General features: G+C 44.7%; 2 protein-coding genes and 1 long non-coding RNA gene across 6 annotated transcripts in view; 1 reads left to right on the forward strand and 2 right to left on the reverse strand.

Annotated features, from left to right (window-relative positions):
* Positions 1 to 78967, forward strand: part of CD40 (CD40 molecule) — a 132701-nt gene extending 53734 nt beyond the window's left edge. For both annotated transcript variants that reach the window (XM_073559368.1, XM_073559367.1), the window contains exons 2-9: positions 4325 to 4394; positions 23924 to 24049; positions 27357 to 27503; positions 42097 to 42190; positions 65977 to 66035; positions 69527 to 69607; positions 78237 to 78277; positions 78382 to 78967. In XM_073559368.1, the coding sequence (XP_073415469.1) occupies positions 4325 to 4394; positions 23924 to 24049; positions 27357 to 27503; positions 42097 to 42190; positions 65977 to 66035; positions 69527 to 69607; positions 78237 to 78277; positions 78382 to 78543 (780 nt within the window). In that variant the 3' untranslated portion in view covers positions 78544 to 78967. The remainder of the gene's footprint in view (positions 1 to 4324; positions 4395 to 23923; positions 24050 to 27356; positions 27504 to 42096; positions 42191 to 65976; positions 66036 to 69526; positions 69608 to 78236; positions 78278 to 78381) is intronic.
* A 40501-nt stretch (positions 78968 to 119468) lies between these two features.
* CDH22 (cadherin 22) lies at positions 119469 to 810701 on the reverse strand. Of its 3 annotated transcripts, none has more exons than XM_073559369.1 (12): positions 810250 to 810683; positions 406363 to 407865; positions 249801 to 250095; positions 248540 to 248659; positions 196404 to 196571; positions 195650 to 195837; positions 158535 to 158788; positions 134009 to 134142; positions 131410 to 131531; positions 129758 to 129875; positions 127443 to 127694; positions 119469 to 122570 (listed from the first exon to the last, which is right to left on the reverse strand). In XM_073559369.1, the coding sequence occupies exons 2-12, from the start codon at positions 406546 to 406548 to the stop codon at positions 122059 to 122061; spliced, it is 2349 nt and encodes a 782-aa protein (XP_073415470.1). In that variant the 5' UTR covers positions 406549 to 407865; positions 810250 to 810683; the 3' UTR covers positions 119469 to 122058. The 3 variants fall into 3 exon arrangements, with proteins under 3 accessions (XP_073415470.1, XP_073415471.1, XP_073415472.1); XM_073559370.1 differs by lacking the exon at positions 810250 to 810683 and adding an exon at positions 598990 to 599249; XM_073559371.1 differs by lacking the exons at positions 119469 to 122570; positions 129758 to 129875 and having other exon boundaries at positions 127449 to 127694; positions 810250 to 810701.
* A 290234-nt stretch (positions 810702 to 1100935) lies between these two features.
* Positions 1100936 to 1101497, reverse strand: LOC141069672 (uncharacterized). Its single transcript, XR_012226630.1, has 3 exons — positions 1101234 to 1101497; positions 1101100 to 1101154; positions 1100936 to 1101027 (listed from the first exon to the last, which is right to left on the reverse strand). It is a non-coding gene; the product is annotated as an uncharacterized lncRNA (long non-coding RNA).
* Positions 1101498 to 1153433: the final 51936 nt, after the last annotated feature.

Below are 1153433 nucleotides of genomic sequence, written 5' to 3' on the forward strand. Positions count from 1 at the left end.
TTCTATTTTACTTTTATTTTTCCTGTTAAATCCTGATGTTTTCACTAAACAGAAGTAACAGTCTGTGGAATGACTTTTTTGCTCTCTCCACACCATGGGGATACCAAATGCCAACTTTTCACGTGTTCCTTTGGTCCACATCCGTAAACTCTCGACACACTGCTTGCACACTATGTGAGGGGCCCATGGCTTATCTTGATCACCGAGTTTTACTTTAAAATATGCAAAATATTCTTGTTTGACAAATGCACTGATGTTTGCCCTTTGAACTGGAATGGTGAAAACACCACAAATATAGCAGAAGGAGTCAGGGTTGTTTAGGCATTTACGACGAGAGGAAGAAGGAGCAGACATGATCTGAAACAAAGGAAATATGTACATAAGTAAATAAAACACTGAGATGGAAAGTTACAAGCTTTGAAAACTAACAAAGAAAAAAATCATAAAAGATATATAAATTACAACTAAGCGCCCAATGTAAAGAGAAAAGCTATCACAAATCCTATTTATTCCTACTATGATACATTTTTTGTGTAAAGATATTGATAATTATGACGTATTGGGAGCTGTACACACCTCTCACCACACTGTCTCAGTTGTGACTACTCTTACAAGTTGCCACGTAGCTCTATATGAGTCGAATTGTACTCAGATAACAAGTCTTATTACAGAAATCAGTGCAATGGTGCTTCTATGGCAGGTAAGTTGAGGAGGAAAAACTTGACGTGATAGAAAAAAACTGACTACATTTTTGGAATCAGCATGTCAATTTTAGTATAAATCAGCTCAAAAACCTAACTCAACAGAAATTTTTTTTCAAATTGTTCCCCAGTGTTATGAAATGTGGTCTGGTGCCTACACCACAGTATTAGCCCAAACGATTTTGATTATGAAATGTAGACTGGTGCCTGTACCACAGTATTAGCACAAATGATTTAGAATATGAAATATGGCCTGTTGCCTGATCCACAGTATTAGCCCAAACAATTTAGGTTAGGAAACATGGCGTGCTTGCACCATAGTATTAGCCCAAACAATTTTGATTATGAAATATGAAATGTGGACTGGTACTTTCACCACAATATTAGTACAAAGAATTTATATTACGAAATGTAGCCTTGTGCCTGCACCATATTATTAGCCCAAACAATTTAGATTATGAAATGTAGCCTGGTACTATTAACCCAAATGATTTTGATTAGGAAATGTAGCCACCTAACTGCACCACAATATTAGCACAAACAATTTAGATTAGGAAATGTTGCCCTCTGCCTGCAGCACATTATTAGCCTAAATGATTTAGATTATGAAAAGTGGCCTGGTACTATTAACCCAAATGATTTTGATTAGGAAATGTGGCCTTCTTGCCTGCAACACAAGATTAGCATAAACTATTTTGTTAGGAAACTTGGCCTCCTGCCTGCGCCACAGTATTACCACAAACAATTTTGAATAGGAAATGTGGCCTCCTTTTTGCACCACAATATTAGCGCAAACAAGTTAGATGAGGAAATGTTGCCCCCTGCCTGCACCACAGTATTAGCCTAAACGATTTTGATTATGAAATGTGGCTGGTGCCTGCACCACAGTATTAGCACAAATGATTTAGAATATGAAATGTGGCCTGTTGTCTGCCCCACAGTATTAGCCCAAATGATTTATATTAGGAAATTTGGCCTGGTGCTTGCACTACAGTATTAGCCCAAACAATTTTGATTATGAAATGTGGACGGGTACCTGCACCACAGTATTAGCAAAAAGGATTTATATTACAAAATATGGCCTGGTGCTTGCACAACAGTATTAGCAAAACAATTTAGGTTATAAAATGTGGCCTGGTGCCTACACCACAGTATTAGCCCAAACAATTTTGATTATGAAATGTGGACGGGTACCTGCACCACAGTATTAGCAAAAAGGATTTATATTACAAAATATGGCCTGGTGCCTGCACCACAGTATTAGCCAAACAATCTAGGTTATGAAATGTGGCCTGGTGCCTGCACCACAGTATTAGTACAAACAATTTTGATTAGGAAATGTGGCCTCCTGCCTGCACCACAATATTAGCCCAAATGATTTAAATTTATGAAATGTGGCCTGGTGCCTGCATCACAGTATTAGCTCAAATGGATTTGATTATAAAATGTGGCCTCTTGACTGCACCACAATATTATCACAAACAATTTTGATGAGGAAATGTGGCCTCCTGCCTGCACCACACTATTAGCACAAACGAGTTAGATGCAGGAAGGTCGATTTCACACAGGATCCAATCTAGGTGAACTAACTGACAATAAACCAACTAATTATTTGACTACTTGCAGCAACAGGAGCAGCCTCTCTGCGCTGTTACACTGACAAAATGACGCCACCAAAACAACATGTCCGCTTTTTATATGGAGATGGACATGTGACTTCAGCAGCAAGTTATAGAAGCTCTTGTGTCTGGACGTTTTATGTGGTTTCTGCGCCCTGATTGGCTGCCAGAATCTCCACTCATTAAGTTAATAAAAAAAGAAAAAGAAGAAAAGAATAACAGTCCGCCACTCCTCTGACCCCTCCCTACCACCTCCCCTCATCAAAAACGTCCCCCCAGCTCATCATACAGCACCGCTTTCCAAGCCAAAGTTATAACAAACGCATTAGTGGAAATGTGATCATTTATCAAACTGCGCACAAATTTTGCAGAATTTGAAGGATCATGCTCTGGAATCCGAACACGAATCCGAATGCGGTACATTTGTGCTCAATTTGAAATTGTTGAACGTTTTCCAAACAAGGGAAAAAAGGAAAAACTAGCACCAGGTGATTTCCATAAAAATACGAATTTGGTCTTTTTATTTAATCCATTGCTGGTAAAAAGTTAAAAACATACGAGTCATTAAATGTCAGGGGGCAAACATCCCCTGCACGCCTCTGGTGAGCACTGAGAAAATCCTTTTTCCCCTTTTCCCATGTTGGTTTTCCAAACAAGTTCGTTCATCTCTAATTACAAACTTTATTGAAGAATGTGGGCACAATAACCATTGTGGCTTTAACTAAATATATTTCAGGGTACTGCACTTGAATAGTCCATAATGGCCTAACAGCCAAAAAAGGAAAACAGAAACAACTCTCAACTCATAATGGCTACCCACTGGTGGAGACAGACAGAAAAGGGCTCCTGTGCAAGAACATTTTATGGGTTGTTTGCAGCCCCAGAGCTCCTAAAAATGCAAAAGTGCACCTGCTTGGGTGGTTGAATTGGCCCGCTTACCCCTTGGGCCCCTGTGCAGCCGCACAGGTTGCGCCAGTGATAAGTCCGCCCTTTTGGCTACCTCAGTCCCTCACTTATAGCCAAGGCCTACTAATGATCTGGGTCAATCTTTCAAAAATTGTGCAACTTCATGGTGTTCTTTCAATATTTCAAGTGGTGCGCAAGAAAGGGCGTACACTCAATTTTTCCAGCAACTAGTTTACTCTTATCAGCTGTCCAAGTGTATAAGTATAAGATGTCGATTGTTGACCTAGGCTTGAGATCAACCACATATTCTATAGTCTCATTTGATTACATATTAATACTTGAATGATGAACAGTATAAAGTCCTGTATATATGAGAAGCTCATGGAGGAAAATTAGAGTTTGCTGTAGTATTCGGCATAATAGACAGTAGGAACATTTTGGACTAGTCCGCGATGACCCTTTACATGCTAGATAACTATGTAGGGACGTTTCCTGCAAACTACTGAAGTGCAAAATGGAAGCCGTGCACCATGACAAGTTTTAGAACTTTCATAACTGTTATTCATTTTACCAGCAAGACCTCAGCAGGTTTCCTCTATGGCTTCTAATATAGAAAATACTTTGTCATTTTTCTTTGGGAGCAGGCATTTTCCTAGTCATCAGGAAGACTGATGCAGCAACTAAAATACTGTTATTCTTCATCACGTAGAAAAACAATGATAGCATATTTTATTATCTACCAACAGAGTGGAAATTACTAATATGAACTATCACATTGGGGAAAACTTACATTTAATGAATACCTTATCTTTTGCTACTCTCAACACATGCTGCCTGAGACGAGCACTTATTAGAGGAAGTCTGTGTAGGGAGACCTGTTTAATAGCTCACAAAGGGGCTCATTTATGAAAACTTGGCAAGTGAAAAGTAGACCGTTTTCTATGGTATATATTAAAGGTTAGAAAGTTGTTTGCAATGGACAATGTATTTCTTGCTCCATTTTTATATTGTAAATGGGTCCTAATGAATGGGTTACCTGAACAATTCAGAATATATCTGACATAACACTAATGTCTATACTGTATCTTCTTTTTGCAGAGTTCAGAATTGCAGTGTGATAATAAAGAATATGAGAGAAACAATAGATGTTGTTCATTATGTGACCCAGGTAAGCATATATTGGATACAAATCAGTAAGAAAAACTATCAGGCCAATTCATCAAGCAGGTTTTGCCACAAGTTTGGGTCCTGGACCAGCTTTGCCTACTTTTTGTAAATTGGGCAGGAGGGGGACATGGTCAAGGGTCAAATTCAACATAATTTAAACCCAAAAAGTGGTGTAAATTACAACAGAAAGATACGCCGACCTCTGTCTTTCGTAAATTTCTTTAGGTGGCACACAACAGTTGAAACCGTTAACCCCTACACGACCTTGGACGTATACATACGTCCAGGTTGTTAAGTACTTACTAATTTCAAAAACTGACCGTCACATCCAAGCATAAGCATAGTGAGAGCAGGTGCTTAACCTAGAGTCACCAACTGAGCTTACTTACTGACATTAGACGTATGGATACGTCGAGGCAATTTTGCACTCACAGGAGGTGTGTGTGCGAAATCGCGGACGAGTGTTCATTTGACATGACAGCTGACACCCGCTACTAACTGCCAGGAGTGTTACCTACACACTTCCAGCAGTTTAACCCTCTAAATGCTGCAATCAATATTGATTGCACCATTTACAAGGCAGGCAGAAGGAGGGGGCTCTCTCTGCTCTTCTATCGGCACCCCAGCGACATCATCGTGAGGGCCGAATGTTGCCATGGTGACCGGATATCATCATGATGACTCTGGGTCCCCAAGCTCTAGCAAGTTATTTAGAACATGTGCAGTGACTGATCTAATTATCTTGTGTTTGCAGCACAGGTTATAAAGTATAGAAATGCAATGGCATTGTTGTGCTTTATAACTGCGATCAAAGCTGTGAAAGTCAAAGTTCCATAGTAGGACAAAAAAGTAAAAAAGTAAACAAAAAAAATCTCAAAATTATAATAAAAAATATATATATTGTAAAATAATAAATACAAACTTTTATGTAAAAAAATAAATAAAACAGTGCACATATTTAGTATTGTTGCATCTGGAACAATCTAATCTATAAAACTGTCCCACTAGTTAACACTTCAGTGAACACAACAAAAAATAAATAAAAAACAAAGCAAAGCAACTATGCTTTTTCATCATACCAAAAAGTGGAACAAAATGTGGTCAAAAAGACGAATGCAAATAAAAATGGCATAGCTGAAAATGTCATCTTGTCCAGCAAAAAACAACTCCATCAGTAGAAAAATAAAAAGTTACAGCTCTCAAAATAAAGCGATGCAAAATAATTTTTTTTTTATAAAATAGTTTTTACTGTGTAGAAGCACCAAAGCATGAAAAAAATTGTATAAATGTGGTATCGCTGTGTAGGTAGGTGGGCCAACTGGGGGGTGACTCTTTTCTTCGCCGCGAACAGACTGAGACAGAGAATGAAGTGCGTCCAACAGGTCCTCTTTATTGGCCGTCCTCCTGACGACCACAGCAGCATACAACAGTGTTGTGAGTTCATTTTCCCCTCCGTCACTGAGGCCTGGTGAACTCCCTATTCTAGTGAAGAAAGGTAGTGAGCCTGATTATCAGGCACCTGGGACTAATGAAGACGATTGGCTGAGTGGAGTCACTGACTGGATTTAAGGCAGCCTACGCCCTTTCTGCCCTGCGGGTGATTTCTCTGTGGACTCTTGGACACCAGTCTGATTCCTGCTCTCCTAAAGCTAAGTTTTCTGTTTTGCCTTTTTGCATCTAAGATTTGTTTTTGTTTTTCTTGCTTTTTGGATTCTGCCACTCCCTGCTGGAGTGTGCAGTGTTCCGTGAGCTCTGTCTTCTGAAAGTACCTGAGTGCTGATTTAGTTTTTGAAGCTTAGTTGTTTCAGGGCCATTTTTATATCAGCTTGTTGGCTTTTGTCTCTGATAGGGTTTTGGCAGATTGCAGACAGCAGCCTTCCTATCCAAAACTGGATTATGAATCTGCAACCAGGGAAACCCCAGAACAATGGCATCATGCAGACCATGCAACACCAAAAATCTGCAATTTTCTTGGTGGTCTGCGGCAACCCGCATGACCAACTGGGTCCAAAACTGAGGTTTATTTTTAGCCAGAGGGGTAGCATCAATCCCCCTCAAAGGGATAGGCGTCTGCAGAGGTGTCAACGGAAATCCACAACGTTTAGCAAAATCCAAGTCCATTAGGTTTAGCGCTGCTCCCGAATCCACAAAAGCCTTGGCGGAAAATGTGGACAGGGAACAGATCAGAGTAATCGCCAAAAGAAACTTAGGCTGAACACCACCAACAGAAAACGTGTGTGCAAAGCGTTTCTCACGTTTAGGACAAACAGAAATAACATGTGAGGCATCTCCACAGAAAAAACACAGCTTATTACGCCTTCTGAATTCCTGACGTTGCGCCTTAGACAAAACTCTATCACATTGCATAGGTTCAGACGTCTGTTCAACCGGTGGCAACACCTCTCGTGTAATCCTGCATTCACGTAAACGCCGATCAACCTGAATGGCTAAAGACATAGAATCGTCCAGACCAGAGGGAACAGGAAATCCCACCATAGTATCTTTTACGGCTTCTGACAAACCCTTCCGAAAGAGAGCAGCCAAGGCACTATCATTCCAGGTAGTAAGGACCGCCCACTTTCGGAACTTTTGACAGTACTACTCTGCAGATTCTCGACCCTGGCTCAATGCTAACAGGGTCTTTTCAGCCTGATCAATAGTATTAGGTTCGTCGTACAGCAACCCCAAGGCTTGAAAAAATGCGTTCACATTAGTCAGAATAGGGTCATCTGGTTTCAAAGAAAACGCCCAATCCTGGGGATCGCCGCGCAGCAAAGAGATGACAATTTTAACCTGCTGCGCGGGGCTCCCTGACGAGTTAGGCTTCAAAGCAAAAAATAATTTACAATTATTTTTGAAGCTCAAAAATTTAGATCGATCCCCAAAAAATACATCAGGTGTGGGGATCTTTGGTTCAACAGCATGTGAACGAGCAAGATAGGCGGAAATTCCTCGCACTTCAGCAGCGAGCTGCTCCACACGATCAGACACTTGCTTTATCTCCATTGAGAGAAAAAAAATTCCCCCTACGGCCTCAGAGATATAGAGGAAAGAAAATACACACTTTTTTTTTTTTTTTAAACACAATTCTTTCCTGCTATTGAGTACCCCAGGATCTGCGGTTTGGCGGGTGATTCTGTTATGATTGAGTCACCGTAGGAGGCAAAAACAGAAATGCTAGCTAAGTCCTGAAAACCAGAGAAGTTGGCAACTATCAGATTGCAGACCCCTGAACCTATCAACACAACTAGCAGTAGCCGTGGGGGGTTCCTACGATGACCTAGACCCCTCGATCACAGCCGGAGAGATACATAGGCCTAAAGAAGGAAAGGGGAAATCTAACTGCCCCAGAGCAGACCCCAAAGCAATAGGCAGCCCCCCACATATAATGACGGTGAAGCAAGATGAAAACATTTACACAGACAGAAAGACAGGCTGAGCAAAGACGGGGCCCAAAAACTACCTAGATAGGAACGGATAGGAAGGCTGCTGTCTGCAATTTGCCAAAACCCTATCAGAGACAAAAGCCAACAAGCTGATATAAAAATGGCCCTGAAGCAACTAAGCTTCAAAAACTAAATCAGCACTCAGGTACTTTCAGAAGACAGAGCTCACGGAACACTGCACACTCCAGCAGGGAGTGGCAGAATCCAAAAAGCAAGAAAAACAAAAACAAATCTTAGATGCAAAAAGGCAAAACAGAAAACTTAGCTTTAGGAGAGCAGGAATCAGACTGGTGTCCAAGAGTCCACAGAGAAATCACCCGCAGGGCAGAAAGGGCGTAGGCTGCCTTAAATCCAGTCAGTGACTCCACTCAGCCAATCGTCTTCATTAGTCCCAGGTGCCTGATAATCAGGCTCACTACCTTCCTTCACTAGAATAGGGAGTTCACCAGGCCTCAGTGACGGAGGGGAAAATGATCTCACCACACAACAGCAGCTAGACACTCTCCGCACACCGGCCTGGGTACCTTCGCTTCCTTCTTCCATATGACGGCCCTCGTTGCTCTTTCACTGCATCTGCCCTAGGCCTATCCACTGCAGCACTTAGCCTGCCCGAGTCCATCCGTCTTGTGGTACCCCCCGGCTTCTCTCAGTCTGCGGCTTTCCTGTCTCTCCGTCTGCGGCTTCTCCTGTCAGGGTCACCCCCCTGACTGTCTCAGATGTCAGACCCTTCTGGAGCTTCAGCACTGTACTTCTACTCTTCTCCTCAGCTCTTCTCCCGGGACTGACTGACCCTTCCAGAACTTTCTCTCCCTCTTTTATGCGCTTCTCGTTCTGGTAACTCCGCCCCCCATGACTTTGCAGTTTCTTCAGCCAATGACTGGTGTTCAGTCCTTTTCTCACAACTCTCTACTCCCATCTTGTGGTCAAATTCCAATATTACACTCTACATCTTTATCTCCAGCTGTTTCCCATCTTTCACTATAACACCTTTGCCTTCCCACTGCAGACAGGTCCATAGTCAGTCCACTTCCCCTACAGCTGCAAACGTATAGACACGAATAAAGCTGCCTTATCAATTTTAACACGTGGAACGGCATTAAAAAAAACACCCCCAAAAAAATCCTGAATTGCTGTTTTTTGTTCATTCTGCCTCCCAAAAATCAAAACAGAAAGTGATCAAAGAAATGTCATGGGCCTGACAATGGTACCAATAAAAATGTCAAGTTGTCCCCCAAATAACAAGCCCTCACATGACATTATCGACAGAAATATAGAAAAATTTTACCTTTCAAAATATTGCAATGCAAAAACTTGTTTTTGCCAAAAAAGCAACTTTTAGTGCATGTGCAACCAAACATTAAAAACAATATAAATCTGGTATTGCTGTAATTACACCGACCCAAAGAATAAAGTCGTATAATCAATTATACCGCAGGAGGAATGACGTAAAAAATAATTAAAACCAACTCTTCACCTGCTGTTGATTTCTTCATTCTGCCTACCATAAATTGCAGCAAGGCTCAGCTCACATTTATCCTGCGCTCTGTGCTGAGCATTTAAACCAGCACTTCCATTTAAATCTCTTAAATATATGTTTCAGATGGAACCCCTGCAGAAAATTCCCTATAATAAGACAGATAGAGGCACTGTGAACTCCATCTGGCCTATGATGTGGCAGTGTCCATCTTTTGGCATGCATAAAAGCGTGGTCGGACACAGTTTTCTGCTACTCTGAAAAGAAGAAAACCACTGCACAGAGGCCAGACGGAGTCCAGAGTAACTCTGCTTCCTCATTATAGTTAATAGTTCCACTGGGGGTTTCATCTTAATCATGTCATTCGGAGATTTATATTTAAACCCCGATGTAGGTGCTCAGCATAGAGCACAGGATAAATGTGATAAACATTATATAATGCTACCTTGGATCTAATCCTTATAAACAGGGAGGAAATGGTTGAGGAGGTAAAAGTGGCTGGGACCCTAGGAGGTAGCGACCATGCTATTTTAGAATTTTGGATAACTAGAGGAGGAAGACCTGTGAAGACTCAGACGTCAAGGTTAGATTTCAGAAAGGCAGATTTTAAGGGATTCAGAAAGAGAATTGGAGGGATCCAATGGCTGGATATACTTAAAGACAAAAATGTCCAGGAAGGATGGGAAATCTTGAAAAATGAAATTCTCAAAGCACAATTGTTAACAATTCCGAAAAGAGGGAAGAATAGGAAGCATTTAAGGAAGCGAGGATGGATGAGCACAGAACTTAAGCACATGCTAAAAAGGAAGAAAAAAATATTTATAAAATGGAAAGAGGGAGGCATATCTAAAGAAGAATATAATGCTGTCTGCAGAACCTGCAGGGCACAAATCAGATTATCTAAAGCTGACAATGAATTGAGGCTTGCAAGAGATGTCAAAAGCAATAATAAAGGATTTTGGGGATATGTCAAGAGTAAAAGAAAAGTCAAAGATGCTATAGGATTTTTACAGGATGAAAATGATGAAATGGTAAGACAGGATGTTGAGAAGGCCGAACTTTTAAATTCCTATTTTGCATCTGTTTTCTCTCAGAAAGGAAATGTAACATCAACTGTTCTTCACTGTCCTATTAAGGGAATAGAAGAATCCAGGATATCTATAAACAGAAAGATAGTGAGGAAACACTTAGCTAACCTAAATGAATTCAAGTCTCCAGCTCCAGATGAATTACACCCCAGAGTACTGAAGGAGATAGCAGAAGAAATTTTTGAACCCCTCTCCATAATCTTTGAAAATTCTTGGAGAACAGGAGAAGTCCCAGAAGACTGGAGAAGAGCAAATGTTGTTCCTATCTTCAAAAAGGGGAAGAAGGTGGACCCAGGCAACTATAGGCCGCTGAGTCTGACTTCTATACCAGGAAAGATCTTTGAATAAATTATTAAACAACATGTATGTCAGTACCCCTGGATAAGAATGAAGTGATTAAACAGAGTCAGCGTGGGTTTGTAACTAATAAGTCATGTCAGACTAACTTAATTTCCTTCTATGATGGAATCACTGATTGGGTGGATCAAAGAAATGCTGTAGATATAGTATATCTTGACTTCAGCAAAGCATTTGGCAAAGTATCTCATACAATCCTTATTGAAAAAATGACTAAGTATGGAATGGACAAGGCAACTGTTAGGTGGATTCATAACTGGCTTAGTGATCGGACCCAAAGAGTGGTCGTAAATGGCTGCACATCCAGTTGGAAGAATATCTCAAGTGGGGTACCACAGGGCTCTGTCCTGGGCCCTGTATTGTTCAACATCTTTATCAACGATTTAGATGAAGGAATTGAGGGTAAGCTGATTAAATTTGCTGATGACGCAAAGCTAGGAGGGATAGCAAATACTAGAGAAGAGAGAGAGAGAGGATTCAAAAAGATATAAATAAACTGGAGAAGTGGGCAGCAACTAACAGAATGGTTTTTAACAGGGAAAAATGCAAAGTACTACATCTGGGCAATAAAAATGAAAAAAGCATATACAGAATGGGAGGAATAGGCCTAAGCAACAGCACATGTAAAAAAGACTTGGGTATACTAATAGATCACAGACTGAATATGAGTCAACAGTGTGATGCAGCAGCAAAAAAGGCAAATGCAATTCTAGGATGTATTAACAGAAGCATACAGTCTAGATCACGTGAAGTCATTATTTCCCTCTACTCCTCTTTGGTCAGACCTCATCTGGAATATTGTGTCCAGTTTTGGGCACCACATTTTAAAAAAGACATCAACAAACTGGAGCAAGTTCAGAAAAGAGCAACCAAAATGGTGACCGGTCTGCAAACCCTGTCTTATGAGGAAAGGTTGCAGGATTTGGGATTGTTTAGTTTGCAAAAGAGAAGACTGAGAGGAGACTTAATAGCTGTCTACAAATATCTAAAGGGCTGTCACATTGTAGAAGGATCAACTTTATTCTCATTTGCACAAGGAAAGACTAGAAGCAATGGGATGAAATTGAATGGGAGGAGACACAGATTAGATATTAGAAAAAACTTTTTGACAGTTAGAGTGATCAATGAGTGGAACAAGCTGCCACAAGAAGTGGTGAGTTCTCCTTCAATGGAAGTCTTCAAACAGAGGCTGGACAGACATCTGACTGTGATGATTTAGCGAATCCTGCTTTGAGCAGGGGGTTGGACCAGATGGCCCAGGAGGTCCCTTCCAACTCTACGATTCTATGATTCTATGATAAGATGTTCCCAGTAAAAGCTTCAAAACAATCCACAAAAAAACCCTCTCAGGTCCATCATCTGTATGAGGCAGTGACAGGTATTAAATGCGAGGGTCGCTATGTATCACCCAGGATGTGTATAGAGGCATAGAAGCATTGGACATTAAAAAGACTTTGTTTTGAACTTTCCTGTGGTCACTGCCTGTCTGTCGCACCTCACCAACCCCGCTGCACTACATCTATTAACGGAAATATAGGGGGCTTCCCTGTTACTGGTAGCACAAACGCTCTGGAACAGCGCTGTGGCTGCTCTTGCCCCCCCAAAATATCCAGCAAATTCTGCACTCCCAAATCAAAGTGTCTCCTTTCCTTCTGAGCCCCATAGTATGTCTATACCACATTTAGCATCCACATGTTTGCCATTTCTGTTGCAATGAGTACTTGAGTGCATGTCTTCAGAGCACGAGCACAAGCTGGACATAACGTATTGCAATGTACTGGGTACTACAATAGCAGATTTGACATTTTCACTCAGCAGCATCCACTACTGCTTGTTTCTGGAAAACACCCATGGAGTCAAAATCATCACTACACCTGTATATAAATTCCCAAAGGGGTATAATTTTCAAAATGGGCTCTGTATGTGGAGTCTGTAAACTAGTCTAGGAAAATCTGTTCTCCAGGAGGCAAATAATATCCCTCCCGATTCTTGCTGTGTAGCTAGGCAGTATTGTACAGACATATATGGGGGATTTCCACGTTTAGAAGAAATTGTGTGACAAATTTTAGTGCCATTTTTATCCATTGTGATAATGTAAAAATTGAGACTAAAAGAAAATTTTTGTGCTAAAAATGTAATTATTTTTTCTTCATTGCCCAATGGTATAAAATTCTGTGACACATCCGTGGTGTCAATATGATCACTGCACGCTTAAATGAATTAATTGAGAGGTGTAGTTTGTAAAATGGGATCACTTATAGGAGGATTCTGCTGTTCAGACACTTCAAAGGCTCTCCCAGTGAGTCGTGAGTCAAACCATAATAGTAAAATTTGCACTAAATTATGGCACTGCTTCCCTTCTCAGTGTTGTACTGTGCCTCAAAAGTAGTTCCCAATTACATGTAGGGTATTGGCATACTCTGGAGAAATTGCACAATTAACTGAGACATCCATTTTTTCCAGTTAGCCCTTATAAAAATGTAAAATTTTGGGGGGTAAAACAGCATTTTAGCGATAAAATTGCTCAATGTTATAAAATTCTGAGAGGCACATGTGTTGTCAACATGCTCATTATAGCCCTAGATAAATTCATTGAGAGGTGTAGTTTGTAAAATGATGTAACTTATGAATAGTTTCTGCTGTTCTGGTACCTCAGGGGCTCCAATATGGCCCCTTTTCCCATTTGAGCTTTGCACTGTGCATCAAAAGTAGTTTTCAACCCTATATGGTGTATTGTGTACTCAGGAAAAATTGCACAACAAATTCTATGGTGCAATTTCTCATGTTACTCTTGTGAAAATAAAAAAACGGAGCTAAAAGTACCGTATATACTCGTGTATAAGCCGAGATTTTTAGCCCATTTTTTTGGGCTGAAAGTCCCCCTCTCGGCTTATACACGGGTCATATACCTGGGGGTTGGCGGGGGAGGGGGAGCGGGGGTGTCAGAGATCATACTTACCTGTCCTGCCGTAGTCTCTGCAGCCTCGCTTCTCCATTGTCTCCCTTCCTGTCTTCAGCAGTCATGTGGTGCCGCTCATGAGCGGTACCACGTGACCGCTGAAGACGGGAAGGGAAGGAAGACAGTGGAGAAGCGAGCGAGGCTGCAGAGCCCGTGGCAGGATGGGTGAGTATAGTGCTATTCACCTGTCCCCCGGTCCATCGTTGCTCACCGCTGTCTCTGCTGCATCCTGTGTCAGTGACGTTTAGGCAGCAGGGGGCTTGGTGACGTGATTAGTGCCCACCGCCCCTCTGATGGCTGAACAGTCACTGACACAAGAAGCGGCAGACAGCGGCGATGGACCCAGGAGAGGTGAGTATGACTTTTTTTTTGCAGGATAGGGGGGCATATTCTATGGAGCAGCATATGGGAGAATAGTCTATGGAGCAGTATATGGGAGCATAGTCTATGGAGCAGCATATGGGGGCATAGTCTATGGGGCAGCATATGGGGGCATAATCTATGGAGCAGCATATGGGGGCATAGTCTATGGAGCAGTATATGAGGGCATAGTCTATGGAGCAGTATATGAGGGCATAGTCTATGGAGCAGTATATGGGGGAATAGTCTATGGGGCAGCATATGGGGGCATAAACTATGGAGAAGCATATGGGGCATATTCTATGGAGCAGCATATGGGGGCATAGTCTATGGAGCAGCATATGGGGGCATAAACTATGGAGCAGCATATGGGGGCATAATCTATGGAGCAGCATATGGTGGCATATTCTATGGAGCAGCATATGGGAGCATAAACTATGGAGCAGCATATGGGGGCATAGTGTATGGATTCCACTCTCGGCTTATACACGAGTCAATAAGTTTTCCCAGTTTTTGTGGCAAAATTAGGGGGTCGGCTTATACACGAGTATATAGAAGCGAGCGAGGCTGCAGAGCCCGTGGCAGGATGGGTGAGTATAGCGCTATTCACCTGTCCCCCGGTCCATCGTTGCTCACCGCTGTCTCTGCTGCATCCTGTGTCAGTGACGTTTAGGCAGCAGGGGGCATGGTGACGTGATTAGTGCCCACCGCCCCTCTGATGGCTGAACAGTCACTGACACAAGAAGCGGCAGACAGCGGCGATGGACCCAGGAGAGGTGAGTATGACTTTTTTTTTGCAGCATAGGGGGGCATATTCTATGGAGCAGCATATGGGAGAATAGTCTATGGAGCAGCATATGGGGGCATAGTCTATGGAGCAGCATATGGGGGCATAATCTATGGAGCAGCATATGGGGCATATTATACGGGGCAGCATATGGGGGCATATTCTATGGGGCAGTATATGGGGGCATAGTCTATGGAGCAGTATATGGGAGCATAGTCTATGGAGCAGCATATGGGGGCATAGTCTATGGGGCAGCATATGGGGGCATAATCTATGGAGCAGCATATGGGGGCATAGTCTATGGAGCAGTATATGAGGGCATAGTCTATGGAGCAGTATATGAGGGCATAGTCTATGGAGCAGTATATGGGGGAATAGTCTATGGGGCAGCATATGGGGGGCATAAACTATGGAGAAGCATATGGGGGCATATTCTATGGAGCAGCATATGGGGGCATAGTCTATGGAGCAGTATATGAGGGCATAGTCTATGTAGCAGTATATGGGGGCATAGTCTATGGGGCAGCATATGGGGGCATAAACTATGGAGAAGCATATGGGGGCATAATCTATGGAGCAGCATATGGGGCATATTCTATGGAGCAGCATATGGGGGCATATTCTATGGAGCAGCATATGGGGGCATAAACTATGGAGCAGCATATGGGGGCATAATCTATGGAGCAGCATATGGTGGCATATTCTATGGAGCAGCATATGGGGGCATAAACTATGGAGCAGCATATGGGGGTATAGTGTATGGATTCCACTCTCGGCTTATACACGAGTCAATAAGTTTTCCCAGTTTTTGTGGCAAAATTAGGGGGTCGGCTTATACACGAGTATATATGGTACATTTTTTGGGAAAAATGTGATTTTTTTATTTTCACAGGTCAAAGTTATATAACCTTCTGTGAAGCTCCTTGGGGTTTAATGTGTTCACCACACATCTAAATACATTCCTTGAGGGGTCTAGTTTCCAAAATGGCATCACTTATAGGGGGTTTCCATTGTTTAAGCACATCACAGGTTCTCCAAACACGACATAGCGTTCGCTAATGATTACAGAAAATTTTGCGTTCAAATGGTGCTCCTTCTCTTTTGAGTCCTGCAATGCACCCAAACAATAGTTTTCTCCCATATATGGGACGTACTCAGGAGAAATTGCATAACAAGTTTTGAGGTCCATTTTATCCTGTTACCTTTGTGAAAATAAAAAATTGGGGCTAAAAGAACATTTTAATGGAAAAAATGTGATTTCTTTATTTTCACGGCTCAACGTTATAAATGTCTGTGAAGCACCTGGGGGTTCAAGATGCTCACCACACAGCTAAATAAGTTCTTTGAGGGGTCTAGTTTCCAACACTTGTGCGTGATTTCCACTGTTTAGGCACAACAGGGGCTCTACAAAAGCGACATGGCATCCGCTCTCAATTCCAGCAAATTTTGCGTTCAAAAAGTCAAGCGGTATTCCTTCCCTTCCGTGCCCTGATGTAAAGTAAAATTTTGTAAGAAAAAAGTTAAATGTTCATTTTTTCCTTCCACATTCCATTAATTCCTATGAAGCTTATGAAGGGTTAATAAACTTCTTGAATGTGCTTTTGAAGACTTTGAGGGGTGCAGTTTTTAAAATGGTGTCACTTTTGGAAATTTTTCTGTCATACAGACCACTCAAAGTCAATGGAAAAATGAGAAATCGCTGGTTAACTTTTAACTCTTCTAACTTCCCAACAAAAAAATTATGCTTCAAAAATTGCGCTGATGTAAAGTAGACTTGTGGGAAATGTTACTTAGTATCTATTTTGTGTGACATAGCTCTCTGATTTTAAAGCATAGAAATTAAAACAGATTTTTGTCAAATTGCCAATTTTTTCACAAATAAAAGTAAGTTATATTGAACAAACTTTACCACTATAAAGATGTAAATTATGTCACTAAAAGCAATCTCAGAATCAGTGGGATCTGTTGAAGCATTCCAGAGTTATTACCTCTTACAGTGATAGTGGTCAGAATTGTAAAATTTGGCCTGGTCATGAAGGTACAAACAGGCTTGGGGGGTGAAGAGGTGCGCTCCTCTTATTGAACTCAGCGCATTGTACATCGGCGCTCCCTTCATTAAGATTTGTTTACAAAATGAAAATCTTAATGAATTTGGGATAACCTGTCCATTGAACTGTCTACATATTTTTCCACCTGGTCACACATATTGGATAGCTTCCATTATTCATAATATTTAATATTGTTCTAATGTGTATGGTCAGCTCTAAATTTAAAATTGTCAGTCAGGGTAAATTAGGTCATAAAATTAATCAGCCTTTTGGAAGAGCTGAAATTTAAATAAAATATAAGTTGAGTATTATTTTCTTCACAGAAGTATATGTAAATCTTCTCAGGTCTTCATCCTCCATACCAAACTTCCCATAGACTGCATGTATAATTTGGCAGATTCTGTATATGTCGTGTCCAAGACTTTGATGGGGGCTCTGGTCCTGAGCCCGCATCTTTCCCCACATGACAGCTGATTTAGTCTGCTGTCATGTGGCTTTAACATCCGCGGGTGGGAAGGAACTCCAGCTGTTGACTAGTTAAATCCCACTGTCAATTTCTGACATCGGGATTTAACACGTACCAGCCAGTGCGTCACAAATCCAACCCATCTGCGCCCCTGTCACTTGAAGCACTTCTATCTAGAGCACGCGTAATAGGAAAATCACAGCTTCAAGTCTCCTAAGGGGTCTAGTAAATAAACAGCAAAAATGAAAAAAGTTTTTAAAAATATGAAAAAAAACAAAAATAACACAAAAGTTTAATTCCTCCTTTTCCCCATTGAAAATAAAGCAATTAAAAAACACACACAGATATTTTGTATTGCTGCATTCAGAAATGTCTGATCTATCAAAATCTAAAGTAAATTAATCTGATTGGTAAACGGTGTAACAAGAAAAATAATTAAAACGCCAGAATTACGTTTTTGGCCGCCGCAACATTGCAATGAAATGCAATGAGGGGCGATCAAAACATTGTATGTGCCCCAAAATGGTATTGATAAAAACACAACTCAGGGTGCAAAAAATAAGCCATCACCCAGCCCAAGATCTCGAGAAATTAAAGTACTAAGGGTCTCAGAAAATGGCCACAAGCACAAAAACCTTTTTCATACAAATTTCAAATTTTTTTTCACCACTTAAATAAAAAACAAACTATACATATTTGGTAGCTGCGAACTCGTACTGACCTGGAGAATGACATTGCCAGCTCAGTTTTAGCATTTAGTGAGTATGTTAAAAAAAAAAACCCTCAAAACTATTGTGGAATTGCACTTTTTTGCAATTTCACCGCACTCTGAATTTTTTTTCCGTTTTCAAGTACACTGTATGGTAAAATCAATGGTGTAATTAAAAATGATAACTTGTCCCACAAAAAACAAGCCCTCATATGGCCATATTGATGGAAAAATAAAAAAGTTATGGCTCTGGGAAGAAAGAGAGAAATAAAAACAAAAACGAGGAAACAGAAAATGTCCATGACCAATCCTGCTGTTTTTTCCTGCAGTTTTTTTTTTGTAATTACCCCAAGAATAACAACCAGTAATATGTCTAAAGTGCGTGCATTAAAATACTTAGAGGTTGCTGTGGTCTGCCATTTCTAGTGCAGATCCTATCATTGCCTGCATCATGGGTCTGCAATCGTTACCATCCTGCTCACACAGCGTCTCCTGTCTGGACCGGAGGTCACTCCCTCAATGTAAGTGTATGAGACTAAGAACAATGCTCTTAAAGGCTGACATCATGAAAGTAACTAACAGTCAAATGTGTGAGCCGGCAAGTCAGAGCTGTGGTGCATGATGCAAGAGAAGAATGGAGCAGTTACAGAAAGTATTTTAATGCACATATTACACACACATTACTGTTTAGTAACAAAGTTGACAAAAAATAATGTCGGAGTCATCACTTAAACTTTACTCCATGTACAGAATTTTTGTCTCAGAGCACCACTTGCAATTTTTTTTCTTGGATATAGCAGATTAAGTACTAGTGATGACTGAGCGAGTGTGCTCAGATAAGGTGATATTGGAGCATGCTCTTGGGCTAACCCATTGTCTTCGGCGTGCTCGAATAATATGTTTGAGTCCCCACGCCTGTATGTCTCGTGGCTGTTTGACAGCCGCATCACATGCAGGGATTGCTTGTTTGTTAGGCAATTCTTTCATGTGTTGCGGCTTTTGAACAGCCACGAGACATACAGGCGCGGGGACACAAACATATTATTCGAGCACGCCGAAGATAATGGGTTAGCACCCGAGCATGCTCCGATGACACCTTATTAGAGTTGAGCGATACCGTCCGATACTTCAAAGTATCGGATCGGAATGGATCGGCCGATCTTAAAAAAAAGTATCGGTATCGCCGATTCCGATACCGGAAGTCCCATTCAAGTCTATGGGACTTCCGGTATCGGAATAAGAAAAACCCTGTTTTTGCCTTGTACAGCCTCTCTGGGGTCTGTACGGGCCTTTCGGGGGGCTGTGCCGGCCTGCCAGGGGGTCTGTGCAGGCTCCGGTGGTCTGTGCAGGCTCCGGTGGGCTGTGCCGGCCTGCCGGGGGGCTGTGCCGGCCTGCCGGGGGGCTGTGCCGGCCTGCCGGTGATCTGTGCAGGCTCCGGTGGGCTGTGCCGGCCTGCCGGGGGGCTGTGCCGGCCTGCCGGGGGGCTGTGCAGGCTTCGGGGGTCTGTGCAGGCATCGTCCGATGGGACTACAAGTCCCATCGGGCGATGCCTGCTACCATGACAGTGATTGACACATTAGCCAATGATGGGACAGTAGTAGTCCCATCATCCGGCTAATGTGTTGAATGTAAAAAAAAAAAAAAAAAAAAATTACATGCTACATACATGCTACATACATACAACATGCATACTACATACATGCTACATTCATACTACATACTACATACATGCTACATTCATACTACATATATACTACATGCAACATACATACTACATATATACTACATGCATGCAACATGCATACTACATATATACTACATGCAACATACATACTACATATATACTACATGCATGCAACATGCATACTACATATATACTACATGCTACATACATACTACATATATGCTACATACATACTACATATATACTACATGCATGCTACATACATACTGCATGCTACATACATACTACATGCTACATACATACTACATATATGCTACATACATACTACATATATACTACATGCATGCTACATACATACTGCATGCTACATACATACTACATGCTACATACATACCACATATATACTACATACATACTACATGCATGCTACATACATACCACATACATACTACATACATACTACATGCATGCTACATGCTACATACATAACACATATATACTACATGCATGCTACATACATACTACATGCTACATACATACCACATACATACTACATACATGCTACATACATACTACATGCATGCTACATACATACTACATGCTACATACATACTACATATATACTACATGCATGCTACATACATACTACATGCTACATACATACTACATATATACTACATGCATGCTACATACTTACTACATGCTACATACAGTGGGGAAAAAAGTATTTAGTCAGTCAGCAATATTGCAAGTTCCACCACTTAAAAAGATGAGAGGCGTCTGTAATTTACATCATAGGTAGACCTCAACTATGGGAGACAAACTGAGAAAAAAAAATCCAGAAAATCACATTGTCTGTTTTTTTTTCATTTTTTTTGCATATTATGGTGGAAAATAAGTATTTGGTCAGAAACAAAATTTCATCTCAATACTTTGTGATATATCCTTTGTTGGCAGTGATGTTTTTGGCTTTTCGCTTGGCAACACGGACTTTCAACTCCCTCCAAAGGTTTTCTATAGGGTTGAGATCTGGAGACTGGCTAGGCCACTCCAGGACCTTGAAATGCTTCTTACGAAGCCACTCCTTCGTTGCCCTGGCGGTGTGCTTTGGATCATTGTCATGTTGAAAGACCCAGCCACGTTTCATCTTCAATGCCCTTGCTGATGGAAGGAGGTTTGCACTCAAAATCTCACGATACATGGCCCCATTCATTCTTTCATGTACCCGGATCAGTCGTCCTGGCCCCTTTGCAGAGAAACAGCCCCAAAGCATGATGTTTCCACCACCATGCTTTACAGTAGGTATGGTGTTTGATGGATGCAACTCAGTATTCTTTTTCCTCCAAACACGACAAGTTGTGTTTCTACCAAACAGTTCCAGTTTGGTTTCATCAGACCATAGGACATTCTCCCAAAACTCCTCTGGATCATCCAAATGCTCTCTAGCAAACTTCAGATGGGCCCGGACATGTACAGGCTTAAGCAGTGGGACACGTCTGGCACTGCAGGATCTGAGTCCATGGTGGCGTAGTGTGTTACTTATGGTAGGTCTTGTTACATTGGTCCCAGCTCTCTGCAGTTCATTCACTAGGTCCCCCCGCGTGGTTCTGGGATTTTTGTTCACCGTTCTTGTGATCATTCTGACCCCACGGGGTGGGATTTTGCGTGGAGCACCAGATCGAGGGAGATTATCAGTGGTCTTGTATGTCTTCCATTTTCTAATTATTGCTCCCACAGTTGATTTCTTCACTCCAAGCTGGTTGGCTATTGCAGATTCAGTCTTCCCAGCCTGGTATGTGGTATGTACAGTGGGGAAAAAAAGTATTTAGTCAGTCAGCAACAGTGCAAGTTCCACCACTTAAAAAGATGAGAGGCGTCTGTAATTTACATCATAGGTAGACCTCAACTATGGGAGACAAACTGAGAAAAAAAAATCCAGAAATTCACATTGTCTGTTTTTTTTCATTTTATTTGCATATTATGGTGGAAAATAAGTATTTGGTCAGAAACAAGCAATCAAGATTTCTGGCTCTCACAGACCTGTAACTTCTTCTTTAAGAGTCTCCTCTTTCCTCCACTCATTACCTGTAGTAATGGCACCTGTTTAAACTTGTTATCAGTATAAAAAGACACCTGTGCACACCCTCAAACAGTCTGACTCCAAACTCCACTATGGTGAAGACCAAAGAGCTGTCAAAGGACACCAGAAACAAAATTGTAGCCCTGCACCTGTTACTCTATGTTATATGTACTGTATGTCTATGTATGCATTGTATGAATGTATTGTATGTAGCATGCATGTAGTATATATGTAGTATGTATGTAGCATGTAGCATGTATGTAGTATGTATGTGGTATGTATGTAGCATGTAGTATGTATGTAGCATGCATGTAGTATGTATGTAGTATGTATGTAGTATATATGTAGTATGTATGTAGCATGTAGTATGTATGTAGCATGCATGTAGTATATATGTAGTATGTACGTAGCATGTATGTAGTATATATGTGTTATGTATGTAGTATGTAGTATGTATGTAGTATATATGTAGTATGTATGTAGCATGTAGTATGTATGTAGCATGCATGTAGTATGTATGTAGTATGTATGTAGTATGTATGTGGTATGTATGTAGCATGTAGTATGTATGTAGCATGCATGTAGTATATATGTGTTATGTATGTAGCATGCATGTAGTATGTATGTAGTATGTATGTAGTATGTATGTGGTATGTATGTAGCATGTAGTATGTATGTAGCATGCATGTAGTATATATGTGTTATGTATGTAGCATGCATGTAGTATGTATGTAGTATGTATGTAGTATGTATGTGGTATGTATGTAGCATGCATGTAGTATGTATGTAGTATATATGTGGTATGTATGTAGTATGTATGTAGTATGTATGTAGTATGTATGTAGCATGCAGTATGTATGTAGCATGTATGTAGTATGTATGTAGTATGTATGTAGTATATATGTAGTATGTATGTAGCATGTAGTATGTATGTAGCATGCATGTAGTATATATGTAGTATGTATGTAGCATGTAGTATGTATGTAGCATGCATGTAGTATGTATGTAGTATGTATGTAGTATATATGTAGTATGTATGTAGCATTATGTATGTAGCATGCATGTAGTATATATGTAGTATGTATGTAGCATGTAGTATGTATGTAGCATGCATGTAGTATGTATGTAGTATGTATGTAGTATATATGTAGTATGTATGTAGCATGTAGTATGTATGTAGCATGCATGTAGTATATATGTGTTATGTATGTAGCATGCATGTAGTATGTATGTAGTATGTATGTAGCATGCATGTAGTATGTATGTAGTATATATGTGGTATGTATGTAGTATGTATGTAGTATGTATGTAGCATGTAGTATGCATGTAGCATGCATGTAGTATATATGTAGTATGTATGTAGCATGTAGTATGTATGTAGCATGCATGTAGTATGTATGTAGTATGTATGTAGTATTTTTTTTTTTTTTTTTAACATTTAACACATTAGCCGGATGATGGGACTACTACTGTCCCATCATTGGCTAATGTGTCAATCACTGTCATGGTAGCAGGCATCGCCAGATGGGACTTATAGTCCCATCGGACGATGCTTGCACAGACCCCCGGACATCAGCACAGCCCCCCGGCAGGCCGGCACAGCCCCCCGGCAGGCCGGTACAGACCCCCACAGGGTGCACAGACCACCGGCAGGCCGGCACAGCCCCCCGGCAGGCCGGTACAGACCCCCACAGGGTGCACAGACCACCGGCAGGCCGGCACAGCCCCCCGGCAGGCCGGTACAGACCCCGGGCAGTCCACACAGCCCCCCGGCAGGCCGGCAGAGACTCCCGGAAGGCCCGAAATGACGGCGCATCATGATGCGCACACACCGCGCATCATGATGACGTCATTTCGGCTGTCAATCAACTTTGAACTTCCGATTCCGATGCCGACTTCCGATATTGAAAAAATATCGGAAGTCGGTATCGGAATTCCGATACAGCAAGTATCGGCCGATACCCGATACTTGCGGTATCGGAATGCTCAACACTACACCTTATCAAAACACGTTTGCTCATCACTGTTAACTATCTTTTATGTGTTTTACTGTCTAAATTTATCATTCACAGGAGAAAGACTGCTCGAAGACTGCACAGAGCTTAATAAGACATTATGCATCCCTTGTTCTGTCGGAGAATACCAGGAAAAATACAATAGAGAAACTAGCTGCCTGCTGCATAAAGAATGCAATGAACGTATGTGGGACCTATCTGTCATTTCTCTATAGTGTCATCATATAGTGGAAAAAATTGTACACTAGAATCAACAGTTACAAACATATACTGTACATTTTTATTAAATACTAAAAATTTATTTAACATAAATAGACTAAGCAAATTAAAAAGTGGGAATCCACAAGGTTGTGCAAAAATACTTAAAATCTCCACACTCGAAGCTTACAGAGTCATTGTTAAGTTGTAAGTGAAAATAGGGCAGTTAATCAGATACCTATGGTGGGGTTATACATACAAATAAAGGAGTAGGTACCTATAATTAGATATTAACCAAGGACTCTACATGGCCAAACATTACTTGCCACTCTGATAAACCCACAACTATTGCAAAACTAACAGACCCATTCCACTTCAGCAGCAGTATACAAATGTATTATACATGTATTACACATGAAGCAATACCTGTAGTGTAGGTTACAGCACACACCATAAGACCTGACGCACGTTTCGGCAGTTTGCCTTCATCCGGGGTGGATGCTCTGCTGATCCGTCTGTCAGTTAGTGTCGGGGGCATGGTTACAGCCGCCACACACTGTGTACTCAGCGGTGAGTAAAGCCGCGATATGCGCACCTCTAGGGCTCGAAGCCAGAGGCTGCCAGGAGGAATTAAGTTAATTTCCTCCCAGTAGCTGGGCTTTCGGAATACTATTAGCTTACAGAATAACTCCATATCTGCATGTTAATAGTGTCTTTTTATATGGCAGGTTCCCTTAAAGGAACAGAGCTGTTCATTCAGTCTCTGACCTTATGTAGGTAAGGACTACTTTACTCATAGACCTGTTTACGTACACATGTCGCCAATATGGATAGTGCTAACACAATAAGGATATGAAAGTGAATATTTATATGGTTGTTTCATTTAACATCTACAACTTTATTGTTTGAGAGCTTTATTCACAAATCTTAAGGAAGTATTCTGATTGAGACTGTTTGAAAAGTTGCTCCATTTTTTTATTTTAGATGCATAAGAGTAATAAAAGAATTTCAAAAGTAAAAGGTAGCACCACCAATTAAATATTCAGTTCTTGATATTGAATGCTCAGAAGCTTGTGGCCATTAGATCATACCACATACCATTAGCTACTTCTGGACCACCGATAGACAATACATTTTCAGGAGGTCCATGTTCTACTCTGCAGTGATGTTCTAAAAATTCACTACATAGTTCAACATCCTCAACCGTGGTAGCAGGGAGAGACAATTTATTACTGTCTCTGTTCTCCTGATTGCTGTATACAGAGCTGAACAATTGCTTCTCTGTGTATACACTAGTAAGGCCGGAGTCACACTACTGTAGAATACAGACGAGTGCTATGCGAGAAAACATTGCATACCACTCAGCCCAGTTTTAATCCATGGGGCAGCTCACATTACCGTTTATTTTCTCGGGCGTATTCAGTGTGCATGTAAAATCACAACATTGTCACCGAGACTCACCAATGCAAGCCTATGGGGGTGAGAAGAAAAAAAAAATTGATTTTTATGCACCGGTATTTTTTGAGGGTCCCTCATTTTAACAGCCAGTAAAGGCTAATTATACAGCTGTGAGCTGATAGCAATAGTCTGGGAAGCTCCATGGGTATTACCCCCTTCCCAGGCTGTAAACATCGGCCCCCAGCCATCGGCTTTCCCTCTGCTGGTTACGAAAATTGCATGGAAACCCATGCCATTTTTTTCAGAAAAATAACCTATTATTTATTAAATACATGTACAGTAAGCTGCACACACTGTACTAATTGTATTTGTCACTGACATCTCTATATCTACATATTCTATTTGTATTTACTGTATGTAATCCATCTCTTCTATCCTGTCGGATCCTGTAGTGATTTTAAAGAACACAGCAGATGAATTGCCGGATTTTTTTCTATCTGTGTGTATCACTGACATCTATATATCTATGTATTCTATGTGTATATACTGTATCTATTCTATCTATAATATTTTAACCTGTCACGTTGTGATTTTGCTGTACGATGCACATGAATTGCCAGCTTTTCTTCTATCTATCTATTCAATATATATATGTATATATATATATGTGTGTGTGTGTATGTTTTGACGAATGTTTCCTTTGAAAACGAAGTGTAAATGACATAGAGAACTGTTTTATGTAAAAGCTCATGTTAAAATCTCATTGTAATTGGATAGCAATCGCACTGCATTCAAATGTAAATCGGATGCTAGGTGTGAAAAATTGGATTGTACTCACATGACACTCATATGACCCACGCATTACACTCCTGCGACTCTCGGCGGGGAGACTCAGACCGATTTTCCATACAGTTAGTGTGACACCGGCCTAAGAAGTGCCAACAGTGCTTCCTCCTACCACTCATGTGATCACTGGGTTTAAAGGGAACCTGTCAGCAGGATTGTGCACAGTAACCTACAGACAGTGTCAGGTTGGCGCCATTATACTGATTAAAATGATAGCTTGGTTGATGAAATCCGTCTTGTGGTTGATGAGAGTCTCATGCCCTAAGGCAGGGTTGGTGTATGTGGTACTCTGATTAGATATTCATAGTGCAGACTGCTGACAGGTCACTGATCCCTCACTGACCTGCCCCCTAGTTTGCACAATGAATATCTGTATATACTTAATAAAAACAAATTAGGATACCTAGATTAGCTCTGCTATGCAGCCACACTACATTTCTACTACAACTTTGGCTAATATACCAGTTCCAGTTACAAGGGAGATCAGAAAAAATATATTCAGATATTGAAATGCCCCTCAAAGGTCTTTTTTTTACCTTATAAATGGTACAATATGTCAAATATATGAAAAATAATTAATACAATTGCTACAGAAAAGGAATCACATTTTTAAATATATTTTAGTAGTCCCTTGTGGACATAGCAAAAAAAATTGTAAGTTATGTGATCTAATAACTCACCATCTACCCACCACATCTCCAGACCTAGCAAGAAATGTAGGCGCTAATGCTACCTGGCTATGTTAGGTGTATTAATATATCATTATAGGACATGCCCTTCATAATAATAGTAAGTAACACATGCTCACATTTACAGAGGCCACCTCACCGTGGTGTCACATATGAGATTAATCCTAATTTACTCTATAATCCATCATGACTTTGAAGCTTAGTACGCGATTGTGTCCAGGCTGGTTTATAGATGCATTTCTAATGACGCATGATGTTTCTATCAGCATTATTGAATGTATTCAATTGATTTCTTGACTTGTCATAACCTGTTCCATATTTTTCTTAGTTTTCTAACCAATATGTTCTTTTTACATTAGAGCTTGGATTTCAGATTATAAGTAAAGGAACATCAACCAAAAACGTAGATTGCAGATGCCAATCTGGGAAGCACTGCTCAAGCGAAGCCTGTGAGACGTGTGTGCAGAACACAGTGTGTGGACCAGGAGAAGGTGTTATACAGAGGGGTAAGAGAAAAGATGTGGTCAAATGAAGTGGATAAGAGGATCTTCAGAAACATCTTGAAAAAAAAAAGTGTAATATGACATGACCATTGACCATGCCTTCTAATTGCTGCCTATGGACCATTATAAAAATGTCTCCAAGTGAAAAATCAAATCACAGACATTTCCTTTAATTTATGACCCTCCAATTTCATGTGGCCGATATGGAAGAAAAAGCGCTTTGCACTCCGTAGTGCAGACAACATGGAATAGAATAAACGCCGGTATTGACCAATTCCAACTCTAATCACCTGATGATATTGTAGCACACAATACTGTTGTTAAAGAGGACCTTTCACCACATTTTGATGTTGAACTGGACACAGGATGTAATACTGTCTGCAGAGCAGAATAAAAAAAAATGTGTGTGTTTTTTTTTAAATTACATTTCTCTGTTGAGGAAATATTAGCAATCAAAGTACCGTATTTGATAGCTAATAATTCAATATTTGGAAAGTACATGAGGGTGTTATCAGAAAGTTTTCACTGGGGACATATATGATACTTCTTCCCCTTGTATGACATTGATCAATCATAAGCAGGCTTTCAAGGGAAATACTTCATAGCTAAAAGAGCAGAGGTCCCCAACCTTTTTGACCTTGAGAGCCACATTCAGCTATGAAAGAGGGTAGCAAGCCACACTCACCTCTGAGAGAGGATTGTGAGCCACATTCAGTTCCTGCCCCACTCACAGTAGTGACTACCAGAGCTCCCATTACCTGTATAATATGAACAATAACCAAGTAGCGCAAAATTTGTGAAACCCGGTGATTAAGGGATGATCCCTGAGGATTGTTGGAAACTGCCGTGCACCGCCGCTGCTGGCCAGCACTTCCGGGTTCTGGTCACGTGATCAGGGAACAGGATACACGTCACCACAGGTCCTTAAGCTGGGAAGTGTGGATCCAGCATTGCCCGGACACCGCAGGTCCTTAAGCTTCTCAATGGAATTGACTATGGTCGTAGCTGCTCCTGCGGCAAACCCTCAGGAGGAGGGAAATAGAATGATGAAGGAGAAAAAAAGTTGTAGCGGTTTGTGGAGCACTGAGATAAGGGATAATTATAGGGACAGCAATCTGGTTAACAAACCTTTATTAACCCTTCGATCTCCACAACGCGTTTCGATACCATAACACTATCTTCAGGTACCACCTGATGAAGATAGCGTTATGCTATCGAAACGCGTTGTGGAGATCGAAGGGTTAATAAAGGTTTGTTAACCAGATTGCTGTCCCTATAATTATCCCTTATCTCTGCGCTCCACAGACTGCTACAACTTTTTTTCTCCATCATTATTGGTATAATGACAGCCAAATGTTTTCCACTGAAATCACACCAAGGCAGTATACCAAGCTCCAGGGTTTCCTATCTTACCCTTATTGAGATCTGCTCTTCTGCACTTAAAAGCCACCATCTAGAGATCTACTCTTAATAGCTGTTTGCTACATCTGGTGCTAATGCACCAAGCTGGCAAACAGCCGTGAGCCACATATCTGGGGTCCGTGAGCCACATGTAGCTCTCCAGCTTGGAGTCCCCTGGAATAGAGTAAGCTACTCACTTTAAGATATTTAGACAGCTTGATCTCACTGCAGTGTTGCTGTGAGCACAGCAGACCGATGTGTGATTGCTGACACCTTTGAGCTCTCATCTACAGATAGGCATTGTGAGGGAAAACTTCTGTCTGCTGTGCTCACAGCAACTTTTAATTGCTCTGCAGTGAGATCAGGCTGTCATTACATCTCACACAGGAGTAGCCTGTTCTCATCCATTGTGGAGTGTGTTCTTCCTTCCTTTGACTGTTGCTGACTGCTAATGATTGGTCAGCATCATACAGTGGAAGAAGTAAACACCCTTCGGAAAAACTATTTGATAACACCCACTTGGACTTAATGAAAATTAACTCACTATCTAGTAAATCCTTTTATTACTAATATGTATGCAACTGAGAGATTAAATAAAAATTAAATTAGTTTTATTTCACTCTGCAGCCACTATTACATCCTGTGTCCACTAACACAAAACTTTGGTGAAAGATCCTGTATAAGTTGAATTGAATCATAGAATCATAGAATCATAGAATCGTAGAGTTGGAAGGGACCTCCTGGGCCATCTGGTCCAACCCCCTGCTCAAAGCAGGATTCGCTAAATCATCCCAGTTAGATGTCTGTCCAGCCTCTGTTTGAAGACTTCCATTGAAGGAGAACTCACCACTTCTCGTGGCAGCCTGTTCCACTCATTGATCACTCTAACTGTCAAAAAGTTTTTTCTAATATCTAATCTGTGTCTCCTCCCATTCAGCTTCATCCCATTGCTTCTAGTCTTTCCTTGTGCAAATGAGAATAAAGTTGATCCTTCTACAATGTGACAGCCCTTTAGATATTTGTAGACAGCTATTAAGTCTCCTCTCAGTCTTCTCTTTTGCAAACTAAACATTCCCAAATCCTGCAACCTTTCCTCATAAGACAGGGTTTGCAGACCGGTCACCATTCTGGTCGCTCTTTTCTGAACTTGCTCCAGTTTGTTGATGTCTTTTTTAAAATGTGGTGCCCAAAATTGGACACAATATTCCAGATGAGGTCTGACCAAAGAGGAGTAGAGGGAAATAATTACTTCACGTGATCTAGACTGTATGCTTCTGTTAATACATCCTAGAATTGCATTTGCCTTTTTTGCTGCTGCATCACACACATTGAATTGTATAGTTGATGTTCTTGACATCTGCACCTATTATTCAGGACTGCTGGTGACATCTATAAGTCAATAACAAGTAAAATAGGTAAAATAATGGTAGTAAGAATGCTGCAGGATATACAATCCATACTAAAATACAATGATTTCAATTACTTGGTATGTAGGTGCCATAATGTAACATAATATTACCAATAAATACTACTTGTGTTTTTATCCTACACATTGATAGCTATATTCGGTAGAGCACTTATTACCTGTTTTTTTTTAGTCATTTTACTTATTATCTCCTTAACCCCTTAACGATCTATGATGGATATATCCATCATCGGTCGCCTACCCCTCTTTAGTGCCAACTCCGTAACTGAGCCCTCACCTTTTCTGGCACATGATAGCTGATCTAAACACAAGTAAAAAGTAGAAAAAAAGTTTTAAAAAATATTAAAAATATTAAAAAATATAAAAGTTCAAATCACCTCCCCTTTGCCCCATTCAAAATAAAACAATTAAAAAAAAACAGATATTTGGCATTGCCGCTTTCAGAAATGCCTGCTCTATCAAAATATAAAAAGAATTAATCCAATTGGTAAATGGAGTAAGGATAAAAAAATAAAACCTCCAGGATTAATTTTTTTTGGTCGCTGCAATTGGCAATCAAAACATTATATCTGTCCCAAAATGGTATTAATAAAAATGTCAGCTTGGCACGCAAAAAAAAAGCCTTCACCCAGACCTATACCCTAAAAAATGTAGACGATACGAGTCTCGGAACATTTCTATGGGATAAAGGCTTGAAGACTGGTTAGGCCATTAGATGACCTTAATATGGTTCGTTTTGAGCCACTCCTTTGTTTCCAGGGCTGTATGTTTTGGGTCATTGTCTTGCTGGAAGACCCAGCCAAGACCCATTTTTATTGTCCTGGTGGAGGGAAGGAGGTTGTCACTCAGGATTTTATGGCACATGCATGGCTCCATCCATTCTCCCAATGATGCGGTGAAGTAGTACTGTGCCCTTAGCAGAGAAACACCCCCAAAATATAATGTTTCCACCTCCATGCTTGACAGTGGGACCATGCTATTTGGGTCATAGGCAGCAGTTAATGCCGAAGAGCTAAATTTTTGTCTCGTCTGACCACTGCAACTTGTCCCAATCACTCACAAAATCATCCAGATGTTCATTGGCAATCCTCAGCCGGGCCTGCACATGTGCCTTACTGAGAAGGGGCACTACAGGATTTTAAACCTTTGATGATTAATGTGTTACCATTGGTTTTCTTGGTGACTGTGTTCCCAGCTACCTTGAGCTCATTAACAAGTTTCCCCGACGTAGTTTTAAGCTAATCTCTCACCTTCCTCATGATCAAGGATAGCCTATGAGGTGAGATTTTGCATGGTGCCTCAGATCGATGTCGATTTACAGTCATTTTGTATTTCTTCCATTTTCTTACTATTGCACCAACAGTTGTAAGACAGCTGCTTTTAATGCAGGTAACGAGTTGATTAGGAGCATCTAACTAGTCTGTAGGAGCCAGAACTCTTAATGGTTGGTAGTCAATTAAATACTTATTTCTCACTGCAAAATGCAAATAAATTTATATAATTTATACAATGTGATTTTCTGGATTTTATTTTTGATATTCTATCTCTCAATGTTAAAATTAACCTAACCTTAAAATTATTGACTGTTCATGTCTTTCTCAGTGGGCAGACTTCAAAACCAGCAAGAGTTCAAATACTTATTTCCCCCACTGTATATACTGTATATAAACACGTGGTCTAAATTGTTGGTACCCCTCGTTTAATGACAGAAAAAACCACAAGGGTCACAGAAATAACTTGAATCTGACAAAAGAAATTAGTAAATCAAAAATCTGTGAAAATGAACAAATGAAAGTCAGACATTGCTTTTCAGCCATGCTTCCACAGAATTTTTAAAAATAAAACTCATGAAATAGGCCTCAATGCAGCGTGGTATGGAAGCATTCAGCCTGTGGCACTGCTGAGGTGTTATGGAAGCCCAGGTTGCTTTGAAAGAAGCCTTCAACTCGTCTGCATTGTTGGGTCTGGTGTCTCTCATCTTCCTCTTGGAAGATGAGGCGGGTTTGCTGGCCAATCAAGCACAGTGATACTCTTGTTTTCAAACCAGGTATTGGTACTTTTGGCAGTGTGGACAGGTGCTAAGGCCTGCTGGAGAATGAAATTTCCATCTCCAAAAAGCTTGTCAGCAGAGGGAAGCATGAAGTGCTCTAAATTTTCCTGGTAGTTGGTAGATGAAATGGGTCCCCAAAACATCACTGATTATGGAATCTTCACACTAGACCTCAAGCTGCTTTGATTGTGTGCCTCTCCACTCCTCTAGACTCTGGGACCTTGATTTCCAAATGAAATGCAAAATTTACTTTAAGCTGAAAACAACACCTTGGACCACTGAGCAACAATCCAGTTCTTTTTCACCTTGGCCCAAGTAAGACGCTTCTGGCGTTGTCTATTGGTCATGAGTGGCTTGACACTTGTAGCCCATGTCCTGGATATGTCTGTATGTGGTGGCTCTTGAAGCAATGACTCCAGCAGCTGTGCACTCCTGGTGAATCTCCCCCCAATTTTTGAATGGCCTTTTATTAACAATCCTTTCAAGGCTGTGGTTATCCCGGTGACAGGACAATTGTGTACAAGATAATTGTGTACGGACTATTGTGTACAGACAATTGTGTACAGGCCAATTGTGTACAATGACAATTGTGTACAAGGCGATTGTGTACAAGGCAATTGTGTACAAGGCGATTGTGTACAAGGCAATTGTGTACAAGGCAATTGTGTACGGACAATTGTGTACAAGGCAATTGTGTACAAGGCAATTGTGTACGGGCAATTGTGTACAAGGCAATTGTGTACGGGCAATTGTGTACGGACAATTGTGTACAAGGCAATTGTGTACGGGCAATTGTGTACAAGGCAATTGTGTACGGACAATTGTGTACAAGGCAATTGTGTACAAGGCAATTGTGTACGGGCAATTGTGTACAAGGTCATGGAACCGTGTACAAGAGGCAATTGTGTACGGACAATTGTGTACAAGGCAATTATTTGTGTACAGGCCACTTGTACAGGCCACTTTCACACTGACGCTTACTTTCGGTTTAATTACTCACCCCTTGCAACTTTCACCATGACTTTTACTTGTTGTGTACAGGCCACTTGTACAGGCCACTTTCACAATGATGCTTACTTTCACTTTCATTACTCACCCCTTGCAACTTTCACCATGACTTTTACTATGAGCAAGTCTGAAAAAGACAAAGATAATTGTACAGGCCACTTTCACACTGACGCTTACTTTCGGTTTCATTACTCACCCCTTGCAACTTTCACCATGACTTTTACTATGAGCAAGTCTGAAAAAGACAAAGATGTCCTTAGGCTTGGGGGACACGAGTATATCCTGCACAGGACACGTGATGACAGCATCAAAGAATGGCGGTGCAGGCAAGTCAACAAATTCAAGTGTCCCGCACGCATGCACACATCTGGAGCCGCGATTGTTAAACAGCCGACTGAGCACAGTCACTCTGCAGATCCAGTTCAAGCTGAAGCCAGAGCTACAATGGCTGCTCTGAGGCAAGAAGCAATCAGCTCTCAAGCATCTACTAGAAGCATTGTTGGACAGGTTCTTCGAGACAGGTCTGATGACGTGTTGTCTCGAATGCCCAAGCGAAGTGACGTTGAGCGAAATACACGTCGGGTCAGGCAGCGAGCAAACACCATGCTGGCTCCTCCTCAAAGCATCAATTTTGCTATCCCCCAGGAATACAGCGACATCATTTTATATGACTCTGCAAGAGATGACCCCCAAAGGATTCTTGTCATTGGTAGCAATGAACTGTTGCCTTATTTCGAAAGAGGAGACACATGGTTTGGCGATGGAACGTTCAAGGTGGTGCCAACCATGTTCTTTCAGCTGTATTCTCTCCATGCAAAAGTCGGCAACTCCTATCCTCCCCTGATCTACTGCCTGCTGCCAAACAAGACTGGTCCAACCTATCGTCGAATGATCACGGCGCTCAAAGGGTTGATGCCAGGTGCAAATCCCCAGAAAATTCTTCTTGACTTTGAGATGGCAGCAATGTCAGCTTTCCAAGATGAGTTTCCAGCTGCAGCGATTTCTGGCTGCTTCTTTCATCTGAGCCAGTCCATTATTCGAAAGGTCAATGAGCTGGGCCTAAAGGCTGAATTTGAGGCTGAGGATGGAGAGTTCAATCTCAAGGTAAAATCTTTGGCCTCCTTGGCGTTTGTCCCACCAGCCGAAGTAAGTGCAAGGTATGACGAACTAGCCCAAATCTTCCCTGATGATGATGCTACCAATCAGCTCCTCTCCTACTTTGAGCATACCTACGTTAGGGGGCCAGGAGTAGATGGACGCTTTCGAAACGCAAGGTTTACTCCAGAGGTCTGGAATCATTATGCTGACGCTTTGGCCTCTGCCCCCAAGACCACGAATTGCTGCGAGGGGTTTCATAACGCCTTACAAGCACTCTTTCTTTGTGCTCATCCTACCGTGTGGAAACTGTTCAACGGACTCATTAGTGACATGGCAATTCATAGACTTACAGCCCAGAATGCTGAGGTACTGAATGTTGAGCATCCACGAAGCAAGTATGTCCAGCTAGCTGAACGACTGCGTGTGAAAGTGGCTGATTATCACAATCAAGGAGACAAGCTGCGGTATCTACGAGCGATCAGCAACATGCAGGCATGATAGACAAGACCAGCAATATTTGTAGAATAAGAATAGAAGAAGCTTTGAAACTGTTATTCAATAAGCAATCTTACGTTAAAATCAATGATGAATATAGTATTTTCTTTTTTTGGACGTTTAATTTTTTGTTTTCCCTATACTTGTCTGTAAATAATCGTCCGTACACAATTGTCCGTACACAATTGTCCTTGTACACAATTGTCCTTGTACACAATTGCCCTGTACACAATTGTCTGTACACAATTGTCCTTGTACACAATTGCCCTGTACACAATTGTCCGTACACAATTGTCCTTGGACACAATTGCCCTGTACACAATTGTCCTTGTACACAATTGTCCTTGTACACAATTGCCCTGTACACAATTGTCTGTACACAATTGTCCTTGTACACAATTGCCCTGTACACAATTGTCCTTGTACACAATTGTCCTTGGACACAATTGGCCTGTACACAATTTTCTGTACACAATTGTCCGTACACAATTATCTTGTACACAATTGTCATGGAACCGTTATCCCGGTTGTTTGTGCACCTTTTTATACCGCACTGTTTCCTTCCACTCAACTTTCCATTAATGTCTTTGGATACAGCACACTGTGAACAGCCAGCTTCATTAGCCATGACCTTTCGTGGCTTACCCTCCTTGTGGAGTGTGTCAATGACTGCCTTCTGGACATCTGTCAAGTCGGCAGTCTTCCACATGATTGTGGAGCCTACTGAAACAGACTAAGGGACCTTTATAAAAATGCTTAGGAAGCCTTTGCGGATGTTTTTGGTTAATTATTCTAATTTACTGAGATAATGACTTTTGGGCTTTCATTGGCTGTAAGCCGTAATCATCAACATTAACAGAAATAAACACTTGAAATAGATCACTCTGTTTGTAAACGACTCTATATAATATATGAGTTTCTCTTTTTTTATAGAAGAACTGAAATAAATTAACTTTTTGATGATATTCTAATTTTGTGAGACGCACCTGTATATATACAATATATATGTTAGGGACGGCGGAACGCACCAAATATAAATAATAGGAGGTGCGTTCGCCGCCCGGGGTCCACCGTGCGGTAGGTGACTAGACCGCTGCTGGACAATGGCAGATGCACCAGAAGGTGCCGTAGTGCGCACGGGTTAACGTCACCCGAACGCTAGGAGCGGCTCTGTTCAGACACAGAGTCGCTTGGCAAAAATATATGCAAAGACGCTGGCCCTTTTAACATCACAGGAGCCGGCGTGTGGCGTCGCAGCCGCGAACACCAATAGCTGCTGGTATTGCAGCGCAGCGGCAGCTAAGGCCGCAAGCATCGGCACCGAGGACCGGGCGCCGACGGACGCTAGTGTAGGCGTGGAGCAAGTGGCGTGTAGCTTGCCACAACCCTAGAACTGACTATGCACATTCAGTCACCACTCGTAATATCAGAGGGTAGGGGTTTCATAATGAGTCAGACACCAGTCCATGCATCCATCACCATACACACACAGAATAATATGCTACACTAGCGCATGGCCGAGCCGCCATGCGGGGCTTTTATAGCCATGCGCTTCCAGGACCTTCCAATACTTTAGGAAGGACCAATCAGATCCGACACAGGACCTGCACATGTGACCCCTGCTCTCCAGTGAGAGGGCACGTTGCGGGCATGCCCAGTAGCACGGCACGAGGACTTAGCCTCTGCAGCGGTTCCCTGCAAAGCAGGTTGCGCTACCATTGCTGCACCGGAGGTGGCAGCAACATCCAGGCTCACAGAACGAGTCTGAGGAGAATGCCTGGTTTGCCGTGATTGCTGAGCAGGAGTCCGAGCGGTCGGAGGAGAATGGGAGACCGCAGGATGTCTGACTCTAGATTCCCACTGTGCAGTGCCAGGAATCCAACACCACCGCCCCCCCCTCTGAGCCTCACCGCGCTCAAAGGCCGCGATCAGGAGCGGTGCGTGAATGTTTTCCACCGGCTCCCAGGTCCGAGCCTCGGGACCATGACCCTTCCAGTCCACCAAATAAAATTTTTTGCCACGGACAAACCTGCGCCCCACGATGGCATTAACCTCAAACTCGTCAGACGATAAGTCTGATGACCTGGCAGATGACTCAGAAAACCGGATCATGTGAACTGGTTTGAGGAGGGACACATGGAACACGTCCGAAATGGCCAAATGTGGAGGAAGAGCCAGGCGGTAGACCACCGAGCTAAGTCGCTCGAGGATCTTGAATGGTCCAATGTATCGCGGTGCGAACTTGGGAGACTTGACCCGCAGTTTAATATTTCGGGTAGAGAGCCATACCATGTCGCCAGGGGAGAAGCTTGGCGCGGGCCGCCGATGCGTGTCGGCGGACGCCCTCATCCTTTCTTTAGATGCCCGGATAGCATCCTGAGTGCGATCCCAAATGTCCCGGGCCTCCACTGCCCAGTCTGCCACCCTGGAGTCAGTGGAGGACACTGGCATTGGGACAGGGACGCGTGGATGTTGACCGTAGTTTAAGAGGAAGGGCGTCTGTCCAGTGGAATCAGCCACCGCATAGTTTAGGGCAAATTCAGCCCAAGGTAGTAAGGATGCCCAGTCATCCTGCCTGGCAGAGACAAAATGCCGTAGATAGGTGACCAAGGTTTGATTGGCTCTCTCGACCAAGCCATTCGTCTCGGGATGGTAGGCGGAGGACAGATTTAGCTCGATGCTGAGTAGGCTGCAGAGCTCCCTCCAAAACCGAGACGCAAACTGGGGACCTCGGTCACTCACGATTTTGTCCGGCATGCCATGCAAACGGAATACGTGCTTAATAAACAAAGTGGCCAGACCTCGAGCGGAAAGCAGGCGTGCGAGTGGCACCAGGTGCACCATTTTGGAAAAATGGTCGGTGACCACCCAGATGACCGTACTGTCACCAGACTTGGGCAGGCCAACTATGAAGTCCATGCCAACCATCTCCCATGGTCTATCCGCCACTGGCAGGGGATACAACAGCCCCACCGGCCTCTGTCTAGAGGGTCTGTTTCGAGCACACGAGACGCATGCTTGCACATCTCGAGCCATATGTGGCCACCAATATGACCTTGCCAGGAGTTCGGTGGTCCGTTTATTGCCAAAATGACCACCCACCCTGGAGGCATGTGCCCAGGCGAGGACCTTCGGCCGTAGCTGAGGAGGCACCAAGGTCTTGCCTGGTGGCACTGACTCGAGAGCGACTGGAGCCACGGTCGTAAAACTCTCCGGCGGGAGAATTAACCGAGGCTCAGCCTCTCCTTCTTCCGCCGAGACCACCGAGCGTGAGAGAGCATCCGGACGGACGTTCTTCTCTCCAGAAAGGTAGTGCAGGGTGAAGCGGAAGCGGGAAAAGAAGAGTGACCACCTAGCCTGACGGGAGTTCAGGTGCTGGGCAGTCTGTAAATAGACCAGATTTTTATGGTCCGTATATACCTGGAAGGGAAACCGAGCCCCCTCCAGGAGATGTCTCCATACTGAAAAGGCCAACTTCATGGCTAGCAGCTCCCTGTCACCGATGGAGTAATTCTTCTCTGCCGGTGAGAAGGTCTTTGAGAAGAAGAAGCAGGGATGCTTCCGACCTTGAGCGTCCTTTTGGAAAAGAACTGCTCCTGCACCGACAGAGGAGGCATCTACCTCTAGTATAAATGGCTTGTTCACATCGGGACGATGTAGGATGGGAGCGCCAGCAAAATGAGACTTTATAGCCGAGAAGGCCTTGGAGACCTGTTCAGACCAAGCGTTGGGGTTAGCTCCTTTTTTGGTGAGAGCAACCAAAGGAGCTACCAGGGTGGAAAAGTGTGGTATAAACTGGCGGTAATAGTTCACGAACCCCAGAAAGCGCTGCACCGCTTTGAGTGAATGAGGTTCTTGCCAGTCCATTACCGCTTGCAGTTTGGCAGGATCCATGGCCAGCCCCTGGGCCGAGATGATATAGCCCAGGAATAGCAAGGACTCCTGCTCAAACTGGCACTTCTCCAGCTTGGCAAAGAGGGAATTCGCCCGCAGACGATCGAAGACCCTGCAGACGTCCCTCCGGTGGGTAGTCAAATCTGGCGAAAAGATGAGTATATCATCCAGATATACCACCACCGAGGTAGAAAGCATGTCGCGGAAGACGTCGTTGACAAAATCCTGGAAGACAGCTGGCGCATTACAAAGGCCAAAAGGCATAACGAGATATTCGTAATGGCCATCCCTGGTATTAAAAGCTGTCTTCCATTCGTCTCCTTCGCGAATGGGGATCAGGTTGTATGCCCCTCGCAGATCCAACTTAGTAAAGATCTGGGCCCCTCGCAACCTGTCAAACAACTCAGAGATCAACGGTAGAGGGTATTTGTTTTTAACCGTGATCGCATTGAGACCTCTGTAGTCAATGCAGGGGCGTAACTCTCCGCTCTTCTTCTGAACGAAGAAGAACCCTGCACCAGCCGGTGACACCGACTTTCTGATAAAGCCTCTAGCCAGGTTCTCCCGGATGTATTGTGACATAGCTTCAGTCTCAGGGAGAGATAGTGGATACACACAGCCTCTAGGAGGTTCTGTGCCTGGCATGAGGTCTATCGGGCAGTCGTAAGGACGGTGCGGCGGGAGCGTCTCTGCAGATTTTTTGGAGAAGACGTCCGCGTATTGGTGGTAGGGTTTAGGTAGTGCGGAGAGATCCGCAGGCACTTCAGTGGAAGCCACCTGAAGACTGCCCCTCAGGCATCTCCCCTCGCAGTCCTTGCTCCAGGCCAGTATCTTCCCTGTCGCCCACTCGATATGAGGAGAGTGGCACCGAAGCCAGGGAACCCCAAGCAGCACCTGATCGATGCCGTCGGGCAGGATTAGCAGGGACAGAGTCTCATGATGAGAGGGTGAGATAGTGAGCCCTAGTGGAGCTGTCTGATGGGTCAACTGAGAGGGTAACAGTGCTCCGTTAACCACCCTGATGGTCGGAGGCTGAGGTAATAATACCAGGGGAATGGCGTGTTTCTGGGCAAAGGTAGAAGACATAAAGTTCCCCTCGGCCCCAGAGTCCACGGTAACCTCTGCCTCCCAGGTGGAGGACCCACTGTCTAAGATGCCCCGGAATACCGGTTTGGGTGAGAAGGGTTTTATATTGGACTGCCCACTACCTACAGCCACTGGGCGTGGACGCCTTTTCGCCTGCAGAGGACACGTGCTAGCCGGGTGACCAAACTGTCGGCACTGATAGCAACGTGCAGAGCTTCGCATCTGTCGTGGCTTAGAGCCGGAGCGAGACACCTCCATAGGTTCAGAAGGTGAAAGCTCCTGTGCGGGGTATATTAGTGGTTCGGTGAATGTGGGAGCCAAGTTAACTCTACGTCTGGACTGTGCCCGTTCCAGCCCACGCTCCGTAAACCAGAGGTCAATGCGGGTGGAAACGGCTAGCTAGAGCGTCTTTAACGTGCTCAGCCAACCCTCTCCAAAACACCGGGACTAAGGCTTTGTCCGGCCACTCTAACTCGGAAGCCAATGTCCGAGACCGGACGGCATAATGGCTGACCGAGAGTGACCCCTGTGTTAGGGAGATTAATTGTAAAGAGGTGTCGTGCGTGATCCGTGGTCCCAAAAAGACCTGCTTCAGGGCCGCGAGGAACTGCGCAGCACCCTGAACCACAGGATCATCACGTTCCCACAATGGCGTGGCCCATTGTAATGCTCTGCCAGACAAAAGTGACACAATAAACCCCACCTTAGCCCGCTCTGTAGGAAACCGTGCAGCCAGTAACTCAAGCTGAATTGAGCACTGACTGACGAATCCCCTACAGGTGGCGCTGTCACCTGAAAATTTGTCAGGAAGCGGGAGGCAAGAAAGTGTTAGCATGGGCAAAAGAGCGGGCGCACGTGAGACAGCCTCGGCGACTGTCTGGGCAGCAGTTAGCGCGGTATTCGCTGCTGAGTTGGCGCTCTCAATAGCCGCCAACCTGCTCTCCAGCTGCCGAATATAGCGCTGCAACTGCTGCACGTCTGCCATTGCCAGCCAGACCCTGGCGCTAGTGTAATGTTAGGGACGGCGGAACGCACCAAATATAAATAATAGGAGGTGCGTTCGCCGCCCGGGGTCCACCGTGCGGTAGGTGACTAGACCGCTGCTGGACAATGGCAGATGCACCAGAAGGTGCCGTAGTGCGCACGGGTTAATGTCACCCAAACGCTAGGAGCGGCTCTGTTCAGACACAGAGTCGCTTGGCAAAAATATATGCAAAGACGCTGGCCCTGTTAACATCACAGGAGCCGGCGTGTGGCGTCGCAGCCGCGAACACCAATAGCTGCTGGTATTGCAGCGCAGCGGCAGCTAAGGCCGCAAGCGTCGGCGCCGAGGACCGGGCGCCGACGGACGCTAGCGTAGGCGTGGAGCAAGTGGCGTGTAGCTTGCCACAACCCTAGAGCTGACTATGCACACTCAGTCACCACTCGTAATATCAGAGGGTAGGGGTTTCATAATGAGTCAGACACCAGTCCATGCATCCATCACCATACACACACAGAATAATATGCTACACTAGCGCATGGCCGAGCCGCCATGCGGGGCTTTTATAGCCATGCGCTTCCAGGACCTTCCAATACTTTAGGAAGGACCAATCAGATCCGACACAGGACCTGCACATGTGACCCCTGCTCTCCAGTGAGAGGGCACGTTGCGGGCATGCCCAGTAGCACGGCACGAGGACTTAGCCTCTGGAGCGGTTCCCTGCAAAGCAGGTTGCGCTACCATTGCTGCACCGGAGGTAGCAGTAACATCCAGGCTCACAGAACGAGTCTGAGGAGAATCCCTGGTTCGCCGTGATTGCTGAGCAGGAGTCCGAGCGGTCGGAGGAGAATGGGAGACCGCAGGATGTCTGGCTCTGGATTCCCGCTGTGCAGTGCCAGGAATCTGACACCTAACAATATATATAATTTTGTAATTGCACAACAGAGTATGACAACATCACTTTTTTTTTCATCTTGTACAATACTTTTTGGGATATTTTGAGCCAAGGAATGACAAATATGTAAATGCAGTCTAATTCTTCATGGATGGCATGGTATTACACAAGTTATAATAATAGTTTATCTGTATTGCATTGTTTTACACAATCATGTATTTATGTTTCTTTTTTCTTTTCATGTGTTTATTTTTTTGTCAGCTGCCAGATCTTCTGACACCCAATGCTCACTATGCAAAGAGGGGACATATTCGAGTAAAGAATCAGATGTGGAGCCATGTAAAAACTGGAGCAAGTAAGAAAACACTTACGCACCACGGTTCAGAACAGTTTTATGTAGTATTAAATTCAATAGATAAATATACCATTGCTGCCGGGGTGCAAGAAGTTACCAATATTTAATTTATTTCAGCAGTATTATGGAGCTTATCTGAATTTCCCGAGCTCAAATTCTATGATCTCCATTTATAGTAAAGTTAGCAAGTGTAAGATCTTGCATCTTCGTATCTATCATCTGTAATAAATCTTTATTAATTTTGTATGCCACTAAATAAATTTCGAAAACAGGCTAGGGCATTTGTTTCCAGTTCTGAATACATTAAGTAGCTTAGCTCATTAATATTTGAACATATGAAAACATAAACTAAATAACTAAAAATTGTTTCAGTATTTTGCATTTATGAGCAAATCTGTGGAATATTATGGACTCAAAACCCATTATCATTAACACACCAATTATTATGTAAAAATACTAAATATTTTGAGTAATAGGAATAAAGGATCAGTCAACAGTAGCTTGTTGATAGTTTCTATACTGCATAGAGTAATAGCAAATTAGTATATTAAAGGGAAACTGTCATCCGCAACCACAGGCAGCATGAATCATACGCTGGTTGTGCGATTGCAGCCAGATATGTTTTACTCTGAAGCACTACAGCATTTCAGAGTCAATATACAGTTAGGTCCAGAAATATTTGGACATTGACACAAGTTTTGGCATTTTAGTGTCTTCGGCATGCTCGGAAAATATGTGTGAGTCCCCGAGGCTGCATGTCCCGCGGCTGTTCGACAGCCACAACACATGTAGGGTTTTCCTGTTTATTAGGCAATCTCCCATGAGTTGCAGCTGTCACGAGACATGCAGCTGCGGGGACTCAAACATATTATTTGAGCACGCCGAAGACACTCGGTTAGCACCCGAGCATGCTAGGATAAGAAATTATCCGAGCACGTTCGCTCATCACTAGTAAACAGCTAAAATGCCAAAACTTGTGTCACTGTCCAAATCTTATCTGAGCACGTTTGCTCATCACTACTGAATACCAAAACATATTCAAGATGCAGTTATATGTTCAATATGGGCTCAAAGTGCAGACTCTCAGCTATACTTGGAAATTATTCACATCCTAATTGGAGTAAGAGTTTAGGAATTACAGATTTTTAATATGTACCTTCCTCTTTTTAAAGGGAATAGTAAGCAATACAGTATATAGTGATATTACCAAACTAACAAAACTAACTGTATCTATCAATATGCTATAGCACGATGTGGAGTTAATATTAAATATAACTGTTAATAAAATATCTAAAACATAGCTAGTGTTGCCAGATAGACATACATAATAAACACATTAAATCCCCACTCGAACGTCTAAGTGCGCTATTGCAGGATATATGCCATATGATTAACCTGTTGGTGGTAGAGTTCAGATATGTGCCCTGAATCAAATAATATAGCAGTAAGATGTAAGATCTCACCCAGATCCTTTCAGGGTATTGAATGGAGATCCTCTGAATCATCCATGGGTAGGCACTTAGTTTACTTGCCCTCATATCATAGAATCATAGAATCATAGAATCGTAGAGTTGGAAGGGACCTCCTGGGCCATCTGGTCCAACCCCCTGCTCAAAGCAGGATTCGCTAAATCATCCCAGTCAGATGTCTGTCCAGCCTCTGTTTGAAGACTTCCATTGAAGGAGAACTCACCACTTCTCGTGGCAGCCTGTTCCACTCATTGATCACTCTAACTGTCAAAAAGTTTTTTCTAATATCTAATCTGTGTCTCCTCCCATTCAGTTTCATCCCAATATAATCTGGGTTAGAAGAATCTTTGGTTGAAGGCATCTCCCTATGCGTTTCCTCTGTAGATTCATTAGAAGAGTGTTAATGGCCTTTCATTTCATTGGCTGGGTTTGGGGGGACATCACCGCAATCGTGATAAGAAATGTACCCAGGAGGCTTTTCTTTCCCTTATTCTTACTGCCAGATTTGATTCAGCGCACATTTCTGAACTCTGTAGCACCAACAGGTTAATCATATTGTATGGATTCAGGATTTTAATATATGTTTATGTGGCAATACTAGCTACATTTTAGAGATAATACAAACTCCTTGCCGATGTTGTCTTTGGTGGAATTCTGCAAAGCTGCAGTGCTAACCACTGAGCTACCACTGGTTTTATCAGTATGTCTTTGGAGTGTGGGAGGAAACCGGAGAACCCGGAGAAAGCCCAAACAAACATGGAGAGAACATACAAACTCCTTCCAGATGTTGTCATTGGTGGGATTTGAACCCAGGACCCAAGCGCTGCAAGGCTAATTTTAGAGATTCTGAAAAAAGTTATATTTTAAATTAACCCGACACTCTTTTGAAAGGGGCCATGTACAGGTAGCTCAAAAGTTTTTTAACCCCTTAGTGACGGAGCCAAATTTTTGAAATCTGACCAGTGTCACTTTATGTGGTAATAACTCTGGAACACTTCAACAAATCCCAGTGATTTTGAGATTGTTTTTTTTCGTGACACATTGTACTTTATGATAACAGTAAATTTAGGTAAATATGTTTTGTTTTTATTTATAAAAAATATCAGAAATTTGTGAAAAATGTTAACAAATTAGCAATTTTCAAACTTTGAATGCTTATCCCTTTAATCCAGATTGTCATACCACACAAAAACATTCATAAATAACATTTCCCACATGCCTGCTTTACATCAGCACCATTTGTAAAATGTTCTTTTATTTTGTTAGCCTTTTAGGAGGTTTAAAAATGTAGCAGTAATTTTTCATTTTATCAAGGAAAATTACCAAAAATTTTTTTTAGGGACCTATCCAGGTTTGAAGTTACTTTTGGGGGTCCTATATATTGGAAAACCCCCAAAAAGTTATACCATTTTAAAAACAGCACCCCCTGACATATTGAAAACTGTTGTCAGGTAGTTTATTAACCCTTCAGGTCATTTTCAGGAATCAATGCAAAGTGGCATGACAGAAATGAAAAAGTGTATTTTTACCACCTAAATGCCGCTAACTTCTGAACAGGTTACAACAGCTGTCAGGCTCTAAGGCCGCTATTTGGTCGTGAATTGCCATGGCAAACATCAGGACCACACAATCATGAACTCAGGGTGCTGATGGGGATAAAGAGAAAGCCCCCACACTCTGTTAACCATTTATATGATGTTGTCACTATTAACAGCAGCATCTAAGGGGTTAAAATGATTTTGACGGTGCAAACACTGATCGTGGCTGATGCAGAAATTTGTCAGCTATAGTGTACAGCTGACAGCTGTTGGATTGTCACCTGTATGGGGATGCTATTCTCTTATTTCTCACGTCAGTTAAAAGATGTATTGGCGGTCATTAAGGGGTTAATGGGCTTCATGGGCTATTCCCTCATTAATCCATCATCTGTTAGGGCAGTTTCACACGTCAGTGTCTCCGGTGCGTGTAGTGACAGTTTTGTCACGTACCGGAGACACTGACACACGTAGACACATTCAAATGAATGTGTCTATGCAGATGTCAGCATGTTTTCACGGACCGTGTGTCCATGTGCAAAACACGCTGTCATGTCCGTTTTTATGCAACAGCACGGATCACACGGACCCATACAAGTCAATGGGTCCGTGTAAGCACGTACCGCACACGGATGCTGTCCGTGTGCGATCCGTGTGCGTTTTTAAAAGTCAAAGGGTTTACATTGAAAATAATTTTTCAAAAACACGGACACAAGGACAGCATATGGACAGCACACGGATGGTACACACGGACATACGGATAGCACACGGATGTCACACGGATGGCATACGTATGCACATGGACACACGGACAGCTCCGGTACCGGTTTTTCCGGTACCGGAATTATCTGGACGTGTGAAACTGGCCTTAAGCAGATAAAAGGTCTGGAACTGATTCCAGGTGTGGCATTAGCATTTGGAAACTGTTGCTGTGGACCAAACAACATGCTTTCAAAGCAGCTCTCACTGGAAGAGAAACAGACCATCATTATGCTAAGAAAAAAAAGACTGTACCAGAGAGATAGCAGAACATTAGCAGTGGCCAAATCAACAGTTTGGCACAGTCTGAAAAAAAGTGAGTGAGCTTGGGAAGTCAAAAAGGCCTGGACCTATTGAGTTCCCAAGACAACAAGACAATAGTGGTGGTTAATTGCAGTATCAAATCCTTTCCATGGTGAAGAAAAACCCCTTCACAACATCCACCCAAGTGAAGAAAACTCACCAGGTCTTAGGTATTTAAGTCTATCATAAAGAGAAGACTTCATGAGTGCAAATACAGAGGGTTCACCACAAGGTGCAAACCACTAATCAGCTTTAAGAATAGAAAGGCCAGATTAGACTTAGCCAAAAAAAAATGAAAGAAACCAGTCTAGTTCTGGAAAAGCATTCTTTTGGACAGATAAAACTAAGATCACTCTGTACCAGAATGATGGGAAGAAGAAACTTGGAACGGCTCATGATCCAAAGTACATTATATACTCTGTAAAACCTGGTGGAGGCAGTGTGATGGCATGGGCATGCATGGCTTCCAATGGCACTAGATCACTAGTGTTTATTTTTGATGTAACTGAAGACCGAAGCAGCTGGGCGAATTCTGAAGTGTACAGGGCTATACTTTCTGCTCAGATTCAACCAAAAGACACAAGGTTTATTGGATGGCTCTTCACAGCACAGGTGCACAATGACCCAAAACATACTGCAAAAGAAACTCAGGAGTTTTAAAAAGCAAATAAGTGATTATTCTTCAATGGGCGAGTTAATAACTAAATCTCAACTACATCGAGCAGCATTTCACATGCTTAAGAAAAAACTTAACGTGAACCTCATTAACTTAACCCCTTAATGACAGAGCCAAATTTTTGAAATCTGACCAGTGTCACTTTATGTAGTAATAACTGTGGAACGCTTCAACAAATCCCAGTGATTTTGAGATGGTTTTTTTGTGACACATTGTACTTTATGATAACAGTAAATTTAGGTCAATATGTTTTGTTTTTATTTACAAAAAATATCAGAAATTTGAGAAAAATGTTAAAAAATTAGCAATTTTCAAACTTTTAATGCTTATCCCTTTAATCCAGATTGTCATACCACACAAAAACATTCATAAATAATATTTCCCACATGTCTGCTTTACATCAGCACCATTAGTAGAATGTTCTTTTATTTTGTTAGCATTTTAGGAGGTTTAAAAATGTAGCAGTAATTTTTAATTTTATCAAGGAAATTTACAAAATTTGTTTTTTTAGGGACCTATCCAGGTTTGAAGTGACTTTGGGGGTCCTATATATTGGAAAACCCCCAAAAGTTATGCCATTTTAAAACCTGCACCCCCTGACATATTGAAAACTGCTGTCCTGTAGTTTATTAACCCTTCAGGTCATTTTCAGGAATTAATGCAAAGTGGCATGACAGAAAAGAAAAAGTGTTTTTTTACCACCTGAGTGCCACTAACTTCTGAACAGGTTACAACAGCCGTCAGACTCTAAGGCCGCTATTTGGTTGTGAATTGCCATGGCAAACATCAAGAAAACACACAATCATGATCTCAGGGTGCCGATCGGGATAAAGAGGAAGCCCCCACACTCTGTTAACCATTTATATCATGTTGTCACTATTAACAGCAGCATCTAAGGGGTTAAAATGATTTGGACGGTGCAAACACTAATCGTGGCTGATGCAGCAATTTATCAGCTATAGTGTACAGCCAACAGCTGCTGGATGGTCACCTGTATGAGGATGCTATTCTCTTATATCTCAAAGATATCTTAAAAGACGTATTGGCGGTCATTAACTACAAAAACTACAAATAAAGGTTAAACAACAACCACAAGATGGATTTCATCAACCAAGGTATCATTTTAATCAGTATAACAAGGCCAACCTGACACTGTCTATAGTTTAATGAGCAAAATCCTTCTAACAGGTTCCCTTTAAGTCAGAATGACCCACAAACAAGAAACAACTGAAGCCAACCGCAGTAAAGGGCTGGTAAAGCATCACAAAGGAGGAAACCAAGCATTTAGTGACATCCATGGCATCCAGACTTCAGACAGTCATTTCCTGAAAAAGATTCTCTACAAACTATTAAAAATTAGCATTTTATTTATGGTAAAGTTAATTTGTCCAAATACTTTTGAGCGCCTGAAATGAGGAGGCTTTGTAGAAAAAGGTTGCAATTCCTAAACGTTTCACAGGATATTTTTGTTCAACCCCTTTAATTAAACTTGAAAGTTTACACTTCAATTGTATCTCAGTTGATTCATTTTAAATAAAAAATGGAAGGATGCAGCATCCAAATCACGAAGATTCAGTCACTGTCCAAATATTTCTGGACATAAGTGTATTTTGGAAAGCCGGCTAGGGAACATGTGTCCCAGATGCCCAGATGACTAGTTCAAATCAGGTCTCTGGCCAGCTTCTCTCTACGCATATACATACACACAAAGAGAGACCTATCAGTCAACTGGAATAGGGTGGGGGAAAACTGCCTGGAAACCTGACTCAAACTAGCCAGCCAAGACGCATAATCCCCAGTTGGCTTATGAATGTCTGTGTTTTCTGAAATGCCACAGCATTTCCTCTTCCTCTCTGAAGAGACAATTTGCATAATTAGCATATTTCCCAGAGGAGCATTGCGGCTTTAAGTCTCCTCACCTCGACATGCTTAGCATGTCATTCTCCGCAAGGAGAAATGATACTTCTTGGATAGCATTTTAGAATAAAACATATCTTCATTCTGCCTATGGTTTGGGCAACATGAATTTACAAATAGAAAAAATGACAAGCACATCCAAATTAATGTGAACAGGTACCCAAATAGAAAATAGGAAAACACTACTTTATGTACGCCTTGATGTTGGCTGCTGGCCTCACATATATTGGCCACTCTATGCACTAAGTACCTTTTTTATGGTAATTTTTCATAGCCATATTGCAGTTTCATTTTTACAATTTTTCATATGTACATAATGTAGCGTTTTCCTATTTTCTTTGGCAGTAACGCAGTTCCGATGTTCTAGAGTTATCATTCTTATCAATTCAGGGTACAAATTAATCTTTTTCTATTGTGATGTTATTTTTAGTTGGCACCTGTTCACACTAGTTTGGAAGAGATAATCATTTTCTTCTATTTGTAGAGATGGGCAGATCCTTGGATGATCGGGTCATGCGGGTTCGGTCGAACAGTTAAAAAAGTTCACTTGAATGGGAGGCCTGAACATCCAGTGTTTGCCACACTGTCAGGTGCATGACTGCGTGGCAAACAAGGCTTGTTATCGGCGGTAAAATCATTACTGTTGGTCAGACAGCTGCTGTTCCAACACTGTCAAATTACAGCATGAACCCACAGCTGTGATCGGAGGTAAAAAATTTACCTCCTGTAACCGGCGTGGGCTGATGGGACAATGGCTCCCATCAGCCTATGCCTGCTGAAACAGCGAGAGCAAGAGCATCTGATGGGAGTATTCATCAGCTGACACATGTTCTCTAAATAATTTAAAAAAAATTGTGGGTTCTATTCTGCCCCTTCCTGATCGCTGCAAATTCCAAGTGTTCTAATTATCAGCTTGTTAGTTAATTGTATAACTTGTACTCACACCACCAGGCGTCCGCAGATAGTTTTAACTCGACCGCCACTGCAACTGTAGAAAGACCAGTAGAAACTGTTATGGTCGGCGGAACGCACCAGATATAAAATAATAGGAGGTGCGTTCGCCGCCCGGGGTCCACCGTGCAGTAGATGGTAAGACCGCTGCTGGGCAATGGCAGATGCACCAGAAGGTGAAGTAGTGCGCACGGGTTAACGTCACCCGAACGCTAGGAGCGGCTCTGTTCAGACACAGAGTCGCTTGGCAGAAATAAATGTAAAGACGCTGGCCCTGTTATCGTCACAGGAGCCGGCGTACGGCGTCGCAGCCGCGAACACCAATAGCTGCTGTTAATGCAGCGCAGCAACTATAGCCGCAAGCGTCGGCGCCGAGAACCAGGCACCGACGGATGCTAGTGTAGGCGTGGAAAGCACAGTGGCGTGTAGCTTGCCACAATCTGGTGCTGACTAACCCTACACACAGTCACCATTCGTAGTATCCAAGGGAAGGGGTTTCATAATGTCAGTCACCAGTCCATGCATCCATCACCATACACACACAGCATAATATGCTACACTAGCGCATGGCCGAGCCGCCATGCGGGCTTTTTATAGCCATGCGCTTCCGGGACCTTCCAGTACCCTGGAAAGGACCAATCAGATCTGACGCAGGACCTGAGCATGTGACCCCTGCTCTCCAGTGAGAGGTCACCTTGCGGGCATGCCCAGTAGCACGGCACGAGGACTTAGCCTCTGGAGCGGCTCCCTGCAGAACAGGTTGCGCTACCATTGCTGCACCAGAGGTGGCAGCAACATCCAGGCTGTCAGAGCAAGTCTGAGCAGCACGCCTGGCTCACCGTGATTGCTGAGCAGCACCTGGGGCGGTCAGAGGATAATGGGAGACCGCTGGATGTCTGGCTCTGGATTCCTGCTGTGCAGTGTCAGGAATCCGACGCCTAACATTACCCCCCCTCCTAAGGCCCCCTCCCCAAATGCCGCGATCAGGAGCGGTGCGTGGATGTTTTCCACCGGCTCCCAGGTCTGAGCCTCGGGCCCATGACCCTTCCAATCCACTAAATAAAATTTTTTACCACTGACAAACCTACGCCCAACGATGGCATTAACCTCAAACTCATCAGATGACAAGTCTGACGACCCGGCCGATGACTCAGAAAACGGGGCCATGTGAACTGGTTTGAGGAGGGACACATGAAACACGTCCGAAATGGCTAAATGTGGAGGAAGAGCCAGACGGTAGACCACTGAGCTAATTCGCTCGAGGACCTTGAACGGTCCAATATATCGCGGAGCGAACTTAGGGGACTCGACCCGTAGTTTGATATTTCAGGTGGAGAGCCACACCAGGTCGCCAGGGGAGAAGATAGGAGCGGGTCGCCGATGCGTGTCGGCGGACGCCCTCCTCCTTTCCTTAGAAGCACGGTTAGCATCCTGAGTGCGATCCCAAATGTCCCGGGCCTCCACTGCCCAGTCTGCCACCCTGGCATCAGTGGAGGACACTGGCATCGGAACAGGGACGCGTGGATGTTGGCCGTAGTTTAGGAGGAAGGGCGTCTGACCAGTGGAATCAGCCACCGCATTGTTTAGGGCAAATTCAGCCCAAGGTAGCAAGGATGTCCAGTCATCCTGCCTGGCAGAGACAAAATGCCGCAGGTAGGTAACCAAGGTCTGATTGGCTCTCTCGACCAAGCCATTCGTCTCGGGATGGTAAGCGGAGGACAGATTTAGCTCGATGCTGAGTAAGCTGCAGAGCTCTCTCCAAAACCGAGACGTAAACTGGGGACCTCGGTCACTCACGATTTTGTCCGGCATGCCATGCAAACGGAATACGTGCTTAATTAACAAAGTGGCAAGACCACGAGCAGAAGGCAAGCGTGCGAGTGGCACCAGATGTACCATTTTGGAAAAATGGTCGGTGACCACCCAGATGACCGTACTGCCACCAGACTTGGGTAGGCCAACTATGAAATCCATGCCAACCATCTCCCACGGTCTATCCGCCACTGGCAAGGGATACAACAGCCCCGCTGGCCTCTGCCTAGAGGGTCTGTTCCGAGCACATGAGATGCATGCTTGCACGTATTCCTTAACATCTCGAGCCATATGTGGCCACCAGTATGACCTAGCCAGGAGTTCGTTGGTCCGTTTATTGCCAAAATGGCCACCTACCCTGGAGGCGTGTGCCCAGGCGAGGACCTCCGGCCGTAGCTGAGGAGGCACCAAGGTCTTGCCTGGTGGCATTGACTCGAGAGCGACTGGAGCCACGGTCGTAAAACTCTCCGGCGGGAGAATTAACCGAGGCTCAGCCTCTCCTTCTTCCGCTGAGACCACCGAGCGTGAGAGAGCATCCGCACGGACGTTCTTTTCCCCTGATAGGTAGTGCAGGGTGAAGCGGAAGCGAGAAAAGAAGAGCGACCACCTAGCCTGACGTGAGTTCAGACGCTGGGCCGTCTGCAAGTAGACCAAATTTTTATGATCCGTATATACCTGAAAGCGAGCCCCCTCCAGGAGATGTCTCCACTCTGAAAAGGCCAACTTCATGGCCAGCAGCTCCCTGTCACCGATGGAGTAATTCTTCTCCGCCGGTGAGAAGGTCTTCGAGAAGAAGAAGCATGGATGCTTCCGACCTTGAGCATCCTTCTGGAACAGGACTGCTCCTGCACCAACGGAAGAGGCATCTACCTCCAGAATAAACGGTTTATTCAGATCGGGACGATGTAAAATGGGAGCGCCAGCAAAATGAGATTTTATAGCCGAGAAGGCCTTGGAGACCTGTTCAGACCAAGCGTTGGGGTTAGCTCCTTTCTTGGTGAGAGCAACCAAAGGAGCCACCAGTATGGAAAAATGTGGTATAAACTGGCGGTAGTAATTCATGAACCCCAAAAAGCGCTGCACCGCTTTAAGTGAATGAGGTTCCTGCCAGTCCATTACCGCTTGTAGTTTGGCAGGATCCATGGCCAGCCCCTGGGCCGAGATGATATAGCCTAGGAACGGCAAGGACTCCTGCTCAAACCGACACTTCTCCAGCTTGGCAAAGAGGGAATTCGCCCGCAGACGGTCGAAGACCCTGCAGACGTCCCTCCAGTGGGTAGTCAAGTCTGGCGAAAAGATGAGTATATCATCCAGATATACCACCACCGAGGTAGAAAGCATGTCGCGGAAGACGTCATTGACAAAATCCTGGAAGACAGCTGGCGCATTACAAAGGCCAAAAGGCATAACCAGATATTCGTAATGGCCATCCCTGGTATTAAAAGCTGTCTTCCATTCGTCTCCTTCGCGAATGCGGATCAGGTTGTATGCCCCTCGCAGATCCAACTCAGTAAAGATGCGGGCCCCTCGCAACCTGTCAAACAACTCAGAGATCAACGGTAGAGGGTATTTGTTTTTAACCGTGATCGCATTGAGACCTCGGTAGTCAATGCAAGGGCGTAACTCTCCACTCTTCTTTTGAACGAAGAAGAATCCTGCACCAGCCGGTGACACCGACTTTCTGATAAAGCCTCTAGCCAGGTTCTCCCGGATGTATTGTGACATAGCTTCTGTCTCAGGGAGAGATAGTGGATACACACAGCCTCTAGGAGGTTCTGTGCCTGGCATGAGGTCTATCGGGCAGTCGTAAGGACGGTGCGGCGGGAGCGTCTCTGCAGATTTTTTGGAGAAGACGTCCGCATATTGGTGGTAGGGTTTAGGTAGTGCAGAGAGATCCGCAGGCACTTCAGTGGAAGCCACCTGAAGACTGCCCCTCAGACATCTCCCCTCGCAGTCCTTGCTCCAGGCCAGTATCTTCCCTGTCGCCCACTCGATGTGAGGAGAGTGGCACCGAAGCCAGGGAACCCCGAGCAGAACCTGATCGATGCCGTCTGGCAGGATTAGCAGGGACAGAGTCTCATGATGAGAGGGTGAGATAGTGAGCCCTAGTGGAGCTGTCTGATGGGTCACCTGAGAGGGTAACGGTTAACCACCCTGATGGTCAGAGGCTGAGGTAATAGTACCAGGGGAATGGCGTGTTTCTGGGGCGTAGGTAGAAGACACAAAGTTCCCCTCGGCCCCAGAGTCCACGGTAACCTCTGCCTCCCAGGTGGAGGCCCCACTGTCTAGGGTACCCCGGAATACCGGTTTGGGTGAGAAGGGTTTCGTATTGGACTGCCCACCACCTACGGCCACAGGACGTGGGCGTTTTTCGCCCGCAGAGGACACGTGCTAGCCGAGTGACCAAATTGTCGGCACTGATAGCAATGTATAGAGCTTCGCATCGGACGTGGCTTAGGGCCGGTGCAAGACACCTGCATAGGTTCGGAGGGTGAAAGCTCCTGTGTAGGGTATGTTAGCGGCTCAGTGAATGTGGGAGCCAATTTAACCCTGCGTCTGGACTGTGCACGTTCCAGCCCGCGCTCCGTAAACCGGAGGTCAATACGGGTGGCGACGGCAATTAATTCCTCCAGACATGTGGGAACCTCTCTGGTAGCTAGAGCGTCTTTGATGTGCTCAGCTAGCCCTCTCCAAAACACCGGGACCAATGCTTTGTCCGGCCACTCTAATTCGGAAGCCAGTGTCCGGAACTGGACGGCATAATGGCTAACCGAGAGCGACCCTTGTGTTAGAGAGAGTAATTGGATAGAGGTGTCGTGTGTGATCCGTGGTCCCAAAAAGACCTGCTTCAGGGCCGCGAGGAACTGTGCAGCACCCTGAACCACGGGATCATCACATTCCCACAATGGCGTGGCCCACTGTAATGCTCTGCCAGGCAAAAGTGACACAATAAACCCCACCTTAGCCCGCTCTGTAGGAAACCGTGCAGCCAGTAACTCGAGCTGAATTGAGCACTGACTGACGAATCCCCTACAGGTGGCGCTGTCACCCGAAAACTTGTCGGGAAGTGGGAGGCGAGAAAGTGTCGGCATGGGCAAAAGAGCAGGCGCACGTGAGACAGCCTCGGCGACTGTCTGGACAGCAGCTAGCGAGGTATTCGCAGCTGAGTTGGCGCTCTCAATAGCCGACAACCTGCTCTCCAGCTGCCGAATATAGCGCTGCAACTGCTGCACGTCTGCCATTGCCAGCCAGACCCTAGCGCTAGTGTAATGTTATGGTCGGCGGAACGCACCAGATATAAAATAATAGGAGGTGCGTTTGCCGCCCGGGGTCCACCGTGCAGTAGATGGTAAGACTGCTGCTGGGCAATGGCAGATGCACCAGAAGGTGAAGTAGTGCGCACGGGTTAATGTCACCCGAACGCTAGGAGCGGCTCTGTTCAGACACAGAGTCGCTTGACAGAAATAAATGTAAAGACGCTGGCCCTGTTAACGTTACAGGAGCCGGCGTATGGCGTCGCAGCCGCGAACACCAATAGCTGCTGTTAATGCAGTGCAGCAACTATAGCCGCAAGCGTCGAGAACCAGGCACCGACGGACGCTAGTGTAGGCGTGGAAAGCACAGTGGCGTGTAGCTTGCCACAATCTGGAGCTGACTAACCCAACACACAGTCACCATTCGTAGTATCCAAGGGAAGGGGTTTCATAATAAGTCAATCACCAGTCCATGCATCCATCACCATACACACAGCATAATATGCTACACTAGCGCATGGCCGAGCCGCCATGCAGGCTTTTTATAGCCATGCGCTTCCGGGACCTTCCAGTACCCTGGAAAGGACCAATCAGATCCGACGCAGGACCTGAGCATGTGACCCCTGCTCTCCAGTGAGAGGTCACCTTGCGGGCATGCCCAGTAGCACGGCAAGAGGACTTAGCCTCTGGAGCGGCTTCCTGCAGAACAGGTTGTGCTACCATTGCTGCACCAAAGGTGGCAGCAACATCCAGGCTGTCAGAGCAAGTCTGAGCAGCACCCGGGGCGGTCAGAGGATAATGGGAGACCGCTGGATGTCTGGCTCTGGATTCCCGCTGTGCAGTGTCAGGAATCCGACGCCTAACAGAAACGATGCTGTTTTCTTCCAAAATCTTGTTTTAGTTTACAATGAACAGTAGGTAAAAAGGAGTAATCTGTACTGGAAGTTCTGTGGAAACTGTTTGGGTAAGAATACAAGGACAGAACAATGGAAAGGACACCATTGTAGGCATTTACTACAGGCCGCCTGTGCAAGCTGAAGATATGGATGAACTCTTTATGCATCAAATGGCCAAGTTCTCCAAAAAATATGACATAGTTGTCATGGGAGATTTCAACTATCCAGACATTTGTTGGAAATCTCTCTCAGGCAAAACTAACAGGTCAAGGAAATTCTTATCCTCTCTTGCTGACAACTTTATCTTCCAAAAGGTAGGGGAGAAAACAAGGGGAACTGCTACCTTGGATCTAATCCTTATAAACAGGGAGGAAATGGTTGAGGAGGTAAAAGTGGCTGGGACCCTAGGAGGTAGCGACCATGCTATTTTAGAATTTTGGATAACTAGAGGCGGAAGACCTGTGAAGACTCAGATGTCAAGGTTAGATTTCAGAAAGGCAGATTTTAAGGGTTTCAGAAAGAGAATTGGAGGGATCCAATGGCTGGATATCCTTAAAGACAAAAATGTCCAGGAAGGATGGGAAATCTTGAAAAATGAAATTCTCAAAGCACAGTTGTTAACAATTCCAAAAAGAGGGAAGAATAGGAAGCATTTAAGGAAACCAGGATGGATGAACACAGAACTTAAGCACATGCTAAAAAGGAAGAAAAAAATGTTTATAAAATGGAAAGAGGGAGGCATATCTAAAGAAGAATATAATGCTGTTTGCAGAACTTGCAGGGCACAAATCAGATTAGCTAAAGCTGAAAATGAATTGAGGCTTGCAAGAGATGTCAAAAGCAATAATAAAGGATTTTGGGGATATGTCAAAAGTAAAAGAAAAGTCAAAGATGCTATAGGATTTTTACAGGATGAAAATGATGAAATGGTAAGACAGGATGTTGAGAAGGCTGAACTTTTAAATTCCTATTTTGCATCTGTTTTCTCTGAGAAAGGAAATGTAACATCAACTGTTATTCACTGTCCTATTAAGGGAATAGAAGAATCCAGGATATCTATAAACAGAAAGATAGTAAGGAAACACTTGGCTAACCTAAATGAATTCAAGTCTCCAGGACCAGATGAATTACACCCCAGAGTACTGAAGGAGATAGCAGAAGAAATTTTTGAACCCCTCTCCATAATCTTTGAAAATTCTTGGAGAACAGGAGAAGTGCCAGAAGACTGGAGAAGAGCAAATGTTGTTCCTATCTTCAAAAAGGGGAAGAAGGTGGACCCAGGCAACTATAGGCCGGTGAGTCTGACTTCTATACCAGGAAAGATCTTTGAACAAATTATTAAACAACATGTATGTCAATACCTGGATAAGAATGAAGTGATTAAACAGAGTCAGCATGGGTTTGTAACTAATAAGTCATGTCAGACTAACTTAATTTCCTTCTATGACGGTATCACTGATTGGGTGGATCAAGGAAATGCTGTAGATATAGTATATCTTGACTTCAGCAAAGCATTTGACAAAGTCTCTCATAAAATCCTTATTGAAAAAATGACTAAGTATGGAATGGACAAGGCAACTGTTAGGTGGATTCATAACTGGCTTAGTGATCGGACCCAAAGAGTGGTCGTAAATGGCTGCACATCCAGTTGGAAGAATGTCTCAAGTGGGTACCACAGGGCTCTGTCCTGGGCCCTGTATTGTTCAACATCTTTATCAATGATTTAGATGAAGGAATTGAGGGTAATCTGATTAAATTTGCTGATGACACAAAGCTAGGAGGGATAGCTAATACTAGAGAAGAGAGAGAGAGGATTCAAAAAGATTTAAATAAACTGGAGAAGTGGGCAGCAACTAACAGAATGATTTTTAACAGGGAGAAATGCAAAGTACTACATCTGGGCAATAAAAATGAAAAAAGCATATACAGAATGGGAGGAATAGGGATAAGTGACAGCACATGTGAAAAAGACTTGGGTATACTAATAGATCACAGACTGAATATGAGTCAACAGTGTGATGCAGCAGCAAAAAAGGCAAATGCAATTCTAGGATGTATTAACAGAAGCATACAGTCTAGATCACGTGAAGTCATTATTTCCCTCTACTCCTCTTTGGTCAGACCTCATCTGGAATATTGTGTCCAGTTTTGGGCACCACATTTTAAAAAAGACATCAACAAACTGGAGCAAGTTCAGAAAAGAGCGACCAGAATGGTGACCGGTCTGCAAACCCTGTCTTATGAGGAAAGGTTGCAGGATTTGGGAATGTTTAGTTTGCAAAAGAGAAGACTGAGAGGAGACTTAATAGCTGTCTACAAATATCTAAAGGGCTGTCACATTGTAGAAGGATCAACTTTATTCTCATTTGCACAAGGAAAGACTAGAAGCAATGGGATGAAACTGAAGGGGAGGAGACACAGATTAGATATTAGAAAAAACTTTTTGACAGTTAGAGTGATCAATGAGTGGAACAGGCTGCCACGAGAAGTGGTGAGTTCTCCTTCAATGGAAGTCTTCAAACAGAGGCTGGACAGACATCTGACTGGGATGATTTAGCGAATCCTGCTTTGAGCAGGGGGTTGGACCAGATGGCCCAGGAGGTCCCTTCCAACTCTACGATTCTATGATTCTATGATTCTATGATTCTATGTACAGGGGAGTACTGTGCACATGAGTCTTCAGTAGTGGCTGCTGTAGACTAAACTGAAGAATAAGGGAGGAGCAACCTAATACAGAGCCCAACTATGGGAGGGACATAGAGACATTCTTCACACTGTCTAATTCTGCCTAGCAACAACAGAGCATTTTACTGATTGGAGAAAAAACTCAACACAGAGAATCTACAACAACTTTTGGGGTCAAATGTCTCCTGTTACCCTTGGTAAAATAAAACAAATTGGATCTGAATAAATTTTTGTGAAAGAAACGTTAAATGTTCATTTTTTTAAACATTCCAAAAATTAAATTCCAGTGAAGCACCTAAAGGGTTAATAAACTTCTTGAATGTGGTGGGGAGTGCATTTTTTAGAATGGTGTCACTTTTGGGTATTTTCTATCATATAGACCCCTCAAAGTGACGTCAAATGTGATGTGGTCCCTAAAAAAATGGTTTTGTAAATTTTACTGTAAAAATGAGAAATCGCTGGTCAACTTTTAACCCTTATAACTTCCTAACAAAAACAATTTTGGTTCCAAAATTGTGCTGATGTAAAGTAGACATGTGGGAAATGTTAGTTATTAACTATTTTGTGTGTTATAGCTCTCTGATTTAAGGGCATACAAATTAAAAGGTGGAAAATTGCAAAATGTTTGCAAAATTTCAGTTTTTTTCACAAATAAATGCAAGTCTTCTCGAATAAATTTTACTGCTATCATAAAGTACAAAATGTCCCGAGAAAACATTGTCATAATCAGTGGGATCCATTGAAACATTCCAGTGTTATTAACTCAAAGGGACAGTGGTCAGAATTGTAAATATTGGCTGGATCAGAAAGGCGAAAACAGGCTGTGTTGCGAAGGGGTTAATTGAAAGAATTACAGACTCCTTTAATGATTCTAATTTAAACCATACTCACGTCATCGCCCAGTCCATTGAAGCCATCGTCTCCTTTAAACAGACAAAAATAAAAAACAACCATATCCCTCAGCGGTCAATTGTTCGGTCGCACGCCATAGTCTATGTCTGCGGATAAACAATTTTCAAGCAGGGCGGTGCCAAGATGCGGGTGTCCCGGCTGAGAACCACTAGTAGAATGAACAGCTTTGAGCGCAGCATCAGTGATTAGCGGTGACATCATTGGGGTTACCGCTGGTCACTGAGGCTACATTCCCAGCCGGGCCCCTGAAGTGCAGTGACCTACAGTTGTGGCTAAAAGTATTGACACCCCTGCAATTTTGTCAGATAATACTCAGTTTCTTCCTGAAAATTATTGCAAAGACCACTTCTTTGTTATTATTATCTTCATTTAATTTGTCTTAAATGAAAAAACACAAAAAGAATTGTCCTAAAGCCAAATTGGATATAATTCCACATCAAACATAAAAAAGAGGGTGGACAAAAGTATTGGCACTGTTAGAAAAATCATGTGATGCTTCTCTAATTTGTGCAATTAACAGCACCTGTAACTTACCTGTGGCACCTAACAGGTGTTGGCAATAACTAAATCACACTTGCAGCCAGTTGACATGGATTAAAATTGACTCAACCTCTGTCCTGTGTCCTTGTGTGTACCACATTGAGCATGGAGAAAAGAAAGAAGACCAAAGAACTGTCTGAGGACTTGAGAAACCAAATTGTGAGGAAGCATGAGCAATCTCAAGGCTACACGTCCATCTCCAAAGACCTGAATGTTCCTGTGTCTACCGTGCGCAGTGTCATCAAGAAGTTTAAAGCCCATGGCACTGTGGCTAACCTCCCTAGATGTGGACAGAAAAGAAAAATTGACAAGAGATTTCAACGCAAGATTGTGCAGATGTTGGATAAAGAACCTTGACTAACATCCAAACAAGTTCAAGCTGCCCTGCAGTCCGAGGGTACAACAGTGTCAACCCGTACTATTCATCGGCGTCTGAATGAAAAGGGACTGTATGGTAGGAGACGCAGGAAGACCCCACTCTTTACACCGAGACATAAAAAAGCCAGGCTGGAGTTTGCCAAAACTTACCTGACAAAGCCTAAAACGTTTTGGAAGAATGTTCTCTGCTCAGATGAGACAAAAGTAGAGCTTTTTGGGCAAAAGCATCAACATAGAGTCTACAGGAGAAAAAAGAGGCATTCAAAGAAAAAAACACGGTCCTACAGTCAAACATGGCGGAGGTTCCCTGATGTTTTGGGGTTGCTTTGCTGCCTCTGGCACTGGACTGCTTGACCGTGTGCATGGCATTATGAAGTCTGAAGACTACCAACAAATTTTGCAGCATAATGTAGGGCCCAGTGTGAGAAAGCTGGGTCTCCCTCAGAGGTCATGGGTCTTCCAGCAGGGCAATGACCCAAAACACTTCAAAAAGCACTAGAAAATGGTTTGAGAGAAAGCACTAGAGACTTTTAAGGTAGCCAGCAATGAGTCCAGACATGAATCCCATAGAACACCTGTGGAGAGCGGTCTACGTTGAGGGTTGATAGGTGGTCTCGCCCTACGCACATTGGCCAACCCATGCACAACACCACCAGAGGAGGAACAATCATGTATCCTGGTGAAGTTATGAAGAACCACACAGGCTTTAACTACTTCATTAACATTTTGTTCACTCAGCTGAATGGCAGATTGGAGTACCCGCCATGTGGCACAAAGAATGCCAAAGGAACACTCCACCAGTCGCCGAGCACGTGATAGGCGCAAGTTAAAAATTCTGCGCCTGTGGTCAAGGTTGCGCCGGGGATATGGCCTCATGACATTGCGCGTTAACTGAAAAGCCTCATCTGCCACAAGGACATAAGGGACAGATTCTTGAGTGGAGCCTGGTAGCTGGCGCGGTGGTGGGAGATCCAACTGGTTGATGCGTAGCCGCCGAGCCATAATGGAAGTATTGAAGACTCGAGAGTCTCCCGTCCTTCCATAGGCCCCAATGTCAACAATTATAAACTTGTATTGAGGGTTGGCCAGAGCCAAAAATACAACAGAAAAGTATTGTTTATAATTGAAGAATTGGGAGCCAGAGTTTGGCGGCTTACGCACCCGGATATGTTTGCCATCAAGGGCACCAATACAATTAGGAAACTGGCATTCCTCCTCAAAGTCCCTTGATATCCTCAACCAGTCTTCCATCCTGGGCTCGGGCATGACGAGTTGATCTAGTCTTGACCAAATTTGACTACATGTTGACCTGACTATGCCAGAAATGGTAGATCTTCCAATCAGAAAATAATGGTGGAGGGCGGCATAAGACAGGCCAGTGGACAGGAAGCTGAAGAACAACAGAAAAGGAACCTTTAGAATGCACAAATTAAACAAAAAAAGGTACATACATACAAAACTTGTTATGAATTCACATCTAATAACACACATATTTTATTGCACAATGACTAAGTGATATTCAGTACATCTTGCACATAACATTCTGGTCTGTAAGTTTCAACATATCTGGAATAAGTTGAGGGCATTAAAATTAATCCATGAAGCAAAAAATACATACTTTGGGCAACACATCATCAACATAGAGAATGTGGTTGTGTAGTACATACCGTAATGTGAGTAGAAGTCACTCCTCTGCAGATATAGCTTTGCGCATCCTTGTGTCCTGAAAGGTTATCCCAGGGCGCACTGTCTCCAAGAGTCGATCAAATGTTGCAAGGCTCATGCAACAGTATTGGTAGAATTTAGCCGGATGCTCCCGCAGAGAAGAATAGATGCGGTGAAAATGACCTCTTGTGAGTCGTTGCCTCAAAAGTGGATGGACCCACATGCGTCTCTTCCTCCGCGGATCCACTATCACTGGGTATGGTTGACCAATGCAGCATGACAAAAGCCAGTTGAAGAGAACCTGCTCAGTTGTGTTGAAAGTCAGACTGTCTGCCATGTTGCACATACAACAGCAACACACCTAGTGAAGGCAAGGTCACAAATGGACAGAATGGAGGCAGCCACCTGTTCCTGAGGCAATAAATAGGGTGCAGGCTAATGATTTAAATAGTTAGCAGGCCTCAAAACCATTAAATATCCATTTTGCAAGCCTGCGAGAAAATCTCGCCATACGGATGCCATACGGATTACATACGGATGCTAATACCGCGACCACACCTTGCTTACGGATGACATACGGAGCACTATTTAGGGGTCATTCATCCATATTACGCATGTAAACTACGGACCGTATTCTGCGTCGGTTAGTGTGACCCCGGCCTTACTGTTCGGGTTCGCCCATCTCTATTTTTGACATATGCACTCCTACTCTCATCAGCGTCAGGTGATTTTAAGTAGTTAGCTGGTTCCTTCGTGCCCCATAAATTGTAGGCTTCTTGCCCAGGAGAGGTGTCATATCAGGACAGGGACCCAAATACTGACCAATTTATACGTTAAGCACTTTTCTTTTTACTGTAATTTTTCATAGCAATATTGCAGTTTCATTTTTCCAATTTTCCATATGCACATAATGCAGTGCGTTCCTATTTTCTATGACTTTACTCAGCTGTCATTATCTGGATATTGAGATGCTTGCAACTCCATGCCCCTTAGAAGTAGCGTTTTTGAGTGAATTGCCTCTTCCACCCATGCCCTTTCCTTACACTAGGATTGGCGCAATCACTAAACTTTGTGCTTGCCTAGCTATTCCTGATGATCTGGGAATAAATCAAGGATGCCTGTCCTGTAGTAAGTAAACTAGATATCTTATAGCAGTCTGTTTCAAAGAGCATTGATTTTAGAGGGGACCGTCATTGAGAATGCTGCATTATAGCAAATTGAAGACAATGATAGGGCAGCTAGCTGTTTCACCAATATTACAGCTGTGCGAAACACGTCATATTTGGACCAGATAGATATTTGATTTTCACTCCAAAGTGCATGTTATTTTATTTTTACTATAATTGTTTCTACTAATACTAAAGTTACCATATCAATATGGTTTTCACGTCACGTGTGCTGAACATTCATGTTCTACCTGAATATAGTAAGGTTTGTCTAAAATAAAGTAAATGACAGGCAATTGAGGGTAGTGTCTTTTATATCAAATCAAAGTATTGTTTGTAGGTTTCGTTTCCCTTTAACGTTATTCTGTCATTTCATTTATTTGTTAAGTGGAAACTGCTATAATGAATATAAATTATGAATGTGTAGTCTCCATTCTGTTTATTAATAAAATGTTACGTCTGCAGGGAACGACTTTGAAGAACTCAATCGAGATAGCTATTTAATTGCAAAGTGTTGTGCAAACTGGCAGCAGTGATATAAATGTGTTTTATATGAAGAAAACCTCAGTCTGCTTCCACACAATATATTATATCTGGTAATTCTTCTGTAAAGCAATGCAAGACACACACGGCGCAGAGAATGGATTGTAAGAAAATCACTTCTCTCTTTTCTACGCGTGGTCAAGTAAAATAACAATTGATTACAATCCTGATAGGTTAATTGCCTTCCTATGGACTTGTCCCTTGATTGTGATCGAGATAGAAAAATTAGATTTCGAGACTAGTTAAACGCAGGAACTATTGTGAATGGTGACATTCTCCGTAGAAGACAGCGAAATATATTGACGCTATGCAACCAAGTGTTATAACATCGTTCCGTATTTGGTTGGTAAAGATTGCAAATTTGGAGGTGGGTTGATGGTGTGCGTACAGTAGGGATCTTATCATTATTTGGGCAACAAGAACATTTCCAAGATAGAAAAAGGAGATTATGAGCTTACTTAAGGACGGGAATTAATGTAAATGGTGACATCCTCAGTGGAATATGTTGGTGCTATACAACCACATGTTTCAGTTTATTTGGTGTGTGGTTCACGGAGCTTACAAACTTGGAGGTGGGTTCATTGTGTGCATACAGTAAGGAACGTAGGAGCATGTTGACAAGAAGAACATCTCTGAGATGGAAAGAAGAGATTGTCTGCCTAGTTAAGGACAGGACCTAGTGTAAATGGTGATAATCTCAGCGGAATATGTTGGTTCTATTTAACCACGTGTTTCCGTTTATTTGGTATGTGGTTTATGGAGCTTACAAATTTGGAGGTGGTTTTTCTGTGTTTGTATAGTAGGGAACATGGGAATTTGTTGACAAGAAGTTACAACTCATGAAGAGAATGACCCTATGAAAACACTGATGAATGCGGTTCTGGGACAATTGATGCTACTGCAATCAATGATACTTTAGTTACACTGAGCTCAGATAATGTTTCTTAGAGGACTTGGATGGATTTCCTTCAGGTAAAGGAAGGAATGTCCTTTCAAAGCTGTACTTTTGGCCATAATGGCAACTATTGCATATCAATTAAAGGTCCATGTACATAGGACGATGATCTCCTAAATGACTGTTCATGCAAACTTTCGTTCCCAATTGTTCACCCAAGAAAACACTTCCTGCAATCGAATAACAGGTTGTAGAATGCTTGTTTGTCATTGATCATTTGTCAGCAGCACATTCCCTCATGTAAACAGGGATGTGCTGTTGTCAATAATGTAATCTGTATGGAACTTACAATTATGCGCCAAACCCCTCGATAGTTGTAACATGTAAATGTAATTAAATGAATGTTGATCTACTTGCTATATCATCAATCACCACTTGTTATGGGCAAATTATCTACATGGGCCCATACATGTTGTGTTTCCAGCCCGAACATTTATGGGATGTGCATTGGATGCTCTTCAAAGTGAAAAGCACTTTTTATGGTCTTTCTCTACTAACTAAAAATTTAGCAAGATCAACAAGACATCAATTCAATTAACATTTTATAACTGGGTATTTAGAAACTAATTTTGTAAATCAGGCAGGCCCTTCAAGTCTAACATATAAGGCCCCCATACATATTAGATAAGTCAGTTAAATCTCTCCATTTCAGCATCACCTGATGACCATCTAAATTGCATGGGAGCCTCATCATACTGCCATCACAGTTGATGTTGGGGGAGAGAAGGATCCGGCATTCTGAAATTAAATGATCAATCCTTTTTTTAGTCCTACTGAGAAGAAGTATCTGACAGAGCTTTTTAAGGGGTTTTATCAGGAACGAAAGTTAATTTTATTCAATAGATCTTGGAATAATAATAAGTTCCACAATGGGATTTGTATGAATAAAATGTTCCTGTGCTGAGATAATCTTATAAATGTGCCCCTGCTGCGTACTGTGTTCATTTGTAAGGAGACCCCAAACAGATGATTTTTTGAGGGTGGTTAAAGATCCCTTATGCCCAATTTCAGACTGCAGATCCTATTTTTCTCCCTTAGGAAAGCCACCACCAGAGCTGTCTGGTTGCGGTTCTCTTATAGAGAACACAGGACCACTTAGCAGAATGAGAGGTCTTGTGTATGGGAGAGATGGTCATTGTAGCCGCCTGGCAAATAATGGTACTAACAGCCATCTAATGTGTATGGGGGGCTTAATTCAACCCTCCCTATTGATAACACATGCAATTTTGGACAAGCGTTAATATGCATGAGAGTGTTGGTACAGATCATTGTTGACCGAGTGCTTCTTCAATTTAGTTTCTTACCTGCAATCAAACTTTTTCTTTTATAAAAGATACAATTTGTCCGATAACTCATTTTTTCTGCTTTAGATGTGGAGATGCAGATATGATACTACAGAAGGGAACTCCAACTACTGATGTTGTTTGTGGTGAGTTATGATCCTCGCCTAATGGGATGTCATATTTAGATTGATATATTTTCACACTTTGCTCAAGAAAACACTGCAAAAAGGAGAAACTCATTACAGATAAAAAGTCAGTGAAATTGTAATATAACATTGCCTAAGCCTTGCATGACTGGAGTTTGATGCAGGAGTGCTGCTCTTTTCTTTGTTCAGATTACTTCAAAATAATGACAGACTCTTTATAGAGGAAAAAGACAGGAACAGGTGCCACCTATTAGAATTAGCAATACTAAAAGTCATTGTTGACCCTTTAAAAGGTCTTTGCCGAATGACTTAGGAAAAGAAGAGTGTTTGAGGCCTCTCACCTAGCCAACTAGTTCTCTTCCTTTGAACTGATAAGGCGCAAACATCCCAAAACATGTGTCTGCAATAGGAGTTTCTGATTTGGCATCTTAGCCTAAGTCATGTGGCAAGTTTCTTTAAAGGGTTGATATTGACTTTTAGGATTACAAATTCCAATAGCTGGCACTATATCCAAGAAGTATTGTTTCTCCTTGCGGAGATGGACATGCTAAGCATGCTGTGATGAGGAGACTTAAGCTACAATGCTCCTCTGGAAATATGCAAATTGTCTCTTCAGAGAGGAAGAGGACTAGAACTCTAGTGCCACCTATTGGAAGTAGCAATCCTAACAGTCAATGTCGTCCCTTTAACGAGCCTTGTTACATGACTTAGGATAAAAGCCAAACCAGAATCTCAATTTGCAGACACTCTGTTTCGGGGGACTGCTCCTCGTCAGTGCAAAGTGTGAGATCTGGTGTGGCTATATGAGAGGCGTCTGACCGATATCCAAGAAGTATCTTTTCTCTTTGCGGAGAATGACATGCTAAGCATGCCGAGATGAGGAGACTTAAAGCCGCAATGCTCCTCTGAGAAATATGCAAATTGTCTCTTCAGAGAGGAAGAGGACTAGAACTCTAGTGCCACCTATTGGAAATAGCAATCCTAACAATATTGACCCTTTAATGAGCCTTGTTACATGACTTAGGATAAAAGCCAAACCAGAATCTCAGTTTGCAGACACTGTGTTTCAGGATGGCTGGCACTAGAATTCTTGTACTCTAGCTCTCTGAACAATCTATTTGCATGTTTAATTTCCCAGTAGAACATTGCATGGCTTATAGGTCCTCCTATGTCACTTGGGAGCTGTCAACAAGAAGAAGCTTTACCCCTTAAACCTTTGAAAATTATGAGAAATTCAAAGACAAATATACATAATTATACATTTTACAAAAATTGTGGGGTGGCTTGGTTGATAGAAGTTAACTAGTGAATAATTAATACACAATAGATTAGCCTCGGAATTTTATTGGTTTCTTCCACAAATTGCATATTCATTAAACGTAATGTGAAATTTATATATATTTAGGACTATATACACATGGTCATATCATGGATCCATGCACGAACTGTATATTTAGGGTCATGAATGTATTTGATCTTGTCCTTGGAAATCTTTGGGAAAGATTTAACTGTTTTGCTCGAGGAGGTTCCTATCCCTAAACTTTCCTCTTGCGGGAAAAGAGACAGTACTGTTTGCTGTATTCTGACAGCTGTGCTGGGCTGCAGATTTCAACTGTATGCTCCACTTGTGGGCACCCTGAGATACTGAGCATGACAGCTGTTCTGGGCTGCAGATTTCGACTGTATGCTCAACTTGTGGGCACTCTGAGGTACTGAGCATGGAAGTTGTGCTGAGCTGCAGGTTTTGACTATATGCTTGTCATGGTGTGTTTTGAGTTTTGGGTAGGTGGTGTAGGAGTTAACTCTGAGAGCCTCTCTGTGGATCTGGGGAGGGTTTTTATAGCTTCAGGGGAGAGCCGTCCCCTGTCGCTTATACTCCTATCTGAGTGTGCCCGACCCTGCTCTGTCCGTGCGTAACGCCATTCACTGTCCATCTGCCTGGTATTCTGACCCTGCTTTGTTACGGTTTACGTCTCTGGTTTGCTGACTCTACCTGCTTTGCCTGTGTTGTGTTTGACCCTTGGCTTTGTCTGACCTCCCTCCTGAATATCACTCCTGTACCACGCTTGCCCATACTGTGTATGACCTTTGGCTTTGTCTGACCTCCCATCTGTATATCCCTTCGGTACCTCGCTTGCCCATACTGTGTATGACCTCCGTTTTGCCTGACTCTGAGTTTTCTGTATAGTGTCCTGCCATCTCTGAAAGCAGGACGCTAAGCCCCGCCCCCTTGCAGTCACATGACCGTAGGTCCTGTGACTGCTTGCTAAACTTCAGCGTCCACAGGTCCTGTGCATCTGTACTTTCCGGCTGTACCTGTCCCCGGGCCCCCTACAGTGTGGGTGAGTCCCTGCTCAGCGGAGGCTGTACGCCGGCGCTGTCAGGATCCTGACAATGCTCCACCTGTGGTCACTCTGAGATACTGAACATAGCAGCTGTGCTGGGCTGCAAGTTTTGACTGCATGCTCCACCTGTGGGCACTGTGAGATACTACGCATGGCAGCTGTGCTGGCCTGCAGGTTTTGACTGTATGCTCCACCTGTGGGCACTCTGAGATACTAAGCATGGTAGCTGTGCTGGGCTGCAGGTTTTGACTGTATGCTCCACCTGTGGGCACTCTGAGATGCTGAGCCTGGTAGCTGTGCTGGGCTGCAGGTTTTGACTGTATGCTTCACCTGTGGACACTGAGATACTGAGCATGGTAGCTGTGTTGAGCTTCAGGTTTTGACTGTATGCTCCACCGGTGTGCACTCTGAGATACTGAGCATGGCAGCTGTGCTGGGCTGCATGTTTTGATTGTATGCTCCACCTGTGGGCACTGTGAGATACTGAGCATGGCAGCTGTGCTGGGCTGCATGTTTTGATTGTATGCTCCACCTGTGGGCACTGTGAGATACTGAGCATGGCAGCTGTGCTGGGCTGCAGGTTGTGATTGTTTGCTCGACCTGTGGGCACTGTGAGATACTGAGCATGGCAGCTGTGCTGAGCTGCAGGTTTTGATTGTATGCTCCACCTGTGTGCACTCTGAGATACTGAGCATGGCAGCTGTGCTGGGCTGCAGGTTTAGATTGTATGCTCCACCTGTGGGCAGGGCACTGTGAGATACTAAGCATGGCAACTGTGCTGGGCTGCAGGTTTTGATTGTATGCTCCACCTGTGGGCACTGTGAGATACTGAGCATGGCAGCTGTGCTAGGCTGTAGATTTTGATTGTATGGACTACCTGTGGGCACTCTGAAATACTGAGCATCGCATCTGTGCACTGGCTGATAGGAGGTTTCAGATAAAGATTGTGGGTAGCTGTGTTAAAATATTCTAGGCTGACTGTAAGCCCGCAGAGGGGCACTGTGATAACGTGCATCAGCTGAGCACTGACTGACAGTAGTATATTATGTGGATGTGAAGGAGTATTGTGTTTGCCACAGCCACTGCTTGCTGTGAAGTCCACCACTGATTAATTGTTATAATTTATTTTTTTTCTTTCCTTTCCAGAACCTAGATCCAATACTTGGGTATACGTTGTAGTCATCATTGTGGTCCTTGTGGCACTTTTTGTGCCTGCTACAGTCTTTAGTAAGTACAAATATATTCACAACAGAAAGTAACCGCAAAAGGAGACCTGCTGTATATGTAGGAGAGCACGGGAACTGAGCATACACTTTATATTAATATGTGCCCTTTGTAGTGTAGTCTACAGACTAGTCTTATGTTTATGTACGCAGTGTCAGTTTCCTGATACCTGACATTGAGAAGGATTGAGCATGTAAAACGTCAGGGGTCTCTGTTAGAGGATTATTCTCCCTATGTCTATAAAAATATTTATGCATAGTTAAAGGGGTTTTTCAGATTAAGGGCATGTATTTTAGGCTAAAAAATATTTTTACTGTTGGTTTTCATTACAAATATTGCACCATTTGGCTGTAACAGGTTCTTTGTTTCGCTGCACATTCCACTGTAATGTGGTCTGTGGCCATAAATCAGCTGAGAAGAGCTCAGAAATAGACAGATAAAAGAGTTACATCTCTCCTGTCAGACTGTCAGAATGACCTCACTGACGGATCCTCAGTTAGAGGTTGGCCACTTTCTCTTGTTAGTGCAGCTTTCCTCACAAACTGACCAGAACTTCTGTCCATGATTACTAGTGGTGGGTCATGGGACCAGACATGTCCATCAGCCTTCTCCAATTCTGAATCACCTCACATAGGAACGCTGTTTTTCTATTGGAGGAGACCAATAGACCTCTCTGGTCACATGATCCTCCGCCAGCAGCCATGGTATGGACAGAATTGCTGGTTGGTGTGTGAGGAAAGCGGCACTAACAAGAGACGTTCCCAACCTCTTTACCTGAGAGTCCGTCAGTGAGCTGTTACAGTTACCAGGAAAGTTTGCAATTCTTATGTGTCTTTTTCCGAGTTCCTCTCAGCTAATCGCCACAAACCACATGCAAGTTGATAGTTTAAGAAAACAAAAAGCCTGTAAAAGCCAAAATGTGTAATGAAACACGATTGCAAGAATCATTAGCCCTAACAGGATCACCTTGAAGACACCCATATACACACATGGTCAAAATTGTTGGTACCCCTTAATGACAGAAAAACCTGCAATGGTCGCAGAAATAACTTGAATCTGACAAAAGTAATAATAAATCAAAAATCTATGCAAATGGACATGCTTACACAGATTTAAAAAAAAAAATAAAACTCATGAAATAGGTGTGGACAGAAATGATGGTACCCTTAACTTAATTTTTTGTTGCACAACCTTTTGACGTAATTACTTCAATCAAACGATTCCAGTAACTGTCAATGAGACTTCTGCACCTCTCGACAGGTATTTTTCCCCACTCCTCAAGAGCAAAGTGCTCCAGTTGTCTCGTGTTTGAAGGTTGGCTTTTCCAGACGGCATGTTTCAGCTCTTTCCAAAGATGCTCAATAGGATTTAGGTTAGGGCTCATAGAAGGCTACTTCAGAATAGTCCAATGTTTTCCTCTTAGCCATTCTTGGGTGTCTTTAGCTGTGTGTTTTGGGTCATTATCCTGTTGCAAAACCCATGACCTGCCATTGAGACCAAGCTTTCTGACACTGGCAGCACATCTCTCTCTAGAATCCCTTGCTAGTCTTGAGATTTCATTGCACCCTGCATAGATTCTAGAAACCCTGTGCCAGATGCAGCAAAGCTGCCCCATAACATAACAGAGCCTCCTCCATGTCTCACAGTAGGGACAGTGTGCTTTTCTTGATATGCTTCTTTATTTCCGCCTGTGAGCTGATGTGCCTTGCCAAAAAGTTCCATTTTTGTCTTATGTGTCCATAGGACATTCTCCCAAAAGCTTTGCGGCTTGTCAGCATATAGTTTGTCAAATTCCAGTCTGGCTTTTTATGATTTTTTTTCAACAATGGTGTCCTACTTGGTCATCTCCCATGAAGTCCACTTTGGCTCGTACAACTATGGATGGTGCGATCTGACACTGATGTTCCTTGAGCTTAAAGTTCACATTTAATTTGTTTAGAAGTTTTTCTGGGCTCTTTTGTTACCATTCGTATTATCCGTCTCTTTGATTTTTGTTCTATTTTCCTCCTGTGGCCATGTCCAGGGTAGTTGACTACAGTTTCATGGATCTTAAATTTCTGAATAATATGTGCTACTGTAGTCACAGGAACATCAATCTGCTTGGAGAGGACCTTATAAATTTTACCTTTAACATGTTTGTCTATAATTTTCTTTCTAATCTCCTGAGACAACTCTTTTGCTTCCTCTGGTCCATGTTGAGTGTGATACATACCATGTCACCAAACAGTACAGTGAGTATCTGTAGCCCTCTATACAGGCCCACTCACCGATTGCAAGATTGTAGACACCTGTAATGCTAATTAGTGGACACACCGTGATTTAACATGTCCCTTTTGTCATATTATTTTCAGGGGTACCATCATTTCTGTCCAGGTCTATTTCATGAGTTTTATTTTTTTTTTTTTAAATTCTGTGTAAGCGTGGTTGAAAAGCAATGTCTGACTTTCATTTGTTCATTTTCATAGAATTTTGATTTATTATTACTTTTGTCAGATTCAAATTATTTCTGTGACGATTGTGGGTTTTTCTGTCATTAACCCCTTTCTGCCATCTGATGTACTATCCCGTCCATGTGACCTGGGACTTAATTCCCATGGACGGGATAGTACGTCATAGCGTCCGGGTGTCAGCTGATTTTCACAGCTGACACCCGGCATTATGTGTCAGGGGCGGTCACAGACCGCCCCCAGCACATTAACCCCTGGCACACTGTGATCAAACATGATCGCAGTGTACCTGGGGCATAGGGAAGAATCACGCAGGGAGGGGGCTCTCTGCGTGCTTCCCTAAGACCTTCGGAGCAGCGCGATGTGCCGCCCTGCTCCGAGGGTCTCCTCTCTGCAGGCCCCCAGATCCAATATGGCTGCGGCGGCCTTTGGGGTCCTGCAGGGAGGTGGCTTTCTCAGTGCCTGCTGAGAGCAGGCACTGAGGAAGCCTGTGCAGCGCCTGTCAGCTGATCTGACACAGTGCTGTGCAAAGTGTCAGATCAGCGATCTGACACTAGACAGTGTTGTCTCCCACTGGGACAAAGTAATAAAGTAGAAAAAAACGTGTAAAAATAATTAACAAAACATTCCTAAATAAATAAAAAAAAAACAAAAAAAAGCAATAAATTCTTTTTTTGTAAATAAAAAAAACAACAAAAATACACATATTTAGTATCGCCGCATCCGTAACGACCCGCCCTATAAAACTGTTCCACTAGTTAGCCCCATTAGTGAACCCCTTGAAAAATAAAAAGCAAAGCAAAAGCAATGCTTTATCATCATACCGCTGGAAAAAAGTGCAATAACGCACGATGAAAATAGACTGATATAAATAACCATGGTACCGCTGAAAACGTCATCTTGTCTTGCAAAAAACAAGCCGCCATACAGCGTCATTAGCGGAAAAAAAAAGTTATAGCGCTGAAAAAATAATTATTCTTTATATAAAATTGTTTTTATTGTATAAAAGCTCCAAAACATAAAAAAATGATATAAATGAGGTATCGATGAAATTGTATTGACCCGAAGTATAAAATTGCTTTATCAATTTTACCACACGTGGAACGGTGTGAACACTCCCCCCAAAAGGAAATTCATGAAATGCTGTTTTTTGTTCATTCTGCATCCCAAAAATCGGAATAAAAAGCGATCAAAAAATGTCACATGCCCGAAAATGGTACCAATAAAAACTTCAACTCGTCCCGCAAAAATTAAGACCTCAAATGACTCTGTGGGTCAAAATATAGATAAATTATAGCTCTTAAAATGTGGTGATGCAAAAACCAGTGTTAAGGCTGAGATTAGGGTTAGGGGTGTGTTGGGGTTAGGGATGGAGTTTGAATTGTAGGGTTTCCACTGTTTAGGCACATCAGGGGCTCTCCAAATGCAACATGGCGTCTGATCTCAATTCCAGCCAATTCTGCGTTGAAAACGTCAAACGGTGCTCCTTCCCTTCCAAGCTCTGCCATGCGCCCAAACATTGGTTTACCCCCACATATGGTGTATCGGCATACTCAGGACAAATTGCACAATAACTTTTGGGGTCCAATTTCTCCTGTTACCCTTGGGAAAATGAAAAATTGGGAGCAAAAATATCATTTTTGTAGAAAAAGATATGTTTTTTTATTTTTAATGCTCTACGTTGTAAACGTCTGTGAAGCACTTGGGGGATCAAAGTGCTCACCACACATCTATATAAGTTCCTTGGGGGGTCTAGTTTCCAAAATGGGGTCACTTGTGGGGGGTTTCCACAGTTTAGGCACATCAGGGGCTCTCCAAATGTGACATGACACCCGCAGACCATTCCATCAAAGTCTGCATTTCAAAACGTCACTACTTCCCTTCCGAGCTCCGACGTGTGCCCATACAGTAGTTTTCTGGAACATATGGGGTATCGGCGCACTCAGGACAAATTGGACAACTTTTGGGGTCCAATTTCTCCTGTTACCCTTGGGAAAATAAAAAAAATTGGGGACTAAAAGATAATGTTTATGGAAAAGATATGATTTTTTTATTTTCACGCCCGGCGTTATAAACTTCTGTGAAGCACTTGGAGCTTCAAAGTGCTCCTAACACATCTAGATAAGTTCCTTGGGGGGTCTAGATTCCAAAATGGGGTCACTTGTGGGGGGTTCCACAGTTTAGGCACATCAGGGGCTCTCCAAATGTGACATGACACCCGCAGACCATGCCATCAAAGTCTGCTTTCCAAAACGTCACTACTTCCCTTCCGAGCCTCGACGTGTGCCCATACAGTAGTTTTCTCCCACATATGGGGCATCAGCGTACTAAGGACAAATTGGACAACAACTTTTGTGGTCCAATTTCTCCTGTTACCCTTATGAAAATAAAAAAATTGGGGACTGAAAGATCATGTTTGTGGAAAAAATATGATTATTTTTACGCCCGGGCACTCTAAACTTCGGTGAAGCACTTGGGGGTTCAAAGTGCTCACCACACATCTAGATCAGTTCCTTGGGGGGGGTCTAGATTCCAAAATGGGGTCACTTGTGGGGGGTTTCCACTGTTTAGGCACATCAGGGGCTCTCCAAACGTGACATGGCGTCTGATCTGAATTCCAGCAAATTTTGTGTTGAAAAAGTCCAAAGGCGCTCATTCCCTTCTGAGCTCTTCCATGCGGCGAAACAGTGGTCCCCCCCCCACAGTATCAGCATACTGAGGACAAATTGAAGAATAACTTTTGCAGTCCAATTTCTCCTGTTACCCTTGGTAAAATAAAAAAATTGGACCTGAAGTAATTTTTTTGTGAAGAAAAGCCAAATGTTCATTTTTTTTAAACATTCAAAAAATTCCTGTGAAGCACCTGAAAGGTTAATAAACTTCTTGAATGTGGTTTTGAGGACCTTGAGGGGTGCAGTTTTAAGAATGGTGTCACTTTTGGGTATTTTCTATCACATAGACCCCTCAAAGTGACTTCAAATGTGATGTGGTCCCTAAAAAAATATGGTGGTGTAAAAATGAGAAATCATTGGTCAACTTTTAACTCTTATAACTTCCTAAAAAAAAGAAATGTTCCAAAATTGTGCTGATGTAAAGTAAACATGTGGGAAATGTTACTTATTAAGTATTTTGGTGCCACATATCTGTGATTTAAGGACATAAAAATGCAAAGTTGGAAAATTGTGAAATTTTCAAAATTTTCACCAAATTTCCATTTTTTTCACAAATAAACGCAAGTAAGGCTAATTTCACACTTGCTTTTTTTTGCAGCGCGTTTTTCCCGCAAAAAACGCATTGAAAAAACGCATACAAAAGCATACAACTGCTGCGTTTTTTTCAAGCATTTTTATGAGCATGCATGAAAAAAATGCAGCGTTTTTATGCGTTTGTATGCGTTTTTAGTGCGTTTTTACCGCGTTTGTGTTTTTTCCAAACATTAGGTGGCCCCTCACACTAACCCAAACCATGACTTTACTAACCCTAACCCTAACCCTGACCCTAACCCTAACCCTAACCCTGACCCTAATCCTAACCCTGACCCTAACCCTAACCCTGACCCTAACCCTAACCCTAACCCTAACCCTGACCCTAACCCTAACCCTGACCCTAACCCTGACCCTAACCCTAACCCTGACCCTAACCCTGACCCTAACCCTTAGCCAAACCATACTTAACCTTAACCCAAAACCTAAACCCTAACTAACCCTAACCCTAACCCCAACCCTAACCCTAACCCTGACCCTAACCCTAACCCTGACCCTAACCCTGACCCTAACCCTTAACCAAACCATACTTAACCCTAACCCAAACCCTAAACCCTAACTAACCCTGACCCTAACCCCAACCCTAACCCTGACCCTAACCCTAACCCTGACCCTAAACCCCCTTAACTAACCCTAACTCTAACCCAAACCCCCTAAATTCCATGGTTAACAAAAAAAACGCATGTGCAAAAAAACGCATACATAAGCATGCCAATGCGCACATATGCGCACCCATAGACTTATAATAGGTGTCTTGCTGTAAAAAAAACGCATTCGCGCATGCGTTTTTTTGAGGCAAGTCGGACGCCCAAAAAATGCAGCAGGATGCATCTCATACCGCAAAAAAACGCATGCGCGGAAAAACGCGTACAAACGCATGTGTATGCGCACATAAGCGCATCCCATGCAAAGTATAGGAAAAAAAAACGCATGCGCTATTTAGCGCTAAAATGCCGCGAAAAAAACGCAAGTGTGAAACCAGCCTTATATGAATGAAATTTTACCACTAACATGAAGTGCAATATGTCACGACTCACGAGAAAAAAAATGTCAGAATCACCAGGACCATGGAAGCGTTTCAGAGTTATTACCTCATAAAGGGACAGTGGTCAGAATTGTAAAAATTGGCCCGTCATTAACGTGCAAACCACCCTAGGGGGTAAACGGGTTAAATGAGGGGTACCAACAATTTTGACCATGTGTGTAAATATACATATTATTACTGTATATACTCACGCATAAGCCGAGATTTTCAGCCCAATTTTTTGAGCTGAAAGTCCCCCTCTCGGCTGATACATGAGTCATATACCGGGAGTCGGTGGAGGAGGGGGAGTGGGAGTGTGAGAACATACTTATCCCACGGCGTGTCTGTGCAGCCACCCCGCTTCTCCCAGGTCTCCCTTCCTTCCTTCAGAGGTCATGTGGTACCGCTGATTAAAGTTATCAATATGTGCATATTCATGACATTAATGAGCGGTACCACATGACCGCTGAAGGAAGAAAGGGAGACCGTGGGAGAAGCAGGTGGGACTGCAGAGACCGTGCCAGGAGGGGGTAAGTATATGCAGTATTCACCTGTCCCCGGGCCAATGCTGCTCGCCGCTGTCTGCCCCGTCCTCTGTCAGTTACGTTCAGGCAGCAGAGGGTGCGGTGACATAGTTAGTGCACGCCGCACCTTCTCCTGCCTGAACAGTCACTGACAGAGGACGCGGCAGACAGCAGCGCCGGTCTCAGCGTTGGAACAGGGACAGGTGAATATCTCAGGTGTCAGGATCCTGAGCCAGCGGTGACACCGGCACCTGGCCCCCAGCGATGAGAGGTGAGTATGCCATTTTTTTATTTTCAGCAGCAGTGGCATATGGGGACATAATCTATGAAGCATCTTATGGGGCAGCATATGGGGCTTATTCTATGGAGCATCTTATGGGGTCAAAATCTATGGAGCATCTTACGGGGGCATATTCTATGGAGCATCATATGGGGGCATAATCTATGGAGCATCTTATGGGGGCAAAATCTATGGAGCATCTTACGGGGGCATATTCTATGGAGCATCATATGGGAGCATAATCTATGGAGCATCTTATGGGGGCATATTCTATGGAGCATCTTATGTGGGCTTAATCTATGGAGCATCTTATGGGGCAGCATATGGGGCATAATCTATGGAGCATTTTATGGGGCATAATCTATAGAGCATCTTATGGGGCAGCATATGGGGCATAATCTATGGAGCATCTTATGGGGGCATAATCTATGGAGCATCTTATGGGGGCATAATCAATGGAGCATTTTATGGGGCCATAACCTTTATGGAGCAGCATATGGGGCATATTATTCTATGGAGCATCTTATGGGGCATAATCTATGGAGCATCTTATGGGGCATAATCTATGGAACATCTTATGTGACCATAACTTTTATGGAGCAGCATATGGGACATATTATTCTTTGGAGCATTTTATGGAGCAGCATATGGGGACATAATCTATAGAGCATTTTATGGGTCCATAACCTTCATGGAGCAGCATATGGGGCATATTATTCTATGGAGCATTTTATGGGGCCATTTTTAACCTTTGTGCAGCATTATATGGGGCGTATTTTGTATGGAGCATCTTATGGGGCCATCATGAACTGTATGGAGCAATATATGGGGCTCCAGATTCAATATGGATATTCCAAAACATTTAACCTACTGATGTCTCAATTAATTTTACTTTTATTGGTATCTATTTTTAGTTTTGAAATTTACCAGTAGCTGCTGCATTTTCCACCCTAGGCTTATAAGCAAGTCAAAAAGTTTTCCCAGTTTCTTGTAACAAAATTAGGGGGGTTATACACGAGTATATACGGTAAATATATTATTTCTTACCCAATATTCTCCAATGGTTGATTCATTTTTTACTATTTTTCTTTTAGTTAGGAAATCATATTGTAAGGACAAGAACAAAAAAAGACAGGTAAGAAAGAGACTTGCGTCCATGTGGAGGCAAATCTGTATAAGACCTCAATACCCACAACATAGTTACCATGATTATTTTTGTCTTTTTTATATTTTTCATAGACACCACCTAAGGAAAACAATGAACAGCAGCCTATTAAACCTGTAGAATTCAATTTCAACCTTCCTGAAGAAGATCAGGATGATCAGGATATTACAATGCAAGGACTACCGGTGGCGCAGGAGCAGGGGAAGGACTACCAAATGTCACAGGAGGAAGTCTGAGAGAACTATAGATGTCAAAATCATCAAAGGTTCAAAATCATACATATAAAATAGGCAACAGTCTGACAGTCATTAATATTACTAAAAGTAGTAGAAGCTCCAACATGTCGGTCAAGACTTACCTAAAAGAAGCAGACATTGAAATGTACGTTGGGGATCAGCTACTGTGTTTGTCAGTATCTACATTACATGGACTCATTTTTTTTTGTATTTTTCTGGTTTAGACTTCTTTTAAGTATTTATTCATGAGTGGCAGCCTTTACAGTTTATTGGCTACACTTACACTTGGCTAATATGGTGTTTTTATGCCATGTGTTCCTTGAATTTACTACACATTGTTTTATGGATCATACTCTTCCTTTACGCTTTTTAACTGATTTTATTAAAAATGTGTAATTTCAATAAAGGTGAGCTATTTTTGCTATTTGGTTGTGGTTTGTATATCTGTAGGTTTTTCTATTTCAGTAAAGACTATTGAACTGGGCTTTAAAGGATTCTGCCAGCAGGATCTACCCTAATACGCCATCTATATGGGCATGCAGGTCATAAAAACGTCAATAAAATGACAATTTAATATCTGACGTCCAATGTGTAATTACAGAGAACTCCACATTTTCCTTATATGTAGATGAATTGTTAACATCTATGGACAGGACCCTAATCTGCATGAAAATCTGGAATCATTATTATTATTATTTATTTATATAGCACCATTAATTCCATGGTGCTGTACATGAGAAGGGGGTTACATAAAAAGTTATAGATATCGTTAACATTAAACAAATTTACCATGACACACTGGTGCAGAGGAGAGAGGACTCTGTCCTTGCGGACTTACATTCTATGGGTTAGTGGGGAAGAGACAGAAGGTCAATGGTGCAGCAGCTCTGGTGGTGATGAGGCGGCAGCTCGGGCGGTGGTGAGGCGGCAGAATAGTCATTCCAAGCTGTAGGCTTTCCTGAAAAGATGGGTTTTCAGGTTCCGTTTGAAGGATCCGAGGGTGGTAGATAACCGGACGTGTTGCGGCATGGAGTTCCAGAGGATGGGGGATATTCGGGAGAAATCTTGGAGTCGGTTGTGTGAGGAACGAATAAGTGTGAAGGAGAGTAGGAGGTCTTGGGAGGATCGAAGATTACGTGAGGGAAAATATTGAGAGATTAGTTCAGAGATATAGGGTTAGGACAGGTTGTGGATGGCTTTGTAGGTCAGTGTTAGTAGTTTGAACTGGATTCGTTGGGGAATTGGGAGCCAGTGGAGGGATTTGCAGAGGGGAGAGACAGGGTAGTAGCGAGGAAAGAGGTGGATTAGTTGGGCAGCAGAGTTGAGGACAGACTGGAGTGGTGCAAGAGAGTTAGCAGGGAGGCCACAGAGGAGAGTGTTGCAGTAGTCAAGGTGGGAGATGATGAGGGCATGTACAAGAGTTTTAGTAGATTGAGGGCTGAAGAAGGGACGGATTCTGGAAATATTTTTGAGTTGGAGGCAACAGGAAGTGGCAAGAGTTTGGATGTGTGGTTTGAAGGACAGGGCAGAGTCGAGAGTCACTCCGAGGCAGCGGATTTCAGGTGCGGGAGAGAGCATGATGCCATTTACCTTAATAGATAGATCGGGTAGGGAAGATATGTGAGATGGAGGAAAGATAATAAGTTCAGTTTTGTCTACATTGAGTTTTAGAAAGCGAGAAGTGAAAAAGGAGGATATGGCTGATAGACACTTTGGGATTCTGGACAGCAGAGAGGTGACATCTGGGCCAGAGAGGTAGATCTGAGTGTTGTCTGCATACAGGTGGTAATGGAAGCCATGGGACCTTATGAGTTATCCTAGGCCAAGGGTATAGATGGAAAAAAGTAGGGGCCCCAGAACAGAGCTTTGGGGGACTCCAACAGAGAGAAGGCGGGATGAGGAGGTAGTGTGGGAGTGGGAAACGCTAAATATGCGGTCAGAAAGGTATGAGGCTATCCAGGACAGGCCAAGGGAAGAAAGAATCTGTAGCAGTGGTTGACTGTGTCGAAGGCAGAGGACAGGTCTAGAAGGAGGAGGATGGAGAACTGTTAGCTTTAGCTGTGTGTAAGTCATTAGTAGTGTTGAGAGATACCTTCCGATATCGGGAAATATTGGATCGGACCGATACCCCAAAAATATTGGGTATCGCTGATTCCGTTACCGGAAACCCATGCAAGTCAATGGGGCACAAATATCGGAATGAAAATAAACCTTTTCTTTCCTTGCACATCCAGTTCGGGAGGGGGGAAGAGTGTGGGTGGTGTGTGGGCGGAGACTGTGCATGTGTGTGTGGGCGGGGTCTGTACGGGCCTCCCGGGGGTCTGTTCTGGCCTGCCGGGGGTCTGTACGGGCCTGCCGGGGGCCTGTGTGGGCTGCCGGGGGTCTGTGCGGGCCTTCCGGGGGTCTGTGCGGGCTGCCAGGGGTCTGTGCGGGCCTGCCGGGGGTCGGTACGGGCCTGCCGGGGTCTGTACGGGCTGCCGGGGGTCTGTGCGGGCCTGCCGGGGGTCTGTGCGGGCTGCCGGGGGGTCTGTGCGGGCCTGCCGGGGGTTGTTTGTGTGTGCAGGCATCGTCCGATGGGACTACAAGTCCCATCGGGCTATGCCTGCTACATAGACAGTAGAGTTGAGCGATACCGTCCGATACTTCAAAGTATCGTATCGGATGGTATCGGCCGATCTTTAAAAAAAGTATCGGTATCGCCGATTCCGATACCGGAAGTCCCATTCAAGTCTATGGGACTTCCGGTATCGGAATAAGAAAAACCCTTTCCTGCCCTTGTACAGCCTCTCTGGGGTCTGTACGGGCCTTTCGGGGGGCTGTGCCGGCCTGCCAGGGGGTCTGTGCAGGCTCCGGTGGTCTGTGCCGGCCTGCCGGTGGTCTGTGCAGGCTCCGGGGGGCTGTGCCGGCCTGCCGGGGGGCTGTGCCGGCCTGCCGGGGGGCTGTGCCGGCCTGCCGGGGGGCTGTGCCGGCTCCGGGGGGCTGTGCCGGCCTGCCGGGGGGCTGTGCAGGCTCCGGGGGTCTGTGCAGGCATCGTCCGATGGGACTACAAGTCCCATCGGGCGATGCCTGCTACCATGACAGTGATTGACACATTAGCCAATGATGGGACAGTAGTAGTCCCATCATCCGGCTAATGTGTTAAAGGAAAAAAAAAAAAAAAAATTACATGCTACATACATACAACATGCATACTACATACATGCTACATTCATACTACATACTACATACATGCTACATACATACTACATATATACTACATGCATGCTACATACATACTGCATGCTACATACATACCACATACATACTACATACATACTACATATATACTACATGCATGCTACATACATACTACATGCTACATACATACCACATACATACTACATATATACTACATGCATGCTACATACATACTACATGCTACATACATACCACATATATACTACATACATACTACATATATACTGCATGCTACATACATACTACATATATACTACATGCATGCTACATACATACTACATACCACATACATACCACATACATACTACATACATACTACATACATACTACATGCTACATACATACTACATGCTACATACATACTACATATATACTACATGCATGCTACATACATACTACATATATACTACATGCATGCTACATACATACTACATGCTACATGCATGCTACATACATACTACATATATACTACATGCATGCTACATACATACTACATGCTACATGCATGCTACATACATACTACATACATACTACATGCATGCTACATGCATGCTACATGCTACATACATAACACATATATACTACATGCATGCTACATACATACTACATGCTACATACATACTACATGCTACATACATACTACATATATACTACATGCATGCTACATACATACTACATATATACTACATGCATGCTACATACATACTACATGCTACATGCATGCTACATACATACTACATACATACTACATGCTACATACATACCACATATATACTACATACATACAATACATTCATACAATACATACATAGACATACAGTACATATAACATAGAGTAACATACTTACCAATACTTGTCACATTGTTCCCCAAAGCCATTGTCGTCTACGGAATAAATATTAACATAACAAACCACAAAAATACTTACCCACGATCCGAAGCAGTCCACGAGTGTGTCCCACGACGATCTTGGGTAGAGAACTGCAGCATCAGATGATGCTGCCGTTCTCTACGGGCTGCAGGAATCCAATGACGGAAGGTAGGTATCCTTCCGCACTGTATTCCTCCGCCACTTAAAAAAAAAAAGTCCCTAGTCTCACTTTATGCCATTGCTGTGTGGGAATTTCCCACACAGCAATGGCATAAAGTGAGACTAGGGACTTTTTTTTTTAAGTGGCGGAGGAATACAGTGCGGAAGGATACCTACCTTCCGTCATTGGATTCCTGCAGCCCGTAGAGAACGGCAGCATCATCTGATGCTGCCGTTCTCTACCCAAGATCGTCGTGGGACACACTCGTGGACTGCTTCGGATCGTGGGTGAGTATTTTTGTGGTTTGTTATGTTAATATTTATTCCGTAGACGACAATGGCTTCGGGGAACAATGTGACAAGTATTGGTAAGTATGTTACTCTATGTTATATGTACTGTATGTCTATGTATGTATTGTATGAATGTATTGTATGTATGTAGTATATATGTGGTATGTATGTAGCATGTAGTATGTATGTAGTATGTATGTAGCATGCATGTAGCATGTAGTATGTATGTAGCATGCATGTAGTATATATGTAGTATGTATGTAGCATGCATGTAGTATATATGTAGTATGTATGTAGCATGTAGTATGTATGTAGCATGCATGTAGTATATATGTAGTATGTATGTAGCATGCAGTATATATGTAGTATGTATGTAGTATATATGTGGTATGTATGTAGCATGTAGTATGTATGTAGTATGTATGTAGCATGCATGTAGCATGTAGTATGTATGTAGCATGCATGTAGTATATATGTAGTATGTATGTAGCATGCAGTATATATGTAGTATGTATGTAGTATATATGTGGTATGTATGTAGCATGTAGTATGTATGTAGCATGCATGTAGTATATATGTAGTATGTATGTGGTATGTATGTAGCATGCAGTATGTATGTAGCATGCATGTAGTATGTATGTAGTATGTATGTAGTATGTATGTAGCATGCAGTATGTATGTAGTATGTATGTAGTATATATGTAGTATGTATGTAGCATGCATGTAGTATGTATGTAGCATGTATGTAGTATGTATGTAGTATATATGTAGTATGTATGTAGCATGTAGTATGTATGTAGCATGCATGTAGTATGTATGTAGTATTTTTTTTTTTTTTTTTAACATTTAACACATTAGCCGGATGATGGGACTACTACTGTCCCATCATTGGCTAATGTGTCAATCACTGTCATGGTAGCAGGCATCGCCCGATGGGACTTGTAGTCCCATCGGACGATGCTTGCACAGACCCCCGGACATCAGCACAGCCCCCCGGCAGGCCGGCACAGCCCCCCGGCAGGCCGGTACAGACCCCCACAGGGTGCACAGACCACCGGCAGGCCGGCACAGCCCCCCGGCAGGCCGGTACAGACCCCGGGCAGTCCACACAGCCCCCCGGCAGGCCGGCACAGCCCCCCGGCAGGCCGGCAGAGACCCCCGGAAGGCCCGAAATGACGGCGCATCATGATGCGCACACACCGCGCATCATGATGACGTCAGGCCGTCAATCAACTGAACTTCCGATTCCGATGCCGAATTCCGATATTGAAAAAATATCGGAAGTCGGTATCGGAATTCCGATACAGCAAGTATCGGCCGATACCCGATACTTGCGGTATCGGAATGCTCAACACTAATAGACAGTGATTGACACATTAGCCAATGATGGGACAGTAGTAGTCCCATCATCCGGCTAATGTGTTGAATGTAAAAAAAACATACATACTACATACATACTACATATATACAACATGCATACATACTACATACTACATACATACTTCATATATACTACATTCATACAACATACATCCATACCACATAATACATACATACTACATATATACTACACATTCATACAACATACATACATACTACATACATAGTACATATATACTACATTCATACAACATACATACATACTACATATATACTACATTCATACAACATACATACATACTACATATATACTACATTCATACAACATACATACTACATATATACTACATTCATACAACATACATACATACTACACAATACATACATACTACATATATACTACATTCATACAACATACATACATACTACATACTACATACATAGTACATATATACTACATTCATACAACATACATACATACTACATAATACATACATACTACATATATACTACATTCATACAACATACATACATACTACATACATACTACATACATACAACATGCTACATACATACAACATACATGCTACATACATACTACATAATTTTACATAATCCAACATATCAATGAACATAGTACTTTTTCTATCTAGAAAAAAGAACGTTCAAAATGGCTAAATAGGGAGGCAACTCCTTTAGAAGTATATGAACCTATATAGAAATGGAATATAACGCCAAAAAATTCAACTAATTATATTATAGTATCAAAATTATTTGCTCTTTATTAGTACAGGTGCAAAACAAGTACATTAAAAAGTACAATCAATATGATCAGGGAACAAAGATGACATAGAGGATTGGAATCGCCGCACATATATGGTGAGTACAATGGTAAAAGGATAAAAAATCCCAAGTCTACATGGAAACCCATGCCCATGCTGCAAAGTCTCACATATGGCCATCTATTAAGGTTACTGCCAAAGGGCATAAGGAATTCATACAAAAAATTCCTCCCATAATATGCTGTCTGCAAAAAAGTATGGAAGAAAAAATAGTTATCCACCAAGCTTACCCATAGAGGAGATAAATGTGCGGAGTATCCAGTCCCCAGAGCCCCTACGCACGTTTCGCGCTGGGCTTCATCGGGGGGCGTATGTGGTGCTGTTGAATGTGCGGGGGATAAAATATGTATAGCACAGGTGTCTGAAATTAGCATCGCCGCGGGAGGATGTGAGCGCATGAGAGGTGGGCCCCAGTCGCAGAACGTCACTTCCGGCCGTCATAACCTGTGGGAGGGACAAGGAGAGATGCCACTCTCCTGACGTCATTGTCCCGCCCCAGGTAGTGCTGACGCCTTCCGGTACGCCCGCTCACGACGGGACCAGCCGCGCATGCGCAACCCTGCGGCGGCCATTTCTGGTATTGGCAAAGAGAAGGGCAAGTTACAATGGAATAACACGGCCTACAGAGAGGCACGGATAGGAAGGAAAAGGAAGCGAAATGAGTGAAGAGGGGGGGAAGAGAAGTTCAACACTGATACCAATGGCCATATAAAACCGCAATCTTCCACAAATAAAATTAGCATAGTTCTCAAAACCCACACAAAGTATGTTTAACAGCCATTGTGATTTACAGAAGAAAAAGCAGTAATGTACATATAACAAGAAAAAAGTCTAGATATATACAATTGTAACTATTTATGTAAAAAGCACCATACAATGATATCCAGATATCTCAATTGTATATAAAATATTGAAATAGTATGATGATAATCAAAGCACTCATTTTCTCATATATAATATGACATCATTCAGTCAGGACATAGCCCCGCAGAAAATAATCATAGTCAATTTCATTATTGATCATTATATCAAGAGAGTGCAATATGTCATCTCATCTAATTAAGATACAAAATATCATTTAATGTGCTATATATCCAAACATTAAAGTTAAAGCACAAAAAATAGCTAACAAAGATGGCTCTGCAAAATCTGCATGACCAAAGGGTCAGTATAAAAACTGAGGGAATTTTCTTCCTTTTTCTTCAATTCCATGTCCTGCATACAAGCAGGTGATTGTTTCTCCACCCTTCCCTCCGCGGTTCCAATTCGTGCGCCCAGAATGAACCCCGCAATATATACAAGAATTCATGCTAATTGTACACTGAAAAAATGAGAAATAAAAAACAGCAATTAAAAACAAGAACAAAAAAAATTCCTTATATATACATACACATATAAAAAGCCAGAAAGACATGTTGACATTACAAAAAGGGGGCAAAGGATAGCTTCTCATTGAGTCCATAAGGTGTCATGGACCCTAGAGTGACTATCCACCGACACTCTAGCTGGGCTAAGACCTTCTTATAATCTCCACCCCTAGTACCAAGATGTACCTTGTCAATCCCTTTAACTTTAAAGGTCCGTGGATCGCAATTATGGACTTGCTTAAAGTGCCGAGGGATAGTCTTTAATATTGTGACATCTGAGATCTCCTTTGCCACCCTTATGTCCCTTACATGTTCCCTAACCCTAGTGCGAAGCTCCCTAGAGGTGAGTCCCACATAGATCAAGTTACATGCACATGTGGCGTAATATACCACATATGTGGTGCTACAAGAGATATAATTTGTGATATGGTATTCCATACCACCATCGGCCGCCTTAAAAGTGGTTGCCCTAACAATATTTTGGCAGGCCAAACATGTGCCACATGGGTAACATCCCCACCTCTGGGGCCTGGCACACAAAGGGTTAGTGGATTTAGCCACATAGTGACTTCTTACGAGATAATCTTTCAAATTTCTTCCCCTTCTAGCGGTCAGAAGGGGTCTATCGGGCAGGATTCCCTTTAATGTGATATCTGTTTGTAAAACAGACCAGTGTTTTCCCATGATCTCTCTTTTCTTATTCCACTGATTATTGTAGGTCATAATACACCTCAGTGGTTGTTCCCTCACAGAACCGGCATGTTGTTTAGAGTCAAGAAGTTGTTGGCGAGGAGTCCTCCTGGCACGAGAATAGCCCGATTTAATATTTCTCATACTATATCCACGATCACGGAACCGCTGGGCAAGATCCCGAGCCCTATCCTCAAAGACCTCATTGGTGGAACATATTCGCTTCATTCTCAAAAACTGACCCACAGGAATGGCCCGAATGGTTGATGCATTGTGGGCAGATGATGCATGCAGTAAAGAATTGACAGACGTTTCCTTCCGGAACACGTCAGTTTGAATTGCACCATCCCCACATAACGTGATCTTAATGTCTAAAAAATCAATCTCACTCGCCGCCACCCTGTGGGTCAGTTTGATATTACGGCAATTTTGATTTAAACCACAAATGAAGTCGATGAGGTCAGGCTCGGTACCCTGCCAAATCATAAAGACATCGTCGATATAACGATACCAGCACTGCACATGGGACGCGGCGCATGCACCATCCCCGAAAACCTCCCTCTCCCAGTGGCCCAGGAAGAGGTTTGCGTAAGATGGCGCACAGGCCGCGCCCATTGCAGTGCCGCGTCGCTGCAGATAGAATTTGTCCTTAAAAGTAAAATAGTTATGAGTTAAAATAAACTCAAGCAATTCCACGATCAAGGACCGTAAGGCCATATCTAGATTACTCATGCCAAGAAAAAACTCCGCTGCTTCCAATCCATCACTATGTCCAATGCATGTATATAGGGACTCTACATCAATCGTAGCAAACAACATGCCAGGTTCAAGATGGAGACCATCGAGTTTTCTCAGGACATCCGTAGTGTCCCTGACATAGGAGGGCAGCATCTCCACTAAGGGATGCAAATAATGTTCAATGAACTTACAGATGGGATCGCAAAGCCCTCCTATGCCAGAGACAATCGGACGTCCAGGAGGATCCACTGGGTCTTTATGTATCTTCGGCAGAAGATAGAAGGTAGGGACCACAGGGCTTTTAACTAATAATCCGTCGAAAATCTTTTTAGGGATAATGCCTTGGTTGAAGGCAACATCCAAAATTTCATAAATGACTTCACCAAAGGAACTAGTTGGATTATGTGGGAGGATAGCAGAAGATTCACGATCTCTTAACTGCCGAAAGGCTTCTTTTTCATACTTTGATGTTGGCCAAATAACCACATTCCCCCCTTTGTCTGCTGATTTTATCACGATATCCTTTAAAGATTTTAGTTCCTTCAAGGCAATTCTATGTGCCCTTGTCAAATTATCCCCCTTGTGTGTCCTTGTTAATGTTTTTATATCTTTCACCACAAGTTTATTGAATATCTCAATCGATGGACATAAGGAGAAAGGGGGAAATGTGGAAGACCTCGGCACAACAGAAGTAGGAAAAATACCTGGAGGATTAGATGATCCCTCCCGTTCTAGTTCCTCCAATATGCCCAAAGCTTCCTGTTCCGCCGAGGAACACAAAGTAGTCCTGTCAACCGGTTTTGTGTGAAGTTTACGTAGTAAGATTTTTCTTAGGAACAATTGTATGTCCTTCATTTTTTGTACGAATTCCTTATGCCCTTTGGCAGTAACCTTAATAGATGGCCATATGTGAGACTTTGCAGCATGGGCATGGGTTTCCATGTAGACTTGGGATTTTTTATCCTTTTACCATTGTACTCACCATATATGTGCGGCGATTCCATTCCTCTATGTCATCTCTGTTCCCTGATCATATTGATTGTACTTTTTAATGTACTTGTTTTGCACCTGTACTAATAAAGAGCAAATAATTTTGATACTATAATATAATTAGTTGAATTTTTTGGCGTTATACTCCATTTCTATATAGGTTCATATACATACTACATACAATACATTCATACATCCATACAATACATACATATAGACATACAGTACATATAACATAGAGTACATACTCACCATCACTTATCACTTTGATACCTGAAGCCAGTGTCCACCTGTAAAAAAATATTAAAATAGCAAACAACCAATATCCTCACTGATCCGCAGAAATCCACGAGTGTCCCATGACGAACTCCCGTGGAGAACAGCAGCATCAGCTGATGCGACCGCTCTCTAGGGGCTCCAGGAATACATTGACGGGAGATAGGTATCCTTCCGCAATGTATTCCTCCACCACTGTAAAAAAATAGTCCCTAGTCTCACTTTTGGCATTGCTGTGTGAGAAAGTTCCCACGCAGCTTTTGCCATAAAGTGAGACCAGTGAACTATAGTAACCTCTCAGTGATGCACTGTGGGAGATCGTCGTGGGACACTCGTGGTTTTCTGCGGATCAGGGAGTATGTTGGTTGTTTGTTATTTTAATATTTTTTACAGATGACACTGGCTTCGAGGATCAAAGTGACAAGTGATGGAGAGTATGTACTCTATGTTATATGTACTGTATGTCTATATGTATGTATTGTATGAATGTATTGTATGTAGTATGTATGTTGTATGTATGTATGTAGCATGTTGTATGTATGTAGTATGTATGTATGTTGTATGAATGTAGTATATATGTAGTATGTATGTATTATGTAGTATGTATGTATGTATGTTGTATGAATGTAGTATATATGTAGTATGTATGTTGTATGAATGTAGTATATATGTAGTATGTATGTATTATGTAGTATGTATGTATGTTGTATGAATGTAGTATTTATGTAGTATGTATGTAATATGTATGTATGTTGTATGAATGTAGTATGTATGTATGCTGTATGAATGTTGTATATATGTAGTATGCATGTAGTATGTATGTAGTATGTATGTTTTTTTCTTTTTTACATTCAACACATTAGCCGGATGATGGGACTACTACTGTCCCATCATTGGCTAATATGTCAATCACTGTTATTGTAGCAGGCACAGCCTGATGGGACTTGTAGTCCCATCGGACAATGCCTGCACACACACACAACCCCCGGCAGGCCCGCACAGACCCCCGGCAGCCCGCACAGACCCCCGGCAGGCCAGCACAGACCCCCGGCAGGCCCGCACAGACCCCGGCAGGCCCGTACCGACCCCCGGCAGGCCCGCACAGACCCCTGGCAGGCCCGCACAGACCCCCGGCAGCCCGCAGAGACCCCCGGCAGCCCGCAGAGACCCCCGGCAGCCCGCAGAGACCCCCGGCTTGCCCACACAGACCCCCGGCAGGCCTACACAGACACCCGGCAGCCCGCACAGACCCCCGGCAGCCCGCACAGACCCCCGGCAGGCCCACACTGACCGCGCATCATGATGACATCATTTCAGCTTCCAATCACAGCCATGCCATTAGTTAACATGGCTAACACAACTGGCTCATTGCATTATGGGAACTTCCGATTCCGGTATTCGATATTGTAAAAATATCGGAACTCAGTATCGGAACTCCGATACAGCGAATATCGGCCGATACCTGATATTTGCAGTATCGGAATGCTCAACACTAGTCATTAGTAATTTTGGTCAGGGCAGTTTCATTGGGGGCTGAAGCCAGATTGGAGGACGTCGAGGAGGGAGTTAGATGAGAGGTGGGAGGAAAGTTGAGCATGGACGTTCTGCTCAAGGATTTTGGAAGCAAATGGGAGCAGTGATATGGGGTGATAGCTGGGCATAGCAGTTAGGTCAAGGTTTGTTTTTTTTAAGGATGGGTGTGATGGTGGCATGTTTGAAGGCAGAGGGGAAGGTACCAGAAGATAGCGATAGGTTGAAGAGATGGGTTATGGCTGGGATGAGCGCGTTAGTGAGGTTGGGGAGCAGGTGGGAAGGGATGGGTCAAGTGCACAGGTGGTGAGGTGTGATTTGGAAAGGAGATGTTGGAGAGGGAGGTTATTAGGGAAGGGCAGAGGTCTGGTATGTGGCATGGTTGGGGTGGTGGAACAGTAAAGGTTTGCCTTGTTTGGTCGATCTTGCTTTTGAAGTAGGTGGCAAAGTCCTCAGCAGAGATGAAGGGAGTTGGAGGTGGCAGTGGTGGGCGGAGGAGAGATTTAAATGTGCTGAACAGTTATTTTGGGTTGTGGGATAATGAAGATACAAGGTTTGTGAAATAGGTCTGTTTAGCAGAGGTGAGGGCTGATTTGAAGGCAAGTGTAGCTTGTTTGAGAGCAGTGAGGTCGTCTGGCAGGAGTGTTTTTTTTCCAACGCCGCTTCCCGACCCTGGATGCTTGTCGAAGTTTTTTGGTGAGGTTGTTGTGCCAGGGTTGCCTATTGATTTGTCGCACTTTGCCATGCATGAGAGGGGCAACTGAGTCTATGGCTGATGTGAGGGTGGCATTGAAGAAAGCGGTGGCGGAGTCCATATCGTGGAGTGAAGATATGGAGGACAGGTAGAAGAGAATCTGAGAGTCTGTGAGTGTCTAGGTATGCAAGGTTTCTGCGAGGATGTGCTAGTGGCTGTACATGGGGGGCAGGTATGGAGGACAAGGATGAGAAGGTGAGTAGATGGTGGTCAGATAGGGGGAAGGGAGAGGTTGTGAGATTAGGTAGGGAACAGAGGCGGGTGAAGAGGTCTAATGTATGTCCATCTGTGTGGGTGGCTGTGGAGGACCACTGAGTAAGTCCAAAGGATGAGGTAAGTGACAGGAGTTTGGAGGCTGCTGGCTGGTGGGTGTCAATGGGGATGATGATGGTGGGGATGTCAGCAGAGAGAAAGCGGAGGAGCCAGGTGGAGAATTGGTCGATGAAGGCAGTGGCTGAGCCCGGTGGTAGGTATATGACAGCCATTTGGAGATTAGAGGGAGAGTAGATACGGATAGAGTGAACCTCGAAATAAGGGAGGATAAGGGAGGGTGGGGGGTGGATAGGGTTAAAGGAGCAGTTTTTCAAAAGAAGGAAACCCACTCCTCCACCATGTCTGTTGCCAGAGAATCAGAGCTTATTTTAAATGAAAGACATTTTACAAACACATCACCAGTGTGAGACATGTAATGACTTAGTCTGGTCACCTGGTCTACATGTCTCATATTGGTAATGCTTACTTTCATTTATAATAAGCTCTAGAGGCAGAGTCTCAGGGAGATCTGTGTCCTGCCCATAGATCTTAACAGCTCATTTACATATTAAGAAAAATGTGGATTTCTCTGTATTAAGAATAGCAGATGTCAAGGTATCATTGTGGTCAATTTTCTATGACCTACATGTCCATATTGACGGATTAGCATGGTTGGTACTACTACTGATTCCCATGAAAGATTACCTATCAGTTCTAATAGATGAAAATATAAGATTTTCATAAATATATATCATTAGTTGATTTCTGTAAGTATTACAGAAATGTGGATATTAGTTTCACTTTACTATGGTGATGGTGTAACATCCCTGCCAGCATCACTGCATGGCTTCCCATCTCCCATCTTACCAATCCGGGCCATGCTATGAGTTCTGTCCTTTGCCTGTCACATGTTGTGAACCTCATGTCCTTTGCTTGCTGTGTGCTTCCTGGCCATGTACTAAAGGTGGCTGCATTTCCTATTCTATTATAGAGACAGGGTGCACCCTCCTAGTGTGTCCCCAGCCTATTGCCAAGAGGTATAGGGTACTTAAGGCATCTCCACCCATAGGGAGATGCCTAAGCAAAAAGCTCTTAGTCTCTATTCTGCTACTGAGTTGCCAGGTACTGTCCTGTTTTCCGCCTAAACTGGGGGCTGCATACCCAGGCGCGTTTCTGTGCTCTTTTGTGTCTGGATTTTCCACCCTGGGGGCTGTTTACCCTGCGGCTCTGCTCTCTGCTCCTCTCCCTGCAGCTCTGCTCTGCTCTCCGCTCAGCATCCTGCGGCTCTGCATTCTGCCCTGCACTCTGCGACTCTGCTTTGCTCTGCGCTCCACACCCTGTGGCTCTGCTCTGCTCTCCACTCCGAAACCTGCGGCTCTGCTCCTGTTCCGCACCTTGCAGTTCTGCTCTGTTCCCGTTCCGCACCTTGCGGTTCTGCTCTGCTCCAGTCCCGCGCCCTGCAGGTCTTTGTCCTTCTTATCTGAAATGGTTCTTAACAGTTCCTGTCCCTCCAATCTGAACTGGTTCCTACCTGATCTCTTATCCTACTCTTACCTGCCTGTGATCCTGCACCACCTGTAACGGTTTCCGTTCCTCCAGTCTGATCTCTGCCTGCCAGAGTGCCAGCCGTTCCCGCCCACCTGCCAGAGTGCCAGCCATGCCCACCTGCCTGCCATAGTGCCAGCCGTGCCTGCCTGCCAGAGTGACACCCATGCCAGTCTTGCCCATCTGTACTTGCCTGCATCTGTCATTAGTTTTCAGTTACCTAGTGGGATCAACTGCTACTGCCAGGCACAGCCCTGGAGTGGTACCTGGCAGCTACCTGCCAGACAAGCCAGACCTCACCACTAGAGGCTCCAGCGAACACCAAGGTAGCTGCTTAGCCACGCCCCTCCAGGGTAGTCTGGTTTGTGGCACAGTGGGGCCACAATTCTCGCTCGCATAATCCGATCTGGGCGCGAGTGTTACAGTTTGCTCAGGCCATGGTCCCCGCTGAGTCCCATTGCCCTTCGCTCTTGGAGTGAGATGAACTTTTTTCTGCCAGTATGAGCATGTAGGAAGGTGGACCGGACTGCGGGCACCTGCATGTAGGGTCGGGAACTGTAAAGGCTGCATCTCCTGTTCCCGGGAAGAAGCCTGAGTGAGGCGGACCTTCCCCTGCTTAGTCACGCCCCTCCAGGGTAGTCTGGTTTGTGGCACAGTGGGGCCACAATCCTCGCTCGCATAATCCGATCTGGGCGCGAGTGTTACAGTTTGCTCAGGCCATGGTCCCCGCTGAGTCCCATTGCCCTTCGCTCTCGTAGCGAGATGAACTTTTTTCTGCCAGTATGAGCATGTAGGAAGGTAGACTGGACTGCGGGCACCTGCATGCCGGGTCGGGAACTGAAAAGGCTGCATCTCCTGTTCCCGGGAAGAAGCCTGAGTGAGGCGGACCTTCCCCTGCTGTCCAGATGGAGATTAAGCTTCCTGCTGTCCCAGGAGGGCGGGGAGAGCTGGAAAAGGGCATCTAGCGTTGGAGGAATAAGAGAAGAAAGCGCGCAAAGCAGGGGAGACTGGCTAGTCTTGCAGGAACAATTACGGCTGCAAGTCGGAGCATTATACATGGAGAAGATAGTCTTCCACATGCTGTCTGGTATGCCTACTGGTCATTCAGAGCCAAGAACTCCACTAGTTGTTCAAGTCTGCATACTCAGTGGTGTGCTTCGTTGAGACCAACCAAATCAGGAGAGGTGCCTTGTTTCCATACGTCGAGGTCAGTCAGCAGTGTCCTATTCTTCTTCACCTGGTCTGCTAGTCATGGTGTCCTGATGTCATCAAAGAAAGGGAAGCGGTGACGTTCTCTCCACACATCTCCAATGATTGTACCAGTAATCAGTTCCCAGGAACATCCTTACCTCTAGGATGTCTTCCTCTGGATAAAATTCAGAAGATGGATCCTGCGAGAGAGCCTTCAGTTTCCATGTGGTCGGTTGATGAAGATGCCAAACCAGATGAATTCAAATCTCTGCTTTCCACCAACCAGGAGGAAGAGGTCCAGATTGTTCTATCTTCTGTGGTGGGAGCTGACCTTGTCGGGCAGAGAGAGACTTGGCATTCTGGGATTCCTAATATCACGCCTGCTTCATTTTATAATAAGGATGTCTTGATGGACTGGATGGTGCATGGTCCAGAGGAAAGTTGGGCTATACTCCTTCTGCAGACGATCCTGGCATGCTTGAGGAAGAGGGGACATAAGGGGGGGTACTCTAACATCACTGCCGGCATTACTGCATGGCTTCCCATCTCCGATTTTACTTACCAATCCGGGCCATGCTGTGAGTTCTGTCCTTTGTCTGTTCCATGCTGTGAACCTCATGTCCTTTGCTTGCTGTGTGCTTCCTGGCTGTATGCTTAGGGTGGAGGTGCCGACACTTCCTGAGTCTTATAGAGACAGGGTGCACCCTCTCAGTGTGTCCCCAGCCTATTGACAAGAGGTATTGGGTACTTAAGGCATCTCCACCCATACGGAGATGCCTAAGCAAAAAGCTCTCAGTCTCTATTCTGCTACTGAGTTGCCAGGTCCTGTCCTGTTTTTCGCTCCCTGGTGGCTGCATACCCAGGCCTGTTTCTGTGCTCTTTTGTGTCTGGATTTTCCACCCTGGGGGCTGTATACCCAGGCCTGAATCCTTTGTCCTGAACTTGTTCCTGTGTCCGGCCTTGTCTGTACTAAGTCCGTTTCTTGTACATGTTCATATCCTTGTCTGTTTCCTTCCCTACTCAGCTCTGTACCCTGTGTACCCTGCATCTCTGCTCTGCTCTCCGCTCCATGCTCTGTTTCTCTGCTCTGCTCTCCACTCCACATCGTGCGGCTCTGCTCTCTGCTCCATGCCCTGCAGCACTGCTCTGCTCTCCGCTTCGCGCCCTGCAGCTGTGCTCTGCTCTCTGCTCCACACCAGCCTGATCATGTCAAGGGTTAACTTTTCTCTGCCTCGTTCTGGCACTAGGCAGGTTATTTCTCTTCACTGCTTCCTGCAGGAGGTGTCAATTATAGCTTCTGCCTACGGCGTGAGTAGCTGACTCCTTGTATACCCTGATTTGCCCTTCTGCTGTTGCGGACTTTGCCCATGTCTGTTCGTTCTCCTTTTCCCGTCCCTACTCTGTGTTCCCCTTTTATGTTTTTGACTTTTTGGTATTTGAATTGGCTTGGACCCTGACCTGCTGTTTGTCTCTTGTCTTTAGCATATCTGTTCCTGACTGGTACTGACCCATTTGGCTTGCTTCTGACTCTGTGTTTGTTTATTCATTTGGTATTGCGCTACAGACTAATATCGACCCAACTTGTTTGACTATTCTGCTGGCACCTGCTGGTAGCCTCGCTGCTGCGCTGCAGGTCTGCTCTTGCTGTGTGCAGTCCTCCCTCCACTCTATTGCCATCTAGCAGAGCTTGCAACTACCTGCATAGCAGCAGCGCAACATTGCGGCTCTGCTTTGCTGTCCACACACTGCGGCTCTGTGCTACCCTCCGTTCCACACCATGCGACTTCGCTCTGCTCTCCGCTCCGCACCCTGTGGCTCTGCTCTGCTTCCATTCCTTGACCCGCGGCTCTGCTCTGCTCCCGTTCTGCATCTTGCGGTTCTCCTCTTCTCCTGTTCTGCACCTTGCTGTTCGGCTCTGCTCCCATCCCATGCCATGAGGGTCTTTGTCCTTCTAGTCTGAGCTGGTTCTTAACAGTTCCTGCCCCTCCAGTCTGAACTGGTTCCTACCTGCTCCCTTATCCTACTCGTACCTGCCTGTGTTCCTGCCCTACCTGTAACAGTTCTGGTTCCTCTAGTCTGATCCTTGCCCGCCTGTCTGCCATAGTGCCAGCTGTGCCCACCTGCCAGAGTGCCAGCTGTGCCCACCTGCCAGAGTGCCAGCCATGCTAGCCGTGCCAGTGTTGCCCGTCTGTACTTGCCTGCACCTGTCATTAGTGTTCAGTTCCCCAGTCTGATCAGCTGCTACTGTCAGACACAGCCCTGGAGTGGTACCTGGCAGCTACCTGCCGCACAAGCCTGACCTCACCACTAGAGGTTCCAGCGAACACCAAGGTATCTGCTTAATCACGCCCCTCCAGGGTAGTCTGGTTTGTGGTACAGTGGGGCCACAATCCTCGCTCGCATCATGCTATCTGGGCACGAGCGTTACAGTTTGCTCAGGCCATGGTCCCCACTGAGTCTCATGGCCCTTCACTCTCGGAGCGAGATGAACTTTTTTTCTGCCAGTGTGAGCATGTAGGGAGGTGGACCAGACTGCGGGCTGGGTCTGGAACTGAAAAGGCTGCATCTTGTGTTCTCGGGGGAAGCCTGAGTGGGGCAGACCTACCCCTGCTGTCTGAGGAAAGCCAGAGGGAGACGGAATTTCATGCTGTCCAAGGAGAGTGGGGAGAGGGAATAGGGCACTCAGCGTCGGAGGAATAAGAGAAGGAAGCGCACAAAGAAGGGGAGTCTGGCACAGAGCAGAACAGAGGGCAACGCTGAGAGCAGCGTGCAGAGCAGTGAGCGGCACGCTCTGCAAATACTTGAAGAGATGCCTGGAGACTCCACGGACAAAAGGGAGTTCCGCATACGTCTATTTAGGCGTATTCAAAGAGAGGGGGAGACTGTGACACAGTATATGAATGTGCTACAGGAAATCCACACTGCCACTACTAAGAAAGACAGTGCAGGCGGGGGACTGTGCTGTGAGACCAGTTGGTGACAGGATTGCGAGACGTGCTGTTAAAGCAGGCTTTGCGGGAGCACTTGCAGACAAACCCACGCGTGACTTTTACTGAAGTAGGGAGTGAAGTGTGCATACGCGAGCAGGAGCAGGGGATTGCAGCCTTGACACGGATGGTCCGGTGTTGCGGAGTACGCACCCCGAACTAAGAAGAGCCGAAATGGTCCCACAAACTACATCAAGGAACGCAAAAAATAAGGGAAGAAGTTGAAAGTCTGAGGAAAGCCCTTGCTGCCATCTTGAAGCCCAGCGTCATACCCCGTGGAGAATAGAAGTAGTTAGAGAAGCGGTGTGAAGCATCAGAGGTACCCCAGTTGTCGCCCTGAAAACTGCTTCCAGGTCGTGGAGTGAAGAGCGCTCGGAGAAGGGATACACTCCCCGCAGTGTCTGACGATCCAGAAGGAAGCGCTCACCAGACAGGTACAGAAAGTGCTGGTCATGCGGAAGAGTGGGAAACCTGTCCAGAAATTGCCTTACCAGAAACCGACGATGGCGGAGAACTGCTCATTCCTCCGAAGGTCCTGCTAATTGGAGGGAATGTCATCCCTGGAGTGGTATGGCAGGAAGAGGAGCGTCCCATCCAGAGCAAGAAGGAGCCATGACATCAGATGCTGAGAAGAGGCGGAGGAGGTGTCATCTGTCCACGGAGAGATGTCCGCTCTGTCCAGGCACGTGGAGGCGAGTCTGGTGGATCTCCAACCTGAATACGAAGACCCAGACAAAGGAGAGAAGGTGACAAGTGTTTCCGAAACTCCCGCTCCAACGGTTCTCGTTGATGAGAAGGAAGAGCCACTAATGTAATCCCCTGAGGTGGAAAGCTTGCCGGCCGTCAGCTGACAAGGTCCTGACCGGATGGAAGAGATGAAGTAGCTGTGTGAGGCAAAGAGTGTGGCTGAAAGCAATGGGAAATGACGCCTGCAGAGCCCAGTGCGGATGACGAAGGGTCCGGCTTGAATGGTCTTAATTCATTCGATCCCAGTTCTGACGGGAATGCGCCTACCAAAGAGTGGGGGAATTATGGAGAAGAACTAGTACTAAGGCCCGAGCAAGAAGTCCCTAAGCTTTCCGATGAAGATAAAGAAAAGGACGAACAGTATACTCAATCGTCTGCTGGCGGCAAAGCTAAGAAGAAGAAAAAGAAGATAAAGGATGCTGTTGAAAAACTTAAGGTGACAACACAAAATTGGTCTGAGGAATTTTCTTCTATGGCTACCGATGAAGAAGAGGAAGAATTTCTCGACCTGACCGGCGAGCAACTTCTAGACCATTTCGTTTGGCAGTATGTGGAAGAAGAAAGGCAGGAGAGGACGCGAAAATTGTGGGCATCTGTCCCCCCTCAAAAGAGCAAAGAAGAGCACGAAGAGTTCTCGTCCATGGAATGGTAAGCTAAAGGAGAGGAGAGTGTAGGGAGGTGGACCGGACTGCAGGTACCTGCATGCCGGGTCCAGAACTGAAACTAGGACTGACACTCGCACGCTGACGTGGACACAGAATAGTTGTCCTGACCTTTGTAACCTTACTACATCAGTTAAGAAAGTTAAGGAGCCAGGTTGGGCTCGTACAGGTCTGTGGCCCGTACCTTTAATAGCCACAGCAGTATATGGACAAGGAGCAGTTGAAGGTACCGGAGACCGACCACTGTCGCCGGAAGACGGACCAACAACTACAGTACCATCCAGGAGGAGGCGCTGTGCCCGCCGTTGCCGGCGCTATTGAGTGCGCAGCAGGAGTTGTAGTGTTAGGACTTCCTCATACTCTTGCTACCTAATTGTCATGATTTGAACCATTGTATTGTACTGTGCCTTTAATACTGTTTAACTCTTTACCTCCCTGCATGAAGTATTTCCTCTATAAATAAACCCTTGCAAGCACAACCCCCATCTGTGGATGTCGGGCACTCAGACCATCCTCATGGAGTCAATTTCTAACCGATTGTGCAGACATATGCACATTTGTGGATAAAAAAAGACAGCGCCTCAGACAATGGTGAAAAAAAGGCTTACATTTTATTCTGCCTCCTGTGGCGACGTTTCGATCCATGCAAGTCATGCCATGCAAGTCAATGAGTCCATGGGCACATCAGACTGCACTCGGATGGCATCTGAGTTCAGTCTGATTTCCACAGATTGACAGAATGGAAAAATGTTTTTCTCCACCTGCTCCTCGTCCGAAAGAATCGGAGCACACTATGATCACACTCTCAGTGTTTGATCAGAGAATGATTTGCATAATTGACCGGATTCTCTTGGATGAGAGAATACACACTGGTGTGAGCCTAGCCTAATGCTGAGCTAGCTGTCAGTCAGAGCTGGGGTGTGGTTATAGCCAGCGCTCACTATGTACTGAGTGGTGACTGTAGCCCAACCCCTATGACTGAAAGCCCAAGGCTATCAGGAGGAATAAGGTTAATTTAATTCTAGGGGCTCTTAGAGCCCATATCTGCAGGTTAATACCGTTTTTTACATGACAGGTTCCCTTTACATTTTGCAAACCAGATACTAATTATTACTTGTCTAAATTCGTAAATTCATGTAGAAAAATACTTTCTGTTTTGTCCTCCTACATTAACAAGGATGATTTATGAACATGCAGAATGTGAGCCCTTTTTTATTCACTGTGGATGGATTTTGCTCATTAAAATGCATTTGTAGGTAATGCCAAGGTACTACCGTTTTTCCTTTTTCCTGATACTTTTAGTTTTTCTGGAACTGGCTCTTTATAAATGATGGTAAAAGTATTCTTAAATGTGTTTTGCATAGAAATCGGGTTGCGGTCATAGTAATAAATTCTGGCTGCATGGTGGACAATCTATTAAAGCAGAAGAATAGAATAGATGTCTTCCCTTAAAGAAAATCTCAACTTCTTAATGCCTGCAAAAAAATAATATATTTCTAATTCTGTGTTTTGCTTACTTTGTGTCTATTTTGTGTTACATAATTTTTCTTCATTCTTGAAAATATACACATTTTTAATTGTATCAATAGATTTCCCTGTCTGAACAATTAAGCAAGAATTAGGGATCCAAAGAGTTTTAGCAAAATTAGTAAATTTTATTACACAAAAATTAAAAACAGAGCATCATTGCTAATGCAGGCAGTGATAAGCATAATAGACACAAACTGACACCCAAATAAATAACTCAATGTATATAGTCAATATTGAGGAATTTTAGTCACACATAGTGCTTAGTAATACTTTAGATGGTACAAATAGTAGCAGGAATTGACCCATTGCTATTAATCTAAAAGTGACAATTATATCAGCAGCTACCAGCAGGGATTAGCCCACCACTGCAACCATCAGAGCAAGGGTCAGCCCGTTATTATATAGTATACATAAAGACGTAAATGTCATAAATAGTTTTACTATTTGTACCATCTAAAGTATTACTAAGCACTATGTGTGACTAAAATTCCTCAATATTGACTATATACATTGAGTTATTTATTTGGGTGTGAGTTTGTGTCTATTATGCTTATCACTGCCTGCATTAGCAACGATGCTCTGTTTTTAATTTTTGTGTAATAAAATTTACTAATTTTGCTAAAACTCTTTGGATCCCTAATTCTTGCTTAATTGTTCAGACAGGGAAATCTATTGATATATATTGTGTTTTGAGTTGTGCTATTACGTGTTTCCCATTAGTAGGGGATATTCTTGCATTTAACATTTTTAATTGTGAAGTGTAATGGCCATCTAGCAGAATTTAGTGGGATATTACAATAAATGGAAAACTACCCAAAAGATAGTGCAGCAAAGGTAAAGCAGGAAATTCGCCCAGTTATTCAACATTTTATGAAGAATTTAAATGACATATTAATAAAAACATGATGTTTAAATGTGTAATTTGTGCCTAGAATTTTCCAGCACAACTTGTTATTTTTCATAGGGACACAAACATTAAGACTACTGTGCTTTGCAACTTCCCTCAATTAAAGATGCACTACCATTTTGTATAGACAGTTCCTAAATAGAACTGTGTCTCCATGGTTACTCTAAGGGTCCCGTTACACTAAACGACGCACCAGCGATCCCGAAAACGATACGACCTGGTCACGATCGCTGGTGCATCGCTACATGATCGCTGGTGAGCTGTCAAAAAGGCAGATCTCACTAGCGATCAGGACAAGCAAGGATGCTGGTATCCAGGGTAAATAGCGGGTAACTAAGCACACGTCGCTTTGTTACCCGCTGTTTACCCTGGATACCAGCGTGCTCGTGCTGAGAGCTGGTTTCCAGGGTAAACAGTGGGTAACTAAGCACGCGTGCTTAGTTACCCACTGTTTACCTTGGATACCAGCTCCCAGCGTCTGCTTACAGCGCTGGGAGCTCGCTGACCGTTGGTCTCCTGCTGCCACACGCGCGATGCGTGCTGGCCAGCGGGAGACCAGCAATCAAATAATGGCCCAGGACATTTCTGCACGATCAGCGATACCTGGCGGGAGGGCCGATCGCTAATGCGTGCCACACACAGCGAGGTCGCTGTCGAAATCGCTGTTGCATCACAAAATCGGTGACGCATCAACGCTCTCGCTAGCGATCTCACTTAGAGTGAAGTAACCCTAAGGTGAACAATTAGGATGGCAGTGCACCCCACCAATACCAATCGTACTCAGTTGGATGCAAAGACTCATAGGTCAAAGGTAACAGTGGTGTCTGGTGTCACGTCTTAGGGTTGGCAGAAAGATCACAGACATACAATAGGAGTATTTTTAAATAACTTTACTCCCAAAGAGGCAATACACTTGATAGTTACAGAGGCTCCTAAAGGGTAACACTCTTGGTGGATACAAAATGTTTTCACAGAAGGCAGAAAAATTAAGCAGAGGTAAATGATTGACATAAACAATGCTTGGCATAAACAGGCATCTTGCAGTTATGTACACTCTCCTACAGTTGGACTAGTCTCCATCGCCTGAGGTAAGCCATGTTAGTACAAGTCGGAGCTTCCAGCTTCACAACTCTATGGGGTATTCGAAACAACACACCCCATTTTTAGCCAGCTATGATGCAAACAGCGGGGGTCCACAGCTTTTCAATCAGGCGGTCTCCTTGCAAGTGTCCGAACCCTACTCGTGGGAAACAGGACCCTTTTAAGAGCCATGGTCACCAACAACAACACTATATTGCTAAAAGTATAGAGATACCTACACATTACACCTACCTACTGGAGGTTTTATGACATTCCATTCTAAAACCATAGGCATTAAAATGACCCTTCTATAAGAGCAGTCCAACACCAAAGTTAACGCTTATTAGATACATTTAGGGTCGGAATCAGTGGCAGGCAAAGAAGTGGGCCCATGTGCAGTCCAAAAGCTCATCACAAGCGCTAATAGGGTATAATAGTATAATACGTTTTTAGAAACCCCAATATTTCCCACTCACATTCCTAATGGACCGACTTTCGATTTAACTTGATATTCCCCACTTGCAGTGGATGCAGTCATTCAAGAGGTAAAATTTTCTGTCAATTCCATGAGAATTGCTAGAGAAACATCAACTGTCTAAACCCAAGAGCATTTGGAGACTTCAGGGTCAGAGACAGTTTAACCGTTTTTTGCATACCGTAAGGGTAGGGCCAGATGGGGTCTTGATGCACAGGGTCCTAAGGAGAGATGATCCTTGCAGGCTTGAAGATTAAGAGGCATAAGGTGGCGTACTATAACATCACTGCTTGCGACTCTGCATGGATTCCCAACCCCCACCATGCAGGGACACCGACTTACCCACCACCCTCTTCCAGGTTCTGTGTCCACGAACCACCTTCGTCACCTGAGCCCACAACACTGTATATACAGTGGCTTGCAAAAGTATTCGCCACCTTGGCTTTTCACCTATTTTGTTACGTTACTACCTGTGTTTAAATAGTTTTGCAATCTGATTTGTGTGCGATACATCAGCATTAAATAGCCTAAGTTGGTGAAGTGAAGTGAGAAAAATATTGGCATAAATTAAATTTATGGAATCAAACAGCTAAAAATTGGCATGTGCATCTGTATTTACCATTTTTTTGATAAAAGGCCTAAAAATTTCTGGTGCAAGGAATTACCTTCATAAGTCACATGCTTAGTGATAGGAAGTCATCTGTGTGCAATCTAAGTGTCACATAGTCTGTCAGTATATTTATTTATTTTACTCACTTATATAGCACCATTAATTCCACAGCGCTTTACAGACATTATCGGAACTGTCCCCATTAGGACTCACAACCAGTATGTCTTTGGAGTGTGGGAGGAAACCCACGCAAACACGGGGAGAGCATACAAACTCCTTGCAGATGTTGTCCTTGGTGGGATTTGAACCAGGACCCCAGTGCTTCACAATTGCAGTGCTAGCCACTGAGCCACTGTACTGCAATATATACCCAGATTTTCTGAAAGGCCACAGAGACTGCAACACCATTAAGCAAGAGGCACCACTAACCAAAAAACACCAATAAGACCAAGGGAATCTCCAAACAAGTCAGGGGCAAAGTTGTTGAGAGTTACAAGTCAGGGTTGCATTATAAAAAATATCCCAATTTCTGATGATCCTCTGGAGCACCATCATATCCATTACAATCAAATGGAAAGAACATGGTGCCACAAGAAACCTGCCAATAGAAGGCTGCCACCAAAACTCTCAGCCTGGGCAAGGAGGGCATTAATCAGAAAGGCAGCACATAGGCCAAAGGTAACCTTGAAAGAGCTGCAGAGTTCCCAAGCAGAAACTGGAGATGTGTCCACACGACCACAGTAAGCCATACACTGCATAGAGGTGGCCTTTAAGGAAGAATGGTCAGATGAGACCAAAATTGAACTTTTGGTCACCAAGGTAAACACTATTCCTGGCACAAAAATACACAGAAGACGCAGCTAATCACCCCAAAAACACCATCCCCACAGTGAAACATGGTAGCATCATGTGGGGATGTTTTTAGGCAGCAGAGCCAGAGAAAATAGTCCGAGTCGAGGGGAACACGTATAGTGCGAAATACAGGGATATTCTAGAGCAAAACCTTTTTCAGTCTGTCAGTGATTTGAACCTGAGACGGAGCTTCACCTTCCTAGAAGACAATCTTTGAGCTCAACATCTCATGCCATCTACGTAGGAAAAGCAGCTGAGCCCAGTAATTGGCTGCAGCGGTTCCAAGTGATGTAGACGTGATGTCACCTCTGCAGCCAATCAACAAAGACTGGAGCAGTGACGAAGAGGTATCACTGGACCTAGATAAAAGTAAAAGCTGTTTGTTATTTTATCAGTCTCCTACCCTATGGCATAATAAGAGTTAAACAGGATATTGCCTTTAATATCTTAAGAGTCTGTCAGCACTTCTCACTGAGAATTCTAATTTAAGTGGAAAATCACCACTACCACTCTGATTTTCAATAACGTCTAGAAGGAGCTACAGTCATATATGTTATGTTTGGATTTGTGGCCCTTAAAGTGTAAAATGTAAGCAAATATGGTTATGAATCACTCTTCTTTGCTAATTTAGAAAACTAAATGTAATCACATATAAATGAAATAAGGCTCTTGATTCATTAGGCATAGTGAACTGGAAATAGTGAAATGCTGTATAATATTTGGACCACTTTCCCATGTATTAGTCATCAGTCTGTTTATGTTCCCAATTTTAACACCTCATTGGATATGGAGATAACCCGTTGTTAATATATGCTAGTGAACCGATTTAATCAAATGCAAAAAAAATGAATGTAGTGTTTAAAGAGATCCCTAATGGTATTCTGATGAGTTTCTGATGAGTTTCCCATCTACACAACTTGTTAAATTTCTTTCAACCAATTTTTCAAGAAGCATTCACCGTAGCTACCTAAGAACCGCTCAAAAATCTTTTATTTTTCTACACATTGTCAGGTCAGGAAAGGAATCTATGTATGAGTACTAAAAGTGGTGCATGGTGCACCTATGAACTCTCCTCTGCACTACTGGATAGCAACAGCCGGAGGGTCCAGAGGGGCGCAGCACGTGTAAACTCCAACTGCTTTTATCCTGCTGCCTTCCCCCATACCACAACTAAGACCACATCCTCACATTGAGGAGGTTTTGAGAATTTCACTTTTGTGATGTTCTTTTAAGTTAGACTTCTACAGACCTCGTGCGGTAGGCACTGCTTTGGAGGATTCTCTTGCTGTCATTTTGTCATTCCCTATGATAACTGAAAATCACTGTCTAAGGCTAGTTTCACAATAGCGTTTATTCGACGCAGCGCACAGTGCCGCTAAGCCCCGCCCCATCCGGTCATCGCCGCCTACTATCGCACATGGACGCTTGCGATCTGCGCACCCTATCTTTAGCATAGGGTGTGCAGATTGTGCACTGGCGATGCGCTAGTAGGATTTTGGCGTGCGCTGCGCACTTTTGAAGGTGCGCCCGTGCGTGCCGAACGCAGCATGTTGCATTTCGGCGCGCACGGCGCACCTTCAAAAGTGCGCAGCGCACGCCAAAATCCTACTAGCGCACGGCCGGCGCACGGTCTGTGCACCCTATGCTAAAGATAGGGTGCGCAGATCGCAAGCGTCCATGTGTGATAGTAGGCGGCGATGACCGGATGGGGCGGGCAGGGAGTCGGCAGGGGGCGGGGCTTAGCGGCGCCGTGCGCTGCGTCGAATAAACGCTAGTGTGAAACTAGCCTAATTGTGTTAGAATCTGCACAGGTGACTATTTACTGCTATCTGTAAGTTCCATCGGTATTGGGGTCTTGGTGCACCATAAGTAGTTTTGAAGGAGACGCTACGGTAATACATGTTTGGACCTACTTTGCTGAAATGTTGCCAACCCTGGTCTTGGTCATTTTTCTTATTTTTTTTTTCTGCCAGAAAATCATTATATTCATAAATTGTGAGGAACCATGTTCTGGATAAATATCTTGAATGTTGCTAATAACTTTGTTCTTATTTTCAAGAAACTCAATCCATCAGCCTAAAAGTGTATATCAAGCTTAAAGTGATTGTCCAGTTAAAACAAGTTATCACTAGAGATGAGAGTGTATTTTTCAACAATTACAAGATTTCCATTGATTTATTCTCCACAAATCAAATTTTTGGGGAAACTTTTGAAAGTGTATTGATCAGTAGCAATCTAAGCCTGCACTGATCAGCAGAGCAAAGAACTTTTGTCCCTATTTCAATGCAGCAGTAAAGGACATGCTCAACTGCTGGTCCATTCTGTTAGGCGTCGGGTTCCTGCAATTGCACAGCAGGAATCCGGAGCCATACATGCAGCGGTCTCCCATTCCCTTCCATCCGCTCAGGGACCTGCACAGCAATCTCGGCGATCAAGGTGCCCCTTGTCCGACCAGCTCTCTGGGTCTGTATGTTGCTGCTACCTCTGGACCAGCAATGGTAGCGCAAACTGCTTTGCAGGAAACCACTCCAGAGGCTAAGTCCTCTCGCCGCACTACTGGGCATGCCCACGAGAAGATCTCCCAGTGGAGATCGGGGGTCACGTGCTCAGGTCCTTCTCCTGATCTGATTGGCCCATCTCAGAGGTCTGGAAGGTCCCGGAAGCGCATGGCTATAAAAGGCTCGCATGGCTGCTCGGCCAAGCGCTAGTGTAGACGATACTTTCTATGTGTGAATGGTGACGAATGTATGATTCTGGTGACTGACTCATTTGAAACCCCTTCCCTCTGATATTACGTATGTGGTTAGGGAATTAGAGTTATAGTCAGCGCCAGTCAGTGGCAAGCCATACGCCACAGTGCATACCGCACCACTACACTAGCGTCCGATAGTGTTATGCCTCACAGCACTGTTGTACAGCGGCAGTAGTTACCGCCGCATTGCAGTTAGCAGCACTTACCAGCGTCCGTGGTAGCGACGCCGCACGCACGGTAGGTCAAGACGGACACCGACCTCTGCCTTGGGCCGTGTCCTGTGACCATATACCGTGTGTGCAAGCCAGCTGAGACCTGTGAAGCTAACAGGCTCGGCGTTTATGCTTTATTTACAGTCATGGCCAAAAGTTTTGAGAATGACACAAATATTATATTTTCACATGATCTGCTGGCCTCTGGTTTTTATGTGTGTTTGTCAGATGTTTTTATCACATACAGAAATATAATTGCAATCATATTATGAGTAATAAAAGGTTATATTGACAGTTAGAATGAGTTAATGCAGCAAGTCAATATTTGCAGTGTCGACCCTTCTTCTTCAGGACCTCAGCAATTCTCCCTGGCATGCTCTCAATCAACTTCTGGATCAAATCCTGACTGATAACTGTTGTGAGTTCATTTTCCCCTTCGTCACTGAGGTCTGGTGAACTCCCTATTCTGGTAAAGGAAGGTAATGAGCCTGATTATCAGGCACCTGAGCCTAATGAGGATGACTGGCTGAGTGGAGTCACGGACTGGATGTAAGGCTGCCGATGCCCTTCTGCCCTGCGGGTGATTTCTCTGTGGACTTCTAGGACACCAGTCTGACTCCTGCTCCTCTAAAGCCAAGTTTTCTGTTTTGCCTGTTAGCATTTTTGTTTTGTTTTTTGTTTTCCTTGCTTTTCTGTATTCTGCCTTTCCCTGCTGGGTGAGCTGAATCTCCTTTTGCCTGTAGCTCTGTCTTCAGAATATTCCTGAGTACTGACATAGCTTTTTTGAAGCCTAGCGTCTTCAGGGCCTTTTTCACTGTCTGTCTGTTGGCTCTTATTTTCATAGGGTTTTTCACGGATTGCAGACAGCAGCCTTCCTGTCCTTTTCTATCTAGTTAGCTTGGGCCCCGTATTTGCTCAGTCTATCTTTCTGTCTGTGTTAGTATTTTCATCTTGCTTCACCGTCATTAAATGTTGGGGGCTGCCTATTGCTTTGGGGTCTGCTCTGGGGCAGTTTAGATTTCTCCTTTCTTTCTTTAGGCCTATTTAATTCTCCGGCTGTGATCGAGGGGTCTAGGGCATCGTAGGAACCCCCCACGGCTACTGCTAGTTGTGTTGATAGGTTCAGGGGTCTGCAATCCGATAGCTGCCAACTTCTCTGGTTTTCTGGACTTAGCTAGCATTTCTATTTTTTGCCTCCTACGGTGACTCAATCATAACAGATAACAGTCCATTCTTGCAAAATCAATGCTTTTATTTTGTCTGAATTTGAAGGTTTTTGTTTGTCCACCCGTCTCTTGATGATTGACCACAAGTTCTCAATGGGATTAAGATCTGGGGAGTTTCCAGGCCATGGTCCCAAAATCTCTATGTTTTGTTCCCTCAGCCATTTAGTTATCACCTTTGCTTTATGGCAAGGTACTCCATCATGTTGAAAAAGTCATTGTTGATCACCAAACTGCTCTTGGATGGTTGGGAGAAGTTGCTCTTGGAGGACATTCTGGTACCATTCTTTATTCATGGCTGTGTTTTTAGGCAAGACTGAGAGAGAGCCCATTCCCTTGGCTGAGAAGCAACCCCACACATGAATGGTTTCAGGATGCTTGACAGTTGGCATGAGACAAGACTGGTGGTAGCGCTCACCTGGTCTTCTCCGAATAAGCCGTTTTCCAGATGTCCCAAACAATCGAAAAGGGGATTCATCAGAGAAAATGACTTTACCCCAGTCCTCAGCAGTCCACTCCCTGTACCTCTTGCAGAATATCAGTCTGTCCATGATGTTTTTCCTGGAGAGAAGTGGCTTCTTTGCTGCCCTCCTTGAGACCAGGCCTTGCTCCAAGAGTCTCCGCCTCACAGTGCATGCAGATGCACTCACACCTGCCTGCTGCCATTCCTGAGCAAGCTCTGCACTGCTGGTAGCCCGATCCCGCAGCTGAAACACTTTTAAGAGACGGTCCTTGCGCTTGCTGGTCTTTCTTGGGCGCCCTGGAGCCTTTTTGGCAACAAGGGAACCTCTCTCCTTGAAGTTCTTGATGATGCGATAGATTGTTGACTGAGGTGCAATCTTTCTAGCTGCGATACTCTTCCGTTAGGCCAATTTTATGCAGTGCAATGATGACTGCACGTGTTTCTTTACAGATAACCATGGTTAACAGTAGAGAAACAATGATGCCAAGCACCAGCCTCCTTTTAAAGTGTCCAGTGGTGTCATTCTTACTTAATCATGACAGATTGATCTCCAGCCCTGTCCTCATCAACACCCACACCTGTGTTAATGGAGCAATCACTGAAACGATGTTAGCTGGTCCTTTTAAGGCAGGGCTGCAATGATGTTGAAATGTGTTTTGGGGGATAAAGTTCATTTTCTAGGCAAATATTGACTTTGCAAGTAATTGCTGTTAAACTGAACACTCTTTATAACATTCTGGAGTTATGCAAATTGCCATTAGAAAAAATGAAGCAGTAGACTTTGTAAAAATTAATATTTGTGTCATTCTCAAAACTTTTGGCCATGACTGTATACTAAAGCGCCTCTGTGAGTTTAACAGAGTTCGCTCTGCGCACCTCGGGTGCCGTTTAACCCGAGCGCAGTATACTGCCATATAGCGAGTCTGCCATTACTCAGCAGCGGTTGTTACACCTACTGCACGGTGGACCCAGGGCGGCGAACGCACTTCCTATTATTTATATTTAGTGCGTTCCGCCGTCCCTAACACATTCATTCGCTATAGGGCTGCCGAGCAGTGTGCTTGGCTTTTTCCAGCAGCCCCATAAAAAATGAATGGAGTAGTCATCTGATGTTTGACCTGCCATGTCATTTTGTAACTAATACATTTTCCCTTTAGTGACAAAAATTTCCCATTCTGCCAATTAGTACGGACACCCACAGATTAGCAAGTTATCACCAATCCTATAGGTACAGAAAAAAAAAAGTACTTGCTTTATTGCATGTTTGCCTACAGTCTCAATCCTGTGATCAGAGCTGGAAAAGGGGTGGGTTTTATTCCCGGCCCAAAAGTACCATCGTCATAGGGACACTCTTAAGCAATCATTTTGAGAGGTCTATATGAGGTTCTCTTTGCCCTGAAACCCCTCTTCTAAACGGGAGTCAGACAGGTGTAGAGGGTTGTGCTGCAGAGTTAGTGCTGTACTCATTTTTTTGTTCTGGAGTCCTAGTAACCTCCCCGTCCATGGGACTGGATCTGGCTACAGAGAAGACAGGAGACATTAGGTCCAGTTTAACAGATTCAGCTTAACTGTGCAATTCAGTTACACACAGCTACAGCATGCATATTAAGATAGAGTTCCTTTAGGTGTTGGTACCATTGTCCTGTGTACTATCATTCTTTGCTTCCATTCTGCCCAACCTACCCCCGCCTCAACCTTCACTATTGGTACCAGGGACCGCTTCTCCTTGTACACTGTCCCTATTGGTCAAACAATCAGTAGATTTGGTTTCCAGTACCATCTCTATGCTGATGACACCCAATTATACGCTTCTTCTCCTGACATCACGCCAGCCTTTCTAGATAACACCGGCGATTGTCTAAACGCTGTGTCTAACATCATGTCCTCACTATATCTGAAACTGAACCTGTCAAAGACTGAACTACTTGTGTTTCCTCCCTCAACTAATGCACCTATACCGGACACTGCCATTTCCATGTGTGGTTCCACTATTACTCCCCAGCAACATGCCCGCTGTCTTGGGGTCATATTTGACTCCAAGCTTTCATTCACCCCCCACATCCAATCACTGGCTCGCTCTTGTTATCTGCATCTCAAAAACATTTCTAGAATTCGACCTTTTCTTACCTTTGACTCTGCAAAAATTCTTACTGTTTCTCTTATTCATTCTTGTCTGGACTACTGTAACTCTCTTCTAATCGGTCTCCCTCTTACCAAACTTTCCCCCCTCCAATCTGTCTTGAATGCTGCAGCCAGGATCATATTCCTCGCCAATCGTTACACCGATGCCTCTACCTTGTGCCAGTCATTACACTGGCTACCTATCCACTCCAGAATTCAGTATAAACTTATTACCCTCACCCACAAAGCTCTCCATGGCTCAGCACCACCCTACATCTCCTCCCTTGTTTCAGTCTACCACCCTACCCGTGCCCTCCGTTCTGCTGATGACCTGAGGTTAGCATCCTCGATAATCAGAACCTCCAACTCCCGTCTCCAAGACTATACACGTGCTGCGTCAATTCTTTGCAATGCACTTCCCAGGTCAATACGATTAGTCCCCAATCCCTACAATTTTAAGCGTGCCCTGAAAATTCATTTATTCAGACTGGCCTACCGCCTCAACACATTAACCTAACTATCCCTGTGTGGCACAGTCAAAAGTTTTACCATAACCAGGTTCCCCGTATCATGTTCCCACATGCTTTATGCATCTATTAGCCCTCTGAGTCTGTACTGTTACACACTTAACATTATGGCTGGTCCAAACAATCAGGGCAATTGTTACCACCCACCTTTCGTGTCTCCCCTTTTTCCCTCATAGATTGTAAGCTTGCGAGCAGGTCCCTCATTCCTCTTGGTATTTGTTATGATCTATGTGGTTATTGTTATGATGTAATGTCTATCGTCTGCACAAGTCCCCTCTGAAATGTAAAGTGCTGCGGAATATGTCAGCACTATAGAAATAAAATGTATTATTATTATTATTATTATTATTATTATTCTATCCAGCAGTACAACTTTCCTGAGATCTATTATCTTAACCTGGCAGACATCTTCCTCACAGAGGAGACAGAGATATGACACTCAATACCTCTACAGGGCCCTAGACCCAAGACTTCCCCAGCATCCTCACGAACCTTCAGATGACACTGATAGAACCTTTTTGCCTCTGCTGAATCCACTGTTTGAGAACCTATTGACACTGTAGTGTCTAGACTTCCTCTGAACTCTACTCACACCTGACTCTGAACTGGACTAAACTCCAAACTCTAACTCAACATAATCAGCAAGTGCTTTTGCTATTATCTCATCTAGCCCCTCCCTACTAGTGGGCTAATCCCTTGTATTAACTATATATTTCCCTGTGTGAAGACAACTATATCAGTATGCTGGTATTGGTTCCCCTAGTGGATAGACCTCCCCCCATTTCCAGGGACAGCCTTGAGGCAGAGACTCCAGGAGAACCGAGTCACAAACCGGCCATAAGGATAAAATACAACACTCTTTATCAAATGAATAACTGAATAACTCTTCACATTAACCCTCTTGTTGCCACAACATCTTCCGTCACCTCCCCACATCACAGAGGGGCAACTTTACAAGAGAAGATCAGGTTGCTTACCTTCATCTGTATATAAGGTACTTTCTGCCTGATCTAGTTTGTTTTTTGTCCCTGACCCTGAGTTGTTTCTGGAATGTCCCTGCAAATTGATGATTGAATCTTATAAGTTCAACTGAGAAAGTCCATATGTCCATGTGATGATAAAGAGGAAGAATGGGGGGATCCACTTCTCTAGAGGCAATCTTGTAAGCTAACTTCAGTGCCAAAAAATGATACAGATATTGAAGTACATGATAAAGTATACAAGCTTCTATATCAAACTATTCTCTTTCAGTCTCTTGCTGTTTCCCGTCTCTCATTATTCTATCTCTCCTCTCCCCCTCCCTTCCTCTTCCACAACCATCTCTGGTTTACGGGTCTCTGAGGCCTCCTCTGATTAAATGATTTCTTCCTTTTCAGCAGAAAAACTAATAAGAGCCTCAAAGGATTTTTCTTTTGACTTAAAAAAAGAACAAATATCTTAATTTGCATCCACCCTGCAAACTAATTGGTGGAAAATGAAACTGGTGAAGCCGGTTAATTAAATGAGGACAGAGTGAAATCCGACCAGATCCTGATTAGCTAGCGCATTAATTCAGTTTGTGTGAATTTAGATGAGTTGGGAGCGGAGAAGAGGAGGGAAAGGAGGGATGGGAACCTTAGAGAGAAGTTACTGTACACCGACAGGCAATCTCAAGATATCGTATGGAAAATTGGCATACACACAGCAGGAGTTCAGTGTGGTACTGGAAAGCAAAATATGATCTCAACTAAACTTATTTGTTTAGTCACTTGTGGCTTAAAAGAAAAGCAAGCAACCTCTTGGGTTACAATGAAAGATGGTTACAATAGAATGCTGAAATTAATCTTCTATGACCCATCTGCATTCATCTAATTGGTGGATGCCTCACATTGTGTCAAATACTATAAGAATGGTCATTTTCAAATTATGCAGTTCCTTGACTCCCAATGGATCAGAGGACAACAACAACTATTGCCATTGTGTTTTTTGCCTCAATTAATCTTTAAACTTTATGTCTATTCAGAAGTATCAGAAATGTATAACCTTGGCTAAAAATGACTAGAAGAACAAACTTTAATTCATACTGTTAGAGGGAAAAGTATATACAGTCATGGTCGAAAGTTTTGGCACAATTTCAAGGTCATGACTGTATACAGTAGATGTAAAGATTCTACACACCTCTGTTATAATGCCATGCTTTTGTCATGTAAAATAATCACCTAATTATACTCAGAACTTTATTCATTACTTTTTCCATGATTAATGTCACTAATCTGTGTAAATCAGATGAAAACAAATTGAAAACTTGTAGGGTGGGAAAAGAAAAATACAGAACTTAAATAATGTGGTTACATAAATATGCTTGCTTACCCATCAACTAATACATTTTTGAAGTACACTTTGAATTTATGACAGCATTCAGACCTTTTCGGTAGGGGTCAGCATTTCACATCTAGAATGGGCAATCTTTGCCCACTCTTTTTTAAATATATCAGATTGGATGAGCATCTCCTGTATACAACCATCTTCAGGTCGTGACTCTGGCTGGGCTATTCCAAAACTTTGATAATCTTCTAGTTGAAGTCATTCTTTCTTTCTTTCAATCCTATTTTTATTGGTTTTAATACAAGTAAAAGAAGACAAGCAATGTAAATATGCGCAAGGTTACAAGATATGCACTTCCTTGGAACAGTCTTCCATTGGTTACTATCACTCTTTTGTTGATTTGGAGGTATGCTAATGGTTGTTGTTGTGCTGAAATGTGAAATTAATCTTCATCTTTTTTTAGCAGAGGCCTGAAGCAAAGTATATCTATCTAATATCTTGGAATTTTATTTGTACCCTTCTCCTGACTGATAATTTTAAAAATTGAGATCCCTTTGCTGTGTTGTAAGCTGTTTATTGGTCATGGCTTTCTCTGTAAAATGCAATTAAGAAAATGTCAGGAATATCCTACTAGAACAGCTAAACTTTACATGGAGTTAATCAGAATCAGTATAGATGGTAGCAGCTGTGGACTGACTTATTTAACCCCTTTCTGACATATGACGTACTATCCCATCCATGTGCCCTGGGCCTTAATGCCCATGGACGGGATAGTACGTCAACGCGATCAGTCATGCTCACGGGGGGATTATCACAGCTGACACCCGGCACTATGTGCCAGGAGTGGGCACTTTAACCCCTGGGACACTGCAATGAAACATAATCGCAGTGTTCCGGTGGCATAGGGAAGAATCTGGCAGGGAGGGTGCTTCCTGCGTGCTTCCCTGAGACGCTCAGAACAGCGCGATGTGATCTCGTGGTTCCGAGGGCCTCCTCCCTGCAGGCCCCAGGATCCAAGATGGCCGTGCGGTCCTTCCCGGGAGAGGAGGCGCTGAGAAGCTGAGAAGCTTCCTACACTGCCTGTCAGATCGCTGATCTGACACAGTGCTCTGCAAAGTGAAGGATCAGCGATCTGACTTTGCATAGTAATGTCCCACCCTGGGACAATGCAAAAAAGTTTAAAAAAAAATTCCTAAATAAAGAAAAAAAAATATTCCCCAATGAATACATTTCTTTATGTAAAAAAAACCCAAAACAATAAAAGTGCACATATTTAGTATCCCGGCATCTGTATCGACCCGCCCTATAAAACTGTCCCACTAGTTAACCCCTTTAGTGAACCCCTTAAAAAAAGCAAAAAAATGCTTTATCATCATACCGCTGAATAAAAAGTGGAATAACACGCCATCAAAAAGACGGATATAAATAAAGATGGTACCGCTGAAAACATCTTGTCCCGCAAAAAAATAAAAAAGTTATAGCTTGCAGAATAAAGCGATGCAAAAATAATTTACATAAAATTGTTTTTATTGTATAAAAGCGTCAAAACATAAAAAATGATATAAATGAGGAATCGCTGTAATTGTACTGACCCGAAGAATAACAGCTTTATCAGTTTTACTACACACGGAAGGTAAAAACGCCCCCCCAAAAGAAATTCATGAAATGCTGATTTGATTTTTGTTCATTATGCCTCCCAAAAATCGTAATAAAAAGCGATCAAAAAATGTCATGTGCCCGAAAATGGTACCAATAAAAACATCAACTTGTCCCACATGATGCTGTGGGCCAAAATATGGAAAAATTATAGCTCTCAAAATATAGTGATGCAAAAACTATTTTTTGCAATAAAAAGCATCTTTTAGCATGTAACATATGCCAAACATAAAAACCTGCTATAAATAGTAAATCAAACCCCCCTTTATCACCCCCTTAGTTAGGGAGAAATAATAATTATTAAAAAAATATGTATTTATTTCCATTTTCTCCATTAGGGTTAGGGCTAGGGTTAGGGCTAGGGTTAAGGCTAGGGTTAGGGTTAGGGCTGAGATTAGGGTAAGGGGTGTTTTGGGGTTAGGGTTGGAGTTAGAATTGGGGGGTTTCCACTGTTTAGGCCCATCAGGGGCTCTCCAAACAAGACATGGCATCTGATCTCAATTCCTGCCAATTCTGCTTTGAAAACGTCAAATGGTGCTCCTTCTCTTCCAAGCTCTGCCATTCGCCAAAACAGTGGTTTACTCCCACATATGGAGGTTCAAAGTTCTCACCACACATCTAGATAAGTTCCTTGGGGGGACTAGTTTCCAAAATGGGGTCACTTGTGGGAGGTTTTCACTGTTTAGGCACATTAGGTCCGATCTCAATTCCAGCCAATATTGCCTTGAAAAAGTCAAACGGTGCTCCTTCTCCCCACATATGGGGTATCAGCGTACGCAGGACAAATTGCTCAATAACTCTTGGTGTCCAATTTCTTCTGTTACCCTTTGGAAAATAAAAAATTGGGGGCAAAATATCATTTTTGTGGAAAAAAAATATAATTTTTTATTTTTATGGCTCTACGTTATAAACTTCTGTGAAGCACTTGGGGGTTCAAAGTTTTCACCACACATCTAGATAAGTTCCTTGGGGGGACTATTTTCCAAAATGTGGTCACTTGTGGGGGGTTTTCACTGTTTAGGCACATTAGGTCCAATCTCAATTCCAGCCAATATTGCGTTGAAAAAAATAAAACGGCACTCCTTCCATTTCGTGCTCTGCCATGCGCCAAAACAGTGGTTCCCCCCCACATATGGGGTATCAGCATACTCAGGAAAAATTGCACAATAAGTTTTGGGGTCCAATTTTTCCTGTTACCCTTGGGAAAATAAAAAAAATTGGACCTGAAATAATATTTTTGTACATTTTTTAAACATTCAAAAAATTCCTGTGAAGCACCTGAAGGGTTAATAAACTTCTTGAATGTGGTTTTGAGCACCTTGAGGGGTGCAGTTGTTAGAATCGTATCACTTTTGGGTATTTTCTGTCATATAGACCCCTCAAAGTGACTTCAAATGTAATGTGGTCCCTGAAAAAAAAATGGTATTGTAAAAATGAGAAATCGCTGGTTAACCAAAAAAATTGGTTACAAAATTGTGCTGATAAAGTAAACATGTGGTAAATGTTACTTATTAAGTATTTTGTGTGCCATATCTCTGTGATTTAAGGGCATGAAAATTCAAAGTTGAAAAATTGCAAAATTTTCACCAAATTTCTGTTTTTTTCACAAATAAATGCAAGTCATATCAAAGAAATTTTACCACTAACATGAAGTACAATATTTCATGAGAAAACAATGTCAGAGTCACCGGGATCCTTGGAAGCGTTCCAGATTTATTACCTCATAAAAGGACAATGGTCAGAATTGTAAAAATTGGTCCCGTCATGAACGTGCAAACCACCCTTGGGGATAAAGGGGTTAACATGAGTTTAAATTTGATTTGCTAATTCTGAACACAACCACATCTCCAATTATAGGAGTGTACTCACACTCATGCAACCAAACTATTTTAGTTTTATCTTTTTATTTTCCCACTCAAAATTATTTCAGTTTGCTTCTTAATGGGTTTGTACAGATAGGTGACATTAAAAATGGAAAAATTCTGAAATGATTATTCTTGGTATGATTTTTTTATAAGCTAAAAACCTGGCATTCTAATATGTACCATCTTCTGGCAGATTCTTCACAGTCAGATGAGTTATGAACAACAGGAAACACTAGCACTAGTAGTATTGGAATTAGAAAGGGAGTCGAATACTCTCAAAGTGTTACCTACATAAGTTAGTCTGTCCTAACTAACAGTTCCAAAAAGCTACATTAATACACAATACCAATCACCCAAACATTCATCACCGAAAATAAAAACTAGTCAACTATCGGGCACCAAAGTTCTAGTAACTCATTGATCACTAAAGACTAAAATTGCAGACTGAACACTGACTGTACCACAAAATGCTAAGAGTAATGGTACTGTCACAGTTAGCGATGTACCAGTGATCCCGACCAGTGATATGATGCGGTCAGGATCGCTGGTACATCGCTAAGTGGTCGCTAGTGAGCTGCCACACAGGCAGATCTCACCAGCGACATTGCTGGGGTCGGGGGTCGCTACTTACCTGTCACACTAGGCGATCCTGCGTCCTCCCGCCCGGCTCCATGCTCGTCGCTCGTCTCTCCACAGGAAGCGCCGCAGGAAGCTGACGACGAGAAACAGTCCTGGAGGTTCTCGCGCGATCAGCGATAACCAGCGGGGGAGCCGGTCGTAGGTAAGTATCAGACACAGCGATATCGCTAGCAATATCGCCATAACGTCACAAGTTATAGCGATATTGCTAGCGATATCGCTTAGTGTGACAGGCCCTTAAGACAATATAGACAAATTCTACTACAAAAATGACTTTTGGAATTGGCTCTTTAAATGTTGCTGGTGATCAACCTGTACGAAATACACATACTGTACATAATACATGCATATGTGTATACTTATAGCTCAAATTTTTAAATTGGAAAGATGCCACAGTCCCCCTAAAACAAAGTAGAAGAAATTGGCAAGCTTTTTGCTTTTTTATTATTTGTCTGAGCACTTCGTTTACATTACACTTATATCTAATCATAATCCTAGGAAAGACAGCTGCACATGACTTTCCCTACCTCTTTTGGGCCACACTCAAGAACAAGAGGGTCACATGTGGCCCCTGGCTATAATTTGGGCATCACTGGCATTTACTATTAACAACAACGACAGCAAAGTATAAAACACTATCAATGACCAATGACCCATCTGGATGGGTTTCTAAGTCCTAGAACATAGTTCCAAAATATCTTTAAAGAAGGTTGGAGTTCCTGTTGTACCCAAACATTGGCTAGGTGTGTAGGGTCAGTTATAGATAACTGTTGGTTTGTTACCTGCTAGTACTTTTGCTGTTCCCCTACCTTGTGACATCAGCTAGCCATCTGTCTACCAAGCTTGATTTCTTTTGACCTGTGTATAGTTACTGTATATTTGCTAGTAAGTAGAGTTGTGGTGGATATATGGAAGTCCTGGAGAGCGGCCTCTTTCCTGATGGATCTTATTTGTTTAGCAGGGCTGGTCTGAAGGCAATGTTGCAGCATTATGCACATGTTACATATGAAAAGAAGAGCCACGAATGCCAACACATAAGAGGTGGCTTTCATGGCAGGCATCTAGTAGCTTGTTCACACGGTCAATAGATCGGGTCCTACAACTTGATTTGCACCAAAGTTAGTAGTGAGTGTTACCATCTGTTACCCTTTAAGTAGATTCAATAATGTTTCTGATCACATTTAAGACACGCAATAAAAATTTAGTAGAAGAAACTTTTATTTGATCCTCTGAGGAATCATGATAAATAATGACAATCCCTCTTGGAGTTGTGGTAGTGCACTGTGTAGGCGATAGATGTAGATGACAGATCACGGGTTCAAGAGTTGATACAATGAAAGTTTATTACAATGACAGCTAATACTGCAGATACGTCCCCGTAAGGATCACTGTCAATCCTTTGACGTTACCCTGTTAGATTCAGCTGTTTTAGAGTCTGGAGTCCCAGCTGGTGATAATGGCAGCAATGAGCATCATGAGGAAGATGTTGCTTAGGAGATGAATGTGTGTAAAAAAGTTCATGTACTCCAAAAAACTCTTAAAAACAACCGTAGGAATGAACAAAATGTGAACAATTTTTACATAGTCTGAGAAAAGTGTAAACTCTCTTTATAGGTTTGATAGCTTGAAGCTATCTGATTTGGCTTCAGCTAAATCTTTTGTGAAGCTCTCAGATGTTGCAGTGTTCTGGATAGTAATGGTTATGCCTACCTTCTTTACGGCATTGCTCATTGCTTTAAGTCTTATCTGAATTGCCTTGCTTATTTCATATCATGCAACAAATTATTAATTGTGAAAAATTCATGTTTGTTGACCACTGTTACCATAAGCAGAGAAAGTAATGGCGGTCACTACTACTGCTCCTTTCTCAACTGGGGCAAAGGTCCCCTGTTCTCATGATCAGTGGAGGTTGTAGCACCCACATCCATTATACACTTATCACTTATCTTTGGAATAGGTGACAAGTATTGTTTGTGAGATAACCTCTTTAAGGCAAAAATTACCCAATATCTATCTTCTGTCATATCATAGCTATATGTCACAATATCAAATGTATGGAATGGAGTCTGTTAAATGTGACCTCCATCAGTTACTAAAACTATAGCACACACATTCCAACTGTTTAAGGGGGTTATAAGGTACTGTTTTTATTTTCCCGAGGGGGCTAAGCACTTATCAGCAGGTAGTTGCTAACAACCTGTCTGTGCTGCCCTGCAATGATCTCTCCCAGCTCAAAGCGGTTACGGATCACTCCTGCCAGCAATTCTCCTGCTTCCTGTCATGTCACATCGACAGACCAGGTCCTTTTTTTCTGTTCTGCTCTGTTGATAGGGAGTCACTGCTGATGGCATGTTGATCAGCAACTTCCTCCCTGGTGCGTTAGGGACCCGTCACACATAGCAACTCACCAGCGATCCCGACAACGATATGAACTTGTCGCTGGTGTGTCGCTACATGATTGCTGGTGAGCTGCTAAAAAGGCAGATCTCATCAGCGATCAGGACAGCGACACGCGGGTAACAAGCGACGCACGTCGCTTAGTTACCCGCAGTGTACGTTAAGATACCAGCGCGCTGGTGCAGGGAGCTGGTAACCAAGGTAAACATCGGGTCTCTAAGCGCCGCGCGGCGCTTAGAAACCCGCTGTTTACCTTGGTTACCAGCTCCCTGCACCAGCGCGCTGGTATCTAACGTACACATTGGGTTTCTAAGCTCCGCGCGGCGCTTAGAAACCCAATGTTTACCTTGGTTACCAGCTCCAGCTCGCTGATTGCTGGTCTCCCTCATGCCACATGCAGCAATGCGTGCTGGTCAGCAGGAGGCCAACGATCAAAAAAATGTCCAGACCATTCGAGCATGATCAGCGATACCCAGCAGGGGGCCGGTCGCTGATAAGTGTCACACACAGCGATATTGCTGGTGAGATTGCTGTTGCGTCACAAAACTTGTGACTCAGCAGCGATCTCGCTGTGTGTGATGGGGCTTTAGGCGTTGCTGGTTCTGATAGGACAGCTGGCTATCAATTTACATGACATTGGCAATGACACTCCAACAGAGCATAGCGGAAGAGAAGGAACTACTCTGTTGATTTGACATCACAAGAAGCAGGACAATCACTGGCAGAAACGCTCAATTAGTGATCTGAGCCCGAGAGATTGTCCCAATGCAGCACATGAAGGTGGCTAGCAATTATCTGTGGTAAGTGCTTATCAACATAGGAAAAATAAAAAAAAGTCCTGGATAACCCCTCCAAATATTTCAATCACTGAGACCTCTTATCACTCAACTATTCAATTCAATGGAGCAAACTGATTTATCAAAGCAGGGCTTCAAGGTGTTCACGCATTATTTAGAGTACTGCAACTCCTATATTCTGGAAATCAGTCTGCATTCCCAATGAGATCTAACACACATCTGTGAGATATTAGGAAATAGTTTTTGACAAAAAGTCGCCTGGAAGTTAACAAAGGAATACAAAATTGTTAGAACAATTACTTATACATTGTCATACAGTTTTGCTGGAAAAAGTACATGTGAAATGGTGTCAGAATGTGATTAGAGATTGTTTATGGACTTCTTTGATCTTGCCAGAGAAGGTAAGGAACACGAGTATCAAGGGTGGGAGAGATCTGTAAATAATCGGGCACCAGTAGAATGAAAGAATTAATGATCATAGTAGAGCAATGTCATATGGTGTTTACATATTGGTATGTAATAAATATGGAGCAAATCCGCCCCTGTAATTAGCGCATAAGGTCTTGGTACCCTGAAAATTGAGGGATTAACTTGGGCTAGGAGCTCAGGCTTTCTTCATGTCCCTTGTGTCCAGCATATAGAGCTGCCAGTTGGCGAAATCTGGGACCCCAAGAACCCAACTGAGAAAAGTCTTGTTCTGAACTCGTAGACCAACTGCTGATTGAACTGAGAGATGCAGCACTAGAGCCTGAGCCCTCAAAGGCATAAGTCTGGAAGGAATCATAAGGAGGCACTGATGAGTCCTGATCGGCGAGCCTCACTTTTCTACTGATGTAGTCTTTGAACAGTGGGAAGTCCAGTTCAGCTCCTGGAAACCACTGAGGCAAGGGGTGACGCTGAGTAGCAAGAGTACTGTCCCCTCCGGTCTCACTTCCTTCGCTGAAATTGTACAAGCTGCGCAAGGCTGACATATCATATGCCTCTGTGTCCTGTTCTCCACCTCCTTCGTCATTGTACTTGATGACGTTATCCCTCATGTCTTCATCTTCATCTGATGAAAGATGACCCTGGTGGTGTCGTTTTAAAGCCAGGATAAGAAGAATCAGCACTGTAAGCAATAAAATAAGAGAATGTTTGAATGATATAGTTAAGTAAAATATTAAAATGCAACCAACAAACCTCTACGCCCTCTGTATCCATGTAGCTTTGGAGACACCTTGCAAGGTAGGCCTTGCGAAAAAAACTTTTTGCTGAAAAAGTGCTAGATTTATCTTGCTGGTTATTCAGAATATTGTTTCAGCCTCAATAATAAAATGTTTGTGCAGTCAGCCATAAAAAACCAGAAAACAGCTTAGAATATAATAAAGTGAAAAAAGTAGTAATGAATTATTAGCTATCCCCTACCACTCCAACTTTCTACATCCACACAAGGAACTATAGATACCTGTGTGGAACCAGGAAGCAAAGTAATTGGAGAAACATTTTTGGACTATAGATATGGTAAGTATGACTCTTTTTTTAGTGTTATTTCATAACATTTTTTGCTCTTTTCAGATGTTTTAATGGCAGCAATTACTGCTTTAAACAAGGATTAAAAGGCATAGATGTGTTACATCTCCTTTCATCAACTGATACATGCATAAACGATATATACGGGAATGTTCTTTAAACTGTCGCCATTCCCTTATTTTTTGCCAAAAATATATAATTATGCCTGTGATATCTGATTACTTTCCCAATAGCCTTTTAAAATGAACCTATCACCCACCAGGATTTATCTACTGCAGATCTAGCAGTGCTGAGCTCTGTATAACCCCGCCCTCACCACTGATTGGCAGCTTTTTCTGTACACTGTGTATAGGCAGAAAGCTGCCAATCATAGGTATGGGTGGAGTTTGTTGCACAGAGCTCATGAATATGGAGGACTACATGGCAGCAGATTTGCTCGTTCTTTAGTGACAATCTCCTGCTGTTAAAACAGTGATACTATCAAAACTACAGCAAGAAGCCTAGTAAGTGACTCTGCTGAAATCAGGGTCTCTGTCTCTACATTATGCCGCTCTCTTATTAGGTGGCAAACATCAGGTGACTGACATCATACAGCCAGTCAATGATACACGCTGGCCTTAGATCGGGCACCATGTATTATACGTCAGGTTCCATGACAGCTTATACAATTAAGAGCGAGTACATTTAACTCGGTTTGCTATTCTTTATTTCAGTGCTCTCAGTTATTTCTCCGTACTATAATAATAGCTAAGCATTTTCAATGAGCGCTGTTTTAGGACCAGGAGACAGAGTTACCTTTCCAATGACTGACACTCCATCACCACTGTTTCCATGACAATCTGCAGCCATTTTTTGCCTGGCTCCCACAATGGTGTGTTGTTTCCTCCACTTCTCACTGACATACAGTATAACAGCTCCAGCCAGGGAAATGTCAGCAGAGGAGGAACATGGGATTGGAAAGGTGAACATACTTTTATTGTGCTATTTAGACATTTCCTTCACAAGTAAATCCCTTAAAACATATCACAATTTCCTAGTAAAAGTTAAGACTTGCTTTTAGTAATGCCTCTGAACACCCCATACTCTTCCTTCTCCGTAGAGCATGGTAGAGTCCAGCAAGTTGTGAAAAAAATTGCTATTTTCAGCTGTGTCATAATGCTGGGATAAGAGAACTTCAGGTTGTGGAGAGTTGCACTGTTAAAGGGGTTTCCTTCTTATCCTCAAAAGCTTTAATAATAAAGTAGATACTCATCCACCCCGGGACAAGTGTCGACTCTCCGCCACCGCTGTGGTCTTTCTTTTTTGTCTGCAGTTATGATCTCACACCGACAATTTGTGACACCACTGCAGCCAATCACAGAGCTCATGCCGTCTACATTGACAGCCGCTGATCTCAGTGATTGCCTGCAGTGGTGATGTGCGCTGATGTCGTGACGTCAACACCGCAGCCAAAATACAGATACTGGAGCAGTGGTGGAGGGTATTATTTGTTCTTTGTTATTTTACAAGTATAAAAGCATTTGGGGACCAGTTTTTTTAAAGTGAAAACCCCTTTAAGTAATATTGATTTGCCAACTGTTAGCTAACTATATGTATTACTAGAGGTATGCTATAGTGTGCAAAGTCAGAAATACTCAATTATTGGATCATTTGTCACCATGTATAGATAAAGGACTAAGTATCTCTGTGATTAAAAATGTGAATAAATAGCCTGCTTCATCCCATTTTTAATATGAGAAAAATCGAAATATTGTTTTATATTTTGGAAGTATCGGTGATATCCCTTTATTGAGTGATAGTGCTACACTTAGGACCTATCATACAATACTGAGTCATGATTCTAGGTGTCCAGTATGTCTGCGGAGTACAGTAGATTTAATGCATCTCTTATGGAGTTGCCCCAAGCTAAATTGGTTTTGGATTGTGGTAATAGACAAAATAAATTCAGACTTTTCTGCTGAAATGACTCCTGATCCATTGCTATGTTTTGGATTGTCTGGATGAGATGCAGGGTGATGAGTTTCTGTAGCTGGCAGTCTCCCAATCACTATAGATAGCTAGAAAATCTATAGCCTCTAAATAAATGTCCTCTTATCTTTTAATAGTAGCCAAATGGGTGAATGTTGTAAATCACATTTCCTGACTTGAGAAGCCGATGTACCAGCACAGACCTTACAGAACCGAAGGTAGACTTTTGTATAACCCATAAATGCGTTTCGAGATCTTACACTTGGCCTACGTTGGGAATTTTCCTATCAGATTGTCAGGGTTAATGTTTCCTAACTGTGTTTTTTATTGTAACCCTCTTCTCCAAATGAGGGTCCTCTAATAGCCAGCTGATTACTCAAAACATCAGTTATCAAGGCATGGGCATACCCTTGATCAAAACTAGGGGGGCAAGCCATGGTCGTTCAGGTTGTAAAATTTTAGAATGAAAAAGGTGAATGAAACTGCTCCATCCAGTATAATGAGCCCCATACCTGTATATACATCATCACCAGCCCGAGCACTGTGAGCCCAGCATCACCTGTATATACATCATCACCAGCCCTAGCCCACTGAGCAAAGCACCACCTGTATATACATCATCACCAGTCCCAGCCCACTGAGCCCAGCACCACCTGTATATACATCATCACCAGCCCCAGCTCACTGAACCCAGAACCACCTGTAAATATCATCACTAGCCCCAGCCACAGCCAGCCCCCAGCTCCTGTATATACATCAGCAACAGCCAGCCCCAAGCCCCTGTATATACATCAACCACAGCCAGCCCCTGTGTATACATAAGCTCAGCCACAGCCAGCCTCTGTATATACATCAGCCCAGCCACAGCCAGCCCCTGTATATACATCAGCCCAGCCACAGCCAGTCCCTGTATATACATCAGCCCAGCCACAGCCAGTCGCTGTATATACCTCAGCCCAGCCACAGCCAGCCCCTGTATATACAGCCCAGCCACAGTCAGCCCCTGTATATACTTCAGCCACAGCCAGCCCCCAGCCCCTGAATATACATCAGCCACATCCAGTCCCCAGCCCCTGTATATACATCAGCCCAGCCATAGCCAGCCCCTTTATATACATTAGCCCAGCCACAGCCAGCCCCCAGCCCCTGTATATACATCAGCCCAGCCACAAACAGCACCCAGCCCCTGTATATACATCAGCCCAGCCAGCCCCCAGCCCCTGTATATACATCAGCCACAGCCAGCCCCTGTGTATACATCAGTCCAGCCACAGCCAGCCCCTGCATATACAGCAGCCCAGCCATGGCCAGCCCCTGTATATACATCAGCCCAGCCACTGTATATACATCAGCCCAGCCACAGCGAGTCCCTGTATATACATCAGCCCAGACACTGCCAGCCCCTGTATATACATCAGCCACAGCCATCCCCCAGCCCCTGTATATACATCAGCCACAGCCATCCCCCAGTCCCTGTATATACATCAGCCACAGCCAGCCCCAAGCCCCTGTATATACATCAGCTCAGCCACAGTCAGCCCCTCGCCCCTGTAAATACATCAGCCCAGCCACAGCCAGCCCCCAGCCCCTATATATACATCAGCCACAGCCAGCCCCAAGCCCCTGTATATACATCAGCTCAGCCACAGTCAGTCTCTCGCCCCTGTAAATACATCAGCCCAGCCACAGACAGCACCCAGCCCCAATATACAGCATACATCAGCCCAGCCCCTGTAAATACATCAGCCAAGCCAGCACTCACTCACCCAGACCCAGCGTGACGTCACTGACTGAATAGAATAACAGCGATTGCCTCAAGAGCATGTGGGTACTAAGAGCTCCTCCGGATGCCTGACCTGATACCTTCAGTGGCACACTGCAGCCAGGGGCAGAGGACAGGGAGAGCAGAGCGCTCTCTCGCTGCCCACAAAGAACGTCCTGATGTTCAATGTTAGGCGTTCTTAACCCCTATTTGCAGGGCACCCGGCTACTGACTGCGCAAGCGCGCACCTGTAAAGCCGCCATACCCGAAGATTTAAAGGGCCGGCGGCAGGAAAAACAGGTGGCCTCATCATGATAGGTGAGCATCCCTGCTTCTAGGGGGGGCAGATGCCCCCCCCACAGTGGGTACGCCCATGTATCAAGGAGGAAAGCTATGAAAGGCTATATATTTTGCAGATGCAGAAGACATGTGGTGTTACATGGTTGTTCTTAGTTCTCCAAAATCAGAGCCCTTCTTTGCAGCAGTACTCTACTTTGGCTATTAGAGAGATCTTTTAAGTCAGTTACTCCATCTGTGAAACCAATATGTCCAAATAATGCATATGGGTTTGGGCAGGCGTACAATGGGGAGCAATGGTTATTTTTTTTTTATAAAACACTGGTAAAAATAATTTATAGTTATGCTTGAATTTGGATATAATATGAATTTGGAAAAATATGATGAAGTAAGGTAGATGTGAAGTTGGAATATACAAAGGTAATATAAACATTTGTAACTTACCTACAAGTATGAGAACACAGACCAACAAGGCAATAAGCGCTCCCGGGCTCAGACTTCCAGCCATCACATAGGCAGTTGTGTTACATGACTGCACCGCACCTGTGCTGTCACACCCACACACCCGAATGGTAAGAGTTCCCGTGCTACTCAAAGCTGGAGTACCTCCATCCACAACCAGTATCGGCAAGATAAACATATCCTGCTCTCTTCTATCAAATGGCATTCGATGTGTATGTACGGATGCTGTGTTATCTGTAATGTAGAAAATACATGTTATTGGTTGGACATAAAAAACAGCTCATGCAATTAGGTAACCTTTAACCCTCTTTCTTTGTAAGACTCAAGAGATAACCCAGCTGAGAGATAACCCTGCTTAAAAAGGACTTGTTGCTGTAAAAAATTGAGATAAATACCTTGTAAAAAATCTCTGAACTCTCCTGATTCTGACACTCTCTTCCATTTTGCGCTGCATCACTTAATTGCAGAGATATTCACATTTGTTATTTTTGTAGCACAGTATGTGAAATCTCTGCTTGTAGTTCAACTATGTATTTCTTCAGAGTCACTTCTTGGGGCGTGTGCTTTAACTCATCCCTCCAAAATGCTGCCAATCACAGCTCTACACCTTCTAAGCCCGATAGAGTGCTAGATCAAGCTGCTAAGCTGTGCTTGACAGAATCTGGGAGGGAGAGATGACAGCGTACACTCCCAGAGACGAAGAAATGCCCAGTTGAACTACCAGCAGAGTGTTCACGGTGTTCAAAACATAACAAACGTAAATATCTCTGCAATTAAATGATGCAACGCGGAATAGAAAAGAGCATCAAAATCAGGGGAGCTTTGCGATATTTGTAAGGTACTTAACTACATTTTTCTGAGTCCTCTTTAGTGTTATTTGAAAAGGCTTTGATTTCTAATCACTTAAAACTTTTTGTAAAACAGATTGGCCTAGTAAGAATAATGGTAGAAGCATTTCTTTAGCTGAACTTTATAAATTGTGATTTGATTTTAGGAGCCCAATTATGGAGAACTATACAAAATGATCTCTATTGGTGTTGGGAAAAATTAAATAATTCCAGGAATTGGTCTTAAAACAATATCCAGCATTGATCAATACCTGGATCTCCAATCCACTAAAAGAGACTTAGGTCACTGTAGGATCCTATGGTAATCTAGATCTTGTTCAGTACAACTGAGAGAGAACCATTGTTTGCTCCTGTAATATTGCCACCTGAAAGCCGCCTTAGGCCAGTTGTGCACATCCAACATCAAGTCCAACATTTATAGTCTGAATACAGACCTTGACCAATGCCGACATTGTGGTTTGTCAAGAGGAATGTCGTATGTGTGAAAGCAGCCTTACTTAATAGAAGATGCACAGATGTAACTAATGGAACATTAGAATTACAGCACAACATAGATCACTTGTAACTTGTCAAATATAGACCTGGAGGTATTCGCATATGTATAGAGAAAAACATGCAATACATAGAACTCTCAGGACAGAATTTAGTAAGGGTTAAATATACAATTATAAATACAGTATATATGATTAAGAAATATTGAGACAGTGAGGCAGGAATGCATATACACAGGTAGCAAGTAGGAGAGTAAGAAAATGAAATGAAGCTTTTTGTTGTTATATATAAGTAAAGTCCTACTGACAAGTCACATAATATTGGCTACTCAGCCAGGGATGGCAGTAAACATAAATGTGGCTATCTTAGAAAGCTAAAAAAGATCTCAAACCTGACAGAAGTTATGGGACCAAAATTTAATTTATAAAAAAAATAATTAATTTAATTTATTTACAATTAACTATATTAAAAGGAGTTATTATTGACAATGACCTGACTTTCTATGCTCTGAAATAGTATTTGAAGCTGGGAAATGTTAGTGAGTAAAGGTAAGGGCTTATATACATTGCAAAGCTATGTGCACTAACCCTATATGGTGGCAAACCATAAAATCTTAACCCTATGGACTTGTGTCATAGACCTGTAGGCTTTACCAAATGGTTGTCTGTAGGCATCATACCATTCTCCGAGTTACATTATGGATCCTTAGGGAATTATAGGCTTTATAATGGATCCATAATAAAGCTAAGGTCACGAACCTTAAAAACTGTTGGCAGCTTTGGTAAGAGTGGTGTAAAAACTGGGCTATCTAACACTGATCACATAAACATCATGAAGAATAATGTTACATGAAACAATGCAAACAAACTGATGGCATTTGTAAGAAAGTGAATGGATGGATATCATGGCTGGCATGATTAAAGTAGATATATGGTAGGTGACCAGCGCATGGCTCACCCTTGACATTGAGCAGAGTAAAGTGATGTTCGGCGCTGGGTTCTGGAGCAAGTCTGAAGTAGAATCGATGCCCCCCCATTGGCTCATCTCGATCCACCACACTGATGGTCTGAATCAGCTACAGCAAAGGGAGCACAGATTATTTGTTCAAGGTCGGTAAGGATGTATAATACATGTTTCAATACAAAGGAGAAATGCAAGTTTTCTAATAAGGTCATTTACTTTTAGAATCAAAATGCATAAATTATTTGGTGCTAGTTAAAATAGCCAATATACTGCCCAATTTACTGATGTCTGATCTCATGTATACTGTGCCTTGGTTGTCTAAGGAGAACTCATGCTCTCAACCAACATCAGCACTGTGTCAATCCAAGAGCTGAAGGAGTATCTTAGAATACTGAAGCAAAATGTGCCTAGGGTACAAAGGCATAACTATAGTGAGTGGGAGCATTGGTTACAGTTGCACCCAGGCCCTGGATCCTTGTGAGGGACCCAAAAGGTTCTTTTGGCCCAAATCAGAGTCCACTACTATTAAGGACCAATGATAGTTGGGGGCTCTGTTATAGAATGCACTGCATAAGGGTCAACAAGATTCAAGTTACCCCACTGTCTGTGTTGCCTAAGAATATGGTTGCCATTTTAAAGAAATAGAGAGGAAATGGCAATCGGACAACCCATGCCAGAAACAGTAAAAACGAGGGCACCAGGTATGTCAATTATACAATCTGCATTTCATTGTGCAATTTTTATGAACTGTTGGGTCACTTTAATTGTGTTATATCTTGCCTTTAAAGAGGACTTGTCACCAGGTCAAAAGTGACCAGTTTTCCTCTTATTTTATTCCCTCCACAGCTCCTCTGATTCATCCATTTTCTTTTTAAATTCCCCATAAGGTTCCAGAGATATAGGCTTTTTTTTACTGCTAATTTTATGGTCTTTATTAAGGGGGCATGGCTCACATGATTCTTTGGGGGAGCGCATCTTTAGGCTGCTCTGCATTATTTTTCTGTGAGCAACTCTCCTTTGATAAAACCATCAAAAATGGCACTGGATAAACATGACCATATCTCTGTGGTCATATGGTGGATTAAAAAACCAACAAAACAAAAAAAGAATAATCAGTGGAGCAATGGAAATAAATTAAGAGGAAAAACTGGCATCTTTTGACCAGGTCAAAATGACCACCTAGAAATACGAAATTAAAACATTTTTACTTGGTTCCATTCATTTATTAGAAGTCAGGCAGAAAAAGCGATAAAATACTTTATAGCATTTTACAGAGACTAGGCATGAAGCACAAATAAAAAGGCAAAAATCTGGTTAGTATACAGGTTATATTGGCTAGATATAATCTTCTGCTGACATTATTGGTATTTGGTGCTGACATAAAAAAGACAGTCTAATGTGTCACAACAGTGAGTAGAGGAAAGCTTCTAGTATGGCTTGGGGATCTCACAGAATGCACTATTATAATATAGTTTTATTCACCATAAAAAAAAAGTATTTCATGAGAAGTTTTCCCGTTCTTCATAGTAATAGGGGTGTGCAAGGTTAGATATCAGCAGATTGGTAGAAGTGATGATTTAAGGAACAAAAAATATCTCATAGACCCTTTATTTACTTCTATATAGGGATAAATGACAGAACATTACCTGTCCTGGAAGAGCATCTTCACACACAGAAGATTCATGGGGTGAAGCTAGCTCTGGAGGATTGTCATTTACATCCAGGATGCGTATCCTCAGAGACAGGATGGAAACTTTCTCAGGGTCATCTGAGAAAACAGATTTTTTTTAAAACAAAGACATTATATAAACTTATATAAAACAATATGCTACAACACATCTAATAATATTATCCAAAAACCATTAAAATGTGAATCCGTGAAATACTAAATGATATATTAGCAATGGAGAAAATGCAAGCACAAAGTGTAAGTTAGCCTCGAACTTAGGCCAAGGTCTTTGTGTGTGTAATGAGAGAAACTCGCGTGACTCTCTCACATCAATACCCGGAACTGCCACCGGCACTGGGACTGGAGTGTGCGGCTGCATGTCTTCCTGTCGCTGAACGCTCCGACCCGAACTGCCACCGGCACTCGGACTGGAGTGTGCGGCTGCATGTCTTCCTATGTCGCTGAACGCTCCGACCCGAACTGCCAGCGGCAGTGGGTATTGATGCGAGAGACTCGCACGAGTTTCTCGCATTACACACGCAAATGTGACCCCGGCCTTAATGTACAAAATGTATCCTTTTCTGACAAATTTTCATCAATGCAATTTTTTCCCCAACCTTTCACGAGCCATAACTTTTTTTTATTTTTACGTCAACATACCCATAGGAAGGCTTGTTCTTTGTAGAATGAGTTGTAGTTATAAATGACACCATTCGCTTTATCATATAAAGTATTGAAAAATGAGAATAATAATACAAGTGGGTTGAATTGGTGAAAAGATCGCAATGCTGACATTGTTTTATGATTTTAGTTTTTTTGGCATTTATTGACCTGACTACAAATCTTCAATTCACACAAACAGGACCCAATGGATTCATCATAGAGTCAGGAGCTAGGAATACTGTATAAAAATATACAAAAAGCTCTCTAATATGCCAAAAATAAATAAATATTAGCAACTCCATAGTTTGTGCACTTACAAAGAAAACAAAACAGAATATTGTTGCGCACACAGGTGGTGCACATGGTTTCGTGGACCCACTGTGCCACGGGCCCAGGCTTACCTAGAAGGAGTGCGCAAAGCAGCTACCAGGTGTTCTTTGGAGCTCCTGATGGTGAGGTCAGGCTTGACTGCAGTTAGCCACCGGGTACCACTCCTAGGCAGTTCCTGGTACTGCAGTTGCTGGCCACAGGGGTCAGTTAAGCAGACATGGATATGGACTTAGACTCTAATAGATTCTAGGTCCTCTGCAGAACGGTTACTGACACGGAGAGACAGGACTGATTCAGATAATGCCTGAGCGACTTCAGGATACAGATGCTGCCGATGCTGCTGCAATGTTTGGAGACTGGTTGTAGCAGTCCGGATATATAGGATACTCAAAGGTCTTAGATATAGATTCAGGGACTGGTAGCACATGGACCAGGGGATGAGGTTCTGGCACCGGCCGCATTAGGACCAGCGACTTTGGGTTCAGGACTAGCCGGACCAGGACCAGGGACTTCAGGTTCAGGACACTGGCTGTACCAGGATCAGGGACTTCGGGTTCAGGACACAATCCACACTGGGACCAGGGGACTTAAATTTAGTGGTAGAACACCATACTACCTAATAACAATGTGTTGCTTGCCACTCCTCTAATGGTGAGGGTGCCTTTTAAACAAGATGCCTCCCAGATACCTTTTAAACAGATGCCCAATACATGTGACTACTACATAATTCTTCATTTCTGTAAAATTACATCAACACCAAACTTGTATAGCTTTTTTTTTTAGTGGGTAAAAAATTCAGAAAGTTTTTTTTTTGTGTCAACATTTTCTGATGTTCACAGCTTTTGCTTTTCTGTCGATGATTTATTTTTTATTGTGATTTTTGGAGGAGGTGTGACTGAAAATGGCAATTTTGCAGTTTCATTTTTTTTTCTTTATATTTTCATAGAACGCCACTAACCACCCAGGGTGGGGACGAAAGTGCTAGAGGTGTGCACGACGTTGCACTGGTGGTTACTGCTACCTGGCGCGGTACAACAGTGCCCTGAGCAGGGAGGCACAGTTGGACGCTAGATAGTGCAGAGGACTAGGATGCACTGTGGTGTATAGCTTAGCCACTGACAGGCGCTGACTCTAACCACTAAGCCCTAACAACAGTCACAACCAAGGGTAGGGGTTTCATAATTTTTTTGCCCTAGTCGGACCAGTTTCATCTGAAACAAATTTTGTTTCATGAAACCCGCTCAACTCTACTCACAGCGACCGGCATCGGAGAATCCCCAGAGCTTGCAGTGCGCATGATGTGAGAATTCAAAAGTCAGCAGTCACATAGAGTGACTGTAGACTTGTGCCCTAAGGCTGGACATCCCGTTTAATATATTGTAAAGGATGTATGATAGCTTCTCACAACACCACTTGAAAAGAAAAAATATTGGGGTGCACTCAAAGAATGACTTCCCTAACTGATGAGTGATTGACATGACACCTGAGAGTGAGGTGCCTGCAGCTAATAATATATTTGCTGATGGAAATTGGAAAATAAAAAGTGATATGAGCTTAACAAATAATTATTGACTTGCGCTAACCTGCTTCCTTTGCCTGCACCGTCAAATTGTGCCATCCAGAGGTTTCACGGTCCAGGGCTTTGGTTATCCTCATCTCACCAGACTCTTCATCAATTTCAAAAATCCCATCATCAGTTGTTTTTTCTAGTGTGTATCTGGGTGACAGTGCCAAACAGATATGAAGTGAGAAGATCAGAAGTAAGACATGGAATAAGAAGTAGGCAGAAGGAAGGGGTAGCATACATGAAATCTTACTGTGAGTTACATCAGCAATATTCACATCCTCACTCTATTACATATAACTGTAGTGCTACATAACCGGCAGCTTTACTGACTTGGGTCTATGTGCCAACACTACGGTGATTGTATTGGAAATCATATTGATTTTCACTCAGCTTTTCTAGCAACAGATACAAATGCAGCAAAGATTTTGTCATGACTCACAATGCAACATTTTGATAACTTGTCGCCAAAGGTTATCTCACTGGAGAGGATTAAAGGGAACTGTTGAGATGCAACCCTGATGCCTCCAATTGTCAGGAAAATTATGCAATTGACTGACAAGTGATGGACGAGGCCAAAGCACTCCTTAGAACAGCTTCTTAGAGCAACTGACAGAACCACAGAGTACTGTGTCTTCCAGAACTGACAAATGACAAAGCCCCAAAGTCTGATTTTTAATTAGATCAAGGTTAAGCCCACATACCTCCGGAGGGCTCATTTGGGTGGCTGGTTGTGAGATATGCTAGGTCTTTAGAAGACTATGAGATCCCCAGTTTTCAGAATATATTTGCACTTGGAAGTCAGGCAGGAGATATTGATGTCATGTTTCCTATCACAATTCTAACTTTTCTATACAGATGAAACATGTCATGGATAGCATCATCCATCTGACCAATCTCAAGTTCTCTCTGGAGAGTTTTGTATTTTTCTCTATGACAGGAACCTGTCAGGCAATTGATGTAGCCAAAACCTCAGCCTTTCTGTATGACTGCAACCAGGTACCGTTAGGTCCATATATATTTGGACAGAGACAACATTTTTCTAATTTTGGTTCTAGACATTACCACAATGAATTTTAAACAAAACAATTCAGATGCAGTTGAAGTTCAGACTTTCAGCTTTCATTTGAGGGTATCCACATTAAAATTGGATAAAGGGTTTAGGAGTTTCAGCTCCTTAACATGTGCCACCCTGAAAGCTGAAAGTCTGAACTTCAACTGCATCTGAATTATTTTGTTTAAAATTCATTGTGGTAATGTCTAGAACCAAAATTAGAAAAATGTTGTCTCTGTCCAAATATATATGGACCTAACTGTATATGATTCTCTGAAAGTCTCTTGCTGGGGACCATTGCAGGAGGCCAGAATAGTCTGACTCCTCCCCCGGCGACTATTCCAAATACTGCTGCAGGTGTTTGACAGGTCTCTCCCTATATAAGTGAGATGGAGAGACCTGTAAATCAATTATCTATGTGGGTTCAATCGTGCATCCAGGCTGTGATTCATGCTGATGAGATAGGGGAAATTAACATTGCACAAACCATTGACGTATGTCAAGTTAGGTTTCAAATTACACTTCTTGTCATGATATCTCTGCGCTATAACATTTCAGTCAATGTAACTGTAACTATTTTTAGTCATTACAATTTACTAGAGTAGAATTTCTAACCTTGTCATAGAGTGAGTCACAGACATCAATAGGAAATACTCATCTATTGTAAAATTCTATCTAGGATTTAACATGTTTGCTTATATGATGTCATCATATTCCACAGTGCTTTATAGACAATATTAGTACAGTCCACATTTGGGTTCACAATATAAATTCCCTATTAGTAGTGCTGAGCATTCCGATACCGCAAATATCGGGTATCGGCCGATATTCGCGGTATCGGAATTCCGATACTGAGTTCCGATACTTTTTGCATATCCAATACCGGAATCGGAAGTTCCCATAATGCTATGAGCCAGTTTGATTTGATTCAGCCAATGAGGAATCCTAAGAAGTGTGGGCACATCCTGTTAGGCATGTAGGCATGTTAACTAATGGCATGGCTGTGATTTGCTGCTGAAATGATGTCATGATGCACTATAAAAGCCGCCGCCGCCATTTTGGGTTCACTCTGCTGTGAGTTCAGTTAGGGACAGGACGCTGCTCTTGTGACTCTGAGGGACAGTTAGAAATATCGATTTGCTAGATTGTGCTTTACCCAGACTAGTTTAGCAACCCCTGTGAGAAGCTTTCTTTTGCCTTGCAGCGCTGTTCACAGCTGTCTGCAAGGCCTGTGTGAGTGCAGCTCATGCTGTAGTGTGTTCTGCAGCCACCTCTGGTTGTAGGCCGCTCAGCATGCGTCACTGCCTCATAGATATTTATTTTTGTTTTATTGCTTCTCATTTTTCATTAATTCTCCTATTAGTGTGCATCCATCCGTATCCATCTACATTGGTTGCAAACACTATACAGGAGTAGACAGCGGAGCCTTTCTGCAGCCTTTCAGTGCTAGTGCACAGTTCTCTGCAATGTTCACGGCTGTCTGTGAGGTCTCTGTGTGTGAGTGCAGCTCACGCTGTAGTGTGTTCTGCAGCCACCTCTGGTTGTAGTCCGCTCAGTGTGCGTCACTGCCTCATACATTGTCCTTTTTTGCTGTAGTGCTGCTTATTTTTCCTGAATTTCTCCTATTAGTGTGCTTCCATCTGTATCCAGCTAGATTGGTTGCAAACACTATATAGGAGTAGATAGAGGAGCCTTTTTTCTGGCTTGTGCCCTGCAGCCCCAGCCAGATTAGTATTAGCCTATTTTTTGGAGCCTCATCTATTGCATTGTAGGTTACCTTCCTGCATTGTAATAGCACCAAAAAGTTTGTGATACTATCGCTTTTACATCTTTGGTCACATGCTTTTTGTTTTTTTGAAAAAAACACGTAAATAAAGTTCACCAAACACTCCACTTGACAGTTGTGTAGGCCACATTAGCTCCTATTAAAGTGTAGTCCACACACTTTATAAAATTAGTGTTTCTTATACCTGTTAGCTGCTGTTAAGGAATAAGCACACTAAGCCCCCCTTAGTACTTTTCTGCCTATCTTTATCAGTCTACCAAGATGAAGAAGGCAGGGAGTAAGGCACGTGGTCGTGGGCGTGGAGTTTCAGCAGGGAGAGGAAGTGGGGATCCTGTGCCTGCTGCAGGCACCAGTGACTCAGCATCCCCCAGTTTTACCAGGGAACAGTCCTTTATGCGCAGCTTTGTAGGACCTCGCCGTACCCACTGCTGCGGGACAAACAAATTGAAGCCGTTGTCGGATGGATGGCAGCTAACGCATCGACTTCAACTACTTCCACATCCTCTCAGGGCCAGGGCACTGAAGAGCAACCATCTGTCTCTTCACCACCTGCCAAATTGCCCAGGCAGTCAGAGAGCCCTGGACAGGAGCCATCTCTACTTCTGTTCTCTGAATCTCTTGGCTTGGAAACAGGGGGCCAGCCAAGCAGCATTCTAGAATGTGAAGAAGAGGGAGTATGCAGTGATGCGCTACTGCTTTGTCCCCCTGAATCTGAAGAGGCGGGTGGGCCAGTGCCTATGGTCAGCACACTTCAGTACGCATCAGATGTACGTACTGTGCTGGTGAGACTACCCAGGAGAAGCAGGTGTTTGAAGAGGGGAGTGTAGATGATGAGGTCCTTGACCCATCATGGCGTGAAGAACAGGAAGGTGGTGGGAGCAGCTCTGAGGAAGAGATTCCCCTAATGGCCAAAACAGGAGGGAGAGGGAGGGGGCAGACTTGGTTGCCTGTAGTCTCCACTTACCACCCATTAGGAGCATTCCTCTTCCAAAACCCAAAACGGGCGCTCACAGGACTTGCAGTGCGTGGTCCTTTTTTGACACAGTTGCAGATGACATTTGCTTTGTCAAATGCAAGCTGTGTCATCAGAAAGTCAAAAGAAGGAAAAGTGTCAGCAACCTCAATACCACAAATAAGTGGAAACATGTGCGGACCAAGCACGTGGTGGAGTTACAAAGACACACTGAAGACGTAGGCCAACCTACAGCACCACCTACCACCTCTTCAGCTCGTGTTGTAGCCTCTTCCTCCAGCTCACAAACAGCTGGTTCGGCTTCCTCACAGGATCACCATGGAAGAACCTCTGGCACTGTTGTCCAGAGACCCAGTGACATTCCACCCACAGCACCACGTTCCCGTTCATCCTCACACTCCCAGGCCACTCTACAGCCATCGGTAGCACAAGAATGGGAGAAAAGGCGGCCATACTCGGCAAGCCATCCCCGAGCACAGGCTCTGAATGCTGGCATTGCCAAACTACTGGCCCTTGAAATGCTCTCATTCAGGCTGGTGGAGACTGACACCTTCCGGAACTTCATGGCATTGGCATTCCCACAATACAGCGTGCCCAGCCGCTTTTATTTCAGCAGGCAAGCCGTCCCTGCCCTGCAAAAGCATGTGGAGGGAAAAATTAAACATGCGCTACTAAACGCCGTCAGTAGCAAGGTCCACCTGACCACCGATGTGTGGACCAGTAACCATGGACAGGGACGATACCTTTCCCTCACTGCCCATTGGGTCAATGTTGTGGAGCTGGGTACAGATCTTGAGAGTGGCGCTGTACGTGTTCTGCCAACTCCAAGGATTGCAGGAATCCAGTCTGTACACATTGACTCCTCCTCATACTCCAGTTCCTCAGAATCAGCGTGCAGGAGCCGTCACGGTCTATCTCCACATGGACCCGTGAACGCTTACCTGTTACGACCGATATGAGCACAGCCGTGGCCAAACGTCAACAGGCTGTACTGAAATTAATTTCTTTGGGGAATCGAAGCCACACAGCGCAGGAGCTCTGGAATGCCATCAAGCAGGAGAGCGACATGTGGTTTGTGCCAGCGAATCTCCAGCCAGGCATGGTAGTGTGTGACAATGGCCGAAATCTGGTGTCAGCTCTGGGCCTAGGCAACCTCACTCACATCCCATGTCTGGCACATGTGCTGAACTTGGTCGTGCAGAGCTTTCTGAGGGACTATCCAGATCTTGATGCACTGCTGCACAAGGTCCGCATAGAGTGCGCTCACTTGCGGCATTCCAGCATGGCAAGATCGCGCATTGCTGCTCTGCAGCGCCGATTCCGCCTTCCAGAACATCGCATCATATGTGACCTACCCACCAGGTAGAATTCAACGTTACATATGTTGGGGCGGTTGTGTAAGCAGCAGGCAGCAGTAATGGAGTACCAGCTGCATCAGGCGCAAACAAGTCGCACTGCGCGCCGTTCACACTTCACCACCACTGAGTGGGCCTCTATGAAGGACATCTGCCACTAAGGGAGGAGGTTTTGGAAGAGGTGGAGGATGAGGAGTCACAAATGCCATCTGCTTCTGGATGGTCTGCGCAACGTGGTTCCTCACAAAGGCCTAGGCAGGGGACACTTTGTGAGGAGGATGAGGAGGAGTCAATGGAAGAGGAAGACATCTCTCCAGAGGAGGAAGGTACACAATGCTCTAGTAGTCAGTATGTAGAGCGAGGGTGGGGTGATGCAGAGCAGGCAGAGATGACGCCTCAAGCAGGGGACAGCGTTTCTTGGCCAGTTGGGAGTCTGCAGCACATGGTTGATTTCATGCTGCAGTGCCTGAGAAACGACCGCCGCATCGCCCACATTCTCAACATGGCTGATTATTGGGTGTACAGATCCTCGCTTCTGGGACAACGTACAAAGCCTCATAACACCGTTGAACCGGGAGCGTAAAATGCGGGAGTACCAAGACACACTGGTGCATTCCATCGTGTTCTCCATTCCACCCGAGAGCAGTGCTGCTAGTGCTTTACAAAGCAGCTCTGTGCATCGAGGCAGTGGAGGAAGCTCTGCACAAAGAGGGGGCAGAAGCAGTGCCTCAGCACAAGGCAAGACCAGTATGGCCAAAATGTGGCAAAGTCTTGTGTGCCCACCACAAATGTCTACACCATCACAGACGGCTCCAGTCAGCAGGAGGCAACGTTTCCGTCAGATGGTGACAGACTACATGTCTTGCCCTCTCTATGTACTCCCAGACGGCTCTTCCCCCTTCAAGTTTTGGGTCTCTAAGCTGGATACCTGGCCAGAGCTTAGCCAGTATGCATTGGAGGTGCTGGTTTGCCCTGCTGCTAGTGTATTATCGGAACGCGTCTTTAGTGCCGCAGGTGGTGTACTAACGGACCGTCGCACGCGACTAACCTCCGATAACGTTGACCGGCTTACTTTTCTGAAAATGGACAAGGCCTGGATCTCGCCTGAATTTGCCAGTCCTCTTCCAGATTAAATAATTGGTTGGCAACAGTATCCAGGTCTCCTGTTGTGTTCATGTTTCTACCACCTGAACTGTAATCCCTGGGCTCCAACATGACCAGTTGCTGCTCAGAAGTGCCGTCTGCACAGAAAAAAACACCACCTCCTGTGTTAGTGGAGTTCAGTAACGTCAGCTGCTCCCCTGCTGTGTGTCCGGCAATATCTCCTGCTCCCTCCACATTCAAACTACATCAGATTTTAACCTTGCTCCAAGTAGGCCTCAGCCTACACCATGATTGATCCTGGGCTCCAACACCGCCAGTTGTTGCTCAGAAGTGCCGTCTGCACAGAGAAAAACACTAGCTCCTGTGTTAGTGGGCTTCAGTAACACCAACTGCTCCCCTGCTGTGTGTTCGGCAATGTCTCCTGCTCCCTCCACATTCAAACTACATCAGATATTAAACTTGCTCCAAGTAGGCCTCAGCCTACTCCATGAATGATCCTGGGCTCCAACACCGCCAGTTGCTGCTCGGAAGTGCCGTCTGCACAGAGAAAAACACTAGCTCCTGTGTTAGTGGGGTTCAGTAACTTCAGCTGCTCCCCTGCTGTGTGTACGGCAATGTCTCCTGCTCCCTCCACATTCAAACTACATCAGATATTAAACTTGCTCCAAGTAGGCCTCAGCCTACTCCATGAATGATCCTGGGCTCCAACACCGCCAGTTGCTGCTCGGAAGTGCCGTCTGCACAGAGAAAAACACTAGCTCCTGTGTTAGTGGGGTTCAGTAATGCCAGCTGCTCCCCTGCTGTGTGTACGGCAATATCTCCTGCTCCCTCCACATTCAAACTACATCAGATATTAAACTTGCTCCAAGTAGGCCTCAGCCTACACCATGATTGATCCTGGGCTCCAACACCGCCAGTTGCTGCTCGGAAGTGCTGTCTGCACAGAGAAAAACACTAGCTGTTGTGTTATTGGTGTTCAGTAACGCCAGCTGCTCCCCTGCTGTGTGCATGGCAATATCTCCTGCTCTGTCCACACTCACACAACTAAAGATTTTAAACTTTCTGCAATTAGGATTCTTCCTCCACTCTGTTTGGACTGTAATCCCTGGGCTCCAACACCGCCAGTTGCTGATCAGAAGTGCCGTCTGCACAGTCAACATATGCTCCAGTGTTATTAGGGTTCAGTAATGTCAGCTGATCCCCAGCTGTGTGTCCAGCAATTTCTCCTGCTCTGTCCACACTCACAAAACTAAAGATTTTAAACTTGCTGCAATTAAGACTCTTCCTCCACTCTGTTTGAACTGTAATCCCTGGGCTCCAACACCGCCAGTTGCTGCTCAGAAGTGTCTTTGGCACAGGTAGTCCTTCCTGACCAGCCTGGTTCCAGCACTCCAGCTGTTTCCGGGAGGTGTCAACATCACTTTGGCACCAATACATTGTCCTGTCGTGTTGCGGTCGGGTTAGCCAACTCTATGGTGCCTGCAGTTTAGGTGCTTCCTATGCGGGCTGTGGGTTCTGGCCATAAAGGCTGGTTCCGTAGTGCCAATAGGACAAGCACCCCCTGCAGGACTGAGGGTTTCGGTAACTGCGGCCAGTTCACGGCCTTGCAACTTTGTTTTTCATGGGTACCTTCTGCTACCCATCCGGGTTCCAGCACCGTCAGCTGGTTCTCGGCAGTGCCTTTGGCTTAGGCGCCTCCATCTCGGTATCCGAGTTCCAGCAACGTCTGCTGGTCCTTGGTAGTGCTTTCTAGCACAGGTACCTCCTGCTTAGTCACCGGGTTCCAGTACCGTCAGCTGGTCCTCGGTAGTGCCATTGGCTCTTGTTCCTTCTGCTGCCCCTCCAGGTTTCAGCACTGTCAGCTGTTTCAGGGAAGTGTCAACGTCACTTTGGCAACAATACATTGTCCTGTCGTGTTGCGGTCGGGTTAGCCGACTCTATGGTGCCTGCAGTTTAGGTGCTTCCTATGTGGGCTGCGGGTTCTGGCAATAAAGGCTGGTTCCGTAGTACCAATTGAACAAGCACCTCCTGTAGGACTGTGGGTTTCGGTAACTGCGGCCGGCTCGCGGTCTTGCAACTTTGTTTTTCATGGGTACCTTCTGCTACCCATCCGGGTTCCAGCACCGTCAGCTGGTTCTCGGCAGTGCCTTTGGCTTAGGTGCCTCCTTCTCGGTATCCGAGTTCCAGCAACGTCTGCAGGTACTTGGTAGTGCTTTCTAGCACAGGTACCTCCTGCTTAGTAACCAGGTTCCAGTACCATCAGCTGGTCTTCGGTAGTTCCATTGGCTCTTGTTCCTTCTGCTACCCATCCGGGTTCCAGTACCGTCAGCTGGTTCTTGGCAGTTCCTCAGCCTTCTTGTACCTTCTGCTACATTTCCAAGTTCAAACTTTTTGAAATGGTTTTTGGTAATCACTCTGGATCTCCCTGACGACGACCCTGAAGACTACCCCTAAGAAGACTAAAAAGATGACCCTGAAGAAGATGACCAAGAGGACAAAGAACATGAAGGCAACCACCAAGATACAGAACAATAAGAGACAGAAGACCAAGAAGCAGAAGAACAAAAAGCAGAAGAACATTAAGCATAAGACTAAAAATCAGAACAAAAGATATTAGCTAAATTATAAGCAGAGGAAGACTAAGCAGTGTATGGGGTGAGTCCGTTCCTCCTCGTGGTGCCCCTGGAAAGTGCTTGCTGCTGCAGGCCAAACTGAACGCGGACAAATCCTGTTGTAAATCTTTTGTAACAGGCAGAACGGCAGGTGTAATCTTCAAACTTTTATAGATAACAACTACAGGAATGCCTGTCACAAATAAGAATATGATGAAGAAGAATAAGAAGAAGATGAAGAAGTAGAATATGAAGAAGAATAATAGTTGAATAAGAAGAATATGAAGAATGTAAAAGAAAAAAATAAAAGGAAGAAGGTGAAGAAGAAGAAGATGAATAAGGTGAAGAAGAAGTTGATGAAAAAGATGCTGCTGCTGAGGATCATGAAGGAGAAAGTGTGGGAGAAGTAAAAAAGAAGGTGAAGAGCATGGAAGTACTGAAACGAAACATACAGTGGGGAAAAAAGTATTTAGTCAGTCAGCAATAGTGCAAGTTCCACCACTTAAAAAGATGAGAGGCGTCTGTAATTTACATCATAGGTAGACCTCAACTATGGGAGACAAACTGAGAAAAAAAAATCCAGAAAATCACATTGTCTGTTTTTTTTTCATTTTATTTGCATATTATGGTGGAAAATAAGTATTTGGTCAGAAACAAAATTTCATCTCAATACTTTGTGATATATCCTTTGTTGGCAATGACAGAGGTCAAACGTTTTCTGTAAGTCTTCAAAAGGTTGCCACACACTGTTGTTGGTATGTTGGCCCATTCCTCCATGCAGATCTCCTCTAGAGCAGTGATGTTTTTGGCTTTTCGCTTGGCAACACGGACTTTCAACTCCCTCCAAAGGTTTTCTATAGGGTTGAGATCTGGAGACTGGCTAGGCCACTCCAGGACCTTGAAATGCTTCTTACGAAGCCACTCCTTTGTTGCCCTGGCTCCTTTTTCACCCTGTAACCGGGTGACTGGCCCCCTCCAAAAAGTGCCTCCATTCTTCAAACACCAATTTGACCGCAAGAAGCTCTCTATTGCCTACGTCGTAATTTCTTTCCGCAGCAGAGAACTTCTTGGAAAAGAAAGCACATGGCCTGAGGTTGGTTAGAGTGGCTGGCCCTAGGGACATCATCGCCCCCACCCCCACCTCGGAGGCGTCCACTTCCACGACGAATGGTTTGGAGGGATCTGGCTGTACTAACATGGGAGTAGACATAAAGCTTCTTTTCAGTGTCGCAAAGGCCTCTTTTGCGAGCGAAGACCAGTTTCTCACATCCGCACCTTTACATGTAAGATCTGTGAGTGGTTTGACCACCTGTGAAAACCCCCGAATAAATTTGCGGTAATAATTGGCGAAACCCAAGAAGCGCTGAAGACCCTTAAGGTCTCGGGGTTGCACCCAATCCACAATGGCCTGCAGCTTCTTGGGGCCCATGCGAAAACACTCACAGGGACACAATCCCAAAAAAGACAATTCTTGGACAAAAAACACACATTTCTCCAATTTGGCATACAGATGATTTTCCCTCAGTCTTTGGCGAACGGTTCGTACATGATTCAGATGAGATTGACTCTTGGGAGAGTATATCAGAATATCGTCTAAGTAAATGACAACAAAACGACCAATGAGATCCGAGAATACCACGTTGATGAAATTCTGAAATATGGCTGGGGCATTGGTAAGACCAAACGGCATGACTAAATATTCAAACAGTCCCTCGGTCGTGAGGAACGCAGTTTTCCATTCATCCCACTCCCGGACACTTATCAAATTATATGCCCCCCGAAGATCCAGTTTGGAGAACCATTTTGCCCATGAAAGTTGGTTACACAAGTCGGGAATCAATGGAAGGGGGTATGTATTTCGTACAGTAATCTTGTTGAGCTCACGAAAATCGAGGCAGGGACGTAAACCGCCATCTTTTTTCTTTACAAAAAAACCCCTGCCACCACAGGTGAGACTGAGGGACGTATGTGTCCTTTGCGAAGACTCTCAGCAATGTAATCTTTCATGGCCAAGCGCTCAGGGCCAGACAAATTAAACAGACGGGCTTTAGGCAATTTCGCCCCCGGGACTAACTCTAGCGCAGTCAAAGGGTCTATGTGGCGGCAACGTCTCGGCCTCGCTTTCAGAGAAGACATCTTCGAATTCTTTCAGGTACTCCGGAATACCTTCCAGCTCGACAGATGACACAGATACAGATTTAACAGGTTCAACCAATAGTGCAGACTTATCACATAACATCGAATCATTAAACCCGAACTGAACAATCTCCCCCCATTTTCCAGTTAATGACTGGGTTATGGCGTTGTAACCAGGGCATGCCCAACACCAATCCTGCTGGTAGATTGTCCAGAACCAAACAACTTAAGTTTTCCACATGGGTAGCACCCACTTTGAGCGAAAACAAGTCAGACAAAGAGAATTCCCTCTTTAGTGAGGGGGGAGGAGTCAATGGCCACCACTTTGATCGGAACCTTAAGTCTAACTGTCCCTATCTTACAGCGTGTGACCAATTAGGTGTCAATAAGAATGATGGATGATCCGCAGTCCATGAAAGCTGTAGAGGGAAAAAAACAACCGTCCACTAACAGTTCCACATGAAGCAACACCTTAGAAAACGAGGAAAAGGGTACCTGAGGGTCTGAGTAGTCTCCCCGCTGACTACCCAGACCTAGTCATTTCCCGTTGACTCGGTCGAGGATGGACAATCAGGACACTCCCTTTTCCAATGTCCCGTTTTACCACAGTAGAAGCATAACTGCTTTTCTCTCTGGAGTTGTCTCTCCTTTTCCTTCAGGGAGAGAGCCCCTACGTCCATGGGCACAGAAACAGTCTCTTTTCCACTAAGGAACAATGGAGTCTCCGTCTGCATCACCCCCTGGCCCGCAGCCTGCGGTCCATCCGGACGGCCTGGGTCATGGCATCCTCGAGTGAGTTAGGTGGGGGATGTAATGCCAAGGCATCCTGTATCTGCTCGGACAAGCCTCTGAGGCGTCGTCCCAAGAGACCTCTGCAGCCCAGCGGCGGAATTCCATACAAAACCACTCAGCCGAGTGTTTCCCCTGACAGACACTCATCACCATGTCCTCTGCCAATCGCACTCGGTCCGGCTCATCATATATGTGCCCAAGGGCCTCAAAAAACACATTCACAGACACTCTCTCAGGGGCAGTGCGAGGAAGGGAGAAAGCCCAAGCTTGTGAGGACCCTCTTAATAAAGACATAATGACCCCAACCTTCTGACTTTCGTCCCCAGAGGAACATGGCCTCAAACTAAAGAAGAGTTTGCACCCCTCCATGAAGACCCTGAACTCCTTTTTGTTCCCAGAAAAGAAGTCAGGCAGTTTAACAGGTGGTTCTGGAGACACCGAAACAGCATCACTCGCCCCAGCCCCCAGAGACCCAGCAGCTAAAGCCCCCGCACTGTCTCAGAAACCTGCTGCTGAGAACGAGCCAGAGCTTGCTGCTCCAGAGATAAACCCTGAAACATCTGACTCAGATTTTTCATTTGTTCAGCCAGAGATTGTATGGGATCCATATTTCACAGCAGAGAAAAAAAACCCCCCAAAAACTTAACGATCAGTTATAATGTCACGGTCCTGTGAGGCTGTGTGCACACGCTGTGGATTTTGCCGCGGTTCCGCAGCGGTTTTGGCCACGCGGACCCGCAGCAGTTTTTGCTGCGGTGTACAGTACCATGATTCCCTATGGGAATCAAAAACCGCAATGCAGACGGTGCGGAATTTTCCGCGCGGATTATCTGCGGTTTTCAATCCGCAGAAAGAATTGACATGTCAATTCTTTCTGCGGATTCTCCTGCGGTTTGCCATCTCCTCCATTGAGGAGATGAAAAACCGCAGGGCAAAACCGCAGAGCAATCCGCAGGTAAAACCGCAGGTCTTTTGACCTGCGGTTTCACCTGCGGATTTTACAAAATCTGCGCGGATGAATCCGCACCTAATCCGCAGCGTGTGCACACAGCCTTATGGTCAGCTTGCAGCCACCACTGAGCAAGGATTCACCCACACTGCAGAGGGGCCCAGGGTCAGACACGGCCGGATAATTCAGGCAAACAGGACTTGGAGAATCTAAAGTCAGTGAGCAGTGAAGGACCTATGGTCATCCTGCTGTCAGAGATAGGCAGAACACTAATACAGGAATTCTTAAAGTCTGACAAACCGGGTCATACACAGAGAAAAGTACCAGGGATGAGGCATAACGGAGAGTTGGGGCTAGGCAGTGGTCAAAGCCAAACAGACATAGAAGGTACCTGTCACGTGGACCCGTCCTGTGTGATGCGACCAGCAGGCCGGTAACTTAAACAACAAGGCACGGCACGTGAAACTGTCCTGTTTGACACGGCCCGCAGGCCAGTAACTAAAACAACAAGACACGGGGGAAGGGGAACCAGTTACAATGGTGGGCCCTGCAATAGGGAACAGGGACATGGAGACCTCCTGCACTCCCCTGAGTCAGTGTCCATCACACTCCTAACGTTCCCTAGGCCGGTTCCGCACCGGGTGCCGATCAGGATACCTGTCACCCTAGCACACCCTACACCTATCCCTTGCTAGGGAGCTGGGTGATGCAGGCACTAGCCCCACCGCTGTACTAATACACACCAGGAAAAACACAGACAGGGAAACACCACTTAGCTTTGCTCTGTTGCTCTTGCTCCCAGCAACAAAGTCCACCACCAGAAAGAAGCTTTCCTCCTGAATAGCTGCCACCAAGCTCTGTCAGAGCTGCAAGGAAATCCCCTCTGACTCCTTCCACAACAGGGCTCTGACTGAGCTGCCAGGACCTCTCTCTAGATCCTTCCTCCACCAAGGATGGTTGAAATGAACACTATCACCAACAGTGATTGCAACACCTGAATCTCTTTTATAGGAAGAGCCAGCAATCACACCTGCTTTACATCACATGCACTAAACTAAAGAAATCAGAGTGCAATGATGTACACCACCACCGGGGGCAAACTAGAACTAAAAACACCAGTGCAATGACCTTAACGGCCACCGGGGGGCAAAAAACAAACTTAAGCACACAGCTTAAGGAAAAAAAAGGTTACATGTGCTTTTATCTGTCATGATCCAGCATGGATCATGACAGTACCAAGCAGAATCCAACAATCAGTATCCAGAGAACAGACCGAGTCGTACACAGAGTATCTGTCACGTGCCCCGTCCTGTGTGCCACAGCCAGCAGGCCGGTAACTAATACAACAGGACACAGCAAGTGTAATTGTCCAGTGTGACGAGGCCCGCAGGCCAGTAACTAATACAACAAGATGCAGGAGATAGGGAAACATTTACAACGGTGGGCCCTGCGATAGGGAATGGGGGATGTGGAGACCTCCTGCACTCCCCTGAGTCAGAGTCCCTAACACTCCTAATGTTCCCTATACAGGCTCCTCACCTGTCGCCGATCAGGATACCTGTCACCCTAGCACACCTTACACCTATTCCTTACTAGGGAGCTGGGTGGTGCAGGCACTGGCCCCACCGCTGTACTAACACCAACATGAGGAAAAGTGACAAACAGGGAAACACTTATGTTATGAATGAGTCACCGTAGGAGGCAAAAACAGAAATACTAGCTAAGTCCAGAAAACCAGAGAAGTTGGCAGCTATCGGATTGCAGACTCCTGAACCTAACAACAACAACTAGCAGTAGCCGTGGGGGGTTCCTACGGTGCCCTAGACCCCTCTATCACAGCCGGAGAACTACACAGCCTAAAGACAGAAAGGGAAATCTAAACTGCCCCAGAGCAGACCCCAAAGCAATAGGCAGCCCCCAACATATAATGATGGTGAAGCAAGATGAAAAAACACTCACACAGATAGAAAGATAGGCTGAGCAAATGATGGGGCCCAAGCTAACTAAATAGGACAGAATAGAAAAGCTGCTGTCTGCAATCCGCCAAAACCATCTCAAAAACAAGAGCCAACAGACTGATAGGGAAAAAAGCCCTGAAGACGCTAGGCTTCAAAAAGACTATGTCAGTACTCAGGTATTATCTGAAGACAGAGCAAAAAGGAATTCAGCTCACCCAGCAGGGAAAGGCAGAAATTCAGAAAAACAAGGCAAAACAAAACCAAAACATAAATGCAAAAAGTAGAGCAGAAAACTTAGCTTTTGAGGAGCAGGAATCAGACTGGTCTCCAATAATCCCTCAGAGTAATCACCCGCAAGGCAGAAGGGCGTCGGCTGCCTTATATCCAGTCAGCAATCCCAGTCACCCAGTCATCATCATTCTGCTCAGGTGCTTTGTAATCAGCCTCACTACCTTCCTTCACCAGAAGAGGGAGTTCATCAGACCTCAATGGTGAAGGGGAAAATGAACTCACAACACACTTAGCTTTGCTCTGATGCACTTGCTCCAGGCAACAGAGTCCAACACCTGAGTACATCTTCCTCCCACCATGTCCAACCCCTGGGTGCAGCTGTCCAGCAACCGAGTTCAGCACCTGAGTGCAGCTTCCAGCAAAAGAGTCCAGCAACTGAGTGCAGCTCTACACCATAGCTGCCACTCCACCAAGCTTCGCAAGAATTCTTCACTGACACCATAGCTGCCACTCCACCATGCTTTACACAAACTCCTCGCTGACACCATAGCTGCCACTCCAGGACTCTGAATGAGTTGTCCTGGACTCTCCTCAGCTCCTTCCTTCACCCAGCATGATTGGAAAAGACTAACAATATCACCAACATCAGTGAGCACAACTGACACACCTTTATTGAGTTAACACACCTGGGGCCAAACTATCTCTAAAAACACCAGTGCGATGACCATACTAGCCACTGGGGCAAACAGAACAAAAGACACCACCGTGTAATAATCCTAATGGCCACCGGGGGCAAACCCAACTCCGAGCACACAGCTCAAGGGAAAAAAAACGTTACTTTGCACTATATTAGTCATGATCCAGCATGGATCATGACAGTACCCTCCCCTTAATGAGGGGCCTCTGGACCCTCAAGACCGCTCCTCATTAGGGTACCACCTACAGCAGGGATGCCCAGACCCAGAGTTCACCTCAGACTACCTGCACGTCAGGTTTATGACAAACGCACCGCTGGTATAGGCAATGCGTGTTCCGGAGGCACCACACATCTCCAAAGCGCCGACATGGGGAAAGGGTTATGTATGTGCATGCTCGGTATGAGCTGGTAAGACTCCGCAACACACTTCCACAGGATGTTTTTTGGTGGCTACCCATACATGCTCGTTCACACACAGGTCCAGACCTGAACAATCATTGCCACACATTCGTTTGTCATAATTCGGTGAACTCATTGTGGGATCGACAACAGAGGCGTCCCCCTGTGTCACCACACTCACACCCCCGCACTCCACCAAGGGGTACACCACCCCCCAAACCTTTACACCACGAGGTCGGCGCCTCCCAGAGTTGGCTAATGGCGAGGGTTGAGACTTGCCCCGACTCTCCCACAGCACACCTGCTGCTCACACCGGTGAGGGAGGGGCCTGGGATATGGAGGAAAAATACACTCCCTGGTCGTCTTCCTCCACACCATCAGGAGGGGGCGGCTTCTTCGGTGGTATAAATGATTTGGCGTGAGCCCCACGGACTATAACACCAGTCTGCTCACTAACGGGACGTACCCCTTCACCTCCGGGAATCCCAGACAGCACCATGGGCACACCAACTCCACCCACCTGTCTGGGTGCGTCCGCCAGTATGAGCAAGTCCCGCTCCCCAGCAGCGACTATAGGGGGCTTCAATGCCAGCCACTATTTGATTTTCCGGTTGAGTCAGAGGGAAGGCCCCAGATCCAAATGCTCACAGTTCTGAACATGGCCCGAGGCTCACCAGAAAAAAAATGTAAGGTTGGTGATAATGTCACGTGCCCCGTCCTGTGTGACACGGCCAGCAGGCCGGTAACTAATACAACAGGACACAGCACGTGTAATTGTCCAGTGTGATGCGGCCCATAGGCCGGTAACTAATACAACAAGATGCAGGGGATAGGGAAACATTTACAACGGTGGGCCCTGCGATGGGGAACAGGGGATGTGGAGACCTCCTGCACTCCCCTGAGTCAGTGTCCCTAACACTCCTAACGTTCCCTATACAGGCTCCTCACCTGTCGCCGATCAGGATACCTGTCACCCTAGCGCACCCTACACCTTTTCCTTACTAGGGAGCTGGGTGGTACAGGCACTGGCCCCACCGCTGTACTAACACCAACATGAGGAAAAGTGACAAGCAGGGAAACACTTAGCTTTGCTCTGATGCACTTGCTCCAGGTAACAGAGTCCAACACCTGAGTGCATCTTCCTCCCACCGTGTCCAACCCCTGGGTGCAGCTGTCCAGCAACCGAGTCCAGCACCTGAGTGCAGCTGTAAAGCAACGGAGTCCAGCACCTGAGTGCAACTTACAGCAAAAGAGTCCAGCAACTGAGTGCAGCTTCCAGCAAAAGAGTCCAGCAACTAAGTGCAGCTTTACACCATAGCTGCCACTCCACCAAGCTTCGCAAGATCCTTCACTGACACCATAGCTGCCACTCCACCATGCTTTACACGAACTCCTCGCTGACACCATACCTTTATTGAGTAAACACACCAGTTGGTGATTCCCGTGCAATTACACTAACCACCACCGGGGGCCAAACTATCTTTAAAAACACCAGTGCGATGACCATACTGGCCACTGGGGCAAACAGAACAAAAGACACCACCGTGTAATAACCCTAATGGCCACCGGGGGCAAACACAACTCCGAGCACACAGCTCAAGGGAAAAAGAAAGGATACTTTGCATTATATCAGTCATGATCCAGCATGGATCATCACAGTATCAGATAAACAAGAACACAGCACAAGCACACTGAGGGGTCACCACACTATGCCAAGGGCGAAAGTATAACTGACGGGGATAGGAGCTTCCTGAGGCTATAAGAAGCCTTTCCCAGAACCAGGGAGAGGCCACAAACATAAGCCCCAGGTGTGCAGGTAAGCCAGCACTGGGATCACAACCTTTAACCCCAGAAATGCCAGTCATCAGCACTGGTTCCAGACATTAACCCCACATGTGCGAGATCATGACAATAATTACATTTATATTAACCTCTGTTGCCGGTACTGGTCCAACAGTGTCAACACTGGTTCTCCTGGAGACTGCGTAACATTGTTACAACCAGGGCCGGCATCAGCACCTGGCGCACCCAGGCAAGTGAAGGGGCCCTGAGCAGGCGGGGGGCCAATTCACCCTCAGGGACACTGGCGCATTATGGGTGTCTGTGCCAGTGTCTCTGCCTGAACAGAAACAGTGCAGAGAGCCAGAAGATGGTTGTGCTGAGGAGTCCGGAGCAGAGCAGAGGCCAGCGATGAGAGGTATTTTTTTGTTAATGTATGTTGCAATAAATATGGTGACCATCATACACTGTGGCATCATATATGGGTCCATCATATATGGAGCATTATATATGGGTCCCATTATACACTGAAGCATCATATATGGGACCCATCTTACACTGGAACATTATACAGTGCCTTGCGAAAGTATACGGCCCCCTGGAACTTTTCAACCTTTTCCCTCATATCATGCTTCAAACATAAAGATACCGAATGTACATTTTTGGTGAAGAATCAATAACAAGTGGGACATTATTGTGAAGTTGAACGAAATTTATTGGTTATTTTAAATTTTTGTGGAAATTCAAAAACTGAAAAGTGGGGCGTGCAATATTATTCGGCCCCTTTAACTTAATACTTTGTTGTGCCAGCTTTTGCTGCGATTACAGCTCCAAGTCGCTTGGGGGAAGGCACTATCAGTTTTGTACATTGAGAGACTGAAATTCTTGCCCATCCTTCCTTGGCAAACAGCTCTAGCTCAGTGAGGTTTGATGGAGATCGTTTGTGAACAGCAGTTTTCAGCTCTTTCCACATATTCTCGATTGGATTCAGGTCTGGACTTTGACTTGGCCATTCTAACACCTGGATATGTTTACTTGTGAACCATTCCATTGTAGATTTTGCTTTATGTTTGAGATCATTGTCTTGTTGGAAGACAAATCTCCATCCCAGTCTCAGGTCTTTTGCGGACTCCAACAGGTTTTCTTCAAGAATGGTCCTGTATTTGGCTCCATCATTCTTCCCATGAATTTTAACCATCTTCCCCGTCCCTGCTGAAGAAAAGCAGGCCCCAACCATGATGCTGCCACCATCATGTTTGACAGTGGGGATGGTGTGTTCAGGGTGATGAGCTGTGTTGCCTTTACGCCAAACATATCATTTGGCATTGTTGCCAAAAAGTTCGATTTTGGTTTCATCTGACCAGAGCACCTTCTTCCACATGTTTGGTGTGTCTCCCAGGTGGCTTGTTGCAAACTTGAAATGACACTTTCTATGGATATCTTTGAGAAATGGCTTTCTTCTTGCCACTCTTACATAAAGGCCTGATTTGTGCAGTGTACGACTGATTGTTGTCCTATGGACAGACTGTCCCACCTCAGCTGTAGATCTCTGCATTTCATCCAGAGTGATCATGAGCCTCTTGGCTGCATCTCTGATCAGTCTTCTCCTTGTTTGAGATGAAAGTTTAGAGGGATGGCCGGGTCTTGGTAGATCTGCAGTGGTACGATACTCCTTCCATTTCAATATGATCGCTTGCACAGTGCTCCTTAGGATGTTTAAAGTTTTGGAAATCATTTTGTATCTAAATCCAGCTTTAAACTTCTCAACAACAGTATCACGGACCTGCCTGTTGTGTTCCTTGGTCTTCATGATGCTCTCTGTGCTTCAAACAGAACCCTGAGACTATCACAGAGCAGGTGCATTTATACGGAGACTTGATTACACACAGGTGGATTATATTTATCATCTTTAGTCATTTAGGACAACATTGGATCATTCAGAGATCCACAATGAACTTCTGGAGTGAGTTTGCTGCACTGAAAGTAAGGGGGCAGAATAATATTGCACGCCGCACTTTTCAGTTTTTGCATTTCCACAAAAATTTAAAACAACCAATAAATTTCGTTCAACTTCACAATTGTGTTCCACTTGTGATTCTTCACCAAAAATTTTGGTATCTTTATGTTTGAAGCATGATATGTGGGAAAAGGTATACACTGGAGTACACTGGAGTATAATATATGGGGCCCATTATACATTGGAGCATCATATATGGGGCCCATTATACACTGGAGCATCATATATGGGGCCCATTATACACTGGAGCATCGTATATGGGTCCCATTATAAACTGGACCATCATATATGGGGCCCATTATACAGCTCTGACAAAAATTAAAAGACCACTGCACAGTTTTATAAAAATCAGCTTCTCTACATGTCTGACAGCCATTCCATTTTTAGTTGAATTCCAACCAGAGTACACCTCATTCTACTTAATGTGCTTCTGATTAGGTGATCACCTGAACCAAATCTTATTTAACGACGGGAAGTATAAAAAACCCTGCTGAGGTATTCACAATCCTCTTGCAATAGGACAAGCTGGATGGCAAAACAAGTGCTAGTAATATCCCAAAAGTAATAGGAATGAAAAAATAACTTTTAACCATGCCAAAGGAGTTAAAAAGAAAAATCTTGATTGAGGAAAAGAAGGGCTCAATTCTGGCTTTACTAGCAGAGGGATACAGTGAGCATCATGTTGCCTCCATCTTTACAATTTCTAAGATGGCAGTCCATTACAACAAGGTCAAGCAGCAGGCATGGGGGACAACAAAGCTACAGACCGGCAGAGGGCAATAGCGACTCTCCAGTGACCGAGTGACATTTGAATGTCACTCAGCAACCGCAGGATGACATCAAGTGACCTACAAAAGGAATGGCAAATGGCAGCTGGGGTGAAGTGCATGGCAAAAACAGTTTGAAACAGGCTCCTAGAGGCAGGGCTCAAGTCATGTAAAGCTAGAAAAAAGTCTTTCATTAATGAGAAGCAAAGGAAAGTCAGGCTGAAGTTTGCCGAAGACCATAAGGATTGGACCATAGAGGACTGGGGTAAGGTAATCTTTTCTGATGAGTCTTATTTTCAGCTTTGCCCAACACCTGGTCGTCTAATTGTTAGATGGAGACATGGAGAGGTGTACAAGGCACAGTGTCTTGCACCCACTATGATATTTGGTGGAGGATAATTGTTGATCTGGGGATACTTCAGCAAGGCTGGAATTGGGCAGGTTAATCTTTGCAAAGGACGTATGAATCAAGCCGCATACAAGGTTATCCTGGAAAAACAGTTGATTCCTTCTGCTCTGGCAATGTTTCACAACTTTGAGGACTTTTTTTCCAGCAGGACAATGCGCCATGCCACAAAGCTAGGTCAATCAATGTGTGGATGAAGGACCACAACATCAAGTCCCTGTCATGGCCAGCCCAATCTCCAGACCTAAACCCCATTGAAAACCTCTGCTCATTATTCTGTATGGAGCACTATGTGGTGCACATAATACTGTATTGATCAATATATAGGGCTCATTATTCTGTATGCAACACTATATGGGGCTCATTATTCTGCATGGAGCAGTATGTGGAGCCCATAATACTTTATGGAGCAATATAAAGGGCTCATTATTCTGTATGCAACAATATATGGGGTTCATTATTCTATATGGAGCACTATGTGGTTTCCATAATACTGTATGGAGCAATATATGGGGCTCATTATTCTGTATGGAGCACTATGTGGAGCACATAATACTGTATGGAGCAATATATGTGGCTCATTATTCTGTATGCAACACTATATGGGATTCATTATTCTGTATGGAGCACTATGTGTGAAGGGTTAAACTAAAATCAAAACCATTTTTGTGCTTGTAACTCCATCTTGTTGTTTTCGAGATAAATTCTGTAATTTAACTAGAGTAAAGTTCATGGCTGTTATAAAACCAGACTTCCAGCCTGAGCAAGATACAAGATATGAGACCCGGGAGTTTATTATTGTGTAAGGCTGGTTTCACATTTGCGTTTTTTTTCGTGGTAATTTAGCGCTAAATAGCGCATGCGTTTTTTTTTCCTATACTTTGCATGGGATGCGCTTATGTGCGCATACACATGCGTTTGTACGCGTTTTACCGCGCATGCGTTTTTTTGCGGTATGCGCTCGGGCGCACAAAATGCAACTTGTTGCATTTTTTGTGCGTCCGATTTGCCTCAAAAAAACGCATGCGCGCGCAATGCGTTTTTTTTACAGCAAGACACCCATTATAAGTCTATGGTGAGCATATGTGCGCATTGGCATGCTTATGTATGCGTTTTTTTGCACATGCGTTTTTTTTTTTACCATTAGTTTAGACAATGGAATTTAGGGGTTTGGGTAAAGTTAGGGTTAGTTAAGGGGGTTTAGGGTTAGGGTTAGGGTCAGGGTTAGGGTTAGGGTCAGGGTTAAGTATGGTTTGGTTAAGGGTTAGGGTCAGGGTTAGGGTTAGGGTTAGGGTCAGGGTTAGGGTCAGGGTTAGGGTTAAGTATGGTTTGGTTAAGGGTTAGGTTCAGGGTTAGGGTCAGGGTTAGGGTTAAGTATGGTTTGGTTAAGGGTTAGGGTTAGGGTCAGGGTTAGGGTTAGGGTTAAGGTTAAGTATGGTTTGGTTAAGGGTTAGGGTCAGGGTTAGGGTTAGGGTTAGGGTTAGGGTCAGGGTTAGGGTCAGGGTTAGGGTTAAGTATGGTTTGGTTAAGGGTTAGGGTCAGGGTTAGGGTTAGGGTTAGGGTTAGGGTCAGGGTTAGGGTTAGGGTTAAGGTTAAGTATGGTTTGGTTAAGGGTTAGGGTCAGGGTTAGGGTTAAGTATGGTTTGGTTAAGGGTTAGGGTTAGGGTTTGGGTCAGGGTTAGGGTTAGGGTCAGGGTTAAGTATGGTTTGGTTAAGGGTTAGGGTTAGGGTTAGGGTCAGGGTTAGGGTTAAGTATGGTTTGGTTAAGGGTTAGGGTTAGGGTTAGGGTCAGGGTTAGGGTTAGGGTTAGGGTTAGTAAAGTCATGGTTTGGGTTAGTGTGAGTGGCCACCTAATGTTGGAAAAAAACGCAAACGCGGTAAAAACGCACTAAAAACGCATACAAACGCTTAAAAACGCTGCGTTTTTTCATGCATGCTCATAAAAATGCTTGAAAAAAACGCAGCAGTTGTATGCTTTTGCATGCGTTTTTCAATGCGTTTTTTTGCGGGAAAAACGCGCTGCAAAAAAAAGCAAGTGTGAAACAGGCCTAAGACTCTGAAGAATGTGCTATTGTGCTCTTCTCTATGCTACGTAGATACAGAAATATATGTAGTTTCTGTTTTTTCTGTATTGTCATAGGGCAAGTGTTGTATGCTAATACTATAAAAGAAGTGACATAATAAACGGGGTTAGTGATCTGCCTTGATCCTCCCAAGCAGAGATACAGCTCAGTCTGGTCATTCTCAGTTGCTGGCAATGCCCTGTGGATTAATTTGGAAATCACTTGGTCAACCATGAAGGGTCACTCTAGATCCTCCCTCAACAGTCATAATACTGTATGGAGGACTATGCTGTCCGGTTTTAGCCCTATTGTAGAATTTACAATAGATATCACTCATGTAATATAAGAAGTGCATCATGAATTGTGGTATGTGTTAAAGTGGCCCACTGAGACTCTCCTGGGGTCCATGAAAACCTGGAACCGGCTCTGGTTGCATCACATGATCCCGGCAGCCAATCAATCTCCCCGCCTCAGTCTCCCTTCAGACGTATCACATACATCTGGAGTAAGTGAGAGAGCAGAAGTTCTTACTTCCTCCAGATGTATGTGATATGTCCGAAGGCGAGGAGAGATTAGCATCTGTTGATTGGTCACAGGGGTTGCATGACTTAACAATGATATACAGTCAACCAGAGAGACATTGCTGACACCGCTGAAATGGCGCCGATAATGGAGGTCAGTATAAATCTTGTTATTTTACTGCAGGCAAAGGTATGCATTGAGAAGGGGTTATCTGAAAGGAGCAGTGCTTTGGGCAAAGTGCATGTTCGCTGTGTACAAAGTGCTGCAGATTATGGTACTGATACTCTGCTCAAACTCTGCTCAGAGATTATGCCGAGCGTACGTTTACTGTGATTCGATTCTCTAGGATGAGAGAATAGTATCACAAGTGTAGAGAAGACGGAGAACTTAATTTCTCCATCTTCTCCACTGTGTCAGCGTAAATCCGACTGCGCTCGGATGACATCTGGATACAGTCGGATGATTTCAGTGCACTCAAAGACTTGAACGGGTGTGCAGCTCTGCTCTGTGCTGCCCCATAATATAACATTTGTCCGAGTGCTACCCCATAAAACATCGGATAGCGTTCGTCTGAGTTATACGCTCATGTGAGCGAGCCCTTACATTATATAACACCCTGTGGGTATCTTTGCTTCATATTGGTATTATTTGGGCATGTTATGGTGGTAATCACTTTTCCTTCTTGATAGTGCCGTTCCCTAGATACTGTACAATATGTCATTTATTAGGAAACTGTATAGAAGGCATTTATTCAATCTTTGCAACTGGTAGGCTAGGTACCTTAATTTCTGATGCCTTAAATTAGGCAATATTTGGTATGCAAATTGGCAAACTGTACAACAATACAACATAAGGTGGGGGCTTCCAAGACAAGCGCAGAATAAGAATTCTTCCACATGAACAGCAATTCTTTCAAACGCTCTGCTTTGCTATTCAGCATGATACCTGATGGAGTTGTTGGCTTTGTCTGGATCAGTAGCTGTGATTATCCCAATCACAGAGCCAACATGTGCATCCTCTGACACTTCAATTATCCCACTCAATGGATGGAATTGAGGAGGTTCGTCTACATCCAGCACTGCCACTTTTACAATAGCTTGATCCCGGAACGTTCCCAGATCGGAGAAACGAGGATCCAAAAAACGATTTTGTGCTTCCAGAACCAATGAGTGCTCCTTCTTGGTCTCAAAATCCAGTGGCTGTAAGACATAGTGAAGAAAACTTATTGCTATGGCACTGCTTCTCAATGATGATTATGTAAAAAAGATAATATATAATTTCAACATGACAACGGTAAATAGATGCAAATATCAATTACTCGCAATCACCTTACTGTCTGCGTCCTTATTTAAAATGCTTGATAAATGGATATGCTCAATATTTCTGCCTCCGTCGGATTCAAGAATATCCTTATTAATAAATTGCCTTGTAATTAACTTTAAGATAAAAAGAAATTTTTCCTGCCCTGGAATTTAAATGATGTTTAGTCTGGAGTCGGAAGGCTCCCAGGCTCTGTTGGCCACATTTGAGAAAGCTAATAATTGTAATTGTGCACATGTCAATGCTGCTTACCACATAAATCACCATAATATATTCCAAAAATCAACTGAATATTGTTGGTTTCTAAGGAAGAAAACCTGTGGCGCTAATGGATATTTAAAGTGGGCTCGCTGATTTGAGGAATATAATTACAACTCAAGCTATTGCTTGGATACCAACTGATTCTACGAAAGGACATTTGTTACAGGCTTCACTTTTCTATGGTTCCTATTTATATATGTGATAAATGCATATGTATGTGTGGGCAGGGCTTTAAACCGGGTAGAACTTTTGTGTGGCCCTTTCACAAACAAGGCTTCCAGCTTTAGGAAGATTCAATTATTTACAAAGACACAGCAGGATTAACATGTAATAGGTTTACTGAGATTGAGGAAGTCAGGCATCACCTTTACAGTTTCTCAAAAAAGGCTTGAGCCTAAAGGGATATTATCATGTTATGAAATTGATATGCAGCTCTGGCAAAAATTAAGAGACCACCACATCAAATCCCTGTCATGGGCAACCCATTCTCCAGACCTGAACCCCATTGAAAACCTCTGAAATGTAATGAAGAGGATGATGGACAGTCACAAGCCATCAAACAAAGAAGAACTGATATTTTTGTACCAGAATCAGTGTGAAAGACTGGGGACAAGCATGCCAAGACGCATGAAAGATGTTTTTAAAAATCATGGTTATTCCACAAAATATTGATTTCAGAACTCTTCCTGAGTTAAAACATGAGTATTGTTGTTTCTAAATGATTATGAACTTGTTTTCTTAGCATTATTTAAGGTCTAAAAGCACTGTTTGTTTGTTTTTTTTTAAACTTTCACCATTTTTTTGGCAAAATTTATTGCTTGGAAATTCGGAGACACGTTGTCAGAAGATTATAGACTAAAATAACAATTTACATTTTACTCAAAATTATACCTATAAAGAGAAAAATCAGACAAACTGAACATTTGAAAGTGGTCTCTTAATGTTTGCCAGAGCTGTAGTTTTTTAGACAACATGAAATTAAGCAAGTTTGCAACTGACTTGCTTTATCTATCTTCTTTCATTCTCCTGCTGTGTGAGGCTTTTATATTACACAGTGTACAGTTTGTTGCTAAGAAGACCAACCACCAGAGCTTTGCCAAGTATACAGTAGTAGTAACATTTTAGGCTTAGGAGCTAACTCACGAGATACAAATTGGCTCTCTATAGACAATTTATTTTTACATGTGATGCTCATACTCAATACTGAATAAATGAGATGTTTTGAAAACTTTGTTTCCTTTTTTTATCAGTTACATATTGTGAAGTATATGGGAGATATAATTTTGCATTAATCATTTGTATCCTATGGGGCATGGGATTATAAAATACCATTCAGTGTGCAACTGTATCAGAACCCCTAGTCCCTCTTCACTGTGCAGCTAGCTCAGTGGGGAGGGCAAGCCTCCAAGGCTGTGAGTGACAGAACTCACACCTTGACCAGCTCAGAGCAGGACACAGGCCTGCTTGCCATATATAGTCCTTGTTAAGCTGCAGACGCCTTGTAGAACATTCTGTAAAAATAGTACCATAAGGGGTTATGGAGAGACTATACTTCCTAGCTGTACATCATGTATATTTCCAAGACCCTGAGAACATGGTGAACAGCCGCCTGGGTCTTCACTCGTTTCAGCACCCATGGTTGTGAAGATACATAGAACAGCTAATAAAAACCATATAGCAAAGCTGTGTTTGGTCTTAATGCGTAGCAGTGGCCCGGCTGGATCCAATGGCCCCAAAAATGCTTCCCTAGGACTGTCTATTATGAAATTATGACATCTTAGGTTTTAGAGTTTTTAGCTGCAGAGGCAAGGGGAGGTGACTTAGGTTCAGCCCAGAGGGCAGGAGGTTAGTGACCCAAAGGGGATGAGATCTAGTGTAAGGCCACATTGTCTCTCTCTTTCTAGTCTGCTGGCTGGTCACTTTGAAAGTGTGGGCCTTGTCGAATAATGTGCTGAGAAGAGACTAAGGAGACAGCTGGAGGCCCATGCCCCCTGCGGCCCAGGACACACACATATAATTGACAAATATTTTGCTTATATCTTTTGTCGTACCACATTGGCACATCTGACCATTGTATATGTATAACCATTGTTTATATAGTGTATTGTCTAGTGTGCCTTTAAAGGCCCCGTCACACTAAACGATGTCCCAGCGATCCCACCAACGATCCGACATGGTGGGATTGCTGGGACATCGTTAGGCTGATCGCTGGTGAGCTGTCACATAGACAGCCCCAGCGATCAGGACCAGCGACGCTGGACGCTGGTTTCTAATGTAAACGTCGGGTGTCCAGGAGCCGAGCGACTCCTGGATACCCGCTGTTTACCTTGGAAACCGGCGTACACGCTGGTTTTCAAGGTAAACATCGGGTATCTAGGAGCCACGCGACTCCTGGATACCCGACGTTTACATTAGCAACCAGTGTCGCTGATCACTGGTCTCTCGCTGTCACACGCAGCAATGCGCGCTGGGCAGCGGGAGACCAGCGATCGAAAAACAGCCCAAGCTGCTCGAGCACGATCAGCGATAACCGGCAGTGAGGCCGGTCGCTGATCCCCATCACACACAGCGATCTCGCTGGCGAGATCGCTGATGTGTCACAAAATCAGCGATCTCGCTAGCGAGATCGCTTATGTTGACAGGGCCTTAAGGCGATTAAATATATAATTTAACCTGGGGCTAATCATTTATCTTGAACCACAAATTCACAAGTCCGTTTCTTGATTTAACTTGCTACCGGGGATATAATATAATCCCGCTAATTAACTAGGCTTATATCTAATGAGGAACTGTTGGCAGTCCTACTGGGCTGGTAGTGCTCTGTTTCACAAGTGCTAATGAAAGGGTCATCTCAGTCTGTCAGGGTTGTGACCAAGTGTGGTGTTATGTCAGTGACTGAATGGGCCACATCTTCTCACTACCCGTACTTCTCTGGGCCCATGTGAACAAGGGGTGTCTGTGTAAAATTGTACCAATCTGACCTTACGTTTCACCAAGGGATGCAGAACGTCACATTGGTGAAAGTGGGGAAACTGCATTACATGATCCATCTGACGTAAGAGTGATGTCAGGTGTAGCAATATTGAGGAGTATATATTTTTTTACTCTTAATATCTTTTTAAAACTTTTTTTAGTTTACACTGAATTTTTTAGTTTCCATGGGGACAGGTGGCTTTACAGGTGTACCAAGATGGCAGCAATGTGAGCCTTCAACAGACTTACAGCTGCCATGGCAACCCATCCTTACCCAAAGATCATTTTGTGGAGGCGGACCTAGGGACGATGGGAAGCAACTGCCTCCACATTCCTAAACTCTTAGATGCAGCTCTCTTTATTGACTCAGGGATCTAAGAGTTTAAAGGGGTTGTACACTACTCTGACAACTCATTGTCAATCAGCTTTTTTGACCCTATTAAAATAACACTTATACTCCTCTCCAGTGCCAATGCTGTTCCAGCAGTGTTGGTACTCTTTTTCCTGGGGATCACACATACTGCTGCGTCATGTGATCCCTGCCCTGGCTTCACTCTCCCAGACATATTAGACATCAAGTGGAAGTGAGTGGCCAGCCACAGCTCTGACTTACTTTTGATGTCTCATTTGTCCAAAGATGGGGTTAGTGAAGCCAGTAGTGATGCCCGAGTATACTCGTTGCTCGGGTTTCCCCTAGCAAGCTCGGATGTCTTCCGAGTATTTTGGCATGCTCGGAGATTTAGTTTGTGTCGACAGAGCCGCCTGATTTGCGGCTGCTGGACAGCCTGAATACATGTGGGGGTTGCCTGTTTGTTAGGGAATCCTCACATGCATTCAGGCTGTCTTGCAGCTGTAAATCATGCAGCTGCGTCGACACAAACTAAATCTCCGAGCATGCCAAAATACTTGGAGGACACCCGAGTATGCTCGAGGAAACCCGAGCAACGAGTATACTCGCTCATCACTAGAAGCTAGTAATGATTTGGCGCAGGGATCACTTGACATAACAGTGTGACATGATCCCTGGAGAGCGAGTGCAGACACCACTGGAAAAAAGCCAGCTCCAGAGATGAGTATAAGTGTTATTATTTTACTTAGGGCAAACATGCTGATTGAGAAAGGGTTGTCTGAGTAGTGAACAACTCCTTTAAATTGTTGTGATGAAACCCTGCTTTGATAAAACCAGTTGCTCTCGAGTGCAAGATGTATCACACATTATATGGAGCGAGCCAAGCTCCTAAAACCCATTCATTATGGTGATGGCACACTTCCACTGTACATGTACCTTTGCTAAGGGTTGAAAAGTTTTACAGCAGTCTCAAGCAATGAAGTTTTGGCAGTTTACCCTAACCCCATTATAAAAACATGTTCACGCAAGGTGCAAACAATTATTTTTGAAGGGCCAGCGGCAACCACTCATTAATTATAACAGTACAGCATAGACAGGAGCACCATAACCCAGGTTGGCCAATTACTTTACGGGTCCAGTTCAACAATACTGTTCAAGGATTTGTTGTCGGTAATGGGCTGTGATCATTTATTTTCTACGGCAGGTGAACCAAAAATTATCTTATATGTGTTGCTCAATACATTTTAGCATGCAGTAGGCTGGATAGCAGGCAGTGCAGGCATAGCATTACCAGTCGAGAAGCCGCAATTTACCTCATTTTCTGGCACCCTAGTGGAGTCAGAACTAGCGTATGGCTTTTTTATAATCTCCTTCTATGCGACCTCACGTAATTGACAATTGATCTCTTGATTTCAATGTGGCTTGACTTGACTGTTCTTTCTCCTCATATTTTGTAAGAGTTTTTGTTGCTGAGCCTTTGTCTGGGTCTCATTATGCCTGGTTTTCTGCCTCGCTATCCACTATTGGTGACTAAGTGCTTGTTCTTGACTTCCATTCACGTGTGACCGGCTACTGATGACTGTATACTCTATGGGCAGCAGCATGTTCAGTTAAGGCTCTATTAAACTTTCTTCAAAAACTCCATCTACAATCTTGTCTAATTTGACAAGTAGTATACACAGCACTATTTTTTATGTCATAATGAAGGACACAACAATGAAATCCTACGAATGCCAAGGTAAATCAATAGGGGGCAGTTACACTTGTGCTCAAAAGTTTACATACCAAAGCATAATTTTTGCTTTCTGAGCCTTTTTTTCAGAGAATATGAAGGTTAACACCAAAACTTTTTCTCAACTCATGGTTAGTGGTTGGGTGACGCCATTTATTGTCAAACTACTGTGTTTCTCTTTTTAAATAATAATGACAACCCAAAACATCTAATTGACCCTGATCAAAAGTTTACATACCCTGGTGATTTGGGCCTGATAACATGCATAGAAGTTTACACAAATGGGTTTGAATGGCTACTAAAGGTAACATCCTCACCTGTGACCCGTTTGCTTGCAATCAGTGTGTGCATAAAAGCTGAGTGAGTTTCTGGGATCCATACAGACGTTTGCATCTTTCACTGACGTTTCTGGAATGTGAGTCATGGGGAAAGCAAAATAATTGTCAACGGATCTAAAGGCAAAAGTAGTTGAACTGTATAAAACAGGAAAGTGATGCAAAAAAAATCCAAGAAATTGATAATGCCAGCCAGCAGGGTTCCAACTGTGATTAACAAATGGAAAATCAGGGGCCCTGTAAAAACAAAATCACGGTCAGGTAGACCAACAAAAATTTTGTCCACAACTGTCAGGAAAATTGTTTGGGATGCAAAGAAAAACCCACACATAACATCAACTGAAATACTGGTCTCTCTGAAAACTAGCGGTGTGGCTGTTTCATGGTGCACAGTAAATAGGCACTAGAAAAAAAATGGGCTGAATGGTCGAGTCGCCAGAAGAATGCCACAAAATATATCGCCTACAATACTCAAAACAGCACAGAGACAATCCTCAAAACTTCTAGAACAAGGAAATTTGGAGTGATGAGACCAAAGTTTAACTTTTTGGCCACAACCATATATGTTACATATAGAAACAGGTCAACAAGGCCTATGATGAAAAGAACACAATTCCTACTGTAAAGCATGGAGGTGGATCGCTGATGTTTTGGGGATGTGTGAGCTACAAAGGCACAGGAAACTTGGTCAAAGTTGAAGAAAAAATGAATGCAGCACTTTATCAGCAAATACTGGAGGCAAATTTGCAATCATTAGCACGTAAGCTGCGCATGGAGTATATATGGACGTTCCAACATGACAATGATCCAAAACACAAGGCTAAGTCGGCCTGTCATTGGCTACAGCAGAACAAAGTGAAGGTTCTGGAGTGGCCATCTCAGTCTCCTGAACTCAATATCATTGAGCCACTCTGGGGAGATCTCAAGCACGGAGTTCATGCTAGATAGCCCAGGAATTTACAGGAACTGGATTTTGTTTGCCAAGAAGAGTGGGCAGCTTTACCATCTGACAAAATAAAGAACCTCATCCACAACTACCACAAAAGACTTCAAGCTGTCATTGATGTTAGAGGAGGCAATATACGGTATTAAGAAAAGGGGTATGTGAAGAAAAAGTTTTGGTGTTATCATTCATATTCTCTGAAAAAAGGCCAAGAAAGCAAAAATTCTGCCGGGGTATGTAAACGTTGGAGCACTAATGTATAAACAACTATTATACAATAACAGTACAATATACTGCATACAAAAACTACGAAGCAAGTAAAAAGAGTCATCTAAATCATCGTCTACTATTTAGCCAAAATTATTCAGAGATTAAAAATGGGGGAATACCACATCAGGGCTGAAGATTACAGTAGTATAAAGGAAAAAAAGCTCCTATAAGTAAAATGTATATTATGTAGGACTTTCTCCCTCGAGCATCTGTTAGGATCAGAAAAACATATCAAAAAAGTTATTTTTTTCTCATTAATGTACACTCATCACCCGATTTTGACTGAAAAAACAGAAATGTAGAAATTTTTGCAAATTTATTAAAAAAGAAAAATGAAATATCACATGTCATAAGTATTTAGACCCTTTGCTCTGTATTGAGTAGAAGCACCCTTTTGAGTTAGTACAGCCATGAGTCTTCTTAGAAATGATGCAGCAAGTTTTTCACACCTGAATTTGGGGATCATCTGCCATTCTTCCTTGCAAATCCTCTCCAGCTCGTTCAGGTTGGATGGTGAACGTTGGTGGACAGCCATTTTCAGGTCTCTCCAGAGATGCTCAATTGGGTTTAGGTAAGTGCTTTGGCTGGGCCAGTCAAGAATGATCATAGAGTTGTTCTAAAGCCACTCCTTTGTTATTTTAGCTGTGTGCTTACGGTCATTGACTTGTTCGAAGGTGAACCTTCGGCCAAGTCTGAGGTCCAGGGCACCCTGGAAGAGGTTTTCATCTAGGATATCTCTGTATCTCTGTACTTGGCCGCATTCATGTTTCCTTCAATTACAACCAGTCGTCCTGTCCCTGCAACTGAAACACACCCCATAGCATGATGCTGCCACCACCATGTTTCACTGTTTGGATTGTATTGGGCAGGTGATGAGCAGTACCTGGTTTTCTCCACACATACCACTTAGATTTATCACAAAAAAAGTTCTATCTTTGTCTCATCAGACTAGAGAATCTTATTTCTCATAGTCTGGGAGTCCTTCATGTGTTTTCTGCAAACTCTGTGTGGATCTTCATATGTCTTGCACTGAGGAGAGGCTTCCGCCTGGCCAATCTGCCATAAAGGCCCGACTTTGTGGAACTTTCTCCCATTTCCCTACTGCATCTGTGGAGCTCAGCCACAGTGATCTTGGGGTTCTTCTTTACCTCTCTCACCAAGGCTCTTCTCCCATGATTGCTTAGCTTGGCTGGACAGCCAGGTCTAGGAAGACTTCTGGTGGTCTCAAACTTTTTCCATTTAAGGATTAAGGAGGCCACCTTGAGTACTGCAGCAATTCTTTTGTAACCTTGGCCAGATCTGTGCCTTGCCACAATTCCGACTCTGAACTGTGGCGCCTCTGAGGCTTCAGTCGCCACAGAGGTACTGCACCTTCTCCTAAGGTGTAGTGCCCCACCATCCAGGTAAGGTGGGAACTCCTGACCACACTCCACACCTGCATTCCACACACAGGATAGTCCAGTGGGGCCACCTATCAGGTTCAGGCTGGGGGTTAGCAGAGCACCCCTAGTGGAACCCTGCTTCGTAACACGAGATGTGCTGGGAGGCGGGTGGAGTGAGGTGATATAAAAGAGTGAGAAGAGTGAGAGTTAGAGGAAGTTGGTTAGTTGGAGAGAGAGAAGAGAGAAGATGGTTGTCTGAAGGACGTGCTGCAGCAGGTCCCAGTGATCTGGGCTGCTGGCAAGAGAAAGACCAGAGAAAGAGACTGATAAGATGGATAACCTAACCTTCCATAAGAGAGATGGAACAGATCGGGACGAAGGAGAATAGAAGGACGGTGGGAAGCTAGTTGAAAAAAGATAGAGAACCCTTCCAGTCTGGAGCGCAGGGGCCGGAGCCCGGTCCCCGGGGTTGATTGGATCTTTATGTCTGGCAGCGGACACCGGAGGAGTGGTGGGCCACTAACGCCTTGCTCCCATCGTGGACTTGGGACACAACAGCAACTGAATAGAGAGCCGGGACGCAGTGAGGAGTCCCCGAAGCAGGCTGCAGCTGTCTGTCATACAGGTAGAGACTAGGAACATCTAGAGAGAGGCATTCCAGGGTAACTAAGTACTGGAGTGCTTCGCACCTAAAGGCGCATTGGAGGAGTCGTTCAGTGAAGGTACATATTGGCAGAGTGTGGAAGGGAGAATCCTGTCTGGCCTGGAGGTTGGCTGGAGCCCTGAACTGGAGAACACAGTACGGAGGCAGGCGTGTGTGTGAACTGCAAACTGTGGGTAAAGTCTTGGAACCGCACACCCTGGTGTCCTCCAGTTATTCCAGCACCGCTACACCTGGACACATCTATACCATTCTGCGCCTCTCCTCATCCATTGCACCTACACTGATCTGGGACTACAGCTCCACCTGTGGGGAGCTACACCATCTTTACTGCACCACACCATCAGTCCCAGCGGATCTGCATGCAGCGTTGGCTCAACATCTTACTTGCCAAACACCACGGGTGGCGTCACAAACTATCCAAGTAAACTGTTACACGGTTAACGTTGCCGCCATTGGTGTTGGGCGCCCGGGGCCACAGACCGGGTCGCCGCTGCTGTGGTGCATTCCCACCTTGGTACCGGCCCGGTGCCGGGTGCCCCACTGCCCTGGGTGTGAGGGTGACCCAGAAATCCTTTGCCAGTTCCTTTGAACTCATGATTCTCATTTGGTCTGACATGCACTGTGATCTGTGAGGTCTTATATAGACAAGTGTATGCCTTTACAAATCAAGTCCTATCAGTTTAATTAAACACAGCTGGACTCCAATGAAGGAGTAGAACCATCTCAAGGAGGATTGCAAGGAAATGGACAGCATGTGACTTAAATATGAGTGTCTGGGCAAAGGGTCTGAATACTTATGACCATGTGATATTTCAGTTTTTCTTTTTTTAATAAATTTGCAAAGATATCTACATTTCTGCTTTTTTCAGTCAAGATGGGGTGCAGAGTTTAAATTAATGAGAGAAAAAAAATGAACTTTTTTGAATTTACCAAATGGCTGCAATGAAACAAAGAGTGAAACATTTAAAGAGGTCTGCATACTTTCCATACCTACTGTATATGCAAAAAGGATTACGTAGATTTGAATTACTAGTCTAAACAGTTGTCCATTTTTCAGGCCATTTTTTTTTCTTTCTGAATGCATTTATTTTTCTTTTAGCTAAAAACCATTTTTGTAATTGGGTTTCATTAAAAATGTTGCACTATTTTACTTTCCCAGACTTTTTCCTTCCCATTCCCAGTCAACTTTGATGTGGTCTGTGGTTATTTATCAGCCAAAAATATGCAATATGCATTTAAGTAAGAAAAAATTGTCCTTAAAGGAGTACCTCCTTGGCCAATGATGAGTTTTGAGATTTTCATGTCTCAGCCGGCTCCACAAACTTTTTAAAAAGTGGGCAGAGAGCTTGGGTGGGAGGGGGCCAAGCATGTATGTTAGTCCCTAACTGGTGAACATTTCTGTCGGTCGCGCACAACAGTTTTAAGATTCCCCAAACTCGTTAATGAATCTGGGCCTTTACCTTTAAGATACACCATCAATCTGAGATAGGTGGGGGTTTCCAAACCAGTGTCTGATAAGAAGAGTTACTGATAAGTCGAGGATCTGAATGTCATACCCTTACCAATCACATAAAAAGGGTTTGCCCCATCTTTATTTTTCAGGATCAAACCTCTCCCCAGCATCCCGAATACTTGTTGATTAACAGTTCAGACCAGCAGCATGGGTTTGAGAGTTCAGACAGGTTTAGAGCAGAGCTCCCAAGCTCTATAGTACAGAGCTTTCAAGCGCTATACTCCTTTGCCTAGCAAATTAGTCACTTTTGATAGACTGCATGGTGGCAAATAACCAAGGCAAGGAGCAATGCATTACAGAACTAAAAATATCTCATTCTTTATAATAAAGAGGATTTCTAAGACGAGGTAAATTGCTAAATTGTTTGTTTTTTAAGTAAATCTTTATCTATTTTACAAAAACTTTTACTAAGGTAGACATTTGGTGGTCTCCAGCTGGGCAGGTGGTAATGTTCTTTAGGCATCTGACCGCTGAAACCTGTGTCTGGCTGGTACTATTGTTAGTGCTCACCTGGTGAAAATCTGCTAAACCGCAGGTCAGGTTGAACACACAGACCAGGGGATGGCATAACTTCGACCTAGACAACAGGCTATGCCGGACAGCATGCAAGCGGAGCAGGACACAATGAAAGGAATGTAGGCAAATACAGGAGAGCAGATGAAAGGGTAAATGGAAGTCCTGAACCAGGATGTAGATACAGGCTGAAGAAACCACAGGAGTTTGCAAATATGATTGCAGTATAATGTGAAAAATTTCTAAATAACGGTTAGCAATAGTTACAGCAGACGATGGCTTAATAAAAGTTTCAAATAAGCAGTAGATGCATGTTGTAGAAACCACTGGAGTCTGTAGAGATGTTGGCAGATGATGCATTAAATGGTGGCAAACCCCAAGACAAACCGCAACTGAACCCAACGCTGACTTAATTCTCAGACACCCCATGTATCTAAGTCAACCTTAAAAAGCCATGAATGATGATAACAGTGAGGTATGCCGAGCAACTTGTGTAACCCAACGTTGAGCACAGAAAAGGGAGGAGGCCATAAAGTAAGGGGGGAGAGCCTGACCCTGGAGTTGAAACATTTGTTTATTTTCCTAACTACTTCCTATAGGTGGCAGTGGTGAGACAGCTTTCTCCTTTTCTAGTAGAGAGCTAATTAATTATAATACCTTATATCCACCATGTTCTCCTAATAATTTGCTGTTCACAATCCCTTTAAAGGGAATCTGTCAAAACATTAGACCTTTCTAACCTATTAATATAAGCATACAAGTTATATTGTTATGAATGAGTCACCGAGGAGGAAAAAACAAAAATACAAGCTAAGTCCAGAAAACCGGAGAGGTTGGTAGCTATCGGATTGCAGACCCCTGATCCTATCCACAACAACTAACAGTAGCCGTGGGGGGTTCCTACGATGCCCTAGACCCCTCGAACACAGCCGGAGAACTAAAAAGGCCTAAAGAAAGAAAGGGGAAATCTAAACTGCCCCAGAGCAGACCCCAAAGCAATAGGCAGCCCCCAACATATAATGACGGTGAAGCAAGATAAAAACACTAACACAGATAGAAAGATAGGTTGAGCAAACGATGGGGCCCAAGCTAACTAAAAAGGACAGGATAGAAAAGCTGCTGTCTGCAATCCGTAAAAAACCCTACCAAAAAATGTCCCAACCGTCTGATAGGAAAAACAAGCCCTGAAATCGCTAGGACATCAAAAAGACTATATCAGCACTCAGGTAAATTCTGAAGACAGAGCAAAGAGACAAACTGATCAGAGACAAAAATGGAACTCAGCACACCTCTGACCAGGGATGGCTGAACTCCGAAAAACAAGGTAAACAAAACAAAACTAATAAGTTCAATAGCAGAGCAAAAACTTATCTTTGGGAAGCAGGAATCAGACTGGTCTCCAAGAATCCAGCAGACAAATCACCAGCGACTCAGAAGGGCGTCGGCTGCCTTATATCCAGTCAGAATTTCCTGTTAACCAGTCATCATCTACCAGATCAGGTGTTTGGTAATCAGCCTCACTACCTTCCTTCACCAGAAGAAGGAGTTCATCAGACATCGACGGTGAAGGGGAAAATGAACTCACAACAGTACCTCCCCCTTGAGGAGGGATCACCGAACCCTCATCCACGCCACCAGGGTGATCAGGATGGGCCCGATGAAAGGCACAAACCAATCTTTCGGCATGAATATCGGATGCAGGGACCCAAGAATTTTCCTCCTGGCCATAACTCTTCCATTTAACCAAATACTGGAGTCTCCGTCTAGCCAGATGGGAATCCAGTATCTTCTCAACCTCATATTCCACATTACCTTCAACCAATACCGGGTCAGGAGGTGCCACCACAGGAACTACTGGCTCAACAAACCTCTTTAACAGAGACTTATGAAACACGTTATGGATCTTAAATGTAACAAGAAGAGCCAATCGAAAAGAGACTGGATTAAGAATCTCCAAAATCTTGTAAGGTCCAATAAATCTAGGTTTAAACTTTGGAGAAGCCACCTTCATAACGATATTCTTTGATGACAACCAAACCATATCACCCACCTTAAACTGGGGACCAATGGTCCTATGCCGGTTGGAAAACCGCTGGGCCTTTTCCTGGGAGAGAGACAACTTATCCACCACTTGGTCCCAGATCTGGTGCATTCTCTCCACCACAGTGTCAACACCTGGGCAGGCAGAAGGCTCCACCTGCCCTGAAGAGAATCGAGAATGAAACCCAAAGTTACAAAAAAAAGGTGACATCAAAGTGGCAGAACTAGCTCTATTATTTAAAGCAAATTCGGCCAAGGGCAAAAATGAAACACAATCATCCTGATCAGCAGAAATAAAACATCTCATATACGACTCCAAAGTCTGGTTTGTTCTCTCTGTCTGCCCATTGGTCTGAGGGTGAAACGCAGAGGAGAAGGACAACTGAATTCCCAGCTTGGAACAGAAAGTCCTCCAAAATCTAGACACAAACTGAACTCCTCTGTCAGATACAATGTTCTCAGGAATCCCGTGCAAGCGAACCACCTGTTGCAAAAACAATAGGCACCAACTCTGAGGAAGATGGCAACTTAGGGAGTGGTACAAGATGGACCATCTTAGAGAATCTATCACAAATCACCCAAATAACAGTCATTCTCTGAGAGGCAGGCATATCAGAGATAAAATCCATTGAAATATGGGTCCATGGCCTCCTGGGCACCGGCAAAGGCATCAACAACCCACTAGAGCGAGAGCAAGGTTTAGACCGAGAGCAAGTCCCAGAGGACTGCACAAAATTCCTGACATCATGAGACAAGGCGGGCCACCAAAAAGACCGACTCACCAAATCTCTAGTACCAAAAATACCTGGATGACCAGCCAATGCAGAGCAATGAACTTCAGACATCACTCTCTTTCTCCACTGGTCAGGAACATACAATTTTCCAATGGGACAACGCTCAGGTTTGTCCTCCTGAAACTCTTCCAGAGCACGTCTCAAATCGGGCGAGATGGCAGAAAGAACTACCCCCTCACCTAAGATGGTAGCAGGCTTGGTCACAACAGGAGAATCAGCAAAGAAACTCCTAGAGAGGGCGTCTGCCTTGACATTCTTAGTGCCCGGAAGAAAAGAGACCACAAAATCAAAACGTGTGAAAAACAAGGCCCACCTAGCCTGTCTAGGATTCAAGCGTTTGGCCGACTCCAGGTAAATCAAATTCTTGTGGTCAGTAAGGACCACGACTTGATGTTTAGCTCCCTCCAACCAATGTCTCCACTCCTCAAATGCCCATTTCATGGCTAACAGTTCCAGATTCCCCACATCATATTTATGTTCGGATGGGGAGAACTTTCGGGAAAAGAAAGCACAGGGATTCATTTTTGATGTTACAGGATCTTTTTGGGACAAAACAGCTCCTGCACCAATCTCAGAAGCGTCCACCTCTACCTGAAACGGGAGTGAGACATCAGGTTGCCGCAAAACCGGGGCAGAAGTGAACCTTTGCTTCAGCTCCTGAAAGGAAGAAACAGCCATCGGAGACCAAGTCAGCACATTAGCACCCTTCCTAGTCAAATCTGTCAATGGCCTGGCAATACCAGAAAAATTAGCTATAAATTTCCGATAAAAATTAGCAAAACCCAAAAACTTCTGGAGGGCCTTCAAAGAAGTGGGCTGAACCCAATCATAAATGGCCTGTACCTTGGCCGGGTCCATTTCAATAGTTGACGGAGACAAAATAGATCCCAAAAATGAAATCCTCTGTACACCAAAAAGGCATTTCGATCCCTTGACATACAGGGAATTCTCCCTCAAAATCCGGAACACAGTCCGAACATGTTCCACATGAGAGTCCCAATCCTTGGAAAAGATCAAAATATCATCCAGATAGATGATCAAAAATGTATCCACCAAGTCTCGGAAAATATCATTCATGAAGCACTGGAAGACAGAAGGGGCATTAGTGAGCCCAAAAGGCATCACCAGGTACTCAAAATGTCCCTCCGGAGTATTAAACGCCGTCTTCCATTCATCCCCATGCTTAATGCGAATAAGATTATACGCCCCCTGAGGTCAAGCTTTGTAAACCAGCAAGCACCTTTAACTCTGGAGAATAGATCAGAAAACACAGCTTATTACACCTTCTGAACTCCTGATGTTGCTCCCTGGACAAAACTCTATCACATTGCATAGGTTCAGACATTTGTTCAACAGGTGGCAACACCTCTCGTGCGGTTTTGCATTCACGCAAATGCCGATCAACCTGAATGGCTAATGACATAGAATCGTCAAGACCAGAGCAAACAGGAAATCCCACCATAGTATCTCTTACGGTTTCTGACAAACCCTTCCGAAAGAGAGCTGCCAAGGCACCAGGTAGTAAGGACCGCCCACTTTCGGAATTTTTGACAGTACAACTCTTCAGAATCCCGACCCTGGCTCAATGCCAAGAGGGCCTTTTCAGCCTGATCAGTAGCATTAGGTTCATCATACAACAACCCCAAGGCTTGAAAAAATGCGTTCACATTAGTAAGAATAGGATCATCAGGTTTCAAAGGAAACGCCCAATCCTGGGGATCGCCGCACAGCAAAGAGATGACAATTTTAACCTGCTGTGCAGAGCTCCCCGACGAGTTAGGCTTCAAGGCAAAAAATAATTTACAATTATTCTTAAAATTCAAAAATTTAGACCGATCCCCAAAAAACACATCAGGCGTAGGGATCTTTGGTTCAGCAGCATGTGAATGAGCAAGATAGGCGGAAATTCCCCGCACTTCAGCAGTGAGCTGCTCCACATGATCAGACAATTGCTTCATCTCCATTGAGAAAGAAAAAAAAATTCCCCCTACGGCCTCAGAGACATAGAGGAAAAAATATACACAAAAAAAAAAAAAAAATTTTCTGACAAACTTTTTTTTTTACAATTCTTTCCTACTATTGAGTATCCTAGGATCTGCGGTATGGCTGGTGATTCTGTTCTGAATGAGTCACCGAGGAGGAAAAAACAAAAATACAAGCTAAGTCCAGAAAACCGGAGAGGTTGGTAGCTATCAGATTGCAGACCCCTGATCCTATCCACAACAACTAGCAGTAGCCGTGGGGGGTTCCTACGATGCCCTAGACCCCTCGAACACAGCCAGAGAATTAAATAGGCCTAAAGAAAGAAAGGGGAAATCTAAACTGCCCCAGAGCAGACCCCAAAGCAATAGGCAGCCCCCAACATATAATGACGGTGAAGCAAGATAAAAACACTAACACAGATAGAAAGATAGGTTGAGCAAACGATGGGGCCCAAGCTAACTAAAAAGGACAGGATAGAAAAGCTGCTGTCTGCAATCCGTAAAAAACCCTACCAAAAAATGTCCCAACCGTCTGATAGGAAAAACAGGCCCTGAAGTCGCTAGGACTTCAAAAAGACTATATCAGCACTCAGGTAAATTCTGAAGACAGAGCAAAGAGACAAACTGATCAGAGACAGAAATGGAACTCAGCACACCCCCGACCGGGGATGGCTGAACTCCGAAAAACAAGGTAAACAAAACAAAACTAATAAGTTCAATAGCAGAGCAAAAACTTATCTTTGGGAAGCAGGAATCAGACTGGTCTCGAAGAATCCAGCAGAGAAATCACCAGCGACTCAGAAGGGCGTCAGCTGCCTTATATCCAGTCAGAATTTCCTGTTACCCAGTCATCATCTACCAGATCAGGTGTTTGGTAATCAGCCTCACTACCTTCCTTCACCAGAAGAGCGAGTTCATCAGACATCGACGGTGAAGGGGAAAATGAACTCACAACATTATATATTGCTGAAAAAAGTAATCCCTGAATGTCTCATATCAGATGCCTTGTTGCTGAAACATCATCTTTTATTGCTTTATGTAAATGACCTTTTCCAGGCTATGGGACAGACATTTCCTGGAAGATAACATTGCCTCTTAGCTTTATTACTCTATTTTTCTCCTCCCACATAGTCACTGTGTCCCTGTTACATCGGGTGCATAACCAGAAATCCCACGCCTGCGCATGCCAACTGCCGTCGCTCATATTCAGTGATCCGCTATTCTATGGGCATTGGCTTAACGTAGCTTCTGCACTGGCGAGTCACTGATACTTCCTCTCCCAGTGTTCTCTGGAGTGCGGATAAGGTGCACTTCCGACTTCCTTATCTCTCCCTGCAGGGTAAGAATGTCATTTCCAATGGCTCAGTTTAATAAAATCACTGGGATATCACTTGTTGCCCATCGCCTACAGAGTCCAATATAACCTTATATATATATAACCTTATATCTCTCACCCACAAAGCGCACCACCCTCCCTCATCTCTGTCGATCACCCTACCCATGTCGTCCATTCTGCTAATGACCTAAGTCTAAAATCCTCAATAGAATGAAAAGGCAATAGGTCAGCACTGCGTGTTAAATTGTGGTGCTCGTGGAGGAAGAATGCAAATGGAGAAACAGGTGCCAGCACTCATGTGTTGAATAATTGCTGTTTAATTCAATTACGTGCATAGAAATCCAAATATACATTTCACCCCATCCCAATAAGATGAAAGCCTGGAATGGGCTGAAACATCTAATTGGATTTCTATGCACTGAATTGAAATAAACAGCAATTATTCAACAGGTGAGTGCCAGGACCTTTTTCTCCATTAATATCCTCAATAGTCAAAACCTCCCGCTCCGGTCTACAAGACTTCTCATGAGCTGCACTAATCCTGTGGAATGCACTACCCAAGACAATTCGATTAATTGCCAATACCTACAGTTTTAAGTGTACCCCAAAAATGCACTTTTTAGACTGGCCTATCGCCTCACCTCTTTTATGTAACTATTCCAGTTTTGCCCTGCCAACATTTTCTTCCAAATCTGATCCCTCATAGCATCTGTTCACACACCGTCCATACACTTAGTAGCCCTCTGTGTCTGTACTTTTACACATACTGGTTGATGACCGGTTCATGCAGCATTACATGAACACCCTATTTATTACATTGATGGCTGGAGCGTACAATGAAAGTAATTGTTACCATCCATTCTTCGTGTCTCTGCTATTTCCTCATAGATTCTAATTTTGCCAGCAGGACCCTCAATTCTCTTGGAATCTGTAGAATTATGCATTACTCTGTAAAGTCTTTTATTGTCTGTACAAGTCCCCTCTGTAATGTAAAGTGCTGCGGAATATGTTGGCGCTATAGAAATAAAATTATTATTGTTATCCATGAGGCATACAGGTATGTCTGTAACCTATATGCTCATATTAAAAGGTTGTGGTGACAGATTCCCTTTTACTACAACATGTATCACCATAATGATCCTGTTATACAGTATTTTAATATGGTTATGTACCATTAAAATGACCCATATTTCATATACTAGAGCGAACTGTCCTCTGTTGTAGAGCAGTGTAGACCACCAGACTATGGATTCCACTAATGAGATCCCTTTGGTACTTGATAGTCTTCTGCTAGAACTCTAAGGTTATTTTTCCCTATGTGTTACAAAAGGGCCCCATGGGACCTGACATTTCTGCTTCCTCTCTTGCTAGAAGACTGTAAATCACATGGATCAATAGTTAGGAGTTTCCTTTAAATGAAAGAGTCCCAAAGTGAGAGCTACCTGATGAGCTGCAGGGATAAAATGATAAAGATGTGTCATTCTTGTTTGTAGCTGGTAGCAGCTCTACTTGCAAAGCAGTCTTCCCTAAGTAGTATTGATCGGGTATACATGACAGATATACATATAATTATTTATAGGGTACATAAGCCCATTTCATCTGCTTGCATTAAGGGAGTTCACTTACTATCTCAAAGAACATATTAATTGGATTCCACATCTTAAAGGGGGTGTCCACTACTTTTCTATTGATGACCTATCAATAGCAAAAGTAAACATTATAAGATTGGTGGGGGTCCGACATCTGGAACCCCAAACAATCATCAGTTATCATCTCCAGTGGTGGCCGAGTGTAAACACTGTACACTATATAGTGGCTGTATATATACAGAGCTGTGATGCTCTACTTCGCACACTCTTTATAGTCACCTGCCGCCATAAGACATAACAGCTAAGGACAAAACATTAATATAGAAGCAGCAGACATCGAATTACATAATCCAACTCAGTAGTCTTAAGTAGTGTTGGTAAAAAATGCTCATTTCACGATTATTTTGTTGTGTAAACAGGCTGTTGATCACCTGATGAACGAGCAAAACGCTCAGTCATTGGGTAAAATGATCTTTTTTGTAGCACAAAAGATCATCGTTCTCGGCAGCACATTGTTCTGTGTAAGCAGGAGTCTCACTGCCGAGAACTGTGGCAGCCTGTAGGCATTGAGTGATCTAGTATAGTTTAATTTAGTCTGCCTGTGTTAACAGCCATTTAAACAACCACCGATGAATAGCAGTTTACCTATCGGCTATCGCATCATACCGCCGTTCAATCCGTATAGACAGACCTTAACTCATTGAGTAACTGCATCAAGACTCAATCATTCTATGACAATGGATTTATGGGTCATAGGAGGTTGTCTTTTTTAGATTGTCCCATTTTTTTGGCTAAGCTCCAAAAGATACCCAGATCGCAGGTGCCCCAAGCAATCATTTGTAGCCTGCAATGGTGGAAAATAATCTGCAGTCTACAAAATGTGGATAACTTGCCCAACATCATCCAAATCTAGCAGTAAATCCTTGCTCTATTGACCTGAAGACTGGTACATGCATCTAGGTCACAGAACGTCATCCACATCATAGGGCTGGATATCTTCGCTGAATGAGCCTCCAAGGAGGGATTTTTTACACTGCAGGAAGCGCCAACCATCTGGGCTCCCTCCTTGGTCTTGATGGAGATTTGCATCAGCCTAGGACAGGAGTAAGGCCTATTTTTACAGAACTGTGTTTGCAAGAATAACTTTACACTTTGAAATCTGCTTACGTCAGGACTAAGCGAATGGGATATTTAGGATATAGGAAAACCAGGTGACAGGTTCCCTATAATTCCGTTCCAGCAATACTGCAGGGAAAATTAATCATTATATGAAGCCTATTGACATATATGAGCACCGATATGCCAGATTGGCTGGAAAATGATGCTCTTTAAATGCACTGTATAGTGGTAAAAATGAAAGTTTTTATTTGTTTGATAAGTTGTTAGTTATAGTTACAAAACAGTTACTTGGTGAAACTGGACCCTACAATTTATTACGCAATTTCTTCCGAATGCGCTGATAACCCATATGTCATCAAAACTACTGTTTGGCCACAAGGAAGGAAGGAGCTCTATTTGGCTTTTGAAACCCTAGAATAGTTTGTTTGCTGCCATTTGCGGAGCCACTAAAGTGCTAGAACAGCAGAAAAATCCCCACCGTGACCCCCACCTCTCAATTAATTCATTTACAGCAGCAGTAACTAATTTGTAACATCCACGCCAGGCTTTTTTCTGGAGAATTGAAAATATACCAACTTTGTTCCCATACATTGTTCCCCCCTACAGCAGGGGTGGAGTACGTCAAGCACGCGGGCCATTTATGGCCCTCAATGACATTTAATACAGCCCCTGGACAGATTCCCTGTGACCACAGTGCTTGGGCCAGCTGTTGTATTTTGACCCATTCATTTCTTCTTGCTCTGTGAGCACATGCACAACGTGTTGACCACTGAATACTGAGGCTAGCACAATGACAGATTATGTCCTAACACCGGTGCCAACATCAGAATGTACCAACGCGCGTTTCGGATGCTCGTCCTTCGTCAGGACACTCCCTGACGAAGGACGAGCATCTGAAACGAGCGTCGGGGCAGATGCGCGGACCCCCCTGGGACTCCTATATTTACTGCCCTACTCTGGTAAGGTTTACCGCTACTGATCTCTGTTATTATATTGTCCTTTTGGATAGATAGGACGCTGTATAGAGAAATAGTAACCACATGTTAGAACTGAATTGAGATTGGCAATTGCCAGATTTAACTCTGCAGCCATCTTGGTGTGGTGACATAGGCGTCTATTTTCAAGTATCATCAGAGTCGCTTTGTTAGCGATATAATGCAGCGCCCTAAGTGTGTATTTATATTTATATTTATTTCTACCTATATGATTATACCTTCCATGTGATATAATTGGGGTCGGTTTTGGTCCAAATATACATTACTATTAATGTTATAGTCACATAAGAAATATTAATAAAAATAGTGATAGTACCATGTATGGAATTATTTAGGTGACATGAGTCATTTTGCCATATAATTCTGGTTCAAAGCCGTATCATACTATTTTTGGGTTCCTAGGGGGATCTGCTATGCTTCCCATGCTTGCGTAGATTGTCCTATAATGTACTACTGAGCACTGTTTTTGTCTGGTTTTATTTATATTTTATACTGGATCAGTAGTCACATAATAGTGGTTTTTCCACCCCTGTTTTATATTTTTTTTAAGTCATACAAACACTTGAATTTATGAATCAAAATTTTAAGTCAATAAATCCTCAAATATCCCAACTCACATGCTGAGCAGTGTCAGGCTTCGTTCACACCTGCGCTTTTATTTCAACTCTTCTGTTTTATCATAGGTACAGAAACACAAAAGTAACAGCACATAATGGACACGTTTGACCATAAAAATTGTCTATTAGGTTTCGGCCATGATAGCCAGAATGAATCTTCCAATACAGTTGTGAACATAGCCTTAAATGGGTTGTCTGGTCCAAATCAATAAGTCTGCGGTCACTCTGTGTGATTGGTGGGTATGTATGCGCTATACATAGTAAGGCCAGGGTCAGACTTGCGAGTGTGATGCGAGAAACTCACGCAAGTCTCTTGCATCTTGTACCAGCACTGCCGCCGGCACTCGGGACCGGAGTGTGCGGCTGCATAGAAATACATGCAGCCGCACACTCCGTTCTGAGTGCTGACGGCAGCTCCAGGTATTGATGCGAGAGACTCGGATGAGTTTCTCGCATCACACTCGCAAGTGTGACCCTGGCCTTACAATTATAGCACATACATACCCACCAATCACACAGAGTGACCGCAGACTTATTGATTTGGACCAGACAACCCATTTAAGGCTATGTCCATCAAGTGGGCACAGCCTTGCTCCATACATTTGTATGGAGCGAGGCTGCACCCACTGGCCAGGAGTATGTACTGTATAACTCATGGCTCAGTATGTATAACTCATACATACCCTCCGTCCCGGCTTAGAAACAAGCACATTCCCGCAGCACACAGAACATGCGCTGGGGGATTCATAAGTCTGCAGTCACACACTGGAGAGACTGGAGACTTATCGATTTGGACCGGACAACCCCTTTAAGGATCTAAACTAAAAACCAAATCTTGGGGTCTACAGCAGTAAGAATATATCATGAGATTTAGCTAAGGGACAGGGGTATGTGGCATTTTACACCTCAGACCTATATAAGATATTAGATACATTCAGCTTATTTTTTGTGAAACTTTCCTTCGATCTCCCTTATTATAAATGGCACAAGTGGTGGGTTAGCAGATTTTGTAACCTCTTTCCTCTGAGAACTATAAAAACTGTTTTGGTCACATTCAATTACAGATTATACTATAAATTAATTAATGTAGGTTTAGCAAATAATAGTAAGTTATTTATCACATATTATTAGCGTTCAATAAGGACCTGATGAATTAAGTGTATCGTAAACTGAGCTAAAGCTAGCCCGGTTTACCAGTAGGTGGTGCTGATGTAACAAGTTGCTTTGCAACCATTTACTAACCTGCACAGCTCTCAGACCCCGGCAATTGGGAGAAGGTGCATCATATAGTTTTTACTATTCCCAGGTACAAAAAAAAGAGCATAAATGAAACTGACGCACAAATCTCAATAGCTATTTACCGTGCTAGAATAATTTACCTGTAGAGACTGAATAGGCACCCAGAGAATATATTAGGGACGGTAAAAGGGAAATAGGCCAGGGGCAACCATAAGGGATATGCTTACTTATAGCTTCCTTCAGTGACTACATTCATGAAAGGTATTGGATATTTAAAGGACACATATCACATTTTTTCTGCAGTTGTATACTTTATATATAAGATGTTATGTGGACATAAAAGAAAGCGAGACATGAAAACTGGGGCTTAATTGTCGATAAGAGAGGAGAGTTAGATAAGTAATTTGTTTAGCCAGCAGATTTTGTAGTAGGGACATTCAATGGATTGATTGTTATTGATATAGGCATAAGGTATAACAACACCGATCCTCTAGGTCCTATAGACTGCTATTGGACCTAGAAATCAGCTAGGTCCAGCCTTTAAATTGTTCCAGGAAATTAAGTATTTCTCCCAGAAAATGATTGCATTATTACAATTACACATGTTTTGCTATGCACATGTTTATTTCCTTTGTATGTATTGGGACAACACAAAAACACAGAGAAATAAAAGGCAAATTGGACATAATTTCACACAAAATCACAAAAATGGAAGGGTCAAAATTGTTGACACCTTCCCAAAATTTTGGGTTAAGCATGTGATGCTTGTTCAAACTCACCTGTGGCAAGTAACAGGTGTGGGCAATATGAAAATTACACCCGAAAACCAGATAAAAAGGGGAGAAGTTGACTCAATCTTTGCATTGTGTGTCTATGTGTGCCACACTGAGCAAGAGAACTATCTGAGGACTTGTGAAATAAAATTATTGAAAAATATCAACAATCTCAAGGTTACATATCCATCTCCAGAGAACTTGATGTTTCCTTGTCCACAATGTGCAACAAAATCAAGTTTACAACTCATGGCCCTGTAACTACCGTATTTTTTGGACTATAAGATGCACTTTTTTCCTCAAAAAATGTGGAGGAAAATGAGGGGGTGCGTCTTATAGTCCACATGCACCAGCTCTGGCTGTGGTGGGGAGGTGGGGGAATGGCATCGGCAGAGCAACAGGTCACAGAGGCAGGAGCTGGCGACTCCGGATAACTCCTGTGCCCGCTGCTAAAGAGAAATGAATATTCACTGCATTCCACGTCCATGGGCATAGAGGGCAATAAATATTCATTTCTCTTTAATAATAGTATCTTGGTAAGATTCCCCCCAACCCTGGTCCTGGTATGCATGGCCCCATCCTGATAATTGGCCCCCACCCCCATCCCCATCTTGGTATGCATGGCCCCATCAGAAAATATTAAAAAAACAAACCATTACACTTACCTACCAGTTGCTCCCTAGCAGTGTCCTGTTATGGTGCCAGCAATCGCTTTATGCTTATAAACAGCGCATGGCAGGGATGTCATGCGCTGCTCACAACCAGAGCATAGCTGCTGGAATACTTTCCAGGACTTTGCTCGAATAATGCAGTGAGTATTCATGGCTCTTCAGTAGTGCACAGTGTCAGCCACCGGCTTCCTGCTGCTGCCGGCCGTCACGTGTGCCACTACATAAGAGAAAATAATCATTTCTCTTAAGTATTGGCACACGTGACCATGAAACAGGAGGACTCTTTGGCTTATGCAGAGACATAAAAAAGATAGACTGCATTTTGCCAAAATGTAAAAGAATAGGCCAAAAGCCTTCTGGGAAAGTATCTTGTGGACAGATGAGACCAAGAAAGAAGTTTTTGATAAAGCACATCATTCTGCTGTTGACTGAAAGCGGAATGAGGCCTAAAAAGAAAATAACACAGTACCTACAATCAAATATGGTGGGCGTTCAAAGATGCTTTGGAGTTGTTTAGTTGCCTCTGTCACTGGATTCCTTGACTTTGTGCAAGGCATCATAAAATTTGAAGACTACCAAAGGATTCTGGGTCACAATGTAGTGTTCAGTGTCAGAAAGCTCATGGTTCTTCCAGAAGGACTGTGACCCCAAACATAGTTTAAGAAGCACCCAGAAATGGATGGAAACAAAGTGCTGTAGAGTTTTGAAGTGTTCAGCAATGAGTCCTGATCTAAGTCCCATTGAACACCTGTGGAGAGATCTTTATATTGCGTTTGGGAGAAGGCACCCTTCAAGTATGAGAGACCTGGAGCAGTTTGAAAAGAAGAGTGGTCCAATATTCCAGTTAAGAGGAGTCAGAAGATTGTTGATGATTATAGGAAGTGATTGATTGCATTTATTTATTCATTCCAAAGAGTGTGCAACCAAATATGAGTTGAGGGTACCAACAATTTTGCCCGGACAATTTTTGGGATTTAGTGTGAAATTATGTCCAATTTGCATTTTTTTCTTTGTTTTTTTTGTGTTATTCCAATACACACAAAGGGAATAACGTGTATAACAAAATGTGCAATTGCAGTAATTTTCTGGGAGAAATACTTTATTTTCTGGAACAATTTCAAGGGTGCCACTGCTAATACGTTCGGCCATGACTGCAGGCAGAAAAGTCCTGGTTTAACGAGAAAACTCTAGAACCCCTATATTCTAAGGTAATATAATTGTAAAATTTGGACCACCAGCAATCTTGAAGTGATGGCATCTCCTAGTGACTGTAGTAATGACTTATCTGGTAGTGATTAGTATTACTGTTCATCCTGAGCAACCTGGTGCATGTAACATGACAAACTGCCAGTACTTCTTTAATACTTATGACTCATGCATAGCATAGATGTATAACAAAAGCCCCTATCTTACAGTTCCGTACTATATACATGTAAGCATTCATTGTGCCCCAGTTTGCTGCCTCCAAATGTCCTCCGGGAGAATCCGTTAGAAGACATGCTTCTAGGGGAGAATATCTACATAATACAGCATCCATTGGAATACTGTATACTTTATTTTCCTGCTTTTTTGCATAAATGAATGCATTCATATGAAATTGAAATAATGTGTATATGGGTACAGCATGGGCCCATAGGCTTTTAAGGCTAGTCATATTACAGTCCGCACAAATTAGACCACACAGATTCTAAAAGGGAATCTGTCAGCAGGTTTTTGCTACTTAATCTGAGAACAGTAGCAAGTAGGGGTAGAGACACTGATTTCAGTAATGTGTCAACACAATGCTGTTTCAACACAACGAGTGTTTTATCAGAAGGGTTATTAACACTACAGGACTACAGCTTCCTGTCAGGATTCGTACCGGGGTCTAGTCTGGGTTCCACAGCAAGTTTCGCTGCCTTACTGGCTGTGCCACACAGCCAGTCGGAATATTCAGTTTCTGATCAACTAGTTCTTTTTCGTTCATCATTCTTCCCCGTTCTGGTGATTGGCTGCTTCACTGTTTCCTGTTCGTATGTCCCGCCTTCTTCCTATTTAGCACTCCTCAGGGCTTTCACTCCTTGCCGGTGATTCTTTTGTGGTACGGATTCCTGCCTTCTCCACTGCGCTGCCCGGTACAACCTCTGACAGCCTCCCGGTCTCTCTTTCGTCTGAGTACCTCTGGACTCTAGCTTTCCGCTCTGTCTTTGCTGAAAGTTTAGTACTGTTTGGTGTGTTAGTTTTGGGTTTCGTGGATTAACCCTTCAGGTTCGTTCTCTCTTTAGTATCACTCTTGTAGTCCTCCTTGCTGCTGTTTGTCTCCCTTAGGTTGTCCAGCATTTATTCCACCCTCGGTTTACCCTCACTGTAGCTCCCTGCACTTACACCGAGGAAGGGACCGCCGCCCAGTTGTCGCCCACCGGCTAGGGTGGGACCGGCAAGTAGGTAGGGTCAGCGGGGGGGTGGAGCTCAGTGGCACCTTCTTTCCCCGCCGTGTGGTGGAATCATAACATAATCACCGGCCACCCAAATGGACGCTATGACCTCCTTAGTCAATCAGATGCAGGGTCTTACTCAGCTGGTGCAAGATCTTGCTGCGCAGGTCCAGCGTCAGGAGCAAATTCAAGCAGCTGCCGTGGCAGGGACAACTAATTCTGAGCCTAGAGTTAACTTACCCGAGCCATTTTTCGGAGATAGAAGCCAATTTGTTTCTTTTAGAGAAAATTGTAAATTATATTTTCAATTACGACCTCTTTCTTCTGGTCCTCCAGCTCAAAGAGTCCGTATCATAATCTCTCGCTTACGGGAGGGGCCCCAAGAGTGGGCCTTCTCTCTGCCGCCAGATTCAAATCTCCGTGTTTCAGTAGACGACTTCTTTCAAGCCTTAGGGAATATTTATGATGAGCCTGACCAAGTAGCTCTGGCCGAGGCAAATCTCACCTCCCTGTTCCAGGGTGATCAGGAGGTAGAGATTTATTGCACCCAGTTTCGTAGATGGAGCTTAGCTACCCGTTGGAATGATCCCGCCCTACGGAATCAATTTCAGCGGGGCCTTTCTTCAGCCCTAAAGGATGAACTGGTACATTACACCCTGCCCCAGTCTCTAGAGGAGCTGATGGCCTTAATGGTCAGAATTGATCGCAGGTTAAGGGCGAGGAGATCGGAGCAGGCAGCAGCACAGGTTTCCGTTTTCTCTAGGGTCACTCCGGCTGTTCCGAGTCTGCCAGCTGCCGAACCCATGGAAGTGGGAGCCATGCAAACTACCACAGAACCTAGTCCTTGCCTTCCACGCCACGCACTTGGAACCTGTTTTTACTGCGGGGATCCTCGGCACTGGATAAAGGATTGCCCGCGGCGCCCTTGCACTCCACAAGAATCTTCTCGGAATACACCACCTAGGCCTGTGGGTGGACAGGTAATTCCTTTAAGTTCTAAGAGACTCTTAGTGCCAATTTCTATCACTTTCTCCTCCTCTAAGGGAGAAGGAGTGGCCATGATTGATTCAGGGGCTACTGCTAATTTTATGTGTTATGAGTTTGCTGTCTCTTTGGGTATTTCTTTAATTCCACTCGCTCACCCCACTAAATTAGTTGGTATTGATAACACCCCACTAGCTAATGGGGAGATTAGTCTCTGTACTCCATTGCTATCATTTCAGGTTGGTGTACTGCATGTGGAACAACTGTCATTTTTGGTTATGCATGACCTCCCAACTAGTGTCATACTGGGGCTCCCATGGCTCCAGCTCCATAATCCCAACATTAACTGGGTTTCTGGTGAATTAGAGAAGTGGGGTGCAGATTGTTCACAGAAATGCCTGTTAACACACGTTTGTGGTATCGTCTCCGTACAAGCTTCTCTTCAGAGTCTTTTGGGCCAATTCGCAGATGTCTTTTCTATGAAGGAGTCTGAGCGGTTGCCACCTCATCGCTCTTATGACTGTACTATCAATTTGGTTCCCAATTGTAAATTCCCTAAGGGACGCTTATACAATTTATCTCCTCCTGAAAGAGAAGCTTTACGTGAGTATGTACAAGAGGCTCTAAGAAAGGGGCATATTCGTCCGTCCACCTCACCCCTGGCCGCAGGTTTCTTTTTTGTCAGTAAAAAGGATGGAGGACTCAGGCCGTGTGTAGATTACCGAGGTCTTAATGAGATAACTGTCCGTAACCAATATCCACTACCGTTGATTCCGGACCTGTTTAACCAGGTTCAGGGGGCTCGATGGTTCTCGAAGTTGGACCTGAGAGGGGCGTATAATCTCATTCGTGTAAAGACTGGCGACGAGTGGAAGACCGCCTTCAATACCCCCGAGGGCCACTTCGAGTGTCTGGTTATGCCCTTTGGGCTGTGCAATGCTCCGGCGATTTTTCAAAATTTCACCAATGATATTTTCCAACATGCTATTGGCCGCTATGTAATTTTCTATCTGGATGATGTTTTGGTGTTCTCTCCTGACTGGGACTCACATTTGAATCATGTAAGGGATGTACTCCGCAATAACCAACTTTTCGCCAAGCAAGAAAAGTGTATTTTCGGGGTCCAAAGTCTATCTTTTTTGGGTCATATTTTGACACCCCAGGCCATCACAATGGAGCCGGAGAAGGTAAAAGCGGTTCTTAATTGGGCTCGTCCTGCATCTTTGAAAGCTCTTCAAAGATTTCTGGGGTTTGCCAACTTTTACCGCAAGTTTATAAAAAACTTCTCTATTGTGGTGAAACCTCTCACAGATCTTACTGTGAAAGGTTCCGACTTGGTAAACTGGAGTAAGGATGCAGTGGACGCCTTCACGTTTCTTAAGGAGAGCTTTGCCACTGCTCCTGTTCTTACCCAGCCCGATCAGGAGAGACCCTTTGTTGTTGAGGTTGACGCCTCGGAAGCGGGAGTGGGGGCAGTACTTTCACAGGGGACTTCGTCTTTGACTCATTTGAAACCCTGTGCATTCTTCTCAAAGAAGTCTTCCCCAGCGGAAAAAAACTATGATATTGGGAACAGGGAACTGCTCGCTATAAAGTTGGCCTTTGAGGAATGGCGGCATTTCCTGGAGGGGGCCAAACATCCTGTTACTGTCCTCACCGACCATAAGAATCTTGAATATCTCAAAACGGCCAAACGGCTAAATCCAAGACAGGCAAGGTGGGCGTTGTTCTTTTCACGTTTTAATTTTGTGATTTCTTTCAGACCCGGCTGCAAAAACGCCAGAGCAGACGCGCTATCTAGAAGCTTCTTGCCTGAACAACCGTCAAACATCCCACCTGTTCCCATTTTACCTGAGAAAGTGTTTTTGGCTGCTAATACCTCTGATTTGTTTGCTGAAGTTAAACAATTTCAACATTTGTCTCCGTCCGGCTCTCCTGATAATAAATGGTTCGTTCCCTGTCATTTGCGTTTGAGACTGCTGAATGAATACCACAACTCTCCTCTTTCAGGTCACCCTGGTATTTCGGGTACTATGGAGTCAATCTCCAGAAATTTTTGGTGGCCAACTTTACGCCGGGATGCCACTGCCTATGTCAAGGCGTGTGACATTTGTGCCCGGTCTAAGGTTAACCGCTCACGGCCTTTGGGAGAACTATGTCCTCTACCTGTTCCCTCCAAGCCATGGACCCATCTGTCCATGGACTTTGTTACTGATTTACCTCCCTCCCTGGGAATGACTACCTTGTGGGTTGTGGTAGATTGCTTTAGTAAGATGGCGCACTTTATTCCTTTACCCAAATTACCATCCGCCAAGCAATTGGTCCCCTTGTTTCTAAATCATGTGGTGCGGCTGCATGGAATTCCTTCTAATATTGTCTCAGATAGGGGTACCCAATTTGTCTCCAAATTCTGGAGAGCTTTCTGTAGTAAAATTGGCGTTTCCCTTGCTTTCTCATCGGCCTTTCACCCGTAGACCAATGGGCAGGCAGAACGGGCCAATCAAGCCCTTGAACAATTCTTACGTTGCTATGTGGCTGATAAGCAAGAGACCTGGGCATCTTTTATTGCCTTGGCAGAGTTTGCCATAAATAATAGGGTGAACTCTTCCACAGGGATGTCTCCCTTCTTCTGCAACATGGGATTTCACCCTAAATCCAGCTCTTTCTCTGAGGACCCCTCGGACAGTCCTGAGGTAGAGATTGTTTCCTCTGATATGCGGTCGGTTTGGGAGCAGGTCCAAAGCAACATCAAAAAGGCTCATGAGTCACAGTGCCGCTTTGCTAATAGGAAGCGGAGGAGAAGTCCTTCCTTTGAAGTTGGGCAGAAAGTGTGGCTTTCTACTAAAAATCTGAAACTGAGAGTCCCCTCTGGTAAACTGGCTCCCCGGTACATTGGGCCCTTTAAAATATCTCAGATAATCAACTCTGTTTCTGTCAAATTGGACCTCCCCCAGGCGATGAGAGTGCATAGGGTATTCCATGTTTCTCTCCTAAAACCTTATGTACCTCCAGTTTGTCCTGCTGACACACCTCCTGCTCCTGTTGTTGTACTTGGTCACCCCGAGTTTGAGGTAAGAAAGATCTTGGACTCCAGGAAAGTTCGTGGGGTCCTGCAGTACCTGGTGGACTGGAAGGGGTATGGCCCTGAGGAGAGGTCGTGGGTGTCTCATTCCGAGGTTCATGCCCCCAGGTTGTGTAGGAGGTTCCATGTCGATTTTCCTGAGAAGCCTTCCCCGGGTGAGGGTCCGGAGGCCCCTCATAAAGGAGGGGGTAATGTCAGGATTCGTACCGGGGTCTAGTCTGGGTTCCACAGCAAGTTTCGCTGCCTTACTGGCTGTGCCACACAGCCAGTCGGAATATTCAGTTTCTGATCAACTAGTTCTTTTTCGTTCATCATTCTTCCCCGTTCTGGTGATTGGCTGCTTCACTGTTTCCTGTTCGTATGTCCCGCCTTCTTCCTATTTAGCACTCCTCAGGGCTTTCACTCCTTGCCGGTGATTCTTTTGTGGTACGGATTCCTGCCTTCTCCACTGCGCTGCCCGGTACAACCTCTGACAGCCTCCCGGTCTCTCTTTCGTCTAAGTACCTCTGGACTCTAGCTTTCCGCTCTGTCTTTGCTGAAAGTTTAGTACTGTTTTGTGTGTTAGTTTTGGGTTTCGTGGATTAACCCTTCAGGTTCGTTCTCTCTTTAGTATCACTCTTGTAGTCCTCCTTGCTGCTGTTTGTCTCCCTTAGGTTGTCCAGCATTAATTCCACCCTCGGTTTACCCTCACTGTAGCTCCCTGCACTTACGCCGAGGAAGGGAACCGCCGCCCAGTTGTCGCCCACCGGCTAGGGTGGGACCGGCAAGTAGGTAGGGTCAGCGGGGGGGTGGAGCTCAGTGGCACCTTCTTTCCCCGCCGTGTGGTGGAATCATAACACTTCCTTGCATTTTGGTCCAACTCCGCCGACAGCACTGATTGGCAGCTCACTGTCAATATACAATGTGCAGAAAGCTATGGTGTGGGCTGGGTTTGCTTTCTCAGCTCTGCTTCATGCTACATCTAAAAACTCTGATTGTATCACAACTGCTGCACCCAGTAAACTAAGTGATATATAGCTGGAATCAGGGTCTCTTTCTCTATATTATGCTGCTCTCAGATGAGGTAGTGAAAATCTTGACACTGATTCCTTTTAACAAGACCATGTTTCTGACTGACAATGCAGATTTATATGCCCTTCAGTGTGTGTGAAAAGCTGGATGAAAACAATTATGATTGATTAGTAGTATAGAGTTAGCTGTATAGAGCCATAAAGGACTCAGCACAATATAACAACTAATTTACATTTTTTGCATGTAATAATGAGATCTTAGAGAGGAATGGTTTTGAATTTAGACCATGTCACTGCATTCAAAACAAAGTAATGAAAAACAAAATATATACAGTATATAGGTTTAGTCTCCAAACCAGCCTGGTACACAAAAGCCTATATTCCGTGCGCTGAGCAGTGGCAGAGACACAGCCTGGATCCAAGGCTATGCCATTGTTTGGAATACACACATCATTATGCCTCTCTCTGTGGGTAGGGGTAGTCAATAACATGAAGAAAGAAAAAACAGAAGCGTTCAATAATACAAAGAAGAAAAAGAAGCCACTTCACTAAAAAGTCCAAACTTAATAGCTCAGGTTATTCTACCCCCACCCATGTTACAATGGATTTCAATATCTTTTGTCCGGTATTGAATAACTATCATGGTGGATCCCCATGACTACCATCAGCCGTTCTGTCAATATGCTCATAGATATATAGTAGTTTTTCACCTGATTTTTTTTTTACAGGCTTTGTCACTGACTAATTACACCAAAGAGACTTTATACAAGTAGACTAATGTGGGTAGTCCATCTATACGTGAGCAAATTAATGTCATTTTTGTCAATAAAAAACATCATTAATCTATGTACAGGGCTTAGGTATATCATGGCCAGGGAAAGCTGGGTGACTACCAATACAGGAATCTTCCTAGTTGTGTATGGACTAGGGGTAGTGTGCTATTGTATAGCTGATTTCAGCTCTCCCAAAAACAGATATAATTATTATATAATAATAAAATGATATTTACTGATGATTAGAGATGGTGTTAATCGATTTTCAGAACAGCGTTCATTGACCACATCAGTAATTTGGTAGTCCCAGTGCAGGAGCTTTGAGAACCATCTCCTACCTCCCAACATTTGCAGCGCTTAGCCAGCCTGCTGCTATGTCACATGGACGTCATGGAGAAATGATGGCATGGCACCAGGCTAGCTAATCAAAAAGAGAGCCGCGGATGTTGGAAAGTAGGAAGTAGTTCTCAGGGCTCCCGTCCGGCTGCTACAGATTACCGACGTGGACCAGAACCAACAAATCGATTTGCATCAACTGTGCTGATGACATTTTAGACTGTATCAATATCACATTGTTCCAAAGCTCCAGAAAATAATTTTTTTTTAGTATGATGTTAACAGGGTCCTACACAAAAATCGTAGGACTACAAAACAAAAGTCAGAATGGGTCTACTCCCTTTGCGAGTTGTATTAATCTGAATGCAGTGAGCTCCCTCTAATGGTGGCTGCAGCTAAACCTTTACTGAAGCTGAGAAGTGTCCGGTCCCATATCTCCAAAGGTCCCGTATCTCCAAAGGTCCCGTATTAATGGAGTAGGCAGTCTTGAAAGATGACTGCCAAATGTGAGTTGTGTTCCATAACTTTCATATGTTCTGAACCATCCAGAGTAGCCAGCAACTAACAAACTTACTTTGTGCCACCTATATGGTGTCATAACCAACAAGTATATTAATCTTTCTTCTTGAACTGTAACCACTAAGTGTGCTATACCTCTGTGGGGTGAAGCAAATAAAGTCAGTACTTCAACAAAAATACTCAAAAGAAACACATGATTCCTCTTGCTTACAATGAGAAGAAAAGTAACACATTTCACTCAAGCCATATGACTTGAATAATTAGAAACAAAGTAAAGTTCTTAAAAGTAAAATGACGACACATGGTGCTATTTCTAGGTCACTATTCAAATTTCAGCTAATTTGTGACATTGACCAAGCTAAAGTCTTTGTACAAAGGTCAGATTTCCTTGTCTTTTCTTCCTTCAATTGAAGCAGATGTTCAGACGACTCCCAGGCGGACAATGTGCCTCAGGTTTTCAGTAAAGCATTTAGTAAAATTGGAAAATATGACAGTAGAATGAAGTCAAAGTTTCCGAGGTCAAGAAATCATTCTAAGCAAAGAGGAACTTGAAATGAAATGAGCGATGGACTGGAGATGGTTTCTTAAAGGGTTGTGTGATACTCTTTGTTCTGATATTTGTGGGGAAAATTAATACTGCAGCAAGGCTCTGACCCACAGCCCATGCAAAGACTTTGCAAGACCTACTTGAAAATGAAAAAAGAGCAGAGAATGCTAAAAGTCCAGAACTTTCCCCTAGAGTCAACTGACCTCAGCTACACCTAACACATCACATAATTTTTTTTCAATTTACTCAAATCATGAGGTTTTCACAAACCTTTGAAGTCCATGCCATCACTTGTGTGAACCAGCTACTATCAACCGGGGCAAAGACTAAGTTTGGCTTCCATCAACACCTGTCCAGCCTGTTTCTGTCTCATATGTGCAAGTCACATTGCTAAGAGAAGACATTCTCAAGCTGGCCACTGACGCTGAGGAGTGCGCACATCATTACCTGAAATGGTGGAAAAGAGTAATCCCATGCTCCATCACTGCATTGGGGAGGACAGTTGGGGAGGTGGGCTGGGAAGCAAATGTACAGTGATATTCAGTGATTGTTCATATTTCCTTTTTAATAACTACTAAATGAGATTATTATAATGACATGATATATACTTTTCAAAGGGGATTTGATTTAATCAAAATATTTTGCTGACAATATAATTTGTAATGAGGAATTTTATAGTAAATTAGAGAATAGGGTAAAATAGAAGCAAACAGCAGATGGATAGATAAATGAATAGAGTTAAGGAAAGTTTCCACATTTCTTTTTTCTAGAACTACACATTTGAGACGATTACATTGCCCTTGGATGAGAAATCTGGGCTGACTATATTTATGTATAATGTTTCTTCTTACAGATACTCCCAGAACATATTCATTTTGCAAACAATTCTCTATCTCAGATAAGTGTGGGAGAATCAAAGGAGTCCGACTCCCCCTCTCCACCAGAAATAGTGTTCAACATTTGTTCACAGCTATTGCCCAGTAATTTATAGCTCTGCACACGTCTGCACATTTGCTTCGCTCCCATGCCCAGTCTGTGATGTACCGGTATATTATTTACCATATGAAGTCTGGGTAGCATTTCCTTTACTTGTGAGCATATGTTCAATAAGTCGCACTTTGTTTTATTAGTCATAATATTAATGATGAATAATAACATTTATTTCTATAGTATCAATTCTGCAGCACTTAGCAATTCAGAGGGGACATGTACTGACAATATGAGATATTATAGAGTAACATATAATTCAACAGTTACCAAAAGGAGTAAGGGTCCTGATCAAAAGTTGAAATCTACGAGGAAATTGCTTGTCTTTTACGGTCCAGCCATCAATATAATCAATTGGTTATTCAAGCAACGCTTCATGAACCGGTCACGAGCCAGTGTGTGTGTAAGTACAGAGACAGAGGGCTACCAAGTGCATGAAGGGTGTGTAGACACATGGGCCTGGGTCATGATTTACATATAGCTCTATAGTCACTCTACTTTCTTTTTTGTCAAGATGAAAGTTTATAATGTCTACTTGACGTGGTGGTGTCACGAACCTTTGGGTCACCATACTGTACGATTCCCTCTATATGATCACGTAATATCCTTCCAGTGGGAGCAGATGGGATCTGTCTGGTGACACATGCCCTTTAATACAGAATACGGAAACACTTCCTGTAGGCTTTGAATATACTATAAGTATCAGTCATGGAGAACGCTCAAGATCTCCACATTACAGTACCACAGGTAAAAGTATGGATAATTAGAGAAGAGCATACATTCTATGAGAATGGTGCCCTAATACAATATACGGTGTAGAATGCCAATGTTATGAGGGCTACAGTGCCAATCACTAATAATCAAAGTAGAAGAACAATACAGCATACCCAGACAACAAATGTAAGATCTGAAGTTTGGATGTTTGTGAAGTAGAAAGCTTTATAACATTAGTTGGAATGACGGTAACGGCTAACATGAACCAAGAAAGAGCAATGCTGAAGAATGACCTCCCAATGACTTACCATATTTGAGCCATTTGTAGCTCAAGCTGTTGGCAGTCTTTGATACTTTTTCTTTCCTATTCCCAAAAGATGGGTTAGCTGCACTAGAATTTGGTACCGGAACCCATACCATATAATTGGCAGCTATGTGTGCTGTATTTGATGAAATCAAAGAACATGTCTGCTTTCTTTCAGAACCAGTGTCATCCTGTCCATGATGTATATTTGGTACTGAGCTCAGTTCAAGGGAAGTGAAAGCGGGTGAGCTGTAATACCCCATTCTACCTGTGGGTGGGTTGCACTGTTTTTCAGGAAATACAGCCATTTTTTTTTAAAGTTTTTAAAACTAGTTTAGACGTGTTTTTCAAAGAAAAAAAGTACAGAAATTTGTAATGGATAGTAAGTATATAGGTTAATAATACAGATGTGATTAGCCACATGCTCCCATCCTAGCAGCTGCTCTAGCCTGGGTTTCGGCTGCTGGTCTAACAGTCCTGTGCTTGCCACTGTACAGCATTTTGGAGCAGTGTGAAGGGTGTGAGCTGCTTACTTCAATCCTGTATTTCAATACATTGAAGAAGAGGTTGATTATACTTGTCATTTACTTTCAACAATCAAAATGTATTGTAAGTATTGCAACATATGATTTTGTATATAGAACTATGGCTAGCCTTTAATATTTAATGAAGCTCAATAAAACCTTAACCTACAAATGGTAAGAGATCTCAACTCTAAATAATAAATTCAAAATACATAATAACTTGTCTTCTGTTGCTATTGAAGAAAATGTTACTGAAACCAAGTCAAAACTTACATTTCAGCTGGACAGTTTTGTAACACCAAAGAAATTCTACCTATATACCATGATCATCCTGAGCCAAGGGGTTAAAGATCAGAAACCATTTTGTATGACAAATGATGCAATGCTCTATATGGCAGATAACCAGTGACATGTAGGATGACAATGCTATCAGTCCCATGCCCTATAAGTCAGTACCTGCAGAATGCTGAGGATAGCCTCCTGAGTGTCTGCATCTGTCATCACACTGAAGTGTGCAGCCGCTTCTTGCTGCTGGATCTGGTAGAACATGTCTGTGTTCTCCCCCACATCAGCATCTTCCGCTCTTACACGACCAATGACAGATCCCGGAGGAGCGGTCTCCATTACACTAAACCGATAAAGCTCTAAAACAGAAGAAGTAGTTATGGATTTTAGGAAATGCATTAAATGTCCAAAAATGTTCTTAAAGAGGTTCTTCACCTCAAATGTAGCTCTTATGAATATCTGATCATTATGGTATTAAGAGTTGGAGATAATTCTCCTTGTCCCTTGTCTACCGCAGTAATGTGCTTTGACCAGAAGGCATTGTATCCTTGGCAACTTATCAGTATTAGAGCAACCAGACTTTCAACTTAAAGCTGCAGGACACTATGGGAAAGTCTAGCCTCTAATCGGTCAAGCTGTGTCATTACCCATAGGGATAAGTTCAAGTGAAAACCATTCTTACGCGGTATAGCTATTTGCCTTGCACTGAATCTGAATGCACCTTATAGAGGTCCCCTGTAATGAAAAAAGACTGGCCCAGACTAGGGTATTTGTATTTTCAACACTTTACCAATCTGGATCATGTTCTCAGGTTCTGGTATTTCTTCAAATTCTTTATTATACATATGTTCTGCTTTATTCCTTCTACATACTTGTTAATGGCTTTCTTGTCAATCTACAATTTATTTTGTTCTCTTTTACTTACTCTGGGGAAATCTTGGTGGGTTGTCATTGACGTCAGTGATCACGATGGTTACTGTTGTTGACCCAGAGAGCCCTCCCATCTGCCCAGCCATATCAGTTGCCTGTATCACAAGGTCATATCGGTCCTGAGACTCCCGATCAAGGTATGGTACTGCTGTACGGATCACACCTGAGATAGAAAGAACACATCAAATAGAATAGTACCATAATATGACTACAGTGTAATAATTTATCTACATTATATGGACAAAAATATTGGGACACCTACACATTACATCTACAGGAGCTTTTGTCACATCCCTTTGTACAGTATATCCAGAGGCATTTGTAGCGCCCTGCGTCTTTGCCGCCACAAAAGGGTTAAACACGTATTGTTTTGTATGTGTTTTGTGAGCAATGGGAGTTATGCTTTCTCTGCTAGAGACCACAACACACACACACACAATTAACCTCACTCCCTCACTTGTCTGAAGCTTAGAGCTTTGCAGACATACCCTAACTGGGAGGGGGAGGAGTTGAGAGTTGTTGTTTTCAGTGAAGAATAAGGGAAGATGGAGAATGCTACTGGAAGCCATGACATGCATTTCCTCCAGGAGCAAAGCTAATAAGAATCAGGGAGTCAGCCCCTAGGCCATCCATGCTTTCAGAGCAGGGTGGTAAGCTGAGAGACTGTGTGGGTTTATACAACCAACAGCAGAGTGTTTTCCCTGGGAAGACTGCAGCAAACAAGGATCAGTGAAGGATTGTGGAAGAAGGAACTTGAGCTTCACACAGGATCCAAACTACAAGTTGCCAGAGAAGGAATACACAGTGAGTAGTGGCTATACTGGAAGTTCTAGACTCTGGGAAGACTTGGTCCCAGAAGGGATTAGAATAGCAGGAAGCTTACCCCGAGTCACAGCAGAGGGAAGGATAACTCCCATTCTGCAGAGCAGACTGTAACCTGGTGAGAGTTGTAATATCTCCTCTGAACTGCACATGAACTACAATAAATGATAAAGTGACTTTCCTTGTCTCCTGCCTTATTACTCCGTGCCTTCTACTTCCATCACAATCTCTGGGGGTCAGCCCTGGTTGGAGGGGGTTTAACATCTGCACTGCCATCTCCATCTACCCCCCCCAGGGATCATCTGCAGTGCCGGCTATACTACAGTCGAACACTCCAACTGGCGTCACGAATCACTACCACTGTGACATATCCGTTTAAGACGACCGGCCCAGTACAGAGTATCCCACGGCCTCTGGGGCTCGTCACATTAATAAAGAGTTGGCCCTCCCTTTGCATCTAACATGGTTTCCATTCTTCTGCCAAGGCTTTCTACAAGACTCTGGAGGGTGTCTATGGGAATTTTTACCAATTCATCCAAAAAAGCATTTGTGAGGTCAGACACCAATATTGGATGAAAGGGTCTGGTTCGTAGTCACCATTCTAGTTTATCACAAAGTTGTTCAATGGGATTGAGGCAGGGCAACCATTAGAAAATGTTGGGTTCCATATGGTTCAAGAATCAGAGCCCCCGTGACCATTCCAACATCACTTCTATTATTCCGATCCACTGTAAGTTCTAGAGTCTAAACATGGTCTATAGCTACCATCTTTCACACACACAGAGGAATTTCAGACACAGAATATTTTAGTGACTTGGACACCTTGATTACACATGATCTCCCATGAATTACAATAAAATCATGACAATATTTTGAATGTATTACATGTTTTAGTAAAATCTACAGGGAAAATCTACAAAAAGAAATAACATGCTTTGGATTTAAAATGTCCATTGCATATCAATTTCTGTGCAGATTTATTTTTTGCCAGTGCATATATGAAACTCATTACCAGGCAGCTATATACAGTATACAGAAACAAGGTCACCACCTGTCACTCATGCTGTTAAGGGTGGGAAGAGGCTGAGGTGTTATACACATGAATACTCGGGACTCAAAAATAATGTGTCCCTAGTCAATGTCCTAGGGTTCAATGTAATATATAAAAGAGACGATGGCATCAGGATCTTGAAAATATGAAAAATCATTTGAAAAATGTGAACTGTTGAGCCAAAATATCACACACTATGTGGTGGTAATAAATCCACCCTTTTTCATATTTTCAATACCTTGCTGCTGTTGTCTCTTTAATATATTATTTGGATTATTTTCAAAGAGTTGTTACAAAATGTATATGTTTTAAGCAGGTCTGGAAAAGATGCTGCAAGAATAGAAGTGTTAATAGTTTATATTTTGTTAATTTATAAAATAAAGTGAATGAACAAAAAAGAAATCCAAATTAAAGCAATATTTTTTGTGATCAGCTTGTAGTAAAATGCAAGAAATATTCAGCTCACCCTTATGGAGGACTTCACATGGTCCATAGGTGGAGCACAGGATTCCGTCTCTGCCGGACATGGAAGCAATGAAGTAATGGGGGCAGAAAAATCCAGCTCTCACAATATCCAATAAAAGGCAAGAACACATACTATGTTCGAAAAGCGTCCGGTTACCATTGACACCCACTTCTCTCTACATAGGCTATGCACAACAATGCCTATTCATTTTTTACTGAATTATCATTAAAGATTTGTCTTTTATTGGATTTTATGAGAGCTGGAGTTTTCTACCTCCATTACTCCATTGTGACCACCTTGTGCCTTTAAAATAGTATCAATTCTTCTAGGCATACTGGTCAATTCACACAGAGTAACAGAGATTTTGTAGGGCTATAGTCAGTTTTTCAATTAAACAATGATATCAAACAGGTTATAATGATTACAAATTTCAAATGTAGATTGAAATAGTCATTAACTGAAACAGAAACAGCTATGTAGGAGACTAAAAACTGGGTGACAAACACCCAAACTCTGCTACAAAGGTGAGGTTGTGGATACCAGTTTCATAAACGATGACAAAATTAACACCATAACAGCACACAGGATAGTCATAGTGCATCAGCAAGGTCTCTCCCTGGCAAAGATTTTAAACCAGACTGGGATTTGAAGATCTGCTGTTCAAGTTCTTTTGTAGAAGCACCAAGGAATGGGCAATGTGGTGGATCAAAGATGTAGTGTTTGGCCACGGAAACTCAATGTTGCACATGAAAGACACATCATGCTTACTTCCTTTTGAAATCAGAAGATGCCCAGCAATGCCATCAGTTTATAACTGGAAACAACCAGGGGGACCCAGCTATACTCATCTACTATTCAGAGAAGGCTGGCCAGAAGTTGTCTTCAATTGTGATCAAGAAGCCATATCTTTGACTTGGAAACAAGGCCAAGAGACAAATATTTCACATTTTCATTCTATGCATCAAAACATAGGAACTGGAGTGCATGAACTTTACAGCAGGTACTCTGGACTGATGAATCAGAATGTGAAATATTTGTCTGAAACAGAAGGCAATTTGTTCGCCTAAGGGTTGGAGGCCAGTACAATAATGAATATCTGCAGACAACAGTTAAGCATGGTGGAGATGCATGACATGTTTGGGGCTGCAATTTAGCAAATGAAGTTGGGATTATGGTCAAGATTAAGGTTTGCTTCAATGTTGCGAAATACAGGCAAATAATAATTTCTCATGAAATGTCATCAGGGAGGTGTTTGATTGGCTCCAAATTTATAGGACAATAGCCACAAACATACAGAAGAACAAGGATCCCGGAAGTGGGACCCCCTCAGACCACTGATCGCAACATAATTGAAGATTACATGAAGAGACAGAAGGATTTGCATAAGGCTGCAACCACATATCTGTGGTTAGTCCTCCAAGATGTTTGGTACAACCTCCTCGCATAGTTCTATGTGCAAGTGTTCCTAGAGGAACAGATGCAGTTTTGAAGGCAAAAGGTGGTCACATCGAACATTGATTTGATCTAGACTTCTCTTTTGTTCATTCAGTTTGTTTGTCACACTTAGATGTTTCAGATCATCAAACAAATTTATATATGAGTCAAAGATAACACAGACACAAATTGCAGTTTTTAAATGAAGGTCTTTATTATTAATTAGTGACCAGGCCATTTTTGTCAAATCTGACCAGTGTCACTGTATGTGGTAATAACTCTGGAATGTTTCAACATATCCCAGTGATTTTGAGACTGATTTTTGACACATTAGACTTTATAATAATGGTAAATTTAGGTTGATATGTTTGTGTTCATTTATAAAAATATCAGAAATTTTACACAAATTTTTAAAAATTTGCAATTTTCAAACTTTACATGATTATCCCTTTAATGCACATAGTTATATCACAGAAAAACTTTAATGAATAACTTTTCCCTCATGTCTGCCTTAAATCAGCGCCATTTTTAAAACATTGCTTTATTTTGTTAGCAGTTTAGAAGGTTTAACAATGGAGCAGTAATTTTTCATTTATTTAAGTAAATTTATAAAACTAATTTTTATAGGAACTTTTTCAGTTTTGAAGTGACTCTTTCGGGCCTATATATTGGAAACACCTAAAAGTGATACCATTTTAAAAACCGCACCCCTCAACGTATTCAAAATAGCTTTTTGGTAGTTCATTAACCCTTCAGGTGTTTTCAGGAATTAATGCAAACTGGCATGACATCAATAAAACAGTTTATTTTTGCTACCTAAATTTTGATATCTTCTAAACAGGTCGTTATAGTCGGCAGACTCTAATGGGCCTGTCACACTAAGCGATATCGCTAGCAATATCACTATAACGTCACTGGTTTTTGTGACGTAGCACCGATAATGCTAGCGATATCGCTATGTGTGATACTTACCTCCGACCGGCTCCCCCACTGATTATCGCTGATCGCGCGAGAACGTCCTGGACCGTTTCTCAGCGTCAGCTTCCTGCTGGGCTTCCTGTGGCGCTGATGAGCGATGCGTGGATGCGGGCAGGAGGATGTCAGGATCGCCTCATCTGACAGGTAAGTAACGACCCCCGACCACTGCTATGTCGCTGGTGAGATCTGCCTGTGTGGCAGCTCACTAGCAACCACTTAGCGATGCACCAGCGATCCTGACCGCGTCATATCGCTGGTCGGGATCGCTGGTGCATCGCTAAGTGTGATAGTACCTTAAGGCCGGTTACAGTACAAGGCAAAGATAAGGACCACACGATCAAGTTCTCAGCTTGCCAATGGGGTTAAAGAGGGAACCCCCACATTCTGTTAACTGTTTAAATGCTGTAGTCACTATTGACAGCAGCATCTAAGGGGTTAAGCTGCCAGGGTCGGTGTCAACACTGATCGTGGCTGATGCAGCAAGTTGTCAACTATAGGGAACATCTGACAGCTGCAGTTTTGTCAACCATCAGGGGATGCTAGTCTCTTGCATCGAAGGTCAGTTAAAAGACGTTTTGGTAGTCACTAAGATGTTAAGGGAAAAAGAAATCAAAACCTACAGGACCTTGTGTGAAAAAATGATTGCCACCCCTTAAAACATAAAATAACTGTGGTTTAGCACAGGAAGCTGAGTTCAAATTCCATAGCCACATCCAGGCCTGATTACTGCTACACCTGTTCTCAATCACAAAATCACTTAAATAGAACCTGCCTGACAAACAGAAGTAGACCAAAAGACTTTAAAAGGTAGACATCATGCCATCTCATTATATCTGGCGTAGAAATAACACAGCATTTTAGAAACAGAAAATCATACCAACAGTGAAATGGTTTTGCTGTCTACCAAAAAATCCTGAAGGAGAAAGTTCGGCCATCTATTCGTGACCTCAAGCTGAAGCACACTTGGATTATGCAGCAGGATAATAATCCAAAACATACCTGTGAGACTATCTCTGAACGCTTAATAAAAAATAAATTAAGACTTTGGAGTGACCTAGTCAAAGTCCTAACCTTAATCCGATTGAGATGCTGTGGCATGACCTTACAATCCAATGTGGCTGAATTACAACAATTCTGCAAATATGAGTGGGCCAAAATTCCTCCAGAGTGTTGTAAAAGACTCATTGACAGTTTTGCAAACACTTGATGGCAGTTGTAGCTGCTAAGAGTGGCCCAACCAGTTATTAGGTCTAGGGGGCAATCACTTTTTCACACAGGGCCCTGTAGGTTTGGATTTCTTTTTCCCTTAATAATAAAGAACATAATTTAAAACCTGCATTTTATGTTTGCTTGTGTTATCTTTGTCCAATATTTAAACTTGCTTGGTTATCTGAAACATGCAGACATGCAAAAGACTAGGAAATCAGGAAGGGGGCAAACATTTTTCACATCACTGTATATACTGTATATATAATCAATAGCAAACTGAATACAAGAACCACTTCCAAACTTTTGACCACACTTTGTTTGACAGAACATTTTTTAAGATGTGACATGAAAGTAAGTTTGTAATATAACTTTTAATACAAAATATTCAGATCAAATTAGTTGAAGCAAATAAGAATACGCCCCACATCGAAACGACTACTTCTAGTATTTTATATGACCTCCATTATTTTTAAGGACAGCACCAAATATTCTAGGCATGGAATGAACAAGTTGGTGACATATTGTAACATCTATCTTTTTCCATTCTTCAAGAACGTCCTCTTTTAGATCCTGGGTGAAGAGTGATGCTCAACTTGTCTCTTTAGAATTTCCCATGGGTGTTTGATTAGGTTCAGATTAAGAGATATGCTTGGCCACTGAATCACTTTCACGCTGTGCTTTAAAAATGCAAGAGTGGCCTTAGGCTGGTTTCACACTTGCGTTTTTTTGCGCTGTATTTTAGCGCTAAAAAACGCATGCGGTTTTTTTCCCTATATTTTGCATGGGATGCGCTTATGTGCGCATACACATGCGTTTGTATGCGTTTTTACGCGCATGCGTTTTTTTGTGGTGTGCGTTCGGGCGCATAAAATGCATCCTGTTGCATTTTTTGAGCGTCCGACTTGCTTCAAAAAACGCATGCGCGCGCAATGCGGTTTTTTTTACAGCAAGACACCCATTATAAGTCTATGGGTGCGCATATGTGCGCATTGGCATGCTCATGTATGCGTTTTTTTGCGCATGTGTTTTTTTGTTGACCATTAGTTAGACAATGGAATTTAGGGGTTTGGGTTAGAGTTAGGGTTAGTTAAGGGGGTTTAGGGTTAGGGTTTGGGTTAGGGTTAGTATGGTTTGGTTAAGGGTTAGGGTTAGGGTTAGGGTTAGTATGGTTTGGTTAAGGGTTAGGGTTAGGGTTAGTATGGTTTGGTTAAGGGTTAGGGTTTAGGGTTAGTTAGGGTTTAGGGTTAGGGTTTGGGTTAGGGTTAGTAGGGTTTGGTTAAGGGTTAGGGTTAGGGTTAGTATGGTTTGGTTAAGGGTTAGGGTTAGGGTTAGTATGGTTTGGTTAAGGGTTAGGGTCAGGGTTAGGGTCAGGGTTAGGGTTAGGGTCAGGGTATGGTTTGGTTAAGGGTTAGGGTCAGGGTTAGGGTTAGGGTTAGTAAAGTCATGGTTTGGGTTAGTGTGAGGGGCCAACTAATGTTGGAAAAAAACGCAAACGCGGTAAAAACGCACTAAAAACGCATACAAATGCATAAAAACGCTGCGTTTTTTTCATGCATGCTCATAAAAATGCTTGAAAAAAATGCAGCATTTGTATGCGTTTGTATGCGTTTTTTCCATGTGAAAAACGAGCTGCAAAACAAAGCAAGTGTGAATGTAGCCTTAGCTGTGTGTTTTGGATCACTGTCATGTTGGAAAAGTGCATGTCTACCATGGGCACGGAGTGATGGCAGCATCTTCTCGTACAATATAGAGGACATCTGTGAATTCATGATACCATCAATGAAATGTAGCTCCCTGTCACCAGGAGCTGTCATGCAGCCCCACATAAGAACACCACTATTTTTCACTGTAGGCGTCATGCATTTAGAAAATGGTGTATTTATGAGTCCTAATGTTTTACATTGTAAAGCTTACTGTTAATCTAATGTTCAATGCAAAATGTAAAATAATGGGAAAAATCCTTAGATATAATAATGGAAGAATTATGTCTTGAGCATTAGAACATGCCATACTGGAGCCTTTTAAGCAAACACATTTTCAGCTCTGAAAAAGCTTTCATAGCATGTAACAGCTAATGATTAAACACAGCGATTGAAGCGTTTGGAGTATATTTCATATGCTGACAGTTCATTTCAGTTCAACTGAGAAACGGCAACCGTGAGTGAATAAAGCTCTTGGGGTGACAGGGCTAGCAGAAATATCACCATATCCTGTAAAGAAGCTTTCTACATGTGCATTTGGAGATGAAAAAGCAGTGGCAATGTTCTGTTGCCCTCTAATGAATAATATTCGGCTTTGTTGTTAAGTTGATATGATGCACTTAAACCACTCTCTTAACAATCACCTGTACAACGCTCCTACTTCAGGAATGAAAAGCAAGAGTAGACGATTTACCTTGTGAACATCACACAGGCTCGCTACGCTACAAGCCTTCCTAATCCCAACATAGAGGCTTCAGAATGCTTTCCTGCACGCTTTTCGGCACAATTGCTGTCTGACAGCTAACAGGCCCAGTTGTGTAAAGACTCCAAAACAGCAGAATTAAGTAGACCAAAAACTACGATTTCAGTGGGACTTTTTGACCACAATGTTATGGTGCTTCCTATATTTTCCACCAACAGATATTGGGGATGAGAAGGTTTGAGAATATTACATTTAGATGCCAGTTCCTTTGTTTTCACAGGATATAAGCCAACAGCAAAGTAGTTTAATTTCTCTTTTTTAAAAAAAGTGAGCACATGCAAACCCATCGTAGCTAAGCCTGCATGTTTATGGGGGGACAGAAGAGTTAGTTGTCAGCCGAAAAAGCATCCGCGCACAAATGAGTAATTTCCATTACTGGGGGTTTACTGTGTGGGAAAGGCTATAACCCTGTCACCCACCACTGATTTGAAGGCTTCTGCCTATGCACAGTGTACAAAGAAAGCTACCAATCGGTGGTATGAATAGGGATATACAGAGCTCAAAAGCAACATAAGAAAAAGCCCTAATGCCATAATTTTTATAGACATATTAAAATCAACACTCAATTTTTTTTTTGCTTCAAAAACACATGTACGTAATCATATGCATATAAGCCAGGAAATGGGGCTAGGCCCGGAAGGATGTTTAATACCTCAATAAAACAGGTAGCAAGGGCCTAATTGCCCCTAAATATGCCCTAAATTTGCCCTGCCTATGTGCAAAAGTTGGCACCCTAGTAGGAATGATATGGCACCCCTGCTGATAAATGAATATCCTTAAATTGTCCTAGTGAGCCCTAGAACTGGCAATATACACCAGAAAAATGCCAGTACATGTAGAGCTAAAGAGATGGCCTATGACTATATATTAACAATACCTTCCATTACGCTTCCAATACACTTCACAATAATGTAACCAGCAACAAGCACATATATGCCCAATTTTCAATAGTCTAAGTAAAATGCTCAGAAAAACCGGACAAGTAAGTCAAAGGTCCCCCTCTAAGCTCATATTGAACCCATACGGAGTGGAAGAATTATAGACCAAATAGGAATGACCCATAATGTATGGCAGGTAATCCCACAAAATAATTGAATAATTAGCTCAGTGATTATAGCATAATTTTCATGCCTTTCCCCCCACAGGTAGTTTTTGAGGTTCATCAGGGGATTCTTCAGTGGAGAGGAAGCAGTACTTCAATGATCATGCTGGGTTCCACTAATTTATTATACTTTTTCTTTGGTTTTTTTTTCATTAGCTTTCCTTCTCCCACCTTTTTCTTTGCTCCAGGTCTGTAGGTGTATAGCTCCACCGAATTGCTGCGGCATTAGAGCGGTCATATATTTTTGTTCCATTACCTGGGTTCTTATCATTCCTCTTTTTCCATTAGGAACGCATCTGGACATCTATTTGTGGAATATGAGATCCAAGGTATGACCCCTGGAACGCATGATGCGTACCACTATGCACTGCCACAATCTTGGGTAGTGTCACACAGGGCCATTAACATTCCCCATCTTAAGTAGCGTCATGCAGGTGCATTACCATTCCCCATCTTAGGTAGCATCACACAGGGGCATTACCATTCTCTATCTTAGGTAGCGTCACTCAGGGCCATTACCAGTCCCCATCTTAGGTAGCGTCACACAGGGGCATTACCATTCTCTATCTTAGGTAGCGTCACTCAGGGCTATTACCATTCCCCATCTTAGGTAACGTCACACAGGGGCTTTACCATTCCCCATCTTAGATAGCGTCACACAGGGCCATTACCATTCTCCATCTTAGGTAGCGTCACTCAGGGCCATTACCAGTCCCCATCTTAGGTAGCGTCACACAGAGGCTTTACCATTCCCCATCTTAGATAGCGTCACACAGGGCCATTACCATTTGCCATCTTAGGTAGCATCACACAGGGGCATTACCATTCCCCATCTTAGGTACAATTGTGCTCAAAAGTTTACATATCCCAGCAGAATTTTTGCTTTCTTTGTGGCCTTTTTTCAGAGAATATGAATGATAACACCAAAACGTTTTCTCCACTCATGATTAGTGGTTGGGTGAAGCCATTTATTGTCAAACTACTGTGTTTTTTCTTTTTAAATCATAATGACAACCCAAAACATCCAAATGACCCTGATCAAAAGATCACATACCCCATTTCTTAATACCGTATATTGCCCCAGGTCTTTTGTGGCAGTTGTGGATGAGGTTCTTTATTTTCTCAGATGGTAAAGCTTCCCACTCTTCTTGGCAAAAAAACTCTAGTTCCTGTAAATTCCTGGGCTGTCTAGCATGAACTGCATGCTTCAGATCTCCCCACAGAGGCTCAATGATACTGAGGTCAGGAGACTGAGATGGCCTCTCCAGAACCTTCACTTTGTTCTGCTGTAGCCAATGACAGGTCGACTTGGCCTTGTGTTTTGGATTGTTGTCATGTTGGAACATCCAAGTATGTCCCATGCGCAGCTTCTGGGCTGGTGATTGCATATTTGCCTCAGGTATTTGCTGATAACGTGCTGCATTCATCTTTCCTTCAACTTTGACCAAGTTTCCTGTGCTGTTGTAGCTCATATATCCCCAAAATATCAGCGATCCACCTCCGTGCTTTACAGTAGAAATGGAGTTCCTATCATCATAGGCCTTGTTGACCTCTTTCCAAATGTAACGTTTATGGTTGTGGCCAAAAAGTTAAATTTTGGTTTCGTCACTCCAAATTACCTTCCAGAAGTTTTGAGGTTTGTCTCTGTGCTGTTTTGCATATTGTAGGTGACATACTTTGTGGCATTTGTGCATTAATGGCTTTCTTCTGGCGACTAGACCATGCAGCCCATTTTTCTTCAAGTGCCTCCTTAGGCTATGTGTGCATGTTGCGGATTTGCCTGTGGAAATTTCTGCATAGATTCCGCCTCTTTTGGCAGAAAATGCAGTTGAAATTCCATGCGGATTTGATGCGGTTTTGATGTGTTTTTGATGTGGATTTTCACGCGGATTTGTAAGCTAAATACAGATATATTATTTTAAAACAAAAAAGAATTGCGATGTAATTTCCTTGATCAACCTCTTCTTTTTCATTCTCCATTGAAGACCATAATATCATTACATACCATGTTCAATTTTAATGTTTACACACACAAAACAAATATAAGTGAATATAATATATATATATATATATATATATATATATATATATACACAGTATATATATATATATATATATATATCTATCTATGTAATACCAAAACCGAGGTTTAGTAACGAACATGTGTCAGCCAGATACCATCATTAATAAAACGGTATACACACATGAAATCTGCATGAAATGCAAGATGTTTATTTTTAACCCCTTCATGACCGGAGCTTTTTTAGATTTTTCGCTTTTCGCTCCCCTCCTTCCCAGAGCCATAGCTTTTTTATTTTTCCATCAATATGGCCATGTTAGGGCTTATCTTTTGTGGGACGAGTTGTACTTTTGAACGACATCATTGGTTTTAGCATGTCGTGTAGTCGAAAACGGTAAAAAAATTCCAAGTGCGGTGAAATTGCAAAAAAAGTGCAATCCCACACTTGTTTTTTGCTTGGCTTTTTTGCTAGGTTCAATAAATACAAAAACTGACCTGCATTTATGATTCTCCAGGTCATTACAAGTTCATAGACACCAAATATGTCTATGTTCTCTTTTATCTAAGTGGTGAAAAAAAATTCCAAATTTTGTTAAAAAAAAAAAAAAAGCGCAATTTTCCGAGACCCGTAGCATCTCCATTTTTCTTTGCGGGCCGAGGTGACGTTTTTAATAATACCACTTTTGTGCAGATACGTTCTTTTGATCGCCCGTTATTGCATTTTAATGCAATGTCACGGTGACCAAAAAAACATAATTCTGAGGTTTTTAATTTTTTTCTCGCTACGTCGTTTAGTGATTGGGTTAATGCTTTTTTTTATTGATAGATCGGGCGATTCTGAACGCGGAGATACCTAATATGTGTATGTGTGATTTTTTTTTAATAGTTTTATTTTGATTTGGGGCAAAAAGGGGGTGATTTAATTTTTTTTTCACTGTTAAACATTTTTTTTTTACTTTTGGCATGCTTCAATAGCCTCCATAGGAGGCTTTAAGAATGCACAACTCGATCGGCTCTGCTACATATGGGCGATGAGCAGATCGCCAATATGTAGCAGATTTACTGCTGTGCTTTGAGCGCCAGCCACCGGGCGGCGCTCAAAGCGATCTGTCTGCAACAACCATAGATGTCTCTATGAGACCTCTGGTTGTCCAGGCAATGCGTCACCGACCCCCAATCACGTGACAGGTCGGCGATGAGCTTACTTCTGGCCCGGTGGCCGGAAGCTCTAGTTAAATGCCCTCTGTCAACGCTTGACAGTGGGATTTAACTAGTTAATAGGCATGTGATGATGGCGATTCCACTCGTGCCTATTGCGGGCACATGTCAGCTGTTTATAACAGCTGACATGTCGTGGCTATGAGGTGGCCTCACCGCTGGAGCCCACCTCAAAGCAGGGGATTCTGACCACTGATGTACTATCCTGTCAGCGGTCAGAAAAATTTAAAAAAAATTGCGTGGGCTCCCGCATAATTTTCACAACCAGCAGAGGGAAAGCTGACTTAATATTCTGGGAAGGAGCCAATAGCCATAAAGGTTCCCAGGCTATTAATATTAGCTCACAGCTGTTTGCTTAGCCTTTACTGGCTATTTTACAGGGAAACCCCAGAAAAAAATTGACATGGGGCCCCCTATAAAAATCGAACCAGCAAAGGCTAGGCAGACAGCTGTGGGCTGATATTCATAGCCTGGGAAGGGGCCATAGATATTGGCATCCCCCCAGGCTAAAAACATCAGCTCTCAGCCTTGCTCTTCCCACTTGCCCTGTAGTGGTGGCAAGTGGGGTAATATTTGTGGGGTTGATGTCACCTTTGTATTGTCCGGTGACATCAATCCCACGGCTTAGTAACAGAGAAGCTTTTATAAATCACCTATCCATTACTAATTCTAGTTAAATAGTAAATAAAGACACAGGGAGAATAAAGTCGTCCTTTATTAATCTTAACTAATGATACTTACTGAACGCTTAATCTCTGACTCCCTTGTCACGTGCAACAAAAATAAAATAATAAATCAACATATAATACTCCCTGTCCGACGTAGTCCATTTACCGAGTGTCCCACGATGATCTCACGTGTAGAACAGTTACATCGAGGGACGCGACCACTCTACCCGGTCTCTGGTGATACACTAGCAGGAGGTAATATCTCCCACAGTGTATCACTGCACTGCCGTGAGAGTTTACCCAAGTTCACAGCTCCGCTGCTCTCACTTTACGGCACTACCGCTGTGTGAAAACTTTCCCACGCAGCGGTGCCATAAGTGACAGCATGGAGCTGATCAGCTGATACACTGCAGGAGCGATAATTTCCTGTCAGTGCATCGCCAGAGGCTGGGTAGAGTGGTCCCACCTCCCAATGTGACTGTTCTACACATGAGAACGCTGTGGGACAATCTGGATTACCATGGACTACGGCGGACAGTGAGTATATGTGGTTTATTATTTTACATTATTACTAGGAGACGAGGGTGTCGGGGATTTGGTGTGTGGTGAGTATAATGGGTTTTTATTTTTATGTGAATATGTATGTAATGTAACTTTTTTTTTTTTTTTTTTTTAACAGTGGCACAGGTGTCAGTAGATGATACTACTCTCCCATCAGTAGCACCTGCTGTCACTGTTATCAGCAGTAGTTTCATCAGCCCAAGCCTGCTTCACCACTGCAGGTCACAGTCAGCTGCAGAATCACGCTGACATCTGCCAGTATGATCCCGCAGTGCTGTGACCGACAGTACCGGCGGTAGTTTTACCGCACACAGCCGCACACATCCGCACACACATGCAGACACACACAGACACCCACTCACACATAGTCTCCACCCACACACATGCCAAACATTCCTCCTTGTAGTAATGGGGTGTGTATCACTTTAAAGGTGCAAAGACCGCAAGTAAAAAAGCTTAATCTAGTTTTTACCCTTTGTATCATCAGAGACCAAGAGCTCCCAGCCTCAACGTATGTTTCACGTGGGCACTCTTTGCTCTTTTGTTGGTACGTAACTATGTTACTTGAAATATAGTTCCAATATCTTTGTGCTCTTTTCAAGTAATATATACCTTATTACTCTGGTAAGTGTTATATACTACTTGTCTCTTTTGGTATATAATTGTGGTATATGGTTCGGTATTGTTATCTATAGGAGGGAGTGATTGCTGCATATTTGCACTGGCACTTTATATGACTTGCTGCTACTTCTGGTACTCCCACTCCATTTCATTTTTCACTTTTGAGACTATTCACTTTACACCTGTGTTTATTAACTATCCACGTTGTCTATTGTTTTTTTCATGTGATTGATGTAAGCTATTTTGTTGTAATATATTTAATAAGATATTTTAGTACATTTTATTTGGGATTCTTTTGCTCCTTTTTCTTGGTTGTTTGTATTTTTAATTAGGGGAGGATCCTGGGCTAATTTAGTCCCGTTCACCACTGGGTATATGGATTAATTAATTATATACAGTATGTTTTCTATTCTAAGACCTATATTCTCTTTGAGCACAATTGTAGCATAACGCAGGGGCATTACCATTCCCTATCTTTGGTAGCGTCAAGCAGGGGCATTACCAGTCCCCATCTTAGGTAGCATCATGCAGGGGCATTACCTTTCACCATCTTAGGTGGCGTCACACATTGCCATTACCTTTCCCCATCTTAGGTAGCGTCACGTAGGGATATTACCAGTCCCAATCTTAGGTAGTGTCACACAGGGGCATTACCATTCCCCATCTTAGGTAGCGTCATATAGGGCCATTATCATTCCCCATCTTAGGTAGCGTCACACAGGGGGATTACCAGTCCCCTTCTTAGGTAGTGTCACACAGGGTCAATACTATTCCCCATCATTAGGTAGCATCACACAGGGGCATTACCATTCCCCACCTTAGGAAGCGTCACACAAGGGTATTACCATTCCCCACCTTAGGTAGCGTCACACAAGGGCATTACCATTCCCCACCTTAGGTAGCGTCACACAAGGACATTACCATTCCCCATCTTTGTTAGCATCACGCAGGGGCATTACCAGTCCCCATCTTAGGTAGCGTCACACAAGGGCAATACCATTCCCCACCTTAGGTAGCGTCACACAAGGGTAATACCATTCCCCACCTTAGATAGCATCACACAAGGGCATTACCACTCCCCATCTTAGGTAGCATCACGCAGGCCCATTACCATTCCCCATCTTAGGTAGCATCACGCAGGGCCATTACCATTCCCCATCTTAGGTAGCGTCACACAGGGGCATTACCAGTCCTCACCTTAGGTAGCGTCACACAAGGACATTACCATTCCCCACCTTAGGTAGCGTCACACAAGGACATTACCATTCCCCATCTTTGTTAGCATCACGCAGGGGCATTACCAGTCCCCATCTTAGGTAGCGTCATACAAGGGCAATACCATTCCCCACCTTAGGTAGCGTCACATAAGGGCAATACCATTCCCCACCTTAGGTAGCGTCACACAAGGGCATTACCATTCCCCATCTTAGGTAGCGTCACGCAGGGCCATTACCATCCCCCATCTTAGGTAGCGTCACGCAGGGCCATTACCAGTCCCCATCTTAGGTAGCATCACACAGGGGCATTACCATTCCCAATTTTAGGTAGCATCACACAGGGGCATTACCAGTCCCCACCTTAGGTAGCGTCACACAAGGACATTACCATTCCCAATTTTAGGTAGCATCACACAGGGGCATTACCAATCCCCGCTGAAGCACATTTGCATTCTGGTGGTTACCTTTATCATCCCAGGTGACACTGTACTACCAGCCAGCTGGAACGCAATTTGCATCCCATAGGCCACTTTTATCGATTCGGCGTATATCCTTCCTTGCCTAGCCCAGTTTCTTGGCACATATGCATACATTTATGTATTTTTAGAAAAACATTTTTTGAGTGTTGGTTTTAAAGGGAATCTCTCACCCCTTTTTTGAGATATCCTATAATGATATCATTCAATTGTGTGTCACATAAGGATTCTCTTAGTACTTTTGTTTCCCCCTGACCCCACACCTTTCCTCCATAAATACCTTGATTATATCGGTTCAGATGTATGTAAACTGCCGCTGTCCGGTCCGCTGGGCGGGGCTTATTCACCTGCTCCCTCCTCCCTGTCTTGCTCTACGCATTTCTTCTTGTGTAGAGCAAGACAGGGAGGGGGGGAGCAGGTGAATAAGCCCCGCGCAGCGGACCGGACAGCGGCAGGTTACATATATCTGAACCGATGTAAAAAAAGATCATTTGCATATTCCCAGTGCCTTCTGGGATAAGTGAAGAGTCTCCGCGAGCTCAACGATCACTGGGTTTTGGCCGTTGCAGCTGAAAGAGGAAATCGGAAAACCAGGGGAAGAGTCTTGAGGAGATCATTTGCATATTCCCAGTGCCTTCTGGGATAAGTGAAGAGTCTCCGCGAGCTCAACGATCACTGGGTTTTGGCCGTTGCAGCTGAAAAGAGGAAATCGGAAAACCCGCGCGCCGAATTTTGGCTCATCTTTCATCGTTTTTAAGAAATCTCAAGATGGAAGAGGCCAGGAGCCATTTGGTGAGCTGCATTTCTTGCTACATGTTCACAGATTTACCAGTGGTAAAGCCAAACTTCACATGCCACAAATGCAAGCTTGTGTCCCTGTTGGAGGAAAAGTTGCAAAATCTCGAAGAGAGGTTAGCTACGTTGAAGATCATTAAGGAAGGTGAAGAGTTCTTGGACAGAGCAGAATTATCTCTTCATGTTACAGAAAGAGAAGAAATTCGAAGTGCACCTGAAGAAACAGAGGAATGGAGACATGTGACCCAGAGAAGCAGGAGGATCAGGAGGCAGTCAGCACCCATACTTCTCAGAAACCAGTACCAGGCTCTCACGCAGGAAAACGATGAAGAAATACATCAGGATAAGACTTTGCCAACAAACAGCAACCTTGTACGCCTTCAGAGTCCTCCTGGATGGAGAAAGAAAAATGTTGTGAAGAAGAAACGGAGAGCGGTGGCCATGGGGGATTCCCTGTTGAGAGGAACAGAGGCCGCTATCTGCAGACCGGATATAACTTCAAGAGAAATGTGCTGTCTTCCAGGTGCAAAAATTAAAGATGTGTCTGACAGGATATCAGGACTCTTCAGACCTACAGATGACTACCCATTCCTGCTACTACATGTGGGGACAAATGACACCGCAAGAAATGACCTGGAAACCATCTGCAGAGACTTTGAAGACTTAGGCAAGAAAGTGAAAGAACTGGGAGCGCAGGTGGTCTTCTCATCCATCCTCCCAGTGGATGGCCATGGAACAAGGAGGTGGAATAAGATTCTGCAGGTGAACAACTGGCTACGTCGATGGTGCCGTCAGCAACGATTTGGATTTCTGGATCACGGAGTGAACTACTTATACGATGGACTACTTGCTAGAGATGGGGTGCACCTTACGAAGACTGGAAAGCATGTATTTGGAAGTCGCCTTGCTACATTTGTAAGGAGAGCTTTAAACTAGAACAACATGGGAAGGGAAGCAAAAGACCAGAAAAAGCCATACACCTGACAAATGCTATTGAGAACTCTGCTATTAGAAGTGGAAAGGAAGAACAAAGACGAAAGAATCTAATTAATAAAAATATTGGAGAAAGAGAAACCAATCACAAACTAAAATGTTTCTATACTAAAGCACAAAGCATGGGCAACAAACAAGGAGAATTGGAACTACTGACACAGGAAAAGAAATATGATGTCATTGGAATCACTGAAACTTGGTGGGACAATACACATGATTGGAATACAAGACTAGAAGGATACAACTTATTTGCAAGAAACAGACTTGATAAACTAGGAGGGGGTGTCGCATTGTATGTTAGAAATGCGTATATCTGCACAGAGATTGAAGCTTCAGAGACTGGGAGTTCTGTGGAAACTGTTTGGGTAAGAATACAAGGACAGAACAATGGAAAGGACACCATTGTAGGCATTTACTACAGGCCGCCTGTGCAAGCTGAAGATATGGATGAACTCTTTATGCATCAAATGGCCAAGTTCTCCAAAAAATATGACATAATTGTCATGGGAGATTTCAACTATCCAGACATTTGTTGGGAATCTCTCTCAGGCAAAACTAACAGGTCAAGGAAATTCTTATCCTCTCTTGCTGACAACTTTATCTTCCAAAAGGTAAGGGAGAAAACAAGGGGAACTGCTACCTTGGATCTAATCCTTATAAACAGGGAGGAAATGGTTGAGGAGGTAAAAGTGGCTGGGACCCTAGGAGGTAGCGACCATGCTATTTTAGAATTTTGGATAACTAGAGGCGGAAGACCTGTGAAGACTCAGACGTCAAGGTTAGATTTCAGAAAGGCAGATTTTAAGGGATTCAGAAAGAGAATTGGAGGGATCCAATGGCTGGATATCCTTAAAGACAAAAATGTCCAGGAAGGATGGGAAATCTTGAAAAATGAAATTCTCAAAGCACAGTTGTTAACAATTCCGAAAAGAGGGAAGAATAGGAAGCATTTAAGGAAACCAGGATGGATGAACACAGAACTTAAGCAATGCTAAAAAGGAAGAAAAAAATGTTTATAAAATGGAAAGAGGGAGGCATATCTAAAGAAGAATATAATGCTGTCTGCAGAACCTGCAGGGCACAAATCAGATTACTAAAGCTGAAAATGAATTGAGGCTTGCAAGAGATGTCAAAAGCAATATTAAAGGATTTTGGGGATATGTCAAAAGTAAAAGAAAAGTCAAAGATGCTATAGGATTTTTACAGGATGAAAATGATGAAATGGTAAGACAGGATGTTGAGAAGGCTGAACTTTTAAATTCCTATTTTGCATCTGTTTTCTCTCAGAAAGGAAATGTAGCATCAACTGTTACTCACTGTCCTATTAAGGGAATAGAAGAATCCAGGATATCTATAAACAGAAAGATAGTGAGGAAACACTTAGCTAACCTAAATGAATTCAAGTCTCCAGGTCCAGATGAATTACACCCCAGAGTACTGAAGGAGATAGCAGAAGAAATTTTTGAACCCCTCTCCATAATCTTTGAAAATTCTTGGAGAACAGGAGAAGTGCCAGAAGACTGGAGAAGAGCAAATGTTGTTCCTATCTTCAAAAAGGGGAAGAAGGTGGACCCAGGCAACTATAGGCCGGTGAGTCTGACTTCTATACCAGGAAAGATCTTTGAACAAATTATTAAACAACATGTATGTCAATACCTGGATAAGAATGAAGTGATTAAACAGAGTCAGCATGGGTTTGTAACTAATAAGTCATGTCAGACTAACTTAATTTCCTTCTATGATGGTATCACTGATTGGGTGGATCAAGGAAATGCTGTAGATATAGTATATCTTGACTTCAGCAAAGCATTTGACAAAGTCTCTCATACAATCCTTATTGAAAAAATGACTAAGTATGGAATGGACAAGGCAACTGTTAGGTGGATTCATAACTGGCTTAGTGATCGGACCCAAAGAGTGGTCATAAATGGCTGCACATCCAGTTGGAAGAATGTCTCAAGTGGGGTACCACAGGGCTCTGTCCTGGGCCCTGTATTGTTCAACATCTTTATCAACGATTTAGATGAAGGAATTGAGGGTAAACTGATTAAATTTGCTGATGACACAAAGCTAGGAGGGATAGGTAATACTAGAGAAGAGAGAGAGAGGATTCAAAAAGATTTAAATAAACTGGAGAAGTGGGCAGCAACTAACAGAATGGTTTTTAACAGGGAGAAATGCAAAGTACTACATCTGGGCAATAAAAATGAAAAAAGCAGATACAGAATGGGAGGAATAGGGCTAAGTGACAGCACATGTGAAAAAGACTTGGGTATACTAATAGATCACAGACTGAATATGAGTCAACAGTGTGATGCAGCAGCAAAAAAGGCAAATGCAATTCTAGGATGTATTAACAGAAGCATACAGTCTAGATCACGTGAAGTCATTATTTCCCTCTACTCCTCTTTGGTCAGACCTCATCTGGAATATTGTGTCCAGTTTTGGGCACCACATTTTAAAAAAGACATCAACAAACTGGAGCAAGTTCAGAAAAGAGCGACCAGAATGGTGACCGGTCTGCAAACCCTGTCTTATGAGGAAAGGTTGCAGGATTTGGGAATGTTTAGTTTGCAAAAGAGAAGACTGAGAGGAGACTTAATAGCTGTCTACAAATATCTAAAGGGCTGTCACATTGTAGAAGGATCAACTTTATTCTCATTTGCACAAGGAAAGACTAGAAGCAATGGGATGAAACTGAATGGGAGGAGACACAGATTAGATATTAGAAAAAACTTTTTGACAGTTAGAGTGATCAATGAGTGGAACAGGCTGCCACGAGAAGTGGTGAGTTCTCCTTCAATGGAAGTCTTCAAACAGAGGCTGGACAGACATCTGTCTGGGATGATTTAGCGAATCCTGCTTTGAGCAGGGGGTTGGACCAGATGGCCCAGGAGGTCCCTTCCAACTCTACGATTCTATGATTCTATGATTCTATGAAGGTATTTATGCATGAAAGGTGCGGGGTCAGGGGGAAGCAGAAGTACTAAGAGAATCCTTATGTGACACACAATTGAATGATATCATTATATGATATCTCAAAAAAGGGGTGACAGATTCCCTTTAATATATCTATAAAAATGATTGTTTTAGGATTTTTTTGCTTGTGTTTTTGTCTCTTAGGCTCCTATTTCCCTATTTTGAGTTCGCTTGTTGCCTGGTATACATAAACCATCATCTAGAGAACTGGTAGATCTGCATATGATAAGACTGTAAATTTATTAAACCTACATCAAGCAGCCCAGTAAGTCATTCATTGCTGGAATCCCCTACATTATGTTCCTCTTAAATGGGGTAACAAAACCCTGGTGACCAATGACCCTTAAATAACAGTGCTATTGTCAGGACTGCTATCTTCTGTAACAAAAAATAGAAGCATGCAGGGAAGTTTGAATTCTGCATGATTGACTTGTGGATCTATTAGCAGACAACAGGCCGCTATTTACTGCCTATAGTTTATGAATGAGATACATGTACCTGCAGGCAAGAGTCTTGGTTGGCTTCCTCAGGCCTTTCAAAATGAAAGCATGTTAGGGAATTTCTATTTTTACAAGTAGCTGCTGCCATTGAGAAGAAATCTGAATCACGTTGTACAGAATAGCTGCTTTTATATAGAGATCACCAAATATTGTGCCTTTTAAGCTGACAAGCACTCTCTGACAACCCCTCTGAGACATTCATAACATCAAGTTATTTTTTTTTTGTTACCATCATGGATTTATCATTAAATTCCATAGAAAGACCCCATACAGTCATTTCCCTGTAGAGGTATTTGGGGGAAAACAAAATGTTATAACTTAATTTAGTGAATGATTGCAGGGAAATATTTTTTTTTCAATTGCAACCCCAATAAATATATAAATTGCCTCTTCAGAAAGGAAGAAAACTTGAACTCTAGTGCCACCTATTATAAGTAGAAATATTAATAGACAATATCGACCCTTTAAGGGCCCTTGCCATTTAACTTAGGGTAAGAAGCTAAAACAAAAACTCAATTTTTTCACACACGTGTTTCGTGGTGTTTGCCCCTCATTAGTGATGGACGAACATGCTCGGATAACGTATTATCCGAGCATGCTCGGGTGTTATTCAAGTATTTTGGGCGTGCTTGTTTATTTGGTTCGAATCCTCACAGGTGCATGATTTATGGCTGTTAGGCAGCTTGAACACGTGAAGATTTCCTAACAAACAGTCAATCCCTGCATGGGTTAAGGCTGTCTAACAGACATAAATCATGCTGCCGCAGGGACTCGAACATAATACACGAGCACGCCCAAGATACTCGGACAACACCAGAGCATGCTCGAATAAGACTTTATCCGAGCTCGTTCGCCTATCACTACCGCTCATCACAGTGTAAAGCAGGAGAACTGATATGACTGGTTTCTACCTATTAGAACACCTGTAAAGATTTCCAAAGCCTTTTCAGGTTCATCTTTCAGCCCCAGCCCTTTTCACCATCATAAAACACCAAGAATACCAAAAGTTAACCAGTAAATAACCATAGACCTCCAGAGAAATCAGATATTAACTTATAGTTGTCCTGCATCTGTTTGGATAATGAATATTAATTTGATCTTTTTTATAATACCTAATCACCAGCAATATGGAAGCCTAAAGGAATTCTAATGAGACGCATCATATGTAGAAAACTTTAAAGGGAGGCTTCTCAGTGGGCATATTTACATCTCTGACATGGGCACAAGCGAAACTCTGATTTCTTAACTTTTAGATCACGAGACCTACATCAAGTGACCAAATCGCCTTCATATTAATTGTATTCCGACAGCTTTTCTTTTGATGTTTTACATAAATATAGTGCACTTGAATGAGCAAAACCATTTATTATTATTATCAAAAACATACTGTTCCAACTTTACAGCTCTCGTTGTCAGATTAACCAATGTCCCTACAAATGGGTGTTGACGTTCCATTCAAGATGTGTGCTTTGTTTTCATTAGTATTCACAGCCAGTGGCGCTGTGGGATTGGCATCTACATAAAAGGTTTCTTGGTACTCTGGTACCCTGGTACTGTAATGAAAAACAGTACTGGGAATAGGAATATGACATTTAAACTGAAGGTTAACCTACTTTATGAACCTACAGGAATATATGGTGAATTTGTGAAAAGAGTCACTTCATTCTGCAGAAACAAATTTCCAATGATTTCTCGGTCGGATGCCTCAACAGATCACTGATCGTTACGCTGCTACGCTGCTATTATCTATATCATAGATGCATAGCGCCATGGTTTTATTACAATGTTAAAGAAGTCATTTCAGTAATCGCACAATATTAGAAATTACTACTAAAGTAACTCACTAATATTTTATCATAGGCTTCAAGAGGATCTGGCATATATATACTGTATCATATATTTTACCTGGACTAAATGCCTCTAAAGGGCCTGTCACACTAAGCGATATCGCTAGCAATATCGCTGTAACGTCACTGGTTTTTGTGACGTTATAGCGATATCGCTAGCGATATCGCTATGTGTGATACTTACCTCCGACCGCTCCCCCGCTGGTTATCGCTGATCGCGTGAGAACGTCTTGGACCGTTTCTTGTCGTCAGCTTCCTGCTGTGACGACGAGCGACGCGTGGACGCGGGCGGGAGGACGTCAGGATCACCTCGTCTGACAGGTAAGTAGCGACCCCCGACCCCTGCTATGTCACTGGTGAGATCGGCCTGTGTGGCAGCTCACTAGCGACCACTTAGCAATGCACCAGCGATCCTGACCGCGTCATATCGCTGGTCGGGATCGCTGGTGCATCGCTAAGTGTGACAGTACCTTAAATGTTCTTCTAACTCCAGCTTTTTGTTTAGTCATGCAACGCTGCTGTACATTTTGGATAAATTGGCCCCCACCCTCTTTCTTTTTTTGCAGCCTGTATGTAAATATAATGTTCACAAATCTCATAGAGTGACAGCAGACTTGTAGCCTAAGGCCGACAACCCCTTTAAATCTAGCTTTCACTGATATTAGTGGGGATTTACACTTTTAGGTAATTTAGGCATAATCATTGTGTAAAGGTAATCTGTTACCAGACTTTTGCTATGTAATCCAAGAACAGCATGATGTAGAGACAGAGAGCCTGATTCTTGCTTAGTGTTATTTTTTTTTTTTTAAATCATTGTTTTATCAACAGGAGACTACTTGGCCTGCTGTCAGGTAGTCTAAACACTCCTCCACCACTGATTGGCAGGTTTCTACTTTTTGCACAGTGTACACAGAAAGCTGTCAATCAGTGGTGGGGACAGGGTTATACAGAGCTCAGCATTCTGAGAACTGATAGATCTGAAGCAGATAAAATAGTTTTAATAAAACCAGTAATGTAAGTGATGCTATTGTGAGTTCATTTTCCCCTTCATTACTGAGGCCCGAGGAACTCCCTGTTCTGGTAAAGAAAGGTAGTGAGCCTGATTATCAAACACCTGAGTCTGATGATGATGACTGGCTGAGTGGAGTTACTGACTGGATATAAGGCTGCCGACACCCTTCTGCCCTGCGGGTGATTTCTCTGTGGGATCCTTGAAGACCAGTCTGAATTCCTGCTCCTCTAAAGCCAAGTTTTCTGCTCGGCCGTTTGCATTTGTGCTTAGACTTTGTTTTGCTTTGTTTTTCTGGATTTCTGCCATTCCCTGCTGGGGTGTGCTGAATTCCTTTAGCTCTGTCTTCTGAAAATACCTGAGTGCTGATTTAGTTTTTGAAGCCTAGCTGCTTCAAGGTCTTTTTCATATGAGCTTGTTGGCTTATGTCTTTGATAAGGTTTTGGCAGATTGCAGACAGCAACCTTCCTTTCCTGTTCTGTTTAGCTAGCTTGGGCCCCATCGTTTGCTCAGCCTATCTTTCTATCTGTGTGAGTGTTTTTTCATCTTGCTTCTGTCACGGGGGGCTTAGTTCCACTAAGGCTGTAATGCCCGGGGCCCCTGTGATGTCCCTATAACTAGGGGAAACCCTGTCTGACCCTCAACCCAGGGTTTTTGCTGATGGTGTAAATGCCTGAGCCTCCAACCTCTCCTTGTCTCCTGCTCAGCCCTGCACTTAACCCTCCACCCTCCACCCAGTGGGGAGTCACACCACCAAAGCCCCCACACAAATTATGACAGACAGGGAGAACTTAAACTGCACTGCGCCGCACACACACAGGAATATACAGTAATGTGAACAGGGCACAACTAAACACAAATATGGGAAGGAGAAAGGATAACAACGGATCATACGCCACCAGATACGAATCTCTCTCTCTCTGCAACACCTCCACTCCAGACCAGAACCACTTGGTATGAAACACAAGCTATAATCGGCGACGCCCATAGGCCAGCATGACTATTTAAAGACCGAGGGCGTGACTAACCATCCAACCTGGTCTCCAGCAGGATTAACCCCCGAGAGCCTGAAGATCAAGCCGGTGCCACTGAGGCTATAGTGGCTGGAGGTGGAACTACCTCTGCCTGCCGGACGCTGTGGTGTGAACAGCGTCCGACATGACATTATCCCGTCTTCTACGAGGGACCTCCGGACCCTCAAGACTCATAGGACCCGGCTTGTCTGGATGACGACGGTGAAAAGAACTGACCAGCCGATCCGCATGTATGTCTGAGGCTGGAATCCAAGACCTCTCCTCCGGACCATACCCCCGCCAATGCACCAAATACTGAAGAGTACGGCGTACTACTCGAGAGTCCACTACCTTGGCGACCTCAAACTCTAAATCGCCATCCACCATGACTGGAGGTGGCATCGGCGTCGTGTCCACAGAGCCTACCACCTTTTTCAATAAAGCCCTGTGAAACACGTTGTGTATCTTGTACACCGCAGGAAGTTCCAACCGATAAGCCACTGGGTTAATGATGGCAGAAATCCTAAAAGGCCCAATAAACCTTGGACCCAGTTTTAAAGATGGAATTTTGAGTTTTATGTTCTTCGTAGCTAACCACACCCATTCACCCACACACAGGTCCGGACCTGGCACGCGTCTACTGTCAGCCACTCGTTTGTACCTGGCACTCATGCTCAACAAACGCTGTTTCACCCGCCTCCAGACTGATGACAATTGGGCTCCTAGCTGATCCTCCTCCGGGACACCCCCCGAGTCACCCTGATGTAAGGTACAAAACTGAGGATGTTGACCGTACACACAAAAGAATGGAGACTCTCCCGATGACTCTTGACGGTGATTATTTAACGCAAATTCGGCCAGAGGAAGGAAAGTAGACCACTCCTCCTGGTTGTCGGACACAAAGCATCGTAAATACTGTTCTAGATTTTGGTTCATGTGCTCAGTTTGTCCATTAGACTGTGGATGAAACGCCGATGAATGTGACAACTTGATCCCCAAACGTGAGCAAAAAGCTTTCCAAAACCTCACCACAAATTGCGTACCCCTATCAGATACTATGTCCGACGGTACTCCGTGGAGTCTGACCACCTCCTTCACAAATACCTGAGCCAACGTCTTAGCATTGGGCAATGAAGACAACGCCACAAAATGCGCCATCTTTGAAAAACGGTCAACCACCACCAGGATGACCGTGTTCCCCGCCGAGGCTGGCAAGTCAGTGATGAAATCCATGGAGATTTCTGTCCATGGCCTATTGGGTACCCCCAGAGGCTGTAGCGTGCCAGCAGGATGGGTACGGGGTGACTTAGCCCTAGCGCACGTGATGCATGCTGCCACGTATGAGACCACGTCCTGCTGGATTTTGGGCCACCAGAAACGACGCGATACCAGCTCTAAGGTGCCCCTCACCCCTGGATGACCAGCCAGTACCGAGTCGTGGTGTTCCTTCAACACCTTAAGCCGAAGATGCAGGGGTACAAATGATTTGTTGGCGGGAAGTCCTGGTGGTACCTCCTCTTGGGCCTCGGCAATCTCCACCTCTACCTCCGTTGTGAGAGCCGAGACCACTACCCCTTTCTGGAGGATGGGTACCGGCTCTTCCCGAGGTTGTCCCCCCGGAAAACACCTAGACAAAGCATCCGCCTTGGTGTTTTTAGCCCCGGGACGGTAAGTCACAAGAAAATTGAAACGAGTAAAAAACAATGCCCAGCGGGCCTGCCTAGGAGACAGACGCTTGGCCGACTCCAGATAGAGCAGATTCTTATGGTCGGTGATGACTGTGACCTGGTGAGCCGCCCCCTCCAAGAAGTGTCGCCATTCCTCAAAAGCCAGTTTGATGGCCAACAACTCCCTGTTGCCGATATCATAATTCCGTTCGGCCGGCGACAGCTTCTTGGAGAAGTAGGCGCATGGATGCATCTCGCTCAAGGACGAGCCTTGAGACAGTACTGCCCCCACTCCCACCTCCGACGCATCTACCTCCACCACAAAAGGTTTAGACACGTCTGGTTGCACCAGAATGGGGGCTGAAGCAAAACTATTCTTCAGACGCTCAAATGCACGTATAGCCACCTCAGGCCAGTTCGCCAGATCGGCACCCTTTTTTGTCATGTCCGTGAGCGGTTTGGCGATAGTCGAAAAGTGTCTTATAAATTTCCTATAATAATTCGCAAACCCAAGGAACCGCTGGAGTGTTTTCAGACTCTCCGGCCTCTCCCATTGCAGCACCGCTTGCACCTTAGCGGTGTCCATTTTAAACCCGGCTGCGGACACAATATATCCCAAAAAGGGCAACTCCTGGACAAAAAAATAAACATTTTTCCAGCTTAGCATAGAGCTGGTTCTCCCGGAGCAACTGTAACACCTGCCTGACATGCTCCAAATGAGTGTCCCGATCGCTAGAATAAATGAGGATATCATCCAGGTATACAATCACAAATCTCCCCAGGACATGAGCAAATACATCATTAATATAATGTTGGAAAACGGCAGGCGCGGTGGTCAACCCAAACGGCATAACCAGACTCTCAAAATGACCCTCAGGAGTGTTAAACGCCGTCTTCCACTCATCCCCCTGACGGACCCTTATGAGGTTATACGCCCCCCTGAGGTCCAGCTTGGAGAACCATTTCGCCCCCGCTACCTGGTTGAACAAATCCGGGATTAATGGCATTGGGTAGGGATCACGGATAGTAATCTGGTTTAACTCTCGGAAATCCAGACACGGGCGTTACCCCCCATCTTTCTTCTTAATGAAGAAAAACCCCGCGGCTACAGGCGAGGACGAAGGCCGGATGTGTCCTTTGCTCAGACTCTCCGCGATGTAGTCTTTCAGAGCTTGTCTCTCTGGACCAGAAATATTAAACATCCTGGCCTTAGGTAATTTGGCCCCGGGTTTTAACCTAATCGCACAGTCATAGGCTCTATGTGGAGGCAGTTCTGAGCAACCCTTCTCAGAGAAAACATCCGCGAAATCCTGCAAAGCCTCCGGCAGGCTGGGTGTCACGGCGGACACACATGTGGCCAAGCAATTGTCTTGGCAGAAACCACTCCATTGTACTATGTCCTGAGTTTTCCAATCAATTACCGGGTTGTGCCTGGACAACCATGGAAAACCCAGGACCATTTGTGCTGGGAGATTACGGAGGACCCTACATGTAACCGACTCAGAATGTAGGACCCCAATGTGGAGTTTCACCTCTGCCACAAACTCCGTAATCTCCCCTTGAGGGAAGGGAACAGCATTAATGGTCACCACTTGTATGGGGTCAGGAAGTTTTTCGATCTTAAACCCGGCGGTGTGTGCAAACTCCTCATCTATGAGATTGGTGGCGGAACCGCTATCCACAAACACTGATATTGGTAGCTCTCTGCCCGCAATAATAACCTTGGCAGGGAGCATACATTGTGATACCATCATGGAGGATATGCATACGCTCAGTTGGGTCTCCTCCATACCCTCTGAGCTTAACAGTTTTCCGCCGATGTGACCCTCTTAGGTAGTACCGGGCAAACGTTAACATAATGACCACTTTTACCACAGTAGAAACATGCTCCGGGTTTCCGGAATCCCGGAGCGCTACGCTTAACCTGTGCCACGCCAGCAATCTGCATAGGTTCAGGGAACTCATCTACTTCAACCACACTTGCACCTCTGCTTTCCCCCAGAGGTAGCGTCTCCTGTGCCGCCTGACGAAAACGGCGATCAATACGTATCACCAAACTCATGGCAGACTCCAACGATGCCGGGGTCTCATACATCAGGAGGGCTTGTTTAACCCTCCCTGATACCCCATGAATAAACTGGCTCTGCAGTGCTGGGTCATTCCACTGTGTGTCTACGGCCCAGCGGCGAAATTCCGAACAATAGTCCTCTGCCAAGCGCTCCCCCTGGCGGAGGGCGTGGATTTTAGATTCCGCTAGAGCCAGTCGGTCAGGATCATCGTAAATGAGCCCGAGGGCAGAAAAAACATTATCAACAGAATGAAATGTAGCAGAGTCAGCTGGTAAGGAAAATGCCCATGCCTGGGGGTCACCACTCAGTAATGACAACACCAGCCCTACCCGCTGGGCCTCATTACCTGAGGAGATTGGCCGCATGCGGAAGTATAACTTGCAGGCCTCCCGAAATACGACAAATTTGCTGCGATCCCCTGAAAATCGTTCTGGCAGCGGAAACTTCGGCTCTGCACCGATACCTGCAGATGCCGTTTGCACCTTCACTACTACCAGGCCCTGCTGCTGAACTGCCCCTTTCAACTCGGAGACCTATAAGGACAGCGCCGCCAACTGGCGGGTTATGGAATCTAATGGATCCATGGACTCCTGAAAAAATGTGGGCCGATTATAATGTCACGGGGGGCTTAGTTCCACTAAGGCTGTAATGCCCGGGGCCCCTGTGATGTCCCTATAACTAGGGGAAACCCTGTCTGACCCTCAACCCAGGGTTTTTGCTGATGGTGCAAATGCCTGAGCCTCCAACCTCTCCTTGTCTCCTGCTCAGCCCTGCACTTAACCCTCCACCCTCCACCCAGTGGGGAGTCAAACCACCAAAGCCCCCACACAAATTATGACAGACAGGGAGAACTTAAACTGCACTGCGCCGCACACACAGGAATATACAGTAATGTGAACAGGGCACAACTAAACACAAATATGGGAAGGAGAAAGGAAAACAATGGATCATACGCCACCAGATATGAATCTCTCTCTCTCTCTGCAACACCTCCACTCCAGACCGGAACCACTTGGTATGAAACACAAGCTATAATCGGCGACGTCCATAGGCCAGCATGACTATTTAAAGACCGAGGGCGTGACTAACCATCCAACCTGGTCTCCAGCAGGATTAACCCCCGAGAGCCTGAAGATCAAGCCGGCGCCACTGAGGCTATAGTGGCTGGAGGTGGAACTACCTCTGCCTGCCGGACGCTGTGGTGGGAACAGCGTCCGACATGACAGCTTCACCGTCATTATATGTTGGGTGCTGCCTTTTACTTTGGGGTCTGCTCTGGGGCAGTTTAGATTTCCTTTTCTGTCTTTAGGCTATTTAGCGCTCCGGCTGTGATCGAGGGGTCTAGGGCATCGTAGGAACCCCCCCACGGCTACTGCTAGTTGTGTTGATAGGTTCTGGGGTCTGCAATCTGATAGTTGCCAACTTCTCTGGTTTTCTGGACGTAGCTTCTATTTTTGTGTCTGCCTCCTACGGTGACTCAATCATAATAGAATCACCCTCCATACCGCAGATCCTAGGGTACTCAATAGCAGGAAAGAATTGTATAAAAAAAAGTGTGTATATTTTTTCCTCTATATCTCTGAGGCCGTAGGGGGAATTTTGTTTTTCTCTCAATGGAGATAAAGCAATTGTCTGATCGTGTGGAGCAGCTCGCTGCGGAAGTGCGGGGAATTTCCGCCTACCTTGCTCATTCACATGCTGCTGAACCAAAGATTCCTACACCTGATGTATTTTTTGGGAATCGGTCTAAATTTTTGAATTTCAAAAATAATTGTAAATTATTTTTTGCCTTGAAGCCTAACTCGTCAGGGAGCTCCGCGCAGCAGGTTAAAATTGTCATCTCTTTGCTGCGTGGCGATCCCCAGGATTGGGCTTTTTCTTTGAAACCAGATGATCCTATTCTGACTAATGTGAACGCATTTTTTCAGGCCTTGGGGTTGTTGTATGATGAACCTAATGCCATTGATCAGGCTGAAAAGACCCTGCTGGCATTGAACCAGGGTCGTGATTCTGCAGAATTGTACTGTCAAAAATTCCGAAAGTGGGCAGTACTTACTACCTGGAATGATAATGCCTTGGCTGCTCTCTTTCGGAAGGGGTTGTCAGAAGCCGTAAAAGATACTATGGTGGAATTTCCTGTTCCCTCTGGTCTTGACGATTCTATGTCATTAGCCATTCAGGTTGATCGGCGTTTGCGCAAACGCAAAGCTGCACGAGAGGTGTTGCCACCTGTTGAACAAATGTCTGAACCTATGCAATGTGATAGAGTTTTTTCCAGAGAGCAGCGTCAGGAGTTCAGAAGGCGTAATAAGTTGTGTTTTTTCTGTGGAGATGCCTCGCATATTATTTCTGTCTGTCCTAAACGAGAGAAACGCTTTGCACACACGTTTTCTGTTGGTGGTGTTCAACCTAAGTTTCTTCTGGCTATTACTCTGATCTGCTCCCTGTCCACATTTTCCGCCAAGGCTTTTGTGGATTCGGGAGCAGCCCTAAACCTAATGGACTTGGATTTTGCTAAACGTTGTGGATTTCCGATGACACCTCTGCAGACGCCTATCCCTTTGAGGGGGATTGATGCTACTCCTTTGGCTAAAAATAAACCTCAGTTTTGGACCCAGGTGGTAATGCGGGTCGCCCCAGACCATCAAGAAAATTGCAGATTTTTGGTGTTGCATAATCTGCATGATACTATTGTTCTGGGGTTTCCCTGGTTACAAATTCATAATCCAGTTTTGGATTGGAAATCTGTGTCTGTGGTGAGTTGGGGTTGTCGGTGTGCCTTTAGTGAGGCTCCGGTGTTTTCCACCTCTCCTCAGTCGCATGATGTTCCTGATTATTTGGCGGACTTTTATGATGTATTTAGTGAGAATGAATCTGCGTCTCTGCCTCCTCATAGGAGTTATGACTGTGCAATTGAACTGAGCCCGGGGTGTAAATTTCCCAAGGGTCGGCTCTTCAATTTATCTGTACCCGAGCACGAGGCTATGCGATCCTATATTAAGGAGGCGTTGGAGAAGGGTCATATTAGACCATCCTCGTCACCCTTTGGTGCCGTTTTTTTTTTTGTAGCCAAAAAGGATGGATCATTAAGACCTTGTATTGATTATCGTGCCCTCAACAAAATTACTGTTAAATATCAGTATCCGTTACCCCTGATTTTTGATCTATTCTCCAGAGTTAAAGGTGCTTGCTGGTTTACCAAGCTTGACCTCAGGGGGGCGTATAATCTTATTCGCATTAAGCATGGGGATGAATGGAAGACGGCGTTTAATACTCCGGAGGGACATTTTGAGTACCTGGTGATGCCTTTTGGGCTCACTAATGCCCCTTCTGTCTTCCAGTGCTTCATGAACGATATTTTCCGAGATTTTGTCGATAAATTTTTGATTATCTATCTGGATGATATTTTGATCTTCTCCAAGGATTGGGATTCTCATGTGGAACATATTCGGACTGTGTTCCGGATCTTGAGGGAGAATTTCCTGTATGTCAAAGGATCTAAATGCCTTTTTGGAGTACAGAGGATTTCTTTTTTGGGATTTATTTTGTGCCCGTCAACTATTGAAATGGACCCGGCCAAGGTACAGGCCATTTACGATTGGGTTCAGCCCACTTCTTTGAAGGCCCTCCAGAAGTTTTTGGGTTTTGCTAATTTTTATCGGAAATTTATAGCAAAATTTTCTAGTATTGCCAAGCCATTGACTGATTTGACTAAGAAGGGTGCTGATTAGAGTTGAGGGATACCGTCCGATACTTCAAAGTATCGTATCGGATGGTATCGGCCGATCTTTAAAAAAAGTATCGGTATCGCCGATTCCGATACCGGAAGTCCCATTCAAGTCTATGGGACTTCCGGTATCGGAATAAGAAAAACCCTTTCCTGCCCTTGTACAGCCTCTCTGGGGTCTGTACGGGCCTTTCGGGGGGCTGTGCCGGCCTGCCAGGGGGTCTGTGCAGGCTCCGGTGGTCTGTGCCGGCCTGCCGGTGGTCTGTGCAGGCTCCGGGGGGCTGTGCCGGCCTGCCGGGGGGCTGTGCCGGCCTGCCGGGGGGCTGTGCAGGCTCCGGGGGGCTGTGCCGGCCTGCCGGGGGGCTGTGCCGGCCTGCCGGGGGGCTGTGCCGGCCTGCCGGTGGTCTGTGCAGGCTCCGGGGGTCTGTGCAGGCATCGTCCGATGGGACTACAAGTCCCATCGGGCGATGCCTGCTACCATGACAGTGATTGACACATTAGCCAATGATGGGACAGTAGTAGTCCCATCATCCGGCTAATGTGTTAAATGTAAAAAAAAAAAAAAAAAAAAAAAAAATTACATGCTACATACATACAACATGCATACTACATACATGCTACATTCATACTACATACTACATACATGCTACATTCATACTACATAAATACTACATGCATGCTACATACATACTGCATGCTACATACATACCACATATATACTACATACATACTACATGCATGCTACATACATACTACATGCTACATACTACATATATACTACATGCATGCTACATACTACATGCTACATACATACTACATATATACTACATGCATGCTACATACATACTGCATGCTACATGCATGCTACATACATACTACATACATGCTACATACATACTACATATATACTACATACATACTACATACATACTACATGCATGCTACATGCATGCTACATACATACCACATATATACTACATGCATGCTACATACATACTACATGCATGCTACATACATACTACATGCTACATACATACTACATATATACTACATGCATGCTACATACATACTACATGCTACATACTACATATATACTACATGCATGCTACATACTACATGCTACATACATACTACATATATACTACATGCATGCTACATACATACTGCATGCTACATGCATGCTACATACATACTACATGCATGCTACATACATACTACATGCTACATACATAACACATATATACTACATGCATGCTACATACATACTACATGCTACATACTACATATATACTACATGCATGCTACATACTACATGCTACATACATACTACATATATACTACATGCATGCTACATACATACTGCATGCTACATGCATGCTACATACATACTACATACATGCTACATACATACTACATATATACTACATACATACTACATACTACATGCATGCTACATGCATGCTACATACATACCACATATATACTACATGCATGCTACATACATACTACATGCATGCTACATACATACTACATGCTACATACATACTACATATATACTACATGCATGCTACATACATACTACATGCTACATACATACTACATATATACTACATGCATGCTACATACATACTACATGCTACATACATACTACATATATACTACATGCATGCTACATACTACATGCTACATACATACTACATATATACTACATGCATGCTACATACATACTACATGCATGCTACATACATACTACATGCTACATACATACCACATATATACTACATACATACAATACATTCATACAATACATACATAGACATACAGTACATATAACATAGAGTAACATACTTACCAATACTTGTCACATTGTTCCCCGAAGCCATTGTCTTTTCCGGGATAAATATTAACATAACAAACCACAAAAATACTCACCCACGATCCGAAGCAGTCCACGAGTGTGTCCCACGACGATCTTGGGTAGAGAACTGCAGCATCAGATGATGCTGCCGTTCTCTACGGGCTGCAGGAATCCAATGACGGAAGGTAGGTATCCTTCCGCACTGTATTCCTCCGCCACTTAAAAAAAAAAAGTCCCTAGTCTCACTTTATGCCATTGCTGTGTGGGAATTTCCTGCAGCCCGTAGAGAACGGCAGCATCATCTGATGCTGCAGTTCTCTACCCAAGATCGTCGTGGGACACACTCGTGGACTGCTTCGGATCGTGGGTGAGTATTTTTGTGGTTTGTTATGTTAATATTTATCCCGGAAAAGACAATGGCTTCGGGGAACAATGTGACAAGTATTGGTAAGTATGTTACTCTATGTTATATGTACTGTATGTCTATGTATGTATTGTATGAATGTATTGTATGTATGTAGTATATATGTGGTATGTATGTAGCATGTAGTATGTATGTAGCATGCATGTAGCATGCATGTAGTATGTATGTAGCATGCATGTAGTATGTATGTAGCATGCATGTAGTATGTATGTAGCATGCATGTAGTATGTATGTAGCATGCAGTATGTATGTAGCATGTATGTAGTATGTATGTAGTATATATGTAGTATGTATGTAGCATGTAGTATGTATGTAGCATGCATGTAGTATATATGTAGTATGTATGTAGCATGCATGTAGTATGTATGTAGTATGTATGTAGTATGTATGTAGCATGCAGTATGTATGTAGTATGTATGTAGTATGTATGTAGCATGCATGTAGTATGTATGTAGCATGCAGTATGTATGTAGCATGTATGTAGTATGTATGTAGTATATATGTAGTATGTATGTAGCATGTAGTATGTATGTAGCATGCATGTAGTATATATGTAGTATGTATGTAGCATGCATGTAGTATGTATGTAGTATGTATGTAGTATGTATGTAGCATGCAGTATGTATGTAGTATGTATGTAGTATGTATGTAGCATGCATGTAGTATGTATGTAGCATGCATGTAGTATGTATGTAGTATGTATGTAGCATGCAGTATGTATGTAGCATGTATGTAGTATGTATGTAGTATATATGTAGTATGTAGCATGCATGTAGTATGTATGTAGTATGTATGTAGCATGTATGTAGCATGTATGTAGCATGTATGTAGTATGTATGTAGCATGCATGTAGCATGTATGTAGCATGCATGTAGTATGTATGTAGTATTTTTTTTTTTTTTTTTAACATTTAACACATTAGCCGGATGATGGGACTACTACTGTCCCATCATTGGCTAATGTGTCAATCACTGTCATGGTAGCAGGCATCGCCCAATGGGACTTGTAGTCCCATCGGACGATGCTTGCACAGACCCCCGGACATCAGCACAGCCCCCCGGCAGGCCGGCACAGCCCCCCGGCAGGCCGGTACAGACCCCCACAGGGTGCACAGACCACCGGCAGGCCGGCACAGCCCCCCGGCAGGCCGGTACAGACCCCGGGCAGTCCACACAGCCCCCCGGCAGGCCGGCACAGCCCCCCGGCAGGCCGGCAGAGACCCCCGGAAGGCCCGAAATGACGGCGCATCATGATGCGCACACACCGCGCATCATGATGACGTCAGGCCGTCAATCAACTGAACTTCCGATTCCGATGCCGAATTCCGATATTGAAAAAATATCGGAAGTCGGTATCGGAATTCCGATACAGCAAGTATCGGCCGATACCCGATACTTGCGGTATAGGAATGCTCAACACTAGTGCTGATGTGTTAAATTGGTCTCCGGAGGCTGTTTCTTCCTTTCAGGAGCTGAAGCGAAGATTCACCTCCGCCCCGGTTTTGCGGCAACCTGATGTCTCACTTCCGTTCCAGGTAGGGGTGGATGCTTCTGAGATTGGTGCAGGAGCTGTTTTGTCCCAAAAGGATCCTGTAACATCTAAAATGAATCCCTGTGCTTTCTTTTCCCGAAAGTTCTCTCCATCTGAACGTAACTATGATGTGGGGAATCGGGAACTGTTGGCCATGAAATGGGCATTTGAGGAGTGGAGACATTGGTTGGAGGGAGCTAAGCATCAAGTCGTGGTCCTCACTGACCACAAGAATTTGATTTACCTAGAGTCGGCTAAGCGCTTGAACCCTAGACAGGCTAGGTGGGCCTTGTTTTTTACACGTTTTGATTTTGTGGTTTCTTTTCTTCCTGGAACTAAGAATGTCAAGGCAGACGCCCTCCCTAGGAGCTTCTTTGCTGATTCTCCTGTGGTGACCAAGCCTGCTACCATCTTAGGCGAAGGGGTAGTTCTTTCTGCCATCTCGCCCGATTTGAGACGTGCTCTGGAAGAGTTCCAGGAGGACAAACCTGAGCATTGTCCCAGTGGAAAGTTGTATGTTCCTGACCAGTGGAAGAAGAGAGTTATGTCTGAAGTTCATTGCTCTGCTTTGGCTGGTCATCCAGGTATTTTTGGTACTAGAGATCTGGTGAGTCGGTCTTTTTGGTGGCCCTCCTTGTCTCGTAATGTCAGAAATTTTGTGCAGTCCTGTGGGACGTGCTCCCGGTCTAAATCGTGTTCTCGATCTAGTGGGTTGTTGATGCCTTTGCCTGTCCCCAAGAGGCCATGGACCCATATTTCAATGGATTTCATCTCTGATATGCCTGTCTCTCAAAGGATGACTGTTATTTGGGTGATTTGTGATAGGTTCTCTAAGATGGTTCATCTTGTACCACTCCCTAAGTTGCCGTCTTCCTCTGAGTTGATGCCCCTGTTTTTACAACAGGTGGTTCGCTTGCACGGGATTCCTGAGAACATTGTATCTGACAGAGGAGTCCAGTTTGTGTCTAGATTTTGGAGAACTTTCTGTTCCAAGCTGGTAATTCAGTTGTCCTTCTCCTCTGCTTTTCACCTTCAGACCAATGGGCAGACAGAGAGAACAAACCAGACCTTGGAGTCATATTTGAGATGTTTTATTTCTGCTGATCAGGATGATTGGGTTTCATTTTTGCCCTTGGCCGAATTTGCTTTAAATAATAGAGCTAGTTCTGCCACTTTGATGTCACCTTTTTTTTTGTAACTTTGGGTTTCATCCTCGATTTTCTTCAGGGCAGGTGGAGCCCTCTGCCTGCCCAGGTGTTGACACTGTGGTGGAGAGAATGCACCAGATCTGGGACCAAGTGGTGGATAAGTTATCTCTCTCCCAGGAAAAGGCCCAGCGGTTTTCCAACCGACATAGGACCATTGGTCCCCAGTTTAAGGTTGGTGATATGGTGTGGTTATCATCAAAAAATATTGCTATGAAGGTGGCTTCTCCTAAGTTTAAGCCTAGATTTATTGGACCTTACAAGATTTTGGAGATTATTAATCCGGTCTCTTTTCGTTTGGCTCTTCCTGTCACATTTAAAATCCATAATGTGTTCCATAAATCTTGGTTGAAGAGGTTTGTTGAACCTGTTGTTCCGGGGGTGGCACCTCCAGACCCTGTATTAGTTGAAGGTAACATGGAATATGAGGTAGAGAAAGTACTGGATTCCCGTCTGGCTAGACGGAGACTCCAGTATTTGGTTAAGTGGAAGGGTTATGGTCAGGAGGATAATTCCTGGGTCTCTGCCTCTGATATTCATGCCAAAAGATTGGTGCGTGCCTTTCATCGGGCTCACCCTGATCTCCCTGGTGGCGTGGTTGAGGGTTCGGTGACCCCTCCTCAAGGGGGAGGTACTGTTGTGAGTTCATTTTCCCCTTCACTACTGAGGCCCGAGGAACTCCTTCTTCTGGTAAAGAAAGGTAGTGAGCCTGATTATTAAACACCTGAGTCTGATGATGATGACTGGCTGAGTGGAGTTACTGACTGGATATAAGGCTGCCGACGCCCTTCTGCCCTGTGGGTGGTTTCTCTGTGGGATCCTTGGAGACCAGTCTGAATTCCTGCTCCTCTAAAGCTAAGTTTTCTGCTCGGCTTTTTGCATTTGTGCTTAGACTTTGTTTTGCTTTGTTTTTCTGGATTTCTGCCATTCCCTGCTGGGGTGTGCTGAATTCCTTTAGCTCTGTCTTCTGAAAATACCTGAGTGCTGATTTAGTTTTTGAAGCCTAGCTGCTTCAGGGTCTTTTTCATATCAGCTTGTTGGCTTATGTCTTTGATAGGGTTTTGGCAGATTGCAGACAGCAGCCTTCCTTTCCTGTTCTGTTTAGCTAGCTTGGGCCCCATCATTTGCTCAGCCTATCTTTCTATCTGTCTGAGTGTTTTTTCATCTTGCTTCACCGTCATTATATGTTGGGGGCTGCCTTTTACTTTGGGGTCTGCTCTGGGGCAGTTTAGATTTCCTTTTCTGTCTTTAGGCTATTTAGCGTTCCGGCTGTGATCGAGGGGTCTAGGGCATCGTAGGAACCCCCCACGGCTACTGCTAGTTGTGTTGATAGGTTCAGGGGTCTGCAATCTGATAGTTGCCAACTTCTCTGGTTTTCTGGACGTAGCTTCTATTTTTGTGTCTGCCTCCTACGGTGACTCAATCATAACATGATACATTGTTGGAATCAGGGTCTCTGCCTCTATATCATGTTGTTTTCAGGACAGGTTTCGAAAACGTGGAGACAGTTTCCCTCTTACCTAGGGGATGTCAAACTCAAATACACAGAGGGCCAAAATTGAAAACTTGGCCAAATTTGCCTGCCAACCTTGATATTTCTTAAAAAAAAAGAAATTGCCAAGAAACTGACGATTTCCTACAATGGTGTGTACTACTCCCTTCAGAGGAGAGCACAAACAGGCTCTAAACAGAGTAGAAAGAGAAGTGGGAGGCCCCGCTGCACAACTGAGCAACAAGACAAGTACATTAGAGTCTGTAGTTTGAGAAATTGACAACTCACAGGTCCTCAACTGGCAGCTTCATTAAATAGTACACGCAAAATGCCAGTGTCAACGTCTACAGCGAAGAGTCGACTCCAGGATGCTGGCCTTAAGGGCAGAGTGGCAAAGAAAAAGCCATATCTGAAACTGGCTAACAAAAAGAAAAGATTAATACACTCTTTGAAAGGTCAAATTACCTGCAGGGGGCAGCACACTACCCCAAAGCACACTACCACAAAGGTGCTTACAGGCATCACAAACAAATCCAAACATTTGCCTTGGGGTCTTTCCAGCTTGCTCAAGTGCTTGCCCAACCTATTTCAGGCACATTGGAGGATTGCACACTTCACTGCAGGTGAGTCACATATGCAAACACATTTGTATACATGCACTGCTTTTTCGCTGATTACTTCGCCCCACACAGACATGATACATCATTTGAAGGGTAAACTTGCTCCACTTTAACAAGAAAAGAGCCAAACAAACCACACATTCATGATTTTATCACTAAATACAGTTTATCTATTAATTTCCATAAACCTGCATAAAGACACAATGACCTACAGGTGGTACCTCAACCGGAAAACATTTTTTGGCCTCTACTTATCAAACCAATTTATTGTATTACCAATCTACATATATAAATACCTGTCTGTGTTCATCATCTCATGAAATACATTTACATTTGACCAGCTTGCTTTTTCTGAAATTGCCTGTGCCCCCGATGACCAATGTGCGAAAATTTTGCACGGGCCAACTAGTATATATATATTCTATGTGTATACATGTATTCTATCTATTCTATTTTAACCTGTCAGTGTGATTTTACAGTATAGCACACTGAATTGACTGTTTTTCTAAAGGACACCGGTGAGTATTTCTCGCAAGTCACACATATAGTATAGGGGGGAAAAAAACGGATGATGGGAGCTGCCCCATAGATTAGCATTGGCTCGAGTGCTATGCGATTTTTTCTAGAATAGCACTCGTCCGTATTTCTCTCTAGTGACACTCTGGCCTTATTAGGTGGTCGAGCATGCGTATTAACTCTTTATTCTCTTGTCTCTGTGGATAAAAGTATAGTCCTGTAAAAGTATAAGTATTAGATCTCTCCCAGAGCAGTAAAAAGAGGGGGATACTTTATACAAAGCTGGCCAGGCCAGAAGAGTCTAATTTTGCTGCTGCATGCCATTTTCAAGACAGATTTATTGCACTTCCTCGGCCATCTGTCTTCTGTTACGGTAGCAAGCTAACACAGCCGGAAAAATGAGATTTCTACCATCCTGGCCAGCTTTTTATATGCTATTTCCGGCTTTTTACTGGAATAGAAAAAAGCTGGCCGGGACTGAGAATCATACTCTTACAGATGAGCGCACCTACAGAGGCTGGAGAATAAAGATTGGCTGCGCATGCTCGGCCATCTAATAACGGCTACATGCAAAAAGCCACCAAACAGGCAAAATTACTAACTTTTAAGAGCATATTCCCTCTAATAACACATAAATAACTTTATAATCTTTTATTTTTAACTAGAGTAAATTGAAAAAAAAATAGCAAAAATACAATTTTCTTCATAAATATAAATATGATTTATACAGTATTTAAGTTTTCTGATTGAAAGTTCGAAATATTCTTAAAACTGACACACAGAGAACATCAGGGGGGTTATGTGTATGCAATCAACTGTAACTTTTTGTGGTCATTAATCCACACTGGTTGCTAATGTATTTTCTATCGACATGACCCTCATTCTATTTTAAATGCCACAATCACAGAATGTAAAATGTGCAATCATCTATACATATTGGAAATAGCCAGTCTATTCCATAAATTAAAGCTATCTCCAGGACATGGTCACTTAAAGGTGTAATAAATGAGCTTAACAAAAGGTCAGCTCCGCATCTTGGATAATACAATATTTTCCTGTACTGGCTAATGTTATGTTTACGATGTTATGACCTCAATGTTAGTGAGTACACAGCAGAGTGATTGACAGCTCTTGGCTAAAGGCCCCATCACACATAGCGATCTATCTGAGTCACAAGTTTTGTGACACAACAGCGATCTCACCAGCGAGATCGCTGTTCGTGACAGCAATCAGCGACCGGCCCCCCTGCCGGTATCGCTGATCGCTGCAGGAAAGGCCAGGACTTTTTTTTGGTCGCTGGTCTCCCGCTGGCCACCACGCATCGCTACGTGTGACAGGCGGGAGACCAGCCATCTGCTGGTAACTAATGTACACATCGGGTATCCAAGGGACGTGCGTCCCTTGATACCCGATGTGTACGTTAGTTACCAGCGTGCTGATGCAGGGAGCTGGTAACTAACGTACACATCGGGTATCTAGGGATGCACGTCCCTTGGATACCCGATGTATACATTAGTTACCAGCTTCCTGCATCAGCACGCTGGTTAGTAACGTTCACAGCGACGCCGGGCGCTGGGCGTCGCTGTGCTGATCGCTGGTGAAGCTGTCTGACAGCTCACCAGCGATCACATAGCGATTCACCAGCGATCCTGACACATTGATATCGTTGTCAGGATCGCTGTTGAGTCGCTATGTGTGACTCCAGCCTAAGGCTCTACTTGTTCTCTCTTGTAGAGAGAGAACTATCTTAAAGGGGCAATCTCAAACTAATATTGATTTTTATCCTAAATGTCTCTCTATTTATTATAATATAGTTTTTCTAATATGGTTTAATTAAAAAAAATCCCTACAGTTCCCTCTCTAATCTGTTGTATTTTTTTATTTTACGTATATATCTCTTTTGATGATGCTTTGTTTGAGAATCCCCAATGCATGCTGGCATACTCCAATGAGATGTCATCAGGGGCCAGTCACTGTTTCGTCCCCACCCTGAAACAAAGTGTAGTCAGTGACGTCTGCAATATTCTTCTCAGTGCACAGTGACAGTGCACTCCCTCACCGTCTCTAATTACAGTGTCAGTGGCAGCAAGCAGAGACCAGAACTGCCTCCAAAAGTGTTGTGCACTGGGAACAAAATTGCACAGTAAGACATCATTCTCACCTTCAGTATTTGGTCAGTTTTTTACCTCAGTATTTGTAAGCAAAAACCAGGAGTGGAGCAATCAGAGGAAAAGTATAAGGTCGGGGTCACACTAACCGACGCAAAATACGGTCCGCAGTTTACAGGCGTAATACGGATGAATGACCCCTAAATAGTGCTCCGTATGTCATCTGTAAGCAAGGTGTGGTTGCGTATTTTGCGCATGTCTGCATCCGTATGGACTCCGTATGGCGAGATTTTCTCACTGCCTTGCAAAATGGACATATAATGGAGCCCTATGACAGGGTTTCTAACAGAAACGAAATAATAGATATAGACACATAGAATGCATATATACGGATGACATACGGAGCACTATTTAGGGGTCATTCATCCGTATTACGCCTGTAAACTACGGACCGTATTTTGCGTCGGTTAGTGTGACCCCGGCCTAATAGAAACACTTCACCACTTCTGTATTTATCAACCACTCCTGGTTTTTGATTTAAAATACTGATGTAAAATACTGACCAAATACTGAATGTGTGAATGTGGTCTAAGTAGGAATCTCGTACTTAACATGCGTACGTCGGAATTGCAACAGTAGGTACAAGTTAAACCCCTGAAACAGATGTCACTGATAACGCTTTATCTCTGGGTGTGGACAAAGGCTGTGGTATTGATCACAGCCTCTGCCCCGACGACATCTTGTTTGAGTATCCCAGCATACTCTGGACAATCTCAAATGAAGAGTCATTAAAATGGGAATATTAAAAAAAAGTTAGATTATAGAGTGAAGGGCTGGGATTTTTTAATTGAAGGCTTTAACAGACAATGTTTGCAATAGCCAATCTCCATAGCAAATCCCAGGGAACACCCATATACAAGGATTTGGTTGCCTTTTATACAAAAGTCTCTGTGCTATGTGCATCAACTCCCTACTGGCCGGTGAAGCAAGTTGGCAGGAATCTAGCATCAGGAGCAGAATAAATGCTTATCACTGGCAATGAATCAGATGTCAGGGGAAGTTTGAATAAAGTGCGGTGCTGTACCACTGGCCACCAGACACCATCCTTCAATTTGTCTGCTGACTGGCCCCACTCATTGACAGGTCAGCAAGACCTAATTTACATGAATTAACTCCTTCCCACCAGGCCAATTATGATTTTTCTGTTCGTTTTGTCATCCCTCCTCCTTCCAGCAGCCAATAACTTTTTATTTTTCTGTCTACAAAGCTATATGAGAGCTTGTTTAATGTGGGATGTGTTGTAGTTTTCAATGACACTATTCATTCTACAATAAAATCTACAGGAAAATTTGAAGTTTGACGAAATGGTGCAGAAAACTAATTTTAACATTGTTTTTTTAGTTTGGTTTTTACAGTGTTCATTTTGCATTAAAAACTTACCAAGCAAAATGATTCTCCAGACCAGTATGATTACATCAATACCAAACTTGTATATATTTATTTATTTTTTTTTTGTTAAGTTCTAAAAACTATTTGGAGATATTTGGTCTTTATTACCATTTTCTGAGACACATAACTTTTCATTTTTCTGTCAATAAGGCAATGTGAAGGCTGATATTTTTATTGATACAATTTTGGGGTACATAAGATGTTTTGATATATGGCATTTCATGTATATGTTTATTTTTTAATTTCTTTATTTTTCAAATGGGAAAAGGGGAGCAATTAAAACATTTACTACTTTTTATCTGATTTCATTTTTGGTCCCCTTTGGAGACTTGATCCTGCACTTGTTTGATCTTCTGCTGTCTATATTATATTACTAAAATATTACAGTATATAGTGAACATTTCGACCAAGATGGTCTTCAGCAAGCAGCACATGCGCATTGGCAACCAATACATTTAAATGCCACTGTCAGAGACTGAAAGAAATTAAAGGGAAGTGAAGTAACCCCAGCAGAGTACAGGGATAGGTGATTACAGAAAACTCACCTGGAGCAGTTGTGCAAGGCACAACAAACACTATTTTGTGTGTATGGATGAAATTTCCCAAGGTTGAAGCTACCTCTACGGATTCCTGAGGTTGTCGACAAGAAACAATTTACCAAGGACAAAAAACAAACAAAAGCACGATGACAGGAGCGCTGCCAAGGACGGGAACATCCAGAGGTATAAGTAACACTCTTATATTCATGCAACGCATTTTAGATTCGATAGGTCTCCTTCATCAGGCATAAGAGTATCAACTCTGAAACGCGTTGGAGAATAAAAGACTGTTGGTTATGGATTTTCCCAGCCTTGGCAGCGCTCCTGCCACCACCCTTTTGTTTTTTTCTCCTTGGCATACTGTTAGGGTCGGCGGAACGCACCAGATATAAATAATGGAAGGCGCGTTCGCCGCCCGGGGTCCACCGTGCGGTAGATGACAAGACCGCTGCTGGACAATGGCAGATACGCTAGAAGTGCGATACAGCGCTCGGGTTAACGTCACCCGAGAGCCTGAGAGCGGACTCTGTTTAGTCACAGAGACGCCAAAGTATGAACTAGACGTAAAGGCTGAACCTGTTAGCTGCACAGGTCAGCCGGCGTGTGGCGTCGCAGCCGCGAACACCAAAAGCTGCTACTACTGCAGCGCGGCCGTAACTGAAGCCGCTAAGCGACGATGCCGGAGGAGCCGGGCACCGACGGACGCTAGTGTAGGTGAGGAAGGCTCAGTCGCGTGTAGCCTGCCACAATCTGGAGCTGACTAACCCAACATACTGTCACCATTCGTAATATCCGAGGGAAGGGGTTTCATAAGTCAGACACCAGTCCATGCATCCATCACCATACACACACAGCATAATATGCTACACTAGCGCATGGCCGAGCCGCCATGCAGGCTTTTTATAGCCATGCGCTTCCGGGACCTTCCAGTACTATAGGAAGGACCAATCAGATCCGACATAGGACCTTCACATGTGACCCCTGCTCTCCACTGAGAGGACAAGTTGCGGGCATGCCCAGTCGCACGGCGCGAGGACTTAGCCTCTAGAGCAGTTCCCTGCAAAGCAGGTTGCGTTATCATTGCTGCACCAGAGGTGGCAGCAACATCCAGGCTCACAGAACGAGTCTGCGGGTAATGCCTGGTTCGCCGAGATTGCTGAGCAGGAGTCCGAGCGGTCGGAGGAGAATGGGAGACCGCAGGATGTCTGGCTCTGGATTCCCGCTGTGCAGTGCCAGGAATCCGACGCCTAACTTTACCCCCCCTCCTAGGGCCCCCCCCTCTGAGCCTCACTGCGCTCAAAGGCCGCGATCAGGAGCGGTGCGTGAATATTTTCCACCAGGTCCGAGCCTCGGGCCCATGACCCTTCCAGTCCACCAAATAAAATTTTTTGCCACGGACAAACCTGCGCCCCACGATGGCGTTAACCTCAAACTCATCAGACGATAAGTCTGATGACCCGGCAGATGACTCAGAAAACCGGACCATGTGAACTGGTTTGAGGAGGGACACATGGAACACGTCCGAAATGGCCAAATGTGGAGGTAGAGCCAGGCGGTAGACCACCGAGCTAAGTCGCTCGAGGACCTTGAATGGTCCAATGTATCGCGGTGCGAACTTGGGAGACTCAACCCGCAGTTTAATGTTTCGGGTGGAGAGCCATACCATGTCGCCAGGGGAGAAGCTTGGCGCAGGCCGCCGATGCATGTCGGCGGACGCCCTCATCCTTTCTTTAGATGCCCGGATAGCATCCTGAGTGCGATCCCAAATGTCCCGGGCCTCCACTGCCCAGTCTGCCACCCTGGAGTCAGTGGAGGACACTGGCATCGGGACAGGGACACGTGGATGTTGGCCATAGTTTAGGAGAAAGGGCGTCTGACCAGTGGAATCAGACACCGCATTGTTTAGGGCAAATTCAGCCCAAGGTAGCAAGGATGGCCAGTCATCCTGCCTGGCAGAGACAAAATGTCGTAAATAGGTGACCAAGGTCTGATTGGCTCTCTCGACCAAGCCATTCGTCTCGAGATGGTAAGCGGAGGATAGATTTAGCTCGATGCTGAGTAAACTGCAGAGCTCCCTCCAAAACCGAGACGCAAACTGGGGACCACGGTCACTCACGATTTTGTCCGGCATGCCATGTAGACGGAATACGTGTTTAATGAACAACGTGGCCAGACCTCGAGCGGAAGGCAGGCATGCGAGTGGCACCAGATGCACCATTTTGGAAAAATGGTCGGTGACCACCCAGATGACCGTACTGCCACCAGACTTGGGCAGGCCAACTATGAAGTCCATGCCAACCATCTCCCATGGTCTATCCGCCACTGGCAGGGGAAACAACAGCCCCGCCGGCCTCTGTCTAGAGGGTCTGTTCCGAGCACACGAAACACATGCCTGCACGTACTCCTTGACATCTCGAGCCATATGTGGCCACCAATATGACCTTGCCAGGAGTTCGGCGGTCCGTTTTTTACCAAAATGGCCACCCACTCTGGAGGCATGTGCCCAGGCGAGGACCTCAGGCCGTAGCTGAGGAGGCACCAAGGTCTTGCCCGGTGGTACCGACTCGAGCGCAACTGGAGCCACGGTCGTAAAACTCTCCGGCGGGAGAATTAACCGAGGCTCAGCTTCTCCTTCCTCCGCTGAGACCACTGAACGTGAGAGAGCATCCGCACGGACGTTCTTCTCTCCAGAGAGGTAGTGGAGGGTGAAGCGGAATCGTGAGAAGAAGAGCGACCACCTGGCCTGACGGGAATTCAGGCGTTGGGCCGTCTGTAGATAGACCAGGTTTTTATGGTCCGTATATACCAGAAAGGGAAACCGGGCTCCCTCCAGGAGATGTCTCCATTCAGAAAAAGCCAACTTCATGGCTAGCAGCTCCCTGTCGCCGATGGAGTAATTTTTCTCTGCCGGTGAGAAGGTCTTGGAATAGAAGAAGCAGGGGTGCTTCCGACCTTGAGCATCCTTTTGATAAAGGACTGCTCCTGCACCGACGGAAGAAGCGTCTACCTCAAGGATAAACGGCTTATCCACATCGGGACGATGTAATATGGGAGCGCCAGCAAAATGTGATTTTACAGCCGAGAAGGCCTTGGAGACATGTTCTGACCAAGCATTGGGGTTAGCTCCTTTCTTGGTGAGAGCAACCAAAGGAGCCACCAGTGTGGAAAAGTGTGGTATGAACTGGCGGTAGTAATTCACGAACCCCAAAAAGCGCTGCACCGCTTTGAGGGAATGGGGTTCCTGCCAGTCCATTACCGCTTGTAGTTTGGCCGGATCCATGGCCAGCCCCTGGGCCGAGATGATATAGCCCAGGAACGGCAAGGACTCCTGCTCAAACTGGCACTTCTCCAGCTTGGCAAATAACGAGTTCGCCCGCAGACGGTCAAAGACCCTGCAGACGTCTCTCCGGTGGGTGGTCAAATCTGGCGAAAAGATGAGTATGTCATCCAGATAGACCACCACCGAGGTAGAGAGCATGTCACGGAAGATGTCGTTGACAAAATCTTGGAAGACAGCTGGGGCATTACAAAGGCCAAAGGGCATAACCAGGTATTCGTAATGGCCATCCCTGGTATTAAAAGCTGTCTTCCATTCGTCTCCTTCGCGAATGCGGATCAGGTTGTATGCACCCCGCAGATCTAGTTTAGTAAAGATCCGGGCCCCCCGCAACCTGTCAAATAACTCCGAGATCAACGGTAGGGGGTATTTGTTTTTAACCGTGATAGCATTGAGACCTCGGTAGTCGATGCAGGGGCGTAGCTCTCCGTTCTTCTGTACGAAGAAGAACCCGGCACCAGCTGGTGACACCGATTTTCTGATGAAACCCCTAGCCAGGTTCTCCCGGATATACTGGGACATAGCCTCCGTCTCAGGGAGTGATAAAGGGTAAACATAGCCTCGGGGAGGCTCTGTGCCTGGCAGGAGATCAATCGGGCAATCATAGGAACGGTGCGGTGGGAGCGTCTCCGCAGACTTCTTAGAGAAGACGTCCGCGTAATGGTGGTAGGGTTTGGGGAGCGCGGAGAGATCCGCAGGCACTTCTGTGGAAGCCACCTGAACACTGCCCCTCAGTCACCTTCCCTCACAGTCCTTGCCCCAGCCCAGTATCCTCCCTGAAGCCCAGTCAATATGCGGGGAGTGGCAACGAAGCCAGGGAACTCCGAGGAGCACCTGCTCGATGCCATCGGGCATAATTAGCAGGGACAGAGTCTCCCGATGTGAGGGTGAAATAGAGAGTCCGAGTGGGGCTGTCTGATGGGTCACCTGAGACGGTAACGGTGCCCCATTTACCACCCTGATGGTCAGAGGTTGGGGGAGTATCACCAGAGGGATAGTGTGTCTCTGGGCAAAAGTCGAGGACATAAAGTTCCCCTCGGCCCCGGAATCCAGGGTGACCTCTGCCTCCCAGGAGGAGGACCCACTATCTAATGTACCCCGGAACACCGGTTTGGGTGAAAAGGGTCCCACCTTGGATTGACCACCACCTACGGCCACTGAACGTGGTCGTCTTTTCGGCCGCTGAGGGCATGTGCCAGCCGAGTGGCCCAACTGTCGGCACTGATAACAGCGCACAGAGGTTCGCATCGGATGCGACTTAGTGCCGGTGCGAGACACCTCCATAGGCTCAGAGGAGAGGTGCTCCTGTGCGGGAAATTTCAGCGGCTCAGTAAAGGTGGGAGCCAAATTAACCCTACGTTTGGATTGCGCTCGTTCCAACCCGCGCTCCGTGTAGCGGAGATCAATGCGGTTGGAAACGGCGATCAACTCCTCCAAACTGGTGGGAATCTCCCTAGTAGCTAGAGCATCTTTTACGTGCTCAGCCAGGCCTCTCCAAAACACCGGGACCAACACTTTGTCCGGCCACTCTAACTCGGAAGCCAGTGTCCGAAACTGGACAGCATGATGGCTAACCGAAAGTGACCCTTGTGTTAAAGATAACAGTTGGAGAGCCGTATCGTGGGTGACCCGTGGTCCCAAGAAGACTTGCTTCAGAGCCGCGAGGAACTGAGCAGCCCCCCTGTACCACGGGATCACCACGTTCCCACAATGGCGTGGCCCACTGTAATGCCCGGCCAGACAACAGAGAGACAATAAATCCCACCTTAGCCCGCTCCGTAGGGAACCGCGCAGCCAGCAACTCCAGCTGGATGGAGCACTGACTAACGAATCCCCTACAGGAGGCACTATCACCCGAAAACTTATCAGGGAGCGGGAGACGAGACGTTGTCGGCAGGGGCAAAAGTGTGGGCGCACGTGAGACAGCCTCAGCGACTGTCTGAGCAGCAGCTAGCGCAGCATTCGCAGCTGAGTTGGTGCTCTCAATAGCCGCCAACCTGCTCTCCAGCTGCCGAATGTAGCGCTGCAGCTGCTGCACATCTGCCATTGCCAGCCAGACCCTGGCGCTAGTGTAATGTTAGGGTCGGCGGAACGCACCAGATATAAATAATGGAAGGCGCGTTCGCCGCCCGGGGTCCACCGTGCGGTAGATGACAAGACCGCTGCTGGACAATGGCAGATACGCTAGAAGTGCGATACAGCGCTCGGGTTAACGTCACCTGTTTAGTCACAGAGACGCCAAAGTATGAACTAGACGTAAAGGCTGAACCTGTTAGCTGCACAGGTCAGCCGGCGTGTGGCGTCGCAGCCGCGAACACCAAAAGCTGCTACTACTGCAGCGCGGCCGTAACTGAAGCCGCTAAGCGACGATGCCGGAGGAGCCGGGCACCGACGGACGCTAGTGTAGGTGAGGAAGGCTCAGTGGCGTGTAGCCTGCCACAATCTGGAGCTGACTAACCCAACATACTGTCACCATTCGTAATATCCGAGGGAAGGGGTTTCATAATAAGTCAGACACCAGTCCATGCATCCATCACCATACACACACAGCATAATATGCTACACTAGCGCATGGCCGTGCCGCCATGCAGGCTTTTTATAGCCATGCGCTTCCGGGACCTTCCAGTACTATAGGAAGGACCAATCAGATCCGACATAGGACCTTCACATGTGACCCCTGCTCTCCACTGAGAGGACAAGTTGCGGGCATGCCCAGTCGCACGGCGCGAGGACTTAGCCTCTAGAGCAGTTCCCTGCAAAGCAGGTTGCGTTATCATTGCTGCACCAGAGGTGGCAGCAACATCCAGGCTCACAGAACGAGTCTGCGGGGAATGCCTGGTTCGCTGAGATTGCTGAGCAGGAGTCTGAGCGGTCGGAGGAGAATGGGAGACCGCAGGATGTCTGGCTCTGGATTCCCGCTGTGCAGTGCCAGGAATCCGACGCCTAACACATACTGTCAGAGATTTACAGCGGCATTAGAATGGAGCACTGGTCACTGCTGTTATCGGCTGATCCTGACTGTATAAACCATGGGGAGTGATAAGTCTAAAACCATGCTGTGCTATAGGACAGGAAGGGCAAGGGAGGTATGGTTTAGATTTACCACTGCGCAATCCATGTCACTGCAACTGCCATCTTGGAAGAAGGAGGAAAGGAACGTCGATCTGAGCAGAGAAGGTATACAGAGACACCTGGTGGGGTGGCTATACACACAAAATGTACAGTCACTTTTCAGTCCCAGGCTTGTTATGCATTAACTAGTGGACACAACTGTATTTGTACAATAATGCCAATCATGACCCAGATTTAACAAACCACGTAATCCACGCTTAGAAATAGGACTCTTTTTAGGCTTTTAATTGGTGCTTTAAGTAGATGGTTCAGTATAGAAAGGGTCCTAGCATCTTTTTAAAGAGGGAAAATATCAGTATAAATGGAACATTGTTTCATGACCACTTCCAATATATGCTGTAAATTTAGATGATTAATAAGACTTGACTATTTTTATTTAGGGACTGAAAATGAATCCCACATTTCGGACCGACTAACGATAATAAATAATAGAATAGTCACTCACATTAGAAAATAAGAATCTCGTCTTGGAATATGCATGTATTTTATGTCAGCACTCTCCAATGACTTGTCTGATTTACTGTACACATGTAAAGCTGCTACTTTTGTCGTCAAAAATGCTTATCTTAGTGCCTAGAGTTTGTAATTAAGGGGAAAGTGATTGGCAGAATGTAGTATTGAGCTGTGATGTAGTCCTATACTGCTGATGTGGGCCTTTCCAATGGTTCTTTACAAGCGTCCATGACAGCTTCCTACTGTAAATTGATAGATGTCAATAGTTAGGGAACATGATGTGGTAATGAGGAAGCTGTAGAAAAAAGGCTTAAGTGCTTGACTAGCTGGAGACTGCGTGCATTGTTTAAATTTATCATCCACCATAATTTATGGTCACAACAATTAACTAACATGCATTTGGGATGGAAGGCTACATATAAAGCAACAGAACAATCTGCATTACGCCTGTCACTATCAAGACTGATATAGTGATGTCTCCACGTTCCTTAAATGGATTTTTGTGGCCACCAAGTTCTGTATTTCCTTGCCAATACCTTAGTCATGGTGACAAAAGTCCTTACCTGTCTTGCTGTCCACGGTGAAATGCTTCTCCCCCTCCAAGACACTGTATACCACTCTGGCACTGCTTCCATAAGCAGGGTCATCTGCATCAAATGCTGAAACTGCCATAACAGATGTTCCTATAAGGAGGACAGAAACAGACGTCATAATCCCATCAATCATTTGGGCTATGTTGCAATGATGAGCTTTTGGTGCATTTTTGCTTCTTCAAAAAACACAGCCTCTTACAGTTTCAGCAAAGTTGAAAGGATTTATAGAAATCTCATGCACACTGTGCTTCTTTTTAACGCAGCGTAAACTGACCGGTGGTGTGTGTTTCAAATCCGCAACATGTCAATTTCTCCTGCAGGTTCGCTGAGTTTTCTGTTCGAATTTTCCCCATAGACTTACATTTGATGCAGGCAAAAAACGAGCGTGCGCTTTTAGTGCGTTTCCGTGGAGGAAACACATCAAAATGGATGTAATTCACATCTCAGTATGTCAATAAAGTTTTGTCAAAGTCAACTACCAGGAAGTATCAAAAACAAAGCAGCTTTATTTAAAGCATGACCCACCAAACAGACAAAAAACGTAAAAAATACGATAAACACGACGCATGTTAAAAAAAGTACACAAAAACACAAAAAAAAATGCAGGTAACTAGAGATGAGCAAACCCAAACTTAAAACTTCGGGATTCATACTAAACTCCGAAAACGGACAAGTCAGTTTTAATGTTCAGAGTTCTGAGGGAAGTCCAGTGGAGACAGAGGTAGAGAGGGAGACAGAGAGAGGGAAAGAGGGAGGAAGGGAGGGAAAGAATTTTCCACTTCTAAACTTCATGCTCCCATTGATTTCAATGGGGTTCAGGTTCAGATTCAAGTTTGGGTACAGTTATGGTACCCGATCCAAACTTTGGACTAAAGTTTGGTCAGTTACCAGTACCCAAACTTTCACAGGTCTGTTCATCCCTACAGGCAATCTAATTTAAATAATAGGTGCGGAAATGGTGAAGAATTTCTGCAAAATCAAAAATGCACCAAAAGCTCATAGTGGGAACATTGCCTTAGCCCACATTGACATGTCCAGTATTTGGTCAGTATTTTACATCAGTATTTGTGAGCCCGGAGTGTGTATAAAGTACAGAAGTGGTGGCCTGTTCTATTATACTTTTCTTCTGACTGTTCCACTCCTGGTTTTGGTTTACAAATACTGAAGCAAAAAACTCACCAAATGCTCAATATGGTCTTATGGTCCAACTTGTCCAGGAAATTTGACTCACCAACAGGAGATAGCTCAGGGACACTTCCAATGTACGGGGCCTGCAGGAACCGAGGTTCACTATCATTAATGTCCTGTACTTTAATGATGAATTCAGACTCTGGTTCAAGAAGTCTATCTGTGTGTCTATCTCTGGCCTGGGCACGGAGGGTGTAGAAGGTCTTGTGCTCCCGATCCAAGCGCTCGGTGGCATGTATATCTCCGGTCAGTTCATCGATGATAAAGATGGAGCCAGCTCCCTCTCCAGAAATAGTGTATTTAATGGAACCATCTCCTTCGTCTGAGTCTGAGTGAATCTGTGAAGACAAATGGGATGTTGATACGAATCAGAAGAACTGAGATGAAAAAAACAAATATGACAATGTTTATTATCTGACATAAATGAAATATTGAATCGAATTCAGGCAAAAAGCTCATCTGAACATGCAGTTTAAGTAGAACAAAATCATTCAGTTCCCTAGGAGACTGAATAATGTCACAATGACTGCACCCTGTGACAAGGGCACTACCATAACAATGAAGGGGATAGAGACAACACAAAGAATACATGTTCAGTGAGGATCACAGGATGGATGGAGAGGATGGATGGAGAGGGGTCTTCCAGCATCGCTGTGTGGAGGTTCTTACACAGAAAGAAAGGGTCTTCATATGCAACAAAATGAAATATATTTTCCTGACTGATCTCAAAAGAGAAGTAAAAAATGCATAAAGTTCCAGGATCTGAAGAGTTAAAGCATAAAATATCCTTCATTTTTAACTATTTTCTATTGCATAGAAAGTCATAAAACTTCGCCACTCACCTATTAGTGGACTTGTCTTCATACCTGTAAAAAAAATTAAATTTGTGTCCTCCAAACCCCTGGTTTTCCCCAGCTTATTTCCTGCCTTCAGCCGCATTGATATCAGAACATACTCATCTAAAGTACTGCTGCTGTCAGTGAAAAGGTCAGCGTCTGTGTCCTCCTCTGAGTGTCCTGTATAGGACAGAAGAGTGTTATGCAAGTGTCACGTGACATCTGCATGACATGCATATGCAATCCATATGCAATGCGTAGATTGGTAGATAGATAGATATGGGATAGATTGATAGATGGTAGTGATGGGCGAGCACTAAAATGCTTGGGTGCTCATTGCTCGGGTCTAGCAAATTGGAATACTCGGGTACTTGGACAGAACAACGAGCCCAATGTAAGTCTATGGGAGACCCGAGCATTTTTACAGTGATACCCCCCGGGGGTCCTTTTAAGGTCTAAAAACATCTGTAAATCATGGAAACGCTGCTCAAAAGACATGGGAACATCATGGGGATCGCCCCTGGAAGCATTCCTGACTCCTAGTTCAAAGCTTTAAACAATGTTGTCAGAGTTTCATGCCATTTTTACCGCTGCACCAAAAAAACATACCAAAACGGATTTTGCGGGGAATTATGTTAAGTTACATCCTTTCCAGATTAATGACTTGTACATAAGGCAAAACAATTAACCCCAGACCAAAATGTTCCTCCACGTTTTTGAAGCGTTTTTCAACTTTAACATTGCTTTCAACCAAAACAAATGCATTCACTGGGAAATGTCATTGTAACATTTACCAACCCGAGCTGGCCATGTGGTGTGTGACACATAAGCAGACACATCTGGTTTCATTAATGAAGGAGGAACTCTTAAAGTCACAGAGCCTATTTTTACAGGGGCATCAGGCACCATTACTCTGCTTAAAGGGCCATTATTAAACAGTGGTTCTCCTAAACTGTTATAGCCTTTGCAGTGAGTGGATGGGCTGCCAAGAATTACGACGCACCCCAATACCCCTTTCACGAGATGTCCAAGAGGGCTTCGATAAAAAATGCTCCATTGAATGCAAGTCCTGCCCTGCTACCAAGTCATATGCACCCCAATATGCCTTAGAACCCAGGTAGTGGATGGGCCCAGGAAAATCCACTTCACATTATTGATTTTATACTCCCATTCTGTTTTCTTATGCATTGACTGCAAAGTCTGCCCTGCTACCAAGTCATATGCACCCCAATAAGCCTTTGAACCCAAAAACTGGATGGGCACAGGAAAATCCACTTCACGTTATGGATTTTGTACTCGAAATCTGTTTTCTTATGCATTGACTGCAAAGCCTGCCCTATCAAAAAGTCATATGCACCCCAATAAGCCTTTGAACCCAAAAACTGGATGGGCATAGGAAAATCCACTTCACATTAATCCACTTCACATTATTCATTTTGTACTCCCATTCTGTTTTCTTATGAATTGACTGCAAGGCCTGCCCTGCTACCAAATCATATGCACCCCAATGACCCCAATCCCTCCTTGGAAGAAACATGGAGGAGGGCCTCTTAACAAAAAATGTCCCATTAAAAAGGAGCGGGTCTCCTAGACTTGTAATGCCCATGCCCTAAGTATGCTGGCTGGCAAACATTTTCCCCTCTGGGGTACACCTCAACCTTTTCCATAACAAGTATTTAATGACCACCAAAAATACCCACCTTTGTTAGGATTTTGACACTGGCTGTAGCAGCATGGAACACGCTAACCCTGTTGATCTAGTCGTGATGGATGATGAGACGGGGAGGAAGGACTGATTAAAAACTATGCCCTATTTAAAGCAGTGGATCTCCTAGACTTGTAATGCCCATACACTAAGTGTGTTGGTTGGCAAACATTTTCCCCTGTTGGGTACACTTCAACCTTTTCCATTACAAGTATTTAACGCTCAGCAAAAACACCTACCCTGGTTAGGATTTTCACACTGGCTGTAGCAGCACGGAACACGTTAACCTTGTTGATCTAGTGGCGGTGGATGATGAGATGTGGAGGAAGGCCTGATTAAAAACTATGCCCAATTTAATGGAGCGGGTCTCCTAGTATTGTAATGCCCATACACTAAGTATGCTGGCTGGCAAACATTTTCCCCTGTGGGCTAGATATCAACATAGTGTGGCCTTGTTTTGGGTGGGGCATCATAAACACCTTGCAAAACTTTAACATGGTTTGACACACAATTGATGATGGGAAGGTGCAGGTTTTTAGTAAAAATATTTTGGCCGAATCGTTGAATTAAGTGATCTGGAAAAGGGACATGGTGATGACAGGAATGGGAAAGTACATGATTAATAACAGCGGTGGCTGTGGGAGGTATGAGATCCAGGATATAGCCAACAATGATTCATCATTTATCCACCATCAATTACCAGAATCGGTCTCATGTCCGTCATAAGATCGGTGTACCAGATGCATGTGTCAGACTCGCCCAAAGAAATGCCCATCCAAAATATGTTGCCAAACATGCATTTGTCTGTATAAAGGGTAAAGTGCAACATGTTTGTTAGATACAGAATTATAGAAAGCAGATCAGTGTAGGAGGAAAACAAAACAAACTGATGTATGCTCGTGAAAAACTAAGTTTGAAGAGGAGTGCACCGTCTGTAACTATAAATACACCCATGCAACAAGCTTCTTCATCTTCATCCATACATATTACCAATAATATGCAAATGTCACAGTCTAAAATTAATTTTCCAAGTGTAACCAACACTGTTAAAGTAATGCCACAGAACATAAATAACTACGACCATTTGAAAAACCTGATTTCCTCTTTACAACATATGGACGATGATGGTATTGTTGAGGACTTAGAAAATTTCCGCATCCACACCAAGAAGATGAAGATCACAGCTGCAAAAAATGCTCCAAAAAGGCAGTGAATGTCTGGATAATCATTTTCTCTAGGACAAAGTTTACCTCTTACTAAAGTGGTACCGAATAAGACATACACAGCTCTCTAGTGTACTCAGCGTAAGATGCTTGACAGATGATGTATTCTGATTTGTCCATGTCCATTTTTTGAAAGTGAGCAGAAAAGAAGGATGATTAGGCAGAAAGACATGTGATTTTTGTCAGTAAGGAGGTGATGTCAGGTACAGATAGGTAGATCTGCATGTCATCGGCGTAGTGATGATATTGCAAACTGTGCCATTACATAAGCTGGCCCAGACCGAACGTGCAGCTGGAAAAGAGTAGGGGTCCTAGAACAGAGCCTTGGGGAACAATGAAAGACAGGTGTCGAGGTGAGGAGGTGGTGTGGTAGAGAGAGACAATGAATGTCCCCCTACCAGTCTTCTGGATAGCTAATACTAGAGAAGAGAGAGAGAGGATTCAAAAAGATATAAATAAACTGGAGAAGTGGGCAGCAATGAACAGAATGGTTTTTAACAGGGAAAAATGCAAAGTACTACATCTGGGCAATAAAAAGGAAAAAAGCATATACAGAATGGGAGGAATAGGCCTAACAGCACATGTGAAAAAGACTTGGGTATACTAATAGATCACAGACTGAATATGAGTCAACAGTGTGATGCAGCAGCAAAAAAGGCAAATGCAATTCTAGGATGTATTAACGGAAGCATGCAGTCTAGATCACGTGAAGTCATTATTGCCCTCTACTCCTCTTTGGTCAGATCTCATCTGGAATATTGTGTCCAGTTTTGGGCACCACATTTTAAAAAAGACATCAACAAACTGGAGCAAGTTCAGAAAAGAGCAACCAGAATGGTGACCGATCTGCAAACCCTGTCTTATGAGGAAAGGTTGCAGGATTTGGGATTGTTTAGTTTGCAAAAGAGAAGACTGAGAGGAGACTTAATAGCTGTCTACAAATATCTAAAGGGCTGTCACATTGTAGAAGGATCAACTTTATTCTCATTTGCACAAGGAAAGACTAGAAGCAATGGGATGAAACTGAATGGGAGGAGACACAGATTAGATATTAGAAAAAACTTTTTGACAGTTAGAGTGATCAATGAGTGGAACAAGCTGCCACGAGAAGTGGTGAGTTCTCCTTCAATGGACGTCTTCAAACAGAGGCTGGACAGACATCTGACTGGGATGATTTAGCGAATCCTGCTTTGAGCAGGGGGTTAGACCAGATGGCCCAGGAGGTCCCTTCCAACTCTACGATTCTATGATTCTATGATTCTTGTTTCTTAAATACTCTGCCGATAACCCCAAAAAGGACATTTGCACCACTGGCAATGGCCGCATCAGCAGGGGTAGTAAAACTACCAGCCTTACCACCACCAGCATGATCAGGCACATGGCAGCAAAGCAACAGACTTTGTTGGTTGAACACCAGGCTCCATGAACAGTGTCTGCAGGTGATACCACTGCTTCTTCCGCTGTTGTGCATGGAAGCCAATCCCCTGTCCACGGTGCATGCGAAGATGCCTCCTGCCCTGTAACTGTTGTTGACCACAGTCCAATTGCACCATCATCAAGCACATCCACGTCCTTGTCCCAGCGCAGCCTTCAGTTGTCCATACCCTAGTCAATGGACTGTAAGCGGAAAGACGCAGCCAATGCCCCACACGCGCAGGAATAAATTCACAAATTTCTCGTCTACTTGCGCTCAAAATGTTGCATTTTAGGCTCATGGGAAATGGACGCTTTCCGCAACCTGATGGCGTTGACTTAACAAGGTGCTCGGTCCCCATCCGGCACTATTTCTCCTGGTCTGCCATCACGACGTTAGATAAGCAAGCACGTGTCCCACAACATTACCCGAGCCATCACCAATGCTGGTACAGCGAAAGTGCACCTAACCCGGACACGTGGACTAGTGCTTGTGGGCAGGGACGGTACATCTTGCTGATGGCACACTGGGTTTTCGTACAAAAAGTCATTATCCAGTCGGACATTGGGAGACCATGTCACAGATGTATGGAGGAGACAGGTTGGGGAAGGCTTTGCATGTCATATTTAAGGTTTTGAACTGTAGCCTATGGGCAATAGGAAGGCAATGAAGGGCATGGCAGAGAGGAGAGACTTGGGACTAACGGAGGGACACTTGGAGTACTCTGGCAGCAGAGTTTTGGATAGATTTGAGTGGTGCAACAGTGCTAGAGGGGAAGCTACAGAGTATAAGGTTGCAATACTCGAGGCGGGAGATCATGAGGGCGTGCACAAACATTTTTTAAGTTTCTTCTAATGTACAGATCCAGGAAAGGTTTTTGAGTTGTAATGGACAGGAGGAGGCAAGGGCTTGGATATATAAAATCGAAAGAAAACCAGCTCACCTGCATCGGCATGTGGTGCGAGGAAGCACGGACCTCATGTAGTCATCACGTGCAGATAATGAAAAAATAAAAAAGGTGATCCAGCTTCCAAAAATAATCCAAAATTTATTGCAGCATATTAAAAACAGAGAGTGACGAACAGAGTTCACATATCATCTAACAGCAATGCATTTCGAACAGTGAAAAGTTCTTTCTCAAAGCTTGGCTATGTAGCTTGAAAGAGAGGGCAGAGTCGAGGATCACCCCGAGGCCACGAACATGTGGGAATATTTGTCCTGGTGTGCCGTCTCAGCATTACACAGGCACGTGTCCCACATTACCCGAGCCCTCCACAATGCTGTTACTTGGAAAGTCCACCTAACCACAAACACATGGACAAGTGCTTGTGGTCAGGGACAGTACCTCTCACTGAGGGTACACTGGGTTAACATAGTGGAAGCCGGGACCCACTCCGACCTTGCTATGGTGCCCATCCTCCCAAACAAAGAGTATTGCGTGCCCTACGTCAATCTGGGTTGCCCCCACAGTGTACAGCTCCTGCACCTCCTTCACCTCTTCCTTCGCTTCCTCTTCAGCCTCCAGGTACAAAAGGTAGCACATCAGTCACAAGCTAGAAGCACTGCAGCACTGCCTAATCAAAGTTGGAAAAGGCTTTGCTGAAGCTAATATGCTTCTGTGACATCTCTGCTGTCGAATTGTGGACAGTAGAGTTGAGCGAAACGGGTCGAAAAAATTCAAAAGTCGCCGACTTTTGGCAAAGTCGGGTTTCATGAAACGAAACCCGACCCTAGGATGAGGTCGGCCACGAGGTCGGCGACTTACGCGCCAAAGTCGCGTTTCAAAAGTTTGTTTTGCGCTCTTTTTCAGCCAATCAGGATCCACGGACACTGTGGGCAACGTGATGACCTAGGCACGGGTCACCACCATCTTTCAGAAGGGCATGCAAGTGATTGGCTTGCTTTGGTGGGCGTCACAGGGGGTATAAAAGGGCGTGCACGCCGACCGCCATCTTACTTCTGCCGATCTTAGTATAGGGAGAGGTTGCTGCTGATTCTGTAGGGAGAGCGTTAGGCAGGGAAGAAGACAAAAGAACTGCTTCTGCTGCTAGCGATTTGGCCTGCACAACACACAAGTCACTGTGTGTGCAGTGCAAGGGGAGGCTATATTGTGGTGTATCAGTGGTGTTGGTTGTTGGGCTGCCTTTTAAGGCTTCCTGACACGCTGGCATTGCTGTTTACCCACTGCTCCGCAAACTGCTTTTTTAAAAGCAATCCAATCTCCCTTATCCTCTAGTCACTTTTGTCACAGCTGTGCCATCGAGCCTGTCACATAGCGCTCAGATATCAGTGGGCCTCACACAATCCACAAGTGTCCAGTGTATAAAAGTGTGCGCAGAGATTCAAAATCTCCATTATCCTCTCGTCACTTTGGTCACAGGCAGCTGTGCCATCGAGCCTGTCACATAGCGCTCAGATATCAGTGGGCCTCACACAATCCACAAGTGTCCAGTGTCCAAAAGTGTGCGCAGAGATTCAAAATCTCCATTATCCTCTCGTCACTTTGGTCACAGGCAGCTGTGCCATCGAGCGTGTCACATAGCGCTCAGATATCAGTGGGCCTCACACAATCCACAAGTGTCCAGTGTCCAAAAGTGTGCTCAGAGATTCAAAATCTCCATTATCCTCTCGTCACTTTGGTCACAGGCAGCTGTGCCATCGAGCGTGTCACATAGCGCTCAGATATCAGTGGGCCTCACACAATCCACAAGTGTCCAGTGTCCAAAAGTGTGCGCAGAGATTCAAAATCTCCATTATCCTCTCGTCACTTTGGTCACAGGCAGCTGTGCCATCGAGCGTGTCACATAGCGCTCAGATATCAGTGGGCCTCACACAATCCACAAGTGTCCAGTGTCCAAAAGTGTGCGCAGAGATTCAAAATCTCCATTATCCTCTCGTCACTTTGGTCACAGGCAGCTGTGCCATCGAGCCTGTCACATAGCGCTCAGATATCAGTGGGCCTCACACAATCCAAAAGTGTCCACTGTCCACAAGTGTGTGCAGAAATTCTAAATCTCCCCTGTCCTATAGACACCTTGTACCTTGTTTTACATTACTATATAGTTTGTTGGATTTTGTCTACATTTCTACCAAAAATGAGGAAGGCTGGTGGAAGAGGCCGTGGAATTGGGCGGGGGTTGGCAGCTGGTAATGATGGTGTTGGTGGTGGATCTGATGGTAGTGGCAAGAGCAAAATAGGACCGAATGCAGGAGGTGCTGACCCTGCGTCATCGTCTGGCTACATAAGGCCTCGAACGCTTAGCTTTCTAGGAGTTGGCAAACCGCTTTTAAAGGCAGAGCATCAGGAAAAAGTTTTGTCTTACATTGCTGACTCAGCCTCCAGCTCTATCGCCTCCTCTTCTTCAGTTGTAAAAAGTAAAAGCACTGAGTCGTCATTGGTCATTTTGACCCTGATGAGACTCAGGTGCCCCTTCTCGCACACTATACCACCATACACGGTGACACAGAGAAAGGTGCACATGACATAGAAGAGGAGGTGATGGATGACCCAGTTGTTGACCCAGATTGGCATCCATTGGGGGAAGAGGGTGCTGCTTCCAATAGCTCAGATGAGGAGCATCCACAGCAGACATCGACATCGCAACAGCTGTTATCTGGCAGGCCCGGAGCACTCCAAAGACAGGTTCCAAACATCAAAAGAGTTGCTGGACAGCTTGTCCAGAGGGTCAAAAGATCACAGCGTGCTAGGCCGCAAAATGTCTGCCAAAGTAGGAAGAGTGCAGTGTGGCACTTTTTTGAACAAAATCCTCATGATCAGGCCAAGGTTATCTGTAAGAAGTGCGCAAAGACCTTTAGCCGAGGGAAAAATCTGAAAAATTTGAATACCAGTTGCATGCTTAGACATTTAACCATCATGCACTTGCAAGCGTGGACACAACACCAAACCTCAAGTGCCACATGTGCAACTGATCACAACGAAGGTAGTCAGCAACGCTACATTGTTTCCCCCACTGTAAGCCCACCGGTTAGCACAGCAGCAAATGTTGAGGTGTCATTGCAAGACCACAGCAGTCAGGGAATCCCACTGTTATATCAACGAAAGACTGATTCTAGGCCATCAGAAAGAACACCAACTCCATCACCATCATCAACGCTCTCTCAGTCCGCCCTGTCCACCGCTACTTCCACCATATGCAGCTCTCAAGTCCAGCTCACCCTCCCAGACACTATGAGTAGGTCAAGAAAGTACTCAGTCTCTCATCCGCGTACACTGGGTTTGAACGTCCACATTGCCAAACTAATCTCGTTTGAGATGATGCCCTTTCGGTTGGTGGAAAGCACAGCTTTCCGCGAACTCATGGCCTATGCAGTACCACGCTATGACCTACCCAGTCGCCACTTCTTCTCTCGCAAAGCCATCCCAGCCCTCCACCATCATGTGAAAGACCGCATTGTCCATGCACTCAAGCAGTCAGTGAGCGGAAAGGTGCACCTCACAACTGATGCATGGTCCAGTCGGCATGGCCAGGGCCGTTACGTGTCCATCACTGCGCACTAGGTTAATGTGGTGGATGCAGGGTCCACAGGGGACAGCGGTGGTGGGACAGTGCTGCCTAGCCCATGGTATAGGAAACAGTTGGCTGTAGGCGTTCGACCCTCCTCCTCCTCCTCCAGAAGCGAAAGCTCGTCCACAGAGCGCAGTCGTACGAGCACTCCATCTGCAGCTGCCACTGTTGCACACGATGTGTCCCCCTATCGAGCAGCTAGTGGAAAGCGTCAGCAGGCTGTGTTGCAGATGATGTGTTTGGGTGACAGACACACCGCCGAGGTGCTGGCCGAGTACTTGAAGCGACAAACTTAGTCATGGCTGGGCAGTGTACATCTTGAGGCAGGCAAGGTAGTTAGTGATAACGGCCGTAATTTTGTGGCAGCCATAGCCCTTTCAAAACTCAGCCACATACCTTGCTTGGCTCACACCTTGAACCTGGTGGTGCAGTGCTTCCTCAAAAATTATCCGGAGTTAACAGCCCTGCTCCAGAAGGTGCGAAGACTGTGCGCGCACATCCGCCGGTCGCCTGTACACTCCGTTCGTATGCAGAAGCTGCAGCGATTGCTCCACCTTCCCAACCACCGCCTCATTATCGACATTGCAACAAGGTGGAACTCCACCCTGCACATGGTGGAGCGGCTGTGCGAGCAGAGGCAGGCCATAATGCATTTGTGGGAGGATACACGGCCAGGCACTTTGAGAGCAGACATGGAGTTGACAGGCGTGCAGTGGTCGAAGCTGAAAGACCTTTGTAAAGTCCTTCAGCGTTTTGAGGAATGCACACGGCTGGTAAGCGCAGATGACGCCATCCTAAGCATGAGCATCCCACTTATGCGTCTGCTCATGCAAACTTTGATGCACCTTAAGGAGCAGGCGTCTGCAGCCAATGTTGATGAGGAGGAAGAGGAGGAGGGAATCCTTGATGACATTCAGCCATTGTCTGCTCAGGGACCTCTCCTGGACGAGGTGGAGGAAGAAGAGGAGGAGGAGGAGGATGATGGGGATGATTACTTAGGGGAGGAGGATGCATCTCGTGGGGCAAGTGAAAATGTTGGCGTGGCAAGGTCTGGTACAGGGTTTGTGCGTGACTGGAGGGATGTGGATTTGCCAGAAAGTGCTCCTCCACCCAGCACTCGCAGTGCATCATTGACACCGGGAACATTGGCCCACATGTCAGATTATGCCTTGCGGATCCTAAAAAGGGACCCCCGCATTGCCAAAATGATGAACGATGACGACTACTGGTTGGCCAGCATCCTGGATCCACGCTATAAAGGCAAATTACAAAACATCATGCCACAGGAGAACCTTGACCTAATATTGGCTAATAAACAAGCAACTCTGGTAAATCGGTTGCTTGAGGCACTCCCAGCACACAGCAGCGGTGATGGTTCTCACACGAGCCGTACGGGCCGGGGGCAGCTTGGCAGAGGTGTTCGTGGTGCACACAGCAGAAGTGGCGTTGGAGACAGGGGTTTCATGACAATGTTGTGGACTGATTTTTCAAATACCGCTCACACAACTGGTAATACTGCATCGATGGAAAGTGACAGGAGACAGCAGTTGTCAACTATGGTTACAAACTACTTTTCCTCCCATATCGATGTTCTCCCACACAGGTCATTCCCCTTTGACTATTGGGCCGCTAAACTGGACACCTGGCCTGAATTGGCCCAATATGCCTTACAGGAGCTCGCTTGCCCAGCTGCAAGTGTGCTATCGGAAAGAGTCTTCAGTGCAGCTGGATCAATCCTGACAGAAAAAAGGACCCGTCTGTCAACCCAAAATGTGGATGATCTAACCTTCATTAAAATGAACCACGCATGGGTTTCCAAGGATTTTGTCCCACCTTCCCCTGATGACACATAGGGTGACAGAAAAATGGCTTGCTTTGGTCCACCTCTTCCTGGTACTTCACCTATTTCGCCTTTTGCATCAGCTGAATGTCCAACATCAACATATGCCTCTTTCTAAAACTCCCTAACTGTGCTGCCTCCCCCCCATGGCCGGGGTCACCACCTACCGCACGACACCGTGCGAGTGCCGTTGCCCTGGACAGGTGGGTAGGCCGACTCTTGGGCGCGGGCACTGGCACAGGGTCCCTCATAGTGCAATCAAGTGTCTCTGACGGTGGTGGTGCACACCCGCCGTCAGACACACCGCTGTACTATGAGGGGCCCAGTGCCAGTACCGACGCCCACGAGTGGGCCCCCCTTGCTTGGGCAGGGCCCCAGCATTTGCAATCTTTACCTCTCCCTGCTCCTCCGCTGTGTAATCTGGGCCATCAAATCCATACTGTGCCTGACACCGTCTGAGCCTGCCTCCTGAGACATATATTTTGAATGTGTACGCTATCCATACATGTTATCCGGGGATACGGTACCCTTTCTAACCTTTGTGCAATCACGTGCAATCCATACTGTGCCTGACACCGTCTGAGCCTGCCTCCTGAGACATATATTTTGAATGTGTACGCTATCCATACATGTTATCCAGGGATACGGTACCCTTTCTAACCTTTGTGCAATCACGTGCAATCCATACTGGGCCTAACACCGTCTGAGCCTGCCTCCTGAGACATATATTTTGAATGTGTACGCTATCCATACATGTTATCCGGGGATACGGTACCCTTTCTAACCTTTGTGCAATCACGTGCAATCCATACTGGGCCTAACACCGTCTGAGCCTGCCTCCTGAGACATATATTTTGAATGTGTACGCTATCCATACATGTTATCCGGGGATACGGTACCCTTTCTAACCTTTGTGCAATCACGTGCAATCCATACTGTGCCTGACACCGTCTGAGCCTGCCTCCTGAGACATATATTTTGAATGTGTACGCTATCCATACATGTTATCCAGGGATACGGTACCCTTTCTAACCTTTGTGCAATCACGTGCAATCCATACTGGGCCTGACACCGTCTGAGCCTGCCTCCTGAGACATATATTTTGAATGTGTACGCTATCCATACATGTTATCCGGGGATACGGTACCCTTTCTAACCTTTGTGCAATCACGTGCAATCCATACTGTGCCTGACACCGTCTGAGCCTGCCTCCTGAGACATATATTTTGAATGTGTACGCTATCCATACATGTTATCCGGGGATACGGTACCCTTTCTAACCTTTGTGCAATCACGTGCAATCCATACTGGGCCTAACACCGTCTGAGCCTGCCTCCTGAGACATATATTTTGAATGTGTACGCTATCCATACATGTTATCCGGGGATACGGTACCCTTTCTAACCTTTGTGCAATCACGTGCAATCCATACTGGGCGTGAGAACGGCTGGCGAGCTGTTAAGCAAGCTACAGCACCTGTCCAGACAAGTACAGGGATTCCCTAGCGAGGAGACTTATTTGATTGTTTTCAATGTTGGGACAGCAATTTTTGGGGAGCACTATACTCTGGAGAATGATAGATGGGGCCCACCATACACTGGAACATTCCAAAGGTGGACATCAGACACTGGAGCAGCATTTACAGGGCCCATTATACACTAGAGCATTAGAAATGGGGCCCATTATATTTGGAGCATTATTTGGGCCCATAAGACAGTGGAGCTTCATCCATGGGGACCAACATATACTGTAGCATTATGTGGAGCTCATCATATACTGTTTCAAACATTATATGGGACCAATGATTCTGTATGGAGAAATAGATGGGCCTCGTCATGAGATGTAAAAAGTGAGGTATTTTTCATTGTACTATACCGCTATTTATCTGCCGTATCGGAGCATGATGAGTTGTGGTATGTGTTAAAGGGGCGCTCTTTCGCCCAGGGCACATGAAAACCTGCAGCCAGCCCTCCCCCCCCACAACTTTAGCCAAATAACCCCCATTTTTCAGTGCGTAACTTGTATTATGAAGTTAATTAAGGTTGACAAGCTTAAGTAAGAAGAATTGATGCATTTGGCATTCAAATTGGCACTGTAGGTGTGTTTCCTGTCCTCCTCTCACTGCCGACTTTTATTCCCCATTGACTTACATTGGGTTTCGTGTTTCGGGACGACCCCGACTTTTCCCTATAATCGGACGATCTTGCTTTACCCGACTTTTGGAAAAGTCGGGTTTCATGAAACGAAACGCGACCCTAAAAAACCAAAAGTCGCTCAACTCTAGTGGACAGCTCTGAAAGAGCAGGCAGATAGGTGGCTGTGACCGCTGAACCCACAGCCAGGCATGGTTGTGTGTGACAATGGCTGGAACCTGGTGGCTGCTCTGTGGCAAGGTGAGCTCACACACTTGCTATGCCTGGCTCATGAGCTTAACTGAATTGGTCAACGTTTTGTGAAAAGTGTTACGGAGCAGGCAGATCTGCTTGGAAAAGTACAATGCTGGAAATACCCATTTTAGAAAGTCAGCTACAGCTTCATCCACCCTTGCCGTGATTCAACAGTGCTTGCAGCTTCTGGCTCCCCGACTGGTGTGTGATGCCCCCAGACCTTGGAACTCCACACTACAGATGTTTGAAAGGATTTGTGAGCAGAAGAGGGCAATTAGTGACTAGTCTACCAGCATCAACAAGGTTGTCGTTATTCAGTTCTGTCTTCACACATAAAATCTGATGAGTGGACATGGATGTCTGACATATGTAACATCTTCCAAAACTTTGAGGAATCCACCAAGAGGGTAAGTGTCAATGAAACCATGTGACCATCCTGCTTATCTGTGTTATAATTTGAAGATTGAGCGTTATTATAGAGCGAAAACATATTTACAGTTTAACTTTTTTCAAACACAGCAGTCCTAAGTAACAACAATAACAATAATCCAATAATTAAACCAAAATAAAACTACCCTGCTGGTGACAGCTTACAATCTACACTAAGAAACAACGATAATTATACTTAAACCCAAACAAAACAATCCTGCTCGTGACAACTTACAATGTAAAATGAGGTGGGGGAGATAAAAAAAACAGGGGTGTATTTACAAGAAGGTATTTACAATGATGTTTGTACAATGATAATACCGAGGTTAGTTCTAAGTGTTGGAGGCCTGAGGATAATGAGGAGGAGAGCATGGTCAGTCATCCTCTTGGTGAGGACACGGAAGAATTGACTGTTAGCAGTCTTGCATGCATGGCTGAGTTAATGTTATGCTGCCTTTCCCATCACCCTTGCGTTCTCAAAATTTTGGGTGACGGGCAATAAAGTTGGTGACACTTCTAGACCCACGCTACAAGGAGAACTATAGATCTCTTATTACAGAGGCAGACAGGTGTACTAAAATGTTGGAGGAACAGAGGGCCCTTCTAGCGGTACTATTAAAAAATTTCACATCTGAAAACGCTGGCAGCAGAGATCACAGTTTGTTGGCCAAGCAAGGAGCACAGGTGAGAGAGACACAACTCCAAGCCAGCAAAGGCAGTGGAACCCTGGCAAAGTTTGGGGAGAGTTTTCTCAGACCCTCTCATCGCCCTGTCCCTGAGGCGAGGGGGACTCTCACAAGGAGTGCAAAGTTTGGGAAAATGCTGAGGGAGTACCTTGCTGACTGTACCAACATCCTCTGTCATTCATCTGCCTTATAATTATTGGTTGTCCACGCTGAACACGTGGCACGAACTGGCTCTCTCTATTGCGCACGTGCGCTGTACTCACGAGCAAGGATCAAACAACGCCTCACTCTCGGGCAGTTACTGGGCAAACGGCGCCTTGCTAAATGGCAGTACCGCTTTTAGTGGTGTGAGACAACAAGAACAGTCCTTTGCAGTGCCACTGCTTTAAGGACAGAGGACGCTACTCAATCTCCTATGCGCTGCATGTCCACACCAAAAATCTTTGCTGTCTTGCCCGCTTTCTCTTAAGCTGGCCCCCTGCCTCTAGGTCACAGGGTCTGTCTGTCTGCTGCATTTTGCCACAGCGTTGGCGCTTCGGGTGCATAGTGCACTGCCCCCCTTGCTGCTCACACGGTCACAGCTGTCGACTCACTCCTGCTTTGCTTTTTATTTCCCTCAGCTTCTGGCCAGGTTCACTGTCTAAACACGACACCTCATTCTGTGTAATGGGGCCTGTCCATTCCCCTATTCATTTGACCGGGAAACAGGGGAGGCAGCCTTGACAGTTCCGTACCCGTCGCAGCACAGTCACCCGCAGCCCGCTCATCCTGACTCCATACATATCTGGCACATCAGTTCTTTAATCCAAGCAGCATAGAATGCATATACTTCCAATTTTATAGAGAAAATTGGACAGTACATCCAGGACAGTTTCAATTTGAAAGACTTTGTAGCTCATATCTGTCCACAAGATGACACTAGTCTCATACTTAAAATCTTCGGTGGAAAATAGTTTCCCCACTGAGAGGTTATGTATGTTCAGAATTATATAAAATAATTCGTATGATTAATTATTCATACCTATTTGCGTCACAATGTATTCATCTTTTTCTTCAAGGCTTTTGAATATAAGGTTGTAAGAGTTAAAGCAACTTGTTGAAGTGTGTTTTACCTCAAATGTGAAATTACTTGTCAATTGTCATCTTTACTATTTCTCCAGCCCGTGTGCGGCTAACCACCTCATTGATGTTATTGAGTTTCTTTGGCAAGAAAACAACAGCTCCACCAATACCACATGCTTTTCCTAGTAATTCATCATGCTGCTGAAGTAGAGGTTAGATTAGGGACCTACATAACATCTGGAGACTGTAGTCAACATGACACTGTGCCAACACCCACTGGGGTATAGCTACCAAGTTGACATAGTTTGTGCACAGCTGAAAAGAGTTGTCAGAAAAAAACCCCTTCAAACATGTTTGATGGATTGTCTCGTGGAAACACCCATATAGTATTATTATTATAATTTATTTATATAGCCCCATTAATTCCATAGTGCTGTATATGACAAGGGGTTACATACAAAGTAATAGATATCGTTTACAAAAAAAAATTACAATGACAGACTGTTACAATGGGGAGAAGACCTTGTCCTTGCAGACTTTCATTCTGCGGGAGAATGGGAAAGAGACAGAAGGTGGGGGTGCAGCTACTTGGGTGGTGGAGAGGCGGCAGCTCGTGTGGTGGTGTAGAAGTCACATCTCCGACCACCACACTCTCCAATTGACATCTCTTGAAATGCAGCCAAAATGTAAACATCTATAGCTTCAGTTATGGAAAATGCATGGGCTCCTTTTAAACGTCACCATCCAACCAGTTCAGTATTAGTAGGTGAGGGCTTGTCAGAATCCTGCCCAGGAACCCCAGGCTTCAGTAGTTGCAAGTCCTGTCCCAGTGATCTTCCACGTTATCTTGCTCTGGCTCTTCCAGGCATGATTTCATCAAGAAGATTTAGCCTTCGTAATACAGAGACAGAGTACAAGACAGAGTACAACACCGCCTAAGCGTTCACCCTCTACTACTCAGATTTTCTAATTGCACAGTGACTGCCTCTAGGCTGAAGATGATGATGGTGGTAGTAGTTGCAGCATTTAACACAGTCATGAAACTGCCATAACAACTTGAAATAGAATTTTTTGTACAGACATACCCCACAGTACAATATGTTATTTTCTTTTTTTCTGTGGATGCAAAAGAGTGCTAGATATAACGAGAGTGACAGACTGGCAAAAAAGGGAAATTTATGCCTAAAATGCCTCAATTTTTGGCACACGGATGTATGAGCCGTGTCAGAGATATACCCCACTGTTAAATGTGCCCTTTTTTTAAAAAAAATGCAACAGTGCTGTATATAACTGGAGTAACAGACAGGGAAACACTGAAATACTGGCCTAAAATCCACAAATTGTCACACGGATGTATGAGGCATGTCAGACATATACCCCAATGTAAAATGTGGGCTGTTTTTCAACATAGTGCTGTAGATAAGTACAGTTTCACCCAGGACAAAAAAAGAAAACCGCCATAAACTGGCCAAATTTGGAGCACGCACAGATATGAGCTGGCACGGAGATACCACACCAAAAAATGTATAGCCTGTATTCCAATTACACCTGGGGCTAGCTATATATGGCAAATATATCCTAGAGGTAGCAGCAGCAGCAGCACCAGAACACAGAAAGAGAATGGACCCTCTTGATGTATGCAATGATCTATATACACACATACAGTACCTGCAGGCCTTGCACTGATGTGTATAGAGTGAAGTACACTACCCTGCATACCTAACTCTAGAAGCTATATACTCCAGAATTAGTCCTTAGAAGGACTGTTGGTTTAGCTGGATTTGAGTAGTTTAGGATGGTAGACCCCACTCTAACTAATAAAGCCCCAATTCTGACACTATCAAGGCTGCAGCTCTCCTTACACTCTCTCAATCCGGAGCTGAATGCGCTGAGCAGGGTGGCGTCCGGTCTCTTATACCCCTGATAATGTTGTGCGGCCAGCCAATCACTGCACGACCACAACAAAGATGGCTGTGGCGTTTCATTGCCTGACAGACCATCTCTGCATCGTGATTGGGTCTCTAAAGTCCCCCAAAAAAGCAGGGTGGAGACCCAAGTTCCCGCCGAGTAATCCTGGAACTGTTCGGTGCTCACCAAGTACACCGAGTACCGTGATACTCGGGCGAGTAATGAGTAGTGGCAAGCATATTCGCTCATCAATAATAGATAGATGTCATTGAGATATATAATCAGTGCAGGGCATGTGTAGTTTACTGTACATGTATTTAGCTAATAACAATAAATTAAAGAAAAAATGGCGTGGGGTCCCCCTAATTTTTCTTAACCAGCTGAGGGAAAGTCAACAGCTGGGGGCTGATGTTTAGAGTCTAGGAAGAGATTAATAAGAGGTAATAAATATGGAGCTTCCCAGGCATTTATATCAGCTCACAGCTGTCTACTTAGCCTTTACTGGTTATTAAAATGGGGACCCCCCAAAAAATGTTGTGGGGTTCACCTATAATTAGGAACCAGCAAAGGGTAGATAGACAGCTGTGGGTTTATATTAATATGCTAGGAAGGGGCCATGGCTATTGGCCCCCTCTCAGACTAAGAGCAATTCTGGCGCTTAGCTTCTGCTCTTCCCTCTTTCCATGGTATGGTTGCAAGTGAGGTAATAGTATTGGGAATGATGTTAGCTTTGTATTGACATCATGGCACCACTTAACAAACCATATGGATGTAGCAGAGCTGAAATTCTTTGTGGAACAAAAGGATTGTCGTCGGTCAGGTGAGGAATATGGTTGTTTATTATTTTTGATTTTACATTAATAAATTGGTAAAGGCGGGTTGGGAGTGTTTATTTCAAATAATGAAGTCTTTGTCTTTATTTCAATGAAAGTACTTTACTCTGTGTGTGTCTTTATTACATTTTACTATGGGGTCAGTAATGGAGGCATCATATAGATGCCTCTCCACTACTAACCCCTGGGCTTGATGTTATCTGACGATACAAAGCTGATATCAACCTCAATACTATCACCCTACTTGCCACCGCACCAGGGCAAGTGGGAAGAGTGGAGGTTATGCTCTAGAATTGCCGCATCTTATTGATATCAGCCGGCAGCTAGCCTTTGCTGGTTACTAATTATAGGGGGCTTCTCACGTTATTTTTGGGTAGGGCCTCCATTTTAATAACCAGTAAAGTCTAAGGAGACAGCTGTAAGCTGATATTAAAAGCCTGGGAATCTCCAAGTTTAATACCCCCTTCCCAGGCTATAAACATCAACTCCCAGCTGTCGGCTTTCCCTCAGCTGGTTAGCAAATTGTTGGGGATCCTGCGTCATTGTTTTTGGAGATATTTTTCATTCATTGTAAAAACATGTTAAAGAACTTCAAAATGTCGGTCACTAAAATACACATGAAGAGAAAATATAAAGTTCCTTACATCCAAAGCCAACTTAACAATGCTATAGGCCTACTTAGGTATTTTAAGTATCCCTTTCTGTAAATCTGTTAACATAAATTAAATTTAAAAGTATTTTTCACTACAGATATGCTGTAACACTACTCAAAATGACGTGTTTGTGTAAAGCGTGAAATCAAAGAACGTAAAGGCGTGTTTTTTTTTCCATTCATAACATCCCTTGTGTCAAATGATGAGATTCCTGAGTTCTACTCATGCCATTTCCTGTATTTTGGAAACTGATACGCTTTATACATGCAAAATACGGATCGCATACGCGTAGTCCATGTGCTGAGCGATTTTTTTTCTCTCACCCATTGACTTGCAATGAGCAGGGAATCATTGAATAACATTAGTCAGAGTGCAATCTTTTTTTCATCGGATTCCACTAGGCCGTTTTAAATGCAGATGAGTATGAGCCCTTGCCAGAAGAATCCTTTGCAGCAGGCTTGCTTTTCCTGAAACTTCGTGAGATCAGCCAGTGCTCTGGTCACTCCTGAATAATGCCTTTAATGTGTGTCAAGAAAAAAACCCGTTGCCCTCTGTAATGGAAGAATTGAATTTGTTTCCACAAACTCCACAATCACAGACACGGTGAGGGTCTCTCAAACCTTCTCTAGAGAAGCCCAACGCTCAGAGAAGAACACAGGTGCTGCCTCTCTCAATGCCATCATCAGTACTCCAAATCAATAGGTTCACATATCAATTCATCTGAAGGTAGGCAAATAGACTAGGAAGAAGCAGAGGATTGGAAGCCACTTACATGCATTTTTTTACATGAATGAAGACAAATCCCCAAAGTTATTTGAAAATGTTCATAACCTTCCAGGTTGGACAAAATTATTTATGAAAAATAAAAGCTTAATTACTCTTTAAATGCAACCCAGGCATTATATTTGGGCATGATACCTGCTTGCAAAGTTACATCTGTTACTATTCTAGCAGATATTGGCTATAGATTTTAGTTGACTCTACCAATTCATCACAGCTATTTTTGTCTTTCTCTGAATCCGCCCTGCACCTTAAAAGCTATCTGTCAGTGGAGTCAACCTTCCTAAGCTGTCTATATGGGCATGCAGGTCATTGGAAGCGGAATTAAATGATACCATGATATCTGCAATCTGATGACGTATTTCAGAGGTATCCATGTTTTTCTTATATATATAAGTAAGCTGTTCAGGGCTATGGGTGGGACACTGATCTGCATGAGAATTTGCCTCTAGAGATTATTTTTAATAATAGGGTGCATTACCAGTATGAGACATGTAACTAACATGAACAACAAAAGTTGTATGAAGAGAATTTTTACCACCAAAGATGTTTCTATTCCTATTTGACATCACAGCACACATATGGGAGCTCTGCCAACATGCTTAGTATTGATGTGCTAATAGGGAGCAAAATTAACAAAGCAATCTATGAAAATCATAAAGTCAAACTTCTTGCCACAGTGGGCTTTGGCACATTCGTGATTTTACACTTCATTAATAATTAGTCCCAATGGCATTTACTTCCTGGGATTGTGTATCAGATTTTACACAAGATCAAACTCTGTATTTATGAAAATATATTGTAATAATATTATGCAAGGGAAAGTTACTAGAGCCTGTTAAGAAATAAATTCCCATTGTCCACAGAATACACCTGAACTTGGCATGCACCTATCTCCTAGGTTTACATTTTTGCATAGAGTTTCGTATGTTACATATGTATTGTACTCTTTCAATAAAACCTGTCATGTGAAAAAACGATACTAACCTGCATATATGGGGTTAATCTGCAGGTTTATTCCCCCCAAAAGCATTTGGGTTTCAGTCACAGGGTGGCACCGGTACGGGTTTTATTTTGAGAAAATAGTGCTTGCACAGTATGGCCCAGATGTCTTTAAAAATACAGGGTAATACACAAACATCCATGAGCCAGTCACAAGCCATTATCTGTGCATGCACAGGTATGAGGTTCATTTAGGTGCAAGATGTCTAGGAAGTGTTGCTAATAGAAGGACTAAGGTTCTCAAGGCTAATACAAAAGATTAATCAAGATTAATCAAATAAACAAGGCAGCACTCTGTAGCGCCATAGCTTGAAAACATGACATATGAAAGTTGAACTGCATAACTGCATTAGAAATAAGAAAAATTGAGAATGCTTATCGCATAAATTGGCCAATTTAGTCTAAGAGAGATTTGGTTGTGTTAGGTCCTGGAAAACGAGAATCGCCTTAGGCCTGTTTCACACTTCAGTTGTTTGACGTCAGATGCAAACCGCCAAAGTGTGAAATAACGGATCCGTTTCCGCTTTGCAACAAACGGATGCACCGGATCCATTTTCTGGACGGATCCGCTGCAGCCGCTAAGTGTATGAGACTTCAAGGAACATTAGGGAGAGTGAGAGAGAGAGAGATTTTTGCTGCCAGAACGGGTTTTGGGGTTAAATTTCATGAAAGGAAATTCTTCCGGGCATGATCAGTATAAAAAGGGCGTATCTGTTGGCGGATTCCATCAATTAACGGTTGGCAACGGATCCATCACCCATAGGTGTCAATTATAACGCATGGCGGACAGTGACAGATCTGCTGCATTCCGCTGTTTTAACGGAGACAAAAAACGTTTCATTGTCCGTCTACTCCAGACAGTGGACGCCAAAATTATGACGGATCCGTCAAAAAACGGATGCAACGGATGACCATCCATCAAAATACGCCGCTACTGCAAGTCTTTGGGAAAAATGGCGGATCCGCAAAAAAAACTGGCGGATCCGTTTTTTTTTCAAAAAACGGAGGATTTTGACTGACGTCAAACCACTGAAGTGTGAAACAGGCCTTAACGTGGCTTCCAGGTACACATGAATTGGCCAATTTATGCGCTAAGCATTCTCAGTTTTTCATATTTCTAATGCAGTTATGCAGTTCAACTTTCATATTTCATGTTTGCAAGCTATGGCGCTACAGAGTGCTGCCTTATTTATTTGATTACATATGAGTTGGTTAATCTAGATAAGCAACTGTTCACACCTAATCTATGTTTGGATGTGACGGTGAGTTTTTTTAAATTAATAAGAAAGATTATTTAGAATAGGTAATGTGATAGGCTAGGCCAGGTATTTAAATAGTAAAGGGTTTTTACAGTTAGAGCAATCAGACTGTGGAATGCTTGACCACAAAAGGTAGTGATGGCAGATACTATAACAGCATTTAAAAAAGGACTAGATGGTTTTCTCACAGCAATTGGCATTGTGGGTTATAAATAATCTAGCGATAGAGAATATAGAACTGAGGGGGAAAGGTTTGACTTGATGGACCTGTATGTTTTTTTTCAACCTTTGTTGAAACATTTGTTGGACTGCCTACTCACGGTCATGTCACTATAGAGAGGGAAGGGGAGGGGAAGAGAGGAGCACAGGTGCAGGAAGAAACAGAAACATCATGCTGAGCTCTCTAACAAGTCTTTTAAGAGCTTTCTAACAAGTCAGCTTAAAGGGAATCTGTCACCCATTTTTTGAGATATCATGTAAAGATATCATTGAATTGTGTGTTACCTAAGTATTCTAGTCGTACTTTTGATCCCCCCTGTCCCCGCACCATTGATGCATAAATACCTTTTTTATCACTCTTCCGATTTATGGAAATCGCCGTGGTCCGGTCTGATGGGCGTGGCTTACTCTCCTCCCCCTTGGCTTGCTGGATGTAATTTCTTCTGTGAATATCACAGATGCCGGTTTATTCATATTCATATGCATATGAAGACTTCCAGGTCATAGACGCAGGGAAAAATACCGGCGCATGCACAGTAGCGATTATATGCTTTGCCCACAGTTGGACAAAGCATATTGCGCAAGTGTGAACGGTCTTATCAATGCGCAGGAGCGAATAAACCGGCATCTGTGATATTCACAGAAGAAATTATGTACAGCAAGCCAAGGGGGGGAGGAAAATAAGCCATGCCCATAGGACTGCGGCGATTTCTATAAATCGGAAGAGTGATAAAAAAGGTATTTATGCATCAAAGGTGTGGGGACAGGGGGGATCAAAAGTACGACTAGAATACTTAGGTAACACACAATTCAATGATATCTTTACATGATATCTCAAAAAATGGGTGACAGATTCCCTTTAAACTCAATTGCAAATTTAAAGGTAAAGCCTGTAAAGATTAAAACTGGTGAAAAAGCAGGATACAAGTCACGTAATAGTGAACCCTAGTGTCTTCCTCATGTACACACATGGCAGCTTATTCTGAAAAGTTACTTGAAAATATAGTTACTCCTTAAAGCTGTGGAAGATAGGAATTATTTTTGATAGTTTTAAGTATTATATTCCAGTGAACTGGTGCATCACAAGAAAAGTAATGGAGACGGTAGTGCGAGGTTCAGATTATGGAGGATGTTACTCTCAGAGCAAAGGTATGATAGTAGACTAAGATGAGGGACAAGATATCGGCTGATGCAGCACTGTGGAGACCTTTGTGGGTGACGGTAATAAGGGTATTGACATCAGCGTAGTGGTTTAAAAGAATTATGAGTCTGGGTGTTGTATTGAGGATAGATTGGAGAATGAAGAGATTGGAGAGTGGTGAGTAATCAGGACTAGAATGAAACAGAGCCACAGTAGTCATTTTTTGTAGTTTCCACTGTACGAAAGGTAGGATTCTGAAGGTATTTTGCAGGTGTAACTGAAGGGCAGATTTCAGTCAATAAGTCAGACATAACAAGAGAGCGAGCATCATGCAAATCAGTTATGATAGTACAACACACTGAGGTAGGAATATCAGGATTTGGTAAGTTATTTCCCATTATTCCTATGAACTCAGTCTTGCTTAGGCTCGCTACCTTTGGCGTCTGCAAGCTCAGGGTTTTCAGGACTCTCTGTCTTATCCAAGGATCCTTTTCCGGAAGGCCATTCAGTCTTGTCAGTTACTTCAGGATCTTGTTATTTCCCTGTCCGTTAGTCTCCTCTCCCTCTGGATCTACTTTATGGCAGCTCTATTCACTTAGCAATTTCACCTCACACTTGAACTCAAACTAACTGACTATAGGAAGCAGTCTGTTTCCCTAACACGTAGTTATTCCACTATTGTCTAGTCCTAAACATACTATCCTATTTTACCTTAACGTCATTTCCTAGACTACAGTCACTATCTGTCCCTATGCTACCTATCTTTTACACTATGCTTATCCTACACTGTACACTACTAACAGTACTTATCTTACACTACTCACAAACAGTTAGGGATATTTTGGTTTAGGGTAAAATTTCAGAAAGAAATTGCATGAAAATGCACTGTAATCTTTTCAGATGAACTTAATGTGATAGTCTGTAAACGTTTGAATGCACATGTCCAACTGTGCTATGTTTCAGTAATTTTTGCACAACTTTCTGTTCTTTAACCCCTTATCCCCTGAGCAATTTTCTGTTTTGAGCTTATGTTTTTTGCTCCCTTTCTTCCCAGAGCCATAACTTTTTTATTTTTCAGTTAAAATGGCCAAGTGAGGGCTTGTTTTTTGCAGGAAGAGTTGTACTTTTTAACATGATTGGTTTTAACATATTGTGTACTGCAAAATGGGAAAAAAATTCCAAGTGTGGCGAAATTGCTAAAATAGTGCAATTCCACACTTGTTTATTTTTTTTTACCATGTTCACTAAAAGCTAAAACTGACCTGCCAATATGATTCTCCAGGTCATTACAAGTTCATAGACACCAAACATGTCTAGGTTCTTTTTTATCTAAGTGGTAAAAAAAATCCAAAATTTGGTAAAAGAAAAAAAAAAGGCACATATTTCTGAGACCCGTAGCATCTCCATTTTTCGTGATTTGGGGCTGAGTGAGGGCTTATTTTTTGCACGCCAAGCTGACCTTTTTATTGATACCATTTTGGTGTATATATGATTGTTTGATCACCCATTATTGCATTTTATTGCAATGTAGCGGCGACCAAAAACATACTGTATTTACTCGTGTATAAGCCGACCCGTGTATAAGCCGACCCCCTTAATTTTGCCACAAAAAACTTGGAAAACTTATTGACTCGCATATAAGCCTCGGGTGGAAAATGCAGTAGCTACTGGTAAATTTCAAAAATAATTGAGACATCAGTAGGTTAGATGTTTTTGAAAAGCCATATTGAATCAGGAGCCCCATATAATGCTCCATACAGTTCATGATGGCCCCATAAAATGCTCCATACAAAATACGCCCCATCTAATGCTGCACAAAGGTTAATAATGGCCCCATAAGATGCTCCATAGAATAATATGCCCCATATGCTGCTCCATAAAGGTTGTGGCTTTATAAGATGTTCCATAGATTATGCCCTATATGCTGCCCCATAAGATGCTCCATAGAATAGGCCCCATAAGATGCTCCATTGAATATACCCCATATGCTGCCCCCATAAGATGCTCCATTGAATATGCACCCATAAGATGCTCCATTGAATATAGTCCCATATGCTGCCCCCATAAGATACTCCATTGAGTATACCCCCATATGCTGCCCCATAAGATATTCCATTGAATATACACCTATATGCTGCCCCCATAAGATGCTCCATTGAATATGCCCCCATAAGATGCTCCATTGAATATGCCCCCATATGCTGTCCCCATAAGATGCTCCATTGAATATGCCCCCATATGCTGCCCCCATAAGATGCTCCATTGAATATGCCCCCATATGCTGCCCCATAAAATGCCCCATAGATTATGCCCCCATATATTGCTACTGCCGCAACTGCAGGTATTAAAAAAAAGGAATACTCACCTCTTGTCACGTGGACCTGTCCTGTGTGACACGACCCGCAGGTGGGTAACTAAAACAACAAGACATGGCACGTATAACTGTCCTGTGTGACACGGCCCACAGGCCGGTGACTGAAACAAGACACGGGGGAAGAGGAACAGTTACAGCGGTGGGCCCTGCGATAGGGAAAGGGGATGTGGAGACCTCCTGCACTCCACTGAGTCAGTGTCCCTAACGCTCCTAACAGACCCTATGCCGGTTCCGCACCGGGCGCCGATCAGGAACCTGTCGCCCTAGCACACCCTACGCCTATCCCTTGCTAGGAAGCTGGGTGGCGCAGGCACTGGCCCCACCGCTGTACTAATGCACACTAAGGAAAAACACAAACAGGGAAACACCACTTAGCTTTACTCTGTTGCACTTGCTCCTGGCAACAGAGTCCACCACCAGAATGCAGCTCTCCTCCTGAATCGCTGCAACCAAGCTCTGTCAGAGCTACAAGGAAATCCCCTATGACTCCTTCCACACCAGGGCTAAGACAGTGCAGCAAGGAACGCTCTCCAGCTCCTTCCTCCACCATGGATGGTTGAAAAGAACACTAGCACCAACACTGATTGCAACCCCTGTGACTCTTTCATAGCCGAGCAATCACACCTGCATTATAATCATGTGCACTTAACTAAAGAAACCAGAGTGCAATGATGCTCACCACCACCGGGGGCAAACTTAGAACAAACGACACCACAGTGCAATAATCCTAATGGCCACCGGGGGGCAAAAAACAAACTTAAGCACAGCTTAGGAAAAAAAAAGGTTACCTATGCTTTTTATCAGTCCTGATCCAGCATGGATCATGACAGTACCCTCCCCTTAATGAGGGGCCTCTGGAGCCTCAAGACCGCTCCTCATCAGGGAACCACCTACAGCGGGGACGCCCAGACCCAGAGTTCACCCCAGCATCTACCTGCACGTCAGGTTGATGACAAACGAGCCCGCTGTTATTGGCAACGTTTCTGGAGGCACCACACATCTCCGAAGCGCTGACCTGGGAAACAAGTTGTGTATGTGTATGTTTGATATGAGCTGGTAACACTTCCACTGGATGTTTTTTGGTGGCCACCCAGACACGCTTGTTCACACACAGGTCTGGACTCGTTCGTTTATTGCCACTCGTTCATATGACACCATTTGGAGAACTCTTTCTGGAATTGACAACAGAGGCATCCCCCTGTGTCCCCACACTCACACCCCGCACATCACCAAGGGGTACACCACTCTCCAACCCCTTCCACCATGAGGTCTGCGCCTCCCAGGGTTGGCCAATGGTGAGGGTTGAGCCTTGCCCCTACTCTCCTGCAGCATATCTGCTGCTCTCACTGGAGAGGAAGGGGTCCGTTGAAGAGAGATGGCAGAGACAGTAGTTCCTAGGCAGCAGCCCTCACATGAGTGCCCCCAGCTGACCACTTCCCTCGCCCGCCAATCTATTACCGGGTTGTGTCTTTTCAGCCAAGGGAGGCCTAAGCAATAGGTACTGGCATTCCCTCCAAGACGTAGCATGACAAGGACTCCTCATGATGTCCTATACGCAGATGGATATTCTCTACGACTTGGGTCAAGCTCCCATGGCTCAGTGGAACAGAGTTTATGGCCTGGATGCTAATAGGTTGGGCTAGCGTCCTACGCCTCAGACCATGAGTCTGGACAAAGCGAGCATCCACCAGACTGACTCCTGCTCCGCTGTCCACATGCACCGGTATAACCTCCGGTACCCCGCCAGGCAAGACCTCTGCTGACATGGTACCTTGGGAGGGCAAAATGGAGGAAATGTATACTCCCTGGACGCCTCCCTCCAAGCAACCAGGGGAATGCGGCTTCTCAGATGGCACAGATAATTTGGCGCGCAATGGGCAAGCCTTCAGGACATGACCAGTCTGCCCACAGTACAAACATACCGACACCACTCCCCAAACCGTAGGCAGCTCCGAATACAAACTAGCTCCTCCTACTTGCATAGGTTCGTCAGGAGACTTGGCATGAACTGGGCAGGCTCTCATAAAATGGCCTGGCTTCCCACAGGAAAAGCATACCCCCCCACCACGACGAGCCGCAGACACCCCCTTTTTTGTATCAACAACACTGGGCTGTCTGGGTTCCTCCATCCACACTGGTGGGTCCTCCTCCCTAGCGAGGACATCAGGGGGCACTTTTTGTATATATCTTTCCCTAAGGCATCTATCCACCTGGATGGCAAGGGACATGGCGGCCTCCAGCGACCTGGGGGTGGCGTACTGCACCAGAGTATCCTGCAACTTTGGAGACAAACCCTGTTGTTATGATAGAGTCACCGTAGGAGGCAGACACAAAAATAGAAGCTACGTCCAGAAAACCAGAGAAGTTGGCAACTATTAGATTGCAGACCCCTGAACCTATCAACACAACTAGCAGTAGCCATGGGGGGTTCCTACGGAGCCCTAGACCCCTCGATCACAGCCGGAGAGATAAATAGCCTAAAGACAGAAAAGGAAATCTAAACTGCCCCAGAGCAGACCCCAAAGCAAAAGGCAGCCCCCAACATATAATGACGGTGAAGCAAGATGAAAAAACACTCACAAAGTTAGAAAGATAGGCTGAGCAAACGATGGGGCCCAAGCTAACTAAACAGGACAGGAAAGGAAGGTTGCTGTCTGCAATCTGCCAAAACCCTATCAAAGACATAAGCCAACAGGCTGATATGGAAAAAGACCATGAAGCAGCTAGGCTTCAAAAACTATATCAGCACTCAGGTATTTTCTGAACACAGAGCTAAAGGAATTGAGCTCACCCCAGCAGGGAATGGCAGAAATCCAGAAAAACAAAGCAAAAACAAAGTCAAAGCACAAATACAAAAGGCTGAGCAGAAAACTTAGCTTTAGAAGAGCAGGAATTCAGACTGGTCTCCAAGGATCCCTCAGAGAAATCACCCGCAGGGCAGAAGGGCGTCGGCGGCCTTATATCCAGTCAGTAACTCCACTCAGCCAGTCATCATCATTAGTCTCAGGTGCTTGATAATCAAGCTCACTACCTTTCTCCACCAGAAGAGGGAGTTCCTCGGGCCTCAGTGGTGGAGGGGAAAATGAACTCACAACACCCTGTACAAATTGACTCCTAAGTGCAGGGTCATTCCACTGAGTGTTAGTGGCCCATCTCCTAAACTCTGAGCAGTACTCCTCAGCAACCCAGGCTCCCTGTTTACACCTATGGATTCAGGATTCCGCCAGGGCGACGCCATCAGGATCCCCATACACAAGCGCCAGAGCCACAAAAAACTCATTCACGGACACCAATGATGGAGAATCGTCCGGTAGGGAGAAGGCCCAGGATTGGGGATCCCCTTTAAGAAGGGACATAATGATTCCCACCCGTTGCTCTTCACTCCCTGATGAACGAGGGCACAGCCTGAAATATAATTTACAGGCTTGTTGAAACACCAAGAATTGATCTCTCCCTCCAGAAAATCTGTCAGGGAGGGATATCTTGGGTTCTGGCTGAGCCTGTCTCTGAACCAAGCCCCCAAAGCCCACCAACTGCTGCAGTTGCTGCACCAACTCACCGCGCAGCCCCCTAATCTCCTCAGTAAGTGTCTGCAGCATTTGCGCAAAGGTCTGAACTAGGTCCATGGCTCAGCAGAAAAAAAAAAGTTATGGGTTGGTGATAATGTCACGTGAACCCGTCCTGTGACACGACCCGCAGGCCGGTAACTAAAACCACAAGACACGGCACATGTAACTGTCCTGTGTGACACGGCCCGCAGGCCGGTAACTGAAACAACAAGACACGGGGGAAGGGGAGCAGTTTCAACGGTGGGCCCTGCGATAGGGAAAGGGGATGTGGAGACCTCCTGCACTCCCCTGAGTCAGTGTCCCTAATGCTCCTAACATTCCCTATGCCGATTCCGCGCCGATCAGGAACCTGTCGCCCAAGCACACCCTACACCTATCCCTTGCTAGGGAGCTGGGTGGCGCAGGCACTGGCCCCACCGCTGTACTAATGCACACTAAGGAAAAACACAAACAGGGAAACACCACTTAGCTTTACTCTGTTGCACTTGCTCCTGGCAACAGAGTCCACCACCAGAATGCAGCTCTCCTCCTGAATCACTGCCACCAAGCTCTGTCAGAGCTACAAGGAAATCCCCTATGACTCCTTCCACACCAGGGCTAAGACAGTGCTGCAAGGAATGCTCTCCAGCTCCTTCCTCCACCAAGGATGGTTGAAATGAACACCATCACCAACACTGATTGCAACCCCTGTGACTCTTTTATAGCCAAGCCAGAGCAATCACACATGCATTATAGTCATGTGCACTTAACTAAAGAAACCAGAGTGCAATGGCGCTCACCACCACCGGGGGCAAACTTAGAACAAGCAACACCACAGTGCAATAATCCTAATGGCCACCGGGGGCAAAAACCAAACTTAAACACAGCTTAAGAAAAAAAGGCTACCTGTGCTTTTTATCAGTCCTGATCCAGCATGGATCATGACACCTCTTGTCCCTGGGGGCCAGGTGCCAGTGTGCTGAGCAGGCAGGAACACCAGTGCGCTATGGGGGACAGATGTTGCTGCTGGCTCGGGACCCCAGCACCTGAGATATTCACCTGTCCCGGTTCCAACGCTACTCGCTACATCATCACGCCCTCTGCTCCCTGAACGTCACTGACAGAGGGACCCGTTGGGCAAACAGCGGCGAGCAGCGTTGGATCCGGGACAGATGAATATAGCATATACTTACCTCCCCTTGGCACATCTCTGCAGCCCCGTTCTCCCACGGTCTCCCTTCCTTCCTTCAGCGGTCACATGGTACCACTCATTAAAGTCATAAATATGAGCATATTCATGACTTTAATGAGCAGTACCATGTTACCACTGTATGAAGGAAAGGAGAATGTGGGACAAACAGGGGGGCTGCAGAGGGGCATCGGGGGGTCATGATCTGACACCCCCGCTCCCCCTCCCCCACCTACCCCCTGGCTATATGACTCACGTATAAGCCAAGAGGGGGACTTTCAGCCCCCAAAAATGGGCTAAAAATCTCGGCTTATACGCGAGTATATACGGTAATTCTGGCATTTTGAATTTTTTTTCTCATTACGTCATTTACTGATCGGGTTAATTCTTTTTTTATATTGATAGATTGGGTGATTCTGAACTCGGCAATACCAAATATGCGTATGTTTTTTTTTTTATTGTTTTATTTTGAATGAGGCGAAAGGGGGGTGATTTGATCGTTTATATTTTTTTACATTTTTAAAAACATTTTTTTTTACTTTTTGCATGCTTCAATAGTCTGCATGGGAGACTAGAAGCTGCAGTTGTCCGATCGGCTCTGCTACATGCAGGCGATGATCAAATCGCCTGTATGTAGCAGAAATGTTCACTTGCAATGAGCGGTGACCACCAGGCGGTGCTCATAGGAATCTGGCTATGACAACCTTAGAGGTCTGCTGGAGACCTCTAGTTGTCATGCCAACCCGTCGTTGACCCGCAATTACGTGACGGGGTCAGCGATGGGTGGTATTTATGGTGCGCTTACTGGAAGTGAGAGCTCAATACGGCTGCCAGAGATTGACAGCGCCATTTAACGTGTTAACAGCAAAAAGGTGGATCACGATTCCACCTGCAGCTGTTAGAGGCACATGTCAGCTGTTCAAAACAGCTGACATGTGCTGGGAAAGATGTGGGCTTAGCGCCACATCACACAGCATGGAGGCTCAGTGAGTAACACTGCAGCCTTTCAGCGCTGGAGTCCTGGGTTCAAATCCCACCAAGGACATCTGCAAGGAGTTTGTATGTTCTTCCCATGTTTGCGTAGGTTTCCTCCCACATTCCAAAGACATACTGAAAGGGAACTTAGATTGTGAGCCCCATCAGGGACAGCGATGATAATGTGTGCAAATCTGTAAAGTGCTGTGGAATATGTTAGTGGCCTGCTATACAAAGATTATTATTACATCAAAGGGAGGAATTCCGACATGGGTGTATTATTATGCCCAATGTCGGAGAGGGGTTAACAAGGAGCTTAATGTCAAAATTAACATGAGGTGTTTAATCCATGAATCGCCCAATAAATATCTGGGTTCAATTAGAATTCGTATTTAAATAGTCCTCCTCATCATGCTGTTCACATTTTGACATTACGACACCTAACAATTGATCAACAATACTTCGCCATTGGGTAGTGGCCACTGAGCATAGAGTGGCACAGAGTGTCATTAGCAGGTTGCAACAGAGATGGAAGAGTCACAGAAGGGCATAGAACTGGACATTCTTTGGCCATATCCCACAATGATGATAGCTTCACTGTGAACAATGCCCTATGGAAACTCATGATAAATGCCACACAACTCCAAGCACATTTGAGGGAGGTGAGAGACATCCAAAAGTCACGTCAGACCATTCAAAACCATTTACTTCAGCGTGGTCTGCTTGCTAGACGACCTGCAAAGGTACCTGACCACATCACCATAGTCTTGAATGGGCCAGGGAGCATCTACGCTAAATGAGGGACCAGTAGGCCTCAGTGCTGTTCACTGATGAAAGTCGATTCACGCTGAGCAGAAATGATGGCCACCAATGATGTTGGCGACGTCAAGGAGAGCGCTATGTATGAGAGACTGTTGTCACCAGATAAGCCTTTCGGTGATGGTGTTGTTACAGTATGAACAACACAGTTATAATTTCATCTCCTTGGATGACCATGCTCCAGCTCATCAAGATCACATCATTAGGGAACGGCTGCTGGAGACTGGGGTACCTCAAATGGCATGGACTGCACTTTCTCCAGACCTGTATCCCATAGAAAACCTGTGGTATCAGCTGAGTCACTGTACCCTAGTTTTGAGTGATTTTGTCTGCTGGGCCTATACCCACCAATGCGGTTATGGCAATTTACTGGAGTTTTAACTGCTCATCCATCAACAGTTTATTTTATACTGTGTGTGTAATCAATGGTGTCTAACATTATGTTTAAAAGTTATGTTTTAAGTAATACTCATTATTTGCTAATTTATTAAGTTCTTATGTAGTAGAAACAAAAAAGCTTGTTTTTGAAAAATTCAGAGAAAAAGAGGCCATGTTAGAGATAGTGGACATACAATCGCTGGTATTCTGTAGTGATGCAGGGATTGAGGTAAGGAGAAAGTGTATAATTGGCTTTTATCAGTGTAACTATGATACTGAAAGATAAATCTGCTGATAAAGTTTATGCGATAGGGGCTGTGTAGAGAGAAACAGGAGAAGACCTAGTAGTGAATGTGGCGCCCCTGAGGGTTCAGTCGCCACAGAGGTACTGCACCTCCTCCAGGTAAGGTGGAGACACCTGACCACACTCCAACACCTGCACCCCACACCACAAAGTGGTGTAGCGGCTCCCTGCTTGGAGTGTAGCATAGCACCCCTTGGTGGCTCCCAGCTTGGAACACGAAACGTGCTGGGAGGTGGGTGGAGTTTAGTTTGCACAAAAGAGCGGTAAGAGTTGAGTCAGTGAGTCAGTCTTTCATTCAGTCAATGAGTGAGGATGTAGAAGGACAGAGAGTGAGAAAGAGAAGATCCCCGGGAGAGGGATGGAAGAAGGAAGTGCTGCAGCAGGCCACAGTGATCTGGGTCTGCTGGCACAGGAAAGAGACACATAAAGGAAGCTTGTTTATCCATTGGGAAGAAGGATTAGCATGGAATGTGAGGAGAATAAGAGAACAAGGACCAGGGTTAGAGGAGAACCTTTTCCAAGGGGTCCGGTCCCCAAGGTTGTACGGATACTATTGGTCCTGCAGCAGACACCGGACGAATAGAAGTAGTGACCACTTTATTCCCACTCAAGACTTGGGGGCACAACAGCAGCATATTAGTGAGCCGGGACTTAGTAGCAAGGAGTCCCCAAAGCAGGCTACAGCTATCTGCCGTACAAGTAGAGTTCATAGGAACATCTGACAGGAGGAACTCCAGTGTAACTCAGTACTAGGAGTACTTCATTCAAAAGCGCTATAAGAGGAGACGTTCAGAAAAGGCACATTTGTTGGCGGAGTGTTGGAAAGGAGTACTTAATCTTGCCTGGAAGTTGCCTGAGCTCCTGACCAGGAGGACAAGGCATGGATGCGGGCACGTGTACCTGCAACAGACTGAGTAAAGCTTTGGAACTACATGCCCTGGTGTCCTCCACTTATTCCTGCGCCAACCTGCCCAGCACTGCTACATCCCTTGCGCCTGACACTACACCATCTACGTGTCCCTTCACCTACACTGCCCTGGGAATACAGCCCTGCCTGTGGAGGGCTATAACATCACTGCTGCACCACACCATCTGTCTCAGAGGATCTGTCTGCAGCGTCGGCTTACATCTCTATTGCCGAACACCACAGGTGGCGTCACAAACCACTTATAGACTTTCACCATCATAAGCACACTGAAACAACCCCCCTTTTTGTAATGGAGCCCCAGGGCCACGGACCGGGTCACTGCTGCCGTGACAACCCCCGTTGAGAAGATCAACCGGCCCGGTACCGAGTACCCCACGGCCCTGGTGAGTGAGGGCTCTCCATGAGCCCTAAGAAACACCAACAAACGGGGAAAAATTATAAAGTAGAGCCATCAAGTGAGACTCTGAACAAGTGGTCATTGAGGTAGAGAAGATAAAGAGAGACGTATCTTTAAACGGATATACAACATATATAAAAAAGACTGTCAGTCCTGTACAATAACAAATTTATAACTATTCACTAGAGATGGGTCAAATGTATTCACATGTCTCATTACATTGGCCACAATGGGAGAGGGAGCTATGTCAGTTACCTGGCAGCATCCTTGGATTTTCTTTTGATTAGCTGTCATTTCACAATACAACATGCGTGTCACACTGCAACCATGATGTCGCATCAGACCTGCTAATGAAAAGATGAGCTGCTGATAGTGCCAGGAGGTGGTACTCACTCTCCCATCCAGAGGCCACAGATCACTCCTGTGGTCTTGAGAGTGGGACCTACAAATCAATTCACACCATCACTACTATTCACCTACTTCCTTCTCCAGCAATCCTGCAGTGACCTTCTTGCAGGAGGGTGGGCACCAAATTGCTAGGGGAGAATGGGGGTGAGTATTGATAATTCTGCTGTTCTTCCCACCATGGGTAGCCTTTTTTTTTTTTTACAACAAATTTGATTACCACATTAAAGGGAATCTGTCAGATCAAATCCCACAAACCATATAAATGGGCAAACAGCTATTTGAAAGCTAAACCCATCGACTTCTTTATATCTTCTATTTGTTGCAGCATTCCTGAGAAATCAGTGTTTTAATGGATATTCCAATGAGGTGTTAAATGGGTTTTCCCACTAACAAAAGTTAATTTTAAAGTTGATTTTAATACATCTTGGAATAATAATGATTTCCACAATTGGATGTGTTTATAAAAATGCTCCTGTGCTGAGATAATCTTATAAATGTGCCCCTGCTGTGTACTGTGTAATGGCCATGTCTGACCATTCAGGGACATAATCTGACCATACCACAGCTCCTGGGCAGGAGAGGTAGCAAAAGAGAGTATGCAGATAGCACAGCATCTGATCACAGCTGATTCTTTATGTGACTGTTTTTATTTTTTTTTTTTTACCTCAAAGAAAGAATTCATGCGATCCCATGCTGTAATGTCTGTATACTCTCTTTTGCTTCCTCCCCTGCCCAGGAGCTGTGGTATGATCAGACCATGTTCCTGTACAGTCAGATACAGCCATTACACAGTACACAACAGGGGTACATTTATAAGATTATTGCAGGACAGGAACATTTTTTTAAACACATCCAATTGTGGAAATCATTATTATTCCAAGATCTATTGTTTACAAAGTACTTTGTTTGGGGGAAAACCCTTTTAAGTACACTGGACATGACAGAGCTGTGTCTATGTGATGTCGGGTGCCAGGAAACTAGGCGGGTAACACAGCCTCAGGAGTTAGCACCTATCAAAACAGGCCTAGCTGTGGTACTTCCTAAAAATACTAAAAACCCTACATAGATTGGAAGTATATAGCAAATATTAGAAAAAACAATTCATCTTTATTAATTAATGATTAATTAAAAAAGATTAATTGTTTTTTTTCTAATATATGGTATATACTTCCTAGGGGCGAGCTGGGCCGGGTGGCAGAGAGGCATTTGCCCCCCGGGCTGGTTAATTAGCGTCAGGCAGGGCCGGCCGCGCCGCTCACCCGCCCCGCAGCCACAGCGTGTGCATTACATAGAAAACATTGCCGCGGCCACACCTGCGCGGCCCGTGGTAGTAAGTGAAGAGGAGAGTGTGAGCGGCGGCCACACACAGAGGACAGAGCAGACACAGCGCGGGGTCGGTGGGCGGGACTCAGTCACTGCACTAACTGCAGGCTGAGACCGCGTTGCCCTGGCAAATGGCTGTTCGCTGGATTGCTGCAGTGGGTAGCTGGGGGGGGGTGTACGCTACTGTTACATTCTGTGCTCACCAGCCACTTCGTTCTAATCTCCTGTGTGCCGTGCACAGGACCTGTGATGAGGTCACAGGAGGGGAGAAGTCAGGGGGTCACATGATCAGTGCCCTCATAATGCAAGACACTGCTGTGCTGCTTGTCATGGTGCTGGATGAGGGCAAGTGTATGTGTGAGGTCAGGAGGGGTTTACAGGGTGGATGTAGCAGAGCTCAGTGTGTACGTAGCGGAGCCGAGTGTGTACGAGGTGTATGGAGCGGAGCGCGTGTGGTACAAGGTGTACGGAGCGGAGCTGCGTGTGTACAAGGTGTACGGAGCGGAGCCATGTGTGTACGATGTGTACAGAGCAGAGATGCGTTTGTACGAAGTGTATTGAGCGAAGCCGTGTGTGTACAAAGTGTACGGAGCGGAGCCATATGTATACAAGGTGTATGGAGCTGAGCCACGTGTATACGAGGTGTACAGAGCGGAGCTGAGTGTGTACGAAATGTACGGAGCGGAGCCATATGTGTACGAGGTGTACGGAGCGGAGCCGCATGTGGTACAAGGTGTACGGAGCGGAGCCACGTGTGTACGAGGTGTATGGAGAGGAGCCGCATGTGGTACAAGGTGTACAGAGCGCAGCCATTTGTGTACGATGTGTACGGAGCAGAGATGCATTTGTACGAAGTGTATTGAGCGAAGCCGTGTGTACAAAGTGTACGGAGCGGAGCCATATGTATACAAGGTGTACGGAGCTGAGTCACAAGTATACGAGGTGTACAGAGTGGAGCCGAGTGTGTACAAGGTGTACGGAGCGGAGCCATATGTGTACGAGGTGTACAGAGCGGAGCCGCGTCTGGTACAAGGTGTACGGAGCGAAGCCGCATGTGGTACAAGGTGTATGGAGCGGAGCCACGTGTGCACGAGGTGTACGGAGCGGAGTCACGTGTGTACGATGTGTACGGAGCGGAGCTGTGTGTATGAGGTGTACGGAGCAGAGATGCGCTTGTATGAAGTGTATTGAGTGGAGCCATGTGTGTACAAAGTGTACGGAGCGTAGCCATGTGTGTACAAAGTTTACGGAGCTGAGCCATGTGTGCGAGGTGTACGGAGCAGAGCCACGTGTGTACGAAGTGTATTGATCGGAGCCCTGTGTGTAGAAAGTGTACAGAGCTGAGCAGTGTGTGTACAAAGTGTACGGAGTGGAGCCATATGTATACAAGGTGTACGGAGCTGAGCCGCGTGTATACGAGGTGTACGGAGCGGAGCCGCGTGTGTACGAGGTATATGGAGCGGAGCCGTATGTATGAGGTGTACGGAGCAGAGATGCATTTGTACGAAGTGTATTGAGGGGAGCTGTGTGTGTACAAAGTGTACGGAGCGGAGCCATGTGTACAAGGTGTACGGAGCTGAGCCGTGTGTACGAGGTATACGGAGCAGAGCCGTGTATACAAGGTGTATGGAGCAGAGCCCTGTGTGTTGTGAGTTCATTTTCCCCTTCATCAGGCTAGTTTCACACTAGCGTTTATGAGTGCAGCGACGGCCTGCGCACGGCCGCCGCTAAGCCCCGCCCCCTGCCGCGCCCCGCTGGTAGCTCCGCCCACCGGCGCTTGACGCTGCATGCGCCCTGCGTCCCCTATCTTTATCACAGGGGGCGCAGCCCGTGCGCAGTATGCGTTTGGCGGCGCATGCGCCTTTTTGACGGTGCGCCGATGCAACCAAACTGCAGCAGGTTGCGTTTGGCGCAGGTTGGCGCACCGTCAAAAGGACGCATGCGCCGCCAAACGCATACTGCGCACGGCCTGCGCCCCCTGTGATAAAGATAGGGGACGCAGGGCGCATGCAGCGTCATGCGCCGCTCGGCGGAGCTACCGGCGGGGACGCGGCAGGGGGCGGGGCTTAGCGGCGGCCGTGCGCAGGCCATCGCTGCGCTCATAAACGCTAGTGTGAAACTAGCCTTACTGAGGCCCGAGGAACTCCCTCTTCTGGTAAAGAAAGGTAGTGAGCCTGATTGTCAAACACCTGAGGCTGATGATTGTGACTGGCTGAGTGGAGTTACGGACTGGATATAATGCTGCCGACGCCCTTCTGCCCTGCGGGTGATTTCTCTGTGGGATCCTTGGAGACCAGTCTGAATTCCTGCTCCTCCAAAGCTAAGTTTGCTGCTCTGCCTTTGCTTTTGTGTTTTGACTTTGTTTTTGCTTTGTTTTTCTGGATTTCTGCCATTCCCTGCTGGGGTGTGCTGAATTCATTTAGCTCTGTCTTCTGAAAATACCTGAGTGCTGATTTAGTTTTTGAAGCCTAGCTGCTTCAGGGCCTTTTTCATATCAGCTGGTTGGCTTAGGTCTTTGATAGGGTTTTGGCAGATTGCAGACAGCAGCCTTCCTGTCCTTTCCTATCTAGGTAGTTTTGGGGCCTCATCTTTGCTCAGTCTATCTTTCTGTCTGTGTTAGTATTTTCATCTTGCTTCACCGTCATTATATGTTGGGGGCTGCCTATTGCTTTGGGGTCTGCTCTGGGGCAGTTTAGATTTCCCCTTTCTTTCTTTAGGCCTATGTATTTCTCTGGCTGTGATCGAGGGGTCTAGGGCATCGTAGGTACCCCCCACGGCTACTGCTAGTTGTGTTGATAGGTTCAGGGGTCTGCAATCTGATAGTTGCCAACTTCTCTGGTTTTCGGGACTTAGATTGTATTTCTGCTTTTGCCTCCTACGGTGACTCATTCATAACACCTGTGTGTAGAAAGTGTACAGAGCTGAGCCGTGTGTGTACAGAGCGGAGCACAGCCGTGGTGTACGGGGTGTATGAAGTGGAGCCGCATGTGTATGGAGCGGAGCCGCGTGTGTATGGGGTGTACGGAGAGGAGCCGTGTGTATGGGTTGTACGGAGCGGAGCCGTGTGTGTACGTGGCGCATGGAGCTGAGCCGTGTGTGTGGAGCGGAGCAGAGCCGCGTGTGTATGAGGTGTATGGAACAAAGCCGCATGTGTACAAGATTTACGGAGTGAAGCCATGTGTGTACAAAGTGTACAGAGCGTGGCTGCGTGTGTACAAGGTGTACAGAGCAGAGCCGCATGTGTATGAGGTTTACGGAGTGAAGCCATGTGTGTACTGAGTGGAGCCGTGTGTGTGTGAGGTGTACGGAGCGGAGCCGTGTGTGGATGAGGCATAGAAAGTGGGACCGTGTGTGTATGAGGGGTGCGAAGCCATGCATTTATACCTCCCAACCATCCTGGATCCAGCGGGACAGTCCCGATTTTGAGAGAGAGTCTGCCCCAGCTGGGAGCTTACTTTTCCCATGGACACAGGAGTACACGGCGGAGCCCCGAGGAGCACAATAAAATTTGCACGTGATGTTCCTCTGGAAATGACGTGCTATAAGCTTACCAGAAATGAGGTAATTTTGGGAGGAGATTGTGACGGAACCATGGAGGCACTTGAGGGAATGCTTCAGATCCATCACTGTGTCCTCCGACGACAGCGCGGACAGCGGGATCGCCTTGGACTCGGGGATGTTGGCCATGTGAGCGGATCATGATATGTCCTGCATCGGGAGGCTCAGGTGGGCATTACAACGGGAGCTGGGCTGCTATAGTATCTTTATAGAATCTTTTTCTCTCTGTTTCTTTCTCTCTGTTATTTCTTTCTCTCTCTAATCTTTCTTTTTTTCTTTCTCTCTCTGTTCATTCTTTCTTTCTTTCCCCTCTTCCTTTCTCTTTCTCTCTGTTCTTTCTTTCTTTCCCCTCTTTCTTTCTCTCTCTAATCTTTCTTTCTCTCTCTGTTCTTTCTTTCTCTGTTTCTTTCTTTCTCTCTGTTCTTTCTTTCTCTCTAAGCTTTCTTTTTTCTTTCTCTCTCTGTTCTTTCTTTCTCTTTGTTTCTTCTTTCCCCTCTTCCTTTCTCTCTCTCTGTTCTTTCTTTGGCTCTGTTCTTTCTTTCTTTCCCCTCTTTCTTTCTCTCTCTAATATTTCTTTCTCTCTCTCTCTTTCTGTTCTTTCTTTCTTTTTCTCTCTCTGTTCTTTCTTTCTTTCCTCTCCTTCTCTGTTCTTTCTTTCTCTCTGTTCTTTCTCTCTCCACATTTTAGAAGGCCACATCCCCATTACAGAGGGTCACATCCCCATTACACAGGGTCACATCCCCATTTTAGAGAGCAACATCCACATTTTAGAGGGCCACATCCACATTTTAGAGAGTCACATCCACATTGTAGAGAGTCACATCCACATTGTAGAGAGTCACATCAGTATTTTAGAGGGTCACATCATGTGACCACCCCAGGTGTTCAGCACCATGTCGTCACCCCCATAGCCTCCCCATGCCCACCCAAATGGTCCATACATATAAGGAAAAAAAACACCACATATTCACCTCGTCCCGTTCCCTGTCACTGTGCTTCTCTCCCTGCCTCCAGTGCGCGGACTCTCCGGAGTAAACAGCTGACGCGATGATGTCATTTCATCATGTCAGCTGTTTCACACACTGGTGGAGGAAGTGGCGGAGGCCCCTCCACCACCAAAGGAGTCAGCAGCGCCGCGGCGCACATGGAAACAGCGAGAGACCAGGCGGGCATCGTAAGGCCCGTGGACATCTGATTTCCAGCCTTACAGTTGTCTTGTTCCAGATGTGGCCCTCGGGTCGCACTTTGCCCAGGTCTGCTCTATAATGTGGATGTGACCCTCTGTAATGTGGATGTGACCCTCTATACATTAATGTGGATGTGACCCTCTAGGTTACAGTGTGCCACAGCCCACTGGCCAGTCTAAGTCCCACTCCTACTCCAGTCCCTGCTGTCCAGTGCCTGCGTCCTGCGGTAAGTTGTGTCCATGTCCAATATTATGCCTATTTGACAACTGGGTGCTATCCCTGAGGGTGCTTCAATACTATAGCGCATAGCACACTATAGCCGATTGTAAAGAATATATATATATATATATATATATATATACAGTGGGGCAAAAAAGTATTTAGTCAGTCAGCAATAGTGCAAGTTCCACCACTTAAAAAGATGAGAGGCGTCTGTAATTTACATCATAGGTAGACCTCAACTATGGGAGACAAACTGAGAAAAAAAATCCAGAAAATCACATTGTCTGTTTTTTTTTCATTTTATTTGCATATTATGGTGGAAAATAAGTATTTGGTCAGAAACAAGCAATCAAGATTTCTGGCTCTCACAGACCTGTAACTTCTTCTTTAAGAGTCTCCTCTTTCCTCCACTCATTACCTGTAGTAATGGCACCTGTTTAAACTTGTTATCAGTATAAAAAGACACCTGTGCACACCCTCAAACAGTCTGACTCCAAACTCCACTATGGTGAAGACCAAAGAGCTGTCAAAGGACACCAGAAACAAAATTGTAGCCCTGCACCAGGCTGGGAAGACTGAATCTGCAATAGCCAACCAGCTTGGAGTGAAGAAATCAACTGTGGGAGCAATAATTAAAAAATGGAAGACATACAAGACCACTGATAATCTCCCTCGATCTGGTGCTCCACGCAAAATCCCACCCCGTGGGGTCAGAATAATCACAAGAACGGTGAGCAAAAATCCCAGAACCACGCGGGGGGACCTAGTGAATGAACTGCAGAGAGCTGGGACCAATGTAACAAGGCCTACCATAAGTAACACACTATGCCACCATGGACTCAGATCCTGCAGTGCCAGACGTGTCCCACTGCTTAAGCCTGTACATGTCCGGGCCCGTCTGAAGTTTGCTAGAGAGCATTTGGATGATCCAGAGGAGTTTTGGGAGAATGTCCTATGGTCTGATGAAACCAAACTGGAACTAACACAACTTGTCGTGTTTGGAGGAAAAAGAATACTGAGTTGCATCCATCAAACACCATACCTACTGTAAAGCATGGTGGTGGAAACATCATGCTTTGGGGCTGTTTCTCTGCAAAGGGGCCAGGACGACTGATCCGGGTACATGAAAGAATGAATGGGGCCATGTATCGTGAGATTTTGAGTGCAAACCTCCTTCCATCAGCAAGGGCATTGAATATGAAACGTGGCTGGGTCTTTCAACATGACAATGATCCAAAGCACACTGCCAGGGCAACGAAGGAGTGGCTTCGTAAGAAGCATTTCAAGGTCCTGGAGTGGCCTAGCCAGTCTCCAGATCTCAACCCTATAGAAAACCTTTGGAGGGAGTTGAAAGTCCGTGTTGCCAAGCGAAAAGCCAAAAACATCACTGCTCTAGAGGAGATCTGCATGGAGGAATGGGCCAACATACCAACAACAGTGTGTGGCAACCTTGTGAAGACTTACAGAAAACGTTTGACCTCTGTCATTGCCAACAAAGGATATATCACAAAGTATTGAGATGAAATTTTGTTTCTGACCAAATACTTATTTTCCACCATAATATGCAAATAAAATGAAAAAAAAACAGACAATGTGATTTTCTGGATTTTTTTTTCTCAGTTTGTCTCCCATAGTTGAGGTCTACCTATGATGTAAATTACAGACGCCTCTCATCTTTTTAAGTGGTGGAACTTGCACTATTGCTGACTGACTAAATACTTTTTTGCCCCACTGTATATATATATATTTTAAAATTTTCAGTTTGTCTGATTTTTCTCTTTATATTTTTGAGTAAAATGTAAATTGCTTTTTTATTCTATAAACTACTGACAACATGTCTCTGAATTTCCAAAGACTAAATTTTGTATTTTTTTCTGAAAATGAGAAATGGTCAAAATTAGAAAAAAATGCAGAGTGCTTGCAGACGTCAAATAATGCTAAGAAAACAAGTTCATAATCATTTAGAAACAACAATACTAATGTTTTAACTCAGGAAGAGTTCAGAAATCAATATTTTGTGGAATAACCATGATTTTTAGTCACATCTTTCATGCGTCTTGGCATGCTTTCCACCAGTCTTTCACACTGTTTTTGGGTGACCTTAAGCCACTCCTGTTACAAAGATGTAAGCAGTTCTTTGTTTGATGGCTTGTGACTATCCATCTTCCTCTTGATTACATTCCAGAGGTTTTCAATGGGGTTCAGGTCTGGAGATTGGGCTGGCCATGACAGGGATTTGATGTGGTGGTCTTTTAATTTTTTTTTTAATATAAATATATATATATCACTGCACTGAAAATATGAGGCTGCGATATCGGCTGGTTGTATAGGCACTACTACAACCACTACCAATAATTTAGTAAAATTACGGTAGCATTACCATGTACTGACGGTGGTGGTATAGCGTGCTGAGGGTTCAGAGAGCTGGACCTGCAGCATGGCAGGATTTGTGCTGATATCAATTTATGGTATGCTGTGGACCCCTGGCTGACACGCTGATATGAAGTAAATGAGAGACATAAATTTAATTATGCACTTACTTATGTTTTCGGTGGTGATACACTAACAGAGCCTTTTTTCTATTGATAAGTATTTAGGGTGTGTGCACACGTTGCTGATTCTCAGTGGATTTGGCCCTGCGGATCTGCAGCAGTTTCTGCTGCGTTGTACAGTGCCATTTTAGTCTATGTAAAAAGAAAAACGCAGTGCACACGTTGCGGATTTTTCTGCAGTTTCAAAACCTCAGCATGTCAATCCTTTGTGCGGATTTCATGACAGGTGTCAAACCGCAGGCTAAACCGCACTAAATCCGCAGATAAACCTCAGGTCTTTTGACCTGTGAATTTACCTTTAGACAAATCTGCGCGGAAAAATCCACAGCAGAATATGCAACGTGTGCACACACCCTTATTGTTCCTCAACCATTTTTATGAAATGGGTTGTTAGAAGGTGTACCTCTGTCGCACATGTGCTATACTCAAGTGCTACTACAGGAGACCCAAGCCTTAAGAAGGGCCGCGGCCCGCGTCACAGTGGGCCACTGCATTGTGCTTGCCCCCCCAGGCTAAAATTTGCCAGCCAGCCCCTGATACTTCCAATCTTTGTAGGATTTTCTCAGGAGTTAGCAGTCTGTGAAGTGCTCTGTTTCGCCCACAGCACTTTATGCCTCATTTGCAAGTGCACTAAAATGGTGAATCCTTGGGAATGCATCAGCAGATAGAAGAAATAAAGGGGTTGTTGGATTTAGCTTTCAAAGACCTGCAGCCCGGATATGTGGTTTGGGGAGAAGAGGGAATTGATATTACTAGCAGATTCCCTTTAAGGCCAAAAGGGAGGAGCACACTAAGGAGAATTTAGTGAGCTAGTGTCAAATGTTGCAGACAGATCCAGAATAATCAAAAGAGAGTAGTCACTCTTGCTGACAGGAGATCATTTGAGACTTTAGTAAGGGCAGTCTCTGTATAGTGTGGAGTAAGGAAACTAATTTATAAACGGTTAAAAAGAAGACTGCAAAGAGCGATATCAGATTAGATGACTGTACACCAAGAATTCCAGGAGAGTGGAATGAAGAGAAGATTAAAGTTAGGATGGTAGTTAAACTCAGGAGGGGTCAAGAGATGCTTTTCTCATAGGGCAATAACAGCATGTTTGAAAGAGGAGAGATACCAGAAGAAAAAGAGAGGTAAAATATTTTAGTCAGTGCAGTAGTGGCAGCCGGGGGAAGACTTAAAGTGTGAAGGAACAAGGTCACTAATGTAGGTAGTAGGATAAAAAATAAGAGTGGACCCTGGTGACTTTGACTCCTCAGGAAGTAAAAGGTGGGAGGCTTTCACAACCGAACAAAACTCATCACCGTGAACTCATGAAAAGGGAAGGTGCATGACATATTGAAAAAATATTCTCCCTTCTCCACATCTTTGGTCACTCTGAAAAGTATGGCTTATAGTGCAGATATGTTTATGGTTTCCAACAAGAAACACCTATTTTTTCACCACACAGAACAAAAGTGACCAAGTGCTGGATGTACATATGGTAGATGAAGGTTGTCCATACAGAATAATAGGCTATAACACATGATTTTAAATGCTTTAACTCTTTCAGTGTTACCCACATACCCTACGCCAAAAACGATCTGCTAGTTTAGGCATTCATCTGTCTAGCCTTGCTCACATCCACAAAGGCCCTCACCAATCTGCTCCAGTCTGATTGCACTTCTGACGAGCAGCTTCCCTCGAGAAGACCTATCTATTCCAGGCCTTTGGATCTAGTCATTCCTATGGGCTACAAAGTGTATATTTCAGAATTCCTTCAGAGCCAAGAAAAAAAAAATCAATGCAAGTATTCTGCAGCCGTGGCTGTTAGATGCTGCTTTGGGTTTGTAGAATATAATAGGCCTATTCTCAACATGTGTTTCTAGTCTTATTCCCTGGTGATATACTAATAGCTGATTATCCTGGAAAAAAAATGAATTTAAGTTCCTGACAAGTGTAAAATTAAATCCAACAACAATTATTACATTTATCGCTAGCTTATTCTGCTGGGGGGAAGGTGCAATCAATGGCTGTCTCACTCATGAAGCAGCAAAGATCAGCATACATTGTAGTGCATATTATGTATATATAAATACACACATATATAAGTATATACAGTGCTAAGCATAACTGAGTACACCGCCTTTAAAAAGTAAGCGTTTATCAAAATCTCACTGAACACAGGACACGACTGAGTATCATAGAATATTTTTAACCTACAACATGAAAGCAAGGTTAATAATATAACTTTCATGATGAAATCTACAATTTTACTCAAATTAGTTGATTGGTGCAAAAATGAATACACTCCACATCAAAAACTATTACATCTATGATCTCCTAATACTAGAGAAGAGAGAGAGAGGATTCAAAAAGATTTAAATAAACTGGAGAAGTGGGCAGCAACTAACAGAATGGTTTTTAACAGGGAGAAATGCAAAGTACTACATCTGGGCAATAAAAATGGAAAAAACATATATAGAATGGGAGGAATAGGGCTAAGTGACAGCACATGTGAAAAAGACTTGGGTATACTAATAGATCACAGACTGAATATGAGTCAACAGTGTGATGCAGCAGCAAAAAAGGCAAATGCAATTCTAGGATGTATTAACAGAAGCATACAGTCTAGATCACGTGAAGTCATTATTTCCCTCTACTCCTCTTTGGTCAGACCTCATCTGGAATATTGTGTCCAGTTTTGGGCACCACATTTTAAAAAAGACATCAACAAACTGGAGCAAGTTCAGAAAAGAGCGACCAGAATGGTGACCGGTCTGCAAACCCTGTCTCATGAGGAAAGGTTGCAGGATTTGGGAATGTTTAGTTTGCAAAAGAGAAGACTGAGAGGAGACTTAATAGCTGTCTACAAATATCTAAAGGGCTGTCACATTGTAGAAGGATCAACTTTATTCTCATTTGCACAAGGAAAGACTAGAAGCAATGGGATGAAACTGAATGGGAGGAGACACAGATTAGATATTAGAAAAAACTTTTTGACAGTTAGAGTGATCAATGAGTGGAACAGGCTGCCACGAGAAGTGGTGAGTTCTCCTTCAATGGAAGTCTTCAAACAGAGGCTGGACAGACATCTGACTGGGATGATTTAGCGAATCCTGCTTTGAGCAGGGGGTTGGACCAGATGGCCCAGGAGGTCCCTTCCAACTCTACGATTCTATGATTCTATGATTCTATGATTCCATGACTTTAAAGGACAGCATCAAGTCTTCCAGGCATGCAATGAATAAGTTGGTGACATATTGCAACATCTATCTTTTGCCATTCTTCTAGAACAACCTCTTTTAGAGTCTGCATGCTAAATAGAGAGTGATGCTCAACATGTGTCTCTTCAAAAGTCCCCATAGGTGTTCGATTGGGTTCAGATCAGGAGTCAGACTTGGCCAATAAATCACTTTCACCCTGTTCTTATTCAGAAATGCTTTAGGGTACAGTTACACGTAGCGACGCACCCATCTTAGCCAGATCCGACAACGATACGATCTGGCTAAGATTGTTTGTGCATCGCTAGTAAGCAGTCATACAGGCCGATCTTCATAACGACGCATCAGCGATCAGCAATGTCACTAACGACCACGGCGATCGTTGGTACCGTGTCACACACTGTCTATAATAGCGATTCAGACTTTGAATAGGCGTCCTTCAGCGCTATGTATATCAGTTCAGAGTCGCCAACGAGGTCGCTCGTCGTTGATAAGGGACGTCAAACACAGCGATGCATGCTGGTCAGCGTGATGCCAGCGATCAAAAAATGATCCTGAACGTTCGCGCACGATCAACAACATCGCAGCAGGGAGCCGGTCGTTTCCGCGTGTCACACTTAGCGAGATCGCTAGCGATGTCGCTGTTGCGTCACAAAATCGTTGTCGCTTCAGCGATATCGCTAGCGATCTCGCCGTGTGTAACAGGGGCTTTAGATGTGTTTCTTGGATCATTGTCATGTCTACCAAGGGCATGGAGAGATGATAGCATCTTCTCTTTCAATATAGAGAAATATATCTGTAAATTTATGATAACATCAATGAAATGTAGCTTCCTGTCACTAGGGGCACTCATGCAGCCCTGCATAAGGACATTGCCACCACCATGTTACACTGTAGGCACCATGTATTTTTCTTTCTACTCCTCCCCTTTGTAACACCATACAGTTTTAGAGCTATCAGCTCCAAAAACATTTATCTTGGTCTCATCCCTCCAGAATAAAGAGTCCCAGTAGTCTTTATATTTTTCAGTATGGGCCCTGTCATATTGTTGTAAGCAGTCTTTTTTGTGCATGGGCTCTAGAAAAAGGTTCCTAATGTCCATGCATCAGACACTAGAAAACAATCCCATATGGAGTCATAAACATTTTCGAAGGTCATAACTCAATATTCAACATTGAAACATTAGTATGGGCATAAAGAAAAGCCCAAACACCCAGAGTACATTAAACCACAATAAACCTTTATTAGTTAAATTAATAAAAAAATAATAAAACAACAAGTGCTGCTATTTAAATGCGGAGATATATAGTATACATTGACATCAACCAGATATACATAACATAGTAGTGCAATTATCACTATAAAGTGACTATTTGTTCACTTAACACATAATAATACATTTCATTTATATAAACCAGGTCCACATAGCATATACCAGTATAGATAGTAACCGAATTAAGGCATAAAGTGACTGTGCAAGTGTAGTATACAAATCAGGTTAAAATTATAATAGATGAGGCACTTACATGTAATGACTTCCTGCTGCCTCAACACGTGTTTCACCCTTTGTTTATCGAGGGGCATGTGTTCAGCCAGATTAAATAGATTCAGCCACTCAATCGCAAATTAATATCATCTGTGTCCTGGGTGATGCTACTAATTTGTAACGGCGCATGCATCGTTGGTGCATACCCCTACGTCAGGGAAACTTCTGTCAGTGGGCCTGTGGACCGCACATGTACCACCGTCACACGGCAATGACGCATGCCCAAGTGTCCACCTTGGCCACATTTAGAAGATCCAGGGGCTCTCAACCGTACATGCACACTGACAAGCGCTTATCTTTGGGAAGAGCTATGATGTTAGTCAACGACTATCAGGTGCGTTTGCTATAAGAAAATTAAAGTATTAGCAACCTGTGTATCAGATGTAATCTGACCCTAAGTACCTTCTCCAATATAAATCTACAACAGCAGCAGGATAGGAAATTATATTAAAACATAACCTTTAATAATGCCTTAAAAACATGCCATAGGCCATGTAGCCACTACATAACTCTAGGGGAAATACACAGGTACCGCCCTTGTTAGGGTGGCAGTTATGCAGGGGCACGACAAGGAGTGTTAGTGATAAAATATACTCCCCTGGCCCCTCGTTTTTCTTCTATGTTTTTCCCCTCATCGTTTGACTTCTGGGAAAAATGGATCGTTTAATCCTATGAGGAGTGGTATCTATCTAATTGGGATAAAGGAAGTACGACTTTGGTGAGATCATACCACTTTTGTACCTTCAGCACTGTTTGCTTAGAGCACTTGCACTTTAAAGTCATTGTTTGTTCATCTATCTATGCATGGTGGCCTATGGCATGTTATAAGGCATTAGTAAAGGTTATGTTTTAATATAATTTCTTATAAGAAAATTAGCATTAAGTAGCAGGGTATTATAGTAACCGTATATTTATTGAATATAATTAAATAATTAGTCAAGGTAAACAACACCAGGCCATATTATGTGACTATACAAATTTATTGTAAAGTAACATGTATAAAATTGATATATTATATATACACAAAATGACTAAATCGTGCATGTGATATAAGGATATTAGGATTAAGTTGCATGGTATTATAGTGATTGTATATTTATTAAATATAATTAAATAATTAATAAAGTTAAGTAACGCCAGGTTATATTCCATAACTATAAAAATTTATTACAGAATAACATGTATGAAATCCATATGTGATATATACACTATTAAATAGTTATATGCAAATCTAATTTATTTATGGATGGGACCTATGAGCATAATAGTTTTGGGGTGTGTAGAAATATGAGTAACATACCCATTACTAACTGAATAACACAAAATATTTAATAAATAAAATACTAAATAATGAATTAATGATGATAAAATAAAAAATAAATATAATATTTCAAAAATAAAAGGAGAGAATATACAGTGAATTTACATTATGAAGAATAAAAACATTATGCTATTGTGTAGTCCTTTTGTGATCACTGTGTTCACATATAATCAACTATGAATTATGTAACATGGAAAAGTTGTGATATGAGGGAATTAATAACAGGTGTAAAGAACACTATTACCTAAATTAAAGTATAAGTGCAAAAAAATGAAGTAGGGAAAACATCCCACATAAATGTGCTATTTTTTTAATATATATAGACAATCTGTAATGCCTATCGACAATTGATTAGATTAAGTGTGGATACATCAGTAAAAAAATGTTTTTGCATGTGATCATTATGCTCCTGTATCATGCAGAATTTATATTAGGCTGGCATCACACTACCGAGAAAACGTCGCATAGCACTTGGCCCAGTGTTAATCTATGGGGCAGCTTACATCAGCGTTTATTTTCTCGGGCATATTCAGCATGCATGTAAAATTGCAGCATGCAGTGATTGTCGCCGAGACTTGCCAATGCAAGCCTATGGGTGTGAGAAAAAGTCACACAGCTCTCGGACCATGCAAGAGCTGACCAATTTTTATGCACCAGTGTCCTTTGAAAAGCTGGCAATTCATGTGCACCTTACAGTAAAATCACACTGACAGGTTAGAATAGATAGAATAGATATATACACATATAATACTTAGACTACATAGATATGTAGACGTCAGTGGCATACACATATATATGTATATATATTACATAGATAGGTAGAAGAAAAGCCGACAATTCATCTGCCGTGTACTGTAAAATCATTGCAGGAGCCGATAGGATAGAAGAGATGGTTTACATACAGTAAATACAAATAGAATATGTAGATATATAGATGTCAGTGACATATACAATTAGTACAGTGTGTGCAGCTTACTGTACATGTATTTAATTAAAAAAAGATTCTTTTTCTGAAAAAAACGTTGTAGGCTCCCACACATTTTTAGTAACCAGCAGAGGGAAAGTCGACGGCTGGGGGGCCGATGTTTATAGCCTGGGAAGGGGCTAATACCCATGGAGCATTAATATCAGCTCACAGCTGTATAATTAGTCTTTAATGGCTATTAAAATGGGGGACCGCCAAAAAATGACTTGGGGTCCCCCTATAATTAATAACCAGTGAAGGCTATGCAGACAGTTGCGGGCTGATATTAATAACCCAGGAACTGCCATGGATACTGCCCCCCCTTAGGTTAAAAACATCTCATCTTTCAGCCGCTCCAGAAAACGCACATCTCTAAGATGTGCCAATTCTGGCACTTAGCCTTGCTCTTCCCACATGTCCTATAGCGGTGGAAAGTGGGGTGATAGTTGGCGGGTTGATGTCACCTTTGTTTTGTCAGGTGACATGAAGCCCCGAGGTTAGTAATGGAGAGGCATCAATAAGACGCCCCATTGCTAATCCCATAGTCACATTGTAAGAAAACACAGACACCCAGTAAAAAGTCCTTTAATTGAAAGAAAAACACAGACTCCTTTAATAATCTTAATTAAACCATACTTACGACCTCACCTATTCCTCCGATGCCATTGTCATCTGGAAAGAGATAAAAAAAAACAAACAACAAAATTCCTCACCTTTCTGCAGAGATGCTTTTATCCAGTTGTCCCACGACGGGTCTAGCTCTGCTACATCCAGATGGCAGGCTGGCAAATACCCATGAAGTCAAAATCATCACTACATCTGTAGAAAAGTTACCAAAGGGGTGTAATTCCCAAAATGGGGTCAAATGAGGGGTGAATCTGCTTTTCTGGTACTTAGGAGATCTGTATATGGAGTCTGCAAACTATTCAATGATAATTTGGTCTTAATTCAATTTCGGACTAACATGAAATCACAGCCGAAGGGGACCATTAATTGTTAGGCGTCTGGTTTCTGCATCTGCTCTGCAGGAATCCAGAGCCTCACATTCTGCGGTCTCCTGCTGCCCATCTACTGCAGAGAAGATTACTTTGCAGCAGACCGCTCCAGAGACTAAGTTCCTCTGTGCTCCTTCTGGGCATGCTCACGAGACGATCTCCCATTGGAGATCGGGAGTCATGTGCCCAGGTCCTGTACCAGATCACATTGGTCCATCTCGGAGATCTGGAAGGTCCCGCACGGCTATAAAAAGCGAGCATGGCCGTTCCGCCATGCGCTAGTATAGACTATACTTGCTATGTGTGAATGGTGACGGATGCATGATTCTGGTGACTGACTCATTTGAAACCCCTTCCCTCTGATAATACGCATGTGGATAGGGAATTAGTTTAGCAGTCAGCGCCAGTCAGTGGCAAGCCTTAAGCCACTGTGCTCACCGCACCGTTACGCTAGCGTCCGACATCACGCTTGCTTTCTGGCTTTGTCGTCGAGTGGCAGTGTCCTACGCCGTGCTGCAGTTGCAGCCCTCCTTGACGTCCGCAGAATCAATGCCGCACACACGGTAGGTCTAGAGGGACGCAGCTCCTCTGTCTTGGGTCCTGCTCCTGTGACCAGATACCGTGTGTGCATCTACCTGAAGCCTGTGTCACTAGCAGGTTCAGCGTTTTGTATGTTTTTTGTTGCGGCACCTCTGTGTGTGAACAGAGGCCACTCTGCACACTCCGGGTGAAGTTTAACCCATGTGCATCATACCGCCATATTGCTTGTCTGCCACCACTTAGCAGCAGTTATACCACCTACTGCATGGTAGACCCCGAGCGGCGAACGCACTTTATTATTATTTTATTTAGTGCGTTCCACCGTTCCTAACAATTAATAATACAAATCTTTATTGAATTATTAGCCTCTTATGCCCCTGTCACCTTATTTTTATGCTTAAGCCAAGCCCTACACTTACTCATGTAGTTATCATGTAGGAAATGTATTTCTAATGTATATGATTACTGGGATGGTATTATTAGGATTTGTCTTCGCTCCTTCTTGCACCCGTCACTTTATACTTCATACTTAAACCCATTTCTGCACCACTTTTTGAGTTCCTTTTACCAGTATTTTAACATACTTGGTTTTCTTCATGTCCTTTGAGCACTGTCACCTTGCAAGTATTATGACATGAATAAAGTTGTTTGGTGAAATACTTTACCGTGTGTGTCTCGTATAGTCCCAATTTCTCTTTCTTCAAAATTTCTTTGGGACGGTGTGTCTACAAGTACTTCATTTTACATACACTTCTGTCTTTATTCATTTTCAATTCATATTTACATTTATTTTTATATATTATTTTCATATCCCTATTTATTATATATTTTATTACATCTTTTATGCACTGTCACTTCTTTGCCAAAGTTCTTTATTATCTCTTTTGAAATTATGCATATTAGCATTTTTCCTTGTTCTAATTTTCCCCATTTAGGGATTCTCATATTGCATTTCATTAGTAAATTGATTTTTTTCACCACTCAGAAGAAATTGCACAATAAATTGAATGGTTAATATTCTCCTGTTACCCTTGTAAAATTGAAAATTTGGGGCTAACTGAACATTTTTGTGGAAAAATTAAAAATATTATTTTTTTCCCTCCACATTGCTTTAATTCCTGTGAGGCACCTAAAAAGTTAATGAACCTCTTGAATGTGGTTTTGTGCACTTTTAGAGGTGCAGTTTTTTGAATGGTGTCACTTTTGAGTATTTTCTGTAATATAGATGTGGCGCCCCTGAAGGTTCAGTCACCACAGAGGCACTGCACCTCCTGCTGAGATGTGGTGCCCCACCATCCAGGTAAGGTGGAGACACCTGACCACACTCCAACACCTGCACCCCACACCACAAAGTAGTGTAGCAAAGCACCTTCGGTGGCTCCCTGCTTGGAGTGTAGCATAGCACCCCTTGGTGGCTCCCTGCTTGGAACACGAAACGTGCTGGGAGGTGGGTGGAGCTGGGTTTTTGCACTAAAAGAGCGGGAAGAGTTGAGTCAGTCAGTCAGTCTTTCATTCAGTCAGTGAGTGAAGATGTAGAAGGACAGAGAGTGAGAAAGAGAAGATCCCCGGGAGAGGGATGGAAGAAGGAAGTGCTGCAGCAGGCCACAGTGATCTGGGTCTGCTGGCACAGGAAAGAGACAGAGAAAGGAAGCTTGATTCTCCATTGGAAAGAAGGATTAGTACGGAACGTAAGGAGAATAGGAGGACTAAGGATCAGGGTTGGAAGAAAGAACCCTTCCCAAGTTCTAAGCGCAAGGCCGGGGTCCGGTCCCCGAGGTTGTATGGATGCTAATGGTCCTGCAGCAGACACCGGAGGAATAGAAGTTGTCACCACTTTATTCCCACACAAGACTTGGGGGCACAACAGCAACGATAGTGAGCCGGGACTAGGTAGTAAGGAGTCCCCAAAGCAGGCTACAGCTGTCTGCCGTACAAGTAGAGTTCATAGGAACATCTGACAGGAGGAACTCCAGTGTAACTCAGGAATGGGAGTACTTCACTCAAAGGCGCTATAAGAGGAGGCGTTCAGAAAAGGCACATATGTTGGCGGAGTGTTGCAAAAGAGTACTTCATCTTGCCTGGAAGTTGGCTGAGCTCCTGACCCGGAGGTCACGGCACAGATACGGGCACCTATACCTGCAATAGACTGTGAGTAAAGCTTTGGAACTGCATGCCCTGGTGTTCTCCACTTATTCCTGCGCCAACCCGTCCAGCACTACTACATCCCTTGCGCCCGACACTACACCATCTAAGTGTCACTTCACCTACTCTGCCCTGGGACTACAGCCCTGCCTGTGGAGGGCTATAACATCACTGCTGCACCACACCATCTGTCCCAGAGGATCTGTCTGCAGTGTCGGCTTACATCTACATTGCCGAGCACCACAGGTGGCTTCACGAATCATCACTTATAGGGCCACGGGCCGGGTCCTAGCTGCCGTGACCTCTCCCATTGAAGTTCATCGGGCCCGGTACCAAGTACCTCACAGCCCTGGGAGGGCAACCCATAGACCCCTCAAAGTCACTTCAAATATGTGGTCTCTAAAAAACCTATTTTGTAAATTTTGTTGGAAAAATGAGAAATTGCTGATAAAATTTTAACCCTTATAACTTCCTAACAAAAAAAATGATGTTTCAAAAATAATGCTGATGTACTCATAAACTAGACATATGGGAAATTTTATTTATACATTATTTTGTACAGCATGACTATCTGATGTAAGGATATAAAAATTGAAATCTGAACATTGTGATATACTCAAAAAAACAATTTTTTCCTAAATTACCACAAACATCATGTACAATGTATCATGAAAAAAAAACAGAGTTATAACCACATAAAGTGACACTGGTCAGAATTGAAAAATTTGGCCTGGTCAGGAAGATGAAAGCAGGCTTCAAGGCAAAGGGTTAAAGAGTACCTGACAGCAGGATTTACCAATAGAAGGTACTGGGAGCTCCTTATAAGTCTGTATTATCACTAAGTGCTGCAGTATGTTTAAAAAAGAAGTTGAAAGCCGCTCCGATATCATGCCTACAGTGGCATGATTGTCATCCCAGGGTGTGCAGGAAGAACAGGGAGGGGATGGCAATCACATCACTGTGTCCATGGTACCAGTACACTGTTCGAGCTAGTGACAGCAGCATCGGACTAGTCCAGGTGCACACATGCCAACATCAAAGGGTTTTCCCAAATACAAAAGTACATTTTAATCGATAGATCTTTGAATAATAATAACTTCCACAATTGGATGTGATTAAAACAAATGTTCCTGTGCTGAGATAATCTTATACATGTGCCCCTGCTGCGTACTGTGTAATGGCTGTGTCTGACCGTTCAGGGACATGGTCTGATTATACCACAGCTCCCGGGCAGGGGAGGAAGCAAAAGAGAGTATACAGACAGGACAGCACGGGATCACAAATGATTCTTTCTTTGACGTAAAATATTGTTTAAAAACAAGCAGCAAATGTTATACCTCACAGGATCATCTGTGCAGTAATATCTGTATAGTCTTTTTCTTCCTCCCCTGCCCAGGAGATGTGGTGTGATCAGACCATGTTCCTGTACGGTCAGACACAAACATTACACATTACACAGCAGGGGGCACATTTATAAGATTATCTCAGCACAGGAACATGTTATTTAAACACATCCAATTGTGGAAATTATTATCATTCCAAGATCTATTGATTAAAATGTACTTTTATTTTATAATGTTTGCTTCTGCATTTATGCTAGGCCTATTTTTTCATGATCAGGTAGGGGACAACCCCTTTAAGCTGACAAATCCTCCTCAGCTACTTATTCCTAAATCGCCAGGAATACTAGATATTAATCTTTAATGGGGTATTCCCATCTCCAAAATCTCAACATGTAGTAGGTGTAATCATAATAACATTAGCAAATACCTACAATTAAAAATGTAGTATAGTTCTTCTGATTCGCTATGTTGCTTACCACATATTCAGGGCATTCCAGTAGCTTAGCTATCCATGGTTACGACCACTGATCTATTGACAGTTAGTTAGTTGTTAGTGGTCATAACCGTGGATACCTAAGCTACTGCAATGCCCTACATATAGAGTAAGCGACTTAGAATCAGAAGAACTATACTACATTTCTAATTGGCGGCATTTGCTTATATTATTACTACATCTACTACATACTGGGATAGGATCTTGGAGATGGGAATACACAGAAGCGTTAGATGATAGCTCATAACTTTGAAAATTACCATCATTCCATATTCTACCAGATATATTAGATATTAACCCATAAACCTCTGTTGACCACTAGGAATATACAACTAGGAATATTGTCAGTAAACACTTACTTTTCCATTGCTTAAGATTGGGGGTTGTAAACAGAAGCCACAATGCTGGAGCGAGAGCAGTCTTAATCTTTAGCATTACGCACACGGGAAGTGGTAGCGGCACTGACTATTTCCTAGCATAAAACAACAGCAAACAGTGGCAGATTCTGGGCACCTCGTCTCCAGACACGAGTCTCATACCTGACTTATATATTCTAATCATTAATACAAGCAACAAGTACATTGTTATCTCGCTTTTTCCACTTATTAGCAGGCAGCATTTGCTTCGAGCCAGGGACAAGCTCAACTTGGTATTGTCACAATTTCAGCAGGCGAGAAGTGTTGCCCCTGCCAAAAAAAAGCTTTGCTAAAAGGAATGAAACTGCTGTACTTAATGTTTAACTATACCCGTAACACGAAAGCTCTTATTAAGGAGCTCAATGTAATGGACGTCCATTCACATATTTCAAAGTGACAAATGTCCATTGTAGAACACATTTTCTCTAGGCTGTTTTTTTTTTTTTTTTTGGTTTCTAAGAAGCTTTAATGATGATGTGTCTTGGCATAGAAAACACCGACATCCTGACAGCAAAAACAACCACAGAGTGGAATTGTTTTTTTTTTGCTGATTCTTTGTAAAGTAGTAAAATTTTGCTAAAAAGTATCTTTCTGGAACACGATTCTTCTTTAAAGAAAAAAAAATCCCTCTAAAAAAATCTGCAATGAGTAGAAATCATTGCGTTGTCCTCATTTACTATGGTTTTGGAGATTCTGCTTATTTGAAGATTTATGCATATCCAAAAGGTTTAAAACCAAGTAATGTACCAACAAAAATTGTAAAAAAAAAATGTTGTCACATTGCCCTATTTTATAATACGGGACTATGTTACTCAATGGCTCCAATTTGGGAGGTCTGGTGCCATTATATTGGTGATCCATATAGTCCAAAGTAATTTTCCTTTTAATCTCTATCTATTTAGTGCCATAATCGAAACTATTTTTTAACATACTTGCATAAAAATTTCCCTATCCTCTCCTACGTATAACATCTAACTGCTTGCCTAATTTTTTTTTCACTTCCTTTGCGATGTCACTTTGTTTGAGAATCCCAGTGCATGCTGGGATATACGGATGAAGCGCCATCTAAGGGCAGAAGCTGCATCCCCCTACCCCCTCCATGGTATGAAGCAAGCGTCATCAATGTAGGTGTAGTATATGTGCCAACTAGGGGGGTGGTCCCTTTCGGCTGCCGAACAGATGGGAGACAGACGCAGAAATCCGTTCAATCAGGTCCAAGCTTTATTGGGTGTCCTCTTGACATCCACAGTGGACACAACAGCTTCTGCTCCCTGGCCTGGGTACCTGTCACCTTCCTTCTGTTTCTGTTTGAGAAGACCCCTGGGGTTTCTTCACTGTGGCTGCCGTTAGGCCCATGGCAACAGCGCTTCCCCCGTCCGAGTCTGCCTGCTGCAACACCTACTCACTCTTCGGGGTCCAGCAGTCCTGTACCCCAGACCTCCGTTAGTCACTGCCATCCTGTCCTGCAGCTGTCCTCTCAGGGCCACCCCCCTCTTCGAGTAACCGTCTCTTTCTCTTCTGTCTTTTCTGAGATTCTCATTCCTCCGTCTTCTCCTGAGCTCTTCCCACTTCTCTCTTCCTCCTGCGTGTCTGCCCTTCCCCTGGGACTCTCCTGCCTTATAGCTTTTCTTTCTGGAAATCCCCTTCTCAGTCCCGTAACTCCGCCCACCATGACTATGCGGTTTCCATCTTGTGGTCAAAACATGGTACTACAACATCTTTCACTAATTCTAGCTGTTGTCCCACACTTATACATACAATAAAACATTGTATACATCATCTCTTTACATTTCCCACTTTATCAGACAGGTCCATAGGTCAGTCCACCCCCTACATAGGAACATAGGAAAATCAAAATAAATAGCGCTCTAAGCAGGCGCTGGGAGCTGGTATCTAAAGTAAATATTGGGTTACTAAGCGGCGCGCGTCACTTAGTTACCCGATGTGTACTTTAGAAACCTGCGTGCTCGCAGCTCCCGGCGCCGGCACGCAGGTTTCTAAGGTACACATCAGGTAACTAAGTGATGCGCGCCGCTTAGTAACCCGATATTTACCTTAGATACCAGCGTCCTCGCTGGTGCTGATCGCTGGTGAAGCTGCCTGTTTGGCAGCTCACCAGTGATCATGTAGCGACACACCAGCGATCCTGACAAGGTCGTATCGTTGTCGGGATCGCTGGTGCATCTTTAAGTGCAACGGTACCCTGAGGTGAAATAATACCTGATGTAGAAACATAAATTGTATTAGCAGTTCCCTCGCATTAACAACTAATCATGAACGAGCATTATTAAAAGCACTCGCTTCTCGACTATCTTGCTGTGTAAACATGCTGCCAATCACCTAATGCGCGAGTAAAATGCTCTCTCAACAAGTTAAATGATCTGTTTATACAGTAGAAAAAGTGACTATTAATATAATTGTCCCGTGTATACAGGACTTGAACTGCCAAGAACAAAGGCATCCTGTGTGCTTTGCTTTGTCTATTATAGACCGCTCAATGCGTATCGTTTACTTTGGTGTGCTTGTGCAAACACGACTGCCAATCAATAAAAGTTTACCGGCCGGCGGTATATCATGCTGCCAGTCTGTCTGTGTAAACGGACACTTATGTTTACTGGTGCTCTGTTCATCTTGTAAGAGAGTTAGAAGAGGATCATGTCCTTGTTAGTGTCATATTGGACACGCAATGTTTTGGTCATGCTAGAAAACTGGAATGAAGAAAGTTTCATAGAGTGAGTAGTAACAGGTCTAGAATAGACACGTGCAGCCTTCCCAGAAGCTCACATTTCCTGCTCGCATATCCAGAGTGACAAATGCTGAGATTTGGCGTTACTCCAAGCTGAATAAGCTCCATACAATGAAACGCAAGACAATACTGCTAACTCTCCTCTCAACATATCACGTCTTCAGCTTTAATTTCTCATTAACAATGCTAATTAGACATATCTTAATTAGATGTTTTATAGATAGCACTTCAGTGTTATGTAAGAATGACAATGTCTTAGTTTGCTTAGTTGGAGTTTGTCAAAGAAACAAAACGTTCAGAGAACTGCCTGAAAAAAGGTAATTGTCACTGGATATGGAGCTACTTGGGAACTCAATATCTACAGGTAGAATTTCATTTCTGCTTTCTTCTGCTTGTAGAACACTAGAGGTGACTACACACACTAGATTAACATCAGCTCATCCCACTGATTTCAGAGGCTAACGTACTAATGAATATAAGGCAGTTCCCGACCTTTCCCTGGTGCCAAAGACGCATCGGGCATTTCAGCCTTCCTGATTTTTTTCTTATAGAAGATTATGCAAGAAATATCTGACAGTTGCTTATTTACTTCACTCATTTAGAACACGATCATGCTTGACCAAGATGAGTGTGCATATGTATGGACAGTAGGTAGGAATAGCTGAAACATTGGATGAAGGGTTTAGGAGCTGAAACTGAAACTCCTAAACCCTTCATCCAATGTTAATGTGGATACCCTCAAATGAAAGCTGAAAGTCTGAACTTCAACTGCATCTGAATTGTTTTGGTTTAAAATTCATTGTGGTAATGTCTACAACCAAAATTAGAAAAATGTTGTCTCTGTTCAAATATATATGGACCTAACTGTAATTGGTAAGTGTCTTTTTTCAGCCTAAGTTTCTATAAAACTATGTTGTTGTCCTCTCTTATGCATCAGAACAACACGGAAATTTGTCTGGTTGCTGTATTATTAAATGGGATAGGGGAAAACTTCCTACTAGCTAAAGGTCCAAACACTGAGATCCCAGCACTTGGCTGGTCTTTGGCACTCCCATGAGAATGAATGAACAGGCTATGCAGAGCCCCAGTTCTTAGGATCAGTGTTGGACAAAGCAATTGGACCCCCCCCAAGGAATTATCCCCATCAAATGGATATGGTCCAATAATCCGGGAGACAGAATATAAATTGGGTCCATATGCTTCCCCTTCTCTCTGAAGTGCTGTCTTCACATGTTCATTACCACACAACGTCTGACTTGAACAGCTCCTGTCCTCCCCAGCCCCCTCCTTATGTCAAGGGGTAGTCAGACAGGTTGGGGTAGTTTTCAGGCCTCCCAGACCTGACAAAGGTGCATTGAGGATTTAGGCACTACAGGGGGTTCATCAAGAGGCATAGATGCAGTCAGGCTGCAAACAGTAAGTGAGCTAATTCAATTATCAGACTTTTGAAATGTAATTGAGACTCTAGACAATATGGGAATACATGGAATGATACAGGGCAACAAGAGAACTCTAGGAAGTCCGTAAAATATAAATATACGCAAAATAATACCCACATAACATATCACACCATCACAATATCTACTTACCGGTGACAGCATTGCATTCCGATCCCCTTTTCTGGTGAGGAGGGGTAAAAATGAGGAGAGAGAAAATGTCAAAGGGTGCGTCTACACCCACATTGAAAGCAGGACGGGCGGCTATGCATCAGAAAAAAGATGAATACTTCAAGAGGTCATCAACCAGATGAATTCTTCAAGAGTAATATTGGATTTGCCTCAGCTGCAATGGTCTGGGACATCAAGAAGGCCTTTTTAAGAGGTCTTCTAATTGAAGAGGTGGATTGGATTAAGAACGCCATTAGAGCATTTGAACAATCTATCTGACCCCACCGATAGTCACCAAACTAGTCTAACTGAACACCAGCTAGCTCAACATATGTTAACTAAAGTGGGCAATAAGCAATTCTTCCAAAAACAAAAATATTTTGAAGAGGGGGAAAAGGCTGGTCATTTACTGGCAGTCATATAGAAAGCACAACATTAGATGTTTTTAGTAAAGAAATGAAGGGAAGAGACTGGGTAATAGTACAAACATCCTTGGATATCCTAATGGTGCTTCAGAAGTTTTTACAATCTAGAGTCTCCCCCTCTATGGAGGACTTATAGGCCTTTTTGTCCTCACTTAAAATGCCCAAATTGATAGAAGATATCAATTTGTTAGATGCTTCCCCTACTATAGATTAGCTCGAAATGGCTTTAAATTCTATGTAAATCCCCCGGAGCAGATGGATTACCAGTAGAAGTATTTAAGCAATTTGATGATCTATTGATGCCTCATTTATTATCTGTTCTTAATTTCACACTGGAAGATGGTAGGTTTTCACCCTCTATGAATGAAGCCACTATTGCTTTTATCCCTAAGCAAGAAAAAGACCCCCAACTCTCAGAATCGCATCCTCCAATTTCACTACTAAATATGGACATTAAAATACTAGCTAAATTCCTTGCAAACCATCTACTCCTCTTTGGTCAGACCTCATCTGGAATGCTGTGTCCAGTTTTGGGCGCTATATTTAAAAAAAAAGACATCAACAAACTGGAGCAAGTTCAGAGAAGAGCGACCAGAATGGTGAACCGGTCTGCAAACCATGTCCTATGAGGAACGGTTACAGGATTTGGAAATGTTTAGCTTGCAAAAAAGAAGACTGAGAGGAGACTTAATAGCTGTTTACAAATATCTCCAGGGCTGTCACATTGTAGAAGGAACATCTTTATTCTCATTTGCACAAGGAAACACTAGAAGCAATGGGATGAAACTGAATGGGAGGAAACACAGTTTAGATATAAGAAAAAACTTTTTGACAGTTATGGTGATCAATGAGTGGAACAGCCTGCCACAAGAGGTGGTTAGTTCTCCATCCATGGAAGTCTTCAAACAGAGGCTGGACAGACATCTGTCTGGGATGATTTAGTGAATCCTGCAGGGGGTTGGACCAGATGGCCCTGGAGGTCCCTTCCAACTCTACCATTCTCTGATTCTATGATTTTATGATTCTATGAGTGGATACACTTATCATACAGTGGGGAAAAAAAGTTTGACCTCTGTCATTGCCAACAAAGGATATATAACAAAATATTGAGATGAACTTTTGTTAATGACCAAATACTTATTTTCCACCATAGTTTGAAAAATAAATCTTGCCAAATCAGACAAGGTGATTTTCTGGATTTGTTTTCTCTTTTTGACTCTCATAGTTGTGGTCTACCTATGATGTCAGTTACAGGCCTCTCTCATCTTTTTAAGTGGAAGAACTTGCACAATTGGTGGCTGACGAAATACTTTTTTTCCCCACTGTACATCCAGATCAAACGGTATTAATGTTGAATAAGTGGGTAGCAATCATTATCAGATGTCTATATTTTAATACACAAATACCTTCAGAGAACAGCAATTCTGAAGCAGTGGTGTTTCTCAAAGCAGCCAAGGCATTTGACAGTATAGAGTGGGAATACTTATGGGTGATGATGTCAAATATGGGTTTTGGCGAGAGATTCATTGCATGGGTTAAGTACAGCGTCGGACTGGCCCACCGGAGAACCGGAGGATTCTCCGGTGGGCCCTGGCATCTGGTGGGCCCTGGCACCTGCTGGCATACAGGGCCAGCAGTTGCCTAGGGGGCACACCATGCAGCTGCTATGGGGGCCCCTGCCAGCGGAGCAGCAGCGGGTGTCAGGAGGCAGGAGCCCCTGTCCCCGCTGCTAAAGAGAAATGAATATTCACTGCGAAGCAGTGAATATCATTTCAGGTCTCCACCCCCAGAGGCCCCGCCCCCAGCCCAGTAAGCCGCTCTGCATCAGGGCCCGCGCCGCCCTCAGTCCTCTCTGCTCCTGACTCACAGCCAGTGCACGATGACGTCACTACATCGCGCACCCGCTGTGTGTCTGGCAGAGGGGGCAGCTCCTGACACTGAAGCCGGGATCAGCGTGGGAGCGAGGAGGAGAGGTGAGTATTGTGTTTTTTTTTGTTTTTTTTTTATATCTCTCTCAATCTGTCTCCATCTATCTATCTATCTCTCTCTCTCTCTATATATATATATATATCTCTCTCTCTATCTCTCTTATATCTATCTATCTTTCTATCTCTATCTATTATCTATATCTATCTATCTCTATCTCTATCTATCTATCGCTCTATCTTTATATCTATCTTTCTATCTCTACATCTATCTCTATATCTATCTATCTCTATATCTTTCTATTATGTCTATCTATCTATCTCTATATCTATCTATCTTACTCTATCTATCTCTATATCTATTATCTCTATATTTATTATCTATCTAGCTACCATCTATATCTATCTATCTTTATCTATATATATCTCTATCTAATATCTATATCTATCTATCTCTATACCTATCTATCTATTTATCTATCCATTATCTATCTCTATATCTTTTCTCTGTATCTATCTATCTCTATATCTATATCTCTCGCTATCTATCGCTCTATCTCTATATCTCTCTATAGCTATCTATCTATATATCTATCTATCTATCTCTATATCTATCTCTCTGTATATCTATCTATCGCTCTATCTCTATATCTTTCTGTCTCTATATCTATCTATCTTTCTCTATCTATTTATCTCTATATCTTTTCTCTGTATCTATCTCTCTCTATATCTATATCTATCTCTATATATATCTATTATCTCTATATCTATATCTATTTCTCTCTATATCTCTCTATATCTATCTATTTATCTCTATCTCTATATCTATCTCTCTGTATATCTATCTATCTTTCTATCTCTATATCTATCTCTATATCTATCTATCTTTCTCTATCTATCTATTTATCTCTATCTATTATCTATATCTATCTATCGCTCTATCTCTATATCTATCTTTCTATCTCTACATCTATCTCTATATCTATCTATATCTATATCTATATCTATCTATTATGTCTATCTATCTAGCTATCTCTATATCTTTCTATCTTACTCTATCTCTATATCTATCTGTCATCTCTATATTATCTATCTTTATCTATCTCTATCTATTATCTATATCTATCTCTCTATCTATTTATCGATCTCTGTATCTATATCTATCTCTCTCTCTATCTACCGCTCTCTCTATCTCTATCTATCTTTATATCTATATCTATCTCTATATCTATCTATTATCTCTATATCTCTATATCTATCTCTATATCTATCTCTATATATCTCTCTCTATAGCTATCTATATATTATCTCTATATCTATCTATCTCTATATCCATATCTATCTCTATATCTATCTATCTCTATATCTATCTATCTATCTATCTATCTCTATATCTATCTTTCTATCTAATACTATATCTCTGTATCTATCTCTATATCTCATTATCTATCTATCTCTATCTCTCTCTCTTTATCTATCTATCTATTGATCTATCCATCTATCTCTATATCTATCTATTAACTCTATCATCTATATCTATCTATCCATCTATCTAGCTATCTCTATCTATCTCTATATCTCTCTCTATATCTGTCTATCTTTCTAACTCTATATCTATCTATCTCTATACATATCTCTATATCTAGCTATTATCTCTCTATCTATCTCTATATCTATCTATCTCTATATCTATTATCTCTATATCTATCTATCTCTATATATATCTCTATATCTATTTTTATTTATAGCCATCTATCTATATATATTTATCTCTATATCTATCTATATATGTCTATATTATTATTATTATTATTATTATTATATCTGTATATCTCTATCTATTATCTATCTCTATCTATTATGTATCTCTATCTATATATCTATCTCTATATCTTTCTATCTATAGCTATCTATCTCTATATCTATCTATCTATCCATTATCTATTTTCTATCTATCTCTATATCGATCTACCTATCGATCTATCTGTCTATATTTCTTTCTATATCTATCTTTATATCTATCTCTATCTATCTCTATCTATCTCTATCTATCTCTATCTATCTCTATGAATCTTTCTATCTATATCTATCCATTATCTACTTTCTATCCATTATCTACTATCTATCTCTATATCTATCTATTTCTACATCTATCTTTCTATCTATATCTATCTAACTCTATATCTATATATCTATATAGCATTATACCCTATGAGGGGGTGCATTATTCCCTATGAGGGGGTGCATTATTCCCTATGAGGGGGGCAGTATTATACCCTATGAGGAGGCAGCATTATACCCTATGAGGAGGCAGCATTATACCCTATGAGGGGGTGCATTATTCCCTATGAGGGGGGCAGTATTATACCCTATGAGGGGGGCAGTATTATACCCTATGAGGGGGCAGCATTATAACCTATGAGGAGGCAGCATTATACCCTATGAGGGGGGCAGTATTATACCCTATGAGGGGGGCAGCATTATACCCTATGAGGGGGCAGCATTATAACCTATGAGGAGGCAGCATTATTCCCTATGAGGAGGGCAGCATTATTCCCTATGAGGGGGGCAGTATTATACCCTATGAGGGGGGCAGTATTATACCCTATGAGGGGGGCAGTATTATACCCTATGAGGGGGGCAGTATTATACCCTATGAGGGGGTGCATTATTCCCTATGAGGGGGGCAGTATTATACCCTATGAGGGGGTGCATTATACCCTATGAGGGGGTGCATTATTCCCTATGAGGGGGGCAGTATTATACCCTATGAGGGGGGCAGTATTATATTCTATGAGATGGCTGCATTATATTCTATGAGATGGCTGCATTATACTATGTGAGGGGGCTGCTTTATATTCTATGAGGGGGCTACCCCAACTCCTGCTACATAATTAAGACATGTACAACCTTATATTATACCCGGATATTAGCGTGTTTTACCGCATAATTGGTGGTCTGGTATTTAACTCTATGCAGCTACATAGTGGGCCCCAAGAATGATTTTCTCTGGTGGGCCCAAGGTGTTCCAGTCCGACGCTGGTTAAGTACCTATACTCTGCTCCACATGCAAAAGTAAAAGCAAATGGGTTGATGTCCTGCCGCTTCTCTTTGTACAGGGAAATGAGGCAGGGTTGCCCGTTCTCTTCTCAGTAGCAATTGACCTTTGGCAGAAATGTTGAGCATATCAACATTAGAGAAGGGGTTTAAATATGGTTCTTTAATTGAAAATGTTGCTTTTTTTATGTAGACGATGTTACTGTTTCCAAGTGATTGGCTCAATTCATTAAAAGAGGCAATCTCCATAATAAATTATTTTGGAACCCTTTCGGGTCTTTCAATTAATAGCGATAATTCTTCTCTTATGACCCTAGGCCCGAAGCCACCTGCATATAAAGAGCTGTCAGGTCAACTAAAAGTAGTGACCTCATTTATGTATTTGGGAATTCATACCAGTGAATGTTAAACTGATTATGAAACGCTAAATATATTACCAATATATTGCCAATGCTATCGAAATTCCAACAAGAAAAATGTGTGATGTAAACTCCCGTTGTCTGTAATAGGGAGAGTCAACCTAATTAAAATGGTTCTTATGCCACAAACTCTCTATATTCTGCATAAGGCTCCAGTCTTGCTGCCTAGGCATATTTTCTATAAAATTGACAGCATTTTTCGTGACTTGATATGGAAGAACGTGATTCCCAGGATTAAGTTACAAACATTGCATAACCATAATACCAATGGTGGTTTAGCAATACCAGATCAATTTCTATATTATATGTCCACATAATAGCAACATCTAAGAGGCTGGAACAGGGAAAATGTGACACCTATCTCCCCAATGACCATGTTGTGTGCTAAAGTGATGCAACTTGGTCCAAATTTTGAACTCTGGAAGATTTTTGATGGCACTAACACCAACTCCTGTGATGATGATTGGTATAGGTAGAATTCGGAAAAAAGCCGAAGATCTACTTAAAACAATGTGTCACTAAATACTCATTGATTTGGAAAAACTTAACCTACTTAGAACTTGATAAACTTACAGAGTTTGATCTTTGGGAATGAAAGGGTTTCTGTAGAATAACCCAATTGTTTAGTGAGGGGTATTTTAAAATATTTGAGATACTTAGGCAAGAATTTGACTTATAGAACAATAGCTTTATCCAATATTTACAACTCAGACATGCCTGTGTAGCTCAAGCCAAATCTAATATATTGACCCCAATGGTGTCTGCGTCTTTCTTGGATATGAAGGTGTCTGGGGGAGACACAAGGCAATCATTCTATATTATAAATATTTATTGGAATCTAGGCTGAGAAGGGGAGCCTGTCCCCTAAAAGAGAGATGGCAGAGAGATGTTGGCCCCCTAAATGATGAGACATGGGATGATAGAGTAGGATATTCCTAAGGTGTTGATAATTATGGCTTACAGCCAATGAAAACCCAAAAGTCACTTGAAATAGATCACTCTATATAATATAGGAGTTTCAATTTTTGTATTGATGAACTGAAATATACTAACTTTTTGCTGATTTTCTGTTTTTGTGAGAAGCACCTGTAAGTCTTTTACTTACTTATTCATCCTAAAAATCTATTAATTGTAATTTGATTTTGGCCTTGGGGGTGCTTTCTCACTGTGTTCTGCCCTGTTGGGGCCTTCTTTCCAACCCCCTCACAAAAAGGGATTCGGGCGTATACGCTGATGGGATGATAGACTATAACAGTGCCAACAGAGCAAACGTGTGCTCTGTCATGCATAGTTTTTGGGCATATACACCTACTGGAGGTGGACATCCAGGCGTAGTAGACGTCCGTCTACAGTAGGCGCATACGCTCGAAAATTATACATGTCAAAGCACATGTTTGCTCTGTTGGTACTATTATAGTCTATGGCTCCATAGGCGCATATGCCCGAATCTCTTTTTGCGATGGGACTCGAGCATAAGCCATGACAGGTCCAACGAACGGGTGCTGGAAGCCAGTGTGAAAACACCCTTACTTTGGAGTAGTCAGCAGCACAAGCTATATATAATATGCCAATCTAAACTTTGTACTTTATGCAAAGTATATGGCAACAAGTGGCCCAATAGAGGTTTATCTATGTAATATTCTGGAAGATGACGTCTGTGCCCTAGAAGAGACTGTGAATTCTGTAAATAGTCATTCCACTTCAGCTTTGATTGATGAATCCTTTCACTAAAATTGTTAGACCCTTCAACTGTCCCTTGCCTATAGGAATAACATTTAAAAGAAGCTGCACAAAATCCTTTAGTTTTCAAAGTCTTTTTATGTAATATTGTCAATTATTAAGCTCACAAGACATTCTGAACTTAAGCAATTATGAAGTTCCCTGCCTGAAGCATGCAAATAATGAGCAGTTGACACAGAGTGTGTATTTTTACAATCCCTAATAAAAAACTAGCTAATCAAACACAAGTTCAGCTATTGCTAAATGTATCTGAATGCAGAGAGTAATGCAGTCATAGAAGAAGACTATAAAAAAAGTAATTACATAACATTTTTTTTATTCAGGCAATATTATCAGATCCTGGGACTGTGTGAATTTGCGGCAGTCCTGCTGAACTAGATACGATACAGTACGGGGAAAGAAGCAATTTCCATTCAGATCGGGGGAATGCATAGCAGTCAAAAATACATTGAAGTCAAGAGGATTGAAGGAATTTCATATTAGGAAAAAATTGATGGGTTGTCTGGTGGAAGCAGGATAAAGAGATACATAGGGGGAATGGCTGATGCTTGGTCAGGATTAGGCACATGCCCTTTTCCCATCCATTATAAAAAATGTGTTACCTTACAGGAGTTGCTCACTATGACCAAAAATATGGAGACGCCAGGATTCACATATGAGAGCCCTATGATCTTTGGAGAAAACCACAGCAAGTATACAGTTTCCAGCAGTACAGCCACAGGAGAGATCATTTCTTAATTTTTATAGTTTTAAAGGTTGATGGTATACTTAAGTCCATAGAATTCAACCTATAGGCTAACATGCTAACCCAGAGGAAGGCAAAAACCCCATGAATCAGATGCTATTGGCTTCCACATGTGATAAATAGACTAGTTTCCTGAATCAATGCCCAATTACAAAGTCTAGAAAGCATCTGTAATGTTATATTTTTCAAGAAAGGCATATATAGGCCCTTCTTGAATTTTAGTATTAAATCAACCATTACATCTGGCATAGTGTTCCGTAGTCTCACTGCTCTTAAAGAATCTGTGTCTGTACAGTAAAGAATCTGCATTATATATTGCCCATTGAATCTACATTGAAATCAATGGATATGTCCTACAGAAACAGAGATGAGACTCCGCTCCAATGAGTATGGACAAGCGGTGGACACCACGTCCCACACGCTTCCTAGGCACAGCGCGCACTACCCAGCATTTACAGACTTGCCAGTTTTTGTTTGGCCATACCTCCACTAATACAGGCAGCAGTCTCTCAAATAGCCTGACCATATCCTATCATCAGTGATCTTGTAGGTCCACCCAAATCCCTGTACAAAATATAACGGTGACTGATGAAGGTCCATTATTAGGACCAAAACGTTTCTGTTACTACTTTGTGGATACCATTAAATTCCTTGTATGATCACTTTAAGTTGAGTGCCGAGTTTCTTGTTATCCACTCCAATAAGGACAGTAGATGGAAGTGCTGACTACCTCTATTAACTAAATAAATCCTGTTTTAAAATTCCAATTCTAAACTAACAAACCTATTAAACCTGTGGACACATCATAGTGTGATGCATTCTTACTACTCTTTATTGGGAGGGACAAAAACAAGGGTCAGATCTAAGTGATGTCAACAAACTCACAAAAGTGCGACCCAACTAGTGGTGCAATAATCCAGAAGTGGACATCTAAATGATTGATTTTTCTCTGATCTCCTGGATATATCACAGCTTGGAAATTGATGGAGCCCCTCAAAAAGACTTTCCTTTTGGAGCAATCCAGTACCTAGCTGAATGTTATAGTTAGTAGACTGGGGAATATATATCTGCTTTAATATCTTTTCCTATTTTAAAACCAGATAAGACCTTTAATGTTTACGTGTTAACTTGTTTTCCTTTTTTCCATAAGTTATATTGTTCTAGTTTTCTATGTTAGTATTCTATAGTGAAATGCAATGTCGCACTTTACAAGCTTTCAAGTCTTTCCAGTATATTAAATCATATCCTTAGCAGCCCCCGGGTGTTTAATTGTGAGAGAATGACAGGAGAGACTTCCTTAGGTATTATTGGATTATGGGGCACAGATAAATACAATGGTACGATAGGGCAAGGTAGAAGAGTAATAGATTGTTCTCCTGGGTGTTTTTACATCTATCTGTACAGTAATACCATTCAGTGCATGAACATGAAGGTGAACGCAACCTAACCAGGTAACAAAAATAGTGTTACATAAGTAATAGTCAGTTCTAATTACAATGATAAACCTGATACAAATGACAATAGATTTCTGTGAACTGCATGTGGGAAAATCTAGGTCCATTGTCTGTATACTGCAGTTATACCAACGATGGGACATGGGGGTTTAATAGCATAAATTTATATGAGAAATATTAAAAGGAACCTGTCATCAGGTTTTTGCTACCTCATCTGAGTGCAGCATAATGTAGGGGGTAGAGAACCTGATTCCAGAGCTGTATCACTTAGTTTACTGGGTGCAGCAATTGTGATGAAATCAGTTTTCTCTGTTGCAGATCTAGCAGTTCTCTGAATGCTGAGCACTGTATAGCCCCACCCACACCACTGATTAGTAGCTTTCTGTCAATATATAATGTACACAGAAAACTGCCAATCAGTGGTTGGGGCAGGGTTACACTGAGCAGTTGACTAGGAGGCACGAGAAACCTAGTCTCGTAATGATAATCTCCTGCTCATAAAACACTGATTTTATTGAAACAGTAAGCCCAGTAAGTGACATATTGCTGGAATCAGTGTTTCTGCCCTACATCATGTTGCTCTCGGATTATGGAGCAAAGAGCTTCTGTCAGATTCCCTTTAACTGCAAAAATCAACATTACTATTATGTAGATTATTTTATATTAATATTATGATTATTACCTTCAATTAATCAACCCATACTGTCCAAATACTGAATTTTGTTATACAGTTTCCAAAATAAGGTGCCATACAGTGCCATAATAATACCGTTTCAAACAAACCCCATGTTTTAGTGTTATGTAGGGCCACAATTATACTTAAAAATGTGCTAACATGATAACACTAAAAAAGTGCTAACATAGTACTGCCATATGGTGTCTTTTAGGTAACATGACACATTTATAATACTGTCCTCCTTACATCGAATTAAGGATCATTCAGCCCTATTGTTCCATGCAATCCCACTCAGCATCCTGTCCTTCAATAAAGTGGTTTTCTAACTTCTCAATAAGGCGATTATGTTTGGAAAGTGTTAAATGCCACATACGAATTTGATTAAAATGTGTATCTAATGTGTCTGGGAGCCTACAGACTCTCCCTAGACAAATGATCTTGGCAGATGTAAGGATCAGGCAGTTTGAGCTACATACACGCACATACTCCCATATACTCTACATGCATAACGCATAGCCTTATTTAGGCTAGTTTCACACTAGCGTTCTTGGGCGCAGCGCAGGGCCGCCGCTAAGCTCTGCCCCCAGCCGCGCCCCCTCCGGTCAGCTCCTCCTCTGATCGCATGACTCTGCATGCGATCAGCATACCCTATATTTAGCGTTGGGTACACTGGTCGTGCGCTGGCACACTTTTGTCAGCGCATCCGCCCTTTTGGCGCTGCGCCAAGCGCACAAAAATGCAACCAAAAGGACGGATGCGCCGTCAAAAGTGTGCCAGCGCACGACCAACGTACCCAACACTAAATATAGGGTATGCTGATCGCATGCAGCGTCATGCGATCAGAAGAGGAGCTGACCGGAGGGGGCGTGGCTGGGGGCAGAGCTTAGTGGCGGCCGAGCACTGCACCCTGCAACGCTAGTGTGAAACTAGCCTTATTCCATGATTGTGTATGCCAACTTGTGCACATAAGTATTAGGATATGTGCGCACGTTGAGTATTTGATGCAGAAATTTCTGCAACGTGTCGGTATCTCTAGGAATTTGTTTGTAGCAAATAATGCAACAAAAAAATGCAGGTTTTATGTGTTTTTGGTGCATTTTTTATGCGTTTGTGTACAGCAATAAATGCTGTATGCATGGCTATTGGCATCGATAAGATGGGCCAATTATGTCACTTGATCTCACTCTTCCCACTTGCACTGGTGCGGCGGCAAGTGGGGTGGATAGTATTGGGGTTGATGTCATCTTTGTATTGTCAGTAGAAATGAGCGAATATTTCAATGTTCGATTTGAATTATGATTGCCGATTTTGCAATATTCGCCGAACATAGTCGAACGCCATTGAAATCAATGGGAGGCAAAAACAAACACATACACAACAAATTCAAACATTTCCAAAAGTTGGCAAAATCACTCAAATTAGGGGCAGACACCAGGAAAGTGGCCTCAATTCACCCACAGTACAAATTTTAGAATAGCATGACAGCAATCAGCCAGGCATGAGATATCGGGGTCTGGGCCAGCATTTACAGCTTTGAATTGACAAGGTGGGTGAGGGATCAGTGTAGACCTGCTGTGTTGGGATCCCTGATACCACATGCAACAGCTCAACCTGCTTTTATGCTGAGCCATAGTCAAGTGGCTCTAATATCAGTTTCGTAGACTACCATTGTCCAAAAAATGTAAGGATAGTAACATGGGTAGTTAACGCAAAGGAAGTGGTGGCCTGCCGGTCTCAGAGGCCTACTGCTACAGGCAACACACATGAAGGAGCCCCAACCAGGTGTCTACACATTTTCAAAAAATTGTAGCAGACACCACCAAAGTGGCATCAATTTCACCAGAGTTGAACTAGTATAATGGGGACCGACAGATCTTCCACTACATCCAATCCAACAGAAGGAGAGACCTAATCAGGCGTGTACACATTTCCAAAAAATAGTGGCGGACATCAACAAAGTGGCATCAATTGCACCAGAGTAGAAATAGTATAATAGGGAGCAGCATCTCTTCCACTACAGCCAATTATAAAAATGAGATCTCCCCTACTGTATCACATCGGTAACAGAAAAAAGAATTGTTTCAGTGTGGATGAGGTTTGTATGACAAAGAAGATATGCTCAAACAATTTAAAACTCATATCTAGGATTCTGTATCACGTTTGTCACAGAAAAAAATATTTATTTTTAATGTGCAACAGCTCTGCACATAGAACAATTTCACCGCCACTAAATGACAAGGTGGGATATGGCGTGCTGTATCACGTCTAGCAACAGAAAAAAAATTTGCTTTTTAACCCAGCAACATTGTGCAGAAAGATGAATTTCACCAGCACTAAATAACAAGGTGAGATATGGAGTACTGAATCACATTAGCAACTGCAAAAATATTTTTTTTCTACTCTGCAATAGCTGTGCAGAAAGATGAATTTCACAGTCACTAAATGAAAATTTGAGATATGGTGTACTGAATCACGTTAGCAACTGCAAAAAATACTTTTATTTACTCTGCAACAGCTCTGCACACAGAACAATTGCACCACCACTAAATGACAAGGTGAGATATGGCGTGCTAAATCACATTAGCAACTGCAAAAAATATAAATTGTGTCTGGACTTTGTGGGTGTCTCCTGCGCCCAGATTGGCTAGCCACAAAGTGCACACATAAAGTTAGAAACAATAAAAAAATGAAAATTTTACAAGCACGCTGTTCCTCTGAGCTTTCCCCACCCTCTACTCTCATCCAACACGTGCCCCACGCTCATCATACACCACCACTATCCTAGCTAAAGTGTTTAAAATATTTTAGTGGCAACGCAAATATTTTCCAGCACTTTTACCAAATGTTACCAATTTTTCCTGATATTATGAAAATTTGCTCGTGTTCCTGATCACGTATCCGAATGTGCCATATTCGTGCTGAATTTATGTTTGGTTATCGTTTTTTAAACATATTTGACATCAAGCCCATAGGTTAATAATGGAGAGGTATCTATAACCCCATTAGCTGGTATTACTAACCCCATAGTGATATTAGAAAAAAAACACACACCCAGAATAAAGTTGTTTAACTGAAATAATGACATAGACTCCTTTATTGAATCTAAATTAAACCATACTCACATTATCACCCAGTCCACTGAAGCCAAAGTCTCCTGTAAATGAATTAAAATAATAAACAACAATATTCCTCACCTGTTCGAAGTGAAGAGATAATCTATAATGTCACAGAATGATCCTGATGACTTTGAGAGCAGTCACATCAGTGACTGCTCTCAAGGACAACCGGCTGCAGGAGGTAATCGCTCCAACAGTGTATAGCACAGAGCTGCAGTAGAAAAGTTCACCGGAGTTCATCAGCTGATGAGCCTGGTGATCTCACTGATGGCACCTCGGCTGCTTGTGCCATAAGTGAGGTCACTGGGGCTCAACAGCTGATTAACTCTGGTGAACTTTCTCAATGCATCTCAGCGCACATACTGCAGGAGTGATTATACCCTCCTGTCAGTGTGTCGCCAGCTGCGGAGTAGAGCAGTCGCATCAGCTTATGTGACTGCTCTACAAGTGATCCAAATCATCGTCAGACATTATGGATTGCGGACGATAGGTGAGGGATATGGTGGTTTATTATTTTTTCTCTTTTCCAAGTGACATGGGCATCGGGGATTAGGCATTAATGTGAATATATGGTGATTTTTTTATTTACTTTTTTTTACAGAGGACAAAGGGCTTCAAGATAATATATGTAAGATGAATATATACTGTATTTTTTATTTTTAAGACAATATTTATTTCTTTAATAACTTTTTCTTTTTTTTTTAGCACAGGCGCTGGCTGATGACTATGCCCATCAGCCGCTGCCTGCTCTCACTGAAATCAGTGACAGCATGCTTTGGCTGATGGGAGGAGTAGTCTCTCATCAGCCAATACCTGTGAGATGCGGTAAGGTTTTTACCATGGGTCACATTCACATATGCGGGGTCACGCTGACATCTGACAGCATGACCCTACAGCGCTCTGACCAAGGGTAACAATCTACCAGCAGTAACATTACCACCAATCAGAACTGCCACACCAGTGTTTCTCATGCTGTGACACAGATGACAGCGTGGGAAACATCATAGGAAGTCTGTAAAAATGCAAGCAAAACTTAGCAAATCTGCAGAAAATACGTAAACATTTTTATACCTGCGTTTTTGCTGCATATTTGACTGATTCAATTGAAGTCGACAGGTGAAAAATGCTGAAAATCTGCACAAGAATTGACATGCTGCAGAATAAAACGCATTGCAAATACTCAAATCAAAATTACTGATCATGTACATAGCACTTCAGGATTCTCAGTTAACTGGCATAAAGATTGCCTAGCGTTTTTGTCCCAATTCCGCGAGGAAAAAACACAGCTAAACGCACCGAAAGCACATAGTGTACATACAGCCTTACACTTTTTATATTAAAAGCTTATGACTGTAAGGCCAGGGTCACATGAGCGATGATTGTCTCATGCGAGAGAATCAGATCGATTATGCTAATGACTCTCGGCTCAAACCCTGTCATCGTGTAAGGGGGAATTCTGGCTGACATCTATATCCATGCCCCGAAGCACCTTACATAGGGTCGTGGATGATCGTGTTTGCGCTGCGTACATCTTCAGATTACGTTCTGGAACAATTTGTGTGGCACCGAACCCCTTTAAAGTGAACCTGTCAGCAGGATTTTGATCAGTAAACTGCAATCATTGTCAGGTTGGCATTGTCATACTGATTAAAATGATACCTGGGATGAAGAAATCTGTCTTGTGGTTCTTGTGTAATCACTGTGAGAAGTTTTCATTTAATGATATGCCCTTGCTCAGGGGTGGGACTGTCGGTAGAGTCTTATTTTCCTGCTCTAAGCCAGAGAAACAAAAAACACCTGCCCACAAGCCCGCCTCGAAGCACAAACATGTTCCTTATCCTAGAGACAGACTGTTGGCCATAAGAGCCAACTTGTGTACACTGAGAAATATCCACTTCAATATTGTATTTGTCCATCCTATCTTAGCAGCCGTGTCTAAAGCTACTAATAATTTCTTGCATATACTAACCAATTAAATGCTCACATACATATTTATTATGTGGGTCTACACGAGTAATGTTTCTTCTTCTGAAAACCACCAGCTGGTGTAGAGAGGCTTACAGCTCAATAGCTCTTCAGAAGAAATAAAGCATTGCAGCAAGACTGAAGATATAAAACTGAGCATAGCACCTACATAGGTGGCATCCAAGAGACCACATTCTTTCATCTGGAACGAATAGTTGCAGGCACATCTATTGAATAACTAATCACATATATTGCATGTTTACATACACTTACCATGCACAAGCATCTGCATATTTATTATACACCCAACTTAGGCTGGTTTCACATTTGCATTTTTTAGCGCTGGAAAAAAACGCATATGTGCGCATGCGTTTTTTCCCCTATATTTAACATGGGTGCGCATACCTGCGCGCTTGTAAGCGCATGTATGCGATTTTCATGCGCTGCGTTTTTTTGGGGTGTGCGTTTGTATTTTCCAGACGCAGCATGTTGCATTTTTTGGCCCTGCAAAAAAGCGCATGCGCACATATGCGCACGTTTTGCGCTAAAAATGGGCATTATAGCCTATGGATGCGCATATGTGCGCACTGGCATGCTCATGTATGCTTTTTTTGCATATGCGTTTTTTTTTTAACCATGGAATTTAGGGGTTTGGGTTAGAGTTAGGGTTAGTTAAGGGGGTTTGGGTCAGGGTTAGGGTTAAGTATGGTTTGGTTAAGGGTTAGGGTCAGGGTTAGGGTCAGGATTAGGGTTAAGTATGGTTTGGTTAAGGGTTAGGGTCAGGGTCAGGGTTAGGGTCAGGGTTAGGGTTAGGGTTAGGGTTAGGGTCAGGGTTAGGGTTAAGTATGGTTTTGTTAAGGGTTAGGGTCAGGGTTAGGGTCAGGATTAGGGTTAAGTATGGTTTGGTTAAGGGTTAGGGTCAGGGTTAGGGTTAGGGTTAGGGTCAGGGTTAGGGTTAGGGTTAGGGTCAGGGTTAGGGTTAAGTATGGTTTTGTTAAGGGTTAGGGTCAGGGTTAGGGTCAGGATTAGGGTTAAGTATGGTTTGGTTAAGGGTTAGGGTCAGGGTTAGGGTTAGGGTTAGGGTTAGGGTCAGGGTTAGGGTTAGGGTCAGGGTTAGGGTTAAGTATGGTTTTGTTAAGGGTTAGGGTCAGGGTTAGGGTCAGGATTAGGGTTAAGTATGGTTTGGTTAAGGGTTAGGGTCAGGGTTAGGGTTAGGGTTAGGGTTAGGGTCAGGGTTAGGGTTAGGGTCAGGGTTAGGGTTAGGGTTAGGGTTAGTTAGGGTTTAGGGTTTGGGTTAGGGTTAAGTATGATTTGGTTAAGGGTTAGGGTCAGGGTTAGGGTTAGGGTTAGGGTCAGGGTTAGGGTTAGGGTTAGGGTCAGGGTTAGGGTTAGTAAAGTCATGGTTTGGGTTAGTGTGAGGGGCCACCTAATGTTGGAAAAAAACGCAAACGCAGTAAAAACGCACTAAAAACGCATACAAACGCATAAAAACGCTGCGTTTTTTTCATGCATGCTCATAAAAATGCTTGAAAAAAACGCAGCAGTTGTATGCTTTTGTATGCGTTTTTTCAATGCGTTTTTTTGCGGTAAAAACGCGCTGCAAAAAAAAGCAAGTGTGAAACTAGCCTTAGCACTGTTGCTTTGCAGCGCTGGTGTCCTGGGTTTATATCCCACCAAGGACAACATCGGCAAGGAGTTTGTATGTTCTCCCCGTGTTTGTGGGATTCCTCCCACACTCTAAAGACATTGATAGGGAATCTAGACTGTAAGCCCAATGGGGAGAGTGATGTCTGTAAATGAATGGTGCTTTATAAGTAAACACTACATTTATTGCACACTCTCACTACATACAGTAGGTACAGCGCATGTCTTACGGCAAAAGTCAGAATCTGATTTATTTCCAGTCTTCCTTTTTATACATAAGGTCCATTGTGTGATCTGCTGCATTAGTATTGATGTGCACAATAAATGTGGCAGGACTGTGCGCATGTAATACTCGCCTGAGCCTTCCATACTGGGTGACTATATTAGAATGTCAGTCCTGTGCTTACAATCCCATCAATACAAAGTCAATTATATCCAGTGAAGTGCCTTATTGCAATCAAAAAGAATGTGATTTGGTATCGTGGAAGCATTGTTTCAAATCACACGTAATCCAACTTAAGCTTTTTAAATAAGCAGAATTTAATATTCAGTTGTTTGGTATCCCCAGAGAAAGAGAAAACTTCAGCACTTTCCTTTAATTCTCAGCAAGTTAATTAAACGTGTGCGCTTTGTGTTTAATCCCTTTTATATCTAAAATAGATCTTTCTGTATTCTGTCTTCCCTGGCAGGCTATGACCCTATAATCCTATTAAACAAGAGAGATCTGCACATTGAGAACAGCAAACAACGTGAACAGCAGGGGGCGCTACTGTATCTACAAAAACTCTTTAGGAAAGTCACGTGTCATTTTGTGATTACTGTGTATCAATGTAGCAAGCCTTTTCCAAGCAGTTAGATTGAGATGCCTACGAGCACAGTATCACCTATTATACTGCACAGTAATAAGCACAAAGCGGTTGAGTCTCTTAAGGACAATGGGAAACTTACAAGACACCAGAGCTTCAACTCAGACAAGTAAGATTTTCCAAATGGCAATGTGCCCAGATATATCTTCTATCTTTGAGAATGTTGCCAGCTGGAAGCTCTGAAGTCACCGCAGTTGCTGCAATGAAGTCTCCTATTCCAAAACTGCAAAGATTTCAATATTTTTGCTACATTTACTTCATAAGGCAAACATTGTGTGGCTCCCCTGAGGCTCAGTCGCCACAGAGGTACTGCACCTCCTCCTGAGGTGTGGTGCCCCACCATCCAGGTAAGTTGGAGGCTCCTGACCACGCTCCAAAACTCGCACCCCACACAACAGGGTAGTTCAGCAAAGCCACATTGCGGCTCCTTGCTTAGAGAGTAGCAGAGCACCTTTGGTGGTTCCCTGCTTTGAACACAAAACATGCTGGGAGGCGGGTGGAGTTGAGAATACATAAAATAGCGGGAATGTTTTAGGATTACAGGTCAGTCTGAGAGAGGAAGCCACTCAGAGAGGAGTGAGGAAAGAAGATCCCTGAGAGAGGGATGGAGGAAGGAGGTGCTGCAGCAGACCTGAGTGACCTGGGTCTGCTGGCACAGGAAAGGAAAGAAGGAGAAAGACATTGAACTGAAACCTGATCTTCCATAAGAGAGAGATTAGTATGGAACGAAGGAGTAAAAGGGAACAGAGGACGTGGGATAGGAGAGAACCCTGCCTAGAAGTTCTAAGCGCAAGGCCGGGGCCCAGTCCCCGAGGTTGCATAGATGCTGATGGTCCTGCAGCAGACATCGGTAGAGTAGTGGGCTGTAAATGCGCTACTCCCATCTAAGACTTGGGGGCACAACAGCAACTTGCATAGTGAGCCGGGACTCAGGAGTGAGGAGTCCCTGAAGCAGGCTACAGCTGTCTGCCGTACAAGTAGCGTTCTTGGGAACATCTCTCAGGAGGAACTCCAGTGTAACTCAGTACTAGGAGATCTTCACACTTAAAGGCGCTATAAGAGGAGACGTTCAGAAAGGTACATGTTGGCGGAGCGTTGGAAGGGAGCATTACTGTTGTGAGCTCATTTTCGGGTTTGCCTCTGGCTTCTGGTGAGGGTTATGGAGCTGGCTGTGCTGACAAAGGAGTAGTGAGTTCTCTATCTGGACTCCCTCTGTTGGTGAAGGGAGGTAATGAAGCTGATCTAAATGGCAGAGACCGGCCACCTGAGGAAGAGGACTGCGATTGGACATCAGGAGTTTCTGATTGGATTTCAGGCAGCCGACTCCCTAGTTTCTTGCTGGTGATTTTTCCTGACTGTGGCTCCTGGTTTCCAGTTTGGTTCCTGCCTTCCTAAAGCTAAGTTTTCTCTGCTATTGTTCATATGAGTTTTTGTCTGGTTTACTTAGTTTTTGTGTTCAGCCAGCCCTGGCTGGGACTGGGCTGAATCCCCATTTTGTCTCTCATCAGTTAATCTCTTTTGCTCTGTCTTCAGAATATACCTGAGTGCTGATATAGTGATATGAAGTCTAGCGACTTCAGGGCCTTTTTCTATCAGACGTGTTGGACATTCTTTTTGGCAGGGTTTTTTGCGTGATTGCAGACAGCAGCTTTTCTTTCCTGTCCTTTCTAGTTAGCGAGGGCCCTATCATTTGCTCAGCCTATCTTTCTATCTGTGTCTGTGTTTTCATCTTCAATGCAAATAAACTATAGGAATAAAAAGCGCAATAGGGTCTTATCTGGGTTATAAATAAAAATTCACTCACCCTTTCCAGGAGAGGTTCAGGCATATAAGATCCGTAGTCAGCTTGCTGCACATCCAAAGGTCAACTCTGTGACCTCCAGAACTTCAGATTTTTATGGAATAAATTCATGGACATATGTCATCCCCTGAGGAAGAAGTGGTATACACTTCAAAACTCGTTGGGAAATAAACAGTTAATTTTTCTCATAACCTGGATTCGTGAATTTGTCAAGCAGCGCACTGAAGACCATGAATTTATTCCATAAAAATCTGTGTTTTCACCTTGTTTCACCGACAATACATGTTGGGGGCTGTCTATTGCTTTGAGGTCTGCTCTGGGGCAGTTTAGATTTTCTCTCTTTCTTTAGGCTTATTTAGTTCTCCGGCCGTGACGAGGCATCTAGGACCACCGCAGGCACGCTCCACGGCTACTGCTAGTTGTGGATAGGATCAGGGGTCTGCAATCCGCTAGTTACCAACCTCTCCGGTTTTCTGGGCTTAGCTTGCTTTTTGTTTTTTCCTCCTCGGTGACTCATTCATAACAGAATCACCAGCCATACCGCAGATTCTAGGGTACTCAAAAGCAGGAGAGAATTGTTAAAAAAAAAAAAAAAAGTGTCAGAATTTTTTTTTTTATATGTATATTTTCTCCTCTTTTTCTCTGGGGCCGTAGGAGGATTCTTTTTTTTTCTTTTTCTCCTTGATGGAGATTAAGCAATTGTCTGATCGTGTGGAGCAGCTCGCTGCTGAAGTACAGGGAATTTCCACCTATCTCACTCATTCACATGCTGTTGAACCAAGGATCCCTGGTCCTGATGTGTTTTCTGGGAATCGGTCTAAATTTTTGAATTTTAAGAATAATTGTAAATTATTTCTTGCCTTGAAGCCTAACTCATCGGGGAGCTCTGCGCAGCAGGTTAAAATTGTCATCTCCTTGCTGCGCGGCGATCCCCAGGATTGGGCGTTTTCTTTGACACCTGAAGATCCTGTTTTGACTAATGTGGATGCATTTTTTCAAGCCTTGGGGTTGTTATATGATGAACCTAATGCTATTGATCAAGCTGAGAGAGCCCTATTGGCATTGAACCAGGGTCAGATTCCTGCAGAGTTATACTGTCAGAAATTCCGAAAGTGGGCAGTCCTTACTACATGGAATGATAGTGCATTGGCAGCTCTCTTTCGGAAGGGTTTGTCTGAGACTTTAAAAGATACTATGGTGGGATTTACTGTTCCCTCTGGTCTTGACGATTCTATGTCATTAGCCATTCAAGTTGATCAGCGTTTACGTGAACGCAAGACTACACGGGAAGCGCTGACACATTTTGAACAAATGTCTGAACCTATGCAATGTGATGTTTTGTCTAGGGCGCAACGTCAGGAGTTTAGAAGGCGTAATAAGCTGTGTTTTTTCTGTGGCGATGCCTCTCATGTTATTTCTGTCTGCCCTAAACGAGAGAAACATTTTGCACACACATTTGCTGTGGGTGGTGTACAACCTAAGTTTCTTTTGGCAATTACTTTGATCTGCTCCTTATCCAGATTTTCCGCGAAGGCTTTTGTGGATTCAGGAGCAGCCTTGAATCTAATGGACTTGGATTTTGCTAAACGTTGTTGATTTCCTATGACACCTCTGCGGACGCCTATTCCTTTGAGTGGTATTGATGCTACTCCTTTGGCGAAGAATAAACCTCAGTTTTGGACCCAGGTGATAATGCGGGTTGCCCCAGACCACCAAGAAAATTGCAGATTTTTGGTGTTGCACAATTTACATGATACCATTGTTCTGGGTTTACCCTGGTTGCAAATCCATAATCCGGTTTTGGATTGTAAATCTGTGTCTGTGGTGAGTTGGGGTTGTCGGTGTGCTCTTGGTGACACTCCTGTTTTCTCCACCTCTCCCCAGTCGCATGATGTTCCTGACTATTTGGCTGATTTTTATGATGTATTTAGTGAGAGCAAGTCTGCTTCTTTGTCTCCTCATAGGAGTTATGACTGTGCAATTGAGCTGAGCCCTGGGTGTAAATTTCCCAAGGGTCGACTTTTCAATTTATCTGTACCCGAACACGAGGCTATGCGATCCTATATTAAGGAGTCGTTGGAGAAGGGTCATATTAGACCATCCTCTTCACCCTTAGGTGCTGGGTTTTTTTTTCGTGGCTAAGAAAGATGGGTCATTAAGGCCTTGTATTGACTATCATTCCCTCAACAAAATTACTGTTAAATATCAGTGTCCGTTACCCCTGATTTCTGATCTATTCTCCAGAGTTAAAGGTGCTTGCTGGTTTACAAAGCTTGACCTCAGGGGGGCGTATAATCTTATTCGCATTAAGCATGGGGATGAATGGAAGACGGCATTTAATACTCCGGAGGGACATTTTGAATACCTGGTGATGCCTTTTTGGCTCACTAATGCCCCTTCTGTCTTCCAGTGCTTCATGAATGATAGTTTCCGAGACTTGGTGGATAAATTTTTGATCATCTATCTGGATGATATTTTGATCTTTTCCAAGGATTGGGACTCTCATGTGGAACATGTTCGGACTGTGTTCCGGATTTTGAGGGAGAATTCCTTGTATGTTAAGGGATCGAAGTGCCTTTTTGGTGTACAGAGGATTTCATTTTTGGGATTTATTTTGTCTCCTTCAACTATTGAAAAGGACCCGACCAAGGTACAGGCCATTTATGATTGGATTCAACCCACTTCTTTGAAGGCTCTCCAGAAGTTTTTGGGTTTTGCTAATTTTTATCGTAAATTTATAGCTCTGGGGCAGTTTAGATTTTCTCTTTCTTTCTTTAGGCTTATTTAGTTCTCCGGCCGTGATGAGGCATCTAGGACCACCGTAGGCATGCTCCACGGCTACTGCTAGTTGTTGTGGATAGGATCAGGGGGTCTGCAATCCGCTAGTTACCAACCTCTCCGGTTTTCTGGGCTTAGCTTGCTTTTTGTTTTTTTTCTTCCTCGGTGACTCATTCATAACACATTCCATCTGACCTGGAGGTTCATTGGGCCTCTGACCCGGAGGACACAGTATGGAGGCAGGCACCTGTTTGTACTACAGACTGTGAGTAAAGCTTTGAAACTACAAGCCCTGGTGTCCTCCATTGATTCTTGCGTCAACACACCCAGCACTGTTACATCTGGGTACTAACTTCCACACCGCTTGTGCCTCTCCTCTAACTCCACATCTACACTGCCCTGGGGCTATAGCTTCACCTGTGGGGAGCTTCACCATATTGGCTGCAACACACCACCAGCCCCAGAGGATCTGCAAACAGTATCGGCTTAACATCTCACTTGCCGAACACCACAGGTGGCGTCACAAACTATTCCATTAACTACATTCCACCATTCAAACTCCCCCTATTAATTGGGCGCCCAGGGCCACGCACAGGGTCACCGCTGCTGTGACCCATCCCGCCGACATCGGCCCGGTACCGAGTACCCCACTGCCCTGGAAGGGTGACCCAATTGCATTAAAGAAGATGTTCACTACTTTTACATTGATGGCCTATCTTTAGGATAGGTGATCAATGTCTGATCGGTTGGGGTGAGACACCTGGCACCACCGCTGACCAGCTTATCGGTGGCGGTTGCAGACCCGAATTACTCAATTGCGAAGCTGACCGTCTGCTTGCAGTGGTTAACGGTGGGGTACACGTCACTCCATGAAAAATGGCGCACAGAAAACGATACCACTCCTTATATCACAATATAATGAAAATTCTGGCACCCAGAAAAATGGATGCAAAGAAGGATTTATTTAAGAGATGGTCCCAATATCTCGTGACGTTTCGGTCTGTACCTCAGACCTTCCTCAGACTAGAGTTTACTCGGGGCGTACTTTGCCCAGTTCATATGCCAGACATTCTCTACATGGGACTTTTCCCAATACCTACCCTGACTATTTTATGGCTATATGAGTTTTGCCACTTTCCAAGACAATATTCAAAACTGTACCTATTGTCTCCTATTCTCCCTTCTGAGGAAGGTCTGAGTTACAGATCGAAACGTCATGAGATATTGGGACCTTCTCTTGAATAAATCCTTTTTTGCATCCATTTTTTTGAGTGCCAGAATTTTCATTATATTGCTTGTAGCGGTTGAGGCTTGGTACTAAACATCCGCCTTCTGTTCAAATCAATAGGAGGTGGATGCGTAGTACCCTGCGGTGGCCATTACAAGTAGACTGAGCAGCTCGACAAGTGAGTACTTCCAGATGGCATCCACCACTGCCACCGATAACAGCTGATAGGCGGGGTGCCGGGTGTCTGACCCCTGGCGATCAGACATTAATCACTTATCCTAAGGATCGGCCCTCAATGTAAATAAAATTGCAACTTCAAAGGGAGCACATCTCCAGTGGACAACGTTGACATCTCCTCAGCATGTTTAGCATGTTGTAAATAAGTTTAGGTAAAATGATTGTCAAATACCCTTCTTTAATAATGAGATGAAAAAAAGATTGTAATATCTACCAGTTGTGCAAAAAGGTATTGAGTGCATAAATATATCAGAGATGACCCCATTTAAAGCATCTTTTCTAATGCTTGCTTCCACTGTCACTGAGCACCATTCAAGTCAGGAGGACAGGGCAAAACTCTGCTACTGTGATCCATGAGGAAGAGGAGAAACCCAACTTTCCATAGTGCTCACAGCCACCATAGAACTCATTCTTCGGTAGGTAGTACTCTTAGCCAACATTTCTTGCTGTGCAATGACCCTAAATTTGCAGTAAAAAAATGGTTTTCTTGGTTATAATTATATAAATGTCTGATAGATGTGGGCCCCATCTCTGTAACCAATACCTATCTTAACAATGTGGTAATTTGTCCCTTGCCTTGTGACTGCACACACAAGTCAACAGAGAGAATGGCACATTTTCGGCTACATCATTAATGACAGCAACCGAGAGGTTTCAGCTTCTGTTCTTCAGATAAGTGGGAGGTCCCACTTGTGCCCCATAAATGTGTAAAATAAGAATGTTAACGTGCACCTCTTGCTTTTATCAGTGACATATGGGACAGAACTATCCGTGCAGGCTTACAAATTCCCATATATCGTTTTTCCTGGACATGGCTTCTGATATGTTCATTGCTGCCTCTAATTTTCCACTATTATGACCCTTGATTAGTAGATAGAAGCCAATCGATTCTTTGCAAATTGAATTTGTGTCAAATTTTTATGAATTTGTGGAATTTTAACAATTTACAAATTTGTTTTGCACAAATTGCCTACAGCGACTGCTGACCTTTTAGAAATTGCAGAAGATTGTTGAATCAGGAAGGGTCCAAGGGGTATCATTTCCCCTTGCGAAGAGTGACCTGTCAAGCATGCCGAGATGAGGAAACTTTTAAGCTGCAATGCTCCTCTGGGAAATATGTAAATTGTCTCTTCAGAGAGGAAGAGGACTAGGACTCTGGTGTCACCTATAGGAAGTAGCAATCAAATCAGCCAGAGAAGACTCACACAACCTTGAGCGCTGCTGAGCTGGCATACCTATATTTGCCTTGCAGCTATCTTATCACATGGTATAGCACAGCCAATCAGAAGGTACCATCATAGCCTGTATCAAAGCAAAGGTAGGGAACGTAGCAGCTACTGTTTTTGTGAAAATGGTGAGAGTATGTCACAGCCCACAGCTCAGCAATTGAGATATGGAGTGAAAACCATAAAACAGTTAATAAACAGACAGTGTGTGACTAAAAGTTACCTTCCGATTACCCATAGTCATGTATGTTAAGGTCACTTTGTCATTATTATGGCTGTGTTTTAATTAAAGAGCTTGAAATGAGTTGGATACAGTTCTAGGAGATTGGAAAACGTGTGATTTCTCAAAAATCTATCTTGGGAACAATTTAGAGAACTTGGCAAAATTGACATTTCAGAATATTTTCTCATCTCTATTAACTAGTAAATATTTTTAAATGTCCACAATTAGTGAACTTCTAACCCCACAAAATATAAATCTGGAAGTAAAAGTAAGAAATCCACAACATTTGCGTCAGAATAATTCCTCAGTGCATCTGTAACTAACATACTTTAGGGAGTAACTCATAATGCACCTCTTGTACTTTACTTTTAGACATATTCTTCATACCCACTTGTATAATATTTTCTTCACATAAGTAAAGAGGTTGTCTGGTTTAGAAAAACCGTTTTAAAATGTAATACATTCTATGTTTTGTTAATAAGCCACAGTGAATAGTGACTGTAAAAACGTCTTGCTCTCTGGAGGACCCAGCTCGTCAGAGCGTCACATTGACATTCCATTCATTTCAGTGGGCATGATGCAATGCTTCATATCTCCTGTAGAGGCGCTTTAGGGAAATTGAACAAATGCTGCAATTATACAATTTTATTTTTAGAGAACCCTTCCAAAATTGGTATTGGTATTATATAAATCACACAGCTGATTTGGGCCACTTGCTGCATTATTTAGCTACCAAACGGCTATATAGGAGTCCAATAAAAAAAAAATTCTACAGTAATATTAAAAGATGTTTTTTTTTGCTGTACCAGGTGCAAAATCATTTACACCGCAAATTGTAATCTGCTACAAATATTAAATGTAAGTAATGAGAATAACTTAATCATAATGAAATTGAAATCTCTGTAAATTAGATCATTCTAATTATCTTTGCCTCTAATTCACATAAACCAGCAGTGTACAGAACTGTTAACTAGAGTTCGACCGCCATATGGCAAAATTATAATGCCTCTGGCAGACTATAAATAGGAAAAAATATGTAATATATTAGGATCCTGGAGACTGGAGTCTGGGGTCCCAAAAAAACCTGAAAGGGACAGCTGGATAACTGACCTGCACACAGGAAGGCATACAAAGCAACATAGAAAACAGCATCAGACACCCTCTAATTTTAGGAGCGCAAACATACTCATAGAGAATCACAGATAAAGACTTGCTGCTATTCAGGTACTTTGATTTCCACAGGTAGAAACACACAATTATGCACTGTGGGATCTCTCTGCTTCCACTTGTTGCATGCCAAGCAATAAACAGACTTGTGAACACACTGTATCTGCACGAAAAGATTAGTAAGAATTTGGGAGAATTATATAAAAGTGTAATATAAACAGACAATCCAATGGTAAAAAAATAATACATAACTACTACACATAAATCCTTCATGGCTGAGGTTCGTTTCTATAAACTACTAAATAAAAAAAACACTATTCAAAGCTACAAAAAGCAAAGAATAAGTGCTCATATAATGCAGCACTTTGCATATAATTTGGAAGGAGAGGAAAAGGGAAAGGTGGGAAGCAGGGGAAAGAACAAGACAAAGACTGGAGAAAAAAACAATAACAATATTATACCATTGGATCTATCTGTGGTAATATTTCTCCTTGTGGAGATCACCAATTTGATGCAAGGAGACTTATAGGCCATGTAATGCTCCTCTGGGCATTTAAATTTACAGATAGCATCTTTAGAGAGGAAGAGGACATGAACTCATGTGCCATCTATCGGAGGTAGCATTCCAAAAAAGTCAATATCGACCCTTTGACGAGCCTTGCCACAAGACTTAAAATAAAAAGCCAAAGCAAAAACTCCATTTTTAGACACATGTTTGGGGGACTTTACCCCTCATAAGTGCAATGCAGGATAACTGGTTTGGCTGGATGAGAGGCTCTGACAGTAGGTCTAAAATGTAAAGTTTCTACATGTGAAGAATGCAAAGTTGGTGTAAAGAGAATTATAGGCCATGCAATGCTCCTCTGAGAATTAAAAGGAAACCTGTCAGCTGGTACATGCTGCCCAAATTGAGAGCAGAATGTATTAGTCACTGGCTGTAGTGTCCCAGCAATGTATGTTTGTGACATCTTTTCAGAGAAAAACATGTTTTAGTACCACTGGAGACTGAGAATGCACTATTGATAGTCATATAGGCGGGTCCGTGGCAGCTTCTTCCCGCCTGCTGACAGTGAATAGCAAGCCTTTGCCTATACATGTGCATGAAGAGTTGTATCCAGCGACCACAGGAGATATGATTCTTAAAACTTGACAATTTATTAAGCCATTATATTAAAAAAGCACAGATGTATGGAAAAAACAATCCCAGTGCAGGGAAGGAATCCTACATGTTTCAACCTAAACGGTCTTAATCATGTGGTCGCTGGATACAACTCTTCTTGCACATTGGATTTCCTTACCGCCGGGACCAGGTTAGCTCCGTGAGCCGATGACCAGCCAAGGAACCAAGACATAGCGGGGTGAGCTGAACACTTTTTCCTTTACATTTTGCCTAAACATGCACGCAGCCAGAAACTTGAAAGTCATTGTCAGTGAGTGGGGAGAAGCCGCCGGGGACCCACCTGTACAACTAATGTATAGCACCGTCTAGGGTCCCAGCGGTTATTAAAAGTATGTTTTAGCAAGAAATACTTTACATATATGGCTAGGACACTGCAGCCAGTGGTTGATAAGCGCTGCCCACAGTTTGGGCAGCATGTATCAGCTGACAGGTTCCCTTTAAATATGCTGGGATTCAGGTCTGGACTCATTGCTGGCCACCTTAGAAGTCTCCAGTGCCTTCTCTCAAACCATTTTCTAGTGCTTTTTGAAGTGTGTTTTGGGTCATTGTCCTACTGGAAGATCCATGACCTCTGAGGGAGACCCAGCTTTCTCACACTGGGCCCTACATTATGCTGCAAAATTTGTTGGTATTCTTCAGACTTCATAAAGCCATGCATACGGTCAAGCAGTCCAATGCCAGAGGCAGCAAAGCAACCCCAAAACATCAGGGAACCTCCGCCATGTTTGACTGTAGGGACCGTGTTTTTTTCTTTGAATGCCTCTTTTTTTCTCCTGTAAACTCTATGTTGATGCCTTTGCCCAAAAAGCTCTACTTTTGTTTCATCTGACCAGAGAACTTTCTTCCAAAACGTTTTAGGCTTTTTCAGGTAAGTTTTGGCAAACTCCAGCCTGGCTTTTTTATGTCTCGGGGTAAGAAGTGGGGTCTTCCTGGGTCTCCTACCATACAGTCCCTTTTCATTCAGACACCGACGGATAGTACGGGTTGACACTGTTGTACCCTCGGACTGCAGGGCAGTTTGAACTTGTTTGGATGTTAGTCAACGTTCTTTATCCAACATCCGCACAATCTTGCGTTGAAATCTCTTGTCAATTTTTCTTTTCTGTCCACATCTAGGGAGGTTAGCCACAGTGCCATGGGCTTTAAACTTCTTGATGACACTGCGCACGGTAGACACAGGAACATTCAGGTCTTTGGAGATGGACTTGTAGCCTTGAGATTGCTCATTCTTCCTCACAATTTGGTTTCTCAAGTTCTCAGACAGTTCTTTGGTCTTCTTTCTTTTCTCCATGCTCAATGTGGTACACACAAGGACACAGGACAGAGGTTGAGTCAACTTTAATCCATGTCAACTGGCTGCAAGTGTGATTTAGTTATTGCCAACACCTGATAGGTGCCACAGGTAAGTTACAGGTGCTGTTAAATACACAAATTAGAGAAGCATCACATGATTTTTCGAACAGTGCCAATACTTTTGTCCACCCTCTTTTTATGTTTGGTGTGGAATTATATCCAATTTGGCTTTAGGACAATTCTTTTTGTGTTTTTTCATTTAAGACAAATTAAATGAAGATAATAATACCAAAGAAATTGAGTTTGCAATCATTTTCAGGAAGAAACTGAGTATTATCTGACAAAATTGCAGGGGTGCCAATACTTTTGGCCACAACTGTATAAGGTATACTATTATGTACACACCTAGAGAAAATTAGCAGTATACTAATGGGTAATCATCAATGATCTGTAAAGATTGAGCAGCTTAGGAAGGATTTTCAGACTTCATGCAACGGCCCTGTTTGATGATTAAATTCTTCCAAAAGTCTTCGGATACAAGTAAAGAGATTAGGGTATTTGCAGAAACAGAGTGATGTGGGAATTTAGGGAATGGTCACACCTGAATAAAATGCGTCTGCTTCTACCATAAAACCAAAATTCTGGGACATATTTCACTTCAAGTCAGAGGGTCATAATTATTCGCAGAGCTTCTGACTTGAAGGGATTAACTCGAAGTCCGGAGCAAAATTCAAAATGAGTTAAACTGTTACACATATTTTGGAAGGGATCTCAGATAAATGAAACACGTGGTCAGAATACATACTACGTGATGAAATGTCTGGGCTAAAGGCTCAATGGAGGTGATAAATAAAAAGTATGGGTAAAGGATATTCCTGCATTGTCCCACAGACTCTAATGAATAAAGAAGTAATTGTTCTCACAATTTTACTCTAGTTTCGAGGAATAAAAGAACTTAAGGGACTGTGGAGAAGAACCATGACTGCCTATCAGCCAAAACCAAAACCTGGTACTCCCATTTCACAAGATCAATAGTTTTTTTAATATGTCCGACCTTAGGCTACTTTCACACTTGCTTTTTTTTGCAGAGCGTTTTTCCCGCAAAAAAGCGCATGGAAAAAACGCATACAAACGCATACAAATGCTGCGTTTTTTTCAAGCATTTTTATGCGCATGCATGAAAAAAACGCCGCGTTTTTATGCGTTTGTATGCGTTTTTACCGCGTTTGCGGTTTTTTCCAACATTAGTTGGCCCCTCACACTAACCCAAACCATGACTTTACTAACCCTAACCCTAACCCTTAACCAAACCATACCCTAACCCTAACCCTTAACCAAACCATACTAACCCTAACCCTGACACTAACACTAACCCTTAGCCAAACCATACTAAACCTAACCCTAACCCTTAACCAAACCCTACTAACCCTAACCCAAACCCTATCCCTAAACCCTAACTAACCCTAAACCCTAACCCTTAACCAAACCATACGAACCCTAACCCAAACCCTAACCCTAAACCCCCTTAACTAACCGTAACTCTAACCCAAACCCCTAATTTCCATTGTCTAACCAATGGTCAACAAAAAAACGCATGCACAAAAAAACGCATACATGAGCATGCCAATGCGCACATATGCACACCCATAGACTTATAATGGGTGTCTTGCTGTAAAAAAAACGCATTGCGCGCGCATGCGTTTTTTTGAGGCAAGTCGGACGCCCAAAAAATGCAACAGGATGCATTTTGTGCGCCCGAGCGCACACCACAAAAAAACGCATGCGCGTAAAAACGCATACAAACGCATGTGTATGCGCACATAAGCGCATCCCATGCAAAATACAGGGAAAAAAAGCGCATGCGTTTTTAGCACTAAAATACAGCGCAAAAAAACGCAAGTGTGAAACCAGCCTTAAAAGGAGTCTTGCACACCCCCCAAAATGCATTTTAAATGGGCTAAACAGTGTTGCAGGGGACTTCCTCTGGTTCTGATTGACAGTGCTTAGTTCCCAGAATGCTGCTGCTGTGTGTATGGCCGTGTGCACATGCAGTAGTTGCACGAGTTCAGACGACACTTGCTGCACTTCTGGGTGTCTTAGTGTACTGAGCGGCATCAGAAGAAAAGAAACGGAGGAGAAAGCACATGGCCACTGCAGGCATGAGGCCACACACATGCCGAAAGCATTCAGACAGAGCTTGCTCTGAGAAGTGAGCACTGTCATTCAAAAGCGGAAGAAGGGCTCCAATATGTAAATGAGGAAGCAGGACAGTGGACCAAACTTTAGGAGACAATAAGGGTACACCTAAGCCTTCTCATTTGCATAAGAATTAAAACTTCTTTTCTCAGGAACTTTATCAGTAATAGGTACAGTGCTATTATGGTTGTTATAGGGACTAGTCCCCTACAACACTCTTTGGCCCATTTAAAATGCATTTTGGGGTCGATGGACTCCCTGTAATAGAAGTATTTCCTGTTTTTTATGAATGTCATGTTTGAAAATGTCAACTATTAGGTTGGCCATTGTTTGCTTTGACAGGATGAAGCTTATTTTATCAGCTTTAATTAGTGAGCCAATAAAAGGGTTAGTATTTAACAAAATAATTTATAATCAATATATTAAGGATGAATATTGGGCGTACTTTCTGAATCATAGAATCATAGAAACGTACAGTTGGAAGGGACCTCCTGGGCCATCTAGTCCAACCCCCTGCTCAAAGCAGGATTCGCTAAATCATCCCAGACAGATGTCTGTCCAGCCTCTGTGTGAAGACTTCTTTTGAAGGAGAACTCACCACCTCTTGTGGCAGCCTGTTCCACTTATTGATCACTCTAGCTGTCAAAAAGTTTTTTCTAATATTTAATCTGTGTCTCCTCCCATTCAGTTTCATCCCATTGCTTCTAGTCTTTCCTTGTGCAAATGAGAATAAAGATGATCCTTCTACAATGTGACAGCCCTTGAGATATTTGTAGACAGCTATTAAGTCTCCTCTCAGTCTTCTCTTTTGCAAGCTAAACATTCCCAAATCCTGCAACCTTTCCTCATAAGACAGGGTTTGCAGGCCAGTCACCATTCTGGTCGCTCTTTTCTGAACTTGCTCCATTTTGTTGATGTTTTTTTTAAAATGTGGCACCAAAAACTGGACACAGTATTTCAGATGAGGTCTGACCAAAGAGGAGTAGAGGACAATAATGACTTCACGTGATCTAGACTGTATGCTTCTGTTAATACATCCTAGAATTGCATTTGCCTTTTTTGCTGCTGCATCACACTGTTGACTCTTATTCAGTCTGTGATCTATTAGTATACCCAAGTCTTTTTCACATGAGCTGTTGCTTAGCCCTATTCCTCCCATTCTGTATATGCTTTTTTCATTTTTATTGCCCAGATGTAGTACTTTGCATTTTTCCCTGTTAAAAACCATTCTGTTAGTTGCTGCCCACTGCTCCAATTTATTTATATCTTTTTGAATCCTCTCTCTCTTCTCTAGTATTAGCTATCCCTCCTAGCTTTGTGTCATCAGCAAATTTAATCAGTTTACCCTCAATTTCTTCATCTAAAGTGTTGATAAAGATGTTGAACAATACAGGGCCCAGGACAGAGCCCTGTGGTACCCCACTTCAGACATTCTTCCAACTGGGGGTTTTCCTGCCCGCAACTAAGGTAAATATGCCATAATCTTTTATATCTTTCTTCATTTCCAGCCTCGGGGTATACTTGTATACATTACCATCTGCACTTGCACGCAATTATTTCCATACGGTTCTTTATACCAGTTACCCCTGATTGATGTCTGAAAATTACCATTTCCATGGAGTCTATTTATTTTCTTTGTGCATTCTTGCATTAATTATACAATAACCATTGGCACATATTCATAAGGCTTAATTTGATGGTGCTTTTTTGATCTCTCTGCATTTTTGCACACAACCAACTTATTTCATGGATACACTTATTCAGCACGTATTGTTGATATTGCTATTTACCCTATGATGCGGTGACCCTGTTGCTATGTCCTCCACTTTTTTACATGTTCTGATGTTTTTATGAATATTTTGCAATAAAGATACATAATTTTAGACTTAGCTTCTGTTCATTTTGGATGTATTCTTCCAACTGGATGTGCAGCCATTTACGACCACTCTTTGGGTCCGATCACTAAGCCAGTTATGAATCCACCTAACAGTTGCCTTGTCCATTCCACACTTAGCCATTTTTTCAATAAGGATTGTGTGAGATACTTTTTCAAATGCTTTGCTGAAGTCAAGATATACTATATCTACAGCATTTCCCTGATCCACCCAATCAGTGATTCTGTCATAGAAAGAAATTAAGTTAGTCTTACATGACTTATTAGTTACAAACCCATGCTGACTCTGTTTAATCACTTCATTCTTATCCAGGTACTTACATACATGTTGTTTAATAATTTGTTCAAACATCTTTCCTGGTATAGAAGTCAGACTCACCGGCCTATAGTTGCCTGGGTCCATCTTCTTCCCCATTTTGAAGATAGGAACAACATTTGCTCTTCTCCAGTCTTCTGGGACTTCTCCTGTTCTCCAAGAATTTTCAAAGATTATGGAGAGTGGTTCAAAAATTTCTTCTGCTATCGCCTTCAGTACTCTGGGGTGTAATTCATCTGCACCTGGAGACTTGAATTCATTTAGTTTTTGTTTCCTCACTATCTTTCTGTCTATAGATATCCTGGAATCTTCTATTCCCTTAATAGGACAGTGAATTACAGTTGATGTTACAATTCCTTTCTGAGAGAAAATAGATGCAAAATAGGAATTTAAAAGATCAGCCTTCTCAACATCCTGTCTTACCATTTCATCATTTTCATCCTGTAAAAATCCTATAACATCTTTGACTTTTCTTTTACTTTTGACATATCCCCAAAATCCTTTATTATTGCTTTTGACGTCTCTTGCAAGCCTCAATTCATTGTCAGCTTTAGATAATCTCATTTGTGCCCTGCAGGTTCTGCAGACAGCATTATATTCTTCTTTAGATATGCCTCCCTCTTTCCATTTTATAAACATTTCTTTCTTCCTTTTTAGCATGTGCTTAAGTTCTCTGTTCATCCATCCTGGTTTCCTTAAATGCTTCCTATTCTTCCCTCTTTTCAGAATTGCTAACAATTGTGCTTTGAGAATTTCATTTTTCAAGATTTCCCATCCTTCCTGGACATTTTTGTCCTTAAGGATATCCTGCCATTGGATCCCTCCAATTCTCTTTCTGAGTCCCTTAAAATCTGCCTTTCTGAAATCTATCCTTGACGTCTGAGTCTTCACAGGTCTTCCTCCTCTAGTTATCCAAAATTCTAAAATAGCATGGTCGCTACCTCCTAGGGTCCCAGCCACTTTTACCTCCTCAACCATTTCCTCCCTGTTTATGAGGATTAGATCCAAGGTAGCAGATCCCCTTGTTTTCTCCCCTACCTTTTGGAAGATAAAGTTGTCAGCAAGAGAGGATAAGAATTTCCTTGACCTGATAGTTTTGCCTGAGAGAGATTCCCAACAAATGTCTGGATAGTTGAAATCTCCCATGACAACTGTGTCATATTTTTTGGAGAACTTGGCCATTTGATGCATAAAGAGTTCATCCATATCTTCAGCTTGCACAGGCGGCCTGTAGTAAATGCCTACAATGGTGTCCTTTCCATTGTTCTGTCCTTGTATTCTTACCCAAACAGTTTCCACAGAACTCCCAGTCTCTGAAGCTTCAATCTCTGTGCAGACATATGCGTTTCTAACATACAATGCAACACCTCCTCCTCGTTTATCAAGACTGTTTCTTGCAAATAAGTTGTATTCTTCTAGCCTTGTATTCCAATCAGGTGTATCGTCCCACCAAGTTTCAGTGATTCCAATTAAATCATATTTATTTTCCTGCATTAGTAGTTCCAGTTCTCCTTGTTTGTTGCCCATGCTTTGTGCATTTGTATAGAAACATTTTAGTTTGTGATTGGTTTCTTTTTCTCCAATATTTTTATTATTTAGATTTTTTTGTCTTTGTTCCTCCTTTCCACTTCTAATAGCAGAGTTCTCAATAGCATTTGTCAGGTGTATAGCTTTTTCTGGCCTTTTGCTTCCCTTCCCACGTTGTTCTAGCTTAAAGCTCTCCTGATGATTGTAGCAAGGCGACTTCCAAATACATGTTTTCCAGTCTTCGTAAGGTGCACCCCATCTCTAGCAAGTAGTCCATCATATAGGTAATTTAGAGTCTTATCCTGATTTATTTCTTCATCTTTCTCCTGTGTAAGAGCCTGGTACTGGTTCCTTAGCAATATGGGCGCTGACTGCCTCCCGATCCTCCTGCTTCTCTGGGTCACATGTTTCTATTCCTCTGTTTCTTCAGGTGCACTTCGAATTTCTGACAATGAGAATTTTCTTCTCAGCGATTTGGCATCATAGAAATGTTGACGTACCGAAATTTTTAAGAATGGTCATCTGCTAAAATTAATAATGGAGACTTTGTAACAGAAATGGGAAACCCATATGTGATTTAGAGCGTGAAGGCGTTTGAGGTTAATGGCATTTGCGCCTTCCCCTTCTACAACTAAGAATGCAAGTGAACAAACTGCAAAAGAAGAAAGGACTGGGAGATCTGGGGAAGACAAGCAATGATGGCCTGCATCTGTTTACATGGAGGATTGGTATAAATACGCACAATGATTGGGGTTATTGCAAAATGTTGACACTGGAACAAAATGTCATTTCCATAAAAGAGTCTGGAATTTGCCCCCAAAACTATCAGCTTATTCAACCATATCTAGTCATACTAAATAATTGTACTTTACGCCTTGAACCTTTACAGTAATAGCACACGCGCAGTATGCTTTGCCCAACTGCAGTCAAAGTCTAAAAGCATTACTGCGCATGCACCGGTTAACTATGTCCCGGAAGTATTTCGCTGTGTTCCGGGACATAGTTAACCGGCGCATGTGCAGTAATGCTTTCAGGCTTTGCCCGCAGTTGGGCAAAGCATACTGCACGTGCGCGAGGCAAGATTGCGTTGCGCACGCGCGGACTATGGCGGACACCTACTCCATTTCGAGAAAATATTGTGGACGGCAGCCACGGATGGGGAGGAGGAATGGATAGGAAACACTGCCCATCGGACCGGACTGAAGTCATTTAAATAGCCCGCCAAATTCAGGTGACAGATTCCCTTTAAAGAGAACCTGTCAGCAGGATTGTTCACAGTAACCTACAGACAGTGTCAGGTCGGCGCCATTATACTGATTACAATGATACAAATGTTAGGGTTGCGGATCTCACTAAATATAAAATATAAGGAAGTGCGATCGCAACCCGCGGACCACCGTGCAGAGATGGAAAACTGCTGCTTTGTAATGACGGAGTACTAAGTGAACACCGGCGGGTTAACCACTGACCTGGTGTGCAGAGGAGCGAGCTCTGTTACTTCACAGAGCCGCTGAAAGAAACGTCGGAGCCTGTTAACCCCACAGGACTTGGCAGAGGAAGCGCATAGCGTATGGTCACAGGACTCGGCCCTTAGACCACATGACTGGAGTCCCTCTAGACCATTAGCGCTCGGCGCCGCGACTGCGGTGCCAGCAAGGGTTACTACAATAGATAACGCGTGCAAGTGTGCACAGTGCCGCTCAAGCGGATGCCACTAATCACCCAGGATTGGGCCAGAGAAGCGCACAGGTTGCGCAAGGCATTGCACAGGCGTGGCTGTCACTTGCCGCGGTACGATAGTGCCCTGCAATGGGTGACACCATCGGATGCTAGTGTGCAGAAGAATGGAATGCACTGTGGCGTATACACTAGCCACTGACAGACGCTGACTCTAACCGCTAAACCCTAACAAGAGACACAACCAAGGATAGGGGTTTCGTAAGGAGTCAGTCACCAGATACATGCATCCATCATCATACACTCCATAAGTATTTGAGTCTATAATAGCGCATGGCCGAGTGGCCATGCAAACCTTTTATAGCAGCGTCCTTCTGGGATTTTCCTAGTGGTCCAATGGGAGCAGCAATAGGACCTGAGCATGTGACCTCAGACCTCCAATGAGAGGACTTCCCACGGGCATGCTCAGTGGGCCGAAAGAAAGACTTCGTCCCCAGAGCTGCTCGCTGCTGGCTATTGCAGCTTACTATAGCTGAACCCTGATTGGCAGCAGTAACCAAGCCAACAGTAGTAGACTGAGCAAGATGCCGGGAATGACGTCTTTGCTGAGCAGGCTCCTCTCTCGCTGGAGAAGAATGGGAGACTGCAGACGGCAAGGTCCGGGATTCCTGCTGTGCAGAGGCAGGAACCTGACAACTAACAAACTTGGTTGATGAAATCCGTCTTGTGGTTGTTTTTGTTGTTTAATCTTTATTTTCGGTTTTGAGTTAACCATATGATATGATCATGCTAAGGAGAGGCCTGTGGGGGGTCTTCATGTGGTGCTCTGATTAGGTATTTATTCTGAAGACTGCTGACAGGTCACTGATCCCTCACATAATGAAAATTATATACATACTGAAAAAAGCAAACCCCTTCCGCAGGCAGGCGCCAGCCGTGGCACCTGCGCTGCAGCATAATTGCATGTTTAATGTGCATATAATTATTATGATTGAGGTTATCCTAATATTAAAAAAATGAAATGAATTTGAAAATAGCACCCAATGCGCCTGCGCAGTAGCAGCTATCTGTGTATATAGAGGTGATCTGATATTGCACAGTCTCAAAAAGAATTAGCACTCGGATAGGAACTTGATGTAAAAACAATGTTTCTTTTATTGTGCATTCATTGTTATTGATATGGGCCGGATACCCTACTTGAGCACCTCATCTCTTTATTACAAGAGTGCCGTGTTTTTGTCTATAGCTGCTATTGCACAGGTATGGGCGGCGCCATCTTGCTAGAAAAAATAATTTCCTCCTCCAAGATGGTGCCACTAGCACCTGCGCAGTAGCAGCTATCAGATCATCTCTATATACACCGACAGCTGCTACCGCACAGGCGCGGCGGGCGGCAATTTCCAAATGGATTTTTTTAATATTAGGATAACCTCAACCATAATAATTATATGCACAGTACGCGTGTGATTATGCTGCAGCACAGGTGCCAAAGCTGGCACCTACACAAGAAAATATATAGATTCAGATAGGTAAGGCCTCTGTGTTAAGTATCAGTGGAATACATTTTAGTTAAAGGCAGTGTAATTGTCAAGTTGGAAAGACCAGTGCCCAGTACATGCTCATTGGGAATTCATTTATTTTCAGAAGGTGACAAATAGAGCATTTACGGTACCTTTGATTTGGGCCCATTAGTCTGTTGGGATCTACAGCTATTTACACCGCTAGTTTTCAGAGAGTCCAGTATTTCAGCTGATGTTATTTGTGGGTTTTTCTTTGCATCCCGAACAATTTTCCTGGCATTTGTCACAGGTCACAGATGAGGATGTTACCTTTAGAAGCCATTCAAATCCATTTGTGTCAACTTCTTTGCATGTTATGAAGCCCAAATCACCTGGGTATGTAAACTTTTGATTGGGGTCATTTGGATGTTTTGAGTTGTCATTATGATTTAAAAAGAGAAAACACAGTAGTTTGACAATAAATGGCTTCAACTAACCACTAACCATGAGTGGAGAAAAAGGTTTGGTGTTATCATTCATATTCTCTGAAAAAAGGCCAAGAAAGCAAAAATTCTGCCAGGGTATGTAAACATTTGAGCACAACTGTATCTGGGGAGGCATATATACAGCCATCTGTCCCTGGGATCAGCACGTGACGGTCATATGAAAAGGACTGACATGGGGTAATTTTTGAAAGTCCTGTTGAATGACTGAGATTTATGTTATCCAATAGAAATGTATTTGGCTATTGTCAGAGAAACACTGAATTATTTAATCTGACCAATTTCCATATGTGCAGACATCCAGGAAACTGGGCTAATTAAGTTAGTGGGGGCCACAAAATAAGATGAACATATTTTGGCTTTGTCTAAACCCAGTTGCTTTTGCTAGGCAGCATGCTGTGGTCTCCTGTGCTAAATTACCCAGTTAAAAACATAAACACAATATTTCACGGTATGAGGCTGTGAAGCTGTCCATATACTTTAGATGGAAATCGGCTAAACTTGTTGACCTACTGCCTTTCTAATGTGTATGGATGACTTCCAACCCTCTGCCGACATCTGATTTAGAAAGAAAGGAGGATTGAGCATGCTGGACTTGCCCTTTCATGTGTATACCCTGTTGAGCCCTGTTTTTGTCAATCGTTTTAACAAAGTCAGATAGTTTTAGTGTTTGCTCAAGATACACTACATGCAGCAGACCTGAGTGTATCACTGAATTCTTCCTGTATTGTGATAACTAACAGACAGTATATAGCAGTAGGTTTACTGGCAGCACAAAACAGATGGCACTACCACGAGCTGTGCAAAATAAACTCACACTCTGCCACTAAGGAATATGGTGGCTATACAAAAAGAAAACAAAGTTGTCGGAAGACTGTATGGAGCTAAAGCACACTGTGTATGTAAGTGTCAGCTCCTTGCTTTGTGTATATATGTAAATACTGCACAGTACCACTTCTCCTGTCGGGTATGTTGAGAGAAACAGATGAGAATCTAGTCCACACAATGACCAAAATATGCAAATTTTTGAAAATTACTTTGAGTGGTCAATTGACTGAATGTTAGTGTTGGAAATAGAGGGGGTTCCTGGCAGCCTGCAAATCACACACTATCAGGATTTGGCAATCTCCAGTCAATAAGGCTAGGGTCACACTGCGTTAATGCAGTCCGTTCAACGCATAGTGATGACGGACTGCGTTAACGCTGTAGCATAACGCGATCATGTTATGCTATACCGCTAGCACAGATGCTTCATCTGCGCTAGCGGTGACGGACCCTCGGATGCTGCAGCCCGCGTCCGAGGGTCCATCACAGAATGATGGCACATCGCTAGCGCATGCTGATTATGGCATGCGTTGGCGATGCGCCAGATAATGGGAGGGAATGGCAGCGTTAATGGATTGCGTTACATCGCGTTATGCCACGGTGTAACGCAATCCGTTAAACGGACTGCCTAAACGCAGTGTGACCCCAGCCTTACAGTGACTGTAAACCAAGCACTCCCACCAAACCTTGTATAGCCTAAACTTGTGTGAATTTATATCTAGTGTACTGTAAGTGTGTTAACATGCTCATCAATCATGTTTTCTCTAGCTTCCATCTCTACTCTGGCCCTCTTCTTGGTCATGTGAAGGCTATTCCAATCTGTCGGCTCACCTCGCACTGGTGTATATATGTGAGCCAGAAGTGGTTCTGACAATATAAGTAAAGCTGAGCAAATATCTTCGGTTCCCTGCTTATTCAGCAAGCTATAGCGCTTGCCAAATAAGAGATTCGTTCAGCTCAAAATATAAGTCAATGGAACATCAGAATGAGACTTAATAGACTTATATTGTAAAAGCGACTTCCATATAGAGCTCAGTGTGATCCGGATGGTCAAATTAGAAGCCAAGTGACTGAGAAGTAGACCAGAGCAGTGCTGGAAATGGGGGAATATGGTGATTGATGAGTCTATATTTTAGTAAATACTTCTATTTTAAAATAACAGTTCTTAATATTTTTTTCCCATAACTCTGTGATGTGCCGCTTCTCTTGTAAATGAATGAAAAATGTAGCAACTAAGTGTTTCCAGCTGAGGAAGTGGGTGTCCTAGGATACCATGACTGTCACAGTGCAGTAGTGGCAAAACAGGGGACGAGGAACCTGGGCCCCTGAACTGCTCCTCAGGCTAAGGGGACGCCCTGACTTTCCTTAACTTGGGGGTACACTTGATGGTAGTGAGGCCCAAGTCACCGACCTGTCCCTACCTCCTGCTTAGCCCTGAGCTAAACCCCCAACCCCCTCCCCAGGAGGTGAGACAGGGAAAAAAGTGAACTGCACCAAAAACCAATGGAAAGATAAAACAGATACCTCAGGGTTACATCAACTAAAAAACAAAACTTAGCTTTATCTGCTGCAATGCACCGTACAGCAGAGTAAAGGCCCCGTCTCACTAAGCGATCTCAGTAGCGAGATCGCTGCCGAGTCACAACTTTTGTGACGTAACAGCGATCTCACCAGCGAGATCGCTGTGTGTGACAGCGATCAGCGAGCGGCCCCCCTGCCGGTATCGCTGATCGCTGGAAGAAATCTCTGGACATTTCTTTGGTCGCTGGTCTCCCGCTGGCCAGCACGCATCGCTGCGTGTGACAGGCGGGAGACCAGCGATCAGGTGTAAAAAATAGAATCAAAATAAAAAATATAGTTATTCTCACCTTCCGATGTCCCGTTCAGCCATCCCGCCTCTCTTCACGCTCCGGTCCCAGTGATCCGTTGCACGAATGACCGCGAGACTTTGTTATCCCTCGAGACCGTGACATCTCGCGGTCATTCGTGCAACGGATCACTGGGACCGGAGCGTGAAGAGAGGCGGGATGGCTGAACGGGACATCGGAAGGTGAGAATAACTATATTTTTTATTTTGATTCTATTTTTTACAGGATGGCCAGCGATGCCGGGCGCTCGGCATCGCTGTGCTGATCGCTGGTGAAGCTGTCTGTGTGACAGCTCACCAGCGATCACATAGCGACTTACTAGCGATCCTGACACCTTGATATCGGTGTCGGGATCGCTGGTAAGTCGCTTAGTGTGACGGGGCCTTAAGGCTCCTGAACTTTGCTTTCAGCAGAACCAACACTGCTCCTGATAAGCTGAACCACCACTACACCAGGTAGCTCCAGTCTTCACCACGGTTGGTATCAAGAGGAAGTGTATTACCAACACCAGCTGATGCCTCAGTCGACCTTTTATAGGAAGGAGGAGTCGTCACCACCTGCTGACTAACTAAACATGTAGTAACACCAGCGGCCACCGGGGGCAAAAACTAATATTAACCCCCAATGGCCTGAAAGGAAAACAGCTTATATAAGAGAATCCAGAATCTGACACAGATCCAAAAATGGATCGTGACAGTGACACAGTCCAACCAGTGCTGACTGAGTTGTTAATTGATTCATACATTTTAATGTTGAGAAGAAATATTTAGATGACCCTGTTCCAGCGACCACGTCAGTAGTCCATGGCTGACAGACCAGAGCCCTACAAACCTCCTGCCTGCTTGTATCTCCAGCTCATCTACATACGGTAAAAATAAGACCTATCCCAAAAATAGGCCTTAGCATTATTTTTCAGGATTTTTGGAGCATGGTTTAAATATAAGCCTTACTCCAAAAATAAGCTCCAGTTACAGTCAGGACTGGCGTTTGGGTGTTGGGGGTGGGCAAACTGGTTAATTGTCCACGGCCAAGGTTAAAGACTAAAACTGATTAAGGACTTTTAGTGACATCATGGTCCTATGACTACAGGTCTCTATAGGAAGTACAGGCTGGTATGCAGGGCCGGTGTTAGGGGTGTTGGGGGAAAACTGGGCAATTTCTCATGGACACCACTCTTAGGAACTGAAGAAGAGACACACTAATATGTACAATATGTGCAGTGTGTGCATACATGTGTATGTGCAGTGTGTATATTATGCGAGTGTGTGTGTATGTGTGTAGTGTTTGTGATGACAATAAATGTTGATTTTTTTTTTGTTTTGTTCCAAAAATAATGTGGATTGTTGTTCATGGGAAAAAAAAATAAAAGATATCCCATGAAAATAAGTCCTAGCCCATCTTTCAGAGCAAAAAATAATAATGCCCTGTCTTGTTTTTGGAGAAACATGGTATCAGTAGTCCCAAAAGTGTTTCGTGTGTGCATTGTGGAAGGTCTACTAATCAGAAGGGGCACTGGGGATGAGGGCAGGTAGGAGGAAGTTCGAAAGGCTTTGGTCCGACAGCCCCAGACAAGTTACATGGCAGCAGGACCAAGGTCCTTCAAATGTTTTGTGTCAATCCTAATAAATTTTAAAGACTAACGTAGGAATGGAACTACAATTGTGTTTTCAAATAATTTTATTGTTTTTTTGGAAATAAACAGGGTAGGGAAAGGAAGGTAGGAAGGGAGGGAAGGGAGTGGGGAATAAACAACCTTGTACAGGTATGGAAAAAAAATTTAAAAACTAGAGAACCCACAAACAGGCATAGAATAACATATATCGAATAACAACATAAAAGAAAAAAAAAAATCGACAATCCTTATTATGGGGTAACATTCTTGGAAGGAGATACAGCTCCCAGTACTAAAGCGCCCAGGTTTAAACTTCAAACTATAGTGCCTCTTGTTAAGTCTAGTTGATATGAAATTTGTTGTTCCAGGTCTTCCATTTTTTTGAGTATTTGTGAATGTGATTGTTGTTGATCACAAATCTGCGTTCTAAATCGCTGTGTTGGCCTATCTTGTCAAGTATGTCTGAAAACTTGGGAACCTCTGCTTTCTTCCACCATTGTGCTAACATGGTCTTGGTCACTAAGAGGATGTGTATGATAACGTGTCTTACCGAATCATCAAATTGTTCCATGTCTAAAGAAAGAAGTGCTCTTTCGGGTGTAATTATGAAGTCCTTAGCAATGAGGTTAATGTGCTGTGTGACTTGAAGCCAGAGGTTTTTGATTTTTGAACAACCCCAGAAAATATGGTAGAGGTTCCCTTGGTGTCCACAATCTCTCCAGCACAAGGAAGATAGCTCTGTGTTAAAATGCGATAACCTCTTCGAGGTATAGTACCATCTATTTAACAATTTGAAATAACTCTCATGAAGACCCATTGATATGTTGGAATTGTAAGTGTTTTTGATGGCATCGTTCCAGTTCTCGAGACGGATATCAGCACCAAAATCGGACTCCCATCTCTTCATGTATATGTTTTTGTGGCTCGTTAGGTCTTTGACAACAGATCTATACAAATTACGCAGACTCCAGAGGTTTTTATTTTTAAGGTTGCACAGTAGTGAAGATAGCATTTCATAATTCAAAGTCTTCCCTTTTATGAATTTCCAAATTCTGTCTTTCAACATGGTGTAAAAGACTAGCTCAGATGACGGTAAATTATATTTAACTCTGATCTCACCGAATTTCAGGAACTCCACTCCACTAAAAACATCCCCCACCCTTTTAATTCCAGATTTCCCCCAAACCTCCGGTATCGGGAGATCATCCATCAGTGCCAATGAAGATAGAGGCAACTTTAAGATTTGCTCTGCTTTTTTGATATTTTTAGTCGGTTTAATGAGATCCCTCCAGGCTGAGATTATCGGCCGGAATATAGGATGAGATGAGTTCGCACTGGGCTTTTGCAGAAGGAAGTGAAAGAAAAGTTTTTGAATGGAACCTCCATCACTAGCATCTCTCTCCAAGCCATACCAAGCTGGATGTGTCATGTTTTCAGTAAACCAGTGCCAGCTCTGTTTAATGAGCGAGGCCTGATAATAAGCGTATATGTTGGGCAGTCCTGCGCCCCCATGTTTTTTATTTTTGTACATCAAGTCTGCAGATATTCTTGCTTTTTTACCTTTCCAAATAAATAGTCGGATGAGCTCTTGAGCTCTATCAATGGTTTGGCGCGGAAAGCTAACTGGTAAAGTCCTAAATATGTATAAAATTTTGGGAAGGATAAAAGTTTTGACTGCCAGAATCTTCCCAAAGATGGAAGTCTCTAGCTGAGCCAAAAAGGATAGATCGCCTGTAATAGTCTTTATAATGCTGTCTAAATTGGCCCTAACTGTGGCTTGGATTGATCCTGCTATTCTAATCCCTAGATAGACAATCTCTTTCTCCTCCCAAATGAACTGGGTTTGGGCCTTTATTTCGCTAATTTCAGATTGTTTCATATTTAGAGTTATAAATTTTGATTTGTTTGGGTTTATCTTAAAATAAGATGCTCTAGAGAATTTTTCTAGTTCAACTGAAAGGGCTTTAATGGAGTTTGCAGGATCCAGTAGCGTGAGGAATAGATCATCTGCGAATAATCCAATTTTAAAATTTCGTGATGGCAGTTCAAAGCCTTTAATATCATTGTTTATTCTTATTTTTTCGGCTAGGGGCTCTATGGCAAGCACAAATAGAAGGGGGGACAGGGGGCACCCCTGTCTCGTGCCATTGGTAATGTCGAACGGGTCGGAGAGGAAATTGTTTGCATAAATCCTGGCACTCGGACCTGAGTACAAGGCGAAGACTGTTGATAGAAACTTCTCATCAAAGCCAAATCTAGCGAGAGTTGCTTTTAAGTAAAGCCAATTTAGCCTATCAAACGCCTTCTCGGCGTCCAGTGCCAGAAAAGCAGTTTGGGTTCTCAGGTTGGTTGCTAAATTTATCAGATTCAACACCCTTCTAGTTCTGTCTGAGGCCTGGCGGCCCTCTGTAAAGCCTATTTGATCATCCACCAACAGACGTGGAAGGATGTTTTTTAATCGGTTTGCAATGATCTTTGAGTAGATTTTAATATCGCTATTTATGAGCGATATTGGCCTATAGCTCTGTATCCTCCCGGGGTCCCCCCCCTCCTTTGGAATCATGATAATTGTTGCCTCTAACATCTCCTTTGGGAAGGAACCCCTAGAGGACGCCAGATCAAAGACGGAAGCCAGCTGTGGAGCCAGAACTTTTGAAAAGGATTTATAGTAGTCTCCAGAGAAGCCATCCGGCCCTGGTGATTTTTGGGACTGCAGTTTATTGATTACGTCAGCAATTTCTCTCTCTGTAAAGGGGCTATTGACATAACTCAAGTCCAGCTCATCGACTCTTGGTAGATCAATACTCTGTAGAAAAGAATCTACAAAATTCGAGTTAACCACCAATGTTTGGGGGTCATCTTTCAGGTTATAGAGATTTTTAAAGAATTCTGCAAACGAGTTGACAATGTCCCTAGGGTGAGTTTTGGGGTCACCCGAGGGAGATACTATCTTATTTATTCTCCTTTTAATTCTTTCTTTTTTTAATTTCTTCATCATAAACCTGGTAGGCTTGTTAAGAGACGCATATGATTTGTACCTAGATGCTTTGATGACTGCATCATATTCCTGATAGATTTCAGATCTCAAACTCTGTCTAAGTCTCAAAATCTCAGCCTGGACGGTCTGGGAAGGAACTTTTAAGTTTGTTTGTTTTTTCTCTAGATCATTAATTTGGGCCTGTAGGTTTGAAATATTTTCCCTATTTCTCTTCTTATGTTTAGAAAGAATTTGCATAAGACACCCCCTCAGGACCGCTTTATGGGCGTTCCAGACCGTGAACTGATCTACTTCACCAGATACGTTTTCCTTGAAGTAGTTTAAGAGAGCGTTTTCTATCTCTTGTTTGTAATCTGGTATATATAGTAAAGCTGAGTTAAGCTTCCAGCGGAATGGTTTGTCAGGGGGAGGACCCACATGGAAGTCAATGAGAACCGGGGTATGATCCAAGATGGACTTCTGCATGAAGCGAACGTCCTTAATTTTGGACAGAGTGAATATGTTAGCAAGTAGAAGATCTATTCTGGAAGCTGTCTTATGTACATCTGAAAAGTGGGAATACTCACGTGACGATGTATTCAAGCAGCGGAAAGCATCATAAAGCTCATTTTGAATTAACCAGTCTTTTAAAGCTGGGACCTTGTGGCGAACTAAAGAGGATGAATCAATGCTGCTATCTGGGACAATATTAAAGTCGCCCAATAAGATGAGTTCGCCTGTTTTAACTTTGTCAATTTTTTTGATAAGCTTGTTCAAGAAGCGAATGTGTCCCTTGTTGGGTGCGTATACATTCACTATTGTGCATGGCCTTTCATGGAGTAAACATATGAGTATATGAAACCTACCCAAGGAGTCTGGTATCTCTTTGATGAGCTGAAAAGGAATGGTGCCACCTACCAATGTGATGACCCCAGCCTTTTTCTTTGTGGAAAGTGACTTGTACATGTGTGGGAAGTTCTTGTGCTGGAAGACCGGGTGTCGATCGGAAGCCAGTTTAACCTCCTGAAGGCATACCAATTCGGCCCGGGTTTGGTTGATCTCCTTCCATACTGCATACCTCTTATTCGGACTGTTGAGCCCCCTAACATTGTACGATAAAATTTTCATCGTTAGAATGCAATATCAAAACAGGAAAGGGAAACAAATAGAACAATGAAATACAGAAAAAAAAAAAATTACGAACTTGAGAGTTCTCCTGGAGGACTCCAAACTGGTTGGTGTCTCACCTTTGATCGGGGGAAAAACGAGAAAAAATTAAGTGGCAAGTTCCCACAGTGACAACGATAAACTGTAATTACGGGTACTAATATTCATGTTCAGGAAAAGGAAATAATAGTGACCCCCTAATAAATTCAAACATAAGACAAAGGTCAATCCTAATCCCTATCTCTAAAGGATGGCTCATCCATCAGGAATTTAAGAAACCTCTGACCCTCGTGAGGAGTATAGATGGGGTAGTGTTTATCTTTATACCAGACTAAAAGCTTGGTAGGGAAACCCCATCTATATGACACTCTAAGTTCCCTAAGTTTAGAGGTCAGATCTCTGAAGGAGCTTCTTGCGTCCATAGTCTCTTTGGAAAAGTCTTGGAAAATCTTAAGATCCTTATAAGGCTCAGGGGGTGAACCTCTCTCTCGCAAAGATTTTAAAACCTTCTCCTTGGTTTCAAAGAAATGGACCCTGAGGATAGTGTCCCTGGGCTTTTCCTGTGGGACCCCTTTGGGACGTGGGAGGCGGTGTATACGATCGATATTGACTTCTAATTCTGTCAGTTTTGGCGATAATTTTTTAAACAGATTTTTGGTGTAATCAGAGAGATCTGCCTGGGAGACCGACTCAGGGATACCTCGTATCTTTAAGTTGTTTCTCCTGCTTCGGTCTTCCAGATCCGTCAATTTGTTTTTAAGGGAAATAACCTCCTTTTTGAGGAGTGAATTCTCCTTTGAGAGGTAAACTATATCCCTCTCCGCCTGTACCATCTTTACCTCATATTTCTCAACCTTTTGGCTAAGATTTCTGCAAGTTTCCTGTAGGGCCTTGGCCTGAGTCTCAAACCCTATTTTTAGGGCATCACTGAAGGACTGGAAGAGATCCGCCATGAATCCTTCAGTGGCTTGTTTGTTGGACCCCTTGTATTCCCCCAGGTTAATGGATGGAGGAGGATCCTCAAACGAAGGGAATGGACCTCCATTATCCCTCCTAGGCTTCTGCCTTTCAGGGCTTGTGTTTGGAGTATAGTCAGCTGAGACACTGTCGGAGTCCTCAGATGAGAGACTCCCAGTCTTCCCCTGATCGCCTGGTCCCTTCCTTTTGTTTGATTTGGAAGTGTCCATTTCCTCCGTAAGAGTCTCAATTGGAGGGGAGGGTTTAATGTTGCCCCCTAAATTTTTATTTTTTTGAGGCGTTTCAGGTTGTGTTTTAGATAGGGTTTTGGTCAATGAGCTATTAGTACCTGATCCCCCTTTTGCAACTTTGACAGATGCAGGGTTCTGAGATTTTTTTAGATAAGGCATTTTTGGCTCGTCTCCTTTCAGGGGTGACCTAGATTTATTGGGCTTAACAAATTAGAGATATCGTTGTATGATTTAGAGTGTGCCCCAAAATTGTGCCTCGTGACCCTGTGTGGGCTATTGGAAGCTCTGCCCCTACCTGACTGCATCTTGGTTTGCCACAAACCCTTCCCAGACATCAGATCTATGACCCCTTTAAATTATTCAAACAAGTTAAGAAAAATGGTCAAAAAGCAAGTTTCCCAAAGGAGTTAACTGAGAGACCCTTAGTGCGCGCGAGTAAAGTCACACAATTCTGCAGTATCAATATCAGCAGCCCACTGTATCTCTGATCCTCAGTTGAAATAAAGGTAATCTTCTGTTATAATTCACTGGTCAGATGGATACCAGGCACCGGGACCACTAGCCATGAACTGCAGACTCTGTTATATTGTATGCCTGCGCCGCTGATATGCTGAAAGCAGCCAGTGAACAATCCCTAGGGACGCTATATGGGGATAAAGAGTGCCTCCAGATGCCTGTGTCCTTTCCCCAGTACCCCTGTGGTTAGGTCTCTGCTGTGTTGTACAGTTCGTGGGAGTATCTGTGCCTGTCACAGGGGAGACCACTGACTGAACGCTGCAGGGCCTGTGACGTCAGGTCTGCTCAGTGCTGACAGGCTGGAAGCTGGGAGCGGTCGGATCTACTTCCCATTGAAGTCTATTGTGGCTGTGAGCACTAATCAGCAGCCGAATCTAGTGGCCCAAACTCGGATGTGCCTCACCTCTGCTGTCTTCAGCGGCTCCCCCTGTGCTTGTCGCCCCCTGTCCGGTCCTCAATGTGGCTGTGGAACGCTGTTCTTAGCAGTTCTGATGTCTGTTCAATGGGTCCAGTGGTATCCCTCTGCCTCTCTGCTCTGTGACAAGAAAGTAATCCCCGCTGGTGTCCTCTGCTTATATCCTCGGTGTCTCAGTCCAGAAAGGGTCCAGATCAGCTCCTCTGCCCCCGCTCTCCTCACCCTGGCCGTGAAACTTCCTGACTTCGGCGGCACTCAGTCAGAAATCCAGAGGGGAGATTGTACATAGTTCCGTATCCCTCCACCGCAGCAGTGCCATTATCCTCTACACCCCGCAGGCAAAAAACATTGCAGGCAGTTAGAATCAAGTTGTGCCTTACCGGGAGGATTCCAAATAAAGTCCTTATTGTCCTTATTACTGGCGATGAGCCTCCAGATCAGTCCTGGCTTATATACAGCCCACAGTAGCACTCCAGTCACTTCCAGGAAGGCAAATGGTGGGAGGGTGATGTCCCTCTGTTTCTCCTACACCACTACTGTCCCAAACTTTTAAAAGTTCATATCTTCGGTCTCCTTTGGACCAGGGTCCTAGTTTTAGGCTCAGAATGTGCACCAGAGTTTCAGGAATAGAATAGGGTCCAGTATGGGTTGTTTTTGTTAACCCTTTGCACGCTTTTTTGTTGCTTTAGTGTGTGACTGTGGGAGCTTAGAGCTCTTGCCTCCTACATGCTCAGAGCCCAGGCCACGCCCCCATGGAACTACAATTGTATGAAAAGGTACAGAAGAATTGTTAATGTTTTAGAGGGAAAGTATTTCCTATAACAGACATGTCAGGAGGGGTGACAGTTCAGTTTTTTATATTGTGTAATTGCTCATCACAAACTATAAAAGTAAAAAACGAAACCCCATGTAGGCGCAGAGAGCATCACAAACATCACACATTATGTAACATCACAAACAATAACCATTAAATTGGCAGTATCAGCTGAAAATTAAAAGGCTTTTTTACATTGAATCTTATACAGTCAGCATCAAAAAATCTTTAAGTCTTGAAAGGGCAGTATCAGCTAAAAATCAAATGGCTTATCTACATATAAATTTCTTGTAGACAGCATCTCTGGTTAAGGGAATGTCTGCCTATGACAGTGCATTTGACAGTAAGGCATGTATTAGTATTTGTGGATCTCAATCTGACATTTGATAGCTTAAGAATAGGAGTAAGAGCTTATTCAAATTTCCCTCTAATGTGATTTTCAGGGCTTAGAGTAGGCATGGGAATGCATTATATATAGACAAGAGACTTACAATAGTGCGATTGCATTATATATTGAAGATAGTAGGATGCCCTGGGGGCAAGTATCAATAATGGAGATCTTATGAACTGGAGCTTTCTTTAAAACCGCATTCACTATCGTTGTCAGCCTACCCTCCATATTTCTCAAAATATCACACGACAGTTGCAGATTACATTTTTAACTATAAAATTCCATTCGCACGAGCCTCTTTTGGCAATACAAAGCAGCATACGGCCCTCCGGAGTATGGCAGATTACATTTTGGTATAACTATGAACCTTTCTAATGACAAAATAAAAAAAATCTATTGGCAGGTGAGCTAAAACACAGTACAATTAAAGCCTAAATATGGTACCCTTTACGGGCGTCATCTCCGCAGCAACCTAAATCTATTTTAGAGAACATGACATACTGGCTCATGTGTCCTGTGCTTATTGTTTTCTGTTGCATTATCAGTATAGCTAAATACTGTGTTAGGATTGGCAGAATGCACCAAATAAGAAATTATAATAAGGTGCGTTCGCAACCCGGGGTCCACCGTGCGGTGATGGAATGGCGGAGCAAGGCTGCGAGAAAACACTTTAAGCACACTGAGTTAAATGTCACTCAGTGTGCACAGAGCGCAAAGTAACAAGCTCTGTTACTCCACAGAGTGGTATTATGAAGCAAAGCAAAAAGGACTATACCCTGTTAGACTGCACAGACGTATAGAAAAATACTAATTGCGGTCTCTATAACTTAACCCCCCCAGGAAAAACTAAGCTGGTGGATGACCCTACTTTGACACACAATGTGCTTTAGCACGCGCGCCTGAAGATGCCCGGTGCAGATGCTAAGTTCAAGCGGGAGTTCCCACCCTACACTGCCTGTCTAGACCCACACTCGCAGTGCTATTATCAGCACACATGCACACAGGGTGGTAAAGTAGCCACCAACACGCATGATACTAGCACACAGGCTTGCGCCATTGAGAGCTTTTTATACCTTGCTCAAGTCCAGACATACATGACATTGTCTGTGGACCAATCTGAGGCTGCCACATCACCAGAGCACCTGACGTCTCAGCACCAATGGGAAAGCACCATATCATGGACATGCTCAGTAGGGTGAAATCTGGACTTAGGCTCCAGAGCACAGCGCTGCACGTGTAAACTAGTAGTCACCATAGGCTTAGCTGGAGGGCCAGCAGTAACTACACATGCAGCATGAGCCTGGGACCGAAGTCTGTGCTGAGCAGTCATCCCAGCGGCCGAGCCTGAAAGAGAGACCACTGCACCAGACAAGGCTTAAGATCCATCCCGGGCAGCGGGAGAATCCCGGCGCCTAACATACTGTATGCATAATGCTCAATCTAAGATGTATTAAAGGGGTTGTCTCAATTTGACATTTCCAATCTTTATGACCTATGATATAGCACAGGCAAGGATGGTGTTGCAAGGATGGGGAAACTTGGAAATTGCCCAGGGCTCCCATGATTTACAGGGACACTGCTTGACTGTACACAGTTGCAAATAGGGCTGTTAGGTTGGGATCAGGAGCACACCATCAGCAGCCGGTAGCATCTAACAGCAAGCCGTGCATCAGCTAACTCCTGACAGTCAAGAAAGATGGGGGTTGACATCATGCACCATGAGACTCTCGGCCCCACTTGTGCGATGTCCATGAAGCTGCAGGTTCTACACAAATAGATTTCTCTCTTGTTGCACCCAGTTAGTCTGCATAAAATGTAAGTGTAATTGTTGTTAAGTGCATATACAATATTTTTGAGGGGACTTATGGGACAAAGGTGTTTTGAAGGGACTGAGGTATCTGGAGGGGAGGACATAAAGTATGTGTGTCAGGGGAAGATGCCTAGAGAAAGGTGAAAGCTAAGGTCCCTTTACATTTTAGCGATGCACCAGTGATCTCGACCACAATTCGACCCGGTCAGGATCGCTGGTGCATCGCTAAATGGTCGCTAGTGAGCTGCCAAACAGTCAGATCTCACTAGCGATGCAGCAGCGATAGGCGGTCATACTCACCTTTCAGACGCGGCGAGGGTGACCGTCTTCCGCCTGCGTCCATGGCTCACTCGCCGGCGCCAGCAGGAAGCCGGCGACAAGAAATGGACCAGGCCGATCTCGCGCGATCAGTGATGACCAGCGGGGGAGCCGGTCGGAGGTAAGTATCACATGTAGCGATATCGCTAGTAATATCGCTGCTGCGTCACAAAATCGTTGACGCTTTAGCGATATTGCTAGCGATATCGCTATGTGTAAAGCCCCCTTAAGTGTCTGGCAGTAGCTTGCAACACTTTCCCTATACAGAGGACATGATTGATTGATTGATTGAGCCAAGTATTCATTTGTATGGTCAACTTTCATCAAATGAATGTTCAGCCGATAGATATCTTGATATTATGGGCACCTTAACACTGTAATATTAGTGTAAGTAGGATCAACCCTCCTAAACCGTCTATATGGACGTACAGGTCATAGAAAGTTGAATAAAATGATAACTTAAATTCTGTCATCTGATTTTTAATTCCAGAGAAATCCACATTTTTCTTAATATGTAAATAAGCTGTTAAGATCTATGGGCGGGACACTGATCTTCAAGAGTATTTGCCTCTAGAGCTTATTTTAAATGAAAGGGGTGTTGCCAGTAAAAGACATGTAGCTGATAATGGAAAATAAAAAGTATATGCAAAAGGAGGACTGCACATCCAAAAAATGAAACTTTAAAAATAAAACAAAAATACACAGAGACTAAAAACAATTAAATACACCAACGGTGCATAAGATAACATACAGTGGGTACAGAAAGTATTCAGACCCCTTTAAGTTTTTCACTCTTTGTTTCATTGCAGCCATTGGGTAAATTCAAAAAAGTTCATTTTTTCTCATTAATGTTCACTCTGCACCCCATCTTGACTGAAAAAAAAGAAATGTAGAAATTTTTGCTACGTTTATTAAAAAAGAAAAACTGAAATATCACATGGTCATAAGTATTCAGACCCTTTTCTCAGTATTGAGTACAAGCACCCTTTTTTGGTGGATAGCCATTTTCAGGTCTCTCCAGAGATGCTCAGTTGGGTTTAGGTCAGGGCTCTGGCTGGGCCAGTCGAGAATAGTCATAGAGTTGTTCTGAAGCCACTCCTTTGTTGTTTTAGCTGTGTGCTTAGGGCCATTGTGTTGTTGGAAGGTGAACCTTTGGCCAAGTCTGAGGTCCAGAGCACTCTGGAAAAGGTTTTCATCCAGGATATCTCTGTACTTGGCCGCATTCATGTTTCCTTCAATTGCAACTAGTCGTCCTGTCCCTGCAGCTGAAAAACACCCCCATAGCGTGATGGTGCCAACACCATGTTTCACTGTTGGGATTGTATTGGGCAGGTGATGAGCAGTGCTTGATTTTCCCCATACATACCGCTTAGAATTATCACCAAAAAGTTCTATCTTCGTCTCATCAGAATAGAGAATCTTTATTTCTCATAGTCTGGGAGTCCTTCATGTGTTTTTTAGGAAACTCTATGCTGGCTTTCATATGTCTGGCACTGAGGAGAGGCCTCCGTTGGGCCACTGCCATAAAGGCCCGACTGGTGGAGGGCTGCAGTGATAGTTGACTTTGTGGAACTTTCTCCCATCTCTCTACTGCATCTGTAGAGCTCAGCAGCAGTGATCTTGGGGTTCGTCTTTACCTCTCTCACCAAGGCTCTTCTCCCATGATTGCTCAGTTTGGCTGGATTGCCAGATTATTATTATTATTTATTAAGCACCATTGGTTCCATGGTGCTGTACATAAGAAGGGGTTACTTACGAATTACACATATCACTTACAGTAAACAAACTAACAATCACAGACTGATATAGAGGGGAGAGAGGACCCTGCCCTTTCGGGCTTACATACTACAGGATCGTGGGGAAGGAGACAGTAGGTTGGGGGGGTTGCAGCAGCTCCAGTGATTATGAGGTGGTAGCTCCAGTAGTGGTGAGGAGGCAGCAGGGATCATTGCAGACTGTAGGCTATCCTGAAGAGGTGGGTTTTCAGGTTCCGTCTGAAGGATCCGAGTGTGGATTATAGCCGGATGTGTTGGGGCAGGGAATTCCAGAGGATGGGGGCTATTAGGGAGAAGTATTTGAGGCGGTTGGGTGAGGAGCGAATAAGTGTGGAGGAGAGAAGGGAGGACCGGAGATTACATGAGGGGAAGTATCAGGAGATTAGTTCAGAGATGTATGGAGGAGACAGGTGCAGATGGCCTTGTAGGTCAGTATTAGTAATTTGAATTGGATACGCTGAGGGAATGGGAGTCAGTGAAGAGATTTGCAGAGTGGAGAAGCGGAGGAGTAGCGAGGAGAGAGATGAATTAGTCGGGCGGAGAGTTGAGGATGGGCTGGAGAGGTGCAAGGGTGTTAGCAGGGAGGCCACAGAAAAGGATGTTGCAGTAGTCGAGGCAGGAGATGATGAGGGCATGCACAAGTAGTTTAGTAGATTGAGGGTTGAGGAAGGGACGGATTCTGGAGATATTTTTGAGCTGGAGGTGACAGGAGGTGGAGAGAGCTTGGATGTGCAGTTTGAAGGACAGGGCAGAGTCAAGGGTTACTTAAAAGCATCGGACCTCCGTTACGGGGGAAAGCGTGATGTCGTCAATTGTTATAGAAAGGTCAGGTAAGGAAGATCTGTGGGATGGGGCAATGATGATTAGTTCAGATTTGAGTTTGAGGAAGTGAGAGGAGAAGAAGGAGGATATGGCTGATAGACACTCTGGAATTCTGGAGAGTAGAGAGGTGACATCTGGGCCAGAGAGGTAGATCTGAGTATCATCGGCATAAAGGTGGTACTGGAATCCATGGGACTTTATGAGTTGCCCTAAGCCAAGTGTATAGATTGAGAAGAGTAGGGGTCCTAGAACAGAGCCTTGGGGGACTCCAACAGAGAGTGGGATGAGGAGGTAGTGTGGGAGTGGGAGACGCTGAATGTGCGGTTGGAAAGGTATGAGGAGATCCAGGATAGGGCGAGGTCTTTGATGCCAAAGGAGGAGAGGATCTAGCAGAGGAGTATAGAGTATTGTCCATTAGCATTGGCTGTAAGTAGGTCGTTGGTAATTTTGGTCAGGGCTGTCTCAGTGGAATGATGGGGGCAGAAGTCAGATTGTAGATTGTCAAAGAGCAAGTTAGATGAGAGGTGGGAGGAAAGTTCAGAGTAGACATGCTGCTCCAGGAGTTTAGAAGCGAATGGGAGCAGCGATATTGGGCAATAGCCGAGGGTAGCTGGATCGAGGGTTTGCTTTTTATGGCATGATTGTGGCATGGCCAGATCTAGGAAGACTTCTGGTGGTCCCAAACTTATTCCATTTAAGGATTTTGGAGGCCACTGTGCTCTTAGGAACCTTGAGTACTGCAGAAATTCTTTTGTAACCTTGGCCAGATCTGTGTCTCTGTAAGGACTTGGCCTGCATATCCGTTTCTCTGAAATCCTGCCTTATGTCTGTCGCTCAGTTTCTGCTTTGCCCTTAGTTTAGTTCATTTTTGCCCTCATCCAAGATGGGGTCACGAGCCTCAACAGGGGCCATCTTATTTCCTGTGTTGATCTCTCTTGTTCCTGTCTGCTCTGTATATAAGGATGCTCTGCATGATTACTCATTGCTTGAGTATACTTGTTCTTGGACTTGTTATCAAGCTGGAAGGACTGCTACCTAGCTCGTCTCTTCGTTACCTTGGGATACCCCACCTGCCTGTGAATCTTGGTCTCATTGTAAAGACTTGTTTCTTCGGATCAGCTCTGCACCCACCTCCACTTCAAGGACTGTTTCCTGCTCTCCAGGTCTCCTGATCTGGCAACTTGGACTTCATACGTCTCCACGGTCTGTACGTTTGCGCACTGCGTTATTATCTTCATCTGCTTTTACCCTGCTGTGTCTTATCTGTAAACCTGCTTGATTCTGATAAATACTACAGAACTGAAAACCTATGAGCTCAGGCCTCTTTTCTGATCCACGTCAATGACCTCCATTACACAGTATATAAAGTTATAACAGAATACTCAAGCCATCAAATATGGAGATCTCTGGGTCAGATTCTATGGAGGTACGAATGAAGAAACTTTGCTCATTTGTTTCTGGACTTCATGGGGAGTTGCAGGCTATTAAAACAAAGCTGGGGACCTTAGAATCGCAAACCAATCATAACGCGAATGTGGCCGATACGTCTATTCAGGCCTTAGCGTTTCGACTTTCAAATGTAGAGACTGCAGCTGTGGTTGCTGCCCCGGCTCCAATTCCAGCTCCAGGTTTTCCTAAACTCCCACCATTCAGGTTCGGTGGTGAAAGGGAGAAATTTTGGGGATTTTTGAATCAATGTCAGCTGTATTTCTCTGCACGTGCGGCCCAGTTTTTAACTGATCAAGATAAAGTATTGACTATGATTATGTTGCTAACAAACAAAGCGTTAGCCTGGGCTAATCCATTAATGGAGCTAATGATGTATGCCTGAATTCTTTGAATGACTTTACTGCCGCAATGTCTCAAATGTTTGATGACCCCAACCGAAGTTTAACAGCAGAAACCGCATTACTGACACATCGTCAAGGGAAGCGTCCGGTGGTGGAATATGCAATGGAGTTCCAGAGGTGGGTGCTGGATACGACATGGTGCGATTCTTCAAAGTATGCAGTGTTCAGGAGAGGTTTGTCTACTTCAATTAAGGACGAACTGGCTCGAGGAGAATCACCTACTAATCTAGCTGACTTTATACATCATTGTATTCGGATTGACATTCGTCTCACTGAACGTCGACAGGAAAAATGGGCTGAGGCTAATCGTAATAACCTCATGTCTTTCCCTTCCTCCACCAGGGAGGCGTCAAGCAAGACTTTATCCCAGACAGAGTCTGAACCTATGCAGGTCGACGCAGTACGGAGAAAAGTCATTGATACACGTAAGGAACATCGTTTCAAGGAGAACTTGTGTTTCTATTGCGGAAAGTCGGGTCATTATATATCGGAGTGCCCTGGGAAAAATCGCAAGTCCGCAGCTGCAGTGACCGAACTTGACTTTTCAGATATTTCTTCGGTAGGTTCTCATTCACACAGTCAGGAAATAACGGCTGCAAATTTTGATTTCCCTGATGATTCATCGGAGGCCTCATCGCCTGTGGATATCGCCTTACTTTCTGCGAGTTCTACCACAGCCAGGAGAGATTCGCTCTGTTGCATTTCTATCAAGATCTGGGTACATTCCCGCTGGATCACGTGCTCCACCATGATAGACTCTGGAGCTTGCAGCAATCTCATGGACACTTCATTTGCTGAGAAACATGGCATTCTTTCACGAAAGAGGGACTCTCCGGTGTTTATGGAGACCGTGGACGGGTCTCCATTGATATCTGGGCCTGTGAAACTCGAAACAGTCCCACTAAAGATCCATGTGGGGGCAGATCATTCGGAAAAATTTCTTTTTTACTGATTTCCTCTCCTAATTTTCCTATTATTTTAGGTCTGTCTTGGTTACGGCTGCGTAATCCTACGATCAATTGGACAACAAAGGAGTTAAAATTTCCAAATGAATCAGCAGCATCCAGAGAGCTGGCTCCAGTGAAAACAGCAGCCGTGGTCGACTCGACACTACCGGTAGAGCATCGGGATTTTAGTGATGTGTGTGACAAGAAAAATGCGGATAAATTACCGCCACATCAGCCATATGATTGCCCCATGGAATTATTGCCTGGTGCCGCAATTCCATTCGGGAGTATTTATCCACTGTCTGGTCCGGAATTAAAAGCTCTTAAAGAGTATATTGACGAAAATTTAGCTAAAGGGTTTACACGACCATCTTCCTCCCCAGCGGGTGCCCCAATCTTCTTTGTCAAAAAGAAAGATGGTTCACTTCTCCCATTCACTGACTACCGGGAGCTCAACAAAATCACAATCAGGAACTCTAACCCACTTACACTAATTCCCGAGTTACTTGAGAGAGTTCGACACGCCAAAATCTTCACTAAATTAGATCTTCGTGGAGCATACAATTTAGTACGGATTCGTCCTGGCGACGAGTGGAAAACGGCATTTCGATCACGTTATGGACATTTTGAGTACCTAGTTATGTCTTTTGGCCTCCGTAATGCACCAGCTACGTTCCAGCAGTTGGCAAATGATGTTTTCAGAGACATACTTGATATTTTTGTTGTGATTTACTTGGATGACATTTTAATTTTTTCCAGCAATATCGAGGATCATCAGCGACACGTGAAAATGGTTTTGGATCGTCTACGGCAAAATCATTTATACAATAAACTGGAGAAATGTGAGTTTCACAAAACAGAAATTCAATTTTTGGGATATGTTATTTCTCCCCAGGGTCTCAGCATGGATGTAAGCAAGACGCAAGCCATTCAGGAGTGGCCAACTCCCAAATCAGTGAAGGAGGTACAGCGATTCATCGGATTCGCTAATTTCTACAGACGATTCATTAAAAATTTTTCAGCAATCGTTGCACCCATCACTCATTTAACCCAGAAGAAGACACCATTTGTCTGGTCACCTCAAGCTCTAACAGCATTTTCCACATTAAAGTCTAAATTTACGACAGCTCCCGTTCTCGTACATCCTGACCCAGACAAGGCCTTCATAGTGGAAGTGGACGCCTCGGACTGTGCGGTAGGGGCCATACTCTCGCAAAGGACAGGTGAGAAAGATCTCTTGCATCCGTGTGCCTTTCTCTCTCAAAAGTTATCACCTGCCGAAAGGAATTACGACGTTGGCAACAAAGAACTGTTAGCCATTATAACCGCATTTAAAGAATGGAGACATCTGTTACAAGGAGCATCCCAACAGATTGTTATACTCACGGATCACCGGAATCTCGAATTTATGAGGTCGGCAAGATGTCTAAAACCCAGACAGGCTCGGTGAAATCTTTTCCTTAACCAGTTTGATTTTGTCATCTCCTATAGGCCAGGCTCTCGCAATGGAAAGGCTGATGCACTGTCCAGGATTCAATCAGATGAAGCAACTCCGGCTTCGCCTCCAAGGACCATTCTATCTGAGAAGAACTTTGTAAGTGTCCTACATAATCAAGATCTTTTAACGGAGATTAAGGAGGCTTATGCTGCAGATTCGCTTTTGGGGCTACCCCCCACCCAGGTAAATCTAACTTTCAAGAATGGACTTTGGTTTCAAGGACAGCGTTTGTATGTTCCAGAAACAGTAAAACCGAGTGTCTTAAAACTAATGCATGACTCAAAGTTTGCTGGCCATAGGGGAGTTCAGAAGACTCAGGAATTTCTGTCTCTTTTTTTTGGTGGCCAGCCTTTCGGAAAGATGTGCTTCAGTATGTGTCGTCATGTGAGGTATGTGCCAGGTCAAAAGTTCCTCGCTCCTCACCGACAGGACTCTTGCAACCTCTGCCTGTTCCATCTCGTCCTTGGGGGTCTATTTCAATGGACTTTATTGTTGAGTTGCCTCTGTCACAGGGGAAAAACACAATTCTAATAGTAGTTGACCGGCTGACTAAAACTGCTCATTTCATTCCCTGTGCTGGTGTACCATCGGCTAAACAAACAGCGGATCTTGTTGTACAAAATGTTTTTCGTTTGCACGGAGCTCCGGATGAAGTAATATCGGATCGTGGGGTACAATTTACCTCACGGTTTTGGCAACGCTTCTGTGCTGCTCTGGACATCAAAGTAAAATTGTCATCTGCTTTTCATCCACAGTCTAACGGCCAAACTGAACGGACCAATCAGACCTTGGAACAATATCTGCGTTGCTATGTGTGCCACCTACAGGACGATTGGGTGAGTTTGCTTCCGTTGGCTGAATTCACATATAATAATTCTCAGAATGCTTCCACCAAATTGTCTCCGTTCTTTGCCAACAAGGGATACCACCCCAGTATTCTTCCTCGACTTCCAATAGACATGTCTGTGCCTGCGGTAGCAGACCGCATTTCATCCTTGCAACGCAATTTGGAAGTTCTTAAAGACACTTTAGGTTCAGCACAGGAAAGATACAAGAAGGCAGCAGACAAATTCCGTAAGCCAGCTCCAATGTACAAGGTAGGAGACATGGTTTGGCTTTCAACTAAGAACTTGAAGCTCAGGATCCCAACGTCTAAACTGGGGCAAAAATATGTTGGCCCATATAAGATCAGCAGTATAGTGAATTCTGTAGCCTATCGACTCAAGTTGCCTAACTCATTGAAAATTCATCCTGTCTTTCATGTCTCTTTGTTAAAGCCGGCAGTGCCTAACCCTTTTCCCGGACGCACCTCTGCTCCTCCTGACCCAGTTCTCGTTGACGAGCAAGAGGAATTCATCGTGGAAAGGATCTTGGATTCACGGGTTCATAGGAGACGTCTCCAATACTTGGTAAAATGGCAAGGATATTCGGCTGAAGAGAATTCCTGGGAACCAGTGGAGAACGTCCATGCTCCTCACGTAATCAGACTGTTCCACAGCAGATATCCCAATAAGCCGGACTTAAGATCGTCCAGAGGACGTCTTTTAAGGGGAGAGTAATGTAAGGACTTGGCCTGCATATCCGTTTCTCTGAAATCCTTGCCTTATGTCTGTCGCTCAGTTTCTGCTTTGCCCTTAGTTTAGTTCATTTTTGCCCTCATCCAAGATGGAGTCACAAGCCTCAACGGGGGCCATCTTATTTCCTGTGTTGATCTCTCTTGTTCCTGTCTGCTCTGTATAAGGATGCTCTGTATGATTACTCATTGCTTGAGTATACTTGTTCTTGGACTTGTTATCAAGCTGGAAGGACTGCTACCTAGCTCGTCTCTTCGTTACCTTGGGATATCCCACCTGCCTGTGAATCTTGGTCTCATTGTAAAGACTTGTTTCTTCGGATCAGCTCTGGTGCACCTCCACTTCAAGGACTGTTTCCTGCTAGCAGGCCGGGCCTGCTCTCCGGATCTGGCAACTTGGACTTCATACGTCTCCACGGTCTGTACGTTTGCTCACTGCGTTATTATCTTCATCTGCTTTTACCCTGCTGTGTCTTATCTGTAAACCTGCTTGATTCTGATAAATACTACAGAATTGAAAACCTATGAGCTCAGGCCTCTTTTCTGATCCACGTCACTGACCTTCATTACACAGAGTATATAAAGTTATAACAGTCTCCTTGATTAGTTCCTTTGACCTCATGATTCTCATTTAATAATAATAATCTTTATATAGCGCTAACATATTCCGCAGCACTTCACAGTTTGCACACATTATCATCATCACTGTCCCTGATGGGGCTCACAATCTAAATTGCCTATCAGTATGTCTTTAGAATGTGGGAGGAAACCGGAATACCCAGAGGAAACCCACGCAAACACAGGGAGAACATACAAACTCCTTGCAGATGTTGTCCTTGTTGGGATTCAAACCCAGGACTCCAGCGTTGCAAGGCTGCAGTGCTATTCACTGAGCCATCGTGCTGCCTCATTTGGTCTGATATGCACTGTGAGCTGTGAGGTCTTATATAGACAGGTGTGTGCCTTTACAAATCAAGTCCTATCAGTTTAATTAAAGACAGTTTGACTCCTATGAAGGAGTAGAACCATCTCAAGGAGGATCACAAGGAAATGGACAGCATGTGACTTAAATATGAGTGTCTGAGCAAAGGGTCTGAATACTTATGACCATGTGATATTTCAGCTTTTCTTTTTTAATAAAATTTCTACATTTCTGTTTTTTTTCTAGTCAAGATGGGGTGCAGAGTGTACATTAAAGAGGAAAAAATGAACTTTTTTGAATTTACCAAATGGCTGCAATGAAAAAAGAAGTAAAAAATTTAAAGGAGTCTGAATACTTTCCGTACCCACTGTATTTTGCCCGAGAGCAGGAGTAAACCATGTCCTCAAATCAAAATAATGGCTGCAGATATGTAGGTAGAACACACAAATATATATAAAAACAATACTCAGAATAATAATAATGTAATACAATTCAGCAAAATATTTGAAGAATGGGTGTGTAATAAATATGAAACTTCAAAGCTTGAGGTTGTGTGCCCACGTTGCGTTTTTTTAAGCGGTTTTGAAGCATTTGTGCCAGATCAGATGCTTCAGAAATGCTTAAAATAAGCTTCCCATTCAATTAAATGCATTTTTGGCTTTTTGTGCCAATGCATGCGTTTTTTTCCGCTCAGAAAACGCTTAGCGGCTAAAAACGCAGCATGCTCATTATTTTCCACATAGGTCCGCGTTTTTAGATGTTTCCAAGCTTTCCAGAAACCGCGCGGAAAAAATGCATCAAAAACGCTCGGTTTTTGTGCAAAACTCGAGCGAAAAACGTGCGATTTCTGGGAAGAAGTCCCGTTTCCTGAGCGTTTAAAAACGCTAACGTGGGCACATAGCCTAAAAGTGTTTATGAGAGAATAACTAAAAGGAAAATAAATGCTACAGGTGTGTGGCGGCAACAGATAGAAAAACTATGCATGGTGGATGAATAGAGTAAAAAACACTGTAAATAATAGTGACATCAACCCATAGACAAAAAAGGAGATATAGCCAACCATATCTGGAGACAAGCAGGAGGTTGGACAGAGAAGCCAAAAGAGGAGCACCTGACAATGCTGCTGTATGCTTATTTTCTTATTCTCTCATGATCCCTTTTAATTATTTATTCCACACCCAGTCTTAATATAGTTTTTGAATTGTATTACAATATTATTATTGGATGTATTTTTTTTTATTTTTGTGTGTTCCAACTACATATCTGCATTCATTATTTTGGTTTGAGGAAGTGGTCTGTTCCTGCTTTTAGACTTAAATATATTATCACTTATATTGTATATACCTTCAGTGTTTTTAATTGTTTTTAATCTTTGCATTATATTTGTTCTCTTTTGCTATAATAAAAGTTATTTTTTGGAATATGCATGCTTCTGTGGTCATGACAGGTACTCGGGATGTAGTGACGAGACGCAAGACGGATTGAACTTTAGGTAGTAACTTTTATAGATGGATGAAGGTGGGCGATGCTAAGCAACCAAACACGATAACAACAATTGTCCTCGCAAGGACCAAATACAAGCAAACACTTATGAACACGATTACCCCGGCAAATGCCTGTCACTATAGGGCCGCGGTATGGCCGACTACGGGTCCTTAATTACTATGTGTCACTTAGCCGTCCTGACGTCCAACGGCGTGCTGTTCGATGGTACCTCGGCGTCGCAGCGGCTGGGCCCAGCCGCTGAGGATCTGGCGAAGTCTTCAGACGTTCCTATGCCTGGCGAGGCAGGGGCACAACAGGCCCTAGAAGAGTTCTCTGGCGGGATGTCCCCCAATGGAGGCAGCAGGAAACCGCCTGGGAGTGGGAGAAAGGAGGCCGCAGCCCCTGGACAGGGGCGGGCAGCGGTGGTGCTGAGTGGCAGTTGGTGGGCCACCTGCATGGCCCCAGACTGCACTAGGGGACCCACGGGAGGTGATGGCCTGGCCCCTACCACTGACTGGAGCGGGGCGGTGGCGGCTGCGGGCAGTAATTGACAAGCCACAGCCGAAGACTGAAGTGGAGCGGCAACGGCCACAGGTCGCAGTGGGCAGGCCGCAGCCTCGAGCTGGAGTGAGGCGGCAGTGGCCGCAGGTGGCTGCGGGCAAGCCGGAGCCACGGGCTGGAGTGAGGTGGCAACGGCCGAGGGTGGCTGCGGGCAGGCCACAGCCGCGGGTGGCTGCGGGTGAGCCGCAACTGCGGGCTGGAGTGAGGCGGCAACGGCTGCGGGTGGCTGCGGGCAGGCCGCAGTCATGGGCTGGAGCGAGGCGGCAACGGCCGCGGGCTGGAGTGAAGCGGTGGTCCTCTGTTGGTCGGCTCAGCGCCGTCTCCCTGAGGTTCACCAAGAGTCTCCCTCCTGTCACTGTCCTCCCCTCTGGTTACTGCTGGAGGCTATGGCTCCCTGGTGCCCTCTCGGTCTCTTGCTCCTTCTCTCCCATTCTGCTGACTCACTCTGACTGGTGTTCTCCGCCTCTTTTATATAGGCTCCTCCCCCAACCATCCTGGAAGTCTCAGCAGTCTGTCCCCTAACTCTGCTCCCCGGAAACAGACTCCAAAGGAACCTAGATGACGGTCCCCTTGGTTCCGGCCCGGACACTCGGCGGGAGCCCTTCCTCCTACACCACTTCTTCATATATTTTTTTATTTTCCATAGTCAGTCATTACACATCACATTGGTAATGCCCCCTTTCATTTAAAATAAGCTCTAGAGGCAGATTCTCAAGGAGATATATGTTCAGCTCATAGATCTTAATGTGGTATCCCGTTACCCATTCTACTGCTGCTGAATGAGACAGTTTTCGTGTGGCAGAAGATTTGATCCAGTGCGTCAGAATTAGTTTGGGCACTATGAGTTAGGAGATGTAATACATTGCATTGTATACCGACGTTTCTTAAATGAGTTAGGAGATGTAATACATTGCATTGTATACCGACGTTTCATAAATGTGCTTTGCTGCAATCTAGTGGCCAATATGTATATGAATGTTAAGTGATTATTCTCCTCACAACACAACACACACTTCCTAAGGTAACTTCCAGTTTTGGGTGGTTCAATCTGCCTGAGGAAGCAGACACTACTGCTCCCAGCATAATTTTACATGTGAGTCCACACTGAGGGGACATCTTTCTCCACAAAAATCTCCTCCACAAAGAAGTGAAGTCTCATCCAGTCAGGAGAGATAACTGTACATGTGCTCTCATGCATGCTGGTTATCCTGTTTGCTTCTAGCCAGGACGAGATCCACTTGGCTGCCACATCACTGACTTTGTTTAACCTACCCCCTGCGAAAGGGAATGTTAGGCTCAAAACTGTGAGTACTTCAACACTTTGTGTTTCCACGGAGAGCCAATCTGTGAAGGTCTCTCCATCAGTGTAATATTTCTTGGACTGCGCATAGCACTTCCTCAAATAACAAGTGAAGAGAACTCTGCTCCAGCCGCCATAACCTCACTTGTTTCATGAGGAGAGAACCATTACTTTCATATGCATAATATCCTGTGAACTTTGCCTTTAAGAGAGAGACTGTACACCGTTACCACTTTCAGTAAAATTGTTATGTTTATAAGTTCACCTGTGTGTCTGGATGCTTGAGATTGCACAAAACCTGCACCCAGACACCGCCACTACAAGTGCCCCCGGGGGGGTCCTATACCATCAACAAGTGCCACCTCCCGCTATTAACAATTGGGAAGTGTTGAGGGTCCAGCCACCCACTTCAGCTACCGTGTCATCATTATCTGCTGCCAGTGGGACTACATGCCCCAGCTGGCCCTTCTGCAACATCTAGTACCTCTCCCTAGCATGTGCTGAGAGCCCTCTGTTGCTCAATCCTTCAACCCTATAAAGGGATATGGCATTTACTGCAGAGGACTCTTGTTTGCACCCAACGAGTCTCTGCTGGCCAGTAGAGCACGTTGAAAGAAGATGTATAAGCAAGTAATGTTAGAATCAGAGAAAGGGAAATGACAAACTTAGATTTTGAAGAGTAATTAGGGGACCGTTTGGTTCAACCCCTGAGGATCTGGAGAAGATGCTTGGCAAAAAGTATAAGCAAAGAGCCCAGTACCCAAGTCCAGAAGGGCATCTAAGGGCTCCCCACCTTCAGAAAAGATATCAGCAGAACCTGTGGGGTATTGATTGCACAGCTCAGCACTAAAATTATCACTGCCTCCCCCACTGTTGGCACAACACATGGAGAAGGAGTATCAGCTCTGATGGTTGCGCGGGATAGGAGAAACATAGGCAAGTTCCATTCACTTATTTCACAGCTGATGATTGGTTTGGAAATATGTGGCAAGCTATCCTCTGTGAACATTAACTTCATTTATAGCATATATCAGAGCAGCCATAAACACTACTTTCCACACTACTCAATCTGCTTTGAATTTACCACATTTTATCTTGTTTCCCTTTGTGATATTAATTGATGATTAATAGGCGGCATTATCAGAACTTCTACGGGAAATTGTACTAAATATGTACTAAAGGGTCTAGGGTGTATGGGCTGCACAGTTCCTAATAGCTCATTATAGAACATCTGTTTTATGTTGTCTCTAATCATCCACAACTGTAGTAATTATAAACCATGTAATTAATTATTTCAGTTCCTCACATGCAATCTGATATACAGTAAAAAGCTGCTTATAAGGTGATTCTGGGCCCTCATTATCTACTGGGCCCCTGTCCAACTCCATAGGTTGCACATATGGTATGTCCACCCCTGTAAGGCAGTAAAATATGGGGTTGTATTGCAGTTCGAACACGTTTTACTTACACATTATAATTATCTCTGCATAGTAATTTTGTCCTATAGACCTGAAGTAGCAGGAACATGGACAAATGTGATCCAACTGTTAGAACATGTCTATATCAGCATGTACGTATGTCTCTATCTCTCCACTCTCTTATTTTAGGAGTTATTTTCAAAAACATGTCAGATTTTACTGTATATAATGCATTTATTACACAGGTTCTTAAATAGTCATGTGCATTACACATCAGTGTGAATTATGGAAGACGGTTAGTTGTGACTATAATAATGTCCGCAATACAATTTACCGAGCACTATAATATTCTGCAGAAACATAGGCTTGTGACAGCAGGTAAACATTGATCAGTGCATCCAGCCTGCACATGTTATTTATTAATGACTTTGTCTGGCAGAGGTTGATTCTGTCACTCGATCTATGTTGGTCAAGCTCCAGCAATTCAGTTTCTCAGCCAGAGCACTGTAGACCCTTGTTACTGGCAGGGAAGAAGCCACATACTGTATACGCTCCTATAGGGCAGATCAGAAACCATCTTATAATCACATTTTCTAATCTGTCAAGTAATGATCCTTTTAATCCTGATAACGTTATCACGGAAGAGGGTATTAGCCACACAGCCTGAAAGGACCAGTGTATGGGGAGCTTACACATAAAGAGCTTGTATTAAATTGGTCTAAAATACTGTGTCTACTTTTTTCTTTTAGACATAGCGCCATTGTTTTACACGGGCTGTGGCTGGTATTCAGCTTCAGACTGGAGTAGTTTGGGCCCACCAGAGAAAATCATTTTTGGGGCCCACCATGCATAAGGGGTACTAGAAGCAGAGTCTTCCCTTGAAAGCCCGGATGCCCTCGCAGATCCAGTGCTGCGATGCAGTGGCCTTCGGGAAAATGGCCACCTGGGGGCGGCGCAGGCTCTGATTCAGATCCCGTTAGATCTGAATCTGAGCATGCGTCGCCCCCAGTGGCCATTTTTCCAGTGGCCACCGCATCGCAGCACTGGATCTTCGGGGGGCCTCCTGGCTTTCACATAATGCCAGCGGAGCCCCGCCGGCCCACAGACCACCACCACTGCTGCCACCCCACAGAGGAGCACCACCACGCACCACCACCGCTCCCCCACAGAGGAGCACCACAGAGCACCACCACTGCCCCACAGAGGAGCACCACCGCCGCACCTGTTGCAAAATGCCGGCGGAGCCCCGCCCCACCTCAGAGCAGCACCACAGAGCACCATTACCGCCGCACCACAGAGCAACACTGCCGCACCGGCCTGGAATGGAATGGAATGGGATTTTTCGGAGGCCACTGCACCAGCCTGGACCACCGAACAACCCCTGTGACCACTCCACCTGTTACAATCCCCTCACAGTAAGCTGACTTCAGACTGTAAGATGGACCCCCATTTGACACATTATATTTTTTTCCCTATTTTCATTCTGAAAATTTGGGGTGCGTCTTATGGTCCGGTGCATCTTATAGTCCGAAAAATTAGGTATACCTGTCCAATCACCTGACAAACCAGTAAAACGCTCATTTGTTGGGTGTAATGATTGTTATGCTTGATTTAAAAACATCCTTATCGGCTGCAGATAATTTTGTGTAAACAAGATAAGTGCTGCCAAGAACAATGATATTCTATAAGCACAGAAAGATAGTATTAACTAGACACATACACACACTAAACACAGGACATATACACACCAGTCACACAATAGACACAGGACACATACACACCAGTCACATGCTAGACACAGGACACATACACACCAGTCACATGCTGTACACAGGATACATACACACCAGTCACAGGGTACATAGGATACATACACACCAGTCACACACTGAATACAGGATACATTCACACCAGTCACACACTAGCCACATAAACACCAGTCACACAATAGACACAGGATAAATACACACTAGACACATGACACACACACTAGACACAGGATTAGAGATGGGCGGACCCCTGGATGTTCGGGTCCAGACCAACAGTTAAGCAAATGTTGGGTTTTGGTACCAGAACAGTACCAGGACCCCATTCACTTGAATGGGGGGCCCGAACATCCAGTGTTTGCCACGCTGTCATGTGAATGACAGAGCAGTAAGCACTGCTTCTGATCGGTGGTAAAATCATTACCACAGGTCAGACAGCCGCAGTTCCCATGCTGTCAAATTACAGCGTGAGCCCGCAGCTATGATCAGAGGTATAGCATTTACCTCCAGCCACTGGCGTCAGCTAATGGGACTATTGCTCCCATTAGCGTACGCCTGCTGCCACTAATAACAGCAAGAGCAGAAGAGGCTGATGGGAGTATTCATCAGCCGGTGCTTGCGCTCTAAATAAATAATTAGGAAAAAAGGTGCGGATTTCCCTGTATTTTTGAAAACCAGCCAGGCAAAACTCACAGCTGGGGGCAGAAACCCTTAGCTGTCAGAGTTAGCAAGGCTGGTTATCAAGAATAGAGGGGTCCCCATGCTGTCTTTTTTAATTATTTCAATAAATAATTGTAAAAAATGATGTGGAATCCCCTTCATTTTTGACAACCAGCCTTGCTAAAGCAGACAGATGGGGGCTGGTATTCTCAGGCTGGTAAGGGGTCATTGATATAGCCCCCCTCCTCAGCCTAAAAACAGCAGCCCACAGCCGCCCAGAAAAGGCGCATCTATTAGATGAGCCAATTCTGGCGCTTTGCCAGGCTCTTCCCTCTTGCCTTGTAGCGGTAGCAAGTGGGGTTCATATTTGTGGGGTTGATTTCACCTTTCTATTGTCTGGTGACATCAAGCCCATGGCTTAGTAATGGAGAGGCGTTTGTAAGACACCTCTCCATTACTAATCCTATAGTTATACTGTAAATAAACACACAGACAGAAGTCATAACCCATTCCATTGAAGCAATTGTCTCCTTTAATAAAGCAAAAATAAATAATAAATAAAATAAGCATTAGTGTGCAGTGGTGACGTCATTGAGGTCACTGCCGGTCACTGAGGCTGCGTTGCCAGCTGGGCCCCTGAACTGTGGTAACCTTGGTAACCGCTAGCATAGTGAGAAAGTCTCATGGAGCTCAGAGAATTTACCGCATTTCACTTTATGAAATTTCTCTCGGTGAGCTCACTGCTGCACCAAGAGGCTTTTTCTCACTCCCCCCTTCTCCACACAGCCCCTCATCATGCATTCCTTCTCCACACAGCCCATCATACCCCCTTTTCCACACAGTCCCTCATCATCATGTCCCCTTTTCCACACAGCCCCTCATCATTATGCCCCCTTTTCCACTCAGTCCTCCATCATCATGCCCCCTTTTCCACAGAGTCCTCCATCATCATGCCCCCTTTTTCACAGAGTCCCTCATCATCATGCCCCCTTTTCCACCCAGCCCCTCATCATGCCTCCTTCTCCACACAGCCCCACATCAAGCCCCCTTCTCCACATCAAGCCCCCTTCTCCACACAGCCCCTCATCACCTTCTCTATTCAGCCCCACTCAAGTTACATCATCTCTTTTCAAAATACATCCACAGAGCAATCAGACTGAGTCTTGAGCGCTCATTCTAATCTGTACAAGGGTCCATGGTGCAGCCCCTCAGCCCTCGCATCACATGGCTCTGTGGTGCAGCCCCTTATTCCCCTCCTCTCGACTCCAGTCTCCAGCAGCCGAAGCAAATCGCTGTTTCCTGCTATTGGGTCTTCACTGTACTGAAGGCGGTCCCACCCCTTCTGGCGACATAATTTTCTCAAAAAATCAACTCCCTTCTAGACACTCCCATGCTGAGTGTGTGTGTGTGCAGTCTCAGGGTATGTTCCCACGGTCAGTAAACTTTGCGGGTTGGACGCTGTGTACATCCGCAGCGTCCAACCCGCAGTGGCCAGATGTTACAGCATAATAGATGGGATTTCAAGAAATCCAGACCACAGCTTGTCTATTTATATTGCGGAGACCCGAGTCTCCGCAAGATAAATATCACCAGTGCAATGAATAGATGAATAGGAAGCAGCGATTATGCACTGTTCAATGAACACATGTGTATTCTCCTGCGTTCAAACACTGGTAGCGCTTTGGACACGGTGGACATGTGCTGTGTTCAAAGCGCTGCCGGTTACTGACCGTTTGGACGTAGCCTCACAGTCTGTAATTGTGCCGGATTTGCTGTTCTGGCGTTATTCCATACCCGGTGACGGCGGGCGTCTGCACTGCTCAGCAACAAATGATGTGAAGTGAGTGATTTCTCATCAGGCCCGGATTGGCAATATAACTAACCGGGCATTTTCCCGCTGGGCCGCTGTCACGTGGGCCGCGGGCGGCAGCGCCCGATCATCTGGCCACTTGCCAGCTGCTGCGGCCACTGTTGCTCCTGCCGCCGGCCCTCTGCGGGCACGGCGGTGATAGTTTCAAGTTCCTCCCGCACTGCAGGGAGATAAGCCGCCACGCACCCCATCCTCGCCTTAGCATGAGACCCCCCCCACTCACAGCGTCGCACTCGCTTGCCTGCTCGCTCTGTTCCCAGGACCTGTGATGAGGTCACAGGAGGGGAGGAGTCAGGGGGTCACATGATCAGCAGGAGCCTTTGTCCAGACCCCCGATCATGTCACCCCTGACTCCGCCCCTCCTGTGACCTCATCACAGGTCCTGTGCGCTCAGCCTTGCCTCTACCGTCTGCAAGACTCTGCTTTGCTGTTGTCATGGTGCTGGTTGAGGTATGTAGGTGTGGGGTCAGGAATTACAGTGTGGATGTAGCAGAGCTGTGTGTGTACGAGGTGTACAGAGCGGAGCCGTGTGTACGAGGTGTACGGAGCGGAGCCATGTGTGTACGAGGTGTACGGAGAGGAGCCGTGTGTACGAGATGTACGGAGCGGAGCCGTGTGTGTACGAGGTGTACGGAGCGGAGCCGCGCGTGTACGAGGTGTACGGAGAGGAGCAGTGTGTACGAGGTGTACGGAGAGGAGCCGTGTGTACGAGATGTACGGAGCGGAGCAGTGTGTGTACGAGGTGTACGGAGAGGAACTGCACGTGTACGAGGTGTATGGAGAGGAGCTGCGCGTGTACGAGGTGTACGGAGAGGAGCCATGTGTACGAGATGTACGGAGTGGAGCCGTGTGTGTGTACGAGGTGGAGCCGTGTGTGTACGAGGTGTACGGAGCGGAGCCGTGTGTATGAGGTGTACGGAGCGGAGCCGTGTGTGTGTACGAGGTGGAGCCGCACGTGTACGGAGCGGAGCCGTGTGTATGAGGTGTACGGAGCGGAGTCACGCGTGTACGGAGCGGAGCCACGCGTGTACGGAGCGGAGCCGTGTGTACGGGGTGTACGGAGAGGAGCCGCGCGTGTACGGAGAGGAGCCGTATGTACGAGGTGTACGGAGAGGAGCCGTGTGTACGAGGTGTACGGAGAGGAGCCACGCGTGTACGGAGAGGAGCCGTATGTACGAGGTGTACGGAGAGGAGCCGTGTGTACGAGGTGTACGGAGAGGAGCCGTGTGTATGAGGTGTACGGAGCGGAGCCGCGCGTGTACGAGGTGTACGGAGAGGAGCCGCGCGTGTACGAGGTGTACGGAGAGGAGCCGCGCGTGTACGAGGTGTACGGAGAGGAGCCGCGCGTGTACGAGGTGTACGGAGAGGAGCCGTGTGTACGAGGTGTACGGAGAGGAGCCGTGTGTACGAGATGTACGGAGCGGAGCCGTGTGTGTGTACGAGGTGTACGGAGAGGAGCCGTGTGTACGAGGTGTACGGAGAGGAGCCATGTGTACGAGGTGTACGGAGCGGAGCCGCGCGTGTACGAGGTGTACGGAGCGGAGCCGCGCGTGTACGAGGTGGACGGAGTGGAGCCGTGTGTATGGAGTGGAGCCATAGGTGTACGGGATGTACGGAGCGGAGCCAAGTGTGTACAAAGCATACAAAGCGGGCTTTTCCCACGGACACAGGAGTACACGGCGGAGCCCCGAGGAGCATTTTAAAACACACACATGACGTTCCACCTGAAGTGATGTGCTGGAAGCTGACCAGAAATGAGAATTTCTTGAGGAGATTGTGACGGAACCAGGAATGCTTCAGATCCATCACCGTGTCCTCCTCCGACAGCGCAGACAGCAGGATCGCCTTGGAATCGGGGATGCCGGCCATGTGAGCGGATCATGATAGGTCCTGCACCGGGAGGCTCAGGTGGGCACTACAATGGGAGCCGGGCTGCTGTAGTATCTTTGTAGAATCTTTCTTTATTACTTTCTCTCTTTTTCTTTCTTTCATTCTCTGTTCTGTCGTTCCCTCATTTTCTTTCTCTCTCTGTTCTTTCTTTCTCTCTCTGTTCTTTCTTTTTTCTCTCTCTGTTCTTTCTTCCCCTCTCTCTTTCTTTTTCTTTCCTCTCTTTCTCTCTGTTCTTTCTTTCTTTTCTTTACTTCTTTCTTTCTCTCTCTGTTCTTTCTCTGTCTCTCTCTGTTCTTTCTTTCTTTCCCCTCTTTCTTTCTCTCTCTGTTCTTTCTCTGTCTCTCACTGTTCTTTCTTTGTCTCTCACTGTTCTTTCTTTCCCCTTTCTTTCTCGCTCTCTCTTTTCTTTTTTCTCTCTCTCTCTGTTTTCTCTCTTCCTTAGTGCCAGCCACTGTGCCCTCAGTACCAGTCAGTGTGATCAGCAGTGCTAAATGGGTGCGATTAGGTGTGGACATGGGTGTGACTAGTTGTGAAATGAATGTGGCTGGGCGTGGCCAAAATTTGCAGCGGCGCGCTATGCGCGCTGCAGTCTTTGTCCATCTTTCCCTTCTTCAAAAGTTGGGAGGTATGATAGGGGCGGCTATGACCAGGGGGTCTGGTTGCCCAATAGAGAGCAGTTCTGCCAGGAATTCTGTACTCATGCATACAAAAGGGGACAGAGCTTTGGGAGGAGTACTGTACCTAAAAGCAATAAATAGGACTGAGCTGAAATACTGGGCACAGCTGTGACTACATGTTATATAGTCGTATTAATCTCCTCTCACTTGTTGTAAACTACAAGTGTACAAAGATATTGTATAGTCACCATGTGACTAGTGGGACTGTGTAACTTCAAATGCCAGGGCTGAATTTTAGTCCCAGTCCGGCCCTGTTTCTCATCATCTACTGCTGCCGGCTTTTATTGATCTCATTGAATGCTCCGCAGCTGAGAGAGAGGTGAGCACAGTGAGAGCAATAGAAGCCAGCAGCAGGCGATGAGAAAGCACTCACTTCACATCATTTTTTGCTGAGCAGCGCAGACGGCCCGCCGGCATCGGGTATGGAATAATGCACTCATCGCTCGGTGCATGTAATCTGAATATAGGGCACTTATGTGAAAAAGCCAGGAGTTATGGTGCTGGTCAGGGGGCGGGCCCACCGGAAGATTCTCCGATTTCCGACAGTCCAACCCTGTTGTTCACTTGCCATTAGTATAGACATCTTATGATATACCTTCGAACAAGATTTCATATTACGATTGTGCTCTGTCTTGGTTATTGTGGAAGGATTTATCAAAGCTAGTGTAAATAAATAATGGGACAATTGCCCATAGTAAGAAATCAGATCCAGTTCTAATTTTTCAGAGATCCTTTAAGAATGCAACAAAACCGAGTTGGTTGCTTTGAGCAATTCCTTGACTTCTCCCTGATACTTCTTTAGATAAATCTTTTTCATTACATGGTGACTAAAATTTCCGCTAGACCAAGAATATGCACTCATCAACAGTGAGATTGCAACACAAAAGAGGAAAAAGTCTTGGAATTATAGAAATCTCAGGATGGATAGCCATGTTAATAATATGCTAATGGTAAAAGTATTGAAACTAAATTTTCAAAACATCTCAATTTATTCAGTATTGATACCCGCACTTACCTGCCTTGGCTGCTGTCAATGAGGTTATTAATGGTTGTCTGAAGAATGTTTTGCCATGATTAATGCACTCGGGCAAATCATCAAGATCAGCTGCTAGCAGCTCCCTTTGCAATTGTTGTCGAAATGGAGTTCAAGATGTGTCTTCGATGGAAGACAAATCAGTCGCGAGATGCTACAGGCCATGGTAGCACATTAAAGCCACACAGACTGTTCACAGGAGCAAGAACAACATGTGGCCTGGCATTGTCACGTTGAAAAATTCCTCTTGGGACATATTGGAGAAATAGCCGTATCACTGGTTCCATGTTTGATACTGCAACATCCAGCTACTGGTCTTCCATTGAAGGCAGTCTATCCTCTTTAGGGATGAGTCCTGCTTTTGATTGGACTAGAGATGTGGGCCAAGTCAGGAAGAGTCCTTAGTGGTTAAACATCACACCGGTCCTCTTCCTAGCATTGTAGTGTGGGATTGACTAATGTACTATAACATATTGATGTGAAATTAAAATGGTTGTAGAGCCAGTGATATAGCTATTAATCTAAAGTATGCCAGGAGCTATTTTTCAAAATGACAACTCCAGTCCACATGTTGCTCAAACTACCGTGAGAAGTCTGCATAGTATAAATGTGTTACCATGGACTGAAGCATCTCCAGACTTGTCTATCATTGAGTTCATCTGGGTAAATGGTCGGCAATTGCAAAGGGAGCTGCCAGCAGCGAATCTTGAGGATTTGTGTGTCCAATTGCATTCAGTGTAGCAGAACGTTGCTCAACCATTAATAACCTCATTAATAACCAGTCAAGGTGTGTTAGTGTATTTCTATGCCAGGCTCTAATACTTGATAGTGAATAAATAAAATTATTTTTTACATTTTCATTACATTTTTCATCATTTGCATATCATTAACATGTCTGTCAATCCTGTGATTTCCATAATTCCACGAAGTTTCCTTCTTGATTTTACGACTTTGAAGTTGAGGATTGTACTTTACGTGGATTTCTCTTTCTTTGGTTGCCTATGAAGATGAGCTTAACTTTAGGTGAGGAGACTAAATGTCAATTTATATGATGCGAATATATAAACGAGTGGTCCTTAGCTTATCATGACTTTGTGAATAAAGGATTTTAGTGCATATGCTTCAAGTTTTAGTGCATTTACAGTATAATGAATAATTTTTCAAAATGCTAGCTGGTATAAGCATATTCATGTGGTATCCCTCCCAATGTAATAAATGACATTAACTCATAGAATAATAGAATGGTAGAATTGGAAGGGACCTCCTGGGCCATCTGGCCCAACCCCCTACTCAATGCAGGATTCACTATATCATCCCAGACAGATGTCTGTCCAGCCTCTGTTTTTAGACTTCCATTGAGGGAGAACTCTCACCAACTCTCATGGCAGCCTGTTCCACTCATTGATCACCCTAACTGTCAAAAAGTTTTTTCTAATATCTAACCTGTGTCTCCTCCCATTCAGTTTCATCCCATTACTTCTAGTCTTTCTGTTAGGAACGGCGGAACGCACTAAATAAAAATTAATAATAAAGTGCGTTCGCCGCTCGGGGTCCACCGTGCAGTAGGTGATATAACCGCTGCTAAGTGGTGGCAGGAGCAATATGGCAGTAAGGCGCACAGGGTTAAACTTCACCCAGGTGCGCAGAGCAATCTCAGTTAACTTACAGAGATGCAAAAAAGTACAAACACAAATGACTGAGGCTGTTGTACACACAGTACTCAGTAAAAAACGCACACACGGTATACGGTCACAGGAGTAGCCCAAGACTGCGGCACTACGTCCGTCTAGACCTACCGTGTGCGCGGTGTTGCAACTGCGAACGCAAAGGAGGCTGCTACTGCAGAGCGGCATGGACACTGCCGCTAAATGACAAAGGCAAGGCGCAAGCACAATGTCGGACGCTAGCAGCTGTGGAAATCGCAGCAGAGGAGCGCTGGCGCTGATTCTAACTAAGTCCCTATCCACATGCGTAGTATGAGAGGGAAGGGGTTTCAGATGAGTCAGTCACCAGAATCATGCATCCGTCCTCATACACACAGCAGCAAGTAAGTCTATACTAGCGCATGGCGGAACAGCCATGCGTGCCTTTTATAGCAGCCGGGACCTTCTGCACGCTTCCAGATCTCTGAGATAGACCAATGTGAACTGGAGCGGGACCTGAGCACATGACTCCCGATCCCCAATGGGAGATCGTCCCATGAGCATGCCCAGTAAGAGGACAGAAGGACTTAGCCTCATGAGAGATTTGCTGCAAGGCAATCTCCTCTGCAGTGGAAAAACAGGAGGAGAGTGCAGAATGTGAGGATCTGGATCCCTGCTGAGTAAATGCAGAAATCAGACTCCTAACATTCCCCCCCCTCCTAGGGCCCCCCCTCCCTGAGCCTTACGATCCACCAACTTGTGCCCATAAGAGGTATAGGCCTCAGACTGGTCCGCAGGCAAGTCTGCTGTCACGGTAGATGACAGAGAGACCCGGGACACGTGGAAGGCCTCAGGGGTGGCAAGATCGCCAGGTCTGAGAAGGGACCCATGGGAGACAGCGGGAGCGGAAGTTAAAGTGGAACGCCACCATGTATCGGCAGGCGTCTCCGCTCTTCGCTTAAGGATGCTATTCCGAGCACAAAAGGCGCAGGCCCGAATATATTTTTTAACATGCCGAACCCTGTGTGGCCACCAGTAAGACCCTGCCAGGAGTTCTGTTGTCTGCATATAGCCACCGTGACCACCCCTCCTGGACGTGCGTGCCCAGGCAAGAACCTTCGGCCGAAGGTGGGGGGGGACAAGGGTCTTACCCGGCGGTGCAGAATTTGGCCGTTGCGGAGCACAGTTGTTATGAGACACCGCGTGTTGACAAATAAGACCGCGACTGGAGTCTTGTGCCGGACATGCCTGGAGAATGGAGCGAGACACCTCCATGGGCTCTGGGGGTGGAACCTCTGGCTCCGATAGTTCCAGAGGCTCAAAAAAATTGGGAGCTGGAGTAACCTTCCGTTTGGATTGAGCATGCTCCATACCGCGCTCCGAAAAACGGAGGTCAATGCGGGTGGAAATGGCAATCAGCTGTTCCAAACTGGCAGGAACCTCTCTAGTGGAAAGAGCATCCTTAACGTACTCCGCCAAACCTCTCCAAAACACAGGGATGAGGGTTTTATCGGACCACTCCAACTCGGAAGCCAGTGTCCGAAAACGGACTGCATACTGACTAAACGAGAGAGCACCCTGAGTCAAGGTAAGAAGCTGAAGAAAGGTATCGTGTGTGACCCATGGACCAAGGAAGACCTGCTTAATAGCTGTTAGAAAGTGAGCAGCGGTCCGAACCTCTGGGTCACCACGCTCCCATAGAGGCGTAGCCCACTCCAACGCTTTGCCTGACAGCAGGGAAACAAACCCCACCTTGGCCCATTTGGTAGGGAATCGCGCAGCCAGTAACTCCAGCTGAATGGAGTACTGGCTGATGAAACCCCTACAGGAGGCGCCATCACCAGAAAATTTATCGGGCAACGGGAGGCGGGTAACTGTCGGCGCGGGGGAGGACATGGACATACGGGAAACCGCGTCTGTGATTGCCTTTACAGCAGCTTCGGTGGATTGTGCAGGTGAGAGAGCCCTCTCAAGAGTGGCCAGCCGGCCCTCAAGCTGCCGAATACACTGTAAGAGTTGCTGCTGTTCTGCCATCACTAGCCTGACCCTGGCGTTAGTATAATGTTAGGAACGGCGTAACGCACTAAATAAAAATTAATAATAAAGTGCGTTCGCCGCTCGGGGTCCACCGTGCAGTAGGTGATATAACCGCTGCTAAGTGGTGGCAGGAGCAATATGGCAGTAATGCGCACAGGGTTAAACTTCACCCAGGTGTGCAGAGCAATCTCAGTTAACTTACAGAGATGCAAAAAAGTACAAACACATATGACTGAGCCTGTTGTACTCACAGTTCTCAGTATAAAACACACACACGTTATACGGTCACAGGAGTAGCCCAAGACGGCGGCACTATGTCCGTCTAGACCTACCGTGTGCGCGGCGTTGCAACTGCGAACGCAAAGGAGACTGCTACTGCGGCGTGGACACTGCCGCTAAACGACAAAGGCAAGATGCAAGCGCAATGTCGAACGCTAGCAGCTGTGGAAATCGCAGCAGAGGAGCGCTGGCGGTGATTCTAAGTCCCTATCCACATGCGTAGTATCAGAGGGAAGGGGTTTCAAATGAGTCAGTCACCAGAATCATGCATCCGTCCTCATACACACACAGCAGCAAGTAAGTCTATACTAGCGCATGGACTTTCTGCACGCTTCCAGATCTCTGAGATGGACCAATGAGAACTGGAGCGGGACCTGAGCACAAGACTCCTGATCCCCAATGGGAGATTGTCCCATGAGCATGCCCAGTAAGAGGACAGAAGGACTTAGCCTCATGAGAGATTTGCTGCAAGGCAATCTCCTCTGCAATCTCCTCTGCAGTGGAAAAACAGGAGGAGAGTGCAGAATGTGAGGATCTGGATCCCTGCTGAGTAAACGCAGAAATCCGACTCCTAACACTTTCCTTCTACAAATGAGAATAAAGATGATCCTTCTACAATGTGACAGCCCTTGAGATATTTGTAGACAGCTATTAAGTCTCATCTCAGTCTTCTTTTTTTCAAGCTAAACATTCCCAAATCCTATAACCTTTCCACATAGGAAATGGTTTGCAGACCGGTCACCATTCTGGTCGCTCTTCTCTGAACTTGCTCCAGTTTGTTGATGTCTTTTTTAAAATGTGGCGCCCAAAACTGGACACAGTATTCCAGATGAGGTCTGACCAAAGAGGAGTAGAGGGAAATAATGACTTCATGTGATCTAGACTTTATGCTTCTGTTAATACATCCCAGAATTGCATTTCTCTTTTTTGCTGCTGCTCCTTATACTCTCTCATGCGTAATTTAAAGGGGGGGTTCACTTTATAGTCATTATATTGGGAATTGTTCCTTATGCCCTATCATAAGTTAAAGAGGACCTTTCACCAAATTTTTCATGTTGAATTGGACACATGCTGTAACATTGACTGCACAGCTGAATAAAACGCTTCCATGTATTTTTAATTTCACCTCTCCGTTTTGTAGATATTAGCATTCAAAGTATTTGACACTTAATGAGTTAACTTTTGTGAAGTCCAAGTGGGTGTTATCACTATACAGTACAGGGAAAAGAAGTATACACCCATACTAAAAACACTCACTTGAACTTAAAGGAGTTGCCATGACTTGGACAACCTCTTCTTGATCTAAGGCTGTGTGCCCACGATGCGATTTTTAAGCGTTTTTGCCGCGATTTTAGGAGCGAAAACGCTGCGAAAACGTTTAAAAATCGTGTACAGACCGCCCCCATGCATTCCTATGGCATTCCGCACATGCAGTGCTAATGCTGCGCTTTTTTCTGCGGCGGAATCGCATCGCGGAAAAAATCGCAGCACGATCATTCTTTTTGCATGAGAATCGCTTACTTCCCGCATGTGGCTATGCCCACCATGCGGGAAGCTAAGCGTCTCATGTGCGGTTGGTACCCACGGTGTGGAGAGAGGAGACTGTCCTCCAGGCCCTGGGTACCATACCCCTGTAAAAAAAAAGAATAAAAAATAAAAAAAATCGGGGTATATTTACCTTCCGACGTCCCACGCTGCATTCCCGGCCTAAGCGTTCCCAGTAATGCCTTGCGGCAAGGTCCTGTGATGACGTAGTCTCGTGTGACTCTAGCGGTCTCGCGAGATCGCTATAGTAACGCGAGACCAACGTCATCACAGGTCTCGCAAGGCATTACTGGGAACCTACTGTCTCCTTCTCCACCATCCTGTAGAATGTAAGCCCGAAAGGGCAGGGTCCTCTCTCCCCTCTATATCAGTCTGTGATTGTTAGTTTGTTTGCTGTAAGTGATATCTGTAATTTGTATGTAACCCCTTCTCATGTAGAGCACCATGGAATCAATGGCGCTATATAAATAAATATTAATAATAATAATAATGATCCCGATGACCAATCAGTGCTGGCATCACTGTCTCCACCTTCTCTCGAATTGAACATGAAGAGGAAGTCCGGGCTGCATCTTATCTCTAACTTCCTCTTCGTGTTCAATTCCACAAAAAGCGGAGGCAGTGACTCCACAGCACTGGTTGGGCACCGGGCTCACATGTCACAGCAACAGCATGAGAGTCCCGGGAGAGCCAGTGCTGCCAACACTGGAACGGCGCCAGCATGGAAGATGAGTTTAATCGGGGCTGAGTGTGGGGTATGACAAGGAGTTTTCCAAGTACTATACAACTTTAATTAAAGTCAATTCACTAGGTGCCAAATATTTTTATTCCTAATATCTCTGCAATGGAGAGCCAAAATTAAAAACAAATCAAAAAATTTAGAGAAAGGTCCAAATGCAATCTTGTATTGAAAATACCCCCTCATCCAGATAAATGATTATTCACAGGTTATTGGGGCCTGCCTATATTGCTATTGGAACAGCAGCAGTGCATAGTAATGGAAGAGGAGGATGTGCAGTAAACGTATAGCCCTCCAGTGCTACGTCTCATTGGTATTGGTGAGTGCATACATTGGGCTTGCACACTCCACTAGGCAATGAAAAGGTTTCTTCATCTATAAGAGAAGCTGGAGGAGGCTGCTCAGTAAGATTTTGATGAATTTATTGTTAGCGGCAGAATTTCTTAAACTTTTAAATTTATAACACCCTTGCCCATGGTGTCATACCTGTTATTTTCTTCCTATCTCTCTAGTGCTGTCCCAAATGAAGTCAAAAATGAAAAACAAAGGTGCTTGTAAATCTTATAGCTGTCAGTCCAAGACTACTTTGCCTGAGAGGTATCCTTCCTGACCTCTGTATACATGTGGCTGCACGTATTTTCAATGGGGAGGTGCCACCGGAGGCAGTTTCTTTTTGAGACTAAAAGGCATGAAAGCTAAGTAGGAAGGTTCCTGTACACAAAACTGGATGATCCTATGAAAATCACCAGGTTCGGTTGACTTTGCTTTTGTATGAATTGATGCCTTAGGTCAAGTTCATCCGTTCAGTATTTGGTCAGTATTTTACATTAGTATTTGTATGTCAAAATCAGGAGTGAAAAATATATAAGTGGTGACTAGGCATGAGCTTTCCGATATTGAAATATCGGAAATCGGCCCGATATTTGCGATATCGGAATTCCGATTTCCGATATTTTTTTCACATCAGAAATCGGAAAGCAGAAGAAGACCAAGCATGGTTTAAAGGGAGTGTATCCGTTCCTCCACGTGTGGTGCTCCTGGAAACTCCCTGCAAAGCAAGGTGAGCTGAACGCAGACACATGTCAGTCAAAGGGCATATTGACACCACCACTGGTAGCTTTAATTTAATAATGTAAAATAACTAACCCTAACCATCCCTAACCCCTAACCCTTATCACTAACCCTAACCCTAATAATCATAAGCATAACCCTAAACCCTAACCCTACTAACCCTAACCCTACTAACTATAAGCATAACCCTAACCGTAAACCCTGACTCTACTAACCCTAACTAACCCTAACCCCTAACCATAACCCTACTAATCCTAACCCCTAACCCTAACCCTACTGACCCTAACCCTACTAACTATAAGCATAACCCTAACCGTAAACCCTGACTCTACTAACCCTAACTAACCCTAACCCCTAATCCTTACCCTAACCCTACTAACCCTAAACCCTAACCCCTAACCATAACCCTACTAATCCTAACACCTAACCCTACTAACCCTAACCCCTTACCCTACTAACCATAACCATAACCCCTAACCCTTAAAACCCTAACCCTACTAACCATAAGCATAACCCTAACCTTAGCTAACCCTAACCCCTAACCATGACCCTACTAATCCTAACCCTAACCCTACTAACCCTAACCCGTAACCCTACTAACCATAACCATAACCCCTAACCCTAATAACCCTAACCCTACTAACCATAAGCATAACCCTAACTCTAGCTAACCCTAACCTCTAACCCTAACTGTTATGAATGAGTCACCGTAGGAGGCAAAAACAGAAATACTAGCTAAGTCCAGAAAAACAGAGAAGTTGGCAGCTATCAGATTTTTTTCCTCTATATCTCTGAGGCCATAGGGGGAATTTTTCTCTCAATGGAGATGAAGCAATTGTCTGATCGTGTGGAGCAGCTCGCTGTTGAAGTGCGGGGAATTTCCGCCTATCTTGCTCATTCACATGCTGCTGAACCAAAGATTCCTACTCCTGATGTGTTTTTTGGGGATCGGTCTAAATTCTTGAATTCCAAGAATAATTGTAAATTATTTTTTGCCTTGAAGCCTAACTCGTCGGGGAACTCCGCGCAGCAGGTTAAAATTGTCATCTCTTTGCTGTGCGGCGATCCCCAGGATTGGGCGTTTTCTTTGAAACCTGATGACCCTATTCTGAATAATGTGAACGCATTTTTTCAAGCCTTGGGGTTGTTGTATGATGAACCTAATGCTATTGATCAGGCTGAAAAGACCCTGTTGGCATTAAGCCAGGGTCGGGATTCCGCAGAGTTGTACTGTCAAAAATTCCGAAAGTGGGCGGTCCTTACTACCTGGAATGATGGTGCCTTGGCAGCCCTCTTTCGGAAGGGTTTGTCAGAAACTGTAAAAGATACTATGGTGGGATTTCCTGTTCCCTCTGGTCTTGACGATTCTATGTCATTAGCCATTCAGGTGGATCGGCGTTTACGTGAACGCAAAACTACACGAGAGATGTTGCCACCTGTTGAACAAATGTCTGAACCTATGCATTGTGATAGAGTTTTGTCTAGGGTGCAACGTCAGGAGTTCAGAAGGCGTAATAAGCTGTGTTTTTTTTGTGGAGATGCCTCGCATATTATTTTTGTCTGCCCTAAACGAGAGAAACGTTGTGCACACACGTTTTCTGTGGGTGGTGTTCAACCTAAGTTTCTTCTGGCAATTACTCTGATCTGCTCCCTGTCCACATTTTCCGCCAAGGCTTTTGTGGATTCAGGAGCAGCTCTGAACCTGATGGACTTGGATTTTGCTAAACGTTGTGGATTTCCTATGACACCTCTGCGAATGCCTATCCCTTTGAGGGGTATTGATGCTACTCCTTTGGTGAAGAATAAACCTCAGTTTTGGACCCAGGTGGTAATGCGGGTCGCCCCAGACCATCAAGAAAATTGCAGATTTTTGGTGTTGCATAATTTGCATGATACCATTGTTCTGGGGTTTCCCTGGTTGCAAATCCATAATCCAGTTCTGGATTGGAAATCTTTTTCTGTGGTGAGTTGGGGTTGTCGGTGTGCCCTTAGTGATGCTCCTGTTTTCTCCACCTCTCCCCAGTCGCATGATGTTCCTGACTATTTGGCTGACTTTTATGATGTATTTAGTGTGAATGAGTCTGCGTCTTTGCCTCCTCATAGGAGTTATGACTGTGCAATTGAGCTGAACCCGGGGTGTAAATTCCCCAAGGGTCGGCTTTTCAATTTTTCTGTACCCGAGCACGAGGCTATGCGATCCTATATTAAGGAGGCATTGGAGAAGGATCATATTAGACCATCCTCTTCACCCTTAGGTGCTGGGTTTTTTTTCGTGGCTAAAAAAGATGGTTCATTAAGGCCTTGTATTGACTATCGTGCCCTCAACAAAATTACTGTTAAATATCAGTATCCGTTACCCCTGATTTCTGATCTATTCTCCAGAGTTAAAGGTGCTTGCTGGTTTACCAAGCTTGACCTCAGGGGGGCGTATAATCTTATTCGCATTAAGCATGGGGATGAATGGAAGACGGCGTTTAATACTCCGGAGGGACATTTTGAGTACCTGGTGATGCCTTTTGGGCTCACTAATGCCCCTTCTGTCTTCCAGTGCTTTATGAACGATATATTCCGAGACTTTGTGGATACATTTTTGATTATCTATCTGGATGATATTTTGATCTTCTCCAAGAATTGGGACTCTCATGTGGAACATGTTCGGACTGTGTTCCGGATTTTGAGGGAGAATTCCCTGTATGTCAAGGGATCGAAATGCCTTTTTGGGGTACAGAGGGTTTCATTTTTGGGATTTATTTTGTCTCCGTCAACTATTGAAATGGACCCGGCCAAGGTACAGGCCATTTATGATTGGGTTCAGCCCACTTCTTTGAAAGCCCTCCAGAAGTTTTTGGGTTTTGCTAATTTTTATCGGAAATTTATAGCTAATTTTTCTGGTATTGCCAAGCCATTGACTGATTTGACTAGGAAGGGTGCTGATGTGCTGAATTGGTCTCCGGAGGCTGTTTCTTCCTTTCAGGAGCTGAAGTGAAGATTCACTTCTGCTCCAGTTTTGCGGCAACCTGATGTCTCACTCCCGTTTCATGTGGAGGTGGACGCTTCTGAGATTGGTGCAGGAGTGGTGTTGTCTCAAATAGATCCTGTCACATCTAAAATGAATCCTTGTGCTTTCTTTTCCCGAAAGTTCTCCCCATCCGAACGTAACTATGATGTGGGGAATCGGGAACTGTTGGCCATGAAATGGGCATTTGAGGAGTGGAGACATTGGTTGGAGGGAGCCAAACACCAAGTCGTGGTCCTTACTGACCACAAGAATTTGATTTACCTGGAGTCGGCCAAGCGCTTGAATCCTAGATAGGCTAGGTGGGCCTTGTTTTTCACACGTTTTGATTTTGTGGTCTCTTTTCTTCCGGGCACTAAGAATGTCAAGGCAGACAACCTCTCTAGGAGTTTCCTTGCTGATTCTCCTGTTGTGACTAAGCCTGCTACCATCTTAGGCGAGGGGGTAGTTCTTTCTGCCATCTCGCCCGATTTGAGACGTGCTCTGGAAGAGTTTCAGGAGGACAAACCTGAGCGTTGTCCCAGTGGAAAGTTGTATGTTCCTGACCAGTGGAGGAAGAGAGTGATGTCTGAAGTTCATTGCTCTGCATTGGCTGGTCATCAAGGTATTTTTGGTACTAGAGATCTGGTGAGTCGGTCTTTTTGGTGGCACGCCTTGTCTCGTGATGTCAGGAATTTTGTGCAGTCCTGTGGGACTTGCTCCCGGTCTAAACCTTGTTCTTGCTCTAGTGGCTTGTTGATGCCTTTGCCGGTGCCCAGATGGCCATGGACCCATATTTCAATGGATTTTATCTCTGATATGCCTGTCTCTCAGAGAATGACTGTTATTTGGGTGATTTGTGATAGATTCTCTAAGATGGTCCATCTTGTACCACTCCCTAAGTTGCCATCTTCCTCTGAGTTGGTGCCCTTGTTTTTGCAACAGGTGGTTCGCTTGCACGGGATTCCTGAGAACATTGTATCTGACAGAGGAGTTCAGTTTGTGTCTAGATTTTGGAGGACTTTCTGTTCCAAGCTGGGAATTCAGTTGTCCTTCTCTGTGTTTCACCCTCAGACCAATGGGCAGACGGAGAGAACAAACCAGACTTTGGAGTCGTATTTGAGATGTTTTATTTCTACCGATCAGGATGATTGGGTTTCATTTTTGCCCTTGGCCGAATTTGCTTTAAATAATAGAGCTAGTTCTGCCACTTTGATGTCACCTTTTTTTTGTAACTTTGGTTTTCACCCTCGATTCTCTTCAGGGCAGGTGGAGCCTTCTGCCTGCCCAGGTGTTGACACTGTGGTGGAGAGAATGCACCAGATCTGGGACCAAGTAGTGGATAAGTTGTCTCTCTCCCAGGAAAAGGCCCAGCGGTTTTCCAACCGGCGTAGGACCGTTGGTCCCCAGTTTAAGGTGGGTGATATGGTTTGGTTGTCATCAAAAAATATCGCTATGAAGGTGGCTTCTCCTAAGTTTAAGCCTAGATTTATTGGACCTTACAAGATTTTGGAGATTATTAATCCGGTCTCTTTTCGGTTGGCTCTTCCTGTCACATTTAAAATTCATAATGTGTTTCATAAGTCCTTGTTGAAGAGGTTTGTTGAACCAGTAGTTCCTGTGGTGGCACCTCCTGACCCTATATTGGTTGAAGGTAACATGGAATATGAGGTAGAGAAGATACTGGATTCCCGTCTGGCGAGACGGAGACTCCAGTATTTGGTTAAGTGGAAGGGTTATGGTCAGGAGGATAATTCCTGGGTCTCTGCCTCTGATATTCATGCCGAAAGATTGGTGCGTGCCTTTCATCGGGCTCACCCGGATCGCCCTGGTGGCATGGATGAGCGTTCGGTGACCCCTCCTCAAGGGGGAGGTACTGTTGTGAGCTCATTTTTCCCTTCACCATTGAGGTCTGATGAACTCCCTCCTCTGGTGAAGGAAGGTAGTGAGACTGATTACCAAACACCAGGGCAGCTAGATGATAACTGGGTGGCTGAATTGAGGACTGGATATAAGGCTGCCGACGCCCTTCTTCCTGGCTGGTGACTTTCCTGCTGGATTCTTGGAGACCAGTCTGATTCCTGCGCCTCAAAGCAAAGTTTTTCTGCTCTGCTTTGTAATCTTCAGTTTTGTTTTTGTTTTGCCTTGTTTTTTGGGAGTTCTGCCATGCCCGGCCGGGGGTGAGCTGTATTCCATTTTTGTCTCTGATCTGTTGATCTTTTGCTCTGTCTTCAGAATATACCTGAGTGCTGATATAGTCTTTTGAAGCCTATTGACTTCAGGGCCTGTTTTTCCTATCAGTAGGTTCGCTCATTTTGATAGAGCTTTTGTGGATGGCAGACAGCAGCTTTCCTATCCTGTCCTATGTAGTTAGCTTGGGCCCCATCATTTGCTCAACCTATCTTTCTATCTGTGTTAGTGTTTTCATCTTGCTTCACCATCATTATATGTTGGGGGCTGCCTATTGCTTTGGGGCTGCTCTGGGGCAGTTTAGTTTTTCCCCTTTCTATCTTTAGGCTATGTAGCTCTCCGGCTGTGATTGAGGGGTCTAGGGCACCGTAGGAACCCCCCACGGCTACTGCTAGTTGTTGTGGATAGGTTCAGGGGTCTGCAATCCGATAGCTGCCAACCTCTCTGGTTTTTCTGGACTTAGCAGGTATTTTGTTTTTTCCTCCTTCGGTGACTCATCATAACACAGCCCCCAACATATAATGACGGTCAAGCAAGAAGAAAAAACACTAACACAGATAGAAAGATAGACTGAGCAAATGATGGGGCCCAAGCTAACTAGATAGGACAGGATAGGAAAGCTGCTGTCTGCAATCCGCAAAAAACCCTATCAAAATAAGAGCCAACAGACTGACAGGGAAAAAGGCCCTGAAGACGCTAGGCTTCAAAAAGACTATGTCAGTGCTCAGGTGTTTTCTGAAGACAGAGCAAACAGACAAAAAAGGAATTAAGCTCACCCCAGCAGGGAATGGCAGAATCCAGAAAAGCAAGGCAAACTAAAACCAAAACACAAATGCAAAAAGGCAAAGCAGAAAACTTAGCTTTTGAGGAGCAGGAATCAGACTGGCCTCCTAGAATCCCACAGAGAAATCACCAGCGAGGCAGAAGGGCGTCGGCTGCCTTATATCCAGTCAGAGATCCCCGTCGCCCAGTCATCCTCTCCCAGCTCAGGTGCTTGGTAATCAGCCTCAATACCTTCCTTCACCAGAAGAGGGAGTTAATCAGACCTCAATGGTGAAGGGGAAAATGAACTCATAACACCTAACTCTAACCCTAACCCTACTAACCATAAGCATAACCCTAACCCTAACTAACCCTAACCCTAAACCCTAACCCTACTATCCATAAGCAGAACCCTAACCCTAACTAACCTAACCCCTAACCCTTACCCTAACCCTACTAACCCTAACCATAATCTTAACTAACCCTATCCCCTAACCCTTACCCTAACCCTACTAACCCTAACCATAATCCTAACTAACCCTAACCCCTAACCCTACTAACCCTAAACCCTAAGCCTTACCCTTCTAACCATAAACCCTAACCCTACCCCAACTAATCCTAACCCAAAGAAAAAACACCGCTGTTAAGAAGGTGACCAGTTTTCCTGCTACAGCTTTCGCGCTGTGCATTTTTCTAGAGATTTTTTTGCTCCTCTGCCTCTGCAAACTCCTTCCCCATTATCCTGAGGTGTTTCCCCTCCATTTTATCCATTATATAGCACTGTAGTGGTCATTTTGTAATTCCGATTTTTTTCTCCCATTGACTTGCATTGATATCGGAAATCAGAAATTCCGATATCCGATATTTTTTCAATATCGGAAAGCGGAATTCCGATACGATATCGGGCAATATCGCTCATCCCTAGTGGTGACGTGTTTTTTATTATACTTTTCCTGTGAATGTTCCACTTCTGGTTTTGGCTTACAAATATAGATGGAAAAAAAATCACCAAATACTCAACGTGTGCACGTGGCCTAATAGCCTAAACTATCAGTGCAGAAAGAGACCTAATGTCTGAACACTTTAGAAAACGTGAGTTATGTTTAATATACCTGACAGCAGTCATGTGGCCATATTAGCTGTCTCCCAACCAAGAAGTCAACTGGAGTAAACGGGAACAAGACGAGTGACAATAATGGATTTGAAGGCATAAAACATTACAAGCAGTATGCATACTTTAATTTTTTGCTGTACCTGAGCTTATAAATAAAAATGAGACAACCCATGTAATGAAAAAATCTTGTTCACATGCCCAGTGTACCAGTAATAATTTTCTATCAAGTAAAAGGTTGGGTAATCCGAGAGGAATATGGAGGAGGCGAGATACTTGACATGACTTGACATGCTGCTTTGTGCTGTAGAGCTAAGGATGAGTCTCTACAGTCATTAGACAATGGTATTGCACTTAGCAAATGACCCTGTAGATCCATGCATACAGTAATAATTATATGCATGGTTTTACAATGATTACTTAGTAAGGTTGAGAAGAAAATCAGATCAGATGGATACTAATGGCTACCTTAGCCTCAATGAATGAAGTCTACTATAGATAATAGTAAAAGCATTGTTTTAGCATATAATCAGGAGAAATTAGTAGCATCTCAGGTTGATTGACCTATGTTGTATAAGACACACATTGCTTCTCTTTAGCGCATGTTACATGCAAGGCTGGTCTTATGGTCACACAGGGTACATCACCGATCGTTGCTGACGGGAGGGCAACAGGTTCTAACAGCACTTGAGGTTTATGGCCCTGATCACATACTTGGTGCCCTAAACCTATGGTAAGGCAGATGCAAGAGACTGAACTACATTCCCTACTTTATTGATTGGGGAGTGTTTGATACCATTATTTGGGCACCTAATGGTAACTGTAATGAGTCTGCATCTATAGAAGGGTGCTCAGAGTAGAGATCATCCAGAAATGGTAGGTAAGTAATACACTTGATGTTTATTCTTAGAGAATAAAAGCAGGAAAGTGCAAGCAAATCCATAGTGTTTAGTGGAACCTACACGTATCGGCATAATGACTTATTCATGGCAAAAACGAGTATGTTCTGCTAAACTGTGTGGATTTGTCGGCTCGTGCATTTAATCTATAAAAATAAATGTCAAGTCCCGTACTGACACACCTACCATCTCTGGAAGACTTCTCTTCTCTGATGCTCTTCTTGCTTCAGCCCTGATCGGGGCGTCTCCATGCGATGCTTCTCTGCCACGGTCTGAAGTGTTCATCACGCAGGTGAGCTGACTCTCCTTCCCTATGTTTGAGATTAGTGTTTTTGTAGAATATAAGACATTTCCTTTTGGTTTTTAATGGGAATATGTCATGTTGAAAATGGTAACTGATCTGCAGGCAGGATGTTATAGAGCAGGAGGAGCTGATGAGACTGATACACATTATTGTGGGAGAAGTTTCAGTAAAACTTACATTTTGTCCATTGAAATCCCTGGAGTTCATATACATACCAGTGGGTGGTGCTATTCAGTGATTGACAGTCTTCCCTGTATGATTATGCATGTAGAGATAAAGGTCAATCACCTGCGGGACCGTCCACTGGACCAGGGATATTAATTATGAAAATACAATGTATACTGAATCTTTTCCAAAAAACTTGATTATTATTTTGCTCAATTTCTCCTTTTCTACACCATGTTGTCCACAGATAAGATTGCCTGTACATGGTGACAGGTTCCCTTTAAGAAGTCAGCGAGACCAGTCCTTGGTGCTGAAATTTCATTAGACAGCTAGCAGTAGAAATCTCCTGCCACATGCAAACATTTTTCTATAAACTAGCAAGACCTCGATAATATAAGCAGAAGAACTAAGGCATATGTTCATGACTTGAACAAACTTTGATGCTCTGTTCACACTCGCATTTGTTCTTTTCCATCACATTTTCATTTGTTTTGAATAATCAGTATAGTGAAGCATGTTGTAATGATCTACATAGTACTATGAATAGATATCTGAAAGGCCCATTATATGTCACTAGGGTAGTGAAAATAGCAATCCATCGATACACTTACAATGGATACCTCATAGCTGTCATAGGATCTATAAAAAGAAAATCCATAATTTTTTTCTAAAAAATGTATCATACAGTTTTGCAAATTGAAACCTCAAGAGTCATATGGAATATAAAACGTTTTTTCTATAGCAATTTTAAATGGATCCTAGGGAAATAATCTTTGGGGGTGAGAAAGTCTGTTATATACCGTTGTGGCCAAAAGTATTGACACCCCTGCAATTCTGTCAGATAATACTCAGTTTCTTCCTGAAAATGATTGCAAACACAAATTCTTTGGTATTATTATCTTCATTTAATTTATCTTAAATGAAAAAACACAAAAGAGAATGAAACAAAAAGCAAAACATTGACCATTTCACACAAAACTCCAAAAATGGGCCAGACAAAAGTATTGGCACCCTCAGCCTAATACTTGGTTGCACAACCTTTAGCCAAAATAACTGCGACCAACCGCTTCCGGTAACCATCAATGAGTTTCTTACAATGCTCTGCTGGAATTTTAGACCATTCTTCTTTGGCAAACTGCTCCAGGTCCCTGATATTTGAAGGGTGCCTTCTCCAAACTGCCATTTTTAGATCTCTCCACAGGTGTTCTATGGGATTTAGGTCTTGACTCATTGCTGGCCACCTTAGAAGTCTCCAGTGCTTGCTCTCAAACCATTTTCTAGTGCTTTTTGAAGTGTGTTTTGGGTCATTGTCCTGCTGGAAGACCCATGACCTCTGAGGGAGACCAAGATTCTCACACTGGGCCCTACATTATGCTGCAAAATTTGTTGGTAGTCTTCTGACTTCATAATGCCATGCACACGGTCAAGCAGTCCAGTGCCAGAGGCAGCAAAGCAACCCCAAAACATCAGGGAACCTCCGCCATGTTTGACTGTAGGGACCGTGTTCTTTTCTTTGAATGCCTCTTTTTTTCTCCTGTAAACTCTATGTTGATGCCTTTGCCCAAAAAGCTCTACTTTTGTCTCATCTGACCACAGAACATTCTTCCAAAGCGTTTTAGGCTTTTTCAGGTAAGTTTTGGCAAACTCCAGCCTGGCTTTTTTATGTCTCGGGGTAAGAAGTGGGGTCTTCCTGAGTCTCCTACCATACAGTCCCTTTTCATTCAGACGCCGACGGATAGTACAGGTTGACACTGTTGTACCCTCGGACTGCAGGGCAGCTTGAACATGTTTGGATGTTAGTTGAGGTTCATTATCCAACATCCGCACAATCTTGCGTTGAAATCTCTTGTCAATTTTTCTTTTCCGTCCACATCTAGGGAGGTTAGCCACAGTGCCATGGGCTTTAAACTTCTTGATGACACTGCGCACGGTAGACACAGGAACATTCAAGTCTTTGGAGATGGACTTGTAGCCTTGAGATTGCTCATGCTTCCTCACAATTTGGTTTCTCAAGTCCTCAGACAGTTCTTTGGTCTTCTTTCTTTTCTCCATGCTCAATGTGGTACACACAAGGACACAGGACAGCGGTTGAGTCAACTTTAATCCATGTCAACTGGCTGCAAGTGTGATTTAGTTATTGCCAACACCTGTTAGGTGCCACAGGTAAGTTACAGGTGCTGTTAATTACACAAATTAGAGAAGCATCACAGGATTTTTCGAACAGTGCCAATACTTTTGTCCACCCTCTTTTTTATGTTTGGTGTGGAATTATATCCAATTTGGCTTTAGGACAATTCTTTTTGTGTTTTTTCATTTAAGACAAATTAAATGAAGATAATAATACCAAAGAATTTGTGTTTGCAATCATTTTCAGGAAGAAACTGAGTATTATCTGCCAGAATTGCAGGGGTGTCAAAACTTTTGGCCACAACTGTATATATATATATTTTTTTCTAGTAGTGGAACATCTCTTCCCGCATTCCGACAGCTGTTGTCCCTGACATCTGAGCTTAGACACAACAATATCTTACAAAATTATCTTAAAGGGAATCTGTCACCAGGTTTTTGCTGCCCCATCTGAGAGAAGTGTGATATAGGGACAGAGAACCTGATTACAGAGATGTATCACTTACTGGGCTGTTTGCTGCAGTTTTGATAACATCCTTGTTTTATCTGCTGCAGATCTACCAGTTCTCTAAATCAGTGGTTTTCAACCAGTGTTCCGCGGCACACTAGTGTGCCGCGACACATGGTCGGGTGTGCCGCGTGTCCGCATGGCTAATTTACATGCGATGCAAATTAGCCATGTGGAGGCAAGCAGGGCGGCGGGTCGGAGAGGCAGCAGTCCCGTGTTCCTGTGTCGCTTCCTCCCTGACACAGCATGACATCATCATTCAGCCCCGCGGCTGCTGTGCCAGTGAGAGGAAGCTGCCGGTGAGGAGAGGTGAGGGGTGTGTGTGTGTGTGTGTGTGTGTGTGTCTAGGTGAGAGGTGTGTGTTTGTGTGCGTGTGTAGGTGAGTTGATGGATGTGATGAGAAGCAATGATGGGAGTCATGGAGAAGGCGGTGATGGGGAGAGGGCAATGGAGAAGGCGGTGATGGGGGTGATAAGAAGGCGGTGGTGGGGAGAGGGCAATGATGGGGTTGTCGAAAGGGCAATAATGGGGTGGTGGGGAGAAGGAAATGATGGAGGTAGTGGAATGGGCAATTTCTACATGAAGGGGATTATGATGGGGCATATTACTAAAAGAAGGGGATAATGATGGGGCATATTACTAAAAGAAAGGGATAATTATGTGGCTCATATACTGCAATATAAAGGGGTACAATGAGAAATACTATGGCCATGAGGCTGGAGTACAAGCGCCAGCTCATATACTATATATATATATGGTATATGCTGATAATTATGTGGCTCATATACGTGGGACTGTATGTATGACTTTACATGGGACTGTATATATATATATGGGAATACTGAGTGAGTAAAAATACATTTAGAATCTATATTATTAACTATATGTATGTATACTGTTTTAGTGTCATTTTGTGCCATTTTGGTTGGTGGTGTGCCCCGGGATTTTTTACGTATAAAAAGTGTGCCGCGGCTCAAAAAAGGTTGAAAATCACTGCTCTAAATGTTATGCTCTATATAACCCCACCCACATGACTGATTGGCTGCATTGTGTGTATACTGCACGTTGGCAGAAAGCTGCCAATCAGCGAAGGGGGCATGGTTGGACTACATGTCAGCAGGCTCTCTTGTGATAATCTCCTGCTGATAAAACAGTGATTTTTCTAAAAACTGCAGAAAATGGCAGAGAGACACATCACTGGAATCAGTGTCTCTATCTTTTTGTCTCTACATTATGCTGATCTCAGGTTAGGGGGCACAAACCTGGTGACAGATTCCTTTTAGTTCAGAAATATAATAGGCAATTTTTGTATTCACAACTATGTTGCCTTTTGATCTATACTCTCGCTATCCTTCTGCATAAAATATCTATGCAAAAAAGGCGCTATTTAATCGCTAGGACCTTGTCTAGATCTAAAACAAATGCTCAAGTAAACTTTTTCTTTTCAACTTCAGCATTGGGAACACTAATACCTTAATACAACTTTGCATTGTTGCTATTGATGTGCAAAAATAACTTGAGAACTTGGAAAAAAAAAATTGGAGTCCCATAGAAAATTGTTTGCAAGCAAATGCCCTGGCCTTGGAGACCCAAATATCCGACATTACCTGGTTGGCAGACAAACTTGTATAAATTGAATTTGTATATGAAATGTGCCTTCAATGAAGAAAGGATTTAAAGGTGCACTTGATTGCAATGCAAATTCACTAAGTAAATTTCCAGACTTTGATGAAGAGAAAAGACGGCAACAAAAATCCATGAAATTGAAATGGAATAGATGATGTGAATGTTCTCTCGTGCTTTCATGACTAGACCTCTATTACTCCTAGCAGCATGATTACCCTGCGGTATAACGTGTCTCAGGTTTGCTCTCAAACCTCATCTCGTGAGTATGATCTCTCGGTGTTTGATTCGCCCACGTGTTCCCCTCAGGCTTTTGTCTCCATTTGCTCTCCCCTAGGCTTTGACTTTTCCCTAGTGAGGACCTTCAGACACTGTGTCCCCCTTACGTTCTCTCCTTCAGGCACTGTACTGTGAGTTTACCCTTTACAAGCGGCCCCCACCCGGTGCGCCTCCCAATCTGAAGAGCTGTCACACGTCTCCTTACCTTCCCCACATACAGTGGTTCTGTCCCTGTATATTCCTCCACAACAAAGAACTGATTCCACACCCAGCCACGCTTCACCCGTCCGGACACCTCTAACGACAATCCTGTCTCCATGGAAACCATTCCCAAGAGCTTCGAGCTGCAGAAAATCAGCACCACAGTCCAGGCAAAGCCTTGTGCAGCCATCCCAAGTCCACAGGATCCTTGGGGCGTCACATCACGCAGGGGGCATAGGTACGCAAGGAGTCGTAATGGCACAAGAAAACTTCATTCTTCTTTTACTAGTTTGTAGACATTCTCTCAAGACATTTTCCAAGTACGTGAAACCACCTGCTGACAAAATAAGTCAACGATATCCCAGGGAGGAGTAGGAGGCACCTACATGCAATTCAATGGACTGTGTGAGTAGGGTCGTTGTAGGCCTTCGATTATTATGCCGTGATTTATACTTTATCAGATCGTGTATGGATCTGCATGGATTGGACAAGGTTTATACGAAGGTGCAAACACACTGTATTCTCATCCAAAAATACCATGCAGGCTTCGGATACCTTTGATTTTCCGTGGCACAGCGGAGATCTTCATTGTGCATTTGCGCCCAGTAGGCACGTATGATCTCGAGTACAATACACCAATGATAATGAACTTATGCAGGTACTGTAATAAACTCGCACTTCAAGCTGTCTTTTGCTGTAGTGTAATGGACTTGAGTTCCTCTTTTGAACAGCTAAGCCCAGCTGTTCTTTAATATAATGCTCTTCTATTCAATACAATGCTGGAATATGCTGTGCGGTATTAAAAGACACTCAGCTGGTATGTACAATACTTGGAGGTAATTAAGATATCTCAGGAAAACCAGATTGCATTAATATAGTAGGCACAGCTGTTTCGGAACATACCGTGATGCAAAATACAATTTAGTCGGATATATGATGGTTTCATATGGTGATATGCAACACGCCGGACTATGCTACCATGTCTGAAAAATTGGGGTCATGAAGAAATCTATGTAGGATTATATTAGGGGATATAGTCCCTATTACCTACAGGGGATGGTTGCTAACATACTATTGTAATGTATATATATAATACATAATAATATATATCTGTAGCTATGCTGGTCATTGAAATGAAGGCTCTAAAACCGAGGATCCTTGCTGTTGAAGGAAATGTGCCAAAAATCTTTAAAAAAAAAATTGTTAAATGATGGGAACATCATCGGCCTTGGATCATTTGGAACAAGATGGGTCACGTTCCACTGAAAACCATGTATGACTTGTCAAGCTTTGACTGTGCAGGTCTCTGTTGAAGTTTTATATTGAATCATCCAGATTGCTTCCTTTTAAGCCTGTTTAGAACCGTGCCACGCGATGCTTGTCTCACTGCAAAGACGGAGACATCAATGTCCTTTTCATCTTGGCCCAAAAGAAGACAGCGGGAAGACCTGTCCGTGGTGCTGAATTTGCATTCATACGTCCTGGTAGCAGTTCAGCAGTCTGAGACCTGTTGAGAAAAAGAAATACAAATATTTTAGCTTTGCTATCAATTAGTTTGGGTCAGGGTAAAACATCAGTTGAGGTTTCTTCACATCAGTTATAATTAAAATTGTGTAAGTGTATATGAAGAAACATGCAGTTCTTATATCTACTATTACTTTTATTAAGCAAAGTGTAATTGAATGTAACAATAAAAATATGCTTATATTTTATTCAATCAGCATAAAAATTAATTTTTCACAAAACATAATAAAAGAAGACCATATGCCATACAGACTGCATTTGTACAGCAATCTGTAATGCTGTAGATAAGCCCACGATGTAACCTGAAAGAGACGAAAAACAAGTTATATTATACTCACCCAGGGCCGGTCTGGGTCCAGAGGGTGTCGCGGTCCGGTCTGGTGCCTCCCATCTTCTACCGATGACATCCTCTTGTTTGCTTCCCATCGCGGCTACAGCGCAGGCGCACTGCTCTGCCCTGTTGAGGGTAGAGCAGAGTACTTCAGTGCGCAGGCGCCAGACCTCTTCAGGCACCTGCGCACTGCAGTACTCTGCAATGCCCTCAACAGGGCAGACAATTACGCCTGCGCTGGAGCCATGATGGGAAGCAAAGAAGAGGACGTCATTGCTAGAAGATGGGAGGCATCGGACCGGAATGCGACACCCTCTGGTCCCGGACCGCCCCTGGTTGAGAATATTATAACTCGTTTTTCTTCTCTTTCAGGTTACTTCGGGGGCTTATCTACAGCATTCTGTAATGTTGTAGATAAGCCCCTGATGGCAGTGGCCGCATCTTATATACCAAAAAATAGGTGACAGATTCCCTTTAAGAAGGGGTTTCCGAGTAATGGATTGCCCCTTAAGGCTAAATGCACCAGAAGACTGGGCTATTTTGTACCCAAAAATGTCTTTTATGACTCGCACTATATTTATTATGTGTTTTTTCTGTTTTCTGCAGATTATCTGACAAGTGGTGTTGCCTCGCTGGCGTGGCCTAAATGAAATATTTTACACCAAAAAATGAAGAAAAATTTGTGTTCACATTTTTGGCACAAATGTAAGGTAACGAATAGGTGGTATAAACTTACATTAAGCAGGCTATTGATGCACCCCATTTTTTGGATAACATTCACCACTTTGATAAATGTGGTGCATTTTAAGATTGTCTAGTCTAATTGTACATTTTCACAGACAGCGTTCACACCATTAAATGAGCACAAATTCACGATATACAATACATTTGGTGCTCTTTTACCAGCCTATTTACATAGGAGGAAGAACAATAAGGGGGACAGAGCAATCACTAATAAAAGTGTCCTGTTTCCATAGTGTGTTATGTCAGTCTACATGGGGCGATGTGCTGCCAGATTATTTTTTTGCTGGCATAAATTATCTGACCAACCGACAAACATCCTGCTCATTTGTTGAGTCATCGGCATGTTACGTGGTCCATTGATAGGGAGCAAGTGTTTCTACAAATGATCATCCAATGATTATTGGCTCATCTAAGTACACCATTAGTTTGCAGAGTCTAAAAGTTTGATGGTATTAATAAATATGCTATATATATATATTGTTTTGTAATATGCTCCCTTCCTGACTTTGATGCAGGCTCAGGAACTGAGCCCACATATTTGCCGGGAGATGATGGCTGCGTTCAGCGTCGGAATGGAGTACCTTGGGCCCACCAGAGAAAATCATTCTTGGGGCCTATTATGTAGCTATATAGAAATAAATACAAGACCACCAACTGTGTGGTAAAACATGCTAATATCCGGGTATAAGGTAGTACAAGGCTTAATTATGTAGCAGGAGTTGGGGTAGCCCCCCTCATAGAATATAAACCAGCCCTCTCATAGAATATAATGTAGCCCCCTCATAGAATATAATGTAGACCTCTCATAGAATATAATGCAGCCCCCTCATAGAATAAAATATAGCCCCCTCAAAGAATATAATGCAGACCCCTCATAGAATATAATATAGACCCCTCATAGAATACAATGTAGCCCTCCATAGAATATAATGCAGCCCTCATATAGTACAATGCAGCCCCCTCTTAGAATATAATGTAACCCCCCTCCTAGAATATAAGTTGTCCACCATAGAATACAATGTAGCCTCCTCATATGGTATAATGCTGCCCCCCTCCTAGGGTACAATGCTGCCCCCTCATAGGGTATAATGCTTCCCCCTGATAGGGTATAATGTTGCCCCCTCATATGGTATAATGCAACCTGGACTCATATATATATATATATAGATATATGAACAACGACAAAGCAAAGTCCAGCAATAACGTGAGCAATCCAGGATGCTGTTAAAAAATGTTTTCTTTTTATTCATAAATCCATTAAAATGCAATGGTCCAAGCAGTTCAAAACAGCAATAACGCAGGAAAGTCGTGCAGATAGGACTGCGCGTCGATTCTGGACCGTGAAGAAGGCGGGTTCTACCGCTGAAACGCGTAGTCCTATCTGCACGACTTTCCTGCGTTATTGCTGTTTTGAACTGCTTGGACCATTGCATTTTAATGGATTTATGAATAAAAATAAAAATTTTTTTAACAGCATCCTGGATTGCTCACGTTATTGCTGGACTTTGCTTTGTCGTTGTTCATATTTGTATGGATGGACTCCTACATCCAGATCCGGGCACAACGGAGTTAACCAGGTCAGCTGAGGTTCCAGGTGGTTCACAGGAGTGAGCTGGTCTACATTGTTGGATTTATATATATATAGATATGTGCATATGCGCCTCATGTTATGCGTTCTGACCACTGGCAGTGCTGGCTCTTCTCTCTTTTTATTATATATATATATATAGAGAGAGAGAGAGAGAGATTATAGATAGGGAGAAAGAGAGCGATAGATATAAAGAGAGATAGATAAAGAGCGAGAGATAGATAGAGATAGATAGATAGATAGATAGAGATATAGAGATAGATATAGAGAGGTAGATAGATATATAGAGATAGATATAGATAGAAATAGATAGAGATAGATAGATATAGAGATAGATAAATATAGATTGATAGAGATATAAAAAAACAAACCACAATACTCACCTCTCCTCGCTCCCACGCTGATTCTGGCGGCGGCTCTGCTTCGGGGTCAGGAGCTGAGTTGCCATCTGCCAGACACACAGCGGGTGCGCGATGACTTCACTGTGTGTCAGACAGCTGTGTGTCAGAAGCAGAGGGGACTGTTGGGGAAAGGGGGCGTCATCTGACGCTCTCTCTTCCATTACAATTGAGGGTGGCGTGCATCAGAGGGTGGCACGCATCGGAGAGCGGCGCGCACCGGAGAGCGGCCCTGACTTACTGCCGCATAGGGGCCACGTGGGCTGGGGACCCTTAGGGGAGCAGGGGCCTTGGTCTCCCGGCCCTGATAGTGGGCACTGTCACTGGCCGGAGACCGCTATTAAAGTGAAAAGATATTCACCCCTCTCCACGTCCATGTGGGCGTGGGGAGCAGTGAATATTAATTTCTCTTTAGCAGTGGGAACAGGGGCTCCTGCCCGTATAGCAGCTGCGTGGAGTGCCGCTATTAGCGACACACCACTGGCTGGGGCCCCCTTGAGCAACGGAGGCCCTAGGCAACTGCTGGCCCTGTATGCCAGCAGGTGCCAGGGCTCACTGGATGTCAGGGTGCACCGGAGAATCCTCCAATTCTCCAGAGGGCCAGTCTGACTCTGGCTGGGTTATTCAACTATTTTCTGCCTCTATACTTAGTGGTGTGCTGTTCTAACAGTTCACTGGTTCCCTTACAAAAGCGATCATGGGATGTCGATGGGTTGCCATTACAGCTGGGTGTCGGCTAAAGATCTCCGTGATCATCATGACTGTGGTCCTAAAAGCACCAGCCCTTGGCTGGAGTTAATATAACAGTGTGATTTTTTTTTTTCTATAAACAGCAGTAGTCAGATTGCAGTTTCAAATTCCCTGATGGGACTACAAAATTCAGTAAAAATTATATATGATCTAATCAGTATATATGATCGAATCAGTCACTTTTCCCCCAATAAAAATAAAGATAAGAAATAAAAAAAATGTAATAGTTACTTATATGTGATATAGCTAGGTTTGTAAAAGTATGATCTATCAAAATTTAAAATTAATTAGCCCATTTGGTAAACTGTGTAATGAGAAAATAAAATTAAACTCCAAAATTGCCACAACACCTGAAAAAAATGCAATAAGGCTAGTTTCACACTAGTGCATTTTACAGGCAGCGCACGGCGCCGCTAAGCCCCGTCCCCTGCCGCCCCGTCCGGTCATTTCCTCCTACTATCGTACACGGCTGCATACGATCTGCGCACCCTATCTTTAGCATAAGGTGCGCAGACCGTGCGCTTGCCGTGCGCTAGTAGGATTTTTGCGTGCGCTGCGCACTTTTGAAGGTGCGCCGAGCGCACCAAAATGCAACATGGTGCGTTTAAGGTAATTTTTACCGTGTAATGAAGGCTGTATAAAACAAACACAAAAGTAATTGCAGATTTTTTTTTTCGTGCTTTCCCACAATTTGTTCCCCACTTTCCAGTAAATGAAACAGTGTCATTCAGAAGTACGCCGGGTAGTCTTCTCGCTGCTCCCGATGTCTGTGAAGCATGTAGACGGAATGGCCCGCTCAGAGCTGCTGAGCCTACTGATTGGCTGCTTCGCTGTCAGTGTCAAAACCAAAACCATACACCGTAAGTAGCAACAAGACTCAAGAATGGACCCCGAGGAAGATGACTACAGAGACGTTTGGGTCTATAGAATAACATGCAGTTGGGGATTAACATTTACTGAAAAGGAAAAACCCCTTTAAGTGGTATTCCTAGTGGGCGCAATGACATAATAATGACAGCAGGTTCGACACTTGGAGCCCCATATCAGTTCTGAATTGAGGGAAGGTCCCATCCATATTTTACATGTGTTTTGTGCTTATCTGCAAAGCCGGTGGACTGGAGTGCTGCTGTGCAGGGAAATATAGTAGAGCTGGTATTACTGCTTTATTCGAGTATTAGCGGAGGACCCCATCGTCATACCCCTATCCATCAGGCAGACATAACATATGCTAGTGATATGCAATCACTCCTAAGAGAAAACCCTTTTAAAGATGTATTAAATTGGAATATTACAGTTTTTAGAACTGTGACACTATACATTAATAGCATATTATAGTAAAACAGCAGCAATTTAGGCAAGTATAAAATGTACGTTATGTATAAGGTTATTTCTTCAAGGAGTTTTCATTCATTATCTATCCAGCAGTAGCATCTTTAGTACCCGCACCTGCTGTTGAGTTATGTCCTATCTCTCCAATGTAGACCTGCATAGATATTCTAGGTAGTTTCATTAACTCTTTATATGCACTAACAGTATAAAATGGCATCACTGCAGGATTGGTGAGCTGTACAGGACATGTATGGAATGGCAGATACCGTGTTTCTCTACATTACTAGTTCTCCAAGCCTACTTGTGCTGTAGATGCAATACTCTGTTTGGCTGAGCTCTACTGTACATCATGTTGACAATAAAAATTACATCCCAGTCTCTGTTTCACACAGACTCCTGTCAGAATGACTGCGAGTCAGTGATCAGGACAAATTGAATACATCCAGACCGTATCAATATTTATTTCATTCCACAAATGGGGATGACGTGTGGAGACCCGACAAAATAAAAGATTGACTAACTCTCTATTGAACCTAGTTAAATGCAATTCATGAGGATGGAAGCTCAAAGTCAAATACCCTAACACACAAACACACACAAACATGCTACACTAACACACACACACCCTGCCCTAATACACACACACACACCCTGCCCTAATACACACACACACCCCCTGCCCTAATACACACACACCACCTGCCCTAATACACACATACACCCTGCCCTAATACACACACACACCCTGCACTAATACACACACACACCCTGCACTAATACACACCTGAACTAACACACACATTCTGACCTACCACATAAACACAGACACACACATACCCTGCCATAATACACGGAAACATGCACACACCCTGTCCCAATACACATATAGCCTGCAATAACACACATCCTACCCTAATACACAAGCAAGCTGTCCACACACCCTGCCCTAACACACACATATACACCCCCCTGGTCTGACACATACATACTTGGCCCTAACAAATACACCCTGTGCCATAACAAATCAACACCCTGCCTTAACCCACACAATCACACACCGTGCCCTAACACACACATATACACAACCCTGCACTAACACACACCCTGTGCCATAACACACATACGGTACATACTCTCCTCTTATTGCATCCAATAATTTTCTTCTCACAGTCATAAATCTTATCTTCTGTCAAGATAATTTTCTATTGTTTATTTTGAACAATAAGCAGGCAAATATAATTAATGAGGGAATTAATGTTGCAAAGATTATTTTTGGGACTGCAGTCACTTATTTGCTATTGTTGTATTTACAAAATTTTACTTAAAAGGGAACCTGTCAGCAGTTTTGGCCGATATAAGATATGGCCACTGCCTTTCAGGGCTTATCTACAGCATTCTATAATGCTGTAGATAAGCCCCCAGTCCATCCTGCAAGATAAGAAAAATAAGTTTTTATTATACTCAGCCGGGGGGGGCCGTCTGGTCCGATGGGTGTCGCAGGTCCGGATCCAGCACCTTCCATCTTCTTGCAATGACGCCCTCCTGTTGCTTCATCGCTCCCCGGCATCGCACTCCTGCGCGGGCGTACTTATCTGCCCTGTTGAGGGCAGAGCAAATTCCTGCAGTGCGCAGCCACTGGGTCTCTCTGACCTTTCCCAGCACCTGCGCACTGCAGTACTTTCGTCCGCCCTCAAAAGGGCAGAGAAGTATGCCCGCGCAGGAGTGCGATGCCGGGGAGCGATGAGGCAAGCAGGAGGGCAGCATCGCAAGAAGATGGGAGGCGTCAGACCTGGAACTGTGACACCCACCGCACCAGACCGCACCGGACCTCCCCCCAGGTGACTATAATAAAACATATTTTTCTTATCTTTCAGGTCGGATCGGGGAGCTTATATACAGCATTATAGAATGCTGTAGATAAGCCTTGAAAGGCAGTGGCCGCATCTTATATCGGCCAAAACTGCTGACAGGTTCACTTTAAAGGGGTTGTCCGGGTTAAATCAATAAGTCTGCAGTCACTCTGTGTGACTGCAGACATATGAATCCCCACAGCGCACTCACTGTGCACTGTGGGAATTCATCGGTTTCTTACTCAGGACCAGAGGGTATGTATGAGCTATACATACACCCGGCCAGTGGTCGAGGCCTCGCTCCATTCACTTGTATGGAGCCAAAGCCGTGACCCGACCAATGACAAGGTCGGCCAGTGGGCATGTCTAACTAGAGGGTGCGGCCTTGCTCCATACAAGTGAATGCAGAGTGAGGCTGCAACCACCTGCTGGGAGTATGTATAACTCATACATACCCTCCGGTTCCGGGTCGGAAACCGGCAAATCAGTGTGCACTGTATGATGGGGGGATTCATAAGTCTGCAGGCACACAGAGTGGCGCCAGGTAAAGCTGAAGACGGAGGCTGGTTAAGTATAAGACTTAGGTGCGGGTACTTAGTTTAGTAGCACCACCTCAGGGCTGAAAGAAAAAAATCCTGATATGGTGCTTTAACTCCTAATAAGTAGTAAGGGCATCCTGGTCATTCTTATCACAAAAATATATGATGTGGGAGCTTGTGAAGGTGGCAACTACAATGACTATCTATTCTATTATTTCGGAAACACTGTTTTTCAGTGATTCCTTTATATCCCCATTCATACTGCACCCACACACACAAATGATACACCATTTGAAAGATAAACTTGCCCCCTTCAGCAAGAAAATAGCCAAGCAAACCACACATCCACGATTTGATCACAAAATACAGTTTAAACATTAATTTTCATAAACCTGCAATAAGGAAAAATGACCTGCAGGTGGCACCACAGTACCCCAAAGCACACTACCAACTTATTTGTATACATGCACTGCTTTTTCGGGGATTACTTTCCCCCACACACACACATGATACACCATTTGAAAGGTAAACTTGCTCCCTTCAGCAAGAAAACAGCCAAACAAACCACACATTCACGATTTTATCACTAAATACAGTTTAAACATTAATTTTCATAAACCTGCAGAAAGACACAATGACCTGCAGGTGGCACCTCAACCGGAAGACATTTCTTGGCCTCTACTTATCAAAACAATTTATTGTATTACCAATCTACATATATAAATACCTGTCTGTGTTCATCAGCTCATGAAATACATTTAAATTTGACCAGCTTGCATTTTGTGAAATTGCCTGCACCCCCAATGACCAATGTGCGGAAATTTGGCACGGGCCAAGCTAGTATCTATATATTTCCTATGTGACATCTTATGTCACTGCTATTTTGTAGGCTCTTGTAGAATGTATCAGAAAGATTGTACCTGGGTCATGTTCGCACTCAATCTCCTTCAGAGCTTCCTGTACATGATGTACATGATGTGAGGCTCTTGCTTCAACCTTGTGGGTTGGTGTTTTTACTGCGCCTGTGACATAAATGCTGCTGCACATGGGGCACTTGCCGCCTCTCCTGTGCCTTGAGTAAGGATCCGATGGACCATTTTTACAACCATTGATTATGAATTATAATTGTTACCTAACTAGGGTTCTCTTTTAATTTAAGACACATACAGCATATTAACAAGATATTCCAGAAAAGTCTGGTGGGTGGGGATCACAATTTTGGTAAGACAGTGGGCAAAAAATATATAGGAGCGAAGACCAAATAAAGAAGTGGCTGTACTATCCGAGTGTGAATTATAGAAGCAGCCAATATGTTTGTCGTGAGTGATCGACTTTTCAATTACGGTAGTCTTCTCCAATATATTTCTGATGCCCGCCATCTTGTTTGGCATGCCTCCTGATGTCAGTTAGGAGACCTGTGTTCTTTGGAGGTGTAGTTCTACAGTGGGCATATTGAAATGAGTTTTCTGGATGATATTTCCTCTTTAGATCCCTTCTACTAGTAAATGAAATAAATCGGGAAAAAAAATAGATTAGAGAATTGCTATTTATTCCATTTCCAGAAAGTTCTTGCTGTAAATATGCATCAAAACCGAAGCTTTACATTAAGTTTATTTTTTTTGTACAATCCTCTATTTTTGTTACAATACTAACAGTGTAGTGTGACATGTATATTTAGTGGCATGTTTTCTAGGTCAGTAGATAGTATTATTTGATGAATTGCAAAACATCAAGTGGTAAGCCAGTACAATCAGGCTAGCAAGCTCTGGAGACACGATCATTATTGGTTACTGGTGAGGATCAGAAACTGGGGAATTGTGTTGGTACCGCAGATATTTACACTTCTGTTGCCTTATACTAAAATGTAATAAGAGATGGAAGAATAAGATACATTTCATATTGGAACTAGAAAACAAACATTTTTAAATGAAATATTAAAACACTCATTTAGTTATATAATTCTCTATGTACTGTTGGTGCAATATTAATTCAATTAATTGGGTAATCAGACATTGACTTTTTTTGCCTAAGGCTGTTTGTCATTGTTAAATGGAATATGTCAGCAGGTTTTTGCTATGTAATCTGACAGCATGATGAGGTAGGAGCTGAGACATTATTTTCAGGGATGTGTCACTTATTACGCTCTATGCTATTGTTTTAATACAAAGAGGGGATTATCACTGGCCGGGTTGACCTGGTCCAAACATAGCCCCAGCACTGTTTAGAAGCTTATTGTCAACTAGCTGAAGAGCCCGGCGCTGCCCGGGCATAGTAACTAACTGTGGTTAGTTATAGCAAATTCTAATTATCCTCCATCCCATAGTCCCGTGCCCATATACCCATCATACATATCCACGATCCCATAGGCCCGTGCCCATATACCCATCATACATATCCTCCATCCCATAGTCCCATGCCCATAAAACCATCATACATATTCTCCATCCTATAGTCCCGTGCCCATATACCCAACATACATATCCTCCATCCCATAGTCGAGTGCCCATATACCCATCACACATCCTTCATCCCATAGTCCCGCGCCCATATACATATCCGCCATCCCATAGTCCCGTGCCCATATACCCATCACACATCCTCCATCCCATAGGCCCGTGCCCATATACTCATCATGCATGTCCTCCATCCCATAGTCTCATGCCCATATACCCATCACACATATCCTCCATCCCATAGTCCCGTGCCCATATACCCGTCATACATATCCGCCATCCCATAGTCGAGTGCCCATATACCCATCACACATCCTTCATCTCATAGTCCAATGCCCATATACCCATCATACATATCCTCCATCCCATAGTCCACTGCCCATATACCCATCACATATCCTCCATCCCATAGTCCCGTGCCCATATACATATCCGCCATCCCATAGTCCCGTGCCCATATACCCATCACACATCCTCCATCCCATAGGCCCATGCCCATATACCCATCATACATATCCTCCATCCCATAGTCCCATGCCCATATACCTATCATACATATCCTCCATCCCATAGTCCCATGCCCATATACCCATCATACATATTCGCCATCCCATAGTCGAGTGCCCATATACCCATCATACATATCCTCCATCCCATAGTCCAGTGCCCATATACCCATCATACATATCCACCATCCCATAGTCCAGTGCCCATATACCCATCATACATATCCTCCATCCATAGTCCCATGCCCATATACCCATCATACATATTCGCCATCCCATAGTCCACTGCCCATATACCCATCACACATCCTCCATCCCATAGTCCCATGCCCATATACATATCCGCAATCCCATAGTCCCGTGCCCATATACCCATCACACATCCTCCATCCCATAGGCCCGTGCCCATATACCCATCATACATATCCTCCATCCCATAGTCCGGTGCCCATATACCCATCACACATCCTTCATCTCATAGTCCCGTGCCCATATACTCATCATACATATCCTCCATCCCATAGTCCAGTGCCCATATACCCATCACACATCCTCCATCCCATAGTCAACCATTATGACATCATAATGAGCGGCGGGGCTTGCAATCTATGATGACATCAGCGTCGCCATGGCGACCATTATGACATCATAATGAGGGGCGGGGCTTGATACGCACACACTGTTTCCCCAGTATGCAAATAGGGGCATTATAACATCATAATGAGGGGCGGGGCTTGACACGCACACACTTTTTCCCCAGTATGTAGATAGGGGCAAAATTGTTTGGTAAATTGGAACGTGCGGGGTTAAAATTTCGCCTCACAACATAGCTTAGGAGGCTCTTGGGGTCCAAACATGTGACTGTGCCAAATTTTGTGGCTGTAGCTGCGACGGTGCGGATGCCTATCCCGGACATACACACATACGTACATACATACATACATACTGTACATACATACATACACACTTTGAGCTTTATATATTAGATAGACAATGTACACATAGAGCTGTGGTGTGGGTGGCATTAGCTTTCTGAGCTCTGCTTCATGCTACATTTAAGAACTCTGATTGTATCACAGCTACTGCACCCAGTAAATTAAGTGATACATCTTTGGAATCAGGGTCTGTTTTACTATATTATACTGCTCTCAGATGAGGTAGCAAAAACTTGCTTACAGATTCCCTTAAGGCTATGTGCCCACGTTGCGTGTTAAAACGCACACTGAAAACTGGACTCCTTCCCAGAAATCGCGCGTTTTTTTCCGCGTGATTTCACCGCGATTTCACCGCGATTCTGTTCGCGATTTTGCCGCGATTTTCTCAAGCACTTTCCAAGCGATTTGAAGCATCACTTGGAAAGTGATTGACAGGTTGGTCACACTCGTCAAACATAGTGTTTGACAAGTGTGACCAGCTTTTTACTATTGAGGCTGCCTATGCGGCCTCAATAGTAAAAGATAAAATGTTAAAAATGATAAAAAAATTTCCGAAGTCCCGCGCTGCCATCCCGGGCCTCAGCGTTCCCAGTAATGCCTTGCGAGACCTGTGATGACGTTGGTCTCGCGTTGCTATAGCGATCTCGCGAGACCGCTAGAGTCACACGAGACTACGTCATCACAGGACCTTGCCGCAAGGCATTACTGGGAAAGCTTAGGCCGGGAATGCAGCGCGGGACGTCGGAAGGTAAATATACCCCGATTTTTTATTTTTTATTCTTTTTTTTACAGGGGTATGGTACCCAGGGCCTGGAGGACTGTCTCCTCTCCTTCACACCGTGGGTACCAACCGCACATGAGACGCTTAACTTCGTGCATGGTGGGCATAGCCACATGCGGGAAGTAAGCGATTCTCATGCATTCCTATGGGTGCGGAATCGCGGCAATTCTTTGCGATTCCGCACAAAAGAATGATCATGCTGCGATTTTTTCCGTGATGCGTTTCCGCCGTGGAAAAAAGCGCAGCATTAGCACTGCATGTGCGGAATGCCATAGGAATGCATGGGGGGCGTTCTGTACATGATTTTTAAACGTTTTTGCAGCATTTTTGCGCTGAAAATCGTGGCAAAAACGCTTAAAAATCGCATTGTGGGCACACAGCCTAAAACAGCTTTCCTACAATAACAATCCACCAACTTACTTATTCTCCACAAGATAGTTGATACACTGGTCATTATTCCGGTCCCGTACTTAAGATGCCCATTCTTTTCATAAGTCTCGGGCTCATTGTCTAAATAGAACAGCTGTAGAGCATGTGCACTGCTTTCTATATCTATGAGGCTGATGAAGATATCTGAGCACTATACTTGGCTATTTCTTTTAGGCTGAAAAGTATGAAAAACTGTCCAATTTTTATCCAGGAAACTTGGATGATTTTCATTTTTAATGTCATCCATGCACCATCTATGTATCTACTGTATATGTTACGCCGCATTGCATCTGTATCCCCTGTTTTTACGCATGAACAATTAAAAGTGTACGTCATCAAATACATTTTCCTACATTAATAATGGCAATAATAAATCCTGTAAAAACTCACGGAGTCAATGTCCAAAAAATTATAATAAAAATGACAAATTTTATTGTGGAATAAATTACAAAATATAACACTTTATAATAAAGAACGGCTAGGACGACAGAGGCACATAGAAAGCTCATGTGTGAAGGGCACCAAACGCTGGTTATATCACAAGGAGGGCAAACTAACAAAAGCCAATGTAAACTACACCTCAAAACATTTTTTTGTTCTAAGTATATTCAAGAAAGAAACTAAAAGGCAGAAGAGTACATTAGTAAATACTAATTTCCAAAAGTCTCAGAAATAGGGGAGATTGTACCATGAAGGATGCTCAGCTTACCCATATTGCTGCCTGCCAGCATGTGTCCGGTGTAGCCTTGATGCGCGTTTCGCGTGGGCTTTCTCGGTGCGGGGGGGGGGGGGCTTATATATATACAATTTAAAATGTACTTACAGTTTCCTACATTAATAATGGCAAAGTACCCATAAAAATTGGATGCAATACAGATGATCCTTACGGGATCCATTTTTTTGTGCATGCATGTCATCCGATACTTGGAAGAGAAGAGTATGTCCAAGTGGAAAAACTTTCCTGTTAACAACCCTATTGATTTACGTTGTCCAGTGTGCTATCCGATTTTTTTTTAACATTATACTCTAGTGTGAACAAGCCCTTAGTCTACGGGTGGGGAACCTTTTTTCTGCAAAGAGCCATTTGGATATTTATACCTTCCTTCGAGGACCGTACAAATCGTGCCCTAACTCTGCGCACAAAGTACGTTTTGACGATGGCACTGGTGTCATGATGTACTCTTTCAATGAATGTGTCTCAGCATTCAGTAATGAACACTGGGTGCGTGTGCTTTCAGGGCAAGAAGAAATTGAAAGGCCAATGGCTGTCAAAACACAGCTGCTGGTTCAAGCACTGAAATCTGCCAAGAGGGCCGGAGAAAAGGTAATAGTGATGTGTAAATGGCCTGCAGGACTGGGCTTCCCCAACCCTGCCTTGATCCAATAGGTATTGATTGGCTTAGGCCTGTTTCACACGTCTGTTTTTCAGATCAGTTGTAATCCGCGAAAATGGCGGAAAACAGATCCGTCGGCAGATTGACTGCAACGTTGGGAACCAGACCGTTGTTTCGACAGGTCCGGCGAAGGTTGAATTTTAAAGGAACCCATCCCCGAAAAAAATGATCCCGGAGCAAAGCTTCCGGCCATGCGCATATGAAAATAGCGGCCCGTCAAGAAGAAAAAACATTGCAGTGTCCGTCTCATCTGCCCAGGAGCCAGGAAAATTTTGGCAGATCCGTCAAAAAACGGGTGACGGACGACCATCAGTCAAGATCCGCCAATAATGTAAGTCTATGGGGGAAAAACAGATCCGCCCCTTTTTGGGCGGATCTTTTTTTTTCAAAAATTGGCCGATTATGACTGACGCGAAAAAACTGAAGTGTGAAAGAGGCCTTACCAATTCTCATGCTCGTCCACTCAAACAAAGGACTGGGGATCCCTTCTCCTATGATGTGGGGACCCTTAGCAATCAGCAACTCTCCACCTATCCTGAGGATAAGTGATAAGTTTTGACTGAGGGACAATCTCTTCAAGCTTATTTTTCACATTGTTACAGGACTAATATTTTACAAATTAGCCATCTTTTTGGCAGCGGGACAACACATAGTTATAGCCACAGCATGTTCTAAAAGGAGTCACAACAACGTCAGGTGCCATGTGTCACCTCTCACCCAATTAGTCTGGGTGCTGCCATAATTATGGCTTGCGTTTTTTGAACAGTGCCCCAAATGGGAGTTTGTCGTACCGTTCAGCACCCGCTGAAGCACACCACTATCACCATCTTATAGATGCTCTTTAGTAAAGAGACTGACATATTTCCCACACCCCCCACTCTTCTCTAATCATGGCTGAGCAGAGCAACAGTAATCAGACATAACCCACAGTTACACGGCACATGTGAAGGACCGTACAGATGCTGAAGCATGGAGAGAAAATTACATCTCTCAGATATACAATAATCTACAGGGCAGTTTATTAGCCGCCAGCTCAACAAGAAATTTTAAATGTCTGCAAAAATAAAGACCCCCTGAGGGAAAAAGATGAATCTTCTTCTAATTATGAGTGAGAAAGAAGTTACCTACTTACTTCATATATGCTCGTGTATGCTCGTCTAATTTCACTCCTTCATTACTGAGTGAAAAATAGAACAAAAAATTGGAATCCCTAGTCGCCTTCGCGTAAATGCTCAATTTTATTAAATTCAGTCCCATCATTGAAAGAATAATTACATGATTTCATTTTCCTAAAAAAACACATCAACAAGACCTTAGCTCAACTCTGCCAACAGAACAAGTCTTCAAAAGGACGCAGAAGTCATTACAGACATGTGCAGCGATGATGTGGCTGATTTTATACCAGGACAAGGTAACTTTACACTTCTAGGAGGATCTCACATGGACTGTTTACCATAAGGATCTGTTGGGATTAGATGTTTTCTGTGTATAACCATTTTATCTACACTCTTCTTACACCATTCTCCAGGGAACAGATCCTACCTTGGAATTTACAAAAGCAAGCTATTACAGATCCCAGCTATGTGCCATGAATACAGAGTGAGCACTGGGAGCGGACATGCACAGCCGCACATACACTCACAATCTTGCTATTTGGCCCTAAGGCAGTAATAGATAACCTAAATGGTGAAAAATTGTTAAATTGGATTAGAAATTGAATGAAAAATCCCATCTTCTGATAGGTATTTATTAGCTCAAGCCAATATATACATGGTGTATGTAATATCAGTACTACACAGATAGATAGATAGATAGATAGATAGATAGATAGATAGATAACGTGAAGAAAATAATTATTTGATCCCTTGCTGTAAGTTTGTCCACTGACAAAGACAAGAACAGTCTATAATTTTAAGGGTAGCTTAATTTTAAAATTGGGAGATAGAATATCAAAAATAAAATCCAGAAAATCACATTGTATAAATTATATAAATTTATTTGCATTTTGCAATGAAAAATAAGTATTTGATCCCCTACCAACCATTCAGTTCTGGCTCCTACAGACCAGTTAGACGCTCCTAATCAACTTGTTACCTGCATTAAAGACAGCTGTCTTGCATAGTCACCTTTATAAAAGACTCCTGTCCACAGACTCAATTAATCAGTCAGACTCTAACTACTACAACATGGGCAAGACCAAAGATCTTTCAAAGGGTGTCAGGGACAAGATCATAGACCTGCACAAAGCTGGAATGGGCTACAAAACCATAAGTAAGATGTTGGGTGAGAAGGAGACAACTCTTGGTGCAATAGTAAGAAAATGGAAGAGATACAAAATGACTGTCAGTTGACATCGATCTGGGGCACCAGGCAAAATCTAACCTTTTGGGCTATCCTTGATCATGAAGAATGTGAGATATCATCCTAAAACTACATCGGGGAACTTGTTAATGATCTCAAGGCAGCAGGGACCACAGTCACCAAGAAAACCATTGGTATCACATTTACGCCGTAAAGGTTTAAAGTCCTGCAGTGCCTGCAAGGTCCCCCTGACAAGAAGGCACATGTGCAGGGCAGTCTGAAGTTTGCCAGTGAACACCTGGATGATTCAGTGAGTGATTGGGAGACGGTGATGTGGTCAGATGAGACAAAAATTGAGCTCTTTGGCATTAACTCAACTCACCGTGTCTGGAGGAAGAGAAATGCTGCCTATGACCCAAAGAACACCGTCCCCACTGTCAAGCATGGAGGTGGAAACATTATGTTTTAGGGGTGCTTCTCTGCTAAGGGCATAGGACAACTTCACCGCATCAGTTGGAGAATGGATGGAGCCATGTACCATAAAAGCGTGAGTGACAACCTCCTTCCCTCTGCCAGGACATAAAAAATGGATTATGACTGGGTCTTCCAGCAAGACAATGACCCAAAACATACAGTCAAGGCAACAAAAGAGAGACTCAAAAAGAAGCACATTAAGGTCATGGAGTGGCCTAGCCAGTCTCCAGACCTCAATCCTATAGAAAACCTATGGAGGGAGTTGAAGCGCAGAGTTGCCAAGCGACAGCCTCAAAATCTTAATGATTTAGAGATGATCTGCAAAGAGGAGTGGACCAAAATTCCTCCTGACATGTGCGCAAACTTCATCATCAACTACAAAAAATATCTGACTGCTGTGCTTGCCAACAAGGGTTTTGCCACCAAGTATTAAGTCTAGTTTGCCAGAGGGATCAAATACTTATTTCTCACTGCAAAATGCAGATAAATTTATATAATTTATACAATATGATTTTCTGGATTTTATTTTTGATATTCCATCTCTCAATGTTAAAATTAACCTCCCCTTAAAATTATAGACTGTGCATGTCTTTGTCAGTGGGCAAACTTACAAAATCAGCAAGGGATCAAATCATTATTTCCTTCACTGTACATAGGCTCATTAGCCAAAACAATAAAACCATTGACAGGTGACGTAAATATCAATGATTATCTCACTACAATGACTCTTGTGAAGGGGTCGAATATATTAGCACATAAGCAGTCAGTTCTTAAAGAGGATGTCTACTACTGGACAAACCTTCTTAAAAGGCATTGTCTGGTCTAAGGCCATGCATACATATTCAGTATTAGGTGAATTTTTTACCTCAGTATTTGTAAGCCCAAACCAGGAGTGGGTGATAAATCCAGAAGTGGTGACGTGTTTCTATTATACTTTTCCTCTGATTTTTCCTCTCCTGGTTTTGTCTTACAAAAACTGAGGTAAAAAACTCACCAAATACTCTACGTGTGCACGTGGTCTTAGACAACAATTTTGCAGTCACTCTGTGTGACTACAGACTTGTAAATCTTCACATTTCACACACTGTATGTTGTGAGGATTCGCCAGTGACGGCGCTGAAAGCGGGAGGTCATATGACCACAAGTATATGATTTGCATTCTTCCACCTACACTCCGACTAAATGTGTCCTACATCGCTCTATACATTTGCATTGAGTGAGGCCGTGCTCGTCTAGTTGCCACATGACCACATGAATGCAAATCACGTACTTGCAGTCACGCTCCCGACACCGGAGAATCCCCACAGTGGCCAGGGCGCACTATGTGAGGTTTTACAAGTCTGCAATCATATAGAGGAACTGCAGACTTGTGCCCTAAGGACGGACAACTCCTTTAATAGCTTAAGTTCCCCATATTAATATAAAAATACACCATATATTCAGCACCTCCTGGACTAGCGCCTAGACGTCAACCCAGATGGAATACTGAAATGCTGTAGCTGATTTGACTCTACAACAATGATTTCCTATGACTGCTGGGAATCACAACACTGATATCATTTGTACAGCACAGGTCAGGGAGGTGAGCATATGATTGTTGTTTTTTATTTTATGTGTGATACTTCATTAATTACGAAGCTATTGTCCTGTAAAGGACATCCCCTTTAATAACTTTTTGCAAGCAGGTAAAATGGGCAAGCAGAATGAAGGCACATATTTGTGCAAAATACTGGATTTCCCACTATAAACACGTGTCTTAACTGCACAATCGGCGAGAATTCATTCGTTTGTACTTGACTGAATTGTTTTATGATGGTTTATATATTATTGCTAGTTGTTCTTGTATCCCCTCATGCCAGTAGTTAGCAGGCGAGATAAGGAGAGAAGAACCAAAGCTTGTGGTCTCATAATCTATCATAATTACAGAAAAAAACCCAATACGTTAATTATTACATGTAAATTACAGTATACTGTTGAGCGCTTAAAAGCTTGCTACCTCATCCATTGGCACTAGTTTTATCAACTGTATCTTCATGTGTGAAAGGATCTTAAGGACTTTAGAAACTTTTCTAAAGCTGGAGTCACACATAGCGACTCACCAGCGATCCCGACAACGATATCAACGTGTCAGGATCGCTGGTGAGTCGCTACATGATCGCTGGTGAGCTGTCAAACAGACAGCTTCACCAGCGATCAGCACAGTGACACCGAGCACGCGGCGTCACTGTGTACGTTAGTTACCAGCACACTGATGCAGGGAGCTGGTAACTAACGTACACATCGGGTTTCTAAGGGACGCACGTCCCTTGGATACCCGATGTGTACGTTAGTTACCAGCTGATCGCTGGTCTCCCGCCTGTCACACGCAGCGATGCATGCTGGCCAGCGGGAGACCAGCGATGGAAGAAATGTCCAGAGGTTTGCAAGAGCGATCAGTGATATTGGCAGGGGGGCCGGTCGCTGATCGCTATCACACACAGCGATCTCGCTGGTGAGATCACTGTTGTGTCACAAAACTTGTGACTCAGCAGCGATCTCGCTAGCGAGATCGCTATGTGTGACGGGGCCTTTAGGACTAAGATCTCTTCTTCGGTATTCGCTAAAGACAGTGGCTGTTCAAAAAAATTGCACTAAAATATCCAGAAATAAATTTGAAGGACATGGCAAAGGTGTTGCTTTTAAATTCTCCAGATATCAATCTAATAATACACATGTGGCATGTGCTGGAAAATGTTGCAATTTTTTTTGCATTACTTATTTATTATGCATGGCTTATATAGCGCTATGTTATTCCACAGGACTTTAAAAACATTATCATCACTTTCCTCAATGGGGCTCACAATCTAAATTCCCTATCAGTATGTCTTTGGAGTGTGGGAGGAAATTAGAGTACCCAGAAAAACCCACACAAAACACAGGGAGCACATACAAAGTCCTTGGTGGGATTTGACCCCAGCACACAAAGGCTACAGTGCTAACCACTGAGCCACCGTGCTGCCCAACTTATGCTGCTTCTAGCAAATGTAAAGTATTACACATTTCAGCACATTATGTTTTATTTTTAGAAGGCACTTCATATATGAAATAACTCTATTCCATATATACAAAGCAGTTTACAGGCTATCAGCCCTTTTGCAACCATTTTTGTATTAATCGAATGCATCTACAATAAAAATAAATCTTGATAAAAAATCTGGGTTTTTTTCCTGTAGCACCTATGCAGACCTATCGGTCTTTGCTTTGGGACCACAAACATATCTTGTGCACAATCTGATCCATATTAGTCGCTTGTATTAGCCACTTTCTTGTAATCTGCTGCACAGAGGAGAGAAGACCTTTGTAACATGGCACTGTTCAAATCCATCTTGCAGCCACACACTGAGTGCCTGTGGCGTGCAAGCTTATGCCACTTTATAATTTCAATGCACATGCAGTCTTAGACTGACCAGTCATTAGAACCCATCCAACCCACCAAATAATAAACACCCAGTTAGTGAGCATATGCTACGTAGTAACATTACACAGTCCTGACCAAAAGTTTTGAGATTTACACAAATTGTGGTTTTCATAAAGTATGCTGCTTCAGTTTTAATAGCAGCAATTTACATCAACTTTAGATTGCTATGGAGAATGATCTGATGATTTGTAAATGTAAGTAAACCATTCATGAGATCACGAAGAACTTCAAAGAGAGATATTAATTTACTGTTAAGAATACTTTAGGACGTACAAGAAAGTCGAGTAAGTGCCAGGACTGTCTCCTAAAGAAGATTCAGCTATGAGACTGGCTTAATAACAGGGCAGAGCTTGCTCTTGAATGGCAGCAGATAAGTGTCAGTGCATCTGTATGCACAATGTGGCATAGGCTTTTGGTCGCTGACCTGGTATTCTAAAAGGGCAGCAAAGAAGCCACTTCTCTCAAAGAAAAACATCAAGTAGAGACTGACGTTCTGCAGGAAGTATATGAATTGGACTGCAGAGGACTGGAGAAAGTATGTTTTTCTGATGAACACCCGCTTACAGACTGTTTTGAACATCTATAAAAATAAGTTTACCTAAATGAAAAGGTGAGCACTACCATAAGTTCTGTGTCGTAGAAACAGAAACGCATCCTGTATTCATTCATCTGTGCAGTTGCTTTCCATACAGGGGAAGGGATTTTCCCTAAAAACATTGCCATAAATAAAGAATGTGATCTAAACATCTTGAAGAACAACTGCTCCTAATGATTCAAGAGCAATTTTTTGCCTTTTTCAACATGATAGAGGCCATATCATACTGTAAAAGGGATGATTCTGTGGCTCAGTGAAAATAAACATTGAAATTTGGGGTACATGTCCAAAAAACTCCCCAAACCTCAATCTCAATGAAAACTTATGGTCAGTCCTAAAAAAGTGGGTGGACATGTAGAAATCACAGGAACGTGGGATGCAGTGACAGACAGGAGGCAGAGCAAGGGTTAACATGTTTATCTACAAGTGAATACTCCACGCAGGGAGGTAAAGGGTTAAACAAGGGATTAACAGTATAAATGGCAAAAGGATATGGTGAGTAGAAGAACAATGGTACAGATCACTGCGGTTCCGATGAAAGTCACTGGTTCCTCAGTCCATGAAGTGAATAGCTCCAACAACGGCTGGAGAGGTGTCCTTTCCAACGGTGTCTGGTGAACAACAATACCCCGTCTTCTGGTGACAGTGATCAGTCTTCGGTACCTTCCACTGCCCCTCGTCCATTTACTGCAGTGGCTGACAAGGGTACAGGCCACAGTCCTGTATGAGTCCATTGTGGCTCTGCAACTATAATCACTAATGAAGTCAGGTCACAAGTCTCAGGGCAATTATTAGCTGGCAATGTCAGGGTGTAGATAACGGTCATGGACCCAGTCCCTTTCAGGTGGTACACGCGCGGTACTCACGAGCCCGAAGTATCTGGTACCTTGCTTTATGGTGGTCACAGGGCACACACTGCATGTCTCTCTCTCTCTGGTCCCCGCTGTTGGCAGCAGGTGACGGCGGACACTGACCTGAGTGACGCTGGTGCTCCCAGGACAGAGCACCCCTCTCTCTCTGGCTTCTACTGCACGCCTGGCCTTTCTGTCTGGTGCGGCACTGACTCGCACGCTGCTGGTGCGCTCCGGAAGGAGCACTTCTCCCCCTGGCTGCTGCTGCTACACAAAAGGCTTTCTTGAGCACCGCAGTCTCTCTCTTTCTGGACTGTCACAACACTCCCGACTTCTCTACTGGCAGTGGTCCCTTTGTAGACAGTGGGGCCCTACAGCAGCGCCGTTAATCTCTGGTGGGGGAAGCTGAGTGCGCTGCTCACCGCTCTCCTGTGTGCTGCTCTGGGTTTGGCGCCAAGTCCCCCTGCTTTGTGCGCTTTTCCCTTTTATCTGTCTGCTGCTGCACGTGCTTTTTACCTGTCTCTCCCCGCCCTCCTTGGTCTCCAGGAAGGTCCTTCTCACCAACGCTTCCCTCAGGCAAAAGAGGAAGGTCTGCCTCTCTCAGGCTTTTCCCCGGGAACAGGGGATGCAGCCTTTTCAGTTAAGGACCCGGCATGCAGGTACCTGCTGTCTCGTCGTCCCCCTTACAGACAAATGAAAACACAGTAATTGTGATAAGCTCCGAGCATTGGTTATGTAAGAATGGGTTGTCGGTCATCAGTCAGGATTTGGCCAAAAAGCTGATATTCAGCATGCCGTGATGGAGAACAGGAAACTTGAATACTAGGGGTCAACACTGTAAATACTGAGTCTTTGCATTGACTTGATGTATTTGTCACTAAACGTGTCAAAACTTAAGAAATGCTGATAATTGTACTACAGTAACCATAGAAACATCTAGCGAAATATCTAAAAACGCTGAAAGCAGCAAACTTTGTGAAAACCAAAACGTGTGTCAGTGTCGAAACTTTTGACCATGACTGCATTGAACAAGCACTAAAATTTTTTACTAACAATTACCTGCAAATAAGGTTATTCTCCAGAAGGACTTCACTATATTATTACAATTATTTCAGAAATACTTTGCTAATTATATATATATTTTTTCCTTTCAATGTTGTTTTTAAGATAATAAACGTAGAAATGGAAAAGGGGACTTATTGGAAGTGTTACGTGACAAAAGTGAAACATTAGCTACTTTAAGATTCAAAGCTGTTCCTCAAGGCTCTTATTGAAGACTATAACAATGCTGCTCAAATGTCTGAGAGACACTTTACTGCTTGGAAGAGAAAAGTGCATGAAAGAATGTACTTATTACAGGAAATATAAAGCATTTAGTGCTATTAAAGGGGCATTAAACATAAAATGTTCTGCTTATAAAGAGAGCTGCTAATATCGCTCACACAGACAATGTGTTTGTGAATGTTCCTGGAGGTTCTCAACACTGGAGATATCTGATGTAGACGTGCGTCGCTGTAGGGGTGACAAGGCAGCAAATATATCTGGGCCCTGATACTTGAAACGACCCAAATGACCTTCATAACAAAAGACCTGTATTAAAAATAGCTACCAGTAGATAGAGCTTTTCCTCTAGGACCCACTTATCCTTTTAGTGGCATAAGCCATGTTCCTTCATGTAGAGACCATGACTGTGATCCCAATGTAGATCGCTGCAGCCAGTTATTCCCCAGCCTAAATTAACCATTTACAGGACTAATGTTTCTTCAGGTGCATGTAAATCTATATTGCAATATCTAGATTCTCTAACTTCTGTAACTTCAGTGTTTTCTTGCATAGACCTTCAAGTCAATAATCCACACACGTACTATATTATTGATTACCAACTTAAGTTTTGAGAAGTGATCTAAAAAAATTAAAAACAAAATTAGCATACAGAATTGAAAATTAATTGCAGACAGAGAGAGATCAATACCACGAAATAATACAGATGGTATAGTCTAAAAATATCTGGTAAAAGTAATGTAATCTTTAAAGGGAATCTGTTAGCAGGTTTCTGCTATTTAACCTGAGTGCAGAATAATGTAGGAACCTGATTCCAGCTATGTGTCACTTATTAGGCTGTGTTTTGCTGTTTCAATACAATCAGTGCTTTATCACTGCACTTCTCAAGCATTTTTTTTATGTCAGCGCTAGAGTGGTGCCACTAATCTCAGTTCCCAGACCCTAGCATTATAGTTACCAGCTGCCGTCTTCGGCTGTTCCCAGTGCTGCTCTGGTCCCGTGCTTCCATCTTGTGATCGCAACTTGTAATTGACCAGAAGTCAGAAGTAATGATCACAAGCTCTTAATGTAAGTTTATGAGAGTCTCATTCTGGCCTCATTTCTAGCTCTCATAAACTTAATTTGAGTTATGACTTCTGGATAGTTCCAACAATCACTGGAGCGAACCGGCAAGTCACAAGCTGCTGACGACCGACCACTCCGGAACCGGAAACAGCTGAAGGTAGCAACTGTAAGTCTAAGACTAGGGGCAAGGATGTTAGAGTAGTAACACCATTCCGAAACGCTGGAGTGGTGCTTAACATTTCCTTTGTGTTGAGAAGAACTATGAGAAGAAGCTTTTTGCTCGTGTTTTATTGACAATGCTTATGGATCTGATCCTAATCGAGTGGCGTGAGATCCGATGTCTCTGTGATTGTGTGGAACTTTTAGAGCACTGAATAAAAACTGTTGGTTTTCGGCAAACATCCTTCTGTAGTTCTTCTTTAAGAAACCAGTTATTTAAAGAAAACAATTAAACGTATTATTCATCCATGTTTGCTCACTGTCATCAGCGTGATTATGGCTCCTGTAAACAGCGTCTAGTTTCCAGTAATATCATTAAATATTCCCTATAAGTAAATAGCCCTTGAGAATTCGATGTCCGCGGTTAAATGTTTTTCATCTCATTTTTTTTAACTACTATTGTTGGGATGACATTTACATCTTAGTGACAGTATCCTTATTAATATCAAAGCCATAACCTTTCACAGCGAGTCAATGGAATGTTATTTAGTGTAGGACAGGCTCTGTGATCAGTATTGAATTTAATTTAGTGGAGGGCAAGCACCCCTGATCAGTGGTGAGTGTCATTCAGTCGGAGGCAGACTGACTGATTGGCGATGTGCAGCACAGCGGAGGACAGCCTAATTGATCGGTACTAAGTGTTATTCATTAGATGACAGACCCTTTGGTAAGCAGGAAGGAGGCAGATTGAATCGGAGCTCTGGCGTTTGGGTTATTTTCAGCTGTTTTTATGTTGATGTACTCAGCTTTGTTATAGAAAGGAAAATAAGACAAATTATAGTAAGCACTGATGGACTATAATTTCATTGCATTCTTCTCTATGTATGGTTACAGGACAGGACAAGCAGGCCCGTTTTTATAAATGCTCTGCATAAGAGTGGGTGGGAATTAGTCAAAGGATTTCATTGTTTTCTACGTAGACATTTTGGATACTGCAGAGTCCTCAGACATGTTGAACTTGAGTACATGACGCCCACCAGATTATTACCGTAAATTGTTTTGGAGCATTCACCATGCAGAACAAATTTATGTTCACTCTTTATTGCATTTTACACTTTTCCCACACTGGTTATATGTGGAATAATGAGTAATAGTTTATTTATGGAATATCCCAATAAAATGATAGATTTAGTGATGAGAAAGTAAACTCGTTGCTCGGGTTTTTCCAAGCATGCTAGGGTGACCTCCAAATATTTTGGCATGCTCGGAGATTTAGTTTCTGTCGATGCCGAATCCCCACATGTATTCAGGCTGTCCAGCAGCCACAAATCATGCAGCTGAGGCGACGAAAACTAAATCTTCGAGCATGCCAAAATACTCGGAGGACACCCGAGCATGCTCAGGAAAACCCGAACAACAAGTATACCCGCTCATCACTAGAAAGATCCCTTCTGCAAATAAATTGTCACTGAGGTTTAATATGATGTATGAGAACCTTGGCCTACCAGAGGTTCCTCCTCCCCTCCTATGGGAGAGTCAAGACTTAGTCCCTAGTCACAAGCAATATCTTTAACTTATGAGGTTTTTCCATTATGAAAACATTGATGACCTATCCATAGGGAAGAATAGTAAAATTCTTAGTGGTGGTCATAGGTAAACATGAGCGAATTTGTTCGGATTCGGTTCCGAATACGATCAGACTCAAATATTGTTTTTGGAATATTCGTTGAACACAGCTGAACGTCATTAGAGTCAATGGGAGTATAAATTACCGAAAATGTTCGGAACCGATCATCAAACATACATTCGGCACGAATATTGATCGAATATGGCCTGAAAATGTCAAAATCAGATTTGGGGCCAAAATCTGAACAAATTCGCTCATCTCTAGTCATGGGGGCTTAGGCCTGTTATTGATCACAATATATCTAAATACATCTGGTACTGGTGGATATACAATAAAGAAGACATGGTGGATGCTGAACTTGTAGTGGAAACCACTTTAAAGATAACTGGATTTTGATGGAATGGGGCAGCATTGTGCTGCATTTATCTTCAGTTTTGAAAATGTAATTTTCATCCAATGGTCCTTTATGTGTCAAATACTGTATCACAACTGCTGTACCTTAGATACAAAATGACTGTGGTTAGGAGGGGAAGAAAAAATTCAAAATGCAATGTCTACTTTCACTCCCTCTCCACAGGATGGAGGGTAAATGTATGATTGCTGGTCTGTCTGCTGAGACCTCCTTCAAATCCATAAATGGGAGGGTCAAACACCCTTTTGTGACTGGGGCTGCAGTGAGCATGTGCAGCCACCACTCCTAAAGACAATGAATGGAGCTGTGTTCACACATGCTCAATACTGCTCAACTACCACAGAAGACTTGGGATTGTTCTGATAATCTGGCTTGAACTGGTCCAAAGGGGAACAGGAGAACCTCCCCCATGGGCCTCTGTGCATGTAGCTGAACAGTGGGCCCCCAGAGTCAATGTTCCTGGTGGGCTCTGGGAACCCTAATCCTACTCTGCTCATAATTACTAGGTGTTCCAGCGATTCTGTATTAATTGTCTATCCTGTTGATAATGTAGGTAGTTTTATCTATTTTAACAGTAGACTAGAATTCTGCTCTAAAAAATATATACCATATATACAAGTATATAAATGTATTTACTCAGTGTTGGACTGGGGTGCCAAGGGCCCACCAGTAACATTGACTTTGGGGGCCCACTTTTCACCTGTATACAATATTACACTACCTTGGTTAACAAATTTACCTATATCTCTATATAATAATAAACTGGGTTGCTTGGTTAATAAATGATGAGATGCTGCTTTTTCCTGAAAAGAGTGAATCAAGTGAATTATGACAAGTACTGCCCATACAGTAAGTTTGGGGGGGGGCCCTGATTTGCACAGGGGCCCACCGGGGGATTCCCCTTGTTCCCCTATGGGCTAGTCCGAGCCTGTATATACTTCATACCTTTTCTCTGCAGGTTTCTCTAAAAGGAATTCTATGTGTGAATGCCAATTATCCAATCTTACAATCATATCTGATTTAAACTAAAAACTGAAGCCATTTTGTTAATGTAGACTCACTCAAGACAGGATAACACGGAAGTTGCTTACACATGAACTGCTACTTAATCTGAAAATGGTGGGGCATATCTTTTTCGGAATTGGCTATTAAGTAAAGAGAGATGTCACTCACTATTGTAAGCATTGTATCCCAGAGAGTAGTACCTAGTTTGAACTACGCAACAGAAAGGCTGCCTTACTGGCACTGATGATTGTTCACCAGACAGAAAAAAATGTACCGTAGTTGAAAATGTGAGTTATTATAGTGTGTGGGCATTTGCCGAGTGTAAAGCCTGTCTAGTATGTCAGTCTTCCTTAACAAACTAGATTGAAAAGAGCTAGCATTCACGTCAAATGCTAGAGAAGAAATGTTACTGTTCCGTGGTACCATGGAAAAAAAAAAGATGATTCGCGGGAGTCCTGAATGATACATGTGAAGTCTTTCAATCCTGTGACCTACAGTATGCTAGAATATTTCAGTTGCCTATTCATTGAGATCTGCTTTTTTTTAGATCTTGCTCCTACCTCAGTCATATTAATGACCTTCAACACTAAATTGCTGAGTCCAATATGGAATGTTACATCTGCATGCTGGCCAACCACTGAGGAGGCTTCTTCTTGATCTCCACTCTTGATCATTTATTAATCAATGCTAGATTTACCCCAAAGGAGATTATCTAGCAAATATTTTAATAATAATTCTAATTAGTTCCATAAAATATAGTATTGGCTTTCTTTTATACAGCCTGTTTTATCTCTGAATGCTTTAGCAACCAATCAAAATGCATGTGTTAGGAACGGCGGAACGCACTAAATAAAAAAAACAAATAAAGTGCGTTTGCCGCTCGGGGGTCCTCCGTGCAATAGGTGATATAACCGCTGCTAAGGGGTGGCAGGAGCAATATGGCGGAGGTGCGCACGGGGTTAAACTTCACCCAGGTGCGCAGAGCAATCTCTGTTGCGTCACAGAGATGCCAAACACAAGACAAATACAATAGGGCTGAGCTTGTTAAAGTCACAGTGCTCAGAATAGTTGCACACACGGTATCTGGTCACAGGAGCAGAGCCAAGGACAGCGGGACTGCGTCCCTCTAGACCTACCGTGTGTGCGACGTCGCAACTGCGGACGCCAAGGAGTGCTGCTACTGTAGCGCGGCGTGTGACACTGCCGCTACACGACAATGCTAGTACGCAAGCGCAATGTCGGACGCTAGCAACTGTGGATGATGAAGCAGAAGCGCGCTGGTGCTGGTACTAAACTCAATCCCTAACCACAAACGTAATATCAAAGGGTAGGGGTTTCAAATGAGTCATTCACCAGAATCATGCATCCATCCTCATTCACACAGCAGCAAGTATGACTATACTAGCGCATGGCGGAACAGCCATGCGCGCCTTTTATAGCAGCCGGGACCTTCCGGAAGCCTCCAGATCTCCGAGCTGGACCAATGAGATCAGGAGCAGGACCTGAGCACATGACTCCCGATCTCCAATGGGAGATCGTCTCATGAGCATGCTCAGAAGATGGACGGAAGGACTTAGCCTCTGGAGAGATTTGCTGCAAGGCAATCTCCTCTGCAGTAGATAAACAGCAGGAGACTGCAGAATTTGAGGGTCTGGATTCCTGCAGAGCCAACGCAGGAATCTGATGCCTAACAGCATGTAATACTTTTTACTGAACAGTTAATAAATACTTTACCACATTCAGTATCTCAGATTGTATGAAAATGCTCAAGATAAGATAGAGATACTGTATAGAAACATCAATGCACAGCCTTAATTTATCTTATCATATTCCGTAACGATTTACAGAAATCATCATCATCACTGTCCCCATTGGGGATCACAAGCGTAATGCCCTATCAGTATGTCTTTGGAATGTGGGAGGAAACCGGAGTACCCGGAGGAAACCCATGCAAAAACAGGGAGAACATACAAACTCCTTGCAGATATTATTCTTGGTGGGATTGGAACTTAGGACCCCAGTGCTGTAAGGTCATGTTGCTTGAGGTAGTAAATTGATTTCTTATCCATTTTTTCTATATTGTGGTTATTGGCTTTTGTGAATAATCCAATGGATGTCTAAGGTTAGTCGCTCTAATAATTGAAAGTGGATACCTACTCAGATAATATAGATAAAGAAGATAAGGTAAACTAAAATGCAACAAAGACACGCGATATGGTAGCAGGGACATTAAAAAGTTGTAAAAATGCAAGTAGACTCGAAGTAGGACACACATTAATTTTGGATGCCTATATTGTGGATGATGAAGCAGAAGCGCGCTGGCGCTGGTACTAAACTCAATCCCTAACCACAAACGTAATATCAAAGGGTAGGGGTTTCAAATGAGTCATTCACCAGAATCATGCATCCATCCTCATTCACACAGCAGCAAGTATGACTATACTAGCGCATGGCGGAACAGCCATGCGCGCCTTTTATAGAATTGATATTAAAGGGTTTATCCAGGGTTATTTTTTGAAATATGGTCCTTAAATCTAATTGCTGGCTACCTGCCTGTTCTACCTGGTGCCGGCTCAGAGTGGTGTCCTGCTGGCAATTTAGCTACTCAACATCAACAGAGCAGCTCTTCATCTTCTGGGCCACTGTTAAGTAGCGGGGAGTCAGCTGTTAATCAGCATGTCGTCAGCAGTCACGCCATGTCAACAGAGCACAGCAGAAGAGAAGTCGCTGCTCTGTCGACATGACATCAGTGGAAGCTGCTGAATTGCCAGCAGGAGCAGTCTGCGACTGTTCTGAGTCGGCAGAGATTGGCGCTGGGCACAACAGGCAGGTAGTAGGCAGCTCTGGATAAACCCTTTAAGAAAACTCTCAAATAAAACCCAAAGTGGGAGTGTACCCTTTTCAGGGGCAGTGTAAATAGAATAGCTGGTAAGAACGGTGCATGGCCATTTAACTTTTGCCATAAAATCCACTTTAAAGCACAATTGATGATAGTTATAGTGAGATAATAATACGTGTATAGTCTATATCAAATGAAAGCATCAAATTGTCTTAAAATATGCCAAGTAGCCGTTGTCCAAATTCATTATTATCAAATTCACATCTTTAAGAAACCACTGTTGAACCTTGAACTAGTTTAGAACTTTTACCTCCATCTCTGATGCACATAAATCCGGCATTTGCTGAACAGTTAAGAAGGCAGACACAGAATCGGGTTTTGGAATGTAATGTCAAAATGATGACACTGCCATAAAATGACTTGAAAAGGTGTCCTGACACTGAAATGATATATCAAAGCAAAAAAAAAAAGAGAAAATAATCATCCAAAATCTTTTAAGTGCCATGCCTCGGCAGACAAGCTGCCCTAAATCACTATTATATGTAAGCTTATAGGCACATCTGTATATCTTGTATACTCTATTATAGGATAAAGCCCTTTATTTCTTCCCAATGTGAATTATGCCTCTGTAGAAAAATTACCCTTCTGAAATTCTCTATCACGGGACAGGAGATTTTAATCAAAGATTTGGCGTTAAGCTTGAATTATTTATCATCCAATACAGGAGGAAACAAATGAGTGAGTCTCTCCCAGCATCGCTGTTATAGCAGAGGCCCTCTGGGGCAAACAAGATCCGAGCTACAGAAGAAGAGTATTCCTTGATTGTCCTGTTATCAACTTAGCGGCTGGTAGAGGGTGTAAGGGACATTATGCCTAGAGAGATAAATAGATTCATGTCAGCATTCTCACTTAAAGGGGTTTTACAGTATATTTTAAGTCATTTGACCCAAGGAAAGTAAAAAAAATGATATATAAATTTTCTCACTTCTCTGAGGTGTCCTACTGTGTACCCACCGGTCTGCCTGCAAAAACATCCAGTGGATTCTTGACTCCAGACGAAATGACAAGACTATAGCACTTAGTGGCCACTCATTTACTACAACTGTCATGTGACATTCCCACAAGATGTTGCTTCCTGCAGTTCAGCGGGGAACATACAGTGACGAAATAATGGGTAGCGATATTTTGAACTTTTGACTTTCAGGCTCCATATCTCCCCATCCACTACTGCTTTGAACTTGAGACTTCCATCATTTTAAAGGCAATCATCTTGGTCTTCTCATACATAAATTTGACCTGCAACTATTTGGTTTATGATTAGTTATGCAGATTCTTGTGTCATGTCACTGCATTGCTACTGTTTTGCTCCTGGTGGTGGAAAAATCTTTTTCTTTCTGTATTCTACAAAATTCAACCTGTTCTCACATTCCCTAATAGCTCAGTGTGTTATTAAGTTGATTCGCAAGCAGAAGGTCACAGGTTTAAATCGAGGAGCAGCCATGAAGATTTCCCAAGAAAAGATAAAACAGCATCATCAAGCTCATCGATGGCAGTCTCTCAGGTAAAAAAAAATTGCCAAATTGCATCCTGTGAACACCATGACAGTTGGAATAATACGAAATGAAGTTCATCCATCCATTGAAAAGCCAAGATGTGGACATCTAGGTAAAATATGGAGTCAATAAGTCAGCTCATTACAAGGATTGTCTATTCTGACATGACAAACATGGCAGTGGTGGTAGCTCATATGCTTTATAATAGTGAGATCACAGACATCCATTCAAGCACCATGTGACGCACGTTACACAAGTCTGGGATGGTGGCCCGAAAAAACGTGAAGAAGCCTCGACGTCAATATCATCATAAGAAGCGTCGGCTCGAGTTTGCAAAAAAGTATGAAAAGTGGACAGTATATTGGAAATTGTTGATTTGGAGCAATGAGACGAAAGTCAATACAAGAGAAAAAGGGGCTATGGATTGAGCAATTGAAAAAGCGGTCAAGTTTGGTGAAGAAAGCCAGAAGATATGGGTTGTTTCTTAGCCAAAGGCATTGAAAACTTGAACAGGATCGATGAAGGACTCAGTATTGACCTATATAGGAGTATCCTACCAGACGAGTTACTTCGTACACTCAGGTAATATGGCTATGAAAAGGAGAAAAGAATGACATAAGGTCCCAGCAGGACAGCGTCCTGAAGTATATGTCAAGATTGGCAAATAAATGATTCAATAACAATGAAGTAGAGGTGCTGGAATGGTCCCCACAGTCCCCAGACGTAAACCCAAGCAAACACTTGTGGGTAGAGTTGAAGAAAAAGCTCTGTATGTACCCATGTGAGTATATTGGATTTTGGTTGAGACATGCTTGAATCTTGTCGTAAGCATGCCCAGAAGAATTCAGGCAGTGTTGAAATCCAAAGGAGAATTTACAAAATACTAGAAAATTTAATATTTAATTTTAGAAGCAAAACAGTAACTATACAGTGACATGACAAGCATCTGCATAACTAATCATACCTTAAGTAGTTGCAAGTCAAATTTATGTCAGAGATAGCGAAGATGTTTGCCTATAAAATGATGGTAGTCTCATGTTCCAAGCAGTAGTGGATGATGAGATATGGAGCCTGAAAGTCAAAAGTTCAAAACATGGTTACCCTTTTGCTTGTCAGTGTGCCTGGGAGGAGGAATGGCACTCCTCAGGAAGGGGAGTATAGCATTTTCTATTTTATCATGTAAGGGAGGGACAGGACTGTAGTCATGACCTGAATATCCACAATATCTAGCTCCAGTCCTTCCCCTACAGAAAATGGTACTCTTATTTCTGGCATACCTTCATCTCCAGATTCAGCTTCGACGGTCCCTCTTTCAGGCGACCTCCCAGCAATGGAGACACAGTCCAAGTTAACTTTAAAACTTTCTTTACTGAGTACTTCACATGTTACATCCACAGTTGGTACATCGTGACATTTACTTGATTCCTCATCTTTCCCTTTCTGGCTGTCGCTTCTGTGCAGTACACGCCCGGACTGAACCATCCTAGACTGCTCCCCAGTTTCTTCCTGGCCTGAACTCACAATGATGACAATTCCTTCTGCCTGTTTCGCCCCAGACTCGAAATCATCAGTCACCAGGTTTGGTTGCCTCTGGTAGAGCATCCGGCCCTTCTGTACCGATCTCGTCGAAGCTCCAATTTCCTTCATCTCAGTTGCCCAACCGACTCTTGCCCTAAAAGCATCGGCCCAGGCGATAAGTCGCCACATCTCTTTCTTCCTGCACTGGACCAATGCTATGACACACAATGGCCGTGGGTAACGTGGGCTGCAGCGCTTGAACGTTGCATGGCTGCCAAGCTGTCCGGGCCTATAACCCATGTGGACCCTAGGGCACCCTGGCCCCGTCTGAGCTAACTTCCTAAAAACTTCTCTAAGACTTGCAGCTTACCACCGCACAGCCCCTCCAACTGTAAACATATCCTGACTTGTATATTAATCTAAGAACTGTATGTACTGAAATGCCCACCATCTAGTGGTCAGCCAGGAAACTACACTTACCCTAAGCTGCTAAGAACGATAAACACTAAAGTGCCCCCCTCTAGTGTCCGAAGGGTGCACTATACTTTCTCTACTTATAACACAATATCAAATACAGGAACACAACATATTATACATAAGTATACAGAGAATGGTAACACATGTAAGAGTGTGGCAATACCATTAGTTAGTAGTGGTAATACATGTTTTCCGTATAGCAGTACCACGGAGTATTAACAAAGACACTACAATCATAAGCACATGTAAACATCAACATAATAAGAACCATTATGGGAAGCTGATCAATGCGTTAATCCTATGTAACCCCCTTACACTCATACCCCCTTGGGTCAAACAAACCTTATTAAGAAAATTACAATGTACTATGTTCATGGGACAACCCCTCTAAGCCCTGAAGCCAGTGATACCAAAAGGCCTGTCCACATCAATCTTAAGTGACAAGAAGAGTGAGCCTGTTCAACCAGCAAAAACATGAAGAAAGGAGGCTCTTGTAACAGAAGAGAAAGCAGAAATTCCCTATCAGCAGGAAACAGATATAGAATAATGTTAGAATAATAAAATTGCATAAAAGCTTATTTAGTTATTCAGCAATTCTCAATTTTAATACTCTATCGTTCTCTTTCCCGGTCAGCAACAGGTACCAGTGATTCCCCCTGCTATGGAGACTAGTCCTGAGGTAATATCAGACTACTAAATTCTGCCCTAGATTAAAAAAATCCTAAAAAACTATTCATGAAAACATACCATAAGGCCATGTTGACAGGCTAATAGAATTTGTCAGGACTTTGGTGTGTATATTCAGTACTTCTGTCCTAAAAATAAGTGCTGACATTCCACAGGCAATGCATGCATAGCATGGGCTCAAGAGAAATGTTGAAAATTTACTTTTCACACCACTGAATTATAAGAAGTCTAATCCACAGCAGATTTCTGCCACAGCCATGACCTAAGTTAAAATCCTCAAGCATATGTAACAGAAAAATCCATATACAACTCCAGGCATGCTGTTGACTTTTGTATCAGCAATATGTCTTTTTATTACTCTAACAAAAAAAGAGACATATGCTCTAGAACCACATTCTTTGAACTCAGTGACAGTCTGGTTTTCATAATTGTAATTTTGTTTTCCATAGTTTGAGAAGCTTCTTGTTATGTCTGCTGTGAAATCTTCTATAGCAGGTGGTGCATAAAAATTATTTTGAGCTCCGACTATATGAGAAAGGTAAAAGACAAGTAAAATAAATATTATGAGCCTGATTCCTTATTGCAATCGTGGCTTTTTTTTTTTCTTTTTTTTAGTTTTTGGTATTTCTCGCCTGTTTTTCATTTGTGCCTTATTTTTCGTTTATTTTGCGATTTTCTATACGTACAGTACTGTATATGGTCGCTTATATTTTTTTAAATGCAAGAAACAAAGAGATGCTGTAAATGATACATTCCTTAAGTTGGATAAAGTCAGCAGTGGGCACAACAGGAGTTAGTGTTAGTACCATTTTTTGAATGTCTTTACTAATCCCTTGTGGATGAGATTGATATTAAAATGTCAATTTTTGCTGATGGCACAAAGCTATGTAGGAAAATCTGTTCTTGACTATGTCATATTATATAATGATTTAGATAAGATGTCTATATGGGCAAACACCTGGCAGAGGAAGTTTAAAGAAGTTGTTCAGTCTAAAATGAAAAGTCTGCAGTCATTCTGTGTGACTGTAGACTTACATAGTAGCCTAGTTATTAAGGTTGAATCAATCTTTACACTGCAATCGTCTGTGCTCTTTGGGACTTCATGCCCACATTCTCACCAATTGTAAGGACTCACTCTTTCTGGTAGGCATTAGGCCTTAAGTAGCATTCACATAAGTAATGCAAGTTTGGTCCAGACGTGCAGTTTCTATTGTTTTCCACAGGTTGCACAGCACCAAACCAAGCTCAAAAACATAAATCCCTAGCCTTGTCCAGGCGCTAACCAAGCAGAACAGACCCATACACAGCTGAGCTAGTCCTAGCATGATAAAAACAGGTATTGTCCATAGCAACTTCTAAGGCTATGTGCACACGTTGCGGATTCCGCTGCGGTTTTTTCCGCGCGGAAACGCAGGTAAAACCGCAGGTAAAGTGACCTGCGGTTTTGCCCTGCGGTTTCACACCTCTACTATGGTAGAGGTATGAAACCGCTGCGGAAACCGCACAAACAATTGACATGCTGAGGTTTGTAAACCGCAGCAAAACCGCGCAGAAAAAACCGCACCGTCAGCACAGCGTTTTTGAAACCCCATAGGGTTTCATTGTACTGTACTTGGTTTGCGGAACTGCTGCGTTTCCGCAGGGGCAAAACCGCTGCGGAAACGCAGAAGAAACCACACCGTGTGCACACAGCCTAATTCTTGCGGTTCTCTGCAAATGGCCTGGCCAGACTCTTCTCAGAGAGGGATTCTGGCTTGTCTCTCTTTTTAGCTCCAAGACACATCCAGTCTGGTAAGTTTCCCTGAGCTGACTGACTTAGATGAACCCCAAATATATTTATATGCAGAGCTAGCCACGTGCACTAATCAAAACCTGCAGACCCAGGATTTAATCCTAGCCTACCTGGCATTGCTACGATACATATATGTATTCTGCTGAACACATAGATACAAGGGAGAGCTCTGGAGGGAACAATGTGCAAGGCGATGGGAGAGCTGTGTCTGCAGCTGTATGCATAAAAGCAGCGACTGAGCTCTGTTGAATAGTGCATCAAACCCATACAGCATACATGACTGATGTCTGTTAACGTGGCTGGACTGGAGCCGGAATCTCCAGGAGTGGACCCTCTGGGCCGTGGCACCGAGGGGCCCCGGGTGAGCTGCCAGGTGGAACCGACCCCTATACAGGGACCGTTATGAGCAGGCCCAGGGGTTCGAGTACTACGGTAGACACAGGAGACAGAATTGGAACAGGAACACCGGAGGCAGGACTGGAGTAGGACGGAAGGACTGGAGCTGGATGAAACAGGAGCACCGGAGGTAGGACTGGAGTAGGACAGAAGGACTGGAGCAGGATGGAACAGGAACACCGGAGGCAGGACTGGAGTAGGACGGAAGGACTGGAGCCGGATGGAACAGGAACACGGAGGCAGGACTGGAGTAGGACAGAAGGACTGGAGCAGGATGGAACAGGAACACCGGAGGCAGGACTGGAGTAGGACGGAAGGACTGGAGCAGGATGGAATAGGAACACCGGAGGCAGGACTGGAGTAGAATGGAAGGACTGGAGCAGGATGGAACAGGAACACCGGAGGCAGGACTGGCGTAGGACGGAAGGACTGGAGCAGGATGGAACAGGAACACCGGAGGCAGGACTGGAGTAGGACGGAAGGACTGGAGCCGGATGGAACAGGAACACCGGAGGCAGGACTGGAGTAGGACGGAAGGACTGGAGCAGGATGGAACAGGAACACCGGAGGAAGGACTGGAGTAGGACAGAAGGACTGGAGCAGGATGGAGCAGGAACACCGGAGGCAGGACTGGAGTAGGATGGAAGGACTGGAGCAGGATGGAACAGGAACACTGGAGGCAGGACTGTGGAGTATAGCAGGGGACACGGATAGCAGGACTGCTGCAGGGAGCACACGAGAATGGGACTGTGAGACTGCAGAGAGCACAAGAAGAAGCGAGGCCCAGTGTGCGGCATAGCTGGAGCACAAGAAGCAGAAGGGAGGAGCGGCCGAGGCCTATGGCGCATGCCCATTGCATGCAAAGACGCCGTCGGCCGCGTGCCTGTCAGAGGTGACCGCCGTGGTTGTCAGGCGGCGAGGGGCTGCGGCGTGGGAGCGATGGCCGGGTGAGTATGCGGAGACGGCGTGGGAGCGGAGGCCGGGTGAGTATGTTGGAACGGCGTGACACTGTCATGTAAGATTCCTGAGCTACAAAGTCAAGATAAATTGACATGACACTGTAGAAAGTCAGAGTATGCTCAACCAGAGATTCATGTGACCACAAGAGTGGCTCAGGTTACAGAAAGATTTGGGAAAGGTATTTTTCAAAAGAGCTTTTCTATGGCAGTTGGGTCATTTGAAAAGGACTTGCAAAATAGCGACCAACCCCTTTAAGATAGGATGAAAAAAGACATAAGTCCATCAAGTTCAACCTATGTAATTTTGTCTTGTGTAGGCAAACTCCAGAACCAGGTACACAATGCACCTAGATACAACTAACTGAGTTGTATTTTTATTAATGTCCAAGGTCATGTTCCTATGACATCAAATCCATGTTTACATCATTTATGATCTCCACTTAGTGAGTTTGCCGGGAAATGTTCCCAATGTACATGCTAAGAATATCTATAGGTTACTATTACACCAAGTACAGCCAAAAGAGTGTCATTTCAGAATCTACTGCGCCACTTTGCAAAAAAATAATAGCTTAGCAGTAGGATACATAATTCTTTACAAAGGGATCTGGCAGAAAATTGTATAATGTTTAGCAGTTCTTTTTTTCTGATAATCATACTATAAGACTTCCGTTGGTGGCTTCCATTTATTGAATTTGTTGGAAGCTTTTCCCGGCATACAAGTCAAATGGAGGTCATAAATGTGTTATTAACATGGTCTTATAACATTATTTTGGCATCTGGTGGTCTGACCAGAATAGCCTACAAATTACAGGATTCAACACACACCTTTCACATGTTTCAGCCATCCTACATTAGCTTTTTCAGATAATTATTAGTATCCAGGTCCTTGAGCTTCAATCATGGGTTAGGAAAATTTTTTCATTGGTAAATTGCCGTGTAAAATAACAATCTTTTACCTGGACAAATTGGCTTTGTATCTTCACTTTTCAGTACAAAATATAGCTATTATATATACTATAGACTAGAGTTGAGCGACTTTTGGTTTTTTAGGGTCGCGTTTCGTTTCGTGAATCGGGACGACCCCGATTATAGGGAAAAGTCGGGGTCGTCCCGAAACACGAAACCCAATGTAAGTCAATGGGGAATAAAAGTCGGCAGTGAGAGGAGGACAGGAAACACACCTACAGTGCCCATTTGAATGCCAAAAGCATCAATTCTTCTTACTTAAGCTTGTCAACCTTAATTAACTTCATAATACAAGTTACGCACTGAAAAATGGGGGTTATTTGGCTAAAGTTGTGGGGGGGGAGGGCTGGCTGCAGGTTTTCATGTGCCCTGGGCGAAAGAGCGCCCCTTTAACACATACCACAACTCATCATGCTCCGATACGGCAGATAAATAGCGGTATAGTACAATGAAAAATACCTCACTTTTTACATCTCATGACGAGGCCCATCTATTTCTCCATACAGAATCATTGGTCCCATATAATGTTTGAAACAGTATATGATGAGCTCCACATAATGCTACAGTATATGTTGGTCCCCATGGATGAAGCTCCACTGTCTTATGGGCCCAAATAATGCTCCAAACATAATGGGCCCCATTTGTAATGCTCTAGTGTATAATGGGCCCTGTAAATGCTGCTCCAGTGTCTGATGTCCACCCTTGGAATGTTCCAGTGTATGGTGGGCCCCATCTATCATTCTCCAGAGTATAGTGCTCCCCAAAAATTGCTGTCCCAACATTGAAAACAATCAAATAAGTCTCCTCACTAGGGAATCCCTGTACTTGTCTGGACAGGTGCTGTAGCTTGCTTAACAGCTGGCCAGCCGTTCTCACGCCCAGTATGGATTGCACGTGATTGCACAAAGGTTAGAAAGGGTACCGTATCCCTGGATAACATGTATGGATAGCGTACACATTCAAAATATATGTCTATACAGCATGAGGCAGGCTCAGACGGTGTTAGGCCCAGTATGGATTGCACGTGATTGCACAAAGGTTAGAAAGGGTACCGTATCCCTGGATAACATGTATGGATAGCGTACACATTCAAAATATATGTCTCAGGAGGCAGGCTCAGACGGTGTCAGGCCCAGTATGGATTGCACGTGATTGCACAAAGGTTAGAAAGGGTACCGTATCCCCGGATAACATGTATGGATAGCGTACACATTCAAAATATATGTCTCAGGAGGCAGGCTCAGACGGTGTTAGGCCCAGTATGGATTGCACGTGATTGCACAAAGGTTAGAAAAGGTACCGTATCCCTGGATAACATGTATGGATAGCGTACACATTCAAAATATATGTCTCAGGAGGCAGGCTCAGACGGTGTCAGGCCCAGTATGGATTGCACGTGATTGCACAAAGGTTAGAAAGGGTACCGTATCCCCGGATAACATGTATGGATAGCGTACACATTCAAAATATATGTCTCAGGAGGCAGGCTCAGACGGTGTCAGACCCAGTATGGATTGCACGTGATTGCACAAAGGTTAGAAAGGGTACCGTATCCCCGGATAACATGTATGGATAGCGTACACATTCAAAATATATGTCTCAGGAGGCAGGCTCAGACGGTGTTAGGCCCAGTATGGATTGCACGTGATTGCACAAAGGTTAGAAAGGGTACCGTATCCCTGGATAACATGTATGGATAGCGTACACATTCAAAATATATGTCTCAGGAGGCAGGCTCAGACGGTGTCAGGCCCAGTATGGATTGCACGTGATTGCACAAAGGTTAGAAAGTGTACCGTATCCCTGGATAACATGTATGGATAGCGTACACATTCAAAATATATGTCTCAGGAGGCAGGCTCAGACGGTGTCAGGCCCAGTATGGATTGCACGTGATTGCACAAAGGTTAGAAAGGGTACCGTATCCCCGGATAACATGTATGGATAGCGTACACATTCAAAATATATGTCTCAGGAGGCAGGCTCAGACGGTGTTAGGCCCAGTATGGATTGCACGTGTTTGCACAAAGGTTAGAAAGGGTACCGTATCCCCGGATAACATGTATGGATAGCGTACACATTCAAAATATATGTCTCAGGAGGCAGGCTCAGACGGTGTCAGGCCCAGTATGGATTGCATGTGATTGCACAAAGGTTAGAAAGGGTACCGTATCCCCAGATAACATGTATGGATAGCGTACACATTCAAAATATATGTCTCAGGAGGCAGGCTCAGACGGTGTCAGGCACAGTATGGATTTGACGGCCCAGATTACACAGCGGAGGAGCAGGGAGAGGTAAAGATTGCAAATGCTGGGGCCCTGCCCAAGCAAGGGGGGCCCACTCGTGGGCGTCGGTACTGGCACTGGGCCCCTGATAGTACAGCGGTGTGTCTGACGGCGGGTGTGCACCACCGCCGTCAGAGACACTTGATTGCACTATGAGGGACCCTGTGCCAGTGCCCGCGCCCAAGAGTCGGCCTACCCACCTGTCCAGGGCAACGGCACTCGCACGGTGTCGTGCGGTAGGTGGTGACCCCGGCCATGGGGGGGGAGGCAGCACAGTTAGGGAGTTTTAGAAAGTGGCATATGTTGATGTTGGACATTCAGCTGATGCAAAAGGCGAAATAGGTGAAGTACCAGGAAGAGGTGGACCAAAGCAAGCCATTTTTCTGTCACCCTATGTGTCATCAGGGGAAGGTGGGACAAAATCCTTGGAAACCCATGCGTGGTTCATTTTAATGAAGGTTAGATCATCCACATTTTGGGTTGACAGACGGGTCCTTTTTTCTGTCAGGATTGATCCAGCTGCACTGAAGACTCTTTCCGATAGCACACTTGCAGCTGGGCCAGCGAGCTCCTGTAAGGCATATTGGGCCAATTCAGGCCAGGTGTCCAGTTTAGCGGCCCAATAGTCAAAGGGGAATGACCTGTGTGGGAGAACATCGATATGGGAGGAAAAGTAGTTTGTAACCATAGTTGACAACTGCTGTCTCCTGTCACTTTCCATCGATGCAGTATTACCAGTTGTGTGAGCGGTATTTGAAAAATCAGTCCACAACATTGTCATGAAACCCCTGTCTCCAACGCCACTTCTGCTGTGTGCACCACGAACACCTCTGCCAAGCTTCCCCCGGCCCGTACGGCTCGTGTGAGAACCATCACCGCTGCTGTGTGCTGGGAATGCCTCAAGCAACCGATTTACCAGAGTTGCTTGTTTATTAGCCAATATTAGGTCAAGGTTCTCCTGTGGCATGATGTTTTATAATTTGCCTTTATAGCGTGGATCCAGGATGCTGGCCAACCAGTAGTCGTCATCGTTCATCATTTTGGCAATGCGGGGGTCCCTTTTTAGGATCCGCAAGGCATAATCTGACATGTGGGCCAATGTTCCCGGTGTCAATGATGCACTGCGAGTGCTGTGTGGAGGAGCACTTTCTGGCAAATCCACATCCTTCCAGTCACGCACAAACCCTGTAGCAGACCTTGCCACGCCAACATTTTCACTTGCCCCACGAGATGCATCCTCCTCCCCTAAGTAATCATCCCCATCATCCTCCTCCTCCTCCTCCTCCTCTTCTTCCTCCACCTCGTCCAGGAGAGGTCCCTGAGCAGACAATGGCTGAATGTCATCAAGGATTCCCTCCTCCTCTTCCTCCTCATCAACATTGGCTGCAGACACCTGCTCCTTAAGGTGCGTCAAAGTTTGCATGAGCAGACGCATAAGTGGGATGCTCATGCTTAGGATGGCGTCGTCTGCGCTTACCAGCCGTGTGCATTCCTCAAAACACTGAAGGACTTTACAAAGGTCTTTCAGCTTCGACCACTGCACGCCTGTCAACTCCATGTCTGCTCTCAAAGTGCCTGGCCGTGTATCCTCCCACAAATGCATTATGGCCTGCCTCTGCTCGCACAGCCGCTCCACCATGTGCAGGGTGGAGTTCCACCTTGTTGCAATGTCGATAATGAGGCGGTGGTTGGGAAGGTGGAGCAATCGCTGCAGCTTCTGCATACGAACGGAGTGTACAGGCGACCGGCGGATGTGCGCGCACAGTCTTCGCACCTTCTGGAGCAGGGCTGTTAACTCCGGATAATTTTTGAGGAAGCACTGCACCACCAGGTTCAAGGTGTGAGCCAAGCAAGGTATGTGGCTGAGTTTTGAAAGGGCTATGGCTGCCACAAAATTACGGCCGTTATCACTAACTACCTTGCCTGCCTCAAGATGTACACTGCTCAGCCATGACTCAGTTTGTCGCTTCAAGTACTCGGCCAGCACCTCGGTGGTGTGTCTGTCGCCCAAAAACATCATCTGCAACACAGCCTGCTGACGCTTTCCACTAGCTGCTCGATAGGGGGACACATCGTGTGCAACAGTGGCAGCTGCAGATGGAGTGCTCGTACGACTGCGCTCTGTGGACGAGCTTTCACTTCTGGAGGAGGAGGAGGAGGAGGGTCGAATGGTCGAACGCCTACAGCCAACTGTTTCCTATACCGTGGGCTAGGCAGCACTGTCCCACCACCGCTGTCCCCTGTGGACCCTGCATCCACCACATTAACCCAGTGCGCAGTGATGGACACGTAACGGCCCTGGCCATGCTGACTGGACCATGCATCAGTTGTGAGGTGCACCTTTACGCTCACTGACTGCTTGAGTGCATGGACAATGCGGTCTTTCACATGATGGTGGAGGGCTGGGATGGCTTTGCGAGAGAAGAAGTGGCGACTGGGTAGGTCATAGCGTGGTACTGCATAGGCCATGAGTTCGCGGAAAGCTGTGCTTTCCACCAACCGAAAGGGCATCATCTCAAACGAGATTAGTTTGGCAATGTGGGCGTTCAAACCCAGTGTACGCGGATGAGAGACTGAGTACTTTCTTGACCTACTCATAGTGTCTGGGAGGGTGAGCTGGACTTGAGAGCTGCATATGGTGGAAGTAGCGGTGGACAGGGCGGACTGAGAGAGGGTTGATGATGGTGATGGAGTTGGTGTTCTTTCTGATGGCCTAGAATCAGTCTTTCGTTGATATAACAGTGGAATTCCCTGACTGCTGTGGTCTTGCAACGACACCTCAACATTTGCTGCTGTGCTAACCGGTGGGCTTACAGTGGGGGAAACAATGTAGCGTTGCTGACTACCTTCGTTGTGATCAGTTGCACATGTGGCACTTGAGGTTTGGTGTTGTGTCCACGCTTGCAAGTGCATGCTGGTTAAATGTCTAAGCATGCAACTGGTATTCAAATTTTTCAGATTTTTCCCTCGGCTAAAGGTCTTTGCGCACTTCTTACAGATAACCTTGGCCTGATCATGAGGATTTTGTTCAAAAAAGTGCCACACTGCACTCTTCCTACTTTGGCAGACATTTTGCGGCCTAGCACGCTGTGATCTTTTGACCCTCTGGACAAGCTGTCCAGCAACTCTTTTGATGTTTGGAACCTGTCTTTGGAGTGCTCCGGGCCTGCCAGATAACAGCTGTTGCGATGTCGATGTCTGCTGTGGATGCTCCTCATCTGAGCTATTGGAAGCAGCACCCTCTTCCCCCAATGGATGCCAATCTGGGTCAACAACTGGGTCATCCATCACCTCCTCTTCTATGTCATGTGCACCTTTCTCTGTGTCACCGTGTATGGTGGTATAGTGTGCGGGAAGGGGCACCTGAGTCTCATCAGGGTCAAAATCTGGCTCTGTACACTGCAAGGACAATGTAGTGCTCTGAGTGAATGTACCAGCAGAATCATCCATCAGCGGCTGTGCATCAGTGCACTCCATGTCAGATTCATCTTGGCCTGGGTAATTCACCATTTCACTTGATAATCCAGGCATGGTATGTGAAAACAGCTCCATGGAGTAATCAGTAGTATGGCCTGCGTCATCCTTCAATCTTGGTTGGGGTGAAGGACACAAGGAAAGGTGTGGTTCATGAACATGAGCCTCCAATGACGACTCAGTGCTTTTACTTTTTACAACTGAAGAAGAGGAGGCGATAGAGCTGGAGGCTGAGTCAGCAATGTAAGACAAAACTTTTTCCTGATGCTCTGCCTTTAAAAGCGGTTTGCCAACTCCTAGAAAACTAAGCGTTCAAGGCCTTATGTAGCCAGACGATGACGCAGGGTCAGCACCTCCTGCATTCGGTCCTATTTTGCTCTTGCCACTACCATCAGATCCACCACCAACACCATCATTACCAGCTGCCAACCCCCGCCCAATTCCACGGCCTCTTCCACCAGCCTTCCTCATTTTTGGTAGAAATGTAGACAAAATCCAACAAACTATATAGTAATGTAAAACAAGGTACAAGGTGTCTATAGGACAGGGGAGATTTAGAATTTCTGCACACACTTGTGGACAGTGGACACTTTTGGATTGTGTGAGGCCCACTGATATCTGAGCGCTATGTGACAGGCTCGATGGCACAGCTGCCTGTGACCAAAGTGACGAGAGGATAATGGAGATTTTGAATCTCTGCGCACACTTTTGGACACTGGACACTTGTGGATTGTGTGAGGCCCACTGATATCTGAGCGCTATGTGACACGCTCGATGGCACAGCTGCCTGTGACCAAAGTGACGAGAGGATAATGGAGATTTTGAATCTCTGCGCACACTTTTGGACACTGGACACTTGTGGATTGTGTGAGGCCCACTGATATCTGAGCGCTATGTGACAGGCTCGATGGCACAGCTGCCTGTGACCAAAGTGACGAGAGGATAATGGAGATTTTGAATCTCTGCGCACACTTTTGGACACTGGACACTTGTGGATTGTGTGAGGCCCACTGATATCTGAGCGCTATGTGACACGCTCGATGGCACAGCTGCCTGTGACCAAAGTGACGAGAGGATAATGGAGATTTTGAATCTCTGCGCACACTTTTGGACACTGGACACTTGTGGATTGTGTGAGGCCCACTGATATCTGAGCGCTATGTGACACGCTCGATGGCACAGCTGTGACAAAAGTGACTAGAGGATAAGGGAGATTGGATTGCTTTTAAAAAAGCAGTTTGCGGAGCAGTGGGTAAACAGCAATGCCAGCGTGTCAGGAAGCCTTAAAAGGCAGCCCAACAACCAACACCACTGATACACCACAATATAGCCTCCCCTTGCACTGCACACACAGTGACTTGTGTGTTGTGCAGGCCAAATCGCTAGCAGCAGAAGCAGTTTTTTTGTCTTCTTCCCTGCCTAACGCTCTCCCTACAGAATCAGCAGCAACCTCTCCCTATACTAAGATCGGCAGAAGTTAGATGGCGGTCGGCGTGCACGCCCTTTTATACCCCCTGTGACGCCCACCAAAGCAAGCCAATCACTTGCATGCCCTTCTGAAAGATGGTGGTGACCCGTGCCTAGGTCATCACGTTGCCCACAGTGTCCGTGGATCCTGATTGGCTGAAAAAGAGCGCAAAACAAACTTTTGAAACGCGACTTTGGCGCGTAAGTCGCCGACCTCGTGGCCGACCTCATCCTAGGGTCGGGTTTCGTTTCATGAAACCCGACTTTGCCAAAAGTCGGCGACTTTTGAATTTTTTCGACCCGTTTCGCTCAACTCTACTATAGACATAGTGATTATAGCTACAAATTTCACGCTGTCCAGAAAATGACCAAAGGGCTCGGTAAACAAGAGTTGAGATGTATAGATGTAAAGGAAATATGCAATATAAAGCTAATATTTAGATACATTCATCTTTAAGCTACACTGATACTATAGGAAAACAGAAACAAAAAGCTGAAAATTTTTCGTAAAAGCACTAATGATAAAGACCAATTTATGTGAAAAAAAATGCAAGGGAGGCAGCTGAAGATCAATATAAATCATTTACATTTCCATCTTAATTTACTGGGCTAAAGACATTGATATATTGAAGCAGTGAGAGGGAAAGTTTGACAGTGACAGAAAATGAATATAAAGCAGCCAATACATACATAGGACAGTAACAAGGAATCCGGATATTGACATACAGGCAAAATATAGCACTGCTTAGTATAGGGTAGTAATATACTGTTCCATTATGTATTAAAGGGGTTGTCATCTAAGCTGATGATCCTTTCTCAATCACCATGTTTCCCCTTATCAAATAATAACACCTATAATCTCACCTCCAGTGCACACATCGTTCCAGTAGTGATGGCTCTGGCTCTGGCTCTCTCGGGGCTCACGTGACATAGTTATGTCACACGATCACTGTGGCCAATCGTTATGTCACATGATCACTGTTGCCAATCAGTGGCCGCTTTACTCTTCCGTCCTTCAGACAAATCAAACATCCAGAGGAAGTGAGTGCTGCAGCTGCTCTCTCACCTTCTCTCACCTCTGGATGTCTCATTTGTCTGAAGGAAGGGAGATTGAAGCTGCTGCTGGTTGGTCACTGGAATGGCGTCAGCACCGAAGTTGAGTACAAGGTGTTATTATTTTATAAAGGTGAAACTTGGTGATGAACTCCTTTACCCCCAAGGGTGGATTGCATGTTAATGACCGGGCCAATTTTTACAATTCTGACCACTGTCCCTGAGGTAATAACTCTGGAACGCTTCCATGGATCCCGGTGATTCTGACAATGTTTTCTCATGACATATTTTACTTCATGAAAGTGGTAAAATTTCTATGATATGACTTGCGTTTATTTGTGAAAAAAATGAAGATTTGGCAAAAATTTTGACAATGTCACAATTTTCCAACTTTGAATTTTCATGCCCTTAAATTACACAGATATGTCACACAAAATACTTAATAAGTAACATTTCCCACATGTCTACTTTACATCAGCACAATTTTGGAACCAAATTTTTTTTTCTTAGGAAGTTATAAGGGTTAAAAGTTGACCAGCGATTTCCCATTTTTACAACACCAGTTTTTTTTAGGGAACACATCACATTTGAAGTCACTTTGAGGGGTCTATTGATAGAAAATACCCAAAAGTGACACCATTCTAAAAACTGCACCCCTCAAGGTGCTCAAAACCACACTCAAGAAGTTTATTAACCCTTCAGGTGCTTCACAGGAATTTTTGGAATGTTTAAATAAAAAAATGAACATTTAACTTTTTTTCACAAAAAATGTAATTCAGATCCAAATTTTTTTAGTTTTCCAATGGCAACAGGAGAAATTGGACCCGAAAAGTTGTTGTGCAATTTGTCCTGAGTATGCTGATACCCTATATGTGGGGGTAAACCACTGTTTTGGACGCATGGCGAAGTTCGGAAGGGAAGGAGCGCCATTTGACTTTTCAATGCAAAATTGGCTGGAATTAAGACCAGACACCATGTCGCATTTGGAAAGCCCCTGATGTGCCTAAACAGTGGAAACCCCCACAAATGACACCATTTTGGAAACTAGACCCCCCAAGGAACTTATCTAGATGTGTGGTGAGCACTTTGAACCCCCAAGGGCTTCACAGAAATTTATAACGTAGAGTTGTAAAATTAAAAAATCATATTTTTTCCACAAAAATGATCTTTTCACCCCCAATTTTTATTTTCCCAAGGGTAACAGGAGAAATTGGACCCCAAAAGTTGTTGTCCAATTTGTCCTGAGTATGCGGATACCCCATATGTGGGAGAAAACTACTGTATAGGCAAACGTCGGGGCTCGGAAGGGAAGTAGTGACATTTTCGAATGCAGACTTTGATGGAATGGTCTGCGGGCGTCATGTCATGTTTGGAGAGCCCCTGATGTGCCTAAACAGTGGAAACACCCCACAAGTGACCCCATTTTGGAAACTAGACCCCCTAAGGAACTTATCTAGATGTGTGGTGAGCATTTTTAACTCCAAAGTGCTTCACAGAGGTTTATAACGTAGAGCCGTAAAAATAAAAAAACATTTTTTCATTAAAAATGATCTTTTTTCCCCCTATTTTTTATTTTCACAAGGGTAACAGAATAAATTGAACCCAAAAAGCTATTGTCCAATTTGTCCTGAGTATGCCAATACCCTGTATGTGGGGGTAAATCACTGTTTGGGCGCACAGCAGATCTCGGAAGCAAAGGAGCACTGTTTGACTTTTTCAAAGCAGAATTGGCTGGAATTGAGCTTGGATGCCATGTCACGTTTGAAAAGTCCCTGATGTGCCTAAACAGTGGAAACCCCCCAATACTAACTCCAACCCTAACCCCAACACATGCCTAACCCTAATCCTAGCCCTAATCATAACCCTAACCAGAAACCTATGCCTAACACACCCCTAACCCTAATCCCAACCCTAACCCTAATCTCAACCCTAATCCAAATCCTAACCCTAACCCCAACTATAGCCCCAATCCTAACTCTAACCCGAACTTTAGCCCCAACCCTAACTTTAGCCTTAACCCTAACCCTTACCCCAACAGGAAAATAGAAATAAATACTTTTTTTTATTTTATTATTTTTCCTTAACTAAGGGGGTGATAAAGGGGGGTTTGATTTGCTATTTATAGCAGGTTTTTATAGCAGATTTTTATGTTTGGCAGCTGTCACATGCTAAAAGACGCTTTTTATTGCAAAAAATAGATTTTGCATCACCACATTTTGAGAGCTATAATTTTTCCATATTTTGGCCCACAGAGTCATGTGAGGTCTTGTTTTTTGTGGGACAAGTTGACATTTTTATTGGTACCATTTTCAGGCACATGACATTGTTTGATCGCTTTTTATTCCAATTTTTGGGAGGCAGAATGAACAAAAACCAGCAATTCATGAATTTCTTTTGGGGGGGCGTTTACACCATTCCGCGTGTGGTAAAATTGATAAAGCAGTTTTATTTTTCTGGTCAGTATGATTACAGCGATAACTCATTTATATAATTTTTTTATGTTTTGGCGCTTGTATACAATAAAAACTATTTTATAGAAAAAATAATTATTTTTGAATCACTTTATTCTGAGAGCTATAACTTTTTTATTTTTTTGCTGATGATGCTGTAAGGTGGCTCATTTTTTGCGGGACAAGATGACGTTTTCAGCATTGCCATGTTTATTTATTTACGTCTTTTTGATCGTGTGTTATTCCACTTTTTGTTCGGCGGTATGATGATAAAGCATTGTTTTTTGCCTTGTTTTTATGGGGTTCACTAAAGATTTTTTTTCCTACTATTGTACATTGCCCCACCCAGGGTGGGACATCACTATATAAAGGCAGATCGCTGATCTGATACATTGCACAGCACTGTGTCAGATCAGCAATCTGACAGGCAGTGAAGGAGGCTTGCTGTTGCCTGCTCTCAGCAGGCACTGACAAGCCACCTCACTGCAGGACCGGGTAGGACCCCGCGGCCATCTTGGAGCCGGTGGTCTCCATGGAGACTGTCAGAACAACACGATCACATCCTGCTGTTCTGAGGGAAGCACGCAAGGAAGCAGGAAGCACGTCCGTGACTGCTCCTGGCACTTAGTGCCGGGTGTCAGCTGTGAGAATCAACTGACACCTGGCGGTGATCGCCATGACGTACTATTCAGTCCGTGGGAATTAAGTCCCAGGGCACATGGACGGAATAGTACATCAGATGGCACAGAGGGGTTAAAAATGAATTGTCCGAGTAGTGGATAATCCGTATAAGCTAGAGAATTTCTTCTAAGAACTACAGTAGTCTACAAAGGGGATAAAAGAAAACCTTCCTAGACAGAGTTATGTTACTCATATAGTGCCATTAATTCGACAGCGCTTTACAGACATCATCACTTTCTCCATTGGGGCTCACAGTCTAAATTCACTACCAGCATGTCTTTAGATTGTGGGAGGAAACACAAACAAACACATGAGGGACATACAAACTCCTAGTAGATGATATCCTTTTGGAATTTGAAGAACCTAGGACCCCACATAACCCAGAAGAATACATAACTATGTAGAAAATTGTGTCTATGGATGGTCAGTATCAGAAAACATGTAGATCCTATATGTCCCTTTGATTGTCAGTAACCCCTGGAGATAGCTTTTATACACTTGTTGGTCAAGGGAGGTGACTCCAGCTTTCTGCAATATACAAATAGGTTATGAGCATGTAGGAGGGTAGGCTTTTTAGAAATATTCCAGCCAGCAGCTCTGCATTAGCTAGTCCATGTTGTCTCATTTCTAGCTGCACAAATTGGCTCCCACCGGCACAAGAACAGACGGGCAACACATGGTCACATATGTGGTACTAAGACACTATGTATAGAAGCAGCTCCTCATAGCATCAGTGACACACTACGCTGACTTGAGGACTTGCAAGCCTTGTCATGTATTGACAGGCTCTACACATATACAACTCAGCATCATCAACACATGCCAAACAGCACACATCTCTGGCCGAAAAACACACCTGTCTGAAATGTAATAGCATCCAGTTATCATCACTGGGGAACTAATACTGATCAGATCAGATTTACTAATGTGACATTCTTATAAATCCTGACCTCACCAGAAAATTCTGATAAAGAGTTGCTCCTTGGAGCCAATAACAATCCAAGATGGACCAAAAATGATCAATCTAAAGTACAATACAAACAAGACCAAGGCTAGGTATTGCAGCCATTAGGCTGGGGTCACATAACCATTGATTCTCTTATCTTAGAGAACAGGGCCGAGTATGTAAATGACACTTGGCTCAATGCCAACAGAAGAGATGGAGAAAGTAATTTCTCCATATTCTCCATTGCCGGTATCCACAGTAATCGGACTGCACTTGAATGACATCCGAGTGCAGTTCGATGGTTCACATGCACCCATAGACTTGTATGGGTGAGTGCGATCTGATTCTTGGATGCACTCGCAACATGCTGCTATCATTTTCTCATGCCGAATTGTTCAGATCTGCACTGCCCCATACCATTGGACTGAGGGCTATTTGATAAAACATCAGATTGCACTCGGTAGTGTTTTATGATCATATGAGTGAGCCCTTGGGGAAAGCGGATACAAAACTCCACCCAAGAGTGAGTTCCAGGATCCGTCAGTGAGAGCTAATTGCTCTGGAAGCAGATCTGTAACCTATTGGACAACAAATGGGGAAAATTAGAGATGATATATAAAGCAAAGGAGGAACATCAGAGGCTTTGTCAGGGGGAGCGGACTCGCTTTTACAAGAGTGTAACATTATAAATTATGGCCCCAGATGATGCTGACAAAGCAGGACACAAGCACAAATGGCTGTGAATAGGCATTTATCGTAGGATAGACATGGGACAAAAATTAAGGCTGGTACATCAGAAAGGGTTTATCCACTGAGTTCTATAGATCATAGTAATATGAAGAATACCGTAAGTAAAGACGACAAGCTACAGCAACATAGAGTGGCCTATGTGTGAATGAGTCCCATAAATTCAAGCTTAAATGAAAAGCGGATTGGGTTAACCCTTCTTGTGCTAGACCTTTACGTCCCCCACACAGCACAGTCTATAGACGCAATGCATATATGTAGCAGATCCATAGACGGTGGTAGAACAACGTTGTAGAACAAACACAACCTTCAAAATTTCAGCGACCGTACGTGATCAACAAGCGCAGCTTAAAGTGCATTAGATTTTATTTACTGCGTTTTAAAAATCCCTTCAAGACTAGGGTGAAAATGCAGTTTTGTCTGACTATGTGAGGAGGATCCAGGGGGCTATCTGTCTATGTAATAAAGGGGGGACAGAGGGAGCTGAATGAAGGGAGGAGTACGGAGAGTCCTGATTGTGACAGGAAGATGCGGAGAGAGGACAGAGTGCCGTCTGTGGTGGGCCGGCGAGGCGAGGGAGACATTTCTGAATTTGTGCCTCTAGCTTCATTCATATGCATTTGTGGACCTATAAATCTTTGATGGAAGAAAGTGTATCCTTATTCATAGCTCTTGCAAGGATTGCTTGCTTAGCTGTCACTATTCCCTCCGCCTTCTCGCACTGTCCCTAGGGACATTCAACTCCCCCACCTGCTGAATGCGAATATTAATGACGGGAGAATTAATTTCAAACAGGACGGGTGGGCACATAAACTCAGAGATCACACTGAACAGGCCCCTTTGTATGATAATGTTTTTCCCTCGTGACAGCAAACCCCATATGCACCTCATATAGCGCTGCTCACACAGACACGCATATGGCGGGAAGTGGATTATGGCCAAGAGCGATGTATATGTGAGACACTTAGAAATTACAGTCTTGGGAAATGTGCTGTGATCTATAGCTACATGGCAAATACATAACATCACAATAAAGTGAGATATGAATGCACCAAGCAGGTCACACCGGTGGGATGATTTTACAGAGAGGAACAATTGCCTATGGGCAGATTATGGGTGTCAAGACTGTGTCTTCGCTACCAGATACGAAGACAAAAATAGCTAGGGGACTAGTATTGGCAGTGACAGTCACACCATATGTGCAGCCTCGGCAACTGCACAGGGGCCCTGGAGGCAAGAAAGCCCATTTCCATCATAAAAAAGAAGATAGCGCTTACCACTTTCTACTAGATTGTATGGATGAGATTATTTATTACTGGTGGATTGAATTCCAACATAGAAATTGGCATGCTCGAAAAATGCTGTCATACAAGTACTACATCCTGAATAAAGGAGCTCTCACATAGCAAGCAATACTTTTCCTGCACAAGGGTCCTATGCGGTCTCTGAAGTTTGGGAAAAAGAGTATTCACCAAGGTGCAATGATCACAACCCCTGCAACCGTGACTGTTAAGTGTTTCAGCCTCATCTCTTGTGAGTGTGTATGGAGCGTGGACAGGGGTTTCCTGGAGTCAACCTCTCGCAGAAGAGAAAGACTCTCTGCATCCAACTACAGCTCCCAGCAAGATTCGGGTGGAAGCGCTGCGCCATATTGAGGTGTGAACTACCGGACTACCCTGCCAACGGAGGCGGCTAAAAGGAGTGATTCATACCTATAAAGTGTGACATTGCAAAGGGGTAATGACTTCTGCATGAAGACACAAAAGGGGGGTATTATTACCGTGTGAAGGCATTGAGCAGGCACTACAATACTGTGGAGGCAGAAGTGAGGCAGTGTAAGTTGTGGTAATGGCAATGGGTGATGATATTATTACTATGTAGGTTACAGTTTACTTTATTCCTCTGTTGCGTTCTGTAGAAACAATCTAATATATAAAGCTCAATGTGGGTGTGTGTGTATGTATGTATGTATGTATGTATGTATCTGTGTATGTATGTATGTGTGTGTGTGTGTGTGTGTGTGTATGTCCGGGATTGGCATCCGCACCATCGCAGCTACAGCCACAAAATTTGACACAGTCACACGTCTGGACCCCGAGCGTGTCCTAGGCTATGTTGTGAGGCGGAATTTTAACCCCGCGCGTTCCAATTCACCAAACAATTTTGCCCCTATCTACATAATGGGGAAAAAGTGTGTGTGTATCAAGCCCCGCCCCTCATTATGATGTCATAATGGTTGCCATGGCGACGCTGATGTCATCATAGGTTGCAAGCCCCGCCGCTCATGATGTCATAATGGTTGACTATGGGATGGAGGATGTGTGATAGGTATATGGGCACTGGACTATGGGATGGAGGATACGTATGACGGGTATATGGGCATGGGACTATGGAATGGAGGATGTGTGATGGGTATATGGGCACTGGACTATGGGATGGAGGATATGTATGACGGGTATATGGGCATGGGACTATGGGATGGCAGATATGTATGATGGGTATATGGGCACGGGACTATGGAATGGAGGATATGTATGATGGGTATATGGGCATGGGACTATGAGATAAAGGATGTGTGATGGGTATATGGGCACTCAACTATGGGATGGCGAATATGTATGATGGGTATATGGGCATGGGACTATGGGATGGAGAATATGTATGATGGGTATATGGGCACGGGCCTATGGGATCGTGGATATGTATGATGGGTATATGGGCACGGGACTATGGGATGGAGGATAATTATAATTTGCTATAACTAACCACAGATAGTTACTATGCCCGGGCAGCGCCGGGCTCTCCAGCTAGTGTATGGATAAAAGAAGTTGTCATGGCGGTCTGGGCAGGATGGTAACGAGCAGGGGAAATTAATGAACACGATAAACACGATCCTCACAGATGAGTCACTGGATTTATCTGTACAGTAGTCACCTATATGGTACATAAAGCGCTGGCGTACAACTGGTGCGTGCTACCTTATGGTCACTGTATGATGAAAATATTTCTCTTAGTACAGATGTTTTTGTTAATTATCGGTATGCTGGTGTTATTCGGTTGCCATGTGGTGGTATTGTGTGGTAACGGTGTGGTGGTACTATGTGTTCTTTCTACAGCAGTGTTGGTAGTATTGGCGTCAGCAGAGTAGGCTTTGCTCAGTAAAAGCGTGGTCATATAATTACTTGTAATGATGTATTGCTTGCTAGTAGAGTTGAGCGAAATGGGTCGGTCATATTCAAAAGTCGCCGACTTTCGCTGAAGTCGGGTTTCATGAAACGAAACCCGACCATAGCGTGAGGTCGGCCACGAGGTTGGCGACCAGAGTGCCAAAGTCGCGTTTCAAAAGATGCTTGCAGCGCCCTTTTTCAGCCAATGATGGAGGACGCACACTGTGGGCAACGCCATGACATAGGTATCGGTCACCACCATCTTTGAGAAGGGCATGCAAGTGATTGGCTGGCTTTGTGTGGCGTCACAGGGGCTATAAAAGGGCGTGAACGCCGACCGCCTTCTTACTTCTGCCAATCTTAGCATTAGGGAGAGCTGTTGCTGCTGCTGATTCAGAATAAGGGAGAGCGTTAGGCAGGGAAGAAGAACCAAAAAAACTGCTTCTGCTGTTAGCGATTTCCACTTACAACACAACACTTTGTGTGCAGTGACAGGAGAGGCTCTATTTTTGTACATCAGCTCTGTTGGTTATTAGGCTGCCTTATAAGGCTCCCTGATAGCTGCATTGCTGTTTGCACACTGCTGTGCAAACTGCTTTTTTAAAAGCAAAAATACTTTTCTTCCTCTTTTCTGCACAGTTACCAAGCGTTCATTTTTCCACCCTTTTGTGTGTGCAGCAGTCCTGCTTATTAGGCTGCCTGCATCCATACTTGGACTGAGAGCATCATTGTCAGCGTCCTCAAATCTCTAGTGAGATTCAAATTCTCACCAATCCTATAAACACCCTCCACCTTGTCATACACCATCCAATTTCAGCCTGATACATTGAGGTGTAATCTCTACTGGGCCAGAGACCATAGTTCTGCATCCTCAAATCTATAGTGAGATCCAAATTCTCACCAATCCTATAGAAACCCTCCACCTTGTCATACACCATCCAATTTCAGCCTGTTAAGCCCCCGTTACACACTGCGATATCGCTAGCAATATCGCTGTAAAGTCACCGATTTTGTGACGTTGCAGCGATATTGCTAGCGATATCGCTGTATGTGATACTTACCTCCGACCGGCTCCCCCGCTGGTTATCGCTGATCGCGCGAGAAGCTCCTGGACCATTCCTCGTCGGTCACTTCCTGCGGCGCTTCCTGTGGCGCCGACGAACGACGCGTGGAGCTGGGCGGGAGGACGCAGGATCGCCGCGTCCGACAGGTAAGTAGCGATCCCCGTCCCCTGCGATGTCGGTGGTGAGATCTGCCTGTGTGGCAGCTCACTAGTGACGACCTAGCGATGTACCAGTGATCCTGACCGCGTCATATCGCTGGTCGGGATCGCTGGTGCATCGCTAGGTGTAACGGTACCCTTACATTGAGGTGTAATCTCTACTGGGCCTGAGACAATAGTTCAGCGTCCTCAAATCTATAGTGAGATTTAAATTCTCACCAATCCTATAGACACCCTACACCTTGTCATACACCATCCAATTTCAGTCTGTTTCATTGAGGTGTAATCTCTACTGGGCCAGAGACAATAATTCTGCGTCCTCAAATCTATAGTGAGATTCAAATTCTCACCAATCCTATAGACACCCTACACCTTGTCTTACACCATCCAATTTCAGTCTGTTACACTGAGGTGTAATCTCTAGAGTTGAGCGAAACGGGTCGAAAAAATTCAAAAGTCGCCGACTTTTGGCAAAGTCGGGTTTCATGAAACGAAACCCGACCCTAGGATGAGGTCGGCCACGAGGTCGGCGACTTACGCTCCAAAGTCGCGTTTCAAAAGTTTGTTTTGCGCTCTTTTTCAGCCAATCAGGATCCACGGACACTGTGGGCAACGTGATGACATAGGCACGGGTCACCACCATCTTTCAGAAGGGCATGCAAGTGATTGGCTTGCTTTGGTGGGCGTCACAGGGGGTATAAAAGGGCGTGCACGCCGACCGCCATCTTACTTCTGCCGATCTTAGTATAGGGAGAGGTTGCTGCTGATTCTGTAGGGAGAGCGTTAGGCAGGGCAGAAGACAAAAAAACTGCTTCTGCTGCTAGCGATTTGGCCTGCACAACACACCAGTCACTGTGTGTGCAGTGCAATGGGAGGCTATATAGTGGTGTATCAGTGGTGTTGGTTGTTGGGCTGCCTTCTAAGGCTTCCTGACATTCCTGCATTGCTGTTTACCCACTGCTCCGCAAACTGCTTTTTTAAAAGCAATCCCAATTTTTTTTTTTGTCCTGCTGAGAAGAAAAAAAAACTGCTTCTGCTGCTAGCAATTTGGCCTGCACAACACACCAGTCACTGTGTGTGCAGTGCAAGGGGAGGCTATATAGTGGTGTATCAGTGGTGTTGGTTGTTGGGCTGCCTTCTAAGGCTTCCTGACATTCCTGCATTGCTGTTTACCCACTGCTCCGCAAACTGCTTTTTTAAAAGCAATCCAATCTCCCTTATCCTCTATTCACTTTTGTCACAGCTGTGCCATCGAGCCTGTCACATAGCGCTCAGATATTCATTGGGCCTCACACAATCCAAAAGTGTCCAGTGTCCAAAAGTGTGTGCAGAGATTCAAAATCTCCCTTATCCTCTAGTCACTTTGGTCACAGCTGTGCCATCGAGCCTGTCACATAGCGCTCAGATATCAGTGGGCCTCACACAATCCAAAAGTGTCCAGTGTCCAAAAGTGTGTGCAGAGATTCAAAATCTCCCTTATCCTCTAGTCACTTTGGTCACAACTGTGCCATCGAGCCTGTCACATAGCGCTCAGATATCAGTGGGCCTCACACAATCCAAAAGTGTCCAGTGTCCAAAAGTGTGTGCAGAGATTCAAAATCTCCCTTATCCTCTAGTCACTTTGGTCACAGCTGTGCCATCGAGCCTGTCACATAGCGCTCAGATATCAGTGGGCCTCACACAATCCAAAAGTGTCCATCCAGTGTCCAAAAGTGTGTGCAGAGATTCAAAATCTCCCTTATCCTCTAGTCACTTTGGTCACAGCTGTGCCATCGAGCCTGTCACATAGCGCTCAGATATCAGTGGGCCTCACACAATCCAAAAGTGTCCAGTGTCCAAAAGTGTGTGCAGAGATTCAAAATCTCCCTTATCCTCTCGTCACTTTGGTCACAGCTGTGCCATCGAGCCTGTCACATAGCGCTCAGATATCAGTGGGCCTCACACAATCCAAAAGTGTCCAGTGTCCACAAGTGTTTGCAGAAATTCAAAATCTCCCCTGTCCTATAGACACCTTGTACCTTGTTTTACATTACTATATAGTTTGTTGGATTTTGTCTACATTTCTACCAAAAATGAGGAAGGCTGGTGGAAGAGGCCGTGGAATTGGGCGGGGGTTGGCAGCTGGTAATGATGGTGTTGGTGGTGGATCTGATGGTAGTGGCAAGAGCAAAATAGGACCGAATGCAGGAGGTGTTGACCCTGCGTCATCGTCTGGCTACATAAGGCCTCGAACGCTTCGTTTTCTAGGAGTTGGCAAACCGCTTTTAAAGCCAGAGCATCAGGAAAAAGTTTTGTCTTACATTGCTGACTCAGCCTCCAGCTCTATCGCCTCCTCTTCTTCAGTTGTAAAAAGTAAAAGCACTGAGTCATCATTGGAGGCTCATGTTCATGAACCACACCTTTCCTTGTGTCCTTCACCCCAACCAAGATTAAAGGATGACGCAGGCCATACTACTGATTACTCCATGGAGCTGTTTTCACATACCTTGCCTGGATTATCAAGTGAAATGGTGAATTACCCAGGCCAAGATGAATCTGACATGGAGTGCACTGATGCACAGCCGCTGATGGATGATTCTGCTGGTACATTCACTCAGAGCACTACATTGTCCTCGCAGTGTACAGAGCCAGATTCTGACCCTGATGAGACTCAGGTGCCCCTTCCCGCACACTATACCACCATACACGGTGACACAGAGGAAGGTGCACCTGACATAGAAGAGGAGGTGATGGATGACCCAGTTGTTGACCCAGATTGGCATCCATTGGGGGAAGAGGGTGCTGCTTCCAATAGCTCAGATGAGGAGCATCCACAGCAGACATCGACATCGCAACAGCTGTTATCTGGCAGGCCCGGAGCACTCCAAAGACAGCTTCCAAACATCAAAAGAGATGCTGGACAGCTTGTCCAGAGGGTCAAAAGATCACAGCGTGCTAGGCCGCAAAATGTCTGCCAAAGTAGGAAGAGTGCAGTGTGGCACTTTTTTGACCAAAATCCTCATGATCAGGCCAAGGTTATCTGTAAGAAGTGCGCAAAGACCTTTAGCCGAGGCAAAAATCTGAAAAATTTGAATACCAGTTACATGCTTAGATATTTAACCAGCATGCACTTGCAAGCGTGGACACAACACCAAACCTCAAGTGCCACATGTGCAACTGATCACAACGAAGGTAGTCAGCAACGCTACATTGTTTCCCCCACTGTAAGCCCACCAGTTAGCACAGCAGCAAATGTTGAGGTGTCGTTGCAAGACCACAGCAGTCAGGGAATCCCACTGTTATATCAACGAAAGACTGATTCTAGGCCATCAGAAAGAACACCAACTCCATCACCATCATCAACCCTCCCTCAGTCCGCCCTGTCCACCGCTACTTCCACCATATGCAGCTCTCAAGTCCAGCTCACCCTCCCAGACACTATGAGTAGGTCAAGAAAGTACTCAGTCTCTCATCCGCGTACACTGGGTTTGAACGCCCACATTGCCAAACTAATCTCGTTAGAGATGATGCCCTTTCGGTTGGTGGAAAGCAAAGCTTTCCGCGAACTCATGGCCTATGCAGTACCACGCTATGACCTACCCAGTCGCCACTTCTTCTCTCGCAAAGCCATCCCAGCCCTCCACCATCATGTGAAAGACCGCATTGTCCATGCACTCAAGCAGTCAGTGAGCGTAAAGGTGCACCTCACAACTGATGCATGGTCCAGTAGGCATGGCCAGGGCCGTTACGTGTCCATAACTGCGCACTGGGTTAATGTGGTGGATGCAGGGTCCACAGAGGACAGCGGTGGTGGGACAGTGCTGCCTAGCCCACGGTATAGGAAACAGTTGGCTGTAGGCGTTCGACCCTCCTCCTCCTCCTCCTCCAGAAGCGAAAGCTCGTCCACAGAGCGCAGTCGTACGAGCACTCCATCTGCAGCTGCCACTGTTGCACACGATGTGTCCCCCTATCGAGCAGCTAGTGGAAAGCGTCAGCAGGCTGTGTTGCAGATGATGTGTTTGGGCGACAGACACACCGCCGAGGTGCTGGCCGAGTACTTGAAGCGACAAACTGAGTCATGGCTGGGCAGTGTACATCTTGAGGCAGGCAAGGTAGTTAGTGATAATGGCCGTAATTTTGTGGCAGCCATAGCCCTTTCAAAACTCAGCCACATACCTTGCTTGGCTCACACCTTGAACCTGGTGGTGCAGTGCTTCCTCAAAAATTATCCGGAGTTAACAGCCCTGCTCCAGAAGGTGCGAAGACTGTGCGCGCACATCCGCCGGTCGCCTGTACACTCCGTTCGTATGCAGAAGCTGCAGCGATTGCTCCACCTTCCCAACCACCGCCTCATTATCGACATTGCAACAAGGTGGAACTCCACCCTGCACATGGTGGAGCGGCTGTGCGAGCAGAGGCAGGCCATAATGCATTTGTGGGAGGATACACGGCCAGGCACTTTGAGAGCAGACATGGAGTTGACAGGTGTGCAGTGGTTGAAGCTGAAAGACCTTTGTAAAGTCCTTCAGTGTTTTGAGGAATGCACACGGCTGGTAAGCGCAGACGACGCCATCCTAAGCATGAGCATCCCACTTATGCGTCTGCTCATGCAAACTTTGACGCACCTTAAGGAGCAGGCGTCTGCAGCCAATGTTGATGAGGAGGAAGAGGAGGAGGGAATCCTTGATGACATTCAGCCATTGTCTGCTCAGGGACCTCTCCTGGACGAGGTGGAGGAAGAAGAGGAGGAGGAGGATGATGATGGGGATGATTACTTAGGGGAGGAGGATGCATCTCGTGGGGCAAGTGAAAATGTTGGCGTGGCAAGGTCTGGTACAGGGTTTGTGCGTGACTGGAGGGATGTGGATTTGCCAGAAAGTGCTCCTCCACCCAGCACTCGCAGTGCATCATTGACACCGGGAACATTGGCCCACATGTCAGATTATGCCTTGCGGATCCTAAAAAGGGACCCCCGCATTGCCAAAATGATGAACGATGACGACTACTGGTTGGCCAGCATCCTGGATCCACGCTATAAAGGCAAATTACAAAACATCATGCCACAGGAGAACCTTGACCTAATATTGGCTAATAAACAAGCAACTCTGGTAAATCGGTTGCTTGAGGCATTCCCAGCACACAGCAGCGGTGATGGTTCTCACACGAGCCGTACGGGCCGGGGGCAGCTTGGCAGAGGTGTTCGTGGTGCACACAGCAGAAGTGGCGTTGGAGACAGGGGTTTCATGACAATGTTGTGGACTGATTTTTCAAATACCGCTCACACAACTGGTAATACTGCATCGATGGAAAGTGACAGGAGACAGCAGTTGTCAACTATGGTTACAAACTACTTTTCCTCCCATATCAATGTTCTCCCACACAGGTCATTCCCCTTTGACTATTGGGCCGCTAAACTGGACACCTGGCCTGAATTGGCCCAATATGCCTTACAGGAGCTCGCTTGCCCAGCTGCAAGTGTGCTATCGGAAAGAGTCTTCAGTGCAGCTGGATCAATCCTGACAGAAAAAAGGACCCGTCTGTCAACCCAAAATGTGGATGATCTAACCTTCATTAAAATGAACCACGCATGGGTTTCCAAGGATTTTGTCCCACCTTCCCCTGATGACACATAGGGTGACAGAAAAATGGCTTGCTTCGGTCCACCTCTTCCTGGTACTTCACCTATTTCGCCTTTTGCATCAGCTGAATGTCCAACATCAACATATGCCACTTTCTAAAACTCCCTAACTGTGCTGCCTCCCCCCCCCATGGCCGGGGTCACCACCTAGCGCACGACACCGTGCGAGTGCCGTTGCCCTGGACAGGTGGGTAGGCCGACTCTTGGGCGCGGGCACTGGCACAGGGTCCCTCATAGTGCAATCAAGTGTCTCTGACGGTGGTGGTGCACACCCGCCGTCAGACACACCGCTGTACTATGAGGGGCACAGTGCCAGTACCGACGCCCACGAGTGGGCCCCCCTTGCTTGGGCAGGGCCCCAGCATTTGCAATCTTTACCTCTCCCTGCTCCTCCGCTGTGTAATCTGGGCCGTCAAATCCATACTGTGCCTGACACCATCTGAGCCTGCCTCCTGATGTATAGACATATATTTTGAATGTGTACGCTATCCATACATGTTATCTGGGGATACGGTACCCTTTCTAACCTTTGTGCAATCACGTGCAATCCATACTGGGCCTAACACCGTCTGAGCCTGCCTCCTGAGACATATATTTTGAATGTGTACGCTATCCATACATGTTATCTGGGGATACGGTACCCTTTCTAACCTTTGTGCAATCACGTGCCATCCATAATGGGCCTGACACCGTCTGAGCCTGCCTCCTGAGACATATATTTTGAATGTGTACGCTATCCATACATGTTGTCTGGGGATACGGTACCCTTTCTAACCTTTGTGCAATCACGTGCAATCCATACTGGGCCTAACACCGTCTGAGCCTGCCTCCTGAGACATATATTTTGAATGTGTACGCTATCCATACATGTTATCTGGGGATACGGTACCCTTTCTAACCTTTGTGCAATCACGTGCAATCCATACTGGGCCTGACACCGTCTGAGCCTGCCTCCTGAGACATATATTTTGAATGTGTACGCTATCCATACATGTTATCCGGGGATACGGTACCCTTTCTAACCTTTGTGCAATCACGTGCAATCCATACTGGGCCTAACACCGTCTGAGCCTGCCTCCTGAGACATATATTTTGAATGTGTACGCTATCCATACATGTTATCCGGGGATACGGTACCCTTTCTAACCTTTGTGCAATCATGTGCAATCCATACTGGGCCTGACACCGTCTGAGCCTGCCTCCTGAGACATATATTTTGAATGTGTACGCTATCCATACATGTTATCCGGGGATACGGTACCCTTTCTAACCTTTGTGCAATCACGTGCAATCCATACTGGGCCTAACACCGTCTGAGCCTGCCTCCTGAGACATATATTTTGAATGTGTACGCTATCCATACATGTTATCTGGGGATACGGTACCCTTTCTAACCTTTGTGCAATCACGTGCCATCCATAATGGGCCTGACACCGTCTGAGCCTGCCTCCTGAGACATATATTTTGAATGTGTACGCTATCCATACATGTTGTCTGGGGATACGGTACCCTTTCTAACCTTTGTGCAATCACGTGCAATCCATACTGGGCCTAACACCGTCTGAGCCTGCCTCCTGAGACATATATTTTGAATGTGTACGCTATCCATACATGTTATCTGGGGATACGGTACCCTTTCTAACCTTTGTGCAATCACGTGCAATCCATACTGGGCCTGACACCGTCTGAGCCTGCCTCCTGAGACATATATTTTGAATGTGTACGCTATCCATACATGTTATCCGGGGATACGGTACCCTTTCTAACCTTTGTGCAATCACGTGCAATCCATACTGGGCCTAACACCGTCTGAGCCTGCCTCCTGAGACATATATTTTGAATGTGTACGCTATCCATACATGTTATCCGGGGATACGGTACCCTTTCTAACCTTTGTGCAATCATGTGCAATCCATACTGGGCCTGACACCGTCTGAGCCTGCCTCCTGAGACATATATTTTGAATGTGTACGCTATCCATACATGTTATCCGGGGATACGGTACCCTTTCTAACCTTTGTGCAATCACGTGTAATCCATACTGGGCGTGAGAACGGCTGGCGAGCTGTTAAGCAAGCTACAGCACCTGTGGTTTGCACACGTAAGTTTTTCATTTTTTCAGGAATGATGGTTAGGCCTAATTCCGGAACTGCGGTTGACCTGCACTTACTGGGAAATCATTGTTCGCGGGTAATAATTGTAATCAGTGATCCCCATCACTAACGTTGTTCAGCGGGTTATCTGCACCTGTAAGCGACAAACGCTGGCCTTTTCAGTGTAGCGCACATGCAGCCACGGACATGTAAGGGCATGACACACCAGTTATTGGCCAATCTCATGTGCCAGAGCCTCACGTGTCCCTCTCGTAAGCCGGACTCGGACCGTGGGGCATGACGGAGTCTCGTTCGTTAACGGAATTAAGCTTGCAATGTGTGCATCTGTTCTGTAGCTGGCATGGTTGAGGTTTCCCAGGTGGAGTCGAATTTAACCGTATTCTCCACTCCTGGTGGTGCCCTTCTGGACATTCCTTTAAGGTTCAGCTTTGCAACCATACTGCCCACGTAAAACAAACACTTTGCCTTCATGAACGCTGTTTGGAGGGTCATGACTCGTGGGAATAACGCCGCCCAATCAGTTAACCTGCTAGAGAGATCCTTCGTTGCTCCCAAGCATGACATCACACTCCCTAGGAAGAAGGTAATGCCACTGTGGCGACCGTACTCCTGGGGGCGACACAAGTGCACTGATGGCCAGCCACTGCTCGATGAATCTGCTGGTACATTGACCCAGACCACTACATTCCCCTCGCACGCTACACGACCTGAATCTGACCCTGATGAAACTCAGGTTACCCTTCCCATATACAGTTCCATCTTACACGGTGACAAAGAGGAAGCTGCAGATGAAAGTGCAGGTTCGGCCCACCCGCCATCAGACACACCACCGTACTATCAGGGGCCCTGTGCCAGTGCCGTCGCCAACGAGTGGGCCCCCCCTGCTTGCCCAGGATCACAGCACTTGCAAAGTTGAAATACTGTGCAGTGAGATGGAAGATGGGGACGACGAGGAGTCCAGACAAGTACAGGGATTCCCTAGCGAGGAGACTTATTTGATTGTTTTCAATGTTGGGACAGCAATTTTTGGGGAGCACTATACTCTGGAGAATGATAGATGGGGCCCACCATACACTGGAACATTCCAAAGGTGGACATCAGACACTGGAGCAGCATTTACAGGGCCCATTATACACTAGAGCATTACAAATGGGGCCCATTATGTTTGGAGCATTATTTGGGCCCATAAGACAGTGGAGCTTCATCCATGGGGACCAACATATACTGTAGCATTATGTGGAGCTCATCATATACTGTTTCAAACATTATATGGGACCAATGATTCTGTATGGAGAAATAGATGGGCCTCGTCATGAGATGTAAAAAGTGAGGTATTTTTCATTGTACTATACCGCTATTTCTCTGCCATATCAGAGCATGATGAGTTGTGGTATGTGTTAAAGGGGCGCTCTTTCGCCCAGGGCACATGAAAACCTGCAGCCAGCCCTCCCCCCCCACAACTTTAGCCAAATAACCCCCATTTTTCAGTGCGTAACTTGTATTATGAAGTTAATTAAGGTTGACAAGCTTAAGTAAGAAGAATTGATGCTTTTGGCATTCAAATGGGCACTGTAGGTGTGTTTCCTGTCCTCCTCTCACTGACGACTTTTATTCCCCATTGACTTACATTGGGTTTCGTGTTTCGGGACGACCCCGACTTTTCCCTATAATCGGACGATCTTGCTCGACCCGACTTTTGGAAAAGTCGGGTTTCACGAAACGAAACGCGACCCTAAAAAACCAAAAGTCGCTCAACTCTAGTAATCTCTACTGGGCCAGAGACAATAGTTCTGCGTCCTCAAATCTAAAGTGAGATTCAAATTCTCACCAATAGTAGATACACCTTCTACCTTGTTTTACTGTACCATATAGCTGGTGGTATTTTGGGTACATTTCCACAAAAATGAGCAAGTATGATGGAAGACGCCATGGAAGTGGGCAGGGGTTGCCAGCTGGTCCCGATGGTGGTGGTGGTGGTGTTGCATCTGTTGGTAGTGGCAAAAGCACAATAGCACCTAAGGCAGGAGGTGTTGAGCCTGCGTCATCATCTGGCTCCACAAGGCCTCGAAGGCTCTCTTTTCTGGGAGTAGGTAAAACCACTTTTAAAGCCGAAGCTTCAGGAACAAGTTTTGGCTTACATTGCTGACACAGCCTCCAGCTCTCTCACCTCCTCTTCTGAAGTTTCAAAAAATAAAAGCACTGAGTCGTCAGTGGAGGCTCCTGGTCAGGAACAACACCTTTCCTTGTGTCCTTCACCCCTACCAAAAGTGAAGGATGTAGCAGGCCACACTACCGATTACTCCATGGAGCTCTTTTCACATACCATGCCTGGGTTAGCAAGTCAAATCGTGAATTCCCCAGTCCAAGATGAATCTGACATGGAGTACACTGATGCACAGCCACTGCTAGATTTTTCTGCTACATTGTCCTCACTGTACTGAGGCAGAATCAGACCCTGATGAAACTCAGGTGCCCTTTCCCGCATACTATACCACCTTACACGGTGACACAGAGGAAGGTGCACATGAAATTGAAGAGGAGGTGATGGATGACCCAGTTGTTGACCCAGATTGGCATCCATTGGGGGAAGAGGGTGCCGCTGCCAATAGCTCAGAAGAGGAGGAGGAGGATCCGCAGCAGGCAACGACATCGCAACAGCTGTTTTCTGGCAGTACCGTAGCTGTCCAAAAATGTGTTACAAAAAACAAAAAAAGAGTTGCAGGACAGCTTGGCCAGACGGTCAAATTAGCACAGCGTGCAAGGTCTCAAAATTTCTTCCATAGTAGGAAGAGTGCAGTGTGGCACTTTTTTGAACAAAATCCTAATGATCAGGCAAAGATTATCTGTAAGAAGTGCGCAAAGACCTTTAGCCGAGGGAAAAATCTGAGAAATTTGAATACCAGTTGCATGCTTAGACATTTAACCACCATGCACTTGCAAACGTGGACGGACTACCAAACCTCATGTACCACATGTGCACCTGCTGTGAATGAAGGTAGTCAGCAACGCTACATCGCTTCCCCCACTGTAAGCCCACCGGTTAGCACACCACCAGCAGCAAATGTCGAGGTGTCGTAGCAAGGGCAAAGCAGTCATGGAATCACAATGTTATTGCTACGAAAGACTGAATGTAGGCCATCAGCAACACCACCAACACCATCACCATCACCAACCCTCTCTCAGTCCACCATGTCCACCGCTAGTTCCACCATATGCAGCTCTCAAGTCCAGCTCACCCTACCAGAGACTCTGAGTAGGACAAGAAAGTACTCATCCTCTCATTCGCATACACTGGCTTTGAACGCCCACATTGCCAAACTAATCTCGTTAGAGATGATGCCCTACCGGTTGGTTGAAAGCAAAGCTTTCCGCGAGCTCATGGCCTATGCAGTACCACGCTATGACCTACCCACTCGGCACTTCTTTTCACGAAAAGCCATCCCAGCCCTACACGTGCATGTGAAAAACCGCATTGTCCATGCACTCAAGCAATCAGTGAGTGGAAAGGTGCACCTCACAACAGATGCATGGTCCAGTAGGCATGGCCAGTGCCATTACGATTCCATCACTGCACACTGGGTTAATGTGGATGCAGGGTCCACAGGGGACAGCGGCGGTGGGACAGTGCTGCCTAGCCCAAGGTATAGGAAACAGTTGGCTGTAGGTGTTCGACCCTCCTCCTCCTCCAGAAGCGAAAGCTCATCCACAGAGCGCAGTCGCACGAGCACTCCATCCGCAGCTGCCAGTGTTGCACACGAGGTGTCCCACTATCGAACAGCTAGTGGTAAGCGTCAGCAGGCTGTGTTGAAGATGATGTGTTTGGGCGACAACAGACACACCGCGGAGGTACAGGCCGACTACTTGCAGCGACAAACTGAGTCATGGCTGGGCAGTGTACATCTTGAGGCAGGCAAGGTAGTTAGTGATAACGGCTGGAATTTTGTGGCAGCCATAGCCCTTTCAAAACTCAGACACATACCTTGCCTGGCTCACACCTTGAACCTGGTGGTGCAGTGCTTCCTCAATAATTATCTGGAGTTAACACACCTGCTCCATAAGGTGCGAAGACTGTGCTCGCACATCCGCCGGTCGCCCGTACACTCCAGTCGGATGCAGAATCTGCAGCGATTGCTCCACCTTCCCAAGCACCGCCTAATTATCGACATTGTAACAAGGTGGAACTCCACCCTGCACATGGTTCAGAGGCTGTACGAACAGAGGCAGGCTGTAATTCATTTGTGGGAGGATACACGGGCAGGCAGTTTGCAGGCAGACATGGAGTTGTCTGGTGTGCAGTGGTCGAAGCTGAAAGACCTCTGTAAAGTCCTTCAGTGTTTTGAGGAATGCACACGGCTGGTAAGCGCAGACGACGCCATAAGCATGAGCATCCCACTTATGCGTCTGCTCATGCAAACTTTGACGCACATTAAGGAGCAGGCATCTGCAGCCGAGGAGGAAGAGGAGGAGGGAAGCCTTGATGACAGTCAGCCATTGTCTGCTCAGGGAAGTCTCGTGGATGAGGTGGAGGAAGAAGAGGAAGAGGAGGAGGATGATGGGGATGATTATTTTGGGGAGGAGGATGCTTCTCAGGGGGCAAGAAAAAATGTTGGCATGGCAAGGTCAGGTACAGGGTTTGTGCGTGACTGGAGGGATGTGGATTTGCCAGAAAGTGCTCCTCCACCCAGCACTCGCAGTGTATCATTGACACCTGGAACAATGGCCCACATGTCTGCTTATGCCTTGCAGATCCTAAAAAGGGACCCCCGCATTGCCAAAATGATGAACGATGACGACTACTGGTTGGCCAGCATCCTGGATCCACGCTATAAAGACAAATTCCAAAACATCATGCCACAGGAGAACCTAGAGCTAATATTGGCTAACAAGCAAGCAACTCTGGTAAACCGTTTGTTTGAGGCATTCCCAGCACACAGTGGCGGTGATGTTTTTCCAACAAGCCGTAGGGGGCAACATGAAAGAGGTGTTCGTGGTGCACACAGCCGAAGTGGCGTTGGACACAGGGGTTTCATGACCATGTTGTGGACTGATTTTTCAAGTACTGCTCACACGACTGGCAATTCTGCATCGATCGAAAGTGACAGGAGACAGCAGTTGTCAACGATGCTAACAAACTACTTCTCCTCCCATATCGATGCACTCCCTCACCGGTCATTCCCCTTTGACTATTCAGCCAGTAAACTTGACACCTGGCTTGAATTGGCACAATATGCCTTACAGGAGCTCGCTTGCCCTGCTGCTAGTGTGTTATCTGAACGAGTCTTCAGTCCTGCTGGATCAATCCTGACAGAAAAAAGGACCCGTCTGTCGACCCAAAATGTTGATGACCTAACCTTCATTAAAATGAACCATGCATGGGTTTCAAAGGATTTTGTTCCACCCTCCCCTGCTGACATGTACGTTGCCAGAAAAATGGCTTGCTTTTGTCCTCTTCTTCCGCGGACTTCTCCAATTACTCCATTTGCAGCTGCTGAATGTCCAACATCAACATATGCCAATTTTTCCACCTCCCTAACTGGGCTGCCTCCCCCCACAGGGCCGGGGTCACCACCTGGCGCATGCACCCGTGCGAGTGCCGTTGCCCTGGACAGGTGGGTGGGCACACTCTTTGGCGGAAGACGTCACGGCGGTGGAGCAGGGAGAGGTAAGTATTTCAACTTTGCAAGTGCTGTGATCTTGAGCAAGCAGGGGGGGCCCACTCGTTGGCGATGGCACTGGCACAAGGTCCCTCACAGTAGAATCAAGTGTCTCTGATGGTGGGGGTGCACACCCGCTGTCAGACACACAGGCGTACTATGAGGGGCCCTGTGCCAGTGCCGTCACCAACGAGTGGGCCACCCCTGCTTGATCAGGATCACAGCACTTGCAAAGTTGAAATACTTACCTCTCCCTGCTCCACCGCCGTGACGTCTTCCACGTTTCCGGACAGTGACATTCTGGCCAGAGAGCGCGATGACATCACGTCTGTATGCCCTCTGCCTAAACAATCCAAGTGCAGTGAGATGGAAGATGGAGACGATGAGGAGTCCAGACTAGTATAGGGATTCCCTAGCAAGGAGACTTATTTAATTGTTTTCAATGTTGGGACAGCTATTTTTGGGGAGCACTATACTCTGGAGAATGATATATGAGGCCCACCATACACTGGAGCATTCCAAAGGTGGACATCAGACACTGGAGCAGCATTTACAGGGCCCATTATGCACTGGAGCATTAGAAATGGGGCCCATTATATATGGAGCATTATTTGGGCCCATAACACAGTGGAGCTTCATCCATGGGGACCAACATATACTGTAGCATTATGTGGAGCTCATCATATACTGATTCAAACATTATATGGGACCAATGATTCTGTATGGAGAAATATGGATAAATAAATGCCCCCTCTGTAATAGAAGAGAATACCTCGTAATAATTATTAACAGACAGCAGCCACAAAATATTTAACATGATTCAATAATTACTTCAATTGCTAAATTACTCCAATGGCTGAATAACGTTGACTTATTGTTCTCATACAACTCATAAAGAATAAGGCTGGATTTGCACGAGCACGATTCTGTCTGAGAGATTGGATTGATTATATAAATTATACTCGGCTAAAATTCTGATCAGAGTTTGAGCCGAGTGTCAACTTAGAATGATCTGACTCTCTCGGATCAGAGGCTGGACAGAAATTTGTTTGAGATGGTTTAATGACTCATGCATTGACCAGGGGTTGGAGACAATGACCCTGGAGGTCTTTTCCAGCTCTACCATTCTATGATTGTTTGATCACAGGTGAGCAGAAGATGGAGAACAAAATTTCTCCATTGCGCGAGTCCACGGAAATTGGACTGCACTGGAACGTCATCAAAAGTGCAGTCCAATGATTTCCATGTACCCATAGATTTGTACTATGATTTTTTTTATGCTGATTTGGCATGGAAAAAACGCTGATCAGCACTGCCCCATTGTATAACATTGGTCCGAGTGCTTGTCTGATAAAATATCGGATAGCATTCGTTTGATGTATACGCTTGTGTGAGCGAGCCCTAAAGGTGACGATGATATTAGTAGCTCGCAAATATCACATATTTTTGGCTCATTTTAAAAAATTACACAACTCATATTTTAAAAAAACACCCTTCATGGAGATTCTTGGGGAGCTTGTTGTTTAAAGTTACTAACTAGCTTTTGTGTTCTTCCAGCAGGCCACTTGGATAATAAGCATGGCCATCATACACAGCATTCGCAGCAAAGGTTTATTAAAGCTAAACCCCATACATTTTAGAAAAGCTCATTCTTTAGTAGGACCTGGCAATAGCCTAATAGTTTCCATATACTGTACATTAAGCTAAAATTGCCAGGTGAAATGTAACTTGGACTGGGCTCATTGATAACATGCTTTCGTCATCTGGAAAAAAGCAATCAAGTTACGATTTTTTGTCTGATAGAAAAAAAGATCTGTCGTACATAAAATTTTCTTTCAAAGAACATCCCAAAACAATTGTTTGTCCTTCGCGCAGTGTCATTCCACATGCATGACCTGGTTAAATTACTGTAACCACCAATTTGGACAAACCTATGTATTACTGCATCATAGGAATAGTTTTACGAAACATTACTTTATTTAATGAGCATCTTTAAAGGTGTTATGCCAAGTCTGGTAGCTATCCCTTATCCGTGGGGATAAGTGTAATAGGGGATAACGTCATGATCGCTGGGGTCGACCTGCTGGAACACCCACAATAACGGGGTGCTCGTTAATGGAGCATTGTAGAGTGCCATCTGAATGGATAAGTGCCAAGGCATGTGCACCTCCGCAATATTCATGTTTATTGGGATTGCCGGAGATAGCCAAGAATTTCACTCGTGCAGCATTCCCATTAAGAATGAAGTGCAGATGTGTATGCTTGACCTGCTCTACATTTAGACAGAGCTCTTTTAGGCCTTATTTTTGGGATTGGTGTGGGTTCTCAGGGCCGCCATCAGGGCATTACTGGCCTGACTGGCATATGGGGCCCGGTGGGCAGAGGGGGCCTGCATCTGGCCCGGTCACCTCTGCTCACCAGGCCCCTACCGGCAGGTAAGCCTGGCCCTTAGCGCGGCTCTGAGGCAGCTAAACGCTATTGACATGCGGGCTCGCTGACACGCACATCAATAGTTAACAACCGCCAGCCAATTTGAGGCTGGCAGCTGACGTCAGTCGCAGCGAGCACGTCACTGGCGTCTGATGTCACTGTCAGTCACCGGCAAGTGCGCGCTTCAGCAGTGTGGTGGGACAGAGCCTCGCCGCTGGAGCGCGGCCAGGTAAGAAGAACTTTTTTTTTTTTTTTTCAGAGCGGCGATCCGGGGGACCCAGGGCAGACTGTGAGACAGGGGCAGAATGCTGGACGCTGGGGCAGAATGCTGGAGGCTGGGGCAGAATGCAGACATGGGGGCAGAATGCTGGACACTGGGGCCAAATGCAGACATCGGGGTAGAATGCTGGACACTGGAGAAGAATGCAGACATGGGGGCAGAATGCTGTACGCTGGGGCAGAATGTAGACAAGGGGGCAGAATGCTGGATGCTGGGGAAGAATGCACACATGGGGGCAGAATGCTGGATGCTGGGGCAGAATGCTGGACACTGGGGCAGAATGCAGACATGGGGTAGAATGCTGGATGCTGGGGTAGAATGCTGGACACTGGGGCAGAATGCAGGCATGTGAGCAGAATGCTGGATGCTGGGGCAGAATGCAGACACAGGGGCAGAATGCTGGATGCTGGGGCAGAATACAGACACTGGGGTAGAATGCAAGACGTGGGGAAGAATGCTGGACACTGGGGCAAAATGCAGGACATGGGAGCAGAATGTGATAGACACAGGAGGGGACAGAATGTGAGACATGGGGCAGATTGCGAGACACGGGGCAGAATGGAGATACGGGGCATGTTTGGAGACAGATGGGGCAGGGTTGGAGACAGATCGCACAGGATCATGGGGCAAGATGGATACGATGGAGACAGATGGGGCAGGATGGGGAGATCAGATGGGGCAGGATGGATACTCATGAGGGTGGGATGGGAGAACATGTGGCTGAAGCCAGGAATGAGACACACGGGGGTCAGGATGGGGGTTATTATTACCATAGGGGCTAATTAAGGGATATTATTACTGCAGTGATGTATTTAATTTTTTGAGTATATTGTTTTAAATGGGGGGGCGGTCCTGTTACTGTGCAGAGCAACACTATGTCGCCTTTTTCTCTTCGTGTGATGTAATGTAGAATTTGGGAAAAAATAAGTAATGTGTTCTGCAAGTGGAGCTCTAGATAACTGTGTTATTTCCTGCAGAGACGAGCACTGGCTGGAAGACATGCTGGCGGTCTGTGCTGGATGAAAGATGAAAAGCAAGGATGAAGGACTTCACCTAGATTCATCACTGGTGAGTTAGTGTGTTACCTTGTTACCTGTAAACTGACACTATACATTGTATACTATATCCAGAAGTCCTGTGTATAATGTCACCAGTGATCACGGTGTTACCTGTACATTATATACAGAGGTCCTGTGTATAATGTCATTGATCACTATATTACCTGTACACAGACACTGCATACTAAGTACAGATCTCCTGTGTATAATGCCACTTATGGTGATAGTATTGTGTTTTTTATTAATGATCAGTATTGTAGTATTCAGTCACCATGTGGTGGTTATATGTGGTCTGGGCATGGTGCGGTGGTATTTGTCCCTTGTATGTACTATTATTTGATCACTTTGTGGTGGTAATATGTGGTCTGGTCATGGTGCGGTGGTATTTGTTCCTTGTATGTGGTATTATAGGTCACTATGTGGTGGTAATATGTGGTCTGGACATGGCGTAGCGGTATTTGCTCCTTGTATGTGATATTATTGGTCATTTTAAAAAATTGAAAAATAAAAAAACAATATACCTAAATTGTATTGCATATTTTAACAAATATTTAATAGATTACAGTACAGTAGGGCCTGGCCAAAAGTGTCTACCCTGTTATGGTGGCGGCTTAAAAAAATCTTTTGGCCAAAGCAAAAGCTGCCGGCTATATGTGTGATCTGGTGATGGGAACTGTTAATGTGTGATAGGTGAGAAGTGAAGTTTTTCCAAGAGAGAGCGGTGAGACTGTGGACAGTTCGAGGGGTGGAGGCAGGGCTGGGTGGAACCTGGGCGGAGTCTCAAGGGGGCCCCGAAAATTTTGTCAGTATGGGGCCCCAAAATTCCTAGTGGCAGCCCTGTGGGTTCTAGTGGCCTCAGTCCCAGTGACTGGGAATGTCTATCCAACAAATAGAAGATAACTTCCAAACTTGGCACAACCCTTTTAAGACAATGTCAAAGAAGACAAATTCCTTGTGGCCTCCATATCTTGTGACTCACTGTTCCACATGGTTGCTCTAGTATGAATCACCCGAATGTTCCAGCTTTTAAAGAGTGGGATTTTAATTATGGTCTTATAAGAGGGAATTATCGTCTATTGAATGCACTAAGACATAAATGTTGCTTCTATACATTCCATAGGCAAACCTATACTTTAAGTATTCATAACACAGCACTCGTGACAAAGCCATAGGGAATTCTACAAATGAGGACATCACGAGGTATAATTTTCCTGAGTAATTTAGGCATAATGATAAAAAGCATCTGTCAATTTTCTTCTGCAGACCGGTCTAGATCAGTGTTTTTCAACTCCAGTCCTCAGGACCCACCAACAGGTGAAGTTTTCAGGATATCCTTAGTATTGCACAGGTGATAATTTCATTACCTGCTCAAGTATTAAGTCCATCACCTGCACAATTCTAAGGAAATACTGAAAACAAGATCTGTTGGTGGGTCTTGAGGACCGGAGTTGAGAAACATTGGTCTCGATAGTATCTGATCTAGGCTTGGGTCTTGTGACCAGTGCTCAATATCCTTATTTATGCCTACAAGGCTGTTCAATTTGAGTTTGGAGATCTGTGGCTTGTCCGGACATTGCATTCCCAACTTAGATTATGAATTTCAGATTTGTGAAAACACTTATAGATCTTTTCCACTTTTAGAAAAGTGGACCCTAACAATTCCTGTACTATAAAATAACAATAACAGTGATCACGTCAGGATGATAGCTATTATCACTGCTGCAGCCAATCACTGAGATCAGCGGCTTGTCTTGGTGGATTCACTAAGCTCAGTGATTGGCTGCACCCATGATGTGACCTGTGATTTAATCTTTACAGCCAAATTACAGATCCAGCAACAGGGAGTGAGCACTGGAGCGGGGGAGTGAATATTATCTTGTGTCCAGGACAACTACTACCCTTATGTATAAAATATTAAATCACTATTTCAAACTATTAAAAATGACCCCTTTACCAACACACACAATAAAAAAATTAATTCATATATGATAATATGTATTCTAATTAGTTAAGAAGTATAGAGAATGGAAGCAACAAATATTCTAAAACCACCACATACGGTATACTCCCCAAAAGAGTTAGTAAAAAATATTATTTATATTTAAAATGCACAAAAATATCCAAGGAGACAAACCCCAGGCAATTAACTAGAATATCCCTTTAAATAGACCTTACAAAGTTCTGTTTTCTTCCTTGCCGCACCCTAAATTGCAACAGGAGTGCCCCCTTTAAATGATGACTGACCCTCAAAAATCCCAATATACGCCCTGTAATATGCAAATAAATAATGCACATCAATAAATAAGGCAGTAGCTAAAAACAGAGCAAGCACTTATTTCATGCAGATCAGCGGTCCCCTTCTGATAGAGATCCACAACTTTATCAAGGCAGCCACCATATAGTAATCACTGAAGTGCCAATCCCCAAGCTGGTGAATATCTTCATAATGGCAGCCTTTAAACCAGTCCCGGAAGTCCCAGTATCCATGCATTTTCCCCTTATCAGTGGCCAGGGTTCATCAGGAGACAATGACCATATTAAACTTGATGGTCCATATCCCAAACAGCAAGGCGCAGTGATGTGCAGTACTATATGTCTTCATTATTTTACATTACTAGACATGTTTTAGGTTCATCTTTCTAAAAATGGAAAACCTCTATAAGAGTGTCCATTCGTGAATGAAGGAAAGCTGGATGATATCTCCTATGGGATGTTTCATAGAAGCTTTCCCAGAAGCAAAGAAAAAAGTTGTATTGTTAATAAAGGGTTGTCTCATCTTAGACAGTGGTGTCACATCACCACCAGGATGTTTCGCAATATCTCATCTTCAGGGGGATGCTATGGACCCCTGGACCTCCCCAATTTCTTGTTTTTTAATGGCAGCTACTTTAGCCAATGGCAGATTATACGGACATTCGAAGAATCCTAGTAAAGTTCATTCTAGCACTTCTAGGTCATTCATTTTTAAATAGGGTTTTCAACACTCCCCCAGACTTTGAATGCATATTTTAGAGAAATGTCTCAAATTTCCATAATGAGAAAACCCTTTTAACAGCGGTGGCTGATTTTTTTTCCTATTTTAGAGAAAAATGATCTCTAAATAAAACATAACAGTATGCAAATTACCGTTAATCTCGCAACACATTTTATGATTAAAAGGAATTGTAAACTTGTTAAAAAATTGACTGCTAAATTGCCTTCCTTGAAGCTGTCTAAGATACATTTTTATGATTACTATAGGACACTGAAGTCGAGCCATGGTTGTTAATTTTGCCATTTTGCAAACGCTACATGTCCTACATGACAAGTCTTTTCCTCTGGGAAGATAAATATATGTACACAGCCCTGCGTGCTTTTTTCTAAAGCAGTCTACCTTATGCATTAATCAAATTTGTAATAACCTTGTTGGAGAAAACCACTGCATTTAGATCAGGATATGGCATGATGTATAATCTCTATACTGCAAGCACCACTAGACAGACAGCATTCCTACTAAAGGAAAAATGGAGAAATGCGGCAGCTGCAGAATCCCATCTGGAGGAAATCCCAGACTGGTTAAGTATGTTCCATTGACCCTCTGATAGCCCTTCTTTTTACTTAAGATTTTTTTTTACATTAAAAGAGCCATTAACTGTAAAAATACAAGAAAATGCAATAAAGAAACCATCCAATAAACTCAAAAATATATATTGAAAGTGCCCATAGATAGAGCTTCTGAAAAAGCTATATAGCTAAAGTTTATCCGCCTTTTAACCAATAGTACGCATGATAATAAGAAACATTGTAATACATCTTATCAGAGAGATCTGCTTCTTTCTGCTCCTGGACTCATCATTCTTTCTACAAATTCTCAATTCACAGGTAAACTCTGTCTTCATTGAATACAGATATTCCCATTACTGAGATAGATGACAGTTGGTGCTCATAACAATCTATGGAGAACTGTAACGGTCATTTCAGGCAAATTTGCAGCAGAATGTCTGTGTACCTGCTCCATAGAATTTTATAAGCACCAATTTAAACTCTTATCTCATTAATGGTAACATCCGTCTTCACTAACTCAATTTCTCTGATTAATATTACAAATTTTCTTATTTTCATGTGAACTATTGAATTGTGAAATAAAAATGAAGATGATGGCTACTTTTTACAAGAGAGTCTGTGCTCTTATCTGAAACTGCAGTGTAGACTTTTTTAAAATAGGTGGCCTACAACTTTGGCACAGTCACCTGCCTATGTAAAATATCTCTAAATCGGGTTCACATAGAGCTTTTTAGGCAAGTATTTGGCAATCAGTTGATATGATAGCTTTTGGTGACACGGAAAATATAATTCTTCATTCATGTACAGCTAAATCTAAAGATGTGTTTTTTGATGGCTGCTCAGAGCATGATGGCTCACATTTATAGCAAAGAATAATGTTTAGCATACTCATTTATCTCCACCACTGCATATTTATCCAATGTTGGAACCTAGTGAGAAATGTGGTGCAAATTACGCCAGCGCAAATTTTTAAACAATCCAATAAAAGACAAAGTCAGTTCCCATGACTATTACAGTTACATGGCCATTTTGAACTTGAAGATATCATATAATTAAAAAACACCAGCATCTGGAAATTTAAAAAATGTTCCTTTTTCATACAAGCAAGAGTTTTCCAAGTGGTTTTTTTCGGTGATATTTCAGGTATTTTTCATAGCAAACATGCTCTAAAAGACACCTCAAAATCTCCATAAGGACATACCCTGAATGTATAGCTTAGTGCTGAGAACGAGTCTAATGATGTAGTATGTTGGAGCAATGCATAGAAAACATTTAGGAAACGTTATTTTCCTGGAAACTGCTCCCGAATGTTCTGGAAGAGTTGGCAAGTATGACTTGAAGGAAATCTGTCAGCAGATTTTTGCTATATAATCTGAGGACAGCATGATAAAAGGTGCCGAGATACAGATTTCAGTGATGTGTCACTTATTAGGCTGTGTGCTGTTGTTTCCATAAAATGAAGATTTTATCACCAGGAAATTATCACTGCCTGGACTGATGCTCATATGAGCCTTGGTGCGACCACTCCCTCTCCATGATAAGCAGCTCACTGTCAATAGACAATGTACACAGAAAGCGGTGATGTGGGCAGGGTTAGCATTCTGAGATCTGCTTCATGCTACACCTCTGATTGTGAAACAATTGCCCCACCCAGTAAACTACATGATACATAGTTGGAATTATGGTCTCTTTTCCAATATTATGCTGCTCTCAAATCAAAAATCATCTGACAGATTTCCTTTAAATTTACAAACCCAAATCTTAAAGAAGTTGTCCACTACTTGGACAACTTCTTGTCATACCCCTCGCTTGGCTCTGATAAAATAAAACTTATGCTCACCTCCCATGTGGGCACTGTTCCCATGGTGTCAGCACTCTTTTTTCCCAAGGCTCCCATGCTGTTATTGTGACACGTGACGCCGGTGCCCAAACAGCACTAGCGTCACTGTCCCTGCCTTCGGACAAATCAAACATGAAGAGGAAGTTAGACAGCAGCTGCAGCCCAGACTTCCTCTTCATGTTTGATTTATTCTAAATGATGCCAGCGCTGATTGGGCATCGGCATCATGAGTCACAACACCGCATGAGAGCCCCTAGGAGAGCGAGTGCCAACACAGCGGAAACGGCACTGCCACAGGAGGTGAGCATTGGCTTTATTATTTTATGGGGGCCAAACATTTTGATCAAGAGGGGGCTGTCCTAGTAGCGGACAACCTCTTTAAGCCTGCATTATTTAGGAATTTTAATGAGAACATTTCCTATACTGATTTTTGTCAATTGTAGAATTATTGAAATTCGCAAAATCTTCTGGAGATCACCTACATGTGAACATACACAAATCACAAAATTCAGAAGTGGACTTTTTTTCATCAGAGTAATTAATCTTCATAGTATCTGGCTTCATACTTGTCACTTCAATATTTAAATGTGTAACTATTTTCCAAATTACTAATTCTTATTTTTTTAATGTTATGTGAGGGAGACACAGTAATTCTAATTGTTTGATTTAAATTAACCTCCACGCTAGTCACTTTCCAAACTGCATTAGGATAATGCTCTCAAGTGGTTATCGCTAGCATTCTTCCACATTTTGGAAATATACAGCTGTAAGACTTTTTCAGTTTTCACCCTCTAAGGCATTGTTATGTCCCCACTATCTATGTAAAAAGGAAGTTTGAAAACTTGACTGTAGTCCTGAATTCTCCTGTTTCTTCGTGCACACTCTCCTATAAGCTCAGCTCTTTGATCATCAGTAGGGTTGATCGAATAGCTTTGGATAAGAACTTATCCGAATAGCTATAGCTGCATTGGGAACCCGGATATCTGGAGCGTTCCTGATAATCAGCTGTTTGGCGCCGCAGCTGCACGTGTAGCGGCTGTTTCGCATGTGTTGTGACTATCACACAGCCGTGACACATGCAGCTGCGGAGCCAAACAGTTGATCATCGGGAGTGATCCAGATATCCGAGTTCCCTGATGCAGCTATTTGGTAAGCTCTATAGCTATTCGGATGTGCTCTCATCCGAAGCTATTCGATCAACCCTAATCACTAGGTTTATTCTCCTTTTAGGGTACCGTTACACCTAGCGATGCACCAGCGATCCCGACCAGTCAGGATCGCTGGTACATCGCTAGGTGGTCGCTAGTGAGCTGCCACACAGGCAGATCTCACTAGCAACATCGCTGGGGACGAGGGTTGCTACTTACCTGTCAGACGCAGCGATCCTGCGTCCTCCCGCCCGGCTGCACGCATCGCTCGTCGGCGCCACAGGAAGCGCAGCAGGAAGTGGCCGACGAGGAATGGTCCAGGAGCTTCTCGCGCGAACAGCGATAACCAGCGGGGGAGCCAGTAGGAGGTAAGTATCACATGCAGCGATATCGCTAGCGATATCGCTATAACGTTACAAAATCGGTGACTTTACAGCGATATTGCTAGCGATATCGCAGTGTGTAACGGGGGCTTTAGTTTTTAGAACAACAAAGCTTCTGATTACTAAAGTCAACCATATTAACTTTCTTGTGGTTTCTTTTCCTGTCATTTGGTCACCTAAAGGGTACTCCATCTTAGTGGCTTAATTATAGTATTTGAAGATGCTCAAAAGCCCCTATGACTCATAAGATTACAAAATTGTTTTACATTTATATGCTAGAAAAGCTAGGAAGTAGCTAACTTCTCCTCTTACAAAAGAAGTCAATAGCCTAATGGAAAGAAAATGTGCTTAAAACACACCTTAAACCATAATCCATGTCAAGTACAAAACTATATATCGTGTAATCCTCACCAAATACAGTATAATCTCTGCCAGCTATCAGCCTGGTATTTCAACCATAAACAACTAGACATACGAAGATAACAGATGATCTCTCTTGGCACCAGTGTGGTCACCGTCTGGACATATTCCCTAAATAGAAAGCAGCCAAACTGGGAACCAACATGACATATCAGATTAGTAAGTGACCAGGCCCCTCCATACTGGGAACATTATCAGTAATAATATGCACATGAAGCAAGGAATTTCTTATGCTGCGCGTTGCTTCCTCTCTCTTGTTTTCCATTTTACTAGTCAGATTCCAAGTGTCTTGGGCGATTACATGAATATATGAACCATTTCATTGAGACAACTGTCAATTATTATGCCACACTGGGGAGGGGGAGACTCTCCTTTCCAAGATCTTTTGAGATTAGAATCGGAGGTTGTGAATACCAGACGCCATGCGCACAAAAAGCTGTTGATTGCCGTGGCTGATGCTGGCACAGTTACGATGTGTTCGGTTTTGTATTTTGCTACATAGTATTAGATTTTTTGATGTCAAGGACAAGCGAGATTACATGAATAAAACGGGTTTCTGAAAGAGAGCGATTTGCCAGAGAAACACCATGGAAGTAAAAATGAGCAACTTTTACTGATTTCATTTTGCAGCTGTTTCTGCCAATAAAATACTTGTCTGTTTATTATTAGTTATTAAAATTGGAGTAAGGTCAGTTATGTAAATGTGAAAAAATATTTCTTGGTAGTACATTTACCTTTTGTGACATTCACTGCCAGTCTGACATTCTGCAAACACATAAAAGGATCTTTCTTTTTATCTGCATGAAGGATGCTACATTTTTAAACCAATGATCATTTATTTGCCAGTGAATAATTCAGAAATATCAATGTTTCAGGGACTGGGCTAAGCAAAGATGCAGAGAGGGAAGAACGTTTTGTGCATACAGCTCCAATGTAGACCTATGTGTTGCCATGGTTCTATAGCTAATCCTTTATGCCCCATCAAGGATATATCCATCATGGAGTGGGTTCAATTCATACACGCCAGATACTGGTTACAGTAGATAGCCGATATGTGTCTAACAGTCACGCATATGCGTTCTACCTATGGCTGTTAACCATTTAGATGCCACTGTCAAGCCCCCCTAGCTGCCATCTTGGTATTTTTAAGCAGCTCAGCCACACACGGAACTTCAAAAAGACAGATTGTGTTGGTCCCTTATATTTAAGCCCCATCGACCTTTTTAGAAAAGTATCTAGAAATAAAAGTAAGTTGCATTCTGGCCCAGACATACATGAGCTACTGTTTCCCCTCCAGGATACTGGCATACAAGCCTGAAAAAAATCCCCCTCCCCTTTGTTTTTAGCTAAATCTGCACTGGGAAAATAACTTCACACTGTGCAGTTATATGTGAAGAAACAAAATTGTCTTTTATGAGACAAGCTACATTAAAACCAAGGAAAGATGGGTATATTTATAAGGTATTAACATGCGGCGACAGAGCTTCTTTCTCCCTGTAGAAGAACTGAATTTTATGAGTCAAAATTTCAATGGAATGTCTTTTTTACTATCTAAATGTATTTCATATAGGTGAACACGCACATAGAAAAATAACACACACACAAAAGGCAAAAACAAATTTGACTACTTCACAACCATAAGACAAAAAGATCCTGGACGTGAATTTTTGTTTGTTTTTCTTCTTGCAGATTACATTTGCAACTGTTTATGCCTATGTATGACAAAAACACATGCTAATTTTGTCAAAATCTTCCTTAGTGTGTCTCCATTATGGCAACTACCTCTCCCTCACACATTGAATTCAATTATGTCAGTATGTCGTCATCAATTTACAAGTCAACCAAAGTAGCTGTCACATTGTTGAGGAGAGCCTTAAAGGGAAGGTGCCGCAAATTTTATATAATTTGCAAAAAAAGAGTAAGTAACAAATCATGTTGTTAAAGCAAATGTTGTACTAACCAGGATTTATGGTTTGTTTGTAATAATGTTTTAATGTAGCCACTGGGCGCTGCCATATTGATTTGCAGATCTGTGGAGGACTCATACAGTCTGCAAATATGGCCGTCCCTGGACATAGGAGACTGCGGTCGGCTCCCGACCCCACCATGCAGCCTCATTAGCAGTGAACTGGGCACGCCCCTGTGGGCTGCACCATTCACTGCTGTAGGTGTGGCTGGGCGCCATTTTACTGTAGCCCAGTGCTATCTGCTGAGCTCCACTTTCTGCACCGTGCTTCCTGCTCCAGCTCCACTGTCCTCCTGCTCTGTCTCCGCCTCCTCACTCGCAGCCCCAGTGATCTCCGGTAATCTGACACCTTTGCTTTTATGAGAGCTTTTATGGCTGTCTGAGGAGGACAGTGACATATACAGCCCATAGTCTAGTGTATAATTGGGGGGGGCTGGAAGTTTCACCAGTGTGGGCATATCTGTAATACTGTCTCCTGTGATACTGCCTGCTGAGCCGTGTATCTAATCCTCTCCTGTGTGATACTGTCTGCTGAACCATGTATCTAATCCTCTCCTGTGTGATACTATCTGCTGAGCCGTGTATCTAATCCTCTCCTGTGTGATACTGCCTGCTGAGCCATGTATCTAATCCTCTCCTGTGTGATACTGACTGCTGAACCGTGTAGCTAATCCTATCCTGTGTGATACTGTCTGCTGAGCCGTGTATCTAATCCTCTCCTGTGTGATACTGTCTGCTGAGCCGTGTATCTAATCCTCTGTGTGATACTGTCTGCTGAGCCATGTGTCTAATCCTCTCCTGTGTGATACTGTCTGCTGAGCCGTGTATCTAATCCTCTCCTGTGTGATACTGTCTGCTGAGCCGTGTATCTAATCCTCTCCTGTGTGATACTGACTGTTGAACCGTGTATCTAATCCTCTCTTGTGTGATACTGACTGCTGAACCGTGTATCTAATCCTCTCCTGTGTGATACTGACTGCTGAACCGTGTATCTAATCCTATCCTGTGTGATACTGACTGCTGAACCGTGTATCTAATCCTCTCCTGTGTGATACTGCCTGCTCAGCCGTGTATCTAATCCTCTCCTGTGTGATAGTCTGCTGAGCCGTGTACCTAATCCTCTCCTGTGTGATACTGACTGCTGAGCCGTGTATCTAATCCTCTCCTGTGTGATACTGTCTGCTGAGCCGTGTATCTAATCCTCTCCTGTGTGATACTGTCTGCTGAGCCGTGTATCTAATTCTCTGCCGTGTGATACTGCTCTCCTGAAATACTCTGTGCTGCTGTCACCCTGCTGGTTTTATGTGTGATCTACATGGTGGTATTGTGTTTGATCTATATGGCGGCATTGTGTGTGAAGTATATGGCGGTATTATTTGTGATCTGCTAAAAGGGGACCCATTCTAGGGTGGTTCTGACTGAGCACCTGCACATGGGTCAGGGGTAATAGGAGAAGTCAGAGGAGGGCTGGTGAGGCAGCTGAAGAGAGGGGTCTCATTTTTATCGTTACTGTATGGCTCCATTCCCCCCCAGCCTGCTTCCCAGCGTCACCCCGGACTGCGCCTGTCGCCTCGCTTTCACACATCGCCAGGACAGAATCTGAGAGGGGAATGGGGTCTTTGCATGCAAAGTCTGGATCAGAACAGGCCATCAATCAGCAGAAATGTTTCCTGGATTTCTGTGCTGCTGTCTCCCTGCTCCTCCCCCATATATCTCTCTGTGTGCCCCCCATAGACCAGCACACTGCTCTCCTGAAATACTGTGTGCTGCTGTCACTCTGCTCCCTCCACCATATATCTCTCTCTGTGCCCCCCCATAGACCAGCACACTGCTCTCCTGAAATACTGTGTGCTGCTGTCACTCTGCTCCCTCCACCATATATCTCCCTCTGTGCCCCCCATAGACCAGCACACTGCTCTCCTGAAATACTCTGTGCTGCTGTCACCCTGCTCCCAGAATCCTTGCTGCCTGCCATCCTCGGTGACCGAAGACCCCATTCCTCTCTTCAGATCCTGTCCTGGCGATGTGTGAAAGCGAGGCGACAGGGGCCTGATATATGGAGGAAGGATCAGGGTGACAGCAGCACAGAGTATTTCAGGAGAGTAGTGTGCTGGTCTATGGGGGGTCACAGAGGGAGATGTATGGGGGAAGGAGCAGGGTGACAGCAGCAGAGAGTATTTCAGGAGAGCAGTGTGCTGGTCAATGGGGGGGTCACAGAGGGAGATGTATGGGGGAAGGAGCAGGGTGACAGCAGCACAGAGTATTTCAGGAGAGCAGTGTGCTGGTCTATGGGGGGCGCCCTGTTCGGTGCCAGGGATTGTACATAGAGCGCTGTGTTTTATACACATGGATGGACCATCTGCTTGTCTGCTCCACAGAAATCCAGGAAACATTTCTGCTGATTGATGGCCTGTTCTGATCCAGACATTACATGAAAAGACAGTCAGTATAACTTTGCAGGCCCCATCAAAATGACTGCTCACTGTGTTCCTAGATGTCATCCTCTCTTTTCCCTTAGCAAGCACCCAGTAGGGGAGGAGAGGAGTGACACCACACCCATGTCAGCAGACTCCGCCCATACAGTGTCCAATTTAGGGCATGATCATATATAAAAATCAAACATCATGGACACTGTATGACCATAATTACTGCAGGACAGTAATGTGAGCTAGTTGTACACTAGGTTTTTGTGCCAAATTTCAGTATCTGCTCCCCCTAGTGTTAACAAGTGGAAATGCCAAACTTTATAAAATTATTTTTCATATTTTACAAAATTAAAAACAAATGATAATATTTTTTAAGAAAATGTAAACATTAATTCTTTACATTTTTTCAATTGCTGAAAATTTTTTTTTGGGATGGCACATTCCCTTTAAGATCAAATACTTAACATAAGAGATTGAGAGGAACTATTTCACCTTACATGAGCTTGTTCAGATCAAAGTGTGACACTAAAGATGGCGTCCATTTCCTGTTTCACCACACACCATGTGGACCATGTGCTGGTATCTAAGATGACGCCTACCCTGATGACCTCATGGATCCACCCATGACGACGCCCCTCTGATGTCCTCATGGACCAATCCAACCTGATGACCTCATGGATCTGCCCACGGACTAGCTCACTGCCCTACCCACTAACCAATGGAATACATCTGATCACTCCCATTTTAGAGCTAACCAAGCCCCCTTACAGGGGATATATAAACCTATTTTTGGATTAATAAAGGTCTCTTGGAGCTGTGCCATAGATTGATCAAAGAGAGCTTACATCTGACTGTGTCTCTGGCTCTGGTGTGATTTCTTTAGTGCGCACTGATCAATATCCATTGGGCCAGGAGCAGGCAACTAGTGAACATTTCTTATTGTTCAACCTAACAACATAGTAAAGAAAAGGTTGTCCAAAATTAAAAAAAAGTCCAGATAGTAGGGGAAGAGTCAAAATACCAAAATAACATAGAAGAATATTTAGAATTGAGAGTCCTCAGTGGTTGATACCTTTTAATGGCTAACTGAAAAGATGGTAACAAATTGCAAGCTTTCGAGACTACGCAGGTCTCTTCAACAGGCTGGACTAATACCAAATCTGAAGAATCACATATTTATACACAAGACAGTACAGAAATAACTCAATAGATAAGACAAGTGATGTGAAGCGGAATAGTCATTATGGGAGAGATAAGCATAAATATTGGAGCAGTTCATAGATAAGCAGTGTGAAGGTTTTATTGCCCTCTGGTTGCCAATCTGGTAGCTCTTCCTTATACATTTAACTGAAGTAGGCTGAACCTACAGATATTGACCATCAGTCTAATATAGCAGGGCTTTCTCAATCCCTACCAACCGATGATGTCAAAGAAAAAATGATCCTGCCTGTTGGATTTCCAAAGACTGAGCCTATTGTTCTCCATGAGATAAGCTGCTGCCAGAAAAGTCAGGGAAGGGCTCTCTCATGGAGCTCTGGGCTGAGCATTCCTGTGTATGTGGGAGTTAGGGGAGATAACTGTTGTCCGATTTTTCTCTTTATAGGTATGGTATATTTTTTAGCTAAATGTAAATTGTTCTTTTAGTCTATAAACTTCTGACAACATGTCTCTGAATTTCCAAGCAATAAATTTTGTATTTTTTTCTGACAAAGAAAAATGGTCAAAATGAAACAAAAAAGACAGTGCTTTCAGACCTCAAATAATGCAAAGGAAACAAGTTCATAATCATTTAGAAGCAACAATACTAATGTTTTAACTCAGGAAGAGTTCAGAAATCAATATTTTGTGGAATAACCATGATTTTTAATCACAGCTTTCACGCGTCTTGGCATGCTTGCCACCTGTCTCTCACACTGCTTCTGGCGCAAAAATATAAGCAGTTCTTCTTTGTTTGATGGCTTGTGACTGTCCATCATTCTCTTAATTACATTCCAGAAGTTTTCAATGGGGTTCAGGTCTGGAGAATGGGCTGCCCATGACAGGGTTTTGATGTGGTGGTCTCTTATATACAGCTCTGGCAAAAATTAAGTCTGGCAAAAACTAAGAGACCACTGCACAGTATTATAAAAATCAGCTTCTCTACATATCTCACAGCCATTCCATTCCAGTGTCAGTTGAATTCCAAGAGTTATATATTTAGTATATATACAGTGTATATATATTCTATTTCTGCCTCTGATGATAAGAAAACTCCTGTAAACTCTTTTTAAAAGGACAGGTAGTATGAATCTAAAAAAGAGACTCTGTGGCCCATGTGAAAATAGCAAAATGACAAATTTAATGTATTCTTTTTAATAAACTGTGTTGTGAAAAAATATTACCAAATAAAAAAAAATGCATGTTACAAAAAACCTGATTTAGTCGTAAGCTCATTTTCTGATGACAGCATCCCTATAAGTTATTTTGTAATTTAATCACAACTCCTACTATCTGTCACTTATTTAAAAGTCCTGAGATACCACTTTTAATTCACACAAAGACGTATAAGGGAGCATAATTTCTGCACATCACCATATCAATGGCATTTTTTTTTTCAGATGGTCGACAAGTAGGTTCCTGAGGTTTATAATTGTTTGTTGGTCAAGGAGAGGTTAATACACTTGAACCTAAAAAGACCAGGACTTCTGTGGGAAAAATTCCAGGGGTTTGATTCGGTAAAATTGGCAGAGAATTTTAATGTGACATGTTTATTATTTTTCATTTTAAAAATATGCAAATAGCTCTCTTTCACAAGAAAGAGAACAACCTCTGAAGTGCTATTTACTGACATTATGTTCATTTTGGAGGGGAGATATTTACATATTTTCCCATAAAGCATTACTCTATTTCTCTGTTGATTTTTCCTATGAGAATCAGTATTCCAGTGAGATACAACTTGTTAATACCCACCCAAATTCTCAATTTCCAAAACTAAAAGCGATTACCTCCCTACAGGAAAAGAACTGAATAACTGAATGATATATAGATCTTAAAGGGAAATCTTGCATTTTTTACATTGGTCAATTGAGCTTTTTAAGCTTAGCTTAGATAAGTTTTCCTAACAGTAGAGACAGGATTACAATGAAAGGTAACACCTCTATACACAATTGATAACACAGGATCCACCAATTACAATAGGTGATTTCACATCTGATCTTGATCTCACTCCCTTCATTTGCTATGTACATGTGTTGTTTCCTTAAACAAAGGCAAACATGAGTTTACAAAAAATCAACAGTAACCAATATGTAGGTTTCTAATATTTATTTTAATACAGACTGTGCTATGTAAAAAAAAAAGCCAAAATTAAAAAAATAAATACATTTAACATAAAAACCTGAATTATTAAGTTGATTTCTGGTGATAGCTTCCCATTAAAAAAACTTATCTGCAGACAAATAACTTAAAAGGTCCAGGGCTCCAGAGTAAAATCTCTAACAGGGGCCCTATGTACCAAGGGCTATTTTTAATATGAGTGGGCACTTTGACATCCCTCCGGCTCATGTGGCTAGATAAAGGTGATATACAGTATCTACTGTACAACCCACAAAGCAATTATTGTTAAACAATGATTAAAGGTGTTGTTTCATCATGAAAACTCATAGAAAATAATTGTGGCTTGGCAGAAAGGAACAGATGAAGTGTAGAGGGGACCATGCATGCAGCTATCTTCATTATATTGTATGGAAGCAGTGAAACACTAGACTGTTCTAGTACCGTAGCTCACATAAACCAACAAAAGAGTCACATGCATCAAATATTCTTCAAATACAGTTAAAACATTTCTGAAAGCTGAGATCTGTATTTATTTTTGCAGGCCCTAGTGAAAAGACTTGAGAAACAATACTGATCATCAATCTACAAGATAGGTTATAATAAATAATCACTTGGGGTCTAATCAATTGGATCCCAAGAACCAGAGATTTGTGTTCCCATGTAAAACAAGCTGTATTGCACATGAATGCATAAAGCGTTGGTCAAGCATGCGCACTACTACTCCATTCACATAGGGGATACAAGACATTTGATCTAAGGGTAAGCCCCCAGTGATTATGCATATGTCACCTACCTTGTGGAAAGAGTTGATCAATTTTTTTTCTTATATTTTTTCCTATCATTTTAAGGAGGTAGCGGATGACCTCGGTGCTCCCTCTCTCCTTCCTGTTTGGCCCCCCGTGTAATTTATGTAAATATGTTACATTACCTTGTACTTGTTTATATTGCGTAATATGGGGAGTTCCCCTTTAAGTGTCTATGTATTGCACTAAGTTAGGGACAGTTGAGAGTTAAAAATGTGGGCTGGACTAGCAGCCAGAAAAAGGCGACAGGAAGCTACTGCTGGAGTAGTTCCGTGGGCACGTCTGACCAAGGAGATCGGGACATTGCCAGACCCTAGGAAGGGACAGATTCTGTTGTCTCGGGACCCATGGACAGTGAGGTGGGCACAGGACTGTACGATTGCCCTGCCGAAGGGATTATAAGCATCCAGATTCCGGTGAGTGAGTCGTCACTACCTCTGATTGTAAACTGTGGTTGCTACTGTGGCTGATACTGAGAAGGCCGCAAATAAGAGTAGGGAAAGAGCAGGAAGTTTCTATCGCATTTTCTTCAATCACCTCTGAAGGGTGTCTGTGGACTTTGTCTTGTGGTTGATCTCAGTCAGGACTACCACCCTGGTCGTCCTTGTTACATTTTGGCGTAGTCGGCAGGATCGAACCCCCGCAACCCTGCAATCTTGAGAGTAATGGAAGAAATCCTTGAGACTTTTGATTTTGAATTTGGGACTTGTGTCCTGTTGCCTACCCAAGATGGCACTGACCATTGCTGAAAAGATGGCGGCTGTTCGCACAAAAAGTAAGGATGAGGCTGCCTGTTGTAGGCGTCAAAGGAGCATTTTGGCGCCAAAAGAAATAAAGCCATGTCCCTTTGAGAAGAATGCCCGCCCTAAATGGGTGTGGGCAAAGAAAGAGTTCCTGCCCATGCAGCAGAACCTAAGGAAACAGATGAAACAGAGAAGTGTGGTCCCACCCTTGAATGGGCAGAACCAGAAGAAATTAGACAGCATGGTTACCAGAGAGACGCCATTACCTGTTGACATGGAGAGGCGCAGTAAGTTGTACCGTGGCGGTATCGGCCACCAGGATTGGAGGGGGTCCAAGGATCAGGCAGAGTCGGTCCTACGCTTTGAGGCCTGATGGTCAGAGGAGATGGAGGAGCGATCCCTGCTTCGGCAGCTGAATCAACAACCGGTGAAGGCCGAGGAATATGAGCACCTGGTGATGCCCCGACGGGAACCTGTGGGAGTCCGAAAGAACCTGGAGGTGGCTCTGTGGGGAATCGTGGCAGTCGCAATCACCGGCATCAGTGGTCGCGCTAGAGGACTACCATTGGGCGCGGAGGTGAGTAAAGAACTCCGGCCCAGCCACCCCACTGCCTTACCCTCTGCCCCCTTATCTCCCATTGTTCTGCCGTCATCTTGAGACGAGTCCCACCTGCCAAATCTGCTGTTGTCCCCTAAAGCGTTGGCACCTGCGCTTCCATGGGCTGCACCCGTTCCGGTTGACATCCGTGGCATGTACGCAGAGTAGTCGCGGGTGCCTACAGCTACAGAGGCCCAGTGGATGCGGGAGGTAGTCCGGGAGAAGAGAAGGAGGGAGCACAGTATCGTCCAGGAGTTGCAGCGCCTCAGCTGGGGAGCTGAGGCAGGCCAGATGACCCGCGGTGTGGTCAGGTACCTCAATAGGAGCCGTGGGTATGGACTCCTGCAGGAACTGGAGATTGGAGCCAAAGTCTACATCAAGGCGGGGTCCCTTATGTTCCATGGTCCTCTCCAGGAGGGGGACTACGTTGCCTTCATCAAGGAACAAGGGCCCCGGGGGCCCTACACAGTAGCCATAAAAATGGCCTTTGACTGGGAGACCAGCCCACCGCAGGAGACCCCATGTGTGCAGCGTTCAGTTGCTGTGGCTGCAGTTGCTACGAAGGCGCCTCAGTGTAGCAAGGTGGCCGCCAATGTGTCAACAGAGCCGAAGGCTCCAGGAGGTACGGGACCACCCCTGGAGCGAGTTCAGAGTCAGAGGAACAGTGGAGACTCCTCCTCCAGTGGGTCTTCATCTCACGTTTACATAGTGGTGCAGGGTCCGAATTCAGCCCACTGCGCAAGTCAGCAGTATTGTGTGGACTGAGCAGCACCTTTAAGAAATGGTATTGGTGCTGGTTGCACCCAGAAAAAAATTTATATACCAGGAACTGTTCCACATCTCCGAAGGGGCAAGGAGCCCAGGACGGCGCTGAAGGACTATGGCGTCTGACGTGGCCGCCAGTTGACCGCCATGCCTAGTTGTTTTCCCCTCCCCCCCAGTTTTGTTTGCACTCGTTGCTTCCCCTGCTGGATCATGGTACCAAAACCCCATGGGGGTTAATTGTGGTGAACTTGGTGTGTGGCTACTACCAGACTGAACTGTGTTGCCCCTGAACTGTGCCTCACTTCTACCCATGAAAGAGCCCGTGGTCCACTGAAAGGAGGAAAGGGGAAGCTGCTGTGCCTGAGTGGGGCCCACCCGTGCTAAAGGGCCATTGGGCCACTGTGGAAGATGTGTGATGTATGGACTGCAACAGGAAAGATTTATATCTTTGTACCGTGTTAGCAACTAGATAGAAAAATATTCAGAATTGAGAGTCCTCAGTGGTTGATACCTTTTGCATAAATATGTGACTCTTCCGACTTTGTATTAGTCAATGCCTGATGAAGAGACCTGAGTAGTCTCGAAAGCTTGCAATGTGTTACCATCTTTTCAGTTAGTCCTCAGTGGCTGATACCTTTTAATGGCTCTCAATTCTGAATATTTTTGCATGGACTGCAAAACATTTTTATGCTCCCATGGACTATAAGTTTTAAGGGCTGTGTTTCTTTTGAGTCTTGATGGTCTCAGGATCAATGGGACTAGGGTCACGTGGACCCATATACAGAGAGAGACTGGGACTCTAATGTTAACGTCACTTGGGATTTAAGTGCAATAAAGTTTTATATGTGTTTCTTCTGAATGTTGCAAGGCCTATCACGGCCAGGGACGGAATTGTTTTAGGACGGGAGGGTGTAAGGAGGTAGCAGAGGACCTCGGTGCTCCCTCTCTTCTTCCTGTGTGACTCCCCATGTACTTTATGTAAATATGTTACCGTTACCATGTATTGCCTTGCACTGTGTTTCTATTGTGTAATGTGGGGAGTTCCCCTTTAAGTGCCTATGCATTGCATGCACTAAGTTAGGGACAGTTGAAAGTGAAAAATGTGAGCTGGACTTACAGCCAGAAAAAGGCAGCAGAGAGCTGTTGCTGGAGTAGTTCCTCGGGCACTGACCAGGGGAGACATGCAACCACGACCGGGACATTGCCAGACCCCAGGAGGGGACAGGTTCTGTTGTCTCTGGACCCAAGGACAGTGAGGTGGAAACAGGACTGTGCGAGTGCCCCGCCGAAGGGATTATAATCATCCAGATTCTGATGAGCAAGTCGTCACTACCTCTGATTTTGGACTGTGGCTGCTACTGTAGCAAATAAGAATAATACACACAGCCTCAAAGAATATATGTTGAGGTTTAAGATGATAAAATTGCAAATAATATAAAGATTCAAAAGAAATCTTTATTAAAAATTAAACACATAAATGATAAAAAAAGAGGTTATATGTAATCAATCTACAGGAAAAAAAGAGAAAAGGTGCTCGGGAGCAGAAAATCTTGCCAGGTAATGCCAGCACTCACATGCTAAGTATACAAAGAACTTGGCACTCAACTTAATGCCAGTGAAAAAGCTGTTTTTATCTGTAGTACTTAATAAACATTTCCATCCCAAGGACCTTCATCAGTTACTACAAGATGAAAACGTGAAAATAAAAATAAATACAATAATAACACAAGATAAAAAGAAAATAAAGTATGTACAAGAGAAAATAACGTCATTCATCAACAGTAAATGCAGAAATGCAGATGGCACCACGAAGCACTCATATGCCTGCAAAGTGCAGCAAAATAGCAAAATATATATTCATCATCAAAACCTTTACATAGAGTGAAAAAAGACAATACTAATTCTTAAGTATACAAAGAAAGTGCATAGTGCAAAATATAGATACTTAAAAGAGATCAGTTATTGTCCAAGGTATGGAATTTAAAACAAAGTGACAAGTGCATAGCAGCACAACCAAGGCAAACAGTGTGTAACTCCTGGTAACATGATAGCCATAACCACTATACAGGTATATAGGGTAAAGTGGATGAAAAGAGTAAACATTACCTACAATATGTATGTATATGTGGGTGTGTAGGTGGAGGAGAAGGCAATGACAGGGTGATGGGGAGAAGGCCATGATGAAGTGATCGGGAGGCCATGATGGGGGTGATGGGGAGAAGGCCATGATGGGGTGGTAGGGGAGAAGGCAATGATGGAGGTGGTGAAAGGGCAATAGTGAGGGTGGTGAAAGAGGAAATGATGGAGGTGGTGGAATGGGCAATGATGGGAGTGGTGGGGGAGAAGAAAATGATGGAGGTGGTGAAAAGGTGAAAAGGGCAATGATGGGGTGGGGGAGAGGACAATAATGGGATGTGGGGGGAGGAGGACAATGAGGGCTGTGGGGGATTGGGATGGGAGGAAGGGGGACTTATAATGGCCTTAGGAACAGGGGGAGGTGGAGGAAGACATGATCGCTTATTATGTCTAACACAGACCCTTAGTATATAGTGTACTCACTATGTCTAACACAGTCCCTTAGTATATAGTGTACGTACTTATTATGTATAACAGTTCCTCAGCATATAGAGTACTCACTAATTCTGTATAACACCATCCTTACATACATAGTTTCCTCTTTTATTATGTATTACACCATCTCTTATTACGTACCATCCTCTCTAGTTATATATGGTGCTGTCCCTTATTATAAGGCTTCCTCTGCTGTTATGTATAGTGCTGTCTCTTACATAGTGTATTCTTGTTAATTTTGTTATTCACAGCGCCCTCTTTTATCACATAGTCCCCTCTCATTTTAGATATAAAATGACTGCTTATCGAGGAGCCGGTGACCAGACTACCAGTCCACCAGCTCCTCCATTAGAAAGGACGCTTTCCCATGCTCCATCAGCCATCATTGCATTATACAGGTAACAAGACAGGACGGTATGTAATAAAAAACAGGGCTCTATATAATCCAATATGTAAGGGATGGTGCTGTACATGACAAGAGAGGACACTGTATAATAAGGCACAGCAATATACATAATAAAGGAGACAATGTAATATATATACACATGTATGTGTGTGGCTATATATATATATATATATATATATATATATATATATATATATTATATATATATATATATATATATATATATATACTCACTATGTATGTACTATATATGTAGCTTTGCCGCCATAAAAGGAAGGGGGTCCAGAGACATTTCTTGCACAGGAGTCCCAAGCTGTCAGTGTCTGTCCCTGTGCCATAAATGTTGTTTAACACTTTTAATATACTGCAAGAGTACAAGTCCACCTTCAAACTTTTGTTAGATATGTTCCTTATTACCCCAGCAACACTAATATAGAAATATGACTTTTTTCACTAATGGAAGAAAGTCAAGAACCTGCACAAAAGGATGATTTTTCAGAGCAGTGATTATTTTCCTGCATGCAGATTTTAGAGTATCTTGACTCTACAGTCTCGAACATCAAATGCCTGACCGTGTGCTCCGGTTTCCTCACGTACTCCTAAAAGATACTCGTTGGGTAATTTAAATTATGAGCCCAAATGGGGACAGTGATGACAATATCTCTATGGCACTGAGGAAACTAGTCATAATACAAAAGCAAGCCTAATAATTAATTTACATCCCTCCTCTTCTGTAAGTCACTTGTCACTCTTACAAGAGTTTTAATAATTTTAGTTATTTTGTACAAATACCAAACCAGCATTTCCAGACCAATGAGTGCTGGATTAAAATACTTTTTGTGGGCTAGGTAGACTAACTTGCTTGGAAATGGACAGTTGAAATTCACATGGATGCTAAGTTGGCCATGCAATCTGTGCATCGGTAGCTCATTAACGGTAAACAGTAGCCTATCCATAGGCTGCAGATCTGCTTATCATTATCTGTAATTAACTTGTTATACTTACATTCTTCAGGGACCATTATGTAATCTTTATGGGAGAAGACACAAAGTGGGTGCTATTCTCCAAATTGCTGTTACTAAGTGGTTAAAAAAAGGAAAATATGGTTTGTAAGAATCTATAATCTGCAAACGTTATTCAATTATTCAAGGCATAGAATTGGCCCTTAGTAACTGCAACGTAGTATGAGAAATTAATGGCCCTTTTGGCTGCTTATTATACTTGGTATCACTATTAATGATATTTGCATACTTTGGAAAAGGCAATGGGTAATCAGGAAATTACATAATATTGCTATATGCACACATAGTTCTGCAAGCAACTCCCCTGCGATCCCCTGTTTATCAGGGGATGAGGCTATACTTCAACACTTCCCGGAGACTATAGTGGTATATGACATTTATCTGTCAATATATCCTCATTAATTTCAGAAGCTATGAAACACAGTATTAATAATCTATATAGATAGCACAGGGAGGAAATGTGTATCATCAATATGCTTGCCCTTAGAAAAGTTTTTAGAAATAAAAAAAAGGCGTAGCCACAACATTTAGACACATTGGGACATTTTAATCAATACAGACCAAAAATGTGCCAGATTTATTAGAATCATGGAATGATAGAGTCGGAAGGGACTTCCGAGGTCATCGTGTCCAACCACCTGCTCAATGCAGGACTCACTAAACCATTTCAGACAGATGTCTGTCCAGCCTCTGTTTGAAGACTTCCATTGAGGGAGAACTCTCCACCTCTCATGGCCACCTGTTCTACTCATTGATCACCATCATTGTCACAAGTTTTTTTAATATATAATCTGTACCTTCTCCATTTCAGTTTCATTCCATTGTTTCCATGTACAGATGATAATAAGGATGATGCCACTACATTGTGACATCCCTTCAGATATTTGTAGACAGAAATAAGTCTCCTCTTAGCCTTTTTTGCAAGCTACACATCCTCAGATCCTTGACTTATGGATATGGGACGGACCCCCACTCCATCTTAAAACCACCATAACTACAGTAAACCTAGGCACTAGAATAAATACACAACACATTATTTTGGTTGTCAAAATGGCCACAGCTTTATTTAAATCACAGGATTAAAAACAAATCACAGTAGGAGTCAGGTGAAGTGCTAGTACATTGGGATTCACAAGTACTGTGATATCCCCAGCTGTCTGACATACAGAACCAGGACAGACAGCCATAAAGGGGCAGCACGCACTGGCTTGCCATTCAAGCAGAGCCAGTAAACTTTCAGGGCACCAATGACCCTATTATCCTCACTCCTGTGCTTAACCACTGTTCCCGCCCCTGATTGACGTTACCATTACAACGTCCTTGAGGCTGGCCACCAAAGCCGAGCCTGTTCACCACCAGGAGGTTTTACATCCTCTATTAGTTAAAATGAGTCCACCTTAACTTGCCTGCAACTTCCACCTGACTCCTAAACAGCAAAGCTGTGACGGGTTATAAATTCACATTTGACACCTTTTTTTTTTTTTTTTATAAATCACTTTAGTAAACTTATAAACTAGAAGTCCCTGCAAAAGCATTAAGGGGACTAACTTGGCAAACCTACGACTCACAAAGAGTCATCCTACAGCACTCAGGAGAGGAAAAACCTCTAGGGAACCATGGCTGAAGGATGGCCCTTCCCTTGGGCTTAGAAGGTTAATGCTGTTAACTCTTTATAGCCATGATAAAATTGAACCTGGAACAAAATATACAATGGTAGTTTCAAAAATACAATAAAGCATTCATCATACAAGCAATAATTAAAACGTTTTAGGACAATGATTATAAACAGGGCGGGTGGGCGGGAAATGCTTCCTCCTGTTCATCCTGTGCATGAAAGAGAGAGAGAGAGACAGATTTCCTGCTCTATATAAGCCCCACCCTCCTCTCAGTAACCCCCCAGGCACAGACATACTGGGCTTCTTACTCTGAAAGCAACATCCCTCGTGCTTAAAAATCTATACCACTACACCAAAAAAGCTGCAGGAGTAAAGGTCCACCCATCCCCAAGTCATGTCCTCCTCCGCCTATGGCTCCAGTGGTTTCTTTAACTGTTCCTCATAGGACATAGGTTGCAGCCCGCTGTTACACTGACAAAATGGCTTGAAAATATATCCACTTTTTACTGTATATGGAAAGAGACATGTGACCTCTGCAGCCAATGACAGAAGCCCTTGTGTCTGTACATTGTTGATGGCTTCTGCACCCAGATCCCCGATTGGCTGCCGGAATATCCACACATTAATTTTACAATTCTGACCAGTGTCACTTTATGTGGTAATAACTCTGGAATACTTCAACGAATCCCACTGATTCGGAGATTATATTTTCGTGACATTTTGTACTTTATGATAGTAGCCAAATTTCTTTGATATGATTTGCGTTTATTTGTGAAAAAATGAGAATCTAAAAAAATTTAGCAATTTACAAACTTGAAATTTTTATGCCCGTAAATCAGAGAGTTATTTTATACAAAATAGTTAATAAATAACATTTCCCACATATCTACTTTAAATCAGAACAATTTTTAAAAAACAATTTTTTTGTTAGGAAGTTTTAAGGGTTAAACGTTGACCAGTGAGTTCTAATTTTCCAACAAAATTTACAAAATCATTTTTTTTAAGGACTACATCACATTTGAAGTGACTTTGAGGGGCCTATATGACAGAAAATACCAAAAAGTGGCATAATTCTAATAAGTGCACCCCTCAAGGTGCTCAAAACCACATTCATTAAGTTTATGAATCATTCAGGTGCTTCACAGGAATTTTTGGAACATGGAAGGAAAAAACGAATATTTAACTTTCTGTCACAAATTTTAATTTAGACCCACTTTTTTATTTTCGCAAGAGTAACAGGAAAAAGTGGACCCCAAAATTTGTTGTGCAATTTCTCCTGAGCATGCCGATACACCATATGTTACACCACTGTTTGGGCATGCGGCAGGGCTTGGAAGAGAAGGAGCAACATTTGACTTTTTGAATGCAAAGTTTGCTGGAATTATTATCGGACACTATGTAGCATTTGGAGATCCCTTGATGTGCCTAAACAATGGAAACCCCCTACAAGTGACACCATTTTGGAAACTAGGCCCCTTATCTAGGTGTGTGGTAAGGACCTTGAACGCCAAGGTGCTACTCAGAAGTTTATAACATTGAGCTGTGGAAAAAAAAAAAAAAAAAAAAATCACATTTTCCCCACAACAGTATTTTTTAGCTCCAAATGTTGCATTTTCACAAGGGTAACAGGAGAAATTGCACCAACAAATTTGCTGTGAAATTTCTCCTGAGTAAGCAGATACCCCATATATGTGGAAAACGATGTTTTGGTGCACAGTAGGACTTGGAAGGGAAGGAGCATCATTTGACTTTTTGAATGCAAACATTGCTGGAATAATTAGCCAACTCCATTTCGGATTTGAAGAGCCCCTGATGTGCCTAAACAGTGGAAACACCCCACAAATAACACCATTTTGGAAACTAGACCCCTCAGGCAATTTGTCTAGATGTGTGGTGAGCACCTTGAACCCCCTGGTGTTTTACAGAAGTTTATAACATTGAGAAGTGAAAATTTCCCGCAAAAATATTATTTAGCCCCAATCTTTTTATTTTCAGAAGGATAGCAGGAGAAAATCAACCCCAAAACTTGTTGTGCAATATTTGCTGAGTTTGCAGTGGGGGTTAGCTACTGTTTAGGCTCATGGCAGGGCTCAGAAAAGAAGTGACGTTTTGGAATGCAGACTTTGATGGAATGGTCCGTCAGTGTCATGTCTCGTTTTAAGAGCCCCTGATGTGCTTAAATAGTGGAAAATCACCACAAGTAACACTATTTTGTAAGCTAGACCCCTCAAGGAATGTATCTAGATATGTGGTGAGCACCTTGAACCCCCAGCTGCTTTACAGAAGTTTATAACGTAAAGCAGTGAAAATAAGAAAAATCAAATTTTTCCCATAAAAATTATTTTAACCCCATTTTTTTATTTTCACAAGGATAGCAGGAGAAAATGGACCCCATCATTTGTTGTGCTATTTCTCCTGACTCCACCGATACCCCATATGTGGTCAAAAATTACTTTTGAGGCGCAGTACAAAGGTCAGAAAGGAAGATGTGCCATATTGGAGTTCACATTTTGCTGGACTGGTTTGAGGGTGCCATGTCACATTGGCAGAGCCTCTGAGGTACCTGAACTGCAGAACCTCCCATGAGAGACTCCACTTTACAAACCACACCTCTCAATGAATTCATCTAGGCCTGCAGGGGAGGTCACAGAATTTTAAACCATTGGTCAATGAAGAAAAAAATAAGTTTATTTTTACCACCCAAAATTTTGTTTCAGTCCCAGATTACATTACATTCTATTTTCACATGGAGAAGGGGTAAACATGATACCAAAATTTGTCTCACAATTTCTGCTGAATGTAGAAATACCCCATATGTGACTGTACAGTACTGCTTAGCCATATGGCAAGACTCGGGAAGAGCAGAGAGCTATTGTCAAATTTAGTGATCACCCAGTAAACACTGGAGAGATGTGGCAGATTGCAACCTGCAAAAGACCGACTGGAGAGGCGCTGAGAACTGATGAAGATGGCAGCTGGTAAACATAATACTAAAGGCCCCGTCTCACTAAGCGATCTCGGTAGCGAGATCGCTGCTGAGTCACTACTTTTGTGACACAACAGCGATCTCACCAGCGAGATCGCTGTGTGTGACAGGGATCAGCGAACGGCCCCCCTGCCGGTATCGCTGGAAGAAACCTCTGGACATTTCTTTGGTCGCTGGTCTCCCGCTGGCCAGCATGCATCGCTGCGTGTGACAGGCGGGAGACCAGCGATCAGGTGTAAAAAATAATTGAAAAAATAAAAAATATAGTTATTCTCACCTTCCGACGTCCTGTTCAGCCATCCTGCCTCTCTCCACGCTCCGGTCCCAATGATCCTTTGTTATCCCTCGAGACCGTGACATCTCGCGGTCATTCGTGCAAAGGATCACTGGGACCGGAGCGTGGAGAGAGGCTGGATGGCTGAACAGGACGTCGGAAAGGTGAGAATAACTATATTTTTTATTTTGATTCTATTTTTTACAGTGATGGCAAGCGATGCCGGGCGCTCGGCATCGCTGTGCTGATCGCTGGTGAAGCTGTCTGTGTGACAGCTCACCAGCGATCATATAGCGACTTACTAGCGATCCTGACACCTTGATATCGGTGTCGGGATCGCTGGTAAGTCGCTTAGTGTGACGGGGCCTTAAGGGCAAGGAACCTAGATTAGTAGCACCAATCCAGTGCTGCAGCAGCAAAAAAAAAAAAACACTGGCATGGTACTTTAAACATTTATTTAAACTTTTGTTTTATAATTGTTCTGGTAAATAATTTATATTTTTCTTTCATTATTATTTAGACAATTAAATATACCTATATATCTTTGATAATTTAGTACTTTAGTGTTAACTTTACAAGTGTTATTCATAAAATGATGATAATGTGTGCAAACTGTAAAGTGCTGCGGAATATGTTAGCGCTATATAAAAATAAAAAATAAAGATTATTATTATTATTAAAAGGAATAACACAGGGCATTGTTTCTGAGAAAGAGGTATCTTTGTTTTAAAGCTTTCCTTTGGTTCTAAAAGTATAGCAAACTGAACTGAGCTAGTTTCAACGAATTCAGCAGAAGCCATAATTTACGACTTTGTTAATCCCAACTTAAATATTTTCTTTCTTAGGTAATGTAATGTATTAAGCCATTCCCCTTTTCTTATCTTTGTGATTGTAATAAAAACTCGTGACTGGGCATCTGAGATTCAGACAAGCCTGATACACTGACAGTCACTTGTTGTTTGCCGTTACCTCTGATCGATTGACTCCCTGATTTGATCAAAACTGGCAAACATGTGAAACCTTTTGAGTTTCTCTTAAAGCTTTCCATATACTGTAGAAGGTTTCCTCATCATAATCTTTCTTATCACCTGACTCTTAAGGTACTGTCACACTTAGCGATGTACCAGCGATCCCAACCAGCGATATGACGCGGTCAGGATCGCTGGTACATCGCTAAGTAGTCGCTAGTGAGCTGCCACACAGGCAGATCTCACCAGCGACATCGCTGGGGACGGGGGTCGTTACTTACCTGTCACACTAGGCGATCCTGCGTCCTCCCGCCCGGCTCCACGCTCGTCGCTCGTCTCTCCACAGGAAGCGCCTCAGGAAGCTGACGACGAGAAACAGTCCTGGACGTTCTCGCGCGATCAGCGATAACCTGCGGGGGAGCGGGCCGTAGGCAAGTATCAGACACAGCGATATCGCTAGCAATATCGCTATAATGTCACAAGTTATAGCGATATTGCTAGCAATATCGCTTAGTGTAACAGTACCTTTACTTTAGTAGATGGCTATGCAGTCTAAAGGGGTTGTCTAATTTTGAAAAGATTACCTTATTCAGAAACTTCATTTTAGAGGCACAGCAGAAAGTGGTTAAAAAAATCAACTTTTCTATGAGGAACTTGTGCTGTTCATCCCATCCATCGATTTGACATTGGGTAATAGTTCTTTAATTTTAATAAGCAAAATTGAACACTTTCTGTCTAGCTTCCCTTATTATTATTATGCATTTATATAGCGCAATTTATTCCATGGCTTTACATGTGAAAAGGGGAAATATAGACAAGTATAATAAACATGTGTAAGACAAGGGACACACAAGTATATAAGGAGAGGGGACCCTGCCCGCGAGGGCTCACAGTTTACAGGGATGGGTGAGGATACAGTAGGAGAGGGTAGAGCAGGTCGTGCGGTGGTTCAGTAGACCGAGGATCATTGCAGGCTGTAGGCTTGTCGGAACAGGTGGGTCTTCAGGTTCTTCTTGAAGGTTTCCGTTGATGGTGAGAGTCTGATGTGTTGCGGCAGAGAGTTCCAGAGTATGGGGGAAGCACGGGAGAAGTCTTGTATGCGGTTGTGGGAAGAAGAGATAAGGGGGGAGTAGAGAAGGAGATCTTTAGATGATCTAAGGTTGCGTGCGGGTAGGTACCTAGAGACCATGTCACAGATGTATGGAGGAGACAGGTTGTGGATGGCTTTGTATGTCACAGTTAGGGTTTTGAATTGGAGCCTCTGGGCAATAGGAAGCCGGTGAAGGGCCTGTCATAGGGGGGAGGCTGGGGAATAGCGGGGAGACAAGTGGATTAGTCGGGCAGCAGAGTGTAGGATGGACTGGAGTGGAGCCAGAGTGCTAGAGGGGAGGCAAGAGAGTAAGAGGTTGCAGTAGTCGAGGCAGAAGATGATAAGAGCATGCACTAGTGTTTTTGTGGTTTCGTGGTTGAGGAATGAGCGGATCCGGGAAATATTTTTGAGTTTGAGGTGGCAGGAGGAGGCGAGGGCTTGGATATGTGGTTTGAAAGAGAGTGCAGAGTCGAAGATCACCCCAAAGCACCGAGCGTGCGGGACTGGAGAAAGAAAACAGCCATTGACATTGATGGATAGGTCTGGTGGAGGGGTAGAGTGAGATGGGGGAAAGATGATGAATTCTGTTTTGTCCATGTTCAGTTTGAGAAAGCGAGCAGAGAAGAAGGCTGAGATATCAGACAGACATTGTGGGATTTCAGTCAGTAAGGAGGCGAGGTTGGGACTAGATAGGTAGATCTGCATATCATCGGCATAGAGGTGATACTGCAAACCGTAGGATTCTATGAGCTGTCCCAAGCCAAAGGTGTAGATGGAGAATAGTAGGGGTCCTAGGACAGAGCCTTGAGGAACACCGACAGACAGGGGGCAAGGTGAGGAGGTGGTGTGTTATGAATGGGTCACCGAGGAGGGAAAAAAAAAAGACAACATGCTAAGACTCAGAAAACCAGAGAAGTTGGTAACTATGCAGATTGCAGATCCCTGATCTTAACCGCACAACTAGCAGCAGTCGTGGAGCGTTCCTACGATGGTCCTAGACGCCTCGTCACAACCGGAGAGCTACATAAGCCTAAAGCAGGAAAAGAGGAAAACTAACTGCCCCAGAGCAGACCCCAAAGGAAAGACAGCCCCCCCCATGTATTGACGGTATTGACGGTGAAACAAGATGAAAATACAAACAAAGGCAGGAAAATAGGCTGAGCAAACGATGGGGCCCGGCTAACTAAAAAGGACAGGAAAGGAAAGACACTGTCTGCAATCTGCCAAAAAAAACCTACAAAAATATTGTCCAACACTTCTGTCCAAAATTAACCCTGAAGTCACTAGACTCTGCACTCTGAAATATTCTGAGACAGAGCAAGAGGCCATTCTAATAATGGACAAAAAGCAGATTGGCAAATACTGATAAATAGGAGAGTAAATTCAGCATAGCCCCAGCTGGGGCAGGCTGATTTTACAAGAAACTGAATTGACCAACAAGCGCAAGTGTGAACATAAGCAAAAAACAAACTTAACTTGAGAAGACTGGAAGAGAGCTGAAGTCCAGGACCTGAGAAGCAGACTGAATCACCAGCACTAGGATAGGGCGTCGGCTGTCTTATATCCAGTCTGATACTCCAGAGATCCAATCGTTACCTTCCTCATCAGGTGGCAGATCACTACCACTTAAACCAACCTCACTATCTCCTGTCACCACAAGAGGGAGAACGGAAGGGGAACTCTCAACTGGTGGAGCAGAAAATGAGTTCAAAACAGTGGTGTGTGAGAGGGAGACACTAAATGCTTGGTCTGTTAGGTATGATGAGATCCAGGATAGGGCCAAGTCTGTGATGCCAAGAGATGAGAGAGTCTGTAGCAGGAGGGAATGGTCTACGGTGTCGAAGGCAGAGGACTGGTCCAGGAGAAGGAGGACAGTAGTGTCGCTTGCTCTTGGCGGTTAGTAAGTCATTAGTGACTTTAGTTAGGGCAGTTTCAGTTGAGTGATGCGGTCGGAAGCCAGATTGTAACCGGTCAAAGAACAGGAGGAGAGGTGGGAGGACAGTTCAAGATATACATGCTGTTCCAGTAGTTTTGAGGCGTAAGGGAGAAGAGATATCGGGCGATAGTTAGACACAGAGGATGGATCAAGGGAGGGCTTTTTGAGGATGGGTGTGATTGAGACATGCTTGAAGGATGAGGGAAAGACACCATTTGTAATTGAAAGGTTGAAGAGGTGTGTTAGAGATGGGATGAAGACTGTGGTCAAGTTAGGGATGAGGTGAGACGGGAGTGGGTCGAGGGCACAAGTTGTGAGGTGTGATCTTGACAGAAGGGTGGAGAGCTGATCTTCTGTCATGGTGGAGAAGCTGGCTTTTGCAGAACAGGGCTGAGGGGCTAAGAGGGGCATTGGGGGCTGCGGGCCAAAGTTTTGTCAGATCTTGTCGATCTTCTGCTTAAAGAAGGAGGCAAAATCTTCAGCAGAAATGAGAGGAGGGGGAGGAGGTGCTGTGGGACGGAGTAGAGAATTGAAAGTGTTGAAGAGTTGTTTAGGATTGTGAGACAGGGAGGATATGAGAGATGCGAAGAAAGTTTGTTTAGCGGCAGAGAGCATGGACTTAAAGCTGGCAAGGGACTGCTTGTATGCGCTGAAGTGCTCAGTAGGATGGGTTCTCTTCCATCTCCGCTCAGCGGCCCTGGAAACCCGCCTCAGTTCTTTGGTCAGGCTGGTCAGCCTGGGCTGCCTGTTAATTGTACGAGTTTTGCTCTGCGTGAGGGGGGCAGCCGAATCAAGTGCTGCTGTAATTGTGGTGTTATAAAAAGTAGCAGCAGCATCTGTGTCATGAAGGGAAGCTATGTCTGTAAGAGGGAGAAGGGACACAGAGAGTGATTGTAAATTGAGGTGTTTGAGATTCCTGCGAGGGAGAGCGAGTTTATGGAGCTGGGGTTGCGCAGTAGGAGAGGAGAAGGAAAAGAATGTCAGTAGGTTGTGGTCAGACAGGGGGAGGGGTGAGTTATTGAGATTAGTGAGGGAACAGAGATGGGTGAAGATAAGGTCCAGTGTGTGACCATCTTTGTGAGTGGCCGCAGAGGACCACTGAGTGAGGCCAAGGGAAGCCGTGAGCGATAGAAGTTTAGAGATTAGATTACAACTTAACTTTTGAGCTAAATCTTTGTGAGATAAACATCAATAGATGTCTTAAGTTATTGGTAGAGTTGAGCGAAACGGGTCGAAAAAATTCAAAAGTCACCGACTTTTGGCAAAGTCGGGTTTCATGAAACGAAACCCGACCCTAGGATGAGGTCGGCCACGAGGTCGGCGACTTACGCGCCAAAGTCACGTTTCAAAAGTTTGTTTTGCGCTCTTTTTCAGCCAATCAGGATCCACGGACACTGTGGGCAACGTGATGACATAGGCACGGGTCACCACCATCTTTCAGAAGGGCATGCAAGTGATTGGCTTGCTTTGGTGGGCGTCACAGGGGGCATAAAAGGGCGTGCACGCTGACCGCCATCTTACTTCTGCCGATCTTAGCATAGTGAGAGGTTGCTGCTGATTCTGTAGGGAGAGCGTTAGGCAGGGAAGAAGACAAAAAAAACTGCTTCTGCTGCTAGCGATTTGGCCTGCACAACACACAAGTCACTGTGTGTGCAGTGCAAGGGGAGGCTATATAGTGGTGTATCAGTGGTGTTGGTTGTTGGGCTGCCTTCTAAGGCTTCCTGACATTCCTGCATTGCTGTTTACCCACTGCTCCGCAAACTGCTTTTTTAAAAGCAATCCAATCTCCCTTATCCTCTAGTCACTTTGGTCACAGCTGTGCCATCGAGCCTGTCACATAGCGCTCAGATATTCATTGGGCCTCACACAATCCAAAAGTGTCCAGTGTCCAAAAGTGTGTGCAGATATTCAAAATCTCCCTTATCCTCTAGTCACTTTTGTCACAGCAGTGCCATCGAGCCTGTCACATAGCGCTGAGATATCAGTGGGCCTCACACAATCCAAAAGTGTCCAGTGTCCAAAAGTGTGTGCAGATATTCAAAATCTCCCTTATCCTCTAGTCACTTAGGTCACAGCAGTGCCATCGAGCCTGTCACATAGCGCTGAGATAACAGTGGGCCTCACACAATCCAAAAGTGTCCACTGTCCAAAAGTGTGTGCAGATATTCAAAATCTCCCTTATCCTCTAGTCACTTTTGTCACAGCAGTGCCATCGAGCCTGTCACATAGCGCTGAGATAACAGTGGGCCTCACACAATCCAAAAGTGTCCAGTGTCCAAAAGTGTATGCAGATATTCAAAATCTCCCTTATCCTCTAGTCACTTTTGTCACAGCAGTGCCATCGAGCCTGTCACATAGCGCTGAGATATCAGTGGGCCTCACACAATCCAAAAGTGTCCAGTGTCCAAAAGTGTGTGCAGATATTCAAAATCTCCCTTATCCTCTAGTCACTTTTGTCACAGCAGTGCCATCGAGCCTGTCACATAGCGCTGAGATATCAGTGGGCCTCACACAATCCAAAAGTGTCCAGTGTCCAAAAGTGTGTGCAGATATTCAAAATCTCCCCTGTCCTATAGACACCTTGTACCTTGTTTTACATTACTATATAGTTTGTTGGATTTTGTCTACATTTCTACCAAAAATGAGGAAGGCTGGTGGAAGAGGCCGTGGAATTGGGCGGGGGTTGGCAGCTGGTAATGATGGTGTTGGTGGTGGATCTGATGGTAGTGGCAAGAGCAAAATAGGACCGAATGCAGGAGGTGCTGACCCTGCGTCATCGTCTGGCTACATAAGGCCTCGAACGCTTAGTTTTCTAGGAGTTGGCAAACTGCTTTTAAAGCCAGAGCATCAGGAAAAAGTTTTGTCTTACATTGCTGACTCAGCCTCCAGCTCTATCGCCTCCTCTTCTGAAGTTGTAAAAAGTAAAAGCACTGAGTCGTCATTGGAGGCTCATGTTCATGAACCACACCTTTCCTTGTGTCCTTCACCCCAACCAAGATTGAAGGATGACGCAGGCCATACTACTGATTACTCCATGGAGCTGTTTTCACATACCATGCCTGGATTATCAAGTGAAATGGTGAATTACCCAGGCCAAGATGAATCTGACATGGAGTGCACTGATGCACAGCCGCTGATGGATGATTCTGCTGGTACATTCACTCAGAGCACTACATGGTCCTCGCAGTGTACAGAGCCAGATTCTGACCCTGATGAGACTCAGGTGCCCCTTCCCGCACACTATACCACCATACACGGTGACACAGAGGAAGGTGCACATGACATAGAAGAGGAGGTGACGGATGACCCAGTTGTTGACCCAGATTGGCATCCATTGGGGGAAGAGGGTGCTGCTTCCAATAGCTCAGATGAGGAGCATCCACAGCAGACATCGACATCGCAACAGCTGTTATCTGGCAGGCCCGGAGCACTCCAAAGACAGGTTCCAAACATCAAAAGAGTTGCTGGACAGCTTGTCCAGAGGGTCAAAAGATCACAGCGTGCTAGGCCGCAAAATGTCTGCCAAAGTAGGAAGAGTGCAGTGTGGCACTTTTTTGAACAAAATCCTCATGATCAGGCCAAGGTTATCTGTAAGAAGTGCGCAAAGACCTTTAGCCGAGGGAAAAATCTGAAAAATTTGAATACCAGTTGCATGCTTAGACATTTAACCAGCATGCACTTGCAAGCGTGGACACAACACCAAACCTCAAGTGCCACATGTGCAACTGATCACAACGAAGGTAGTCAGCAACGCTACATTGTTTCCCCCACTGTAAGCCCACCGGTTAGCACAGCAGCAAATGTTGAGGTGTCGTTGCAAGACCACAGCAGTCAGGGAATCCCACTGTTATATCAACGAAAGACTGATTCTAGGCCATCAGAAAGAACACCAACTCCATCACCATCATCAACCCTTTCTCAGTCCGCCCTGTCCACCGCTACTTCCACCATATGCAGCTCTCAAGTCCAGCTCACCCTCCCAGACACTATGAGTAGGTCAAGAAAGTACTCAGTCTCTCATCCGCGTACACTGGGTTTGAACGCCCACATTGCCAAACTAATCTCGTTTGAGATGATGCCCTTTCGGTTGGTGGAAAGCACAGCTTTCCGCGAACTCATGGCCTATGCAGTACCACGCTATGACATACCCAGTCGCCACTTCTTCTCTCGCAAAGCCATCCCAGCCCTCCACCATCATGTGAAAGACCGCATTGTCCATGCACTCAAGCAGTCAGTGAGCGGAAAGGTGCACCTCACAACTGATGCATGGTCCAGTCGGCATGGCCAGGGCCGTTACGTGTCCATCACTGCGCACTGGGTTAATGTGGTGGATGCAGGGTCCACAGGGGACAGCGGTGGTGGGACAGTGCTGCCTAGCCCACGGTATAGGAAACAGTTGGCTGTAGGCGTTCGACCCTCCTCCTCCTCCTCCTCCAGAAGCGAAAGCTCGTCCACAGAGCGCAGTCATACGAGCACTCCATCTGCAGCTGCCACTGTTGCACACGATGTGTCCCCCTATCGAGCAGCTAGTGGAAAGCGTCAGCAGGCTGTGTTGCAGATGATGTGTTTGGGCGACAGACACACCGCCGAGGTGCTGGCCGAGTACTTGAAGCGACAAACTGAGTCATGGCTGGGCAGTGTACATCTTGAGGCAGGCAAGGTAGTTGGTGATAACGGCCGTAATTTTGTGGCAGCCATAGTCCTTTCAAAACTCAGCCACATACCTTGCTTGGCTCACACCTTGAACCTGGTGGTGCAGTGCTTCCTCAAAATTTATCCGGAGTTAACAGCCCTGCTCCATAAGGTGCGAAGACTGTGCGCGCACATCCGCCGGTCGCCTGTACACTCCGTTCGCATGCAGAAGCTGCAGCGATTGCTCCACCTTCCCAACCACCGCCTCATTATCGACATTGCAACAAGGTGGAACTCCACCCTGCACATGGTGGAGCGGCTGTGCGAGCAGAGGCAGGCCATAATGCATTTGTGGGAGGATACACGGCCAGGCACTTTGAGAGCAGACATGGAGTTGACAGGTGTGCAGTGGTCGAAGCTGAAAGACCTTTGTAAAGTCCTTCAGTGTTTTGAGGAATGCACACGGCTGGTAAGCGCAGACGACGCCATCCTAAGCATGAGCATCCCACTTATGCGTCTGCTCATGCAAACTTTGACGCACCTTAAGGAGCAGGCGTCTGCAGCCAATGTTGATGAGGAGGAAGAGGAGGAGGGAATCCTTGATGACATTCAGCCATTGTCTGCTCAGGGACCTCTCCTGGACGAGGTGGAGGAAGAAGAGGAGGAGGAGGATGATGATGGGGATGATTACTTAGGGGAGGAGGATGCATCTCGTGGGGCAAGTGAAAATGTTGGCGTGGCAAGGTCTGGTACAGGGTTTGTGCGTGACTGGAGGGATGTGGATTTGCCAGAAAGTGCTCCTCCACCCAGCACTCGCAGTGCATCATTGACACCGGGAACATTGGCCCACATGTCAGATTATGCCTTGCGGATCCTAAAAAGGGACCCCCGCATTGCCAAAATGATGAACGATGACGACTACTGGTTGGCCAGCATCCTGGATCCACGCTATAAAGGCAAATTACAAAACATCATGCCACAGGAGAACCTTGACCTAATATTGGCTAATAAACAAGCAACTCTGGTAAATCGGTTGCTTGAGGCATTCCCAGCACGCAGCAGCGGTGATGGTTCTCACACGAGCCGTACGGGCCGGGGGCAACTTGGCAGAGGTGTTCGTGGTGCACACAGCAGAAGTGGCGTTGGAGACAGGGGTTTCATGACAATGTTGTGGACTGATTTTTCAAATACCGCTCACACAACTGGTAATACTGCATCGATGGAAAGTGACAGGAGACAGCAGTTGTCAACTATGGTTACAAACTACTTTTCCTCCCATATCGATGTTCTCCCACACAGGTCATTCCCCTTTGACTATTGGGCCGCTAAACTGGACACCTGGCCTGAATTGGCCCAATATGCCTTACAGGAGCTCGCTTGCCCAGCTGCAAGTGTGCTATCGGAAAGAGTCTTCAGTGCAGCTGGATCAATCCTGACAGAAAAAAGGACCCGTCTGTCAACCCAAAATGTGGATGATCTAACCTTCATTAAAATGAACCACGCATGGGTTTCCAAGGATTTTGTCCCACCTTCCCCTGATGACACATAGGGTGACAGAAAAATGGCTTGCTTTGGTCCACCTCTTCCTGGTACTTCACCTATTTCGCCTTTTGCATCAGCTGAATGTCCAACATCAACATATGCCACTTTCTAAAACTCCCTAACTGTGCTGCCTCCCCCCCCATGGCCGGGGTCACCACCTAGCGCACGACACCGTGCGAGTGCCGTTGCCCTGGACAGGTGGGTAGGCCGACTCTTGGGCGCGGGAACTGGCACAGGGTCCCTCATAGTGCAATCAAGTGTCTCTGACGGTGGTGGTGCACACCCGCCGTCAGACACACCGCTGTACTATGAGGGGCCCAGTGCCAGTACCGACGCCCACGAGTGGGCCCCCCTTGCTTGGGCAGGGCCCCAGCATTTGCAATCTTTACCTCTCCCTGCTCCTCCGCTGTGTAATCTGGGCCGTCAAATCCATACTGTGCCTGACACCGTCTGAGCCTGCCTCCTGATGTATAGACATATATTTTGAATGTGTACGCTATCCATACATGTTATCCGGGGATACGGTACCCTTTCTAACCTTTGTGCAATCACGTGCAATCCATACTGGGCCTAACACCGTCTGAGCCTGCCTCATGCTGTATAGACATATATTTTGAATGTGTACGCTATCCATACATGTTATCCGGTGATACGGTACCCTTTCTAACCTTTGTGCAATCACGTGCAATCCATACTGGGCCTAACACCGTCTGAGCCTGCCTCATGCTGTATAGACATATATTTTGAATGTGTACGCTATCCATACATGTTATCCGGGGATACGGTACCCTTTCTAACCTTTGTGCAATCACGTGCAATCCATACTGGGCCTAACACCGTCTGAGCCTGCCTCCTGAGACATATATTTTGAATGTGTACGCTATCCATACATGTTATCCAGGGATACGGTACCCTTTCTAACCTTTGTGCAATCACGTGCAATCCATACTGGGCCTAACACCGTCTGAGCCTGCCTCATGCTGTATAGACATATATTTTGAATGTGTACGCTATCCATACATGTTATCCGGTGATACGGTACCCTTTCTAACCTTTGTGCAATCACGTGCAATCCATACTGGGCCTAACACCGTCTGAGCCTGCCTCCTGAGACATATATTTTGAATGTGTACGCTATCCATACATGTTATCCAGGGATACGGTACCCTTTCTAACCTTTGTGCAATCACGTGCAATCCATACTGGGCCTAACACCGTCTGAGCCTGCCTCATGCTGTATAGACATATATTTTGAATGTGTACGCTATCCATACATGTTATCCGGGGATACGGTACCCTTTCTAACCTTTGTGCAATCACGTGCAATCCATACTGGGCCTAACACCGTCTGAGCCTGCCTCCTGAGACATATATTTTGAATGTGTACGCTATCCATACATGTTATCTGGGGATACGGTACCCTTTCTCACCTTTGTGCAATCACGTGTAATCCATACTGGGCGTGAGAACGGCTGGCGAGCTGTTAAGCAAGCTACAGCACCTGTCCAGACAAGTACAGGGATTCCCTAGCGAGGAGACTTATTTGATTGTTTTCAATGTTGGGACAGCAATTTTTTGGGAGCACTATACTCTGGAGAATGATAGATGGGGCCCACCATACACTGGAACATTCCAAAGGTGGACATCAGACACTGGAGCAGCATTTACAGGGCCCATTATACACTAGAGCATTAGAAATGGGGCCCATTATGTTTGGAGCATTATTTGGGCCCATAAGACAGTGGAGCTTCATCCATGGGGACCAACATATACTGTAGCATTATGTGGAGCTCATCATATACTGTTTCAAACATTATATGGGACCAATGATTCTGTATGGAGAAATAGATGGGCCTCGTCATGAGATGTAAAAAGTGAGGTATTTTTCATTGGACTATACCGCTATTTCTCTGCCGTATCGGAGCATGATGAGTTGTGGTATGTGTTAAAGGGGCGCTCTTTCGCCCAGGGCACATGAAAACCTGGAGCCAGCCCTCCCCCCCACAGTTTGTAGCCAAATAACCCCCATTTTTCAGTGCGTAACTTGTATTATGAAGTTAATTAAGGTTGACAAGCTTAAGAAAGAAGAATTGATGCTTTTGGCATTCAAATGGGAACTGTAGGTGTGTTTCCTGTCCTCCTCTCACTGCCGACTTTTATTCCCCATTGACTTACATTGGGTTTCGTGTTTCGGGACGACCCCGACTTTTCCCTATAATCGGACGATCTTGCTCGACCCGACTTTTGGAAAAGTCGGGTTTCACGAAACGAAACGCGACCCTAAAAAACCAAAAGTCGCTCAACTCTAGTTATTGGTTGTCTAAACTGAACTCCTCCCTTCAACCCTTCAAAATTCCTGCTATAAAGGTTTGTCGTATACCAGTGTATGTTGCTGAATGGGTGCAGACTAGTGATGAGTGAGTATACTTGTCGCTCGGGTTTTCCGAGCATGCTCGGGTGACCGCCGAGTATTTTGGAACTCTCAGAGATTTAGTTTTCGCCATCTCAGCTGCACGATTTGTGGCTGCTGGCTAGCCTGAATACATGTGAGAATACCCTAACAAACAGGCATTCCACACATGTAATCAGCCTGTCTAGCAGTCGCAAATCATGCTGCTACGGCGGCAGAAACTACCTCTCCGAGCACGCCAAAATACTCGGAGGACACCCAAGCATCCTCGGAAAAACCCGAGTAACGAGTATTCTCGCTCATCACTAATGCAGACATATAGTTTTAAGGTAAACAATCATAATATGGCAGTGCATAACTGACAGAGAAAACTCACTATGATTTTGTGTGAATATAGAGGCATTCTTAAGATCTTACAGTCTGCAGGTGGTATATTTTGGCTTGAAAATTCGAAGTCTGTCAAATCTTGATTTTTAATACTTTTTTGTATTTCATGGTTCTCTTTTTTTGTCATTATTGATTGATTTCTCTTTTATTAATTTAATGATATTTCACTATTTCAAAAGGTTCACAATGATGTTTATAAAAAAGACATACACAATTCCTTGGGCATTGGTTTAATTGTACTAGAAGCAACTGAGGAAGATGTCTTTTTTTTAAAATCAGTATGTAATAAAATAAAATGCTTTCCCCTTAAATCCCCTCTTGGACTTGTTTATAGATTCAGGTTTGTGCAACTTTCTTGGCTGTCTACAATTTAGAGTGAAGGACTAAAGCACCATCTATAGCGCTGCGATCTCTTATATGGTTATGAAGCTCTTACTTCTTTCTGTGTTAACGTGTAGCTGTTATTAAATGTTATTAAATGTCATTTTCATCAAGCAAAATGGGTTAATACTTTAAGCCAACAAAAATGTTCAAGAAATGACTCGAATTAACATAAATACACTTTGTTTTTTTAACACGAATAAACTTTTCAGGCAACAACAAAACATAAAACACACCTACTAAAGGTCCTTAAGTATTGAAGTGCTACTTTAAATGCTTCTAAAATACGTTCATATCTGAAATATGGAATTTAAAGTTCTAACCTTGGCATATTCAAATCTAATGAAAAGTATGAAAATATGTATTTATAAAAATACATAAAACACAAAGAAATGAGTGCAGCAAAATAAAACAAAATCTTTAACACAAATAAAATAAAGCAATTCCTTTGTTTAAAACTAAAAGTTTTAACTAGAGTCTAGCATAATTGGGATTATACGTTTTGATAATATAACGTATATACAATTTTTAACAGCTATTAATTCAATTTACATATAGGAGTGTTAATAAAAATGTGTTATAAAAGTCATAGCAGAAATGACGTGGAAGTGCAATAAGGACTGCGCTTGCTTTTGGTAGAGTAAAGGGTTCTTTATTCAGCCAACGCGTTTCCTGAGCCTGCTGGCTCACTTCATCAGGGCAGATTACATTGGAAGACAGTGAAACATACTTATAGACAAAAAAGGAGCCAATACAGGGTCAAACAGAATCAGCAAAGGTCAAAAAAAAAAAAACAAACAAACAATGAAACTTTATTACAAGCATAAAAAACACAATAATAAGAGTATATATAGAAAAGAAAGAATAAAAATATGTAAAAGTACAAAAAATTAAAATATAAAACAGAGGATCACGGGGTTAAAACATGGCTATAGTTAAAAAAGGTGAGTCCTCAAGGGGTATTAGAACCTGGCTCATAAAATGCAAATGGAAGGTATTAGTCCACTAGACCATAAGGCTTGACTGTGGTGGTGTGAAGAATAAATTGAGGGGATGTTTGTCACTTTATTTAAAAAAACAAAAAAAAAAAAACAAACAAACAATATAAGCAAAGGTCAAAAATGGTAAAGAATAAAAACAATGAAATTACAAACATAGAAAACACAACAATAAGTGTCTATATAGAAAAGAAAAAATAAAATTATGTAAAAGTACAAAAAATATGAAACAGAGTGCTAAGGATCACGAGGTTGAAACATGGCTATAGTTAAAAAAAGGTGAGTCCTCAAGGGGTATTAGAACCTGGCTCATGAAGTGCAAGTACAGACTATAAAGTGCAGATGTAAGGTATTAGTCCAGTAGACCAACATAAAGAGATAAAAAATATGTTAGGTGACCTCTGGTATACTATCAAAAAAGATCCAATACTCAATAAAGTTCTGCCTGATAGACCTACTGTCACTTTTAGGAAGGCCAGATCACTAAAAAAACATCTGGCCCCTAGCAGATTGACCCAGTGTACTCCTGATAACTGCACTGGCTTGACACCAGGCATTTTCAGATGCCTGAAACCCAGGTGCAGCCTATGCAGTAATATTGCTCATAATACATTTATCTTTTCACATCCATTCACCTCAGAAAAATTCACCATCACTAACCACCTGTCCTGTGTGTCTTCCTTTGTCATCTATGTCATCCTTTGTCCTTGTCCTAAATTGTATGTTGGCAGAACCACACAACCCCTTCACTGTAGAATGAATTCTCATAGACACAACACTAAAACTGGGTATCAAAAACACGGTTTGTCACGTCACTTTGATTTATTTCACCAAAGAGATTTTTCTAAAGCTATCATTTTTCCTATAGAACAGATCCCTGAACACGTTTCCAATAGAACCCAAGCACTGAATAGAAAAGAGGTCTATTGGATTTATAAATTAAAGACAATTGGTCCCTATGGCCTCAATATTATCAATGATGCTTTTATTTGATAGAAGAGGGGGAAAAGATTTATTCTTCACACCACTACAGTCAAGCTTAATGGTCTAGTGGACTAATACCTTACATCTGCACTTTATAGTCTGTACTTGCACTTCATGAGCCAGGTTCTAATACCCCTTGAGGACTCACTTTTTTTAATTATAGCCATGTTTCAACCTCGTGATCCTTAGCACTCTGTTTCATATTTTTTGTACTTTTACATAATTTTATTTTTTTCTTTTCTATATAGACTCTTATTGTTGTGTTTTTTATGTTTGTAATTTCATTGTTTTTATTCTTTACCATTTTTGACCTTTGCTTATATTTTTTTTTTTTTTTTTTTCTAAATAAAGTGACAAACAACCCCTCAATTTATTCTTCACACCACCACAGTCAAGCCTTATGGTCTAGTGGACCAATACCTTCCATTTGCATTTTATGAGCCAGGTTCTAATACCCCTTGAGGACTCACATTTTTTAACTATAGCCATGTTTTAACCCCGTGATCCATAGCACTGTGTTTTATATTTTAATTTTTTGTACTTTTACATATTTTTATTCTTTCTTTTCTATATATACTCTTATTATTGTGTTTTTTATGCTTGTAATAAAGTTTCATTGTTTGTTTTTTTTTTTTTTTTTTTGACCTTTGCTGATTCTGTTTGTCCCTGTATTGGCGCCTTTTTTGTCTATAAGTATGTTTCACTGTCTTCCAATGTAATCTGCCCTGATGAAGTGAGCCAGCAGGCTCAGGAAACGCGTTGGCTGAATAAAGAACCCTTTACTCTACCAGAAGCAAGCGCAGTCCTTATTGCACTTCCACGTCATTTCTGCAATTCTGTCCTAGGACCCTGTGCAGACTTGCTGCTGCTTCTTAAGCGTTCATGGGTGTTGTGACTTCCTCACAACCCCAATAGGTGAGCACCTTCCTTACTGTTCCACAATTTTTATTGTTTTATACGGATTTCACACAGTGGATGCGCCCTGTATCTCTCCTTTTATAAAAGTCATAGGAAGTTAACCCACCACCACTGTAATCAATATTTATTTTTTTAAGACTACTCATCAGATACAATGAATATTTCATAAGAAATCATGCAAATCTCAATGGGTACAGAGGTAGTTACATAATTTAACATGAATAGATGAACACCTGTTAACTTTGATTGAAAAGGCTAAGGGATTTTTTATTTTACATTTTTCTACACCTTAGGTCTTAGTCTCCAGAATATTCTCTGACAATGGGAGTGGGCAGTCATATGACCACTAGAATGCGATTTGCATACTTCTGGCCACATACCAACTAGACGTGTCTGGTGTATGTCTAGTCGGCACATGACTGCATCTATGGAAATAGGATACATGCAGTCACAAGTTGTGCCGGCACCAAAGCATCCTCACAGCACTCAATGCTCGCAATCTGAATTTACAAGTCTGCAATCACATATAGCAACTGCAGACTTGCACTCTAAGGCTGGACAAGCCCTTAACGCAAGGGTGAGATTGATGGGTAGCAAGAGTCCAAGGTCATAAGTCAGTTAGTAGTGGTAGTTCAGGTGCAGACAAGAGACAAAGTCACAAATGTATGGGTGTGGAACAAAAGTCAGCAACCAAAAAGACAAAATCAGGCATAAGTGCAGAAAATGGAACCAGAAAGGTATGAAAAGATCTGTGTTAGACCAACACTGGCGCTGCTGCACGAGTCCCCTTCCTCATCTTAGCAGGGACACCGTGGTGTTCACTAACCCTCCCACACTGCTCTGGTCTCAGCAGCATCTGCTTTCTCTCAGGACCTGAGCACGACATGCAGGTTTACCGGGAGTGTGCTTAGGGAGTGCACTCTGTCTCTTAAAGTGGCAGCGCGAGCGCTTCTCAAAATGTGCCAAGCCATTTAGCTGGGAGACGTCTGAAACTTAAGGCACCCTTTGCTTTTGGGAGGTACCTTAGCAACATTAGCTATCAGTGTGTATTCCTGCTATCTAATTGTAAGGTCCCTGTACCTGTTGTCCCAGAATCTGAACCTGTCCATCCTGTCTGCATCATATTCTGCTTGTTCTGTCTGAACTTGATCCTGTCCGTCCTGCTGTAACCTGTTCCTTAGCCCATTCTACCTCTACCAAGTCCTGAGCCTGATCCACCTTGTTCTCATTTATACCGCTACCTTCACCTGTCCAGTCTGAATGAGCACCAGTGATTTTGCACCCAAGTCTGCCTTGTTTTCCAGGACCTATCTGGTCCGTTACTGATCCTGAACCTGTTCTGTCAAACCAGCTGCCTGTCCTTCAGTTAACAAGTTCTTGGCCGGTCCTGGTTCCCTGCCTCTTTGGTGGTAAGCTGCTACAGCTCCAGGGTTTGTCCTGGATTGGCACCTGGTGTATACCTGGGTTCAAGTCTAACCACACCATCTGGGGCTCTAGTGAATAACCAGCTGTTTGCTTAGTTACACCTCTCCAGGCTCTCCCAGGACAGTGGCACAGTGGTTCCACAAACACGTGCATAATAGTTTGCTAATGCCATGGAACCGCTGACTCTCATACCCCTCCGTCACAGAAACCAGCAAGATAAGATCTTGACATTTCTGATATATATATATATATATATATATGTCACTGACATTATATATATATATATATATATATATATATATATATATATATATATATATATATATATATATATACACACATACACACACACACACACACACACATACACACACGCACACACATATACACACACCAGCTGAAGAGCCCGGCGCTGATCGGGCATAGTAACTAACTGTGGTTAGTTATAGCAAATTATAATTATCCTCCATCCCATAGTCCCGTGCCCATATACCCATCATACATATCCTCCATCCCATAGTCCCATGCCCATATACCCATCACGCATCCTTCATCTCATAGTCCCATGCCCATATACCCATCATACATATCCTCCATCCCATAGTCCCGTGCCCATATACCCATCATACATATCCGCTATCCCATAGTCCCATGCCCATATACCTGTCATACATATCCTCCATCCCATAGTCCAGTGCCCATATACCCATCACACATCCTCCATCATGATATCATAATGAGCGGCAGGGCTTGCAACCTATGATGACATCAGCGTTGCCATGGCAACCATTATGACATCATAATGAGGGGCGGGGCTTGATACACACACACTTTTCCCCCATTATGTAAATAGGGGCAAAATTGTTTGGTGAATTGGAATGCGCGGGGTTAAAATTTTGCATCACAACATAGCCTAGGACACTCTCGGGGTCCAGACGTGTGACTGTGCCAAATTTTGTGGCTGTAGCTGCGACGGTGCAGATGCCAATCCCGGACATACACACATACATACACACTTGAACTTTCTATATTCGATATGTATATACAGTATATATGTATTCTAAAGTATGTGTATATATCTATTCTTTTCTAACCTGTCAGTGTGATTTTACTGTAAACCGCACATGAATTGCCAGCTTTTCAAAGGACATTGGTGCGTATTTCTCGCATGTCACACGGATGGTTCTTGTGGTGTCCAATTTTTTCTCGCACCCATAGACTTGCATTGGCGAGTCTCGACTGATATACACAGCAAATCGCAGCATGCTGTGAATTCACTCACACGTATAATACGGCTGAGAAAAAAACGGTGATGGGAGCTGCCGCCTAGATTAACAGCGGTCCGAGTGCTTTGCAATGTTTTGTCGCATAGCACTCGTCCGTATTCCTCGCTAGTATGACTCCGGCCTTAAGTGATAGATCAACACAGTTTCTATACTGCATTTATTTCCTAATCATGCACTCCTTCTTGATAGTCTTTTTTTGTCCACCGTGAGACAAAGGCTGGGTACATATTGCGTTAGGGGGGTTCGTTTAGCGCACCCGTTACATAGTGGCATTAACGCACCCATAGACTGCTATAGACGAGCGCATCGCTAACGCATGTCATAATCGGCATGTGTTAGCGATGTGCCGTCATTCTGTGATGGACTCTCGGACGCGGTCTGCAGCATCCGAGGGTCCATCACTGCTAGCGCAGATGAAGCATCTGCGCTAGCGGGATCACATAACGCGATCGCAAAAGGGAGTAGCGTTAATGCAGTCCGTCAACGCTATGCGTTGAACGGACTGCATTAACGCTATGTGACCCTAGCCTAACTCCCTGTGACTGATATATTCTCCCCTTTCTACTTTTCAGATATATGTAGACACCCCCTCCCTCCCACTCACCTTTGCTTCCGTCTTTCCCCGAATATAAGACACCCCCGAATGTAAGACGTACTAGGGGAATAATGGGGGATGCCTAATGTAAGACATCCCCCGTTTATAAGACATAGCGGATCAGCGGTGCCCCGAAAGTAAGACGTTGTGCGGTACCGGTATAATGCATTAGGTTTAACATACCGGTACCGGTGCCTGTGTCCCCCTGTGTCCCCCGGGCAGAAGTCAGGGCCTCTCTGATTGGCTCAGCGGCTTCTGTGAGCCCGCCCGCCGGCCGCCGCCCTGACGTCACCGCTCATTGGCCAGTGTCCCCCTGCACGAGGAAGAAGAAGCCTGCCCTGCCCTGTCCCGCACCGCAGAGGAATCGCCATCCGGTAAGCAATGGCTGTGGGATACTGTACCATACCGTAATGGCAGGCTGTGGGATACTGTACAATGGCAGGCTGTGGGATACTGTACAATGGCAGGCTGTGTTTATGATGATGTTCCTGAAGATGATGACATGGTTGTCATCGAATAAATCTTGTTTTATCTTCCAGTATAACTTATTCAGACTGTTCATTGTTACCGTTTTTCATTGTTTTAAATGTTTTACATGTTATACATGGAAATACCGTCATGATACTGTTGTAACAAGACATTCTTGGCACTTTCTTGGGCACTTGGTTTAATAAAACTGTTTTGTGGTGAACACCACACTGTTCAGCTTGTTAATAAATGTTATTTTTTGGTTAAAACAAAAATCGTCATTTTTTTTTTCTAATATAAGACATACCCCGAAAGTAAGACATAGTGGGACTTTTAGGGGTCAAAAGAATGTAAGACACTGTCTTATATTCGGGGAAACACGGTATCTGTAACATCTAACACAGAGAGAAGGAGTGGAAGAACAGAGAGTAGTCAGAACCAGGAGCGCTGTAAAATTTCAATGAAGGATACTTCGAATGTTGCTTAACTTTGCTTTAAGTAAGAGGAATGAACAACTAAAAAATTGAGTACGAAGTATGAAGTTATACGTAGTCTTTAAGTGTGTATGCACACAGCATATTTTAGATGCTGGAATATCCACATCGATTTTGAAGTAGAAGATGTTTCAGGAAAACAGCAGCAGTGTTTTTCAAAAAGCGTCTTTTTGGACATCTTATGGATCAGGTTTGGGCAGCTTTACCACCTACTTTTTTTTTTATTTCATATGTAAAATAGTTCCATCAGAAGAATGAACAGGTTACTTAGTTTACCATTTTCAAATAGTGATGAGCGAATGTGCTCTGATAAGGTATTATCAGAGCATGCTCGGGTGCTAGCCGAGTGACTTCGGCGTGCTGGAATAATACGTTTGAGTCCGTGCGCCTGCATGTCTCACGGCTGTTCGACAACTGTAGCACATGCAGGGATTGCCTAACAAACAGGCGTACAATGCATGTTTTACAGCTGTCGAACAGGCTCAAGACATGCAGCCGCTGGGACTCGAACATTTTTTCAAGTGTGCCGAAGACACTCGGTAAGCACCCGAGCATGCTCAGATAATACCTTATCAGAGCACGTTCACTCATCATTATTTTCAAACCTTGAAGCAGTTAAAAGTTACAAAATACGGATCATATGTACACCAAGTGGTTTTGACTTTGTTCTGTTTGTGTTTTTTTAACAGGGTCCACCTAAAAAAGAAGCTGTTAAACTTACATTTTTAAGCTCATTTTTTTTAGAGGGCGAGGGGAAGGTATAGGGGAATGAACAACCCCCTTAAAGATATTTTAACATTATGTGTCTCCTTTAACATGAATACTATTATCAATCAATGACACTGAACTCAATGATTTTCTCTTTTCAACATAAGGTACCAATAGGCCCCAGGAGAAATGTCCAGGCTGTGTTGTAATGAATTTTATATGCTATGCCAAGTTTTGAGTTAGATTTTTAAAGTATGTTATGTACTTTATGAGATTGTCAAGTTGCAGATGCCATCAGGATGTACTCCTCACAGAGTGACAAGCTAACAGCCTGATTGCCATTACCAATTACATGCATTACATGAAAAAAACAATGCTCAGAATTTTACGTCTGACAATGCAGCCAGAATGCTGCTATAGGAACCAAGATATGGTACATTAAAACCTAGCCATTGACAAGCTCTATCCTCCCTCTCACAACCCAACGAAAGATGCAGGAAACTTTCCACAAAAGTGAGATAAACAGGAGCAGGCAGGAATATATGGAACGATATCACTTGTATTATAGTGCTTGAGTCAGATGGTCCACCAGTGTCAACAGGTGATGGTCACAGCACAGCTTGTACATTGACCACAACAGGTCACTGAGCATGCCTAAAGAAAATGATGTCCAAATGGCCACTGAAAAATACATCCCTAAATGCTTCTGGTCAAGCAGAGTAGCAACTCATTTCAGATGGCCATGCCCATAATGGTGTAACAAAAAAATGGGAAAAAAAATACAGAAAATAAAAAAAATAATTTTTTTTCAGTGTTTATTTGGTTTTAATTAAAAAGATATAAAAAACAACTAGGTGACACTTTCCCTTTCAGATGATCTCACACGTGATAGCACAGTTTAGTATGGATGGCATGCTGAGCTTGTGTCTCCGCTTAGCCGTTGTGGTATTTGGCTGCTGTATAGAAATCTGCAGTGTTAGTAAATGGAACTTTATACAATTCCTATTCACACATTTCATTTTTTTTCAGCTGTGATTCTGAATTAGTTTTAGATCATGCTGTGGCTTTCTGAGATTGCAGTATCCTCTAGGTATATCAAGTGGATTCACAATATAAAAATGCACGTAGGAACCCTAGGTGTCATTTTCATAGCAGAAATGGGGGTTTCCGCTGGAAACATTAGCCGAAAAATTCCTAATGTTAATTTATGTTATAGACTGTGAGGAACTAAATTATGTATATTCAATATTCAGATATATCGAAATTCATCCCTTGCTGCACGTTTGATCATATAGCGTAGGCTAGGCTAGAAATGTCACTGCTCGATTACAACAACCCCACATAACCCCCTTTAAGAAATCTTTTACAAGATGACTCCTTAAACATGAATGCTATGATCAGCCACTGACACTGAAATCAGTGCTGGTCTCTAAAGATTTGGAGCCAAACATCCCAAATGTTTTGTGAGTAACCTGTTAAGGTATGCCAAGTCTTGAGTTAGCTTATATTGATGAGCGCAAGTGTTCATTACTCAAGTTTGCCTAAGATGCTAGGGTACACACCGAGTATCGCGAGTGCTCGAGTGACATGTTCGCGTCCCCGCACCAGAGTGTTTTGCCACAAAACATGCGCTGATTGCCTGTGTCAGGTGCAGAAAATAATTTGCAGCATGTCAATTCTCTGGGCGTTTTTCACCATTGACTTCACTCACATCAGCCAAAAACGCAGGCAGCAACTCACGAAAAAGGAGTCAAAAACGAACATGTTTGCAGCTGCATCTTTCCTGCCAAGAAATGCAAAAATGGTGCAAAAATGTTACTCAGTGGGTGCACATGCTGCGGATTCTGCTGCGGTTCCGCAGCGGATTTGGCCGCTGCAGATCCGCTGCAGTTTTTGCTGCGCTGTACAGTACCATAATATCCTATGGATATTAAAAACCGCAGTGCAGACGGTGCGGATTTTTCCACGCGGTTTTCCTGCGGTTTCTAAACTGCAGAAAAAAATTGACATGTCATTTCTTTCTGCGGTTTCCGCTGCGGTTTGCCATCTCCTCCATTGAGGAGATGAAAAACCGCAGGGCAAAACCGCAGTCCAATCCGCAGGTAAAACCGCAGGTCTTTTGACCTGCAGATTTACCTGCAAAATCCGCGCGGCCAAATCCGCACCCCAGTCTGCAGCATGTGCACATACCCTAAAGGAACGTGTCATCAGAAAATGACTTATTGGTTAAATCGGCATTTTTTGCTACAAAAAAAGTTGCCAATTTATTTTTTTCATAATACAATTTGTATATATATGAACATTAGAAACATTTTTAGGTTTTTTTGCAGCATTTTTTTTTAATGCAAATTTTCAGCTGGGTTTTACAGTCACAATATAGCACTGGTACATCCAACCTTTAGATAGCAATGGCCGGAGCTGAGCCTCCCCCGCCCCCACAGAAGAGGCGTGGGCGGAGGCCAACATGACGGGGGGTTGGAAGGTGAGGGTGGGGGGAGAGTCTTTGGGGAATGGGGGGCGTTGCACATTTAAAAGGGGGTGCAGTGGGCCTTCCTCCCTCTCTGTTCCCGCTCTTACCTGCAGCTTGTCCCGCCCTCCCTCCCTTTTAGCTGATGGATAGTAGCGTTGTTGTTTATTCGGGTCATGGTGGTTTTTGGAAGGGGGGGGGGGGGGGAGTCCTTGGAGTCGTTTGGAAATTTGGTTTTTGGAGATTCACTGTATAGGGTCTCCTCTGTTTATAAGTTGGTGGTGGTGATCTGGTGAAAGGTGGATGGGGAGTTCCGTAAAGAGTGCGGATCCCCTAGTTGCCTAGTGGACAGACGTGTCGGTGGTTGGTGCTCCCGAGCCTGTGGGGTAACGGCTGGGAGTAATATGTGGGGTTCTGTCCACAGCATTTTAGGGTCGATTCACCTAGATCTTGTGGCTTCAAGGACTCCTCCTCCGGGTTCAGCAACGATTTGGATTTCTGGATCACGGAGTGAACTACTTATACGATGGACTACTTGCTAGAGATGGGGTGCACCTTACGAAGACTGGAAAGCAGGTATTTGGAAGTCACCTTGCTACACTTGTAAGGAGAGCTTTAAACTAGAACAACATGGGAAGGGAAGCAAAAGACCAGAAAAAGCCATACACCTGACAAATGCTACTGAGAACTCTGCTATTAGAAGTGGAAAGGAAGAACAAAGATGAAAGAATCTAATTAAAAAAAATATTGGAGAAAGAGAAACCAATCACAAACTAAAATGTTTCTATACTAATGCACAAAGCATGGGCAACAAACAAGGAGAATTGGAACTACTAACACAGGAAAAGAAATATGATGTCATTGGAATCACTGAAACTTGGTGGGACAATACACATGATTAGAATACAAAACTAGAAGGATACAACTTATTTGCAAGAAACAGACTTGATAAACGAGGAGGGGGTGTCGCATTGTATGTTAGAAATGCGTATATCTGCACAGAGATTGAAGCTTCAGAGACTGGGAGTTCTGTGGAAACTGTTTGGGTAAGAATACAAGGACAGAACAATGGAAAGGACACCATTGTAGGCATTTACTACAGGCCGCCTGTGCAAGCTGAAGATATGGATGAACTCTTTATGCATCAAATGGCCAAGTTCTCCAAAAAATATGACATAGTTGTCATGGGAGATTTCAACTATTCAGACATTTGTTGGGAATCTCTCTCAGGCAAAACTAACAGGTCAAGGAAATTCTTATCCTCTCTTGCTGACAACTTTATCTTCCAAAAGGTAAAGGAGAAAACAAGGGGAACTGCTACCTTGGATCTAATCCTTATAAACAGGGAGGAAATGGTTGAGGAGGTAAAAGTGGCTGGGACCCTAGGAGGTAGCGACCATGCTATTTTAGAATTTTGGATAACTAGAGGCGGAAGACCTGTGAAGACTCAGACGTCAAGGTTAGATTTCAGAAAGGCAGATTTTAAGGGATTCAGAAAGAGAATTGGAGGGATCCAATGGCTGGATATCCTTAAAGACAAAAATGTCCAGGAAGGATGGGAAATCTTGAAAAATGAAATTCTCAAAGCACAGTTGTTAACAATTCCGAAAAGAGGGAAGAATAGGAAGCATTTAAGGAAACCAGGATGGATGAACACAGAACTTAAGCACATGCTAAAAAGGAAGCAAAAAATGTTTATAAAATGGAAAGAAGGAGGCATATCTAAAGAAGAATATAATGCTGTCTGCAGAACCTGCAAGGCACAAATCAGATTATCTAAAGCTGAAAATGAATTGAGGCTTGCAAGAGATGTCAAAAGCAATAATAAAGGATTTTGGGGATATGTCAAAAGTAAAAGAAAAGTCAAAGATGCTATAGGATTTTTACAGGATGAAAATGATGAAATGGTAAGACAGGATGTTGAGAAGGCTGAACTTTTAAATTCCTATTTTGCATCTGTTTTCTCTCAGAAAGGAAATGTAACATCAACTGTTATTCACTGTCCTATTAAGGGAATAGAAGAATCCAGGATATCTATAAACAGAAAGATAGTGAGGAAACACTTAGCTAACCTAAATGTATTCAAGTCTCCAGGTCCAGATGAATTACACCCCAGAGTACTGAAGGAGATAGCAGAAGAAATTTTTGAACCCCTCTCCATAATCTTTGAAAATTCTTGGAGAACAGGAGAAGTGCCAGAAGACTGGAGAAGAGCAAATGTTGTTCCTATCTTCAAAAAGGGGAAGAAGGTGGACCCAGGCAACTATAGGCCGGTGAGTCTGACTTCTATACCAGGAAAGATCTTTGAACAAATTATTAAACAACATGTATGTCAATACCTGGATAAGAATGAAGTGATTAAACAGAGTCAGCATGGGTTTGTAACTAATAAGTCATGTCAGACTAATTTAATTTCCTTCTATGATGGTATTACTGATTGGGTGGATCAAGGAAATGCTGTAGATATAGTATATCTTGACTTCAGCAAAGCATTTGACAAAGTCTCTCATACAATCCTTATTGAAAAAATGACTAAGTATGGAATGGACAAGGCAACTGTTAGGTGGATTCATAACTGGCTTAATGATCGGACCCAAAGAGTGGTCGTAAATGGCTGCACATCCAGTTGGAAGAATGTCTCAAGTGGGGTACCACAGGGCTCTGTCCTGGGCCCTGTATTGTTCAACATCTTTATCAACGATTTAGATGAAGGAATTGAGGGTAAACTGATTAAATTTGCTGATGACACAAAGCTAGGAGGGATAGCTAATACTAGAGAAGAGAGAGAGAGGATTCAAAAAGATTTAAATAAACTGGAGAAGTGGGCAGCAACTAACAGAATGGTTTTTAACAGGGAGAAATGCAAAGTACTACATCTGGGCAATAAAAATGAAAAAAGCATATATAGAATGGGAGGAATAGGGCTAAGTGACAGCACATGTGAAAAAGACTTGGGTATACTAATAGATCACAGACTGAATATGAGTCAACAGTGTGATGCAGCAGCAAAAAAGGCAAATGCAATTCTAGGATGTATTAACAGAAGCATACAGTCTAGATCACGTGAAGTAATTATTTCCCTCTACTCCTCTTTGGTCAGACCTCATCTGGAATATTGTGTCCAATTTTGGGCACCACATTTTAAAAAAGACATCAACAAACTGGAGCAAGTTCAGAAAAGAGCGACCAGAATGGTGACCGGTCTGCAAACCCTGTCTTATGAGGAAAGGTTGCAGGATTTGGGAATGTTTAGTTTGCAAAAGAGAAGACTGAGAGGAGACTTAATAGCTGTCTACAAATATCTAAAGGGCTGTCACATTGTAGAAGGATCAACTTTATTCTCATTTGCACAAGGAAAGACTAGAAGCAATGGGATGAAGCTGAATGGGAGGAAACACAGATTAGATATTAGAAAAAACTTTTTGACAGTTAGAGTGATCAATGAGTGGAACAGGTTGCCACGAGAAGTGGTGAGTTCTCCTTCAATGGAAGTCTTCAAACAGAGGCTGGACAGACATCTAACTGGGATGATTTAGCGAATCCTGCTTTGAGCAGGGGGTTGGACCAGATGGCCCAGGAGGTCCCTTCCAACTCTACGATTCTATGATTCTACTGTATCTATGTTATTTATAATACTTTATTGTTAACCCCTTCCTGACATCAGACGTACTATCCTGTCCATGGGACCCGGGCCCCTATGCCCATGGACGGGATAGTACGTCTAGCGTGGTGAGCGCCGCTGATCGCGGCCGGGTGTCAGCTGATTATCACAGCTGACACCCAGCACTATGTGTCAGGGGCGGTCACGGACCGCCCCCGACACGTTAACCCCTTGCACACCGCGATCAAACATGATCGCGGTGTACCGGGAGTTAAAGGGAAGCATCGGCAGGGAAGGGGCTCCCTCCGTGCTTCCCTGAGCCCCCCACGGCAGCGCAATGTGCAGCGCTGCTGCGGGGGACTCCTTTCCTCCAGGCCCCTGGATCCAAGATGGCGACGGGGGCCTTCGGGGGCCTGGAGGAAGCTGGCTTCCTCAGTGCCTGCAAAACGCAGGCATGAGGAAGCCTTGTGCACTGCCTGTGACAGATTGCTGATCTGTCACAGTGATCTGTGATGTGACAGATCAGCGATCTGTCACAGGACAGTGATGTCCCACCTGGGACTATGTAATAAAGTAAAAAAAAATTAAAAAAAAGTGTAAAAATAATTAAAAAAAAAAAAACGCCAAATAAATTAGTAAAAAAAAAAAAAAAAAATATTCCCCAATAAATTCATTTTTTGAAAATAAAAAAACCCCAAAACAATAAAAGTACACATATTAGGTATCGCCGCGTCCGTAACGACCCGCCCTATAAAACTATCCCATTAGTTAACCCCTTTAGCGAACCCCTAAAAAATTAAAAATAAAAAACGAAGCAAAAAATAATGATTTATTATCATACCGCCAAACAAAAAGTGTAATAACGCGCGATCAAAAAGATGCATATAAATATCCATGGTACCACTGAAAACGTCATCTTGTCCCGCAAAAAACGAGCTGCCACACAGCATCATCAGCGAAAAAATAAAAAAGTTATAGCTCGCAGAATAAAGCGATGCAAAAATAATTATTTTTTATATAAAATAGTTTTCATTGCATAAAAGCGCCAAAACATAAAAAAAACGACCTAAATGAGGTATCGCTGTAACCGTACTGACCCGAAGAATAAAACCACTTTATCAATTTTACCACATGCGGAACGGTGTAAACGCACTCCCCCAAAAGAAATTCATGAAACGCTGGTTTTTGTTCATTCTGCGTCCCAAAAATCGGAATAAAAAGCGATCAAAAAATGTCACGTGCCCGAAAATGGTACCAATAAAAACGTCAACTCGTCCCGCAAAAAATAAGACCTCACATGACTCGGTGGGTCAAAATACGGAAAAATTATAGCTCTCAATATGTGGTGATGCAAAAACTATTTTTACAATAAAAAGCGTCTTTTAGCGTGCGACAGCTGCCAAAAATAAAAACCGCCATAAATAGTAAATCAAACCCCCCGTTATCACCCCCTTAGTTAGGGAAAAATAATAAAATTAAAAAAATGTATTTATTTCCATTTTTCCATTAGGGCTAGGGTTAGGGCTAGGGTTAGGGCTAGGGTTAGGGCTAGGGTTAGGGTTAGGGCTAGGGCTGAGATTAGGGTTAGGGGTGTGTTGGGGTTCGGGTTGGAGTTAGAATTGGGGGTTTCCACTGTTTGGGCACATCAGGGGCTCTCCAAATGCAACATTGCGTCTGATCTCAATTCCAGCCAATTCTGAGTTGAAAAAGTCATATGGTGCTCCTTCCCTTCCAAGCTCTGCCATGCACCCAAACAGTGTTTTACCCCCACATGTAGGGTATCAGCCTACTCAGGACAAATTGCAAAACAATTTTTGGGGTCCAATTTCTCCTGTTACCCTTAGGAAAATAAAAAATTGGGGGCAAAAATATCATTTTTGTGGAAAAAAATGATTTTTTTATTTTCACGTCCGAGCGTTATAAACTTCTGTGAAGCACTTGGGGGTTCAAAGTGCTCACCACACATCTAGATAAGTTCCGTGGGGGGGTCTAGTGTCCAAAATGGGGTCACTTGTTGGGAGTTTCAATAGTTTAGGTACATCAGGGGCTCTCCAAACGCACATGACACCCGCAGACCTTTCCATCAAAGTCTGCATTCCAAAATGGCACTGCTTCCCTTCCGAGCCCCGACGTGTGTCCATACAGTAGTTTTCTCCCACATATGGGGTGTCAGCTTACTCAGGACAAATTGGACAACAACTTTTGGGGTTCAATTTCTCCTGTTACCCTTGGGAAAATAAAAAAATTGGGGAATAATTGATCATGTTTGTGGAAAAAATACGATTTTTTTATTTTCATGCCCTGGCATTATAAACTTCTGTGAAGCCCTTGGGGGTTCAAAGTGCTCACCTCACATCTAGATAAGTTCCTTAGGGGGTCTAGTTTTCAAAATGGGGTCATTTGTGGGGAGTTTCCACTGTTTAGGTACATTAGGGGCTCTCCAAAGGCAACATGACACCCGCAGACCATTCCATCAATGTCTGCATTCCAAAACGTCACTACTTCCCTTCCGATCCCCGACGTGTGCCCATACAGTAGTTTTCTCCCACATATGGGGGTATCAGCATACTCGGGACAAATTGGTCAACAACTTTTGGGGTCCAATTTCTCCTGTTACCCTTGGGAAAATAAAAAAAAATGGTGACTAAAAGATCATGTTTGTGGAAAAAATACGAATTTTTTATTTTCACGCCCGGGCGTTATAAACTTCTGTGAAGCACTGGGGGGTTCAAAGTGCTCACCACACATCTAGATAAGTTCCTTGGGGGGTCTAGTTTCCAAAATGGTGTCATTTGTGGGGGGTTTCCACTGTTTAGGTACATCAGGGGTTTTCCAATCGCGACATGGTGTCCGATCTCAATTCCAGCCAAAAACGTCAAATGGCGCTGCTTTCCTTCCGAGCTCTGCCACGCGCCCAAATAGTGGTTTACCCCCACATGTGGGGTATCAGCATACTCAGGACAAATTGCACAATAACTTTTAGGGTGCTGTTACCCTTGGAAAAATAAGATTTGAGGGTGAAAAGATCATTTTTGTGGAAAAAATATGATTATTTAATTGTACGGCTTTATGTTATAAACTTCTGTGAAGCCCTTGGGGGTTCAAAGTTCTCACCACACATCTAGATAAGTTCCTTAGGGGGTCTAGTTTCCAAAATGGTGTCATTTGTGGGGGGTTTCCACTGTTTAGGTACATCAGGGGTTTTCCAATCGCGACATGGTGTCCGATCTCAATTCCAGCCAAAAACGTCAAATGGCGCTGCTTCCCTTCCGAGCTCTGCCATGCGCCCAAATAGTGGTTTACCCCCACATGTGGGGTATCAGCGTACTCCAGACAAATTGCACAATAACTTTTAGGGTGCTGTTACCCTTGGGAAAATAAAAATTGGGGTGAAAAGATCATTTTTGTGGAAAAAATATGATTTTTTAATTGTACCGCTGTACGTTATAAGCGTCTGTAATGCCCTTGTGGGTTCAAAGTTCTCACCACATATCTAGATAAGTTCCTTGAGGGGTCTAGTTTCCAAAATGGGGTCACTTGTAGGGGGTTTCCACTGTTTAGGTACATCAGGGACTCTCCAAACATGACATGGCGTCCGATCTGAATTCCAGCCAATTTTGCATTGAAAAAGTCAAACGGCGCTCCTTCCATTCTGAGCTCTGCCATGCGCCGAAACAGTCGTTCCCCCCCCACAAATCAGGTATCAGCGTACTCAGGACAAATTGCACAATAACTTTTGCAGTCCAATTTCTCCTGTTACCCTTGGTAAAATAAAAAAATTGAACCTGAAGTATTTTTTTTGTGAAAAAAAATTAGATGTTCATTTTTTTTTAAATATTCAAAAAAATTCCTGTGACGCACCTAAAGGGTTAATAAACTTCTTGAATGTGGTTTTGAGCACCTTAAGGGGTGCAGTTTTTAGAATGGTGACACTTTTGGATATTTTCTATCATATAGACCCCTCAAAGTGGCTTCAAATGTGATGTGGTCCTAAAAATAAAATGGTGTTGTAAAAATGAGAAATCGCTGGTCAACTTTTAACCCTTATAAGTTCCTAACAAAAAAAAATTTTGGTTCCAAAATTGTGCTGATGTAAAGTAAACATGTGGGAAATGTTAGTTATCAAGTTTTTTGTGTGCCGTATCTCTGTGATTTAAGGGCATAAAAATTCAAAGTCGGAAAATTGCGAAATTTTCAAAATTTTTGCCAAATTTCCGTTTTTTTCACAAATAAACGCAAGTTATTTGAATGAAATTTTACCACCAACATGAAGTACAATATGTCACGAGAAAACAATGTCAGAATCACCGGGATCCATAGAAGCGTTCCAGAGTTATGACCTCATAAAGGTACAGTGGTCAGAATTGTAAAAATTGGCCCGGTCATGAACGTGCAAACCACCCTTGGGGGTGAAGGGGTTAATGTTGTTTGTTTAATAAAAGGCTGCTGTGGCCATATAAATTCCAAAAGAAACCTTTGGTCTTATGTTGCGGCGTATGGGGTTAATTTGTGTTTGGGTGGGGGGGTGCGGGGTTGTGGGTGGGTCCCGCCTCCCCCGGCTGGGAGCAACTTGACAATACCAACGTCATGATATCAGCAATTTGGATTAAGATATAACCTTTATTTATATTCACATAAAAACATCCATCATAAGTAAAGCGCAAGGTGCTCAAAACCAGACAACACAGAAAAAGCTGGTGAAATTAGAAAGGTATTGGTCCACATAGCTGCAACTAGAAGTACCTGTTATAAAAATCAATCAGGTGACAGCAAAATCGGATCCAACACTAGTGCCGAATATCACAATGCTGCAATTTAAACACCAGGCCTATGTAAACTATACCATATAGCTTCATCCAACAACAACAGATGATGCCCGGTATCAAGGTATTGCAGTTTGCCCACTCGGACGTTATCAGTTACACAATGTTGTGTTAGCTAGTCACTACAGAGATGCCTAATATCCAGTACTGTGGTTCAAATATCAGGCCTATGTCCACCTCATGGTATTATACTAGGTAACAACCATAGAGTAGCATATCAATGGGTCTGCATTAATAATTAACCTAACCTATCATTGCTATAGCACTTTCAGTGTACACGGATCCATATGGCAGACTTTAAAACAACACAAAAGTCCGCACACCAGCTTATATACCTCTTAACCCCAAATTCTTGAGACCTCTGCGGGTTCTTAAAAGGGTTAATTTATACAGCAGATACTAGGATTGGTGTCACAGAGGAATTACAATACCCATGAATATCCTCATTTGAACAGTGAACACCTCATCTGGGGACCAACCATGACACAAAGACAAGGCATATAATAAGTATTTTGGAACAGTCTCACCATATGGAGGGAACTCTATCATTTAGATGCTTTTATCCCTATTGAGCGGTGAATACTATAACCCCTTTTCCCGACACGTTTTGTGTAACTCATCAGAGGAGTAGCATGGGGCCAATATAACCATGTAGTCAGGGTTAACGTTTCATATAGTAACTTGATGGCAATGAAGCTATATGGTGTAGTTTACATAGGCCTGATGCTTCAATTGCAGCATTGTGTTATTGGGCACTAATGTTGGATCCTATTTTGCGGTCACCTGATTGAATTTTATGACAGGTACTTCTAGTTGCAGCTATGTGCACCAATACCTATGGGGGTGCATTAAACTATATGGAGTAGTATGGGGGGGGGGGATTGTACTTTGTAGCTTATGGAAGACTATGGGGAGTGCATTATATTATATGAAAGATATGGACTGTGTATTATACTATACTAGCTGAAGAGCCCGGCGCTGCCCGGGCATAGTAACTAACTGTGGTTAGTTATAGCAAATTAGAATTATCCTCCATCCCATAGTCCCGTGCCCATATACCCATCATACATATCCACCATCCCATAGGCCCATACCCATATACCCATCATACATATCCTCCATCCCATAGTCAAGTGCCCATATACCCATCACACATCCTCCATCCCATAGTCCCATGCCCATATACCCATCATATTCTCAGTCCCAAAGTCCCATGCCCATATACCCATCATACATATTCGCCATCCTATAGTCGAGTGCCCATATACCCATCACACAGCCTCCATCCCATAGTCCCATGCCCATATACCCATCATACATATTCTCCATCCCATAGTCCCATGCCCATATACCCATCATACATATCCGCCATCCCATAATCCCGTGCACATATATCCATCATACATATCCTCCATCCCATAATCCCGTGCACATATATCCATCATACATATCCTCCATCCCATAGTCCAGTGCCCATATACCCATCACACATATCCTCCATCCCATAGTCCCATGCCCATATACCCATCATACATGTCCTCCATCCCATAGTCGAGTGCCCATATACCCATCACACATCCTCCATTCCATAGTCCCATGCCCATATACCCAATATACATATTCGCCATCCCATAGTCCCCTGCCCATATACCCATCATACATATTCGCCATCCCATAGTCGAGTGCCCATATACCCATCACACATCCTCCATCCCATAGTCCCATGCCCATATACCCATTATACATATTCTCCATCCCATAGTCCCATGCCAATATACCCATCACACATCCTTCATCTCATAGTCCCATGCCCATATACCCATCACACATCCTCCATCCCATAGTCAACCATTATGACATCATAATGAGCGGCGGGGCTTGCAACCTATGATGACATCAGCGTCGCCATTGCAACCATTATGACATCATAATGAGGGGCGGGGCTTGATACACATACACTCTTTCCCCATTATGTAGATAGAGGCAAAATTGTTTGGTGAATTAGAACACGCGGGGTTAAAATTTCACCTCACAGCATAGCTTAGGATGCTCTCGGGGTCCAGACATGTGACTATGCCAAATTTTGTGGCTGTAGCTGCGACGGTGCAGATGCCAATCCCGGACATACACACACACTTGAGCTTTATATATTAGAAGGAGGACTGTGAGGAATGCATTATATTACAGGGATCACTATGGGCTGTGCAGTATATTATATGGAGGACTATGGGATGCATTATACTATATGGAGGACTATGAGGGGTGCATTATACTTCTGCTATGGGGCACCATGACTTCCATGTATGCTCCTGGTGAGTAAAACAGCGGAAATATACCAGGATTGAGACAGAATGCTGGACATATATATCAGAAAGGAGGGCACACACATATTTATACATTCCAAAAATTGAAGGCAGCACACCAACAGATGAAGTTTCCATGTGCAATTTATTGGCCCATGTGCAACGTTTCGGTCCCAAGTGTGGACCTTTCTCAAGCAGGTCCACACTTGGGACCGAAACGTTGCACATGAGCCAATAAATTGCACGTGGAAACTTCATGTATTGGTGTGCTACCTTCAATATTTGGAACGAATGTAAAGGTTTGGTACATGCCTGGGAGGTTTTTTGCACCCCAGTGCTATTTTTGTGCTGCTTTTTACTATATATATATATATATATATATATATATATATATATATATATATATATATATATATATATACACATACATACACATACACTGTGGGGAAAAAAGTATTTAGTCAGCCACCGATTGTGCAAGTTCTCCCAAGTTCTCTCCTTAAGTGACAACATTTATTTTGCAAATTATGGTGGAAAATAAGTATTTGGTCATTAACAAAAGTTCATATCAATATTTTGTTATATATTCTTTGTTAACAATGACAGAGGTCAAACATTTTCTGTATGGCTAGTTTCACATTAGCGTATGGCATAGCTGTGGACGGAGCAGACTTCCTCCATGAAGCTCTGCCCACTGCCGTGCCTCCTCCGTTCAGCTCCGCCTTCGTCGGCATGCGGCCTGCATACCTATCTTTAGCATTGGGAACACAGGCCATGCTGATGTATGTGGATGCCTCCGCATGCGTCGTTATGACGGTGCGGCGACCGCAACAAAATCCAACACGTTGTGCTCGGCACACACTGTTGGTGGTACATTGACACATTCCTCCATGCAGATTTCCTCTAGAGAAGTCATGTTTTGGGCCTGTCGCTGGGCAGCACAGACTTTCAAATCCCTCCAAAGGTTTTCTATGGAGTTGAGATCTTTAGATTGGCTAGGCCACTCCAGGACCTTCATACGCTTCTTACGAAGCCACTCCTTCATTGCCCTGGAGGTGTCCTTGGGATCATTACCATTTTTTTCCCCACTGTATGTGTATATATATATATATATATATATATACACATACAGTGGGGAAAAAAATGGTAATGATCCCAAGGACACCTCCAGGGCAATGAAGGAGTGGCTTCGTAAGAAGCGTATGAAGGTCCTGGAGTGGCCTAGCCAATCTTCAGATCTCAACTCCATAGAAAACCTTTGGAGGGATTTGAAAGTCTGTGCTGCCCAGCGACAGACATACACACACACTAGAAGAGCCCGGCGTTGCCTTGGCACAGTAACCAACTGTGGTTAGTTATAACAAATTATAATGATTATATTGCACATAAAAACATTTCACATCATATATTCAACACTACAGATTTGCAACACAAAGTAACTAAACGATAACCCAAGTTTTGATAGTATTTCATTTTCAAGTCATTCAAGAGCCTTTTGATAAACAACATTCTTGTTTTTTCCTTTCAGTGCAAAGATGAACAGATTTTTGGCAGTTCCAACTCTTGAACAGACCACGTAAAGTTGACCATGAGAAAAGCATGGAGATTGCAAATCGATCCCTACTACTTTCAAGGACTGTCCCTGAGCATTGTTAATGGACATTGCAAATAGCAGTTGAACTGGTAACAACTGGAGGCATTTAAAATCAAAAAACAAATCAGATGGAATGAGTGGAATTCTTGGAATAAAGATGTCCTCTCCTTTGGCACATCCTGTTTCTGAGCTGTGTATCTAATCCTATCCTGTGTGATACTGACTGCTGAGCAGTGTATCTAATCCTATCCTGTGTGATACTGACTAGAGCCGTGTATCTAATCCTATTCTGTGTGATACTGTCTTCTGAGCTGTTTATCTAATACTATTCTCTGTGATACTGTGTGCTGATCTGTGTATGTAATCCTATCCTATGTAATCCTATCCTGTGTAATACTCTCTGTTGAGCCATGTATCTATTCCTATCCAGTGTGATACTGACTGCTGAGCTGTGTATCTAATCCTATCCTGTGTGATACTGGCTGCTGAGCCGTGTATCTAATCCTATCCTGTGTGATACTGACTGCTGAGCCGTGTATCTAATCCTATCCTGTGTGATACTGGGCTCCCCCTGCAGTCTGTGTCAGAGGGTGGTCTGTGTTGGCACGGTAATAATTTGTGTTATTTCCAGCTTTACAGAAGGACGATAACACCATAGAAATTATACGAATAATAGGCCAAATTGTTTGGTGAATTGGAATGCGTGGGGTTAAAATTTCGCCTCACAACATAGCCTATGATGCTCTCGGGGTCCAGATGTGTGACTGCATAATTTTGTGGCTGTAGCTGTGACGGTGCAGATGCCAATCCTGGACATACACACATACATACACTTTTTCCCCATTATGTACATAGGGGCAAAATTGTTTGGTGAATTGGAATGCGCAGGGTTAAAATTTCGCCTCACAACATAGCCATGACGCTCTCGGGGACCAGACGTGTGACTGTGCAAAATTTTGTGGCTGTAGCTGCGACGGTGCAGATGCCAATCCTGGACATACACACATACATACAAATATGCACACACATTTGAGCTTTATATATATATACTGTACAGTTGTGGCAAAAAGTATTGACACCCCTGCAATTCTGTCAGATAATACTCAGTTTCTTCCTGAAAATGATTGCAAACACAAATTCTTTGGTATTGTTATCTTCATTTAATTTGTCTTAAATGAAAAAACACAAAAGAGAATGAAGCAAAAAGCAAAACATTGATCATTTCACACAAAACTCCAAAAATGGGCCAGACACAAGTATTGGTACCCTCAGCCTAATACTTGGTTGCACAACCTTTAGCCAAAATAACTGCGACCAACAGCTTTCAGTAACCATCAATGAGTTTCTTACAATGCTCTGCTGGAATTTTAGACCATTCTTCTTTGGCAAACTGCTCCAGGTCCCTGATATTTGAAGGGTGCCTTCTCCAATCTGCCATTTTTAGATCTCTCCACGGGTGTTCTATGGGATTCAGGTCTGGAGTCATTGCTGGCCACCTTAGAAGTCTCCAGTGCTTTCTCTCAAACCATTTTCTAGTGCTTTTTAAAGTGTGTTTTGGGTCATTGTCCTGCTGGAAGACCCATGACCTTTGAGGGAGACCCAGCTTTCTCACACTGGGCCCTACATTATGCTGCAAAATTTGTTGGTAGCCTTCAGACTTCATAATGTCATGCACACGGTCAAGCAGTCCAGTGCCAGAGGCAGCAAAGCGACCCCAAAACATCAGGGAACCTCCGCCATGTTTGACTGTAGGGACCGTGTTCTTTTCTTTGAATGCCTCTTTTTTTCTCCTGTAAACTCTATGCTGATGCCTTTGCCCAAAAAGCTCTACTTTTGTCTCATCTGACCAGAGAACATTCTTCCAAAACATTTTAGGCTTTTTCAGTTAAGTTTTGGCAAACTCCAGCCTGGCTTTTTTATGTCTCGGGGTAAGAAGTGGGGTCTTCCTGGGTCTCCTACCATACAGTCACTTTTCATTCATTCAGACGCCGACGTGTAGTACGGGTTGACACTGTTGTACCCTCGGACTGCAGGGCAGCTTGAACTTGTTTGGATGTTAGTCGAGGTTCTTTACCCAACATCCGCACAATCTTGCATTGAAATTTCTTGTCAATTTTTCTTTTCCATCCACATCTAGGGAGGTTAGCCACAGTGTCATGGGCTTTAAACGTTTTGATGACAATCCGCACGGTAGACACAGGAACATTCAGGTCTTTGGAGATGGACTTGTAGCCTTGAGATTGCTCATGCTTCCTCACAATTTGGTTTCTCCAGTCCTCAGACAGTTCTTTGGTCTTCTTTCTTCATGCTGAATGTGGTACACACAAGGACACAGGAGAGAGGTTGAGTCAACTTTAATCCATGTCAATTGGCTGCAAGTGTGATTTAGTTATTGCCAACACCTGTTAGGTGCCACAGGTAAATTACAGGTGCTGTTAATTACACAAATTAGAGAAGCATCACATGATTTTTCGAACAGTGCCAATACTTTTGTCCACCCTCTTTTTTATGTTTGGTGTTTAATTATATCCAATTTGGCTTTAGGACAATTCTTTTTGTGTTTTTTAATTTAAGACAAATTAAATGAAGATAATGATACCAAAGAATTTGTGTTTGCAATCATTTTCAGGAAGAAACTGAGTATTATCTGACAGAATTGCAGGGGTGTCAATACTTTTTGCCACAACGGTATATATATATTTAGTTAAAAATTGGGGGAGCCCCAGTCCAAATCTTGTGCTAGGGTCCATCAGACTCTAGTTACGCCACTATGTGTAGTGGCACAAAGGGGAAATTATTACTATCTGCAGGCATAGAGGCAGTCTATGTTAAGACTGAATAGTGTGAGTAATAATATGTGGAGGCACTATTAATCTGTGAAGGTACAATGGGGGCACTACTACTGTGCGTTAGTACCAAGATGACATTATTCCTACTTTATATGGAGGCACAGAGGGTCCGCTATTAATATACAGATGCACAATTTGGGGACTATTACTGTGTGTAGGCACAATGAGGACCTTACTACTATCTGTTGGCACAGAGGTGGACTCTGTGAAGACTGAATAGGGTCAGTATTAATATGTAGAGGCACAGAGGGGCCACTATTAGTTTATGAAGGCACAAAAGGGACACTATGATTGTGTAGAGGCACCAAGATCACACTATTACTTTATGGAGGCACAATTTGGGGGACCATTACTGTGTAGATGCACAGAAGAGACAATATTATACTACTACTATGATACTACTATAGCAGTATGTGGTTTGTGTAACTGGGAGTAATGTTAGCAGGGTGCAGGGTGCTGGAGAAGCAATTAACCACAGAATATATCTGTACAGTATATACATATACAGTGGGGAAAAAAAGTATTTAGTCAGTCAGCAATAGTGCAAGTTCCACCACTTAAAAAGATGAGAGGCGTCTGTAATTTACATCAAAGGTAGACCTCAACTATGGGAGACAAACTGAGAAAAAAAAAATACAGAAAATCACATTGTCTGTTTTTTTTTCATTTTATTTGCATATTATGGTGGAAAATAAGTATTTGGTCAGAAACAAAATTTCATCTCAATACTTTGTGATATATCCTTTGTTGGCAATGACAGAGGTCAAACGTTTTCTGTAAGTCTTCACAAGGTTGCCACACACTGTTGTTGGTATGTTGGCCCATTCCTCCATGCAGATCTCCTCTAGAGCAGTGATGTTTTTGGCTTTTCGCTTGGCAACACAGACTTTCAACTCCCTCCAAAGGTTTTCTATAGGGTTGAGATCTGGAGACTGGCTAGGCCACTCCAGGACCTTGAAATGCTTCTTACGAAGCCACTCCTTTGTTGCCCTGGTGGTGTGCTTTGGATCATTGTCATGTTGAAAGACCCAGCCACGTTTCATCTTCAATGCCCTTGCTGATGGAAGGAGGTTTGCACTCAAAATCTCACGATACATGGCCCCATTCATTCTTTCATGTACCCGGATCAGTCGTCCTGGCCCCTTTGCAGAGAAACAGACCCAAAGCATGATGTTTCCACCACCATGCTTTACAGTAGGTATGGTGTTTGATGGATGCAACTCAGTATTCTTTTTCCTCCAAACACGACAAGTTGTGTTTCTACCAAACAGTTCCAGTTTGGTTTCATCAGACCATAGGACATTCTCCCAAAACTCCTCTGGATCATCCAAATGCTCTCTAGCAAACTTCAGACGGGCCCGGACATGTACAGGCTTAAGCAGTGGGACACGTCTGGCACTGCAGGATCTGAGTCCATGGTGGCGTAGTGTGTTACTTATGATAGGCCTTGTTACATTGGTCCCAGCTCTCTGCAGTTCATTCACTAGGTCCCCCCACGTGGTTCTGGGATTTTTGCTCACCGTTCTTGTGATCATTCTGACCCCACGGGGTGGGATTTTGCGTGGAGCACCAGATCGAGGGAGATTATCAGTGGTCTTGTATGTCTTCCATTTTCTAATTATTGCTCCCACAGTTGATTTCTTCACTCTAAGATGGTTGGCTATTGCAGATTCAGTCTTCCCAGCCTGGTGCAGGGCTACAATTTTGTTTCTGGTGTCCTTTGACAGCTCTTTGGTCTTCACCATAGTGGAGTTTGGAGTCAGACTGTTTGAGGGTGTGCACAGGTGTCTTTTTATACTGATAACAAGTTTAAACAGGTGCCATTACTACAGGTAATGAGTGGAGGAAAGAGGAGACTCTTAAAGAAGAAGTTACAGGTCTGTGAGAGCCAGAAATCTTGATTGCTTGTTTCTGACCAAATACTTATTTTCCACCATAATATGCAAATAAAATGAAAAAAAAACAGACAATGTGATTTTCTGGATTTTTTTTTCTCAGTTTGTCTCCCATAGTTGAGGTCTACCTATGATGTAAATTACAGACGCCTCTCATCTTTTTAAGTGGTGGAACTTGCACTATTGCTGACTGACTAAATACTTTTTTTCCCCACTGTACAAGGTTACCAACCATCCAGAAATTGCAGGACAGTCCAGAAAAATAAGGGACATTTTCCTCACATGTCGTAAAAAAAATTGATGCATCTGTGATTTTTTTGAAGCAGGAGAATGATATGTAGATTATTATGACTGAAATCACCATCTTTTGACAGCCCACAGTGAATACAGCTGATATCTTCATATCAGAATTATGGGCTGTAGACATGCACCACTTATATTCTTAATGAATTACTATGGTTTTCCATTGTGTCCATTTAGATTAGTGGCTTTTTATTTTTTTTTTTTTCTTATTTATCAACAAACAATGATAGGACCTTTCTGCTCTCAAATGTCACGGGTGAATTTCACTCCCAGTCTAGCCATGCTCCAACCCCACACAATTATGGCAGTCAAATTTTTCATAATTTTCATCTCATAGTCATCTAGATAATTCACAAGCATTACTCTAGACAAAAGGCTGATCTATGTACTGCCTCTCTGCTCTGAGTAATAGAAAAGGGCCCAAATTTGAAAATACACTCTAGTAAATGCATATGTGATGATTGACATATGTCATAAATGCCTCATGCCAACATGCTTATGTAGAATCCATATTATTATTATTACTAATTATTTATATAGTTACATTGATTCATATTACATGTATTCCAAATCCACTGTTACACAGGTTGTCCAGGACTAAGATATGGATGACATACCCTTAGTAGAGGTCAACAATTGTAAATTAGTGAGGGTCCATCACCTGGTATCCACACTGATTAGCGCTTAGTGTCTGTTCACTTCAATAGTAGCTGAGCTGCAGTACCCAACAACTGGCTCTACATAGTATAGTGGTCAGGTTCCATACACCATTTACCTCTGGCAGCTGCAGGACCTGGGAACATGACCCATGTGTAAGACTCTCACAAATCCGATGTTGGTGACATATCCCAGAATTATGCATTTCAGCTCTGTTCAATGTGTCTGTATTTGGCCACCACTGAGCCATATATCTAATATTGATGACCTATCCTAAGGAAAGCTCATCAATTTCTTGCAACCAGATGACCCCATTAAATTAGTTTTTTCAAAATATGCTGTTTCCAGGGTCACATTCGGCAAGAGTTGCCAAATTGACTTTTTTCTGGACATCTGTACAAAACACATTGGGAAACCATAATAAAACAATATGATTATAAGTATCTACAATCCATAATTCTAAGAAGATAAGACATCATGTAAAATGATGATAATTACAGTCAAAGTAATCTGTATAAGTTCCTTTGGAATATGAAAATGATGGACCCCTCAAGTTATTTTTTACGGGCCAGGCAAATATAGTGCCTTATTTTCATGGACTGTCATGGAGTTTCTGGATGGTTGACAACCCAGGACTGGACCCATGAAACAAAGCTTCACGTTGAAGAGCAAGGCCTGCAATACAGTTCTGGATTTGGTACCTTTTTGTGGCGCAAAATGCAAATGCCTGTGTGAAAGAGCTTTAAGGCAGGACGCTAATTGAAAGCAAGGTTTCACCTGAGATGAACCTTGTATCAATATTATGGAGAATAATTCACATGAACTTTTTAATGTATACCTATTACATGAATTACTCCCACTTGCCAAAGAAATGATTAGAGAGAAGCACTTGTTAAGGGTTGTGGAGAGAAAACCCCCAAAGACTGCAGCACAGCCTATTGAAGATGCTTTTAGAGAAATGACATTCTGTTTGTGCCCCCCCCCAACATTAACTGTACTGCCATATAATTCCAGATCATATCTGAATGACTCCCATAGTGTGGCTCATCCTGATCCTCCTGATTTTTTATTAGAATGCCATTAGAGAATGAAAACAGACCAATAGGAAGAGGCATCGTAAGCTGCAGAATTTACAATAAACCTTATACATGATACACTGGCCTTTGGGCTCAATCAGGCACACGAGACTGGATGTGACCGCTACCTCTGTAGCTACAGCGCTGGCAGAGAAAGAGCTAGAGATTTTTTCCTCCAGATCCAAAGTTCGGGTCTCTATTGTTTTCAATGGGGTTCGGGTCCTGATTCATGTTCGGGTACAATTCTGGGACCCAAACTTTGACAAAAGTTCAGGTTGGGGACCAGGGAGCAGTATAGGAAGTGGGCATGTGCATGTGTCAGAGAGAGACGTACGCGCTATTTTATTTCAACGTCAACGCTTACGTCATCTAATGTATGCACTGACGCTTCTGTATTCGCGCATGCGCATGCCATTTTGCTATGATACGTCTCTCTCTGATACATGCTCATGCGCACTGCCTATATCCGGACGCCGAACTGTGAAGTGATTTAAATTTCTGTACTTTGTGCACATGCAAAAATTACAGTATGTGGCATGCACATTTACCCTTACTCCTGAGGAAGCCACAAGTGTGGCAATACGCGTGGGGTCTATGATCCTAATTCATTTTTTGCCACTTTCCAGGTTCTACATTGTGCTCTTGGTTTCCATTCTAGCCTAAGCTATATGTTGCAGATTCTGTATATATTGGGTGTTTACTTTATATTGTATTGTGGTTCTGTTTCAAGTATATTTATAGCGGCACACAAGATAAATCTTATCTTTCATTGAGCTTTGCCTTGGATTATGTTGCTTAATTTGTCTGCGAATATTATTAGATTGTTCATGCATGGCTATATATTGATCATCACATTTTCTCTACGTATTGCATGTGTCGCCATTTTTTATAGATTCTCTTCTTCTTGATTCTCTGCTTCTGGCATTCCGTTTAACAGATTGTGTTACTAAGCGGCATTAACGCGATGTAACGCACCCATAGACTGCCATAACGTAGCGCATCGCTAACGCATGTCATAATTATCATGCGCTAGCAATGTGCCGTCATGCTGTGACGGACCCTTGGACGCGGTCTGCAGTGTTCGAGGGTACTTCACAGCTAGCGTAGATGGAGCAGCTGCGCTAACGCGATCACATAACGCGATCAGAAAAAAGAGTAGCGTTAGCGCAATCCGTTTAACGCGTGCGTTGAACGGGCTGCCATAACACTATGTGAACCAGGCCTAAGCCTTTTTACTTACTGGTGATTTTTTGGTTTAAAGTATCTATTAAAGTAATGCAGCCTAAAAGGCTCAGAAGCAACATTAGAATATTACAAGACTTCCCAAAACATTATATAGGGGAAATCCTCTCCCATGATTAGCCATACAGTGTCAGTCTTTGGATAAATTTTGGTTAGCAGCTGTGACATTATCTTCTACGGACCCAAAATCTATAATTAAGGGATCTCTTCTAATTCTTAATGGCCAAGTCTGTGTACAGAAATACAGCAATATATTTCAGCCTTGGAAAGATAATGTAAATGTAATTTTGTCTCTCTCTTCAATAAAGCAACGGGATTAGTCTGATGTCATAAGAGTCGTTCCTGTGAAGGTAATGTATCACGTAAAAATGTATTCTACTTCTCTATTTAATGAGGTAACTCAAGTGTTAGCAAATGTCTTATTGAAAACCCATTCGGTTTTAACCTCCTCTCAATCACCTTGTTCAGGCTCACTTCTGATTCACAAGGGCACATCACGGAGTACTAGGAAATGGATTTTGGCATTTTATGTAACTGTCACAGGCTGTAGGGATTCAAAGAATTATTACTGTAATCATTCTAACAATTTTAGATTGCAGCAAATGATGTGGTAGAATTAAACGGAACGTTTCAGATAAACACCCATACCCTACGGTAGCAATCATAGTGCTTTCATGCCTTCACAATCATGCCATGTATTATATGAATAAAGCATACAATACCTGTCAAACTGAATAAAATCTAATAATACAAGTATAACTTTAGTAAAAGCCTAATGTAAAAGGTACTGTATACTAGACTACAACCCAACAATAGTGCCTGTTCACATTAAATATATGCTATTACCTGGATTGGTTTAGTTTAGAATATGAAATCTATACTATGCTATTGTAAAGCTGGACTAGGGTGCACAATTGTGCCCTTTAAATTGAATGTATAATCAGAAAATTACCTTTTGTTTTATTCTGATTTTTGTGTATTTTTAAATTTTGGTCATTTTTTTTTCATATTACGATCTGTATTTAAAAAAATAAAACAGAGATTTTGCAATTTTCAGACTTGACACTAGGGCTATTTTAGGCTCAAATTTCCTGTTCTTTTCAGAAGTCTCATTATTAAGACAGGCAAGATTACAAAGACAAGCAACACCTCTATGCAGGATCCACCTATCACAATTGATGATGCCATGATTGACCCTGCTCCCCCTTCTTTCTGTAACAAAGGCACTGTTCATGGTCACCTAGCAGTTCAAAGATGGTTACCACAAACAGGCATGGCATTAGCTACTCAGTTTTCCAGATCCCAGGGGTTGTCCTGGTCTTCACCCTTTAACATGGATCAGGACTTAACAGAGACCCTTAGGTTGAGGCTTTGTAGTTAGCTGCTGTTCGATCGTGCAAGCAGGCATGCTGAATGTAGTCAGCATAGGGACCAAGTTGTAAGTCAGGAGAGTAGTCGAAAAAGAGCCAAGGTCAAAATCAGGAGTGACAACTGAGAATTAAAGCAGGATATTAAGATGTAAACGGGAGCTAGTCAAATTATAACTGGCAGTGGACATCAGGATTGTAGGAGGTTAAAAAGCTTGCAGTCCCACCCAGGCCAAACAGGAGAAAGCAAACAGTGACAAACTTTAACTCTTGATCTCTCAGCATGGACAGAACTACAAGTCCTAGAGGACACAAAACTAGTATTGGTGCCTCCTATCGTCTGCAACCATAGTGTTATGCAGACTGGAGACAAGAAGGTCAGGCATTGATACAGATGCCTCAGTACCAACATTTTACTAGGGGTCATTGTACTCTTATGGCCTGGTTCATCATTGAAGGATCGATGGAATCTTTTAATCAGTTTGTCAACATTGATTTTATTAGCTGACATCCACAATCTTTCCTCTGGTCCATGACCCATCCAATGAATGAGATATTAAAGAGATCCTCTAACAACAAGAGAGTCGATCTTTTGTACCTCATACTCAAGACTGCCCTGACCAGAATATGAGGAGGAGGACTATTGACAAAATTAGCTCTTGATGTCCCAGCATAGACAGGACTTCAAGTGTTCGAAGACACAGAACTAGAGTTGCCACCTCCCTCGTCTCGCTTGCAACAAGAGTGTGACAAAAGCAGAAACAGGAAGAGCAGGCACCAATATAGATGTCACACCTTCGCAATGACCTATACACAGGCTAGTTAGACTTTTTAATGCAAAAGATAGGCCCTGAGCCCATCTATTATTGCTAATGTACAGGATGATTTTCTAAAACATTTTTTGAATGCAAATTAAAAATTATAAAAATAAATCATAATCAAATATTTTAAGAATACATTTAACATAAAAACCTGATTTAAACAGTCAGTCTCTGGTAATGTGTTGTCAAAGGTTAGTTTCACACTAGCGTTTGGCAGAGCTGCGGAGGGCTGCGTAGTTCCTCTGTGAACCTTCGCCCACTGCCGCACCTCCTCCGGTCAGCTCCGCCTATGTCTCCATGCAGTCTGAGTACCTATCTTTAACATTGGGTATGCAGGCCATGCAGATGTATGCGGATATGTCTACATGTGTCGTTTTGACGATGCGACGACCGCAACAAATTGCAACAAGTTGCGTTCGATGAGGGTTGCCGCATCGTCAAAATGACGCATGCGGACGCATCCGCATACATCTGCACGGCCTGCATACCCAATGTTAAAGATAGGTATGCAGGCCACATGCAGACATAGGAAGAGCTGAAAGGAGGCGGTGCGGCAGTGGGCGGAGCTTCACAGAGAAACTACGCATCTCTCCGCAGCTCTGCCGACCGCAAATGTGAAGCCGACCTTATCTGGACTGGACACCTTTTTTCTAAATGAGGACCTGCAGATCATCTGCTACTTGTAGTTGTCACATTGACCCCGTCCTCTGTGTGATGCGACCCGCAGGCCGGTAACTAAAACAACAAGACGCCGCACGTGATACAGTCCTGTGTGACACGGCCCGCAGGCCGGTAACTAAAACAACAAGACACGGGGAAAGGGGAGACAGTTACAATGGTGGGCCCTGCAATAGGAAAAGGGGACGTGGAGACCTCCTGCATTCCCCTGAGTCAGTGTCCCTAATGCTCCTAATGTTCCCTATGCCGGTTCCGCACCGGGCGCCGATCAGGAACCTGTCGCCCTAGCACACCCTACATCTATCCCATGCTAGGGAGCTGGGTGGCGCAGGCACTGGCTCCACTGTTATACTAATACACACTAAGGAAAAACACAAACAGGAAAACACCGCTTAGCTTTACTCTGTTGCACTTGCTCCTGGCAACAGAGTCCACCACCAGAATGCAGCTCTCCTCCTGAATCGCTGTCACCAAGCTCGGTCAGAGCTACAAGGAAATCCCCTATGACTCCTTCCACACTAGGGCTAAGACAGTGCTGCAAGCAACACTCTCCAGCTCCTTCCTCCACCAAGGATTTTTTAAATGAACACTGTCACCAACACCTGTGACTCTTTATAGGAGAGCCAGAGCAATCACACCTGCATTATAAACATGTGCACTTAACTAAAGAAACTAGAGTGCAATGACGCTCACCACCACCGGGGGCAAACTTAGAACAAATGACACCACAGTGCAATAATCCTAATGGCCACCGGGGGCAAAAACCAAACTTAAGCACAGCTTAAGGAAAAAAAAAGGTTAACTGTGTTTTTTATCAGTCCTGATCCAGCATGGATCATGACAGTACCCTCCCCTTAATGAGGGGCCTCTGGACCCTCAAGACTGCTCCCCATCAGGGAACCACCTACAGCGGGGACGCCCAGACCCAGAGTTCACCCCAGAAACCACCTGCATGTCAGGTTGATGACAAACGAGCCCGCTGGTATTGGCATCGTATGTTCTGGAGGCAACACACATCTCCGAAGCGCTGACCTGGGGACCGGGTTGTGTATGTGTATGTTTGGTATGAGCTGGTAACACTCCACAACACACTCCCAATGGATGTTTTTTGGTGGCCACCCATACATGCTCATTCACACACAGGTCCGGACATGAACGTTTATTGCCACTCGTTCATTTGTCACAGTTTGGAGAACTCTTTCTGGGATTGACAACAGAGGCATCCCCCCGTGTCACCACACTCACACCAGCGCACTTCAAAGGGATTCACTACCCTCCAACCTCTTCCACCACGAGGTCTGCACCTCCCAGGGTTGGCCAATGGCGAGGATTGAGACTTACCCCTACTCTCCTGCAGCACATCTTCTGCTCTCACCGGAGAGGAAGGGGTCTGTTGAAGAGAGACGGTAGAGACAGTAGTGCCTAGGCAGCAGCCCTTACACGAATGCCCCCAGCTGACCACTTCCCTCGCCCGCCAATCTATTACCGGGTTGTGTCTTTTCAGCTAAGGGAGGCCTAAAACAATAGGTACAGGCATTCCCTCCAAGACGTAGCATGATAAGGACTCCTCATGATGTCCTATACGCAGATGGATATTCTCTACGACCTTGGTCAAGCTCCCCTGGCTCAGTGGAACAGAGTTTATGGTCTGGATGCTTATAGGCTGGGCTAGCGTCCTACACCTCAGACCATGAGTGTGGACAAAGCGAGCATCCACCAGACTGACACCTGCTCTGCTGTCAACAAGCACCGGTATCACCTCCGGTACCCCGCCAGCCAAGACCTCTCCTGACATGGTACCTTGGGAGGGAAAAATGGAGGAACTGAATACTCCCTGGTCGCCTCCCTCCAAGCGACCAGGGGAATGCTGCTTCTTAGATGGCACAGATAATTGGGAGCGCAATGGGCAAGCCTTCAGGACATGACCAGTCTGCCCACAGTACAAACATGCCGACACCACTCCCCGAACCGTAGGCAGCTCCGAATCCTACTTGCATGGGTTCGTCAGGAGACTTGGCATGAACTGGGCAGGCTCTCATAAAATGGCCAGGCTTCCCACAGGAAAAGCATACCCCCCCACCACGACGAGCGGCAGACACCCCTGTTGTGAACTCATATTCTGGTCTACCAGTTGTGAGTTCTCCTACTGGGCTCCCAATGGTGGTAACAGGAGGTAGTGAGGTTGATTTAATTAGTAGAGATCTGCCACCTGATGATGAGGATAACGATTGGATCTCTGGAATCTCAGACTGGATTTAAGACAGCCGACGCCCTATTCTGGTGCTGGTGATTCCTTCTGGCTTTTCAGGTCTTAGTTTTCAGCTCTGTTCCAGTCATCTCAAGCTAAGTGTTTCTGCTAATGTTCACACTCGATTTTGTTGGTCTATTCAGTTTTTTGTGTGGTCAGCCAGCCCCGGCTGGGGCTGTGCTGAATTTCCACTCTTATTTATCTGTATTTGCCAATTTGCTTTTTGTCCCTAATTAGATTAGCCTCTTTTTTGCTCTGTCTCAGAACATTTCAGAGTGCTGATAGAGTGGGAGAAGTCTAGTGACTTCAGGGTTAATTTTGTTATCAGAAGTGTTGGACATTATTTTTGTAGGGTTTTTTGGGCAGATTGCAGACAGTGTATTTCCTCCTCGGTGACCCATTCATAACAGAACAGAATCACCAGCCATACCGCAGATTCTAGGGTACTCAAAAGCAGGAAAAAATTGTTTAAAAAAAAAAAAAGTGTCAGAATTTTTTTTTTTTTTATGTATTTTTTCCTCTTTTTCTCTGGGGCCGTAGGAGGATTTTTTTTCCTAATGGAGATTAAGCAATTGTCTGATCGTGTGGAGCAGCTTGCTGCTGAAGTGCAGGGAATTTCCACCTACCTCATTCAGTCACATTCTGCTGAACCTAAGATCCCTACTCCTGATGTGTTTTCTGGGGATTGGTCTAAATTTTTGAATTTTAAGAATAATTGTAAATTATTTCTTGCCTTGAAGCCTAACTCTTCATGGAGCTCTGTGCAGCAGGTTAAAATTGTCATCTCCTTGCTGCGTGGCGATCCCCAGGATTGGGTTTTTTCTCTGACACCTGAAAATCCTATTCTGACTAATGTGGATGCATTCTTTCAAGCCTTGGGGTTGTTGTATGATGACCCTAATGCTGTTGATCAAGCCGAGAGAACCCTGTTGGCATTAAACCAGGGTCAGGATTCTGCAGAGTTATACTGTCAAAAATTTTGAAAGTGGGCGGTCCTTACTTCATGGAATGATAGTGCTTTGGCAGCTCTCTTTCGGAAGGGTTTATCAGAGAACGTAAAAGATGTTATGGTGAGATTTCCTGTTCCCCCTGGTCTGGTTGATTCTATGTCATTAGCCATTCAAGTTGATCGGCGTTTACGTGAACGTAAAACTACATGGGAGGCGCTGCCACCTTTTGAACAAACGTCTGAACCTATGCAATGTGATGGGGTTTTGTCTAGGGCGCAACATCAGGAGTTTAGAAGGCGTAATAAGCTGTGTTTTTTCTGTGGAGACGCCTCTCATACTATTTCTGTCTGCCCCAAAAGAGAGAAACGTTTTGCACACACATTTGCTGTGGGCAGTGTACAACCTAAGTTCCTTTTGGCAATTACTCTGATCTGCTCCTTATCCACGTTTTCCACTAAGGCTTTTGTGGATTCAGGAGCAGCTTTGAATCTGATGGATTTGGACTTTGCTAAACATTGTGGTTTTTCCATGACGCCTCTGCGGACGCCTATTCCTTTGAGTGGTATTGATGCTACTCCTTTGGCGGAGAATAAACCTCAGTTTTGGACCCAGGTGATAATGCGAGTTGCCCCAGACCACCAAGAAAATTGTAAATTTTTGGTGCTGCATAATTTGCATGATACTATTGTTCTGGGGTTTTCCCTGGTTGCAAACTCATAATCCAGTTTTGGATTGGAAATCTGGGTCTGTGGTGAGTTGGGGTTGTCAGTGTGTTCTTAGGGACGCTCCTGTTTTCTCCACCTCTCCTCAGTCTCATGATATTCCTGATTATCTGGCCGATTTTTCTGATGTATTTAGTGAGAGTACGTCTGCATCTTTGCCTCCTCATAGGGGTTATGACTGTGCAATTGAGTTGATGCCTGGGTGTAAATTTCCCAAGGGTCGGCTTTTCAACTTATCAGTACCCGAACATGATGCTATGCGATCCTATATTAAGGAGTCATTGGAGAAGGGTCATATTAGACCATCCTCATCACCTTTAGGTGCTGGGGTTTTTTGTGGCCAAGAAAGATGGTTCATTAAGACCGTGTATTGCCTATCGCTCCCTTAACAAGATGATGGTTAAATATCAGTACCCGTTACCTCTGATGTCTGATTTATTCTCCAGAGTTAAGAGTGCCTGCTGGTTTATTCAGCTTGATATCAGGGGCGTGTATAATCTTATTCGCATCAAGCACAGGGATGAATGGAAGATGGCGCTTAATACTCCGGAGGGACATTTTGAGTACCTGGTGATGCCTTTTGGGCTCACTAATGCCCCTTCTGTCTTCCAGTCCTTTATGAATGATATTTTCCGAGACTTTGTGGATAAGTTTTTGATCATCTATCTGGATGATATTTTGATCTTTTCTAGTGATTGGGATTCTCATGTGGAACATGTCCGGACTGTGTTCCGTATTTTGACGGAGAATTCCTTGTTTGTTATGGGATCGAAATGCCTCTTTGGTGTACAGAGGATTTCATTTTTGGGATTTATCTTGTCTCCGTCGACTATTGAAATGGACCCGGCCAAGGTACAGGCCATTTATGATTGGGTTCAGCCTACTTCTTTGAAGGCTCTCCAGAAGTTTTTGGGTTTTGCTAATTTCTATCGTAAATTTATAGGTAATTTTTCTGGTATTGTCAAGCCACTGACTGATCTGACCAAGAAGGGCGCTGATGTGCTGAATTGGTCTCCTGAGGCTGTCTCAGCATTTCAGGAGCTTAAGCGGAGATTTACTTCAGCTCCAGTTTTACGGCAACCTGATGTCTCACTTCCATTTCAGGTGGAGATAGATGCTTCTGAGATTGGTGCAGGAGCTGTTTTGTCCCAAAGAGACCATGTGACTTCTAAGATGAATCCCTGTGCCTTCTTTTCTCGAATGTTCTCCCCATCTGAACACAACTATGGTGTGGGGAATCGGGAATTGCTGGCCATGAAATGGGCATTTGAGGAGTGGAGACATTGGTTGGAGGGAGCTAGACATCAAGTTGTGGTCCTCACCGATCACAAGATTTTGATTTATCTGGAGTCGGCCAAACGCTTGAATCCTAGACAGGCTAGATGGGCCTTGTTTTTCACGCGTTTTAATTTTGTGGTCTCTTTTCTTCCGGGCACTAAGAATGTTAAGGCAGACGCCCTTTCTAGGAGTTTCTTTGCTGATTCTCTTAATGTGACCGAGCCTACTACCATCCTAGGTGAGGGGGTAAGTTCTTTCTGCCATTTCGCCCTATTTGAGACGCGCCCTGGAGGAATTTCAGGAGGATAAACCTGAGCGTTGCCCTATGGGAAAATTGTATGTTCCTGACCAGTGGAGAAAGAGAGTGATGTCTGAAGTTCATTGCTCCGCATTGGCTGGTCATCCAGGTATTTTTGGTACCAGAGATTTGGTGAGTCGGTCTTTTTGGTGGCCTGCCTTATCTCGTGATGTCAGGAATTTTGTACAGTCCTGTGGGACTTGTTCTCGGTCTAAACCCTGTTCTCGTTCTAGTGGGTTGCTGATGCCCCTGCCGGTGCCCAAGAGGCCATGGACCTGTCATGATCCAAGACGGGATTTCGCTTTGACCCGTCCTGGTTAGACTAGGGGTTAATTGTGCTGCCTCTCTCTGGCAGCAGGAGGCTATTTAGTGCTCACTGGACCTGGGTCCGGTGTCAGTTATACTCCTGCCCTCGGCTGAGTTAAGTGACCTCTTGTATACGTGTGCCTTGTGCCTGATATCTTGCTTGTTTGTTCGGTTGTGATCTGGTTCTGTCCCTGTTACGAGTTCTGCCTGACCCTCTTGTACTGCGCTACCTCTCGTGTATGACTCTCTGCTTGTGACCCAACTCCTCTCTGCTTGTCCCCTTGGTACCACGTTGCCCTCTTGTGTATGACCTTTGGCTCTGTCTGACTACCCGTCTGTTCGTCCCTCCTGTACCTCGTTCGCCCGTACTGTGTGTGACCTCTGTTTTGCCTGACTCTGAGTTGTTGTATGGTGTCCTGTCCTATCTGAATACAGGACGCTAAGCCCCGCCCCCTTGCAGTCACATGACCATAGGTTCCGTGCAGACTATTCAGTTTCAGTGTCCGCAGGTCCTATGCATCTTTACTTTCCAGCACTGACTGGACCCTGACACTATTAGCCTGAAGCACGCATGGTCACCTCTGCTGCCCTGCTCCACAGGTATCTTTTAGCACTGCTTCTGTACTCAGGACACACGCACTGGCTCTATGAGCAAGTGCAGTGCGGTGTCTCTGACATGACCCATATCTCAATGGATTTTATTTCTGATCTTCCTGTCTCTCAGAGAATGACTGTTATCTGGGTGATTTGTGATAGATTCTCTAAGATGGTCCATCTTGTACCACTCCTAAAGTTGCCATTTTCCGATGAGTTGGTGCCCTTGTTTTTACAACAGGTGGTTCGGTTACATGGGATTCCTGAGAACATTGTGTCGGACAGAGGAGTCCAGTTTGTTTCCAGATTCTGCAAAGCCTTTTGTTCCAATCTTGGAATTCAGTTATCCTTCTCCTCCGCTTTTCATCCCCAGACCAATGGGCAGACTGAGAGAACAAACCAAACCTTGGAGTCTTATTTAAGATGTTTTATATCTGCTGATCAGGATGATTGGGTCTCATTTTTGCCCTTGGCTGAATTCGCGCTGAACAATAGAGCTAGTTCTGCCACTTTGATGTCACCCTTTTTCTGTAATTTTGGGTTTCATCCTCGATTCTCTTCAGGGCAAATGGAATCTTCGTCCTGCCCAGGTGTGGACACTGTGGTTGAGAGAATGCAGCAGATATGGGACAAAGTGGTGGATAAGTTGTCACTCTCTCAGGAAAAGGCCCAGCGATTTCCCAACCGGCATAGGACCATTGGTCCCCGGTTTAAAGTGGGTGATATGGTTTGGTTGTCGTCTAAATATTCCTATCAAGGTTGCATCTCCAAAATTTAAGCCAAGATTTATTGGACCTTGTAAGATTTTGGAGATTCTTAATCCTGTTTCTTTTCGATTGGCTCTTCCAGTTACGTTCAAGATCCATAACGTATTTCACAAATCACTGTTGAAGAGGTTTGTTGAGCCAGTAGTTCCTATGGCAGCCCCTCCTGACCATGTATTGGTTAAAGGCAAAGTTGAATATGAGGTAGAGAAAATATTGGATTCTCGTTTGGTTAGACGGAGACTCCAGTATTTGGTCAAATGGAAGGGTTATGGCCAGGAGGATAATTCTTTGGTCTCTGCCTCTGATATTCATGCCAATAGATTGGTTCGTGCTTTTCACCGGGCCCATCCTGATCGGCCTGGTGGCGTGGATGAGGGTTCGGTGACCCCTCCTCAAGGGGGGGTACTGTTGTGAACTCATTTTCTGGTCTACCAGTTGTGAGTTCTCCTTCTGGGCTACCTCTGGTGGTAACAGGAGGTAGTGAGGTTGATTTAATTAGTAGAGATCTGCCACCTGATGATGAGGATAACGATTGGATCTCTGGAATCTCAGACTGGATTTAAGACAGCCGACGCCCTATTCTGGTGCTGGTGATTCCTTCTGGCTTTTCAGGTCTTGGTTTTCAGCTCTGTTCCAGTCATCTCAAGCTAAGTGTTTCTGCTAATGTTCACACTCGATTTTGTTGGTCTATTCAGTTTTTTGTGTGGTCATCCAGCCCTGGCTGGGGCTGTGCTGAATTTCCACTCTTATTTATCTGTATTTGCCAATTTGCTTTTTGTCCCTTATTAGATTGGCCTCTTTTTTGCTCTGTTTCAGAATATTTCAGAGTGCTGATATAGTGGGAGAAGTCTAGTGACTTCAGGGTTAATTTTGTTATCAGAAGTGTTGGACATTATTTTTGTAGGGTTTTTTGGGCAGATTGCAGACAGTGTATTTCCTCCTCGGTGACCCATTCATAACACACCCCCTTTTTTGTATTAAGAACACCGGGCTGTCTGGGTTCCTCCGCCCGCACTGGTGGGTCCTCCTCCCTAGCGAGGACATCAGGGGGCACATTTTATACATGTATTTCCCTAAGGCGTCTATCCACCCGGATGGCAAGGGACATGGTGGTCTCCAGCGACCTGGGGGTGGCGTACTGCACCAGAGTATCCTGCAACTTTGGAGACAAACCCTGCACAAATTGACTCCTAAGTGTAGGGTCAGTCCACTGAGTGTTAGTGACCCATCTCCTAAACTCTGAGCAGCGCTCCTCAGCGACCCGGGCTCCCTATTAACACCTACGGATTCGGGATTCTGCCAGGGCGACGCCATCAGGATCCCCATACACAAGCGCCAAAGCCGCAAATAACTCGTCCATGGACTCTAATGATGGAGAATCGTCCGGTAGGTAGAAGGCCCAGGATTGGGGATCCCCTTTAAGAAGGGACATAATGATTCCCACCTGTTGCTCTTCACTCCCTGATGAGTGAGGGCGCAGCCTGAAATACAATTTACAGGCTTGTTGAAACACCAAGAATTGATCTCTCCCTCCTGAAAATCTGTCAGTGAGGGATATCTTGGGTTCCAGCTGAGCCTGTTTCTGAACCAAGCCCCCAAAGCTCACCAACTGCTGCAGTTGCTGCACCAACTCACCGCGCAACCCCCAAATCTCATCAGTAAGGGTCTGCAGCATTAGGGCAAAGGTCTGAACTGGGTCCATGGCTCAGCAGAAAAAAAAGTTGTCGGTTGGTGATAATGTCACGTTGACCGGTCCTGTGTGACGCAACCCGCAGGCCGGTAACTAAAACAACAAGACGCGGCACGTGATACTGTCCTGTGTGACACGGCCCACAGGCCGGTAACTAAAACAGCAAAACATGGGGAAAGGGGAAACAGTTACAACGGTGGGCCCTGCGATAGGGAAAGGGGACGTGGAGACCTCCTGCACTCCCCTGAGTCAGTGTCCCTAGAGCTCCTAATGTTCCCTATGCCGGTTCCGCACTGATCAGGAACCTGTCGCCCTAGCACACCCCACACCTGTCCCTTGCTAGGGAGCTGGGTGGCGCAGGCACTGGCCCCACCGCTGTACTAATACACACTAAGGAAAAACACAAAACAGGAAAACACCACTTAGCTTTACTCTGTTGCACTTGCTCCTGGCAACAGAGTCCACCACCAGAATGCAGCTCTCCTCCTGAATCACTGTCACCAAGTTCTGTCAGAGCTACAAGGAAATCCCCTATGACTCCTTCCACACCAGGGCTAAGACAGTGCTGCAAGGAACGCTATCCAGCTCCTTCCTCCACCAAGGATGGTTGAAATGAACACTATCAACAACACTGATTGCAACACCTGTGACTCTTTTTATAGGAGAGTCAGAGCAATCACACCTGCATTATAAACATGTGTACTTAACTAAAGAAACTAGAGTGCAATGACGCTCATCACCACCGTGGGCAAACTTAGAACAAATGACACCACAGTGCAATAATCCTAATGGCCACAGGGGGCAAAAACCTAACTTAAGCACGGCTTAAGGAAAAAAAAAAGGTTACCTGTGCTTTTTATCAATCCTGATCCAGCATGGATCATGACAGTAGTATTCCCTACAGCTAAATTTTCTCTAGCCATAGGGTGGTATATTTTGGGGAATCGGCAATAGGCAGTGCCCACTGCACTAGAAATGTTGTATTATATGAAGCTAGTTTAAATGGTCATGCTGAAGTCTCCAGAACCCACAGTAGTTCATTTCTGCTGTAGATAATTGTATATAGTGGGATCTGAGCAGCTAATGCAAAAATCTGACCACAGGCTGTTTGGAAAAACCTGACCATATGTTGCTCATTTGACTATAACAGCTGATTGTCAGCAGAGACGACATGTTTGTTTCTGTTTAAAAATGTTATCTTCATCAGACAATCTTTCTTATATAGCCATATATTGGTTAAAGAGGATATTCATTATTGTTCATAGACCTGTGAGTGGAAATGAATCATAAAATAAAAAATAAGCATTACTGTGAAGGATGGCACAGGAGAGATCATGCAGAATCCCACCGTGCCACCACATGTGACAAACCCGCACCGCGCCTGACATCACTATTATGTCAGAGGGATCATGTAATAAGATCTTCCCACTATCACCAACATTACACACCCTCTAGGGACATGTAAGGTCCACTTGGTACAATTTTACACAGATACCCACTGTCCACACAGGCCCAGGGAGGCACGGGGAGTGGGAGGATGTGGCCCACACAGTCACTGAGGTGGCACCACACTCGCTCACAATTCTGACAGGCTGAGAGGCCCCTTTCACTATCAGTAGGACTGACACCAGTTCATCACGCTAGAAACCAGCCCTGTAGCATGGAAAGTTAAACCGAGAAATGGATTTGTGGATAAGATAAAAGAGCAGCTCAAGGATAAATAATATATTTAATTGCCTTAAGGGCACACTAGATAATACATTAAATAAGCGATGGTTACACATAAACAATGGTCAGATATATAAATACAGAAAGTTGCAGAACAAAAGATACAAGCAGAATATATGCATCAGTTACCAGTAGTTGAATGGCCTGGACTTCTGTGGAGGGCCTGCCACATGGGTGGCTTGTGGTCCCCTCTGTTCCTTGATTTCTCCCCACACGATATGTCATCACGACCTCCCCAGAGAAAAAGAAATACGCCTTACACAAGCATTTAATCCCTTTGGTTCTTTCCCCTCCTGCCCTCTGGGATGAACCTAAATCCCTTCCTCTTGCCTCTGGCGGCTAAAAACTCCAAAACCTAAGATGAGTCATAACATTTAATTGGCGGTCCTAGGGAGGCAGTTTTGGCGGCATTGGATGCAACTGGGCCCCTGTTACCAAACACAGCTTTGCTATTGGGATTCTACTGGCTGTTCTATGTATGTCCATACCCCTGGGTGATGGAACGGGTCAAGGCCCAGGCAGGAATTCAAGTTTTGGGGATCTTGGAAATATATACGATGTTTGGCTAGGACATATAGTATCTCCATAACTCCTTATGTAATCATATGAGTTATGGAGATACAATACAACAAAACAATTTAGACCTCATGGTATCCACATGACAGACAAGCCGTTCTGAGCTTAGCTGGCTCAAGGTGTAAGATCTATCACTCACAGCCTTTTGGCGCTGGACCCCCCTGCTGCTGCTAGTTGCACAATGAAGGGGGCCTAGGTGTTCTGTTACAACTGCAGGTTTTCAGGAGGATTATAAGCTGTCAATAATTTCCTCCATCCTTCACACATTATTGTTTATAAACCTGAGACTCCAAATGAATCAGAAAAAAAAAAATAAACATTGCATATTCATCTAGACCTCTACCTACCTGGTATTTTCCACCAAATCAATTCCCATATATTCAGTTTCCTGACCTAAAAAGCCATTGTTTGGATGTGGGGTCAAGTGACTAATGAAAGGGACATCATTCCACCAGAAATATCATCCTATGTATTAGTCATTTGAGCGTGCAGCAATCAAGTAGTCAAGTGACTGACCAGACAGGACGTCATCACTTCCAATCTCAACAGAGATCCCGGCAAATTTGTCATCCTAGAAAGTCAATTTTATGTTTCACAATACTGTAGACTAAGTTGACTAATATCTGTACTGTATGTGAATATAAGCATTCTTCTCACATATATTAACGATTAATTGCAACACAATTGAGAAATGGTAATTCTCAAGTTTGTAAATGTTAAGATTTCAAAGTGCTGCTATAAACAAGCATCTTTGCAATTTACTTCTTATTAAAATCCCTTTCCATTTTCAATAATGAAGGTTTTTTTATTACATTTTTTATACCGCATTGCCAAGATTGCAAGCTACTGCTACGGTCTATCAGCTGTGTCCACTCTTTTAGACAAGGAAGGAGTACAGTGCTTACAAGCTCTCTCCAATAGAGAGAGCAATTACATTATTCTGCTGAATGAAGCTGTTAAACTTCCCCCTTCAAACAAAAAGCCAGGAGGCAGGAGAATAGTGTGCTCCAGAAACTAAATGAGATGACATGCCCTTTAATTAAAGCTTTTGAAAATTTAGTGTCATTAAATATATACAGACCCACCAGATGTAGTCCAGTGACTCCATGTTAAAAAATGAATCCCACCTCTGTTCCAAGGTCAGAGATGCTTGCCCTTACAAAGGAAATACCACGATGCCCCTTGCTGCATTTACCCTAACGTGTCTCTATAATACTTCCAGTCCGTCTAATCTTGCTACATGCAAAACTCAACAGGGGGGATACTAGCAGGGGAACAATCAGCGTGGTTGTAAAATTTAGGAAACATTTTGTGAGATGTCAGCACATTGAGAAAAGCTCATTTATTCTATAAGGATCCATGACCAGCTTATAAAAAGATGGGAAAAATCCATCTAAGGGGTTCAAGCTAAAAATGCTGGTGCTGGGTAGGAAAACATCCTCAATAAGCTGAGGATCAGGAAGTCCTCTGTCAAGCCCAGGTCACTTAACCCCTGATTTGCATATAAATTAAACAGCTAATCTACCAGGAATGCAGCAACAGATAGAAGATATAAAGGTGTTAATGGATTTCCATTTCAAATACCTGCATGCACATGTGTTCAATTTTGAGGGCTTGATCTTATTGATAAAATTCCTTTAATACAAGTATATCCACTATCTCTTATACCCCTGGCCTATAAATATAAATATATCCACTGTTTCTGGAGGAAAGAAGGTTTGCCCATCATCATAGAAGATTTGTTTTTACTGTCAAAGCAGGGAGTCTACAGAACTCTCTGCCTTAGGATATTGTGCTGGGATTAATTAAATTAATTCAACCTTTAATTAATTAAAGGGGTTTAGCTTTTTCTCTAGAATGGAAAAAAAACACATTAACTGTATCAGATTACTTGAGATGTGTAATTAATTCATAGATTTTATCTTTGGATTGGCATTCTGTTTCTCCTACTTCCAAGATGGCTGGCACAAGTGCACGGGGAGTGCAGAGTTAATTCACGAAAAAGTATCTAAAATTCAAACAGCTTCACAGAAAGAACGTCACATTACTAATGAACTAATAGGACAATTTACAGCATTGCAATGTATCCATAAAAATCAGATTCTGTACTATGGCTCCACATGGCATCCGATTTTTTTACGCACCCATAGGCTTGAATGAGCGAGTCTCATCCGATTTATGGAAGAAACTGGCATATGCTGCAAATTGTTTTCACATACAGATTTGGCCAGTGAAAAAAAATCAGTCATTAGAACTGCCTCATTGAATAACATTGGTCTGAATGCCGTCTGTTTTCTTTTTTTCATGGACAACACTTGGACCAAAAATATGGTCATGTGAACAAGCCCTGTTAGTAACTCCAATATTATCAGATCTGGCAGACTATATAAGTACACCCCACAAGGACAGACACCCCAGTTTATCCAGTCACCCCCATTTTCCACACTTTTAGAAACTTACAGGCCATTAACATCCCGAAACTTATGAAGAACTTGAATACATGATTGGTCCCTATCTCCTCCCTCTCATGTCCTGATTCTGCACTGAAGCATTACAATGAAACACGTCAAAGTGTCCTGGATGAAACTGCACCTCCTATACATAGAACAACTAGGCACAGACGGTGACAACCCTGGCACACTCTGCAAACACGCTTTCTACAGCGGTGCTCCAGGTGCGCCAATCATCTGTGGAGAAAATCCAATCTACCCGAAGATTTCATCCATTATAAGTTTATGCTTAAAAGATACAACATTGTCCTTCACCTCTCGAAACAAACCTATTTCAACACCTCACTATCCAATAACCCAAAACGTCTTTTTTGACATTTTTCATTCCCTACTCAACCCAAGAGTGCAGACCCCAACCACGGATCTCCAGGCTGATGATCGGGCCAATTATTTCAAAGAAAAAATTGACCATATCCAATAGGAAATTATCTCCCAATCACCTCATACCATGCACTGTCCTCCCTCCCCCACTGCATCTAGCTCACTCTCTGATTTTGAACAAGTAACAGAAGAAGAAGTAATCAGGCTCCTTGCATCTTCTCGCCCTACTACTTGCACCAATGACCCCATTCCATCATATCTCCTACAGTCCCTCTCCCCTGCTGTCACCACCCACCTAAAAAAAAATTTAACCTCTATCTTCAGTATATTTCCTTCCTCATTTAAGCATGCCATCATACAGTCATTACTTAAAAAAACCATCCCTCGACCAAACTCTGCCGCTAACTATAGAGCTGTCTCTAATATTCCCCTCACCTCTAAACTCCTGAACTCCTGGTTCATGCCCGACTTATCCGCTATTTCTCAGATAACTCTTCTTGTCCCTCTATAATCCAGTTTCCGCTCGCTACACTCTACTGAAACTGACCTCACTAAAGTCTCTAACTATCTTCTAACAACTAAATCTAATGGTCACTACTCCATGCTAATTCTCTTGGATCTCTCCGCAGCATTCGACACTGTGGATCATCATCTCCTCCTCACTATGCTGCGCTCCATCAGCCTCAATGACACTGTTCTCTCCCGATTCTCCTCCTATCTCTCTGACCGCTCCTTTACTGTGTCTTTTGCTGACTCCTCCTCCTCTCATCTTCCCCTTACTGTTGGGGTTCCTCAAGAATCGGTTCTAGGCCCTCTCCCCTTCTCTTTGTATACTGCCCCTATTGGTCAAACCAGATGGTTTGAATGAGTCCTTGAATTTTACTCCTTTTTTGTAAAAATATCATGCTAGAGAAATTAGTATTCCCCTCCTGCTGTAATTTTAACTGTTTGTGTTGTTTTCACGTTTTTATTACTGTTCGTATTTTATTCACTGTTTCTTGCGCTATATTAGGTTCCTACAATTGTACTTTTTAATCCATTTGTTTCATGGTATTAATTAGAGAATGTGCTTCATCAATGGAATTAAGAAGATCCATTACCTGAATTATGACTTTGTGGATATATGGAGGAATAAACTAACCTGGACGAAATAATGATGGATAATCTTATTGCTAATAACCTTGGCTGATTGAATAATTGATATTTTGCTCCATTTTCTATGTATTACCATTACTTTGGTGATTATCTGAACTTCTTAGTGCTGTTTTGGTTGTAGTGCGCATGCGCCCGCTTGCCTCCCACTCCTGCCTCTCTTGATCTGGCCACCTGGTATCCTCAGCGTGTGACTAGGAGCTATGGCAACCGCTGTGCTCCTGCTCGTGTGTGCTTGAAGACATGGCAGGGTCACATGGGTGCAGTGCAGACGGCCGCGGGCGCATGCACCATTTTAATACAACCAATCAGCATCCAGTCACGTGACTGACACATGACCGGTTACTATTGATACAAAAGGTCCTGTTAGGAAGGTTTACAACACCTCCCCTTGATAAAGTATGGCGAAATAGCGACGAAACGCACATTGGGGTTGTGCACTGATTTTATCGTGTGGCTCCACACCCAGTAAGGTTACCCTTGTTTACATTAACATGCATTTACATGATGGTTGTACATTCTAAAGCGGTTTGTCTTTTTTGGCCTGACCTGATAACCCTATCAAGGCAACAGTGTAAAATTTAATAGGAAGAGAGTTGTAATGAATGTTTATAATCAATATTGAAATTGTTGCCAATTCCACATGGGAGATGGTTTTTTTAAAGGAAGGGTACTAAATTGATAGGGCTTTTTTTTACTATTTCAACCATACACTGGTATGTGATAATTCTGATTGATACAGTACCGAGTACCACCAATTAGTGTCCTTATTTTGTACTTTTTATGTATGTCTTTTATTTTCTCTAGTGTCTAATAAAGATTGTATGTACAATTTTTAAACATTCCTATGGTCCTCCTTTTTTCTAATATTTCAATTCTTGAGTGGTCAAATAGTGGCTAAGTGAAGCGCACTTGGCTAAAGAATCAATAGGAGTCTGGGTTTTTGTTTAGTGGTTTAGACTTACCAGTACATTCCCATGCCAATATGGTCACTATCTAAAAAGTAGAAGGAAAGGACTTAATCTAAGTGGAGAAAGAAGTAGGAGGCAAACAGAGGGGTCAAGGTAGGGTGGCTATACATGATGTATAGTCATTTTTCAGTCTTAGGCCGAGGTCACACTTGCGAGTGCAATGCGAGAAACTCGCGTGAGTCTCTTGCTCTCGCTGTGGGGGGGGGGTAGGGCTGGCTCCAGATTTTCGTAGGCCCAGGGCCAAAGAGTGTCACTGGGCTCCTTTAACGCAAGCCACAATTCATGAACCACTGATAAGGCAGAGGAATGGCGGTATAGTACAATGAAAAATACTTCACTTCTTACATCACATAACTGATATCCATTTTAAATTGTCCAATAGCTCCAAAAACGGACAGTATATTACTCCATACAGTATTATGGCCACCACATAGTGCGCCATACAGAGTAATGAGGCCCATATATTTCTCCATACAGAATCATTGGTCCCATATAATGTTCAATACAGTATATGATGAGCTCCACATAATGCTACAGTATATGTTGGTCCCCATGGATGAAGCTCCACTGTCTTATGGGCCCAAATAATACTCCATATATAATGGGCCCCATTTCTAATGCTCCGGTGTATAATGGGCCCTGTAAATGCTGCTCCAGTGTCTGATGTCCCCCATTTGGAAAGCTCCAGCATATGATGATGCTCTAGTGTACGATTGGTCCAAATAATGCTCCATATATAATCTGCCCCATTTACAATGCTCCAGTATATGATGATCCCCATGGATGATGCTCCAGTGTCTTATGGGCACAAATAAAGCTCCATATATATATATATAATGGGCCCCATTTCTAATGCTCCAGTGTATAATGGGCCCTGTAAATGCTGCTCCAGTGTCTGATGTTCACCTTTGGAATGCTCCAGTGTATGGTGGGCCCCATATATCATTCTCCAGAGTATAGTGCTCCCCAAAAATTGCTCCCAACCTTTAAAACAATTAAATAAGTCTCCTCGCTAGGGAATCCCTGTACTCTGGACTCCTCATCATCCCCATCTTCCATCTCTCTGCACTTGGACTGTTTAGGCAGAGGGTGTACAGACGTGATGTCATCGCGTTCTTTGACCAGAATGTCACTGTCTGGAAAATGTGGAAGACGTCACGGCGGTGGAACAGGGAGAGGTAAGTATTTCAACTTTGCAAGTGCTGTGATCCTGAGCAAGCAGGGGTGGCCCACTCGTTGGCGACGGCACTGGCACAGGGCCCCTCATAGTACGGCGGTGTGTCTGACGGCGGGTGGAGGGCCCTCCCACCGGCAGAGACACTTTTGCATACTATGAGGGGCCCTGTGCCAGTGCCATCACCCATGAGTATGCCCCGCCCACCTGCTCAAGGAACCTGCACCTTCCTCTTTGTCACCGTGTAAGGTGGTATAGTATGCGGAAGGGAACCAGAGTTTCATCAGGGTCAGATTCTGGCTGTGTAGAGTGCGAGGGGAATGTAGTGGTCTGGGTCAATGTACCAGCAGAATCATCTAGCAGTGGCTTGGCATCAGTGCAATTGTGGTACCCTCAGGAGTACGGTCGCCACAGTGGCATTACCTTCCTCCTAGGGAGTGTGATGTCATGCTTGGGAACAACGAAGGACCTCTCTAGCAGTTAAACCAACACACAACACAGTTCCCACTCCAGGCCAGCAGGGAGACCTCTGAACCTGACTGCTGAGGATCTGCTCTCTGTGGTAGGGAGGAGGGAAGTTAGGGCAGTCTGTGAAGGGAAGGGGAAGTGTGTGGATGTGAGAAGGGGAGATGGAGGATGAGCAGAGTTAAGGCTCACTCCTACCTGGAGCGCAGGGTCCGGATTCCGGTCTCCGAGTTTGTAGGGACACTGACAGTCTTGCAGCAGAAACCGGACGAAGTAGCAGCTGTAAATGCCCTGTTCCCAACTAAGGCTCGGAGGCCTCAGCAGCAACATGTGAGAGCCAGAAGGAAAAGGCTACGGCTGCCTGCCATTCGAGAAAGTTCCAGAAGAGAGTCAACAGGGGGAACTTCAGTGTACTCAGTACTGCGAGTACCTCAGATAAGCGCTAGAACGGAGGACACACTACCTATCTGCAGAGAGAGAATTCCTAATTTGCTTACAGGCTGACCAACTCCTTCTCCATCTGTACTCTGGGTCCTGGACGGCACTTACCAAGTACAGGTAAAGGAACTGCATGACTGTGTCTGTCATTTTTCTCCTGCGCCTGGTGCACGGCTCTGTTACATCCTGCACTGCACACCATCTACCAACTCTTTCATCTGCCCTGCGACTACGGCCCTAACTCTGCAGGGCTTCTACATCTTAGCTGCACCACAACATCTGTCCCAGAGAAGCGACACTGCAGCACTGGTCAATCTGATCAGAAACCACAGGTGACGTCACGTATTATTCACCAATAAACGTTATTCACCCCTTTGCATGGACGCCCAGGGCCATGGACCGGGTCACCACCACCGTGACACATCCCTCTGAGACACCGGCCCGGTACCGATTAACCCCACTGCCCAGGCTGGTGACCCACACTCCATGTCAGATTCATCTTGGACTGGGGAATTCACGATTTCACTTGATAATCCAGGCATGGTATGTGAGAAAGAGCTACATGGAGTAATCTGTAGTGGGGCCTGCCGCATCCTTCACTTTTGGTAGGGGTGAAGGACACAAGGAAAGGTGTTCTTCCTGACCAGGAGCCTCCACTGATGACTCAGTGCTTTTATTTTTTGAAACTTCAGAAGAGGAGACGATAGAGCTGGAGGCTGTGTCAGCAATGTAAGCCAAAACTTGTTCCTGAAGCTCCGGCTTTAAAAGCGGTTTACCTACTCCCAGAAAAGGGAGCCTTCAAGGCCTTGTGGAGCCAGATGATGACGCAGGCTCAAAACCTCCTGCCTTAGGCGCTATAGTGCTTTTGCCACTACCAGCAGATGCACCATCACCACCATCAGTACCAGCTGGTAACCCCCGCCCACTTCCACGGCCTCTTCCACCATAATTCCTCATTTTTGGGAAAATGTACCCAAAATACCACCAGCTATATGGTACTGTAAAACAAGGTACAAGGTGTATATAGTATTGGGGAGAATTTGACTCTCCCTAGAGATTTTAGGAGGCTGAACTATTATCTCAGGCCCACTATAGATTACACCTCAATTTAACAGGCTGAAATTGGCTGGTGTATGACAAGGTACAAGGTGTATATAGTATTGGGGAGAATTTGAATCTCCCTAGAGATTTTAGGAGGCTGACAATGATGCTCTCAGTCCAAGTATGGCAGCAGGCAGCCTAATAAGCAGGACTGCTTGACACAAAAGTGTGGAAAAATGAACGCTTGGTAACTGTGCAGAAAAGAGGAAGAAAAGTATTTTTGCTTTTAAAAAAGCAGTTTTCACAGCAGTGTGCAAACAGCAATGCAGCCATCAGGGAGCCTTTTAAGGAAGCTTAATAACCAACAGAGCTGATGCACAAAAATATAACCTCCCCTGTCAAACTGTTGTGTTGTACAGTGAAAATCGCTACCAGCAGAAGCAGTTTTTGTCACGTGCCCCGTCCTGAGTGACACAGCCAGCAGGCCGGTAACTGATACAACAGGACGCGGCACGTGTTATTGTCCTATGTGACGCGGCCCGCAGGCCAGTGACTAATACAATAAGACAGGAGGAATAGGGAAAACCTGGGTAACAATAACAATGGTGGCCCTGCGATAGGGAAACGGGGAAGTGGAGACCTCCTGCACTCCCCTGAGTCAGTGTCTCTACACTCCTAGCGTTCCCTAGGCCGGTTCCGCACCGGGTGATGATCAGGAACCTCAAAACCCTGACTTACCCTGCACCTAAACCCTCACTAGGGAATTGGTCGTTGCGGAAACTAATCCCACGACTGCACTAAACACACATAAGGAAAAGTGACAAAACAGGGGAAACACCACTTAGCTTTGCTCTGTTGCTTACGCTCCCAGCAACAGAGCCACCACCTGCGTGCATCTTTTCCTCCAACCGGATCCATCACCATAGTGCAGCCTTGTAGGAAACAGAGTCCATCACCTATGTGCAGCTGTCCAGAAAGAGTCCCGAAAATGAGTCCAGCTTCTGCCAAAAAGTCCAGCATGCTTGAGTCCAACTTTTCTGCCAAAAAGTCCAGCATGCTTGAGTCCAGCTTTCAGCAACCAAGGCCAGCATGCTGAGTGCAACTCTACACCATAGTCGCCACTCCACCAAGCTATTCAAGCACTTCCTGCTGACACCATAACTGCGACTACACCACGCCATGCCAGCCCTTCTTGCAGACACCATAGTTGAGCTCCACCAATCCATGTCAGCACTCATTGCAGACACTATAGGTGCTACTCGAGGGCTCTGACTGGGCTGCCCGTGACTCTCCTTCAGCTCCATCCTTCACCCAGGCTTGCTTGTAACTGAAGACCTATCACCAACAGTGATTACCACACCTGATTGTAACGTCCGTCTGCGGTTCTGGGCTGCAGCCAGGCAACACCCAGAGAAACACTGATACCCTTTACCCCTATACAGGGATCTGGATTTACAACAGAGCCCAGGAGGTAGCTGTCTGAATATGAGCAGCGGCCAGAGCAGGACGGTCGTCAGAGGGAAGTAGGAAAAACGGCAGGCAATAGAAGAGTCAAATTCAGGCCAAGGTCAGAGTCAAAAACCAGGAGGGCGGCAGAGGTACAGAATCGTTAGGAAGTAGCAGAGTCAGAATATCCAAGCCAAGGTCACAAACCAGGAGAGTAGCAGAAGTACAAAGTCTTCAGGCAATAGAAGGGTAAGAAATCCAGGCTAAGGTCAGAGTCAAACAGAAGTCAACCACTAAGTAGCACACAGGGGAACCAAGAATATATCCGGCGGCTTGCAAGCCCAGTCCCAAGGTATTTGAGGAATCAGGTCATCCCTCACAGGCTCCCGGGCTGATGATGTCATCAGGACCGCCCCCAGGACCAGACCTGATGATGATGCACCAACCCCTTCATGACTGACAGAGGAGCGGAGTCTGCGTCCACTAGATATCTGCGCAGAAGCCCTTTCACTGTTGCCGCCATCACTCAGGCGCGAGCCACGGCGCCTCCTAGTAGCTGAGGGCGGAACAGAAGGCCCCGAGTTCGACAGCGACATGTCAGTCCGGCGCCTCCTGGTGGCCGAGGCCTGGAGAGCAGGCCCTGAGCCCGAGGGCGGCATGACAGTCCGTCGCCTCCTAGTGGCTGAGGGTGGAACAGCAGGCCCCAAGTCTGACGGCGACGTGACAGTACCCCCCTCTCCAGGAGGGGCCTCCGGTCCCTCAAAACCCGGTTTGTCTGGGTGAAGGAGATGAAATCTCCTAATTAATGCCTTGGCATGGATGTTCCTTGCGGGGACCCAGGACCTCTCCTCCGGGCCGTAGCCCCTCCAGTGTACAAGATACTGTATGGAGCCTCTCACAAGGCGGGATTCAAGAATACCCTGGACTTCATACTCCAAGGACCCTCTGACCGAAACAGGAGGAGGAGGGGACTGGACAGGGTGAATTGGGGAGCGATACAGCTTGAGGAGGGACTTGTGGAACACATTGGGCAACTTAAAAGACTGTGGAAGTTTTAAACGGAAAGCTACAGGGTTAACTACTTCTATGATTTCATATGGACCAATAAATCTGGGACCCAGTTTGGCAGATGGCACTTCAAGTTTGATGTTTTTGGTAGAGAGCCAAACCTTGTCTCCAACTCCCAGGTGCGGCCCCTTAGATCGTCGCCTATTCGCAGCCGAAGCCTGTCTAACCTGGGCCCCTTTCAAGTTTGAGTTTACCTCAGACCAAATCATTTTTAAACAATGTATATTTCCCTCTACCCCGGGGAGCTCTGACATCCTGGCCGAGAACGAACCAAACCGCGGATGCAGTCCATGGTTGCAGAAAAATGGGGTAGTCTTAATGGAGTCCTGGTAACGATTATTTAGGGCAAACTCAGCTAGTGGCAGATGTTCCACCCAATCAGACTGATGTTCTGACACATAACAGCGGAGGTATTGCTCCAGTGCTTGGTTGGTACGTTCGGTTTGACCATTGGTCTCGGGGTGGTAGGCAGAGGAGAAGGACAGCTCAATCCCAATGCGTTTGCAGAAAGCTCTCCAGAATTTTGAGATGAACTGGGTACCTCTGTCGGACACAATATTCACTGGAGCACCGTGCAGGCGTATAACATGCACAATAAAAAGTTTACTCAAGGTTTCTGAGTTAGGCAACCCAGACAGGGGGACAAAGTGACACTGTTTGCTGAACCTGTCCACCACCACCCAGATACACGTTTTCCCATCTGAGGGCGGCAGGTCCGTAATGAAGTCCATGGAGATGTGGGTCCATGGACTCTCAGGGGTGGGCAAGGACTGGAGCCAGCCGGCAGGGCGATTATGGTAGGACTTGGCGCGGGCACAGACTTCACACGCTAACACATATTCTTTACAGTCCTTAACCACCGTCGGCCACCAAAAGTTTCTAGTTACCAATCGGGTGGTATTATTAAGACCAGGATGGCCTGCCAGAACAGAGTCATGTGACTCTTTAAGAACTTGCATGCGAAACGTAGCCAGGACGAACAATTTTTGGGGGGCGTAGTGTCAGGAGCCTGTTCTGGGGAGCTACGGATCTCCTCCAGAAGGTCCAGAGATACTGCTGACACAACAATCCCGCTGGCCAATATCGGGACTGGCTCACAGTCCTCGGCTTGTGAGGGGCAAAAACTGCGAGAGAGGGCATCGGCCCTCACATTTTTAGTACCGGGCGAAAGGTGATTAAAAAAAAAAATCAAACCTAGAGAAGAACAAGGCCCACCTTGCCTGTCTAGGATTTAATCTTTTAGCTGACTCCAGGTAGGTCAGATTTTTGTGGTCGGTAATTACCGTGATCTTATGTTTGGCGCCTTCGAGGAAGTGGCGCCATTCCTCGAAGGCCCATTTGATCGCCAATAATTCCCGATTACCTATATCGTAGTTTTTCTCAGTGACAGAGAATTTTCGGGAAAGAAAAGCACATGGGCGAAGCTGAGTGAGGGATGCAGTGCCTTGCGACAGCACTGCTCCCACTCCGACCTCAGAGGCATCCACTTCTACAATAAATGGGCGCTCTAGATCAGGCTGAACCAAAACTGGGTTGGCCACAAAGCACTCTTTTAGCGTAGCAAAAGCCTGAATTGCCTCAAGGTTCCAATTAGCCACGTCTGCCCCTTTTCGGGTCAAATCCGTGAGTGGTTTGGCAATTTCGGAGAAACCCCTGATAAATTTACGGTAGTAGTTAGCAAACCCTAAAAATCGCTGCAGCGCTTTTAGCGATTTGGGTTGCACCCAAGCTTTGATAGGTTGGATCTTGGCAGGATCCATACGAAAGCCTTTGCCTGAAACCATGTACCCTAAAAACTGTACCTCCTCAGCAAAGAAAACACATTTCTCCAGTTTAGCAAACAAGGAGTGTTCTCGCAGTCTCTGCAGCACAGAACAGACGTGTTGAGCGTGTGTCACAGGGTCAGCAGAATAAATCAAAATGTCATCTAAATACACGACGACATACACCCCACAAATGTCCCTGAAAATATCATTTACAAAGTGCTGGAACACGGCAGGTGCGTTACTGAGTCCAAACGGCATTACAAGGTACTCAAAATGGCCAAGAGGGGTATTGAAGGCTGTTTTCCACTCATCCCCGTCTCTTATGCGGACTAGATTGTATGCCCCCCGGAGGTCAAGTTTAGTAAACCAACGGGCTCCTATTAGTTGATTAAAAAGATCAGGGATGAGTGGAAGCGGATACTGGTTCTTTATAGTGATTGCGTTCAACTCCCGGTAATCAATGCAGGGTCTGAGACCACCATCTTTCTTTTCTACAAAGAAGAACCCGGCTCCAACTGGTGAAATGGATGGTCTAATAAACCCTTTTTTTAAGCTATGTGCTATATACTCATTCATGGCCTGACGCTCTGGACCAGAGAGATTAAATATTCTCCCTTTTGGGAGACGGGCATCTGGAATCAGGTCTATAGTGCAATCATACTCTCTGTGGGGGGGTAGCTTCTCAGAATCTACAATAGAAAAAACATCTTCATAGTCTCTGAAAGCAAACAGTATGAGGGGGTTTTTAACTTTAACTTGGTTTACGGCTAGTGATATGCAGTTATCTTGACAGTGCGAACTCCAGCGTACAACATCGCCTAGGTGCCAATCGATGACTGGATTGTGCTGGCGTAGCCATGGCATTCCCAAAATGACTGCAGCTGATAATAATAATAATAATAATAATAATAATAATTTTTATTTATATAGCGCCAACATATTCCGCAGCACTTTACAATTAAGCGGGGACATGTACAGACAATAAATTCAATACAAGTTAAGACAATTCAAACAGTGACATTAGGAGTGAGGTCCCTGCTCGCAAGCTTACAATCTACAAGGAAATGGGGGGACACAGTAGGTGAAAAATGCTTGTTAATTCAGGTCTGGCAATTATAATAGGGATTTTCATATAAAGCTGCATGATCCGGTCATCAGCCCGTGTGTTTAAGTGCAATAGACAAGTATCAAGTGCAGTTATCGTGTGCATGGAGGGTGTGGAGACAGATGAATAGTAGGGTGCAGATTCAGAATAATATTTGGAAGGAGGGAACAGGGCAAAGTTAGCTTGCTGGGTAGTTGATGTGGTAGGCTTGTTTGAAGAGATGGGTTTTCAAAGCGCGCTTGAATAGGTCAGGGCTAGGTATCAGTCTGATCGCCTGGGGAAGTGCATTCCAGAGAGCTGGAGCAGCACGAGAGAAGTCTTGGAGGCGGAGGTGCGAGGTTCGGATTACGGGGGATGTTAGTCTTAGGTCATTTGTAGAACGGAGGGCACGTGTAGGGCGATAGACAGAGATGAGAGAGGAGATATAATTCGGTGCAGAACAGTGGAGAGCTTTGTGGGTGAGAGAGATGAGTTTATACTGGACCCTGTAGCGAATAGGTAGCCAGTGTAATGACTGGCACAAGATGGAGGCATCGGTGAAGCGGCTGGACAGAAATATGACCCTGGCTGCCGCATTCAAGATGGATTGGAGAGGAGAAAGTTTGGTAAGAGGGAGACCGATCAGAAGAGAGTTGCAGTAGTCCAGGCGAGAATGAATAAGAGCGACAGTAAGAGTCTTAGCAGTTTCAAAGGTGAGAAAAGGTCGGATTCTGGAGATGTTTTTAAGATGCAGGTGACAAGAGCGACTGAGTGATCGGATGTACGGAGTAAAGGAAAGTTCAGTGTCGAATATGACCCCAAGACAGCGTGCATGCTGCTTGGGAGTTATGGTTGAACCCTCCAGGGTTATTTCGATGTTAGGTAGAGTGAGGTTAGTAGAGGGGAGAAACACAAGAAGTTCAGTTTTAGAGAGATTTAGTTTCAGATAGAGGGAGGACATGATGCTAGAGACAGCAGACAGACAATCCTTGGTATTTTGAATTAGGGTAGGGGTGATGTCAGGGGAAGAAGTGTATAATTGGGTGTCATCAGCATAGAGATGATACTGGAACCCAAATCTGCTGATTGTTTGTCCAATAGGGGCAGTGTATAAAGAGAAGAGGAGGGGGCCTAGGACTGAGCCCTGCGGGACCCCGATAGTAAGGGGACGAGAAGAGGAAGAGGAGCCGGAAAAAGATACAGTGAAGGAGCGGTCAGAGAGGTAGGAGGAGAACCAGGAGAGGGCCGTGTCCTTGAGGCCTATAGAGCGGAGCATAGTGAGGAGGAGCTGGTGATCCACAGTGTCAAATGCGGCACAGAGATCCAGGAGAATCAGCAGGGAGCAATGACCTTTCGATTTAGCTGTTATTAAATCATTAGAGACTTTAGTGAGGGCAGTTTCAGTAGAGTGTAAAGAGCAGAAACCAGATTGTAAGGGGTCGAGAAGAGAGTTATCCGAGAGATAGCGGATTAGACGGGAGTGGACCAGGCGTTCCAGGAGTTTAGAGATGAAGGGAAGGTTAGAGACAGGTCTGTAGTTAGCAGTGCAGTTCTGGTCCAGGGATGGCTTTTTAAGTAAAGGGGTTATGATGGCATGTTTAAATGAGGAGGGAAATATACCTGAAGAAAGAGAGAGGTTAAATATTTTAGTCAGGTGAGTGGTGACCACTGGTGAGAGAGACTGCAGGAGCTGTGAAGGAATAGGGTCACTGTTGCAGGTTGTAGGCCGAGCAGAAGCGAGGAGCTTGGAAACTTCTTCTTCTGAAACAGGCTCAAAGATGTCTAGTGAGCTTGAGGTGCGGCAGGGAAGGGGATCCAGGCACTGAGGAGATAGGGCTGAGATATCCTGATGGATGTGGTTGATTTTTTCTAGGAAATAAGTGGCCAGATCCTCACCGCTGAGGTTGGTGATGGGGGCCTGTACTTTAGGTTTCAGGAGGGAGTTTAAGGTTTCAAAAAGTCGTCTTGGGTTGTTGGATAGTGAGGTGATGAGGGTGGTGAAGTAGGATTGTTTGGCCAGATGAAGGGCAGAGTTATAGGTTTTGAGCATGAACTTATAGTGGATGAAGTCTTCTGCTAAGAGAGATTTTCTCCACTGCCGCTCTGCACACCTCGAGCAGCGCTGAAGAAAGCGTGTTTGCGTTGTGTGCCAGGGCTGCCGTTGTCTGTGTCGGGTCTTTCTGCGTATAGAAGGTGCTGCTTCATCTAGGGCATTCTTCAGTGTATTATTGAAGTGTGACAATGCTATGTCTGGACAGGAGAGGGTGGAGATGGGGGCTAAAGATGTGTGGAGATTGTCCCTAAGCTGTTGGGTATTAATGGTACGTGTATTCCGATAAGTGTGGTAAGTGGGGGTGTTCCGGGTGAGGAGACAATTTTTGACAGAGAAGGAAAGAAGGTTGTGGTCCGAGAGCGGGAGGGGTGAATTAGTAAAGTCGTGCAGCGAGCCGGGACGGGAGAAAACCAGGTCCAGAGTATTCCCGTCCTCATGTGTAGGAGAATTAGTAAACTGTGAGAGGCCGAATGAAGAAGTTAGAGAAAGAAGATGAGAGGCAGACTGGGAGAGCGGATCATTGATGGGGATGTTAAAGTCTCCCATGATGAGGGTGGGGATGTCACAGGATAGAAAGTGAGTAAGCCAGGTGGTGAATTGGTCTAGAAACTGGCGGGAGGAGCCTGGAGGGCGATAAACGACCGCCACTCGTAAGGAGAAGGGCTTAAAGAGTCTGACGGCGTGGACTTCAAAGGAAGGAAATGTAAGTGAGGGAACCGGGGGGATGACCTGGAAAGCACATTGTGATGAAAGGAGCAAACCAACACCTCCACCCTGTCTGTTCTCAGGTCTGGGGGTATGTGAAAATTTTAGCCCACCAAACGAGAGAGCGGCAGCAGCGGTGGTGTCAGAATGCTGGATCCAGGTTTCTGTAATAGCCAGAAGGTTAAGGGAATTAGAGAGAAAAAGATCGTGAATGTAAGTCAGTTTGTTACACACAGACCGTGCATTCCAGAGAGCACATTGGAAAGTGAGAGGAGAAGGCATGCACTGAATGTTAATAAGATTAGCAGGGTTTCTATATGCAGATGGAGGAGAGTAACGTATGCTGGTGGAGGGAGGCCCAGGGTTGGGGGAGATGTCACCTGCAACTATTAAAAGGAGAAAAAACAGAAAAAGCAGGTGGTGGGATGATTTGTATGAACGTTTTGAGTGCTGCATGGTGGTTTTGGATGGTTTGGTGTGGGTAAGATCCCGTTGCACTTAATATCTGTTGCACGCGTGAGCCCGCACGCGTGCTATCCCAACCAGAGCTAAATATATATGAAATGAAATGTCTGCTAGCTTCAGCCACCAAAAGGCCACAATCAGTAATTAACCAATTAGCACAAGGCCAGAGCAGGCATTACTATGCAGGGTAAATAACTAACGCTGGACAAGGCCATCAAACAGAGAAAGGGAAAAAAAACCTTTCTACACTTCAAAGCAGAAACCAAATAGTTAAAAAAAAAAAAAAAAAAAATAAAAGACCCACCACAGGAGTGATGGAATGAAATACCATAAAAATATCTGGCAATATATGATGCAGTTCACACTTGTCAGACAGCATACATGGATGATGGAATGAAATACCATAAAAATATCTGGCAATATATGATGCAGTTCACACTTGTCAGACAGCATACATGGATGATGGAATGAAATACATGGATGATGGAATGAAATACCATAAAAATATCTGGCAATATATGATGCAGTTCACACTTGTCAGACAGCATACATGGATGATGGAATGAAATACATGGATGATGGAATGAAATACCATAAAAATATCTGGCAATATATGATGCAGTTCACACTTGTCAGACAGCACACATGGATGATGGAATGAAATACATGGATGATGGAATGAAATACCTGTGTGAAGAAGAGAAGAGAGGAACATCAGCTGATAAATTATCCATCACAAAAAATGACAAACTCGGTATGCAACGCTCCCACAGACATAGTGATTTTGTCAGTAACAAATTTAACCCCCTCCCGGACAATGGGTGTGCCATTAATAGCAGTAGTTTTTATAGGGGCATTAAGTCTTAATAGGGGTACACCGAGACTGTTAGCAGCCAAAGAATCCATAAAATTTCCTTCAGATCCACAATCCACATACGCGTTCAAACACTGAGATTTCTGACCAAAAGAAAGAGAAATAGGTAATGAAACTTTTGCTGCATCTGCGGGCAATACCTGAGCCCCTGGGCAACCATAGCCAGAGTGGCTGCCCTGAGGCTGACATCCCAGGAGCATGGATCTCTGAGGTGCAGGTCTCTCCCTGAAAACTCCAGACTGCCGCATAGTTGTCCAGGAAAATGAGAGTGATCTTCCAGGCTGTGCAATGCAACAGGTGTTCAGGCCAAAAATCAGCTCGGTCAGAAGGAGGGAAAAAAAAAGTTCAGGGAGACCGCTTTTGTATATGTTGGGTATATATACATGAAGCAGTTAATTTTAGGCCGGATATAATGTAACGTCCGTCTGTGGTTCTGGGCTGCAGCCAGGCAACACCCCAAGAAACACTGATACCCTTTACCCCTATACAGGGATCTGGATTTACAACAGAGCCCAGGAGGTAGCTGTCTGAATATGAGCAGCGGCCAGAGCAGGACTGTCGTCAGAGGGAAGTAGGAAAAATGGCAGGCAATAGAAGAGTCAAATTCAGGCCAAGGTCAGAGTCAAAAACCAGGAGGGCGGCAGAGGTACAGAATTGTTAGAGTCAGAATATCCAAGCCAAGGTCACAAACCAGGAGAGTAGCAGAAGTACAAAGTCATCAGGCAATAGAAGGGTCAGAAATCCAGGCTAAGGTCAGAGTCAAACAGAAGTCAATCACTAAGTAGCACACAGGGGAAACAAGAATATATCCGGCAGCTTGCAAGCCCAGTCCCAAGGTATTTGAGGGATCAGGTCATCCCTCACAGCCTCCCGGGCTGATGACATCATCAGGACCGCCCCCAGGACCAGACCTGATGATGATGCACCAACCCCTTCATGACTGACAGAGGAGCGGAGTCTGCGTCCACTAGATGTCTGCGCAGAAGCCCTTTCACTGTTGCCGCCATCACTCAGGCGCGAGCCACGGCGCCTCCTAGTAGCTGAGGGCGGAACAGAAGGCCCCGAGTTCGACGGTGACATGTCAGTCCGGCGCCTCCTGGTGGCCGAGGCCTGGAGAGCAGGCCCTGAGCCCGAGGGCGGCGTGACAGTCCGTCGCCTCCTAGTGGCTGAGGGCGGAACAGCAGGCCCCGAGTCTGATGGCGACATGACACTGATACTCTCTTATAAAGCTACTACATCTGTTACATAATTAAGTGCACAAACTAAGGTAACCAAAGTGCAATGCTGCACACCACCACTGGGGCAAACTTAGAACAAACAATAACACAGTGTAATAATCCTAATGGCCACTGGGGGCAAACCCACACTTTGGCACACAGCCAAAGGAAAAAAAAAGTTGCTTTGTGTGTTTAAACTGTCAGATCCACTTCGGATCATGACAGTACCCTCCCCTTAATGAGGGGCCTCTGGACCCTCAAGACGACTCCTCATCAGGGCACCACCTACAGCGGAGATGCCTAGATCCAGATTCCCCACAATGGAAGCACAACTGCTTCTCCCGGCAGCGTCTTCTTTCCTTTTCCTCACAGGTGACAGTGCTCACCTCCATAGCCACAGGAAGAGTCCGGGTCTCATCTCCACTGAAGAATAATGGTGTTTCCCGTTGCATAACGCCTCTAGCCCGCAGTCTGCGATCCATGCGAACCGCTTGGGTCATGGCATCCTCTTGGGAGTCAGGCGGAGGGTGGAGTGCCAAAGCATCCTTCAGACGTTCACACAGGCCTCTACGGAACAGCCCCTGAAGGGCGGCATCACTCCAGGAAATCTCTGCTGCCCATCGTCTGAATTCAGTACAGAACCATTTGGCCGAGTGTGCTGACCTCTGTCTGCCTGTGCCTGTTCGTTGCTATAGCTTGTTTATATGGTTCTGACCCGGTTCTGTTCCCCGTTGTGAGTTTGCCTGTTGATTCTGTACTGTGCTATCCCCTCTGTGTATGCCTCATTGCCTGTGATCTGACTACTCTCTGCTCGCTCCTCTTGTACCTTGCAGCTATCTCTGTGTATGACTCATTGGCTACGTCCTGACTATCCTCCCTGTCTATGCCCCTTGTTAACTTTGTCTCGCAGTTACCCTGCTAGGAGTTCTCTTGCAGCTACTAGCTCTCTGGAGTTTAGGCCACGCCCCTAGCAGTCACGTGCTTCAGGTCCTGCGGCTCTGAAGTACGCATCTACTCGGCTGCTGCCCGCTCCACAGGTATCTTTGAGCACAGTTCGCTTTATTCAGGACACGCGCACTGGCTCAGTGAGCAAGTTCAGTGCGGTATTTCTGACATTATAACTGGCCCAGTCCCAACGGCGGGTTGAGGACTCAGTTCAGGGGGTACTTTCTGCAGGCTTCCAGCAGGTGGGGAATAGAGATGTCATTTTAGTCCCACCTGAATCCCCGGTTAAATTGCCTGATACGTTTTCTGGTAACAAAGATGATTTCAGAGCATTTAAGGGCTGTAAGCTCTTTTTCTCTTTGAGACACCGCTCCTCTGGGGATGAGAAACAGAGGGTGGGGGTGGTTATGTCCCTGCTTAGGGGGTCCCCACAAGCCTGGGCATTTTCGCTTTCCTCTTCTGCCCCTGAGAGAATGTCTGTGGATGCGTTTTTTTAAACCTTAGGGCTTATTTCTGATGAGCCAGATAGAGTGCGTTTGGCTGAGGTTGGTGATAATGTCACGTGCCCCGTCCTGAGTGACACGGCCAGCAGGCCGGTAACTGATACAATAGGACGCGGCACGTGTTATTGTCCTATGTGACGCAGCCCGCAGGCCAGTGACTAATACAATAAGACAGGGGGAATAGGGAAAACCTGGGTAACAATGGTGGCCCTGCGATAGGGAAACGGGGAAGTGGAGACCTCCTGCACTCCCCTGAGTCAGTGTCTCTACACTCCTAGCGTTCCCTAGGCCGGTTCCGCACCGGGCGACGATCAGGAACCTCAAAACCCTGACTCTCCCTGCACCTAAACCCTCACTAGGGAATTGGTCGGTGCGGAAACTAATCCCACGACTGCACTAAACACACATAAGGAAAAGTGACAAAACAGGGGAAACACCACTTAGCTTTACTCTGCTGCTTACGCTCCCAGCAACAGAGCCACCACCTGCGTGCATCTTTTCCTCCAACTGGATCCATCACCATAGTGCAGCCTTGGAGCAAACAGAGTCCACCACCTATGTGCAGCTGTCCAGAAACAGAGTCCCGAAAATGAGTCCAGCTTCTGCCAAAAAGTCCAGCATGCTTGAGTCCAACTTTTCTGCCAAAAAGTCCAGCATGCTTGAGTCCAGCTTTCAGCAACCAAGTCCAGCATGCTGAGTGCAACTCTACACCATAGTCGCCACTCCACCAAGCCATGCAAGCACTTCCTGCTGACACCATAACTGCGACTACACCACGCCATGCCAGCCCTTCTTGCAGACACCATAGTTGAGCTCCACCAATCCATGCCAGCACTCCTTGCAGACACCATAGCTGCTACTCGAGGGCTCTGACTGAGCTGCCCGTGACTCTCCTTCAGCTCCATCCTTCACCCAGGCTTGCTTGTAACTGAAGATCTATCACCAACAGTGATTACCACACCTGATACTCTCTTATAGAGCTACCACACCTGTTACATAATTAAGTGCACAAACTAAGGTAACCAAAGTGCAATGCTGCACACCACCACCGGGGCAAACTTAGAACAAACAACACCACAGTGCAATAATCCTAATGGCCACCGGGGGCAAACCCACACTTTAGCACACAGCCAAAGGAAAAAAAAGTTGCTTTGTGCATTTAACCTGTCAGATCCACTTCGGATCATGACAGTTTTTTTCTTCTTCCCTGCCTAGCGCTCTCCCTTATTCAGAATCAGCAGCAGCAACCTCTCCCTATGCTAAGATCAGCAGAAGTAAGATGGCGGTCGGCGTGCACGCCCTTTTATAGCCCCTGTGATGCCACACAAAGCAAGCCAATCACTTGCATGCCCTTCTCAAAGATGGTGGTGACCGCTGCCCATGTCATCGCATTGCCCACAGTGTGCGTCCTCCATCATTGGCTGAAAAAGGGCGCTGGAAGCATCATTTGAAATGCGACTTTGGCGCTCTGGCCGCCAACCTCATGGCCGACCTCACGCTATGGTCGGGTTTCATTTCATGAAACCCGACTTTAGCAAAAGTCGGTGACTTATGAATTTGACCGACATGTTTCGCTCAACTCTACTTTCAGCTATCAAAGTATTTTGGTTGATGATTCTATTAGGTAGTTGAATTAGCTAGGTACTAACACCATCCTAAAATAAATTCGCCATACCTGCTTTATATACACACATTTATTAGCCATAGGCAGTAGCGGAAAAGATGTTTCAAAGCCTTCCCTGGAAGCAATGTTACGACTAAGGTTGCTTATTCTAGAATACTTCACATGGCGGAAAAAAAATATATATATTTTATTCATATAAGCGACAATCAAGGTTAAACTGTTGGATTCTGATTATGTGCCCTGCTGCCATCATTTTCTGAATACCAAGAAGACAAGGCATTATCTTAATGAGGTCACGTAAATGGTATTTTCATAAATGACATCTCCTACAATAGTGACGTCTTTTTGATGATTTAATTGAAAAAATTAAATCACAATGTCCACTCTTGTACTTCTGGATAATTTGTATCATGCTGCCAGCCCTCCCCTTTCCATGGTAGTGAAAAGGTAAATGATCTTAGCGAAGTTAAAGCCATCCATCCATACATTTCAGATGGTCAAAAGGATTGACATGGAAAAAAAAAAAAACAGATTCCTACATTAAAGGGTTGTTAAGCTAAATAGAAATGGGCCCTGTTGTGATGACATATACCTCTGAAGACAGGAGCAATTCCTGTGGCAGTTTTAGGGTTATGGATATTGGCCCAATGTCCATATAGGTGCCCCTATAACCTTATGCTGAAAGGAAAAAATAGTCCACAATGTTCTTCACTAGGACAGTGGATGGAACTAAGACCATCATTTTTTTAAGCCTGTCTTAATAAAAATGCCAATGAAGTACGAACTGCTATATTTAAAAGGGTTGTCCGGTCCAATGCAATAAGTCAGCAGTCACTCTGTGTGACTGCAGATTTATAAATCCCCCAGCGCATGCACTATGTGCTGCTGGAATTTGCCATTTCTGACCCTAAACCGGTATGCGTTACACATACTGGCTGTGTGAGAAATTGTGGGGTTTTTTTTACACCAGTTTTTGGCAAAGGGGAAATAATACATTCCCCAGTGACTTCATATATTATAGTGGGATGAAAGGATGTAGTCACAAGATGTAGTTGTGCTGCATTTTTATTACAGATGCATTCTTATCACAAATTTGGAAAATTGTGGCAAAGAAATGCAATTAATGTATTTATTTTATTCGCTTATATAGCATCATTAATTCCACAATACTTTACATACATTGTTATTGTTGTCCCCATTGGGGCTCATAATCTAGATTCTCTATCAGTATCTCTTAGGAGTATGGGAGGAAACCAGAGGACCCGGCGGAAACCCCCACTATCATGGGGAGAACATACTTGCAGATGTTGTCTTTGGGGGATTGAACCCAGGACCCCAGTGCTGCAAGGCTGCAGTGCTAAGCACACTAATAACACTCTAGGTTATTATAGTTGTACTGATACTACATTTTGGAAAGGTTATTTTTTTGCTATATGTATGTAAAAATGTATTTTAAATGTAAAAAGCCTGATTTTTTTTTTTGCAGGTTTTTGTCGTGCGTGTTTTATCCATTTTATTTTTTATAAATTTGTTCACCAGGAGATCACAAAACTTCTCTCGGGAACATTTCCTCATCTTTTATTTTTTCATTTTTCTCACTGTAACTGGGGCCTCAATAGGAGCCTTAGTGACATGGTAAAACTGTCACCTTGTGTGCCCAGGCATCACTGGCAGAGCTAATATGGCTCTGTTAGGACCCAGCAGCTTATCTCTGCTGGCAGAGATCTGTTGATCATGTAATTGATTCTTCTGTACACTACATAGTGTTCATTGAGTGCTGTGTAGCATACAAAAGAGAAGACAGAAGCAGTACTAAATCTATTCTGCCTTCTCCCCAAGATCCCAAGCTGTGGCAGATAGCCAGAGACATCAATGATAGATCCCCTAGCTGTAGACTTACAATGGGGGGGAAATTAAAGCTCAAGAACAAGTGTCGTAATTTTATGGTGCTTGGACCCGCTTAACTGTAAAATGCTGTGCAACATGTTGGCACTATATAAATAAAATTATTATCTAGTAAAAAGTGTTTTCAATTAAAAAAAAGTTTCTTAGGGGCTTGGATCTATAAAAAATAATAATCTATTTAATACTCCCCCACCTAGATCCAGAGTAGACCACTAATTGACACAGGAAGAGGAAACGTCAACGTTCTACTAGTAACAGGACCACTGTCTCATCTGATTGGCTGCTGCAATCAGGTGAATTGAGCAACACAACCAAATGATGTGCTGCTAAAGTAACCTGACCCCTGCAGCCAATCAGAGGCCACAGTGGTCCTGCTGCTGGTGGAATGGTGACGTCTCCTGTTTCTGTGTAAGCATAGACCACAGAGCAGCTTCTGGATCCGGATTGGGACCAAAAGGTCAGACTCAATAAGTTTGTTATTTTTTTTTACAGATCCAAATCCCTGGAAAGCCCTTCAAGAACTATCAGGTATCTATTGATTTCAATGGAAGTTTAAAAGTGGCAGCTCTAAAGAGCCCCCTCTGCTAGTTCTTCTAATTACTTCTGGAAAGGCATTTTCTGAAGGCCACACTCACTATCTGGAATCCCTAAGTGTGCCATAATAAACTTGAGATTTGTATGCTTTTGATAGCAGCAAATATCTCAATATATAAATTATTGAAATTATTTTCCAATAACACATATTTCAGTGACTATAAAGCCGCATTTCTTGATAAAATACAGCTGTCATGTCTTCTATTCTGTCTGTCATGATCACATAATTCAAACACAGGATATTTATTGATGCAATGTGTAGCTATTTGTTTGACAAATGTATTTTATTAGCCACAGTGTTTTTGGAGCTTTAGCTGATAGACAGAGGAGCAATGCATTCAATTATGTATCTGTTAGGGGATTGTCTATATCTATATATTTCTTTTAATGATAGTGTAGAATGGATGAGCCTTCACTTAAACTTTATGTATAGTGGAGCCACAACAGGTGCAGACATGTTCTGAGCTTCTTGAGAACAAGGGAAGGAAAGATGAATACGTAGCTGTCAATGAGACGGGTACATTGAAAGTGGCTTTTAATTTGACTTCTAAAGCAGATGCCTAATGAGATGCCAATTCCAATGCAAACTCAAAACACAACATTCTTACACAGTATTTCTAACCCTTGTTGGGTTCAAAGAAATGGTAGTGCCCCCTGAGGGTACAAATTCAATTTTAAAATGCAATGAGATTTCTGGATTTCTGCTACGGGAAGCTCTCAAGGAGCGGAAGAGGAATAATTTTTAAAAGTAAAGATATATTCTAACCGTTCTAATATATGAACCGGCAACATAAGCATATATATATCGTAACTCCTTCATGGTACATGATGTATATATAAGTTATTCAATGAGTTGAGGTTTGTGAAGTGGCATAGTTCATGAGATTACTCCACAGATGATGGTTGTGTTCTACAGCTAGATTTTCTTTCTACTGTTTAAAGGAAACCTGACAGTGGGCACTTTTGGCTCAAACCATGGGTATCATGTACCACACACTGACTGTATGAAATTTATAAAAAAAACAGTTTAAAAGCTGGCCAGGGACCAAATCACATGGTTGACTAATCAAAAAGACCAGTCCTTGACAGCTTTTCCCCACCCTTGAGTGACGAGTCTCTCTCTTTGTGCGTTTATAAGGCGAGGCCTGTCAGCATTGGTAGTGGGAGGGGAAAAACCACCAGAGATTGGATTCCTCAACTGGTATCCAGTATGACTTGGTCCCCAGTGGATTTTAAAATATATATTTGGCGTTTCAGAGTCACACAAACATGGCTGTAATCAAATAACTAGTGTCTCACACATGCTGCTCCTGGTTTAAGCAGCATGTATCAGCTGTCAGGTTCCCTTTAACTTCTTAATATTATAGTCAATTAATGATATCGGCATTAATTCCTTCTCCATGACTTATGCACTTGGGCGCCCATTGAGCTTCCTGAGACATGAAAAAAACACGTAAAAAAAATACAAAAATCCAGAAAATTCAAATCACCACTCTTTTTCCCCATTAAAAAATAATAAAAAGAAAAGCATATTTGGTCTTTCTGCATCTGTAAAAGTATGGTCTATGAAAATATAACATTATTTAATTCATATGGTACATGGCACAAAGAAAAAAAATTGAAATGCCACATTTGTTATGTTAACTCAACACAATTCCTTGCCAAAAATGTAATAAAAAAAACAATCAAAATCTCATGTATACCCCATATTAAAAACTATAGCTTGGGACAAAGTCTAGCCACAAATGAGGATTGTTAGGCTGGGGTCACACTAACCGACGCAAAATACGGTCCGCAGTTTACATGCGTAATACGGATGAATGACCCCTAAATAGTGCTCCATATGTCTTCCGTAAGCAAGGTGTGGTCGCGTATTTTGCGCATGTCAGCATCCGTATGTAATCCGTATGGAATCCGTATTGCGAGATTTTCTCGCAGGCTTGCAAAATGGATATTTAACGGTTTTGAGGCCTGCAAACTATTTAAATCATTAGTCTGCACCCTATTTATTGCCTCAGGAACAGGTGGCAGCCTCCATTCTGTCCATTTGTGACCTTGCCTTCACTAGGTGTGTTGGTGTTGCATGTGCAACATGGCAGACAGTCTGACTTTCAACACAACTGAGCAGGTTCTCTTCAACTGGCTTTTGTCACGCCGCTTTGGTCAACCATACCCAGTGATAGTGGATCCGCGGAGGAGGAGACGCATGTGGGTACATCCACTTTTGAGGCAACGACTCATCTTCACCACCTCTATTCTTCTCTGCGGGAGCATCCTGCAAAATTCTACCAATACTGTCGCATGAGCCTTGCAACATTTGATCGACTCTTGGAGACAGTGCGCCCTGGGATAACCTTTCAGGACACAAGGATGCGCAAAGCTATATCTGCAGAGGAGCGACTTCTACTCACATTACGGTATGTACTACACAACCACATTCTCTATGTTCATGATGTGTTGCCCAAAGTTTGTATTTATTGCTTCATGGACTAATTTTAATACCCTCATCTTATTCAAGATATGTTGAAACTTACAGACCAGAATGTTATGTGTAATATGTACTGAATATCACTTAGTCATTGTGCGAACAAATATGTGTGTGTTAGTGGATCTGAAATCCTAACAAGTTTGGTATGTATGTACCTGTTTTTTGGTTAATTTGTGCATTCTAAAATGTTCATTTTCTGTTGTTCTTCAGCTCCCTGTCCACTGGCCTGTCTTATGCCGCCATCCACCACGAGTTTCGGATTGGAAGATCTACCATTTCTGGCATAGTCAGGTCGACATGTAGTGAAATATGGTCAAGACTACATCAACTCGTCATGCCCGAGCCCAGGCTGGAAGACTAGTTGAGGATATCAAGGGGCTTTGAGGAGGAATGCCACTTTCCTAATTGTATTGGGGTCCTTGATGGCAAACATATCCGGGTGCGTAAGCCGCCGAACTCTGGCTCCCAATTCTTCAATTATAAACAATACTTTTCTGTTGTATTTTTGGCTCTGGTCGACCACCAATACAAGTTTATAATTGTTGACATTGGGGCCTATGGAAGGACGGGAGACTCTCGAGTCTTCAATACTTCCATTATGGCTCGGCGGCTACGCACCAACCAGGTGGATCTACCACCACCACGCCAGCTACCAGGCTCCACTCAAGAATCTGTCCCTTATGTCCTTGTGGCAGATGAGGCGTTTCAGTTAACGTGCAATGTCATGAGGCCATATCCCCGGCACAACCTTGACCACCAGCGCAGAATTTTTAACTTGGGCCTATCATGTGCTCGGCGTCTGGTGGAGTGTTCCATTGGCATTCTTTGTGCCAAATGGCGGGTACTCCAGTCTGCCATTCAGCTGAGTGAACAAAATGTTAATGAAGTAGTTAAAGCCTGTGTGGTTCCTCATAACTTCACCAGGATACATGATTATTCCTCCTCTGCTGGTGTTGTGCGTGGGTTGGACAATGTGCGTAGGGCGAGACCACCTATCAACCCTCAACATAGACCTCTCTCTGGCCTCAAAGTGCGTGATATTTTCACAAATCACTTTATGTCACCTGAGGGTGAAACTTCTTGGCAAGAGCATGCTGTGTCTATGTTATAATTTTTTGTTTTTTTGTGTGTCTAAATATATATATTTCTACCCCTTCTGATTCTATGAGTATTTAATTGCATTGGTAAGCGTATGTTAGTATGCTGACACTGTTTTTTAGAATTGAGACAGAGGCGTAAAATGTAGTAGACAAATATTTACTTTTGCCTTTTCTTTTTGTTTTCTTAAAGCAAAACATATTATTGCCATATGAGAACTGTGACAATGGGCCAAATTGGCCTTTTTGCAGTTGTGAACATTTTTTCCAAATAACATTTTCACACATAGAAAAAAAACAAAACAACATTATGCAATACCAAAATGGCTACATTATAAATTTTGGTAAGTTGGGGAAGCAGAAGGCGGAAGACCAGCCTGTGGTTGCTGCTGGCTACTTAGCCCAACATCGTCCTGTGTGGGGGCATACTGTTGCCCATGATGTGGGTAGTGTACTGCCTCCTGGGATTGTTGTGGGTACTGGCCAGAGTGAAAATGAAGAGGGGCATCTTGTTGGGTCTGGTAGGCCCGTGTCTCATACCCACCAATATATCCATGTTGTCCCCATCCAGGTTGGGACCAGCCTCCAACACTGGGTGGGAACAAGTGGCCATATTGGTGAGGGTGGCTAGAGCCAGACATATGTGGCTGCTGTTGGGAAAGTTGGGTAGGGAGAGGAAGGGGGTGAGGTGTAGGCCCACGTATTTGAGGATCCTCAGAGCCTGCTTGAGCAAGCATGTGTGTGAGTGGTCTAAGGCGCATTAGATTTCTGGGTGAAAGCTGCCATTTCTCCAGATATTCAAATAATTCATATGGGGTATTGGGGTGTGTGCAAGCATCAAGCAGGATCTGAAAACATCCTCGAATACGGAGCCTCACCTCACGGGAAAGGGCACGAAGATAAAGGGCCAGGCTGTGCGAGTATGCCACCTCGCCATCATCATTATTGACTCTAGCCAAATAGTTGAGGACTCCAGTATCCACATTTGTACGTGTATCTTGGGCAGGGATCTGGCGCCTTCTTCTTCCTTGCCGGGATGGTCCAGCAGGCTGTGGGGAGCCCCGGATCTGGGCAGTTGGGCTGCTGCTCATGTTGCCCTGCTCCTCCTGTATGGCTGATGGTGCAGCAGCAGACGGTCCTGGTTGTGGATGTTGTCCTGGTGGTGGGGTTTGTTGCGCAGGCACTGGGTTTTCCTGAGAGGATGCTTCACCCATGCTTCTTGTAGGGGGAGAAGATGGGCCAGCCACCTCATCCCCTACAGGATCAATGATGGGCTCTGTATCTGAGCCAGTTCCTCTCTCCGTAAGGTTGGACTGAGTTCTGTTATGAAATAGAACAGAGCCAAAAATAAATCAATTTTTGGCCTTGTAAAGTATCTGTGTAATGTGGTGTGAGGTATCTACTTACGGTCTCAGATCAAGAATAGGGGCGAGGAAGGAGAGGCGGTCATAATGGATGTATTTCCTTTTTAGGTGGCCCGCATCACCATTCCTGGACCGCTGCTGACATTCCCACCTGTATTGGTCGCGGATGCTGCGCCAGCGGCTCATCACATCTTCCACTGCAATGTGACAGGAAATTTTCTCAATTTCACATATTTGATATGTCAAATTTGCTACCAGTAGCCTAGGCATGTGGCCTTCTGGGGTGTGCTTTCTACCCAGGGAGGCATATATAATTGGGGCATCCAGGCCAGATACACAGGGTCACAGTAGCTCATGTATCAACTAACTACACTTACTAACTTGGTAGGCTAGGAGGATGAGGAGCTTGTGGCCTGGGCCAAATGATGGCAGTGTAAAACCATGGGTCACATCAAAATCTACCCACCTCATGATGAAAAAAGTACAAGCACAGGAAGTGGGGGGGCTGATTCTATATGCTTTTTTTTTTTTTGATGTGAGGTAATTTTAAACAGTTATTGGGTTGTACTTACTCAGTTGCTGCTGCTCTTCACATGGCCGATCACCAAAATCGTGGAACATCTGGCGACATATGCGCCTCCTTTCTTGCCAGGTTGGCATAATGGGCATCACGTTGGTCCCAGATTTCCGGTCGCTCCTGCACTAGTACAATTGGCATCTCCACATTGAGGAAATATGGCGCTATGACGCTGCAGGACTCCGTGGAGGCGTACTTCCTGGATGTCTGGAGCGCTTTTTGAGCTCATTTGCATGTCTAAGCTTCCTGATGATGGATTGGCCCATTTCCTGTCACCTGCCAAAAGACCTGCGTATTTGTCGCAAGTCACACGTGTGGTCCGTGTGTAATCCGTATTTTTTGCGCACCCATAGACTTGCATTGGCGTACTACGGGCGTAGTACGCTGACAATTGCAGCATGCTGGATTGGCACGGACCGTAGAATACGGGCGAGAATTATACGGCTGTTGGGAGCTGCCCATAGAGAATCATTTGTCCGTGTGTAATGCGTGCTTTTTACGCCTCTCACTCGTCCGTATTCCTCTCTAGTGTGACCCCGGCCTTACACATATATACACTGGCAGTAGAAGCAGCCTCTCTTGTATGGAGTCCACTAACTCATGAAGCCTTGTAGAGAAATCCATAGGAATTTGGGAACACCACTGTTCAGTTAATACAAATATTTTGGGCAGTGGAGCACAATGACTTGGGACAAAAGACCAGTTTTGGCTTTTGTCTGCAGCTGGGTTCAAACTGTAATGCTCTGATCATATTTATTTCCATTTGTACAGAATGATTAGGAATTGCCAGAAGCATTTAACAGGGTTTTGAATTTTTTTTCATGTGCACAGTAATGTTATCCAATGAAAACAATTCCTACAGTTAGGCCACATGCACACATTGAGTAATTGGTGAATTTTTTACCTCAGTATTTGTAAGCCAAAACCAGGAGTGGAACAGTCAGAGGAAAAGTATAAGGGCAGAGACACACTGCTGTATTTCTCATGTGAGAATTGCATGGTAAACCTCGTACTGGCTGTCGGCTCTCCTGACCTGAGCTTGACAGCTGCATAGTAATCCATCATGCTGTCTTGCTTAGGTCAGGAGAGGTGCCGGCCAGTCCGTGCATTGCGATGGGATTCTCACACAAGAAATACGCCAGTGTGACTCCAGCCTTATAGAAACATTTGCACCCCTTCTGCGTTTATCACCCACTCCTGGTTTTGGCTTACAAATACGGAGATAAAATACTGTCCAAATACTGAATGTGTGCACATGGCCTAATAGAAACACGTCCCCACTTCTGTATTTATCACCCACTCCTGGTTTTGGCTTACAGATACTGAGATAAAATACTGACCAAATACTGAATGTGTGCACATGGCCTAATAGAAACACGTCACCACTTCTGTATTTATCACCCACTCCTGGTTTTGGCTTACAAATACTGAGGTAAAATACTGACCAAATACTGAACACTCTGCACATGGCCTAATAGAAACACGTCACCACTTCTGTATTTATCACCCACTCCTGGTTTTGGCTTACAAATACTGAGGTAAAATACTGACCAAATACTGAATGTGTGCACATGGCCTAATAGAAACATGTCACCACTTCTGGATTTATCACCCACTCCTGGTTTTGGCTTACAGATACTGAGATAAAATACTGATCAAATACTGAACAGTGTGCACATGGCCTAATAGAAACACGTCACCACTTCTGTATTTATCACCCACTCCTGGTTTTGGCTTACAAATACTGAGGTAAAATACTGACCAAATACTGAGCATGTGCACATGGCCTAATAGAAACACGTCACCACTTCTGGATTTATCACCCACTCCTGGTTTTGGCTTACAGATACTGAGATAAAATACTGATCAAATACTGAACGTGTGCACATGGCCTAATAGAAACATGTCACCACTTCTGGATTTATCACCCACTCCTGGTTTTGGCTTACAGATACTGAGATAAAATACTGACCAAATACTGAGCATGTGCACATGGCCTAATAGAAACACGTCACCACTTCTGTATTTATCACCCACTCCTGGTTTTGGCTTACAGATACTGAGGTAAAATACTGACCAAATACTGAATGTGTGCACATGGCCTAATAGAAACACGTCACCACTTCTGTATTTATCACCCACTCCTGGTTTTGGTTTACACATACTGAGGTAAAATACGGATACGCGTTCAGTTGAGACTCATACTTTTGTTCTCCCTGAGATGTGCTGCAGACAGGCATGTCCGGCAGCTGCTTTCTCATAATCAACACAGGAGCGCTCGGCCAAGTAGGTGCTCCTATGTATGGAATACATGGCTTAGGCTGTGTTCACACGTTGCGTTTTTTTATGCAAATTTTAACCTGCGTTTTACAGTTCCATCTAAAGCTATGAGATTTTACAAATCTCATGCACACACATTGTTTTTTTTCTGACTGAATTGGAAAACTGTAGCATGTCACTTCTTTCAGCATTTTTGCAACATTTTTACACCCATAGAAAGCAACGAGTAAATGCAAAAACACAGCAAAAATTGTTTTGCAGCGTTTTTGGAACAAAAACCTCAGGAAGTTGCATCATGCTTTTTTTATGCTCTAAATTTTATCAGCATGCACAAGAGACAAAAGTACCTAATAAGAACACAGCAAAAAATGCAGCAAATACGCAAAAAAACGCAGAAAAACCTACTTTTTGTAAGCAGCTTATTTACTGTCAACTGTCAAGAGAGCAGGTTAAAAAAAACACCGCAGCAAAAACACAATGTGTGGATGCAGCCTAAGTGAGCTGCCACACAGGCAGATCTCACCAGCGACATAGCAGGGGGTCCGGGGTCGCTACTTACCTGTCAGACGCGGCGATCCTGACGTCCTCCCGCCCGCATCCACGCGTCGCTCGTCATCACAGCAGGAAGCTGATAACGAGAAATGATCCAGGACCTTCTCGCGCAACCAGCGGGGGAGCCGGTCGGAGGTAAGTATCACATGTAGCGATATCGCTGCTATTTCACAAAATTGGTGACTTTACAGCGATATTGCAGTGTGTAGCGGGGGCTTAAGATAGCTGCTGGACAAATGACCACATTGGTGCTCACAATCTGAATTCCCTATCAGTATGTGTTTGGAGTGTGGGCGGAAACCACACAAACATGGGGTGAACATACAAATGCCTTGCAGATGCTGTCCTAGGTGGGATTTGAACCCAGGATCCCAAAGTTCAAGGCAGCAGTGGTAACCACTGAGCCACCGTGCTTGCCCAAATATTGCCATGGTTAATGGATGCTATTTATTTGCTCACCTGATTAAATGTTACGATCCTTGAGTTTATGGTGAACATTCAGAGAAAAGTTTAAAGTAGGTCTGAGTGATGAAATAAATTTCCATTAGTCTGAACTGATTATTTAAGTACCATAGAAATAATGATTGTCAGCCGGCTTGTCATTTATTATCATTATGTCTGTGCCGCACCTCTCCAGACATATACTGTTTGACTTTATTAGGTTCATTGCTATGTGGTAATTGGATTTGAGAGATTGAACTGCTCGGAATTACTAACAAGGGTTTTTATATAATGACTTCCCGTCCAGCACCTGATGTCCTCTCTAGGTGACCACTATTTGGTCACTGGGCGTTCTATCTCTTAAGGCCCAAGGATCCATTTAAAAACTTGTTTGTGGTCTCTTCTACTCAAAACAAGAATGATAAGAAAATTGTGCAAGAAAGGAAAGTTGTCCAAAATAAAAGGCACATATTACTGAATAAATTATGCATTGTCTTTTGTTTTCAAAATGTATTTTTTAGATGTTATGTTCTTTATATGGTTAATGAAGCGGGCTTTTAGCATGACTAGCTGCTCAGAACTGTGAAAAGCAGTTGCGAGATTTGTTTTATAGTATGTATATGGATGTAAGTAACGTCAGAAAATGACCTATTGATAGTTTGGGCAGCATGTATCTCCTTCCAAATTCCCTTTAAAATTACAATTTTGTCCACATGCAGATATAGCAGACACCAAGCAAACAGTTTATGGGCTAAACATTAGTGATGAGTGAATGTGCTTGGATAAGGTGTTATCTGAGCATGCACGGGTGCCAACCGAGTGTCTTTGGCATGCTTGAATAATATGTTCACGTCCTCACGGCTGCATGTGTTGCACTTGTTCAACAGCCGCAACACATGCAGGTGTGAGCAGGTAGGAAGATGCAGTAACGGGTCGTAGGCAGAGCAAACGTTAACGTGGGGTTTAATTTAACAGGTATATTCCTCGCAGGGAGAAAACAAGTAAAACAGTATAAGGGCAGTTTCACACGTCAGTGTGTCCGGTACGTGTAGTGACTAGAGTTGAGCGACTTTTGTTTTTTTATGGTCGAGTTTCGTTTCGTGAAACCCGACTTTTCCAAAAGTCGGGTCGAGCAAGATCGGCCGATTATAGGGAAAAGTCGGGGTCGTCCCGAAACACGAAACCCAATGTAAGTCAATGGGGAATAAAAGTCGGCAGTGAGAGGAGGACAGGAAACACACCTACACTGCTCATTTGAATGCCAAAAGCATCAATTCTTCTTACTTAAGCTGGTCAACCTTAATTAACTTCATAATACAAGTTACGCACTGAAAAATGGGGGTTATTTGGCTGAAGTTGTGGGGGGGTAGGGCTGGCTCCAGGTTTTCATGTGCCCTGGGCGAAAGAGCGCCCCTTTAACACATAATACCACAACTCATCATGCTCCGATACGGCAGAGAAATAGCGGTATAGTACAATGAAAAATACTTCACTTTTTACATCTCATGACGAGGCCCATCTATTTCTCCATACAGAATCATTGGTCCCATATAATGTTTGAAACAGTATATGATGAGCTCCACATAATGCTACAGTATATGTTGGTCCCCACGGATGAAGCTCCACTGTCTTATGGGCCCAAATAATGCTCCAAACATAATGGGCCCCATTTCTAATGCTCTAGTGTATAATGGGCCCTGTAAATGCTGCTCCAGTGTCTGATGTCCACCTTTGGAATGTTCCAGTGTATGGTGGGCCCCATCTATCATTCTCCAGAGTACAGTGCTCCCCAAAAATTGCTGTCCCAACATTGAAAACAATGAAATAAGTCTCCTCGCTAGGGAATCCCTGTACTAGTCTGGACTCCTCGTCGTCCCCATCTTCCATCTCACTTCACAGTATTTCAACCTTGCAAGTGCTGTGATCCTGAGCAAGCGGGGGGGGCCCACTCGTTGGCGACAGCACTGGCACAGGGCCCCTGATAGTACGGTGGTGTGTCTGATGGCGGGTGGGCCGAACCTGCACTTTCATCTGCAGCTTCCTCTTTGTCACCGTGTAAGATGGAACTGTATATGGGAAGGGTAACCTGAGTTTCATCAGGGTCAGATTCAGGCCGGGTAGCGTGCGAGGGGAATGTAGTGGTCTGGGTCAATGTACCAGCAGATTCATCGAGCAGTGGCTGGGCATCAGTGCACTTGTGTCGCCCCCAGGAGTACGGTCGCCACAGTGGCATTACCTTCCTCCTAGGGAGTGTGATGTCATGCTTGGGAGCAACGAAGGATCTCTCTAGCAGGTTAACTGATTGGGCGGCGTTATTCCCACGAGTCATGACCCTCCAAACAGCGTTCATGAAGGCAAAGTGTTTGTTTTACGTGGGCAGTATGGTTGCAAAGCTGAACCTTAAAGGAATGTCCAGAAGGGCACCACCAGGAGTGGAGCCTACGGCGTAATTTGACTCAACACGGGCAACCTCAACCATGCCAGCTACAGAACAGATGCACACATTGCAAGCTTAATTCCGTTAACGAACGAGACTCCGTCATGCCCCGCGGTCCGAGTCCGGCTTACTAGAGGGACACGTGAGGCTCTGGCACATGAGATTGGCCAATAACTGGTGTGTCATGCCCTTACATGTCCGTGGCTGCATGTGTGCTACACTGAAAAGGCCAGCGTTTGTCGCTTACAGGTGCAGATAACCCGCTGAACAACGTTAGTGATGGGGATCACTGATTACAATTATTACTCGCGAACAATGATTTCCCAGTAAGTGCAGGTCAACCGCAGTTCCGGAATTAGGCCTAACCGTCATTCCTGAAAAAAATGAAAAACTTACGTGTGCAAACCACAGGTGCTGTAGCTTGCTTAACAGCTCGCCAGCCGTTCTCACGCCCAGTATGGGTTACACGTGATTGCACAAAGGTGAGAAAGGGTACCGTATCCCCGGATAACATGTATGGATAGCGTACACATTCAAAAGATATGTCTATACATCAGGAGGCAGGCTCAGACGGTGTTAGGCCCAGTATGGCTTGCACGTGATTGCACAAAGGTGAGAAAGGGTACCGTATCCCCAGATAACATGTATGGATAGCGTACACATTCAAAAGATATGTCTATACATCAGGAGGCAGGCTCAGACGGTATTAGGCCCAGTATGGCTTGCACGTGATTGCACAAAGGTGAGAAAGAGTACCGTATCCCCAGATAACATGTATGGATAGCGTACACATTCAAAAGATATGTCTATACATCAGGAGGCAGGCTCAGATGGTGTAAGGCCCAGTATGGCTTGCAAGTGATTGCACAAAGGTGAGAAAGGGTACCGTATCCCCGGATAACATGTATGGATAGCGTACACATTCAAAAGATATGTCTATACATCAGGAGGCAGGCTCAGATGGTGTAAGGCCCAGTATGGCTTGCAAGTGATTGCACAAAGGTGAGAAAGGGTAACGTATCCCCGGATAACATGTATGGATAGAGTACACATTCAAAAGATATGTCTATACATCAGGAGGCAGGCTCAGACGGTGTAAGGCCCAGTATGGCTTGCAAGTGATTGCACAAAGGTGAGAAAGGGTACCGTATCCCTGGATAACATGTATGGATAGCGTACACATTCAAAAGATATGTCTATACATCAGGAGGCAGGCTCAGACGGTGTCAGGCACAGTATGGCTTGCAAGTGATTGCACAAAGGTGAGAAAGGGTACCGTATCCCCGGATAACATGTATGGATAGCGTACACATTCAAAAGATATGTCTATACATCAGGAGGCAGGCTCAGACGGTGTAAGGCCCAGTATGGCTTGCAAGTGATTGCACAAAGGTGAGAAAGGGTACCGTATCCCCGGATAACATGTATGGATAGCGTACACATTCAAAAGATATGTCTATACATCAGGAGGCAGGCTCAGACGGTGTCAGGCACAGTATGGATTTGACGGCCCAGACTACACAGCGGAGGAGCAGGGAGAGGTAAAGATTGCAAATGCTGGGGCCCTGCCCAAGCAAGGGGGGCCCACTCGTGGGCGTCGGTACTGGCACTGGGCCCCTCATAGTACGGCGGTGTGTCTGACGGCGGGTGTGCACCACCACCATCAGAGACACTTGATTGCACTATGAGGGACCCTGTGCCAGTGCCCTCGCCCAAGAGTCGGCCTACCCACCTGTCCAGGGCAACGCCACTCGCACGGTGTCGTGCGCTAGGTGGTGACCCCGGCCATGGGGGGGAGGCAGCACAGTTAGGGAGTTTTAGAAAGTGGCATATGTTGATGTTGGACATTCAGCTGATGCAAAAGGCGAAATAGGTCAAGTCCCAGGAAGAGGTGGACCAAAGCAAGCCATTTTTCTGTCACCCTATGTGTCATCAGGGGAAGGTGGGACAAAATCCTTGGAAACCCATGCATGGTTCATTTTAATGAAGGTTAGATCATCCACATTTTGGATTGACAGACGGGTCCTTTTTTCTGTCAGGATTGATCCAGCTGCACTGAAGACTCTTTCCGATAGCACACTTGCAGCTGGGCAAGCGAGCTCCTGTAAGGCATATTGTGCCAATTCAGGCCAGGTGTCCAGTTTAGCGTCCCAATAGTCAAAGGGGAATGACCTGTGTGGGAGAACATCGATATGGGAGGAAAAGTAGTTTGTAACCATAGTTGACAACTGCTGTCTCCTGTCACTTTCCATTGATGCTGTATTACCAGTTGTGTGAGCGGTACTTGAAAAATCAGTCCACAACATTGTCATGAAACCCCTGTCTCAAACGCCACTTCTGCTGTGTGCACCATGAACACCTCTGCCAAGCTGCCCCCGGCCCGTACGGCTCGTGTGAGAACCATCACCGCTGCTGTGTGCTGGGAATGCCTCAAGCAACCGATTTACCAGAGTTGCTTGTTTATTAGCCAATATTAGGTCAAGGTTCTCCTGTGGCATGATGTTTTGTAATTTGCCTTTATAGCGTGGATCCAGGATGCTGGCCAACCAGTAGTCGTCATCGTTCATCATTTTGGCAATGTGGGGGTCCCTTTTTAGGATCCGCAAGGCATAATCTGACATGTGGGCCAATGTTCCCAGTGTCAATGATGCACTGCGAGTGCTGGTTGGAGGAGCACTTTCTGGCAAATCCACATCCCTCCAGTCACGCACAAACCCTGTACCAGACCTTGCCACGCCAACATTTTCACTTGCCCCACGAGATGCATCCTCCTCCCCTAAGTAATCATCCCCATCATCATCCTCCTCCTCCTCTTCTTCCTCCAACTCGTCCAGGAGAGGTCCCTGAGCAGACAATGGCTGAATGTCATCAAGGATTCCCTCCACCTCTTCCTCCTCATCAACATTGGCTGCAGACGCCTGCTCCTTAAGGTGCGTCAAAGTTTGCATGAGCAGACGCATAAGTGGGATGCTCATGCTTAGGATGGCGTCGTCTGCGCTTACCAGCCGTGTGCATTCCTCAAAACACTGAAGGACTTTACAGAGGTCTTTCAGCTTCAACCACTGCACACCTGTCAACTCCATGTCTGCTCTCAAAGTGCCTGGCCGTGTATCCTCCCACAAATGCATTATGGCCTGCCTCTGCTCGCACAGCCGCTCCACCATGTGCAGGGTGGAGTTCCACCTTGTTGCAATGTCGATAATGAGGCGGTGGTTGGGAAGGTGGAGCAATCGCTGCAGCTTCTGCATACGAACGGAGTGTACAGGCGACCGGCGGATGTGCGCGCACAGTCTTCGCACCTTATGGAGCAGGGCTGTTAACTCCGGATAATTTTTGAGGAAGCACTGCACCACCAGGTTCAAGGTGTGAGCCAAGCAAGGTATGTGGCTGAGTTTTGAAAGGGCTATGGCTGCCACAAAATTACGCCCGTTATTACTAACTACCTTGCCTGCCTCAAGATGTACACTGCCCAGCCATGACTCAGTTTGTCGCTTCAAGTACTCGGCCAGCACCTCGGCGGTGTGTCTGTCGCCCAAACACATCATCTGCAACACAGCCTGCTGACGCTTTCCACTAGCTGCTCGATAGGGGGACACCTCGTGTGCAACAGTGGCAGCTGCAGATGGAGTGCTCGTACGACTGCGCTCTGTGGACGAGCTTTCGCTTCTGGAGGAGGAGGAGGAGGGTGGAACGCCTACAGCCAACTGTTTCCTATACCGTGGGCTAGGCAGCACTGTCCCACCACCGCTGTCCCCTGTGGACCCTGCATCCACCACATTAACCCAGTGCGCAGTGATGGACACGTAACGGCCCTGGCCATGCCGACTGGACCATGCATCAGTTGTGAGGTGCACCTTTCCACTCACTGACTGCTTGAGTGCATGGACAATGCGGTCTTTCACATGATGGTGGAGGGCTGGGATGGCTTTGTGAGAGAAGAAGTGGCGACTGGGTAGGTCATAGCGTGGTACTGCATAGGCCATGAGTTCGCGGAAAGCTGCGCTTTCCACCAACCGATAGGGCATCATCTCAAACGAGATTAGTTTGGCAATGTGGGCGTTCAAACCCAGTGTACGCGGATGAGAGACTGAGTACTTTCTTGACCTACTCATAGTGTCTGGGAGGGTGAGCTGGACTTGAGAGCTGCATATGGTGGAAGTAGCGGTGGACAGGGCGGACTGAGAGAGGGTTGATGATGGTGATGGAGTTGGTGTTCTTTCTGATGGCCTAGATTCAGTATTTCGTTGATATAACAGTGGGATTCCCTGACTGCTGTGGCCTTGCAACGACACCTTAACATTTGCTGCTGTGCTAACCGGTGGGCTTACAGTGGGGGAAACAATGTAGCGTTGCTGACTACCTTCTTTGTGATCAGTTGCACATGTGGCACTTAAGGTTTGGTGTTGTGTCCACGCTTGCAAGTGCATGCTGGTTAAATGTCTAAGCATGCAACTGGTATTCAAATTTTTCCCTCGGCTAAAGGTCTTTGCGCACTTCTTACAGATAACCTTGGCCTGATCATGAGGATTTTGTTCAAAAAAGTGCCACACTGCACTCTTCCTACTTTGGCAGACATTTTGCGGCCTAGCACGCTGTGATGTTTTGACCCTCTGGACAAGCTGTCCAGCAACTCTTTTGATTTTTGGAACCTGTCTTTGGAGTGCTCCGGGCCTGCCAGATAACAGCTGTTGCGATGTTGATGTCTGCTGTGGATGCTCCTCATCTGAGCTATTGGAAGCAGCACCCTCTTCCCCCAATGGATGCCAATCTGGGTCAACAACTGGGTCATCCATCACCTCCTCTTCAATGTCATGTGCACCTTCCTCTGTGTCACCGTGTATGGTGGTATAGTGTGCGGGAAGGGGCACCTGAGTCTCATCAGGGTCAGAATCTGGCTCTGTACACTGCGAGGACAATGTAGTGCTCTGAGTGAATGTACCAGCAGAATCATCTATCAGCGACTGTGCATCAGTGCACTCCATGTCAGGTTCATCTTGGCCTGGGTAATTCACCATTTCACTTGATAATCCAGGCATGGTATGTGAAAACAGCTCCATGGAGTAATCAGTAGTATGATCTGCGTCATCCTTCAATCTTGGTTGTGGTGAAGGACACAAGGAAAGGTGTGGTTCATGAACATGAGCCTCCAATGACGACTCAGTGCTTTTACTTTTTACAACTTCAGAAGAGGAGGCGATAGAGCTGGAGGCTGAGTCAGCAATGTAAGACAAAACTTTTTCCTGATGCTCTGGCGTTAAAAGCGGTTTGCCAACTCCTAGAAAACTAAGCCTTCGAAGCCTTATGGAGCCAGACGATGACGCAGGCTCAACACCTCCTGCATTCGGTCCTATTTTGCTTTTGCCACTACCATCAGATCCACCACCAACACCATCATTACCAGCTGCCAACCCCCGCCCAATTCCACGGCCTCTTCCACCAGCCTTCCTCATTTTTGGTAGACATGTAGACAAAATCCTACAAACTATATAGTAATGTAAAACAAGGTACAAGGTGTCTATAGGACAGGGGAGATTTAGATTTTCTGCAGACACTTGTGGACACTGGACACTTGGATTGTGTGAGGCCCACTGAATATCACAGCGCTATGTCACAGGCTCGATGGCACAGGTGTGAAAAAAGTGACTACAGGATAAGGGAGATTTTGAATTTCTGGGAGATTTTGAATTTCTGCAGACACATGTGGACACTGGACACTTGGATTGTGTGAGGCCCACTGAATATCACAGCGCTATGTCACAGGCTCGATGGCACAGGTGTGAAAAAAGTGACTACAGGATAAGGGAGATTTTGAATTTCTGGGAGATTTTGAATTTCTGCAGACACTTGTGGACACTGGACACTTGGATTGTGTGAGGCCCACTGAATATCACAGTGCTATGTCACAGGCTCGATGGCACAGGTGTGAAAAAAGTGACTACAGGATAAGGGAGATTTTGAATTTCTGCAGACACTTGTGGACACTGGACACTTGGATTGTGTGAGGCCCACTGAATATCACAGTGCTATGTCACAGGCTCGATGGCACAGGTGTGAAAAAAGTGACTACAGGATAAGGGAGATTTTGAATTTCTGCAGACACTTGTGGATACTGGACACTTGGATTGTGTGAGGCCCACTGAATATCACAGCGCTATGTCACAGGCTCGATGGCACAGGTGTGAAAAAAGTGACTACAGGATAAGGGAGATTTTGAATTTCTGGGAGATTTTGAATTTCTGCAGACACTTGTGGACACTCGACACTTGGATTGTGTGAGGCCCACTGAATATCACAGCGCTATGTCACAGGCTCGATGGCACAGGTGTGAAAAAAGTGACTACAGGATAAGGGAGATTTTGAATTTCTGCAGACACTTGTGGACACTGTACACTTTTAGATTGTGTGAGGCCCAATGAATATCAGAGCGCTATGTCACAGGCTCGATGGCACAGGTGTGAAAAAAGTGAATTGTAGAATTGGGCAGAATAGGACTCTCCCTAGAGTGTAGGTCTGTAAGAACGGAACAAGTCCTCCACTTATCCTTCCACAGTGACACACAGATAGCTTCACTGTGGCTGTGATAAAAGCCGTTACACGGTACTGTGTGAGGAGCGTACACCGCTGTATGGTGTGAATAAATGCACGCTCAGTACCTTAGCAGGACAAAAAAAAAATTGGGATTGCTTTTAAAAAAGCAGTTTGCAGAGCAGTGGGGAAACAGCAATGCAGGAATGTCAGGAAGCCTTAGAAGGCAGCCTAACAACCAACACCGCTGATCCACCACAATATAGCCTCCCCTTGCACTGCACACACAGTGACTGGTGTGTTGCACAGGCAAAATCGCTAGCAGCAGAAGCAGTTTTTTTGTCTTCTTCCCTGCCTAACGCTCTCCCTACAGAATCAGCAACCTCTCCCTATGCTAAGATCGGCAGAAGTAAGATGGCGGTCGGCGTGCATGCCCTTTTATAACCCCTGTGACGCCCACCAAAGCAAGCCAATCAATTGCATGCCCTTCTGAAAGATGGTGGCGACCCCTGCCTATGTCATCACGTTGCCCACAGTGTCCGTGGATCCTGATTGGCTGAAAAAGAGCGCTAAACAAACTTTTGAAACGCGACTTTGACGCGTAAGTCACCGACCTCGTGGCCGACCTCATCCTAGGGTCGGGTTTCGTTTCATGAAACCCGACTTTGCCAAAAGTCGGCGACTTTTGAAATTGTTCGACCCGTTTCGCTCAACTCTAGTAGTGACCGTTTTCTCACGTGCCGGAGACACTGACACACGTAGACACATTCTCAGGAATGTGTCTATGCAGATGTCAGCATGTTTTCACGGACCGTGTGTCCGTGTGCAAAACATGCTGAAATGTCTGTTTTTGTGCAACAGCACGGATCACACGGACCCATACAAGTTAATGTGTCCGTGTAAACACGTACCGCACACGGATGCTGTCCATGTGTGATCCGTGTGCATTTTTAAAAGTCAAAGGGTTAACATTAAAAATATATTTTCAAAAACACGGACAAACGGACAGCACACGGATGGTACACACGGACATACAGATAGCACACGGATGTCACACGGATGACCTCCGTATGCACACGGACACGGATAGCTTCGGTACCGGAATTATCTGGACGTGTGAAACTGCCCTAAAGGAACACAGGGGACGTAACTCAGGGGAAGCGGGTGTGAGGCATAAGGTAGGAAGTTCAAAGATAGCAAACATATCAGTCTGACAACTTCAGAATGCGGTTAGTTCAGGATATGGACGTCAGCACCAAAGCAGTGGCGCGTAAGGGGTCTGGTATGGTCCTGGAAAAGATGGCATCCTGGATCCTGGCGGTGGAGGTGATTCCTTGTGGTCCAGTTGGTGATCAATGTGTCAGGAAACGATGAGCCGGACAGAGCACAGTCTTTCCCCCTGTCAGGGTACAGGGACAATGAGTAACTCGATTCAGGTACAAAGGGAAACCCCTCACAGCGGGTGTCCCAATTCCCCCGTCGGTGCGTGCGCAGGCTTATGTCCTGACTGGGCGTCCTGTCACTCACGGTCAGCGATGTCAGCGGGGACCAGGTACGTCGTTATCGGCAGTCTCTGTTAACAGCTTTTAGCCTCTGCTGGTTTTTGCCCTGACACTGCCCTCCTGCGCCATGCACATTCCCACGGCAACTAAATGAGGCAGAGGTCGGTCCGGGGCTTTAAGCTTTCCCCCGAGAAACCTGGGTGACAGCCCTGACAGTTACGGATCAGTTAATCAGTTAAGGAGTAGGTAGGCCTGGTCCGGGTCTTCTCCTTACACAGGAATTATATAACAAACAGGCAATCACTGCATGTGTTTGCAGCTGTCTAAGGGTACGTGCACACGCTGGGGAAAGCTCTGCGTATTTTTCCGCGCGGATTTTGTAAAATCTGCAGGTAAATCCGCAGGTCAAAAGACCTGCGGTTTATCTGCGGATTAGCCTGCGGTTTATCACCTCTACAATGGTGATTTACAATGGTAAACCGCAGCGGAATCAGCAGAAAGAATTGACATGTCAATTCTTTCTGCGGATTTGAAACCACAGCAAATCTGCGCTGAAAAATCCGCACCGTCTGCACTGCGGTTTCCATTTCCCATAGGATATTATGGTACTGTACACCGAAGCAGAAACTGCTGCGGATCCGCAGGACCAAAACCGCTGCGGATCCGCAGCAGAATCCGCAGCGTGTGCACACACCCTAACAGCCGTGAGGGCTGAAACGTATTTTTCGAGAGCACCGAAGACACTCGGTTAACACCTTATCCAAGCACATTTGCTCATCACTACTAAACATCCTTTCCACACCACAGCTACACTAGAGGCATGCATACACATTAGATGAAAATTGCCCAAAGCTGCCATTTTTAATTGGGACTAGCATGCCACCTGATGTGTATGGGGGCTGCTGACTCGCCCCCAGCAGATGATGTTGTTGGGAGAGAAGGACCAGCAAGCTGGAATACTGTATTATCGATGATGCCTTTGTTTTCAGTGTGACTATGTCGCTGCCTGAGATGTCTAGCAGCAGCTTTCTCCTCCATGGACATTTCGTCACGCGGAGCCCTGAAGTGTATTGTGTATCTGTCTACTAATATATTTTTGGCTGAGAGCTGCTGAACACTGACCATAATCTCTTATGGCCTGGGACTGCCATATTTTTGGGAAGTTTATGCTGTGATACACAGCAGCAACTAAGAATGGCAGCTCCCAATGGTTCAGTTAAAAAGTAAAAAAAAACAAATAAACATTGCACCATTTAATTTTATACATTTATAGATGAACTTTTTAACATAAAGTCAAACATTTAAAGGGATTATTCAGGCAAAAATTAAATTTGATGTTTCGGTATTAATATATATGCATGCTGCAGTCAGGTGAATTCGCCAGCTCATAAAGAAGGGGGCGGGGGAGGGCACAGCCTAGAGGAAGCCCCCCATGACTGCAATTGGCGGGCATGTTTTGAATTTGTTGGCAGTTTCAAAATGATTGGCTGGAAGGGGGCAGGGGAGGGGTTCGGGGTGGGGGGGGGGCAGCCTGGTGTGGAAAAAGTGCGGGAAGAAGCTACACTTCATCATCAGCAGAGGAGAGAAGACCCACCTGTCAAGTTGTCAAGAAGATGGAGACCGTGGAGCAGCTTTTTTCTAGGCTTCAGGATGCTGCTCGTTCCAGGAGGGGAGGTTGGCTGTCCTCCCTCCTCAAGGCGGCAGATCCCCCATGCACCAGCAAGCGAGGAAGACGTACCCGGCCCCCTGAAAGGCTGTCACCGGAAGTGACAGCGCGCACCAGGCGACGGCTGCGGAGCCCCTCCAGGGACCCTGCGGGCGGCACTACCGCTCCCCACCTCAGTGCCCGTACCGGCAGGAATCCGCCCAGCCGGCCTGTCAGCGCTCGCAGCAGAGATCCGGGAGCCGCCCAGGACAAGGAGGCGAGGGAGAATGTGACGTCGCAGGCGGGAGCCAAAGTATCGCGGGGTGCAGCAGCGTCTGGCCGGCTCCAGGGAGAAGAAGCAGGCCGAGGCATTTCCCTGTCACATCGGGGAGGACTACAGCGGGCGGCGCCAGAAAGCTCAGCGGTGGGTGAAGCGGCAGGTGCCCCAGGTGAAGAGGATCGTCGCGGGGTGCCTGGCAGTCGGAGAGCCAGACGGGTGAGTGCGACGGGCAGGGGGGGCATGGTGAGGACGCCCTGCCTGGCCCCAGTACATCATCCTTTGAAGAGGGATCAGCGGGCGGGAGGGAGCAGCGAGAGGACTCCTTGCCCGGCCCTTACGCAGCGCAGAGGTCGGAGAGAGCGGCGGGCAGGGGGGGTTACATCGAGGATGCTCTGCCTGGTCCCAGCACATCGTGGGGTACAGAGGTTGCGGCGGGCAGTCAAGAGATGATGCCCGGCCGTCGGCCGGAGGATGGTGCGGGCCGGTCAGGCTGGTCCGGGTTCAGGGACCGTCGCAGGTCCTGCTCTGGCGGGAGTTCAAGTGAGCACCGGGTTTCGCGAGCTTGGGTCCCCCCTGGTGACGAGGAGGCCAGGGGCACGGGCCTTGAGCAGCGAAGCGCCCATCGGGATCACGGAGGACGTCAGGATTCCGGATATCCAGCTGGCGGGGACACAGCACCCGCGCAGCTACGTGAGTATGGCTCTATGTCTTGTGTGTCGCCCGCAGGGGCTGTATTGCAGGATGTTGGGGGTAGGAGGGGAGATGCTAGGGAGCTAGGGGGGCTTAGCGGGATTACCAGGGCTGAGGTGCCCGGGTTGAGGGATATTTTGGATAATATGTCACTATTTTTGAGGAGATTGGAGGGGGGTGTAGTTGGGGAAGCAGCTCCATCCCCAGCGGGGGCATGGTTAGTGGGTCGGGGTTCCGGGACCCAGCCAGTAGGTGAGGTGCTGCGCTCGGTCGAATGCGATGCGGGGTCATTGGTGGGGGTATCTGTATCGGTGCAGACAGAGACAGATAAGGGTGATAAAATTAAATTGGACGATAGGGCAAAAGGGGAGGTTTATGTGTGTTTTGAGGGGCCTTTGGGCGCCCATTTAAAAAAAGAAGTAAAAGAAAAGATCTGGCGGGATGAGTACGTGGAGATATTTTCCCTTCTTCCGTTGGAAAAATTTAACCTGGATAAGGGGAAGAAGGACAATAGTAAAAAGGAAGAGGAGGAAAAGAGGAGGTGGTGACTGATTCCGCAGACTTTTGTGAACTGGATGCAGGCATTTGCTATTTTGGCTAGTGTCATAGGTGAGAAGTCTCCGGACAATTGTTCTGGTTTGTTTTGTTATTTAGATGCTATTGGGGAGGCGCATCGTGTTTATGGGGGGCAGGCGTGGCTGCGGTATGACGAGCAGTTTAGACAGAGGAAGGCGGTAAGGCCAGAGATAAAGTGGGATCAGAAGGATATCGGGCTGTGGCTGAAGGTGATGGCTCCGGTGAGGTATGGCCAGTCCTTTCACGGGAGCGGGGGGGGCGGTAGTCAGCAAGCAGGTCACGGAAGCGGTGGTCAGGCAACCCAGGGAAGAGAAAAGTCGGGTACTTGCTGGCAATTTAATGATGGGCAATGTAAGTACGGGAACAGTTGCAAGTTTACGCACGTGTGCTCACACTGCAATGGCAGTTTGCACGGGGCGTCTAAATGTTTTAAAAAAGGTAAGGGTAAGCCAAACGTGGGTGCCGGTCAAGGAGGAGAGTCCGGTGAGAGTTCAAGAGATGGCCCCCTTTCTAAATAGGTACCCAGCTCGGGCGGAGGCAAGGGTTATTTGGGACGGTTTTGTTGAGGGCTTCAAGATTCCACCTCCTGGCCATGTGGTTCCTGTCTCATTCAAGAATTTGCGTTCGGCATTGATGCATGCAGAGGTGGTGGACGCAAAGTTAAAAAAAGAAGTGGAATTGGGCAGGATGGCTGGTCCGTTCCCCAAGGCTCCGGTAGCGGGTGTAGTTGTTTCCCCTTTGGGGGTAGTTCCGAAGAAGGAGCCTAACAAGTTTCGTTTGATTCAGCATTTGTCATATCCGAAAGGTTTGTCAGTCAACGACGGTATTGATAGAGAGTTGTGTTCCGTGGAGTATACCTCTTTTGATATGGCGGTGCTTTGGGTGCGTCGGTATGGTTCGGGGGCTTTGCTAGCAAAGACAGACATTGAGTCTGCATTTCGGTTACTGCCGGTTCATGTTGATAGTATCCCGCTTTTGGGTTGTTTTTGGAATGGGAGTTTCTACCTCGATAGGTGTTTGTCGATGGGTTGTGCGATTTCGTGTTCTTTGTTTGAGACGTTTAGTACTTTTTTGGGATGGGTGGTGAGGGATATTACAGGCATACAATCGATCATTCATTATCTGGATGATTTTCTTTTTATTGGTCCCCCGGACTCACCGTTGTGTAGGAACGCATTGGCAGCCATGTTTTGGGTGGCTGAGCGCTTTGGGGTGCCGTTGGCATCAGAAAAGACTGAATGCCCTAAGACCGTTATAAGTTTTTTGGGCATCATCATTGATTCAGAAAGGATGGAGTGTCGTTTGCCAGAGGACAAACTGTTGGTGTTGAAGCAGGAGGTGGATAGGGTTGCAAAGTTGCGAAAAGTGACCCTGAAGGAGTTGCAATCTTTATTGGGGAGATTGAACTTTGCCTGTAGGATCATGCCTATGGGTCGCATTTTTTCTCGTATCCTGGCTGGTGCGACGCGGGAGTGAAAGCTCCGCACCATTATGTTCAGTTGAATAAGGAGCATAGGGAGGATTTGATGGTTTGGCAGAGTTTTTTGCGGGAGTACAATGGTCGGTCGTTGATGCAGGAGGAGACTTTGAGCAATTTTGATTTTGAGATTTATACGGATGCAGCGGGCGGCTCTGGTTACGGCGCCTACTGCAAAGGAAGGTGGAGCGTTGGGCGGTGGCCTCTGTCGTGGAAGTTGTTGGGTTTTAGAAAAAATTTGGCGTTGTTGGAACTGTTTCCTATAGTGGTAGCTGTTTTCGTGTGGGGTCCCATGTTCGCGAATCGGAAAGTGCGTTTTCATTGCGACAACGCAAGTGTAGTGGCGGTGATTAACAGTTTGACTGCCTCTTCTCCCCCTGTGATCAGGTTGGTTAGGGTTTTGGTGCTTCGTTGTTTGGAGTTGAATGCAGGGATTTCCGCAGTGCATGTGCCCGGTGTTACGAATTCAATAGCAGACTCTTTGTCTCGTTTTCAGTGGGGGCGTTTTTGAGAGCTGGCACCAGGAGCGGATGCCACGGGCGTGGAATGCCCTTCTCATCTGTGGAAGGTGATTATGGACGAGCGGGACGACTGATTCGGGAATCGTTATCACATCAGACATGGTCGGCCTACGAATCTTCGTGGCGAATATGGCAGAGTTGGATGGCGGAATGGGGTGGGGTTAGTAGCGAGAAGGATAGGGTGTTAGCGGTATTGTTTTTAATTGGGAGGGCGGCCGACAGCGGTTGGTCTGCTGCTAAGGTCAATAAGTTTGTAGCGGGTTTGGCTTTTGGTTTTAAATTACAGGGAATGACAGATGTGACTAAAGCTTTCTTGATAAGACAGGCTTTGAGGGGGTTTCGCAGGGGTAAAAAGGTGTGCGATAAGAGAAGGCCTATTTCGTTCAGTATGTTGGAAAGTTTAGGAAGAGTCCTGGAGGGTATTTGTACTTCTGGATTCGAATTGGCGCTTTTTAGGTTGGCTTTCTCTTTGGCCTTTTTTGGAGCAATGCGCATTGGTTAGGTGGTGTCAGGCAGCAAGGTTTCAGCCGGTGGGGTGTTAGCTGAGGACGTGGATTTTTGGGCAGGGGGCATTGTTTTCTGGATTCGGCGTTCAAAAACTGATCAATTGGGTAGGGGCAGACGAGTGGTTTTGGGCCGAGTCGGAGGGGCAGTCATGTGTCCATACAGTTGTTTAAAATCATATTGGGACGTGTGGGCAGGTAGGGCGGGTCCTCTGTTGTGCCATGCGGATGGCACCTATTTGTCTCGCTTCCAGTTTATTGCGGTCGTGAAGAAGGGATTGTTAGAATTGGGCCTTCCCCTGGACAGGTATGGGTCCCATTCTTTTAGAATCGGGGCTGCAACTGAAGCGGACAGTCTGGGCCTGGGGGCGGAGGCGATCAAGGGCATTGGGAGATGGCAGTCGGATCGCTATTTACTTTATGTTCGGCGTTAATTGTGTTGGTTATATGTCCAGGACTGTGTTTTTTCCATAATCTGTTATGTTTTTTCAGGTGGCGCCCCCTTTCTTGCCTGGATATTTGGACACTCGTATGTGTATTGGGGTGCACTACGGGCTGATGCAAGGCCAGATGGGAGGCAATTGGGCTTTAGGAGGGAGCAGGTTCTGGTCCGTTGGTTGGGTTTCCGTGGGTTGGTGTGGAACAGGGTGCTACCAGAATTGGCTAAGTCCGCACGTCTGGACAGAACCCCCTATGTTATTGTAATACATGTGGGGGGTAACGATTTAGGGGTCAGGCCGGTGAGGGAACTAATAAGGGACATACGTGCTGATTTTTTAAGACTGTGGACATCTTTCCCGAATGTGGTGACTGTTTGGTCGGATGTGGTTCCTAGGAAGAGGTGAAGACAAGTGAGGTCTTTAAAGGGGATTAACCGGGCTAGGGTAAAACTGAACCGGGCAGTGTCGGGGTTTGTGTCTAGAAATGGGGGAATTAGCGTTAGGCACTTTGAATTGGAGGCAGGTGTCGGTAATTTTTGGCTGGCCGATGGAGTTCATTTAAATTCTATTGGTGTGGATTTGTGGGCATTGGCAATCCAGGAGGGGATTGAGAGGGCCTTGGTGGTTTTGGGGCACTCACGAGCCTGAGGTGGTCAGGGCTGTTCGTGGTTGGCGGGTGGTGGGGTTCTTGGAGTTGGCTGTGATTGGTCGGGGAAGGAGTTGGAAGTAATATTCCCAACAATTTAAATGGGTATGGGGGATCTGGCTTTTGGTGATGGGTTCTGGACGGGGATGTTACCTCGGGAGCTCTGGTGGTTAGTCTCCCGGAACGGGAGTTACGGTGCCCTCGAGCTGGGCTGGACGGCTGAGGGTAACATGGTGGTAGATTTTGAGGTTTTATAGCCAGATCTTTTAGCTCCAAGAACCCTCCCCGCGTATTATTTGCATTAAGATTAATATTTTGATGTTTATTGTTAATGTTGTTATTCATTAATAAAATCGGCCACTGTGGCCAAAATTATCCAAAGAATTAAAAAGTTGTAGTGTGCGTTATTTTAGGAGTGGGGGGAATATTGGGAGCTGGGTAGGTATTAATATAAAGGAAAAACTGTAGTAGCCATATGCGGTCATGTCTGATGTCTTCAATGAAGCACCACTACAGTCACCTGATCACGGCAACTAATCACAGGCTAGAGTGGGCTTGCCGCTAGAGGAATGGTGATATCTCTTCTGCTGTAAAGAAAAGTCACTGAGTGGCCTGTGCTGGATCCTTTTAAATTTTGGTAAGTGAGTATCACTTCTTGTGTTATTTTTTAATATACCAAGCCACTAGTGAAATTTAAATTTTCCCCGGACAACCCCTATAACTATCTATCCCCTGCATTACTTAAAGGAGTTATCTGGAATATTGGCTTTATGACTAAGTACTTAACAACCTGCTTATTCTGCCTTGCCCTGCGACAATCTCTCCCGACTCAGACAACAATTCTCCGGCTTCATTTAACATCACATCAAGCAGGGCAGCCTTTTTATTTACAGTCTTATATGTGGACAAGATTCACTGCCAACATCATGCTGATTGACAGCCGGCTCTCCGCAGTTAGGTATCAGGGAGTTAGTTGTCAATCAGCATGACATCGGAAGTGACCTCCCATTAACAGTGCAGAGTGGAAGAGAAGAAGCTGCTCTGTCGACGTGATGTCACCAGAGGTAGGAGAATCACCAGTAAGTTCTCAGCCCCATACTGTAGCTGAAAAACATCAAAGCCCCATATAACTTTTTAAGCACATTTCCTTGGCGTATGTGCACACGGTCACTAAATGCTGCAGGTTGAACGCTGTGTACTTGTGCAGAGGCCAACCACCAGTGTCCAGATGTTACAGCATAGTGGATTGGATTTCAAGAAATCCCATGCGCACTTTGTGTCCAGAGATGCCCATGGATCACCCGCGGAGACGGACATGCGGCGCTTCTTTCCAGAATGCGGCATGTCTATTTATCTTACAGAAGCATGCAAAACACAAGCCGCGGAGACACCATCACATGTTTCTCAACGCAAGCAATGACTAGCCAGGTCTTTCCCCGGGAAGGAACAACCACGGGAAGGGCAGTCTCCAATGAAGGAAACCACCTATGCCAAAACATGGTATCCATCCACAGACAGCTGTTTCGGGGTATTGCCCCCATCAGTGTGGAGTAGGAAACTGGCTAGTAGGAGCAATGCCTAGTAAAAGACTGTGAAAAATGAGGATGAATGAACTCATGGAGATCAACATCCAACACTGCGGAGACACTCATTTTTCACAGTCTTTTACTAGGCATTGTGATGTGATGGTGTCTCCGCAGTTACAACTGGTTTGAATCACTGACTGGTAACCAACTTGCCATTTAATTTGCACAGCACTGTATATAGCACAGCCACATGGCATATAGCCCAGCACCACATGGTAAATAGCCCAGCACCACATGGTATATAGCCCAGCACCACATGGTATATAGCACAGCCCTACAAGTATATAGTGCAGCCCCACATGGTATATAGCACAGTACCACTTGGTAGAGGGAGCGTCAGCTGACACTCTCTCCATCATTGCTTTTCATATAGTTCAATGCCTGTGACAGGGGGAGTCAGCGCTGGGGGCAGGCGGCCCCCCTGCCTCACAGGCCCCATAGCGGCTGTGTTATATGCTGCTAACTGGGGGCCCCTGGGGGAGTGGGGGCCCTAGGCAGCTGCCTGGTCTGCCAGCCCATAATGCCATCCCTGGCCTCACAGGCACACTATTCTGTCCTACTGTGAGCAAATTATAAAATAGCACTGCACAAGTGCCTATCTTTGATTGTGAATGACATGTCCTGTGTCATCCATATAGCAAACTGAGATCTCAGGCCTGCACAGTAGCTTAATTCTTACGTCGATATGTAATGGGGGCCAGGGGGTAGTCGTGGCTAATGGTGGCTACTCTGGTGTACCCTGGCCTCCCCCCACATAAATACATTTTCCCTTCTGTGATGCACTTGGTGGTCCACTTACTTGTACATCAGTGTCCACCTCGGTCTACCGGGGCTTCTTTCCTTTAAGCACCACGTAATGACAGGGAGAGTCCAAATCCAGTTTTAACAAAACAAGTTTACTCAGCTCGTCCGGTTTAGTCACAGAAACAGCACAAGGTTCTTCACAAAATATCATGATTCCGTTCCCTGTACTTTCCCTCACTCCTCCAGGAATATCGCAGGGTCATACAGTTGCCTTCAGCACCGTAGCTTCATGACTGGTCAGACTAACCCGCTTCAGGAGTTCCCTGTCCGCTTCACCTCGGATGTTTAGGATTGTTCCCATGAAGTCTGCCGCTACCATATTGATGCTGCCCTGTATTCCTTCACCACCATGTGACTGTCAGCCCATAGGCCCTGGACAACTGGGCTCTTCTGCTTAAATGTTGCAGGACTTAACTGCCCTGTCCGGGCTACCAGCCCCTTCTGCCTGAACCAAGGAAGCTTCGCAAACTACCCTAAGTTGGCCCCTCCTAACTAACTAAATACTATTGGTCTAACCTACTCCTATCTTACTCTATATTGCTCCCCAGTGGGCTAAATCCTATACTATCCCTAACCTTTTACAGCACAAAAACATCAGTACATTTCCAATATATGAATTTAAGCACAGCGTAATACACTATATATATATACAGTGGGGCAAAAAAGTATTTAGTCAGTCAGCAATAGTGCAAGTTCCACCACTTAAAAAGATGAGAGGCGTCTGTAATTTACATCATAGGTAGACCTCAACTATGGGAGACAAACTGAGAAAAAAAAATCCAGAAAATCACATTGTCTGTTTTTTTTTTCATTTTCTTTGCATATTATGGTGAGAAATAAGTATTTGGTCAGAAACAAGCAATCAAGATTTCTGGCTCTCACAGACCTGTAACTTCTTCTTTAAGAGTCTCCTCTTTCCTCCACTCATTACCTGTAGTAATGGCACCTGTTTAAACTTGTTATCAGTATAAAAAGACACCTGTGCACACCCTCAAACAGTCTGACTCCAAACTCCACTATAGTGAAGACCAAAGAGCTGTCAAAGGACACCAGAAACATAACTGTAGCCCTGCACCAGGCTGGGAAGACTGAATCTGCAATAGCCAACCAGCTTGGAGTGAAGAAATCAACTGTGGGAGCAATAATTAGAAAATGGAAGACATACAAGACCACTGATAATCTCCCTCGATCTGGTGCTCCACGCAAAATCCCACCCCGTGGGGTCAGAATGATCACAAGAACGGTGAGCAAAAATCTCAGAACCACGTGGGGGGACCTAGTGAATGAACTGCAGAGAGCTGGGACCAATGTAACAAGGCCTACCATAAGTAACACACTACGCCACCATGGACTCAGATCCTGCAGTGCCAGACGTGTCCCACTGCTTAAGCCTGTACATGTCCGGGCCCGTCTGAAGTTTGCTAGAGAGCATTTGGATGATCCAGAGAAGTTTTGGGAGAATGTCCTATGGTTTGATGAAACCAAACTGGAACTGTTTGGTAGAAACACAACTTGTCGTGTTTGGAGGAAAAAGAATACTGAGTTGCATCCATCAAACACCATACCTACTGTAAAGCATGGTGGTGGAAACATCATGCTTTGGGGCTGTTTCTCTGCAACGGGGCCAGGACGACTGATCCGGGTACATGAAAGAATGAATGGGGCCATGTATCGTGAGATTTTGAGTGCAAACCTCCTTCCATCAGCAAGGGCATTGAAGATGAAACGTGGCTGGGTCTTTCAACATGACAATGATCCAAAGCACACCGCCAGGGCAACGAAGGAGTGGCTTCGTAAGAAGCATTTCAAGGTCCTGGAGTGGCCTAGCCAGTCTCCAGATCTCAACCCTATAGAAAACCTTTGGAGGGAGTTGAAAGTCCGTGTTGCCAAGCGAAAAGCCAAAAACATCACTGCTCTAGAGAAGATCTGCATGGAGGAATGGGCCAACATACCAACAACAGTGTGTGGCAACCTTGTGAAGACTTACAGAAAACGTTTGATATATCACAAAGTATTGAGATGAAATTTTGTTTCTGACCAAATACTTATTTTCCACCATAATATGCAAATAAAATGAAAAAAAAAAACAGACAATGTGATTTTCTGGATTTTTTTTCCTCAGTTTGTCTCCCATAGTTGAGGTCTACCTATGATGTAAATTACAGACGCCTCTCATCTTTTTAAGTGGTGGAACTTGCACTATTGCTGACTGACTAAATACTTTTTTGCCCCACTGTATATATACACTGTGTATATATATATATATATATATATATATATATATATATACACATATAATATAATATATATATATATATATATATATATATATATATATTTGCAGCACGTGATTTGTTGGTGGCATTTGCTCATAGGCTCAAAAACTGGTGACAGGTTGCCTTTAATTTAATTTTTTTAAATATATATATTGGATTAACATTTTAGGGGGTTGGAACCAACTGCTAGTTTTCCATAAATTTATGGTCTCAAGTTACAATAGATTCAACTTACAATGGTCATCCCAGAACCATTTAATATTGTAACTTGATGGACCACAGTAAAGAGTAAGCATACATGAAAAACAACCACATCATCAAGTGTAAAAAAATTGGAATAAGAAATTTGATATGACACTAGACTTTTCCTAACAAGCAAAACAAGTGGGAAAATACAGTAACAAGTTAGACTAATGTCGCCGATATCGACAGGTTCCGAACAACTACTTGTTGGAGGAGTTAAAGAGTACATGTCATTAGGGATAAGCGAGTACTGTAGTATTCAGACTCGCTGTACTCGTTACGAGTACCTCCTAATACTCGGGTACTCATAACGAGTATCGAGTCCAATGTAAGTCTATGGGAAATGTGATTAATGGGCGGGGACTGTGATGGACTGGGCGGGGACTGTGCGAAGACTGTGCCAGGCTGTGTGGGACTGTGCTGGCCTGTTCGGGGTCTGTGCCGGGTTGTGCGGGACTGTGCTGGCCTGTGCGGGGACTGTGCCGGGTTGTGCGGGACTGTGCTGGCCTGTGCGAAGACTGTGCCATGCTGTGCGGGACTGTGCAGGGCTTTGCAGGTACTGTGCAGGACTGTGTTGGCCTGTGTGGGACTGTGGTGGGCCATGCTGGGCTGTGCGGGGACTGTGCCGGGCTTTGCAGGTACTGTGCGGGACTGTGCTGGGCTGTGTGGGACTGTGGTGGGCCGTGCAGGGACTGTGTGGGGACTGTGCGGGCTGTTGCGAATATTGCGAGGCAAGTAGTGAAATTCTCGCAAGGATTCGAGTACCGCGAGTACCGCATTACTCGCCGAGTACCGAGCCCTCACGATATGCTCTCTCATCCCTACATGTCATGTTAAAAAAATTATCAATATTCAAATATAGGGTTAATCTGCACGTTAAGAGCGTTCTAATATACAGCCACTAACTGATGGGATAAAATTAACTTCATTGTCCTCGGCAACCTCCAGCTTTCAGTCATTTAGGCACGTCTTCAGTTAAAGGGAACCTTTCACCAGTTTTTTGGTTCACAAACCCTGCTCACCTTTAAGATCATGTGAATGGGGTTCCTAAAACTCAACCCCTTTATATCCTTAGAAGTGCCCCTGCAAACCTCCGAAAATATGTTTTATGCAAGTCCCTTGCTGAATGTAAATTGCCCAGTTTGGTCCAATGTGCAAATCCAGATTACAATCAGCACTGCCCCGGTCCCTTCAAACGCCGCCTCTTCTCTCTGGATGTAAGTAAATGATGCCTCTATGTCATCCACATGGTGCCCAAAGTTTTGTGCTGCGCAATGGAACCAGACGGGTAGCGCAAAGTCAAGTCACCAGCTCCTGGACTGTTCAATAGCGCAGAGTGAGGTGGCAGAGAGAAGAGGTGTAGTTTCAAAGGACCGGGTTGGTGCTGAGTGCTATCTGGATTTGCCCATCTGACCGTACCATGCCATCTACAAGCAGTGTGGGACATGTATAAAACACATTTTTGGAGGCAAGCAGGGGCACCTCTGAGGATATAAAGGAATTGTAGGAACCACATTCATATCTTAAAGGTTATGGGAAGTGTTTACAAGCGAAAAAAATGGTGACATATTCCCTCCTTGAAAGATCCAGCATGTCTTCCTTTATGGATCTGGCAAGTTCAATTTTGGACTGCCGATCCTTTTCTTCTCTCTGGTATATGCCGCTGCCAGACATGTCTGGTGGTAGCTCTGTCCGAACTTGGCTGAATGTGCGCTCCTGTGTATGGCAAAACAAGCCAAGATAGCTGCTGGCCAAACGATCAGCTGCAGCCTCATTTGGCTGACAGTCATCTCATGCGTATGGTTGGCTTTTAGGTTTTCCGTTACACCTGTGCACTGATAAAAAGACTTGGCTAAGATACAGTGTAACAAACAAAACTAGACTTTTTTTCTGCACTGGGGACCTTATTTTCCATGTTTTCAGCTGATTTGGAGCTGATTTGCTCACGACAACATGTATTAGTAACACAGCTTATGAGACCGCAATCAGTTTACAACATATTATTCCATGAATGCCAAGATTCTCACTTCTTTTGTGGATTTTTCTTTATAGTGTGAAAACTGGCAGAAGAAACTTAATAAATGTTGGCATTTTTCCACATTAATTTGCAGCACTACCGTTCTTCAGTGCAGTCGTTTTGATAAATGTCTATAATTGTATTTCTTAAAGAAGAAAAATTGATATAGGCGGTCACTAAGCAACTTATATACTGCCTGCTGACATGAGGACAAATATGGCTGGTGTGGTGGTAGTGCTAGAGACTTCGCCTGTGCCATGTAAAATATATAGGGGCACAAGTGTATGGACACTGGGATTATATTGCATAGCTATACAAGCCATTGTGATAGTCACAAGTTAAAAGAGAGAGCCCTGGAGGTGTTTTAAGGCTGAATATTGCAAATAAACATTTGCAACCACTTACATATAGATGGCTTATTAATGTTTAATGGCCCTTTAACAGGAAAATAAACTAAAGTAAAGAATCATCATAAATTCATAACATATTTATAATGTGCATGTCATTGTTATCTTTACCTACTCCTGCATAGCCGGATATTAATTATAAATGGCACTTATGAATGGTATCGGGGACATAAAAATACAAGAGACCCATGATAAACTCACAACTTATGGACACAATATCTGTTACCCCAGGAAAATCTCATACAATTCATATATTACAAATGGATTGCAAATGCAGAAAGATTTGTGGATATTTTGTAATATCAGCCTGTACTTCAGAAGCAGAAAAATATAATAAATGTTGTAATTCCCAGTAGAAAGAGTGATGGATGGCAGACGATAACTCCCCCATTCTCAGGTTAGAGGGGGCTGAAATTGTATACTTGCAGGCACGGGATAAGGGCCTGACAAACCGAGAGGAATCACATATCTGTAATTCATTTGGTGAACGGGCTGACAGTGGACGATTCTACCCACTTTCTGTCCAACATGTTTCTGAAAAATAATAGCTGCCTTGGTGTTTGCTCTTCTTTATTTATGGTGCACTTTGTTTTGCCTCCATTTTTTACTTAAATGAATGCCATGATCAACATTTTTATGAAATGTGTGGTTTAAAACATTATATTATATCCCTTATAGCTGTAAAGCAAACATGCTTTATCCTGAATTTACTGATTCGATGCCCTAGTTTACTATTACTTTGCTGTTTGTGGAAAGCTCTTATGTGGCCATTTTTATTAGAACGGAGGAGATTATTTTTCTAGTATAAAAAAGTTTTAGTTTTCACAAAGCCCTTGATAAAAGCCTGGATGATCCTAAATTCTCACTCTCCCATACAATGTATTCTGAGAGCACAGAACTCCTTCAAAAGTTGGTGCCTGTCTAATTTATACTAAATAAAGAATCCACCTACCCACAAAAATGTTTTCCAACAATCGGATTGAGACGGAACCAGGCAATTATCGGAAGTTCAGAATAGCTCTGTGTGTGGCAATACTTTACCTATGTCTGGAGGAAGCATATTAGTTATGACATACATGACCATATTTGTTCATATTTGACAGTCAAGTTTTTTTAACATGTACACACAAACAAGAGATAAGTGAATTTCCTGATATTTGTTTGAAGTAGACAACAAATTCGATTCCAAATAAAACTTGGACAAATCAAAATTGTTGTGAAAAGATGTTCACTACGCGATTATGTCTCCATTGAACGAAAAGCATAATAAACAGAGGGTGCCAGGAAGGGGTTTAAAATAATAACTAGTCCTAGAGTTGCCCTTCACCTATCTTGCCTCAGCAGCCAGGACCTACAAAGCCAGGATCTCCAAAACTTCTTGTCACTCTTCACCTGCTATTTGGATTTTCTGACATTGCCTCACATGGCCTGAGTGTTGAGTCAGGACTATTTGAGGAAGATCCGAAGAGCAGCTAAAGAGTGACTGGAACGAGCGAGTTGTTATGGCAGAATAGATGAGAGACGAGCTGAGACTGATGAGTGTAAGCTTTTATTATTTTTAACCACCTTCTAGCTCTATAAAGAATTATGGGTTCATGCAAATCTTGTTACAAAAAATTTGGATTCAAACGCATTGAATTGATCACAAATCAATTCTTTCATCTCTAACTCAGACTTAAGCTGAACACAGTCTTGAGTTAACAGTTGGCCCAAAAAGATTTGTCCCATAGCTATTTCAACTATCACTACCATATATTTGACTAGTTTGTTCAATATGGCAGGACATAACCAAGGTGGAAGCACGAGTGACACAATGAATCTCATGCAAGATTTGATCTGATTTGTGACTCAATCTTCCTGATTCCCATTTCTTCCAATGATAGATGTTGGAGGAGTAAAGTCTTCCTTTAACCATAGACATTGTGAGCTTTACAAATATATTAATGGATGAATACATGATACAAAGTGCCAAAGCTATATGAGTTAGGTGCTGTGAAGTGGTAGAAACAAATTACAAAAAAAAAAATCTGACTACTAGTAACAATGAATTCAGTAACTATGCATACCATGCATAATTAACTTTAATTTTCAGGTCGCCTTGAAAAATGAAAGTCATTGCCAACCACAACTATCTCAAAGCTTGAAGGTTGATTTTTTTGGCACAGGTCCTTTATCAACAGGTTTGCTACTGAAGAAAGGAAGTTCTTTTTTTTGTTCTAAAGTCGCATTACTGTAGAAAAAGAAATAAAACATCCTGCTATTCCATAATGCTGAACATATCAAATAATAGCTCCCAATAGGACCTTACCATTAGTCCAATTACCATCGATAAAACTGCTAAATTGTAATGAAATCTATGTAGAGAAGTTAAGTGAAAAGCTTGCATTATCCAGATGGAGTCTTAGACCATATTATTAATCTCTTTAGTACATGCTCAAGAAATGAGCTATTGGACTGAAAAGATGAAAATTCAGGAGCTGTCTACAGAGAGAATAAAAGAAGAGAAGTAGGAAAACAGAACATAAAAGAAAAAAATACAAGGTAACATAAGCATCATCAGCTGAAGCCAATCAGATACTGTCATCTTAGCCATCCACTAGACCCACCTATCATCCTAGCCATCCCCCAGGCCCACCTATTCATGTAGCCCAAGGAACCAAGGTGCTTTCATATTGGTCTATGTAAAAGCAACCATACACAGGCTGCTAGTAAATGGTGGTCTTCAAAAATTTGAAAATGTTTGTACAAATCTATGAGAGGTTTGAAGAATGATGTGAAAGTTGGCATTCAGCAACTTAACAAAACATTTCTATTTCTATTTCCCTTTTTTTTCCTTCACACATTTTCCTGTTTGTGGTTATAGTAATTCAGGTCATATGAGTCAGATTGTATAGCTAGTGACTCAAAGTTAAAAACCTTTGAGTTTTTTTTATTTTGATAGAGGTAGAATGCAAAGACCTAAGGGGTTTCATACTTTTGAACCAGAGGAAGGCAAAAAATCCCTGAAGCAGATGCTAATTGCCCCGTAATAGGGGGAAAAATCCCTCTTGACTCCATGTAAAGCAATTAGACTAGTTCCCTAGAGCAACTTTCGATCACAGAATCTAGTGTCCTTAACCTGTAACATTATATTTTAGAGAAAAGTCATCCAGGCTGTCCAGAACTTGTATCATTCAACATCATTACAACATCATGTGGCAGAATGTCCTATAGTCTCATCTGTTCTGTAAAGACTAATTAAACCCTCTTTCCTTTAGATGTATAGGATGCCCCTTGTCATCATTAGAAAGATGTCTGTACCCTCCCTTCATATATTGAAAACATTTTTCTAGATTTCCCCATTTTTACAAACTGAATATCCCAAAATGTGATTACCTGTCTCATTAACCTTTTTTTCTTATAGGAAATATTCCATAAACACTTATCCCCTGTTCATTGGTGATAGATAATAAATGTATAATCAATACACTTATTATCATGAGACTGTCAGTGATTCTAAGAATGGGGGTCCCTAAGTCCCCTCTGTGAATGAAGTGGTAGTGGACATGTCCGATCACCACTTCAATAGACAGTGAATGGTCAGCACATGCTCACAACCACTTCATTTGCATAGGTGACTTTGGGACCACTATTCTCAAGATAGTACATTCATCATCTGTCTTGTGGATAGGAGATATTTGTGTATGATACATTCCCTTTGAGCAGTTTCCTTTACAATGAACTTGAAATGATCATCAGAGAGAAAGCGGTTTGTGCCATCACATTTTGTCTGAAGTGTTGTATTGCTCTGCATCTATAGAATTTTGTCAATGACCATATACTACATGGTGGCCAGGGGTGTATCATCCATAGCGGCAGCCCACTTGATGGTATATGCATTCCAAGGATGTGGATACCGTTGAATAGAATGGTGGATCAGCAGCACCGTAGCAGCACCGGGAACAGTTGAAGATGACAGCTGGTAAATGTAATATTATGGTCAGGGAAATTAGTTTAGATTCACCTGTCCTGCATTGAAATAAAAAACGCTGTTGTGGTGCTTTAAAGATTTACTGCCAAAAAAATGTAATTTGAAACCACTGAAGCTGCAATAAATGTGTGATTTCTTATAAGGATATTTTTTTCATTTATTGGAAGAGTCATTAGGGTAATACTGTATATACACATTTTTGGCTGTAAATAAATGAAATGATCTTGAGACATTACTGGTCTGATTTCCCCTTACAAGAAAAGTCACCATTATCGTATAGTTGGACTGATGACATAGATCAATCATTTTCTTGCCATAAACGCCTAGTTGCATTCACTTTTAGTGACAAAACAGTTGCCTAATCCTATATTTATCTGACAGCCTTAAATACCAATCTCCCCATCAAAAATCACATTCAGTGTGACCAAATATATGTATTATTGTCTATAGGAAAGTCAATTGGCTGGAAGAATATTCCACAATACTAGAGAAGAGCAATTCAGTTTGCGCTGCCCTAGTCTGACATCTACAGTGGCATGTAAAAGTTTGGGCACCCTTGGTAAATATTACTGTTATTGTGAACAGTTAAGCAAGTTGAAAATTAAATGATCTCTAAAAAGTCTAAAGTTAGAGACGACACATTTCCTTTGTATTTTAGGCAAAAAATATATCTAGTCATTTTTTACATTTTAAAAATTACAAAAATTCCTAACAAACAAGCTATCCCTGCATGTTTTGTGGCTGTCAAAATGCTGCAAGACATACAACCACGACGACTCTAACATAGTGTTAGAGCACAGCAAAGAAACTCTGTTAGCGCTTGAGCATGCTCGGACAGAGACGTATCTGGGGGGGGCAGCTGGGGCATTTGCCCCGGACGCAGCCAGCAGGGGGGCGCAGTGGGCCACCTGATGCGGCAGTCCACAGTGTCTCCCCGGCGGTTGCATTCTGCCGCCCCCTGAACTGGGAGTCGGCCGTTCTCTGTGTCGGCTGTCAAGCTGACAGCCGACACACAGAAGCTGCAGCGCGCCGACTCCCAGGGAGCAATTGTAGTCGCATTTACAGATGCAAGTACGATTGAAGCTATGACGGCGTCACGGCAGACAGGGACTAGAATGGAAGTGGTTGTTTAGGTGATGATGTCACCAGAATGGACGGGGCCTCCTGTCCAGTGAGGCTCCCATAGCAGGAAGCTGCATTTTGCTGAGGCTGCTGGAGCAGAGAAGCAGGGAATGACAGGCTGCACTCCATGGAGCTGTGTGAGAAGACTGAGGTGCTGCACCATGGACTCAGGACTCAAAGTGAGTACTCTGAGGATGGATTTTGGAAAGGGGTTGATGTTACTTGAGTGGGCCTGCAAAGGGAATATTATGACAAGGGGCTGTATGAGGAATGGGGAAATGATGAGGGGATGTGTAGGGAATGGGGGAATGATGGGGGGCTGTGTGGAGAATGGGGGAATGATGACGGGCTGTGTGGGGAATGGGGGAATGATGACGGGATGTGTGAGGAATGGGGGAATGATGAGGGGCTGTGTGGGGAATGGGGGGATGATGAGGGTTTGTGTGGGGAATGGGGGAATGATGAGGGGCTGTGTGGGGAAAGGGGGAATGATGAGGGGCTGTGTGGAGAATGGGGGAATGATGACAGGCTGTGTGGGGAATAGAGGGATGATGAGGGTCTGTGTGGAGAATGGAGGAATGATGAGGGGCTGTGTGGGGAATGGGGGGATGATGAGGGGCTGTGTGTAGAATGGGGGAATGATGATGGGCTGTGTGGGGAATGGAGGATGATGGTGGGCTGTGTGGGGAATGGGGAATGATGACGGGCTGTGTGGGGAATGGGGAATGATGGTGGGCTGTGTGGGGAATGGAGGGATGATGAAGGGCTGTGTGGGGAATGGGAGAATGATGAGGGTCTGTGTGGAGAATGGGGGAATGATGACGGGCTGTGTGGGGAATGGGGGGGATGATTTGGGTCTGTGTGGAGAATGGGGGAATGATGACGGGCTATGTGGGGAATGGGGGATGATGGTGAGCGGTGTGGGGAATGGGGAATGATGGTGGGCTGTCTGGGGAATGGGGGGATGATGACGGGCTGTGTGGAGAATGGGGGGATGATGAAGGGCTGTGTGGGGAATGGGGGAATGATGATGGGCTGTGTGGGGAATGGGGGATGATGGTGGTCTGTGTGGGGAATGGGGGATGATGAAGGGCTGTTTGGGGAATGAGGGATGATGAAGGGCTGTTTGGGGAATGGGGGGATGATGACGGGCTGTGTGGGGAATGGGGGATGATGGCGGGCTGTGTGGGAATGGAGGATGATGGTGGGCTGTGTGGGGAATGGGGGGATGATGAGGGGCTGTGTGGGGAATGGGGGGATGATGAAAGACTTTGTGGGGAATGGGGGAATGATGACAGGCTGTGTGAGGAATGATGAGTGGATGTGTGGGAATGGGGGGATTTATTGTGTGTGGGGAGATTTGAGGACACAAAATGAGGAACAAAGGGGGAGTTGCAGGGAATGTATGAAAAAACAGCACAGGAAAATGGGGGGCATGTATGAGGAAACAGTATGGTGGAATGGGAGGCATGTATGAGGAAACAGTTTCGGGGATGGGTGCAGACAGTATGGGGAATAAAAAACAAATCTGAACTGAGAAAAGTAAGTAAATGTGTATGCACAATGTAAGTGCATATTAACACATGACCATTAACCAGAGAAAACAAAACAAAAAACCATCCAGTCTGGCCTAAGCTGTTACTAGTGGTTCAGCCGCTCGACCCTTATTCACATTCACGCCACTTGGCAAGTGAAAAGGTTTTAAATACTAGAGTAGGGACTGTCCCACAAGAGTTGCCGTGACGTGGCGGGATGGCTTTTACATTATTTTGATCAAAATTATGTTTATTAAATACCCTTATTATTATTATTATTATTATTATTACCTTTATGCATATTTGCAGTATATATTTTTTACTTTTTAGTTCAGGATATTTGTGTTTTTTGTTTTGTTTTCTCTGGTTAATGGTCATGTGTTAATATGCACTTACATTGTGCATACACATTTACTTACTTTTCTCAGTTCAGATTTGTTTTTTATTCATTTCATTGTGCATTCAGTGCATATATGGGTGTGACCGCCCTCTTTCTGAGCTGGGAAAGCCATCCAGTCTGGCCTAAGCTGTTACTAGTGGTTCAGCCGCTCGACCCTTATTCACATTCACGCCACTTGGCAAGTGAAAAGGTTTTAAATACTAGAGTAGGGACTGTCCCACAAGGGTTGCCGTGACGTGGCGGGATGGCTTTTACATTATTTTGATCAAAATTATGTTTACTAAATACCCTTATTATTATTATTATTATTATTATTATTATTATTATTATTATTATTACCTTTATGCATATTTGCAGTATATATTTTTTACTTTTTAGTTCAGGATATTTGTGTTTTTTGTTTTGTTTTCTCTGGTTAATGGTCATGTGTTAATATGCACTTACATTGTGCATACACATTTACTTACTTTTCTCAGTTCAGATTTGTTTTTTATTCATTTCATTGTGCATTCAGTGCATATATGGGTGTGACCGCCCTCTTTCTGAGCTGGGAAAGCCATCCAGTCTGGCCTAAGCTGTTACTAGTGGTTCAGCCGCTCGACCCTTATTCACATTCACGCCACTTGGCAAGTGAAAAGGTTTTAAATACTAGAGTAGGGACTGTCCCACAAGGGTTGCCGTGACGTGGCGGGATGGCTTTTACATTATTTTGATCAAAATTATGTTTACTAAATACCCTTATTATTATTATTATTATTATTATTATTATTATTATTACCTTTATGCATATTTGCAGTATATATTTTTTACTTTTTAGTTCAGGATATTTGTGTTTTTTGTTTTGTTTTCTCTGGTTAATGGTCATGTGTTAATATGCACTTACATTGTGCATACACATTTACTTACTTTTCTCAGTTCAGATTTGTTTTTTATTCATTTCATTGTGCATTCAGTGCATATATGGGTGTGACCACCCTCTTTCTGAGCTGGGAAAGCCATCCAGTCTGGCCTAAGCTGTTACTAGTGGTTCAGCCGCTCGACCCTTATTCACATTCACGCCACTTGGCAAGTGAAAAGGTTTTAAATACTAGAGTAGGGACTGTCCCACAAGGGTTGCCGTGACGTGGCGGGATGGCTTTTACATTATTTTGATCAAAATTATGTTTACTAAATACCCTTATTATTATTATTATTATTATTATTATTATTATTATTATTAATATTATTATTATTATTATTATTACCTTTATGCATATTTGCAGTATATATTTTTTACTTTTTAGTTCAGGATATTTGTGTTTTTTGTTTTGTTTTCTACAGTATGGGGAATGAACGGGGGAATGTATGTGAACACAGTATGAGTAGCGATGTGATAAATGAATGTGGACACAGTATGGGGAGTGAGGATGATGGGATGTGTGTTGACTAGAGTTGAGCGACTTTTGGTTTTTTAGGGTCGCGTTTCGTTTCGTGAAACCCGACTTTTCCAAAAGTTGGGTCGAGCAAGATCGTCCGATTATAGGGAAAAGTCGGGGTCGTCCCGAAACACGAAATCCAATGTAAGTCAATGGGGAATAAAAGTCGGCAGTGAGAGGAGGACAGGAAACACACCTACAGTGCCCATTTGAATGCCAAAAGCATCAATTCTTCTTACTTAAGCTTGTCAACCTTAATTAACTTCATAATACAAGTTACGCACTGAAAAATGGGGGTTATTTGGCTAAAGATGTGTGGGGGTAGGGCTGGCTCCAGGTTTTCATGTGCCCTGGGCGAAAGAGCGCCCCTTTAACACATACCACAACTCATCATGCTCCGATACGGCAGAGAAATAGCGGTATAGTACAATGAAAAATACTTCACTTTTTACATCTCATGACGAGGCCCATCTATTTCTCCATACAGAATCATTGGTCCCATATAATGTTTGAAACAGTATATGATGAGCTCCACATAATGCTACAGTATATGTTGGTCCCCATGGATGAAGCTCCACTGTCTTATGGGCCCAAATAATGCTCCAAACATAATGGGCCCCATTTCTAATGCTCTAGTGTATAATGGGCCCTGTAAATGCTGCTCCAGTGTCTGATGTCCACCTTTGGAATGTTCCAGTGTATGGTGGGCACCATCTATCATTCTCCAGAGTATAGTGCTCCCCAAAAATTGCTGTCCCAACATTGAAAACAATGAAATAAGTCTCCTCGCTAGGGAATCCCTGTACTTGTCTGGACTCCTCGTCGTCCCCATCTTCCATCTCACTGCACAGTATTTCAACTTTGCAAGTGCTGTGATCCTGAGCAAGCAGGGGGGGGCCCACTCGTTGGCGACGGCACTGGCACAGGGCCCCTGATAGTACGGTGGTGTGTCTGATGGCGGGTGGGCCAAACCTGCACTTTCATCTGCAGCTTCCTCTTTGTCACCGTGTAAGATGGAACTGTATATGGGAAGGGTAACCTGAGTTTCATCAGGGTCAGATTCAGGCCGTGTAGCATGCGAGGGGAATGTAGTGGTCTGGGTCAATGTACCAGCAGATTCATCGAGCAGTGGCTGGGCATCAGTGCACTTGTGTCGCCCCCAGGAGTACGGTCGCCACAGTGGCATTACCTTCCTCCTAGGGAGTGTGATGTCATGCTTGGGAGCAACGAAGGATCTCTCTAGCAGGTTAACTGATTGGGCGGCGTTATTCCCACGAGTCATGACCCTCCAAACAGCGTTCATGAAGGCAAAATGTTTGTTTTAAGTGGGCAGTATGGTTGCAAAGCTGAACCTTAAAGGAATGTCCAGAAGGGCACCACCAGGAGTGGAGCCTACGGTTAAATTCGACTCCACCTGGGAAACCTCAACCATGCCAGCTACAGAACAGATGCACACATTGCAAGCTTAATTCCGTTAACGAACGAGACTCCGTCATGCCCCGCGGTACGAATCCGGCTTACTAGAGGGACACGTGAGGCTCTGGCACATGAGATTGGCCAATAACTGGTGTGTCATGCCATTACATGTCCGTGGCTGCATGTGCGCTACACTGAAAAGGCCAGCGTTTGTCGCTTACAGGTGCAGATAACCCGCTGAACAACGTTAGTGATAGGGATCACTGATGACAATTATTACCCGCGAACAATGATTTCCCAGTAAGTGCAGGTCAACCGCAGTTCCGGAATTAGGCCTAACCGTCATTCCTGAAAAAATGAAAAACTTACGTGTGCAAACCACAGGTGCTGTAGCTTGCTTAACAGCTCGCCAGCCGTTCTCACGCCCAGTATGGATTGCACGTGATTGCACAAAGGTTAGAAAGGGTACCGTATCCCCGGATAACATGTATGGATAGCGTACACATTCAAAATATATGTCTTGACATCAGGAGGCAGGCTCAGACGGTGTTAGGCCCAGTATGGATTGCACGTGATTGCACAAAGGTTAGAAAGGGTACCGTATCCCCGGATAACATGTATGGATAGCGTACACATTCAAAATATATGTCTATACATCAGGAGGCAGGCTCAGATGGTGTTAGGCCCAGTATGGATTGCACGTGATTGCACAAAGGTTAGAAAGGGTACCGTATCCCGGGATAACATGTATGGATAGCGTACACATTCAAAATATATGTCTATACATCAGGAGGCAGGCTCAGACGGTGTCAGGCACAGTATGGATTTGACGGCCCAGATTACACAGCGGAGGAGCAGGGAGAGGTAAAGATTGCAAATGCTGGGGCCCTGCCCAAGCAAGGGGGGACCACTCGTGGGCGTCGGTACTGGCACTGGGCCCCTCATAGTACGGCGGTGTGTCTGACGGCGGGTGTGCACCACCACCGTCAGAGACACTTGATTGCACTATGAGGGACCCTGTGCCAGTGCCCGCACCCAACAGTCGGCCTACCCACCTGTCCAGGGCAACGGCACTCGCACAGTGTCGTGCGCTAGGTGGTGACCCCGGCCATGGGGGAGGGGAGGCAGCACAGTTAGGGAGTTTTAGAAAGTGGCATATGTTGATGTTGGACATTCAGCTGATGCAAAAGGCGAAATAGGTGAAGTCCCAGGAAGAGGTGGACCAAAGCAAGCCATTTTTCTGTCACCCTATGTGTCATCAGGGGAAGGTGGGACAAAATCCTTGGAAACCCATGCATGGTTCATTTTAATGAAGGTTAGATCATCCACATTTTGGGTTGACAGACGGGTCCTTTTTTCTGTCAGGATTGATCCAGCTGCACTGAAGACTCTTTCCGATAGCACACTTGCAGCTGGGCAAGCGAGCTCCTGTAAGGCATATTGGGCCAATTCAGGCCAGGTGTCCAGTTTAGCGGCCCAATCGTCAAAGGGGAATGACCTGTGTGGGAGAACATCGATATGGGAGGAAAAGTAGTTTGTAACCATAGTTAACAACTGCTGTCTCCTGTCACTTTCCATCGATGCAGTATTACCAGTTGTGTGAGCGGTATTTGAAAAATCAGTCCACAACATTGTCATGAAACCCCTGTCTCCAACGCCACTTCTGCTGTGTGCACCACGAACACCTCTGCCAAGCTGCCCCCGGCCCATACGGCTCGTGTGAGAACCATCACCGCTGCTGTGTGCTGGGAATGCCTCAAGCAACCGATTTACCAGAGTTGCTTGTTTATTAGCCAATATTAGGTCAAGGTTCTCCTGTGGCATGATGTTTTGTAATTTGCCTTTATAGCGTGGATCCAGGATGCTGGCCAACCAGTAGTCGTCATCGTTCATCATTTTGGCAATGCGTGGGTCCCTTTTTAGTATCTGCAAGGCATAATCTGACATGTGGGCCAATGTTCCCGGTGTCAATGATGCACTGCGAGTGCTGGTTGGAGGAGCACTTTCTGGCAAATCCACATCCCTCCAGTCACGCACAAACCCTGTACCAGACCTTGCCACGCCAACATTTTCACTTGCCCCACGAGATGCATCCTCCTCCCCTAAGTAATCATCCCCATCATCCTCCTCCTCCTCCTCCTCTTCTTCCTCCACCTCGTCCAGGAGAGGTCCCTGAGCAGACAATGGCTGAATGTCATCAAGGATTCCCTCCTCCTCTTCCTCCTCATCAACATTGGCTGCAGACGCCTGCTCCTTAAGGTGCGTCAAAGTTTGCATGAGCAGACGCATAAGTGGGATGCTCATGCTTTGGATGGCGTCGTCTGCGCTTACCAGCCGTGTGCATTCCTCAAAACACTGAAGGACTTTACAGATGTCTTTCAGCTTCGACCACTGCACACCTGTCAACTCCATGTCTGCTCTCAAAGTGCCTGGCCGTGTATCTTCCCACAAATGCATTATGGCCTGCCTCTGCTCGCACAGCCGCTCCACCATGTGCAGGGTGGAGTTCCACCTTGTTGCAATGTCGATAATGAGGCGGTGGTTGGGAAGGTGGAGCAATCGCTGCAGCTTCTGCATACGAACGGAGTGTACAGGCGACCGGCGGATGTGCGCGCACAGTCTTCGCACCTTCTGGAGGGCTGTTAACTCCGGATAATTTTTGAGGAAGCACTGCACCACCAGGTTCAAGGTGTGAGCCAAGCAAGGTATGTGGCTGAGTTTTGAAAGGGCTATGGCTGCCACAAAATTACGGCCGTTATCACTAACTACCTTGCCTGCCTCAAGATGTACACTGCCCAGCCATGACTCAGTTTGTCGCTTCAAGTACTCGGCCAGCACCTCGGCGGTGTGTCTGTCGCCCAAACACATCATCTGCAACACAGCCTGCTGACGCTTTCCACTTGCTGCTCGATAGGGGGACACATCGTGTGCAACAGTGGCAGCTGCAGATGGAGTGCTCGTACGACTGCGCTCTGTGGACGAGCTTTCGCTTCAGGAGGAGGAGGAGGAGGAGGGTGGAACGCCTACAGCCAACTGTTTCCTATACCGTGGGCTAGGCAGCACTGTCCCACCACCGCTGTCCCCTGTGGACCCTGCATCCACCACATTAACCCAGTGCGCAGTGATGGACACGTAACGGCCCTGGCCATGCCGACTGGACCATGCATCAGTTGTGAGGTGCACCTTTCCGCTCACTGACTGCTTGAGTGCATGGACAATGCGGTCTTTCACATGATGGTGGAGGGCTGGGATGGCTTTGCGAGAGAAGAAGTGGTGACTGGGTAGGTCATAGCGTGGTACTGCATAGGCCATGAGTTCGCAGAAAGCTGTGCTTTCCACCAACCGAAAGGGCATCATCTCAAACGAGATTAGTTTGGCAATGTGGGCGTTCAAACCCAGTGTACGCGGATGAGAGACTGAGTACTTTCTTGACCTACTCATAGTGTCTGGGAGGGTGAGCTGGACTTGAGAGCTGCATATGGTGGAAGTAGCGGTGGACAGGGCGGACTGAGAGAGGGTTGATGATGGTGATGGAGTTGGTGTTCTTTCTGATGGCCTAGAATCAGTCTTTCATTGATATAACAGTGGGATTCCCTGACTGCTGTGGCCTTGCAATGACACCTCAACATTTGCTGCTGTGCTAACCGGTGGGCTTACAGTGGGGGAAACAATGTAGCATTGCTGACTACCTTCGTTGTGACCAGTTGCACATGTGGCACTTGAGGTTTGGTGTTGTGTCCACGCTTGCAAGTGCATGCTGGTTAAATGTCTAAGCATGCAACTGGTATTCAAATTTTTCAGATTTTTCCCTCGGCTAAAGGTCTTTGCGCACTTCTTACAGATAACCTTGGCCTGATCATGAGGATTTTGGTCAAAAAAGTGCCACACTGCACTCTTCCTACTTTGGCAGACATTTTGCGGCCTAGCACGCTGTGATCTTTTGACCCTTTGGACAAGCTGTCCAGCAACTCTTTTGATGTTTGGAACCTGTCTTTGGAGTGCTCCGGGCCTGCCAGATAACAGCTGTTGCGATGTCGATGTCTGCTGTCGATGTCCTCATCTGAGCTATTGGAAGCAGCACCCTCTTCCCCCAATGGATGCCAATCTGGGTCAACAACTGGGTCATCCATCACCTCCTCTTCTATGTCATGTGCACCTTCCTCTGTGTCACCGTGTATGGTGGTATAGTGTGCGAGAAGGGGCACCTGAGTCTCATCAGGGTCAGAATCTGGCTCTGTACACTGCGAGGACAATGTAGTGCTCTGAGTGAATGTACCAGCAGAATCATCCATCAGCGGCTGTGCATCAGTGCACTCCATGTCAGATTCATCTTGGCCTGGGTAATTCACCATTTAACTTGATAATCCAGGCATGGTATGTGAAAACAGCTCCATGGAGTAATCAGTAGTAAGGCCTGCGTCATCCTTCAATCTTGGTTGGGGTGAAGGACACAAGGAAAGGTGTGGTTCATGAACATGAGCCTCCAATGATGACTCAGTGCTTTTACTTTTTACAACTGAAGAAGAGGAGGCGATAGAGCTGGAGGCTGAGTCAGCAATGTAAGACAAAACTTTTTCCTGATGCTCTGGCTTTAAAAGCGGTTTGCCAACTCCTAGAAAACTAAGCGTTCAAGGCCTTATGTAGCCAGACGATGACGCAGGCTCAACACCTCCTGCATTCGGTCCTATTTTGCTCTTGCCACTACCATCAGATCCACCACCAACACCATCATTACCAGCTGCCAACCCCCGCCCAATTCCACGGCCTCTTCCACCAGCCTTCCTCATTTTTGGTAGAAATGTAGACAAAATCCAACAAACTATATAGTAATGTAAAACAAGGTACAAGGTGTCTATAGGACAGGGGAGATTTTGAATTTCTGCAGACACTTGTGGACACTGGACACTTTTGGATTGTGTGAGGCCCACTGATATCTGAGCGCTATGTCACAGGCTCGATGGCACAGCTGTGACAAAAGTGACGAGAGGATAAGGGAGATTTTGAATTTCTGCAGACACTTGTGGACACTGGACACTTTTGGATTGTGTGAGGGCCACTGATATCTGAGCGCTATGTCACAGGCTCGATGGCACAGCTGTGACAAAAGTGACGAGAGGATAAGGGAGATTTTGAATTTCTGCAGACACTTGTGGACACTGGACACTTTTGGATTGTGTGAGGCCCACTGATATCTGAGCGCTATGTCATAGGCTCGATGGCACAGCTGTGACAAAAGTGACGAGAGGATAAGGGAGATTTTGAATTTCTGCACACACTTGTGGACACTGGACACTTTTGGATTGTGTGAGGCCCAATGAATATCTGAGCGCTATGTGACAGGCTCGATGGCACAGCTGTGACCAAAGTGACTAGAGGATAAGGGAGATTTTGAATTTCTGCAGACACTTGTGGACACTGGACACTTTTGGATTGTGTGAGGCCCACTGATATCTGAGCGCTATGTGACAGGCTCGATGGCACAGCTGTGACAAAAGTGACGAGAGGATAAGGGAGATTTTGAATTTCTGCAGACACTTGTGGACACTGGACACTTTTGGATTGTGTGAGGCCCACTGATATCTGAGCGCTATGTCACAGGCTCGATGGCACAGCTGTGACAAAAGTGATGAGAGGATAAGGGAGATTTTGAATTTCTGCACACACTTGTGGACACTGGACACTTTTGGATTGTGTGAGGCCCAATGAATATCTGAGCGCTATGTGACAGGCTCGATGGCACAGCTGTGACCAAAGTGACTAGAGGATAAGGGAGATTTTGAATTTCTGCAGACACTTGTGGACACAGGACACTTTTGGATTGTGTGAGGCCCAATGAATATCTGAGCGCTATGTGACAGGCTCGATGGCACAGCTGTGACCAAAGTGACTAGAGGATAAGGGAGATTTTGAATTTCTGCAGACACTTGTGGACACTGGACACTTTTGGATTGTGTGAGGCCCAATGAATATCTGAGCGCTATGTGACAGGCTCGATGGCACAGCTGTGACCAAAGTGACTAGAGGATAAAGGAGATTTTGAATTTCTGCACACACTTGTGGACACTGGACACTTTTGGATTGTGTGAGGCCCAATGAATATCTGAGCGCTATGTGACAGGCTCGATGGCACAGCTGTGACCAAAGTGACTAGAGGATAAAGGAGATTTTGAATTTCTGCACACACTTGTGGACACTGGACACTTTTGGATTGTGTGAGGCCCAATGAATATCTGAGCGCTATGTGACAGGCTCGATGGCACAGCTGTGACCAAAGTGACTAGAGGATAAGGGAGATTTTGAATTTCTGCAGACACTTGTGGACACTGGACACTTTTGGATTGTGTGAGGCCCACTGATATCTGAGCGCTATGTGACAGGCTCGATGGCACAGCTGTGACAAAAGTGACGAGAGGATAAGGGAGATTTTGAATTTCTGCAGACACTTGTGGACACTGGACACTTTTGGATTGTGTGAGGCCCACTGATATCTGAGCGCTATGTCACAAGCTCGATGGCACAGCTGTGACAAAAGTGACGAGAGGATAAGGGAGATTTTGAATTTCTGCACACACTTGTGGACACTGGACACTTTTGGATTGTGTGAGGTCCAATGAATATCTGAGCGCTATGTGACAGGCTCGATGGCACAGCTGTGACCAAAGTGACTAGAGGATAAGGGAGATTTTGAATTTCTGCAGACACTTGTGGACACTGGACACTTTTGGATTGTGTGAGGGCCACTGATATCTGAGCGCTATGTCACAGGCTCGATGGCACAGCTGTGACAAAAGTGACGAGAGGATAAGGGAGATTTTGAATTTCTGCAGACACTTGTGGACACTGGACACGTTTGGATTGTGTGAGGCCCACTGATATCTGAGCGCTATGTCACAGGCTCGATGGCACAGCTGTGACAAAAGTGACTAGAGGATAAGGGAGATTGGATTGCTTTTAAAAAAGCAGTTTGCAGAGCAGTGGGTAAACAGCAATGCCAGCCTGTCAGGAAGCCTTAAAAGGCAGCCCAACAACCAACACCACTGATACACCACAATATAGCCTCCCCTTGCACTGCACACACAGTGACTGGTGTGTTGTGCAGGCCAAATCGCTAGCAGCAGAAGCAGTTTTTTTTCTTCTCAGCAGGAGAAAAAAAAAAATTGGGATTGCTTTTAAAAAAGCAGTTTGCGGAGCAGTGGGTAAACAGCAATGCAGGAATGTCAGGAAGCCTTAGAAGGCAGCCCAACAACCAACACCACTGATACACCACTATATAGCCTCCCCTTGCACTGCACACACAGTGACTGGTGTGTTGTACAGGCCAAATCGCTAGCAGCAGAAGCAGTTTTTTTTTCTTCTCAGCAGGACAAAAAAAAAAATTGGGATTGCTTTTAAAAAAGCAGTTTGCGGAGCAGTGGGTAAACAGCAATGCAGGAATGTCAGGAAGCCTTAGAAGGCAGCCCAACAACCAACACCACTGATACACCACTATATAGCCTCCCCTTGCACTGCACACACAGTGACTGGTGTGTTGTGCAGGCCAAATCGCTAGCAGCAGAAGCAGTTTTTTTGTCTTCTTCCCTGCCTAACGCTCTCCCTACAGAATCAGCAGCAACCTCTCCCTATACTGAGATCGGCAGAAGTAAGATGGCAGTCGGCGTGCACGCCCTTTTATACCCCCTGTGACGCCCACCAAAGCAAGCCAATCACTTGCATGCCCTTCTGAAAGATGGTGGTGACCCCTGCCTATGTCATCATGTTGCCCACAATGTCCGTGGATCCTGATTGGCTGAAAAAGAGCGCAAAACAAACTTTTGAAACGCGACTTTGGCGCGTAAGTCGCCGACCTCGTGGCCGACCTCATCCTAGGGTCGGGTTTCGTTTCATGAAACCCGACTTTACCAAAAGTCGGCGACTTTTGAAATTTTTCGACCCGTTTCGCTCAACTCTAGTGTTGACACAGTGGGGGTATGTGTGAGCAGGCAGTATAGAAATTGAGGGGCTAAATATATGAGACAGTATGGTGAACAGGGGGGATGTGATATGAAACAGTATAAGGAGAGAGGGGAATAGTGTGAGGAGACAGAATGAGGGGAGAAAACTGAGTGGGCACAGAATAGAAACTGAGTAGTGGGGACGTAGCATGGGGAGACAGTGTAAGGGTACAGCCAGGAGGGGACAGTATACCAAGGAGGGTGAGTGTGATGACAGAGTACAGTATAGAGACTGGGCCCTATTGGGAGTACAGTGTGAGAGGACAATGTGTATAGGGGCCTGTATGGAAAAGAGAGGTCAGTATGAAGAGCATGTACCATAAGAGGGACTGTGTGGGGTCATATTTTGCACAGACAATATAATGAGGGGCAATTATTTATTCAGGGGCTCAGCATAGGGCAGATATTTTTATTTAGGAGCATTATAATGACGCTTCTATCTTTAAGGGCATCGTGTGGAGATTTGCTGCAGAAGACCGGAGAAGATGGAAGTCTGCAGAGACGAGATATGGATGAGAAAACGCATCATGGGGTCTGGACAAGATGAAGAAAAGAAGGAGAATGACTCCAGAGACGACTTCATCTCTAAGGTACCTGGATGTAAATGTTATTTGTGATACTAATTATCATGTTTTTATTTGTTAGGAACATTAAAGGGGCTGTCCAGGTCTTTGTAGAGTCTGCAGCCATTCTATGTGACTGCAGACTTCTGAATTCTCACAGTGCTCACTGAATGCTGTTAGGATTCTCTCGCGCCGGTGACATACATGCAGTCACGTGCAGACTAGATATGCGTGGACTCACTCAATGAAAATGAACGGAGCGAGGCCGGGCACGTCTAGTCGGAATGTGGCCAGAAGTATATAAATCACATGCTTATGCTGACATATGACCTTGTACTCTTGCCACCGATATGGGAGAATCCTAAAAGTGTGCAGTGCATTTGTTGTGAGAATTCAGAAGCTGCAATGTCAGGATTCAGCTCTACAGGTTCCAGCAAGTCATCACATGGACACTTCACTCATATGCGATTTTCATACTTATGGTCCTGTGACAATGAGCTTCTCTTCCTGCTTTCAGTTTTTAACTGAACATTGAGAGCATTAGGGAGAGCAGCTCACCGGTTCATGACTAAGTGTTCAAAGCGCATGTGTGCTTGGGGGAGGGGGCAAACTGAATTCTTGCCCCGGGTGCTAGAAAAACTAGATACACCTCTGTGCTCGGATAAGGTGTTATCCAAGCACACTCATTCATCACTACTTGTAAACAACTTTTATAGCCAGCCAAAAGTCTTTCAATTCTTGCTTGAGGGATTTTCATCCATTCTTCCTGGGAAAATTCTTCTAGTTCTGTGAGATTCCTGGGTCGTCTTGCAGTGCGATTTTGAGGTCTAACCACAGATGTTTAATGATGTTCAGAACAGTCTATTATGGATTTTGGCGTGTGTTTAGGATCATTATCCATTTTTGGAAGCCATCCTCTTTTCAACTTCAGCTTTTTTACAGATAGTGTTATGTTTGCATCAATTTTTTGAAATATCACTGAATCCATTCTTCTCTCTACCCATGAAATGCAACACAACCCCAAAGCATGATTGATCCACCTACATGCTTAATGGTTGGTGAAATGTTCTTTTCCTGAAGTTCTGTGCCTTTTTTTCTCCACACATACCTTTGATCATTGTGGCCAAAGAGTTCTATTTTAACCTCATCAGCCCACAGGACATGTTTCGAAAATGCATCAGGATGGTGTAGATGTTCTTTTGCATACTTCTGATGCTGAATTATGGTGAGGTAGGAGGAGAAGTTTTCTTCTGATGACTCTTCAATGAAAGCCATATTTGTGCAGGTGTGTCTGAATAGTAGAACAATGTACCACAACTCCTGAGTCTGCTAAATCTTTCTAAAGGTCTTTTGCAGTCAAGCAGGGGTTCTGATTTGCCTTTTGAGCAATCCTACGAACAGCTGAAATTTTTAAATTTTGCTTGGTCTTCCAGACCTTATCTTGATCTCCATTGTTCCTGCTAACTGCCATTTCTTAAACACATTTCGAACTCAGGAAAGGGAAACTTGAAACCACTTTGCTATCTTCTTATAGCCTTCTCCTGTTTTTCATTTTCAGAGTGCTAGGCAACTGCTTAGAAGAGCCCATGGCTGCTGTATTCAGGCACAATGTTTCCTTAAAAATGACAATATATTTTTGTCTAAAATACAAAGGAAATGTGTCATTTTTAACTTTAGACTATTTAGAGGTCATTTCATCTTCAACTTCCTTAACCGTTCACAAAAACAATAATTTTGACTAGGGGTGCACAAACTTTTACATGCTAGTGTTGTTCGATCCTTTATGGTACCTGGACCTCACTTCTGCACCCGGCATCCTCGCCCCAGCATTCCAGGCACCTTTGAAGTTTACTATGCCCTACAACTTCAGAACATCATAATGTTGTGGGGCCTTTTAAGCACCAGATGTGGCAAGAATGCAGAAAGGAAGACCAACTTTCCATCTTCCATCAATTCAGAAATGGGGGACTTTAGGGTGCTGCCATTACAAATACACATTGGGCTGTCAGTAAAACTCCTGTAAAATGACTTATATTAGAGCACTGCCCATGAGCAAAATGTACTGAATGAACATGTGAAACTTAGGCTTATATAATAAACTAGCTGAAGAGCCCGGCGCTGCCCGGGCATAGTAACTAACTGTGGTTAGTTATAGCAAATTATAATTATCCTCCATCCCATAGCGCCGTGCCCATATACCCATCATACATATCCACGACCCCATAGGCCCATGCCCATATACACATCATACATATCCTCCATCCCATAGTCCCATGCCCATATACCCATCATACATATTCTCCATCCCATAGTCCCATGTCCATATACTCATCATACATATTCGCCATCCCATAGTCAAGTGCCCATATCCCCATCACACATCCTTCATCTCAAAGTCCCATGCCCATATACCCATCATACATATCCTCCATCCCATAGTCCCGTGCCCATATACCCATCATAAATATCCGCCATCCCATAGTCCCGTGCCCATATACCCATCATACATATCCTCCATCCCATAGTCCAGTGCCCATATACCCATCACCCATCCTCCATCCCATAGTCCCGTGTCCATATACATATCGGCCATCCCATAGTCCCGTGCCCATATACCCATCACACATCCTCCATCCCATAGGCCCGTGCCCATATACCCATCATACATATACTCCATCCCATAGTCCCATGCCCATGTACCCATCATACATATCCTTCATCCCATAGTCCCGTGCCCATATACCCATCATACATATCCGCCATCCCATAGTAGAGTGCCCAGATACCCATCATACATCCTTCATCTCATAGTCCCATGCCCATATACCCATCATACATATCCTCCATCCCATAGTCCCGTGCTCACATACCCATCACACATCCTCCATCCCATAGTCCCGTGCCCATATACATATCCGCCATCCCATAGTCCCGTGCCCATATACCCATCACACATCCTCCATCCCATAGGCCCGTGCTCATATACCCATCATACATATCCTCCATCCCATAGTCCCATGCCCGTATAGCCATCATACATATCCTCCATCCCATAGTCCCGTGCTCATATACCCATCATACATATCCGCCATCCCATAGTCCCGTGCCCATATACCCATCACATATCCTTCATCTCATAGTCCCGTGCCTATATACCCATCATACATATCCTCCATCCCATAGTCCCGTGTCCATTTACCCATCATACATATCTGCCATCCCATAGTCCAGTGACCATATACCCATCACACATCCTCCATCCCATAGTCAACCATTATGACATCATAATGATTGGCGGGGCTTGCAATCTATAATGACATCAGCGTCGCCATGGCAACCATTGTGACATCATAATGAGGGGCGGGCTTGATGCGCACACACTGTTTCCCCAGTATGCAAATAGGGGCATTATGACATCACATTGAGGGGCGGGGCTTGGTAACTAACTGTGGTTAATTAAAACAAATTATAATTATCCTCCATCCCATAGTCCCGTGCCTATATACCCATCATACATATCCATGATCCCATAGGCCTGTGCCCGTATACCCATCATACATATCCTCTATCCCATAGTCGAGTGCCCATATACCCATCACACATCCTCCATCCCATAGTCCCATGCTCATATACCCATCATACATATTCTCCATCCCATAGTCCCATGCCCATATACCCATCACACATCCTGCATCCCATAGGCCCATGCCCATATAACCATCACACATCCTCCATCCCATAGTCCCATGCCCATATACCCATCATACATATTCGCCATCCCATAGTCGAGTGCCCATATACCCCCCATACATATCCGCCATCCCATAGTTCCATACCCAAATACCCGTCATACATATCCTCCATCCCATAGTCTAGTGCCCATATACCCATCACACATCCTCCATCCCATAGTCCCGTGCCCATATACCCGTCATACATATCCACCATCCCATAGTCCCATGCCCATAAAACCATCACACATCCTCCATCCCATAGTCGAGTGCCCATATACCCATTACACATTCTCCATCCCATAGTCCCATGCCCATATACCCATGATACATATTCTCCATCCCATATTCCCATGCCCATATACCCATCATACATATCCTCCATCCCATAGTCCTGTGCCCATATACCCATCATACATATCAACCATCTCATAGTCCCGTGCCCATATACCCATCATACATATCCTCCATCCCATAGTCCAGTGCCCATATACCCATCACACATCCTCCATCCCATAGTCCCGTGCCCATATAAATATCCGCCATCCCATAGTCCCGTGCCCATATACCCGACAAACATATCCTCCATCCCATAGTAAAGTGCTCATATACCCATCACATATCCTCCATCCCATAGTCCTGTGCCCATATACATATCCGCCATCCCATAGACCCGTGCCCATATACCCGTTATACATATCCTCCATCCCATAGTCCCGTGCCCACATACCCATCATACATATTCTTCATCCCATAGTCCCGTGCCCATATACCCATCATACATATTCTCCATCCCATAGTCCCGTGCCTGTTGTGAGTTCATTTTCCCCTTCACTACTGAGGCCCGAGGAACTCCCTCTTCTGGTGAAGAAAGGTAGTGAGCCTGATTGTCAAACACCTGGGGCTGATGATGATGACTGGCTGAGTGGAGTTAATGACTGGATATAAGGCTGCCGACGCCCTTCTGGCCTGCGGGTGATTTCTCTGTGGACTTCTAGGAAACCAGTCTGATTCCTGCTCATCTAAAGCGAAGATTTCTGCTTTGCCTTTTTGCATTAGTGTTTTGCTTTCCTTGCTTTTCTGGATTCTCCATTCCCTGCTGGGGTGAGCTGAATCTCCTTTTGCCTGTTCCTCTGTCTTCAGAATATTCCTGAGTTCTGACATAGCTTTTTTGAAGCCTAGCGTCTTCAGGGCCTTTTTACTGTCAGTTTGTTGGCTCTTATTTTCATAGGGTTTTTCACGGATTGCAGACAGCAGCCTTCCTGTCCTTTCCTATCTAAGCTAGCGTGGGCCCCATCTTTGCTCAGTCTATCTTTCTGTCTGTGTTTTGTTCTTTCTTCTTGCTTCACCGTCATTATATGTGGGGGGCTGCCTTTTGCTTTGGGGTCTGCTCTGGGGCAGTTTAGATTTCCCTTTCTGTCTTTAGGCTATGTAGTCCTCTGGCTGTGATCGAGGGGCCTAGGGCATCGTAGGAGCCCCCCACGGCTACTGCTAGTTGTGTTGATAGGTTCAGGGGTCTGCAATCCGATAGCTGCCAACTTCTCTGGTTTTCTGGACTTAGCTAGCATTTCTATTTTTGCCTCCTATGGTGACTCAATCATAACATGTGCCCATATACCCATCATACATATTCTTCATCCCATAGTCCCGTGCCAATATACCCATCATACATATTCTCCATCCCATAGCCCCGTGTCCATATACCTGTCATACATATTCGCCATCCCATAGTCGAGTGCCCATATACCCCTCACACATCCTTCATCTCATAGTCCCGTGCCCATATACATGTCATACATATCCTCCATCCCATAGTCCTGTGCCCATATACACGTCATACATATCCTCCATCCCATAGTCCCGTGCCCATATACCCATCATACATATCCGCCATCCCATAGTCCCGTGCCCATATACCCATCACACATCCTCCATCCCATAGTTCCGTGCCCATATACATATCCGCCATCCCATAGTCCCGTGCCCATATACCCTGTTATGAATGAGTCACCGTAGGAGGCAAAAACAGAAATACTAGCTAAGTCCAGAAAACCAGAGAAGTTGGCAGCTATCGGATTGCAGACTCCTGAACCTATCAACAACAACTAGCAGTAGCCGTGGGGGGGTTCCTACGGTGCCCTAGTCCCCTCGATCACAGCCGGAGAACTAAATAGCCTAAAGACAGAAAGGGAAATCTAATCTGCCCCAGAGCAGACCCCAAAGCAATAGGCAGCCCCCAACATATAATGACGTTGAAGCAAGATGAAAAAACACTCACACAGATAGAAAGATAGGCTGAGCAAATGATGGGGCCCAAGCTAGGACAGGAAAGAAAAGCTGCTGTCTGCAATCCGCCAAAACCCTATCAAAACAAGAGCCAACAGACTGATAGGGAAAAAAGCCCTGAAGACGCTAGGCTTCAAAAAGACTATATCAGTACTCAGGTATTTTCTGAAGACTGAGCAAAAAGGAATTCAGCTCACCCCAGCAGGGAATGGCAGAAAGCCAGAAAAACAAGGCAAAACAAAACCAAAACACAAATGCAAAAAGCAGAGCAAAAACTTAGCTTTTGAGGAGCAGGAATCAGACTGGTCTCCTAGAATCCCTCAGAGAAATCACCAGCCAGGCAGAAGGGCGTCGGCTGCCTTATATCCAGGAATTATCCCCCCGACCATAACCCTTCCACTTAACCAAATACTGGAGTCTCCGTCTAGCCAGATGAGAATCCAGTATCTTCTCTACCTCATATTCCATGTTACCTTCAACCAATACAGGGTCCGGAGGTGCCACCCCAGGAACTACTGGTTCAACAAACCTCTTCAACAAGGACTTATGAAACACATTATGGATTTTAAATGTGACAGGAAGAGCCAAACGAAAAGAGACCGGATTAATAATCTCCAAAATCTTGTAAGGTCCAATAAATCTAGGCTTAAACTTAGAAGTCACCTTCATAGCGATATTTTTTGATGATAACCAAACCATATCACCAGCCTTAAACTGGGGACCAATGGTCCTATGTCGGTTGGAAAACCACTGGGCCTTTTCCTGGGAGAGAGATAACTTATCCACCACTTGGTCCCAGATCTGGTGCATTTTCTGCACCACAGTGTCAACACCTGGGCAGGCAGAGGGCTCCACCTGCCCTGAAGAAAATCGAGGATGAAACCCAAAGTTACAAAAAAAAGGTGACATCAAAGTGGCAGAACTAGCTCTATTATTTAAAGCAAATTCAGCCAAGGGCAAAAATGAAACCCAATCATCCTGATCAGCGGAAATAAAACATCTCAAATACGACTCCAAGGTCTGGTTTGTTCTCTCCGTCTGCCCATTGGTCTGAGGGTGAAAAGCAGAGGAGAAGGACAACTGAATTCCCAGCTTGGAACAGAAAGTCCTCCAAAATCTAGACACAAACTGAACTCCTCTGTCAGATACAATGTTCTCAGGAATCCCGTGCAAGCGAACCACCTGTTGCAAAAACAGGGGCACCAACTCAGAGGAAGATGGCAACTTAGGGAGTGGTACAAGATGAACCATCTTAGAGAACCTATCACAAATCACCCAAATAACAGTCATTTTCTGAGAGACAGGCATATCAGAGATGAAATCCATTGAAATATGGGTCCATGGCTTCCTGGGGACCGGCAAAGGCATCAACAACATACTAGAGCGAGAACAAGGTTTAGACCGGGAGCAAGTCCCACAGGACTGCACAAAATTCCTGACATCACGAGACAAGGCGGGCAACCAAAAAGACCGACTCACCAGATCTCTAGTACCAAAAATACCTGGATGACCAGCCAATGCAGAGCAATGAACTTCAGACAACACTCTCTTCTTCCACTGGTCAGGAACATACAACTTTCCACTGGGACAACGCTCTGGTTTGTCCTCCTGGAACTCTTCCAGAGCACGTCTCAAATCGGGCGAGATGGCAGAAAGAACTACCCCTTCACCTAAGATGGTAGCAGGCCTGGTGACCACAGGAGAATCAGCAAAGAAGCTCCTAGAGAGAGCGTCAGCCTTGACATTCTTAGTGCCAGGAAGAAAAGAGACCACAAAATCAAAACGTGTAAAAAAGAAGGCCCACCTAGCCTGTCTAGGGTTCAAGCTTTTGGCCGACTCCAGGTAAATCAAATTCTTGTGTTCAGTGAGGACCACGACTTGATGTTTAGCTCCCTCCAACCAATGTCTTCACTCCTCAAATGCCCATTTCATGGCTAACAGTTCCCGATTCCCCACATCATAGTTACATTCAGATGGAGAGAACTTTCAGGAAAAGAAAGCACAGGAGTTCATTTTAGATGTTACAGGATCCTTTTGGGACAAAACAGCTTCTGCACCAATCTCAGAAGCGTTCACCTCTACCTGGAACGGGAGTGAGACATCAGGTTGCCGCAAAACCGGGGCAGAAGTGAATCTTCGCTTCAGTTCCTGAAAGGAAGAAACAGCCTCCGGAGACCAATTCAACACATCAGCACCCTTCTTAGTCAGATCAGTCAATGGCTTGGCAATACTAGAAAATTTTGCTATAAATTTCCGATAAAAATTAGCAAAACCCAAAAACTTCTGGAGGGCCTTCAAAGAAGTGGGCTGAACCCAATCATAAATGGCCTGTACCTTGGCCGGGTCCATTTCAATAGTTGACGGAGACAAAATAATCCCAAAAATGAAATCCTCTGTACCCCAAAAATTCATTTCGATCCTTTGACATACAGGGAATTCTCCCTCAAGATCCGGAACACAGTCCGAACATATTCCACATGAGAATCCCAATCCTTGGAGAAGATCAAAATATCATCCAGATAGATAATCAAAAATTTATCCACAAAGTCTCGGAAAATGTCGTTCATGAAGCACTGGAAGACAGAAGGGGCATTAGTGAGCCCAAAAGGCATCACCAGGTACTCAAAATGTCCCTCCGGAGTATTAAACGCCATCTTCCATTCATCCCCATGCTTAATGCAGATAAGATTATACGCCCCCCTGAGGTCAAGCTTGGTAAGCCAGCAAGCACCTTTAACTCTGGAGAATAGATCCGAAATCAAGGGTAACGGATACTGATATTTAATAGTAATTTTGTTGAGAGCACGATAATCAATACAAGGACTTAATCAACCATCCTTTTTGGCCACGAAAAAAACCCCAGCACCTAAGGGTGAAGAGGATGGTCTAATATGACCCTTCTCCAACGCCTCCTTAATATAGGATCGCATAGCCTCTTGCTCGGGTACAGATAAATTGAAGAGCCGACCCTTGGGAAATTTACAACCCGGGCTCAGTTCAATTGCACAGTCATAACTCCTATGAGGAGGCAAAGACGCAGACTCATTCTCACTAAATACATCATAAAAGTCCGCCAGATAGTCAGGAACATCATGCGACTGAGGAGAGGTGGAAAAAACTGGAGCCTCACTAAGGGCACACCGACAACCCCAACTCACCACAGACACAGATTTCCAATCCAACACTAGATTATGAATTTGCAACCAGGGAAACCCCAGAACAATGGTATCATGCAAATTATGCAACACCATAAATCTGCAATTTTCTTGATGGTCTGGGGCGACCCGCATTACCACCTGAGTCCAAAACTGAGGTTTATTTTTTGCCAAAGGAGTAGCATCAATCCCCCTCAAAGGGATAGGCGTCCGCAGAGGTGTCATCGGAAATCCACAACGTTTAGCAAAATCCAAGTCCATTAGGTTCAGGGCTGCTCCCGAATCCACAAAAGCCTTGGCGGAAAATGTGGACAGTGAGCAGATCAGAGTAATTGCCAGAAGAAACTTAGGTTGAACACCACCCACAGAAAACGTGTGTGCAAAACGTTTCTCTCGTTTAGGACAGACAGAAATAATATGCGAGGCATCTCCACAAAAAACACAGCTTATTATGCCTTCTGAACTCCTGACGTTGCTCCCTGGACAAAACTCTATCACATTGCATAGGTTCAGACACTTGTTCAACAGGTGGTAACACCTCTCGTGCAGTCCTGCGTTCACGTAAACGCCGATCAACCTGAATGGCTAATGACATAGAATCGTCAAGACCAGAGGGAACAGGAAATCCCACCATAGTATCTTTTACGGCTTCTGACAAACCCTTCAGAAAGAGAGCTGCCAAGGCATTATCATCCCAGGTAGTAAGGACCGCCCACTTTTGGAATTTTTGACAGTACAACTCTGCAGAATCTCGACCCTGGCTCAATACCAACAGGGTCTTTTCAGCCTGATCAATAGCATTAGGTTCGTCATACAACAACCCCAAGGCTTGAAAAAATGTGATCAGATTAGTCAGAATAGGATCATCTGGTTTCAAAGAAAATGCCCAATCCTGGGGATCGCCACGCAGCAAAGAGATGACAATTTTAACCTGCTGCGCGGAGCTCCCTGACGAGTTAGGCTTCAAGGAAAAAAATAATTTACAATTATTTTTGAAATTCAAAAATTTAGACCGATCCCCAAAAAATACATTAGGTGTAGGAATCTTTGGTTCAGCAGCATGTGAATGAGCAAGATAGGCGGAAATTCCCCGCACTTCCGCAGCGAGCAGCTCCACACGATCAGACAATTGCTTCATCTCCATTGAGAGAAAAAAAAAATTCCCCCTACGGCCTCAGAGATATAGAGGAAAAAATATACACACTTTTTTTTTTTTTTTTACACAATTCTTTCCTGCAATTGAGTACCCTAGGATCTGCGGTATGGCTGGTGATTCTGTTATGAATGAGTCACCGTAGGAGGCAAAAACAGAAATACTAGCTAAGTCCAGAAAACCAGAGAAGTTGGCAGCTATCGGATTGCAGACTCCTGAACCTATCAACAACAACTAGCAGTAGCCATGGGGGGGTTCCTACGGTGCCCTAGACCCCTCGATCACAGCCGGAGAACTAAGTAGCCTAAAGACAGAAAGGGAAATCTAAACTGCCCCAGAGCTGACCCTAAAGCAATAGGCAGCCCCCAACATATAATGACGGTGAAGCAAGATGAAAAAACACTCACACAGATAGAAAGATAGGCTGAGCAAATGATGGGGACCAAGCTAACTAAATTGGACAGGAAAGAAAAGCTGCTGTCTGCAATCCGCCAAAACCCTATCAAAACAAGAGCCAACAGACTGATAGGGAAGAAAGCCCTGAAGATGCTAGGCTTCAAAAAGACTATATCAGTGCTCAGGTATTTTCTGAAGACAGAGCAAAAAGGAATTCAGCTCACCCCAGCAGGGAATGGCAGAAATCCAGAAAAACAAGGCAAAACAAAACCAAAACACAAATGCAAAAAGCAGAGCAGAAAACTTAGCTTTTGAGGAGCAGGAATCAGACTGGTCTCCTAGAATCCCTCAGAGAAATCACCAATCAGGCAGAAGGGCGTTGGCTGCCTTATATCCAGTCAGCAATTCCCGTCACCCAGTCATCATCATCCAGCTCAGGTGCTTGGTAATCAGCCTCACTACCTTCCTTCACCAGAAGAGGGAGTTCATCAGACCTCAATGGTGAAGGGGAAAATGAACTCACAACAATACCCATCACACATCCTCCATTCCATAGTCAACCATTATGACATCATAATGAGCGGCGGTGGGCTTGCGACCTATGATGACGACAGCGTCGCCATGGCAACCGTTGTGACATAATGAGGGGCGGGGCTTGATACGCACACACTGCTTCCCCTGTATGCAAATAGGGGCATTATGACATCACATATACCCCTCACACATCCTTCATCTCATAGTCCCGTGCCCATATACCCGTCATAAATATCCTCCATCCCATAATCCCGTGCCCATATACCCATCATACATATCCGCCATCCCATAGTCCCGTGCCCATATACCCATCATACATATCCGCCATCCCATAGTCCCGTGCCCATATGCCCATCACACATCCTCCATTCCATAGTCAACCATTATGACATCATAATGAGCGGCGGCGGGGCTTGCGACCTATGATGACATCAGCGTCGCCATGGCAACCGTTGTGACATCATAATGAGGGGCGGGGCTTGATACGCACACACTGCTTCCCTAGTATGCAAATAGGGGCATTATGACATCACAATGAGGGGCGGGGCTTGACACACACAGACTTTTTCCCCCAGTATGTAGATAGGGGCAAAATTGTTTGGTGAATTGGAACGCGCGTGGTTAAAATTTCACCTCACAACATAGCTTAGGACGCTCTCGGGGTCCAGACGTGTGACTGTGCCAAATTTTGTGGCTGTAGCTGCGATGGTGCGGATGCCTATCCCGGACATACACACATACATACACACATACATCCTTTCATACATACATACACACACTTTGAGCTTTATATATTAGATTAGGGGTACTCAGCCTTTGTGTAGGAGTTGCGCAGCTAAGAATTTGTCAACCACAATCTATACTTAAATTATCACTAACACTGTATTCTGACAATCCCAGGATCAATCAGAGGGAACCATATATCTGTATGTGCTCTTTAAGATAGTGTATGTTTCCTCTGGGATCTGTGGCTTTTTCCACCGATCAAGGAACATACTGGTAGGTTTATTGCCTTTCTAAGCAATTAGCCCAGTCTAGTTGTGCACAGTAAATGTGCCTTTTGTAGGGAAAATTATATTGTCAGCTCCACTGAGGCAAGGCTGACTTGAAAGACTAAATTCTCTACAGTGCTGCATAATAGAGGTCAGAGCAGTCAGACACAGTCAGTGGCAACGGTAAGTGCAAGGTAAAAGACAGACAGATGAACAATATATTTGCACTATATAATACTCATCAATGGAAAAAGGATCAATATGGATTAGGTTCGGCTCGCATCTGCATGAAGAATTTCATTCCACTTTCCATCATAGGAGAGAAAAATAGCATTCATGTAGGAGTATACAACATCTGCAGGCTTATACTGAAGGCACTGCCTGTAACAGGCAGCAGTTGGTGATGTGTGAGAATAGGACAGATTATTTAAATGCAAGTGTGAGCGAACCTTAATATTACATGTGTTAATGATCTGAAGATGGTTGCTGTATGTCCCAAGTTAGGGCATGTGCACACGTTGCGTATAAAAAATTGTTCCAATTCTCATCCAGAAGTGTGGGATGATTGTTCCTCACTTGTCATCCGTCTGTTATCCATATGCAATCCGTTTTATTACTCAGCAGCTAGTAATCTTTTATATGACCATTTACAGTTTCCTATGCTACAGAATTGCAATATATCTGTAAAAGCTGGTTGCCGTACAGATGGTCAGTAAGACATGCGATTTTATTTTCCTTGCGCTGTCCCAATTTGGAGTAAAATCCCAGTATGCTGTTATTTCTCTCATGCCGAATACAGCTGAGATAGAATAAGCAGATCTACACTGCCTCATTGAATAACATAGGTCCAGAGCGATCTGATTGTTTTTTTGGATTGTACTAGTCCAATTTATACGCTGGTGTGAGCGCACCCCAAAACAATTCATTCTCCCAATATTTTTGAGTGCTGATGATAATGATGAAAGCCACTGGCTTAGGCTAATTTCACATTTGCGTGTCAGGGCGCAGCAACGGCCTGCGCATGGCCGCCGCTAAGCCCCGCCCCCTGTCGCGCCTCCGCTGGTAGCTCCGCCTCCGGGCGCATGACGCTGCATGCATCATGCGTCCCCTATCTTTATCACTGAGGACGCAGGCCATGCGCAGTATGCGTTTTGGCGGCGTCTGCGTCCTTTTGATGGTGCGCCAACCAGCGCCAAACGCAACCTGTTGCAATTTGGTTGCGCTCGGCGCACTGTCAAAAGGACGCAGGCGCTGCCAAACGCATACTGCGCACGGCCTGCGTCCTCAGTGATAAAGATAGGGGACGCATTACGCATGCAGCGTCATGTGCCCGGAGGCGGAGCTACCAGCGGAGGCACGGCAGGGGGCGGGGCTTAGCGGCGGCCGTGCGCAGGCCGTCGCTGCGCCCTAACACGCAAATGTGAAACTAGCCTTACACAGACAGAAGAGGGCCCTATTCAAGAATACATGGGCCCTTTCCAGTCGAATAGCCCGTCATAATGTACAATTCCATCTGCTTTGGAAATAGAAGTGACCCCTTACCTTTTTGGCTACAGGTTGCACCAATAATAGGTCCGCTCTTATTGAAAGATGCAAACTCAGCAACAATTCAGTGCTGTGATGGGTCTGTCACAGGAGGAACATTAGATGTCAAATGACACCAATCAGCTTCATAAGGTTTGTCAGGTTTGTATTTCATTCTTTTTTACAGAATCTACAATGTAAGCTCCTACCTTACAATGTCTTACAATGTGGGGCTTTGGCTGATGTTATGAAGGCATTATAATGACATTAAGAGGTCATCCTGGCTGTAAATGGGGGGCACACTGTGGCTGTCAATGTATGGAGCATATCATGGCATGAACTGTAAGCATGTGTTCACACTGAGCTTTTTAAGGTGGATTTTTTGTATGCACATTTTTCTACATGTGGCATTTTATTTTGCTTTTGATTGATTCAATAGATAAAATTGGAGCATTTCTAATAGTAAAACAATTCTAAGAATGGATGAAACAGTATAGGTGCATTTTCCCATCATATGCAATAGGACATTTATTTTTTTTTTAAAAAAGCATTTTTATGTGCACTTTAAAGTAAAGCACTCAGTGTGAACACACCTTAATCAGTATACATGACGTTTCACTTTTCTACTCAAAATAATCTTTTGCAGCAGCTCAGTTGTTATTATAAAGAATAATATGGTAATTCACAAAAAAATATGAAATTTCTTCTCCTATTCTAATAACTTACAGGATGAGTACATGTTCTTTTATAAAAGAGCCAAATACTATGTAATAAATATAAAGGTCAGGTATTTAACAACTGTAACATGAATGAGATTCCTTTTTCTGACTCCGCATGCCACGGTGAAACATTGGCTTCATTTCTTGGGATAAATAAAAGCTGCATGTGTAAACTAAAAGAAACCCTCGTGAACCACTAACAACCTATTTGCAGATGCTCCATAGATTGTAATCACTGATACAATATTTCTCACTGATGATAATCTGAGCATTGAAATTGACTATAACCTTTGGCCACTCCATGCTTCACACTAGGAGGGAATACAATTCACTTTGACCTTTCTAGGCTATTAATAAAATGTCAGAAATATAAAACCGTCAGAACCAGTGTTACACTTACATGGTTACACTGACACGTCTACTAAACAGTACATAGATCACCATAGAACCTTGTTGTGATCAAATATCAGCTTAGCAGCACCGTGGGTGCAGGTCTGGATGCTACAGTTAAAACACATGTCATAAACCGTGTCTGAACTGGCCTAAAGGTACTATGACGTGAAACCTGCAGGGGTATTAATCTTTCCAACCTACAACCCGACTCCATATTATCTCTTTAAGGACTACATTATTAAGACATAACTTGATTAACCCCTTAACTCCAGAGGTATTTTTGTTTTCGCGTTTTCGTTTTTCACTTCCCTTCTTCCCAGAGCCATAACTTTTTTATTTTTCCGTCAATATGGCCGTGTAAGGGCTTGGTTTTTACAGGACAAGTTGTACTTTTGAACGACACCTTTGGTCTTACCTTGTCATGTACTAGAAAACTGGAAAAACCTCTCTCTCCTCTGGAACATCAGAGGAGAGAGAATTGGGGTCCCCCGATCACCCGCGGTACATCAGGTGTTACTGGACCCTCCTGCATCCCACCGGCTGGCAGAGTTTTTTTCCGGGAAGAAAATGGCGGGCGTATGCACAGTGCACCCGACGAGATCTGCCAACCAGCACCCGGCAACAATAGGAAACTTTTCCTATTGGTTCATTTTGATCACTCTGATAGACCGTAAATAAAAAAAATAGTAAATCAAACCCCCCTTTATCACTCCCTTAGTTAGGTAAAAATAATAAAATAAAAAAAAATATTTATTTCCATTTTTCCATTAGGGTTAGGGTTATGGTTGGGCTTATAGTTGGAGTTATAGATAGGGTTAGGGTTGGGGCTATGGTTAGGGGTATGGTTGGGGTGGGTTATAACTAGGGTTAAGGTTGGGCTAGGGTTATGGTTGGTGTTAGGGTTAGGGTTGGGGCTAAGGTTAGGGTTAGAGATGGGGTTATAGCTAGGGATAGTGTTGGCCTAGGGTTAGGGTTGTGTTGGGGTTAGGGTTGTGTTGGGGTTAGGGTTGTAGTGTTGGGGTTAGGGTTGTGGTTAAGTTCATGGTTAGGGTTGGGATTAGGGTTAGGGGTGTGTTGGAGTTAGGATTGGGGTTAGGGCTGTGTTAGGTTTGGAGTTAGAATTGGGGGGTTCCACTGTTTAGGTACATCAGGGGGTCTCCAAACACGACATGGCACCCGCCATTGATTCCAGACAATTTTGCTTTCAAAAAGTCAAATGGTGCTCCCTCCCTACTGAGCCCTGCCATGCACCAAAACAGTGGCTTTTCCTCACATACTGGGTATCGGCGTACTCAGGAAAAATTGCACAACAAATTTTGTGGTGCATTTTCTCCGGATACCCTTGTGAAAATAGAAAAGCTTTATTCCAAAGTAAATTATTTTGTGAAAAAAGTAAAATGTTCATTTTTTCCTTACACATTGCTTTAGTTCTCGTGAAGCATCTGAAGGGGGTTAATAAACTTCTTGAATGTGGTGTTGCACACCTTGAGGGGTGCAGTTTTTAGAATGTTGTCATTTTTGGGTATTTTCTGTCATACTGACCCCCCAAACTAATTTCAAATGTGAGGTGGTCCCTAAAAAATGGCTTTGTAATTTTGGTGGAAAAATAAGAAATTGCTGGTCATCTTTTGACCCTTATAATGTTCTAACAAAAAAAATAGTTTCCAAAATTGTGCTGAATTGCTGATATAAAGGCCGGGGTCACACTGGCGATTAAATCGGACGAATGCAATGCGATAAAAAAATTGCATTGCATTCGTCCCAATGTTATTCTATGGGGCAGCTCCCATCATGCGATTTTTGATGGGATCCGATCCTTGGACCAAGACAATCGCAGCATGCTGCGATTGTCACCGATTTTCAGATCGGATTCGACAATACAAGTCTATGGGGGCGAGAAAAAATGGGACTAAAAACGGACTAGATGTGTGACTTGCGATAAAATCGCACCCGGTGTCCTTTAGCAATAGCCGGCAATTCTTCCAACAGAGTAAAATCACAGAGACCGGTTAAATAAAGAATGAATAGATCTAGACACACACATATATATATATATATATATATATTATACATGTCATAGAGACACATTAATATATATATTACAAATTCATACAGTTCATCATAGCAGAATAGCCGCAGAAACATTTGCCGGCTTTTGTATAATTATTCTCCTGCCCGACATGAAATGACACATGGTTTACATATAGTTAACCATTTCATTTCATGTTTTTTTTGTTATGTCTATCACTATTAATTAGATGAGGGTTTGTGGGTAAAATTTTGGACTTGAAGGGGTTAATTTAAGGGGTTAATTCGTTGTATGAAATTACGGGGACTCCCTGCAGCCTCAGTGACGTCAGCAGGAGTCCCTGGCATCCGGTGAAGCATTCCAGAGCTATAACCTCATAAATTGACAGTGGTCAGAATTGTAAAAATTGGCTTGGTCATTTTAAGTACCAAATTGGCTCTGTTACTAAGGGGTTAATAGTGCCAAGATTGGTAAACTGTGTATAACCCTGCCCGCAAACATGATTGGCTGCTTCCTGTGTACACTTTACATTGTGATCAAACTGCCAATAAGTGGTGGGGGCGGGGTTACATAGAATAGCTGGACTGGCTTGCACATGAAACCTAGTCCTGTAGTGATAAATCTTTATCTTCCTGTTAAAACATTGATTGTATTGAAAATACAGCATACAGCCTAATAAGTGACACATAGCTGTAATCAGTCTCTCCTGCCCTACATTATGCTGCTCTTAGATTAAATAGTTAAAACCTGCTGACAGATTCCCTTTAAAGATGACAGTTCACCAAATTTTTCATGTTAAACTGGACCAAGGATGCAGGGAAGAATAAAATGTTGAGCAGAATAAAATAGTGTTTGCATAACAGAATAAAATGTTGTGCAATTTTTCATTTCGCCTCTGTGTTGCGGAGAAATTAGCAATCGAAGTATTGGCACCTAATGAGGTAAATTTTAAGCTCAAGTGGTAGTTATAAGATAGCAATTCATTCAGGGGAAAGAAGTACCCACACCAGTGAAAACTATCTAAAAACATCCACTTGGACTTAACTAACTAACTAACTAACTAACTAACTAACTAACTAACTAACGTTAGCTCATTAAGCCCCAAATAGTTTGCTAAAATCTACACAACAGAAAATCGAAAATTAAAAAAAATAACAAAAAATCGTTTTATTCCGTTCTGTAGCTGCTAATACATTGTCTGTCCATCTCCATCTTGAAAGGTCATTTTTTTCAATAAAAAGTAAAGAAACAGAAGATCTGTAATTGACAGATTGTTAATAGCTTCCAAATACAGGCAGAGATATTTATTTGTGTTGAGAAAGAAAGAAAGAAAGAAAGAAAGAAAGAAGGAAAGAAAGAAAGAAAGAAAGAAAGAAAGAAAGAAAGAAAGAAAGAAAGAAAGAAAGAAAGAAAGAAAGAAAGAAAGAGCAAAAACAGTCATGGAGAAATCTAATCTAAAGGACATTTTTTCTTCCATTTACTGGTGATTCGGAGAACTTCCCTCTAAAAACGTGTTTAGTTCAGAAGCATTTATAAACTTTCCACCGGATAAGTTAATAAATACTAGATTGATTGAAAACTGACAACTGGGATTTCATTGATCTCCATAACTCCAGGCTAACAGAAATAGCCGAGGAGTGTGTTGCATACTTGGAATCGGTAGAAGTCGCAGTGGTAGTTTCAGTGCATTGACGATAAAAACGTCTGACGAGAAAACCTTTTTACAATATATACTGTATATAACCTTGGGGTGTGATTGTATTATTCTGCTAAGTTGCTCTGTCTTGCTCCTATTTTGCAATGAGCAGAGTAACGGTATCCTACCAAGAGCCTCCTAGCAAAAATTATCGATAAATACTAAACTGTAGACGAGTCTAAATCAACGTGAACATCGTCAGATGCTGTAGTCTGGACCCCACTGTTAAAACTACATTACTGTCAATTGCTTGAACCTCTGGGTTGACAGACTGTAATTTTGTGCTTTGGACTCTGCTGTAGACTGAACACAGAACCAAGACCTGTGTGAGAACATGCTGGCACTGCTCTGTCAGGAGCAGACGCTTAACCAGAGGGCGAGGATGCAAAAGATATTCAGGCTCAGAGTTTAGATTTCTTGTATGATTTCAAGATGTAAAATTTGAAGCGTACACAAAAGAAAATGCAAAAATACAGAAAATACAAATGCCTTTGATAAAATTATTACCTTTCATTCTTGCGATGTGTTCTAAACAGTTCCCATTTCAAATAATTAGGGCTATCTAAGGCCTAATCTGCAGCATGCCCCCAAAAATTAATTTATAATCCTTTCAAACATGCCTATGTCTGTATATTTTTCAATGAAAATAAAAAGTGATACTTTTTTTTTTAAATCACTGAATAGGACCTTCTACTGGACTCATACATGCAAACACCAGGCATTTCAAGTTTTACCAACAATTTCCCACGATAATGTCCCTCTGATCAGCTCCTCCTGCCTGAAGAACATATACCATTTTAAACATGACAGGTTCCCTTTAAATTATCTACATCAGTGGTATAAATTAAAGCCTTATCTTAACCCCTTCATGACTTTTGACGCCACATAGACGTCATGAAAAGTCATGCCAAAATGACCCATGACGCCTATGTAGCTTTGTTTTTCACCACGGGGGGCGTGGCTTCGCCCCCACGTGGCTACGATCGATCTGATTGGCTGTTAAAAGTGAAACAGTCAATCAGAGCGATAGTAATATTTCATCAATGAAAATTCATGAAATATTACAATCCAGCCATGGCCGATGCTGCAGTAGCATCGGACATGGCTGGAGACCGTGATCCGACCCCCCCCACGACTCACGGGGCCGATCGGCCCCCTATACCGACTGACGCCAGCAATGTGCCGAAGCCATCATCATCTGCTCCCCTCCCCCTTCTCTAGGCTCCCCCCCACCTTCCGACCCCCCCTCCTCACCACCCCGGTACCGCCGATGTCCCTCTCCTGCTCCCAGTGTCCCGCGGTCCTGCTTCATGGACGCCGCCATCTTGGAAAATGGCTGCAGATTCTTTCATTCTATTTTGTGAGTTTGTCAAAATAGAATGAAAAGTAAATAAATCCCCCCATTTATCACCCCCATAGGCAGGAACAACTAATAAAATAAAGAAATTATTTTATTTTTATTTTTCCATTAGGGTTAGGGTTAGGGTTGGAAAGAGGGTTAGGGCTAGGGTTAGGGTTGGAAATAGGGTTAGGGTTGGAATTAGGGATAGGGTTGGAATTAGGGTTAGGGTTGGAATTAGGGTTAGGGTTGGAATTAGGGTTAGGGTGGAATTAGGGTTAGAGTTGGAATTTTTGCTAGGGTTAGAACTAGGTTTAGGTTGGAATTAGGGTTAGGGTTGAAATTAGGGTTAGGGTTGGAATTAGGATTAGGGATAGGGTTAGGGGTGTGTTGGGGTTAGGGTTATGGTTAGGGTTGGGATTAGGGTTAGGGATGTGTTGGGGTTAGGGCTGTGGTTAGGGGTGTGTTGGGGTTAGGGTTGGAGTTAGAATTGAGGGGTTTCCACTGTTTAGGCACATCAGGGGGTCTCCAAACGCGACATGGTGCAACCATTGATTCCAGCCAATTTTGCATTCAAAAAGACAAACGGTGCTCCCTCCCTTCCAAGCCCCGACGTGTGCCCAAACAGAGGTTTACCCCAACATATGGGGTATCAGCGTACTCAGGAAAAATTGCACAGCAACTTTGGTGGTCTAATTTCTCCTGTTACCCTTGGGAAAATAAAAAAATTGGGGGCTAAAATATTATTTTTTTGGAAAAAACGTGCTTTGCAAACGTAACGACGACCGCAGACCTTTCCATCAAAGTCTGCATTTCAAAGCGTCACTACTTCCATTAGAATCATAGAATCGTAGAGTTGGAAGGGACCTTCTGGGCCATCTGGTCCAACCCCCTGCTCAAAGAAGGATTCGCTAAATCATCCCAGTCAGATGTCTGTCCAGCCTCTGTTTGAAGACTTCCATTGAAGGAGAACTCACAACTTCTCTTGGCAGCCTGTTCCACTCATTGATCACTCTAACTGTCAAAAAGATTTTTCTAATATCTAATCTGTGTCTCCTCCCATTCAGTTTCATCCCATTGCTTCTAGTCTTTCCTTGTGCAAATGAGAATAAAGATGATCTTTCTACAATGTGACAGCCCTTTAGATATTTGTAGACAGCTATTAAGTCTCCTCTCAGTCTTCTCTTTTGCAAACTAAACATTCCCAAATCCTGCAACCTTTCCTCATAAGACAGGGTTTGCAGACCGGTCACCATTCTGGTCGCTCTTTTCTGATCTTGCTCCAGTTTGTTGATGTCTTTTTTAAAATGTGGTGCCCAAAATTGGACACAATATTCCAGATGAGGTCTGACCAAAGAGGAGTAAAGGGAAATAATGACTTCACGTGATCTAGACTGTATGCTTCTGTTAATACATCCTAGAATTGCATTTGCCTTTTTTGCTGCTGCATCACACTGTTGACTCATATTCAGTCTGTGATCTATTGTTTAGGTGCCCTTACGTGCGCCCAAAACAATGGTTCCCCCCACATATGGGGTATCAGCGTACTCATGAAAAACTGGACAACAATTTTTGGGGTCCAATTTCTTCTGTTATCCTTGTGAAAATAAAAATTTGCGAGCTAAAAAATCATTTTTTGAGGAAAAAAAATGATTTTTTATCTTCACAGCTTTGCGTTATAAACTACTGTGAAGCACTTGGGGGTTCAAAGTGCTCACCACACATCTAGATAAGTTCTTTGGGGGGGTCTAGTTTCCAAAATGGGGTCACTTGTGGGGGGTTCCACAGTTTAGGTACATCAGGGGCTCTGCAAATGTAACACGACGCCCGCCGACCATTCCATCAAAGTCAGCATTTCATAATGTCACTACTTCCCTTCCGAGCCCCGACGTGTGCCCAAATAGTGGTCCCAACCCACATATGGGGTACCAGCATACTTAGGACAAACTGGACAACAACTTTTGGGGTCCAATTTAACCTGTTGCCCTTGTGGAAAAAAATTGCTGGCCAAAAATCATTTTTTTTTAGGAAAAAAAATGATTTTTTGTTTTCATGGCTCTGCGTTATAAACTTCTGTGAAGCACTTGGGGGTTCAAGGTGCTCACCACACATCTAGATAAGTTCCTTGGGGGGTCTAGTTTCCAAAATGGGGTCATTTGTTGGGAGTTTCCACAGTTTAGGTGCATCAGGGGCTCTGCAAATGTAACTTGATGCCCGCAGACCATTCCATTTCAAGTCAGCATTTCAAAATGTCACTACTTCTCTTCCGAGCCCCGACGTGTGCCCAAACAGAGGTCCCCCCCACATATGGGGTACCAGCGTACTCAGGACAAACTGGACAACAACTTTTGCGGTCCAGTTTCTCCTGGTACCCTTGTGAAAATTAAAAATTGAGCACTAAAAAATAATTTTTTTATGAAAAAAAATATTTTTTAATTTCACGGCACTGCGTTATAATCTTTTGTGAAGCACTTGGGGGTTCAAAGTGCTCACTATGCATCTAGATAAGTTCCTTAGGGGGTCTAGTTTCCAAAATGGGGTCATTTGTGGGGGTGCTCCACTGTTTAGGCACACAGGGGCTCTTCAAACACGACATGGTGTAATTTTCATTTCAAAAAGTCAAATGGCGCTCCTTCCCTTCTGAGGCCTGCCGTGCACCCAAACATTGGTTCCCCCCACATATGGGGTATCAGTGTACTCAGAACAAATTGTGCAACAACTTTTGTGGTCCAATTTCTCCTGTTACCCTTCTGAAAATAAAAAATAGTGTGCTAAAAAATCATTTTTGAGGAATAAAAATGATTTTTTATTTTCACTGCTCTGTGTTATAAACTTCTGTGAAGCACCTAGGGGTTCAAAGTGCTCACCACACATCTAGATAAGTTCCATAAGGGGTCTAGTTTCCAAAATGGTGTTTCTTGTGGGGGGATTTCACTGTTTAGGCACACAGGGGCTCTCCAAGCGCGACATGGTGTCCGATAACGATTGGAGCTAATTTTCCATTCAAAAAGTCAAATAGCGCTCCTTCCCTTCCGGACCCTGCCGTGTGCCCAAACAGTGATTTATGACCAAATATGAGGTATTGGTGTACTCAGGAGAAATTGCCCAACAAATTTTAGCATCCATTTTATCCTGTTGCCCATGTGAAAATGAAAAAACTGAGGCTAAAAGAAAATTTTTGTGAAAAAAAAAGTACTTTTTTTTACCGATCAATTTGTAAAGCACCTGGAGGGTTCAAAGTGATCATTATGCATGTAGATAAGTTCCTTGGAGGGTCTAGTTTCCAAAATGGGGTCACTTGTGGGGGAGCTCCAATGTTTAGGCACCCGTGACATGGCAAACGTGACATGGCAACCGCTAAATATTCCAGCATGTTTTCCATTCAAAATGTCAAATGGCGCTCCTTCCCTTCTGAGCTCTGCCATGTACCCAAACAGTGGTTTATGACCACATATGAGGTATCGTTGTACTCAGGAGAAATTGACCAACAATTTTTAGGATTCATATTATCCTGTTGCCCATGTGAAAATGAAGAAATTGATGCTAAAAGAAAATTTTTGCTGTAAAAATTAAAATGTCCATTTTTTCTTTCAATGTTGCTTTAGTTCCTGTGAAACACCTGAAGGGTTATTAATCTTCTTGAATGTAGTTTTGAGTAGCTTGAGGGGTGCAGTTTTTAGAATGGTGTCACTTTTGGGTATTTTCTGCCATAAAGACCCCTCAAAGTGACTTCAAATGTGAGGTGGTCCCTAAAAAAATGGTTTTGTAAATTTTGTTGTAAAAATGAGAAATCGCTGGTCAACTTTTAACTGTTATAACTTCCTTACCAAAAAATGATGTAAAGTAGACATGTGAGAAATGTTATTTAGTAACCACTTTGTGTCACATAACTCTCTGGCTTAACAGAATAAAAATTCAAAATTTGAAAATTGCGACATTTTCTAAATTTTTGCCAAATTTCTGATTTTTTCACAAATAAACGCAAAAATTATCGACCTAAATTTACCACTATCATGAAGCCCAATATGTCACGAAAAAATATTCTCAGAATCGCTAGGATCCGTTGAAGCGCTCCTGGGTTATTACCTCATAAAGGGACACTGGTCAGAATTGCAAAAAATGGCCAAGTCATTAAGGTCAAAATAGGCTGGGTCATGAAGGGGTTAAGGTCCGAAGGTACAGTTGGGCATAGGTTTCTGATAAATAGCATATATAGGCTTTCCTTAGCCTAAGGCACACATTTAGTTTACCTTGATAGCCATCTAAATAACCTGACTTAAAGGAGGAATTCCATCAAAGTTTTTATCCTCTTAATATATTGCAATCATCATATTATTGTTATGTACTTGGTTGTGGAACCACTGTGCCACGGTCCTATGAGAGCCTGGAGGGGCATAACTAAGTGACCACTTGGTTCTTCAACAGAGCCCCTGATGGTGTGGTTAGACTTGAACTAAGGTGGATGCCAGATTCCTCTCTAGGATAGACCCCAGAGCCACGGCAGCTGATCTTAAAGGGCAGGGAAGCAGGAACAGCTAGTAACTGGATAGCAGGAGGGAAGTGGCTGGTAGACAGATGCTGGATCAGGCACGAACAGGATAGGTCTAGGAACACTGGACGGACTTGGGTACAGGATCTCAGGTGCAGACAAGGCAAGCATCTCAAGCAGCAGCAGACAAGAAAGGAGAAGGAAGAGCGGGACGGGGGTGTCGTGTCCCTGCTGGGGAAGAGGGGCAGCATGCAGGAATGCCCATGTTACACTGGCAACTTTAGCTTATAACATACAGCATTAATTTGGTTGATCACTTCAAAAGGGACAGATGAAGCGAACAACCAGCTTGTAGGATGGGATCTTGAGATGGATGTATGAAGAAGATAGCCAGACCTTAACCCCTAGGAGATAAAAATGTGGATCAAGCGTCTTTCTGTATGCCTCTTCATATGCTTAGACAATTTCTCTAAAGTGGCTTTTTTGTCCTCCCCTATCTTCGAGAAATACTTTGTGAGAGCATAGCATTCTGGAACTCCAGAAACGCACAACATTGGACAAAGGATTCCTGGCTACTGTCCAAAGACAATCAAGAATAGAGAGCTTGCAGAAGACTCACTTACGTGGTTGTTATAGGAGAACTCTGCCCATAGTAAGAGTTTGACCAAATCGTGATGATGCAGTTTAGTGAAGTGCTGCAGGAAATTGGCCAGAATCTGGTCGATCCTCTTAACCTGTCTGTTGGATTGAGAGTGGTATGCAGACGAGAAGTCAAGCACTACGTTCAGAAGTTTGCACAAGGCTCGCCAGAATATGGATGTGAACTGGACACCACACTTAGTCACTATCTGAAATGGAAACCCGTGAAAATGCAAGATGTGATAAATGAATTTCTCCACAAGCTACTGAGTGGATGGTAGATCAGGCAAAATGTCCCATTTTCGAGAAGTGATCCATCACTACCCAAATGGTGGAGCAGCCCGAGGACACAGGGAGGTCTGTAATCAAGTACATGGCGATATGCAGCCAAGGCACAAAGAGCACAGGAAGTGGTAGGAGTTGACTGGACGATTTGTTGCGGGCACAAGAAAGACAGGCGGAAACAAACTCAATGATCTCCTTACGAATGGTAGGCAATAAATAGTGACATGAGATTAGCTGCAATGTCTTTCTCTGCCCGACATGGCCGGCCACCTAGGAGGAATGCCCCTATTGCAGAACTCACCTCTTATCTGATTCAGACACCAAGTGTCATGTCGGACGCTACTTACACCACAGCGTCCGGCAGGCAGAGGTAGTTCCCCCTCCGTCCACTATAGCCTCAGTGGCGCCGGCTTGAGTTTCTCAGGCTATCGGGGGTTAATCTAGCTGAAGATCAGGTTGGATGTTTGGTCACGCCCACGGTCTTTAAATAGTTGTGCTGGCCTATGGGCGTCGCCGATTATAGCTTGTGTGTCATACCAAGTGGTTCCGGTCTGGAGTGGAGGTGTTGGAGAGAGAGAGATTCATATCTGGTGTCGTATGATCCATTGTTACCTTCTCGCCTTCCCATATTTGTGTTTTGTTGTGCCCTGTTCACATTACTGTATAGTCCTGTGTGTATGCGGCGCGGTGCAGTTTAAGTTCTCCCTGTCTGTCTTTATTGTTTGGGGCTTTGGTGGTTTGTCTCCTCACTGGGTGGAGGGTGGAGGGTTAAGCTTAGGGCTGAGCAGGAGATAAGGAAAGGGTGGAGGCTCAGGCATTTGCACCATCAGCAAAAACCCTGGGTATAGGGTCAGACAGGGTTTCCCCTAGTTAAAGGGACATCACAGGGGCCCCGGGTATTTCTGCCTTAGTTGACCTAAGCCCCGCGTGACATTATAATCGGCCCACATTTTTCAGGAGTCCATGGATCCCATGGATTCCATAACCCGCCAGTTGGCGGCGCTGTCCTTACAGGTCTCCGAGTTGAAAGGGGCAGTTCAGCAGCAGGGCCTGGTAGTAGCGAAGGTGGAAACGGCATCTGCAGGTGTCGGTTCAGAGCCGAAGATCCCGCTGCCAGAACGATTCTCAGGGAAACGCAGCAAATTTGTCATATTTCGGGAGGCCTGCAAGTTATACTTCCGCATGCGCCCGGTCTCCTCAGGTAATGAGGCTCAGCGGGTGGGCCTGGTGTTATCATTACTGAGTGGGGACCCCCAAGCATGGGCATTTTCCTTACCAGCTGACTCTGCTACATTTCATTCTGTCGATAATGTTTTTTCTGCACTCGGGCTCATTTATGATGATCCCGACAGATTAGCTCTAGCAGAATCTAAAATCCGCGCCCTCCGTCAGGGGGAACGTATGGCGGAAGACTATTGCTCCGAATTTCGCCGTTGGGCAGTAGACACACAGTGGAACGACCCAGCGCTGCGGAGTCAGTTTATTCAGGGGGTTTCAGGAAGAGTTAAACAGGCCCTCCTGATGTATGAGACTCCTGCATCGTTGGAGTCTGCCATGAGTTTGGTTATACGCATTGATCGCCGTTTGCGTCAGGGGGCACAAGAGATGCTACCCCTGGGGGAAAGCAGGGGTGCAAGTGTGGTTGTTGCAGGTGAGCCCACTGAGCCTATGCAAATTGCGGGGGTGTCACAGGTTAAGGTTCGCGTCCCTGGGTTCACAAAGCCCGGAGCATGTTTTTACTGTGGTAAAAGGAATCATTATGTTTAACGCTTGTCCTGTGCTACCGAAGAAGGTCACACCGGCGGAAAACTACTAAGCTCAGTGGGTATGGAGGAGACCCAACTGAGCATATGCATATCCTCCATGATGGTATCTCAATGTATGCTCCCTGCCAAGGTTATTATCGCGGGCAGAGAGCTACCAATATCAGTGTTTGTGGATAGCGGTTCCGCCACCAATCTCATAGATGAGGAGTTTGCACGCACTGCCGGGTTTAAGATCGAAAAACTCCCTCATCCTATTCAGGTGGTTACCATTAATGCCACTCCCCTCCCTCAGGGGGAGATTACGGAGTTTGTGGCTGAGGTGAAACTCCACATTGGGGTCCTACATTCGGAGTGGGTTACATGTAGGATCCTCCGTAATCTCCCAGCACAAATGGTCTTGGGTTTTCCATGGTTGTCCAGGCACAACCCGGTGATTGATTGGAAAACTCAGGACATAGTCCAATGGAGTGGTTTTTGCCAAGACAATTGCTTGGCCACATGTGTGTCCGCCGTGACGCCCAGCCTTCCGGAAGCTTTGCAGGATTTCGCGGATGTTTTCTCTGAGAAGGGTTGCTCAGAACTGCCTCCACATAGAGCCTATGACTGTGCGATTAGGTTAAAACCCGGGGCCAAATTACCTAAGGCCAGGATGTTTAACATTTCTGGTCCAGAGAGACAAGCTCTGAAAGACTACATCGCGGAGAGTCTGAGCAAAGGACACATCCGGCCTTCGTCCTCACCTGTAGCAGTGGGGTTTTTCTTCATTAAGAAGAAAGATGGGTTACGGCCGTGTCTGGATTTCCGGGAGTTAAACCAGATTACGATCCGTGATCCATACCCGATGCCTTTGATCCCTGATTTGTTCAACCAGGTGGCGGGGGCAAAGTGGTTTTCCAAGCTTGACCTCAGGGGGGCGTATAACCTCATAAGGGTCCGTCAGGGGGATGAGTGGAAGACGGCCTTTAACACTCCTGAGGGTCATTTTGAGAGCCTGGTTATGCCATTTGGGTTGACAACTGCGCCTGCTGTTTTCCAACATTTTATTAATGACGTGTTTGCTCATGTCCTGGGGAAATTTGTGATTGTATACCTGGATGATATCCTCATTTATTCGAACGACCGGGACATTCATTTAGAGCATGTCAGGCAGGTGTTACAGTTGCTCCGTGAGAATAAGCTCTATGCTAAGCTGGAAAAATGCTTATTTTTTGTTCAGGAGTTGCCTTTTTTGGGATATATTGTGTCCGCCGCAGGGTTTAAAATGGACACCGCTAAGGTGCAAGCGGTGCTACAATGGGAAAGGCCTGATAATCTGAAAGCGCTCCAGCGGTTCCTTGGGTTTGCTAATTATTATAGGAAATTTATAAAACACTTTTCTACTATAGCCAAACCGCTCACGGACATGACAAAAAAAGGTACCGATCTGACTAGCTGGTCTGAGGTAGCGATACGTGCATTTGAGCATCTGAAGAACAGTTTTGCTTCAGCCCCCATTCTGGTGCAACCGGACGTGTCTAAACCTTTTGTGGTGGAGGTTGATGCGTCTGAGGTGGGAGTGGGGGCAGTACTGTCACAGGGCTCATCTTTGAGCGATATGCATCCATGCGCCTACTTCTCCAAGAAGCTGTCGCCGGCCGAACGGAATTATGATATCGGCAACAGGGAGTTGTTGGCCATCAAATTGACTTTTGAGGAATGGCGACACTTCTTGGAGGGGGCGGCTCACCAGGTCACAGTTATCACCGACCATAAGAACCTGCTCTATCTGGAGTCGGCCAAGCGTCTGTCTCCTAGGCAGGCTCGCTGGGCATTGTTTTTTACACGTTTCAATTTTCTGGTGACTTACCGTCCCGGGGCTAAAAACACCAAGGCGGATGCCTTGTCCAGGTGTTTTCCGGGGAGACAACCTCGGGAAGAGCCGGTACCCATCCTCCAGGAAGGTGTAGTGGTTTCGGCTCTCACGACTGGGGTAGAGGCGGAGATTGCCGAGGCCCAAGAGGAGGTACCGCCAGGACTTCCCGCCAGCAAATCATTTGTACCCCTTCATCTTCGTCTTAAGGTGTTGAGGGAACATCACGACTCAGTACTGGCTGGTCATCCAGGGGTTAAGGGCACATTGGAGCTGGTATCGCGTCGTTTCTGGTGGCCCAAAATCCGGCAGGACGTGGTCTCGTACGTGGCAGCTTGCATCACGTGCGCCAGGGCCAAGTCGCCCCGAGCCCGTCCTGCTGGCACGCTACAGCCTCTGGGGGTACCTAATAGGCCATGGACAGAAATCTCCATGGACTTTATCACTGACTTGCCAGTCTCGGCGGGGAACACGGTCATCCTGGTGGTGGTTGACCGATTTTCAAAGATGGCGCATTTTGTCTCATTGCCCTCCTTGCCCAATGCGAAGACGTTGGCTCAGGTGTTTGTGCAGGAGGTGGTCAGATTCCACGGAGTTCCGTCGGACATAGTATCTGATAGGGGAACTCAATTTGTTGCGAGGTTTTGGAAAGCTTTTTGCTCACGTTTGGGGATCAAGTTGTCACATTCATCGGCGTTTCATCTACAGTCAAATGGTCAAACTGAGCGCATGAACCAAAATCTGGAGCAGTATTTACGATGCTTTGTGTCCGACAACCAAGAGGAGTGGTCTACTTTCCTTCCTCTGGCCGAGTTCGCGTTAAATAATCACCGTCAAGAGTCATCGGGAGAGTCTCCGTTCTTTTGTGTTTACGGTCAACATCCTCAATTTTGTACCTTACGTCAGGGTGACTCGGGGGGTGTCCCGGAGGAGGACCAGCTAGGAGCTCAATTATCATCGGTCTGGAGTAGGGTGAGACAGCGATTGTTGAGCATGAGTGCGAGGTACAAACGGGTGGCTGACAGTAGACGCGTGCCAGGTCCGGACCTGTGTGTGGGTGAATGGGTGTGGTTAGCGACTAAAAATATAAAACTCAAAATTCCATCTTTAAAATTGGGTCCAAGGTTTATTGGGCCTTTTAAGATTGCTGCCATCATTAACCCAGTTGCTTATCGGTTGGAACTCCCTGCAGTATACAAGATACACAACGTGTTTCACAGGGCTTTATTGAAAAAGGTGGTAGGCTCTGTGGACACGACGCCGATGCCACCTCCAGTCATGGTGGCGTTTCTCAGGCTATCGGGGGTTAATCTAGCTGAAGATCAGGTTGGATGTTTGGTCACGCCCACGGTCTTTAAATAGTCGTGCTGGCCTATGGGCGTCGCCGATTATAGCTTGTGTGTCATACCAAGTGGTTCCGGTCTGGAGTGGAGGTGTTGGAGAGAGAGAGATTCATATCTGGTGTCGTATGATCCATTGTTACGTTCTCGCCTTCCCATATTTGTGTTTTGTTGTGCCCTGTTCACATTACTGTATAGTCCTGTGTGTATGCGGCGCGGTGCAGTTTAAGTTCTCCCTGTCTTGTCTGTCTTTATTGTTTGGGGCTTTGGTGGTTTGTCTCCTCACTGGGTGGAGGGTGGAGGGTTAAGCTTAGGGCTGAGCAGGAGATAAGGAAAGGGTGGAGGCTCAGGCATTTGCACCATCAGCAAAAACCCTGGGTTGAGGGTCAGACAGGGTTTCCCCTAGTTAAAGGGACATCACAGGGGCCCCGGGTATTTCTGCCTTAGTTGACCTAAGCCCCGCGTGACACCAAGGTTTTTCCTGGAGGAATTTGGGACAAGTTTACCTGGGCCACAGTAACCATCTTGGATGTCTCGATAATAAGTTGGGGTTCATCCTTTTGGCCAGTGGACAGGAAGGGGCGAGAAAGTTCATCAGCATTGATGCTCTTGTCAGCTGGCCGAAAATGCAGAACAAAATCAAAACTGGCAAAAAATAGCGACCACCTAGCCTAGCGCAGATTCAGTCTTTGTGCAGAATGCAGATAAGCCAGGATCTTATTGTCTCTATAGATGATAACTGGATGGACTACTCCCTCGATTAAGTAACGTCACTCCTCTAGAGCCATCTTAATTCCCAACAACTCTTCATCGCCAATTGAGCAGGAATAGAGAAGGCTTTGGAGGAAAAAACACAGGTAGAAGTACAGCCGGAGGGAGATTTTTGGGCGAGAACTGCTTCTGCCCAAGAAGATGAAGCGTCTACCTCCAGAAAGAATTGTGTTCACCTCTGGTTGATGTAATGTTTGAGCAGAGGAAAAGGCCTGTTTCAGGGAGAAAAAAAGCTTCCTCTGCTTCTGGAGTCCATAGTTTTGGGTTGGCCCCCTTATGGACCATAGCAGAGAGCTGTCTGAGATGAGAAATGTGGAATTAATTATAGGTAGTATTTGGAGAATCCTAGGAATTGTTGGATTGCCTTAACACTATCAAGGCGCGGCCACTTGAGGATGGAAAACATTTTCTCCAGATCCATCTCCAAGCCCGTGTCCAAGATGATATAACCTAAGAAAAGCATAGAAGATTGTTCAAAACTAATTTTTCAAATTTAGCTCACAGGCGATTCACCCTAAGTCGCTGCAGGACTTAATGAACATTCTCAAGATACAAGACACCTGCGTGCCTTGTGCATGTCCTGGGAGGAATCCTATGCTGCTGGAGTGAGGGTGGTTAAGTGAACATAGCAACGCCTCTACTTGGAGGAGGAAGGTGACTCGTGCAGGGGCGCTGGTGCTCTTTTAACAATTATATTGCATTATGTACTTAGAATTTCTCATTTTTCCTTTCTACCCAGTAAATTCTTCCCTTTTCTCTGCTCCATGTAGAAACAATCTCTTTTTCCTGCATAATTCATCCCCCTCTGCAACTTCTGACCCAGATACTCCCTCCTCCCCTATGTCAGACATTTTTTACCGTGACTCATAAGTCATGCAGGGAAAATTAACTTCCTGTTTCTCCATAGAGCTTAAAAGGATTCAGCTAGTCAGTTTTTAATGATGTGATGACATAGATCTAATGGGAAAGAGAAGAATTAGCTGTGCAGAAGGGTAAACTGAGCAATTGTAAGTACACAGTGCTATACAATATGATGAGTGCAATATAATCAGAGGATAACACTTTAATGGGAAAAATGGCAAAGTGGCTTGATGATGCCCTTTCTGCATCTGGCACCTGGGGTACGTGCCCAGTCAGCCCACCCTAGTCTATGGAACTCTATGGGCTAGGGGGGAGTATGGAAACAGGAGAAACCAAATAGTGAGCATAATTTACCATCCTTTGTTCCCATACATGAGTACTACATGTAGTGCCCATACAACAGGATTTGTTATAGATTTGTAGCAGAACAACCAGGGGTCATCTTGTTCTCAGATGAACCCTGTTACAGTAGATCCCACCTTTTCTAGGGTTCTTTTTTACATTTGTACGCACATGTGTACATGTTTTACAATACTATACATGCTTAGCAGGTGAAAAACGGCCCAGAACATTGTAGTTTACTGATGGCAGATAAAGTCATACTGCAGTTCATAGATACAATACAAACGCCTTATTTTGTTGTTTATTGTGATAATTTTTTTTATAAAAAGATTCTGCTTTCTCCCAGAATGTATTTATATGTTTCCACCCATTGGGTATTGTAGGCTATAAATAGGAATTTCACTGTAATCCTGGGCAATGAGCATAAAACAAAATGTTCTTAATTTTCCTTATATTGTGCATACATATTAAAAGATCTTGGATTTGAACAGATTTAATGTTTATTCAGTAGAGTTGAAATGACATATCACTCATAATACTACATTGAACAGGACCTCAGATGGTTTGTGCAAGCAGAATTCTATGCTTTATCAAGCAGGAATTAACATGCCTTTACAATTAACTGTAATTAAACGACTACATGGAATGGCAACATCTAGCCCAATACCACATCATACCCAGTTGTTCAAAAATATACCATACTTGGATGTTTTGTGCAGCATTATATACTGTATATATATATTATATATATATATACTGTATATATACACATGTACATATATATATATTTATATATATATATATATATACACATTCTCGTTCTCTCTTTATATGTATATCTAGACCTATTTATCTCTCTCTCTATATATATATATACTGTAGATAAATTCTTTCATTCTCACTAGTCCTTGTTAGAAAAGCCAATTCATCCCTATGAAGTGCAAATTGTCTCTTCAGAGAGAAAGACGACTTGAACTCTATAACGCCACCTATTGAAAGTAGCAATCCTACAAGTCATTATCAAACCTTTAACTAACCTTGAAATATGACTTGAGATAAAAGCAAAATCAGAAGCTCAATTTGTAGACACGGTGTTTCGGGTTATTGCCCCTCATCAGTGCAATGTATGAGATCTCATTTGGCTGGGTGGGAGGCTAAGACTGGGTTCTAAGGGGTAAGTTTTCTCCTTGCGGAGAGTGACATGCCAGGTCTGGCACACCAGTATGAGTAGAATTAAATGACTTGCATGCTCCTCTGGGAAATTAAATATGCAAATTGCCTCTTCAGAGCGGAAGAGAACTTGAAAGGTTTACAAGTTATGAGGAAAAAAACTGTGAGGAATAAAAAAAAATGAATCAAAATGTAAAATGTATGCTCTACTAGACCATATTCCTCCTGCTGTCATAAAAAAAAATAAAACCTTAAAACTCTCCAAATACTTGGGGGAGGAGGATGCGAACCGCTGCACGGTCTTTAAACCCTTTCACGCCAGGGCCTGTTTTCACTTTTCTGACCAGGCCTATTTTTGTAATTCTTACTATTGTCACCTTATGTGGTAATAACTTTGGATAGCTTCAACGTGTCCCAGTGATTCTGAGATAATTTCTTCGTAACATATTGTACTTCATGTTAGTGGTAAACATAGGTCAACATTTTTTCTGTATATTTGTGAAAATACAGGTGCTTCTAACAAAAGGATTGTTAAGAAAAGACCATTCAAAAATTGGTGATGATTCACAAGGAGTTGGCTGGTGCTGGAGTCATTGCTTCAAGAGCCACCACACACAGATGTATCCAGGACATGGGCTACAAGTGTCACATTCCTTGTGTCAAGCCACTCAAGACCATTGTGTCTATTCCATTTGCACCACAGCATGTGAAATTGATTGTCAGTGTTGCTTCCTAAGTGGACAGTTTGATTTCACAGAAGTTTGATTTACTTGGAGTTATATTCTGTTGATTAAGTGTTCCCTTTATTTTTTTGAGCAGTGTATATAGATGAGTTTCACTTTTGTATAGAAAAACTGAAATAAATTAACTATTTGATGATATTCTAATTTTGTGAGAAGCACCTGTATTAGAATTTCCGAAAATTTTGAAAATTTTACAATTTTCCAAATTTTAATTTTTACACCCTTAAACTTGATCACACAAATTAGGTAATAAATAACATTTACCACATGTATACTTTGCATCAGCATAATTTTTCAAACATATTTTTTTCTGTTAGGAAGTTAGAAGGGTTCAAAGTTTATTAGAAATTTCTCATGTTTCCAACAAAATTTACCAAACCAATTTTTTAGGGACCACATCACATTTGAAGGGGTTTTTGAGGGGCTTAAATGACAGAAAATAACCAAAAGTGACACCATTTAGAAATGAACCTCAAAAAGTGCTCAAAACCACATTCAAAAAGTTTATTTACCGGGTGCTTATCAGGAATTAAAGCAATATGGAAGGAAAATTTTACTTTTTCCCACAAAAATATTTCTTTAGCCACAAATTTTGCATTTTTTCAAGGATAGCAGGAGAAAATGGACTGTACAATTTGTTGTGCAATTTCTCCTGAGGACATTGATTCCCCATATGTCACGGAAAACTACTGTTTGGGCACACAGCAGGGCTCAGATTGGATGGAACGCCATTTGACTTTTGGACTGCAAAATTGGCTGGAATAGATAGCAGTTGCTATGGCAGGTTTGCAGAGCCTCTAATATGCCTAAGGCTGGGTTCATATTGCGTTAGAGGGGTGCGTTTAACGCATCCATTACATAGTGGCATTAACGCTATGTAACGGATGTGTTAACGCACCCATAGACTGCTATTGACGGGCACATCGCTAACGCATGTCATAATCAACATGCATTTGCGATGTGCCGTCATTCTGTGATGGACCCTCGGACGCAGTCTGCAGCATCCGTGGGTCCGTCACTGCTAGCGCAGATGCTTCGCTAGCGGTATAGCATAATGCGATCGCGGCAGTGAGTAGCGTTAACGCAGTCCACCAACGCTATGCATTGAACAGACTGCATTAACACAATGTGAACCTAGCCTAAACAGTGTAAACCCCCACAAGTGACCCCATTTTGGAAACTACACCTCTCGAGGAATTCATCTAGATGTGTAGTAAGTACCTTGAATCCACAAGTGCTTCAAAAATTTTATAACATTGAGCTGTGAAAATTTAAAAAAAATCACATTTTTGCTACAAAAATGTTGCTTCAGCACAAAAATTTTTATTTTAACAAGAGTGAAATGAGAAGGTACACCATACAATTTGTTGTACAATTTTGCCTAAGTACACCAATACCCCATATGTGGTGGAAAACTCCTGTTTGGGTGCATGGCAGGGCTCAGAATGGAAGGAGCACCATTTGACTTTTGTAACACAAAATTTGCTAGAATAGATAGGGGAAGCCATGTCACGTTTACAGAGCCTAAACAGTGGAAACTGTTGTGCAGTTTCATCTGAACATGCTGATACCTGATATGTGATAGAAAACTACTGTGTGGGTGCATAACATGGCTTGGAAGAAAATGCATTTTGGCTGAAATAGTTGCGGACACCATCTCACATTTGAAGAGGTCCTGACATGCCAAAACAGCAGGAACCACTACAAGTGACACAATTTGGTAACTACAATTCTCGAGGAATTCATCTATGGGAGTACTGAGTATTTTTAACCCTCACATGATTCACTGAATTGTATAACTTTGGGCTGAGTAAATGAAATATTACCATATTTTCCACTTAAAATGTTACTTTGGCCCTTAGTTTGTAATTTTCAAAAGGGGTAATAGGAGAAAAATAGTAAAATTTGTTACACAATTACTCCAGAGTAAGCCAATACCTTATAATTGGTTGAAAACTACTTTTGTGGCTCAGTACAAAGCTCAGAAGGAAAGGAACACCATAATGGAATGCAGATTTTACTGTGAAGGTGTGCGGGTGCCATGTCACATTGGTAGAGCCCTTGAGGTCATAGAAAAGCAGAATACCTCCATAAGTGACCCCATTTTACAATCTACACCTCAATTAATTAATCTAGGAGTGCAGTGAGCATATTGACACTACAGGTGTGTCACAGAATTTTATACCATTAGGTGGTAAAGAAAAAATAATTTAACTTTTACCACTAAAATTTGTTTTTTCCCCAGATTTTACAATTTTTACAAGGGGAAATGGGTAAAAATGGCACCAAAATTTGTCCCACAATGCCCTATATGTGGCTGCACAGTACTACTTAGCCACATGGCGAGACTTGGGAGGGAAAGAGCACTATTTGATTCTTGGAGAACACATTTTCGTAGAATAGTTTGCGGACTCCATATACAGAGCCCCTAAGTGGCATAAGAGCAGAATCCCTCCTCAATTTACCCCATTTTGGAAATTGCATCTGTTTGGGAATTTATCTGCAAGTGTAGTGATGGCTTTGACTCCACATGTGCTTTCCAAAAGCAAGAAGCAATGGATGCTGCTTAGTGAAAATTTCAAATCTGCCATTTAGTGCCAGTACATTGTATTGCCTATACATTGTGCCCACTGCCCAGTGCTTCGTTCTGAAGACACACACCCCGTAAATTAAGCAAGCTCTCATCGCTACAGATATGCTAAACATGTGGTCACTAAATGTGACTTAGGCAGACTGCGGCTCAGAAGGGATTGAGCATTTGGATTTATGAGGGCAGAATTTGCTGGATTTCATTTATTTTCTTTTGGGAGGGACAATAGAGCTTCTCCAAGACCTTTGTTCTACCAGGAGCGTGGAAGCCCCTATATTTAAATTGACAGATGATGAACCTGAGTGGGGACTTGTTTTTTTCATGGATTGAGTTGAAGTTTTAATAGGGAACACTTGACAAAACCTTTGGGATCACAGTTATCCTGTGCTCTACCCTGAGCCCTTACACCGGGGTTTCCATGCAAATCTGTGAAATATATGATTCAAACGGAACCCCTGTCGGAAAATTCCATATAATGAGACAGATGGAGACACTGTGTGTTCCTTATGGCCTATAATCTGGCGGTGTCTATCTTTTTAAGCGTGCATAAAAGTACAGTCAGACACAGTTTTGCGCACTTCTGAAAGATGTACACTGCTGAACAGAGGCCAGATGGAGTCCAGAGCAACTCTGCTGCCTCATCATAGTGATTGGATCCTCAGGTGTTTCATCTGAATCATGTCAGAGATTTAAATGGAAAGCCCGATGTAAGTGATGTTAGCGCTCAGCATAGTGCACAGGATAAATTTGCGTCAAGCCTTACTGCTATCTTTGGGAATGAAAAAATCAACAGCAGGTGAAGAATTGGCTCTATTAATATTTTATTCTGTTTTTTGTGCGATATAAGTGATTATACGACTTTATTCTTCGGGTCGGTGTGATTACAGCGATACCCGATTTATATGGGTTTTTTATGTTTGGTCATGTTCACACTCTAAAAAAGCTTTTTATAAAAAAAGTTGCACAGCACATATTTTGAGAGATATAATTTTTTTTATATTTCTGCTGACAGTCATGTGAGGACTTCTTTTTTGTGGGATGAGTTGGTGTTTTTATTGGTACCATTTCTGAACCAGCGATTCAGGATTTTTTTTTTTGTTGTTTTAGTTGTTTTGTTAATACTGTTCACTGTGTGGTAAAATTGATAAGGCAGCTTTATTCTTTGTGTCAGTACTATTACAGTGATACCACACTTATATCTTTTTTTTATCTTTTTGCTGCTTTTACCCAATAAAAACAATTTTATAGAAGAAAAACTATTTTTTTTGCATCTCTATATACTGAAAGGTATAGCTTTTTTACTTTTTACGCTAACGAAGCTGTATGACGGCTTGATTTTTGTGGAACAAGATAATATTTTCAGCTATACTATTTTTATTTAAATTTGTCTTTTTGATCAAATTTTATTCTAGTTTTTGTATGATGAAAAAGCAATGTTTTTTTATTTTTATTTTTTTACAGTGCTCGCGGAAGGGATTAACTAGTGTTACTGTTTTATAGATCAGGCTGTTCTGAATGTGGTGATACCATATATGTGTAATTTTTTTGTTTGTTTTTACATAAATATACATATTTATTGGTTTAATTTTTGCTTTCATTTCTTTATTTACTTTTTTTTTTTTCTTAATAGTTTAAAAATATTAACTTTTTTTCACTTTTTTACTTAGTCCCTTTATGGGATTTCAATTTTTTTTCTCTGAAAGCTGTTTTGCAATGTATGAGAGCTGTCAGTTTTAGTTTTCATCTAGTAAAGTAGGATGAGTATCATTCGAGTACAATGTGATTTTTCTCACATAGCACCCTTATGACATCCATATGACATGCGTATGAAATGTGTTTTTTCTTTCTGCAACTATTATTCTACAATCATTTACAGCATTCTATGCTACAGAATGGAAATGTATCCATAAAAATTGGACAACATACGGATGGGCTCCGTTTGCCATTTGTTCTTTTTCTCACACTTATTGTCTTGCGTTGGCGAGTCTCGTCCGATATACGTGCCCACTTGCAGCATGCTGTGATTTTTTTTTATCATCCAGATTCCACCTCAGGAAAAACTTGCACATGAGCACTTACTGACTGAATAACACTGGTACAAATGCAATGCGATTTTTTTTTCTCACATTGCACTCGCTGATTTTATACGCAAGTGGAAGCAAGGTCTTACATTGACAGAGCACCTGTTAGATCCTGCTGCAGGCTGAGTCTAACAGGCCATTGCAACTGGCAGATATTTGCAGTTCGAAGTTTTACACATACTCATTGACTTGAATCGCACTCTGCAATTCAAGTCAATGAGTGCATGTAAAACATCAAACTGCACTTGGCTGTCATCTGAGTGCAGTTATATTTCCACAGACTGATAGTATAGGGAAGATGGGGTCATTTTTTTCTCCATCTTCTCCTCATCCTAGAGAATCAGAGCACACTGTTATCACACTCTGATCAAACTCTGATTAGAGTTTGATCAGAGTGTGATTTGCATAATCAGCTGATTCTCTCGGATTAGAGAATCTACAGTCATCTGTACCTAGCCGAAAGGAATTATTAGGTTTATATAGTCATTATATTTATTGTTATTAGGTTTAGATTTTGACACTTAGGCCTCTGTCTTTAAGCACATTGGCGAAGACTATATGCGGAAGGGAGCTATTTAACCTCCTTGATGCCTCTTTGAACTTATGATTCACTCTGAAAACTGCTAACATCTGTTCTACCAGTGCTGATTTCACAGCTACACTGCTCAGTACTACAGGATAATGTCCTTCATGCTCCTGCTACTTCTGAACATGAACTTCTTAGACATAGTAAAGCAGTAATCCCTCATGTGTCTGTGTACTGTGCATACGAGACATCTACCCACTAGCTTAGAGGCAACTGTAAATTAAAGATACAACCTATAAAGGGGAAAACGTGTGAAAAATGCAGGATATAAGTCAAATAATGTCTCAAAACTTATACATAGGAACTCATTTTGTAAAGTCACCGATAGGCATACTTAAGGCATATTTTTATGATTAATAGTGTCACAGATGGGTCCTACAGGTCCACCAAATATGATGGCGGCAAGGCACATATTCTATCCATACAGAACTTCCACATATAATTACATTGTAAAATTTGTTGCCATCTTTGGAACCTCTCTGACCTATTATTGTGTCAATCGAGTCTGGGCTCACTAGAAGATTTTCTGGTGTGTTAGTACAAACTCACTAAGAATCGTCGTAGTGGGGAAAGAGAAAGAGAAGCTTATATCCCACAATGTGTGACTCTTCCACCTTTGATTGGTGAGCTGTATAAGATTTTCTTTTATAATATTATTTCTTTTTTCATATGAAACACAGTAGAGTATCCTTCATTTAAATATATGATGACATCAGTTTCAGTTTTGCTTATTATTGGTATTAGGTGATAGTTTTAGCTAAGCTGATAAACCCATCTAAAATACATTATCACATAATTATAGAGTGGATATTGTATTGTTCTTTTTAATCAGTGCAAACTTAATTAGTGCAGAGCAGTGTATTTTATGCAATTTGTATTCATAATAGCTTTTTAACATTTCAATCTTTTAGTTTTAGTCTATATTTCATTTTAAACTAATTATTAAAAAAATCAAAACTCCTTCATTGAGATTCCTACTTTTTTGTTGTTGAAAATTTGTCACAAGTTATATCTTGCTTTCACAGAGTTATAAAATATTGTTTTTTTATGCTTTTGATATATTGCACATAAATATGTCCACCAGAAGGCATCCTATTTCTTATACAGTCAAGTGTTTCTCAAGGTTTATAGAAAGAAATAAAAAAAAATTCAGACCTTCAAAGAGATAGTTGGTGTCACAACACGATGAAAACAGTTCCCCTTCTTAAAATTCATGGAGTGCCTTAAAAACATTACATAAATAGGTTGGCTTGCAGAAATATCTCCATGTGATGGCAGATGGTTTAAAAGTCCTTCATAGGTCAGTCAGGAAATCCAGATGGTGGTCAACAACTTCAATTCCAATTAAAAAAATACAAAAATATCCTGAGAGATCTCAATACATCTCCTTGACCAGTTGGTCATCACACTTTTGTCTCAGCACAAGATCCCATTCTCCAGTGGTCTTCACCATGGCTAAAGGATCTGGCCTTAGCAGCAGATCCAGTTTCCTTCCAGAACATACAGTATACATAAAAGAGAAACTATACTGTAATCCGACATGGTAAATAATGTAAAAGAAATCCCAAAATCTTGATGGCAAAACTGCTGTTTTCTGCTTATTCCACCTCCCCAAAACACAATCAAAAGTGATAAGAAACTCCTTACTAAAGTTGTTGATTGGAAATCAAAATGTTTAAGGTCTTTGAATTCAACAGAAATACAAAAGTCGAAAGAAAACTCAATGTCAATTGGGTACTGCTGCAATTGTAACAACCTATGGAATAAAATTATCATGACATTTTTCTTATGGTGACTGCAGAAGCAAACCCCCAAAACAATGGCAGAATCAATGTTTTTTTATTACCCCATTTCTTAATAGATGACTAAATATATTTATTGAAAAGATTATATATACTGGAAGTAATGCCATACAACAGTACAAGTCATCCTGTAAAAAATAAGCCCTCATATGTCAATAAAAAAAGATTTTGAAGCTGAAAAAAATGTAGAGAAAAACCTAAAACCTAAATGTTATTAAGTGCCTAGTTAGCTTATGTTGTTAAAGGGAATCTGTCAGTAATTTTAACTTCTGCCCCCCCAAAAAAAAACAAAACTGCATATATGAATTTGTAGGTCTTTGAAATGTAAATAAACCTTTATATCTTCTATCTGTTGCTGCTTTCCTGAATACATAGTGTTTCACTATCAATACAAATGATGCATTAATTTCTCAGGGTGTGGCCAAGCATGTAAGAAGCCTCTACCTCCCGAGATTGTTTTCCCAATCAGCACTAGCCTCTTTAGCTGGATTAGTAGCTCACTGGCTGTGTGATATCACGTGCCAGGCAAGGAAAATCAGGCAGTAAGCTATTAATCAAGTTAAAGAAGCTGGTACTAGGCAGGGAAACAACCTCAGTTGGCAGAGGCTCATTAACTGCTCTGTCACCACACTCAGAGCACTTAACGCCTCATTTGCATGTCACTTAAAATGCAAAAGTCAAAAGGCAGCAACAGATAGAGAATTTAAAGGTGTCTAAAGATGTCAATGGATTTACATTTTAAAGACCTGCTTTTCCATACATGTGGTTTGGGGGGGTGGTTGATATTACTGACAGATTCCTTTAAAGGGAATAAATCTATAGCAGACAATACTTTCCTAGTACAGTACCTTATTACTTCACCCTAATATCACACCTGCTGCAGTTTTTCCCCATTTGATTGCCTTTTTTTTAATCTTGAACATGAACAGTTCGCTACTATCATGCATCCATCGACCACACTGACCTTCCATTACCCTATGTCTAACCTTTCAATTCCCAACATTGTCTGGTGTACTGATGTACACATTTTGTCAGTTCACACTCTAATAAGCCTTTACAATACGGCCTCTGTTCTTCGCATTCTACAAAACCACTGACAGTTGCATTTTGGATGTATTTTCTGCACTTGACACAGTAGATCACGCCTTGTTTCTCAAGGCTTCTATCATGTATTTGATATCTGTTTCATTCTTTAGAAGTAATGTTGTAAAAAAGAGATAATATGTTTGCTCTTTGTTTTACATCCTGCAATCAATTATTTTTTAATAAAATTAAAAAAAAACTGTAAGTCCACGTTCACATGTTCAGTATTTGGTGAATTTTTTTACCTCAGAATTTGTAAGCCAAAACCAGGAGTGGAAGAATCAGAGGAAACGTATAATAGAAACACGTCACCACTTCTGTATTTATCACCCACTCCTGGTTTTGGCTTACAGATACTGAGGTAAAATACTGACCAAATACTGAATGTGTGCACATGGCCTAATAGAAACATGTCACCACTTCTGTATTTATCACCCACTCCTGGTTTTGGCTTACAAATACTGAGGTAAAATACTGACCAAATACTGAACGTGTGCACATGGCCTAATAGAAACACATCACCACTTCTGTATTTATCACCCACTCCTGGTTTTGGCTTACAAATACTGAGGTAAAATACTGACCAAATACTGAACACTCTGCACATGGCCAAATAGAAACACGTCACCACTTCTGGATTTATCACCAACTCCTGTTTTGGCTTACAGATACTGTGGTAAAATACTGACCAAATACTGAATGTGTGCACATGGCCTAATAGAAACACGTCACCGCTTCTGTATTTATCACCCACTCCTGGTTTTGGCTTACAAATACTGAGGTAAAATACTGACCAAATACTGAACACTCTGCACATGGCCTAATAGAAACATGTCACCACTTCTGTATTTATCACCCACTCCTGGTTTTGGCTTACAGATACTGAGGTAAAATACTGATCAAATACTGAACACTGTGCACATGGCCTAATAGAAACACGTCACCACTTCTGTATTTATCACCCACTCCTGGTTTTGGCTTAGGCCAGGGTCACACTAAAGCCGGGGTCACACTGGCGAGGAATACGGCCGAGTGAGAGGCGCTAAAAGCACGCATTACACACGGACCAATGATTCTCTATGGGGTCCCTCGCACCAGCCGTATATTTCTCATCCGTATTCTACGGTCCGTGCCAATCGCAGCATGCTGCGATTGTCAGCGTACTTCGGCTGTAACACGCCAATGCAAGTCTATGGGTGCGCAAAAAATACGGATTACACACGGACCACACATGTGACTTGCGAGAAATACGCACCCGGTGTCTTTTAGCAAAGCCGGCAATTCAGTGCGCTATACAGTAAACTCACACTGACAGGTTTAATAAAGAAACGAAAGAATAGATATATACGCATAGAATACATATATATATATATATACAGTGGGGAAAAAAAGTATTTAGTCAGTCAGCAATAGTGCAAGTTCCACCACTTAAAAAGATGAGAGGCGTCTGTAATTTACATCATAGGTAGACCTCAACTATGGGAGACAAACTGAGAAAAAAAAATCCAGAAAATCACATTGTCTGTTTTTTTTTCATTTTATTTGCATATTATGGTGGAAAATAAGTATTTGGTCAGAAACAAGCAATCAAGATTTCTGGCTCTCACAGACCTGTAACTTCTTCTTTAAGAGTCTCCTCTTTCCTCCACTCATTACCTGTAGTAATGGCACCTGTTTAAACTTGTTATCAGTATAAAAAGACACCTGTGCACACCCTCAAACAGTCTGACTCCAAACTCCACTATGGTGAAGACCAAAGAGCTGTCAAAGGACACCAGAAACAAAATTGTAGCCCTGCACCAGGCTGGGAAGACTGAATCTGCAATAGCCAACCAGCTTGGAGTGAAGAAATCAACTGTGGGAGCAATAATTAGAAAATGGAAGACATACAAGACCACTGATAATCTCCCTCGATCTGGTGCTCCACGCAAAATCCCACCCCGTGGGGTCAGAATGATCACAAGAACGGTGAGCAAAAATCCCAGAGCCACGCGGGGGGACCTAGTGAATGAACTGCAGAGAGCTGGGACCAATGTAACAAGGCCTACCATAAGTAACACACTACGCCACCATGGACTCAGATCCTGCAGTGCCAGACGTGTCCCACTGCTTAAGCCTGTACATGTCCGGGCCCGTCTGAAGTTTGCTAGAGAGCATTTGGATGATCCAGAGGAGTTTTGGGAGAATGTCCTATGGTCTGATGAAACCAAACTGGAACTGTTTGGTAGAAACACAACTTGTCGTGTTTGGAGGAAAAAGAATACTGAGTTGCATCTATCAAACACCATACCTACTGTAAAGCATGGTGGTGGAAACATCATGCTTCGGGGCTGTTTCTCTGCAAAGGGGCCAGGACGACTGATCCGGGTACATGAAAGAATGAATGGGGCCATGTATCGTGAGATTTTGAGTGCAAACCTCCTTCCATCAGCAAGGGCATTGAAGATGAAACGTGGCTGGGTCTTTCAACATGACAATGATCCAAAGCACACCGCCAGGGCAACGAAGGAGTGGCTTTGTAAGAAGCATTTCAAGGTCCTGGAGTGGCCTAGCCAGTCTCCAGATCTCAACCCTATAGAAAACCTTTGGAGGGAGTTGAAAGTCCGTGTTGCCAAGCGAAAAGCCAAAAACATCACTGCTCTAGAGGAGATCTGCATGGAGGAATGGGCCAACATACCAACAACAGTGTGTGGCAACCTTGTGAAGACTTACAGAAAACGTTTGACCTCTGTCATTGCCAACAAAGGATATATCACAAAGTATTGAGATGAAATTTTGTTTCTGACCAAATACTTATTTTCCACCATAATATGCAAATAAAATGGAAAAAAAAACAGACAATGTGATTTTCTGGATTTTTTTTTCTCAGTTTGTCTCCCATAGTTGAGGTCTACCTATGATGTAAATTACAGACGCCTCTCATCTTTTTAAGTGGTGGAACTTGCACTATTGCTGACTGACTAAATACTTTTTTTCCCCACTGTATATATATGCATTCTATGAGTATATATCTAGTCTTTGGTTTGTGTTATAAAACCTGTCATAGGGCTCCATTATATGTCCATTTTGCAAGGTGACGAGAAAATCTCGCCATACGGATTGCATACAGATGCTTACATGCGCAAAATACGCGACCACACCTTGATTATGGATGACATACAGAGCACTGTTTATGGGAAATTCATCCGTATTACGCATGTAAAATACTGACCGTATTTTGCGTTGGTTAGTGTGACTCCAGCCTAACCGACGCAAAATACGGTCAGTATTTTACAGGCGTAATACGAATGAATGGCCCCTAAACAGTGCTCCGTATGTCATCCGTAATCAAGGTGTGGTCGCGTATTTTGCGCATGTAAGCATCCGTATGTAATCCGTATGGCGAGCTTTTCTCGCAGGCTTGCAAAATGGACATATAATGGAGCCCTATGACAGGTTTGATAACAGAAACAAAATAATAGATATAGACACATAGAATGCATGTATATATATATATATATATGTATTCTATGTGTATATCTCTTTCATTCGTTTCTTTATTAAAACTGTCAGTGTGAGTTTACTGTATAGCGCACTGAATTGCCGGCTTTGCTAAAAGACACCGGGTGCGTATTTCTTGCAAGTCACACATGTGTTCCGTGTGTAATCCGTATTTTTTGCGCACCCATAGACTTGCATTGGCGTACTACGGCCGTAGTACACTGACAATCGCAGCATGCTGCGATTGGCACGGACCGTAGAATACTGATGAGAAATATATGGCTGGTGCGAGTGACCCCATAGAGAATCATTGGTCCGTGTCTAATGCGTGCTTTTAGCGCCTCTCACTCGGCCGTATTCCTCGCCAGTGTGACCCCGGCCTTACAAATACTGAGGTAAAATACAGATCAAATACTGAACACTGTGCACATGGCCTAATAGAAACACATCACCACTTCTGTATTTATCACCCACTCCTGGTTTTGGCTTACAGATACTGAGGTAAAATACTGATCAAATACTGAATGTGTGCACATGGCCTAATAGAAACACGTCACCACTTCTGGATTTATCACCCACATCCTGGTTTTGGCTTACAGATAATGAGGTAAAATACTGACCAAATACTGAATGTGTGCACATGGCCTAATAGAAACACGTCACCACTTCTGTATTTATCATCCACTCCTCGTTTTGGCTTACAAATACTGAGGTAAAATACTGATCAAATACTGAACACTGTGCACATGGCCTAATAGAAACACGTCACCACTTCTGTATTTATCACCCACTCCTGGTTTTGGCTTACAAATACTGAGGTAAAATACTGATCAAATACTGAACACTGTGCACATGACCTAATAGAAACATGTCACCACTTCTGTATTTATCACCCACTCCTGGTTTTGGCTTCCAGATACTGAGGTAAAATACTGATCAAATACTGAATGTGTGCTCATGGCCTAATAGAAACACGTCACCACTTCTGGATTTATCACCCACTCCTGGTTTTGGCTTACAGATACTGAGGTAAAATACTGAATGTGTGCACATGGCCTAATAGAAACATGTCACCACTTCTGTATTTATCACCCACTCCTGGTTTTGGCTTCCAGATACTGAGGTAAAATACTGATCAAATACTGAATGTGTGCACATGGCCTAATAGAAACACGTCACCACTTCTGGATTTATCATCCACTCCTCATTTTGGCTTACAAATACTGAGGTAAAATACTGACCAAATATTGAATGTGTGCACATGGCCTAATAGAAACACGTCACCACTTCTGTATTTATCATCCACTCCTGGTTTTGGCTTACAAATACTGAGGTAAAATACTGACCAAATACTGAATGTGTGCACATGGCCTAATAGAAACACATCACCACTTCTGTATTTATCACCCACTCCTGGTTTTGGCTTACAGATACTGAGGTAAAATACTGACCAAATACTGAATGTGTGACCGTGGCCTAATAGAAACACGTCACCACTTCTGTATTTATCACCCACTCCTGGTTTTGGTTAACAGATACTGAGGTAAAATACTGACCAAATACTGATAGTGTGCACATGGCCTAATAGAAAAACGTCACCACTTCTGGATTTATCACCCACTCCTGGTTTTGGCTTATAGATACTTAGGTAAAATACTGACCAAATACTGATAGTGTGCACATGGCCTAATAGAAACACATCACCACTTATGTATTTATCACCCACTCCTGGTTTTGGCTTACAGATACTGAGGTAAAATACTGACCAAATACTGAATGTGTGCACATGGCCTAATAGAAACACGTCACCACTTCTGTATTTATCATCCACTCCTCGTTTTGGCTTACAAATACTGAGGTAAAATACTGATCAAATACTGAACACTGTGCACATGGCCTAATAGAAACACGTCACCACTTCTGTATTTATCACCCACTCCTGGTTTTGGCTTACAAATACTGAGGTAAAATACTGATCAAATACTGAATGTGTGCACATGGCCTAATAGAAACACGTCACCACTTCTGTATTTATCATCCACTCCTCATTTTGGCTTACAAATACTGAGGTAAAATACTGACCAAATACTGAATGTGTGCACATGGCCTAATAGAAACACGTCACCACTTCTGTATTTATCATCCACTCCTGGTTTTGGCTTACAAATACTGAGGTAAAATACTGACCAAATACTGAATGTGTGCACATGGCCTAATAGAAACACATCACCACTTCTGTATTTATCACCCACTCCTGGTTTTGGCTTACAGATACTGAGGTAAAATACTGACCAAATACTGAATGTGTGCACATGGCCTAATAGAAACACGTAACCACTTCTGTATTTATCATCCACTCCTGGTTTAGGCTTACAGATACTGCGGTAAAATACTGACCAAATACTGAATGTGTGACCGTGGCCTAATAGAAACACGTCACCACTTCTGTATTTATCATCCACTCCTGGTTTAGGCTTACAGATACTGCGGTAAAATACTGACCAAATACTGAATGTGTGACCGTGGCCTAATAGGGGCAGCCATGCTGGAGGCACTCACTACATTCTCTACCGCTCTGTCTTAGCTACTCAGCTGACAAGAAAGCCATAAAAAGACAAAAAGAGACAGATTGTACTGCTTGATGTGGTATCCACTAAGGAAACTGGGATATTATTAGATGTTTTAATATAAATGGCCACATATAAAAGGTTTTTGGTTATCTCTCTTTCAGGATATTCAGGTCCAATTTACTTGCTAAGACCATGCATATTTCCTATTGGCAGGGCCTTAACTAAAGGGGTGAACACCTGAAGATATCAGCTGCTGCTCCTCTTGACTGGGGGGGGATCTCCTCAAGGATAGTTCCCCAGTTTGGAGGCTAAGAAGGCCGCACTGCTGTAATAAAGAATTCTTAAGCGACTTACCAGCGATCCCGACACTGATATCAAGGTGTCAGGATCACTAGTAAGTCGCTATGTGATCGCTGGTGAGCTGTCACACAGACAGCTTCACCAGCGATCAGCACAGCGATGCCCAGCGCCCGGCATCGCTGGCCATCCCTGTGAAAAACAGAATCAAAATAAAAAATAGAGTTATTCTCACCTTCCGACGTCCCGTTCAGCCATCCGGCCTCTCTCCACGCTCCGGTCCCAGTGATCCTTTGCACGAATGACCGCAAGACTTTGTTATTCCTCGAGACCGTGACATCTCACGGTCATTCTCGCAAAGGATCACTGGGACCGGAGCGTGGAGAGAGGCAGGATGGCTGAACGCGACGTCGGAAGGTGAGAATAACTATATTTTTTATTTTTTTTATTATTTTTTACACCTGATCGCTGGTCTCCCGCCTGTCACACACAGCGATGCGTGCTGGCCAGCGGGAGACCAGCAACCAAAGAAATGTCCAGAGGTTTCTTCCAGCGATCAGCGATACCGGCAGGGGGGCCGCTCGCTGATCGCTGTCACACACAGCGATCTCGCTGGTGAGATCGCTGTTGTGTCACAAAAGTTGTGACTCAGCAGCGATCTCGCTACCGAGATCGCTTAGTGAGACGGGGCCTTTAGGACCAAGACTATTTGTTTTTTTTATTTCCAATTTTAGTGCTGGACTAGAGTCTTTTTGAAGTTAAATAATGAATGGCGATTGCTTTTTTCACTTCAAAAAGCACTGGTTCGCAATTGAAACAAGTTGTGGAAGCAAATACTGTTCAATTCATTTTGGTTCTAAGGATTTTATTTACAGCCGTGCAACCTAATATCTTTTTAGCATCCAAATTGGTCAGCATTATGATGTAGAGGCAGAGACCTTGATTCCATTGATGTGTCACTTGCTGGGTTGCGGGTTTACGCAGACCTAATGAATATGGAGGACTACATAGCAGCAGGCTTTCTAGTCCTCTAGAGACAATAATCTCCTGCTGATAAAACTGCAATTTTATCATAACTACATCAAGCAGTCCATTCAAAGGAATCTGTCACCAGATTTTTGCTACATCATCTGAAAGCAGCATAATGTAAGAAAAAAAGACCCTGATTCCAGTGATGTATCACTTTGTATCACAACTGCTGCACAGGGTAAACTACCAGAGTTCTTAGATGTAGCAGAGCTCAGAAAGCTAACTCCGCCCACACCGCAGCTTTTGTGTATATTGTCTATTGACAGCTGTGACTTACAAAGAAAAAATAAATAGGACACAAAGCAGGGGATCACCCTAGGCAGGAGATAGCATAAACAATTCAAATTTTATTCAACACAGAAAAACAGACAAAACATTGTTAAAAACATTAAAAATGGTCAAACATATGACACATAAACACATTGCACAAAGCTCATAATAGAGCATACCACCTACCGCTAAACACTCCACAATGGGAAAATGACCCTAGGTCCATGTAAACAGCATACCAGAGTGTGAAAAAATACACCCCCTCAAATATGCAAATTGCCTCTTCAGAAAGAAAGAGGACTTTTACTCTACAGCGCCACCTATTGGTAGTAGCGATCCTACAAGTCACAATCAACCCTTTAACGAGTCTTGTAATATGACTTAGGATAGAAATATTTAACCATGCACAAGGTAGAAAACACTCTCTGTGTAGTAAAGGTGGACAATGAATTCATTACCTGAAAAGAGGGTTAACACTAATACCATAAGTCACCACAGATAGAGATATATAACTCATGAAGTGTCTTGTCCGAATGCAACAGAAAAGAATATATTAGAGGCAAACAGTTTAAAGGAAATCTGTCACCCCTTTTTTGAGATATCATATAATGATATCATTCAATTGTGTGTCACATAAAGATTCTCTTAGGCTATGTGCCCACGTTGCGTTTTAATCCGGACACTCAAAACCGGACTCCTTCCCAGAAATTGCGCGTTTTTTTCCCCGCGCGTTTTTACCGCGATTATGATCGCGATTTTGCCGCGATTTTCGCGTGTGATATTCAAGCACTTTTCAAGCGATTTGAAGCATCGTTTGGAAAGTGATTGACAGGTTGGTCACACTCATCAAACATAGTGTTTGACAAGTGTGACCAGCTTTTTACTATTCAGGCCGCCTATGCGGCATCAATAGTAAAAGATAGAATGTTAAAAATGATAACAAAATAAAAAAATTGGGGTATATTTACCTTCCGACGTCCCGCGCAGCCTCAGCGACGCTCCCGTTCCCAGCGATGCCTTGCGAGACCTGTGATGACGTTGGTCTCGCGTTGCTATAGCTATCTCACGTGAGACTATGTCATCACAGGACCTTGCCGCAAGGCATTACTGGGAACGCTGAGGCCGGGATGGCAGCACGGGACGTCGGAAGGTAAATATACCCCAATTTTTTATTTTTTATTCTTTTTTTTACAGGGGTATGGTACCCAGGGCCTAGAGGACAGTCTCCTCTCCTCCACACCGTGGGTACCAACCGCACATGAGACGCTTAACTTCGCGCATGGTGGGCATAGCCACATGCGGGAAGTAAGCGGTTCTCATGCATTCCTATGGGTGCGGAATCGCGGCAATTCTTTGTGATTCCGCAAGAAAGAATGAGCATGCTGCGTTTTTTTCCGCGATGCGATTCCGCCGTGGAAAAAAGCGCAGCATTCGCACAGCAAGTGCGGAATGCTATAGGAATGCATGGGGTGCGTTCTGTATGAGTTTTTTTAAACGTTTTTGCACCGAAAATCATGGCAAAAACGCTTAAAAATTGCATCGTGGGCACACAGCCTTAGTACTTTTGCTTCCCCCTGACCCCGCACTTTTCATGCATAAATGCCTTTTTTATATCGGTTCAGATGTATGTAAACTGTCGCTGTCCGGTCCGCTGGGCGGGGCATATTCACCTGCTCCCCCCTGTCTTGCTCAACGCATTTCTTCTTGTGTAGAGCAAGACAGGGAGGGGGGAGCAGTTGAATAAGTCCCGCCCATCGGACCGGACAGCGACAGTTTACATACATCTGAATCGATATAAAAAAGGCATTTATGCATGAAAGGTGCGGGGTCAGGAGGAAGCAAAAGTACTAAGAGAATCCTTATGTGACACACAATTGAATGATATCATTATATGATATCTCAAAAAAGGGGTGACAGATTCCCTTTAAATCACCCCCTTTAAGAACATATATTGCACTTCTTCAAAAATACACATGAAGCATACAAATAACCCACATGGTCTAAGCCCCTGAAATAAGGAGAGAGAGGTATAGGCTAAAATAGCCTCCTACAATGATCAGCACATGTTCTCATTAGCGATATACAAAACCCATATAGAGAAAGGTATGGGCAAAAATAGCCTCCTACAATGGTCAGCACATGTTCACATTAGCGATATACAAAACCCATGTAGACGCTTCGGGTCTTTCCACTCTGTCTGCTCCACTCTACATGGGTTTTGTATATCGCTAATGTGAACATGTGCTGATCATTGTAGCAGGCTATTGTTGCCCATACGTTTCTCTACATGGGTTTTGTATATCGCTAATGTGAACATGTGCTGACTAGAGATGAGCGACTTTGCCTTTTTTCGGGTCAAGTCGGGTTTCATGAAAAAAAGTCTCAAAAGTCGGGTCGAACGAAATCGGCCAATTATCGTGAAAAGTCGAAAGCCGACTGAAACACGAAACCCAATGCAAGTCAATGGGGAACCAAGGTCGGCAGTGAGTGGAGGACAGGAAACACACCTACAGTGCCCATTTTAATGCCAAAAACATCAATTCTTATTACTTAAGCTTGTCAACCTTAATTTAATTTATAATAATAGTTAGGCATTAAAACTGGGGGTTATTTGGCTAAAGTTGTGGGGGGGTAGGGCTGGCTCCAGATTTTCGTGGGCCCAAGGCCAAAGAGTGTCATTGGGCTCCTTTAACGCATGCTACAATTCATGATCCTCTGATACGGCAGAGAAATAGCGGTATAGTACAATGAAAAATACTTAACTTCTTACAACACATGACTGATATCCATTTTAAATTCTCCAATAGCTCCAAAAACGGACAGTATATTACTCCATACAGTATTATGGCCACCGCATAGTGCGCTCTACAGAGTAATGAGGCCCATATATTTCTCCATACAGAATCATTGGTCCCATATAATGTTTGAAACAGTATATGATGAGCTCCACATAATGCTACAGTATATGTTGGTCCCCATGGATGAAGCTCCACTGTCTTATGGGCCCAAATAATGCTCCATATGTAATGGGCCTCATTTCTAATGCTCCAGTGCATAATGGGCCCTGTAAATGCTGCTCCAGTGTCTGATGTCCACCTTTGGAATGCTCCAGTGTATGGTGGGCCTCATATATCATTTTCCAGAGTATAGTGCTCCCCAAAAATAGCTGTCCCAACATTGAAAACAATTAAATAAGTCTCCTCGCTAGGGAATCCCTGTACTAGTCTGGACTCCTCGTCGTCCCCATCGTCCATCTCACTGCACTTGGCTGTTTAGGCAGAGGGCGTACAGACATGATGTCATCGCGCTCTCTGACCAGAATGTCACTGTCAGGAAATGCGAAAGACGTCACGGCGGTGGAGCAGGGAGAGGTAAGTATTTCAACTTTGCAAGTGCTGTGATCCTGAGCAAGCAGGGAGGGCCCACTCGTTGGCGACGTCACTGGCACAGGGCCCCTCATAGTATGGTGGTGTGTCTGACGGCGGGTGGAGGGCCCTCCCACCGGCAAAGACACTTTTGCGTACTATGAGGGGCCCTGTGCCAGTGCCGTCGCCCATGAGTCTGCCCCCCCACCTGCTCAAGGAGCCTGCACTTTCATCTGCACCTTCCTCTTTGACACCGTGTAAGTTGGTATAGTATGCGGGAAGGGGAACCTGAGTTTCATCAGGGTCAGATTCTGGCTGTGCAGAGTGCGAGGGGAATGTAGTGGTCTGGGTCAATGTACCAGCAGAATCATCTAGCAGTGGCTGGGCATCAGTGCACTTGTGGCGCCCCCAGGAGTACGGTCGCCACAGTGGCATTACCTTCCTCCTAAGGAGTGTAATGTCATGTTTGGTAGCAATGAAGGATCTCGCTAGCAGTTAAACAAACACACAACACAGTTCCCACTCAAGGCCAGCAGGGAGACCTCTGAACCTGACTGCTGAGGAGCTGCTCTCTGTGGTCGGGAGGAGGTAAGTTAGGGCAGTCTGTGAAGAGAAGGGGAGCTGGAGGATGAGCAGAGTTAGGCTGGGTTCACACGTACCGGAACTCTCGCGGAAATTACCGTGAGAATTCCGGGAATTACATTCCGCGGGAAAATCGCATTTTAAATTCCCGCTTTTTTCTCGTGGAAAAACTAGCATGTTGCAAGCGTAATTAGCTTGCAGAATTGCTAGCGTTTTCCAGCGATTTGTAGCATCGCTTGGAGAACGAATTGACAGGTTGGTCACACTCGTCAAACATAGTGTTTGACGAGTGTGACCAACTTTTTACTATTGAGGCCGCCTCTGGTGAAGGAAGGTAGTAAAGCTGATTACCAAACACCTGGGCAGCTAGATGATGACTGGGTGGCTGGAATTGAGGACTTGATATAAGGCTGCCGACGCCCTTCTTCCTGGCTGGTGATTTTCCTGCTGGATTCTTGGAGACCAGTCTGATTCCTGCATCTCAAAGCTAAGTTTTTCTGCTCTGCTTTGTACTCTTCAGTTTTGTTTTTGTTTTGCCTTGTTTTTTGGGAGTTCTGCCATCCCCGGCCGGGGGTGAGCTGAATTCCATTTTTGTCTCTGATCTGTTGATCTTTTGCTCTGTCTTCAGAATATACCTGAGTGCTGATATAGTCAAAAACATCAATTCTTATTACTTAAGCTTGTCAACCTTAATTTAATTTATAATAATAGTTAGGCATTAAAACTGGGGGTTATTTGGCTAAAGTTGTGGGGGGGTAGGGCTGGCTCCAGATTTTCGTGGGCCCAAGGCCAAAGAGTGTCATTGGGCTCCTTTAACGCATGCTACAATTCATGATCCTCTGATACGGCAGAGAAATAGCGGTATAGTACAATGAAAAATACTTAACTTCTTACAACACATGACTGATATCCATTTTAAATTCTCCAATAGCTCCAAAAACGGACAGTATATTACTCCATACAGTATTATGGCCACCGCATAGTGCGCTCTACAGAGTAATGAGGCCCATATATTTCTCCATACAGAATCATTGGTCCCATATAATGTTTGAAACAGTATATGATGAGCTCCACATAATGCTGCAGTATATGTTAGTCCCCATGGATGAAGCTCCACTGTGTTATGGGCCCAAATAATGCTCCATATGTAATGGGCCTCATTTCTAATGCTCCAGTGCATAATGGGCCCTGTAAATGCTGCTCCAGTGTCTGATGTCCACCTTTGGAATGCTCCAGTGTATGGTGGGCCTCATATATCATTTTCCAGAGTATAGTGCTCCCCAAAAATAGCTGTCCCAACATTGAAAACAATTAAATAAGTCTCCTCGCTAGGGAATCCCTGTACTAGTCTGGACTCCTCGTCGTCCCCATCGTCCATCTCACTGCACTTGGCTGTTTAGGCAGAGGGCGTACAGACATGATGTCATCGCGCTCTCTGACCAGAATGTCACTGTCAGGAAATGCGAAAGACGTCACGGCGGTGGAGCAGGGAGAGGTAAGTATTTCAACTTTGCAAGTGCTGTGATCCTGAGCAAGCAGGGAGGGCCCACTCGTTGGCGACGTCACTGGCACAGGGCCCCTCATAGTATGGTGGTGTGTCTGACGGCGGGTGGAGGGCCCTCCCACCGGCAAAGACACTTTTGCGTACTATGAGGGGCCCTGTGCCAGTGCCGTCGCCCATGAGTCTGCCCCCCCACCTGCTCAAGGAGCCTGCACTTTCATCTGCACCTTCCTCTTTGACACCGTGTAAGTTGGTATAGTATGCGGGAAGGGGAACCTGAGTTTCATCAGGGTCAGATTCTGGCTGTGCAGAGTGCGAGGGGAATGTAGTGGTCTGGGTCAATGTACCAGCAGAATCATCTAGCAGTGGCTGGGCATCAGTGCACTTGTGGCGCCCCCAGGAGTACGGTCGCCACAGTGGCATTACCTTCCTCCTAAGGAGTGTAATGTCATGTTTGGTAGCAATGAAGGATCTCGCTAGCAGTTAAACAAACACACAACACAGTTCCCACTCAAGGCCAGCAGGGAGACCTCTGAACCTGACTGCTGAGGAGCTGCTCTCTGTGGTCGGGAGGAGGTAAGTTAGGGCAGTCTGTGAAGAGAAGGGGAGCTGGAGGATGAGCAGAGTTAGGCTGGGTTCACACGTACCGGAACTCTCGCGGAAATTACCGTGAGAATTCCGGGAATTACATTCCGCGGGAAAATCGCATTTTAAATTCCCGCTTTTTTCTCGTGGAAAAACTAGCATGTTGCAAGCGTAATTAGCTTGCAGAATTGCTAGCGTTTTCCAGCGATTTGTAGCATCGCTTGGAGAACGAATTGACAGGTTGGTCACACTCGTCAAACATAGTGTTTGACGAGTGTGACCAACTTTTTACTATTGAGGCCGCCTATGCGGCCTCAATAGTAAAAGATAGGATGTAAAAAATAATAATAAAAAAAAAATATTGTTATTCTCACTTTCCGACATCCCGCGCAGCCTTCCCGCCTCTCTCCATGCTCCCGGTCCCAGTAATCCTTTGCAACAATTGCCGCGATGACGTCATCGCTCGCAAAGGCTTACTGGGACCGGGAGCATGGAGAGAGGCGGGAAGACTGCACGGGACGTCGGAAGATGAGAATAACAATATTTTTTATTTTAAATTCTATTTTTTACAGGGATATGGTACCCAAAGCCCGGAGGACAGTCTCCTCTCCTCCGGACCGTGGGTACCATCCGCAAATGTTCTGCTTACTTTTTGCATGTTGTGCACAGCCACATGCGGAAAGTAAGCAGAACAATGCATTCCTATGGGTGCGGGATCGCCGTGATTCCACGAAATTAATGAGCATGCTGCGTTTTTTACCGCGAAGCAATTAAGCCGTGGTAAAAATCGCAGCATTAGCACAGCATTACGGAATCCCATAGGAATGCATGGCATGCTTATTTTTTGCGTTTTCGCGGCAAAAACGCGCGGAAAATACTGCAGCGGAAACGCGAAAAAAAGGTACGTGTTAACTCAGCCTTAAGGCTCACTCCTAGCTGGAGTGCAAGGTCAGGATTCTGGTCTCTGAGTTTGTAGGGACACTGACGGTCCTGCAGCAGAAACCGGAGGAAGTAGCAGCTGTAAATGCTCTGTTCCCAACTAAGGCTCGGAGGCCCCAGCAGCGACGTGTGTGAGCCAGAAGGAAAAGGCTATGGCTGCCTGCCATATGAGAAAGTTCCAAAAGAGAGTCAACAGGGGGAACTTCAGTGAACTCAGTACTGCGAGTACCACAGATAAGCACTAGAACGGAGGTCACACTACCTATCTGCAGAGAGAGAATTCCAAATTTGCATCCAGGCTGACCAACTCCTTCTCCATCTGTACTCTGGGTCCTGGACGGCACTTACCAAGTACAGGTAAAGGAACTGCATGACTGTGTCTGTCATCTTTCTCCTGCGCCTGGTGCACGGCTCTGCTACATCCTGCACTGCACACCATCTCCCAACTCTTTCATCTGCCCTGCGACTACGGCCCTACCTGTGCAGGGCTTCTACATCTTAGCTGCACCACATCTGTCCCAGAGAAGCGATACTGCAGCGCGGGTCAATCTGATCAGAAACCACAGGTGGCGTCACGTATCATTCACCTATAAACATTATTCACCCCTTTGCATGGATGCCCAGGGCCATGGAACGGGTCATCACCACCAACATGACACATCCCTCTGAGACACCGGCCCGATACCGATTAACCCCATTGCCCTGGCTGGCCACCCACACTCCATGTCAGATTCATCTTGGACTGAGGAATTCACGATTTGACTTGATAACCCAGGCATGGTATGATAGAAAGAGCTACATGGACTAATGTGAAGTGTGGCCTGCTGCATCATTCACTTTTGGTGGAGGTGATGGACACAAGGAAAGGGGTTCTTCCTGAACAGGAGCCAGCACTTGACGACTCAGTGCTTGCATTTTTTGAAACTTCAGAAGAGGAGGGCATATTTGCTGGAGTCTGTTTCAGCAATGTAAGCCAAAACCAGTTCCTGATGCTCCGTGTTATGATGAGTCACCGAAGGAGGAAAAAACAAAATACCAACTAAGTCCAGAAAAACCAGAAAGGTTGGCAGCTATCGGATTGCAGACCCCTGGACCTATCCACAACAACTAGCAGTAGCCGTGGGGGGTTCCTACGGTGCCCTAGACCCCTCGATCACAGCCAGAGAACTACATAGCCTAAAGACAGAAAGGGGAAAAACTAAACTGCCCCAGAGCAGACCCCAAAGCAATAGGCAGCTCCCAACATATAATGACGGTGAAGCAAGATGAAAACACTAACACAGATAGAAAGATAGGTTGAGCAAATGATGGGGCCCAAGCTAACTACATAGGACAGGATAGGAAAGCTGCTGTCTGCCATCCGCAAAAACCCTATCAAAATGAGCCAACCGACTGATAGGAAAAACAGGCCCTGAAGTCGCTAGGCTTCAAAAGACTATATCAGCACTCAGGTATATTCTGAAGACAGAGCAAAAGATCAACAGATCAGAGACAAAAATGGAATTCAGCTCACCCCCGGCCGGGGATGGCAGAACTCCCAAAAAACAAGGCAAAACAAAAACAAAACTGAAGAGTACAAAGCAGAGCAGAAAAACTTAGCTTTGAGATGCAGGAATCAGACTGGTCTCCAAGAATCCAGCAGGAAAATCACCAGCCAGGAAGAAGGGCGTCGGCAGCCTTATATCAAGTCCTCAATTCCAGCCACCCAGTCATCATCTAGCTGCCCAGGTGTTTGGTAATCAGCTTTACTACCTTCCTTCACCAGAGGAGGGAGTTCATCAGACCTCAATGGTGAAGGGAAAAATGAACTCACAACACCTCCGGCTTTAAAAGCCGTTAACCTACTCCCAGAAAAGGTAGCCTTCCAGGCGTTTCGGAGCCAGACCATGATGCAGGCTCAACACCTCCTGCCTTAGCTGCTATTGTGCTTTTGCCACTACCAGCAGATGCACCACCACCATCAGCACCAGCTGCCCCCCCCACGCCCACGTCCTCTTCCACCAAACTTCAAAATGTTGCAGCACATGAACCAAAAATAACATCAGATATATGGTACTGTATCAGAAGCGTACAGCTCTATACCGTCAAAGGATGATTGTCAATCTCCCTATATATACCATCAGTCACACAGAGACGCTCACAGGCTCAGTATGGATTAGACAAGAATATAAAAAGTGGAAAAAGTGTACAGTATCATCAGATAGCAGGTATATTTAGTATAGTTTAAACTTTCTAAATCTCCGTAGATATTTCAGGAGGCAGACACAGACGCTCTCAGGCTCAGTATGGATTACAGCACAATATAAAAAGCCGTAAAACGGTAATGGATCTGAAGAGTACAGCTGTACACAGTGTAGGGGTCATTGTTGTTAATCTCAGTATTTATTTCCACAGTCAAAAAATAACTCTCACTTGGTCAGTTTGGATTAGACTAGAATATAAAAAGCAGTAAATGGGTAATGTATCACAAGCGTAGAGCTGTATACACTAGTGTTGGGGTAATTTTTAAATGTACATCTAAATTGCAGGAGTAACCCACAGACTGTCACACGCTCAGGATGGATCACACCACAATATAACAAGAAGATCCGCAAGAAATAATCACACATGTGGGACATTGTTCCAGGTGTCATTAATACACTTAGAGTGGTGGGTGGAGGAGGACTTCCTGGCAGAAAGGGTACAGTATCACCAGATACCAGGTATATATAGCATAGTTTAAACATTAAAAATGTACGTCTATATATTCAGGAGCAGTGTTGAGCCACCCCGCTAGTGTTCCAGTTCGTTTTGGTTCGTCGAATTTTTGTCGAACGTTCGACGAACAACGTTGAACACCATTGAAAACAATGGCAGGCAAACACAAACACATACAAACACATAGAAAACAATTTCAAAACACCTTAAAAGGTGTCCCAAAGCAGACAAAATGCTCAGAATACAAAAATAACATTTGGAAAACGGCAACTACATATAGAAAAGAGGTGGAGGAGTAAAAGGAGAAGGATGAGACACAGATATAGGCATGTCATGCCCTTATGAAGTCAAGAATGGCTGGAATAAAAATGTAAAATACCAAAAAACAGTCAAAATCTGAAATCGAAGACGATCATATACTGTCGGACTTCCCACCATAAATTAGGCCAACTGCTGATTGGGCGGCGTTATTCCCACGAACCTTCGAACAGCATCCATGAAGGCAAAGTGTTTGGTTTCCGGGGGCAGTATGGTTGCAAAGCTGAACCTTAAAGGAATGTCCAGAAGGGCACCACCAGGAGTGGAGCCTGCGGCTTAATTTGACTCCACCCGGGAAACCTCAACCATGCCAGCTACAGAAAAGATTGACAGATTGCAAGCTTTGTTGATTCTGTGGGTGGTGGTGGATGTCCGTTTTTAGTTGTGCTAGCAATTTGTCAGCTTAATTCCGCTAACAAACGAGACTCCGGCATGCCCCCACACGTCAAGCTTACTAGAGGGACACGTGAGGCTCTGGCATGCGAGATCGATCAGTAACAGGTCTGTCATGCCCTTACATGTCTGGGGCTGCATGCTCCCTACAGTGAAAGGTCCAGCGTGTGTCGCTTAGAGGTGCAGATAACCCGCTGAACCCCGTTAGTGATGGGGATCTGGGATTACAATTCTTCTCCGCGAACGAGGATTTCCCAGTAAGTGCAGGTCAACCGGAATTCCGGAATCAGGCCTAACCGGCATTCCAGAAAAAATAAAAAAATTAAGTGTCCAAACCACGGGTGCTGTAGCTTGCTTAACAGCTGGGCTCCTATGCTGAGTAGCACGCAGTTCTTACGTAAACAGGCGGCATAGCTTGGTTCACTGGTGGGCTCCTCTGCTGAGTAGCAGACAGTGCTACAAGGCCCAAAAGGATTTTCTGGACAAGATGCGGTAAAAAATAATTAGAAACACACACGGTGTACATCCTTGACAGGTGTACTACACCGCTTGCTACCACACACCGCTACTATGCCATGAAACAGTCTATCAACATTGAAAACCATTATTAATGTGAAAATGAAGTTACGCTTTTGGTGAACGAACCGTTCTCGAACAAAACCTCGAACAGCCGAATTTTAAGCAAAGTGTTCGAGTTCGACGAACGGCTCAAACACCGCCCAAAACAGCTGGAATTTTAGCTTGGTGAACAGGTCGACTCAAACACCGCTCATTTCTAATCAGGAGGCAGACTCAGACGTTCTCAGGCCCAGTATGGATTCGACAAGATTGTAGAAAGTTGAGAAAGGGTACAGTATCACCCGATAACAGGTATATATGTAGCATAGTTTACACATGAAAAATCTATGTCTTTTTATCAGGAAGCAGACTCAGAGGGTCTGAGGCCCAGTATAGATTTGACGTGATTGTACAAAGTTGAGAAAGGGTACAGTATCACTGGATAGCAGGTATATATAGCATAGTTTAAACATTAAAAATCTATGTCTATATATCAGGAGGCAGATTCAGACGGTCTCAGACCCAGTATGGATTCGACGTGATTGTAGAAAGTTGAGAAAGAGTACAGTATCACTGGATAGCAGGTATATATAGCATAGTTTAAACATTAAAAATCTGCGTGTATATTTCCGTAGTCTAACAAAGACACTCACAGCCTCAGTATGGATTAGGCAAGAATCTAAAAAGTAGAAAAAGGGTTATGTATTCGAAGCGTACACCAGTATACACTTTTGGGGTATTTTTCAATCTTCATATAAATTTCAGTCTCAGTAAGACAGTCCAGACTCTCCACAAGAGGAAACGAGATGGATACAAGTACAGATGGAAAGTCGACTGATTGCAGAAATTTTAGAATTACTAATCACAGTAAAAACTCCCGGGAGAATTCTCAGAGGCGATGCTGAGCCTCAATTACTTTGTCTGTGGAGACAGCGAAAACAGTTTTTGTGAAGAAAGGTTTGCTGTATCGCAGTACCGTGGAACCCATCACCGTTACTCATCTCCATCAAATTGTGATCACAGGGACAGATGTAGACATTGTCCTCACTGCCTACCATGATCTGTCAGGTAGCGTTGGAGTGCAAAAGACACAAGCCACAGGCCGTAGGTGATTCTATTGGATAGTCATGAGAGGACACATTTAAAAATATGGGCAGGAATGTCACACATCTGTGAGTCGGAAAACGGTGAAAGCTGATGATAAACCACCACTGCATCTCATTGTGAGTCTACGTCCATAACAAATGGAAGCCATTGATCTTCTGAAGATAGAGCCCAGCAGGACAGGGCATAGCTACGTCTTACCCATCATCTATCATTTCACCAAATTTGTATTGGCAGTCCCAGTGAAGTATTTAACAGGCCAGACTACACAGTGGTGGAGCAGGGAGAGGTAAGTATTGCAAGTGCTGGAGCCCTAAGCAAGCAGGGGGGGCCCATTCATGGGCGGCGGTACTGGCACAGGGCCCCTCATAGTATGTCGGTGTGTCTGACGTCAGGTGTGCACCCCCACCGTCAGAGACACTTGATTCTACTATGAGGGACCTTGTGCCAGTGCCATTGCCTAAGAGTGTGCCCAACCACCTGTCCAGGGCAATGGCACTCGCACAGGTGCGTGCGCCAGGTGGTGACCCCGGCCCTGTGGGGGGAGGCAGCCCTGTTATGAATGAGTCACCATAGGAGGCAAAAGCAGAAATACAAGCTAAGTCCAGAAAACCAGAGAAGTTGGCAACTATCAGATTGCAGACCCCTGAACCTATCAACACAACTAGCAGTAGCCGTGGGGGGTTCCTACGATGCCCTAGACCCCTCGATCACAGCCGGAGAATTACATAGGCCTAAAGAAAGAAAGGGGAAATCTAAACTGCCCCAGAGCAGACCCCAAAGCAATAGGCAGCCCCCAACATATAATGACGGTGAAGCAAGATAAAAATACTAACACAGACAGAAAGATAGACTGAGCAAAGACGGGGCCCAAAACTACCTAGATAGGAAAAAACAGGAAGGCTGCTGTCTGCAATCTGCCAAAACCCTATCAAAGACATAAGCCAACAAGCTGATATGAAAAAGGCCCTGAAGCAGCTAGGCTTCAAAAACTAAATCACTCAGGTATTTTCAGAAGACAGAGCTAAATGAATTCAGCACACCCCAGCAGGGAATGGCAGAAATCCAGAAAAACAAAGCAAAACAAAGTCAAAGCACCAAAGCAAAAGGCCGAGCAGCAAACTTAGCCTTAGAGGAGCAGGAATTCAGACTGGTCTCCAAGGATCCCACAGAGAAATCACCCGCAGGGCAGAAGGGGGTCGGCAGCCTTATATCCAGTCAGTAACTCCACTCAGCCAGTCATCATCATCAGCCTCAGGTGTTTGATAATCAGGCTCACTACCTTTCTTTACCAGAAGAGGGAGTTCCTCGGGCCTCGGTAATGAAGGGGAAAATGAATTCACAACAGTACCTCCCCCTTGAGGAGGGGTCACCGAACCCTCAACTACGCCACCAGGGCGATCAGGGTGAGCCCGATGAAAGGCACGCACCAATCTTTTGGCATGAATATCAGAGGCAGAGACCCAGGAATTATCCTCCTGACCATAACCCTTCAACTTAACCAAATACTGGAGTCTCCGTCTAGCCAGACGGGAATCCAGTACTTTCTCTACCTCATATTCCATGTTACCTTCAACCAATACAGGGTCTGGAGGTGCCACCCCCGGAACAACAGGTTCAACAAACCTCTTCAACAAAGATTTATGGAACACATTATGGATTTTAAATGTGACAGGAAGAGCCAAACGAAAAGAGACCGGATTAATAATCTCCACAATCTTGTAAGGTCCAATAAATCTAGGCTTAAACTTAGGAGAAGCCACCTTCATAGCAATATTTTTTGATGATAACCACACCATATCACCAACCTTAAACTGGGGACCAATGGTCCTATGTCGGTTGGAAAACCGCTGTGCCTTTTCCTGGGAGAGAGATAACTTATCCACCACTTGGTCCCAGATCTGGTGCATTCTCTCCACCACAGTGTCAACACCTGGGCAGGCAGAGGGCTCCACCTGCCCTGAAGAAAATCGAGGATGAAACCCAAAGTTACAAAAAAAAGGTGACATCAAAGTGGCAGAACTAGCTCTATTATTTAAAGCAAATTTGGCCAAGGGCAAAAATGAAACCCAATCATCCTGATCAGCAGAAATAAAACATCTCAAATATGACTCCAAGGTCTGGTTTGTTCTCTCTGTCTGCCCATTGGTCTGAGGGTGAAAAGCAGAGAAGGACAACTGAATTCCCAGCCTGGAACAGAAAGTTCTCCAAAATCTAGACACAAACTGGACTCCTCTGTCAGATACAATGTTCTCAGGAATCCCGTGCAAGCGAACCACCTGTTGTAAAAACAGGGGCACCAACTCAGAGGAAGACGGCAACTTAGGGAGTGGTACAAGATGGACCATCTTAGAGAACCTATCACAAATCACCCAAATAACAGTCATCCTCTGAGAGACAGGCATATCAGAGATGAAATCCATTGAAATATGGGTCCATGGCCTCTTGGGGACAGGCAAAGGCATCAACAACCCACTAGAGCGAGAACACGATTTAGACCGGGAGCACGTCCCACAGGACTGCACAAAATTCCTGACATCACGAGACAAGGAGGGCCACCAAAAAAAATGACTCACCAGATCTCTAGTACCAAAAATACCTGGATGACCAGCCAAAGCAGAGCAATGAACTTCAGACATCACTCTCTTCTTCCACTGGTCAGGAACATACAACTTTCCACTGGGACAACGCTCAGGTTTGTCCTCCTGGAACTTTTCCAGAGCACGTCTCAAATCGGGCGAGATGGCAGAAAGAACTACCCCTTCGCCTAAGATGGTAGCAGGCTTGGTCACCACAGGAGAATCAGCAAAGAAGCTCCTAGAGAGGGCGTCTGCCTTGACATTCTTTGTTCCAGGAAGAAAAGAAACCACAAAATCAAAACGTGTAAAAAACAAGGCCCACCTAGCCTGTCTAGGGTTCAAGCGCTTAGCCGACTCTAGGTAAATCAAATTCTTGTGGTCAGTGAGGACCACGACTTGATGCTTAGCTCCCTCCAACCAATGTCTCCACTCCTCAAATGCCCATTTCATGGCCAACAGTTCCCTATTCCCCACATCATAGTTACGTTCAGATGGAGAGAACTTTCGGGAAAAGAAAGCACAGGGATTCATTTTAGATATTACAGGATCCTTTTGGGACAAAACAGCTCCTGCACCAATCTCAGAAGCATCCACCTCCACCTGGAATGGAAGTGAGACATCAGGTTGTCGCAAAACCGGGGCGGAGGTGAATCTTCGCTTCAGCTCCTGAAAGGAAGAAACAGCCTCCGGAGACCAATTTAACACATCAGCACCCTTTTTAGTCAAATCAGTCAATGGCTTGGCAATACTAGAAAATTTTGCTGTAAATTTCCGATAAAAATTAGCAAAACCCAAAAACTTCTGGAGGGCCTTCAAAGAAGTGGGCTGAACCCAATCGTGAATGGCCTGTACCTTGGCCGGGTCCATTTCAATAGTTGACGGGGACAAAATAAATCCCAAAAAAGAAATCCTCTGTACTCCAAAAAGGCATTTAGATCCTTTGACATACAGGGAATTCTCCCTCAAGATCCGGAACACAGTCCGAATATGTTCCACATGAGAATCCCAATCCTTGGAGAAGATCAAAATATCATCCAGATAGATAATCAAAAATTTATCGACAAAATCTCGGAAAATATCGTTCATGAAGCACTGGAAGACAGAAGGGGCATTAGTGAACCCAAAAGGCATCACCAGGTACTCAAAATGTCCCTCCGGAGTATTAAACGCCGTCTTCCATTCATCCCCATGCTTACTGCGAAGAAGATTATACGCCCCCCTGAGGTCAAGCTTGGTAAACCAGCAAGCACCTTTAACTCTGGAGAATAGATCAGAAATCAGGTGTAACGGATACTGATATTTAACAGTAATTTTGTTGAGGGCACGATAATCAATACAAGGTCTTAATGATCCATCCTTATTGGCTACAAAAAAAAAACCGGCACCTAAGGGTGACGAGGATGGTCTAATATGACCCTTCTCCAACGCCTCCTTAATATAGGATCGCATAGCCTCGTGCTCGGGTACAGATAAATTGAAGAGCCGACCCTTGGGAAATTTACACCCCGGGCTCAGTTCAATTGCACAGTCATAACTCCTATGAGGAGGCAAAGACGCAGACTCATTCTCACTAAATACATCATAAAAGTCCGCCAAATAATCAGGAACATCATGCGACTGAGGAGAGGTGGAAAACACCGGAGCCTCACTAAAGGCACACCGACAACCCCAACTCACCACAGACACAGATTTCCAATCCAAAACTGGATTATGAATCTGTAACCAGGGAAAACCCAGAACAATAGTATCATGCAGATTATGCAACACCAAAAATCTGCAATTTTCTTGATGTTCTGGGGCGACCCGCATTACCACCTGGGTCCAAAACTGGGGTTTATTTTTAGCCAAAGGAGTAGCATCAATCCCCCTCAAAGGGATAGGCGTCTGCAGAGGTGTCATTGGAAATCCACAACCTTTAGCAAAATCCAAGTCCATTAGGTTTAGGGCTGCTCCCGAATCCACAAAAGCCTTGGCGGAAAATGTGGACAGGGAGCAGATCAGAGTAATAGCCAGAAGAAACTTAGGTTGAACACCCCCAACAGAAAACGTGTGTGCAAAGCGTTTCTCTCGTTTAGGACAGACAGAAATAATATGCGAGGCATCTCCACAGAAAAAACACAACTTATTACGCCTTCTGAACTCCTGACGCTGCTCTCTGGAAAAAACTCTATCACATTGCATAGGTTCAGACATTTGTTCAACAGGTGGCAACACCTCTCGTGCAGCTTTGCGTTCTCGCAAACGCCGATCAACCTGAATGGCTAATGACATAGAATCATCAAGACCAGAGGGAACAGGAAATCCCACCATAGTATCTTTTACGGCTTCTGACAACCCCTTCCGAAAGAGAGCAGCTAAGGCATTATCATTCCAGGTAGTAAGTACTGCCCACTTTCGGAATTTTTGACAGTACAATTCTGCAGAATCACGACCCTGGCTCAATGCCAGCAGGGTCTTTTCAGCCTGATCAATGCCATTAGGTTCGTCATACAACAACCCCAAAGCTTGAAAGAATGCGTTCACATTAGTCAGAATAGGATCATTTGGTTTCAAAGAAAACGCCCAATCCTGGGGATCGCCACGCAGCAAAGAGATGACAATTTTAACCTGCTGCGCGGAGCTCCCTGACGAGTTAGGCTTCAAGGCAAAAAATAATTTACAATTATTTTTGAAATTCAAAAATTTAGACCGATCCCCAAAAAATACATCAGGTGTAGGAATCTTTGGTTCAGCAGCATGTGAATGAGCAAGGTAGGCGGAAATTCCCTGCACTTCCGCAGCGAGCTGCTCCACACGATCAGACAATTGCTTTATCTCCATTGAGAGAAAAGAAAAATTCCCCCTACGGCCTCAGAGATATAGAGGAAAAAATATACGCACTTTTTTTTTTTTACAATTTTTCCTGCTATTGAGTACCCTAGAATCTGCGGTATGGCGGGTGATTCTGTTATGAATGAGTTACTGTAGGAGGCAAAAGCAGAAATACAAGCTAAGTCCAGAAAACCAGAGAAGTTGGCAACTATCAGATTGCAGACCCCTGAACCTATCAACACAACTAGCAGTAGCCGTGGGGGGTTCCTACGATGCCCTAGACCCCTCGATCACAGCCGGAGAATTACATAGGCCTAAAGAAAGAAAGGGGAAATCTAAACTGCCCCAGAGCAGACCCCAAAGCAATAGGCAGCCCCCAACATATAATGATGGTGAAGCAAGATGAAAATACTAACACAGACAAAAAGATAGACTGAGCAAAGACGGGGCCCAAAACTACCTAGATAGGAAAAAACGGGAAGGCTGCTGTCTGCAATCTGCCAAAACCCTATCAAAGACATAAGCCAACAAGCTGATATGAAAAAGGCCCTGAAGCAGCTAGGCTTCAAAAACTAAATCAGCACTCAGGTATTTTCAGAAGACAGAGCTAAATGAATTCAGCACACCCCAGCAGGGAATGGCAGAAATCCAGAAAAACAAAGCAAAACAAAGTCAAAGCACCAAAGCAAAAGGCCGAGCAGCAAACTTAGCTTTAGAGGAACAGGAATGCAGACTAGTCTCCAAGGATCCCACAGAGAAATCACCCGCAGGGCAGAAGGGCGTCGGCAGCCTTATATCCAGTCAGTAACTCCACTCAGCCAGTCATCATCATCAGCCTCAGGTGCTTGATAATCAGGCTCACTACCTTTCTTTACCAGAAGAGGGAGTTCCTCTGGCCTCAGTAATGAAGGGGAAAATGAACTCACAACACAGCACAGTTAGGGAGTTGGAAAAAATGGCATATGTTGATGTTGGACATTCATCAGCTGCAAATGGAGTAATTGGAGAAGTCCACGGAAGAGGAGGACAAAAGCAAGCCATTTTCCTGGCAACCTACCTGTCAGCAGGGGAGGGTGGGACAAAATCCTTTGAAACCCATGCATGGTTCATTTTAATGAAGGTTAGATGATCAACATTTTGGGTCGACAGACGGGTCCTTTTTTCTGTCGGCATTGATCTAGCAGCACTGAAGACTCGTTCAGATAACACACTAGCAGCAGGGTAAACGAGCTCCTGTAAGGCATAGGCTACTTTCACACATCCGGTGTGTGGGGTCCGGCGGCGTGCGGCGAAAAGCCGGGCCGCCGGATCCGGCCTGCAGCCGTGACACCGGATGTGTGTGCGGCGAGATGATACGGCTCGGACATTATTAAAGGAGCCGCAGGACAGAGGCAGCCAATGAGACAGCTGCTGAAAGGGAGGTGAGGGGAGGAGAGGATAGGAGAGGGGAGGGGAGGAGAGGGGAGGGGGGTGGAGAGAGAGAGACATGGGGGGTTAACATTAGTGTCCAGGCAAGAGAATCTCTCTCTCTTGCCGGGCACTTGTGGGGTTAACCCCACAGAGAGATCTCTCTCTCTCACCCAGACACTGTGAGTGTTAACCCCACAAGTGCCCGGCGAGAGAGATCTCTCACAAGTGTCCGGGTGACAGAGAGAGATCTCTCTCTCTCTCGCCGGGCACTTGTGGGGTTAACATTCACAGAGTCCGGGCATGCGCTGTGGAAAAAGCCGGTCCGGCGCTGCAAAAAAACGTTACATGGAACGTTTTTTCCAGACGCCGGACAGGCTGTTTTTGCCGGATCAGGCAAAAACCGGATACGCCGCATAGGCATCAGGCGCGATGCGGCAATAATGAAACTGAATGGGGGAAAAACCGGATCCGGTGGCAACCGGCGCCGGATCCGGTTTTTACACTTTTCGCCGCATCGCGCCTGATGCTGAAAACCGGATGTGTGAAAGAGGCCATATTGTGCCAATTCAGGCCAGGTGTCAAGTTTACTGGCCTAATAGTCAAAGGGGAATGAACGGTGAAGGAGAACATCGATATGGGAGGAGAAATAGTTTGCTACCATACTTGACAACTGCTGTCTCCTGTCACTTTCGATCGATGCAGTATTACCAGTCGTGTGAGCGGTACTTGAAAAATCAGTCTATAACATGGTAATGAAACCCCTGTGTCCAATGCCACTTCGGCTGTGTGCACCACGAACACCTCTTCCATGTTGTCCCCTACGGCTCGTTGGAAAAACATCACCGCCAATGTGTGCTGGGAATGCCTCAAACAAACGGTTTACCAGAGTTGCTTGTTTGTTAGCCAATATTAGCTCTAGGTTCTACTGTGGCATGATGTTTTGGAATTTGCCTTTATAGCATGGATCCAGGGTGCTGGCCAACCAGTAGTCATCATCGCTCATCATTTTGGCAATGCGGGGGTCCCTTTTTAGGATCTGCAAGGCATAATTAGACATGTGGGCTAATGTTCCAGGTGTCAATGATGCACTGCGAGTGCTGGGTGGAGGAGCACTTTCTGGCAAGTCAACATCCCTCCAGTCACGCACAAACCCTGTACATGACCTTGCCACGCCAACATTTTTTCCTGCCCCCTGAGAAGCATCCTCATCACCAAAATAATCATCCCCATCATCCTCCTCCTCCTCCCCTTCCTCTTCTTCCTCCACCTCGTCCACGAGACTTCCCTGAGCAGACAATGGCTGACTGTCATCAAGGCTTCCCTCCTCCTCTTACTCCTCGGCTGCAGACGCCTGCTCCTTAATGTGTGTCAAAGTTTGCATGAGCAGACGCATAAGTGGGATGCTCATGCTTATGATGGCGTCGTCTGCGCTTACCAGCCGTGTGCATTCCTGAAAACACTGAATGACTTTACAGAGGTCTTTCAGCTTCGACCACTGCATACCAGACAACTACATGTCTGCCTGCAAACTGCCTGCCCGTGTATCCTCCCACAAATGAATTACAGCCTTCCTCTGTTCGCACAGCCTCTGAACCATGTGCAGGGTGGAGTTCCACCTTGTTGCAATGTTGATAATTAGGCGGTGCTTGGGAAGGTGGAGCAATCGCTGCAGCATCTGCATACGACTGGAGTGTACAGGCGACCGACGGATGAGCAAGCACAGTCTTCGCACCTTATGGAGCAGGGGTATTAACTCCGGATAATTATTGAGGAAGCACTGCACCACCAGGTTCAAGGTGTGAGCCAAGCAAGGTATGTGTCTGAGTTTTGAAAGGGCTATGGCTGCCACAAAATTCCGGCCGTTATCACTCACTACCTTGCCTGCCTCAAGATGTAGACTGCCCAGATATGACTCAGTTTGTCGCTGGAAGTAGTCGGCCAGTACCTCCGCGGTGTGTCTGTTGTCGCCCAAACACATCATCTTCAACACAGCCTGCTGACGCTTACCACTAGCTGTTCGATAGTGGGACAACTCGTGTGCAACACTGGCGACTGCGCTCTGTGGACGAGCTTTCGCTTCTGGAGGAGGAGGAGGAGGGTCGAACGCCTACAGCCAACTGTTTCCTATACCGTGGGCTAGGCAGCACTGTCCCACCGCCGCTGTCCCCTGTGGACCCTGCATCCACCACATTAACCCAGTGTGCAGTGATGACACGTAACGGCCCTGGCCATGACTACTGGACCATGCATCTGTTGTGAGGTGCATCTTTCCACTCACTGATTGTTTGAGTGCATGGACAATGCGGTCTTTCACATGGAGGGCTGGGATGGCTTTTCGAGAAAAGAAGTGGTGACTGGGTAGGTCATAGCGTGGTACTGCGTAGGCCATGAACTCGCGGAAAGCTTTGCTTTCAACCAACTGGTAGGGCATCATCTCTAACGAGATTAGTTTGGCAATGTGGGCATTCAAAGCCAGTGTACGCGGATGAGAGGATGAGTACTTTCTTGTCCTACTCAGAGTCTCTGGTAGGGTGAGCTGGACTTGAGAGCAGCATATGGTAGAACTAGCGGTGGACATGGCGGACTGAGAGAGGGTTGGTGATGGTGATGGTGGTGTTGCTGATGGTCTAAATTCAGTCTTTCGTAGCAATAACATTGTGATTCCATGACTGCTTTGCTCTTGCGATGACACCTCGACATTTGCTACTGGTGGTGTGCTAACCAGTGGGCTTACAGTTGGGGAAGTGATGTAGCGTTGCTGACTACCTTCATTCGGAGCAGGTGCACATGTGGTACGTGACGTTTGGTAGTCCGTCCACGCTTGCAAGTGCATGCTGGTTAAATGTCTAAGCATGCAACTGGTATTCAAATTTCTCAGATTTTTCCCTTGGCTAAAGGTCTTTGCGCACTTCTTACAGATAACTTTTGCCTGACCATTAGGATTTTGTTCAAAAAAGTGCCACACTGCACTCTTCCTACTAAGGAAGACATTTTGAGACCTTGCACGCTGTGCTAATTTGACCATCTGGCCAAGCTATCCTGCAACTCTTTTGTTTTTTTTAACACGTTTTTGGACTGCTACGGTCATGCCAGATAACAGCTGTTGCGATGTCGTTGCCTGCTGCAGATCCTCCTCCGCCTCTTCTGAGCTATTGGCAGCGGCACCCTCTTCCCCCAATGGATGCCAATCTGGGTCAACAACTGGGTCATCCATCACCTCCTCTTCAATTTCATGTGCACCTTCCTCTGTGTCACCGTGTAAGGTGGTATATTAAGCGGGAAGGGGCACCTGAGTTTCATCAGTGTCTGATTCTGCCTCAGTTCACTGCGAGGACAATGTAGTGCTCTGAGTGAATGTACCAGCAGAAAAATCTAGCAGTGGCTGTGCCTCAGTGCACTCCATGTCAGATTCATCTTGGACTGGGGAATTCACGATTTGACTATCTAACCCAGGCATGGTATATGAAAAGAGCTCCATGGAGTAATCGGTAGTGTGGCCTGCCACATCCTTCACTTTTGGTAGGGGTGAAGGACACAAGGAAAGGTGTTGTTAATGACCAGGAGCCCCCACTGATGACTCAGTGCTTTTATTCTTTGAAACTTCAGAAGAGGAGGCGAGAGAGCTGGAGGCTGTGTCAGCAATGTAAGCCAAAACTTGTTCCTGAAGCTCTGGCTTTAAAAGTGGTTTACCTACTCCCAGAAAAGAGAGCCTTCGAGGCCTTGTGAAGCCAGACGATGACGCAGGCTCAACACCTCCTGCCTTAGGTGCTATTGTGCTTTTGCCACTACCAACAGATGCAACACCACCACCACCACCATCGGGACCAGCTGGCAACCCCCGCCCACTTCCTTGGCGTCTTCCACCATACTTCCTCATTTTTGTGATAATGTACCAAAAATAACACCAGCTATATGGTACTGTAAAACAAGGTAGAAGGTGTATCTACTATTGGTGAGAATTTGAATCTCACTATAGATTTGAGGACGCAGAACTATTGTCTCAGGCCCAGTAGAGATTACACCTCAATGTAACAGGCTGAAATTGGATGGTGTATGACAAGGTGAAGGGTGTCTATAGGATTGGTGAGAATTTGAATCTCACTATAGATTTGAGGACCCTGAACTATTGTCTCAGGCCCAGTAGAGATTACACCTCAATGTAACAGGCTGAAATTGGATGGTGTATGACAAGGTGGAGGGTGTATGTAGTATTGGTGAGAATTTCAATCTCACTAGAGATTTGAGGATGCTGAAATATTGTCTCAGGCCCAGTAGAGATTACACCTCAATGTAACAGGCTGAAATTGGATGGTGTATGACAAGGTGGAGGGTGTATGTAGTATTGGTGAGAATTTGAATCTCACTAGAGATTTGAGGATGCTGAACTATTGTCTCAGGCCCAGGAGAGATTACACCTCAATGTAACTGTCATGGTTAGGACATGGTTAATGTCCTGTTCTCACAGGATTAACTTTTGCCGGCCTCTCTTTGGATCTGGGAGGGGTATTTATACTCACTCCAGACTAGCATTCTCTGTCAGCTATACTGTTATTCTGGCTGTGTGTCTGACCGACCCCCCGGGTGTGCGTGTATTCTGCATTGCTTGTTTGCTTCCCGTGTATGACCCGGCCTGTTCCCTCACTCTGTACTCCGTCTCTCGTTTTGGTACTATTGTCTTCTCTGGTTCTGACCTCCTGGCTTGGCTATTGTTACTCCGTTGCAGTTTGTCCCTATTGTACCGTCCATTGCCCGTTCTGGTTTTCTGATCTATTGCTACGTCCTGACTATTCGCTCTGTCTAACCCTTTGGTACTGTCTTGCTATCTTGTGCTTTGACCCTGCTTGATCTGGTTTCTGTCTCTGTCTATGCCCCTTGGTAACATTGTCCTGTAGTTACCTTTCCAGGAGTTTCCCTGCAGCTCCTAGCTCTGTTGAGCTTAGGCCACGCCCCCAGCAGTCACGTGCTTCAGGTCCTGGATCATGCATTGTCACCGCTGCTGCCCGCTCCATAGGTATGTTTGAGCACTGTTTTTGTACTCAGGACACGCGCACTGGCTCAGTGAGCAAGTGCAGTGCGGTGTTCCTGACAGTAACAGGCTGAAATTGGATGGTGTATCACAAGGAGGAGGGTGTCTATAGGACTGATGAGAATTTGGATCTCACTAGAGATTTGAGGATGCTGACAATGATGCTCTCAGTCCAAGTATGGACTCAATACAAAAAATGGTGGGGGGAACAAGAGGCGCAATAGTGCCCTATCACTAGTGACACTTGAAGTATGAGCGGTATAATACAGTTCCACTCACCTATTCCAGTTGTGTAACCCACAACTGGCTTGAGAGCATATCACAGAATCAGCTGCTGCAGGACCTCCACCAACCACTCGCACGTGGAAAAACCTTCAGAAAGTTGTGGGAAGCAGGGTGTGTTGCAGTCCGCGCTGCCACAACATCTTGTATCCCAGGTGATTTGTGAATCTCGGCAGCGCGGCCTGCAACACACCCTGCTTCCCACAACTTTCTGAAAGTATGGACTCAGGCAGCCTAATAAGGAGGACTGCTGCACACACAAAAGGGTGGACAAATGAACGCTTGGTAACTGTGCAGAAAAGAGGAAGAAAAGTATTTTTGCTTTTAAAAAAGCAGTTTGCACAGCAGTGTGCAAACAGCAATGCAGCTATCAGGGAGCCTTATAAGGCAGCCTAATAACCAACAGAGCTGATGCACAAAAATATAGCCTCCCCTGTCACTGCACACAAACTGTTGTGTTGTGAGTGGAAGTCGCTAACAGCAGAAGCAGTTTTTTGGCTCTTCTTCCCTGCCTAACGCTCTCCCTTATTCTGAATCAGCAGCTGCAACCTCTCCCTAATGCTAAGATCGGCAGAAGTAAGATGGCGGTCGGTGTGCACGCCCTTTTATAGCCCCTGTGACGCCACACAAAGCCAGCCAATCACTTGCATGCCCTTCTCAAAGATGGTGGTGACCGATGCCTATGTCATCGCGTTGCCCACAGTGTGCGTCCTCCATCATTGGCTGAAAAAGGGCGCTGGAAGCATCTTTTGAAACGCGACTTTGGCACTCTGGTCGCCGACCTCGTGGCCGACCTCACGCTATGGTTGGGTTTCGTTTCATGAAACCCGACTTCAGCGAAAGTCGCCGACTTTTGAATATGACCGACCCGTTTCGCTCAACTCTAGTGCTGACCAATGTAGGAGGCTATTTTAGCCCATACCTTTCTCTACATGGGTTTTGTATATCACTAATGTGAACATGTGCTGACCATTGTAGGAGGCTATTTTAGCCCATACCTTTCTCTACATGGGTTTTGTATATCACTAATGTGAACATGTGCTGACCATTGTAGGAGGCTATTTTAGCCCATACCTTTCTCTTTATGGGTTTTGTATATCGCTAATGTGATCATGTGCTGACCATTGTAGGAGGCTATTTTTGCCCATACTTTTCTCTACATGGGTTTTGTATATCGCTAATGTGAACATGTGCTGACCACTGTAGGAGGCTATTTTAGCCTATACCTTTCTCAACATGGGTTTTGTATATCGCTAATTTGAACATGTGCTGACCATTGTAGGAGGCTATTTTTGCCCATACTTTTCTCTACATGGGTTTTGTATATCGCTAATGTGAACATGTGCTTACCACTGTAGGAGGCTATTTTAGCCTATACTTTTCTCTACATGGGTTTTGTATATCGCTAATGTGAACATGTGCTGACCACTGTAGGAGGCTATTTTAGCCTATACCTTTCTCAACATGGGTTTTGTATATCGCTAATTTGAACATGTGCTGACCATTGTAGGAGGCTATTTTTGCCCATACTTTTCTCTACATGGGTTTTGTATATCGCTAAAGTGAACATGTGCTGACCACTGTAGGAGGCTATTTTAGCCTATACCTTTCTCTACATGGGTTTTGCATATCGCTAATGTGAACATGTGCTGACCATTGTAGGAGGCTATTTTAGCCCATACCTTTCTCTTTATGGGTTTTGTATATCGCTAATGTGATCATGTGCTGACCAACGTAGGAGGCTATTTTAGCCCATACCTTTCTCTACATGGGTTTTGTATATCACTAATGTGAACATGTGCTGACCATTGTAGGAGGCTATTTTAGCCCATACCTTTCTCTTTATGGGTTTTGTATATCGCTAATGTGAACATGTGCTGACCACTGTAGGAGGCTATTTTAGCCCATACTTTTCTCTACATGGGTTTTGTATATCGCTAATGTGAACATGTGCTGACCACTGTAGGAGGCTATTTTAGCCTATACCTTTCTCAACATGGGTTTTGTATATCGCTAATTTGAACATGTGCTGACCATTGTAGGAGGCTATTTTTGCCCATACTTTTCTCTACATGGGTTTTGTATATCGCTAATGTGAACATGTGCTTACCACTGTAGGAGGCTATTTTAGCCTATACTTTTCTCTACATGGGTTTTGTATATCGCTAATGTGAACATGTGCTGACCACTGTAGGAGGCTATTTTAGCCTATACCTTTCTCAACATGGGTTTTGTATATCGCTAATTTGAACATGTGCTGACCATTGTAGGAGGCTATTTTTGCCCATACTTTTCTCTACATGGGTTTTGTATATCGCTAAAGTGAACATGTGCTGACCACTGTAGGAGGCTATTTTAGCCTATACCTTTCTCTACATGGGTTTTGCATATCGCTAATGTGAACATGTGCTGACCATTGTAGGAGGCTATTTTTGCCCATACCTTTCTCTATATTGGTTTTGTATATCGCTAATGAGAACATGTGCTGATCATTGTAGGAGGCTATTCTAGCCTATACCCCTCTCTCCTTATTTCAGGGGCTTAGACCATGTGGGTTATTTGTATGCTTCATGTGTATTTTTGAAGCATTGCAATATATGTTCCTAAAGGGGGAGATTTAAACCATTTGCCTCTAATATATTCTTTTTTATTGCATTCGGACAAGACACTTCATGAGTTATATATCTCTATCTGTGGTGACTTATGGTATTAGTGTTAACCCTCTTTTCAGGTAATGAATTTATTGTCCACCTTTACTACACAGAGAGTGTTTTCTACCTTGTGCATGGTTAAATATTTCTATTTGAAGGGGTGTATTATTTCACACTCTGGTATGCTGTTTACATGGAACTAGGGTCATTTTCCCATTGTGGAGTGTTCAGCGGTAGGTGGTATGCTCTATTATGAGCTTTGTGCAATGTGTATATGTGTCATATGTTTGATCATTTTTAATGTTTTTAACAATTTTTTGTCTGTTTTTCTGTGCTGAATAAAATTTGAATTGTTTGTGCTATCTCCTGCCTAGGGTGATCCCCTGCTTTGTGTCCTATTTCTTTTTTTTTTTGTTAATCACTTACTCTGTTATAGGTCAAGGTTGGATCCCCTTAATAGTTCGGTAGTGCCCCCGTTTCTTGTTTCTATTGACAGCTTCTTATCAGAGAAGGAGGTGTGGTCGGACAACAGCTCACGTGAGCGCCAGTCCTAGCAGTGATAATTTCCTGGTACTAAAACCTTCATTCTATGGAAACACCAGCACACAGCCTAATAAATGACTTATCATTGAAATCTGTGTCTCAGCTGCAACCTTATGCTGCCCTCAGATTGTATAGAAAAAAAAACTGCTGACAGATTTCCTTTAAGTAACACATTACTGGGATCAGGGACTCTGCCCCTACATTATACTGCTCTCAGATAAGGTGTTAAAAACCTTACAATGTTTCTTCATTTGTAATGCAGTCTTTCATCTGTTTCATATCACTATAAAATGCCCTCCCAAAAAACAAACTTAAATCTACCCCCCACTATGCGATGCCAGGAAGCCCATTGTCTTGGCTTATACATTACTCTGACTTGTCCCTTATTCAGGTGCGATGCTAAATCGCTCACAGTAGACACTGCTAAATCATTAATTCATGCCTTCATCATTTATTGCCTGGACTGTGGCATCACTTTATTAATTGGCTTTTACTAACTAAACGGGCTCCTCTTCAATCATCTGTGAATACTTTAGCAGGTTGAACTTTCTGTCTATTGGTTATAGTAACGCTTGTGAGGCTTGCCAGTCATTGCGAGAATACAGAATGCAATTTAAAGGTTCGCTTGTTGCCCGCACAGCTTTCCGCAAGCTTGAAGCTTCCGAAAAACCTTATTTCTGTTTACCTTTTTATGTGCAATATCACATCTGGCAATGTCCTATGGCTACCATCTTCTATTATCACACATCCCATTTCCATCTTCAACATTTCAGCCATGATACACTTCTGCTCTGCCTCAGACTAATTGTATTCAATTTTCCAAGAAGATGTCTCTCTAGTGATGACTGTCAGATTTCTTAACTGCAAAACAGTTTTGATCCCCCACCTATTTCCCTCTAAATCAAGACAATAACAGCGTACCAGGATTCTGATTGTTCTTGCGACCTCCTTATTCATTTCTATATGCCCATTTATAGAGGTTTGAATCACCTGAATGAATAGAGCAGGAGATGAATTGCTATCAGGCAAATGCATCTTTAATACATGTTAAGAGGGAGCTAGCAAGCTCTTATTGTTTTATTAAAGCTCGGCCTGTTCTATTGGAATCAAATTACTTTACCTTAAAAGAACAGCCAATACGTTTGCGTTCCGTTAACTCATTGATGTGAGAAATACACAATATCAAAAAATGGAGATCTTAATATATTGCTATATTTTTTCACCCCCAAATGACCAGGCTGGTTTAATGCTGGATGGCCAATTAATTTTTTTTTATTATTTTAATTAAAGTTTGCATTAAAACAGCCATAAATAATAATAATAATAATATTAATTATTATTATCATTATTTTTTCATGTCTATCTAATATATAAAGCTCAAAGTGTGTATGTGTGTGTGTGTGTGTGTGTGTGTGTGTGTATGTCCGGGATTGGCATCTGCACCGTCGCAGCTACAGCCACAAAATTTGGCACAGTCACACGTCTGGACCCCGAGAGCATCCTAGGCTATGTTGTGAGGCAAAATTTTAACCCTGTGTCTTCCAATTCACCAAACAATTTTGCCCCTATCTACATACTGGGGAAAAAGTGTGTGTGTGTCAAGCCCCGCCCCTCATTATGATGTCATAATGCCCTTATTTGCATACTGGGGAAGCAGTGTGTGCGTATCAAGCCCCGCCCCTCATTATGATGTCACAATGGATGCCATGGTGACGCTGATGTCATCATCATAGGTTGCAAGCCCTGCAGCCGCTCATTATGATGTCATAATGGTTGACTATGGGATGGAGGATGTGTGATGGGTATATGGGCATTGGACTATGGGATGGAGGATATGTATGACGGGTATATGGGCACGGGACTATGGGATGGAGGATATGTATGATGTGTATATGGGCATGGGACTATGAGATGAAGGATGTGTGATGGGTATATGGGCACTCAACTATGGGATGGCGAATATGTATGATGGGTATATGGGCATGGGACTATGGGATGGAGAATATGTATGATGGGTATATGGGCATGGGATTATGGGATGGAGAATATGTATGATGGGTATATGGGCACGGGCCTATGGGATGGTGGATATGTATGATGGGTATATGGGCACTCGACTATGGGATGGCGAATATGTATGATTGGTATATGGGCATGGGACTATGGGATGGAGGATGTGTGATGGATATATGGGCATGGGACTATGGGATGGAGGATGTGTGATGGGTATATGGGCACGGGCCTATGGGATGGAGGATGTGTGATGGGTATATGGGCACGGGCCTATGGGATGGTGGATATGTATGATGGGTATATGGGCACGGGACTATGGGATGGAGGATAATTATAATTTGCTATAACTAACCACAGTTAGTTACTATGCCCGGGCAGCGCTGGGCTCTTCAGCTAGTATAAGTATAAAGATAGTCATGTTTTGTTTTTGTGATTTTTTTGAGGTGAGTTGTTTTTTAAATGACACCATTTTGGATCACATGTAATATATTGATTAGCATAGATGCAATCTCATTTCCATGTATAAATTTATACATTAACAGTACAAAAAACCTACACATTAATTAGTCCTTCCAAGGACCCCACAAAGGACCAGGAGGCATTCATTACATGCGGAAGAAGGGCAATTCTGGCGGTTAAGCAGGAAAGAGTTCTTTGCAGCTAGAGCAGTCAGACTGTGCAATGCCCTACAAGAAGTAATGGCAGAGACTATATCAAATTGCAAGCTTTCGAGATAACTCAGGTATCTTCATCATTCTATGCCTGATAAAGAGACCCGAGTAGTCTCGAAAAGTTGCAATTCGTTACCTTTTAATGGCTAACTGAAAAGATGGTATCAACCGCTGAGGACCCTCAAATTGTAATATTTTTCTATCTACTGGCTAACACAGTACAAAGACATATATTTTTCTGGAGACTATAACAGCATTTAAAGAAGGCTGGATGCTTCTGTCATAACAAATTGCATTGTTTTTATAATCTATGTAACTATTACTCTACAACTCTTCTTAAAGGAGTTGTCCTCTACTGGACAACCCCTTCCTAATAAGCCCAGAGAGGTGAGAAGAACAAGATACTCACCTCCTGGACCACAGCCATTCCTTCATAGTTAGGGGAATGCAATGATTGGCTGTAGCATTCATGTGACACCCTCACAAGATGCTGGTCTGGTGGGGGATGAAGTGCAGGGGAGCGGTGCCAATCCAGGAGGTATCACTTTTTTTCTTCATCTTCCTTGACCCACCAGTAAGGAGTTGTGAAGTAGTGGACATCTTCATTCGAATTATCCATAAAAGATTGCAGTTACATGTTCTTGTTTTAGGCTATTATAGGGCAATCACAAACACGTGAAACCCTCTGGTGTAAGAAAACTAGTAGAACATATAGGATAGCTATTTCCAATAGGTGGCAGTAGAGAACAAGCCTTCTTAGTCTTGAAGAAGAGTTAATTTGCATACAATTTGCCCAGGAAGCATTGTCTGGCCTAAAAGTCTCCCTACACTAGCTTGGGAAGCTCAATAACACTATCTCCTATACCTAGTATACGAACTAGAACATATTGGATAGAATATGTGTCACAGTTTTTTTGACCATCCAAATGATCATTTATTTCATTTCAAACAATATGTCTCCAACAAAAGTAAAGTAAGAAACTAAAATAATATCCAACCAACATTGTAACACATGAACATAGAATCTGCGCACCATTAGGAGGACATTATCTCTATCTAAATGAGAACCTGCATTAAACGTACACACGTATGAGGCTATTTATAGCAGTACCGTCCAATTATCTCAAGCTGTGACCCATATACTTGTTATTATCATGAGCTGATGGGCTGGAAAGTATTTGCAGGCTATGGAAGAAAATACAGTATTGACACGCTTTGGGGGGCCCATGTGATTGACTGATCATCAGTTCTCAATGTCTGATTTAGGGTGTGAATAACATGGTAAGCTGAGTGTTTGCTGGCAATGTGCAGAATAATGATGGAGGATAATATGTGCATACATAAAAGAAGATTGAGCAAGGGAAGAAATAGTGCTCTTACACGGGACAGTGTTTAACCATTGAATAGCCCAGTATACATTAAAGGATATAAGCATACATGAGATGGTACCGCCTGTGGCTAAGAGGATAATATGGACACCTATACAGTGTAAATCCTATATTCCTGACAATGGTTTTTGCATTGAGTATAAATGCTCCAGGGATATGTGTAAGTGGAAACAATTCGTACAGACAGCAGCTTATCCTATCAGACCAATGTTCACTAATGAAATGCTCCCAGGAGAACTGTTCGGTTTAGTTATTAACATTTAGGTGGATTCTCGAGGGATAACAGAATCCCAGCAGATTTGTCCATTAGTCGTGAAATAAGGACAATATTTAATTTAATCAGTTCATTCAGTATCTTTTCCCTCGCCAGCCTCAATATAGTCAACCTCTATTCCGCATATCTTTTCTGCCTTATATATCACAAGAAAAATCACATTTCTGTTCTACTGAGATACAAATACCGGACACATGGTACAAAGTAATTTCAGTGACGTTTCATCCATTCCATTGCTACAGTCCAGATATTAGAAATTCAGGGAGGAATAGTCTTCCTTCTTATTATTGAGGCTGATGGCATACACCATTCTGACAGAAGACTCCAGTTGTCCTACAAGTCCCCATACACCTTAGACTAAAGGCGGCTGAAACCGCTGATGCAATTTGGATTTCCCTTGGCTAGTCCTTTTGTTCACTGGAATATAAGGTGCTGAAGTCTGAAAATGGATCTCTCATGGGGAACACAAACTCTTGGCCGAGCCAAATGTCCTTAGCCCATTACTGGCATATGACTTACTTGTACATCATATACCAGGTCCCTGACTTTGAGGAATGCATGCAAGCAGAACCCACATCTTTTCCAGCAGATGATGGCTGAATTATTCAGCGATTATCTGCCTTTTTACTCTAGGTTCACATCGCGTTAGTCCAATCCATTTAACGAATCCGTTAAACGGATGCGCTAACGATGAGCCCCAAATTGTCTGTATTTTTGCGATCGCGTTAACACATGGTTGCATTGCGTCTGTCTGCATTAGCAATAGAGTTTTATGCAGAGCGAACGCTTCCATTCACTGTACGTTCGTCATAACGGACCCGAAAACGCGGTAGTCCGCGTTCGAAGGTGCATCACAAAATAATGATTTTGACATACGTTAGGATTCGTTACGCTAATAGAAGTCAATGGGTGCGTTAACAGATCCATTACATTGCGTTAGTGCCGCTTAGAAACGGATCTGTTAAACGGATTGCCCTAACGCGATGTGAACCTAGCCTAACATTTTTGCGTGGAGTGGAACCTGCGGCTGTAAACCTCTTAGTTGCTGCTATTAATCTCTGACAGTGGCATTTAGCAGGTGCCGGATGGTAGTACGTCATTCCACGCGCCCATCGGTGCACCCGTGACATGAATATTGGGCACTGATGGGTTGCTATGACAGCCAGGGTTCTGCTGTAGACCCCCGTGTCTGACATTATGATACTCCTGTGAGAGCCAGCATTTACCTGCCATTCATAAGCAATCATGATTTTCACAATACATAGCAGTATTGATGCACAGCTATCTATAGAACAAGTGATCAGATGTTTGCAGTTTCAAGTCCCCTAAAGATACTAATGAAATCAGTAAAAAGTGAATGTTTACCATATAGTCAACTTCGAAAATAAAAACAATTGTGGAATTTCCCTTTTTTTTTAATTTTGAAGAGCTTGGAATTTTTTTAACCGTATTTCAGTGCATCACTTGAAAAAATGAATGGTGTCATTCAAAAGTACAACTCGTCTCACAAAAAACAAGCCCTCACGTGGCTATGTGGATGGAAAAATAAAAAAGTCATGGAACTTGGAAGAAGGGGAGGGAAAAACCGAAATGAAAAAATGGAAAATAACTCCTTCAGGAAGTTGTTAAGATTGAGGCTGATTACATATTCCATAAGAACAGAAGACTCCAACTGTTCTACATTGCCCAGTTGACTCCGAAAACACATTAGACTAAAGGTGGCTGGAACCGAGCTAAGTGTTTCTGTGTATGGGGAAGTTGGGCCAAACAGCTATCCTATGTGAATGAAGGCCTTTATAATAGGGGAGATTGCCAAATCAAATAAACTTCAAAATTGAATTATCTTACTGTTAGCACAGAACGAGTAAGTTACAACTACTTTGTTAGGGTTCCTTGACCTGACCCTCGATGATTCCCAACGACCAGAATTTCCTTGTTGCACAGATGATTTAATTATTTTTTTTTTTATGAAAATTAGCTTACATGCCTTCTCTGTGAAAAAATGCCAAGACATGGTCTGCTGGAGGTCTTCCTGACTAGGCTGCATTAAAGAGTTTGCCATTGCTCTCTAGGAGCACACCACATCCCAACCTTTGACAACCTACTTGACTTCCTACTTGCCGGGGAATGGTGTGTTCTTGATTGATAGATTAATAGTTTGGACAAGTGGAAAAATTGCACCACTGACCTGTACACTCTCCGATGTTACAACCAGAGGTAACTTTGCCTCTGTAGTATTGGGGGAGCACATTGATGCAGAGATACAACCTGCTGCAGATCAAGATCTATGAAATAGAGCTTGTAAGCACTTTGATCTTTGCCTAGGAGACTGACCACTGCTGATAGACAGCAGCTATAGCCAGTAATCTAAGGAGTGAGACCAGAGAATGGAGAGTTCCAATTGAGACTCCATTGTATTATATCCTTATACAGAAAGCTAGATGATAGTAATAAGACCACATAGGACATTTTAGGAGGACCTTTGCATTTCAAGTGAAGGTAAAAACTGCAAAATTCGTGTGTGATATCAATAGCTGCAAATATTCCCATGTCTTCTGCCTTTTTTGGCAGAATTGCTTGCTTTTATGTGGTAGAAACCAGAAATTGACCTATAGATTTATTTTCTGCTGGTGCATCGTGTATTGTCTAAACTCATTTGTAACCGAGATTATACATCTAGATGCGAAATAAATATGTGAAGCGGCATATTATACAGATCCAACACTGCAGTAAATTGTTGAATATACAATATCCAATAACCGGCCTCTGCCGGGAACCTCTACCACTGTTTGCTTTTTCTTTCCATTGTTTTGACTGACATATTTTGCTGGGTCATGTACGCAACCTGATTCTCAAACACAAAAGGATTTTCTAATATAAAAGAGTAAATAGCAAAATTCATAACAGACAATCATATATTAATTCTGGAATGCCTGGTGAAAGACAAACAGATATTTGATCGCTCGCTTCTGGCTTTAACCTAGCAATGCTATTTGTACCAAGTTATGCAATAAGTTCTTTTATTGTTTGAGATTAACAGAGCATCGATAGGGGCATGACCCAGCAAAACATCAACCTTTTAGGTAATCTTAGTAATTTATCCATTGGGAAATTCTTCTACAGCATCTATATAATGATATGAACATTTGTTCCACCCAGGAATGGGTCAAGAGGTACACAGATTTGATAGGAAATACCGTTCATGCTGTGCTCTTGCGTTCAACAAAATCATTGTGTTGGCTTAACAGGTATGCTCCCAATACTATCAACTTTAGGAGTCAGTGAGTCCACTCTAGAATTAATAGCGATAAGTCAATGGAGACTTTGGGTTGGGAGCCTTAAAGAGGTTGGCCACAACTTTTCTTTATTGCTGGCATAGTCTTCTTAATTTCTGAATGATAGTGATCCAACACCCGGCCCTTCGACAATTGGCTGTTTCCGGATTCCGGAAGTGATTATGCCAGACAATAGAGGTTCCATAAAAAGTGTAGTGATAAAAGAAACCACAAAAGCGCGCCTATAGGGCCTTACCAGTGCAGATATAATGAATATAAATTAAATAGTGCAGGGTACGCACCCTCAGTAGTTGTGTAAAGCCACAACTACTGTATGCGCTTAGTCACATGCAATGAAGCTGCAGCAGGATGGTGTAGACAGACCGCATCTGCTTCCATTACTCAAAGAGGAGATCCCAAGAGGGAAAAAAGCCACCAGATTCCCACGCTGCTATATTTCAACCATCAAATAGTGGAAATCCAGTAGATTGTAGTGACCACAGCCGGGTACCCCTTATTCATTTGAAGACCTGGCAGTGGCAGCTATTGAAATTAAGGACCTGCTGTGTATCAGCAGCATCCGAGAACTTCTGGCCAGCGTCAGTAAAAACTGATTTTTAGGGCTGCAGGATATTGCACCTCCTCCGATCAGATGTTAATGGAGTATTTTAAGGATAAAAAAGTAAGGGCCAATCTCACAAAGGCTGACCAGGAAGCTCCAGAGAGATTAAGTAGTGAGACATCTCGGGGCCAAATGCCAAGTTGACGTGAAACATGTATGTCCTTTGCTTCAAAATATTGTAAAATGAAAAGTTAAGAGGTGTATTGTCCATATCATTCACCCATGGGCCTGGTGGGAGGTGAGATCAGAGAAATGGAAAAAAAGGCTGACATGATTAGATAAGATGAAGTAGATTGGGACTTGAGAGAAGGTCTTATACCTTTGACACAGAACTGAGTATTAAACAGAAATCTCACAAGGTCAGACATGAATGAATAAAGGGTGATAAGCATAGCTTCATATTGGCCAATATATCCTGGGAGATCTGAACTTTCGAAAACAATTGTTTTATTTAATTTTGTCCATGTGATAATCTAAAACTTGTTTTATTTGTTGGGTCTTTGTTGGGTCCTTAATTCCTAATGATGTTGTAGCATTGCCAACAGTCCTGATTTTGCTGGGAAAATGCTGTAAACCATGTTGGGCTTCTGCAAGCACCACTCTAAACTGGTAGTTTTGAGGGTGTCCTAAAGAATTTTGGTGTAATTCTGGCCAGATCCAGTCAAGGCCTAAGTGTCCCATTTTGGGGCTTCAAACCGTTGGTGGGTGTTGAGTATATTATAATATACAGCTCTGACAAAAATTAAGAGACGACTGCACAGTTTTATAAAATTCAGCTTCTCTACGTGTCTGACAGCCATTCCATTCCAGTGTTAGCTGAATTCCAACCAGAGTACACCTCATTCTACTTAATGTGATTCTGATTAGGTGATCACCTGAACCAAATCTTAGTTAAGGAAATCCTAAAAAAAACCCTGCTGTGGTGTTCACAATCATCTTTTTATAAGACAAGCTGGATGGCAAAACAAGTGCTAGTAATATCCCAAAAGTAATAGGAATGAAAAATAACTTTTAACCATTCCAAAGGAGTTGAAAAGAAAAGTCGAGTGAGGAACTGAAGGGCTCAATTCTGGCTTTACTAGCAGAGGGATACAGTGAGCATCATGTTGCCTTCATCCTTAAAATTTCTAAGACTGCAGTCCATTACAACAAGGTCAAGCAGCAGACATTGGGGACAACAAAGCTACAGACCGGCAGAGGGCGAAAACGATTCTTCACTGACCGGAATTACCATCATCTTATTTGAATGTCACTCAGCAATCATGATTGCAGGATGACTTCAAGTGACCTACAAAATGAACGGCAAATGTCAGCTGGGGTGAAGTGCAAGGCAAGAACGGTTTGCCACACGCTCCTAGAGGCAGGGCTCAAGTCATATAAAGCTAGAAAAAAAAGTCTTTCATCAATGAGAAGCAAAGGAGAGCCAGGCTGAAGTTTGCCAAAGACCATAAGGATTGGACCATAGAGGACTAGAGTAATCTTTTCTGATGAGTCTAATTTTCAGCATTGCCCAACACCAGGTCATCTAATGGTTAGATGGAGGCCTGGAGAGACATACAAGCCACAGTGTCTTGCACCCACTGTGAAATTTGGTGGAGGATGGTGATGATCTGGGGATGCTTCAGCAAGGCTGGAATTGGGCAGGTTAATCTTAGTGAAGGATGTATGAATCAAGCCGCATGCAAGGTTATTCTGAAAAAACAGTTGATTCCTTCGGTTCAGGCAATGTTCCCCAACTCCGAGGACTGATTTTTCCAGCAGGACAATGTGCCATGCCACACAGCTAGGCCAATGTGTGGATGAAGGACCACTATATCAAATCCCTGTCATGGCCAGCCCAATCTCCAGACCTGAGCCCCATTGAAAACCTCTGGAATGTAATCAAGAGGAAGATGGATAGTCACAAGTCATCAAACAAAGAAGAACTGCTTAATTTTTTGTACCAAGAGTGGCATAAGATCACCTAAAAGCAGTGTGAACGTTTGGTGGAAAGTATGCCAAGACGCAAGAAAGCTGTGATTAAAAACCATGGTTATTCCACAAAATATTGATTTCTGAACTCTTCCTGAGTTAAAACATTAGTATTGTTGTTTCTAAATGATTATGAACTTTTCCTATCATTATTTGAGGTCTGAAAGCACAGCATTTTTTGTTCTTTTGACCATTTCTCATTTTCTGAAAATAAATACAAAATTTAGTGCTTTGAAATTCAAAGACATGTTGTCAGTAGTTTATAGAATAAAAGAGCAATTTACATTTCACTCAAAAATATACCAAGAAAGAGGAAAATCAGACAAACTGAAAATTTTGCAGGAACACCACACTGCACTAGCTCACTGAGCCAGTGCGTGTGTCCTGAGTACAAAAACTGTGCACAAAGATACCTGTGGAGCAGGGCAGCAGTGGTGATGATGCATGCTCCAAACTAGCAGGACCTGAAGCACGTGACTGCTGGGGGCGTGGCCTAAACTCCAGAGAGCTAGGAGCTGAGGAAAACTCCTAGAAAGGCAACTATGGGACAATGTTACCAAGGGGCATAGACAGAGACGTAAAACAGATCAGGCCGGGGTCAAAGCACGAGATAGCTCGACAGTACCAAAGGATTAGACAGAACCGATAGGATGAAGCAATAGATCAGTAAACCAGAATGGGCAATAGATGGTACAATAGGGGCAAACGGTAATGGAGTAATGATAGCCAAGCCAGGAGGTCAGAACCGGATAAGACAATAGTACCAAAACTTGAGACAGAGAACAGAGTGAGGGGACAGACCGGGTCATACACGGGAAGCAAACAAGCAATGCAGCATACACGCACACCAGGGGTCAGACACACAGCCAGGACAACAGTATAGCTGACAGGGAATCCTAGTCTGGAGTGGGTATAAATACCCCTCCCAGATCCAAAGGGAGGCCAGCAAAAGTTAACCCTACGAGAACAGGACATTAACCATGTCCTATACCTTGACAGTACCCCCCCTTAATGGGGGGCTACTGGACCCCCAGGCTTCTCAGGGTATCTGCAAAACACAAGCCGCAGAGACACCATCACATGTTTCTCAACGCAAACAATGACTAGCCAGGTCTTTCCCTGGGAAGGAACAACCACGGGAAGGGCAGTCTCCAATGAAGGAAACCACCTATGCCAAAACATGGTATCCATCCACAGACAGCTGTTTCAGGGTATTGCCCCTCATCAGTGTGGAGTAGGAAACTGGCTAGTAGGAGCAATGCCAAGTAGAAGACTGTGAAAAATGAGGATGAATGAATTCATGGAGATCAACATCCAACACTGCGGAGACACCATCACATGTTTCTCAACACTGTGTTTCTAGAGCAATGCCCCCATCCCTTATGGGAAATATGTAAAAATATGCAAAACACAAGCCGCGGAGACACCATCACATGTTTCTCAACGCATTGCTCCTACTAGCCAGTTTCCTACTCCACACTGATGAGGGGCAATACCCTGAAACAGCTGTCTGTGGATGGATACCATGTTTTGGCATAGGTGGTTTCCTTCATTGGAGACTGCCCTTCTCGTGGTTGTTCCTTCCCGGGGAAAGACCTGGCTAGTCATTGCTTGCGTTGAGAAACATGTGATGGTGTCTCTGCGGCTTGTGTTTTGCATATTTTTACATAATTCCCATAAGGGATGGGGGCATTGCTCTAGAAACACTGCATTGAGAAACATGTGATGGTGTCTCCGCAGTGTTGGATGTTGATCTCCATGAGTTCATTCATCCTCATTTTTCTCATCGCATCTGGCATGAAAAGCCTGCACCAGTCGATCAGCATGCACCGAACTGGCCGGAACCCATGACCGATCCTCAACAGAATATCCCTTCCAATGAATAAGGTACTGAAGTCTCCAATGCACCCACTTTGAATCAATGATGCGCCCTACCTCGTACTCCAGTTGACCCTCTACCAATACTGGTGGAACCATGGATGAGGGATCTTCTCTAACTGTCCCCACAGGTTTTAATAGGGACCTGTGGAAGACATTAGATATTTTGAAGGAGGTGGGCAACTGTAATCTGTATGCCACCGGGTTGATCACCTCTACAATCTTGTATGGGCCAATAAATTTGGGGCCCAACTTCATAGAGGGTATCTTAAGTTTGATGTTATGGGTGGATAACAGGACTTTTTCCCCCCACGGTCAATGCAGAAACCACCCCCTCCTCCTGTCCACAAAATGTTTGAACTTCTTCTGGGCTTTGGGGATGTTCCCCTGCACCTCTCTCCAGAGGGTTTTTAACTGTTGTACCATCCCCTCGGCACCAGGGCAACCCGAATCCATACAAGAAAATTCCCCAAACTGCGGAACAAACCCATAATTGACCTGAAAGGGAGACTTTCCATTAGACTGATTAATACGACAGTTGAATGCAAATTCTGCCATGGGTAATACCTCACACCAGTCTTCCTGTCTGGAGGAGGCATCTCAGTATCTGCTCCAACGACTGGTTGGTGCGTTCAGTCTGTCTGTTGGATTCCGGGTGATAGGCAGAGGAGAATGATAACGTGACCCCCAACTTCTTACAAAATGCTCTCCAAAACCTGGCCACAAATTGCACACCCCTGTCCGACACTACGTTCACAGGTACTCCATGCAACCGAACTATGTGCTGTATAAACAAGCGGGCCAAGGTTTCAGCAGATGGCAATGCAGGTAATGGCACAAAGTGGGCTTGCTTAGAAAATCTATCAACTACTACACATACAGTGGGGAAAAAAAGTATTTAGTCAGTCAGCAATAGTGCAAGTTCCACCACTTAAAAAGATGAGAGGTGTCTGTAATTTACATCATAGGTAGACCTCAACTATGGGAGACAAACTGAGAAAAAAAAATCCAGAAAATCACATTGTCTGTTTTTTTTTCCATTTTATTTGCATATTATGGTGGAAAATAAGTATTTGGTCAGAAACAAAATTTCATCTCAATACTTTGTGATATATCCTTTGTTGGCAATGACAGAGGTCAAACGTTTTCTGTAAGTCTTCACAAGGTTGCCACACACTGTTGTTGGTATGTTGGCCCATTCCTCCATGCAGATCTCCTCTAGAGCAGTGATGTTTTTGGCTTTTCGCTTGGCAACACGGACTTTCAACTCCCTCCAAAGGTTTTCTATAGGGTTGAGATCTGGAGACTGGCTAGGCCACTCCAAGACCTTGAAATGCTTCTTACAAAGCCACTCCTTCGTTGCCCTGGCGGTGTGCTTTGGATCATTGTCATGTTGAAAGACCCAGCCACGTTTCATCTTCAATGCCCTTGCTGATGGAAGGAGGTTTGCATTCAAAATCTCACGATACATGGCCCCATTCATTCTTTCATGTACCCGGATCAGTCGTCCTAGCCCCTTTGCAGAGAAACAGCCCCAAAGCATGATGTTTCCACCACCATGCTTTACAGTAGGTATGGTGTTTGATGGATGCAACTCAGTATTCTTTTTCCTCCAAACACGACAAGTTGTGTTTCTACCAAACAGTTCCAGTTTGGTTTCATCAGACCATAGGACATTTTCCCAAAACTCCTCTGGATCATCCAAATGCTCTCTAACAAACTTCAGACGGGCATGGACATGTACAGGCTTAAGCAGTGGGACACGTCTGGCACTGCAGGATCTGAGTCCATGGTGACGTAGTGTGTTACTTATGGTAGGCCTTGTTACATTGGTCCCAGCTCTCTGCAGTTCATTCACTAGGTCCCCCCGCGTGGTTCTGGGATTTTTGCTCACCGTTCTTGTGATCATTCTGACCCCACGGGGTGGGATTTTGCATGGAGCACCAGAACGAGGGAGATTATCAGTGGTCTTGTATGTCTTCCATTTTCTAATTATTGCTCCCACAGTTGATTTCTTCACTCCAAGCTGGTTGGCTATTGCAGATTCAGTCTTCCCAGCCTGGTGCAGGGCTACAATTTTGTTTCTGGTGTCCTTTGACAGCTCTTTGGTCTTCACCATAGTGGAGTTTGGAGTCAGACTGTTTGAGGGTGTGCACAGGTGTCTTTTTATACTGATAACAAGTTTAAACAGGTGCCATTACTACAGGTAATGAGTGGAGGAAAGAGGAGACTCTTAAAGAAGAAGTTACAGGTCTGTGAGAGCCAGAAATCTTGATTGCTTGTTTCTGACCAAATACTTATTTTCCACCATAATATGCAAATAAAATGAAAAAAAAACAGACAATGTGATTTTCTGGATATTTTTTTCTCAGTTTGTCTCCCATAGTTGAGGTCTACCTATGATGTAAATTACAGACGCCTCTCATCTTTTTAAGTGGTGGAACTTGCACTATTGCTGACTGACTAAATACTTTTTTTCCCCACTGTACCACTGAGTTGCCCTTGGAAAGAGGAAGATTAGTGCTAAAGTCCATGGACAGGTGTGTCCATGGTTTATCCGGAATTGGCAAAGGCACCAATTCCCCGGCCGGCCGGACCTGAGAGCTTTCAGAGCAAGCACACACCCCACAAGTATTTACAAACCTTTTGATATTACTACCCATAGAGGGCCACCAAAAACCCCTGGCCACTGCCCCTCGGTTTGCTGCAATACCAGGGTGTGCACTTAACACAGAATCACGAAATTCTTGCAGGAGTGTGAGATGGAAATGTTTGGGTACAAACAATTTACCTGGGGGTTTATTCCTGGGAGCCTGTTCTTGTGCTTCCAGAATCTCTCTCTGTAACTCAAAGGAGACTTCGGCTACAACCACTCCCGGTTGAAGAATGGAGGAAGGAGGTTCTGGAGGGGACACAGAATCAAAACTTCGGGATAAGGCATCCGCCTTTACATTATTAGACCCTGGTCGGAATGTAATTGTAAAATGAAATTGAAAAAAAAAAATTGTCCACCAAGCCTGTCTGGGGGTCAATCTCTTAGCAGACTTGATATAGGCCAGGTTTTTATGATCAGTGATGACCGTAATGGGATGAGCGGCCCCCTCCAAAAAATGCCTCCATTCTTCGAAGGCCAATTTAACCGCTAACAATTCCTTGTTGCGAACATCATAGTTTCTCTCGGCCAAAGAGATCTTTTTAGAAAAAAAGGCACAGGGTTTGAGGTTAGTCAGGGTAGAGGGGCCCTGGGACAACACTGCCCCCACCTCCGAAGCGTCAACCTCCACGATAAAAGATCTTGTCGAATCAGGTTGTACCAACACAGGGGCTGAAGTAAAGCATTTCTTTAAAGTAAGGAAGGAATTTTTTGCGGCCACGGACCAATTTTTTACATTTGCCCCTTTAAGAGTTAGGTCTGTCAAGGGTTTTACCACCTGCGAGAACCCTTTAATGAACTTCCTATAATAGTTAGCAAAGCCCAGAAATCGCTGCAACCCCTTCAGATCATGAGGCTGCACCCAGTCTGTAATGGCCTGAACCTTCCCTGTATCCATGCGGAATCCCTCCCCAGACACAAATACACCCAGAAAAGACAGTTCTTGCATAAAAAATGAGCATTTCTACACCTTAGCGTATAAATGGTTCTCCCGTAGTCTCATAAGAACCGTACGGAGATGATGTAAGTGTGACTGACTGTCCTCAGAGTATACCAAGATGTCATCCAGGTAAATGACTACATAACGCCCAATCAGGTCAGAGAAAACAACATTAACAAAGTTGTGAAAAACAGCAGGGGCGTTAGTGAGGCCGAATGGCATAACCAGGTTTTCAAGCAGCCCCTCAGTCGTCAGGAATGCTATTTTACATTCGTCCCCCTCCCGGATCCTTATAAGCCCCTCGTAGATCGAGCTTAGAAAACCATTTGGCCCCCGTGAGTTGGTTACATAAATCGGGAACCAATTGGAGAGGGTATGTGTTCTTAACAGTAATTTTGTTCAGTTCCCGAAAGTCGAGGCACGGTCGCAACCCACCATCTTTTTTCTTTACAAAGAAAAACCCCGCTGCCATGGGTGAGACAGAGGGCAGAATATACCCCTTGCGAAGGCTCTCTTTGATGTACTCTTTCATAGCTTGGTGCTCAGGCCTGGACAAATTAAACAAACGAGCATTGGGTAATTTGGCTCCAGGTATTAAATCAATGGCACAATCATACAGTCTATGTGGCGGGAGCGCCTCAGCCTCGCTTTCGGGAAAACACATCTTCAAAGTCTCTCAGGTACCCCGGAATACCCTCCAGACCGACAGACGTCACAGATACAGATTTCATCGGACTGACAAAAGAATCGAGTTACAACACAGACCATTATCATTACATCCCCATCGGGTGATCTCCCCCTTCACCCAATCAATGAGAAGATTGTGGCGCTGCAGCCAGGGCATCCCCAATACCAGTCCTGCAGGCAGATTATTCATAATGAAACAACTTCACTTTTCCATGTGAGCGGAACCCACTCTTATAGAAAAAACTTCAGACATAAAACAAATTCCATCCCGGGTAACGGGGGATGAATCCACAGCCACAATTTGAACAGGGTCTTTCAACCTGACTGTCCCTATCTTATTAAGAGTCACAACTGGGGCATCAATCAGATTAATGGAGGGACCTCAGTAAAAAAAAGGCGGTGGTCATAACAGGACTGCCAGCAAGTTCCAATTCAACCTGGAGCACCATCTTTGTAAGAGAGAAAAAATGTACCTGGGAGTCTGGACAACCTCCCCGATTGTTGTCCCGACTCAGTCGTTTCTCTGATGGATTCACTGAAGAAGGGCAGGAGGGGCAATTCCTTTTCCAATGTCCAGAGGCTCCACAGTAAAAGCATAGTGTAGGTTGTCTCTACGGTGCCTTCTCTCTTTCTCCTTAACTGAGACTGACCCAATCTCCATGGGCTCAGATACAGGTGCAGTGTCACACAATTTGGAGTACAAGGGAGTCTCTTGTTGCATCATTCCTCTAGCATGGAGTCTCCAGTCCATACAGACCGCCTGCATCATGGCATCCTCCAGGGTATCAGGAGGAGGATGTAATGCCAGAGAGTCCTGCAGATGGTCAGACAGGCCCATGTGGAACAACCCCCTCAGGGCGTCGTCGTCCCAGGATACTTTGGCGGCCCAACGTCTAAACTCTGAGCAGAGTTCCTCCCCGTGTCACACTCATCACCATATCCTCTGCCAGACGCACTCTATCATGCTTATCATAGATGTTCCCCAGAGCCTCAAAGAACAGGTTCACAGACATACGTTCAGGAACAGAGGAAGAGAGAGAGAAAGTCCATGCCTGTGGAGCTCCCTAATGTAGGGAAATGACGACCCCCACCCTCTGGAATCCGTCCCCAGAGGAGCGGGGCCTTAGGGGAAAAAAAAAGCTTGCATCCTTCTTTGAAGGACCTGAACTCCCTTTTATCCCCTGAGAAAGGGTCTGGCAATTTGACCGGAGATTCGGGGGACGCTAATGACACATCTCTACCCCCAGAACTCGGAGCCCCTGCAGCAACAGCCCTCTGCACAGTATCCACCAACTGTTACTGGGTATGGGCCATTGTGCGCTGTTCCACATTGAGCTTATGGAACATTTGGGTCAGGTGCTTGACCTAATCAGAAAAAGCTTGCATGGGATCAATGAGGATAACACCTTTTTTTTCCCTCAGAGAGAAAAAAAACTGAAATGGTCAGCCATAATGTCAGGAACACCGCACTGCACTTGCTCACTGAGCCAGTGCGCGTGTCCTGAGTACAAAACTGTGCACAAAGATACCTGTGGAGCAGGGCAGCAGTGGTGACGATGTGTGCTCCAGACTAGCCGGACCTGAAGCATGTGACTGCTGGGGGCGTGGCCTAAACTCAAGAGAGCTAGGAGCTGAGGAAAACTCCTAGAAAGGCAACTACAGGACAATGTTACCAAGGGGCACAGACAGAGGCGTAAAACAGATCAGGCCGGGGTCAAAGCACGAGATAGCTTGACAGTACCAAAGGATTAGACAGAACCGATAGTCAGGATGAAGCAATAGATCAGTAAACCAGAACAGGCAATAGACGGTACAATAGAGGCAAGCGGTAACGGAGTAACGATAGCCAAGCCAGGAGGTCAGAACAGCAGAAAACAATAATACCAAAACGTGAGACAGAGAACAGAGTGAGGGGACAGACCGGGTCATACACGGGAAGCAATCAAGCAATGCAGTATACACGCACACCAGGGGTCAGACACACAGCCAGAGCAACAGTATAGCTGACAGGGAATCCTAGTCTGCAGTGGGTATAAATACCCCTCCCAGATCCAAAGGGAGGCCAGCAAAAGTTAACCCTGCGAGAACAGGACATTAACCATGTCCTATACCATGACAAGTGTAAGAAGATGAGCCAGAACAGAGTCAACGGTTCTCTATGCACTTTGGGACCGGAACTATTGGGACTGTCACCACTGTTGCCGAGGGACGATTTATCTGAGTGGGGAGGACCTTTGCACTGGACAGTAGGGGGCGTGGGGTAGATAAAAGGGATGAAGCGTGGGAACAGGGGAGGTTTGGCGGGAAGGCAAAATGAGTACAAAGAGAGGATTGACTCCCTAACCACTGCTTCAACTGTGCTGGCCCAGGACGTTCCCGTACCGGTCCAGTCCTTATCACTCTCAGTGAAAGATAATTTTACTCGCTCATAGCGAGTCCATAAGAGGTTCACATGTTGCCGTGGCCTGCGAGCCTGTATGCTGCTCGTGTTCTGTGACATCCCAGAATAACCAACAAAAGATACTGTTTCCACCTACCAACGCACCCAAGCTAAGCAAGCCCAGATACATTGGCAAGGTCAGGAGATTGTGCATTTCATTCCTTTGCAACAGAGCCAGAGACATTGTCCATAATCTATAACATCAGCAGGAGATATTCCAGCCTCACCCCAACAAGAACTTCAAGCGATAAGTTACCTCTTTCGTACATTCCCCCTTCCCCCCAAATATTGTGTTTTTGTGCAAATTCTGTTGTTGCGCTCAGTGTTCCTGTGCCATTTCATTGTTCATTTCATCTCCATGTGCGGAGTATCCCTTGTACATTAATAACCTGTTCAAAGTAAACTTTGTTAACCCTTTCTCTGCCTCCTGCTCTTCACTGCATCCAACGAACTTCACTTCCGGTACCTTTACAGTGGTCTCTTAATCTTTGCCAGAGCTGTATATATTGAGTATATTATAGTATATCAGATTTATCCCAGGTTTTCAATAAAGAGGTTGTTCAAAATTTTTAAAAAATTTCCTAAACTCAGGAAATTTGATAAAAGTACAAAATAACTTATACTCACCAGAAAATCCTGGACTCAAGTGGCAAGGCTATAGTGTGCAAGGGCAGAATGGTGGCTCAGTGGTTAGCACTGCAGCTTTACAGCACTGGGGTCCTAGCTTCATATCTCACCAAGAACAACATCTGCAAGGACTTTGTATGTTTTCCCCGTGTTTGCGTGGGTTTCCTCCGGGTTTTCCGGTTTCCTCCCACACTCCAAAAACATACTGATAGGGAACCTAGATTGTGAGCCCTTATGGGTACAGTGATGATAATGTCTGTAAAGAGCTATGGAATTAATGGTGTTATGTGAGTAAAATCAATAAATAAATGGTGGCATCATCAGTTTTTACTACTTAAGCCGGCGTCACACTAGAGAGGAATACGGACGAGTGAGAGGCGTTAAAAAAACGCATTGCACACGGACCAATGATTCTCTATGGGGTAGCTCCCATCAGCTGTATTTTTCTTGCGTATATTTTACGGTCCGTGCCAATTGCAGCATGCTGCGATTGTCAGCGTACTACGGCCGTAGTACACCAATGCAAGTCTATGGGTGCGGTAAAAATATGCATTACAAACGGACCACATGTGTGACTTGCGAGAAATATGCACCCGGTGTCTTTTAGAAAAGCCAGCAATTCAGTGCGCGATACTGTAAAATCACACTGACAGGTTTAAGAAATAAACGAAAGAATAGATCTAGACACATAGAATGAATATATATATATATATACACACTCACTGGCCACTTTATTAGGTACACCTGTCCAACTGTGTGTTAAGACTTAATTTCTAATCAGCCAATCACATGGCGGCAACTCAGTGCATTTAGGCATGTAGACATGGTCAAGACAATCTCCTGCAGTTCAAACCGAGCATCAGTATGGGGAAGAAAGGTGATTTGAGTGCCTTTGAACGTGGCATGATTGTTGGTGCTAGAAGGGCTGGTCTGAGTATTTCAGAAACTGCTGATCTACTGGGATTTTCACGCACAACCATCTCTAGGGTTTACAGAGAATGGTCCGAAAAAGAAAAAAAATCCAGTGAGCGGCAGTTCTGTGGCCGGAAATGCCTTGTTGATGCCAGAGGTCAGAGGAGAATGGGCAGACTGGTTCGAGCTGATAGAAAGGCAACAGTGACTCAAATTGCCACCCGTTACAACCAAGGTAGGCAGAAGAGCATCTCTGAACGCACAGTGCGTCGAACTTTGAGGCAGATGGGCTACAGCAGCAGAAGACCACACCGGGTACCACTCCTCTCAGCTAAGAACAGGAAACTGAGGCTACAATTTGCACAAGCTCATCGAAATTGGACAGTAGAAGATTGGAAAAACGTTGCCTGGTCTGATGAGTCTCGATTTCTGCTGTGACATTCGGATGGTAGGGTCAGAATTTGGCGTAAACAACATGAAAGCATGGATCCATCCTGCCTTGTATCAACGGTTCAGGCTGGTGGTGGTGGTGTCATGGTGTGGGGAATTTTTTCTTGGCACTCTTTGGGCCCCTTGGTACCAATTGAGCATCGTTGCAATGCCACAGCCTACCTGAGTATTGTTGCTGACCATGTCCATCCCTTTATGACCACAATGTACCCAACATCTGATGGCTACTTTCAGCAGGATAATGCGCCATGTCATAAAGCTCGAATCATCTCAGATTGGTTTCTTGAACATGACAATGAGTTCACTGTACTCAAATGGCCTCCTCAGTCACCAGATCTCAATCCAATAGAGCATCTTTGGGATGTGGTGGAACGGGAGATTCGCATCAGGGATGTGCAGCCGACAAATCTGCGCCAACTGTGTGATGCCATCATGTCAATATGGTCCAAAATCTCTGAGGAATGCTTCCAGCACCTTGTTGAATCTCTGCCACGAAGAATTGAGGCAGTTCTGAAGGCAAAAGGGGGTCCAACCCGTTACTAGCATTGTGTACCTAATAAAGTGGCCAGTGAGTGTATATTCCATGTGTCTAGATCTATTCTTTTATTGAGATCATGTCATTGAGACACATATACATTTATATATTTATATTTCACAGAATTCTATCATTTCATTTCATGTTTTTTTACATGTCCCTGACTAATAATTGGATGAGGGTTTGTGTGCAAAATTTGGGAGGTGTAGGTGTTAATTTAAGGGGTTAATTCGTTGTAAAAAAAATGCGTGGGCTCCCCCTGTAATTTGTCAACCAGAGAGGGAAAGCAGGTGAGTGAGGGCAGATTTTAATAGCCATGAGAGGGACCATTGTTTTTGGCCCCCACTGGCTACAAAAATCTGCCCCCAGACACCCCAGAAATGGCGCATCTATAAGATGTGCCAATTCTGGCACTTTTCCTCTCTATTCCCATTGCCCTGTAGTGGTGGCAAATGGGATAATATAACAAAGGGTTAATGTCACCATTCAATTGTAAGGTGACATTAAGCCGATTAACCCCTTAAGCCCAAAGGGTGGTTTCCACGTTCATGACCGGGCCAATTTTTACAATTCTGACCACTGTCCCTTTATGAGGTAATAACTCTGAAACGCTTCCATGGATCCCAGTGATTCTGACACTGTTTTCTCGTGACATATTGTACTTCATGCTAGTGGTAAAATTTCATTCAAATAACTTGCATTTATTTGTAAAAAAAATGGAAATTTGGCAAAAATTTTGAAAATTTCGCAACTTTCCAAATTTGAATTTTTATGCCCTTAAATCACAGAGATACGGCACACAAAAAACTTGATAAGTAACATTTCCCACATGTTTACTTTACATCAGCACAATTTTGGAACCAAAATTTTTTTTTTAGGAAGTTATAAGGGTTAAAAATTGACCAGCGATTTCTCTTTTTGCAACACCATTTTATTTTTACGGTCCACATCACATTTGAAGCCACTTTAAGGGGTCTATATGATAGAAAATACCCAAAAGTGACACCATTCTAAAAACTGCACCCCTTAAGGTGCTCAAAACCACATTCAAGAAGTTTATTAACCCTTTAGGTGCGTCACAGGAATTTTTTGAATATTTAAAAAAAATGAACATTTAACTTTTTTTCACAAAAAAATACTTCAGGTTCAATTTTTTTTATTTTACCAAGGGTAACAGGAGAAATTGGACTGCAAAATTTATTGTGCAATTTGTCCTGAGTACGCTGATACCTGACATGTGGGGGGAAACCACTGTTTCGGCGCATGGCAGAGCTCAGAAGGGAAGGAGCGCCGTTTGACTTTGTCAATGCAAAATTGGCTGGAATTCAGATCGGATGCCATGTCACGTTTGGAGAGCCCCTGATTTACTTAAACAGTGGAAACCCCCCACAAGTGACCCCATTTTGGAAACTAGACCCCCCACGGAACTTATCTAGATATGTGGTGAGAACTTTGAACCCACAAGGGCTTCACAGGAGTTTATAACATACAGCGGTATAATTAAAAAATCATATTTTTTCCACAAAAATGATCTTTTCACCCTCAATTCTTATTTTTCCAAGGGTAACAGGACCCTAAAAGTTATTGTGCAATTTGTCCTGAGTATGCTGATACCCCATATGTGGGGGTAGACCACTATTTGGGCGCATGGCAGAGCTCAGAAGGGAAGCAGCACCATTTGACGTTTTTGGCTGGAATTGAGATCGGACACCATGTCGCGTTTGGAGAGCCCCTGATGTACCAAAACAGTGGAAAACCCCACAAATGACACCAATTTGGAAACTAGACCCCCCAAGGAACTTATCTAGATGTGTGGTGAGTAGAGTTGAGCGACTTTTGTTTTTTTAGGGTCGAGTTTCGTTTCGTGAAACCCGACTTTTCCAAAAGTCGGGTCGAGCAAGATCGGCCGATTATAGGGAAAAGTCGGGGTCGTCCCGAAACACGAAACCCAATGTAAGTCAATGGGGAATAAAAGTCGGCAGTGAGAGGAGGACAGGAAACACACCTACAGTGCCCATTTGAATGCCAAAAGCATCAATTCTTCTTACTTAAGCTTGTCAACCTTAATTAACTTCATAATACAAGTTACGCACTAAAAAATGGGGGTTATTTGGCTAAAGTTGTGGGGGGGAGGGCTGGCTGCAGGTTTTCATGTGCCCTGGGTGAAAGAGCGCCCCTTTAACACATACCACAACTCATCATGCTCCGATACGGCAGAGAAATAGCGGTATAGTACAATGAAAAATACTTCACTTTTTACATCTCATGACGAGGCCCATCTATTTCTCCATACAGAATCATTGGTCCCATATAATGTTTGAAACAGTATATGATGAGCTCCACATAATGCTACAGTATATGTTGGTCCCCATGGATGAAGCTCCACTGTCTTATGGGCCCAAATAATGCTCCAAACATAATGGGCCCCATTTCTAATGCTCTAGTGTATAATGGGCCCTGTAAATGCTGCTCCAGTGTCTGATGTCCACCTTTGGAATGTTCCAGTGTATGGTGGGCCCCATCTATCATTCTCCAGAGTATAGTGCTCCCCAAAAATTGCTGTCCCAACATTGAAAACAATCAAATAAGTCTCCTCGCTAGGGAATCCCTGTACTAGTCTGGACTCCTCGTCGTCCCCATCTTCCATCTCACTGTACAGTATTTCAACCTTGCAAGTGCTGTGATCCTGAGCAAGCAGGGGGGGCCCACTCATTGGCGATGGCACTGGAACAGGGCACCTGATAGTACGGTGGTGTGTCTGATGGCGGGTGGGCCGAACCTGCACTTTCATCTGCAGCTTCCTCTTTGTCACCGTGTAAGATGGAACTGTATATGGGAAGGGTAACCTGAGTTTCATCAGGGTCAGATTCAGGCCGTGTAGCGTGCGAGGGGAATGTAGTGGTCTGGGTCAATGTACCAGCAGATTCATCGAGCAGTGGCTGGGCATCAGTGCACTTGTGTCGCCCCCAGGAGTACGGTCGCCACAGTGGCATTACCTTCCTCCTAGGGAGTGTGATGTCATGCTTGGGAACAACGAAGGATCTCTCTAGCAGGTTAACTGATTTGGCGGCGTTATTCCCACGAGTCATGACCCTCCAAACAGCGTTCATGAAGGCAAAGTGTTTGTTTTACGTGGGCAGTATGGTTGCAAAGCTGAACCTTAAAGGAATGTCCAGAAGGGCACCACCAGGAGTGGAGCCTACGGTTAAATTCGACTCCACCTGGGAAACCTCAAGCATGCCAGCTACAGAAAAGATGCACACATTGCAAGCTTAATTCCGTTAACGAACGAGACTCCGTCATGCCCCGCGGTACGAATCCGGCTTACTAGAGGGACACGTGAGGCTCTGGCACATGAGATTGGCCAATAACTGGTGTGTCATGCCCTTACATGTCCGTGGCTGCATGTGCGCTACACTGAAAAGGCCAGCGTTTGTCGCTTACAGGTGCAGATAACCCGCTGAACAATGTTAGTGATGGGGATCACTGATTACAATTATTACCCGCGAACGATGATTTCCCAGTAAGTGCAGGTCAACCGCAGTTCCGGAATTAGGCCTAACCGTCATTCCTGAAAAAATGAAAAACTTACATGTGCAAACCACAGGTGCTGTAGCTTGCTTAACAGCTCGCCAGCCGTTCTCACGCCCAGTATGGATTACACGTGATTGCACAAAGGTGAGAAAGGGTACCGTATCCCCGGATAACATGTATGGATAGCGTACACATTCAAAATATATGTCTATACATCAGGAGGCAGGCTCAGACGGTGTCAGGCACAGTATGGATTTGACGGCCCAGACTACACAGCGGAGGAGCAGGGAGAGGTAAAGATTGCAAATGCTGGGGCCCTGCCCAAGCAAGGGGGGCCCACTCGTGGGCGTCGGTACTGGCACTGGGCCCCTCATAGTACGGCGGTGTGTCTGACGGCGGGTGTGCACCACCACCGTCAGAGACACTTGATTGCACTATGAGGGACCCTGTGCCAGTGCCCGCGCCCAAGAGTCGGCCTACCCACCTGCAACGGCACTCGCACGGTGTCGTGCGCTAGGTGGTGACCCCGGCCATGGGGGGGGGAGGCAGCACAGTTAGGTAGTTTTAGAAAGTGGCATATGTTGATGTTGGACATTCAGCTGATGCAAAAGGCGAAATAGGTCAAGTCCCAGGAAGAGGTGGACCAAAGCAAGCCATTTTTCTGTCACCCTATGTGTCATCAGGGGAAGGTGGGACATAATCCTTGGAAACCCATGCATGGTTCATTTTAATGAAGGTTAGATCATCCACATTTTGGGTTGACAGACGGGTCCTTTTTTTTGTCAGGATTGATCCAGCTGCACTGAAGACTCTTTCCGATAGCACACTTGCAGCTGGGCAAGCGAGCTCCTGTAAAGCATATTGTGCCAATTCAGGCCAGGTGTCCAGTTTAGAGGCCCAATAGTCAAAGGGGAATGACCTGTGTGGGAGAACATCGATATGGGAGGAAAAGTAGTTTGTAACCATAGTTGACAACTGCTGTCTCCTGTCACTTTCCATCGATGCAGTATTACAAGTTGTGTGAGCGGTACTTGAAAAATCAGTCCACACCATGGTCATGAAACCCCTGTCTCCAACGCCACTTCTGCTGTGTGCACCATGAACACCTCTGCCAAGCTGCCCCCGGCCCGTACGGCTCGTGTGAGAACCATCACCGCTGCTGTGTGCTGGGAATGCCTCAAGCAACCGATTTACCAGAGTCGCTTGTTTATTAGCCAATATTAGGTCAAGGTTCTCCTGTGGCATGATGTTTTGTAATTTGCCTTTATAGCGTGGATCCAGGATGCTGGCCAACCAGTAGTCGTCATCGTTCATCATTTTGGCAATGCGGAGGTCCCTTTTTAGGATCTGCAAGGCATAATCTGACATGTGGGCCAATGTTCCCGGTGTCAATGATGCACTGCGAGTGCTGGTTGGAGGAGCACTTTCTGGCAAATCCACATCCCTCCAGTCACGCACAAACCCTGTACCCGACCTTGCCACGCCAACATTTTCACTTGCCCCACGAGATGCATCCTCCTCCCCTAAGTAATCATCCCCATCATCATCCTCCTCCTCCTCTTCTTCCTCCACCTCGTCCAGGAGAAGTCCCTGAGCAGACAATGGCTGAATGTCATCAAGGATTCCCTCCTCCTCTTCCTCCTCATCAACATTGGCTGCAGACGCCTGCTCCTTAAGGTGCGTCAAAGTTTGCATGAGCAGACGCATAAGTGGGATGCTCATGCTTAGGATGGCGTCGTCTGTGCTTACCAGCCCTGTGCATTCCTCAAAACACTGAAGGACTTTACAGAGGTCTTTCAGCTTCGACCACTGCACACCTGTCATCTCCATGTCTGCTCTCAAAGTGCCTGGCCGTGTATCCTCCCACAAATGCATTATGGCCTGCCTCTGCTTGCACAGCCGCTCCACCATGTGCAGGGTGGAGTTCCACCTTGTTGCAATGTCGATAATGAGGCGGTGGTTGGGAAGGTGGAGCAATCGCTGCAGCTTCTGCATACGAACGGAGTGTACAGGGGACCGGCGGATGTGCGCGCAAAATTTTCGCACCTTCTGGAGCAGGGCTATTAACTCCGGATAATTTTTGAGGAAGCACTGCACCACCAGGTTCAAGGTGTGAGCCAAGCAAGGTATGTGGCTGAGTTTTGAAAGGGCTATGGCTGCCACAAAATTATGGCCGTTATCACTAACTACCTTGCCTGCCTCAAGATGTACACTGCCCAGCCATGACTCAGTTTGTCGCTTCAAGTACTCGGCCAGCACCTCGGCGGTGTTTCTGTCGCCCAAACACATCATCTGCAACACAGCCTGCTGACGCTTTCCACTAGCTGCTCGATAGGGGGACACCTTGTGTGCAACAGTGGCAGCTGCAGATGGAGTGCTCATACGACTGCGCTCTGTGGACGAGCTTTCGCTTCTGGAGGAGGAGGAGGAGGAGGAGGAGGGTTGAACGCCTACAGCCAACTGTTTCCTATACCGTGGGCTAGGCAGCACTGTCCCACCACCGCTGTCCCCTGTGGACCCTGCATCCACCACATTAACCCAGTGCGCAGTGATGGACACGTAACGGCCCTGGCCATGCCGACTGGACCATGCATCAGTTGTGAGGTGCACCTTTCCACTCACTGACTGCTTGAGTGCATGGACAATGCGGTCTTTTACATGATGGTGGAGGGCTGGGATGGCTTTGCGAGAGAAGAAGTGGCGACTGGGTAGGTCATAGCGTGGTACTGCATAGGCCATGAGTTCCCGGAAAGCTGCGCTTTCCACCAACCGATAGGGCATCATCTCAAACGAGATTAGTTTGGCAATGTGGGCGTTCAAACCCAGTGTACGCGGATGAGAGACTGAGTACTTTCTTGACCTACTCATAGTGTCTGGGAGGGTGAGCTGGACTTGAGAGCTGCATATGGTGGAAGTAGTGGTGGACAGGGCGGACTGAGAGAGGGTTGATGATGGTGATGGAGTTGGTGTTCTTTCTGATGGCCTAGATTCAGTATTTCGTTGATATAACAGTGGGATTCCCTGACTGCTGTGGCCTTGCAACGACACCTCAACATTTGCTGCTGTGCTAACCGGTGGGCTTACAGTGGGGGAAACAATGTAGCGTTGCTGACTACCTTCTTTGTGATCAGTTGCACATGTGGCACTTGAGGTTTGGTGTTGTGTCCACGCTTGCAAGTGCATGGTAGTTAAATGTCTAAGCATGCAACTGGTATTCAAATTTTTCAGATTTTTCCCTCGGCTAAAGGTCTTTGCGCACTTCTTACAGATAACCTTGGCCTGATCATGAGGATTTTGTTCAAAAAAGTGCCACACTGCACTCTTCCTACTTTGGCAGACATTTTGCGGCCTAGCACGCTGTGATCTTTTGACCCTCTGGACAAGCTGTCCAGCAACTCTTTTGATTTTTGGAACCTGTCTTTGGAGTGCTCCGGGCCTTCCAGATAACAGCTGTTGCGATGTCGATGTCTGCTGTGGATGCTCCTCATCTGAGCTATTGGAAGCAGCACCCTCTTCCCCCAATGGATGCCAATCTGGGTCAACAACTGGGTCATCCATCACCTCCTCTTCAATGTCATGTGCACCTTCCTCTGTGTCACCGTGTATGGTGGTATAGTGTGCGGGAAGGGGCACCTGAGTCTCATCAGGGTCAGAATCTGGCTCTGTACACTGCGAGGACAATGTAGTGCTCTGAGTGAATGTACCAGCAGAATCATCTATCAGCGGCTGTGCATCAGTGCACTCCATGTCAGATTCATCTTGGCCTGGGTAATTCACCATTTCACTTGATAATCCAGGCATGGTATGTGAAAACAGCTCCATGGAGTAATCAGTAGTATGGCCTGCGTCATCCTTCAATCTTGGTTGGGGTGAAGGACACAAGGAAAGGTGTGGTTCATGAACATGAGCCTCCAATGACGACTCAGTGCTTTTACTTTTTACAACTTCAGAAGAGGAGGCAATAGAGCTGGAGGCTGAGTCAGCAATGTAAGACAAAACTTTTTCCTGATGCTCTGGCTTTAAAAGCGGTTTGCCAACTCCTAGAAAACTAAGCCTTCGAAGCCTTATGGAGCCAGACGATGATGCAGGCTCAACACCTCCTGCATTCGGTCCTATTTTGCTCTTGCCACTACCATCAGATCCACCACCAACACCATCATTACCAGCTGCCAACCCCCGCCCAATTCCACGGCCTCTTCCACCAGCCTTCCTCATTTTTTGTAGAAACGTAGACAAAATCCAACAAACTATATGGTAATGTAAAACAAGGTACAAGGTGTCTATAGGACAGGGGAGATTTTGAATTTCTGCACACACTTGTGGACACTGGACACTTTTGGATTGTGTGAGGCCCACTGAATATCACAGCGCTATGTCACAGGCTCGATGGCACAGGTGTGAAAAAAGTGACTACAGGATAAGGGAGATTTTGAATTTCTGCACACACTAGTGGACACTGGACACTTTTGGATTGTGTGAGGCCCACTGAATATCAGAGCGCTATGTCACAGGCTCGATAGCACAGGTGTGAAAAAAGTGACTACAGGATCACAGAGATTTTGAATTTCTGCACACACTAGTGGACACTGGACACTTTTGGATTGTGTGAGGCCCACTGAATATCAGAGCGCTATGTCACAGGCTCGATGGCACGCACAGGTGTGAAAAAAGTGACTACAGGGTAAGGGAGATTTTGAATTTCTGCACACACTAGTGGACACTGGACACTTTCGGATTGTGTGAGGCCCACTGAATATCAGAGTGCTATGTCACAGGCTCGATGGCACAGGTGTGAAAAAAGTGACTACAGGATCACAGAGATTTTGAATTTCTGCACACACTAGTGGACACTGGACACTTTTGGATTGTGTGAGGCCCACTGAATATCAGAGCGCTATGTCACAGGCTCGATGGCACAGGTGTGAAAAAAGTGACTACAGGATCACAGAGATTTTGAATTTCTGCACTCACTTGTGGACACTGGACACTTATGGATTGTGTGAGGCCCACTGAATATCACAGCGCTAAGTCACAGGCTCGATGGCACAGGTGTGAAAAAAGTGACTACAGGATAAGGGAGATTTTGAATTTCTGCACACACTAGTGGACACTGGACACTTTTGGATTGTGTGAGGCCCACTGAATATCAGAGCGCTATGTCACAGGCAGAAATTGGCTAGTGTATCACAAACTACAAGGTGTATGTAGAATTGGGCAGAATAGGAATCTCCCTAGAGTGTAGGTCTGTAAGAACGGAACAAGTCCTCCACTTATCCTTCCACAGTGACACACAGATAGCTTCACTGTGGCCGTGATAACAGCCGTTACACGGTACTGAGAGGAGCGTGCACGTACACGGCTGTCCGGTGTACGTAAAATTGTCAAGCTCCATGTTTTTTAAGTATACGGACTGACACACGCTGTCTCTCTATGGTTTTGAATGTGATCAAACAGCAAATATATTTAACTGTTTGAAAGCTAGACAAAACTAGTAGGTGCAGGTCTGTAAGAACGGAACATGTCCTCGACTTATTCTCACAGAGTGACACACAGATAGCTTCACTGTGGCCGTGATAACAGCCGTTACACGGTACTGAGAGGAGCGTGCACGTACACGGCTGTCCGGTGTACGTAAAATTGTCAAGCTCCGTGTTTTTTAAGTATACGGACTGACACACGCTGTCTCTCTATAGTTTTGAATGTGATCAAACAGCAAATATATTTAACTGTTTGAAAGCTAGACAAAACTAGTAGGTGCAGGTCTGTAAGAACGGAACATGTCCTCGACTTATTCTCACAGAGTGACACACAGATAGCTTCACTGTGGCTGTGATAACAGCCGTTACACGGTACTGTGTGAGGAGCGTACACCGCTGTATGGTGTGAAAAAATGCACGCTCAGTACCTCAGCAGGACAAAAAAAAAAATTGGGATTGCTTTTAAAAAAGCAGTTTGCAGAGCAGTGGGTAAACAGCAATGCAGCTGTCAGGAAGCCTTAGAAGGCAGCCTAACAACCAACACCGCTGATCCACCACAATATAGCCTCCCCTTGCACTGCACACACAGTGACTGGTGTGTTGTACAGGCAAAATCGCTAGCAGCAGAAGCAGTTTTTTTTTCTTCTTCCCTGCCTAACGCTCTCCCTACAGAATCAGCAGCAGCAACCTCTCCCTATGCTAAGATCGGCAGAAGTAAGATGGCGGTCGGCATGCACGCCCTTTTATAACCCCTGTGACGCCCACCAAAGCAAGCCAATCACTTGCATGCCCTTCTGAAAGATGGTGGTGACCCCTGCCTATGTCATCACGTTGCCCACAGTGTCCATGGATCCTGATTGGCTGAAAAAGAGCGCAAAACAAACTTTTGAAACGCGAATTTGGCGCGTAAGTCGCCGACCTCGTGGCCGACCTCATCCTAGGGTCGGGTTTCGTTTCATGAAACCCGACTTTGCCAAAAGTTGGCGACTTTTGAAATTTTTCGACCCGTTTCGCTCAACTCTAGTGGTGAGCACTTTGACCCTCCAGTGCTTCACAGAAGTTTATAATGCCCGGGCATGAAAATAAAAAAATCGTATTTTTTCCATAAACATGATCTTTTAGTACCCATTTTTTTTATTTTCCCAAGGGTACCAGGAGAAATTGGACCCCAAAAGTTGTTGTCCAATTTGTCCTGAGTACGCTGACACCCCATAAGTGGGAGAAAACTACAGTATGGGCACACGTCGGGGCTCGGAAGGGAAGTAGTGACGTTTTGGAATGCAGACTTTGATGGAATGGTCTGCGGGTGTCATGTTGCTTTTGGAGAGCCCCTGATGTACCTAAACAGTGGAAACCCCCCACAAGTGACCCCATTTTGGAAACTAGACCGTCCATGGAACTTATCTAGATGTGTGGTGAGCACTTTGAACCCCCAAGGGTTTCACAGAAGTTTAAAATGCCCGGGAATGAAAATAAAAAAATTGTATTTTTTCCACAAACATGATCAATTAGTCCCCGATTTTTTTATTTTCCCAAGGGTAACAGGAGAAATTGGACCCCAAAAGTTGTTGTCCAATTTGTCCTGAGTAAGCTGATATCCCATATGTGGGAGAAAACTACTGTATGGGCACACGTCGGGGCTCGGAAAGGAAGTAGTGATGTTTTGGAATGCAGACTTTGATAGAATGTTCTGCGGGTGTCATGTGCATTTGGAGAGCCTCTGATGTACCTAAACTATTGAAACTCCCCACAAATGACCCCATTTTGGAAACTAGACCCTCCACGGAACTTATCTAGATGTGTGGTGAGCACTTTGAATCCCCAAGTGCTTCACAGAAATTTATAACGCCCGGGCGTGAAAATAAAAAAATCATTTTTTTCCACAAAAATGATATTCTTGCCCCCAATTTTTTATTTTCCTAAGGGTAACAGGAGAAATTGGACCCCAAAAGTTGTTTTGCAGTTTGTCCTGAGTAGGCTGATATCCCAAATGTGGGGGTAAAACACTGTTTGGGCGCATGGCAGAGCTTGGAAGGGATGGACCACCATTTGACTTTTTCAACTCAGAATTGGCTGGAATTGAGATCAGACGCCATGTTACATTTGGAGAGCACCTGATGTGCCCAAACAGTGGAACCCCCCAATTCTAACTCCAACCCTAACCCCAACACACCCCTAACCCTAATCTCAGCCCTAACCCTAGCCCTAGCCCTAACCCTAATGGGAAAATGGAAATAAATACATTTTTTTAATTTTATTATTTTTCCCTAACTAAGGGGGTGATAACTTGGGGGTTTGATTTACTATTTATGGTGGTTTTTATATTTGGCAGCAGTCACACGCTAAAAGACGCTTTTTATTGTAAAAATAGATTTTGCATCACCACATATTGAGAGCTATAATTTTTCCATATTTTGACCCACCGAGTCATGTGAGGTCTTATTTTTTGATGGACAAGTTGACCTTTTTATTGTTTCCATTTTCGGGCACGTGACATCTTTTGATCGCCTTTTATTCCGATTTTTGGGACGCAGAATGAACAAACTGGGATAGAGCCCCCCACAGCAGTGCTGCACATTGCGCTGCTGTGGGGGGCTCAGGGAAGCCGATGCTTCCCTTTAACTCCCGGAACACTGCAATCATGTTTGATCGCGGTGTGCAAGGGGTTAACCTGTCGGGGGCGGTCTGTGACCGCCCCTGACACATTGTGCCTGGTGTCAGCTGTAATAATCAGCTGAGACCCGGCCGCGATCAGCGGCGCTAACCACGTTGGCGCCGCTGATCGCTGTGACGTACTATCCCGACCCTGGGAATTAAATCCCAGGGCACATGGACGGGATAGTACGTCACATGACAGAAAGGGATTAAAATCTGCCCTCACTCACCTGCTTTACCTCTCTGGTTGACAAATTACAGGGGGAGCCCACGCATTTTTTTACAATGAATTAACCCCTTAAATTAACACCTACACCTCCCAAATTTTGCACACAAACCCTCATCACAGTTGTGGCCAAAAGTATTGACACCCCTGCAATTTTGTCAGATAATGCTCAGTTTCTTCCTGAAAATGATTGCAAACACAAATTCTTTGTTATTATTATCTTCATTTAATTTGTCTTAAATGAAAAAACACAAAAAGAATTGTCCTAAAGCCAAATTGGATATAATTCCACACCAAACATAAAAAAGAGGGTGGACAAAAGTATTGGCACTGTTCGAAAAATCATGTGATGCTTCTCTAATTTGTGTAATTAACAGCACCTGTAACTTACCTGTGGCACCTAACAGGTGTTGGCAATAACTAAATCACACTTGCAGCCAGTTGACATGAATTAAAGTTGACTCAACCTCTGTCCTGTGTCCTTGTATGTACCACATTGAGCATGGAGAAAAGAAAGAAGACCAAAGAACTGTCTGAGGACTTGAGAAACCAAATTGTGAGGAAGCATGAGCAATCTCAAGGCTACAACTCCATCTCCAAAGACCTGAATGTTCCTGTGTCTACTGTGCGCAGTGTCATCAAGAAGTTTAAAGCCCATGGCACTGTGGCTAACCTTCTTAGATGTGGACGGAAAAGAAAAATTGACAAGAGATTTCAACGCAAGATTGTGCGGATGTTGGATAAAGAACCTCGACTAACATCCAAACAAGTTCAAGCTGCCCTGCAGTCCGAGGGTACAACAGTGTCAACCCGTACTATCCGTCGGCGTCTGAATGAAAAGGGACTGTATGGTAAGACATCCAGGAAGACCCCACTTCTTACCCTGAGACATAAAAAAAGCCAGGCTGGAGTTTGCCAAAACTTACCTGAAAAAGCCTAAAACGTTTTGGAAGAATGTTCTCTGGTCAGATGAGACAAAAGTAGAGCTTTTTGGGCAAAGGCATCAACAAAGAGTTTACAGGAGAAAAAAAGAGGCATTCAAAGAAAAGAACACGGTCCCTACAGTCAAACATGGCGGAGGTTCCCTGATGTTTTGGGGTTGCTTTGCTGCCTCTGGCACTGGACTGCTTGACCTTGTGCATGGCATTATGAAGTCAGAAGACTGCCAACAAAATTTTGCAGCATAATGTAGGGTCCAGTGTGAGAAAGCTGGGTCTCCCTCAGAGGTCATGGGTCTTCCAGCAGGACAATGACCCAAAACACACTTCAAAAAGCACTAGAAAATGGTTTGAGAGAAAGCACTGGAGACTTCTAAGGTGGCCAGCAATGAGTCCAGACCTGAATCCCATAGAACACCTGTGGAGAGATCTAAAAATGGCAGTTTGGAGAAGGCACCCTTCAAATATCAGCGACCTGGAGCAGTTTGCCAAAGAAGAATGGTCTAAAATTTCAGTAGAGCATTGTAAGAAACTCATTGATGGTTACCGGAAGCGGTTGGTCGCAGTTATTTTGGCTAAAGGTTGTGCAACCAAGTATTAGGCTGAGGGTGCCAATACTTTTGTCTGGCCCATTTTTGGAGTTTTGTGTGAAATGATCAATGTTTTGCTTTTTGCTTCATTCTCTTTTGTGTTTTTTCATTTAAGACAAATTAAATGAAGATAATAATACCAAAGAATTTGTGTTTGCAATCATTTTCAGGAAGAAACTGAGTATTGTCTGACAGTTAGTCAGGGCAGGAGTCAGGTAACCCACACTTTGCTCTCCCCTTTAGCCATGTGCTTTATTTTTATCCTCCTGTGTTCCCTTGCCATCCACATTCACCACCCTATTCCCCCTCCATTATGACTCATACACATCAGCCCCTCTATACTTCCCTTTCCCATGTACAGCTCCCATGCACTCCTCACCTTCCTGAGAAACCTCAGCCCATCTTGCCCAAACACATCGCAGAAAAAAACTACTTACAATTCCAACAACTATTTGCTCTTTATCTTCCTACTCCTACTGATTTCAGGGGACATCTCCCCCAACCCTGGTCCACCATCCCCCAACCTCAACCCCTACCCTACCCTACCTCATATCGAAACCAAAATAATCTTATTAACATTACTTGCACTCCCTCACCTCCATCTTTTAATTGTGCCCTCTGGAATCCAACACTTGTAACAAGCTTCCTTTCCTACACAACTACTTTCTGAACAACTCTCTTAATCTGTTGGCCCTCACTGAAACCTGGATTCAGGATTCTGACACTGTCTCTCCTGCTGCCATTTCCTATGGTGGCTTACAATTCTCTCACTCCCCGAGACCCACAAACAGACATGGTGGTGGAGTCGGCATACTCCTGTCCCCACAATACACTTTCCAGGTCATCCCCCCAGTTCCATCACTCTTATCCCCTTCTTTTGAGGTCCACACCATCAGGCTCTTCCGTCCCCTCTCCCTCAGAGTAGCGGTCATATACCGGCCCCCAGGCTCACCCACCCACTTCCTTGACCACTTTTCAGCCTGGCTGCTGCACTTCATGTCCTCAGAACTTCCAACCCTCATCCTGGGAGACTTCAACATCCCCATTAACAGCCCTACTTCCACATCTGCATCCCAGCTTCTATCACTAACCACCTCTCTAGGCCTCTCACAGCTTTCAACCTCTGAGACACATAAGGACGGTAACACCCTTGATCTGGTCTTCGGCCGTCTCTGTTCAATCTCCCACCTAAATAACTCACCGCTTCCACTCTCTGACCACAACATTCTCTCCTTCACACTCACAAATCCTCGCCCACCCCAGCTCACTCCTACCTACCACACAGTCAGAAATCTACAAGCCATTAACCCTCAGACACTTTCAGATTCCCTACATTCATCACTGTCCCCTATCTCCTCTTTTTCCTGTCCTAATCTGGCTTTCCATCACTACAATGACACTCTTAAGGGCATGTCACACTAAGAGATATCGCTAGCAATATCGCTATAACTAGTGACGTTATAGCGATATTGCTAGCGATATCGTTGTGTCTGATACTTACCTACGACCGGCTCCCCCCGCTGGTTATCACTGATCGCGCGAGAACAGGCTGGACTGTTTCTCGTCGTCAGCTTCCTGCGGCGCTTTCTGCTGTGAGGACGAGCGACGCGTGGAGCCGGGTGGGAGGACGTCAGGATCGCCTAGTGTGACAGGTAAGTAGCGACCCCCGTCCCCAGCGATGTCGCTGGTGAGATCTGCCTGTGTGGCAGCTCACTAGCGACCACTTAGCGATGTACCAGCGATCCTGACCGCGTCATATCGCTGGTCGGGATCGCTGGTACATCGCTAAGTGTGACAGTACCTTTAGAAGCACCCTTGACCAAGTAGCTCCCCTCACCCTCAGAACCTCCAAACACAGAGTAAAACAGCCCTGGCTCACATTACAAACTCAACTTCTCCAGCGATGCTCTAGGAGTGCTGAACACCTATGGAGAAAAACCCGCACGCCAGAAGACTTCAACCACTTCAAATTTATGTTAAGAACCTTCACCTCGCCAAACAGACCTACTTCACCACCCTGATCTCCTCACTAGCCAACAACCCCAAGAAACTTTTTGACACTTTTCACTCCCTCCTCAGGCCAAAAGCACAAGCCCCTATCACAGACATTTGTGCTGATGACCTGGCCTCCCACTTTACAGAAAAAATAGATAATATCTGTCAGGAAATCTGCTCCCAACCACCAAGTGCTGTGACTCCCATCCCTTCCTGCATCTCCCCTGGCTCACTTTCCACAATTGATCCCATCACAGAAGAAGTCTCCAGACTCCTCTCTTCTTCTCGTCCAACTACATGCACTACCGACCCCATGCCCTCACATCTCCTCCAGTCTCTCTCTCCAGTCGTCACAACCCACCTAACTACAATCTTTAATCTCTCCCTCTCCTCAGGCATTTTCCCATCCTCCTTCAAACACGCCATTGTTACTCCATTACTAAAGAAACCCACTCTCGACCCATCCTGCACAAACAACTACAGACCAGTCTCCAATCTCCCCTTCATCTCTAAACTTTTGGAACGCCTAGTTTACTCCCGCCTTACCCGTTACCTCTCCACTCACTCCCTTCTAGACCCTTCACAATCCGGCTTCCGCCCCCTACATTAGACTGAAACTGCACTCATCAAAGTGACCAATGACCTTCTGACAGCAAAACGTAATGGTAACCACTCTCTGCTCATTCTTCTTGACCTATCTGCAGCTTTCGGTACTGTTGACCACCATCTCCTACTCTCCAGGCTCCAGTCACTAGGCATTAAGGACACTGCACTCTCCTGGTTTCTCTTCCTATCTCTCTGACCGCTCCTTCAGTGTTTTGTTCTCTGGCTCCACATCATCTCCTCTTCCTCTTGCTGTCGGGGTACCTCAGGGCTCAGTCCTTGGCGCCCTTCTTTTCTCTCTCTACACGGCCCCAATTGGACAGACCATCAGCAGATTTGGCTTTCAGTACCATCTTTATGCTGATGACACACAACTATATACGTCTTCCCCCGACCTTACCCCCGCTGTACTACAGAACGCCAGTGACTGTCTGTCCGCAGTCTCCAATATCATGTCCACTCTCTATCTGAAACTCAACCTCTCTAAAACTTAACTTCTTCTGCTCCTGCCATCTACTAACCAACCTAAATCTGACATTTCCCTCTCCGTGGGTGGTACCACAATAACACCCCGGCAGCAGGCGCGCTGTCTGGGTGTTATGTTTGATACCAATCTCTCCTTCACATCCCATATACAATCTCTTGCCCGCTCTTGCCGCTTACACCTAAAGAACATCTCTAGAATCCGCCCTTTTCTCACTATGGAAACAACAAAAACCCTCACTGTTGCATTGATCCACTCCAGCCTGGATTACTGCAACGCTATATTAATTGGCCTCCCCGTCACTCAACTATCCCCTCTCCAGTCCATACTTAATGCAGCGGCCAGGATCGTCCATCTGGCTAATTGGTACTCTGACGCATCCGCTCTTCGCCAGTCCTTACATTGGCTGCCCATTCATTATAGGATCCAATTCAAAGTACTTGTTCTCACCCACAAAGCTCTCCATAGTGGAGCACCCCCTTACATCTCTTCCCTCATTTCTGTCTATCGGCCTAGCCGATCGCTGCGCTTTGCAAACGACTTTCGACTAACCTCTGCTCTAAGGCTAGTTTCACACTAGCGTTTATGAGCGCAGCGACGGCCTGCGCACGGCCGCCGCTAAGCCCCGCCCCTGCCACGCCCCCGCCGGTAGCACCGCCCACCAGCGCATGACGCTGCATGCGCCCTGCGTCCCCTATCTTTATCACAGGGGGCGCAGGCCGTGCGCAGTATGCGTTTGGCGGCGCATGCGCCTTTTTGACGGTGCGCCGACGCAACCAAACTGCAGCATGCGCCGCCAAACGCATACTGCGCACGGCCTGCGCCCCCTGTGATAAAGATAGGGGATGCAGGGCGCATGCAGCGTCATGCGCAGGTGGGCGGAGCTACCGGCGGGGCGCGGCAGGGGGCGGGGCTTAGCGGCGGCCGTGCGCAGGCCGTCGCTGCGCTCATAAACGCTAGTGTGAAACTAGCCTAATCCGTACCTCCCACTCCCGACTCCAAGACTTCTCCCGTGCTGCTCCTATCCTCTGGAATGCTCTACTCCAAGAAATGAGGACTATCCACAATTTGCATAGTTTTAGGCGCTCCCTCAAAACACACTTTTTCAGAGCGGCCTATCACGTTCACTAATCAAAGTCATTCTATGTGTAAGTGTGCATGTGTAGCCCATTCACTATTGCCATCCATCCTTCACTCCCTCAAGATGGCTGGACCTTCATTGTAAATACACAATTGTAAATACACACCTGTACTTTGTATCTCCCTCATCTCATTGTAGATTGTAAGCTCTCACGAGCAGGGTCATCTTATTTTGTCTTATTTTGCTTTAATTATTGTATTGTTAATGTTGTTACTTATGACTTGTGTTTTGAAACTGTTAAACTGTAAAGCACTGCGGAATATTTTGGCGCTATATAAATAAAGATTATTATTATTATTATTATCACACATATCCACCATCCCATATGCCCGTGCCCATATACCTATCATACATATCCTCCATCCCATAGTCGAGTGCCCATATACCCATCACACATCCATCATCCCATAGTCCCATGCCCATATACCCATCACACATATTCTCCATCCCATAGTCCCATGCCCATATACCCATCATACATATTCGCCATCCCATAGTCGAGTGCCCATATACCTATCACACATCCTTCATCTCATAGTCCCATGCCCATATACCCATCATACATACCTTCCATCCCATAGTCCCGTGCCCATATACCCATCATACATATCCGCCATCCCATAGTCCCGTGCCCATATACCCGTCATACATATCCTCCATCCCATAGTCCAGTGCCCATAAAAACCCATCACACATCCTCCATCCCATAGTCCCGTGCCCATATACCCATCATACATATCCTCCATCCCATAGTCCAGTGCCCATATACCCATCACACATCCTCCATCCCATAGTCAACCATTATGACCTCATAATGAGCGGCGGGGCTTGCAACCTATATATATGTGTCTCAATGACATGTATATATATATATATATATATATGTATTCTATGTGTATATATCTATTCTTTCGTTTGGATTTGAAAACCTGTCATTGGGCTCCATTATATGTCCGTTTTGCAAGCCAGCGAGGAAAAAACGGTATACGGATGCCATACGGATTACATACGGATGCTTACATGAGAAAAATACGCGGCCACACCCTGACAACGGATGACATATGGAGCACTATTTAGGGACCATTTATGCGTATTACGGACGTAAAATACGGTCCATACTTTTCTACCTTGTGTGTGACTCCAGCCTTATTCTGTAGTAATGATGTGCTGACTATGAACATGAGACCCAAGCAGCCAACTTAGTCTTGTCAGAGATATTCTCCCATACATGCAGTCTTTATCGCTGAGAACAGTGCTTGGCTGCAGTGGTCTCGTGTGCATGGTTGCTATGTAAAAAAAAAGACGGATGGGACTACCAGAGTGGAATTGTGGAGACAACGCATGCAAGTGTACATGGAGTTTTTTGAGGAGTCTTAAAAATAATTCAAAATGCTTGAAAGACGCTTTCTATTAATTTTTATTGTAAAACTACGTTGTTGTTCAAATATTCAATGTTTTGAGCATTTACCTACATCATATTTTGAAAAATGCTTGGCATTTGTTTGAAACGGTTCCTAATGAAAGGCCTGTCTGGTTTTCTCTTGATTTTTTCTTGGAGGATTTTTTCCTCTTTCTGAGGTTCTCACATACAGGTTATAAACTACTGAAAAAATAAGTGACAACTCTTTGTCTCACAGTAGATGACTTTTTGATGATAAATGATCTTTCAGTTTATGCAAATGCCATGTTCCAGGCTATGGACAGGACGTTGCCCAGAAGATAACTCTGCCTTCACACTTTATCTGCATTTATCTCACCTATCATAAGCATCACTCTGTTCCTGTGACATCGGCCACTTGAGAGGAAATCTAGTGCATGTATCTTACTGTCCTGTTCTTTCACATGCAGTGTTCCACCGTTCTAGGGACATAGACATCTAGTGCCTTCTGCGCAGGAGCTATTACAAGTGTTCTCAGGTGCGCATCTGATTTGCCTTTTGGCCTCCTGACTTCATGCCTCTCTCCCTGCCTAGTAATACACACACCCAAAATTTAATCTAAAAATGGCTAACATCACAGGGATGGATTGATGCTGATGTGAGGTGAGATATATGGAGATAAAGTGCGGAGGCAGAGGTATCTTCCGAGCAACAATATAAAGTGATAAAAGATGATTTCTCAACAAGGCATCATTCATGAGGCATACAGGTAATACTTTTTTTCAGCAGTCTATCGCTTGTGTGCCCGTATAAATAGTAAGAGGGAACCTGTCACCCACCCCAGGGCGTTTTTAAGTTAAAGAGCCACCTTCAGCTGCACTATGGCTGCACTCTGTGAAGGTGTCTCTTCTGTTTCTGACCCCTAGTAACACTGAAATATCAACTTTTATAAATAGGTCCTCATACATGTAATGTGTTCCATAGGTATGTTGTGTCCCCCTGTATCAGCCGCCTACCATCCATCCATCATGCCTCTGTCCTGTGTCTGGGCGCTGCCTACCATCCGTCCATCATGCCCCTTGTCTTGTGTCTGGGCACCGCCCACCATCCGTCCATTATGATGCCCCTGTGCGTCGCTGCCTCCTCCTGTTTTGAATGCCGGTGCCTCCACTGTGACAAGAGTTCTCGGGCATGCGCAGTGTGCACTACTGACATCAGGCTATTGCGCCTGCGTGTTGCGGAGGCCCCTGCCCCGCAGTGTGAATACATCATAACACTCTGTGGGGCGGGATCTAGGGCATTCAAAACAGGAGGATGCAGCGATGCACAGGGGCATCATGATGGATGGTTGGTGGGCGGTGCCCAGACACAGGACAGAGGCATGATGGACAGATAGTAGGCAGCTGATACAGGGGGACACAACATACCTATTGGACACATTACAGGTATTTTTAAAAGTCGATATTTCAGTGTTACTAGGGGTCAGAAACAAAAGCGTCACCTTAAAAGAATGCAGCCTTAGTGCTGCTGAAAGTGGCTTTTTAACTTAAAAACGCCCTGGGGAGGTGACAGGTTCCCTTTAAATAGGTTAAATGTGGTCACAGATTCCCTTTAAGGAAAGATTCTTCCAAAACTGCTTTTGTAAACCAAAAAATTCCTCCAAAAACTCCTTCAAGAAGGAACGTTTCCTGAAGCAGATTCCACTAGAAAAATTGTCTTTTTTGAATGCATGGAAAAACCATTACTAGTGAGGTAAAGTTATTTTATTGTTTTATTACATTAGAAGAAAAAAAACCCTGAATAACCTCTTTAACAAATGATCTCACAAGTGGCAGCCACATATGCAAAATATATAACACAGTTTGACAGTAATGATACAACCTCGTACTAATATTCAACTGGGAACTATACAGAAAATGCCTTCAGGAATATAGCACATCTCTTAAAAATACCAGAAGGGAAAAGAAGAACACCGCAGGAGTGAAATGATTTGGCTTTACATTTGATTCTTTGTCCAAATAACGGAATTGTGAGACTAGCGCACAGGTGTCGGTAGGACATCCCCTGTGTATGGCCGTACGGGTCTAGTAGACCTTACTTACAGTAATTACACTGCTGATGATTGAGTGTATCACCTCTGCAATTAATGCATTGTGTTCCATTATTTCCTAGCTACTAGTTTCGGTGTTAGCTGTCAGAAGCCCATGATTTATCCATGAATCGAATGAATAAAATGGTTCCTAGGTGTACTGAATCATGTGCCCATTAAACATTAGCTAACAGCAAGTTCGGTATGAGTTTACCTGATCATACATTATTTACTCCTACCTGTTTCCATGGTGGATCTCCGCTTGTCTTTGTGCTCATAGCCTAAGGGTTATCTCTGTCATTTTCTAATCAGGAGCTCTAAAAGCTGCTAATTGCAATGCAAATCACCATGACAGGTGACCTAGTAGAAGCATTTATGTCCTGCTATATGGACCACTGAATATGACAGCATACATGAATACTAAATGCTATATATGCAAGTAGTACTTAAGACTTTCTTACAGCTCATTGAATCTGTTATCTTTGTTTTTTTTGGAGGGGGGGGTGATTTGCCTCAGCAACTGTGTCTGTAAGGCAAAGTAGCCATTGGAGACACCGGCTTAAAGTAGTCATTACTTTTATTTAGCTACTCATTGATAAACTTTACTGTTACCCACTCATTAACACAATTTCACACTCGGTGATAAGCCATATACCTTAACAAAAGAAAAAAGAGAGCTGGCTGCAGTCACTAGAGAAAAGCATTTTTCTACATGAACAATCCTTATAACCACCCACTCATTAAAAGACTAGAAAGTGTTCATTATCTTAAGCCAGAAAAATGGCATGAGAAGGCTTGTGAATTGCGGCAATGGTGTTATAACATATGCAGGTACCTAGGATTATTCCAGTTTAAGAAATGTAAATGATAATGTACAGAACGAAACCAAGCCTGCATTTCGAGTGTTTTTCCCCCTGGCCTTACAGGCATCATTAGGCAAGAAACTAGTATGTGTCTCCAAGTCATCACTAACTAATATATAACAAAAAAATAAGATTGATAATAATTCTAAAATTGCATCATATACTGCAATAATATATTTAGGGCTGGCCTTAGCAGTGTTAATCTACCATATATTGTTTCAGCCATTCTTGCTGAAGGAGATGCGAATGACAGTCTTGCCCTTGCGACCACAACTAACCTTAAAGAAGCACTCCTTTCATCAAAGTTTTTATCTTCTTAATATATTAAGAAATTCATTGCAAATTAATTTAGCTGCGAAACTACAAGACAGGACACTTAAAGTGCACCTGTCATGTCCCAAAACGCTATTATTAACCTGCAGATATATGGTTAATCTGCAGGTTAATTGCATTCTAAAATTATGCCGCTGTTGCACTTAAAGCCTTGCTAGTGGGAGAAAATTAACTTTATTCCTCCCGGCAGCCTCTAGCTTTCAGTCATAGAGGTGTGGCCGGAACTTCTTCAGTCACCACTCTGTATATAGTGACCAAGGGCTGTAACAACACCCCATCACTGACTGACAGCTGGCTCAGCACTGATGCACTGTGGAGTTAACTGTCAGTCAGTGCTGGGGTGTGGTTATAGCCATTGTTCACTATGAACTGGGAGGTGATAGAATCCATGCCGGCCAACCCCAATCACTGAAAGCCAGAGGCCGTCAGGAGGAATAAAGCTAATTTATTCCCAGCAGTTGGGCTTACAATGCAGCAGCCATATGGCTTTAGAATGCCATTTACCTGTAGATTAACCCCATATTTGCAGATTGATAGCATTTTTTGACATGACAAGTTCCCTTTAAGCTGATACACATAGGTGATTTCTATAGGGGTTAGAGATTGGGGTTTTGTGTAAATCAGTCAGGTTATGAAGCAAAACTTTTTCAGGTAGAAGTGTGACCACAAAGGAAGTTGTTCAACCTGTGAACAGCGGTCATTATCCTTCTGTACTGTCAGAATGTCAGATGGTGAAAAGGGTATTATTCAATGCCTTTCAATGCCACAGCTAGTGGTTGACATTGTGTGGCATGGCAATAGGCACATTAATGATGAGTCTCCTAGGGAACAGATCTATTGATTTAGCTTAGCGATAAGTAATGAGTGTTACAACAGGGCAGAGGATTTGATTTAGTCAATGATGAGGACGTACGGCTAACTTTTTTACACCTGAGCTGCCTTTTTAAAGGGGTGTAAAATGACAATCACAATAACATGGTGAAAGTACATGAGATCCTCAGATCACGCCATTCTATTTCTATTGACTGTCCATGGAGACTTTCTTGTTTGATTTTATGCATCTTTTGCTGTCATCACTTACAGATAGGACCATCAAAATCCTAAGAATGAAAGAGCCCAAGCCTTATTAAAGGACGGTTGAATGAAAGAGCCCAAGCATTATTGATGGACGGCTGCTCCATTACTGATTTTCCCAGCACTGCGGTGCACCTTGCTACTCATTGTGCAAGGAGATACAATGCTGTGTCTCAGTATCTTGCACCATGAGTAGCAGTAAAAACTGCTCTGTAGGGAATAAGCTAAAAGGATATTCTTTCATGAGACTGCCAGGATCCTAAAAATTGTACCTACATTGATCATGATGTTGTGACATATCTTTGAGATGTTCCATAACTAGAGTTGAGCATTCCGATACCGCAAGTATCGGGTATCGGCCGATACTTGCCGTATCGGAATTCCGATACCGACATCCGATATTTTTTCAATATCGGGCATCGGCATCGGAATCGGAAGTTCAAAGTTGATTGACAGCCGAAATGACGTCATCATGATGCGCGGTGTGTGCGCATCATGAGGCGCCGTCATTTCGGGCCTTCCGGGGGTTTCTGCCGGCCTGCCGGGGGGCTGTGCCGGCCTGCCGGGGGGCTGTGTGGACTGCCCGGGGTCTGTACCGGCCTGCCGGGGGGCTGTGCCGGCCTGCCGGTGGTCTGTGCACCCTGTGGGGGTCTGTACCGGCCTGCAGGGGGGCTGTGCCGGCCTGCCGGGGGGCTGTGCTGATGTCCGGGGCTCTGTGCAGGCATCGTCCGATGGGACTACAAGTCCCATCGGGCGATGCCTGCTACCATGACAGTGATTGACACATTAGCCAATGATGGGACAGTAGTAGTCCCATCATCCGGCTAAGGGTGGTTTCACATTAGCGCTTTTTAAGCGCACGCACGGCCGGGGGTAGCTCTGCCCCCGAGCCGGCTCTCTGCCCGGCGTGCCCGCCCCTTGCTTGTAGCGCCGCCTCCTAGCGCACAGCGGCGCCTGCGATCGGCGCACCCTATCTTTAGCATAGGGTGCGCAGATCGTGCGCAGGCCGTGCGCTAGTTGCGCTTTGACCTGCGCTGCGCACTTTTGACGGTGCGCTGTGCGCGCCAAAATCAAACTTTTCGGATTTTGGCGCGCACGGCGCACTGTCAAAAGTGCGCAGCGCAGGTCAAAGCGCAAATAGCGCACGGCCTGCGCACGATCTGCGCACCCTATGCTAAAGATAGGGTGCGCCGATCGCAGGCGCCGCTGTGCGCTAGGAGGCGGCGCTACAAGCAAGGGGCGGGCACGCCGGGCAGAGAGCCGGCTCGGGGGCGGAGCTACCCCCGGCCGTGCGTGCGCTTAAAAAGCGCTAATGTGAAACCACCCTAATGTGTTAAATGTTAAAAAAAAAAAAAAAAAAATACTACATACATACTACGTACCACATATATACTACATGCATGCTACATACATACTACATGCTACATGCATGCTACATACATACTACATGCTACATACATACTACATACATACTACATGCATGCTACATACATACTACATGCATGCTACATACATACTACATGCATGCTACATGCTACATACATACTACATATATACTACATGCATGCTACATACATACTACATGCTACATACATACTACATACATACTACATGCATGCTACATACATACTACATGCTACATATATACTACATGCATGCTACATACATACTACATGCTACATGCATGCTACATACATACTACATGCTACATACATACTACATACATACTACATGCATGCTACATACATACTACATGCATGCTACATACATACTACATGCTACATACATACTACATATATACTACATGCATGCTACATACATACTACATGCTACATGCATGCTATATACATACTACATGCTACATACATACTACATACATACTACATGCATGTCACATACATACTACATGCTACATACATACCACATATATACTACATGCATGCTACATACATACTACATGCTACATGTATACTACATGCTACATACATACTACATACATACTACATGCATGCTACATACATACTACATACATACTACATGCATGCTACATACATACTACATACATACTACATGCATGCTACATACATACTACATGCTACATACATACTACATATATACTACATGCATGCTACATACATACTACATGCTACATACATACTACATATATACTACATGCATGCTACATACATACTACATGCTACATACATACTACATACATACTACATATATACTACATGCATGCTACATACATACTACATGCTACATACATACTACATATATACTAAATGCATGCTACATACATACTATATACTACATGCATGCTACATACATACTACATGCTACATACATACTACATACATGCTACAAACATACTACATGCTACATACATACTACATACATACTATATACATGCTACATACATACTACATACATGCTACATACAATACATTCATACAATACATACATAGACATACAGTACATATAACATAGAGTAACATACTTACCAATACTTGTCACATTGTTCCCCGAAGCCATTGTCTTTTACGGAATAAATATTAACATAACAAACCACAAAAATACTCACCCATGATCCGAAGCAGTCCACGAGTGTGTCCCACGACGATCTTGGGTAGAGAACTGCAGCATCAGCTGATGCTGCCGCTCTCTACGGGCTGCAGGAATCCAATGACGGAAGGTAGGTATCCTTCTGCACTGTATTCCTCCGCCACTTAAAAAAAAAAAAAGTCCCTAGTCTCACTTTATGGTAAAAGCTGTGTGGGATACTTGTAGTCCCATCGGACGATGCCTGCACGGACCCTCGGACATCAGCGCAGCCCCCCGGCAGGCCGGCACAGCCCCCCGGCAGGCCGGTATAGACCCCCACAGGGTGCACAGCCCCCTGGCAGGTCGGCACAGCCCCCCGGCAGGCCGGTACAGACCCCGGGCAGTCCGCACAGCCCACCGGCAGGCCGGCACAGCCCCCCGGCAGGCCGGCAGAGACCCCCGGAAGGCCCGTACAGACCCCCGAGAGGCTGTACAAGGGCAGGAAAGGGTTTTTCCAATTCCGATACCGGAAGTCTCATAGACTTGAATGGGACTTCCGGTATCGGCATCGGCGATACCGATACTTTTTTTAAAGATCGGCCGATCCATTCCGATCCGATATTTTGAAGTATCGGACGGTATCGCTCAACTCTATCCATAACATTATTAGACGGGAATACCTATGTAAGGGGTATCCTGAATACTGACCATAATCATGCTAAGGATGGACAAACAGTATTCCCAATAATATTATCACAAAGATACTTTGTGGCAGCTAGGTTACTATGGTATTTGTTTTTTCAGAAAATTGTAATTGCTTTCTTATTACGCCAGCGGATACACAACAACCTTATTGCAAACAAGAAAATATGCAGCATGCTGTCTTGTTGCCATTTCTACGGAAAGAGAGGGCAAAGGTGCCAGTTCCAGGGAGGGTATGCTAACAATTAGAAGGCACTGTAAAAAGTGACAGCAGGGCTACAGCAAAGCACAGGGAGACATATGAAATGTTTTATATCTAACATGACTGTGGTACAGTTAAGGGTGTTTTACTGGATGGAAGATATGTTTCTCCTAGCAGATTAATGTTTGGCAGGGTTTTTCCTTAAAGACGGGACCTGCGATGATGTCAGGGTCACGTGATCAGCCCATGTGATGTCTACCTCACTGGTGGGAGCGGTTAGGCCCTATGTAATGGAGGTTGGTGATTGCCACAGTGTGAGTGTGTTTCTGGAAGCTACAGGAACTTGTGTGGACTCAGCCTGAAACTTGTATATAGGATTCCCGTGCTGCCGGACTATCGCAGCAAGACTCGGAAGAACCCCGGGAATGGCACCTGGCGGATGCCGCAGGACCTGGCAGCCGATTAGTTAAGCCCGTCCCGTGCAAGGGGTGAGTCTGGGACCAGTGGTTCTCCAAGCTGGAGTATGTGTATGATTTCCCTTATGTTTTGTTAAGCTGCTGGTTACTGAGTGACATTAAAACCACTGAAGTTGGACTTTATGCCTGTGTGTTGCCTCGTTACTGCCGCCCAGCTATTGCCTACCAGAGCGAATCCCTACATAACCTATATAAATATAGATACATAGATATGTAGATAGCTGATAGATAGAGAGATATGGGATGGATGGATAGATACTCTCTAAACTAGATAGTATTAGATAGATACTATTTCATCTATGTGTATATATACAGTATTGTACTGTGCAAAAGTTGTAGACAGCTGTGGACAAATGCTGAAAAGTGAAAATGCTTTAAACGCAAAGTGTTAGCAGTTTATTTTTATTAATGAACAAAACGCAAAGTGAATGAACAAAAGAGAAATCTAAGTGAACTGAATATTTGGTGAGACCCCCCCCCCCATCAATGTCTCAATTCTTCTCGGTTCAATTGCACACATTTTTTGAAGAAATTCATCAGGGAGGTTGAACCAAACATCTTGGAGAACCAACCACAGATCTTCTGTTTATATATATTTGCAAATATCTTTCTGTTTCTTCTTCTTGTCCAAGACAACCTCTTTGCTGTTGAGATCAGGGTTCTGCTGAGTTTCTTCAAAAGCTATGCGCATGTGTACCTACAAGAATGCTTTGATCAAATATTGATGCAATTTAGATTTCTCTTTTGTTCATTCACTTTGCATTTTGTTAAATGATAAAAAAAAAATTTTTGCTTTTGAATTCTTCACAGCATTTTACAACATGACTAAAAATTTTTGTACAGTGCTGTAGATAAATGCCGCATTTTTCAGATTATAAGACACACTTTTTTTCTTCAAATTTGGGACTAAAATGGGTGTGCATCTTATAATCCAAAGCTAGCTTACCGGGGGCATGCAGCAGTGGAGCGGGGTCACACCACTGCTACATGATTCGGAGCCTATCTAGCTCCTTCATCAGGCTGCCTGATGAAGGAGCTAGACTGGCTCTGAAAACCATAGCAGCTTATAAAGTTTTTATACAATTATCCCAGAGGTACACTTTTTCACTCCAGTGGCAGCGCTGAACCTAAGCACCATCCTTTTTCCCCTTTCTTGAATAAAACTCTTCCAGAAACTACATTTATCACTTGAAAAAGTTTTACTTTTGACTCCTTCTGCACATAGACTTTGTTATTCTTGCCACCCATTCTTAGTTCCCGCAGACTGATATCAACTATTCACTATGCACTAATAAATATACACGTAGCCCCAGGACTTGCATATGTGTCTTTTGCTAAGACACCCCACTCATTAACTGTGCACATCTTTAATGAACAGAACTGAGCGTTCCAGAATCCAGACACAGGGGAAACAGCATGCACAATGATCCCTACAGCCATCCTTCTGCATTACCTACACAAGAAGAAATGTGGCAGGTGTTTAATGGCATGGAAAGAGCACCCAATGTGCTGACCTGGTTTCTAAAACATACAATATATAGCCAGGACCCTGACCTATTATGTCAGCCACTTTCAGACTTTCCTTTAAACAGAGCCATAAAGCAGTTTAATAAGCAGACACAATGCTAAATTATTTTCCGTGAATTATCTGTCACCATTTATCTTAGTAAATGGATATGCCACATTATAATATGCAAAAATAATTGTGTATTTCGTCATTGCATTGTAGACAGCGGCTGCAGAGCATGTTGCTCCACAGTGTATTATTCTGATAAGGGTTATTAAGCTTGTTTTATTACGATTCGCAGACAAAGTGACTCTGGAAACACAAAACAGACCTGACATTGAATGTCAGATCATAGGGGAAGGCTGCAGCACCTTTACAAAGCATATAAATTATACCGATTAACAGGAAACTTTGCAGCACCTTCAATAACATGGATCAAATGCCTCGATTTAGTACATCTCTCTGGAACAAGCCCTAAAACATGACATTTAACTGTATGTCAAAGCCTTTCTTTCGCATGAGCAAGTGTACGACCAGTCAAGCAGAACAGGAAAATACCAAGAGTGGCCATTTTGTCATTGGAACCATATTGAATAATCACCACTTGACTTCAAATAGCTGATGGACATCTTACATAGGAAAGATAAACATTTTGCCCAGGTGAAGAAGAATAAAAAAAATCCATTGAGCCTTGCAAGACTTTTTTGGATTATTTTTGCAATCAACTGTAATTGTAGAAGATTTATTTTCTAAGTTATAGCTTAGCCAGTGCTTTTTCATCTTAAGGCAACTGCTCTCCTACAAGACCAGCTGAAATTAGTAATTATTTGCTTGAAATTGTCCATGCAATTTTAGTGCGTCTATATTTTTTTTTCTACAAAACCAGCAGTTTAGTCGATTAAGACTGTCTTCTCATTATACTTGAAAAGGCTGTAGTGCTGTTTCTTTAGTACAAATTACCATTCCCCTGTTCTTTCCCTTCCTCTCACAAAAGAATGGACATATACCGTAGGTCAGCTCACCGCTAGTGTATTGAGGTTGCACGGACATCGGACTGGGTGAACAGATTATTCCATCCCAAACGAAGAAAAATTCCAGGAATTTAAATATAATCCCATAAGACTTAAAATGGTAACTGTAATTTCAACAAATTTTGTATAAATCAATAGTACAGTACAGGCAAAAATATAAAACTTTGTAATACAGATTCTCAGTGAAATCTGCTAAATTCCCATCTTATCATCCACTAATTTTTCTGATTGTCTCCTGAACTTGTCATACACAGCTTAAATCCTAATGAAAAGGGGAGAGGTAGTGAGGAGCAGGGAGAGAAAACAAGCAGAGTGAGATACAAAAGCATAGTGCTGAGCTCTCTAAGAAATCTTTGACCTCACCAGCCCTGAAAGGTGATGGCCGTAACTTATATCAGGAAAACTGGTGATAGGTTTCCTTTAAGAGGTAGACTGTGGAGGGTAAGTCAGTGGAAATGCAGGATACAAGTCTCATAATGGACAGAAAAAGTGTTATTCCTCATGTACACACAGTCTGGGAAAAACTTACTTACCCTTTAATGTTTTTACATCATGGTTAAAATAAGGTATCACAAAAATACATGTAACACCTGCACAGGGAACTGTCAGAGCAGCTACCGGTATACTGGAGCTTACAGACACTAAGAAGAGTTTTGCAGAGGCTGTTAAACAGGGACCTACAGACATTAACCGTTTTTCCCCTGAGCGGCAGTGGACTACAATTCCCAGGGACCCTTGTTTCAGTCAGATGACACGGCCTGGAGGGATAGAAGGAGAGAGAGTGGTTTGGAGGAGGAGGGACTTGGGGGAGGGAGCTGGGCAGGAAGTGAAAGTAAATGTTGAGAGGAAAAGGAGCGTGGCAGCTTGCTGTGAGAGATGGACCGGTGTGGGTCTGCATTCTTTTATGCTGCAGAGTGTGGCGGCCCCCGCTGAGATACCCGCGCTGCTGGAGAGAGTGCAGTCCTGTCACCCTTTGAGGCAATTAACATCAAAGACCCGGAGAGTTCTGCTGGCACTCGCACCACATAAAGGCCTAAATCCTGCCGGCCCCAGCCCCTGAGTGGCAGTGGACTACAATTCCCAGGGACCCTTGCTTCAGTCAGATGACACGGCCTGGAGGGATAGAAGGAGAGAGAGTAGATTGGAGGAGGAGGGACTTGGGGGAGGGAGCTGGGCAGGAAGTGAAATTGAATGTTCAGAGGAGAAGGAGCGTGGCAGCTTTCTGTGAAAGATGGAGCGGTGTGGATCTGCATTCCTCTACGCTGCAGAGTGTGGCAGCCCCTGCTGAGATACCCACGCTGCTGGAGAGAGCGTGGTCCTGTCACCCTTTGAGGCAATTAACATCAAAGACCCGGAGAGTTCTGCCGGCACTTCCACCGCATAAAGGCCTAAATCCTGCCACCCCCAGCTGGTGTCCAGAGAACCCTCTGACCGTTTGAGACACACAGTGAGTGCCCTTCTGAGACTTGTGGTTCTACCAGCGCTATCTACAGTGAGTCCACTACAACCCAGACTATTGACAGTAATATTCATCTAAGTGCACCAACGGTTGTAATTTGCGCGCCAACATCCGTGGCAACTGGGCCCCAATGTTTTGGACTGAGTTAATAGAAAAGAGGGGGAACCTGCTACGCTATATTTGCAGGGTCGGAGTAGAAGTAGACTGTGATATGTATATGACTTTTATAGAGCACCGTTACTTGTATTGTATGTTATTCCTCTAAACCCACCTCAATTCTGCAATAAATCTGTTAAACGGTTTTACTCCTTCTCCCTGAGTGTGTGTACTGAGCTGTGGCAGGGGTTTCCCGAATCAGCCCCTGGCAGAAGATAACTGTCCTTCTGCAGTCCCAGAGAGAGAGCTCCAATCAAGATTCGTGTGGAGGCACAGCACCCTAGAGAGGTGAAACCCCCCCCATAACACCCAGTGTACCATGGTAGCCCTAAAGGGGTGTTACATACAGGATGCTATAAACTAATCTTCATGTTTCAGTATGTTATACCTTATTCATGACCAAAAATACTATAGAGTAATCAATATACAGCCCAATATAATTCCTATTACCTTAAGTGGCAGCTACACACATATTGCCCTTCTAGCGGCATGCGGAGGCAGTCAATTGCGTGAAGGAACAGAGGAACTGTGCTCGATACTAAAGAAATAGAGCGCCATAGCTTTATCAATTATGTTATAAAAGTGCTATACATTATTTATGCTGTTGGTTTCTTAGAAAGTAAAGTTACGCAGTTGGTGTTAATGATCTGTAATCTATACAACAAAAATCAATAGAAAAGCTGTTTAAGAGAAGCCGACATAGCTAGCTAGTTAAAACTTGACATTTTTGATTGATTTCAGACTAGTTAGTTACTGCTATGGATATATGGTGATTTTACCCTAAAACAGAAATTTGAAGCCACTTTAAAAAACAAGGGGTATTAAAATTATGACCTTATGAGTTATGACATAGCCCTTACTCTGATGTTAACTCTCATTAATATGATTTTGACTCCAAGATCTTCCAATGTTTGGACTTTATTCTTGTCACGAGTACATAAAAGTATTTGGAGAGCAGCGACTTAAAGAGGACCTTTCACTAGTTTGAGTATGTTAAACTGGCCATGTCATGGAATTATGGTCGCACAGCTGAGTAAATGTAGTTTTTTATTTGTTAATTTCTCTTCTCTGTTGCAGAGATATTCGCTTGTAAAGTTTATTTTATAATTTGTGCTAAGTTCAAGTCAGCGTTACCAAGGATTTGTATTGCATGTACTTCTTCCCCTGTATGAGGTTGAACAATAATAAGGAGGAGGCATCAATGAAGGGAAAAATATTAACTTCCTCCTGTCCTCACATATCTCTGCAGCTACTGTGTAGAGATACAGAAGAACTGAGTTATGTATCACTACAAAAACTTCTAGACCTCATCTCACGGCAGTCAGTGTGGGGATCGGGTGAGAGCTGACATCACTGTGAGATGAGATCTAGAATTGTTGATGTTATATAACCAAGCTCTGCTGTATCTCTTCACAGTAGCTGCAAAGATCGGTGAGGAGAGGAGGGCATGTTCTTTTCTAGACCACATGACATCTACTGATAATGATTGGACAACCTCATGCAGGGGAAGAAATACAGAAGAAATAGAAGCCCTCAGAGACAAATCTTTAGTAATGCCCAGCTGAACTTAAATGGGTATTCCCATCTCCACAATTCCTTTCCAATATCTTGTAGGTGTAATAATAGTAACAATAATAATATTACCAAATACCTCCAATTAGAAATGTAGTATAGTTCCCCTAATTCACTTACCCCACTTGCAGGCATTGCAGTAGCTTAGATATCCATGGTTACAACCACTCATATAGTGACAGTTAGTTAGTTGATAGTGGTTGTAATCATGGATATGTAAGCTACTTCAATGCCCTGCACATGAGGTAAGTGAAATAGCAAATCAGGAGAACTATACTACATTTCTATTTGGAATCATTTGCTATTATTATTATTATTATTATTATTTTTATTATTACATCTACTACATATTGGTGTAGGAATTTGAAGATGGGAATACCCCTTTAATATAAATTATAACACAACCTTTGCAAGCAACGAAGAAGAGAAATTACAAAATAGAAGCTGTTTTACTCAGCTCTGCAACTACTACTTTATGTTTATAGTTTACCATGAACTCACTAATGAAGGGACCCTTTTAAGGAAGATGTGCCATGTAATAACTGTGTGGGAACATGGTCTAAACATATCAGAGCTCATGGCCAGAGGACGAAGCAAAAGTATACAATGTGGACAGAATGGGATCACAGCTGATTCTTTTTGTAAGATAAAACATGTTTCTAAATATGCAGGAACATGTTTTACCTCACAGAATCAGCTGTGATCTCCTGCTATAATGTCTGTATACTCTCTCTTTGCTTCCCCCACGCCCAGGAGCTGTGGTATGATCAGACCATGTTCCTGCACATTCAGACACAGCCATTACACATTACATAACGAGTACATTTATAAGATTATGTCGGTATGGGAATATTTTTTTAACACATCCAATTGTGGAACTTATTTTTATTCTTAGATCTATTGATTAAAATGTACTTTGTTAGTTGGACGACCCCTTTAAGGAGACATATACAGTTCATAGTTACTCTTGTAAAAAAATACAGAAATCTAATATTTTACATAATTACTTTGTTAAAAAGCTTTAAAAAAAACACACGAACATCTTATCCAACCTATATTACTACAATGTTGATCCAGAAGAAGGCATAACCCTCACTGAGGCAAATGACTATTGTCTCATATTAGTGAGAATGTTCCTTGCTGAAACAAAAAGCATTATACTAATTAGAATAAATCACTGAATCAACAATATATCTACTGCAACCTAGTACCATAACTTGAAATAAAACACAGGATCTGTCAAGAACCAAATCAAGGCTCCTCTTCAACCACCATAACCTACTGTGGCAGACCAAACAGTTTTGACCCAGAAGAAGGCAAAACACAAATCTCCTTACAGCTATATATGTTGGTCAATTTCCCTAAATAAGATTCCCTAGGGTATACAGTATATCACTTATTGTTAAATAAACTAAAACACAATGCAATTTTTAATTTTTTCATAAATATTTAGCCTTTTTTGAATGTTGACCTCTAAAGATGAGCGAATGTGCTGAAATTCAAATTTAGTCGATCACTCAAATTTTTCATGGAAATTATTTGATGAAAATTTACTTGAATGTATCTTAGCTTTAGGGTGAAAAAAAGGGTTTATAGTTTGCTGCTTTCACGCCACTGCATCTCAACATTTCATGCTCTGTGCATCCTTTCACATCCTGACACTGAGAAGGCCTAGGACTTCATGATAGCATGATGTCATAAGTTTACGACACGTATGGCCCAAGGCATTGACTAGGCTTCAGACAACATTGTGCATCAGATGTCTGACTCTGCGCTAAAAGCCTGGTGCCGAGTTAAGATCATGGAAGAAGATGCCAGAGAAGGCTTGGAGCATGAGTTGGTAGGCAGCAGAGATAAGCAATAAGGTATTTTTTTTCATCTTTTTGCTCAGTATAATTCAACAAAACGGTGGACAGAACTGGAGTGAATCGCAAAAAATTAGAATTCTGGAAAATTCAAATTTTTGTAACATTCAATACAAACTCAATTAGCCTCGAACATATGTGCTCATCTATACTGTCTACCATTTCTATCTCTGGTTAAGGAATTCAATAGTTTGAATAATCTGATTGTAAAAAAGCGTTACTCTCTTTTAACGCCATAGTGCAATATCACAAACATGTCTCTAATAGCTGAGGTTCAACCACAGGTGTTAGCCATTTAAAAGCTGCTGTCAGTCTCTGACAAGGGCATTTAAATGCACACCGCTACTTGTGCGCAGTGGCTCCCAATCGACACCCTGTGATCAGATCGGATACTATGGCAGCCGGGGCCCTCATTGTCGCTGTCTTGGTAATCCTCTGATTTACCCTATATACTGCAATACAGTAGTACTGCAGTATATAACATTGCTGCCAGCTTGGCACTTCTTTGATTTACCATATATACTATTATACTGTGGTATTGCAGTATATAGCATAAACATTCAGATAATTGGGGGTCAAGTCCAAATAGGGACTAAAAAATACAGTAAAAAATTATTTTAAAAAGTTTTCTTAAAATAGAAAAAAAACTAAAGCTCAAATCACCCTTTTTTCCTTCATCAAAAATACTGTAGTAATAATAATATTAATAATAATTATAAAAATAATGATAAAAAATAAACATATGTGGTATCAATGCATTCATAAAAGTCTGATCTATCAAAATCTAAAATTGCCCATTTTTCAATACATTGAATGCCAAAATGAATGGTATCATTTAAAATGTGTCTCACAAAAATAAAAGCGCAAAAAATGGAAATTGGCTGTGCAAGGAAATGTTTGAAAGGGTTCAACTTGGCTGCTGATATCCTTTGCACTTGTTGATGATATGTTAGGTGGGTGTCATTGGATTTTATGTGTGACTAACGAGTTACCAGGATAGGTCCTAACTAGAGTTGAGCGAAACGGGTCGGTCAAATTCAAAAGTCGCCGACTTTAGCTAATGTTGGGCTTCGCCGATCGAAACCCGACCATAGCGTGAGGCCGGCCATGAGGTCGCCGACCCGAGCGCCAAAGTCGCGTTTCAAATAATGCTTCCAGCGCCTTTTCTCAGCCAATGATGGAGGATGCACACTGTGGGCAGTGCGATGACATGGGCAGCGGCCACCACCATCTTAGAGAAGGGCATTGAAGTGATTGGCTGGCTTTGTGTGGCGTCACAGTGGGTATAAAAGGCCGTGACCGCCGACCGCCATCTTACTTCTGTCGATCTTAGAATGGGAGAGGTGCTGCTGCTGATTCTGACTAGGGAGAGCGTTAGGCAGGAAAGAAGAAAAAAAAATAGTTTCTGCTGATAGCGCTTTTCACTGTACAGTTAGTGTGCAGTGAAAGGGGAGGATTTTTGTTGTGTGCAGCAGCGCTGGTGGTGATTAGGCTGCCTTTTAAGGCTACCTGATAGCTGCATTGCTGTGTACACACTGCTGTTCAAGCTGCTTTTTTCAAAGCACTCCAACTTTTATTATTTTGTTCTGGTCAGTTACTGAGCGTTAATTTTTTCGCACATAGTATAGCGGTGTACGCTCCTCACACACTACCGTGTACTGGCTGGTATCAAGGACAAATACAAGCTATTTGTGTGTGACTCTGGAAAAAAAAGAGATTTTCCATTTTTTGCAGACCTACACCGTATGGAGCTGTCCGCTTTTCAAACAGTTTCGTATATCTGCTGTTTGATGACGGTCAAAACTATACAGAGACAGCGTGTGTCACGCCTTATAAAAATAGACAGAGATTTACAATTTTCCATACAGACACAGTATAACGGTGGACGCTCCTCACACACTACCATGTACCAGCTGGTATCGCGGACAAATACAAGCTATCTGTGTGTGACCCTGGAAAAAAAAGAGATTTTCCATTTTTCCAGACCTACACCGTATAGAGCTGTCCGCTTTTCAAACAGTTTCGTATATCTGCTGTTTGATGATGGTCAAAACTATACAGAGACAGCGTGTGTCACTCTGTATAAAAATAGACGGAGATTTAAAATTTTCCATACAGACACCGCATAGCGGTGTACGCTCCTCACACACTACCGTGTACCGGCTGGTATCATGGACAAATACAAGCTATCTGTGTGTGACTCTGGAAAAAAAAGAGATTTTCCATTTTTCCAGACCTACACCGTATAGAGCTGTCCGCTTTTCAAACAGTTTCGTATATCTGCTGTTTGATGACGGTCAAAACTATACAGAGACAGCGTGTGTCACGCCTTATAAAAATAGATGGAGATTTACAATTTTCCATACAGACACCATATAGAGCTGTCCGATTCTCAAACAGTATTGGATATCTGCTGTTCACATTATGGTCACATCTATACAGTCAGCAAGTGTGTGTGACACTCCGTAAATACATATACGGACATTTCCATTTCTCCATACACCATATTGAGCTGTCCGATTCTCAAACAGTATTGTATATCTGCTTTTCGCATTACAGTCACATCTATATAGAGTCAGCGTGTGTGTGTGACACTCTGTAAATACATATACGGACATTTCCATTTCTCCATACACCGTATTGAGCTGTCCGATTCTCAAACAGTATTGTATATCTGCTGTTCGCATTACAGTTACATCTATACAGAGTCAGCGTGTGTGTGCGACACTCTGTAAATACATATACGGAGATTGTTAGTTACACAAAAAGCGTATACAGCTGTACACTTCTGATACAGTACCGTATATCTCCTTGTTGGATTACGGTCAAATACATACTGGGAGAGCGTCTGTGACTAACTGAAATATATACGTAGATTTAATTTTTTTAATACATCTTGCACAGGTGGACACTCCTCATACAGTACCATCTCTCTGCTGGTATTTTTGGTACATTTTCCCAAACATGAGGAAGTATGGTGGAAGAGGCCGTGGACATGGGCAGGGGGGCGTGGCTGGTACTGATGGTGGTGGTGCATCGGCTGGTTCTGGCAAAAGCACAATAGCAGCTAAGGTAGGAGGTGTTGAGCCTGCATCATCGTCTGGCCCAAGAAGGCCTGTAAGGTTACCTTTTCTTGGAGTAGGAAAACCGCTTTTAAAGCCGGAGCATCAGGAACAGGTTTTGTCATACATTGCAGAAACAGCCACCAGCTCTATTGCCTCCTCTTCTGAACGTTCGAAACCTGCAAGCACGTGGTCATCAGTGCAGGGTTCTGGTCAGGAAAAACACCTTTCCTTGTGTCCTTCACCCCACCAAAAGTTAAGGATGCAGCAGCCCACACTTCAGATTACTCTATGGAGCTCTTTTCACATACCATGCCTGGGTTATCCAGTCAAATCCTGAATTCCCCAGTCCAAGATGAATCTGACATGGAGTGCACTGATGCACAGTCACTGCTAGATGATTCTGCTGGTACATTGACCCAGAGCACTACATTGCCCTCGCAGTCTACTGAGCCAGAATCTGACCCTGATGAAACTCAGGTGCCCCTTCCCACATACTATACCACCTTACATGGTGACACAGAGGAAGGTAAAGAGGAAGGTGCAGATGACTTTGAAAGGAGGTGATGGATGACCCAGTTCTTGACCCGGATTGGCATCCGTTGGGGAGGAGGGTGGCGTTGGCAATAGTTCAGAAAAGGAGAAGGATCTGCAGCAGGCATTGACATCGCAGCAGCGGTTATCTGGCAGGCTCGAAGCTGTCCAAAAACGTGGACCTAAAACTAAAAGAGTTGCAGGACAGCTTGGCCAGATGGACAACTTAGCACAGCGTGCAAGTCCAGAAAATGTATACCATAGTAGGAAGAGTGCAGTGTGGCACTTCTTTGTCCAAAATCCTACTGATGAGGCAAAGGTTACCTGTAAGAAGTGCGGAAGGACCTTTACCCGAGGTAAACAACTCAGAAATTTGAATATCAGTTGCATGCTTAGACATTTACCCAACATGCACTTGCAAGCGTGGACGGACTACAAAACCTCAGGTAGCACATGTGCACCTGCTCCGACTGAAGGTAGCCAGCAACGCTCCATCGCTTCCCCCACTGTATAGGAAACAGTTGGCTGTAGGCTTTCGACCCTCCTCCTCCATAAGCGAATGCTTATCCACAGAGCACAGTCGCACAAGCACTCTATCCGCAGCTGGAAGTGTTGCACACAAGGTGTCCCACTATCGAACAGCTAGAGGTAAGCGTCAGCAGGCTGTTTTAAAGATGATGTCTTTGGGTGACAAGAGACACACCGTGGAGGTACTGGCCGACTACTTGCAGCGACAAACTGAGTCATGGCTGGGCAGTCTACATCTTGAGCCAGGCAAGGTAATCAGTGATAATGGCCGTAATTTTGTGGCAGCCATAGCCCTGGCAAAACTCACACACATACCTTGCCTGGCTCACACTTTGAACCTGGTGGTGCAGTGTTTCCTTAATAATTATCCAGAGTTAACATCCCTGCTCCATAAGGTGCAAAGACTGTGCTCGCACATCCGTTGCTCGGCCGTACACTCCAGTCGTATGCAGAAGCTGCAGCGATTGCTCCACCTCCCCAAGCACTGCCTAAACATAGACGTTGCAACAAGGTGGAACTCCACTCTTCACATGGTTGAGAGGCTGTGCGAACAAAGGCAGGCTGTAATGCATTTGTGGGAGGATACACAGGCAGGCAGTTTGAGGGAAGACATGGAATTGTCGGGTGTGCAGTGTTCAAAGCTGAAACACCTCTGTAAAGTCCTTCAGTGTTTTGAGGAATGAACACGGCTGGTAAGTGCAGACGACGCCATCATAAGCATGAGCATCCCACTTATGCACCTGCTCATGCAAAGTTTGACGCACATTAAGGATCTGGCATCTGACGCAGAGGAGGAGGAACAGGAGGAGGAGGAGGGAAGCCTTGCTGACAGTCAGCCATTGTCTGGTCAGGGAACTCTCCCGGACGAGGTGGAGGAAGAAGAGGAAGAGGAGGAGGAGGATGAGGGGGATGATTATTTTGGTCAGGAGGATGCTTCTCAGGGGACAAGAGAAAATGTAGGCGTTCCAAGGTCAGACACAGGGTTTGTGCGTGACTGTAGGGATGTGGATTTGCCAGAAAGTGCTACTCCACCCAGCAATGGCAGTGCATTATTGACACCTGGAACATTGGCACACATGTGCGATTATGCCTTGCGGATTGCCAAAATGATGAAGGATGACGACTACTGGCTGGCCAGCATCCTCGATCCACGCTACAAAGGCAAATTACACATCATCATGAACACAGGAGAACCTAGAGATAATATTGGCTAACAAACAAGCAACTCAGGTAAACCATTTGAGGCTTTCCCAGCACACAGCAGCGGTGCTGGTTCTCCCACGAGCCGTAGTGGACACAATGGAAGAGGTGTTCATGGTGCACACATCAGAAGTGACGTTGGAGACAGGGGTTTCATGACCATGTTGTGGACTGATCTCTCAAGTACCGCTCACACGACTGCTAATACTGCATCGATTAAAAGTGACAGGAGACAGCAGTTGTCAACTATGGTTACAAACTACTTCTCCTCCCATATCGATGTTCTCCCTTACAGGTCATTCCCCTTTGACTATTGGGCCTCGAAAATAGACACCTGGCCTGAATTGGCACAATATGCCTTACAGGAGCTCGCTTGCCCTGCTGCTAGTGTGTTATCTGAAAGAGTCTTCAGTGCTGCTGGATCAATCCTGACAGAAAAAATGTCCTGTCTGTCGACCCAAATTGTTGATGATCTAACCTTCATTAAAATGAACCATGCATGGGTTTCAAAGGATTTTGCCCCACCTTCCCCTGATGACACATAGGTTGCCAGAAAACTGCCTAGCTTTTGTCCTCCTCTTCCTCGGACTTGCCCAATTCCACCATTTTGCAGCTGCTGAATGTCCAGCCTACACATCAACATATGCCATTTTTAAACCTCCCTAACTGGGCTGCCCACCACCCCAAGGGCTGGGGTCAACACCTGGCGCACCCGGGCAAGTGGTGTTGCTCTGAACAGGTGGATGGGCCCACTGATGGCCACTGGCACAGCGCCCCTCATAGTACAATACAGTGTCTCTGATGGTGGGGGGGCCCACTCACCATCAGACACACCAGCGTCCTATGAGGGGCCCTGTGCCAGTCCTGTTGCCCATGAGTGTGCCCCCCCTGCTTGGTCATGGCCACAGCACTTGCAAGTTGCAATACTTACCTCTCCGTGCTCCACCGCTGTTTAGACTGGGCAGTTAAATCCTTCACAGAGACAGCCAATAGAAATTTGGTTTATTGATCGATGATGGTTAAGATGTAGCTATGGCCTGTCCTACTGGCCTCTACCTTCAGATGATCAATGGCTACCATATGTAATGGACGTCAACTTACAAGCGGATGCAGTAGTGCTTTATGATCACCTTTCACAGTTGTGATAGTCACAGACGTGTGACATTCCTGCCACCATTTTTCAATGTCTCCTCTCATGCCAATCCAATAGAATCACCTACGGCATGTGGCTTCTGTCTTTTGCACTCCAAAATGATCAGACACATCATGATAGGCAGTGAGGACCATTTCTACATCTCTCCCTATGATCACAATTTGTTGGAGACGAGTAATGGTGATGTGATCCACGCTACTGCGATAAAGCAATCCTTTCTTCACAAAGAACCGTTTTTGCTGTCTCCACAGACACAGTAATTGAGGGTCTGCATTGCCTCTGCAACATCTACCGGGAGGTTTTCCCGCGATGAGTAATTCCCAAATTTCTGCAAACACACGACTTTCCGTCTGTACTTGTATCCATGTAGTTTCCAGTAGCGGAGAGTCTGGACTGGCTTACTGAGATTGAAATATATATGAAGATTTAAAAGTACCACAACACTGTATACTGGTGTACGCTTCAAATACCTTTCCCTTTTTCTACTTTTTAAATTCTGGTGTAATACATACTGTTATATGCAATACATGTTTTCCAAAACATGAGGAAGTATGGTGGAAGAGGACGTGGACATGGGCAAGGGGGGGCCATCTGGTACTAATGGTGGTGGTGGTGCATCTGCTGGTAGTGCCAAAAACACAATAGCAGCTAAGGCAGGAGGTGTTGAGCCTGTGTCATGGTGTAGCTCTGGAAGGCCTGTAAGGCTCCCTTTTCTGGGAGTAGCTAGGCTGCTTTTAAAGCCAGAGCATCAAGAACTGTTTTTGGCTTACATTGCTGAAACAGCCTCCAACTCTATCGCCTCCTCTTCAGAAGTTTCAAAAAATGCAAGCACTGAGTCGTCAGTGCAGGCTTCTGGTCAGGAGCAACCCCTTTCCTTGTGTCCTTCACCCACACCAAAAGTGAAGGATGCGGCAGCACACACTTCAGATTACTCCATGGAGCTCTTTTCACATACCATGCCTGGATTAATTAAAAATGGGGCCCATCTTATACTGGAGCATTCAAAATGGGGGACATCTGACACTGGAGCATCATCCGTGAGGCCCATCATATACTGGAGCATTCCAAATGGGGGATATTAGACACTGGAGCAGCATTTATGGGGCCCTTTATACACTGAAGCGTTACAAATGGAGCCCATTATATATTGAGCATTATTAGGGCCCATCATACACTGTAGCATCTTCCATGAGGCCCATCATATACTGGAGCATTCCAAATGGGGGACATCAGACACTGGAGCAGCATTTATGGGGCCCATTATACACTGGAGCATTAGAAATGGAGCCCATTATATATGGAGCATTATTAGGGCCCATCATACATTGGAGTATCATCCATGAGGCCCATCATACACTGTAGCATTCCAAATGGGGGACATCAGACACTGAAGCAGCATTTACGGGGCCCATTATACACTGGAGCATTAGAAATGGGGCCCATTATATATGGAGCATTATTTGGGCCCATAACACACTGGAGCATCGTCCATGGGGACCATCATATAGTGTAGCATTATGTGGAGCTCATCACATACTGTATGGAACATTATATGTGACCAATTATTCTGTATAGAGAAATACACTCACTGGCCACTTTATTAGGTACACCATGCTAGTAAGGGGTTGGACCCCCTTTTGCCTTCAGAACTGCCTCAATTCTTCGTGGCAGAGATTCAACAAGGTGCTGGAAGCATTCCTCAGAGATTTTGGACCATATTGACATGATGGCATCACACAGTTGGCGCAGATTTGTCGGCTGCACATCCCTGATGCGAATCTCCCGTTCCACCACATCCCAAAGATGCTCTATTGGATTGAGATCTGGTGACTGAGGAGGCCATTTGAGTACAGTGAACTCATTGTCATGTTCAAGAAACCAATCTGAGATGATTCGAGCTTTATGACATGGCGCATTATCCTGCTGAAAGTAGCCATCAGATGTTGGGTACATTGTGATCATAAAGGGATGGACATGGTCAGCAACAATACTCAGGTAGGCTGTGGCGTTGCAACGATGCTCAATTGGTACCAAGGGGCCCAAAGAGTGCCAAGAAAAAATTCCCCACACCATGACACCACCACCACCAGCCTGAACCGTTGATACAAGGCAGGATGGATCCATGCTTTCATGTTGTTTACGCCAAATTCTGACCCTACCATCCGAATGTCGCAGCAGAAATCGAGACTCATCAGACCAGGCAACGTTTTTCCAATCTTCTACTGTCCAATTTCGATGAGCTTGTGCAAATTGTAGCCTCAGTTTCCTGTTCTTAGCTGAGAGGAGTGGTACCCAGTGTGGTCTTCTGCTGCTGTAGCCCATCTGCCTCAAAGTTCGACGCACTGTGCGTTCAGAGATGCTCTTCTGCCTACCTTGGTTGTAACGGGTGGCAATTTGAGTCACTGTTGCCTTTCTATCAGCTCGAACCAGTCTGCCCATTCTCCTCTGACCTCTGGCATCAACAAGGCATTTCCGGCCACAGAACTGCCGCTCACTGGATTTTTTTTCTTTTTCGGACCATTCTCTGTAAACCCTAGAGATGGTTGTGCGTGAAAATCCCAGTAGATCAGCAGTTTCTGAAATACTCAGACCAGCCCTTCTGGCACCAACAATCATGCCACGTTCAAAGGCACTCAAATCACCTTTCTTCCCCATACTGATGCTCGGTTTGAACTGCAGGAGATTGTCTTGACCATGTCTACATGCCTAAATGCACTGAGTTGCCGCCATGTGATTGGCTTATTAGAAATTAAGTCTTAACACACAGTTGGACAGGTGTACCTAATAAAGTGGCCAGTGAGTGTATATGGGGCTCATTATTCTGTATGGCGCACAATGTGGTGGCCATAATACTGTATGGAATAATATACTGTCCTTTTTTTGAGCTATTGTACAATTTAAAATAGATCAGTCATGTCATGTAAGCAGTGAAGTATTTGTCATTGTACTTTACCTATATTTCTGTGCCGTATCGGAGCATCATGAGTTGTGGTATGTGTTTAAGGGGTGCACTGACACTCTTTGGCCCAAGGCACACGAAAACCTGGAGCCAGCCCTACCCCTCCACAACTTTAGCCAAATAACCCCCAGTTTTCAATGCGTAACTATTATTATGAAGTAAATTAAGGTTGACAAGCTTCAGTAATAAGAATTGGTGTTTTTGGCATTGAAATGGGCACTGTAGGTGTGTTTCCTGTCCTCCACTCCCTGCCGACTTTGCTTTCCCATTGACTTACATTGGGTTTCGTGTTTCAGTCGGCCTCCGACTTTTCCCTATAGTCGGCCGATTTCGTTCGACCCGACTTTTGCGAAAGTCATGAAACCCGACTCGACCCTAAAAAAGGCAAAGTCGCTGATCTCTAGTCCTAAGTTCTCTTCTCTTGGACCTCCATAAAAAAAGAGAAGCGTATTCCCAGCTTTCAAAAGACGTGTACACCAAATAGCATGTAATTTTTCATTATGTGAGCTACTAATCTACGGGGTATATTAAATAGCAGATTAACAGGACACCTGGCATGTTATTTTCTACCTAAGGCTGTGGAACAACAAGGCTAACCCTTGCCACCAACATATGCACCTCTGCAAATATCAGAACATTCTTGCCATACAGAAACCTGTTGATATATTTTTTTGACCAGCTTGTAAAGAAATAATGTTTCCATGCAGGTTTGTGTCTCATCTTGTTTGCCGTTTATCTCACAATGTTATGCAGAATTATGGAGATAATTTTCTGGTCATCTCATAAGACACCGAATACCTTTTCCCGTAGGAGGTGAATGTGGAGGGAGCATATATTAGGAACAGATGCACACAATTATGGCTGTTAGTGAAGATTTCTTACCAATGTAGAAGTATCTAAGGAAGCATATGTAGCGCACTGTGGGCATCATTTTAGAAAGTGACAGCACTCAAGCACAAGTTGGGTTATTAATATTATGTTTCTAGAATCCACTAGTTTATTTTATTTGGACAATAGTTTGTGCGTCACGTACAGCTCTGGCTGATCATTCACTTTGTCTGATTTTTCTCTTTATAGGTACAGTATATTTTTGAGTAAAATGCAAATTGTTCTTTTAGTCTACAAACTTCTGACAATATGTCTCGGAATGTCCAAGCAATAAATTTTGTTTTTTATTTCTGAAAAGGAGAAATGGTCGAAATAAAAAGAAAAAACAACAGTGCTTTCAGACCTCAAATAATGCTAAGAAAACAAGTTCATAATCATGTAGAAACAACAATACTAATGTTTTAACTCAGGAAGAGTTTAGAAATCAATATTTTGTGGAATAACCATGATTTTTAATCACAGCTTTCATGCGTCTTGGCATGCTTGCCCCCAGTCTTTCACATGGATTCTGACGCAAAAATGTAAGCAGTTCTTCTTGGTTTGATGGCTTGTGACTATCCATCATCCTCTTGATTACATTCCAGAGGTTTTCAATAGGGTTCAGGTCTGGAGAATGAGCTGCCCATGACTGGGTTTTGAGGTGGTGGTCTCTTAATTTTTGCTAGAGCTGTAGTCAACAGTTCCAAATTTTTGGAAGCAATTCCAACATATTTGGTTATGTGTCCATCTGAAGGGGGGTAAAGTTTTAATAACCCCTGTATAAAAGTTTGAACTGATTTTTTTATTTTTTTTTGGGGGGGAGAAGGAGGGCAGGTGGCTGAATTAAAATGTCCGAATAGAGATGTTGGTAAGAATAGAAGTTGCACACCATGTGGATGAGCATGAACTGTCAGGATGTGATTTTGCAGTTACGTAATGTAGCTCATGAGAGATACTTTAGATCAATATAAGTTGATTGGATGCTGAAAATAGGCAATGAGTGTACAGTGAACATAGTATATTCATTCACAATGAATCATCAATATGGCACTCGGAAATACTGAGGTGCTGTGGTAAACAGTGTTGCTTACTTATCTACCCTACAGCAAGTAATCAGACTCCACTTGTCTTTGTGCAAATTAAGTTTAGATCGTATAATAAAATACATCCAAGTGGTTCTTATGAGCGATATCACACTTTTCTCTCCTCTAGTTTTTCTTACAGTGGACTTATTGGCTTTCTATGAAATTTGACATAGCTCTTACTGCATGTGTGTGTGTGTAAGCCTGCGATAATCCGGTTGTGTGAGTAGAGCAGCGATGCTGCCTGATGACAGGGAATATGTCCTCCTGTATGTACAGCAATGCAGACAATGGGAAATACTTAGTAAAAATAAAATACCTTCTGCTTGTAAATGATATGTGGAAACAGTATCGTCAAATAAAGCAAAGAAAAAACACAGAGGACATTTATTGGTAGTGCTCAATGAGAATTCAGTAGTCTTCTTCAAATCAGTGATTAGTCCATAAGTGTTGAGGTGTATTGTCCCTCTCAAGAAGGTAGGGCCCCCAATCGTTGGAGTGCACTGTTATTATATTTCTGAGGAAGGGCACATTACTCCCTGATGGAAACAGATGTTTTTCCTGATATGTTTTCTCACTGTTGCACAAGTCATTACAGGAAAATTAATGGACGTTCAAGCACAGGTTTTGCCAACTTGATGTTGACCAGTATATTAAGATTAAATAACTGATGGACGGGACGAACATGTGTGAGACATAAGTAAGTGCTAACTGTACAGTAAACTATTTAATCCAGTGTTCAAGTCCCATACACCATTGATAAATTCTGTACTTGGTCGGTAGGGCCTTCCGCTAGGCCCAAAAACTGTAGAATATTCAGCAATCCTGAGGCACCAGAGGATAATCCTTAAAAAGTTAAATCTTTACTCAATAGTATTAAAAATCATAATAATAGGAAGACAAGGCAACATTTCGGCCATATCTGTCTTTCCTCAAAATACAGCTAAGCAAGGGCGAACATACCACCGGTGCAGCCAATGCAACTGCGCCCAGAGGTGGAGGGGGCTCATAGCGGCAGAGTATGCAGATTCTATGGGGCCACTGAGACAAGATTATGGGCAAGAGTGAGAGGTGCCCAGTGTCATGCAGCACAGGGCCCCTCTAACTCCCTCACATAATCAATACCCAGATGCGCAGAGTGCAGGAGTTCAAAAGGGGTGTGTGTCATGCAGGGAGAGATGCTGGCCAATGAATGCTTACCCCACTAGACTGAGGAGAGCGCTCACTGGCTGCCTTCTCTGTCCTCCTGCAAAGCGTGTCCCAGTGGTGAGTGTTCACCTGTAGTCAGGGGCCCCCGGCCACATAGCACACAGCATGCAGGGACAGCAGTGGAGGAAGAACAGGACTTAAGGGCCTGTCACACTAAGAGATATCGCTAGCAATATCGCTATAACTTGTGACATTATAGCGATATTGCTAGTGATATCTCTGTGTCTGATACTTACCAGCGACCCGCTCCCCCGCTGGTTATCGCTGATCGCACGAGAACGTTCAGGACTGTTTCTCGTCGTCAGCTTCCTGTGGCGCTTCCTGCTGTGAGGACGAGCGACGCGTGGAGCCGGGCGGGAGGGCGCAGGATCGCCTGGTGTGACAGGTAAGTAGCGACCCCCGTCCCCAGCGATGTCGCTGGTGAGATCTGCCTGTGTGGCAGCTCACTAGCGACCACTTAGCGATGTACCAGCGATCCTGACCGCGTCATATCGCTGGTCGGGATCGCTGGTACATCGCTAAGTGTGACAGTACCTTTACAGTGTGTCTTCTGCTTTCTCCACTGTTCACTTCCAGTCAGCAGGCTGCAGTATCTCACTGAGAAGAGGTCGAGGGAGGAGGGCTCCCTGCACAGGACAGCACAGCAGTAAAAGGGGCTGATATCAGTTCCTTCTGCTGTGTCCTCATCCCCCACTATGGGTTCTGCAGCCCTCTCCAACTGATCTCTAAACTATGTGGCTGACCTCCTCCAGGGCTCATCTGAACACCTAACACCATAGTATGTGTGTTTGTATATGTACATGTGTGTGTATGTGCAGTATATGTGTGTATCTACAGTTGTGCTCAAAAGTTTACATACTCCTGCAGAATTTTTGCTTTCCTGGCCTTTTTTCAGAGAATATGAATGATAACACTAAAACTTTTCTCCATTCATTGTTAGTGGCTGGGTAAAGCCATTTATTGTCAAACTATTGTGTTTTCGCTTTCTAAATCATAATGACCACCCAAAACATCCAAATGACCCTGATCAGAAGTTTGCACACCCCATTTCTTAATACCGTGTTCTGCCCCCTCTAACATCAATGACAGCTTTAAGTCTTTTGTGGCAGTTATGGATGAGGTCTTTTATTTTCTCAGATGGTAAAGCTGACCACTCTACTTGGCAAAAAGCCTCCAGTTCCTGTAAATTCCTGGGCTGTCTAGCATGAGATCTCCCCAGAGTGGCTCAAAGATATTGAGGTCAGGAGACTGAGAAGGCTACTCCAGAACCTTCACTTTGTTCTGCTGTAGCCATTGACAGGTTGACTTGGCCTTGTGTTTTGGATTGTTGTCATGTTGAAACCTCCAAATACTTCCCATGCGCAGCAGTATTTGCTGATAACGTGCTGCATTCATCTTTCGTTCAACTTTGACCAAGTTTCCTGTGCCTTTGTAGCTCACACATCCTCAAAACATCAGCAATCCACCTCCATGCTTTACAGTAGGAATGGTGTTCCTTTCATCATAGGCCTTGTTGACCTCCTCCAAATGTTGCGTTGACGGTCGTGGCCAAAAAGTTCAATTTTGGTCTCATCACTCCAAATTACCTTGTTCCAGAAGATTTGAGGCTTGTCTCTGTGCTGTTTTGCGTATTGTAGGCAAGATACTTTGCGGCATTTGCGCAGTAATGGCTTTCTTCTGGCGACTTGACCATGCAGCCCATTTTTATTCAAGTGCCTCCTTATTTTGCATCTTGAAACAGCCACACCTCTAGTTTTCATAGAGTCCAGTATTTCAGCTGATGTTATTTATGGGTTTTTCTTTGCATCCCAAAAATTTTTCCTGGCAGTTGTGGACAAAATTTTTGTTGGTCTAACTGACCGTGGTTTTGTTTTTACAGAGCCCCTGATTTTCCATTTGTTAATCACAGTTTGAATGCCGCTGACTGGCATTATCAATTCCTTGGATATCCTTTTGTATCCCGTTCCTGTTTTGTACAGTTCAACTACCTTTTCCCGTAGACCTATTGACAATTCTTTTGCTTTCCCCATGACTCACAATCCAGAAACCTCCATGGCTGGTTGAAAGATGCAAGAGTCTGTCTGGAAAACAGAAACTCACTCAGCTTTTTTATGCACACACACTCATTACAAGCAAACAGGTCACAGGTGAGGATGTAACCTTTAGCAGCCATTCAAACCCATTTGTGTCCACTTCTGAGCATGTAATCAGGCCAAAATCACCAAGGTACAATAATAATAATCATTATTTTTATATAGCGCTAACATATTCTGCAGCGCTTTACAGTTCGCACATATTATCATCGCTGTCCCCGATGGGGCTCACAATCTAAATTCCCTATCAGTATGTCTTTGGAGTGTGGGAGGAGACCGGAGGACCTGGAGGAAACCCATGCAAACATGGGGAGAACATATAAACTCCTTGCAGATGTTGTCCTTGGTGTGATTCGAACTCAGGACTCCAGCGCTGCAATGCTATCCACTGAGCCACCGTGCTGCCCTAGTTTGTCAATAAATGGCTTCACCCAACCAATTAGTGGAGAAAATGTTTTAGTGTTTTCATATTTTCTGGAAAAAGGCCAAGAAAGCAAATATTTTGGTGGGGTATGTAAACTTTTGAGCACAACTGTATGTGTGTATATTTATGTGTGTACATCTGTATATGTATGTGTGTATGTATTATGTGTGTATGCATGTACAGTACAGTATATGTGTGTATCTATGTATGTATGTGTCTATCTGTGTATGGTATATGCATGTGTATGTACAGTATGTGTGTGTGTATCTGTATGTATGTACAGTATATGTGTTTGTCTATGTGTGTTTGTGTGTACGGTATATGTGTGTTGTGAAAGGGTCACTGGCATTGTATGTGAGGGGAGATATGTGTCACAGAGATTGCTTTCCACTGTGATCTAGAAACCCGTAAGTTTCTTTTCAGCATTACATGTGCTGAAGGAGTTAAGTGGCCATGTTATGGGTGGGTTTTTAGGTGAGTAGGTAAGAGATGGGTGGGACACCTACTCACCATATCTGGACCTCAAGTGTGTGGCTGGGGAAATAAATGACCAGCTAGTTTTTTTTCCTCTGCCTGTGTTGTATGGAGTCAAGTAAGCCTCTAGGCTGAAGCTCCTGTGATAGATGCCATATGTGTTGTCCCAGACATGCTGGGCCGGACTGTGTATGAACTGTCCATTTTCTTTTCAGCCAGAAAGGCAGTTTTCTGCTACCTTTTTGGGTTTTTGGTTTATGATGCAATAATGCACCCAGAGACTTTAACCCCACATGTGCCTGTGTCTACCTCGAGGAGCAGTGAAGTGAGCCAACCTTCCATAGTGTGTACCTGTGTATGTATGGTGTATGTGTTTGACTGTGTGCATGTATGTATGCTATATGTGTGCACATCTGTGTATGTACGGTATATGTGTGTGTATGTGTAAGGAGGTTGACCAGTCCACGGGTACTTGCATGCTGGGTCCAGAACTAAAAAGGCTGCATCTCTTGTTCCTGGAGGTACGCTTGGAAAGAGCCTGGAAAGCACATGAGAAGCGCAAGAAAAAGGGAAAAGCACGAGAAAAAGGTCAGTTGGACGCTGGTACAGAGCAGTGCAGAGGACACTGCGGAGGAGAGCAGTGAGTGGCGTGCTGAGCTTCACCTTCTCCCACCTGAGAGGATCGGGCCTGTGACAGGCTGTGCTGCTGCTGTCCAGGAGGAAAGGAGCTGTAGTGCTGGGGGATTAGTGTGCCTGCAGAACAGAGCCATGCCAACAGCGCAGAGCCATACCAACGAAGCAAAGCCGCGCAGAGCTGTGCGCACAGAGCAGAGCCCAGGCAGGAAAGCTAAGTGGTGAGTCAGATGCTCTGTCCGCTGTAAGGGCAGAGTGAACCGCTTGTGCAGGCCAACTCAACAGTACCCCTGCATACAGGTCCATCGCTGGTGGACGACCAACTGGCAATCCCCCGCTATCCTCCACACCTGGAGATGACTCAGACTTGACGCCGGAGACTGCACCTGGTGTGCGACACCGTGAGAGACAGACGGATAGGCCAGTGCCTTGCTACCCAGGATTTTTGTACACCATGGAGTGAAATCTCGTTCCGGCGGTCCACACATTGGACCCAGTAGCGTGCCAGACACACATGGGCACAGGAAAGCTACTCTCTCCTCAAAGACTTCATAAGAACATCACGTGCCGCTGTTGTTGGTGCAACAGTTGGATCCCCGTCCATGACAGACTCCATCCAGGCGTCATGTGCTGCTGTTGTCGGAGCCACCATTGGAACCCTGAGACGCTGCACACAAGAAGATTCACCTCTTTAATTACTGAACTATTGTTCGTTCCTGTCCTAACCTGCCACTCTTCCAGTTCTGCCCCATTCCATACCACTAGCCTGCAACCTATTACTCCCTGTGTGGAGTGCACTTATTGTTAAATAAAACTTTTAACTCTTGACCTGCCTCCTGTCCGTGACGACATCCCACATTCCTGCGATTTCTACACATGTATATATGGTGTATGTCTATGTGCATGTATGTATGGTATTTGTGTATGGAGGTGTGTGTATGTACGGTATAAGTGTATGAATATGTGTGTACGTATGTGTATACTATATGTATGTATAATTGTGTGTATGTACAGCATGTACAGTATATGTATGTGTATCTGTGTTTGTATGTACACAGAGTCACGTAATTGGTTATATATGATATGTAATATATGTATAATTTATCAAGTATATAATTACCAATGATAGTTTTATTTTCTCCCTATGGTGGCATATTTTATGGCTACTCCATGTTAGGCTCTAATTTTCTTGTTGATAACATGTAATGTTCAAAAAAGGAGAAAAGAGAACCCAGCATATGAGGCACACACCCAGGACAATAAAGATATGTAAGTAAACATATATAAATTTTATTGAAAAGACAGAAAAAATGCACACAAAAATAATATTTAAAAGGCAAAACACCCCCCCAATTGTCCCAAAAGAAATGGCCGGAGTGAGCCTCCCAACCCCCTGGAGGAGGCGTGGGCGGAGGCCAACATGACGGGGGGTTGGAAGTTAGTGAGGGAAGGGGAAGGGTTAAAGGGGAGGGGGAGCTAGGGGGTATTTAAGGCAGGGTCTGGGGGGAGCCCGCCCTCTGTTCCTGTTGTCCCAGCTCCTGAGCAGTCCGACAACTTACCGGGATGTCGGGAGTGGACCAGGCCCTGGACAGACTGCGGGCGGCAGCAGCAGGGCAGCCTCCTGGCTGGCTGGAGGCACAGGTAGCCGGCCTGCTTCAACGAGCGCCGGGGCAGGCCGAGGTGAGAGAACGGAGGCCCCGGCGGGTGCGGCCTCCAGAGCGGCTGTCCCCCGACACCGCTCCCCGGGCCTCGCGTCGCCGCCGGAGCCCCTCCCGGGACCCTCCAGGCCACGCGACGCAGCCTTCCCCATCCGGGGGTGCGCAGCCTGGGAGGAATCCTGTCACGCGGCGAGGCCCTGCGGCGGCGTCCGGACCTTCGCCCCGACTTCCGGCAGCACCAGGTCCTTCGGGGGGCCGCGGCGGTGGTGGATGAGCCGCGCGGCCTGCCTCGGTGGGCGCTTCGGCCGCGGGCAGAGTGGCGGCCTGCCAGGCGGCAGGGCCGAGACGGGTCGCGTCCCCCGGCGGTGGGGGGAACTTGCTGGAACGGGGGGGCGCTGCTGCGGTGCCCCTGCAGCGGCGCTTGCCTCTGACCCCCCGAGAATATGCCACAGCCCTATGGCTGCAGCGGGACCGGAGGGCAGCCCGGCGGAGTCGGTGCCGGCTGCCAGAAGATTGGAGCGGAGGACACTGTCGGGCTCCCAGTTGCCGTGGGGGGCCCTGAGCGACCGGGTGCCTTGCGATGGCTTGGCCGAATTGACTCTCGGCGGGGGGAGGCAGGAGCCTTCATTTGTGGGGGTGTCGCGGCCCAGTTCCGTCGGGGGGGTTCAGGCCTCCCACCCCGGCTCAGTCTGCAGCGGTGTTCGGGCCGCAACAACGTGGCGGTGAGTTCGCCGCCGGGAGGCACGAGGTCCACGAGTCGTCATCGTCTGGGGATCCAGGATTTCCGGCTGGAGGGCACACAGCCCCCTCGCAGCCCGGTGAGTATGCGTCTATGTCCCCTGTTTGTCACCCGCTTTTGTCTTCGTCTGTGGTGGTAGGGGGCCCCTTAGCAGAGTCCGGGGGCGGTGGGGTTGAGGCTGGTATTAGCAGTTCAGGGTCGGCTGGGGGAGTATGTGATATGTTGGCGGATGTGCGTAGCTTGCTTTTATGTTTGGAGCAGGGTTTTGTGGGGTCGTCGCCGGTAGCAGCGTGGGTTGGGCCACAGGGTGGCGGGTTGGCGGGTCAGGGCGCGGCTGCGTCGGGCCCTTGTGTTAGCACGCTGGTGTCAGTGTCGGTGCAAACTGAGAAGGAAAAGGAGTGTCGTGTGCATCTGGATGATCGGGCGCATGGCGAGGTGTATGTGTGTTTTTGAGGGTTCATTGGGGGCCCATTTGAAAAAGGAGGTGAAAGAGCGGATTTGGAAGGATGAATATTTGGAAATATTTTCGCTATTGCCTCTTGAGAAGTTTAATTTGGAGAAAAGTAAGAAAGAGGATAGCAAAAAGGAAGAGGAAGAAAAGCGGAGGTGGCGCTTGATTCCTCAGACATTTGTAAATTGGCAGCAGGCGTTTGCTATTTTGGCGAGTGTTATCAGGGAACAGGCCCCTGATAATTGCTCCGCGTTATTTTGTTATTTGGATGCTATTGGGGAGGCTTATAGAGTTTACGGCGGTCAGGCGTGGCTGCGGTATGACGAGCAGTTTCGTCAGAGGAAAGCTGTGCGTCCGGCTATCCGCTGGGACCAAAAAGACATTGGCTTGTGGATGCGTGTGATAGCGCAAAATAAGTCTGGGAGTTCCTTTCTTGGGGGGGCTGGAAGCACCAGCCAGAATAGCGGCACTGCCGGCTCTACGGGTGGTGGGGGTCAAGGGCAGTCGGGAACGCACAAGGCGGGTGTTTGCTGGCAGTTTAATGACGGCCAGTGCAAGTTTGGGGCCAACTGTAAATTTAAACACCTCTGCTCAAACTGCAACGGTACTTCACATGGGGCATCAAAGTGTTTCAAGAAAGGGAAGTCCAAATCCGGCGGGGGTAATTCTCAAGGGGAAGACTCCAGTGAATCTGGAAAGGATTGTCCCCTATCTAAATAGATACCCTGATAGGGTAAGAGCGGGGCTGTTGTATTCTGGCTTTCAGGAGGGTTTTCGGATTCTGGATCCTCCGTTTGAAATCCCGTTTGTTTTGAAAAATTTGCGCTCTGCTTTGGAGCATCCGTCAGTTGTTTCGGAGAAGATCCAAAAAGAAGTTTCATTGGGGCGCATGGCGGGCCCTTTCGTGTCTCCTCCTTTTCCGAATTTGGTCGTTTCCCCATTGGGGGTGGTTCCGAAGAAGGAGCCCAATAAGTTTCGGCTCATTCAGCATTTGTCTTACCCACGGGGGAGGTCGGTTAACGACGGTATTGATCCTGAGATTTGTTCAGTGGTATACTCTTCATTTGATGAAGCGGCGAGTTGGGTCCGGAAGTGTGGTCGCGGGGCCCTTATGGCTAAGACTGATGTTGAATCCGCTTTTCATTTGCTTCCGGTTCACCCACACAGTGTGAGGTTGTTGGGCTGTTTCTGGGAAGACAGGTTTTTTGTAGATAGATGTTTACCTATGGGTTGTTCCTTGTCTTGTGCGTATTTTGAGGCTTTTAGTTCTTTTCTTGAGTGGGTCGTGTGCGACGTCTCTGGTTGTGATTCGATAGTTCATTATTTGGACGATTTCTTGTGCATTGGCCCAGCGGATTCTTCACGTTGTCTCAGGATTTTGAAAGTGATTGAGTGGGTGGCGGATCGGTTCGGGGTTCCGCTGGCGTCCGGAAAAACGGAGGGCCCCAGTACGTGTTTGCGTTTTCTGGGGATTGTCATCGATACTGTCGAATGGGAATTTCGGTTGCCGGAGGACAAGCTTGATGATTTGAGGTCTGAGGTGGTTTGTGCACGTCGGTTGTGGAAAATATCGTTGTGGGACCTTCAGTCGCTGTTGGGAAAGCTTAACTTCGCTTGTCGGGTGATGCCGATGGGTCGAGTTTTTTCACGTAGGCTGGCTAGCGCTACTTCGGGGGTTCGGGCTCCTCATCATTTTGTGAGATTGTCGGCGGAGCTCACGGCCGATTTGGTGGTCTGGGAGTCCTTTTTGGAGGAGTACAACGGTCGTTCGTTGGTAATGGCTGATGTGGTCTGCAACGATGCTTTGGATTTGTTTACGGATGCAGCAGGCGGATTCGGTTTTGGTGCCTATTTTGGAGGGCAATGGTGCGCCGCTCAGTGGCCTGCTGCTTGGGTTTCGGCGTGGTTGGTGCGTAACATCGCGTTGTTGGAGATTTTTCTGATTCTGGTGGCTGTTCATTTGTGGGGTCAGGAGTTTCGGAATCGGCGCGTTCATTTCATTTGCGACAACATGGGGGTTGTGAGCGCGATTAATGGTCTTACTGCATCGTCCCCTCCAGTGGTCAGAGTTTTGCAGAAGTTGGTGCTAGCATGTTTGTCTTTGAATGCGCATGTGACGGCGACACATGTGCCGGGAGTGAAGAACGATATAGCTGACTCTCTCTCTCGCTTACAGTGGGATCGTTTTCGTTCCTTGGCCCCGGAGGCAGAGTTCGAGGGTCTGATTTGTCCGGAGGAATTGTGGAGGGTGGCTTACGAGCCGCGGAGTCACTGATAGTATCGTCTTTGGCACCAAAAACCTGGGAGGCCTACCGGAATGTGTGGTGTGCGTGGGAAGAGGTCCTTACGGCTGGCTCCACCAGTGGGGCCAGGCTTGAACAAGAGGGTCTGTTGTTGTCATGGTTGGGGCAGGGCGCAAACGAAGGTTGGTCTCGGGCAAAGGTGACACGTTTGTTAGCCGGATTGTCTTTTGGTTTTCGGCTGCGCGGGTACAGGGATTTGACTAAAACGTTTTTGGTAAGACAGGCAGCGAAAGGTTTTCACCGCTTTCGGGGGGGGTGATTTAAGGCGGCCCGTGTCGTTTAATATGCTTGAGCAATTGGGTCTGGTTTTGGGATCGGTATGCGCGGATGGTTATGAGGTTGCGTTGTTTCGTTTGGCTTTTTCCTTTGCATTTTTTGGGGCGCTGCGGATTGGGGAACTCGTGTCTCACAATAAAGAGTCTGTGAGCGGGTTGTTAGCCAGGGATGTGACTTTGACCGCTCTGGGCGTCGAATTTTGGCTACGTAGGTCAAAAACGGACCAGTCTGGGAAAGGCCGTCGAGTTGTGTTGGGGGTTGTCTCTGGTTCCGGAATGTGCCCGGTTCAGTGTTTGCGTAGATTTTGGGACCTTCGTCCCAGTCTGGGCGGATCTTTGTTGTGTCACGCAGACGGTGGAAGTCTGTCTCGATATCAGTTTGGTGCGGTGTTTAAGAAGTCAATTCGGTGTTTGGGATTGGATGATTCTAGGTTTGCTTCGCATTCTTTTCGGATTGGTGCGGCGACTGAGGCAGCTGAGCGTGGTTTGGGTCCCTCTTTCATACAGCGTATCGGAGGGTGGAGGTCTAATCGTTATCGTAGTTATGTTCGGCCTTAAGGCATGAAGAAGGTGTGTCCGGTTGGCGTGGTCCATGGGGTAGTTTAAATATTGCAAGTATTGGTGCGTTTTCTTTGCGATATGTTTCTGTGAGTGTCGTTTTGTGTTTCAGGTATGGAAGCGCTGCTGGTCTGGATATTTGGTCACTCCTTTGTTTACTGGGGAGCGGTGAGAGCCATGTCAGGGCCGACGGCAGACAGTTGGGAATTTCCAGATCGGCGGCGGTGGTGCGGTGGATCGGTTTTCGGGGCCTGGTGTGGCGTCGGGTGTTGCCGGAAATTCACGAGTGTGTTCGTTTGGACCGGGCACCAGATGTTCTCGTTATTCATGCTGGGGGTAATGATCTGGCTGTCCGTTCCTTCCGGGAGTTGATCAAGGACATTAAGCAAGATTGCTTGCGGTTGTGAGTGACTTATCGGGAAGTCGCGATTGTGTGGTCGGAGAACGTGCCACGCAGGCGTTGGCGGTCCATGAGATCATTGGAGAAGGTCAACCGGGCCAGGATCAAGGTTAACAGAGCGGTGTCCGCTTTATAGTTAAAAACGGGGGAGTTGCCGTGCGACATTTTGATTTGGAGAAGGGTGAGGGCGATTACTGGTTGGCGGACGGGATTCACTTGAATGCAGTGGGTTCCGATATTTGGGCCCTTGCCCTTCAGGAGGGTATAGAGAAGGCTGTCGCTTGGCGGGTTGTGGGGTTCTCGGGTCATTGAGGTGTTCAAAGGCCCCTCGTTGTGGCGGTTTTGGGGGAGGGGGAGTCCTTGAAGTCGGTGGAAATTGGTTTTAGAGACTCTCTGGGTAGGGTCTCCTTCGTTTAAAGGTATGCTGGTCGTGATCTGGTGAAAGGTGGATGGGGAGTTTTCCGTCGGAAGAGGGCGGATCCCCAAGGAGTTTGTGGACAACATCTATTGGTGTGCTGGTGCTCCCGAGCCTGTGGGGTAACGGCTGGGAGCAAATGGTCGGGGGTTGTCCACGATATTTGGACTATTTCACCACGATCTTGTGGCTTCAAGGACTTCTCCTTCCAGGGTTAAATTCATTGTACTCATGTTGATTATGATACAGTGTTTATTGTTTGTTTATTGTTATAATAAAAGGCTGCTGTGGCCATAAAATTCCAAAAGAAATACCGGTGTCTGTGTATTAGTTGGCGCCGAGTGGGGGTGGTCATTTTATGGTCACGGTGGGGTTTTTGGGGGTAAGTCAATTCGCTTGATATCCCCTTACAAGGTAAACACTTAACAATACCAACGTCATGGACCTAACAATAGATGCTACTGGATAGAAACCACATGGTTAAATATGAAACATGCTAGCCTAAATGTATATGATATTATAATAAGGCATGACCCACCGACTGCAAATCTGGGAGTCCCCAGAAAGACGATGCACACAAACACTCACTCCAAACAGCCTTAAGAAAAGCCAGGGGGCACTGTAAGTAGCCCTGTAAGGGAGGGAGCAAAGTGACCATCCACTATAAGGACAGGGAGAGTACCACACAGACACTTACTCCAAAAGGCCTCATAAAGGCCAAAGGGCACTGTAAGTAGCCCTATGAGAGAGGGAGCAGAAAATCAGACCACTTTTAAAAAAGGGAGGCTGGACTGAAGGATGGTGCAATAGGCAAAGAATATATATGTGCCAAAGTATACAGATAAAGAGAGTGATGTGATAATAAAATCACCCTAGAGAGCAGTCCAGCATTGAGCGTCAGTGGTCAGGTCATCAGGGAAGGAAGGTCCTGGGACAAGGCAGTGTGGGGAGCCCCACGCATATCGCTGCTGAGTGCAGCTTCGTCAGGGGAAGTCACATGTAATGTGTCTATGGATTTTTTTGTACCGGTCTTTTTAATTATTGGTATGATGGTAGTATTGATGGGGGTTTGTGTATATATGTTTTTTTGTTCTGCAGATCATCTATTATATGCTGGGTAATATACCGCATTATTGTTAGTCACTTTATAGCACATTGCACTTTCAAATATTCATAATAATATTTCAAGCTAGCTATTATAATTTATATATAAATTATTTTATTTTTTGATTGCACAAAGTCACTTTGATATTTCAATTAAACTGTCAGCGCGGACATGCGGATCCCTCGCTTCATCCCTCGGGTAGCATCTGACCTGTGTTACGCTGTGTAAGCCTTGGCACCAGCCTTCTCATGTGACTGGGGATCTGATGTTTATCTTGAGGCTTGAACCGTAGGGATGACGTGCAGCACCTTGCGCAAGTATTCGGCCCCCTGGAACTTTTCAACCTTTTCCCACATATCATGCTTCAAACATAAAGATAACAAATGTAAATTTTTGGTGAAGAATCAAAAACAAGTGGGACACAATTGTGAAGTTGAATGAAATGTATTAGTTATTTTAAATTTTTGTGGAAAGTCAAAAACTGTAATTGGGGCGTGCAATATTATTCGGCCCCTTTACTTTCAGTGCAGCAAACTCACTCCAGAAGTTCATTGTGGATCTCTGAATGATCCAATGTTTTCCTAAATGACTAATGATGATAAATATAATCCACCTGTGTGTAATCAAGTCTCCGTATACATGCACCTGCTCTGTGATAGTCTCAGGGTTCTGTTTGAAGCACAGAAAGCATCATGAAGACCAAGGAACACAGTAGGCAGGTCTGTGATACTGTTGTGGAGAAGTTTAAAGCCAGATTTGGATGCAAAATGATTTCCAAAACGTTAAATATCCCAATGAGCACTGTGCAAGCGGTCATATTTAAATGGAAGGAGTATCATACCACTGCAAATCTACCAAGACCCGGCCGTCCCTCTAAACTTTCATCTCAAACAAGGAGAAGACTGATCAGAGATGCAGCCAGAAGGCCCATGATCACTCTGGATGAACTGCATAGATCTACAGCTGAGGTGGGACAGTCTGTCCATAGGACAACAATCAGTCGTACACTGCACATATCTGGCCTTTCTGGAAGAGTGGCAAGAAGAAAGCCATTTCTCAAAGATATCCATAAAAAGTGTTGTTTAAAGTTTGCAACAAGCCACCTGGCAGACACACCAAACATATGGAAGAGGGTGCTCTGGTCAGATGAAGCTTGGCGTAAAGGCAACACAGCTCATCACCCTGAACACACCATCCCACTGTCAAACATGGTGGTGGCAGCATCATGGTTTGGGCCTGCTTTTCTTCAGCAGGGACAGGGAAGATGGTTAAAATTGATGGGAAGATGGATGGAGCCAAATACAGGACCATTCTTGAAGAAAACCTGTTGGAGTCTGTAAAAGACCTGAGACTGGGACGGGAGATTTGTCTTCCAATAAGACAATGATCCCAAACATAAAGCAAAATCTACAATGGAATGGTTCACAAATAAACATATCCAGGTGTTAGAATGGCCAAGTCAAAGTCCAGACCCGAATCCAATCGAGAATCTGTGGAAAGAGATGAAAACTGCTGTTCACAAACGATCTCCATCAAACCTCACTGAGCTCGAGCTGTTTGCCAAGGAAGAATGGGCAAGAATTTCAGTCTCTCGATGTACAAAACTGATAGAGACATACCCCAAGCGACTTGCAGCTGTAATCGCAGCAAAAGGTCGCGCAACAAAGTATTAAGTTAAAGGGGCCGAATAATATTGCACGCCCCACTTTTCAGTTTTTGAATTTCCACAAAAATTTAAAATAACCAATAAATTTCGATCGACTTCACAATTGTGTTCCACTTGTTGTTGATTCTTCACCAAAAATTTATATTTGGTATCTTTATGTTTGAAGCATGATATGTGGGAAAAGGTTGAAAAGTTCCAGAGGGCCGAATACCTTCGCAAGGCACTGTATGTTTGCGGCTCACGCATGCGCACTATTGAATTTGATGCGGTCATGTGACTGGAATCATTTGTCATTTAAACCAGACTGAGACCTTGATTAGGACACGCCCCCTGAGGAAGCTGCAACTTTTCAATGCAAAACGCGCGTTGGGGTATGTGACCAGGGTACAGGTTGGACTGTTACACTTATGGGTAATTATTTATTATCTTGACCACTTTATTATACTTTCTTATAACTTGTTACATGGAGCGATATAGTGATTAATGGATTTCATTCACTGAGACACTGTTTACTCACTCACTATATTTGAGGTATTTACACCCAACATTGGAGGTATTTATGATCTTTTGTCTGCAATACCTGTGCCCTTGTATTGCAATTTCTGTGTACCGGCCTGTATTCCATGGTTATTAGTTACACCCATGATGGATCTGATTAAATCATATATGATTGAACCCATATATAGAATTCTTGGATGTGATGTTTATATGACCATTTTTCTTGTAACATTTTCCCAATAAATATTATTATTGTTACTAAGTATGGCAAATTTTGGACTCTCTGTTTCTCCTTGATATTATTGCTTTGGAGTCGCCAGTTGAATGGGTTTATGATAACTTAATACTGGTATTTTTTCCTGGCAGTCCCATTGATGTATATGAATCTATTAAAGACACACATATGAAACACATCTGTGTTTTTTGTCATTTGTGATGTATTCCTACAATTTTAAGTATATGGAATAAAGAATATTATTTTATCCTAAATGGATCCTGCATTAAGGTTAATTTTTCTACGAGTAGTCCATGCCACTGACAGCACTTCAGTCTTCCATGCACACTTCTTAAGATACTATTTGATTGACATCTGAATAGTGAGCTGACTATCTCTGTCTTACTAATTGTAATGTAGCAATATTTTTTTCTGCAGACTATTAAAATGCTGACAACTATTCATAAAATACAGTTTTTATACAAAATCTAAAGATATAACTTTCAGTGACATCTTCATCTGAGCAAAAGTGAAATAAAAATACAACTGGCATTGAAAGGTATTGCAATACATTTTAGCAATGGAAAATAGTGAGACTGGCACAGCTAATATTCCCACATGGCATTATAGAAAAGCCTTGGGGGAATAGGAATTAACCAATGTGCATTTTGCCAAAAATGTTACTGAAGTAACATTTCTGGTCACGCCACAACTTTTGTTGAATTTGTTAGGCAAGCTTTATCATGACCTATCCTCACTATGGCAGAGCTGGTCTAAACTTTCAGGAGAAGAACGCTGAAAAGCACACATTTTTTGATACAGGAAAGATATATATCTTTGTACCATGTTAGCCAGTGGATAGAGGAACTTTTTCTTGCACAAAAATCTAGCAAAAACACCCCGATGAATCGGGCCTTATATTTTTCAAACAAAATCTAAGGTGCTTCGGATTCTTTGAACTCTAGACACTGATCAAGGTATCTGTAGGTAGACACATACATTAAAATGTCCCCAAATGGGTTTAATTTTCTTTTGAACCCACCAATTTTAGTGGGACTGGAAGAACAGTTCTTCACCAATGGCCGATTTTGGGGAAAAAAAGGATAGGCATGTTGGGTTTCCACATGCCATAATCCATTGTTGACATTGAAGTAAGATGTCTAGTAGAAGCTTATTTTCCTCTCCCTACTGAAAACAAATGCATGGGTGGCCAACTTCTATTTGAGGTGTATGGTCACCAACACTTTATAATATTGAGATCTTACAACTCTAACGATTCAGACAAATATTAAATGTAGCAAAAAATAATATAACAATATAAATTGCTGATCCCTATTCTTACAACATTGTGATGACATGAACTCAAGCTTGACTGTACCTTCAATAGTATGAATTTCGAATGCCTATGTTTAGACTCCAATAATGACGCAAAGACATGGTGACCTTGTAGTGAAATTGAAAGTTCACTTATGTTTCATTATTAAGGTTTATCTTTCATAAGGCTTTTGGATAAGTGTAGATGAAATGGGATAAAGTAGTTGGTTGGAGACTTAAGAACAGCAATAGATAGGTTTATATAAACATCCATGGGTACAAAACCAAATGTTGAATTTTGAGCCAACATTATGAAAAATCTTACACTATAGTCAACATTGCTCTATTTTAATTTTTTTCCCTCTTCATTTTTCTTAATCCTTCTTTTAACACACTTTATTGCTATTGGCCCCTCTCCAAAAGACCCTACCATTTTCGTCCTTGAGTCTTAATGCTCAGCAATACATTGTGACCTCACCCGGAAAATTTAATGGACCACTGAATATGAAAGGTAATGCATGTGATTAGAAGCTTATACAAGCCAAGTAATAATTGCCCTCTTTATTCTATGCTGTGTCAGGATTTCCCATCTACAGAATTACCCATGTGACATTGAAGAGATTATGGTATTTCTGTGTATTGTGACATACTAGAGCTTGTGTTACAGGCAGGTGAAGCTTCTATGTGTATTTAAAAGATGTCAATTACTTTTTTCTACTCATTTTCAATTTGATTTAATTAAAAATGTGCACCATTTGTTGCTGTATGCCAAACGAACTACCTGAGAATTCTTCAGTAGGTCTGTTTGTACTGCAAAGTTTTGCAAATCTTATCATTTTTCTTCTGAGCTCCACTCAGCTTTTATGACCACATGAAAGTTGATCTGAATTTTGTGGTCATAAATCAGCTCAGAAAAAGCTCTCATAAGAGTAATAAATTCAGAACCAGTTCAAGTCTCAGCTAAAGGTACCCTGTCATTAGGTTGATGCTGTCGAACCCTGGGCATCACGAATCAGATCTTGGCTAAGCGATTGTAGACAGGTATACTTTGCAGCGTTTCAAAGAACACATGGTTTGAAAAACAGGCCAGGGTCCTCCGAGAAAAACCTACATAGTCCAGTGTGGCCCCTAGCCTGCTTTTCTCTGCCCCATTCCAGTTGATTGGCAGGTTACGGGGAAGGAACCTGTGAATCAACAGTAGTTGGCATCGAGAAGACAACTGCAAACTGCACCGATCTCTGCACATCTCTCCATATAAACTTCCTGTAAACTAGCTTTTACAAATTATATTTTCTCTAAAATGCTACAGCAATTTCACAGCCAGGCACTGATTCATGCTGCCCACATTTCAGACAGCATGAACCTAATGACTGGTTTCCTTTAACTCATTCTACAGCCAGCAGTAGACAATGCACTTCAAATTCAATAGACGCAAATGGTGTAAAATTTTTAATGAACCCCAATGTCAAAAATGATTTTTAGCAATAATACATGTATTTCAGCATAATAAAATGTCGTTGAAGGTTACCATACCCTTTAACTGAACTGCCTTAGCTGTAATATTGAGGGGTAATTGTAGCTACAATTTTCAGACCTGCATCGTGATGGTATTTATCCAGGCGGTTCAACCAGCATTTTTGCTTGCTAGGGTGAATAACAAAATGGTTTCGGAATTGAAAATTGGATTAAATACATTCCAAAATGCTTACCCTCTCTACTGGTACCCATAAGCATGTTACATGTCTACATTAAACCTCACATTTCATGCAGCTTAGTAATAGTGATAGGGTTGAAATGGGAGCTACCATACCTGAGTGATGTTCAACTGCATCATGCGTATCCCACAGCCTCATATGGGAGCCACCAAATAGACCCATCAATGAGCATGGGTCATAGCTATCTTCAGGGGAAATACAGTATTGAGTAATATTTGGGATCAAGACCATCAAACCATGAGCTGCTCTTGGTGAGCTCTTCTCGGTTTGGGCTCCTAGATGGGATTCACCTCTATAATGTAAGGAAGGCATAAGGACAGAGGTTGCCCTTAGAAGACAACCATTTGAATTAGCAGAAAAATCTAACTAATAAACCATTGACTATCACATTGAATTTTATATGGCCTTGTATCAATGTTATTAAGGGCCCACTAATTTCTTTCTATTTATGCCAAAACGTAATTGAATCCATTTAGCTTCAAAAGGCACCAAGTGATCAATGCATACCAATGACAAACTATAAAGAGCAAATTGGGGAAAATGATCTCAATAGAGGGATGGAACAGTTTTACCATGTAATTCCCATCTGGTCAAGCTGTTTTTGAATATTGGATCCAAAACACTGATGAAAACCAGACAGTTTTTCTGAGTATGAGAAAAATCATTGACGTCTAAATGAGGCCTTGGTATGACATACTTAGAAATTCACTAATATTACCTCATATGTATGTACAAAAAAATCTATACTAAACAATGTGTTTCACAAGGCCGAAGCTAGCACTTCACCACGTATAATGAGCAGTTGCTTATTATATTTTCTGCTATGCTGCCGATTCACATCATTTCTGAGTAACCATTCTTAATAAGCATTTTCTTATGAGTTGCACACTTGGGAAATGAATTTCATGCTTTCTGGAAAACATTTAAAATCACTACAAATACAGACTTGTATCAAATAAGCCTCCTCATCAATCACTAGGTATATGACATATTCTGTCATTACATTGCTATAACATAGAGCGGTGACCTATGGATGCTGCCATCATGAATCCGCTAGTAGCCTCTGCTATATAAATTCTAAGCAACCTGTTGTCTGATGCATCCAAACATAGCAGCAACCCAACTATGTAGCTCTGATGGAACAGAAGGCCATCTAAGGCTACTTTCACACTTGCGTCGGTACGAGCCCGTCGCAATGCGTTGGGCCGACGTACCGACGCACGTTGTGACAGATTTGCACAACGGGGGCAGCGGATGCAGTTTTTCAACACATCCGCTGCCCCATTGTAATGTCCAGGGAGGAGGGGGCGGAGTTTCGGCCTCGCATGCGCGGTCGAAAATGGCGGACACAACGCTCAAAAAAAGTTACATGTAACTTTTTTTGTGCGTCGCGGCCGCCAAAACACGACGCATCCGTCGCACGATGGATGCGACGTGTGGCCATACGTCACAATGCGTCGCTAATGCAAGTCTATGGAGAAAAAAACGCATCCTGCGGGCAACTTTGCAGGATGCGTTTTTTATCCAAAACGGCGCATTGCGACGTACGTCACACGACGCTAGTGTGAAAGTAGCCTCAGCTGGGAACAACTAAGACAGGGCAATTTCACAGCTAATGCACTAGTATACCAAGATGTTGATTCTAATGTTTTGTTGGGGCCGTTTGTGAAGTTTCACCACCAAGATGGACATAAAGAGAAAAGAACTCATAGAAGAAGTCAATGATACATCAGGTACAGTGTCCCTTCATACAGAAACATCCCTCCCCATCCTGTGTAGAAGTAAACGGTTGCCCAACTCTTTTTGCCAATACCTGTGAAGGCTACCAACGTTAAGACTATGGATGTCCAAAGGGCTTTATTAGCTTGAGTAGGCCAAAAGAGTGTCATATTGCTCTTCACCATGTTGGTATAAAGTACAATGGTATACCAGAAATGAAGATATGAAATAGCATAGCACAGTAGACGTAGCTATGCCATACACTGGTATCCAGGAGAAAAGGGTGTTTTACTTTCACAATCGAACACTATGGCTAACAGATGCCTCCATATGGCACTTGTAAGGAGGGTCATTTTCAAGGCAGTCTGTCAGCACCGAATGATTGTTCAAACCAAGTGCAGGAGCTCAGTGTATCCTTGGCATGGCCAAACATTTAGGTGCAACTTCCCACTAAATTGTTTTTTCTCTGTCTCCAACATCCCTCTTTGAATTACAGCTTTGGCTTCATAGAGCAGGTCAGCGATAGATAGAAAACAAGTAAGGAGGAAGGTGCACTTAAATCTTTGACCACGCCAAGGTTGCACCATTCCCCTGTGCTTATTGCTGACAGACTCCCTTTTAATTAATATTTCAGCAGCTTTTTCAAGGATGTATATTGAATTGAGGCAATAAATATGATGAACTATGTTGGGTTCCTCTCTTGTCTCTGTCTATCTTAAAAGTAGTTATCGACTCAGATAGCTACCACCTCAGGAAGTTAGCACAAATCTGATAGTTACTACCTATAATAGTTACTATATCAGGTGGTTATGACCTCTGATAGTTACCACCTTCAACAGTCACCGCCTGTGATAATTACCACTTCTGACAGTTATCACCCCAGATATGCACCACCTCAGATAGTTACCACGTGTGACAATTTCCACCAACTCAGCTATGTACCACCTCAGATAGTTACCACTTCTGACAGTTACCATCTCAAATATGTTCCACTTCAGATACTTACCACTTCTGACAGTTACCACCTCAGTTATGTTCCACCTCAGATAGTTACGACTTCTGACAGTTACCACCTTAGATATGTACCACCTCAGATAGTCACCACTTTGGATAGTTACCACCTCCCATAGTTGCATTATCAGATAGTAACCGCCTCAGATAGTTACCATATCCGATAATTAACATCTCAAATAGAAAATTATCACCTCAGATAGTATCCACCACAGAAAGTCACCACCTCAGATAGTTTCCACCACAGAGAGTTAACATCTCACCTTTCTCTGGTATTGTACATATAGGATGTTAAAATGTTCTGAGTAGAAAATTATCCCAATGGAACTAAAGAAAATGTAGTGAAAATTGTCAAAGTAAAGCTAAATGTAACATGTCTTCTATCACAGAGGAATTTATATTGCCTGTGTAATGTTCTTTAGAGAATGGAAGATATTAGTGAATTACTAAAACACCTTCTGAAGTGATTAAATGACTACTTCTGAAAGTGGTATCTTACATATTACAGAATTTTTGAAGAATCATAATCGGTCCTGTCAAATGAAAATATTAGCAGTGCCAAATCTGTAATCTGTCTCTACAACATCATGCCTTTCTTTTGAAGCGAATCAAAGCCTTAACATATTTGGGATGCTGTAATATATAGTGAAGTCATGTGTTGTGCATCGGGTGCATGAACATCTATGATATATTTACATGGAAATCATAAGCTTTGAATTCTTCATTGTAAGCCAAGTCCATGTTTTAAATAAATGACTTAGATAAGGGGTACAGAAAGACAATAGTGGGATATAAGCATGGGGTCACCCTTGAAACTGTTTATAATCTTCCCTTTCCACCTCAGGATGGTGAGGCCTAGTACTAACTTAGGTACACCCATCTCTTGTAGGAGAGTAGGTCATCGTAGCTCATTGGTTTGTTTCAGCCCCTCTTCTGTGTAGTGACACCTGTGGCGTGGATAAACCTGGTAGACTCTACGGGCAAAATAGTTTTGTCAAACTGAGTTAGTACCCTCATTACCCAAGGATCTCTTAATAACCTCGGACTGAATCTATGGTACTTCACCATTAGGATGAAATAATTCTATCTTGTTAGTGGGATTTGCACCTACTGTACATATAGCAGTCTATATACCAATTCATTGTCTATTTTTCATCATTTATAAACCAAAGATTGCACTTTTTTGGAAATTTGGAGGCCAAATACACAGTACCCCACTGTGCTGACTCCTTTAAAATTGTAGAGGTGAGATAAGCCTAGGGTAGTGGCTTTATCAGCCATGCAGATATCTTGTATGTTAGATATTTTCCATCATGTTTAGTAGTTTTACTATAATATAAATTATTAATATATTACCAGATTGCACCTTTACAGTAATCAACAGGTATCCAGGTATTTCATTTTAAGCCTATATTACTTTTGCGCAGTGGTTGCTCTTGTTGTGTCGTCCTTCATTTGTGTGTTATATGACAGATGCTCTATATACCACCACACAGGTCTGTAATATTGTAAAGTTTCGGCTGTATTGCAGGAACACATGGCAGATTGTGCTATTCATACACATAATCTGGTTGTTGTGTTTCATTGACAGATGTTGTTGTACTGTTGTAGCTATACGGTAACTAAGAACCAGATGGAGGCATTTTCTTGTATTAGATACAATGATCTTGTCTATTGTCTATGGGCAGGTTGCATTCTTCTCATTCTGATGTTTTGTGCTTCCTACAAGTGACACATGCCGATGACATGCACCGTATATAATAGGTGATTATAATGGATAACTTTGCCTCAGTGTGCTGTGCCTGACACATAACAAGACATGGGATATAGTGTTATTTTGTAGAAATATCAGTTGTATATATGTGACTCATTGCACGGGTGACTAACTTACATGCTCCCATATATAGGGCTTACTATAGCAATGCAGTAAATGCTGCAATTCTGCGACTCTGGCGTTTCATCATGTGGCACATGTGCTCGTGTGTTACATGAGCACTGCCATAAGTGCCGTGTTTTGTTGCTGCACATGCTTAGGGAATTTATGACTCTGGCATACGGACTGAATTGGGCACACATTGACGGTACCATGCACAGTGTGTGTTCTGTTGCTGAGGCATCCAGACATGGTTGTGTGGCATGGTGCCCTGTATGGCTTTACAGGAACTTATTGTGCCTTAAAATGTTTACTAGAAATTGTGTTGGCAAAATTTATGACTCAACCTCCCCCTGGTTTCTGTACTTTTAAGGGTTGTAGCATATCCGCCTATCTAGGTATATGTGACGCTAAATAGGCATGTACATATAAACATCCAAAAAAGACATACACTATAAAAACGAATGAAAGAACGTCAGACTGAGCCATCCGTACACATGTGCGCCTCACACAGACACCTATTCTGTACACACAGACACAGCTCCATTCACAGACACATCCCTCCCAGAGCCAGCTCGCACACACATAGTCCTACCTTCTCAGCCCCTTGCCTCATGCCTTGGGGTCCTGCAGTTGAGGACCAGCAGACAGGTTGCCTCTTTCCCACTCAGCTAGCATCCTCCAATCCCCATTCCATGCTGAGATCCACAATGAGCATCCAGCGCTGTCTGGGAAAGGGGGACTGGGAATGGATATTAGAGCGAAGAAGCCTGGGCTCGAATCCCCTCTCCTGCTCTCCCCTGCTGGAGATTCTGGGAATAATGCACAAGGAAAGGAGCAAGATGTGAGACTTGCTTACTGCTCACTGAGCTGGGCTGGAGGAGGCCACTGAATCCTGTAGGGGGGATCTGATTCCGAGGAAATCCCTTAACTAAGGGGATCAGCTGCGAAGCCCCCCTTATCCATTAACTCTTTGATTAGTCACCGTGCTTTCTCGAATATATATTAACTACTTAGTGACAAAGGAGCACAGCAAGACATTTCGCAGCAGTGAGAGGCTGTCCCCTATGGAGTGGCTTGGTTAAGTATTGCTTTTTGATCACATTAGATGGGGGCGAGCGCCTTTTCCTCTTGCTTATTCCCCACCCAACTGCACTTATTTCTCATGCAAAATTCTGTGGCCATCAATCCCTTTTTAGGTGTGTGATAGAAGAGACATGACTTCATCTGACAGGTCACATAGGGATATCAGTGCTCAGCTATGGGGCTGCTGGCCATGTTCAGCACCGGGGATGTGACCTCCTTCATCTAGATGGATTTATTTATATCACTGTGGTCCAAAGACAAAACACACTGAAAGAAGCAAAACATGAAACCTTGTGTCAGACTGGAGGGACGCGAGGGAACATGTGTAGATGCCAAGGACAGAGTGACATCCTCCATCCTACACTGCTCATTGCCCTGAGGAAGCAAAGGCAACTTTGTGTGGCAAATCTGCTACCTAGCGTAACCCCTGCATGCCCAGGCACATCTTACATTGCTGTTTTCAGCACGGACAATAGGTTATTAATGCTTTTCTCTCAGTTTTTAAGGTGCCAATTTATCACTGTGGCTTAGCTGGTAATAGATTCTGGGATTTTATTTTGCCTTCTGTTATATATATAAATATATATATATACTTATAACAGAACTCAAAAGAAAAGCCCAAATAAAAAAAATATATATATATATATAATATATATTTATTCATATATATTATTACTCCTATGCGAATTCCATATATATATATATATATATATATATATATATATATATGTACAGTATATATATATTTATTTATATATACACCCGGAATTTCCATAGGAAAAAAACTGTGTATGACAAAGGTGGAAATGTGATATTCTCCAGCTCCAGAGTAACTATAAGTCTCAGATCAACTTTAGCGCTAAGGTACGAGTCGCAGATTGAGTGATTCTTTAAAACACGTCTTCTCTATCGATTCTCCGTGAATCTTCAATCTGAAGAATTAATTCCACCTTACAGATCGTCGCTTTACAAGTCTCCACTCGCCCGAATGTCAGTAAATTTACAATTAAAATTTCGTTCCATATTATACAACGATTTTAGGGGGCATTCCCAACCTGATTATATTTGTGAAGGGTTAAAGTACTAAGCGGTGTGGGTGCGCTGTGATCTCTAGTTCTTCAACAGACTGACGCATGGATTGCTTGATGCTGTAGATGAAAATATATGTAATAATGAAAATAAAGCTAGTCGTTAATTGTTGGTGACCCTGCACAAATCTATGGTATATCATCAAGATGCAATGTTATTATTGTATCAGTTCCCTCAATAGTAGCAGGAGGGTTCAGTTATTACTATGAGTAGGCTATGGAGAATATGAGCGTTCACATGTAATAATGCTGTAACATATCTCTAGGGTGTTCACTGATATCATGATTGGTAGGATCTGTCTTCTGGGATTACTGCAGATTCTAAGTGCAAAGAGTCTAACGTGCCATTTGGCTTTTGCCTGTTCAGTGCAGGGAGTTGCCACACAGCTGTATCCAAATGAATAAAGGACATTGCTCCGCAGGAGAAAAATGGTGAAGGAGCCACATTATCCTCGCAGTTCAGGATGTGGTGGTAAAATGCACTCATCTTTAGGGTATGTGCACACGTTGCGGATTAGCCTGTGGATTTTTCTGCAGAGAATTGATGCGGATTCCTTGCGGTTTTTCTGCGGATTCTAGTGCATTTTGTCTGTGCGGATTTGTAGTAAATTTTCTATGTTGTGTTGAGAGACAGAGCGAAAGAGAGAGTTGCATTGAGTTGGGCACTTCTGCAGCAAAACCGCAGGTCTAAAAAAGATCTGCGGTTTGCTGCGGATGAAACGCTGCAGATCGGGAGGAGGTAAGAGTGTGGGCGGAGTGTGAGCGGTGACTGTGTGCTTGTATGGTGTGTGCGGGCTATGTGTGTGTGCGTGTGTGGGGGGCTGTGTGGGGGTCCATGGATATATCTATGGATATATCTATAGATATAGCTATGGAAATATCTATGGATATGTCTATGGATATATCTACGGATAGATATGGATATATCTATGGATGTATCTAAGGATATATCTATCTATCTATCTATCTATCTATCTACTGTATCTAAGTAGCAAAAAAACAGGGAAACAGCACATGAAGTAAAAAAGGTGAACTTTAATGCCCAATGGCGTGGCAACATTTCGAATGTAAAATCCTTTTTCAAGGCTTGAAAAAGGATTTCACATCCGAAACATTGCCACGCCTTTTTTACTTCAAGAGCAGGGCTGGGGAGGGCACAGCCTGAGAGGAAGTCCCCCATGACTGCAATGGGCGGGCAAGTTTTTCAAATTTGTTTGGGGCCTCGGTGTCCTGAATGGCTGGAACGGGGTATGGGAGGAGTTCTGGGTGGGGATGGCCTGGGGTAGTGTGGAGAAAGTTAGGGAAAAACCGCATTAGGCTGTGTGCACACGCTGCGGATTAGGTGCGGATTCATCCGCGCAGATTTTGTAAAATCCGCAGGTGAAAACGCAGGTCAAAATACCTGCGGTTTTACCTGCGGATTGCTCTGCGGTTTTGCCCTGCGGTTTTTCATCTCCTCAATGGAGGAGATGACAAACCACAGCAGAATCCGAAGAAAGAATTGACATGTCCATTCTTTCTGCGGATTGAAAACCGCAGATAATCCGAGCGGAAAATTCCGCACCGTCTGCATTGCGGTTTTTGATTCCCATAGGGAATCATGGTACTGTACACCGCAGCAAAAACTGCTGCGGGTCCGCAGCTGCCAAAACCGCTGCGGAACAGCAGCAAAATCCGCAGCGTGTGCACACAGCCTTAGTCATTAGGGAGCAGAAAACTGAAGAGAGTCGAGTTTTCCCATTGGTTTTTGGCCAAAAGGTCTTAGCCAGATCTTTTAGCTCCAAGAACCCTCCCCTCATATTTTGCATTATGACTATATATTATTGCTTATTGTTAAATGTTATTGTTTGTTAATAAACTTGGCCGCTGTGGCCAAAATTATGCAAAGAGTTCAAGTTGTAGCGTGTTTTATTTAGGAGTGGGGATATGGGAGGGAATCGGGTAGGATTGGAGAAGTGGAAAAGGGCGAAAACTGGACTCGCCATATGCGGTCATGTGCTGTTTCCCTGTTATTTTGCTACTTATCCGGCTGCTATGCCAACTGAACACTGGTTGGGGAAGCGTGCACTTCAATAAGGTATTGCTTTGGTGCTGTTCCAGTTTTTTCTTGTTATCTAGTATCTATCTATCTATCTATCTATCTATCTATCTATCTATCTATCTATCTATCTATCTATCTATCTATCTATCTATCTATCTATCAGTAATGGAGTGTGGGTTGCACAAAGGTAAAAGATGAGGTTCGACCAGAAATGACATCACAAATCTTTTTTTTTTGTTAAATAACATATCTTTTTTTAACTTAAAAAAACACATACAATCTGCATGAAAAAAACACATGAAAATCTGCATTAAAAATGCATGAAAAGCACATCAAAAACGTGCAGATTTTTACTTGCGTTATCTGCCAAGAGGTGCAGATTCTGTGCAGAAAATTCTGCATGCAAATCTGCAACATGTACATATACCCTTAATGGTGGGTATCATTACGATTGCCCTACAAATCTATGCCAATGATACAGTGCAGGCGGTGATAAAGCAGGAAATTCACGTGGAACCAACAGGAGATTTGACATTCTCAAGAACCCTTTGTCTCATTATTAAAAATAATCACTATAATGACAGCAACACTTTACGGAATTACTATTTAAGCAATTCTCCAATGTATTTATAGTATGTTATTTTGAAAACGTTGCTGCTTTTAAAGCGCTGCTTTAATAATAACATTAGGGCGGCAATGCACTTACTTCCCCCCAGTCAGCATGATGTGTCACACAGCTCAGTATGATGTCACTGACTGCCCCCAATCTCACACAGTATCATGGTCCCCACAGTCCCTTACTCAGTCTGATGGCCCCAATGCTAGGCTCCCACTCAGTATGATGGTCCCACAGCCCCCCACCCTGAATGATGTCCCCCACTGCCTCCCACTCAGCTTGTTGTGCCCCACAGCTCACCTCCCACTCATTTTAATGTCACCGACTGCCCCATCCCACACAATATCATTATCTCCGAAACCTCTTAGGTAGTTTCACACTAGCGTTTTGAGGCGCAGCGCATGCTCGCCGTGAAGCTCCGCCCCCTGCCGCGCCTCCTCCGGTCAGCTCCGCCTATGGGCGTATGATGCTGCTTGAGACCTGCATACCCCATCTTTAGCATTCGGTACGCAGGTTGTGCGCAGGCATGCTTTTGCCGGCGCATGCATCCTTTTGACGGTGCGCCAATCTGCGGCAAACGCATTGTGTTGCATTTTGGTGCGGCTGGCGCACCGTCAAAAGGACGCATGCGCCAGCAAAAGCATACCTGCGCATGGCCTGCGTACCCAGTGCTAAAGATAGGGTATGCAGAACGCATGCAACGTCATGCGCCCATAGGTGGAGCTGACTGGAGGAGGCTCGGTAGGGGTCGGAGCTGCATGGCGAGCATGCGCTGCGCCTCAAAACGCTAGTGTGAAACTAGCCTTAGTATGATGGTCCCCACAAACCACTCCCACTCAGTGTCATGGCACCCAATGCCGGCCCCCCAACTCAATATGATGGCCCCACTGCCCCCACTTAGCATGATGTCCCCCACATTTATACTTAAGATTAATGAATTTCCAGCACTACTCTCCAAATATGGTAAAATCTCTTCTTTATTATGTCACATTAAAATCAAAGTTGCAGGCAAGGGGAAAAATGCAATATACGTACAGGCAATGACTGGTTCGCATTCACTAGTTCTTCTACGGATGATGGTGTTCCCCAAAGCCCACGCCATACTCAGCATGATGTCCCCCCAGCCCATATCCCATTCCACATTATGTCCTTCACATCCCAATGTCCACTCAGTATGAGAAAGAAAATAAACACTACTCACCTTGCACATTCCCCTGGCGCGCTGCTCTAGACTGTGCAGTGTGAATACTGAGGCTCCACACTGCAGGCAAGGCTATAGTGACGAGTCTCAGAAGACTCTTAGGCAGAGACAGAATGGTGAATCAGCCTTAACGCACTGATTCACCATTCTATTCATTGGTCTCAGCATCCTGAGGATCCGGATGCCACTGAAATTTTGACAGGCCGCTCAGTTTATGGACCCCATTGCTAGACAGCCCGAATACATGTGGGGGTTGCCTGGTTGTTAGGGAATCCCCACATGGATTCAGGCTGTCTGGCAGCCACAAATCTTGCAGCTGCGTCGACAAAAACTAAATCTCTGAGCACACCCAAATACTCGGAGATCACATGAGCATGCTCAGGAAAACCCGAGCAACGAGTATATGTGCTCATTAGAGTTGAGCGAAACAGGTCAAAAAAATTCAAAAGTCGCCGACTTTCGCCAAAGTCAGGTTTCATGAAACGAAACCCAACCTTAGCGTGAGGTCGGCCACGAGGTCGGCGACCATCGGGCCAAAGTCGCGTTTCAAAAGATGCTTTTGCGCCCTTTTTCAGCCAATCAGGAAGAACGGACACTGTGGGCAACGTGATAACATAGGCAGCGGTTACCACCAAGTTTGTGAAGGGCATGCAAGTGATTGGCTTGCTTTGTGTGGCATCACAGGGGGAATAAAAGGGCGTGCACGCCGACCGCCATGTTACTTATGCTGATCTCAGAATAGGGAGAGCTGCTGCTGATTCTGTAGGGAGAGAGTTAGGCAGGGAAGAAGATACCAAAAACTAATTCTGCTGCTAGCGATTTTGCCTGTACAACACACCAGTTACTGTGCAGTGCAAGGGGAGGCTATATTTTGGTGCATCAGCTCTGTTGGTTATTAGACTGCCTTTTAAGGCTCCCTGATAGCTGCAATGCTGTTTTCACACTGCTCAGCAAACTGCTTTTTTCAAAGCAATCCAAATTTTATTGTTTTGTCCTGGTGAGTTACTGAGCATTCATTTTTTCACACACCGTACAGCGGTGCACGCTCCTCACACAGTACCGTGTACCGGCTGTTATCACGGCCAAATTGAAGCTATCTGTGTGTGACTCTGTAAGAAAAAGCCGAGGAGTTTGTCCGTTCTTACAGACCTGCACTCTAGGGAGATTCTAATTCTATATACACCTTGTAGTTAGTCATACACTAGGCAATTTCTGCCTTTCACATTGCGGTGTAATCTGTCCTGGGCCAGAGGCAATAGTTCAGCGGCCAAATTGAAGCTATCTGTGTGTGACTCTGTAAGAAAAAGCTGAGGAGTTTGTCTGTTCTTACAGACCGACACTCTAGGGAGATTCCAATTCTGCCCAATTCTATACACACCTTGTAGTTAGTCATACACTAGGCAATTTCTGCCTGTCACATTGCGGTGTAATCTCTCCTGGGCCAGAGACAATAGTTCAGCGTCCTCCAATCTACAGTGAGCTTCAAATTCTCACCAATACTAAATACAGCTTCTGCCTCCTCATACACCAGCCAATTTCTGCCTGTCACATTGTGGTGTAATCTCTACTGGGCCTGAGACAATAGATCAGCGTCCTCCAATCTACAGTGAGATTCAAATTCTCACCAATACTCTATACAGCTTCTGCCTTCTCATACACCAGCCAATTTCTGCCTGTCACATTGCGGTGAAATCTCTACTGGGCCGGAGACAACAGTTCAGCGTCCTCCAATCTACAGTGAGATTCAAATTCTCACCAATACTCTATACAGCTTCTGTCTTCTCATACACCAGTCAATTTTTGTCTGTCACATTGCTGTGTAATCTCTACTGGGCCTGAGACAATAGTTCAGCGTCCTCCAATCTACAGTGAGATTCAAATTCTCACCAATACTCTATACAGCTTCTGCCTTCTCATACACCAGGCAATTTCTGCCTGTCACATTGCTGTGTAATCTCTACTGGGCCTGAGACAATAGTTCAGCATCCTCCAATCTACAGTGAGATTCAAATTCTCACCAATACTCTATACAGCTTCTGTCTTCTCATACACCAGCCAATTTCTGCCTGTCACATTGCTGTGTAATCTCTACTGGGCCTGAGACAATAGTTCAGCGTCCTCCAATCTACAGTGAGATTCAAATTTTCACCAATACTCTATACAGCTTCTGTCTTCTCATACACCAGCCAATTTCTGCCTGTCACATTGCTGTGTAATCTCTACTGGGCCTGAGACAATAGTTAAGCGCCCTCCAATCTACAGTGAGATTCAAATTCTCATCAATACTATATACAGCTTCTGCCTTCTCATACACCAGCCAATTTCTGCCTGTCACATTGCGGTGTAATCTCTGCTGGGCCTGAGACAACAGTTCAGCGTCCTCCAATCTACAGTGAGATTCAAATTCTCACCAATACTATAGACACCCTCCACCTTGTCATACACCATCCAATTTCAGCCTGTTACATTGAGGTGTAGTGTTGAGCATTCCGATACCGCAAGTATCGGGTATCGGCCGATACTTGCTGTATCGGAATTCCGATACCGACTTCCGATATTTTTTCAATATCTGAAGTCGGCATCGGAATCGGAAGTTCAAAGTTGATTGACAGCCGAAATGACGTCATCATGATGCGCGGTGTGTGCGCATCATGATGCGCCGTCATTTCGGGCCTGCCGGGGGTCTCTGCCGGCCTGCCGGGGGGCTGTGCCGGCCTGCCGGGGGGCTGTGTGGACTGCCCGGGGTCTGTACCGGCCTGCCGGGGGGCTGTGCCGGCCTGCCGGTGGTCTGTGCACCCTGTGGGGGTCTGTACCGGCCTGCCGGGGGGCTGTGCCGGCCTGCCGGGGGGCTGTGCTGATGTCCGGGGGTCTGTGCAAGCATCGTCCGATGGGACTACAAGTCCCATCTGGCGATGCCTGCTACCATGACAGTGATTGACACATTAGCCAATGATGGGACAGTAGTAGTCCCATCATCCGGCTAATGTGTTAAATGTTAAAAAAAAAATATATATATATATATACTACATACATACTACATACATACTACATGCATGCTACATACATACTACATGCTACATACATACCACATATATACTACATGCATGCTACATACATACTACATGCTACATACATACCACATATATACTACATGCATGCTACATACATACTACATGCTACATACATACTACATATATACTACATGCATGCTACATACATACTACATGCTACATACATACTACATATATACTACATGCATGCTACATACATACTGCATGCTACATACATACTACATACATACTACATACATACTACATGCATGCTACATACATACTACATACATACTACATGCTACATACATACCACATATATACTACATACATACTACATGCATGCTACATACATACTACATGCTACATACATACCACATATATACTACATACATACTACATGCATGCTACATACAATACATACATAGACATACAGTACATATAACATAGAGTAACATACTTACCAATACTTGTCTCATTGTTCCCCGAAGCCATTGTCTTTTACGGAATAAATATTAACATAACAAACCACAAAAATACTCACCCATGATCCGAAGCAGTCCACGAGTGTGTCCCACGACGATCTTGGGTAGAGAACTGCAGCATCAGCTGATGCTGCCGTTCTCTACGGGCTGCAGGAATCCAATGACGGAAGGTAGGTATCCTTCCGCACTGTATTCCTCCGCCACTTAAAAAAAAAAAGTCCCTAGTCTCACTTTATGCCATTGCTGCTTGGGAAATTCCCACACAGCAATGGCATAAAGTGAGACTAGGGACTTTTTTTTTTTAAGTGGCAGAGGAATACAGTGCGGAAGGATACCTACCTTCCGTCATTGGATTCCTGCAGCCCGTAGAGAACAGCAGCATCAGCTGATGCTGCAGTTCTCTACCCAAGATCGTCGTGGGACACACTCGTGGACTGCTTCGGATCATGGGTAAGTATTTTTGTGGTTTGTTATGTTAATATTTATTCCGTAAAAGACAATGGCTTCGGGGAACAATGTGACAAGTATTGGTAAGTATGTTACTCTATGTTATATGTACTGTATGTCTATGTATGTATTGTATGAATGTATTGTATGTAGTATGTATGTAGTATGTATGTAGTATGTATGTAGCATGTAGTATGTATGTAGCATGCATGTAGTATGTATGTAGCATGCATGTAGTATGTATGTAGCATGCATGTAGTATGTATGTAGTATATATGTAGCATGTAGTATGTATGTAGCATGCATGTAGTATGTATGTAGTATGTATGTAGCATGTAGTATGTATGTAGCATGCATGTAGTATATATGTAGCATACATGTAGTATGTATGTAGCATGCATGTAGTATGTATGTAGCATGCATGTAGCATGTATGTAGTATATATGTAGCATGTAGTATGTATGTAGCATGCATGTAGTATGTATGTAGTATGTATGTAGCATGTAGTATGTATGTAGCATGCATGTAGTATATATGTAGTATGTATGTAGCATGCATGTAGTATGTATGTAGCATGCATGTAGTATGTATGTAGCATGCATGTAGTATGTATGTAGCATGCATGTAGTATGTATGTAGTATATATGTAGCACGTAGTATGTATGTAGCATGCATGTAGTATGTATGTAGTATGTATGAAGCATGTAGTATGTATGTAGCATGCATGTAGTATATATGTAGTATGTATGTAGCATGTAGTATGTATGTAGCATGCATGTAGTATGTATGTAGCATGCATGTAGTATGTATGTAGCATGCATGTAGTATGTATGTAGCATGCATGTAGCATGCATGTAGTATGTGGCATGTATGTAGTATGCATGTAGTATATATGTAGTATGTATGTTACATGTAGTATATATGTAGTATGCATGTTGCATGCATGTAGTATATATGTAGTATGAATGTAGCATGTATGTAGTATGTAGTATGAATGTAGCATGTATGTAGTATGCATGTTGCATGTAGTATATATGTAGCATGCATGTTGTATGTATGTAGCATGTAGTATATATGTAGTATGTATGTAGTATGTATGTAGTATGTATATATGTAGTATGTATGTAGCATGTAATTTTTTTTATTTTTTTTTACATTCAACACATTAGCCGGATGATGGGACTACTACTGTCCCATCATTGGCTAATGTGTCAATCACTGTCATGGTAGCAGGCATCGCCTGATGGGACTTGTAGTCCCATCGGACGATGCCTGCACAGACCCCCGAAGCCTGCACAGCCCCCCCGGCAGGCCGGCACAGCCCCCCGGAGCCTGCACAGACCACCAGCAGGCCGGCACAGCCCCCCGGCAGGCCGGCACAGCCCCCCGGAGCCTGCACAGACCACTGGCAGGCCGGCACAGCCCCCCGGCAGGCCGGCACAGCCCACCGGAGCCTGCACAGACCCCCTGGCAGGCTGGCACAGCCCCCCGAAAGGCCCGTACAGACCCCAGAGAGGCTGTACAAGGCAAAAACAGGGTTTTTCTTATTCCGATACCGGAAGTCCCATAGACTTGAATGGGACTTCCGGTATCGGAATCGGCGATACCGATACTTTTTTTTAAGATCGGCCGATCCATTCCGATCCGATACTTTGAAGTATCGGACGGTATCGCTCAACTCTATTGAGGTGTAATCTCTACTGGGCCTGAGACAATAGTTCAGCATCCTCCAATCTACAGTGAGATTCAAATTCTCACCAATACTCTATACAGCTTCTGTCTTCTCATACACCAGCCAATTTCTGCCTGTCACATTACTGTGTAATCTCTACTGGGCCTGAGACAATAGTTAAGCGCCCTCCAATCTACAGTGAGATTCCAATTCTCACCAATACTCTATACAGCTTCTGCCTTCTCATACACCAGCCAATTTCTATCTGTCACATTGCTGTGTAATCTCTACTGGGCCTGAGACAATAGTTAAGCGCCCTCCAATCTACAGTGAGATTCCAATTCTCACCAATACTCTATACAGCTTCTGCCTTCTCATACAACAGCCAATTTCTGCCTGTCACATTGTGGTGTAATCTCTACTGGGCCTGAGACAATAGTTCAGCATCCTCCAATCTACATTGAGATTCAAATTCTCACCAATACTGTATACAGCTTCTGCCTTCTCATACACCAACCAATTTCTGCCTGTCACATTGCGGTGTAATCTCTACTGGGCCTGAGACAATAGTTCAGCGTCCTCCAATCTACAGTGAGATTCAAATTCTCACCAATACTATATACAGCTTCTGATTTCTCATACACCAGCCAATTTTTGCCTGTCACATTGCGGTTTAATGTCTACTGGGCCTGAGACAATAGTTCAGCGTTTTCCAATCTACAGTGAGATTCTAATTCTCACCAATACTCTGTAGACTTGTTTTACAGTGCCATATAACGTTGTTGTTATTTTGGGTACCTTTTTCAAAAAAATGAAGAAGTATGGTGGAAGAGGCCGTGGAAGTGGGCGGGGGTTGCCAGCTGGTCCTGATGGTGGTGTTGGTGGTGGTGCTTCTGCTGGTGGTGGCAAAGCCACAATAGCACCTAAGGCAGGAGGTAGTGAGCTGTCGTCAATGTCTGGCTCCACAAGTCCTCGTTTGCTCCCTTTTAAAGCCGTAGCTTCAGGAGCAAGTTTTGGCTTACATTACTGACACAGCCTCCAGCTCTATCGCCTCCTCTTCTGAAGTTTCAAAAAATAAAGGCACTGCGTCGTCAGTGGAGGCTCATGGTCAGGAACAACACCTTTCCTTGTGTCCTTCACCCCTACCAAAAGTGAAGGATGCGGCAGGCCACACTACAGATAACTCCATGGAGCTCTTTTCTCATACCATGCCTGGGTTATCAAGTCAAATCATGAATTCCCCAGTCCAAGATGAATCTGACATGGAGTGCACTGATGCACAGCCACTGCTAGATTTATCTGCTGGTACATTCACTCAGAGCACTACATTGTCCTCGCAGTGCACTGAGCCAGAAACTGACCCTGATGAAACTCAGGTGACCCTCCCCGCATACTATACCACCATACACGGTGACACAGAGGAAGGTGCACATGACATTGAAGAGGAGGTGATGGATGACCCAGTTGTTGACCTAGATTGGCATCCATTGGGGGAAGTGGTTGCCGCTGCCAATAGCTCAGAAGAGGAGGAGGAGCATCCGCAGCAGGCATCGACATCGCAACAGCTGTTATCTGGCAGGCCCGGAGCAGTCCAAAAATGGGTTACAAAAAGCAAAAGCGTTGCAGGACAGCTTGGCCAGACAGTCAAAAGAGCACAGCGTGCAAGGCCTCAAAATGTCTTCCATAGTAGGAAGAGTGCAGTGTTGCACTTTTTTTTAACAAAATCCTAATGATCAGGAAAAGGTTATTTGTAAGAAGTGCGCAAAGACCTTTAGCCGAGGGAAAAATCTGAGAAATTTGAATACCAGTTGCATGCTTAGACATTTAACCACCATGCACTTGCAAGCGTGGACGGACTACCAAACCTCACGTACCACTGCTCCCAAAGAAGGTAGCCAGCAACGCTGCATTGTTTCCCCCACTGTAAGCCCACTGGTTAGCACACCACCAGCAGCAAATGATGAGGTGTCGTCGCAAGGCCAAAGCAGTCAGGGAATCACAATGTTACATCAACGAAAGACTAAATCGAGGCCATCAGAAAGAACACCAACTCCATCACCATCATCAACCCTCTCTCAGTCCGCCATGTCCACCTCTAGTTCGACCACATGCAGCTCTCAAGTCCAGCTCACCCTACCAGAGACTATGAGTAGGACAAGAAAGTACTCATCCTCTCTTCCGCGTACACTGAGTTTGAACGCCCACATTGCCAAACTAATCTTGTTAGAGATCATGACCTACCGGTTGGTTGAAAGCGCAGCATTCCACAAACTCATGGCCTAAGCAGTACCACGCTATGACCTACCCAGTCGCCACTTCTTTTCTCGCAAAGCCATCCCAGCCCTCCACCTTCATGTGAAAGACCGCATCGTCCATGCACTCAAGCAATCAGTGAGTGGAAAGGTGCACCTCACAACTGATGCATGGTCCAGTAGGCATGGCCAGGGCCGTTACGTGTCCATCACTGCGCACTGGGTTAATGTGGTGGATGCAGGGTCCACAGGGGACAGCAGTGGTGGGACAGTGCTGCCTAGCCCACGGTATAGGAAACAGTTGGCTGTAAGCGTTCGACCCTCCTCCTCCATAAGTGAATGCTCATCCACAGAGCACAGTCGCACAAGCACTCTACCCGCAGCTGCCAGTGTTTCACACGAGGTGTCCCCCTTTCGATCAGCTAGTGGAAAGTGTCAGCAGGCTGTGTTGCAGATGATGTGTTTGGGCGACAGACACACCGCGGAGGTACTAGCCGACTACTTTCAGCGACAAACTGAGCCATGACTGGGCAGTCTACATCTTGAGGCAGGAAAGGTAGTTAGTGGTAGTTAGCCCTTTCAAAACTCAGACACATACTTTGCTTAGCTCACATCTTGAACCTGGTGGTACAGTGCTTTCTCAATAATTATCCGGAGTTAACAGGCCTGCTCTAGTAGGTCCGAAGACTGTGCTCGCACATCCGCCGGTCGCCGGTACACTCCAGTCGTATGCAGAAGCTCCAGCGATTGCTACACCTTCCCAAGCACTGCCTAATTATCAACGTTGCAACAAGGTGGAACGCCACCCTGCACATGGTTGAGCGGCTGTGCGAACAGAGGCAGGCCGTAATGCATTTGTGGAAGGATACACGCGCAGGCACTTTGAGGGTAGACATGGAGTTGACAGGTGTGCAGTGGTCGAAGCTGAAAGACCTCTGTAAAGTCCTTCAGTGTTTTGAGGAATGCACACGGCTGGTAAGCGCAGACGACGCCATCCTAAGCATTAGCATCCCACTTGTGCGTCTGCTCTTGCAAACTTTGACGCACATTAAGGAGCAGGCGTCTGCAGCCGAGGTAGATGAGGAGGAAGAGGAGGAGGGAAGTCTTGATGACAGTCAGCCATTGTCTGCTCCGGGACCTCTCCTGGACGAGGTGGAGGAAGAAGAGGAAGAGGAGGAGGAGGATGATGATGTGGATGATTATTTAGAGGAGGAGGATCCTTCTCGTGGGGCAAGAGAAAATGTTGGCATGGCAAGGTCTGGTACAGGCTTTGTGCGTGACTGGAGGGATGTGGATTTGCCAGAAAGTGCTCCTCCACCCAGCACTCGCAGTGCATCATTGACACCGGGAACATTGGCCCACATGTCAGATTATGCCTTGCAGATCCTAAAAAGGGACCCCCGCATTGCCAAAATGATGAGCGATGATGACTACTGGTTGGCCAGCATCCTGGATCCACGCTATAAAGGCAAATTCCAAAACATAATGCCACAGGAGAACCTTGACCTAATATTGGCTAACATACAAGCAACTCTGGTAAACCGGTTGGTTGAAGCGTTCCCAGCACACAGCAGCGGTGATGGTTCTCACATGAGCCATAGGGGCCGGGGGCAGCTTGGAAGAGGTGTTCGTGGTGCACACATCAGAAGTGGCGTTGGAGACAGGGGTTTCATGACCATGGTGTAGACTGATTTTTCAAATCCCGCTCACACGACTGTTAATACTGCATCAATTGAAAGTGACAGGAGACAGCAGTTGTCAACTATGGTTACAAACTTCTTCTCGTCCCATATCGATGTTCTCCCTCACAGGTCATTCCCATTTGACTATTGGGCCGCTAAACTGGACACCTGGCCTGAATTGGCACAATATGCCTTACAGGAGCTCGCTTGCCCAGCTGCAAGTGTGCTATCAGAAAGAGTCTTCAGTGCAGCTGGGTCAATCCTGACAGAAAAAAGGACCCGTCTGTCAACCCAAAATGTGGATGATCTAACCTTCATAAAAATGAACCACGCATGGGTTTCCAAAGATTTTGTCCCACCTTACCCTGATGACACATAGGTTGCCAGAAAAATGGCTTGCTTTGGTCCTCCTCTTCCTCGGACTTGACCAATTTCGCCTTTAGCAGCAGCTGAATGTCCCAGATCAACATATGCCATTTTGTAAACCTCCCTAACTGGGCTGCCTCCCCCCATGGTCAGGGTCACCACCTAGCGCACACAACCATGCGAGTGCCGTTGCCCTGGACAGGTGGGTAGTCCGACTCTTGGGCGCGGGCACTGGCACAGGGTCCCTCATAGTGCAATCAAGTGTCTCAGGCGGTGGGGGTGCACACCCGCCGTCAGACACACCACCGTACTATGAGGGGCCCAATGCCAGTACCGACACCCATGAGTGTGCCCCCCTTGCATGGGCAGGGCCCCAGCATTTGCAATGTTTACCTCTCCCTGCTCCTCCGCTGTGTAGTCTGGGCTGTCAAATCCTTCACTGGGACTGCCACTACAAATTTGTTGAACTGATAGATGATGGTTAAGACATAGCTATGCCCTGTCCCGCTGGCCGGGCTCTAGCTTCAGATGATCAATGGCTTCCATTTCTTATGGACGTCGACTCACAATGACATGCAGTGGTGGTTTATCATCAGCTTTCACAGTTTTCCTACTCACAGACGTGTGACATTCCAGCGCACATTTTTAAATGTGCCCTCTCATGCCAATCCCATAGAATCGCCTACGGCCTGTGGCTTCTGTCTTTTGCACTCCAAAGTTACGTGACAGATCATGATAGGCAGTGAGCAACATGTTAACATCTCTCCCTGTGATAAAAATTTGATGGAGAAGAGTAACGCTGATGGGATCAGCGGTACTGCGATACAGCAACACTTTCTTCACAAAGTTATGTTTTCGCTGTCTCCACACACAAGTTAATTGAGAGTCAGCATCGCCTCTGAGAATTGTGACGGACGTTTTTCCCGTGATTATTAATTCCTAGATTTCTGCAATCACTAGACTTTATGTCAGTAATTGTATGCATCTCATTTCCTATTGCGGAGAGGCTGGACTGTCTTACTGAGACAGAAATATATATGAAGATTTAAAAATACCACCAAAAGTGTATACTGGTGTACGCTTCAAAAACATTTCCTTTTTTCTACTTTTTAGATTGTTGTCTAATCCATACTGAGAACACAGAGATTTTAAATGTTTAAACTTTGCTATATATACCTGTAATCCGGTGATACGTTACCCTTTCTCACCTTTGTTCAATCACGTCTAATCCATACTGGGCCTGAGACCGTCTGAGCCTGCCTCCTGATCTATAGACATAGGTTTTTAATGTGTAAACTCTGCTATACATACCTGTAATCCGGTGATACGTTACCCTTTCTCACCTTTGTCCAATCACGTCTAATCCATACTGGGCCTGAGACTGTCTGAGCCTGCCTCCTGATCTATAGACATAGGTTTTTAATGTGTAAACTATGCTACATATATACGTGTTATCCTGTGAAACTGTACCCTTTATCAACTTTCTACAATGTTGTCGAATCCATACTTGGCATGAGACCGTCTGAGCCTGCCTCCTGATCTATAGACATAGGTTTTTAATGTGTAAACTATGCTACATATATATGTGTTATCCGGTGAAACTGTACCCTTTATCAACTTTCTACAATGTTGTCGAATCCATACTGGGCCTGAGAACGGCTGCCAAGCTGTTAAGCAAGCTACAGCACCTGTGGTTTGGACACGTAATTTTTTCATTTTGTCAGGAATGCCCGTTAGGCCTAATTCCGTAATTGCGGTTGACCTGCACTTACTGGGAAATCATCGTTCGCGGGGAATAATTGGAATCCCAGATCCCCATCACTAACGGTGTTCAGCGGGTTATCAGCACCTGTAAGCAACAAAAGCTGGTCCTTTCAGTGTAGCGCGCATGCAGCCCCGGACATGTAAGGGCATGATAGACCTGTTATTGCTCGATCTCACGTGCCAGAGCCTTGCGTATCCCTCTAGTAAGCTTGACGCGTACCGCGGGGGCACGCAGGCGTCTCGGTCGTTAATGGAATAAAGCTGAGAAATCGCTAACACAACTACAAACGGACATACCACACCACACACAGAATCGACAAAGCTTGCAATCTGTCCATCTTTTCTGTAGGTTGTATGGTTGTGGTTTCCTGGGTGGAGTCCAATTAAGCAACAGGCTCCACCTCCTGGTGGTGCCCTTTTGGACATTCTTTTAAAGTTCAGCTTTGCAATCATACAGCCCCCGGAAACCAAACACTTTGCCTTCATGGACGCAGTTTGGAGGTTCGTGGGAATAATGCCGCCCCATCGGCAGTTGGCTTAATGTATTGGTGGGAAGTCCGACGGTATATGATCGTGTTCGATTTCAGAATTTTTTATTTTTTTTTGGTTTGTATTTTACATTTTTATTCCAGCCTTTCTTGACTTCATAAGGGCAAGACAAGCCTATATCTGTGCCTCCTCCACCTCCTCCTTTTACTCCTCTTTTCTAAATGTAGTTGCCCTTTTCCATGTTATTTTTGTCTTCTTAGCATTTTGTCTGCTTTGGGACACCTTTAAAGGTGTTTTGCAATTGTTTTCTATGTGTTTGTATGTGTTTGTGTTTGCCTGCCATTGTTTTCAATGGGGTTCGACGGTGTTCTTCGAACGTTCGACGAACATTCGACAAACTTGCCTCCTGTGCGACAAACCAAAACACTAGTGGGGTGGCTCAACACTACTCCTGATATATAGTAGTACATTGTTAATGTTTAAGCTATGCTATATATACCTGGTATGTGGTGATACTGTTACCCTTTCTGACAGGAAGTCCTCCTCCAACCAACACTCTAAGTGTATCACTGACACCTGGAACATTGTCCCACATGTGTCATTATTTCTTGCGGATCTTCTTGTTATATTGTGGTGTGATCCATCCTGAGCGTGTGAGTGTCTATGGGTTACGCCTGCAATTTAGATGTACATTTAAAAATTACCCCAACACTGTATACAGCTCTACGCTTATTTACTGCTTGTTATATTCTGGTCTAATCCAAACTGACCAAGTGAGAGTTATTTTCTGACTGTGGAAATAAATACTGAAATTGACAACAATGACACCTACACTGTGTACAGCTGTACTCTTGAGATCCATTACCATTTTACTGCTTTTTAGATTGTGTTGTAATCCAATACTGAGCCTGAGAGTGTCTGTGTGCCTCCTCAAATATCTACGGAGATTTAGAATGTTTAAACTATACTATATATACCTGCTATCTGATGATACTGTACACTTCGTCTAATTTTTATATTCTTGTCTAATCCATACTGAGCCTGTGAGCGTCTCTGTGTGACTGATGGAATATATAGGGAGATTGACAATTATCCTTTGACTGAATAGAGCTGTACACTTGTGATACAGTGCCATATATCTGATGTTATTTTGAGTCTATTTTCTGCAAAATTTTGAAGTTTGGTGGAAGAGGCCGCGGACATGGGCGTGGGGGGGGCAGCTGGTGCTGATGGTGGTGGTGCATCTGCTGGTAGTGGCAAAAGCACAATAGCAGCTAAGGCAGGAGGTGTTGAGCTTGCGTCATGGTCTGGCTCCAGAACGCCTGGAAGGCTACCTTTTCTGGGAGTAGGTTAACCGCTTTTAAAGGCGGAGCATGATGAACTGGTTTTGGCTTACATTGTCGAAACAGACTCCAGCAAATATGCCCTCCTCTTCTGAAGTTTCAAAAAATGCAAGCACTGAGTCGTCAAGTGCTGGCTCCTGGTCAGGAAGAACCCCTTTCCTTGTGTCCTTCACCCCCAACAAAAGTGAATGATGCAGCAGGCCACACTTCACATTAGTCCATGTAGCTCTTTCTATCATACCATGCCTGGGTTATCAAGTCAAATCGTGAATTCCCAAGTCCAAGATGAATCAGACATGGAGTGTGGGTGGCCAGCCAGGGCAGTGGGGTTAATCGGTACCGGGCCGGTGTCTCACAGGGATGTGTCACGGTGGTGGTGACCCATTCCGTGGCCCTGGGTGTCCATGCAAAGCGGTGAATTACGTTTATAGGTGAATGATATGTGATGCCACCTGTGGTTTCTGATTAGATTGACCAGCGCTGCAGTGTCGCTTCTCTGGGACAGATGTTGTGGTGCATCTAAGTTGTAGAAGCCCTGCACAGGTAGGGCCGTAGTCGCAGGGCAGATGAAAGAGTTGGTAGATGGTGTGCAGTACATGATGGAGCAGAGCAATGCGCCAGGCGCAGGAGAAAGATGACAGACACAGTCGTGCAGTTCCTTTACCTGTACTTGGTAAGTGCCGTCCAGGACCCAGAGTACAGATAGAGAAGGAGCTGGTCAGCCTGGAAGCCAATTTTGAATTCTCTTTCTGCAGATAGGTAGTGTGGCCTCCATTCTAGCGCTTATCTGAGGTACTCGCAGTTCTGAGTTCACTGAAGTTCCCCCTGTTGACTCTCTTTTGGAACTTTCTCGTATGGCAAACAGCCATAGCCTTTTCCATCTGGCTCCCACACGTCGATGCTGGGGCCTCCGAGCCTTTGTTGGGTACAGAGCATTTACAGCTGCTACTTCCTCCGGTTTCTGCTGCAGGAACGTCAGTGTCCCTACAAACTCGGAGACCGGAATCCGGACCATGCGCTCCAGCTAGGAGTGAGTCTTAACTCTGGTCATCCTCCAGCTCCGCTTCTCATGTCCACACACTTACCCTTCCCTGCACAGAGTGCCCTAACTTACCTCCTCCCGACCACAGAGAGCAGCTCCTCAGCAGTCAGGTTCAGAGGTCTCCCTGCTGGCCTGGAGTGGGAAATGTGTTGTGTGTTGGTTGAACTGCTAGAGAAATCCTTCGTTGCTCCCAAGCATGACATCACACTCCCTAGGAGGAAGGTAATGCCACTGTGGCGACCGTACTCCTGGGGACGCCACAAGTACACTGATGCCCAGCCACTGCTAGATGATTCTGCTGGTACATTGACCCAGACCATTACATTCCCCTCACACTCTACACAGCCAGAATCTGACCCTGATGAAACTCAGGTTACCCTTCCCATATATTGTACCACCTTACACGGTGATAAAGAGGAAGGTGCAGATGAAAGAGCAGGTTCGGCCCACCCGCCGTCAGACACACCGCCGTACTTTGAGGGGCCCTGTGCCAGTGCCGTCGCCAACGAGTGGGCCCCCCCTGCTTGCTCAGGATCACGGCACTTGCAAAGTTGAAATACTTATACCTCTCCCTGCTCCACCACCATGACGTCTTCCGCATGTCCTGACAGTGATATTCTGATCAGAGAGCACAATGACATCACGTCTGTACGCCCTCTGCCTAAACAGCCAAGTGCAGTGAGATGGAAGATGGGGATGACGAGGAGTCCAGACTAGTACAGGGATTCCCTAGCGAGGAGACTTATTTAATTGTTTTCAATGTTGGGACAGCAATTTTTGGGGAGCACTATACTCTGGAGAATGATATATGGGGCCCACCGTACACTGGAGCATTCCAAAGGTGGACATCAGACACTGGAGCAGCATTTACAGGGCCCATTATACACTGGAGCATTAGAAATGGGGCCCATTATATATGGAGCATTATTGGGGCCCATAAGACAGTGGAGCTTCATCCATGGGGACTAACATATACTGTAGCATTATGTGGAGCTCATCATATACTGTTTCAAACATTATATGGGACCAATGATTCTGTATGGAGAAATACATGTCCGTTTTTGGAGCTATTTGAGAACCTAAAATTGATATCAGTCATGAGATGTAAAATGTGAAGTATTTTTCATTGTACTATACCGCTATTTCTCTACCGTATCGGAGCATCATGAGTTGTGGTATGTGTTAAAGGGGCGCTCTTTGGCCCAGGGCACATAAAAACCTGGAGCCAGCCCTACCCCTCCACAACTTTAGCCAAATAACCCCCAGTTTTCAGTGCGTAACTATTATTATGAAGTAAATTAAGGTTGACAAGCTTCAGTAATAAAAATTGATGTTTTTGCCATTCAAATGGGCACTGTAGGTGTGTTTAATGTCCTCCACTCCCTGCCGACTTTGCTTCCCCATTGACTTGCATTGGGTTTCGTGTTTCAGTCGGCCTTCGACTTTTCACGATAATCGGCCGATTTCATTCGACCCGACTTTTGAGAAAGTCGGATTTCATGAAACCCGACTTGACCCGAAAAAAGGCAAAGTCGCTCATCTCTAGTGCTCATCATTAGTACCGAAGCTTGTTGAATCATGAGATCCAGCTAGTATCAGAGCAGCACTTGCAAGCTAAGAGGTTGCAAACACCGCTCCTTACCTAAGGAGGCCAGCCATTGCAGTGGCGACTGGCAGTCTAAGCAATGAGAAGATGACAATAAAGTTAGAATGCCTCCATTCTTGAGATCAGTGATGATTTTTAATGAGCAGTAAATTGTAAATTTGCTTGTTTTTACAAGCACTTTGCCATTTCACCCATCAAAGAGCTTGAGAATAATTCTTTAATCTGGGGCCACTTAGTAACCTGAATATGAAGCTGTTGTTAGTGTGACCAGTCCGATTTCATACTCTACATTTTCGTACACATTATCATTTACTACCAACTGCATTTCATGTTCCTCTGTCCACTCCATATGTATTTCCAATGAAATTGAAGTGATGCTTACAAATGTGTTGCCATACTATATGTAGAGGACGATGGAAATGAAAAGAGAACAGATAGCAAAGAATGAGCAAAACTATATCACAGCTGGCCTGACATTGAGACAGCTGGGTATAGCATTCCTGGCTGTGGGTATTATGTTCCTGATGCTGAGATGTCAGTCTGTATATTTATGTATGGACATAGAACACCTGTGCATGAATTGCAGTCGCGTTGAAGTGATAAAGTAATGCCCGGACTCACCATCTGTATAGTTGGTTGTTTTTGTGGATAAGTATGATATAGAGTGAATTTAGAAATATCATGAAAAATGTGAATGGGGAGAGATCACGTATAAGAACTTTATAAGGCTTTTGTGGACATGGCCATATTATTAAACCATGTATTTATGGCCAAATACAGGATCAGATCTCATGTGTTGAGATCAAGATGTTATATTTCCTAAAATCGTAAAAGCACTGGGCATCACCGTGTACAACAAGCATGTGGTGGCAACTGAAGGGCCATTGGGCTTCTTCAAAGTGAATGACAATGGCACCATGTTTTACAGCACATATTTTGTTGGTTACCACCTTTATAGAGATGTTCAACTCAGGAAGCAATGCCTATAGGAAAATTATCTGTGAATATACAGCAAATAATCTTTTTTCTACTACTTTTATATCTGTTTCTGGAAAGGCCAGTGCTAACAAAGCTAATATTACAGGTCCTGTAGTTGTTGTCATCCATCTTAGGTGCATTTATAATGGCAGATAATTGGGAACAAGAGTTCCTTGGACAACGCCTTGGAATGCTCATTTCTCAATTATTGGCATGTCTAAACAGGCTGCCAATCATCTGAAGAACAAGCAAAACATTCTTTAGCACAAAAATTATTTTTAAGCATGCTTAAAAATTATCGTTACCGGTAGCACTTTGTTCTATGTAGCAGGAAATGTAGCTGATCGGCAGTTAGAGAAGCTATCATCAGAAAAGTTGGCATTTTTTCATATTATAAATAGTAATGAGCGAGCATGCTTTGGATAAAGTATTATTCGAGCACGCTTGTGGTCTAATCGAATATTTTGGCTTGCTCGAAAATTTATGCTAGAGTTGCCGCTGCTTCATGTCTCGCGGCTTTTCATCAGCCACAACACAGGGATTGGACTCCCTGTTTGTTAGGCATTCCCTGCATTTGTTGTGGCTGTCGAACATCTGCAAGACATGCAGCCATGATGACTTGAGCATTTTTTTGAGCACGCCGAAATACTCGATTAGGACACAAGGGTGCTCGAATAATACCTTATCCAAGCATGCTCGTTCATGACTAATTATGAACTCTTTTAAAAAAACAATATTAGTAATCTTGTGATAATGTTTCCCCTTGCAGAAAGTGACATGTCAAGCCTGCCATGCTGAGGTGAGGAGACTTGTAAGCCTTGCAATGCTCCTCTGGGAAGTTAAATATGCAATTTGTCTATTCAGAGATGAAGAGGACTATAACTCTAGTGCCAGCTACTGGAGGTAGCAATACTGAAAGTCAATATCAACCCTTTCACAAGTCTTGCTACAAGACTTAGGATAAAAGCCAAACCATAATCTCAATTTGAAGATAACTTGCTTCGGGGTACTGCCCCTCCTCAGTGCAATGTGTGAGATCTCGATTGGCTGGCTGAGAAGCATCTGATTGAGATCCAAGGGGTAATGTTTCTTCTTCTGGAGAGTAACATGTCAAGGCTGACATACCAAGTTGAGGAGACTTTGCAATGCTCCTCTGGGACGTTAAATGAAAATGATCTCTTCAGCGAGGAAGAGAACTAGAACTCTAATGCCAGCTACTGGAAGTAGCAATGCTAAAAGTCAATATCGACCATTTAACGAGCCTTGCCACATTACTTAGGATAAAAGAAAAAACAATTTCCAAGCGTTATGTTTTGGGGTACAAGCTCATTCGACACTTAAATAAAATTTATTTTATTGTCAAAGTCTGTTCATTGTTTCTATGCACACGTGTTGTTTCCTGAAACAATAATAAGTTACAGTCTGAAGAACCCTCAGTTGCCGATGTTAACATTTCAAGAGTTCTATTTTTATTTCATATGGTGATATGTTTATGAAAAAAATTGTGAAAAATTAAAAAAAACAAAAAAACACATAAATATGATCTAAGCAATACAGTAGGTAGGTTTCCTGATGAAACTTTTCTTTTAATAGCCATGATTGGGCTGCATAAATACAGCCTTACACAAATACATAGTATCTAGCAATGCCACTGTATACTTAGGCAAATTTACCTTCCAGCAGAATTAAGCGACCATTGATATAGGACAATCCCTGTCAGCTTCACCTGGCATCAAGTCAATAGCCACAACCTATGTCAGCCAGCGTCTGTCAGCACAGATAAATTAAATTACTTCTTTCTTACATCAAAAGGGTAGCAATCTGTCCTGATCTAGTGTCACAGATACACAGATCTATAGAGCCACCCATACAGTGGTCCAGGCATATCATCCTCTGCATGTAATCCATGAATTGTTTCATTCACTGACAGCAAGCAGAATTAAAAGAAAATCACTTAGGAAGTAAATTGGAAATCTACTTCATCTTTTTGTGCAAAAATATGCCTTATATATACTGTATAAAAGTAAAACTACCCCTTTAAAATCCAACTCTTTTTCAGTCTTTGGGTTGCAGTTGTTAAGAGATTACCTGGCTGGATTAGATTAGTTGGTTGGAGCATGATGGGACACACGAATGTCTGATCCAAATAGGACAGGCCCTTGGAAATATGAAAGTAAAGTTGGAAAAATATGTATCTTTGGCAAATTATGTTGTAAACAAGTAATATTTATGTATCCTACTCAATTTCTTCATTGGTAACTTTACATATAGTCAGCTATTAAATTAGCTGGATCATTAAGCAAATCATCCTGCTGGCTGTGAGACTTGCTGCAGCAGACTTAGCTTTTTTTGTTGCTTGTATATTAGGGTTTTTATTGAAAGGCCACAATATCCTAACGTGCTTTGCTGTATTTCAAAAGAACATTTTTGCATATACAGATGTAAACTGTGGCCTCTGTTCACACAGGATGCATTCTAGTTAGCACTGGGCTGCCCGCCTAAACTAAGAGTATGGGCGTCATTAATAGGCTGAAACCAGATGCTCTGCATTCTCTGTGTGTGAACAGTGCCGCATAAAGATTGCATCTTTTGTGGTGTACCAAACGGCCAACCTGATTGTAGGCTGGCTGTCTCATTGGTATTACTGCAACTATGTAGCTGCCATCCACTGCACCCTGATAGTGCACTTGTTCTGAGGCCTAGGCAGGTAAGCATCTCTGCCTGTTTTTTGGTGTTTTTTTCTAGATTTTTGGAGGATTTTCAAGTCCTCTTTTTGTGGTTTTGCTGTTAGAGTAGGACTCCCAAGTGTGAGGACCCGTGACGTGGGTTGGGAGCTTCCATATTTTGGCCATAATATCAACTAATACCTCACATACATTTATATGTGTTTTTTTGCAATTTATATTTTTCATATAAGTTGGTATATCATGTAGGAGCCTGTTCACACTGGCCATTAAACAGACAAAACCTAAGATAGAAGCAAAATGAATATACACCCGGCTATAAGTAAGTAAAAAGCAATTAAGCATATATTTAACATAGGGTACTTAGTAAATACTTTGACAGCAGGGTATATGTTTTTTTTCTATCTTAGTTTATATTCGTATATTAGAAGAAAAGAGGAAATAAAAATTAGGACCGAGGAGCAGTAAAAAAAAAATTACACTGTGGAAAAAAGCAAATGTGAAAAATTAACATTTCTGCAAATGTTCTGTATGAGATGTGTGATACCTTTAGGAGTGCCAAGCAGTTGGTGCAGCAACATAACAGAGAGGTCACAGAATGAGCCGGTTCCTGCGGTGGTGTGTTCTGCAGCTTGTCCGATATCACTTGTGCACTTACGGATGAAAAAATATGCTTGCTGTTACACAAAAAATACATTATGCAGAGTCTCATGAACAAGTGTCTTTCCCTCATGAACAATTCTGACAGTACAGAATCTATTTTTCTCCGTCTGAGAACACTGTCTCTCTCCGCTCAGCTACTTGCACTGTAACTGCCGCCCTTCACTCATTACGGCGTTGCATGTTATCCGGCCTGCTAATGCGTCTTTCAGTTGGCATATCCCTGCTCTCCTCTTGGGTAATCATGGCTGGACCTTTGGTGTCTTGTCATCATTATGTAGTTGGTGCCTAAACTGACTTTCCACAAAGTCAGCGCTCAATCACTAATCCCTGAAGCCTAATTCTCACTCTCTCGAAATGGCTGCAGAAATATTCTTCAGGGCTAGAAAATGGGGAAAATTAGGCTTTTTTGCTGAACAGAAAATACCATCTAATAGTAGGCAACCATTATTAGGCTTCATGGAACAACTACAGATAAAAACCAGAATTTACGGTAAGTATAATCACCACTGCAGAGCACAAGCCACATAGTTACAGAATTCAACCATTAATGTCTTCCATGATAGATAGATAATTATCACAGAAATCAAGAGCATGCCATGGATACATCTAACTCTATTCCTTGCAGCTTGTCACATATTAATAACTAGCTGAAGAGCCCGGTGCTGCCTGGGAATAGTAACTGTGATTAGTTATAGCAAATTATAATTATCCTCGATCCCATAGTCCCGTGCCCATATACCCATCATACATATCCACCATCCCATAGTCCCGTGCCCATATACCCATCATACATATCCACCATCCCATAGTCCCGTGCCCATATACCCATCACACATCCTCCATCCTATAGTCCCATGCCCATACACCCATCATACATATTCTCCATCCCATAGTCCCGTGCCCATATACCCATCATAAATATCCTCCATCCCATAATCCCGTGCCTATATACCCATCACACATCCTTCATATCATAGTCCCATGCCTATATACCCATCATACATATCCTCCATCCCATAGTCCCTTGCCCATATACCCATCACACATCCTTTATCTCATAGTCCCATGCCTATATACCCATCATACATATCTCCTCCATCCCATAGTCCCATGCCCATATACCCGTCATGCATATCCTCCATCCCACAGTCGAGTGATTTGCCTGATGTGCTTTCTTCTTCTCTAGGTTTCTCAGTTCTCATGCTTATTGGACTAACCACTGGAGCTAAGCAGTAGGGAAATCTCCCGTTTATCTCCAAGACTTGGTGCTACAAGAGCAATTGCCAGGTTCTGTCAGTGCCGTAACTATAAACTTCGGGGCCCCGGGGTAAAACTTCATAGTGGGGCCCGTCAACATTTCAATTACTAAAGGTTGTGCGGAACGTGGTGAAGCCTGCTACGCATTATTGTATACAACACACAGGCTTCACCACGTTCTACAAGACCTTTAATAGATTTTGTTTATGATGCAAGTTTTAGAAGTTAAATATTCAGTGAATATGTTTGGAAAATTAATAAGGTGAATAATAATTGAAAATATTGCACAATTTTCAAATAACTGCATATGTTTATTAAATATTAAGACCACAGGTACAGCAGTCACTATTGCTCCCTCCCGGTTGTGAGGAGAGACTGAGTGGGGGTTGTACACAGCTTTGATTATTGAAAACAAAAGGCAGATGACTCACTGAGAAGATAGATACTGCATGACCCGGAGCCGAGAGGAATGTATAGACCTGCAGACTGGAGAGGGGCAGGGCTTCTCACAGTTTGTCACAGAGATATTTGTGTCTGCTGAGACTGTCTCCTCTCAATGCTGAGAGTTTGCTACAGTGTGCACTGTGCCTGCCTTGCCAACTCTCTGTGATCTCCAGACTAATATATTGTCTCAAATCTTGTGCTATGAGACTCTCCAGGCCAGTGCAGGTTTCCATTCATTGACAGCTGGCAGAGCTCCTGGAATTTATTGAAATGAGAGTCTCCTGTCCTCCAGGTGACATTGTCTGACAGGAAAGTTTGCCCCCTGTACTCCCCCAACCCCCCCATCTTGACACAGGCACAAACCCCTCTCCATGTCACCAACCCCCTCACGGTGCTGGCACATCCCAATCCCCATATTCCACCGCCCTCCACACAATGCTGGCACATCACCCCTCTCCATGTTTTTAGAATATGGAGGACTATGGGGGTGCAGTATACTATATGGAGCACTATGATGGTGCATTATAATGGGTGACTATGGAAGATGCACTATAATATACGGAGCCAATTATTCTATCTGGAAGCCATTATAATACTGGGAGGGCTCTGTGGGGGGGCATGATAATACTCGAAGGACTATGAGGAAGCCTTTACAATTTATGGAGGGCGATTTAAAGGGACACTGTCACCAGTGTCACTTACTGGGCTGCTCAGTGTAGTTTTCATAAAATCACTGTTCAATCAGTTTGAGATTAACATTGTAGGACTAATCAAATAGTCCAGCACATTCATTTACTGCTAAATATGAAGCAGGGAAAACAGTAATTATGTTAAAATTACAGCAAGTAGCTCAGTAAGTGACACATCGCTGGAATCCGTGTCTCTATCTCTACATTATGCTGCTATCAGATGGGATGGCAAAATTCTGGTGACAGTATCCCTTTAAGGCTGTGTGGGGGCCATAATACAGTGTGAAGAGATGTAGGGGCCATTATACTGTATGAAGGGCTGTGTGGAGTTCACAATGGGTATCATACCGTAGAGGAGGGGTAGTCTTATACGGCGAGTATATTCCAAACTCTACTGTATATTTTAACTGGAAAAGTTGGGGGTCGTCTTATACGCCCAGTCGTCTTATACGCCGGAAAATACGGTAATACTAAATACTATCTACCTACACACGCACTACAACTACTATATGCGACACAGACTGCACTGACGATCCGACACTGACCGCTGACCGATGAGCAATGGCCAATGAGCCGTTCAGCAGTTGGGGTAAACAAGACCTCAGTGTCAGTGCACGTCCCCTTGCGGCCGCTGCCTGAACTATTGACTGATTCACCGCCTGGTGCGACACCACACGATCCGCTAACAGTGTACTGTCTGCCATAGAGTTCCTGTTACTAAGAGAAATAGCGTTTCCCCGTTTAAAGTATAAACGAGCAAAAAACATTTACGCTTGCACTTTCATGGATCTTTTTGTTATTTTTATTAACTTTAAACACGAATAATATAGGAGCTGGGTATTTTATGAGAAATTAAAGTTTTAAAATACAATTTTTTACCATCAGTTTGGGGCCCCTTGGGTGGTCGGGGCCCCTGGGCAGTGCCCTGGCTGCCCCGGTTGTAGTTACGGCCCTGGGTTCTGTTCATTTGTTGTGGCATGTATACATTTAGTATGAATATTAATATGACAAAGCTCTTCTATCAAGCTAAAAAAAAAGTAAAATGAGAGGGAATATTAATCTAAAATGGAAAAACCTTGCATTTGCAAGCCCCAAGACCCTTGGGACTGTGAGCAGGTTGGCAGATGCAGTGACAGGAGGCAAACCAAGGGTTAACAAGTTTTTACTTAACAGGGTATTACTCCATGCAGGGAGATAGGGGAAACGTGAGGTAAAATGCAGGCAATATAGGGACTAAAGGGGTGTAATAGGGAAAAATCAACGCAGAAATAAGAAAGTCGTTTTCAATGAAGTCACTTATCAATCAGACGTTTTCCTGACAGAAAAGTTCCCGGAGTAGATGATGGTGCCAAAAGCCGTCGGCACCTCGTGGATCTGGTCGCTGTGCTGTCAGAATTAAGCGAGGCTCGATGATTCTTCACCGAGGGTTCAAGAAACCATCCCCGGTAAAAGTTACAGTCTCTATCAGGCATCGCGGAAGCACCCCTGACTGTAGCAGAGCGGTTTCCACCTCGCTAGGTCGGAGTCAACCTACACCTGTTGGGCTTCTGGTCCGAGTCCTCACTGTAAATTCCTGTCACAGCTGAGCACGAATCTGTGTCACTAATGGTCTCTGAAGCAGGAGCACTCACTCTCCTCAGCCACACGCTGCGCCTTCCCACCAATTCTGTCTGTGCTCGCGCGCTGCACTGTCCCTGGTCATGCTTAGCCACGCCCCCTGTCAGCAAGTGTAAAGATTGGTCTGGTTGCATAAACTCTCCCCTGGACAATAGAGGAGACAGCCCCGACAGTTCCAGACCCTGCTGATACTGAGTTGAATCCATGCGACCCTCAACTTTAGCAAGATTCCCGGTGCCAGCATTGGTCACGCAGCTCCAAAGCATGATGGAACCTCCACCAAATTTTACTGTGGGTAGCAAGTGTTTTTCTTGGAATGCTGTGTTTTTAGCCTCCATGCATAACGCCTTTTTGTATGACCAAACAACTCAATCTTTGTTCCATCAGTCCACAGGACCTTCTTCCAAAATGTAACTGGCTTGTCCAAATGTGCTTTTGCATACCTCAGGCGACTCTGTTTGTGGCGTGCTTGCAGAAATGGCTTCTTTCGCATCACTCTCCCATACAGCTTCTCCTTGTGCAAAGTGCGCTGTATTGTTGACCGATGCACAGTGACACCATCTGCAGCAAGATGATGCTGCCGGTCTTTGGAGGTGGTCTGTGGATTGTCCTTGACTGTTCTCACCATTCTTCTTCTCTGCCTTTCTGATATTTTTCTTGGCCGGCCACTTCTGGGCTTAACAAGAACTGTACCTGTGTTCTTCCATTTCCTTACTATGTTCCTCACAGTGGAAACTGACAGGTTAAATCTCTGAGACAACTTTTTGTATCCTTCCCCTGAAAAGCTATGTTGAGTAATCTTTGTTTTCAGATCATTTGAGAGTTGTTTTGAGGAGCCCATGATGCCACTCTTCATAGGAGAATCAAATAGGAGAACTACTTGCAAGTGGCCACCTTAAATACCTTTTCTCATGATTTGATACACCTGGCTATGAAGTTCAAAGCTCAATGAGGCTACAAAACCAATTTAGTGCTTCAGGAAGTCAGTAAAAAGTAGTTAGGAGTGTTCAAATCAAGAAAATGATAAGGGTGCCCATACTTTTGCACCGGTCAAATCTTGTTTAAATGCAGATTGCACATTTTCTGTTAGTGCAATAAACCTCATTTGAATCCAGAAATATAACTGAGTCCATCAGTTATTAGATATATGAAACTGAAATAGTTGTTGCAAAAACCAAAATTGTTATAAAGAAAAAAGGGTAACATTAATAGGGGTGCCCAAACTTTTACATATGACTGTATATGAATGTGTATGTGTATGTGTCTGAATGTTTAAATGTGACTATAGTTGTCAAGAGTAGGAGAATCAACCTGGCCCATACTAAAACTCAGCCAGTCACATCCACATATTACAAACATGCTGGATCTACGTGCTTATCTACATTGTGGACGGGTGCAGGAGCTGCCCGTTATTGACATGCACTACTCCGTTCCCTTACTCCGACCAGACAAGTGCATGCTGCGATCCATGTGAAAAATTGTGCCTAGGACACTGGGATCTCTGTGTTGTGTGTTTTGTGCACCAACACCACACTAACTGATAGTGCATCCCTTTGAATGAGCCGTTAATCCTACTTTTAGTGTCCAAATCTATTGTGGCGTTTGCTACATGTTTTCCATCTATCTCTGCCCCCTCGTCTTCAAAGGGATATTCTCCAGTTTGAAAGTTTCCCCCTTTCCGTAGGATAAGGAATAGCTTTCAGATTTCTTGGGGTCTTATTTCCACTGGAAAATCCACCAATCCCACGAAGCATGGTTCTGTGCACTGTGGCCCCATTCCTTGCAAAGGTACTGACTGAGATATCCGAGCGCTGCGCATTTGCCAAAAATAGTTTTCTTTTTATCCAAAAATGTCAAAGGATTTGAACACTGAAGGTATGATTATTGCGAGGGATGTGCCCCTATTTGAACAGTCACCTTACGGTGACATAGTCCCTTTAATTTCTTTGGTTGAAGTGTAAATATTTAAACAGCTCATCCATTAACCAGCATTAATCAGCTATTCACAGGGTAGATGATAAATGTTTTACCATTGGGTGTCAAGCTGCTCGGACATCCACTGACATAAGTGGTGGGTGGTGGATGAGGAAGAGGGAGCAGATTTATTGCTGAACTGTCATTTTTGCATGAGGAAGAGGCAAAATGGGAGGCTAAGGCGGGCTGGATGCATGAACTTGTTTGCGGGGGGTGCAGCCTGGTGTAAGCTTGGGGTAATTAAATCAATAAATATTTCAGATAATCTAACTAATTTAATATTCAAGTAAATAAATAATGCATAATCATAGTAAGCCTACATTACCGGTAGTTTGCATGCTTTGGTTGTTGGAAGTGGGCTGCCATTTGCCTTATCTGCCTAGGGCACCAAAATACCTTGTCCCCACCCTATATTTATGCAATAACAGGATCTATCTTTCACATATCTATCTATTTCATAACTATCTATCTATCTATCTATCTATCTATCTATCTATCCCATACCTACAGCTCTGGCAAAAATTAAGAGACCACCACATCAAATCCCTGTCATGGGCAGCAAATTCTCTAGACCTGAACCCCATTGAAAACCTCTGGAATGTAATGAAGAGGATGATGGACAGTCACAAGCCATCAAACAAAGAAGAACTGCTTACATTTTTGCTCCAGAAGCAGTGTGAGAGACTGGGGGCAAGCATGCCAAGACGCATGAAAGCTGTGATTAAAAATCATGGTTATTCCACAAATTGTTGATTTCTGAACTCTTCCTGAGATAAAACATTAGTATTTTTGTTTCTAAATGATTATGAACTTGTTTTCTTTGCATTATTTGAGGTCTGCAAGCATTGATTTTTTTTTTAAAATTTTGACCATTTCTCCTTTTCAGAAAAAAAAACTACCGTAAATTTATTGGAAATTCGGAGACATGCTGTCAGAAGTTTGTAGACTAAAATAACAATTTACATTTTACTCAAAAATATACCTATAAACAGAAAAATCAGACAAACTGAACATCTATCTATCTATCTATCTATCTATCTATCTATCTATCTATCTATCTCATATCTATCTATCTATCTCATATCTATCACAAATATATCTCTATCTATGTATCTGTCACATATCTATCTATCTATCTCATATTTATCTATCACATCTATATCTTTATCTATCTATGTAATATCTATCTAGCTATCTATCACATGTCTATCTATCTACAGAGTGGGCCATTTATATGGATACACCTAAATAATATGGGAATGGTTGGTGATATCAACTTCCTGTTTGTGGCACATTAGTATATGGGAGGGGGGAAAATTTTCAAGATGGGTGGTGACCATGGCGGCCATTTTGAAGCCCATTGTGTTGGATTGTCAATGCAACCCTCTTCTCCCACTCTTGACACACTGATAGCAACTCCGCAGATGAAATGCTAGCACAGGCTTCCAGTATCCGTTATTTCAGATGCTGCACATCTCGTATCTTCACAGCATAGACAATTGCCTTCAGGTGACCCCAAAGATAAAAGTCTAAGGGAGTCTGATCGGGAGACCTTGATGGCCATTCAACTGGCCCACGACGACCAATCTACTTTCCAGGAAACTGTTCATATAGGAATGCTCGGACCTGACACCCATAATTGATGGTATGGTGTGGTATATGGGGTACAAAGATAGTGGGGCCATTCTTCATCAATGGAAACCTCAATGCCACTGGATATCTGAAATTGCTACATGATGATGTGCTGCCCTCTTTATGCACTGAAGATGGCATGTTCCCTGAGTTTTTCCAGCAAGATGGTGCACCACCACATTAAGGGTGTCAGGTCTGAGCAATCCTACAAGGTATCTGACCCCCTTAGACTAGCATTTCTTCTGCGGTTTTGCTATCAGTGAGTCAAGAGTGGGAGAAGAGGGTTGCATTGACAATCCAACACAATGGGCAGCACTCTGAACACATTTTATAAGTGGTCATAAACTTGTAAACAATTCATGAAAGAATAAAATTACATTAAAACCAAGCACACCATTGCTTTTCTTGTGAAATTCTCAATAAGTTTGATGTGTCACATGACCTTCTTCCCAATTGGATCCAAAATGGCCGACTTCAAAATGGCAGCCATGGTCACCACTAGAGTTGAGCGACTTTTGGTTTTTTAGGGTCGCGTTTCGTTTCGTGAAACCCGACTTTTCCAAAAGTCGGGTCGAGCAAGATCGTCCGATTATAGGGAAAAGTCGGGGTCGTCCTGAAACACGAAACCCAATGTAAGTCAATGGGGAATAAAAGTCGGCAGTGAGAGGAGGACAGGAAACACACCTACAGTGCCCATTTGAATGCCAAAAGCATCAATTCTTCTTTCTTAAGCTTGTCAACCTTAATTAACTTCATATTACAAGTTACGCACTGAAAAATGGGGGTTATTTGGCTACAAACTGTGGGGGGGGAGGGCTGGCTCCAGGTTTTCATGTGCCCTGGGCGAAAGAGCGCCCCTTTAACACATACCACAACTCATCATGCTCCGATACGGCAGAGAAATAGCGGTATAGTACAATGAAAAATACCTCACTTTTTACATCTCATGACGAGGCCCATCTATTTCTCCATACAGAATCATTGGTCCCATATAATGTTTGAAACAGTATATGATGAGCTCCACATAATGCTACAGTATATGTTGGTCCCCATGGATGAAGCTCCACTGTCTTATGGGCCCAAATAATGCTCCAAATATAATGGGCCCCATTTCTAATGCTCTAGTGTATAATGGGCCCTGTAAATGCTGCTCCAGTGTCTGATGTCCACCTTTGGAATGTTCCAGTGTATGGTGGGCCCCATCTATCATTCTCCAGAGTATAGTGCTCCCCAAAAATTGCTGTCCCAACATTGAAAACAATCAAATAAGTCTCCTCGCTAGGGAATCCCTGTACTTGTCTGGACAGGTGCTGTAGCTTGCTTAACAGCTCGCCAGCCGTTCTCACGCCCAGTATGGATTGCACGTGATTGCACAAAGGTTAGAAAGGGTACCGTATCCCTGGATAACATGTATGGATAGCGTACACATTCAAAATATATGTCTCAGGAGGCAGGCTCAGACGGTGTCAGGCCCAGTATGGATTGCACGTGATTGCACAAAGGTTAGAAAGGGTACTGTATCCCTGGATAACATGTATGGATAGCGTACACATTCAAAATATATGTCTCAGGAGGCAGGCTCAGACGGTGTCAGGCACAGTATGGATTGCACGTCATTGCACAAAGGTTAGAAAGGGTACCGTATCCCCGGATAACATGTATGGATAGCGTACACATTCAAAATATATGTCTATACAGCATGAGGCAGGCTCAGACGGTGTTAGGCCCAGTATGGATTGCACGTCATTGCACAAAGGTTAGAAAGGGTACCGTATCCCCGGATAACATGTATGGATAGCGTACACATTCAAAATATATGTCTATACAGCATGAGGCAGGCTCAGACGGTGTTAGGCCCAGTATGGATTGCACGTCATTGCACAAAGGTTAGAAAGGGTACCGTATCCCCGGATAACATGTATGGATAGCGTACACATTCAAAATATATGTCTCAGGAGGCAGGCTCAGACGGTGTCAGGCACAGTATGGATTTGACGGCCCAGATAACACAGAGGAGGAGCAGGGAGAGGTAAAGATTGCAAATGCTGGGGCCCTGCCCAAGCAAGGGGGGCCCACTCGTGGGCGTCGGTACTGGCACTGGGCCCCTCATAGTACAGCGGTGTGTCTGACGGCGGGTGTGCACCACCGCCGTCAGAGACACTTGATTGCACTATGAGCGACCCTGTGCCAGTGCCCGCGCCCAAGAGTCGGCCTACCCACCTGTCCAGGGCAACGGCACTCGCACGGTGTCGTGCGGTAGGTGGTGACCCCGGCCATGGGGGGGGGGAGGCAGCACAGTTAGGGAGTTTTAGAAAGTGGCATATGTTGATGTTGGACATTCAGCTGATGCAAAAGGCGAAATAGGTGAAGTACCAGGAAGAGGTGGACCAAAGCAAGCCATTTTTCTGTCACCCTATGTGTCATCAGGGGAAGGTGGGACAAAATCCTTGCAAACCCATGCGTGGTTCATTTTAATGAAGGTAAGATCATCCACATTTTGGGTTGACAGACGGGTCCTTTTTTCTGTCAGGATTGATCCAGCTGCACTGAAGACTCTTTCCGATAGCACACTTGCAGCTGGGCAAGCGAGCTCCTGTAAGGCATATTGGGCCAATTCAGGCCAGGTGTCCAGTTTAGCGACCCAATAGTCAAAGGGGAATGACCTGTGTGGGAGAACATCGATATGGGAGGAAAAGTAGTTTGTAACCATAGTTGACAACTGCTGTCTCCTGTCACTTTCCATCGATGCAGTATTACCAGTTGTGTGAGCGGTATTTGAAAAATCAGTCCACAACATTGTCATGAAACCCCTGTCTCCAACGCCACTTCTGCTGTGTGCACCACGAACACCTCTGCCAAGCTGCCGCGGGCCGTACGGCTCGTGTGAGAACCATCACCGCTGCTGTGTGCTGGGAATGCCTCAAGCAACCGATTTACCAGAGTTGCTTGTTTATTAGCCAATATTAGGTCAAGGTTCTCCTGTGGCATGATGTTTTGTAATTTGCCTTTATAGCGTGGATCCAGGATGCTGGCCAACCAGTAGTCGTCATCGTTCATCATTTTGGCAATGCGGGGGTCCCTTTTTAGGATCCGCAAGGCATAATCTGACATGTGGGCCAATGTTCCCGGTGTCAATGATGCACTGCGAGTGCTGGGTGGAGGAGCACTTTCTGGCAAATCCACATCCCTCCAGTCACGCACAAACCCTGTACCAGACCTTGCCACGCCAACATTTTCACTTGCCCCACGAGATGCATCCTCCTCCCCTAAGTAATCATCACCATCATCCTCCTCCTCCTCTTCTTCCTCCACTTCGTCCAGGAGAGGTCCCTGAGCATACAATGGCTGAATGTCATCAAGGATTCCCTCCTCCTCTTCCTCCTCATCAACATTGGCTGCAGACGCCTGCTCCTTAAGGTGCGTCAAAGTTTGCATGAGCAGACGCATAAGTGGGATGCTCATGCTTAGGATGGCGTCGTCTGCGCTTACCAGCCGTGTGCATTCCTCAAAACACTGAAGGACTTTACAAAGGTCTTTCAGCTTCGACCACTGCACGCCTGTCAACTCCATGTCTGCTCTCAAAGTGCCTGGCCGTGTATCCTCCCACAAATGCATTATGGCCTGCCTCTGCTCGCACAGCCGCTCCACCATGTGCAGGGTGGAGTTCCACCTTGTTGCAATGTCGATAATGAGGCGGTGGTTGGGAAGGTGGAGCAATCGCTGCAGCTTCTGCATACGAACGGAGTGTACAGGCGACCGGCGGATGTGCGCGCACAGTCTTCGCACCTTCTGGAGCAGGGCTGTTAACTCCGGATAATTTTTGAGGAAGCACTGCACCACCAGGTTCAAGGTGTGAGCCAAGCAAGGTATGTGGCTGAGTTTTGAAAGGGCTATGGCTGCCACAAAATTACGGCCGTTATCACTAACTACCTTGCCTGCCTCAAGATGTACACTGCCCAGCCATGACTCAGTTTGTCGCTTCAAGTACTCGGCCAGCACCTCGGCGGTGTGTCTGTCGCCCAAACACATCATCTGCAACACAGCCTGCTGACGCTTTCCACTAGCTGCTCGATAGGGGGACACATCGTGTGCAACAGTGGCAGCTGCAGATGGAGTGCTCGTACGACTGCGCTCTGTGGACGAGCTGTCGCTTCTGGAGGAGGAGGAGGAGGGTCGAACGCCTACAGCCAACTGTTTCCTAGACCGTGGGCTAGGCAGCACTGTCCTACCACCGCTGTCCCCTGTGGACCCTGCATCCACCACATTAACCCAGTGCGCAGTGATGGACACGTAACGGCCCTGGCCATGCCGACTGGACCATGCATCAGATGTGAGGTGCACCTTTCCGCTCACTGACTGCTTGAGTGCATGGACAATGCGGTCTTTCACATGATGGTGGAGGGCTGGGATGGCTTTGCGAGAGAAGAAGTGGCAACTGGGTAGGTCATAGCGTGGTACTGCATAGGCCATGAGTTCGCGGAAAGCTGTGCTTTCCACCAACCGAAAGGGCATCATCTCAAACGAGATTAGTTTGGCAATGTGGGCGTTCAAACCCAGTGTCCACGGATGAGAGACTGAGTACTTTCTTGACCTACTCATAGTGTCTGGGAGGGTGAGCTGGACTTGAGAGCTGCATATGGTGGAAGTAGCGGTGGACAGGGCGGACTGAGAGAGGGTTGATGATGGTGATGGAGTTGGTGTTCTTTCTGATGGCCTAGAATCAGTCTTTCGTTGATATAACAGTGGGATTCCCTGACTGCTGTGGCCTTGCAACGACACCTCAACATTTGCTGCTGTGCTAACCGGTGGGCTTACAGTGGGGGAAACAATGTAGCGTTGCTGACTACCTTCGTTGTGATCAGTTGCACATGTGGCACTTGAGGTTTGGTGTTGTGTCCACGCTTGCAAGTGCATGCTGGTTAAATGTCTAAGCATGCAACTGGTATTCAAATTTTTCAGATTTTTCCCTCGGCTAAAGGTCTTTGCGCACTTCTTACAGATAACCTTGGCCTGATCATGAGGATTTTGTTCAAAAAAGTGCCACACTGCACTCTTCCTACTTTGGCAGACATTTTGCGGCCTAGCACGCTGTGATCTTTTGACCCTCTGGACAAGCTGTCCAGCAACTCTTTTGATGTTTGGAACCTGTCTTTGGAGTGCTCCGGGCCTGCCAGATAACAGCTGTTGCGATGTCGATGTCTGCTGTGGATGCTCCTCATCTGAGCTATTGGAAGCAGCACCCTCTTCCCCCAATGGATGCCAATCTGGGTCAACAACTGGGTCATCCATCACCTCCTCTTCTATGTCATGTGCACCTTCCTCTGTGTCACCGTGTATGGTGGTATAGTGTGCGGGAAGGGGCACCTGAGTCTCATCAGGGTCAAAATCTGGCTCTGTACACTGCGAGGACAATGTAGTGCTCTGAGTGAATGTACCAGCAGAATCATCCATCAGCGGCTGTGCATCAGTGCACTCCATGTCAGATTCATCTTGGCCTGGGTAATTCACCATTTGACTTGATATTCCAGGCATGGTATGTGAAAACAGCTCCATGGAGTAATCAGTAGGATGGCCTGCGTCATCCTTCAATCTTGGTTGGGGTGAAGGACACAAGGAAAGGTGTGGTTCATGAACATGAGCCTCCAATGACGACTCAGTGCTTTTACTTTTTACAACTGAAGAAGAGGAGGCGATAGAGCTGGAGGCTGAGTCAGCAATGTAAGACAAAACTTTTTCCTGATGCTCTGCCTTTAAAAGCGGTTTGACAACTCCTAGAAAACTAAGCGTTCGAGGCCTTATGTAGCCAGACGATGACGCAGGGTCAGCACCTCCTGCATTCGGTCCTATTTTGCTCTTGCCACTACCATCAGATCCACCACCAACACCATCATTACCAGCTGCCAACCCCCGCCCAATTCCACGGCCTCTTCCACCAGCCTTCCTCATTTTTGGTAGAAATGTAGACAAAATCCAACAAACTATATAGTAATGTAAAACAAGGTAAAAGGTGTCTATAGGACAGGGGAGATTTAGAATTTCTGCACACACTTGTGGACAGTGAACACTTTTGGATTGTGTGAGGCCCACTGATATCTGAGCGCTATGTGACACGCTCGATGGCACAGCTGCCTGTGACCAAAGTGACGAGAGGATAATGGAGATTTTGAATCTCTGCGTACACTTTTGGAAACTGGACACTTGTGGATTGTGTGAGGCCCAATGATATCTGAGCGCTATGTGACACGCTCGATGGCACAGCTGCCTGTGACCAAAGTGACGAGAGGATAATGGAGATTTTGATTCTCTGCGTACACTTTTGGACACTGGACACTTGTAGATTGTGTGAGGCCTACTGATATCTGAGCGCTATGTGACACGCTCGATGGCACAGCTGCCTGTGACCAAAGTGACGAGAGGATAATGGAGATTTTGAATCTCTGCGTACACTTTTGGACACTGGACACTTGTGGATTGTGTGAGGCCCACTGATATCTGAGCGCTATGTGACACGCTCGATGGCACAGCTGCCTGTGACCAAAGTGACGAGAGGATAATGGAGATTTTGATTCTCTGCGTACACTTTTGGACACTGGACACTTGTAGATTGTGTGAGGCCTACTGATATCTGAGCGCTATGTGACACGCTCGATGGCACAGCTGCCTGTGACCAAAGTGACGAGAGGATAATGCAGATTTTGAATCTCTGCGTACACTTTTGGACACTGGACACTTGTGGATTGTGTGAGGCCCACTGATATCTGAGCGCTATGTGACACGCTCGATGGCACAGCTGCCTGTGACCAAAGTGACGAGAGGATAATGGAGATTTTGATTCTCTGCGTACACTTTTGGACACTGGACACTTGTAGATTGTGTGAGGCCTACTGATATCTGAGCGCTATGTGACACGCTCGATGGCACAGCTGCCTGTGACCAAAGTGACGAGAGGATAATGGAGATTTTGATTCTCTGCGTACACTTTTGGACACTGGACACTTGTAGATTGTGTGAGGCCTACTGATATCTGAGCGCTATGTGACACGCTCGATGGCACAGCTGCCTGTGACCAAAGTGACGAGAGGATAATGGAGATTATGAATCTCTGCGTACACTTTTGGACACTGGACACTTGTAGATTGTGTGAGGCCCACTGATATCTGAGCGCTATGTGACACGCTCGATGGCACAGCTGCCTGTGACCAAAGTGACGATAGGATAATGGAGATTTTGATTCTCTGCGTACACTTTTGGACACTGGACACTTGTAGATTGTGTGAGGCCTACTGATATCTGAGCGCTATGTGACACGCTCGATGGCACAGCTGCCTGTGACCAAAGTGACGAGAGGATAATGGAGATTTTGATTCTCTGCGTACACTTTTGGACACTGGACACTTGTAGATTGTGTGAGGCCTACTGATATCTGAGCGCTATGTGACACGCTCGATGGCACAGCTGCCTGTGACCAAAGTGACGAGAGGATAATGGAGATTTTGAATCTCTGCGTACACTTTTGGACACTGGACACTTGTGGATTGTGTGAGGCCCACTGATATCTGAGCGCTATGTGACACGCTCGATGGCACAGCTGCCTGTGACCAAAGTGACGAGAGGATAATGGAGATTTTGAATCTCTGCGTACACTTTTGGACACTGGACACTTGTGGATTGTGTGAGGCCCACTGATATCTGAGCGCTATGTGACACGCTCGATGGCACAGCTGCCTGTGACCAAAGTGACGAGAGGATAATGGAGATTTTGATTCTCTGCGTACACTTTTGAACACTGGACACTTGTAGATTGTGTGAGGCCTACTGATATCTGAGCGCTATGTGACACGCTCGATGGCACAGCTGCCTGTGACCAAAGTGACGAGAGGATAATGGAGATTTTGAATCTCTGCGTACACTTTTGGACACTGGACACTTGTAGATTGTGTGAGGCCCACTGATATCTGAGCGCTATGTGACACGCTCGATGGCACAGCTGCCTGTGACCAAAGTGATGAGAGGATAAAGGAGATTTTGATTCTCTGCGTACACTTTTGGACACTGGACACTTGTAGTTTGTGTGAGGCCTACTGATATCTGAGCGCTATGTGACACGCTCGATGGCACAGCTGCCTGTGACCAAAGTGATGAGAGGATAATGGAGATTTTGAATCCCTGCGTACACTTTTGGACACTGGACACTTGTAGATTGTGTGAGGCCTACTGATATCTGAGCGCTATGTGACACGCTCGATGGCACAGCTGCCTGTGACCAAAGTGACGAGAGGATAATGGAGATTTTGAATCTCTGCGTACGCTTTTGGACACTGGACACTTGTAGATTGTGTGAGGCCCACTGATATCTGAGCGCTATGTGACACGCTCGATGGCACAGCTGCCTGTGACCAAAGTGACGAGAGGATAATGGAGATTTTGATTCTCTGCGTACACTTTTGGACACTGGACACTTGTAGATTGTGTGAGGCCTACTGATATCTGAGCACTATGTGACACGCTAGATGGCACAGCTGCCTGTGACCAAAGTGACGAGAGGATAATGGAGATTTTGATTCTCTGCGTACACTTTTGGACACTGGACACTTGTAGATTGTGTGAGGCCTACTGATATCTGAGCGCTATGTGACACGCTCGATGGCACAGCTGCCTGTGACCAAAGTGACGAGAGGATAATGGAAATTTTGAATCTCTGCGTACACTTTTGAACACTGGACACTTGTAGATTGTGTGAGGCCTACTGATATCTGAGCGCTATGTGACACGCTCGATGGCACAGCTGCCTGTGACCAAAGTGACGAGAGGATAATGGAGATTTTGAATCTCTGCGTACACTTTTGGACACTGGACACTTGTAGATTGTGTGAGGCCCACTGATATCTGAGCGCTATGTGACACGCTCGATGGCACAGCTGCCTGTGACCAAAGTGATGAGAGGATAAAGGAGATTTTGATTCTCTGCGTACACTTTTGGACACTGGACACTTGTAGTTTGTGTGAGGCCTACTGATATCTGAGCGCTATGTGACACGCTCGATGGCACAGCTGCCTGTGACCAAAGTGACGAGAGGATAATGGAGATTTTGAATCCCTGCGTACACTTTTGGACACTGGACACTTGTAGATTGTGTGAGGCCTACTGATATCTGAGCGCTATGTGACACGCTCGATGGCACAGCTGCCTGTGACCAAAGTGACGAGAGGATAATGGAGATTTTGAATCTCTGCGTACGCTTTTGGACACTGGACACTTGTAGATTGTGTGAGGCCCACTGATATCTGAGCGCTATGTGACACGCTCGATGGCACAGCTGCCTGTGACCAAAGTGACGAAAGGATAATGGAGATTTTGATTCTCTGTGTACACTTTTGGACACTGGACACTTGTAGATTGTGTGAGGCCTACTGATATCTGAGCACTATGTGACACGCTAGATGGCACAGCTGCCTGTGACCAAAGTGACGAGAGGATAATGGAGATTTTGATTCTCTGCGTACACTTTTGGACACTGGACACTTGTAGATTGTGTGAGGCCTACTGATATCTGAGCGCTATGTGACACGCTCGATGGCACAGCTGCCTGTGACCAAAGTGACGAGAGGATAATGGAAATTTTGAATCTCTGCGTACACTTTTGGACACTGGACACTTGTGGATTGTGTGAGGCCCACTGATATCTGAGCGCTATGTGACACGCTCGATGGCACAGCTGCCTGTGACCAAAGTGACGAGAGGATAATGGAGATTTTGATTCTCTGCGTACACTTTTGGACACTGGACACTTGTAGATTGTGTGAGGCCTACTGATATCTGAGCGCTATGTGACACGCTCGATGGCACAGCTGCCTGTGACCAAAGTGACGAGAGGATAATGGAGATTTTGAATCTCTGCGTACACTTTTGGACACTGGACACTTGTGGATTGTGTGAGGCCCACTGATATCTGAGCGCTATGTGACACGCTCGATGGCACAGCTGCCTGTGACCAAAGTGACGAGAGGATAATGGAGATTTTGATTCTCTGCGTACACTTTTAGACACTGGACACTTGTAGATTGTGTGAGGCCTACTGATATCTGAGCGCTATGTGAGACGCTCGATGGCACAGCTGCCTGTGACCAAAGTGACGAGAGGATAATGGAGATTTTGATTCTCTGCGTACACTTTTGGACACTGGACACTTGTAGATTGTGTGAGGCCTACTGATATCTGAGCGCTATGTGACACGCTCGATGGCACAGCTGCCTGTGACCAAAGTGACGAGAGGATAATGGAGATTTTGAATCTCTGCGTACACTTTTGGACACTGGACACTTGTAGATTGTGTGAGGCCCACTGATATCTGAGCGCTATGTGACACGCTCGATGGCACAGCTGCCTGTGACCAAAGTGACGAGAGGATAATGGAGATTTTGATTCTCTGCGTACACTTTTGGACACTGGACACTTGTAGATTGTGTGAGGCCTACTGATATCTGAGCGCTATGTGACACGCTCGATGGCACAGCTGCCTGTGACCAAAGTGACGAGAGGATAATGGAGATTTTGAAACTCTGCGTACACTTTTGGACACTGGACACTTGTGGATTGTGTGAGGCCCACTGATATCTGAGCGCTATGTGACACGCTCGATGGCACAGCTGCCTGTGACCAAAGTGACGAGAGGATAATGGAGATTTTGATTCTCTGCGTACACTTTTGGACACTGGACACTTGTAGATTGTGTGAGGCCTACTGATATCTGAGCGCTATGTGACACGCTCGATGGCACAGCTGCCTGTGACCAAAGTGACGAGAGGATAATGGAGATTTTGAATCTCTGCGTACACTTTTGGACACTGGACACTTGTAGATTGTGTGAGGCCCACTGATATCTGAGCGCTATATGACACGCTCGATGGCACAGCTGCCTATGACCAAAGTGACGAGAGGATAATGGAGATTTTGAATCTCTGCGTACACTTTTGGACACTGGACACTTGTAGATTGTGTGAGGCCCACTGATATCTGAGCGCTATGTGACACGCTCGATGGCACAGCTGCCTGTGACCAAAGTGACGAGAGGATAATGGAGATTTTGATTCTCTGCGTACACTTTTGGACACTGGACACTTGTAGATTGTGTGAGGCCTACTGATATCTGAGCGCTATGTGACACGCTCGATGGCACAGCTGCCTGTGACCAAAGTGACGAGAGGATAATGGAGATTTTGAATCTCTGCGTACACTTTTGGACACTGGACACTTGTGGATTGTGTGAGGCCCACTGATATCTGAGCGCTATGTGACACGCTCGATGGCACAGCTGCCTGTGACCAAAGTGACGAGAGGATAATGGAGATTTTGATTCTCTGCGTACACTTTTGGACACTGGACACTTGTAGATTGTGTGAGGCCTACTGATATCTGAGCGCTATGTGACACGCTCGATGGCACAGCTGCCTGTGACCAAAGTGACGAGAGGATAATGGAGATTTTGATTCTCTGCGTACACTTTTGGACACTGGACACTTGCAGATTGTGTGAGGCCTACTGATATCTGAGCGCTATGTGACACGCTCGATGGCACAGCTGCCTGTGACCAAAGTGACGAGAGGATAATGGAGATTTTGAATCTCTGCGTACACTTTTGGACACTGGACACTTGTAGATTGTGTGAGGCCCACTGATATCTGAGCGCTATGTGACACGCTCGATGGCACAGCTGCCTGTGACCAAAGTGACGAGAGGATAATGGAGATTTTGATTCTCTGCGTACACTTTTGGACACTGGACACTTGTGGATTGTGTGAGGCCCACTGATATCTGAGCGCTATGTGACACACTCGATGGCACAGCTGCCTGTGACCAAAGTGACGAGAGGATAATGGAGATTTTGATTCTCTGCGTACACTTTTGGACACTGGACACTTGTAGATTGTGTGAGGCCTACTGATATCTGAGCGCTATGTGACACGCTCGATGGCACAGCTGCCTGTGACCAAAGTGACGAGAGGATAATGGAGATTTTGAATCTCTGCGTACACTTTTGGACACTGGACACTTGTAGATTGTGTGAGGCCCACTGATATCTGAGCGCTATGTGACACGCTCGATGGGACAGCTGCCTGTGACCAAAGTGACGAGAGGATAATGGAGATTTTGATTCTCTGCGTACACTTTTGGACACTGGACACTTGTGGATTGTGTGAGGCCCACTGATATCTGAGCGCTATGTGACACACTCGATGGCACAGCTGCCTGTGACCAAAGTGACGAGAGGATAATGGAGATTTTGATTCTCTGCGTACACTTTTGGACACTGGACACTTGTAGATTGTGTGAGGCCTACTGATATCTGAGCGCTATGTGACACGCTCGATGGCACAGCTGCCTGTGACCAAAGTGACGAGAGGATAATGGAGATTTTGATTCTCTGCGTACACTTTTGGACACTGGACACTTGTAGATTGTGTGAGGCCTACTGATATCTGAGCGCTATGTGACACGCTCGATGGCACAGCTGCCTGTGACCAAAGTGACGAGAGGATAATGGAGATTTTGAATCTCTGCGTACACTTTTGGACACTGGACACTTGTAGATTGTGTGAGGCCCACTGATATCTGAGCGCTATGTGACACGCTCGATGGCACAGCTGCCTGTGACCAAAGTGACGAGAGGATAATGGAGATTTTGATTCTCTGCGTACACTTTTGGACACTGGACACTTGTAGATTGTGTGAGGCCTACTGATATCTGAGCGCTATGTGACACGCTCGATGGCACAGCTGCCTGTGACCAAAGTGACGAGAGGATAATGGAGATTTTGAATCTCTGCGTACACTTTTGGACACTGGACACTTTTAGATTGTGTGAGGCCCACTGATATCTGAGCGCTATGTGACACGCTCGATGGCACAGCTGCCTGTGACCAAAGTGACGAGAGGATAATGGAGATTTTGATTCTCTGCGTACACTTTTGGACACTGGACACTTGTAGATTGTGTGAGGCCTACTGATATCTGAGCGCTATGTGACACGCTCGATGGCACAGCTGCCTGTGACCAAAGTGACGAGAGGATAATGGAGATTTTGAATCTCTGCGTACACTTTTGGACACTGGACACTTGTAGATTGTGTGAGGCCTACTGATATCTGAGCGCTATGTGACACGCTCGATGGCACAGCTGCCTGTGACCAAAGTGACTAGAGGATAATGGAGATTTTGAATCTCTGCGTACACTTTTGGACACTGGACACTTGTAGATTGTGTGAGGCCCACTGATATCTGAGCGCTCTGTGACACGCTCGATGGCACAGCTGCCTGTGACCAAAGTGACGAGAGGATAATGGAGATTTTGAATCTCTGCGTACACTTTTGGACACTGGACACTTGTAGATTGTGTGAGGCCCACTGATATCTGAGCGCTATGTGATACGCTCGATGGCACAGCTGTGACAAAAGTGACTAGAGGATAAGGGAGATTGGATTGCTTTTAAAAAAGCAGTTTGCGGAGCAGTGGGTAAACAGCAATGCCAGCGTGTCAGGAAGCCTTAGAAGACAGCCCAACAACCAACACCACTGATACACCACAATATAGCCTCCCCTTGCACTGCACACACAGTGACTTGTGTGTTGTGCAGGCCAAATCGCTAGCAGCAGAAGCAGTTCTTTTGTCTTCTTCCCTGCCTAACGCTCTCCCTACAGAATCAGCAGCAACCTCTCTCTATACTAAGATCGGCAGAAGTAAGATGGCGGTCGGCGTGCACGCCCTTTTATACCCCCTGTGACGCCCACCAAAGCAAGCCAATCACTTGCATGCCCTTCTGAAAGATGGTGGTGACCCGTGCCTATGTCATCACGTTGCCCACAGTGTCCGTGGATCCTGATTGGCTGAAAAAGAGCGCAAAACAAACTTTTGAAACGCGACTTTGGCGCGTAAGTCGCCGACCTCGTGGCCGACCTCATCCTAGGGTCGGGTTTCGTTTCATGAAACCCGACTTTGCCAAAAGTCGGCGACTTTTGAATTTTTTCGACCCGTTTCGCTCAACTCTAGTCACCACCCATCTTGAAAAGTTTCCCCCTCCCATATACTAATGTGCCACAAACAGGAAGTTGATATCACCAATCATTCCCATTTTATTTAGGTGTATATCCATATAAATGGCCCACCCTGTATATCTATGTCTAACTCTCTATCTATCTATCTATCTATCTATCCCATATCTATCTATTTATCTATCTATTCCATATCTATCTATCTATCATCTATCTATTTATCTCATGTCTACATATCACATATCTATATCTTTATCAATCTATCAATCTATCTACTTATCCCATTTCTATCTATCTATCTGTCCTACCTATTTGTCTGTCCACTCATTGGGAACTTTCTTAAATAGCAGTGACGACTCATATGTTGCATTTCCTTTTCTTCGACCTTTGGAGCGCCGGCTTAGTTTCTTCTGGGAATATCTAGTAATCCAGGAATAGGGGCACCAGCTATTGTCACTATTGCTACTTCTCACATACTTGTAATCCATCTATTTTATCTTAGTAGTACATTGCTTTGTATGAGTTTTTCATTCAGGCTCACAGACTCTATTTATGGGGTTGAGGATGGATTAGAAATCTACAAGTTAACTAGGCAGTAATTAAGCAAATGACAACAGTCACAACAGTTTCTTGATGTGATGTAGACATCATATGATGTAGACTAGACATCTTTTAATATCTAACATATGTAAAAATACAAGCTTTCATATACGTATATGGAGAGTATCTTACAGGTGGAAGCAGACAGATAGTGAAGGTGTTAATGGACGATTATTTGGCGTCATATGTCTTCATGTCTTAGTCACACACATTATGTTATTCTTAATGCTGAGCTTGCTTGTATCAACTATAATTTCAAGAGAGTCTGGTAAAGAAATGCATTTGGTGTTTTTAATGGATTTTGCAGGGAAGGCATATTTTTTTCTTTTGATTTGCAGAAAGAATCAAATTAGGTAAAGTCCTGGACTACCCTAAGTAACATCTTTGGGTGAAGATCAGGCCACGTTAATGATAAGTGAGGGTAACAGAGCACAGTATCACACATAGCTATAGAGATTAACAGGAGAGACAATCCAATTTCATTGTCCAATGTGAAACATCAACTTCCTAAGACATGTCTTGAGGGATGTGCAGCAATGAAGAAACTCCTATTAAGCAGAACAAAAGAGACAGAGTAGACTCCTGTGGGCTGTAAATGGAAATATGGAACCATTGATCAATCGAAACTGTGTTGTGGTTAAGGGAATTACTAGCTGCAACAATTTAGGTCCAAATGCTTCTACAAAGAAAAGGTCTATTAGACCATATGTTCATCTATGATTAAGGGAACATGTGGCCTAACAGAATGTGGATCGCTAAGCAGGCTAGAAAGAGACCATGAATATAAGAAAAGTGTTACGAATTAATGCGATACCTTGATTCCAAGCACTCAGGAACCTGAAGAAATCCCCACAACCTTGAAGCACTTAGTAATTTTTTTTTCCAGAGATATAGTGAATTAACCTGTCACATTCACTATGCATGCCATCATGCAGGCAGCTACATATAAATCAGGAGATGAAACATTCTATTTGAGGGAAAAAATTACTATTACTTGTTATTTATGAATTGAAATCTCTGCCTAGTCTGGACTTTTGGAGAAAATGGGAGGTCCTCAGTGGTTGCCATATACAGTATATCTGTATGCACACTTGTACATAGAAGACTGTTAATCTTTGCATAGTACCTCCCTTTAGACTCTAGAAGGGTATATTGGGAATGTTAAAATAAGAAACAACAATTACTTATTCCACTACTACTACAGGGGCCCTTGCTGCTGTCACAAAGAATGACATTCAGTCCATAAGTTAATTGTCCGCTGGGTTCAACAGCTCAAATTTTTTGAAAGGTAATGTATGGAAAACACACTGATTTTTCAGAAGCATTCTTTGTAGTTAGGCCAAGTTATGGCTTTTTGAAACACGGTTTGCATATAGACTGTGATGTACAGACTGGCTCCGGGATCCCGACCAAAACCCTACAACATCATAGGCATATATGGGACAGTTGAGTTTGGGTTGGGAGACTCAGAGCCAGTCTGTACTGTTAGGCGTCGGATTCCTGGCACTGCACAGCTGGAGTCCAGAGCCAGACATCCTTCTGTCTCCCATTCTTCCTCGACCGCTCCGGGTGTTGCTCAGCAAACACGGCAAGCCAGGCTTGCTGCTCAGACTCGCTCTGACAGCCTGGATGTTGCTGCCACCTCTGGTGCAGCAATAGCAGCGCAAACTGCTCTGCAGGGAACTGCTCCTGAGGCTAAGTCCTCATGCCATGCTACTGGGCATGCCCGCAACTTGACCTCTCACTGGAGAGCAGGGGTCACATGCTCAGGTCCTACGTTGGATCTGATTGGTCCTTCCCAAGCTAATAGAAGGTCCCGGAAGTGCATGGCGGCTCGGCGATGCGCTAGTGTAGCATATTATGCTGTGTGTGTATGGTGACGGATGTGTGGACTGGTGACTGACGCATTATGAAACCCCTTCCCTCGGATATTACGAATGGTGACAGAGAGTTGGATAGTCAGTCTCTGCTTGTGGCAAGCTACACGCCACGTGATCCTCGCCTACACTAGCGTCCGTCGGCGCCCGTGTCTCAGCGCCGATGTCTGCGGCTTTACCTGCCGCTGCGCTGCACTAACCGCAGCTACTCTTGGTCGCTGTTGCAACGCCACACGCAGGCCTCTGTGACATTAACAGAGCCGCGTCTCGGCATCACATTGCCTCTTGCGACTCTGTGCCAGAACAGAGCCGTCCTTAGCGTTCGGGTGACGTTAACCCGAGTGCAGTACCTCATTGATTAGGTGCATCTGCCATTGTTCAGCAGCGGTCTTGTCACCTACCGCACGGTGGACTCCGGGCGGCGAACGCACCTCCTGTTATTTTATATTTGGTGCGTTCCGCCGTCCTAACATGTACATCATGGTTCATACATGAACTGTGTTTCACAGACCTTATTCAGTTTTTAGATGGTTGATGAATTGGTCATGGATGGGAAATACAAGCTATAACCTTAGCTATAAGGTTCTTTAAAACAGCTTATCTAATTTAAGAGGCATGACTGCCACCGCTGCCCTCCTTAGTGCCCGTGTCTCTAATAATGGGTCTAGGTGTTGAATGTTTCTTATGTAAGCTCTATAGCACATAAACTGTTGGAACATAGCATTTTTTTCTAAACTGAAGCTAGTTGTGTTTTTTTGTGATTTGAGAATATTATATTGCTTTTTTTTCCCTTGGATGAATATAAAAATTGCATATACGTGTGATTTGTTCCATAACATAGCTCCTATGTCAGCTATAAAAAACAAAAAAGAAATTAAATTAAATTAAAGAAAAAATGTGAGATTCACTGAAGTTCAATATATTACTTTTGTTGTGGAACTGACTGCTAGAGAATTATAGGACACATGTTACTGTGAAGCCCTAGTCTTAGCAGTGTGTTATAGTGTGATTTCAGCAGCTTTACAACCATATAGCCAATAGTAAATCATTTGAGTAATACATTGTGTTCAATGCAATGCAGGTGCAATGTTGGGTTACAGTTAAAGGGTAATTCCTATTTCATCTCTTCATGGCTGAGATGAGGAAAACTTTAGGTACCTGCCACTGCCAAGATCGGCTCAATTATTTTTTTAGACCTAGCATACTGCGTTTGAGTGTCTGCCTCCTGTAGGCCTACACTCCCGAAAAAAGTGCATGGCAGAGCGCATGTTTGCTCTGCCATCACTATTGCAGCCTAATAGCTGCATGCATCCGGACCCTGTTTTGAGGGTGATTTTGGTCATATGCCACGAAAGGGACATAGAACGCAGTATGAAAGCACCTTTAAAGAAATGTTATATCATCAAAGTTTTTCTGTCTTTGAATAATCTCAATCCTCTTCCTTCCATTCACGTTGTAATTTGTAGGAAAACCTAGCAGCTAGTATTCAGTTTTAATACCTGTCCCTGCTCCAGTGTCAGTGTTTGCTTCCTTTTCCCATGTCTTGCTCATTTTGTGCTAGTCTGCGCTGGATTACTATAGTAGTCCAGCACTACTGATGTCATCAACGTAGGCCTTCTAAAGCTAGTTAACTAGGATGCCTACTGGGGTATTTAAGAAGTAGATTATCCTGCTATTATGTGCTTATCTAAGAGATTGCCTCATTGTCCACTCGATTCTGCATCAGACAGTTGTTTAATTACCTTCTCAATCACTTCTACTTCCAAGCTTTGAACATCCTATACTGATGCTACTGCACTCTCAGCTCTATTGTGTCAAGTTACATGGAAGCAAACTCGTCTCAGCAATCAAGGTTTCAGATTACCAACTTCTCTCCACTTTGCTCAGTGTTATTCACACCTTTATCTCTGCTATCAAGTTACCTGACAATTAATTCACTTCTGCTAACAAGATACCTTTTTGATTGAAATCTGTGCTATTCAAGTGTGTAAATGCACTTCTGCAAGAAAAATACCAGTGAGTTTGCCTTCACATTTATGTAATCCACTACTGTGGCAAGATATCAGCTGCTTACACATCTCTGCTGTTCCTGTACTATCTGAACACCTGGCTCTGCTGCAACTAGTTCTACTAGATCTGCTTTCTCATCTGCCACCTTGCGTATCCAGCTGTACAGATATTTGCCAATCCTCCTGTTGTCTGGCAAGTCCAGTCCATCTCCGCTGCATCATCACCTCTGGTGTTTGCCGCTTACCCTGACCAACAGCTTAGAGGATTTACCTCACCTGGTGAAGCCATAATATTATTGAAGTTAAATGGCTATCCTTTGTCCAGGTCCTCGAGAGAAAAATACACTCTTTGAAGCTGCTCTTCACTCTATAGCTAGTTGGTGGACATATCTAATGAGGACACTGCTTTCAGACCAACAACGGAACTAAAATGTTCAGTAATTAAATATAATTATGATGTTTTCATGTGTCTTTGGGGACTTTTAATCCTTTACTTTAAAAGGATTCAAGATATAACACATGTACAACTCGGCTATATTTCTAATTATCATTGAAATGCGCCATATATCCATGTTCATACCTTATTTCATCTGTCACTTTCACTTAATGGATTTCAAGATGATTTGAATGCTTTCCAACAAGTAAGTATTGGTTGTTAAAATGTATATTATACTGAAAATAAGTAAGCTTTGTGTTATGTTAAAACTCAGTTTTTTTTTCTTTTAAACAGCTGTCTTCTTATGGATTTTTGATGGATCCTTGTTTAATATCAACAAAGATTTAAAGCTGAATATATTTAAGAAGTGAAGAAGGTTTGTGGAGTTATATTCACCATCTAGAGTAAAATAAATCTCCTGCTTAAACCTTAAAATTTAGGTTAGTGATGTTATTTGATGTCCACCAATCCAACAAGTATGAATTTCATAAATGGTAGATCTATTATAACTTATAATAGATGTGCCACTTTGTGCTTTTCTTTGATGTTGCCAGCCGGAAGAAATCACATTGGGTCTTGTAGTCTCATTTTCATACATAAGTGTTAGCAGCAGATTAATCAGCGTAACATCCAGAGTCAGCAACACAGAATGTAGATTTATTCATATCCAGGTTGAACAGCTTACAGCATGAAATGTGATCAGTCTGGTATCTGCTGTGGCTTGCAGCATGGGAGCATTACAACAGCAAGAAGGAAAGAGAAGGAGGGGGCATCCTGTCTGTTTTTTTTTTTGTCACTGAACTTTGTTAACAATCTCACAATATGCACAATATATAAAACAGTACAGTAGTAGTTGTTGCAATACATACAGATCAATATGCATTATTCCAACACCCCCACTCAACAACTACTTATCCTCTTAGTCCCAGTGTGGTTCTCAATTCTTGGAACTTGGCTTGTGGCAATGGCTTTGTCATAATGTCAGCTGCCATCTTATCAGTTTCACAATAGACGAACTGAATTATGCCACGATCTATCAAATCACGTAAATGATGATGTCTGACGTAAATGTGCTTGGTTCTAGCACTGATCTTTTCACTGCATGCAAGTTTAATGCATCCTTGGTTGTCCTTTTTGCCCTGTGGCAGCTTGGTGAGTTTTCAAGTTTGAAGTTGATGAAGCGATTTGATTTCCTCATTAGCAGCATTGATCCACTTTGTTCTTTCATGGACAGGTAGTTCTTGCATTTCATCCCATGACTGCGGCTCTGATTCAGGTAGTGTCTTGACTATGTAGCATAGACGTTTAGCTGGTACGCCTCTGTTTGATCTTGAGGATCTCCTGATTTCAGATTCACCTGATTTTTCTGTTGTTCCTTCATTGGTTGAAGAATCCAGCCAGACCTCTACATCCTCCTTGTTATTGTCTTGTAATTGTGACTTCAGCTGGACTACTGGCGTGATGTCACAAAACTTGGGGGACACAAAGTTCTCATCAATCACTACATCTCTACTTATTGTGACCTTGTTTGTTTCTGGGTATAGAATCCTATAACCTTTCTGGGTTTCACTGTAGCCTACCAGGATCACTTCCTTAGCGTGAGATTCCCACTTAGTTCGCCTTTCTTTGGGAACATATACAAGCGCTTTACTTCTGAATCTTCTTATATGATGTAGTTTTGGCTTTCTGCTGTTACATTGCTCAAATGGAGTTTTCTCTGTAGCCTTACCTGGTAGTCTGTTCTGAAGATAGCAAGCTGTCATGGTTGCTTCACCCCAATATGCTGTGGGCAGATTTGCATCAAACAACATACTTCTTCCACTTTCACAGAGTGTTCGGTTCCTTCTTTCCGCGACACCATTTTGCTCAGGATTGTACGGTACAGTGGTCTGAAATAGAATTCCATTTTTCTTTAAAATGCTCTGTGTCTCATTACTTGTGTATTCAGTCCCATTATCTGCACATAGAATCTTTGGCATTCTCCCAAATTTATTATATACCTCAGCTAGATATACTTCAAGATTCTCTGGAACTTCTTTCTTGCTGTGAAGCAGATGGACAACTGTATATCTTGAATGATCATCAATAAATGTGACAAAATATCTCTTCTTCCCAGGAGTCTGAGTGCTCATTGGACCACAGACATCTGTATGTATTAAATCTAGTGTCTGTTCTGTTCTTGTAGTACTTCTCTTAGGAAAAGCTTTTCTAGACATTTTCCCTTTGATGCAGCTAGTACATTTCATTATCTGTTTACATAGATCAATTGTAATGTCCTCAGCTAGTTGCTTTTGAACTAACTTCTTTATTGCTTCTGGGTCTCTGTGTGCTAGGCGCCTATGCCATACATGAATGCAGTTATTGTGCCTTTCTTCCTGAGCAGTGTTGTACACACACTCTTTGCATTTAAGCTGGTAAAGTTCATTTGTGATTTTTCCTTCTGCTAGTGTGTGGCCCTCTTTTGAGATGATGCAGCTATCATGCTTAAATGTAACTTCATTTCCTTGTTTTGTGAGTTTCTTCACAGATAGTAAATTACTCTCAAGACTGGGCACATAGAGCACATCTTTTACTGGGATCTTCTTGCTTTGTGTTGGTGAGATTTGACAATCAATATAACCATCTCCTATACCTTGTGAAGTCATGTACTGACCATTAGCCATAATCACTTTCTCTGACTTACTTTGGTTAAGCTTAGAAAAGAAGTCCCTGTTATTAGTCATGTGACTAGTTGCTCCAGAGTCTATACACCATGCAAGCTTTGATGTATTTACACTGACAGTAAATGCAGTTTCAGTATTCACAGAATCATTTTCTGCAGACACAGCACTTTTAACCCTTTGAAGACTGCTTTGCTTTTTCAGCTGATTCATTCTAGCTTTCCAGACTCTGCAGTCGACTTTCAAATGTCCTGATTTCTTGCAAACAAAACATTCACGTGTTTCTTTTAGGTGCTTTCTGTTATCATTTAGATTTTGTGTCTGTAAAGCAGATTCTGCATCGCATGTCCTGCTGTTTACACCTTCCGCTTTCCGCTTATATTCATCTATGAGCTTCCCTCTGATATACTCCAATTTAAGCTCATCATCTGGGCGCGCATCTAGTGTGGTTACAAGCGTGTCATAGTTTTCTGGAAGACCACTAAGCAGTAATGCGGCTACATGAAAGTCCTTCAAATCTTCCCCAATGCCTCTCAGGCGTTCTACAATCTCTAGAATGCTTGTTATGTAGTCCTGCATATCCTGGCCATTCTGTAGTTTAGACTGGCACAATTTTCTCATGAGATAAAGTTTATTGCTTAAATTTATCCTCTCATGCACCTTTTGCAGCTGCTCCCACATTTCTCTTGCATTTTCACTTTTACACACATGCACAATCTGATCATCATCTATACTGAGTGATATGGTACTTTGTGCTTTCTGATCCATCTCTATCCACTCCTGTGATACTGGGTCAGGTTTAGGCTCCTGTATTTCCACGTACCTTGTCTTATCAGCAGCATTTTCACTTTGAATTTCCAGGATTGATAATTCTGGTTAGTGAGACTTGGTACTGTAAACTTCATGGAGTTGCTGCTGCTGGTGGCCATCTTTGCTGTCTTCCTTTCTTTTCTTTTCTCTGTGCTCTGAGGATCTGGGACTCTAGGACTCTGGGCCCATAACCTGTTAGCAGCGGATCAATCAGCGTAACATCCAGAGTCAGCAACACAGAATGTAGATTTATTCATATCCAGGTTGAGCAGCTTACAGCATGAAATGTGATCAGTCTGGTACCTGCTGTGGCTTGCAGCATGGGAGCATTACAACAGCAAGAAGGGAAGAGATGGAGGGGGCATCCTGTCTGTTTTGTTTTTTTTTGTCACTGAACTTTGTTAACAATCTCACAATATGCACAATATATAAAACAGTACAGTAGTAGTTGTTGCAGTACATACAGATCAATATGCATTATTCCAACAATAAGAGAATCCAGATGAAGTATAGAGAACAGGACAATAAAAGCAAGAACAATACATAGGGTAATTTGTGGTCATGTTTGGCAGGGCTGAATCTAAGTTGGTGCAGAACCCCCAACATATAGGTATCAATATTAGCAAACACTCCATTGTAACCTTTAATTCTAGATAGTGTCCCTGCACCTGGCCCTTTGTGGCTGAGTGGTATCCCCACTGAGTAATGATGGAATAAATTAAGTTACACATAAGAGCTAGGCTAAGAACAGTCGTACTCCTTAAAAGGCAGCAAGCTTGGTGGTTACAAAGTCTCAAAAAAGGCTTCAAACTTGATGGTACCAATAAACTTACAAAATGCAGCATTTTGGGTTGAACACAGATAGAGATTAATTACAACACTTATGACACTATACATAGCCTTATGGCAATTTCTTCAGCAGCACCTTGAATTTCTTCTGGTACAGTTTTACTGTAAAAACAGTGTACACACAGTGCTTTTCAAAGCCTTTACCTCTCTCTGTTAATTCTCACTTGAGAACAATGCACTGCCATATCTTGTTTGGCAAACCTACATGCTCCTGCAGCTTATTCACACAATTACTGCTAATTAATCCCTTACACTTCACTCACAGGAATCAGCATACAGACCTTCTAGTGAGTCAGCTCATCAACCTTGTGGGGAGATAAGGGTCCGTCACACTAAGCGAGATCGCTAGAGCATCACCGATTTTGTGACGCAGCAGCGATATTGCTAGCGATATCGCTATGTGTGATACTTACCTCCAACCGGCTCCCCCGCTGTCTATCGCTGATCTCACAAGAACGTCCTGGGCCATTTCTCGTCGGCGACTTCCTGCTGGGCTTCCTGCTGGCGCCGACGTCTTCATTGCCGCCTCTGACAGGTAAGTAACGACTGCTGCTATGTCGCTGGTGAGATCTGCCTTTTTGGGAGCTCACTAGCTGTTAGGCATCAGATTCCTGCAGCTCCACAGCAGGAATCCAGAGTCATACATCCAGTGGTCTCCCATTCCTTTCCAACTGCTCAGGGACCTGCACAGCAATCTCGGCGATCCTGGCGCCCTGCTCAGACCAGCTCTCTGGGTCTGGATGTTGCTGCCACCTCTGAACCAGCAATGGTAGCGCAACCTGCTTTGCAGGAAACCACTCCAGAGGCTAAGTCCTCTTGCCGCGCTACTGGACATGCCCATGAGACAATCTCCCAGTGGAGATCTGGAGTCACGTGCTCAGGTCCTTGTCCTGATCTGATTGGCCCATCTCAGAGGTCTGGAAGGTCCCAGAAGTGCATGGCTATAAAAGGCCCGCATGGCCGCTCAGCCATGCACTAGTATAGACAATACGTGCTATGTGTGAATGGTGACGGATGTATGATTCTGGTGACTGACTCATTTGAAAACCCCTTCCCTCTGATATTACGCATGTGGTTAGGGAATTAGTAGTCAGTGCCAGTCAGTGGCAAGCCATACGCCACGGTGCATGCCGCACCGCTACACTAGCGTCCGATAGTGTTATGCCTCACGGCACTGTCGTACAGCAGCAGTAGTTACCACCGCGCTGCAGTTAGCAGCACTTACCAGGCATCCGCGGTAGCGATGCCGCACGCACGGTAGGTCAAGAAAGGCACCGACCTCTGCCTTGGGCCGTTTCCTGTGACCGTATACCGTGTGTGCAAGCCAGCTGAGACCTGTGAAGCTAACAGGCTTGGCGTTTATGCTTTATCTATACTAAAGCGCCTCTGTGAGTTTAACAGAGTCTGCTCTGCGCACCTCGGGTGATGTTTAACCCGAGCGCAGTATACCGCCATATTGCGAGTCTGCCATTACTCAGCAGCGGTTGTTACACCTACTGCACGGTGGACCCCGGGCGGCGAACGCACTTCCTATTATTTATATTTAGTGCGTTCTGCCGTCCCTAACATTATACTAGTGCCAGGGTCTGGCTAGTACTGGCGGGCCTGGAGCAGCTGCAGCGGTACATTCGGCAGCTGGAGAGCAGGTTGGCGGCTATCGAGAGCTCCACCTCAGCTGCGAATGCTACAGCAGCTGCTGCTCAGGCAGTCGCAGAGGCTGTCTCACGCGTGCCCACACTCACGCCTATGGCGACAATATCTCGTCTCCTGCTCCCTGACAAGTTTTCGTGTGACAGCGCCACCTGTAGGGGATTCGTGAGTCAGTGCTCTATCCAGCTTGAGTTACTGGCTGCACGGTTCCCTACAGAGCGGGCTAAGGTGGGGTTTATTGTTTCTCTTTTATCTGGCAGGGCATTAGAGTGGGCTATGCCATTGTGGGAGCGTGATGATCCCGTGGTTCAGGGTGCTGCTCAGTTCCTCACGGCTCTGAAGCAGGTATTTTGGGACCATGGATCACACACGACACCTCTCTCCAATTATTGGCCCTAACACAGGGGTCTCTCTCGGTCAGCCATTATGCCATCCGATTCCGGACATTGGCTTCCGAACTAGAGTGGACCGATAAAGCACTCATCCCTGTGTTTTGGAGAGGGTTAGCAGAGCATGTCAAAGATGCTCTAGCAACCAGAGAGGTCCCCACAAGTCTGGAGGAAGTGATTGCCATCTCCACCCGCATTGATCTCCGATTTGCGGAGCGCGGGCTGGAACGTGCGCAATCCAGATGAAGGGTTAATTTGGCTCCCACCTTCACCAAGCCGCTAATATCTCCCGCTCAGGAGCTTACACCTATGGAGGTGTCTCGCGCCGGCTCCAAGCCACGTCCGGTGCGAGGCACCGCACGTTGTTATCAGTGTCGGCATTTTAGTCACTCGGCTAGCACGTGTCCTCTGCGGTCGGAAAAACGATCACGTCCAGTGGTCGTAGGTGGTGGTCAGACAAATATGAAACCCTTTTCTTCCAAACCGGTGTTCCGAGGGACATTAGATAGTGGGGCCTCCACCTGGGAGGTAGAGGTTACCGTGGATTCTGGCTGAGGGGAACTTTATGTCCTCGACCTTCGCCCAGAAACACGCTATTCCACTGGTGTTACTGCCCCAACCTCTGACCATCAGGGTGGTTAATGGTGCACCTTTACCATCTCAGGTGACCCACCAGACAGCCCCACTCAGGCTCTCAATCTCACCCTCTCATTGTGAGATTCTGTCCTTGTTCATTTTGGCATCGACCAGGTGCTTCTCGGAGTTCCCTGGCTCCGTTGTCACTTCCCTCATATTGATTGGGCTTCGGGGAATATACTGGGTTGGAGCAAGGACTGTGAGGGAAGGTGCCTGAAGGGCAGTGTTCAGGTAGCTTCCACTGAAGTGCCCGCGGATCTCTCCGCGCTTCCTAAACCTTACCACCAGCACGCGGACGTCTTCTCTAAAAAATCTGCGGAGACACTCCCGCTGCACCGCCATTAAGATTCCCTGATAGATCTTCTGCCAGGCACGGAACCTCCTAGAGGCTGTGTTTATCCGCTGTCACTCCGTGAGACAGAGGCTATGTCTCAATATATCCAGGAGAACCTGGCCAGAGGTTTTATCAGAAAGTCGGTGTCGCCGGCTGGTGCAGGGTTCTTCTTCGTGCAGAAGAAGAGCGGAGAGTTACGTCCCTGCATTGACTACAGAAGTCTCAACGCCATAACAGTTAAAAACAAATACCCTCTCCCGTTGATCTCTGAGCTATTTGACAGGTTGCGAGGGGACTGGATCTTTACGAAATTAGATCTACGGGGGGCGTACAACCTGATCCGCATTCGCGAAGGAGACGAGTGGAAGACAGCCTTTAATACCAGGGATGGCCACTATGAGTATCTGGTCATGCCCCTCGGCCTTTGTAATGTGCCTACTGTCTTCCAGGATTTTGTCAACGACGTCTTCTGCAATATGCTCTCCACCTTGGTGGTGGTCTATCTGGAAGACATCCTCATCTTCTCGCCAGATTTGACCTCCCACCGGAGAGACATCTGCAGGGTCTTCGACCGTCTGCTGGCGAACTCTCTTTTCGCCAAGCTGGAGAAGTGCCAGTTTTAGCAGGAGTCCTTGCCGTTCCTGGGCTACATCATCTTGGCCCAGGGGTTGGCTATGGATCTGGCCAAACTGCAAGTGATAATGGACTGGCAGGAACCACACTCACTCAAAGCGGTGCAGCGCTTCCTAGGGTTCATCAACTATTACCGCCAGTTCATACCTCACTTCTCCACACTGGTAACTCCTTTGGTTGCTCTCACAAAGAAAGGAGCTAATCCTAACGCTTGGTCTGAACAGGTCTCCAAGGCCTTCTCGTCTCTAAAATCCCATTTTGCTGGCGCTCCCATCTTACACCGTCCCGATGTGGATAAACCATTTATCCTGGAGGTGGATGCCTCTTCCGTCGGTGCAGGAGCAGTCCTTTTCCAGAAGGATGCTCAAGGTCGGAAGCATCCCTGCTTCTTCTTCTCTAAGACCTTCTCACAGGCGGAGAAGAATTACTCCATCGGGGACAGGGAGCTGCTAGTGGTCTCAGCGGAGGAAGGGGAGGCTGAGCCACAGTTAATTCTCCCTCCAGAGAGCTTTACGACCGTGGCTCCAGTTGCTCTCGAGTCAGTGCCACCGGGCAAGACCTTTCTGCCTCCTCGGCTACGTCCGGAGGTTCTCGCCTGGGCACACGCATCCAGGGTGGGTGGTCACTTTGGCAATAAGCTGACCACAGAACTCCTGGCAAGGTCGTATTGGTGGCCGCATATGGCTCGAGACACTAAGGAATACATACAAGCATGCATCTTGTGTGCACGGAACAGGTCCTCTAGACAGAGGCCGGCTGGGTTATTGTACCCTTTGCCGGTGGCGGATAGACCTTGGGGGATGGTTGGCATGGATTTTGTGGTTGGCCTGCCCAAGTCTGGTGGCAGTATGGACATCTGGGTGGTCACCGACCATTTTTCTAAAATGGTGCATCTGGTGCCACTCGCACGGTTGCCTTCCGCTCGTCGTCTTGCCACACTGTTCATAAACATGTATTCCATCTGTATGGCATGCCGGACAAAATTGTCAGTGATTGAGGTCCCCAGTTCGCGTCCCGGCTTTGGAGAGAGCTCTGCAGCCTGCACAGCATTGAGTTAAATCTGTCCTCCGCTTACCATCCCGAGACGAACGGCTTGGTTGAGAGAGCCAACCAAACCTTGGTCACGTACCTGCGGCATTTCATCTCTGCCAAGCAGGATGACTGGGCATCCTTGCTACCATGGGCTGAATTTGCCCAGAATAATGCAGTGGCTGATTTCACTAGTCAGACGCCGTTCCTTCTAAATTATGGCCAGCATCCGCGTGTCCCTGTCCTGATGCCAGTGTCCTCCACTGACTCCAGGGTGGCAGACTGGGCAGTGGAGGCTCGCGACATTTGGGATCGCACTCAGGATGCTATTCGTGCCTCTAAAGAAAGAATGAGGGCATCCACCGATACACATCAGCGACCCGCTCCAAACTTTTCCCCCCCGGCGACTTGGTGTGGCTCTCTGCTCGAAACATCAAGCTGCGGGCCAAGTCCTCCAAGTTCGCGCCGCGATACATCAGACCTTTTAAGGTTCTCGAGCGAATCAGCTCGGTGGTCTACCGCCTGGCTCTTCCTCCACATTTAGCCATTTCTGACATTTTCCATGTGTCCCGTCTCAAACCTGTTCACATGGCCCGGTTCTCTGAGCCATCTGACTGGTCACCAGACTTGTCTTCAGACGAATTTGAGGTTAACGCCATTGTGGGATGCAGGATTGTGCGTGGCAAAAAGTTTTATTTGGTGGACTGGAAGGGTCATGGTCCAGAGGTGGGAGCCAGTGGAGAACATCCACACTCTGCTCCTGATCGCGGCCTTTGAGCACAGTGAGGCTCAGAGGGGGGGCTCTAGGAGGGGGTGTAGTGTCTGGCGTCGGATTCTTGTAGCTGCACAGCAGGAATCCAGAGCAATACATCCAGCCATCTCCCATTCCTTTCCGACCGCTCAGGGACCTGCACAGCAATCTCGACGATCCTGGCGCCCTGCTCAGACCAGCTCTCTGGGTCTGGATGTTGCTGCCACCTCTGGACCAGCAATGGTAGTGCAACCTACTTTGCAGGAAACCACTCCAGAGGCTAAGTCCTCTCGCCGCACTACTGGACATGCCCACGAGACGATCTCCCAGTGGAGATCTGGGGTCACGTGCTCAGGTCCTTGTCCTGATCTGATTGGCCCATCTCAGAGGTCTGGAAGGTCTCGAAAGCACATGGCTATAAAAGGCCCGCATGGCCGCTCGTGCTATGTGTGAATGGTGACAGATGTATGATTCTGGTGACTGACTCATTTGAAAACCTCTTCCCTCTGATATTACGCATGTGGCTAGGGAATTAGTTTAGTAGTCAGCGCCAGTCAGTTGCAAGCCATATGCCATGATGCATACCGCACCGCTACACTAGCGTCCGATAGTGTTATGCCTCACGGCACTGTCGTACAGCGGCAGTAGTTACTTCCACGCTGCAGTTAGCAGCACTTACCAGGCGTCCGTGGTAGCGGCGCCGCACGCACGGTAGGTCTAGACGAGCACCGACCTCTGCCTTGTGCCGTGTCCTGTGACCTTATACCGTGTGTGCAAGCCAGCTGAGACCTGTGAAGCTAACAGGCTCGGCGTTTATGCTTTATCTTACTAAAGCGCCTCTGTGTGTTTAACAGAGTCCGCTCTCCGCACCTTGGGTGACGTTTAACCCGAGCGCAGTATACCGCCATATTGCGAGTCTGTCATTACTCAGTAGCGGTTGTTACACCTACTGCACGATGGATCCCGGGCGGCGAACGCAATTCCTATTATTTATATTTAGTGCGTTCCACCATCCCTAACACTAGCGACCATTTAGCGATGCACCAGCGATCCTGACCAGGTCGTATCGTTGTCTGGATCGCTGGTGCATTGCTAAATGTGACGGTACCTATAATCTTCACAACTAGGCAGATTCACATTTTACTCACAGGAAAAAGCATCTCAGCTCCTCTCAGTGGTGGAATTCTTTGCCTTCTACCTTAGTAAGGCTAGAGTCACAAGACCTTTTTCTGTCTATCTGAGTAAAAGGGTCCAATTATGCTAATCAGACACATTTTTCTCAGAGGTGGAGAGGGAGAAAAACGTTTCTCCATGCAGTGAGTCATCTAAGTGTTGTCCAATGTTTTTCACGGACCCATAAACTTGCATTGCTGTATCGGACATGTGCACAGCCCCATAGAATAATATGAATATGCGTGCCATCCTCCAAAACCACAGATAGCACTCATCTGCACTGTGCCTAATGCCGAGGATCCACTAGCGTATCTGTTGGCAGCGGATTATTCAGGATACCCTCCAAGCATGTGACAACAGAGCTTCTTTATTCAGGAACAATCAGGAACCATATATGATACGCTTAATAGATCAGGAATAAATCATTTATGTGCCTCTATCTGTGCAGCATCTTCAGCGGGCTGCTTCTCTCATACTCGGACACAGAAAAACAGGAAATACAGTCACAAGCTCTCCCTGTGTGAAACTCTGGGAGTTGTTTTTTTTGTTCTAACTTTATGAACAGCATATAAATTTAGCAACTGAACACTCAACACTCATAGGCAGGAATGGTGTTGTTGCACCAAACATATTCCAACACCCCCACACAACAACTACTTATCCTGTTAGTCCCATTGCGGTTCTTAAGTCCATAAACTTGGCTCTTGATAATGGATTTGTCATACCATCGTCTATCATCTTGTCAGACTCGCAATAAACAAACTCGAGTACACCACTTTCCACTAAGTGACGTAAATTGTAATGCTTTACATCAATGTGCTTAGTTCTTGCACTAATTTTTTCACTGTTGGCAGGTTTAATGCATCCTTGGTTGTCCTTATAGATAACTTTTGGTTGAGCTAATGGCTTGCCGAAATCTTCCAAAAGTTTCAGCCAAGTTACTTCTTGACTTGCATAAGCAGCAGATATATATTCTGCTTCTGTAGAAGATAATGCAATTGACACTTATTTCCTGCTGGACCAAGAAATTGGATTTTCTCCTAACTTGAACAAGTAACTACTTGTTGATTTCCGATCACTTGAATCTCCAGCCCAATCTGCATCCACATAACCTCTAAGAGTGAGATCTCCTGATGCAGATATCTTAAGATTTAGCCTTTCAGTTTCTTTAAGATATTTAAGAATTCTCTTAATTGCATTCCAGTCTCTTTTGCATGGCTTGCTTACACGTCGACAGAGCATTCCAACTGTGGCAGTGATATCCGGATGAGTTGTGGTTGCTATGTACAGAAGCGCCCCCACTGCTTGTCTGTAACTCTCATTGTTGGATAGCAGATCTTCTTCTTCCAACTTTAAGTAGGGTGGATCCATTGGTGTTGTCGCACCTTTGGCTTCTGACATTCGAAACTGGTTTAGTATAGCGGAAATTTTAAAACTTTGAGAAAAAACTCCCATCTGTCATGGTCCAGTCCGGAGTTTATTTTCTGCTGTCTTCACTCAAGTCTGGTCATGCGGGGGTTAATCTCCTCAGTCTCAATCTGGAGCTAGCTGGGCTATTTCAGTCTCTCACAGTCTACTGACCAATGTTAGTGATAGCTCAAGCTTCCAGTTTAGAACCTCTGACCCTTGTACCTTGGTGATCCTCCTGCCTTTGACTAGTATCCACGTGTATGACCCGGACTGATCTCTGACCCCGTCTCTTGGTATTCGTCTCTGCTGCTACGTTCCCTCTCTGGCATTTGACTTCCTGGCTTGTACCCCGACCACGTATTTCGCCTCATGTTTTTGGACCCTGTGCTCATGTTTTGGCTTTCTAACCCTCGGCTTGGTATTTTGACTACGTGTATTGCTGCTCCTTCTGGTACATCTGCTCCTGCTAGTTTCTGACTCGGTTCGTCTGACCATTCTCTCTCGTTACCTGTCACACCTGTGCTATTGCTCAGTGTTGCTTCTCTTAGTTATTGTTTAGCATTCCGATACTGCAAATATCGGGTATCGGCCGATATTCGCTGTATCGGAATTCCGATACCGAGTACCGATATTTTTTCAATATCGGATACCGGAATCGGAAGTCCCCATAATGCAATGAGCCACTGTTGTGGCTGTGATTGGCTGCTGAAATGATGTCATCATGATGCGCGGTCTGTGGGCATCATGATGCGCGGTCTGTGCCAACAGCCGGGGGTCTGTATGGGCCTGCCGGGGGCCTGTGCCGGCTGCCAGGGGTCAGTACGGGCCTGCTAGGGGCTTGTGCTGGCTGCCGTGGGTCTGTACGGGCCTGCCGGGGGCTTGTGCCGGCTGCCGGGGGTCTGTACGGGCCTGCCGGGGGTCTGTATGTTGTATGTATGTAGTATGTATGTATGTAGTATGTACTATGTATGTATGTTGTATGTATGTAGTATGTACTATGTATGTATGTATTGTATGAATGTATGAATGTATTGTATGTAGTATGTATGTTGTATATAGTATGTATGTAGTATGTATGTTGTATGTTGTATGTATGTTGTATGAATGTAGTATATATGTATGTAGCATATATGTATGTATGTTGTATGAATGTAGTATATACGTAGTATGTATGTATTATGTATGTATGTTGTATGAATGTAGTATATATGAAGTATGTATGTAGTATGAAGTATGTATGTTGTATGAATGTAGTATATATGTAGTATGTATGTAGTATGTATGAATGTATGTATGTTGTATGAATGTTGTATGTATGTAGTATGTATGTAGTATAGGCTGAGACAGGAGATAGAGATAGAAAAGCTGAAAGCACCAACACCTGGACATCTGAGCCAGGAGGGGGCCATGGAAACGAGGAGTGCAGAGGACATGACCTCCACTGGCCAGGAGGCTGAGAGGCCAAACAACCCCAATATGGAGGAACCGGAGTCTAATCAAAGTGAGCCAGAAACAAGATCCATAGAAGAGAGAAGAGAAACTGCTACCAGCATAATCTCCAGCACAGACCCCCGTCAGCAGCCACATCCCCCACCAACATCACAAAGTCCTGACACCGTCCTCATAATGGACTCAAATGGGAAATACCTGAATACAAGGCGGCTATTCCCAGGAAAAAGGGTCAATAAAATCCGCTGTGCAACTATTGAGCAGGTGACAGCGGTCATCAATAATCCACAGTTTTCCAACCCAAACCATATCATTATACACACCGGCACAAACATTCTGCCAGACCAGCACCAGCAGATCTCAGGACAACTGGCCCAACTAGCAAAGACGGCACAACTAAGATTCCCAGACAGCAAAATCATTCTGTCATCTCTGCTCCCAAGAAAGGATATACCCATCCACACCATCCAGAACATCAATGTGGACCTAACAGCAAGAATGAAATCTGTGCCAGGAGTGATTCTGGCCCAACACCCCTCCATAAATCACCATCACCTCTATGACAGTAAGCACCTGAGCAAATTAGGGGTCAGCCTTCTGGCCAAAGAGCTGAAGGACATTGTACTAAACAGAGACCACCCTAGGCCTGGAGCCAACACCAACCACAATCCATGAAAATACCCCCGACAATAAGAAGGAAAGAAACAACAATTATATCAAAGGAAGCTGAAAACATACACCCTCACCCAAAATTGGACCATCAGAGGAGGAGACCACCAAGGAGGAGTTCACCGACCTCACACAGAGACATGCGAAACAGAGGCATACAGAGCAGAGATATACAGAGCAGAGATATGGAGGAGATAAAGACTCTACTCAACACAGTGTGCAGGAAACTAATGTGACTGGACGGAACCAACATCATTAATAAACCAGTCAGAGATCCGGTGTGTCCTACACAGCCATACTCAATACAAGGTATATACACCCAAGATATATAGAAAAAAAAATGACCTCACTTACAATCAGCAGCTGGAATATTCAGGGTCTCAACACCTCGGCCTTTGGATGTAAAACAAATGACCCTGACTTTATACAAAGACTGAGAAATATAGACATTCAGATCCTCCTGGAAACATGGACCAGAGCCGAAGACGAAGCTCTGGTGCCCATCGGATACAGGGAAATCTCTGTCCCTGCCCTGAAAAATAAAAACATCAAACAGGGCAGGAGCTCAGGAGGAATGCTGATCTGGTATAAAGAGGAGCTCCACCAGTACATCAAACCGGTGAAGAGAGGAGGCAGCCACATATGGATCAGGATCAGCAGCGCCATCGTCACCTCTCAGTCTGATGTCCACCTCTGCGCCACCTATATACCACCACCAGATTCACCCTACTTCAATCCAGACTGCTTCGAGATCTTACAATGAGAAACCGCCCACTATCAGGGCCTGGGCAAATTTCTCATCTTTGGAGACCTCAATGCAAGAACAGGGAGAGAAAACGACTTCCTGACCACGGATGGGAACATCTACATATTTGGAGCAGAGAATAACGGCCAAGACTCAGTAGTCACAGAGAGAAACAGCTATGACAGTACAGTCAACAAAAGTGGTAAAAAGCTCCTGAACGTATGCAGAAGTTTAGGACTTCATATTCTTAATGGATGAACCAAAGGAGACTCCTTAGGGAGGTGCACACTAAACTCCCATGTAGGGAGGAGTGTAATAGATTATGATATTACAGATATGAACCTGGGAAATATCAGCGCCTTCATAGTCTCCCCACAAACGCACCTGTCAGACCACAGCCAACTTCTTCTGTACCTGAAACCTACAGAGAAACCATCCACTCAAAAGCCACAGCAGAGCGGCCTCTTCACCCGGCCTCCATCCTATAAATGGCACAAAACATCGGCATTAAAGTATAAAGAGGCTCCCAGCAGACCTGAAATATAGCGGATGCTCCACCACTTCTACAACTACGAGTACCAGCCTAACCCAAAGGGAGTGAGTCAAGCTGCAAAAGACCTCAACAATATATTCTATGCAATGGCCAGACTGTCCGACCTTAAAAAAGTCAACTACATGAGACCAAAAGAAAAACAGATCAATGGATGGTTTGACAGAGAATGTAAAGCCGTACAGAAGACCCTGAGAAAAGCCTCAAACAAGAAACACAGAGACCCCAACCACCCGGGTCTGAGGGAAGCCTATGAAACCATACAAAGGCAGTACAAAACCATCCTCAGGAGGAAGAAGCAGAGTTACATCTCCACCAAACTTAACCAACTCCAAGACGCCCTCCAAGACAACTTCTTCTGGGAACTATGGAACCACATGGGCACAAAAGACAAGAAAAACAACATCCATATCCAAAATGGCAACATCTGGCTCCAGAACTTCAGAGACCTCTATAAAGACATTCCAAAGGAAAAACTATTAGGAACAGGAAAGCATAATGGCTAGAGTTGAGCGACTTTTGGTTTTTTAGGGTCGCGTTTCGTTTCGTGAAACCCGACTTTTCCAAAAGTCGGGTCGAGCAAGATCGTCCGATTATAGGGAAAAGTCGGGGTCGTCCCGAAACACGAAACCCAATGTAAGTCAATGGGGAATAAAAGTCGGCAGTGAGAGGAGGACAGGAAACACACCTACAGTGCCCATTTGAATGCCAAAAGCATCAATTCTTCTTTCTTAAGCTTGTCAACCTTAATTAACTTCATAATACAAGTTACACACTGAAAAATGGGGGTTATTTGGCTACAAACTGTGGGGGGGGGAGGGCTGGCTCCAGGTTTTCATGTGCCCTGGGCTAAAGAGCGCCCCTTTAACACATACCACAACTCATCATGCTCCGATACGGCAGAGAAATAGCGGTATAGTACAATGAAAAATACCTCACTTTTTACATCTCATGACGAGGCCCATCTATTTCTCCATACAGAATCATTGGTCCCATATAATGTTTGAAACAGTATATGATGAGCTCCACATAATGCTACAGTATATGTTGGTCCCCATGGATGAAGCTCCACTGTCTTATGGGCCCAAATAATGCTCCAAACATAATGGGCCCCATTTCTAATGCTCTAGTGTATAATGGGCCCTGTAAATGCTGCTCCAGTGTCTGATGTCCACCTTTGGAATGTTCCAGTGTATGGTGGGCCCCATCTATCATTCTCCAGAGTATAGTGCTCCCCAAAAATTGCTGTCCCAACATTGAAAACAATCAAATAAGTCTCCTCGCTAGGGAATCCCTGTACTTGTCTGGACAGGTGCTGTAGCTTGCTTAACAGCTCGCCAGCCGTTCTCACGCCCAGTATGGATTACACGTGATTGCACAAAGGTGAGAAAGGGTACCGTATCCCCAGATAACATGTATGGATAGCGTACAAATTCAAAATATATGTCTCAGGAGGCAGGCTCAGACGGTGTTAGGCCCAGTATGGATTGCACGTGATTGCACAAAGGTTAGAAAGGGTACCGTATCCCCGGATAACATGTATGGATAGCGTACACATTCAAAATATATGTCTATACAGCATGAGGCAGGCTCAGACGTGTTAGGCCCAGTATGGATTGCACGTGATTGCACAAAGGTTAGAAAGGGTACCGTATCCCCGGATAACATGTATGGATAGCGTACACATTCAAAATATATGTCTATACAGCATGAGGCAGGCTCAGACGGTGTTAGGCCCAGTATGGATTGCACGTGATTGCACAAAGGTTAGAAAGGGTACCGTATCCCTGGATAACATGTATGGATAGCGTACACATTCAAAATATATGTCTATACAGCATGAGGCAGGCTCAGACGGTGTTAGGCCCAGTATGGATTGCACGTGATTGCACAAAGGTTAGAAAGGGTACCGTATCCCTGGATAACATGTATGGATAGCGTACACATTCAAAATATATGTCTCAGGAGGCAGGCTCAGACGTGTTAGGCCCAGTATGGATTGCACGTGATTGCACAAAGGTTAGAAAGGGTACCGTATCCCCGGATAACATGTATGGATAGCGTACACATTCAAAATATATGTCTATACAGCATGAGGCAGGCTCAGACGGTGTTAGGCCCAGTATGGATTGCACGTGATTGCACAAAGGTTAGAAAGGGTACCGTATCCCTGGATAACATGTATGGATAGCGTACACATTCAAAATATATGTCTATACAGCATGAGGCAGGCTCAGACGGTGTTAGGCCCAGTATGGATTGCACGTGATTGCACAAAGGTTAGAAAGGGTACCGTATCCCTGGATAACATGTATGGATAGCGTACACATTCAAAATATATGTCTATACAGCATGAGGCAGGCTCAGATGGTGTTAGGCCCAGTATGGATTGCACGTGATTGCACAAAGGTTAGAAAGGGTACCGTATCCCTGGATAACATGTATGGATAGCGTACACATTCAAAATATATGTCTATACAGCATGAGGCAGGCTCAGACGGTGTTAGGCCCAGTATGGATTGCACGTGATTGCACAAAGGTTAGAAAGGGTACCGTATCCCTGGATAACATGTATGGATAGCGTACACATTCAAAATATATGTCTCAGGAGGCAGGCTCAGACGGTGTCAGGCACAGTATGGATTTGACGGCCCAGATAACACAGAGGAGGAGCAGGGAGAGGTAAAGATTGCAAATGCTGGGGCCCTGCCCAAGCAAGGGGGGCCCACTCGTGGGCGTCGGTACTGGCACTGGGCCCCTCATAGTACAGCGGTGTGTCTGGCGGCGGGTGTGCACCACCACCGTCAGAGACACTTGATTGCAATATGAGGGACCCTGTGCCAGTGCCCGCGCCCAAGAGTCGGCCTACCCACCTGTCCAGGGCAACGGCACTCGCACGGTGTCGTGCGGTAGGTGGTGACCCCGGCCATGGGGGGGAAGTTTTAGAAAGTGGCATATGTTGATGTTGGACATTCAGCTGATGCAAAAGGCGAAATAGGTGAAGTACCAGGAAGAGGTGGACCAAAGCAAGCCATTTTTCTGTCACCCTATGTGTCATCAGGGGAAGGTGGGACAAAATCCTTGGAAACCCATGCGTGGTTCATTTTAATGAAGGTTAGATCATCCACATTTTGGGTTGACAGACGGGTCCTTTTTTCTGTCAGGATTGATCCAGCTGCACTGAAGACTCTTTCCGATAGCACACTTGCAGCTGGGCAAGCGAGCTCCTGTAAGGCATATTGGGCCAATTCAGGCCAGGTGTCAAGTTTAGCGGCCCAATAGTCAAAGGGGAATGACCTGTGTGGGAGAACATCGATATGGGAGGAAAAGTAGTTTGTTACCATAGTTGACAACTGCTGTCTCCTGTCACTTTCCATCGATGCAGTATTACCAGTTGTGTGAGCGGTATTTGAAAAATCAGTCCACAACATTGTCATGAAACCCCTGTCTCCAACGCCACTTCTGCTGTGTGCACCACGAACACCTCTGCCAAGCTGCCCCCGGCCCGTACGGCTCGTGTGAGAACCATCACCGCTGCTGTGTGCTGGGAATGCCTCAAGCAACCGATTTACCAGAGTTGCTTGTTTATTAGCCAATATTAGGTCAAGGTTCTCCTGTGGCATGATGTTTTGTAATTTGCCTTTATAGCGTGGATCCAGGATGCTGGCCAACCAGTAGTCGTCATCGTTCATCATTTTGGCAATGCGGGGGTCCCTTTTTAGGATCCGCAAGGCATAATCTGACATGTGGGCCAATGTTCCCGGTGTCAATGATGCACTGCGAGTGCTGGGTGGAGGAGCACTTTCTGGCAAATCCACATCCCTCCAGTCACGCACAAACCCTGTACCAGACCTTGCCACGCCAACATTTTCACTTGCCCCACGAGATGCATCCTCCTCCCCTAAGTAATCATCCCCATCATCCTCCTCCTCCTCCTCTTCTTCCTCCACCTCGTCCAGGAGAGGTCCCTGAGCAGACAATGGCTGAATGTCATCAAGGATTCCCTCCTCCTCTTCCTCCTCATCAACATTGGCTGCAGACGCCTGCTCCTTAAGGTGCGTCAAAGTTTGCATGAGCAGATGCATAAGTGGGATGCTCATGCTTAGGATGGCGTCGTCTGCGCTTACCAGCCGTGTGCATTCCTCAAAACACTGAAGGACTTTACAAAGGTCTTTCAGCTTCGACCACTGCACACCTGTCAACTCCATGTCTGCTCTCAAAGTGCCTGGCCGTGTATCCTCCCACAAATGCATTATGGCCTGCCTCTGCTCGCACAGCCGCTCCACCATGTGCAGGGTGGAGTTCCACCTTGTTGCAATGTCGATAATGAGGCGGTGGTTGGGAAGGTGGAGCAATCGCTGCAGCTTCTGCATACGAACGGAGTGTACAGGCGACCGGTGGATGTGCGCGCACAGTCTTCGCACCTTCTGGAGCAGGGCTGTTAACTCCGGATAATTTTTGAGGAAGCACTGCACCACCAGGTTCAAGGTGTGAGCCAAGCAAGGTATGTGGCTGAGTTTTGAAAGGGCTATGGCTGCCACAAAATTATGGCCGTTATCACTAACTACCTTGCCTGCCTCAAGATGTACACTGCCCAGCCATGACTCAGTTTGTCGCTTCAAGTAATCGGCCAGCACCTCGGCGGTGTGTCTGTCGCCCAAACACATCATCTGCAACACAGCCTGCTGACGCTTTACACTAGCTGCTCGATAGGGGGACACATCGTGTGCAACAGTGGCAGCTGCAGATGGAGTGCTCGTACGACTGCGCTCTGTGGACGAGCTTTCGCTTCTGGAGGAGGAGGAGGAGGAGGGTCGAACGCCTACAGCCAACTGTTTCCTATACCGTGGGCTAGGCAGCACTGTCCCACCACCGCTGTCCCCTGTGGACCCTGCATCCACCACATTAACCCAGTGCGCAGTGATGGACACGTAACGGCCCTGGCCATGCCGACTGGACCATGCATCAGTTGTGAGGTGCACCTTTCCGCTCACTGACTGCTTGAGTGCATGGACAATGCGGTCTTTCACATGATGGTGGAGGGCTGGGATGGCTTTGCGAGAGTGGCGACTGGGTAGGTCATAGCGTGGTACTGCATAGGCCATGAGTTCGCGGAAAGCTGTGCTTTCCACCAACCGAAAGGGCATCATCTCAAACGAGATTAGTTTGGCAATGTGGGCGTTCAAACCCAGTGAACGCAGATGAGAGACTGAGTACTTTCTTGACCTACTCATAGTGTCTGGGAGGGTGAGCTGGACTTGAGAGCTGCATATGGTGGAAGTAGCGGTGGACAGGGCGGACTGAGAGAGGGTTGATGATGGTGATGGAGTTGGTGTTCTTTCTGATGGCCTAGAATCAGTCTTTCGTTGATATAACAGTGGGATTCCCTGACTGCTGTGGTCTTGCAACGACACCTCAACATTTGATGCTGTGCTAACCGGTGGGCTTACAGTGGGGGAAACAATGTAGCGTTGCTGACTACCTTCGTTGTGATCAGTTGCACATGTGGCACTTGAGGTTTGGTGTTGTGTCCACGCTTGCAAGTGCATGCTGGTTAAATGTCTAAGCATGCAACTGGTATTCAAATTTTTCAGATTTTTCCCTCGGCTAAAGGTCTTTGCGCACTTCTTACAGATAACCTTGGCCTGATCATGAGGATTTTGTTCAAAAAAGTGCCACACTGCACTCTTCCTACTTTGGCAGACATTTTGCGGCCTAGCACGCTGTGATCTTTTGACCCTCTGGACAAGCTGTCCAGCAACTCTTTTGATGTTTGGAACCTGTCTTTGGAGTGCTCCGGGCCTGCCAGATAACAGCTGTTGCGATGTCGATGTCTGCTGTGGATGCTCCTCATCTGAGCTATTGGAAGCAGCACCCTCTTCCCCCAATGGATGCCAATCTGGGTCAACAACTGGGTCATCCATCACCTCCTCTTCTATGTCATGTGCACCTTCCTCTGTGTCACCGTGTATGGTGGTATAGTGTGCGGGAAGGGGCACCTGAGTCTCATCAGGGTCAGAATCTGGCTCTGTACACTGCGAGGACAATGTAGTGCTCTGAGTGAATGTACCAGCAGAATCATCCATCAGCGGCTGTGCATCAGTGCACTCCATGTCAGATTCATCTTGGCCTGGGTAATTCACCATTTCACTTGATAATCCAGGCATGGTATGTGAAAACAGCTCCATGGAGTAATCAGTAGTATGGCCTGCGTCATCCTTCAATCTTGGTTGGGGTGAAGGACACAAGGAAAGGTGTGGTTCATGAACATGAGCCTCCAATGACGACTCAGTGCTTTTACTTTTTACAACTGAAGAAGAGGAGGCGATAGAGCTGGAGGCTGAGTCAGCAATGTAAGGCTAGTTTCACACTTGCTTTTTTTTGCAGCGCGTTTTTCCCGCAAAAAAACGCATTGAAAAAACGCATACATAAGCATACAACTGCTGCGTTTTTTTCAAGCATTTTTATGAGCATGCATGAAAAAAACGCAGCGTTTTTATGCGTTTGTATGCGTTTTTAGCGCGTTTTTACCGCGTTTGCGTTTTTTTCCAACATTTTTAGGTGGCCCCTCACACTACCCAAACCATGACTTTACTAACCCTAACCCTGACCCTAACCCTAACCCTAACCCTGACCCTAACCCTAACCCTGACCCTAACCCTTAACCAAATCATACTTAACCCTAACCCAAACCCTAAACCCTAACTAACCCTAACCCTAACCCTAACCCTGACCCTAACCCTAACCCTGACCCTAACCCTAACCCTAACCCTGACCCTAACCCTTAACAAAACCATACTTAACCCTAACCCTGACCCTAACCCTAACCCTAACCCTGACCCTGACCCTAACCCTTAACCAAACCATACTTAACCCTAATCCTGACCCTAACCCTGACCCTAACCCTAACCCTAACCCTGACCCTAACCCTTAACAAAACCATACTAACCCTAATCCTGACCCTAACCCTGATCCTAATCCTTAACAAAACCATACTTAACCCTAATCCTGACCCTAACCCTGACCCTAACCCTAACCCTGACCCTAACCCTAACCCTAACCCTGACCCTAACCCTTAACAAAACCATACTTAACCCTAATCCTGACCCTAACCATGACCCTAATCCTTAACAAAACCATACTTAACCCTAATCCTGACCCTAACCCTGACCCTAACCCTAACCCTAACCCTGACCCTAACCCTAACCCTAACCCTGACCCTAACCCTTAACAAAACCATACTTAACCCTAATCCTGACCCTAACCATGACCCTAATCCTTAACAAAACCATACTTAACCCTAACCCTGACCCAAACCCCAACCCTAACCCTGACCCTGACCATAACCCTAACCCTAAACCCCCTTAACTAACCCTAACTCTAACCCAAACCCCTAAATTCCATGGTTTAAAAAAAAAAACGCATATGCAAAAAAACGCATACATGAGCATGCCAGTGCGCACATATGCGCATCCATAGGCTATAATGGCCATTTTTAGCGCAAAACGTGCGCATATTTGCGCATGCGCTTTTTTGCAGGGCCAAAAAATGCAACATGCTGCGTCTGGAAAATCCCAACGCACACCCCAAAAAAACGCAGCGCATGAAAATCGCATACATGCGCTTACCAGCGCGCAGGTATGCGCACCCATGTTAAATATAGGGGAAAAAACGCATGCGCAGGTGTGCGTTTTTTTCCAGCGCTAAAAAACGCAAATGTGAAACCAGCCTTAGACAAACCTTTTCCTGATGCTCTGGCTTTAAAAGCGGTTTGTCAACTCCTAGAAAACTAAGCGTTCGAGGCCTTATGTAGCCAGACGATGACGCAGGGTCAGCACCTCCTGCATTCGGTCCTATTTTGCTCTTGCCACTACCATCAGATCCACCACCAACACCATCATTACCAGCTGCCAACCCCCGCCCAATTCCACGGCCTCTTCCACCAGCCTTCCTCATTTTTGGTAGAAATGTAGACAAAATCCAACAAACTATATAGCAATGTAAAACAAGGTACAAGGTGTCTATAGGACAGGGGAGATTTTGAATTTCTGCACACACTTGTGGACAGTGGACACTTTTGGATTGTGTGAGGCCCACTGATATCTGAGCGCTATGTGACAGGCTCGATGGCACAGCTGTGACAAAAGTGACTAGAGGATAAGGGAGATTTTGAATCTCTGCACACACTTTTGGACACTGGACACTTTTGGATTGTGTGAGGCCCAATGAATATCTGAGCGCTATTTGACAGGCTCGATGGCACAGCTGTGACAAAAGTAACTAGAGGATAAGGGAGATTTTGAATTTCTGCACACACTTGTGGACAGTGGACACTTTTGGATTGTGTGAGGCCAACTGATATCTGAGCTCTATGTGACAGGCTCGATGGCACAGCTGTGACAAAAGTGACTAGAGGATAAGGGAGATTTTTAATCTCTGCACACACTTTTGGACACTGGACACTTTTGGATTGTGTGAGGCCCAATGAATATCTGAGCGCTATGTGACAGGCTCGATGGCACAGCTGTGACAAAAGTGACTAGAGGATAAGGGAGATTTTGAATCTCTGCACACACTTTTGGACACTGGACACTTTTGGATTGTGTGAGGCCCAATGAATATCTGAGCGCTATGTGACATGCTCGATGGCACAGCTGTGACAAAAGTGACTAGAGGATAAGGGAGATTTTGAATCTCTGCACACACTTTTGGACACTGGACACTTTTGAATTGTGTGAGGCCCAATGAATATCTGAGCGCTATGTGACAGGCTCGATGGCACAGCTGTGACAAAAGTGACTAGAGGATAAGGGAGATTTTTAATTTCTGCACACACTTGTGGACAGTGGACACTTTTGGATTGTGTGAGGCCCACTGATATCTGAGCGCTATGTGACAGGCTCGATGGCACAGCTGTGACAAAAGTGACTAGAGGATAAGGGAGATTTTGAATCTCTGCACACACTTTTGGACACTGGACACTTTTGGATTGTGTGAGGCCCAATGAATATCTGAGCGCTATGTGACAGGCTCGATGGCACAGCTGTGACAAAAGTGACTAGAGGATAAGGGAGATTTTGAATCTCTGCACACACTTTTGGACACTGGACACTTTTGGATTGTGTGAGGCCCAATGAATATCTGAAAGCTATGTGACAGGCTCGATGGCACAGCTGTGACAAAAGTGACTAGAGGATAAGGGAGATTTTGAATCTCTGCACACACTTTTGGACACTGGACACTTTTGGATTGTGTGAGGCCCAATGAATATCTGAGCGCTATGTGACAGGCTCGATGGCACAGCTGTGACAAAAGTGACTAGAGGATAAGGGAGATTTTGAATTTCTGCACACACTTGTGGACAGTGGACACTTTTGGATTGTGTGAGGCCCACTGATATCTGAGCGCTATGTGACAGGCTCGATGGCACAGCTGTGACAAAAGTGACTAGAGGATAAGGGAGATTTTGAATCTCTGCACACACTTTTGGACACTGGACACTTTTGGATTGTGTGAGGCCCAATGAATATCTGAGCGCTATGTGACAGGCTCGATGGCACAGCTGTGACAAAAGTTACTAGAGGATAAGGGAGATTGGATTGCTTTTAAAAAAGCAGTTTGCGGAGCAGTGGGTAAACAGCAATGCAGGAATGTCAGGAAGCCTTAGAAGGCAGCCCAACAACCAACACCACTGATACACCACTATATAGCCTCCCCTTGCACTGCACACACAGTGACTGGTGTGTTGTGCAGGCCAAATTGCTAGCAGCAGAAGCAGTTTTTTTTTCTTCTCAGCAGGACAAAAAAAAAAAATTGGGATTGCTTTTAAAAAAGCAGTTTGCGGAGCAGTGGGTAAACAGCAATGCAGGAATGTCAGGAAGACTTAGAAGGCAGCCCAACAACCAACACCACTGATACACCACTATATAGCCTCCCCTTGCACTGCACACACAGTGACTGGTGTGTTGTGCAGGCCAAATCGCTAGCAGCAGAACCAGTTTTTTTGTCTTCTTCCCTGCCTAACGCTCTCCCTACAGAAACCTCTCCCTATACTAAGATCGGCAGAAGTAAGAAAGCGGTCGGCGTGCACGCCCTTTTATACCCCCTGTGACGCCCACCAAAGCAAGCCAATCACTTGCATGCCCTTCTGAAAGATGGTGGTGACCCCTGCCTATGTCATCACGTTGCCCACAGTGTCCGTGGATCCTGATTGGCTGAAAAAGAGCGCAAAACAAACTTTTGAAACGCGACTTTGGCGCGTAAGTCGCCGACCTCGTGGCCGACCTCATCCTAGGGTCGGGTTTCGTTTCATGAAACCCGACTTTGCCAAAAGTCGGCGACTTTTGAATTTTTTCGACCCGTTTCGCTCAACTCTATTTAAGAGTTTTTAATACAGCTAGATACACAATATCTAATGTCATAAAATGCCATAGCGAATTGTGGAAAATCTAGTGGTTAGGTATGTTATACACTTATCTAAAAATAGTCCCTTTAATTATAGATATACATATATACACTTAGAGAGGGTGACATACATAATTTGCAATACACAGTATATTACAATAGTCAGCAGACTGCATCAAACAATCAATCAGCAGATGAGATGAAAAGTTGCCAACATAAGAATGTCTTTGTAATAGGCAACTAACACTTATGAATGCAAGAAATAAAAAGATCAAACAGAAAACAATTGGAAACAAGATTTCAGAGCCAGGACATGAAATAAGCAGGCTATGAAATGGACAGAGATATATAACAAAATCAATTACTACTCATGTTTGTCTATAATTTCATTGGCTAGAATACGCCCAGCATATTTTCTACTTGCAATTTCATTTTTTTTTTCTTTTGGGAAGAGAGTGAAAAACGTCTTTTCATATTTCTGTGATTGTTTACTGAAAGCCTGCAGCTCCCGCTCCTGAACCAAGAGGAAGGAATCGCGGCAACATTATCAAAAATACATGCTGTTCTTATTTAACGGTCAGGAGTAGGAGCTGCAATCTCATATCGACAGTGCTAAGGGTCACCGGTCCTCTTGACGCAAAGTGGTAGCTTATTCTAATTATTGAGACTGATATATTCACTAAGGGCAATCAAGCGATTGGAAGATGAATACTCTTGGAGACCTCTCTTTGAACCTTTCCAGAAGTATTTTGCTTTTGCATTTTCCCCTGTTTTATATTAAATAGTGTTGCTATGGTTATTATTACATTGATCATACATACACTAAGTCTGGCATTTTTTAGTTTATAGTATTGCACCACTGCAGTGTTTTTTTTAATGCCGCTAATCTAGTATTATATTCAGCAGCCACCGTCCTCAGCTCTTCCCGACAACGTTTCAATCCCGCGCCACGATCTAAAGACCACAACTTCTGACTTACTAGGTGTCAGAGAAAACGGTCACAAGCTGTTAATGCAAGTCTATGAGGGCCTCGTTCTGTCCTGATTTTGGCTCTCATAGACTTACATTGAGGTGTGACTTCCAGATCCCCCAGCAATCCGTTAGGTAACAAACTCCAGAAGACCGACCTGAGCGATGACGATAACAGATGAAGACGGTGGTGCGTATAAAACTGGGGTCAAGGAACTTAGATTACTGGTGAAAGAAAATAATAATGAAGTGCTGCTTTAAAGGATTTCCTTAAAAAAACTTATTATAGCATTCAAATAAATATAGAAGGTAAGAGGGAAATGGGAAAAGTCAGCTCACCAGTCTCAGTAGAAATCCAGAATTCAACCACGCACAGAGCCGCCCTGATCCAAGGTGTTGTCCATGGCAAAAGAGAGAGAAGAAGACGGCGGTACGTGGAGATAGATGCTCCTTGTAGCTGCCCTCACATTTATCGAAATTCTAGAGAGCCACTTACAATGCTATAATATGGCAAAAGAGAGAGAGAAAGTAGTTTCCAGCATGGAAATGTAGGGGTGGCAAGGGAAGGCAATTAGGTGGTGCTGCTGATGATGATGCTGATAGGCGGGGAAGGTGTGCTGTGCTTAGGTGGTGCTGATCCAACAGGCTGGGGGGGTGACCCACTTCTTGATGCAGACAGACTGGAGACTGAGGCAGGAAAGTGTATTCAACAGGTCCGTTTTTTATTCACACCCTCCTGATGACCGCCACAGTTCATGACAGGACTTTGACAATTTTCTTCTCACACAGACCCGGGTACCTGTACTTGTTCTGTGTCACCGTCGTGGTGTCCTCTGCGGCTCTCCTCACTGTGGCTGCCCTAGGCACTTCCACAGCTTTTCCCCAATCAGAGTACACCGGTACCTATTCTGCTCAGACTGTCTCTGTCTGATGCTCCTGTGTGCCTGGGTCACCCCCCGTGACTGTCTCTACTGTCTGGTGCTCTCTGAGGGCTCTCCACTGAGCGGCAGACCCTCCTTACTAGCGAGCTCCCCTGGCTGACTGAAGCTTCTAGAAGCTTACCTCAGTCTTTATACTCATAGCCTAGGTAGCCCCGCCCACTGTCACCTGACAGTCACCTCTGACCAATGGGAGTGACCTCGACCTCTGGCAGTTACGTAACCTCTCTCATGGCAGCTATATAACTACCCTTTATAAGCTCCCCACTGCCCTCTAATGGTCACTCTCAATATGGCACCCTCTTTCTTGATCTGAGTGCCTCTGTCTGGTCAACCTCCCCACAGAACTGCATGCAGTTAAAAATCCAGGTTTATTCAAAACTTTTTTAAAAGTCTTAACTTGGTACATGATAGGGATGGGGTCCCTGGTTGTTCAACCAAAACAAGACCAACATGTACCAAGTTAAGACTTTAAGAACTAGATGGAGGCCCGATGGTGCCGCATCGGGAGAGTGGTAATGTCACGATGGGGGGCAGACTTTGCAGCATTGAGAATCTCTCCCCGCCATGTGTTCACCCACCTATCCACTCTCTCTTTCCCATATGCTGACTTCTCCCATCTCTGCTCTCTTCTTTGACCTGTCTAAACCATGTGCTATCCACCTTGTCTGCTGTCTCTCCTTCCTGTGCTGTGTTCTCCCCTCATGTGCTGTCCCATTTGAGCTGTCTACTCCCTGTGCTCTGTCTCTCTCACCCCTGTGTCTGACTGTGTACAGAACATACCACAGCTCCTGAGCAGGGGAAGAAGCAAAACACAATACTGACAATACAGCAAGAGATTGCAGAGGGTACTTTTTGTGAGGTAAAATATTGTTTAAAAACAGTCAGTGAAATATTTTACCTCACAAAATGAATCCTCTGTGATCTCCTGCTGTAATGTCAGTATTGTCTTTTGCTTCCTTCCCTGCCCAGGAGATGTGGTATGCTCCATACTCGGTCAGACACAGACAACTTTGAAAATGAACTTTTGTTTGTGGGAAAACCCCTTTAATATGACCGGCTTCCTCTGTCTGTAGACACATCGCACATCAATAGCGAGGGATGCAACTGCAGTCCAAAATCACTATTGTTAACATCATGCCAGGTGACACAAAAATTATTTGTATTATCTCCACCGTCGCATCACATTGAACTCAAAGTGTAAAGACAATAAAGATCATACAACTTTTGTGTATGTATACTCACCTTGTCATAAGTACTAGTAAATTCATGATGCACAAAACCCAGCATCGTGAGTTCACTCTTACACCTGGCCAGTTGATTATTGTATTGAAGTGTAAAAAGACAGAGTGCACGCAATACAGGTATCAACACGGGTTTTTTTTATTAAGATACACACGAAAGTAAAATTGGTTACACCATTTGCTCTTGCCAGGGCACCCGTCCTACATCTGAGTTGAAGTAGGCGGCAAATTGGTCCCTCATTTGCCCTACTTCAACGGATGACCTGAGAGGGTGCTGATTAAATTCAGGCAAGGAGTTAGGAGCGGCATCATCGAGTTCAACATTCGGGTGCTCTCTAACCATCACAAAATTGTGTAGAACCACACACGCCTTCACCACCTCATCCACTGTTTCCAGTTTTAGATTAATGGCTGTGCTGAGAATGCGCCATCTGGAGACAAGTATTCCAAAGGCACACTCTACAGTTCTTCTTGCCCTGGTCAGCCTGTAATTAAAAATTATTTTGGTGTTGTCCAGGTCACGGTTGGAGTAGGGCTTGAGGAGGTTTTGGCACATCTGGAATGCCTCATCACCAAAAATTACAAAGGGCTGTGGCGGATCGTCGGTGTTGGGAAGAGGCCATGGCATGGGAAAATTGAACTGGTTGCCATACAACCTCCGGCCCATGTCTGAGTTCTTAGAAGCCTGGGAGTCATTCCCACGGCCAAATGCAAATGTCCACTGCAACAAACTTACAGTCTGCATCAGAAATGTCCATGAGAACTGTAGAGAAGTACATTTTATAGTTATAGTACTCCAAGCCTGTTCTTTTGGGTTTTATAATCCGGATGTGTTTCCCATCCACCGCACCTAAACAGTTGGAGAAATTGCAGACTGTCCAGAATTTTTCTGCATGTTCAATCCACTTGTCCACGGTGGGCAGGGGCAGAAATTCTGGACAGAGAACATCCCACAAAGCCCGGCAGGTGTCCGCAACTATTCCCGGCAAGGTGGAGATTCCAAGCCGGTACTGGAAGTGCAGTGAAGAGAGGGTCTCTCCAGTAGCCAGGAATCTGCGACACAAAGAAGCAACCAAAAATTAATATCTGTGCATATTTTTTTTAACAACACCATAAACAAGAAACTGTAACACATAAAAAAAAGGGCATTAAAAATTAAATCTTCAGCCTTGTCTTTAATTGCATAAAAATAATGCTGCAGCCTTTGGTTAAGTACATGGCAAATAAAGAATTCAGCATGCTTTGGAATAGTACATCAGAGACCAGATAAAATTAGGCAGGCATTGGTTTTTAAATACTACCTACCGTAATGTGACCAGGAGCCGCTCCTCGGGAGGAATCGCACGACGGAGATGTGTGTCCTGTCTCCGGATGACATCTTGGACACGACCAAGCAAATACATGAAGCTTTGTTGGGACATTCATGTATAGTCGGTAAATTTCTCCGGGTTTGCCTGTAGCTCGCTGTAGAGGGTGTGGTACGCTCAACGGCTCTCACAGAGTTCAACAATCGGCAGTATCAACAAACGCCGCCGCTGCCATCTTCGCTGTCTCTCTCTCTCCCTTTGTTCATGGCAAGCAACTGCATAAGCCTGAGCCATCCTGATGTCCAGATCCAAGTTGAAGTGAAAACTTTTCCAGCACAGATCCATGTCGTCAATATAAAAAGCAAGCAAATGTGAAGAAAAGAGTTGAGCGAAACGGGTCGGTCATATTCAAAAGTCGCCGACTTTCCCTGAAGTCGAGTTTCATAAAACGAAACCCGACCATAGCGTGAGGTCGGCCATGAGGTCGGCGACCAGAGCGCCAAAGTAACGTTTCAAAAGATGCTTCCAGCGCCCTTTTTCAGCCAATGATGGAGGATGCACACTGTGGGCAACGCGATGACATAGGCATCGGTGACCACCATCTTTGAGAAGGGCATGCAAGTGATTGGCTGGCTTTGTGTGGTGTCACAGGGGCTATAAAAGGGCGTGAATGCCGACCGCCATCTTATTTATGCCGATCTTAGCATAGGGAGAGCTGCTGCTGCTGCTGCTGCTGATTCTGTAGGGAGAGCATTAGGCAGGGAAGAAGAACCAAAAAACTGCTTCTGCTGTTAGCGATTTCCACTTTCAACACAACACTTTGTGTACAGTGACAGGGGAGGCTCTATTTTTGTGCATCAGCTCTGTTGGTTATTAGGCTGCCTTATAAGGCTCCCTGATAGCTGCATTGCTGTTTGCACACTGCTGTGCAAACTGCTTTTTTAAAACCAAAAATACTTTTCTTCCTCTTTTCTGCACAGTTACCAAGGGTTCATTTTTCCACACTTTTGTGTGTGCACTGTGCAGCAGTCCTGCTTATTAGGCTGCCTGCATCCATACTTGGACTGAGAGCATCATTGTCAGCATCCTCAAATCCTATAGACACCCTCCACCTTGTCATACACCATCCAATTTCAGTCTGTTACATTGAGGTGTAATCTCTACTGGGCCTGAGACAATAGTTCTGCGTCCTCAAATCTATAGTGAGATTCAAAATCTCACCAATCCTATATACACCCTACACCTTGTCATACACCATCCAATTTCAGCCTGTTACATTGAAATGTAATCTCTACTGGGCCAGAGACAATAGTTCTGCGTCCTCAAATCTATGGTGAGATTCAAAATCTCACCAATCCTATATACACCCTACACCTTGTCATACACCATCCAATTTCAGCCTGTTACATTGAGGTGTAATCTCTACTGGGCATGAGACAATAGTTCAGCGTCCTCAAATCTCTAGTGAGATTCAAATTCTCACCAATAGTAGATACACCTTTTACCTTGTTTTACAGTGCCATATAGCTGGTGGTATTTTGGGTACATTTTCACAAAAATGAGCAAGTATGGTGGAAGATGCCATGGAAGTGGGCGGGGGTTGCCAGCTGGTCCTGATGGTGGTGGTGGTGGTGTTGCATCTGTTGGTAGTGGCAAAATCACAATAGCACCTAAGGCAGGAGGTGTTGAGCCTGCCTCATCGTCTGGCTCCACAAGGCCTCGAAGGCTCTCTTTTCTGGGAGTAGGTAAACCACTTTTAAAGCCAGAGCTTCAGGAGCAAGTTTTGGCTTACATTGCTGACACAGCCTCCAGCTCTCTCGCCTCCTCTTCTGAAGTTTCAAAAAATAAAAGCACTGAGTCGTCATTGGAGGCTCCTGGTCAGGAACAACACCTTTCCTTGTGTCCTTGACCCCTACCAAAAGCGAACGATGTGGCAGGCCACACTACCGATGACTCCATGGAGCTCTTTTCACATACCATGCCTGGGTTAGCAAGTCAAATCGTGAATTCCCCAGTCCAAGATGAATCTGACATGGAGTGCACTGATGCACAGCCACTGCTAGATTTTTCTGCTGGTACATTCACTCAGAGCACTACATTGTCCTCGCATTGTACTAAGGCAGAATCAGACCCTGATGAAACTCAGGTGCCCCTTCCCGCATACTATACCACCTTACATGGTGACACAGAGGAAGGTGCACATGAAATTGAAGAGGAGGTGATGGATGACCCAGTTGCTGACCCAGATTGGCATCCATTGGGGGAAGAGGGTGCCGCTGCCAATAGCTCAGAAGAGGAGGAGGAGTATCCACAGCAGGCAACGACATCGCAACAGCTGTTATCTGGCAGGACCGTAGCAATCCAAAAACGTGTTACAAAAAACAAAAGAGTTGCAGGACAACTTGGCCAGACGGTCAAATTAGCACAGCGTGCAAGGTGTCAAAATGTCTTCCATAGTAGGAAGAGTGCAGTGTGGCTGTCATGATCCAGCGGGATCTGACAGTTTAAATGCACAAAGTGAACTTTTTTTCCTTTGGCTTGGTGCCAAAGTGGGTTGATTGCCCCTGGTAGCCATTAGAATTATTACATGTGGTGTCGTTCATTCTAAGTTGCCTGGTGGTGGTGAGTGGTATCGCACTTTAGTTTTAGGGTTAATGTGCACGCAATTACAAATCAGGTGTTAGGCTTTATAAAAGGGAGCCAGGTGGGTTCAATCACTGTTGGTGATATTGTGTGTTAGTCATTCACAAGCAAGCCTGGGTGAATGAAGGAGCTGAACATGAGTCCTGCGCAGCCCAGCCAGAGGGGACGAGTGGCAGCTAGGTGGTCTGCAAGAAGGGCTGGCATGGCATGGTGGAGTCACAGTTTATGGTGTTGGCAGGAAGTGCTTGCATGGCTTGGTGGAGTGACAACTATGGAGAGAGTTGCACTCAGCATGCGGGACTTGGTTGCTGAGAGCTGGACTCAAGCATGCTGGACTTCTTGGGCAGGAGCTGAACTCATATTTGGGACTCTGTTACTGGACAGCTGCAACTGGTGGTGGACTCTGCTCCAAGGCTGCACTATGGTGAGGGATCCAGTTATGGTGATGGATCCGGTTGGAGGAGGAGATGCACACAGGTGGTGGGCTCTGTTGCTAGGAGCGTACGCAACAGAGCAAAGCTAAGTGGTGTTTCCCTGTTTTGTCATCTTTCCTCATGTGTGTTTTAGTGTAGTGGTGGGATTAGTTTCTGCACCGACCAATTCCCTAGTGAGGGTTTAGGTCTGGGCGAGCTAGGGTTTTTCGGTGCCTGTTGCGCGCCCGGTGCGGAACCGGCATAGGGAACGTTAGGAGTGCAAGGACACTGGCTCAGGGGAGCTCAGGAGGTCTCCACTTCCCTATTCCCTATCACAGGGCCCACCATTGTTAATGTTTCCCAGGTTTCCCTTATTGTTTAAATTTGCCTTACTAGAGGCGGGGTTTCCAGACTTGTATATACGTGTAATGTCTAAATTCGCCAGTTGGAGGCGGTGTATCCAGCTGCACGTGTTTATTATTTAAATTCGCCCCACTGAAGTCGGTGTATCCAGGGTCACGTGCATCACATGGGTTCGCCTTGCGGTACTCGCTGCGTCCAGACACACGTGACCGTGACAGTGGCACTTTTTTGAACAAAATCCTAATGATCAGGCAAAAGTTATCTGTAAGAAGTGCGCAGACCTTTAGGGAAAAATCTGAGAAATTTGAATACCAGTTGCATTCTTAGACATTTAACCACCATGCACTTGCAAGCGTGGACGGACTACCAAACCTCACGTACCACATGTGCACCTGCTCCGAATGAAGGTAGTCAGCAAAGCTACATCGCTTCCCCCACTGTAAGCGCACCGGTTAGCACACCACCAGCAGCAAATGTCGAGGTGTCGTTGCAAGGGCAAAGCATCATGGAATCACGATGTTATTGCTACGAAAGACTGAATATAGGCCATCAGCAACACCACCAACACCATCACCATCACCAACCCTCTCTCAGTCCGCCATGTCCACCGCTAGTTCCACCATATGCAGCTCTCAAGTCTAGCTCACCCTACAAGAGACTCTGAGTAGGACAAGAAAGTACTCATCCTCTCATCCACGTACACTGGCTTTGAACGCCCACATTGCCAAACTAATCTCGTTAGAGATAATGCCCTACCGGTTGGTTGAAAGCAAAGCTTTCCGGGAGCTCATGGCCTATGCAGTACCACGCTGTGACCTACCCAGTCACCACTTCTCTTCTCGCAAAGCCATCCCAGCCCTCCACGTGCATGTGAAAGACCGCATTGTCCATGTACTCAAGCAATCAGTGAGTGGAAAGGTGCACCTCACAACAGATGCATGGTCCAGAAGGCATTGCCAGGGCCATTACGTGTCCATCACTGCACACTGGGTTAATGTGGTGGATGCAGGGTCCACAGGGGACAGCGGTGGTGGGACAGTGCTGCTTAGCACACGGTATAGGAAACAGTTGGCTGTAGGCGTTCGACCCTCCTCCTCCTCCTCCAGAAGTGAAAGCTCGTCCACAGAGCGCAGTCGCACGAGCATTCCATCCGCAGCTGCCAGTGTTGCACATGAGGTGTGGTAAGCGTCAGCAGGCTGTGTTGAAGATGATGTGTTTGGGAGACAACAGACACACCACGGAGGTACTGGCCGACTACTTTCAGCGACAAACTGAGTCATGGCTGGGCAGTCTACATCTTGAGGCAGGCAAGGAAGTCAGTGATAACGGCCGGAATTTTGTGGCAGCCATAGCCCTTTCAAAACTCAGACACATACCATGCCTGGCTCACACCTTAAACCTGGTGGTGCAGTGCTTCCTCAATAATTATCCGGAGTTAACACCCCTGCTCCATGAGGTGCGAAGACTGTGCTCGCACATCCGCCGGTGGCCCGTACACTCCAGTCGTATGGAGAAGCTGCAGCGATTGCTCCACCTTCCCAAGCACGCCTAATTATCGGCGTTGCAACAAGGTGGAACTCCACCCTGCACATGGTTCAGAGGCTGTGCGAACAGAGGCAGGCTGTAATTCATTTGAGGGAGGATACATGGGCAGGCAGTTTGCAGGCAGACATGGAGTTGTCAGGTGTGCAGTGGTCAAAGCTGAAAGACCTCTGTAAAGTCCTTCAGTGTTTTGAGGAATGCACACGGCTGGTAAGCGCAGACGACGCCATCCTAAGCATGAGCATCCCACTTATGCGTATGCTCATGCAAACTTTAACGCACATTAAGGAGCAGGCATCTGCAGCCGAGGAGGAAGAGGAGGAGGGAAGCCTTGATGACAGTCAGCCATTGTCTGGTCAGGGAAGTCTCATGGACGAGGTGGAGGAAGAAGAGGAAGAGGAGGAGGAGGATGATGGGGATGATTATTTTGGGGAGGAGGATGCTTCTCAGGGGGCAAGAAAAAATGTTGGCGTGGCAAGGTCAGGTACAGGGTTTGTGCGTGACTGGAGGGATGTGGATTTGCCAGAAAGTGCTCCTCCACCCAGCACTCGCAGTGCATCATTGACACCTGGAATATTGGCCCACATGTCTGGTTATGCCTTGCAAATCCTAAAAAGGGACCCCCGCATTGCCAAAATGATGAACGATGACGACTACTGGTTGGCCAGCATCCTGGATCCACGCTATAAAGGCAAATTCCAAAACATCAAGCTACAGGAGAACCTAGAGCTAATATTGGCTAACAAACAAGCAACTCTGGTAAACCATTTGTTTGAGGCATTCCCAGCACACAGCGGCGGTGATGTTTTTCAAACAAGCCGTAGGGGGAACATGAAAGAGGTGTTCATGGTGCACACAGCCAAAGTGGCATTGTACACAGGGGTTTCATGACCATGTTGTGGACTGATTTTTCAAGTACCGCTCACACGACTGGTAATACTGCATCGATCGAAAGGGACAGGAGACAGCGGTTGTTAACTATGGTAACAAACTACTTCTCCTCCCATATCGATGTTCTCCCTCACAAGTCATTCCCCTTTGACTATTGGGCCAGTAAACTTGACACCTGGCCTCAATTGGCACAATATGCCTTACAGGAGCTCGCTTGCTCTGCTGCTAGTGTGTTATCTGAACGAGTCTTCAGTGCTCCTGGATCAATCCTGACAAAAAAAAGGACCCATCTGTCGACCCAAAATGTTGATGATCTAACCTTCATTAAAATGAACCATGCATGGGTTTCAAAGGATTTTGTCCCACCCTCCCCTGCTGACACGTAGGTTGCCAGAAAAATGGCTTGCTTTTGTCCTCCTCTTCTCCAATTACTCCATTTGCAGCTGCTTAATGTCCAACATCAACATATGCCAATTTTTCCACCTTCTTTACTGGGTTGCCTCCCCCTACAGGGCCGGGGTCACCACCTGGCGCACGCACCCTTGCGAGTGCCATTGCCCTGGACAGGTGGGTGGCCACACTGTTTGGCAACGACACTGGCACAAGGTCCCTCATAGTAGAATCAAGTGTTTCTGACAGTGGGGGTGCACACCCGCCGTCAGACACACCGGCGTACTATGAGGGGCCCTGTGCCAGTGCCGTCGCCAACGAGTGGGCCCCCCCTGCTTGCTCAGGATCACAGCACTTGCAAAGTTGAAATACTTACCTCTCCCTGCTCCACCGCCGTGACGTATTCTTCTGTCTGACAGTGACATTCTGGTCAGAGAGCGCGATGACATCACGTCTGTACGCCCTCTGCCTAAACAGTCCAAGTGCAGTGAGATGGAAGATGGGGACGACGAGGAGTCGAGACTAGAGATGAGCGACTTTGCCTTTTTTCTGGTCGAGTCGGGTTTCATGAAACCCGACTTTCGCAAAAGTCGGGTCGAACGAAATCGGCCGATTATCGTGAAAAGTCAAAGGCCGACTGAAACACGAAGCCCAATGCAAGTCAATGGGGAAGCAAAGTCGGCAGGGAGTGGAGGACAGGAAACACACCTACAGTGCCCTTTTGAATGCCAAAAACATCAATTCTGATTACTGAAGCTTTTCAACCTTAATTTACTTCATAATACAAGTTACGCACTGAAAAATGGGGGTTATTTGGCTAAATTTGTGGGGGGGTAGGGCTGGCTTCAGGTTTTCATGTGCCCTGGGCCAAAGCGCGCCCCTTTAACACATAGCACAACTCATGATGCTCCGATACTGCAGAGAAATAGCGGCATAGTACAATGAAAAATGCTTCACTTTTTACATCTCATGACTGATATCCATTTTTAATAGCTACAAAAACGGACAATATATTACTCCATACAGTATTATGGCCACCGCATAGTGCGCTATACAGAGTAATGAGGCCCATATATTTCTCCATACAGAATCATTGGTCCCATATAATGTTTGAAACAGTATATGATGAGCTGCACATAATGCTACAGTATATGTTGGTCCCCATGGATGAAGCTCCACTGTTTTATGGGCCCAAATAATGCTCCATACATAATGGGCCCCATTTCTAATGCTCTAGTGTATAATGTGTCCTGTAAATGCTGCTCCAGTGTCTGATGTCCACCTTTGGAATGCTCCAGTGTATGGTGGGCCCCATATATCATTCTCGAGAGTATAGTGCTCCCCAAAAATTGCTGTCCCAACATTGAAAACAATTAAATAAGTCTCCTCGCTATGGAATCCCTGTACTAGTCTGGACTCCTTGTCATCCCCATCGTCCATCTCACTGCACTTGGCTGTTTAGGCAGAGGGCGTACAGACGTGATGTCATTGCGCTCTCTGATCAGACTATCACTGTCAGGAAACGCGGAAGACGTCATGGCGGTGGAGCCGGTAGAGGTAAGTATTTCAACTTTGCAAGTGCTGTGATCCTGAGCAAGCGGGGGGGCCCGCTCGTTGGCAACGGCAGTGGCACAGGGCCCCTCTAATAGTACGGTGGTGTGTGGCGGTGTGTCTGACGGCTCCCACTGGCAGAGACACTTTTGCGTACTATGAGGGGCCCTGTGCCAGTGCCGCCGCCCATGAGTATGCCCCCCCACCAGCTCAAGGAACCTGCACTTTCATCTGCACCTTCCTCCTCTGTCATCGTGTAAGGTGGTATAGTATGCGGGAAGGGGAACCAGAGTTCCCTCTGGGTCAGATTCTGGCTGTGTAGAGTGTGAGGGGAATGTAGTGGTCTGCGTCAATGTACCAGCAGAATCATCTAACAGTGGCTGGGCATCAGTGCACTTGTGGCGCCCACAGGAGTACGGTCGCCACAGTGGCATTACCTTCCTACTAGGGAGTGTGATGTCATGCTTGGGAGCAATGAAGGATCTCTCTAGCAGTTAAACCAACACACAACACATTTCCCACTCCACGCCAGCAAGGAGACCTCTGAACATGACTGCAGAGGAGCTGCTCTCTGTGGTCGGGAGGAGGTAAGCTTGGCCATTCTGTGCAGGGAATGGGAAGTGTGTGGACGTGAGAAGGGGAGATGGAGGATGAGCAGGGTTAAGGCTCACTCCTAGCTGGAGCGCATGGTCCGGATTCCGGTCTCTGAGTTTGTAGGGACACTGACGTTCCTGCAGCAGAATCCGGAGGAAGTAGCAGCTGTAAATGCTCTGTACCCAACTGAGGCTCGGAGGCCCCAGCATCGAAGTGTGTGAGCCAGAAGGAAAAGGCTTCGGCTGCCAGCCATACGAGAAAGTTCCAAAAGAGAGTCAACAGGGGGAACTCCATTGAAATCAGCACTGCGAGTACTTCAGATAAGGGCTAGAATGGAGGCCACACTACCTATCTGCAGAGAGAGAAATCCAAATTGGCTTCCAGGCTGACCAACTCCATCTCCATCTGTACTCTGGGTCCTGGACAGCACCTACCAAGTACAGGTAAAGGAACTGCACGACTATGTCTGTCATCTTTCTCCTGTGCCTGGCGCACGGCTCAGCTACAGTACATCCTGCACTGCACACCATCTCCCAACTCTTTCATCTGCCCTGCGACTACGGCCCTACCTATGCAGGTCTTCTACATCTTAGCTGCACCACAACATCTGTCCCACAGAAGCGACACTGCAGCGCTGGTCAATCTAATCAGAAACCAGAGGTGGCGTCACGTATCATTCACCTATAAACGTAATTCACCCCTTTGCATGGACGCCCAGGGCCACGGAACGGGTCACCACCACCGTGACACATCCCTGTGAGACACCGGCCCGGTACCGATTAACCCCACTGACCAGGCTGGCCACCCACACTCCATGTCAGATTCATCTTGGACTGGGGAATTCACGATTTGACTTGATAACCCAGGCATGGTATGATAGAAAGAGCTACATGGACTAATGTGAAGTGTGGCCTGCTGCCTCATTCAGTTTGGGTGGGGGTGCAGGACATAAGGAAGGGGGTTCTTCCTGACCAGGAGCCAGCACTTGACCACTCAGTGCTTGTATTTTTTGAAACTTCAGAAGAGGCGGGCATATTTGATGGAGTCTGTTTCGGCAATGTAAGCCAAAACAAGTTCGTCATGCTCTGCCTTTAAAAGCAGTTAACCTACTCCCAGAAAAGGTATCATTCCAGGCATTCCGGAGCCAGACCATGATGCAGGCTCAACACCTCCTGCCTTAGCTGTTATTGTGCTTTTGCCACTACCAGCAGATGCACCACCATCATCACCAACTGCCCCCCCCACACCCACGTCCGCGGCCTTTTCCACCAAACTTCAAAATTTTGCACAAAAAAGACACAAAATAACATCAGATATATGGCACTGTATCAGAAATGTACAGCTCTATTCAGTCAAAGGATAATTGTCAATCTCCATATATATTCCATCAGTCACACAGAGACGCTCACAGGCTCAGTATGGATTAGACAAGAATATAAAAAGTAGACAAAGTGTACAGTATCAGCAGGTATATATAGTATAGTTTAAACATTCTAAATCTCTGTAGATATTTGAGGAGGCACACACAGACACTCTCAGGCTCAGTATTGGATTACAACACAATCTAAAAAGCTGTGAAATGGTAATGGATCTCAGGAGTACAGCTGTACACAGTGTAGGTGTCATTGTTGTCAATTTCAGTATTTATTTCCACAGTCAGAAAATAACTCTCACTTGGTCAGTTTGGATTAGACCAGAATATAACAAGCAGTAAATGGGTAATGTATCCCAAGCGTAGAGCTGTATACAGTGTTGGGGTAATTTTTAAATGTACATCTAAATTGCAGGCGTAGCCCATAGACACTCACACGCTCAGGATGGATCACACCACAATATAACAAGAAGATCCGCAAGAAATAATCACACATGTGGGACAATGTTCCAGGTGTCAGTGATACACTTAGAGTGTTGGCTGGAGGAGGACTTCCTGGCAGAAAGGGTACAGTATCACCAGATACCAGGTATATATAGCATAGTTTAAACATTAACTATGTACGTCTATATATCAAGAGTAGTGTTGTGCCACCACGCTAGTGTTTTGTTTCGTCACACAGGAGGCAAGTTCGTCGAATGTTCGTCGAATCCCATTGAAAACAATGGCAGTCAAACACAAACACATAGAAAACAATTACAAAACACCATAAAAGGTGTCCCAAAGCAGAGAAAATGCTCAGAAGACAAAAATTACATATGGAAAAGGGCAACTACATTTAGAAAAGAGGTGGAGGAATAAAAGGAGGAGGTGGATGAGACACAGATATAGGCTTGTCATTCCCTTGTGAAGTCAAGAAAGGCTGGAATAAAAATGTAAAATACCAACCAAAAAAAAAAATTCTGACATCGAACACGATCATATACCGTCGGACTTCCCACCAATAAATTATGCCAACTGGTGATCCGGGGGCGTTATTCCCACGAACCTCCAAACAGCGTCCATGAAGGCAAAGTGTTTGCTTTCCGGGGGCAATATGATTGCAAAGCTGAACCTTAAAGGAATGTCCAAAAGGGCACCACCAGGAGTGGACCCTGCGCCTTAATTGGACTCCACCTGGGAAACCACAACCATGCCACCTCAAGAAAAGATGCACATATTGAAAGCTTTGTCGATTGTGTGTGTGGTGTGGTATGTCCGTTTGTAGTTGTGCTAGCAATTTGTCAGCTCTATTCCGTTAGTGAACGAGACTCCGGCATGCCCCCACGGTACGCGTCAAGCTTACTAGAGGGATACGCGAGGCTCTGGCACTATCATGGTCTATCATGGCCTTACTTGTCCGGGGCTGCATGCGCGCTACACTGAAAGGACCAGCTTTTGTCGCTTACAGGTGCAGATAACCAGCAGAACACTGTTAGTGATAGGGATCTGTGATTCCAATTATTCCCCGCGAACAATGATTTCCCAGTAAGTGCAGGTCAACCGCAATTCCTGAATTAGACCTAACCGGCATTCCTGAAAAAATGCAAAAAATTACGTGTCAAAACCACAGTTGCTGTAGCTTGCTTAACAGCTCGGCAGCCGTTCTCAGGCCCAGTATGGATTCCACAAGATTCTAGAAAGTTGATAAAGGGTACAGTTTCACCGGGTAACACGTATATATGTAGCATAGTTTACACATTAAAAACCTATGATATATCAGGAGGCAGGCTCAGACGGTCTCAGGCCCAGTATGGATTAGACGTGATTGGACAAAGGTGAGAAAGGGTACCGTATCACTGGATAACTGTAACAACCCTGCTGGTGTCACTGCATGGCCTCCCATCCCCCCGCACATCAACTTACTCACTGCTCCGGGTCATGCTGTGAATTCTGTCTATTGCCAGCCCTGTGCTCTGTGCCTCCGCTCTTCTGTATGTTTCCTGGCTATGTGTGTATAGGGGGCGGCGCCAGAACTCTCTGGTTCTTATGCAGTCAGGGTGCACCTGTCTAATCTGTCCCTGTCCAATCACCTAGAGCCCTTGACTATTTAGTTCCGCCACACCCACTGAAACATGGCCTGTGCAATGTCTATACTCAGTTAGTATCTTGCTGCTGAGGAAGCCAGGCCCTGTTCTGTGTACCTCCTGTTCTCTGTCCGTGCTGAGTTTAGTTCCTCAGGTTCTCCCTAGCCGCTCTGCCTGCTCGGCTCCCTAGCCGCTCTGCCTGCTCGGCTCCCTAGACGCTCTGCCTGCTCGGCTCCCTAGCCGCTCTGCCTGCACGGCTCCCTAGCCACTCTGCCTGCACGGCTCCCTAGCCGCTCTGCCTGCACGGCTCCCTTGCCGCTCTGCCTGCTCGGCTCCCTTGCAGCCCAGCCTAATCCGCACTCCTGTGGATCCGCCTACTTCACACTCTTGCCTATATCCATACCTGCACCTCCTGTGTGAACAGGTCCAAATCCTGTTCCAACATACACCACTCCCTCCTGCTTACACCTGCTGTGTGAACAGGTCCCTACCTGTCCCTTCTCATACCACGCCTGCTTGCCCTGTGTCTCCAAGCCGTGCGTGCTTGCCCTGTGTCTCCAAGCCGTGCCTGCTTGCCCTGTGTCTCCAAGCCGTGCCTGCTTGCACTTTGTCTCCAAGCCGTGCCTGCTTGCCCTGAGTCTCCAAGCCGTGCCTGCTTGCGCTGTGTCTCCAAGCCGTGCCTGCCAGTGTACTAAGCCATGCCTGCTTGCCCTGTGTCTCAGCCATGTCCGCTTGACCTGTGTCTCAGCCTGCTTGTCACTCGCACCTGTCCAGGTGTCCTGTTCCCGAGTGGGATCAGCAGCCACAGCCAGACACCACCCTGGAATGGCACCTGGAAGCTACCTGCCGCACAAGCCTGATTCCACCATCAGAGGCTCCAGTGAAGACTGAGGTAGCTGCCTAAGTTACGCCCCTTCCAGGGTAGTCTGGTTTGTGGCACAGTGGGGCCACAACCCCCCGGCTCGCGCCATTCAGCCAAGGCGTGACAATAACAGGTATGTATAGCATAGTTTACACATTAAAAACGTAGGTCTATATAACAGGAGGCAGGCTCAGACGGTCTCAGGCCCAGTATGGATTTGATGTGATTGGACAAAGGTGAGAAAGGGTACCGTATCACTGGATAACAGGTATGTATAGCATAGTTTACACATTAAAAACGTAGGTCTATATAACAGGAGGCAGGCTCAGACGGTCTCAGGCCCAGTATGGATTAGACGTAATTGGACAAAGGTGAGAAAGGGTAATGTATCACCGGATTACAGGTGTGTATAGCATAGTTTACACATTAAAAACCTATGTCTATAGATCAGGAGGCAGGCTGAGACGGTCTCAGGCCCAGTATGGATTTGACCAGCTTGTACAAAGTTGAGAAAGGGTATATTATCACTGGATAGCAGGTATATATAGCATAGTTTAAATATATAAAGTCTCCATGTTCTCAGTATGGATTAGAAAACAATCTAAAAAGTAGAAAAAAGGAAATGTTTTTGAAGTGTACACCAGTATACACTTTTGGTGGTATTTTTAAATCTTCATATATATTTCTGTCTCAGTAAGAAAGTCCAGACTCTCCGCAATAGGAAATGAGATGCATACAATTACTGACATAAATTCTAGTGATTGCAGAAATCTAGGAATTCCTATTCATGGGATAAACTTGCGTTACAATTCTAAGAGGCGATGCAGAATGTCACACGTCTGTGGGTAGGAAAATTGTGAAAGCTGATAAGAAACCACCACTGCATCTCATTGTGAGTCGACGTCCATAAGAAATGGAAGACATTGATCATCTGAAGCTAGATCCCGGCCAGCGGGACAGGGCATAGCTACGTCTTAACCATCATATTCTATCAGTTCACCAAATTTGTAGTGGCAGTCCCAGTGAAGGATTTGACAGCCCAGACTACACAGCGGAGGAGCAGGGAGAGGTAAACATTGCAAATGCTGGGGCCCTGCCCAAGCAAGGGGGGGCCCACTCGTGGGCGTCGGTACTGGCACTGGGCCCTTCATAGTACAGCGGTGTGTCTGATGGCGGGTGTGCACCCCCACCATCAGAGACACTTGATTGCACTATGAGGGACCCTGTGCCAGTGCCCGCACCCAAGAGTCGACTCACCCACCTGTCCAGGGCAACGGCACTCGCACGGTTGCGTGAGCTAGGTGGTGACCCTGGCCATGGGGGGAGGAGGCAGCCCAGTTAGGGAGGTTTACAAAATGTCATATGTTGATGTCGGACATTCACCTGCTGCTAAAGGCGAAATTGGTCAAGTCCCAGGAAGAGGCTGACCAAAGAAAGCCATTTTTCTGTCAACCTATGTGTCATCAGGGTAAGGTGTGACAAAATCCTTGGAAACCCATGCATGGTTCATTTTAATGAAGGTTAGATCATCCAAATTTTGGGTCGACAGACGAGTCCTTTTTTCTGTCAGGATAGAACCAGCAGCACTGAAGACTCTTTCCGATAGCACACTTGCAGCTGGGCAAGCGAGCTCCTGTAAGGCATATTGTGCCAATTCAGGCCAGGTGTCAAGTTTAGCTACCTAATAGTCAAATGGGAATGACCTGTGATGGAGAACATCGAAATGGGAGGAAAAGTAGTTTGTAACCATAGTTGACAAGTGCTGTCTCCTGTCACTTTCAATTAATGCAGTATTACCAGTCGTGTGAGCGGGACTTGAAAAATCAGTCCACAACATGGTCATGAAACCCCTGTCTCCAACGCCACTTCTGATGTGTGCACCACCAGCACCTCTTCCAAGTTGCCCCCGGCCCCTACGGCTCGTGTAAGAACCATCACCGCTGCTGTGTGCTGGGAATGCCTCAACCAGCCGGTTTATCAGAGTTGCTTGTTTGTTAGCCAATATTAGGTCAAGGTTCTCCTGTGGCATGATGTTTTGGAATTTGCCTTTATAGCGTGGATCCAGGATGCTGTCCAACCAGTAGTCATCATCATTCATCATTTTGGCAATGCGGGGGTCCCTTTTTACGATCTGCAAGGCATAATATAATATGGATCTAATCCTTATAAACAGGGAGGAAATGGTTGAGGAGGTAAAAGTGGCTGGGACCCTAGGAGGTAGCGACCATGCTATTTTAGAATTTTGGATTACTAGAGGTGGAAGACCTGTGAAGACTCAGACGTCAAGGTTAGATTTCAGAAAGGCAGATTTTAAGGGATTCAGAAAGAGAATTGGAGGGATCCAATGGCTGGATATCCTTAAAGACAAAAATGTCCAGGAAGGATGGGAAATCTTGAAAAATGAAATTCTCAAAGCACAGTTGTTAACAATTCCGAAAAGAGGGAAGAATAGGAAGCAGTTAAGGAAACCAGGATGGATGAACACAGAACTTAAGCACATGCTAAAAAGGAAGAAAAAAATGTTTATAAAATGGAAAGAGGGAGGCATATCTAAAGAAGAATATAATGCTGTCTGCAGAACCTGCAGGGCACAAATCAGATTAGCTAAAGCTGAAAATGAACTGAGGCTTGCAAGAGATGTCAAAAGCAATAATAAAGGATTTTGGGGATATGTCAAAAGTAAAAGAAAAGTCAAAGATGCTATAGGATTTTTACAGGATGAAAATGATGAAATGGTAAGACAGGATGTTGAGAAGGCTGAACTTTTAAATTCCTATTTTGCATCTGTTTTCTCTCAGAAAGTAAATGCAACATCAACTGTTATTCACTGTCCTATTAAGGGAATAGAAGAATCCAGGATATCTATAAACAGAAAGATAGTGAGGAAACACTTAGCTAACCTAAATGAATTCAAGTCTCCAGGTCCAGATGAATTACACCCCAGAGTACTGAAGGAGATAGCAGAAGAAATTTTTGAACCCCTCTCCATAATCTTTGAAAATTCTTGGAGAACAGGAGAAGTGCCAGAAGACTGGAGAAGAGCAAATGTTGTTCCTATCTTCAAAAAGGGGAAGAAGGTGGACCCAGGCAACTATAGGCCGGTGAGTCTGACTTCTATACCAGGAAAGATCTTTGAACAAATTATTAAACAACATGTATGTCAATACCTGGATAAGAATGAAGTGATTAAACAGAGTCAGCATGGGTTTCTAACTAATAAGTCATGTCAGACTAACTTAATTTCCTTCTATGACGGTATCACTGATTGGGTGGATCAAGGAAATGCTGTAGATATAGTATATCTTGACTTCAGCAAAGCATTTGACAAAGTCTCTCATACAATCCTTATTGAAAAAATGACTAAGTATGGAATGGACAAGGCAACTGTTAGGTGGATTCATAACTGGCTTAGTGATCGGACCCAAAGAGTGGTCGTAAATGGCTGCACATCCAGTTGGAAGAATGTCTCAAGTGGGGTACCACAGGGCTCTGTCCTGGGCCCTGTATTGTTCAACATCTTTATCAACGATTTAGATGAAGGAATTGAGGGTAAACTGATTAAATTTGCTGATGACACAAAGCTAGGAGGGATAGCTAATACTAGAGAAGAGAGAGAGAGGATTCAAAAAGATTTAAATAAACTGGAGAAGTGGGCAGCAACTAACAGAATGGTTTTTAACAGGGAGAAATGCAAAGTACTACATCTGGGCAATAAAAATGAAAAAAGCATATATAGAATGGGAGGAATAGGGCTAAGTGACAGCACATGTGAAAAAGACTTGGGTATACTAATAGATCACAGACTGAATATGAGTCAACAGTGTGATGCAGCAGCAAAAAAGGCAAATGCAATTCTAGGATGTATTAACAGAAGCATACAGTCTAGATCACGTGAAGTCATTATTTCCCTCTACTCCTCTTTGGTCAGACCTCATCTGGAATATTGTGTCCAGTTTTGGGCACCACATTTTAAAAAAGACATCAACAAACTGGAGCAAGTTCAGAAAAGAGCGACCAGAATGGTGACCGGTCTGCAAACCCTGTCTTATGAGGAAAGGTTGCAGGATTTGGGAATGTTTAGTTTGCAAAAGAGAAGACTGAGAGGAGACTTAATAGCTGTCTACAAATATCTAAAGGGCTGTCACATTGTAGAAGGATCAACTTTATTCTCATTTGCACAAGGAAAGACTAGAAGCAATGGGATGAAACTGAATGGGAAGAGACACAGATTAGATATTAGAAAAAACTTTTTGACAGTTAGAGTGATCAATGAGTGGAACAGGCTGCCACGAGAAGTGGTGAGTTCTCCTTCAATGGAAGTCTTCAAACAGAGGCTGGACAGACATCTGACTGGGATGATTTAGCGAATCCTGCTTTGAGCAGGGGGTTGGACCAGATGGCCCAGGAGGTCCCTTCCAACTCTACGATTCTATGATTCTATGTGGGCCAATGTTCAAGGTGTAAATGATGCACTGCGAGTGCTGGGTGGAGGAGCACTTTCAGGCAAATCCACATCCCTCCAGTCACACACAAACCCATTACCAGACATTGCCAAGCCAACTTTTTCTCTACCCCACGAGAAGCATCCTCCTCCCCTAAATAATCATCCCCATCATCATCCTCCTCCTCCTCCTCTTCCTCCACCTCGTCCAGGACAGTTCCCTGAACAGACAATGGCTGACTGTCATCAAGGCTTCCCTCCTCCTCTTCCTCATCATCCTCGGCTGCAGATGACTGCTCCTTGATGTGCGTCAAAGTTTGCATGAGCAGATGCATAAGTGGGATGCTCATGCTTATGATGGCGTTGTCTGCGCTTTCCAGCCGCGTGCATTCCTCAAAACATAGAAGGACTTTACAGAGGTCTTTTAGCTTCGACCACTGCACACTTGTCAACACCATGTCTTCCCTCAAAGTGCCTGCCCGTGTATCCTCCCACAAATGCATTATGGCCTGCCTCTGTTCGCACAGCCGCTCAACCATGTGCAGGGTAGAGTTCCACCTTGTTGCAACGTCGATAATTAGGCGGTGTTTGGGAAAGTGGAGCAATCGCTGTAGCTTCTGCATACGACTGGAGTGTACTGGCGACTGGCGGATGTGTGAGCACAGTCTTTGAACCTTATGGAGCAGGCCTGTTAACTCCGGATAATTAGTGAGGAAGCACTGCACCACCAGGTTTAAGGTGTGAGCCAAGCAAGGTATGTGTTTGAGTTTTGAAAGGGCTATGGCTGCCACAAAATTTCGGCCGTTATCACTAACTACCTTGCCTGCCTCAAGATGTAGACTGCTCAGCCATGACTCAGTTTGCCACTGAAAGTAGTCGGCCAGTACCTCCGCCATGTGTCTGTCGCCCAAACACATCATCTGCAACACAGCCTGCTGATGCTTTCCACTAGCTGATCGATAGGGGGACACATCGTGTGCACCACTGTCAGCTGCGGATGCAGTGCTCGTGCGACTGCGCTCTGTGGACGAGCTTTCGCTTCTGGAGGAGGAGGAGGGTCGAACGCCTACAGCCAACTGTTTCCTATACCGTGTGCTAGGCAGCACTGTGCCATCACAGCTGTCCCCTGTGGACCCTGCATCCACCACATTAACCCAGTGTGCAGAGATGGACATGTAACAGCCCTGGCCATGCCTACTGGACCATGCATCAGTTGTGAGGTTCACCTTTCCACTCGCTGATTGCTTGAGTGCATGGACAATGCGGTCTTTCACATGAAGGTGGAGGGCTGGGATGGCTTTGCGAGAAGAGAAGTGGCGACTGGGTAGCTCATAGCGTGGTACTGCGTATGCCATGAGTTTGCGGAAAGCTGCGCTTTCAACCAACCATTAGGGCATCATCTTTAACGAGATTAGTTTGGCAATGTGGGCGTTAAAACCCAGTGTACGCGGATGAGAGGATGAGTACTTTCTTGTCCTACTCATAGTCTCTGGTAGGGTGAGCTGGACTTGAGAGCTGCATATGGTGGAACTAGCAGTGGACATGGCGGACTGAGAGAGGGTTGATGATGGTGATGGAGTTGGTGTTCTTTCTGATGGCCTAGATTCAGTCTTTCATTGCAATAACAGTGTGATTCCTTGACTGATTTGCCCTTGCGACGACAACTCAACATATGCTGCTGGTGGTTTGCTAACCGGTGGACTTACAGTGGAGGAAACAATGTAGTGTTGCTGACTACCTTCTTTGGGAGCAGTAGCACATGTGGTACGTGAGTTTTGGTAGTCCGTCCACGCTTGCAAGTGCATGGTGGTTAAATGTCTTAGCATGCAACTGGTATTCAAATTTCTCAGATTTTTCCCTCGGTTAAAGGTCTTTGCGCACTTCTTACAGAAAACCTTTGCCTGATCATTAGGATTTTGTTCAAAAAAGTGCCACACTGCACTCTTCCTACTATGGAAGACATTTTGAGGCCTTGCACGCTATGCTATTTTGACCGTCTGGCCAAGCTGTCCTGCAACTCTTTTGGTTTTTGTAACCCGTTTTTGGACTGCTCCGGGCCTGCCAGATAATAGCTCTTGCTATGTCGATGCCCACTGCTGATGCTCCTCCTCCTCTTCTGAGCTATTGGCAGTGGCACCCTCTACCCCCAATAGATGCCAATCTGGGTCAACAACTGGGTCATCCATCACCTCCTCTTCAATATTATGTGCACCTTCCTCTGTGTCACCATGTATGGTGGTATAGTATGCGGGAAGGGGCACCTGAGTTTCATCTGGGTCAGATTCTGTCTCAGTACACTGTGAGGACAATGTAGTGCTCTGAGTGAATGTACCAGCAGAATTATCAGTGGCTGTGCATCAGTACACTCCATGTCAGATTCATCTTTGCCTGGGTAATTCACGATTTGACTTGATAACCCAGGCATGGTATGTGAAAACAGCTCCATGGAGTAATCTGTAGTGTGGCCTGCCGCATCCTTCAATTTTGGTTGGGGTGAAGGACACAAGGAAAGGTGTGGTTCATGAACATGAGCCTTCAATGATGACTCAGTGCTTTTATTTTTTAAAACTTCAGAAGAGGAGGCGATAGAGCTGGAGGCTGAGTCAGCAATGTAAGCCAAAACTTGTTCTTGAAGCTCCGGCTTTAAAAGCGGTTTACCTACTCCCAGAAAAGGGAGGCTTCGAGGCCTTGTGGAGCCAGACGATGACGCAGGTTCAACACCTCCTGCATTAGGAGCTATTTTGCTTTTGCCACTACCAGCATATCCACCACCAGCACCAACACCATCATTACCAGCTGCCAACCCCCACCCACTTCCACGGACTCTTCCACCACACTTCCTCATTTTTGGGGAGAATGTACCCAAAAAACCACCAACTATATGGTACTGTAAAACAAGGTACAAGGTGTATATAGTAGTGGGGAGAATTGGAATCTCTGTAGACTTCAGGACACAGTTGGATTCTGTCAGGCCCTGTTTATTTTACACCGTAATGTGACAGGCAGATTCTGGATGATGTAATAAAGGTGGATGGAGGACTGTGGAGAATTGGAATCTGTGTAGACTTCAGGACACAGTTGGATTCTGTCAGGCCCTGTTTATTTTACACCGCAATGTGACAGGCAGATTCTGGATGTTGTAAGAAAGGTGGATAGAGGACTGTGGAGAATTGGAATCTCTCTACACTTCAGGACACAGTTGGATTCTGTCAGACCCTGTGTCTATAACACCGCAATGTGACCGGCAGAAATTGCCTAGTGTATGACAAACTACAAGGTGTATATAGAATTGTGCAGAATTGGAATCTCCCTAGAGTGTAGGTCTGTAAGAAGACAAACTCCTCGAATTTTCCTTACAGAGTCACACACGTAGATACCTTCAATTTGGCCGTGATAACAGCCGTTACATGGTACTGAGAGAGGAGCGTGCACGTACACCGCTGTACGGTGTATGTAAAATTGTCAAACTCCGTGTTTTTGTATACGGACTGACACACGCTATCTCTGTCTAGTTTTGAATGTAATCAAACAGCAAATATACTAAACTGTTTGAAAAATGGACAAAACTATAAGGTGTAGGTCTGTAAGAACGGACAAACTCCTCGACTTTTCCTTACAGAGTCACACACGTAGATAGCTTCAATTTGGCCGTGATAACAGCCGTTACACGGTACTGAGAGAGGAGCATGCAACGGACACCACTGTACGGTGTATGTAAAATTGTCAAGCTCCGTGTTTTTGTATACAGACTGACACATGCTGTCTCTCTCTAGTTTTGAATGTAATCAAACAGCAAATATACTAAACTGTTTGAAAAATGGACAAAACTATAAGGTGTAGGTTTGTAAGAACGGACAAACTCCTCAACTTTTCCTTACAGAGTCACACACATAGATAGCTTCAATTTGGCCGTGATAACAGCCGTTACATGGTACTGTGTGAGGAGCGTACACCGCTGTACGGTGTGTGAAAAAATGAACGCTCACTACCTCACCAGGACAAAACAGTACAATTTGGATTGCTTTTAAAAAGCAGTTTGAACACCAGTGTGCATACAGCAATGCAGCTAGCCTTAAAAGGCAGGCTAATCACCACCAGCGCTGCTGCACAAAAGCAAAAATCTTCACCTTTCACTGCACAGTAACTACAGTGAAAAGTGCTAGCAGCAGAAGCAGTTTTTTTTTTCTTTTTGCCTTCCTAACGCTCTCCCTACAGAATCAGCAGCTGCAGCAGCTCTCCCTATTCTGAGATCAGCATGGGTAACAAGGCGGTTGGCGTCCCCACCCTTTTATACCCCCTGTGACGCCACACAAAGCAAGCCAATCACTTGCATGCCCTTCTCCAAGATGGTGGTGACCGCTGCCTATGTCATCACTTTGCCCACAGTGTCCGTTCTTCCTGATTGGCTGAAAATGGGCGCTAAAGCATCTTTTGAAACGCGACTTTGGCGCTAAAATCGCCGACCTCGTAGCCGACCTCACGCTAAGGTCGGGTTTCGTTTCATGAAACCCGACTTTGGCGAAAGTTGGGGACTTTTGAATTTTTTTGACCCGTTTCGCTCAACTCTAGTCCAGACTAGTACAGGGATTCCCTAGCGAGAAGACGTATTTAATTGTTTTCAATGTTGGGACAGCTATTTTTGGGGAGTACGTATACTCTGGAGAATGATATATGAGGCCCACCATACACTGGAGCATTTCAAAGGTGGATATCAGACACTGGAGCAGCATTTACAGGGCCCATTATGCACTGGAGCATTAGAAATGGGGCCCATTATATATGGAGCATTATTTGGGCCCATAACACAGTGGAGCTTCATCCATGGGGACCAACATATACTGTAGCATTATGTGGAGCTCATCATATACTGTTTCAAACATTATATGGGACCAATGATTCTGCATGGAGAAATGTATGGGCCTCATTACTCTGTATAGCGCACTATGCGGTGGCCATAATACTGTATGGAGTAATATACTGTCCGTTTTTCGCGCTATTGGAGAATTTAAAATGGATATCAGTCATGAAATGTAAGTGAAGTATTTTTCAATGTTCTATACCGCTATTTCTCTGCCGTATCAGAGGATCATGAATTGTGGCATGTGTTAAAGGAGCCCATTGACACTCTTTAGCCCTGGGCCCATGAAAATATGGAGCCAGCCCTACCCCCCACATCTTTAGCCAAATAACCCACAGTTTTCAATGCCTAACTATTATTATAAAGTAAATTAAGGTTGACAAGCTTAAGTAATAAGAATTGATGTTTTGGGCATTAAAATGGGCACTGTAGGTGTGTTTCCTGTCCTCCACTCCCTGCCGACCTTGGTTCCCCATTGACTTGCATTGGGTTTCGTGTTTCAGTCGGCCTTCGATTTTTCACGATAATCAAAAACAAAACCAAACAAAAAGCAAAAAAAAACAACCTATCTTTAGGCTACTAATCCCATTTTATCAGTGATTCACTTCTAACCTAAAACTCAGAAAGGATCTTCCCTCTTTGAAAGTATCACAAATTGGTTCCTTTAGCAAAACGTTAGTTGAACGTGTAGATAACTTGTTGCAGTCTTCATTAATGAAACTTAGGGTTATTTAAAAGATCCTATGCACACCTTACAAACTCTACAATCTAATGTTTGATAGTCTTGGCTGATTGACATGCAACGTGATGTCGCTTTGTTGTAACATTTCAAAGTATCTGTATTTATCCATAGCAACTCTATTAATCCAACTCAAGGAATATAGCTATTGATTATGGCTTCATCAGGGGCTATGAATACTTAGAGAATTTATGTATTGACAACTAATGGACTTCAACTTGATTTCAATTGGATTTTCCTGTAAATTAATACATTTTGAACTCTTACATATTTAAAGATTTACCCAATAAGCTGCATTAGCAGAGAGCAAATATAGGTAATCATGAAAACCCAGAGGATCCAGAAGAAGGCGCGTGTGAGTTAGAAGAACAGCTGTTGCTCATTTCACTGATGTCTCAGTCTGCAACTGGGATGGAAATAAAGTGCATTTTACTGATATTGCAAGTGGTGAGTGCCGCTCCTCTTGCTGAACTCTGAATTAGAGTTGAGCGAAACTGGTCGAAAAAATTCAAAAGTCGCCGACTTTCGCCAAAGTCGGGTTTTGTCATGTCCCACGACTTGGGAAATCATTTAATATTTGCATTGTTTGTGTTGCATCTCTGTTGCTAGGCAGAAGTTTGCCTTTCCCTGTATTTTGTTCCAACTCTCTCCCTGTAGTCCTGTGATGTATGTTTGTTCCCTCCTTTATTCTCCATTTTGTGATCGTCCCTCCATCTGTATGCTTCCTGTTACATGTCCTCTGAAGAATATTCCTTTTTGCCTGCTGCTTTCATCATAATACAAGAATTTCAGTTAAAGCATCCCTCTTTTCCTGGAGTCTTCTTACATGAGATCGTGGCTGAGTTAAGTTGTCTGATTAATCGGTATGAACGTGAGTACAGGTCGATACGGAAGGGGCCCAGAAAGAGAGGTCTATCCAGGTACCATACATTCTACATATCAATGAGTCAGAACAGTAAAAAGGAATAACCTGCCTTTAGAGACAGTAACTCAAGGTCTGTGCTAAATCTCAGTGGAAAAGGACATTTCCCAGATAGACTGTAACCCAGTTCCAGCCAGACCCCAGCGCGCATAGAAGCCACACACTGCAGCTGAACAGAGAGGAATATAACTCCCATCATTACACAGGACCCTGCAGCTGCTCCAGCATTAGATACAAAGTATCAACTCTATGCAGAGTCTCTGTGTATTTCCTGTTGCTGAACAGTAGGAAGTATAACCCCCCTCATCAACTCTTCCTGCCTGCAATCTAATCATGTCTGAAGCAAGGAATACAATGTCCCTACCAGACTTACAAGCACAGGAAAGAGACCCAGACCCACATCCACCATCTAGCGAAAGGGGAAAACGTACAGTCAAACCCACATGGAAAGTCATGGAGAATTTAGAGACTGCAAAATGTGAATTATATAGTGATGTGTCTTCAGTATGGAAGAAAGTGCTGAGTCACATAGACACTGTATCAAGGCCTGCTTCTCATGAGTTACCACAAGAGGGAGTCCTAGAACAATTATGCACAGCATACCAAATGTACACTCACTGGCCACTTTATTAGGTACACCTGTCCAACTGTGTGTTAAGACTTAATTTCTAATCAGCCAATCACATGGCGGCAACTCAGTGCATTTAGGCATGTAGACATGGTCAAGACAATCTCCTGCAGTTCAAACCGAGCATCAGTATGGGGAAGAAAGGTGATTTGAGTGCCTTTGAACGTGGCATGATTGTTGGTGCCAGAAGGGCTGGTCTGAGAATTTCAGAAACTGCTGATCTACTGGGATTTTCACGCACAACCATCTCTAGGGTTTACAGAGAATGGTCCGAAAAAGAAAAAAAATCCAGTGAGCGGCAGTTCTGTGGCCGGAAATGCCATGTTGATGCCAGAGGTCAGAGGAGAATGGGCAGACTGGTTCGAGCTGATAGAAAGGCAACAGTGACTCAAATTGCCACCCGTTACAACCAAGGTAGGCAGAAGAGCATCTCTGAACGCACAGTGCGTCGAACTTTGAGGCAGATGGGCTACAGCAGCAGAAGACCACACTGGGTACCACTCCTCTCAGCTAAGAACAGGAAACTGAGGCTACAATTTGCACAAGCTCATCGAAATTGGACAGTAGAAGATTGGAAAAACGTTGCCTGGTCTGATGAGTCTCGATTTCTGCTGCGACATTCGGATGGTAGGGTCAGAATTTGGCGTAAACAACATGAAAGCATGGATCCATCCTGCCTTGTATCAACGGTTCAGGCTGGTGGTGGTGGTGTCATGGTGTGGGGAATTTTTTCTGGGCACTCTTTGGGCCCCTTGGTACCAATTGAGCATCGTTGCAACGCCACAGCCTACCTGAGTATTGTTGCTGACCATGTCCATCCCTTTATGACCACAATGTACCCAACATCTGATGGCTACTTTCAGCAGGATAATGCGCCATGTCATAAAGCTCGAATCATCTCAGATTGGTTTCTTGAACATGACAATGAGTTTACTGTACTCAAATGGCCTCCTCAGTCACCAGATCTCAATCCAATAGAGCATCTTTGGGATGTGGTGGAACGGGAGATTCGCATCAGGGATGTGCAGCCGACAAATCTGCGCCAACTGTGTGATGCCATCATGTCAATATGGTCCAAAATCTCTGAGGAATGCTTCCAGCACCTTGTTGAATCTCTGCCACGAAGAATTGAGGCAGTTCTGAAGGCAAAAGGGGGTCCAACCCCTTACTAGCATGGTGTACCTAATAAAGTGGCCAGTGAGTGTATATGGAGAAGAGTGACCAATACATTATTCTCCTGAAGAAACTGAATCTCCCAGAGACTTTAAACGAATTGCAAGGTTTCCAGCAGCTTAATTCTGAAAGAGACTGCACTGTACGTGACATTAAAGCCAAGATAGAGGCTAGAATCACACGAACACCAGATGCATCAACTCGTTCATCCAAATCGTGTAAGCACTCAAAACGTTCATCTAGGTCAAGTTCATCAAAATATTCTACTCTTACTGAGCAGCTTATAAGAGCACGTGCTAAGGCTGAAACTACTAAGGTACAAGCTGCCTTTGCACAAAAGAGAGCAGAAATGGACGCAGCTGCTGCACAAAATAGAGCAGAAATGGATGCAGAAGTGGCACGCGTGAAAGCGGAAATGGAAGCTCTAGAGAAGGAATGTGAGCATGCAACAGCCATGGCAGAATTAAAGGTACTCGAGCAGGCTATTAGTGGGAGTCAAAGAGACAGCGTCAGTTTGTGTGAAATGGAGGCAGAAGACCCTATTGAACGCACAAGAGACTGTGTGCTAAGCCAAGATGGCGAACCGCAGATCATCACTAACACTCTTGATGGTGTTGACGCTTCTCTAGAGCACCAGGATGCCGATCCACTTACAGAATCCTGCATTCAAGGTCATTATACCCTCGACAACCACAGAGTGCCACCTCCACATGTAGCAGAAACTATACCCACCAAACCAGTTGCTGGACTAAATGCATCTGCCACTCCATACTTCCCCATGTTTCAAGGCCAAGACGTCTCCACCCCTATGTACAACACCGCTCAGCCTACAATTGTGCATCCTAAGTCAGAAAGAACAGACATGTCTGACTTCGCAAGGTACATGATTCGCTGTGAACTTACTAAAACCGGTCTCACAAGGTTTGACGACCAACCTGAAAATTACAGAGGTTGGAAAAGTACCTTTAGAACCGTAACTGGTGACCTCGGCATCACTGCTGTGGAACAGTTGGACCTGCTGATCAGATGGTTAGGATCACAATCCACAGAGCGTGTCAAGAGACTCAGGTCTGTACATATCAGTAATCCAACGGCTGGTCTCATGGCTGCATGGGAAAGATTAGAGAGAAACTTTGGCAGTCCAGAAGCCATAGAGGATGCACTATTCAAGCGACTACAGAATTTTCCAAAGATATCAAGCAAGGACAGTTCAAAGTTCCTAGAGCTCAGTGACCTGCTGTTAGAGCTCCAGCTGGCCAAGGCAGACACCCACCTACCTGGCCTTAGCTACCTGGACACTGCTCGTGGAGTAAACCCCATTATCTCCAAGCTACCATACAATGTACAAGAGAAGTGGACTGCAATAGGGTCAAAATACAAGAAAGACCATCAAGTGTCATTTCCTCCGTTCTCCTACTTCTGTGAGTTTATAAAAGACATTGCAGAACGTAAGCTTTTCCTATGTAGAATACAGTGGCCCAGTTTCACCTCCCTCTAAATACGTGAGCACACGCTCGAATGACAGAAACCGCAGGGGTCCAGTGTCAGTGAAGAAGACGGATATTCTTCCCTTACCAACATCAGCCCCAGGCAAGGGCAACAAGGGTGAAAAGATAGAGAACCCAAATCGTGAGTGTCCCATCCACAAGAAGCCACATCCCTTAAAAAAGTGCATCGGCTTCAGGAAGAAACCGCTCCAAGAACCCAAGGAACTTCTAAAGAAGTTCGGGGTATGCTACAGATGTTGTGCTTCTACTGAACACCTTGCTAAAGACTGTAAAACTACAATTAAGTGTATGGAGTGTGACAGTGAGGATCACGTACAAGCACTCCACCCATACCGTCCCGACTCTACACGTACTCCTTCCCCCACCACGAGCCATGGTGGGGAGGATGCAGCTCAAACTGCAAGTCATACCACAATATCTTCTTCGTGCACAGAAGTCTGCGGAGAAGGTCTCTGGGACAAGTCCTGTGCGAAGATTTGCCTGGTGAATGTATATCCCAACGGTCACCCAGAGAAAGACGTGAAGGTGTACGTCCTCTTGGATGATTAGAGCAACCGATCATTTGCAAGGTCAGAACTCTTTGATATGTTTAACTTAAAAGGAAATGCTTACCCTTACACCTTAGGTACCTGCAGCGGTGTTACAGAGGTCTCTGGGAGAAGGGCCAGTGGTCTTATAGCGACATCCCTCGACAACACCGTGGAGATACCCTTACCCACACTTGTCGAGTGCAACCAGATTCCATCCAATCGAGAAGAGATCCCAACGCCAGAGGCTGCTCTTCATCACCCACATCTCAAGGGGATAGCAAACAAGACACCAGCCCTCAACAACAGCGCAGATATCCTGATTCTGCTTGGCAGAGACATTCTCCGGCTGCACAAGGTACGCCAGCAGATTAACGGACCACACGACGCACCATTTGCCCAACGCTTTGATCTAGGCTGGGTAATTATAGGCGATGTTTGCATACACAAGATGAAGAGACCTAATAACATCTCCTCTTACAAAACACACATCTTGCCAAATGGTCGCAGCACTCATTTTCAGCCATGCCCACATCATTACTGGGCGAAAGAGAAAGTGAGCAACACCAAGAGGCAACAGGAATCCTTCAACAACATGAACATGCTCCAGCCCTGGGACGAAAACCTCGGGTCAACAGTGTTCGATTCCACAAGTGAAGACAACAAGTTAGCACCCACAAGGGAAGATAAAGAATTCATAAAGGTTATGGACAAAGAATTTGTTCAAGATGACTCCAACAGTTGGGTAGCTCCTTTACCCTTTCGTTTCCCAAGAGCGAGGTTGCCAAACAACCTGCAGCAAGCAACTGCAAGGTTCTCATCCTTAAAACGTACCCTAAAGAGGAAACCAGAGATGGAGAAGCATTTCATTGACTTTATGCAGAACATCTTTGACAAAGATCATGCTGAACCTGCGCCACCACTGAAGGAAGGAGAAGAATGTTGGTACCTTCCATCCTTTGGCGTCTATCACCCTCGCAAGCCTAACCAGATCAGAGTGGTGTTTGACTCCAGTGCTCAGTATGAAGGCCTCTCTCTCAACAACCTGTTACTAACTGGACCCAACCTGAACAACAGCCTCCTTGGAGTACTGATCCGCTTCAGACAAGAACCTGTTACTATAATGGCCGACATCCAGCAGATGTTTCATTGCTTCATCATGAAGGAAGACAGCAGAAACTATCTTAGGTTCTTATGGCACAAAGACAACAATGTCAACAATCAAGTCATAGACTACCGGATGAAGGTCCATGTCTTCGGCAACAATCCTTCACCTGCTGTGGCGATCTACTGACTGAGACGGACAGCCCAGGAAGGTGAGAGAGAGTATGGATCCGATGCTCGTCAATTCGTAGAGAAGAACTTCTACGTAGACGACGGGCTCAAGTCCTTGCCCACAAGTGAAGAGGCAATTGACCTACTCTCCAGGACACAGGAAATGCTATCCACATCAAACCTCAGACTCCACAAGATCATCTCTAACAGTCAAGAAGTAATGAGCGCGTTTCCATCTGAGGACCATGCCACGAACCTAAAGGACCTCAACCTAGGTTCTGATGTTCCTCCCACACAGCGCAGCCTTGGTCTACTGTGGGATATCAAACAGGACACCTTCACCTTCCAAGTGTCACCCTGTGACAAACCCTTTACCAAACGAGGAGTCCTATCTGTCATAAACAGCATCTACGATCCTCTCGGGTTTGTAGCATCCATCACTATTCAAGGCAAGATACTGTTAAGACAGCTCACTGCCGAGAACACTGATTGGGACACCCCGCTTCCGACTCAGAAACAGCAAAGGTGGGAGACATGGAAGAAGTCCTTGAAGTTCTAAGAGCAACTCCAAGTCCCACGTTGTTATTCTCCAAGATCATCTTTGGCTGCAACCAGAAGAGAAGTCCATATTTTCTGTGATGCATCTACAGAAGCCATAGCCGCAGTAGCTTATCTGAAGACCTTACAAGCTGATAAGGTGCATTGTGGTTTCGTCCTGGGTAAGGCCAAATTAACTCCGAAGCCTGCACACTCTGTACCCACACTCGAACTTTGCGCTGCAGTACTGGCAGTAGAAATTGCTGAAGTTGTAAGAGACGAAATGGACATTGCAATTGATTCCTTTACCTTCTACACAGACAGCAGAGTGGTACTCGGGTACATACACAACCAAACAAAGCAGTTCTATGTATATGTGAGCAACAGAGTAGAGCGCATCAGAAGTTTTTCTACCCCCGAGCAGTGGCATCACATCTCCACCGATCTAAACCCAGCTGACCGAGGTACAAGACTTACATCTGCTTATAAGTTTGGTGACAATATGTGGTTTACGCCTCCCAGTCTCCTGTACGAAGATTTCTGTGCGAGCAACACCAACAACGCTTTTGAGCTGGTGGAACCAGAATCTGATAAGGAAATCAGACAAACTATCTCTGTTCACTATACTTCAACGACACCTAGGCAAGGGTTGAAGTCTCACCGCTTCGAACGCTTCTCTAGCTGGTCCTCCGCTGTACGAACTATAGCTCGTCTCATCCACATTGCTCGCTGTGTTACAAAGGACAAGCCCTCAGGGTGCCATGGTTGGCATGTGTGTAAGAGTCGCCTTACTGCCAACCACATAGACCATGCTGAACAAGTCATCATCAGGTGTGTACAACAAGAAGAATATTCACACTAGATTGACAGTATTACCAAGGGAGTCGGTATGTCTAGAAACAGCACTCTGCTTGATTTGAACCCAGTAGTCGATCATCGCCAGTTACTAAGAGTGGGTGGACGTTTAAATAAATCTGACCAATACGATAAGGAGCAGAAACCTATCATTATTCCAGGTCGGCATCACGTCACTACTCTGTTGATTCGGCACTATCACGAACGAGTGCAGCACCAAGGCAGACATCTTACTGAAGGTGCCATCAGGTCTGCTGGCTTGTGGATCATGGGGATGAAGAGGTGCGTCTCCTCAGTTCTCCATAGATGTGTCAATTGTCGAAGGTTACGAGGAAAACACCAACAACAACAAATGGCGAACCTTCCAGCAGATCGACTGAGCACAGACCAACCATTCTCATACGTTGGTGTAGACGTCTTCGGCCCATGGTCGGTTGTTGCCAGAAGAACCCATGGAGGAGCCGCAAACAGTAAGCGGTGGGCTGTCCTGTTCACCTGTCTCAGTATCCGTGCAGTTCACATCGAGGTAATTGAATCCATGGATACCTCTAGCTTCATCAACGCCCTAAGAAGATTCTTTTCCATCCGGGGACCTGCCAAGCAACTCCAGTCCGACTGCAGCACCAACTTTGTAGGAGCCTGCAAGGAATTGCAGTTTGACAATTTCTTGTCCGACAATGGATGCACTTGGGTATTCAACCCTCCACACTCTTCACACATGGGTGGATCCTGGGAACGCATGATTGGGGTTGCACGAAGGATCCTTGACTCCATGTTGCTGGACCATAAACTTCCTCTTACTCATGAAGTTCTGGTCACTTTCCTCGCAGAAGTGTCAGCCATAATAAATGCTAGACCTTTGGTCCCAGTATCATCTGACCCTGATGCTCCAATGATTCTTACCCCAGCTACACTTCTTACACAGAAGATTGGAGCTGCTACAGTTCCTCTCGGGAATTTCGATAACAAGTACATTTACAAACGTCAATGGAAGCAAGTACAACACATAGCCAACGTGTTTTGGCACCGTTGGAAAACTTACAGACCTACACCTTATAGTTTTGTCATTTTTTCAAACAGTTTACTATGCTGTATTTGCTGTTTGATTACATTCAAAACTAGAGAGAGACAGCGTGTGCCAGTCCGTATACAAAAACAGGGAGCTTGACAATTTTACATACACCGTACAGCAGTGTACGTGCATGCTCCTCTCTCAGTACCGTGTAATGGCTGTTATCACGGCCAAATTGAAGCTATCTACGTGTGTGACTCTGTAAGGAAAAGTCGAGGAGTTTGTCCGTTATTACAGACCTACACCTTATAGTTTTGACGGTTTTTCAAACAGTTTAGTATATTTGCTGTTTGATTACATTCAAAACTAGAGAGAGACAGCGTGTGTCAGTCCCTATACAAAAACATGGAGCTTGACAATGTAATATACACCATACAGCGGAGTATATGCACACTCCTCTCTCAGTACCGTGTAATGGCTGTTATCATGGCCAAATTGAAGCTATCTACGTGTGTGACTCTGTAAGGAAAAGTCGTGGAGTTTGTCCGTTCTTACAGACCTACACCTTATAGTTTTGTCCGTTTTTCAAACAGTTTAGTATATTTGCTATTTGATTACATTCAAAACTAGAGAGAGAGACAGTGTGTGTCAGTCTGTATACAAAAACACGGAGCTTGACAATTTTACATACACCGTACAGTGGTGTACGTGCACACTCCTCTCTCAGTACCGTGTAACGGCTGTTATAACGGCCAAATTGAAGATATCTACGTGTGTGGCTCTGTAAGGAAAAGTTGAAGAGTTTGTCCATTCTGACAGACCTACACCTTATAGTTTTGTCTGATTTTCAAACAGTTTAGTATATTTGCTGTTTGATTACATTCAAAACTAGAGAGAGACAGCGTGTGTCAGTCCTTATACAAAAACACGGAGCTTGACAATTTTATATACACCATACAGCGGTGTATGTGCACACTCCTCTCTCAGTACCGTGTAATGGCTGTTATCACGGACAAATTGAAGATATCTACGTGTGTGACTCTGTGAGGAAAAGTCGAGGAGTTTGTCCATTCTGACAGACCTACACCTTATAGTTTTGTCTGATTTTCAAACAGTTTAGTATATTTGCTGTTTGATTACATTCAAAACTAGAGAGAGACAGCGTGTGTCAGTCCGTATACAAAAACACGGAGCTTCACAATTTTACATACACCATACAGCGGTGTACATGCACGCTCCTCTCTCAGTACTGTGTAACGGCTGTTATCATGGCCAAATTGAAGCTATCTACGTGTGTGACTCTGTAAGGAAAAGTCGAGGAGTTTGTCCGTTCTTACAGACCTACACCTTATAGTTTTGTCCGTTTTTCAAAAAGTTTAGTATATTTGCTATTTGATTACATTCAAAACTAGAGAGAGAGACAGTGTGTGTCAGTCTGTATACAAAAACACGGAGCTTGACAATTTTACATACACCGTACAGTGGTGTACGTGCACGCTCCTCTCTCAGTACCGTGTAACGGCTGTTATAACGGCCAAATTGAAGATATCCAAGTGTGTGACTCTGTAAGGAAAAGCCGAGGAGTTTGTCCGTTCTTACAGACCTACACTCTAGGGAGATTCCAATTCTTCCCAATTCTATAAACACCTTGTAGTTTGTCATACACTAGGCAATTTCTGCCTGTCACATTGCCGTGTAATATAAACAGGGCCTGACAGAATCCAACTGTGTCCTGAAGTCTAGAGAGATTCAAACTCTCCACAGTCCTCAATACACCTTTCTTACACCATCCAGATTCTGCCTGTCACATTGCGGTGTAATATAAACAGGGCCTGACAGAATCCAACTGTGTCCTGAAGTCTAGAGAGATTCAAATTCTACACAGTCCTCTATACACCTTTCTTACACCATCCAGAATCTGCCTGTCACATTGCGGTGTAACATAAACAGGGCCTGACAGAATACAACTGTGTCCTGAAGTCTAGAGAGATTCCAATTCTCCACAGTCCTCCATACACCTTTCTTACACCATCCAGAATCTGCCTGTCACATTGCGGTGTAATATAAACAGGGCCTGACAGAATCCAATTGTATCCTGAAGTCTAGAGAGATTCAAATTCTCCACAGTCCACTATACACCTTTCTTACACCATCCAGAATCTGCCTGTCACATTGCGGTGTAATGTAAACAGGGCCTGACAGAATCCAACTGTGTCCTGAAGTCTAGAGAGATTCAAATTCTCCCCACTCCTATATACACCTTGTACCTTGTTTTACAGTACCATATAGTTGGTGTTTTTTTGGGTACATTTTCCCCAAAAATGAGGAAGTGTGGTGGAAGAGTCCGTGAAAGTGGGTGGGGGTTGGCAGCTGGTAATGATGATATTGGTGTTGGTGGTGGATCTGCTGGTAGTGGCAAAAGCAAAATAGCACCTAACGCAGGAGGTGTTGAGCCTGCGTCATCGTCTGGCTCCACAAGGCCTCGAAGGCTCCCTTTTCTGGGAGTAGGTAAACCACTTTTAAAGCCGAAGCTTCAAGAACAAGTTTTGGCTTACATTGCTGACTCAGCCTCCAGCTCTATCGCCTCCTCTTCTGAAGCTTTAAAAATTAAAAGCACTGAGTCATCATTGGAGGCTCGTGGTCATGAACCACACCATTCCTTGTGTCCTTCACCCCAACCAAATTTGAAGGATGTGGCAGGCCACACTACAGATTACTCCATGGAGCTATTTTCACATACCATGCCTGGGTTATCAAGTCAAATCGTGAATTACCCAGGCCAAGATGAATCTGACATGGAGTGCACTGATGCACAGCCACTGATAGATGATTCTGCTGGTACATTCACTCAGAGCACTACATTGTCCTCGCAGTGTACTGAGGCAGAACCTGACCCTGATGAAACTCAGGTGCCCCTTCCCGCATACTATACCACCATACACGGTGACACAGAAGAAGGTGCTCATGACGTTGAAGAGGAGGTGATGGATGACCCAGTTGTTGACCCAGATTGGCATCCATTGGGGGTAGAGGGTGCCGCTGCCAATAGCTCAGAAGAGGAGAAGCATCCACAGCGGGCGTTGACATCACAACAGCTGTTATCTGGCAGGCCCGGAGCAGTCCAAAAACCGGTTACAAAAACCAAAAGAGTTGCAGGACAGCTTGATCAGACGGTCAAAATAGCACAGCGCACAAGGCCTCAAAATGTCTTCCATAGTAGGAAGAGTGCAGTGTGGCACTTTTTTTGAACAAAATCCTAATGATCAGGCAAAGGTTATATGTAAGAAGTGCGCAAAGACCTTTAGCCGAGGGAAAAATCTGAGAAATTTGAATACCAGTTGCATGCTAAGACATTTAACCACCATGGACTTGCAAGTGTGGACGGACTGCCAAAACTCACGTACCACATCTGCAACTGCTCCCAAAGAAGGTAGTCAGCAACACTACATTGTATCCCCCACTGTAAGTCCACCGGTTAGCACACCACCAGCAGCAAATGTTGAGTTGTCGTCGCAAGGGCAAATCAGTCAGGGAATCACAGTGTTATTGCAACGAAAGACTAAATCTAGGCCATCAGAAAGAACAGCAACTCCATCACCATCATCAACCCTCTCTCTTAGTGTGCCATGTCCACCGCTAGTTTGACCATATGCAGCGCTCAAGTCCAGCTCACCCTACCAGAGACTATGAGTAGGACAAGAAAGTACTCATCCTCTCATCTGCGTACACTGGGCTTAAACGCCCACATTGCCAAACTAATCTCGTTAGAGATGATGCCCTATCGGTTGGTTGAAAGCGCAGCATTCCGCGAACTCATGGCCTGCGCAGTACCACGCTATGACCTACCCAGTCGCCACTTTTTTTCTCGCAAAGCCATCCCAGCCCTCCACCTTCATGTGAAAGACCGCATTGTACATGCACTCAAGCAATCAGTGAGTGGAAAGGTGCACCTCACAACTGATGCATGGTCCAGTAGGCATGGCCAGGGCCGTTACGTGTCCATCACTGCGCACTGGGTTAATGTGGTGGATGCAGGGTTCACAGGGGACAGTGGTGGTGGGACAGTGCTGCCTAGCCCACGATATAGTAAACAGTTGGCTGTAGGCGTTCAACCTTCCTCCTCCTCCTCCTACTCCTCCAGAAGCGAAAGCTCGTCCACAGAACGCAGTCGCACGAGCACTCCATCCGCAGCTGCCAGTGTTGCACACGAGGTGTCCTCCTATCGATCAGCTAGTGGAAAGCATCAGCAGGCTGTGTTGAAGATGATGTGTTTGGGCGACAGACACGCCGCGGAGGTACTGGCCGACTACTTTCAGCGACAAACTGAGTCATGGCTGGGCAGTCTACATCTTGAGGCAGGCAAGGTAGTTAGTGATAACAGCCGGAATTTTGTGGCAGCCATAGCCCTTTCAAAACACAGACACATACCTTGCTTTGCTCACACCTTGAACCTGGTTGTGCAGTGCTTCCTCAATAATTATCCGGAGCTAACAGGCCTGCTCCAGAAGGTCCGAAGACTGTGCTCGCACATCCGCCGGTCGCCGGTACACTCCAGTCGTATGCAGAAGCTGCGATTGCTCCACCTTCCCAAGCACCGCCTAATTATCGACGTAGCAACAAGGTGGAACTATACCCTGCACATGGTTGAGCGGCTGTGCGAACAGAGGCAGGCCGTAATGCCTTTGTGGGAGGATACACGGGCAGGCACTTTGAGGGCAGACATGGAGTTGACAGGTGTGCAGTGGTCGAAGCTGAAAGACCTCTGTAAAGTCCTTCAGTGTTTTGAGGAATGCACACGGCTGGTAAGCGCAGACAACGCCATCATAAGCATGAGCATCCCACTTATGCGTCTGCTCATGCAAACTTTGACGCACATTAAGGAGCAGGCGTCTGCAGCCAAGGATGATGAGGAAGAGGAGGAGGGAAGCCTTGATGACAGTCAGCCATTGTCTGCTCCGGGAACTCTCCTGGACGAGGTGGAGGAAGAAGAGGAAGAGGAGGAGGATGATGATGAGGATGATTATTTAGGGGAGGAGGATGCTTCTCATGGGGCAAGAGAAAATGTTGGTACAGGGTTTGTGAGTGACTGGAGGGATGTGGATTTGCCAGAAAGTGCTCCTCCATCCAGCACTTGCAGTGCATCATTGACACCGGGAATATTGGCCCACATGTCAGATTATGCCTTGCAGATCCTAAAAAGGGACCCCCTTATTGCCTAAATGATGAACAATGACGACTACTCGTTGGCCAGCATCCTGGATCCATGCTATAAAGGCAAATTCCAAAACATATTGCCACAGGAGAACCTTGACCTAATATTGGCTAACAAACAAGCAACTCTGGTAAACTGGTTGGTTGAGGCATTCCCAGCACACAGCAGCGGTGATGGTTCTCACACGAGCCATAGGGGCCGGGGGCAGCTTGGAAGAGGTGTTGGTGGTGCACACATCAGAAGTGGCGTTGGAGACAGGGGTTTCATAACCATGTTGTGGACTGATTTTTCAAGTCCCGCTCACACGACTGGTAATACTGTATCGATTGAAAGTGACAGGAGACAGCACTTGTCAACTATGTTTACAAACTACTTCTCGTCCCATATCGATGTTCTCCCTCACTGGTCATTCCCATTTGACTATTGGGCAGCTAAACTGGACACCTGGCCTGAATTGGCACAATATGCCTTACAGGAGCTCGCTTGCCCAGCTGCAAGTGTGCTATCGGAAAGAGTCTTCAGTGCTGCTGGATCAATCCTGACAGAAAAAAGGACCCGTCTCTCGACCCAAAATGTGGATGATCTAACCTTTAAAATGAACCATGCATGGGTTTCCAAGGATTTTGTCACACCTTACCCTGATGACACACAGGTTGCCAGAAAAATGGCTTTCTTTGGTCCTCATCTTCCTGAGACTTGACCAATTTTGCCTTTTGCAGCAGGTGAATGTCCCACATCAACTTATGCCATTTTGTAAACCTCCCTAACTGGGCTGCCTCCTCCTCCCATGGCCGGGGTCACCACCTAGCGCATACAACCATTTGAGTGCCATTGCCCTGGACAGGTGGGTGGGCCGACTCTTGGGCGCGGGCACTGACACAGGGTCCATCATAGTGCAATCAAGTGTCTCTGACGGTGGGGGTGCACACCCGTCGTCAGACACACTGCCGTACTATAAGGGGCCCTGTGCCAGTGCTGTCGTCAACGAGTGGGCCCCCCTGCTTGCTCAGGTTCACAGCACTTGCAAAGTTGAAATACTTCCCTTTCCCTGCTCCACTGCCATGACGTGTTCTGCGTTTCCTGACAGTGATATTCTGATCAGAGAGCGCAATGACATCACGTCTGTACGCCCAGACTAGTACAGGGATTCCCTAGCGAGGAGACTTATTTGAGGAGACTTATTTGATTGTTTTCAATGTTAGGACAGCAATTTTTGGGGAGCACTATACTCTGGAGAATGATATATGGGGCCCACCATACACTGGAGCATTCCAAAGGTGGACATCAGACACTGGAGCAGCATTTACAGGGCCCATTATACACTAGAGCATTAGAAATGGGGCCCATTATATTTGGAGCATTATTTGGGCCCATAAGACAATGCAGCTTCATCCATGGGGACTAACATATACTGTAGCATTATATGGAGCTCATCATATACTGTTTCAAACATTATATGGGACCAATGATTCTGTATGGAGAAATATATGGGCCTCATTACTCTGTATAGCGCACTATGCGGTGGCCATAATACTGTATGGAGTAATATACTGTCCGTTTTTGGAGCTATTGGAGAATTTAAAATGGATATCAGTCATGAGATGTAAAAAGTGAAGTATTTTTCATTGTACTATACCGCTATTTCTCTGCGGTATCGGAGCATCATGAGTTGTGCTATGTGTTAAAGGGGCGCTCTTTGGCCCAGGGCACATGAAAACCTGGAGCCAGCCCTACCCCCCCACAAATGTAGCCAAATAACCCCCATTTTTCAGTGCGTAACTAGTATTATGAAGTAAATTAAGGTTGAAATGCTTCATTAATAAGAATTGATGTTTTTGGCATTCAAAAGGGCACTGTAGGTGTGTTTCCTGTCCTCCACTCCCTGCCGACTTTGCTTTCCCATTGACTTGCATTGGGTTTCGTGTTTCAGTCGGCCTTCGAATTTTCACGATAATCAGCCAATTTCATTCGACATATGTGTAGTCGCCAGCTTAAATATATACGTATGCATGTTTGCCACGGACGTGGATTGTAGAACCACTGTGCCACGGACTGTGGAGAGCCTGAAGGGGCGTGACAAAACCTGACTTCACTAGCGCCTCTGATGGTGAGATTAGACTTGGCTTCCAATGAACATCAGGTGCCACTTCAGTACAGACCAACGGACGCACAGCAGCTGGACCCAGAGGACAGAATGAAGGGAGCGGCTGGCAGAGTTTGTATTAGAATGCCACAGACAGAGTTCGCATAAGAGTGCAGCAGACAGATTTTGTATCAGAGTTCAGCAGGAAGGATCTTCATCAGAGTGCAGTAGACAGTGTTTGTATCAGAGTGCAGTAGGCAGGATCTTGATCAGAGTGCAGAAGGCAGGATTTGCACCAGAGTGCAACAGACAGGATCTGCATCAGAGTGCAGTAGGCAGTGTTTCTATCAGAGTGCAGCAGGCAGGATTTACACCAGAGTGCAGCAGGGACTGGTATGCAACCTTACACAACTTAGACTGCAAAACAGAAAGGTTGCTCAGGCACCTCCCCAGTGGGGAGGAAGCAATATATGCACAATATCCCACAGTTATTGGCTGGGGAGGAAATAGCAAGTGCACGCACTGACCCTCTAAGAGGGCATGAGTGCACGCGTGCGTGCCCTTAGGACATTGCCAGAGGACCGGCTGGAAGGCAAGAACTGACTGCAGCATGGGTGAGTGAAGAGAAACGCCAGAGACCCTGTCTGTCAGAGCAGGACTCCGGCGTGGTGCTAAAAATGTTTAATAGTATAATTACTGCAGACTTTTGGTGTGCAATAAATATTGTTTATTAGAACACAGTTTTGTCTCAGTTTGTCACTGTTCTTACATATATAGTATGAGGAACAGAAAACATTAAGGCATCACTAAGTTGTATATTATTTATTATTAATAGTCAAGTCTGACAATAAAGGGGTTATCTGGTCAAAACCCAATAAGTCTGCAGTAACTCTGTGTGAGTGCAGACTTATGATTCCCCCCAGCGCACTATGCGCTGCAGAAATGTGTCAGTTTAGATCCGGGAACGGGGAGTATCGCTGGGATTGCACATGTGAGAAACACGGACGAGTCTCGCATGTTAATACCCGCATAGCAATACATGGAGCCGCGCGCTCTGCTCCTGAGTGCCGGCAGCAGTGCCGGGTACTAACATGGGAGACTCAGCTGTGTTTCGTGCATGTGTGATCCCAGCCTATGTATGATTTACACATACCCCCGGTCAGTGGATGTGGCCTTGCTCCCCATACACTTGCATGGAGCAAGGGTGCGCCCTCTAGTCAGACACACCCACTGGCCGACCGCACCACTAGTTGGAGCACAGCCTTGGCTCTATACAAGTGTATGGAGAGAGGCTGCGCCCACTGGACAAGGGGTATGTATAACTCATACATACCCTCTGATCCCCGGTCTGAAACTGGAAAATCCACGCAGTGCACAGTGTGTGCGCTGGGGGGATTCATAAGTCTGCAGTCACAAAGAGTGAAGGCAGACATATCGTTTTTGACAGGATAACCCCTTTAATAATTAATATTGACCTCAATAAAGGGGTAGGATACAGCCCTGTTACAGTTCTTGTGAACTAGAGGTAGGTCATTTGTCAATTGGCATCATTGTTTATATTAAAAAAGATCAATTTCACTGCCACCTATTAGAATCTTCTAATGTTAAAGGCGAAATTAAACATTCTGTCCATCATAGTTCAATGAATCACCAGTTCCAGAGCGAGACTAAGACAAGTGACAATGCGTCTTTACTGTGTACCAGCGGTAGGAATATAAAGAAACAAAGTACATATGACCCACACTTTCAGCAGTGGGTAGAGATAAGTGGATCAATCCATGGTAGATAGAGTTCACGTCGAATTGTCACATATTTGCATTTTCTTGTGAATTCGAACATTTTAAGATTGGATTTGCAGTTTGCAAAAAAAAAATGCTTGCCAGGTAACATTTTACGCACCACTTAAGTATCATTGAGCATGCTAACATCATTTTGCACTACCATGCAAGCCTCCCCATAATGCCCTGCAGCTCTGACATGTAGTGGATTATCATACATTGTGCAGTGGTGGTCAACACCTGGATCATCAGAAATCAGTGGTTCCCAGTGGAGCACAGTGTGTGTTAGAATCATTTTCGATCTATAGAGTCACTGGATGAGTCTCTCTCTCCTGTAGAGTGTAAGATCTTATAGTCAGCAGGAGTCTTCTCTCTCTCTTGTAGAGCGTAAGCTTTTATGATCAGCGGGGTCCTCTCTCTCTCATGTAGAGTGTAAGCTCTCATTGCCAGTGGGGTCCTCACCCTTTCTCAAGTGTAAAACGTAAGTTCTTTCGATCAGTGAGGTCCTCTCTCTCCTATAGAGTGAAAGCTCTTATGGCAGGTGGGGTTCTCTCTATTTCTCAACAGTAAAATGTAAGCTCTTATGATCAGTGGGGTTCTCTCTCTCCTGTAGAGTGTAAGCTCTTATGATCCCCGGGGTCCTTTCTCTCCTATAGAGTGTGAGCTCTTATGGTAAGCGGAGTCCACTTTCCCTCCCTCACCTGTAAATTGTAACTTAAAGTTAGGTGAGTCTTTTCTTAATCGCCTTTAAACTGTAAGCCCTTATGGTCAGCAAGGTTCTCACCACCACATGTATTTTCTGAGCAATTACCAGCTTTCCAGTATTAACATTAAATTGAGTTTATTCACCGTAAATCAAATTGAATTTGAATTTGAATAGATTCGGTAATCTCTAGTAGTTGATGCAGTAACGAGTTCAATCATGCTAAAATATTACATTTCAATTGCTACATGGGCTGGATTTCACAGGAGGGTCATAATGGCAAGCAGGGAGGTCTTCAGCAGACCCTCGGCTGTCATGGTAACCCATTGGCACCCCACGATCACGTCATGGGTGCGCTAATGGGTGCATGGAATGATGCACCCTCCTGCCAGTGCATGTTAAATGCCACTGTCTAATATTGACAGAGGCATTTAACAGATTATGCTCCACTCGCCACTGTTAGATGCAGTCGGGGACATGACATATGATGGAAATGTATGTCATATATTGTGAAGGGGTTACCCATATAACTCCTTTTAAATAAATAAAGTGAACCTGTCAATAAATTCATGCTGCTCAACCTACTGTCATGATCCAGGTTGGATATGACAGGTTTTGAATAAGTAACCTTTTTTTCCTTTGAGCTGGTTGCTTGGAGTTGGTTTTGCCCCCGGTGGCCATTGGGGTTATTGCACAGTGGTGTCTTTTGTTCTAGTTTGCCCCCGGCAAATACAAATGACAATGAACGAACTAACTGGTACAATGGGGAGAGGGCACTGCCCTGGCAGACTTACAATCTACAGTCTTCACTATGTTCTCTCTGACTAGATGCAGCATTTTAGAGTAAAACATACCTGGTTGCAATAGCACAGCCAGGCTCCAGGCATTAGGAAACGTATTAAAAAAAAAAGATCAAATTTCCACTTACATAAATCATTTGATAATATTTAATTTGAGTACTTTTTCAGGTACTTTGCATGTTTGTCATATACCGATTTTTAGTATTTTTAAGTATTTTCTTCTCGAACAAATAAAAAATTACATTCGGAATTTCTGCGTTTTTCCCTGTAACCAGACGTTGTAGTACTTTGTAGGAGCTTGGATGACAGTTACATAGTCAGGGCTGAGCTGTAAGTTCATATGAGAAGGAACTAGTGTTTGTTTCCAAGGGCAACTTGCAAAATCTTGAAAGAAGCTTTTTGTATGAATGGGAAATGCATAAAATAACTCAAAGCCAGAATAAAATATGGAAAGCAAAATATCTGGAACGGTGCTCAATGTTCTATGTGTATTTAAAATGAAGCTACACCTTTGACATTGACTACACAGACAGCAGATGTAAGATTTACCATCTTTGCAATAAGGCTTTGTTTCTTTATTGTTGTTTTTCAGTTTGTTTCCATTTGGTGCTTTGTGGATAAAAAATGTCTCTTGAAAATGATTCACAAGCAGACTAGTTGTTGATGACAGGTTCTATAATGGAACATAATCTGTAACTCAGGAAATTAACATTACACTTTACATAGATGGAAGGTCATTTTTCATAATAGTTGTATTTAGCTATGTCTAGGGATGAGCAAAACTGAATGGGTTCAGTTAGTTAGGGGTTCATACTGAACAACTAGTGTCGAATCGAACCCCAAACACAGCCTTTTCCCCAGAAGTCTGGATTACTGTTAGACTTCGGATGCCGAAAAAAGTTTGTTGAAAGGTTGCTGCCCAGCCAATCATAAAGCTTTTAGGCTGTGGGCACTTCTGGAGCCACCACAGCTATGTCAACTATTTTTCTACTCTGCACCCTTGTCTGATAGTACTATTTATAAAAACAAATGTTTCTTCCCTGCCCCTGTGTCTGTCATAATACTGTACATATAAACAAACGTTTCTACTCTGCAACTGTGTCTGTGATAGTACTGTGTGTAAAAAAAATGTCCTACTCTGCACATGTGTCGCGATAACACTCCCTCCGGCCTAGACCCTTAGGTGGGAGCCAGAGGCCTAGCCCCATTGAAGGGGGAGATGAGTCCTGGGTCCCTGGATCTTTCCTTTTCTGGATCTCTTTCCTAGGCTCATTCGCACAGCACACAGGTAACTCGTCTTCCTCTGTCCACCTTGCCCGCAGGCTGCTGGCACAAGATTTGCCTTCCACTAGATCCTCGTTAAACGATTTAAAGTACTCATTCTAATTACAGAGCCTCTAAAGTGTAAAGAATCATTTTGTCTTGCTACATCACCTGCTCAGGAATGGTTAATTTGCACGACTGCTGCCTTCCTTGGATGTGGTAGCTGTTTCTCAGACTCTCTCTCTGGAATCAAACCCTGGTTCTCTGTTACCCGTGGTAACCATAGAAGGGAGCACTCGGGAGGCGAGTTGGAAGGGAGGGCATCTTGCTGTGAGATTAGGTCCCAAAACGGCAGGCTCACGGAAAACACCCCTTGTGCGGAGAAGATTAGGTGATTGGCCTCCACAGGACACCATGGCTGGACCTTTCTTGTCCCCACCACACCCTAGGAGACATACAGGGTGGCTCGGGAGAAGGGCGAGGACGTGGGGGCCTATGCGGCACCTATGTCAGGCATAGACCTGTCTCTGCTGTGTGGTGTCCTAGACCCACCAGAGGACAGGCACGAGGATTGGGAAAGGGGGGCTGGCTGTCACGATCCACAACTCCTCTGGCACAAGCTGAGTAAATGTAGTGGCAGCTGGGCCCGAAACGAAAAGCATTTTCATGTATATTCTACCACCACATGCGTGCCATGTTGCACTGCTTCGAGTACTCCACTAACATGGCAAGTGCTGATGACACCATCAGCATTACTATCCCACTTCTATGCTTCCTTGAAAATAGCTTCAGGTAATGATAGATAAGGTGGTGGCAGATGAGGAAGAGGGAACATTCACATGATTGTCAGGCCAGTCATCCACACATGGCTCCATTGGTGGGTTCCTGTACCAACAGTCAGGAGCAAGGGGATAGTTTTGAAGGATGAGGTGGAAATGTGTTCACAATAGGGTGGCATTCAATGCAGTTCACAGTATCAGGAGCGTGATTGAGGTGATAAAAAGAACCCAGACAATAAACTTCCCACTGAGGACAACTTGTCATTGCCTCTGGGAAGCCTGGCACACATGAGCTAATACAAGTTCCTGTGCTTGCGCAACAACCGCCGAGTTGCCCGGATTGTTACCAGTGCTGATTACTGGGTGACCTGAACACCCTGCTGGATCCCTGCTACAAGGTCATTGTACCATCCTTACTTCCGTCACTGGAGCCGGATGGAAAATGAAGGAAAAAAGCGCACACTGGTAGATGCACTACTGATTACGTTCCCACATGACAGCTGGGGCTCAGTGGAACAATGTAAGCACAAGGCAGAGGCGGAGGAGGAAGTCACCAATGCAGCTAGGGCACTGACACCACCTTGAAATGTAAGGATAGCATGGCTGAAATATGGAAAATCTTCCATAGCACACCATAACATCTGGCACCACCATCTAATACTGTCCGTATTAGCAGGAAGCATCATTTGAACAACATGGTGGAAGAGAATGAGTGAAGCGCCTGCCTCTTTTCACATCTTGGTTTCCAAATTGGACACATGGCCTGAGCTTGCACTTTATGCCTTGGAGGTGCTGACCTACCCTGCAGCAAGTGTACTGTCGGAATGTGTGATTATCATGGCAGTGGGTGTGATCACAGACAGATGCATCTGCCTGTCCATAGCCAGCATGGGCAATCTCACATTCATTAAAATGAACCAGGCGTGGATCCCACAGGATTTGTCAGTTCCTTTGGCTGGCTGACTATAGAAGTAGACCAGCCATACCCAGCCATTGTTATACTGCACTGCAGTTTGTTTGTTTGTTCTATTTGCCATCCCCAATGTTTTGGACTTCCCACAAAAAATAAACAATAAAAAACATAAACTAAAACAAAAAAAACAACAAAAAAACAGTGTTGGCTGTCTCCTGTATCTTCCCCCACATCCATCTCCACCTCCTCCTCCTCTACTTGGACCTCCACCTCTGGTTTCAAGATTATATTTTATTTTTTCTCATTCTGTTATTTTAAATGGATTGAGCCATGAACAATGTATCTTGGAATAATAATAATTTTCACAATTGGATGTGTTTAATAAAATGTTCCTGTGCTGCACTGGCGTAACTACCGGGGTAGCAGCCAAAGCGGTTGCTTTGGGGCCTGGCCCATATATGGGCCCGGGTCCCCGGCTCCGATTGGTGCTACCCCAGGGGCGGACCTACCGCCCGTGCAGCCCGTGCATTGCACGGGGGCCCCAGGGGAGAGGGGGCCCCTCCAGCACCGCATGGCTAGTTATTCAAATTAGCCACGTGGAGCATCAGGCGCAAGGAGGAGAGGAGCCAGCCCTGAGGTGAGATGATATCAGCTTCAGTCACGCTGTGCTGCACCTGCGAGGCTGCTGTGGGGGGAGGAGAGGAGGAGACAGATTGTCTCACTCACTGTGCCTGTGGTGCCGGCCGGCCGGTGGCTGCAGCTGCAGGTCAGTCAGTCACTTGTGTGTGTATGTGTGTATGTAAGTGTGTATGATGTATGTGTGTGTGTCAGTGTGCATGTGTGTATGTCTGTGTGTATGTCTGTGTGCATGTATGTGTGTAAGTCTGCGTGTATGTGTGTATGTCTGTGTGTCTGTGTGTATGTATGTGTGTATGTCTGTGTGTGTATGTTTGTGTATGTGTGTATGTTTGTATGTGTGTGTATGTCTGTGTGTCTGTATGTATGTATGAATGTGTGTCAGTGTATATGTGTGTATGTCTGTGTGTGTATTTATATGTGTATGTATGTGTGTATGTCTGTGTGTATGTATGTATGTATGTATGTGTATGTCTGTGTGTATGTATGTATATGTATGTATGTGTATGTCTGTGTGTATATGTGTGTGTATGTCTGTGTGTGTATGTTTGTATGTTTGTATGTGTGTGTATGTCTGTGTGTGTATGTATGTATGTATGAATGTGTGTCAGTGTATATGTGTGTATGTCTGTGTGTGTATGTATATGTGTATGTATATGTCTGTGTGTGTGTGTATGTATGTGTGTATGTCTGTGTCTGTGTGTATGTATGTATGTGTATGTCTGTGTGTGTATGTATGTGTGTCTGTGTGTGTGTATGTCTGTGTGTGTATGTTTGTATGTTTGTATGTGTGTGTATGTCTGTGTGTGTATGTATGTATGTATGAATGTGTGTCAGTGTATATGTGTGTATGTCTGTGTGTGTATGTATATGTGTATGTATATGTCTGTGTGTGTGTGTATGTATGTGTGTATGTCTGTGTCTGTGTGTATGTATGTATGTGTATGTCTGTGTGTGTATGTATGTGTATGTCTGTGTGTGTATGTATGTGTGTATGTCTGTGTGTGTATGTCTGTGTGTGTATGTCTGTGTGTATGTCTGTGTGTATGTGTGTATGTATGTATGTCTGTATGTTTGTGTATGTCTGTGTGTATGTATGTGTGTGTATGTATGTGTGTATGTCTGTGTGTATGTATGTGTGTATGTATGTGTGTATGTATGAATATGTGTGTGCATGTCTGTGTGTGTGTATGTGTGTATGCATGTGTGTGTGTCTGTATGTATGTATGTGTCTGTGTGTATGTATGTGTGTATGTCTGTGTATGTATGTCTGTGTATGTATGTGTGTATGTATGTATGTGTGTATGTATGTCTGTCTGTGTGTATGTATGTGTGTATGTCTGTGTGTGTATGTATGTGTGTATGTCTGTTTCTGTGAGTATGTGTGTGTGTATGTATGTCTGTGTGTATGTATATGTGTATGTCTGTCTGTGTGTATGTCTGTGTATGTGTATGTCTGTGTGTATGTCTGTATGTATGTGTGTGTGTGTCTGTGTGTGTGTGTGTGTAGGTTAGCCTGGCCCTGGAGGAGATGCGGACATGAGAAGACTGTGATGAGGAGAGAAGGCCATGATGCCTTGGGTGATGGGAGAAGGCCATGAGGGGTAATGGGAGAAGGCCAAGGGGGGTGATGGAAAGAAGGCATTGATGGGGAGAAGGCAATGATGGGAGTGATGGAGAGAAGGGAGTGATGGGGAGAAGGCAATGATGGGAGTGATGGAGAGAAGGGAGTGATGGGGAGAAGGCAATGATGGGAGTGATGGGGTGATGGAGCAGGCAATGATGGGGAGAAGGCAATGATGGGAGTGATGGGGTGATGGAGCAGGCAATGTGGGGGTGATGGAGCAGGCAATGATGGAAGTGATGGGGAGAAGGCAATGATAGGAGTGATGGGGTGATGGAGCAGGCAATGATGGGAGTAGGCAACGCTGTCTTGGGGGCCCGCCGGCCCGGTCCGTGTAGTGTAGGGTATCAGGGGCCCCGGCGGAAAAAAATGTACACTATGATTTCGCAGCCTACGCTGCATTTCTGTGCCTGCTGAGCGGAGCGAAGCACATATTGGGCCCGCCTCCCTGCCTGCAGCCAGTCACAGAGTGTATTGCTTCAGACTAGTTCAGTCCCGCCCCTTCCCTGAGCCCTCGATGTCTATCAGCTCTGTGCAGAGCTGCCTGCCGCATGGACCTCTGGGAATGTCTTGAAGGGGGTGTGTCTTTGAGGGGGCCCCATTTAAAAGTTTGCTATGGGCCCAATCAGTTCTAGTTCCGCCCCTTCTGTGCTGAGATGATCTTATAAATGTTCCCCTGCTGTGTACTGTGTAATGACTGTGTCTGTCCGTGCAGGGACATTGTCTCATCATACAACACCTTCTGGGCAGGTGAAGAAGCAAAAAAATTATACAGAATTTATAATACATGATAGCAAATAATTATTTCTTTTAGGTAAAACATTTTTTAAAAACAGTCAGGGAACTGCTTTATCTGACAAAAAGAATCAGCTGTGATCCAGTGCCGTCCCACTCTCTGCATATTCTCTTTTGCTTCTTCATAGCAACTCTGATATGATCAGATCATGTCCCTGTAAGGCTGTACGATCTGACTCGGCCATTACAAAGTAAACAGAAGGGGCACATTCATAAGATTATCTCAGCACAGGAACAGTTTTGAAACACATCAGATTTTGGAAATTAGTATTATTATTCTGAGATGTATTAATTAAAATCAACTTTAAATTTTTTTTTTTGCTTTTTTTGGGGGGAGGGAAAGTCCTTCCTTCCTCCTGGTTCAAGATTATTATTATTTTTTTATTCTATGTTATTTTAAACCATTTTCCTATCAACATTTGTTTGCAGGGAAATTGTCCTGCTCTTACCCCCATTTTACTTCCTTTTGCACCCCCCAGCCCTTTATATGAACATTTTAACACTAGAACTACCGGAGAGGTCATTTTGACCCTTTTGCTATTTCTTTTTCCTAGAATTTCTAAAATATTAACAAATGAGTTCTGACTTTTTGTGACTTTTATTTATTCATGGTAGTGTATTATTTAGGACACAAAAATGAATTGTAACTTTTTCAGGGGCCCGGATTTTACAATCCATACCTATAAGTACTGAAGGGGTCAATTTGACCCAATACATATAAGTAGTAGTAGGCAAGTCACCTAATATTACAGAGTACAGAAAATCACAGTGCTTCTCCCTAGTTGTAGAGTGTAATTGTATCTTTGCATATCAGGGATGATTCAGCATTTTGTTTTATCTAAACTTGTCTGAACATGTTTGATCCATGTCTCTTGTAGCAATTTCTTTCTGCACTTCAGTAGCAAACATTACAGTTGAAGCTACAACTCTGCATGTTTGTACAGTGTCGTTTTATTACTTCTGCAATCTTACAAGTCCTTTTTTGCGACGAATATTTGAAGCATGAGTAAGCAGAGGTGTCTGACAAGTGATGAAATTTTGAAATGTCTTCAGAATTTATCTGAAAATGAGTCAGAAGAAGTGGCCCATCATCCACAATGTCTGAACCACAAACAAAAGGACAAGAAATCCGCAAGCGTCGAAAATGTGGAGTTGGAAGATGCAACGAAAACAAAACAACTAAAACTTGCACAAGGTGTAACAAACCAGTTTGTGGAAAATGCACTGGGAAAGTGGAAGGGAGTACTGTTTGTGTTAACTGTTGGACACCGCATGCCATGACCATGTAAAAGGAAAATGCGTGCGGTACTTGATCTTAACACTGTTCCTACTAAGCTAAAATAAATGTTCTTTAATTTGTTGGCAACAAAAAAGTTATTTTTACTCCAGAGTCAGTACTTTTGAATGGGGGTCAAAATGACCCCTAATGGTAGTTATAGATATTATGAAACATGCGGTAGTTCTAGTGTTAAACAATGAAGTTCGGGTCCCCATTGACTTCTATTGAGTTCAGATGCAGAACCGAACTTTGAACTACAGTTCGGCCAAACCCGAACATCCACATGTCCACTCTTTTCATTTAATTTCTTAAAAAACTGCAGTAATGAAAATATACTGTGTACCAGTCTGACTTGATGGGTTTTACAAGACCTTTGACGGGCTTCTGTAGTAACTTGCATACACTCACAATCAACTCATCCTTTTTGTCCTAAATTTATATGTACACAACACGTTTTAAACTCCAGCGCACCCAATAAGTTCTTCCAGACTAAACCGCTTAGTTGTTTGGTAGCTCCACCTTCAGTCTTTTATCTTCTACTTTGAAGCATAGAGAGTTGGTGGCTTCCGAAGGAAAGCCAGGTGAAGGATGGAGAGGTCCCTTCTTTTAACTGCTTCAGGATTTTCTGCATTATGTTCTTTTTATGGGGCATTTTTCGAGAATTTTTTCATGTGGAATCCACCAGAAAAAGACGCCATGTGCACATACTCTATCAGTTGTAAATTGGAACCTCCATGGATTGGACTTGTTTTTCCAGCACATCACACAGATGCTTGATCAGCTGAGATTTGTAGATTTTTTTAGGCAAAATCAACACTTTGAACTAATTGTCTTGTTCCTCAAATTATTCCTGAACAATTTTTGGAGAAGCGAAAGGTGCAATATCCTGCTGAAAAAGTCAACTGGGTCAGGAGCTTTATTGTAAATTGACCTATTAGACTTTAGTGCATAGCAGACCTGAAGGCCTTAGCTATGCCTTTGATTGCCATAGGAAACTGTTATGAATGAGTCACCGTAGGAGGCAAAAGCAGAAATACAAGCTAAAGGCCCGGTCACACTAAGCGACTCACCAGCGATCCCGACACCGATATGAAGGTGTCAGGATCGCTAGTAAGTCGTTTTGTGATCGCTGGTGAGCTGTCACACAGACAGCTTCACCAGCGATCAGCACAGCGATGCCGAGCGCCCGGCATCGCTGGCTATCGCTGTAGAAAATAGTATCAAAATAAAAAATATAGTTATTCTCACCTTCCGACGTCCCGTTCAGCCATCTTTCCTCTCTCCACGCTCCGGTCCCAGTGATCCTTTGCACGAATGACCGCGAGATGTCACGGTCTCGCGGGATAACAAAGTCTCGCAGTCATTCATGCAAAGGATCACTGGGACCGGAGCGTGGAGAGAGGCAGGATGGCTGAACGGGACATCGGAAGGTGAGAATAACTATATTTTTTATTTTTTTTTATTATTTTTTTACACCTGATCGCTGGTCTCCCGCTGTCACACACAGCGATGCGTGCTGGCCAGCGGGAGACCAGCGACCAACGAAATGTCCAGAGGTTTCTTCCAGCGATCAGCGATACCGGCAGGGGGGCCGCTCGCTGATCGCTGTCACACACAGCTATCTCGCTGGTGAGATCGCTGTTACGTCACAAAAGTTGTGACTCAGCAGCGATCTCGCTACCGAGATTGCTTAGTGAGACGGGGCCTTTAGTCCAGAAAACCAGAGAAGTTGGCAACTATCAGATTGCAGACCCCTGAAACTATCAACACAACTAGCAGTAGCCGTGGGGGGTTCCTACGATGCCCTAGACCCCTCGATCACAGCCGGAGAATTACATAGGCCTAAAGATAGAAAGGGGAAATCTAAACTGCCCCAGAGCAGACCCCAAAGCAATAGGCAGCCCCCCACATATAATGACGGTGAAGCAAGATGAAAATACTAACACAGACAGAAAGAAAGACTGAGCAAAGATGGGGCCCAAAACTACCTAGATAGGAAAGGACAGGAAGGCTGCTGTCTGCAATCTGCCAAAACCCAATCAAAGACATAAGCCAACAAGCTGATATGAAAAAGGCCCTGAAGCAGCTGGGCTTCAAAAACTAAATCAGCACTCAGGTATTTTCAGAAAACAGAGCTAAATGAATTCAGAACACCCCAGCAGGGAATGGCAGAAATCCAGAAAAACAAAGCAAAACAAAGTCAAAGCACCAAAGCAAAAGGCCGAGCAGCAAACTTAGCTTTAGAGGAGCAGGAATTCAGACTGGTCTCCAAGGATCCCACAGAGAAATCACCCGCAGGGCAGAAGGGCGTCGGCAGCCTTATATCCAGTCAGTAACTCCACTCAGCCAGTCATCATCATCAGCCTCAGGTGTTTGATAATCAGGCTCACTACCTTTCTTTACCAGAAGAGGGAGTTCCTCGGGCCTCAGTAATAAAGGGGAAAATGAACTCACAACAGTACCTCCCCCTTGAGGAGGGGTCACCGAACCCTCAACTACGCCACCAGGGCGATCAGGGTGAGCCCGATGAAAGGCACGCACCAATCTTTTGGCATGAATATCAGAGGCAGAGACCCAGGAATTATCCTCCTGACCATAACCCTTCCACTTAATCAAATACTGGAGTCTCCGTCTAGCCAGACGGGAATCCAGTACTTTCTCTACCTCATATTCCATGTTACCTTCAACCAATACAGGGTCTGGAGGTGCCACCCCCGGAACAACAGGTTCAACAAACCTCTTCAACAAAGATTTATGGAACACATTATGGATTTTAAATGTGACCGGAAGAGCCAAACGAAAAGAGACCGGATTAATAATCTCCACAATCTTGTAAAGTCCAATAAATCTAGGCTTAAACTTAGGAGAAGCCACCTTCATAGCAATATTTTTTGATAATAACCACACCATATCACCAACCTTAAACTGGGGACCAATGGTCCTATGTCGGTTGGAAAACCGCTGGGCCTTTTCCTGGGAGAGAGATAACTTATCCACCACTTGGTCCCAGATCTGGTGCATTCTCTCCACCACAGTGTCAACACCTGGGCAGGCAGAGGGCTCCACCTGCCCTGAAGAAAATCGAGGATGAAACCAAAAGTTAAAAAAAAAGGTGACATCAAAGTGGCAGAACTAGCTCTATTATTTAAAGCAAATTCGGCCAAGGGCAAAAATGAAACCCAATCATCCTGATCAGCAGAAATAAAACATCTCAAATACGACTCCAAGGTCTGGTTTGTTCTCTCTGTCTGCCCATTGGTCTGAGGGTGAAAAGCAGAGGAGAAGGACAACTGAATTCCCAGCCTGGAACAGAAAGTTCTCCAAAATCTAGACACAAACTGGACTCCTCTGTCAGATACAATGTTCTCAGGAATCCCGTGCAAACGAACCACCTGTTGTAAAAACAGGGGCACCAACTCAGAGGAAGACGGCAACTTAGGGAGTGGTACAAGATGAACCATCTTAGAGAACCTATCACAAATCACCCAAATAACAGTCATCCTCTGAGAGACAGGCATATCAGAGATGAAATCCATTGAAATATGGGTCCATGGCCTCTTGGGGACAGGCAAAGGCATCAACAACCCACTAGAGCGAGAACACGATTTAGACCGGGAGCACGTCCCACAGGACTGCACAAAATTCCTGACATCACGAGACAAGGAGGGCCACCAAAAAAACCGACTCACCAGATCTCTAGTACCAAAAATACCTGGATGACCAGCCAAAGCAGAGCAATGAACTTCAGACATCACTCTCTTCTTCCACAGGTCAGGCACATACAACTTTCCACTGGGACAACGCTCAGGTTTGTCCTCCTGGAACTCTTCCAGAGCACGTCTCAAATCGGGCGAGATGGCAGAAAGAACTACCCCTTCGCCTAAGATGGTAGCAGGCTTGGTCACCACAGGAGAATCAGCAAAGAAGCTCCTAGAGAGGGCGTCTGCCTTGACATTCTTTGTTCCAGGAAGAAAAGAAACCACAAAATCAAAACATGTAAAAAACAAGGCCCACCTAGCCTGTCTAGGGTTCAAGCGCTTAGCCGACTCTAGGTAAATCAAATTCTTGTGGTCAGTGAGGACCACGACTTGATGCTTAGCTCCCTCCAACCAATGTCAGTCTCCACTCCTCAAATGCCCATTTCATGGCCAACAGTTCCCTATTCCCCACATCATAGTTACATTCAGATGGAGAGAACTTTCGGGAAAAGAAAGCACAGGGATTCATTTTAGATGATACCGGATCCTTTTGGGACAAAACAGCTCCTCTGCACCAATCTCAGAAGCATCCACCTCTACCTGGAATGGAAGTGAGACATCAGGTTGCCGCAAAAACCGGGGCGGAGGTGAATCTTCGCTTCAGCTCCTGAAAGGAAGAAACAGCCTCCGGAGACCAATTTAACACATCAGCACCCTTTTTAGTCAAATCAGCCAATGGCTTGGCAAAACTAGAAAATTTTGCTATAAATTTCCGATAAAAATTAGCAAAACCCAAAAACTTCTGGAGGGCCTTCACAGAAGTGGGCTGAACCCAATCGTGAATGGCCTGTACCTTGGCCGGGTCCATTTCAATAGTTGACGGGGACAAAATAAATCCCAAAAAAGAAATCCTCTGTACTCCAAAAATGCATTTAGATCTTTTGACATACAGGGAATTCTCCCTCAAGATCCGGAACACAGTCCGAATATGTTCCACATGAGAATCCCAATCCTTGGAGAAGATCAAAATATCATCCAGATAGATAATCAAAAATTTAACGACAAAATCTCGGAAAATATCGTTCATGAAGCACTGGAAGAATGAAGGGGCATTAGTGAGCCCAAAAGGCATCACCAGGTACTCAAAATGTCCCTCCGGAGTATTAAACGGCGTCTTCCATTCATCCCCATGCTTAATGCGAATAAGATTATACGCCCCCCTGAGGTCAAGCTTGGTAAACCAGCAAGCACCTTTAACTCTGGAGAATAGATCAGAAATCAGGGGTAACGGATACTGATATTTAACAGCAATTTTGTTGAGGGCACGATAATCAATACAAGGTCTTAATGATCCATCCTTTTTGGCTGCAAAAAAAACCCGGCACCTAAGGGTGACGAGGATGGTCTAATATGACCCTTCTCCAACGCCTCCTTAATATAGGATCGCATAGCCTTGTGCTCGAGTACAGATAAATTGAAGAGCCGACCCTTGGGAAATTTACACCCCGGGCTCAGTTCAATTGCACAGTCGTAACTCCTATGAGGAGGCAGAGACGCAGACTCATTCTCACTAAATACATCCTAAAAGTCCGCCAAATAATCAGGAACATCATGTGACTGAGGAGAGGTGGAAAACACCGGAGCCTCACTAAAGGCACACCGACAACCCCAACTCACCACAGACACAGATTTCCAATCCAAAACTGGATTATGAATCTGTAACCAGGGAAACCCCAGAACAATAGTATCATTCAGATTATGCAACACCAAAAATCTGCAATTTTCTTGATGGTCTGGGGCGACCCGCATTACCACCTGGGTCCAAAACTGGGGTTTATTTTTAGCCAAAGGAGTAGAATCAATCCCCCTCAAAGGGATAGGCGTCTGCAGAGGTGTCATCGGAAATCCACAACGTTTAGCAAAATCCAAGTCCATTAGGTTTAGGGCTGCTTCCGAATCCACAAAAGCCTTGGCGGAAAATGTGTACAGGGAGCAGATCAGAGTAATAGCCAGAAGAAACTTAGGTTGAACACCCCCAACAGAAAACGTGTGTGCAAAGCGTTTCTCTCATTTAGGACAGACAGAAATAATATGCGAGGCATCTCCACAGAAAAAACACAACTTATTACGCCTTCTGAACTCCTGACGCTGCTCTCTGAAAAAAACTCTATCACATTGCATAGGTTCAGACATTTGTTCAACAGGTGGCAACACCTCTCGTGCAGCTTTGCGTTCGCGCAAACGCCGATCAACCTGAATGGCTAATGACATAGAATCGTCAAGACCAGAGGGAACAGGAAATCCCACCATAGTATCTTTTACGGCTTCCGACAATCCCTTCCGAAAGAGAGCAGCCAAGGCATTATCATTCCAGGTAGTAAGTACTGCCCACTTTCGGAATTTTTGACAGTACAATTCTGCAGAATCATGACCCTGGCTCAATGCCAGCAGGGTCTTTTCAGCCTGATCAATGGCATTAGGTTCGTCATACAACAACCCCAAAGCTTGAAAGAATCCGCTCACATTAGTCAGAATAGGATCATCTGGTTTCAAAGAAAACGCCCAATCCTGGGGATCGCCACGCAGCAAAGAGATGACAATTTTAACCTGCTGCGCGGAGCTCCCCGACGAGTCAGGCCTCAAGGCAAAAAATAATTTACAATTATTTTTGAAATTCAAAAATTTAGACCGATCCCCAAAAAATACATCAGGTGTAGGAATCTTTGATTCAGCAGTATGTGAATGAGCAAGGTAGGCGGAAATTCCCCGCACTTCCGCAGCGAGCTGCTCCACACGATCAGACAATTGCTTTATCTCCATTGAGAGAAGAAAAAAAAATTCCCCCTACGGCCTCAGAGATATAGAGGAAAAAATATACACACTTTTTTTTTTTTACAATTCTTTCCTGCTATTGAGTACCCTAGGATCTGCGGTATGGCGGGTGATTCTGTTATGAAAGAGTCACCGTAGGAGGCAAAAGCAGAAATACAAGCTAAGTCCAGAAAACCAGAGAAGTTGGCAACTATCAGATTGCAGACCCCTGAACCTATCAACACAACTAGCAGTAGCCGTGGGGGGTTCCTACGATGCCCTAGACCCCTCGATCACAGCCGGAGAATTACATAGGCCTAAAGAAAGAAAGGGGAAATCTAAACTGCCCCAGAGCAGACCCCAAAGCAATAGGCAGCCCCCAACATATAATGACGGTGAAGCAAGATGAAAATACTAACACAGACAGAAAGAAAGACTGAGCAAAGATGGGGCCCAAAACTACCTAGATAGGAAAGGACAGAAAGGCTGCTGTCTGCAATCTGCCAAAACCCTATCAAAGACATAAGCCAACAAGCTGATATGAAAAAGGCCCTGAAGCAGCTGGGCTTCAAAAACTAAATCAGCACTCAGGTATTTTCAGAAGACAGCTAAATGAATTCAGCACACCCCAGCAGGGAATGGCAGAAATCCAGAAAAACAAAGCAAAACAAAGTCAAAGCACCAAAGCAAAAGGCCGAGCAGCAAACTTAGCTTTAGAGGAGCAGGAATTCAGACTGGTCTCCAAGGATCCCACAGAGAAATCACCCGCAGGGCAGAAGGGCGTCAGCAGCCTTATATCCAGTCAGTAACTCCACTCAGCCAGTCATCATCATCAGTCTCAGGTGTTTGATAATCAGGCTCACTACCTTTCTTTACCAGAAGAGGGAGTTCCTCGGGCCTCAGTAATGAAGGGGAAAATGAACTCCCAACAGGAACCTATCGGCACCCTGCGATCGCACTGGTTAGAGGGTACGTGAATTAATAGAAGGAATGCTATTGTATGCGGCATCTTGGGTGCTAAAGTGTTGAGATCAGAGTTAACTAAGGTCCCATCAGAGGCAGCGGTAGTTTACCTGTACATTACAACTGGCTCCCACTGCGAATGGCACAAGCATAAAATTTACATCCTGATGTGGAAACTAAAGACCCCGTTACACATAACGATGTCCCAGCGATCCCACCAACGATCCGACATGGATGGGATCGCTGGGACATTGTTAGGCTGATCGCTGGTGAGCTGTCACATAGACAGCCCATACAGCGATCAGGACCAGCGAGCAAGCTGGTTTCTAATGTAAACATCGGGTATCCAGGAGCCGCGGCTCTTGGATACCCGCTGTTTACCTTGGAAACCGGCGTACACACGGCTCCTGGATACCCGATGTTTACATTAGAAACCAGCGTCCAGGGTCGCTGATTGCTGGTCTCTCGCTGCCACATGCAGTGATGCGCGCTGGCCAGCGGGAGACCAGCAATCAAAAAATGGCCCAGACCGATCGACCACGATCAGCGATACACGGCAGGGGGGCCGGTCGCTAATCCCCGTCACACACAGCAATCTCGCTGGAGAGATCACTGATGCATCACAAAATCAGCGATCTCGCTAGCGAGATCGCTGGGTGTGATGGGGCCTTTACTCCCACCATAACAAACACATATGTGATTTTGTGTTCTTAACCCCTTCACACAATTTATGTCTGCTATATATAGCACAAGTGATCACATGATCGCAGATTCAAGTTTCCTAAAGGAATCTAGTAAAAAGTGAAAAAAAAAAATTAATAAAGTGAAAAAAGTTCAATTCACTACCCGTAACATAAAATAAATTAATGCAATCAGCAAACTGCGTAACAGAAAAAAAAGAAGCCAGAATTATGAATTTTGGCCACCGTAACATTGCAATCAAATGCAATAAGAGGCATTCAAAACATTGTATTCTACCTCATAATGATGTCAGTAAAAATATCAGTTCAGGGTACAAAAAATAAGCCCTCAAACAGCCACATATGGCGACAAATGCAAATATATATATTTTTTTTCTTTACAAATTTCTGACTTTTTTTAACACTTAAAAAAGAAAACCTGCATACTCATATTGACCTGGAGAATCATACTGCCAGGTCAGTTTTACCATATAGTGAACACAGGGGTGGATTAAGGGTAGCCAGGGCCCGGGGCAGTTCAGACTCTGTGGGCCCCCCTCGTCACGTGACGGGGGTCACGAATCGTAGAGCCACACTCTACATAGAGAATAATGGGGCCTCCAGCACCGACCTCCACCCGCAGAGCCACACTCTACATAGAGAATAATGGGGCCTCCAGCACCGACCTCCACCCGCAGAGCCGCACTCCACATAGAGAATAATGGAGCCTCCAGCACCGACCTCCACCCGCAGAGCTGCACTCCACATAGAGAATATTGGAGCCTCCAGCACCGATCACCACCCGCAGAGCCGCACTCCACATAGAGAATAATGGAGCCTCCAGCACCGACCTCCACCCGCAGAGCCGCACTCCACATAGAGAATAATGGGGCCTCCAGCACCGACCTCCACCCGCAGAGCCGCACTCCACATAGAGAATAATGGGGCCTCCAGCACCTACCTCCACCCGCAGAGCCGCACTCCACATAGAGAATAATGGAGCCTCCAGCACCGACCTCCACCCGCAGAGCCGCACTCCACATAGAGAATAATGGAGCCTCCAGCACCGACCTCCACCCGCAGAGCCGCACTCCACATAGAGAATAATGGAGCCTCCAGCACCTACCTCCACCCGCAGAGCCGCACTCCACATAGAGAATAATGGAGCCTCCAGCACCGACCTCCACCCGCAGAGCCACACTCCACATAGAGAATAATGGGGCCTCCAGCACCGACCTCCACCCGCAGAGCCGCACTCCACATAGAGAATAATGGAGCCTCCAGCACCTACCTCCACCCGCAGAGCCGCACTCCACATAGAGAATAATGGAGCCTCCAGCACCGACCTCCACCCGCAGAGCCGCACTCCACATAGAGAATAATGGAGCCTCCAGCACCGACCTCCACCCGCAGAGCCACACTCCACATAGAGAATAATGGGGCCTCCAGCACCGACCTCCACCCGCAGAGCCACACTCCACATAGAGAATAATGGAGCCTCCTGCACCGACCTCCACCCGCAGAGCCACACTCCACATAGAGAATAATGGGGCCTCCAGCACCGACCTCCACCCGCAGAGCCGCACTCCACATAGAGAATAATGGGGCCTCCAGCACCGACCTCCACCCGCAGAGCCACACTCCACATAGAGAATAATGGGGCCTCCAGCACCGACCTCCACCCGCAGAGCCGCACTCCACATAGAGAATAATGGAGCCTCCAGCACCGACCTCCACCCGCAGAGCCACACTCCACATAGAGAATAATGGAGCCTCCAGCACCGACCTCCACCCGCAGAGCCACACTCCACATAGAGAATAATGGAGCCTCCAGCACCGACCTCCACCCGCAGAGCCACACTCCACATAGAGAATAATGGAGCCTCCAGCACCGACCTCCACCCGCAGAGCCACACTCCACATAGAGAATAATGGAGCCTCCAGCACTGACCTCCACCCGCACTCCACATAGAGAATAATGGAGCCTCCAGCACCGACCTCCACCCGCAGAGCCGCACTCCACATAGAGAATAATAGGGCCTCCAGCACCGACCTCCACCCGCAGAGCCACACTCCACATAGAGAATAATGGAGCCTCCAGCACCGACCTCCACCCGCAGAGCCACACTCCACATAGAGAATAATGGAGCCTCCAGCACCGACCTCCACCCGCAGAGCCGCACTCCACATAGAGAATAATGGAGCCTCCAGCACCGACCTCCACCCGCAGGGCCGCACTCCACATAGAGAATAATGGAGCCTCCAGCACCGACCTCCACCCGCAGAGCCGCACTCCACATAGAGAATAATGGAGCCTCCAGCACCGACCTCCACCCGCAGAGCCACACTCCACATAGAGAATAATGGAGCCTCCAGCACCGACCTCCACCCGCAGAGCCACACTCCACATAGAGAATAATGGAGCCTCCAGAACCGACCTCTACCCGCAGAGCCGCACTCCACATAGAGAATAATGGAGCCTCCAGCACCGACCTCCACCCGCAGAGCCACACTCCACATAGATAATAATGGAGCCTCCAGCACCGACCTCCACCCGCAGAGCCACACTCCACATAGAGAATAATGGAGCCTCCAGCACCGACCTCCACCCGCAGAGCCGCACTCCACATAGAGAATAATAGGGCCTCCAGCACCGACCTCCACCCGCAGAGCCACACTCCACATAGAGAATAATGGAGCCTCCAGCACCGACCTCCACCCGCAGAGCCACACTCCACATAGAGAATAATGGAGCCTCCAGCACCGACCTCCACCCGCAGAGCCGCACTCCACATAGAGAATAATGGGGCCTCCGGCACCGACCTCCACCCGCAGAGCCGCACTCCACATAGAGAATAATGGAGCCTCCGGCACCGACCTCCACCCGCAGAGCCGCACTCCACATAGAGAATAATGGAGCCTCCAGCACCGACCTCCACCCGCAGAGCCGCACTCCACATAGTGAATAATGGAGCCTCCAGCACCGACCTCCACCCGCAGAGCCACACTCTACATAGAGAATAATGGGGCCTCCAGCACCGACCTCCACCCGCAGAGCCGCACTCCACATAGAGAATAATGGAGCATCCTGCACCGACCTCCACCCGCAGAGCCGCACTCCACATAGAGAATAATGGAGCCTCCAGCACCGACCTCCACCCGCAGAGCCACACTCCACATAGAGAATAATGGAGCCTGTTGTTCAAAAGTATAACTTGTCCTGTAAAATAAAGTCATCATACGGCTTTATTGACAGAAAAATAAAAAATGTATGGCTCTTGAAAGAAGGAGAGAAAAAAACGAAAGGTGTTACAGGGATATTCGCCACATTGAAAGTGATTACATATCTGCAGGATCAGGGGCTATGACCTCTGTGACACCACGCGCAACATTGCTCCTTTAATTTCTATAGGTCTGCAGAAGATGGCTATATACAGAGGTTGGCTTTCTAACTTTTTTCAATCTATTATTTCTACTTTTTAACCTCACATCGAAATCTAACTCTAAAAAGATTGGTCAAAGATCTTCAGTTTATGTTATATATTCGGGTAGTAATTTTATTGTATTGTCATTTTATTCACAGCTCAATGATCTCTATTTCCTACTGAAAAATGGTCTCCAGGTTACATGTAATTATTATTTCTGTTGCTATTCCTAATGTTGCAATTCATAAATGACACATTCTTTCCATGAAAGTGGTAATTGTGATTCCGCTATGGAATGTTTCCATTATTTTAATACATCTTTGTTATGTTTTCTGCTGCATGTTTTCTCCTTCCAGCAAAAGTACATGACATTAAGAGTTGATAAATCGACTTGTGTCAAATCATATTCATTATGAATTTTCCAAAAAGTTCAGTTTATGGGGCACCATTTTGATTTATTTTTTTTTGAGGGCAAGGAAGTGCTAAAAATAATAATAATAATAATAATAATAATAATAATAATAAATTATACTCACCTGTCCTAGGCTTTCACCTGTCTTTATGTCACCTTTGCCACAGTTTCTCGGTACTCCACATCTGTCTTTCATTCTTCCGGCACTGAGGCCAGTGAATAGCTCTATGCAGTCATATGGGGGTGAAGTGTCATGATCCATGCTGGATCAGGACTGATATAAAGCACAGCTAACCTTTTTTTTCCCTAAGCTGTGCTTAAGGTGTTTTTGCCCCTGGTGGCCTTTAGGATTATTGCACTGTGGTGTCGTTTGTTCTATGTTTGCCCCCGGTGGTGGTGAGCGTCATTGCACTCTTGTTTCCTTAGTTACGTGCACATGTTTATAATGCACGTGTGATTGCTGGCTCTGCTATAAAAGAGTCACAGGTGTTGCAATCAGTGTTGGTGATACTGTTCATTTCAACTATCCTTGGGGAAGGAAGGATCTAGAGTCCTGGCAGCTCAGTCAGAGCCCTGGTGTGAAAGGAGTCATAGGGGATTTCCTGGTAGCTCTGACAGAGCTTGGTGGCAGCGATTCAGGAGGAGAGCTGCATGCTGGTGGTGGACTCTGTTGCCAGGAGCAAGTGCAACAGAGTGAAGCTAAGTTGTGTTTCCCCGTTTGAGTTTTCTCCTTACTGTGTATTAGTACAGCGTGGGGCCAGTGCCTGCGTCACCCAGCTCCCTAGCAAGGGATAGGTGTAGGGTGTGCTAGGGCAACAGGTTTGTGATCGGCGCCCGGTGCGGAACCGGCATAGGGAACGTTAGGAGCATTAGGGACACTGACTCAGGGGAGTGCAGGCGGTCTCCATGTCCCCTTTCCCTATCGCAGGGCCCACCGTTGTAACTGTTTCCCTAACCCTTGTCTTGTTGTTTTAGTTACCGGCCTGCAAGCCGTGTCACACAGGACAGTATCACGTGCCACGTCCTGTTGTTTTAGTTACCGGCCTGTGAGCCGTGTCACACAGGATGGGTCCATGTGACATTATCACCAACCTAACTTTTTTTTCTGCTGAGCCATGGACCCAGTTCAGCCCTTTGCCCAATTGCTGCAGACCCTTACTAATGAGATTAGGGGGCTGTGCGGAGGGTTGGTGCGGCAACTGCGGCTGTTGGTGTGCTCTGGGGGCTTGGTCCAAGAACAGGCTCAGCCAAAACTCAAGATATCTCTCCCTGACAGATTTTCTGGAGGGAGAGATCAATTCTTGGTTTTTCAGCAAGCCTGTAAATTGTATTTCAGGCTGTGCCCTCGTTCATCAGGGAGAGAAGAGCAATGGGTGGGAATCATTATGTCCCTTGTTAAAGGGGATCCCCAATCCTGGGCCTTCTCCCTACCGGACGATTCTCCATCTTTAGAGTCTGTGGATGAGTTCTTTGTGGCTTTGGCGCTTGTGTATGGGGTTCCTGATGGCGTTGCCCTGGCAGAATCTAGAATCCGTAGGTGTAAATAGGGAGCCCGGGTCGCTGAGGAGTACTGCTCAGAGTTTAGGAGATGGGCCACTAATGCTCAGTGGAATGTCAATTTGTGCAGTGTTTGTCTCCAAAGTTGCAGGATACTCTGGTGCAGTACACCACCCCCAGGTCGCTGGAGGCCACCATGTCCCTTGCCATCCAGGTGGATAGACGCCTTAGGGAAAGACATATACAAAAAGTGCTCCCTAATGTCCTCGCTAGGGAGGAGGACCCACCAGTGCGGACGGAGGAACCCAGACAGCCCGGTGTTGTTGGTACAAAAAAAGGGGGTGTCTGTGGCTTGTCATGGTGGGGGGTATATTTTTCCTGTGGGAAGCCAGGCCATTTCATGAGAGCCTGTCCAGTGCATGCCAAGTCTCCAGGCGAACCTATGCAAGTCGGAGGAGCTAGTTTGTGTACGCAGCTGCCTATGGTTCGGGGAGTGGTGTTGGCATGTTTTTACTGTGGGCAGACTGGTCATGTCCTGAAGGCTTGCCCAACCCGTGCCAAATTATCTGTGCCATCTGAGAAGCCGCATTCCCCTGGTCGTTTGGAGGGAGACAACCAGGGAGTATACATTTCCTCCATTTTGCCCTCCCAAAGTACCATGTCAGCAGAGGTCTTGGCTGGCGGCGTACCGGAGGTAAAAGATTGGCAGGCGAGGGAAGTGGTCAACCGGGGGCACTCGTGTGAGGGCTGCTGTCTCGGAACTACTGTCTCTGCCGTCTCTCTTCAACAGACTCCTTCCTCTCCGGTGAGGGCAGCAGATGATATGCAGCAGAGTAGGGGCAAGTCTCAACCCTCACCATTGGCCAACCCTGGGAGGTGCAGACCTCGTGGTGGAAGGGGTTGAAGGGTGGTGTACCCCTTGGTGAGGTGCAGGGGTGTGAGTGTGGTGACACAGGGGGACGCCTCTGTTGTCAATCCCAGAAAGAGTTCTCCAAGAGGTGACAAACGAATGAGTGGCAATAAACTTTCAGGTCCGGACCTGTGTGTGAACGAACGTGTATGGGTGGCCACCAAAAAACATCCAGTGGAAGTGTGTTGTGGAGTGTTACCAGCTCATACCAAACATACACATGCACAACCCGTTCCCTAGGTCAGAGCTTCGGAGATGTGTGTTGCCAACAACATACGTTGCCAATACCAGCGGGCTCGTTTCTCATCAACCTGACATGCAGGTAGTTGCTGGGGTGAACTCTGGGTCTGGGCGTCCCCACTGTAGGTGGTTCCCTGATGGGGAGCGGTCTTGAGGGTCCAGAGGCCCCTCATTAAGGGGAGGGTACTGTCATGATCCATGCTGGATCAGGACTGATATAAAGCACAGCTAACCTTTTTTTTTCCTAAGCTGTGCTAAAGGTGTTTTTACCCCCGGTGGCCATTAGGATTATTGCACTGTGGTGTCGTTTGTTCTAAGTTTGCCCCCGGTGGTGGTGAGCATCATTGCCCTCTTGTTTCCTTAGTTAAGTGCACATGTTTATAATGCAGGTGTGATTGCTGGCTCTGCTATAAAAGAGTCACAGGTGTTGCAATCAGTGTTGGTGATACTGTTCATTTCAACCATCCTTGGGGAAGGAAGGATCTAGAGAGAGGTCCTGGCAGCTCAGTCAGAGCCCTGGTGTGAAAGGAGTCATAGGGGATTTCCTGGTAGCTCTGACAGAGCTTGGTGGCAGTGATTCAGGAGGAGAGCTGCATGCTGGTGGTGGACTCTGTTGCCAGGAGCAAGTGCAACAGAGTAAAGCTACGTTGTGTTTCCCCATTTGTGTTTTTCTTTAGTGTGCATTAGTACAGCGGTGGGGCCAGTGCCTGCGCCACCCAGCTCCCTAGCAAGGGATAGGTGTAGGGTGTGCTAAGGCGACAGGTTCGTGATGGGCGCCCGGTGCGGAACTGGCATAGGGAACGTTAGGAGCGTTAGGGACACTGACTCAGGGGAGTGCAGGAGGTCTCCACATCCCCTTTCCCTATCGCAGGGCCCACCGTTGTAACTGTTTCCCTACCCCTTGTCTTGTTGTTTTAGTTACCGGCCTGCGAGCCATGTCACACAGGACAGTATCACGTGCCGCGTCCTGTTGTTTTAGTTACCGGCCTGCGAGCTGTGTCACACAGGACGGGTCCACCTGACATGAAGCACATCATTAATGTCAGAGACAAGCTTGTCAGATCACTGGCCTTGGCACCAGAAGAACTAAAAAATTGGCACAGAGAATCAGGGAGCTGCGGAAGTGTTAGGACAGGTGAGGACTTAGGACAAGTGAGTATAATGTGCTTTGTTATTTTTATCCCCTTCTGTAACCTCCTTTTATTGTGCATTTTGGTCAAGAGAGACCTCAGAGCATTAAAATATTATTTCAAGGCCATCAGGACACTGATTATTCGGATCAAATGAATTCTGCCAGCGAAATTGTGAAAATCTGGCAAAATGTATGCCAGAACATTCACTCATATCAAAAGATAATGATAATGCATGACAAATACCATAAAGTCATAAATGAAGTACATTTTTGTTTTTCAAATAAACTCATGGACGGTATTGTCTCTCAGGGCTCTTTGGATCAATGAAATCAATCTCAAGCACCTATGATTATTAGCCTACTAGGTGAGCCCAATTAAAGGAAAACTACGTAAAAAGGATGTGCCACGATCCATTTTCGGATCTGTGGCAGTCTCGACTCTCTTATATGAACCTTTTTCCTTTCTGGCCTCGGGGGTTAATATGGAGTTTTGCCCCCGGTGGCTGCTGGTGTTACTACAACTGTAGTTTGTCGGCTGCTGGGTTTTTGCCCCTGGTGGCCGCTGGTGTTACTACAACTGTAGTTGGTCGGCTGCTGGGTTTTTGCCCCCGGTGGCCACTAGTGTTATACATGTTTAATTAGACAGCAGGTGGTGACCCCCCTCCTTCCTATAAAAGGTCATCAGCTGCTGCTGCTCCCTGTTGGTAATACTGGTCATTTGCTAACCAACCTTGGTGAAGACTGGACCTACCTGGTGGAGAGGGGGTTCAGCTTATCTAGAGCAGTGGAGTTGCTGCTGGATGCTGATCGGGTGCCTTTCTCTGCTGCTTGGAGCTTTGGCAGCAGATAAAGCTAAGTTTGGGTTTTTAGCTGCTTTAACTACCATCAAGTGTACCCCCAAGTTAAGGAAGGTCAGGGCACCTCAATAGCCTGAGGGGCAGTTCAGGGGCCCAGGTTCCACGTCTCCTGCCTTTAACCTACTGCCCTGTGACAGGATGTTCCACATTATTAAGCAGGCCACAGGATTCAAGCAATTTGGGAATGAAAAAGGATCTCTGTTGCCTAAAAGCATCAGATAATGCAATTAATGCAATGCATTGGACAAGTTATGGAAACATTAGCTATTTTACCAAAAGTTTAGCGTGATCATAATACTGTGAAGAGATTTGTTGCTCATACAGGGCACAGATAAGTTTATGCAGATAAAAGCATAATGAGGAAGGTTTCTGCCAGACAAATTCATCAGATTAAAATAGTAGCTGCTAAAATACCATTACAAAGCAGCAAACAGGTATTTGAAGCTGATGATACCTCTGGAGTCCCGCAAACCTCACAGTGTAAGAAGGTCCTAAAGATGCTTTCAGTTGAGCATAAACCCACTATATGCCCACTCCTGAACAGTACCTTCAAGCAGAAATAATTGAAGTGGGCCAGACATACATGAAGACTAATTTTAAAATAGTCTTGTTTACTGAGGAGTGCCATGCATCCCTGGATGCTATGAATGGATGGTTGGTAGATGGCTATCATGTCCCAACAAGGCTTTGACATCAGCAAAGAGGTGACGGAGTCATCTTTTGAGCCAGAATCGTGAGGAGAGAGCAGGTAGGCCCCTTTAGGGTCCCTGAAGATGTGAAAATGATCTCAGAAAAGTAGAGGTATGTTGAGTTTCTGATTGACCACTTTCTTCCATGGTACAAAAAGAACAGTGCCATCTATAGCAAAATCATCTTCATGCATGACAATGCACCATCTCATATTGCAAAGTATAGTATACTTCTGAGTCATTGTCTGCTATGGGCATAAAAGGACAGAAGAGCATGATGTGGCCACCATTCTCCGCTAATCTCAACTCTAAACACCTTTGAAGTATCCTCAAGCAAAAGATTGATGAGCGTAGGAGGATGTTCACATCAAAACAGGATCTCTGGGAGACTATTCTGACATCCAGCACAGGAATTCAAGCAGAAACTTTTCCAAAAACTCACAAGTTCAATGGATGCAAGAATTGTGAAGGTGATATGAAAGGTAACATGTAACTTTGCCTGATAAGATGTTTTTGAGTCAAAAAAGCTTTTGATTTAAGTAAATGTGACTTAATGCTGCATATTTAACAAATGACCATTTTCAGTTTTTTTTAGAATCTATAAAATGTTTGGAAATTCTGTTGTGCATAGTAATTTGGAACAATACATTTTATGTTTTTTTCAGTTTTTTCGAAATACTGTTATCATTGAGAGATTTGTCCAATACATTTTGATTTATATGCTAATGGTTGATGATTTAAATATTGAACTGACTCATTTGCATCAACCATTTGGGAAAATCTGAGAAAAACAGCACGTACATAATAATTTGCAATGTGGTTTAGTCTTCCTGGAATGCAAACAAGAGTCCATCATATACAAAAAAAGTGTTAGATAGAGATGAATGAAATTTGACATTCATCAGCTTTGATAAATGTTTCCAAAAAATATCATACATGACACATTGCAGCAAAACTTCTAATTGATCAGAAAATAGGTGCCTATGTTTGATTTGAAAGCACAGCCTCTACTAAAGTCCAAGTGATCTTAGCCTACCTGGCTAGGGAAAAATGGTAACAGGTGGTAACTAGTGTTGAGCATTCCGATACCGCAAGTATTGGGTATCGGCCGATACTTGCTGTATCGGAATTCCGATACCGACTTCCGATATTTTTTCAATATCGGAAGTCGGCATCGGAATCGGAAGTTCAAAGTTGATTGACAGCCTGACGTCATCAGGATGCGCGGTGTGTGCGCATCATGATGCGCCGTCATTTCGGGCCTTCCGGGGGGTCTCTGCCGGCCTGCCGGGGGGCTGTGTGGACTGCCCGGGGTCTGTACCGGCCTGCCGGGGGGCTGTGCCGGCCTGCCGGTGGTCTGTGCACCCTGTGGGGGTCTGTACCGGCCTGCCGGGGGGCTGTGCCGGCCTGCCGGTGGTCTGTGCACCCTGTGGGGGTCTGTACCGGCCTGCCGGGGGGCTGTGCCAGCCTGCCGGTGGTCTGTGCACCCTGTGGGGGTCTGTACCGGCCTGCCGGGGGGCTGTGCTGGCCTGCCGGGGGGCTGTGCTGATGTCCGGGGGTCTGTGCAAGCATCGTTCGATGGGACTACAAGTCCCATCTGGCGATGCCTGCTACCATGACAGTGATTGACACATTAGCCAATGATGGGACAGTAGTAGTCCCATCATCCGGCTAATGTGTTAAATGTTAAAAAAAAAAAAAAAATACTACATACATACTACATGCATGCTACATACATACTACATGCTACATACATACTACATACATACCACATACATACTACATACATACTACATACATACTACATACATACCACATACATACTACATACATACTACATACATACCACATACATACTACATACATACTACATACATACTACATACATAACACATATATACTACATGCATGCTACATACATACTACATGCTACATATATACTACATACATACATACTACATATATACTACATGCATGCTACATACATACTACATGCTACATACATACTACATATATACTACATGCATACTACATACATACTACATGCATGCTACATACATACTACATGCTACATACATACTACATACATACCACATACATACTACATACATACTACATACATACCACATACATACCACATACATACTACATACATACTACATACATACTACATACATAACACATATATACTACATGCATGCTACATACATACTACATGCTACATATATACTACATACATACTACATACATACATACTACATATATACTACATGCATGCTACATACATACTACATGCTACATACATACTACATATATACTACATGCATACTACATACATACTACATGCATGCTACATACATACTACATGCTACATACATACTACATACATACCACATACATACTACATACATACTACATACATACCACATACATACCACATACATACTACATACATACTACATACATACTACATACATAACACATATATACTACATGCATGCTACATACATACTACATGCTACATATATACTACATACATACTACATACATACATACTATATATATACTACATGCATGCTACATACATACTACATGCTACATACATACTACATATATACTACATGCATACTACATGCATACTACATGCATGCTACATACATACTACATGCTACATACATACCACATACATACTACATACATACTACATACATACTACATACATACTACATACATAACACATATATACTACATGCATGCTACATACATACTACATGCTACATATATACTACATACATACTACATACATACATACTATATATATACTACATGCATGCTACATACATACTACATGCTACATACATACTACATATATACTACATGCATACTACATACATACTACATGCATGCTACATACATACTACATGCTACATACATACCACATACATACTACATACATACTACATACATACTACATGCATGCTACATACATACTACATGCTACATACATACTACATATATACTACATGCATGCTACATACATACTACATGCTACATACATACTACATATATACTACATGCATGCTACATACATACTACATGCTACATACATACTACATATATACTACATGCATGCTACATACATACTACATGCTACATACATACTACATATATACTACATACATACTACATACATACTACATGCATGCTACATACATACATGCTACATACATACCACATACATACTACATGCTACATACATACTACATATATACTACATGCATGCTACATACATACTGCATGCTACATGCATGCTACATACATACTACATACATACTACATGCTACATACATACCACATATATACTACATACATACTACATACAATACATTCATACAATACATACATAGACATACAGTACATATAACATAGAGTAACATACTTACCAATACTTGTCGCATTGTTCCCCGAAGCCATTGTCTTTTACGGAATAAATATTAACATAACAAACCACAAAAATACTCACCCACGATCCGAAGCAGTCCACGAGTGTGTCCCACGACGATCTTGGGTAGACAACTGCAGCATCAGCTGTTGCTGCCGTTCTCTACGGGCTGCAGGAATCCAATGACGGAAGGTAGGTATCCTTCCGCACTGTATTCCTCCGCCACTTAAAAAAAAAAAAGTCCCTAGTCTCACTTTATGCCATTGCTGTGTGGGAAATTCCCACGCAGCAATGGCATAAAGTGAGACTAGGGACTTTTTTTTTTTTAAGTGGCGGAGGAATACAGTGCGGAAGGATACCTACCTTCCGTCATTGGATTCCTGCAGCCCGTAGAGAACGGCAGCAACAGCTGATGCTGCAGTTCTCTACCCAAGATCGTCGTGGGACACACTCGTGGACTGCTTCGGATCGTGGGTGAGTATTTTTGTGGTTTGTTATGTTAATATTTATTCCGTAAAAGACAATGGCTTCGGGGAACAATGTGACAAGTATTGGTAAGTATGTTACTCTATGTTATATGTACTGTATGTCTATGTATGTATTGTATGAATGTATTGTATGTAGTATGTATGTAGTATATTTGTGGTATGTATGTAGCATGTAGTATGTATGTAGTATGTATGTAGCATGCATGTAGCATGCAGTATGTATGTAGCATGCATGTAGTATATATGTAGTATGTATGTAGCATGTAGTATGTATGTAGTATGTATGTGGTATGTATGTAGCATGTAGTATGTATGTAGCATGCATGTAGTATGTATGTAGTATGTATGTAGTATATATGTAGTATGTATGTAGCATGTAGTATGTATGTAGTATGTATGTAGCATATATGTAGTATGTATGTAGCATGTAGTATATATGTAGTATATATGTAGCATGTAGTATGTATGTAGTATGTATGTGGTATGTATGTAGCATGTAGTACGTATGTAGCATGCAGTATGTATGTAGTATATATGTAGTATGTATGTAGCATGTAGTATATATGTAGTATGCATGTTGCATGCATGTAGTATATATGTAGTATGTACGTTGCATGTAGTATATATGTAGTATGCATGTTGCATGCATGTAGTATATATGTAGTATGTATGTAGTATGAATGTAGCATGTATGTAGTATGTAGTATGAATGTAGCATGTATGTAGTATGCATGTTGTATGTATGTAGCATGTACACTCACTGGCCACTTTATTAGGTACACCTGTCCAACTGTGTGTTAAGACTTAATTTCTAATCTGCCAATCACATGGCGGCAAATCAGTGCATTTAGGCATGTAGACATGGTCAAGACAATCTCCTGCAGTTCAAACCGAGCCTCAGTATGGGGAAGAAAGGTGATTTGAGTGCCTTTGAACGTGGCATGATTGTTGGTGCCAGAAGGGCTGGTCTGAGTATTTCAGAAACTGCTGATCTACTGGGATTTTCACGCACAACCATCTCTAGGGTTTACAGAGAATGGTCCGAAAAAGAAAAAAATCCAGTGAGCGGCAGTTCTGTGGCCGGAAATGCCTTGTTGATGCCAGAGGTCAGAGGAGAATGGGCAGACTGGTTCGAGCTGATAGAAAGGCAACAGTGACTCAAATTGCCACCCGTTACAACCAAGGTAGGCAGAAGAGCATCTCTGAACGCACAGTGCGTCGAACTTTGAGGCAGATGGGCTACAGCAGCAGAAGACCACACCGGGTACCACTCCTCTCAGCTAAGAACAGGAAACTGAGGCTACAATTTGCACAAGCTCATCGAAATTGGACAGTAGAAGATTGGAAAAACGTTGCCTGGTCTGATGAGTCTCGATTTCTGCTGCGACATTCGGATGGTAGGGTCAGAATTTGGCGTAAACAACATGAAAGCATGGATCCATCCTGCCTTGTATCAACGGTTCAGGCTGGTGGTGGTGGTGTCATGGTGTGGGGAATTTTTTCTTGGCACTCTTTGGGCCCCTTGGTACCAATTGAGCATCGTTGCAACGCCACAGCCTACCTGAGTATTGTTGCTGACCATGTCCATCCCTTTATGACCACAATGTACCCAACATCTGATGGCTACTTTCAGCAGGATAATGCGCCATGTCATAAAGCTCGAATCATCTCAGATTGGTTTCTTGAACATGACAATGAGTTCACTGTACTCAAATGGCCTCCTCAGTCACCAGATCTCAATCCAATAGAGCATCTTTGGGATGTGGTGGAATGGGAGATTCGCATCAGGGATGTGCAGCCGACAAATCTGCGCCAACTGTGTGATGCCATCATGTCAATATGGTCCAAAATCTCTGAGGAATGCTTCCAGCACCTTGTTGAATCTCTGCCACGAAGAATTGAGGCAGTTCTGAAGGCAAAAGGGGGTCCAACCCCTTACTAGCATGGTGTACCTAATAAAGTGGCCAGTGAGTGTATGTAGCATGTAATTTTTTTTTTTTTTTTTTTTTTACATTCAACACATTAGCCGGATGATGGGACTACTACTGTCCCATCATTGGCTAATGTGTCAATCACTGTCATGGTAGCAGGCATCGCCCGATGGGACTTGTAGTCCCATCGGACGATGCCTGCACAGACCCCCGAAGCCTGCACAGCCCCCCGGCAGGCCGGCACAGCCCCCCGGCAGGCCGGCACAGCCCCCCGGAGCCTGCACAGCCCCCCGGCAGGCCGGCACAGCCCCCCGGCAGGCCGGCACAGCCCACCGGAGCCTGCACAGCCCCCCGGCAGGCCGGCACAGACCACCGGAGCCTGCACAAACCCCCTGGCAGGCCGGCACAGCCCCCCGAAAGGCCCGTACAGACCCCAGAGAGGCTGTACAAGGGAAAAACAGGATTTTTCTTATTCCGATACCGGAAGTCCCATAGACTTGAATGGGACTTCCGGTATCGGAATCGGCGATACCGATACTATTTTTTAAGATCGGCCGATCCATTCCGATCCGATACTTTGAAGTATCGGACGGTATCGCTCAACTCTAGTGGTAACCAATAGCTTTATTCGGGTAACATCTACAGGTCTAATTTTGGACTTTTAGAATAAAAAAGGTTTGCAAAAAATAATTTTTTGTGAGGGAGACAGATGTACCTGAATTTATAAATTGTAAAAATTTTTCTTTAGTCTTAAAAAAATTGATGGTTTGTCCATTTCACAATGCAGCACAGTTTTTGTAACACACAAGCCTTGGTTTCAGGATTTTAGTTTAGTGGTAAAATTAAGACAAAAGGAAATTAAAATGCAGTATGTTAAGATTTTAAAAAATGGTGTTACTTAGGTGCTTTTACTGAAATATATGACATGTCAATGAATTTACAGACTCTGTCTTCAGGTACTACTACTCCCTTTCTTACTTGAATATTTTGATTATTAATCACAAAGCTAGAGTACTTCTCCCAGAAAATCACATTGTATAAATTATATAAATTTATTTGCATTCTGCAGTGATAAATAAGTGTTTGATCCCCTACTAACCATTAAGATTTCTGAATAATACAGATTAGTTAGACACTTCTAATCAACTCGTTACCTGCAGTAAAGGCAGCTGTCTTACATAGTCACCTTTATAAAAGACTCCTGTCCACAGACTCAATCAGTCAGACTAACCTCTACAACATGGGCAAGACCAAAGAGCTTTATAAGGATGTCGGGGACAAGATCATAGACCTGCAAAAAGCTGGAATGGGCTACAAAGCCAAAAGTAAAATGCTGGGAGAGATGGAGACAACTGTTGATGCAATAGCAAGAAAATGAAAGAAATACAAAATGACTGACAATGGACATTGATCTCGCGCACCATGCAAAACCTCACCTCGTGGGGTATCCTTGATCATGAAGAAGATGAGAGCTCAACCTAAAACTACACAGGGGAAACTTGTTAATGATCTCAAAGCAGCAGGGACCACAGTCAACAAGAAAACACATTATGCTGTAAAGGTTTACAATCCTGCAGTGCCCGCAAGGTCCCCCTGCTCAAGAAGGCACATGTGCAGGCCCATCTGAAGTTTGCCAATGAACACCTGGATGATTCTGTGTGTGATTGGGAGAGGGTGCTGTGGTCAGACAAGACAAAAATTGAGGTCTCTGTCATTAACTCAACTCGCCATGTTTGGAGGAAGAGAAATGCCTGTGACCCAAAGAATACCATCCCCACTGTCAAGCATGGGGGTGGAAACAATATGTTTTGGGTGGTGTTTCTCTGCAAAGGGCACAGGATTACTTCACTGCATCAATGGGAGAATGGATGGAGCCATGTACCGTAAAATCCTGAGTGACAATCTCATTCCCTCTGCCAGGCCATTAAAAATGGGTCATGGCTGGGCCTTAAAGCAAGACAATGACCCAAAACATACATCCAAGGCAACAAAGGAGTGGCTAAAAAAAGAACATTAAGGTCATGGAGTGACCTAACCAGTCTCCAGACCTTAATCACATGAGAAACTTATGGCTCTGAGTTGCCAAGCGACAGCCTCAAAATCTTAATGATTTAGAGATGATCTGCAAAGAGGAGTGGACCAAAATTTCTCCTGACATGTGTGCAAAACTCATCATCAACTGCAAAAAAGTCTGACTGCTGTGCTTGCCAACAAGGGTTTTGCCACCAAGTATTAAGTCTTGTTTGCCAGAGGGATCAAATACTTATTTCTCACTGCAAAATGCAAATAAATTTATTTAATTTATATACAATGTGATTTTCTGGATTTTATTTTTGATATTCTATCACTCAATGTTAAAATTAACCTACCCTTAAAATTATAGACTGTTCATGTCTTTGTCAGTGGGCAAACTTACAAAATCAGCAAGGGATCAAATAATTATTTCCTTCACTGTAGATCGTGACTTAGAGAGGATGTGCTTTCTGATGGAATAGTTCACTTTTCACATCTTTTCCCATCTTGCCCAGACCGACATGATGACTCCTTCCAGCCAGGACTCGGCTGCAGAGATTACAACAAAGACGCATTTCACATCTCATATTTTCAGCAATGTCCCAAATAGGCCTATTCCCAACCCGCACAAACTCTTCATTCTGCTGACAAGCCAATACTGAGCTGCTGCATCCCCATAGGCCTCCATATAGTATAATGCACTTCCCATAGGCAGATACTGTATAGTATAATGCACCCCCATAGACAGACTCTATAGTATAATGCACTCCCCATAGGCAGACTCTATAGTATAATGCACTTCCCATAGGCAGACTCTATAGTATAATTGATAAGCACACTACCCAAACCCATTTCCCTTGCCAAGGGATTGGCCACCCTTTAAATATCAATGAAACATACTGATCTCTGTAGACAATATGCTACATCTAGATCAAAAAAAGTGTCTTTCAATTTATTTTTTGTATTTCCCAATAAAATCTTCCTTTTTTCATAAATATTGCACCAAACCGCGTAAGAAACGCGCGGAAAAAGATGCACGTTTTCTGGGAAAGGGGATCCTTTTCCTGAGCGTTTAAAAACGCTAGCGTGGGCACATAGCCTTAATGTGCAAAGCATGCAATTTACAGATTGATGCGGTTTTTCCACTATTTTATTTTGTTGACACTGTAGCGTTAATCTGAAGCAATATTATGTGAATTGCAACCAATTAGGCCATGCGGTTTGTTGCAATATTTATTAAAAAAGGAAGATTTTATTGGGAAATACAAACAATAAATTGAAAGAGGATAATTTATCTCTGCATAACAATTATATGGTGTGCTTTCAATAATATGAGATCACAGTGATGTTTTTGGTCTTATATTTATTTCTCTAAAATAGTTTTACAGACATTATAGAAAATATTCATGCACAATTTTGATATGCATTTAACAATATATGTCTCTTCTTCATGTTCCTTGAACTTATATATACGCTAAACTCTGATCTTTTTATGGTATGAGGCACTTTATTTTATATTTACATGTTGAAATAAAAATTGGAATTTTATTTAACGAGTGTTTCTATCACACTTTTTTGATCTAGATGTAGCGTATTGTCTACAGAGATCAGTAAGTTTCATCAATAGTATAATGCAGCCCTCATAGGCAGACTCTATAGTATAATACAGCCCCCATAAGCAGACTCTATAGTATAATGAAACCCCCATAGGTAGACACTATAGTATAATGCAGCCCCCATAGGCAGACTCTATAATATAATGCACTCCCCATAGACAGACTCTATATAGTATAATGCACCCCCATAGGCAGACTCTATAGCATAATGCACCCTCATAAAAAATACTATATTCACCTCTTTTCTTTGTTCCTCCACTGCTCTGAGTGCTTGCACATCTCCGGACCACAAGCGCCGAGTAGTGACATCATCATGACACCTGTCAGTGTCTGCGTCAGGGACATCAGAGGCTGAGAGGGGATGATGGGAGAGAGAGCATAACGCTCCTCCTCCTATCAATGAAATCAGCTGTATCGGCGTCTAGACGGGGCCCACTGCTGGTACCTGGCCCTCCAACATGCTATGGGGCCCTAGAGCGGCCGGGTGGCAGAGTAGGGAGATTGATTCTCCCTCCTCTGCCGCGGAATGTAACTTTAGCACGCCGATACAGTTACAGTAGTGTAGCTCCGGGTAGGCCCCTCAGAGCGCGGGGCGACCGCCCCCTTTGCCCCCTGGTAGCTTTGCTACTGATATGACTTGTAGTCATGTCTTCTCTGCCTACTTGGGTATTTCATAAGGAAATGCACATCTATATTGAAGTGATAAGTCCAAATAATAGCAAGAATACGATTTAAAAAATAAATATAATGATAAAATTGTGTTCCTTTTGACATATCATTGTAATGCTTTTGAACGAATAATTGACCAGTTGCGAAAACATGACAATTATGCCTGTTATGAGTTAGAGGAATGTAGCCACATGATTACATAGGTACTGCTACTGTGCTTGTGTGATCAATGGCAATCCAACCACTGTTATACACAACCAATGTCCACTACAACATTTAACCCTTTATAGGCCACTAATAACTCTGAAACCCGCATGAAATGGCAATGAGCTCTTATGATGTAATCAGTACAAATGTGTAGACATTCCATTTCCTTTTTATATTTATAAACCCATTATTTTATTGTTTTCTACTTATATTTCAGAACATTACTGAAGTCCTATAAATTGCATACTGTTTGTGTAAAATAAAAATCAGTATACCATACTTTAAATGCCAATGTATTGCTCAGATTGTGAAGATAACGTACAACTCGCCTGTAAAGAACAAGATATGGTAAAGTAAAAAACAAATATTTTACTACTGCAGGAAAAAAAAAGAAAAATATTTGGGGCTAATCTGCAGGTTAGTAGATTTCTGAACATGCCTGGCGCCCACACTTTAGAGCTCCCCTGCCGAGAGGAAGTGAGATTTATTCCCTTTATTCCCCTCAGCAGCGGTGGGTTTCAGTCATAGAATTGGCGCCGATGCTAGTTCAGTCACCGCATCGTGTATAGACAGCAATAGCTGTAACCGCACCCCTGGCACTGACGGACAGCTGACCTTAATGCTGAGCGAGCTGTCAGTCAGTGCGGCAGGCGTCCTGCAGGTTCAGGCTGGAGTCACACTGGCAATTTTAAAATTGGTCTGATTTTGATGCAGGAGAGTCAAACGTGTGTAATGCAAGTGTCATGAATTTTTTATGCAAGTACCCATGTTTATGCAAGTACCCATGTTTATGCAAGTACCCATGTTTCACACCTAGCATCCGATTTACATCCGAATGCAGTGTGATTGCTTTCTGACTGCAATGTGATTTTAACATGAGCGTTTACATAGAGTAATTCTCTAAGTTATTTGCACATAATTTTCAAAAGAAATATTCTTCAAAACATATATATCTATTTATATATATATATATATAATAGATGATAGAAAGATAGATAAATAGGGAATAGCAGTTCACAGGCAGACGCTGAGCACAGAATATTACAGGAGTGTGTGTCATTCTTTCAATTAAATGACTTTTTTCTGAGTGTCTGCATTTTCTTTCAATGTGACTATGGGGTTAGTAATAGGGGCATCTTATTGATACCTCTCCATTACTAACCTCCAGGCTTGATGTCACTTGACAATACAAAGATGACGGCAAACTCCCCCAACTATCATCCCACTTGCCACGGCTACAGGGCAAGTGGGAGGAGCAAGGCTAAGTGCCAGAATTAGCGCATCTTAGAAATGCACCTTTTCTGGGGTGGCTGAGAGCTGATGTTTTTAGCCTGGGGGGCCAGTATCCATGGCTCCTTCCTTGGCTATTAATATCAGCCTGCTGCTGTCTGCATAGCCTTTGCATGTTATTAATTATAGTGGAACCCCACATAATTTTTTTTGGGGGGTTCCCCCATTTTAATAGCCAGTAAAGGCTAAGTATACAGTTGTGCGCTGATATTAACCCCTTAGTCACAGAGACAATCTGGTACTTAATGACCAAGACAATTTTTACAATTCTGATTACTGTCACTTTATGAGGTTATAGCTCTAGAATGCTTCAATGTATCCCACTGATTCTAAGAATGTTTTTTCATGACATATTGTATTTCATGTTAGTGGTAAAATTTCTTTGATATAACTTGCATTTATTTATGAAAAAAAACTAAAATTTTGAAAATTTTGCAATTTTCAAAATTGTTGTACCCTTAAATCAGAGAGCATGTCAACTTTACATCAGCACAATTTGTAGAAACATATTTTTTTTCAGTTATGACTTTGTAAGAGTTAAAAGTTGACCAGTGATTTCTCATATTTCTCACTTTTCCAACAAAATTTACAAAACCATTTTTTAGGGACCACTTCATATTTGAAGTGAATTTTGGGGGTGAATATACAGTAACAGAAAATACTCAAAAATGACACCATTCAAAAAACTGCACCCCTCAAGGTGCATAAATCCACATTCTAGAAGTTTAATAACCCTTCAGGTGCTTCACGTGAACTAAAGCAATGTGGAAGGAAAAAATGAACATTTTACTTTTTTTCACAAAAAATTTACTTTGGAACCATTTTTTTATTTTTACAAGGTTATCAGGAGAAAATCAACCACAAAATTTATTGTGCAATTTCTCCTGAGTACGTCAATACACCATATGTGGGGGAAAGCCACTTTTTGGGCGTATGGCAGGGCTCAGAAGGGAGAGAGCGCCATTTGACTTTTTGAATGCAAAATTGGCTGGAATCAATGGTGACGTCATGTCGCATTTGGAGATGCCCTGATGTACCTAAAAAGTAGAACCCCCAATTCTAACTCCAACCCTAACCCCAACATACCCCTAACCCTAATCCTATCCCTAACCACAACCCAACCCCAACACGCCCCTAACCCTAATCCCAAACCTAACCATAATCCTAACCACAAACCTAACCATAACACACCCCTAACCCTAATCCCAACCTTAACCCTAATCCTAACCACAACCACAACCCTAACTTTTGTCCAACCCTAACTTCAGCCCAGCTCTACTTCTAGCTAGAGTTGAGCGAAACGGGTCGAAAAAATTCAAAAGTCACCGACTTTTGGCAAAGTTGGGTTTCATGAAACGAAACCCGACCCTAGGATGAGGTCGGCCACGAGGTCGTCGACTTACGCGCCAAAGTCGCGTTTCAACAGTTTGTTTTGCGCTCTTTTTCAGCCAATCAGGATCCACGCACACTGTGGGCAACGTGATGACCTAGGCACGGGTCACCACCATCTTTCAGAAGGGCATGCAAGTGATTGGCTTGCTTTGGTGGGCGTCACAGGGGGTATAAAAGGGCGTGCACGCCGACCGCCATCTTACTTCTGCCGATCTTAGTATAGGGAGAGGTTGCTGCTGATTCTGTAGGGAGAGCGTTAGGCAGGGAAGAAGACAGAAAAACTGCTTCTGCTGCTAGCGATTTGGCCTGCACAACACACAAGTCACTGTGTGTGCAGTGCAAGGGGAGGCTATATTGTGGTGTATCAGTGGTGTTGGTTGATGGGCTGCCTTTTAAGGCTTCCTGACACGCTGGCATTGCTGTTTACCCACTGCTCCGCAAACTGCTTTTTTAAAAGCAATCCAATCTCCCTTATCCTCTAGTCACTTTTGTCACAGCTGTGCCATCGAGCCTGTCACATAGCGCTCAGATATCAGTGGGCCTCACACAATCCACAAGTGTCCAGTGTCCAAAAGTGTGCACAGAGATTCAAAATCTCCATTATCCTCTCGTCACTTTGGTCACAGGCAGCTGTGCCATCGAGCGTGTCACATAGCGATCAGATATCAGTGGGCCTCACACAATCCACAAGTGTCCAGTGTCCAAAAGTGTGCGCAGAGATTCAAAATCTCCATTATCCTCTCGTCACTTTGGTCACAGGCAGCTGTGCCATCGAGCGTGTCACATAGCGCTCAGATATCAGTGGGCCTCACACAATCCACAAGTGTCCAAAAGTGTGCGCAGAGATTCAAAATCTCCATTATCCTCTCGTCACTTTGGTCACAGGCAGCTGTGCCATCGAGCGTGTCACATAGTGCTCAGATATCAGTGGGCCTCACACAATCCACAAGTGTCCAGTGTCCAAAAGTGTGCGCAGAGATTCAAAATCTCCATTATCCTCTCGTCACTTTGGTCACAGCTGTGCCATCGAGCCTGTCACATAGTGCTCAGATATCAGTGGGCCTCACACAATCCACAAGTGTCCAGTGTCCAAAAGTGTGCGCAGAGATTCAAAATCTCCATTATCCTCTCGTCACTTTTGTCACAGGCAGCTGTGCCATCGAGCCTGTCACATAGCGCTCAGATATCAGTGGGCCTCACACAATCCACAAGTGTCCAGTGTCCAAAAGTGTGCGCAGAGATTCAAAATCTCCATTATCCTCTCGTCACTTTGGTCACAGCTGTGCCATCGAGCCTGTCACATAGCGCTCAGATATCAGTGGGCCTCACACAATCCACAAGTGTCCAGTGTCCAAAAGTGTGCGCAGAGATTCAAAATCTCCATTATCCTCTCGTCACTTTGGTCACAGGCAGCTGTGCCATCGAGCGTGTCACATAGCGCTCAGATATCAGTGGGCCTCACACAATCCACAAGTGTCCAGTGTCCAAAAGTGTGCGCAGAGATTCAAAATCTCCATTATCCTCTCGTCACTTTGGTCACAGGCAGCTGTGCCATCGAGCGTGTCACATAGCGCTCAGATATCAGTGGGCCTCACACAATCCACAAGTGTCCAGTGTCCAAAAGTGTGCGCAGAGATTCAAAATCTCCATTATCCTCTCGTCACTTTGGTCACAGGCAGCTGTGCCATCGAGCGTGTCACATAGTGCTCAGATATCAGTGGGCCTCACACAATCCACAAGTGTCCAGTGTCCAAAAGTGTGCGCAGAGATTCAAAATCTACATTATCCTCTCGTCACTTTGGTCACAGGCAGCTGTGCCATCGAGCGTGTCACATAGCGCTCAGATATCAGTGGGCCTCACACAATCCACAAGTGTCCAGTGTCCAAAAGTGTGCGCAGAGATTCAAAATCTCCATTATCCTCTCGTCACTTTGGTCACAGGCAGCTGTGCCATCGAGCGTGTCACATAGCGCTCAGATATCAGTGGGCCTCACACAATCCACAAGTGTCCAGTGTCCAAAAGTGTGCGCAGAGATTCAAAATCTCCATTATCCTCTCGTCACTTTGGTCACAGGCAGCTGTGCAATCGAGCGTGTCACATAGCGCTCAGATATCAGTGGGCCTCACACAATCCAAAAGTGTCCACTGTCCACAAGTGTGTGCAGAAATTCTAAATCTCCCCTGTCCTATAGACACCTTGTACCTTGTTTTACATTACTATATAGTTTGTTGGATTTTGTCTACATTTCTACCAAAAATGAGGAAGGCTGGTGGAAGAGGCCATGGAATTGGGCGGGGGTTGGCAGCTGGTAATGATGGTGTTGGTGGTGGATCTGATGGTAGTGGCAAGAGCAAAATAGGACCGAATGCAGGAGGTGCTGACCCTCGTCTGGCTACATAAGGCCTCGAACGCTTAGTTTTCTAGGAGTTGGCAAACCGCTTTTAAAGGCAGAGCATCAGGAAAAAGTTTTGTCTTACATTGCTGACTCAGCCTCCAGCTCTATCGCCTCCTCTTCTTCAATTGTAAAAAGTAAAAGCACTGAGTCGTCATTGGAGGCTCATGTTCATGAACCACACCTTTCCTTGTGTCCTTCACCCCAACCAAGATTGAAGGATGACGCAGGCCATACTACTGATTACTCCATGGAGCTGTTTTCACATACCATGCCTGGATTATCAAGTGAAATGGTGAATTACCCAGGCCAAGATGAATCTGACATGGAGTGCACTGATGCACAGCCGCTGATGGATGATTCTGCTGGTACATTCACTCAGAGCACTACATTGTCCTCGCAGTGTACAGAGCCAGATTCTGACCCTGATGAGACTCAGGTGCCCCTTCCCGCACACTATACCACCATACACGGTGACACAGAGGAAGGTGCACATGACATAGAAGAGGAGGTGATGGATGACCCAGTTGTTGACCCAGATTGGCATCCATTGGGGGAAGAGGGTGCTGCTTCCAATAGCTCAGATGAGGAGCATCCACAGCAGACATCGACATCGCAACAGCTGTTATCTGGCAGGCCCGGAGCACTCCAAAGACAGGTTCCAAACATCAAAAGAGTTGCTGGACAGCTTGTCCAGAGGGTCAAAAGATCACAGCGTGCTAGGCCGCAAAATGTCTGCCAAAGTAGGAAGAGTGCAGTGTGGCACTTTTTTGAACAAAATCCTCATGATCAGGCCAAGGTTATCTGTAAGAAGTGCGCAAAGACCTTTAGCCGAGGGAAAAATCTGAAAAATTTGAATACCAGTTGCATGCTTAGACATTTAACCAGCATGCACTTGCAAGCGTGGACACAACACCAAACCTCAAGTGCCACATGTGCAACTGATCACAACGAAGGTAGTCAGCAACGCTACATTGTTTCCCCCACTGTAAGCCCACCGGTTAGCACAGCAGCAAATGTTGAGGTGTCGTTGCAAGACCACAGCAGTCAGGGAATCCCACTGTTATATCAACGAAAGACTGATTCTAGGCCATCAGAAAGAACACCAACTCCATCACCATCATCAACCCTCTCTCAGTCCGCCCTGTCCACCGCTACTTCCACCATATGCAGCTCTCAAGTCCAGCTCACCCTCCCAGACTCTATGAGCAGGTCAAGAAAGTACTCAGTCTCTCATCCGCGTACACTGGGTTTGAACGCCCACATTGCCAAACTAATCTCGTTTGAGATGATGCCCTTTCGGTTGGTGGAAAGCACAGCTTTCCGCGAACTCATGGCCTATGCAGTACCACGCTATGACCTACCCAGTCGCCACTTCTTCTCTCGCAAAGCCATCCCAGCCCTCCACCATCATGTGAAAGACCGCATTGTCCATGCACTCAAGCAGTCAGTGAGCGGAAAGGTGCACCTCACAACTGATGCATGGTCCAGTCGGCATGGCCAGGGCCGTTACGTGTCCATCACTGCGCACTGGGTTAATGTGGTGGATGCAGGGTCCACAGGGGACAGCGGTGGTGGGACAGTGCTGCCTAGCCCACGGTATAGGAAACAGTTGGCTGTAGGCGTTCGACCCTCCTCCTCCTCCTCCTCCTCCTCCAGAAGCGAAAGCTCGTCCACAGAGCGCAGTCGTACGAGCACTCCATCTGCAGCTGCCACTGTTGCACACGATGTGTCCCCCTATCGAGCAGCTAGTGGAAAGCGTCAGCAGGCTGTGTTGCAGATGATGTGTTTGGGCGACAGACACACCGCCGAGGTGCTGGCCGAGTACTTGAAGCGACAAACTGAGTCATGGCTGGGCAGTGTACATCTTGAGGCAGGCAAGGTAGTTAGTGATAACGGCCGTAATTTTGTGGCAGCCATAGCCCTTTCAAAACTCAGCCACATACCTTGCTTGGCTCACACCTTGAACCTGGTGGTGCAGTGCTTCCTCAAAAATTATCCGGAGTTAACAGCCCTGCTCCAGAAGGTGCGAAGACTGTGCGCGCACATCCGCCGGTCGCCTGTACACTCCGTTCGTATGCAGAAGCTGCAGCGATTTCTCCACCTTCCCAACCACCGCCTCATTATCGACATTGCAACAAGGTGGAACTCCACCCTGCACATGGTGGAGCGGCTGTGCGAGCAGAGGCAGGCCATAATGCATTTGTGGGAGGATACACGGCCAGGCACTTTGAGAGCAGACATGGAGTTGACAGGCGTGCAGTGGTCGAAGCTGAAAGACCTTTGTAAAGTCCTTCAGTGTTTTGAGGAATGCACACGGCTGGTAAGCGCAGACGACGCCATCCTAAGCATGAGCATCCCACTTATGCGTCTGCTCATGCAAACTTTGACGCACCTTAAGGAGCAGGCGTCTGCAGCCAATGTTGATGAGGAGGAAGAGGAGGAGGGAATCCTTGATGACATTCAGCCATTGTCTGCTCAGGGACCTCTCCTGGACGAGGTAGAGGAAGAAGAGGAGGAGGAGGAGGATGATGGGGATGATTACTTAGGGGAGGAGGATGCATCTCGTGGGGCAAGTGAAAATGTTGGCGTGGCAAGGTCTGGTACAGGGTTTGTGCGTGACTGGAGGGATGTGGATTTGCCAGAAAGTGCTCCTCCACCCAGCACTCGCAGTGCATCATTGACACCGGGAACATTGGCCCACATGTCAGATTATGCCTTGCGGATCCTAAAAAGGGACCCCCGCATTGCCAAAATGAAGAACGATGACGACTACTGGTTGGCCAGCATCCTGGATCCACGCTATAAAGGCAAATTACAAAACATCATGCCACAGGAGAACCTTGACCTAATATTGGCTAATAAACAAGCAACTCTGGTAAATCGGTTGCTTGAGGCATTCCCAGCACACAGCAGCGGTGATGGTTCTCACACGAGCCGTACGGGCCGGGGGCAGCTTGGCAGAGGTGTTCGTGGTGCACACAGCAGAAGTGGCGTTGGAGACAGGGGTTTCATGACAATGTTGTGGACTGATTTTTCAAATACCGCTCACACAACTGGTAATACTGCATCGATGGAAAGTGACAGGAGACAGCAGTTGTCAACTATGGTTACAAACTACTTTTCCTCCCATATCGATGTTCTCCCACACAGGTCATTCCCCTTTGACTACTGGGCCGCTAAACTGGACACCTGGCCTGAATTGGCCCAATATGCCTTACAGGAGCTCGCTTGCCCAGCTGCAAGTGTGCTGTCGGAAAGAGTCTTCAGTGCAGCTGGATCAATCCTGACAGAAAAAAGGACCCGTCTGTCAACCCAAAATGTGGATGATCTAACCTTCATTAAAATGAACCACTCATGGGTTTCCAAGGATTTTGTCCCACCTTCCCCTGATGACACATAGGGTGACAGAAAAATGGCTTGCTTTGGTCCACCTCTTCCTGGTACTTCACCTATTTCGCCTTTTGCATCAGCTGAATGTCCAACATCAACATATGCCACTTTCTAAAACTCCCTAACTGTGCTGCCTCCCCCCCCATGGCCGGGGTCACCACCTACCGCACGACACCGTGCGAGTGCCGTTGCCCTGGACAGGTGGGTAGGCCGACTCTTGGGCGCGGGCACTGGCACAGGGTCCCTCATAGTGCAATCAAGTGTCTCTGACGGTGGTGGTGCACACCCGCCATCAGACACACCGCTGTACTATGAGGGGCCCAGTGCCAGTACCGACGCCCACGAGTGGGCCCCCCTTGCTTGGGCAGGGCCCCAGCATTTGCAATCTTTACCTCTCCCTGCTCCTCCGCTGTGTAATCTGGGCCGTCAAATCCATACTGTGCCTGACACCGTCTGAGCCTGCCTCCTGAGACATATATTTTGAATGTGTACGCTATCCATACATGTTATCCGGGGATACGGTACCCTTTCTAACCTTTGTGCAATCACGTGCAATCCATACTGTGCCTGACACCGTCTGAGCCTGCCTCCTGAGACATATATTTTGAATGTGTACGCTATCCATACATGTTATCCAGGGATACGGTACCCTTTCTAACCTTTGTGCAATCACGTGCAATCCATACTGTGCCTGACACCGTCTGAGCCTGCCTCCTGAGACATATATTTTGAATGTGTACGCTATCCATACATGTTATCCAGGGATACGGTACCCTTTCTAACCTTTGTGCAATCACGTGCAATCCATACTGGGCCTGACACCGTCTGAGCCTGCCTCCTGAGACATATATTTTGAATGTGTACGCTATCCATACATGTTATCCAGGGATACGGTACCCTTTCTAACCTTTGTGCAATCACGTGCAATCTATACTGGGCCTGACACCGTCTGAGCCTGCCTCCTGAGACATATATTTTGAATGTGTACGCTATCCATACATGTTATCCAGGGATACGGTACCCTTTCTAACCTTTGTGCAATCACGTGCAATCCATTCTGGGCGTGAGAACGGCTGGCGAGCTGTTAAGCAAGCTACAGCACCTGTCCAGATAAGTACAGGGATTCCCTAGCGATGAGACTTATTTGATTGTTTTCAATGTTGGGACAGCAATTTTTGGGGAGCACTATACTCTGGAGAATGATAGATGGGGCCCACCATACACTGGAACATTCCAAAGGTGGACATCAGACACTGGAGCAGCATTTACAGGGCCCATTATACACTAGAGCATTAGAAATGGGGCCCATTATGTTTGGAGCATTATTTGGGCCCATAAGACAGTGGAGCTTCATCCATGGGGACCAACATATACTGTAGCATTATGTGGAGCTCATCATATACTGTTTCAAACATTATATGGGACCAATGATTCTGTATGGAGAAATAGATGGGCCTCGTCATGAGATGTAAAAAGTGAGGTATTTTTCATTGTACTATACCGCTATTTATCTGCCGTATCGGAGCATGATGAGTTGTGGTATGTGTTAAAGGGGCGCTCTTTCGCCCAGGGCACATGAAAACCTGCAGCCAGCCCTCCCCCTCCCACAACTTTAGCCAAATAACCCCCATTTTTCAGTGCGTAACTTGTATTATGAAGTTAATTAAGGTTGACAAGCTTAAGTAAGAAGAATTGATGCTTTTGGCATTCAAATGGGCACTGTAGGTGTGTTTCCTGTCCTCCTCTCACTGCCGACTTTTATTCCCCATTGACTTACATTGGGTTTCGTGTTTCGGGACGACCCCGACTTTTCCCTATAATCGGACGATCTTGCTCGACCCGACTTTTGGAAAAGTCGGGTTTCACGAAACAAAACGCGACCCTAAAAAACCAAAAGTCGCTCAACTCTACTTTTAGCCAAACCCTAACCCTAGCACCAACTTGACCCTAGTCCCAACCCTTACCCTAGCCAAACCCTAATGCTAACTTTAACCCAACCCTAACTTTAACCCAACCCTAGTTTTAGCCCAATACTAACCCTAATGGAAAAATGGAAATAAATCCTTATTTTATTTTATTATTTTTACCTAAGGGGGTGATTTACATTTTTTTATTTTGATCATTATGATGAAAAATTTCCTATTGTTGCTGGGTGCCGGCCGTCAGATGTCAGCGGGCACACTGCGCCCACCATTCTCATCCCAGAAGAAGACGCCAGTGACAGGGGGACTTTATGGAGGATGCAGGGACAATGGAGGTACCGGGGAGAATTGGGGGACCACATTCCTCTCTCCTCTGATGTACAATCATATCAGAGGAGAGAGAAATTAAATGGGAAATCAGACTTTTTTTTGCGGTCGCCGTTTTTCCATGAATAACGGCAATTGCAACACCGGGGTTGGTAAAAATCAACCCAAATCATGTTCTCTGGGGTCTCAGCTACCCCGTGTGATTTTTCTGCACACAGCATATGATTTGCCGGCTTTTCAAATGCGATCGGTGTGTAAAAATCAGACAGCACTCGCTTGGGTCCAAGAAGAAAGAAAGACCGCACTGCTGGAGCTGGTGGAAATAGTGTTGGATTTATTGGCACATGCTATGCATGTCGGCCGGGGGAGTGATATCAAGAGAGGAAAAACAGCTGTTTTTCCTCTCCTGATATCACTCCCCTGGCCGACATGCATAGCATGTGCCAATAAATCCAACACTATTTCCACCAGCTCCAGGAGTGCGGTCTTTCTTTCTTCTTGGATATATTCATCGTTGTGGACTTCTAGACCAGCACCCGCAGCTGCCAGCATTGAGGGCTCCGGATACCGCACACCACTAGAAGCACATTGGTAACAGCGGTGCCGTCCGCTTTTTTTCTTTTCTATCACACTCGCATGGGTCTGAGTGCTGTGTGATTTTTTTCTCGCACCCATTGACTTCTATTGCGGGATAATATCCGATTTCCGATTGCAATCGCAGCATGCTGCTACTTTCTTCCAGTCCAATCATGATTTGATTTACGCTGGAAAACCCCCCCACAGATGAACACACAATCATAGAATAATATTGGTCTGAATTAAATCTGATTTTTTATCGGATTGCATTTGTCCGATTTCATCGCACGTGGGAATCAGCCCTCAGAACACTTTCACCCTGCAGATTAATCCCATATCTGCAAGTTAATAAGTTTTTTTTCTTCTTCTAACAAAAATAAATTCTTGTTCTCAAGTTCGAAATGTACCTTTTCTTTTATAGGTTAAATGAAATATTCTTGTGTTAGGCATTGTCCACAGACTGTAGCAAACATAAATTGAGCATTTTGTATAACCTTGTAAATCAATGCCATGTAAACATATTATATACTCATATGATGTGTTCAAAAATTGCAATAGCCTTCACAAAGTAGTTGTATATAGCTAATCTTACCATTATGGAGGTAAGTAAACATTTGCAAGATAGCAGTCATTGAATAGTAACCTCTTAAAAGCTCCTCACTGTTTGATCAAGGTCAATCTTTTGTGCTGCACAGAATAACTACAGATGACCACATATGTTGGTCCAAGTGATAGACATTCAACATCCATGATACGATAAAGAATGGCACCTTCAGCTGGGGATAAGATGGTATCATAGTATGCAGAAGTGAGTATTCAAGTAGGAAATGCACTGCAGTATATTGTGCTTTGCTTACCATATATGATGGCTGAAAGGTATTATTTAATGTTCTACCAGGAGCATACACACACAGGGGGACCATGTGCAAGATCAGTATATGGGTTCTTTGCAGTCCAATAGCTCATTAAAATGCACAAACTCACTCCAGAAGTTCATTGTGGATCTCTGAATGATCCAATGTTGTCCTAAATGACTAATGATGATAAATATAATCCACCTGTGTGTAATCAAGTCTCCGTATAAATGCACCTGCTCTGTGATAGTCTCAGGGTTCTGTTTGAAGCTCAGAGAGCATCACGAAGACCAAGGAACACAACAGGCAGGTCACACAGCCATATTGATGGAAAAATAAAATAGTTATGGCTCTGGGAAGAAGAGGAGCGAAAAACGGAAACGCAAAAATGAAAATACCTCCGGGGTTAAGGGGTTAAAGGAAATCTGTCAGCTGGTTTTTGATACCCATCTGACAGCAGCATGATGTAGGAAAAAAGACCCTGAATCCAACGAAATCACTTAGGGTCCCGTTTCACATAGCGACGCCCCAGCGATCCCGACAAGAAAATTCTAATTCAAAACATGCACATGGTGCGTCATAGACAACTATTGGCCCTCAATTTCAATATTCTAGGTTTCCATGCTAGCCCTTACAAAAATCTATTTCAAAGCCAAGGTTTGTGCATAGACTAATGTGGTGCCCCTGAGGGTCCAGTCGCTACAGAGTTACTGCACCTCAGTCAGAGGTGTGGTACCCCACTCTTGGGTAAGAAGGGGGCACTGTCCAGGACCCACATACTAGCACCCAACACTAAACCTCTTTAGGCCTGGGAGGAACTAGTAGTCTATGGTAATTTTAATTGGGTTGTATATTTTCCTGGAGGAATAGAAGGAAAGAATCGTTTTTGCTGTTCATTTAAAAAATATGTATTATAACCTGTTTAATAATCTGTTATTCTGTTTGTCTGGTAATTTGATAATCTGGCATCTGTCAGGTCCTGTCGATGAATTCATAAAAGGTGTTTTAAAAAAACTGAAGAATACAAAACACATCCGTTTTTAATTTTCAAGTAATTTAATTTGCAATCTGAACATATGTTCATGAGAAGGTTCTTGCTTCTGTATCTCCTCTGACAGAACATAACTGTGAGCCAGGCTTTTTAGCTGCATTATTAGGTTCCCATAAGCATGCCTGAACAGATAAATCCAGATTAATTCTTCTCAGAGGTCACTTCCTGACACCAACATGCATAGAGTCAGGCAACGTGTGACCCTAACCCACCACAGGGACCGCATTTCCACAAGCTTATTAAAGATTTCAAAGGCCACATTGTTTTTCAGCTGACAGAAAAATAAACATACTTGGGAACACAACAAACACAATGCCATGGATAACATCGTGCTGTGCTATTTATAAAGCCACCACGTGCTGCACAGAAGACCCTATGAAAGAAATCCACCTTTTACCAAACAAATTATAATTAAAAAACAACCTAAACAATTTTCGCACAATGAACTGCTCTTCTAATTTAGGTCTGCAGACATGGACATGTACAGTGGGTATGGAAAGTATTCAGACCCCTTTAAATTTTTCAATCTTTGTTTCATTGCAGCCACTTGGTAAATTTAAAATAGTTCGTTTTTTCTCATTAATGTACTCTCCGCACCCCATCTTGACTTAAAAAAAAAAGAAAATGTAGACATTTTTGCAAATGTATTAAAAAAGATAAACTGTAATATCACATGATTATAAGTATTCAGACCCTTTGCTCAGTATTGAGTAGAAGCACCCTTTTGAGCTAGAACAAACATGAGTCTTCTTGGGAATGGTGCAACAAGTTTTTAACACCTGGATTTGGGGATCCTCTGCCATTCTTCCTTGCAGATCCTCTTCAGTTCCATCAGATTGGATGATGAACGTTGGTGGACAGCCTTTGTCAGGTCTCTCCAGAGATGCTCAATTGGGTCTAGGTCAGGGCTCTGACTGGGCCAGTCAAGAATAGTCATAGAGTTTAGGGTCATTGTCTTGTTAAAAGGTGAACCTTCGGTCAAGTCTGAGGTCCAGAACACTCTGGAAGAGGTTTTCATCCAGGATATCTCTGTACTTGGCCGCATTCATGTTTCCTTCAATTGCAACCAGTCGCCCTGCAGCTGAAAACACCCCCTTAGCATGATACTGCCACCACCATATTTCACTGTTGGGATTGTATTGGGCTGGTGATGAGCAGTGCCTGGTTTTCTCCACACATACCTCTTAGAATTATCACTAAAAAGTTCTATCATTGTCTCATTAGACCAGAGAATCTTATTTCTCATAGTCTGGGAGTCCTTCATGTGTTTTTTAGGAAACTCTATGCAGGCTTTTATATGTCTGGCACTGAGGAGAGGCTTTCGTCGGGCCACTCTCCCATAAAGGCCCAACTGGTGGAGAGGGCTGCAGTGACAGTTGACTATGTGGAACTTTCTCCCATCTTCCTACTGTATCTGTGGAGCTCAGCCACAGTGATCTTGGGGTTTTTTTTTACCTCTCTCACCAAGGCTCTTCTCCCACGATTGCTCAGTTTGGCTGGACGGCCAGGTCTAGGAAGACTTCTGGTGGTCCCAAACTTCTTCCATTTTAGGATTATGGAGGCCACTGTGCTTTTAGGGACCTTGAGTAATGCAGAAATTCTTTTGTAATCTTGGCCAGATCTGAGTCTTGTCACAGTTCTGTCTCTGAGCTCCTTGGCCAATTCTTTTGACTTCATGATTCTCATTTGGTCTGACATGCGCTGTGAGCTCTTATATAGACAGGTGTGTGCCTTTACAAATCAAGTCCTATCAGTTTCATTAAACACAGCTGGACTCCAATGAAGGAGTAGAAACATCTCAAGGAGGATTGCAAGGAAATTTACAGCATATGACATAAATATGAGTGTCTATGCAAAGGGTCTGAATACTTATGACCATGTGATATTTCAGTTTTCCTTTTATAATAAATTTGCAAAAATTTCTACATTTCTGTTTTTTTTCTGTGAAGATGGGGTGCAGAGTGTTCATTAATTAGAAAAAAAATGAACTTTTATGAATTTACCAAATGGCTGCAATGAAACAGAGTGAAAAATTTAAAGGGGTCTAAATACTTTCCGTACCCATTGTAATAAATAGCTTGGGATGACATACCATTAACCTAAAAGTACATCTTTGTGCATACACTCTGAGGCTCCATTAAGAATACTGACATACTTTATGGTAACATTTTTGCTATACTTTTCCTTGAGTTTCTCAACATTTCAACGTACATTTTATAGACTTTTCTACAACCAATTTTGAATCCAAAATTTTTTTTATCTGGCACCTATAATGTCCAGGACAAGGATAGAGGACCCTAGGCAAAAAAAAATTCAGCGGAGGCCCATGGGAGTGAGAGGACCCAAAGATAATCAATATATACACTATTGATAAAAATAGCGGCGGCCAGGGAAAAAACTTTTCCTTCCTTTTTATCCATGGTTCATCATGTTCCTATTTAGAGAGGTATACTCAAAGTTTACAATACTCACATAGTGATAGAAATGTCGAATTTATTAGGTTTAAACCACTGACACCTCAATAGATACCCAGAAGTAAGGGCTGCAATGCTAGTTAAACAGACTTTTTTTCTCATTGCCAAATCAGAGCTGTGTATTAGTAAAATATAGCCCAATTTCCATGAATTAATATACTGTAATAACATATAGCACCAGATGGGGAGCTGAGCTCCGACGCAACTTTAATTTTTGAGGTTGAGACTCCTACCACCCATCATTCTCTAAACCTTGCAATATACCAGTAATTGCTATCGTTAGAATAGTTCCTTAATGCTATATGAAAATTATGTTGCTTTATTTAGTCACCACATGAAATCTAGATAATATAGTTGATATCTATATATAATTTATCAGTCTTGTTTTAGCTGTATACAAATGATTCATAATTATTTGTACAGACTAGTCTCATAGTACCTTCTTCACATCGGATATTTACAGATTGTTAGGTGTCCACATTATCTGTACACCCTGTATCATTGTCTTTCCGCTCATTTTCTACAGCTCCTTACAGTTTTATTCGTACAGCCAGTTTATATTTGCCTCGTTGCCTTTTCCTTCATTGTGGAACTCCTCTTTCCTTTGTTCCTTCTATTCTCTGTGACCCGAGTTAGCTTTCCCTGTGTCTCCTCTGGAATTGAAAGTTAAAAGCTGTTCTTCTTGATCCTGAGAGTTTTAAAACTTCTTTCATCTTGATAAAACATTCATAAAATGATCGCAACTAAAAGGCCAAACAGAGGAAGCCAAGGAAAGCAAAATGCTTCAGGGCAAATGGGCAGCAAAGATAAGTCGCCCCAAAGCTGCAAATAATTTCCATTTCCATTTGTTGTCAAGTAGCATTCTTCTTGAAACAAAGCAAAATACAAAACTAATGGCATCCGTATTCCGCCAACGGATTATTGTGTCTACATAAAAATGTAGTCTTCATATTTTTTTAACCTAATCCAGGACAATATAATGCACTACAGTGAAGAGTGTCCTCAAGTGGGTGTACTTTAGACATAACTAAAAATTACATTTGCACCAGTCTTTAAATAGGAACACCCTTGCTATACTCCTAAGATTTCATTCAGCATTTGAGAGATGAAAGGTTTAGCTTCAACCATCTTGTTAAGAGACGCACTATGGATCCGCTTTCCTCCTCCAGTCTGCAGTTTCTGAGCAATGTCTTTGTTTTTGCTGCTCTACATTCTATATATGACAGGAGTGTAAAGCATAGTTGAGTATTTGTGTGCCCCTTCAATTATATAGGATGCAGTGCCCTTGGTGTTATAGAGGTTTCACAGCGAGGGATTGTAAAAGAAATGCTGCTATTTACCAAACACAGTTCATGAACAACTTTATTCAAGAAAAGTCAACAAGCTTGGTGGTTACAGAACTTTACAAGAAGCAACAAACTTGATTACTCCAGCTATCTTACAATTGCCAAGGGCTCGGTTTGTGGACAGTTCTACAGATGTAGAGAGTTGGAAATTACAACAGTTGGCTTGTAATTGTGGATTTTGACAGTCTGCTGACAATCTGCTCAGCTGCTCCTCCTTATTTCTTCAGAATCTTTGTGTATTTCACCACAATGTATCAAGGTGCACTCTGTTAGAGCCTGTTACAGCCCCTGGTAATCCTGCGCACTCCTGCTGTCCACGGCATCACAGTTACAGCAGTTCCTCACATGCAGACACCTGTCTTTTCTGACATTCTTCTTTACAGTCATGTCACCTTGTGGGCAACGACAATTTGCCTTACTGGTTAATACAGTCTTCACTCACAGAAATAAGCATGTCTGTTGCCAATTGTGTTGAATTTTTAGCCCTTTATCTCCGCATCAGATGTACTATAATGCAAGTTGGCTTGTCTGGCTCATTTAGGATATACTACACACTTTCCACTACAATAATCTGAGGACTACATATCCAGAGCCCCTAAGTGCTAAAAGAGCACAATTTCGCTACAGATGTAGTGACGATTTTTTATGCCACTCCTCGTGTGGTATAAGTGATTAGGCGACTTTAGACTTTGGGTCGGTTCGATTACAGCGATATAACATTTATATTTTTTTTTGTTTTTTGTTTTGGCGCTTTTACATAATAAAAACTGTTTTATAGAAAAAATATTTATTTTTGCATTGCTTTATTCTGAGAGCTATAACTTTTATTATTTTTCCGCTGATGGAGCTATATGGAGCTATATTTTCTATTTTGCAAGATGAGATGACTTTTCAGCTATACTTTTTTATTATAGTGCTTGAAAAAACCACTATATTGTAATCCGAACGCTGCTAAATTCTTCTTCTTCTTCTTTTTCTTATTATTATTATGTGAAATACACTAAAGGAACAAAGAAGCGCAATAGGGTCTTATCCGATGACAATGGTATAAAGACATATAAAATCCACTCACCCGCTAAAGGAGAGATCAGGTATATGGAAATCGTCAGCTGCTGCACGTCCAAATGGTCAGACAAGTGACCGCCAGTATATTGCTTCTTATGGAACTTATTTTTTGGACTTTCATGCGCTGCTTGACATAGTACACCATCCAGTTATATTAACCCCTTCCTGACATCCGACGTACTATCCCGTCCACGGTACCCGGGCCCGTATGACCGTGGACGGGATAGTACGTGGTGAGCGCCGCTGATCGCGGCCGGGTGTCAGCTGATTATCACAGCTGACACCCGGCACTATGTGTCATTGGCGGTCACGGACCGCCCCCGACACGTTAACCCCTTGCACACCGCGATCAAACATGATCGCGGTGTACCGGGAGTTAAAGGGAAGCATCGGCAGGGAGGGGGCTCCCTCCGTGCTTCCATGAGCCCCCCACGGCAGCGCAATGTGCAGCGCTGCTGCGGGGGGCTCCTATCCTCCAGGCCCCCGAATCCAAGATGGCGACGGGGGCCTTCGGGGACCTGAGGAAGCTGGCTTCCTCAGTGCCTGCAAAGCGCAGGCAAGAGGAAGTCTGCTTCAATGCCTGTGACAGATTGCTGATCTGTCACAGTGATCTGTGATGTGACAGATCAGCGATCTGTCAGAGGACAGTGATGTCCCACCTGGGACTATGTAATAAAGTAAAAAAAAATTAAAAAAAAATGTAAAAATAAATTAAAAAAAATCGCCAAATAAATTAGTAAAAAAAAAAAAAATATTCCCCAATAAATTCATTTTTTGAAAATAATAATAAAAAAAACAATAAAAGTACACATATTAGGTATCGCCACGTCCGTAATGACCCGCCCTATAAAACTGTCCCATTAGATAACCCTTTTAGCGAACCCCTTAAAAAATAAAAATAAAAAACGAAGCAAAAAATAATGATTTATTATCATACCGCCAAACAAAAAGTGTAATAACGCGCGATCAAAAAGACGCATATAAATATCCATGGTACCGCTGAAAACGTCATCTTGTCCCGCAAAAAACGAGCTGCCACACAGCATCATCAGCGAAAAAATAAAAAAGTTATAGCTCGCAGAATAAAGCGATGCAAAAATAATTATTTTTTATATAAAATAGTTTTCATTGCATAAAACCGACAAAAACATAAAAAAACGACCTAAATGAGGTATCGCTGTAACCGTACTGACCCGAAGAATAAAACCGCTTTATCAATTTTACCGCACGCGGAACGGTGTAAACGCACCCCCCCAAAAGAAATTCATGAAACGCTGGTTTTTGTTCATTCTGCGTCCCAAAAATAGGAATAAAAAGCGATCAAAAAATGTCACGTGCCCGAAAATGGTACCAATAAAAACGAGAAACTCGTCCCGCAAAAAATAAGACCTCACATGACTCAGTGGGTCAAAATACGGAAAAATTATAGCTCTCAAAATGTGGTGATGCAAAAACTATTTTACAATAAAAAGCGTCTTTTAGCGTGTGACAGCTGCCAAAAATAAAAACCGCCATAAATAGTAAATCAAACCCCCCGTTATCACCCCCTTAGTTAGGGAAAAATAATAAAACTAAAAAAAAAGTATTTATCTCCATTTTCCCGTTAGGGTAAGGCTGTGTGCACACGCTGCGGATTAGGTGCGGATTCATCCGCGCGGATTTTGTAAAATCCGCAGGTGAAACCGCAGGTCAAAAGACCTGCGGTTTTACCTGCAGATTGCTCTGCGGTTTTGTCCTGCGGTTTTTCATCTCCTCAATAGAGGAGATGGCAAACCGCAGGAGAATCCGCAGAAAGAATTGACATGTCAATTCTTTCTGCGGATTGAAAACCGCAGATAATCCGCGCGGAAAATTCCGCACCGTCTGCACTGCGGTTTTTGATTCCCATAGGGAATCATGGTACTGGGGTCCACAGCAGCCAAAACCGCTGCGGAACCGCAGCAAAATCCGCAGCGTGTGCACACAGCCTTAGGGTTAGGGCTAGGGTTAGGGCTAGGGTTAGGGCTAGGGTTAGGGCTAGGGTTAGGGTTAGGGTTAGGGCTAGGGTTAGGGTTAGGGTTAGGGCTAGGGTTAGGGCTAGGGTTAGGGCTAGGGCTAGGGCTAGGGTTAGGGCTCAGATTAGGGTTAGGGGTGTGTTGGGGTTAGGGTTGGAGTTATAATTGGGGGTTTCCACTGTTTGGGCACATCAGGGGCTCTCCAAATGCAACATGGCGTCTGATCTCAATTCCAGCCAATTCTGAGTTGAAAAAGTCAAATGGTGCTCCTTCCCTTCCAAGCTCTGCCATGCGCCCAAACAGTGTTTTACCCCCACATGTAGGGTATCAGCCTACTCAGGACAAATTGCAAAACAATTTTTGGGGTCCAATTTCTCCTGTTACCCTTAGGAAAATAAAAAATTGGGGGCAAAAATATCATTTTTTTTCATTTTTTTATTTTCACGTCCGAGTGTTATAAACTTCTGTGAAGCACTTGGGGGTTCAAAGTGCTCACCACACATCTAGATAAGTTCCGTGGGGGGTCTAGTGTCCAAAATGGGGTCACTTGTGGGGAGTTTCAATAGTTTATGTACATCAGGGGCTCTCCAAACGCACATGACACCCGCAGACCATTCCATCAAAGTCTGCATTCCAAAACGTCACTGCTTCCCTTCCGAGCCCCGACGTGTGTCCATACAGTAGTTTTCTCCCACATATGGGGTGTCAGCGTACTCAGGCCAAATTGTACAACAACTTTTGGGGTCCAATTTCTCCTGTTACCCTTGGGAAAATGAAAAAATTGGGGACTAATTGATCATGTTTCTGGAAAAAATACGATTTTTTTATTTTCATGCCCTGGCATTATAAACTTCTGTGAAGCCCTTGGGGGTTCAAAGTGCTCACCTCACATCTAGATAAGTTCCTTAGTGGGTCTAGTTTTCAAAATGGGGTCATTTGTGGGGGGTTTCCACTGTGTAGGTACATTAGGGGCTCTCCAAAGGCAACATGACACCCGCAGACCATTCCATCAAAGTCTGCATACCAAAACGTCACTACTTCCCTTCCGAGCCCCGACGTGTGCCCATACAGTAGTTTTCACCCACATATGGGGTATCAGCATGCTCAGGACAAATTGGACAACAACTTTTGGGGTCCAATTTCTCCTGGTACCCTTGGGAAAATAAAAAAATGGTGACTAAAAGATCATGTTTGTGGAAAAAATACGAATTTTTTATTTTCACGCCCGGGCGTTATAAACTTCTGTGAAGCACTGGGGGGTTCAAAGTGCTCACCACACATCTAGATAAGTTCCTTGGGGGGTCTAGTTTACAAAACGGTGTCATTTGTGGGGGGTTTCCACTGTTTAGGTACATTAGGGGCTCTCCAAAGGCAACATGACACCCGCAGACCATTCCATCAAAGTCTGCATTCCAAAACGTCACTACTTCCCTTCCGAGCCCCGACGTGTGCCCATACAGTAATTTTCTCCCACATATGGGGTATCAGCATACTCAGGACAAATTGGACAACAACTTTTGGGGTCCAATTTCTCCTGGTACCCTTGGGAAAATAAAAAAATGGTGACTAAAAGATCATGTTTGTGGAAAAAATACGAATTATTTATTTTCATGCCCGGGCATTATAAACTTCTGTGAAGCACTGGGGGGGTCAAAGTGCTCACCACACATCTAGATAAGTTCCTCAGGGGTCTAGTTTCCAAAATGGTGTCATTTGTGGGGGGTTTCCACTGTTTTGGTACATCAGGAGTTTTCCAAACGCGACATGGTGTCCGATCTCAATTCCAGCCAAAAACGTCAAATGGCGCTGCTTCCCTTCCGAGCTCTGCCATGCGCCCAAATAGTGGTTTACCCCCACATGTGGGGTATCAGCGTACTCAGAACAAATTGCACAATAACTTTTACGGTCCTGTTACCCTTGGAAAAATAAGAATTGAGGGTGAAAAGGTCATTTTTGTGGAAAAAATATGATTTTTTAATTGTATGGCTTTATGTTATAAACTTCTGTGAAGCCAATGGGGGTTCAAAGTTCTCACCACACATCTAGATAAGTTCCTTAGGGGGTCTTGTTTCCAAAATGGTGTCATTTGTGGGGGATTTCCACTGTTTTGGTACATCAGGGGTTTTCCAAACGCGACATGGTGTCCGATCTCAATTCCAGCCAAAAACGTCAAATGGCGCTGCTTCCCTTCCGAGCTCTGCCATGCGCCCAAATAGTGGTTTACCCCCACATGTGGGGTATCAGCGTACTCAGGACAAATTGCACAATAACTTTTAGGGTCCTGTTACCCTTGGAAAAATAAGAATTGAGGGTGAAAAGATCATTTTTGTGGAAAAAATATGATTTTTTAATTGTATGGCTGTATGTTATAAACTTCTGTGAAGCCCATGGGGGTTCAAAGTTCTCACCACACATCTAGATAAGTTCCTTAGGGGGTCTAGTTTCCAAAATGGTGTCATTTGTGGGGGGTTTCCACTGTTTTGGTACATCAGGGGTTTTCCAAACGCGACATGGTGTCCGATCTCAATTCCAGCCAAAAACGTCAAATGGCATTGCTTCCCTTCCGAGCTCTGCCATGCGCCCAAATAGTGGTTTACCCCCACATGTGGGGTATCAGCGTACTCAGGACAAATTGCACAATAACTTTTATGGTCCTGTTACCCTTGGGAAAATAAAAATTGGGGTGAAAAGATCATTTATGTGGAAAAAATATGATTTTTTAATTGTACCGCTGTACGTTATAAACTTCTGTAAAGCCCTTGTGGGTTCAAAGTTCTCACCACATATCTAGATAAGTTCCTTGGGGGGTCTAGTTTCCAAAATGGGGTCACTTGTAGGGGGTTTCCACTGTTTAGGTACATCAGGGACTCTCCAAACGTGACATGGCGTCCGATCTGAATTCCAGCCAATTTTGCATTGAAAAAGTCAAACGGCGCTCCTTCCATTCTGAGCTCTGCCATGCGCCGAAACAGTCGTTCCCCCCCACAAATCAGGTATCAGCGTACTCAGAACAAATTGCACAATAACTTTTGCAGTCCAATTTCTCCTGTTACCCTTGGTAAAATAAAAAAAATTGAACCTGAAGTATTTTTTTTGTGAAAAAAAGTTAGATGTTCATTTCTTTTTAAATATTCAAAAAAATTCCTGTGACGCACCTAATGGGTTAATAAACTTCTTGAATGTGGTTTTGAGCACCTTAAGGGGTTCAGTTTTTAGAATGGTGTCACTTTTGGGTATTTTCTATCATATAGACCCCTCAAAGTGGCTTCAAATGTGATGTGGTCCTAAAAATAAAATGGTGTTGTAAAAATGAGAAATCGCTGGTCAACTTTTAACCCTTATAACTTCCTAACAAAAAAAAATTTTGGTTCCAAAATTGTGCTGATGTAAAGTAAACATGTGGGAAATGTTACTTATCAAGTTTTTTGTGTGCCGTATCTCTGTGATTTAAGGGCATAAAAATTCAAAGTTGGAAAATTGCGAAATTTTCAAAATTTTTGCCAAATTTCCATTTTTTTCACAAATAAATGCAAGTTATTTGAATGAAATTTTACCACTAACATGAAGTACAATATGTCACGAGAAAACAATGTCAGAATCACCGGGATCAATGGAAGCGTTCCAGAGTTATGACCTCATAAAGGTACAGTGGTCAGAATTGTAAAAATTGGCCCGGTCATGAACGTGCAAACCACCCTTGGGGTGAAGGGGTTAAAAGATCAATCATTTATTCCCATTTTATCCCAACGCGTTTCGAAGTGGAAAACACTTCTTCAGGGGATATCATCCCCTGAAGAAGAAGTGTTTTCCACTTCGAAACGCGTTGGGATAAAATGGGAATAAATGATTGATCTTTTAATATAACTGGATGGTGTATTATGTCAAGCAGCGCATGAAAGTCCAAAAAATAAGTTCCATAAGAAGCAATCTTATTATTATAGTGGTTTGAAAAAAACACTATATTGCAATCCGAACCCTGCTAACTTCTTCTTATTATTAATATTCAGTTGATTTCTGCAATTAATGCGGCCCGAACCGAAGCCAGCGTCCACGAGTGGTGTGCTAAGTAATTTTCGTGTCAATCGGACTTGTGGTTTTTGGAGAATTTGCATTTGAAAATTTTTTTTCCCGTCATTGGAATGCACTGTCTCAATGCTTTTCAATGGGAAAATGTTGCCACAGAGAAAACATGCCCTGAGGCGATTGAAATGGCAGTTAAGCTCATTGATATGCGCAGGCACACCCAGTAACTATGCCAACGCCTACGAACTTCACATGACCTCTCCAGGACACAGTTTCTAGCAGATAATATCAGCTCTTAAAGCGAAACCCACAGCACAAATGGAAATCTAGCTTCATCACATGACGCATGCCCCTGAGAGAGAATGTGCGCCAAAGTGGATTTAGAAGCCCAGTGGGCAAAACTAGCTCTTAAAGGGCCGACGCGCCAAAGTGATTCTTAAAGGGCCGGCGCACCGAAATGAGTCTTAAAGGGCCGGCGCGCCAAATCGAAAGCTGAGTGACCCCAGACTCCAAATCGGAGGCTGAGCCACCCCGGCCTCCAAATCGGAGGCTGATCGACCCTGGCCTACAAATCAGAGGCTGAGCCACCCTGGCCTCCAAATCAGACCCAGAGTGGCCCCGCTCACCAAATCGGACCCAGAGTGGCCCCGCCCACCAAATCGGACCCAGAGTGGCCCCACCCACCAAATCAGACCCTGAGGGGCCCCACCCACGAAATCGAACCCAGAGTGGCCCCGCCCACCAAATTGGACCCTGAGGGGCCCCACCCACCAAATCGGACCCTGAGGGACCCCGCCCACCATATCAGACACTGAGGGGCCCCGCCCACCCAATCGGACCCTGAGGGGCCCCGCCCACCAACTAGGACCCTGAGGGGCCCCGCTCACCAAATCGGACCCTGAGGAGCCCCGCCCACCAAATCGGACCCTGAGGGGCCTCACTCACCAAATCGAACTCTGAGGGGCCCCGCCCACCAAATCAGACCCAGAGGGGCCCCGCCCACCAAATCGGACACTGAGGGGCCCCGCCCAACAAATAAGACCCTGAGGGGCCCCGTCCACCAAATCGGACCTTGAGGGGCCCCGCCCACCAAATTGGACACTGATGGGCCCCACCCACAAAATTGGACCCTGAGCGGCCCCACCCACAAAATTGGACTCTGAGTGATCCTGTCCACCAATTCAAGCCCTGAGGAGCCCAGGCCACCGAATTGAATCCTGAGGGCCCCACCCACCAAATCAGACCCTGATGGGCCCCACAGGCCAAAGTGGCCCCTGAGAGGCACCCACAGTTAAAACGGATCCTGAGTTGAAAGTCTTGCAGAGGCAGAAGGCAAGTCTCTCTTAAAGGGCAGCCCGGGCTCCATTTCAAAGCACTATCTGTACTTCCTTCAGGAAATACACATCTAGTTATTATTCAGTTGATTTTCTGCAATTAATGCGGCCCGAACCGCTACAAGCACAGACTCCATTGAGGTGTCGTTTCGAAGCCAGCGTCCACGAGTGGTGTGCTAAGTAATTTTCGTGCCGATCGGATTTGTAGTTTTTGCGCAATTTGCGTTTGAAAAAACATTTTCCTCAATGCATTTCAATGCAATGGGAAAATGTTGCCACAGGGAAAACATGCCCTGAGGCGATTCAAATTGCAGTTAAGCTCATTGATATGCGCAGGCACACCCAGTTACTATGCCAATGCCTACGAACTATACATGACCTCTCCAGGCCAGAGTTTCTGCCAGATAATTTCTGCTCTTAAAGCGAAACCCTCAACACAACTGCAAATCTAGCTTCATCACATGACGCTTGCCCCTGAGAGAGAATGTGCGCCAAAGTGGATTTAGAAACCCAGTGAGCTAAACTGGCTCTTAACCCCTTAACCCCCAAAGGTGGTTTGCACGTTCATGACCAGGCCAATTTTTACAATTCTGACCACTGTCCCTTTATGAGGTAATAACTCTGAAAAACTTCCATGGATCCTGGTGATTCTGACATTGTTTTCGCGTGACATATTGTACTTCATGTTAGTGGTAAAATGTCATTCAAATAACTTGCATTTATTTGTGAAAAAAATGGAAATTTGGCAAAAAAATTTAAAATTTCGCAATGTTCCAACTTTGAATTTTTATGCCCTTAAATCACAGAGATACGGCACACGAAAAACTTAATAAGTAACATTTCCCACATGTTTACTTTACATCAGCACAATTTTGGAACCAAAATTTTTTTTGTTAGGAAGTTATAAAATTTAAAAGTTGACCAGCGATTTCTCATTTTTGCAACACCATTTTATTTTTACAGACCACATCACATTTGAAGCCACTTTGAGGGGTCTATATGATAGAAAATACTCAAAAGTGGCACCATTCTAAAAACTGCACCCCTTAAGGTGCTCAAAACCACATTCAAGAAGTTTATTAACCCTTCAGGTGCGTCACAGGAGTTTTTTGAATATTTAAAAAAAATGAACATTTAACTTTTTTCCCCAAAAAAACCCTCAGATTCAATTTTTTTCCATTTTACCAAGGGTAACAGGAGAAATTGGACTGCAAAAGTTATTGTGCAATTTGTCCTGAGTACGCTGATACCTGATATGTGGGGGGAACCACTGTTTCGGTGCATGGCAGAGCTCAGGAGGGAAGGAGTGCCGTTTGAATTTTTCAATGCAAAATTGGCTGGAATTCAGATCGGACGCCATGTCATGTCTGGAAAGCCCCTGATGTACCTAAACAGTGGAACCCCCCACAAGAGACCCCATTTTGGAAACTAGACCCCCCAAGGAACTTATCTAGATGTGTGGTGAGCACTTTGAACCCCCCAGTGCTTATGAGACATTTATAACGCCCGGGCGTGAAAATAAAAAAATCTTATTTTTTCAACAAACATGATCTTTTAGTCACCAATTTTTTTATTTTCCCAAGGGTACCAGGAGAAATTGGACCCCAAAAATTGTTGTCCAATTTGCCGGAGTACGCTGTTACCCCATATGTGGGAGAAAACTACTGTATGGGCACACGTCAGGGCTTGGAAGGGAAGTAGTGACGTTTTGTAACGCAGACTTTGATGGAATGGTCTGCGGGTGTCATGTTGCTTTTGGAGAGCCCCTGATGTACCTAAACAGTGGAAACCCCCCACAAGTGACCCCATTTTGGAAGCTAGACCCCCTAAGGAACTTATCAAGATGTGTGGTGAGCACTTTAATCCCCCCAGTGCTTCACAGAGGTTTTTAACAACCGGGCGTGAAAATAAAAAAATCGTATTTATTCAACAAACATGATCTTTTAGTCCCCAATTTTTTTATTTTCCCAAGGGTAACAGGAGAAATTGGACCCCAAAAGTTGTTGTCCAATTTGTCCTGAGTACGCTGATACCCCATATGTGGGAGAAATCTACTGTATGGGCACACGCCGGGGCTTGAAAGGGAAGTAGTGACGTTTTGGAATGCAGACTTTGATGAAATGCTATGCGGGTGTCATGTTACATTTGGAGAGCCCCTAATGTACCTAAACAGTGGAAACCCCCCAACAAATGACACCATTTTGGAAACTAGACCCCCTAGGGAACTTTTCTAGATGTGTGGTGAGCACTTTGAACCCCCAAGTGCTTCACAGAAGTTTATGACGCCCAGGCGTGAAAATAAAAAAAAATAATTTTTTTCCACAAAAAAGATATTTTTGTGCCAAATTTTTTATTTTCCTAAGGGTAACAGGAGAAATTGGACCCCAAAAGTTGTTTTGCAATTTGTCCTGAGTAGGCTGATACCCCATATGTGGGGGTAAAACACTGTTTGGGTGCATGGCAGAGCTTGGAAGGGAAGGAGCGCCATTTGACTTTTTCAGCGCAGAATTGGCTGGAATTGAGATCAGATGCCATGTTGCGTTTGGAGAGCACCTGATGTGCCCAAACAGTGAAAACCCCCCAATTATAACTCCAACCCTAACCCCAACACACCCCTAACCCTAATCTCAGCCCTAACCCTAGCCCTAACCCTAATGGGAAAATGGAAATAAATACATTTTCTTTTAATTTTATTATTTTTCCCTAACTAAGGGAGTGATAAAGGGGGGTTTGATTTACTATTTATGGCGGTTTTTATGTTTGGCAGCTGTCACACGCTAAAAGACGCTTTTTATTGTAAAAATAGTTTTTGCATCACCACATATTGAGAGCTATAATTTTTCCATGTTTTGACCCACCGAGTCACGTGAGGTCTTATTTTTTGTAGGACGAGTTGACGTTTTTATTGGTATCATTTTCGGGCATGTGACATCTTTTGATCGCTTTTTATTCCGATTTTTGTGACGCAGAATGAACAAAAACCAGCTTTTCATGAATTTCTTTTGGGGGGGTGCGTTTACACTGTTCCGCCTGCGGTAAAATTGATAAAGCGGTTTTATTCTTCGGGTCAGTACGGTTACAGCGATACCACATTTAGGTCTTTTTTATGTTTTGGCACTTTTATGCAATGAAAACAATTTTATGTAAAAAATAATTATTTTTGCATCGCTTTATTCTGCGAGCTATAACTTTTTTATTTTTTGGCGGATGACACTGTATGGCAGCTCGTTTTTTGTGGGACAAGATTATGTTTTTAGCGGTACCATGGATATTTATATGCGTCTTTTTGATCGCGCATTATTGCACTTTTTGTTTTGCGGTATGATAATAAATCATTATTTTTTGCTTCGTTTTTTATTTTTATTTTTTAAGGGGTTCGCTAAAGGGGTTAACTAGTGGGACAGTTTTATAGGGCGGGTCGTTACGGACGCGGCGATACCAAATATGTGTACTTTTATTGTTTTTTTTTTATTTCCAAAAAATGAATTTATTAGGGAATATTTTTTTTTTTTAATTACGTTAGCGATATTTTTAAAATTATTTTTACAGCTTCTTTTTTTTAACTTTATTACATTGTCCCAGGTGGGACATCACTGTCCTGTGACAGATCGATGATCTGTCACATCACAGATCACTATGACAGATCAGCGATCTGGCACAGGCAGTGCAGCAGGCTTCCTTGTGCCTGCTCTTTGCAGGCACTGAGGAAGCCAGCTCCCTGCAGGCCCCCGAAGTCCCCGTCGCCATCTTGGATTCGGGGACCTGCAGGGATGGAGCCCCCCGCAGCAGCGCTGCACATTGCGCTGCTGTGGGGGGCTCAGGGAAGCACGGAGGGAGCCCCCTCCCTGCCGATGCTTCCCTTTAACTCCTGGAGCACTGCGATCGTGTTTGATCGCGGTGTGCAAGGGGTTAACGTGTCGGGGGCGGTCTGTGACCGCCCCTGACACATTGTGCCAGGTGTTAGCTGTGATAATCAGCTGACACCCAGCCGCGATCAGTGGCGCTCACCACGTGGGCGCTGCTGATTGCTGTGACGTACTATCCCATCCCTGGGAATTAAGTCCCAGGGCAAATGGACGGGATAGTACGTCACATGACAGAAACGGGTTAAAGGGCCGATGCGCCAAAGTGATTCTTAAAGGGCCGGTGCGCCAAATCGAAAGCTGAGTGACCCCAGGCTCCAAATCGGAGGCTGAGCCACTCTGGCCTACAAATCGGAGGCTGAGCCACCCTGGCCTCCAAATCGGACCCATAGTGACCCCGCCCACCAAATCAGACCCTAAGGGGCCCCGCCCACCAAATCAGACCCTGAGGGGCCCCGCCCACCAAATTGGACCCTGAGGGGCCCCGCCCACTAAATCGGACCCAGAGTGGCCCCACCCAATCGGACCCTGGGCGGCCCCACCCACCAAATCGGACCCAGAGTGGCCCCGCCCACCAGATTGGACCCAGAGGGGCTCCGCCCACATAATCAGACCCTAAGGGGCCCCACCCACAAAATCAGACCTTGAGGGGCCCCGGCCACAAAATTGGACCCTGAGGGGCCCCAACCACAAAATCCGACCCTGAGGGGCACCGGCCACTAAAATTGGATCCTGAGGGGCCCCACCCACAAATTCGGACCCTGAGGGGCCCCGGCAACAAAATCGGACCCTAAGGGGCCCCACCCACAAAATCGGACCCTGAGTGGCCCCACCCACAAAATCGGACCCTGAGGGGCCCCACCCACAAAATCGGACCCTGAGGGGCCCCAGCCACAAAATCGAACCCTGAGGGGCCCCAACCACAAAATTGGACACTGAGGGGCCCCGGCCACAAAATCAGACCCTGAGGGTCCCCACCCACAAAATCGGACCCTGAGGGGCCCCGGCCGCAAAATCGGACCCTGAGGGGCCCCACCCACAAAATCGCCCCTGAGGGGCCCCGGCCATAAAATCGGACCCTGAGGAGCCCCGGCCACAAAATCGGACCCTGAGGGGCCCCACCCACAAAATCGGACCCTGAGGGATCCCGGCCACCAATTCAAGCCCTGAGAAGCCCAGGCCACCGAATCGGATCCTGAGGGCCCCACCCACCAAATCAGACCCTAAGGGGCCCCGCCCACCAAATCAGACCCTGAGGGGCCCCGCCCACCAAATTGGACCCTGAGGGGCCCCGCCCACTAAATCGGACCCAGAGTGGCCCCACCCAATCGGACCCTGGGCGGCCCCACCCACCAAATCGGACCCAGAGTGGCCCCGCCCACCAGATTGGACCCAGAGGGGCTCCGCCCACATAATCAGACCCTAAGGGGCCCCACCCACAAAATCAGACCTTGAGGGGCCCCGGCCACAAAATTGGACCCTGAGGGGCCCCAACCACAAAATCCGACCCTGAGGGGCACCGGCCACTAAAATTGGATCCTGAGGGGCCCCACCCACAAATTCGGACCCTGAGGGGCCCCGGCAACAAAATCGGACCCTAAGGGGCCCCACCCACAAAATCGGACCCTGAGTGGCCCCACCCACAAAATCGGACCCTGAGGGGCCCCACCCACAAAATCGGACCCTGAGGGGCCCCAGCCACAAAATCGAACCCTGAGGGGCCCCAACCACAAAATTGGACACTGAGGGGCCCCGGCCACAAAATCAGACCCTGAGGGTCCCCACCCACAAAATCGGACCCTGAGGGGCCCCGGCCGCAAAATCGGACCCTGAGGGGCCCCACCCACAAAATCGCCCCTGAGGGGCCCCGGCCATAAAATCGGACCCTGAGGAGCCCCGGCCACAAAATCGGACCCTGAGGGGCCCCACCCACAAAATCGGACCCTGAGGGATCCCGGCCACCAATTCAAGCCCTGAGAAGCCCAGGCCACCGAATCGGATCCTGAGGGCCCCACCCACCAAATCAGACCCTGAGACCAAAGTGGCCCCTGAGAGGCACCCACAGTTAAAACGGATCCTAAGTTTAAAGTCTAGCAGGGGCCGCAGGCAAGTCTCTCTTAACCCCTTTCTGACATCAGACGTACTATCCCATCCATGGGACCCGGGCCCCTATGCCCATGGACGGGAAAGTATGTCTAGCGCGATCAGCGGCCGGGTGTCAGCTGATTATCACAGCTGACACCTGGCACAATGTGTCAGGGGCAGTCACGGACCGCCCCCGACACGTTAACCCCTTGCACATCGCGATCAAACACGATCGCGGTGTACCGGGGGTTAAAGGGAAGCATCGGCAGGGAGGGGGCTCCCTCCATGCTTCCTTGAGCCCCCCACAGCAGCGCAATGTGCAGTGCTGCTGCGGGGTGCTCAATCCCTGCAGGTCCCCGAATCCAAGATGGTGACGGGGACCTTCAGGGGCCTGCAGGGAGCTGGCTTCCTCAGTTCCTGCGAAGCGCTGGCACAAGGAAGCCTTGTGCAGTGCCTGTGACAGATCGCTGATCTGTCACAGTGATCTGTGATGTGACAGACCAGCGATCTGTCACATGACAGTTATGTCCCCACTGGGACAATGCAATAAAGTTTAAAAAAAAAAGTGTAAAAATAATTTAAAAAAAATCGCTAAATAAATTAAAAAAAAAAATATTCCCTAATAAATTCATTTTTTGGAAATAAAAAAAACCAATAAAAGTACACATGTTTGGTATCGCCGCATCCGTAATGACCTGCCTATAAAACTGTCCCATTAGTTAACCCCTTTAGCGAACCCCTTAAAACTTAAAAATAAAAAACGAAGCAAAAAATAATGATTTATTATCATACCGCCGAACAAAAGTGCAATAACGCGCAATCAAAAAGACGCATATAAATATCCATGGTACCGCTGAAAACGTCATCTCGTCCCACAAAAAACAAGCCACTACACAGCATCATCAGCAAAAAAATAAAAAAGTTATAGCTCGCAGAATAAAGCGATGCAAAAATAATTATTTTTTGTATAAAATGGTTTTCATTGCATAAAACCGACAAAACATAAAAAAAAGACCTAAATGAGGTATCGCTGTAACCATACCGACCCGAAGAATAAAACCGTCTTTTCAATTTCACCGCACACGGAACAGTGTAAACGCACCCCCCAAAAGAAATTCATGAAAAGCTGTTTTTTGTTCATTCTGTGTCCCAAAAATCAGAATAAAATGTGATCAAAAGATGTCACATGCCCGAAAATGACACCAATAAAAGCGTCAACTCGTCCTGCAAAAAATAAGACCTCACGTGACTCGGTGGGTCAAAATACGGAAAAATTATAGCTCTCATTATGTGGTGATGCAAAAAATATTTTTACAATAAAAAGCGTCTTTTACCGTGCGACAGCTGCCAAATATAAAAACCGCCATAGATAGTAAATCAAACCCCCCCGTTATCACCCACCTTAGTTAGGGAAAAAAATAAAATAGAAAAAAAGTATTTATTTCCATTTTCCCATTAGGGTTAGGGCTAGGGTTAGGGCTAGGGCTAGATTTAGGGCTGAGATTAGAGTTAGGTGTGTGTTGGGGTTAGGGTTGGAGTTATAATTGGGGGGTTTCCACTGTTTGGGCACATCAGGTGCTCTCCAAATGCAACATGGCGTCTGATCTCAATTCCAGACAATTCTGCGTTGAAAAAGTCAAATGGTGCTCCTTCCCTTCCAAGCTCTGCCATGCACCCAAACAGTGTTTTACCCCCACATATGGGGTATCAGCGTACTCAAGACAAATTGGAAAACAACTTTTGGGGTCCAATTTCTCCTGTTACCAGTAGGAAAAAAAAAAATTGGGGGCAAAAATATCATTTTTGTGGAAAAAATGATTTTTTTATTTTCACGCCCGGGCGTTATAAACTTCCGTGAAGCACTTGGGGGTTCAAAGTGCTCACCACACATCTAGATAAGTTCCTTGGGGGGTCTAGTTTCCAAAATGGGGTTAATTGTGGGGAGTTTCAATAGTTTAGGTACATCAGGGGCTCTCCAAATGCACATGACACCCGCAGACCATTCCATCAAAGTCTGCATTCCAAAATGTCACTACTTCCCTTCCGAGCCCTGACGTGTGTCCATACAGTAGTTTTCTCCCACATATGAGGTATCAGCGTAGTCAGGACAAATTGGACAGCAACTTTTGTGGTCCATTTTCTCCTGATACCCTGGGGAAAATAAAAAAATTGGGGACTAAATGATCATGTTTGAGGAAAAAATATGATTTTTTATTTTCTTGCCTGGGCATTATAAACTTCTGTGAAGCCCTTGGGGGTTCAAAGAGCTCATCACACATCTAGATAAGTGCCTTAGGGAGTCTAGTTTCCAAAATGGTGTCATTTGTGGGGGGTTTCCACTGTTTAGGTACATTAGGAGCTCTCCAAAGGCAACATGACACCCGCAGACCATTCCATCAAAGTCTGCATTCCAAAATGTCACTACTTCCCTTCTGAGCCCCAACATGTGCCCATACAGTAGTTTTCTCCCACATATGAGGTATCAGCGTACTCAGGACAAATTGTACAGCAACTTTTGGGGTCCAATTTCTCCTGGTACCCTTGGGAAAATAAAAAAATTGGTGACTAAAAGATCATGTTTGTTGAAAAAATACAATTTTTTTTATTTTCACACCCGAGCGTTATAAAGTTCTGTGAAGCACTGGGGGGGTTAAAAGTTCTCACCACACATCTAGATAAGTTCCTTGGGGGTCTAGTTTCCAAAATGGGGTCACTTGTGCGGGGTTTCCACTGTTTAGATACAGAAGGGGCTCTCCAAAAGCAACATGACACCCGCAGACCATTCCATCAAAGTCTGCATTCCAAGACGTCACTACTTCCCTTCCGAGCCCTGACGTGTGCCCATACATTAGTTTTTTCCCACATACGGGGTATCAGCATACTCAGGACAAATTGGACAACAACTTTTGAGGTCCAATTTCTCCTAGTACCCTTGGGAAAATAAAAGAAAATGGTGACTAAAAGATCATGTTTGTTGAAAAAATGCGATTTTTTTATTTTCACGCCTGGGCGTTATAAACTTCTGTGAAGCACTGGGGGGTTCAAAGTGCTCACCACACAACTAGATAAGTTCCTTGGGGGGTCTAGTTTCAAAAATGCTGTCATTTGTGGGGGTTTTCACTGTTTTGGTACATCAGGGGCTTTCCAAACGCGACATGGTGTCCGATCTCAATCCCAGCCAAAAACGTCAAATGGCACTGCTTCCCTTCCGAGCTCTGCCATGCGGCCAAATAGTGGTTTACCCCCACATGTGGGGTATCAGCATACTCAGAACAAATTGCACAATAACTTTTATGGTCCTGTTACCCTTGGAAAAATAAGAATTGAGGGTGAAAAGATCATTTTTGTGGAAAAAATATGATTTTTTAATTGTACCGCTGTACGTTATAAACTTCTGTGAAGCCCTTGGGGGATCAAAGTGCTCACCACACATCTAGATAAGTTCCTTGGGGGGTCTAGTTTCCAAAATGGTGTCATTTGTGGGGGGTTTCCACTGTTTTGGTACATCAGGGGCTTTCCAAACGCGACATGGTGTCCGATCTCAATTCCAGCCAAAAAAGTCAAATGGCGCTGCTCCCCTTCTGAGCTCTGCCATGCGCCCAAATAGTCGTTTACACCCACATATGGGGTATCAGCATACTCAGGACAAATTGCACAATAACTTTTAGGGTCCTGTTACCGTTGGGAAAATAAAAATTGGGGGTGAAAAAACCTTTTTTTTGGAAAAAATATGATTTTTTAATTGTACCGCTGTACGTTATAAACTTCTGTGAAGCCCTTGTGGGTTAAAAGTTCTCACCACATAACTAGATAAGTTCCTTGTGGGGTCTTGTTTCCAAAATGGGGTCACTTGTGGGGGGTTTCCACTGTTTAGGTACATCAGGGGCTCTCCAAACGTGACATGGTGTCCGATCTGAATTCCAGCCAATTTTGCATTGAAAAAGTCAAACGGCGCTCCTTCCCTTCTGAGCTCTGCCATGCGCCGAAACAGTGGTTCCCCCCACATATCTGGTATCAGCGTGCTCAGGACAAATTGCTCAATAACTTTGGGGGTCCAATTTCTCCTGTTACCCTTGGTAAAATAAAAAAAATTGAACCTGAAGTATTTTTTTGTGAAAAAAGTTAAATGTTCATTTTTTTTTTAAATATTCAAAAAATTCCTGCGACGCACCTGAAGGGTTACTAAACTTCTTGAATGTGGTTTTGAGCACCTTAAGGGGTGCAGTTTTTAAAATGGTGTCACTTTTGGGTATTTTCTATCATATAGACCCCTCAAAGTGGCTTCAAATGTGATGTGGTCCGTAAAAATAAAATGGTGTTGCAAAAATGAGAAATCGCTGGTCAATTTTTAACCCTTATAACTTCCTAACAAAAAAAATTTTGGTTCTAAAATTGTGCTGATGTAAAGTAAACATGTGGGAAATGTTACTTATTAAGTTTTTTGTGTGTCATATCTCTGTGATTTAAGGGCATAAAAATTCAAAGTTGGAAAATTGCAAAATTTTAAAAATTTTAGCCAAATTTCCATTTTTTTTCACAAATAAGCGCAAGTTATTTGAATGAAATTTTACCACTAGCATGAAGTACAATATGTCACGAGAAAACAATGTCAGAATCACTGGGATCCATGGAAACGTTTCAGAGTTATTACCTCATAAAGGGACAGTGGTCAGAATTGTAAAAATTGGCCCGGTCATGAACGTGCAAACCACCCTTGGGGGTGAAGGGGTTAAAGGGGCAGCCTGGGCACCATTTCATAGCACTATCTGTACTTCCTTCAGGGAATACAGATCTAGCTTATATTTGTCTTTTTGATCACGTTTTATTCCACTTTTTGTAATGTGATGAAAAGCATTGTTTTTTTACCCTTTTTTTTAGTGTTCACTAAAGAAATTATATTGGGACAGTTTTACGGGGCAGGACATCCTGGACCTGGCGATACCAAACATGTACTTTTTTTTGTTAATTTTTTTTTTTACATAAAAATAGAAATTTATCATATTGGTGATTTTTCATATTTTCTGATTTTTTACTAAAATATTTTTACAATTTTTTTTTTACTTTAACTTTTTTACTTTGTCACCCTATGGGACTTTCACTTTCACTTTGAGAAGCCTGGAGCATTGCAATGGATTGTTCCTGTAAGTGCTGCACTGGCAGAAGCCCCTTAGACCATACTGTGGCGGGCTTGCACTGAGTGCTGGGTGTCAGAATCAGCTGACATCTGAAGGTAATCCCTCATGGACAGCTACTGTACTCTATACGCTCAAGGTCGGTATCTACCAGCAGACCAAGACATACTGAGTACGTCGAAGGTTCTGAAGGGGTTACAGGACTTACTCCTGTGTCTGTGTCTTTATTACATTTGACTATGGGGTTAGTAATGGGGGTGTCTTTTAGATGCCTCATTATTACTAACCCCTGGGCTTGATGTCAGTGGCCGTAAACCAGCTGACATCAACTCAAACCCTATTACCCCACTTGCCACCACACCAGGGCAAGTGGAAAGGGTGGATCAAAAGCACCAGATTTGGCACATCTTATGGGTGCACCATTTAAGGGGCAGCTGAGGGCTGATGTTATTAACCTGGGAAACTGACCAATATCCATGGCCCCTTCCCTAGCCATTAATATCAGCCCACAGCTGTCTGTCTAGCCTTTGCTCGTTAGAAATTATAGGGGAACCCTATGCCATTTTTTCTGGGATCCCCCGTAAATTAACCAGTAAAGGATAAGCAAACAGCTGTGAGCTGTTGTTAATAGCCTGGAAATCTTTTGTGAAATTGTCCCCTTTCCCAAATTATTAACCTCAGCCCCCAGTGGTTGACTTTTCCTATCTTGGTTATGAAAATTACGGGGCAGCACATGACATTTTTTTAAACAATTTATTTTATACATGATGTACACTGTGGGTTCTGAATAAAACTCCCACCATTGTCGCCTGGTCACAATGATAACAGGCCGACAATGATAACTGTTGTAGTCAGCACTCTACACAGAGTTGGACACACTGACTACAACTGTAATCCTTGTTGCATGGTCTCTCAGGGATCAGCACAACCAGGCAACAATGATGGGAGCTGTAGTCAGCGCTATACACAAATGGCGGCCACTGACTACAACTGTCATCATTGTCGCCTGGTCTCGTTGAGCACAGGAAGACCAGACACCAATGATGAGAGCTGTATTCAGCACCAGGCACCTGGTAACAGCCCTAATTGTACTGCTTTTCCCAGGCACCAGTACACGTCACACTGGTGACACACGGATATCCTTCTTCGTGAAAAAAAAATGACATGGTACATGTGAAAAACCTGTCGTGCACTGCACACCACCATTGAATATAATGTGGGTGCATGTGTCTCTATTTGTGGTCCTTAAAAAATGGACTGCATACAGACATGAAAAACGGATGTGTGAATAGTACTGTGACATCCGTCTGGTGGGAATCTGGACTGCAATTGAGATAGCACCCCAAGCAACCCGGAGACCCTTTACCCCTATACAGGGATCTGGAATTACAGCAGAGCCCACTAGGTAGCTGTCTCTATAAGAGCAGTGGACCAGAGCAGGATGGTCGCCAGAAAGGGATAAATTAACGGAACCGAAGGAGTAGTCAGGAGTCCAGGTCTAAACCAGGTGGGTAGCAGAGGTACAAAATCAGCAGACAGTAGCAGAGTCAAAATCCAGGCTAAAGTCAGAGTCAGCAATAGCAAATAACACACTAGCACACTGGGAAACCAAGGCTATATCTAGCGGCCTGCAAGACAGGCCCCAAGGTATTTGAAGGATCAGGCTATCCCTCACAGGCTCACTGTCTGATGACGTCATTTGGACCGCCCCTCGGACCAGGCCAGATGGTGATGCACCAACCCCTTCATGACTGACAGAGGAGCAGAGCCTGCATCCACCAGATGCCTGCGCAGGAGCCCCTTCTCTGTCACCACCACTCACGGGCGAACCACGGCGCCTCCTAGTGGCCGAGACAGGAACAACCGTCTCCGAGTCTGACGGCGACGTGACAGTCCGGCACCTCCAAGTGGCCAAGACCGGAACAGCAGTCCTCGAGTCTGATGGCGACGTGACAGTCCGGTGCCTCCCAGTGGCTGAAGCAGGAACAGCAGTCCCTGTGTCTGACTGCGACGTGACAGTCCGACGCCTCCCTGTGGCCGAGGCAGGAACAGCAGTCCCTGTGTCTGATGGCGACGTGACAAGTGCCTAATGTGTAAATGAGGGCAAGTAATGAAAGGTATACCAATTAATATACCATCTAGTAACACTTGCCAAAGTCATAGTTCCAAAAAGAAGAAACAGTAGGTCTGCAGTGCTCGTTTGTCATGTTATGCTATGGCATTCCTTTCAGGAGATCCAGAGGGGATAGGATAGATGACGGACTGGTACAGAGGGGAGAGGACCCTGTCCTTGCGGACTTACATTCTACGGGACAGTGGGGAAGAGACAGAAGGTCGGGGGTGCAGCAGCTCTGGTGGTGATGAGGCAGCAGCTCAGGCGGTGGTGAGGCGGCAGAATGGTCATTGCAGGCTGTAAGCCTAGCTGAAAAGATGGGTTTTCAGGTTCCGTTTGAAGGATCCATGGGTGGTGGATAATCAGACGTGTTGAGGCATGGCATTCCAGAGGATAGGGGATATTCGAGAGAAATCTTGGAGGCGGTTGTGTGAGGAACGAATAAGTGTGGAGGAGAGTAGGAGGTCTTGGGAGGATCAAAGATTTCGTGAGGGAAGATATTGGGAGATTAGTTCAGAGATATAGGGGGGAAAGGTTGTGGATGGCTTTGTAGGTCAGTGTTAGTAGTTTGAACTGGATTCGTTAGGGAATTGGGAGCCAATGGAGGGATTTGCAGACTGGGGGAGACAGGGGAGTAGCGAGGAGAGAGGTGGATTAGTCGGGCAGCAGAATTGAGGACAGACTGGAGTAGTGCAAGAGAGATAGCAGGGAGGCCACAGAGGAGATTGTTGCAGTAGTCAAGGCGGGAGATGATGAGGGCATGTACAAGAGTTTTAGTAGATTGAGGACTGAAGAAGGGATGGATTCTGTAAATATTTTTGAGTTGGAGGCGACAGGAGGTGGCAAGAGACTGGACGTGTGGTTTGAAGGACAGGGCAGACTCGAGAGTTACTCCGAGGCAGCGGATTTCAGGTGCGAGGGAGAGCATAATGCCGTTTACCATAATAGATAGATTGGGTAGGGAAGATACGTGATATGGAGGAAAGATAATGAGTTCAGTTTTGTCTACGTTGAGTTTTAGGAAGCGAGAGGTGAAAAAGGGGGATATGGCTGATAGACACTCCGAGATTCTGGACAGCAGAGAGGTGATATCTGGGCCAGAGAGGTAGATCTGAGTGTCATCTGCATACAGGTGGTACTGGAAGCCATGGGACTTTATGAATTGCCCTAGGCCAAGAGTATAGATGGAAAAAGTAGGGGCCCCAGGACAGAGCCTTTGGGGGACTCCAACAGAGAGGGGGCGGGATTAGGAGGTAGTGTGGGAGTGGGAAACGCTGAATGTGCGGTCAGAAAGGTATGAGAAAATCCAGGACAGGGCAAGGTTTTTGATGCCAAGAGAAGAAATAATCTGTAGCAGTAGGCAGTGGTCAACTGTGTCAAAGGCAGAGGACAGGTCAAGAAGGAGGAAGATGGAGAACTGTCTGTTAGCTTTGGCTGTGAGTAAGTCATTAGTAATTTTGGTCAGGGCAGTTTCAGTGGAGTGGTGGGGGCGGAAGCCAGATTGCAGGTTGTCAAGGAGGAAGTTAGATGAGAGGTGGGAGGAAAATTGAGCATGGACATGCTGTTCAAGGAGTTTGGAAGCAAACGGGAGCAGTGATATGGGGCGATAGCTGGGCATAGCAGTTGGGTCAAGGTTTGATTTTTTGAGGATGGGTGTTATGGTGGCATGTTTGAAGGCAGAGGGAAAGGTACCAGAAGTTAGGGATAGGTTAGTTAGTGAGGTTAGGGAGCAGGTGGGAAGGGATGGGCTCAAGTGCACAGGTGGTGAGGCGTGATCTGGAAAGGAGATGAGTAAGCTCTCCTTCAGTGATGTTGGAGAGGTAGGTTATTAGGGAAGGGTAGAGGTCTGGTATGTGGAGTGGTTTGGGTGATGGAACTGTAAAGCTTTGCCTTGTTTGGTCAATCTTGTTTTTGAAGTAGGTGGCAAAGTCCTCAGCAGAGATGAGGGGAGTTGGAGGTGGCAGTGGTGGGCAGAGGAGAGAGTTGAATGTGCTGAACAGTTGTTTTGGGTTGTGGGATAATGAAGATACAAGGTTTTGTGAAATAGGTCTGTTTAGTAGAGGTGAGGGCTGATTTAAAGGCAAGTGTAGCTTGTTTGAAAGCAGTGAAGTCGTCTGGCAGACGTGTTTTCTTCCAACGCTGCTCCACAACCCTGGATGCTTGTCGAAGTTTTTTGGTGAGGTTGTTGGGCCAGGGTTGCCTATTGATTTGTCGCACTTTGCCATGCATGAGAGGAGCGACTGAGTCTATGGCTGATGTGAGGGTGGCGTTGTAGAAAGCGGTGGCACTGTCCGTGTTGTGGAGTGAAGATGTGGAGGCCGGAGGTAGAAGAGAGTCTGAGAGTCTGTGGGTGTCTAGGTGTGCGAGGTTTCTGTGAGGATGTGCTAGTAGCTGGACATAGGGGCAGGTGAGAAGGACAAGGATGAAAAGGTGAGTAGATGGTGGTCAGATAGGGGGAAGGGAGAGGTTGTGAGATTAGATAGGGAACAGAGGCGGGTAAAGATGAGGTCTAATGTATGTTCTTCTGTGTGGGTGGCTGTGGGGGACCACTGAGTAAAGGTACTGTCACACTAAGCGATATCGCTAGCAATATCGCTATAACTTGTGACGTTATGGCGATATTGCTAGCGATATCACTGTGTCTGATACTTACCTACGACCCGCTCCCCCGCTGGTTATTGCTGATCGCGCGAGAACGTCCAGGACTGTTTCTCGTCGTCAGCTTCCTGTGGAGAGACGAGCGACGAGCGTGGAGCCTGGTAGGAGGACGCAGGATCGCCTAGTGTGACAGGTAAGTAGCGACCCCCGTCCCCAGCTATGTCGCTGGTGAGATCTGCCTGTGTGGCAGCTCACTAGCGACCACTTAGCGATGTACCAGCGATCCTGACCGCGTCATAGCGCTGGTCAGGATCGCTGGTACATCGCTAAGTGTGACAGTACCTTTAGTCCAAAGGATGAGGTAAGTAACAGGAGTTTGGAGGCTACTGGCTGGTGAGTGTCAATGGGGATGTTAAAGTCCCCCATGATGATGGTGGGGATGTCAGCAGAGAGAAAGTGGAGGAGTCAGGTGGAGAATTGGTCGATGAAGGCAGTGGCTGAGCCCGGTGGTCGGTATATGACAGCCATTTGGAGATTAGAGGGAGAGTAAATACGGACAGAGTGAAACTCAAAAGAAGGGAGGATAAGAGAGTGTGGGGGTTGGATAGGGTTGAAGGAGCAGTTTTTAGAAAGGAGAAAACCCACTCCTCCACCATGTCTGCTGCCAGGGCGAGGAGTTTGGGTAAAGTGGAGGCCGCCATAACTCAGTGCGGCTGGGGAGGCTGTGTCAGGGGGTGTCAGCCAAGTCTCAGTGAGGGCCATGAAGGAAAGGTTGCGGAAGATAAAGAGGTCATGGATCATGTGGAGCTTGTTGCAGATGGAGCGAGCATTCCAAAGTGCTCCAGAAAGAGGGTGCGGGAGGGAGTGGGTCAGTGGCACAGGTTTTAAGTGTGAGGGATTGCGGTAGTTTCTCTTAGTGTGAAAAAGATAGGGGTGAGGATTAGTGGGATGTATGAGGGGGGGGCAAGATTGGGGGATATGTCACCAGCAGTGAGAAGAAGCAGAGAAAGGGAAAGCAGGTGGGTGAACTAGAGTCATCGTCTTGTATTGTATTTTAGTAGGAGAGGTCTAAGGTTAAGGATTATGTCTGCAGAAAAAGCGAGGTGGGGGGGTAAGAGAGCGGGGGAGATAGTTATTTGGTTCGAGGGTGCAGGGGTTTGGGGATAGCGAAGGAGAGTGAAGATTAGTGGAGCAAAAACGGTGATGGCAAATGTGAGCATGGTTAAAGAGCAGGGTAAAAAAGAAAAGCAAGTAGAGCAAGAAAGCATTGGTTAGTATTATGGATAGATACTAATAACCATGATTTGTTACTGGATTCTAATTGAATTTGTTTCCCAAAGATGAAGTTGGCGAAATCACCAATGAAAATATATGCAGGTTTCAAACAAAAGATGTTGAACTATTGATTAGGGTAAAGTAGGGTAATGCAAGGATAAGACCGTCAATCACCTTACCCCTCAATATGTTATCACCTCTGGATCTCAAAAAGGAATTCCACAACATGATATGCAATCTAGCACTGCAGATTGCTACTCTGATTTGGGACTATATTTGGTGTACCTTTCTTGACTTTCCCTAGTTTGCATGTCACTAGTGTTTTTTTTATTTTGAATAAGAGCAGGATAACTTGGCACACATGCCTTATTTGCTTTTAAGATTAATTGATATTTTGAATACTTTTAATGCATTTCAGTAAAACTTACGTTTTCAGGGCTTCTTGTTTCTTCTATGATTAGTCTTGGATACCTTGGTGTACTGTATATCACCACCTGTTCAATTCCAACATACGGTGATTAATTATCTCTGAATTTCATCTGTATTCTTTAACTACTTGCATTTCATCCAACAATTTAGATCAAATCATTCTTTTGGTTTTCACTACTACATCTGAGAGCAGCAAAAGTTAGCTGTAAAGACCCTGATTCCAGTATGTGTCACTTACTGAGCTGCTTGTTGCAGTTTTTATAAAATCACTATCTTATCTGCTGCAGATCCACCAGTTCTCTGAATACTGAGCTCTATATAACTCGCCAACACCATTGATTGGCAGCTTTCTGTATACCTTGTGCAAAGCAAAACGCTATCAATCAGTAGTGGGAGAAGGATTCTATGGGGCTTATAAATATGGAGGACTACTTGGCAGCAGGTTTGCCAGTCCTTTAATGATAATCTCCACCTAATAAAACAGTGATTTTATCAAAACTGCAGCAAACATCCTAGCAAGTGACATACAGCTGGAATAACATTATGATGCTATCAGATTAGGTGGCCAAAACCTGGTGACAGATTTCCTTTAAAATGTGGGGCTGCTCCACATATAACTCTGCACTGATATTTTAGAATGTCATTGCAGAGTCAGCAGCAGCTTGAGATATGGATCAGTGAGCTGTCTGTAAAGGCCTTGTCACACATAGCGATCTCGCTAGCGAGATCGCTGCTGAGTCACAACTTTTGTGACACAACAGCGATCTCACCAGCGAGATCGCTGTGTGTGACAGCGATCAGCGACCAGCCCACCTGCCGGTATCGCTGATCGCTGCAAGAAACCTCTGGACATTTCTTTCGTCGCTGATCTCCCGCTGGCCAGCACGCATCGCTGCGTGTGACAGGCGGGAGACCAGCGATCAGCGATAAAATAAAAAAAAAATAAAAAATATTACTATTCTCACCTTCCGACGTCCCGCGCAGCCATCCCGCCTCTCTCCACTCTCCGGTCCCAGTAATCCTTTGCAAGAATGACCGCTGTGCTAATCGCTGGTGAAGCTGTCTGTCTGACTGCTCACCAGCGATCACATAGTGATTCACCAGTGATCCTGACACGTTGATATCTTTGTCGGGATCGCTGGTAAGTCGCTATGTGTGACGGGGCCTTAAGGCTCAGCCAGACTCCCCATAGAGCAGTCTGAGAAACTATATTACCATCTCTGCCTTCCTGATTGCTGTATACACAAAATAAGTGTCTGTATACAAGGAAAACACATATATAAATACATACAGTATGTATATACTTGTGTATATAAAACAACATAAACATTACAGATGAAAACATTTTTTGGAGCTCTTAAAACCTTATGTACAAAAGATAACAAAAAATGTTCCTGATCATGAATTTGGAAAAATGACGCTGTCTTTAACTGGTTAAATAATTTTCTATTAGGCGATAGAAGACACAAGAAAAGGAATTTATACAGTTGTCACATAAAAACAAATGCAAGTGTCAATTCACAGGCAAAATGAAAGCACTAATTGCATATACAAACACAAAATACATAGGGAAGCATATACAGTATTCCGACACAAATAATTACAGAGTGGGTTCACCTGCAATTTATAGAAGATTGCACATTGCCATCATACATTATCAGGGGCAACATTAAAGTGGACGCAAGCTGCTACATAAATCAACTAGTCTTTCAGCAGACCTTACTCCCAGCAAGAAAAGGCTAAGCACTGCCAAACCGCATGCACCCTGCAGGTGAACCGACTTCCCCAGTTGACAAATAGGTCAAATATCACTCATTTGAAGTCGGACCTCAATGGAACATCTGTGGAGTTTTAAAAAAAACCTTATTTTTTCATTAAAAGGATAGAAATCGCATGATAGTCAAGGCTTAATGTAATAAATGCTGTCTATTTGAAGTAATAATTGTGTGGACTCTGCAATCAGTTTCTTGGGTCATTAAACAATATTTGTCATTACTACTATTCCTTTGACTGACATTCAAGCATTTTTATAAATTTTAATAAAAGTTTTTCTGCTCTAACGATATACAGGTTCGGACTGGCTCATGATGGAACAGGAGAAAGTAAATGTATTCCACACTACCAAAAGCACCAACACCTGCTTTAAAAACAACAGTATCACTGTGCTTCATTGGCCAGCAAACTCGCCTGACCTTAACCCCATAGAGAATCTATGGGGTATTGTCAAGAAGAAGATGAGACACCAAACCCAACAATGCAGACGAGCTGAAGGCTGCTATCAAAGCAACCTGGGCTTCCATAACACCTCAGCAGTGCCACAAGCTGACCGCCTCCATGCCACGCTGCATTGATGCAGTAATGGACGCAAAAGGAGCCCCGACCAAGTATTGAGTGCATTTACTGAACATACATTTCCCTTGAGAAAGCGTGCTGTGGACACGCGAAACGCGCGTCGGGCTCCCAGATACCCGGCTCAGGGCTCACAGCGCTAGTGCCTCTGGTAAGCGGTCTACCCCTATATACTTTGAAATTATTCTAGGCATTTTAATCTCGCCTTACACACTTGTGCTTTGGGTATTTCTCTTATGGTGAAGGACTTTTTTATTCGCATTGGCGTTTGATGTGTATATTTGTACTGATCTATACTGACTGCACTTTGAGATTTTCTTTGCGCTGTGATTGCCCTGTGTCTTGTCCGTTTTCACCCTGCAGTGATGTCTTATTTATTACCCTATGTGTCACTGTGATTATGTAATTTTACTGCATTTAATAAAGATGAATTTTATATATTATCTACCTGCATGCTCCTATTTCTCCTGGCGCCTATGAACATACATTTTAGTAGGCCAACATTTTGGATTTTAAAATCAGTTTTCAAGCTGGTGTTATAAAGTATTCTAATTTCCTGAGATAATGACTTTTGAGTTTTCATTGACTGTAAGCCATAATAAAACAGTAACAGAAATAAACACGTGAAATAGATCACTCTGTTTGTAAGAGAGGTCTGGACCGCGACACCCATCGGACCGGACCCCCGGGTGAGTATAATCTAAATTGTTTTTCTTATCTTTCAGGTTACATCAGGGGCCTATCTACAGCATTACAGAATGCTGTAGATAAGCCCCTGATGGCTGTGGCTGCAGCTAATAGGCCAAAAATGAGGTGACGGAATCCCTTTAAATATTCACAACCTTACATAGGGCTCGCTCACATGAGTGATGATTCCCTCTTCCAAGAGAATCAGATCGATTATGGTAATGACACTTGACTCAAACTCTGATCAGAGTTTCAGCCTTGTGTCAGTTTATTGTGATCCATTTCTCTCAGATGACACATTCACATAAGTGGTGTATAGAAGATGGAAAACTTAGTTTCTCCATCTTCTCCATTTTCTTGGATAACATCTGAGTGCAGTCTGATGATTTCCACACACCCATAGACTTGAATGGGTGCGCGTTATCCAATTTGTGGAGCCATTCGCAGCATGCTGCAATTTTTTTCTCATGCCGAATTGACACAAGAAAAAGAAACGCACATTTGCACTGCCGCATAGTATAGCATTAGTACGAGAGCTAGCTGATAAAATATTGGATAGCACTCTTCCAAGTTAGACGATCGTGTGAGTGAGCCCTTAAACATACAGTAATATTTCATGTGCAAGAATGAGTTAAAGTCTTGAAAGTTATAGTAGCAGGTCAGTGAAGATGAAGTTGTTTGTAGCAAGAGAGACGATGAGTAGCAGTGGCCGAGACCAAGCACTGAGGTTTGGCAAAAGTGATGAGGAAGTCTAGCACTATCAAGTTTAGATTATCAATGATTGGAAATGTGAGGCAATCAATAAAAATTAGGACGGAGACGCAAGTCTAGTTTATCTAGCTGTCAACATGGGCAGCAAGAACCTGGCTGGAAAACTAGAAAAAAGGATTTGGAAACTCAGTGCAGGAAAATATGCCCAGAAAGAGGTCTTTAGCACAGCACAGGAAACGACTAAATATAACAAGAAAAAAATGACCAAAGTACAGAAACCAAGGTGGATACAAGCATCATGGCAAAGATCACGGATGCTCCAGCACATTTGGATTTAACCTCTTTATCCCCCAAGGCTGCTTGCACCTTCATGACCAGGCCACAATTTACAATTCTGACCAGTGTCACTTTATGAAGTGATAACTCTGCAACTCTTCAAACGATTCCACTGATTCTAAAATTGCTTTTTCACCACATATTGTACTTCATGACAATGGTAACATTTCTAAAATATGACATGCGTTTTTTGTGAAAAAAATTCAAATTTGATGAAAATTTTGAAAATTTTGCAATTTTCAAACTTAATTTTTATGCCCTTAAATCAGGGAGTTATATAACACAAAATAGTTAATAAATAACATTTCCATATATCTACTTTACATCAACAAAACTTTTTCTTCTGTTAAGATGTTATAAGGCCGGAGTCACACTAGCAGAGGCACGGCGGTGCCTGCTCCCACCAATGCGCCACCAATCATTCCTTGTCATACCCACAGGAGCTCTGATCCTGTGTAAGCAGTACCTTTGATCATATCGGATAATCCACTTCTCTTTGAAATATTGCCTAGCAGTGATCATTACTACCCGGTGACTATCGAAACTCTACTATAAAAGGGCGACTATGTGATAAAGGCCTTTGTTAGGCCGAAACGTCAGCTGTCGATTCATCACCGTCAAATTTAATAAAAAGTTCACTTTGAGCATATCCCACGTGTGCAGTGATTTCATATTGAACACTAGCAAGAAGTACGGACGAGTGCTATGCGCAAAAACAATGCATTGCACTCATCCCAATGTTAATCTATGGGGCAGCTCCCATCATCCGATTTTTTTTCTCTGCCGTATTATACGGGCTGAGAAAATCGCAGCATGCTGCGATTGTCAGTGTATTACGCCAGTAATAAGCCAAAGCAAGTCTATGGGGGTGAGAAAACTACAGATTACACACGGACCAGACGTGTGACTTGCTAGAAATACGCACTCCGTGTCCTTTAACAAAAGCCGGCAATTCATTTTGCGATATAGCAAAATCACACTGACATGTTTAATAAAGAATAGAAAGAATAGATATACACACATAGAATATATGTATATTGTGAGGTAGCACTGTCATTCAGATAGGGGATTCTCGCTTAGCCGCCACAAAACCAGATCCAGTACGGGTTTTCATAAAGCAGTATAGTCCATGAGGTTTATTCATCATCATAAACCAAAGCAATCAGCAAACAGCATATAAACAGCAGAGCGTCCATTATAGCTTCACTCTGTAAACCCTGTGTTTACACAGGTTGTACAATGTCCAGCATACAGGCTCTCTTAGCCTCATTTATCTCACCCACATCTGGGTCTCCTCATGGCTGCTTCAGCTTACTGCAGACGTTCATTCCCTCCCCTGGGAACTCTCAGACACGTGCAGCCATTCACCACAGCCACTTCACAGGCTGTTAGCCAGGAAGTTCCATCTCAGCGGGACCTTCCACACTGGACCAACCGGGTCCCAGCATTCACCCCATGTGTATAAAACAAAACCATACGGAACCAAATGTATATCCCAGTAGAGTCGCCCACTATGTAGTGCCGTCTCAATGAGAAATGGACAAACAATGTACTACATGTTTAATAAACTTTGCTTATTTTTATGATATTGGACTTGTACTCCCCTTTTTTTCTCTGTTTAATATTCACCCCATGTGACCTACCCTGGCCACATTATATGGTTCATAGCCACGCCCACCGGGTCACATGACTCTGACCTCATCACAGGTCCTTCAAGCATTTATACACTCTTTAAACAGTGTTCTTCAAACACACCCCCTTGGTGGGTTTGTAGGTAACCAGGTTCGCCCATCTCTCTAGTTACCTGGAGACTTCTCCCGGACATATTAAAGCAGCACCTCAGCAATGTCATTGCTGATCCACACACATACATAAGTCTCCATCTCAAGGCCACCCACCTTGAGATACATAACGGTCCTTCCATATTCTGCCACTCATCCTCTCTCTTGGGACATCCACACAGCACCCCCTAGCGGACACAGTGGTCATTACACCACATACCTCCTCCCCTGTTCAAACTTGTGGGGTTGAACACACAACATTACACCAGGCTCTCGAGACCGGGCACTCATTACACCTTGCCCCACAGGTCGAGAGAACCGTCTCCATCTATCATACGGCCTCATCTCTACGTTAGGCCTCCCCCGCCCCCAGCGGTCAGAATATTGGCCCTGATCTTTGGCCCTCCAGTTACAGTCTGTCTGCATCATCAGACACTGTTTAGTCACCTCATTCCTCTGCCTGTTTGTTCCGTTCTCCGACCAGCTCCCCAGGTTGGTACGGTCATCAGTCTTAGTTGGGCCTACTATCTGGCCTGAGTCTGACCCATTCAGTGTCTCACAGGAACTAATGTCTCTCAGCCTCGTACGGCCCATTGAACTGCCACTTGCTGACATTCTTCGGCCACTTGCCACGTCACTACTTGGAGGAACCCTTCGAGTCCTAACATGTTGGGTTGGAGGCGGCCGCCACCTGGTATTCCGTACTTCTTTATTAATTTGCCGGCGGTCCAGTCTCAACTGATCAATCTCTTGCAGGTACCCCACTCGATACTCCAAGAGCATCCAAAAGTTTCTCAGCCTTTCCACGGAGCCAACCACCAGGACGGGAATCCTACCCTCTTCACTGGATACCTGGTCTTCATCATCAGGAGGGTTCCTCACCCTCACCACACCGGAGATATTCACAAGGTCTTGCATTACCTTCCCAGATCTTCCAATGATTCTCCCAATCAGAGCTTTGGGTACCGGAACCACATCTTTCCGCAAACCCAGCCGATCCATAGCCTCCCTTGCTAACTCTAGGCGTCGAGCAGCCTTCACATTATTCCGCCTGACCAGCTGTTTGGCGTGGAGACATTGTAGATGCATCTCCTTCAGGACAGCAACTCGGTTTGATGTATCTTCTCTGGCTGATACTATCACCAACTGCCGAGTCTCAGGTGCCCAGTGCACCTTACATGCTTTAACCGCCTCTTTGAAAGCCTCATGCACACCTTCCTCAGCATAGGCCTCTTGCATGTCTTTTGGTACATCAATCACAAACTTGAAAGTCGTGGCCTTGCTATCTTCCTGGCCAGGAGGCTCTGGCTTTACCACGGACACTTCCCTCACTACAGTTGACCCGACCGGGTGACTGTCTTCTTCAGTTCTTAGCTCCCCAACTTCGCGAGATCTCATCCCTTCATGACCGTCTGCCCAGACGGGCACCAGCAGCTCCGTTCCACCACCAGTCGGGCCCGGCCGCTGTTCATCACTGTCAAAGTTCTTCTCCCGCAGAAGACCACTTACAGTTTCTTTGAGCTCCAAGACTTCTTTCTCGAGCTACTCAACCCTGTGCTTGGCCATTTGTCTCAGGACTCTTTCTTGTTCGAGATGTCCCTCCACTGTCTCCTTTATCAGCTTTATCTCATGATCCTGTTCTCTTTTGGCCAGCATGTGTCTCACCACTACCTCTTTAATTATATTGTCAAAGGGTACCACTGGATCAGTCCCGTCAGCCGAGTGAACCATCCCGTTACCGTTTAAACATGTTTTTACCCCAGTCGTCTCATCTCCCAGCCCACCATCCGTCATATCACGAGACGTCAGGTCCGTAAGTTGGACAGATGTACTTCTTCTTCCGGTCAGTTCTACCTCTGACCTGTCCACATCAGGAGCCGTCACTGTCTCAGTGTCTGCTGGCCCCACAGTCGAAACGTCTCCATTGTCCGACCATATATCATCAAACAAAACAAAGTCCCGGCCCCTCTCCAAGGCATAGACTAAGTCCCGTGGTATCCCACCCCCTTGGCACTCACCACCTTTGGTCCCCTCAAACATTACTCTATCGACTGCATAGTTCACCGTGACCCCATGTTTACAGCGAACCCTGGCGCTTTTCTCGGTCAGAGATAAAACGAGAGTTCCTGTCAGAGTCACCTGACTCTCTGAGTCCAGTCTACCAGAGACTCCTTCCCAGTGCAGCATCACAATAATGGAGAGGTGTCACTTATCCATTATTAATCCTATAGTAGTAAAGGGTTAAAAAAGACACACACACAAACACACATTAATTAAAAATTCTTTTAATGAAATAATCACCCAAAGTTTTTGCCAAAAATTATTATTCTGCTAATTCAACAGAATCCCTTGTTGTCCTGTAAAAAAAAACCAAAAATAAAAAAACAACAATATCCATACCTCTCTGCCATTCAATCAGGTCCCTGCTGCAATCCATCACAACGTGTTAACTAGTTTACAACAAGGACTGGTGCTAATGCTACCAGCCCAGCTGTAAACCACTGCAGAATGAATGAATTCATCTCTGCCCAGGCGTCCCGGCTGACCGGAGATGAACTTTTTTGAATGGTATAAGTTGAAGAGAGCAGGTTAGATAAGACCTTGGTCAGGTGTGACATCATTTGAAGTGACATATTTAAAGTAATAGATGAGAAATATACCAGATTGATAAACCATGGTCTATGCTCCTTCATGCTGCCATGTCCTGATCCATCTGCTTTCATCCACAGGTATGTCTGCTGAACCCGCATCTTAATTCAGAATACTCACTGAACCCCTGAACCTTCATGCATTGTTCACCCTCTGTTTTTACTTGGTATGTCCGCTGAACCCACATCTTAGTTCAGAATACTCACTGAACCCCTGAACCCTCATGCATTGTTCACCCTCTGTTTTTACTTGGTATGTCCGCTGAACCCACATCTTAGTTCAGAATACTCACTGAACCCCTGAACCCTCATGCATTGTTCACCCTCTGTTTTTACTTGGTATGTCTGCTGAACCCGCATCTTAATTCAGAATACTCACTGAACCCCTGAACCCTCATGCATTGTTCACCCTCTGTTTTTACTTGGTTTGTCTGCTGAACGCGCATCCTAATTCTGAATACTCACTGAACCTCTGAACCCTCATGCATTGTTCACCCTCTGTTTTTACTTCTGATTAGAGATAAGCGACTTTGCCTTTTTTTAGGGTCGAGTCGGGTTTCATGAAACCCTACTTTCTCAAAAGTCAGGTCGAACGAAATCGGCCGACTATAGGGAAAAGTCGGAGGCCGACTGAAACACGAAACCCAATGCAAGTCAATGGGGAAGCAAAGTCGGCAGGGAGTGGAGGACAGTAAACACACCTACAGTGCACATTTCAATGCCAAAAACATCAATTCTTATTACTGAAGCTTGTCAACCTTAATTTACTTCATAATAATAGTTACGCATTGAAAACAGGGGGTTATTTGGCGAAAGTTGTGGGGGTAGGGCTGGCTCCAGGCTTTCGTGTGCCCTGGGCCAAAGAGTGTCAGTGTGCTGCTTTAACACATACCACAACTCATGATGCTCCGATACGGCACAGAAATATAGGTATAGTACAATGACAAATACTTCACTGCTTACATGACATGACTGATCTATTTTAAATTGTAAAATAGCTCAAAAAAAGGACAGTATATTACTCCATAAAGTATTATGGCCACCACATTGTGCACCATACAGAATAATGAGCCCCATATATTTCTCCATACAGAATAATTGGCCACATATAATGTTCCATACAGTATATGATGAGCTCCACATAATGCTACAGTATATGATGGTCCCCATGGACGATGCTCCAGTGTGTTATGGGCCCAAATAATGCTCCACATATAATGGGCTCCATTTGTAATGCTCCAGTGTATAAAGGGCCCCATAAATGCTGCTCCAGTGTCTAATCTCCCCCATTTGGAATGCTCCAGTATATGATGGGCCACATGGATGATGCTCCAGTGTCAGATGTCCCCCATTTTGAATGCTCCAGTATAAGATGGGCCCCATTTTTAATTAACCCAGGCATGGTATGTGAAAAGAGCTCCATGGAGTAATCTGAAGTGTGTGCTGCCGCATCCTTCACTTTTGGTGTGGGTGAAGGACACAAGGAAAGTGGTTGCTCCTGACCAGAAGCCTGCACTTACGACTCAGTGCTTGTATTTTTTTAAACTTCAGAAGAGGAGGCGATAGAGCTGGAGGCTGTTTTAGAAATGTGTCATGATCTAGGACGGGGTTTCGCTTTGGCCCGTCCTGGTCTGATTGGGGGTTAATTATTCCACCTCTCCCTGGCAGAGGGCGGCTATTTAATGCTCACTGGACCTAGGTCCGGTGTCAGTTATACTCCTGCCCTCGGCTGAGTTAGTTGACCTTGTACGTACGTGTGCCTTGTGCCTGAGATCTTGCTTGCTTGTTTGGTTTTGATTCGGTTCTGTCCCTGTTACGAGTTCTGCCTGTCCCTCTTGTACTGCGCTACCTCTCGTGTATGACTCTCTGCTTGTGACCCGACTTCTCTCTGCTTGTCCCCTTGGTACCGCGTCGCCCTCTTGTGTATGACCTTTGGCTTTGTCTGACCTCCCGTCTGTTTACCCCTTCTGTACCTCACTGTCCGTACTGTGAACGACCTCCATTTTGCCTGACTCTGAGTTTGCTGTCTTCTGTGAAAGCAGGACGCTAAGCCCCGCCCCCTTGCAGTCACATGACCGTAGGTCCCGTGCCGGCTTGCTAAACTTCATCATTAAGGTCCTGTGCACCTATACTTTCTGGCTATTCTGGTCCCCAGGGGTCCCTACAGTGCGGGTGACTCCCTGCTCAGCGCAGGCTGTACGCCGGCGCTGTCAGGATCCTGATATTATAACTGACCGATACCATTTTTTTTCTCTGCTTCCATTCACCTGTGTGTGTGATGGATCCTATGCATGCTCTTTCTGAGCAGGTTAAACACCTAACCCAGATGTCTCAGAAACTCCTTGGAGAACAACGAGTCCTGGCTCAGTCTCAGCAACTGATCGCTGACACTGTGCAGGGGGTTTTTTCATCGGGGGCTCGGGATATTACATTAGTTTCCCCTGAGTCTCCAGTGAAGTTACCAGATACCTTTTCTGGAAATAAAAAAGAGTTCAGAGTTTTCAAGGAGGGCTGTAAGCTTTTTTTTTCCTTAAGACCTCACTCTTCTGGGGATGAAAGTCAGAGAGTGGGGTCATTATGTCTCTGTTAAATGGGGTCCTTATTGTTCTGAGAAATGTCTTGATACTGTGTCTGTGTCCTCTGTGGGTCTGGAAGGTATTCCGGAGTGCCTGATAGACTATACGGACGTTTTCTCCGAAAAAGAGGCTGAGGCTTTACCACCACACCGCCCATTCGATTGTGCCATTGACCTGGTTCCAGGTGCTAAATTGCCCAAGGCCCGCTTGTATAACCTTTCGGGTCCAGAACGGGCTGCGATGAAGGAGTATATTTCCGAGAACCTCCGTAAGGGACACATTCGTCCTTCTGTTTCTCCTGTGGCGGCGGGGTTCTTTTTTGTAAAGAAAAAAGACGGTGGTTTACGCCCATGCCTCGATTTTCGTGAGTTAAATAAGATAACTGTGAGGAATACGTATCCCCTTCCACTTATTCCTGATTTATACAACCAACTGTCCGGAGCTAAGTGGTTTTCAAAATTAGATCTACGGGGAGCGTATAACCTTACCCGAGTCTGAGACAGAGATGAATGGAAAACCGCTTTTCTCACTACTGAAGGGTTGTTTGAAAATCTGGTCATGCCTTTCGGCTTGACGAATGCTCCAGCGGTCTTCCAAAACTTCATAAATCACGTGTTCTCTGATTTTATCGGACGTTTTTTGGTGGTATATTTGGATGAGATATTGATCTATTCTCCCGATAAACAGACTCACATTGGTCATGTTCGGGCAGTTCTCCAAAGGCTCCGGGAGAACTGTCTCTTTGCTAAACTGGAAAAATGTTTGTTTTTTGTTCAGGAACTGTCGTTTCTGGGGTTCATCGTGTCTGCTAAAGGGTATCGCATGGATCCTAATAAGGTGCAGGCCATTGTCCAGTGGGTTCAACCTTGTGATTTGAAGGCTCTGCAGCGTTTCCTAGGATTTGCCAATTACTATCGCAAATTCATAAAGGGGTTCTAACAGGTGGTTAAACCCCTCACAGACATGACTCAAAAGGGGGCCGATATCAAGAATTGGTCAACCGCAGCGGTAGCGGCATTTCAGTTTTTGAAAACATGTTTCATGTCGGCCCCGGTTCTTGTTCAACTGGACCCGTCTGAACCATTTATTGTTGAGGTAGATGCCTCAGAGGTGGGGGTGGGGGCGGTATTGTCCCAAGGACCCACCACTTTGACCAATTTAAGACCTTGCGCCTTTTTCTCAAAGAAATTCTCTCCTGCGGAGAGAAACTATGATGTGGGAAATCGAGAACTTCTGGCCGTTAAGCTGGTCTTTGAAGAATGGAGGCATTTTTTGGAGGGGGCTGTCCATCCTATAACCGTAATTACGGACCACAAAAACCTAGCTTATATTGAGTCACCTAAGAGGTTGACTCCTAGACAGGCTAGATGGTCACTTTGTTTTTCCCGATTCAACTTCTCGATCACTTTTCGGCCAGGATCTAAAAATGTCAGAGCAGATGCCTTGTCACGCAATCCAGATCCGGTGTCCCCCCCGGAACCTCCATCCTCCATTCTTCAGCCTGGGGTGGTGGTGGCAGGTATTTCGAATATGTTGGAACGGGAGATTTGGGAAGCCCAGTCTCTTGCACCGCCAGCTAAGCCGGTGGACAAACTTTTTGTGCCAGCTCAGCTTCGCCTTAAGGTCCTCCGGGAGTTCCATGACTCAGTTCTGGGTGGACATCCAGGGATCTCGGCTACCCGGAAGGCCATTGCTAGAGTATTCTGGTGGTCTGCTTTAGCCTCTGATGTTGGGGAATATGTGTCTGCTTGTGATGTTTGTGCCCGTGCAAAAACCCCCCATAACTGGCCGGCCGGGGAATTGGTACCACTGCCAATTCCTGAGAGACCATGGATGCATTTGTCCATGGATTTCATCACCAACCTTCCCCCCTCCATGGATAATACCGTCGTCTGGGTAGTGGTGGACAGGTTTAGTAAGCAGGCACATTTTGTACCTTTGGCAGCTCTACCTAATGCGGAAACATTGTCCAGATTGTTTGCTGAGCATGTGGTGTGGTTGCATGGGGTACCCTTGAATGTGGTGTCTGATAGAGGAGTGCAATTTGTTTCCAGATTTTGGAGGGATTTTTGTAAAAGGTTGGGTATTGGTCTGTCCTTTTCATCCGCTTATCATCCAGAGACTAATGGGCAGACCGAGCGGACCAATCAGTCTCTGGAGCAAATTCTGCATTGCTTGACTCCAGACCGACAAGATGATTGCTGTTCTGTGTTACCGGTGGCTGAGTTTGCATTTAACAACCGTGTTAACCAGTCTACGGGTACATCTCCTTTTTTTTGCAATTATGGGTTTCATCCTCATTTTGGAGAATTTTCCCGATTGAATTCTGGGTGTCCTGGGACGGATGAGACGATCCAGCGGTTGGGGGAGGTATGGCGAGAGGTCCAGAGTAATATTACGAAGGCCCAGGACAAGTTAAATTTTTTGCGGACAAAAAACGGTCCGCGGGACCGGTGTTGCAGATTGGGGATAAGGTATGGTTGTCCATCAAGAATATAAGACTCAAGGTCCTCTCTGCGAAGCTTGGACCCAAGTTTATCGGTCCTTATGAAATTACCGAGGCAGTTAATCCGGTGGCTTTTCGGTTGCGTCTCCCGCCATCTCTGCGGATCCCAAATGTTTTTCATAAGGCCCTTTTGAAACCTGTGAGGTCCGCTGGAGAGGGATCATCAGCTTCCCCAACACCGGTTTTGGTAGACGGGCAGTCAGAGTACGAGGTGGAACGAATTGTCGACTCCAGGTTGGTTCGTCGTGCCCTTCAATATCTGGTACATTGGAAAGGCTACGGTCCTGAAGAACGCTCGTGGGTTCCTGCTCGATTCATGCAGATCAGTTGGTCCGGGCCTTTCACGCCAAGTAACCTGAGAGACCTGGGGGTACAGTGGCCCCCCATTGAGAGGAAGGTACTGCCATGATCCAGGACGGGGTTTCGCTTTGGCCCGTCCTGGTCTGATTGGGGGTTAATTATTCTGCCTCTCCCTGGCAGAGGGCGGCTATTTAATGCTCACTTGACCTAGGTCCGGTGTCAGTTATACTTCTGCCCTCGGCTGAGTTAGTTGACCTTGTGCGTACATGTGCCATATGCCTGAGATCTTGCTTGCTTGTTTGGTTTTGATTCGGTTCTGTCCCTGTTACGAGTTCTTCCTGTCCCTCTTGTACTGCGCTACCTCTCATGTATGACTCTCTGCTTGTGACCCGACTTCTCTCTGCTCGTCCCCTTGGTACCGCGTTGCCCTCTTGTGTATGACCTTTGGCTTTGTCTGACCTCCCATCTGTTTACCCCTTCTGTACCTCGCTGTCCGTACTGTGAACGACCTCCGTTTTGCCTGACTCTGAGTTTGCTGTCTTCTGTGAAAGCAGGACGCTAAGCCACGCCCCCTTGCAGTCACATGACCGTAGGTCTCGTGCCGGCTCGCTAAACTTCATCACTAAGGTCCTGTGCACCTATACTTTCTGGCTATTCTGGTCCCCAGGGGTCTCTACAGTGCGGGTGAGTCCCTGCTCAGCGCAGGCTGTATGCCGGCGCTGTCAGGATCCTGATACAATGCAAGCCAAAAACACTTCCTGATGCTCCGGCTTTAAAAGCAGTCTACCTACTCCCAGAAAACGGAGCCTTCCAGAGCTAAACCATGACACAGGCTCAACACCTCCTGCCTTAGCTGCTATTGTGTTTTTGGCACTACCAGCAGATGCACCACCACCATCAGTACCAGGTGGCCCCCCACGCCCATGTCCGCATCCTCTTCCACCATACTTCCTCATGTTTTAGAAAATTGACCCAAAATAACAGCAGATATATGGTACTGTATCAGAAGCGTACAGCTCTATACAGTCTAGGGATAACAGTAAATCTCCGTATATATTTCATGAGTCATACACAGTCGCTCACAGGCTCAGTATCGATTACCCAATAAAATAAAAAGGTGAAAAAGGGTACAGTATCACCAGATACAAGGTATATATAGTATAGTGTAAACATTCTGAATCTCCGTATACATTTCAGGAGGCAGACACAAACGCTCTCAGGCCCAGTATGGATTACACAAGAATATGAAAAGCTGTAAATGGGTACTGAAACACAAGCATACAGCTGTATACAGTGTTGGCCAAATTTGAAATCTCGGTATATATTTCCGGAGTCACCCTCAGACGCTCACTCAGTTTGGGTTTGACCATAATAAAAAATGTTGTTACAAAGGTACTGGATAACAAGATAGCAAGTATATATATTATAGGGTACAACTGAAATCTCCGTATACATAGTCCCGTAGTCAGTCTCAGACGCTTACTCAGTATGGATTTGACTGTAATACTAAATGTTGAACAAAGGTACTGTATAACAAGATACAAGCTGTATCGAGTATAGGGTAAAAATTGGTATCTCCGATTCACCGTAAATATAGAAGGCATAAACCACACACGCTCACTCACTATGGATGATACCGTAATACAAAATTTTGAACAAAGGTACTGTATCAGCACATACCAGGTGTATGCAGTCTAGGGGTAATTGTAAATTTCCGTCTATACTTCCAGAGTCAGACACAGACACTCACAGGCTCAGTATGTATTACACCAGAATTTAACAAGTAGAAAAAGGGAAAGGCAGTCAAAGCGTACAAAAGTATACAGTGTTGTGGTACTTTTAAATCTTCGTATATATTTCAATCTCAGTAAGCCAGTCCAGACTCTCCACTACTGAAAACTACATGGATACAAGTACAGACAGAAAGTCGAGTGTTAGGAGAAATTTGGGAATTACTCATCGCGGGAAAACCTCCCCGTAGATGTTGCAGAGGCGATGCAGACTCTCAATTACTGAGTCTGTGGAGACAGTGAAAATGGTTCTTTGTGAAGAAAGGATTGCTTTATCGCAGTAGCGTAGATCACATCACCGTTACTCGTCTCCATCAAATTGTGATTACAGGGAGACATGTAGACATGGTCCTCACTGTCTATCATGATGTGTCTGGTCATTTTGGAGTGCAAAAGACAGAAGCCACAGACCGTAGGCGATTCTATTGGATTGGCATGAGAGGAGACATTGAAAAATGGTGGCAGGAATGTCACACGTCTGTGAGTATAACAACTGTGAAAGGTGATCATAAAGCACCACTGCATCCACTTTTAAGTTGACGTCCATTACAAATGGTAGCCATTGATGATCTGAAGGTAGAGGCCAGCAGTAAAGGCCATAGCTACATCTTAACCATCATCGATCAATAAACCAAATTTCTAGTGGCCATCCCTGTGAAGGATTTAACTGCCCAGACTACACAGCAGTGGAGCAGAGAGAGGTAAGTATTGCAACTTGCAAGTGCTGTGGCCATGACCAAGCAGGGGGGGCACATTCGTAGTCGACGGTACTGGCACAGGGCCCCTCATAGTACGCTGGTGTGTCTGATGGCGAGTGGGCCCCCCCCACCGTCAGAGACACTGTATTGTACTATGAGGGGTTCTGTGCCAGTGCCGTCAGCCATCTGTGTGCCCATCCACCTGTTCAGAGCAACGGCACTTGCCCCGGTGCACCAGGTGTTGACCCCAGCCATTGGGGTGGCTGGACAGCCCACTTAGGGAGGTTTAAAAAATGGCATATGTTGATGTGTTGGCTGGACATTCAGCTGCTGCAAAGGGCGGAATTGGGCAAGTCCGAGGAAGAGGAGGACAAAAGCGAGGCAGTTTTCTGGCAACCTATGTGTCATCAGGGGAAGGTAGGACAAAATCCTTTGAAACCCATGCATGGTTCATTTTAATGAAGGTTAGATCATCAACATTTTGGGTAGACAGATGGGTCCTTTTTTCTGTCAGGATTGATCCAGCAGCACTGAAGACTCTTTCAGATAACACACTAGCAGCAGGGCAAGCGAGCTCCTGTAAGGCATATTGTGCCAATTCAGGCCAGGCGTCCAGTTTAGAGGCCCAATAGTCAAAGGGGAATGACCTGTGAGGGAGAACATCAATTTGGGAGGAGAAGTAGTTTGTAACCATAGTTGACAACTGCTGTCTCCTGTCAGTTTTAATCGATGCAGTATTAGCAGTCTCGTGAGCGGTACTTGAGAAATTATTCCACAGCATGGTCATTAAACCCCTGTCTCCAACGCCACTTTGGCTGTGTGCACCACGAACACCTCTTCCATTGTGCCCACTACGGCTCGTGGGAGAACCAGCACCACTGCTTTGTACTGGGAAAGCCTCAAGCAAAAGGTTTACCAGAGTTGCTTGTTTGTTAGCCAATATTATCTCTAGGTTCTCCTGTGGCATGATGTTGTGTAATTTGCCTTTGTAGCATGGCTCGAGGATGCTGGCCAGCCAGTAGTCATCATCCCTCAAAGGGCATTGAAGTGATTGGCTGGCTTTGTGTGGTGTCACAGTGGGTATAAAAGGCTGTGACCGCCGACCGCCATCTTACTTCTGCCAATCTTAGAATAGGGAGAGGTGCTGCTGCTGATTCTGAACAGGGAGAGCGTTAGGCAGGGAAGAAGAAAAAAAAAACTGCTTCTGCTGATAGCGCTTTTCACTGTATCTATTTGGAGTGTGTCTGACTGAAAAGAGTGCAAGAGGCAAGCACTCTACCTAGCTCTTTCCTGCATCTGCCATGGCCTTTTGAATTTTCCGTTTAAGTGTCCCATTTAGTCTTTCTACTTTCCCACTACTTTGTGGCCTATATGGTGTATGAAATGCTTGCTGTACACCCGGCGCCTGCATGACTTCCCTCATTATTTCTCCTGTGAAGTGTGTATCCCTATCACTCTCTATGGCTTCTGGGACACCATACCTGCAGATCAGTTCTTTCATCAGTTTGTCTGCAGTCATTTTAGCATTTGCACATTTTACCGAATAGGCTTCCGGCCAACCAGAGAAGAGATCTACACATACTAGGACATTTGCATACACTCCTACCTTGGTAGCTGTATTTTGTCAATCTGCAGTCTCTGAAACGGGTAGAGAGGCCTAGGTGTCGCTTTCTTAGGGACTTTTACTGTTTTACCTGGGTTGTGCTGTGCACAGATCAGGCATGATTGCACAAGTTTCGCGGCTGCGTAACTGAAACCAGATGCGATCCAGAAGGCATCCACCCTGGCACACACGTGACTTTTTGAGGTGTGAGTGGGTGTCACGTCCGCCATGTCTGCCATGTCTGTTTGTCTCAAGAACTCCTGGAGCGATGTGCATGCGCATGTTTTGTCTGCTGTCCTGCATGTTCGCTAGAGCTGTGTGCAGACTCACCTCATGTCTGAGCTGCAGGATCCCTGCGTTTCTGCTCTGCCTTCTGTGATCTTCTCGTCATGTCTGGAGTCCTTGATCATGTGATGTTTCTTAAGATCCTGCACTGTCTGGTTCTGCAATCATCTCGTCATGTCTAGAATCCCGGATCATGTGTTCTTCCTAGGATCCTGCACTGGTTGGTTCGGTGATCATCTCGTCATGTCTGAAACCCTGATCATGTGACGTTTCCTAAGCTCCTGCACTGTCTGGTTCTGCTATCATCTCGTCATGTCTAGAATCCGGAAGTTCTCCCCTGGTCCTGACCTGGAGGAGGAGGTGCTATGCCCTATATCAGGCCGCCTCTTCCTATGCTCAGGGCCTGATTATTGTGTTGCTTCCCTGCAAGGCTCTGGGTCTGTGGGGTTGCTCCCTCTATTCTGTGCCCTTGCACTTTGCTCTGTAGTGCGTCTCTGCACACGCTCCGTGCTCGTATTCCGCCTCTTGTCTTGTGCCATGTCTTGTGTTGTCTCTCGTGCCATGTTTGTCTTTGCCTTGTAGTCCTTCTGCTGTTCTTTGTCTTAGTCTGTTTTGCTATGTCTCGCCTTAGCTATGCTTTGACTTGTAGTCCTTCCTTTGTTCTCTGCCTCGCCTGTTTTGCCATGTCTTGCTTTTGCTATGCTTTGACTTGTAGTCCTCCCTGTGTTCTCTGCCTTGCTATTCCTTGCTTTGTGTTCCTCCCTATGGTCTCAGTCTTTGCTTGCTCTGCCTCGCTCTCTCCTATGGTGCTCTGTAGTGCACCCTGGCACACGCACCATTTCTCCTCTCCTTAGTGCTCGTTTCTTTGTCTAGTCCCAAGGTCTTCCCTTGGCCCGGCTCTGGGCTTCTGCCTACGCTCCGCTGCTAGACTCTGTCCTCTCTCTGACCTGGCTCTGTTTCTGCCTGTATTCCTTGCCTTGTTCCCTGCCTTGTCCTTGCATTGAACCCCGGCGTGGGTTCCCCTTGGCCGTCTCCTGTGCCGTGGTAAGTACCACGTGTTTGTGTACAGCCGTGTGTACTGGCCAGTGTGGCGTGCCCCCTGCGTGGCTCCTAGCACGCAGCCCTTCCTTGTGCCCTGGCGTGGCTCCTAGCACGCACTCTGCCTTGAACCCTGGCGTGGCTCCTAGCACGCACCCTGCCTTGAACCCTGGCGTGGCTCCTAGCACACACCCTGCCCTGAACCTGGCGTGGCTCCTAGCACGAAGGTTCCTTTGCCCCCTCCTGTGCCTTAGTCGTGCCTTGTGCTGGCGTTACAGCCGTGTGCATTGGCCAGTGAGGTGTGCGTCCCTGTGTAGCTCCTAGCACGCAGCCCTGCTCTGAACCCTGGCGTGTCTCTACACGCACCCTGTCTTGTGCCTTGGCGTGTCTCTACACGCACCCTGTCTTGTGCCTTTGCGTGTCTCAACACGCACTCTGTCTTGTACCTTGAACCTTGGCGTGTCTCTACACGCACTCTGTCTTGTACCTTGAACCTTGGCGTGTCTCTACACGCACTCTGTCTTATTCTATGCTTGGCGTGGCTACACACGCACCCTGTCTCGTTTGCGAACCTTGGCGTGTCCCCTACACACGCACCTCGCTTTGAACCCTGGTGTGTCCCCTACACACGCACCTAGCCTTGGACCCTGGCATGTCCCCTACACACGCACCTAGCCTTGGACCTTGGCGTGTTCCCTAAACACGCACCCTGCTTGGATATCTGTCGTGCCTCCTTGCCTGAACCCTGGTTTGCCTGCCGGATGCCCGGAACCTGCCGACCGTTGCCAGAGGTCCGGAACCAGATGACTACGGCCTGATGTCCGGAGCTGACGTCCGCAGCCTGATCCCTGGACCCTGTCTGTTTGCCAGCAGTCCGGAGTCCGATGCCATCATGCCATTACCTGTGCTTAGGCGTGCCATCTGGCACGTACCATGTTATGGACCTTGGCGTGCTCACGCGTGCACCTTGCACGTTTTGCTTGTTTTCTCTGTATGTGATCTTGTGTTATTCTAATGAAGATACCTTGCACCTACGTCTAGTCTCGTCTTGCTTCCTGCTCGTCCTTGTCGTCAGACACTCGTCTAGTGTCCCCTGAGCCGGCCGTCTGGTCCCAGCAGTCGTGGTGGCTCACCCCCTTGGTCTTGCCCCTGACACTCCCTGTATAGGGGGTGGATTCTCACAAGGTCAGCTCGCCCTTGGTGGGTGGGTGCCACGACCCAGAGGGTCCACTCAAAAAATGGGCTCAGCAGGAGCTGAGTCCATCACAGTTAATCAGGCCATGGACTCCGCTGGTACCTCGGCTACCCGTCTGATGACCCGTCTGTTATAGAATCTGATCTGCTCTGTCTCCTGGACTCTCCTGAATATGGCGGTACCCCGGCCACTCTTCTGATGTAAATCAGACCTGGCCCTTGACCTCTGGACTCATTTGGAAATGATGGCAGCCAGAGTAAGAAGACTTGCTTGTCTAACCGCAGTCCTCCCCACTGGATCTTCATGTCTCGTTAGCGGCTCCTGTGTCTTGACCGGTGCAGGTGTCCGTTTCAGATGTCGGATCAACATTGTTGGAGTGGTTTGTACTAAACTCTGGTTTCTGCCGAAGAAAATTTTTTTTTTTTTTTCTTCTTTCCAGCCCCGGTGAGAGGGGGCTTAAAGAGGGGGGTACTGTCATGTCTGCCATGTCTGTTTGTCTCAAGAACTGGAGCGATGTGCATGCGCATGTTTTGTCTGCTGTCCTGCATGTTCGCTAGAGCTGTGTGCAGACTCACCTCATGTCTGAGCTGCAGGATCCCTGCGTTTCTGCTCTGCCTTCTGTGATCTTCTCGTCATGTCTGGAGTCCTTGATCATGTGATGTTTCTTAAGATCCCGCACTGTCTGGTTCTGCTATCATCTCGTCATGTCTAGAATCCCGGATCATGTGTTCTTCCTAGGATCCTGCACTGGTTGGTTCGGTGATCATCTCGTCATGTCTGAAACCCTGATCATGTGACGTTTCCTAAGATCCTGCACTGTCTGGTTCTGCTATCATCTCGTCATGTCTAGAATCCGGAAGTTCTCCCCTGGTCCTGACCTGGAGGAGGAGGTGCTATGCCCTATATCAGGCCGCCTCTTCCTATGCTCAGGGCCTGATTATTGTGTTGCTTCCCTGCAAGGCTCTGGGTCTGTGGGGTTGCTCCCTCTATTCTGTGCCCTTGCACTTTGCTCTGTAGTGCGTCTCTGCACACGCTCCGTGCTCGTATTCCGCCTCTTGTCTTGTGCCATGTCTTGTGTTGTCTCTCGTGCCATGTTTGTCTTTGCCTTGCTTTGCCTTGTAGTCCTTCTGCTGTTCTTTGTCTTAGTCTGTTTTGCTATGTCTCGCCTTAGCTATGCTTTGACTTGTAGTCCTTCCTTTGTTCTCTGCCTCGCCTGTTTTGCCATGTCTTGCTTTTGCTATGCTTTGACTTGTAGTCCTCCCTGTGTTCTCTGCCTTGCTATTCCTTGCTTTGTGTTCCTCCCTATGGTCTCAGTCTTTGCTTGCTCTGCCTCGCTCTCTCCTATGGTGCTCTGTAGTGCTCCCTGGCACACGCACCATTTCTCCTCTCCTTAGTGCTCGTTTCTTTGTCTAGTCCCAAGGTCTTCCCTTGGCCCGGCTCTGGGCTTCTGCCTATGCTCCGCTGCTAGACTCTGTCCTCTCTCTGACCTGGCTCTGTTTCTGCCTGTATTCCTTGCCTTGTTCCCTGCCTTGTCCTTGCATTGAACCCCGGCGTGGGTTCCCCTTGGCCGTCTCCTGTGCCGTGGTAAGTACCACGTGTTTGTGTACAGCCGTGTGTACTGGCCAGTGTGGCGTGCCCCCTGCGTGGCTCCTAGCACGCAGCCCCTCCTTGTACCCTGGCGTGGCTCCTAGCACGCACCCTGCCTTGAACCCTGGCGTGGCTCCTAGCACGCACCCTGCCCTGAACCTGGCGTGGCTCCTAGCACGAAGGTTCCTTTGCCCCCTCCTGTGCCTTAGTCGTGCCTTGTGCTGGCGTTACAGCCGTGTGCATTGGCCAGTAAGGTGTGCGTCCCTGCGTAGCTCCTAGCACGCAGCCCTGCTCTGAACCCTGGCGTGTCTCTACACGCACCCTGTCTTGTGCCTTGGCGTGTCTCTACTCGCACCCTGTCTTGTGCCTTTGCGTGTCTCAACACGCACTCTGTCTTGTACCTTGAACCTTGGCGTGTCTCTACACGCACTCTGTCTTATACCTTGTACCTTGGCGTGTCTCTACACGCACTCTGTCTTGTACCTTGTGCCTTGGCGTGTCTCTACACGCACTCTGTCTTATTCTATGCTTTGGCGTGGCTACACACGCACCCTGTCTCATTTGCGAACCTTGGCGTGTCCCCTACACATGCACCTCGCTTTGAACCCTGGCGTGTCCCCTACACACGCACCTAGTCTTGAACCCTGGTGTGTCCCCTACACACGCACCTAGCCTTGGACCCTGGCATGTCCCCTACACACGCACCTAGCCTTGGACCTTGGCGTGTTCCCTAAACACGCACCCTGCTTGGATATCTGTCGTGCCTCCTTGCCTGAACCCTGGTTTGCCTGCCGGATGCCCGGAACCTGCCGACCGTTGCCAGAGGAACGGAACCAGATGACTACGGCCTGATGTCCGGAGCTGACGTCCGCAGCCTGATCCCTGGACCCTGTCGGTTTGCCAGCAGTCCGGAGTCCGATGCCATCATGCCATTACCTGTGCTTAGGCGTGCCATCTGGCACGTACCATGTTATGGACCTTGGCGTGCCCACGCGCGCACCTTGCACGTTTTGCTTGTTTTCTCTGTATGTGATCTTGTGTTATTCTAATGAAGATACCTTGCACCTACGTCTAGTCTCGTCTTGCTTCCTGCTCGTCCTTGTCGTCAGACACTCGTCTAGTGTCCCCTGAGCCGGCCGTCTGGTCCCAGCAGTCGTGGTGGCTCACCCCCTTGGTCTTGCCCCTGACACTCCCTGTATAGGGGGTGGATTCTCACAAGGTCAGCTCGCCCTTGGTGGGTGGGTGCCACGACCCAGAGGGTCCACTCAAAAAATGGGCTCAGCAGGAGCTGAGTCCGTCACAGTGGGGCCATGTGTTGCTTGCACCATAATCGGGAACAGGGACTTTGGTAGGCACAACTTATCCTTATTCTCCCATACTTCGTTTGAGTTCAGCTCAGCTCCCAGTCTCCCCTGGTGTACCTTCTCTATTTGGGCAGCCGGTTGCTGGAGAGATTTCAGGACATCTAGGCTCAGTGTGGCTGGAATACGCTGACTCCCCGCCACCGTCCACTGCTCTCTAGGCCGCCTTGCTGCTACTTTAGCAGCCTCATCCGCCCTTCTGTTGCCCTCTACCTCCACTGAGTCACCTTTTGTGTGTGCTTTTACCTTGACTTTGTGCTTTTAATGCCAACCTGGACTGGTAACATCAGTGCCTCCATCAATTGTTTCACCAGCTCTGCATTTTTAATGGGCTTCGAATCTGTGAAAATATTAGCAACTTTACCTGCAGCGGCTCTACATGCCTCAGTGAGTGCCTTCAACTCAGCCTCCTGTGCCGACATTTGAGGAGGGAGTGGTTCAGCTCGGATTACCTCATGTGAGGATACTACTGCATATCCAATGTAGAATCATCCATCCTGGTTGTATCTGGAGCCATCTACAAGAAAAAACTCAAAATCTGCATTTGGAACAGGTTTTTTTTTTTCATAAACGTGTGCAAAGCCCACTGTCTCCTGACTCATCAGTTCTATGCAGTCATGTTCATGCGTCATGTCAAAGTATTCTTCCTCACTTGCTAATATGGTCACCAATTCCCCCTTTTCTGAATCCATAGGCAGGAGGGTGGCTGGATTCAGAACGTTACATCTTTTGAGGGTGACATACTCAGGAATTAGTAGAGCACATGCAAGTCGGAGCTGTCTGGCCATAGACAGATGTTTTGGCTGAACTTGTACGAATATGGAATGGATGTCATGACGGGAATAAATTGTCAAAGGAGTGAGATCATAGGTCATAGGGGTCTGGTGACAAACAGTCATAAAGACCACATTTGTGAAGCAGACCTTATCCAAGGCCTATAGTAGGTCACTAAGCCTAGGAAAGTGCGTAGATGCTGATGTGACCTGTGTAGAGGGAGATTTTGAATTGCCTGTTTCCTGTCTTCAGTCAGGTGTCTGGTACCTTTGGCAATACAATGTCCCAAAAAATGTCACCTTTTGTTTGCAATACTGTAATTTGTCACGTGAGACCTTGCAACCCTTTTCTGCTAAAAAAACATAGCAAGGAAACTGTGGCTTCCCTGCAGGACCTCTGGTCAAGGCAGAACAGCAAAAGTTCATCCATGTACTGTAATACACTGTGTTCCAAATTATTATGCAAATTGGATTTAAGTGTCATAAAGATGTAATTTTTTGTTTATCAAATAAACTCATAGATGGTATTGTGTATCAGGGCTCTTTGGATCACTGAAATCAATCTCAAATTCCTGTGATAATTAGTTTACCAGGTGAGCTCAATTAAAGGAAAGCTACTTAAGAATGATGTTCCACATTATTAAGCAAGGCACAGGTTTCAAGGAATTTAGGAAATATAAAGAATCTCTCTGCTGCTGAAAAGCATCAAATAGTGCAATGCCTTGGTCAAGAGATGAAAATATTAGATATTTCCCAAAAACTTAAACGTGATCATTGTACTGTTAAGAGATTTGTGGTTGATTCTGAGCACAGACATATTTGTGCTGATAAAGGCAGAATGAGGAAGGTTTCTGCCAGGCAAGTTCATTGGATTAAGAGAGTGGCTGCTAAAAAGCCAATACAAACCAGCAAACAGATATTTAAAGCTGCTGGTGCCTCTGGAGTCCCTCAAACCTCAAGGTGTAGGATCCTTCAAAGGCTTGCTGTGGTGCATAAATCTACTATTCAGCCACCCCTAAACAGTGTTCACAAGCAGAAATGGTAGCAGTGGGCCCAGACATACATGAAGACTAATTTTCATACAGTCTTGTTTACTGATGAGTGTCGAGCAACCCTGGATGGTCCAGATAGATGGAGTAGTGGATGGTTGGTGGATGGCCACTATGTCCCAACAAGGCTGCGACGTCAGCAAGGAGGTGGAGGAGTCATGTTTTGGGCCGGAATCATGGGGAAACAGCTGGTAGGGCCCTTTAAGGTTCCTGAAGGTGTGAAAATGACCTCTGCAAAGTATATAGAGTTTCTGACTGACAGCTGTCTTCCATGGTATAAAAAGCAGAAACGTGCCTTCAGGAGCAAAATCATCTTCATGCATAACAATGCACCATCTCATGCTGCAAAGAATACCTCTGAGTCATTGGCTGCAATGGGCATAAAAGGAGATAAACTCATGGTGTGGCCACCATCTTCCCCTGACCTCAACCCTATAGAGAACCTTTGGAGTATCATCAAGCAAAAGATCTATGAGGGTGGGAGGCAGCTCACATCAAAACAGCAGCTCTGGGAGGCGATTCTGACTTCATGCAAAGAAATACATGCAGAAACTCTCCAAAAACTCACAATTTCAATGGATGCAAGAATTGTGAAGGTGATATCAAAGAAGGGTTCCTATGTTACCATGTAACTTGGCCTGTTAGGATGTTTTGGAGTTAAATAGCTTTTTTGTTCAGTGAATCTGACCTCCTAATGCTGCAAATTCCAGAAATTAGTATTTTCAGTTCTTTAAAACATATCAAATGTTTAGAAATTCTACTGTGCCTAATAATTTGGAACAGTGCAATTTGAGTTTTTATTAATTTTGGAGATTATACTGTTATTATTGGGAGGTTTCTTCAATAAAATTTGATGTATACTCTAACCGGTGATGACTTTTATTAGACTGACTGTCATTTGTACCGACTATTTAGGAAAATCAGAGAAAAATATAATTTGCATAATAATTTGGAACACAGTGTAGTACAATCAGCGGATGAGGTGATTGCCACTACTCAAGGATCCCTGCCATCGCTGCTGAGTAGATGGCAGGGGATTTCTTTCCCCCTTTGTGGGAGGACTGTCCAACAATATTGTTCATCTTTATGAGTAAAGAAAAGAGATACTGACAGTCAGGGTGCAGGGGTACAGAGAAAAATGCACCTGCTAAATCAATAACTGTGAAACTTTTTGACATTACTGGGATCTGTGACAGTATTGTGTTTGTGTTAGGGACGATTGAGGTCACACTTACTGTATCATCATTAATAGCCCTTAAGTCATGAACCTTTCTGTAAGTGTCAGCAAACCCTTGAGTCCTTTTTTCCTAATGGGATACAAAGTGGTGTCACAGGGGGAAGATGTTTGCACTAGAACCCCTGCCTTAACATTCTCTCTAATATTTCTGCTGGGGCCATAGATTTGGCTAGGCTCAAGGGGTATTGCTTTAAACAAGGAGTGTTTCCTTCTTTCATTTTAATCATGACAGTAAATTCATAGGGGTATTGTCACTAACAATAAGATTTGTAAGTACCACAATTCCAGCACCTCACTGTTTCTAGGTCCCTTGGTACCTTACTACGTCTCCACTGTTTTTCTTGTGCTCCAGCATACATGACAGGTTGTCTTATCGTCCTTGTTTGTTCAACTTCTTTAGCTACCTTAAGGAGGTCTTTCGGATCTACATATCTCCATTCAGGTCTGGCTGTCTGTACTGCGTCTCGTAAGTCTTTGTTCATACCGTCAATAAATGCATTCACCAGTATTCTAACATCAAGTGGGTTTATGCAAATGTACCCCATGTCTGCCCATTTCAGCTGTAACTGTCCAAAGTACATCTCTACACTCTCTCCTTTTTGCTGTGTCACGTCAGTCAGGAGTACAGACTGCTCCGATTGTTCCACTGTAGCCCACTGTTTTAGAGACTCACAGTACGTCTCCCCAGACCGTGCAGATTTATCATCCATGCCCCAAGCCTGATTCTTTGCCACATCTGTGTGTGTCTTAATTATGTGTCCTAGTGCGTCACCTGCCTTTAAACTCACCAACCTCTCTAGGTCTGCCCAGGAACACTTATATGTCTGCTGTACTTCCTTTATGTGTCTGTAAAATGGGAATGGTTGGTATTCAGGGTCAGGTAACTGCTTTAGCATAGCCAACTGGTCAGAGTGGCTCCAGGGATAATACACCTGCATCTTTCTTATTCTAGTCGCCCTTCTAGGTCCTGATGAGGTTGGTCATCTGATGTCTACTGTCAGCTTACTCCTCAAAGGTCAATGTCCCCACTACCCACTAGCCACACTATTATGTCAGCTTCTTATGTCACTGCATATGATCTTGTCTGGACAGGATTTAGCGCAATTCGCTTAGGTCAGTAGCACAGGTCACACAAGTAGCTATTCAGTCTGGGTTTGTCTGAGTCTGATCACAGTGTTTACAAGTCCATCTGTTTTGTCTGACACCTTCCATACTGCTGCACATTCTCAGACACCATTTATTCACTTGCTATTTTCTTCCCTTGTCTGTGCCTTTTTGTACATCCAAACATTCACACTCTGGTATTTTTGCCTTTTTCAATATTGGTCCCACTTATTTTACTGCTTCCTTTGTTCTCTGTCTTTTTCAATTTTTCTATATCAGTATTTCCACACCTCTTGGGTGACCTTTCGCCAAAAGAAACTACGCAGCTTGGGTCTTTCTCACTCCCATGTGCCCAGTTGCCGGAACGTTATTTGTCAAGCACAGGAGTTGGGGCCGATACTGCTGAGGCACCAAGAGCTGATGGACACCGGACCACGGTTTCTCTGGGCATGATGCTGGCTTTTCCCTATCTATACAACTCCTTCTTATTTGTTTCCCCAGATTGAGCGGCCGTACTGTGGGCAAATTCTAGGGTAGGGTCTGTGAGTTGGGCTTCCCTAAACTCCTTGAGATCTGTCTCCCCCCAGTCAATGGCAACAGTTTGGTCAAGTGTACTCACCGCTGTCGGCTCAGAGGGGGTTGATGGATGTTTGGAGTGTTGGTTATCCTCTGGATGGGTGGCAGAAGGATCCACATCAGGGTGTTTCTTGGTTTGGCTTTGGGTGATGACAGTAACAAATTGGCTGGACAGTCCTTGTCCAAGGTCATTCCCCAAAATAACAGGTGTGGGGAGGCCGTCCATGAGTCCCACTTTGACCGCTCCCTGGTCAGTACCCCAGTCCAGCTGCACACAGGCTAGGGGGATGTCCGAGCACTGACCTCCAGCCAGGGAGATGGTCACTTGGCGACCTGGTAAAAAGTGTTCAGGTGGGACTATATCTGGGCTGACTAGTGTGATGGAGGACCCAGTGTCCTGAAGTCCCTGGGCCTGGATATCACCGACCTTGACCAGCTGGATGTGGCGTAAGAGGTTGGCTGGTGTAGGATGGCCAACCCACTGTGTGATATGGATGGGATATTTCACGGTTGCTGGTATCCTGGGAATAGCATCCCTCTGACCCTGCTGGCTCATATTGGCAGATGTTGACTGGCTGGCTCCAGGAATGTGGCCCCAGCACTTGGAGCAATCTTTGGCAATGTATCCAATTCGCCCACATGTATAGTAGTGCCGTGGGTTGGGAAACTCACGGGTACTGTTGGTAATCTTTGGTTCTAGTGGTTGGTCAAATCTTTGGTTCAAGGGTCTTCTGGAGCATATCGAGTCTCCAGCAGGGTCGGTTGGCTATAAATTCATCAGCCAATTGGGCTGCTTGCCCTGGAGTGTCGGGCTTCCGGCCGTCTACCCACTCTTGAATTTCTGGAGCTCTTTCCTCTATAAGTTGCTCCAGGACAATCACGTTCGGAATGGCAGCAACAGAGTGGGCAGCCCTACTGTCAAGCCAGCGGTTGCAGTGTCTCTGGAGTTAACTGCCAAATTCTTCATAGGAGACCCCATAGCAAGACATCGCCCAGAACTTGGTACAGTATCTCTTGGGGGTGATGGTAAAAAGTGCCAGCAGGGTGTCCTTAATAATTCTATAATACTGGCAGTATTGAGGCCCAAGTGACTGGGCAGCATCCCGTATCCGACCAGTCAAACTAGTCCACAGGTATTTAGCCCAATCAGCTTTGGACACCTAGTGCATCAGCTATAAAGTCTCAAAATCTTGCAGATGTTCAGCGACTTCGATGTTGGACTCATTAAACACTGGCACGTCTCTGTAGAGGAGCTGCATTCCTTGTTGTGGGACTACCATGGAGATAGGGTCCGATGCTGCCTGTAGGGGTACTGAAACTCCCAAAACTGATTCCATAACACAAGCTCTTTCACCACTTGAAGCTCCAGGTCCCAATGCAACCAACAACTCCTGGATTCGGGTAGCACGTGACTGTGTAGATTCTAGACCGACACAGGGTCCTGGCTCTGGTAATTCCTCTGGGTCCATCGCAGCAGAGTTTTCGTTGTCGTCCACAATGTTCTGAGCATCTCAATGAGCTAATTCCTTGATCAAATCCGACTGAGTGTCCGTGGTCCGGTATTCCATCCGTTGTAGCTGGCACAACTCCTGTAGTTACCGTTTCTTGTTACAGCTATACATCCACTCTGGTCCTCTTCCCAAGGGTGGTGGGTTTGGACATGGTGGCATCTGAAACCTACTGTGTATGCCTCATCAATGGTCTGCTGAATCTGTCTGTATGTCTCCCTGGTGGTGAAGCCCTGGATGATGTCTACAAACATCAGTCCCCTGCAGCTCCTCCAGTTCCACCGGGCTTAGTAGTGTCCCACTTGTTGCCACCAAGTGTGGAGAAACGGGGTCAGTGGGTGCTCTCATCCGCTGGCTCTGCTGATTTTAGAAAGACTGCATGGACCAGGGCTCATACCACTGAACGCCCACTTTCTCGCCCCGTGGGCAAATGCTACACAGAAAGAGCAGGGTTAGGGTAAAACAGTGTGGCAATATTTTATTGAACCACAACACCCAATAGCAAACAAAACAATCCCAGCAATTGCCCAAAGATCGTGCACATTACAGGGTCTCACCCTTCCACTGACTCACCGGGATAATGGTACATGTTATGTCCGAGCTCCCAGGGTCACTACTCCACTTGTGATACGCACGCAGAGAGGAGGTAACGACAAGCCTAGGGAGATAAACGAGAGTAGTCCTGTGTTTTTTCAGCCGGGTCCGATGTACCCTCAGCTGAGATCCTGAAGCGTGACACCCACCAGTAGAAAAAAAGTCTCTTTTATACCTGAGGTATATGATCTATTTTTAGATTTACCCTGTGTCCTACAGTCCACCCTCACAGCCTTTCGCTATCTACTTTCGAAGTCAACAAACTTGTTCCAGAATACAATTCACAATTAACATATCAGCAGACATCAATAGTCAAAGATAAATGCACACTATGGTACATGGTATATCAGCTTGCAAGTCAATTCTTCTTGGTTTGCAAGAACATGGTTGTCTGGGAAATTAAGATACAATCTGGTTTCTTCACACCGTGAAAAGAAAAAAAATCACATTTTTTCAACAAAAATGTTTTTTAGCCCTAAATTTTGTATTTTTATAAGGCTAACATGAAAAATTGCAATATACAATTTGTTGTGAAATTTCTCTTGTGTACGCTGATACCCAATATGTGAAGGAAAACCTGTTTGGACTCACTACAGGGCTTGGAAGGGAAAGAGTGAAATTTAATACAACTGACACCATTTTGGAAACTAGACCCTTCAAGGAATGTGTCTAGATGTGTGGTAAGCACCTTGAACACCCTCAAGTGCTTCACAAAAGTTTATAACGTAGAGCCATGGAAATGAAAAAGAAAATCCCTTTTTCCCAAAAAGATGTTATTCTATTGCAAAATTTTTTATTTTGCTGTGCAATTTCTCCTGAGTACATGGATACCCCATATGTGACTGAAAACTACGGTACTTTTATGGCACAGTGCAAAGCTCAGAAGGGAATAAGCACCATATTTGATTTCAAATTTTGCTGGACTGGGTTGAGTGTACCATGAGATGCCAGAACAGCAGAAACCCTATTTTACCAACTACATCTCTCAATTAATTCATCTAGGAGTGCAGTGATCTTTTTGACATCAGAGGTGGATCACAGAATTTTATAGCATTGAGCAGTGAAGAAGAAAAAAATTACATTTTAAACACCAAAATTTAGTTTTAACCCCAGATTTTACATTTTCACAAGGAGAAATGGGCAAAAATGGCACCAAAATATGTCCCACAATTTCTTCTTAATGTAGAATTATCCTAAATGCGGCTGTACAGTGCTGCTTAGCCACACAGCAAAACTCGGGAGGGACAGAGCGCTATTTGCCTCACAGAGCACAGATTTTCCTAGAATAGTTTGCGACTTCCATATAAATAGTCCATAAGTGTTAGAAGAGCAGAATCTCCCCCTCAAGTGACCCCATTTTGGAAAATATTCCCCTTTGGCAATTTATCTACATTTTGACTCCATGGGTCTTTTCCAGAAACAAGATGCAGTAGCTGTTGCTGAGTGAAAATTGCAAACTGCCATTGTAGTGACCAGTATGTTATAGTGACCAGTATGTTTTACTGCCAGTACATTGTGCCCAGCTCATGCTTCTGGAAAAATGCAACAGTAAATTAGGAGGGCTATCATCGCTACAGAATTGTTAAGCAAAAGTGCAAAGCTCTGTAAAGATGGAAAAAATATAAATAAAAAATATAATAAATATTACAATGAATATGTATATAAGGAATGTGACATGGAGCACAAAATTAGATAAAAACCTTTATTATTAATAGGTAGTAAATAGCACCGTACATACTAAAAGCACACCAAAACAACGGAGTCATGTGACGGTTTGTTTTTTGCTGGACAAGTTGACATTTTTATTGATACCATTTTTGTACACATGACTTTTTTTTATCACTTTCTTTTCCGAGTTTTGGGAGGCAAAGTGAACAAAAACAGCAATTGTGGAATTTTGAGTGTTTTTGTATGCTGTTTCGCGAATGGTAAAATTGATAAGGCAGCTTCATTCTTCAAGTTATTACAATTGAAACGATACCACATTTATTTAATTTTATGTTTTGGCGCTTTTACACAATAAAAACTATTTAATAGAAAAAATTATTTTTTTTATTGCTTTATTCTGAGAGCTATAACTTTTTGATTTTTCTTCTGGTGGAGCTATGTGATGATTTGTTTTTTGCAGAACAAGATGACATTTTCAGCAATGCCACTTTTATTTACATTCGTCGTTTTGATAGTGTTTTATTCCATCATTATTTGCCTCTTTTTTTTATGGTGTTCACTGAAAGGGTTAACTAGTGGGTAGTAAGAGATGCGGTGATACCAAATATGTGTACTTTTTTTGCTTATTTTGTTTTCATAATTATGTTTTTTTCTGGGTACAATATATACTGTATATATATTTTTTTTTATTTCATGGTTTAAAAGAAATATTTTTACAACTTTTTTAAACTTTTTTTAAACTATTTTACTTTGTCCCACTATGAGACTTTACTTTCAGCACTTTGATAGCAGTTATAAAGCACAGCAATGCAGGAGCATTGTTATACTTTGCAACTGTCAGTGCTGCACTGACACAAGTTGGCTAGACCATGCACTGCACATGATCTACCTAACTTGATAGAGCCTGGTGATCCAGATGTCATTATGATGACATTGGGTCACCATGGCAATGATTGGAGCCCCGCCATGATGGGGGTGCTGATTGGAGCACAGAATGGACTCTCTCCATGTGTTTGCCTTCTAAATGGTGCAATCGATTGCAGCATTAAGGTGGTTAATTTACCAGGAGCTTTGTGGACACCGGTCCTAGCAGTGAGTGTGGGGGGTTAGCTGTGATATCAGCTGATTACCCGGCGGCATTCGCGCTTGCTCAGCTACTGTGCACACAAAATCACCATGACGTATCCATACATCTAAGGTCAGTAAGTTTACCGTCCTGGATGTATGGATACGTCAAAGGTCGAGTAGGGGTTAAATTTATCAAACCAAAATTATTTCACTTCCATGAGTTCAATTTTGCAAATAAACAAGTAAGTTGTAGCACCAATTAAATGATGTAGGACATGGTGGACCAAGTGGTTTATCTGTCTGTGTAACAATACGATGGGAATCAGCAAATGTCTAATTAGCCAGGTTCAGTCTTACATGCACTTTGTCCTTTTTCCAGCTGATACCCTGAGCTCTTAGCCCGTGAACTTCAAAATCAACAAATTGAACCAATGGCAGGAAAATGCCCAATTTGCTAGAGATGTATTTTCATTTTCTGTCTCCAATAAAATGTCAGAAGGGGGTGTTTAGCAAGGCCAGTGGCTTTGTTCCACTCAAGCAGAGTAGTTTATCCAACACAAGTGTGGAAAACCTAATATTTGGCACGAATGGATCAGTGACGCCATTAAGATTAAATCAGCCATACCACCTACTTGTTTGATTATTATCCATTATCTGTCTTCTACACGGTGCTGTTGCTGCTAGCGCCAACACTCCATGGTTAGCTGGACATCTATTCCCTGTTCATCATGTCATCTATACTAAGATACTGTAAGAAGACGAGCCGAGACAGAGTTAGCGGTTTCCGGTGCCCTTTAGGGCCGGAACTATTGGGACTGTCACCACTGATGCCGGGGGATGCTTCTTCTGGGAGGGAAGGACCTTTACATTGGACAGCAGGGAGCATGGAGAATATAAGGAGAATTGAGCATGAGAACAGGTCAGACTTGCCAGGAAAGCGACAGGAGAAGGTTGACTCCCTCTCCGCTGCTCCGACTGACAACTCAATGCAACTTATCCCTCAGCGTGCTGACTATTGACGCTATTAAGTTATCGTCTAACCCTGGTCTTTTGGACAGCCCTGCCTTGTTTGCGGTAACAGATAAGCTGCCTAGAGACTACTCCAAGAACCACCCGCTTCCGCAGTCTGTGAGCGTGCCCGTGGCTCGTGTTCGGTGTCATTTCTGAGTAATCCTCATAACGGACTGTTTCCAAGTTCCAGTGCACTCAAGCCAAGCAAGACTAGATCCATTAGCACTGTCGGGAAACAGTGCTTCTCGTTCATCCATAGCAAAGCCAGAGACAAGCCAAGCATGACCGGATCCATTGGCACTGTTGGGAAACAGTGCTTCTCGTTCCTCCGTAGTAGAGCCAGAGACTTTGTCCACGACTTGCGATGCCATCGGGAGATTTTCCAGCTTTTCCCCTGCAAGCGATAAGTTACCTTGTTTTTGTATATCTTATTCCTGAGCATTGTGGTTGTGTACCATTCCCATCGCTGCTGTACTAATCTTGCCTCGCCGTGTGGAGTATTACTTGTTAATTACCTGTTCAGTAAATCCTGTTAACCCCTTCTCTGCCTCCGGCTCTTCACTGCATCCAGTGAACCTCTCTTCTTTACAGTACTGCTGATGGGGCTTCCATTCCCTTGACTGCCCTGTCCTAATGTTTTACCATGCTGCTCCTACCACAGCAACTGCACATCCACAACTGCCACACATTTCCTGGATGACCGCTGTTTCATAGTGTTAGACCGTACTGCTACTGTAGGGACTGCAATACTGCTGATGTTGGGGTCTGTACTCTTGTTTGGGTATACAAATGTGAAACAGCTCCCAAAGTTGGCCTAATTTTTGAAAACACTTGGTGACAAACCATTACTTCTTCACTTTGAAAACAGTACTACTGATTTGTCTCCCTAAAAAATGGGATCATTTTTTATAAAACACCTTTGGAATTGCTTAATCAATTTGTAATTAGTAGGTTAGTTGCAGACCCTAAAAAGGGATAATTTTTCAATTTTTGTTGAGAAACAATACCTTCTTCACGTTCAAAACAATGCACCTGTTTTGTTTCACTAAATAATGAAAAGCTATCACTCCTTCATTAAGTGCTAAGTACTAAACTCTTGTAACTCCCCAAACAGGAATAATTTTTGCACTCCCCATGTAAAAATGTGGCTGCTTTTTCTGCGTGCACCATCTGTGTATAAACAACAGCAAGACATGAATCTACCTCCAATAGAGGATTATTTTTGGACACTTTATACAATATACCATAAGTGGCTTATAAAGGCTGAAACTGCTGTGTTTGGATGAAAAGGCTGATCCCGTAGCTAGATAGACTGATGTCACTTGAACATTAAAAAGGCTGTGATTGCATTACAAAGCTCCAAATGGGTTCAATAGACACCAAGGAGAATTCAGCGTATTATACACATACTGTATTTTTACTGCATTTAAAGGCTTTTTAATTATGCAATACATGGTGAAATTATTTGGCGAAGTCGGTGAATTTAAATTTCAAATGATTCTCTCATTTCTAACTTTGAATAATTTCTACAGAGGAAGAAAAATACGTATATGCGCAGAAAAAAACAAACATTACATAGTATCAGGCATAATGGGCTAAAAAGAGCTTTCAATCTATAAAATTCCAGTATTTACAAAAATAATATTTCTTCAGCTCCATAGTGAGAAGCTTTTATTCTGCATTCTTACCCTTCTCTCTGGAATTACTGTATATTTTTCTGATAGCAGATTAAGAGCTAACTAGTGAAAGTCTGACTTTTATCACATCATTTTAGATACAATGCTGCAGTCTGATATATTTTATAATTTACTGTACTTTTTCCAGAATGTTTTTAGATAACAGAAATCTTTATGATACAGTGCAACTAATTATTGCATAAACGTAGATTTAAAAGATGCAATTCTGTGTGTCTTTAACCACTATTAGAGGCCGTTGAGGTCAGTTTCATCTGAACCCTTGGAAAAAAGACTTGGGCATGCACACTGCCGCTTCATTCTAAAAGAGATAAAAGTGCCCCATTAGGCATAATAATTCCTCATGCTACTGATCGGTGTAGGTTCCAGTGGTTAAACACCCACTGATCAATAAGTAATCAATTATCATGTGTATAGGTGATGACTTGTTCTTACCTGACAACTACTTTAAAGGGAACCTGTCATCTGACTCATGCTGTCCAACTCGTAGGCAACATGAATCAGAACCTGGCTTCAAGATTGTAGCCAAGTAGTTTTGGGCAGCATGAATTGGGTGACAAGTGCTCAGAATGAAAGCTACTGTTACTGATTAGATATGGAAAGGTTTCTTAATTGTTGTGTGGACACAGCACAATAGCAGGTACAATAACTTCCTTCTGTGCATTATTATGCAGCTAATATGGCGGGATGAAATTTGGATGGACTTTATTCAAAAACATGTTAGTGCAAAGTGAAGAAGGAGGCAAAGTAATATGTCACTTTCTGAGTAAATATTGCAGCTCTGCCAGGCAAGGGAAGGTGACATCGAGCTGTTCGCAGAGTAGCATAACATATTAAAAAATAATTATTTTGTCCTTCAAAAGCAGCACCTGACATACTTCTTTCTGTCTTGTTTAAACATGAATCATGCTGAGGTATAATGGACAGCAGTAAGTCATTCTGTATTAATAAACCTTACTAGTGGATGATTAAAAAATTTATACCTATTACAGAGGGTTGGATTTTGCTTACAAAAGCTTTACATTTCCTATTCTTGAGCAATGGCAGTCAAGGACTTCATCTTCTATTGGTGTGGTCCTGGGGATCTCATTGTTGGAATCCTTATTTATCAGACATGTTATGTGAATATTGGAAAACTCCATTTACATACAAGCGGGTATTGCCATTGGTGTATTGCAGCGTCCAAAAACAGAACTGAGATGTTATTGCAACCTCGGCCCACCTGCTGCCGCGGCATCATAGAGACCTGCAATTATCATTCCTGTTAAATGTGTTTAACCAGTGCAAAATTAAACTACTGTGCTGCAGATGATAAAAAAAGTATTGCATTACTGTATATAGCCTTTATTATGTTATGCCACCTTCTCAAGCAAATTACAGTCTGAGAACCTGCTGATTGATGTAAGACATTTATCAGATTTCCATGTACCTGATGTACCATATACAGTGGGTACGGAAAGTATTCAGACCCCTTTCAATTCACTTACCTGTAATGGTGTTTTTCAGAGCCCATAACAGCACCACGAGAGAGAGGGGATCTGCCCTTCAGGGACAGGAAACCTACAGACATAAAAGTGTGGCACCTTTCTCCCGCATCACTAGGATTACAGAGCATGAGAGGACCTCCCAGGTTAGTAGCAATATATACACATTATTTCGCACCCAAATTACTATCCACAAGTGATTATGCTAAGGCAGCAAGAAGTGTTCATCCACATGTGAAGGGAGGGAATATAATTTTGCTGTCATGGGCTCCGAAAAACACCGTTACCGGTAAGTAACTAAGCATTTATTCGGTCTCCCATGACAGCACCACGAGAGAATTACAGAGAAGTAAGGAAATTAGGCAGGGACTAGAGTTGAGCGACTTTTGTTTTTTTAGGGTCGAGTTTCGTTTCGTGAAACCCGACTTTTCCAAAAGTCGGGTCGAGCAAGATCGGCCGATTATAGGGAAAAGTCGGGGTCGTCCCGAAACACGAAACCCAATGTAAGTCAATGGGGAATAAAAGTCGGCAGTGAGAGGAGGACAGGAAACACACCTACAGTGCCCATTTGAATGCCAAAAGCATCAATTCTTCTTACTTAAGCTTGTCAACCTTAATTAACTTCATAATACAAGTTACGCACTGAAAAATGGGGGTTATTTGGCTAAAGTTGTGGGGGGGTAGGGCTGGCTCCAGGTTTTCATGTGCCCTGGGCAAAAGAGCGCCCCTTTAACACATACCACAACTCATCATGCTCCGATACGGCAGAGAAATAGCGGTATAGTACAATGAAAAATACTTCACTTTTTACATCTCATGACGAGGCCCATCTATTTCTCCATACAGAATCATTGGTCCCATATAATGTTTGAAACAGTATATGATGAGCTCCACATAATGCTACAGTATATGTTGGTCCCCATGGATGAAGCTCCACTGTCTTATGGGCCCAAATAATGCTCCAAATACAGTGGGGAAAAAAAGTATTTAGTCAGTCAGCAATAGTGCAAGTTCCACCACTTAAAAAGATGAGAGGCGTCTGTAATTTACATCATAGGTAGACCTCAACTATGGGAGACAAACTGAGAAAAAAAATCCAGAAAATCACATTGTCTGTTTTTTTTTCATTTTATTTGCATATTATGGTGGAAAATAAGTATTTGGTCAGAAACAAAATTTCATCTCAATACTTTGTGATATATCCTTTGTTGGCAATGACAGAGGTCAAACATTTTCTGTAAGTCTTCACAAGTTTGCCACACACTGTTGTTGGTATGTTGGCCCATTCCTCCATGCAGATCTCCTCTAGAGCAGTGATGTTTTTGGCTTTTCGCTTGGCAACACGGACTTTCAACTCCCTCCAAAGGTTTTCTATAGGGTTGAGATCTGGAGACTGGCTAGGCCACTCCAGGACCTTGAAATGCTTCTTACGAAGCCACTCCTTCGTTGCCCTGGCAGTGTGCTTTGGATCATTGTCATGTTGAAAGACCCAGCCACGTTTCATCTTCAATGCCCTTGCTGATGGAAGGAGGTTTGCACTCAAAATCTCACGATACATGGCCCCATTCATTCTTTCATGTACCCGGATCAGTCGTCCTGGCCCCTTTGCAGAGAAACAGCCCCAAAGCATGATGTTTCCACCACCATGCTTTACAGTAGGTATGGTGTTTGATGGATGCAACTCAGTATTCTTTTTCCTCCAAACACGACAAGTTGTGTTTCTACCAAATAGTTCCAGTTTGGTTTCATCAGACCATAGGACATTCTCCCAAAACTCCTCTGGATCATCCAAATGCTCTCTAGCAAATTTCAGACGGGCCCGGACATGTACAGGCTTAAGCAGTGGGACACGTCTGGCACTGCAGGATCTGAGTCCATGGTGGCGTAGTGTGTTACTTATGGTAGGCCTTGTTACATTGGTCCCAGCTCTCTGCAGTTCATTCACTAGGTCCCCCCGCGTGGTTCTGGGATTTTTGCTCACCGTTCTTGTGATCATTCTGACCCCACGGGGTGGGATTTTGCATGGAGCACCAGATCGAGGGAGATTATCAGTGGTCTTGTATGTCTTCCATTTTCTAATTATTGCTCCCACAGTTGATTTCTTCAGTCCAAGCTGGTTGGCTATTGCAGATTCAGTCTTCCCAGCCTGGTGCAGGGCTACAATTTTGTTTCTGGTGTCCTTTGACAGCTCTTTGGTCTTCACCATAGTGGAGTTTGGAGTCAGACTGTTTGAGGGTGTGCACAGGTGTCTTTTTATACTGATAACAAGTTTAAACAGGTGCCATTACTACAGGTAATGAGTGGAGGAGAGAGGAGACTCTTAAAGAAGAAGTTACAGGTCTGTGAGAGCCAGAAATCTTGATTGCTTGTTTCTGACCAAATACTTATTTTCCACCATAATATGCAAATAAAATGAAAAAAAAACAGACAATGTGATTTTCTGGATTTTTTTTTCTCAGTTTGTCTCCCATAGTTGAGGTCTACCTATGATGTAAATTACAGACGCCTCTCATCTTTTTAAGTGGTGGAACTTGCACTATTGCTGACTGACTAAATACTTTTTTTCCCCACTGTATAATGGGCCCCATTTCTAATGCTCTAGTGTATAATGGGCCCTGTAAATGCTGCTCCAGTGTCTGATGTCCACCTTTGGAATGTTCCAGTGTATGGTGGGCCCCATCTATCATTCTCCAGAGTATAGTGCTCCCCAAAAATTGCTGTCCCAACATTGAAAACAATCAAATAAGTCTCCTCGCTAGGGAATCCCTGTACTTGTCTGGACTCCTCGTCGTCCCCATCTTCCATCTCACTGCACAGTATTTCAACTTTGCAAGTGCTGTGATCCTGGGCAAGCAGGGGGGGCCCACTCGTTGGCGACGGCACTGGCACAGGGCCTGGTGGTGTGTCTGATGGCGGGTGGGCCGAACCTGCACTTTCATCTGCAGCTTCCTCTTTGTCACCGTGTAAGATGGAACTGTATATGGGAAGGGTAACCTGAGTTTCATCAGGGTCAGATTCAGGCCGTGTAGCATGCGAGGGGAATGTAGTGGTCTGGGTCAATGTACCAGCAGATTCATCGAGCAGTGGCTGGGCATCAGTGCACTTGTGTCGCCCCCAGGAGTACGGTCGCCACAGTGGCATTACCTTCCTCCTAGGGAGTGTGATGTCATGCTTGGGAGCAACGAAGGATCTCTCTAGCAGGTTAACTGATTGGGCGGCGTTATTCCCACGAGTCATGACCCTCCAAACAGCGTTCATGAAGGCAAAGTGTTTGTTTTATGTGGGCAGTATGGTTGCAAAGCTGAACCTTAAAGGAATGTCCAGAAGGGCACCACCAGGAGTGGAGCCTACGGTTAAATTCGACTCCACCTGGGAAACCTCAACCATGCCAGCTACAGAACAGATGCACACATTACAAGCTTAATTCCGTTAACGAACGAGACTCCGTCATGCCCCGCGGTCCGAGTCCGTCTTACTAGAGGGACACGTGAGGCTCTGGCACATGAGATTGGCCAATAACTGGTGTGTCATGCCCTTACATGTCCGTGGCTGCATGTGCGCTACACTGAAAAGGCCAGCGTTTGTCGCTTATAGGTGCAGATAACCCGCTGAACAACGTTAGTGATGGGGATCACTGATTACAATTATTACCCGCGAACGATGATTTCCCAGTAAGTGCAGGTCAACCGCAGTTCCGGAATTAGGCCTAACCATCATTCCTGAAAAAATGAAAAACTTACGTGTGCAAACCACAGGTGCTGTAGCTTGCTTAACAGCTCGCCAGCCGTTCTCACGCCCAGTATGGATTACACGTGATTGCACAAAGGTGAGAAAGGGTACCGTATCCCCGGATAACATGTATGGATAGCGTACACATTCAAAATATGTGTCTATACATCAGGAGGCAGGCTCAGACGGTGTTAGGCCCAGTATGGCTTGCACGTGATTGCACAAAGGTGAGAAAGGGTACCGTATCCCCGGATAACATGTATGGATAGCGTACACATTCAAAATATATGTCTATACATCAGGAGGCAGGCTCAGACGGTGTTAGGCCCAGTATGGATTGCACGTGATTGCACAAAGGTGAGAAAGGGTACCGTATCCCCGGATAACATGTATGGATAGCGTACACATTCAAAATATATGTCTATACATCAGGAGGCAGGCTCAGACGGTGTTAGGCCCAGTATGGATTGCATGTGATTGCACAAAGGTGAGAAAGGGTACCGTATCCCCGGATAACATGTATGGATAGCGTACACATTCAAAAGATATGTCTATACATCAGGAGGCAGGCTCAGACGGTGTTAGGCCCAGTATGGATTGCACATGATTGCACAAAGGTGAGAAAGGGTACCGTATCCCCGGATAACATGTATGGATAGCGTACACATTCAAAATATATGTCTATACATCAGGAGGCAGGCTCAGATGATGTCAGGCACAGTATGGATTTGACGGCCCAGACTACACAGCGGAGGAGCAGGGAGAGGTAAAGATTGCAAATGCTGGGGCCCTGCCCAAGCAAGGGGGGCCCACTCGTGGGCGTCGGTACTGGCACTGGGCCCCTCATAGTACGGCGGTGTGTCTGACGGCGGGTGTGCACCACCACCGTCAGAGACACTTGATTGCACTATGAGGGACCCTGTGCCAGTGCCCGCGCCCAAGAGTCGGCCTACCCACCTGTCCAGGGCAACGGCACTCGCACGGTGTCGTGCGCTAGGTAGTGACCCCGGCCATGGGGGGGGGGAGGCAGCACAGTTAGGGAGTTTTAGAAAGTGGCATATGTTGATGTTGGACATTCAGCTGATGAAAAAGTCGAAATAGGTCAAGTCCCAGGAAGAGGTGGACCAAAGCAAGCCATTTTTCTGTCACCCTATGTGTCATCAGGGGAAGGTGGGACAAAATCCTTGGAAACCCATGCATGGTTCATTTTAATGAAGGTTAGATCATCCACATTTTGGGTTGACAGACGGGTCCTTTTTTCTGTCAGGATTGATCCAGCTGCACTGAAGACTCTTTCCGATAGCACACTTGCAGCTGGGCAAGCGAGCTCCTGTAAGGCATATTGTGCCAATTCAGGCCAGGTGTCCAGTTTAGCGGCCCAATAGTCAAAGGGGAATGACCTGTGTGGGAGAACATCGATATGGGAGTAAAAGTAGTTTGTAACCATAGTTGACAACTGCTGTCTCCTGTCACTTTCCATCGATGCAGTATTACCAGTTGTGTGAGGGGTACTTGAAAAATCAGTCCACAACATTGTCATGAAACCCCTGTCTCCAATGCCACTTCTGCTGTGTGCACCATGAACACCTCTGCCAAGCTGCCCCCGGCCCGTACGGCTCGTGTGAGAACCATCACCGCTGCTGTGTGCTGGGAATGCCTCAAGCAACCGATTTACCAGAGTTGCTTGTTTATTAGCCAATATTAGGTCAAGGTTCTCCTGTGGCATGATGTTTTGTAATTTGCCTTTATAGCGTGGATCCAGGATGCTGGCCAACCAGTAGTCGTCATCGTTCATCATTTTGGCAATGCGGGGGTCCCTTTTTAGGATCTGCAAGGCATAATCTGACATGTGGGCCAATGTTCCCGGTGTCAATGATGCACTGCGAGTGCTGGGTGGAGGAGCACTTTCTGGCAAATCCACATCCCTCCAGTCACGCACAAACCCTGTACCAGACCTTGCCACGCCAACATTTTCACTTGCCCCACGAGATGCATCCTCCTCCCCTAAGTAATCATCCCCATCATCATCCTCCTCCTCCTCTTCTTCCTCCACCTCATCCAGGAGAGGTCCCTGAGCAGACAATGGCTGAATGTCATCAAGGATTCCCTCCTCCTCTTCCTCCTCATCAAGATTGGCTGCAGACGCCTGCTACTTAAGGTGCGTCAAAGTTTGCATGAGCAGATGCATAAGTGGGATGCTCATGCTTAGGATGGCGTCGTCTGCGCTTACCAGCCGTGTGCATTCCTCAAAACACTGAAGGACTTTACGGAGGTCTTTCAGCTTCGACCACTGCACACCTGTCAACTCCATGTCTGCTCTCAAAGTGCCTGGCCGTGTATTCTCCCACAAATGCATTATGGCCTGCCTCTGCTCGCACAGCCGCTCCACCATGTGCAGGGTGGAGTTCCACCTTGTTGCAATGTCGATAATGAGGCGGTGGTTGGGAAGGTGGAGCAATCGCTGCAGCTTCTGCATACGAACGGAGTGTACAGGCGACCGGCGGATGTGCGCGCACAGTCTTCGCACCTTCTGGAGCAGGGCTGTTAACTCCGGATAATTTTTGAGGAAGCACTGCACCACCAGGTTCAAGGTGTGAGCCAAGCAAGGCATGTGGCTGAGTTTTGAAAGGGCTATGGCTGCCACAAAATTACGGCCGTTATCACTAACTACCTTGCCTGCCTCAAGATGTACACTGCCCAGCCATGACTCAGTTTGTCGCTTCAAGTACTCGGCCAGCACCTCGGCGGTGTGTCTGTCGCCCAAACACATCATCTGCAACACAGCCTGCTGACGCTTTCCACTAGCTGCTCGATAGGGGGACACCTCGTGTGCAACAGTGGCAGCTGCAGATGGAGTGCTCGTACGACTGCGCTCTGTGGACGAGCTTTCGCTTCTGGAGGAGGAGGAGGAGGGTCGAACGCCTACAGCCAACTGTTTCCTATACCGTGGGCTAGGCAGCACTGTCCCACCACCACTGTCCCCTGTGGACCCTGCATCCACCACATTAACCCAGTGCGCAGTGATGGACATGTAATGGCCCTGGCCATGCCGACTGGACCATGCATCAGTTGTGAGGTGCACCTTTCCACTCACTGACTGCTTGAGTGCATGGACAATGCGGTCTTTCACATGATGGTGGAGGGCTGGGAAGGCTTTGCGAGAGAAGAAGTGGCGACTGGGTAGGTCATAGCGTGGTACTGCATAGGCCATGAGTTCGCGGAAAGCTGCGCTTTCCACCAACCGATAGGGCATCATCTCAAACGAGATTAGTTTGGCAATGTGGGCGTTCAAACCCAGTGTACGCGGATGAGAGACTGAGTACTTTCTTGACCTACTCATAGTGTCTGGGAGGGTGAGCTGGACTTGAAAGCTGCATATGGTGGAAGTAGCAGTGGACAGGGCGGACTGAGAGAGGGTTGATGATGGTGATGGAGTTGGTGTTCTTTCTGATGGCCTAGATTCAGTATTTCATTGATATAACAGTGGGATTCCCTGACTGCTGTGGCCTTGCAACGACACCTCAACATTTGCTGCTGTGCTAACCGGTGGGCTTACAGTGGGGAAACAATGTAGCGTTGTTGACTACCTTCTTTGTGATCAGTTGCACATGTGGCACTTGAGGTTTGGTGTTGTGTCCACGCTTGCAAGTGCATGCTGGTTAAATGTCTAAGCATGCAACTGGTATTCAAATTTTTCAGATTTTTCCCTCGGCTAAAGGTCTTTGCGCACTTCTTACAGATAACCTTGGCCTGATCATGAGGATTTTGTTCAAAAAAGTGCCACACTGCACTCTTCCTACTTTGGCAGACATTTTGCGGCCTAGCACGCTGTGATCTTTTGACCCTCTGGACAAGCTGTCCAGCAACTCTTTTGATTTTTGGAACCTGTCTTTGGAGTGCTCCGGGCCTGCCAGATAACAGCTGTTGCGATGTCGATGTCTGCTGTGGATGCTCCTCATCTGAGCTATTGGAAGCAGCACCCTCTTCCCCCAATGGATGCCAATCTGGGTCAACAACTGGGTCATCCATCACCTCCTCTTCAATGTCATGTGCACCTTCCTCTGTGTCACCGTGTATGGTGGTATAGTGTGCGGGAAGGGGCATCTGAGTCTCATCAGGGTCAGAATCTGGCTCTGTACACTGCGATGACAATGTAGTGCTCTGAGTGAATGTACCAGCAGAATCATCTATCAGCGGCTGTGCATCAGTGCACTCCATGTCAGATTCATCTTGGCCTGGGTAATTCACCATTTCACTTGATAATCCAGGCATGGTATGTGAAAACAGCTCCAAGGAGTAATCAGTAGTATGGCCTGCGTCATCTTTCAATCTTGGTTGGGGTGAAGGACACAAGGAAAGGTGTGGTTCATGAACATGAGCCTCCAATGACGACTCAGTGCTTTTATTTTTTACAACTTCAGAAGAGCAGGCGATAGAGCTGGAGGCTGAGTCAGCAATGTAAGACAAAACTTTTTCCTGAAGCTCTGGCTTTAAAATCGGTTTGCCAACTCCTAGAAAACTAAGCCTTCGAGGCCTTGTGGAGCCAGACGATGACGCAGGCTCAACACCTCCTGCATTCGGTCCTATTTTGCTTTTGCCACTACCATCAGATCCACCACAACACCATCATTACCAGCTGCCAACCCCCGCCCAATTCCTCGGCCACTTCCACCAGCCTTCCTCATTTTTGGTAGAAATGTAGACAAAATCCAACAAACTATATAGTAATGTAAAACAAGGTACAAGGTGTCTATAGGACAGGGGAGATTTTGAATTTCTGCAGACACTTGTGGACACTGGACACTTTTGGATTGTGTGAGGCCCACTGAATATCAGAGCGCTATGTCACAGGCTCGATGGCACAGGTGTGAAAAAAGTGACTACAGGATAAGGGAGATTTTGAATTTCTGCACACACTAGTGGACAGTGGACACTTTTGGATTGTGTGAGGCCCACTGAATATCAGAGCGCTATGTCACAGGCTCGATGGCACAGGTGTGAAAAAAGTGACTACAGGATCACAGAGATTTTGAATTTCTGCACACACTAGTGGACACTGGACACTTTTGGATTGTGTGAGGCCCACTGAATATCAGAGCGCTATGTCACAGGCTCAATGGCACAGGTGTGAAAAAAGTGACTACAGGATAAGGGAGATTTTGAATTTCTGCACACACTAGTGGACACTGGACACTTTTGGATTGTGTGAGGCCCACTGAATATCAGAGCGCTATGTCACAGGCTCGATGGCACAGATGTGAAAAAAGTGACTACAGGATAAGGGAGATTTTGAATTTCTGCACACACTAGTGGACACTGGACACTTTTGGATTGTGTGAGGCCCACTGAATATCAGAGCGCTATGTCACAGGCTCGATGGCACAAGTTTAAAAAAAGTGACTACAGGATAAGGGAGATTTTGAATTTCTGCACACACTAGTGGACACTGGACACTTTTGGATTGTGTGAGGCCCACTGAATATCAGAGCGCTATGTCACAGGCAGAAATTGGCTAGTGTATCACAAACTACAAGGTGTATGTAGAATTGGGCAGAATAGGAATCTCCCTAGAGTGTAGGTCTGTAAGAACGGAACAAGTCCTCCACTTATCCTTCCACAGTGACACACAGATAGCTTCACTGTGGCTGTGATAACAGCCGTTACACGGTACTGTGTGAGGAGCGTACACCGCTGTATGGTGTGAAAAAATGCACGCTCAGTACCTCAGCAGGACAAAAAAAAAATTGGGATTGCTTTTAAAAAAGCAGTTTGCAGAGCAGTGGGTAAACAGCAATGCAGCTGTCAGGAAGCCTTAGAAGGCAGCCGAACAACCAACACCGCTGATCCACCACAATATAGCCTCCCCTTGCACTGCACACACAGTGACTGGTGTGTTGTACAGGCAAAATCGCTAGCAGCAGAAGCAGTTTTTTTTTCTTCTTCCCTGCCTAACGCTCTCCCTACAGAATCAGCAACCTCTCCCTATGCTAAGATTGGCAGAAGTAAGTTGGCGGTCGGCGTGCACGCCCTTTTATAACCCCTGTGACGCCCACCAAAGCAAGCCAATCACTTGCATGCCCTTCTGAAAGATGGTGGTGACCCCTGCCTATGTCATCACGTTGCCCACAGTGTCCGTGGATCCTGATTGGCTGAAAAAGAGCGCAAAACAAACTTTTGAAACGCGACTTCGGCGCGTAAGTCGCCGACCTCGTGGCCGACCTCATCCTAGGGTCGGGTTTCGTTTCATGAAACCCGACTTTGCCAAAAGTCGGCGACTTTTGAAATTTTTCGACCCGTTTCGCTCAACTCTAGCAGGGACCACAGCCTGAAGCACCCTTCTCTCAAATGGTAGATCGTAGGAGGCACCCATATCCAGTCTATAAGAGTTACAAAACATGTATCATACATTTGGAGAGCTCTCACTCCTACATTCGGGAGGTCCCTCCCTCATGCCAAATAAGAACCCTGCGTTATTTAAATGCACTTGCTCTTTACTTATTTAGTTATAGCAGGGTTTTTGTTTACTTTCCTTCTTGTAGGTTTTTCCACTAGGAACTGAGCCAATCTGACTATAGGCCACAATGGGGATAGACTAGAGTGGGCAGAGTAAGGGGCAGGAAAGTTTGGTGGTTATAATTCATGAGGGGGATAAGATGAAGGCTACAGGTCATAGTGGGGTGATGCGGAAGCAATAGTTCATGAGGGACTACAGGTTGGGGGTTATAGTTCATAAGGATGATCAAGGTGGAGATTACAGATCATACGAGGTGATGGTGTATTATAGTTTAAAAGAGTGCACAATGTGATTATTATAGTAATAATAATGAATGAATACTATTAAAGCATAATCCAAAAAATAATGATACAATTGTATTTGTTCACTGCAGGTTTATATTGTGCTACCGAGAGGTGCACCATTTAAATTTTCACCCGAGGGAGCTAAAAGGCTAAAATAGGCACTGGTGCAGTCTTTCCAAGGATGACAACCCCTTTAAGCTTCCTATAGTTTTCTGCATTGTTTTTTATGGCTTGAAAAAAACATCATTGTAATCCGTTATTTACAACATTTTTATGGGCTTTTTTTATACACACACATGATTTTTTTTCATGCTCTTTCTCCTATTGAAAAAAAAACATGGAAAAAAAAACCCCCACACCTATTGCAAGCTGTAGATACAAAGGCCTATGTTAGAGATGGTAACATGAAAACATGTCAGAGAAAAAAAAAGAAAAAAGAGTACACACTTTGCTAAACTGCAACATGTGAAACCACTCAGAATTATTTCTATATCTATATTTCATGATCTAGAGAATAAGCAAACAAGTGAATAGCCGAAAAGGGGTAAATCAATGTGCTAACATCTGTAGTGCACTTTTATTTTTAACTATATTACAGAATAACATTCTTGAGAGGGATGATTAAATCAATCTACACCAATTTGCAAGCCTATAGAATACAATAAGTACATAATTTCATCAATAATTTGCTTTGACTCGCCAACAAAAGTGTCTAATAGATACTCCTATTATATCTTTGTAGTGGGAGGATTAGGACTATTTATTGGCAAAATATGTGCAAATAGCTCCAATGGTCATACATTGTCAAAGAGCATAAAATGTATATTATATAGTATATGCAGTATATATACCGTGTATATATATACTATATATACAGTATATATACAGTATATGAATATACTGTATATACAGTATGTACAGTTGTGGCCAAAAGTATTGACACCCATGCAATTCTGTCAGATAATACTCAGTTTCTTCCTGAAAATGATTGCAAACACAAATTCTTTGGTATTATTATCTTCATTTAATTTGTCTTAAATGAAAAAACACAAAAGAGAATGAAGCAAAAAGCAAAACATTGATCATTTCACACAAAACTCCAAAAATGGGCCAGACAAAAGTATTGGCACCCTCAGCCTAATACTTGGTTGCACAACCTTTAGCCAAAATAACTGCGACCAACCGCTTCCGGTAACCATCAATGAGTTTCTTACAATGCTCTGCTGGAATTTTAGACCATTCTTCTTTGGCAAACTGCTCCAGGTCCCTGATATTTGAAGGGTGCCTTCTCCAAACTGCCATTCTTAGATCTCTCCACAGGTGTTCTATGGGATTCTGGTCTGGACTCATTGACCACCTTAGATGTCTCCAGTGCTTTCTCTCAAACCATTTTCTAGTGCTTTTTGAAGTATGTTTTGGGTCATTGTCCTGCTGGAAGACCCATGACCTCTGAGGGAGACCCAGCTTTCTCACACTGGGCCCTACATTATGCTGCAAAATTTGTTGGTAGTCTTCAGACTTCATAATGTCAAGCAGTCCAGTGCCAGAGGCAGCAAAGCAACCCCAAAACATCAGGGAACCTCTGCCATGTTTGACTGTAGGAACCGTGTTCTTTTCTTTGAATGCCTCTTTTTTTCTCCTGTAAACGCTATGTTGATGCCTTTGCCCAAAAAGCTCTAATTTGGCTCATCTGACCAGAGAACATTCTTCCAAAACGTTTTAGGCTTTTTCAGGTAAGTTTTGGCAAACTCCATCATGGCTTTTTTATGTCTCGGGGTAACAAGTGGGGTCTTCCTGGGTCTCCTACCATAAAGTCCCTTTTCATTCAGACACCGATGGATAGTACGGGTTGACACTGTTGTACCCTCGGACTGCAGGGCAGCTTGAACTTGCTTGGATGTTAGTCGAGGTTCTTTATCCAACATCCGCACAATCTTGCGTTGAAATCTCTTGTCAATTTTTCTTTTTCGTCCACATCTAGGGAGGTTAGCCACAGTGCCATGGGCTTTAAACTTCTTGATGACACTGCGCACGGTAGACACAGGAACATTCAGGTCTTTGGAGATGGACTTGTAGCCTTGAGATTGCTCATGCTTCCTCACAATTTAGTTTCTCAAGTCCTCAGAAAGTTCTTTGGTCTTCTTTCTTTTCTCCATGCTCAATGTGGTACACACAAGGACACAGGACAGAGGTTGAGTCAACTTTAATCCATGTCAACTGGCTGCAAGAGTGATTTAGTTATTGCTAACACCTGTTAGGTGCCACAGGTAAGTTACAGGTGCTGTTAATTACACAAATTAGAGAAGCATCACATGATTTTTCGAACAGTGCCAATACTTTTGTCCACCCTCTTTTTTATGTTAGGTATGGAATTATATCCAATTTGGCTTTAGGACAATTCTTTTTGTGTTTTTTCATTTAAGACAAAATAAATGAAGATAATAATACCAAAGAATTTGTGTTTGCAATCACTTTCAGGAAGAAACTGAGTATTATCTGACAGAATTGCAGGGGTGTCAATACTTTTGGCCACAACTGTATATATATATATATATATATATATATATATATATATACAGTGTGTGTGTATGTATGTATATAATATATGTATATACACTCACTGGCCACTTTATTAGGTACACCTGTCCAACTGTGTGTTAAGACTTAATTTCTAATCAGCCAATCACATGGCGGCAACTCAGTGCATTTAGGCATGTAGACATGGTCAAGACAATCTCCTGCAGTTCAAACCGAGCATCAGTATGGGGAAGAAAGGTGATTTGAGTGCCTTTGAACGTGGCATGATTGTTGGTGCCAGAAGGGCTGGTCTGAGAATTTCAGAAACTGCTGATCTACTGGGATTTTCACGCACAACCATCTCTAGGGTTTACAGAGAATGGTCCGAAAAAGAAAAAAAATCCAGTGAGCGGCAGTTCTGTGGCCGGAAATGCCATGTTGATGCCAGAGGTCAGAGGAGAATGGGCAGACTGGTTCGAGCTGATAGAAAGGCAACAGTGACTCAAATTGCCACCCGTTACAACCAAGGTAGGCAGAAGAGCATCTCTGAACGCACAGTGCGTCGAACTTTGAGACAGATGGGCTACAGCAGCAGAAGACCACACTGGGTACCACTCCTCTCAGCTAAGAACAGGAAACTGAGGCTACGATTTGCACAAGCTCATCGAAATTGGACAGTAGAAGATTGGAAAAACGTTGCCTGGTCTGATGAGTCTCGATTTCTGCTGCGACATTCGGATGGTAGGGTCAGAATTTGGCGTAAACAACATGAAAGCATGGATCCATCCTGCCTTGTATCAACGGTTCAGGCTGGTGGTGGTGGTGTCATGGTGTGGGGAATTTTTTCTGGGCACTCTTTGGGCCCCTTGGTACCAATTGAGCATCGTTGCAACACCACAGCCTACCTGAGTATTGTTGCTGACCATGTCCATCCCTTTATGACCACAATGTACCCAACATCTGATGGCTACTTTCAGCAGGATAATGCGCCATGTCATAAAGCTCGAATCATCTCAGATTGATTTCTTGAACATGACAATGAGTTTACTGTACTCAAATGGCCTCCTCAGTCACCAGATCTCAATCCAATAGAGCATCTTTGGGATGTGGTGGAACGGGAGATTCGCATCAGGGATGTGCAGCCGACAAATCTGCGCCAACTGTGTGATGCCATCATGTCAATATGGTCCAAAATCTCTGAGGAATGCTTCCAGCACCTTGTTGAATCTCTGCCACGAAGAATTGAGGCAGTTCTGAAGGCAAAAGGGGGTCCAACCCCTTACTAGCATGGTGTACCTAATAAAGTGGCCAGTGAGTGTATATATAGTAGGAGTCTGTACTCACTTGGCTGAGGTATGCACAGGAAGCAGTGTTGCTGAAATGTCCTGGCAAGTTTATTAAAACTGCATGAACCACTCTGCCTAGTCAAAACAAACAAACAGCCTTTTCCGGCACAAAGTGAAAAGCAAACAAAAATAAACAGTCCATATACTACTGCGGGTCCGCCCGCTCAGGTCATTGTCTTTAGCATACACACACTGAAGGTCTCCACACCTCCAGCCACAGACACTGAATGAGACATTTGGCCTCCATTTTATTAGTCAAACCACGCCCCTAGGGTTGGGATATGTAAGCGGTCATTCCCACCCATCTCTTATGACCGCTCTTATATATATAATAGCTATGAACCCGTTCTACGCCTGGGAGGCGAGCATTTTAATTGGTATATGGTCTCCCATCCTGGTATGTGCTGCCACCCTCCTTTCCTGGTACGCATGGCACCCCTCATTCCTATTCTGGTATGCATGGTACCCTCACCGCCAAATCCTGGTATGCATGGCACCCCATTCTTCATCTTGGTATGCATGGTCCCCTCACCCCTCAATCCTGGTATGCATGGTACTCCCTCATCCCTATCCTGGTATGCATGGTCTCCTCACCCCCTATCCTGGTATGCATGGTCCCCTCACCCCCAATCCTGGTATGCACGGCCCCCTCACCCCCTATCCTGGTATGTATGGTCCCCTCACCCCCTATCCTGGTATGCATAGTCCTCTCACCCCCCAATCCTGGTATGCATGGTACCCCTCATCCCCCAATCCTGGTATGCATGGTCCTCTCACCCCCCCAGTCCTGGTAAACATGGTACTCCCTCATCCCTATCCTGGTATGCATGGTCCCCTCTCCCTCTATCCTGGTATGCATGGTACCCCTCATCCCTCAATTCTGGTATGCATGGTACTCCCTCATCCCTATACTAGTATGTATGGTCCCCTCACCCCCTATCCTGGTATGCCTGGTACCCCTCATCCCCCAATCCTGGTATGCACGTTCTTCTCACCCCCCCCAATCCTGGTATGCATGGTCCCCTCACCCCCTATCCTGGTATGCATGGTACCCTTCATCCCCCAATCCTGGTATGCATGGTACCCCTCATCCCCCAATCCTGGTATGCATGGTACCCCTCATCCCCCAATCCCGGTATGCATGGTACTCCCTCATCCCTATCCTGGTATGTATGACCCCCTATCCTGGTATGCATGGTACCCTTCATCCCCCAATCCTGGTATGCATGGTACTCCCTCATCCCCCAATCCTGGTATGCATGGTCCTCTCACCCCCTATCCTGGTATGCATGGTACCCCCCATCCCCAATCCTGGTCTGCATGGTCCTGTCATCCCCCAGTCCTGGTATGCATGGTACCCCTCATCCCCCTATCCTGGCATGCATGGTCCTGTCATCCCCCAGTCCTGGTATGCATGGTACCCCTCATCCCCCTATCCTGGTATGTATGGTCCCCTCACTCCTATTAAAACTACACACATACAAAAAAAACATTTATACTCACCCTTCTTTCCTGTGCTCCAGCGCTGTCACCACGTTCTGCTGGAGGCCGGGGGAGGAGTCTGGCGCTGGAGTACGCGCATGCCCATAGCGCTGTCCGGCGCCATATTGCTAAAGACACGCTGCAAGTGTGTCTTCAGTAAAATGGTGCCGGATCGTGCTATGCGCATGCGCGATTCCGGCCGCACTCCCGCCCCGGTCTCCGGCCGAAGAGAAGCACCCTTGGCAACGCTCCTCCCGGTCAGGTAAGTATGTAAGTATGGCGTCGGAGATGGCAGTATGCAGTGTGTATGGTACCGCCATCTCCGGCGCCATACACACTCCTCACCGCTGGCTACCTCATTCTGTCTGGAGCCAGACTGTGCAGGCACATCACGCTTGCGCAGTCTATAAAGGCTTCAGACAGAGTGACGCTTACAGCGCTATATTATAGATACAGCAGGTGATAAAAGTATCGAATACATCACCAATTTTCCAAATAAATATATTTCTAAAGGTTCTATTGAAATTAAATTCTTACCAGATGGTGGTAACAACTAGGGATGATCGAACATGCTTGGATATCACTCAAGTATCTCACTGCTCGGATGTGCTCGTCACTTGGCGAGCATTAGCCAGTGCTCAAATTTGAAACTCTAATCCCCACCCCTCATATTTGGCACCTGTTGCACAGCCAATAAGGATGCGGGGCTTGACTGAGAGTCACTTTAATGCCATAGCCATTTTGGTAGTGGCATTACTGTGATTGGCTGGTTGAATGACATCATCAATGATTATAAAAGGACTTGCACTACCACACTTGGCGCACTACCACACTCGACACACTGACTCACAGCTCAGGGACAGTTCTTATTGGAGGGAGAGGATACTTGTCCAAGCCTCTGTGTGCACAGTTTAATGAAACAGAGTCAACTAGTGTTGATACTGGTGAGGATGCTGAATCATCATACCAACAGTTATTCTAAGGGCTTGTGCTTTACTGTTTGTATCAGATACATTCTGCATTTAGCCTTGGGAGGAACAGTGGCAGAAGCAGGAAAAGTGGTTGAATAGAGTCTCTAGGCAGAGCTTAGGTCTTTGTAGTCTGTTGCAAAATATATAGCTGTGGCAAAACATGCAGCTGCAGGAGCTCAAGCATATTATCCAAGCATGCCGGAGACACTTGGATAACACCTGAGCATCCTTGGATACCAAGTTTTCACTCATCACTATTATATAACAACACCAAAAAGCAATTAAAAATATTTCTGGATTCAATTAATTGTCCATTGTGTATTACATGCTTAGTGGGTGACAACGATGGCAGAATCCCACGAGACTCCCAAAGGAGCGACTGGAGGAATATCTGAGCCGGACCAAGCTGGTGCAACAGCAGAAGTGGCAAGAATATGTGGTCAGGAACCGTCTGCTTTCACGGAACTACCAAAGACCAAACCCAGGTGGCAGCCTTCATGGCTGGGGTTCTTGCGGCCTGCAGACAAGAGCGCTAGGATCCAGCAACTAGTGAGCGGACTGCAGGGCCAAGACTAGTCAGAAGAGAGAAGGAGCTGAGCCAGAACCACAACTGAAGACATGCCATCGGGTCCGCTAACCTCAGGGGGCCGACAGTTGGCATCCCAGAGGTCGTTACGTACAGCCAGCAGTGGAGATGGTGGTCCATAGAAGAGTTTAGGACCGGTCATCACATCTCGTTCAACCAGTGGGCAGTACAGACTGAATATTTGCCTCGAAGACTGCAAGAGTTGATGGCCGGAACTAGGGTCATGTTCCTCCAAATGGAGGGGCAACATCACTGGTAAGCGGAGGATGTTATCTAAGAAGCAAGAGAGCAGGATGAAGCCTTGTTGTGAAATGAACGGGCCTGGGAGAGGATCCTCAAGGTGTCTCGAGATGGAGCTACCACATCTGAGAGATCAGACTGTTCTTAGGGTTCCCCACCTCCTATGCGGGAGCAGATGACACAGGGGGCAGTTGCCCATTTCTACATGTCATGTTAGGGGCACAACCCAAAGCTGGGTCACTTGCAGCCTAGCCACCAGGGAATTGGGCTCAAGGAAGCAGATGGAGGCAGTCCCCCCAGCCTCCCGAGGAAGGAGAAGAAGAAGCGAACACCTGAAGAGGATTACTGTCTTAGGCTACTTTCACACATCCGGTGTGTGGTGTCCGGCGGCGTGCGGCGAAAAGCCGGGCCGCCGGATCCGGCCTACAGCCGTGACACCGGATGTGTGTGCGGCGAGATGATACGGCTCGGACATTATTAAAGGAGCCGCAGGACAGAGGCAGCCAATGAGACAGCTGCTGAAAGGGAGGTGAGGGGAGGAGAGGATAGGAGAGGGGAGGGGAGGAGAGGGGAGGGGGGTGGAGAGAGAGAGACATGGGGGGTTAACATTAGTGTCCAGGCAAGAGAATCTCTCTCTCTTGCTGGGCACTTGTGGGGTTAACCCCACAGAGAGATCTCTCTCTCTCACCCAGACACTGTGAGTGTTAACCCCACAAGTGCCCGGCGAGAGAGATCTCTCACAAGTGTCCGGGTGACAGAGAGAGAGATCTCTCTCTCTCTCGCCGGGCACTTGTGGGGTTAACATTCACAGAGTCCGGGCATGCGCTGTGGAAAAAGCCGGTCCGGCGCTGCAAAAAAACGTTACATGGAACGGTTTTTCCAGACGCCGGACAGGCTGTTTTTGCCGGATCAGGCAAAAACCGGATACGCCGCATAGGTATCCGGCGCGATGCGGCAATAATGAAACTGAATGGGGGAAAAACCGGATCCGGTGGCAACCGGCGCCGGATCCGGTTTTTACACTTTTCGCCGCATCGCGCCTGATGCTGAAAACCGGATGTGTGAAAGAGGCCTTACCCTCCTTATATTTTTTTCCTGGCTTTGCACTTTCTGCAAAGCATTTATGAGTGTAGGATTACATCAACTACACTTTCACAATATTTACATTCAGAAAATGTTTCTGGATTCAATTATGGTGGTATCTAAAACTAAAAAAAAGTTCAAACATTTTTCTAGATTCAGTTGATCATACTGTACATACAGTTTAAAACGGTTATTGTTACATTGGGTGGTATTTAAAACTCCAAAAAAGGTAAAAAAAATTCTGTATTCAATTAGTCATCCATACAGTTTAACGAGCTTTGTGAAAAATTATAGTAGGCTAAAATGTTTAAAAACTGCTTGGCCTGGTACAGGTCACTCACAACTAGTGATGATCGAAGAGTGAAATATTCGGATTCGGGGAAAATCGGCATGAATAATTTCTAATATCTGTGTATTTGTGCTGAATAACGAATCCAATGCAAGTCAATTAGAAAGCCGGATATTTTTCTGCTGGACCCAACAAACAGGTCTGGGGGCATGGGAAAAAAGCTGAAATTGAAAGAGCTAATACTAAATGGGTGCAACATGGAGAAGATGATTGCATGCTTTTCTGACTCACATATGGTATCTGGGAATAATGTTGTCGCATTGACTATTGCGCCGGTTTTACGGATTTTTAAAAAGACATACCAAACCAAACCAATTTTTTTTTTTAAAGGGGAAAAATGCTAAGAAACATTATTTCCAACTTAATTACATGTGTATAATGGAAAATTTAAAACAAAAAAATAATACCACCCCTTTAGCATGTGTTCACACTCCTACATTTGAAAGGACCCTCCCCTCATGCCAAATAGATAGCCAGATAGTGGGACTGTGTTGGGAAAAGACTTTCCCCTGTTTTGGTCCCTGTGGGAGAACAGAGTTAACCCTTCCAAGGTAAATGCCTTTCAGGGCATGGAACTAAGAACACCTGCCTTAAGGTTCGCCAAGCTAGGGACAGAGTGTAACCTCGATAGGTTCCCCTAAAAGTATTGGCAGGATATGTCTAGGAGACCCCATCGATCCCCGAGCTGGAAATGTCCTCTGGTATGTTTGGGACTGCTCAGCCCCAGGATCCCACTCTGGCCTTGGCTCGAGAAAGGGTTGTAGAAACAAATGGGATGCCTCAGCAACCGGATGCAGAGGCGGTTTTTACCCCCATTGCGAGCTGCAAAGATTTTATATATAGGGTTGATAAAATCTGAGATGAAGTGGTGGAACAGCTGGTGGTGCCCCAGTCATACCATTGGGCAGTGGTAGAGATGACACACACCCACCTGCTGAGAGGAAACAAAGGGGTAAAGAAAACCCCAGAACGTATACTGCGGCCCAGGATTTATGCTGAGGTGCAGAGGTATTGTGAGTCATGTCACGAGTGTCAACTTACCACAACCACGGCAAATTTCCATATTCTTCAGCCTCAACAATGCAGTTCTCCACTGTATGTTGTTCAGCTTCAACAATGCAATTCTCCACTGCAGTTTCTCCAGCTTCAACATTGGAATTCTCCACTGCAGGTTCTTCAGCAGAAACATTGCAATTGTCCACTGCCGGTTCTTCAGCCTCAACACTGCAATTGACTGCAGGTTCTTCAGCTTCAATATTGCAATTCTCCACTGCCGGGTCTTCAGCCTCAACACTGCAATTGACTGCAGGTTCTTCAGCTTCAGTGTTGCAATTCTCCACTGCCAGTTCTTCAGCCTCAGCACTGCAATTTTCTGCAGGTTCTTCAGATTCAATACTGCAATTCTCCACTGCCGGGTCTTCAACCTCAACACTGCAATTGACTGCACATTCTTCAGCTTCAATATTGCAATTCTCTACTGCTGGTTCTTCTGTCTCAACACTGCAATTCACTGCAGGCCTTGCATTCAATGCATACACAAACAGTATGGGAGTACCAATGGCCTAATAATGTGAACATTGCTTTCAGGTGGCCCTCCTGTATGTCTCTTCAAAGGGTTATTAGGGTGCATTCAAATTTGGGGCAGGTGTTGCATTCACTGCATAAGCAAACAGTATGGGAGGACACACTTCCTAATAATGGGAACACTGCTTTCAGGTGTCCCTCCTGTACGTTTCTTCAAAGGGTTATTGGGGTGCATCTAAATAGGCCTTGCATTCAATGCATATGCAAAGAGTATGGGAGTACCAACTTTCTAATAATGGGAATATTGCTTTCAGGTGGCCCTCCTGTACGTCTCTTCAAAGTGTTATTGGGGTGTGTCTAAATTTTTGGCAGCCATGCCACTCACTGTATAAGCAATAACAGTATAGGAGACCCACTGTTTAACAATGGGAACGACAAAGCATTTCCAGCTGATGGATGAATAGTAAAGGCCGCCTGATGGCCCTATAAAAAATAAGCTTTGTGACTTTCAAAGTCCTTCCTTCATAAATAAAACAGGATGTGTCTGATGGTGTGTCACACACCACATGGCCAGATAAGGTTGTAAACTGTTAAAATGACATTTCCCAGTGAATGCATGTGTCTTGTTTGAAAGCAATGTTAAAGTTGAAAAACACATCTAAAACGCTACATGTGAACATACCCCAAGGTGTGGAGGTGCATTTTTTTTGTTTTTGGCTATCTATTTTGCCTTATGTACAAGTCATTACCCTGCAAAGGAGGTTCCTTAACATATTTCCCAGGAAAATCTATTTTGGTTTTGTTTTTGTATGTTTTATTGTGAGTCTGTAAAAATAGAGTAAGACTTTGACAACATTGTTCACAGCAGTGACCTGGGAGTCAGAAATGCTTCCAGGGGTCTTCCCTATGATGTTCCCACGTCATTTGAGCACTGTTTCCATAAATTTCCGCAATTTATAGTCCCTTTAAAGTCCACCGGAGGGCGTGGTAAAAATTGTCGTGTATCCCATAGATTTACATTGGGCTCGTTGCTTGGGTCGAGCACCCAAGCATTCCAATATGCTCGACCCGAGCAACGAGCACCCGCGCATTTTAGTGCTTGCACATCACTACATAACGTGCATTTCAGTAGGCCAACATTTCGGATATTAAAATCGTTTTTGAAGCTGATGTTATAAATTATTCAAATTTACTGAGATAATGCCTTTTGGGTTTTCAAAGGCTGTAAGCCATAATCATCAACATTAACAAAAATAAACACTTGAAATAGATCACTCTGTTTGTAATGACTCTATATAATATATGAGTTTCACTTTGGATGTTCCAACATATCAATGATCCAAAACACATGTGTGGTGCCCCTGAGGGTTCAGTCGCCACAAAGGTTCTGCACCTCCTCCTGAGGTGTGGTACCCCACCATTCAGGTAAGGTGGAGACACCTGACCACACTCCAACACCTGCATCCCACACAACATAGTAGTGTAGCAAAGCACCCTTTGGTGGCTCCCTGCTTGGAACACGAAGCATGCTGGGAGGTGGGTGGAGTTAGTTGGCAACAAAAGAGCGGGAAGAGGTTAGGATTCAGTCAGTTTTGTCACAGGAGTCTTACGAGGTCAGTCTGTGAAAGGAGATCCCCAGAGTGGGATGGAGGAAGGAAGTGCTGCAGTCGACCTCAGTGACCTGGGTCCGCTGGCACAGGAAAGGAACATCGATAGAAAGCCTGACTCTCAGTAAGAAAGAAAAGAATAGTACAGAACATGAGGAGAAGAAGAGAACTAAGGATTAGGGTTAGAGGAGAACCTTTCCCAAGTTCTAAGCGCAAGGCCGGGGTCCGGTACCCAAGGTTGTATGGATACTAATGGTCCTGCAGCAGACACCGGAGGAATAGATGTTGTCACCACTTTATTCCCACACAAGACTTGGGGGGCACAACAGCAATGTGAGTGAGATGGGACTAGGTAGTAAGGAGTCACCGAAGCAGGCTACAGCTGTCTGCCATACAAGTAGAGTTCATAGGAACATCTGACAGGAGGAACTCCAGTGTAACACAGTACTGCATGTACCTCAAGTAAGCGCTAGAGAGGAGACTACACAACCCATCTGATAGAAAGATTCCTAAGTTGCTTCCAGGCTAATCAGCTCCTCTGCCATCTGTAATCTGGACCCTGGACTGCACTTACAAAGTAAAGGTAAAGAAACTGCACCCTGTTGTTTCCTTGCCTCCTTCCTGCAAACTCTTCAGCACTGCTACAGCTCTGTGCCAAACACTGCACCCTCTTCCTAAACACCTATCCTACTCTGCCCTGGGACTACAGCCCTACCTGTGGAGGGCTAAAACTTCATTGCTGCACCACACCATCTGTCCCAGAGGATCTGTCTGCAGCGTCGGCTTGACATCTTCATTGCCGAACACCACAGGTGGCGTCACAACTCATTCAATCATCATAAGCACACTGAACATTTTCCCCCTTTTACAATGGGCGCCCAGGGCCACGGGCCGGGTCCCAGCTGCCGTGACATCTCCCATTGAAGCTCATCGGGCCCGGTACCGAGAACCCCACAGCCCTGGGAGGGTGACTCAACTTGGCATCACGAACAGGATGATGAAGCCCGGTGCTACCGGGTTCTGTGTGCCTAGGATTTATTGGACTTAAAGATTGCTGACAATGTGCAGAATAACCAAATTGATAAACTGTAAAATGGACTCTAAAAATGGCTGCCGGAGTGGAGAAGGGCGTGACAATATGGGTGGTCCTAAGAAAAGACCGCAAACTGTCCTGGGCCTCCCTTGCCTGAACTTCTATGCAACTGCAGCATGGCCCACCTCCCAAGGGGTTCATATACTGGCTTGGTATGGAGGCGCAGGAAGAAGACGCCGCCCTCAGGAGGAGCGAGAGCCAGTGGCGGGAAAAGAGTCCAGACAGGAAGAAGAAGGAAGAGAGAATGCCATGATGGAAGAAGGAGGGAGGCCTGAACAGTGCAAGGAGGTTGAGCTGAACCTCCCCGGCGCATTGGTTGAAGGCTCCGATTCGATTTCCAAGATGGACCGCCAGCAGCTGGAGGCTGAGAGCACCCAGCTGACAAACCGTCTACGGCTGAGGCAGGAGGCGCTCTGGATGTTGAACTGGCAGCACGCCCGGGAGGGGCCTACCCCATCGGCACCTCCATTCCCGGTGCCTTCCCCATTGGTACCCGCTGTCGCTGCTGCCATACTAGTACCTTCACCTGCGGTACCTGCCGCCGCCGCACAGGACTTCCCTCAGGCAGCACCCATGGAACTGATGGCTGCTGCAATGTCACCGGCAGCGCCTGTTTCCACCTCCACGCTACAAGTACCGCTAGTCACGGCCTGCCAGGAGGCGTTACCGGAGGGCCCGGGAGCTGAGGAGGAAGAAGATGTGCTCCCGCCTGGACCTAGCGCGGCTGCGCAGGTCCCACCGGAGACCCCTGAGGACCCAGAGCCGCCATCTTCTCCACCACCGCCTCTGACAGCTAAATGGACTATTCCGGTGGATGTTCCTGCCGTTGATTGCCGTTCCACCCCTGCACCGGAGCCTCGCCAGAGGGCCCCAGGTACATCCACCACCTCTACACCTGGGAAGGCATCGGGGTGTGTAGTTGCTGCAGCGTCCGGACAGGTCGTGCTGGACCTTGTCTGGGACCGGGACTCTGAGCCCTGGGGGGAAACACCTGAACCCCTAGCGGTAGTACCCTTGTCTACAGTGGCTAAAAGCAGATCCCGGGAGTAGGAAAGGGAGACGGAGTCCTTTTGTCAGCAGACTCTCTGCCAGCTGGCAGTCGAGCAGAGAGAGTGGGAACAGCGGAGGCTGGCTGTGCAGGGCCCTGATCTGGACCGGAAGGAAAAGGTCCGTGCTGGTCACTACGGTCCCCGGGACTCAGCCGGATGGGGACAAGTCCTCAATGTGAATCATGAGCGGGGGTTTGGTTTCATTGCAGACCCCAAGCGGATCAGCAACCTCTTCTTTAGTAGGAGGGATGTGGAGTCAGACCTCCGGAAGGGACACCCTGCAAGAGACTTGCAACCGAGGGAATACGTGTCACGCTTACCGCCTCCGCTGGCTCCACGCTCACCGCCCCCACCTCATGTTCGGCTCCTGCTGTCGCCCCCCTATCGGGCTCCGCATCGCCCGTGGCCTCCGGGAGCGCCCGCCGCCTTTGGCGCGCTCCTGCAGCAGGCGCGCGCTCGCCTGCACTCCTGCCCTCTGGCCCGCGCTCAGTCCCGGTGGTCTACCCACGGCGCATGCGCGCCTTGCACCTCAGATCCCAGTACAGGCCAAGCCAGTCCTTCTCCCCGCCTTCCTGACCCTGCTGACCTGACCCGGAACTCTTGTCTCCATAAGAGGCAGCCTCTTCCTCTGAATCACTGCCTGATCGTCACTTGTGTCTCTTACTGTGACTCTGGCTCTCAGTCTACCTGTCGTTTCCCGTGCTCCCTGTTTAACCTGGTCCTTGTGTTCCTCCCAGTGCCCGCCATCTCGTGTCCGCTTCCAGCCTGTGTCTTCATCTGACCCGTGTTTCACTGTTCCTGCCTCGTCTGCCAGTATCCTCCAGCCTCCGTTCCTGAGTTCCAGTCCTACCGGTTCCGGTCCAGCTCTTCCATCTGCCTGCCTGTTACATCTCTTGTCGTGCCCTCCATCCTCCTCGGGTACCAGCTGCCGTGGTGAGTAGTTTCCCCTGGGCCTGTCCCTAACGCTCCCTGTATAGGGGGTGGTCCACCTGGTCCGCTCGCCCAGGGGAGGTTCGCTTACCGCGGTCCAGTGGGTTCACCCTTGGGAACCATCACAATACGTTACTTTTACCCGGCATGAGGGGTTGCATGGCTGGTACGCCATGAACATACGCCGAATCCCTGAAGGTTTCATTGCGGCATATAAGAAAGAGAAGGCCTATGTCCCACTGGCAGGAATACCTCCCACTGTAGTGATCACACCTTCCAAGGTCAGAGAGGCTACATCCACCCCTGTTAGCCATCCTATGGTACAGGTAGTTGCACCCGCTGTACCTCAGGCAGCAATTCACCCAGCTGCCACCACCTCGTCCTATGTGAACCCACAAGCAGGAAGAGGATGTCCAGAAGTTCTTCCCTGGAAGCAGCCCAAGTCATCAGCTTCCAGCACCCCAGGAGGGGACCACCAACACTAAAGATAACTAACAAACTCTGTTGCCCAGGAGGGTATTTGCACCATTGTGCCTGTTTTTCTACTTTTCCATTTTTGTTATCATGATGTTTCCCTGTTGATTCCAGTTTTGTTGCCCAGTATTATTGGCAGCATTTTTCTTATTGAACTGTGGAGATCATGGACACTGAATGATCCAGAACTGTAATGTAAATAGTTGCACCTCTTTAGGTGCCCTTTCTTGGTTTTACATAAGTCTTTTAAGAATAAGGAATACCTCATTAAGAATAAGGACATTTCAAGACATCTTAGCTGGAGCAATGTCTATATTGCACTTATTAATAATGTCTAGCATTTTTGATAGAAAAAGTAAATAGTGAATGCTTTATAGAGTTTAGTGTTCTGAATTCATTTTCTGGTTTAGCTCTGGCTTCTGGTAAGGGTGGTGGAGCTGGCTGTGTTAACAGAGGAGTCGTGAGTTGTCCATCCGGGCTCCCTCTGGTGGTGACAGCAGGTAATGAAGCTGATCTAAATGGCAGAGATCTGCCACCTGAGGAGGAGGACTGTGATTGGACATCAGGAGTCCGTGACTGGATTTAAGACAGCCGACTCCCTAATTTTGTGCTGGTGAATTTTCCTGCCCTAAGGTTCTGGTTTTCAGTTCTGTTCCTGCCTTCTCAATCTAAGTGTGCTCTGCTATTTTTTTCACATGAGATTTGGTCAGGTTTACTCAGTTCTTGTGGTCAGCCAGCCCCTGCTGGGGCTGTGTTGAATTTCCATTCTTATGTCTCTGTTTATGCTAGTTTGCTTTTTGTCCCTGATCAGATTGGTCTCTTTTTGCTCTGTCTTCAGAATATACCAGAGTGCTGATATAGGGAATTGAAGTCTAGCGACTTCAGGGTTTTTGTTATCAGAGAAAGTGTTGGACATTTTTTGGCAGGGTTTTGTGTGTGATTGCAGACAGCGTCTTTCCTTTCCTGTCCTTTCTAGTTAGTGTGGGCCCCATCGTTTGCTCAGGCTATTTTTCTATCTGTGTCTGTGTTTTCATCTTGTCTCACCGACAGTACATGTTTGGGGGCTGTCTATTACTTTAGGGTCTGCTCTGGGGCAGTTTAGATTTCCCCTTTTCTTGCTTTAGGCTTATTTAGTTCTCTGGCTGTGACGAGACATCTAGGATCATCGTAGGTACGCTCCACGGCTACTGCTGGTTGTGTGGATAGGATCAGAGGTCTGCAATCCATTTAGTTACCAACCTCTCTGGTTTTCTGGGGCTGAGCTTGTTTTTGTTTTTCCTCCTTGGTGACTCATTCATAACAGAATCACCAGCCATACCGCAGATTCTAGGGTACTCAAAAGCAGGAAAAAAAAATTGTAAAAAAAAAGTATCAGAATTTTTTTTTTATATGTATTTTTTCCTCTTTTTCTCTGGGGCCGTAGGAGGATTTTTTTCTTAATGGAGATTAAGCAATTGTCTGATCGTGTGGAGCAGCTCATTGCTGAAGTGCGGGGAATTTCCGCCTATCTAGCACAATCACATGCTGTTGAACCAAAAATCCCTACTCCTGATGTGTTTTCTGGGGATCGGTCTAAATTTTTGAATTTTAAGAATAATTGTAAATTATTCCTTGCCTTGAAGCCTAACTCATCAGGGAGCTCTGCGCAGCAGGTTAAAATTGTCATTTCCTTGCTGCGCGGCGATCCTCAGGATTGGGCGCTTTCTTTGACACCTGAAAATCCTATTCTGACTAATGTGGATGCATTTTTTCAAGCCTTGGGGTTGTTGTATGATGAACCTAATGCTATTGATTAAGCTGAGAAAGCCCTATTGGCATTGAACCAGGGTCGGGATTCTGCAGAATTATACTGTCAAAAATTCCAAAAGTGGGCGGTCCTTACTACATGGACTGATGGTGCCTTGGCAGCTCTCTTTCGCAAGGGTTTATCAGAAGCCGTAAAGGATGTTATGGTGGGATTTCCTGTTCCCTCTGGTCTTGACGATTCTATGTCATTAGCCATTCAAGTTGATTGGCATTTACGTGAACGTACAACTACACGAGAGGTGTTGTCACCTTTTCAACAAATGTCTGAACCTATGCAATGTGATAGAGTTTTGTCTAGGGTGCAACATCAGGAGTATAGAAGGCGCAATAAGCTGTGTTTTTTCTGTGGAGATGCTTCTCATATTATTTCTGTCTGCCCTAAAAGAGAGAAACATTTTGCACACACATTTGCTGTGGGTGGCGTACAACCTAAGTTTCTTTTGGCAGTTACCCTGATCTGCTCCTTATCCACATTTTCCGCCAAGGCTTTTGTGGATTCAGGAGCGGCTTTGAATCTGATGGATTTGGATTTTGCTAAACGTTGTGGTTTTCCCATGATACCTCTGCGGATACCTATTCCTTGGAGGGGTATTGATGCTACTTCTTTGGCGGAGAATAAACCTCAGTTTTAGACACAGGTGATAATGCCGGTCGCCCCAGACCACCAAGAAAATTGTAGATTTTTGGTACTGCATAATTTGCATCATACTATTGTTCTGGGTTTCCCCTGGTTGCAAATCCATAATCCAGTTTTGGATTGGAAATCTGTGTCTGTGGTGAGTTGGGGCTGTCGGTGTGCTCTTGGTGACACTCCTGTTTTCTCCACCTCTCCCCAGTCTCATGATGTTCCTGACTATTTGGCTGATTTTTTTATGATGTATTTAGTGAGAGTAAGTCTGTGTCCCTGCCTCCTCAGAGTTTTTCAACTTATCTGTACCTGAACACGAGGCTATGCTATCTTATATTAAGGAGTCGTTGGAGAAGGGTCATATTAGACCATCTTCACCCTTAGGTGCTGGGTTTTTTTCGTGGCTAAGAAAGATGGTTCATTAAGGCCTTGTATTGACTATTGTTCCCTTAACAAGATTACGCTGAAATATCAGTATCCGTTACCCCTGATTTCGGATTTATTCTCCAGAGTTAAAGGTGCCTGCTGGTTTACTAAGCTTGACCTCAGGGGGTCAAGCTTAGTAAATAATCTTATTCGCATCAAGCATGGAGATGAATGGAAGATGGCGTTTAATACTCGGGAGGGACATTTTGAGTACCTGGTGATGCCTTTTGGGCTCACTAATGCCCCTTCTGTCTTACAATCCTTCATGAATGATATTTTCCGGGACTCTGTGGATAAGTTTTTGATCATCTATTTGGATGATATTCTGATCTTCTCCTGTGATTGGGATTCTCATGTGGAACATGTTCGGACTGTGTTCCGGATTTTGAGGGAGAACTCCCTGTATGTTAAGGGATCGAAATGCCTTTTTGGTGTACAGAGAATTTCATTTTTGGGATTTATTTTGTCTCTGTCAACTATTGAAATGGACCCGGCCAAGGTACAGGCCATTTATGATTGGGTTCAGCCCACTTCTTTGAAGGCTCTCCAGAAGTTTTTGGGTTTTGCTAATTTTAATCGTAAATTTATAGCTAATTTTTCTGGTATTGCCAAACCACTGACTGATCTGACCAAGAAGGGACCGGTTGTGCTGAATTGGTCTCCAGAGGCTGTTTTGGCATTTCAGGAGCTGAAGCGGAGGTTCACTTCTGCTCCGGTTTTACGGCAACCTGATGTCTCACTTCCATTTCAGGTAGCGGAAGATGCTTCGAATATTGGTGCAGGAGCTGTTTTGTCCCAAAAAGATCCGGTGACTTCTAAAATTAATCCCTGTGCCTTCTTTACCCAAAAGTTCTCCCCATCGGAACGCAAGTATGATGTGGGGAATCGGGAATTGTTGGCCATGAAGTGGGCATTCGAGGAGTGGAGACGTTGGTTGGAGGGAGCTAGACATCAAGTTGTGGTCCTCACTGACCACAAGAATTTGATTTACCTGGAGTCGGCCAAACGCTTGAATCCTAGGCAGGCTAGGTGGGCCTTGTTTTTCACGCGTTTTGATTTTGTGGTCTCCGTTCTTCCGGGCACTAAGAATGTTAAGGCAGACACCCTTTCTAGGAGTTTCTTTGCTGATTCTCCTATTGTGACTAAACCTACTACCATCCTATGTGAGGGGATAGTTCTTTCTGCCATCTCGCCCGATTTGAGACGTGCCCTGGAAGAATTTCAGGAAGACAAACCTGAACATTGTCCTATGGGAAAATTGTATGCTCCTGACCAGTGGAGGAAGAGAGTGATGTCTGAAGTTCATTGCTCTGCGTTGGCTGGTCATCCAGGTATTTTTGGTACCAGAGATTTGGTGAGTCGGTCTTTTTGGTGGCCCGCCTTGTCTCGTGATGTCAGTAATTTTGTGCAGTCTTGTGGGACTTGGTCCCGGTCTAAACCCTGTTCTTGTTCTAGTGGGTTGTTGATGCCCTTGCCGGTGCCCAAGTGGCCATGGACCCAAATCTCAATGGATTTTATTTCTGATCTTCCAGTCTCTCAGAGAATGACTGTTGTTATGAATAAGTCACCGTAGGAGGCAAAAACAGGAATACTAGCTAAGTCCAGAAAACCAGAGAAGTTGGCAGCTATCGGATTGCAGACCCCTGAACCTATCAACAACAACTAGCAGTAGCCCTAGACCCCTCGATCACAGCCGGAGAACTACATAGCCTAAAGACAGATAGGGAAATTTAAACTGCCCCAGAGCAGACCCCAAAGCAATAGGCAGCCCCCAACATATAATGACGGTGAAGCAAGATGAAAAAACACTCACACAAATAGAAAGATAGGCTGAGCAAATGATGGGGCCCAAGCTAACTAATTAGGACAGGATAGAAAAGCTGCTGTCTGCAATCCGCCAAAACCCTGTCAAAACAAGAGCCAACAGGCTGATAGGGAAAAAGGCGCTGAAGACGCTAGGCTTCAAAAAGACTATATCAGTACTCAGGTATTTTCTGAAGACAGAGCAAAAAGGAATTCAGCTCACCCCAGCAGGGAAGGGCAGAAATCCAGAAAAACAAGGCAAAACAAAACCAAAAATACAAATGCAAAAAGCAGAGCAGAAAACTTAGCTTTTGAGGAGCAGGAATCAGACTGGTCTCCTAGAATCCCTCAGAGAGATCACCAGCAAGGCAGAAGGGCATCGGCTGCCTTATATCCAGTCAGCAATTCCCGTCACCCAATCATCATCATCCTGCTCATGTGCTTGGTAATCAGCCTCACTACCTTCCTTCACCAGAAGAGGGAGTTCATCAGACCTCAATGGTGAAGGGGAAAATGAACTCACAACTCACAACAGTACCTCCCCCTTGAGGAGGGGTCACCAAACCCTCATCCACGCCACCAGGGCGATCAGGGTGAGCCCGATGAAAGGCACGCACCAATCTTTTGGCTTGAATATCAGAGGCAGAGACCCAGGAATTATCCTCCTGACCATAACCCTTCCACTTAACCAAATACTGGAGTCTCCATCTAGCCAGACGGGAATCCAGTATCTTCTCTACCTCAAATTCCATGTTACCTTCAACCAATACAGGGTCCGGAGGTGCTACCCCAGGAACTACTGGTTCAACAAACCTTGGAAAACCGCTGGGCCTTTTCCTGGGAGAGAGATAACTTATCCACCACTTGGTCCCAGATCTGGTGCATTCTCTCCACCACAGTGTCAACACCTGGGCAGGCAGAAGGCTCCACCTGCCCTGAAGAAAATCGAGGATGAAACCCAAAGTTACAAAGAAAAGGTGACATCAAAGTGGCAGAACTAGCTCTATTATTTAAAGCAAATTCGGCCAAGGGCAAAAATGAAACCCAATCATCCTGATCAGCGGAAATAAAACATCTCAAATACGACTCCAAGGTCTGGTTTGTTCTCTCCGTCTGCCCATTGGTCTGAGGGTGAAAAGCAGAGGAGAAGGACAACTGAATTCCCAGCTTGGAACAGAAAGTCCTCCAAAATCTAGACACAAACTGAACTCCTCTGTCAGATACAATGTTCTCAGGAATCCTGTCCAAGCGAACCACCTGTTGCAAAAACAGGGGCACCAACTCAGAGGAAGATGGCAACTTAGGGAGTGGTACAAGATGAACCATCTTAGAGAACCTATCACAAATCACCCAAATAACAGTCATTCTCTGAGAGACAGGCATATCAGAGATGAAATCCATTGAAATATGGGTCCATGGCCTCCTGGGGACCAGCAAAGACATCAACAACCCACTAGAGCGAGAACAAGGTTTAGACCGGGAGCAAGTCCCACAGGACTGCACAAAATTCCTGACATCACGAGACAAGGCGGGCCACCAAAGAGACAGACTCACCAGATGACCAGCCAATGCAGAGCAATGAACTTCAGACATCACTCTCTTCTTCCACTGGTCAGGAACATACAACTTTCCACTGGGACAACGCTCAGGTTTGTCCTCCTGAAACTCTTCCAGAGCACGTCTCAAATCGGGCGAGATGGCAGAAAGAACTACCCCTTTGCCTAAGATGGTAGCAGGCTTGGTCACCACAGGAGAATCAGCAAAGAAGCTCCTAGAGAGAGCGTCAGCCTTGACATTCTTAGTGCCAGTAAGAAAAGAGACCACAAAATCAAAACGTGTAAAAAACAAGGCCCACCTAGCCTGTCTAGGGTTCAAGCGTTTGGCCGACTCCAGGTAAATCAAATTCTTGTGGTCAGTGAGGACCATGACTTGATGTTTAGCTCCCTCCAACCAATGTCTCCACTCCTCAAATGCCCATTTCATGGCTAACAGTTCCCGATTCCCCACATCATAGTTACGCTCAGATGGAGAGAACTTTCGGGAAAAGAAAGCACAGGTGTCATGATCCAGTGTTGGATCTGGCGGTATTAAATGCATTAAGTGAACTTTTTTCCTTTGGTTCCAAAGTGTGTCGTGATTGCCCCCGGTGGCCATTAGAATTATCACGTGGTGTCGTTCATTCTAAGTTGCCCGATGGTGGGGAATGGTATCGCACCTTAGGTTTAGGTTAATGTTCACTTAATTATGGATCAGGTGTGACACCCTATAAAGGTGTGCTCAGGGTGTTCACTCACTGCCTGTGATATTGTGAGATTGTTTTCACTCTGAGTGGGAGAGCCTGGAGGAAGGATGGAGCTGGTGAGGAGTCCTGCGCAGCTTAGCCAGGGGGGACGTGTTTCAGCTATGGTGTCTGGACGAAGGGCTTGCATGGCGTGGTGGAGTCGCAGTGATGGTGTCAGCGGGAAGTGTCTGCATGGGCTGGTGGAGTGGCGACTATGGAGAGTGGCACTCACCATGTGGGACTTGGCTGCTGAACTGGACTCAAGCATGCTCGACTTCGTGTCAGAAGCTGAACTCATCCTTGGGACTCTGGTTCTAAGCAGCTGCAACTGGTGGTGGACTCTGCTCCAAGGCTGCACTAAGGTGAAGGATCCTGTTATGGTGATGGATCCGGGTGGAGGAGAAGACGCACGCAGGTGGTGGGCTCTGTTGCTAGGAGCGCACGCAACAGAGCAAAGCTAAGTGGTGTTTCCCCTGTATTGTCTCTTTCCTCATGTGTGTTATTAGTGCAGTGGTGGGATTAGTCTTCGCACCGACCCATTCCCTAGTGAGGGTTTAGGGTCAGGGTGAGCAAGGGCGTTAAGGTACGCGTGCGGCGACAGGTGCGGAGCCTGTTTAGGGAATGTAAGGAGTGCAGGGACACTGGCTCAGGGGAGCTTAGGAGGTCTCCACGTCCCCCATTCCCTATCGCAGGGCCCACCATTGTTAAAGTTACCCAGGTTCCCCCTTTATTATTTCATTTATTGTATAACGTGTAATACCTAAATTCGCCAGGTGGAGGCGGCGTATCCACCTGCACGTGTTATTATTTAAATGCGCCCCACTGGAGGCGGTGTATCCAGGGTCACGTGTGTTATGGGTCTGCCTTGCGGTATCATCTGCATCCTGACACACGTGATCATGACATTATCACAGGCCATACTTTTTTTTTCTGGTGAGCTTCGGCCATGTGGAGACCTGTGGTAATTGCTGCCGGGCCTCATTGAGGAGAGTGGGGAACGGCATGGTGTGTTAGAGCCGCTGCAGCAGCAGTTATCACGGTCTGTGGCCTCTGCTCAGATAACCAGAGAAAAAAAAAATGGCGGCTGCGGTCTGGCAAAAGCCCCTAGAGTCGCTGCTGGGGAGCGGGACTTGCTCTCGCACGGGGAGGTACCCAGGCAGGTGGGAGGAATGGTGCCCCACGGAGCTGCCTGGTACTCCCCGAGGTGAAGGGGTACATCCCTGTGGTGAGCAGACTAGGTGTGTAGTCGCTGCTGGGGAGCGGGACTTGCTCTTACAGGGGACGCACCCAGGCAGGTGGGAGGAATGGTGCCCCACGGAGCTGCCTGGTATTCCCCGAGGTGAAGGGGTACGTCCCTGTAGTGAGCAGATTGGTGAATAGTCCGCGGGGCTCATGCCAAATCTTCGATGCCGCCCCTCCTGGTCGTGTGGAGGCGACCAGCGAGTATATATATTTTCCTCCATATTCCTGCGGCTATGGTACTAAATCCCCCTAGAGTCGCTGCTGGGGAGCAGGACTGGTTCATGCAGGCGGGCGCACCCAGGCAGGTGGGAGGAATGGTGCCCCACGGAGCTGCCTGGTATTCCCCGAGGTGAAGGGGTACGCCCCTGTGGTGAACTGACTGGTGTGAGAGTCCGCGGGGTTTTACGCCAAATCTTCATACCATCGAAGAAGCCGCCCTCCTGGTCGTGTGGAGGTGACCAGCGAGAGTATATTTCCTCCATTTCCCGGTCTCCTTCTCCTCCTGGTGTGTGCAGCAGGTGTGCTGCGGGGGAGTAGGGACAAATCTCTACCCTCTCCATTAACCAACCCTAGGAGGCGCAGTCCTCATGGTGAAAGGGTTGGAGGGTGGTGTCCCTTGGTGAATAGTGGGGGTGTGAGTGTGGTGACACAGGGGGACGCCTCTGTTGAGTCCAGAGTGAGTTCACCAAGTTATGACATATGTATGTGTGCAATAAACGTTCAGGTCCGGACCTGTGTGTGAACGAGCATGTATGGGTGCCACCAAAATACATCGTGTGGAAATGTGTTGTGGAGTCTGATCAGCTCTGAGCAAACCTACACATACATTAACTCGTTCCCCAGGTCGGCGCTGTGGAGATGAGTGGTGCCTCCAAAAGGAACATATATTGCCAATATCAGCTGTGTTTGTCATAAACCTGAACTGTCAGGGAATGGTGGGGCGAACTCAGGGTCTGGGCGTCCCCGCTGTGGGGGTTTCCCTAATGAGGGGTGGTCTTGAGGGTCCAGAGGCCCCTCATTAAGGAGGGGGTACTGTCATGATCCAGTGTTGGATCTGGCGGTATTAAATGCATTAAGTGAACTTTTTTCACTTTGGTTCCAAAGTGTGTCGTGATTGCCCCCGGTGGCCATTAGAATTATCACGTGGTGTCGTTCATTCTAAGTTGCCCGGTGGTGGGGAATGGTATCCCACCTTAGCTTTAGGTTAATGTTCACTTAATTATGGATCAGGTGTGACACCCTATAAAGGTGTGCTCAGGGTGTTCACTCACTGCCTGTGATATTGTGAGATTGTTTTCACTCTGAGTGGGAGAGCCTGGAGGAAGGATGGAGCTGGTGAGGAGTCCTGTGCAGCTTAGCCAGGGGGGGTGTGTTTCAGCTATGGTGTCTGGACGAAGGGCTTGCATGGCGTGGTGGAGTCGCAGTGATGGTGTCAGCGGGAAGTGTCTGCATGGGCTGGTGGAGTGGCGACTATGGAGAGTGGCACTCACCATGTGGGACTTGGCTGCTGAACTGGACTCAAGCATGCTCGACTTCGTGTCAGAAGCTGAACTCATCCTTGGGACTCTGGTTCTAAGCAGCTGCAACTGGTGGTGGACTCTGCTCCAAGGCTGCACTAAGGTGAAGGATCCTGTTATGGTGATGGATCCGGGTGGAGGAGAAGACGCACGCAGGTGGTGGGCTCTGTTGCTAGGAGCGCACGCAACAGAGCAAAGCTAAGTGGTGTTTCCCCTGTATTGTCTCTTTCCTCATGTGTGTTATTAGTGCAGTGGTGGGATTAGTCTCCGCACCGACCCATTCCCTAGTGAGGGTTTAGGGTCAGGGTGAGCAAGGGCGTTAAGGTACGCGTGCGGCGACAGGTGCGGAGCCTGTTTAGGGAATGTAAGGAGTGCAGGGACACTGGCTCAGGGGAGCTTAGGAGGTCTCCACGTCCCCCATTCCCTATCGCAGGGCCCACCATTGTTAAAGTTACCCAGGTTCCCCCTTTATTATTTGATTTATTGTATAACGTGTAATACCTAAATTCGCCAGGTGGAGGCGGCGTATCCACCTGCATGTTTTATTATTTAAATGCGCCCCACTGGAGGCGGTGTATCCAGGGTCACGTGTGTTATGGGTCCGCCTTGCGGTATCATCTGCGTCCTGACACACGTGATCATGACAACAGGGATTCATTTTAGATGTTACAGGATTCTTCTGGGACAAAACAGCTCCTGCACCAATCTCAGAAGCGTCCACCTCTACCTGGAACGGGAGTGAGACATCAGGTTGCCGCAAAACCGGGGCAGAAGTGAATCTTCGCTTCAGCTCCTGAAAGGAAGAAACAGCCTCCGGAGACCAATTCAACACATCAGCACCCTTCTTAGTCAGATCAGTCAATGGCTTGGCAATACTAGAAAATTTTGCTATAAATTTCCAATAAAAATTAGCAAAACCCAAAAACTTCTGGAGGGCCTTCAAAGAAGTGGGCTGAACCCAATCATAAATGGCCTGTACCTTGGCCGGGTCCATTTCAATAGTTGACGGAGACAAAATAAATCCCAAAAATGAAATCCTCTGTACCCCAAAAAGGCATTTCGATCCTTTGACATACAGGGAATTCTCCCTCAAGATCCGGAACACAGTCCGAACATGTTCCACATGAGAATCCCAATCCTTGGAGAAGATCAAAATATCATCCAGATAGATAATCAAAAATTTATCCACAAAGTCTCGGAAAATGTCGTTCATGAAGCACTGGAAGACAGAAGGGGCATTAGTGAGCCCAAAAGGCATCACCAGGTACTCAAAATGTCCCTCCGGAGTATTAAACGCCATCTTCCATTCATCCCCATGCTTAATGCAGATAAGATTATACGCCCCCCTGAGGTCAAGCTTGGTAAGCCAGCAAGCACCTTTAACTCTGGAGAATAGATCCGAAATCAGGGGTAACGGATACTGATATTTAATAGTAATTTTGTTGAGGGCACGATAATCAATACAAGGCCTTAATGAACCATCCTTTTTGGCCACGAAAAAAAACCCAGCACCTAAGGGTGAAGAGGATGGTCTAATATGACCCTTCTCCAACGCCTCCTTAATATAGGATCGCATAGCCTCGTGCTCGGGTACAGATAAATTGAAGAGCCGACCCTTGGGAAATTTACACCCCGGGCTCAGTTCAATTGCACAGTCATAACTCCTATGAGGAGGCAAAGACGCAGACTCATTCTCACTAAATACATCATAAAAGTCTGCCAAATAGTCAGGAACATCATGCGACTGAGGAGAGGTGGAAAAAACCTGAGCCTCACTAAGGGCACACCGACAACCCCAACTCACCACAGACACAGATTTCCAATCCAAAACTGGATTATGAATTTGCAACCAGGGAAACCCCAGAACAATGGTATCATGCAAATTATGCAACACCAAAAATCTGCAATTTTCTTGATGGTCTGGGGCAACCCGCATTACCACCTGGGTCCAAAACTGAAGTTTATTTTTTGCTAAAGGAGTAGCATCAATCCCCCTCAAAGGGATAGGCGTCCACAGAGGTGTCAACGGAAATCCACAACATTTAGCAAAATCCAAGTCCATTAGGTTCAGGGCTGCTACCGAATCCACAAAAGCCTTGGCGGAAAATGTGGACAGGGAGCAGATCAGAGTAATTGCCAGAAGAAACTTAGGTTGAACACCACCCACAGCAAACATGTGTGCAAAACGTTTCTCTCGTTTAGGACAGACAGAAATAATATGCGAGGCATCTCCACAAAAAAACACAGCTTATTACGCCTTCCGAACTCCTGACGTTGCTCCCTGGACAAAACTCTATCACATTGCATAGGTTCAGACACTTGTTCAACAGGTGGCAACACCTCTCGTGCAGTCCTGCGTTCACGTAAACGCCGATCAACCTGAATGGCTAATGACATAGAATCGTCAAGTCCAGAGGGAACAGGAAATCCCACCATAGTATCTTTTACGGCTTCTGACAAACCCTTCCGAAAGAGAGCTGCCAAGACATTATCATTCCAGGTAGTAAGGACCGCCCACTTTCGGAATTTTTGACAGTACAATTCTGCAGAATCTCGACCCTGGCTCAATGCCAACAGGGTCTTTTCAGCCTGATTAATAGCATTAGGTTCGTCATACAACAACCCCAAGGCTTGAAAAAATGCGTTCACATTAGTCAGAATAGGATCATCTGGTTTCAAAGAAAACGCTCAATCCTGGGGATCGCCACGCAGCAAAGAGATGACAATTTTAACCTGCTGCGCACAGCTCCCTGACGAGTTAGGCTTCAAGGCAAAAAATAATTTACAATTATTTTTGAAATTCAAAAATTTAGACCGATCCCCAAAAAACACATCAGGAGTAGGCATCTTTGGATCAGCAGCATGTGAATGAGCAAGGTAGGCGGAAATTCCCCGCACTTCCGCAGCGAGCTGCTCCACACGATCAGACAATTGCTTTATCTCCATTGAGAGAAAAAAAAAAATTCCCCCTACGGCCTCAGAGATATAGAGGAAAAAATATACACACTTTTTTTTTTTTTACAATTCTTTCCTGCTATTGAGTACCCTAGGATCTGCGGTATGGCTGGTGATTCTGTTATGAATGAGTCACCGTAGGAGGCAAAAACAGAAATACTAGCTAAGTATTGCAGGCCCCTGAACCTATCAACAACAGCTAGCAGTAGCCGTGGGGGGTTCCTACGGTGCCCTAGACCCCTCGATCACAGCCGGAGAACTACATAGCCTAAAGACAGATAGGGAAATCTAAACTGCCCCAAAGCAGACCCCAAAGCAATAGGCAGCCCCCAACATATAATGACGGTGAAGCAAGATGAAAAAACACTCACACAGATAGAAAGATAGGCTGAGCAAATGATGGGGCCCAAGCTAACTAAATAGGACAGGATAGAAAAGCTGCTGTCTGCAATCCGCCAAAACCCTGTCAAAACAAGAGCCAACAGGCTGATAGGGAAAAAGGCCCTGAAGACGCTAGGCTTCAAAAAGACTATATCAGTACTCAGGTATTTTCTGAAGACAGAGCAAAAAGGAATTCAGCTCACCCCAGAAGGGAAGGGCAGAAATCCAGAAAAACAAGGCAAAACAAAACCAAAAACACAAATGCAAAAAGCAGAGCTGAAAACTTAGCTTTTGAGGAGCAGGAATCAGACTGGTCTCCTAGAATCCCTCAGAGAGATCACCAGCAAGGCAGAAGGGTGTCGGCTGCCTTATATCCAGTCAGCAATTCCCGTCACCCAGTCATTATCATCCTGCTCATGTGCTTGGTAATCAGCCTCACTACCTTCCTTCACCAGAAGAGGGAGTTCATCAGACCTCAATGGTGAAGGGGAAAATGAACTCACAACAGACTGTTATCTGGGTGATTTGTGATAGATTTTCTAAGATGGTCCATATTCTACCACTCCCAAAGCTGCCATCTTCCTCAGAGCTGGTGCCCTTTTTTTTACAACAGGTGGTTCGGTTGCATGGGATTCCTGAGAACATTGTGTCGGACAGAGGAGTCCAGTTTGTCTCCAGATTTTGGAAAGCTTTTTGTTCCAAGCTGGGAATTCGGTTATCCTTCTCTGCATTTCACCCACAGACCAATGGGCAGACTGAGAGAACAAACCAGACTTTGGAGTCCTATTTGAGATGTTTTATATCTGCTGATCAGGATGATTGGGTCTCATTTTTGCCCTTGGCCAAATTCGCCGTAAATAATAGAGCTAGTTCTGCCACATTGATGTCGCCCTTTTTCTGTAACTTTGGGTTTCATCCTTGATTTTCTTCAGTGCAAGTGGAATCTTCAGCCTGCCCAGGTGTTGACACTGTGGTAGAGAGAATTCAGCAGATATGGGACCAAGTGGTGGATAAGTTGTCCCTCTCTCAAGAAAAGGCCCAGTGGTTTTCCGACCGGCATAGGACCATTGGTCCCCGGTTAAAGTGGGTGATATGGTTTGGTTGTCGTCAAAAAATATCTCTATGAAGGTTGCGTCCCAAAGTTCAAGCCAAGATTTATTGGGCCTTATAGGATTTTGGAGATTCTTAACCCGGTTTCTTTTCGATTGGCTCTTCCAGTTACGTTTAAGATCCATAACTTGTTTCATAAGTCTCTGTTGAAGAGGTTTGTTGAGCCAGTGGTTCCTATGGCGGTACCTCCTGACCCTGTGTTGGTTGAAGGTAATGTGGAATATGAGGTAGAGAAAATACTGGATTCTCATCTGGCTAGACGGAGACTCCAGTATTTGGTCAAGTGGAAGGGTTATGGCCAGGAGGACAATTCTTGGGTCTCTGCCTCTAACATTCATGCCGATAGATTGGTTCGTGCTTTTCACCGGGCCCATCCTGATCAGCCTGGTGGCGTGGATGAGGGTTCGGTGACCCCTCCTCAAGGGGGGGTACTGTTGTGAACTCATTTTCTGGTTTACCTCTGGCTTCTGGTGAGGGTGGTGGAGCTGGCTGTGTTGACAGAGGAGTCGTGAGTTCTCCATCCGGGCTCCCTCTGGTGGTGACAGTAGGTAATGAAGCTGATCTAAATGCCTGAGACCTGCCACCTGAGGAGGAGGACTGTGATTGGACATCAGGAGTCTCTGACTGGATTTAAGACAGCTGACTCCCTAATTTTGTGCTGGTGATTTTTCCTGCCCTGAGGTTCTGGTTTCCAGTTCTGTTCCTGCCTTCTCGAGCTATGTGTGCTCTGCTATTTTTTTCACATGAGATATGGTCTGGTTTACTCAGTTTTTGTGGTCAGCCAGCCCCTGCTGGGGCTGTGCTGAATTTCCATTCTTATGTCTCTGTTTATGCCAGTTGGCTTTTTGTCCCTGATCAGATTGGTCTCTTTTTGCTCTGTCTTCAGAATATACCAGAGTGCTGATATAGGGAATTGAAGTCTAGCGACTTCAGGGTTTTTGTTATCAGAAAGTGTTGGACATTTTTTGGCAGGGTTTTGTGCGTGTTTGCAGACAGCATCTTTCCTTTCCTGTCCTTTCTAGTTAGTGTGGGTCCCATCGTTTGCTCAGCCTATTTTTCTATCTGTGTTTGTGTTTTCATCTTGTCTCTCCGACAATACATGTTTGTGGACTGTTTATTGCTTTGGGGTCTGCTCTGGGGCAGTTTAGATTTCCCCTTTTCTTGCTTTAGGCTTATTTAGTTCTGTGGCTGTGACGAGGTGTCTAGCATCATCGTAGGTACGCTCCACGGCTACTGCTGGTTGTGTGGATAGGATCAGGGGTCTGCAATCCGCTTAGTTACCAACCTCTCTGGTTTTCTGGGGCTTAGCTTGTTTTTGTTTTTCCTCCTCGGTGACTCATTCATAACAGTTTAGACTAATGCCTTAATATATGAATAAAGATTTAAAATTGACAGGTGGCGAACCATGCATCAGCGGTTGTCACTTAAGCTTAACAATAAGAAGTAGAAAAGGTGAAAGAAGAGATGAAGAAGAAATGTTTTGATGAAGAATACTTGAAGTGGTAGTGAGTTGCTGCCAATAGCACTTTTGAATTAGGTACTGTATTAGAACATAGATAGTTAGTTAAAATTGTTTGTAGCGTTCAAGAATGAGTGCCTCCTGCATTGGGAAGTTTAGATAAGAACTGTTTATTTAGCATTACAAAAATTTTGTATGTGCTGTGTTTAACAGGGGGTATGTGGCGCCCCTGAGGGTTCAGTTGCCACAGAGGTACTGCACCTCCTCCTAAGGTGTGGTATCCCACCATTCAGGTAAGGTGGAGACACCTGACCACACTCCAACACCTGCATCCCACACAACATAGTAGTGTAGCAAAGCATCCTTTGGTGGCTCCCTGCTTGAAACACGAAGCGTGCTGGGAGGCGGGTGGAGTTAGTTGGCAACAAAAGAGCGGGAAGAGGTTAGGATTCAGTCAGTTTTGTCACAGGAGTCTGGCGAGGTCAGTCTGTGAAAGGAGATCCCCGGAGTGGGATGGAGGAAGGAAGTGCTGCAGTCGACCTCAGTGACCTGGGTCCGCTGGTACAGGAAAGGAACATCGATATGGCTCTCTATAAGGAAGAAAGGAATAGTACGGAATGTGAGGAGAAGAAGAGAACTAAGGATTAGGGTTAGAGGAGAACACTTCCCAAGTTCTAAGCGCAAGGCCGGTGTCCGGTACCCAAGGTTGTATGGATACTAATGGTCCTGCAGCAGACACAGGAGGAATAGAAGTTGTCACCACTTTATTCCCACACAAGACTTGGGGGGCACAATAGCAACGTGAGTGAGCCGGGACTAGGTAGGAAGGAGTCCCCGAAGCAGGCTACAGCTGTCTGCCGTACAAGTAGAGTTCATAGGAACATCTGACAGGAGGAACTCCAGTGTAACTCAGTACTGTGAGTACTTCACTAAAGGCGCTAAGAGGGAGACATTCAGAAAAGGCACATAAGTTGGCAAAGTGTTGGACAGGAGTACTTCATCTTGCCTGGAAGTTGGCTGAGCTCCTGACCCGGAGGACACGGCACAGATGCGGGCTCTTGTGCCACAACAGAATGTGAGTAAAACTTTGGAACTACATGCCCTGGTGTCCTCCACTTATTCCTGCGTCAACCTGCTTGGCACGGCTACATTCCCCCTGTGCCTGACACTATACCATCTACGTGTCACTTCACCTAATCTGCCCTGGGACTACAGCCCTACCTGTGGAGGGCTATAACATCATTGCTGCACCACACCATCTGTCCCGGAAGATCTGCCTGCAGCATCGGCTTAACATCTTCATTGCCGAACACCACAGGTGGCGTTACAAATCATTCCATCATCATAAGCACACTGAACATTTCCCCCCTTTTACAATGGGCGCCCAGGGCCATGGGCCGGGTCCCAGCTGCTGTGACATCTCCCATTGATGCTCATCGGGCCCGGTACCGAGTACCCCACAGCCCTGGGAGGGCGATCCCCATGGCCAATTCGATCTGTTATTGGCTACAGCAGAACAAAGTGAAGTTTCTGGAGTGGCCATCTCAGTCTCCTAACCTCAATATCATTGAGCCACTCTGGGGAGATCTCAAGTGCACAGTTCATGCTAGACAGCCCAGGAATTTACAGGAACGGGAAGATTTTTGCCAAAAAGAGTGGGCAGCATTACCATTCGAGAAGATAAAGAACCTCATCCAAAACTACCACAAAAGACTTCAAGCTGTCATTGATGTTAGAGGGGGCAATTAAGAAATGGGGTATGTAAAACTTTGATCAGGGTCATTTGGATATTTTGGTTTGTCATTATGATTTAAAAAGAGAAAACACAGTAGCTTGACAATAAATGGCTTCACCCAACCACTAACCATGAGTAGAAAAAAAGTTTTGTTCTTATCATTCATATTCTCTTAAAAAGGCCAAGAAAGCAAAAATTCTGCCAGGGTATGTTAGCTTTTGAGCACAAATGTGTTTTTGGCAGTTCTTGCTTTTTTTATAAGCTACACTGAAATTTCTATTTTTTTTAATAAAAAATTTGATTATAGTTAAATTATTATTTTTTTATACTTTGCCTTATATACAAAAAAATAATGTTTCTTATATTTTTTTCCTGTAAACTCCAATTTCTCGTTGATTAATAAATGTTTTATTGTCAGTCCTTAAACTGGAGTAAAAGTGAGACACCATTGTTCTCAGCAGCAATCTGCGAGACAGAGTTGCTTCCAGGTGTCTTCCCCATGCTGTTACTCATTCAATCTACACTGGCAAAGAAGTCAAATCATAGATGTCCATAAATTAAGTCATGTGTAATAATGACAAATGACATAGGGAAAAAAGTATTGAACATGCTTTACTAACATATTCAATACTTTGTACGAAAGCCTTTGTTTTTGATGAAAGCTTCAAAACTCATCCTGTATGGAGAAACTAGTCGCATACATTGCTCAGGTGTTATTTTAGCCTGTTCTTCCTCACAAACACTCTTCAAATCATGAATGTTCTTTCTCTGAAACCAGTTGAGAGTTCCTTTGGCTGTGTGTTCAAAATCATTGTCTTGCTGAAATATCCACCCTTTTTTCATCTTCATCATGCTGATAGATTGCAGCAGATTTTTTTATCAAGAATGTGTTGGTACATTTGTCCATTCATCGTTTCTTCAATTCCATGAAGTATGCCAGTGCTATATGCTGAAAAACTGCCCCATAGCATGATAGTTTCACCTCCAAACTTCACTGTTGGTGTGGTGTTCTTGAGGTGATATGCAGTGCCTTTTGGCCTCCAAACATGACGTATATTATGGCATCCAAAGAGTTCATTTTTGGTCTCATCTGACTAGATTATATTCTTTCAGTGTTTCACAGGCTTGTATAAATGTTCTTGACCAAACTTTAAATGCTTTTGAACATGCTTTTAGTTCAGCAATGGAGTCTTGCGTAATGAATGTGCATACAGGCCATGGACGTTGAGTGCATTACTTATAGTTTTCTTTGAAACAATTGTACCTACAGGTCTTTCAGTAGCTCTTCACTGGTGGTCCTTAGCTCTCGCACAACTCTACTGATAATTCTTTTCACTCCGCTTTCTGAAATCTTGCTGGGATCACCTAGTCGGGGACTTTTTTTGTGAAATGATGTTGTTTCCACTTCTGGTCCAAACAGTGCTCACTGGAGCCTTCAGTAGTTAAGAAATTCTTCTGTAGCCAATGCCATTAGTATGTTTTGCTACAATAAGGTTGCAAAGGTCTTGAGATAACTCACTGGTTTACCAATCATGCGATGTTTCTTGTGTGGCATCTTAGTAATGAGAGGCCTTTTTATGGGCTATCAGTTAACCAGCTGATATTATTTTTCACTAACTGGCAGGATTGCTTTCTAATTATTAATAAATGTAAGCTTTTTGCACCTCTTTTTCTTCATCTGTTCAATATATTTTCTTTGTGTCATTTCTTATTATTTCACATAACTTAATTTTTGGACATCTATGGTTTGATTTCTTTGCCTGTGTGGACTGGATGAGTTGTTACTGACATCTGGTGAGAATTTCATGTCAATAACACCTTTAGAAATATATTTACTTAGAAAACTACCAACGTATTCAATATTCACTCGCTGTAAATTATTTTATTTTTAAAAAAAAAATTTCTAAAGCTTCTTTATTGTGCCTACCTGAAGATATGACTACTTTAGCATAAGATGGTCAGCAAGTATAAAAGATGATAGAACAGAAAATGTGAAGCAGAAAATCAGCTCTACATGAAATTATGGTCTTCTGAAAGAGGTGGTGTTTTAGTGTATAATCTATAATTATTGGGGTGCTATGAGTTCTTTGTTTGTATAAATGGTGTATTTTGCATATCATATATTTGTAGGTATTTATATATTGTACATGTATGCTGTAAAAAATGTATTTACAGTACACGAATACTTTATTTACTCATGATTATTCAAGCGAGGACTCAGTGCCTTGAGCCCAGAGGCAAATGTAAGCTTTCTGGAACTCGGGGCAATAATTTAGCATATACACAGCACAAGCGAATTAATTTGTTGTCATGTGACCGATCATATTTAATTTGCTTTCCAAATGTTTTATTTGAGTTATAATAAATAGGGAGGATGGGGGAGGAAAGATGGGCAAAAAAAAAGGGGGGGAGGGAAAAATGTAAAGAGAAAGAAGGAAAAAGGAAGGACAATAAAGTCCAAATATACTGAAGACATAAAATGAAGCAAGTTAGGCTAGTTTCACATTAGCGTTTTTTTGCGCAGCGCATCGGGCGCATAAAAAACGCAAACCAAACGCGCGTTTTTTTACATCATGCGCAAGCTGATGCGTCAAAAAAACGCAGCATTACTTGCGTTTTACATGCGTTTTTGCATGCGTTTGCGTTTTTTATGCGCATGCGTTTTTAGGTGTGACATTTCACAATAGAAAAATCCTTGAACACCAATGGGTCACCAGTGGGCGTGTGTCATTGGAATGTTTTATAGACCCTGTACTGCTGAATTCATCAGATTTTGCTGCTGTTTCCGGTGTCAAGATGGACCTGCGTCTGGATAATTTCCGCTTCAAGCTGGATCTTGACATCGCGCTGTCTCAGGCGTATGCCTTTTGTTGCCAGCAAGAAAGGGAGAGGGAGAGACAGCAGAGACGGCAGCGGCGTCGGTTTTGGAACTCCGGGCAAGCCGTGGAGCATATCACACGCTGTACAGCGAGCTACAGGAAAACCCGGAGAAATTTGCTGACTATACACGGATGTCCCAGGAAAGCTTCCTTGACTTGCTGGGTATGGTTGAAGGAAACATCCGGAGATGGGACACTCAGCTCCGGCGTGCCATTCCTCCCGAAGAAAGGCTCCTTGTCACCTTACGGTATGTATGTTGTTATGTTTGCATAATTTTTTTGGCTTTTTCCATTTTTTTTTTTTGTCAAAAAAATTAGGTTTTTTTTTGGCTATTGAATTTTAACATTATTTTTGGGAAATTGCTTTTTTGCATAATGGTTTTTCTTCTGGCATGTACTAATCCCAAGTCTTTATAAAATGTTTTTTGCTATGTTGTATTAAAAAAACATGCAAAATAGTTAGGCCATGTACTTTTTTATTTTCAGTGTTTTTAGTAATACCCAAGACAGAAATATAATTATTTTTTCTTTTTATGTTTGGCAGGTTCCTGGCAACTGGAGAGAGTCTTTCATCCCTGCATTTCCAGTACCGGCTGGGAATCTCTACTTTATCCGGGATTGTTGCCGACACCTGCAGGGCTCTGTGGGATGTTCTGTGTCCGGAGTTTCTGCCATTGCCCACTGCCGAAAAGTGGCTTCAAATATCGGACAAATTCTGGGCAGTCTGCAATTTCCCGAACTGCCTAGGAGCGGTGGACGGGAAGCACATCCGCATCACAAAACCTGCAAGAAGTGGCTCTGAGTACTGCAACTACAAGAAGTACTTTTCCACAGTACTAATGGCCATTGCGGATGCAGACTGCCGGTTTGTGGCGGTGGACATAGGGGCATTCGGACGGGGCAACGATTCACAGACTTTTAAGAACTCTGATATGGGACAGAGGTTGTACGGCAACCATTTCAATTTTCCACTGGCACGGCCTCTTCCCCAAACCCAAACTCCACCACTGCCATTTGTAGTGGTTGGGGATGAAGCATTTCAGATGTGCCCAAACCTGCTGAAGCCGTACTCCAGCCGTGACTTGGACCACCCCAAGAAAATTTTCAACTACAGGCTTACGAGGGCTCGCAGGACTGTAGAGTGCGCCTTTGGCATTCTAGTGTCCAGATGGCGAATTCTCAGCACCGCCATCAATCTCAAAATGGAAACAGTGGATGAGGTGGTGAAGGCATGCATGGTTCTGCACAATTTTGTTATGGCAAAGGAGCGGCCGAACTTTGACATGGATGAACCTGCTGCCAACCCTTTGCCAGATTTTACTCAGCACCCTCTTCGGTCATCAGTCGAAGTTGCCCAAATGAGGGACCAATTTGCGGACTTCTTTTTATCCGATGTGGGTCGTGTAGCATGGCAGGATCAAATGGTTTAATAGTTTTGTTGTTTGTTAAAAATAAAATACATGTTTTTTTATACCTGTACCCAGTGTACTGTGTCTTAATACACTCCACTACTCACCTGCCCAGGTTAAAGTAAAGAAAGGGAAACCACCATAAAAAAAAAATTATATATATATATATATATATATATATATAAATAAATATATATATATATATAAATAGATATATATTTATATATATCTATTTATTTATATATATATATAAATAGATATATATATAAATATATATATAAATATATATAAATAAATATATATATATATAAATAAAAAAAAAAAAAATCTGAAATATAGTATCCCTTTCAGAGTGGGATGGCTGACCATCCGGTATAAACTAAAGAAAAACAAACCATAGTGTACGGCGCAGTGTGTGCAGGCGGCGAAAGACACAATAACCAAACATTATTTTGAAATAAAAATTTAACATTTATTTTACTTATTTTTTAGTTGGTGGAAACTGGGGGGTGTGGAGGGATGAGGAACGACTTTGGGTGGAGTAAGGGGTTCTAGGGGAAGGAGGAACCAAAGAAGTGGGGGAAGGGAGCCGAGGCAAGGAAAGTTGTGAAGTGGGAGGTGAGGGAGGAGGGAGGGTCAGAGTCCTCCTCTTTGTTTTTTTATGACGGTGGCCCGTCGTCTTGCTGCTGTCCTCACTAGAGCCTGAGGACTGGCTAGACCCCGGGGACCGCCTTGAGCCTCTGGACCGCCTTGAGCCTCTGGACCGCCTTGAGCCTCTGGACCGCCTGGAGGCTGTGGACCGGCTGGAGCTGGGGGACCGCCTGGCGCTTGTGGACCGCCTGCCAGGATCTTGTACCTGCTGTGGCATGCTGGTGGTGGTGGATGTCCTGGCAGGGGCCGTAAATATTGAATGCGGGTCCCCCAGCTGATGCTGCTCCGAGGTGGTGGTGGTGGTGGCGGTCCATGCAGGCGTGGTGGCTGTGGCGGTCCATACCGGGGTGGTCCTCCTGCTGATGGTGGTGGTGGCGGCGCTACAGGCAGGGGTGGTGATGACGGGCCATCCAGTGGTGGTGGCGGCAGCAGTGGTGGGCCAGGCAGGAGCAGTGTTTGGCATGGTGTTGGCGGGTAAGTGTCCAGCTGCACTCGGACTTGGGGCGGTATATTGGTGTCCGGCGAGGCTTGGAAGTGTGGTGGCTGTGCAGTGATATGCAGCAGAAGTAGGTAATGCTGTAAAACGAGTCAGGGGTGGCACCGGTGGAAATGCCACCGCTGACTGCTGCATAATCCTACTCTGCTGCATAGCCTGCATAAAAGCATTGTTGCAGGCCTGCATGACAGTCAACTGGAGGTCAGGGGTAAGGTGTTCCGCCGTGTCCCGAGCTATTTGGGTATAAAAATGATGCACTGGTCTGACGAGGTCGACTTCCAGGCGCTCAAGGCGACCCTCGATAGACTTGTAGCGTTGGTCCAAAAGGAGGAAACCACTCTCAAGTCTATCGGAGACTGCCTTGAGGCTACTCTGAAAGACCGAGCTCAATTCAACGAACTCGGGCATGAGAGGCCTGTCCGAGGTCCTCTGCCGCTGCTGGCGGGAAGTGCCCGCAAAACCAGTGGCAGAGACCTGGGACAGGGGAACACCTGAGCGACCAGCTTCCTGGTCTCCAGATGACTGTGGTGCAGACCTGCAAGGTGCTTCCTCGCTGATGGATGGCTGGGAGGGGTCCGGGGCAGCTTGATAAAGGACCGCTTCGGGCCAGGTTGCAGGGTGCTGCTCCAGGTGCTGTGAAAAGAAAAGAAAGAAATTACTACCATAAATTAACAATCGCCAACTCCTGTGGAATAGAAAAGCACAGAATAAAACACAATACAACTAGAAAATACTTACGTTCGGGAGGCAAGGACCGGTCTTAAAAATGCCAAGGCACGATGGTATCTGTACTTCGTGCCGGTCCTTGCCGCAGCACCACTGCGAACCTGCTTCTCCTGACGGATATCCCTGTTGAAGCGGTCCTTCTTCGAGCGCCAACGGGTTCTGACTTTGTTCACTGTGGTGGAAAAAAAAAAAAAGAAAAAAGTAAGACTATGCACTGGAGGCTGTGATCATCCAACTGTGTGTGATGATAGAAACTCCATGGAGTTAATAGCATCACACACAGTTGGGTGATCCCGGCCAAGATCACTGCTGCATCACACTGCATTTAAATACTTACGAAAATCCTTGCGGACCCGGGGAGAGGCGTTGTCCCAGCCATCCATCAGCGATGCGGCCACCTCGTTCCAGAGCCGCCGGATCACCACGTTGTCCGAGTGCAGTTGGTGACGGGTGTCCCACAACGGGACTCGCTCCTGGACTAGACGGATGAGCTCGTCGTTGTCCAGGGCGAGGTCCTCCTCCCGCTGTGGAGCCTAGAAAAGAAAGACAAACATTAATCTTTGAAAGATTTTAAAATGAAAAATCTAGAAAACTAGCTGAAGAGCCCGGCGCTGCCCGGGCATAGTAGAACTGTGGTTAGTTATAGAAAATTATAATTATCCTCCATCCCATAGTCCCGTGCCCATATACCCATCATACATATCCTCCATCCCATAGTCCAGTGCCCATATACCCATCACACATCCTCCATCCCATAGTCCAGTGCCCATATGCCCATCATACATATACGCCTTCCCATAGTCCCATGCCCATATACCCATCATACATATCCGCCATCCCATAGTCCCGTGCCCATATACCCATCATACATATCCTCCATCCCATAGTCCAGTGCCCATATACCCATCACACATCCTCCATCCCATAGTCCAGTGCCCATATGCCCATCATACATATACGCCTTCCCATAGTCCCGTGCCCATATACCCAAACATACAAACAAACATACACACACACACACATACACACACACACACACACACACACACATACATACACACATACACACTTTGAGCTTTAGATATTGATACACAAGCCATGAAAAATTTTTTTGTTTTAAATGAAAATAAATGCAAAAAAAGCAACAAACACCGAAAAAAACAACCATGAAAATTTAAAAAAAATACTTTAAAAAATGATTACCAAAAAAAAAAGAAAATAAACCAGCCTAGAAATTAAGTTTAATCAAAATCTGTAACCAAAAAAGCAGCAAAAAAAAACAAGGAAAATTACCAAAAAATACTAATAAAAATTTACCAAAAACATAAAAAAAATAAACACCTGAAAGAATTTTCAATACAGTTCCAAAAAAAAAGAAAAGAAACCAGAATTAAGTAAAAAAAAAAAAAGTCCGTCTGTACTTACATCACGTCTTCCCGCCCGCACTTGGCCTTGCTGCTCCTGCCGTTCCTCCGGTGGTGGTGGCGTGGTGGAGGATGAGGTCTGAAAATTAAACAAAAAAAATTAACCACATGTGTTTATTTTTTCCAATCCATACGGAAGCATGGTACTCACTTCTTCTGCCTCTTGCCCTGTCCCGGGGACATATTCCTCACCAGATGAAGACATGCTGCAATAAAAAAAAAAGAGACATAAGTACATAGAAATGTATTGAAATTTCAGCCAGACATTAGGTTTTTCATACTTACATTGGTGCAGCTTGTGCTGTGTGTCCACTCGTTGAGCAATCTGTTAAGTATTGTGGAATCCCAGTGCCCACACCATTTTATCACCTTGGTTTAATTTTTTTTTTTACTGTCTAGACCACATTCCAGTCGTGTTTATCTTAGAAACGCATGCGCATAAAAACGCAAGCGTGCGCAAGACCATGCGCACGCATGCGCTCCCATAGGCTCCAATGTGGTGTTTTTGCGCATTCCGTGCGCAAGCGTGCGCATGCGTTTTTTTGACGAGACAGGGCGGAACCAAAAATGCAACATGTTGCGTCTGACGCGCCTGGCGCAAAAGACAAAAAAACGCATGCGCACGTCATGTTAAATATAGGTGCGCAGTGCGCATGCGCACTGGTGCGCACGATGCGCTGCGCACAAAAGCGCAAATGTGAAACCAGCCTTAATGCAGAAGCATATTATGCAGTGAATTATTACAAAGGTAGGTATTTAAGCATATAATATATTAATATATATGTTCCAAAGACCCAAACACAAGGGGCCTTAGGCAGGTGCACTCTGGGTGAAGACTTAAGAGAACAACTCCAGCCATCTAGACCATTTCCTAGAATATTTAGCAAATTGATCATGCACATTCGCAAATTTCAATTCAAAAGAATGATGAAGGCTAAGTTTGTCTATAATTTCATTAATTTGTGGGGGTTTTGGGTTTTTCCAAAGAAAGGCAATACTATGTTTGGAGACTACTAAAATGTGCATAATCAATAGCCTGTTAGAAGTATCAATTTTGTCTGCGTCCTGAGAAAGATGGGCCAGACGAGGAGACAAAATAAGTCATGTTCCTAGGATAAAATCGATAAGGTTAGAAATCTTTCTCCAAAAGGGAACAACTTTGGGACATTGCCAAAATATATGCAAGATATTTCCTGGCCTTCCACAACCCCTCCAACAGAGCGGAGAATTGTCAGGGTTGATTCTATGAAGTCTAACGGGGGTATAATACCATCTCGTTAAAAGCTTGAAGTGGGTTTCTTGTAGTGATAAGGAAATGGAAGAGGCATACGAGAGGGTACATGGCTGTTCAAGGTCAGAAGGGTCAATTGTCGTGTGCAATTCGGTTTCCCATTTGACAATATTTTGAGTCTTTACCGCTTCAAAGCTCTTGTTACACCATTTGTACGTGTATTCAAAACTCCAAAAAATATTATGATCTATATTACAATTAAGGTTAACTGCTGGTTCAGAGATTCTCGGGTAGATAGTAAAGAACTCATGGATTATGTCTTCGAGGATAACATATTGTAAGAAAGCAGGGGTAGTAGACTGAAATCTTTCCTTGAGTTTATTGTAAGGTGTACAAGTAACGCCATAGTATAAATCTTTAATTTTTTTAATTCCAAGTTCAGACCAAATGGGGTCAATGGTCTGATTAGACGCTTGAAAGATAACTGATAGAGCCAGATTTTTTATTGTGACTTCTTTGTTAGAGCCTCTTTTTGGAGCAGAAAATTTTTACCAAGCTTCAGAAATAGCTTGAAAAATCGGATGAGAATTTGTAATTAATTTTTTATGAAGGAGTTGGTTCAGAATTAGTAGGTGAAGAGGTTTATAATTATTAAAGAACAGTTCTAGTTCATGCCAAGCTGGTGTCGTATCATGAGGCCACCAGTATGAGCTTTGTTTGAGTAAATTTGCAATGTAATAGGCGGTAATATTTGGGGAACCAGCTCCACCATAAGATTTATGGTTGTATAGAATATTTTTTGCTATTCTGGGTCTCATATAAAGGAGTTTAATGAGGCTTGAAGGTTTGTGAGAGAGGAAGTGGGTATTTTTAAAGGCAGTGAGCGAAGTAGGTATAGGATTTTTGGGAATATATACGACTTGACCATCATGATTCTTCCCCACCAAGAAAGCTCATCATCTCTAGAGGTACGGAATTCATTAAAAAGCTTTTTAGTAAGCAGCTCTAAGTTTATTTTTATTAGAGAGTTTACGTTTTTGATGAATTTTAGGACTAGATATGTCAGCCCATCAGTGGCCCACCCCCAAGGTGAAAGGCCCTCAATTTCCTCTTGGTCTGATCCAAGGTTAAAGCCAAGTATTTTAGATTTTGAGTCATTTATTTTAAAATAAGAGATTTTAGCCAAAGTCTGGATTAAGGTTTGTAAGGCAGAGATAGAGTTGCTTGGATCTGTGAGGGTAAGAATAATATCGTCTGCATACAACGCTATTTTAAAATCTCTGTGCAAAGTTTTGATTCCCGAGATCTTTGCGCTATTCCTGATTAGTTGGGCCAGAGGTTCAATAGCTAATGCAAAAAGCAATGGTGACAATGGGCAACCCTGTCTGGTCCCATTAGCTATATTAAACGTAGAGGAATGATGATTGTTGGAATAAACCCTCGCACCAGGGCCGGAGTACAAAGCCATAATACCTCTCGTGGTGTGAGAAGCCATTCCAAATTTTTTGAGAGTTGCTTCGAGATATAACCAATTAAGGTGGTCAAACGCTTTCTCAGCATCAAGAGAGATAACAATGGCCCTGAGTTTGTTCGAGGAAATAAGCTTAATTATGTTAATGAGTCTTCTCTTACCATCTATGGATTGTCTTCCTTTGATGAAGCCTATCTGATCATTGGAAATTAAACTCGGAAGGAATTGATTTAGTTTATTGACCAGGATCTTTGCATAAATTTTTACGTCTGTATTGATGAGGGATATAAGTCTATAATTAAAAATTTGGCTAGTGTCAGAATTTGGTTTTGGGATTACGATAATTGTCACTTCCAGCATCTCTTTAGGAAATTGACCTGTTTGGAAAGCTGAGTTAAATACTTTGACAAGGTGGGGGGGTTAATATATTACTAAAAGACTTGAAATAATCATTATTAAACGCGTCTGGGCAGGGTGATTTGAATGTTTTAAGTTTGTTTATGGTATCTAGGACTTCTTGTTCTTTGAAGGGAGAAGACAAAAATGATACAGTAAGTCTTCAGGGTTAATCTTTGGAAGGTTCATGCTGGAAAGAAATGATCCAATCTCTGAGGTAGATGGCTGCATATTGTGGTTGTCTTGGTTGATATTGTACAGATTTTTGTAATAATCGGCAAAAGCTCCTACAATATCTTTAGGGTGGACCAGGGATGTAACATTAGAGGAAGTTATACTGTCAATTCTATTCCGTTTCCGTATATTCTTAATTCTGTTTGACATGTATTTTGAAGGGCGATTTATAGATAAGCAATGTTTGCATTTTGCTGATCTAATAGCTGAGTCGTAAAAATTCAATATGATTTTCCTTAACTGCAACCTGAGATCAGTAAGTTCTGATAATACAGCTTGTTTGTTCAAGGAAACAGAGGATCGACATAGTTCCTCTTCTTTAGATTTAATAGACTTTTGTAGGGTAAGGATTTTATCCCTATTAATTTTTTTTTGCCTGGATGAAATTTGAATCAAGACTCCCCTCAACACCGCTTTGTGAGCACTCCAATAGGTAAACGGATTGAGGAGGTTTGATTCGTTTTCACTAAAATAATTTTGTAAGGCTGAGCTGATTTCAGATTTGATGGTGGGGTTATGAAACAAAGAGGAATTGAATTTCCACATGAGTTGGGGATGAATTGGGGACCCTATTATCAGTTCTGCAGTTACCGGGGAATGATCTGAAATAGATTTATTAAGTATGGAGCTGGAGGAGAACCTTGGCAAGGAGAAGACATCTGTGAGTATCAGATCTATTCTAGATGCCGACTGATGGCCATCAGAAAAATGAGTAAATTCTCTAGATGTGGTGTTCAAAGAGCGGAATGAGTCGAATAGCTCGTGATTATAAATCCAGCTGTTCAAGGATTGCGTTTTTTGTCTGCTGGGAGAGGTGGAGTCTAGTACACCATCTGGCAACCATATTAAAGTCCCCTAACAAAAGTAGGGTTCCTGATCATAAGGTGTCTAATTTTTTCATTAGCTTATTCAGGAAGCTAATTTTTCTGATGGTGGGAACATAAGTATTAACTATTGTGAGGGTTTGGCCGTTCAATTTGCACAGGAGAATATGATAATGTCCTTTTTCGTCTTTTACTTCAGAAAGCAATTCAAAGGAAATTGAGTTACCTTACAGGGTTAAAACCCCAGCTTTCTTTCGTGGGCCGCAAGATTCAAATACAAATGGGAAATTTTTGAGATTTATAGAAGGGTGGTTGTCTTTTTAGAACTTGGCTTCTTGAAGGCATACAACCTCAGGATGCATCCCGTTAATCTCCCTACCAATGGAAAATCTCTTTCAAGGGCTATCTAGCCCCCTGACATTGTATGATACGAATTTTATTTTCATGTTACAAGAATGGCTGGGTTCGTATGAAGTGGGGTAGAGTAAATGCAGAAACCAGAGTGCACTTACCTTTGTAGAACTTAGTTGTCCAAAAACCTCAAACTACATACCTATTTGAAACCAAAAACAAAAGAGACACAAAAACAGTAAGAACAAAATTGTCTTTCAGGAAGAGCCGATCCGGAAGGCTCTAATTCCTTAGTGGGGAAAGATTGTGTATGGATCCCATTGGAGGCATCCCTTGGCATAACAACACTATTCCAAGAAGAAAAATAATCTCATGTGATATATGAGTCCATAAAGTAGTAGAGAAGTGAGAAAACCTGTGGAAAGAAGAATAATAAGCAGTACAGTACAATACATTGACCAAATAATCAAGAAGTGTAGAGAGGCCTTATAACAAGGTGAGTAAATATATTGGCCAGGTCTCTCCGTTGGATCATCCCTTCTCTGACGAGGGCCCAGGGTCTTGAGAGTTGGAGATTCTATGCCGATCAGGTATCCTGTAGTAGGACAGGAAATCTCTTCCTTCTTTAGGTGAGGACAGTCGTCTTTCCTTTGTAGATTATCAAAAGTTTAAGTGGGAAGCACCATTTATAGGGGATATTATTTTCCCTCAAGGTGGAAGTGACTGGCTTAAAAGACTTTTTTCCTTCAATTGTTTCCTTTGAAAGATCCGTAAATAGATGAAGGTGAGCATAGGTTTCTGGAAAACCTCCTAGATCTTTAACCGATTGTTGAATTTTTTACTTAATCTTGAAGAAGTGTACCCTTAAGATGGTATCTCTAGGTAGATCTTTATCGACATTCTGTGTTTTTTGGGAAGACTGTGGATCCTATCTATGATGAGATCTTGGTCTGTAAGTGTCGGTAGTAATTTTTTGAAAACTGTCTTGACGAAGTCTTCTAGTTTATCCGGTGAGATAGATTCTTGTATTCCTCTTATTTTCAAGTTGTTTTGTCTGTTCCTGTCTTCTATATCCGCAACTTTAATTTTAAGTCTGTGAAATTCAGATTTGAGGTCATGGGTGTCTTTTGATAAATCATCAGTGTGTTCTTCCACTACAGTTAGCCGTTTTTCGTGGTTGTCTAACCTGCTGCTAAATTTATCCAAGGTGGACTGTAAAATTTTATTTTGGTTTTCACATGATTGAGACCTGCTAGACATGATTTTCTGGGCGAGAGTATCCATGTAAGAGTGTATGGATATAACATCCAGATTTTGGGAAGGAGAAGGATTGGAGTTATCCATCTTAAATTTTGACCTTTCCGGCGAAAAGTTTGGTGAATTATCTCCAGACTCAGGACTTGAAGCGTCGGCTGGCAATGTGAATTTTTCAGAAGTTTTACCAGGATTTTTCCTTTTTGATGAGAGAGATGTATCCATGACCTCTTTATGAGGAGATCTGGCCTTAAATGGGTTAACGATATCCACTTGATCTTTAAAGTGAAGATTGTAAAAATCCTGAAATTTTTGTGCTTTTTGAAGAGTCGTATTAGACACTTTTGTTGATTTGGACACTGGAGTAGCCTTGTTACTCATCTTGTGCCCTTTTTTGAATCCTGCCTTGCAGGGATTATATTAGAGAGAATTGACATTATTGGTGATGTTTATACTGAATAAACATTAAAAATATAGAAAATTCTTGTGTCTTCCTATGCCTTTTTATAAAAGGGACCATGAGGAATGAGATGCACCACAGAATCAGATGGCACTTTTAATATTGTATGATGCATACAGTAAAATTCTTTATTAACTGCTCACCGTTATAGACTTTAAATGCAGCCATGACAAGCGGCTAATCTTCACACAGGGCTCAGTGACGTCAGTCCCCGCTCATAAAATATGCAACAGGGGAGCCGGCAGCTGATACACGGCACCGCTGAAGAAAGGCAGATCACTCCAGTGGAGCCGCACAGGAGCGGTGGGGAGCGGAGGTAACATAGAAATAGGCACAAATCACGGACTATTTTGTGTCCTTCCGCCTCTCAGATCATTAACCTCACGGTTACACAGGTATATACAGAATTTTTTTATATATATTTTTCCTCTTTCTATACCACACTGGTGAGATACCAGAAACTGCCTTAGGTTCTAGTGAATTTTTTGACCTTTTTGTCAATATATATTTTTTTCTGCTCAATGTGAACTGCCTCCAATGATGGATATCAGAACTATCTATAACTTTGCTATTTGAGTGATATGTCTACAATATCATAGATTTAATATTTATATATAAATATGTATCAGTCAGCAATTCATTTATTTTGTATAATAATTCATATTTTGTATAATAATTCATATTTTGTATAATAATTCATATTTTGTGATTTGGTGTTTATTTTTTGTTTTACCTAGATAAGATACCCTTGAAAAAGGCTAGTAAAGCCAAAACGTTGGGTGATTTGTGTGACTGTTATTTTCAATAAAATAATCAAGCATATCAAAAAAAAAAAAAAAAAGCTCTTTTCAGCCTCAGGTTATTATTTTTATTATCAGAATTCTGTTCTTCCTGACGGCTTGGTTGTATCTTTCCCATTTATCATCATATACTGTACGGTCAGACACAGCCATTACACAGTGCACAGCAGGGGCACATTTATAAGATTATCGCAGCACAGGAACATTTTTTAACACATTGTGGAACTTGTTATTATTCCAAGATCTTTACAAGCATCTTTGGTTGTGTTTTTTTATATTTGTGAAAGATTTTTGCTATTCTATAAAGAAGCTTATAGAAAAAACACCAAATAGAGGGCTTGCTGTATTTTGAAACAAAAAGAACAGTGACACAAAAAGAACCACTAAAATGTCATATTTCTATATAGATTTTAAAGTAGCATTTGGCTGCAGTATTTTTTGCAAAGCAAAATTGCTGGTTGAAACACTGACAAAAAAAACCATGGCACTTTTTTTTCCCAAAAGATGCTGTGTTAACTATCATTACAGACACTCATTGGTTTCAGTAGGTGTTCTGCCATGTTTCTTCAGAGGAAACATCTATTTCCAATGTTCTACTAGGGGGTTGAATCTCTCAGGAGCAACATCTTTCTGTCCAGCTGATCTCGGGTCCAGTAATAAATGTGGTGAGGAATGTATAACTGTAATATTACCTATATCTAGATGTGTAGAATATAAAGCTGTGATAGACATATTGTAGAGACCATGAAAGAATAACATGGGGGGGAAGGACAGGTCTTCTTCTCTCTAGGCAATGATCACATGATTGACTAAACTTAATTTTTTTCACCATCTTCAAAAATATTATGTAGAGTTCTAATCTTTACTGTATTTAAGAATATATGTAGGAGTCAAGAAGGAGTCAAAGAATCTCCTATTTATATGTAAGACCTATGAATCAGAAAATCCTTTTGCCATTTCCTGGCTACGGCTTGCTAAGCAAGCAATAAACCAGAATAAAATTACTGATGTCAGAGCACGGACAAGTAAAGACTTGGATCACAATGTCCAGTCAATGAACGTTGTATAGCACATTGCTTTTAATTAGCACATCAATACATCAAACAAGAAGAGAAGTGAAAACAGAGACTGGAAAAGGCCTCACATAACAATCGTGTACCCATCAGTAGATAGATGGGCTGATTGTGAAGGAGTACTTGAGAGCCTGCAAATGCTAGCAGCAAATAAAGCACTGTGCCAAACCATATGAGCACGCATACACAAAGCACATAAGCCACTTACATTGATAATACAGGACAGCCACATATACAGAAATAATGTTTTCTTTTCAGGGTTAAGCATGAAGATTCACAACGCCATGTTGTGGTCTTTTTTCTTTCACTGTTAAAAGTCAGCAGACTATTCTAAATTCAAATTTGCCAGTGTCACTGAATTTTCCCCAATTTCATTTGCGGCCAATGAGTTTACACAAATCTCAATTTGGGGACAGAGGAAGGGAGAATTGTGATTTGTGAATCACATCTCAAAGTGGTTGAATCCAAGTGAACCCCCAAATTTCAGGAAATTCAACTCAAACTTGATCGATCACCAAATCTCTAATCACTGTGTTTTTAGTCTCTGATTTTTCTAACATATTAGTATACATACAAAAGTGCTATAGCTATAATATTACACATACAATCAATAAAATTGATTCTCCATAGTATTTTAGGTCTCATGCAGACATTCGTGCAACACGGCCCAAGCATGGACTACAGTGCATGTACTGGCTGCGGATCTCTTGAACTAAATATGATAGCCTCATGGAATTATATGAAGCGACCACGCTCAAGTCTGGAGTTGCGTGGCCAGTCAGTTTGGAGTGCAGTTACCATAAGAGAGACAGTGTGAGATTACTTATTCAAGGGTACAGCATAGGGCAGATTTTTTTTTTTCAGAAGCATTATAATCATAATGCTATTTTTAAAGGCACTGCATCCAGAAGTGCTGCAGAAGACGGGAGAAAAATCATCAGAGCATTTGGACCAAATGAAGAAGAAAAAATGAGAATGACTCCAATCAGAGAAGATGTCACCTAAAAGGTACCTAGATGTAAGTGTTTTTTTGTTATACTGCCTGAACCTCATCAGTACTGTGGTCCCTGTGTGGTTCGCAGTCTGATAATGACTGATAACTTCCAGCCTCTCAATATTACTGTTAAGGGCATAGTAGGAATTGTAGGTTCATGTGATACAATTGTATTTGGGGATGACCTCACATTGCAATTGATCGCAGTAGTAAGCTTAGTGCTGGGTGTTCTGTTTCTGTACAGTGGTGGTTCTGATGATGTATTCATGTACTAATCGTGGTTCTGGTGATGTATTTCTGTGCTGATGAGGGTTTTAGTGATATATTTCTGTAATGCTGGTGGTTCTGGTGATGTATTTATATATTCATGGTGGTTCTGGTGATATATTCATGTGCTGTTATTGGTTCTGATACTCTGCACATGCACCAATCCATAAATTGCAAGATTTAATGGCCATGTTTATAGCACAGTGGCTCAGTGGTTTGCACTGTTGCTTTGCAACACTTGGGTTCTGGATTCAAATCCCACCAAGGACAATATCTGTTGTAATGTTTGAATGTTCGCCCTGTGTTTGTGTAGTTTTGCTCTGGGTACTTTGGTTTTCTCCCACACACCAAAAGCATACTTATAGGGAATTTAGATTGGGAGAACTAACGGGGACAGTGATTATAATGCAGGCAAAAAACAGCACCAGGTGATTTCCATAAAAATTCAAATGTTGTCTTTTATTTAATCCATTGTTTGTAAAAAGTTAAAAACATACATGTCATAGAATGTCAAGGCGTGTAGGGGATGTTTGCCCCTTGACATTCTATGACATGTATATTTTTAACTTTTTAGAAACAATGGATTAAATAAAAGACAAAATTTGAATTTTTATGGAAATCACCTGGTGCTGGTTTTTTCCTTTTTTGCATGCATTTACAAGTGGACTCCAGCCACATTGAACCTGGCACCCATGGTCCTGTGATACTCTGGTGAGCACTGTGAAAATCCTTTTTCCCCATTTCCCATGTTGAGTGATGATAATGTTTGTTAAGCACTGAGGAATAATGGCACTGTAAATAAGCATAATAAATTAAAAGTTAATAAGGTAATGTGTTGTCTGACAAATTAAGGGTTACTACATTTTGAATTTATATTAGGAGCATTAAAGTGGTTGTCCAGGATTGTGATGACTATGTGTGACTACAGACTTCTGAATCCACAGAGTGTGCTGTCTAGATTCTCCATATAGAAGATCACATACAGTAATTGTACTTATGCAATTTGCATACATGCGGCCATCTGCCAATTAGAGGTGTTCTGATTCAATCAATTCTCTTGTATTGAGCAAGGCTTTGCAGGTCTAGTCCAAATGTGGCTGGAAGTATGCAAACTGAACACTGGTGGTCACATGACCGCCCATTCTAGCCGTCGGCATCAGAGAATCCTGACAGCAGTCTGTCGTCTGCAGTCAGAGTGATTGCAGACTTTCATCATAAACCTTGGCAACCCCTTTTATTACAAAATTGAACATTGTAGCAAGCCCAATCCTAACAGTGTGCAATAAACTCACTGTCAGGGCTCACTCACACAAGAGTATAAATTGTAGGAGTGCAATGCAAGATAATATCACATTGCACTCTGAATAATATTAAATGAGTCAGTTCTCATCTGCAAGTTTTTTCTCAGCTCAGATCGGACTGCGAAAAAAATAACAGCATGCTGCGATTGTCTGCGAGAATCGGATCGCACTCGCCAATGCAAGTCAATGGGTACGAGAAAAAAAGGCTAATTAGACATTGTCCAAGCCAGCTAGCTTGTTCACTTTGAAAACAGAGGATGGAAAACTATGCAAATAGATTACATAATATGGTCATCACCTGTGACGACTCCTGGAGTGGAACCTCTGGGTAGTGGCACCAACCCTCCCAGGGCGAGCTGACCTAGTGAGGACCACCCCCTATACGGGGAGTGTGAGGGGAAAGCCCAAGGGGGTAAGGTACCAAGACTGCTGGCACCAGGTGGCCGGCTCACAGGAGACACGAGTGGAAGTGTATAGCAACCGGGAATGTGCAAAGCATGGACACGGGGACACACAGGCTACAGGACGGTACAGGGCATGTACATGGAAGGGCGCTAGATACAGGATTGTGCAAGATGGATACACGAGGACATGTATGGCATGCACAGACTAGCACACCCGGGAGCGAGCAAATAAGGCATGTGCAAAGAAGCACACCAGAGTGCAAGGCTAGGAAGAAGGTGTGCCAGGAGGCATAACAAAGCATAGAGCAGAGCATGTGCCGAGGGGCACGACAGAACACAATGCAGGAACAGAGCATGCGCCAGAGGCACAACAGAGCAAAAGGCAAAGTACAGGGACAGAGCATGTGCCAGGAGGCACAACAGAGCACCAGGCAGAGTTCGGGACTGAGCATGTGCCAGGAGGCACAACAGAGCACTAGGCAGAGGACCTGAATACAGCGCACAGCCAGGCAAGGACAAAGGAAACCAAGCCAGGAAGCACAACAATAATCAGGATCCTCCCATAGGAAGAGGTAGCCTGATATAGGGCAGGAGCACAGGACTTCCAGGTCAGGTCCTCCAGGACCATAGAGAGGACAGGACTGGAGACAGAGCTAAGAAGAGCACACGTGCACACTGGAAACACGCTCAACCACGGGACTAGGAACGAGAGTTGCATATAACCATTTTTTCACTATATGTGACTGCTGAATGAAACACACTTGTTAATTATAAAAATAGGTTATATGCCTCTGTATAGAGAGACAGAGACAGCCAGAGATTTAGCCAAGACAATCAGGCATCCAGAGAGCCTCTACAAGACATCATGGCTCCATCACGAGGGACATAGATTTGTCATTCTACAGGATGCCAGCTTAAGGGACCTCAGCCCCAGCTGGAAGAATACAGATCTACTCCATAGACCATCGCAAACCCATGGATATGTTTGGAGAAAGTCAAGATTGGCTTATAGGCCCCTTACCAGCTTATTAATAGAAGCTTGCAGCTGTCTGCTTAACCTTTGCTGATTATTAAAAATAGGAGGGAACCTATTCAATTTTTTTTGGGTCCCCCTTTTTAATAACCAGTAAAGGCTACGCAGACAGCTGTGAGCTGTTATTAATAGTCTGAGAAGATGTATGGATAGTGGCCCCTTCCCAGAATAATAACACCAGCCCCTAGCTGTCTGCTTTCCCTCAGCTGGTTATTAAAAATAAGGTGATCCCCACCACATTTTTTTCCAATTAATTATTTATTTTATACGTTTAATAAGGCTAAACACTCTTTAGTGCCACATGGAAGGCACTAAAGGGTGCTAGTTTATTATATGTGGGGAACTTATTACATTATATAGCTACATGACATCTATTCTATCTACCTATATCTGTTTGTAAGATTACATTATTAGTTTGTAAACTAGCTTTAAATGACATAGAGAATTACTTTATGTAAAAGCTGATGTTAAAAACGCATTGGATATGGATTGCATATGCATGTCATACAGATGATAGGTGAGAAAAATCACAGTCTACTTGCATGACAATCATCCTACTTTTCTGGATGAGCATTGGACAGATTTTTTGTAGGCTAGTGTGACTCTAGTCTCAGAATTCGTCTTATCTTGCCAGTTTTATCTGTCATCGCTTCACCACTCATATTTGATTTTCAAACTACTAGCTTCTCTCAATTAAACAGAGGCAGTAGTATTGCACTGAAAATTAAGAGGATTATAAAGAGCAGCTAGTTGGCACAAATTGCATATGATAGGGGGCGTGGCCTGAGCTGGCGATGGTGTAACACGCACGTCTCAGGATCTCTGAGGAGGCATCTCCTAAAGCGACAAATAAAGCAAAAGAAAATCACTCTCTTCGATAACCCAAGGAAGGATTGCTTTCTCGTTACTCAGAGGTACATTCTGATATCCCTTGTCTGAGCTTTGGACATTAAAAAATACATTTTTGTAATCTGAGGCCTTTTCCCACCATTTTACTGCAATGTGACACCATTTTGAACGTGAGTGAAAAAATCCTTTCCCTGCTCCCTCCATTACCCACGGCTGTCCTTGTCCTCACAAAAAGTATCTCCACGCTTGTCTACCATATTTTAAAGATTTTTATTGTCTTTTGGAGATATTTTTTTACAAAAATCCTGTCATATATCAGCTGATTGGCGGAAGGATACAAAATATTCCCCACCCTGTGCCTAATCTGACAGGATTTCTCTCGTTGCATAATTAAAAGACATTGACTTTTGACTCAGCCTTAACAAATACACCCCATGCCATAACACATTAACACCCTGCCTTAACCCATACAAACATACCCCTGCCCTAACACACATCTTGTGCCATAACACACACACACCATACACTCCTCTTACTGTATCAAGTAATTTCTTCTCACAGTCATAAATCTTATCTTCTGTCAAGTAAGATCATTTTCTGTTGTTCATTTTAAACAATAAGCATGCAAATATAATTAACTAGAGGTGTGCCCGATGCTATCATATCGGTAGGGAAGTGTGTGTGTGGGTACGTGTGTGTGTCGCAGCTGCCTGCCCACCCACCTCCGTGCAGTCACAGCCAGTAGGAAAGAGGGTGGTTTGCGGCCTGTGCTGGAGATGTGAGTACGTGTGTGTGTGTATGTGAGTAAGTGTGTGTGTGTGTTAGGCGTCGGATTTCTGTCGCTGCACAGCGAGAATCTTGAGCCTTGCCTCCGATGGTCTCCCATTCCTCTCCAGCTGCAGCGGAGTTTGCTCAGCAAACTTATCGGTCCCGGCGCTCTGCCCAGAACAGCTCTGTGGGTTTGCTTGCTGCTGCCACCACCTCTGGCACAGCTATGGCAATGCATGCTGTTCAGCAGCGAGAATCTCCAGGGACTAAGTCCTCATGTCAGGCCACTGAGCATGCCCGTGGAGTGATCTCCCATTGGAGATCGAAGGTCACATGCTCAGGTCCTGCTCGTGTTTGAATTGGCCCATCCGAGAAGCAAGGAAGGTCCCGGACGCTCGCGGCTATAAAAGGTTCGCATGGCCGCTCGGCCATGCGCTAGGATAGACTGTAATTTCAGACTATGAGGAGTGAGTGGTGTATGCACGTATGAATGTCTCTGGTGACTGACTCATTAAGAAACCCCTACCCTTGTTATGCATGTGTTGTGCAGCCTAACCTGCTAGCGCCCTGGCTTAGGTGTAGGTAGGTCAGAGTTGGAGTCAGGCTTTAGTCCACACCAGTGACTCGGCACGCCTCAGTGCGAGTGCTCCACACTCCATAGCCAGTGCCTTTAGCGGCGCTCGTGGCAGCGACGCAGCGAGCTCAGTGTGCCTAGAGGGACTCTAACCCTGTGTCCTTGGGGTAGAGTTCTGTGGCCGTTCACTGTGCGCTCTTTTGGCCAGGCTCTGTGAGCTAAACAGGCTCCGGCATTTACGTTCAGCGGTGGTGCGGTTCTGTGAGTTAACAGAGTTCGCTACTGTTCACATTGGGTGACGTAACCCTCGTGTGACTGTTTTCACACCGCTTAAGTCTCCCACCATTATCTAGCAGCAGCGTGCCACCTCTGCACGGTGGACCCCGGGCTGCGAACGCACCTACTACTATTTTATAAGTTGGTGCATTCCGCCAGCCATAACATTATCCTAGCACCAGGGTCTGGCTAATAATGGCGGACGAACAACGACTGCATAGGTACATCCAGCAGCTGGAGGGTAGGTTGGCAGTGCTAGAGCATTCCACCTCAGCTGCGGATGTTGCCTCGGTCGCCATTCAGGCAGCTACAGAGGCTGTCGCTCGTGTTTCCACGGCCCGTCCTGCCCTGACCTTGTCCCGCCTCCCGCTGCCCGAGAAGTTCTCGGATGATAGTGCTTCATGCAGGGGTTTCGTGAGTCAGTGCTCCATTCACCTGGAGTTGCTGGCTACACGATTTCCCTCTGAGCGGGCCAAGGTGGGATTTATCATCTCCCTCCTGTCGGGCAGGGCCTTGGAATGGGCCACCCTGCTGTGGGAGCGCGGGGATCCCCTGGTACAGAGTGGCACCCATTTTTTGGTCACTCTGAAACAGGTGTTCCTGGGACCTCGGGTCACGCAGGATATGGCACTTCAGTTGTTGGCTCTAATCCAGGGTTCGTCTTTGGTCAGCCAGTATGCCATCCTCTTCAGAACTCTGGCCTCAGAGCTGGAGTGGCCAGATAAGGTTCTCATACCCATATTCTGGAGAGGCCTGGCTGATCATGTAAAAGACGCCCTGGCCACCAGGGAGGTGCCCACCACTCTAGAGGAGCTCATTACGGTTTCCACCCGAATTGATGTTCGCTTCACAGAGCGAGGGTTGGAGCGCTCCAGGTCCCGCCAACGTCATAAGTTGGCTCCAAATTTTGCTAGACTGCTAGAGCCCCCTGGTCAACCGCCCGAGCCTCCAGAGGCCATGGAGGTGTCCCGCATGGGGCCCAGGGCCCAGGCCACCAGGGTACCTCCAGTCTGCTTTCGCTGTCGGCAGACTGGGCACCTTGCTAACCAGTGCCCATAGCGGTCTGGAAACGCTCCCGTCTAGTGGTTATCGGAGGGGGCCTACTAGACACCGCTACTTTCTCCTCCAAGCTCCTGTTTAAAGGGGCTTTAGAGTTTGATTTTTCCACTCTGATGGTGGAGGTTTGCGTGGACTCTGGGGCAGAGGGCAATTTCATGTCATCTGCCTTTGCTCAACAACACGCAGTCCCCCTGGTCTTGCTACCTCAACCAGTCACCATCAGGGTGGTGAATGGGGCGACACTCCCGTCCCAAATCACCCACCAGACGGCTCCACAGAGACTCTCACTGTCTCCTTCTCATCAGGAGATGCTGTTTCTCCTTGTGATGCCAGAAGGTATCGACCAGGTCCTCCTAGGGGATCCCTGGTTACGAGCTCACTCTCCCCACATAGAGTGGTCTTTGGGAAAAATCCTCGGTTGGATGAAGGCCTGTGAGGGTAGGTGTCTGAGGGACTGCGTACAGGTCGCTACTTCTGAGGTCCCTGCAGATCTCTCCTCGCTTCCCAAGCCATATCAGCAGTATGCAGACGTTTTCTCCAAGAAGGCAGCGGAGACCCTTCCGCCGCACCGCCCTTACAACTGCCTTATTGACTTCTTGCCTGGCGCTGAGCCTCCCCGGGGTCGAGTATACCCCCTATCTCTCCCAGTGACAGAGGCCATGTCTCAGTATATCAGGGAGAATCTGGCAAGAGGATTCATTAGAAAGTCGGTGTCTCCGGCGGGAGCAGGAATCTTCTTTGTCCAAAAGAAGAATGGAGAATTACGTCCGTGCATCGATTACAGGGGACTTAACGCCATAACCGTTAAGAATAAGTATCCTCCGCCCCTGATATCGGAACTGTTTGAAAGGCTACGGGGAGCGAGAGTTTTTACTAAGCTTAATCTGTGGGGAGCCTATAACCTGATTCGCATTCGTGAGGGGGACGAATTGAAGACTCCTTTTAACACCAGAGATGGGCACTATGAATACCTGGTGATGCCCTTCGGGCTATGTAACGCCCCAGCCGTATTCCAAGATTTTGTGAACGATATCTTCCGGGATATGCTTGTCACCTCGGTACTAGTCTATCTGGATGATATTCTCATTTACTCTCCAGACATTGACTCCCACCGGAGAGATGTTCGCAAAGTTTTCGATCTCCTGCGGGCCAACTCTCTTTATGCCAAATTGGAGAAAAGTGTGTTTGAGCAGGAGTCCTTGCTTTTCCTGGGCTACATCATCTCAGCCCAGGGTTTGGCCATGGATCCTGCCAAGCTACAGGCGGTAATGGATTGGCCGGAGCCCCATTCTCTCAAAGTGGTGCATCGCTTTATGGGGTTCATAAATTGCTATCGCCAATTCATTCCCCATTTCTCAACTTTGGTAGCACCCATGGTAGCCCTCACCAAGAAGGGTGAAAATCCCAAACTGTGGTCGGAAACTGTCTCCAAGGCCTTTGCCTCCATTAAGTCCCACTTTGCTAGTGCTCTCATTCTAAGCTAAGTCCAGAAAACCCGAGAAGTTGGCAACTATCAGATTGCAGACCCCTGAACCTATCAACACAACTAGCAGTAGCCGTGGGGGGTTCCTACGATGCCCTAGACCCCTCGATCACAGCCGGAGAATTACATAGGCCTAAAGAAAGAAAGGGGAAATCTAAACTGCCCCAGAGCAGACCCCAAAGCAATAGGCAGCCGCCAACATATAATGACGGTGAAGCAAGATGAAAATACTAACACAGACAGAAAGATAGACTGAGCAAAGACGGGGCCCAAAACTACCTAGATAGGAAAGGACAGGAAGGCTGCTGTCTGCAATCTGCCAAAACCCTATCAAAGACATAAGCCAACAAGCTGATATGAAAAAGACCCTGAAGCAGCTAGGCTTCAAAAACTAAATCAGCACTCAGGTATTTTCAGAAGACAGAGCTAAAGGAATTCAGCACACCCCAGCAGGGAATGGCAGAAATCCAGAAAAACAAAGCAAAACAAAGTCAAAGCACAAAAGCAAAAGGCCGAGCAGCAAACTTAGCTTTAGAGGAGCAGGAATTCAGACTGGTCTCCAAGGATCCCACAGAGAAATCACCCGCAGGGCAGAAGGGCGTCGGCAGCCTTATATCCAGTCAGTAACTCCACTCAGTCAGTCATCATCATCAGCCTCAGGTGTTTGATAATCAGGCTCACTACCTTTCTTTACCAGAAGAGGGAGTTCCTCAGGCCTCAGTAATGAAGGGGAAAATAAACTCACAACACAGTCCTTTTTCAGAAGGACTCGCAAGGTTGGAAGCATCCATGTTTCTTCTTCTCCAAGACCTTCACACCGGCGGAGAGGAATTATTCCATCGGGGACAGGTAGCTGCTATCAATGAAGCTGGCCTTCTCAGAGTGGAGACACCTCCTGGAGGGGGCCTCGCCACCCTTTCCAGGTGTTCACCGACCACAAAAATTTGGTCTATTTACAGACGGCTCAGCGGCTGAATTCTTGCCAGGCCAGATGGTCCTTGTCCTTCTCCCGATTCTATTTCACACTGCATTTTCTCTCCAGGGAGAAGAACGTCCGGGCCGATGCTCTTTCTCGCTCCATGGTGTCATCGGAGGAGGAGGCGCCTCAACTGATAGTCCCATTGGAGAGCCTGAGGACCGTGGCTCCAGTTGCTCTCGAGTCTGTACCTCCGGGCAAAACCCTGCCCATCTGCGACCAGAGGCCCTCTCTTGGGCTCATTCGTCCAGAGTGGGTGGCCATTTCGGGATCAAGCGGACCTCTGAACTCCTCGCAAGGACGTACTGGTGGCCGCATATGGCCCGTGACATCAGGGACTATATTCAGGCGTGCGTCTCTTGCGCCCAGAATCGGTCCTCTCTGCAGCGGCCCGCTGGGTTACTCTATCCTCTGCCGGTTGCGGACAAGCCCTGGGAGATGGTCGGTATGGACTTTGTGGTGGGTCTGCCCAAGTCCAGTGGCAGCATCGTCATTTGGGTGATCACCGATCATTTCTCCAAGATGGTGCATCTGGTACTAATCTCTCGGCTACCTTCGGCACGAGGCCTGGCAGCGTTGGTCATTAAACATGTTTTCCGCCTACACGGCATGCCGGATAAGATTGTCAGCGACCGGGGTCCTCAGTTTGCTTCTCGGTTCTGGAGAGAGCTCTGTTCTCTGCTCAGCATTGAGCTAAATCTCTCCTCGGCCTATCATCCCGAGACGAATGGGTTGGTGGAGAGAGCCAACCAGACCCTGGTGACATATCTGCGACATTTTGTCTCGGCCAGGCAGGATGATTGGGCATCCTTGCTGCCGTGGGCGGAGTTCGCCTTGAACAACGCGGTGGCCGACTCCACCGGTCAGATCCCATTTCTCTTAAATTACGGTCAGCATCCGCGCGTCCCCATGCCCGTGTCGTCCACCGACTCTAGGGTGGCAGACTGGGTGGTGGAGACACGTGACATTTGGGACCACATGCAGGATGCTATCCGGGCCTCGAAGGAGAGAATGAGGTCCTCTGCTGATACTCGCCGGCACCCTGCTCTGACTCCGGCAGTTGAAAGTCCGTGTTGCCAAGCGAAAAGCCAAAAACATCACTGCTCTAGAGGAGATCTGCATGGAGGAATGGGCCAACATACCAACAACAGTGTGTGGCAACCTTGTGAAGACTTACAGAAAACGTTTGACCTCTGTCATTGCCAACAAAGGATATATCACAAAGTATTGAGATGAAATTTTGTTTCTGACCAAATACTTATTTTCCACCATAATATGCAAATAAAATGAAAAAAAAACAGACAATGTGATTTTCTGGATTTTTTTTTCTCAGTTTGTCTCCCATAGTTGAGGTCTACCTATGATGTAAATTACAGACGCCTCTCATCTTTTTAAGTGGTGGAACTTGCACTATTGCTGACTGACTAAATACTTTTTTGCCCCACTGTATGTGAGTACGTGTGTGTGTATGTGAGTACGTGTGTGTGTATGTGAGTACGTGTGTGTGTATTTGAGTAGGTGTGTGTGTATGTGAGTAGGTGTGTGTGTATGTGAGTACGTGTGTGTGTATGTGAGTGTGTGTGTATGTGAGTACGTATGTGTGTGTATGTGAGTACGTGTGTGTGAGTACGTGTGTGTGTATATGTGAGTATGTGTCTGTGTGTGTATATGTGTGTATATGTGAGTACGTGTGTGTGTATGTGAGTACGTGTGTATGTGAGTACGTGTGTGTGTGAGTACATGTACGTGTGTGTGTATATGTGAGTACGTGTCTGTGTGTGTATGTGTGTGCATGTGAGTACATGTGTGTATGTGTATGTGAGTACATGTGTATGTGAGTACATGTGTGTGTGTGAGTACATGTATGTGTGTGTGTATATGTGAGTACGTCTATGTGTATGTGAGTATGTGTGTTTGTATATGTGAGTACGTGTGTGTGTGTATGTGAGTATGTGTGTGTATGTGTGTGAGTACGTGTACGTGTGTATATGTGAGTACGTCTGTGTGTGTATGTGAGTACGTCTGTGTGTGTATGTGAGTACGTGTGTGTATATGTGAGTGTATGAATGTGAGTGTGTGTATGTGAGTGTGTGTGTATGTGAGTGTGTGTAAGTGTGTGTGTGTATGTGAGTGTGTGTATGTGAGTGTGTGTATGTGAGTGAGTGTGTGTGTATGGAGTATGTGTGTGTGTATGTGAGTGTGTGTATGTGAGTGTGTGTGTGTGAGTGTATATGTGAGTGTATGTGAGTGTGTGTGTATGTGAGTGTGTGTATGTGATTGAGTGTGGGTATGTGAGTACATGTGTGTTTGTATGTGAGTATGTGTGTGTGTATGTGGGTACGTGTGTGTGTATGTGTGTACATGTGTCTGTGTGTTCTTGTGCGTGTGTGTACGTACGTACATGTGTGTACATACATGTGTGTGTGTACATATGTGTGTATGTACATGTGTGTGTGTATGTACATGTTGGGCAGGCAGCGGCGGTTCCAGCGGTGAGGGGGTCCTGGTGGCGACCAGCCGGCAAGAAAGACCACGGCTTGCGGCCTGTGCTGGAGATGGGGTGCGAGCGCCCTCTGGTGGCGCCCGCACCCCATCTCCAGCACAGGCCGCAAGCCGCGGCCTTTCCTGCCGGCTGTGATGGAGGTGGGTGGGCAGGCAGTGGCGGGTCCAGTGGCGGCGGGTCCGGAGGCGGGGGGGTCCTGGCGGCGGCTAGCCAGCAGGAAAGACTGTGGCTTGTGGCCTGTGCTGGAGATGGGGTGCGGCGCAACCAGAGGGCGCCCGCACCCCATCTCCAGCACAGGACGCAAGCCTCGGTCTTTCCTGCCGGCTGTGACGGAGGTGGGTGGGTAGGCAGCCGCAGCGGCGGCGGGGGGGACCGGCGGTGGAGGGTCCCGGCAGTGTCCCGCTGGTGGAACTGTGGAAGGGCCTGGTACCATCAGCGGGTGCCATATTGGAATACCCATCACTCGGGTATTCCAATATGGTGGTCGGCGTACTTCCGGTGCGGCACGGTGGATTGTGGGATTCGGAGACATCCAAACGGAAGTGGATGACAGACAATTTAAGGCAATTATATATATATAGATGAGTGAATTAATGTTGCAAATATTATTTTTGGAACTGGAGCCACTTATTTGCTATTGTTGTATTTACAAAATTTTACATAAAGGGGTTGTCCAGTTTAAAGCAGTAAGTCTGTGGTCACTCTGTGTGACTGCAGCATTTTAATTCAAAATAGTCTAATCTGAAGTGAGACATGTTTATAACAATTTGCACCAGGTGTAGTGTCATTTGTTACATACACATCAGTTTGCAAAATGAGACAAAGAAAGCGGGTGAGGTTTGCTCCTTGGTCAGCATCTAGGCGTGATAATTAGAGTTGAGCGAAACGGGTCGAAAAAATTCAAAAGTCACCGACTTTCGCAAAAGTCGGGTTTCATGAAACGAAACCCGACCTTAGCGTGAGGTCGGTCACGAGGTCGGCTACCATCGTGCCAAAGTCGCGTATCAAAAGATGCTTTTGCGCCCTATTTCAGCCAATCAGGAAGAACGGACACTGTGGGCAACGTGATGACATAGGCAGCGGTTACCACCATGTTTGTGAAGGGCATGCAAGGGATTGGCTTGCTTTGTGTGGCGTCACAGGGGGAATAAAAAGGGCGTGCACGCCGACTGCCATGTTACGTATGCTGATCTCAGAATAGGGAGAGCTGCTGCTGCTGCTGCTGATTCTGTAGGGAGAGCGTTAGGCAGGGAAGAAGATACCAAAAACTACTTCTGCTGCTAGCGATTTTGCCTGTACAACACACCAGTTACTGTGCAGTGCAAGGGGAGGCTATATTTTGGTGCATCAGCTCTGTTGGTTATTAGGCTGCCTTATAAGGCTCCATGATAGCTGCATTGCTGTTTTCACACTGCTGAGCAAACTGCTTTTTTCAAAGCAATCCAAATTTTATTGTTTTGTCCTGGTGAGTTACCGAGCATTCATTTTGTCACACACCGTACAGCGGTGTACGCTCGTCAAACAGTACCGTGTACCGGCTGTTATCACGGCCAAATTGAAGCTATCTGTGTGTGACTCTGTAAGGAAAAGCCGAGGAGTTTGTCCGTTCTTACAGATCTACACTCTAGGGAGATTCCAATTCTGCCCAATTCTATATACACCTTGTAGTTAGTCATACACTAGGCAATTTCTGCCTGTCACATTGCGGTGTAATCTGTCCTGGGCCTGAGACAATAGTTCAGCATCCTCCAATCTACAGTGAGATTCAAATTCTCACCATTACTATATACAGCTTCTGTCTTCTCATACACCAGCCAATTTCTGCCTGTCACATTGCGGTGTAATCTCTACTGGGCCTGAGACAATAGTTCAGCGTCCTCCAATCTACAGTGAGATTCAAATTCTCACCAATACTCTATAAAGCTTCTGTCTTCTCATACACGAGCCAATTTCTGCCTGTCACATTGCGGTGTAATCTCTACTGGGCCTGAGACAATAGTTCAGCATCCTCCAATCTACAGTGAGATTCAAATTCTCACCAATACTATAATATACAGCTTCTGCCTTCTCATGCACCAACCAATTTCTGCCTGTCACATTGCGGTGTAATCTCTACTGGGCCTGAGACAATAGTTCAGCGTCCTCCAATCTACAGTGAGATTCAAATTCTCACCAATACTATAATATACAGCTTCTGCCTTCTCATGCACCAGCCAATTTCTGCCTGTCACATTGCGGTGTAATCTCTACTGGGCCTGAGACAATAGTTCAGCGTCCTCCAATCTACAGTGGGATTCAAATTCTCACCAAGACTCTATAGACCCTTTACCTCGTTTTCCAGTACCCAATAGCTGTTGTTATTTTGCGTACCTTTTTCAAAAAAATGAAGAAGTATGGTGGAAGAGGCCATGGAAGAGGGCGGGGGTTGCCAGCTGGTCCTGATGGTGGTGTTGGTGGTGGTGCTTCTGCTGGTTGTGGCAAAAGCACAATAGCACCTAAGGCAGGAGGTGGTGAGCTGGCGTCATTGTCTGGCTCCACAAGGCCTTGTAGGCTCCCTTTTCTGGGAGTAGGAAAACCGCTTTTAAAGCCAGAGCTTCAGGAACAAGTTTTGGCTTACATTGCTGACACAGCCTCCAGCTCTATCGCCTCCTCTTCTGAAGTTTCAAAAAATAAAAGCAATGCGTCATCAGTGGAAGCTCCTGGTCAGGAACAACACCTTTCCTTGTGACCTTCACCCCTACCAAAAGTGAAGGATGCGGCAGGCCACACTACAGATAACTCCATTGAGCTCTTTTCTCATACCATGCCTGGGTTATCAAGTCAAATCGTGAATTTCCCAGTCCAAGATGAATCTGACATGGAGTGCACTGATGCACAGCCACTGCTAGATTTATGTGCTGGTACATTCACTCAGAGCACTACATTGTCCTCGCAGTGCACTGAGCCAGAATCTGACCCTGATGAAACTCAGGTGCCCATTCCATCATACTATACCACCATACACGGTGACACAGAGGAAGGTGCACATGACATTGAAGAGGAAGTGATGGATGGCCCAGTTATTGACCCAGATTGGCATCCATTGGGGGAAGAGGGTGCCGCTGCCAATAGCTCAGAAGAGGAGGAGGAGCATCCGCAGCAGGCATCGAAATCGCAACAGCTGTTTTCTGGCAGGCCCGGAGCAGTCCAAAAACAGGTTACAAAAACCAAAAGAGTTGTAGGACAGCTGGCCAGATGGTCAAAATAGCACAGCGTGCAAGGCCTCAAAATGTCTTCCATAGTAGGAAGAGTGGAGTGTGGCACTTTTTTTGAACAAAATCCTAATGATCAGGCAAAGGTTATCTGTAAGAAGTGAGCAAAGATCTTTAGCCGAGGGAAAAATCTGAGAAATTTGAATACCAGTTGCATGCTTAGACATTTAACCACCATGCACTTGCAAGCGTGGACGGACTACCAAACCTCACGTACCACATGTGCAACTGCTCCCAAAGAAGGTAGTCAGCAACGCTACATTGTTTCCCCCACTGTAAGCCCACTGGTTAGCACACCACCAGCAGCAAATGTTGAGGTGTCGTCGCAAGGCCAAAGCAGTCAGGGAATCACAATATTATATCAACGAAAGACTGAATCTAGGCCTTTAGAAAGAACACCAACTCCATCACCATCATCAACCCTCTCTCAGTCCGCCATGTCCACCGCTAGTTTCACCATTTGCAGCTTTCAAGTCCAGTTCACCTTACCAGAGACTATGAGTAGGACAAGAAAGTACTCATCCTCTCATCCGCGTACACTGGGTTTGAACGCCCACATTGCCAAACTAATCTCGTTAGAGATGATGCCCTACCGGTTGGTTGAAAGCGCCGCTTTCCGTGAACTCATGGCCTACGCAGTACCACGCTATGACCTACCCAGTCGCCACTTCTTTTCTCGCAAAGCCATCACAGCCCTCCACCTTCATGTGAAAGACCGCATTGTCCATGCACTCAAGCAATCAGTGAGTGGAAAGGTGCACCTGACAACTGATGCATGGTGTAAGGTACACCTGGGGTGGACCCGCTAGACCGTGGCAACGAACCTCCCGGGGGCGAGCTGACCAGGTGGACCACCCCCTATACAGGGAGCATTTGGGGCAAGCCCGTGGGTAACTATTACCACGGCAGCTGGTACCCTGGGGAAGTATCGACAGACAGACAGCTAGAACCGAGTTGGGGACACAGGACTGACGGTACCGGCTGGGAGCCACAGGACAGACGGGCATGGCTTGGAGACATGAGACAGGCGGGCACGGCCTGGAGACCCTGGACAGGTAGGCACGGCTTGGAGACACAGGGCAGATAGACACGGCTTGGAGACGCTGGACAGGCGGGCACGGCTAGGAGACACAGGACCTAGGAGAGAGGATAATGGAAGAGGTGAACGAACAACGGATGGATAGGGCGCGGTAGCATGCATAGAGAGCGGCCAGAATCACTAGGGAAGAGCAGTGATACTCAGGCCCCGCTGGCAGGAAGAGGCAGCCAGATATAGGGGCTAGTAGGAGGGCTTCCGGGTCGTGACCTGTAGTGGAGGAGGGGCAGGCGCGCGTCCTCAGGAGGAGGAGGAGGCGCGCGCGTGCCCAGGCACAGTGTGTGCGCGCGCCCGCTGAGCAGGAGGGGCGGGGGCGTGCACCCGGCGCGGTCCGGAAGACCGGACGGAGGATGCCGCCGGATGGAGGAGAGGAGCCGGGAGAGACCGCGGAGAAGCCCGAGGCAGCCGGCGCCGAGGCGAGGAGGACACCGGCGAGCGGGTAAGCTGCGGCCGGGAGGAGGCAAAGAGAGGTGTGCGCGGCAGCCGCCGCGTGACAGTACCCCCCTCCTTACGCGCCTCCCTCCGCAGTCCGGAAAAAAATTTAGCCAAGATTCGAGGAGCCTGGATGTTCTCTTGGGGCTCCCAGGACCTCTCCTCGGGACCAAAGCCCTTCCAATCAACCAAAAAAAAGGTTCTCCCCTTTTGCTTCCTCATGGCCAAAATATCTTTAACCTCAAATACATCGTCTGCGGAGACAGGCGGAGGCGAGTGAGGGGCCTTAGAAAGGAAATGATTGAAGATGACTGGTTTTAGCAAAGACACATGAAAGGCATTAGGGATACGGAGAGAGGCGGAAAGCCGTAGTTTGTAGGAGACATCATTAATACGGGACAAGACCTCAAAAGGTCCAATATAGCGGGGACCCAGTTTATGGGAAGGGATCTTGAGGCGAATAAACTTGGAGGCCAGCCAAACTTTATCACCAGGGTGATATGGCGGGGCATCCAGGCGTCTTTTGTCGGCGTGTCTCTTAACTCTGTTACGTACCAACTCGAGAGCGGCCTTGGTCTCCTGCCAGATCCTGGAGAATTCCCCGGTCAGAAGGTCAGCCGCCGGTACACCCGAGGCAGGGGGAACCGGAAGAGGTACACCAGGATGTTGCCCATAGACGACAAAGAAAGGGGACTTGCCCGAAGACTCACTGACGTGGTTATTATAGGCGAACTCAGCCCACGGGAGAAGTTCAGCCCAGTCGTTCTGGTGGACATTGGAAAAATTCCGGAGGTAGTTCACCAAGCACTGATTTGTCCGTTCAGCCTGACCGTTGGACTGGGGGTGGTAAGATGAGGAGAAGTCGAGAGTGATATCCATCGATCTGCATTGGGCTCTCCAGAAGCGAGAGGTGAATTGGACTCCTCTGTCAGAAACAATATGTTGGGGCAGTCCATGAAGACGGAAGATGTGCTGAACGAAAATCTTCGCCAAGGCTGGGGCCGATGGCAAGCCGGAAAGATTGACGAAGTGTGCCATCTTAGAAAACTTATCAACCACCACTAGGACGACAGTACAGTTGGCAGAGTGGGGCAGGTCCGTAATAAAGTCCATGGCAATGTGTTGCCAAGGGGACGAGGGTACTGGAAGCGGGTGTAGAAGACCAGAAGGCAGCTGCCTAGGCACCTTGATCTTGGCACAGGAGGGACAGGAGGCGACGAAATCCCGGACATCCTGGGGAAGAGTCGGCCACCAGTAGTAGCGGGACACCAGGAGAAGTGTTTTCTTAAGCCCGAGATGGCCAGCCAGCTGGGAAGCATGTCCCCAGTGGAGGATTCGTCCTCGGTCCTTCTCCGGCACAAAAGTTTTGCCAGGTGGAGGTGAGAGAAGAGAAAGTGGTGCCACCGTGATGAGCCGGGATGGATCCAAGATATACGTGGGTTCCTCTTCGACATCTGCGGGAAGGAAGGACCTGGACAAGGTGTCAGCTTTGAGGTTCTTGTTGCCTGGGCGAAAATGCAGATCAAAATCGAATCGAGCGAAGAACAGAGACCACCTGGCCTGGCGTGGGTTGAGTCTCTGTGCAGACCGAAGATAAGCTAGATTCTTATGGTCTGTGAAGATTGTGAAGGGATGTGCGGCACCCTCCAATAAGTATCTCCACTCCTCTAGAGCTAACTTGATGGCAAGCAGTTCTCGGTCTCCAATGGAATAATTCCGCTCTGGGGTGGAGAAGGACTTGGAAAAGAAGCCGCATGTAACGAGCCTACCGGAGGAAGACTTTTGAGACAAAACCACTCCAGCTCCAGTTGCTGATGCATCCACTTCGAGGACGAACGGTTTCTTGACCTCAGGACGATGGAGTACGGGAGCCGTGGCAAATGCTCGTTACAGAGATAGGAAGGCCTCCTCTGCTTCAGGGGTCCAGACGTGCGGGTTGGCTCCTTTACGGATCAAAGACGAGATAGAGCCAGCCAATGAGGAAAAATGAGGGATGAACTGCCGATAATAATTTGCGAAGCCGAGAAATCGCTGAACGGCTTTCACCCCTTGGGGACGTGGCCAGTTGAGCACGGCAGACACCTTCTCCGGATCCATACGCAGGCCGGAGTCGGAGATGATATAGCCCAGAAATGGGAGGGAGGACTGTTCAAAGGCGCACTTCTCCAATTTGGCGTACAGGCGATTCTTCCTCAATCGGAACAGTACTTGGCGGACATCTCTTCTGTGGGTGGACAGATTGGGAGAGAAGACCAGGATATCGTCAAGGTACACAACCACACTGGAGTACAGAAGGTCTCGGAAAATGTCGTTCACAAATTCTTGAAAGACTGCGGGGGCGTTGCACAACCCGAAGGGCATGACGAGGTACTCGTAGTGTCGATCCCTGGTGTTGAAGGCGGTCTTCCATTCATCTCCGGAGCGAATACGGACGAGATTATAGGCTCCACGGAGATCCAATTTAGAAAAGATTCGCGCCCCTCGTAGCCGGTCGAACAGCTCGGGGATGAGAGGTAGAGGATATCTGTTCTTGATGGTAATCTGGTTAAGACCTCGATAGTCAATACAGGGGCGGAGAGACCCGTCCTTCTTCTTGACGAAAAAGAAGCCAGCCCCAGTGGGAGAAGATGACTTTCGGATGAAGCCTCTGGCCAAATTCTCCTGTACATATTCAGACATGGCCTCGGACTCGAGTGGACTCAACGGATAGATTCGCCCCCGGGGCGGAGTCGAGCCGGGAACAAGCTCAATGGGGCAATCATATTGCCGGTGCGGTGGAAGAGCCTCTGCCTATTTCTTATCAAAGACATCCGCAAAAGCCCAATAGGCCGAGGGCAAATCCGCAGGGCCCGAGACAGGAGACGAGCATTTGAGGGGTTGTACTGGACGAAGACATCTAGTCTGGCAGAAGCAGCCCCAGCGAAGAATGTCTCCGGTCCGCCAATCCAGGACAGGTTCATGCATCCTCAACCACGGAAGACCCAGGAGCAAGGTGTGGGATAGAGACGGCAGCACGAAGAAGGCTATTCTCTCACGGTGCAGGACCCCGATCTGTAATTCCAGCTCTTCAGTGACCAGAGTAACGGTCTCGCGCAAGGGAATGCCGTCGACTGAAGCTAACTGCCGAGGAACCTCCAAGGACCTAACAGGTATCCCCAATCTCTTCACCGCCTCGAGTTGGATAAAATTTCCAGCAGCCCCTGAGTCAATATAGGCTAACTCCGAGAAACGTTTGGAACCCTGGATAAACAAAACAGGAAGGGTCAAGGGTAGAGAGGTGTCAAAGGCACCTAGGGAGGCCTCTCTTACCTGTCCTAGGCGGAGGAGTTTCCCGGCCTCACAGGGCAGGAACGTAGAAGGTGGGAGGCACTGCCACAATAGAGACAAAGACCATGAGTGAGTCTCTCCTGGCAGCGTAGCTCCGCGGGCCTGAGTCGGTCAACCTGCATAGGTTCAGGAGCTGATGCCGAGGTGGAAGGCCGAGAGCGGGGAGGACTGCGTGTCGGAGGAGAAAACAGAGTGGGCCTTCTCTCCCTGGCGACCTCGCGGAAACGCTCCCGGAAACGCAGGTCAATTCGCGTTGCCAGCGAGATGAGATCCTCCAAAGACGTAGGTGTATCCCTGCCTGCCAACTCGTCTTTGATTCGGGGCAACAAGCCACACCAAAAAGCCCCTACTAGAGCCTCATTGTTCCATCCTAGTTCAGAGGACAATGTACGGAACTGGATGGCGTACTGTCCCACAGAGAGAGCACCCTGGTGAAGGCAAAATAAGGACTCGGTGGCGGAGACCAAACGGCCGGGCTCATCAAAGACCTTACGAAATGTCTCCAAGAAGGTCGCGAGCTGGGAGACTATCGGGTCATCTCGCTCCCACAAAGGATTCACCCAAGCCAATGCCTCACCCTCTAAGTGGGAAATCATAAAGGCCACCTTTGCCCGGTCGGAAGGATACTGCAGGGATGCCAGCTCGAAGTGCAACTGGCACTGGTTAATGAACCCCCGACAGAGTTTGGGATCTCCACTATAGCGTGGGGGTTTGGCCAAGCGGGGAGAGGACTGAGAAGCTGCCGCAGGCGCAGGGACAGCGGCCGCCGTCTGTAGAGCTAGAAGGCGGTTATCTACAGAGGCTATGTAGTTCAAAATATGGGCCTGGGTGTCGCGCTGCTGAGCAAGCTCCTGCTGTAAGCCGGAGATCTGGGAGGCAATCCCCGGATCGGAGGTTTTCAGAGATGAAAGTCGGGACTCCATTGACTTGAGGAACGACATGATCCTTGCCTGATTCTCACGAAGGAACAAAAGTTCCTTTTGGGTCGGGGTCGGGGTACCAGCGGGATCCATGGCCTGAGTATTCTGTAAGGTACACCTGGGGTGGACCCGCTAGACCGTGGCAACGAACCTCCGGGGGCGAGCTGACCAGGTGGACCACCCCCTATACAGGGAGCGTTTGGGGCAAGCCCGCGGGTAACTATTACCAAGGCAGCTGGTACCCTGGGGAAGTATAGACAGACAGACAGCTAGAACCGAGTTGGGGACACAGGACTGACGGTACCGGCTGGGAGCCACAGGACAGACGGGCACGGCTTGGAGACACGAGACAGGCGGGCACGGCCTGGAGACCCTGGACAGGTAGGCACGGCTTGGAGACACAGGGCAGATAGACACGGCTTGGAGACGCCGGACAGGCGGGCACGGCTAGGAAACACAGGACCTAGGAGAGAGGATAATGGAAGAGGTGAACGAACAACGGATGGACAGGGCGCGGTAGCGTGCATAGAGAGCGGCCATAATCACTAGGGAAGAGCAGTGATACTCAGGCCCCGCTGGCAGGAAGAGGCGGCCAGATATAGGGGCTAGTAGGAGGGCTTCCGGGTCGTGACCTGTAGTGGAGGAGGGGCAGGCGCGCGTCCTCAGGAGGAGGAGGAGGAGGCACGCGCGTGCCCAGGCACAGTGTGTGCGCGCGCCCGCCGAGCAGGAGGGGCGGGGGCGTGCACCCGGCGCGGTCCGGAAGACCGGACGGAGGAGGCTGCCGGATGGAGGAGAGGAGCCAGGAGAGACCGCGGAGAAGCCCGCGGCAGCCGGCGCCGAGGCGAGGAGTACACCGGCGAGCGGGTAAGCTGCGGCCGGGAGGAGGCAAAGAGAGGTGTGCGCGGCAGCCGCCGTGTGACACATGGTCCAGTAGGCATGGCAAGGGCCGTTACGTGTCCATCACTGCGCACTGGGGTAATGTGGTGGTTGCAGGGTCCACAGGGTACAGCGGTGGTGGGATAGTAATCACCCGCAAGGCAGAAGGGCGTCAGCTGCCTTATATCCAGTCAGCAATCCCAGTCATCATCATTCTGCTCAGGTGCTTTGTAATCAGCCTCACTACCTTCCTTCACCAGAAAAGGGAGTTCATCAGACCTCAATGGTGAAGGGGAAAATGAACTCACAACACCACGGTATAAGAAACAGTTGGCTGTGGGCGTTCGACCCTCCTCCTCCAGAAGCGAAAGCTCGTCCAGAGCGCAGTTGCACGAGCACTCCATACACAGCTGCCAGTGTTGAACACGAGGTGCTCCCCTATCGATCAGCTAGTGGAAAGCTTCAGCAGGCTGTGTTGCAGATGATGTGTTTGGGCGACAGACACACCGAGGAGGTACTGGCCGACTACTTTCAGTGACAAACTGAGTCATGGCTGGGCAGTCTACATCTTGAGGCAGGCAAGGTAGTTAGTGATAACGGCCGGAATCTTGTGGCATCCATAGCCCTTTCAAAACTTAGACACATACCTTGCTTGGCTCACACCTTGAACCTGGTGGTGCAGTGCTTCCTCATTAATTATCTGGAGTTAACAGGCCTGCTCCATAAGTTTCAAAGACTGTGCTCGCACATTCGCCGGTCGCCGGTACACTCCAGTCGTATGCAGAAGCTGCAGCGATTGCTCCACCTTCCCAAGCACTGCCTAATTATCGACGTTGCAATAAGGTGGAACTCCACCCTGCACATGGTTGAGCGGCTGTGTGAACAGAGGCAGGCTGTAATGCATTTGTGGGAGGATACACGGGCAGGCACTTTAAGGGTAGACATGGAGTTGACAGATGTGCAGTGGTCGAAGCTGAAAGACCTCTGTAAAGTCCTTCAGTGTTTTGAGGAATGCACACGGCTGGTAAGCGCAGACGATGCCATCATAAGCATGAGCATCCCACTTATGAGTCTGCTCATGCAAACTTTGACGCACATTAGGGAGCAGGCATCTGTAGCCCAGGTAGATGAGGAGGAAGAGGAGGAGGGAAGCCTTGATGACAGTCAGCCGTTGTCTGCTCCGGGACCTCTCCTGGACGAGGTGGAGGAAGAAGAGGAAGAGGAGGAGGAGGAGGATGATGATGGGGATGATTATTTAGGGGAGGAGGATGCTTCTCGTGGGGCAAGAGAAAATGTTGGCGTGGCAAGGTCTGGTACAGGGTTTGTGCGTGACTGGAGGGATGTGGATTTGACAGAAAGTGCTCCTCCACCCAGCACTCGCAGTGCATCATTGACACCGGGAACATTGGCCCGCATGTCAGATTATGCCTTGCAGATCCTAAAAAGTGACCCCCGCATTGCCAAAATGATGAACAATGACAACTACTGGTTGGCCAGTATCCTGGATCCACGCTATAAAGGCAAATTCCAAAGCATAATGCCACAGGAGAACCTTGACCTAATATTGGCTAACAAACAAGCAACTCTGGTAAACCGGTTGGTTGAGGCATTCCCAGCACACATCAGCGATGATGGTTCTCACACGAGCCATAGGGGCCGGGGGCAGCTTGGAAGAGGTGTTCGTGGTGCACACATCAGAAGTGGCGATGGAGACAGGGGTTTCATGACCATGTTGTGGACTGATTTTTCAAGTCCCGCTCACACGTTTGGTAATACTGCATCGATTGAAAGTGACAGGAGACAGCAGTTGTCAACTATGGTTACAAACTACTTTTCCTCCCATATCGATGTTTTCCCTCACAGGTCATTCCCATTTGACTATTGGGCCGCTAAACTGGACACCTGGCCTGAATTGGCACAATATGCCTTACAGGAGCTCGCTTGCCCAGCTGCAAGTGTGCTATCAGAAAGAGTCTTCAGTGCAGCTGGATCAATCCTGACAGAAAAAAGGACCCGTCTGTCGACCCAAAATGTGGATGATCTAACCTTCATTAAAATGAACCATGCATGGGTTTCCAAGGATTTTGTCCCACCTTACCCTGATGACACATAGGTTGCCAGAAAAATGACTTGCTTTGGTCCTCCTCTTCCTCGGACTTGCCCAATTTCGCCTTTATCAGCAGCTGAATGTCCCAGATCAACATATGCCATTTTGTAAACCTTCCTAACTGGGCTGCCTACCCCCCATGGCTGGGGTCACCACCTAGCGCACACAACTCTGCGAGTGCTGTTGCTCTGGACAGGTGGGTAGGCCGACTCTTGGGCGCGGGCACTGGCACAGGGTCCTTCATAGTGCAATCAAGGGTCTCTGACGGTGGGGGTGCACACCCGCTGTCAGACACACCGCCGTACTATGAGGGACCCAGTGCCAGTACCGACGCCCACGAGTGTGCCCCCCTTGCTTGGGCAGGGCCACAGCATTTGCAATGTTTACCTCTCCCTGCTCCTCCGCTGTGTAGTCTGGGCTGTCAAATCCTTCATTGGGACTGCCACTACAAATTTGTTGAACTGATAGATTATGGTTAAGACGTAGCTATGCCCTGTCCCGCTGGCCGGGCTCTAGCTTAAGATGATCAATGGCTTCCATTTCTTATGGACGTCGACTCACAATGAAATGCAGTGGTGGTTTATCATCAGCTTTCACAGTTTTCCTACTCACAGACGTGTGACATTCCGGCGCACATTTCTAAATATGCCCTCTCATGCCAATCCCATAGAATCGCCTACTGCCTATGGCTTCTGTCTTTTGCACTCCAAAGTTACGTGACAGATCATGATAAGCAGTGAGCAACATGTTTACATCTCTCCCTGTGATAAAAATTTGATGGAGATGAGTAACGCTGATAGGATCAACGGTACTGCGATACAGCAACACTTTCTTCACAAACTTATGTTTTCGCTGTCTCCACACACAAATTAATTGAGGGTCAGCATCACCTCTGAGAATTGTGATGGAAATTTTTCCCGTGATTATTAATTCCTAGATTTCTGCAATCACTAGACTTTATGTCAGTAATTGTATGCATCTCATTTCCTATTGCGGAGAGGCTGGACTGTCTTACTGAGACAGAAATATATATGAAGATTTAAAAATACCACCAAAAGTGTATACTGGTGTACTCTTCAAAAACATTTCCTTTTGTCTACTTTTTAGATTGTTGTCTAATCCATACTGAGAACATGGAGATTTTAAATGTTTAAACTATGCTATATATACCTGCTATCCAGTGATAATGTACCCTTTCTCACCTTTGTCCAATCACGTCTAATACATACTGGGCCTGAGACCGTCTGAGCCTGCCTCCTGATCTATAGACATAGGTTTTAATGTGTAAACTATGCTATACATACCTGTAATCCGATGATACGCTACCCTTTCTCATCTTTGTCCAATCACGTCTAATCCATACTGGGCCTGAGACCGTCTGAGCCTGCCTCCTGATCTATAGACATAGGTTTAAACTGTGCTACATATATACGTGTTATCCGGTGAAACTGTACCCTTTATCAACTTTCTACAATGTTGTCGAATCCATACTGGGCCTGAGAACGGCTGCCGAGCTGTTAAGCAAGCTACAGCACCTGTGGTTTGGTGGTTTGGACACGTAATTTTTTCATTTTGTCAGGAATGCCGGTTAGGCATAATTCCGTAATTGCGGTTGACCTGCACTTACTGGGAAATCATCGTTCGCGGGGAATAATTGGAATCCCAGATCCCCATCACTAACGGTGTTCAGCGGGTTATCAGCACCTGTAAGCGACAAAAGCTGGTCCTTTCAGTGTAGCGCGCATGCAACCCCGTACATGTAAGGGCATGATAGACCTGTTATTGCTCGATCTCGCGTGCCAGAGCCTCGCGTATCCCTCTAGTAAGCTTGACGCGTACCGCGGGGGCATGCCGGAGTCTTGGTCGTTAACGGAATAAAGCTGAGAAATCGCTAGCACAACTACAAACGGACATACCACACCACACACAGAATCGACAAAGCTTGCAATCTGTCCATCTTTTCTGTAGCTTGTATGGTTGTGGTTTCCCGGGTGGAGTTCAATTAAGCCACAGGCTCCACTCCTGGTGTTGCCCTTTTGGACATTCCTTTAAGGTTCAGCTTTGCAATCATACAGCCCCCGGAAACCAAACACTTTGCCTTCATGGACACAGTTTGGAGGTTCGTGGGAATAACGCCGCCCCATTGGCAGTTGGCATAATTTATTGGTGGGAAGTCTGACGGTATATGATCATGTTCGATTTCAGAATTTTTTTTTTTTGGTTGGTATTTTACATTTTTATTCCAGCCTTTCTTGACTTCATAAGGGAATGACAAGCCTATATCTGTGTCTCCTCCACCTCCTCCTTTTACTCCTCCACCTCTTTTCTAAATGTAGTTGCCGTTTTCCATATGTAATTTTTGTCTTCGGAGCATTTTCTCTGCTTTGGGACACCTTTTAAGGTGTTTTGTAATTGTTTTCTATGTGTTTGTATGTGTTTGTGTTTGCCTGCCATTGTTTTCAATGGGGTTCGACAGTTGCTATAATTTATTGGTAGGCAGTCCGACGGTATATGATCATGTTCGATTTCAGAATTTTTTTTTGTTTTTTGGTTTGTATTTTACATTTTTATTCCAGCCTTTCTTGACTTCATAAGGTCATGACAAGCCTATATCTGTGTCTCCTCCACCTCCTCCTTTTACTCCTCCATCTCTTTTTTTAAATGTAGTTGCCCTTTTCCATATGTTATTTTTGTCTTCTGAACATTTTGTCTGCTTTGGGACAACTTTAAAGTTGTTTTGTATTTGATTTCTATGGGTTTGTATGTGTTTGTGTTTGCCTGCCATTGTTTTCAATGGGGTTCGACGGTGTTCTTCGAACATTCGACGAACTTGCCTCCTGTACGACGAACCAAAACACTAGCGGGGTGGCTCAACACTACTCCTGATATATAGAAGTACATTGTTAATGTTTAAACTATGCTATATATACCTGGTATCTGGTGATACTGTACCCTTTCTGCCAGGAAGTCCTCCTCCAACCAACACTCTAAGTGTATCATTGACAACGGGAACATTGTCCCACATGTGTGATTATTTCTTGCGTATCTTCTTGTTATATTGTGGTGTCATCCATCCTGAGCGTGTGAGTGTCTATGGGTTACTCCTGCAATTTAGATGTACATTTAAAAATTACCTCAACACTGTATACAGCTCTACGTAAGGGATACATTACCCATTTACTGCTTGTTATATTCTGGTCTAATCCAAACTGACCAAGTGAGACTTATTTTCTGACAGTGGAAATAAATACTGAAATTGACAACAATGACACCTACACTGTGTACAGCTGTACTCTTGAGATCCATTACCATTTTACGGCTTTTTAGATTGTGTTGCAATCCAATACTGAGCCTGAGAGTGTCTGTGTGTGCCTCCTCAAATATCTACGGAGATTTAGAATGTTTAAACTATACTATATATACCTGCTATCTGATGATACTGTACACTTTGTCTAATTTTTATATTTTTGTCTAATCCATACTGCGCCTGTGAGCGTCTCTGTGTGGCTGATGGAATATATAGGGAGATTGACAATTATCCTTTGACTGAATAGAGCTGTACGCTTCTGATACAATGCCATATATCTGATGTTATTTTGGGTCTATTTTCTGCAAAATTTTGAAGTATGGTGGAAGAGGCTGTGGATGTGGGCGTGGGGGGGCAGCTGGTGCTGATGGTGGTGGTGCATCTGCTGGTAGTGGCAAAAGCACAATAGCAGCTAAGGCAGGAGGTGTTGAGCCTGCGTCATGGTCTGGCTCCGGAACGCCTGGAAGGCTACCTTTTCTGGGAATAGGTTAACCGCTTTTAAAGGCAGAGCATGAGGAACTGGTTTTGGCTTACATTGCCGAAACAGACTCCAGCAAATATGCCCTCCTCTTCTGAAGTTTCAAAAAATGCAAGCACTGAGTCGTCAAGTGCTGGCTCCTGGTCAGGAAGAACCCCTTTCCTTGTGTCCTTCACCCCCACCAAAAGTGAATGATGCAGCAGGCCACACTTCACATTAGTCCATGTAGCTCTTTCTATCATACCATGCCTTGGTTATCAAATCAAATTGTGAATTCCCAAGTCCAAGATGAATCAGACATAGAATGTGGGTGGCCAGCCAGGACAGTGGGGTTAGTCGGCACCGGGCCGGTGTCTCACAGGGATGTGTCACGGTGGTGGTGACCCGTTCCATGGCCCTGGGCGTCCATGCAAAGGGGTGAATTACGTTTATAGGTGAATGATACGTGATGCCACCTGTGGTTCCTGAGTAGATTGACCAGCGCTGCAGTGTCGCCTCTCTGGGATAGATGTTGTGGTGCAGCTATGATGTAGAAGCCCTGCACAGGTAGGGCCGTAGTCGCAGGGCAGATGAAAGAGTTGGTAGATGATGTGCAGTGCAGGATGTAGCAGTGCCGTGCACCAGGCGCAGGAGAAAGATGACAGACACAGTCATGCAGTTCCTTTACTTGTACTTGGTAAGTGCCGTCCAGGACTCAGAGTACAGATGGAGAAGGAGTTGGTCAGCCTGGAAGCCAATTTCGAATTCTCTCTCTGCAGATAGGTAGTGTGGCCTCCGTTCTAGCGCTTATCTGAGGTACTCGCAGTGCTGAATGAAGTTCCCCCTGTTGACTCTCTTTTGGAACTTTCTCGTATGGCAGGCAGCCGTAGCATTTTCCTTCTGGCTCCCACACGTCGATGCTGGGGCCTCCGAGCCTTAGTTGGGTACAGAGCATTTACAGCTGCTACTTCCTCCGGTTTCTGCTGCAGGAACGTCAGTGTCCCTACAAACTCGGAGACCGGAATCCTGGCCATGCGCTCCAGCTAGGAGTGAGCCTTAACTCTGCTCAACCTCCAGCTCGCCTTCTCACGTCCTCACACTTCCCCTTCCCTGCACAGAGTGCCCTAACTTACCTCGTCCCAACCACAGAGAGCAGCTCCTCAGCAGTCAGGTTCAGAGGTCTCCCTGCTGGCCTGGAGTGGGAAATGTGTTGTGTGTTGGTTGAACTGCTAGAGAGATCCTTCGTTGCTCCCAAGCATGACATCACACTCCCTAGGAGGAAGGTAATACCACTGTGGCGACCGTACTCCTGGGGAAACCACAAGTGCACTGATGCCCAGCCACTGCTAGATGATTCTGCTGGTACATTGACCCAGACCACTACATTCCCCTCACACTCTACACAGCCAGAATCTGACCCTGAGGAAACTCAGGTTCCCCTTCCCGCATACTATACCACCTTACACGGTGACAAAGAAGAAGGTGCAGATGAAAATGCAGGTTCCTTGAGCAGGTGGGGGGCATACTCATGGGCGATGGCACTGGCACAGGGCCCCTCATAGTACGCAAAAGTGTCTCTGCACCCGCCGTCAGACACACTGCCACACACCGCCGTACTATGAAGGGCCCTGTGCCAGTGCCGTCACCAATGAGTGGGCCCCCCCTGCTTGCTCCGGATCACAGCACTTGCAAAGTTGAAATACTTACCTCTCCCTGCTTCACCGCCATGACGTCTTCCGCGTGTCCTGACAGTGATATTCTGATCAGAGAGCGCAATGACATCACGACTGTACGCCCTCTGCCTAAACAGCCAAGTGCAGTGAGATGGAAGATGAGGACGATGAGAAGTCCAGACTAGTACAGGGATTCCCTAGCGAGGAGACTTATCTAATTGTTTTCAAAGTTGGGACAGCACTGTACTCTGGAGAATGATATATGGGGCCCACCATACACTGGAGCATTCCAAAGGTGGACATCAGACACTGGAGTAGCATTTACAGGGCCCATTATACACTGGAGCATTAGAAATGGGGCCCATTATATATGGAGCATTATTTGGGCCCATAAGACAGTGAAGCTTCATCCATGGGGACCAATATATACTGTAGCATTATGTGGAGCTCATCATATACTGTTTCAAACATTATATGGGACCAATGATTCTGTATGGAAAAATATATGGGCCTCATTACTCTGTATAGCGCACTATGTGGTGCCCATAATACTGTATGGAGTAATATACTGTCTGTTTTTGGAGCTATTGGAGAATTTAAAATCGATGTCAGTCATGAGAGGTAAAAAGTGAAGTATTTTCACTGTACTATACCGCTATTTCTCTACCGTATCGGAGCATCATGAGTTGTGGTATGTGTTAAAGGGGCGCTCTTTGGCCCAGGGCACATGAAAACCTGGAGCCAGCCCTACCCCTCCACAACTTTAGCCAAATAACCCCCAATTTTCAAATTTTCAGTGTGTAACTATTGTTATGAAGTAAATTAAGGTTGACAAGCTTCAGTAATAAATATTGATGTTTTTGCCATTCAAATGGACACTGTAGGTGTGTTTAATGTCCTCCACTCCCTGCCGACTTTGCTTCCCCATTGACTTGCATTGGGTTTCGTGTTTCAGTCGGCCTTCGACTTTTCACAATAATTGGCCGATTTCGTTCGACCCGACTTTTGAGAAAGTCGGGTTTCATAAAACCCGACTCGACCCGAAAAAAGGCAAAGTTGCTCATCTCTAGTGATAATACATAGGGATTGTGGTGCACTTCCCAACAATGGCCACTAAACAGCGTATGGCGCTGTAGTGTTCCAACTCTGTTCACTGTGTACACACGGTGGTGTAACTCGCAGTATTGCCAGGTGTGGTACTCCCACCAAACTGAAACACAGGTCTACAAAAATATTTTTTGTAATCATCGCAGGTGACTTTGTACTTTTCTGAATCATCTTTTTGTCCTGATTACAAAAATGTATATAGTTTTTCTGTAGCACATATAGTTTCCATGGAGCAGCATCATTATTATAAGGTATAGGAAATATACTGGCGACATTATGAAAACAGTAATCTACATATCAGATAAAAATGCTTCACCTTACAAAACCGCTTTTATTGAACCAAAATAATTTCACATGCAAAATAGAAACCATATGAGTAGAAATTAAAAGTGCTTGACATTAGACTGTCGCTGATACGATTTTTCAGGGTTGTCTCTATATAACATCCAACAGTAATCTGCCATCATTGAGTCATTCCAAAAACCCTGGTAGTGGTTTCCATTACTTTAATGTCCTGGTGAAACCATTCGCCTTGTTCACCGTTTACATCCCCAAGATTTTGAGGGAAGAAATCTACTGTAAATGTGAATGCAAAAAATGTATATTCAGAGACATGCAGGGCCATATTTAGAGTTTATGCTGCCCTAGGCACTTTTAGTGCTGCCTCCCCCATTGCTGAGACTGAGTACGACTAATGCAGTCACTACGGCAAAAATCGCTGATGTGAAAGTAGCCTTTCTCCCCAGTACAGCCATCTCCCCAGTGCAGCCGTCTCCCCAGTGCAGCCGTCTCCCCAGTGCAGCCATTTCCTCAGTGCAGCCATCCCCTCAGTACACCCATCTCCCTAGTGCAGCCATCTCCTCAGTGTACCCGTCTCCTCAGTGCACCCGTCTCCCCAGTGCACCCATTTCCCCAGTTCAGCCATCTCCTCAGTGCAGCCATCTCCCTAGTGCAGCCATCTCCTCAGTGCTGCCATCTCCCTAATGCAGCCATCTCACCGGTGCAGCCGTCTCCACAGTTCAGCCGTCTCCACAGTGCAGCCGTCTCCTCAGTGCAGCCATCCCCTCAGAGCACCCATCTCCCTAGTGTAGCCATCTCCCCAGTGCAGCCATCTCCTCAGTGCACCTATCTCCCCAGTGCAGCCATCTACTCAGTGTACCCATCTCCCTAGGGCAGCCATCTCCTCAGTGTACCCATCTCCCCAGTGTAGCCATCTCCCTAGTGCAGTCATCTCCCCAGTGCAGGCATCTACTCAGTGTACCCATCTCCCTAGTGCAGCCATCTCCTCAGTGTACCCATGTCCCTAGTACAGACATCTCCCCAGTGCAGCCATCTCCCAGTGCAGCCGTCTCCCCAGTGCAGCATCTCCCCAGTGCAGCCGTCTCCACAGTGCAGCAGTCTCCACAGTGCAGTCGTCTCCTCAGTGCACCCATCCCCTCAGTGCACCCATCTCCCTAGAGCATCCATCTCCCCAGTGCAGCCATCTCCTCAGTGCACCCATCTCCCTAGTACATCCATCTCCCCAGTGCAGCCATCTCCTCAGTGCACCCATCTCCCCAGTGCAGCCATCTCCCCAGTGTACCCATCTCCCTAGAGTACCCATCTCCACAGTGTAGCCATCTCCCTAGTGCAGCCATCTCCCCAGTGCAGCCATCTACTCAGTGTACCCATCTCCCTAGTGCAGCCATCTCCTCAGTGCACCCTTCTCCATAGTGCAGCCATCTCCCCAGTGCACCCGTCTCCCCAGTGCAGCCATCTCCTCAGTGCAGCATCTCCCCAGTGCAGCCGTCTCCCCAGTGCAGCCATCTCCACAGTGCAGCCGTCTCCACAGTGCAGCCGTCTCCTGTTGTGAACTCATTTTCTGGTTTACCTCCGGCTTCTGGTGAGGGTGGTGGAGCTGGCTGTGTTGACAGAGGAGTCGTGAGTTCTCCATCCGGGCTCTCTCTGGTGGTGACAGCAGGTAATGAAGCTGATCTAAATGACAGAGACCTGCCACCTGAGGAGGAGGAATGTGATTGGACATCAGGAGCCTCTGACTGGATTTAAGACAGCCGACTCCCTAATTTTGTGCTGGTGATTTTTTCCTACCCTGAGGTTTTGGTTTCCAGTTCTGTTCCTGCCTTCTCAAGCTAAGTGTGCTCTGCTATTTTTTCACATGAGATTTGGTCTGGTTTACTCAGTTTTTGTGGTCAGCCAGCCCCTGCTGGGGCTGTGCTGAATTTCCATTCTTATGTCTCTGTTTATGCCAGTTTGCTTTTTGGTCCCTGATCAGATTGGTCTCTTTTTGCTCTGTCTTCAGAATATACCAGAGTGCTGATATAGGGAATTGAAGTCTAGCGACTTCAGGGTTTTTGTTATCAGAAAGTGTTGGACATTTTTTGGCAGGGTTTTGTGCGTGATTGCAGACAGCGTCTTTCCTTTCCTGTCCTTTCTAGTTAGTGTGGGTCCCATCGTTTGCTCAGCCTATTTTTCTATCTGTGTTTGTTTTCATCTTGTCTCACCGACAATACATGTTTGGGGGCTGTCTATTACTTTGGGGTCTGCTCTGGGGCAGTTTAGATTTCCCCTTTTCTTGCTTTAGGCTTATTTAGTTCTCCGGCTGTGACGAGGCGTCTAGGATCATCGTAGGTACGCTCCACGGCTACTGCTAGTTGTGTGGATAGGATCAGGGGTCTGCAATCCGCTTAATTACCAACCTCTCTGGTTTTCTGGGGCTTAGCTTATTTTTGTTTTTCCTCCTCGGTGACTCATTCATAACAGTCTCCACAGTGCAGCCATCTGCACTGTGCAGCCGTCTCCACAGTGCACCCATCCTCTCAGTACAGCCATCTCCCCAGTGCAGCCATCTCCCCAGTGCACCCACCTCCCTAGTGCAGCCATCTCCCCAGTGCAGCCGTCTCCCCAGTGCAGCCGTCTCCCCAGTGCAGCCGTCTCCCAAGTGCAGCCGTCTCCCCAGTGCAGCCGTCTCCACAGTGCAACCGTCTCCACAGAGCAGCCATCTCCACAGTGCACCCATCCCCTCAGTGCACCCATCCCCTCAGTGCACCCATCTCCCCAGTGCACCCATCTCCCTAGTGCAGCCATCTCCCTAGTGCAGCCATCTTCTCAGTGCACCCGTTTCCCCAGTGCAGCCATCTCCTCAGTGCACCCATCTCCCTAGTGCAGCCATCTTCTCAGTGCACCCGTTTCCAAAATGCAGCCATCTCCTCAGTGCACCCATCTCCCTTGTGCAGCCATCTTCTCAGTGCACCTGTTTCCCCAGTGCAGCCATCTCCTCAGTGGAGCCGTCTCCACAGTGCACCCGTCTCCTCAGTGGAGCCGTCTCCACAGTGCACCCGTCTCCCCAGTGCACCCATCTCCCCAGTGCACCCATCTCCTCAGTGCACCCATCTCCCCCCTCCCTCCCCACTGGGCTCATTCTCATCTCCCCCTCCCCGCTGGGCTCATTCTCATCTCCCCCCTCCCTCCCTGCTGGGCTCATTCTCATCTCCCCCTCCCCCCCGCTGGGCTCATACTTGTCCTCTCCCCCCGCTCATACTCTTCTCCCCCCAGGCTCATACTCATCCCCCTCAGGCTCATACTCCTCTTCCCCCTCCCTCCCCTCTGGGCTCATACTCATCTCCCCCCTGGGCTCATACTCATCTACCCCCCTGGGCTCATACTCATCTCCCCCTGGGCTCATACTCATCTCCCCCCGGGCTCATACTCATCTCCCATCCACCTGGCGCAAACTCATCTTCCCCCAGGCTCATACTCATCTCCCCCCTCCCCTCTGGGCTCATACTCATCTCCCCCTGCTTATACTCATCCCCCAGACTCATACTTATCTCCCCCCTCCCCTGTGGGCTCATACTCATCTCCCATCCCCCCGCTCATACTCACCTCTCCCCCCCCCGGGCTCATACTTATCACTCCCGGACTTGAACTTCCATTAAAAAAAAAAAAACCTTTGCCCATGTGCGGCCCCACCGCATCGTCCCGCCCTAGGCACGTGCCCGCAGGAGCAAATACGGCCCTGGAGAAATGCGACATCCAAGACTCTGGTATGCATTTAGCAGTTCCTCAAAACTTTCAACATATTCTGGAGACTTTTGATTTCCTAAGAAGTTTTCACAGATCCAGTTGAAACTTTTCCAAGATCTCAATTCCTTATCATTTAGAGCAGGGTTCCCCGACTCCAGTCCTCAGGGCCCACCAACAGATCATGTTTTCAGGATTTCCTTTGTATTGCACAGGTGATGCAATTATCACCTGAGCAATACTAAGGAAATCCTGAAAACATGATCTCTTGGTGGCCTTGAGGACTGGAGTTGGGGAACTCTGATTTAGAGTTCCTTCAAACATATCATCTCTCATACGCTCTCTGATTTGAGGACCAGAAATGCTGCAGAATTTCTGTGAAATGTACTGGAACTCTTGTGAATTTGTCTTTGCCATGGCTTTCACAAAGTTTTTAATCAATCCCAACTTTATATGTAGTGGAGGAAGACACATTTTTGTTGGAGCAACTAAAGGATTATGCTGAACATTGTCTCTACCTGGAGCATAGATGTTTCTCTGTCCCCTATCATGACAAAAGGGCTGTCACATTGTAGAAGGATCAACTTTATTCTCATTTGCACAAGGAAAGACTAGAAGCAATGGGATGAAACTGAATGGGAGGAGACACAGATTAGATATTAGAAAAAACTTTTTGACAGTTAGAGTGATCAATGAGTGGAACAGGCTGCCACGAGAAGTGGTGAGTTCTCCTTCAATGGAAGTCTTCAAACAGAGGCTGGGCAGACATCTGACTGGGATGATTTACCGAATCCTGCTTTGAGCAGGGGGTTGGACCAGATGGCCCAGGAGGTCCCTTCCAACTCTACGATTCTATGATTCTATGTTTCTATGATTCTATGATTCTATGATTCAAACAAAATGCTCTACTGTATTTCTACTGTCCCTAAACCACAAGAAGCAACAATATTTTGTGAAACCTTCTTGCATTCCCATTGGCAGACCAATCACATTCAAATCTCCACAGATATTCCATTGATGATGCTTATATTGTATAGCATCCAAAACAACTGGCAGATTTTCATAGCTATCCTTTAGATGACATGAGTGAGCAATAGAAATGGTTTCATATTTCCATTGTGAAGCAACACTGCTTTCAAACTTATCTGGGATGAGTCAATAAACAATCGTCAATCTGCAACAAAATACTCTTGATTCAGTTCCTCAGAGAGGCCAATCACATTGTTACAGAACATCATTGGTCCATCAACTGTGAAAAATTGTGTTAAAGTGTTACTTCTGTTTCGGTAATAACACACTTTGACATCATTATGAAGAAAATTCTCCTGTTTCAACCTAGATGCAAGAAGTTCAGCTTTACTTTTGACAATGAAAGGTCTCTGATGAGATCATTTAATTCTTGAGAGTAAAGTGTTCTAGCTGCTCGGCTGCTCCATCAGGTACATACTCATCTTGTTAGGAGTCAGATTTCGGCCATTACTAGGCAGGAATCTAGACCCTCACATTTTGCAGTATCCTGGTCTTTGTCTAATGCAAAGGAGATTGCAGAGGAGATTGCTTTGCAGCAACTCTCTCCGGAGGTTAAGTCCTTCGTCCCTGCTTCTGAGCATGCTCAGGGGACGATCTCCCATTGGAGCTCGGGAGTCAGGTGCTCAGGTCCTGCTCCAGATTCCATTGGCTCAGCTCAGGGATCTGGAAGCCTCTGGAAGGTCCCGTTTGCTATAAAAAGCGCGTATGGCTGTTCCGCCATGCGCTAGTATAGTCATACTTGCTGCTGTGTGTATGTTGATGGATGCATGATCTGGTGAATGACTCATTTGAAACCCCTTTCCTTGGATATTATGACTGTGTGTGGGATTGAGTTATTTAGCCAGTACCAGCGCCAGCGCGCCATTGCTCCAGGCACACTTGCTAGCGTCAGACATCGCGCCTGCTGTTCAGCGGTGTCACTCTGCGGCACTATCCACGCCGCGCTGCAGTAGCAGCTTATTTGGGCATATGCGGTTGCGACGCTTGACACAAGAATAGCTACGGCAGGTCTAGACGGATGTAGTACCGCCATCTTGGGCTACTCCTGTGACCGCATTACCGCGTGTGTTACACTGAGTACCTGAGACACAAACAGGCTCAGACTTAGTGTGGTTTTCTCTGTATTGCAGCTCTGTGAGTGAACAGAGATTGCCCTGTGTACTCGGGTGACGTTAAACCCTGTGCACACTACCGCCATATTGCTCTGTCATCACCTAGCTGCGGTTTTTCCAACCACCGCACGGTGGACCCCGAGCGACGAACACACTTTATTTATATTTTTATTTAGTGTGTTCCGCCGTTCCTAACATTATACTAGCGCCAGGGTCTGGCTAGTGATGGCAGAACAGCAGCAACTCTTGCAGTGTTTGCGGCAGCTCACGGGCCACTTGGCTACTCTTGAGAGGGCTCTCTCAGCTGCACAAGCCACTAATGCTGCTGTAAAAGCACTTACAGATGCAGTAGGCCGTATGTCCATGTCCTCCCTTGCGCCGACAGTGACCCACCTCCCGTTGCCCGATAAGTTTTCTGGTTACGGCGCTTCCTGTAGGGGTTTCATCAGCCAGTGCTCAATTCAGCTGGAGCTGCTGGCTAAGCAATTCCCTATGGAACAGGCCAAGTTGGCATTTATTGTTTCCCTACTGTCGGGCAAGGCGTTGGAATGGGCTATGCCTTTATGGGAGCGTGGTAACCCCGAGATTCAGACCGCTGCTCATTTGCTAGCAGCCATCAAGCAAGTTTTCCTCGGTCCACGGGTCACACACACGACACCTCTCTGCAGCTACTTGCTTTGTCTCAGGGATCCCTCTCGGTTAGCCAGTATGCCGTCTGTTTTCGGACACTGGCTTCCGAGTTGGAGTAGTCCGATAAGGCCTTATACCTGTATTCTGGAGAGGTTTAGCGGAGCACGTTAAGGATGCTCTCTCTACTAGAGAGATTCGTGCCAGTTTGGAGGAGCTAATCTCTATCTCTACCCGTATTGACCTCCGTTTTTCGGAGTGCGGTATGGAGCATGCCCACTCTAAATGGAGAGTTGCTCCGGCTCCCAACTTCTTTGTGCCTCTAGAGTGGCCTGCGCCAGAGGTTCTACCCCCAGAGCCCATGGAGGTGTCGCGTGCCATTTTTGAGGCACGCCCAGCTCAGGATATCATTTGCGGTTGTCACCGTTTACACACTGCCTCTCAGGAGGACAGCGTTCCGCAATGGTCGAAGTCTGCACCGGTCGATGAGTCCTTTGTCCCTCCTCATCTTAGGCCTAAGATTCTCACGTGGGCATACGTGTCCAATGCGAACGACCATCGTGGCTGTATGCAAACCATGAAACTGCTGGCCGGGTCGTATTGGTGGCCGCACAGGGCTCGGGATGTTAAGAGATTCATTTGGGCATGCACCGCTTGTGCATGGGATAGTCTTCCCAGGTTGGGTGTGGCGACGGCCGCCGTTACACAACGGCATTCCACTGTTGTGACCCCCGCTCCCATCATCTCTCGGGTGTCTCTTCTGAAACCTGGCGACCTTGTCTCCTCTGATGCCTTCCGTGTGTCCCGGTTGTCTATGTCACCTACCAGGACATCAGGCTCGCCTTCAGACGATTCTGGGGCCTATGCCACTGTTGGGCACAGGCTGGTGGGTCGGAAGGTTCAGGGAGGGGGGCCCTAGGAGGGGGGGGTAATGTTAGGAGTCAGATTTCGGCCATTACTAGGCAGGAATCTAGACCCTCACATTTTGCAGTCTCCTGCTCTTTGTCTAATGCAAAGGAGATTGCAGAGGAGATTGCTTTTCAGCAACTCTCTCCGGAGGCCAAGTCCTTCGTCCCTGCTTCTGAGCATGCTCAGGGGACGATCTCCCATTGGATCTCGGGAGTCAGGTGCTCAGGTCCTGCTCCAGATTCCATTGGCTCAGTTCAGGGATCTGGAAGCCTCTGGAAGGTCCCGTTTGCAATAAAAAGCGTGCATGGCTGTTCCGCCTTTCGCTAGTATAGTCATACTTGCTGCTGTGTTTATGTTGATGGATGCATGATCTGGTAAATGACTCATTTGAAACCCCTTTTCTTGGATATTACGACTGTGTGTGGGATTGAGTTATTTAGCCAGTAGCAGCGCCAGCGCGCCATTGCTCCAGGCACACTTGCTAGCGTCAGACATCGCACCTGCTGTTCAGCGGTGTCACTCTGCGGCACTATCCACGCCGCGCTGCAGTAGCAGCTTATTTGGGTGTACACGTTTGTGACGCTTGACACACGAATAGCTACGGTAGGTCTAGACGGACGTAGTACCGCCATCTTGGGATACTCCTGTGACCGCATTACCGCATGTGTTACTCTGAGTACCTGTGACACAAACAGACTCAGACTTATTGTGTTACTCTGAGTACCTGTGACACTAACAGGCTCAGACTTACTGTGGTTTTCTCTGTATTGCAGCTCTGTGAGTTAACAGAGATTGCCCTGTGTACTCGGGTGACGTCAAACCCTGTGCACACTACCGCCATATTGCTCTGTCATCACCTAGTTGCGATTTTTCCATACACCGCATGGTGGACCCCGAGCAGCGAACACATTTTATTTATATTTTTATTTAGTGTGCTCCGCCGTTCCTAACACATCTTGACTTGAGGTCTCCATGTCTTTGCCAGTAGCATCAGCTCCATAGTCTTCATATTCTACTTCATTTTCATCCAGTCCAGACAATGGTGGTACATGAACTAGCAATGTACCATCAAGTTTAACCTGCCTAATTGCAGATTCAGGTTCAGGGTAATTAATCTTATGTTTGTTCTTCATGGAAAAACCAATCAGTTTGACAAAACAAAAGTAGCAGTCATCACTATGATTTTTGAGTTATCTCTAAATCATGGGAACAGCAAATGACATAGCCACTTTCCTCATATTCACCCAGTCACGAAGACCATTTGAACAACTTGAGCATATCACGAGGGCCCCAGCTTTTGTCTTGATCACCAAGTGGACACTTACGTACATCTGGTACATCTTTTTAAAATCATGAGTGATTGAACATACTTGGCCTTTTGGTGTAAAAGAACCACACACATAGCAAAATCTGTTTGGATGATTTGACTTATGGATATGGGACGGACCCCCACTCCATCTTAAAACCACCATAACTACAGTAAACCTAGGCACTAGAATAAATACACAACACATTATTTTGGTTGTCAAAATGGCCACAGCTTTATTTAAATCACAGGATTAAAACAATCACAGTAGGAGTCAGGTGAAGTGCTAGTACGTTGGGATTCACAAGTACTGTGATATCCCCAGCTGTCTGACATACAGAACCAGGACAGACAGCCATAAAGGGGGCGGCACGCACTGGCTTGCCATTCAAGCAGAGCCAGTAAACTTTCAGGGCACCAATGACCCTATTATCCTCACTCCTGTGCTTAACCACTGTGCCCTACCCTGATTGAGGTTACCATTACAACGTCCTTGAGGCTGGCCACCAAAGTTCATAGAATCATAGAATCATAGAATCGTAGAGTTGGAAGGGACCTCCTGGGCCATCTGGTCCAACCCCCTGCTCAAAGCAGGATTCGCTAAATCATCCCAGTCAGATGTCTGTCCAGCCTCTGTTTGAAGACTTCCATTGAAGGAGAACTCACCACTTCTCGTGGCAGCCTGTTCCACTCATTGATCACTCTAACTGTCAAAAAGTTTTTTCTAATATCTAATCTGTGTCTCCTCCCATTCAGTTTCATCCCATTGCTTCTAGTCTTTCCTTGTGCAAATGAGAATAAAGTTGATCCTTCTACAATGTGACAGCCCTTTAGATATTTGTAGACAGCTATTAAGTCTCCTCTCAGTCTTCTCTTTTGCAAACTAAACATTCCCAAATCCTGCAACCTTTCCTCATAAGACAGGGTTTGCAGACCGGTCACCATTCTGGTCGCTCTTTTCTGAACTTGCTCCAGTTTGTTGATGTCTTTTTTAAAATGTGGTGCCCAAAACTGGACACAATATTCCAGATGAGGTCTGACCAAAGAGGAGTAGAGGGAAATAATGACTTCACGTGATCTAGACTGTATGCTTCTGTTAATACATCCTAGAATTGCATTTGCCTTTTTTGCTGCTGCATCACACTGTTGACTCATATTCAGTCTGTGATCTATTAGTATACCCAAGTCTTTTTCACATGTGCTGTCACTTAGCCCTATTCCTCCCATTCTATATATGTTTTTTCCATTTTTATTGCCCAGATGTAGTACTTTGCATTTCTCCCTGTTAAAAACCATTCTGTTAGTTGCTGCCCACTTCTCCAGTTTATTTAAATCTTTTTGAATCCTCTCTCTCTCTTCTCTAGTATTAGCTATCCCTCCTAGCTTTGTGTCATCAGCAAATTTAATCAGTTTACCCTCAATTCCTTCATCTAAATCGTTGATAAAGATGTTGAACAATACAGGGCCCAGGACAGAGCCCTGTGGTACCCCACTTGAGACATTCTTCCAACTGGATGTGCAGCCATTTACGACCACTCTTTGGGTCCGATCACTAAGCCAGTTATGAATCCACCTAACAGTTGCCTTGTCCATTCCATACTTAATCATTTTTTCAATAAGGATTGTATGAGAGACTTTGTCAAATGCTTTGCTGAAGTCAAGATATACTATATCTACAGCATTTCCTTGATCCACCCAATCAGTGATACCGTCATAGAAGGAAATTAAGTTAGTCTGACATGACTTATTAGTTACAAACCCATGCTGACTCTGTTTAATCACTTCATTCTTATCCAGGTATTGACATACATGTTGTTTAATAATTTGTTCAAAGATCTTTCCTGGTATAGAAGTCAGACTCACCGGCCTATAGTTACCTGGGTCCACCTTCTTCCCCTTTTTGAAGATAGGAACAACATTTGCTCTTCTCCAGTCTTCTGGCACTTCTCCTGTTCTCCAAGAATTTTCAAAGATTATAGAGAGGGGTTCAAAAATTTCTTCTGCTATCTCCTTCAGTACTCTGGGGTGTAATTCATCTGGACCTGGAGACTTGAATTCATTTAGGCTAGCTAAGTGTTTCCTCACTATCTTTCTGTTTATAGATATCCTGGATTCTTCTATTCCCTTAATAGGACAGTGAATAACAGTTGATGTTACATTTCCTTTCTGAGAGAAAACAGATGCAAAATAGGAATTTAAAAGTTCAGCCTTCTCAACATCCTGTCTTACCATTTCATCATTTTCATCCTGTAAAAATCCTATAGCATCTTTGACTTTTCTTTTACTTTTGACATATCCCCAAAATCCTTTATTATTGCTTTTGACATCTCTTGCAAGCCTCAATTCATTTTCAGCTTTAGATAATCTGATTTGTGCCCTGCAGGTTCTGCAGACAGCATTATATTCTTCTTTAGATATGCCTCCCTCTTTCCATTTTATAAACATTTTTTTCTTCCTTTTTAGCATGTGCTTAAGTTCTGTGTTCATCCATCCTGGTTTCCTTAACTGCTTCCTATTCTTCCCTCTTTTCGGAATTGTTAACAACTGTGCTTTGAGAATTTTATTTTTCAAGATTTCCCATCCTTCCTGGACATTTTTGTCTTTAAGGATATCCAGCCATTGGATCCCTCCAATTCTCTTTCTGAATCCCTTAAAATCTGCCTTTCTGAAATCTAACCTTGATGTCTGAGTCTTCACAGGTCTTCCGCCTCTAGTTATCCAAAATTCTAAAATAGCATGGTCGCTACCTCCTAGGGTCCCAGCCACTTTTACCTCCTCAACCATTTCCTCTCTGTTTATAAGGATTAGATCCAAGGTAGCAGTTCCCCTTGTTTTCTCCCTTACCTTTTGGAAGATAAAGTTGTCAGCAAGAGAGGATAAGAATTTCCTTGACCTGTTAGTTTTGCCTGAGAGAGATTCCCAACAAATGTCTGGATAGTTGAAATCTCCCATGACAACTATGTCATATTTTTTGGAGAACTTGGCCATTTGATGCATAAAGAGTTCATCCATAGCTTCAGCTTGCACAGGCGGCCTGTAGTAAATGCCTACAATGGTGTCCTTTCCATTGTTCTGTCCTTGTATTCTTACCCAAACAGTTTCCACAGAACTCCCAGTCTCTGAAGCTTCAATCTCTGTGCAGATATACGCGTTTCTAACATACAATGCGACACCCCCTCCTCGTTTATCAAGTCTGTTTCTTGCAAATAAGTTGTATCCTTCTAGTCTTGTATTCCAATCATGTGTATTGTCCCACCAAGTTTCAGTGATTCCAATGACATCATATTTCTTTTCCTGTGTTAGTAGTTCCAATTCTCCTTGTTTGTTGCCCATGCTTTGTGCATTAGTATAGAAACATTTTAGTTTGTGATTGGTTTCTCTTTCTCCAATATTTTTATTAATTAGATTCTTTCGTCTTTGTTCTTCCTTTCCACTTCTAATAGCAGAGTTCTCAATAGCATTTGTCAGGTGTATGGCTTTTTCTGGTCTTTTGCTTCCCTTCCCATGTTGTTCTAGTTTAAAGCTCTCCTTACAAGTGTAGCAAGGCGACTTCCAAATACATGTTTTCCAGTCTTCGTAAGGTGCACCCCATCTCTAGCAAGTAGTCCATCGTATAAGTAGTTCACTCCGTGATCCAGAAATCCAAATCGTTGCTGACGGCACCATCGACGTAGCCAGTTATTCACCTGCAGAATCTTATTCCACCTCCTTGTTCCATGGCCATCCACTGGGAGGATGGAAGAGAAGACCACCTGCGCTCCCAGTTCTTTCACTTTCTTGCCTAAGTCTTCAAAGTCTCTGCAGATGGTTTCCAGGTCGTTTCTTGCAGTGTCATTTGTCCCCACATGTAGTAGCAGGAATGGGTAGTCATCTGTAGGTCTGAAGAGTCCTGATATCCTGTCAGACACATCTTTAATTTTTGCACCTGGAAGACAACACATTTCTCTTGAAGTTATATCCGGTCTGCAGATAGCGGCCTCAGTTCCTCTCAACAGGGAATCCCCCATGACCACCACTCTCCGTTTCTTCTTCACAACATTTTTCTTTCTCCATCCAGGAGGACTCTGAAGGCGTACAAGGTTGCTGCTTGTTGGCAAAGTCTTATCCTGATGTATTTCTTCATTGTTTTCCTGCGTGAGAGCCTGGTACTGGTTTCTGAGCAGTATGGGTGCTGACTGCCTCCTGATCCTCCTGCTTCTCTGGGTCACATGTCTCCATTCCTCTGTTTCTTCAGGTGCACTTCGAATTTCTTCTCTTTCTGTAACATGAAGAGATAATTCTGCTCTGTCCAAGAACTCTTCACCTTCCTTAATGATCTTCAACGTAGCTAACCTCTCTTCGAGATTTT

The sequence above is a fragment of the Dendrobates tinctorius genome, unplaced genomic scaffold (genome assembly GCF_039654945.1).
Source record: "Dendrobates tinctorius isolate UK_male_01 unplaced genomic scaffold, ASM3965494v1 ptg000270l, whole genome shotgun sequence".
Lineage (NCBI taxonomy): Eukaryota > Metazoa > Chordata > Amphibia > Anura > Dendrobatidae > Dendrobates > Dendrobates tinctorius.

Bases quoted from the DNA above. Each gene is read 5' to 3' on its own strand.
- CDH22 (XM_073559369.1), bottom strand. From the start codon at position 406,548: ATGGCTGCACAAGGCTTTGCCTGGACTGTGGTGCTGATTTTCTGCAGC. The intron at 196,572-248,539 runs GTAAGGACTTTT...TTTCTATCTCAG, and splicing joins CACCGTGGACAGCAAGACAG to GTGTGATCCGTACAGCAGTA. The intron at 158,789-195,649 runs GTACTGACTTAT...TATGTCTTACAG, and splicing joins CTATCCTCAGCATTCTGCAG to CCACTGGATTTTGAGACCAA.